Source organism: Ambystoma mexicanum, chromosome 7p (assembly GCF_040938575.1).
Source record: "Ambystoma mexicanum isolate Mex_15411 chromosome 7p, UKY_AmexF1_1, whole genome shotgun sequence".
Taxonomy (NCBI): Eukaryota; Metazoa; Chordata; class Amphibia; order Caudata; family Ambystomatidae; genus Ambystoma; species Ambystoma mexicanum.
In genome coordinates this window covers 922,150,846-923,284,645 of record NC_090939.1, presented here as the reverse complement: position 1 = coordinate 923,284,645, position 1,133,800 = coordinate 922,150,846, and the positions used below count along the sequence as shown (strand labels likewise).

The following is a 1,133,800-nucleotide window of genomic DNA, read 5'->3' as shown; positions in this document are numbered from 1 at the left end:
TGAGAGATTCTCCACTCCACAGGCTGCATGAAAATATACAGTATTTATTTTCACATTAAATATTTAATTGATGAAATGTCAAAGGCAGTGGGGAAGTAGGATTTATTCTATACTTCCTTTTGTTTTTATCCTAAAACATGCAGATGAAATGGCTCCTATGGGGCATTTTTAGAGATTACATAGTTTTGGTTGTGACAAAGTCCCCTGTGTGACTCTGGGGACTGTTAGAGCGGTGACCTAGAGGGACGGGGGCCTCCACAATCTACGTGATGAAGGATCCAGGGGCAGTATGGTGAGATCACTTGGTCACCTAAAGAACAAGATTATGTTGTTTTAGCAATTTCTCGCTCAGGTCTCAAATGAACTCCAGATCTCAAATCAAATGAACATTACTGGAGGAATGACACATATCATAAATCTGAGTTAAAAATCTATACAGAGCCAGCACCAAGGCAATACTATTTGCTTCCATCAGTCTGCTCAAGAGTGAACCGCTGACTTGTTCAAAGTGACTATATACAAAAACGACTAAAATGAAATTTCCTTAAGTTACGCAGTTAGGTCATAATATAATGTTTGATTTTTCAAGGTTTCCAGAGAGTCAGCCTTTTTGCATAATCAACAATACCTTGCAGATCTTTCTAGTCCAGTTCTAAGGAAATTACATTCAAGTGTAGGCAATTGGTTCAATTTAAATCTCATTTCAATTGAATGAGCTTGATACAAAGAAATAGATAAACATATCTGGAGAGTTTATTTCTATTCCTAACAAAGTCAGCAAATGCATAGAGTACAAACCCAGTTGATGAGTAGTTTCTCGCCAATCAGAATCATATATTTTTTTCTTTGTATTTGCTGGATTTATAAGCAACTCCTCTACATTAGACCCACTTTTTAGTAAGGTAGCAGACATCTTTTCACCAAAAACATTAAGAGATATTCGGGCCACGTTCATATAGAAAGAGTTGGCAGGAGGGATGAGTATGTTTGCATAGATACACAGTTGATTCCAAATCTCTTTTGTCTTGAGGGAGATAAGCCCCAACTCATGTCCAATTACTGCATTAGGAATTGAAAGAGCCAGCCCTAAATGGTTCCTTAGACTGCATTCAGATAAGCCTCCAAGTCCACCAAAATAATGTCCAAACCATAAAATTAACGAAGGAACTATTTTGGGTGAATAAAATCGCAAGAGGGCAACAACGAGTATTTGCACATCCTCACAAATACTCTTAAATTTGGCTAGCTAAATTGGCCATCTTCGTCTTCGCTGGATCATTGTCCTCTTTTAAAATGTAATATTTGCAGTATGAGTGTGTTGCTTAACTTTTCTTTGTCTGTGAAATCCCAGGCCATTCTGGTATATGTGTCTTGTTTTTTAGAACCACAAACCCTACATAGATGTCTGGTTTATTTTACTTTCCCTTATAAAGTTCATCGCATTAATGCATTTTTCTCCAGTCAATTGACCTTTTGCAACTCAATGTACTTTGGACTTGCCAACGCTACCCTGCATTTGCAAATTATTCACAATGCAGCAGCAAGAATGCTGTTGCACTGAGGCCAAAGGGATCATATCTCACCGGCTCTCCTTATTCTTCATCGGCCGACAGTAACTGCATAAGGAAAATTCAAGTTACTTTGCTTGGAGCAAATGTCTATCCACTATCTTGGGACAATTTTTCAGAAAAATTAATTTGTCCCTTATAAGAGAAACAGATCCTTTAGATTCCCTTCTTTGGGTTTACTTACAATTTCCAAGTTTAGATATGTCAGGAGCGGAGGTTTCTGTGCTGGAAGCCACTTTGTGGAAATTACTGCCTCCTGCTATCTATATGACTAACTGCAACTCATCTGGATTTCAGGTCAAAATTAAAAACACATCTCTTTCTAAGATAGAAGACGTATTTCCAGAGTTTATGTCATTCTCACTGGTCTAGGGTTTATACTGAAGCACCATGAGGGCTTTTCAAGGTGAGTGTGTGCTTCATAAATTACTATACCACACCATACTACTTGCACCCAAGCTCACTGCAGCGACCTGCCTTCAACTTAACTCCCTCCTATCTTGCCACGCCCTTTACTCCCTCCACGACCAGCCACCCACTATAGTGGGAACTATCTTGGGCTTGTGTTTCTCAATAATTAACTCTCCCCTCTCTTTCTGATCACTCAATTGATCACTTTCACATCTCCCCATTTCTATGACTAAGAGGAAATTCAGGGAGGGCTCTTTTGCCTCTTACCTTGATGATGTGAGGATCTCGCTCCTGTCTCTCTCTCCACCATTCATTCCATTTTCATTTTCATTGACCCTGTTTTTTTCTGGCTTTCACTGGCCACTTGTGACTCCCTTTCACCAATACTCTCCTGCTCGCATTCTCACCTTCCTGTCCCCATTCTCAGCCCTGGATCATCTCTAAGATTCAGGCTCTCAAAACAATCATGCACCATGTCTTATGATGCTGGCGCAAATCACAGACCCCTACCATACTTGCTGTCTACAAGCATTCCCTTGCTGCTCTCACCTTTACACTGGACTCTGCCAACTCCTCCTACTTCACAAACCTAAACATATCCCAATCAATCACCTCTGTACATTTTCATCTACCCTCTAACCTTTGCTCAAACCTCCCAAGCCAATATCAATTGTATCCACTTTTTCTGCAAATGACTAGTCCCACTACTTTCCCTCTAAAATATTTGAAAACTCGCACAGCCCGTCTCTCTCTCTCTCTCTCTTTCCACAAACCTCCTTCTGACCCCTACCTCTCATCCATAACGTTTCTACTCTCGACTACTTCTCCTATTGAATTAGCACCCATCCTTTGCAGCACCAATCCATCTTGCACTCTCATCAACCTGTTTGCTTCCAAAATAGTCAAATACCTAATCTCAATCTGCCCTCTCCCTGATCTCTAACATCCCTGCCTCCTAAAAATCTGCAACTGACATACCCCTATTTAACAAGACCTCTGCTGACACGACGTCCCAGCAAACTATCGCCCAGTTTCCCTACCTGCCATTATTCAAAGGCCCATGAGTGGGTGGTCTTCAAATGGATCACCAAGTACCTTGAGGATAATGGTCTTGGAGATTGATTTCAATCTAATATCCATAGTAAATACTCCACTGAGATTGCTCCAACCTTTTTGCTGACGCTCACCACTTCAAACTCTCCTCTATACTCATCCTGTTGGGCCCTCTGTCGTTTTGAACACTGTTGACCATTGCTTTCTCCTTCTCACTCTCCAGGACCTTGGGTTTTGCAAATCTGCTCTCACCTGGATCACCTCCTGCCTGGAAGGTCTATCCTTTTAAATACCTCGGAACTCGCAAACCTCTGACCCCACGCCTCTACCAATCTGAGAGCCCCAAGTATCATTTCTTTGACCTCTGCTCTTCACCCCCTATACCTCTGTCCAAGAAAGATTTACCTCATCCTTTGGCTTTCATTATCACCTCTTTGCTGATGAAACTCAAATCTTTTTCTCCATTCCCTCTTTCAACCCAGCCTTCTTGGAACGGATTACTAACTGGCTCACTACAATTCATCAGTAGGTGGCTCTCTGCTATATCATGCAGAACTCTTCAAAAACAGATTTCATCTTTTTCCCAGCTTCCAATGCCATCCCTCGGTCCACTCTGTTATCTATTTCTCATCTGATTTTCTTGCTCCCTCGCCCAAAGCCTCTAATATTAAAGTTCTCTTTGATAGTGACCACTGACTGCAACAATTCATCACTTTCACTGCCTCTGCTGCTCATATTAATGCAACCTCTGACTACAATAATTGATCATTACCACTGCCTGTGGTGCTAATATCAACATTCTGAAAACTAGCTGTTCCCGGCATGACATACGCCGTTCTCGCATATCTTAAAGGTCAATATCGGTTGGTAATCCATAGGGTCGCTTTTGTCCGACTTCTCAAATATTGGAATTACCACCAATCCCTTCCAGGAAGGGGGTGTAGGTCCCTGTGACTCATTAATGGTCATTGAAAAGGATAAACGTATAGGTAACTGTCCTCTTTTGAATTTGAAAGGCATATTTAGATCAGATGCCATGAGCGGTATTCACGGTACAAGAACATTATCTAGGTTCCATCGATCACACAGGCGTCTATGATATGTCTTTGTAGACGTGTAATTGTCAACCTTGTTCCATTGCAGTCCCTGTGATGGCATAAGATTGCATAGAAGCATAATTACAGCACCAGTTCTAGCTCATGAAGAGGCATTCGTCCTACATCGATTTGCTCTTTAGAGACTGCAACGTTGAGCCGGTAATTAACTGTTCAATTACACTGGAACCACATGCCCTGTGTGAAGATAAGTGGAGTGGAAAGAAGTAATTTGAAATTATTCCAAATGTATTTGTATTTTGTATTTATTTATGTGTTATATAGTGTCTTAAGCCAAGGTGTTGTACAGAGAACAGGGAGCGGTACAATAAAATGAATAAGCAAGCAATAAGAAAACAATCAATCAAGCATGTTGTAAGAGGTGAGACTTCAATGACTTATGAAATAAAGAATAGACAGAGATAGAGCGAAGAGAGTAAGGGAGGGTGTTGCAGTGCAGTGGAGCTAAAAGAGTGAAAGTACGAAACCAAGATTGAGCACAAGGGGGGTGAGGTGCCACCAAGAGAAATTGAGAGGAGGAGAGTATGAGAAGGGGTATAGAAAGATACCACAGCAGAGAGATAGTCAGGAGCAAGACCATAGAAGTATTTGAAGACAATGCATAGGAAATTAAATTTAATTTGAGTGTGAAAAGATAACCAGCCAAGAGTAGCAAGAGAGGAAGAGATAGAGTCTCATAAAGGAAAAGGCAAAGAAGACGAACAGAAGAGTTAAAAACAGATTTGAGAGGGCCAAGCCGAGAAATTGGGAGCCCAAAAAGAGCAGTGGAACAATAAAAGAGTCCGGTAAAAATCAAAGAGGAAATCAACAATTTAGTGGCTTGAAAAGTAAGAAATGGATGAGCTTTACTGATATTGTGTAGGTGAAAGTGGCAAGCGTGTAAACCTAGAGAAATGCGATGAGAGAAGGAAAGACTAAAATCAAGGTAGAGCCCAAGGTTTCAGGCCACAGATGAGATTGGGAGCTAGAATGTTTGTTATAGTGGAAGGTGAAGGTGACCACGTAGAACCATGCTCATTCTGTTTGTTAAAATAATAGTTTTTGAAGTGGAATGGCACACAGAGGTGCACTTTGCCATTTGGACAGCAGAGGGCAACCTAACACTGATGAATTGCATCAGCTGAGTACGGAAACATATCTAAGTGTTATATATATATATTCATTCATTTCTTACTTACCAATCTATGAAAACTCAATCTTCATGATCGTTCTCAAGCCAATTGCTTAGCTTTCCTCTCTACTCCTTCTGTCCTCTACAGAAAGTCTTCCACTTAGCTACCTGCACTCTCTACAGCCTCCCCAAACCCTCCTCCACTTCAACCAACTGACAATATGCTGGTTGTCATTCCATGCACAACCACTCCCCTTTCAACTTCCTTCTCCTAGTCTACACATCTATCAATGGTTTTGCTCCTCTGTATCCGATTGTTTATTTATCACCATCTAGTTCCCTCTACCTCATCGTCATTGTCATTGTCCCAGGCCCCCCGGGATGCCCTCTCACTTACTCTCTTTCTCCCGACTCACCCCGCTCCACTGGAACCCACTGCCCATCTAAATCCAAGCCAGTCAAACTGGGAATCTTTTCAAAGCTCAGCTTAAGCTTCACTTACATGCTAAAAAGAGAGCTCCCACTGCCCTCTCCCCCATGCGTCCTAACTGATCCCATTACTCATTCCAGTGACCCTTAATAATGTAATTGTGTATATGTATATGGTTCTCCACTTTAGTTTGAAGTACTTGCCCTCTTAGGTTAAGTCCCCTGAATATGCACACTTCCTGGGAGGGCAGACTGCGTGCTGACTGTTCGACTGTGCACTCTGCTTATCTACGGATGTTCTGGGCAATGCTGCATGGGCATCCCACAAGCGAGGCATGGTAACTGCTGTTACCATCGGCAGCTGAGAGAGGGGCAGCCCCAACCCCCCGCGCCTGCTCCTCTCCTTCCCCCCAGCTCGGAGACACGCAGTCTCGGCAGCACAAAAGCCACAGAAGGGTAAGGTGCGAACAGTCATCGCACCCTTCCTCCAAACAGCAAGGTGCTAAAGTGCCACAAGGAAACAACCATCAGGCAGGGCCCAGGTTCAAAGATCTGCCGCCACCAGGGGGTCAGACAGTCGGCTATCCGGCCGGGGGCTGCGACAACAGCGGCCCCCATCACATACACAACAAAGACCCAGGGCTTCCCTGGGTCCTATAAATGAGAGCAGCATGCTCAGAGTAAACACAATCTGTTTGTGGACCCTGAACGGGGACCCAAGCAAACAGGAGGTTCACTGTTTACTCAGTGTCTTCCAAATCTTCTTGCTTCTTTAGCAATTCTTGAAGTTCGCTGCACATCGCAGTGTCTTTTTCCTTCCCGAACATTGTACTGTTCAAAGCATTTGCAATACAGCTTTAACGAAGGAAGAAGCGGCAACCGAACGGCCAGCGCCGACGCTGTCAACTTCAACATTTTCAGCATAGAACGAAAAGCGAGCGGCGAGCGTGTCCAAAACAAAACAAACAAAGACGCCTGCCGCGGAATCATCCCCAAAACCAGTGCGAACGAGGGAGAAGCTGCACACGAACAAGCACGGCGCGGGCGGCTTACGATTCAACACTTTTAAGGTGAGCCACCGCGCTGGGGCTATGAGGGAGGATAAATAGACATTTATGTCCGGAAGTTTGATTACAGTGGACCGGAACCCCTGCGTTATAAGGCAGACGGGGCAAGATAACACAAGGCAGTTTTAAACTCGGGCAGAGTCACAAGCTAGCTTGGGCCCTCGTCTTTGCTTTACAACCACACAGAGCTAGCGAACACAGTTCCAAGCGCGGCGGGCCCAAAGACTGCAGATTTCAAATAATTTTTGTAATATTGCAGGGCGACCTCACAGCGAAACCAATTTAAATCCAGTAAATCAAACCTGGGGGCTGCCCAATTTTCTGAACCCGGGCAAGAAGGCACCAGTCAACAGTTACCCAGCACATAAAACCCATTTTTTCTTTTTCCTATAGCAGGCATAGAAAAACATGGGGCCCAAACGGAAAACACGGGCACCCCCAACACTGGCGCAGAAGCCCAAATCTCGACAACTGCTAGCAGCCATTGAAGCGGCAGAGCACTACGGATGGGCATGGGTTAGAGAAAACATGTACGGCCTACCCAGGGAAGGAATTACCAGCTCACCCAGCCAGGAGGAGGTTTCTGCATCATTAAAAAGGAGAAAAATATCGAAAGGTGCCAGAAAAGGTACCAAAAAATTGTCAGAACTATGCAAGAATGTAGCAGAATTACAGCATCTAATGGTAGAAATAAGGGGGAAACAGACACCGCCCACAAGGGAACCTGGGGTCTCAAACCCCACCATCGCAATAGAACCTACAATAACGGTTGTCAACCCACCCGTAACACCACCTATAGCAATCCCGCCACAACAAGCACAGCAGTTGCCAATAGCCCCTACAGCTATAAATACAACAGCCTCCACAACTCCAGCAACTGATCCAGCAGGTGCCCTAAAAGCTTGGACAACCCCAGGCACAGAGAACACGGGCGCGACAGGGACACTCGGCAGCAATACAACTGACATTGTAACAATTTGTAATGCACAATTAGACCAGAAAATGAAATCCTTCCAAACAGAGATATTAAATAGATACAAAAGATGCCTGGCATGGAACATTGATACCACAATCAAAGAAGCCATATGGGCCAAAGAATTTATAGAAATCTTTTCCCTAATAGAAGCCCAGCGCAAAGGGAAAGACGCTTTCAGAGACCCCAAAAAAATAGAAGAAAAAGCTATTGCCAGAAACACCCAGGTCGAACAAAACTGGGACAACTGGTTACAGGCTTTTGCCATTTTAGCAACAATATAGGAAGAAAAATTGCCTTTGGATGGCAGGAAGATCTGGGCATACGTTGATAAAATAAGGGAAGTAAAAGTAACACAGAGGGGGAAGACATGGCTTGCATACGACATTAGATTTAGGAGGAGCATGTCAGAAAGGCCGGCCATTGAGTGGGATGAAGTCCAGAACGATTTATATACCCTCAACGCCGGAACTCCCCAGGAAGAAGATACCATGCAGTCTTCTTCCAAAAATAGCAAAAATTCCCAAGTAAGCAAATCCCATGACAATGATAAATCCAAAAAAGGGGAGCAGCCCTTTCGGAGGAACCAGCCTTGGGCGGCTAAAAATAATGCCCACAGACAGAACAAACAGCAGACTGTCAAATCCAACATACCCATGCAGAAATTCTGGGAAAAACCAGTGTACATGGGGCAAAGAATGCTGGTACAAACACGCCTGCACAAACTGCAACGGCGACCATGCAGCAAGCAACTGCACCAGACTACCAGCCAAGAAAGAATGATATCCCAGTTTTAGAACCAAGACTAACGCCCATCAACTCGAGCAATTTTAGGGACACCCTAAACAGCTACCCTGACAAGGAAACAAGCAGGATAATATCGCAAGATTTCACCGAAGGGTTTTTCATCCCATTTAAGGGCACTGGGTCACAACACATCCCGATGAACCTAAAGTCAGCCAGGGACAACCCCCAGAAAGTAGAAACCAAAATCAAGAAAGAACTGCAACTTGGAAGGGTAGCAGGTCCCTGGGATGTCATGCCTTTAAAAGACTATTTAATATCTCCACTAGGCCTGGTCCCCAAAAAAGAACCCAGAAAAATGAGACTAATTCATCACCTCTCCTACCCTAAAGGCCAGTCTTTAAACGACGGCATCCCACACACAGAATCCGCGGTATCTTACAAGCATTTTCAAGAGGCGGTAAGGCTCATACAAGAGTCCGGCGGAAACGCGCTGATGGCCAAACTGGACATCGAATCTGCTTTCAGACTCTTGCCAGTCCATCCTGAGTCACAGCAGTGGTTAGGTTTCACCTTTAACAACAAATTCTACGTAGATAGATGCCCCCCATGGGGTGCGCAGTATCCTGTGCACTATTTGAACAATTACGTTCCTTTTTTCAATGGGCTTTCCTAAACAGAGACCAGGGACAAAAATAGTGCACTACCTAGACGATTTCATAGGGCCACCAAACTCCGAGGAATGCGGCCGGGCTTTAGCAAAACTCAAGCACATGGCCGCACAGTGGGGAGTTCCCCTAGCGAAGGAAAAAACCACCAAACCAGACACAAACATAATTTTTCTAGGCATCGAAATAGATTCAGCAAAGGGACTCTGCAGAATACCCAAAACAAAAATATCAGAACTCCTGGCAAAAATACAAAACCTGATAATGAGAGAAAAGGGGACCGTAAAGGAAATACAGTCCTTGGCAGGCAGCCTCAATTTCGCATCCAAAATAATACCTCAAGGAAGGATATTTGCCAGAAGCCTGGAGTTCAAAATCAAATCACTCACCAAACCACACTTGCATATCCTGCTAGGCAGACAGGTGAAACAAGACCTGGAAACATGGGGAAAATTCCTCAGAGATTTCAACAGGGTTTTACTTTGGCGAACGCCTCTAAATACCCGGTCAACCAGGGTCCTATACACCGACGCAGCTGGGAGCCAGGGGTTTGGAGCCATACTAAACTCCGAATGGGTGGCAGGACACTGGCCCAATTCATGGCAAACAGCAGGGTGGACAAGAAACATCACCCTACTACAAATATTCCCCATCTGGCTAACATTACACATCTGGGGCAGGCAACTAGCGAATACGGAACTTTTGATCTGGTGCGATAACATGGCTGTAGTGGGTTCCATAAACAGAAGGTCTACGAAATGCCCTCTAGTACTAAAAGTATTACGAGCCATTACAGCAGTCACACTACAAGTAAACGGTGTACTCAAAGCGAAGCACATTTCAGGGGCAGATAATAACATTGCTGATGCCTTATCTCGTTTCCAGTGGACAAGATTCCGAGAGCTAGCGCCGCACGCCCAAGAACAGATGACGCCAATACCAGCAGAATGCTGGACAATAATGGGAAGACAAGAATAATGGCATCAACGCCAACGCCAGAGAGCACAGGCCGGGATGCCCAACGAAAACCAGGCACCTCTAAAACGGGTGCCAACAACACATTGGCATCAACGCCAGCACCAGAGAGTGCAGGCCGTGATGACCAATACAAAGCAGGCACCTCTAAAACGGGTGCCAACAACACATTGGCATCAACGCCTGCGCCAGAGAGCCCATGCCGGGATACCCAACAAGAATCAGGCACATCAACAACGGGTGCCAACAACCTCACAGGCTTCCTAACAGAGATGGCAGAGAGGGCGGTGGCAAGCACCACTGCAACGCAGTACAGTAAGTGTTTGCAAACAGTATTTAAGGCCACAGGTGTAAACCACGTAGAAATTATAATGATTAAAGATATAGAAGTATTTTTAAAATGGGCCCGGGAACAAGGTTTCAAAAGGGATTGAGCAAAAAGACACCTGGTGGCAATTTCATGCTTTACAAAAATTTGGGGCAATCCAGACCCCACCCAGAACACCCTCATCTCTTACGCAATGAAGGGATGGGGCAGAATAGAGGGTCCACAAGTGGACACCCGCCGACCCCTTGATTTCAGCAAACTGGTGCAGATAGCAAGCCATTTGGAAGCTATATGTTGGCACCCATACGAGATAACATTATTTAAAACAGCTTTTTTCCTAGCCTACTTCGGGGCTTTGCGGTTGGGAGAACTCATCGCTTCCAGCACCAAGGCCACAAACGGCCTGGGTGTCATGGAAATCAGGGTGAGGCAAGAGAGTGTTAACATAGAAATGCAACAGTCGAAAACGGGTGCAAAAAGAACCATCAATATTTGTTGCATCGACGAGGCAACAAACTGCCCAGTTTGTATCACCAACCTCTATTACGCGCAATGATCCAAAGTAGGGGGGAGCTTTTTAATCCACAAGGATACATCGGCCCTAAGCCGCTACCAATTTAAAGGAGTGCTGATAAAAGCAATCAGCAGAGCAGGGTGGGATACCAAACAATTCGGCACTCACTCCTTCAGGATAGGTGCCTCCACTGCAGCATGGCAAGCAGCAAGGTGCTAAAGCGCCACAAGGAAACAACCATCAGGCAGGGCCCAGGTTCAAAGATCTGCCCCCACCAGGGGGTCAGACAGTCGGCTATCTGGCCGGGGGCTGCGACAACAGCGGCCCCCATCACATACACAACAAAGACCCAGGGCCTCCCTGGGACCTATAAATGAGAGCAGCATGCTCAGAGTAAACACAATCTGTTTGTGGACCCTGAACGGGGACCCAAGCAAACAGGAGGTTCACTGTTTACTCAGTGTCTTCCAAATCTTCTTGCTTCTTTACCACAGAACCCACCCACCCTACAAAAGGTGAGAAGAACAAAAAGAAGTACAAGGCACTGTACGGTGCCCACAAGTCGTGGGACACAAGAAGGCGGCACGGGTCCGAGGGGGTAACCTCAGGACCCGGTGCCCAAAAGTATGATACCATCATATGTAATATTGTTATTGTCATAACTCATATCTGTACAATAAAATCCTACGGCCTTTTTATTGCCAAAACTTGAAACAAGTTGTGGGCCTATCATTATGGGTGAGGGTTTGGGGTTCGGCCATTACTAATGCATGCATATGGGTTCAGCATTTATACAACCTCATCGTGGTTCTGGAAATCTAACCTTTGCTACGTGGTTAATTCGGCAAAGGCTCCAACCACTTAACCCAGAAGTCCATAAAATCCCATGCGTGCGCGCTTCCTGCGAGTGCTGACTGTTCGAGTGTGCACTCTGCTCATCTACGAATGTTCTACGACCACATTGTGCTCCTGTAAATCTAATCTTTGCTACGTGGTTAATTCAGTAGGATTTACTACAGAAGCCGACCTTATTAGACTGACACACACAAAGTGTGCAACTGACTATATAAGTGTCTAAAAACGTTATTTTACTTTCTTTTAGGCAAAGGCTGCAGTGCTGCACCCACTTAACTCAGAAGCCCATAACATCCCATGCCTGCGCGCTTCCTGCGCGCGCCCTTCCTGGGAGTGCTAACTGCAAGTGCTGACTGTTCGACTGTTGAGCTGTACAGCAGGACAGCAGAGCAGCCATAGCAGGTCAGACAGGTGACTAATAGTGCCATTGACCTTTACTCTTATTAAAGCGCCTGTGAGAGAGACATTTAGGGCCTGATTCATGGACGTGTTTTATAATGGCGCAATCCCATAGGAAAACGTTCCATGAATCAGGCCCTTAATCTTGCCCTTTTTCTTGTGCAACGATATCTGTGAGTTTTTAATGTTGCCTTACGTTTACATTTATATCTATGTACACGCTGAGAACAGCCATGCTGGCGGGGGCCACGAAGCTACTCCAAAATGTGGTCCCTGCCTCTCCACAATTAGAGAAGGCCGCTCCACAACCCCTACGAATAAAGCAAAATAGCAGAAAAAAGGGTTCCTCCCTCTCCAAACCAGCTGGAGAGGATTTACGACAAATGTGGTCCCAGCGAGGAATAATAACTCCGGGACTGCAAACAAAACAAAAGACCTACAAAACTTGGCAATGCCAACGGAGATGGATTGTTATCTGAACCCACGTCACGGACAACGAGATATTGGCATACAATTCACAATGCTGCCAGATTTCTCCATGCCCCCAAACTGCCAAAGTAAGAACGGTTCACCGATTTCTTCTCCTTTTGAACTACAAATAGAGATACGTGCTAATGAGGCTATGAATGTACCAAGACTTTATTCGCAAGTGGTGACAAAAGACAACCTTTGAGCGTGATGCTAGTACTGTAGTAGAAATTCTGCTTGGGGGGGGGGTTGGGGGGGCGGGGAGTGTAAAAAAAGTAAGATCAATGATACTGATAAAATGACAAAATGGGAAGAAAGAGCAACATGTGAAGAATACCAATGTTGTGCTAGAGCCTGCAGAATTACAACAAAAATGTCAAGAATGATCTACAAATCCCAATGAAACATGCCACGAGGGTACCACCTCCATGTCCCCATACAGGCAAGGTCCAGATGTCCTTGTACCGTAAATCCCAATGAATGCTGGTATCGATTTCCAACAGCCTGTAAATATGATACATGATACGGACCTATCAGACAGGCTCACCTAATATAACTCCTAGAGTTATTAATCAATTACCGAATTCAACTGTTTCTTCTGAGATGTCTTACGTTAGACCTATCCCAAGAGCCTCTTTTGGATTTAAAAATCCAATAATACTAGTTTACGAAATTACCCTAGCAACGATGAACACTGGCATTTTTAGCTTAACAAAAATATATGAGCACATTGGGAAAAAAAACGAGCAAAATTCTGCATCTTTGGCCAGTAATTCATGTTAATTTTGACCTAGTATTCACAGAGCTAAACCAACTAAATAAGGTATGCAGTGATAAAATCGCCGCAAAAATGTCGCCTGAACAAAGACTCGTGGCAAAAATGCTGTGGTTTGACCCGTTAAAGGTATACCCCGTTGCACCATTTAAGGGGAGCAGGGGTTGCAGGGGTGTCCCCTGCTCCCCTTAAATGGTTTAACAGGTCCGGGGGTTGCAGGGGTGTCCCCTGCATCCTTAAAATGGTTTACGGCAGTAAAACCACTGCCTTTTTGCCACGATTTTAACACATGGAACCCTAAATATGGGATTACTAGAGATGAAAGGCAAAATGTCTTCATTGAAAACTGTATGTGAGTGTAATCTCACTTCGATAACATCCAAAATGATACTTGGGCTAGGTCAGTTTGGCATAGGCATCAATGTGCTGACCCTTGCAGCACTCCCGGAGGTGCAATCGGGTCGCAATATAGATGCTAACCCTCCTCCTGAGACATTACCCACATGCAATGTGGGAGATGCTTTGGATCAGGGAGCAGCTTATGTGTCCCGATATGACAGTAAAGGGAGTTTGGTTGAGATAGAATCAAACGCCATACAAGGTAAAGATCGGGTATACAAACTAAAAAAGCGAAACCAAATCAATGGGAAATGGACATTTTTTAAATCTTTAACAGTGCCGACACTTGCAAAAAAAACAAAAGAGATGAAAGAAAGCTACCAAAGTGCCTGAGTAGTGAGCAAGATTCAGAAAAAACTGCAGGATCTAATAAAGAAAACCAGATGTGTGTCAGTCGAATTAGAGCAGGACCTAATGAATTTAACGACACACCCTGTAGTAGCAGAGCAATCTGAAGAAGAGGCCGTCATGATAGAGAATGATTCCGTCCACTGTCTTGAACAAGTAGGTCCAAATAATGGAACGTGACTTACAATTCAAAACAATGGAGGAAAAAAGGGATAAACAGGTGATGGATGGAAGGGTGAGAAGCCTACAGATAAACAAAGTGACAGAATGTGTAAAAAAAGGGAGCTCCAAACAAGATCAATCGGTCAATATTAAGAAAAGGAGCTGATGTCAGTCAAATGGTTCTCTATAGATATGACCGACATGAGACATAGGGATCCCTACCCCAATAGATCCTCCCTATTAGCAGCCTTCCATGCCATCCCTACACTACGAGCAATACGATCAAGAGATATTGACTCAATAATCATTGCTAAGAGTAGACGAATGGATACAGCCAGTAGTAAGATACCGTCGCCGATAGACAACTACTGTGGTCAGCGAGGAAACAAAATATGTGACAAGGGCTTTGAGATACAAATCCAAAAAATGCAGTAAGAGAGAAAACAAATGGAGTGCCATGATAAACATGCCCGTAGGGAAAATGTGCTAAAATATCCCAAATCCAAAATTGAAACCTTCCTAATAAACCGCCAAGGCTCAGCTGGCAGTCCAAAAAGAGAAGTGTATTATAGAGAAGCCGATAACACCCGCTGGCAAAATTAACTAATGGAGTGGTTGTCTAAAGCGGTGACAGAAACCAACCACAGGAAAAATGATTAGCTCTTATCTAAAAGACAGTCAACCACATTTTAAATAGCCATCTGGAACACCAGAGCACCTGATGCAACCTTAAAAGGCAAAAAAGGTAAATAACTATGATTTAATACTATTTCAGGAGACCTGGTTAACTATACAACCTGTATGGCCAAATCATCAGATTTGTTGGATACCTGCTTTAAAGCTGCCCAAAGGGAGGCCCATGATGGGCTTAATGGGTGCCTTAAAAACGGATTCACCAGGGAAACTAATACAGTGGAAAAACCCACATCCTGGTTTACAGTTATTTAGATATGAAACAGACAATCCTAGCGATAGAATAGCAATCATTGATACATATAGGAATCCTGCAAATATATTAGACAACACATATTTAGAGCTTGTCAGTAGCCTATTAGAAGAAATTGATTCTGTTCGGACTATATCTGTGACATTAATTGCAGGTGATTTAAATATGCACTGCAGAACTAGTGGCAGAAAGATACTATCAACCTGAGCAGACAAATGGCTTAGACTAATGACTGACTGAAATATGACTATGCTAAAGGGGTGCATAAAAGGGGATGTTCCACCCCAACACACTTGGAAAAGACAAAAAGCAAAAGTTATTATTGATTATGCCTTCATATCTATAATCTTTTAGATGCAATCTCTAACTTCACTGTTGTCACTACAGATCTAAGCGATCATAATATCCTAGTTATAACACGTGAAACAACAATCAGTGGCTCACAAAGCTATTGCACCCCCAAATTGAAACTTAGCCAGGGCCTGAATCGAATTAAATGGACAACTGGTAAGCTAGACAGACTATTGAATAGCCTGATTCAAACCAAACAGAATCAGTATGTCGACATTCTTTGCCAATTTAGAGCAAAGGAAAATAACTATTCAAACGAAAAAGTCACATGCCCATAGGATTCAGTTATTAGAGCTAGAAAGGCTGAAAAAGGAGAGCCATACGAAAGATGATATGTACCAACAGAAATAACTGCCTTAGGGAACGTGCAATAATAAACAACAAATACAAACATTTTGTAAAACAACATCGATGTCAAAAAATACAAAATGAAAATGAATGTATCCCACGTACTATCGCTACTAAATTAAGCGCTCAGATCTCGACCTTACTAAAAGATGGTGCAGGAACAGAAAGTGCATCACATATGTTAAACATCATCAGCAAAGAAGGCAGAGTCGACCATTTTACCAAGCTATTTTATAAAGAAACATTAGTACAAGAGTCCACCCCAAATATAAATCAGTAGATAATAAATTAATGTTTGACCTAATAGATATACAGAATATAATAAAGAAACTAAGTACATCAAGAGCCCCGGGGACCGATGGCATCTCCAACGCTATCATGAAACCTTTTCCAGAACAATTGGCTCTTATTTTGCAGGAGATCTTAAAAAAATACATTTGACTGGGTTTATACCAGTATCGTGGAAGCAATCAATCATCATACCAGTTTTCAAAAAAGGTGATAGACTAAACCCTGCAAACTACAGACCTTTAGCTCTGTTAGACTCAGCGGGGAAAATATATGCCAAGATTGTCCTGTCCGCCCTGAACAAATGGCTCAAAGACAACAAATTGCTGGATGCCAACCGAGCTGGTTTTATATCTGGTGTTGGAACAGCTCCCAACCTTCTGCTAGTACAGGCGCTAAAATGCCAAGCCATAAATAAAAAACTCCTTTGTACATAGCCTTCATAGACTATAAGCAAGCATTTGATATGGTGTCTCGACCAATACTATGGAGCAAATTAAAAGCAGCAAGATGCCCCGCCCACACTTACTTAACATAATTCAGCAGTTTTATACGGGAACATCGATCAAAGTAATGCTGAACAGACAGGGTTTTACTGACAAAATCAATCATGACAAATGTTGGATTAAAACAAGGGTGCCTGTTAGCATCCACCCTGTTACATTTTTATATCTGCAACATCAATAATTATTTTGACACAGTTAGATCCTTTCTTCCGAAGATCAGTAAAAATGTGGTGAGGTATTTACTATATGCCAATGATTTTATCATAATAGATGAAACGCCTGTAGGCTTACTTAGAACTCTATGTGCCCTAGAAATACATTCAAACAATAACAAGTTACAAATGAATGCAGCTAAATCAAACATACTAATAGCTGGATGTAGCCAAGCTGCCGCAAATAAACTGGCAAATCGTTGCACCATTGAAGGAGTCAGAATCCAAGTAGTTAAAAACTATAAATACTTGAGGACGAATATTAATGACAGCAAGGCTGTTCTATCATATAAAGAAGAAACTAAACAAAAAATGTGTGCAATGTGTTCACAAGCTAGGCTAACACAACACAGGTATGGAACATTCTCTTGTGAACCACTCATTATGTACTATAGGCAGAAGGTAATTCCTACAGTCACATATGGAGTGTCCATCAAATTGACGATCCATCAACCAAATTGGACATAATTAGAGGGTCTGTACTGGAAGACAGTTCTGCAGCTCCCAGAATGTTTTCCTATGCCAATCGTTCGATACGAACTGGGTCTAACATCTCTGCGAGCAGTTTCTAACTGGAACTCGTTACTGCTGTATGAAAAATTTCAATTCAAAGAAAAGTATGAATCTACAGTGATCAATATAATCACACTGATATCTTATGATGAGAGTACAGACATGATAAATAAATGGAAGACCAGCTGCAGAGAAAATATGACTGAAGCTGGCATTAGTGAAACACTACTAACAAACAATCCAGTAAGAGCGAAAACAAAATATTGGCTACACGACTGGATAAAAACGAGATCTGAGTGCGAGAAATATAAAAGTTTTAAAACAGGATATTTTCCCATGAAAAAACTAAATGAAATCCCAAGATACATACAAAAACATCCAGGCATACAATCTCGGTCAAAGATTATGAGCTTTCGGTTTGATCTACTGCCTACGAGAACGAGGAAAACGGGGTGGGATGTAAAAAATAAGAACATTAGCACATGTTGATTCTGTGAAAAAGATGCAGAATGGGAGACTGTGAGGCACATTATGCTTGATTGTAGAGCCCTATCAAACCTTAGGGGAGAATATTTTGAGATATTACGAAGAGTACAACCTGCTCGATAGAGATACAATGTGCAAAATGATGTGCCATGCCCAGCACATTTCATTGAACCTCGCTGTAATTGGGTATCTGGCAAGAATAAAGTTAGACAATCCACTTGAAACCCACTTATAGATGTACAACTATGGGCCAACGAATTGTTTATATACCCCCATGTCATAAATACTGTGCATGGCAATGTTTCTCAGTCAGACTGATTTTGAAAAAGTCGCTCATAGCCCATGGAAACACAATGTAGATAGCCCCATGTTACCAAATAATGAACTGATCAATTGAGACTCGATTTCGCTCCTCTTGTACTAAATAAAAGTGTAAGGATATATCAATGAGAATAGGATATTGTTATGTCATGCTTTTATCGTATTGTTTTTAAAGTTTATATTATGGATGTTGATTTTAGAAACTTTTTAGGAAATTATATATGTAAAAAATGTTTGTATTTGTATTTTGTTTATTTATATAGCGCGCCCGGCCCAAAGGTATGTGGGCGCATATCATGGGTAACAGAGATAACAATTACATACAAAGAAATGGTTAGCTCTACCAGATTGCAGACAACATGCAGGTAGAACTACAGTATGGCATGTAGAGATATAATATAATATACAATATAGCATTTACTTGCAAAAAAGATATACAAGAGGTTGCGCTAGAATGTACATGTGATGCTGGAAATGCATCAGAAGGACAGGGCCTCTGAATCCTTGTCCTTTACTGTTTTTTATCGTGTGTTCTGTCGTGTTTTCTGCCCAGGAGTCCATGTGGGACTCCTGGCAGTGCAGCTCTCTCTTTTGGTTTGGTGAACAGACCCATGGGATACCCTTATGGCACCCATGGGTAGGGGTACAACCCTGTGCCCCTAGTGTATGTTTTTGGGCACCTGTGGGTGGCCCACAGAGCAGGGTATGGGCTGGTGGCAGCTCCATGCTGAATTTGACAGGTGCTCTGGGCGTCCTCCATTTTGGGATACCCAGGCCCTGCCATTGGGATCAGTTGATTCCTGATAGGAAACAAGATGGCCCCTGTGGCCTCTTGCTTTCTATTGCCTGTTACCTTGTTTTCCCAAAGTCCTGGGAAGCCCTGACTCTATCCCTTCCCCCTGACTGGCTGTTGGGTGGAAGTTCCATATATGGTTTTGTTGTGAAGGCCCAGCTAGACTGACTGGAGCCTTCCCAGTGACTGTATGTTGTGGGTACCTCCGGTGGGTGGGACCTGGGTGAATGGAGTGTGTGACCAATATACACTCCTTGTTGTGGTTGTCTGGTTTCTGGCATGAGAGACAAAGACTGAGACAGCCCTGCCCGAAACTGGCCTGAATGCAGTGTGTAGTGTTGAATGGCTGGGTACTTGTCCCAATCCACATTCCTTGTTGTGAGTGTCTGAAAGGGAGGAGTGTGGCCTGAATGCACTGTGTGCCTGATTGGCTGACTGACTGCATGAATGCCTTTCTGTATGATTGGCTGCTGAGTGTGTGCCAGCAGTGTGGATGAGAGACAGAATAGTATATCTGGGGACCTCTCACCACTGGTAATTGTTCAGAAGCGTTCAGGAGCTGAGTCTCCACTCTAAGAGTAACTGGAACTGCTGATCCTCGACGCCCAGCTGGAAGAAGAAGACTTGCTGCTGCATTTGCTTCGACCGATCCGAAGGCTGCCGAAATCGTCGAAGACTGACCCGAGAGAGGACCTGGTAAGGCGCCCTCTTCCCATGCTCCGAGGGATCATCAAGCACCGCTACATCTTCGCCGAAGCGCCCTGGAAGTCAGACCCTCAAAAGGCTGCCGACCCGAGACGGGACCGCCGAGGAGATCGAAGTGAAGCACCCGGACATCGCCGCTGTCGAAGTCCATTGCCGTCGACCAGGGTTCGCAGGTTTGTGTAACCGCTGGAGGCCCATCGAAGTTGTGTTGCCCAGCCGTGGGGACCACTTGACGCCGTGCCGCCGACGACCGGAGCCGCCCGCTCCTTTGCCTAAGAACATTCGAATCGAAGGACTCCCTCGCCCGCAGCGTCGACCGCTTTGTCCTGCTGGAGAAAGTCGAGGATGACCAACGCGCCGAGGAGAAACCTGCCGGTGGGTTTCCCGCCACCCGAAGACCACAAAGACTCGAACGACTCGACGCCCTTGCTGGGCCCCCGTCTTCACAATCTTTGCAGTCCAGAACAATTGTCATCTAGGTGCCCCGCACGCCTCTGCCTTGCAGGACGCCAACGCTCCATCGTCGACGAGCACCGCTTGGATCGAAGCTGCCGCCTCATCGACGCCGTTCTCCCCTGTTTGTTGTCGGACGTTCGACGCCCTGTGTCTCCCGCTTGAAAGGGAAGGCATTCAAGAAGGGCCGTCGATTCCCCGACGCCGAACGCCGAGTTCCTCGACGGACGTTCGACGCCCCGTGTCTCCCGCTTGAAAGGGAAGGCATTCAAGAAGGGCCGTCGATTCCCCGCCGCCGAACGCCGAGTTCCTCAACGCTTCTCGACGCCTCTCGACGATCCGTGACTCTCGCTTGAAAGGGGGTCGCTCAAGAAGGATCTGTCGACGCCTCTTCGAAGAACTCGACTCCACCAGGTACATTGGGGGGGGTAAAAACATTATAGGAGGGAATAAGACTTGCAGAACAATATATGGACTGGGCTTGTGCTATATCTTTATTTTACAGGTTGCCCAGGTGGGGGGATCTCCACACAGAACTGTGTCTAGTGGTAGGGGCCAGTATTCTGCCTATTGCTCAACCATCTTATTTTCTCTCCTCTCTCTATTGCTGGTTTCACTCTATTGATCTGTGTGACATTGTTACAGTATTGTTGATGCACTTTAATGAGATCTAATACAAAGGATGGTACCACTTTAGAATTGTATATATTTGCCATTGTTGATTTTCCTAAGTACAAAGTGAGTTATTATGATAAGTGTACATAACCTTGAATATTGATTATATAAAGACTGTGTTCTAACCAATACAGTGTGTGGACATTCCTTTGTGGGGGTTAGGGGACTACACTGCACTTAAGAACCAGCCTGCATCACCTCCTGAGAAGCTAGGCCTTGATTGCTCGACCATAGCTACCGAATAGAGAATCTAGGCTGGGGTCCTCTGTGCCTCCCCTCTACCATATAGAGAGCAGAAGTACAGACCACCCCCTACCAGTCTTTACACTGGTGGCAGCGGTGGCATGCTTATGGTTTTAAGAATCAGTGTATAACCGTGCCACTTACAAAATATCTGCACTTTATTAAATTAAGGTTTAGTTGTGTACAAGATAACTGCATTACAAACAATGGAGTCTATTGCAAATGGCAAATTGACTCGGATGAGCTTGGAGGCTCTCCAGAGTGCTTGTGAAGCCAAGGAGTTAGACTTTGTGGATAAGTCTAGGGCTGAGCTGATAGCTGCCCTGGTGGACTACCAGACTGATGGTGAAACTCTTGATGAGGGGGGGAATGCAACCAATGAGGACTCTGCCCCTGGGGTTTCTGCTGAATCTGTTTCTGGGAATGCCGCCATTCCTGCTGCCTCTGTTCCAAACCCCAGCAATTCCTTGGAACTTGAGTTATTAAGGATGAAATTGGCCTTTGAATACCGCAAGTTGGAAATAGATGCTGAACTTAAGAAAGAGGACTTGGCTCAACAAGTGGAGCTCAAGAATAGGGATCTTGAACTCAGAAATAAGGACCTTGAACTCAAGAGCCAGGACACTGAATGTCAGAGAATCCAGCTAGAGAAAGCTAGAGTGGAGACTTCAGCTAAAACCAGTGAGAGTGTCAGGTCCCCAGCCACCAAGTTTATGAAAGATTTGGTTGGTGTATTTTTGGAGGGTTCAGTTATCCTCCAATGGATTGAAGGGTTTGAAATGGCTTGTGCGATTCATGATGTTGATAAAAGAGATTGGGCTAAGTGTTTGTTAAGCAGAGTGCCTCAAACTGGATATGACTGTATTCTGAAGCTGAGTGTGGAAGAAAGGGGTCAGTATGAGTGTATGAAGTCTGCTTTGATTGCCAAGTTTGGCAAGACACCTACCCAATACCTTAAAAGGTTCAGGGATTTTAAGAAAAGAGAGAATGTGTCTTGGGTTGACTGGGTGAGTGCTGCGCACATGAACATGATGGGGTGGATTGATGGATACAAGGTTAAGACTTTTGTTGAATTGTCCCACCTCTTGTTTTTTGAGCATTTTTCTGAAGCCTGTTCACCAGAGCTGCGTCAGTATGTGGCTGACCAGAACATTTTGGACCCCTTTAAGCTGGCTAGGTTGGCTGACAAGTGGGTCTCCCACCGGGTGTCCCCTAAGGACTCCAGTGGGAAGGACAAGGACAAAGAAAAGGGGGCCTCTCAGAAAGCTGATGAGTCCCACAAGCAGTCACAGTCGGGTAAACCTAAACCTTCCTCTCCCAAGACCCAAAAATCTAGTGGGGATAAGTCATCTGTGGGTGGGAATAAGAGTAGTGGTCCACCTGCTGCAAAGCAGGCTCCCAGTGGTTCCAGTACCGTACCCCGCACTCCTGGCACTTGTTGGGACTGTGGGGCTCTGGATCACAGAAGGGGTGACTCCAAGTGTAAAGGTAAGGCACTTGGAGTACAGGCTGTCAGCCTGACCTACCCTTACCCCGTGTCCGAGGTGGAGGCCCCTGTCCTCCCCTCCTCTACCAGGATCACATTTGGTGCTCCGGTAGAGATTTCCTTAGTGTCCCTTGGGGCCTGGGACCAGTATGCAGACGTACTGGCGACTATCCCACAGAACACCCGTAGGTTTTTGAGAAGTGTCCTCTTGAATGGCCAGCCTTCTACTGGTTTGAGAGACACTGAGGCAAGCATGACAGTGGTGGACAGGACCCTGCTCAAGCCAGAGGACTATGTAGGTGCTCCTCTGAGAACTACCAGGTTAGCTGGTGGGCCTCCCAAATTATCGCCTGTAGCCTTAGTCACACTCATGATTGGAGACAAGACAGCAAAGCTTCCTGTCCTGGTTCAGGACAATGTCCCTGCTAACATTCTGTTAGGAAATGATCTAGTAGAGTTGGGGTTGATCTCGGATGGTCTTGCCATGACTGCTGCTGCAGTCACTAGGTCACAGGTGACACCGGGTCTGGCTGTAAGTCAGGTACCCGAGCCAAAGGTGAGGCCTAAGGCAAGAAGAAGGAAGACCAAGAAGGCCACCTCTGTGGAGGGAACACCTTCTCTTCCTGCTGTTCCGACAGCACCCATTGGGATCCATGCTCCAGATGGGCTGGGTCCAGTGGAAAACCCAAACTCAACTCCTGTGGGAGAAGAGACAGAAGACTCTCCTGTGGGAGAGGTTCTCAACCCGGAGGATCATCCCGACCTTCAATGCTTGTTAGCTGAAGGGGGACCCTCCCGGGCAGACTTCTGTAAGGGACAGAGAGAGTGCCACTCTCTCGAGGGACTGAGGAAACAGGCCCTGTCCCAGGCACAAGGAGAAGTGCCTAGGATGTTCCGGATTTATTGGGAGAGTGAGCTCCTTGTTAGTGAGCCCACTAACCCTGAACCTGGTGCCCTCAAGAGGTTGGTGGTACCCCAGGTTTACAGGCCCTTCCTACTGCAGTTGGCGCATGAGGTGCTCTTGGCTGGCCATCTTGGGACCAAGAAGACTAAGCAGAGGCTCTCTGCCCATTTCTACTGGCCACGGATGGGAGTAGAGGTGGAGTCCCACTGCAGGACCTGCCCAACTTGTCAGTTGTCTGGCAAGACTGGAGGCAGTGTCATTGCCCCACTGCAGCCATTGCCAGTGGTTGGCACACCATTTGAGAGGGTGGGCCTCGACATCGTCGGTCCCCTTGACCCTCCCACTTCAGGTGGACATCGGTTCATCCTGGTCTTGGTAGATCATGCCACCAGGTACCCTGAGGCAATACCCCTTCGGACTGTTACTGCCAAGGTGGTTGCCAGGGCTCTCCTGGGCATTTTCACCCGTGTTGGATTCCCCAAGGAGGTTGTCTCTGACAGAGGATCCAACTTCATGTCTAGTTACATGAAAACCATGTGGAAAGAGTGCAGGGTAACCTACAATTTCTCCACCTCTTACCACCCCCAGACCAATGGTCTGGTTGAGAGATTTAATAAAACTCTCAAGGGCATGCTAGGGGCTTTGGAAGAACCCCTAAGGAGGAAATGGGATCTCCTCCTGCCATGCCTGCTGTTTGCTTACAGAGAGGTACCTCAAGAGGGTGTTGGTTTCAGCCCCTTTGAGTTACTCTTTGGACATCCCGTGAGGGGGCCCCTCGCCTTGATCAGAGAAGGCTTGGAAGCCACCCTCCAGGTCCCGCCAAGCAAGTGGGGGACTATGTGTTAGGCCTCAGATGGAGGATGACACAGATGATGGGTCAGGCAACAGCAAATCTCAAGGCCAGCCAGGAATTGAATAAGTACTGACATGACCTTAAAGCCTCGCAAGTGGATTGGACTCCGGGACAGGAAATCCTTGTGATTGAGCCTACCAAGCCTAGAGCTTTGGCAGACAAGTGGACTGGACCCTTCAGGATCATCTCCAAGATGGGCGAAGTCAATTATCTGGTTGACATGGGAGCCTCTGGGGTAGCCCCTCAGGTATTCCATGTCAACCGGCTCAAGCCTTTCCACCGGCGAGCAGAAGTCTCATGTCTCTTGCTAGCTTCAGGGCAAGAAGAGGATGAGAGTGAGCCCCTTCCTGATTTGCTGCATAGCAACCCTCAGGATGGCTCAGTGGAGGGAGTACATCTCTCTCCGGATTTGACAACAGAGCAACAGAGGGCCTGCAGGGCTTTGCTCCAACAGTATGCCTCTCTGTTTTCACTGACGCCAGGCCTTACACCGTGGTGTAGGCATGAAATTGACACTGGTGACAGTGTGCCTGTCAAAAGCAGGTGCTACCGTATGTCAGATACCGTCAAGAACCACATCCAGGCTGAGGTCGCCAAGATGTTGGATCTGGGTGTTATTGAACCCTCAACCAGTCCCTGGTCCAGTCCAGTGGTCCTTGTCCCCAAGGCAAGTTCCCAGGCAGGTACCAAGGATTGGAGGTTCTGTGTGGACTACCGAGGAGTCAATGCCGTCACCAAAACTGACGCGCACCCATTGCCCAGGGCTGATGAGCTCGTGGACACCATAGGTGCTGCCAAATTTGTGAGCACCTTTGACCTTACCTCAGGCTATTGGCAAATAGCTCTGACGGACCATGCCAAGGAAAAGACGGCCTTCTCAACACCTGAGGGACTCTACCAGTTTAGGGTCATGCCTTTTGGGTTGAAGAATGCCCCTGCCACCTTCCAGAGATTGGTCAACCATGCGCTCAGTGGGCTGGAAGCCTTTTGTGTGGCTTACTTAGACGACATTGCCGTCTACAGAGCTGGGATGTCCAGCTCTCTCACGTCTCACCTGGGAAGAGCATTTGACACATCTGGATAAGGTGTTGCAGGCCTTGAAAAGGGCTAACCTCACTATCAAGGCCACCAAGTGCCAGATAGCTCAGGGGAAAGTTACCTATCTTGGTCATGAGGTAGGAGGGGGTCAAATCCAACCTCTCTCCAGTAAAGTACAGGATGTACAGAACTGGGAGACTCCCACTACTCAAACCCAGATGAGAGCCTTTTTGGGCCTCACTGGGTACTATCGCAATTTCATGGCAGACTATGGAACCATAGCTGCACCCCTGACAGCTCTAACTTCACCCAAACAGCCTAGGAAGGTTAATTGGACCGAAGACTGTCAGAGGGCCTTTGATGGCTTGAAAGAAAGTCTGTGTAGGGCACCTGTGTTGTGTGCGCCTGACTACAGCCGACCCTTTATCGTCCAGACGGATGCCTGCAACACCGGAATTGGAGCTGTCTTGTCCCAGTTAGATGACAAAGGAAGAGAACATCCTATCATATTCATCAGTAGACAACTCAAGGGTAAAGACCTTAGGTGGGCTACTGTTGAAAAGGAGTGTTTTAGTATAGTTTAGAGCCTTAGGCGTTTTAGGCCCTACCTTAGGGGGTCTACCTTCAAGGTCCAAACAGATCATAAACCCCTGAAGTGGCTTATGCAGATGAAGGGTGAGAACCCGAAACTGCTCAGGTGGTCCATTAGCCTGCAAGGGCTAGACTTCACCATAGAGCACAGACCAGGGAAGAGTCACGATAATGCAGATGGCCTTTCCATGTTGACCGTCTGGATGAGGGTGTCTATCCCGTGGGAGATTAGACACCCTCCACCTCGGTCTGGGGGGGGGCGACTGTGATGCTGGAAATGCATCAGAGGGACAGGGCCTCTGAATCATTGTCCTTTACTGTTTTTTATCGTGTGTTCTGTCGTGTTTTCTGCCCAGGAGTCCATGTGGGACTCCTGGCAGTGCAGCTCTCTCTTTTGGTTTGGTGAACAGACCCATGGGATACCCTTATGGCACCCATGGGTAGGTGTACAACCCTGTGCCCCTAGTGTATGTTTTTGGGCACCTGTGGGTGGCCCACAGAGCAGGGTATGGGCTGGTGGCAGCTCCATGCTGAATTTGACAGGTGCTCTGGGTGTCCTCCATTTTGGGATACCCAGGCCCTGCCATTGGGATCAGTTGATTCCTGATAGGAAACAAGATGGCCCCTGTGGCCTTTTGCTTTCTATTGCCTCTTACCTTGTTTTCCCAAAGTCCTGGGAAGCCCTGACTCTATCCCTTCCCCCTGACTGGCTGTTGGGTGGAAGTTCCATATATGGTGTTGTTGTGAAGGCCCAGCTAGACTGACTGGAGCCTTCCCAGTGACTGTATGTTGTGGGTACCTCCTGTGGGTGGGACCTGGGTGAATGGAGTGTGTGACCAATATACACTCCTTGTTGTGGTTGTCTGGTTTCTGGCATGAGAGACAAAGACTGAGACAGCCCTGCCCGGAACTGGCCTGAATGCAGTGTGTAGTGTTGAATGGCTGGGTACTTGTCCCAATCCACATTCCTTGTTGTGAGTGTCTGAAAGGGAGGAGTGTGGCCTGAATGCACTGTGTGCCTGATTGGCTGACTGACTGCATGAATGCCCTTCTGTATGATTGGCTGCTGAGTGTGTGCCAGCAGTGTGGATGAGAGACAGAATAGTATATCTGGGGACCTCTCACCACTGGTAATTGTTCAGAAGCGTTCAGGAGCTGAGTCTCCACTCTAAGAGTAACTGGAACTGCTGATCCTCGACGCCCAGCTGGAAGAAGAAGACTTGCTGCTGCATTTGCTTCGACCGATCCGAAGGCTGCCGAAATCGTCGAAGACTGACCCGATAGAGGACCTGGTAAGGCGCCCTCTTCCCGTGCTCCGAGGGATCATCGAGCACTGCTACATCTTCGCCGAAGCACCCTGGAAGTCAGACCCTCGAAAGGCTGCCGACCCGAGACGGGACCGCCGAGGAGATCGAAGTGAAGCACCCAGACATCGCCGCTGTCGAAGTCCATTGCCGTCGACCAGGGTTCGCAGGTTTGTGTAACCGCTGGAGGCCCGTCGAAGTTGTGTTGCCCAGCCGTGGGGACCACTTGACGCCGTGCCGCCGACGACCGGAGCCGCCCGCTCCTTTGCCTAAGAACATTCGAATCGAAGGACTCCCTCGCCCGCATCGTCGACCGCTTTGTCCTGCCGGAGAAAGTCGAGGACGACCAACGCGCCGAGGAGAAACCTGCCGGTGGGTTTCCCGCCACCCGAAGACCACAAAGACTCGAACGACTCGACGCCCTTGCTGGGCCCCCGTCTTCACAATCTTTGCAGTCCAGAACAATTGTCATCGAGGTGCCCCGCACGCCTCTGCCTTGCAGGACGCCAACGCTCCGTCGTCGACGAGCACCGCTTGGATCGAAGCTGCCGCCTCATCGATGCCGTTCTACCCTGTTTGTTGTCGGACGTTCGACGCCCCGTGTCTCCCGCTTGAAAGGGAAGGCATTCAAGAAGGGCCGTCGATTCCCTGATGCCGAACGCCGAGTTCCTCGACGGACGTTCGACGCCCCGTGTCTCCCGCTTGAAAGGGAAGGCATTCAAGAAGGGCTGTCGATTCCCCGCCGCCGAACGCCGAGTTCCTCGACGCTTCTCGACGCCTCTCGACGATCCGTGACTCCCGCTTGAAAGGGGGTCGCTCAAGAAGGATCTGTCGACGCCTCTTCGAAGAACTCGACTCCACCAGGTACATTGGGGGGGTAAAAACATTATAGGAGGGAATAAGACTTGCAGAACAATATATGGACTGGGTTTGTGCTATATCTTTATTTTACAGGTTGCCCAGGTGGGGGGATCTCCACACAGAACTGTGTCTAGTGGTAGGGGCCAGTATTCTGCCTATTGCTCAACCATCTTATTTTCTGTCCTCTCTCTATTGCTGGTTTCACTCTATTGATCTGTGTGACATTGTTACAGTATTGTTGATGCACTTTAATGGGATCTAATACAAAGGGTGGTACCACTTTAGAATTGTATATATTTGCCATTGTTGATTTTCCTAAGTAGAAAGTGAGTTATTATGATAAGTGTACATAACCTTGAATATTGATTATATAAAGACTGTGTTCTACCCAATACAGTGTGTGGACATTCCTTTGTGGGGGCTTGGGGACTACACTGTACTTAAGAACCAGCCTGCATCACCTCCTGAGAAGCTAGGCCTTGATTGCTCGACTATAGGTACCGAATAGAGAATCTAGGCTGGGGTCCTCTGTGCCTCCCCTCTACCATATAGAGAGCAGAAGTACAGACCACCCCCTACCAGTCTTTATAGTACAGGCATGAAAAAAAGGAGGTTCACAGGAAGATAAATTGTCTCAATACAATGATGACTACACGGGATATATACAATGAAGAATACCAGAGTTATATACACGTAGAATATACAAGAGGAATACAGAAGGCAATCACAGTGCAGGACAGAGTGGCAGTGTCTGTAATGCCGCACCAGATATCTTATGTGTTTTGGACTGAGAGCCACAATTTGGTTTTGCTCTTAAACGAGTGGAAGGAGGGCTCATCTCTGATAGAATTATGAAAGGTATTCCAAAGTTTAGAGGCCAAGACCGGGAAGCTCACACAGCCAGCTTTTTGAAGCTTGAATCTCGGATGGGATAAACTGTGGGCTTGGGCAGCTCTTATAGGTCGAGTGGAGGTGTGAGGTGTGAGTCGGTTGGCTAAGTAAATAGGGACCTGGTTGGTTAGGCACTTGTGAGTAAGGGCAAGTGTTTTCAAGGCGATTCTAGGCTTAACAGGAAGCCAGTGTAGATTACATCAGTGGTCAGAGATGTGCTGATTTCTAGGTATGTTTAGGGCTGCTGTGATGGCATTGTTCTGAATGACTTTTAGTTTGTTAAGGTTGGATTGACTAGTCCCTAGATAAAGGGCACTACAGTAGTCTATCTTGGACATGACAAGTGTTATAGCCAGGATGGTGCAATTGGCAGTAGTCAGGAATGGTCTAAAGGCAGTAATAAATTTGCATGTATAAGCAGAAGCTGAACTGATAGCATTGGTTCGTCTAGACAGTGATAGTGTGGAATCATGGTAGATTCCTAGGGTTTTGGTATCCTTGGAAACCTTAATGACGTTGCCATCAATGATGAACGACTTGAAGGAAGGGTCAAGTTTATTAAGACGTTGATGGTAACCCAGGATGAGGAGTTCCGTCTTGTCGTCATTGAGGCAGAGCTCATGTTGCGCCATCCATGCCTGAATAATCATGTCATGTATACGTCATTGAAGGATTTAGTGTCCACTGCATAATCACTGTGATGGGTATGAGTATCTGAGTGTCATCGGTGTAGTTAGTGTATGAGACACGTAGATAGTCAAGAACATCAAACAATGGTTTGGTGAACACATTATAAAGTGTTGGTGACATGCATGAACCTTCGGGTACACCGCAGTGAATGGTAGAGGGCTCAGCAGATGCTGACGGGGAAAAGACCTGCATAGATCTGTTACCTAAGAAGGATCTGACCCAGGCGTTGGCAGAGTCTGAGAAGTGGGCCGCTGATGTAAGGTGCTGGCATAGGATTTGGTGATTAACCAAATCAAAGGCTGCACAGAGATCTAGTAATAATAGCAAGGCTAATTTCCTATTGTCTTTCAGCCCCTCAATCTCAGTTTTTAGGTCAATGAGGGCGGTTTCCGTCCCGTGCCTTGGCCAGAAATCTGATTGCCTTAAGCCAAGGAGTTTATTAGCTTCAAAATAGTCCTGGATCTGAAGGTAAGCGGCTCTGTCAAAAATTTTGAGCATGAATGGGACAGTGGTGATGGGCCTGTAGTTGGATGGTAAGCTGGGAAAAAGGGAAGGTTTTTTAAGCAAAGGGATGACCCAGGCGTCCTTTAGGTTGTCCGGGACTATACCTGTTTTGAAGGATGAATTTAAACGCCAGTTTCTCCATGTCTCCCCTGCCCCCTGCCAGTGCCCTCTTGTCTCCCCAGCCCCTCGCCAGTCTCCCCTGCATCCCCCCTTCACCATCCCACCCCCTCTTCTGCACCCTCTTCTTTCCCTTTGCCCCCTGTGTTTGCTTTCTTCCCCCTCTCCCCTTCCTGCCTTTACACCTTAGCCCCCTCCTCCCTTCTCTCCTCCCTCTCCCTTTCCACCACCCTTCCCCCCTCCTCCCCTCCTTGTCCTCTGTCCGTCTTTTTCCGGCACTAGCCCAATTGCCGTCAGGCATAGTAAGTCGTAGCCGCCTGTCTTTGCAGACGTTTCCCCCTCTCGCTCCCTCCTTCCCTTCCTCCATCACCCCCTTTAGCTCCAAACATTTTTTAGCACTTACTTTTATCATTGGTCCCTAGACCACTGATAACAGCTTGTCTGTCTCCCTTTCCCTTCTGTTTTTCTTCTCCCCCTTCCTCCCCAGCACTATCTTGAATAGTCATCGACCTTCAATTGATAGTCATTTGTTTTGTTCCTCTCCTCACCTCTACCCTCCTCTACCTCACCCCCTCCTTCCCCCTCCTCTCACTCTTGCACTGCAACAATTGTCAGGCATAGTAATGTTACTGCTTGTTTTGTTTTCCCTCCTTCCTCCCTCGACTCTCCCTTATTGTCACATGCACTTGTACTATCTATTATGATTTGATAGTTATTTTTCACATGCTGTACTGTTTCAAGGACTTGTAAGAATGTACTTGTATTCTCCCATGTCCCCTCCCTCCTTGAAGCGCTTTGAAACACTTTGTGTATAGGTGCTATACAAATAAACAATCAATCAATCAATCAATAAAGGCAGTAATGAATGGGGCTAGTTCATGGGAAGGCTCCTTGATAATGGGGGCTGTGCACAAATCGCCTTGACAGTTGGAAGGTTTAATTTTATTAATGATGCCTTCAACGTCAGCAATAGTGAGTGGAGAGAAGCTGAAAGGTTTAATGTTAGGAATGTTGGGAATGGCCTGGGTGTTTACACACGAGTTGGTGTTCAGTTGTTGGTCTGTCTATAGGCAGTTTTGTTTAGCTTTGATTTTAGTTTGGAGTGTGGCAATTTTGTCCAGAAGTGCTTTCTGTATGTTTGAGCACCATTTGCTGTCTTTAGTGCAAGAATCAGGGGGTGTTAAACCTTATTCGCATAATACCGTCTGGTTATGAACATTGGCCTAAGCACATTTGCATTGTATGGAAAACCACGCTTAAAATGCCCCTATTAGAGTTGACTTCTCTGCCATCTTGGAACCATCCGCCATTTTTGATTCTAACTCCTGCTTTGGGTCCTAAAATGGTAGACTGTGTTTTCGGCTCCAGCGGAGCCGAATGAACTTTAATCTATGTGAGCATTAGGGCTGCTGAGAGCAGAATGTTTGTTCTGTGCAAAGAAACCTTGTTACTAGAATGAACTGCAATCTAAGTGTTGTCTACGCCCACAGCCTCATCCTCATTGAAACAACAAAACATAATGAGAGACAACAAAAACCATGTGCTTTGGCTGAAGACATATTGTGTTCATTCTTGAAACTGGACTTACTTTAAGCTGGAGAACGAACATCGCCATTGAATTTTCATGGACAAGCAAATATGTTAAATGTGTTAAATAATATTGTCATATTTGTCATATGAACTGTGCACAAACCCTTGTATGTAAATTATTACTTTGCAGACAGGGCTGGTGTATAAAAGAACCTGTATTGGGATGTCCAGCTCTCTCACGTCTCACAGTTTCTGCTGGTACACACTGCGAGGTGTTTGGAGCCAGATAGCTATCTGATTTTGCATTGAAACTGTACCGAAATAAAAATACTTGTATCTTCCGACCCGTGATTGGTGTATTTCATTTTGTGGTACTAAGCCTCGATATTTCTTTGGTCTGGTTCTCTCTAGGCTGGACTATTACAACAGCCTCTTTCTAAATCTTCCTGCTTCTACTCTACGCCCTCTGCAACTCATCCAGAACAGGACTGCAAGACTTGTCCTTGGCCTCAAGCCCAGTGATCGTATCTCTCCAGGACTGAAATCCCTGCACTGGCTCCCAGTGGCTGCAAGGATTAAGTTCAAAACCCTCGGCATCGTCCACAAGGCCTTCTGGGGCCTGGGGCCTCGATACCTTCAACTCTCTCTTCCTAAATATCTTGCCTCTCAAGCTCTCCGCTCATCTGCCTCCAACTCCCTCAGAGTTAGCAATTTCTCCAAGCAACGAGTTGGTGGTAGATCTCTCTCTTCTGCTGGGGCCTCCCTCCTGAACAGCCTCTCTGCCTCCCTGAAACTTAAGGAGAACCATCTTCGGTTCCGGAAGCACCTTAATACCTTCCTCTTTGCTTCTGCTTTCTCTCCCCCTCTTCCTTGCTGAAGTCCCGACTGATACTGATACTGCACTGGTTACCTGGCCACACATCTGACCTCGGGCCCTAGCCCTGCCAGTTGCACGCCTGCATTGCCTCGCTGGCAACATCTGCACATGGTGACTGTTTACTGTATCCCTACAGTCCCCCAACCAGCACTTATGACTGCGCTCACCCAGCACTTGCCACCAGCTGGCCATTCTTTTATATATCTTATTATTTTATTATCCCATGTACTGCACTTTCCCTCCCACTGCACTTTCCTTTTCCCCCTTACCTTGCACTTGCGCAATCTGAATGTCACCTGGCCTAGTAAGATCATCGTCTTTCCTTTGTTACCCCTCCCTTGCCTCGTCGTGTCTTGAAACACTTGTGTATAGGCGCGTTATAAATGCCATATCATATCTTTCAGATGGCGCCCGAATAGGGACCCTCAAGATTGATGTCACCTCGTTGAAAAGAAGACACGGCTATCGGACCGCGATCAGAGAGTGAAAGGGGGCCCCTTTTTATATGAGAAATGACACCTCCATAGTACAGCACGATCCGATCCCTGGAGGGTGGGCAAGCAGTTCGAAAGGGCATCTTGACGAGGGTGCCCATATCGAGGCAGGCTCTTTGCCAAAATCGGCAGACACGAGGATCCTTTGTAATCTGATCAGACCTCCTTAGACTTTGAAATCAGCGGAGTCGTGCCCCGATTCCTAAGAATCCTGATATTGGTTACAGTTTGTCACTCGCGAGTACACACAACGTCAGGTAACACCAGTAATCTGACATGCCTGGGAAATTATCTGCCTGTTTCAGGGGTTTATTCCGCAGAGACAGACAATCTTTGGGACGAGGCCAACTGGAACCACCCGTTGGGTCACAGGCTTGTTTAATGTACTGTAAGTACGGCCTAAATAGTATTGTTTTTAACGATATTTGGCACAGACAAACTAGACAAACTAGGCATGCTTCCGAATTTCAGTGGCCAGTTCATGGTAGTTTTGAAATTACCTGTATAGAATATTTAGAGTCTATATTGTTGAAGAAAAAGGCTAGGCCTGCAGCATTTGATGTAATTAAAGATTGGAGAAAGGAAGCTATGCAGCAACTTAAGAGTAAGGAAAGAAATATACACGTCAACACATGTCTAATACTGAAAAGCATTATTGTATGATCAACATAAACAGTCAGAATCTATTAGAAGTATGGATAGGGCTTTTCAACTTGGAATACAGAAAATATATCCGACTCAGGATTTTCATACCAGATGAGCTGATTAATAAGCTATTGAATGAACGTAGGACTGTTGCCACTGCACCACCTCCTTATGTGACTCTCCCTGTTGTTTTACCTCCTTCTGCTGTTGCGCTTCCTCCCGTTGTTGTTCCCTTTCCTCCTGTTGCTGCTCCTCTTCCTACTGTTGCTCCTCTTCCTGTTATTGTTCCCCCTTGTGCATCCTCACCCTTACCGACAGTTGCCATTCCCTTAATTCTGTTTCCACCACAAGCAGTAGCGTTTCCGCTGCTTATTGAGCACAATTTGTCTGAACCCTCTTTCCCAAGTGGTTCTGCTCCACTTATAGAGATTGAAGGGGTGGGATCTGATTCAAGTATAGTAACTCACAGCACAGTATTCAAAGCAAGAAAAAGAGAATTGTGTACTTTGGCTAAAAGATATATAGAAGAGGGTGAAAAAAGATTTTTGTCCAAGAAAGTATTCCCAAACAGACTATTTTGATAGAGGGGATGGGAACGCATTTGGCTGATATTTGGAGTGATTTGACGGAAATGAATGTCCCACAGGGGTAGAGGGATTTGAATGTCCTAGCTTGTTCAAGGGACACTGCAGAGAAAGTACATAAGCATGTTGAGAAGGTATTTGAGTTTAAGAGGGAGCTGGATCGATTACAGAATGATGAAATAGATGGTAATAGACTGGAAGCCTCATATGTGCAGAAACTAATTCTTCCTTCATTTAAACCAATGATATGCGTATTTGCACAAAAGACGCTCTTAGATTGGTTTTGGATGTCTCAATTTCTCCCATTAAAGTGCATGACACGTTTAGTCCGTATGCTCCGGCTATGCAAAGGAAAGTGTTACAGGTAATGGTAGAGTATCTACAGGATGAGCTTATGAAAAAAAAGGTTTGTTGTCCCGCAGATATGATGATCATTCTAAGAGAACATTTTCGCCCAATACTTCTTTGACTACTTTGTCACTTGATTTAGCTTTGTTGCTTAACGAACGTTCAGAATTGCCTACTTTACAATTGGCAATGAGGGAGGTTCCTCCGACATTTGTTCCTAAAGTAGAAATCCCAGCTAATGCCGCAACAGGGCAGCAGCTACTACTATTGAAGCACATTGTGTCTCACAGTTTGTGCATGTCCCATTTTCTAGGCAGTAAATTAATACTATCAGACAAACAATTCCAGATATTAGTAAGAATCCAACCGGATTTTATAAAGAAATTAAATCTGTCTTGCATTCATCAGTTTTCACGCTGGGTGATATAGATTTGATGTTCGCTGTGATCCTACCTGCTGATTTATGGAAACAGATTAGAACTGTAGAGGATCAGGCAGGACTGTGTGACTCATGGGTTAACTTGGTACAAATAGATGGAGAAAGGAACGCTGGTGAGAAACCGCCACAGGTGATATTGATGTTGCCAGACAGAATAGCAGCTAAATTGAAAACTTTGGTTCCAGAGAGAAGAATAGTTTGGGGCAAGCTTACAGCTTGCATCCAGGGGAAGTCTGAAGGTGCTACCGAATTTTTTTAATCGGTTCAAACAAGTTTTTTCAGATTTCTGCGGTCAGGACTTAAGTACCGAGTCAGGAAAAAGGCGGTTTGTAGACAAATTTGTGCGTGGGTGGTTGCCTGAAATCCAATCACAAATTATGACTTCTGAAAGCGCTTGACAAGCAAAATCGTAGTCTGAAGTATTGCATATGGCTCAGTATTATGAGAATAGGGTTAATACTGAAAAATAGAAGGTAGAAAAGAAGAAGGGAGACTTGAAAACAAAAGTATTGTTGCAGCAAATAGTAAGAAGAGCTAGAGAAGGGCATACACAGTTTAGAGGTCAATTTACACCACAGAGTAATGGGCAACTTGGTCCTCTACACATCAATCAATGTGCCTAATGCAGACAGGAAGGTCATTGGCGAGCACAATGCCCGATCCTTCAGCAGCGATCGAATAGCACATATGGTACCATGGGTAGATGATCCAGAGGCCGTCCTGGGATAGGGGGTCCTGGTAGAAGACAGTTCGCTCAGCATCAACAGTCATCTTAACAGAATAGTCAACAGCATAGTGTTAATAATGGGAACATTTTTGATAATCCTTCGACTGTCTGTTTTTCTGAGGATCTTGCATTTGATGATGTATTGTTCCGTCAGGATAGCCCGAAGCAGAGTCTGGAACCAGTACCTATTCCCATCGATCAGAAAGGGCCCTACGTTGAGATGAAGGTGGGTAATAGGAAGCATCTATTTTTGATAGATACAGGAGCACAGAAGTGTTCCGTTGATCATTCGCGGGTTCCAGATATTCCACCATCAGGGCAGAACAACATTTCTGTAGGGTTCTCTGGTACACCAGTGGTTAGTCTGGTCCCTCAGCCGGTACCGATTTCACTGGGGCCATTTACTGATTCATGTCCATTTCTTTTGACAACAAATTGTGGTGAGAACTTGTTGGGATTTAATTTGTTGAAAGAATTGAATGCTGTAATTGACTGTTCTCTGGATGAGTGCATTTAACTATTTCACATCAACGGACCTCTGTTTCACAATTCTTGACTAGGCCTTCAACGACTGAATTGGATAAGGTTCTGGCATGTTTATGGGTGGTTGATGATAATGGCATTGGCATTTTACAAATTGAACCTGTTAAAATTGTGTTGAAACCAGGTGTTAAACTACTGAGTATACCACAATATAAGATTTTGGTTGATGGTGAACAAGCTTTGAAGAGTATTGTTTCTGATTTTGTACATCGAGGAGTGATCGAGGAAATTGCAGGGAGTATGAATAATAGTCCGTTCCTACCAGTATATAAGAAAGGGGATAATGCAATTCCTTTGCGTTTTATTATTGATTTGCGCGACATTAATAAGATTGTCGCTCCACAATTTCCGATTGTACCTGATGCGGCTACAATATTGACAATGATTCCAGCTTCAGCTACTCATTTTAGTGTTGTAGATTTAAAGAATGCCTTCTTCAGTATTCCTGTACATGTTGACAGTAAATATTTGTTCGCGTTCACCCTAGGGGGACGCTCAATTATATTTACTCGTGTGCCACAAGGGTACTCTGAGAGTCCAAGCATTTATAGAAGAGCACTGAAGGAACAGCTTGATACGCTTGAATTGCCTTCCACCTGCACGTTGTTGCAGTGTGTCGACAATCTTCTTCTAGCTGCAGATTCTGAAGTTGTTTGCAAAGAGGGCACCGTGTTATTGCTAATTCATCTAGCAGAACATGGGCATAAGGCTGCATTAAAAAAGTTTCAATATTGTCGATGGGAGCTCGCCTATTTAGGCTATGTCCTGTCAAAGGAGGGGAGAAGACTGACACCTGAACGGATACAAAGCATCTCTAGCATGTCTGCCCCAAATACACAGAAAGAGGTCAAAGCTTTAATAGGCAGGGTTTCATACTGTAGACCGTGGTTCCCTAACTTTTCATTAATGATAAAACCTATGCTGGCATTGACAAAGAATGGCATTTCTTTGCCTTTACCATGGCACATGGAGTGCCAGAAGCTTTTGATCTGCTCAAGGCTGCATTGTGTTCAGCATCGGTTTTGGGCACACCAAACTATGAAAAGGCCTTCGTACTGTATATGCATGAATGTGATGGATGCGCTTTGGCTGTGTTGACACAAGAACATGGTGAAAAAATTAGACTGTGCAGTTATTTTCCCTCCACGTTAGACCCTGTTGCATGCGCTTTGCTGAGATGTTTGAGAGCTGTTGCTGCTGCCGCTGCATCTGTAAAACAAAGTGAGGGTATGGTCCTGGGTCACTCCTTAACCGTGATGGTACCTCACTCTGTAGACATTCTATTAAACAGAACGCAGACGCAACATCTCACAGCAGCACAATGAACAGGGAACGAGCTGATTCAATTTGCACCGCATGTCCAAATTAAGAGATGTTGCTCATTAAATCCGGCCGAACTATTGCCTCTTCCCCAAGAAATTGATTGCATGGACAAAATATCACATGAATGCCTCTATACCACAGAACAAGAGACTAAGGGCAGAATTGACCTAAGCAATACACCCTTAAAAGATCCACAAGGGAAGCTGTTTTTCGATGGCTCCTGCTTCAAACTTCTGGATGGTAAATCCACTGCTGCTTACGCAATCACTACATTAAGCACTATTGTGGAAACCAAAAGAATACTGCATAATTCTGCGCAGGCCGCAGAGATTATTGCATATACCAGAGCTTGTGAACTTTCCAAAGGGCTTAGAGTGAATATATTTACAGACAGTCAGTATGCCTTTGGGGTGGTTCACAACTTTGCCCGATTATGGGCAAAGAGAGTTTTCTTGACCTTGCATGGAACTAAAATACAGCATGACACTGTTAAGGTGTGCGTCGCGTGACCTTGATGTACCTGTATTTCCGGAAGTTGTTCATACTGGAGAAGCCAGGCCGGTTGATCAGAAAACTGGATGATGAAAATGTAACGCAAGGAACCAGCCTAAACCCAGCCCTGAAGATACAGGGCTGGATGGGGTCCAACTCCCGACGCCACGGAACTCTTCCCTGCGGATTTACGTGGCGCCAAGACAGTGCAAGCACTGACAGGGAAGGTATTCCAAAAGTTCAAGGTTGCTGGTAGAAAAAGATATCCTCAGAATCCTGGCCGAGAGATGCGGAAGACACACAAGGATCCAGTTGCTGATGGCACAGTTCTGGCAATATAGGCAGGGAGGACAGTCTGTCTCTGGTTTCCAGCAAAGGCAAGAGAATCAGTCAGTAAACAGTCTATATCAGGCTTCCAGCAATGACAGGTGAACAGTCTCTATCAGGTTTCCAGCAAAGCAGGTTTCACTGGTGAAGATAGGCAGACAAGAAGCTGGGATCCAGTTGAACAATAAGAGCAGCTGAAAAATCAGGCCAAGGCTGGTACCCTAAAAAGGCTGAGTGGTAGGAGAGCCCAAGGAGAACCCAAAGGAGGGAGAACCAGCAAGGCTGAACCCAGGAGAGGGAATCCCTGAAAAGGCCAAGCCCAAGGAGAAGGGAAGTCAGGGACCAAAGAGATCAGGGAACCCAGACCCCTGGGGGGGTGGAGACAGGGACAAGGAAAAGGTTGCAGGAGCAGGATCCAAAAAGGAACCAACAGGAATAGGTATGCAGGGTGAGGAGCAGCGGCGAGTCAGGAACGAACCGCGTTAAGACGCGATTCATTCCTGCACTCGAACGCTACTTAAAGCACCTGGCATGAAGCCGAGGCTTGGAACGCAGGCAGCCCGCACATGCGCCGCGCCCCCAACGGAGCGGAAACGAGGCTTGGAACACAAGCCTGTGCTGTCCTCCACAGTGGTCCGCGGCGCACGCGTGTGCCCGCGGCCGGAAGGCAGCAGTGAGTTCGGGTGTCAGGAGAAGAGCTGCCAGGGCTGGGAACGTCGTCCCGCAGCCCTCCAGGTGGGTGCCCTAACACCATGTCCCCTCTTAGAAAGGCCAGGAGCACCCGGTTTCCAGGGGTGATGGCCGTAAAACTCCTGCACTAAACGGGGTGCATGAACATTGCTCTCGGGTTCCCAAGTGCGATCACAAGCGGGATAACCCTTCCAATCCACCAAATATTGCAATCTCCCCCTAAGATAACGAGAGTCACAAATCTCCTGGACCTCAAATTCAGGTGTTCCCCTAATGTCAATGGCAGCCGGCCGAGAATGGGCACGACCATAGGGGTCCGAGCGATAGGCTTTCAGTAGGGCAACATGGAATACTGGATGAATTCGCCAAGATGCAGGTAGAGCTAACCGAAAAGCAACCGGGGAGACTTGTTTCGTTATGCGGAATGGGCCAAGGAATCTAGGGGTCAATTTCAAAGGGAGGTTCCGGACTGGCAAATTCTTAGAGGATAACCACACCAGGTCTTCTACCTGAAATGAGGGTGCAAGACTCCGATGTTTATTGGCAGTCTTCTTCATATTCTCTCGAGCCTGAGCCAGGGTACCAGCAGCCCGTTGATGGAGGCATTGAATCTCAGCAACTAGTTGATCAGCAGAGGGAACCAAGATGGACTGAACAGGAGGAAGAGGCAGGAACTTAGGGTGAAGACCAAAAGAACAGAAAAAGGGACTGAGTCCGGTTGCTGAGTGGACAGAATTGTTGTAGGCCACTTCGGCTAAAACAAGATGCGACATCCAGTCTGACTGAGAAGCGTTGGTAAAACAGCATAGATACTGTTCCAAAGTCTGATTAGTCCTTTCGGTCTGTCCATTGGTTTGTGGATGGTGACCAGAACTGAGGGCCCGATGAATACCTAAATGTTGGCAAAGCTGACCCCAAAAAGATGAAACAAACTGGGAACCTCGATCGGATATTATCTTTTCTGGTAGACCATGTAAACGGAAGATGTTATGTAAAAATGACCTTGCCATTTGAGTTGCCGTAGGTATCTTCTCAAAAGGTATAAAGTGTGCCATCTTAGTAAAGCAATCCACCACTACCATGATACAGGTGTTACCTTCAGAAGGCGGAAGATCTACAATGAAATCCGTGGAAATTTTATGCCATGGGTATGGTGGTCTTTCGGTAGGATGTAACAAGCCCAAAGGTTTCTTACGTGGGATCTTGACTTGAGCACACACGGGGCAGCACTCTACATATTGTTTAACTTGATTTGCCCATCCTGGCCACCAGAATTGTCGGGCTATTGCTTCCTGAGTTGACCGAATTCCACGGTGCCCTCCTTTCTTGGAATCATGTAAACCTTGTAATATGGTCTTTCGGAGGTCTTCTGTGGGTAAATACAGCTTTCTCCGGAAAAAGAGTAGACCATCTCTCTCGCTTACTTGCGGATGTTTCAGCAAAGTTGACCATTTAGGATCTGTCGAGGTTTCTTGAGCAACCTTCTGTAAGTAAGGCACCAAAGCCAGGAGGAAATGCTTTGGAGCCAACACAGGTTGCCCCCGACCTTCTTGTTTAATATCATCCTCTAAGGAGCGAGATAGAGCATCTGCTTTCACATTTCTGGTGTTTGGGACATAAGTGATGTTGAAATCAAATTGTGAAAAGAAGAAGGCCCACCGTGCCTGTCGTGATGTTCTACATTGGAGAGAGCGTAAATATTGCAGGTTACGATGGTCTGTGCGTACTTCCACAGGAAACCGGCCTCCCAAAAGATGATGACGCCATTCCTCAAAGGCAGACTTAATGGCTAGAAGTTGTTCCTATATTATGGGATCACTGGCGGTAAGCTTCATGGAATAATATGCCAATGGGAATTCAGCCTCCAACCTGGGGTCATATCGTAACAAAATGCCCCCCACTGCAAAATCCGAAGCGTCAGCTTCCACTATGAATGGCCTATCTTCTTCGGGATGATGAAGAATCGGAGAAGTACTGAAAGTTTCCTTTAGTTGTTGAAAAGAAGCAGCAGCCTCCGGTCCCCACTCCAAAGGCTTCTTCATACTGGTCAGATTAGATAAAGGGGCGGTCAATCTGGAAAAAGAAGGAATGAAACGACGGTAAAAATTGATGAAACCAAGGAAACGTTGAAGAGACCGCCTATCACTAGGAGACTTCCATTCCAGTATGGCACGGACTTTAGCGAGGTCCATATGTATGCGGGAAGCACCGATTATGTATCCCAAGAATTCGATATGGTCTTGATGAAAAAGACACTTTTCAGACTTGGCATAGAGGTGATTCTGTTGTAACCTTCTAAGAACCTCTCTCACCTGAGTCGTGTGTTCCTTAAGATCCTTGGAAAACACCACAATGTCATCCAAATATACCCAAACAGAAATACCAATTAAGTCAGCGAATATATGGTCCATAAAACGCTGAAAGACTGAAGGGGCATTGCATAGGCCAAAGGGCATAACTCCATGGTGATGTCATTTAATTGCCTGTAATCAACACACGGCCTTAGGGTGCCTTCTTTCTTCTTGATGAAAAATAAGGGAAATCCCGCAGGTGACTTAGAGGGTGCAATATATCCTTTCTGAAGACATTCCTCTAGATACTCCTGTAACACCTCCTTCTCCTGTGTAGTTAAAGAATACACCTTGCCATGCGGTATCACAGAGCCTGGTAATAGATCAATGGAACAATCAAAAGTTCTGTGAGGAGGTAAAGCAATATCTTTGGGTTCAGAAAAAACCTCCTGAAATCCGGAATATTCAGATGGTATTCTGATAGCCGAATATAGGTGAGACCTACTACTTCCATCTTGGATTGTGATGTAACAGCCAAGGTAATCCCAAAATTATGGGATATGTGGGTGTCTTGATAACATCTAGAGATATCTGTTCCAAATGTCCTTCAATCTGTAGTTTCAGGGACCCCGTATGTTGATGGACTGGACCAGAGGACAATGGAGTCCCATCTATAACTTCCACCATTGAGGCACATTTCTTTTCAAGCAAGATGATCCCATTCTTGACGGCAAAATCTGCATCAATATAATTGCCGGAAGCACCGCAATCCAACAACCCCAAAACCTCAATGGGTTCTTTACCCGGCCAGGAGACCTTGATACACAAGGCCATGAGTACCACGGGCTGCATGGATTATTTAGCCTGCTTATTATCCAGAAGGACTGAAGAAAGGTTGTCGGGCCCGTCGTTGCCTTCCCTACATACGACAGGCCATTTAATTTTCCGACTTCCAGAGTGGTCGTAGAGAGCAGGTACTGAGATAATGTCCAGAGGCCCCACAATACAAACACAATCGGAGGTCTCTTCTCCGTTTCCTTTCAGCATCCGATAAGGGCCCCTGACAGCTCCCAATTGCATTGGTTCAGGTGTGACCTCAGTGGAACCAGTAGCCTTAGGTGGTGCAGACAAAAATCGTGGAAGAGTTCTTTCCGAGCGACATCTCTCGCTCTGTCTTTCTGCCAGCCTATGGTCGATTCGTAAAACGTGTTCCTGAAGAGACTACAGAGTGTCATGTTCGGGGATATGAAGCAACTCATCCTTGTATTCTTCTCTCAACCCCCTTCGGAACAGTGTTTTCTGAGTGACTCCGGCCATTGGGAATCGGTAGCCAACTGTCGAAAACGGCTAATGTAGGAAATTATGTCCCTCGATCCTTGCTTTAGATCCATAAGCTGATTTTGGGCTGACGCAGCAAGATTTGGCGACTGAAACACTTCCCAAAAGGCTTTTTCAAAAGCAACAAAATCCTCCAAAATGGGACTCTTGGCTACCACTAGGGGTGTAGCCCAGGCCAACGCATTCCCAGTCAAATTGCCCAAAATATATCCAATCTTGGCCTTGTCTTGGTTGAAATGAGTTGGACAACACAGAAAATGAATCCTACAGTGATTGCAAAATTCAGCCACTCGCCAAGGATCGCCATCAAATTTCACCGGACTGGTCTGGGCCATCACTGATTCAGCTGAGGTGCCGGAACTGACCCCTTGAGCCACCAACTGATGTAAAGTAAGATTTTCCTGGTGTAGGGCCCTAATCTCATGTCTTAATTCTTCAGCGCCTTCCATCTCGGAATCTGAACTGGTAGGTAGGCGTCTTAATCTTTTAAGGTGTGCGTCGCGTGACCTTGATGTACCTGTATTTCCGGAAGTTGTTCGTACTGGAGAAGCCAGGCTGGTTGATCAGAAAACTGGATGATGAAAATGTAACGCAAGGAACGAGCCTCAACCCAGCCCTGAAGATACAGGGCTGGATGGGGACCAACTCCCGACGCCACGGAACTCTTCCCTGCGGATTTACGTGGCACCAAGACAGTGCAAGCACTGACAGGGAAGGTAGTCCAAAAGTTCTAGGTTTCTGGTAGAAAAGATATCCTCGGAATCCTGGCCGAGAGATGCGGAAGACACACAAGGATCCGGGTGCTGATGACACAGTTCTGGCAATATAGGCAGGGAGGACGGTCTGTCTCTGGTTTCCAGCAAAGGCAAGGGAATTAGTCAGTAAACAGTCTATATCAGGCTTCCAGCAATGACAGGTGAACAGTCTGTATCAGGTTTCAGGCAAAGCAGGTTTCACTGGTGAAGATAGGCAGACAAGAAGCTAGGATCCAGTTGAACAAGGAGAGCAGCTGAAAAATCAGGCCAAGGCTGGTACCCTAAAAAAGGCAGAGTGGTAGGAGAGCCCAAGGAGAACCCAAAGGAGGAAGAACCAGCAAGGCTGAGCCCAAGAGAGGGAATCCCTGAAAAGGCCAAGCACAAGGAGAAGGAAAGTCAGGGACCAAAGAGATCAGGGAACCCAGACCACGGGGGGGAACAGGGACAAGGAAAAGGTTGCAGGAGCAGGATCCAAAAAGGAACCACCAGGAACAGGTATGCAGGGCGAGTAGCAGCGGCGAGTCAGGAACGAACCGCGTTAAGACGTGATTCATTCCTGCACTCGAACACTACTTAAAGCACTCGGCATGAAGCTGAGGCTTGGAACGCGGGCAGCCCACGCATGCGCCGCGCCCCCACCGGAGCGGAAACAAGGCTTGGAACACAAGCCTGTGCCGTCCTCCGCAGTGGTCCGTGGCACACGCATGCGCCCACGGCCGGAAGGCAGCAGTGAATCCGGGCGTCGGGAGAGCAGTCTCCTGGTGAGCCGAACTCGGGAGAAGAGCTGCCAGGGCTGGGGACGTCATCCCGCAGCCCTCTAGGTGGGTGCCCTAACAGGCACTCTAATAGTTTACCTACTTTCAGCACTTGCACTTCCTACTCAGTTAGCAATAATGAAGTGTGCAGCACACCAGAAAGTAACAGATGATGTGGGAAAAGGAAACGCTTTTGCTGACAGAATAGCCAAACAGACTGCCACCGATTTGCATTCCAAAATGTATGTGACGAAAGAGGTCACTAATACTGGTGTGATAGATGTAGGAGTTGGTTGCATAAAAGAAATTCAGGCTGATGCCACACCAGACGAACTTAAACAGTGTGCTGAGGGTCCAGCATGTTTAGATGATGAAGGTTGTTGGGTGGATAATGAAAAACAAAGATGGATGCTGCCCGATGCTTATGTCACCGCTATGGCTACGATGGCTCATGGTCCAACTCATATATGTGCCAAAAAGATTTGTAACTTGTTAGAACCTGTCTGGGTTAATGCAAATATTTCAAGAACTGCTGAACATTTTGTCCAAAATTGCATGGTATGCTTACAGCATAATGTTGGGAAAGGTACATTGACACCGAAGGGTAGTTTTAGCCCCCCTCTATGCCTTTTGAGGTCATACACTTTGACTTTATCGAAATGGAGCGTTCTCAGAATTATAAATATGTACTGGTAGTTGTCTGCGCTTTCAGTAAATGGGTCGAAGCTTTTCCCCTAAGAGATGCCACAGCAATGACAACGGTAAAAACCATGCTGAAGGAATGTTTTCCTAGATTTGGCTTTCCAAGAGTCATTTGGTCGGACAATGGTCCACATTCTATCGCTGCTGTTATCCTGCAAGTATGCGTGGGATTGCAGATCGATAAACGGTTCCATTCGGCCAGACACGCTTAGAGTGCTGGACTTGTAGAACGCCATGATGGTATACTAAAAAATAAGATTGTGAAGGTATGTGCAAAGAGCAATTTGAAATGGCCAGATGCCTTACCGATAGCTTTATTGTCGATGCGGATGACCGCACAATCAAAGACAGGGCTCTCTCCTTATTAAATAATCATGGGGAGACCAGCCAATATCTGGAATGTACTGAAACCTAAGTTGTTAAAAGATGTAGAGCATTTGCTCGTTTCCGAGTACTGTGACCAGTTAACTCAAAACTTGTATTTGATTCATGAACAGGTGCGAGAAGCCCTCCCAGTAAAGTACGAGGGTCCAGGTCATCAACTCCGACCTGGAGACTGGGTGCTCATAAAGTAATTTGAAAGAGCCTCCTGTCTCGCACCTCGCTGGTGAGGACTGCACCAAGTCCTCTTGGCCACACAGACCGCCGTACGAGTGGCAGGGAAGAGACACTGGATTCACGCCACACACATCAAGAACATTCCTTTTCCTCTGCCCTACGACAAAGGGGAGGAGAAGGAGATTGTCCACTTTGATGCTCGCCACAAGCCTGTTTTGTCTATGGAAATCCTTCCTGAGCCCGTGGGAACTGGGGAGACTGCTGCTTTGTCTTCAAGTTCTTCTTCGAATCTTTCTTCACCATTGAGCAACCTTGCTTCTGCTTCATCAAATTCTCCAGGATATGACGACACTCTGTTCGCAGATCACACCGTACCTGGAGTCTTGAGGTACGATCTGTGACCAAGACATCAGACTTACAGCGCAGAATCTGCTGTGCCTACAAGAGATCATCGTTGAGCCAGTCCCTCTTCTCTCTTCTGCTGAAAAATAAATAAGAGGCGTGGACGGACAAAGTTGCCTTCAAGCAAGATAGGCCACGTGGTCAGGAGCCACCGATGGATGAACTAAAACAGCCTAACAGAGAGGATTCCAAACAGACTCTGAGAATACATTTCCATTCCTAAGCCCACTCGTACCGAGCAGGGTATTGGTCACCTATCCGATGATGAATCTGTTTTCCAAAGGTCATGGTCCCCGAGGACATACTGTTTTCCGGTCACAGCAATAACTTTTCTTATCATTATATTTACAGTTGGGTTCTGGTACATGGAAGAAGTGCATCCACTTGATATTTTGTTACCCACTGAAATAATCCCCACTGTGTCTCCACCCTTCGTGCATCTGCACACTCTGCCTCCTCGAGACTCCCAACATAGAAAAGGTTTCCATAATAACACTCTCTTAATGATCATGAATGCAACCCATGCGATTCTGAACAAAACAAATTGCTGGGGGTGTTCACACTTGCCACAACATGGGGAAAAGGGACGGGGCTTGTATATTCATCCTCTTCCCTTTACTACTGCATGCTATGGGCACTCAGGGCACTATTTTTTGGTCGTTGGAATGATAGTATTTCTGGGAACTTTGACGCGACTAATCTAAATGAATTTGAAAAGCTCTGGGGTGTTCTCTTTTTGCAAGTAGAAGCAACCTCAATATTGCTTCTATTATGCCTTCTGATAGACTCTCTAGACCCTTTCAATCATTGATTTCTTCCAAAATGGCTCCCGTAGGCAACCGGGATGTCATGCCTCCTTCTTATACTATCAATCATAGCCCCAACTCTGTTCCTTTCTGTATACAAAGAGAAGGTTCTCAGCCAAAGGGTACATTTGAGGGTTGTACTAACATTGCAAATCTAACCAGTGAGGACAGACCTTTGTATGTGGGAAACCCTGTTTAATTTGTTTGCGGCAATGAGGCCTATCCTTGGTTATCCAGAGATTGGCAGGGTACTTGTTACTTAGGTACCTTGTTTCCAGGAGTATATGTGGCCACCACCATTGAAGTTTCTAGAGCTCGTCCAAGGCGGGATGAAAATGGTGAAACAACTTCACAAGTCATGGGTGATGTTGCTAAATCCTTTGTGCCATTTCTGGGGACAGATAATGAATTCTGAGGATATCAGATCACTAGCAAGGGTACTGGAAAGGACCATCAATAGGGCCACCGATATTTTGTACAACATGACGCTGGAGCAAAAGGCAATTAGATTAGTAGCACTCCAAAAGAGGATGGTGTTAGACATCATCCTAGCTGAGCTTGGTGGGGTACGCAAATTAGTGGGATCTTCATGTTGTATTTTTGTACCCGACTCCTCCCATACCATATTCAAGGCAATTCAAAATCTACATACCTTGAGTACTGAAGTACATGTCCCAGAGGGAAACTGGAATCTTAGTGCTTGGTTCTGGGACTTGTTGCGATCATGGGGTTAGAAAATCTTTGCAGTCCTAATGATAGTTCTTGGTATTCTACTGTTTTGTTGCTGCTGTGTACAATGTCTCCCTGTCATATTTTCGATGTTAGGAGGATGTTGTGCACATACAATAGGTACACTAGGACCTTAGGTACATACGCCTGAGAAAGCTTCTAATGCCTTAGTAATGCAGGATATTACCATCAAAGATCTAATGGCGATTGATATCTTTGAAGAATATGATTCAGGTTGTATGGACATTGATGCATGGGTTTTTGAATAATATGAATGTTTGAGTCATGCTCTTTGCTTAGGCCAAAAGGCGGGTTTGTTAAACCATATTTGCATAATACCGTCTTGTTATGAACATTGGCCTAAGCACATTCGCATTGTATAGAAAACTGCGTTTAAACTCCTGCTTTGTGTCCTAAAATCGTAGACTGTGTTTTCGGCTGCAGCGTAGCCGAATGAACTTTGAGCTATGTCAACATTAGGGCTGCTGACAGCAGAATGTTTGTTCTGTGCAAAAAAACCTTGTTACTAGAATGAACTGCAATTTAAGTGTTGTCTGCGCCCACAGCCTCATCCTCATTCAAACAAGGAAACATAATGAGAGACAACAAAAACCGCATGCTTTGGCTCAAGACGTATTGTGTTCATTCTTGAAACTGGACTTACTTTAAGCCGGGGAAACAACATCGCCATTGAATTTTCATGCACAAGCAAATATGTTAAATGTGTTAAACAATATTGTCATATTTGTCATATGAACTGGGCACAAAACCTTGTATGTAAATTATTAGTTTGGAGAATGGCTGGACAATGACCGGGCTGGTGTATAAAAGAGCCTGTATTGGGATGTCCCGCTCTCTCACCCCTCACATTGTCTGCTGGTACACACTGTGAGGTGTTGGGAGCCAGATAGCTATCTGATTTTGCTTTGAAACTGTAAAAAAAATAAAGATAGTTGTATCTTTCAACCCGTGATTGGCGTATTTCATTGTGTGGTACTAAGCCTCGATAATTCTTTGGTCTTTCAGGGGAGTAGCAGGAGATTCAAGTTCCTTCAAAATCTTGAACAATTCTTTGCTGTTAGAATCCGCTTGCGTAATACGTTTGTTGAAGATATCTTTTTTGGCTTGGAAGATAGCAAAGAGATTATAAAGTTGCATGTGCAACTAAATCAAATTAATAAAAAAAAGTATATATATATATATATATATATGTTCTGTGTGGTTTTTTGTTTTGTTCTTGGTATATATCCCTGGCACACCACTTGCTCTCATCTTTATGCTAGTCCACAGGCACCTATGAGGAAATACCTATGTAATTTGTAATGTGTTTTTGTAAGCCATTTCTGACCAAAATTGATATCCCGGTTCCTCAATTAAATACAAATACAAATTATCCTCGCTTTTTGACAGGAGCCACCCACATGGAATACACTTGAGATACTGATCCTTTAAGAAAACCTCTTAGCAGCATGAAACACCCTGGCCTAAATATTAAGATTACTCCGGATGCTGACACTGGGCTAGAGCCAGTACCAGAATACCTGTCAAACATTCACACAGATAGAACAACAGTTGGAGCAGGCCGGTGCTTACTGCAATTGCAGCAGATACAGGAGAGGATGCAACTCTGCTGTGTATACACAGTGCTCACATGCAAGTATGTCTTAGTAAGTTGTTCCAGTCCAAGATAGTGTGCCGAGCTAATAGATCCCCACTCCGCACAGGAGAAATTCTCACCTATGCAGAGTCAGTACATCTGAAATGGAGAGGCCCACCTCGAGAAACCAAGACTTGACGAAGGGGGCAAGGCCAGGTGAGGATAAACAGGGAGGACCTAGCCCAGGCACAGAGAAACACATATCCCAATTTTTGAGGGGACACTAGTATGTGCTGAGCAAGTTAGCTGCAGATTATGAAGCACAGTGCAGGGCTTCACATCGTTTAATAATATAAGCAGGAGACGAACAATTGAATGCATTGGGGGTGCGGACAACTGTCAAGGACTGGGTTGAGAGCACAACCTCTGCCCGGGGGACTGTGGATCAGTGGCATATCTGGTTGTGTGGGAACCAGCCTATCCTGTGGTGGCCCAGGATCAAAAGTGCAGAGGCGGTTGTGAGCGAACGCGGAGGCTCGCAGATTGCCTCCAGATCCCAGAGCAGGGAGGGCCCTGTGACGGCTATCGGTGATTGACCCCTGGTGATTTGGGGCTGAGGTCCGGGGGCTGATATCGCTACGGCGTGACATGACTCACACTTTGTATCATCCCTCCCTCAGCTTGAAGAGGGACGGCCTGTGCCGGAACAACATGACAGGGGGTATGGCCAAGGGCAACTGTAGTCCAGGTCTGTTTATTGTCATCTCCCGGCGAGAACTGTAGAGTCTGACCAAATAGAAGCATAGTACTCTAAAACTGGAGGCTGTGCTTCTGCCAACATACTAGTGCATGTTCGGTGGCTCAGAGGTTGATGGCACCTGATTATCTGCGATACGGCCACCGGGTGCATGTGAACATGTGCAACAACAAAAAATAAACCATAATGGATGCCTCCACCCCCATGAACAGTATCAGGCGAGGGTGAGGGATAGGTGAGGGATAGGAGGTAGAATGGGAGCAGGAACATCCAAATCTGGCAGTTGTAATGGAGTTACTAACATCAATTAAGAACTGCGTGGACACAATGCGTCAGAAAAACGCCCCCATAGACCGCTGAGCATAGCATGATCACTCAGCCCATTATGGGTCACTCCAACAGTCGAAGATATTCTTCTAGGGTTGGCAAAAATATAGTCAAATTGGGAGCTAACTTTCCCATTCGACCAGGTGTACACCTTGTCGTTACCATTCAAATTTTCCATTTTCATAAACCCGAGGTCACGTTTGGCTAAGAACTCTACCCATTCACTAATCATCCCACCCTCTCGACCTTCCAGTATGACTTCATGATTTGCATGTGCAACTAAATCAAATTAATAAAAAAATTATATATATATACATATGTTCTGTGTGGTTTTTTGTTTTGTTCTTGGTATATATCCCTGGCACACCACTTGCTCTCATCTTTATGCTAGTCCACAGGCACCTATGAGGAAATACCTATGTAATTTGTAATGTGTTTTTGTAAGCCATTTCTGACCAAAATTGATATCCCGGTTCCTCAATTAAATACAAATACAAATTATCCTCGCTTTTTGACAGGAGCCACCCACATGGAATACACTTGAGATACTGATCCTTTAAGAAAACCTCTTAGCAGCATGAAACACCCTGGCCTAAATATTAAGATTACTCCGGATGCGGACACTGGGCTAGAGCCAGTACCAGAATACCTGTCAAACATTCACACAGATAGAACAACAGTTGGAGCAGGCCGGTGCTTACTGCAATTGCAGCAGATACAGGAGAGGATGCAACTCTGCTGTGTATACACAGTGCTCACATGCAAGTATGTCTTAGTAAGTTGTTCCAGTCCAAGATAGTGTGCCGAGCTAATAGATCCCCACTCCGCACAGGAGAAATTCTCACCTATGCAGAGTCAGTACATCTGAAATGGAGAGGCCCACCTCGAGAAACCAAGACTTGACGAAGGGGGCAAGGCCAGGTGAGGATAAACAGGGAGGACCTAGCCCAGGCACAGAGAAACACATATCCCAATTTTTGAGGGGACACTAGTATGTGCTGAGCAAGTTAGCTGCAGATTATGAAGCACAGTGCAGGGCTTCACATCGTTTAATAATATAAGCAGGAGACGAACAATTGAATGCATTGGGGGTGCGGACAACTGTAAAGGACTGGGTTGAGAGCACAACCTCTGCCCGGGGGACTGTGGATCAGTGGCATATCTGGTTGTGTGGGAACCAGCCTACCCTGTGGTGGCCCAGGATCAAAAGTGCAGAGGCGGTTGTGAGCGAACGCGGAGGCTCGCAGATTGCCTCCAGATCCCAGAGCAGGGAGGGCCCTGTGACGGCTATCGGTGATTGACCCCTGGTGATTTGGGGCTGAGGTCCGGGGGCTGATATCGCTACGGCGTGACATGACTCACACTTTGTATCATCCCTCCCTCAGCTTGAAGAGGGACGGCCTGTGCCGGAACAACATGACAGGGGGTATGGCCAAGGGCAACTGTAGTCCAGGTCTGTTTATTGTCATCTCCCGGCGAGAACTGTAGAGTCTGACCAAATAGAAGCATAGTACTCTAAAACTGGAGGCTGTGCTTCAGCCAACATACTAGTGCATGTTCGGTGGCTCAGAGGTTGATGGCACCTGATTATCTGCGATACGGCCACCGGGTGCATGTGAACATGTGCAACAACAAAAAATAAACCATAATGGATGCCTCCACCCCCATGAACAGTATCAGGCGAGGGTGAGGGATAGGAGGTAGAATGGGAGCAGGAACATCCAAATCTGGCAGTTGTAATGGAGTTACTAACATCAATTAAGAACTGCGTGGACACAATGCGTCAGAAAAACGCCCCCATAGACCGCTGATGGTCAGGCCTCACTGGGTGAACTTCTACACCCAATTAGCAGTAGGATTCTCAACTATCAGGATCAAGAAGTCCTAACTGCAGCCAGGGAGAACAAAATTCTAAAATAGGCTTTAGCTAGCATCTCTCTGTTCTCAGACCTTTGTCCCAATGTGCAGGAATCACAAAGATGTTTTCAGAAAACTAAAGAGATTGTGAGGAAGGCAGGTCTGTCATGTTATATCCAGCCAACCTTAAAGTCATGCCAGGGGACCATAAACACTTAATCACGGATCCTGCAGGCGCTGAGGACTTTACATAGCCTGACATCACAGATTCAAGGCAATATTGGTGCTCTCTTCTCGATTGGCACTATGATAATTGAGCTGCATGCCTGTCTTTTGAACTGTTATAAGCCTGGCCTGTCGTTTTGGGGGATTCAGATTGTGTGCAAAATGTTTGTTTCTGCTACATAGGTCCATAAGTATGCAAGGAAATTACAGTGAAGTCATTAGCAAGTTACAATGCAGTTTGGACAACGAATGTGGTCAGATCCAGCGGTCGAAAGCAGAATTAAAAGAGAGGGAACTAGACACAGAATTGCAAGTTAAATGTAGCAATATGGCTACTCATTTGGCTCAGAAAGAAAAACAATTTAATGAGAGTGAGCAAGAATTAACCCACTTAAAAGCAATTTTAGATGAAATAGGACAACACAAATATGTTGCTATTTTAGAAATACCAACCCTTAGAGAATATAACTTGGAGAAAGACAAAGGCTGGCTTGGTAGGCGAAGAACATTGGTCTGGATGGTTTCCCAGAGCAATGTCAGAGGTTAAGATGAATTCTAAACCTTCCAGTCATCACCTCGTTTGTGTTGCTGTAGTCACCCTGAGTGAGACGGGTATGCCCAGATGTGCATCCTAAGCCTGCTAGGCCTAGAGACACAAGCTACTCCTCACTGATGAGGCCCAACAAAGCCGAAACATGTTTGGTTATGCTTGTGTCCTCGTGCAGAAGCAATGTGACAAAGTAGTTTGGGCTGCACTGCCTCTTTAAGGGTGAGACCAAGCCTGATTTGCATATGGTCTTTCCCCTTTTGTAATGGTCTGGAGGGATTCCCAGAAAAAAGTCTGAGGTTAGGATGAATTCTACACCTTCCAGCCATCACCTTGTTTGTTGCATTCACCCCAAGTGAGACAGGCAGGCCCAGACGTGGGTCCCATGACTGCTGGGCCTAGAGACCCAAGCTACTCCTCACCAATGCGAAACAAACAAGGCCCAAACATGTTTGCAGATGCTTGTGGTCTCTTGCAGAAGATATGTGACAAAGCAGTTCGGGTTGGACTGCCCTTTTGGGGTGGGACCAAGCCTGATTTGCATATGGTCTTTCCCCTTTTGTAATGGGTTGGCAGGTGAAGAACGTTGGTCCGGAGGGTTGCCCAGAGCAATGCCAGAGGTTAAGATTAATTCTGAACCTTCCAGCCATCACCTCTTCTGTTGTAGTATTTCCAATAATGAAGTTTCTGATGACTGCCCATTTCTTCATTACTTTCAGGCGGACATAGTTTCCCACAAAGCTGGTATTTGGAGTAGATAACATTGGAATACTGTGATAAATGTATGTTTTTACGACTTCTAGTTTCTCTTTTCCTAAACTACAGCAGAAATGCATTCTGCTATGTTTTCTACTGAATACCATTACCTGTGTTTTAGAAGTATTTATCCTCATGGTGTTATCGGTCGCATAGTTGGCAAGTGCCTCCATAGAGTGTCAGAGTCCTATCAGGGTTTGATCCAACAGGATGGTATCATCGGCATATGCCAACCATGGGACCGGGACGTTGCCCACGTGAGGCGGGAAATTACGGGCTGCTCTTTCTGCCATATCCATGTCTGCAGTATACAAATTAAATAGCAAGGGTGATAAAACACATCCTTGCTTTAGCCCTAAGATTGTTTTAATGGCTTGAGAAAGGGTACCTTCTGAATCAAGGCAGACCAAAACCGTGTTGTTGATGCATAACAATTTAATGAAGTGGAGTATATTCAAGTCAATGCCACAGGTCCTAGGTTTTTCACAGAGAATGGGGCAGGAGACCCTATCAAATGCACAAGAATAATCAATGTAACATAGATTGAGTCTCCTCCCAGGATGGTGGATGGTTTCTGTCATGATGTAAGTAAGGGACCAGATGTTATGGGAGGTGTTAAAAACACTTCTAAATCCAGTTTGGAAGTTGTGCAAGAGGCTGCAATTTTTAACTCAAATATTTAATTTTCTCAGGATTAACCCAGCAAAGATTTTACAACTAGAGTCCATCATGGGGCCTATATGCTGGTGGATCTGCCCTGCATCCCTTCTTAAACACCAGGATGATAATTGATTATTTCCAACTAACCCGGATCTTCGGTGTTTCTAAAATTCTGGCAAAGATCATCGCCAATACCTGGGCCCAACACTCAGTGCTACTTTTATTATAACGATATTGGCTAAACGATCCGGAACTGGTGCACAAAATTCTTTACGTTTTTTGATGGCCATTAAAATGTCAATTTCCTGGGAACCCTCTTTACTCAATTTTCCCCGATAGGAATAATTTACTGTATTATCATCCTCTTGGGAAACAATGTGATTATTGGTGATATACTTTACCAAAGTCTCTTCTGCTATGTGATTCAAGATCAGGGGAGTATTGCCTGCCAAGTACATTCTATAGTTGTACAAAAATGTACTACTGTCGTTGGTCTTCAATAAAGTGAAGAGAAATCTCCAGTTGGCATTGTTCAGACTTGTTTTGTGACTGCACATCCAATTTGTACATTGCATTCGCAAATTGGAAATATGCGTTTGTTTTTCTTCTAATGCCATCTGATGAGATCTTTGAACAAGTTTTAATATTCTAAGGACCTCTCGCTTCCTTTTAACAATGTGTACGTCATAAAGGCCTAGCCCTAGCTCCTTCCGATGTGATCCACTTTTACACGCTTGAATCCGAGCAATAGTGTCACTTACGAGATTACAGATGTTCCATTCATACACTTCTAGTTGAGCTGCAATGTGTTGTTCATCTAACGCTAAATATGCATTCAATTTATTGATATTATGGGAATTCCAGATCAGTCCGTTTCCCTGTGGGTTTACCTCCACCTTTGTATAAAACTTACATATTCATATTTTATTATCATAATCCAAGGACCAAGTGAGCATAGCATGATCACTCAGCCCATTATGGGTCACTCCAACAGTCGAAGATATTCTTCTAGGGTTGGCAAAAATATAGTCAAATTGGGAGCTAACTTTCCCATTCGACCAGGTGTACACCTTGTTGTTACCATTCAAATTTTCCATTTTCATAAACCCGAGGTCACGTTTGGCTAAGAACTCTACCCATTCACTAATCATCCCACCCTCTCGACCTTCCAGTATGACTTCATGATTACTAGTGGATATTACTTGAGAGGTGTTTTTAATATCCTCATAATCGTCAACTCATTTAATTATATCACAGTCATTAAAGCCACCCATAAAGTAAAGTTTCACAGATACCCCATTAAGGAACTTATTTTGAAAAAGTCACGTGAGTTGGGTGATCTGGCATGGAGTGGCAACAAGATTATGATTTTTGTTGATCTTAGCAAAGATGTACTGGACAAAAGGAGGCTTTTTCAGGCAGCAAAGGAGAAGGCAAGAAATATGAAAATGCAAAATTATATGGTTTATGCTGCAGTCTTAGGGGTGATTTTCAATGGCCAAACTCTCTCCTTTGCTGACCACATGAGTGCTGAAACCTTTTTATGGAATTTGGAGTCCTCACACATGGAATCTACACCATCTGAGCCCCAGAAGAGCACTACAAAGAAAAAAAGGTGATTCATTACGGCTCTATTTGACATTAACTTCATATTTATTGTTATTGTTATTTTTTTTATTTGTAATGTTTCCATCATAAAAATGTTCCATTACAATATTGGGCTTTCAACGTTTTTTAGAATGTGCTGCACAATCAAATGTAAGCAAGCAGTGCATATTGGTGCGGTTTTGAGTAAGGCACTAAATAGTTGATGATGCTGGTCATGTGACCGATGCACACAATGGATATAACGTTGAACCGCCGTACGATTGATGCTACGTGGCGCTGGAAATACTGGAGATGGAGAGGATGATTTGAATTCCGCCGGCCTTCTTTGGCGCTGCGTTGAATTCCCTGTTGCGACTGCCAACCTAGGTGAGAGATGGAGACTGGGAGCAATGGAACGCACAGCTGCAAATATGGAGGCGCGTTGAGTTACAGGACGGGACTGTTTTTTCAGGTATTGACTGTGTTCCTTTCCGTTCGTCATCATCTGGAGCCTAATCCTTGGTGTCCATTCATATTTGGTCATAAACATGGAGTGCTCTCCTGTGCTTCGCATTCGCCCCCTACTTTGCCCATGCACCCAGAACTTTGCATCGACTTTGGGAAGATGGCATTCATTCTACATGGGTTACGAGCAATTCGCGCACAACCTCTCTTTTCTCCGACACAAGCACACACTCTGTTGGAGCCTATCCCTCACCAGAACCCCCACCCTCCTTCCCGATGCCACGTGGGATTATCTGCAAAGACAAAATGGCGGGGGGACAATGTGTGGGGTCGGGGGCCGAGTAGTGTTGGCAGGAATTACCTGACTCCTGAAATCCAGACATGAACTCTTCACAGCATGCTTGGGGGCGACCTAGCCTGCTCACCCAAGCGTTACTGCATCGGGATGGCAGGGCATCGTTCTTTTCCCAAACGCCACGTACGGCGAGCAGAATGGGTTTTGCGAGAGGTGAAGGAGAGCACCCCACATTGCCAAGCTTTAGCATGGCTTGGTTTATCGGGCAAAGACTAAAGGTGCTCGCTCAGAATTAAAAGGGGCTCTTGTCAGCACAAGTGCTGTTGTGCCCTTCAATCGGTGGGTATTCCATTGATGTTTTTGGAGAAGTGACTCTACCAGATGGATGATTCCTCTGCAGCACTGAGCTGTATGGTAGTTTGGAAGTACCCGAGTGCAATACACAAAACAAACTGCTACCGATTGCTGTGGATATATGGAGTTGGTGGAAGTTGTTTAAAAGGTTGTTTGAGATGCGTGTTGAGTCTGGTCATGATGGATGAAGATAGGAACAAAATATAAAAGAAAAAAAGGAGACAATGGTGGAAGCTTTTTGATGCCATGCTGACATGTTCATGCCTTTCTCGATGCGGTTACGAAGGCACTGTTGAATGACTGGTTTTCGTAGATTATAGACTCCAGCTCCAAACAACCAAGCCTTCTTGGTGTACATCGAATGGCTGTTGAGTGATAAAAGAAACTGAATACATTTTTTGTTTATTACTGATGTGTAGTTGTTTTGATGCTGGCTACAATATGCTGCTCACCTTGGTTTAGATTGGTGACGCCTTATCTTTGGAACATGCAGTTGGTGCTTTCTGGGGCCTACAGCATCATAATACCACATTGGAAGAATTTGGATGTGGACATTTGTTGTTATTGTGTTATTGATACGTGGTTAACTTGTTTAGAGAGGTTGAAATTCCCATTCATGCCAGATGTTGTAGCATTGTTTCTGACTTAGAAGATCTTGGTAAGGTTTAAAATATGAATTGGTTGTTTTATTGTCATAGTGGGTTCAGTGGTATAGTGAGATAGTGGGTTGGGGGTCTCTGCTGTGGGTCCTTACTGTTGATATAATTATTTAATTATCCTTCATACTAATCGTTAGCTCTTTTGTACACTGTCGGTTTTATGATGGGGATAATAAAAATTAAAATGAATTATAGGGTTACAGTGCTGTTAATTTTAGTGGGGTTATGTTTTCTGCAAATTTTATAATATTCATTGTTGAATCCTATATTTTAAAGTAAGGGATAGGCAATTGATTTAGATGATTGGATCTGACTAATGTTGAATGCTAGCTGGGTAGATCTACATATTACTAACTGACTAAGTGTGGAAATGTAATAAAATTAGGTTCAATACTATGATTATTAGAATGTTGGGGGAGATGAATTGGAAATCTGCTGATTGTTATTAAAGGAGAAATATTGATTTGTCCTGGACTTGGACAATATTCAAGTCGACTTGGTTGCTGTTTATGTTTTGTGTTGTGTTTGTCTGTTTTGTCTGTTTTATGTGTTTGTGGGGTCAGGGGTTATCTACATTTCTTTAATTGTGTTTTGGACGCTTCTTTGGACAGATTGTCAAAATGTGGATTCTCGGGTTTCAAATTAAGTGGTGTTTTTAACGACTTTCTAGATATATTTGATTTAGTGGATAGTTGGAGATGACTTCATCCCAATGATAAAGAGTTCACATGCTATTCTCCAGCTCATGATTCTTACTCAAGATTGGATTATTTGTTGGTAACGGACACATTGGTTGATGATATTGTGGAAGTTAATATAGGTGAGAGATGCTTTTCGGACCATGCGTTGGTAAAATTGAATATTGATTGGAAATTGGGGACACTGAATAAAGATAAATGGAGATTAAACACATTTATTCTGAAGGATGAGAAGGTTTGTGAAGCACTAAATGTTTTTATTGATAACTTCTTTGAGGATAATTTGAACTCTGCTGATGATCTGGTGATATGGGATGCTTTTAAAGCTACCATTAGGGGAGAATATATTAACTGGACATCCAGGAAGAGGAAAGTGGGGGAGAAACAGATAAAGGATCTTGAATTGAAATTAAAACTTGCGCAGCAAAAAAAATACATTATCTGGTAAGAAAAGGGATAGGTTGGAAGTTGAAAAGGCTTAGAATATGTTGAAAGAGGTTTTAGATGAACAGGTTTAAAGAGGTTTAAATTTCATGAAGCAAAAATGTTGGGAGGAGGGGGATAAGAGTGGTCGTTTATTGGCTAATAGGTTAAAGAGTTTGACTGAACGGACATTTATTCATAAGATTTCAGATACTGCCGGGAACTTTAAGGTTAAAAATAGAGATATTTGTGATTGCTTTAAACACTTTTATGCTTCCTTCTACTCAGAGAATTCTCAGTCTGACAAATTGACGCTGAATACTTTTTTTGCAAAAAAAAGATATGCCAATTCTGTCTGAAGAAGGATAGATGCTTTAGATGCCCCAATTTGTGAAAGTGAGGTGAGTGAAGCGATTTGTCTTCTTGAGGGTGGTAAGTATCCAGGTTTTGACGGGTTACTGGTTGATTTTTATAAATCCTTTAATATGGTCTTGGTCCCAAGATTATACAGACTCTATAATCGGTTTTTCTCAGAAGGGAGGTTATCTCCCTCAATGCGGGAGGCAGTTATCACACTAATTCCCAAGCAAGGAAAAGACTCAACCAAATGTGGTAGTTATAGACTTATATCTCTTTTGAATATAGATATGAAAATGTTCACGAAGATTATGGAAATACATAGGGGAGTTGATAGATTACTCACAAGTTGGTTTTATGAATGGTAGGTATGGATACGATAATATTAGAACCTTGTTGAATATAATTGGTCTTTCAAAAACTTAAGTGTATGAAATTAGGATTGTGTTTTTTCATGCTGAAAAGGTGTTTTATTGTGTCAATTGGTCTTTCCTCAATTTCACGTTGATTCAAATTGTTTAGGGGAACTAGACAGGGTTGTCCACTTTCACCCTTCTTGTTCAATTCAGTGTTTGAGCCATTGTTGTTATATATTATGCAAGTAAGGAATATTCGTGGATGGAAATTGAATGATGGTGAGGTAAAAGTGTTAGCATATGCAGATAATTTAACAGTGGTGTTGTCGAATCCGGTAGAAGGGGGAATTTTGCTTCGGAGTATGTTGCAGAAGGTGGAAAGGCTATCGGGTTATAAGGTTAATTGGGGTAAAACAGTTGTCTTTCCATTGAAAATGAATCCACTAAGTAGAAGGTTGTTGGACTGGGATGGTCAATGGGCGGAAGTTTCAGTAAAATACTTGGGTGTATATTTGGTACGAGATATAAGAAGGACAGTAGATTTAAATGTGGCTAAATTGAGGGAAACTCTATTGAAGGATATTCGTAGATGGGATAGATTAACTTTGAATTTGTGGGCAAAAATAAATGCAGTTAAAATGGTGCTGCTTCCAAAAGTATTATATTATATACAATCACTTCCCCTAAGATTTACAAAAAAAGCGTTGAAACGTATTGATAAGATTTTTATGGAATTTCTGTGGGGCGTGGGGAAAAAAACCAAAGATACCAAGATTTATTTTGGTGTGTAGTGTTAGGGATGGGGTTTTGGATACCCATTATTGGAAAATGATTACAAGGGTTTTCTATTAAAAAAAGCTTATTATTATTTTAGGAAGGATGGATAGCCAGATCCATTTTGGCTTCGGATGGGAAAGGAAAAGTTGGACCCTTTGCCCATTGATTGTATTCATATGGAAAGTTACCGCGATTTAAGTTAAAGATTGAAACGTTAGAAGTTACAAAACCGACTTTGGTATCAATGATTGAAGGAAGTGGTGAGACTGTGTTCCTTTATAGTACTGCTTCCATTTGGTTGAATCCGGGTTTGCAGATCGGAAACAGAATGTTGTATTGGAAGGGATGGGCTAACAAAGGGATTTTGAGATTGGGAGATGTGTAGGAGAATGATCAAATGATTACATTTGAGGAACTGATACTCAGATTTGGATTAAGTAATAGGGAAATTGAAAGGTATAGATGTTTGAAGCAGTTAATCTCGGAAAGATATCAAATGCTTGGTGAACCATTGAGTGACAAACCACAAGTGTGTATATTATTTGGTGCTGCTCCAAATGTAGTCTCCACGTTTACTAAAATGATACCTGTACAGGAATGTATGCAGGTTTCTTGGGAGACTTTACGTATGAAGTGGGTGACTGAATTGGAGAGTGAATTATCTGTGGAAGATTGGGATAATGCTTGGAGGATGACGGTGAGAGATAAAATGGATCTGAATTTAAGATACATTCATCAGCGAATCTTAGGGCACATTTATTGGACTCCAGTGAAGATGAAGGCGAGGGGCTTGATAGATTCGGATTTGTGTTGGGGGTGTACTTGTTTAACAGGGACTTATTTGCATATGTTGTGGGAGTGTGAAAGAGTACTTACCTTCTGGAAGGATGTTCTGGATCGGATGGATTTAGTGCTGAGAGATTCGTTTCCACAAATTTTTAAATTTGTGATTTTTCTCTCAAATGAGAGTAAACGTTTGAGAATTGGTGGTGCTTCTGATTGGATCAATAGGGCGCTAATGACAGCCATGAAGGTATGGAAATCACACAAAAAAAAGTATTGATGGTTGGTTGGTGGAGATGCGCATATTATCGAGATATGAAAAGTCTTGTGCTTACCGGCTTCATCGAGAGTCTGACTATTGTGAAAGCTGGGAATCCTTCAATTAATTATTTGGGTGAAGTGTAAGTAAATTGGATTGAAAAATCATAGGGTTAGGGGGGAGTTTATGTTGTGGTAGTGTGTGTATTGTTGTGTGTGTGTTACATTGTAATTGAGTATAAGGTGAGAATTTTGGATGGGGGGTTCATTGCTACATGGTTGATGTGTTGTATTTAAAAGAACTGTTGGTATGTTGTTTCTTTTGTAATTCTCACGAGTATTCTTATTTTCATTGTTATATATGAAAATTTTAATTAAAGATGATAAAAAAAGCCTCCCATGATGATTATGTTATTGCCTTTGGAATAAATACGCCATGCTTGTATTACTGCTTTAACTTTGCGTTGAATGATCAAAGTGTTGATCCTCCTTGGAGGGTCATACAAGTTGATGATCAACATCTTTTTTTAATGGAGGGGGCAGCCCTTCTACCGCTGCACTCACTACAAATGCACAGGGTTTCCCTACCACAAACCTGGTTAGATTAAGATAAGTATTAGCTCCAATACAAAGTCCTGCAACAGATCTCTCTCTTTCAAACAACAAGGCCGGTTGGTGGATGTTGTTATAGCCATCGACTAGGAACTCACTAGTGGAAAATGTTTTTTGAAATGCAAATATTAACCTTATCTAAAAGTTCCTTTAACCCTCATTTGTTACATATGAAAGAGCAATAGCCCTGCTTATTCCACAATAAAAACCTGTATGTTTGCATAGATACATATCATGGCGTTTCCTCACCCAATACTTTAGGTATCCATCGCTCAACCTGACCCAACATCTGCTTTGGCGGTGGTAACTTGGCAATGAAGGATAGCAGACTCGATCTTTCCGTATCATGTCCTTGGTGGGTCTCAGTGTCAATCCTCAGTTCAGTTTGTATAATCTCCGTTGGCTGAGGAGCCACATAGTGTTTGCGGCTTATGATCAAATAGAACCCCATATTTTGTATCTGCTCAAAGTTTACACATAATACCTCAACCACAAGAGGGGACACACTCCACCAACGGCCATTTTTATGGGACAGTCAACTGCAGGCAGTTCCACATGTTCAATATCCACCGAGATTATTGATTTGAAGGATGGTATTTGTTTCAACAGATTCAGCGAGATACTCCTGTTGACAAAAGGGCTTCATACCGTGGGTTTAATTTCCAGGAATTTCACCAATTTCTCCACAGGTTGTACCACAGGGTCTTGATCCAGATCTGTACATTTTAGAGCCATCGTATGAGGCAGAACCAATTTGTTTAATGTTGAAGAGCCAGATGGTTGACTGCAGTCACTAAAATGTGTTGTTGGGTCATCCATTTAGATAGTTTCATTTTTGCTCTGAGTGTGTAATTCCTTTTGTTATCATCCTTTAAAAGTACCCATTTATCTAGTGTGCTCCTTCTCAGGGTGCGGGGTGCAGGGGAAATCAGACACTGTTGAGATAGCTTCTTCTGTACTTCGAGATATTCTTTGCATAGATTGAATAGGATGAGTATTTTGACTGGGCTTATCAGAGTGCTTTTTATCCACACACCAGTTTTCAGAGAGTTTTCTTTCATTGACTTTAGCCATTGGCTCAGTACTTGTTGTTTGTCTTTTCCCTTTCCCCCTTTTTCTTTTACCAGTTTTTAATGTAGAGGGCAATTCCCCCCCATGTTTAGTTTTTCTCTCCTGGTGGGGTAATGTCATTGATGTCAACTCTTTTTCCTGGTGTATGCTAATAGAATTCCGCAATGCTTCTATTCTTACAGTGTTCGCTGTTAGTGGGCCTCTCTCCTCCGCAGATAGGATAATTAATGACCCATCACTAATTTCTTGCCCCAAACTAGAATGGGAGCAAGGTGTGGACGATGGAATCAAATAACAGACCCAAGATGAGTTGCTCGTATTTTTTACTCCCTGCTCTTCATCATGCACAAGAATTATATCTACAACTCTTGAAAGTATCTGTTGGAGCTCACTATGTTCCTTGGACTTAGATAAACAAAGCAGGAAGACAGCATCCACTGTGGCTGCTACCATGTTCAGGCTGGTGGTAGCTCGACCTTCAAAACTGTCCATCATATTTGATGGTATGGTAGTCTCCACGTCACTGTCCGTGATTTCAGGGGTATCTGATATTTCTCACAATCTAATCAGGTCAGGAGAGGCCGATAAGTTTGCCCCAATAATGTTATCAAATTCTTGTGAGGGACAGATTGCTATGACTGGGGCCGCGCCTCCAAGTGTTTCTCTTTGTAGGTTGAGGCATAAGTTCAAACATTATTATCATCAATGAGTGGTGAACTGTGACCATTTCCAGATTGATTATTTAGAAGCAATGGTGAGGCCATCAAAAACCTATCTGTATCTCCCTGTGGTATTGTATTTGTAGGAGTTGCCGGAAAGAAACCGGTAATTCTTGATTGCACCTCGTTAGTAATTTCAGTTTTCTTTCCCATTGCTTTATTTTTAGGAGAGACTTGTTTTTCAATAGTTCTCACTCACTGGTTAGGGCATTTAGATGATTTGTTTGTAAGTTTGCTTCTTCTCAAAACATTGGTTGACTTATTGGAGGATGTCATGTTTAATATCAGGCAGCAAAAAGGTGACGAGATGTAATGGGCTACTTGATTTGAACAAAAAGATTAGACACTTAAATAATGTCACCCACCTAGAGTTCCTCACTCTTCTGCTGTTGACCGCTAGTGCCTTCTTTTTCAGTTGCTTGTTGCACATAGCACTTAAAGGGCGCAATACTTATGGCCTCAACTGCCACAACTGCCCTTCTCAGTGCTTCGCGCCAGGATCCCAATTTTTAGGGGTTTGGTCTCCTCCTGCCCACCGGTTCAACGCCACTGCCGACAAGGAAAAGAGACTTTCTATAGTTCTCCGCGTTCTGGTAAGCCAGCAACAAACAACCTTTAGCAATTGGCATTGTAGCAATTCTGCTTCGCTCCGGCAGACACTCCTGCCATAACTGCCTTTCACAGCTCTTTGCCAGCCTTAACGCAGGAAACATGCAGAGGCACTTCTTGAACACAACCCACGCTTCTCAAACTGCTGTCGGACACCAAACAGGACACAGGAAAACACACTGACAAGTCAACAGCCCATAAGAAGCCGCCTCAAGCCCTCGTCCGTTCCCCCTCACGACCTCAGTTAAGTGATAAGGGGTGGTTGAAGCGAGGGGCCTGTGGAGTGGCTCTGCATGAGTGTGAGTCAAGTAGTGGTAGAGTAGGAGGAGAGGTAGCAGTGGGTGTAAGTGGAGGTGGGAGTAGTGGCAGCAGGGGAGAGGTAGTGAGAAGTGATAGCAGTGAGTGGTAGTTGTATTGCTGGTAGTAGTATATGGTAGTTAAAAGAGAGTGAGGGAAAGTAGGAGTAGAGAAGTGGTAGTCGAGGTGGAGAGGTAGCGAAGTAGTGATAGTAGTAAAGAAGTGAACTGGTAGAAGAGGCGGAGTGGTTGTAGAAGAAGAGAGATAGTAGGTTGAGTGACAGTAGTTGGTAGTGGAAGTAGTGAGTGGATGAGTGGAAGAGTAGAGGAGCAAGCTAAGAGGAAGAAGGAAGGTAACATTAAAGGGTGGAGCGTGAAAGGCGAGTGGGAAAGTACAGTGGTGGAGAGGAGAACTTCATGGGACACCAGCGTAGAAGGCCTTGGTGAGTGTGTGCTTGAGTGCCGCGTGTCTGCAACCATCTGGAAGAAGACACTATCTCTCAACTCCCTACAAAACTAAGCTGGGCTAGGAAAGGGACAGCTAGAATGTCCCTAGGGAGTCAGTCAGCCATCATTCAGGGAGAACACTGGAGCAATTAGATGTAAACAGACAGTAGGTGTCACCTTGCTGTAGCACTCACACCCGTTATTGATGCCTGGGCTAAGGAGGAGAAAAACAAGGAAGACGAGAGAGAGGGACAGCCCTAGTACCAAAATTCCCCAGACCTCAGCTGACTCTGAAACTTCCCACAATAGCTGTTGATCGATCTGTCTGTATTATTCACAAATATACACCCTTTACCTGTCAGTCGGTCTCAAAGTGCATCACTGCGTGATGCCCGTCAATGTGGCAAGAGCTCTGAAACTCTTTCTGGAGCGCATTCAGCCCCTCATAACATCACACACACCTTTTGAACTGGATGGTGTACTTGATTTGTATGAAAAGGCTTCAAAAGCAACCATGGCAAGTGTAGCTCTAGTCTCACTCCGACAGAGGAAAGGCAGCATCAGTGTCTGTTGAAAGCCATGTCTCTAGCCCGTCTCCGACATCTCTAGGACAGCCATGTTGGCCACCACACATCCTATATGTGAAAAGTATTCAGTGAATTCACCCTCCTGAAAGATGAATCTTTTGGCAGCAAGGTTTGGTGCAATCTTTACTTGAACATTGGGGGCATATGCTGTCACCCAATTGCCAGGGCTGCGAGTTATACGGTTTGGTTCCTAACCACTTGTGAACGAGGGATAGCAGAAGTGTAGTTTCATTAGTTTCAAGGTGATTTTTGGGTATGTCATTTCTTGCTCTCTGTCCTTCACAACACCCCGCATGCCCCCCTCCCCTGTTATATTCCCATGAGCATGTCCCATACGCTAACTCACATGTAGAAGCGGAAAACAGAAGGAAGACTGATTAGCAGTTGGTGATGTCTTATTTACCTGGCTGTGGCCAGCCCATGAAAGGATTTGTGGTTTGCAAGGCCTCATTGGAAGCTCTTAAAGCTACAGCATATATTTTCTAAGTGATGCTTTTGCTGGCATACTTTCAGTACCATAGAAAATTCCAACCAGTTGTGAAGGAAAGCAAATAAGAATTAAGAGTACTGGAATCCTCATGATGGTAATTTTTTCTAATGTATCTGGATGTAGAAGAATCATCAGGAACATCAAGCTTGATGTCTCCTCTTCAGAACTTCAGAAAACATGGAGGAGCTTTCAAAGGAGGAACTTTGGATTAGGCAAAGAGATTAGAAAAAGGAAGAGGGCAGTTTTCCCTTTAATTTGCATCTTACTTTACGAGAGGGTGCCATCTATTGAGGCCTAGTTCAATACACTTTTTTGCGATCCAATCTTGTTGCCCATAGATGTTTGATGGCCTAGCAGCCTAGGTTTCCCACTGGCAGTAGGACATTTTCTGTGACAACAAACACGTTCTGGACATTGTCAGGATGCTGCCAGGAACGCAAACTAGAGTCAAACCAGGGTTTCCTTATAAGTGAGTTATTCGGGATGAATGCACAGTGCAGCCAAACTAATAAAATGGGGTTGTATAAATGTGTCCTCCAATGACTCACATGTGTTCTTTACCAAAGTAATGCAAAAAAAAAGAATTTCCAGGTGGTTATTTTAACCACAAGGGGATAGTTCTAGTAGTACTGCATTTCCCCCAAGTATCCAGTTAAAACCCTTGTAACAAGACCTAGGTGTGGGTTTGGGGGTGGTCCCAAAGCCGCCTTTTGCCGTTGAAGGCTTGCTGAGAGACCTTTACCCCAAACGGTGATGTTCTAGGTGATTTCCTGTGGGGTCACCCTGGGTTTTCCAAGACTCTGCGCCTCTCTTATAGTCCTTCCTTGGGTGCAATGGTTGTCACCACTCATGGATTCCTTCCTCCCTTAACTGGTCACAGCCCTACTCTGGTCCTGCCCTTCTAGGCACACCACAAGCTCATACATCTCCCAGTGTAGGTTCAACCTCTTCTTATCAGGGACTCACCCTAACCCAACCTTGTCTTCCCAACGTCCCTGTTCGTCAACTTTCACTCTGTACCCTACATCCTGCTACCCGCCCTCCTCGCCAGATTTCTCACTATCCTCCTTCACCCTCTCTTCATCTCCTGGCCTTCATCAACCACTTCCTCAAACTCTCTAGCCACTGCTTCTCAACTCCACTTCCTTCTTTTGGGTCCTCTCATTCTACATCCTGATGTTGTGTTGTAACCTAATTGAATTGTTCAAAAATCCCCTTCGCAAGTCCACCTCCTTGCTTGGCTCCACCTCCTACCTCTTGATGTAACTCTAGCTCCTCCTTAGCTTCCACCCTCCTGCTTCTCATCACCTTCGTTCAACACGTTTCCACTGCCTTCCTAATATTTCAAATCTCCTCTAACATTAGGCTCTTCCTTAAACTCACGCACTTCCCCTGACAACCACCCCCCTTTTTTAAATTTGCTAATCCTCCCAAACAACTCTGTAGCTTACTCCTTCACTTTAACCAACTCCTCCAATATCTCTCTAGCAATCGCCTTCTTAAAGTCTCCCAGGGATATAGGGCCAATCCCACTCACATCCTTCGACCCCTCTAAACTCACACCAACTACCCTCCTCACATTGCTTCTCAATGGTATTCGATCTGCTCTACTCCAAATGGGCAGGGTTGTGGATCTTGTATATTGTCTTGATACCTCCCCTGGACTGGATCTCCCTGCTTCCCAGTGGCTGAGAACACATGTGTCAAAGTCCTGGAGAGGCGATTCAAAGGCCCAAGCTTTGTTGGGGGTGGTGGAGGGGGGGGCATTGACGCATTGCCTTGCCATAATAAGTAATCCAGAACAGTCACAGTGAGAGATCACACACAAAGTCCTTTGATATGCTCCTACACAAAAACAAGGGCTGCGGGGTTGTCCCCCACACCCTTGGTCACTATAATGCCATCGGGAGGTGTGGGGGTGTCCATGCTCCCTATTGAATAACGTTTTGAGAAGAAAAAAAAGGAGGACCCTCCGGCGCCAGCTCCCATTCACCTAAGTGAAGGGAACCAGCGTCACAGAGGGATGTAGGAGACGGTGGCACACAAGGAGGTGTGCTGCCCAGAGGTAAGTAAAGGGGTGGGGGGCAGTAGGTTGTCAGAAATTTTCAGGGGAGTGAAAACCAAAAGGCAATTTTGTTCAAATAACTCGTTTTTTTCTTCCTTGAACATTTCTAATTAGGTAAATTCATGGTAATCTGCCTGTGACACACTCACAATGGGCGTTTGGTGTATTGAGAGGAGATCTTTGGCACGATGCCTCCACAACACCTAAGATTTGTCGAGTCATGAGGATATGAGATAAGAGACTTAATTTTCTTCTGCTGTACCCCAGCAATGAGATTGCTTTCTAGGAAAATGCACATTAGAGAATGCCGTCTACAGGCCTTCTACCGAGTGGAACCCCAAGGTCTCTAGTACTTGTTCCGGCTCTCAGACAGAGATTTCCAAAGGGACATCACACTGCTGGGGAGGACCCTTCGTCTATTACCACCATCTCTTCTCAGGACTATTTGGAGTCCCTATCATGGACTTTCACCAAGGACCTTGTCTCGAGAGACATCCACCTTCTACCATAGGACACTCAAAGGGCCATAACGCTACTACCAAACTCTGGTCTGAGGGCTTGGCCAAGTCTTCAGTGAGGGACAAGGGAAGTAATGCAAGCCCAAAAAGTAATGTACTGCACCACAGTCGTTGAAGCACAAGATGGAAGCGCATTTGGAGGGAAAGGCAGGCACCATTTTGACAACCACAGATTCGTTGTTGGTTAGATTTTCACCTCAGAACTCTATGCAGTTCCCTTGAGACTCACTTGCGGTGGACTCGACAAGACCAAACCACCCTTACTGTCCATTTCTACAGATGGTTTCCAGGGATACATTTATGCATGGAGTGGAGTTGTCCTTGACGACTACAGCGTGCTCTTGTTTCATGCAATACCCATTGCTTGATGGTGAACCGGGGAGGAGTTTGGGTACTATTAACCCACCCAGACAACCATGTGGATAGCCAGACAATCTGGTTTCATGGACTCCGGCAGCGTCAAAGTCACAAGCTGCTTGCAACGATGGTTTCTTCAATTGATTCGAAAGGCTCATGAAGTCACAAGCCATGACATCTGACTTGAAGGGGTTGATTTAAGAATTGTTGCCTCACTGACTCCAGTCACACAGGCTCCATCAAGGCACAAGCCTGTGCATCCTGCAGCCACACATCTGACTCTGCCAGTGGCCCTTCCTCCACCACCTGCTCCAAAGCATCTAACTCCTGCTTTTCAGAGAACTATGCCAGGTGCCCCTGTCGAAACTCAAGTGGAGACTCTGCCCCTTTCCCGTTGGCAAGTCCAGCTGAGGCAGACTATACTTTAGAAGAGACCCTAGAGGAAGAGCTTCCGTCTTCAGCCAAGTATTTTCATAAGCGATTGAAGGTCATAACCGAGTTCATAAGCCTTCCAATGCCCACCAATGACCCAGTAAACCACGAGTTTTGGTTTGCGTGCAGGGCCTTAGACTCCAACCACTCAGGCACCACGATGCTGAAGGATATGATGGCAGAAGCATGCAAGGTGTGGGCCAAACCTCACTCTGCTACCACAGAAAATGCTTTGACCTATGTTATCGCCAACTGAGCTCTGACAAAGTTAATCTGATGATCCATCCACCTCAGTTGTCCTCTGCTGTTGTGGCGGATCTATGTGTTTTTACCGAACTGAAAAGTTCGACCCCCAAAAGTCCTTTTTTTTTATTTTCTGCAAATATATATGTGGGGGAGACCCCCCCACAACCCCTCCACCTTACCCCTATACATGTGTTATTCACTTTACCCCCCCCCCATATATATATATATATATGTGTGTGGAAAATTGGTGGTCTGACTTTTGGGGTCAAACTTTTGGGAGTAGGTAATTTTGTACAATACCGTTGTGGCGTCCTTGTTCCACAAGTTGTACTCTAACTCTTACTTGCATCTAAGACAGGCTAATGCCAACATTTTGCTGGCACCAACTAATCACGCCCAATTGCAAAACTTGCTATTTTCGGGGTAATCTTCCAACTGAGTAACGGGCAGATTTTTGTGCAGGTCTGATGGATGTGAAGTCTATAGACCAGGACCTGGCTAAGCTGCTGCACACCACATATAGATACGGTGGCTCTAGCTATGTGCTAAAATGACAAGAATGGTGGGGATGTGCTTGTCTAACTTCAAACAAGATGTTCAGGCTAAGGTCCTTGATCTACCCTTTGAAGGGGCTGAGCCCTTCCACTCTTCAATGGATGGAGCACTACCTAAGAAAAAAAAAAGTCTACCATGTCTACCATCAAGGCGAAGTCTCGGCGGTCTTGACCAAGCAACCTACAAAGCCCTTCCAAGATCATCCTTCGTCTCAGCAGGACTTCAGATCAAGGACCTTGTGTGGTTTCCCAGTTCCCAGAGAGGAGGCAGACACTATTGAGCAGATCCCTAAAAGAACCAGTGTAACACAGCCAAACGGTTTTTATAGATCATCCAGCACCACACCCTCCCAGGCAGAGGAGAAACAAAAATGACCCTCTTGTCCAGGTCCACCCATCTCCAATCAGAGGGCTAGTTTCGGATTCTGCAGCAGGATGGCACAAGATCCATCACATAAATCCTGTGGGTTTTGCAAGTGGTCTTCAATGGGTTCAGACTAGCTATTCCAATTCCCCTTCCCTCTTCACCTCCCTTGCGCCAAGCAGGTTTGGAAGTTCCTCTCCAAGTGTTTTTATTCCAGGTGGTTCACCATCCCCAAGAAAAGTCGGATGGGTCAGAGGATGGTTTTGAACAAGTCTCTCATAAACCTTTTCCTATTTACACAAACGTTCTAGATGACTACTCCTGCTCACACCCATACATCTCTCAGCCAAGGAGACTGAATTTGAGCAGTCTCCCTGAAGGATGTGTGTTTACATGTTCCGATTTGGCCCTCTCACAGGTGTATGCTACAACTTTTATTGGGAGATGTGCACTTCCAATACAAGGTTTTGCCCTTGGGCCTGAACACTACCCCCAGAGTTTTCACAAAGCTGATGGCTGCAGTAGAGACTCTGGAAAACCTAATTCTTCTGCGAGCCATCCACCTGCGAGAAATACTGAACAAGAAGGTGGACATCCTGAGAAGACTCAATCATGTGTGGGATTTTCACCCATGGAGAACTAACAGAATGTTCCAGAAATGGGGGTTGACTCGCGTTGATTTGTTTGCTTCAGAAGGCAATCTAAAATGTGAGAGATTTGCATTGAGCTGTGGCGTCGGTGTCCGGTCAAGGGGGATTCATTTTAAATTAGCTAGGGTGAGACCTCTGTTTAGACATTTCCTCTGGTTCCTTTTATATTCAAGATGATCAGCGGGTGGGCAATGACTAGCTGAGAAACCATGGCCTTTAAGGCCATTGTTCTCGGACCTCAAATAAGTGGCGCTGAGGTATGAATTGCTCTGCAACTGTTTCCAGACATGATCTCCCAGCAAGGGGGGGGGGGGATTCTTCATCCATCCCCTCTATGACTGAGCTTAGTGAATTGGTACCTAAGTCTTGCTGCTAGAAGATGAGGACTTCTCTGAAGAGAACAACAAGATGATCCGGGCAGCCAGAAAACTTTCCACATGCTCGCAGTATAGGAGTACACGGAATAGGTTGTGCCAGTGGTCTATGGAAAGGAGCATTAATCAGCTGCAGTGTAAATTAGATCATGTGCTTTCTTATCACCTCTAGCAGGTGCTTGCATGCAGTTGAAGTCATGCCATGCGTATCTAACAGCGATTGGTGCTTAAACAAGTTTGGAAGAAACCGTGTTCTCTACACCTAATCGTGTTATACAGTGTCACTTTGAGGATCTGTTTAGGACATCCCCCCTCCAGTAAATACTCTGCATCCACTGCGGGATCTGGATCCGTCAGTCATATCGCACAAACCTTTCGAATCCATGTCCTTTGTGGACTTGAGTTTCATGTCTTTGACAAAAAAGTATTTTAGTGGTGACTACATGACCCTGAAGAATCTGTGAGCAGCAATCTGAGTCTGTGTCAGAACCATACATTATGCTCCACAAGCACAAGGTTTTTCTCCCTAGGCTTCCCAAATCGTCAGTCTCAAGCAGAACGTGCTTATACGCAAGGAGGGCACTGAGACTTTACTTGGGCAGCACTAGAACGTTCAGAAACTCTGACAATCTTATCATTTCTGGGGGGTGCCAACCAGGCTCTCCAGCATCAAAAGCAACCATTGCTAGTTGGGTGGTGTCCTGGGCATACTCCACAAAGAATAAAACGCCTCCAAAGGCCATTCATGCTCATGCGGTGCGCGCTAAGGCCACAGCGGTAGATTTTCAGAGAAATGTTCCATGGGACATGATTGCCAAGGCAGCTACTTGGTCATCGCCCTCTGCAAGCAATTCTGCATGAGCACCAGTCGCAGAGCAGATCCAAGTTCTGTTCAGGCTTTTCTACAAAACCTGTTTTCTTTGGCAAAGTCTCCATATGTGGGAGAAAATGCTTGATAGTTTCACATGAAGTCTGGAGAAAAGGGAGATGGGATATAGGCGTAAAACAAAGCTACCCTTGTGCCTGCTGTACTCCTAGTCAACTCTTCCCTTTCCTCCCTAGACCCCTCACTCCAGCCCAGTAAAAAAAAAAGAGAGACTGGCAGGTGTAATTGCTAGATGGAGTTGCCTATGTCAGAACACTCCCTTTGCAGATTGCCCCTCCTCCCCCACTCCAAATTTGAACCTGGAGGACATTTCTTTTTGTATGCTGTGCACTGTCCCCATGGGATGGACACCCGTGAAGTATGGAGGGAAAGGGGATTATGGACTAGGAGTACAGTAGCCAGTACGGCAAATAACTTTCTCTACATGAACCTAATTCCGCACATGTAATTGGACATGGAGTGTAGCGTTGGACATCAAGTTCAGGTACATGTGCAACAGGCGCCGAGAACGGAAAACGGGGGATGACACAGTACATCCCATCAATGAATGCATCATCCCTGTGGGTATTTATTTCACGCCTATCATGACACGCAGCAAGGTTACATAAAAATGGAGAACAAAACACTTGCCCCCCACACTCACGAACAAACCTGTCTCCCTATCAGACCCCATTATTTTGTTTTTTTCTATAAAGGGACAGCGCCCTTCCTGCAGGATATCTCATACTAAATTGAGCCCACGCCCCAGGGTAGTTGTGCACCCAGGCCCCCCACATGGTCCATGACAGCCAATCAGCCTGTAGGGAAGATGTAGCATTCTGGCAGATGTCTCACAAGTTCCCGACATTCCAAATAGGTGCGACAGGGGGCATCTACTTTCCAATGGCCTGTGTTGCAGAGTTATGGAAGAGACAGATTGGAAAAAGAGAAGGGGGGCATAGGTGGTCTCCGCTATGCACTGTGGGCTGGTAGCTTGTACTGCCTTCAGTAAGCACTGTGGGCTGGTAGCTTGTACTGCAGGCACTAGGCACCTGGGGCTGGTGTGCACTGTAGGCTGGTAGCTTGTACTGCCTTCAGTAAGCACTGTGGGCTGGTAGCTTGTACTGCAGGCACTAGGCACCTGGGGCTGGTGTGCACTGTAGGCTGGTACCTTGTACTCCCTGCACTAGGCCTTGTGGGCTCGTAGCTTGTACTGCAGACACTATGGGCTGGTAGCTTGTACTGCTGACGCTATGCACTGTGAGCTAGTGTGCACTGTAGGCTGGTAGATTGTTCTGCTGACGATATGCACTGTGAGCTGGTATGCACTGTAGGCTGGTAGCTTGTTCTGCTGACGCTATGCACTGTGAGCTGGTGTGCACTGTAGACTGGTAGCTTGTACTGTCTGCACTAGGCATTGTGGGCTCGTAGCTTGTACTGCAGACACTCTGGGCTGGTAGCTTGTACTGCCAGCACTATGCACTGTGGGCTGGTAGCTTGTACTGCCGGCGCTAGGCACCTGTGTCTGGTATGCACTGTGGGCTGGAATCTTTTACTGCCTGCACACTGCACTGTGGGCTGCTACCTTATACTGCCTGCGCTAGGCACTGTGTGTGTTGGTAGCTTGTACAGCCTGTTCTATGCTCTGGGGGCTGGTAGCTTGTACTGCTGGCACTAGGCACCTGGGGCTGGTATGCACTGTGGACTGGTAGAGTTTACTGTCTGCACTAGGCACCTACTGTGGACTGGTAGCTTATACTGCCTGCACTAGGCACTGTGGGCTGGAATCTTTTACTGCCTGCGCTAGGCACTGTGTGTGCTTGTAGCTTACACTGCCTGCACTACCCACTGTGGGCCAGTAGCTTATACTGCCTGCACTAGGCATTGTGTGCTGGTAGCTTATACTGCCTGCACTCGGCACTGTGGGCTGGAAGCTTTTACTGCCTGCACTAGGCACTGTATGTGCTTGTAGCTTATACTGCCTGCACTAGGTACTGTGGGCTGGTAGTTTATACTGCCTGCACTAGGCACTGTGTGTGCTGGTAGCTTGTACGGCCTGTTCTATGCTCTGGGGGCTGGTAGCTTGTACTGCTGGCACTAGGCACCTGGGGCTGGCATGCACTGTGGACTGGTAGCTTTTACTGCCTGTGCTCGGCACTGTGGGCTGGTAGCTTTTACTGCCTGCAGTAGGCACTGTGGGCTGGTAGCTTTTACTGCCTGCACTAGGCACTGTATGTGCTTGTAGCTTATACTGCCTGCACTCGGCACTGTGGGCTGGAAGCTTTTACTGCCTGCACTAGGCACTGTATGTGCTTGTAGCTTATACTGCCTGCACTAGGTACTGTGGGCTGGTAGCTTATACTGCCTGCACTAGGCACTGTGTGTGCTGGTAGCTTGTACGGCCTGTTCCATGCTCTGGGGGCTGGTAGCTTGTACTGCTGGCACTAGGCACCTGGGGCTGGCATGCACTGTGGACTGGTAGCTTTTACTGCCTGCACTAGGCACTTACTGTGGGCTGGCAGGTTTTACTGCCTGTGCTCGGCATTGTGGGCTGGTAGCTTTTACTGCCTGCAGTAGGCACTGTTTGTGCTGATAGCTTGTACGGCCTGTTCTATGCTTTGGGGGCTGGTAGCTTGTACTACTGGCACTAGGGGCTGGCATGCACTGTGGACTGGTGCCTTGTACTAGCCTGCGCTATGCACCATGGGCTAGTGCACTATGGGAAAATGTGAGCTATTGCACCCAGAGCTATATTGTTTAATGGACAAACATAACGAAATGGTGCAGCTAAGTCACTCAAGGATGGTAAAGGAAATGTCAGACTTTACTTCTGACTTTTTTGGGAAGGGTGGTGGTAGTGGGGGATGTCTGCAGATGTTAAGGATGTTTCTACAATTGATCCAAGAGTAACATATGGTGTTTCATAATGTTTTCTTTATTCCAGGGGAACAAATACAAAGCAGGAAAGTCAAAGGAAACAGAGGTGAAGCTTTTTCGGGGAGCTGTGGTGTCCAATCCTCACACACATTTCGGCCTACGACGTGCCAAAATTGCTATATCAAGCAGACGAGTAACCTTTTTCTCCAGAGAACACATAAAACACATTTGTAGGGAAATTGACTATCTTAATGCAGTGATAAGCACTTCCGTCAATGGTATCAAAAACAATTGGCTACCAAACACATATATACCTCCAGTAAAGCCCTTTAATTCGTATAGCAGTGATTACCTCTCAGGACCAGGAAGGACACCATGCAACCTCTGTCATTTATATCATGATCATTTTAAGGCATACAGAATGTAGTGGACATTTAGGTTATCCACTAGATGGTAGCATAGGATCAGTGAATGCATGACAGCAAGCGAGAAGAGGAAACAGAGGATTTTTAACAGCGTTTTTAAGTGGGATGCAAAATCGAGGTTGAACGCTCTAACAAGGGGCCGTGATCTAAATGCTGGACGTGTCCTAAACAGTGATGGTTGAAGCCTAAAAGGGATTGCTGCCTGACACAAACAATACAACATGAGACCTTGCAAACATGTACTTTGGGTCAATTGGCATGGTCTCAGATCGTATTGTTTGCAACCATTCTGCATAATATAAATTCATTTTTCTGGGGTTAGCAAATTAATTACTCACTCAGTTTTGAAACAGTTCAATATGTGTACGAATCACCTGTGAGTGAAGGGGGGACAAATAGCACCAATGTGGTTTCCTGGACATCTGATCAAATCAAAGAGCATTTTGGGAAGAAAGAATGACTACAGAACGTTATATTTGAAATATCTCCGATAGTGATTCAAGCCTGAAACCCTTTTGAGCAGGTTCTTCACTCTGGGCCCTCTGCTCACTTGTCACAGCATTCACCCTAATAGTAAAATGTCTGCAAACCACAGGCCATACTCAGTTGGACAGTGTCCAATAACAGATGTGAGGCTTGGGATGCTCTGCTTGAGTACAGGACAATGGTCCTCATTACAAGTTTGGCAATCCAGAAACAACAGTTGGCTGTAAACTTACCGGCACTGTTGTTTCTGGACTGGAAAACTGCGAGTTTGCTGGCGGGTGCTGTTCCGCAAGCCAGGTCTGACCCTGGTGGGCAGATTGGCACCGGCCAGCAGACTTTCACAGAAGCACCAGCAGCGTTAATGACAGAATTGCCGGCGCCGGATTTACTGGACCACCGGGGCTGTAATGCCCTGCTAAATCGGCCAAGTCCAGCACTGGTAAATCACTACGGGTCCAGTGGCAGCCTGTCAGTTTTACCGGCATGGCTACCGCCGGACTCGTAATGAGCCCCAATGTCTTGTTTCCCTAATGCTTCAAAGAGCTTGTAAATCAAGAAGACTGGCCTCTCTGATTCTCCTGAACTGCGCTAAGGACATGTGCGCAAGAAAAATCCTCACATGGACTGCTTAGGGGTTACCGAGGAGCCCCGGCTCAGTAACATTTTTTGGAGACTGCTGGGGCTCTGCCATAGCTAACCTTGGCCCACTTATAGTTCTGTTGTAAAACGTGCAACCCTTCATTTGAGTTGGCAGCTTAGCCACTGACTAGGGCAGATATAAACTGGAACTAAATATTTTACTGGGGAAGGACCTGCGAGGGAATTGTCCAACTTGCACAAACGCTTGCCTCTTGTGAAAGCACATGGTCCAACCTCCTGGTCTCCATCTTGAACAGATTTTTTAAAGTGAAGAGAAAAGAAAACATTTATTAGTTGTACATTTTCTATCCTACCGTGTTTGAGCAATTAGAATTCAGACACTTATATTGTACTTTAAATTTGGTTCCTCCCTCACAAAGCTATCGGGTAGTCCTGACAAGTAGCCCCTGTATTGCACTCATGCTACCTGTAAAGGAACCAGGAAAAGACACCTATTGGTTTGTGCAGGACCGCTGTGCTGTTCGTACTCTTCTGATATCCCTTTCCCAGTAGTCCCGAATCCTGCCATCATAATGGTCTGCATTCCTTCATCACAGTGGTGCACAGCATGCAGCTCAGGGGCTGAATGCAGCACCCCGGGACATCATTTATGGCCCTCCAAGTCACACGAGTTTAATGATGAAGTGTTACTTGGCCTTAAGTCGGCCAGTTACAAGTCTGTAATGTCAGTGTGTGTGAAGTCTCTGGGTTCAGTTTTTGCCTTTGCATCATGACACAAGAAGTTTTATTTCTATGTAAGAACGTGATTTCAGTCACATAATTAAAAAAATCAAAGTGGTAAAAAAGTTAAAAATAAAAAAGTAAATCTTAAAACGCAAGGCAGTGGTCACTCCAGAAGAGAGGAGTGGTCAGAGGGATAGAGAGGGGGAGGCCAGAGGAGATCAGGACATCAAGTGTGTTTCCTGCAGAGTGTGTCGGGTGAGAAGGGAGGATAGAGAGGGAATCGCAAAGGTCGCAAAAGAGCAGAGATGAGGGACAGGGGGAATCGAGGCGGATGTTGAGGTCAGCAAGGAGGAGGAGTTGAGTGGTAGAGGTCAGGAGGGAGGAGGAGAGGTCAGCCCACTCAGAAAGAAAAGAGGTGATTTGCCCAGGGGGCCAGTAGAGAGTAGCAACAGTAAGAGAGTGGCTAGGAGAGATTGAGAGCCTGCAGACAAGGCATTTGAAAGAGGAGTAAATCTGAGTGGGAATGACAGTGGCAGGAATCCACTCAGGAAAGATCAGGGCTACACCCCCCCGGGCCGGGTGGGTTTGGGTGCAGGGAGGATCTTGTAACCAACAGGGAGGAGAGTGTCAAATCTCGTGACAGAGCTGGCCGTGAACCATGTCTCCGTACGACCGAGGACATCAAGGTCCAATTCTTGAAGGAGGTGGCAGATGTCAGAGGAGTGTTTGACTGACAGCAGAGCGAGAGTTGGGAGTGGCAAGATGAAGAAGGTTGCCGGCCTTAAAGACCTTCCGGGGAGGGGTACAAATCAGAAGTATGCCCTGCGGAGCTGTGAAGGTAGCCTGAAGAGGGGCAGAGGAGGAGGGAAGAGTGGTGAAGGTAGTCAAGGAATGAGAGGAGGGCACAGCTGGGGATGAAAGGAAGTTGATGAGGCGAGGGAACTGCCTATCGAAGAGGAGGAGATTGGCCTGTGGACCTTGGACCATGACAGTGCAGTTTAGGTAGACATTAAGGATGACTCTGGAAGAGTCAAATGAAGCCATGAGGACTTCCCAGCCAGTGCCACCGTTAATGGGAGAGGAGGAGACAGGACAGAGCACAGAGATCATATGGGGTTCCATAGATCCAACAAAGGAACAACAAAGAGGATGTCAGTGAGGTTCTGTCTGGAAGAGGCGCTGGGATAGGTATCAGCAATGGGGACACCAGGATTTGAGGCCAGGATATCCTTTTTAAACTCCTCCTTTCCAGACTTAGTGAGAAGGGAAGGATAGTTGATAGAGAAGCAGTTAGAATAGATGGGAGAAACAGAAAGCGACATGAGTGGGAGGGGAGGAGGCAGAGGGAGGAGTAAGCAAGTACAGGGGTATAGAGCAGTCACTGGGCTAGCACGTTACAATCAATGGGCAAAGTTAAATGCAAAACACACCCAAGTTTGACTTTCCAATTTAAATGCAAAACAAACCAGATGTGACTTTTGACTTTCCAATTTAAATGCAAAACACACCCAGATGTGACTTTTGACTTTCCAATTTAAATGCAAAACACACCCAGATTTGACTTTTGACTTTCCAATTTAAATGAGGGCCCATTGGTAAACTAAATTAAGATGGGGGTGAGATTCTAAAGGTGAGTGTGGAAACAGCTTCAGACAAGTACAAAAGAGGGAGGGAACTAACCCATGCAGGATGTGGTAAGAGAGTCATAGTAGTCCAATGGCCTAGGGGTAGCAGCCTCAGGGAGGGTTCAGTTGTGGCAGAAACAGGAGTCTCATTTAGCAGCCTGTCAGTGGACAGGAAGCTGACAGGGGCCTTAGAGGTCGGCCTTTGTAGATGGATACAGGCACATATTTCACAGGCCAAGTGGTAAAGGAGCTGTGAGCAGCCATCCAAACACAGCAGAACCAGCACTACCCAGACCACTGTGAGAAACCTGAGGGTCTTCTCAATTCTACTCCCTTTGGATCCTCTATGCAGGTGGCCAGGGACAGGCCATCGCTTTTGGATCCTGCCCCTGGGGTGCACAAGCGAGGGAGGATCACCTGAATTGAGGGACCTCTGGGATTGGCGGTGAGAGGCCCATGGGTGAGACACAGTAGTCTAGATCCTCCTGTTCAAAAGGAACCCCTAACCCAGAAGTAGTAATAGGATATTGTTCATCTAGTTCAATAGTTTCTGAGAAGGGTAGGAATCCGTATCATGCCAGCCAGGTTAAACAAGGAAGAGAAAGAGTAGAGATGGGATACTTCGGATCAAATCTTGGTGGTATCCTTATTTTCATGATAACCCACCTAATCTTTCCCCAACCTTTATTGGTCATTGTAAAAGTGTTCCACATCCCTCACCCTTTGACATGCATAGTAATACTGAGATGAGGAAGAGGCAACTGGGAGCACGGAATATTACCTCCATTTACCATTCAGGTACTGGGACGATTAATTATGGTCAGGCAAGGCACAACCTTAGCCTACAACTGCAGCCTATTAGTCCCACACAGGTGTATAAAGGTTGGGGCTGCAGAAAGAGAGGGCAGTTCGAGGGAGATCCAGTTTGAAAGGAGAGCAGAAACGCTCGAGTTACATAGGACCAGCTGGAGGAGGACGACATGCTGAGGGGCTGCAAGCTGAAGCAGCAAGAGAAAGCGTGGCGAGGGAGCCGCACCTTCAAGGAGCCAGAGAAGTAAATGAAAGGGAGCCGGGTGGTGTGTTATTCCCTTTTCAAGTGTTGTCAATAGAAGGCTTATTCCCCTGTCCTAAGAAGGGAGCCCAGGAGTGTCTGAGGGGCAGGTGGGGAGGCCCTGACCTCAGAGGGAAAATAAGTTAATTGAGAAAGCCAAGAAAAGGCAAATGGTGAGTCAAATGCAATAAAAAACCCGGAATGTGTCTTACGCAAGTGAATACAAAGTAACAGAGCACGCGTGTAAGAAATAAAGCGTTTGTTGGAACCTCTGAATGCTGTTAATAGAACAATGAAGTGATACATAGATGCAGAGTTGTCGCGTGTATGAAATCACGTTCTTGAAAGTCTCTGTATGATTCTAAGATGTCTCAAGAAAAGGGGAGCTGTGTGCGGAAACAAAGTGGGAGCAAAATAGAGATCTGAAAAAAGGAGAGCTACAGGAGAAATGAAGTGTGAGATAAAATGCTCAAAAGACTATTAAGAGTGAAAAAACAAATGAATGAAATGGAATCCGTTGTTCCTTTAATTTGAATGAGTCAAACTTAATTAGTAATATTGCACACCGAACTGAACAAAGTAGATTAAAGCAATTTAACGCAATGATTGAAACAGAACATGTTGCTCTTAATGAACACTGAAGTTAGTACATCAAGTGAAAAGAACTTATTGTCAATACCAGTGAACCCATAAGCGGTTCTAGGTCATTTGGTTGAAAATAAATGGTCGACAGGACAAATGGTCGACACCAAAAGGTCGACAGGTCAAATGGTCGATTATTTTTTCGTTTTTTCCCTTTTTTTTGTTTTTTTTGGGGGGTACCCCTAACCCCCTTTTTTTGCTAAAACCCCCCTTTTTTCCCCCTAAATGAAAACCTAAAAAATATATATATAAATTTCAAAAAATTCAACCATTTGACCTGTCGACCAAACTGTGTCGACCATTTGTCTGTCATCCATTTGTCTATGGACCATTTGACTAGACACCCCCATAGGCCTAGGGCCCTTTAGAACAAGGTAGCAATACTTCGGGATGGATGGGGAAGCAAAATGTAATCAAACATCAATAATCAAAACAACTCAGGAAGTTGGCAAAACACGGTACTGTTTTGTTTGCAATTATTTAAAACAAGGAGTTACAATGGACATCAACAGATGTTCGCTCAATTTCTCTCTCTGCATTCCACAAAAAACACCACTCCTATAGTGAAGACTCGTCATAGGTGATGTCACCCTTTGTGGCAAACTACTAAAACCTACTTGGGAATGTGATAGGCTTAAAGGGAACATCTAAGAATACGCTCCATAGTGATGGGGGAACTGATTGGGTCTCTAACATCAGGTGGGCAACTAAGCCCTCCTCTAGTGCAAGTCATCTTCATCTTCACAAAATATACGACGATCCATGGGTTACACAAACTATAGGGCTCTTTGATATGTGGCCGTCTACAATTGGTTTGGCACCCTTGTACCCTTCTGGAATATTGCACACGCTAGCAGCATGCAGGCTATCACTCCAGGTGCAGGGAGGGTCGGCGTGATCATTCTTCCCCTCCCAATTAGCCCAACACTTATCATCACTCTTGCAGTCTGCCAGTCAGTTAAGGCTTTGAACTTCGCCTTGCAGAGGTTCTCTGTGCCTGAGAATAAAAGGGAGTATCTTCTTGGTTTCGGTGTAGCGTGATCCAATGTCTATTTTGATAGGACCATGTGACTGGAGACCACGTTTTTGAGCTCTTTGCTGCATTTAATACTATTAAATGATGAACTCTTGATGCCTTCAGTGTTTTTCCATTCCACCTCAAACAGAAGTTAGCTTCTTTCCCACGTTCATTTTAACTACAGGATAGACAACCAGGCTCACAGTGGCCTCGACTTCTTGGTGCTGGGCCAGCCAAGCCTTTCTTGAATTTCTCTATCGCCATTAGCTGTATTCCAACTACGCCACACTTAAACCCTTTCCAATCATGGGGTTTCAAGCCTTGCTAAAGTGCATTGTGGCACATCCAGGTTCTAAACATTCCTATAAATATAGATTGGCGCATCGCCACAAACTATTCACCACGTAGCCAGCCTTAAGATCACTTTGTCTACTTGCGTTACTGCAGCTGTACAAGTGTAAACTGATTTTGCATTTTCTTCAGTGTTTCTTTAGCATGAGCATCTTCATTTGAAGCCCGAAATGTTGCTCATCTTCGACACCGCTTCTTCAGATCTTATAGAATGTTTATATTCTTTTGCCTAGTGCATCTTTTCTGGGTGTGTCAGGTCTGCTTCATGTGATGTGACCAGTCTTCTTTTTCACTCACTCTCACACTTCTTCCTGGACTTTATCCAGAAGGTCATCATATCTTTGTGAATGCATGTAGGGCTTTCTCAATGGATACTTTGTTTCAAGGATTCTTTGTGTTACAGGCGTCCTTAGTGGTACTGTACGTGTTGCAATTTCTGGTTCCCAACATATAGGCAACATGGGGGCAGAGCTTTTGGAGGATGTACTGGACTTCTCTCCTCTACACCAGGTTGAATGAATTGTGAAAAAGCTATCCTTATGGAATACTGCATTGAGTATAACAAGCAAGCTGGCCTTGGTTGAATACAGAGTTGAAAAGCAAAAACCAAGAGATGTGTGAAACAAAAGCCAAAGTTGTGAAGCTGCACTCTAAGAACTATTCATTGCATTCTATATTAAACCCTGAAGGAAAGCTGAAATCTCCTGGTTGCGTGATCTGTAATGGGTGGACCTCAGTTGTGAAAGTCCAGCTGAAAGACCAAGGCTCTAAGATATTTCCTCTTGAAATTGACACTAAGCTTGGGCAAGGGAACGTGTAGTGTCTGGGCTCAATGTGGTGAACAAGATTCAGTGATGACACAGGAGCCGGCAGCTATGAAAGGTAAGAGCTTTATTCTTTGTTACAGGGATTAGGCTAGAATAAATTGGTAGAGACAAATGTCTCCACCTTCCCAGCAGCTTCTCCCATCCTGAAGTCCTTAACTGTAATTCCTGGAACTCTCAGGGAACATAAGGTTCCAGGCTACTTCAGCATTTCATGGCTTGCACTTACCTAGTGCAATGCAAGCCAACACTACAGAACCCTAAGCTTTAGTATTTTGAAACTGTGTTTCAAGATATTTCATTTTTACAGCAACACTAAGCTTCGGCAAGGGAACCCTATGTTTTGGTGTCCAGGTACTGCATTGCCCTGCAACTGTGTTGAACTTGGGGAAGGGCACCCGGGCCTTTATGAAAATGTATTTCTTCCGATGCTTGATGGAAGATAAATGGAATTTTATGGTGAACTTATGTGAAAAGGAAGCTGAAGAGTAAGCCCGAGTTGGAAGCAGCTCAGAACTTTAAGTTGGAAAGACTATTTAAGTTATGGTTGACATCCCTACACATTGTTTATATTAAGTGAGGGCAAGTATAGAATTTTGATACTGACTTTTTAAGCTGAACATACTGACACAAACATGCCTTAGTTTCTTTAGGTAGGGAAATTCCACCTTAGTATAGGGCAAGTTATGCCTTAATCCATCCTGACCTTTTCTTTATTGAAATATTGTTCAACTTTGAATCCGTTGTCTGGGTCTCCTTCCATGATGCCAACCCTCAGACCATCCACAATCAGCTAGAAGAGAGGAGAGACAGAATGGGTATATTATAAATAAATTGTCAAAAACATGCGCTCAGGCAGGTTTGAGGTTGTTGGACACATTGCCCTTAATGCCCTTCCTCAATCAGAGTACAGTAAGCAGAGGAAATGGTTTAAATTCATACAAGATTTGAATGGCACATCCTATGCCTCTTCCTTCATCACCACCTTTGGAGAATGGCTGTTGGAGTAGCCATCTCATTGTTCATATGTTATTAGCATATTGCAAAAAAGCTCATATCTTCTATAATGTCTCTCCACGTGCAGGTACGGGAGGCATTGCTAGAGTAGCCGGAAGAGACTTGCCACTCTCTGAAGCCAAGCAGCAATATGTTCATCAAGGTGCACCAAAGGAAAACAGCACTGAGCCCTGGGAAGGGGAGGGGGGGGGTCTACCAGGTACTGCTCAGACGCAGCAAGAAAGATGAGCGAGGTCGCAGTGTGGACTCACATTACACACTGCAAGCACAGCATTGCAACAAAAGATGCAGAACAAACTGATGGGACTTCATTATATTGTGAATTTACGGATATAGAATACTGGGAGAGACGAATGCAGCTAGACCATTTGGTTGGGAGGAAAACGAATGGAATTAATTTAAGTTATGTCATCACATCTGCAGAGGTGCAGAGCTGGGCTTGGTGGTGGAAATGTAAAATCATGGCCTGGCAAGGAGGAAACTGTTTTACTCAGAACATAACAGTGTGGTGTAGATTTCATATGGGGTTACATTCCACCTGTGGTCAAATGTAAGTAAGACCAGGTTATCACTCCTTGCTATGCCCTTTCTAGCTGGATTTCAGATGTAGATTATGGAAGGCACCTGCTCCACAAGATAACCCATATGTTCACGTTATTGCACACAAGGGTACGGTTGTATCTAATGGTTTGAGATGATGCAAACCATTACCAGTTGCCGATCTAATCACTTACCGTTCTGCTAATTTGTATTTTTCAGATAATGGACAGACTTCTGAGTGGTTTGTAACTTGGTCTGCGAATGACAATCTGCAGGAAATACTTGACTCCTCGTGTAGTACACAGGAGCATTACCCGGTGTAAGGGTCCTTTTTGGGAAGCAGTAGAAATGGTGGCTGTCCAAGGTTATTGCGACATAGAAGCGCCCATTGAAGTTGTTGAAATTTCTCAGCTTCCTACTTATCCATTAAGCTGTAATGAATGAATCCACAGCAGAAAGGGTTCGTTCATATTGACCCTCTGTATGGTGAACACATGAATATGACAACATTAATGTTTCCTGTTCAGTTGTGCAGTATTCAATCGCTCACCTTATGCATGTAGGTAATTAACAATACTACTATAGCAGGCCAAGAGCTGTGCTACGAGACAGGATCTAGATGCTATAGATCAGAATTTAGGTCGAGCTTTGCGAATCTCTCCTTAGGCACTACCAGCTTCTCACTGCACCTCTGTGTGCCTTTCATGTTACATCTCATTATACAAAATGTTCCAAGGGTGAAGCCATAAGCCTGGTAGAACCAGTGTTCGGTACAACGAGAAGAATGCGGAAGAGAGGATCAGATATGGAATGGGGCAAATAATCTTCATGCAGCTTGGAGTATTTTTTTAGGGGCAAGTCACTTAGCGACCATTTGTGTCACTTAGACATGGCAACTTAGGTTTATAGTCTGGGCACACACGTTCATGCCAACATTCGATAACTGACAATAATCTCTGCCCTGTGCATGGTAAAATAAGTGGTCTTATATTGCAACCCCTGCCAAGATTGTTGGCCTTGCTGCATGTGGCGCTGTTAAAAGATGGCCAAGTTAATGGTGTTAATAAGATGATAGGAAAAGCAGATTTGGAAACCTGCAGTGTTGATGGGTACAGGTCAAAAGTACACTGCAGTAAAACAATGGTTTAAACAGTTTGTAGAATGTGTAAACCATTGCAAAACTATAGATGTACAACAGTTTAGAGCAATGTTACAAACTATTTGCAAACCTGATGTTTATTTGGTGTTTACACAATATGCAAAACATTAGCAGACTTTACATTTAATGTGTTATGCATATTTGAAAACCATAATAAACAAAATGTTTGCTGCGGTTTTGTAAACCGTAAACGCAACGTGTCCAACAGTTTACAACAGTGTTACGAACCTTTTCAAACTTGAAGTGTAGTTGGTTGTTGCACAACAGGTTGATGAGCGTACCTTAAGTTTTCAAAGTTCTTCTGTTTTGTAAACCAGGTGAACCTAATACTTAGAGAATCCTGGAACTTGAAGTCCAAATGGACTTAACAGAACTACATGGTTTGCGAAACCAACATGTAAACCATCATTTTACAAAATAGTTTACGATGCCTGTAAACCATTGCAAACATATTTTACAAAATTGGTAAACTCTGAATTGCATGTAGTGGGACCAGTTAGCTGTGTGCCAATATGCAATCTGTGTGTTTTGATCCATGGTATTGATGTGGGCGATTTAGCCCTAAGGGCAGACCCCATGTATCAAATTGATTGAGGTAGTTGTTGGTAGAAAAACCTAAAGGTCACAGCCTTTTATGTATACTGAACCTGGTGGGTCGTCTGTGTGGAGTATGTCAAGTGTAAGGCTGCAAGATTTTTGGTAAAATTAAGACATGAGACTGCAAACGGGCTGGTTCAGGAGCAGAACTGGTGGCTGGCATGTTAGAGGAGATGGTGGTTCGTGGTTGTTTTCCAGCTTTTAAATGTAGATTTTGAGAGGTCCATTGCAGTTCAGTGTTACTCTGCCAAGGCAATAAAATGACAGGAATCTCCCAAATGGTAGTCTGACGAGTTATTCAGAATTCTGCCAGGGTTGTGGTTAGGAGTTCAGAATGATACATTATTGATGTGATGTTAGGCCAGATGACCCCTATCTAAATTCGTTACGGCTTTGACTGGTTGCTCTTTAGGAACCAAGAGAGGGGTTGCTTCTAATGGTACGATCTAACGGTACGACATTAATGCTCTATGTGCTGGATTTTGGTAAGATTATTTGGCAGGGTGACGGGTATGGGAGGATAATTATGCTTAGGGTAACTGTATTCTATTTCAAGAGGAGTTATCAAAGATCCATGTCTTGAGCAGTTTCCTGAATCACAGTGGATCACTTCCAGGCACTGATGTTTGCTAATATATCCAGAGATTCCTGGCAAGGAACGAAAACAGAACTTATCACTGCACGTTGAAGTTCGGGACTAGGAGTAGTGCAGCATAGCTGGACCCACGACTCTGGGTTAGGAGAGTAGTGCTGGATTTTCTTTAGGACTGAGAGGAGGCTCCATCCATGCTCAGCGATGCACAGTGCTTTGAAGTGGATCCTTTTCTTACTGGGCTACCAATGGAGTATGTCATGTTGGAGTGATGCATTTGAAACATGTCATTCCAAGTAGTCTTGCTGCTGCATTTTGGAATCTTTGTAGCTTGTGTTCAAGACAAAGGGCCTACGGTGGTAAATCTGCCAGAATACCACCTAACGCAATGAACGCCACTTGGTCTGGCGGTATTACAGCCAGATCACAAATGGAAGTGTAAGTCCCCATTATTTTGAGTTCGTAGGACTCAATGGGGCATTTTCGGCGCAATTACTGCAGTGGTAATTGTGCTTTGGTAATTGCACTGAAAAAGGGGGGAAAGTCGGCGCATTCACCCCTGGCTCTTAGCTGGAGGCGGATCCTTCGACTTTCCCACAAAACTCGTGATTTGGGTGGTGCGTTAATGCGGCAGTAACACTATTTCCGCCCCATTTCTGCTGCACCGCCCAACCCCTGGTGAGGCCCAATGGCTGCTAGAGTAGTCCAGTCAGCACAATACTGGCAAAATCGCATCCATGGCTCTGTGGGTGAATGTTAAATAGGATAGGCACTTGATGCAACTGTTAAAACACCAAAGAACATATGACAAGTCTGATCTACAGTGTCGCCTCTATAAAGGTATATTGCCTGCACAGAAGTCCAGGATTTCCAGAACGAGCAACTGCTGAGAATTCACAAAGATTTGCAAAATCAGGCTTGACCCCAGGAACTTTCATAATTAACTGGAATTCCCACCAAGCTATTTCCAAGAAGAGGATTCTGAAAGTATAACAGTAGGAACTGTCAAAGATTGCAATGCTCTTGGCCCATCAAAGGAGTCTGGGTACATACTGTCGTGTCGATGGCCAGGATGTACGCGGCACTGGGTTGTGCATCATGTGTGGCAGACCAAAATCTCTGGACAGACGGTAAAATGTATGCTCAGTGTCCCAGTCAAAATCCTTCATGTCCGGATAGGTCTGGGAACAAATGTGTTACTTTGACCCCGTGCACCTCTGCAGCTGCAATGAACACAGAAATTAGAGCCAGGTCAGATAGTAATCCCAAGCAATTGGATATGTTGGGAGGGGCTCTCTGTAGAGGGATCAGAGTAGTGCACTGCAAACGACAGCTGTGTTTGGGTTAGTGGTGTTCCCTCCCCTAAACTCCCCCCACCACCGATATACATGTTATCCTCTGTACACAGGCTAGGACTCACAATGTGCTTTTTGTCTGTGGAGAAAGAAAAGTTGGCAAGTCTAGAATATGAAATGTCTCTCAAGTGGGCAATGCTACCTTGCAGGCAGTATATGATGGGAAGAAAAGGGCTTTCCAAGTCGCATGCCAATGTGCGACCCTGTGCACTCCTTCCGATGTGATAGGCCTCGCAACTGGGACAATAAAGCAAAGGCCATTTTTCCTCCTTAGGTGTCATGATAATGGTACTCTTCGATGTCCTAGCAGGTATCCTCGTGTGTTGTTGTGTCACTAACAGCAGAGGCATATCTTTTTACACTACCATAACCCCGAGACAACAGAAAGTAGATCATTTTATTTTGACAAAAGCAATAATTCTGATGTTAGTGATAAGGTTTACTATCAGCTACAAGTCGAAATTGCACCTTGGTCAATATACGCATTTAAACATTACGTTAGAGGGTTAATAAAATGGCTATCTGTATTGGCCTATTCGCCATTAAATCAATCTCATGTAACAGGGTGAGGGGTTGGGATTTAGTAAAGCAGTAGACTGTACATGAAGTGCAAAAGGGGGCGATTGAAAAAGAATGATTTAATTACGTTTTTTTCGGTTTCTTCTCATATCTGCTGTCTATAGCCTCTTTCCTTTTCACATGAATACTGAATTTAGATTTCTAAGAATTACAGTATGAGACTGCATCCATTAGGGTTGCCGATATAGTTGCACACCACATCAATTATAATGCCTTATAGTACGGTAACACATAGGCCAGCTCAGCATTCATCAGCTGGTATAGAACATTGCTGAAACTATACATTGAGGCCTGGACCCTTTTGATAGGGGGGGAATTGTCATACGAACGTAAGTTCTAAAATTACTACCATGTGAGAAACGAGGTGGGTAACCTTTGGTTATCGCCAGAGCTGGAACTTTCCGGAAGGTTCCGAGACATGCGATCAGCATAAAACGTGCTTTGGAATCAACAACACACTAGTGCAGACATGGAAAAAGGACTTCCACTGCATAGCCAGGTGCCTTCCCAGGGCCAGTCAAGGTCATCCTTTGTATCGCTTATCGTCGGATTTAGTTTCGTTCTCGTCATCGATCTGTGGTCTAGTAATATCCAGGTCTTGTTGGTGGCTGCTGCTAGATGGGAACATGTCAGCTAGCCTATTTTGCTGCGTTGCAACACAATAAACGGTCTCTGTCCTTTGCAACTCTTCAAAACGATGTTGTTTATTCCACAGCTAAAGTTGCTATAATCTACTGCCCTGCTGTTAAGGCAATGAAGGTCATGCCTGCTATGTAGTGACGCAATGTGTTGGTTTTATGCTTATATACACTTTTACAGACTATATCCTTGGCCTCAAGCCCAGGGACCGCATCTCTCCAGCCCTGAAATCCCTTCACTGGCTCCCCGTGGCTGAAAGGATCAAGTTCAAGACCCTCTGCATTGTTCACAAAGCTTTCTGGGGCCAGGGACCTACCTACCTGCAACGCCGCCTACCTAAATACTGTCCCTCACGAGCCCTCCGCTCATCTATCTCCAACCTTCTGCGAGTGAGCAGGTTCCCCAAGCAGAGATTTGGAGGGAGATCCCTACCCTCAGCAGGTGCCTCCCTCTGGAATAGCCTAGCTGCCGCCCTCCGCCTGATCTTTGTAAGTTCCAGAAACTATTCAAGACCGTCCTCTTCACCTCTTCCTTCTCTTCCCCTCTACCCTGCTAACCTAGTTATCTGCTCTTACCCTCCCTCCCTCTTATTTCCTTACTGGCCACCTGGTGTACCTCAGTCTCACAAGTCCCAGGCACCCTCGCCAGTCCTTTTTTGCACTTAACCCAGGGCCCTATACCCCACCCACACTTACTGCACTTGTAAAATAACCCATGAGAGTGGCTCTCTCTGCACTTACCACAGTCTCCACTGAGCGAGTGCACTTGGACCTCCCTGTGACTGCACTTGCACGATCTGTACGCACCATGCCTGTAGATCGTCTGTCTGTTCTCCCTTGTCTTGACCCCTTAAATGCACCTATAATACTGCAGAATCGCCATAGGCGATTTCTGTATCTCAAACTGTTAAATGTATTCTACGCACTTACTCGACTTGTGCAGACTATTATCATCACAGAATTTCAAGGGTTCTGATCGACTGTTTTTTCTCCATGATCCCTCCCTCCTTGAGCGCTTTGAAACAGGTGCCTGGGTATAAGCGCTTTATATTTATACGATAACATATATGCTGCCCAACCATAGCATTAGTCAATAGGGTCAGTTAAAAAGGGCACAGCCTGGCAAGCTTGTAAAGGTAGATAAAGTACTCCCAAATGATCCAAAAGGTAATGCAAAAATAATCAAAAATAGAGTGCACAAATTGCAAGAAAGTACAGCTTTTATTTTCAAAATACTTTTGGCAAAATCAGACAGCTCCATAGCACTGAATGGAGGACCATCTCGACACACACACTCAGGGCTACAATATTTAAACCAAGAAGCCGTCAAATTAACATGTTCTATATAAATGCAACATTAATTCTAACATATCTATTGTATTAAGGTAGGCCCACATACACCAATAAAGAGAAAAACTCAATAACAGAGTAACTCTAAGAGCAGGAGAAAATCCAGCTTTATTTAGATACAAATGGCCGTTGGGAGAGCGTACCAAAGACAATCTCAAAATGCTGTTAGGAACAACAAGGTTTTAAGTTAGAAAAACATCACACTTGATGTCACGGTTATTAATTATCATAAAACTTCTATTCCCTTGTTCAATTAGTTTATAGTAGAGTACATAGTTATCTATAAGTAAAACTTCTACTATTGGTTCTTTTACAACTAATAACTAATACAACTAATAATTCCACTAAGGTTCATCCTTCTAAAAATTATGCATTTCTATCTAACCTACCATTGTTTGCATTATACTACACTAGACGATAAGGTAAAAAAGGTTCTGAGGGTTAATTATTTGTTCATCCAGCCTTGGGCTCTGTTATGCAGTGCCAAGGTCCGTGGTGGCGAATGAGGGATGGGCGAACTACTATTATCCAGTTTAAATAAGTTACTCCCTTCATATCTGCCAGTCGGTTCATGGCCTTGGCATGTCGTCTCTATGTCTGGATGTACTAAGGAAGTAGCAGGTGCACCATCAATGTAGGCCTTGAATAAATGGGCATTGTTTTGATCATGTGGTAAAGGACCACTATTCAGAACTCATTTTCATCTATTTATTGGATTTTCTGCTGTCCTAAAATGTGTGTGCTTTCCTTCTGAGCCACTTGGGGTGCTGTGCGTTCATTCGTTATGGGATCAATTGGCACAGCATCTAATTGCATCTGGCGTTCAAAGATGTATCTGTTTTCTCGCTGCTACCAATAGAAACTAATTAACTTAATAATTGTGTGCTGTGCCCTGGGAAACATTATCTGGTGCGCTTTCAACTGTTAGGCAGAACTCCCTTTTGCACACTGACCTTGGTGCTTGGGCTGTCTGAGCATTGTGAGACCTGGAATTTTGTGTTAAGCTGAAATATTTCAGAAATAAGGCCTTGCAGGGTTTGGTCTGAGTAATGGCGTTACTTCTGCTCCTTTCCCCGCCCATGTTAGTGTTCTTCGTGTCTTGCATACCGCTATTCATTATTCCTTGCCTGTGTATATTGCAACCTCTCCCCACCTCCCCATCTCTATATACTACTTGTATAAACCTTTCTGGGTATTCTGCAACCTTTCCCTACTTCTGTGAATGCAAATTATTCTCATCTTGCTCGGGGACGATGGCCAGACCTGGTGCAACTCTCATCTGCACCATCACAATTTGGTTTTGGTCACTGGGCCCCTAGCAAACACTGTACATTAAAGAATATAATAGAAGTTTCCTTTCTCATTACCATCAAAATATGACCCCTCGAACAGGACAATTTCGTAGTTAGCACCAAGTGCATCATTTTAATTGGTTGACAGTCTTCATAGTGCAATTGATTGAAGAAAAAAAAAAACCTCCGTCCTAATTGGACAGGAACACCTGAAACAGCTCAGGCTGTAGCATCCAACCGAGACAAACCAATCATATAGTGAGTGGAAATCAGCAAGGTCAAAACTTTGTGGCAACCCATGGAATACCACACTCCCTTCACCATAATTCAGTCTATTGGCCTCTCGCCGCCCTGCACCTGCTCACTCTGGGATTCCATCTCGATACATGCTGCCAACTCTGGACGCAACCTTCTAGTTTTCTTCTCCCAATAAATAACTGCATGAAAACACATCTCTGAGGCCCCGCTTCTGGAAATTAATTTCTTCTATTTGTTTTACCAGAGCACCTTTGCCACTGAACCGAGTGCCCTGCTTTTAGTGGTGGCAACGTGCCCAGAACCTAGTTCTTCATTCTGGCAATGCTACTGTCCGGCCCGTCTCATATAGCTCACTGTGTACTTCTCAACCATTTTGTATTCATTCATCCATCATACTGGAAGACACACACTGTCTCCAGCGTAGTTTCCTGAGAACCTCCTCCCTCACAACAATAAATTGAAGACTGTTCAGCATCCCTTTCCATCCTGACCTTGGCTACGTGGAGCTTTCTGCCTAACAGCAGGAATAAAATTCAAATTAAATAATGATAGTTCACAAATGTGGCCTAAAACACTAGAATGGCAAAATCTGCACCCTTTAACACTGGCCTATTCTAACAACTACACTTACTAAAACTCAATCTACACAATCAAAATAAATCCAAGCTATATACCCTTCATTAATAATATAAATCTGGCATAAATAATGCAATTTAATAAAATAAATACTTTGCTCCATGTGTCTTTTAACTTCATCTGCTCGCAATATCTCACACCACGGAAAGCATGTGACCACCACGTACCAACACAGGCCAAAGACCTTGCTCAAAGAGCTTACTGTACTTGCATATTTACAAGCTGCCTTCTAAACACTCTTCCAGTGCTCTAAATTGTACATGTTTTATTCAATATTTCTTTCATTTACCACGGCGGGCAGTGTAAAAATACACTCCTGTTAAATGTCTTTCATGATGCAGGTATTGTTTCAGGGGTAACAGTGATTCTACAGCTGGACTCGGGCCTGTGCAAAAACCTTTTAGATCTCCAAAGGTCAAGGCCCATGTCATGCAGCGGCCCCATAAATCGTTCAGCATCTCTGTTGGCTTGTGGCCACTATGGGGTGATATTTTTGTGCCGAATGTTGAGGTCTTGAAAGAATTGCCACAGTTCTTGGCTAGTGAATGGAGGGCCGCTGTCACTCTTGATTTTGAACGGGATACCGTGTTGCAAATACTTTTTCGGGTGCCAGGATCATCGTCTGTGCGCTGGTGGACGCTACATGTTCGACCTCCAGGTAGCGACTGAATTCATCCACTAGCACCAGTAGGTATCCTTCTCCTGTAATGGTGCAGTAGTCAATGCTGAGGGACTCCCACCTTTTGTTGCTCCTTGGGGTGCTGATGATGGGCTCTGCACAAGATTCAATGAGTTCCATGACCCGCATTTGCATGCAGGGCATCCACATTCTGGACTTCAGGTATGAGGTAATTTTTACAATCCCTTGGTGCCCACTGTGGGCCAGTTTGAGTGCTCATTCTTCCAGCACTGTTGGTAATACAATTCAGTGTCCTTTTAATATTACTCCTTCAGGAGCCACAGTGAGCTCGTGGCGGATCTCAAATATGGCTTGTAGCTTTTCCTGGGCTAACTTTGTACACTGGGTTTTCGTGGTCAGGAAGTTTTTCCAGTTCCCCGTCTGGATAGCTTGTGTGGTGCGTGTCAAGATGGGATCTGCCTTGGTCTCTTCTGATACTTCTTGTAGTGTGAGGGACCGTGGTTGGGTGCATGCGATGATGTGACATACATGTTCTTCCGTCTGAGGCGTGTTTCCTTTCTTGCTCAGTAGCGGGCCGCGGGTGGAGGGATAGGTAGTCAGCAGCGTTTTCTGCCCCGGCCCAATACGCCACCTCGATGTTGTAGGGCTGAAGTTGTAACATCCATTTCTCGATTCGTGCTGGGGGGTGTGGTGCAGAGCCCCTGAAGATGGGAATGAGGGGTTTGTGGTCTGAGAACACCTTTGCCTGTTTGCGCAGCAAGTACACTTTGAAGTGTCGGCATCCCCAGAGTATTGCTAGCGCCTCCTTCTCAATATGCGCATAGTTCTGTTCTGTTTTGGTCAGTGCGCGGCAGGCAAAAGTGATGGAGTGTACGTTGCCTTCCTTGTCCATTTCAGTTAACACAGCCCCTAGACCCACAGGGCTTGCATCGACAAGGAGTTCAGTGTCTCTATCGATGTCGAAGAAGGCCATAGTCCTGGAGGTGGACAGCGAGTCCTTGATCTTCTGTAACGCTTGCTGGTGTAGAGGTGACCATTCCCACTTCTGGTCTTTCTTTGTGAGTTTGCGGAGGGGGATCGCTAGGGTAGCAAGGTCCGGGATGAACCTGGCGCCATACGTTGCCATGCCCATAAAGCTTCGGATTCTGTGGCAGATTGCAGGGCTTCAGTGCTTTTGATGTCATTCACCTTTGCTGGATCAGACGACACGCCTTTGGAGTTAAAGATGTAGCCGAAGAAACAGAGTTCTTCCTTGCCAAACTCACATTTTTCCACGTTCAGTGTGAGTCCTGCGTCTTCGAGTCTCTGTAATACTGCCGCCAGGCGTTCTTGATGTTCTCTGTGGCTGGTTCCATATACAATGATGTCGTCAATGATGTTTGTTGTCCCCTCTAAGCCGTTCAAAACCTTCCGGATTTCGTGTTGAAACACTTCGGCGGCTGATGATATCCCAAAGCTCAAGCGTTTGTAACACCTCAGGCCAAGGTGGGAGGAGAATGTGGTGATGTATCTCGACTCCCTTGCTAGCCTGAGTTGGTGGTATCCCAATCTGAAGTCTAGCTTACTGAATATTGTGGCCACTGTTAGGTCGACGAGGAGTTCATCAATGGTTGGCGTGATGTGCCGCTCTCTCCCGATGGCTGCATTCGGGAACCTCATGTCAATGCAGATTCTCACTGCGTTTGGTTGCTTGGGCTTTTGTGCCACTACTGGGAGACACCCACAGGGTCGGCCCTGAAGTTTTTTCTATGATGCCTGCCTTTTCTAGCTTTTCAAGTTCTTTTTCAACGGCCTCCCTTATGTGACAAGGCACCCGGCTATGTCATACAGCTTTGGACTCATTGCTAGGGTCAATGTGCAGTTTGATAGACCTGCCTTTCAGGCAGCCGATGCCCTGGAACACTTGGTGATGTTTTCTGAGTAGGTTGTCGATCTCTGCATGTTGGATACTGAATGCAAAGTGGATCAGCTGTAGTTTTTCGGCTGTTATGCAGTTTAGGAGAGTCTCACAGCCAGCATCGACAATGTAGATCCTTGTTCTGCAGGCAGTGTTTTTGTGGCATAGGTCGGACCGGAATGATCCTTGCACCGGCAGCGGTTTCTTGCAACCATAGGCGACGAGCCGTACTTTCCTGTCTTGCAGCGTCGGCCTCGGGCTGAGTTTGTTGAAGGCAGGTGTTGGCATTACTACAATTTAGCACTGCCAATAAGAGTAGGGCCATTAATACAATTTAACACTGCCAATCGGAATAGGGCACTTACTACCTTTTAACATTGCTGATAAGAATAGTGCACATAATACAATTTCACTGCTAATAGGATTAGGGCACTTGCTACAGTTTAACCTTGCTAATAAGAAAAGGGGTGTTATTACAGTTTGACACAGCTAATAGGAATAGGTTGCGTGATGCAGTTTGGCATATCAGCAAGAATAATGCACTTAATACAGTTTCGGCGCGCTATGGAAAGATGGCTATCGGGTAGGTAGAGCACAAAGTCGGGAGTGGGCGCGTGATACAATATAAATACACCAGACAAAGATAGCTTTAAACACAGCTGACAGTAATAGGGCGCTAAATGTAATTTATACACAGCTACAAAGATGGTACACTTAATACCGTTTTAACGCACAATGGGGCAAGATGCCTGTCGTGTGGGAAGAGCGCACAGTCTGGATGGGTGTGCATGAAGTGATATAAACACGCCATGCTTTTGTATTTAAATACAACTAGCAATGATTGGGCACTAAATATGGTTTAAAGCACAGAGGCAGATTATAATGCACTTAATACCATTTCATCGAACATAGTGAGGTTTGAGCCCACAAAGAGTAGGGAAGGTGGGTCATAGGATGGGCATATCATGTTATATGGTAACAAATACGAACGTAGGGGGTGTGGTACTGTATGAGCCCCTACCAGTAGAGGCATCCGGGGACCTAAGCTGTGAACCGGGCCATGAGTCGCAGGATGAAGTACAGATTGAGTGTTAGTACCGTACAGTCACTGCGCTGGAGTCAATGGAAGTGGTTCAGTTGAGGCAGGAAGGGCTTATGGTGACTACAGCAGGTTCAAGGCATGGGTATAGTCAGGGGGGCAAGACAGAGTCATACCTTGTGATAGTAGCTCTACTGGGTGTCCAGGCATAGCATTGCGCTCCCTAGCGCTAACAGGCACAAACAGGGCATTTTCTTCATGGGCCTTCCCATATCCATTCCTCCCTGCTGCTAGAACTCAATGTTCCTGCAGGCTGAGGTGGCTTTTTTAACCTTCTGAAACTTCTGAACTAAATTATAATAATTGTATACAGTAGTCAGCCTGGAGGCACTAAAATCTGTAAATATAAGCCAGACAGGGTTGTGTCATGGTGATTGCTATAAAGCACACTATTCGACAGCCAGATCAATTTGATTTCACACTATAATCAGCTCTGTGAGCAGGGCTTGGGTAGGATAGCACTGATGTGGATTGGCGTGTGCTCCAACAGCCAGGATGCTTCCTCTTCGATCCTCCTGGAGGTAGGATACTCCATTTCTCCAAAGCACAGTAGCTTACCACACGAGAAGTGTTTTAGAGGCAACATGGTTTAACACAAAGCCACCTTCAAATCAGAACGCTCATCAAGTGAGCAGGGAAGGGGTGGAAGCACATTAACCAGAGAGGGGAGGTGGGCTGAAAGGAGGATCCCACCATCTTGATTTCCAGAAGTGCTCTGTTCATTTCCCTCCATTTTCTGCAGGAAAGATGCTTGGAGTGTGAGCTCAATGCAGTTGTAAAGACCACCTGGATTGGACCATTTACAGCAGGCTTGCTTTGGACCAAACCCTGTGACAATTTGCCTTTAAAATGAGAGGGCTTTCACTCATTCTTTGATTCATTTCTGGACTCTTGAATCACAAAAATAATTAACTGGATGCCTGTTTGGAGAGCTAACCATCCCAAAGTCATCCACCACGTGAGGTGAAGACAGACGGCATCAAGGTAAAAGATAGATTTGTCCCTTAAACACCCTCAGGGAAAAGGGGATCCCCTATAGGTGTCAGCCAACTTCCTGGAGTGGAAGCGCAGAACTGAAAGCAGATCTTTTTGAAGTGCAACACCTTGGATCATGAGTCACTGACTCACTGAATCCCTGCACCAAACCGCACAGCAATTACAAGTTCCCTCTGCCCTGCTTTCTGGGGGCTCAGTCACCCCCATTACCTCTTCACATCTGTCGATGGAGGCTCGAACCCCATACCACACAAAGCCCCCCCCTTTCCAGCAGCTCTACTCACCCATGCCATGGCTCTTCATCCTCCACTACCACCAACCCCCTCACTACTATTTGTATCCCCTCCTGCAATGTCCCCACCCCATCCTCTTTATTCAGCCCTCCCCATTCCTCTTCCTCTGCACACCATTTACACAGTTCGAGAAAGTGGGCCACACGTTATATGGCTATGCATTCGGTGTGCAGATGCATTGGTCGAACTTTCTCCTGGTCATTCATTTGGAGAGGATGAACTCGTTCATGCCGAATATGACTTGATCCCTGATAGTATCGCCTTATCCCTGGAGACCGTGGGTTGGGTTTAGCCAGAAACCGCTCTGGGCCCAGATTCCCACATCAAACTGCTTGTGAGCTACAATAACTTGGACATCATCTGCCCGTCCAAATATTCTTCATGCCAGCTGTCGTTTGAGAACTGTGCAGTGTTTCGGATCTAGTCATCCAATTTCCAAACCACATGCTGAATCACTGCCTTAGACAGCACCTTGAGCCTGACATGGCACTGTTGAGCCTCAAGGAGAAGACAAAAATGAATTTGAAGAGGCCTACATGCTGTGTCTTTAACAGGGTCACTTTCCTTGTTTGAACATTACTCGTGCATTTTTCCAAATGGTCGTTTTCACTGATTTTCTTTATATATATGTTGTCTGTTTAGGGCTAAGGGATTGGGGATAGTGGGTGGCAGGCTCACTCCCATGGAAAGAAACGACTATGGGGAAAAATGCACAAGTAATGTGAAACCGAGGAAAATGGCCTCATTAAAAACACATACAACATATTTTAATGGACCATGGTGTCTTTTATGTCCGCCATCTGAACTTTGTTCTTCAAAGACACATCTTTGAACAGTGACATTGGTAACACTCTATTGCCTGAACATCACCCATCTTATCAACCAAGGGTGCCATTTTACAAAAGTCTGTCTTTCTTTTACAGGGATGGATTTCAATAGTAGTCTATTATTGTATATAACCTTGCTAGGACATTCTTATTTTGGAATTGTTGTATTAAAGCTATGTAGATTGTGACTGTTTCAGCACATGCCGTGCCTGAAGATTGCCTCAACCTGCTCTACCAAAGAGGCGAGAGAGCCCCTTTTGGGCTGTTCCCGTATCACCTTTAGGACTGGGATCACTAGTGTGGGTCTCAGTAAGATGCTTTTATGATTTGTATTATTTGTTAAACTTTCCCCTTTAAAAACAGATCTTGCGTATTAGTGATACTTATTGGTGGCACCACTTGGGCAAATGGGGGGAGGAAGTTTGGCAACTGATCTATCGCAACCTCATGGGGGGGATTCAGGTCAGGCAAGGAAAACAATAACAGAGCTAAGAGAACATACTGCATAATATGTACAATATTTGCATTATATTCAGAGTACGTGCAGAGGGACACTTATTAAAGGGAGGGCATGTCTGGTGCAAGAAAGAGCACAGCCTCATCACAAGACTGGACTAAAACAGTCTTTTTTTCTTCTTCAAATGGAAAGTTCTCATTTTGATGGCTGTTGTAGATCCAAGTCACTCTTTTCTTGAGGGGAGCCAACGACCAAAGAATTGGAGGAAGAAGTTCGAAGACATTTTGAAGGCACATAGTTCTTGTTCTTCGAGACAATGTAATGTGAGCCGAGAAATGCAGAAGGTTTTGAATGTGATGCAAGCCGGTACCACGAACCACTATAAGGCATTGAGGATCTGAGTGATGCCATTCCAGGGGTTTCCTGCCAGGGACCAGTCTGGCAGTTTTGTTTTGGATCATCTTTAGTTTATGGCTTAAGTGTTAAGGGAGAATCATGTAGAGGATACTGCAGTAGTCTAAGAGAGAGATGACCTTGGCTAAGGAGACCGGTTTTCAGTTAATTTCATTCTATTAAGCTATACAACAATATCACCAAAAAAGCATTTAATAAATCTTATGATACAGTTAAAAACAACTTTCCTAGGCCGCTGTAAATGTAATTAATTCATTGCATACAAAAACCTATCAAGTATCTCTCAGTATGAAGGTTATTGGGGTCCTCTGTACTATAAAATATAAATAGGCGGTTGTTAATTATGCAATTTAAATAATGAAAAAATAATGACATTCACCACACTAAAATGTATATAGCTGAAATCATAATCCAATCTTTTAATCCATGCTTTTGACAAGAGTTTAAACATTAGCAACACTTCTGGCATGGAGGATGACACCATAAGAACAAATTACTTTTTTACCCGGTAACGTTCCTCCGACGGCACCAGATGTTATATGTAGAACGCACGCCGCCCGTAGCCTCAGTTGTAGTTTATTCCCCCCAGAACGTGTGGCACCAATCTTCTGCCAGCCTTACCACAGAAAGCCTTGCGGAAACGTAAGCTGCAATCGCAAAAGAAATTCTGTAGTGGGGCAGGTAGGGAGGGTACGATGTGGAATACGTCGGAGGAACATCCCATCGAAAAAACGTTACTATGTAAGAAAATAACTTGTTCTTCGAAGTGATTGTGTCCTCCGACATATTCCACATCTTTGACAGACTCCCAAAGCAGTACCAACATAAGGCGGTGGGAAAAGAATTTAGAAATTTTAGAATGCCCAATCAAATTGCAGAATAGAGGACTGCCTTGCCAAAGGCCAAATCTTGCCCATGGATAGAGTCCAGGGAATAATGTTTCACAAAAGTATGGACAGAGGCCCATGTGGCCACTTCACAAATATTGCGAATCAGAACACCCATCTGTAGTGCAGTGGAGGCAGCCATACCCCTAGTAGAATGGGCCCGTAAACCTACAAGAGGGTCCTTTCCCGCCAAACGATAACATTCAGAGATCGTCAAAATGATCCATCTAGACAAGGTCTGCTTAGAAACAGCCTGACCTAAACGCCTTCCAGCGTAACCAATAAAGAGCTGATCGTCCACTCTGACCTGGGACATCTGTGAGAGATAGAAACTCAAAACTCTCCTAAGATCCAACCTATGGAGCCTCTCCTTTTCCTTACAAGGATGTGGAGGAGGATAGAATGCCGGAAGAATTACCTTCTGGCTCCGACACAACCTTCGGAAGAAAGGAAGGCCATACCCTAACAACCACCCTGTCCTAATGGAACACAGTGAAGGGTGGTTTGGCGGAAAGTGCCTGCAATTCACTCACTCTGCGTGCGGAAGTAGCCGCAACTAAAAATACAGTTTTAAAGGACAACAGTCTCAATGGACAAGAATGTAAGGGCTCAAACAGAGCTCCCATCAGGAACTTTTAAACCAAATTCAAATCCCATCCCGGCACCTGGAAAGGCAACTTGGAAATACACAAGTTATCCCTTTTAGAAACTGAGAAAACAAAGGAATTTTAAAATAAGAACATTCCTCAGACGAGCGCTTAAATATGGACAGCGCCGCCAGGTAACCCTTAATGGTATCCACATTCAGGCCCTTATGGGCTAAAGAAAGCAAAAAAAAACAAAACCAAAGGAATGGAACATTGAAAAGGATCCACATTCTGCCCCCTGCACCAGTCGCAGAACTTCCTCCAACGGCAACGGTACAGGGATTTCGTTGCAGGCCTTCTGCCCGAAAGCAACACCTCCATCACTTCTTCAATGAGGTCCCAATCCTTATATCTCAGCCTTTCAGATACCAAGCATGAAGGCTGAGAGACGACCTCTGGATGTTGAACTCGACCCCCCTCCCGTGAGAGCAGATCGTCTCGGTAGGGAAGGCGATGTGGAGGGCAGATGGACATGTCTAGAAGGTCCGGGTACCACGCTCTCCTGGCCCATGTCGGAGCAATGAGGATCATCCGGGAACCGAACCTCCGCAACACCTGCGGAATGACGGGGACTGGGAAGGACCACTCCACTATAAACGCGTCCCCTAAGGCTCCTCTTGGGGGAAATTCCCGCGAGCAGAATCTCTCGCCCACCCGGTTGACACTGGTGGGAAAAAGAGACCTGCTCAGAGGGTCCGCCGCCGTGTTTTCTTCACCGGCCAGATGAACTGCCGAGATTGAAATTTCCTGCTGGATGGCCCAGAACCAGAGCTGCATCGCCTCTCTGCACAGTGGGAGTGACCCTGCCCCCCCCCCCTTTTTGTTGAGGTAGTGCATGGCCACTGTATTGTCCATCATAATCAGGACATTCTTCCCCCGCACAAATGGCAGAAAAGCCTTCAGGGCTAGCCTGACAGCCCGCAGCTCTAACACATTGATGTGGAGTCTGTACTTCGACAGAGACCAACGACCGCTGGCCGTCAACTCGTTGGCATGAGCTCCCCAACCCGTGAGGGATGCGTCCATCACGATCGTCACTTACGGTCATGGTTGCCAAAACGGAGCCCCTCTGAACAGATTTCTTTTGACGGTCCACCACAGAAGGTCCTGGGCTACCGAGGGCGGAATCTGAACGGGGTCCGACATCCTGCTGAAGAACTGCGACCACTGCATCTTGAGTGCCCACTGCAGAGATCTCATCCACAGCCTGGCTTCTGGCACCAGTAGAATCCAGGAAGCCATGAGGCCGAGCAATCTCAAGAACCAACACCGAGAGACTCTGGGCACGTTGAAATTTGTTCCCCATCTGCAGAATGTGGTGAACCCTCAGCTGGGGAGGCGAACACTGCCCCAGGGGTGTGTCGAGCACTGCTCTGATGTACTAGAGCCCCTGGGAAGGTGTCAAGTCGGACTTCTAAGTTGAGGGAGAAGCCCAGCCTGTGAAGGGAGTGGCAGGTGACTGACAGATGATCCAGGACTAGCTCGGGAGAGCGCGCCCTGATCAACCAATCGTCCAGGTAGGGGTAGACGTGAATCCCCCCTTTCCTGAGATATGCTGCCACCACCATCAGCTTGGTGAAGACCCTCGGGCAGAGGTCAATCCGAACGTCAGGACCCGAAACTGAAAATGCAAGTCGCCAACCGCGAACCTCAGGTACTTCCTGTGCTTGGCATGAATCGGCACATGAAAGTAAGCATCCTTGAGGTAGAGAGACACCAACCAGTCCTGAAGCTGAAGGGCCTGGAGGACTTGAGAGACAGTAACCATCTTGAACTTGTCCTTCATGAGGAGCTTGTTCAAACCATGCAAGTCCATGATGGGTTTCAATCCCCCGTCTTTTTTTGGGATCAAAAAATATGGGGAATACCATCCCTTGTTCCTCTCCGCTACAGGCACCAGTTCTATGGCGCCTTTCCCCAGCAGGGATTTGATTTCCTGCACAAGGAGCGGATCCAGACTCTTCAAAAGGGAGCTTCCCTAGTGGATTGTTATGAGGCCTCTGCTGGAAAGGAAGACTGTAGCCGTTAGCTATGATCTCCAGAACCCACACATCTGAAGTAATGGCACGCCATTCTACAAGATGCTGCGCCAGCCTTCCCCCAACCGGCGAACCATGGGACATGGCCTCATGACAGAGCGGAAGCGGCTGCGGCAGTGCCTGAGAGCAAAGAGGCAACTGCCCGAGCGGCTTTGGCACCTTGAGTACCTTGTTTTCCACCTCTGGTACTCCTACGTTGGCCCCTTTGACTGGCCGCTCCCCTCGATCTACCAAAGGAAGAGTAGTATCGAAAGGAAGGTCCCCTCCATTGCTGTCCCCTAGGACTAAAAGGCGGAGGTTGATGTACTGCAGCGCTCAACGACTTCGCTGCAGCTTTGGAGGTCTGCAACCTCTCAAGGCTCTCGTCAGCCCTGCTGCCAAAAAGATGGACACCATCAAAGGGCATGTTGAGAAGCCAGGACTATACATCAGGAGCAAACCCCGACTTCCGCAACCACGCAAACCTGTGCATCACGGTGCTCGCCGCCATGGACCGGCTGACACAGTCTGCCACATCCAGACCAGACTGAACGGATTCACCCATGGCATCCTTGCCATCCTGAACGAGGGCAAGAAAACCATCCCATCCCTCCCCTTCAGTAATATGTTCAGCCGCCAAAGATACACAATTCTACAGAGTGTGCGTGAATTTTGCAAGGGCACAAAAGGAGTTGGCTGCTTTTAAAGCCATACCCCCAGAAGAAAATACCTTCTTCGCCAAAATGTCAAAGCGGTTGTCGTCTCTATCAGGAGGGATTGTAGGGTACACCGCCAGCTTCACTGGGGCCGTAGCCGCCTGTGCCACCAAACTCTCCGGAGTGGGGTGCGTGGACAAGTAGCAGGGGTCGCCACTGGCTGGACAGTATTTTTTCAGCTACAACTTATTTACTGCCGGAAGACTCTCCGGAGCAGTCCAAGCCGCCACCACCCTTCTTTGTAAGGCTATATGAAATGGCAACATCGGGTGAGTGGGTGGTTCTTGGTCAAGGATATCTGTCAGGTCATCCTGCAGAAAATCCACAGGTGGAGCAGACCACCCCAGATACTCCATCACCCTCGACATGAGGCGCCTGTACAAGGAGTCAGCATGCGTACCAGGCTCAGGCCTGCCAAACTCAACCTCCGGGGAGGTATCAAGACCACTTGCATCATGTAAAGATTGAAGAAGGTCTTCCAATTGGCTATGCCCTGACAACAGGTCATCAGGAACCTCAGGAGGCACCTCTTCCTCAGACCCTTCTTCAACCTCTGAAATGTACTCCAAGGGTTGGAACAAGTCCACCCTGGGAGGAGGAACAGAGTATGGATCAAGTATATGCCGCACAGACTTGCTGAGCGCCTTCCTGGTAGCTTCCACAGATCTCCGGGGTACCTCTGGCAAAAATTCTTCAAAAGGTGTCAAGGGCGCCGATGGGAGTGGTGTGGCGTCGACCGATGCGCCAACAACTTCGATAGCGGCTTCGAGGCCAGAGCCCTGAGCGTGTCCTTCGACGGCCTTGGCGCTGATGGCGTTGATGGTTTCCTCGGAGCTGGAGCCTCGAGAAATTCCCTCGATGGACATGGCGCCGACAGCGTCAATGCCTTCTTCGAAGGCCTCACAGGCTCCAACAGTCTCGACAGCGTCGAGGACCGGTACTTGTAGCGGGCACGATGGCTATCCTCCTTGTCCGACCAGGACCTCGAAGGTTCCCGGTGATCGCGCCGACCGCCCGAGCCCAAAGGTGTGCGAGCGGTGGCTCTAGAGCGTTCCTTGCCAGCTTCTCTCGAAGGCACGGACGGAACGGTGCCCTGCGACTCAAAAATCATCATCATCTCCTTGCGGAAGGCGTCCCATTCTGCCGGAGATGAATGCTTGGTGGGACAAGCAACCCGCCGTCTGGCGGAGTCCTCAGATGAGGAAGGCGATAGATGATGATGTTTCCGTGCATGCCTCGAAGAGGCCGAGGCGGGACCCATTCCTGGAACGAGACCCCCTGGAATTACGCTGAAGCGGAGAGTCGCCCCTCGAATCGTCGGTCGAAAGTCCAGCGGACTTCGACTTACGGGGTTTGGAAACCCTACCCGCCAACAGCTTCTTCTTCCGCTCCTGCAAGGCCTTCGACGTCAAAGACTGGCATTCGTCGCAGTCATCAGTGGCATGGCTCTCACCGAGGCACCAGAGGCAGACGTTGTGCTGGTCCGTCAGAGACCCGACCCATAGTTGAAGCCCGACTTCGGGGTAGCAGAAGACAAAGACATATTTTCATTTAACACAACGATATTCAAAGAACTGATTCACAGGCGAGAACCGAGGCGCGCCGAGATTTCGAAGCAAACACGTTCGCGGAAAAAATGGAACTTTGGCTACGGGCATCATGCGTCCTACATATAACATTTGGTGGCGTCGGCCGTCGGAGGAGGTCTTCGAGGGAGCGTATCGACGTCATCGACGCAGGGCGCCTACGCTGAAAGAAGTTTGCCGAAGCAGCACAGCTGTGGTAATCAATGTCAAAGATGTGGAATAAGTCGGAGGACACAATCCCTTCGAAGAAATATTACTGGTAACCCCCAGTGAATGCAGGTGGGCACTAACCATCTTCTCCTATATAATTATGATCAGCATGCAGAGAGCAAATCACTGATTGATGGATGATGCATTCATTCCTAGTTTTGCAAATAAAATATTTAAGCAATAAGCCCCGAGCAGCGGGGGCATTATCGAGTCAGGTAATGCCCCGGGGCCCATAGTTACGATGGCCACGGAGCATTACCGGACTCAGCAATACCCCCGTAGCGAGGGGCTTATTTCTATAAGTAACCTGGCCTGCAAGACCGGGGTACCAATAGCATTATTTTTCTGTTCCGAACACTGCAGCGTTTCGGAACAGGAAAAAAAGTCAAAGAAACTCGCCGCCTGGAAAGGGAAAACTGAGTCCGTTTTCCCTTTCCATAGCGGCCATCGGGAGCGGATGCGCAGGGGACAGAAGTGTTTCCAGCACGTTCGCTCATGAAAAAGGAGAAGAAAAAAAGAAGGTAAGTGGGGTTGGGAGGGGATTGTTTGCAGGGGAGGGGAGAAGAAGGAGGAAGAAAGAAAACACCTGAATCCCCGGGGGGGGGATGGCAGCCTCCAGTCGTGTGGAGGCTCGAAGCAGGGATTGCCCCATTTCGAGCCTCATGGGCTGAGGGGCTGCCCCCCCCCCCCCCACTAGGGAGGAAGATGCAAGGGGTTCTTCGTGGGGTATGGACCGGGAAAGAGCCAATCAGATTGCATTTAACAATCTGATTGTCTCTCGCCGGGTACTAATTACTAGAAGTACCTGTGAACCACTTTAATAAAAAGTCAGCCAGCGAAAGCGTATGCAGTGAAAACCCGACATAGGAGACCCAATCCAGAAGTTTACTGGCAAATTAAAGTTTGGTTTCACCCCATTTCTTTTTTCAATTTTTCAGTGTTGCATACCAACCAATACGTCACATACACTAGCATGTAAACACTGTCAATTGCATTGTATCACAGAACAATGAAGAAATAAATAACAGATTACATAGGGTCCCAGCTGGGGCCAGTATTCGCATGTCATCAGATAACATATTTCGAACATAGTCGTCTGTACCCTTATGGTGCACACAGCTACGAACACTGTCAAGGGAACGCTACAACTGCCAACATAAGGATGGCCTCTTGTTAAGCGGAGCGTCCCGTGGACGGTGCGTACCTGTTTCTCCAGAGGTCTTGCGTATTGGGGTAGCCAATGTCGTGGTAGACGTGGGCTGACAGCAGGTGATGAAATCAACTGAGCGAACCAATGTGGTGCAAAGAACCAACCCCGGAACTGTCCTGAAGACACAGGATTGAACGGGGGCCAGCTCCTGACACCACGGATGACTCTTCCTCTATATTAACATGGCGCCAGAACAGTGCAAGCACTGGTAAGGGAGGTCTTAGATGTAATCCGGTTAACAGTGTGTAGAATGTCCAAAGCAGCAATGCAGGTAGGTCAGTAGCCAGTAAGCAGAATGTCCAAGGTAGCAATGCAGGCAGGTAGCCAGTAAGCAGAATGTCCAAGGTAGCAATGCAGGCAGGTCAGTAGCCGGTAAGCAGAATGTCCAAGGTAGCAATGCTGGATGATGACGAGGAGTTCTTCACTGTAGCAGGCAGGTGGGAACCAGGGATACTGGTACCCAAGCAAGGAGGCAGGCAAGGAGCACGCAAGATAGGAGGGTGATAGAAGGAAGGGACTGGAAGGGGGACCAGGGAGGAACTGGACCGGGCAGGACAAGCGGGCTAAGGATCAAGGCAAAAAGGAGCAAGAAAGGAAGGGACAGGACTGGACCCAGCACAAGGAACGGCAGAGAAGGGGACCCAACCCCGGGACCAGGCACCAGGATAGGAACCAAGAATCAGCAACAAAGCCGTCGGAAGAGCGCAGCGGAAGGAAAACCAAACCGCGTTGAGATGCTGTGATTTCCTAGACCGGATCGCTAAAATAGCGATCCGGCATGAAAGCGAGGCTTGAAGCGCAAGGCGGAAGCGCATGCGCGAACGGGTGTTGCAGCGAGAACGAGGCATGGAACACAAGCCCCTTCTCCATGGCTGCGCCGACGGCACCTGTGCCCTGCTAAAGAAAGTGAGCCCAGAAAGGTGCGCCTTCCCCACAACCTGAGGCGGGGATACAACCGCCATGACTGAGCCCGCCCCCTAGAACCCTGCTGCCGCCCTGCACAGGTAGGTGTATTAACACCTCTTCACATCGCCGGGGCATCGTTACATCAGTGTACATAGTCTAGTAAGAATGGAGCACAGGTCCATAGCTAGTCACCATGCATCCCCAGATGCTGAACGGGTTAGTCACTGCCAAAGTCACTGCCACCGTCTTATTTTGCACCACACAAGCAATGCATTGACGTTCTCATGTTACTTATACTAGCCCATCCCCTTTAGCATCAAGAGGGCCCGATACTGTTAAGTTAAGACCTGATGGGGCTCCAGTAATATTTAGGTGGGAGGCCGGGACCACTAACTCTCGGTCAGTGTCTTCTTGTGTACTGGACAAAGTAAGATCCCTTCGCCAATCATCACCCACAGGGGCCTGCAGTAACCACCAGCGCATTGCCACACATCACATGGCCATTAGGAGCACTATACCCTGCGGTCACTTTTCTGGGTGTCACGAGTGAGGCCCAGGAGGGGAATTTGCAGGCTGGGGGGTTTTGCCCAGAACCTTTCTAAGGGTGTTCTGCACCTTTTCCCAATATGATGCCACTCCCCCCACAAGCCCAGGACAGGTGCATAAAGTCTGCGTCTTGCGATTTACTTCCTGGTCAGGCGCATATGGAGGTCGGGTCTATTTTTTAAATTTTCTTAGGGGTGTTGTATGCTTGATGAATACATTTAAAATGGAGTAACTTGTGTTTATAGCTCATGGATACTTTTCTCACTTGTTCACATATATATCACCAGTCATCATCCAGGAAGACAAGGCCTATGGAGTTTTCCCACTTCCATCTTGCATTCTTAGAGCTCCCTTTATGCCACTCCAGAACCCCGTTATACATCTTAGATGTCGTATTCTGTGGTTGGGTGTTACCAGTGATGAACTGCAACATGTCTGACGCCGAGGGTAGCAGTGGAAATGTTTTGTTTGTTTTTGTCGCATTTATATAGCGCTACAAACCCTCAGGCATCTTGAGTGCTGCTTAGCCAAGGTGTGTGGTGCTCATTTATTGACCTCAGAAGGATAAAAGCCCGAAGTTGACCCTGCCGGGATTCGAACCTGCACCCGCAGGCTCAGCACGGATGTCAAAGCGAGTGCTCTACTCGCTGTGCCATCTGACTGGCTTAAGGCAGCTCAAAACACCCTCTAGACTCTGCAGTATATCATTTTCAGGGTATGTGATGTGCCCCCATAGCTCTAAAGTCCTCACTTGCAAGGAATTCAGAGTTTATAAACCAATCATCCATCAGCACAATGGTATAGTGAATTCCCTGCTCATGGCCGGATCAAATGTGTATCTGAGTCCATCTGATGAGACGGGCTGGGCCCGACCGTGCCTAGTGTGGAGTCTGCGCACTGCAGACAGTCCAGTGTGTACTGAGTTCATCTTTTGTGACGTTCATTGTTTGCCCCACAGTTCTGAAATGAGCCTATGCAGGGACGCGATGGCTCTCTCAGAGCCACCTGCTGAGTGTATAGCGCCGTCCCATAACAATACTTAATGTGGCCTTGTAATAAGCTTATAGATGAGGTACAGCTAGCCCACCCTCCTCAAGGGGGAAAGGGAGGACCTCCTAAGCAACCCTTGCCTCCGACCCGCCCATATGAACCCAATTAACATGGAACGTATCCTGTTGAAATACATTTTAGGGGGTCTGAAAGGGCCATTCAAAAATATGTGCAGGAACTTAGGAAACACCTCAATTTTGATGATAGCTATACAAGCAATGAGGGAGATTGAAGGCTAAGCTTAGCCCTCCACAGCGGTGGACACTGCAAGACAGTGGTCATTGAACAGCCTGTGTACATCAGGAGAGGCCCACAAACCCAAATATCGGACCCAATTAGGACACCATCTGAAACCTCAATTTGCCTTCACTTGAGCGTTATTGGATGTAAGTGGCAGGATTTCCTATTTTGCCCAATTTATCCTTAGGCCTGAAAGCTTTCCGAATTCTATCACAGTACGAACAATGGGATCTATGTTATCGGCCGGGTCAAAGATGTAGATTAAAAGATAATAAAAAATATATGCATCTATTTATTCATTGAGTTTGTGTGCATCTGGTTACTGGCACAGCATATTAGTGATACTCCATAACTGAAAACACAAATGTACATTTCGAAGTCTCTTGCATCGTCCAATGTGAAATTAGAATTCCTAAACCAAGTGAATAACGAAAAAATACTTAAAGCTATATACAACAAAACAACAATACACCACATACATAGAATCATACACATTTTTGCTTGAGATTTGTTTGACACATTGTATATTGAACTAATGTGGGACTTCTGTCTATTTATTCAGACTATGCAAACAGTGGGTCCAAGAGTGGATGGCTACTTGTCTCGGCTGACTGAAAGAGTCAACTGTCCTTCCCTGGCTTGCGTATTAATGCGATGACCACCTCCATCATTGTGGGTGGCACAATCTGCTCGTTCTGGGCTCCTTGGTATAGCTCTATGAGCCAAATTCCTTATAGTATTCTACAGAAATGCCATCAGGGCCAGGAGCCCTTCTGCTCGACAGACCTTTGATGGCTCTCCTGACCTCGGCCTCTGTGATGGGAGCATTCAGAGGGGCTCAGTGTTCCTCAACTATCCAGACTAGCTCTGCTCTCTCCAAGGATTGTCTTAGACAATCACTTGGGCAGACTACAGATTCCCCAAATAGGGAGGAACAGTAATTGACAAAGTCCTCCATAATGGAGTCTTGGTCTCTGTGTCGAACTATCCTGGAGGATTCTTGGACTGGATGGCCAAGGAGAGAAACCTGCCAGGTCGGTCACCCTCCCCATACTGCCAAGCTGAGGCCCTGCACCCCAAAAACCTAACCACTATGTGCAGCCTCCGCAAACACCCCAGCCTGTCCTTTATTTTAGCCAGCGTACTTCTAAATCAGTCCCGGAGGTAATGCATCTCCTTTAGCGAATGTTCAGCTCTATCAATGGTACCTCAGCGCCTTTGGTATCTGTATCTGCAAGTAGAACAGTGTGCTAATCAGATTAGCTTTATATACCTCTCACTGCGTAGCTGCCATAGCGACAGAGCTCTTGCTAGTATCTAAAATTCACACCGTATAAATCTGGAGGTACACAGCGAACGCCATATCCTGTAGGGAGTCAGGCTTAAACCTCCAGCCTCTATTAATCTGGTGGGCACAAGGAAGAAGCAACCCCCACGGTTGCTGGCGAGTGATCAGAGCGTTCTTGGTAGAATATCGCAACGCACCACCCAGATCGCCAAATACTTGGACACCAGCCATTTGTCTATTCGGGAGTGGCAGTAGTGAACAGAGGAGTAGAATGTGTATTCCGGCTTCGTCCCACAGAACCCTCTCCACACATCAAGCAAGGAATATTTATCGCTTAGATCCACCAGCACCTTGGTCGCTCGCTCAGCAGTCTTATCCTGTTCACAGGATCGATCCAACAAAAGATCTGTAATCGTGTTCCTATATCCTGCCATGATCACAGTTTAGTCTGAATTCCTGCAGGTTAATGGAGATGTTGGAAAAAATAGGGGTCATCAAGGTTGGGAGCATATAGATTTACTAGCACTACTCAGCGCCCAGAAATACAGCCTGCAAGGATGATGAACCTCCCGTCAGGGTCTAGGGCGACTTTATGTTGCTGAAATCCAGTGGTGTTCTGTATAATGATTATAACCTTGCAGGAGTGGGTTGAGTAAGAGGAGTGCCATATCAAATGGCTTCTGGGCCGCCAGAGCTTATCGTGGTCAGAATGAGTAAGGTTTATCTCCAGCAACATGACAATGGAGCCTTTTCAGGTAGGCTGTTATTTTCTGCTGCTTGATGCTCAGGCCTCTAACATTCCAGTACAACATAGTTAGGTTGACCCTGTTTGTCCCAGTTTTTGCCATGTTCACCTTCTACAGCGATTATTCTACCACTACGGATTTCTTTGTCAACCTGTCAACTTTCCCATTGTAGGGTTAAACATAGGTAAATTGTGCCAGTGAAAATGTAAAACCTAATAATTCCAACCTGTAAAATCATTTCATTTCAAAATCATTGTCTTTTGACAAGCGTATCGGAGGCGGCCTCTTTCTCTTGGCATACGCATCAGAGTGCGAGCGTGAGGTGCGGCTTGATACGTCCGAGGTCCTTTCCTCTAGTTCCGGAGGAGCGAGGAGGCAGACGAGCCGAGCCAGGTGGCTGATACAAACGGAGGAGCGGAGTTCTGGCCGGGTGGCCGGTACGGCTTGGCTGAAGGCTGAGGGTCTTGGGTGGCTCCACTGAGGTGCTGCCCTGGTCGCCTGGCAAGCGCCACGGTGGCGTGGAGCTGCAACGGCGGAGCTTCGGGGGATGCAGTAGAGTGGTGGTGAGTTCCCTGGACGTGCTGGGGAGCAGTGTGGGGGTCGGCCCCACCGGGTTGTGGGCTGGACGGGGGCTTGGAGTGTTTGTGGGCCCTGATTGATTTCTGGGCGGGTCCCCGCGGCCGTATTTGGCTGGTCTGGCTGAGGTCCATTCCGGTCAAGACTGCAGCCTGCTGCCCCTCACGTCTTTCTCGACGCTGGCTGTCTGGTGCAGTAGCCTGAGCCTGGCTGCCCACTGGTGGGGTCTGGTTACGCTGTGCCTGTCTGCACATAACCTTGGAGATATATAGAGAGTAGGCAGAATTATTGAACTCAGCCCATTGAGCACATGAGGCTAATCATCCCAGTATAGCAATAATAAGTGCAACACACCAATAGTGCTAAGTTAGGTGGACCTACTAGAATAGTTAGCCCTCGGCTATCAATCCAAGCGGACAATACCTGGAGACTGTGGGCTGACGCCTTTGATCCAGAGATAGCACAATAACAACCTGCTAGTGGGAAGATAAAGTGGGCGTTACCCTGCAAACTGTGAGTTGTCGTAGTGCGTAGTCCTGGCACTCAGATAGTCCACTCGAGACGTCACTAATGCAATCAGACAAGAATCCTAATTATCCTGTGTACAACCTAAGGAAGACTAAGTCAAGAACAGTTGCCTGGGGACCTGCCAATAAGAAGGCTGAGATGGACAACCTGATGCCTAAAATAAAAGCAAAAAAAAGCTCTCCGATCAAACAAGGTGTGATTACCTCTTTCTTCCCCCCCTCGTGAAATAAATTCAACTATAATTGAAGAAGTTGCACTCGACCAACCAGACAATCCTATATTGAGTATATCTAACTTTGAAGACATTGATAATAACTCACTATTAGACCTCTGCCTAAATATCCAGAGAAACATGACACCACAACCGGAATTGAGATGTAATAACAGCAGCTGTCTATTGACAGGTAAACCTATGGACATAATTTCAGAGTCTTCCATGGTCAGAGATCGACCAGAGAGACTCTCCGCATCTCCTAATTTGGCGTTAGCCTCAATGGAAGATGACCCTGATGAAGTAATAGACTGCATCGACAAATCTAGTACAGGGTTAGCCGAAATAGCGGAGATTCAGGCATCGGTAGCCTCGCTGCAGTTCGCACTTAAGATCTTGCTGAAAATGTCGGGGCGGATCCTAGCCAATATGGACATCCTCATCAGGGGAAACAAGGAGAGAACGATTTCGGTTGAAGATGTGGAGGCTAACCTATCTGAGGCAATCCATGCTACTAGTGAGATGGACAAGCAACAAAACTTGGAGACCAACGAGGAGTCAGACAGACCTGATCCATTTTTTTCCATAAAACAAAAGCGTTTAGCAAGAAAAATAAACAAGGGCAAAAAAATTAGTGTTACACAATCAACATCGACAGAGATGAAAGAGAGGGGAATGACTACTAAGAAGAGTAGGAAAAGAGCCGCGAGAGCCAAGAAAAGAAAGGCAACTCGTGATGGATACCTGACCAGCTGGCTTCTCCCCGAACTGGGACCGTCAGTGGACCATGATGAAAGTGCAGAGATCGTGGAAGGGCCGGAGGCGAGCCATGGCAGTGCAGTAGATACAGCCATGGTAATCGGTCAACCGACGGTACAGGAAGATCTACCCCTTGAAGTAACGGGCACTTTGATCAACAAGAAAGAGAAGAAAGGAAGCCGAATTTGCCTTATTAAAAATCTATATCAGAGCAAGGTTAACAAATGGCTACCGCAATCAGAGTTTTTGACAAGATTATATTCTGTCCCTCAACTGCGGGTACTAATTTCAGATGACTTCCAATTCATCGAACCACTGAAAGGTCCGATTCCCAACGTCTCAGCCATCCACTGTAAATTTGCAGCCACGGCAGATTTATTAAGAAAGTATAAAGAGGAATTAAAATCAGTAGATGTGGATGTTGATTTAAACGAAATTGACCCCAGCTGCCGGGAGGAAGAGGTTGCCGTCGCCGAGACTACAGCACCCTGTCCCAAAATACAGCTGGATAAGAAAATAGAAGCGTCTGATGTCCAACAGGTTTTGAAATGGCTGGCTGACGCCCTTCCTGAGATCTTAAAACAATCATGAGAACTATCGGTTGTATCCTGGAACTGTCGGGGTTTTACGCATTTACTCACACCAGAGGGCTCTGCGAAATTGTTTGATAAATCTAGCTGTTTCTGCCTGCAAGAGACTTGGACATTGGACCCTTTGGTATTAGATGGGTACACGTTGTTTCATGCCGCTGCTAAAAGAGGCGACAAAGGCCGGCCATTTGGTGGTCTGATGATAGGAGTGGCCAATACCTTGGGCTCCAGGCAGATTGTTTCTAACTGCGGAAACAACCTACTCGCAGTTGAAGTGATGCTTGAGGGCATAGACTCTATGTTTTCTTTTTTGTTGGTAAATCTCTACAATCCGCCTGGAACTATACTAAGCGAACACTTACAAGACTCTATACAGGATGTGTTGGCAAACTGGTCACCCATAGCTGCTAACCTGGGAGTAATGGTTGTGGGCGATTTCAATTGTCATATGAGTGGACAGGTGTGCAAAATGCAAAATCCTAAATTGAAAGAGAAGAGCATTATGCTCCATAATAAAATAGATAATGAGGGCAGCACCTGGGAATCCCTGTTTGAACTATGGGACATGATAATGCTTAATGGCAGAACAGCTAGTGATCACCCTGGACAATATACTTGGTCCAATGGTACTGCTTGCAGCACATTGGATTATATATATATATATGCCCAGGGCTTCAAGAGCTGATCGACGATCTGATAGTCATGCCTAATGTATGGAGCGATCATGCCATATTAAAATGTACAATGAGTATTCCTCGAAAGCAGCCCTCCATTAGCAATACGGGTATTGTAAAAGTCAATAAGGCAGGAACCAGGATTTCCTGGTCCGATAAGAATATAGCACTAGCGACAGAAACTTTGGGAATAGTAGTGCTTAAAGAGCCGCATAAATTCAATGATATGTCCATTTATTTTTATTTATTTATTTGCATTTATAAAGCGCACAGAACTGCCCTGGGGCATCGTGGCGCTGTTACAGCAGACTTAGTCATGAACACAAGCATAGGAATGTGTTTACAGATGTAAACCGAGTTACAGAGTACATTTCACATTGGTAATAAACATTGAGCTTAAAGGTTATGCTATGCTGTGGTTACAATGCAAGCATGAGAGTGCATGTGGTAGACTTTAGCGGAATAGGAGGGTTTTGAGGTTTTTACGGAAGGTATGGTATGATTTTTCGTTCCTTAATTTTTCGTATGATTTTTCGGTCCATCAATTCCATAGAAGACTGGATTAGTGCTTTTTCAGGCAAACATGCTGTGGCCCCTATGGGGTGTATGATAAATAGTGTGGGGAACAAACTACCATTTGACAAAACAATCAGAGACATGAAGCGCAAGCTTAGAGCCGAGCTTCGCAGAGTCAAGAAATCAATGGCCCCAGGGGAAGCCTATCATCGGACTATTAGAGCGATTAAAAACAGATATAGATCGGCCATTAAGGAGAAAAAAAGGGCGGACAAGGTTCTTACTTGGCAAAAATTAGTGAAGACTGTATGCGAAAAGAACACCCGTAATATCTGGTCTCTCTTAAGCGAGACTCAGGGTACACAGGGGGGGACATTGGTCAATCCTATTGAAGCTAGAGTGTGGGTCACATATATAGAAAATAGAAACATGGTGGATGAGGAAACAACAATATTGGGTAGGCCGCCTTGTGAGGCCCCATTCCCTGTAACGTATGAGCTCATCTTGAATAAAATCAAAGAGTTAAAATCATCAAGAGCACCGGGACCCAACGGTTTGGCTAATGTTGTCATGAAAGCATACCCAGAGTTCTGGGCAAGTCTGCTAAACATCTTGTTCCAGAAAATATTAAAAACAGGTAAAATTCCCTGTTCATGGCAGACGGCAATACTAATACCAGTTTTTAAAAAGGGCGATAGACTCGACCCAAGCAACTATAGGTTGCTTTCCATGCTTGATGCCACTGGAAAGATATTTGCCTCATTTCTGCTTAAGGAGTTACAATCCTGGGCAGAGGGCAGAGGAGTACTGTCCAGATTCCAAAGTGGATTTAGACAAGGTTACTCCACTGCCCATAACATCATGATTATGGACATACTGCGAACCAGAGCCTTACGAACTGGATCGGTCCCGCTTTACGCATTATATATAGACTTCACAGCGGCGTTTGACTCCATACCCCGTAGTCGGTTATGGAACAAACTGTATACAATGGGATGTCCCGATGGTTTAATATACTATTTAAAACTCTTGCATTCAAATAACTCAGTTAAACTGAAATTAGATCAAGAAGGTCACACAACTCAAAATGTTATGCAAAACAGGGGTGTCAAGCAAGGATGCGTAACGGCTCCTTTAATTTACAACCTATATACCTATGACATCCCTGAAGCACTGAATAAGGTGAGAAACTGCCCGCCGAAAATTGGGAAAGCTAGCTGCCCAGTACTAGCATACGCTGACGACTTGGTGATTTTTGACCACACCATCAGTGGGATGCGAAGATCTGCGGTTGCACTATGGGAATATGCTGAAGAGAATGGCTTAAGCATTAATCTAGGAAAAACAAAGATTATGAGATACACAAGAAAAAAGGTCTCCCGCTTGCAACTCTTAGTAGGGACAGTGAATATTTCATATGTCTGTCACGGCTCGGGGAGCCTGGAAGCTCTGGAATAGGTGGAAGCGGCGTACGGATATCCCGATCACGCTTCCTCTACCCAGTGCAGCGGTCTAGTCTTTTCAGCAACGTATCCCGACACAGGTTATAGCCCGCCCCTTCCTGTGTTCGGGTGCGTTGCAACGCTCCTGTTTTTCGGCTGCTGCTTGTCTTTCGTGCTCGTATCCCCTGCTACCGTTTTGTTTTCCGTACTCTAACCCCCCCTTCCTTGTTAGTTTTCTTGTACCCTCTCCGGTCACCCCGCTCTGGCTCTAGGTACTCTCCTTCCCAGGTTTCTCTTTTCCGGAGCTCGCTCCGATTCTTGATTCCTCCCTCTCCCCTTTTCCTCGCTCCCGTTCTCCATTCCCTTCCCGTCCTACCGCCTAACTAACTTCCCTCTATTACTTCGTTCCCGTTTCCTTACCTCCCCTTCCGCCCGCCTTTGTCTACTATTCTTGCCTTTCCGTCTTTTCAATCCTTCCGCCTTTCTTACTTACCTTCCTCCACTCGCCTTTTCTTGTTTATCGGCTCCTTCTGTGTACCGTACCCAGGAATACACTTCGGATTTGCCTTGCCTAGCCCTCTTACCTTGTTGCTGATACTTTGGACTTCCGATTTCTTACCTGCCTCTGCTATTCCTCCTTGGAGGCCTACTGCCCAGTTCTGGAAGGGTGTGTGCCTCTTCTCCAGCAGATACTTAGCTCCTGCAAGTGTCAAGTGCTTCCTACTACAGACGATTCATCTACAGTTCTCTGGGGTTTTTTCAGCCTCTGGCTTTTTTCCCCCCAACTCCGCGGCCGCGGAGGGTCACCACCGCTCACCCTTGGGGTGTCGCGGTGGCGGCCTCCTTCGGCCGCTCTCATCTACAAAAAAAAGGGAAGGCCAAGCCTAAGGAGAACCAGACCCTGAACCTACGCCGGGGAATACGAGGTGAGGAGGAAAGGGAAGTAAGGGAGGCCGAGATCCTACAGGATCAAGAGGAGATTCTCGATACCCTTGACAGTTTGCAACGCCCCAATACCGCCATGGCCTCCCCTCAACAGATCCAAGAACTGATAGCCGCAGTTCAAAACCTCAACCTAGAAGTGCAGAATCTTAAAGGGGCCAATGCTACACTACAGCAACGGATCGCAGAACGAGATCTTCCGTCCACCGACCTGCCTCCCTTACCTCTTGTGTCGGGAAAATTTGATGGAACCCCCAAGAAACTCCAGGAATTTTTGGATGCATGTCATCTGCATTTTTCATTCCGTACACATACTTTCACCTCTGGTCACGCCAAGGTGGGGTTTATGATTACCCATATGTCCAGTAACGCCTTGGCCTGGGCCACTCCTCTAGTGAACAGATCTGATCCCGTCGTCCTAGATTACGAGGCCTTCAAGACTTTGATGAAACAGACGTTTCTACGTACCGAGAGTACCTACTTGGCATCCGAAGATCTGCTAGACATCAGACAAGGAAACAATGATGTTATGTCATATATCACCTCCTTCAAGCAAATCGCTGCGGAAGCAGGATGGCAAGAACAAGCACAGTATGCCATCTTTAGAAGGGGCTGCGTGAGGAGTTGAAGGACGAACTAGCCAGGATAGAACGTCCTCTTACCTTTGCTGACCTGATCTCGGCTACTCTCCGGATAGATTTCCGACTGGCAGAACGTCGAGCAGAACGCCGCAAGACTAAGAGCAGTACATCAATACCCCCTGGCCCTTCTCTTTCCTTCCCCCCTACCTCCACTCGTCTCACAAGAGAAGAGCCTATGCAGATCGGAACCACACGTTCCCCTCTCACCGCAGAGGAACGTAGAAGACGACGAGAAGGGAACCTGTGCATGTATTGCGGATCGCCGCTTCACCTGCTCAGGGATTGCCCCGACGTTCCACCCAGGCGTTCGGGAAACGAACACCCTCGGTAAAGCTGGGGACGCATTACCGAGGGAGCGAAGCTAGTCCCTTTGTCACCCTTTCTGTTACTTCTCCAGAGTGCACCGAAGACCACCGTCTTATGGTTATGGCTGTCACCTTGATCATCAACAAGACTACCATTCAGACACAAGCCCTGTTGGACTGCGGAGCCGCAGGCAACTTCATGGACACTCTCTGGGCCGAAAGGCAAGGCATTTCCCGTGTTGCCAAGGCCGAAGACCAAAAGGTAGAAGGCGTGGACGGAAGGCCTTTGAGCTCGGGTCTCATCACGCACACTACAGAAGTCCTTGCCTTACACATCATGCAACATTCTGAACGTTTGTCTTTCGACTTGATCAGGGCTGCTCACTTCCCATTAATCCTCGGGATTGGGTGGTTACGAAGACACAATCCTACCATTCTCTGGTCCGAGAACGTTTTGAGTTTCAATCCACCTTTTGCAAGGCCAACTGTCTACCTCAAACAGAATTCTCTACAGTACACACCTTTTGTGGTGAAGATCCCAAAACTATCCATTGTTTGCCTGCTTATCTCGCTGAGTATGCCGACGTAGTTACAGAGAAGATCCCCCTGGATCTTCCTCCGCATAGGCCAGAAGACTGTGCCATTGATCTTCATCCAGGGTCCTTAGTTCCGTTTGGTCGCCTGTACCCGCTAACCCTCCAGGAAAAACACCATTTGAAGGAATACCTGGACAAGAACTTAGCCAACGAACTCATTAGACCTTCTAAATCCCCTGCCGGTGCATCATTGTTTTTCATCCCCAAGAAGGACACCAAAGAACTTCGTCCTTGTATTGACTACAGGGGTCTCAACAAGGTCACCATCAAAGATCGCTATCCCATGCCCCTCATCTCCGAGATCATTCAGGCCGTACATTCTGCCACTGTCTTTACTAAACTGGACCTGCGCAATGCGTATCACCTGCTCAGGGTACAAACCGGAGACGAGTGGAAGACGGCTTTTAGGACACCTTTTGGGTTGTACGAGTACCAGGTGATGCCGTTTGGGTTAGTCAACGCTCCATCTATCTTCCAGCGCTTTATGGATAGGCTCTTCTCGGATCTCCTAGGCAACTCGGTCATCGTCTATCTCGATGATATTTTGGTTTACTCTCGCACCCAAGAAGAACACTGTCTACACGTAGGGGAAGTTTTTCACAGACTCCAGGACCATCAACTCTGAGTTAAGTTGGAGAAATGTGTTTTCTCAGCATCAACTATACCCTATTTGGGATACATTCTTTCTTCGGCAGGGATAGCCGTTGATCCACGCAAGGTCAGTTCCATTTTGGAGTGGCCATCCCCTGCTTCTGTGAAGGACATTCAGAGATTCTTAGGACTCTCGAACTTTTATCGGAAGTTTGTTCCGAACTTCTCCCAATTGGTGCTCCCGATGACCTCTCTCCTCAAAAAGACCTCTTCGCCATTCCGGTGGACTACCGAAGCAGAAAGAAACTTTCAGCTGCTAAAACAATCCTTCTGTGTGGCTCCTATATTACGTCAACCCAATCAAAACCTTCCCTTTGTGGTGGAAACTGATGCCTCTTCAGCCGCTGTGGGAGCCGTCCTACTTCAGGAATTCCAAGGGAAGGAACACCCGGTATCATACTATTCCAAGACTTTGAATCCCAGTCAACGTAACTACTCTGTGATTGAGAAAGAACTGCTGGCAATGAAATTGGCCTGTATAGAGTGGCGTCATCTACTCCAAGGGGGAATGCACCCGTTCACACTCCGAACGGACCATAAGAATCTCCAGGTGTTACGCCAGTTTGAATGCTACAACACCAGACAAGCAAGATGGGCGCATTTCTTCGCGCAGTTTGACTTTAACATCACATACATTCCGGGCAACCAGAATGTAGTAGCCGATGCCCTATCACGACGTAGTGACTATCTTATGGAACTGGAGACCAAGCCTGAGCTAATGTTTCCTGAGTCCCGTACCATAGGAACGTTATCCGCGTTCCTACAACAAGTCAAGGAAGACTCTACCGGAAGGTTTGAGGCCGATACCGGTCTAAAGAAGAAGAAGAATTATGTTATCCAAGACGGCCTATACATTGTGGACAAGAGATTGTATCTACCAACCCCTTCTCTCCGGGAAAAAGCTCTTTCCTGGTGCCACGATGCCAAGGTGGCAGGTCATCGTGGCATCTACAACACTCAGGAACTCCTACTGCGCCATTTCTTCTGGCCTCGAATAAGGGAAGAAGCCAGGCTATACGTCCAGTCATGTATTACCTGCCTACGCAATAAAGCCTCCACTCAAAGACCTTTAGGTCTGCTTGAACCGGATTCTATACCTACCGGTCCATGGACCACTGTCTCTACCGATTTCATCGTAGAGTTACCTGAATCCAGTGGTTGTACCTGTATCATGGTTGTCGTTGACTCCTTCACCAAGATGGCCCATTTTTCCCCCCTACCAGGCATACCAACCGCTTCAAGTATGGCCGAGGTGTTCCTAAAAGACATTTTCAAACTGCACGGGATTCCTACTAAGATCATCTCTGATCGTGGCAGCCAATATACTTCCCGATTTTGGTCCTCTCTCTGCGAAAGACTAGGCATCGAGAGGGCTTTAACGTCCGGGTACCATCCCCAATCAAACGGCCAGACTGAACGTCTAAATGGTACACTTGAGCAATACCTAAGGTGTTTCGTCAATCAACGCCAAGATAACTGGGTTCAACTGTTGCCGACGGCCGAATTCTCGTACAACAACTCTTGTCATTCAGCCCTCGGTATGAGTCCTTTTTTCTGCACCTACGGTTACCATCCCCGTGCCTTACTTCCTTTGACCGGCATTGAATCCACAGTCCCTTCTGTAGAATCCATTGCGGAAAGCCTCCAAGAAGCTCATCGTAAGGCCAAACTAGGGCTCCAGGAAGCTCAAAACAGACACCGTTACCAGGCGAACAAACATCGGAGATCAGTTCCTGAATGGGACGTGGATTCCAAGGTTCTGCTATCAACCAAATATTTGCCAAGGTGGGTGCGCCCTTCCAAGTTGTCTCCCAGATACATAGGACCTTATAAGATAACCCAGATAATTAATCCAGTGGCCTTCCGCTTACAATTACCCTCTCAATTACATCGTATACATCCCGTTTTCCACTCTTCTCAGCTTAAAGACTTTCATGAGGACAAATGGTCTCGTAGGAAGACTGCCTCTCCTGTGCCAAAAAGTCCAAAGACCGACATCTTTGAAGTCTCTCAGATATGCGATTCACGTTATCACAAGGGTCGTCTAGAGTATCTGGTCCACTGGAAAGGATACCCACGATCAGAAGACTCCTGGGAACCTAAAGGACATCTGGACTCGCCCCTCTTGTTACGCAAATATCGTAGTCACCCTGGCAAGCCAGGAGGGGTGGACCATAGGAGGGGGCATACTGTCACGGCTCGGGGAGCCTGGAAGCTCTGGAATAGGTGGAAGCGGCGTACGGATATCCCGATCACGCTTCCTCTACCCATTGCAGCGGTCTAGTCTTTTCAGCAACGTATCCCGACACAGGTTATAGCCCGCCCCTTCCTGTGTTCGGGTGCGTTGCAACGCTCCTGTTTTTCGGCTGCTGCTTGTCTTTCGTGCTCGTATCCCCTGCTACCGTTTTGTTTTCCGTACTCTAACCCCCCCTTCCTTGTTAGTTTTCTTGTACCCTCTCCGGTCACCCCGCTCCGGCTCTAGGTACTCTCCTTCCCAGGTTTCTCTTTTCCGGAGCTCGCTCCGATTCTTGATTCCTCCCTCTCCCCTTTTCCTCGCTCCCGTTCTCCATTCCCTTCCCGTCCTACCGCCTAACTAACTTCCCTCTATTACTTCGTTCCCGTTTCCTTACCTCCCCTTCCGCCCGCCTTTGTTTACTATTCTTGCCTTTCCGTCTTTTCAATCCTTCCGCCTTTCTTACTTACCTTCCTCCACTCGCCTTTTCTTGTTTATCGGCTCCTTCTGTGTACCGTACCCAGGAATACACTTCGGATTTGCCTTGCCTAGCCCTCTTACCTTGTTGCTGATACTTTGGACTTCCGATTTCTTACCTGCCTCTGCTATTCCTCCTTGGAGGCCTACTGCCCAGTTCTGGAAGGGTGTGTGCCTCTTCTCCAGCAGATACTTAGCTCCTGCAAGTGTCAAGTGCTTCCTACTACAGACGATTCATCTACAGTTCTCTGGGGTTTTTTCAGCCTCTGGCTTTTTTCCCCCCAACTCCGCGGCCGCGGAGGGTCACCACCGCTCACCCTTGGGGTGTCGCGGTGGCGGCCTCCTTCGGCCGCTCTCATCTACAAAAAAAAGGGAAGGCCAAGCCTAAGGAGAACCAGACCCTGAACCTACGCCGGGGAATACGAGGTGAGGAGGAAAGGGAAGTAAGGGAGGCCGAGATCCTACAGGATCAAGAGGAGATTCTCGATACCCTTGACAATGTCCCTCAATACCGTTATTTAGGCATTGACTTTGAAAATACTGGGGATTATTTGGCATGCAAAAAAACACGATGTATTAAAGCTGCACAGTTGACTGCCTTATTTCATAGATTTACGATCAGCCATAGTGGCTTTACTCTATGGGGTATAAGGCAACTCTATATACAGGTGTTCGCTCCGGCGATAATATATGGCCTGGAAGCACTATTAGAGTCTGATCTTAGATGGCTTCAGATATTAGAGGGTAAATTCTGGCGTCGTGTGCTTGGTCTACCTCCCTCAATTCCGATGGCCATCCTTAGATTAGAATTGGGCTTAACCTCCCTAAAGGCATTGGTCTTAAAGAAGCGAGCCGCGTTATATCTCAGAATGGTGCAAGACACAAGTAACGACATATTACTAGCGGTACACCAGGAAATAATAAAGGAAGGAACAACCTCTTCAATTGTTGATCAGATGACCAATCTGTTCTCCGAAATAGGCTGGCAATCCAGAGATGGTAAATACTCAGATAAAGTAAACGGAGCATTGAGTAAACGTATCGACCTTTGGGATTGGCTGGAGAATTTTGAACATCTTAAGAGTTTGAGCAGCTACCAGTATGTGCAATATAGACTATTTGAATTTAGGAAACCCCAGAGATACCTGAATATCTGTCCATCTATTAAGCTTAGACGGTTTATATTACTGCTTCGCTTAGAACAACTACCTACCCTTAGCAATACGGGGAGAAAAGATTGCATGGCTGCCGAGGAACGTATCTGTCGACTATGTAAAGTGCATAAGCATTTGGAGACTGCAAAACATCTGCTGACCGAGTGCTCGGAGATGGCTGGCACCTTTACCCTCCTTCTCGGCAGTTATGTGCATGAAATTACATATATTGGGGAAGCTCTGTTTTGGCATTATTGCCTCAACTCCAACAGTCTACGTCTCTTAATAGCTCTGTATACTGTTTGGCTGCAAATTGAAAGAAGATTGGGTATAACTCTGTAGAGGAATAGGTTTTATGAAATAATTCTTATACAGATGCTATGAAAATTTTAGATATATCTGAGTATAATGTGAATTATCTGTTCTTTTTAACATAGTATTTTGTATTGCAATTCATGTATATTTAAAAATTGTATTTGAAGTATGTTAGACTTTTTTACCATGTTAGTTGTGTTAAATTTGTGTAAAGTTTATACTTTAAACTATAGCACAATAAATATTAAATTAAAATCATTTCACATCCCCCTTAACCCCCCCCGCCCGTCCCACACCCTCACTGGATCAACCCCAACCTCCAGTGTATTCTCCCAGTACCCAAACCAAGAACACAAACTTTGTTGAACCATTTGGTCCGCTAGTAGGACTCGCTCTGGGGGGGATGCTTGTTGAAGGCACCCACACGGGAAAAGATTCAGATCATAACATTTTGTATAAAGGACCAAGGAACATTGGCTTGCAGCATTGACTATTGGAATTGCGTGAACACTTCACATAGCTTCAACAAAAGTAGAAGCTTCTTCTGCAGATAAAAAAGTGAGCTATGTCCCCGCATATTATTTTCAGTTTAGCTGGGAACAACATCAGGTACTTCACATTCTTGGGCCGCAGTCTTCGCTTCACATCAAGGAATGTCCACCTGGCCATCTGTACGTCCATGCTAAAGTCCGGATATATGGAGCTAGAGTGATTGTCAAATCTCAGCTCTCCCTTTTCTCCTGCAGCCTTAAGAATCAAGTCTTTGTAATTCAGCACCCTTGGAAATGAAGGTGCGTGGGTGGCAACATGGAGCTGGCCTAGGGCCAGGCCTGCAGTGCGCCCTTTCAATCAGGAAATGGCATGGCCAAGCATAGCAGATAATTGCTATTCTAAGAACTCCTCGAGTGGTCCGTTCTCAGCTGCCTCTGGAAGGCCCACTATGCGTATGTTGCTGCACCACCTTTTCCTCTTGGATATTCACTACATCCTCAGTTAGGCTGATCCTGGTGTCATTTTCCACCATGAGTCCACAGAGCTCCATATTGTGTTGGATGCTTTCTAGCCTGCCAGTGAGAGTGTCCATTTTCTAGTGAGCCCACAGTGCCCCTTATTTCCAGCGTAATGTTTCTCAGCTCTGTAGCCGGTTGCTCCGCCGCAGGTCCGGAACCAAGCAGAACCCAGGGATCACAGGAGCGTCTGTCGCTTGGTTGCACTGCTTCTTGGAACTTGATCCCGGCATATTCCCTGCAAAGAGAAGAAGAGCTTCTTCAGGGGACCAGGAGCACAGGCTTCTCAGCAGGATTTTACTTGGTACACTTTCTCAGGTCCGAGAGCTTCACTCAAGAGCAGTGTTGCCCAATATGGTAGCCAGACAGCCCCACGGGGCAGCAATCCTCAGTAAACCCACAAGTAGTGAGTGGTGCTTCTATAACACTTGGGCGGCTTCCAAGCGCTTCAGATTCGGGTAGAGAAAGACCGGTACCAGTCTCGTCCCACTGGGTACACAGTTTGTTAGCCTCGTCACTGCAACAGGACAAATGCTGTGGCGCCTCCTCAGGAGGCCCGAACAATGCAATCCCTGTGCCGCACTATGCACACGGCACAAAGCGGATTGTCAGGGGCACCGTGCAGTGGAAACCCAACACTGCGACCTTGGTGTGGGTATGTTACCAGGAAGGACTCCGGTGGGCAATATGCCCATAGCCAGCAGAGGAGGCAGCATTTACCACGGTACACAGCTGGAGTTGGTAGGGCCTCAGGGTAACATCACTACAAGGCTGATCGCATTTGTCAGCCACCGCAAGATCACCTGGATGTAGCCTTGATTTTCCCCAAGTGGATCCCTGCTTCTATCATTTCAATGCAGGACTACTTCTCCTTTGAATGCTTGGTCTGCAGGCTCTCTCTCTCTCCTGGCCTCTCTCTCATTGTGGCCACTATCTACAGGTCGCCTGGCCATGTCGCTCTCTTCCTCTTTGAGTGGTCTGACCTCTCCTCCTCGCTCCTTGCGTCTACTTCTCAACTTCCTTCAGAGACTTGAACATCCACCTGGATGCTACCAGCCCTTCTTCAGGACTCTTTCGCAACCTTTGCAATTCTCTCTCTCCCTCTATTCTGCCCTCTTACCCGACTCACTCTGCAGGGTGTCCTGGATGTTCTGATCTCCTCAGACCTCCCCTTGTCTAACCCTCTCCCCACTCCTCTCTCTTGGAGCGATCACTTTCTCCTTTCTTCCACCTCTCCCTCTCTTCCCCACAGCTCCAGCACTGCCTCCTAACTTCTCGGTCATCCGACCCATGAAGGGTGTGTCAATTGAGGCTTTCGCCACTACTTTCTCTCCTCCTCCTGCACCTTTGGCCGACTCACACACTAACAAAGCCCTCTCTAACCTTCATCTCTATCTCGAACACTCTGGATGTCCTTGGCCCTGTCATGAGGATCCGTTTGAATCCCGAATCCAAGTGATACTCTTGGTACCCTACCAACCTCGCCGCCCTTAAACACAAGCGTAGAAAACATCTAACAGGTTGTTCATGGTACAGGTAGAGCAAGTTTATGGCCTCCACCATGTAACAACCGCTGTTGACAGCGGTTGTTACATGGTGTTAGATGTTTTTTATGTCTGTCCTACGCCTATCTAGTATCTTTCTAGGACGGTTGACGTGGGCATCGTTTGTCTTCATTTGAAACATAGCTCACCCACACTAGGGAGTACCCTCTGCAGAATATTAGTTACAAACTGCAGTAGATGCTTGAGCTTTTTATTAGTTATTAACCTTGAGCCACCCTGGGATGGCCCAACAAGTCTACTGGAGATTAAAGTATTGTTGACCCAAAGTAGACATTTCGGTCCTCTGTTTTTCGGTCCTAGGTGTTAACTCAATTTTTAACACCCCTTTTGTTTGCTTTCAGTCCTCCAAGAGGACTTCAGTGACCTGGGACATACAGGAGTCTAACAGTTTCTACATTGTTATGGATTTTCAAAAATGGCTTCTCTTTGCCTTCTTTTACTGTCCCCGTTTTTGTAAGCGTTGCACCAGCGCCTTCTAAGGAAAGTTTTTTCCTACGATTGGAATTAGACAGGAAGTTGTTTTCCATCTATCCTTCTGTCTTTCCTATTGACACAGTATCTCCCCGGTCACTGTATATATGCGCTCTTCATTGTATTGGAGGGACTTCAGCATTGCCTTTTGTAACTACATACAGTTGTGTGTTGCCCTCCTTTTCCATGTTAAAACATTAGCCTGTTAGGGCTTCACTCTGTACATTGTACTTCTAGGGCCCTCTGGGTTATAACAGCCTACGTCTGTAACCTGCTAGTGGGAACAAAATGGACTTCTGCTCGCTGACCATGATGCCCGAGAGTTCTGTATATCGTTCCAGAACTTCAAGTATATACTGTAAGTTGGTCTCTGGGAGTTGTACAGCAGCATGTCGTCTACATACAGGGGCACTAGATGCCACCTGCCCTGTATATGTATGCCTGCCTCTTTGTACTCTTTATGCAGGTACACTGCTAGGGGTTCTAGGGCCAGGATGAACAGCATAGGGGACGAGTGGCATCCCTGCCTAGTGCCTTTCTGCAGGACCCACTGTTCCGAAATCTGCCAGCCTGTCTCGACTCTGGCAACCAGTTGGCTGTATAGCAGCTGTACCCATTTGGTGTAATTTGTCCTATGCCACATCGTTTCAGTGTGGCTTTCAACCAAGGCCACCTAATGGAATCAAACACCTTGACTGCGTCCAGTGAGGCCACGGCTTAGTGGTTAGTGCCGTCTTTGGTATGGTCTAATATGTGATGCAACCTCTGAAGGTTCCCGTTCATGTTCCTGCCTGGCACATATTCCGCCTGGTCTCGGTGTATCAGTGTGGCCATTACCATTTTGAGTCTGTTTGCAAGTAGGGCTGTAAGTATTTTCACATCTTGTTTAAGAAGCTTAAGCAGCCTGTATGACCTACATTCGGTGTTGGTTTATGTAGGGTTATGATGATGGACACTCTTAGGGCGATCTGGTGAACCTCTGAATTAAATGCTTCAATGAACATTATTAATAATGGGGGTGTCACCTCTGCGATATATTATTTACAAAAAATTCACTAGGCAAGCTGTCTGTACCTGGTGCTTTAACCGTAGGTAGCACTTTGTATGCATCTACCTATAGTATGATAGGAGCTTCCGGTCTTAATTGCTGTGGGGTCCAGCCTTGGAAGGTCTATCTGTGCTAAAGCCTCATCAATGTCTGTTGTGTGTTCCCCTGTCATGTCTGCGTACAGTGCCTTATAATACTCTAGAAACCTATCATTTATATCTACTTGCGACAGGCACAGCACGCAGTCTTTGCCCTTGATCGAGCAAATCATATCGCTTTGTGTGTCCCTCTTGTACAGCCAGGCTAACATCCTACCCGGTTTATCCCCTCAGCTTGTTGGCTTTCTACATATTTTGCAAAATGTAGCTTTCCTAGCCTATCCCAGTGTCTTATACATTCATGTATTAACCTGTTCGCTTCTGAGGTATGGGGCCCTTCTATCCCTTCCGTTTGTTCGATTTGCTCGAGAACTGTTTCTGCCTTAACAAAGTCTTCTGTTATTATAGACTGCATGCCTCCTACCCTGGCTATTGCTAGCCCCCTTACCACTACCTTGAAGGCCTCCAATAATGCTCCAACTGATGTCACACTGCCCGTGTTGTGCTTGAAGTACTCTACAATACCCTCTCTAAGGTGCTCCTTAGATGCCCTATCTTTCAAGGATTCAGCTCTTAGTGTCTCCATTGGTATGCAGGCTCTAGGGGGTGTCACTTGCCACGCACCTAGCAGAGGCGCATGGTAGGATAGTACTTTAGCCCTGTAGTCTGCAGCCGTGAATTAACTTAGCATCTCTGCACTAGTGAACACATAGTCTAGTCTCATATACAAGTATAGAGGTGCTTTGTGGTATGAGCATACTCCGACACGTGGACGGAGATATTTACCAAATTAAAATCTGTGATCAGTGTATTCAGCGCTTTCACAGGAGGGGAAGGGTGTGTGTCTTTGTTGTCTTATGTGTCTAGTCTCAGGTTCAGTGTACAATTAAAATCCCCACCCCAAATCACAGTGCAGTGTCAATATGGTCCAACCCTGGGATATAGTGAACAAAGAAAGCTGCTGTGTCGTGATTCAGGGCATATGTGTTAATTATACAGACCTCTCGCTTTTCTAGGTAGCCAAGGATAAGGACCATCCTGCCTTCATTGTCTCACAGTCTGCCATTCTTGCAGGGGCACTGTGGGTGCAATCCATGCAAGTACTCCTCTAACTTATGCTGAGTATGGTGCACCTATTGTGCTGCCACCATATTTGTTGAGTGCTATGTCCACCTTATGACGACGTGAATTTGGCATGACCCTATTTTGTTTAATGTAATTGTTCAGGCCCCCGATGTTCCAAGTGGCTACCTTAAGGTCCCCTGCCATTTGTACTGTTGTCCTTTACATATTGTTTGTCTAGCCCCCAGGTTTCGCTTGCTACGTGTGGTAGAGCCGGCTTGGTCCCTACTTCCCTCCCTCCCCCAACTCCCTTTTTACACCCCCAACAGTTGCCCAGCAATGTTCTCCATGCTCAGGCATCCCTGTTTCTCACCCCTGCACCGATTGACCTGTCCTTCGGTGCCGGTTGTGCAGAGGGCGGATACATTACCGTTAGTATCTGATAAAGCAATAGTCTTGGGTGGAAGACTCTCCTCTGCAACGTGAACTCCTCGGCCAGGGAATCTCGTGTGTTCCCACAATAAAACCGCATCAGTTCCGAAAATGTTCCAAGTGTTACGTGTACATATGTCGCCATCTTACTCCGGTTTCTATTCCACAGTATTGCCAGTAGTAAGTCTACCTTGTCCCAGTTTCTTCGTTCCTTTGTTCCTCAGCCTTCGATTGCAAATTCTTTGTATCCATCCACCTGTGTGCATCTTCTGGAGTTTCAAAAAACAACGCTTGGCTTTTATATAGGACCTTCAACTTTGACAGATCTAGTAACATGTATTTGAGATTGGACTCCCAAAATGTTTTCTTGGCAGAGGCCAAGTGCATTCTTGATTTCTGTACTTGAAGTGTATAGTACGTGTACGCCGTCATTTTTAATGAGGCCCTGTGTATTGTGCCTCCCATCCTGAAATGTTCCAGGATCTTTTCCCTATCCTTGTAGTAGTTCAGGAACCTAGTGATGATGGGTCGTGGAGGTGCACCAGAGGGTGGTTTCTTGGCAAGGAATGTATGCGCACACTCCACTGTAAAACCTTGTGTTAGTTTCTCTGGTCTGATCTCCTGCAGCAGAAGATTTTCTAAGAAGTTAGTGGTGTTCATTCCTTCTTCTCCCTCCGGAAGGCCTATAATCCTGACATTGTTCCTTCTATCTCTCCCTTATGTTTCCTCCACTCTTGCTACTAGGTTCTTTATCTGCTGTTGCATTGTCACTGCATCTCTTATGGAGTCTTTAAGGTTTGTCGCGTTCATCTCCACTTGCTTCTCTAGTGATCCAGTCCTTTCGGATAATGCTTGAAAATATTGTCTTAGTAGATTACCATCAAGGCTAATGCATCCATCTTGTCCTCCAGTGAAGATTTGAGCACTGGTTGGTCATTATTTTGTCCGCCTTATCCGACTGTGCCTGCACAGCCGGCGAGGCAGACCATGCCATATCTTTTGTCCTGGCAAAGGAGTCGATTGTAGGTTGTTTGGCTCTTCCTTTGGACGGCTTGGATGGCATGTGTAGGGGTCTCGTGGATATGAGGTGTCCTTGAACAGTTTATAATTGTTGTGTCGCCTATTTTGCGACTGCTCAGGTTTATTGCCTTGCAGGTAGCTTATTATCCCTGTGCCCTGTGCTTCCCCTGCAATATCTTATGTTGGTGTATGAATTGCGAAAAAGGGCACACGCACACTTGCACTTACTTGTGGGCTGTCTGGCGCTGTACTATTTTTGATCTCTCGTTCTGGGGGCCGCCTGCAACTAACTTTGTGAAGCACCTTCACTCCTCTCCCCTTGTATGAAGAGTTTGAGGGGAGGGGGGAGCTTCCTGTCACCCTCTTGCTTTCCTCATCAATGCTTGCCGGGGCTTGATATGGCCTGCTCACCGCTGTATTCATGCATCCCTTTTACTCCTCTACCTTGTGGGGAGGGGTGGGGTGGGCTTCTTTACTTCGCTTAGCCTCCCTCAGCAGAGCTTGCTATGGTATGTTATGGCCCGTTCCTTCGTGTGCTGCTACTTGTGCTTATGTGCCTCTGGATAGGGGTTAGGTCATTGTATCATCTCACTTACTGGCTTTATCGTGTTTCTGCTGCCGCCCCTTCCTTTCCTGGGCTGTTGCTGCTTTTGTTACTGCAGCTGCTCCTCTCGGCATCTGCGCCCAGTTCAAGTCTCTTCCAGCCGTTCTTCCTGCCTGGATTTTCTTCACGCCTCCTCCTCCATTTCCGTGGAACGTACCTGGATACTTAAATGGCTTGGCTTCCCGGTCAGTTTCCACACATCCTCAGTAGCTGTACCGCTTGTGGCAAACACGCCTCCGGTGCCCCACCGCGCTGCTGCCCTGTTTTTCTTCACTTTCTCCTGGATTCAGCTCAGCAGTATGTTACGCGTGTTAGTGATTTCAACCCAGCACTTCACCTAAGTCAATGCCTAGCGTGGGATGCACAATTGAAACCCTTAATTATTTATGTCTATAAGTTCTTTTATTTCTGAATGATGTACCCTTATATCACGCCCCTCTCTTTGAATCCCCCCCCCCCGGTCACACTGAACCAGGAAGCAGGCTGTTTTGCAAAGTTAAAATGTTTATTTATGGATTTGCACAATATATATATCACACTACTTTAATGGTTATACAATAATCACCAATGGGGTGATGTCACACTAACAATGTCTTTTATCTCAAGGAGTAATGATAGGAAAAATAATTCAGCATAGAATAATACTTTAGTGTGGGTTCAATCAAAATGCAATGTGATTACTCTTCCCCCCTGCACACTACTCAATCCCCCCAATATGTAATATAAAGAGATCAAAGGAGAGAAAACAGGTTTTGGGAATACAGAAGTCAACAAAATAGTATCAATCCCAATTTCCCCCCAGCAAACACAGAGAAACAGGAATGATTGCAAACTTGTCAAAATGGTTTTGAATGTGGCTTTGAATGGAATGGTAAACACACTGAAAATTGATTTAATTCACTAGAATTGTTTCAATACTAGTGGGAGCCGCTTTGTATAGTTTCAGACAAACACTAGCAATGATTATTGAGTAATTAGCAAGTTGAAAACTTAATTCTGAGGTCGGATGCAATGAACAGCTATTTCACACGTGATAGATTTGAGCCAAACGAAAAATTTACGGCAAACTTTTCCACGTGCGGTAAGCGCGATTGCGGAATAACTATATCGAGTTGGGATGCGGTTTTGGGCTCATTGGAAGGTATTACCCAAATTGTTGGTTTACAATTGTTCGAATGAACAATTGACTGAATTTAAAGGGTCACAATTGACCTTTTCACAATTGACCGTATATATATCGGTTTGGTAATATATATATATATATATATATATATATATATATATATGGGTTGGGTTTTGGGGGGTTTGGCGTTGGGTGGGGGGCTGTAGGGGGTTTCCCCCCAAATATATGTTACAATTGACCTTCACAATTCGGTCAATTGTGAAAAGGTCAATTGTAATTCGAACAGTTGTAAAACAAACAATTCGTATACAACCCATTGGAAAGCCGAGGATGTTAGCTTCAAGTAGACACTTAAATTTTGTTTCTATCATAAACGGTAAAGAAGTGATGAAGGTTTTTGTGGAGGTCGGTTTTTCAGAAAGAGTCAAAATAGCAAAACAAGAATGCGCTTTTTAAAATGAACAAACAAGGTTTCTTTACACTAGGGGAGTCTATGAAGTTGCAAACTACACGACAGCGCAGCCACCAGCCCAGGATATCACTGGATGGTTTGGCCTGCCAAGACGCTCGCCTTTCTTCAGAAAATATATCAGCGCAAAGATGATTTTAACACTACTAATACAAAGGACTATAGGGTAAGAGAAAGAATTCATGCAAGACAAAAGATTCTAACAATGCAGTTCTGGATGTAAGAGAATGGGTTTGGATAGGATTACTTATTGATAATACATATGCTAGTGACAATCCTATGCTATGGCTACTCACTACCAATGTTTGGAATGGACCCGTCAGGGTCAGGGGTACTTTCTGGACAGGAATTCTACTAGCACACTGGACTGGACTGTAGGCGCTCTGTTTCTGCAATCAGCAAGGCACTCTGGACACTGTACGGTGGGACTGGACTGGTTCTGACATGTTCTGGTTCTGGTTTGCAGCTATCTGGTCACAGCTCAGCTCTACTGGGTTGGCTCTTTGGATTCTGGCAATGATTTTGAGCAAGAAAGCAGCACAGCACACCCAGGCTGTTCTTTAGTTCCTCTTAGAGGTCTGGGGTAAAATCTCGTTTCTGGATTTTTTAAGGGCCAAGCTGAGAAAGGTTCCGCTTTGGAAATGGGCCGTTCTGCTTTCAAAGTTCTGGAGTCTGGAGTCTGGAATATGGATTTCTCTTGCAAAGTGCTCTGCCAGCAATCGGTTGGTGGTTGAATGTGTGTGTGTGTCTTTCTGGGTCCTAAACTGTCTCTATTTATGTATTTCCTAAAGGGGTGGCTAGGCTGAATTACCCTAAGCACACCCCCTGGTATTCTATTGGTTACAGTCCTTCCTCTCCCTTGATTTGAGAAGAAAACAGAGTGTCATCATGACAATGTGTTTTATGGTCCAGGGAAAACCTCCCCTTTGTCTTTGCACATAAAATCTACTTTTCCTATAATGCATATTTACAATTTTACAAACTTGATAGCAATAGCATATTTATATCACAGATTTTGCGGAGCAAGTATTCATCCGAGCCCCGTCGCGGTGAGAGCTTGAGTCTAGATTTGGGAATTTTTTGCACTTTTGGTCTGTTATCCAATGTCGGATTTGTCAACAATTTTACACATATGTTCGCATGTTATCTGGGCATAATCATATGAAGCTTCATGTTTCTGGCATCAATACAATTGCTACAAAACCACAATTTCTGCATTCATGTCCCTGAACATAGCACAGAGTTCTGAGTATTTTTAAAACGTGACCAAAAATTTCACATTAACAATACTGTAATTTTACAATGTTTACAAATTCGCACAGCCCTTTGCCCGTCCTTTCCAAAAATATATTTTTCTGTGCTTTAAGAATAAACAAAACTGTCTGTTCCCGCCCCCAAATTTTCTGGTGGCTCAAGAGCAATCCCGCCTCTTTCCTCTGGCAGGGGCTTCTGTTGACACTTGCACCTGCATATCTTTTCAATCAAGCAAGTCCTTTGTCTCTCCCAGGAGCAGCAGCCCAAAACCCCTCCCCTCTTCATCAACGCCTGAATGTGAGTTCCTGGGCCAGAGAGCATAAGGGAGGTGCCTTTTGTCGGGGCAAGCTGTGGAATTTGCTTTGTAGTTCTTTGGCTTGCATCGGTTACTTTAAAGATCACTTTGTTTAAATTTTTCTTTGATTACAATAAACTTATGATTTCAAAACAGGCAAACAGAACTCTAATTCCAGTCTTTTAAAACAGAGATTAAATAGTTGCAACCTATATTCCTTTTGATGGCAAGTCACTTAATTCCAACCATTTGATTTTAACTGCACAAGTCTAAACTTCTAATACAATTAAATGTCAGCTGTCATACAGGCGGCCGATGGTACTGCGCCCATAATGTGACTAATTTTTACAGACGAGCACACTTTTTAATGTGGATATTCTGGTGATAAGATTTTGCTTTTCCAGTTGTTGTGTCCTCATGTGGATTCCTTAAATAAGGTGATGGGTAACAGGCAGCAAGGATGTTGGACATTGTCTGATGTTTTGAACCATTAATTTGTAATCTCAGCAACCAAGGAAAAAAAGGATTTCAGAGCACTTCTAGGTTTCCTTGCAGTAAAACACTGCCTTTCATGTAGTTTCCATTTTCACTCTGTGGGCAGCCCAGTGACAGGTTTCAGCAGTGTGGTCTCCTGTTCCACCACTGACACAGCAAAGTAGATTGGCAGCCATCTTTTTCAGTTTCAAAGCACAATTGTCATAGGTTTAGCACGCATTGGGCTTTTTCTGGCCATTTTGCTGGTTCTGGTGCCACCAGCACACTGTGATGTTGCAGGGCACAGACTAGTGGGTCAGTACATCCCACAGCCGGGGGCTCACCACCATCTTGGCGTCGCCTCAGCGCACGGGCTTGCTTTCTCCACGGGCTTGTTCTGCTCAGAGCCGCTGTATATTTCGCCAGTACAGGTCAAATCACTCGGGTCGGGGTCAGTTGTTGCTGCTTATGTACCACTGGGTCCCAGTTTATTATTTCAGTGTATTTTGGCACAGATTTAGACTGATCATGCGGGAGCTCGAGAAAACATGTGCTCACAGCATAGCAGTTAGCCCCTTCCCCCGATCTCTACTTGTGGTGTGCCCCAGGGGTCTAACCTCTCTCACTGGCTCTACAACCACTACCTGGCACCTCTTGCCCACTGCATCACTACGTTCTGCTCCAGTTTTCAATGTTATGCAGATGACACTCTGCTCTCTTTCAGGCTCCCCTCAGTCGCCTCTGCTTCTTCTCTCATATCAGACTGTCTGGCCGCCATTCAGGAATCGTGTGACCCCATGATCTATGCCTTAATGCCAGTAAGACCAAGATCCTCCTCACTGGGACACCCACTCCCTCCTTTCCCCTCTCTCTCTCTCTGGCCATCCAATCCGGCCCTTGTCCTGCTCCTTCCTGTGAGGCTAGAAACCTTGGTGTCATCTTCGACTCCACCCTCTCCTCACATCTCTGATGACTCTAAGAAGTCAAACTATCAGCTGCACCACCTCCTAAGAATTCTTCCTTTTCTCACTCTCCCCCAGAAGCTCACTGGCCCTCATTACGAGGCAGGCGGTAGCCACGCCTGTAGTACAGGCACCCGGGAATGGGCAATTACCGGGCCATGCCAAGTTTGGCAGACCCGGTAATTGCCCATTCGCAGGTGACCGTAATAAGGGACTCCCCATCCCCATTCAGCCCCATAGGGCTGAATGGGGAGGGTGGTAGCACCCGTAGTGTTAATAATTACGGTACCGGTGCTACCATCCTGTTCCGCTTGCGGGTACCGTTACGGCCACCAGGTTAGACCTGGTAGCTACAAGGGCACCCGCGAGCAGAACTCCTAGTATGGCGGTACGGTAGCAATGGTGCCGATAGCAATACCGGCACCGGTGTTGCCTTACTGCCATACTTGTAATGAGTCCCACTGTCTCCAGAGCTCTGGTCCTCTCTAGGCTGGACTATTGCCATAGCCTCTTTCTAAATTTTCCTGCCTCCACTCTTCAACCGTTCCAACTCATCCAGAACAGGACTGCAAGACTTGCCTTTGGTCTCAAGCCCAGGAATCGTATCTTTCCAGCTCTGAAAACTCTTCACTGGCTCCCCGTGGCTGCAAGGATCGAGCTCAAGACCCTCTGCATCGTCCACAAGACGTTTTGGAGACTGGAACTGCTCTACTTCCAAAATTCTCTTCCAAAACCTCTTCCTTCTCGGGCTCGTCCACCTACTACTCTCCGAGGGTCAGATGCTTCTCCAAGCAGAGAGTTGGGGGCAGATCTGCTGGGGCCTCCCTCTGGAACAGCCTCCCTGTCTCTCTCAAACTATAGCAGAACCACCTCAGGTTCTGGAAGCAACTCAAGACCTTCCTTTTTGCTTCCGCTTTCTCTGTTCCTCTCCCCTGCTGATGCACCCAACTGCTCTGCGCACTGGTCACCTGAACACCTTCTGAATTTAGGCCCAGGCTCCTGCATGTCCAGTTGCCCTTGCACTGCCTCCGGGGTCCCCAGCACTTAAGGGTCTGCATCTGCAACCCTACAGTCCCTTCTCTCTACACTTATGAGCCACCCGCTGGCTGCACTTGTTAGTTAACTGCACTTCCCCCTCCCCCTCACTTACTTGATCTGAATGACACAAGGCCTAGTAAGATAGTTAGTGTCCTCCCTTTGTTTTGCCCTCCTTGTCTTGTTGCGCCTAGAAACATGTTTACAGGTGCATTGTAAATGCTACATCATATCATTTCGCTCATTGCCAGACTACCCCACACCACCTCTGCCACACCCTCGTGCGGAGGCTCTTCTTCTGTGGGGTAAGCAGTGTATTCAGAAACCCCTGTCGTTCCAAGGATTTGTTTTACCCAGGCAGAGCTCATCTCTCAAGCAAGCCTTTGGTGCCATCCAGCAACCCCGTTTCACAAAATTTCTAACCTTAGATGTCAAAATCTTTCCAAAAAGGGCTAGGCAAGATTTTTAGCAAGACTACCATTTGGCACTTATCTTAGGGCCCTTGATCTCCGCAAATGCCTGATCACGAACTTTGACATCACAGGACATAAAATAGCTACCGCACACGAGTCATTTAAATATGCATAAATCCTTTCCAGGAGAGGCCACTAACCAAATCCCACAGAGCATGTTTATATAGGCTTGCGCTCCCTGCCTGGTTAAACTTTAGCCATAGTGCTTGTGGTGTATAGGCGTCTTTACATCCAACACTGCATATACCAAACTCAAGGTACTAAGAAATTTTAGGAGTACTTTCAGGTGCAAAATGTGCTTTAAAAAAGCTTTTTCTTCAGATTCTAGAGCGTTGGTGGATCTATAACTCCATGGCTCAATATTGCAAACCTGACTTGCATTTTTATAAACTTTCACTTTAGGGGTTGTAGTCTTACACCAAAACTCTTTGAGGAAGACAATGTAGCACCAATTCTAGGCCTCACAGTACTCCTTTCGATTTGGGGTGTTCAGGAACTATCGTTATAGAACCTAACCCCCAAATTGTCAAATTGGTCTATGTTTTGTACAATTTCAGATTCATATTTAAGACCAATTTGCAAATAATTGTTAGTATGACGGCCCATCACAACTGCTTTGGGTGTGTTTACCACCATGTTGTGGAACCTGTAAAAAATTAAAAGCCTTCAATGCATTCAGCAGTTTATTTTCACCCATTGTATCTTGGAAATCATGATACTTAATGTCTCATCTCCCTATGAAGGGAGCATCGCAGACATAAAGCACATTATTTTTTTTTATTATTGTTTTTTTTTTTCGATAATATATCTTTACAACAAACACATTTAAAAAATCAACATAAAAACAACATAAAACCAGTATTATTTCTTTTCCTTACTCAGTTTACAATAATTTCGTAGTACTAAACATGATAACAAAGGTGAATAAAGATAGGTATCAAAACAGCATTAAGTCATAATTATGACATATCTATCGACTACATGATAAAACCTTAACCTGTACATCAAGCAGGATTTTAGAGCATTGCATTCAGTCACAATTTAGCTTTTGTTGGTCGCTTCATCACATCCTCAATGGTAATCCATGATTTTTAATCTTTTTCCAACTTGCTTTCAATAATAATTAAAAAATAATACAAGTCAATAATCAATGATCTCCTATGTCCCCACATACATTGTAGCCACAGAGATTCAAAATCATAGATAGCAATTTCATCCACATATTTCCCAAGATGAATTTGCCCATCTTTTGCAAAGAAGGGACAGTATATTACCAGATGTTTCAGAGTCTCATTTAGTGATGATTTACAAAATCTGCAACCTTCTACACATATTAGTAGGCTATGCTGCCAATTTTTGATCCGAGCTGCTGTTCTGAAAAGGTTGAATTTAAACCGCATATATAATTCGCGGATCTTTTGACAGGTGTAACGCTCACCTGATTCCCGTAGAGGCGCTGGTCTTGACTGGGCGTATACCGTATCTTCAAAGGTGATGTGTAACACACGGCTGGCTCTTTGGGCTGGACCTCTGTGCACTGTATGTCTGACTCGAAGGGTAAGATGTCTGCAGATAGAAAATATGGGATTAAGGAACTGGGTTATTGAATGTCTCTCTTCTTCCCTTTCTCTTCTCCTGTAGAACCCCAAAGGTTAACGCTCTCACCTTAGGTAAGTGAACGCCGTGCTCTCCATCTGCCTCGGGGCAGGGTGCTGTAACCAGTTTCTTCACTGGATAAGGGGAGCAGGCCTCTTGACTTCAGAGGACTGCTGTCCGTCGTTTACTGCACGAACGGTAAGTTTTGAGTAATTCTAATGTCTTTAAAGTCTTTAGTGATGATGTCTCTTGTTTTGCAGGGTTCCGGCGAAGGCGGATGACGGGCTGAAGTGAGTTGAAGATGGAGCCCGTGTGATGAATAGAAGCGCCTGGAAGCACGTAAGTAAGCGCTTGTTGCCTGCTTCACGATGCGCTCTAACTGTCTTTTTATTTGGCAGGTACAAGTTCGGAGCAGCTGCAGGGTGCCGGAATACCCACTGGGTTAGATGTGGAAAGGAGTAATGGCACGTGAGTATTAAAGTTCCCCAATGTCTTTAAACGCACCTTGTTTTGTCTTTCAGATGCGGGATGCAGCGCCGAAGGCCTCCGGAGCGTGCGAAGAGTTGGTAAGCTTTTGTCTTTCAGATGCCGGAATGCAGTGTGAAGACCTCCGGAGCGCACGAAGAGTAGGTAAGCCTTTGTCTTTCAGATGCCGGAATGCAGCGCGAGGCGTTGGTGACAGCCGATGGACCAGGTAAGTGAAGAGCTGTCACTGAAGACCGTAATGCTAACCTGTTCTTTCTTGTCTTTATAGGTGTTGCTGAAGACTGGATTCAGGATGGTAAGCCTTTTTCCTTAGGCCCAGGATCAGATGCAGAAGACACGATGAGCGTTCTGCTGCAGAGGATGCAGAATAACGCAAAGCAAGATTCATCCATCGGGTGTGGTTTAAATAGCCTCCTGTAGTGCTTAGGTGTCTCCTTCCACAGCCACGCCTAGGTAAGAAAAGAGTTCCTGCTTTCCAGAAGAGTTCCAGTGTTCTGAATCTAGGGAGTGGCTCCTGCCCCCACCCAACAGGAAAAGTAGTTCCAAACAGAAGAGGATCAGAGGCTCAACTGGCAGGCAAGTAAGCAGCATGGTCTGCTGCAGGTAAGTCCACCCAAGCATTATGAGCCCGGCGCTTCCAGCGCTGGGACTGGGCATATTTATGAGCCTGGTGCCACTGACGCCAGGACTGGGTCCAAAAGGTCCCAATTGGGACTGGTTGGCACTCGGAACCTGGGTTATGGATCTGCTTCCAAGGGAGTTGGGAAAACCCTGACCTTTTGGAAGCAGAGATCATGACAGTACCCCCCCCCCCCTCAAGGACCCTCCCAAACCGGGCTTCTCCGGGGGTTTTGGCTTGTCAGGAAATGTTCGGTGAAATCTTTTGATTAGGCGAGGAGCGTGGACATATTCAGCAGGTTCCCAGGATCTCTCTTGGGGGCCATAGCCTTTCCAGTCAATTAGGTAAAATAGTTTAGATTTGGAGATCTTGGAGTCCAGAATGCTTTTGACTTCAAACTCGAGTTCTCCATCAACTAGGATAGGTTTTGGAGATTTAGTTAGTCGGGTTTGAGGTTGCACGGGTTTTAATAGAGAGACGTGGAAGACCGGATGTATCTTCATGTGCGGGGGCAAGTCCAACTTGACCGCTACTGGGTTTACTATGGTAGTGATGGAATAGGGACCAAGGTATCTTGGGTTGAAGGTGCGTGGCCCTTTTAGAGGTAGATATTTGGTGGATAACCAGACTTGATCCCCTACTTGATATTGAGGGGCTTCCTTCCGATGTTGATCTGCTCCTTTCTTGTATTGTTCTTTAGCCCTTTGAAGGTGAGAAGCAGCTTCCTTAAAGGCTTGGGTGATTGCAGAATGCAGGTAGTCTACTGCTGGTGTTTCAAGATCTTGGAGGGGATCCAACTCCGAGGTTCGAGGGTGACTGCCGTACAAAAGAAAAAACGGGGTTTTCCCAGTTCCCGAATGGACAGAGTTATTGTAGGCATATTCGGCTATCCAAAGGATGTCTTTCCAAGTTTTTTCAGTTTGTTGCAGCATGCAGCGTAAGTACTGTTCCAGAGTTTGATTGGTCCTCTCGGTTTGTCCGTCGGTCTGAGGGTGGTGACTGGTCGATAGTCTCACATCAATTTGAGCCGACCGACAGCAACTTCGCCAAAAATGGGAAATAAATTGACTACCTCGATCCGAAATTAGAACTGAAGGAAAACCGTGCAGTCAGACGATGTTTCCGAGAAATTCTCGGGCCAGAGTTGCTGCTGTTGGCAAGCCTTTGAGCGGAATGAAATGCGCCATCTTGGAGAATAAGTCCACGATTACTAGAATCGTATTGTATCCGGAGCATGGAGGTAGATCGGTGATGATGAAGTCCATAGAAAGCGTATGCCAAGGGCGAGGTGGGATGTCAATAGGGTGTAAGAGGCCTGCTGGTCTTTCCTTTTGACTCTTGTTTTGGACGCATACTCCACAGGACATTATAAAGTCTCTGATATCTTTTTACCAAGACGGCCACCAGAAGTAGCGCTTGATCTTTTCTGAGGTCTTGGCCATACCGGGATGTCCTTCCATTAAAGAATCGTGATAACAAGAGATTACTTTTTTCTGTAAATCTGTGCTGGGTAGGTATAATCGTTCTTGGAAATACAATAAGTTGTCCTTTACTGCAAAGTCCTTTCCCTGCAGATGCCAATTCTGTATGTCTGCTGGAGTTACAAGTTGCCTGGCTTTATCCTTAACTTCCTCTATGGATTCTGTGGCGATTACACCCAGAATTCTTTGTTCGGGAATGATTGGTACAGGTTTAGGGTTGATCAAGTGTTCTTCCACTCCCATCCGAGAAAGGGCATCCGCTTTACCGTTCTTTGTACCAGGTCGATAGGTAATTATGAAGTCAAACTCGGCAAAGAATAATGCCCAACGGAGTTGTCTAGAGGATTGGGCTTTTGCGGTTTTCAAATATTGCAGGTTTTGGTGATCCGTAATCACAGTAACGGTGTGTCGGGCCCCCAGCAGATAATGCCGCCAAGCCTTAAAGGCAGACTTGATAGCCAGAAGTTCCTTGTCAGTAATCGTGTAATTGATTTCAGGAGGCGAGAATTTGCAGGACCAAAATGCCACGGGATGCAACTGATTGGTTACCGGGTCCTTTTGTGATAGAACTGCCCCCATGGCAAGGCTTGAAGCATCAGTTTCCACGATGTAGGGGAGTTCGGGGCGAGGGTGTTTTAAGATTGGTGCAGAGATCAATTTAGTCTTCAAATCCTGGAAAGCTTGTTCCGCCTCGGTAGACCATTCAAAACGTTTGTTTTTCTTTAACAAGGCAGTGATGGGCTGGACTATTCAAGAGAATTCGGGGATAAACCTGCGGTAAAAGTTAGCGAAGCCTAACATGCTTTGCACACCTTTTACGGAGGATGGTGATGGCCATTTGAGAACTGCATCGACCTTCTTTGAATCCATACGCACTCCGCCAGGTGATAATATGAATCCCAAGAATTCAACTTCAGTCACGTTGAAAACACATTTTTCCAACTTAGCGAAAAGTTTGTGTTGACGCAATCTTTCGAAGACCATTTTCACGTGTTTCCGATGTTCAGATTCCGATGAAGAATAAACAAGGATGTTGTCAATGTAAACAACAACACACACATCTATGAGCTCTCTGAGGACATCGTTCATAAAATATTGAAAGGCGGCCGGGGCATTGCAAAGTCCGAAGGGCATGACCTGATATTCAAATAGCCCATACTTGGTGCGGAAGGCCGTCTTCCATTCATCGCCCTCTTTTACTCGTACCAAGTGGTAAGCTCCTTTAAGATCCAGCTTTGTATATATGCATGCTTTTCTGACTTGGTCCAGGAGTTCAGGGATCAAAGGTAACGGATATCTATTCTTAACGGTGATCTGGTTCAGGGAGCGATAATCTATACAAGTTCTAAGGTCTCCTTCCTTTTTTGGAACGAAGAACAAAGCTGAAGAAGCAGGGGACTTGGAAGGACGAATAAACCCATTTGCCGGGTATTGATCGAGGTATTGTCGAAGGTGAAGGTTCTCAGGCTCGGTGAGGGCATAAATACTACTACAAGGAGGAGTAGATCCAGGTATTAGGTCTATCTGGCAGTCATAAGACCTATGAGGAGGTAGAGAGTTAGCCTGATCCTTCCGGAAAACATCTTGGTATTCTAGGTATTCGGGAGGTAACTGGGGAGTCTCTGAAGACATTGCTGCCAGTGCAACACCAGGTGGAGGGTGACAAGTAGAGACACATTCTGGAAACTGGACCGTTCTTGCTCACCAATCGATCAGGGGATTGTGTTTCTCTAACCAAGGTATTCCTAGAATAATCTGAAACTGAGGGGCCTTGATCACATCGAACACGATCTTCTCATGGTGTCCATCTTGACTTACTAGCGTCACCTCTTGAGTGGTATGCGGTACTGGCCCGGAGGCTATCTCCGTACCATCCACTGTAGTAATGACGTCCTTTACAGCCTTGGGACAAAGAGTTAGATTCATCCTCAAAACCATTTCATGATCCACATAATTGCCGATGGCACCGCTGTCGACGTAAGCTTCAATTGCATGTAATCGATCCGGATTATCAGGGCTAATGAGGACCATAGGTATCACGAAATGCGAGGTCACGGAACTGGTTTTCACGCTCGGCAAGAGGACCTCTATTCTTGTCGGGCGAGGTCGTTTCCCTGCTCAGAGTTTGTAACTTTGGTAACTGCAGCTCCTACTGCCTTCTTGGCAGGTTTCACCGGACAGTCTCGAAGAAAGTGCCCTGGGTTCCCGCAATAGAGGCAGAAATGCAACTGTTTTCTCCTTTCCCGCTCCTTTTGTGTTAGAGGACCTTTCAGACCCCCTATTTGCATGGGTTCCCCGGAGTCTACTCCTTTGGAAGGAGTTGGCGGTTTGGAAAATACTCGAGCATCAAACTTGGAACGATCGGCCTTCCTGTTCTGCAGTCTGTGATCTATTTGAACGACTAAGTCTATATAGTCCGAACAATCTTGTGGGGGATTCACTACTTGGGCTAACACATCTTTGAGCTCTCCACGTAGACCTCTATAAAACAGCGTAATCCTTTTGTCCTCAGGCCATTGAGTTTCCACTATCAGTCTGTTGAAAGACGCAATATAAGCCAAAAGGTCTTGATTACCTTGTCGCAACGAAAGAAGCTCATTGTCCAAGGCCTGCCCCTGTGAATGTCTTGCGAACAGTTTTTCCATACTGAGCTGAAAAGCTTGAAAATCATGGAGGACCGGATCATCTTGATTTACTAGAGGGATCGACCAGTCTGCCGCATTGCCCCTAAGGTACGAAAGCACGAAAGCTACTTTAGCTTGATCAGTTGGAAAGGCTGCTGGCCGGCATAAGAAATGCAACCGGCACTGATTGATAAATACTGCAAACCTCTTTGGGTCACCAGAAAATCGTTCGGGCGGAGCCAGAGGTACATTCCCAGGTAGGTTGATCTGCACTGGATTCATAGAGGATGTAGAAGGAAGATTTCCCCCAGATGCGGGTAAGGGGGTCTGTCCGGCTTGTGACTGTAGCAATTGTCTAGCGAGATCATCTGTACGCTCCTTGGAAATAATCAGTTCCCTTCTGAGAGCGTTCGTTTCCTGACGGGCTGCATGCACTTCTGCCCTTAGTTCCCCAAGTAACTGGGCTAGCTGGTAGGCATCCGAGGTTTCCATAGCGCCTGGACGGGAGTTTTGTGGTAGGCTTTGCGTTCTGTATTGCTCACCTGATTCCCGTAGAGGCGCCGGTCTTGACTGGGCGTATACCGTATCTTCAAAGGTGATGTGTAACACACGGCTGGCTCTTTGGGCTGGACCTCTGTGCACTGTATGTCTGACTCGAAGGGTAAGAGGTCTGCAGATAGAAAATATGGGATTAAGGAACTGGGTTATTGAATGTCTCTCTCTTCTTCCCTTTCTCTTCTCCTGTAGAACCCCAAAGGTTAACGCTCTCACCTTAGGTAAGTGAACGCCGTGCTCTCCATCTGCCTCGGGGCAGGGTGCTGTAACCAGTTTCTTCACTGGATAAGGGGAGCAGGCCTCTTGACTTCAGAGGACTGCTGTCCGTCGTTTACTGCACGAACGGTAAGTTTCGAGTAATTCTAAAGTCTTTAAAGTCTTTAGTAATGATGTCTCTTGTTTTGCAGGGTTCCGGCGATGGCGGATGACGGGCTGAAGTGAGTTGAAGATGGAGCCCGTGTGATGAATAGAAGCGCCTGGAAGCATGTAAGTAAGCGCTTGTTGCCTGCTTCACGATGCGCTCTAACTGTCTTTTTATTTTGCAGGTACAAGTTCGGAGCAGCTGCAGGGTGCCGGAATACCCACTGGGTTAGATGTGGAAAGGGGTAATGGCACGTGAGTATTAAAGTTCCCCAATGTCTTTAAACGCACCTTGTTTTGTCTTTCAGATGCGGGATGCAGCGCCGAAGGCCTCCGGAGCATGCGAAGAGTTGGTAAGCTTTTGTCTTTCAGATGCCGGAATGCAGTGTGAAGACCTCCGGAGCGCACGAAGAGTAGGTAAGCCTTTGTCTTTCAGATGCCGGAATGCAGCGCGAGGCGTTGGTGACAGCCGATGGACCAGGTAAGTGAAGAGCTGTCACTGAAGACCGTAATGCTAACCTGTTCTTTCTTGTCTTTATAGGTGTTGCTGAAGACTGGATTCAGGATGGTAAGCCTTTTTCCTTAGGCCCAGGATCAGATGCAGAAGACACAATGAGCGTTCTGCTGCAGAGGATGCAGAATAACGCAAAGCAAGATTCATCCATCGGGTGTGGTTTAAATAGCCTCCTGTAGTGCTTAGGTGTCTCCTTCCACAGCCACGCCTAGGTAAGAAAAGAGTTCCTGCTTTCCAGAAGAGTTCCAGTGTTCTGAATCTAGGGAGTGGCTCCTGCCCCACCCAACAGGAAAAGTAGTTCCAAACAGAAGAGGATCAGAGGCTCAACTTGCAGGCCAGTAAGCAGCATGTAAGTCCACCCAAGCATTATGAGCCCGGCGCTTCCAGCGCTGGGACTGGGCATATTTATGAGCCTGGTGCCACTGGCGCCAGGACTGGGTCCAAAAGGTCCCAATTGGGACTGGTTGGCACTCGGAACCTGGGTTATGGATCTGCTTCCAAGGGAGTTGGGAAAACCCTGACCTTTTGGAAGCAGAGATCATGACAACAGGGTACCTGCTTGATATATTCAAGTACTGGTTTTTGGCTATGACGAAATTTGGCATATTTCCTATACAATGTATAGGACCCAATTGTGTCTGCTGTGACTGCCCAATCATAGTGACGTAATTTCACATTCACCGTTTGTGGGCGTTTGATTAAATCATCTGTCTTCATAGCAATTTTTTCTAGGGTTTTTACACATTGTTGTCCAGCATCATATACAGATTTTGGTGTTCCCCGTTTTAACATGTCTCCAAGATCTTCATAGAATGAGTTTGAAACTGGGTCTAGCATTTTTGCATAACTGGCCATTTTGCGCCACAAGTATTTCGTAGCCAGCGAGGTGAGTCCCAATTCATGAATAATTATTGAATTTGGCAGTGACATGGTGTCAAGACCGGTGGGGGGGTCTGTACTTCCGCTCTCTATATGGTAGAGGAGAGGCACAGAGGACCCCAGCCAAGATTCTCGATTGTGGTAGCAATGGACGAGCAATCAAGGCCTAGCTTCTCAGGAGGTGATGCAGGCTGGTTCTTAAGTACAGTGTATCCCCAAGCCCCCACAAAGGAATGTCCACACACTGTATTACTGAAAACACAGTCTTTATATAATTAATATTCAAGGGTTATGTACACTTATCACAACAACGCACTTTGTGCTCAGGAAAACCAATAATGATAAATATCTACAATTCTAAAGTGGTACCACTAATATTAGACCTCATAACAGTGCATTCACAATACTGTAGCAATGTCACGCGGATCAATAAGAAGGAAACCAGCAATAGAGAGAGGAGAGATACCAGAGGGTTGAAACAATAGGCAGAAGACTGGCCCTTGCTACTGGACACCGTTCTGTGTGGAGATCCCCCCACCTGGGCAGCCTGTAAAATAAAGAGATATAACACAAGCCCAGTCCATATATTGTTCAACAGTCTTATTCTCTCCTACAATGTTTTTACCCCCCCAATGTACCTGGTGGAGTCGAGTTCTTCGAAGAGGCGTCGACAGATCCTTCTTGAATGATCCCCTTTAAAGCAGGAGTCACGGATCGTCGAGAGGCGTCGAGAAACGTCGAAGACCTCGGGGTTCGGCGACGGGGAATCGACGGCCCTTCTTGAATGCCTTCCCTTTCAAGCGGGAGACACGGGGCGTCGAACGTCCGTCGACAAACGAGGTAGAACGATGTCGAGGAGGCGGCAGCTTCGTCCGAGCGGTGCTCGTCGGCGTCGGGGCGTCGGCGTCCTGCAAGGCGGAGGTGTGCGGGGCACCTCGATGACAATAGTTCTGGACCGCAAAGATTGTAGAGACGGGAGCCCAGCAAGGGCGTCGAGTCGCTCGAGTCTTTGGGATCGTGAGGTGGCGGGAAACCCACCGGCGGATTCTCCTCGGCGCGTTGGTCGTCCTCGACTTTCTCCGGCAGGGCAAAAGCGGTCGACGGTGCGGACGAGGGAGTCCTTCGAGTCAAATGTTCTTAGGCAAGGAGCGGACGGCTCCGGTCGTCGGCGGCTCGGCGTCAAGTGGTTCCCACGGCTGGGCAACACAACTTCGACGGGCCTCCAGCGGTTGCACAGACCTGCGAACCCTGGTCGACGGCAATGGACTTCGACAGCGTCGATGTCCGGGTGCTTTACTTCGGTCTCCTCGGCAGTCCCCTTCTCCGGTCGGCAGCCTTTCGATGGTCTGGCGTCCAGGGAGCTTCGGCGAAGATTCAGCGGTGCTCGATGGTCCCTCGGAGCACGGGAAGAGGGCGCCTTACCAGGTCCTCTCTCGGGTCAGTCCTCGACGATTTCGACAACCTTCAGTTCCGTCGAAGCAAATGCCACAGCAAGTCTTCTTCTTCCAGCTGGACGTCGAGGATCAGCAAATCCAGTTACTCTTGAGTGGAGACTCAACTTCTGAATGCTTCTGAACAATTTCCAGTGGTGAGAGGTCCCCAGATATACTATTCTGTCTCTCATCCACACTGCTGGCACACACACAGCAGCCAATCACACAGAAGGGCATTCATGCAGTCAGTCAGCCAATCAGGCACACAGTGCATTCAGGCCACACTCCTCCCTTTCAGACACTCACAACAAGGAATGTGGATTGGGACAAGTACCCAGCCATTCAACACTACACACTGCATTCAGGCCAGTTTCGGGCAGGGCTGTCTCAGTCTTTGTCTCTCATGCCAGAAACCAGACAACCACAACAAGGAGTGTATATTGGTCACACACTCCATTCACCCAGGTCCCACCCACAGGAGGTACCCATAACATACAGTCACTGGGAAGGCTCCAGTCAGTCTAGCTGGGCCTTCACAACAACACCATATATGGAACTTCCACCCAACAGCCAGCCAGGGGGAAGGGACAGAGCCAGGGCTTCCCAGGACTTTGGGAAAAACAAGACAACAGGCAATAGAAAGCAAGAGGCCACAGGGGCCATCTTGTTTCCTATCAGGAATCAACTGATCCCAATGGCAGGGCCTGGGTATCCCAAAATGGAGGACACCCAAAGCACCTGTCAAGTTTAGCATGGAGCTGCCACCAGCCCATACCCTGCTCTGTGGGCCACCCACAGGTGCCCAAAAACATACACTAGGGGCACAGGGTTGTACCCCTACCCATGGGTGCCATAAGGGTATCCCATGGGTCTGTTCACCAAACCAAAAGAGAGCTGCACTGCCAGGAGTCCCTCATGGACTCCTGGGCAGAAAACATGACAGAACACACGGTAAAAACAGAAAAAGGACAAGGATTCAGAGGCCCTGTCCCTCAGATGCATTTCCGGCATCACAGTCGCCCCCCCAGACTGAGGTGGAGGGTGCCTAATCTCCCACGGGATAGACACCCTCATCCAGACGGTCAACATACCTTCTGGAAAGGCCATCTGCATTATCGTGACTCTTCCCTGGTCTGTGCTCTATGGTGAAGTCTAGCCCTTGTAGGCTAATCGACCACCTGAGCAATTTCGGATTCTCACCCTTCATCTGCATAAGCCACTTCAGGGGCTTATGATCTGTTTGGACCTTGAAGGTGGACCCCGTAAGGTAGGGCCTAAAACGCCTAAGGCTCCAAACTATACTAAAACATTCCTTTTCAACAGTAGCCCACCTAAGTTCTCTACCCTTGAGTTGTCTACTGATGAATATGATAGGATGTTCTCTCCCTTTGTCATCTAACTGGGACAAGACAGCTCCAATTCCGGTGTCGCAGGCATCCGTCTGGACGATAAAGGGTCGGCTGTAGTCAGGCGCACTCAACACAGGTGCCCTACACAGACTTTCTTTCAAGCCATCAAAGGCCCTCTGACAGTCTTCAGTCCAATTAACCTTCCTAGGCTGTTTGGGTGAAGTTAGAGCTGTCAGGGGTGCAGCTATGGTTCCATAGTCTGCCATGAAATTGCGATAGTACCCAGTGAGGCCCAAAAAGGCTCTCACCTGGGTTTGAGTAGTGGGAGTCTCCCAGTTCTGTACGTCCTGTACTTTACTGGAGAGAGGTTGGATTTGACCCCCTCCTACCTCATGACCAAGATAGGTAACTTTCCCCTGAGCTATCTGGCACTTGGTGGCCTTGATAGTGAGGTTAGCCCTTTTCAAGGCCTGCAACACCTTATCCAGATGTGTCAAATGCTCTTCCCAGGTGGAACTGTAGACGGCAATGTCGTCTAAGTAAGCCACACAAAAGGCTTCCAGCCCACTGAGCGCATGGTTGACCAATCTCTGGAAGGTGGCAGGGGCATTCTTCAACCCAAAGGGCATGACCCTAAACTGGTAGAGTCCCTCAGGTGTGGAGAATGCCGTCTTTTCCTTGGCATGGTCCGTCAGAGCTATTTGCCAATAGCCTGAGGTAAGGTCAAAGGTGCTCACAAATTTGGCAGCACCTATAGTGTCCACGAGCTCATCAGCCCTGGGCAATGGGTGCGCGTCAGTTTTGGTGACGGCATTGACTCCTCGGTAGTCCACACAGAACCTCCAATCCTTGGTACCCGCCGGGGAACTTGCCTTGGGGACAAGGACCACTGGACTGGACCAGGGACTGGTGGAGGGTTCAATAACACCCAGATCCAACATCTTGGCGACCTCAGCCTGGATGTGGTTTTTGACGGTATCTGACATACGATAGCTCCTGCTTTTGACAGGCACACTGTCACCAGTGTCAATTTCGTGCTTACACCACGGTGTAAGGCCCGGTGTCAGTGAAAACAGAGGGGCATACTGCTGGAGCAAAGCCCGGCAGGCCCTCTGCTGCTCTGTTGTCAAATCTGGAGAGAGTTGTACTCCCTCCACTGAGCCATCCTGAGGGTTGCTATGCAGCAAATCAGGAAGGGGCTCACTCTCATCCTCTTCTTGCCCTGAAGCTAGCAAGAGACATGAGACCTCTGCTCGCCTGTGGAAAGGCTTGAGCCGGTTGACATGGAATACCTGGGGGGCTACCCCAGAGGCTCCCATGTCCACCAGATAATTGACTTCGCCCATCTTGGAGAAGATCCTGAAGGGTCCAGTCCACTTGTCTGCCAAAGCTCTAGGCTTGGTAGGCTCCATCACAAGGATTTCCTGTCCCGGAGTCCAATCCACTTGCGAAGCTTTCAGGTCATGCCAGTACTTATTCAATTCCTGGCTGGCCTTGAGATTTGCTGTTGCCTGACCCATCATTTGTGTCATCCTCCGCCTGAGGCCTAACACATAGTCCCCCACTTGCTTGGCGGGACCTGGAGGGGTGGCTTCCAAGCCTTCTCGGATCAAGGCGAGGGGCCCCCTCACGGGATGTCCAAAGAGTAACTCAAAGGGGCTGAAACCAACACCCTCTTGAGGTACCTCTCTGTAAGCAAACAGCAGGCATGGCAGGAGGAGATCCCATTTCCTCCTTAGGGGCTCTTCCAAAGCACCTAGCATGCCCTTGAGAGTTTTGTTAAATCTCTCAACCAGACCATTGGTCTGGGGGTGGTAAGAGGTGGAGAACTTGTAGGTTACCCCGCACTCTTTCCACATGGTTTTCATGTAACTAGACATGAAGTTGGATCCTCGGTCAGAGACAACCTCCTTGGGGAATCCAACACGGGTGAAAATGCCCAGGAGAGCCCTGGCAACCACCTTGGCAGTAACAGTCCGAAGGGGTATTGCCTCAGGGTACCTGGTGGCATGATCTACCAAGACCAGAATGAACCGATGTCCACCTGAAGTGGGAGGGTCAAGGGGACCGACGATGTCGATGCCCACCCTCTCAAATGGTGTGCCAACCACTGGTAATGGCTGCAGTGGGGCAATGACCCTGCCTCCAGTCTTGCCAGACAACTGACAAGTTGGGCAGGTCCTGCAGTGGGACTCCACCTCTACTCCCATCCGTGGCCAGTAGAAATGGGCAGAGAGCCTCTGCTTAGTCTTCTTGGTCCCAAGATGACCAGCCAAGGGCACCTCATGCGCCAACTGCAGTAGGAAGGGCCTGTAAACCTGGGGTACCACCAACCTCTTGCGGGCACCAGGTTCGGGCTTAGTGGGCTCACTAACAAGGAGCTCACCCTCCCAATAAATCTTGAATGTCCTAGGCACTTCACCTTGTGCCTGGGACAGGGCCTGTTTCCTCAGGCCCTCGAGAGAGTGGCACTCTCTCTGTCCCTTACAGAAGTCTGCCCGGGAGGGTCCCCCTTCAGCTAACAAGCATTGAAGGTCGGGATGATCCTCCGGGTTGAGAACCTCTCCCACAGGAGAGTCTTCTGTCTCTTCTCCCACAGGAGTTGAGTTTGGGTTTTCCACTGGACCCAGCCCGTCCGGAGCATGGATCCCAATGGGTGCTGTCGGAACAGCAGGAAGAGAAGGTGTTCCCTCCACAGAGGTGGCCTTCTTGGTCTTCCTTCTTCTTGCCTTAGGCCTCGCCTTTGGCTCGGGTACCTGACTCACAGCCAGACCCGGTGTCACCTGTGACCTAGTGACTGCAGCAGCAGTCATGGGAAGACCATCCGAGATCAACCCCAACTCTACTAGATCATTTCCTAACAGAATGTTAGCAGGGACATTGTCCTGAACCAGGACAGGAAGCTTTGCTGTCTTGTCTCCAATCATGAGTGTGACTAGGGCTACAGGCGATAATTTGGGAGGCCCACCAGCTAACCTGGTGGTTCTCAGAGGAGCACCTACATAGTCCTCTGGCTTGAGCAGGGTCCTGTCCACCACTGTCATGCTTGCCCCAGTGTCTCTCAAACCAGTAGAAGGCTGGCCATTCAAGAGGACACTTCTCAAAAACCTACGGGTGTTCTGCGGGATAGTTGCCAGTACTTCTGCGTACTGGTCCCAGGCCCCAAGGGACACTAAGGAAATCTCCACCGGAGCACCAAATGTGATTCCTGTAGAGGAGGGGAGGACAGTGGCCTCCACCTCAGCCACGGGGTAAGGGTAGGTCAGGCTGACAGCCTGTACTCCAAGTGCCTTAACTTTACACTTGGGGTCACCCCTTTTGTGATCCAGAGCCCCACAATCCCAACAAGTGCCAGGAGTGCGGGGTACGGTACTGGAACCACTGGGAACCTGCTTTGCAGCAGGTGGACCACTACTCTTATTCCCACCCACAGAGGACTTATCCCCACCAGATTTTTGGGTCTTAGGAGAGGAAGGTTTTGGTTTACCCGACTGTGATTGCTTTTGGGACTCCTCAGCTTTCTGAGAGGTCCCCTTTTCTTTGTCCTTGTCCTTCCCACTGGAGTCCTTAGGGGACACCCGGTGGGAGACCCACTTGTCAGCCAACCTAGCCAGCTTAAAGGGGTCCAAAATGTTCTGGTCAGCCACATACTGACGCAGCTCTGGTGAACAGGCTTCAGAAAAATGCTCAAAAAACAAGAGGTGGGACAACTCAACAAAAGTTTTCACCTTGTAACCGTCAATCCACCCCATCATGTTCATGTGCGCAGTACTCACCCAGTCAACCCAAGACACATTCTCTCTTTTCTTAAAATCCCTGAACCTTTTAAGGTATTGGGTAGGTGTCTTGCCAAACTTGGCAATCAAAGATGACTTCATACACTCATACTGACCCCTTTCTTCCACACTCAGCTTCAGAATACAGTCATATCCAGTTTGAGGCACTCTGCTTAACAAACACTTAGCCCAATCTCTTTTATCTACATCATGAATTGCACATGCCATTTCAAACGCTTCAATCCATTGGAGGATATCTGAACCCTCCACAAACACACCAACCAAATCTTTCATAAACTTGGTGGCTGGGGACCTGCCACTCTCAATTGGTCTAGCTGAAGTCTCCACTCTAGCTCTCTCTAGCTGGATTCTCTGACATTCAGTGTCCTTGTCTTTGAGCGCAAGATCCCTATTCTTGAGTTCCACTTGCTGTGCCAGCTCCTCTTTCTTAAGCTCAGCTTCTATTTCCAACTTGCGATATTCAAAGGCCAATTTCATCCTTAATAACCCAAGTTCCATGGAATTGCTGGGGTTTGGAACAGAGGCAGCAGGAATGGTGGCATTCCCAGAAACAGATTCAGCGACAACCCCAGGGGCAGAGTCCTCACTGGTTGCATCCCCCCCTTCATCAAGGGTTTCACCATCAGTCTGGTAGTCCACCAGGGCAGCTATCAGCTCAGCCCTAGACTTATCCACAAAGTCTAACTCCCTGGCTTCACAAGCACTCTGGAGAGCCTCTAAGCTCATCCGAGTCAATTTACCATTTGCAATGGGCTCCATTGCCTGTAATGCAGTTATTTGGTACACACCCAAACCTTAATCTAATAAAGTGCGGATATTTTGTAAGTGGCACGGTTATACACTGAGTCTTAAAACCATAAGCATCCCACCGCTGCCACCAGCTTGTCAAGACCGGTGGGGGGGTCTGTACTTCCGCTCTCTATATGGTAGAGGAGAGGCACAGAGGACCCCAGCCAAGATTCTCGATTGTGGTAGCAATGGACGAGCAATCAAGGCCTAGCTTCTCAGGAGGTGATGCAGGCTGGTTCTTAAGTACAGTGTATCCCCAAGCCCCCACAAAGGAATGTCCACACACTATTACTGAAAACACAGTCTTTATATAATTAATATTCAAGGGTTATGTACACTTATCACAACAACGCACTTTGTGCTCAGGAAAACCAATAATGATAAATATCTACAATTCTAAAGTGGTACCACTAATATTAGACCTCATAACAGTGCATTCACAATACTGTAGCAATGGCACGCGGATCAATAAGAAGGAAACCAGCAATAGAGAGAGGAGAGATACCAGAGGGTTGAAACAATAGGCAGAAGACTGGCCCTTGCTACTGGACACCGTTCTGTGTGGAGATCCCCCCACCTGGGCAGCCTGTAAAATAAAGAGTTATAACACAAGCCCAGTCCATATATTGTTCAACAGTCTTATTCTCTCCTACAATGTTTTTACCCCCCCAATGTACCTGGTGGAGTCGAGTTCTTCGAAGAGGCGTCGACAGATCCTTCTTGAATGATCCCCTTTAAAGCAGGAGTCACGGATCGTCGAGAGGCGTCGAGAAACGTCGAAGACCTCGGGGTTCGGCGACGGGGAATCGACGGCCCTTCTTGAATGCCTTCCCTTTCAAGCGGGAGACACGGGGCGTCGAACGTCCGTCGACAAACGAGGTAGAACGATGTCGAGGAGGCGGCAGCTTCGTCCGAGCGGTGCTTGTCGGCGTCGGGGCGTCGGCGTCCTGCAAGGCGGAGGTGTGCGGGGCACCTCGATGACAATAGTTCTGGACCGCAAAGATTGTAGAGACGGGAGCCCAGCAAGGGCGTCGAGTCGCTCGAGTCTTTGGGATCGTGAGGTGGCGGGAAACCCACCGGCGGATTCTCCTCGGCGCGTTGGTCGTCCTCGACTTTCTCCGGCAGGGCAAAAGCGGTCGACGGTGCGGACGAGGGAGTCCTTCGAGTCAAATGTTCTTAGGCAAGGAGCGGACGGCTCCGGTCGTCGGCGGCTCGGCGTCAAGTGGTTCCCACGGCTGGGCAACACAACTTCGACGGGCCTCCAGCGGTTGCACAGACCTGCGAACCCTGGTCGACGGCAATGGACTTCGACAGCGTCGATGTCCGGGTGCTTTACTTCGGTCTCCTCGGCAGTCCCCTTCTCCGGTCGGCAGCCTTTCGATGGTCTGGCGTCCAGGGAGCTTCGGCGAAGATTCAGCGGTGCTCGATGGTCCCTCGGAGCACGGGAAGAGGGCGCCTTACCAGGTCCTCTCTCGGGTCAGTCCTCGACGATTTCGACAACCTTCAGTTCCGTCGAAGCAAATGCCACAGCAAGTCTTCTTCTTCCAGCTGGACGTCGAGGATCAGCAAATCCAGTTACTCTTGAGTGGAGACTCAACTTCTGAATGCTTCTGAACAATTTCCAGTGGTGAGAGGTCCCCAGATATACTATTCTGTCTCTCATCCACACTGCTGGCACACACACAGCAGCCAATCACACAGAAGGGCATTCATGCAGTCAGTCAGCCAATCAGGCACACAGTGCATTCAGGCCACACTCCTCCCTTTCAGACACTCACAACAAGGAATGTGGATTGGGACAAGTACCCAGCCATTCAACACTACACACTGCATTCAGGCCAGTTTCGGGCAGGGCTGTCTCAGTCTTTGTCTCTCATGCCAGAAACCAGACAACCACAACAAGGAGTGTATATTGGTCACACACTCCATTCACCCAGGTCCCACCCACAGGAGGTACCCATAACATACAGTCACTGGGAAGGCTCCAGTCAGTCTAGCTGGGCCTTCACAACAACACCATATATGGAACTTCCACCCAACAGCCAGCCAGGGGGAAGGGACAGAGCCAGGGCTTCCCAGGACTTTGGGAAAAACAAGACAACAGGCAATAGAAAGCAAGAGGCCACAGGGGCCATCTTGTTTCTATCAGGAATCAACTGATCCCAATGGCAGGGCCTGGGTATCCCAAAATGGAGGACACCCAGAGCACCTGTCAAGTTTAGCATAGAGCTGCCACCAGCCCATACCCTGCTCTGTGGGCCACCCACAGGTGCCCAAAAACATACACTAGGGGCACAGGGTTGTACCCCTACCCATGGGTGCCATAAGGGTATCCCATGGGTCTGTTCACCAAACCAAAAGAGAGCTGCACTGCCAGGAGTCCCTCATGGACTCCTGGGCAGAAAACATGACAGAACACACGGTAAAAACAGAAAAAGGACAAGGATTCAGAAGCCCTGTCCCTCAGATGCATTTCCGGCATCACACATGGGTAGATGCAAGACTTGCTTCCATATTTTGCCTTGCACCTTGTTAAGAATTATACCAATTTCAAGAGAACATAAGTCTAGCCCATAGATTATTATCGGTTCCACTTTAAGCGTATAGTATTCAATTAGTGGAATGAGAGAGAATTGACAGAGCTTCTTGTGCATTAATTTCATTTGAGAAATTAGTGGAGAAGCTTTAGTAATAATTTCCAACTGCCATTTCGCAAGTGAATCAGCATTTGTTAAATTGTACCCTAAATATATCAAGCCCAGTGCCCGTGGAATAGACAGCCCTTTGATATTCCATTTGTAATGCATTAGCTTTTTCTTGTTGGTAAGAACCATAATATTCGATTTCTTTGTATTTAGGTTCAAGTTGTGATTGTCACAGAATTCTACCAGGCATGGCAATTTGTTTTGCAGTCCGAATGGAGTAAGATCGAATAGTATTAGATCGTCCGCAAAGGCCATCCAATCCAGACGCAATACCCCCAATTTGACCGCAAAGGAATTACATCTTGACCATATTGCACCAATCTCTGTTAAATACAGGTTAAATAGGGTAGCTGCAAGGTTGCAACCGTGCTTAACTCCTATATATGTGTCAATTGGGGAAGTAAGAGAACCGTTTTGATGTATTTTTATCCTGTAGTTCATGTTGGTATGAAGTAGTACAATCATTGCTATAATTTGAGGTGGTATATTAAGCTCTTGCATTCTTCTCCAGAGAATTTGTCTTATTACCGAGTCAAATGCTCCAGATATATCCAGCAGAGCCATATAAATCGGACCATGACCTTTCTTCCTAGTTAGCTTTAATAGATAAGCCAGTATGGTAGCGTTTAGTTGCGTGCCCATTCCTTTCCTGAAACCAGTTTGGAATCGGGAGAGGATCTCCAGTTTTACAATAAAGGTGTTTAGATCTTTTAAGATTAGGGCAGCAAATACTTTTGCTGTTGCATCTATAAGAGCTACCGGTCTAAAGTTTGCTGGATCGTTAAGTGGACCTTTTTGTGTATAGGGATCACAATGGCCGATAACCAAGACACCGGTACGCTCTTAGTTTGAAAGACACATTCTATGCTCCTCAATATAATGCCCGCCCACAACTTAGTCTCATCTTTTAAGACACAAGGGGGATGCCATCCGGGCCAGCAGCCTTTGAGGATTTCAAATTCGTTATTATCTTTTCTATGTCATCCACACTCCATGCGCATTTTAGTGGCAGATCTGACATATTAACCGCAGTCTGCTGATGTCTAAATTTGAGTGGCAGTGCGTATTTGTTGCGATAGACATCTGTCCAAACTTCCCCACTGACAGCCGAAGTCAAAGGTGATATTTCTTTCATTAAGGGATCTCTTAGCATTGCCCAGATTTCTCTTGTATTTTTTAAATAAGATTATGAATCATATTCTGATTAGATTTTTGATATTTTGCAAGTTTTATCTGTTTGATATCGTGTTTGTAACTTGTCATAATAAGCTTTTTTTCTGTACGGTAAGATGATTTACCATTACAGAATTTCATCAAGTTACGCAGTGCTAAGTAGTTCTTCTTTTTCCTAGTGGCAATTTCTGCATTATACAAACCCTTTTGATTTTGCTGTATATCATTCCCTTTTTGTGCTGCCAACCATTCAATGTGCCTACGTATCATGTTAGCATTTTGCTATTCGAAGGTCTTGACCTCGGGTATAGTCATCAACTGCGGATTCATTTTAACATTATCCCTGTTCACCAAGGAGTTCAATTCCCTGTACAGTCTCGTGTTCCATCGTATGGATAAGGCTTTCCGATCAATTTCCAGTAAAGACAAAGCAGGTAACACGTTATATACTGGAAGAGTACATTCGAAAGCACACTCCAATATGCAGTGATCACTTAGATGTGAGTTTATGATGTTACACACAGATGCAGTTTTAGATAGAGGTCCAGACATCACAATGTAGTCAATAGTAGAATTTTTGAGACCACGAGACCAAGTGAATAATGGATCTTTATCTAGATATGGTATTATTTGCATATACATTGATCAAAATAATTTGACCATATTTGTCCCCTTTCAAAGGAGGATGCAACATAACCATAGTTAGATGTTGCTTGGACCACACTACTTGCGGAAAGATTTCAGTTAAAGTCACTGTGATGCTGGAAATGCATCAGAGGGACAGGGCCTCTGAATCCTTGTCCTTTACTGCTTTTTATCGTGTGTTCTGTCGTGTTTTCTGCCCAGGAGTCCATGTGGGACTCCTGGCAGTGCAGCTCTCTCTTTTGGTTTGGTGAACAGACCCATGGGATACCCTTATGGCACCCATGGGTAGGGGTACAACCCTGTGCCCCTAGTGTATGTTTTTGGGCACCTGTGGGTGGCCCACAAAGCAGGGTATGGGCTGGTGGCAGCTCCATGCTGAATTTGACAGGTGCTCTGGGTGTCCTCCATTTTGGGATGCCCAGGCCCTGCCACTGGGATCAGTTGATTCCTGATAGGAAACAAGATGGCCCCTGTGGCCTCTTGCTTTCCATTGCCTGTTACCTTGTTTTCCCAAAGTCCTGGGAAGCCCTGACTCTGTCCCTTCCCCCCGACTGGCTGTTGGGTGGAAGTTCCATATATGGTGTTGTTGTGAAGGCCCAGCTAGACTGACTGGAGCCTTCCCAGTGACTGTATGGTGTGGGTACCTCCTGTGGGTGGGACCTGGGTGAATGGAGTGTGTGACCATATACACTCCTTGTTGTGGTTGTCTGGTTTCTGGCATGAGAGACAAAGACTGAGACAGCCCTGCCCGAAACTGGCCTGAATGCAGTGTGTAGTGTTGAATGGCTGGGTACTTGTCCCAATCCACATTCCTTGTTGTGAGTGTCTGAAAGGGAGGAGTGTGGCCTGAATGCACTGTGTGCCTGATTGGCTGGCTGACTGACTGCATGAATGCCCTTCTGTAGGATTGGCTTCTGAGTGTGTGCCAGCAGTGTGGATGAGAGACAGAATAGTATATCTGGAGACCTCTCACCACTAGTAATTGTTCAGAAGCGTTCAGAAGCTGAGTCTCCACTCAAGAGTAACTGGAACTGCTGATCCTCGACGCCCAGCTGGAAGAAGAAGACTTGCTGTTGCACTTGCTTCGACCGATCTGAAAGCTATCGAATTCGTCGAGGACTGACCCGAGAGAGGACCTGGTAAGGCGCCCTCTTCCCGTGCTCCGAGGGATCATCGAGCACCGCTACATCTTCGCCGAAGCACCCTGGAAGTCAGACCCTCGAAAGGCTGCCGACCCGAGACGGGACCGCCGAGGAGATCGAAGTGAAGCACCCGGACATCGCTGCCGTCAAAGTCCATTGCCGTCGACCAGGGTTCGCAGGTCTGTGTAACCGCTGGAGGCCCGTCGAAGTTGTGTTGCCCAGCCGTGGGAACCACTTGACGCCGTGCCGCCGACGACCGGAGCCGTCCGCTCCTTGCCTAAGAACATTTGAATCGAAGGACTCCCTCGTCCGCACCGTCGACCGCTTTATCCTGCCGGAGAAAGTCGAGGACGACCAACGCGCCGAGGAGAAACCTGCCGGTGGGTTTCCCGCCACCCGAAGACCACAAAGACTCGAACGACTCGACGCCCTTGCTGGGCCCCCGTCTTCACAATCTTTGCGGTCCAGAACAATTGTCATCGAGGTGCCCCGCACGCCTCTGCCTTGCAGGACGCCAACGCTCCGTCGTCGACGAGCACCGCTTGGATCAAAGCTGCCGCCTCATCGACGCCGTTCTACCCTGTTTGTTGTCGGACGTTCGACGCCCCGTGTCTCCCGCTTGAAAGGGAAGACATTCAAGAAGGGCCGCCGATTCCCCGACGCCGAACGCCGAGTTCCTCGACGGACGTTCGACGCCCGTGTCTCCTGCTTGAAAGGGAAGGCATTCAAGAAGGGCCGTCGATTCCCCGCCGCCGAACGCCGAGTTCCTCGACGCTTCTCGACGATCCGTGACTCCCGCTTGAAAGGGGGTCGCTCAAGAAGGATCTGTCGACGCCTCTTCGAAGAACTCGACTCCACCAGGTACATTGGGGGGGTAAAAACATTATAGGAGGGAATAAGACTTGCAGAACAATATATGGACTGGGCTTGTGCTATATCTTTATTTTACAGGTTGCCCAGGTGGGGGGATCTCCACACAGAACTGTGTCTAGTGGTAGGGGCCAGTATTCTGCCTATTGCTCAACCATCTTATTTTCTCTCCTCTCTCTATTGCTGGTTTCACTCTATTGATCTGTGTGACATTGTTACAGTATTGTTGATGCACTTTAATGAGATCTAATACAAAGGGTGGTACCACTTTAGAATTGTATATATTTGCCATTCTTGATTTTCCTAAGTACAAAGTGAGTTATTATGATAAGTGTACATAACCTTGAATATTGATTATATAAATACTGTGTTCTAACCAATACAGTGTGTGGACTTTCCTTTGTGGGGGCTTGGGGACTACACTGTACTTAAGAACCAGCCTGCATCACCTCCTGAGAAGCTAGGCCTTGATTGCTCGACCATAGCTACCGAATAGAGAATCTAGGCTGGGGTCCTCTGTGCCTCCCCTCTACCATATAGAGAGTGGAAGTACAGATCACCCCCCACCAGAGTTCTTTACAGTCACCACCTATAATGATCATGACATTAGGAGAGTCTTCTACAGCTGCAGTCATTACATTATTTATTTTTTCCATTATAGTATCTAGAGTGGTTGCCATTGGGTACATTATAGTGCTTGATGTAATTTCTATTGAGAGTATGTCAGCAGATGTAAGGACTTGCCGTGCCTTAACCGAGTATATATGTTTTACAAAAATTGCAAGTCCACCAGATCGACGCCCAGTTGCGTCTCTCACTGCGTGGACAAAATGCCATGTAGCCTTATAGATAAATATCCTCGAGTGCCATGGTTTCCTGTACTATAATTATAGCAGGCAATTTACAATGTTGTAGTTTCTGGAACCATGCATTCAAGTTCTTCAGGCCACAGCAATTCCATGAATTTATAAACAATGCATCATTTTATAAATTTACTTTTCCTGCCAACTCCCCAATTAGAGTTTTCATTAATGGTTCAAGCCATGCAAGGCTTGTGACAATTTGAGTCACTGCCTCAGATTGTACTCTTATTTTTTCATGCATGCTTACAAATTCGTTCTCTCTCACCTCAGCATTAGGTTCATTTTGGCACATTGGCACCTGATAGTCAACAAAATTACTTGCATCTTCCATTGAGTAATACATCGATAGTTCATAACCCAACATTTCAAAGTCTTTTACATGTTGCCATATTAAAGAAGCAATTATTATGTTTTGATATTTACACAACATCCTACAATTGGGAACATATGGGAGCCTAATCCAATCAATCAATATTATTTGAAACGAGGTTACACAAGTTTGGAATTTGGTGAAACACTTTCATCAGAGAAGCCCGATTTAAGTTTGGTTTATCGACCTTTGACGGGTCTACCATCCAGCCCATCACCAATTTCATCTCAGGTGACACTGGTTTGTGATTGTCCATACCATTTTGATAGTGTCCATCCTGTGTCATAGTATCGATATTGGGTTTCTCTTTGACATGGGCATCTAGTTGTATCGTATTTGCCTGTGAATTACCAGGCCCAGGTGCCTTAGTTAACTCCATTTCTTTTTTCTCGTTTTGTGCATGACTACTATCATTACTATTCGATGCATCTAAGGTCTGAGCCGTATCGTCAGTATTAATCACAGTACCATGAGATGGTTGAGTTAGAAAATCAATTTTTTTATCCATCTTCTCAAAAAAAACGTTGGAGCTCTTTGTATGAGTAGAGGTGTAGATATATTGGCAGCATCTTTAGCAACTACCGAGTTGTCTTCAATACACCTTAGTTCTGGTTTTTTATTAGACCCCTTTACAGATGCGGATACAGACTTCTCCTTTACATTACAATCATTGACCTCCAAAAGTGCCTGGCTTTCCATGTTTAATTGGTTAAGTCAATGATCGTTTCATCCTTTGTTTTATTTACTTTTTTTTTTTTTTTTAAAGGTCTCTCCTAGCATCAACATTTTTTTCTGTTTTTTGTTCCCATTTTTTTTCCGTTAGGGTAAGCCCCACTTGTGTTTTACCATTTTGTATTCCTGTGTGAGCTTGCCTCTTTTTCGCTCTAGCATGAAGTTTTTTTGCTTTGCGAGACATAAAGTATGGTGTTTGGTTTTCATTAGACTCTTCAGATACGATTTTAATAGGATTGTGTGCTTTCATATTTGCTCCTTCATTTAAGTCAATCAGATCCGTGAGAGCCGAAGGGCTATCGGGACCACTATGGGATAAAGAAACATAGTTATAACCATGTACAACCTGATCTCCAGAGGGAGCTGCAACAGGAACTAGATTTGCCGCTAGGACAATTTGTTCCAATACCAAAATTCTCTCATGTTGGAGTTTTGCAATTTCTGCATACGGGGGGAGCTGGTTTGTGTTTTTATCAAGTGAGCAAGAGTCTATATTTACTTCCAAGGTATTGGCCGTGTTCCCCAAATTAGTTTGGGTAGATTGTGATTTTAACACAGGGTCAATACAGTTTACCGCTCCTATCGGTTCCAATACATTGATGTCATTTCTTGTAGTGCGTCTAAGAAGTTGTTCAGCCCAGAATGTATGGCATTTTTCCTGTGCCATCATATAGCCTTCAATTCTACTCAATCTAGAGACAATATCAGAAGTTGCTGTGCTAAGGGCACCAATTGCTCCATGGGTATATTTGTGACCCTTATCCAGCAAGTTTAGAATCCTTGCCAACACAGGAACATTTTGTAGCTCCTGTTGATTGAGATCAACCAGCCTATCTTCAAGTGGGAAGAGTGGTAGTGATGAATTTGGTTGGCGTATTGAATCAGAGAGTCTTTTAGCTAGAAGTGGGTCAGACCCTAACACAGGTGAGTGTGGATACATTATATCAGATGGATTGCTCACCAAATCATGGGCAGGTGAGCTTGCATTTTGTTTTTGCTCTTTTTCTCCCCAAGCCATCTCGTTTTTTCTCGTTTCTTTTAATTGATTGAGATTGGCCGCAATTGCTGCATGAAAGTGTACTTGTTCTCTCAAACCCCGAGAGCTCGCTGCGGGGGTCGAGGGACCATTTGATAGGCGGGTTCCGCTGTGTAGTTCTGCCAGAACCACTGGTGCTACTAATGAAGTATCATCAGTAGACAAGCTATGTCCATCGCTTACCACACCCAGCAACGAACCATCAGTGATGGGTATTTACATATAGGATTTGGAGGATATGTAAGTCCATCAGTATTGTCCATGTGTATTTGAGCAAGTGTATCTATTTTGTTTGATGCATCATTGGAATTTGCCAGATCAAACGCTGGTAAATTTAAAGTGGGTATATTTGAAAGCATTGAGGCTAGTTCCTTGTCTCTTGAAGTCTTACTAGTGCTTCTCCCTTTTTTTCTTTGTTTGATTTGTAGTGTCCTGAGATAACTCATCCTCTGACATGTTTCCTTCGCTTAACATAGGAGACCCGTTAAGACACCTTTTCCCGTTTCTTAACTTTTTAACCATGCTATACAGCCTCAAATCGCAACTACCTATTAATTGCAGATATTGCGAAGTATGCACCCAATCAATTAAACACCACACTTTCCAGTGATGCTATGGGTATCATATGTTATGGTCCCCCCAGCCACTCAATCTCCTTATACAATTTCCCGCTTATGAGTCAAATCAGCCCTGTTTGACACTCAGCACCTTAACATTTGCAATTTACAATTCATACCTCCATCATTGCAGGCATCAAATAATTGTCTGACCTTTGATATCACACTTATTTTAACAGACATCGCACGCCGCACCCCGCACCGAGAACAGCAAACAGCACTTGATGTACTTGCTGAGTGCGGGTGCGCTAATGCAGGTGATTTTATTTGGTAGCGTGTGCGCCAAGGAGGCGGGGCCAGCGGGTTAGTACCTTTTAACAGCAAGAGAGAAGGAAGTGTTACGTACTGTCAGATAGTTTGCTTGTAACACCCCCTCACAACCCGCTGTTGACAATGTGCCCAACAGCAGCTCATGTTAGATTTAGACAGTCACCTTTTTCAGTTTCCATGAGCCAGGCAATCCAGTGTTGCTGTTAAAGACGTCCTCCTTGTGGACAAACAGCAGCACGGCGGGCGAACGCACCGCTCCAAGCTCCAATGGAAGTGAATCAGGAAACCGCAGCGCAAACGAAGTCCTTCGAGACAGCAAACAGTACTTGATGTACTTGCTGGGTGTTCAGTTTTCACAGGATTGAGTTGTAATATTAGTTAGTAATCACCCATTGATTAATTTCCTCAGTACAGTCTAATTAAGCTGCTCCTGGTTCTTTCTCGAATTCTTTCAGGATGGCAGCGCTCTGCATTGTACATCAAGTATATTACAAACAGAGTCTTCATAAGGAAATGAATCATTAGTTGTCCCAAGAGAATCAAATTGGGCATTCAAGTATCCACCTACGAGCACCATATTTACTGCAGAGCTATCATCTGCCTGCTCTCCCACTTAAACACTTGGTCTAAAGGTTTGCAATCTAGTCTTCCTTCACAATTTTTTTTCACTTATTTTTAATTTATAGGAGGGCACAAAACCCAGAGGCATGTAGGCGCTAACTACGTTAAATGCAACAGAACAATCAACAAAGTGCCTAAGCACATGTGAGGGTTACAGCAGAAGGGTAAATAGATGAAGCACACTCTGAAATAACCTCGCCTCATGGTGCGGGGAGCTACTTCAGGTGTGCAAGTGAGCATAAAGACAAAATAGGTGTGGATGCACAACCTAGGAAAGCCTCGCCTCATGGTGCGGGGAGCTACTTCAGGTGTGCAAGTGAGCATAAAGACAAAATAGGTGTGGATGCACAACCCGGGAGAGCCTCGCCTCATGGTGCTGGGAGCTACTTCAGGTGTGCAAGTCAGCATAAAGACAAAATAGGTGTGAATGCACAACCTAGGAAAGCCTCGCCTCATGGTGCTGGGAGCTACTTCAGGTGTGCAAGTCAGCATAAAGACAAAATAGGTGTGAATGCACAACCTTGGAAAGCCTCGCCTCATGGTGCGGGAGTTACTTCAGGTGTGCAAGTGAGCATAAAGACAAAATAGTTGTGAATGAACAACTTGGGAGAGCCTCGCTTCATGGTGCGGGGGCTAATTCAGGTGTGCCGAGGAGCAAAAAGGAATATTAGTGTGGGTTCGCAGAATAGGACAAGCCTCACGGAGACTGAGGCAAAATGAATGACAGAGCAGTTTCAGACAATCACATAGGTTAGTAATGCAGTAACACTGTGCATAGCGCAAGAACACGATTAAGCCTGCAGTTGTAAAGGTTTAGTGAGAAACCCTTCTGGCTGGGGCCCATCTAGATCGGGCCAACAGGGGGGCAGTGCAGCCGTAGATTGACCAGCACAAAATCAGAAGAGTTTGCCCCCGGGTATGCACTGGGGTTGCAGGTATAGGTATTCATAAAGGTGGTGTTTAGACAGGAGGCCATTGTCCGTCGGATATGCAGGTTTAATGGAGAGAGTGCTGATATGCCTATGACGCACATGCTGCTGGAGGTGGTGGGTAAGCTCTGTTAAGAGTTGCTCGTCCACGATAGTAAAGATAACGGTACTGTACCAGTTATGCTGCCAGCGTGGCTTAACTATAAACGTCATTACCCAAAATGCAGCAGAAAGTGCAAGGGCAACAAGGATGTCAGCACAGGACTTAAGACTGAATGGCAGAACGCAGGAGCAATTAGAAAGATTGGAACAGGGAGGTATAACTTAAAGGCGACTGAATCACAGGTGTTAATCTCCTAACCTCTAAATCAGTGACTGATGTGGCTTCAGGCAGCATCAGATGGTGTTGCCTGGATGGACTCCTGAGGGGTATCCCTACATATTATCCCCACCAAAAACATCACAGTATATATGGTTGTTTGGAATGCCAAAGGCGATATTTGGGGGGTCATTTGTGGGAGCGGGGGTTGCGGGGGTGTCCGCCGCACATTTAAAAATAATGCAGGGGTTGCTGGGGTGTCCCCCGCAGGGTCCATGCCTCAATATTGCCGCAATAATACGGTAATATTTTTGTATTGCAAAGTTTTTGCAGGGATATTAACACATGGAAAATCCTGAGGTTGCAGAGTGGTGCCATAATGAGAGATAGTGGGCAAGTCAAGATAATAATTGGCCTTAAATACTCATTACAGATGTCCCCCTCGCCCCCTTCCATTGCTCTGTCTGTTTCACATTTTGAATACACCACCTGGCGCTGTGGGTAAATTTGTGCGGCTGTGCCTCTTTCTGGCCAAACGCTCTAGCCTTCTACGCTGGACAAGTGCTCATGCTCCCAACAGAGACCATTGGCTGTAACGTGGGCTAACGACATGAAAGAGCAATGAGCACTCATGCCCAAGAAACATTTGGAACCCTCTCAGAATGTACCTCTCCCGCACAGCAACAACAATAGATAGGCCCTTGAGTCCGCAACTGACTTGAATTGTTCCCCCTCGAGGCCACACCTCCCAAATGAGACTTATATTGAACCATCTCCCCTGTGTATGCTCATGTTCATGTTCATTTGACTGTACTGTGCCTGCTCACCCCTGCACTCCATAGCGGCCTCATCTGTACCGATTTGTATAAGTTATCAAGCTGTGTTGTGTAACGTCAAGTGCTTTAATCAAGTTTATAAAAAATAATAAGAGAAAACCGACATCATGCAGAAAAGTTCAAGTTGCATTGTAGAAGGCAGCAGCCCACTCCGGGTCCAGGCGGGATAGGTAGTGAAGAAGGTTCATGCCTGCTGCCAGGTGATCTGCCAATGCTGGAAATTCCAGGCAGCATGAGTTGCGAGACCCGGGTGAACAGTTTGAGCAGCACAACTGTGAGCTAAATCCTGGTCTGCATGAGTCGGGTGGCCTGGGTAAGGCATTGAGCCAAAGAACCTCTGCCCAGGTGAATCACAGTAGGGCAGGAGAGGCATGCAAGGAAGCATGGCTGCGAGCCGGATACAGCAGGCTGCCGAGTGTAGAACCACAACCATCGGAACAACTTCAGCAGAAGGATCCCCACTGAGCAGTGGGAGTACAGCAAGGCACTCCAATGCAGGTCCTCCCATTCAAGCAATGGCTTAATTTCTCTGAGGGACACTTACTGGGCTCCCGACCTGCACTCTGGCCACTCCTAACTGTACACGGAGGAAGCATAATCGGGAGGAAATTGTAGCATTTATCAGGGAGCCCGCCTCATGGTTCAGTGGAGAGGTGGGTGGGCCAGGCCACAGCCGCATGTGCCTAAGTAGCACGGTGTAAGAAGTAGAGGTGCGGTGTGGATGATTGACGCTAATGTGGCATTATATTCGGATCACCATAGGTTGAGAAAGGGGACACTGTGGATCAATCAGAATGGGGAGTGCAGACAGCTGTTCAGGGGATAATGGCCCCCCAAGAAACAAAGCAACCGCGGCTGTATGCAGCAGCCTTTAAGTTATAAGATGTGGCATAGTGTTGAAATGTTAAAGCACCCCCTTTTCCATAGGGCTTAAAGCCTTCCAGACGTATGTTATGTACTTACGGTATGGTGTTGCATGGTTCTCCTCCAGGGCTTCCCCCAAGCTCACTAATGGACTTGCATACAAGAGGTCAATGCAAGCTATGTCATCCGCAGTACTCATTTGATGCTATGAGAAAGGGAAAGGCTACAACCTGCTCCCAAGTGGCCAGGGTGCAGGGTAGATAGCCCAGTAATCAGTGGTTTTGTGTGCGCCAAATTTAGCATGCTCTACTGGACATTTTTGAATGCCAATAGAGTTCCCTCTTGGGGGCTAAAACATCTTAAGTATTTTGTGTGATTTTTTTATATTTTTTTAGAGAACTTAGGTTATAGACCATCTATAGTCAAGTTATGATCACTCTGTTGCAGAGATGTTCCTCTCCATGGCTGGTCTGTGGATGAAGTTGATGGCCCAGGATCCTCATCATGAGGCTAGAGCAGAATTGGCCTTGCCTACAAGTACATCATGATTCCAAGGCTTCAGGGTGTAGAAAACGTGGATTTTTATTGCAACCTTGGAGGACATGTTTATATAGACATCTGCTTTTGGAGAACTAGGTTACGTTTGAGAGCTCACATTTTGTGCTTGTTCTTCCCCCAACGGATGTAGAGCAGCATGGAGGAGGGAAAACAAAAGAGGAGCAATTCGTCAAGAGAGCACATGGGATGGTCGACAATGTGGAGAAAAGGGAGGCAGAGAAGAGGCAAGCCATGTAGTGGAATTAGGTAAACATGAAGGAAGGGAGGGCACACCCAATCAGAGTGCAGGAAACAGAAATGATAAGGCAGGATGGCGCTGGGTAGAGATAGCAGAGCGGGGTGAAGCGGAAATGTGGGTGAACAAGGATGCCACCGGTCTGGGGTACAGGTGTAAGAGAGCAGAAAATAAGAACTTAAGTCGTAAATTGTGGATGTGAGAGCAATATAATAGTGGAGGCAAGCTTAGCAAAATATCTAAACCTTTATCATGCAGGTGAGGGGGAGACATAGGGATGAAGGTAAAAAGGTTCGGAGGCCAGATGTTACGGATAGAGGGAAAGGGATAGCTGAAGACAAGGTAGGAGCAAGGCACAGATCTAATGAATGGGGAAAATAAGGAACAAACGGGAGAAGTGATGAACTCAAAGGTAGACCTGTAGGCAGAAGAGTGGGCCCAGGGCGAGGGGATGGGCGGAGAGAGGAAGGAAGAGCTGGTGCAGATAAGGAGAGGCAGGAAACAAGGAAGGAATGAGGTAAGGTCCAAGTGGGAGAGTGGTGCAGTCAATGAGGATGCAGAGTCTAGTTGACAAGCTTAGGCAAAGGGAATCACATTGCATGGCACCAAACACATACAAGGATGATGAAGTAGCATCAGAGGGCACAAGCAGAAGATGCAGATGGTGCAAGTGGAAGGTAGCATCTACAAGAGGTAACAGCTTAAGTGTGCCTCGGTATAAGGTGGTTCAGCGAGTCAGAGCTCTTGGGAGCAGGGGGTATTTAAGGCCCAAGCAAGATAAAAGGGAAGAAGGGGGCAGTAGGCGAGACATCAGCTAAAAAGCACACAGTCAAGAAAAGTTAGGACAACAGGAGAAAATACCCCATGAGACAGCGTCTACGCCAATTTCCATGCCAGCTATCAAAAGAAGTACGCCTGTGTTGCCTTATACCAGAGGCTACAAGGCACGACCAAAGCCCAATACAAGACAGGACCTCTGGCAGAAGGCAGTGGAAATTAGGAGGAAGAAATCATTCAGAGCTAGCAGGAAAGGTGAACAGGACTTGTAGTATTATTTAGCGTGTTTTGGGAGCGCAGCACCACTGCAAGGGATCAATGTATTACTATAATGTGGTACAGCAAGTCATGTGTTGCCAGTGTAACATATGGACATGTAAATGAAGACAGGTTACACACTGTAAAAACACATCATTTGTTCTCAATAATTACTTTAAAAGCACACCATTTTTTTTCTTTTCTCACCTGAAATGCCTCTATTGCAGGAGGCACATTAGATAATTAATTAATGTAATTAACAAATACTAACAGGATTCTAACTTCTTAATATTATAATGTGTTCTCCATGTAGAAAATGAGGCAGGCTGAGATTCATTTTAAACGGGTGTACAGATTTTTTTTTCTTCTCTCTTTGCTCTGTCCATGGTCTTTGCAGGAAGCAAAAAATCCGAATAGCAGGAAATCAGTTGATACAGTTTCTTACTGTAAAAGTGAGCTATTCTTTGAAGAAGGAGGGTATGACATGATGGACTTTGTTTGGGTATACGTCACTTTAGGGGCTGTAACAGAAGTTTCTTGGAGCATCTCGGGGAGAGAGAAAGGCAGTGGACATTTTGCAGAGCTTCAGTGAAGACTTGGCTGGAGTTGCTGTGGGGTCGCCTGGCTGGGCTGCTGGAAGGCATTGTTCCAGTGCACTGATGACCTTCGGAGACTGGGGTGTCCAGTCAATTAGTACCGGCTTGAGAACAAAAGTTTGCAGATTGGAACTGCATGTTCTCGCTGGGTGCTTTAAAAAGAAGACCCTGAGCCACTTATCGGAGGTGACCAGCCAGATCATCGCGTGTGGAAGAGCTACAAATAGCTGGTAAATATACGAATGGAGTGAGTTTGCTGTGACGGACAAATGATTTATTTTTATGCAGGCAGTGTAGCGATAGTCACTATTGGGGAGTCACCCTGTTTAAATGCCACATTCTAATGTTGCCATCTAAATGCAAGTCAATTGATGTACTGTTTTTTTTATTGTTGCAAAGAATTTAATGAAATGCCTTGTATTTTTGCAATTGTTTCTCTTCTGTTTATTCTAGAAAAGACTGCCTCGCAAAGCTGGTAATGTATGATTTTGAAATGAAACTGGTATAAATCACAACCTGTGTAAAGGTTTTTTTTGCTTCTGTCTTTCTCTGGTGCATTTAGCCCATATCACATAATAAAAGAGGAGGTTATTAGGTAATAAATGTGCCAAACTGCCTATGTAGATAAGGTAATGTTATGAGCAATTATAAATAGCTGGGTGCGTGGTTCCACTCAGTGTATATGTATGTGTGTCTCTTCTGAGTGGAACATAACACAATAGTCTGCTGGACGTACATGAGTCAGCAGAGAGAGAGGCCTCTGGAAATATAATCTCACTAATATAAATAAATTAGTGATAATACCACATGTTATTGTGAATACTCCATGGAACCAATCTCACTAATGTAAATAAATTAGTGATAATACCACGTTATTGTGAATACTTTATGGAAGCATAGCTCACTGGTGTAGATAAATCAGTGATAACAGCCATAATTGGCACTCCATATGAACATGTGGTGTTATTGAATAATGTAGAAGCCTGAGGCCTCTAGAGATCACAAGAACAGTCTAAACAAAAGAAAGGGGTTTTGTATGTTGGGGCCACAAATAAAACAAATAAATTATGCTCACCACTATACCACAACGAAATGTATACCAACCAAATGTGACTGTGTACTGAAATAATGCATAGCCACTATACCACTATAATACCAAACCCAATCTAAATACAAGGAGTGATTACTAAACGATTTTTGTTTTTGGCGGTAAGAAAATACAGCTAGGTCCCAAATCTACACAAAATACCCCACATATTTATGGTGCGTTGCAGGCCGGGAAAGTGATCATAGAGCACCTACTAGGCGTGGCAAGTGTGCCTCACACCGCCATCTGTACATTAAAGGGAACACATTTCATAATAGCAGTGTGTCACTAAAAACGAATTTCAGAATGTCTCAAAGGGAAGCCACATTCTCAGACCTAGTGCAATATTTAGAGGAAAAATTATTTGCACATGGGACGTGGTCATCGAATAGTACCTCAGAATGGCATGACCGCATTCATGGTGAGGTGCAGAAAGAAAAACTAGACAATATTTTTGCAGAAGGCAGTATAATTCAGGTCTGCCTTATAAGGTTATTAAATGCAGCCGATAAAAATGCAGAGAAAGACTGTTTGATACGGCTATGCGCCAAGATCTGGTTTATTTTGAATAGGTCCCTGCGAATGCAGGAAAATGATACCCAGCTAATTAACAGGTTAAAGACTGACTTAGATGGGGCAAGTAAGAAAGAGAAAATGTTAAGAGCGGAATTGGATGTATGTCAAAAAGATATGCAGTTAAAATGCAGAGATTTTGATATTCAATTGTCCAAAAGCAAGAAACAGTTTGAAGACAGTGAGCAAGAATTGGTACACTTAAAAGCATTGGTGGACCACATTAGACAAGATAAAGATGAGATGGTTTCAGAAATGCAAGTTTTACAAAAAGAATATTTTGAAAAAGAAAGTGACCTCCAAAATGCAGAACAAGAAATGATTAAACTGCTTCAAGAAAGAGACAAGAGAAATAAAGAATTTAATGAATGCCAAATGCAAATGTGACACATGCAGGAGGTAATTAATAAAATGAGTGATGAAAACAACTATTTGCAAAACGAAGCAGACAGGCTCCTTAAAAAGTGTAAGGACTTGGAACAGCAAATGTGCATTCCCAGGTCCCAGGAGAGGCGGCAGGGCACCACATTCAATGGAGTGGAGGTGAATTCTATTTCTACCCAAAGAGCTAGTGCTCCAATGAATGGGCCAGTGACTGAACTTGGTTGCAGCACCCTTGGGGGATTTGATACTCCCATTGGGGGCCGCCACCAATCCCATACACCTGGAACCAGGGTTGAGTCACCAAGTAGTGCAATTCCATGCATTGCAACAAGTAGCCCCATAAAGATAATGAAATCCATCAAAGCTCTGATCAAACCATTTAAGAAGTGAGGGGACTGCTGCATAGAGGATCACTTAGAAGCAGTGCATGACATTTTTAAAGCCCTCCAGATACCTAAGGAACAGTATAAGTAGTATTTTCATTTAACTTTAAATGCTCCGACGGCCAGTATCATAAGGGGATTGAATGAACAGCAGAATATGACATGGGCAGAGTTTGAAAAAGCGATTAGGTGTCATTTTTCTCCTTTCCAGTCATTGCAGGAGGCAAAGAAAGTCGCTTTCACAATCACTGCTGGGCCTAATACATCCCCTCGCCAGTTTTTACAAGACTTAAAAAGAGCATTTTCTCACTTTGATGCATCTTTTGACCCCAATTCCAATGAGTTTAAAACTGCCTACTTCTATGGGCTACAGAAAGACATCATATCCCAATTGGTCCGTGAATTTGACCGTGACAAGTCCCTGGAATGGATTGTACATCAAAGCACAAAACTATATGAGGTACTCTATTGTCAGGGTAGAGAAAGTGATAAAATGAAAGATACTAGACCTAAATCTAAAGAACCCTCAGCAACAGTGATGGAAATCAGGTCAGCCAAAATGTCCCTTGAGTCTGCTCAAAGTCCAAGTAAAAATAATTTGGCACCTGAACAGAGGGGTAGTCAACAAAGGTCATCACACCGTGCACCAATGTTTCAATCACATGATCCTAGTAATAAGGAGAGCTACATCAGCCCGAGGTACTTAGGAGATAGGCCCTGGGCAGGCTATCGACCTGATGTGTCAGGTATGAACAATAACCAGAGACAAAATCAGGATCAAAGAAATGATGGTCCTTATCAGACATTGGGGACACAAAGCAGATTTGATCCCAATACCATGATATATGGTAATCAGGATAGACCCCGATATGTGGATCGATTTGCTGATAATGGGAATCAACATAGGGGCCAGTACCCACAACCTGAGAGACAGGACATGAGGCAGAACATGAACTAAACTCCACGTCAGTACAATGATTCCCCACCAGGGGGACTACAACCAAAGGATGGGAGCACCCCACTCCCCTACACAAATGAATCAAGAGTTCAGGAACCAGCCCAATAGAAATCACTCACCTGAGAGGTATCAGAATAGATCCAATCAACAACCAATATCGATCTAGGCCACATAGAGATTCTAGAGAGATGGAAAGGTTCCAGTGCCTCAAGGCCCAAGTGAAAATGTTAGCTGAGCAAATAGGAAAGCTATGTACAGCACAAAAACAGTCATCAAAGGAGGGGGCAGAAGGCCAAAGCAATGACCGAGGGGCTTCTGAAAAGTGACTAAGTACTTATGATACCTGCAGTGCCAAAAAGACAGTTTGCTCTGATGTAATTTTGCATAATGACTCTTAGATGCCTAATGATTTAAAAGTGAAAATACCAGTAAATGAACATGTAACAGAAAATGCAAATACTTCTAAAAGAGAGGTACGGTTTGACCTAGAACTAATTCAAACATTGGATATTTGTACAAATGAAATAGGAAAACCTGAAGATCCAAAAGAACAAAGACAGATTTAAGAAAAATTACTCATGCATGGGGAATACCAGTGAACCGGGAGTAAGTGGCGATGCTATAACTCCTTCCCTGGGCAATCAAAACAATGACCAAACACAGGCAGGAAAAAGAAATGCTCAAAAGGAGGGTACAGGTCAATCACCTGAAGAATTCTTTGAACCACATATTTTTGAAGAGGTTAAAAGGGCTGGTACCATACTGAATAATCACAAATGCACAGAATTAGACAATGACAAATTGCCAAGTGATGTTGTTACACATGTTCAGTTGGAGGGTTGTAGTGTGACCTCTGATGATACCTGGATGGATGGGCGAACGGTGGCCACACTCCAAAAAACCTCTAAACATGAGGAAATGAATAAAGTCTCTCACACAGGAATGAGCAAAAAGGAGGGGAAAATGTCTTTCCATTTACCAATGTGCTTAGCCAAAAGTGAAAAAGGCCTGAGAAAGGTGAGTCCTGAAATCAGTAAGAATTCACATTTCTTATGTGTGTTAGAGGAAATTGAAGACAGGTGTTATACTCCAATCACTGTAGAAGAAAAATGCCATACATTTACAATGATTGACACTGGCGCACAGGCCACAATTATGTCTAAAGAATTACTAAAGAGTATCAATGAAGAGAGATCCCCGCAGAATCAGATCACGGTGAAGAAAAATCAAGGTCCAGTGCATAATTTTAACGAGGAGGAGATGCCTATTATAGGCGTCACCGAGGTTGACATAAAGATAGATAAACACAGAATGAAACAGGAGGTATTGGTCACATCCATTTGTGAAATACCATTTCTGATGGGAACAGATTGCCTAAAAAGATTGTCTCCTCTCATAGATGGGGTGAATGGAGTACTGTGGTCCTTAACTAAAAAACCATTGAGACCTAAGAAACTAAAATCACAAAACAGCAATATAAATGAATGTCACATTGTTGCAAAAACAAATGATGCAGTGGAGGTGTATCTCCAGAATAGTTGCATAACTAGCGTCACTGTTATATTAATGTGTCAAGACAAAATGCAGAGTGAAAATGAAAAATTACCTGTACAAATATACTTCGACCCAAGGAAAGAATGGCAAACTGCCATAGATGAGCACACCTTACGTTTTTATTTTAAAGAGAAGTAGTGCAAACAGAATACTGCTCCTAGAGCAGGTTCAGAAAAACACATTACCACTCTTGCTGAAATACACATGTAAGATCAGCAACCAAGGGTTCATGTTGGGGTAAAAAACTATTCTAAAACAATAAAAGCCACTTTAGCCCTTTAACAGGAAAGGAGCTTCATTAATGAGAAATTGTTGCAAAAAATAATGGAAAGGGAGGAGATCCCGAAATTTAGGATTAAAAACCAGTATATGTCTGGTTTGGACGGTCCAGACTTTGAAAACCGAATTGCAGGTAGATGCATGCTGAAAATTAGCATTGGACAAAAAACAATTTACCATAATGTTTGAATAGTGAGTGGAACACAAAATGACTTTTACATGGGCAATGACATCATGTACAGAATGTGTATGGTGTTAGATTTCCTTAATCAAAAGATAAGGTCACACATAGGTGGGCCGGCACCTGAATTTGAAAACAAAAGAAGGGCTTATCATTGCGCACAGCTGGTCCCTTATGCAATTGAATTACAAATGAGGAAAGAAACTATTATCCCTGCATTCAGAAAGCAGTTTGCAATAACACTGAAATGCAAAAATGGACAGCAGATGAAAGATTCTGATGCATTTGTGTGTCTGAATGAATCCATAAAACAGCAAGGCCTGGATTATGAATACATTCCATTGGTAGATGTGGGTGAAGGGTCTGTAAAAATTATGGTGAATAATAAAGGTTGTCAGGATATTCATTTAGAGGAAAACTCCCCATTAGGAATGGCCATACAAAAATCACATTACACAGCAGATCTAAATAACATTGTGATTGGAAATATCCCTGAAAAGTATGTAGATGCTAAGGGTGAATTGCCAGAATACCTATACTCTCAGCCCAAAGGGATATTTAAAATTAATTCTGTGTACCCTTATGATTCAAGCGAGACAGTGTGCTGTCAGCAAGAGGATTGCATAACATTTAACTTAAATGAAAATTAAATAGAAAATCAGCCAATTGAAGTGGAAGCTGATTTGCCAAAACATTTAAAAGTGGCAGCTTTACAAAGAGAGACAGCCACACAATAAGAGGAAAGCGCCGAGATTCCCATGCCAGAACATTTTCCAGAATTCTCCAAAATGGTACAGGAGCAGATTTTATCAGAGGATGCATGTGACAACGATGAAGATAGAAATGAACTGAGGAAGATATTTATGGAGTTTAAAAATGTATTTGCAAAAGATGCTTATGATTGCGGTCTAACTGATTTACATGTGGCCACACTACTGGAAGGGCCGGAAGGGTGTAACAGAAGTCCAATATTTGTGCGTCTGTATAGATCACCACTGGCATGTTTAGAGTCATTGGCAGAGATTATTAAAAATTTGGAGTCGCGGGGAATCATCAGGCCCATTCATAGCACATCCAATACACCTATTTTAAGTGTGTTAAAGCCAAATGCTCAATGGCGACTGTGTGCAGATTTGAGGGAGTTAAATAAAAGAGTGCCAGTATCCAGATGGCCACTGCCATTCATTGATCAGGGATTAGCTCAGGTACATGGTTCAAAAGTATTTACCACATTAGATCTCACCTCTGGATATTGGTGCGTGCCATTGGCAGAGGAGATGCAGAATTTATTTTCCTTTTCATTTGATAAGACTCGATATGCATGGGTTAGAACTCCATTCGGGTACGTCAATAGTGGGAGTGAATTTGGCATATTTTTGAGAAAAGCTATGCCTGATGCAGCAGAAAGAGGAACCATAGTTTATGTGGATGATGTGCTGATAAAAAATGAAAGCTTGAAAAGCCATTTTGATGAAATAAGACATGTGCTTGGCCAATTGCAGAAAGCAGGCGCCAAAGTGTCTTTACAAAAAGCACAATGGTGCAAGAAAAAAGTGAACTTTCTAGGCCATGAAGTGACTGAACATGGACTAAATCCACAAAAGAAAATAATAGAGGCTATACAAAAACTAAAAGACCCTAAAAAATGTGAAAGGGGTAAAACGTTTATTAGGAATGACAGGCTATAACAGAAAGTTCATTGAAAATTATGCTGAAATCACTCAACCATTGACTAAACTGCTTAAACTGAATACACCCTGGAAATGGGAAAAAGAGCAGTCGGAGGCAGTGGCTAAATTAAAAGAATGTCTTGTAAAGGCACCATGTTTAGCATATCCCATAAAGGACAGGGATTTCTTTACAGAAATAGGTTTCTCTGGACATTGTATGTCAGCAGTGTTATCACAAAAACATGATTTGAATCACAAAACCATTGCCTATGCAAGTAAGGCATTTTCCCAAGTTGAAATTAAATTCAATGAATGTGAAAAGGCCCTATTAACCACTGTGTGGGCGCTACAACATTTCCGCCCCATTGTTCAGGGAGAAAAGGTGATTATTGAGACAAATCATCAACCATTGCAGTTTTTTGAGAGTAAAAGAATTAGGTCAGGTAATCTAGCACAGTCCAGAATCACATCATGGACGCTGGCATTACAGGGTTTTCCTGTAGAAGTGAGATATGGCCAAAAAAAATAAAAAAGCCCAATTGCTCAAGGTTTAGCAGATTTACATGACTGATACTTGTTCAGCTGCACAAACGAAATGGAAGTGGAACCTAATTTACAGGAATTTGAACAATCACCACACAAACCTTTTGATGAAGACATGCAAGGACTTGCCAACTGTATATGTTGATGGTTGTGCTTTTCACATTGAAAATGACAGTAATAAATAATTAGTGTCAGGAAAAGGAAATGTCTGGTTGAAATGTGAAGGCGTCCCTAGTATAGGGATTAGAATTGGAGCTAGGAGCAGTCAAGTAGCGGAATTGGCAGCCATTTATAAAGCAATTGCTACTGCGGTTGATAATAAATTCAGTGAAAATGTCCTGGTGACTGATTCTGACTATGCACGAAATAGCTTTGTGGAATATTTACCATACAACAAAAAGCCACTTAAACGTGGAAAAATGATACAAGCCATAGACAAATTGGTGTCAGAGAATGACTTAACAATATACTGGAGGAAAATTCGTGGGCATCTAAAAACTCCAGGAGAAGATAAGGAGGGGAATGATAAGGCAGATCACCTGGCTAAAATTGGGGCTGTGATGGGAGAATTGCTACCTATTGAACATTTACTTGGTGAAATACAAATTGATACAGTAACACGTTCTAAAGCACAAAAGGAGGTAGATCAACCAGTAGCACAATGTAGTTATGATACACCAGACCAAGATCTGATTGAGGCACAAAAGGATGATCTAATTTTGGGAATATATTATAATCATTTGATAGATCCTGAACAAAACCCTTTAACAGAAAATGATTGTATAGGAAAAGAAGAGTTGAGGGTGCTATTTAAGAATAAAAAACAAATTAGACTACAGGATGGACTCATGATTAGAGTCTCCATAACAGGACAGATACAATGGGTGGTACCCCTTTCATTCAGAGGGCTAATGCTACGCCATGCACATGATGCAATAACTGCAGGCCACAGAGGTTCACAAAAAACATTCGAAATACTAAAGGATTATGCTTACTGGCCACATATGTCCCAAGATGTGGAATTATATACTAGAGGATGTCTAGTATGCGCCCAATTTAAACCTGCTTCACCAATGCATAGAGCTCCATTAACGAAAAGAGGCCCAACTCTTCCATGGTCAGATTTGCAAATAGACTATGTAGGGCCTGTAAAGAGGTCGAGCAGGGGGAACCGTTATATTTTAAGTGTGGTGTGTTTGATGTCGAAATGGATTGAGTGTATTCCTGCACCAGATTGTAGTGCGCAAACAGCAGCCACATTACTGGTGAATCATGTGTTTTCAAGGTTTGGGTTGCCACAAAGAATAGAATCAGACAGAGGAAGTCATTTCACGAGTGCTCTAATGAGTAAGGTATGGCAAATACTGGGTGTGAAAAGAAAATTACATATTGCATATCGGGCGGCGTCTTTGGGTGGAGTTGAACGCAGTAATAGGTCTGTTGTGGACATATTAAAGAAATTTGTGGCAGAAGCAGGTTCCAGCTGGGATTTACGTTTACCTTTGGTTTTAATGGCAATCAGATCAACTCCTGCCAAAGCAACAGGTGTTAGCCCGCATGAGGTTTTGACAGGTAGGAAAATGGTGTTACCACAACACCTGCTATACAGAACACATGAATAGACACTTGTGAGCGCGTCCACAGTTCATGAATACATTGATGAACTGAGGAAGCATTTACAACATGCATTTGTACAGAGAAATCTAGAGAGCTGCTGACAGTGCAAAGTCATATTATGATAAAAAGACATCAGTGAAAGAGTATTGTGTGGGCGATCAGGTGTATAAATTTCATTTTGGAAAAAGTAAACAGAAAAATTCCAAATTTTTAGCAGCCTGGCAGGGACCATTTCGAATTATAGATAAGATATCTCCCGTAGTGTACAACATTTTGAAAACTGAAGGTGAAACAGCAACAGAACAGTTTGTTCATGTAAATCAAATTAAACCATGGCACCCCAGACATGAGGTTAAAAGGCTTGAGCATGTAGAAACAGATAAAGTCACTTGAATACATGAAAGAAAATAAATGAGTCTATTGGACAGGCAGTAGCAGAGAAATAAAATAGGGGTGATTGATTATTATAATCGAACAGAAACACTGATATTATATATATATATATATATATATATATATATATACATATATATATATATATATATAAGAAATGGAAGCTGAAATTAATGGAGTTGGTTTGCAAAATGAAAATGTATTAAATGTTGAATGCTATTTTATGTATGTTTGTATTCTCTTCAACATGTGCATAATTTCAGAAAGCGAGAGGAAGAGGGCAAAATGATTTATGAAGTGCATGGATATATATATAATTTTATTTTTTGGAAAAAGGGTGAAGTTAGTATTGTGCTAAGTACTTAATTTGTTTCTTTTCGATTTGATTTAGAATATTAACACATTTTGGCTAGGAGGTTACGGGACCGGAGGACACGGGAGGCGATGGAGTCCTGGAGCCCACGCGGACGGATTCCGGAGAAGCCCCGGAAGGGGGCGAAGACCAGGGCTGCAAAGCAGTCAGCATTGATGATGACGCCAACAATATGGATAATTATGATGATATTCGGAGGGAACTTCAAAAATTTAGAAGCACAGGTTGTCAGTGAGCCTGGACCAGCATCTGGTATTGCGGTAGAGGAAGCACCAGGATTCATCATGAGTGATAGAAGGATGATTTTCCAGAACATTTACATACCATTGAATCCCGATACATTTTAACAATACTGGAATTAAAGCTGAGCAGACTAAAGAGTGGCTGGAACTAAGAAAAGAGGACGCTAAGCAGTCAATAAGAGATATATTGATGCAATTGGAGAAAACATTTGTGAATTCAGCAGACATTAAGAAGAGGAGAGGAAAAAGAGGAGCAGTGATGCTTGCGATCTCATTGGTAATGTCTATAGTTGGAGCCATAATAGGTACCACAATATCAACAGCCAATGCCATTTCAGTAGGGACGCTGAGTACTAAAGCACAACAACTCAGTGTTGACCTGGGAACAATACAAAAACCATTAGATGACCAAGTAAGGTTCATAAATGAAACTGCGGTCATATTGAATGAACAAGTGGATGTAATGCAACGAGCAACTAAATTGATTATTAAGCATGACAGAACACTTAGTGAAATCTTGAATATAATGAGTCCTGTTGATAGACTTAACAAATTATATGAGAGAAGTTCAAACTGCAATTTCACAATTGATTCAAGGACATATACCATTGTACTTCGTTTAACAGGATATTATTCATCAAATGATAGAAAGGTTGACCAGGAGGGAGATTGATGTGGTACAGGTAAAAATTGCATTTAAAATAGGTAATGCAATGCAATTATATGTGGACTTGGAAAGATTGGAAATAGGATTTTTACTATGCATCCCATACGTAGCTCCTGAACTCATTTATCAAACCATTTGGGTACACAATGTGGGATTTTGGCAAGAGGACACATTTATTAAGATTACGACTCCATAAGTGGTGGCATTTCAGTCATGGGAGCCTGAGGTTTACTTGATACCAAATTTGGAAAAGTGTGTCAAATTTAAAGAACAAAATTATATGTGCCCAGGTAAACCGTTTATTCCTGATGCTACAGACGCTATTTGTGGTTTGAAATCTGACCCAAGTATATCAGAAGGATGTGAAGTAATTATTAGCAATATGGGGAGTGAAGAATTGGCACAAGCTAAGATGGTCAAAGGTAAATGGATGGTCAGCACCCGTTTTTTTAAACTTGACAGTAGTACACTTGAATCATGGAACATTTGTGGTCAAACAGGTGAAATATAATGTATTTTACTTACAGGTTCCAAGGGACACAATTTGTCGATTGGAGGATTATTATTTCATGTTACAAATGACATTTGGGAAAGCCAAGTAGAAAATATTGAATTTTTTCAAAGGGATGCATGTCCAATAGATCCGGATCCGGAGTTCTTATTGAATCATAAAGAGAAGCATGTAGTGAAAATGAATCTAAGAAAGAACAATATTACAGTTAGTAACTTGGGTATAATAGAAGTGGAAAAATGTAATTGTGGAACCTGGGGGGAACGCTCTATAGTGGGTTTAGCTGTCCTGGTGCTAATGATGGGCGGATGTTTGATTGTTTTGTCAGTAAAGATGAAGATGTTGATCATGTTAGTAGATACAACGGGGAGAGAAAGATATCTCAATACGCATACATTTTAAAAGAAGAGCGCAAGTTGGTTTTCTTCCAATTGTGGCTTGGACCATGGCCAAATTCTCAGAAAAAGGAGGGGATATGTAGTATTATTTAGCGCATTTTGGGAGCGCAGCACCACTGCATGGGATCAATTCATTACTATAATGTGGTACAGCAAGTCATGTGTTGGCAGTGTAACATATGGACATGTAAATGAAGACAGGTTACACATTGTAAAAACACATCATTTGTTCTCAATAATTAGTTTAAAAGCACACCATTTTTTTTTCTTTTCTCACCTGAAATGCCTCTATTGCAGGAGACACATTAGATAATTAATTAATGTAATTAACAAATACTAACCACGATTCTAACTTATTATTATGTGTTCTCCATGTAGAAAATGAGGCAGGCTGAGATTCATTTTAAACGGGTGTGCAGATTTTTTTTTCTTCTCTCTTTGCTCTGTCCACGGTCTTTGCAGGAAGCAAAAAATTTGAATAGCAGGAAATCAGTTGATACAGTTTCTTACTGTAAAAGTGAGCTATTGTTTGAAGAAGGAGGGTATGACATGATGGACTTTGATTGGGTATACGTCACTTTAGGGGCTGTAATAGAGGTTTCTTGGAGCATCTCGGGGTGAGAGAAAGGCAGTGGACATTTTGCAGAGCTTCAGTGAAGACTTGGCTGGAGTTGCTGTGGGGTCGCCTGGCTGGGCTGCTGGAAGGCGTTGTTCCAGTGCACTGATGACTTTCGGAGACTGGGGTGTCCAGTCAATTAGCACCGGCTTGAGAACAAAAGATTGCAGATTGGAACTGCATGTTCTCGCTGGGTGCATAAAAAGAAGACCCTGAGCCACTTATCGGAGGCGACCAGCCAGGAGATTGCGTGTGGGAGAGCTACAAATAGCTGGTAAATATACGAATGGAGTGAGTTTGCTGTGACGGACAAATGATTTATTATTAGGCAGGCAATCTAGCGATAGTCACTATTGGGGAGTCACTGTGTTTAAATGCCACATTCTAATGTTGCCATCTAAATGCAAGTCAATTGATGTACTGTTTTTTTATTGTTGCAAAGAATTTAATGAAATGCCTTGTATTTTTGCAATTGTTTCTCTTCTATTTATTCTAGAAAAGACTGCCTCGCAAAGCTGGTAATGTATGATTTTGAAATGAAACTGGTATAAATCACAACCTGTGTAAAGGTTGTTTTTGCTTATGTCTTTCTCTGGTGCATTTAGCCCATATCACATAATAAAAGAGGAGGTTATTAGGTAATATATGTGCCAAACTGCCTATGTAGATAAAGTAATGTTATGAGCAATTATAAATAGCTGTGTGCGTGGTTCCACTCAGTGTATATATATGTGTGTGTCTTCTGAGTGGAACATAACAATAGTCTGCTGGACGTACATGAGTCAGCAGAGAGAGAGGCCTCTGGAAATATAATCTCACTAATGTAAATAAATTAGTGATAATGCCACATGTTATTGTGAATACTCAATGGAAACATAATCTCACTAATGTAAATAAATTAGTGTTAATACCACATGTTATTGTGAATACTTTATGGAAGCATAGCTCACTGGTGTAGATAAGTGGAACTCCATATGAAAATGTGGTGTTATTGAATAATGTAGAAGCCTGAGGCCTCTAGAGATCACAAGAACAGTCTAAACAAAAGAAAGGGGTTTTGTATGTTGAGGCCACAAATAAAACAAAGAAATTATGCTCACCACTATACCACAACGAAATGTATACCAACCAAATGTATCTGTGTACTGAAATAATGCATAGCCACTATACCACTATAATACCAAACCCAATGTTAATACAAGGAGTGGTTATTACTAAATTATTTTTGTTTTTGGCGGTAAGAAAATACCGCCAGGTCCCAAATCTACACAAAATACCCAACAGACTGGACAAATGAGCATGAACATAAGCCTGTAGAAGACCTGCAGCTTTGGGAGACCAAGAGACAAAGCTGCCAGAGAGACCCAGATGGCTGGGAAGAGAGAGGGAGGCTAAGAGGACTGGGAGGACAGAGAAAGAGAGATTAGGTGGGGTAGACGTTAGATATAAAGGTAGTTAGTTCACTGGAACTTGAGCTAAAAGAAGCATTCCGGCTGTAGACTCAATGGGCATGGAAAGAAATGGAGTTGGTCGAAGAATTCTTGTAAGAGGTGGAGGAGTGGAGAAACAGCTAGGAGGAAGAGTTGTGAAAAGGAAGCGGAGAGTAGAAGTGTAGAAAGATCAAGATAAAGGAGAAATGGCTAGAAAGTAGTACAGAGATGGCAGCATTACATACGCTAAAACACAACGGTATAGGACGGAGGCAGCAAGCCATAAGCCACTAAGGGGTACACTTTGGAGGAATCGTTGCTAGGCATCCAGGAGCAGGAGAAGATTAAATTACTGTCTGCAAGTATTGATATTTTGCGAGTGGGTCCAGGTTGCTGCTAGAAGAACAAGTTATTTTCTTACCTGTTAACGTTCTTTCGATGGGATGGTCCGACGATGTATTCCATATCTATGACATGTAATCACCACAGCTGTGCTGCTTCGGAAACTTTTTTCGGCGTCTGCGTCCTGCGTCGATGAGCCGTCATCGTGGACCTCCTCCGAAGTCCGACGTCATCCGATGTGATAAGTAGGACGCACGACGCCCGTAGCCTCAGTTGTAGTTTTTTCCCCCAGAACGTGTGACACTAGTCAACTGCCAGTCAGACACAAAACCTTGCGGAACGTAAGCTGCAATCGCAAAAGAAATTCTGCAGCGGGGAAGGCAGGGCGGGAGCGATATGGAATACGTCGTCGGACCATCCCATCGAAAGAACGTTACCAGGTAAGAAAGTAACTTGTTCTTCGAGGGGATTGGGTCCTCCGACGTATTCCATATCTATGACAGACTCCCAAAGCAGTACCAGAGCAAGGAGGAGGGAAAGAATTTAGAATCAAAATTTAGAATAGCCAATCAAATAGCAGAGCAAAGGACCGCCTTGCCAAAGGCCAGATCCTGTGCTCGGATGGAATCGAGGTAATAGTGACGTACAAATGTATGTACTGAAGCCCAGGTGGCTGCATCACAGATGTTGCGAATAGGAACACCCCTCTGCAGGGCAGTAGATCCAGCCATACCCCTGGTAGAATGGGCCCTCAAGCCAGCCGGTGGGTCCTTACCCGCCAAGCGGTAGCACTCCGAGATGGCCAAAATAATCCAGCGAGACAAAGTCCGTTTCGTCACAGCTTGCCCCAAACGCTTTCCAGTGTAACCACTCTGACCCGGGACATGCGTGAAACATAAAAGCTTAAAGCTCTCCTAGGATCAAGCCTATGGAGCCTCTCCCCTCTTCCTTACCAGGATGCGGAGGAGGATAGAATGCCGGAAGAACAACCTCTGGGCCAAATGAAATTCCGTCACTACCTTCGGAAGAAAAGAAGGACGAACACTAAGGACAACCCTGTCCTTGTGAAATACAGTGAAGGGTGGCTTAACTGAAAGTGCCTGTAACTCACTCACTCTGCGAGCGGAAGTAACCGCAACTAAAAACACAGTTTTCAGAGTTAACAGCCTCAAAGGGCAAGAATGTAAGGGCTCAAACGGAGCACCCATAAGAAACTTAAGAACAAGGTTTAAATCCCAAGCGGGCACCAGGAAAGGTGACGGAGGGAACACATTAGTGAGCCCTTTCAGAAACTGTGAAATTAAAGGGATTTTAAAGTAAGAACACTCTTCAGACGAGCGCTTAAAGATGGACAGCGCCGCCGGGTAACCTTTAATGGTACCTACTTGCAAGCCCCTGTGGGCCAAAGAAAGTAAAAAGGACAGAACCATGGGGAAGTCACACACAAAAGGATCCACATTCTGAACTCAGCACCAGTCGCAGAACTTACGCCAACGGCAACGGTACAGAGACTTTGTTGCTGGACTTCGGGCCGAAAGCAACACCTCCATCACGTCTTCAGGGAGGTCCCAATCCTTATACCTCAACCTTTCAGAAGCCAAGTGTGAAGGTTGAGGGATCTGACCTCTGGATGGAGAACCTGACCCCCCCCTCCCGTGAGAGCAGATCGTCTCAGTAGGGAAGATGACGTGGAGGGCAGATGGACGAGTCGAGAAGGTCCGGGTACCACGTCCTCCGAGCCCACGCCGGAGCAATGAGGATCATCCGGGAACCGAACTTCTGTAACCTCCGCAGCACTTGCGGGATGACGGGGACTGGAGGAAACGCGTACAGCAGCGGGAATGACCACTCCACCACAAATGCGTCTCCTAAGGCTCCTTTTGGAGGAAATTCCCACGAGCAAAACCTTTCGCACTTCCGGTTGACACTGGAGGCGAAGAGATCCACTTGAGGGGTCCCCCAAAGGGCGAAGATCTCCAGGAGAATCTCCTGAGCCAACTCCCACTCGTGAGAGATCGCGCTCTGCCTGCTCAGAGCGTCCGCCGTCACGTTTTCGTCTCTGGGCCAGATGAACTGCCGAAATCGAAAACTTCCTGCTGGATGGCCCAGAACTCGATCTGCATCGCCTCCCTGCACAGAAGAAGTGACCTTGCCCCCCCCTTTTTGTTGAGGTAGTGCATGGCCACTGTGTTGTCCGTCAGGATCAGGACACTCTTTCCTCGCACAGTCGGCAGAAAAGCCTTCAGGGCTAGCCTGACGGCCCTCAGCTCCAACAGATTGATATGGAGTCTGGACTCCGACGGAGACCAACGACCGCTGACTGTCAGCCCGTTGGCATGAGCTCCCCATCCCGTGAGGGATGCATCCGTCACGATCGTCACCTCCGGCCAGAGAAGCCAAAATGGAGCTCCCTTCATCAGGTTGCCTTCGACAGCCCACCACAGAAGGTCCCGGGCGACCGAGGGCGGCACCTGAACCGGGTCCGACATCCTGCCGGAGGACTGCGACCATTGCGTCTTGAGTGCCCACTGCAAAGATCTCATCCGCAGGCGAGCCTCTGGCACCAGAAGAATGCAGGATGGCATGAGGCCGAGCAACCTCAAGAACTCTAACGCTGGGAGCGTCTGGGCATGCTGAAACTTGTGCACATCTGCTGAATGTGAAGAGCCCTCACCTGGGGAGGAAAACACTGCCCCAGGGAAGTGTCGAGCACTGCTCCGATGTACTGGAGCCGCTGTGTTGGCATCAAATGGGACTTCTTTAAAATTGAGGGAGAAGCCCAGCCTGTGAAGGGAGTGGCAGGTGACGGACAGATGATCCAGGACTTGCTCGGGAGAGCTCCCCCTGATCAACCAATCGTCCAGGTAGGGGTAGACGTGAATCCCCCCTTGCCTGAGATGCGCTGCCACCACCACCATGAGCTTGGTGAAAACCCTCGGGGCGGAGGTCAATCCGAACGGCAGGACCCGAAACTGAAAGTGCGAGTCGCCAACCGCGAACCTCAGGTACTTCTTGTGCTTGGGATGGATAGGCACATGGAAGTAAGCATCCTTGAGGTCGAGTGACACCAACCAGTCCTGAAGCTGAAGGGCCTGGAGGACTCGAGAGAGAGTAACCATCTTGAACTTGTCCTTCCTGAGGAGTTTGTTCAAACCGCGCAAGTCCATGATGGGTCTCAATCCCCCCGTCTTTCTTCGAAAGCAAAAAATAAGGGTAATACCATCCCTTGTTCCTCTCCGCTACAGGCACCAGTTCTATGGCGCCTTTCTCCAGCAGGGCTTGAATTTCCTGCGCAAGGAGCGGATCCGGACTCTGCAAAGAGAGGTTCCCCGGTGGATTGTCGCGAGGCCTGTGCCGAAAGCGAAGACAGTAGCCGTAGGTTATGATCTCCAGAACCCACACATCTGAAGTAATGGCTTGCCACTCTACAAGATGCTGCGCCAGCCTTCCCCCAACCGGCGAACCATGGGACATGGCCACATGACTGAGTGGGAGCGGCTGCGGCGTTACCTGAGGGCAAAGAGGCAACTGCCCGAGCGGCCTTGGCACCACGGGTACCCTGTCGTCAACCTCTGGTACCCCTGCGTTGGCCTCTTTGACTGCCAGCTCCTCTCGCTTTACTGAAGGACGAGTAATAGCAAAAGGAACCACCCCTCCACTGCTGTCCCCTAGGACGAAAAGGCAGAGGGTGGCGAACTGCAGCGCCCAACGACTTCGCTGCAGCTTTTGAGGTCTGCAACCTCTTAAGGCTCTCGTCAGCCTTGCTGCCAAAAAGATGTTCACTGTCAAAGGGCATGTTGAAGAGCCGGGACTGCACATCAGCAGCAAACCCCGACTTCCGCAACCACGCAAACCTGCGTATCACGGTGCTCGCCGCCATGGACCTACTGACGCATTCAGCTAAGTCCAAACCCAACTGAACGGACTCACATGGCATCCTTACCATCCTGGACCATAGCAAGGAAACCATCCCGTTCGTCCCCTTTGGGAATATGTTCAGCCGCTAACGCAACACAGTTCCACAGAGTGTGTGTGAAACGAGACAAGGCACAAATGGAGTTGGCCGCCTGAAGCGCCATACCACCAGAAGAAAACACTTTCCTCGCCCAGCCATCAAAACGTTTGTCGTCCCTATCAGGAGGGATGGTAGGGTACGACGCCTGCTTTGCCGGGGCTGTGCCGCCTGCACCACCAAACTCTCCGGAGTGGGGTGCCTGGTCAAGTAGCAGGGGTCACTACTGGCTGGACGGTATTTTCGCGAAAAGGATCTGCCCACCGCCGGGAGACTCTCCGGAGCAGTCCAAGCCGCCGCCACCCTTCTCTGTAAAGCCATCTGGAACGGCAGTACCGGATGAGTTGGGGGACCAACCTCAAGGATGTCCGTCAGATCATCCTGCACAAACTCCCCTGGGGGAGCAGACCATCCCAAGTACTCAGAAACCCTAGCCATAAGGCGCCGGTACGAGGAATCGGCATGAGAGCCAGGCTCAGGCCTACAAAACTCCACCTCCGGAGAGGTTCCAGTCCACTGGCATCATGCAGTGACAGTCTCAAATCGTCAAACTGACTATGGCCCGAGACAATTTCATCTGGAACCTGACTAGGAACCAGGCCATTAGAATCCTCATCCGCCTCTGAAATATAGTCCAGGTGGCGAAAAGAAGGCACCCGAGAGTGCTTGCTCTTAACCAGAGCCTTCCTAGGGGGTTCTCCCGTGCCACGGGGTACCTCCGACAAGAAAGGCGTCGAGCGAATCAGCGCCAGCGTCTAGAGAACCGGCATCGGCGCCGAGAGGATCGGCGTCGACATCGAGGAAATCGGCGTCGATGTCAGATGCAGCACCTCCAGCATCGGCGGCGTCGACACAGCCCTCGAAGCCGGAGCCCCGAGCGTGTCCCTCGACGACCTGAGCGTCGACGGCTTCGACGACTTCCTCGGAGCCAGAGCCTCGAGAAAGCCTGTCGACGCCCTCGACGCCTCCAACATCGATGTCTTCCTCGAAGACCTCACAGGTGCACACGGTCTCAAATGCGTCGAGGACCGGGACCTGGAACGGGTACGTCGAGAACAAGTCTCCTTGTCCGAACGGGACCTCTCCCGTGACTCGTGCCGACCACTCTTGCGAGCGGTGTCTCTCGACCTCTCACGGCCGACCCCACTCGGGGGCGCGGACGGCTTAGTACCCTGCGACTCAAGAATCGCCAGCATTTTCTTCCCGAAGGAAGCCCATTCCTCTGGCGTCGCACGGTTGGTGGGGTAAGCGACGTGCCGGGCAGAGTCCTCCGAAGAGGACCTGGAAGACGACCGGTGTCGGCGCTTCCGAGAATGCCTCGAAGAGGCTGAGGAGTGGCGAGACCGACTCCTAGAAGGAGACCCACGAGACTTCTGACGATGACGCGGAGAGTCACCCCTCGAATCATCCGTCGAAAGCCCTGCAGACTTCGACTTCCGGGGCTTGTACACCCGACCTACCGACAACTTCTTCTTACGTTCGCGTAAGGCTTTCGACGTGAGCGACTGGGAGTCGATACAGTCATCCGTGTCATGGGCCTCCCTGAGGCACCAGAGGCAGGCGTCGTGCGAGTCCGTCACCGACATCTTGGACCCACATTCCCCGCACTTCTTGAAACCCGGACGCGGGGTCGAAGACGAAGTAGAAGACATCTTCACACGAAGGATTTTCACAAAACGAACAGGTTCGAAGAACAGAACTCCAAAGAGTCGAGGCGCTAACCGAGATTCACGAAGCAACACGTTCGCGGAAAAAACGGAACTGAGGCTACGGGCGTCGTGCGTCCTACTTATCACATCGGATGACGTCGGAGGAGGTCCTCGACGACGGCGCATCGACGTCATCGACGCAGAAAAAAGTTTCCGAAGCAGCACAGCTGTGGTGATTACATGTCATAGATATGGAATACGTCGGAGGACCCAATGCCCTCGAAGTGGACATGCTGTTAGTTTGTCAATTCTGTAGCATTACAACTGTCCTCGGCTACTCTTCAAAATATGTTGTATGGTCTGCCTTCTTCCACAGTAGGAACAAATGATCATCCCCCATTTAGAACCTTAATTTCTGTAGGTGTTATGGTTTGAGGTTAATTAGTGCTTGATCTAGGACTGTGCATCTTCTCTCCCTCATCTAATCTTAGACTCAGGCATGCATCCAAAAAAGGTACAGATGTAGATTAACTGCTCTAGGAGTAGAGGGTTTAGATGTCCCTTTTTTCTGCCCGTTTTATCCGCTGAATTTGGGTTCCTCACCATCTCTAGTATTATAGCTAGAAGTCGTCTCTGCAGAATCCCCTTCAGGTGGCAGAGTCGGTTTTAAAATGCATCTTTGTTCAGCAAGTTCATCCGATCATTTGCACAATCTTTCAAACTCTATAATGAATAAACTACAATTTGCGTTTACAAAATACAGATCTGCGAGTTTCTATTATGTCTAGATCATCTCACATTTTATCTGGTTCTGTTTCAGACTTTGGCTTTTAAAGAGCACTCATTGCCACTATTCAGCATCTCTAAATCGTATAGAGAAATGTGCATTTCTTGCATGGTCACGATTCTGAGATCATGCGTACACCTACTTGTTATCTGTGATTTATGCTCTACATTTTTTCGAACACTGGGCTTTAGGCATGGACCCTTCCTGAGACGTGTAAACAAATCAAGAAAATGCAAGTACATATGGGTGCAGACTGATAATTGGTACCCCGGATTGTTCATGTTAACAAGACCTGATTTCTCTTCAGCTGTAAAAATATGATCTTCCCACCCACTGACCTTGCCTCACTGAGTCCTTGCTAGGATGATACTCATGAACTAGCGGGACCATCATCTATCTTGCACTTCCTGGATATAGCTCATACCACTTGTAACACACTCAGAATGTGAGAGAGCACTTAATATTCTGGCTTGTGGCCTCCGATGGATGAGAGTTTGCAAACTAATAAACTAAATAAAAATTTAATCTTATTGCACATATGGATGTTATGCCGGTACCATCTTTTTCTCAGTCAGAATTTTACCTGCTACATTCCCATCCAAAAGCTTTTGCTCATGGCCCTCCTTCTGCCATCTAGTTTAGAAGGTAGTGTGTGGATGGGAGACCATTCTCCATTCAGGCAGTCCTTATAAAATGATGTACCTTTGAGGAAAGTTCAGGGCCTTTCTCTTCATGAACTAAGATGAGCACACCTCTTCTGGCTGCCTATGCCAAATAGCACTTTTAGCAGCAAGAATTGCTTCAGCAAATCCCCAAATCCCCCATCTTAATATTCTGTTTTTCCACCTCATCAGTCCTTACTCCAGTTCATCTTGCCCCAGTGTGTAAACCCCTTCTGCATTAGAGGCCACATATTGGGATGGTCGTGTGATGAACATTGGAGTTATCCCCATCACTTGGCCTTAGCCTGCATCTATATTTTAACCAGTTTGCCAAGTACACTGTTTCCTCCCTTGCTCTGTGCCTCTTGTTTAGCACCCAGAAGCTGCCACTGGTGGTGTGTCAGCTTTATACAAAAATAAATGAATGCAAAAGAAATCTCTGCATTATGCCATGAACTCTGCTGGTTTGGTAGGATCCATTTAACTGTGCTGTTGAACATTTAATATCCAAAAACGGATATCAGAAACTAATTGTATCCATGTAATTCATTCCGGAAGCTTCCTGCGAGATTGTCGTCCTCTGGATCCTAGATAAAAACCTTAAATCAACATACTGCACATCATCCAGTGAATTCTAGCAAAATACATTTTTTATATACAATTTATTAAACACATTAATAAACATAAAACATCTTCTCACTCTTTTTACAATCTAGCTCTAGCAACATATACAAACAAGGAGTGACTACAGTACATACCAAGGTAAGAAACAAATACATTCTGCAAAACCGTGGACTCTCAAAGTAATTTCACATAGAACACACCGGTCAACGTTCTGCATCCGTCGTCCCACATCATATTGCTTGTGTGTTTAATTGTACATATTCATACATTAGCAGAGTTTTACCAACAATATAATGACCAACAACGTAATTGTAATTATTATTTGCCTGTGAAAAACATCACATAACTTTTAGAAGCTGTGGCATGAAATGTAATCTACACACTGAATATGGTGTTAAAGTTGAACTAACAATTGCAATCTCAAGTAAAAAGTGGGAAAGAGGTCCAAACACAACATCCGGTTCTTGTCAAATAGCTGAATTAAATGCATGTAAAACATGTGAAATGACTGCTTTGTTCCTTAGCTTATAATGCATGCATCGTGATCAAACTATCACAAAGGCGAGATCAATAATACTTGGGCCCTGTTTAGAAAGCAGCCCTTATTACTATGAAATGCATAGAGATTTGTGGATGAAACGAGTGCTGAAATACTATCCGGGTACAATGACACAATCTTTAGCCTAGATAGAGTATGGGACTTAAATATGGATAAAGTCTGAGACTTTATACAATATGTGTTACTATTCTCAAAATGAGAGCTATCAAGGAATTCGATAGCTGTTCAAAGTAGTATTTGGAGTAACTTCTAAGTTGGAAAAAAACGTTATGGTAATACAGCCAATAAATTACTTTTGCTTCCCTGGGCATTACTGGAAATGTTTTAATAGAATAGGATAAACAGTTACTGATATCTTCTGCCAGTACAAGCATGACTGTCCCTCACTTTGTATTAAATTCAGGCTCCTACCTGTGCGTTTTCTGCTATTCTCCCATCACCTTTAATTTTCCTAACATTTATGCCTGCAAGAACAGATAGATGACTAACATTCCATCAGGGATAGGTACTGGGGTTGGCAAAAACGATCAGTCAATGGACTAATGTCTGGTTCTGTACTATTTGCAGTTTGTGGATGGACATCATCATGGTATTAAAATATGCTTCGAGTGAGCAGGACTACACCTTGGGCAAATTCTGCTTCAGCTCCAAAAGAAGGAGTAACATTTGCAGGAGGTAAGACAAGGCATCCATGTGGCTTTTCTGAAGACCTACAAAAATGGAAAATAGATTGTAAAAAATATGGCAAAAAAGGTGCCCTCTTGAAAAAGCAGACAATCAGCTTGTAACTGTGTCATAGAATGCACTTTTGCATGGGACAACACTCCCATGTGTTACAAAAGCCATCCAAATAATCCCAGGTCTTTAGGTACTCATAGGTGCAGCTGAAGGGCATGACCTATATCAAAATTGAAGACAAAGTTTGGGAATGCTTAAGATTACTATGGTAACAAGTTAAAAAGAATCATCTTGAAAGGAAGCCGCGTGTAGGAAACTTGTCGAAGAGAAATATCATGGGTCATCAGCAGAAAAGGGCTGCAGCTCACTGATCCTCCTGCTAGAAGTCATAGCCACTAAGAAGGCAGTATAACAGATAAGTACATTTATACAATTATGTGATGAATGCATAATCATGAAGTCTCATCAAATATTAAAGGTGCACCTTAAATTGATCAGAATGTATGGGTTTTGACAGTCCTTAGCCGCAATCAATACCTAGGTTTGTCAACAGTGGGCACTTAGAGTAGATCTTTGATTAGCATTCCTGAAATCAAATGTCACCGCAGCAATGCAAAAGTAAATTTAAGAAATAAATAGAAAAAAGCCAAAAAATTATTGTTGGTAGTGTTTTGGTTCGGTCAGATATCTTGCTGCTGGGGGTGAAATGCCTCGAGAATAAACTTGTAAATTAAAGACGGCATTGAGTGGCACAAAGTTGGTTTGCACTTTTAAACAATGTGTTTTGCTGTGTATATACAATACGGTGCCTTTGTTTTCAATATAGAGCCTTGCATTAAGTAACCATTACTGAACACTTTAAGATGGCGGTCAGACGCAAAATCCGGGATAACTGAGTACTACGTTTGAACTAAACGTGAAACTGCAATCCCGTGATGGTGTAAAATACGGAAGCTCTTTACTTGTAGATTTAGGACATATGGATTTGGTGAAGTAGCTCTGCATTTCGCAAGTCGCGGATGGAAAAAGTCAACTGCCCAGACCTGTTATTGTGACCACCACAGTAAGATTTTTCCAACTGTGCGCGAAACACCTGGTGAATAAACTTTTACTTTATATGAGACGCTAATTACTATAGCATTTTGATGTTGCTGCAGATGTCTAATATATTCAATTAAAAGTAATGTCCACATGAGTGGGGTGAGGTTTATGTCTGATACTGAATCAATAAGCCAGGTGAGGCTATGAATAATTTGAAGGTTGACTGAACGTTAGCTACCTTGTTGTGGACATATCATGGGACGTTATTTTGACACTGATTACTGGTCGTTTAATTTTTAGGTTTAGCTTCTGACAATCTGGAATGAGAAATACCATAATTGTAAGATGTGAAGGGGTTTAAGCCATTCCAAGTAAGTCTAAATAGTTAAATGATTTAATACATTGTAGACTTATGTTAATAAAATATGAATTAAGATATGAATTTGTTTGATCACATTGTAGGTTGCAACAGGGTTCAAACACAATGACTACAATTTTGGCTCTTTGAAATTACGTATTGCTACCTTCATCGTGACCACCACTTTGAAACAAACTTGTATTGTTGGTTTCTGACGGCATATAGCATAGTGTCCATTTAAGTCCCCTGAAGAAGTTCCTTAAATCAAATAACTGTACAGAGGAACAAAACATGTTGAGCATAGATGGGAACTACAACTTGTGGTTCCAGATTGTGATAATTAAAACTGATCATGAAACCATGTGAATTGTTGAACGACCAGTGTTCTTTCTATTCAGTCAAAAACAAAATATTTTTGGATACTGTACTTGCTATGTATTCTATATTAATTGTTTCCCTTAATAATTTGGATTGGTGAAGGTTTTTTTTGCACTAGTGACTTTAAAGTGTTGTATCGTACTGATTTGTGTATTTCTTTATATGAATTTTAACTTTGCGTCTGCATTTATTAATAGAATAATTTCTGATACTTTCTTCAATAGAGTTGTGTCTTTTATATGTTGCCACCTACAGGTGATGTATGTGAAGGTTTGCAGTATAGTTGAGCTGGAAGTTCTATGGGTAAACGTCACACGTGTCCCTAGAGAGTCTCTCCAGGTTGTTTTGGTGGCAAAGCTTACCAAACTTTGCCTGGAAGATACAGGCATGCACATTATGTGGACATAACGTACAGAACTAATAAAGGTTGACTGTATTCTTTAGTAGCAAATAACCGTACCCAAGTAATTTCCATTTATACCAAATTCTGATCAAATACTTCCTGCCTGAGGGCAAATCCTCCAAGATCGACTGATTGCGATTAGCTTGTTCCATAACATCAAAGCCTGGCCCTTCAGGAACAACAGGGAGATGAGGAGATTGTTGCTTCACTCATCTCTCACCAAACTGGAATGGAAAGGCGGCAGGAACTATTACAGTAAGGGAGTTTTTGAACAGATCCTGAATTTCTGTAGAAATAGGCAAATAATTGAACGTAAAAGGAAGTCATACGGAGCCTTGCCTGTGGCGAGGATCAGCAATACCTTTTCCAAGGAGCCCTCTCCAGACAGCCTATGAAATGGTTGCATCTGGTGGCAAAAACATTGGACTAGAGAACGCCTAAATTGCGGAACAACCCTATCATAACTTCTAATTTGTGTGGGGGCATGAATAAGTCACCTCTTTCTGACGTCAGCTACAATCATCACACCATCGAGTTGGCAGCAACAAGTGATAATCAGACTCTGTATCCATTCCCACAGTACCATGTGTTGCCATCGCAAAGCTGTAAGTTTAGCCTTGCTTCATGTAAAATACACCAGATGTGCTGGCTGCATAGTTCAGAACAACCTTTCCGTGGAAAACTAAAAAACAAGGAGTTTCAACCAGAGGATGTTAGCCTTCCGCTTTAAAAGAATAGGTTTTTTCTTTCTACTTCTGCGATCAGAGCTCATACAACGGAAAGGGAGTTGCTTTGGGCTCACCAAGAATGCTTCATTGAAGCCCGACATGGTGAACTCTGAAAAGCACTTACTGCTCAAGTCCCAATCCCATTAACATAAAGCGAAGAGGAAATTTAAGAGTTTACCCTGATGTACAGTTCCTTAAACACTTGGCAGAGTTACAGCTTCATTGCTTTCATACTTATCCTTAAAGAAAAAACACAAGGTCCTAAAGTGTGAGTACCAACTGCGGTTTGGTGATAATTGTATGTACATTCTCAATGTGCAGCACTTTTGAGAAAGCACGAAATAAATAAATTATGGCAACCATAGTGTCCAACAATGGTAAACATCCTTGTATCAGCCAATCCAAAACATAGGGCCTTGGCCCTAGCAGTCATGGCTCATACCAATCCAAAACATTTAAGGGATTTATAATCTTGAGTACACGGTCAAACTGATTTAGAATGTAGAAGTTCACTTTTGATCTTTGAATCCTGTCTTGATGTCTATGTTGATGATGTGGGTAAAATCACTGGCAGCTAAGTCCCACTGGTATCAACTCTGCACCATCAAGCTGTATTTCGTGCAGCGGTAAAACAATCTGGAAATCACCATTTTAAATTGAAACCCTGCACTGGTGTGAGGAGAATTCCAGAAATGAGAAGGAAAAAGGAATAAAGTGGCAAAGGTTAAAAAAAAATAAAGGTAATTACTGTCACATAACCCCAATGGGGTGGGGGAGGGAGATGGGTGTGTGTCTGCCTTTAACCATGCATCCACCGTCCCTCTTCCTCAAGAATTCAGGCTCGTGAAGTCTTGTCTGCAGATTTAGGTGGCCTTTCAGAGAAATACATTTTTATGTAGGGTTCTTCATGCAGCCGTGGGATTCGGCCATAGCTACACCATTTGAAGACTGGGCAGAGGAAGATATGCTTGTCCAGTTGCAGAGCAAAAAGCTGATCATGCATACTCTGACATTATTTAATGAGCAGAGTCAAGTATTCACACCACACTGTTGCATCAGCAAATATGGTTCTTCCTTATACACCTACAAGGATGTTGGTCCTTAAACAATGTTGGTCAGAAGCCGCCACACTATAGCTAAGTTTTCTTACAGAAATCCCTGATGGGGCTTAAAGCAGCCAGCTACTGTGTTGCAAAATCAAAATGTTACACCAGAGTTTCTAGTACTGAAGTTGGAATAGTTAAGTATACCCGCCTAGTACATTTAGGGGAACAAGGCCATCTTCAGCATTGTTTATTCTTACTTAAGGTTTAAAAACATCTTAAAATTGCCTCAATGCCTGCTTCAATCAGGAAACTATAGTAAACCATTTCCTTTTGAAAGAGGAAAGCAAAGACAATATTGCTGGCTTGTTACTCCTCTCGAAAATCATTTTCTTTTGATCTTTGTTCACTCCAAGTGTGGCAAGTTTTTAAAGCCACTTTAAAAAAGTGGTCTCTTTCAAATCAGTGATCCTTTCTTGCATTTCCAATCACAGCATTGTCCCTTAGGTCTTAAGTGAGGTTATGGTGTTGGAGGGAAAACCGTCATTAGTCATTGCTTTCATTGTGATTTTCCAAGGAAAGAACAGTTTAGTGGGATGGAAGTCTTCCCCGATATACTAAAAGTGTCCAGGATCAGTGTGTGGCCATTTTTATAGAGCACACTTTGATAGGGTGCCTTGTGATCTAAATTAATCTAATTAAGAAGTTTGATAGTTCACAAGCGCAGCAAGTTCGAGACAAGCATGAGTCGCTTTGACTCTATAAGACAGTTTGCCTCCTTTTAAGCTAGTTTAACAAGCACTCTGAAAAAGTCAAGGTATGCGCTCAAAGGAATCCATTGAATTAGGATTTTTGGTTATATGGGGCCATTTGAAATCGAATATGTGGCTTAGGACAAACACTGGCAGGATCCGGCTTAGAATTACAATTTACCCTTGATCACAGGAGGACTTCTCTGGTGGCTTAAATTAGAATCACTGAACGGGTGCGGAAGTTATCCTGCCTTGGGAAATCTCTTGGTCAGGGTCTATTATTGTCAGTAAAGGAGTATTTGTTCAGGCTTGAGCCTGGGGGGGTAGCCGTTGAATAATGGGAGAGAATGGGACTTGCATCAATCAGAAATAGTGGTGCATTGGTCATTTCACATGACCAGCGAGTTGTGGTAACCAACAAAAGCATTGTTTGAATCTGGGATCTCTGCAAATAATTGGGAGGGACTGAAAGAAGAAACCGCTAAAAAGATATGGGATCGTCTTTCTAAACTACTTGGTGGTGCAGGCAAGATCAAGGGTTGTTTGATGAGTTAATTACACTGAGGCAGAACCATGGGCAAGCCAAAAAGATTGACAATGGCTGGTTGTAGTTAAGAGGCCACACTGCATCAATACTGATGACTGAAGATGCTGCGGCTATCGATAAAAAATACTTTATTCTCATCCTTCCTTTTTTTGTGGCCGGCATGTGATGCATATGTAGAACCGAGGCAGAATGCCTGATGAAGGAGAGGTACATAAGGTGCCAATTATTAGAGGGAAAAAAAGTTTTAGTATACTACATCAACCTTATGATTTTTATTGAATCTGTGAAAAGGAAGACACTACTTTGAAGGATACAGCAATGGCCAATTCGACTCTGTGGAAGGGATTTGTCCAAAGCCTGATTAATCTATTTTGGGATTGCATTTACAACTGTTCAATCCAGGAGTGGGTGAGAGAACAGATCATCAAGCCACCATAGGGTTGCCTGCGTTTTTTCTACTTCCAGGACAGTTGGTCTCTAAAGTAACTTCAACATAGTGAACAACCATCAGTTAACCCAGGAATATGGGGTATTCCGTCTTCTAGAAGTACTTTGCCAACTGCGCTAGCACATGTTGCACAGAGTCCATCATGCCAGTTTATGATCTATGTTGAGCATTTAGAATGTTATGCCCCCCCCCCCAATGCACATTTAAGTAAAGGGGATTGCGGATGGACCCAAAGGAAATGATGCCGGTCATGCAGAAGCTCAAAGGATATCAGTGTCCCAGGAAGTCATGAATGCTTTATTTGCCATAGTTGTGGCAAATTATTTGCTGCATACTGTTCATGGTTTGCAGCTGCGATTTGTGACTGCTCCAGATTAGCAAACCTTCTGGACTGCGCGTGGGGCCTACTTGCTCCAAACTTTAAAACCTGAAAGGGTTGGTTGTACGAAGCAGGAGGCTTTTAAAGGAAAAGCTTATTGCAACAGAGGGGACAGTCCTCAATGAACAGGCAAAACAGTTAACACAGGGAGGTGTGCAGAGTATACAGAAAGCATGAGTCGCTTTATTAAGGTACAAGTGTTCAGTGCTGAGAGTGAAATATCTTCATTAAGTTAGCCTTAAGAAGACAGCTATTAAAAAGCAGACAGGTTAGCCTATAATTGAAGGCTAAATGTGTACTCCATACTCAAATATTTGAGCACGGAATACATATTTTTCACCATGCATGCACTCCAGCATCCACAATGCAGACAACTGGTAACACAACTGTATTTAGCACCCTTTCTAGAACATTGTGATCAGTTTAGCTATCCGGAAGCAGGGATTCCAGAGAAATGCTGTTCAATATTTGCCCACATTTGCTTGAAAATTCCTGTTTCTATCAGACTGGTTGACTGGGTGGGTCAAGCAAAACGCTATTTCGATCCCCGTCTCAGCGCTGCCACACCTTTTCCCATAGTGTCGGTTTCCCAATCGGGATGCAGCTACTCACTCTCCTTTCCTGTGTGTGACAGCCTTGCCGATGCCTTCTATTGCGGCGCCCCGCTTTTGCGACTATGTTGCCATGGCTCTGCACTGCTTGGGAGATGCCGCACACAAAGATATTTTCAGGTGGAGGTGGGACGCACAGATATCTCATGGTAGTTAAAAGTCAAAGCAACTGGGGTTCGGGTATGGGTGGGCGTATAGTACCAGGAATTAGGGTCCCAGAGCCCGTAATGCCCTTGCTTCACTCAGGATATTCAGTAGGGCTTTCTGGGCATCCCGCTACTCCAAAGATGCTATGGATTAAACAGGGCTTAACAGCTCAAAGCATTTATTAATTATTATTAGGTATACAATACTGCAACCCTTATCAATGATTATCTGTTTTAACAGGCTTTGCAGTGTGACTTGGATCTGGCAGGACCTGGGACAACTATTCAACATTAAAGTTGTTACGGCATAGTACAGTCTCGTGCACTAAATGAATGTTCGAGCCAAATATTCATAGAAGACCACCCTTGACCCTTCAAGTGACCACAGATCTGGAAGAGAGAATAGGGTTACACAAATTTACCAGTGTAGGCATGGGTGGACAAAACTGCACAGTATATGGCAAATAACACCAACAATATCCCACGCACCAACAATATGACGGGACATTCTACATCATTTCTGACAATACACCTTTAATTCAAGAGTAGATCAAAAATGTAACAAATGGAACGGAGCTGAAGCATCGGAGTGGCGAATTCTAGAGAAGCAAATGTCATAACTAAAACCGGACCTTACGTAAACCTCTTGTTTCCACCCAGTACTAGGGGTCCTGCCATTGTTGAAGCAGTGCAAGTTGTCTATAAAAGGCCCCATTTCGATCCCATTTCAATCATTGCAGAATCTTTGTTTGGCTAATGGATACCTACATTCTTATAGCCCATTTTAAGACAATGCTGAATCAAAATAATCATGACATTTAATACGCAAGTTATTATTTCCTAGGCAAAGCACACCAAATGATACCTCGCACAGAAAAATATTTCTTTTGCAGGCCCGTTAGCTGAAACAAAGGTTCAGGAAGACACTACTTCTCTCAGACTTCGCCTATTGGCTTTGACATTTTCAGAAATGCGTTAATCTTTTGAGTGTCCCCCAGATCCGCAGTGAACCCGTAGGGTGAGACAACAAATAGTTTGCCCACTTGTCCCTAGGACTGGTGCACGACATGCTGCCTCCCACACTCCTGCAAAGTAGAACGTGTATATATATATATATATACACCTCTGTCTCACAAAACAAGATTACTTGTTTAGGACGTATATACTGGTCCAGAGGGCAAAGGGTTAAACCCATTTTAAGAAAAGCTGTGATGCAAACCAATAAATAAGTGATGTTATGATTACATTTATAAGAACCCTGTGTACATGTAAATAAATGCATTGCGTGTGTGTATACTAATATACGACCATGATCAGAAGTCAATTTATTTTTGTATAAAAGCATCTACATGCATTTATTTTTTTTAATTTTATTTGCATTTTTAAAGTGCTCACACAGCCCGGGTGGAATCAAGGCGATGTTACAGGAATATGTCTTAGTCGCGTATTTATATTGCGCTTAATACCCAGGAGGTTTCTAAGCGCGGACCCGGGGATCGAACCTGTGTTGCTTCGTGTCATCTTGTTTCCAAGGGGAGCACGTTACTGCTGAGCTATCCTCCCGGGATCTACTGAAACAGATCTATGTCCTTTTACTATTTAACTGCTCTCATGAACTAAGAGAAAAAATGTCAATGTTCTAGAATCGCAACGCTGTGTTACAAGTTTTGTAATGCGGCAAAAGTTCTAAAAATGCAAATACCGTTTTTAATTTTGATCAGCATTTACCGTTTGGTTGGATGTAAGAATAAAATGTATGTGGCTTTTAAAAAAGAAAAATATGCATTTCATTGCAACAGAATTGTCAGTAAATGTCCATAAAACTGGGCTACAGTGTACACACGGATGTCACATTTATGTTATTCCAGTATGCCCAACAATGGCAACGCTGGAAAAAGATACTAATCCTCGAGAAATTCTGTATTAATATATAAATTATCTAATAAAGACTATTCTATATAAACAAACTTTTGCTGTTTTGTTGGAATACACAGTTAGGCATGATAAAAACAGGCAGATTGCACTGAAAAATAACTTGCCAGTAGCCCATGCTGCTGTAATGCGAGGGGCCAAAAATTTGAGTATACTGCAGATCATTTGTTAAATGGATTTCAAGTGAATGTTTTTGCTATAAGTGGGCAGTTTCCTCAGCAAACTTGCCAACGCAGTTTATTTCACACCTTAAGCCTCATACAAGCCTAGCAAATACTTAAATATGAAATGTTCTAGCAAATCGGTTTGATGGACTAAGCCGGGAATCATGTCTTCTCAGAGACTAAGAAGTGCCATTGGCCCCTTAATCGAGAAAGGATATGGGGCTGCAGATCTCGGTTGGTTCCCGAGGTCATCATCAGGAAAGGACCCGGGGAGCCCTACAGAACACTGTTCTGGATGAGACCGATATCTAGAAAAGTATTTACACATAGTTCCTGGCCATTGAAACACTTGTGTATAGGCGCGTTACAACTGCCAATCATATCAGGTGGTCCACAATAGGGGCTGACATACCAGGCTCCCAGGCCTCAGTATTTTGGGGGCAACCTCTGAACGCAGCCTAAAAAAAAAAAAAGAAAAAGAAACATGTTTTTATAATTAGGCCATTTCTACCTTTAATCTGCATTATACTAACTTCTACTCTCCCCTGCGCTTAGAAACAGGCAACCCCATTAGCCCTTAAAGAGCAATAACATTGTTTAGAGACTCTCATTGCCTTGAAGAAACATTTGCCTGACTTCACATCAGGAAACTCTGGTTGGAGATCAAGCATTACGATGCTGGTCAGAGAAAGTTTGCAAAGATGGAAGAAAGGAATTGTGACAGCGAAAGGTAGTAGACCAAGGTAATGAACATGGCTGGTAGAGCCACTTATGCATTATCATGTATCCTTCTTCCTCATAACAGCCATTACTACAGGAGGACCAACCCAGTTGCGGCAAATAGGCTACCCTTCGGTATATTCTAGGACTACATATGTGACGTATATGTGATTTCTGTCCTTCATGGCTGCTCAATAAATGCAAGCAACTGTTTGCAGAACTAACAACCCAGGGATGGCAAAGTACTTTGACTGTAAGCCCGTGCTTAGAAAACAGAGTGATAAAGTGCTGCAATATATTGAACCCAGCATCCTTTACAGAGTTTTTATACAAGGCTCGCAAAATCTACTAGCCAACTCACATTGCAGAGTAGATTTTATGATGGCAAAGTACTCTACCTTGCTGGCGATTATGCAGATGTTTTTATTTGGAATTTACTGCAAACAGGTTTACTGTGCATGCATGCTTTTGGGTGGCAGCATTGCACCAAATTCGAAGTATGTTTGTGGTGCCATGCACCATTTTACAAACAGTACAAGTAAGTATGTAGTCACATTAGGGTTAGTGCATTTCTCTTAGGTAGAATGTGTTAACAAAGGAACTCGCCCTGCAGGTCTAATGGGATTTTTAAGAATTTGCAAGGACTGCTATAGGAACAGTAGAGCAAAACATACAGTAGGTGAAAAGAAAATCCAGGATTGCATGAACAAGCATAACATTCACGGCACAAAGTAACACAGATGCAAGGTTCATGCAAGCCAGAGCACCCTTCAACGCCCAAGAACACTGCAGTATTTTCTGCGAGATGTCCTCAAACTAAGGACACGTGTAGGTGCACCTGCCAAGATCTAGGAAAGCCAGTGACTGACTTGCACATTGCATGCTAGTTGATGAATCACAGGAAGGAATGCAGAGAGCTATATGTCACTATGTAATGCTGGCAAACAAAAACAATATAAACTCAACTAACCAAAAATGTACACAATATCCATGGCCTCAGATCTCGTGCCTGAAGAGGCAAATGTCACTATGGCAAAACCTGCAGGTGAACGGACCAAACATGCCCAAACACCTAAAGTAGTAAGGACATTCTACAGCACAAGAGAAGCACAATGACCAACGGAAACACAAGCATTAAGTAACATATACAATGTATTGACATGGGGATAATTCACATCAATCTGTCTATTCTGCCACCTGCAGTGGGGGCACACAAACTGGTCAACTTAAAACAGACTTTAATTACCACAGTGTATTGTGAGCCACATCCTGGAAAACAGAAAACTATAATGTGGGAATAACAGCAAGCATCTTCCAACTTCCAGAAAACCAAACCTTGCTCTGAAATGCAAACTACACAGAAACCGTTGCCAGTGAATATCGACTAATGGAAGATAGTCACCTATCAGAACATAAATAGGGACAAATAGATAACAATTTCTGCCACACTGCAGAGTAAGGCACTTGAAACATTTGTCTACATTCCCTAAGGAAACTTTTCCTGAGCAGTAAACATGAGAATCAAAGTCGGAGAGGCATTCCCAAAATTAGTACAATTCATAAAGAGATGTGTCTGGTGACCGATAATCCAATATGAAAATGCAGCTGGACCCAAAACTGAACAAACAATACACAAAATTGTTAATCATGTACCATGTTAATGTACCATGTTAATGTACTTTGACAAAACCGCCCTGACTTGCCATGCCAAGAACTACCTAGTGCAGTAGGTGATTTATATTGCCCGAATATAGCTAGAAAGCAAGAGAGCGCCGTATAATAAACAAAATGGAACATATTGTGGATGCGGAGGAGACGATAGTCTTGTTAGTCTATGGTCCTCATTGGTCCTCATTTGTCAGTGAAGTGTTCCTTGATAGTCAGGATCTTCAGATCTTTACAGAATCGCAGGTGGGAGGGAGCCAATCCTATGTTAGCAGGAAGGTTATTCCAGCGCCTAGGAGCATAGCGGAACGCTTGTTTTCTGGTCTTCTCATTGACTTGTAGGATTCCAATTTGGCATTATCAGGGCTCCTGGTGTTGCACTGACCTCATGAGATGGTGTATTTTAATAAAAACAATGTATCTCAAAAGCATCTTAGTCCCAGGATGCAATCAAAATTAAAGACTTCCAGGAGGACTCGCCCCACCATATTAAAAGATCATTAGATATATTTGAAGAATTAAAGAACTACATTTAGATACAGGCGTTTTCAGGTCTAGGAGAGGTGTTTTCAGGGCAAGGGCGGGGCTAAAAACGTATCTAAACATTTAAAAGCACAAGGTGTGTCCTAAGCTACAAATGTCCTTTCATGAATTTAGGTTTGTGGGATTAAGTGGTACTGTGTTTTGTTTTGATGTAGACTCCCTGCATTTCTCTTATAAATTAAGGCTTTTAAGTGTGTGCCAAACTATAAGAATCTGCTACTGGTTTTGGATCCAGGTTTTCTTTTTTCCCTTTCCAAACTGCCATTCCTCATTTCTGATACATACAAAATGGTGGCGTGAGATAGGGCCTTCATACTGCTCTGCTATGTTATTAAGTACTATCAGTCAGTCACTATGCCCATCTCACAGTGCAGGATTCTCTAGGTTCTGAGGGTAGGGGGTCCTGTAGAAACATTACTTTCAATGAATCAATGAAAGATGGACTGATCTTATATTCATATTTAGAAAGGGGTTGCAAGCCTGCTTTCCTGGCGGGACAAGTCTTTTGAAATTAGTGGTTTGGTGAAGCGGATTGAGGCAGGAGAGGTAAACCAAGAAAATAGGATTTTCAATCCTGAGCACAAATATTTTTAAAAGTCTTTTTTTGCAATATAACATATGCAAGTCAATTAAGGACAAGCACTTAAATAGGAAAATGGTCTTTGCTAGTAAGTTCTGCAAGTTAACTGCTTTGGAGGCATGTATGCATTCTGCAATCACAAGTCTGAATCCATGCAGCACCAACTAAGTCATTCAACATACTGACGTTGATAAATGGAGTACCACTGAATGTGGAATAGCATTTATTATTTCAGTACGTGGAAGCAGACATGAAGCACTGATATTTTGAAAAAAAGGAACCCATTTTCACTCCCATGACTTTCAGTTGTATGCTGTCCAAGCACGGTAAAGGCCTATTTTAAGTAAAATACAGCTGGGAACTTATGAAAAACACTGACACTTTTTGACGGCGGACTAAAGTGAGTTCACAGAAATAGGATATCCTCAGGGCCTGTATGGCACACTAGAGAATATTTCCCCACTATCCCTAACCAACTTCATATTTCCTCTCCTTGAACTATATGTTGAACTGAACTGCAATGGAGAACAAAGAGGAAGATAAGGGGTGAGCGGTTTGACAGCAACTTCAGCTCTTTTCCCCAAGCAAAATATTTGCAAAGGGTTCTGGGATCAGAGAGAGGATTCCCTTTTATGGGGATGGTAGGGAACCAATAGTCAAGGATACACCCGAGCACCAGATCGGAGGCCTACTTCTCTGTGTGCTTTAACAATGCTTTAAAAGTACACAATGTTCACATTTGAGAGAATTCAGGTGCTGCAATAATTAGCGAGTTGCACAGTTCAAAATTGTCTGCTACTATGAAAGGGACTTAAGGGAGAAAGGTGGAACAATAAAAGCAGCCATCGTAAATCACAAGAGCAAATAGGGTTTGTACCTTGATAACTCGATCCACTTTTTTGAATGATAAAAGTACGATTAGAGCTGGAGGTGGAGGATGAAGGCGCAGGATTTGATCACCTCCTGTCGCTGAGTGGCAAATCGAAAACAGCAGTGTTCTCTCTACCTTTCAAAATAAACATGTTGTACCACATTGAATTAAAGCAAGCAATGAATATTTTTATGATCAAGGACCAAATCTCCAATCTAGTTTTCGTTTTAAAAAAAACAGCTGCTTCGCCCGGGAGTTGGGTGTTAATCCTGGTTACATAAAGCTTGCTCTCGAAGTGTCAGGGGTCAGACAGTCTAATTCAACAAGTGAATTGCACAAACACCAAACACGGTGAAAGTGATCGAAAGGATGTTATTTCACATAAAGTGATCTCACTAAATTTACTTCCAAAAAGTGGGTCTCTCCCTGTTCTAAATAGTATTTAGATCGTTTGATTACAAATTGCTGGCTATCTTAAGGCTGGTATTTGTGCGCTTACCAATATAAGATTGATAAAGCTAAGACATAAAATAATTAACGTGTCCTCGAAAAAGGACGATTAAGCTTACTAAAGTGGATACCCATCGACAAGGCAATACACATCGCTTGACCTAAACAAGTCATTTCTGTAAGGCCCTAACGTGCAGTCATGTTATGCAGGCCAATTTGTTTTTTTTTTTTTATAAAGAAACTATATTTAGTGGAGAAATGGCGTATTCTTCATCTGCTGGATGAGAAGAGGCGTGTGCTGCTGGGAGTCAAAGGTGTGCTCACTTATAGCAAAATCATATGTTGGGTCAATGCAGGGTACAATTGTTCAGCTTTCAAGAAAACTGTGAAGCACTGTATTAAATATTTATGCTAACAAAGTATAAGTTTGCTGATGTGGTTTCGGGGTTGGTCCCATTAAAAAGACACATGCTTTTTCTATGCCAACCCAACAGTGGGGCCTAACCACTTCAAATAAAACAAAAGGTTTCTCAGTTGGCACAGTTGTATTGGCCTATATCTGCCTAACAGTAAGACACTGATGGGAGAATATTCTACTTAATTCCAAATGATTGCATTATAGAAAAACACTGAAGCTATAATCTAATTTCTGTCAAAGTGGTGGCCAGCGTTTGGCAGGGTTAGAACGATTAAAAGTGAAAGCATCCAACACTTCTCACGACATACACAAACAATTACAAGAACCTACATTTGTCGGACCTCTATCGTCACATTTCGGTCACAGCTCAAGTTACAGGGTTCACATAACTTTCTACAAAACTATTTAAAATAAATCCGGCTGCAATGTGCATTCAAAGTGACAGCCCTTTTAGGAAAGCGGTGAATAGTGGCAAGTGTCTTTCACTCCAATGCAGTCCAAGTTCCCTTTCGCAGCACATGACCTAGGTGTCATGGCCATCCTTGGTCTCTGCCGCTTGTGGCACATTCTGAGGCACCTGGTACACCGTTTCATTGGTCAGACCGGTTCCCTGCGTCCCTTTGGGCGTATCATACAGTGCTCGCGCGGAGGACGAGCTGTCAGTCCTTGATAAAAGTGTATTGTACGTCCCCACTAAAGGGAGGGCCGGGTTCCCTGCAGCCTTGAAAGTGGATGTGGAAGCCATGCATAAAGGGCCAGCAGAATGCCCAGACATGTCCATAACTATCGGAGTGGCATATTCTGGCCCACTGGTAGGCAGTGGTTCCGCGTACTCATGGTAGATTTCATCCTGCGGTGAATTGTAAGTATCCAAGTCAGCATAGCCCGCTTCCTTCCCATCCTCCGGTTTGAAAGTTGATCTCTGGTGAAGGGTGCCCACAACTCCTCCAACAAGTGGCTGGGCGTACTCTGAGCCAAAAGAAGAAAAAAAACAATGTCAATACATGCACACGTGGGCCCAAGCACTCACCCATAAAACTGCTTCGGAGAAGATTTTTATTTTATAAAATGAGCTGCAATTAGACATTTTGACTTTAACATAGAAGCCTAAGTTTAAAAATAAAAGACATTAAATCCTGGTAATGGTAGTTTTGTAGCGCGATGACTCACAGAATTACATGCGTTTTTCTTATTTTGAGAGCACAATATTTCGGCTTGTTCCTCAATCACAAAACAAAAAACAGAAATGGTGACCATTGTTTGTATTTAGACCATAATGACAGGGTCAGGAACACTAGAAACCCCTTAGCCTCGGTATCAGCATTAGGTTCTTGGATGATTAATTGCAACAGAACAGCTTTCATTTTCTCTGTAATACCCGTTTGGAAAATCTTTCATTTGAAAGTGCATTTTATTTGGGCACTTTTGGTCGTATCAAGCAATTGCACATTTATTTTCTCGAAGCCTTTGCCTCCTAGACAGAATCAGAGGATCTGGTGATATTTTAAAGGTGCGAAGGGGCACATTGTGTTTCAGCATGGTCCTTTCCTAGAATATATATTTCAACAAAAGGAAGGAATGTACAACAAACTATATAAAACAGTGAATTTATCCCCTCAGAAAGCAGAAATACATAACAGCCGCTAAATCAATATGGGCTGCATTATGTATTCTCAATACGCATAGAACAGTGTTGTTAGAAAATATAATTTTTAATATATTAATCTCTAATTCAGCACAGGTAATACAAACATAGTTACAACAACATATACACATAACACAGTCATATACATGTTAAAAACATTCCACCTCGCAATATAGAAACATTTACGCCGACAATTAGATCAGCATAGCACCAAGAAGGCAACTTAATTGATTTCATTTCCCATTAGCGGCTGTTATGTATTTCTGCTTTCTGAGGGGATAAGTTCACTGTTTTATATAGTTTGTTGTACATTCCTTCCTTTTGTTGAAATATATGTTATATATCCTCACTTAGTAGGAGGGATCATCACCAGAGTGTGGGGTTACCCTTGTAGATGAGTATCTCCTTTCCTAGAATCACATGCTTTGCATCGAGTAGCAAGTAGTGTCCTTAAGGAGAGGTCGGGCAGTGCTTTTAGAAATATAAAACCTGCTCAATGAATCATGACCTTTTGGAGCATTCCGGAGTACATAGGAATCAAAGCATTAGAGCCTGTTGTCACCAGTGTGTATAGGTGTGGCATTGCATAGGAACGCTATCAGAAAAGCATTTGGTATCTTCCCTCTTCGATACAGGACTCTTTAGATTGCAGGAAACATGTTTGCTAACTGGCAAGCAAATAAAGTATACAGTCTTTATATTGAAAATTATACACCAAATCACTTATATATCTTAACATATACCCTGAAAACTGTTAGGCAAAGTTTATAGGCAGTACCCTCTTGGAACACTAAGAACAACTATGACTACAGGTATAGGCAACCCAACCTTTGGTATAAGCTTTCACAGTTCTGGTAGCGTGTTGAGCAGCCAGGCTTATCTCAAGAGGGGAAATGTGAGCTGTAGTGGAGTTACAAAGATTCACAGTTACAGGTAATCATACTCTTACGCTCAAGGTTTCTTGCATAAACAATTTATTTATCAGTCAGTTGTAAAGCCTTCTTCAGAAGGGAGCAATTAGAAAAGTAACACACATATACTTCAATACTGTACACTTTGAGTTTCTGAATCAGACAAGGCGCTTTTGGGATGGCCCACAGACGCAACCTACATCCACAGGTGACTTCAGTAACAAGTGTGCTGGGGACATTAATACCTTATTGTTGGCATTCAGAACACTCTTTGCAAGTTGTTAAAAGGCAAAGGTTATTAGAACACAAGAGACCACAAATATTCTTAAGCAGTGCAGATACTTTTAGAGTTCGCTAGAAGAGTCATTCAATTCAATAGGCTAAGCCAAAGTCAAAGTGCAAAAGTCTTGATAGGACAAAGCACTTCTGGTAAGTAATGGAAACATCTTTGCACAAGTTCTTAGGAGTCTTTGAAGAAAAGAAGAATCAAATGTGCGCCCACAAGCTGATTAGACTTGTGAGTTGTGGAAGTTACAAGCCCTTCTACAGTAAGAGGTTAGTTCTATTGGACTTGTTTTACAGTACCTTGGTAAAGAAGAAAAGGTGCAGCTGATGACTCCTGTTCCTGTACAGCTCTGCAGGTCTCACTGTTCCTGGGCCTCAATGGTGGGGATAAGAGGCAGGACGTCGGGGTACTCCTGCACTACACCAGTACGGTCAAAACTGGCAACCGGCAAACTTAACTTTCAGTGGCTGTTTCGCATTTCAGCTCCTTGCGGTACAGCAAATAGCAATAAGTGCGGTTCCTGGCTGTCAAGGTGGACTCTCCTCACATCGGAGGTCCCTCACTCAACTGAGGGGGGGTCAGGCTTGGTCAGTCCTGCTTTGTTGGTGTTCCGGAGGATCTTCCAAAAGCTTTAGGCCAGCTTACAAGCAACGCACACAATCTGGTGTCCCTCTCCCTGGCTATATGGTTTCCTGCAGCAACTCTGAGGAAATTCAACCAGCTCCGAGATGGGTGTCCAGGTGGCTTACTTGGGAGTTGATTGGTCCCACCAACTCAAAAGGGAGCAGTCGTCCTTGCAGGGCTTCTGTCGATGCGAACTTGGCAAGTAGTCACTGCAGCAGGGCTTCATCGGGCAAACCAACGGTCCAGGAGTTGCAGCAGGCGTCCTCTTCAAGCTTTTCTTCGGTTCCTTCGTCCAGTGGTCGACTCTGCCTTCCAAGCCAAAAGATAACTTGTATTCAGTTCTCTCCCATTCATTCCAGTTTAGCTGTTACTCACCCAGCAGGGACGCTGTCCTTGCCGGACAGTCAGCATGCCAATCACCACAGAGTGCATTTGGGTCTCCTAGGAGACTATGCACAGGGAGTTTCGGGCACCTCCCTCACTTCCTGCCTACCCCAGACACTCAGACCCCAGAGGCTGGTTTCTCCCAAACTCTGCCAAAGGCGAAATGAACAAAGAGACCAAACCTGGTTTGGCGTGCAGAGAAACTCTCTAAAAGGACCTTTCCACAAAGACCTGGCGAAAAAAGAAGACCGGCACTATTTTAGCAAGGGTGGCTGGATGCCATTTTGAAAAAGATGGCTCCCGCGGTTAACGTTACCAGGTCCGCGAACGGTCGCGGTAAATGCAAACCTAGGTAGTTCAAAACGAAACCACTGCCACCAGCCAGTCAATTGAGGAAAGGGTAACATAAAAGGTGTGACATGAGCATTTAGACACGGGATACTAAGTAACCCCCTCCAGCACTCTATTGTGAGATCGGGTGTGCTGGGTCTACCAAGTAAAATGCTAAGTAAAGCCAATTTCACTTTACTGCTCTGGGAAACAGTAGTTGATCCCAGAGAAGGTATTTAAACCTTGGGAAATCTGGAAGACTTCCCTGTGGCACTGCACTGAAGGTGCTTTGTGACACAATTTTTAAAGATGATGCCTATTGAGTTGGTTAGACTCCATAACCAAAAAGAAAGTGTATAACATCACATAAAAATACATTAGAGTGGGAAAAGGGTCTCACGCTCTCCAGGTAAAAAAAAAAAATGAAGTCCTCAAAATCCAACAAAGTTGCCGGGGTCTCTAAGGTGGAGGGAATTGGCACATTTTTGAGAATTCTCCCTAACAAAAACCCTTATATCGAATATATTTATGGTGGGGTAAAGGGTTAATTTTTTGGCAAACGGTCGGGATGGGTTTTTAGGGGTCTGAAATAGGAGTTGGGGGGAGGGGGGAATAAAAACATTCAGGTTTTCCTGGTATATGTTTCGATATATAAGTGATTTGGTATGAAGACATGTAACCAGCAAATAATTGATCAATTACAGAGACCATGATGGCCTGCACACTGTTCAGTGATCAGAAAATCCCTCAAAACCTACGATTCAGAAAAGACACACTAGCACAGTAGACTTAAAAACCAAACTTATGCATATCCTAACCACAACCACGTGCCAAAACGTGATTTGTTGCAGCTGGGACCTTATCGAGTAGCAATAAACAAATAAGCCAACAGCAACCACAGACTATGAACCAAAGGGAAACTGCCGCTGACCTTTTACAGCGTGAAAAAGCTTCAGGGATCTGAACCAAAAGTAAATTCCAGAGCAAACAACAAACAGAACACCAACCTTGAAAACTAGGATGATCAGAGACGGGACCCTTTTGGGTTACACTGGCGACACATGTCATATACACCCAAGCATGTTTTCTCAATTAAGACACTAGAGAGTTTGGACTCGGTCATGACAGTCTTTCCTGCCCTTACCATGTAAATGGACCCACACAGTAATTACTCTGCACCCAAATGGACGCACTTGCATGCCAACAACAGACTGGAACTGAAACCGCTCAAACTAACTCCATTGGGAGAGGTCTTCGCTAATCCCAAACCTGGTCTCCAACCCCAAACTAAGTGGCTCATCTCTCCATTTCCTAACACCTCAGAACACACACAAAACATCTTCTGCATGGCGGATTTTGCCTTTCACTACAATATTCAATGACAAAGCAATGCCACAGCTCACTATTTTAGCTCTCTAAATCCCTCACCCTTGCCAGAGGCTAAACGTGTCTCGCTGCACCGTCAATAGATTTTGTTTATCCCCTTCGGTTAAAACACACAAAACCACACTAGCACTCGGGTACATCCTGCACTAAACACTTTAGGTTTTGTATCTACCTACCCTCCCCTTTCTTGTACATTTATTGCGATACAGCCAGTCAAGGCAAAAATGGTGCAAAGGCTGTAAGAAAATGTGTAGTAAAGATAGCGCTCGTCCCGTCCACCTAATACTTACTACTGCTAGAATTTACTTTGTTTTTAAACATTCAAGTTGTGCATTTGGAAGTACACAGTATGTTCGCAATTAGAATGTCTTACCGATGGGAAAAGCAACTACTGATGATGCAAAACGTGTATATCATGACGACCTACCACAAAAGGCTCAAAGGCTAGCAGATGCAATGCACTTGAAACACTGACTACAATTGGAACTAGTTCCCCAAAGAAAATTCATATGACATTAAAACCCCTTAAGTGCACAGAACGAGTATGCTCGTCCTTTTTGCAAAGGCTTGCAGAACAGCCTGGCACTTATTCGTCCTAAAGGTGGCTCAAAACTGTTAGGCAGCATACAAGCTACAAAGTGTCTAGGCTGCCTAAAAGGAGGAAATGTTACGTTCAAATCCTCAGTAAAATGACGTATAATACACAATACAAACAATGACATTCCAGCTGTTTCTTATAAACCTAACTCTCCCGAGGTACCGGGCTAACTTAGCCAAACATATAGTATGAATAATATTAGCACTGGATTCCAGAACGGCAGCAGACAGAGCAGCAGCTTAAGCTAGGGCCCCCACGCCCCACCCCGATCTCCCCATATGAGATGACAGATGGGAGGCGTTCAATGAACAGCATAAAAGAAATGGGATTCTACAAAAAATCTGATTCCTAAACAAAACAGATCAGACCCAGACATGATAAAGGATGAGATCTCCAAAGAAATCTGTTCCCTACTCCTGAAGGTGGCACGAGATGGTGGTGAGCGGAGGGCCTCACTAGGATATATGATATGATATTTATAACGCGCTTGATACCCAGAGGTTTCTAAGCGCGGACCCGGCAATCGAACCTGTGTTTCTGCGTGTCGTCTTGCTTCCAAGGCAAGCACGTTGCTGCTGAGCTATCCTCCCGAGACCTAGGATCCTAGGAAAAAAGTGTCCTCGAAGTTGGTTTGTAAAGCAGGGTGAACAAAGTTGAAACTAAAATGGAGCAATTGATGGGAGAAGTATCTGGAAGCTCCAGAGCGTATAATGTCTTGAAGGAAGAGGTACTCAAGTTGCGAAATACCAAAACAGAGTTAATCATCAGAAGCAGAAGCCTCAACCTATGCCTGCTGGGAGGTGCAGAGCAGGACAATAAGGATAAAGAGGGAACATCGTAACCAACTTGTTCATACCATCACAGAGATTTATGATAGAGGAACTCTTGATCTTCAGGATTTAGACAGACTTGGGGTACAGGATGGGAAGAGAGAATGTGTTAAAGGAGCATGCCAGATCATGTGTACCCTGACCAAAGCCAGTGTCAAAGAAAGGATTCTTAAAGCTGCAAGAGTTAATGGAAGAGTTAGCCTAAGAGGTTCCCAGATTTCAGTTTATCCCGATTCCCTGAAGAAGGTTGTAGCAATGAGGAAAGCCTCTTGGGATGTGGAGGCACTGGCCCGAGATCTTCAGATCAAAGTGCAACTTAATAAACCAGTCATAATGAGACTTTTTCTGCCAGGAGTGATTAAAAGTGCTGAAGACCCAAAGGAAGCATTGGACTAGCCAAGAGAAATTCAAACTAATCCAGGCAACTTCAAGTCAAGGGGGGAAAATTCCTATAAAATATGAAACTGGTTTTATAGGTTTTACTTTTATGCTTATGAATCCCCTATGATTGCATTTATTACTTTACTTTTGACATACACTTTTCACATTCTGATCAATATGTAGCGTAGTTGTTAATATACAATATTATTTGTGTTACCTCGACAGTTCTAGAAATATTTTTAATGATGCTGGAGGAGGGTTTAACAATCTTTAATGCCTGTGCAGTGAATTTCCTTGTTTGCAGGGTGAAATGCAATGGTTCCGTCCTCTGAATCGTTGGGACGTCCAAGGGTTCCTTCCTATAGCATTTGCCATTCAGAGCAATGGCATGAGCTCTAGTGTACGCTACTTGGTGGAATCATTTACTATCACTGAGAGGTCTATAGACTGTGGATGAATATTGTACTGCCGGTCTTACCAACTGTGCATCCTCTCCAAACCCTACCGATTCGTTGCACGAGGGTACACGACCTTGCAAAATGTTCTCTCTGGTTGGGGCGCATGGACCTCATGTTTGTTAAAAGGTAAAGCTATATGTGCTGTCTTGTTTTGTCTTTTTGTTTTAAGTCTTATGATGTTTTGTGAAAAGTCAATTTTTAATGAAGTTTGTTTTGACTATATCACAATAAAAAAAATGAAAAATCAAAGGTAAAGCGCACTTCCTGGATGAGAGTTTGGGATGGTTGCTGTTGTCATGGGGGCATTGCATGTGTGATTGATATATTTGTGTATATACTTATACATGTACAGGCTTTCTACAATGCCAATTCGTTTGGGTTGAGATAGCCGTTGCACAATTACTAGCTGATATAGGGTTAAGGGGCCCATGAGGTCACTTGTACTATCCCAAGTTTTAATTGGGAGCCAATATTGCTCATTCTGGGGTTTGAGGTAGTTTAAGTACTCGTGACGTTGTGGCAGTAATAGCACACTGCTCCCAGGGTTTACGGATAAGCATCATAGTTCTGGGCTGTAGTGGTATATGCCATATAGGAATTACTTTTGAATATTTGTTTAGGTTTGGAGAATATAGAGGCTAGTTTGGTTTAATAAAGAATAAGTAGGGCATGGGAGGTCACATTGTTGGGGAGAATTATCATTTCTGTGCTAATTCCCTTCAACCTTAGAGTCCCCCCAGCTCTTTTGCTTGACTTTAGGACTTTGTAATTTTTATCCTGGAGTGAGTGAGACCTTTTTTTCCACTCTCTCGTGTTTTGGCCTGATTTGAATCATGTGTTTCCTCTGTTTTTGTATGGTGACACACAGCACCTTCAGTGCAGTGTCACCGAGAAATCCTTTAGATTTCTCTTCAGGTTTAAATACCTTTTCTTGTGTGAACTACTGTTCCCAAGAATAGAAAGTGAAATTGTTTTACTTACCTTTTCTCTTTGTGGGTCCAGCACATCCCATCTTATGTGGAGCGCTGGGGGGGTTACCTAGTAGCCCCTTATCCTAGATTCGCAGGTAAAAATGTTTATGTTACCCTCACTACTTTAAATAGCTGGTGGCAGTGGTTTAATTTTCCTACCATTGTGCTTTTCTACTGCAGGCTGAATCCTCTGCTGCCATATAGCACCCACGGGTGACCATTTTGTCAAAATGGCCCCGGTCGTCTTATTTTAACCATTTTCTGTTTGTGGGGTCTTTCTTGGTTTTACTCTGTGCCTCAAGGCCGAGTTGAGCCCTTTGTTAGTTTTGCCTTTGGCAGGCTTCAGCCCTGAAGACCGCCTCTGGCTCCAGTGTGTCTGGAAAGCCAGGATGTGAGGGAGGTTCCCGAAACTCCCCTGTCCATCTCTAGGAATGCCAGAATGCAACCACTCCTGATTGGCTGGCTGGTCACCCTGCTGTGTGGTTGACAGCCTAGGCTGTGCATTAATAGGAGAAACCTGCCTAAAAGGTGAGGGTTTCGGCACTAGAGGCAGAGTTGACCACTAGGAGAAACAACCGACGATGAAACTGTGAACAAAGCTTGCAGTGTCATCCTGGACCTTTGAAATGCCTGGTGAAGCCCTGCTGCTGTGCTGAAACTCCTGTTTCTGATCGACAAGAGAAGCTCCGGAAGGGACGCCTTTTTCCCTTGGGTTAGTGGGACCAACTAACCACTGGAACATATTCCTCGATTGGCTGTACTTCTTTGCTGCTGCAAGAACCGAGGGCAAGAGGTTGAGAAATACATAGTCTAGTGCAATGTCTGCAATCCGGTCAGAAGCTCCAAGAGTCTCCAAGGACCCTCCAGAAGCAGGAAGACCAGAGCTTAGAGTACAGTACTCAAGGAGTGAAGGAAGCCCAACCGGTATCCGAGATCTGCAGTGGTGCTGTTTACAGAGCGTTGAAACCACAACATGCCGCTGATCCGAAAAGAGCCCGTAGCTGCTGACAACCTCCAAATTGCTGCCACAGGAGCCCTCTAGACGTCCTCTCTCTTGTCGCCACGACTGAGGCTCAGGAACCCAGGGTCTGCTCCGCTGCAACAGGACAAACCAGCTGGACCACTCTTCTTCAAACAAGAGGTATTGTTTAGACTTCAGGTACTTGCCTCAGTGCAGGTTAGATCGACTATGGTACGTGCCCTACTAATTAGCTGCAGTGAAGTAAGAATAACCAACCTCAACAGAAAGAGGGCAACAATCGCTCTATCAAAATGGTTTTAGAACGTACCAGTGTAGCAGATAGGACACCTAAGCAGCCGTCCAGTATGTCTCAGGATAGGGCAGCCCGATCCGGCAGTTTATCTCAGCTCAACCTAGCCTGCCTGCCCTGTCAAATTAAGTTAGTTATGACCGATTACAGTGGTTTAAAACAATTAGCAGGGACTACTATGGGCACATTAAGAAATATGTATAGAAATCTGGGTAATATATCACTCAAAAAAATGACAATAAGCCCAAAGAGGGACAGGGGCAAATGGAACCATCTCTTCAGAAGCTGTTCAGCGCCTACCAACTTGACCCCATAGTTCTCCTAATAAGAGTCCTCCTTGGGATCTGACCACTGACTCAACTATGTGCCGAGAGGTATCAGCATGCCACTTCAAAAGGATCTCATCTTGAAATCTCCCTGTACCACTAGTGAGGGGGAACAGCACAGACTTCGAGGGATTAACATTGAGGCCCGAAAAACTCCCTCATTACAGGTGCCAAGTTGGCATCCGGGTCCCTAATGACCATAACCAAGTCATCTGCATACATAGATCTCACCAATTTATGGGTATACAGTTGGACTCCTCTATGTGCCTCTAGCGAACCAGTTCCGCAAGGGGCTCCACAGCAGGAGCAAACAGCAGAGGCAGAGTGCCCCTACCCATTTCAATACGTGGCGCACGCATGCCATTCACTCAGAGTAGTGCTACTGGGCACTTGTAAAGCAATGGAACCATCCGTAAGAATTCCTCCATCATCCCCTGTTGGGTATGATTTTCACACTAATGATAAATCTTCCTGACCTGTGTCAACCCCAGAGCTTTTTGATTTTACTGATAGATTATTGTTCATTGTGTCTCTGTGAGTGGGAACCTTTTTCCACACTCATAGAATCTTTTACTCAAAATGTGTGTCATTTTTAAGACTCTCCATAGTGTCTTAAAAGTCATTCTGACAACTTTTTGGCAATAAGTGCCTATTGTTGCTGGGTTGCCCTAGGGGCTCTGCTTTTAACTTTTTGGCTAATCTTGTGAGAACTACAGTTCCCAAGTGGATCCCATTTATAGTTCATTAAGTAAGACTAGCAACCCCCACCTTATGTGGAGTGCTGGGGAGATTTATGTTGCAAGTACAAACTTACCGTTAATGGCAGGTGGCAGTGAACCTTTTTATTAATTCAATGCACCTTTACCGTGGGTTTATTTGCTCAGCGCCAGTAAAGGCACCCATGGGTGCTCATTTTACCAAAATGTCCCTTTTTTCGCCATTTTAGCATTCCCTGCCCTTTCTTGTCCCTTCTCCTGACCACCAGGGCGGGAAATTCCTTTGTGTGATTTTTTTTTATCTTCGGTGGGTGTCCTGTGGATTCCCCACCCAGGCTCCAGAGAGTCTGAAGGCAGGAAGCGAGGGAGGAGTCCAAAACTCAGCAGCCCTTTGTCTTCCAGCCTAAGTGCAAGAATCCAGTTCAAACTGGGAGGCTGGCTGTCCTGAAAGGATTGTCCCCCACACCCCAAGTTTTAATGCTGCATGGCTGTTTGATTGGCTGGGTTCCTGCATAAACCACTGAAACCAAAACCGAAGAGGAAGATGAAGAATTTGCTACTGAAACGATTTTCAGCGACCAGAGAGTCTGCTGTGTAACCGGAGCCTGACATTACCCTTCTTTCATATCGACCTGTGGACTCCAAAAACGAAGACCCCGACCCAGTGCCTGGTGAGACCCACTAGACTCAAGAAGACTGGCATTTTGAGCCATCTCAGGTTGTGCTGTGACCTTGCAGGGGTGCAATACTGCAATACCCTGGGACCTCGCGCTATCCGGCGGTGCACAGTATTCTGAATTCCGAATCTCGCTGAAACTTCGCGAGCATCCTGCTGATCTCCAGAGGCAGAATTCTGGTCCGAAAGGTTCCATCACCAATGTGCTGGGCCTTGCAAATGGCGAGAATCCTACCAGTGTTATTACGCCTTCTTCTGTGCTCTTAAAAAGGTGCCAAATACACAGAGCTGCGTCCAGCCACGAGGAAACTGGAGCCTTCTACCATGATCCCTGCTGCAAAACTCCTTCCAAAGTCCTGTCTTCCATCTTCATGACAAAGTAATCCATTGACCAGGTTTTTGGCTGCTGATACTAAAGTCTTCCTGCTGCAATTCTCCTTCTGTGCTGAGGGACTGTGTTGGCTTGGGGATTTTACTTACCTTAAGCCTTTGCGATTTATGCATAGCTTTGCGACGTTTTCTATGCGTTTTTGGAGGCCACTCAACCAGTTCACCCAGGACCAATGCGGAATCCTCCTAGGGTGTCTTCTCTGTAGTCGCTGGACCGTCAACTAACTTTAAAGTGAAATACTTACTTGTTTGAACAGTCTTCCTCTGGAACTCTGACTTTGCACTGAACCCTATCTAACCCTGCCTACTGCTGGCTCCTAGACCACTAGGGTCCCTCTAATGCCTCTGAGTGAACTCATTCTAAAGAATAAGGGAAGGACTGGATAAGAAAAGGGTTCTGCCTTAAAAATAATAATAAGTGTGCAAAAGTTACTTACTTGTTAAATATGTTAGTTGGTAACTGTAACTCATAGTGCACAGTCACAAAAGTTCTTACTTACCTTGAATGTGTTGTACAATTCTGAAAAGTATATATAAGGTTACATTATTCACCTGTTAATTGGTTGTGCCTCTTCTCCAAATGCTTTCACTTTATTATTCCTGTTAGGATCAATGTATGAGCGTCCACAATTGGGTATTGCTTCTCCTGACTTGCTGTTAGCCTGTCCAGAATAAGTCTGCCTAAGGTCATACTTACCTTTAAGTTGCTGATCGCACCCTTAAAAAGTGTATAGGTTTTACTTACCCTGTGTTCGCTGTGTGCCAACAGATTTATTGCTTAACTCAATCTGTGCTCCACTGATCTTAAAAAGCAACTGTAATAGAATATTACAGCATTAGTTTTTACCTGCCTAGAATAGCTGGGTGCCATTCCTGAAAAGTGTTCCTTTAAGTGTAGCTGACCCTGGTTTGCCTGAAGCATCCAAAATCAGTGTAAAGAGTTCTTGCTTATCTTAGCCTGTGTTCCACTGAGCTGAAAAGCAGCTGTATTTGTATATTACACCAGAAAGGTCTTACTCGCCTTGCGGAACTATGCGTTATCACTAAAGTAGTAGAGGTATATACCGTTCCTTGAACCGGTGTTCCACTATTCAGAAAAGTATATGTGCAAATTGGTTTACTATGTGATTTCCTTGTAGAGTGTCACTGCATACCTGACGGGGTCTACTACCCCTGTATTGCTCGAAGGTAATCTGAAAGTAACTTATGGCTTTACTCCCCAAGAATAGGTGTGTCCTATACTGAATGTGTATACATAGGTCTGACTTACCTAGAAACACTGTTCGGTGTTCTAAACAAGGTCAGTGCTTTGATCTGTTTATTTAAAGCATAGTGTTGTGTTTGTATAATGTGTTTATATGCTTTATGATAGTACTTACTTACCCAGGAATCTCTTGGTCTCCTTGTATATAAAATAAACCCTTTATTTTTACAATACATAGTGTGTCAGTATTTCTTTGGACCATATGTATAACACAATTTCTTTATACTGATTCTACACCCCTTTCTCCATCCTAAAATAAGCCTGGCTGTTTTGTCTACACTACCATGAACTCGGGTGGTAAAGCCTTATACTAAGAGTGGAGTCTTGTACTGTCTCAGTGGAATGGTTTTACTAAGCCCTTAGTTGGACTTCAGAAAAACTGTCCCAACAGCCTTCTGACCAACTGAAAAGCACATCACCAGAAATGGTTGCAGTCCCAATGCACCCCCTGATAAATCATATAAATATCAAGTCAAGGATAACTCAGGATGAATTAAATTCAGGTTAGATAAAAATACAGATAGGATCTACAGTTTAGTTTGATACTCCGCCTTAACAATATACTACACTCTTCAAGTCATCTATGGAATTTACTGAATGCTTCATACAAACTGGTCTTGTTGGATCCTCTACCTCTTAAGTGTCTAGCAAAAGCTAGAGGTGTTAGTAGAAGCAACTGATTCTCTAATCCCAACATTAGATCACTGACTACTGGAATTGATGGTCTCCTACAACTAAGAAATATCAATATTCCCCACAAAAGTAAATTTAGATAGGCATAACCAAAAATAAATATCATTAATTAACTGCATCAACTGATCTGTAACAACCCTATTTTGAGAAGATATGCTATGGTAATTGTTTCTTGATGGGACTACTTAGTTCAAATTATGTTTACAATTTAGGTGGATACAGATGTATTTTTCTGAAGTTAATGGAGCATTTATTAGGAATGTATCTACAGCCACTATTGTATAGCTGTTTTTTTAGAAAGCATTCTAGGAAAACCTAGGAGCACAACTATGATGAAAATGGACAGGAGCCTTTGTCACTGAAAAGAATCCTCTGACACCTGTAAAAAGGAAATGTAAAAAAATATGAACTCTAAACATTGTACTCATTTTTTGTTTTTGCTGCTTTTGGTACTAACCACCAAAATGAAGTAAAATATTACAAAAAAATTACAGCTATACAAAGCTGGTCTTTAAACAGCAGAGAAGTATAGCGTGCTGCTACTACCAAACACAACATTTTTTCTTACTTGTCATGTTTGGCCTTAAATATTTTTTATAATGTAATGATTTCATTTTTTTTTTAAATTTTGCCAACGTTTGACCTTTATTTCATGGGGATTAAAACAAAGCGATTGAAAAGATTTTCAGAGCTGTTGAATACCTTCTCCAGGTAATGCAGCACTGTATCTGTCTTGTAGTAACCTTGGAGTCTTTAAACAGAGAAGGGGGCAATGGTGCCTACAATCTGGCACATCTTGGTGCATGTTTTCTTCTTCATTTGGGGAATTTCTCCTTTTGCTCTCTTTGCTCAACATTTACCTTATTATGCAACCTGTGTCCTTACATGTTCAGGGCTTTTTAGCCTACCCGAGTATAGTACCCTCGCCAAACAGTCCAACCTTATGAAAGAATAGTAAATTAGATTAACTGCTGAGCATGGCCATAAGTGAGTCCAAAATCAAAGTTGTAAAATGGCTCCAGCAGTAGTGTGGCATCCGGCTATTGAAAATGAATTTACTTTCTTTAACAACTAGGACATTTAAGATTAGCAATACATTTTTACAGGTCACTGTACAGTACATGTCTATGTTCAACACTAGGCATCTATGTAATTCAATCATACGAGACCAGCCCTGCATTTTTAGTTTGGGCTATTAGGTGGCGCTTAAGAACCACCATTAGCCGAACCTATTGCAATGCAGTCCAAGTAGGAGGGAGATAACGCGAGGAGGGAACAGCGTGTGGGGAGTGTTGGTTGTTCACCAACCCATTGACTGCTCTTGACAATGCAAATTCCTATGGCCATTCCCAGCCACTACCTGCCCCTGTCCGGCCAACACACATCTCCTGGGACTTCTTTGAGCTCGTCCTATGAAGAGAGAACATCAAACTTTAGCCAGTCACTGTTATTTATATGCAGTCTGCTGCAAGTTCTTGTTTTAAACAGCCACTTGAATAATAACTCTCCCATGCACTGAAATCCTGTGAAAAGCAACCAACAACAAAGCCAACAGTTTTTATGTGAGGTATTATATGCCAAGGTAATCATTCTACTTACCGTACCAGCTGTTGTCATCTTGTGGCCATTGTGCCAGTGGCAATCCCATGCCTACACAAAAGCCCAAACTGCTGGCTTTGCCAATGCTTGTTTAAACAAGCAATTCAGAAAACAACATTGTGCTTTATTTTGTGACAAAGTAAAAGGATGTAGAATAAGAATATCCCAAGCGTGAAAACTAGTTTGATTGCGGGGTATTCCTGAAATAAGACTGAGTGATGTGTATTTTAGTTAAGGAATAATTCATTCTCGTTCTACCAATTAATAAGTGGTGGTTTGCTGTCAAACGTACAATACAGCTTAATACATTTCCCCCTACACTATTCTGGAAAAAGGTGCATGGAGCTAAAGAAAAGAAAACACGTGGCCACTTTTTATAATCAATAAATCAATTAAATATATCACACGGTACCTGCTGACTCTGCTTGTAACATTGTTGCTACTTCTCTGGCTCTAAGGCGGCTCACTTCACTGCTGCTGTAGCGAACCGGTGTCTCCTCGTGCTCAGCTGACTTTGCCGGAAGAAACTGCTTCACTCCTTTCCACCAGCCTTCATCAAGACCCGAGAGAACCAAAATTCCATATTAACACAAATGTTGCTATATAATCTGCAAGTCTTGCTGTTCATCATCTTTTGCAGCAATGCTCATGAAACCAATTTGCAATGACAAACGGATTATCACCTTTTTAACAAAATGGGCAATAGGCCATCGACCTACCCCATTATGGAGGCTATAAACATTTGTGTACGAGCGCGATAGAAATAAAATATCAATATCAATGGAGGAGCTATAGGGCAAGCCCAGTGAAAACGGAGCCCTTTCTCAGCTGCAGCGAGCAGCCCAGTGTGGGTCTGTGTCTAGAACGTCACATGCTCGGGAAATCTGGTTTCCCTTTTGTGTGAAGGCAGTACCACCAGTGCACACCCAATGTGCCATGCAAGATGTCTGTTCCTGCAGGTTACCAAAGTTGCAGCAGTGTGCAGGTCATGACAGCAAATTTGCTTCATCGAAGAGAAATTTAAGGTGTATCCAATGTTTCTTGATGGAAGGTACACAACCCCTTCTTAGAGAATGTCTCCTTCACCAAAATGATAAGTCACTGATTGTATAGATGGAATATGTTTTGCTGTGGTTTCTCTTAGGAGGCACACAATCTCATAGCAAATCTGTGTTCAGGGAACTCGTTTCACAAATAAATGCATTGAACATTCATGTGGCATAGTTCGTGTGATTTGCCTTGCAAGACACATTTATTGTGTGTTCCCCATGTCCTGTTCTTTGAGAGGATTAGGAGCTTGTGGATGCACTGAGAATTATACTCTGAACTGCACTACCTCTCTACACACAGCTAGACAGAGATGCATAGAGCCCTGGGTACTTCCGGTCTGCAGTAATCAATGCAGCAGCAAAGCTATCTTACTTGTTATCGCTGCCTAGCTAAACCAACTCCCCCCTCACGCACCCCTCCCCACACCCTATCTCTCAGATCCGCCAAGTCGCCTCAATAGCATGCAACTGGCAGCTAAACAAAGGGAAAAATCAGCAACAAACTGTGACAAACACAGTGTGGTAAGGGAGAGAAGAGGGTTGATACAGAATTATATATATATATATATATATATATATATATATATATATATATATAACTGTTCTTTTATAACGCGCTTAATACCGGAGCCGGATTCTAAACGCGATATCAGGATTCAAACTTGTGTTGTTGCTATGCGTTGTCTTGCTTCCAACACAAATGCGTTGCCCCCGTGTTATCCTCCCTGAGCCAACTATCAGGTCACACCTGCATGTACTGAAGAGACGCAGGTCAGCACCCTAAGCAGAGAGGTGACGGAGTGCTGTGAACTGGCTGACTTGTGAGGGTAAAAACCAGGGGTTACACTCCGCATGTGCCAGACATGCAACATCTTCTAACTAATATTTAGTAGAAGTTGTGGTGTGCTTTATTTGCTAGGGAAACGTTACAAACAGCGAGATCTCTTATGGACAAGAGTACAATGAAAAGCTACTTCCTGTGACATTTTTGATGTGACAGTACTGCTTTCCAGAAATTATCATATCCTCCTCACTTGCCAATTTGCTTGGGCTTTGAAACTTTTTATGACAGCCATCTCTTTGTCCACGAGTCATAAAGGAGGAGGTCAGCAGCTGGAGGGCAAATGATCGAAAACTGAGCTCTTAATGACAATGGCTTTTGAAAACCTCTACTCTGTGTGCTGTTCGCTTGGCCCGAAAGATGGTAATTCTTAATAGAGGTACGGCGATCTAATATTGCAGGTAATTATATCTTACCAAAGGGTAAACAATCCCTGCAACTGTTTCTTGTCCGAAGCACTTTACATGTGCAGCCCCTGCCTGAGCCCAACATTCATCGAACGCCTGCAAAACACCAGCCACACTTACTGTCAACATTCAGCTGCCCTAGTGCAAAGTAACCCAGGCACTCCATGCATGGGAATAATCAACTATAGCTCTGCTCTCACAATTGCAGTGCATCTTTTTATGCGACGGTGGAGGGAGAAGGTGATGTTGCTGAAGCAGTTTCATTAGCTAAAGTGTCAAAGGGATACTCTGAGATTTAAACGTTTACTACACATTACCTTTTTAGCTCAGTGTGTATAGAGGAAGACTGCGGTGATCTTATTATTTTTATACGGACAAAATTCAGTTTTAATCATAGCAATGCACTTTTCATCTTACCTGCACGGTCCCAGTAAGGCAATTCATAGGTACCCTCAGTTTTCCTTCTTCTAAAAGAAAAACAACCACACCAAATGTTATGTACAGGTGAGCTAACAAAGTCACACACTGAAACACATTTCTAAAATCATGTAAATCGGTTAATAACTGTGATGAGTGGCAGACTTCATTCATTAAGTGCTTTTTGACTGACCATGTGATTACTTTGCTAAAAAAAAAACACGTACTCGCACAAGCAGCACGCAGACACATACAGGGACCACTGCGCAAACAGTCTTATGTTAAGGCTATGCAACCTTTGTCTCTCCAGATGTTTTGGACTACGAATGCCATCAGCCATATCCAGCATAGTCAATGGTGCAGGCTCTTGGCTGACAGTCCAAAACATCCAGAGAGCCACAGGTTGCAGAACCCTTAAACAATGCTAAGACGACATGTTAAATAGTTATGGTGTATACACGGTCAGAGCTCCACATGACAATCACAGTTCAGGGATTTTGGCAGGGAGATTTGTGGAATCTGCCCTCAGTAAGACCAGCAATAACATCCCTGCAACAGGAGAAGAGAAAAGACCAGAATCCATTGGAAAAGAGCTTGCAGTTTCAGGGTGACGCCCACCACTGCCCTTTCTGCAGGGAAAGGACCTGTTCACGCGCCATAAGTGATTAGAAACCATTTAAACTTTTGCTCAGTGGGTTTTTCTGGGAAAGAGGATACAGACATGGAGATGGGATTAATAGGATTTTGTCGTCACCCACGTCCCTTTAACCTGGGCACGAAAGCCAAGATACTTCTACTAGTGGGCTATGCTTGCTCCATACTGAAAGAATATTTATTTCACCATGATTTTGGAGGTTTCCCAACACCTCAGCCTCATAGGGTGATTTACGTCTGGGCTACGCCAAACTCACATTCAATATCTCCAACTCGAAGTCTCACATAGAAGAACCTAGCAAGGGGGGGCCAGGCCCATACAATGCCTTATAAGTGAACCTCTAGGTTTAACTAGTTGGGAGAAGGAACGCTGTGCACACATAGTGCATTAAGATTTAAGACATAGCATTTAAAATCCCAAGTCTACGTTAGACCGTGCAGGTAAATGTACACACATCTGTCCATGTTGTCCTTTCCCGGGTATGGAATCCGCTAGTGTTGTGAATGCTTGCCATTGTTTCTGATGTTCAGACAAAGGAAAACCCCCAGATCTCTACGCCATAGTTTTATGGATCCTTATCCACACACTTAACATATTGACATTGCATTCACGTACTTCAGTAGGTACTCACAATATGATCAATTTGCAACTAATGGAAAGAATCTAGCTGCACATGTATGAATGTCTTCTATAATTTTCGCTATGTCAGTATTGGGTCATGTCGACTGGGCATTAAAAGCCGGCATGCTTCAAAGGTCCTCTTGAAGACATCTCGGGTCCTGATCACAGTCACGCTCTACTTTCAGTAATACTCATTCATCTCACTGAAGCCATGCTCCAGACATCTTAGGATCACCCCTTCCCCTAATTTCTGTAATCTTGCTCTATGGTTTTCTGCAGCTCAACCTACAGGAACTCAAGCTATCAAAAACACAATTCCTTCTTCCTTTTACTTGGTCCATCTCTGTTTGGGCCACCTAGTTGGTTTCATCTGTCCACACTAAGCAGGTAAAGGTTCTAGTCAAATATTGTTACACAGTATAAACCAGATACATATATTCACCATTAGGAGAAGGAAGAAGGAATATATTCAAATACCCAGTGAAACACAGTTAAGTACTTGCATGGTTACAATGGTGTAAAGACACTTTAAAATAACCACAATTGTTCCCTTAACACTTCATGTGTCCACCCCTTACGATGGATTGGTGCCCTGTGACCTAAAGTTATCAGCAAGTAAAATCTTATGCTTTACTTTTCTTGTCTGTTTTGCTCATTCTTGTGGGGAAACAGACTTGTCCCCGTCAGGGAGATGTACCATTTGTATGCTTCATCCCCTCTCCTAGTGAGACCCCCAGCACTTTTTGCTCGACTTCTGGATCGTTTTCTGAAATCCTGAATGAGTGGAGTATTTTTCCACACATTCATTCTTATAGGCTCTGTATTCTGGAACTCTATTCTTTGTATTTTACCCGTACTATGGAGTCTATTTCCCCCCCATACCTCTTGATGGCACCTGTATTTTACTACTGCAGCACACACCACCTTATGGGCAGTGTTGCTGGGGTCCCTTAGGGTCCTCCTATGAGATTCTTTTCTTTATCCTCAAGTAATAGCTGTTGTTAAGGATAGGGAGATACTAAGTAGCTCTCCTAAAGCGTTCTAGTATGAGAGATTGGCACACATAACCTTCTGTGGAGTGCCAAGGGGAACCTTAGTATCCCCCTTCTCTCTGCTCCTGTGACTTTGTCACTTAGACACTGTCCTAAGGACGTGTTCTACCTACTACTGGGTAACTTTTCTACCGCAGGCTAGGTCTATAGCCTCGGTTAGTGCACAAGAGGGGCACCCAGGTCTCTAGATTGGGGCCTTCCTTTTTTCACCATTGCTAGCGTGGTTGTTCTTTATCAGCCCGGATGGGGGAGTCCTGTGTGCGCGTTTTGCCTTTGGCGGGAACCCTTGGGTGTCCCCGCCTAAGTGTCTGGGGAGGAAGGAGGTTTTGGGGCGCGGGGGCTTGAGTTTTCCACCCCCCTGTCCTTTGTCTGCCAGAGTGCCTGAATGGGACCAGCTCCCACTGGGGTTCTGGCTGTTCTGATTGGACATCCAAACACACATTTCTGTAAACTGCTGAGAAAGACTGTAGAGGAGTGAGTGCTGAAACTGCATAAAAGGTGAGACTCAAGTCGACCGTTGGAAGCTGAAGTAAAAGAAGATTACCAGAGACACCTGCAGATCCTTTGCAACACTGTGAAGCAACCACTGCTGACCTGACACATATTTCTGCGCAACAGAGGAACTCTGAAAAGGACAACTCCTTCCGTTTGACTGGTGGGAACAACCAGTCCCAAGACTAACTTTGTTTTGAGCCATCTCCCACGGCCATGTGAGTTTCCGGAGCTACGGAACCCCGTACCAGGAGACCTGCTGCCCATTTCGAGTACATCATTGTGGAAAGGCTGATTCCGTCCAAATCTTTGCTGAGCCCACAAGGATACTCCAGAGATCTGATCCAACTCGCACAGACCCCCTCAGCAGAGTGTGGGACTGTAAGAAGCAAAGAAGATTGACAGGGAGAATTGCGTCCTTTGCTGGTGCTGCAGAAAAGGTGTTAAAACTACAGAGTGAACAAAGAAGTGGAGGAAAGCCATGTCAAAGGTCTTCCTTCGAGATTGCTGCTGAGAGATACCGTCCATTTTCCTGCCTTCCGTCATCTGGAGGTCGGGTCCAGAGCTGCAACATCGCAGAGCATCCACCACAAACATTTTCTTCAGACCTAAGGTACTGTGGGGAAGAAGGTATTGCTTACCTGATTCCAGAAAGTCGCTGGAGTGCACGTAGAGAGGTGTCCAGGGCAACCCCCCCTCTTACCTCCGAACCAAACTGCTGCTTGTGTCCTTTCAGCGAGTCCATTAACAGGGTCTCCAACGCTGGTTAAGTCTTCTTGTTTCTTCCTTCCTAGAGACTAGAAAGTATCCACAGGAACATTTGACTTCTGCTGCTTTTCAAGACTTTAAGCCTCTCCGAACAGCCTTTTAGCTAGGGTTGCGTGTTGAAATTTAAGGGACTTGCTGTGCAGGGAAACCTTTTCCTTCACAAAAATTACTATCTCATATGTGTATGCTGACTAAATACAATTGCTGTATTACTTTGTGGGTGTGCGTAATTAGTACAGTAGACCTGTGAAACACCGGTAACAATTGTGCGCATTAAGAAGCTACCAACTAAGAAGTGGCCTTTTGAAAATATTGTGAAGTATACCTGTATGTGTTGGTTTATTGTGGCAAGTATTTGACAGTGACTTGTGTAAATATAATAAATATAAATTTTAATATAAATGTATGTGTAAGTGTCTAGATTCAGTTTACTTATCTACAGTTCACATCTTCCTCTTAAGATAACCCTGACTTCTCTGCCACTCTACCAAGGTCCTTAAATTGTACAGACTTACACTAAGAGTTGGGGATCTTCACACCACTGGGATGGCTCACTAAAGTCTTACCTTCAAGTGGGACTTTAGGAAAACTCCCCTAACAGTCCCCAAGACTGTCAATTCTGAGAGACTAAGTCTCGCTTTATGAATTCTTGTATTATAATTGGACACATCACCTTAGAGTGAAGTGCACTTAGGGCACTTTGTATCCTTACATCTTTACATCTTTTTATAATATTGATTGTTGGTTACTTTTACAATGCAACTAAAATGAGCTGGCGGCAGTTGTGATTATTTTACAGTTTTTGTGTTATTTTACTTGTGCACTTTTGCATTTCCCACAAATACTCAAGGTGGCCGGCACCCTAAGACGGCCATGCACCAAGGTTTTCTTGTTCTTTGGCCTTCTTCCTGTCTTTTCAGGTCAGGAAATGCCTCATATGGAAATTTCTCTGGGAAAGCTGTGGCTTTTGTGGCCTAAGGGACCTTATGTGTTTGTGTGCGAAAGCAGGGGCTGGGACTGTCTGATCCTACTCCACACTTTGGTGCCAGAAAGTCTGCTGCTGCGCAGATGTAATGACCAGTGGTTATACAGGTTTAGATAACCACTGGCTGTTTGAATGGTGCAGATCCTCGGAGCACCGACACAGACAGAGGTTAAGAATGAACCAACCCATTGGTGGTTTGTTTATATTTGTTAATTCTGTTTGGCAGGGGTTGGTTGGCCACATGTTGGAGATTTACAGGGGAAAGGCCACTGGCACTGGGGGCTATGGCTGCAAGCTTTGGGGCTATGTGGTTTTGGAAAAGCTGCATGCAGAGTAGGACAAACCTTTTCTTGCTCATCTTTTGGGCATGCCTTCAACTACAGCTATGTACATGACATTTGGAAACGGGCATTCCCTTTCTTACAGATTTGATGGGACCAAGGATGATCCTGATGTGGTCTTCTATGCGGGTGTACAAAGAGGAACCCTAACCAGTTCACTACTAAGGACCCTCCTCTTAGGGAGTTTTACAAAAGTGCAAATTAGGTAGAACTTGAAAAGACTCACACTTGGGACAGAGGGCTACAACTTTTAGTACAGACCTGAACCACATATGTTTTGTTGGCAACAATGGCTGAGCAGCCAGGCTTATCTTAGGAAAGAGGAAGGGCTGTAGGCAGTACAAAGAACAGAGTACACACATAGGCCAAAGAAACACTTACACTAAAATGTATACACAAAAATTGTTTCTTTTAGATATACACCAAGTTAAAGGTGATTCCTCAGAAAGGCAAGTACTATAACAAACAATAAATAACTTAGGCAACCAATGCAATATTCACAGTGATTAAAACACTTTTGCATACTTTGAGAATGGCAGTATGCAATTCAAAAGGTAAGTAAAGTTCAGATAAGAATCAAACTAGACCAACATAAATCAGGTAAATACTTGAAATACATTTCAGAGAGGCCTTGGGCTTTAGTAGTCCATCCCTATAATAAGAATGTAATTCTTATAAAGCGCTACATATCCATAGCTCTTGGAGCGCCGAAATAACAGAAGACATTATTAATAGGTAGGAAGTGAGTGGAAAGGTGACTGAACTTGTGAAAGGAGGTTGACAAGGAAGGGAGGCTATCTAGTTATGAGTATCTCTGGGTCAGATTGGAGGGTCAAGGCATGCACAAGAGGAAGTATTCGGTAGCTAGAAAGTAACACACTGTTGGGGAAAAGGTTCAGGGACTTTGGAGAAGGCTCCTTGAAGGCACACAGGTATTGGGCCTGTGCGAACGTGCATGGGAAAACTCCCAGGCACACGAATCAGCACTCCAGCAACACAGTAGCAGCAAAGCAACTCTATGTAAGTTCTACCAGGAGTCTCACAGTAGCTTGAACATGCAGCACGATGCCCCAATGATGCAGCAACACAGAACCTGTCACCGGATTCTTGGTCAGGCAGACAAAAGAAGGGACACTGGAATGGCTCTCACAGGAGCAGTGAAGTGCAGAGGCTCCAGTCAATGAATTCTTATGCTTCAGTGATTTTGCACCCTTTTCAAAGTACCAGTGAAAAAAGATTACTGCCCGGTCGATTCTTCTCCCTTTCTCAGTCCAGCATGCTGGTCAGGGTACTTTAAGGAGTGGAATCCTGCCTCTTCAGTTCCAGTTGTCAACTTGTCTTCAGTCTCAGGATGCATGACTCTTATGCAGGAACCCAGCCAATCAGCACCCATGCATCATACAAACTGTGGGTGGTGGCGGTCCTTTCTGGACAACTAGCCTCCCAGTCGGAACTGTTTCCAGGCAGGCACAGCAGAAGACAAAAAACAGCATATGATACATGATATATGATATGGCATTTATAATGAAACATCATAGTTTCAGAGTCCTCCCCTGTTTCCTGTCCTCACTGGTACCTTGACGCGTATCAGTGCATTTCACCAAATCCATTTTCACCTCATGTGAAATCTTTGAAAATAAATGTCTTCGAATTTGGTTGGTAAGTGGGTTAATTTTAAAACAGATGGGGGTGGGGTAAGGGAATAGGATTTGGTAGGCAGAAGTGGGGTGGTCAGAGGATCTCCCCCGGCATAATACATTTTTTTTCCAAGATTTCACCTTTAAGTGAAGTAAATTCAGTGATATCACACACATCCGTCTTAGCGGGCTTCACAAAGGGATCCTGCCGGACACTCAAGTCAAACCAGGACCTCCCACACCCTACATGGCAGAAGGACCAAGCAAGAACCAGCCATCTTGAACTGGTGAAAAACGAAAACTGTCACCATTTTGGGTCAATGGTGACCCTTCTGTGCACTACTGCATCTGGGAGTAGAAATTGCACAAAAGCAGGTAGGATAAAACCAGTGCCACCAGCCATTCAGATTAGCTTATCACTGTAACCAAAAGGTTACAGAAGCAGTGAGAGGGGATAATGTGTAGCTCCTCAGCACTCCACATAAGGTAGGGTGTGCTGATCTCACAATAGAAAAAGATAGGAAGCATACAAATAACCTGCTGTAATGGAAAACAAGGGAAGCACAAAGGGCTTCCAGCAACACTGCAGAGTCCTGTGTATTGCAAAAGACAATGACAGATGCGACAAAACTTGGTGGAAAACAGGACTCTAAGAAAAAGGTATAAAAAGAAATATAAGGATCCCAAAGATAGGATAAAAGAAAAGGTTTCCACTCACTCAGGAAAACAGACCAAAAATCCACTAGTCCGCCAAAAAGTGCCAGGGGACTCATGTGAAGGAGATTTCACATAAAAATGAAAATCTATCCAACACCTCCTGAGCCTGGGGAATTTTCACAAAGGTGGCTGGTTATTTTACATTAAATGAGCACTGGGCAGCATGGGATTCACCTGCTAACAACCCAGAAATCACATTTCTGGTCTGCTCATGACAGTGTGCTAGAGGCATCAAACTGGGATAAACCCGCGTTAATGTCTTGTGCCTTAGAGTTATAACATCCAAATGGTCGGGGGTCTCCAACATAGCCAATGGCCAATGTCTGTGTGGGGCGTTGGAAGCACTTTGTTCTATTCTCTCCATTTTGTAGTGACAAACGCAAAAGATATTTACTGAACATGCTCAGATCCAGCGGCCTACGTCAATGGAGACTTGCCCTTTTATTTTATTATCCCTCCCCACGGTTAGAGTTGCCTTCGCCAGTTTCCTAAAAACAGCATAGCACAAAAGAATCTTTACATGCCGTTCGACGCTCTTAATATTTGAGTGTTCATATTTTACCATTATGACAAGATTGTTTTTCATTTCTTTTGGTGCAATATACTGTTATTTTGTTGGCAAGTCATGTGTGGCAATGCTATGTTTTACAACGTTTGATGGATCTTTTGAATCCGAATAAACAGATTTTATTGATTGATGCAGATCCTTAACATTGGTGGGCTCGGGCTTGCTCCCTGCCGCAATCTTGGATTGTTCAGCAGATCATCATTGGAACTAAGACTTCTACGAAGAGCAGCCTGCTGACAACTGGAAGACGACCCCTGCAGCACACCATCAACTTCAGTGTTGTCCCAGGAAAGCCCTGCTCCTCTGTCCTTATCTCAAGAAGGCCTTTGTAGGTGCTTTGACCTCGGGACTGGTGGGAGCAACCAGTCTCAACCCCTGCTCGAGGATCCATGCATTCTGAGCCTTCGGAAGTGCATCTGGACCAACCGGTGGACTGATCAGCTATCTCCTAGGCTAACTCACTGCAGCAGAGCCTTGGAACTTGCCGATCTTCAGCTTGTGCCACCGTTAGTCTTCCTGTGCATTTTCAGTGGTCTCACTCCAAGAGAGTTAAACACAGAAGGGCACTCAAGGTGCAGTAAGCAGGGTGAAGCCCTAACAGACTAATATTGTATCACAAAAGAGGGCAACACACAACTGTGTGTCATTACGATTAGGCAGTGGGAGAAACCCATTAGGTATAGGGCAAAAAAACCACTAGAAAGCAGTGGCCAAGGAGGTACAGGGTCAGTCGGAAGACAGTAGGATAGAGAAGGGAAAGCTGTCTGAACCTGTCCTAACCCTAAGGTTTAGGAAAAAACTCTTTCCCTAGGAAGCGCTGATGTGCCGCTTACAAACAGGGGGGGACAGTAAAAGAAGTCAAAAGAGAATTCATTTTTGAAAAACAACAACAACATGAAGGTTGTTCGACTCCTGCATGTCCTTGGTCACTGTAGGTCCTCACAGAGGAAAACTAGTAAGCAGAAAAAAAAGAGGCGTAAAAGTAAAGTTTACACCTTGGTCTAGAGATCCAAATAGATAAGTACAAATCTGAGCTGTCTATTGTTGGTACATTTCACTTTTACTATCCCATAGACAGGTCAAGACTTCCCAAGGTGACTCTACAAATAAAATTATAGAGACAATTATAAAGAAAATGGCTTAACACAGTGTTGTTGTATTGCTGTAATCCAAGCTGATTATTCCAGCAAATGCCCCCTGGTGGGGATGAGCCAGTTTCAAGTGAAGACAAAACATGAAGACAAACATGTGGGCCACGTTGACCATTCCTATAGAGTGTTTGAATAGTAGGAATGGGCGTGGAACCTCATAAAAAGACATAAAACAGGTTGTTCATGGTAAAGGTAGAGCATATTTTGGTTCTCCACCATGTGACAACCACAGTCTACCGGTTTCAGTGGTGTAGTTTTGGTGTAAGCACTTTCATCAGGACAGTCTTCTAAAACGAGGGGGAAGTTTTTTATTTCGATGCTCAATATTCCATCACCATATTGCTGCCATAGGGTTTTAAATACTTTACCCCATTTTCTAGTGCCAGTGCAGGAAGGTTCAAGAAGAAAACCTTAGCCACTGCAATGGATGCGTTCAAAAGTTGTAGTGCATCTACGCAGCAATAACGCATAGATCGTTCAAAATCGCTGTGCATTGCGTTGTGTCGTACTTGTCAACTCGGCGCAGCTGTTGTAACACCCTTCTCTATCCTACTGTCTTCCGACTGACCCTGTACCTCCTTGGCCACTGCTTTCTAGTGGTTTTTTTGCCCTATACCTAATGGGTTTCTCCCACTGCCTAATCGTAATGACACACAGTTGTGGTTTCCCTCACTCCAAGAGAAACTGGGCTTGGCATGCACCAGAGTACACGGTCTGCCGATCGCCTGTCACCACCTGACTGTGAGGACTCTGTAGCAATACTCCTACAATCCTGAGCGGTGTCCTGAGGTGTGCTGCTCCACAGAAGTCTTTATCTTTCTTTGTTTGGGTCTTCTACTAGAAGCGGTCTGTAACAGATTTCCGTGCACGACAACAGATCAAAACTAAATCCCAATGCCTCTTCACCCGTGACTCCTGGGTCTTCCTCGATCGGACCAAGCGCAGAAGATTGTGCCTCCAACATGTCCAGTGGTCTCTGGAAGAATCTGAGTCAGGGGTTTAGGGGTGGGTTTGGTAAGATTTTCATATTTGTGATAAATCTTGCTGACCTGTGTCAACCACAGATCTTTTTGCTTAGACTTGGTGATTATTTGCCCTTTTCCCTAGATGAAGGGGAATCCTTTTCCCCTCTCACCTAGTCTTTTACTTTTTTTTTTATGGATGACCTTTCTATGTCTCTCCATAGTGCATGGTTGGAGTTATAATTTCCTATAACTTTTGGGCTTAGGCTGGGTCGGGCTTCCCTGGTAATTTCTATTTAATGTACCTGGGTGAACTACTGTTCCTAAGGGGTACAAAGTGGGATTGTCATACCCGTTCACATTTTATATAGTGAGCCAGCACACCCCACCTTATGTGGAGTGCTGGTAGATAAAATGTATCCCCTTGCTTACTTACCTGTAGCATTTTTGTTATAATTGCAAGTTTACTTGAATGGCTGGTGGCAATTGTTTTACCTTAGTGGCATTTCAGTCTTTCCTCACAGGCTGTTAAATCATCCTCGGTAATGCACAGAAGAGCCACCATTTTCCTAAAATGGTGAGCTCCTTTTTTTGCCATTTCTCGTATGCTTGTAGTTTCTGAGGTCTTCCCCTGCAATTCTAGATGGGAACGACCTAAGTGGAGGTTCTGTCTTTGGCAGGAATCCTTTGGATTTCCCGCCCATGCTCCAGAGTGTCTGAGAATTCAGGAAGCAGGGGAGGAGTCCAAAACTCTGTAGCTCTTTGTCCTTCACCTTGCCTGAAAGGAACCAGCTCCCAGTGGGGCACTAGCATCCTGATTGGACAGCCAGACCTCCCATTGCTGTAAAATGCAGGCAGAGAATGCAGAAGTTGTGCTTTAGTTACTGATATGAACTCTGAACCTGCTGACAAGTCGACCACTGGAGCTAAAACCAAAGCGGAAGAAACAATGGCTGTAGTGATTTTCACCGGGCGGAAAGCCTGATGTGTAACCACAGGCTGTGGTTACCTTTCCTTCCAAGCTATCTGTGGATCCCGAAAAGGACGACCATGGCCCAGAGCTTGGTCACAGCCCGCCAAGGGATGGCTCAATTGCAGGTCGTCTTGAATCTAGTGGATCTCCACTAGACTCAAGAAGACCTGCACTTGAGCCATCCCTTGGCGGGCTGTGACCTTGCCGGGCTGCAATACCCCAATACCCTGGGACCCTGAGCTATTACGCAGTGCATGGTCTTCCGAAGTCCAAAGCGCGCTGAGACTTTGTGGCCATCCTGCTGGACCTGCAAAGAATTGATTGGAATCCTTGAAGTCCCCTCACCAGAGTGCTGGACCAGATTAGGGACGAGAATCCAACCAGCGTCATTCAGTTTGCTTCTGGCTCCTGAAAAGGGCCCAAAACCACAGAACCGTATCTAGCCATGAAGAATCCCTTGCCTGGAGTCTTCCTCGTTGATCATTTCTGAAAATTCTCTTCCAGTGTCCTGTCTTTCCGAAAAGGAACTAATCGACCAGGTTATTGGCTGCAGATCCTGAAGACGTCCTGCTGCAAACACCCGTTCTGTGCTGATGTACTGTGTTGGCTGTGGTATTACTTTATGCCTTTTGCGATTCCTGTGAAGCTTTGATATGATATATGGCATTTATAACTCACCTATACACAAGTGTTTCAAGGCGCGACAAGGCAAGGCAGGGGGAACAGATGGAAGACAGACAACGATACTACTAGGCCAGGTGTCATTCAGATCGTGCAAGGGAAGGGGGAAAAAGGAAAGTGCAGGGGATGGGGGAAGAGGGTGATTCATGTAATTGGGAGTCCTCTCATTCTGGTCGCCCAAACCCAATTCTGGAATCCCTCTAGGGAATCTTCTGTGAAGTCCTTGGACCCTAACTCTAAAGTGAACTACTTACTTGTGAAGAGACTTCCTCAGAAACTGACTTTCCTGCAACTGACACCTATTTCAAGCTGGCACATAGACCAGTAGGGTCCCCCTTCTGCCACAGAGAAATCAACCAATAGACTAGGTAAGGACTGGATAAGAAAAGGATTGGCTTGAAAAGTATAGTAAGTATTACAAAGTTACTTACTTTAACTGTCCCTCTGAAATATGAGCAGTTACAAAGGTTTTGAATGTGTATATGGGATAGATTACTCACCGTAATCGCATTTGTGGTGCTTGTATCTGTTAGATTCAATGCTCTGCATAGTCCGACATCTAGTGGTAGTCGCAGAGTATAACGAGATTTGTTTTCGAAACTTGAAAATGGACGTCGACAGGGCGTGCTAGTAATACTATCCCTAGTGTGACATGTACTGTACCCACGGTCCTTCAAGCATCGTGGTCCCTCAGATTGATTGTTTCTGACACGAGAATGCATGAAATGTAGCGCGAGTACAGATGTGATAAAGCAGAAACAGTGATCACCCAAAAAAACAGCTATGCGTCTTCTACTCCAGTAGGGGAGGAAGGGTGGGCGCATATGAATCTAAGCAGACAAGCACCAAAAATACGATTACGGTGAGTAATGTATCCCTTAAGGAGCTTGTGGATATGCTTAGATCACATGCTCTGCATAGATTATCAAGCAGTATCTGGAGAAGGAGGTGGGAAGTGAGACGGTACAGCGGCAAAGAGATGTTTTAGAACCGCTTGTCCCAACTGTGAATCTGCTCTAGATTGAGTGTCAATGCAATAATGCTGTGTGAACGTATGGATGGAACTCCATGTAGCAGCTTTGCACTAGGCTAAGGTAGCTCCTGGGGTGAAAGGTAAGACTCTTTTGGATAGGGTATAGCAGAGCTTTATGCACTTGACTATCCATCTGGAGATGGCGTTTTCTGATATGTGATCACCCCCTCTCCCAGGTGCTATGGAAATAAAGAGTTGATCTGTTTTCCTTAGAGGTTTAGTTGTGTTCATTTAGTACAAGACCGACCTCTGTACATGAACTGTATGGGGGCTTCTCTCAGCTGAGTTAGATGGATTTTGAAAGAAAGTAGGACGTTCTATGGATTAACATGGAACTTTGAAATGAACATAAGTGAAAACCTAGGATGTGTTCTAAGGACAACCTTGTCCTTGTGTATTATGAATAAAGGGTCTTGTACGGACAAAGCCTGTGGGTCACTGACTCGTCTTATAGAGGTGATAGCTACTAGCAATGCAGTTTTGTAAGTCAGATGTGTTAGGCTGGCTTTGTGCATAGGCTCAAAGGGTGGGCCCATGATCATGGAGAGCACAACATCAAGATTCCAACCCGGAGGAGGGTTGAAAATTGGAGGGTATAGCCTCTTTACACCTTCCATGAACACTTTAATGACAGGAATCCACCAGGACACCTTGTTTTGTTAAGTGGTGTAAGCTGACAAGGCCACCAGGTGTACCTTGATGGAGTTGAATACTAGGCCGTAGTCTAGTATTTAAAGCATGTAATGTAGAATATTAGCTGGGGAACATTATGTTGGGTTTAGTGTTTATGACCTGCACCATATCACAAATCTCTTCCACTTATTGAAAAAGCAGTGTCTAGTGTTGGGCTTTCGTGCCTCCTTTAGGATATCCGTACACCTTTGTGGAAGATTCAAGTGGCCAAATTCTTTGAATTCAATAGCCAAGTCCAAAGATTGAGGGCACGGATGGAGTTATGCTCCCAGGTGTTGTGTGAGCATGTTGTACGGGCATGGGAGCTTGATTGGGTCACATATCACCAGTTTAAGCAAATGTAGAAAACAAGGTTGTCTCGCCCACATAGGAGCAACCAGGATTAAAGTCACTTGTTCCTGGTGCATCTTGTACACTCTTTTGCTCAGGAATGGTGTTGGCGGGAAAATGGTAAGTAAATTTCCATGACCAGTTCATCCACAGGGCGTTCCCCTTGGACCCTGGTTGGGGAAACCTGGACGTGAAGTCTGGGCATTGTGCGTTTAGGCTTGTGGGCTTGTGGCAAACAAATTTAATGGGGGGTGACCCCATTGTGAGAATATTCTGTTGGAGGATATCTGTCGAGTTGCCATTCATGTTCTTCTGGTAGAGGGTATCTGCTTAGAGCGTCTGCCAGAGAATTGAGGTTCCTTGGAACATATTGGGCCTCGTTATGTGTTTAGCGGTAGCCATGCCTGTAACAAAGGCACGGCTGCCGCTGGACCCGTGATTTTACCAGCACCCGCAAATGGGCACTTATGGGTGATGCTGAGGTCGGCAGACCCGGTAATTGCCCATTCGCAGGTGTCGGCAATAAGGGACTCCCCATTCGGCCCCATAGGGCTGAATGGGAATGGGGAGCACGGATGCACCGGCACCGTTGTGAACGTGCATCCATGAGGTGTACTCACGGGTGCCACACTGCCCGCAAGATCGGACCTGGCGGGCAGAGACCCGCGAGCACAACTCTTAGTATGGCGGTACAGTAGGAAGAGTGCCGGTAGCGATACCGGCGCCATTGTTGCCATACCACCATACTTGTAATGAGGCCCATCGAGAGATTAGGAACATGTTCCGCTTTAGTGCCCACTTCCATATTTCTTGGGATAGCCTGGACAGACAGTGTGTGTGCCTCCCTGCTTGTTTATGTAGAAAACGGCAGTCGTGCTGTTTGTAAGGACTTGCACTGCATGACCTGCAAGATGTTGCTGAAAGGCCTGAACAGCCCCGAGGACTGCTAAACGTTCCAGGAAGTAGATATGTCTTTGGGCTGTAACACGTGTCCACTACCTGTGTGCTCTGTGGTGAAGGAAGTGAGGACCCCCACCACCCATCCGGCGAGTTCGGCGTCAGTAGTTAGGGTTTCCCTCTTAGCAGGTTGTCCCTGGACCACCAGCGAAGAGCCCAACCATTCCTGCATTGGGTGCATGTGCAGCGCTCATGTGGAACCAAGTGAATAAAGCAGGCCATCATCCTGAGCAAGCGCATTGCTTTGCGTACAGTTATCTGGTTTTGTAGTGAGGTACTTGCAACAGCATGTTTTGTACTCTCTCGTTTAACGGGAAAGCCAGCTCCTCTTTTGTCTTTAGAATAGTCCTAGAAATTGTTTTATTTAGCTGGGGACTAGGCTTCATTTATTTTCGTTGATCGAAAAGCCCAGATTGAAAAGAAAGTCCATTTGTCCCCAGTAATTTAGCCAGTCGTCCAGATAAGGGTATACTGAGATTGGCTTTCTGAGCAGGTGTGCTGCCACTATTGCAACCACCCTTTGTGAATACACTTGGCGCTGAGACAATGCCGAAGGGGAGAACCTTGAACTGGTAGTGAACTCATGCTATCTTGAAAAGCAGATATTTTCTGTGCGGAGGGAGCATTGGCATACGAAAGTATGCATCCATCGTATCCAATGTTGCCATGTAGTCCCCCCTTTTTAGGAGGAGTATTACGTCCTGGAGCGTGGTAATGTGAAACCTTTGGGGTTTGACGTTTTTGTTCACAGATCGAGTAGTGGACAAATGGAAAGTCTTTCTTTGGCACAACGAAGTACGTTAAACAAACAGCCTTGTTTACCTGATTTGCTGGACAATCTCTATGGCATCCTTTTCCAGCAGAGCCTTTACTTCTTCCAAAAGTAGGCGCTTTTCTTCTGGCGTCATTTTTCTCTGTCTTGGCAAGCAGTTGGGTGGTTTTTGTAACAGTTCGATACAATACCTGCCTGCCAGGGTGGACAACACCCGCTTGTCTGACGTTATCCCTTTCCATATGTGGGTGAAGTGTGAAATTCGGACTCCTGCTGGAGTGGCATGGGAGGGGATCTGTAGCAGTGCATCACACTTTCTATGGCCCTTTTATTTCCTCTTTGAAAACTGGAAGAGGAAGTGTGTCCTTGCTATGGGCCCCAAGAGGAAGACTGTCCGCCCGAGTATAGCCGCAAGAGTGCTGAGCAGCCTGACCCCGAAACCTTCGGGCGTTTGAAGAGCCACCTTGTACATAGGGCTTGTTTGCCAACTGGCCAAGGGATTTAAGAGTGTCACATTCATCCTCAGCACTCTTGAGGGGGTCCGACAGCCTTACCGAAAAAGTACATTAGGCTCCACCGGCATGTTAAGGAGGGTGGCCCGAGTCTCCAACTTAAAACCACACTGTCTGAGCAGGCATGGTGCTTGATGAGCGTGCCTTCTGCGATGATGCATCCTGCATTGTCTGCTGCATCAAGATTATTTGTGAGGATGCAGTTTGATACCTGCTTGCTCAATGCAATAGTACTAAACAATTGCGACTCTAGGGTTTCTGGGGTTCAATTTGACGTTTCAGGTCATCCCATTTGTGGCAGCCGTAACTAGCTAGAAGCGTAGTGCTGTTAGTGATTCTGGCTTGGTATGCCGCTGAGGAGGCAACTTTTCTCCCAAAGTATAGATTTTCTTGCTTTCCTTGTGTGGCAGGGCCTCAGCCAATACCAGGGAAGAGCCCGCCCTCTTTCTGGTAGTGGTGATCACTAGTGAATCAGGTTTTACCTGACCCCTAATATACACAGGGTCAGTGGGCGCTGGCCTTAACAATTTCTCTATTCTGGCATTAACAGTCCATGTGAGACTAGGTGCAAGTAGGGAGGGCTGCATACGTCTTTGTATAGACTTTAGAAGCAGAATAAAATGAGTAGCAGACTTTCCGTCAACCAGAATGTCCTCCACAAAGTTCTTGTCGACTTATGCCTCTTGAGTGTCAATGTTAAAATGTTGTGCAGACTTCAGAAGCAGTTCATTATGCTGTAGTTGGTTATCAACGGGAGAATCTGCTTCTGGCTGGTCTTGGTGGTCTGGCGACTGGATGACGTAGATATCATCATCAATGTCTTCATAGTACCGATCCGGACTATAAAGGTCCCCATGAGAGCCAGGGTCTTGAGACCCTGTGAGATCCTCATTGTACATGTCCTGAGAGGGGTCTTGGTAGGTCGAGCCTTGGGGGCCTATATCAGAGATGCTAGGCTGCGGCTCAAGACAAGGTTTTTTGTCAGGGGGTTGTTGTGTTGAGGCCCCTGGCTGTGAGGCATCTTTAAGGGACACTAGTTCTTCAGGATGCCCGTCCATAAAAGTCCACAAAACAGGACATCCTTTTTAAAAAGTTATTAAATTGTTCAGGAGTATAGTCATATAGTACGAAGGTGGGTAGCCTGGCATAGTAGGGTTGGCTTTGGAGGGAGTTTGGTTCTTGTGGTGCATAGTCCCGGAGAGTGCGTCTACAGAGGAGGAAGAATGTACAGCCTGAGTGCTTTTTGAGGACAAAGGTGTCGAGGATTTTTACTTTTTTGGTGACTTTGATTTTAACAGGGTAGCACTGACATGTTTTATGATTAATTCCTGCATTTGTTTTGTAGATGCTGATGCGTCATTCGCCGTCTGATCTTCGGCGCGCGAAAGGAGAGCCTTTTTGTGTGTGGTGCTCAAACCGACCTTGGGGCCCGGTTTTGGAGGCCTGTTGTGAGGCGAAAGAGTATGCAATGGTCCAGAATACAGACTAAACTGTGGCTTTTTCTGCAGACACCGCATGGGCCTCGATGCTCAACGATTTCATTGAAAGTCGGCTGTGGGGTATGTGCATTGTGTTCTTGCACTTGTGTGTTCTATGGCCACCGGGTGTCGTCTCCATCACAGAGCCGTCGGGGGGGCCTGCACATGGGTTTCTGACAAACCCCACTCGTCTTCGGCATCACTAAGGACCCTGATACTGCCCTTGCTGGAGTCCTCCGTCACGTTGATGGAGGCCTCGGCCGGTATTGCGTGTACGTCCCAGCGTTTGGTGCATCATTTTTTTAGAGCCTTAGGTCGAAAAGGTTTGCAGGACTGGCAAAGTTTTTCAGGGTGAAAACTAGGGAGACGGTAATTGCACAGTGGGTGCGTGTCCTTCCACAGGAATTTTCGATGGCAGTTAGAACAAAATGTAAAGGCAGGTTTGTCAATTATGAATTTAAAGGGCACTTTGGTGAGAAAAAGGGGATGGCGGAATATGCATTCGCTAAAGAGGTCAGTATGAAGAAATTCCTCCCTCTCTCCCTACTGTAAGGGCCGAAGCCCGAAGAGGTCCGTGTAGGCCGCGTCTGGATGTCGATTCAGTCAGTAGTCGACGAAGTGGTCAGTCGAAGGCAGTCGAGCAGTCTGTAGGCAAAAGGGGACAATAAGGAAAGAAAGAAAAGTTTACTAATAAACTTTCAACTAATCAAAGGCATCGGATCGGGGTTGGAAGCCAGAGACAGAAATGTTTGAGGGAGAAAAGACTGAAGATTATTAGCCCCTGCAGGCCTCCCTTTTACAGAAAACATTCTTTATTTTTTTTGATTTTTGGGCTTGGCTGTGGGGGGACACCTCCGCTCACAATATAGTGAGCCAGGGTGTGGGGAGACCCCAGCAGCCCTTAGCACCGCATGCGTGATCTGGTCAAACTTTTCGGCCATTTGGAATTTTCAAACGGCTGAAATTCTTCCAAATCACGCATTTGGTCTAATAATCTGGTACATTTTGGATGATTCCAAAGGCATCAGCATGGATAGGAACTTTGCAACTTGTGACCGACAACAATGGCGGAAAGAAACAATCTGAGGGACCTCTACGTGTGAAGGACCATGGGTTCAGTACATGTGTCACTAGGTATAGTATTACGAACACGCCCTGTCGACGTCCGTTTGAGTTTCAAAAACAAATCTTGTAATACTCTGCGACCACCACTAGATGTCGGACTATGCATAGCATTTGATCTAAGAAGACCAACAAGCTCTAGAAATAAGGTTATTGTACTCGCCTGTGAATCACGTTCCCCTCTTCCCGAAGGTAATGCGGTTGGCTTCACCTAGATTTTTCTTTCAGAATAGAAGTGTATTAGTTTACCAATTGGGTCTTGCTTTCCCTGGCCTGCTGTATAGCCTGTCTAGAACAAGTCTGCCTGTCAGGCAGAATTGCAGGCAGTACCCTCTGGGACCACTACACACAATTAGATTACAAGTCCTAGCCAAATCAACCTTTGGTATAAGTCTGTACCACACAGTTTTTGGTAGAAGCCGAGCCCCCAGGCTTATTTCAAGAGTCAAGAGTGAATGTGAGCAGTACACGTAGTTAAACAGAGGACTTCCAATCACAGTGGTTCAAGTAGACACTTATACTCAAGGTTCATTGGTAAAAACACTTATTAATTACACAATCATTTAGAAAACATTTCACTAGAAGGAGGCAACTTATTATAAACCAATACACTTCAATACAAACTCCTAAGGTTTTAAGACAGTTTGAGCTCCCATGAAACAGGAGCCAAATAGCAGTTCTGTTATTTAGAAGGGAGCAAAAGGCACAAGGTTAGTAAAGTAAATCACATATACTTATTAGACAGTGCAAATAGTTTAAGTTCACCAGAAGAGTTCAATTCAAGTCAATAGGCCATGCCAAAGTCAGTGGGCTAGTGTTCAGGATAGGAAAGATCAGTTCTGGTATCAAGCAGAGAAGTCTTTACGATTGAACTTCAAAGTAGTGTAGGCGAAAAAGAATCATATGTCAGGTCACAAGCTGATTAGGCCTGCAAGTTGAGAAAGTTTCACAAACTTTCACCGCGAAAGTGGCATTCTCTCAATCAGGTTGGCACAGTACCTTAGTATGAAGAACAAAATGCAGCTGACGATGTTGGTTCCTGGCAGGTCCTGTAGATCTCACAGTTCCAGAGCCTCAGTCGTGAGGACAAGAGGGAGGACGCTGGGGGACTCCTGCACTGCACTGGATCGTCGAAAAAGCAATCAAGATGGAGTCACTTCAGTAGCTGTAGATGAAAATGCACAAGCTGGTGCCCCTCTCCCTGGTTAATCCTAACCAGCCTTGAGAATGGTATCCAGGTGACTAACAAGTTGATTGGTCCCACCAACTCAAAGGAAGAAGTCGCCCTTGAAGGGCTTCTCTGTCGAGATGGACTTGGTGAGTCGGACGTGCAGCAGGGCTTCGCCGGGCAAACCAACGGTACAGGAGTTGCAGCAGCCGCCCTCTTCCAGCTAGTCTTTGGTTCGTTCGTTCAAGTGGTCGACTCTGCTTTCCAGTCCTTGAAACTCGTCTTTTAAACAGTTCTCTCCCTTTCATTCCAGCCTAGCTGTCACTCACCCAGCAGGGTGGCTGTCCTTGCTGGACAGTCAGCCAGTCAATCACGCCAGAGTGCATTTGGGTCTCCTAGGAGACTAAGTACAGAGAGTTTTGGGCACCTCCCTCACTTCCTGCCCACCCCAGACACTCGGACGCCAGAGGCGGTCTTCAGTCCTGAAGCCCGCCAAAGGCATACGAACAAAGGGACCAAACCTGGTTTGGCGTGCTGAGACAAACACTAGAAGGACCTTTCCAAAAAGAAGTGGCGAAAAAAGAAGACCGGGACCTGTTTAAACAAAGGGGCTTAAGGTGCCATCTTGGAAAACATGGCTCCTGTGATTTTTAGCTACCAGTGTTCGCGGTCGGTGTTAAGACGGATTTCTGAACTCTGTCCTGGTGGCGCAGAAGTTCAGAAGGCCAACCTAATTACTTGGAACAGGGTAACCTCTGGACAAGCCAGACCAATCAAGGTAGCGATCGCGGCGGTCAAGACTCGGTCTCAAGAGGGGTGAGGGTGACTGAAAGCCCGCAATGAGCACACAAAGCAAGGACACTTACAAACTACTCCAAACAGGTGTTATATTAAAAATATATACACATTTATTCCAAGGCCTTTAAAATAATGACCGTAGCGAGAAATCACAATACAACTCTAGTAAACCAACACATACCATACCAATACAATATATATACAAATACAAACAAGTCTCAAGCGTTAGATGCACGAAATGTGTAGTCCACCTAGAAGGGAAGGAAAACAGGCAGTGCGAAATAATGCTTAGACCCAGTCCGCCTTCAGAGGCACCTAACTAAAAGGAAGTCCGAGCCCTACGAAGAGTGGAGCCTTGTGCTCAAAAGTAACTGCACACGCTGGTGCCAACGGGCAAAAGGGGAGTCTCTTCGAGGGAAATCAGGCAGTTCAGTTTAGTGCACAAATGAAGAACAGTGTTCCGCAACTCAAGCGCAGCCTCCACTGTGGGCAGAAGCAGAGCGCGAGTACGGAAGGCGTGCTGTTTAGACACAGCGGGGAAAAGCTATGGGCTCCTGCAGGAGGGCGACCAGTTCCTAGCTATGCTACTCACCGGTCCCCGATGCAAGCAGACCCAGGCTTCTCCGCGTCAGTTTCAGTCGCTGGCAGGTTCGGAAGAGCAGGGGACGTCTCGTCGTCGTGTTGAGTCTGCAGCCGCAGAGTTGAGTAAAAGACGTCCCAAACGAAGGAACCTGCACAGTTTGTTACCACAGCAGGGCAACGGAGCGGCCGTGTGTATCTGAGCCAAATGTACACTACTCACTTCAGACCTGGGAACGCCAAGTGTACGAATCATGTGAGAGTGACAAGGACTCGAAATACTACACAACCTGGCGGCGGTTACAGAGCAAGACTCCTGTGTAGGCTGGTCAGTCTGCTGGATGGCCCAGAGACGCTTCCGAAGGCTTACTAGCAGGAGATGGTGAAGATGCCGAGAATAGCTGTTCTCGCTATTCCAAGGGTCGAAGTACCAGTACAGGCCTTCTGGTTTGATCAAAGGTGAAAAGGGTTGCACAAGGCGACAGCAGTGCAGAGGAGCAGTCCTTCAGCGGGTCACCAGCGATTCCTCGGTTCAGCCTCTTGGTTGCAGCATACTTGGCTCCTGTATTCCTTCGTTCGTGAGAACTCAGGAGATCGACATGGTAGTGGTGTTTCCAGCCCCCTCTTATCCACGGTTCCCTTCGCGCCAAAACGGAGGGGACCCAATGGGAGATCCGCTCATCAACACTCACACCATTCGTGGACCAATCACGGACCACGGTGGTCCCAGGCATTCACACCACCCTAGACTCTCTGGCACCCAGGATGTGTATTGGGACCAGACATCCCAGCCCACATCCTGGAGGCACGCACCAGGCATGTAGAATCCCGCGAAAGCATCCGTGTTTCGCGGGAAAGTACATGCCCAAATAAGGAAGACCCCGGGTCGGCTCGACAAGGGGAAGGTGAAGGGAGCAAGACGGTCAGCGGACAGGACAAAGGAGCCTCGTGGTCTGGCCATTTTGGGAGCCAGGCCACCATTTTGGGTTAAGCGCGAGAAACGCGCTTAGAACGCCAAAAGGAGCTCAAAACACAAGAAACGATCGCTGCCACCATTCCCGTCCGTGAATCACTTGCACCGATCTGTTACAATCCTAAAAGAGTATCTAGGGCCTGTAGAAGGCTAGAGACCCAAGAGAGCAGTAACTTAGCTTACAGTGCCCTCTTGTGTCATGTTGTACGAAAGCCGCAACATGATAAAAGAAACTACGGAAAACAGTGTTTCCCGGTACTGACTGTCTTAAGGGCATGTCAGTTTCCCCGTAAGAAAGGAGCGAAAGCCCAGAGGAGTGCGGCAGAAGGCTGCAGTTCTCTGGCAAAGTCGAGAACAAGGTGAAAAACAACAGCAAAAAGTTTAGGGATTGCCACATGGAAGGAAAATTACCTACAATTACGAAATCTTTCCTAACAGTCGGGAAAAATCATAGTAGTTTGTTGTAAACCCACTGCCACCAGGTTTTTCAATAGGAAAGGGTAGCATTTGACTGCTACATGAGTATTTAGACACAGGGGATACTATGTAACCCCTCCAGCACTCCATTGTAAGATGGTGTGTGCTGGGTCTAGGAATTTGGAAAGAGAGTAAAGTCAATTTCGCTTTAGATTCTCTGGGAAACAGTAGTTTATCCCAGAGAAGGTATTTAAACCTTTGGGAAGTCTAAAAGACATCCCTGTGTTACTGCGCTGAGGGTGCTGTGTGACACACATGAAAAGATGCCTATGGAGTTATCTTAAATCTCCATAACCAAAAGAAATGAACACAGAAAACAAACAATTAAAAAGTACAGAGTCCCAAAGTTCAGCAAAAGAGCTGGGGGTCTCTAAGGTAGGGAAGAATTAGCACATTTTGAGATTTATCCCCAACACTGCCTTAGGTTTTACTTGCATTGAACAGTTGTGTACAATTCTTAAGAAGTACACTGTAGGTTTTACTAACCTTGGTCTGCCTTGTGCTTTCCTAAAATATGTCAGAGTTATTGGTTACCTCAATCTGTGTTCCACTGATCAGAAAAGCAAGTGTAATAGTTTATTACAATATTAGATCTCACTCACCAAGTATAACTGAGGGTTATCCTAAATGTAGTTAAAGTTTTATACTGTTCCATGAATTTATGTTTCACTATTCAGAAAAGTATCCTGGTAACAGGGTTGGTTTACTAATCGAGTTCTTAGCTGAGTGTCACTGCATGACTGACCGGGCCTACACTACCCTTGAATTACTGTAAATAATCTAAAACTAACTTGTGGTTTTACTCCCTGTGAATAAGTGTGTTATTTCCTTAATGTGTATGATTAGGTCTGACTTGCCTAGAAATACTGTTAGTTATTCTGAACAAGGTCTATGCTTTGGTCTGTGTACCTTAAGCATTGTGTTGTGTTTTATATTGTGCTTATGATTCTATGGCAAACTACTTACCCACCAAGATTTACTGTGGCCTATCCTATTTGTATTTATAACAAACCTGTTTTAACCATATGTATGCTACAGGTGCTTTGTACTTTCCTACAGCCCTCTCTCCCTCCTAAGGTAAGCCTGGCTGCTCTATCTACGGTACCAAATACTCAGGTGGTAAAGCCTTATACTAAGAGCGGAGTTTTGTATTGTCTCAGTTGTTTGGTTTTACTAAGCCCTTAGTTGGACTTCAGAAAAACTGTCCTAACATTTTCCAAAAGCTACCAATATATATGTTTTTAACCGAAGATGATGTAGGGCTGTGTATGAAACAGACTACTTGGGTGGAATGTATAAACTCATCTGCTTGCTAAGGGATTCAGACTTACAGTACATTCTGTCAGGTAATAACTGGTGTGGGACTACACAAGACTTATCTCTTGGTATTAGGGAACCCACCTTTTGATATAGGCCTGTACTACACAAGTTGGTAGTGTGACTGAGCATCCAGGCTTATCATAAAAGGGGTCATGTGCTCTGTAGAGCTGTGCAATGAAACAGTAAATACAAGCATCAAATTAAACAACTACACACTTAAAGTTATATACCAAATTATGTATTTATACACAAAGATATTTAAAGCATTCTTAAAAAAGCAGTAATTCGCTGTAACATTAATCCCATGTTAGGATTCAATTCAAAAAGTGATCAATAAAGCAGATGAGTAATTCATTCACATGTTACACATGTTGCAGCACCCGGAGGTGACGTCATTTGAGGTCAGTATCACCTTTGCTATATTGAGTTTTTCAAGGAAGGAAAGGTTAGAGTTAGATCAGAACAGACTGATGGGTTATAAGAACAGTTTGATTTTCCCAAAGGAATGCAGGAAGTTTAGTATCCCAGCATTAAAGTGTTTAACATTTAAAACCTGTAAGAGAACATGCACTGCCAAAGCCAATAGGTTCAGGAGAAGGCCTTTATGGAACCAGGACAGCCAAAGTTAATGGACAAAGTCTCAGTCCTGTGCTCCTCTTCTTAGAAATATGTTCTTAAATAGTCGGTGTTCAAAAGAGAAATCACAGCAACTCAAGAGGAGTCACCTTTAGAAAGCACAAGCTGTAAGGCCAATGCAGTTAAGTTGAGGTCAACTTAGTGTAGGGTTAGTTCACACACAGATAGGAAGCACCCAAATGGCAAAAGGATTAAATACCCTAAGCCCCACAGTACCTTTGAAATGAAGGAAGTGTTCCAGCTGGTTGCCTTTCCGATGCAATGCAGAAGACCCTTGTTCCAGGTCCTTGGTCATGGTGACGAAAGGGAGGACGTCTGGCGGGCTCCTGCGGTAGCACTTCAGAGGGGGACTCGGCAGCAATGGATTTTCATTGATTCAGCGACTCCTTGTGGTTTTGGTGCCTTTTTCTCAGCGCCAACGAAGAAAGAAAAGCTATGGTTAGATTTCCTTGATCGCTCTGTCCAGGACCCTGGTGAGGGAACTCTGGAGGCAGATTTCTTGTTTCTGTAGGGTCCTCTGGATGCTCACGAAGATGTGGCCGGATTTGGACTTCGGAAGACAATGCACTCACAAGTGGTCAAGGAACCCCGGGGTATTGGGCTTCTGCAGCGTTGGAAAGTTGGGGGCTCCACCAAAATAGTTTGTTTCGAAGCTAGTTGGTCCCACTAGCCGAAGGGAGGAAGTTGTCCTTTACGGGTCTTCCATGTCCATCCGGAAATGGTGTCACCACAGCTGCAGGGCTTCACCGAACACTTAGCGGTCCAGGAAGGTGCTGCTGGCGTCTTCTCATGTCTTCTGCTTCGAATGTTGTCTTCGAGTAGTCTACTCTGCTTTGTCCCCAAAATCTCACTTTTTATGCAAGTTCCCATTCATTAACAGTGCTATGCTGTCAATCACACAGCAGGGTGGCTGTCCTGCAGGACAGCCAGCCGGCCAATTGGAACTGGTTTCACTCAGGCACACCTAGAGACAAATGACAGGGAATTTTCGGGACCCTCCCCCACTTCCTGCCTTTCCAGACACACTGGAGCCTGGGCGTGGCTTCAAAGCTGAAGCCCGCCAAAGGCAAACTACACAAAGGACTCAAACCTGATGCAAACAGAGTAAAAGGCCAAAAGAAACTGATAAGAAATGGCAAAAAAGAAGACTGGTGCCATTTTGGGAAAATTGTCATCCTTGTCTGCAGTACTGCAGCTGAGGTATCAGCCTGCAGATACATGTCACTAGGTCGTAAAAAAGAAACCACGGCCACCAACCATTAAAGTGAGTTAGTATAACAAAATGTTACATGAGGAATGATTCAAGGAATGACTAGGTAACCCTCCAGCACTCCACATAGGGTGGTGTGTGCTGGACCCATAAAGGAAAAGGTAAGACAGGGGCATCTTACTAGTCTTGAGAACAGCAGTTCACCCAAGGAAATGTAGTTAAACATTAAGAGAAGGTCAAGGGACTTCTCAGTGGAACTGCACAAAAGCCCTGAGTCCAGCAAAAGAGCTGGTTGTCTCTAAGGTTAAAGGGAATTGGCAGAGAAATGAAACATCAGAAAAGTGTACATTATTTGTCTAAGATGGAAGGTCAAACACATTACTGTATAATGCATGTGCACAAAGTGTAAGAATATATGATAGTATAGGTCATTTATAACGCGCCTGTACACAAGTGTTTCTAGGTGCGACAAGACAAGGAAGGGGAGACAGGAGGACAAAACAACAATCTTACTAGGCCTTGTGTCTTTAAGATCGCGCAAGTGCAGCAGGAGGGAGGGAGCGCGAGAGGTGCCTGGGCAGGGTAGCTCATAAATGCTTCGGTTGGTGGCTCGTAACTGCAGAGAGTCAGGGGACTGTAGGGCTGCAGATACAGTGCTTGAAGTGGTTGGGAGGCCCGTCGGGGCCAGTGCACAGGCAACTGGTCATGCAGGATCCTGGTCCGTAAGTTCAGTGGGTGGCCAGGTAACCAGAGTGTGCAGCAGACAGAGACATCTGCAAGGGAGCGGGAGAGAGAAAGCAGAAGTAAAATTAAGGTGTTGAGCTATTTCCTGAACCTTAGATGGTCCTGCTCAAGTTTGAGAGGGACAGGGAGGCTGTTCCAGAGGGAGGCCCCAGCCGAAAAAGAGATCTAGCCCCATTCTCTTCCGGGAGAAGCGTCTCACCCTCAGAGTTGGAGGTGGATGAGCAGAGGGCTCGACAAGGAAGATGTTTTGGAAGAGAAAGTTGGATTCAATGTGCTCCCCGGTCCAGAAAAGTCTTGTGGACAATGCAGAGGGCCTTGAACTTGATCCTTGCAGCCACAGGGAGCCAGTAGAGAGATTTTGGGACTGAAGAGATATGATCCCTGGTTTCAGGCCAAGGATACGTTTCGCAGTCCTGTTCTGGATAAGTTGTAAAGGGCGAAGAGTAGTGGCAGACAAATTTAGAAAGAGGCGGATGCAATAGTCCAGCATAGAGAGGACCAGGGCTCTGTAGACAGTGAGCTTCCGGGGGAAAGTGAAAAAGGAAGAAGTTACTTACCTGTAACTGTTGTTCTCCAGCATGGGTATGGCATGGATTCACATAATCATGAATATTCCCTGTCAGGCTGGGAATCCTTGGTAAAGAAAAAATCAGTTTCACTGGTCATACTGCCCCCAGCCAATGATTGCCCTATACCTAAGCCCCTCCCTCTGGCAGCCATCTTCAGATTTGGTATCCCAAAGTGGCAGTAGGACCAAGAGAAGAGCCGCAGACTGGTAGGCGGGAGGGTACGCATGTGAATCCATGCGGGAGAACAACAGTTACTCTCTCAGTAGGGAGCTGTGCTCTTGCCACGAGGGGGAACTTCGGCAGGACCAAGTGGATCACCTGTTCCACAGATGGGGGAAATCTGCAGATCGATCTGTTTGCGACGGCGACGAACACCAAGTGCCGGAGGTTCGCCAGCAGGTTTCCCCAGCTGGGGAGCATGGGTGACACATTTTCTTTCCCCTGGGACGGCCTGTTCCTGTATGCGTTCCCTCCGTTGCTTCTTCGACTAGTCAATCAACTCAGACTGTCCCGGTGCTGGATGATCCTCGTCGCAACGGCGTGGCCGAGACAGATATGGTACCCGGACCTTCTGGACATGTCAGCGTCCCCTCCAGTCAAGCTTATGGGGTTGCAAATCTTATCGCCAGAGAAGGAGGCACAATCCTGCACCACGACCCAGGATCGCTGAACCTGAAAGCCTGGCACCTGCAGCACTAGAGTTTGGGGGCTACGATCTCCCAGTGGACTTGGAGTTATCTATCTGCACTGGGTGCACACAGTGCTGCTAGTAGAATACAGCTATGTCATATAGAATGTTATGGGACCTGAGAGTTCCAAAAGCTACAGTTGGGGACACAGGATGGGAGAACCTTACTGAAAGGATGTAAGGATGTCATCTATTTAGCTCCCTGCCTTTCTAACCAACTAGCCCTGTAACTAAAAATAAACATATTCCTAAATATATATATATATATATATATATATATATATACATATACACACACACACACACACACACACACACACACACACACACACACACACACAAGTCTCCTGTGCCTTACCTGAAAATGATGACTTCTCACCATCCTCCTACACTACAATAAACAAAGAGGTGGGGCTGGGTTAGTGGGTGAAAAGGGGGTAGGAAAGTGAGAGGTGGTGTCCTGTTGGCAGCTTCAGTTCGGTTTTCATTGTGCGCTGAGCTTGGGTGTGAATATAGGAGCAAAGCGAGTCCTTGTGTGCTGTTGTTGCGATCTATGTGTTGATTGTTGTTGCAGTGTGGTGAAGTGTGTGCGGTTTGCTGTGAGAGGTGGTTGTGTCGGTTTCTGTGCGAGTTAAGTTTGCAGAAATTTGAGGTTTTGGTTAGTGGGTTATAGTACATCTGCAGGGCTGCTACGTGGAGGTCGACGCACACCTTTACAAAGTTCTGCTGCATCGACAGGGATTCCAGGGAGGAGTCCAGAGTCGGCCAAGCAGTGCTGCGCAACCTGTTCGCTTGAAGGTGAGCCTGGTGAGGAGGTAAGAGATGCTTAATGTTGAGATGCTTAATGTTGAACTTTGCCACCTCCCGTGGTTGTGCATGTGTGTACTGCTATGTATTCTTTATTCATGAGCATGTGAACCCATGCCAGACCCTATGCTGGGGAAGGAACAAGTTACTTACCTGTAACTGTTGTTCTCCAGCAGGGGTCTGGCATGGATTCACATGCGAACCCTCCCGCCTACCCCTCGGCGGCTCTTCTCTTGGTCCTACTGCCACTTTACACGCTACCAAATCTGAAGATGGCTGCCAGAGCATGGGCTTAGGTATAGGGCACTCATTGGCTGGGGGCAGTATGAGCCAGAGACCAGTGAGTGGTTGTTAGGAGAAATGCAGTTCAGAAGTGAAACAGATTTTTTCTTTACTGAGGATTCCCAGCCGGACGACGGAATATTCATGAGCATGTGAATCCATGCCAGACCCATGCTGGAGAAAGGAAGAATACCTCCGAGGAGGTGCAGCTGTAGTGTGATTTCTTAGAGATGTCAGAGATGTGAGGACAGAATGAGAGGGCGGAATCAAAGATGACACCAAGGTTCTTAGCCTCACAGGAAGGAGCAGCTAGAGGGTCCAAGGTGGGCGCCCCGAGTGAGACAGGGAAGGAGGGAACCGGTATCCCAATGAGGAGGAGCTCAGTCTTACTGGCATTACGGCAGAGATCGTTGGAGGCATACTATTCCTGAATTGCAGATAGTCTGGTATGAGAGAAGGAGCAGAAGCCTGAAGGAGAGCTGGGTGTCATCCGCATAACACAAAGTTAGAGCAGAAAGTAGAGGTGCGGTGGGCCAGAAATGCATAGTAGTGGTTAGATAATAGATTGCATTTACCTGTTCCTCCAGTGCCAAGCGCAGACCAGGATCAGAATAAGGCTGGTAAGAACCATGACTAACACAGGAACCAGGATAGCAGCGAGAGCCACATCTGCAATTCATTAAAAAACACCTCTGCTGTGAATAGAATGAAACCAGCTCACAGATCAACAACTTAACCACGCAAAAACCCACTGTGCAAGGGTCATTTTAGTTACATTTAAGCACCTTTTTGCTCACAGCAGACTGGGACACTGCAGTGTCTGACTGTAAATATTAAAGGCTAGTTTCATTCGATCTAATTCTCTCCGCATAAACAGCATGTTTAAAACATGTTACAGTCAGTTATAATGTATTCCTAGTGAAGGGAGTCACTTTACAGGAGACCTCTGCAAACACCGTTTCGAACTACAACACCCATGTTTCCTCAAGACAGATTGTGTGGTCTAGAGATTATGAGCCAAATATTGCAGACCCCTGCTTGACAATATTCATGATGAAACAAAAAGTTGTCTTTCCTTTACAAAGATGAAACATGAGATCATGTCTCCCAGTTCAGTATGTTTTTGCATCGATGAAATCACAGGAAAATCTCTTTACGGAGTAATTGCTGCATAGTCTTCTGCACCACAGCAGTTTCTTTGAACCACTCTACGCCCATTACAGTGGCCACTTGGAAAGACCCCACAAGCAGCACCATGTCACTTTCTCAGTTTAACTAATGAATATGTAAATAAATTGTCCTATTTGATATATTAATCTCCTCCTTTTGCAATCACTCCTTCAAACTTATCTACTCCCCTCCCACAGCTTTGCTCCCACCTACCAAACAAATATACATTGCCTCCTTTCTGCAAATCACTTTGTTCAATATTTTTCCTCTAAAATGTGCAGCATGGCGACAACCCTCCGCCCTCTTCCCAATGCATTCTATTCTCAACTACTTCTCCCCTACCTATACAACTGAACTGGCATCCACCCTTTGCAGCGCCAACCCATAATACCGTTGTATCAAACTATTTACTCCTCCAAAAGGAGAAAGACTTTGTCCCAATCACATGCCCGTATCTCTCTGAGCTCCTTTACCTCTCAGCCTGCTGGACTATCAACTGGCTTTTTCAAAACTGCCACTGTCCTACGAATATTGAAGAAACCCTCTTCTGACTAACACGTTCCTGTGAGTGCCCAGTCTCCCCACTGGCCCATTATTCAAAGGTCGTTGAGTGGGTGGTCTTCAACCGGATCAATAAGTACCTTGAGGATAACTATCTTTGACATCCACATCAATCTGGCTTCCATAGTAATCACTCCACCAAGACATCAGTTATGCATGTCTCCAACATTCTCTCAGATTCTCCGCATTTAAAACTCTTCTACGCTCATCCCTTAGTACCGCTTTGCTGCTTTCAACAGTCGACCATGCCCCTCCTCCTCACTCTCCAGCCCCTTGGGTTTCACAAATCTGTTATTTCACGGATCGCCTCTTACTAGGCCGGTCGATCTTTTAAAATCTCCTGGAACTTGCAAACCTTTGACCCTCTATTCACCCCAGCCATCTTAGAACGGATTACCAACTCTCTCACTGCATTTCATCACGGGACGGCTCTCTATTGCCTAATGCTGAAGTCAAACACGGAAGTCATTCTCCCAGTGTCAATGCCATTGCTCCACTATCTCCTTGTCTGGCCTAGCTCCCTCGCCCAAGGCTTACAACCAGGAGGGCCCTCTATGATTGTGACCCTTGACTGCAACAATTCACTACTACCACAGCCTCAGCTGCTTGTATTAGCCTTCTCAACATTCAGAAAATGTGTGCATTTTTTTACTCACCACTGTACGAAAACTCTAATCTCCACCCTTGTGCAAACTGGACTCCTGCTTCAGTCTACTCCTTGGCCTTCCTTTCTTCTCCTTCCTCCTTCTAGAGAAAGCCTTCAACTTTGCTGCTCACACTCTGCAACCTTCTCAGACACCACCACTTCCATCTACAGACAACATGCTGGTTTGCTATTCATGCACAACTGCTCCCTTTCAAGTTCCTGCTCCTAGTATACAAGCTCTCCGCGGTCTTGCTCCACAGTAATTGATTATATCTGTCTATTCACAGTCTCTATCCCTTTGCTTCTGCTCTGCACTCAACCTCATTATCCCATACTCCACATGCATCCTCTCCCTGCCCGCTCTACTGGAACCCATTGCCCATCAAAATCCAAGCTAGCCCAACTGCAACTCTTCAAAAATTAGCTTAAACTTCACCGACTTGGTAAAGAGGGAGAGCTACCTTCCCTCTTCCGCAATCATCCCTCCACTCCCTCCAGTGATGCTAAATGTAATTTTGCATAGTTATACAGTATTCTTTAGTTTCAAGCACCACCCTTAGTCCTTAGTCTTAATGCTACCTTTTGTAAGTCACCTGTTTCATATAATATATATATATATATATATATATATATATATATATATATATATATATATATATATATATATATATATATATATATTTTTCTGTTTTTGTGTTGTGACTAAACTATGTTCCAATTCTTTTTTTACAACCACAAACTAGTTCATCACTTGTTCTCATATTTGAGCTATTGTACAAGTACCCTTAGGAGGACCTCTGCCATCTGTAAATGTAAAGTCATTTCAATCGATACAGACGAATCAGTTCTTTAACAAAATACAATACAAGATGTTTACAAAACATCAACAGACCAAAGAACCCCAGCAAGTCTGTTCCAGAGCAGCAGAGTCAAACTGTGCAGTCCGCATGGGCTTGTGGAAGTTTGCGACACAACCTTGTGTCCATACACCACCCTGAAGAAATCAGAGCTCCCCAGGTGCCTGACTCGGGTGATCTGAGAGGAGTGATCACTTCAGGGCACCTCAGTGCAGAGAACTGTCGGGCAGTAGTGCCTACGCTCAGATGAAAACTTCACAAGTAAGGTGGGATTTTAACTACCCTGAACCAAATAAAAGCACAAAACATGTTTTAAATGTTGTCAGGCATAATGTATTCCCACAGGATGCAGCTGCAAGACCATTACAACAATTTTGGGCTTATACTTCATCTTTATTTCAACTGTTACCTCACCTTCGGATACTGTGAGGGGTCAGCAATGCGAGGTGGACAACTGCATGTGTTTCTGTCAGAATGTAGCATTTTATTAAAGGAAAAAGGTGCAAATAAATCCTTACTAAGCCTACTCTAACAGGGAGTACCCTGCCTACTCTAAGAGCTAAGGGGATCACTCCTAGCATACAAAAAAACTTCAACATCTGTCTCTCCTCTGCCTCCTTCCCATCCGTCTTCAAACACGCTACTATGATCCCCATCCGGCAAAAACCATCTGCTAACCCCCTCCTTGCCTCCAACTTTCATCCAGTCTCTCTTCTTCCTTTCGTTTCTAAGCTTCTCGAACGCTTAATCTACTCTCAGCTTTTATTTCCAATCTCTCTCTTCTCCCCCCTTCTCAATTTCTCAATCTGGATTCCGCCCTAAACACTTCACTGAAACCGCACTCACCTATGTCCTCAACTCTCTACTTACCGCTCGATACTCTAAGCAATCCTCTGTCCTGGTCCTCCTCGAACTCTCTGCTGCCTTTGATACCTTTGATGAACAAGTTACTTTCTTACCTGGTAACGTTCTTTCGATGGGATGGTCCGATGACGTATTCCATATCTATGACATGTAATCACCACAGCTGTGCAGCTTCGGAAACTTTTTTCGGCGTCTGCGTCCTGCGTCAATGACGTCGATGCGCCGTCGTCGAGGACCTCCACCGACATCCGACGTCATCCGATGTGATAAGTAGGACGCACGACGCCCGTAGCCTCAGTTGTAGTTTTTTCCCCAGAACGTGTGACATTAGTCAACTGCCAGTCAGACACAAAGCCTTGCGGAACGTAAGCTGCAATCGCAAAAGAAATTCTGCAGCGGGGAAGGCAGGGCGGGAGCGATATGGAATACGTCGTCGGACCATCCCATCGAAAGAACGTTATCAGGTAAGAAAGTAACTTGTTCTTCGAGGGGATTGGGTCCTCCGACATATTGCATATCTATGACAGACTCCCAAAGCAGTACCAGAGCAAGGAGGAGGGAAAGAATTTAGAATCAAAATTTAGAATAGCCAATCAAATAGCAGAGCAAAGGACCGCCTTGCCAAAAGCCAGATCCTGTCCTCGGATGGAATCGAGGGAATAGTGACGTACAAATGTATGTACTGAATCCCAGGTGGCTGCATCACAGATGTTGCGAATAGGAACACCCCTCTGCAGGGCAGTAGGTGCAGCCACACCCCTGGTAGAATGGGCCCGCAAGCCAGCCGGTGGGTCCTTACCCGCCAAGCGGTAACACTCCGAGATGGCCAAACCAATCCAGCGAGACAAAGTCTGTTTCGTCACAGCTTGCCCCAAACGCTTACCAGCGTAACCAATAAAGAGTTGATCGTCCACTCTGACCCGGGACATGCGTGAAACATAAAAGCTTAAAGCTCTCCTAGGATCAAGCCTATGGAGCCTCTTCTATTCCCTACCAGGATGCAGAGCAGGATAGAATGCCGGAAGAACAACCTTCTGGGCCAAATGAAATTCCGTCACTACCTTCAGAAGAAAAGGACGACGAACTCTAAGGACAACCCTGTCCTTGTGAAATACAGTGAAGGGTGGCTTAACTGAAAGTGCCTGTAACTCACTCACTCTGCGAGCGGAAGTAACCGCAAATAAAAACACAGTTTTCAGAGTTAACAGCCTCAAAGGGCAAGAATGTAAAGGCTCAAACGGAGCACCCATAAGAAACTTAAGAACAAGGTTTAAATCCCAGCCGGGCACCAGGAAAGGTGACAGAGGGAACACATTAGTGAGCCCTTTCAGAAACTGTGAAATTAAAGGGATTTTAAAGAAAGAACACTCTTCAGACGAGCGCTTAAAGATGGACAGCGCCGCCAGGTAACCTTCAATGGTACCCACTTGCAAGCCCCTGTGGGCCAAAGAAAGTAAAAAGGACAGAACCATGGGGATGTCACATGCAAAAGGATCCACCTTCTGAACTCTGCACCAGTCGCAGAACTTACGCCAACGGTACAGAGACTTTGTTGCAGGCCTTCGGGCCGAAAGTAACACCTCCATCACGTCTTCAGGGAGGTCCCAATCCTTGTACCTCAACCTTTCAGAAGCCAAGGGTGAAGGTTGAGGGATCTGACCTCTAGATGGAGAACCTGACCCCCACTCCCGTGAGAGCAGATCATCTCGGTAGGGAAGACGACGTGGAGGGCAGATGGACAAGTCGAGAAGGTCCGGGTACCATGTCCTCCGAGCCCACGCCGGAGCAATGAGGATCATCTGGGAACTGAACTTCCGTAACCTCCGCAGCACTTGCGGGATGGCGGGGACTGGAGGAAACGCGTACAGCAGCGGGAATGACCACTCCACCACGAACGCGTCTCCTAAGGCTCCTTTTGGAGGAAATTCCCGCGAGCAAAACCTTTCGCACTTCCGATTGACACTGGAGGCGAAGAGATCCACTTGAGGAGTCCCCCAAAGGGCGAAGATCTCCAGGAGAATCACCTGAGCCAACTCCCACTCATGAGAGATCGCGCTCTGCCTGCTCAGAGCGTCTGTCGTCACGTTTTCGTCTCCAGCCAGCTGAACTGCCGAGATCGAAACTTCCTGCTGGATGGCCCAGAACTCGAGCTGCATCGCCTCCCTGCACAGAGGAAGTGACCCTGCCCCCCCCCCCCCTTTTGTTGAGGTAGTGCATGGTCACTGTGTCCGTCAGGATCAGGACACTCTTTCCTCGCACAGTTGGCAGAAAAGCCTTCAGGGCTAGCCTGACGGCCCTCAGCTCCAACAGATTGATATGGAGTCTGGACTCCGACAGAGACCAACGACCGCTGACTGTCAGCCCGTTGGCATGAGCTCCCCATCCCGTGAGGGATGCATCCGTCACGATCGTCACCTCCGGCCAGGGAAGCCAAAATGGAGCCCCCGTCATCAAGTTGCCTTCGACGGCCCACCACAGAAGGTCCCGGGCGACCGAGGGCGGCACCTGAACCGGGTCCGACATCCTGCCGGAGGACTGCGACCCTTGCGTCTTGAGTGCCCACTGCAAAGATCTCATCCGCAGGCGAGCCTCTGGCACCAGAAGAATGCAGGATGCCATGAGGCCGAGCAACCTCAAGAACTCGAACGCTGGGAGCGTCTGGGCATGCTGAAACTTGTGCACCCTCTGCTGAATGTGAAGAGCCCTCACCTGGGGAGGAAAACACTGCCCCAGGGAAGTGTCGAGCACTGCTCCGATGTACTGGAGCCGCTGTGTTGGCGTCAAATGGGACTTCTTTAAATTCAGGGAGAAGCCCAGCCTGTGAAGGGAGTGGCAGGTGACGGACAGATGATCCAGGACTTGCTCGGGAGAGCTCCCCCTGATCAACCAATCGTCCAGGTAAGGGTAGACGTGAATCCCCCCCCTTGCCTGAGATGCGCTGCCACCACCACCATGAGCTTGGTGAAAACCCTCGGGCGGAGGTCAATCCGAACGGCAGGACCCGAAACTGAAAGTGCGAGTCGCCAACCGCAAACCTCAGGTACTTCTTGTGCTTGGGATGGATCGGCACATGGAAGTAAGCATCCTTGAGGTCGAGTGACACCAACCAGTCCTGAAGCTGAAGGGCCTGGAGGACTTGAGAGAGAGTAACCATCTTGAACTTGTCCTTCCTGAGGAGTTTGTACAAACCGCGCAAGTCCATGATGGGTCTCAATCCCCAGTCTTTCTTCGAAATCAAAAAATAAGGGGAATACCATCCCTTGTTCCTCTCCGCTACAGGCACCAGTTCTATGGCGCCTTTCTCCAGCAGGGCTTGAATTTCCTGCGCAAGGATCAGATCCGGACTCTGCAAAGAGAGGCTCCCCGGTGGATTGTCGCGAGGCCTGTGCCGAAAGAGAAGACAGTAGCCATGGGTCATGATCTCCAGAACCCACACATCTGAAGTAATGGCTTGCCACTCTACAAGATGCTGCGCCAGCTTTCCCCCAACCGGCGAACCATGGGACATGGCCTCATGACTGAGTGGGAGCGGCTGCGGCGTTACCTGAGGGCAAAGAGGCAACTGCCCGAGCGGCCTTGGCACCACGGGTACCTTGTCGTCCACCTCTGGTACCCCTGCGTTGGCCTCTTTGACTGCCAGCTCCTCTCGCTTTACTGAAGGACGAGTAATAGCGAAAGGAACCACCCCTCCACAGCTGTCCCCTAGGACGAAAAGGCGGAGGTTGGTGAACTGCAGCACCCAACGACTTCGCTGCAGCTTTTGAGGTCTGCAACCTCTCAAGGCTCTCGTCAGCCTTGCTGCCAAAAAGGTGTTCACCTAAAAAAGGGCATGTTGAGGAGCCGGGACTGCACATCAGGAGCAAAGCCCGACTTCCGCAACCACGCAAACCTGGGTATCACGGTGCTCGCCGCCATGGACCTACTGACGCATTCAGCTAAGTGCAAACCCGACAGAACGGACTCACACATGGCATCCTTACCATCCTGGACCATAGCAAGGAAACCATCCCGTTCGTTCCCTTCGGGAATATGTTCAGCCGCTAACACAACACAGTTCCACAGAGTGTGTGTGAAACGAGACAAGGCACAAATGGAGTTGGCCGCCTGAAGCGCCATACCACCAGAAGAAAACACTTTCTTCCCCCAGCCATCAAAACGTTTGTCGTCCCTACCAGGAGGGATGGTAGGGTACGACGCCTGCTTTGCCGGGGCCGTGGCCGCCTGCACCACCAAACTCTCCGGAGTGGGGTGCCTGGTCAAGTAGCAGGGGTCGCTACTGGCTGGATGGTATTTTCGCGACAAGGATCTGCCCACCGCCGGGAGACTCTCCGGAGCAGTCCAAGCCGCCGCCACCCTTCTCTGTAAAGCCATATGGAACGGCAGTACCGGGTCAGTTGGGGGACCAACATCAAGGATGTCCGTTAGATCACCCTGCACAAACTCCCCTGGGGGAGCAGACCATCCCAAGTACTCAGAAACCCTAGCCATAAGGCGCCGGTACGAGGAATCGTCATGAAAGCCAGGCTCAGGCCTACAAAACTCCACCTCCGGAGAGGTGTCCAGTCCACTGGCATCATGCAGTGACTGCCTCAAATCGTCAAACTGACTATGGCCCGAGACAATATCATCTGGAACCTGACTAGGAACCAGGCCATCAGAATCCTCATCCGCCTCTGAAATATATTCCAGATGGCGAAAAGAAGGCACCCGAGAGTGCTTGCTCTTAACCAGAGCCTTCCTAGGGGGTTCCCCCGTGCCACGGGGTACCTCCGACACGAAAGGCGTCGATGGCGTCGAGCGAATCGGCGCCGGTGTCGAGAGAACAGGCATCGGCGCGAGAGGATCGGCGTCGAGGAAATTGACGTCGAGGAAATCGGCGTCGAGGAAATCGGCGTCGAGGAAATCGGCGTCGAGGAAGTCAACGTCAGATGCAGCGCCGCCAGCATCGGCGGCGACGACACAGCACTCGAAGCCGGAGCCCCGAGCGTGTCCTTCGACGACCTGAGCGTCGACGGCCTCGACGACTTCCTCAGAGCCGGAGCCTCGAGAAAGCCTGTCGACGCCCTCAACGCCTCAGACGTCGATGTCTTCCTCGAAGACCTCACAGGTGCACACGGTCTCAAACGCGTCGAGGACCGGGACCTGGAACGGGTACATCGAGAACGAGTCTCCTTGTCCGAACGGGACCTCTCCCGTGACTTGTGCCGACCACTCTTGTGAGCGGTGTCTCTCGACCTCTCACGACCGACCCCACTCGGGGGCACGGATGGCTTAGTACCCTGCGACTCAAGAATCGCCAGCATTTTCTTCCCGAAGGAAGCCCATTCCTCCGGCGTCGCACGGCTGGAGGGGTAAGCGACGTGCCGGGCAGAATCCTCCGAAGAGGACCTGGAAGACGACCGGTGTCAGCGCTTCCGAGAATGCCTCGAAGAGGCTGAAGAGTGGCGGGACCGACTCCTAGAAGGAGACCCATGAGACTTCCGACGATGACGCAGAGAGTCACCCCTCGAATCATCCGTCGAAAGCCCCGCAGATCTCGACTTCCGGGGCTTGGACACCCGACCTACCGACCACTTCTTCTTACGTTCGCGTAAGGCTTTGGACGTGAGCGACTGGCAGTCGATACAGTCATCCGTGTCGTGGGCCTCCCCGAGGCACCAGAGGCAGGCGTCGTGCGAGTCCGTCACCGACATCTTGGACCCACACTCCCCGCACTTCTTGAAGCCCGGACGCGGGGTCGAAGACAAAGTAGAAGACATCTTCACACAAAGGATTTTCACAAAAACGAACAGGTTCGAAGAACCGAGAAGAACAGAACTCCAAAGAGTCGAGGCGTTAACCGAGATTCATGAAGCAACACGATTGCGGAAAAAACGGAACTGAGGCTACGGGCGTCGTGTGTCCTACTTATCACATCGGATGACGTCGGAGGAGGTCCTCGACGACGGCGCATCGACGTCATCGACGCAGGAGCTGAAAAAAAGTTTCCGAAGCAGCATAGCTGTGGTGATTACATGTCATAGATATGGAATACGTCGGAGGACCCAATCCCCTTGAACACCCTTTACTCCTCAACACTTTCTTCCTTTGGTCTCAAAGGCCCGGTTCTTAACTTGTTCTCTTCCTACCTCTCCAACCGTTCTTTCGTTGTCTCTTGGGGCGGCCGTACCTCCCCTACTCTCCCTTTGGACTTCAGTGTACGCCAAGGCTCTGTACTGGGCCCTTTCCTTTTTTGTCTTTACACTGCCCTTCTTGCCCCCATCATCTGTTCCTTTGGTATCTCTCACCATTTCTATGCTGAATACACCCAACTCTTTCTATCCTTCTCATCTTACACACCTGACATCCACCACAATCTTTCTTCCTGTCTCACTGCCATCAAAAACTACTGGATGTCATCCCACTTCCTCTTCCTCAACTCTGATAAGACTGAAGTCTTATTCTTTCCTTCCACCTCGCCTCCCTCTCCTCTAATCTCCCCATCTCTGACCACGCCTGTAATCTTGGCCTCCACCTTTACTCCTCCCTTTCCTTCTCCCATCACCCGCCACTACCATCTCTTCAATATTCACAAAATCTGGTTCTCACCTTCCATGCCACCAAACTCTTAATCTCTTCCCTCATCTTCTCTCCTCTTTGGCCTCCCTGCCTCCCATCTTGCTCCTCTCAAATCCCTCTATCACTCTGTCATCCGTACCCTTTGCCTTCTCTCGCATGACTCCATTTCTTCTTCGCCCTCTCATCTTGGCTGGCTTCCTTTCCACTCAACTTAAATTCAACTTCCTTTGTCTCGTCTTTAAATCTCTTCATGATCTCGCCCCTCCCTACCTTTCCTCACTCCTCTCATTCCAAACTCCCTCTTACCCCCTCTGATCTGCTGATCTCTTCCTTCTTACTGTTCCCCCGGCCCCTTGTGCCCATTCCCGCTTCCGATCCTTCCAGCTCCACGCCCCCCTACACTGGAACTCCCTACCTCTCTCAATCCGCTCCATTTCCTCTTACCCCTCCTTCAACTCCTCCTTGAAATCTCACCTTCTCCTTTCCCCGCCCTGTTAACATCTTCTCCTCTCTCTTCTCTTCCTCCATTCTATTTCTTTTTTACTGACCTAGGCTAATTGTTCTATATATTGTTTTGATGGTCTCATGTTTTGCATTTAAGCTTCCACTTATTCCATTTATTCAGTTGTAATGTAAAGCGCTTTGGAGTAAAGCGCTCTATACATTTAATAAATATAAATACAAAACCGGCCCTCACAACAAACAACAAACACTAAAATCAAACAAATAACTGAATACCAGCAACCAGTAATTCAGATGACCTTTACCTGTCCCTGGTAAATACCTTCCACAGGATTGTTCAAAGTCGGTTTTTCAAATGTTCAAAAAGAAAAGTAAAGTCTTTAACCAGTTCTTGTAATTTCCAAATTAAACAAAAGTTCAATCAAAAATCCACTGGTAAGAGTTCTTCAGCATTCTGTTGAAAAGTTCCCCTTCCAATTCCAGCCAAGAAAGCAACACCAATGGTGATCCGGGATATTCTCTTTCCAAGATTGTTTTGCTGCAGTTCAAAGAATAAATTATTAACTTCTTTGACAACTTCCCAAGTATTTGTGACCTCTTGTAACGCTCACCTGATTCCCGTAGAGGCGCCGGTCTTGACGGGGCGTATACCGTATCTTCAAAGGTGATGTGTAACACACGGCTGGCTCTTTGGGCTGGACCTCTGTGCACTGTATGTCTGGCTCGAAGGGTAAGATGTCTTAGGTAAGTGAACGCCGTGCTCTCCATCTGCCTCGAGGCAGGGTGCTGTAACCAGTTTCTTCACTGGATAAGGGGAGCAGGCCTCTTGACTTCAGAGGACTGCTGTCCGTCGTTTACTGCACGAACGGTAAGTTTCGAGTAATTCTAATGTCTTTAAAGTCTTTAGTAATGATGTCTCTTGTTTTGCAGGGTTCCGGCGATGGCGGATGGCGGGCTGAAGTGAGTTGAAGATGGAGCCTGTGTGATGAATAGAAGCGCCTGGAAGCACGTAAGTAAGCGCTTGTTGCCTGCTTCACGATGCGCTCTAACTGTCTTTTTATTTTGCAGGTACAAGTTCGGGGCGGCTGCAGGGTGCCGGAATACCCACTGGGTTAGATGTGGAAAGGAGTAATGGCACGTGAGTATTAAAGTTCCCCAATGTCTTTAAACGCACCTTGTTTTGTCTTTCAGATGCGGGATGCAGCGCAGAAGGCCTCCGGAGCGTGCGAAGAGTTGGTAAGCTTTTGTCTTTCAGATGCCGGAATGCAGTGTGAAGACTTCCGGAGCGCACGAAGAGTAGGTAAGCCTTTGTCTTTCAGATGCCGGAATGCAGCGCGAGGCGTTGGTGACAGCCGATGGACCAGGTAAGTGAAGAGCTGTCACTGAAGACCGTAATGCTAACCTGTTCTTTCTTGTCTTTATAGGTGTTGCTGAAGACTGGATTCAGAATGGTAAGCCTTTTTCCTTAGGCCCAGGATCAGATGCAGAAGACACGATGAGCGTTCTGCTGCTGAGGATGCAGAATAACGCAAAGCAAGATTCATCCATCGGGTGTGGTTTAAATAGCCTCCTGTAGTGCTTAGGTGTCTCCTTCCACAGCCACGCCTAGGTAAGAAAAGAGTTCCTGCTTTCCAGAAGAGTTCCAGTGTTCTGAATCTAGGGAGTGGCTCCTGCCCCACCCAACAGGAAAAGTAGTTCCAAACAGAAGAGGATCAGAGACTCAACTGGCAGGCAAGTAAGCAGCATGGTCTGCTGCAGGTAAGTCCACCCAAGCATTATGAGCCCGGCGCTTCCAGCGCTGGGACTGGGCATATTTATGAGCCTGGTGCCACTGGCGCCAGGACTGGGTCCAAAAGGTCCCAATTGGGACTGGTTGGCACTCGGAACCTGGGTTATGGATCTGCTTCCAAGGGAGTTGGGAAAACCCTGACCTTTTGGAAGCAGAGATCATGACACCTCTGCAGTGTCGTTTGTATAATTGTCAGGATGCTTCTTCTTATGGTGTTGCTTTCCTCTTAACTACCACCCTTCTACTACTGTTACTGTGAGAACAGGATCCTTTGTTACACAGTATACCTCTAATTCAACCACCTTTAATGTAACATCCGCTGACAGTATTGTACACAACCACAGTTCTGGTACTTTTGTTTCAACTTGATATTTTATGACTGCTAGGCATTTTAAAGACAATGCTCTTCGACCACCAGAGGTAGGCAAGACACTCTTCTTTCCTCTGCTATAAGCAAAGTACAGCATCGTTGCCTCTTCTGTCTTACTGCCACTGGTGTAACCGGTCTTTGCTTCCAGACAGTCTCAGCATTACTGCAGACTTAATCTTCTTACAAGCACCAAGCTCCCATCCCCAGCTTAATTAACACCTTCTTGGTTCCAGTAGCTGGTTTGTGACCCGCATAAAAAGGTTTGCATGAACCTTTTGTTCTAAAAATGCTACCACCAAAGGTTCGAACACCGAAAGTTTGAACCTTTGATGGTAGCATTCAAAAATAATAAAAAAAAAAAAGAATGGGGTTGCGGGGGTGTCCCCCGCATCACCCCGCCCACTATACTTTATTGTATAGTGAGCGGGGGCTGCGGGGGACACCCCTGCAGCCTTCCGTTTAAAAAAAAATAAAAAAATGAAGAAAAGGACCCTGCAGCAACAGTTCCCGATCACGGAAGTGAAAGGGAACTGGCGCTGCAAGAACCAGCATGAAGACAAGGTAAGTGTGGTTTGTTTATGTTGGGGGTGTGGGTGGGGGTGTGCTGAGGGTGTGGGTGGGGGAGTGTTATGGGTGTGTTGTGTGTGGGTGTGTGTTTGAATGTGTGTTCGGATGAGAAAGGTGCAAACATTTGGTAGTTCGTACCCTTCTCATGCGAACGATTTGCCTGCGGTAATTTCAGCCACGGGCAAATCACTCGGATTCCCAGTAGCTACCCATAAGCTGTATTGCCACACACTTCCAGCTTTGGATAACAATGTCACACTTGTATCAGAGGACACTGGACCTTCAACAACTTTTACAACCTCAGGAGTACTCAGTGAGTGCTGTTTGTTGGCAGAAGACCTGTGTGGATGTGGATATTTTGGACGTTCATTTCATTGGACCTGTTACATCAACTGTGGTATGCCAGCAAGACACATCTAGCTGCATTAATATAGACATTGACTTTCATAGCTAAATTGGACTATATGCAACAGTATTAAAGTTTATATATTTCTATCCAGTTAATTGGAAAGCTCCGCCCCTAAACCCAGAAACACTACAAATTGAACAGTGCACGCGCATCAAGGAGTGCTCAGCGAGTGCTGTTCGCTGTGGGCTGTTGTCAGGAGATTGAAATATATGAAAGCGGATTGTGCGTTAACAAAGACGAGCTTCCCCCCTTTGCAATAAGTGCATGCATTAGAAATTCCAAGACCTAACCAAAGCTAGCATAGAGGGACACAGGTATTGTATTGATAGCATGTCTACTAATAAATACGAGTATATTTTTACCCCGGACCGAGCAGGTAGGTGCAGCAGGGTGCACGACCCCATCAGAGCCCCTGTAGTGTTTTTTAAAGCTGCCCAGGCCCAGTGAGCCTTCGCTCCTCCCCAGGCACCGCTTCCTGGTTTGTCTCCCCTCCTCCCGCCTCCCGACCCTCCCACCCCCGATTGGCTATTGCTGCCGTAGCTGCTTGGGTCTAGTGACCTCGGCACAGCCGCCTGCCTCCTTTTCACCAGAGCTAGCAGGTAGGTGCAGCAGGGTGCGCAACCCCATCTGAGCCCCTGTAGTTTTTTTTAAAGCTGCCCAGGCCCTGTGAGCCTTCGCTACTCCCCAGGCACTGCTTCCTGGTTTGTCTCCCCACCTCCTGCCTCCCGACCCTCCCACCCCCCTGATTGGCTATTGCTGCCGTAGCTGCTCCGGTCTAGTGACCTCGGTACAGCCGCCTGCCTCCTTTTCACCACAGCTAGGTGCAGCAGGGTGCGCAACCCCATCTGACGCCCTGTAGTGTTTTTAAAGCTGCCCAGGCCCCGTGAGCCTTCGCTCCTCCCCAGGCACCGCTTCCTTGTTGGTCTCCCCTCCTCCCACAGAGCAGGTGAGCGCAAGACCCACCGTGGTGAGCCTTTAAATATGATATTCCAGAGGCCCCGAGACTCTTTGGGAACTCCCAGCAGCCCGCTCCCACCCCTCGTCCTCTTCCTGCCTCCCTCTCACCTCCAGACCCACCCAGCGCTACTCCCATTGGTCCTCTCAGCCTTCATCACTGGACTTCCCAGGGCAGCCCTCTGCTCGTGCAGCCCTGCGGCTAAGGGCCCAAGGCCAAGGGCGGCTCCAACAGAGGCGGTTCCAGGAAGTGTCAGCAGGGATCCGCAGGCGGAGCCAGTGGCCAGCCGTCAACCATCAACTCAAGGACCAGTAAGGTAGGAGTGCCCTGGGTCAGGAGTAGATCAACCACTCTACCATATAATCCTAGCCACCTAAACCAATATGAAATAGTGTTATTAGCTCCCATTGCCTGTCTCTCTCCCACACCCTGAAGATATACGGTACTCATCTGACCCGCTGGCCGTGGACCCCTCGCTAACTATACAGGTTTCCCAAATTTAGCAGGGGTTCTACTCCCAAATTGTATTGTGTAATATTCAGATTTCATCGATAGGCCTCTCCTCCAATATATAGGTCTCCTAAATTTATCAGGGATTCTGTTCCCAAATTGCTTGGTATGATATTCAGATTGCATTGATAGGCCTCTCTCCCACTATACAGGTCTCCCAAATTTAGCAGGGGCTCTGTCCCCAAACTGCATTTTGTGATTTTCAGATTGCATCGATAGGCCTCTCTCACAATACATAGGTCTCTCATATTTAGCTAGGGTTCTGTCCCCAAATTGTATTGTCTGACATTCAGATTACATTAATAGGCCTCTCTCCCACTATACAGGTCTTCCAAATTTAGCAGGGGTTCTGTTCCTAAATTGTATTGTATGATATTCAGATTACATTGATAGGCCTCTCTCCCACTACACAGGTCTCTCAAATTTAGCAAGGGCTCCGTTCCCATATTGCACTGTATGATATTCAGACTGCATTGATAGGCCACTCTCCCACTTTACAGGTCTCCCAAATCTAGCAGGGGTTCCGCTCCCAAAATTTGCACTGTAAGGATTACAATACTCCTTAGACTCCTTCCTACCACACAAGACTCTAGAACATGGTTAGACTTAGTCTCAAGCACAAACTTAGGTTAACCACCTCACCATATTCCTAGTGAGGACCAGACCGTGATAGTATAGTTCGGCCGCCCTCACCTTCCCGAGAGACCTACATAGACGGCACTGAACTTTGAATTACACCTCCCGACAACTGAACGCCCAACACCACAACCCCTTCGGACAGCGCTCTGAGGATACACAAACCAACCCACCTGAAGAACAGACAGCAAAAAAAATAAAAATTAACGCCCAAGCCTACCAACACAAGAAGAAATACCAGCACTCCCATCACAAGACACAGCAGCCAACCACTCAACCAGCACCTCCGCACTGAGCACCAAAATGCCTCGGACCAGGAAGGGACGCCGAGAAAGGGCACAAGACAAGGCCGCACTGGACACAGACACACAAATCCAACCTACCACCGAAGCAACAACCGCAAATGGAGGAAACAACGCCAAAAACTAAAACGACCAGAACAAACTTCCAAAGGGAAAAATTCTTATATCTCACACGATACCTCGCAACAACCCCAGAACCAGGATACCCCAACGATACAGAGACACCAAGACACAAAGAACAGCCTGAAACAACCAGGAAAAAGAGGGGAGCACCAGAGAAGAATGTGGATAGAGTCCGACCCCATCACCCCATACATCACAAGAACAAAAGGACAACCTCAACACCCGCTCCACACCATACATAATGACGACGAAGATCCTATAACCAGCAACCCAAACATCAACCTAACTGACCAATTCAACGAAGAAGCAGCCTTTACAGACCTTCACCTAACCGGCACAAAGGGAGAAGCAACACCATTGAACAGCTAAGCTTTCAATCTAGCAGACTGCTTCAATGAAGATGCAGCCCTCGCTGATCCTCATCCATCCCCAATCAATGCCAATAACATTGCACCGCAACCAAACAACCACAAACCCAAACAAGGAACAACTAACAAGCAAAACCACACCAAAAAGATCTAATGCAACCTCATCAATGCAAGGTCAATGTCCAAACATGCCACCGAGATATGCAATCTTCTCTGCAACGGAGGGATCGACATCCTGTTTGTAACAGAAACTTGGCTAGACGATAACTACAAGATCACCCTCAACAACTGCCTGCCTGAATACTTCAAATTCGTCCAAGCAAACAGAAAAACCAAAAGAGGGGGAGGACTGGCAATCATTCACAAGGAACACCTGAATATCAAATTGGAAGACCCACTAAACATCGATAAATGTGAATCCCTAATCATACGTCTAGCAGTAAGCCCCAAAACAAACCTAAAATTCATACTACTATATAGACAACCAACCTACGATGCAACCTTCGTAGACGCCTTCACAGAAGCAATCACCGTCCTACCCATCAAACACAATCACCTGATAGTCCTCAGAGACTTCAACATCTGGTTCGAAGGAGAAACCACGACCATACAAAAATCTCTAACCAGCCAACTAGCAGCAATGGACCTACAACAACTAGTCAAAGTAGCAACCCACTCGGCAGGGCATACATTTGATGCAATCTTTGCGAACAAACTACTCCTTACCACGGCACCCCCAATTCAAATACCCTGGAGCGACCACCTCATCATCCCCTTCGTAATCAAAATGACCACCCCAACAAACAGTCAACCGGACAAAACAACGAACACCATGAAAAGAAACTGGAAAACCATCAAAAACTCCAACTTAAATGAACTCCTGGAGCTCAGCAAACCACACCCAACATTCATGGAAGAAGATTACCTGGACAAAAAAGTAACCCTGCTGCATTCCTGGATTATAACTACTATAGACAACATCGCCAAAGAAAAACCCTTCACTTCTTCTCGTAAACGGGCAATGGCAAATGGTTCTCCCCACTACTTAGCACCATGAAAAGGAAAAACCGAAGACTAGAACTTGACTGGAGAAAACAAAACGACGCAGTGAACAAACTAAATTTCCTACAACACAACCAGGCATACAAAAAGGAAATACAAAAAGCAAAGAGGAAGCACTATGACAACCGAATCTTCGAAGCACCCAACACCCAAAAAGAACTCTTCAAAATCATAAACAAAATCAAAATCCCTCCGGGATGTAATAACACACCAACTCCGTCCAAGAAACTTTGCAACGACCTTGCAGACCACTTCAAAAACAAAATCACCAACATCCAACAAACCATACAAAACAGACCGTCTGATCAGACCACAACCCCCACCTACACCCATGAGGAACACCCAAACAAACTACGAAGCTTTCCAAAAATATCAGTGGAGGCATTCGTCAAACTGGTGAATGAAAGCAATAACTCAGGGTCCCCCTGCTGCCCACCAGACATATACAAATGGATCCTTAAACAAGGAACGCCCATGGAATATCACAGGAACGTCCTCAGCCGTTCCATCGCAACTGGGAAAGTGCCACAAGCCTTCAAAACTGCATACATCAGGCCACTACTCAAAGATACAGCAGGAAATGTAGAAGACCTTTCCAACTACAGACCCCTCTCCAACATCCCATATACAGCCAAGCTGCTCAAAACATACATATACAAAACAACCCAAGAGTTTATAGAAAAGAATGGCCTACTAGACCAGGCACAAGTTGGGTTCAGACCACTGAGAGGAACGGAATCAGCTCTACTGTCAATATGGGACGATCAAAAAATCAACGCAGACTCCGACAACAGCACTGCCTTGATACTCCTAGACCTATCGGCAGCATTCGACACAGTCGACCATGACACCCTCATAACGAGATTAGAAGGACTTGGAATAACAGACACCGCCCTACTATGGATCAAATCTTTCCTAACAAACAGAACGGAAACCGTATGGATGAAACTCTTCAAATCCAGCCCTAGAGACTCCATCTGTGGAGTACCACAAGAATCATCCTTCTTCCCGCTACTATTCAACATCTACCTGTATCTACTTATCAGAATCATCAAAAGCCACGGCCTCACCTGCTACAACTACGCTGACGATACACAAATAATCTTCAAAATACAAGACAACCCGGAAATAAACTCAATGCCAGAAAAATGCCTCCGCAATGTATTCTTCTGTATGAACTCCAACTCCCTCAAAATCAACCCAGGCAAAACTGAAATAATGATCGTCAAAAAATAATGGAGGAGAAAACCAATTCATCCCTTGGGCAAGGGAACTCGGAACTACCCCAGCACCCTCGCCGATTGTAAAAAAACCTGGGGGTCCTCATGGACAACAATCTCACGCTAGAGCCACAAGTAAACGCTCTCCTCAAGAAATGCTTCTTCCTTCTGCGAGCGGCAAAGAGGATCTTACCGTTCCTATTGTTCGCCAACAAAACCACCACCATCATCGCCCTCGTCATGTCCAAAGTAGACTATGCCAATAGCCTATACCTAGGCATGCCTGAACGACTCTTTAAAAAAACTACAACGCATTCAAAACGCGGCAGCCAGACTACTTCTGAAACTACCCCGAAGAAAACACACTGCACCAGCACTGAAAACACTACATTGGCTACCAATAAAACACCAAATAAAATTCAAAAACAATGTGCATTACGCACAGAGCAGTACACAACGAAGGCGCTGAGTTCCTAAGAGACAAACTGCGCCTACATCAACCAACAAGAACGCTCAGATCAAGCATGGACATCCGCCTGGAACCGAAACGCTACAACAAAAGTAAACTTGGAGGATCCTCCTTCTCTCACCAAGCCCCGAAAACCTTGAACGACCTCCCAAAGTACATACGTAACAAGAAACCACCTATTATTCAGGAAATTACTCAAAACCTGGCTCTTCACGTCTTAACCAGAAAGACCGGCCACAGGGGCAGACACACAACTAAAACATCAATGAGCATAGATGACCCTGATACGCACCGAACAATCAATGGGAAAAAACCCCAAGGTAAATATCCCACAACAAACTAAACGACCGAACGAAAGACAACCACAATACGACCAAAGACTGTCAACATAGCAAGACAAAGACAGAAACACTATGACGAATCATCAAGATGAGCATGACCTTAAATATAACCGCCCCCAACAACGCCAAGGACAAAGTATAGAGAGGGAAAGGAAGCATTGCACCACAAGCCCAAATCCAGTTGCTGAGAAACAGAATGCTTCATCACTACACACTGTCCACCAATACACAGCAGGAAGCACAATGCCCCACCACACAAGAACCTACAACTAAATAATAGCCGCTAGGATGTTCACCCCACAGAAACCAAAGAACAATGGAAAGAGAGTCAGGACAGAAAGAAAAAAACTGAATACACAGGCTCACCAAAACGGATGCATTAGGATGCCACATCGACACCACTCCGACCCTGAACCGCTCAAAGCCTCGACCGACCAGGGTCACACTAGATAACCTGAGAATAGATATTACCTACCCAGCCCCACACCCTAAAATAAGGTCCAGACGCACCTACCAATCGAAATAATACTCACTATGATCCAGCTGGATTAGCGCGGCACCACCAAACCAAGTCAGCCCATGAGGAACGAGCAACAACCCAACCCACAGGAATCCAACTCTAACGGAACCATAAGTACCTGAATCGAGATACAGACCCCACTAACCCAACCCTCAATCCTCTGCATACTTAAACCACACAAAGCCACACAACCATCTCTCCCCCAGCAATCCGCACGCACTTTACCACACTGCACCAACAACACAAACATCACACACAGCACTCGAGGCCTCGCCCCATCCGATACTAGCACCAAAGCCCAGCACTCAGTGTATACCGAGCTGAAGCTGCCAACAGGACACCACTTCTCCCACTCTCCTTCTCCCCTCCTCCGAACTAACCCTACCCATCCTTCCTGTTTACAGATCCGCCAGAGCACCTGGGGATCAATTCCGTTGGCGAGTGTGCACTATACAAGTACCTTTAACATAACACAACATATGCAAGTAAATCCATTAGCATAGTGCAGCACTATAATTTGAAAATGCTGCTACCGAATCCTGAAGGATGCTCGGCTGATGGAAATAGAAAGAGAATCAGTAATGGCCTGAGTGGTTGTTAAACCGCGGGAACAGGCAGAAGAAGTGAGGGCGGATAAAATATCTGTAGTGACATGCTCTGCTCCTGCCCCTCCCCCTGCCTCAGTGTCTGCCAAGCAATATGTGGATCGGAGCCACTTGAGTCATCGTAGAACATGTGTGCCTAAACCTGATAAAGAAGTTAACATTTTTTTCTGAACAAAAAGACTTCAGTGCAATAGATGAGGATGTAATGCAGGAAATTGTAGCTCAATTAAATTTATCACTGAGCTGTGTGGGCTCTAAATTGTTAACTCAAGGGATTAGCCTGGCAGCTAATACAAGGGATGAGGGCTTTGACTGTGTCCGATTTAACCTGCATAATGGTACATCAAGAACATAATGAAGCATGAGCATCGACCTCAGATGGCTTTGGTAGGCCCACAGCCCTCGGGCCGGTAGTCGGATCGCCCTACATAACTACTGTGAAGGTGGCTCCAGTAGGGTGGACGCCCCAGCTACAGAGCAGGTAGTCTTTTTGGATCGTGCTTTGAACCGACTCCTGGAAGCAGAACACAACGATCCTTTACACCGTGGTGCGAAGAGGACGATGAGCTGCATCGCCCCTCTGTGGACCGCCCAGAAGAGCCCTGGGTCTCCTCAGCCTGGGAGTCGGTAACCTTACTGGCCTCTGGTCTGTCAATGAAACACCTGGAAGAGCCCCTGGCCCACTAGGCTTGGGAGCCGGTAGCCTTAACGGCCTTGGGCATGCCAGAACCAGAATCCATGCTACCCTTCCCGGTTGAAAACCCCGGGAAGGAGTCTCCATGCTGAGGGGCCAGGCTAAACAAAGGAACTACCTTGTCTTGACGTGGGGTCCTGGTGACAAACTCTTTAAGATGACCAGAAGGAGAAGAATGGAAGATCTCCCTCTAGCGGAAAAGACTATTCTTCAAGGCTCAGTGACAGAGCTGCAAGCCATGTAAGCCTCCCAGCGGTGGTCGGGCCCCAGGCACTCAAAGCAGAGCAAATGGGGGTCTGAGGCCGGGAACCAGAGATTGCAGGATGCGCATCTCATGAAGCCTCCTCCAGCAAACATGCGCTGGGGGAGGCAAGGCACAGAAGGGAGGTGAAGATAATCAAAAAACAAAGAACGGGGAAAGCTAGTTACTGTGCCTAGCTGCCAGATCCAACACCATCCGTGTGGGAAAAGGGACTGAGGTGAGGTGACGGAGGGCGGGGTCTCAGAGCTTTTCTATTCCCGGGGCCGTGCCGATGCACGTTCTGGTAAATTTAAAGGGGAAGCTCAATTTTTCACTGACAGAGGTTCGGGTACTGTCCCGATGTTGGGGGACGGCCACAAGGATGGAGGGGACGGGACGTATGAGTAACAGAAAGGAAAGGAAGAGGTCCATCTTCTTCTGAGTCATCAACATTGAAAAATGAAGGTGACGTGGTGAATGTTGCTCGGCAATGACACCCTTCAATCCTATGGCTCCTCATCTATTCCTGTTCCCTGCCTTGGATTTTGTTTGAGCCTTGTGCTTATTACGCTCCGCAATCTACCGTTTTGTTGTCATACTCTGGTCCGAATCCCTCGTCAACCCCCTTTTCCACACCCCTCTCTTTACCTCTCCTGTTCTTTTCATGCTCATCCACTCTTGCACCAGAGCCGTTGGTGCTTCTCTCACACATTTCAGTTTTTCTTGTGGTTCCCAACTTGTCGTGTGTGGGTTTGACTCTTGTAACTTGAACTGTGGTTTCTTTGCAAGAGTACAGGAGACTTGTTGGTCCCCCAACCCCCCCCCCACTCCTTTTCTCTTGGGTCCTTGTACCTTTATTTATTATTTTTTTTTTACGGTGGGGCTTTCCCTTTGCAAAGTGAATGGACGATTTTTCCCCTAGTCTCTGGGGATTTTCTGCCTTATTTTTTTGGTTCTAAGGTACAAGGAGCCTGGTGGTTATAGGTGGCCTCTTGTGCTCTTCCTGGGTAAATAAATCATCAACTTTCTCGGGACGGCGTGTAATTCCTCCGATATATGTCTTGATTAGGGATAGTGTGAAAAGTTTATACACACACACCAGCCCTTATTTTGTTGTGCTTCTCGGTCGTCTCTAGGGTGTCTCCGAGCATTACGATTTAAGTTGTTATATCTGCTCTGAGGTCTAAGGGGTTTCAGTGGCTTAGTCAACTGGTTTCTTGATACCCAGTCCAGGTTCATGACAATATATCAATCGCCAACTTTCAAATACAGAAACAATTAAACTTGGCATTTCTAGACAATGTGTCCACACACTGGAATTTGACACAGGCAAAATAAAATCGCATAAACTGCCGAGTTAACAAGCTCATTTGTTCAGTAATAAAAAAAAGTAAATATTTTTATATTACAAGTTATTGTGGGAGGCCAAACAGATAGGCAGAAAGGAAGAATGCTGAGTCAGAGGGAAGCACCAGCAACAAAATATGCCAGTAGCACAAAATACAGCTGTGTAAAGGTTAACTAAAGAGCGCATTAGTGGCAGTTTGTGTTGTGAATGTCTGAAGTACCACATAGTCATGCCTTTGCTATCCGTCAAAATGTTGGGGTATCAATCAAAAAGCTAGGGGTGTTCTGTAGCGTTCAGAGATCATCTGGACGAGGTCCTGAAAGTGCAAAATGTCGCCTAGTCGTGGCCTTTTAAGTGTTATTAAGCAGTCGTCAATAAAGTCACAGGAATGCACGCTAGCCACAGAATCCTCTGCCTTAGACTCAGCTAATTTTAGCAAAACATTCCCAGTTTACACTTAGAAAGGGGTGTAGCCACACACGAGCCAGGCTACAAACCCTTTCCCGTCCCTCCTTGTCCTGCAAAATCAACGCAAGGGTCAGACCTTTCGAGACAGAGGAGATACAGAAAGCTAAATAGCTTCTGCACAATAACAAAGAAAAAAAACATACGAACTCCATACACTGTCAGAATACCCAACAGAGAAATTCAACTTGCTGATTTAAGATTTAGTTACTTCACAAATGCTGTTAGCATGCTTGCAACATTCTGCTACTGAAATGTACCTAGAATGCTGACGTTTTTCGCTGTGTTCCCAATGTAAAGCCCACTGTCTCGATTTGTAGATCCATTTAAGCTAGCCATTTGGAAGAACACACTGCTGGATTTTACTTTTAGACCACTAATCTTGGAGAACAGGGGGCAATGTACAGATTTCAATAAAGTGTCAGGGTGGCCAATGACTGGCTGGGTTGCGCAGGGGAAAGATCATCCCACACAATGCCTGTGGCATGAGGAAATGTGTTTTAATCACATTCACAGCAGATGAGCTTTAAAAAAAAATAAAGATTCACCAAGACTGAGCTGCCTCTGGTAAGGTATGCAGCCTTCTCCGGGCAATCCCAAGACACTACCTGCTTCAAAAGTGCAATTATATGTGCTCCTCAACGTTACAAAAAATAAAAAAATAAAAATAAACTGACTAAGCCAAGCTTCAGGAGAGAAAGTCCAACGAGCACAAATAGCACACATCAATGATTTTCCAGTTTCCTCATCACAACGAAGAGTAGAACACCACATTCATAAGGATAGGAATGTAGTTCACGCCACAATAAAGATACGAAGGGGGTCGAAAGGTGACTGGGGACCCTTTCTTACTATGTGCATTCGCGGTGTGTACTACAGGCACAATTTTCCAGATGCACATTTTCTACGCACAACAAAAGTCACTTTAATCTAGTAATGGCAAAACGTAACAGCAAAAGGAAGCTAGAATGTTTGGAGTGAATATTGCCAAAACATGCCTGCCAATTTTCATATACACACTGGCGAATACACAAAGCTGTGGAAACATGCCACTAGCGAATACACAAAGCTGTGGAACCATGCCAATCACCAAAAAATGCTGCCCTTTACCAATATGCACACTTGATTTTGCGAGCCACTACGTGTTCCATCAGTGACCTCTGTGAAGCCTTGTGACAATGTTCTCAATGAGTCACGTGACACAGTAAATATGGTTTCAACGATTATCTTTATACATAAGGCTGATTGTGAGGCTGATGGTAAGTATGTGTGCATGTTTGTTCGGCTATACAAATCCACACCGTTGAACCCACTGCTACAATGTTGCATGGATTCCCATTTGTCTAAGGCAAGATTGTAGTCTATGTTTGGATGCAAAAAATAAACTCCCTAGACACCCCCATTTACTGACACTCACCTTGATTCACTACAGTAGGTACTTGAAGGAGGCAAAATGTGGAAATGTGTCTGAAGAAAAATGTTCGATGTGTTGGTTATTCCTCCAAAATGTATTGTTACTGTATACAGTTTGAAAGTGTTTATTAAAGCATTTTTAAAGGGAAAAAAAAATGTTTTAACTTTTTTATCACGCCACTGCAAATAATGGGAAATGGCAAGGTTACAGTTTACTTAAGTTCATTCACAAGAAGAGAGAACAAGAAAATCAGTATTTCTTGGACACTTGTGAAGCCATTGAGTGACAAACATGCTGCACAAAAAACTAACATGACTTGGAAAAGCTCCATCTGATGCAAAGCAAAAATCAAGAGCTTCTGAAACAACAAACCGCAGCATGACTTGCTGACGAGAGGACAAGAGCAACTTTCTCCAGGGAAAATGAGATACCAGAGCAAAGAAGCAAGACTGATCCATTAATCTTTTCATTCGTCCTTGGAGGGGGACCCTACACCCCCATCTCCCTAGCCAAGGTGACCCCTAATGTCTAGCGTGTCCTGTTCTAAAGGAGCCTACAGGCAGTTGCTGTGTCTCTCTAACTTCCCAGGACATTCTAAGGGCCATTTGATCTCTCTGGCATGCCATATTGTCTGGTTGATGTTACGCTCACCTGGTCCCTGCAGAGGCGTTGGGGCACAGTTGCAGCCCTCCCTGGAGTTAAATCACCCCCCTTCTGATTTCTTCCCCTGCGGACAAGCTGCAGGCGGCGACAATTGGTGGCACTGCTCCTGCGTTGATATGGGAAAACGTGAGTCCGCTAATAGGTGACTGTTGTACCTCCCAAACCCTCCGACCCAAGGTGTGATTTCTGTGGGCACGTACCGGCCCATAAGGCTCACCTGATATGTATGAATAATGAGCTCTCCGTCCTGCTACTCCTGGCATGGGCGCTGGTTGATTGATCGAGTTCCTTCACTGATCCCTGATGAGTAGTAGTCCAGTCCAGCTGCGACTATGCTCCCCGGTTTGGGTGGTCCGTGTCTTCCAATGTCTTGTCTTTTCCCCTCTTTCTGCTTTCTCTCAATGTCTCTTGTCTTTTCCCCTTTCTAGTTTCTGTCTTGATGTTATTGCTCTCAATGTTGTTGTTTTTCCTTGAATAACCTTCCTCTCTGTTTTCTCCCTAATAGATGGAAATGGGGCCCAACAGCGGCTGTGGAGGCGCGGAACGTGGCTGAGCGGAAGATGGATGCAACCGTAATGTCCGACAACAGGTAAGTGATGGTTTAAGGGAAGGCGCAAGGCTTAATGGTAGCGCAACCTTAAACTTAATGTCTGTTAAGTGTCTAACCTTGTCTTTCGCTTTTATTTTGGAGGTACTGCGATGGCGGATGGAGCGCTTCGTGCCGCGGTGCCCAGATAATGCTGTCTGTGCTCTGAGATGTTTGCAGTTGAGCTGCGATGCCAGGAAGAAGATATTTGCGCTCCGAGATGTTTGCAGGTAAGCCGCTGTGCCAGGAAGATGTCTGCGCTCCGAGATGTTGCCCTACCTCCCACAATCCAAGGTGAGGCCTCCCTCATCGCTTTCCGTAAAGCTATGAAACCATCCTCTTCACATAAGTTCCATCGTATCAGCATGAATACTATACATATGACCCATTGCATAAATTGTAATGTAATGACCAATTGCATAAGCTGCAAGTATAGAATTATGTCTGCAGTATTTATAATGTACCAACGACTGCTACCATTCCTGTACCTTTGTAACTAAGCTCTTACAAGTAACAGCGCCTCAATGCCCCTGGGCTGTCTGCGCGCTATATAAATATAAATGTTTGCAGGTGAGCCGCAGTGCCAGGAAGAAGCTTACAGGTGAGAGCAGGATCCTCCAGATGGTAAGTATGGATGTAGAGGACAGGATCTCCCCAGGTAAGTTGAATTCCAGGCGGTGGTGAGTGTTACGCTGCATGGAAGTGCAGAATAACGCAAAGCATCTGCCTCAGGGATTGGTGCAGCTTATATAGCTGTGATCGTGGGCACGCCCACTAGGCTTGGCTTTCCTGCCACTCCTAGTGAGTCAGCACGGGCCAGGCAACCCAGTAGCAGCAGCCCCACCCAAGAGTGCACGTGGGGCTGCTGTGAAGATGAAAGTTCCACTGTTGAACACACGGTGCACCAGAAATTAGGTGCTATGTCCATAATAAAGATGTTTTTCACCCAAATTAATTGTTTTATTTATTGTTCTTGTCCACCCTGGCCCAGTGTGTGTGATCTTGTAAGGTCAGCGCCCTTGGCCCGATGACCATGACAGTTGACCATCCTTCAACCTCTAACCTTACTCGACATCTCACTACAAATGTCTCCAACCTCCTAATCCCATCTCTTCCTTTTTATACTCTGCCTCCTGACCATCACTTCTCTCCCTTCTCATGTCTCCACCTTCCTCCTGAGTTTGTCTTTCTATCACTATTAATGACCTGCTCAGTGTGCTGGCCCCAGATATATAGAGCCCTGCTCGATAAACTACACCCAAGGATACAATGCCCTGCTCACTAAACAAGTCTTCCTCCTTACCACTTCTACTTCCCCTAACTCTTACTTCTTCTCACACACTCACCAACTACATACAAACAGCCAAATTGGCACCACTGCCTCAATCCCAACACCTTATCTTCACTCTCTCTAAACGAGCCTACAAGTCTCCATGTTCTCCTCCAACTGCTGCACACTAATTTCTGGTCTTGGTTTTCTCCAACCTCACCTAAACACCTCTCGTGGCAGACCGACTCTTTGTAGCCGTCTCCTTCCCAACTAGTATGTTCTCTCTGCTCCCATTGGCTACGCAAATCTCAGGCTTCCCTTGGCCAAGCTCTAGCTATGGTAATCCCAACTCCTCCGATCTCCTTCCATTGTGTACTGGAGTTTCCCAAGGAAGTCTTCCATTAGGACCATTTTATGCACACCTGTCATTTTCCATTTCGTTCCAGCTTGCCATGTGGCCTCCTGCACGGGTTGTTCTCTCTGGCCCTTCTTGATCATGAACGTCACTGTCCAAATGGTTTTTTGGGTGTGTTCCCTAGTATACCCTTACTATGGCAGTAATCCCAATTGGCGCCAATTGCGCCACCTGTGCCCGACTATTACTTTTTAGTTATTCTGGGACTCCCACTGTGGGTGTTGGGTTTATTATTCGGCTGCTGAATAGGGAAACCTAGTCCATTTTCATTTGAGTAACCAGCCTGTTCCTCCTGTTACATGCATTGTCCATTGGGCCCAGGTGCATTGTTGTTATGTCGGTTCTTTGCGTTATGCTGCTTCCCAGGATCCACCCCAGGTTTCCAAGGAGTCTTTTGCATTCTGGTCACTATAGTCTGTGGGTCTTCTGTTGGTACCTCAGGCTGCATTGAACTCCTCGGCTCTCTGAAACAATTTGAAATACGCAGGACAGAGGCTGAGACATCACATAAGAGACACCAATGCACACACACGGCAGGGGGTATCCCTCAACTCCCCCAGATCTTCTCTGGCATCTTTGGCTCCCATTGACAGGGTAAGATCCATGACTTTGTCACAGCATGACTACATGGCATGACTGATAGGACGGACAGCAGTGCAGGTGGAGATGGAGGATAGGAGCCAAAGGAGGCAAGGAATGGGAGGTTTCCACAATGTTCCTATAAAATAAGTACCCGAAAATATTAAGATGCCAGCTGCCATCAAACGACCAAGCATGTTCACGTCTGCTCAGGTAAATAAAAAAATGTAAAAAGCCATGCCAGGGATTTTACATGAGCAAACAATCAATGCCATTTATCAGCAGAGGAATTCACTTGGATTGCATTTTTTCAAAAAGAAAGACAATGCTGAGTTCAGGACTTCTGCTTATACCAAGGTCTTTTGTGACCTTAATTAAACAGATGGATGGATAGGCGTAAACCTCGGGGAGTAAAAAAGGTCTACCAAGTAGGTTTAAACTGGCAGGTACCCTTCTCAAAGGGGACTCCGTCCTTGAGGCCAAAGTAGTCGTATTCATGAAGGACGGCAAAATTCATTGCGATTCGCGCTCCAGAACATCTCTCAGGCAGACAGAACAGGACTGGAATTCCCCTCACTGAGAGGGACAATAGACCTACTACAAACACAAGTTTTAAAAGGCTTGATACAAAAAATGAGGGCATACTTGAGTGTAAGAAAGGGGGGCCCCATCAAGGTGATTAGACATTGCCATGCAAAAGAACGGTTGAAGCAAACATCTATAGTGGAAAAAACGCCCTATATTTTTTTATCAAGGAGCTAGAAATCAATATTTTCCCTCAACCCGGCAATGCCAATACTATGGTCAGACGTACATAAGGAAAGCTTTACTTAACTGTTACTCCAGTGGTGTGGTTGGATACGGCTCAAAAATACATTTGCTCTCGACAAAACCATCCAAGCCCATTATCGAAGTGTACAAAAGTGAGCTATTAGAAACATTGGGGTTGTTTGGCAAAAGTTATTATGGCCTTGAAGGCGGGGGGGGGGGGGAAGTAGCAGGGGGGGGTGGCGTCTCATCCGGATATCTACAAGGCTATTCGCACAATACTATCAGCAGTATGAATTTGGAGTTGTGGTGCATACAAACACTTGTTAGTAAATCAATGTGTTTTATTTCCATAATATTTATATAACAAGTTTGTCTTTATAAGCTTTTATTGGAAATTTGGTTAAACTTCCAGTTTTAGCATGAACATGCATTAGCTATAATGTAAAAGTGAACGGTTTCAAGGTACCAAAGGAAGCAAGGATACATGTTTTACCTTGCACTTTAGTGCATTCAATTTGATGCTACCTGTAAGTATGCTATGAAAAAAGTAATACTTGGAAATGACATAGGTATATATCCAGAATGCAGAGAAACGCCTTTTGTGTTGCTGTTGGCCTCTGTAGTCAGAATGTTTGGAATGCAGTAGATATAAGCAATGACCCCTGATGTGAAGGGGAATTATCGCCTGGTAATGACCCAGTGGCCAAGGAGTTCATGCCAGCCTGAACAACAGCCATGATACTATTATCAAGCAGTAATTCCACCTGCCAACGGGTTTAAAATTATTAGTCGTCAAGACAGGCCAAAGAGCAGGCGGGCATTAAACAGAGGTTGCTAGCAACATGGAAGGAGGCTTGGTGTGGAAGAAGGTGGCTTTTGGAGAAGAGAAGCAGCCCAACAGATAGAAACATCAACGGTACAGGGGAACAATGAGATCATGGGACCCAGCAATAAGGAGGGATCTTAGGAGGAATAGAGGGCCAGAAAGAGACGAGCAAAGTTATGTGGAGTACCGCAGAGAAAAGACATGAGCACTGGGGGGCTGGGTGGGGATACAGGCAGCACCAAACACTGGTGACATCAGTTGGGTAAGAAAGCCTTACCATCAGGTGCAGCCCATTCATAAACCAATCAGAGTTTTAGTAACAAATAAAAAAGTCTTGGACTGCATTTCTAGCATTGATTGGTTGTGCTGGTTGTGAGGGGATCAATCTCCAAGGCCTACTAAATAACAGGCCAACCAAAACACCAAAGGGTTCATTTTACAACCCCTCCATGAGGATAAACTGAAACACTAGGGAAATCGATACAACCTTTTAACATTTGCAAAGTAATGTTTATTTTCAAACATAACCTAAAAAGAAACATGTCTAGTACAATACTCTTATAAACACCAGTTTTCTCACTTTGAGGCAATGGAAGCAATCTCATGTATACCTTTTTTGCCGGCGACGAGGCACAGCTAAGGGAACCTGAGCAAAGAAACCCATCGACTGGATCAATAAACACATTTCTAGAGATGCCTCTCTGGCGACCTTGCACCATTCTTTGCCCTTGTGAGCAAGAGAACTATCTCCAAGGGACTACCCCCCTCCCCCACCCCCAACCCCCACAAATTCATAAAGCTCCTGTCGCAAAATGCAACGAATCCAGGAAAGGACCGTAGTAAAAAGTAGCTGTTAGTGTTGAATGCCAAGTGTACAAACATATCTGATGCATTATACAAAACCATAGTACCACAACTCCATTCTTTGGTCACATAACTAATGGTCTAATCGCTGAAGTTTATCTTTCCAACACAACCTTTAAATAAGATGAAACTGTTAAATCCGCAGACATAAGAAAATGCATTTGCGCGATGCCAAACATGGTTATTTTGCAATTTATGTTCAGGGAGAATGGCCACGCCCACTATCTTGGAGTTGCACATACTGTTGGACATGAAACAAGCTTGACCCTCATTTCTTTGTTCCCCAATTGCAACAAGCAACCAAATCACGCCCATACAGATCTTCATTGCCTTGCTAATCAGCAATGTCCTATACCTTTCCATACTTCCCTGGCTGCTCTCATTACCTCAAACTTATCGACCGCATTCTTTATATTGTCCAATGTTGCCAATTTACTTGGCCTTGCGTACATTCTAGCAACTCGTTTATTAAATGACACTTTAAAATGTGTATTCATGACCCGCTTTGAATTCTGCTAGGAGACAATAGCAAAAGGTATGGACAAATGCTTTACCTCAACATTTTAAACAGTTATACAGATTGTGTAGCACTGACCAGGACCCAAAGGGTTTAACAAGACTTAACACAGGCCCAGACTAGAAGGCCACCCCAGCAGCAGATATAAGGGGAAGAGCTATGTTCTCCCAAAACCCCGGGGGAAGGGGTTGGAGGCTGACAAAGTATTGGCCCAGAGGACAGTTCAGTTCATAATACAAGGATTTTATTTTTACACCAACACACAAACCGATTTTCTTTCTAGGCACTATGGTAAAGGCCAGAGAGCTATACTCTCAAACAGGAATATTGTTCACAATAAAAGTCTATATGTAAAAAGAAGTCCGCACACTGATGAGATTGGTGGTTCAAGGTACTTGGCAAGGGGAGAAACTGACATTGTTAGACCTGTACGGGAGGTTAATACTGGAGGGGGGGGGGGATTGGCAATGAAGAGATAGATGGTAAAAGTTCCTTGACCTAGTCAGTGTGTACATTTTGAAATAAGACTGATATGGCAGGGGCCACTGTGCAATGTTATCAAACAAGAATAAGCACATGAGTGCAAGATGATGTTGATGGATGGCTGTCATGAAGGATGCAGAGGGCTGGCTACTTGCTCACCTGTGAGGATTCCTTGTTGGGGAAGGTTTCGAGTTCCTTTCTGAAGAGGAGGGACAGAGCAAATTGGAAAGCGGGGGCAGAGTATTCCACATTCTTGGGGATTTTCCATAGAAAGTTATAATTGCTTGCCCTAGTCACTACTGTATTTATAGCACATAGTCCCCTTACCTCACACAAATTGTATATCTGGATCCCAGAGCTGCAGAATAGTTTGCCCAAAGCACCCTTCACAGAATTAACGTATAATACTTTAAGGAGCCAGAACGTGCAAGTCTGTGGTCAACCCTCTCAGACTTTACTCTGGCTCCCCACGTTAGTCCTTTTTCATTAGTTTAAGCTATGAGCTAGACTGCACTTATGTTAGGAGGATGAAGGGAGCGGGTGTGGAGGAAAGGGGACTAAGGTCTAGCAGTACAGTAGTTACTACATTGAGTCACTAACTTACTTCCACATACCACCACCTTGCCCTCACTCTATGGGAGAGTCCCCAAGCAATAACTTAATGGTAGAATGAAGACAAGGAAACAACCACAATAAAAATAAACAAGACAATTTTAGTTAAAAAATGTGCAGAGAACCGCTTGACCAAACTGAGCAGTTGCACGGGAGCTGGTATCAAGTGAGGCGTGCCTTCAAAAAGCATGCAAAGAAGACAGTGTAGCCACTTTACAAACAACGTAAAAGAATTGTTAACTGGAAGCCAAGAGAATGAGCTCTCAACCGCTTATGGGGTCGAAGATTCCTTACACTTTAGAATTCAGAAAACCATCCATCTTGAGAGAATTCCTTAGAAGCCTGCCGGCTTGGAGAAGCACCAGCGAAAGTGATTAATAGCTTTGAAGACTTACACAACTACTTCGTGTGAAGGACCTCTTTGGGTCTGACAAAAGGGTTGGTAAATAATGCAGGGATAGCAATCTCATGGTAATGTATTTGTATCTGAACCAGCTACTGTAAGAATCAAGGTTGCGTTTGAGGACTACTTTGTGCAACACAGTGAAGGGTGCCTTTGCAGAGGGCTTTAAAGCATGCCGCCTCCCCTCTGAAGGATGGAATGGCTACTAAAAATACTCTTTTTAATGTAACCAGTTCAATCTCTGGTGTCGACATTGACTTGAATGGTTTATGAGCTAAAGAAGATAAGACAATGTTGAGAAGCCTTAAGGAACAGGGCTGCCTCAATGATAGAAAATGTTGGCGAAGTCTATTGATGCATCTACAAACTACTGGGTTAGAAATGGAGAAGGATTTTTCCCGAGCTGTGGTAGGCCCGATGGCCCAAGAGTACTAGTAGTTTTTTACTTGAAGAATGGAACTTTTAGGCATAGACTTGTCTTTATGTGATGGTCATTTGACTTGCAAGAGGTTGTCACCTTTGTATCTAGAGGTTTCAGATGGTGCTGAGCTGGGCTGCTTTATGTGTTTAAAACTGTTTTAACGTTGTAATATGCTTCAATTAATAGTCAGTCGGGCAACTGTGACTTTTGTGTACTTTTGAACCTATCCGGCACATTTATGGCTAGAAATACTTAGGATAGCAATGAGAGAAGGTAAAGGAACAAGGGAGAGCAATCAAAAACTGAACTCCATGGTGTGGTGGGATGACAGCTAAAAAGCTATTTTTACTTACTTAGTGCAAAAAGATGTTGAACCGCTAGAGAACAATGCTGCAGCGACACACAGGAGTGTGCACAGTTGTGTGCAGTGTTGAGTGATTCACTGTATCAAGGGTGCCCAAAAAGTCATGAAGAATTGAGAGCATATTTTACTGTCTGGGTGAGAAGGTAGTCATCCCACGATAAGAAGAGTACCTGTGCTGCAGCCCAGTTAGAATCAAGCTGGCATTCCTCTAATGGGCTTTAAACATTATCTAGTGAGTTCTGAGGATGTGCAGCTTTCATTTTGCTTAAACAGCAAAGAGAGGCCTTGATTGAGAAGGGAAGAGCGATTTTGGTCTTCTGCTACATTTAGGCAATGGTTGACTTTTCCAAGACACGCAGGACTAAAGTACTGGATAGCTGCCAATGATCCAGAGCTCATCTGATGTAGGCTTAGTATTAGTGTGTAAGTGGCCACTTGAGATCAGGTCCTTTGTGTGGAGTATGGTTTCTTTTCAGATTTCACAGCTGCAGAAAGCCATGGGAAAGATTTTTGGGCTTTCGGGCCAGTCAGATAGCACAGTGCCCTAAGCGCTTGCCGCTGTTATCTGTGTGCAGCCTGCTGTGGCAGGTTCGATTCCCGGAATAATCAAGTCACCCTTTCATCCTTCCGAAGTCGATAAATTGAGTACTGCTCCGTGGGATAATAATGTCTTCTGTCATTTCAGCGCTCCGAGACCTACGGGTGTGTAGCGCTATATAAGAAATATTAATTTTCCTCTTCAGAATAAATGTCTGCTCACCCACCAAGTTGATAATTGTGATGTGCAATAAATGTGTATCTAAATTGGCTGTTCTGAGAAAAGCTATGAAGAAAATAAATAATGAAACTTAAAAGAAAAATAATGGGTGCCATCTATTTTTTAAAAAAATATTTCAAATTAGATGTAATATACATACTTACATTTTCTTTAGTTAGGGAGGGGGGAAGGCGTTTGGCTGTCTCAACTAACATTTATTGTGTGAATATGTGCTCTCATCGCCTAAAATTGAGAAAAGTGGTAAGAGCTACATAAAAACTAAATGGTCCAGTTACCTACAGAGCAATTATTATTAAAATATTTTATAGTTCAACAACTATATCATCCAAATATAAATAAAGAGAACTAAATCCATACCTTTGATGACATGTGGCGTCATTGTTGTATTTTTGATCTCCGGAGGGAATGTCGTTTTCTCAGTCAGAATAGGAATGTCATTTCGGGACCGCGGTTTGAGAGGAGGTGGTGGCGGCGCTATGGTAAGTTTTGGAACCCAACCTTTGAAAAGAAATGGCAAAACATAGCTATTTATAGACGACCCAAGAAAATAATAATTGTATGATTTCAACAGAAAGGAGCAAAATCAGCCCCCACAATTAGACTTCTAGAATAGAAAATGAGTGCAACAGATTTCATGTAAACGAGGGGTATTTAATCAAGTGCAAAATTGGGCGGCATTCACACTTTATCAAGTGTTAGCCTGCTACTGCTGTTACAAGGAGCTAGTTTTCTGTTAAGGTGGATTTCCAGAATCAGCTACTGCAGTGAGGAATTTCGGAGGCCACCCTATTTATGGTAAAAAGGGAAGACACAGTGGTTAGCCAAAACCCAATCAAGATAGGTGGATCAGCTGTCAAGGCTTAGTCTCAGGAAAAGTGTGAGAGTGGTCTAGGGCTACATACAGAACATCACCAATAATTGAAGTTAGTCAGTAAGTATGAACAAACATTTATTAGGTATTTCTAAGCACACAAATCACAGGTATGTATTGTACTTAAAAAACATATCACACAAACATACATTCACCTTTAGAGATATTTGATACCAGTAGTCATCGGTAAGTAATGAAAAGCAAGAAAAAGAGAAAATAATCACAACCCAGTCGCCTCGACTTATGAAGTCCAGTCCCAAGATGCATGGGACCTTGTGCCCAATAAGTCAGAAGTTCCACTGAGTTTTCTCCAGGGAAGTTATTTCAGAACTGATGCAGTGGGATGTGGTGGTGGTTTAGAAAGTCCTTTCAACTAAGGTCAGTAGATCCCTTATTTGAAGAAACTACCCCCACTCTATCCTATTACAAAGGTATGTTTTAGGACAGGATCCTTGACCCAGGTTTGACAAACAAAGGCCAGGCCAGAGGAAGGTTTAGGGTCAAGGGCTCACCACAAATGTTACCCTATAGAGAGATGGGGGTACAAAAATAAGTATGTTCACTTACCCTACCCTCCCACCCCAAATCCGATTCTTCTAGGCGACACTGCAGGCCTTATGGAAATCGCTGGGGCTCCAATCTTCTGTCCTTGGTTCAGAGATCACTTCATGTCGGGAGCCGGTTGCGGTCCTCTCCAGACGATCCCAGACAACTTCTTGAAGACAACCCCAAACTAAGAAGAAGACTACCTCAGCGGTGGAGACCCTTCAGGGCACCTCACGGGATTGCAGAAGGATGGTTCCAGTGGAGGTCACCATGGTCAGGCGGAGACAGGTGATCTTACAGTGGTGAACACAGAAGCAGCCTCCGCTCCACTCCCCTTGTCATGGAAAGGCTGAAATTGCGAGGACAGGCCGACTTAAGGCATAAACTGAAGATCCTGTGAGTCCCAAAGCTCTACTCAGAATGACGACGGCTACAGCGCGGTAGCCCAAAAGAGAGCTGGTCAGTCGACCGGGTGGTCCAGGAAGGCTTCCAAGGTGTTGATCCACAGAGAGGGGTTGAGACTGTTTGTTCCCACAGATCCAAGGGTCGAAGCACCAATGAGGGTCTTCTGAGATATAGCAGAGGAGCAGAGCTTCACCGGGCCAATAAACAGAGTTGATCTGGACAGCTGCAGAGGGGGTATCCTCAGGTCGACAGCAGGCTGCTCTAGGGGGTATCCTCAGGTCGACAGCAGGCTGCTCTTCGTAGAAGTCTTGGTTCCAATGATATGATGAATAGCTGCAGGAGCCCTCCTTTTATCGAAGATTCAGTCTGGGAGCTAGCCCAAACTCACCAATGGGAAGGATCTGCAACATTCAAACAGTCCAGAGTTGTCCAGTCCGGAAAAACCACTGGTCATCACATCCATCCACAAACATACCTTTGGGCACCAGAGGATGTGGACTAGGACCAGCCAGTCCAAGCCTCCTCCCTCTACCCCACTCACACAAAGCCCACTTGCCCAAGAAAGCAGCATCTTTCACCAGGCATATATGGCATTTCCTGACCTGACAAGGCAGGAAGAAGGCAATGGACGAGACGGCCAATGGACGAGACGGCCAAAGGACGAGACGGCCAAAGGACGAGACGGCCAAAGGACGAGACGGCCAAAGGACGAGACGGCCAAAGGACGAGACGGCCAAAGGACGAGACGGCCAAAGGACGAGACGGCCAAAGGACGAGCGAAAATCTTGTGGCACGGCTATTTAAAAGTTGCTAGCCACCTTTACAATCCCTTTTCTGTAAATGCAAAAGTGCACAAGAAAAATATCACAAAAATAAAAAAATACATAAATAAATAATAAAATCCCTCAGCTGCCAACCCCTTGTTTTAGGCACATGGTCAAAATAACCAGACCGCCATCAGGTAAAAATACAAAGTATCCTAACTGCACTTCCCGATAAGGGGGCATTGTAAAAATACAAGCATTCCAAAAAAGAGAGAGTCTCTCAGTACTGACAGTCTTCAGGACTAGTCAGTTTCCCCATAAGAATGAGCAAAACAGGCAAGGGAAGTAAAGCAGATGGTTTTACTGACCTTCAGAAATCGAGACAGTGTTAAAAAAATTAAGACAGGGGGTTCCATAGGAATCTATGGAGTTAAAGGTTCAAAAAGAAAATATGTCCTAATGCCTTCAAAACAAACTAGTGCCTTACAAACATGTATGCACCAATAACTGTTTGGGAAAGTGTATAATGGAGCATTAGGACACATTCAGAAACCATTTTAAACACGGTGGGTCTTGTAAAGGTCCCATCCCCATACGCAAGCAGGAAACGAAGGCAAGAGTTTACACAAATAGCACGGCTTTCCATTCATCCTGCACCTCCACTGATGAGTCACTGAATTTGATGCTAGATAGGGCACCCATCGAGCCTTTAACAACTGGCGATAAGGCATGTCTGAATCCACACAGAGGCATTCTAGACCAGTTTGCTGCTGTTTGGCCACAGCCCAGACAACTACTAAACCATTCCTAATGCACAGCATAATGTTGATTGCTGACTGTCTCCAAATCCCATTTTATGATAACCAAAACAGTGCACCTTCCATCAGTCCACACTGGACCATGTGGCTTGGTTAATAGAATAACCTCTTCCATGCCACCAGGGAAAGGGACCCTGCTGCTTAGCAAGGAGATAGTTCACATATTAAATATTCTGGTAGCTTGCAGGTATCAATGACAACAACATAGAAGCAGTGTCACCTTGGTGCGCTCACTTACAGGCCAGTACCGATTTCAAAAGGTTGAAGTTTGCCAAGAACTTCAAAGACAGCATGACTCGCTTGCCAGTTTCATGCAAATATCCTACACATAGAAAAGCATGCAAGCTACCAATTGCAGAATTTGCGCCCAAGTCTTCTAGGAGTGTGCATCAACATGGGTCTGCAGACATTCTCTAAGAACAGAATCTCTGAACATTCTGTAAATGGAACACCGCCACAAGATGGCAAATACTAGAGAGTTGCAAGGGGAATTGGATTATCTGGCATTGGAAAGTGGAGATCCATGCCCTGGCCAAAATCAGTTCAAGATCCCAGCGTCTACCGAGACGTTGGTAGAAGCAGAAGACAAGTGACCACCCAAAGCCTTCGAGCCCTACAGAAGCTGCTCTGCCTCCAATCACTGGATGGCATGCACAAGGTAACACCTGTCATGGTGTGGTAAGCTTTAATACTTTCCATGGTCTTCAGCCTCACAGATAAGGCTTTAAGGGACCACCACAAGCGGCACCCAGGCTGGATGGAGTGGAACTGATGGCCTGGAGATCACCAGAGGATCGCGTTCAGAGGAGTGGTCAGCTGAGTGGTGCTGTCTCGCTGTGGTGCTCTGCTGCGCTTGTCTGCCTTTGTGAAAAGACTTTATTGGCTGTGACTCCTGTGGAACTCTGCTGGCCCGCCCCTTTTCTGCAGCCAGCTCCTCCTTCCAATTCCAGCTTTCTCCTTATCACTAGGTGTGCGCGTTCAGCGCACGCGTTCAAAGGAGTGGCCAGCTGATTGGTGCTGTCTCGCTGTGGTGCTCTGCTGCGCTTGTCTGCCTTCGTGGAAAGACTTTATTGGCTGCGACTCCTGTGGAACTCTGCTGGGTAGGCGAGCTCTCTAGGGCCGCTTATACTACTTGGAGGACTCTTGGCGTTTCGCCAATTAGTTACTTTGTTTGTTTGTTCTTTGTTCCCTGCAGCCCGCCCCTTTTCTGCAGCCAGCTCCTCCTTCCAATTCCAGCTTTCTCCTTATCATCACTACGCGCGTGCGTTCAGAGGAGCGGTCAGCTAAGTGGTGCTGTCTACCTCTCTAGCGAGCAGCGAGGCCCCTCAGTCTGCCCGTAGCCTTTTCCCTCAACAATAGTTGAAGTCAGTCCTTTTTGAATCAAACATGCAATCCAGGCTCCCCTCGTTGAAAGCGGGAATGCCGGCCAACTTACTCCCAGTCGGCCATAAATCATCTTTAAATGCAGTATCGACTGCCTTTAGGAAAAAAACGCCATTGGTGCTTTGTTCTACGCCGGTAATGGGCCCCGGGTGTAAAGGGTTGAGAGCCGGTTTTAAAGGCCCACCTCTGCCTGACATTCGGCATTTCTACAAAGACATTCCTAAATTCAGTGCGGTAAACTCGCCTAAAGTTGTGCCCGGGTGTAAAGGTACGTTACCTGTGTGTTCAAACCAGTCTATTGACATTCCACCAGTATCATTGATTGAAAGTCTGTTGCCCGCGCATGATGTGATTAGCAATCTAATGGAAAACGAAGCAACAAACATTATTGTCAAACTGTCCCACTGTGACTCTAACACCCATGTCTCAGTGTCGGATAGTGTAATGCTACATAACGTGCCGGCCTCTGCCCCTGCAAATGTGGAAATTAGTTCAGGGTCGTGTGCACGTTCAGATGTTGCAATAATTGATTTAAATGTGAGTAAATCAGGTTTTTCACAACATCTACTCCCGGATGGTCTGCTGCAAAATTTCTCTTACTCTCCGGTTTTCTGATATTGATTTACATTGCTCTGCCGTTAAAGTTTCATATCTTGCACCGACTCCCCGACGACCACCCTCTTCTCCTTACATCCCTTGTAACAGAGAAGCTGTGGTCTCGGATAAAAACTTGATCAACACAACTAACCACTATGAATATAGCATTGCAAACACTATACAAACTTTTCAAATCTTTAAATGGCAAATTTCATGTGCAAACAAAACAACTAGACAGAATTATAGCTTGGCAATCAGACGCAAGTGTGTTATTACAGCAGAAAATGTCTGGTTTACCTTCAATTGTTCCCACTGTAAAGACAGCTGCCTCAACGGCGACACTTGGCACGCAAACTATGTTAGAGAAACCGGCAGCTCAGATTCTTTTTCCTTCAAAACCTGATCTAAAATTAGCTGTTCCGTTATTTGAAGGTATCATTAAACATGATTCAGTTCCATTGAATGTCACAGCTCCAAAAAAAATAACTATTCCTGAAATGCCAATAAAACCGGTCCTTCCCGGAAGTACCCCTTTCACTATATTCACAAAAAATTCTCAGAGGGGCAGCAATCTACGCCCGGCTGAGAATTTGTGCAAAAAGCAGAAAAATTTGCAAGCACCTAGGAAGGCTAATCTAAATCAAAACATGTTCTCAAACATCTCAAAACCCCCAAGAAGAGTGCTTTAATTGCTTCAACTGCTGCGTCTAAAAAATATCAAATAGCCAATCTCTGCGCTGCCATAAATATTCAATCTGGTGTGAACTCTATATTACCTTACGCACCTCTCGATGCACTGATTGAAGAAGCTGAGGGAACTAGCACCCCTTGCTTTCTTCCCTCTTCAAATGCTGCTCGAGCTAATGATAAGTCTAAAAATTATTTATCTGAGCGCTTGGTCACCGAATTACACTGTCAAGAAATTAGACGGGCTGTTGATGCTTACATGGCTGGTCACCGTCTAATTGAGCCGAGACCTACTCTCACTCCAGAAGCCATTGCCATAAATGCTGCGCCTCCTCAAGCTCAACAAAAACAAGTCTTGCTGGTCCCACAAACTACCTAGCCTATTGTTCTAAATTCAACCCCAACAATAGAGAAACAAAGTAATGAAGCCCAAAAAATCACTTGAATCAAGAGTGCCCAAGGGAAAAGAAACGTGCATTGCAAGCAGAACTTGCCCTCGAATTACTTGAGCTGTTACAAGTTGCCCTACATAAGGACTCCAAACAAGCTCCATTGACAAATTCTGTCCCCACAGTCAGAGAAAACTAAATTGCCCACATTTGTAAACCAAAAACGTCTGGCCAACTACTCTAATTTTGTCATGTCGACCAGCCCCAAACATACAATATGCATTAAATCGCAGATCAATACTGACTATATTTTCCGATGTACCATTTACGCTCATCTGGCTCCCACAGGAGCGTTGGTCGGACCCGGATGGCTGCGGTCTCCACCAACGTGATGCGTAGTGCAGAGATGACTGACTGGACTGGCCCTCCTAATCCTGTCTGCTTTACCCGTACAAGTATTCTCCTGCAAGTGGAGAGATGGATTTAGCCACCCGTTGATTCAAGTGATGGCACCCCCCAAAGTCCTCCCACTAATCACCTCGGAAGTACCCTCTCAGCAATCTCACCTTATACTCTTGAAAGATGAGCTCTCCATCCTGCATGGATTGCAGGGGCGCGTTGATGCCAGTTACTTCACTGGTTTGAAGGCGTCGGAGAGTTCCGGAGAGTATTGACTCTGAGGTTCCTGGCGAGGACCAGCAAGTATCAATTTCGTAGAGTTCAATATGTCCGATTTTCACTCTTATTCCCCCCTTCCTCCTTCCTTGTCTTGCAGCAGAGTTTGTGAGAAGATGCTCTCTTGGTAGCTGGTGGCGCTCAGGTAAGAGTATTTATTATCCGACGCTGTCCGGTAAATGTTGCACGTGTTTAACGTGTTGTTTTCTCTCTCTCTGCAGGTGCGGCACATGAAGATGTGGAGTTATAGAATAATGCCTCCGGTGGTCAATCAGGTAAGTCTATGGTGATAAGAGTTATATTTGTTGGGTTTCTCGGCTCACCTTGTTGTTTTCTTTTTCCCCCCCAGGTGCCGGAGTTCGGCGAAGAAATGATGGAGGTAGCGCCGAATCGAAAGATGCTGTGAGGACTGGTGAGTATGGCGTGGCGCTGCAGCTGGAGATGCGACGCGTAGTGAAATTATGTTCTTTCCAGATCCGGAGGCGAGATGGATCCGAAATCAGGTGAGGAATTCGAAAATAGTTCGTTTTCTAACCTTGTCCTTTTCTTTCGTCTTTGTTTTAAGAGCTCCAGATTCGAGGCGGGAGTGGCAGAAGACTGGATGCTGACTGCAGGCACGGTGAGCGTTACGCTGCTGGATGCAGAATAGCGCGAAGCGTGTGCTGCTGTTCGGGCGTGGTTTAAATAGCCTCCAAAGTAGTTTCAGGTAAGAAGTTCCCCAGAACCACGCCCGAGTAAAAAAATTGTCCCTGTAATAAAATAGTCCCATTCAGGCCTCACGTTGGCTTGGACTCACTTGCAGCATGGTCTGCATCAGGTAAGTAAAGTCTATGAGCCTAGCGCCTAAAGCACCAGGACTGAACCCAAACAGCCCCCAGCCGGGGCTGTTGGGGTTTTAATAAGTATCTGGATGCCTGCTCCCGGAGCTGATGGGCTTGGTCCTGGTGCCCAGGGGTAGGCATCATGACAGTACCACAATTATCAGCTCTGATGATGTAGATTTGGTTGAATTTTGCAATAAGTCAAACTTTCATGCAGTAAGAATCTGGATGCAATCCAGACTTATCCAGAAAACCATATGGTCTGCCAAAAAACAGCTTTTTGAGCTGGGATTCGAGCTAACGGTGGATGCATATTTCAATGACCAGGTCTTGCCGTATCAAAAGACTGCTAAAGCACCCCACCCAATAACTTACAAAAGTCTGCCCAATGAAAAGAAAGGTTCCCAATTCTCAGACAGCCAGTTTGCTCAACAGTAACTAGACTTACCTACGCCTCCAAAATAATTTATCTTAATCAGTTGGAATTCTAGAGGACGCACCCACCTGCTAAACAACAATAACAGCGGTTTAGACAAATTTAATATAGTAATACTTCAAGAGACTTTGCTCACATCCACCCCAGTTTGGGAAGATCACGAAGTGCTCATTATTCCCTCCAAAAAAAATCTTTGTGGCAGACCCTCTGCCGGCTTACTCATAGCCATACGAGCTAATGCTAATATTTCCATCACACCTTGGGCTTCTCCCAATATCTTCATCTAAATGGTACGATTGGAATTACATGCTACCATATATGCCATCATTAATGTGTATTGGAATCCGGAGGGGATCACGGACGAATGCTTCCTAAAAGATCTAGGTGAAGTCCTTAATTTAATTCTAATGGACGCTTCAGTAGGAACATTTTTGATTGCGAGTGATCTGAATTTGGATTGCATCTCCACTAATCCTAAAAACAATTTAAGTAGATTGTGTAAATGGAACCAATTTGTGAAACACCATAATTTGCTTAGATTGAATGGAGCCTTCCCGTCTGATAAACCCCGTGGGTCAACATGGCAACGAGGTACATCTTCGTCCATTATTGACTATGTATAGACCAATGTTAACTTCTTTTCAGATTTTGTTGATTTTGAGATTGTTGATTCTTCTGTGAGTGACCACAAGCAATCAACTGCTAAATGGATGTATCAAACGGTTCCCTTTCTACAGAGAGAAAAATTCTCTCAAGGATATCTCACAGTGAACAATGCGGGCAATAGACTATGATGGTCAGAAAAATCTGTAAGTAACTTCCACACAAGTCTGAATAGGGAAGCCACCAGAATATGTTCAAAAAATGGTTCCAACAATGTAATATTTTCTGATATGATGCATGCTTTCAAAACATCTTCGCTCTCCTCTCTCCAAATAAATGATAATAGTACTCAAAAAATTGGATGTATTTGATGCAGAATTAAATATTCGAAAAAGGCTGTACGGATCGCAAAAGCGAGAAGCAATGAATCTACCCATTGACATCAGGTTCAAAGTTCTAATAAATCTCAGAACTAAGTATACAAACTGGCTTATGTTTAGGCATGCTAAGCTTTTTCAATCTGATGGCCAGCTTTTGCTAAGTGCCGTAGAAAGCAAAAATGTAGATAGAATTTGGACTTTGCTCAATCAAGCCACTACAGGGTCTCAAGTCATCATCCAAGCTAATGAAGTCTCGGAATCTGCTTGGATTGAGCATTTTTCCAATCTATAAAAAGTCCCGGAGGGGAGCTCACCTTTAGAATCTATTAAAACCCCATCTAAATTGTATCTACACTTTGATTTGGATGACATCAGCTACTTCATTAAAAAGCAAGCCAGTCAAGAGCTTGCGGCCCCGATGGTTTATCCAACAAGATGCTGAAAGCACATCCGGCAATCTGGGCCGAAATTTTGTTCAACATCTTTTCCATCATCAATAAAACTCATACTTTGCCTCCGACCTGGACCCATTCCATCATAGTCCCTACTTATAAAAAAGGAAACAGGAAAGAGCCCTCGAGTTATCGACCTATCGCGCCATTGGACGCGCCGGGAAAAATATTCTCGCGACTAATCCTGAGGGAGTTGAATTTGTGGATTGTGCAAACACATCATAATGATCCTTTTCAGGCAGGTTTTGTCGCCGGTTTGTGTACTATTCCAAACATCATAACCTTGCATATTCTTCAGTCAGATTATGCAGCCAGGAGACAGAATTTATACTTGGCCTTTGTTGACTTTATGGTTGCCTTTAAATTCAATTGATCGGCTCCTATTATACAACAAACTGGTCAAGTATAACTGTCCACCATCACTTGTGGCCCTAATTGTTCTCCTACACACCAACACCTCCATGCAGGTTAGATTGTCAACAGGAGGATTCATGTCTGCAAAATTCAGAACGTTTAGAGGGCTGAAGCAGGGGTGTATCCTCGCCTCTACAATCTTCAATTTATTTACATATGATTTGGGAGTGGCCCTCAGTCACATTCAGAGCGACCCGCCATGCCTGGGTTCACATAAAATTGCATACCATTTTTTTATGCAGATCTCGTTCTTATTTCTCAAACAGGTTTGCAACATTTACTAAATGGTCTGGAAACCTATGGAAATGAGAATCATCTCATTATAAACAAACAAAACCCAAACAATGACTTCCAAATGGAACTTCCGTGTCAAAACAAAATCATATAATTGGAAGTTACAGGAGGTCACCCTTAAAAAAGTCTTGCAATCTAAGTATTTAGGCTTAACGTTTTTAGCTTCCTTGCCTAACCCTTGCTATGAGCCTGATTTGAGAGGTAAACTTCGCTCTTTGCTTTCCCAAGTTAGAATTCTATTGGGCAAATTTGTAAAGTTTACAATAATGCATGTATTATCTTTTTATCATCAAAAAGTAATTCCCATTTTGACATATGGCTCGGAAGCAATCCTTCCAAAAGGTGCTTCATGGTGGACAGACTGGAATCTTTATTTTGGAAACAAGTATATTACATCTCCCGATCTGCACCCCTCTTCCTCTCATTCGCTATGAGTTATTAGGTTCTCTTTCAATGCATTCGCATGTCATTTGGAAATGTTGTGCCCTCTTACGAAAATGTCTGCTATCTCTAAACCACTCAAACATCCTTGGCAAAGTAGCCACACATTTGTTGTCTCGAAATCATATGTTTTCTCAAACTTGGTGTAAATGTACACTGAATGCTTTGGCGGATGCCTCAATAGACCTAGAACTACTCCTAACCAATCAAGGGCGTGCTAAAACCAAGATCCACCAATATGATTGGTGTGAGAATCAAACCAAATGTCTAGCGTACAAAGATTATGATCGCAGGCTATTTGGTCATAAGTCTTACAGAATCACTGCAGATTTGGTTAAATTTCCTTCATCTAAATTCCGTTACAAGTTTCTCCGCTTCCGACTAAACTTATGGCCAACCTTCGATGTCATGGCCAGGAGGAAATAAATTGCGATGGAATTAAATTCCGTAAATCAAGCTCTGTAAAAGACCTAACCAAAAGGAAACCTTGGAATACTGCTTGGTTCACTGCTCTCAATTACATCCATTGCGAAAGGTCTATTTCAAAAATTATTTTGAGGAACAAAACTCGCTTTTCCAGTCAGATATTTGGACACAAATTTTTTAATCACCTAAGTTGCCCATAAAAGTGGCAATTGTACAGTTCTTGGATGCTATATTTCCTGAAATATAACACAACAATGTAAAGTTTTTAGGAAACAAATCCCCCTTTCTACCAATTCTGCTGAGACAAGTCTTGGAGTATTTGCTATTCTGTGCTAGAAAAATTTAAAGTCTTTTTTTGTGGTTACTTCAGATGAATTATAACTTATTTCTTTTATGTTATTTTGCGTTCTTGGAACTCTTTCACCTCTTTTATTGCCTACTCTGTAATGCAAAGTCATTTGATTTGATGGATCTATTTATCCAAGCTGAGATGTTAACTCTTTGCCTTATATTTGTCATTAGAAGTTTTAATTTTCTGGGTCTAATGTTCTAATGTAAAATATTTTACTTATATTTTTATTTGCATTGATCTGAATAACTGTTTATGTAATTTGAAAGGTTGATTTTATCAACTAAACAAATAAAAAATAAAATAAAAAAAAGATCACCAAAACCCATGCTACCAGGCTGCGCCCAAATGTCAAATCCTTAAACTCTTTGCAAACAGAAACACCAGGGCTTCTATCAAGTTCAAAAGGCGAATTCCTGTAAAATTGCTGCAACCCACCAGGTTCAAACTTTTCAGCTTCAGTTATATCAAGACAATCCCATTACCAGGTGTGATCATGCCTGAACCATATTATGAAAACCACCAGAAATGAAATGAAATGATATTTTATTCATATCGCGCTCGTACACAAGAGTTTCAGAGCGCGACCAGGCAAAAAGGGAGGGGAACAAGGGAGAGAAAAAACAGAAAAAAACGATCTTACTAGGCCCACTGACATTTAAAAAAGCGCAAGTGCATGGGAAAGGAAAATGAGGGAAAAGTGCGAAGCAGAGGAGAGTAAAACAAATGCATATTAAATAGAATAAATAATAAATAAGGGCTTTAAGCCATTGTAGTGCAACCAGCAAGTGGCAGGTGAAAGTTAGTCAGAAAGGTATATCTGATAAGTGCAGATGAAACGTGGGAGGGGGAGTGTATGGGTACAGATACAGAACCCTAGTGCAGATGGTGGCCTGGAGGCAGTGCAGGAGGGTGGCAGGGTGAGCAGATACCTGGGCCCGAAAGAACAGAGGTTGGCCAGGTGCACAATGCCATGAGAAGAAACAGTTCAACAGGGGAGAAGGGGAGCAAAGGCAGAGGCAAAGAGGAAGGTCTTGAGAAGTTTCCGGAACCGAAGATGTTTTTCCTCAAGTTTCAAGGTGGCCGGGAGGCTGTTCCAAAGGGAGGCACCAGCCGAAGACAGGGATCTACCCCCAGCTCGTTTTTTTTGCAAAACGACTAACCCTGAGGGAGTTAGAAGTAGAGGAGCAAAGGGCTCGAGAGGGGAGGGATTTACGTAGGGATAGTTGAAGGTATATTGGACAAACGGCCCCAGAAAGCCTTGTGGACAATGCAGAGGGTTTTAAATGTAATCCTTGTATCCACTGGGAGCCAATGAAGGGATTTCAAGGCTGGAGAGATACGATCCCAGGGCTTGAGGCCAAGGACAAGTCTCGCAGTCCTGTTCTGGATTAGCTGTAGAGGGCGGAGAGTGGAGGCCGGTAGATTTAGGAAGAGGCTGTTACAGTAATCCAGTTGGGAAAGAACCAGAGCTTGGGAGACCGTGAGCTTTTGAGGGAAGGAGAGGAAAGGTAGAGTACCTCTAAGGAGGTGAAGTAAAAAGTTAGATTTTTTGGAGACATCAGAGATGTGTGTGGAGAAAGAAAATGTAGAGTCAAAGATAACCCCAAGGTTCTTAGCCGGGCAAGTGGGGGTAGGAGGAGGGCCAAGGGAGGCTGCCAGAGAGTGAGAGGAAAGGATAGAGATGGTGTACCAATAAGGAGGATATCAGTCTTGTTGGCATTTAGACATAGATCATTGGCGGCACACCAATTTTGAATGGCGATTAGACAATCGGAGATGAGGGAAGGAGAGGAGGAGGCTCAGGGAAGCCTGAAAATGAGTTGGGTGTCGTCAGCATAGCACTGGAAAGTTGAGCAGAACATTGAGATGCAGTAAGCGAGAGTTGCCAGGTACTGGTTGAAAAGCCAAGGTGAGAGGATAGACCCGTGGGGAACACCACATGTGGAGAGGGAGATAGAAGATAGGAAGGACCCAAGTTGTACCTCGGAAGGTCGATCAGAGAGAAAAGAGGTCAGCCAGGCCAGAGCCTGATCAGTGATACCGAGGTTGTCACGAAGACGATTGAGCAGGGTGGTACGGTTGACCGTGTCAAACGCTGAGGAGAGGTCAAGTAGGATGAGGACAGAGGGAATGTTAGAATCGAGGTTGGAGAGCTGATTTTCACGGATGTTCAGGAGAGCAGTTTCCATACTTCTGGCAGCTCTGAAGCCAGATTGGTGGTCATGGAGGGAGCCAACAGAATCAGAATGGAAATTAAGCTGAGAGATGGCCAGCTTTTCCAGGAGCTTGCCCAAAAAGGGAGTAATGGAAATTGGGCAGTAGTTTGCCGGACATGACGGATCAGCATTGGATTTCTTGAGGAGAGGATGCACGAGGGAGTGTTTAAGAGGGGTGGGGAAAGAGCCAGATGCAAAGGAGAGGTTGCAGAAATCCGCAAGGGCTGGCGCAAGGGTTTCAATGTGGTCCTTAATGGTTTTAGAGGAACAGGGAAGGACCTGTTTTGATGAGGTTTTCATAGATCGGACTTGTCTAGATATCTCAGGAGAAAGGGGGGTGAGGGGTAGCTGAAGGAGGGTCAGCAGGCTGAGAAGGAGAGGGAGGAGGAGGGGGGGGAGCGGAGGAGAGGGTGGACAGGATGTCCTGGGTTTCAGAGATAAAGTGAGAGGCAAGGGCATTGCAAAGATCCTGGGAGGAGAGAGAAGGGGTGGAGACTGCAGCAGGGTTGGCCAGCTCCTTGCAGATTTTGAAAAGTTTGGCCGAATTGTTAGATGCCGCAGAGACGCGGGCTTGTATGTGGACTCTCTTACTGTGGACAGCAAGTCAGTATTACCTTTGGAGCAGGCGGCAGGCCAGTTTGTCAGAGGATGAGCAAGAAGCCCTCCATTTCCTCTCAGCCACCCTACACTTCCGTTTAAGTGTAGCAAGGTCAGAGTCATACCAAGAATTGCACTTGGCTTTGGACTTCAAACGGATCCTCATGACGGGGGCAAGAGTATCAAGAGTAGTAGAAATAGAGGAGTAGAGAAGAGAGAGGGCTGTGTCAGGGTGTGAGTCAGCCTGGGGTGGAGGAGAGGGGGAGAAGGTTGCAGCAAAGGCCTCGACTGACACACGCTTGATGGGCCGGATATCTGAGAAGGTGGGTGGCAATCTAGGAGTGGGCTTGGCTTGGGGGAGGACATGGAGAGTTGAGAGGAGAGGAGACAATGATCACTCCAGGAGAGAGGAGTGGCAAGGGGGGTAGAGAGGGGGAGGCCAGATGAGATCAAGACATCAAGTGTGTGGCCAGCCAAGTGAGTCGGGCCGGAGGGAAGGATGGAGAGGGAAAGTGTATCGCAGAGGTCGCGAAAGAGTGAAGATGAGGGACAGGTAGAATCAAGATGAATGTTGAGGTCACCAAGGAGGAGAAGTTGAGTGGTGGAGGCCAAGAGGGAAGAGGAGAGGTCAGCACACTCAGAGAGAAAAGAGGTGATTTGACTAGGGGGCCTGTAGAGAGTAGCAACAGCAAGAGAGTGGCTAGGAGAGAGAGAGAGCCTGCAGACTAGGCATTCAAATGAGGAGTAAGCTTGAGTGGGAATGAGAGAGGCAGGGATCCACTCAGGGAAGATAAGGGCTACACCCCCTCCAGGCCGATTTGATCTGGGAGCTGAGAGGATCTTGTAGCCGTCGGGGAGGAGAGTGTCAAAACTTGTGATGGAGCTGGCTGTGAACCATGTCTCGGTGAGACCAAGGACATCAAGGTTGAGTTCTTCTAGGAGGTGACAGATGTTAGACAAGTGTTTAACGGCAGAGCGGGAATTTTGTGTGGCGAGATGGAGAAGGTTGCCAGACTTAAAGACCTTCCGAGGTGGGGTACAGATCGTAGGTACGCCCTGCTGAGGTGTGGAAGGAGTTTGAGATGGAGCAAAGGAGGAGACGGAGGAGGGCAAGGTAGCCAGAGGAAGAGAGTAGGGGACAGCTGGAGAGGAGATGAGAGGAAGTTGATGAGGTGAGGGAATTGCCTATCAAAGAGGAGGTGGTTAGCCTGAGGGCCTTGCACCATGACAGTACCATTTAGATAGATGTTAATAAAGACTCTAGAGGAGTCATGGAGAGCCATACGTACTTCCCAGACCAACCACCAGACCAGGGAGTAGATGTCAAATTCAAAGAGAAGGTTGGACATGATGCTCCGCTGCAGACCACATGAACTTCATCAAATTCCCCTTGAACATCTTCATCCTTCAATCTATGAACAGTTTATCCACTTGGCACACATTTCTCATGGATTTCCAAAGCAAGAAATTATTGCAAGAGAGATCATTGTTAAGATTCACTTTAACAGGAGGATTCAATCTTCAACTGTGAGGCACAGACGGGTACCCTTTCATATCTGGGCAGAGGTCGAAGAAGAACTGACGGACTGAGGAAAAAGTACAAGTCCCCACTTTAAGTTAGTTCGTTTTGCTCACTGTGGTCGCGAAGAGGGTCAAACATGCGTAGATATATCTGCATTGACATGCAACCAACCAGAGCTGGACGATATGGACCAAAAGTCATATCTTAATATTTCTGGGTTGAATGAAGATATACAATATATTTCTCGAAAACGTTTGTGTGGGTTAAATGCTGAGTTGCAAGCCCAACTACATGTGAGATGCCAACAGTACTAATAATTAACAGTAAATGCAAATCACAACTCTAACATGGTCAGTTCACCTCATCCTAACAGTGCAATTGATAAAAAAAGGACATAATCGCAACAATAACAGCAATACTAACAATAAAATACAAGTAGGATACACATCCCTATATACACTGAAGTAGGCGTTAAGTGACAGTTCACAAACAGCTGTGGTGTCTTCCGAAAACTCTTTGTGCGGTCCCCGTAGAACTTCAGCACTCTAGCCACATCTAGGGATGTAACGGTATACCGTTAATACTACCGTGAACCACTTAATTGAACAATAATAAGCATCACATTGTTTATACCGTTATACCGTTCATACCGTTAAGTGTGCTTTTCAATCCGATTTGGAAAGGCTGCAGTAAGCAAGTGTTGCGCAGTCTAGGTCTTGCACTGTTGGATGTGCCGTCTGCCAAGTAGTTTCAGTTACAGCAGTTTTTAATGCTATTCCATAAACAACACATGCTTGACACAAAATCAATATGTTAGCAATAGGAAGAATAGATACAGTGCCAAGAAGGAAAAGGGTTTACTTTGGGGTGGCGGTTTTGGGGTTTATATATTTATAATGGATAATGTTCTCTAAACATATGGCAACGGGGGATTTCCCTGGTTCTATCATTGAATTTACATATAATAAGTCACACTGTGAAATTCATTGATCTGTTCGGTATTCCCTGCTGCCATACCAAAGGGTAACATGTCCGTGATTACTGAACACCTTTTGGCCCGCAAGTAAACTAAAGGCTGTAACGTAAAGAGAGAGTGCGTGTGTATGTGCACAAGCGTATACTACCATCAGCCTCCATTGATCTGTGGCATGCAGGTTATCAAGATGGCAACATGTTCATCTTCACCAGTAGCCAGTGGGGGAGCAAAAAGCCTAAATGACCACTTAAGAAAAGCTAATCAGCTTGCTTTGCCAGTTGCAGCAGGACCACCCCCCCTCTCCACACGTGTGTTTGGTGGAAGCAAGGCATTTCAGTGGAAAGTATGTTGAAAAGCCCAATTCTGGCCCTGGGTGCCTGGTTTTGTTTGTGATAATAAATCTGTCAATTTATGACCTTTTAGAAAATATTTGTTAAGATTAGTTAACTCCACCTGCTATACCGCGATAACCATGATATACCGTCATTTGGCAAGAAAGTTATCGTACCGTCATAAAACTAATACCGTGACACCCCTAGCCACATCCAGTGAGTGCAAAGTGCTCTCAGCCTGCGATGAAGGCGACGGAAGGAAAACAGGTAACACCAAGGGCTTGTTGAGATGGAAGTCCGACGGCACCTTGGGCATGAAGGAGGGGTGCGTCCTCAGCACTACCATCGTCTTGTGGAATGTCAGGTATGGAGGTTTACAGGAGAGGGCCTGGATCTCTCCCACTCGTCGTGCGGAGGTGATGGCCACAAAAAACGCCGTCTTCTACGACAGGAACTTCAACGGTGCCGAATGCAGCGGCTCGAATGGCGGCCCCATGAGCCTGGTCAGCACCACGTTGAGCTCCCACGCCGGGGCCAGAGCCTTCACCGGTGGGAACGATTGGAACAGTCCTTTCATGAACTCCTTCACCAGGTGAAGAAACCATAGAGATGACCGCCCCGGAGTGCTGGTGTAGCGGGAGATAACCGCCAGATGGATCTTGATGGAGGCATGTGCCAGCCCGCATTGGCCAGCGACAGCAAGTACGGCAGCACTTGGGGGGCCGTAATCGGCAGAGGGTTAATCTTCTGTGCACGGCACAAGACAGAGAACCTCTTCTATTTGTGTCCATAGCACTTGAGAGTCGAGGACGCCCTGGCCTTTGCGAGCACCTCCTTGCAGTCTTCCGGGATATCGTAGTCTCCAAACTCTAGTGCTGCAGGAGCCAGGCCTGCAGGTTCAGAGATCCTGGGTCGTGGTGGAGGATGGCACCTCCTTCCCCGGCGAGAAGATCTGCGTCTGTCGGTAGTCTGACCGGGGGGGACGCTGACATGTCCAGAAGGTCCGGGAACCAGATCTGCCTCGGCCACGCCGGTGAGACGAGGATCATCCTGCACCGGGACCGTCTGAGTTGACTGATGAGTCACATCAGCAACGGCGGGAACGCATACAGGTATAGGTCGTCCCAGGGGAATGAGAAGGCATCGGCCATGCTCCCCGGCTGGAGAAACCTGCTGGAGAACCTCCGGTTCTTGGCGTTCGTCGCAGTCGCGAATAGGTAGATCTGGGGATTGCCCCATCGTCGGAATAGGAGATCCACTTGATTCTGCTGCAGCTCCCACTCTTGGCACAAGCGCAGCTCCCTTCTGAGTGAATCGGCAATGGTGTTCTTTATTCCTGCCAGATGGAAGGGTAGCAGGAACATCCCTTGAGCGACGGCCCAGTGCCACAGATCCTGCGCTTCCTTGGATAGGGCAGGGGGATCTGGTACCCCCCTGTTTCCGGATGTAGAACATCGTGGTGGTGTTGTCGGTGAAGATCCTTACCACTTTGCCCTTGAGGGACGGAAGGAACGACCTGAGGGCCCAGAACACGGCTCGGAGCTCCAGGACATTAATGTGTAGTGAGCTCTCCTCCGGGAGCCAAAGGCCTCTTGCGTGGAGATCTCCAGTGTGTGCGTCCCATCCCTCCAGGGAGGCGCCCGTCGTCACCGTTTCCTGATGTGCCGGGGAAGTCCATGCCCGTCGCTAGATGCACGCGGGTGCCCCATCCACCGGATCGCTTGGCGGAAAGTCTCGTTGAGTGAGATCCTGTCTTCGAAGCTGCCCGCCGTTTGCATCCAACGAGCAAGTCGAGGAACTCCCGCAGTGGTCTCATCCGCAACCTGCATAGGCGCACGAGGTAGATGCATGATGACATCATGCCGAGTATGAACTTGATGGACCTCACCCTGGCCATGTCCATGGTCAACAGCCATTGTACCTTGCCCAGGATGGCCTTCGTCCTTTCCTCTGATGGCGAAGCCAATAGCACTACTGTGTCGAGTCTGGCTCCCAGGAACAGGGCGTCTTGCGACGGTACCAAGTGGGATTTCGTGGAAGTTGATAGAGAATCCCAGATCCGTGAGCAGTTGGACGGTCTTTGCTGTGTGGTCGACGGCGAGTTCCCTTGATTTTGCTCGGATGAGCCAATCATCCAGGTAGGGGTAGACGTGGATCCCCTGCAGGTGCAGCCGTGCCGCCACTGGTGCTGGGCACTTGGTGAACACCCTGGGCGCAGACTTCAATCCGAAGGGAAGGGCCTTGAACTGATAGTGTCGCCCTTGGACCACAAATCGTAAGAATTTTCGATATCCTTTTAGAATGGGGATGTGGAAGTAGGCATCCTCCAAATCCAGCAACGCCAGGAAGTCGCCTTCCTCCAGCTGTCCCATCACGTGCGCTGGAGGGTGACCATCCGCAATTTCTGGCACTTGATGTACTTGTTTAGATGACGAAGGTCCAGGATGGGTCGCCAACCGTGGATCTTCTTCAGGACTAGGAAGCACCGTGAGTACACTACGGAGCCCTGGAGCCCCTTTGGGGTGAGTTCTATGGCTCCTTTCCTTAGCATCGCTCGTACCTCCAGAAGTAGTTGTGGGATGTGGTTTTCCTCCCAGGCCACGGGTGGAATATGGGGACACCTTCTTTGAAACGCCAGAGTGTGCCCGCAGGCCAGGGCATCTAGCACCCAATGGTCGGTGGAGATGGATTTCAACACGCTGATGAAACTCGCCAGCCGGCCTCCCACTGGGGTGCTCGGGTGGGGGCCCGACGCCACGGCCGGTTCAGTCCTGTTTCACCACGGCCTTGCCGCCTTGGCCTCGATGACGAGATCCTCCTGTCTTGCCGAGTCCTCTGTAGGCTGCCTGTGACGAAGAGCGGGCCGCTTGGCAGTACGACGAGGAGCCGCCGCCGAATCCTTTGGAGGCACCTTGCTTGCCTCCAGAGCTCCGAAAGGACGGCCGTCGTCGTTGTAGAACACCCAAACCCCGAGCCATCTCGGTGTCCGCCTTGATGGCCTGCAGTGACTTGTCAACTGTCTTGCCGAACAGGTTGTTCCCGTCGAAGGGAATGTCCAGAACCCTGGTCTGCACGTCCTGGCGGACATCGGTCCAAAGCCACCTCCCCTTCCTGTAGGATTTCCAGGGCCTCAGCCCTCTTGTCATCCGGGAGGAAGTCCAGGAGGGGAGCGATCTTGAACCAAAGCTCCCCGTCGTAGCGAGCCACGATCGCGAGGGTGTTGGCCGCTTTAATAGTCATCACCGCCGACGAGATGACCCGTCGTCCCATGGCGTCCAGCTTCTTTCCCTCACGGTCCGGGGGGGGGGGTGTGGAAGTTGAGGCTGTCAGCCCCGCCGATTTAGTCTTGGCCGCCGCGGAGACCACTGAATCTGGGGACAGCTGTGCACTGAGGCACATAGGGGCGTAGTCCGGGACCCGGTACTTCTTCTCGTACTGGTCTCTCTTAGCAGGAGCCTGGACGGGTTCTTGAGGAGCGCCAGCCCCTCGTCCCAGATGTCGTCCAGTAAAGGGACTGAGAGGACCGTCTTCCTCTTGGCCTCCCGTCGTTGGTAGAGGAAGCCCTCCTTCTGTTCTTCGGGGCAGAGCTGTAAGAGCTCAGATGCCCTGGTGATCATTGCGTGGAAGGAGCCAATTTCGTCTGGGGGTTTGGAGGGAAGGTGCGATGGGGTGGTGATGGGAGCTCTGTCCCCGTCGTCAACATTCCCGGTTCATCCCTCGGAGGAGGGGATGGGCGTGAAGGCTGAAAGGGAGGAGGATAGACTCGTCTACGTTTGTTAGGTGGGCTCCCCGACGATCCAGACTCCGCTGGGTAGTCGGTGGGGAGTAAGGGCATCCTTGTCCTTATCTCCGTACACAGGGCCTGTATGGCCATCAAGATAGCTCCTGAATTGTCCCCTGATCTGGGCACCGGCTGCAACAGGGCCGACGGCTGCGGCGTGGGGCCCTCCGCAACCCCATCTTCCTCGTCGGCTCCCCCTTTGCTCTCTTCGTCAGCCTCGTTGTATCCTTCCTGTGGGCCCTGGATTCCTCGGACTTCTTGTCCCGGAACCTTTGGACGCTAGCCAACTCATCCTCAGAGGCGGTATCCGTTTCAGTTATGGCTACCGTGCCCCCCCTCTTTTTCTTGCTGGGGTTTCACAGGGGTCTTCTCGATAGGCAGAAAAGAAGATTCCCTCCGGGGTGGCAGGGAAACTCTAGCCCCTGAAGCAATCTCCACTGGGGAAGCCTCCGTAGGTTTCGCCAGGGCCACGACGACTCCTTAAATCGAGGCCTTAGCCGGTTGAATCAGGGCCTTCACAGCCTTGGGCGTGCCTGAGGCCTTCACCTTGGGGGGAGGGTCGCCGCCTCGCTCCCCTCGGCTGTCTCCGTCGAGATCGACCGGGGCTTCTCCCAAAGCTTACCTGGGGTTCTCCGACTTCCTCTTCACCAAGCCAGAGCGTTGGCTCATGTTGATGGCGCCTGATACTGCGCCCTGCCTGGCACCCGAGGTGCCCGACCGATCGGCGCTCCCGGGGGCCTGCGGACTGGTGGTGCATTGCCTTTTGTTGGGCCCCCGTCGCCGGAGCGCCCTCCAAGGTCTTAGAAGAGCACTCGGATTTCTTCTTCGCACCTGCTGCTGGGCTCTTCCCCTCCAGCCAGTTGGTGAGTTGAGTACGAAGATCCCTCATTGTGCGTTCGGACATGTTCTTACAAAACACACAGTCCTTCTCCACGTGCTATTTGTCATTGTGAAGGCAGTAGAGGCACCGAGAGTGTTCATCCTCCTTAAAGACGTTCTGTAGTCCGCATCCAGGGCAGCTCCTGAACAGCTTGGATCCACAACAGGCGTCAGGCTTCCTTTGTCCTGGGCCATGTCCACGCGGGGTAGGCCTCAAAGATCTTCTGGAATCCTCAGAGAAGTGGAAAACTCGACGAAAATGTTGCCCGTGAGGGGCGTAGTAAATTCCGGAAACGGGTCCCCGTTGATCGGAAGTAGAATCGGTGGAGCTTGAGGCTCGATTGACTGAAAATATAAGAGTAAACTCTTCGAAAAAACACAAAATGCAGTAAAAGCTCGAGAGCTACAGCACGAGGACTCCCAACACTTGAACGTGTGGTAAATATCTGAAGATGGCTGCCAGAGGAGGGGCTTAGGTAGAGGGCAGTCATTGGCTGGGGGCAGTATGACCCAGAGACCAGCGATTGGTTATTAGTAGAAAGACAGTTCAGAAATAAAATTGAAACTGATTTTTTTCTTTACCGAGGATTCCCAGCCTGACGACGGGGAATATTCATGAGCATGTGAATCCATGCCAGACCCATGCTGGAGAAATATACAAATCTCGATGTTCACGAGATTGTCTAATCCTAAATCGCTTTTGAAAATATTTTATTAATTTTTTATTTTATTTTTAGCAGTGCACCAAACCCTCTGGCATTAGGGCACTAGTTACATTGAGTGCCAGTGAACCTTCTTCAAAGAGCAGGATAAATAATACAGGTTGCAACATACAAGGTGTTCTTGTAGAGCATAGTCGAGCGAAGCAACGCCTCATGGAACGGGGTGGATGCAGCAGGCATACAAATGGTAGGCATAATCAGGTAGGTGTACAAACTGGCAAGCCAGGCCTCATGGTACGGAGGCTTCATCAGGTATGCAAGCAGTAGGCATAATCGGGTAGGTGTACAAGCTGGCAAGCCAGGCCTCATGGTACAGAAGGCTACATCAGGTATAGAGATGGGTATGGTAAATGGAAGCATGGAAATAGTGTGCAAATTCAGTGTAGTGTGCTGGTCAGGATGGGTACAGAGGTATTGGGATGCATAATTGAGTACTGGGCAGCAAGATGCAAAGATGTTAGAATCCAAATTATACTTGCAACCAAATGCAGCTAGGTCGTAATAGTTAAGTAGAAAGTGAGTACAGTTACAGCAGAGGGCCGACAGGTCATAGTAGGTTGGTTGCGAGTGACACTTATGGGCAGGAGGTTGGCGATGTTAGGTGCTGTCATGCCTCGGGGAAGGTGGCGGGTTTGGAACCGCTGGCGCTACGGTCCGCCATAGCACGTTCCAACACGTCTTCCCTTTGCGGCACGTACAAGTCTAGATCTTTTTGTTTCGCGGACGTAACCGAAGGTACTTTTACAGTCACTTCCGGGTTACAGGTGCGTTGCAACGTTGCCTAGTTCCTAGCCTGTGTTGCTGTCGCTCTCGTTCTCCTCCTCCGTTCGGTCCCCCGCGTCCTTCCTCTCTTCCTGTGATTTCCTGGAGTACTCTCTCTTTTGCTTTCGCCCGCTCGCCCCTCTCTCTTCTGTGCTCTCTCTCCTCCTCGCTCTGTTTCTTTCGCTGTCTTTCCGATTACTTTGTCCTTCCCCGCCTCTCTTTTCCGCCCGTTCTGCCTTTTAGCTTTTCTCCTTGTACTCTCCAATTCAGCCGTTGTACCAGACCTCAGACTGCCTTTTGGACTGCCTTTTGCCATTCGCCTTGTACTCACCAACCAGCCTGTGTACCAGACCTCTGCCTGCCTTTTGCAATTCGCCTTGTACTCACCAACCAGCCTGTGTACCAAACCTCTGTCTGCCTTGCAACTGCCATCAGCCTCGACTTACATCATCTTGCCTTCCTGCTTACCTAAGACTGCTCCGCAACCGCCTTGTGAAAATCTCATTGGGGTTTTTTGTGCTGCCGGCTTTTTCGCCTCTGTTGACGTTCCCGGAGGATCGCCCATCGCCCCACCTATACGGTTGCATGGTGGCGTCCTTCCGTGGACGTCCATACCTACACAAAAAAAAGGAGAGACTCGGAAGTTGGGAGAAAAGGAGGCCCAAGAGGAAGGACGAAGGTGAGGAGGTTGGGGAGGGTGGAGAGACGGAATCTTCTTTCGAGGAAGAGGATATTACAGACTCCTGTGACAGTTTGCAACGCCCAGATACCAGCATTGCAACATCACAACAGGTTCAGGAACTCGTAGCAGAAGTACAGAGTCTGAACTTAGAAGTACAGAATCTCAAGACCGCTAACACTGCTTTACAACAACGAATGACTGAGAGAGAACGACCTTCAACGGATCTACCGCCACTCCCTTTGGTTTCGGGCAAAATCGATGGTTCACCAAAGAGGGTTAAAGAGCTTTTGGATGCATACAACCTTCATTTTTCATTTCATGCCCAAACCTTTGCTTCAGATCACGCCAAAGTGGAGTTTATGATTACCCACATGACTGGTAACGCTTTGGCATGGGCCACACCTCTAGTGAATCAAACCAATCCAGTCTTACAAGATTACAGTGCCTTCAAAACCCTCTTGCAACAAACCTTTTTGCGTACAGAAAGTACTTACTTAGCGTCTGAAGACCTTCTAGACATCCGTCACGGTAACTCCGATCTACTGACATATATAACCACCTTTAAACAAGTAGCAGCTGAAGCCAGGATGGCAAGAGCAAGCGCAGTATGCCATCTTTCGATGCGGTCTGAGGGAAGATCTCGAGGACGAGCTGGCCCGGATAGCTCGACCAACAACCTTTGCTGATCTTATCACTGCTACCCTCCGTATAGACTTCCAACTGATGGAACGTCCTCCTACTCTGGAAGCCCTTCCTTCTGCTTCTTTGCCTCCCTCACGACAAAGTAAAGAAGAACCGATGCAAATCGGGACCACTCGGGCCCCTCTTAAACCGGAAGAACGTAAGACGCAGGGATGTTTGTATGTATTGTGGGGAATCCACTCATTTGTTAAGGGACTGCCCAAAAGTCCCTCCCAGACGTTCGGGAAACGATCGCCCTCGGTAAGTGTTAGGACTCACTTCCGAGGGGCCATCCCAAGTCCTTACGCCACCCTTTCGGTGTCCTCCCCGGAGATAACCGAAGACTCTCATCTCATGGTTCTCACAGTGACCCTACAACTGGGGGGCACCGAGGTAAAGTCTCAAGCTTTACTCGATTGTGGAACAAAAAGGTCCAACCCGTATCGCTAAACAAGAAGACCAGAAGGTGGAAGGCATCGACGGCAAACCCTTAAGTTCCGGCATAACCCACACCACAGAAGAACTTATGTCAATACAGCAACATTCCGAAAGGATTGTCTTTGACATCATCCGCGCAGCCCACTTCCCTCTCATCCTCAGGATAGGTTGGTTACGGAAACACAACCCCAACATTGACTGGGCTAAGAATCTACTAAGCTTCCATTCAAAATTCTGTAAGGCGGAATGTCTACCGGAGCCCAAATTTGAAACTCTGAAGACAGCAAGTAGCTGTGAACCTAGATCTGTTCATTGCTTGCCACACCACCTTAAGGAGTTTACTGAGGTAGTGACTGAGAAGATTCTTATAGAGCTACCTCCTCACCGACTGGAAGACTGCTGCATCGACCTCACTCTAGGAGCTCGTGCCCTTTTGTCGAATGTTTCCTCTGTTTGGGGATGAAAAGTGTTATCTCAGAGAGTACCTGGATAACAACCTAACCAACGGACTGATTAGACCCTCGAAGTCTCCGGCTGGGGCCTCACTATTCTTTATTCCTAAAAAAAGAGTCACAGGAACTACGAACTTGTATAGAGTTCAGGGGCTTGAATAAAGTGACAATTAAAGACTGTTATCCCATGCCTCTGATAATAGAAATTATTCATGCAGTCCAAGGAGCTACCGTGTTCACCAAACTCGACTTACGGAACGCATATCATCTGCTCCGAATTCAGACAGGAGACGAGTGGAAGACGGCCTTTAGAACTCCATTTGGTCTATGGAGCAAATTGAAACAGCAATGAAGAATTTTTCTTCAGCTTTATTCTCTCTGAAGATAATTACAGGGAAGACCCCTGAATATTTAGGCTAGAGAACGACCACACCTAGTGTACAATATGAACTACACAGGTTATGCTCGTTCGGATGTAGGACCCCCTGCCTAAATATTCAGGGGTCTTCCCTGTAATTATCTTCAGAGAGAATAAAGCTGAAGAAAAATTCTTCATTGCTGTTTCAATTTCAATTTTAACCTGCACCTGTTCATCCAGAGAAAACCTATTAAAACTAATGTTCATTTTTCATCTGGATGACAGCTAACACATGCAACAACCAATGCGGTAGAGCATGTGTCTTTTAGCACAACACATGTGCACAAGAGACTATTTGGAAAGCGCAATTAGCTAACTAGGCTTTTTGGCAAACTCCTCCTTACTCGGAAAGACATCACAAACACACCGTATATCACATCAGGGATGGTCTCTATCTGGTAAAAGGCAAGCTATATCTACCCACACAGGCTTTAAGGAAGACGGCCTTGGCTTGGTGTCATGATTCAAAGATAGCAGGTCACAGAGGCAGCAAGGGCACCTTAGAGTACCTACAAAGACACTTCTACTGGCCTGGCATGAGAAAAGACATCGACCAGTATGTACAGTCCTGTGCAGTCTGCCTTCACAACAAGGTATCAAATCAAAAACCGGTGGGGTTATTAGAACCCTGTGCGGTTCGTGCGAGTCCCTGGAGTACGGTCTCGACCGATTTCATTGTCGATTTACCCCGATCCCAAGGATGTACATGTATCATGGTTGTGGTAGATTCATTCTCTAAACTGGCTCATTTCTCCCCCTTGCCTGGGGTTCCCTCCGCAGCCGAAATGGCGGAAGTGTTTCTTAAAGATGTGTTTCGTCTTCACAGGATACCCACAAAAATTATCTCAGACTGGGGTAGCCAATACACTTCCCGGTTTTGGAGGGACTTCTGCGAAAAGTTGTGTGTGGAGAGAGCTTTGACATCTGGGTTTCACCCACAATCCAATGGATAGACCGAACGACTTAATAGTACCATTGAGCAGTATCTGCGATGTTTTGCAAACCTACAACAGGACAATTGGGTCTCACTACTACCTATGGCCGAGTTCTCTTATAACAACTCTATTCACTCTGCTGTTGGTATCAGCCCTTTTTTCTGCACTTATGGCTATCACCCACCTTCTATTTTACCCCTTTCTGACATACCAACCAACATACCCTCTGTTGATTCTTCCCTCACACTTCTTCGGGAGGTCCATGAGAAAGCTAGGAAGAGCCTCTGTGAGGCACGAGACTGCTACAAGACACAAGCCGACAAACACCGCAGACCGGTCCCAGGGTGGGAAGTGGGATCCCGGGTTATGCTGTCCACGAAATATTTACCCCGATGGGTACGCTCCTCCAAGCTGTCCCCTGGGTTTATAGGACCATATAAGATCACACATGAAATTAATCCAGTGACCTTTCGGTTACAGCTTCCTGCAGGTCTCCGGAGAATACATCCTGTATTTCATACTTCTCAATTGAAGCCCTTTCAAGAGGATAAATGGTCTCGCAATCCTAAGAAACCTACCTTGCCCACAAATTCCACTCAGGACGAAGTCGCTCAGATCTGCGACTCAAAATATCGTAGGGGTACATTGGAGCATCTTGTACGGTGGAAAGGATATCCCTGGTCAGAAAATTCCTGGGAACCTAAATCTCATATTAATGCTCCTCTCTTGGTACACAAGTTTCATTACTATCATCCAGGCAAGCCCAGTGGGGTGCACTTTAGGAGGGGGAATACGGTCATGCCTCGGGGAAGGTGGCGGGTTTGGAACCTCTGGCGCTACGGTCCGCCATAGCATGTTCCATCACGTCTTCCCTTTGCGGTACCTACAGGTCTAGATCTTTTTGTTTTCGCGCACGTAACCAAAGGTACTTGTACAGTCACTACCCGGTTACGGGTGCGTTGCCTATTTCCTAGCCTGTGTTGCTGACGCTCTCGTTCTCCTCCTCCTTTCGGTCCCCCGCGTCCTAGTTTTCTCCTTCCTCTCTTCCCGTGATTTCCTAGAGTACTCTCTTTTGCTTCGCCCGCTCGCCCCTCTCTTCTGTGCTCTCGCCCCTCCTCGCTCTGCTTCTTTCCCGGTCTGTCCGGTTTCTTTGTCCTTCCCCGCCTCTCTTTTCCGCCCGTTTCTGCCTTTTAGCTTTTCTCCTTGTACTCTCCAATTCAGCCTGTGTACCAGACCTCAGCCTGCCTTTTGGACTGCCTTTTGCCATTCGCCTTGTACTCACCAACCAGCCTGTGTACCAGACCTCTGCCTGCCTTTTGCCATTCGCCTTGTACTCACCAACCAGCCTGTGTATCAGACCTCTGCCTGCCTTTTGGACTGCCTTTTGGCCTTCGCCTTGTACTCACCAACCAGCCTGTGTACCAGACCTCTGTCTGCCTTGCAACTGCCATCAGCCTCTACTTACATCATCTTGCCTTCCTGCTTACCTAAGACTGCTCCGCAACCGCCTTGTGAAAATATCATAGGGGTTTTTTGTGCCGCCGGCTTTTTCCCCTCTTTTGACGTTCCCGGAGGATCGCCCATCACCCCATTTATACGGTGGCGTCCTTCCGTGGACGTCCATACTTACACAAAAAAAAAGCAGAGACTCGGAAGCCGGGAGAAAAGGAGGCCCAAGAGGAAGGACGAAGGTGAGGAGGTTGGGGAGGGTGGAGAGACGGAATCTTCTTTCGAGGAAGAGGATATTACCGACTCCTGTGACAGGTGCCAAGGTGAGAAGGCAGGAGGGTTGTGAGACGAGCATAGTATAAAGTCAACTGACTGCGAATTACAGACTTGGGAGTGAAAATGTAACATGCCAAGAGCAGACAGTAAATGTGTCTAAAATTGATTTTTTCAGAGCCGTAAAAATGTTTCAATATGGAGAGTGGCTGCACAGATGGAGGGTGTACCTAGATTCGATTTTATACAAGGCATCCAGTCATCTCTATATTTGGAGGAGGAGTTGTGACAACATTGTCGGAGCTGACTTTATAGTGCGTGAATGCAGATAGTGTTGTTGATGCTAGATGCAGGAAAGTTAACAGTAAGAAGGGCAGGAGCAGTGTCCGCAGGGAGTGAAAGGAAAGTGGCAGTATCAATGTCACATCGCTGCTTACCAGGGTAAGAGGAAGTATCTTTAGATTTGGACACCATCAATGTGTTCCGTAAACTCCTTCACGCTCAGACAGGCTTGGACAGGGACTTAGAAGTGGGCCTTGGGTGGGAGCCGGCATTCGCCTGCCGGCTCCCGAGATTGGCCAGGTCGTCTCGATCTGCTGCCAATCACAGCTGCTGAATAATAAGGCCCAGGCATCCGTGGGTGGTGGCAAAGAAGGCAGCCATTTTCAAATGGGCAAACAGGCAGGTCGTGAATAAAGTCGGCAGGAATGACAAAAAGGCCTCAGTGGCTCAAACGGCCTGGGAGCCCCTGCGCAATGTAAGAAACATGTTGACACACAAATCGATCCTGTTGTGGAACTGCTTTTTCTCTGCAAAGGGGGAACCAAGCTCAGGAGGGCTTACCTTCTCAATGTTACTGCAGTTCTAGCCCCTGTTGTTTCTCAGGCCTCGTAGTCAGGTCAGGGTCCTTCTGTTCTGTTACTAGATGATGCTCACAGCAATCCCTTTTTGCAGGCAGAGGTGTAGGGGAGGAATGAGATATAGCTCCAAAACTCTACATATCGCCCACCCCTACAAGCAACCAACTAGGCTATCTGCACGGAAAGACATTATGGCCAAAGTCGATCACTTGATCACAGACCTCACAGGTACCACTGTCTCCTTGAAACAGAATCTGAAAGCAGGGTACCACATGCAGAAACTAAGCAAGGAAACATCACAATGCTATATTTTTACACATGCAGGCCTGGAAGGTCATAGCACTTGAGATGGCGTAAACTGCAGATTGTCGCGAGACTGATTAGGCCCACCAGTCAAGGGAGGAAGTCATCTGGTCTGGATCTTCCCCGTCGCACAGAAGACTGGGCTTGCGCAGCAGCCATCACTCAGTCGGCTTAGTGGTCGCTGGAGGTAGCTGCAGATGTCTTCTTCTTCAGAATGGATCTTTCAGTGGTCGACTCTGGCTTCAGAATCAAGACCCTTGCCTTTTAGGGAGGAACCCAGCCAATCAGCATGCATGCAACATTCAAACTTTGGGTGGTGGCTATCTCAAGGAGGGAGGCAGGCATCCAGTCAGAACTGGCTCCAAGCAGACATGCTGGAGGACGAAGACCTGAGGATTTCTGTGTCCTCCCAGCTTCCTGTCCTCCCAGACACACTAGTGCCTCTGGCCGGGCTTCCCAATGGATGCCTGAAGACAAAGGAGTAAGCAGGACTTCCCCCACTCAGGTTAGCAGAGGAAAGATCAAGAAAGGGCATGCCAGCGTCAGTTGGCTAAAAAAGACGAGTACCATTTTATGTCAATGGTGACCCATTTGTCCTTTATCTTTGCTGCAACAAACAGCCTGTGTGTTAAAATCACAAAAGACGTAGAACATAAAAGACGTAGAACATATCCTCTGCCACCAGCCACTCAGACTTGGCACTGGAACTAGCAAGTTACAGGAGAAGTGAGACAAGGGATACAATTTGTCTTTTCAGCATTACACATAAGGTGGGGTGTGCTCATCTCACAAAAGAAAAGCATAGGTAGGATAACAAGTAGCTCCCTGTCCTTGGTAATGTTTGTTATACTGCACAGAAAGTGCTGCATGCTGCAGTAATACATTTCAGATGCCTTAAAAGTTGGAGGAAAGCAAGACTCCAAACAGATGCAATCAAAAGAGTCTAAAAAGGTTCCCAGAGGTAGAGTAAAAGACTGAGTGAGTGTAGAAAAGGTTTCCCACTCACTCAGGAGAACCGGTAAAAATAGAAAACAAGAGTCCAACAAAAAATTGCTGGGGGACTCACAAGTGGGGATAATTGCACCCATAAAGGACATTCTACCCAACACATACCAGCAGCATACATTTTTCTTTTTACAGTGCCATGCTGGCATGTATTGGAAACAGGCACACCGCACCAGGTTTTCACTGCACAATGTTGGCATAAATAGGCACAGACAGCATGAACGTCCTTGCAGGCCATGCTGGCAAGAACCTCAAGGGAGCCAGCATCAACGTCTTTGTACAGTGACTTGCTGGCATATGTTGGACACAAGGAGAATGCAAATGTGTTCTTACAGTGGGAATACTGGCCTTCATTGGCAGTATAAAATGTGTTCTATGGGGCAACAACGGACTATATGGATGAGGCAGGCATTGGTTTTCTTTGGACAGAAACAGCCTGAGAATGTTTTGCAAACCACCTGTGTACATCAATTGGTGGTCTCACACACCCTCGCTCTCAGTCCACACATGATCTCTCCCTTGCTTGTACCCTCAGTCTCCCACTGGCACCCTTGCATTCACTCAACACATCTGCTCTCGCTCTCACCTTCACTTGCACACTTCTCTTCATTCTCCCTTCTTCTCTTTCGCACTTTTGCTTGATCAACCTTTCTGCCCACCTCTCACTGGTATCCTCCTTGCTCACCCCATCATTCACTCTATCCTCATCCTCGCCTTCATCCCTTCAGAATCCCCATTTGCACCCCCAACCATCATGCCTGTAAAGGTAAACTGCACTGAACAGAAAACACCAAAACTACTAGCTAATGCTTGATATTTTACCAAAGAAACTAGACCTACCAAGTGTCTTAAAGCTTCTGTTGTACTATGCCACCTTACAGAATGCAAAGCTAAATTATACATCTTGGTGAGATTATGTTTGTTAATTTATAATGCGCGCCAGACCCAGAGGTAACCGGGCGCGGCAGAAAAGAATATGCAAAGCTTACAATGTTACAAGAGTCTGGAATATACAATGTTACAAAATTTATATTGGTGCAGAAATGTACATTTTACATACTTACACTGATGCAGGTATAGGCAAACGGTTAAAAGATGATTAATATACAAGATGCATAGGTTTATAACTTCTGATAATGCATATATACAATTCAGTTAAGCTAAGGATATAGAGGCATCTAAAGGGTGACTACAAGTTATTAGAATTGATGTGTTTGATGAAGTTCCTTCTGAAGTGTGAGAACGGTTGGTCGGCTCTCAGGTTATGTGGCAAAGCATTCCACAGTTTGGCAGCTATCACAGGGAAACTGATGCCGCCAATTTTGGCGAGTTTAAATCTTGGTACTACCAGACAATTGGAATTGACAGTTCTTGTCTGTCTGCTAGATATTTTTCTCTTTATTTTATCCGTCAAGTAGCTAGGAGCCGCATTGAGAGCTTTGTGGGACAGGGAGATCATTTTTAGATGGATTTTATTGTCAGTAGAAAGCCATTTATGTTGGCGTCTAATAGAGGAGATATGCTCCCTTTTATTTATGCCAAGTGCAGCTCTAAGGGCATTATTCTGTAGAGTTTGAAGCCTTTGGGTAATGGCTTTGTTGGCACCACTGTAAAAGGCATTACAATAGTCGAGTCGGGAGAGTATTAAGGCTCTCGCCAGGATCATACAGCTATAATTGGATAAGAAGGGTTTACCTGCTCTTATTAATTTACAGGTATAGGCTGTAGTTGATGCTAAAGAGTTGACCTGTTTAGTGAATGACATGGTAGAATCAAGGTAAAAACCAAGTGTTTTTACTTCCCTAGAGACCGTAATGACATTGCCGTCTATACTGAACGATGAGTAGTCAAGGTCTAATTGGTTGATATTGGCCTGTGTGCGATCAGCTCTGTTTTATCATCATTCAGGCATAGACCATGAGATGCCATCCATGCCTGAATGATAAGATACACTCTATTCACCAACTCCCTGTCCTTGCTATGATCCCCAGAAAGCAGGAGGAGAATCTGTGTATCATCTGCATAGTTAGTGTAGGTGATACCTAGATGGTCCAAATCATCGAAGAGAGGTTTGGTGAATATGTTGTATAAAATTGGGGAGACACAAGAGCCGTGGGGGGACTCCACATGTGATAGGTGTAGGGTCTGCTGCTGCCGAGGGGGAAAAAACTCTCATAGTTCTTTCGCTCAGAAAGGATTCTATCCATCTGATAGCATGTGTGGAGAAGTGAGCAGCAGTGGAACATGGGCAATAACCTCATAGAGAAGGAGCTAAGTACCCCAACCTCAATCACTTCGCCCATATTGCCTATCTGCTGGAAACCAGAATATGACTCAAGTACAAAGCCACTTGAATTACAGATATTAAGGAGAATCCTAGAAGCAAGGTTTCCATTGATGCAACCATACCCACATATGAGACAGTATGATGGCTGTCTGAGGGATAGTCTGGAAGAAAGCAGGACAATTGGATAAACGAAGAGAAAAAAATGATATCATAAAAATGCAAAGCTGAAGTGTAGAGGGAAGAGATGCAGAGACCAGAGAATGCAGGCAATTCTATAAGGCATCAAGAAAGTATCGAGATCAATGACATCTTGGGATCAAGATGAAGAAACTTATGCTACAGAATTAATGAAGATATCAAGTTATTTCACACGTGTAAATTGGCAAAGAAACGCAAGCAGATTAAGTATTCTTAAAGGTTAGCTTTTATAGTGAATAGAGTGCAGCATGCACCAACAAGTACATACATATATTTGTATTGTATTTGTATTGTATTTATTGAGTTTTATATAGCGCTTTTAACTATATATATATATATATATATATATATATATATATATATATATATATTGGAGTCAGTAAAAGATGGATGTTCCCACTACGTACAATAGCAGTGCTGAGCAAAAGAAGGCAGGCCGCTTTTCGTTTTGTTGCAGGTAGAAGACAAGTGAATTACAGGCGATAGCTCAGATAGGCGAGGTTGGATGAGCCAAGAAGCCAAGGCCATATCAGACTGGGGTGAGCTGACATTAGATACAAATCATGTGAAAGAACGAAGCTTCCGGTTCAGAAGGCATGGACGAGAAGACGACGACGTCAGGGGTCTATTAAAGTATAGAGTTTTAATACACTGAAAGCTCAATTTCGTGGTCTTTAGTCACGTGTGAAGAAGAAGTTGGACAAGCATGATGGTCACACCTACGCACGAGGACAGAGCGTGCCTTCACTCCCCTGAATTTCCATGAGCAAAGAACATGTTCAAGGCTGAGTTCAAAGCACTAATTGACAGTGGACCACTGAGGTGATGATGGATGGATATGTTAATTGGTGGGAAGCTAGGGTTAAGACTAGCTTATCCGCACCCGGACGCTCAGCATGCGTGCTGCTAACGTAGGTTGGGAGGGTACTGCCGGAGGTTAAAAAGTAACCAATGAGGATCGCATGATCAAGAGTACTATAGTTGTGTAGCCAATTAGACGTTGTATATTTAGTGACGTTCATAGTGACATATCTTGGGTAAGGGCTTAGTTGCCCCACCTGATGTTAAGGAGCAAACCACTTTATTTCACTACCCAAACGAGCATGGACCGTATACCTAGATGATCCGTTTAGACCCCATCACATTCACCCATACGTTTTTAAGTTTTCCCATGTAGGATTACATTAGTAAATACGTAGGTTAATTGCTTTAATGATGATTTACTATAAAAATGTGATTTATGAAATGCTTTGAGATCGTGGAGAGATCTGCTGATGTCTCTTGTACTCCCTGTTTTAGATAATGAATATTAAAACAGTTATCCTTTTTCCAAATGAGTTGTTTCGATTATTGATGTTTGAATACAATTCTGCATTCCTATCTATCTCAAGGGTATTGCGATCTCATCTTAAAGGGCTGGGAGATCCAGTTCAACCTTAATTTATAGCTCATGCTCACTCAAAACAGACATCAGTGTTTCTGGTTTCATGGTGTCGCTTCAAAGCCTTCATCTGGACCTCAAAAGCCGTCACTTTCTGACCTTCACTTCCAGTGGTCATCTCACTCACTGCACCGTCAGACTCATTGTTTTAGGCTGCCGCCATGAGGGTGCTATTGCTGGGCCAAGTCAAGGGGCTGAGGATTGTAGGTCAAGCACACGGCCTTCATCTGGCACCCCTATTCCCTTGCACAGAAAGATGGATGTGGAGAAATTGGAGAAGCAAGTAGCGTCGGCACATAGGAGGGATGAACAAATCGAGAATAGTAGAGATTGGAGAAAGAGCCAGAGAAAGCAGGCCGAAGAGAGCCCATTCAGAAAAGAAGTTTGGCAAGAGAAATACTAGAGACTGGAGAGAAAAAGCAGAAAATAAAGAGACAATGGAAAGGAGACTTTAAAGATTTACTTGAAAGATAAAATACTGAGGCAAAGAAAAGTGATAGACAGCAGAGATCATAGTATCAAGGGGACAAAAGGAGGACAGAACACAGGAGAGAATTAAGAGGAAGTCAAGTAAGAAAGGGAGGAGAAATCGGTAGCTTGCATTGTACAGAATAAAGGACTAAGGAAGAGAAAGATGAGAGAAGAAATAAACAGCACACAGGACAAGTAATGAGCAAGAGCAAAGAGGGGAAGATCAGAGGATATAGCAGAGCAAGAGAAGTGTCAGATCGGAAAAGGAAAGATGCCTCAAAGAACAAGAAAGAATGAGGGACGGAATGAGGGTAATATAAGTGGAATGAAAAATAAAGCGTCTATGTAGGTAAAGAGGACAAACGCACACAAAAGACAAAGCAAGGATGTCGTTCAAGCAGTTATAGCAAAGTCATTTGATGCAAATATGTGCATTTTGGGCAGATGTCCCTCAGCACTCCTGTAGGAATGAAAAGGGAAACAAAAATACATATGTGGCAGCTGATTGTCCATGGTGTGCTTTATTGGTACAAGTAGTCCGTGGTCATTGGCTGTGTATGCGGAAAGAACAGCCTGTGTGAACAAGTTGGGTAGGAGAAGCACGTGGGTGTGTAGGTGGGATGTTAATAATTCAAGGTGCATGTATTAGGCAAGAGATTGACTAGGATATATATATCCCTGATGTACGTTGCAGGATATTTAAGTAAGGGCAACAGAAAATCTACTTTGTGTGAGTGCAAGAGAGAGATAAGGGCCATCAAAGGAGAGGGAGGGAGTGTCTGTGCGTGGGCGTGTAAGCGATTAGGGGTCTGTGTGTTTGCACAACAAAGAAAGTCCATTAATGTGCACGTGTGGCAGATAAGTCTGTGTGTTACGTTGGACAGAAGTTGTCCAGTGTGCATGCCTCATTCAGGTGTAAAAAGCATACTTTAAAGAATTTTTGGTGTGCCACACTTTTTTGGGGGCATATTCTAGACGATTGTATCAATGAAGAAGTTAATTTCTAAAATAGTTCATATTAAAGGGCACATTTTGTCAGCTTCTGAAGAAGTGCGACACAAAAGACATGGACGTGTCACATACAAGGATACTGTAAACATGTACTTATCACACAAACTTCAAACTTGGCAGCACTTCCAACCAGCAAAATCAATTAGCAAAGATTTGTCATTATAAAGCCATTAAACAAACACCACCGTCAAATATGTTAGCATTGGGTTCAAAACACATCTGAAGTTGATTTTGCCTACAGATCAAATTCTACACTATTCAATTCACTTAATTCTGTCACTCCTTTCCTTGGTTTGGATTGGTTTCTATGAATGTATGACAGCCATACACTAAGTGGTGCAGTTATCAGTCATTTTGTTACTCACCTTTGTTATACTGGCATCCTAAAAGCTCCACCTTCATAGCGATTTTCTGATGCCATTGCAATGGATTAATTCTCACAAAGCGTGCCGTAATGGGTGGAATGAAATTATTGCGCACTTCCTGGTAATAGTTGGTGTTGCCCTGAAATAGCTAGAGAAAAGAAAAACAAAATTTATTGGCATGACCATTTTTTATTCTGCACGAGTGTCTTTTCTTGCACCTCTCAACACACTGCACACCTTCACGTGCATGAGGCCAATAGCCTATCAATTTGCCCTTTCACTTGGCTTCATCATCCTGCTGTCTTGGGTAGGCTCATCACACCAAATCCATAATTAGACCCTCTTTTAGGCAGCATTTTAGAGATAATACAGTGCCAATGGTTTATTTACCCAAAACACTCACTCCAAGCATGGGGCCGCACTCAATTGTCATAATGGGAGAATTTCCCCAGAGGCACCAGTGAGTGAGAATTGCACAGAACCACTCATTGCACAGAGATACAAGCACGATTCAGAATTGCCTACAGCAGAGGAAAAGCAAGCTGATGATTCCAGATACAGTCAGAAGGACTCCACCCCCCCACCCCGTTCCCAAAGAAATGAGCAAAGAACTTGAAAAAATAAACGTCAAAACATCAGCTTCTCCCAGTTCCGAATCGCGATAGGTCAGAAACTACCATTCGAAGTATGTGGTCTACCTTTATAGTAGCTTTGTCCATGTGACACTGGACATCATTTTTAAGGAGCAGTGTGGCTCAGCGGTTTGAAACCTCAATTGTATCGGTAGACACAGGTGAATAATTATTAGGTTAAGTTGCAGTGAATTTCACTTTACCCTTAATGTCCAGTGGCCATACAAGAGCGTGATAGAGATTGGCATTTGCGCATGTTCTTTTATCCAGGCTATGAAGTCTTGAGCGCAATGGTTACTTTATGTGAGGTACGCTGATGTTTTGGGACAGTATGTTATTGGACATTAGTACCCGGCGCAGAAAAGTGAAGAAAAAGACTTACCTGTGGTTGGCTGCATTCCGAGCCTTACTGCATGGTAATCCGGAGCACACAACGGCGTGCAGGTCGCTCCCACAGCATTTTAATTCCAGAATGGCCGCCAAGGAAAGGGAGAAGGGACTACGTGTAGTCCCTTCTCCCTTTCAATGGCCGCCATTATTTTTGTTTACTTTTTTTTCAAATTACTTCGATGGGTGCCATGGAAAGGGAGAAGAGACTCCTCTTCCATGGTGGCCATTTTCTTTGTTTACTATGGCCGCCAAGGTAAGAGAAAATGGACTACGTTTTCTGTTCGCAGTGGGCATTTTTTTGTACTTTTCCTTCGGCTGCGAAACGCAATGCGTCTCGCAGCCAAAAAAAAAATAAAAAAATATTAGTACCCCGGTCAAACAGGCTGGGGTCCTAATGGCAATATGCCCCGAGACTGCGGGTCATTGCCGCATAAGGTAATGCCCCCGGGGCCTTCGTTAAGGCCCTAGTATATCGGCCCCGGGCGCCTGATGCAGTAATGGCCCACCATCTCGGAGCATATTGCCCAAGTATATTGTGAAAGGGTGAAGGCGGATCTCGATATTTTTGTTGACTCTACAGAGTTTACATGAGTGGTTATGGCAGTGGAAGGTCTTTTCCATGGCGATTTGCGTGAAATAGGACATTCCATTTTTAAGTGTGACAGTAAATTAGAAAATGTGTTCTTTGGTTACTTTCATTTCGTGACTACACTTGGCTAAGCAGTGGTTTTTAGAACCACAACTTTATCTTAGATTTGAAGTTTGTCTATCTGAATGCACTTGTAAATCACTAATGTATCGGAAGAATTAAAATAGCGTGCAAAATTTATATTTTTCTTTGTAGAGATGACAGTCTCTAAAGAGGAGTTTTAAACTGGAAACTAATCAGACAGCACAACTGATCTAGCTGGTCATCAAAACACTGATTTATATTGCACTCTGTTTTTGTTGTGAGTAAAGTTATGTAAAGAATCTGCTAATCAAGAATTGTAAAGTCCATGTTTTAAATGTGACAAATTGATTAACAAATCCAGCTATCAAATAATTGTAGTATTACACAAAACTTGTTATTAACGATAAGTAATGACTTGCTTGACTGGCATATTTTAGGGAAGTGTGCAGAAATTGTTCAGACTGCGCAAGCAGTGTGACCACATTTGTTGTTTAGCTCATCTCATTCTTGGCTCTGTAGGATCGTTTGAATGTGAGCACCTCCAGTTTCAATTACAGAAAATCTTTTGTTGTAGAGTAATTCGAAAAGAGCTGGGACATCACCCCATTATATTTCTAATGTGGGCCACTATCACGGGTCCCTCCCTAGCAGCCGCTCATGTACATGGTGGTGCACCATGGTTCACAAACTATTTAAATTCATAAAGTAATACTATGTGGTATATGTACAAATACCTGCATATTATCTAAAGATTCTTGTGACTTATGTTGTGCCTCTCTCCAGGTCATCAACTGGTTACCACTGCTGTTCATCATCGCCTGAGGCAGCAAGGTTCGTAAATTACAGAAAAAAGGAATGCAACATATTTTTGTACCTCTCAGTAGGATTAATTTAATTTATATTCCTGTTGATAGTGTTGGCACCAACCTTCCTTCAGGGACTTCATTTCACCAAAATGCCAGGGGTAGCGGAAGCAACATCACGCGACCCTTAACCTCTGATGAGATCACATGAAGAGATGTCATTTGACCCTACCCCGAAGTGATATCGCGGGAAGTGATGAACACGACTTTCCACCCCTTGACAAAATAGGAAGTGGCATCACATAGCTCCTAAGTACACTACGAAAAATAGAGTTACGATATCACTTTAATGTGATAAACATTTCATATAAGAATGGATCGCCATATGCATCATTAAGATCAGTGCGTATAGGACCATATTACCAAATTACTGTGAATGCAAGCAGACATCCATGGCCAAATGTTAAGGATTTGTTATTATGTAGCACTTAAGCACTCTATATAGAATAAACATACATACAATATCCCCCAACCTGCGTTCATACTCATTTATCGACCTCAGAAGGATGAATGGCTGAGTTGAGGTGTTTAAGAACAGACTAAGTAAGTGGCTCACCCCCTGAAATGTGCCTGAAATATACATTAATAAGTCTAGCAATTATTGTATAGAATTCCAGAAAGACACACTATTTGGTATTCCTCTTCCTTCTTATTTAGGGTCACTGCTGAAAGTGTTAGAAACCCCTGTTCTTTTTTGTTTTCTTTTTAAGAGGCCTGAACAAGAAAGCCAGCACCCCAGAAGGAAAGAGTTGCATGGCGCTGGCCACAGCCCAGGAGCTTGCATAAATCCTTTTTTGTTTAGGGGTAGCCAGAGAGATCACAGGGGAAGCAAGGGAGACATCAGGGGTCGCAGTTGCGCTCCCTGGTCACCCCTAAATGACATCCCTGCTTTCCTTGCAATTTCTTTACTCCATTTCTTGGCTTCTGCTTGTTCTGGGTTAAACCATTTTAAAGCATGTCCAGGACCAAACAACCTTTAGCGGTTTAGGGGAGTGGGGGGGAGGAGGGAAGATAGGTTCTAACAATTCATGCGTCACCAATTTCAACCAATGTGGTTGCCTAGCTGAGGATCGAGAGGTCCAACCCATAGGGCCATCTGTTTTTTCAAAACATTACAAAAACCTATGGCCTGACCAGAAGAGCAAGAGAGGTGTAATTACTTCTATTGAGTCACCTGCACCAAAAAGACTATCCAAAGGGTGCCTTGCCTCCAGTGTAGAGCCTTCACCTAATTCTTTAAATTGTCTTCTAGGATAGCAAGGGCATTTTAGACAGTCAGCCTTTGATCGATGTTTTCCATTTACAAATGCAGGTCTAGAACAACAAGTTCTTGCCGTCTAATAACAGACTTAATCTCACTAGATGGAAGGGATAGAGCCATGTGGTCTAGGAAGATGGTACAGCACGGAAAGGGGTATGGTTTGCCCGTGAGGTGGTAAAAGAAACCAATTAATTCTCAAAACTGGGAAGGGCTTCACATCGGTTCAACTTCGCCTGAAGTTGTTCAGAGAAAATTACAGCAAGGCTACCCCTATTTAAATACAGGAATCTCAATGCCAGTGGAGACGGTTCATATATAAAAGACCAGCAATCCCATCTTTCAAGCCAAGGCTAAAGTCATGGCTTTTCAACACGACATCCTAGCCAAGGCATCATCCCAGCAATAACCCACAAGACTTCACACCAAAGGCCCTGCTATATGCCACCCACTCTGTTACAAGACCACAGTATGTCCCCATGGTGCCTAACAATCGCACCCAGTGAGTTTGCGGCCGGGCATCCAGGGAACGTGCTTTGCTCCCTTCCACCTGAATGCCTAACTCTGTCAAAGCTCTATACCTCCATTTATAGAGGAATTGACACAATTAACTTATTTAAGCGATCTACAATGCTTGATGCAAATTAATGCAGACCTATGAAGGTTGTAAATCCTAAAGCTGTCTGCACTATACTGAAGTACAAATCCAAATGTTTTCACGTTGTTAGTTTTAGTACCGTAAAGAAATACATTGTGTCCCCATTTTGCTTGGGCTGACTCACTGGCTCTGTGTGGAGTCTTTGGTCCAGTTGGCGCATACGCGGTATAGCTTTGCCACCTGCTTTCCACTGCCTCCAGCTTCTACAAGCCTGTGAGGGAGCTGCAACGTCTTCTCCTGAACAGCTGCCGCCAATAGTTTGGTTTCCATCTTGAAATGTCCCGCTCATCAGTCTTTAGTTGAACAAAAAGCAAAGCAAATGCTCAATGTAACAAATCTACAATAGATCCTCACTGCCTGCCACCAATGTTGGGCAAGATTGTACGCAGTACCGTGTGGGAGACTGCACCAGCCTTGTCCTCTTGGCAATAGCTAACCCAACCTTTGGTATAAGCATGTACAACACAAGCTGGTAGAGTGACTGAGCAGCAAGACTTATCTCAGGAGGGGTCAATGTGAGCTGTAGGGTTGCAACTAAGATTCACAGTGATAATTGTCCTTACACTCAAGGTTTCTTGATTAACGTATTTATTTAACAGCCAGTTTGAATAAGCATTCTTTAGAAGGGAGCAATATATGTAAACAAAAATATACAATCTAATTTATTGAAACTGAGGTACCCATTTGGGATGGCACAGAGACACTTCCTACACCCTGAGGTGACAAATAACTAGGACACTGTGGACATTGATATATCATTGTCATATTTAGAGCAATACAGAAATTGGTGTCAAAAGGAAAGGTTTAGGGAATAAACAATGGTTAATAAATATTCTTAAGCAGGTACATTTTTCAACCCCCACAATGCAAAGTAAATTAACCCTTTCCAAGCTACGCAAGTTATAGAATGTGTGACATTTGTTGAAGGATAGTTAAAGCAGAAAGTTAGAGGATAGAAGAGTCTGTCAGGGAGCCAGGACAGCCAATGTTAATTGAACAAACTCTAGGGGAGCTGACACATTCTTGAAGGTAAGTAAAAAGTCTTGCACAATGTTTTAGAAGTCTTTGTAGAAAATGAAATCATTTTAGGGCCACAAGCTGGGAGGCTTGTGAGGGGCAAAGCTGCAAGCAACTCTGTAAAAGCAACCAAGACAAGTCTCAACTGAGAGCAAGCAAGGCTACACAACAAGAGGTAAGTACTCCTTGGTTTACAGTACCTTCGGTCTGAAGAAATTGGTTCCAGCTGGCTTCTGTTCCAGTTGTAGTATGGCAGATCCTGTTGTTCCTGGGTCTCAGTCGTGGGGACAAGAGGGAGAACATCCGAGGACTCCTGCACTATGGTTTGAAGGTCAGCGGCTGCAATGGGCAAACTTCAGATCAGCGGCTGTTCACGGTTTCAGCTTCTCGCAAATAGCACCACTGCGGTTCTCGGACACTTGGTAGATTTTTTTTGTTTTTGGGGTCCAGCACTCTGTTGAGGTGGCTCAGGCTTGGTCAGTCCTGCTTCATGGGAGTCCGGAGGATCTTCCTGGAGCTTGAGTCTGACTTAAAGACACCCACTCGATTCTGGTGTTCCTCTCCGTGGCAATCTGATCCTGCAGCAGCAATGGAATTACAGCCAGGTCCAAGAGGATTTCCAGATAAGTTTGTCTAGGGGTCGATTGGTCCCACCAACCCAAGGGGAGAAGTATTTGCAGGGCTTCTCTAGTCGAGGCAAATTCGAAGCTTCAGCACTGCTGCAGGGCTTCACTGGGCAAACCAACTGGCCACTAGTTGCAGCAGGCGTCTCTTCCAAGTTCTTCTTCAGATTCCTTCTTCCAGTTGTCGACTCTGCCTTCCAAGCAAAAGACCTAACCTTTAATGCAGGTTTCTCCCCTTCATTTGCAGCCTAGCTGTCAATCACACAGAAGGGTGGGTGTCCTCCAAGGACAGCCAGCCAGCCAATCGCCTTAGGGTTCATGCCATTTCGGGAACGTCCCTCACTTCCTGCGCTGGCATACACGCTGGAGCCACAGGCAGGCTTCACCAGTGAATCCCGCCAAAGAAAACGAGCAAAGGGTCCAATCCTGGTTTGGCGCGCAGAGTAAATCTCAAGAAGGACCATTCTAACAAGAAATGGTGAAAAAAGAAGACCAGGGCCATTTTGACAAAATGGGCACCCATGGGTGCTTTATTGCAGCTGCAATTGCAGCCCACGGTAGAAACACTCAATGGTAGTAACAAGTAAACCACTGTCACCAGCCATTAATTGTAGAAAGGGTAACATAAAAATGTTACATCAGAAATTAGACAAAGTGGATACCAAGATAAACCCTTTCCCTTTTTCCTAGAGTAGTTCAGAACCAGTAACCAGACTTTGCTCTGTGAGAGAACCATGGGAAGACCTAAATTACATTATTTTTCAAGGCATGTGCAAAGTGAGATTATTTGGCTCCCAGTCTGTACTTTGCCATAGAGTAAGTCAGTGATCTCCGAGCATTCACACATCATTTAGGTCTATTTTGTCAAATACAGTGTTTTCAGAAGTACTTGCAATTCTTAAATATTTACTAATTTCCGAGGATGTAGTCAATTGATCTACTCCCCCATCAGTACTTGCACTAATGAAAAGGGCTGGGATTTAATCTATTCCATGTTAGAGTATACCTACCCTTAGAATTATACCTACCCTTCGAATTAATTTTCTTTGGCTGTCTCACAGACAGATGGGTATCTTCAATTATTCCCCCTTGTGTAACAGGTGGGCATCAGTCATCAAGATGGATCAGCTTCCAATTAAAGCCTGGCTTCTCCCCTTCTGATTTGGGCCTTTCTGCTTACTTTCCCACAGAAGGTGGCCTGCAGTTGAACTCCATACAAGCCTCTCAAAGGGGGCCACCAGCAATCCAAAATGAGACCAAAGGAAAGCAAGCTATTCTATTCTCCTTTCTCTTGTTGATTCTTATTTATATCATTTATATCCCCTACGGTCAGACCCCTTAAATCTAGAGGTGTGTATCATAATTCTATTTTAATTGAGCAGTCTATGTGATTGGACAGTGTTCTAAGAGTGACATCACACTAAACCATCCCCCTTATTCTCACTGGGCATATCAATGAAGAAGGCAGTCTAATGGGAGTAACCTAACCCAGTGTCTCTCCCATTTGATGTGATGTTATGTCATCTTGGATATTTTACATTAAACAATTGTGATTTTCTAAAACCTAATGTTCCACACATGTGATTAGGTTACTAATTAGTTTGCCAGATTGCAAACATCTGATGCATAACTTCTGATGTGCATGTGACAGATGTTTTTTATTCTCCAAAAGAGTCACTCAAAGATTCTATTCCCATCTCAGCATGTAGCTGGCACCGACATGGATATATATGAACCACTGACATGCAATTTTGTCTGTGTCGAAATAGAGCCATTAATACATTTACATAATTAAAAGAACATAAAAATATCTTTATGTTCAGCTGATCGGATTTTTCACTCTGAATATTTTCTTTTAGAATAAACTTACGTTACTACGACACTCCTATCTAAAGATATTCAGGAAAATATGATCCCATATGTAACATTTAAAGATGCATTTTTTTCTTTCCTTGTAAGGGATTTAATAAAATTACCAGGTTACTCACCGTAGTGACCACCTTACTCATAGTCCATAGTCCCCTTTCCTCCATACTTATAGGACATCTCTCCGTCCTGTGGGACGGGACCGGACCACTTTTGTAAAAAGCATCCAAATTTTTGTTTTTCAAAAATTTGTCCTTCCTCTCTTTCCTGCGTGTGGCCCGGCACGCGGCCGTAACCCCCGCCCACCTTGGCTCCGCCCCACGCGTCGCCCATCAGTCCTTTTCTATCGGAGGGTCCAAGACCCATTAGCAATAACAGAGGAACCTTATTAGAGGGGACGGCGGGCGTATGGAGGAAAGGGGACTATGGACTAGGAGTAAGGTGGCCACTACGGTGAGTAACCTGGTAATACTCCTATGTCCCGTCCCCTTTCCTCCATACCTATGGGAGATTCCCAAGCACTCCTTCCAGGAACTATGGGTGGGTGGAAATACCCCTTACTGAAACAGGTTCTTCAGCACAGGCTGGCCGAACTGAGCATCAGCCCTAGAGCTCATATTGAGGCAGTAATGCTTACAGAAAGCAGATGGGGAGGCCCAAGTAGCCGCTCTAGCGATGGACTCCCAGGGAACATACTTCTGAAAAGCAACCGCAGCTGCCTTGCCTCGCACCTGATGTGCATGGATACCCCTGAAAGATTCCGTGATACAGGCAGCAATCCATCTTGAAATGGATGCCTTAGACGCCGGCCTGCCCTGGGGTTTACCGAAGGTCACAAACAGTTGTGAAGAGCTCTGAAGCTCGCCAGTCCTGTCCAGGTAGAAATTAAGAGCTCTTCGGACATCCAGGCAGTGTAGAACCCTTTCCGCCTCCGAGGCAGGGTTCAGAAAAAAGACCGGAAGGGAAATCGACTGATTCAGATGGAATTCGGTCACTACCTTTGGTAGAAAAGCTGGGTCCATCCGAAGGACTACCTTGTCCCTGTGAAAGACCAAGAAAGGATGCTCCACCGACAATGCCTGGAGCTCACTCACTCTCCTCGCTGACGTAACGGCGACCAGAAAGGACACTTTCCAGGACACGTACTTGAGGTCAACCGTAGCCATTGGCTCAAAGGGTTTATGGCACAGCGCCGTCAGGACTACAGTTAGGTCCCAAGGCGGGTGCACACTACGAACCGGAGGGTAGAGGCGTGTCAAACCAGCAAAATGTCTCTTCACCACCGGGTTAGTTAACGAATAAGAACATCGGTCTGTAGAGAGGTAGGCGGAAATCGCTGAGACATAAGTCCTGCAGGACAAGACATGAACCCCTGACTCTGCTAGGGAGGAGACAAAGGACAGCACTGTGTCAATCGTCGCCACCCTCGGGTCCAATTCCTTCTCCAAACACCAATGACAGAACCTGAGCCATTTACTCTTGTACTGGGATTTGGTCGAGGGTTTCCTGGCTGCCTGGATAATGCGCATGTTATCCGCAGACAAACCCAAAGGCTCTAGAGCCGTGAACTCGGGCACCATGCCGCCAAGTTGAGCGATTGTATGGAGGGGTGCCATATCTGCTGTTCCCCTTGGTGAAGAAGATCGGGAGTTACTGGTAACCTGATCGGCAGAGACACCGACAGGTGTTGAAGTTTGTGAGGTGGGACCCGGAGTGGAGGGGGTGCCGGGAGGGGTAGCGGGACTCTGCGGGGTCACGGCAGCAGCCGGCCACGATGCGGAGAGCGCAGCCCCATCCCACCCGTCCTCCCCGGGACTCCACAGGATCGCGGCAACGGGCCGCGAGACGGAAAGCGCGGCCCCCTCCCACCCAGCCTTACCTGAACCCGCCAGGGGTGACGCCGGGGCTTGCAGCCCGGGATCCGGGTTGGTGGCGGCGAACCCGCAGGGAACACGGGTGGTCGCGGAAAGCCGGCCCACACGGCCCGCCGAGCGTCTCTCCCCGCCGAGAAGGGAGAGGAGGGAGAGACGGCTTGCTCGGCGAGGCGGTCCTCTCTGGAGCGGCTGCATACACGAGCCCACATGGCGGGAGGGAGAGACTTCCAAAGGGGGGAGGGACTCACGGGATGGAGTTGCCTGGGAGCGGGTCTCTCCTGGCAGGCAGCGGAATCAGGCACTTTGGGAAGCAATGGCAGCCTTTAAAGGAGGCGGGACATGGCAATACCAGCCAATGGGAAGCCAGATTGACAGGGGAGGTTTCCATTGGGGGGGAAGCAAGTCACTCACATCACATAAAAGCCCGGGAACTAATCCAGCGTTTGTTGTTGATTTTCCTAGTCATACGAAGAGGACGAGGAGAGAAGGAACAACTGGTGGGCCTATCCGGACACTAAGGAGGCTTAGGAGGGTTTAAGTCACGTCCCTGGAAGGCTGCCTAAGAGTGAAGTAACTCTCAAGGAGTTCATGGACTATACTTTCTTTAGTTTAAAGTCACAAGAATAAAGTATAATTTCAGCAACCCAAACCTGGTCCGGGTCTTGATTTCTACATTGGCGACGAAGGTGGGATTTGCGACAACGCGATGGAGACCCTAATTAAAACCCTGACAGATGGCCAACAGCAGTTGCAGCAATTAATACAGCTGCAAATGCAACAGGCAGTGGCTGACCGCCAGGCGTTCCAGCAAGCCATCCAATTACAGGGCACCCTACAGACCACGGCCCAGGACAAACAACATGAAAATATTATCAGGCTCACAGATGCAGTGGCCAGCACGAGGAACCAACCCATGGTGCCGTCCACCCTGCTCCAGAAGTATAAGGAGGGAGAGGATCCAGCCTTTTTCGTCACAAGTTTTGAGAGGATTGCAAGAAATGCGCAATGGCCGCCTGAGCGCTGGGGACAGTATGTTGCTCCCCTGTTATCTGGGGTAATGCAGGGTGCATACCAGGCTGTGAACCCCAATGGTAACACTTCATATGGGGAAATTAAAGCAGCCGTACTGGACCGTCTAGGCCTGGATGAGGAGGCCTATCGCCTTCAGCTAAGGGACACCAAGTTAAGAAACGGAGAGAGTCCCAGGCAGTTATATTACCGCATTAAAGATCTGACGGAGAAGTGGATGCAGTCCCCCACACCAGCCAACCAACCCCTCCTGGATAAGATAATACTGGAACAGTTCATAGAAGCCTTGCCGGGCCCAATGCAAAGATGGGTTAGGCAACACCACAGGCCTACATTGGCAGAAGCCGTGGACATTGCGTAGGCTTACCAAAAGGCCGGGTATAGTCGCTTCCCCTCAACAAGTATACCAGGAAGGATGACATCGCCAAGCATTGAACATCAGGTACAAAAAGGCCCAAAAGTGGCACACACCAGATGGAGGCAACCGGAGGAGGTTTTCAGGAAACCAGAAGAAAGGAAGACTGGATACGAGGAGAAACAGTCACCCATAATCCCAGAAGTTCGACAACCCCAGTGCTTTGAGTGCGGTGAATGGGGTCACATTGCCCGATTTTGCCCCAGAAGGAAGACCACAGAGCCTATGGAAATTGGCTACATGAAGCCACATCCGGAAGTACATAGCCCTGGTCCATACATCGTGGATCTAAGGGTGGATGGACGACCGACCCGGGCACTGCTGGATAGCGGGAGTCGACAAACAGCCATATCTCCCACCGTGAGTAATACCCCTAATTTACCTAACATTTCTATACCGATAAAGTGTATACATGGGGACATTAAAACATACCCGATTAGGGAGGTACAGATAGAGGTGAATCATGAAACCACTCAGTTAAAGGCTGCCGTCCTTCCAACCCTACCTACCCCAGTGGTCCTGGGAACAGACCTGCCTCACTTTGGTAAAGCACTAGATGAAGAAAGAGCGAAGAGTAACAGAACCACGAACATAGGTGACTCTAGAAACCCTCCCGGACATAAAAGACGGAATAGACTAGAGTGGTGCCAAGCCAGTTACATGACCCGACCCATTAACTGAAACCCGAGGATCATGAGGACTCCCTGATGGGGGAAACCCTAACTGATCCCACCCTTCGGGTAGCCCGTGAGAGAGCGGCCAATGAGAAAGATCCAGACGTAACGAAAGGACCTGGCTTTCTGTTCCGTCACGGACTATTGTACCGAAAATATAAGGCGGACGATGGGACTGTAAAGGAACAATTGGTATTACCAAAACCCCATAGAATGGTCATAATGCAACTGGCACACAACCACCCCTGTGGCGGACATATGGCCTCCCTGAAAACGCAGCAGTACATCCTGAGATGGTTCTACTGGCCAGGCATATACGGTGAAATAGCCCAGTTCTGTAAAGGGTGCCCCACTTGCCAGCTAACAAGTGGCATCTTACCAGCAAAAGCCCCTTTGCAGAAGATGCCCCTTATTAACGTTCCTTTTCAGCGGATAGGCATGGACATCGTTGGACCAATAGAACCCGCATCCCCTGGATACAAGTATCTACTAGTCATTGTTGACTATGCAACGCGGTATCCGGAGGCATTTCCCTTGAAGGGAACATCAGCCCGACAACTATGCGATCAGCTCATTCCCTTCTTCGCAAGAGTGGGGTTACCCTCGGAAGTTATCACCGACCAAGGGACCAATTTTATGTCCACCTTACTTCGGCAGGTATGTGAAAGACTGCAGATACATCAGTTACGCACCTCGGCATACCATCCCCAGACTGATGGCCTTGTCGAAAGGTACAACAAGACGATCAAGCAAATGATACGGAGAGTGACCGGGTCAGATGGGAAGAACTGGGACCGCATATTGCCCTTGATGGTATTACGCGACACCCCACAGTCATCTACCGGCTTTTCCCCATTTGAGCTCCTTTTCGGAAGACAACCCCGAACCATTTTGGATCTTGTAAAAGAAGAATTGGAGACTTCGGATGAGATCTCTTTAACAGAGTACACCGAAGAGTTTAAGGAACATCTGACAGCACTCCGCTCGATGGCCGAGACAAATCTGGGACACACACAGACAAACCAGGAAAAAAACTATAACAAAGGAAGTCGGATGAGAACCTTCCGAATAGGAGACCAAGTACTAATCCTACTACCCACCAGTACTAACAAGCTATTGGCCAGATGGAGATTTCTTTATGAAGTTAAGGAGGTACTCAGCCCTGTGACGTATCGGATCCACCAACCCGAACGAGCCACACCAGACAAGGTATACCATGTGAACCTGCTAAAGGCATGGACCGCGCCTGTATTGGTAGCCACAATGGATACCGGTGAGGATACCTCAGAACAAAATGTGAATCGTGAACAGGGCAAGCTAGAAGACGTGCAATGGGGAACCATCTTGACTCCTTCCATGAAGTCAGAACTTTTGACCAGACTGTCACCCTTTGGAGACGCGTTCTCGGCCTTACCAGGGAGGACAGATTTAATCGAACATGATATCAAAACCGATCCCGGACAGATTGTTAGGCTAAGGCCCTATCGTACTCCAGAAGCACGAAGGCTGGTTATCCGAAACGAAGTAGAAGATATGCTCTGCATGGATATAATCGAACCGTCAACCAGCCCATGGTCATCCCCGATAGTGTTGGTACCAAAGCCCGATGGTACAATTAGGTTTTGTATGGATTACCGACAATTAAATACGATTTCCAATTACAAAGCATATCTTATGCCACGAATGGACCAGCTGTTGGAAAGGCTAGGATCCGCCAACTTCCTAAGTACGCTTGACCTAACTAAGGGTTACTGGCAGATCCCCTTGAAATCCACGGACCGGGAAAAGACTGCCTTTACAACTCCCCAAGGTCTATATCAATTCAAGGTTTTGCCATTCGGGCTACACGGTGCACCAGCCACCTTCCAGAGACTGATGGATGTCATACTACGTCCCCATGAGAATTATGCTGCGGCTTACTTAGACGACATCGTCGTGTATAGCACGACCTGGACAGACCATGTACACCACTTGGAACAGGTGGTGTCTGAGTTGTTTAAGGCAGGCCTACACATTAATCCGAAGAAAACAGTGATAGGGGCACACGAGATGAAATATCTGGGACACTTGGTAGGCTGAGGCACGTTACGACCCCAATTCTCGAAAATCAAGGCCATTCACGAGATTCCTACTCCATCCACGAAGAAACAGATCCGTGCCTTTTTGGGTTTCATAGGCTACTACCGTAGATTTATCCCAGATTTCTCCTCGTTGGCAGCTCCACTAACTGACGCTTTGAGGAATAAAGGGTCTCCCGATTTGACCAAGAACACCGCTGCTATGGAAGCTATCGATGTCCTAAGGCAGAGGATCACTTCAAATCCAGTACTTCGGTGCCCCGACTTCCATAGCCAATTCTTTCTTCAGACGGACGCGTCGAATCAGGGACTGGGTGCAGTACTTTCGCAGGAACAAGAGGGCGAACTTCAACCCGTCTGTTTCGTGAGCAGGAAGCTCGTACCTCACGAGGAGGCCTATTCCACTATTGAGAAGGAGTGTTTGGCCATCAAGTGGGCGGTGGAGACCCTCAGGTATTATCTCTTGGGTCGCTGCTTTACGTTATATACCGGCCATGCCCCCTTAGAGTGGCTCGCAAGACATAAGGATACCAACCAGCGGGTGCTTAGATGGTTCCTGTCTCTACAACCGTTCGATTTCCTTACCTTACACAGACCTGCGGGTTTCCAGCTGGTGGCTGACTGTCCCGGAATGCTCCCTTGCCCAATCGGCCAGGGTTTGTGATGGGGAGATGTGAGGTGGGACCCGGAGTGGAGGGGGTGCCGGGAGGGGTAGCGGGACTCCGCGGGGTCACAGCAGCAGCCGGCCACGATGCGGAGAGCGCAGCCCCGTCCCACCCGTCCTCCCCGGGACTCCACAGGATCGCGGCAACGGGCCGCGAGACGGAAAGCGCGGCCCCCTCCCACCCAGCCTTACCTGAACCCGCCAGGGGTGACGCCGGGGCTTGCAGCCCGCGATCCGGGTTGGTGGCGGCGAACCCGCAGGGAACACGGGTGGTCGCGGAAAGCCGGCCCACACGGCCCGCCGAGCGTCTCTCCCCGCCGAGAAGGGAGAGGAGGGAGAGACGGCTTGCTCGGCGAGGCGGTCCTCTCTGGAGCGGCTGCATACACGAGCCCACATGGCGGGGAGGGAGAGACTTCCAAAGGGGGGAGGGACTCACGGGATGGAGTTGCCTGGGAGCGGGTCTCTCCTGGCAGGCAGCAGAATCAGGCACTTTGGGAAGCAACGGCAGCCTTTAAAGGAGGCGGGACATGGCAATACCAGCCAATGGGAAGCCAGATTGACAGGGGAGGTTTCCATTGGGGGGGAAGCAAGTCACTCACATCACATAAAAGCCTGGGAACTAATCCAGCGTTTGTTGTTGATTTTCCTAGTCATATGAAGAGGACGAGGAGAGAAGGAACAACTGGTGGGCCTATCCGGACACTAAGGAGGCTTAGGAGGGTTTAAGTCACGTCCCTGGAAGGCTGCCTAAGAGTGAAGTAACTCTCAAGGAGTTCATGGACTATACTTTCTTTAGTTTAAAGTCACAAGAATAAAGTATAATTTCAGCAACCCAAACCTGGTCCGGGTCTTGATTTCTACAAAGTTCTGAGAACCAAAACCTGGCCGGCCACCACAGAGCTATCAGTAGGAGAGAACAGTTGACAGAACTCTTCAACTTCCAAATTGCTCGATGAACCAGAGGAAGAGGCGGGAAGGCGTAAACTCTCATGTTGTGCCATGGGATCTCGAGGGCGTCCCCCAGAGAGGAGGCTCCCAGGCCCCCTCTGGAGGCGTACTGAGGAAGCTTCTTGTTTACCGCTGTGGCAAAGAGGTCCACCTCCGGTGTGCCCCAACGCGAGAAAATCCATGAGAGGATCTCCGCCTTCAACTCCCACTCGTAGCTGACCACTGTCCGCCGGCTGAGGGCATCCGCGTTGACATTCAGCCGGCCCGGGATGTGCACTGCAAGCAGCCAAACCCCATGAAGCACGGCCCACTCCCAAATTTGAATGGACAGATCCACGAGAGGGGGAGACTTCATTCCCCCTTGCTTGTTTATGTAGTACATCGACACCGCATTGTCCGTTCTTATGCGGACCACCTTGTTGACAATGAGAGGTCTGAACGCCTTGAGCGCCAGAAAATTCGCCAGAAGCTCCAATTGATTCCGAGACCTGAAGAAGATCTAACGTCGCACCCCACCCGAAAAGGGAGGAGTCTGTCGTGATAGTCACCATGGGGGCTGGGTCCTGGAACCCCACGCCCACTGACAGGTTGCTGAGAGATGACCACCAGTCCAGGTCCACTCTTATGGAATCCGGAATCATCATCCGTTTGGAATCCGGGTCCACAGCCTGACGCCAGGAACTCCGAAGAGCCATCTGGGTCCGTCTCATTTTGAGAAGAGGAAGAGCCAGTACACACGAGGCCATGAGGCCCAGAAGCCTCTGGAACCACCAGGCCGGCATGCTCTCCGAGTGCGTAAACATCTGACACGTGGCCAACAGATCCGTCATTCTGTGCCCGGTCAGATACACTCGGCAGTCTATCGTGTTCCAACGAAAACCCAGGAAACTCAGGTCCCGTGAGACCATCATGGAGAATTTCCGCCAGTTCACTGACAGCCCTAGATGGAACAGGAGCTGAAGGAGAGACTGGAGGTTGCCCGCTGCTGCCAATGGGCAAGGGCTGCGTAGGAGCCAGTCGTCCAAATAGGGATACACATGGATACCCTGGAGACGAAGATGGGCCGCGATCACCGACATCATCTTAGTGAAGACACACAGCGCCGAACTGAGGCCAAAAGGAAGCACCCAAAACTGGAAGTGCTCCTCTCCCAAAGAGAAACAGAGGTATCTCCTGTGTGGGTTCCAAATCAGGATATGCATGTACGCATCCTGAAGATCCACCACGCTGAGCCAATCGCCCGCCTGCAACGAGGAGCGAATCTGGCCGGGCGTGATCATCTTGAATTTCTCTTGGGGTAAGGAAAGATTGAACTGGGAAAGGTCTAGGATGGTGCGCAGGCCAGCCTGGTTGGGTTTGGGCACCGTAAACAGCCGTGAGTAGAAGCCCTCCCCTCGCTCCCCAAGGGGAACGGGTTCCACAGCTCCGAGGAGCAGAAGTTTCTGAACCTCGGCCTTGAGGGAGGGTGAGCCCGACAGCTGAAAAGGAGGGTTGGGGGTGGGGTAGGGGGTAAAGGTAAACGGAAGCCCGCTCGAGCGACTAACAAGACCCATCTGTCTTCTGTGATGGTCTGCCACGCCTCCCAATGAGACGCAATGCGTCCTCCCACCGGGGTCTCGTGCGAGTGCGGAAAACCCTCATTTGGCAGGTTTATCGGTGGCGGTGCCACCTGAACCTGATGAGGAGGCTGAGGAGCGGGAGAAATACCGCATACACTGTTGTCTACGGCAGTTATTCCCCGCAGGAGTATCCACTCTGATTTTTGGGGTCGAGGAAGCCCGTAAAACCAGAGGAAGGTCGACCTTGCGACAACAGCCTTTGAGTCTTGAAGGGAGGCTTAACCAGAACAGACAATGATTTGGCCGTCTGAGAGCTGTCCTTGGTTTGGTGAGCTCTACATCGGTAGAAGAGTGAAAAAGCTCCTTACCATCAAATGGAAGGTCCAGGACCTTGTCTTGCACCTCCTTCGAGAACTTAGTGGCATGCAGCCATGCTTGCCGCGAGGTATCAACCCGTAGCATCAGACCCCGAGCCGAGGTGTCTACGTCATGAGCCGCAGCCTCCAGGAGATCCTGGGCCCAGACCCTGGCATCGGAAAGGCCTCCTCTGAAATCCTCCAGCTTCTCGACCGGAATATGCTCCTCAAACTCCAACAGACCTCTCCACATCCGCTTGTTAGCTCCCGCCAAAATCAATTCTGCATTGGCCTGCCTGAGCTGCAAGGCTGAATTGGCAAAGATTTTCCTCCCTAGGGAGTCCAGGAGCTTGTCCTTTCCCAAGACCTGAGTCGCCGTCGCGGAGGAGGAAGCTGCGGGTCTGGATTGCAACGTGGCCGCAGCCGCCACTGTGGAGGAGGGAGGCGGACAAGACGAGAAGGCCACTTTTTTTTATTTACAAAAAGTCCCGAGTGTAGCTTTTCCCAAACTCTTCGGACCTCGGCCAGAAAGTCCTTCTGCAAGAACAGGCCGGTACGCTCCAAAGGAGACAAGGTGAATGCCCCAGAAAGCACACCCTCCTGCGGGGCAGGTGCCTCGGGCACCGGAACATCCAAGAAGCTCATGTCCAGTACCCGGTCATCGGAAGCTCTGGTAGAGCGGGGCAGGTCCTCGTTGTCCTGATCGCCTTGAGGGTCATCTGACAGGTCCGGCTCTTGCTGAGCCGAGTCAGGCACTGCCTTGTCCACTAGGGACAATGGTGGCACAGGCGGAAGCGCAGGGGGGAGGCACCACGGGCAAGGGATGCGCCGGCGGAACCACCGACGGGACGGGTGGAGCCGGAGGCACGGGTGGACATATCTCCTTGAAAAGCCCCTTGAAATATTCCCTCATGGGGTTGGTGCGCATAACACCTTGAAATTTACCGAAAAAGGCGTCCTCAGGAGATTGTTTCGGAACCTGAGGAGGCCTCTCATGAGGTGGACAAATCCAGGGACGCAACAGGGAAGGGTGCCACACAGGCCCCTCCGCCGACGTATCCACATAAATCAAGGGAGCCGCCCCCGTGGGCAACAAAACATTGTGCGGAAGAGGCATCCGGGCGTTCCAATCACAAACCGGCCGGTAAGGATGCGCACAAGGGACCTTAGGTTCACTGAAGGACCGAACCCTACACCAGGGGCCGATGGCGTACATGTGTTCGGTAACCTCAAGCCCAGCCAAGACCTCGGGGCGTACCCCGGTTTTGTTTTTGAGGGAAGCCGAAAGAACGGCCTCAGAGCAAGCTCTGGTACCCCACGACTCGGTAGAACTGGGTCTACACACAGCCCCCACAGGAGGGGCCTCGGAGTGTACTCCGGTGATCACAGGCCCCTTACGGAGACCCTCGGAGAAAACTCCATAAGAATTATTAGGCCCGACAGGCACCTCAGGGCGAACCCCGGTAACAGAGCGATCAACGCCCCTCCCGGCTTGAGAGGAACCCGGGAAGGTATCCCCCAGCCGGGGTGCTCTGAAAATCAAAGAACTTACCGGGCGTTTTCTCTTCTCGTCGATGAACGCCTGAAAATGCGAAGGAGGAGTCCGTCTGAACACCTCCTCCCACCGCTCCAACCGACGTTGAAGAGCCCAGATCGAAAGGGAGTGACAGTAAAAACAGGAGTCCCAACGGTGTTCCAGACCCAAAAAACTCTAAACAAAGAGGATGGGGATCTAGTAAACGAACGCTAGCGAGAGCCAGAGAGGGAAAAACTGGAAGAAAATCTTCCGAGGGTGCAAGTGCGTCCGGCCCCGATCGTGCGGAGAAAAGGACTGATGGGCGATGCGGAGCCAAGGTGGGCGGGGTTACGGCCGCGTGCCCAGCGCAGGGCCCAGGGCAGGAAAGAGAGGAGGGACACATTTTTGAAAAAAAAAATTCGGATGCTTTTTACAAAAGTGCTCCGGTCCCGTCCCACAGGACAGAGAGATGTCCTATAAGTATGGAGGAAAGGGGACGGGACATAGGAGTATATTAGATATTTCCACTTCCTAGCCTGGTACAGGCCATAACATATCAGTCATTTGAAACTTAGGAGCTGTGGCATTTATGACCCTGCAGAGGTCTGTTTCTCATGGCACTATTGTTAGAAAGTTGACTTCGAGCCAAATGTTGACACTACTCTCAGCCCCTTAAGTGATTAGATCAGCTGGGGCCATAAATATCAGACTTCATGTCTCTGCAAGCATGAATGGAAAACACTTAATGGAAAACCTGTTTGATACAAGCTGCTGATAATTTGGGCAAAACCACTGCAGGCCTAGGTTTCAATAGTTGTATTTTTTTTGTGAATTCTTTGATAGACCCAGTGACAAATGGAGGAAGTTAATTAGCATCATTGGCTTAATTACCAATGCTTGCTTTCAGAAAAAAAAACAAAAAAAAGAGCATTGGATTCTTTGGTGGTGCAAGGACTCAGTTAAAGTGTATGGGCCAGCCTCAAAGGTCTTGGGTTCATTTTTTCTGGGAGTGCATCTCCTCAGAACTGTTGCAGCAGTCAGAGAAAATGCAATTTTACGTTACCATTTCGTATACAAATGTAACATATGACGTAACTTTTCTTTTCCACATTTACACATTATATGTTGTTCTTTAATCAGGGTCATTATACATTTTTTGCAATACTGACTTTAAAAAAATATACACTTGAAATCTCTGTGGGTTTCACTGTATAAGGCCGAGTCTCAGCCCTGCAAAGAAGGAAGCTGAAATAATGCTGGCTGCAATTTGAATTTTACTTTTTGATAAAATGCTGTGCTCTTTTATCTGATTAACTGTTGTCCATTTAATAAACATTTCTGTACATCTTAATGTAACTGCAAAGATGTATTTTTGGTCTTGTCATTTACTGTGGACCAATACACTTTTGTTGCAAATGGGCAGTTCACACAATATTTCTCGCATTTGCTTCTTTCAAATGCTTTCCTTTTTTCATATGGGGAATTTTGATGTGCATCCTTTCCTTTTGTGTAATTTCCCCAGTGTGGTCTGTGGTACACAATGTTGCTGTCCATCTTATAATGACTTGGATTATGAATTAAGCCAGACGAATACTGTGGTGGGAATTAGATAGCCATGGTATTTGAGGCATGCTCCTGCTCGCCTCCCCCAAATGTGGGCTACATTATACTAATGGAAAGGCACATCTGAATATAAATTGCCGGGGGATGACGATTTACTAACATAGGACAAACTAGAGAAATTTTACTGAGATTACTTCTCCAGGCTTCCCTATATCTTAAGCATTAAGATACCCCCTCAAACAGAGGTCCGAATAGATTTATTCATAAGCCAACATCGGACTATAAAAAGGATAACGTCCCGATATACACAGGAACATACCCTTTAAAGACCCACTCGCCTAAACAAGACTAGCTGCAGTAAAGAACACTCAAGTTCGACATTAAAACACGAACACCAAGATTTACCAACTCAAGAGATATGCATTGATAGCACGCTCTAATGTTGATGGAAAACCGCTGTTGTTATTGTTATTTTTACTATAATATCTCCAGAGACAGTGACACCACTCCTGATGAAAGTTCCTTGATAATGCCTTGAGAACTGAAACATGTAGAGTTCTTCCATCTAAACTAAGCACTAGATTGACGAATATAGCTACCTGAAGTAGGGTTGTATAAACAGTGCAAGATAGCAATCGCTCCCTGCGCTGTCAATAGAATCAATTACCTGACAATCAGATTGAGGCCACTAAAGGGCTCTAATAACAAAGTGTCACGACTACATTGTCTGTGTGTTTTTTAACATAAATTGAATTGTGCATAATAATTGTTTTATGTAAAGTGAAAGGGATTGGCCCTTAAGCAAATGTATTTTTCTACTGAAAATGTACTATTTAAAATGATTGCATAACGAATTTTACAGCACTAATTTAATGCATATTTACTGTAAACTGTTGATTATAGCTAACTACCTCCATTGTTTAACATTATTATCTCCCCGATAAAAGGTAGAGCTACTACTTAGGTAGTAAGAATTGGGTTTCCCCCTTTATAGTATATTGTACTCTCCAACAATAACATTTTACGGGTGTATGCTAGGTGGTGACACCCTATTCGAGTCACTGTGGCCGTGGAAAATAGAATGTTGTTTCTCTTCAATGTTAAGCTTCAGAGTTTACTGCAGGGAACTCTAATGTTCTCATATCTAGTATTACCTTCACAAACATTTTACACAGAAGTTTAAAAAACAAAAAGTACCTGGTTTCACAATGTCGAGTGTGCCCTTCATTTTTTGACAAATACTATAGTTTCCAGAACATGTGCTACTAATACCTGTGCTTCGGAAAACCAAAAAGTACTTCAAAAGCAATCCGTGAAGAAACACGGTCAAAGTTTCCAAATACATTTCCAAAACAAGAAACGTTTTTTCAGAGAAATCAAGATTACGAATTACATGAAATTATAAATACTTTGAGAACTTTGTGCTACCAACCATGGTATTTAGTTAAAAAAAAAAACAATAGAAAGTGAGACTGCCCACGGTGGCTAACAGACACTAAAAAGATCACTCAAAGAACATTTGGATCTCATTCATTCCAAGCACCCATACATTCCCTAATATAGATATGTGGGTATATAGCAAAAACTATGTTGTCAAGGATAATAAATTATACTATTCTAACTTGAAGGGGAATGAATTGTTCTTTGTAAAACAACAATAGGCGGGTCTATGGCTTTAGAATGTTACATATACCACCACATTGTTAACAACTGCATATTCGATACTATATATTGTTTCACAAGGCACATGTCTGACAAGTCTCAATATTTCTGACTGATCCAAAAGACGAAATAATCAGTTAAGATTGCTATCAAGAGTCTGTGTTACATACTCAAGTGTGGTATATTATTGCTGATACCCTAGAAGTGATCGAATCCAATGTTTGAGGTAGAAGTGACCAAATTGTTTTTTTTATTTCTTTACAGACGAAAACGTTTTAATAAAATCTACATGGGATGGTGTAAGGGATATTAATAAAGTTAGGGTGAGGAGAAGGTATGTGGGGGTCTCCACCGCAATAAAAAAAAAATGGTGTCTTCACTCTTTCAAAAGCATGGATTTGGTCAAATCACTTAGTCACTTACATCCCATTATTGCGACCTCACTCACATTTTTGGCTTGCATAATCCTCAAAGTTTACGTAAAAAATAATAAAATTGATTGTTTTCAAATGCAAGGATAGTAGTCATATACCTGACTGATAGGGGTCACCTCATGGCATGTTGGTTAAGCAGTCAAGGATTTATGAGAGTTTGAGTTTTACGGAAGGAATTTCAACTGTTCCGTTTCTTATTCCGACTATCTTCTATGTGAGCACATTCAACGAGGATTTTTATTCAGGGCTTCCATTCATTCATATCTCTGCATCATCCATGGGGCAGCGGCAGTCACCAGTGTCCACATGGCGTTCGTAAAACATCTGCAGCTACATGAGGAGGCTTCCAACTGTCTGTGTAGGACTACTACTCTTTCAACTTCAAATAATTGATTATATTAGTACAATTAAAAAAAGTAGTCTGGAATGTCGAAATATGTCAGTTATGGAACAGATAGTTTCTCAATGAGAAAGAAGTTTTGAGACTAAGGGCACACACTTTCAGCTCACAAAAATAAATCTAATTTGGCTACAGTTCCAAATTAAGGCTTTAAGCCCAACTCAGATGCCTGCATTGGAAAAAAGAGTTAACCTTGTCAATGAATAAAATGGAATTGAGAGAAGTTTACCTTTTCCTGCTCGATGTGAGGTTCTTTGTACACAGACCATTGTTTTCCATCATCACTGTATAGAATTCTGTACATCGAGACATAAAAGTTGTATTGTGCCATGGTGGAACCAGTTGTTATGATGCCTGTTATAGATACAAATAAATAATACAATAGTGAGAAACTGGCAAGTATACTCAGCCAATTTTAACACAAGTAGCTTAAAACAAATTGACAACATGGTGAGCCAAATTAACATTCGTTTTTCAGAATTCAATAAGTGTTGATAAACGAGCCCCATAAAGAAAAGAACAGCAAACTTACACTACTATAAAAACTAATAGACTCAGTCTGTTATAAAACAGCAATTCCCACGGTTGTAATCACTGCCCTCATGATTTTCTTACATGCACTCAAGATAAAAACAAATAAAAATGATTTTGAGGTACAAGCATCTGTTAAGTAAACTTGAGTGGAAAGAAAAAAAGAGGCTGAAACAAAGAATGTACTTTGCAACTGACTGTGAATTGAGGAAGAAAGAAATGTCTCTTACAAAGTCTTTAGGCTGGGCTCCTCCCCACCACAAACCAATCTCTCATACAGCTTTGGCAAAGTTCTAGAGTGTCTCTCTCTGTAACTTAATGCAAAGGCGGCTCTTCTGTCCCATGGGTGTGCGTCACCAGGAATTGTGTGGTGTACTTGTATTGGTGTCCCTTGCCTGACCACCACCCTGCTATAAGTAGGGTCATGGTCCCAGGGACCAGACACTCCCCTACTCATTACACCAGTGATAACCACATTGCCCCTTGTTGAGTTGGTTCTACCCTTGCACCTCTGCAAGCTGTCTTGTATAGACTTAATCCACAGGAACCTTCCTTGCCTTTCGGGTTATTTTGAGTACCCGTTTGCCTCCTTTTGTCTCAGGCAATGCCGCACTATCACCCTCCTCTAAATCAATTTTTCCTTCTAACAATTCTCCACTCCACAAAATCTCACCTCCAAAAAAACCTCTTGCGCTCCTCCACTCACTGCCAGATTTCTTCATCCAGCTCCTGCTCCAAATTCCGACACCCATAAACTGCGTAGGCTGGGTTATTTAGGGTCTACAACGTGGGTGGGCCGAGGGTGAATTGTTTGAACATTGTGCCACTGATGGGACAAGGGCTGAGATCATATAAGTAGACTGGCAACTGAGTGTGATTTGGGCTCCAAGGTAAGACCTGAGGTGTCAGAAGGTTGAAATCCTGTGCGACTCTCCTTTGTGTCCTGTCTAGAGCACGTGTGGAGTGGACTGTTTCCAGCGTACAGGTTTGGAGCCTTGGAAGCATTTTGTGAGCATGTAAATGTCTTTCCCATTGAAGAAACTTGAGGAACATTTAGGTGTGGCAATTGTGTTTTACCGTGGCATCATATTATGAAACTCATTAATATTATCCTGTGGCATCATTCTGTCCCTAGAGACTAATGCGCTGAAAAACATGGTGTGTGGGACTTTGCATTTCCCATGCTTTGGTTTAAACTCTGAAGGTTCCCTCTCTATAGTGGATTTGATGGCCAGACAAAACAGAGCAACTTTCCCGAAATTGAGCAGCAGTGATTGTTTTCTTAAAGCCTGGTTTTCCCTTGCTGTAATTTTGGCTCTGCTTCAATTGGGCTTCATCTATTTTGGAGGGGTGCGAGGTATTCCCCAGTTATACCTCGGGCTAGGTGGGCCCATAATGTGTGAAGCAGGGGTCTGGAGAGGCCTTCCTGAGTACCCCTGGCCTTGGTGCAGAGACCAGGTGAGGGTGATCCCACACATACCTCCTCCTCCAGCATCCACTAGGTTAGTGAACGTCATTGCCCCTATGAACACCCTACTGTCAGTTCCAAAGGTCAGGCAAAGGATTTAACCACACACCTCATGTTTCGCCATTTAGGCCCACCCCATACCTTGTTCAAACATCAGTAACTGTTGCATGGGAAAATAACTAGCCTGTGTGTTAGGGAAATTAGTCCACAGCCCTCTGATGGAGGAGGGATGTAAAACCATGTAAGCTAAAAGCAAAACCGTGTTCCAACCAAAAGGCAGTAACAAACTCTCAAGGGAGGAGGTAGGCCAATAGTGAATTCTAGTTATCCTCTAGGGTTAACTTTGTTGTAAAATCGCACATGGACTATAAAGACAAATACATGGGGTTAAACATAACACGTAGAAAAACTCAGTAAACATAGAAAGTGCCTCTGTCCCAAGGGCTGTATGGTCTGCCATGGGACCATATGCTAAATACGCATTGGCAAAGCCAACGGTCTTGGCAGCTTTTGTCTAGGGATGGAATAGACATTTGCCCGGTGCTCCCATAATGGAAATACTTGGCCATGAGACAGTAAGAGCTGGAAAATGATGATTACCTGGGCATGTGATGGGTGGTTGGCAAATGCTGAATACCTATTGTGCAGAGCCACAAATGAGACGCAGAAACAGAGGATTCATGGTTTTGGCCATAAACTTATTGAAAAAAAAGGGGGTGGAAAACCTCACTATCCCTATTCTAGGATACATGTCCCTGCCTAAACCAAAACTGTCTGTCCAACGTCAAGATGTCCAAAGCAAAAATGTCCTGTGTCCGAAATGTGGCCCTCACACTCTAAAAATTAACTCCAAGGTGAAAGGGGAAATATCTTTGGCCTTGAAAAGTGTACAGTTGTTCAAAAATGAAAGGTGCAACTCCAATACAAAAGTTCCAGATGGATAAAGTACACAGTTCCAGAGGATGATTCCCTTGCCCTGGATTTCCCTTCACTGGTCATTCAACATAGAGTTTTCCTTGGACTTCTTTTGGTCAACAAAATAACTTGTATGCAAAACAAATTGGCTGTGCGTCTTCATTTTGGTTGGTTACCTGGTGTACTCCCCTGCCATGTTTCTTCTCCTTTTTAGCATATAATTTAGAATTGGTTATTTATAACGTGCTTAATACCCAGAAGTTTCTAAGCGTGGATCCGGGGATCAAACCTATTTTGTTCTGCATTGTATTGCATCCAAAGCGAGCGCGTTGCCCCCAAGCTACCCTCCCAAGACAAATTATAATATAATATTATAATTTCAACACAGTTTTTGGCTATGCCTAATGTATCCTAACCAGGACCCCCTCACAAGGTTTACTTTACACACTGTCCAGTTTAACTTTGCCTGGTATACTCTCCTGCCAGGACTTTTTCATATGTTTCACTGGACACACTTGCAAACTTCACAATGTTTTGTATTCATTCAGTTATGTCTCTTTAGGAAATATCGAATCTGCCATTCTCTCTCGTATACTTCATTTACTCTTATTTGCATTCGGTATGGTGGCTGACATGCCCCGGTGTCCCAGCTTCCCTCCGGTGGACTCACCGGCTCTCTATGGTGTGCGTCGTTTCTCCCGCTGTAAGCATGCAGCAGCTCTTTGGTGTCCTGTTCCTTCTTTCTAGGTTCCCTGCTCTGCTTTGTGGCTTCCGGGTCCCCCGCATCTCAGGCCAGCCTGCTGAGGGTTTCTCTGTGCTCGAGCGGTGTGGAGGCTGCCTTTCGGTGCCTATGCCAGGAGGTCTTCCATTCTCTTCCTCTCAATATGTCCTCGCAGCGGACCGGCTCCTGCAGTATGATCTCCTCAGCCTCCTCCATGAGCTGCTTGGCTCCATGGACTTCTCAACAGCAAAGCAGTCCCTCGGTCGGTACCGAGAGGATGAGATTCTCTCAGCCATCGTTTATCTCCTGTCAGCTGGCCCCCTAGTTTAAATGTCACAGCATCAAGTATGCGCTCACAACCACTAGAGCGCAGCTTGTGTTTCTGGCCTCCATCGATCTTCATTACTCCAATCAGCTTCCTCGTTACAGTACTTTAACTCCCAGGGAAAGAGAAGTAATTTCTTCATGACTTGTATACAGAGTATGGGAAGGTATTTTCAGTGGCTTCCAGAGTGGACAGGGGGGTTCAAGAGAGTTATGACAATATGCCATCAGGATATAATGGAGGGGTATCGAGAAAAAGGTGGATACCATGTCTTGTTTGATAAAGTCATGTCACTCTCTATAGCTGCCTGAGGGTCAGGATCAGGTAGCGGTTGCCGTCCCATGGCCACATGGGAAAATGAGTGATGGCGCCAAAACTATTGGCATCAGCAATGTTTTTAACAGGATGTCTGCAATAAATAGAAGTGGCTGAAGGCACACTTGATGAAGACATTTATTACACCATCAGCACATTTCCAGCTGCAATTAAGCCATTAATTTTCAGCAGGCTGCTTAGAAAAAACACTGGCAGCCAAATGTTAGTACTGCTTGGTTGAGCTAGCTCAAAAAATTCCCAGGAGGAAGTGTTTTGGGAGGAGAGTTGCACACACTTGATGGGAATGGCCAAAGGGATTAACATGGCATTGGGCAGCCAATAGGTGCATAAATAAACAAACCATACCCATAACCTGTTGGTCCTCATCATTTGATCTTACTCCTAGCTGTAATACAATAATTTTGCCAACACTAAAAAGGGTTACAGTATCAGGGGAACTTCAGTAGAATTTACGCTGCATACAAAAAGTGGGGAAAGATCCCCAAAAAAGAAAATAAGTAAAAGGGCAACAAAACAACAAACGTCTAGGGGTCCATAAAAAGAGACAGCAGAAAATCAAAAAATGAAATTCTGCCTCAACACTTGGCACTCTCAGACATTACCCATAGTAAGTCACATGGTGGAAGTCTGTTCAGCTGTCCAATAAAGCAAGAAGAACTTCCTCTGACATGTCCTTGTTGACAGCCAGCGTGTGCAGTCTATAGGTCTCACAACTGTCATATCGTGCAGGATGAAGTTAGCTCAGGCTAGCAGGAGAGTTCAACTAACAACCGTGACTAGATCATCAATGGGAAAATTCTAGTACCAACAGTTGAGTCAGTCCATGGGGTAGAGCAGGAGAGACCAATGTCTGCATGTGCATCTGTACCTTCTTCTTTGCTGGTACATGAATACACAGAATTAACATTGAAACCATACGAGTCACCTTGCATGCATGCATAAAACAGTATGGGCGACAATGTAAAGTTCACATTTCATTGTACATGGTCAGCAAGCATTTTGAAAGTGGCCCCAGCAGCACCTTGTGCAACCAGAGGATAAACAGGAATCTCCTGCCCCTGTCCCCAAAGTCTAGCGTGTCGCATTGCAGGACCACTTCGGTCCCAAGTGAAAATGTTCCTTGGCCATAGGCATAAAGCACCCAAGGTTGTTGCCACGTTGTGGATAGGTGTGAGTAAAGCACCTAAAGACATGATCTCATTGTGTCTGTATGGAGTTTCAGGTTTGAACATATTTTTATTGAGGTTTTGCAAAGGAACAACAAGCATTTCAATCTAGGCGCTATCGCTCACAACATAGAATAGGATCAGACGTATATTCAGGTGGTCTGGGAGAAAGTTAACAGTTGGTATACAAGGGGTGCTCCAATCGCATGGCGAAATCCATACATTGCATGTCTGAGCAAGCAACATGAGCCAGAGAGTTATAAGATAGATCTCCATTACATTTCGTTTCGTAGAGGTTATGTGTTCCTGATTGTAAACATTACTAATCTACTATCAACAATGACACTCTGTTTGTAATCTTTAAATTGATTTTGAAGTTAAGAACTGGTAGTCGCCATTATAAGCCTTATGGTCCGTTTGGGACCGGTTGGTTGTTAGGTTCAGGAGGCGAAGAAGAAAGAGGTTCTGAGGAAGAGATTAGGGAAAAGCATTGGAGGTTTCAAGCTCATGAGCTTCAGAGTGTTGCGTTAGTAATTTAGTACAAACAGCTTGGGAATTACTGGTTCATCCAGGTGTACGGTGTGATCCAAGTCATTGGTGAGCATGCAGTGTGCGGAAGATGTGTACGTTTATTCTAAATATCACATCGTTGTTAGATGTAGTTATGATTAGGTTGTTCCAATTGGGAGCCACAGGCATCTAGCTGGTCGAGTCTCGGTCGGTAGCTTCTGTAAGGAAATGTCCTGTCGTAAGTCTACTTAGAGGGTGGGAAGAGGGGTAGACGGATCTCGGACCATTATATCCACCCAGGGAACGTTCAGGGGAAAGGGTGTGGCGGATGTTGTATTACAGGGGTTTACAGACTTACAGGTTTTGACATATGCTTGGGTCACTAGGTTGAATGTGGTACATTTAGTTTTCTAAGGGTTTCCATATTTGTGTAATGACTGCAAGTGACATTGGGTCATGGCAGAGTGTTTTTGTGGCCTGTGGGACTGGAACCCAGAGTTTCACCAAAGTCTATGGGACAGAGGTTCTTGGTTTTTCCAGTGGGTGGTAATGCATTGGATGGCAGATGCTAATAATGTGTCTAAAAGCAGTTTGCTCTTGGGATTCAATGAGCGGTCTTAACTCAGAGTGCTGATACAACTTTTTTTAGTTTGTTAAGGTTTAGCCGCAGTGTACCTAAAACATACTGTGCTGCCTCATTCCAAAAACTGGATAAGCAAGAACACAGAAAGGAGCATGTGCTCAAGCATGTCAACTTTTTGGGGAACTTTGCATCTCCTGCACGTTGGGCTGTCGATGATTTGGGCCCTGTGGATTCTGTCTTGCGATCATAGAGCCCTATGTATTACAAAGTATAGGGTTTGGAATTTGCTGCTAGCTCTCGACGCTGTTCTGATTCTTTTATAGATATGTCCCCATTGGGTGGGAATGATGTTTAAGTTTTGTTCCCACAGTACGATTATAGTACGTGTTTGAGAGCATATTTTCAGTCAATCGATCCAAAATTTGAACGCTGCACTACCTGGCGCCATCAAGCACCGCACCACGGGTTGACTCATTGACAAATTCAGTCATTGCATTAGGGATACAAAAATAAAGGAATAGAGAGGCGTACAGAATATCAAAGCTTCAAACACTACTTGAAGGAGTTATCTGCATTTACGTTTGGACTTGGCTGCCAAATGACCACATAAACGTACTTAATGTCACCATTTCTCAGCACTGATCCGTGAAAATAATGAAGCACATATTACAACACACAAACCACGGATCTACATTCTAAATAAATAATCATTGTGGCACACAAGCGTAAAGCCAAATTTCACACAATTCGGTCATACATTACCATGTAATAGATGATTGCTTTGGGTACTCAAGTTCTCTTGATTCTGGATTTAGGATTCCTTGTGCTGAAATGAATCATGCGGTAACGGGCCTTTCCTTGCACAAGTGAGGGAACATACAGCATCAATAAGGTCTTCACTGACATTATGACGTCTATTGCACAGCTAAGGGACCTCACTGTAGTTGCCACTTAATTTTGTCAAGATGAACAGGTCAATGCAATAATAATGTGATCACATGGGTTCTAAATTAATGAGCACAACAGTGCTATTGTTTTTAAGCATATGTAAAATTGCGCATTACATCCGTGTGCCATGGAGACACTGTTTTTAGAGCGCAAGGGCGCACTGTTTACAGATGCCATGAGTATGCTGGAAATAACCCAGTTGCAGTTGCATGTTGAGACATTGAAGCGCCGGGGCACAATTATTCCGGGTGTCATGGGCACACCGAGGTTTTAAAGCATAAAGGTGCATCCCTTCTGGGTGTCACGGGCACAGGATCTTTAAAGCGCCAAGGCACATTCGGGTGCCAAGGGTAGTATTAATAGAGCAAAGGTGCACTTTGTCCGGGTGCCACAAACACGCAATGTCTTAACGCCGCAGCAGAGCTTCCATATGCCATGGGCAAGCAGCATATAGGATGCCAAACATGTGCACGACTCCAGGCGCCATTTGCCCCACTGGAATGGTGCATAGCCTTCAGTTGGCCTTTTTTCGGAGTCCTGTAAATATTCACTAGCTCCGATAGTGTTTTTTTTCGTACCCCGAGTTTCCAACTTCCTGTATTATTTTTAGTTAACTGGACAGGTGTTACCCCACAGCACCACGGTAGGGCAAAAAATACTGATTTTCTGAGGGTCACTGACCACTTTAATTTAGGGATTATGAATTATCTGAGACACCATGGGCTCCAGTGCCTCGGCGAAGAGGATGGATTACCAGGGGTACCTTTGTTGCACTCCTCTACGCCTCTACTATTCATCACTTAATCTGTCATCAATTCCATCCTTGCCACAGTCTCTCGGGCCTATATTAAATTTGTGAAATACAACGCTCAGGGAAATCCCAGACCACCCTGCTGAATTATTGTTCATCATCTAAACCCAAGAGCAGGAATGCATCCCAGGTCCTGTTCACTATCAATTAAATGCAGAATATGACAAATGTTATTCACAACATTTCTTTGGATCATAAAGCGTGACTGGTCTGGGTCAATTTGATATGGCATAATTTGCTTAATCTATCAATTTAAAGGCATGAAAGCCGCCTGTCTGTAGGACACACATTGTGTCTCAGGTCTCGGTTTTGAAATGACAGTTACCAAAGCATTGATTTGGATAGATTTCCCCCGGCCTCCTTTTTGACAGATTTTGAAGAGTCTTGTCAGTGGTCCAACCTAAGTATGTGACTGAATCTTGTGAAAGGAGGCCTTAAGGACATTAGGCATGTAATTGTTTTACATTTACTTTTTTTTTTTAACAACCAATAATACCTCCAAGTTCTAAATGAGTCTCCAATGTTGCCCTTTGCGCCTCAAGCCAATGCAGGAAGCATTAGATCTTCTGGTTAGGCCTTTTATGTAAGACTGGTAAATTCAGCTAACATCCATGGCCCATACCTAGACACCGAAGTGTCAGCATAAGGGAGACATACCCTTACAACCTTATAGAGCCCCACAAGCTCTCTGCGTCAAGGTACTTCCCTTGTCCCCATTATGGCAATGGGCAGTTTAGCTTACTCGAGACTACTACGGGTAAGCTACACTGAGGGACTCCGTTTCGTACCAACACAAGGTGAACTATGTACATACACATTCTCTAAGAAGAACAAGTTACTTTCTTACCTGGTAACGTTCTTTCGATGGGATGGTCCGACGACGTATTCCATATCTATTCCATATCTATGACATGTAATCACCACAGCTGTGCTGCTTCGGAAACTTTTTTCGGCGTCTGCGTCCTGCGTCGATGCGCCGTCGTCGAGGACCTCCTCCAACGTCCGACGTCATCCGATGTGATAAGTAGGACGCACGACACCCGTAGCCTCAGTTGTAGTTTTTTCCCCCAGAATGTGTGACACTAGCCAACTGCCAGTCAGACACAAAGCCTTGCGGAACGTAAGCTGCAATCGCAAAGAAATTCTGAAGCGGGGAAGGCAGGGCGGGAGCGATATGGAATAAGTCGTCGGACCATCCCATCGAAAGAATGTTACCAGGTAAGAAAGTAACTTGTTCTTCGAGGGGATTGGGTCCTCCGACGTATTCCATATCTATGACAGACTCCCAAAGCAGTACCAGAGCAAGGAGGAGGGAAAGAATTTAGAATCAAAATTTAGAATAGCCAATCAAATAGCAGAGCAAAGGACCGCCTTGCCAAAGGCCAGATCCTGTGCTCGGATGGAATCGAGGGAATAGTGACGTACAAATGTATGTACTGAAGCCCAGGTGGCTGCATCACAGATGTTGCGAATAGGAACACCCCTCTGCAGGGCAGTAGATGCAGCCATACCCCTGGTAGAATGGGCCCGCAAGCCAGCCGGTGGGTCCTTACCCGCCAAGTGGTAGCACTCCGAGATGGCCAAAATAATCCAGCGAGACAAAGTCTGTTTTGTCACAGCTTGCCCTAAACGCTTTCCAGCGTAACCAATAAAGAGTTGATCGTCCACTCTGACATGGGACATGCGTGAAACATAAAAGCTTAAAGCTCTCCTAGGATCAAGCCTATGGAGCCTCTCCTCTTCCTTACCAGGATGCGGAGGAGGATAGAATGCCGGAAGAACAACCTTCTGGGCCAAATGAAATTCTGTCACTACCTTCGGAAGAAAAGAAGGACGAACTCTAAGGACAACCATGTCCTTGTGAAATACAGTGAAGGGTGGCTTAACTGAAAATACCTGTAACTCACTCACTCTGCGAGCGGAAGTAACCGCAACTAAAAACACAGTTTTCAGAGTTAATAGCCTCAAAGGGCAAGAATGTAAAGGCTCAAACGGAGCACCCATAAGAAACTTAAGAACAAGGTTTAAATCCCAACCGGGCACCAGGAAAGGTGACGGAGGGAACACATTAGTGAGCCCTTTCAGAAACTGTGAAATTAAAGGGATTTTAAAGTAAGAACACTCTTCAGACGAGCGCTTAAAGATGGACAGCGCCGCCAGGTAACCTTTAATGGTACCCACTTGAAAGCCCCTGTGGGCCAAAGAAAGTAAAAAGGAGAGAACCATGGGGATGTCACATGCAAAAGGATCCACATTCTGAACTCGGAACCAGTCGCAGAACTTACGACAACGGTACAGAGAGTTTTTTGCTGGCCTTCGGGCCGAAAGCAACACCTCCATCACGTCTTCAGGGAGGTCCCAATCCTTATACCTCAACCTTTCAGAAGCCAAGCGTGAAGGTTGAGGGATCTGACATCTGGATGGAGAACCTGACCCCCCTCCCGTGAGAGCAGATCGTCTCGGTAGGGAAGACGACGTGGAGGGCAGATGGACAAGTCAAGAAGGTCCGGGTACCACGTCCTCCGAGCCCACGCCGGAGCAATGAGGATCATCCGGGAACCGAACTTCCGTAACCTCCGCAGCACTTGCGGGATGACGGGGACTGGAGGAAACGCATACAGCAGCGGGAATGACCACTCCACCACAAACGCGTCTCCTAAGGCTCCTTTTGGAGGAAATTCCCGCAAGCAAAACCTTTCGCACTTCCGGTTGACACTGGAGGCGAAGAGATCCACTTGAGGGGTCCCCCAAAGGGCGAAGATCTCCAGGAGAATCTCCTGAGCCAACTCCCACTCGTGAGAGATCGTGCTCTGCCTGCTCAGAGCGTCCGCCGTCACGTTTTTCTTCTCCGGCCAGATGAACTGCCGAGATCGAAACTTCCTGCTGGATGGCCCAGAGCTCGAGCTGCATCGCCTCCCTGCACAAAGGAAGTGCATCTGCCCCCCCCTTTTTGTTGAGGTAGTGCATGGCCACTGTGTGGTCCGTCAGGTCCAGGACACTCTTTCCTCGCACAGTCGGCAGAAAAGCCTTCAGGGCTAGCCTGACGGCCCTCAGCTCCAACTGATTGATATGGAGTCTGGACTCCGACGGAGACCAACGACCGCTGACTGTCAGCCCGTTGGCATGAGCTCCCCATCCCGTGAGGGATGCATCCGTCACGATCGTCAACTCCGGCCAGGGAAGCCAAAATGGAGCCCCCTTCATCAAGTTGCCTTCGACGGCCCACCACAGAAGATCCCGGGCGACCGAGGGCGGCACCTGAACCGGGTCCCACATCCTGCCGGAGGACTGCGACCATTGCGTCTTGAGTGCCCACTGCAAAGATCTCATCCACAGGCGAGCCTCTGGCACCAGAAGAATGCAGGATGCCATGAGGCCGAGCAACCTCAAGAACTCGAACGCTGGGAGCGTCTGGGCATGCTGAAACTTGTGCACCATCTGCTGAATGTGAAGAGCCCTCACCTGGGGAGGAAAACACTGCCCCAGGGAAGTGTCGAGCACTGCTCCGATGTACTGGAGCCGCTGTGTTGGCGTCAAATGGGACTTCTTTAAATTGAGGGAGAAGCCCAGCCTGTGAAGGGAGTGGCAGGTGACGGACAGATGATCCAGGACTTGCTCGGGAGAGCTCCCCCTGATCAACCAATCGTCCAGGTAAGGGTAGACTTGAATCCCCCCTTGCCTTAGATGCACTGCCACCACCACCATGAGCTTGGTGAAAACCCTCGGGGCGGAGGTCAATCCGAACGGCAGGACCCGAAACTGAAAGTGCGAGTCGCCAACCGCGAACCTCAGGTACTTCTTGTGCTTGGGATGGATCGGCACATGGTAGTAAGCATCCTTGAGGTCGAGTGACACCAACCAGTCCTGAAGCTGAAGGACCTGGAGGACTTGAGAGAGAGTAACCATCTTGAACTTGTCCTTCCTGAGGAGTTTGTACAAACCGCACAAGTCCATGATGGGTCTCAATCCCCCGTCTTTCTTCGAAATCAAAAAATAAGGGGAATACCATCCCTTGTTCCTCTCTGCTACAGGCACCTGTTCTATGGCGCCTTTCTCCAGCAGGGCTTGAATTTCCTGCGCAAGGAGCGGATCCGGACTCTGCAAAGAGAGGTTCCCCGGTGGATTGTCGCAAGGCCTGTGCCGAAAGGGAAGACAGTAGCCGTGGGTTATGATCTCCAGAACCCACACATCTGAAGTAATGGCTTGCCACTCTACAAGATGCTGCGCCAGCCTTCCCCCAAACCGGCGAACCATGGGACATGGCCTCATGACTGAGTGGGATTGGGAGCGGCCGCGGCGTTACCTGAGGGCAAAGAGGCAACTGCACGAGCGGCCTTGGCACCACGGGTACCCTGTCGTCCACCTCTGGTACCCCTGCGTTGGCCTCTTTGACTGCCAGCTCCTCTCGCTTTACTGAAGGACGAGTAATAGCGAAAGGAACCACCCCTCCACTGCTGTCCCCTAGGACGAAAAGGCAGAGGTTGGCGAACTGCAGCGCCCAACGACTTTGCTGCAGCTTTCGAGGTCTGCATCCTCTCAAGGCTCTCGTCAGCCTTGCTGCGAAAAAGGTGTTCACCGTCAAAGGGCATGTTGAGGAGCCAAGACTGCACATCAGGAGCAAACCCCGACTTCCGCAACCACGCAAACCTGCATATCACGGTGCTCATCGCCATGGACCTACTGACGCATTCAGCTAAGTCCAAACCCGACTGAACGGACTCACATGGCATCCTTACCATCCTGGACCATAGCAAGGAAACCATCCCGTTCGTCCCCTTCGGGAATATGTTCAGCCGCTAACGCAACACAGTTCCACAGAGTGTGTGTGAAACGAGACAAGGCACAAATGGAGTTGGCCGCCTGAAGCGCCATACCACCAGAAGAAAACACTTTCTTCGCCCAGCCATCAAAACGTTTGTCGTCCCTATCAGGAGGGATGGTAGGGTACGACGCCTGCTTTGCCGGGGCCATGGCCGCCTGCACCACCAAACTCTCCGGAGTGGGGTGCCTGGTCAAGTAGCAGGGATCGCTACTGGCTGGACGGTATTTTCACAACAAGGATCTGCCCACTGCCGGGAGACTCTCTGGAGCAGTCCAAGCCGCCGCCACCCTTCTCTGTAAAGCCATATGGAACGGCAGTACCGGATCAGTTGGGGGACCAACATCAAGCATGTCCGTCAGATCATCCTGCACAAACTCCCCTGGGGGAGCAGACCATCCCAGGTACTCAGAAACCCTAGCCATAAGTCGCCGATACGAGGAATCGTCATGAGAGCCAGGCTCAGGCCTACAAAACTCCACCTCCGGAGAGGTGTCCAGTCCACTGGCATCATGCAGTGACTATCTCAAATCGTCAAACTGACTATGGCCCGAGACAATTTCATCTGGAACCTGACTAGGAACCAGGCCATCAGAATCCTCATCCGCCTCTGAAATATAGTCCAGGTGGCGAAAAGAAGACACCCGAGAGTGCTTGCTCTTAACCAGAGCCTTCCTAGGGGGTTCACCCGTACCACGGGGTACCTCCGACACGAAAGGCGTCGATGGCGTCGAGCGAATCGGCCCAGCGTCGAGAGAACCGGCGCCGGCGCCGAGAGGATCGGCGTCGACGTCGAGGAAATCGGCGTCAACGTCAGATGCAGCGCCTCCAGCATCGGCGGCGTCGACACAGCCCTTGAGGCCGGAGCCCCGAGCGTGTCCCTCGACGACCTGAGCGTCGACGGCTTCGATGACTTCCTCGGAGCCGGAGCCTCGAGAAAGCCTGTCGACGCCTCAGATGTCGATGTCTTCCTCGAAGACCTCACAGGTGCACACGGTCTCGAACGCGTCGAGGACCGGGACCTGGAACGGGTACGTCGAGAACGAGTCTCCTTGTCTGAACGGGACCTCTCCCGTGACTCGTGCCGACCACTCTTGCGAGCGGTGTCTCTCGACCTCTCACGACTGACCCCACTCGGGGGCGCGGACGGCTTAGTACCCTGCGACTCAAGAATCGCCAGTATTTTCTTCCCAAAGGAAGCCCATTCCTCCGGCGTCGCACGGCTGGTGGGGTAAGCGACGTGCCGTGCAGAGTCCTCCGAAGAGGACCTGGAAGACGACCGGTGTCGGCGCTTCCGAGAATGCCTCGAAGAGGCTGAGGAGTGGCGAGACCGACTCCTAGAAGGAGACCCACGAGACTTCCGACGATGACGCGGAGAGTCACCCCTCGAATCATCCGTCGAAAGCCCCGCAGATTTCGACTTCTGGGGCTTGGACACCCGACCTACCGACAACTTCTTCTTACGTTCGCGTAAGGCTTTGGACGTGAGCGACTGGCAGTCGATACAGTCATCCATGTCGTGGGCCTCCCCGAGGCACCAGAGGCAGGCATCGTGCGAGTCCGTCACCGACATCTTGGACCCACACTCCCCGCACTTCTTGAAACCCGGACGCGGGGTCGAAGACGAAGTAGAAGACATCTTCACACGAAGGAATGTCACAAAATGAACAGGTTCGAAGAACCGAGAAGAACAGAACTCTAAAGAGTCGAGGCGTGAACCGAGAATCACGAAGCAACAGGTTCGTGGAAAAAACGGAACTGAGGCTACGGGCGTCGTGCGTCCTACTTATCACATCGGATGACGTCGGAGGAGGTCCTCGACGACGGCGCATCGACGTCATCGACGCAGGACGCCGAAAAAAGTTTCCGAAGCAGCACAGCTGTGGTGATTACATGTCATAGATATGGAATAGATATGGAATACGTCGGAGGACCCAATCCCCTCGAAAGAGCTATATATGCATACATTAGGCACGTGCCAAAGTTTGTATATTGTGCAGACGTTTCCACAGATCCATGCAGTAACAAAGGTTAGAAGTTGTCCATTAATGGTCTGCAGAATTGCCATGATAACCGGACGTGGAGTTTACTTATTGGTATAATTACAAAATATATATATTTTTTAAAGGCCAACAACGACCCCACTGCAATGAGGACCCGCATTTTGCAGAGTACACAGGGCTGAATTCCAGTAGAGTAACCCACAAGTATACGTCAAACCAATGAAAATGAAACGCATTCTTCAAAAATCACATTGCTACCAACTCTGCTTGCTAAAAGCTGCTTAATTTACCTGTAATTTTCTTAAATTTGTTCAAGTCTATTTGTAGCCACTGGTTCTCATCTATAAAATAAGATGCCCAGGGAGGCCCATGTTTCTTCATCCTAGCTTGCTCAGGACTCCAGATGTGTGTTTCGCCCGTAAGGTCGGTCCACTCTAGTATAGATGAGGCAGCTAACTGAGAATCCGGGATAACACCAGATTCCATTCCAAGAGTCCCATAGCAACCTGAAAATACAATTCAAGCATTATTAGAAATGTTATAAGCTGTACCACCAGTGAATAGACATCAGTTTTGCATTTCATATAGGACTATGTGGTTTGAGGAAATCAACACCCTCCTATTTTTAAGAATTTATGCAGAACAGTGATGCTCAACCATGAAGCCATTTCTTAGTATCTCTCCCTTTAAGTGAGATTAACCCACTTGTTTTACAAAACATATCTGACAAAATGTCTTTAACCAGGATGACAATATTTGTTATATAGTGTAAAAATACCAGTGGCTTGTAGGAAACAAAATAGCATGTGCTACTGTTTGCAATGGATTAGTTTAATTATCTGCCACAAGCATTGCCGAAGTCAACAGTTTTGGGTCTATGAAGGCACCCATACAGAAAAGACTGGTAGTACACAGACAAGGGGGTGATACATAGTGATACCAAAGGGGGGCACACAATGAGCCTGGGGGCAGTGGAGCACACTCGGGGCATAGGCGGATAGTGAACAGAGGAGCACAGAAGGGGGCACTTTGTCAGAACATGGTTTCGCGCACTTGGCATCCCAGCGAACACCACAGAAGAGAGCGGCATACACATATCACTTGGTTTAGGCAGCTCACTCACAGCACCAGAGGGCATAGCTACAGCATTCGGGGCACTCATTCACAGCACAACAAAGTGCAGGGAGTTATAAAATGTGAATGGTGAAGGAATCCATAAGGAATTAAGGAAGCAATAAAATGAGAACCCAAGGGGTGGAAGGTAGTAAGGACAAACCGGGGGAGGGGGAATAACTTCCAACGGGGCAGGGGGATACAAGTTTGACAGCTGGGTCAAAAAACATGTTGCAGCTGTATAAGCCCCATAAAACATTGGGTGGCGCATGCATTGACACTGCATGTGGTTTCGGGAGGATAGAAGGTCGAGTTGGCCCAGTGTATTGTGGTGTTCTGCCAAGGACCCTGTGGTTAAAAAGATGGACTACCCCATCAGAGCGAATTGTTTTTTACTAATCTCTAGAAGTCATATTTATGTGTTTTCAAACAACATTGCATACAATTACTTGGAAAACAAATTAGTGTGCATTTATGGCCAAATTAATCATCATCATTTTGTGTTCGTTTCGAAATAAGTTACATAAAACAGTTAAAGAAAATGTAAAGAAAGAGAACAGTAACTCAGCCAATCATAAAAAGCACAGCAATACAAAGAATTGGAACAACATTAAAGTGCACAAGCAACGATGTTCAGAGAGATTTTACAACAAAAATGTCCTGCGTCTAAGTCCATATCCTAACAAGATAACCTGATGCCACGAAGAAGCAGGGCTCTGTGGGCATCTTTGCACAAATCCATCAATGATGGTCTGAAAGTTAAAAAGGTTAAACAGAGGGATTAGCTAAGAACCGCGAATGGCCTGCAAATATGGGCACCAGAAAAAGATGGCAGGTCTTCAGGTGAAGATGAACACACGGGTAAAGGATGTAGAGGAATTCCATTTGCACAAGACACTCATGATGGGTAGTAATACCCAGACACAACCTTAGGGAGAAGGTCCTCGCAATGGGCGCATCAATCCAGGTAAGACATTTTTGAAAGCCCAAAAATAACTTAAATCTCATATTAAGTGGATAAGGTTTTCTGGTATGCTCAGTCAAGCAGCTCTAATGCCCAATCATGCTTTCTTAAGGCATTTACAGTCTCGGGTCTGTCCGATAAATGGCCCATCCCCATCTGTTTTAAGAAGGTTTTTATATGAGTGAACCAGGGCTTTGCTTTACCATGATTGCCGTTAAGAATTGAAATCATGGCACTCCTGTAGACAGATCATTTGTCCTTGGTCCAGAGTCTGAGCCACAGAAGTACAGGTTCGATCCGGATAGTGTAGTCGAAGCCCAATGAGCCCAATTCAAATGTAAGGGCTATACTCGGGGTCCCCTGGGCAGTGACAGAAGATTCTTTAGGAATGTTTTTTCACCTATGCCAAGCTAAACGTGCTCGACCATCCCCAGAGTTCAGCCCTGTAAAGGGCACCTGGTATAGCCTGGGTAAGGTATACTCCGAGAGCAGGTTCGATGACTTTTCCCCAAAGTATTTTGGCGAAATTAAGTGTGGCTCCTGAGCTTTGCTTCAAGGTTAGATCATATTTAATGAACTAGTTACTGCAGCATCCTTTACAATGAACGCGCAGACCCAGGTAGTCGAAGTATGGCGCCTGCTCTATTTGTACATCCTTTAAGTTCATATTAACGACTGGGGGCACGTTCCAGTTGCAGACCATTATCTTGGTTTTAGATTAATTACAAATTATTTTGTTCTACAGAGTTAAAGTAGAATGTTAAACTCTTTCTACAGACAGAAGGCTGAGGTGGAGAGAAGAACTGCGTCATTGGCAAAAAGGGGGATGCTAAGCTGTCCTCTGTTTAACACTGGGGCATTTAGAAAAGAATTGAGCAGGGTAATTCATTATAGTGACGTGACATGGCAGGCACTGGAAGCTCAACAGGGAACGGGGTCGCCCTGGAAAGCTCATAGACACTCAAACACACCATTATGCTAACTCATTCATCTGCACCAACAAACCATAAAATGCAGCTATACCCCCGAGATTAATTCGGCCTAGCTGCACGCATACTTATATACCGCCACAATAATTTCAACTGTCTTTGGAACGCAGCTATACCCCTCAAAAAACGGCTTAGCTGCACACAATCTCGTTTGCAAACTCAAGCACAGCCAGAATGCGGATACCTGCTGACCAGTTTCCTCTCTTGGCACTGTGCACCTGGACACCCACTGTCCTTCGGGCCCAGGTACCTGCTCACCCTGCCTCCCTCCTGCACTGCCTCTGGGCCTCCCATTGCACTGGGTTCTGTATCTGTACCCATACAGTCCCCCACTCTTCTTCTGCACTTATCAGATATACCCTATTTGACTAATCTTGCACTTGCCACTTGCTGGCTGCACTACCACCTTTTCATTGCCTGTATCTATTTATTTATTTAACTTATTCTTTATTATTTTCTCTCCTCTGTTCTGCACTTTCCACTTCTCCCCCTTCCATGCACTTTCCCCCTTTTTCCCTTCTCCATGCACTTGCCCGTTCTTAATGTCACTGGGCCTAGTAAGATCGTTGTTTTTATTTTTTGTTCTCCCTTGTTCCCCTCCCTTTGCTTGGACGCGCTCTGAAACACTTGTGTACGAGCACGACATAAATAAAATATATCTTCGCATACCCAAGTCCATTGCCTTGCTGCACACATTCTACTGATCTCCCACAACCACTGCACCACACCTAGCACTAGTATGCAGCTACACATCACCTAATCCACACTAGCTACACGCATACCAAGTGCACCCAAGCACGTTTTACTACATTACTCTCTCCACTGACCTGGACTGCAGTCCCTTAGGGCGTTCAACCCACATCGCTTTGGAATCAAACAAATGGTAAAAAGTGCTATACAAATGCCCAATAACATAACATTTACATGCAAAGTCACCATAATTAAATAGCCCCTACAGACCTTGTAATTACTTTTGAAATGCCCAAAATACATGCTAGGTTTTGTTTACACAGTGACACCCATACATACCACACAGCATTTCCAAGTGACATAGCTAAAAGACTTCCATTTTCTCTAGTAAATAGAAGTCCTTTCACATGGCTTAGTAGTAATTGGGTGTGTCAGGGCTCGAAATTGCTGCGAGCTATTTAGCTCCTATGTCTAGCTTAGAAGAGCCTGATTAGCTTGAACCCATCAATTACTGTGAGCTACTTTTGACTCCCCAGGACAACTGGTGCCATACAAACATACATATGCGATATTAACTCTAGGTTTGGTAACCTAAATAAAGGCGAATAAATGACATAGAAGGGACATTTAAAGCATAATGGAATAGACATTGATGGGTATTTAGTGTTTGCATCTCATACGCATCGTTGCAGTGTTCTGTGTACTAACTCCTGTTTCTGCTGATGTAGCACCTGCCTTCTACCTAATGAGTAATACTGTGAAGCTGCTTTTGGCTCCTGCTCATCAAATCTCAATTTAGATCCCTGGTGGGCAGACACTAAATTACTCAATTATTACTACTGAGCCAAAGAAGGCTACGACACAGCGATTTACAAATGTCTAATAGGAAAAAGGCTAGTAAGGAGCATGATTAACAGTATGGGGAATGCAGGATAGTAGGAGTATGACTAGCAAGTTACATGGTGCAGAATGGAGGCCAAGTGGCAGAGGGGGAATGGGCACAGTAACAGTGCAACAATGTAATGCTACACTGGGCATTGAGTGACTAAAAATGCAATTTACACAAGATTATTTAAAGCACAGGGCTATAGGCAATCAAAAAGGCAATTAACAGAGTACGGTAGTAATACAATAGTGGCAAAGAAAAAGCGGAAGGGGGCAGATCACCATAGCTGATGCAGATGCTTGAGGGGGAAGTGCAAGTGAGGTAACAAATACAAAGATGGAGCAGGAAGCGTTAGAGCTCATGGGTTTTTCCCCTATGTAGTCTTTCCGTTGCCAATTTTATTTCTTGGACATTTACATGACGCCTATACAACAAATGGCGTTTCAAGGCGCCAACCAGTATACTTATTTTTTTTAAGCAATATCAAAAGGCCTGAAGCAAGATTCTTGCCGCTTCTACCTGGAGTAGAAGCAGAACAACAGTCCCGGAGTCTTTATATGGCAAGCGGCTGTCGCTTAGAAGCCAGCCAGGCGTGTAAAGCATCAAGTGGTTGGGTCAAATATCTAAATGAAAAACCGTCTCAAGACAGGTTAAACTTCTTTGATAAAAAGTTGTGATGAGCAACAGCATGCAACCTGTACTTAGACCACAACGTTTTATAAGTCTAAGAGCATTACTGCTATTAGACTTATAAAACGTTGTAGTTTAAGTACAGGTTTCCATTGGAGATTGGGGGACTATTTTTAATTCCCACATAGGATGGGTCGAGAATGACAGCTCATCTGTATTTAATTTTGGCTTGATGGCCCCAAATAGGTCCCCTTGAAGACCTGTGCCCTTGAACGGTTAAACAACGCTGAAGAACCGAGCCAATTGCTATTGTATTGGTTTCAGGTTGAGAGCACTCTGGTTACCTAATGGTCAGACTTGCATTAGAGCATCCTGGACGGGTACATATTAGATTCTCAGTGGAGCAACCCTGGTGGAGACGTCGCCGGTACAGGTTACAGTTCACATCTTAGATGGTCATGTGGCAACTACTCAGCTATTAACTTTCTAAGTGATGGAGGAGATGTGGATAATATGGCCACCCTGGCTGGCTCAATAGAACTTTGCCCAAAGGTAGACTCCAACGTGTCGGGATGCTAGGATCCTGAGGTCCGTAAATCTGAAACTTGTCTTCTTGTAAGAAATAACCAGAGGCAGCGATCAATAATTGTGCAACGTTTGAGCCACAGAAAGTGGAACAATGTCCCAAATTTCTGTTTTTTCTAGTTCCGTGCCATGTCATTTCCCTCAAATGGAGTAACTGGACCGAAGATGAACACGAGGATCAGTTGCAATTCATCGCACATAATCCCACATACAAAAAAATATTATGCCTTTTCAGATAGTGCACCTGCCAGCCATGGATCCAAAAAGCCAAGAGCAGAGAGAGTCTGGCGAGTGGTGTGAATGTCCTTCTGCATGACCCACGTCTGCAGTTGAATGTAACAGATCATTGAGACAAGTGGATTTCCTGCTACCCGGTTTGTTTATATAGAGGTGGCCAAGTTATGTGACCACCACAAAACAATTACTATATTCCTGTAGAAGAAATGTCTTGAGTTTCACTACACACCCAGGAAGTGGAAGTCTCATTGCGGAGCTCAATCGAGGTTATGGAATTCAAGTTTTCTCCAGAGTCAAACATGGAAGTGCCTGCCATGAAACAGTCAGGACGTGTACTCATAAAAGGCCTCTCACAAGAACATCTGTGCCTAGAGACTTTCCAGATACATTGGAACCAACCAACAGAACCAAGTAACGCTCAAGGTAGTCCAATTATTGCATCTTTAGTCAGGCAGCAAGAAACTAAAATCAATCCTGTGAGGGAAGTGTCCGTCACTACAGTCACCAACGGCCACGGTTGCCAAAACGGCTCCCCCTTCATCAGGTTCCCCTCGTTGGCCCACCACAGAAGATCCTGAGACCAAGAGTGGAATCTGAAGGGGATCGGACATCTTGCCTGAGAATTGTGACCACTGCATCTTGAGGACCCATTGTAGGGATCTCATCCTCAGCCTGGCCTCTGGCACCAGAAAAATGCACAATGGCATATGCAGGATGCCATGAGGCCGAGCAACCTGAAAATTCGAAAGCCGGGAGACACTGGCCACGTTTAAACTTGTCCACCATCTGCACGGTGCGATGAGCCCTCACCTTGGGAGGCGAGCACTTCCCCCAAGGACGTGTCCAACACAGCCCCGATGTACTGGAGCAGTTGGGAAGGTATCAGATGCAACTTTGAGGGAGAAGCCCAGCTTGTGGAGGGAGCTGCAGGTGAGACTGAGATGATCCCTCGCTTGCTCGGGAGAATGCGCACGGATCAGCCAGTCGTCCAGGTAGGGTTAGACGTGAATCCCACCTCGCCTGAGATATGCTGCCACCACCACCATTAGCTTGGTGAAGACCCTCGGGCGGAGGTCAATCCGAATGGCAGGACCCGAAACTGAAAGTGCAAGCTGCCAGCCGCAAACCTCAGGTACTTTCTTTGCTTTGGATGAATCGGCACATGAATGTAAGCATCCTGTAGGTCCAGAGACACCAACCAATCCTGAAGTCGAAGGGCCTAGAGGACCTGAGAAAGAGTGACCATGTTGAACTTGTCCTTCCTGAGAAGTTTGTTCAACCAACGCAAGTCCAAGATGGGTCTCAATCCCCCGTCTTTCTTTGGAGTAAAAAATATGGCGAATACCATCCCTTGTTCCTCTCCATTACAGGCACCAGTTCTATAGCGCCTTTCCCCAGCAGTGTCAAGATTTCTTGCATGTGCAGAGGATCTGGAAGCTTCAAAGATAGATTCCCCGGCGGATTGTCGTGAGGCCGCTTTAGGGAGGGAAGGCAGTAGACGTGGGTTATTGTATCCAGACCCACGCATCTGAAGTAATAGCTTGCGAGATGCTGAGACAGTCTGCCCCCAACCGGCGAACAATGGAACATGGCCTCATGGTGGTTTTGGAGCCGCTGCGGCAGCGCCTGAAGGCAAAGAGGCAGCTGCCTGAGCGGCTCTGGCCCCCACTATTTCCCCGACCACCCTGGGTACTTTTACACTGACCCCTTCGACTGGCGGCTCCACTCGTCCTACCAAAAGAGGAGTAATAACAAAAGAAACCCCCCCTGCACTGCTGTCCCCATGAAGAAAAGGCAGAGGTTGACGCACAGCTGTGCTCAACGATTTATCCGCAGCTTTCGAGGTCTGCAACCTCTCAAGGCTCTCGTCAGCCTTGCTGCCAAAAAAATGCGCTCCATCAAAGGGCATGTTCAAAATACGGGCTTGCACATCCGGAGCAAAACCCGACTTCCGCGACCACGCAAATCTGCGCATAACGGTGCTCGTAGCCATGGACCAGCTAACACTGTCGGCAGTGTCCAATCCCAACTGAAGAGATTCACACATGGCATCCTTGCCATCTTGCACGAGAGCAAGCAACCCATCCCTTTCTTCCCCTTCGGGAATATGCTCAGCCGCTAGAGAAACAAGTCCACAGAGTGTGAAAATCTTGCTAAGGCACAAGTGGAGTTGGCGGACTTCAACGCCATACTCCCCGCAGAAAACACCTTGCATGCCCAACCATCAGCGTTTGTCGTTCCTATCATGAGGGATGGTAGGGTACGCCACATGCCTCGAGGTGGCCGTAGCCGCCTGAACCACCAAACTCTCGGGAGTGGGGTGAGAGGAAAGGTAGCTGGGGTTGCCACTGGAAGGGTGGTATTTTTTAGTTAACTATTTGTTAACCGCCGGAAGAGATTCCGGTGTCTGCCAAGCAGCCGCCACCCTTTTCTGCAATGTCAAATGAAAAGGTAATACCAGGTCAGAGGATGGACCTTGATCCAAAATATCAGTTAAGTCATCCTGAACAAAAACAAAAGCTTCCGGAGGACTAGACCAACCAAGATACTCAGTGACCCTAGCCATCAGTCTCCTGTAGGACGACTCAGCATGAGCCCCAGGCTCACGTCTGCCAAACTCCACCTCAGGAGAAGTGTCCAAGCCACTGGTATCATGAAGAGATTGACGTAACTCTTCCAACTGACTGTCCCCGTAAAAGACAGGAGCCACATCAGGCTCAAAAGGGTCAAATTCCAAATCTGATCTCTCATCCTCATAGATATCATCCAGGAGGGAGAAAAAAAACTCCTGCCTTGGGACAGAAGAGGGTCTGGAATCCTTAGCAGGCCTCACAGTCTTGGGAGTAGCCTTCCTTGGCGGATCGACAGTACCAGGGACCTACATCGGCAATGTCCGGCCAAAAGGCCCCAAAGGCGTCGACAACAGCGCCGACGGTGCTGAGGGCTGGTGTGAAGCAAAGCTTCGACATCCGTATCCGACAGACACAGCGCCGACGGTGCTGAGGGCTGGTGTGAAGCAAAGCTTCGACATCCGTATCGGACGGACACGGCGCCGACGGAGTCGAGGCCGACCTCGAGCCCTTACCAGATTTCTGCGGTCTCGCCAGGGACGAAGACCGAGTCCTGGAAGCATTTCTCTGGCAATCAACCTGAACCTTGTCCGAACGGGACCTCAAAGGTTCCTGATGAGAATCGTGCCGAGGACCCGAGCCTGAAGGCGCACAAGCCACAGACCAAGACCGTTATCTGCTGGCTTCCTCCGAACGCGCAAACGGACTGTGCCTTGGGTTTGAAAAATCGCCAGCATCTGCTCTCTGAAGGCTTCCCATTCCTCCGGAGTCGAGGTCTTAGTAGGACAAGCCACTTTCCTCACTACACCATCCTTCGAGGAGGAAGGCGACCTGTGAAGGCGCTTCCGGGAATGTCGAAACGAGGACGAATGGCGAGAACTACTCCGGGACCGAGATCCCCGGGACTTCTTCCGACGAGGAGAGTCGCCCCTCAAATCATCGGTGGACATCCCCTTAGCAGCTTTACAGGACCTACTGGGTTTGGAACCACTACCTACCTGTAACTTCCCCTTACACTCCCGAAAGGCCTTAGCAGTCAGCGACTGGCATTTGGAACAGTCGTCTGTGTCATGACTCTCGCCCAGACACCACAAACAAATGCGATGCAGGTCTGTAATCGACATCTTAGACTTGCAGTCCCGGCACGTCTTTAAGCCAGACCTCGGAGTCGGAGGGGTCGAAGAAGACGACATTCACAAGGAATACATGAGGCGCGCTAAGTCTCCAAAGAAAACACGTTGGCAGAGAAAACGGTACTGATGCTACAGGCGCCTTGCGTCCTATTTATAACATCTGGTGACATCGCCCTCGATGGAGGCCTTCAAGGGACATCGACCAGACACCATCGACGCAGGACGCCCTCTGCTGAAAAATGTCCTAAGTACACAGCTGTGGACATCAGTCAAGATGTGGAATACATTGGAGGACACAATCCATTTGAAGGAAGAGTTTGTGTGCAGAGAGATAAAGGTTGCAAAACTACAGTTGACGTTTCCAGAATGGGAGCAGGGACAGTGAATGGATTGATATTGTGCTTGTGGGCCCAAAGCTTACATGAAGCTCCCCAAGGATTGGGGAGGAACGGGTTTGTTGGTGCTCATCCATGTTCCAGCACTAGTGATTCCTCAGAGTGACCTGAATATTGGAGAATTTCGAAAAGTAGATGGCCATTTGAGGAGAAGAGCTCTTGAATTTCTCAATCGAACAAGAAGAGAGAACTACTTCTCAGCTAAGTCGATAGAAGCATTTGATGCCTTCCATATGAAAATAGATTGTTTAGTCAGACTGCTTTGATATTCACAACTATCTTCATGCCTGCGATCTAGACGATGGCTAATGCCAAATGTTTGCAAATTACCAGATGGGAACTTCAGCAGACAATCAACGCCACCATAAAGGGATTCAATGCTATCAAGGAAGAGCTGAGGGCCATACAACTGATGACCCTCCAAAACAGATATGTCCTTGACATGATCACAGTGATGGAAGGAGGAGTTTGCACCAATAAACAGGCCATCATGTTGTACGTTCATACTTTTTCATGATGACTAGAATGAAACTTTGACAGAGGCCATAACGTTGCTGACAAACCTGTACACTAAGTTGGAAGATGAGACAGAGGACATTACAGATGAGTTGGTTTGCATCCGTATTCTCATGGATTCCACAGTGAAGGCAAACATCTTCAAGTTTCTTGCAGCACTATTACTCATGTTGATGTTTGGATTTTGTATAATCAAGATAATAATCGCCCAGTGCAAGAAAACAGCAAAGAAGGCAGTAGGAATGAAGATTATGATTGATGTTGAATCACGGTTCGGACCCGAACCCAAAGAGTTGACTGATTAACATGTAGAGAATACATAAAGGCTAGCATTGTAGCACCTGAAGGTACGAAGTTCCTATATCCGAAGAATCATAAGTACGTGGGACGATCGGTCTACTGTAATCCGAATGGACAGTGCAGCTACATGACCTGGAGTATGGATGAACATGTAAAATCGGCTGGCATCTTGAAAGGGGCAATGAAGATTTGCACTCTGAAGAAGCACTTCTTCAAGAGAAACTACCAAGATGTGGTGAAGAAGTGGTCGATTGATCGACCAGAGGGAAGGGAGCGTAGAGGAGCAGCCGAATGCCTCTGCAGGAAGTCCACCCACCTACTTGTATGTTGGGAGATTGTGCCATTCTTAACACCAGCAGTTGTGACCATACCACGGACAATATTCGAGATTCCCCTGAGAAAGCCATATCAAATGTATTCCAGAAGAGACAACAATTTGAGGGAGGGACATCCTGAAGAAATATGAGAAAGAACAAAGGAGGAGCTGGTGACGTCACAAGAGACGAGCGTAGCTCACGAAGAAGATTGGCCAAAGACAATGCCTGGACTTTATGGAACTTGATGACTAAGTTAGGAATCTAGTAAACTGTCTTATGCAAAAGAGAAGATTGCCTGTGTGTGACGTACTACAGCAAATGCAAGCCGTTCAATAACTGTACAGATGCTGTAACGCAAGTAGACCAAGTGATCATGGAAGCTGGCTTTACGTAGTGACTAGACTGCAGGCGGAGCTGCCATCCATTGTATAGAAACTGGACATCGGTGTCATGAAAATTAGCAAGCTCTGACCTATGGAGACGAAAAAGCTGAGAATTGTGTCGCAGTAAGAATATGCTGAGAACATAGAAATGAGCAACAAGACTTCCTTGCCTGGTACCAAAGTTGAAGTAAGCTAAGGCCGGTTATCTATTAAAGGCAGTGAAAAGATGAATCATTCCTTGTTAAGGTGCAAAGAAAGAACACCAAGCATGCCAAGTTTTATTCATTTAAGACGTGTAAATGTTGCAAATTGGTCTGAATCATGGTCTCTTAGGATGAGAATAGAGGTGGGCATTGAGTTCTCGAACTACGATAGTGTGTGCCCATACTCCCTTATATTCCCAGAGGCAAGATTACATTGCAAGGCCAAGTTAAAGAATCTTCATGGAAGAAGGCTTGGGTGATGAGACATAGGGCTATTTGGGTGGGGAGGTGAAGTCCACCTCCTGGCACCTGGGTCTGAGCTCACATGCTGCTACGTGAGCCGAATGTTCCAGACATGGCACGAGCGTGTCAACCAATTATAGAGGGCCATATAATGAAGAGCCTTATAGTTTGAGAGCCAATAGTATACTGTGCATCTAATGAGTATTGACGATGACTTGCAGTAGAGGCAGGTGCACGTTGTCCACCTGATAGATATCCAATCAAAACCTTACCCCTTATAGAAAGTATATTTAGATGTTCCCCTTAAGCCTATCACAACTCCTTGTAGGTTTCTTTGTTTGCCACGTAGTATGACGTAATTTATGACACATTTTTAGTATAAAGATTGTGTGAAATGTACTGAGCGACTCGAGCGAATATCCGTTGATGTCCATTGTAACTCCGTGTTATAGACAATTGATATTAAAACAGAAAACCTTTGCCACTTTCCTGAGTTGGTTAGATTATTTGGTGTCAGAGTTATTCTGTGTCCCATCCACTGCATGTGTGCTATCCAAAGGGCTCCAAGCTCACTTTGATGAAAGAGGAAGCGAATATTGAAAAGAACTATTTGAAACAAGAGTGTATACACCAGAAGTGGGCCAATGTTGTTTTGTGGATAAAAAGGACAAGTCATACCAAAGTCCTGGCAGAAGAGTACACCGGTCAAGAGAAGTGTTTGAAAGACTGCATGAAAGTCCTGGCAGGGGATTATACCAGGAAGACTAAGTGTGTGTACAAGTATAGAAAAAAAAATCTCAAGGAAGGTTCATGCCCTTGAGAAGTGTGAACTTTTATAAATCTGCAAAGGAGAATCTGAAGGAAGACCCATGCCCTTTAGATTGTAAACTTTAGTACATTGACAAGAAGAGTCTGACAAGGGAAGATACCAGGTGGTCTGGGAGCTGCATGTAAATTGTATAAAAGTGAAAGGAGAATGCCTAGGGAGATACATGCCCTTAAGATTGGAATTATATTAAAGGGAAAGGGAAACCAGGGTAAAGGGAGCCATTTCCCTGCGAACTGTGAACATGCCAAGAGGAGAGAGTGATCCTCGTGGGTTGTAAGGAACTAGACTATTCTTTATTGTGGATTGTACACATTAGTACAAGGAATCTGGGGAAGGGAACTATTCCCTAGAACTGAACATTGTACATTTCAAACCCTTTTGTTGGATTGGAACATGTGTGCACTTTTGAGAATCAGAGACAATACCCTTTTCCTTAGGATTCCAGACTCTGGACATACATTTGCTTTGGATATCTTGACAAAAGACAGACCCATTAGTTTTGGTTGAGGTAGGGAAATACCCCTTAGATTAGGGATAGGGAGGTATTTGCCAACCCCAATGTGTCTCAATAAAAGTGTATAACCAATAAACAGTCCTCTGTCTCCGCATCTCAGTCCAGGCTCTACACAATATCCATATCCATAAATTAGATGTCCACCACCTAACAAAAGAAATCGTCCATGAGCAACAGGGTACAATTGTACATCCTGGCTTTTTCAGATGTACAAACTGTGCATACCATTTAAGAAAACGCCTACATAAGAAAAGTCAACAGCACTGCATTATTCAATTCCAGACCAATGCAACCAACTATCCAATCACCCACAAAGCTTGCGAAAAAATGGAAACAACACATCATGATTGGCCAACGCTTTGACAACTCACTCTTAACATGCCACATACACTTAAACCCCAACTCTTTCTTTTGAAAACCACAAACAGAAAAGATGCCGACTATATGCTGAAGCTGCAGAAAAATATCAGAAAACTTGGTCAAAAAAGATTCTACCAACACACAAAAATATCTAACAAATAAGCATACATTCTAAACTAAAATGAATATGCAGGCTGGTCACTAGCTTTCAACTGCACAAACTTAGCAAAAGGAAGTTATACAATAGAAAGACATGTACAATACTAACATTAAATTAGTGTAACATACATAAGTGCAATTAAAACACAATGTTTGTTCCATAAGGTGTCAGGCGGTACACACGGGACATCCTCAATGCATAATAGGTTATACGTACAGGAGCAAAATAAAAAACTAACAATTGGATAAAGATTGTTCTGCACAGAAAAAAAATAACTTGTAGCTAATTAAAAGAATTACACATGATAATAACTCTTGGCAGTGCCATAAAAACCAATCTGGATTGAAATGTACAAATCATGCAAGAGAGAATATTGCCTACTTATATAAAAGAAACTGTATGAAATATGTCTTGCAGAATACATTACAGGGTCGGAATTGGAGTCTGTGGAGCAGGAGCTGTAAGTAGCTCCTGCATGATAGGATTTTTCTATAACTAGAAGTTACTCATCATGGCCTAGAAGCCATTCATGTCCCATAAATGAGTTCTCAGGATGGTGAATGTTTAAATGGGTAACTTAAAAAAAATGAGCGCATAAGATTTCTGTATAGAGAATTTAACTTGCATCGCTCAATTTGAAGTTCCTGACAGATGGTGGGATTTGCTTTTCTTTCCCAAACTGTGGCATGCACACAGAAATCCACACCAATTCACACACTGTGAACTGCTTCCTATTGCTATGTTGCTCTTTCATTCACTCCATTGCTGAATTTGTTGATTCTTCTGCCTCTTACCATTCCTCATTGTATCCCTGTCACATATCTTCAGTGTCAGTTGTTACGTCACGTTCCTAGCTCTCATTTAGTCATTAAATATCTTTGCAGGTACAGCCATAACGCTACCACTAAATTTGTTTCTGCTACGACTTCCATCTCGGTTTCTTTATTGCAACAACACGTTTAGCTCTGTGGCCATCTCTTATGTGATGCCACCTTGGTCATTCTTCTTTAGGGTGTGCTTGCAGAATGAAGAGCTAATACGTAGCAGTCCACAAATATAACTTTCATATAAGATTCAAACTTTAAGCCATCATGCTTTGAATGCATTCAAGAAGCTACATAAAATACCTTTGATTGATTGAAATTCCCAGACAAAGTGAATGTCAGATGGGTATGGTTGTGGGGTACCAGTCACTGGGTGCCAAATGTAGCTCCTTGTAACTGGCGGTGCCAAGCTAACCATGCTCTCCTAGGCTCTAGCAAGGAGCTGAATAGCTGTCAACAATTTAGAACCCAGCATTACCTGTGAAATGCAGCAGTAGAATGAATATTTTTTAAAAAAAAAAAAACACACACACCTTTCAATGCAGTGAAGATCTACAGCAAAAGAAACAATTCACACAGTTTTGCTTTTCTTCTATCCACAGCGTTGATATGCAAACTGCACATTGAGAAGGCAGGTACAATACATGTAGAGAACAAAAACAATACAGCCCACGTGAGGGCACACATTTACTAGAGAAGGTAAACGCCTCAACAAAAGCAAATATAAATTGCAAAAGGAAGAGAGTAGTCAGTAATTTTTAGAGTACACGCCTACCAAATAACCCCAAAAGAAATATTACAAATCACAACGGACACATTCTCAACACACAGCAACCACACCAAAACCTACTAACTCTACTAACACCCAAACAAAATAATAAAAACAGAAAAATGTAAAAAGCAGTCCAACCTCGAATAGTTCTAGCCAAATAAAGAACACCAAAAGAAACAATTGCAAGACACCCACAACCAAACATGAAACCAAAATCTACTAAATTGTGCCAACGGCCTTATAAAACAAAGCAGCAACAACTGTACAAGAAAAGGATTACCACGCCACCTGCCCCTAATCTTAATACTTTAAAGTGGGAGTGCCCAATAAAAGAATGTACGATGCACAGCATGCCTAAACACACAGAAATGTAAGTTATAAAGCATTGGAACACTGCCTGCATTTCCCCAGATGTTTGGAACTGCAAATACCATGTAACACGATCAAGCTGTGCAGGGAATCTTACTATGTTTAGCATTCATTTTCATAACTAATTCTGTGTACATTTTAAGGTCTTAAGAGTACTAAGCATTCTAAACTTCTATTGCCTATAAATGTTGTTAGTGAGAATTCTCAGAAATGTGCTAATTCCCTCAACCTTAGAGGCCCTTAGCAACATTTGCCGGATTTTGAGGACTTGATGTTTTTACCTGGAGAGAGTGAGACCCTTTTTTCCCACTCTCCCATGTATTTTTATGTGATTTTTAACACTGTTTTTGTTGGTTGTGGAGTCTGACAAACTTCATAGGCATCATATTTACATTGTGTCACACAGCACCTTCAGTGCAGTGGCACAGGGAAGTCTTTCAGATCTCCCAAAGGTTTAAATACCTTTTCTTGGATAAACTACTATTTCCAAAGAGCAGTAAAGTGAAATTGACTTTACTTAAAATGGTAACTTTCTAGACCCAGCACACTATCTTAAAATAGAGTGCTGGAGGGGTTACTTAGTATCCCCTTTGTCTAGCTTCTTATGTAACATTTTTAGGTTACCCTTTAGTCACTGAATGGCTGGTGGCAGTGGTTTACTTTTAACCACTGTAGTGTGCATTTACTGCGGGCTGCGTTCGCAGATGCAGTAAAGCACCCAACGGTACCATTTTAGTCAAAATGGCTGCAGTCTTCTTTTTTCGCCATTTCTTTGTGGAAAGGTCCTTCCTGAGATTTACTCCGCGCCCCAAACCAGGTTTGGTTCCTTTGTTCGCTTTGCCTTTGGCGGAATTCACAAGTGAAGCCCGCCTCTGGCTTCAGGGTGTCTGGTGGGGGCACGAAGTGAGAGGTGCCCGAAACTCCCTGTGCCTAGTATCCTAGGAGACCCAAATGCACTCTGTGGCGATTGGCCGGCTGGCTGTCTGGCAAGGACAGCCACCCTGCTGGGTGACTGACAGCTAGGCTGGAATGAATGGGAGAAACCTGCATAAAAGGTGAGGCTTTGGCTTGGAAGGCAGAGTCTACCACTGGACGAAGGAACCCAAGAAGAACTTGAAGAGGACGCCTGCTGCAACTCCTGGACCGTTGGTTTGCACGCTGAACCTCCAAATTCCTATCGACAGAGAAGCCCCTGCAGGGACGACTTCTCCCTTTGAGTTGGTGGGACCAATCAACTCCAAAGTAAGCCACCTGGAAATCCTCTCGGAGCTGGTTGAATTTCCACAGAGTTGCTGCTGGAAACCGAAACACCAGGGAGAGGAACATCAGATTGTGTGTGTTGCTTTTAAGCTGGCCAAGAGCTCTAGGAAGATTTTCTGGACTCCCAGGAAGCAGTACTGACCGAGCCTGAGCCACCTCAACAGAGGGCTGGACCCCAGATGCAACGGGAGTCCATCTCGACAGCCAGAAACCCCAGTGTTGCTATTTGCGGTAGACGTGAGGAGGTGAAACACCAAAGTGCCACTTGTTTGAAGATTGCCGGTTCCCAAAAATCCCCAAAGTCCTCCCTCTTTTCCCCACGACTGAGGCCCAGGAACACCAGGATCTGCAGAGCTGCACAGAACAGAAGTCATCTGCTGCACTTTTCTTCAACCTAAAGTTACTGTACAGTCTAAGAGAACTTACATCTTGTTGTGTAGCCACTTGTCCTCGTTGGAGACTTGCTGGGTTGCATTTTCAGAGTTGCTTCCAGCTTCTTTACCTCACAAGCCTAAACAGCTTGTGGCCCTACTTTGAATTCTTCTATCTACAAAGACTTTAAAAACATTGTCCCCGACTTTTACCTACCTCTGAGAAGTGCTTCAGTTTCACCTCGACTTTTGCCCAAATGACTTTGGCTTAGCCTGGCTCCCTGAATGACTCCTCTTCCCTCTGTAAATGTGTTTGGTCTTCCTTTCAGGAAAGGCTTAACTAACTTTGCATTGGGGGTTTACAAAAGTACTTACCTGCTTTGAAAACTATTTGTGAGATCTCTTGTTGTGTCATAATAACCTTTCTCTTTGACAAACCCTGAAATCTGATTCTAAATGCAACAGCGATAGATTAATGTCCCCAGCACCCTAATTGTTGAAGTCATCTGAGGGTGTACCTCCCAAAAGGGTACTTACTGATGTAGAAATATTAAGAGTGTGTATTTGTGAAGTGTATTTGAGTGTTACGGTTATATTGCCCCCTTCTGAAGAAGGCTTATTCTAACTGACTGATAAATAAATTAATAATTGTTTAGTCAAGAAACCTTGTGTAAGTGTTTATTTGAATACGTGTCACTGTGAATCTCTATGTAACTCCCCTACAGCTCACATTGACACCTCTTGAGAGAAGCCTGGCTGCTCAACACGCTACCAAACTGTGTAGTAGAAGCTTACACCAAGGTTGGGTTCCTATTGCCAGGAGGACAGGGTTGTAGTGCACGCAAAGGGTACTGCATACAATCTTGCCTAACAAATGTCTCTCACAACCTTTAACTGTACAAAAGCAACTTGACTGAATATGTAAGGTTACATTAGAAAATGCATCAACATACTGTGTTTACCTTCCCCAATGACACACCATTTACAATGTCAGATCACTGAATACCATAGATTTGGTGCAGGGGTTTTGGAACCTGTATGTAGCATTTTCTCCAAACACGTTTATGCAACCGTCCATTTGTGTGCCGCTTTCAATCTACTGTTATTCATTTGCCTCCCTAGCTACAGGTTTTGGGACAATTTGTTGGGAATGGAATTAATTCTCTGAGCAACTCTGTTGCAAAAGTATATATTTAATGACTAGACTCACCACCAGCAATTATAAATAAATCTCTGTTAGAGGAAAAAATTACATGACGACTTTATGGCCCAACTTACTGCCTATGCCAGCGGAACAGCACACTGATTCTATTGTGATTGCCGCTTAATTGTGAAGAATAAAACTGCATTTAAATTGCACCAATGTTAATTGTGCACAGAACAGACACATTACAAAATTCACTTGGTTTTGTTGAACATGAAATCTCTGTTTAACTTTCAAATATAGGGGACAGTGGCTTTTCCATTTACCTTTTGCTCCAAGACCCCCTTATTTTCTGGGTTTACCACAGATGGCACTATCAGTGTAATAGGGATTTACATGAGGCTCAGTACTTACATTTCAAATGTGTCTCCTTATTTTTGGAAATTAGCCTCGACACACTCAGTTTGAAGTTGCTCCAACAGCAAGCTCCTTTGTAGCTGCTTTTGCCAGGCTGAAATGGACAGCTCATCTACTCCTGAATAGAGACATCCTTCTGCAGTCTCTATAGAACAGCACTCCAGATGGTGTTTGTTTTCCTCCAGCCAGCCATCTCCTTCCAGCAATATCCAGATTAATGTTGATAAGCTCTGTGAAAGGTACTTTATCATAAGAAACCCTCCTATATCCTTGTGACAATGGTGTCCATTCATACCTTGTCTTGTGACTGCCACAGTGGGGCTCTCTACCCCAGTCTTGTGACTTGGAAAAAGGTGCGAGTTAGATCACCCCTAATGTTAAAGTAGCAATTTTGTTGATGTAATATAAACACGATGTGAATATGCTGGTTTGATAAAAGACCATACACATCAGGATGGGTGATTCGAGATGCTACATAACCGAGATATATATTACAATTCGTCACATGTAAAGTTATAGATTTATAATCCATTATATTTTTAGGTTGAGAATTCAACACATGGAAAGTATTCCTGACCTTTACAAGAAATGCAGGTTAAATAAATTTGACTTTCGGCCAACAGAGGTCCTCTGTGTTACATTGCAAACAAGCTCTTTTCCATAATCCTAGTATAGGAAAGCTCAAAATATAACATTCTCTTAGGGTAAACACTGTCTTGTGATCAGAGCCCAGAAAATGGATTTAAATGAGCTTCACACAGGTGAATCTTACTGTGGAGACAACAGCCTCCTTTCCTTATCAATCTTATGACAAATTCCTGATGTTGGGGCTGCACTGCTCCAAGCTAAATCCAAGTTTACATGCACATGTATGCACTATTCCTAGTTAAACCGAATGCAAGGTTATTCATAGTAACAGGCCTTTAAATGGGGTTTCTTTCATTCATTTAGGATTGCACTGCGACATAATTTTACATTTGTAAAGAAAGGAACATAGAATTTCAAAAGCATAGATGCGCGCCATGAGGCCTTCGGACGATTTGGTGCATTATTAATAATTACAATAAATAGATGTATTTTCTCTGCACTTTGCATCAGTAATCTAGCAACCACCAGAGTAGGACACAGAATTAGGCGAGCCCCTCTCCGACGGGACAGCCAGTCTTAGCACTGCTTCCCGCTGCACAATCTCTGAATTTCGGAATCCCGACTCCTAAGACTCTCTCTGCAATGCATCCTGCGCTGCTGTCTAATGGGCTGCAACTGAAGGGGCCTTAAATATTTAAAAAAACCCGCTCAGGTGTGGGTCATTGGAACCACTAGAGTGCACACTACAGTTCTGCACCTCTGAGCTCCTCTTCCTTGTCTGAGTATCTATAGCATTATGGGACTTGAAGACCCTACTGTTTTGATTCATTTTAACCTCATTTAATTCACTCCGTTTTAATGATTTATACAATGTACCTTTATGGGAGGTTTTCAAAGAAATGAATGGTTGGTTCTTGTTTTTTTTATTCCAACCTAAGGTGAAATTATAACTATCAGAAGTAGTAGTATTGATTCTTACATAGTTAATTCCCAGGTTGATCATAAGGGTTTTCGCCACTGACAATGTGGGTAATTCTTGGAAGGAAAGTCTTACAATGATAGGTATTCCAGTATTATGGAAACCTCACCCTCTGAAGATTAATATTGCTCATCTCTCAACTGAGTCTCCTATTCCCCTGGTGGCCTTCTTCCAGGTGATCCACTCAGCGAGTACCACCCGCAGGGTTAGGATCAGATAGCGACTGCCTTCCCCCGGCGACCTGGGAGGAGACTTTAGGCTGTGACTCTGTGAGGACTCCGTAGCTTTCATCACATATCTGACTTGGACAAAGCTTCTATTCTGGCTAAAGTTCACCCTACCTCTGCTCCAGATGAACCTCTCCCCTAGTCTCTTAGTCTCCCTCTTTATTCTTCTCTGCTTCCTTTTCTTACAGCCCTATTTAACTCCTTTCTTCTGCTTCGGTTGCTTCCTTCCTTCTTTATTAAAACATGCCTCCATTCGTCATATATTGAAAAAAACATCACTTGAATCCTTCTCTACCCTCTAACTTTTGTCCAATCTTTCTTCTTCCTTTTCTGTCTAAGCTTTTAGAGCAGAATGTATATACTGGGGTTTTTTCCTTCATTAATCTAAATTTTCTTCCTCCTTTACAATCTGGTTTTAGGCCTCGCCACACTACACAATCCACTCTTTTATTAGTCATTAACTCTCTTCCCTCCTCACGCTACTCTAAACTTTCTCATGTGCCCATTCTTTTAGATCTATCGGCTGCTTTTGACACGGCAGACCACGCTATTCTTCCATCATTTCTTTCTGATATTGGTTTTCGGGACTCTGTCCTGAATTGGTTCAATTCCCATCTCTCCGAATGCACCTTATCAGGTTCACGGGATGGCTATTCTTCTCCATCTTTCCAGCTTTCTCATGGGGTTTCCCAAGGCTGAGTCCTTGACCACCTTCTCCTCTCCCTCTACACTTCCTTTCTTGGTTAAGTTATTTCTCATTTTGGGTTCTCTTACCATCTATATGCCAACGACTTGCAAATCATTTTGTCCTTTCCCTTCTTTACTGACTCTTTTCACTCCTCCCAGTTTGGTTGTTCGTTTTGCAATACAAACCTGGATGCCCTGTCACTTTCTTCACCTTAGCCTCACTAAGACTGGCGGTATTAATTTTTCCTGCCAATACCATTTCCTATCCACTCGCTCCTCCCTCAATTTCCTTTCCTCATTCTATGCTGCCTATTACTCCTATGCCAGTAATCGGAGTGTTATCTTTGACTCCTCACTTTCCTTCTCTCTGTCTCTCCATATTTCTCCTATTGCTTGTTCCTGTCGCTATCAATTATTCAACATTCGCTCAGCCCATCGATTTCTTTTTTTGCCTCTAAACTCATTTCCTCTTTGGTGTGAGAAAACCCACATAGGATCCCCTGGCTAAACTCTGTATTTAAGGCCCTGCTGAAAGTGGATGCAGGACAACTGTTTCTGAACACGAGCAGGATCTATAAAAACGACCTTGGACTGATAATTGGGAATTTAGATGGGATGCAGAGAGGAGAAAAAATGAACTGTAAATCAAATAGGAAGCACACCACTATTTTCCATCCCAGGTCAAAGGATGGATTAACTGGACCAGATTGTTTTTTTGCAATGGTAGGTCACTTAGAACGTGCTTCAGGTTTGGCTTTCTGCCAAGGGGTAAGGTATTCAATTGGAGAATACACACCTCCCCCAAGGTCTGCCTGCCCACACGTAGAGGACACTACTAACCAGTTCATCATTTCATGCTCCTAGGCAATCTATATATGTTTGTTTTATTATTTATATTGCGCACCAGACCAAAAGGTATTCAGGCGCGAAAGCATAAAGAGGATTGTTAAGCTTAAGTTACATATTTGGACAGGAAAAAAACAGCTGAGGTTACAATGCTGTATGCGTGAAACAACAGATAGAACGATTAGATAAATACAGTAAGTAGCAGGAATAAGTGTGAGGCACATAAATATAGCAAAACAGTGAGGTCTCGTATAAACAATAGATCCTGAGAAGGATGCAGGTCAAGTAGGATCAGACGTCATGTTCCTTTAGCCAGTGAGGGAGACTAGTTCTAAATTATAGGTAGGGTAGATCTTCCCTTAAACCAGGAGGAAGGGAGTTCCAAGGTTGTACTGCTTTAACAGGGAAACTACTCCCGCTGGATTTAGTGAGCTTGAATCTAGGTACTAGTAGGAGGTTTGAGTTAGCTTTTCTTAGGGGGCGAGAGGCTGTTTGTCTAATTAATCTGTCTGTGTGGTATTGTGGGGCTGCGTGGTTAAGGCATTTATGCATCAAAGAAGCAGTTTTGAGGAGGATTTTATCTTTTGTGGAGCGCCAATTGACAGATCTCCTAAGATCAGATATATGGGCATTTTTGGGGAGACTTCAGGCCGCTCTCAAGGCATTATTTTGAAGAGTCTGAATTTTAGAGGTAATGTATTTGTTGCTGCCTGTATATATATAAGGCATTACAATAATCCAGTTTGGATAAGATTAAGGCTCTCGCTAAAGTGATGCAGTTATTGGGTGAAAGGAAGGGCTTGGTTGCTCTTATTAGCTTGCAAGTTTAGGATGTGGCTGAGGCCATGGCATTAACTTGTTTACCAAAGGTGAGTGTGGAGTCTATGTGGAAGCCAAGAGATTTAACTACCTTGGCCACAGTGATGTTATTGTTATCAATTATTAGTGTGGCGTAGTTAGGACCTAGTTTTTTAATGTTGGATGGTGTACCTAGAATGAGGAGTTCCGTTTTGTCATCATTGAGGCATAGACCGTGAGAGGCCTTCCATGCCTGGATGATGAGGTAAACTCTGTTCACAAAGGCCAAATCCTTGTCATAATCTCCCGTCAACGGGATGAGGATCTGTGTATCATCGGCATAATTAGTGTAGGTGATACCTAGACCAACTAGATCATCGAAAAGGGGCTTTGTGAAGATGTTGTACAGGGTGGGCGATACGCAGGAGCCTTGGGGTACACCGCATGATATGGGTACGGAGTCCACAGCTGCTAGAGGAGAGAATACTCACATTGTCCTGTTGGTTAAGGAAGGACTGGATCCAAGCGACTGCCTCCTGAGAGAAGCAGGCCACGGAGACCAGGTGGTTGCAAAGTATTGAATGGTCCACCAGATCGAACGCGGCTGAAAGGTCGAGGAGTAGTAGGAGTGCCATTTTACCTTTGTTTCTTACAGTGTCCATTTGTGCCTTAAGGTCTAGGAGTGCAGTCTCTGTACCATGATGAGGTCTGAAGCCAGAATGACTAGCCCCAAGGAGGTGGTTTTGTTCCAGATGACGCTGAATTTGCAAGTATGCTACTTTATCCAAGATTTTAAGTAGGAATGGCAATGTGGTTATAGGCCGGTAATTGGTTCGGATGGAGGGGGTCGAGGGTTTGTTTTTTGAGGGGGAGGACCCAGGAATGTTTCAGGTTACTAGGAATGGTACCTGATGCAAATGAAGCGTTTATAAGTTTAGTGATGAAAGGTGAAAGTTCATGGGCAGCGTCTTTTATAATTTGGGCTGGACATGGGTTGCCTTGACAGTTGGAAGGTTTGAGGGTGAGGATAACTTTCTCAACTTCTTTGGTGGATACTTTGCGAAAGTGGAAGCTAGGGGTTAGTGATATGGGAGGAGTTATGGTAGATTGCGGTGGTGGTAGGCTATTTGTGGCAGTCTTAAGGGTGGTACCATTGATATCAGTCTTGGAGGTACTGATGGTATCTTTTTTATTGATAATCTTCGCCTGGAGCATTGTTATCTTAGTGGACAAGGCATTTTGTACACCAATTCATATCTTTAAGACAGGAGTCAGGAGCTTGAATGGGAGATTCTACCTCTTTAAGGATGGCAAACAATTCTTTGGTATTTGATTTGGCTTGGGAAATTCGGGAGTTGTAGGATATTTGTTTAGCTAGGTTAATTTCTTTTTTGTAGAGGGTGGCTAAATTGTTCAAGTTATTTTTGTTAAGTTCCGAGGGGTCTGATCTCCAGATTTTTTCGCTTAGGCGTTTCTCTTGTCTGATAGCTCTCAGATGAGGCGTAAACCAGGCGTTTAGGTGTTGGCGGGGTTCGCTCTTTCTGATCTTCAGTGGTGCTATGACGTCTAAAGATGCAAGCATTACTTCGTTGTACATTTATACCATGGTGTCTCGGTCAGTCTGGTCTGAGATAGAATTTAGTGTGGGAAGGATGAGGGGGATGAGACTTTCAGGTGTAATATTTCTTTCATTTCTGGTGGGAGCGGCAGGAGCAATATTGCTAGTATTCATGGGTGGTGTGGCTTCTAGGGTGAAGGATATCAGGTGGTGATCGGACCGAGGCATTATAGAAGTGATCGTGGTAGGGCAGTTGTGTTCAGCAATCCAGTCGAGGGTCCTTCCTTTAATATGCGTGGGTTCCGTTATCTTTTGGGTGAATCCTAGTTCCTCGAGGGAGTTATTGATCTGTGAGGCATTAGGGTCTAGTGGGTCACTAAATCCGATGTTGAAGTCACCTAGGATAAGGCAATGTGAAGAATTTTTTAAGTTGATAGTAATTTCATAAGGTCTTCCTCAAAGGAACCTAGGGGTCCTGGTGGTCGGAAAATCAAATGAATGGTGATGGTCTGGTTATTGGCGATGGTAAGTTTAGCCGCGAGAGATTCACAGGACTTTGTGTTGTAGGGTGCGGACAGTCTTAGCGTTCGGTATTCTTAATAATTATAGCAAGGCTTCCACCTCTGGAGGTGGTGCGATCCAGTCTTACAAGAGTATCTAGTTGTCTGGAGTGGCTAACATAATTGCTGGGCCTGCTGCAGGGTGAAGCCAGGATTTGGTAATGGCTAGGAGGTCTACGTTTTCATTTAGGATTATGTCTGCTATATCTGTGGCATGGGCTACCATGGAACGGGCATTTATTAATGCGCCTTTTATGCCAGTTTGAGTGAACGGAGCAGATAGCCTCTGTTCTTTGTGTTGGTAGTTCGAGGAGGAAGGGGAATCTGTAAAGAGTCGATGGTTGAGCTGAAGTGGGCGTTAGCCGTTGTTTTCTTTGGTGATAGATGGGATGTCCCTAGGGCTATTAGAGGTGAGGTGGCCATTAGTTAGGGGATCGTAGATTCTTGGGAGTCTGGCGCAGAGTTTGAGGTTTCTCTGTTGGAAGCTGCAAGGTTTAGTGACCATGCTGGTAGACTCAAGGGGTACATTTACATGTGTTAATTGGCTCTGAGACTGGGACATGTTAAGGTTTTGTAGGGTGATCAAGTTGAGGATGGCACTGAGTAGAACAGTATAGAGTGATGGCAAATACATAGTAGATTCGTGTGGGTGGCTGGAGTGCTAGGAAGGTAAAGCTAGGCAAAGTTGCTATGAAGGCAGGTACTGGGAGTGTACCAGGTGTGATATTTTTCACAATCTGAGTGTAACTTTACAGCTTGGGCGGGAACGAGTTGGAAGTGGCTAGTTGCTAGAACGAGTTCTTGCACAATCTAGGTGCAGTTTAGCTACTGTGGGCAAGAATAGGTTGTCAGTGGCTACTTTGCTAAAGCAAATTCTCACAGAGTCTAGATGCAGTTTTAGTACTATAGGCAAAAATAGGCACAGTTGCTAGTACTAAGGCATGGTAGTTACTAAGGCAAAGTCAGGGGCAGTCTAAATGCAACTTTGCTGATGTAGGCGGGCAAGGATTGGCAGTGGCTAGTTACTGAGACAGGTTTTCGCACCAATACATATTTTCACACGATCTAGATGTAATTTTAGTACTATAAGCAAAAATAGGATGGCAATGGCTAGCTACTAAGGCAGAATCAGAGGCAGTCTGAATGCAACTTTGCTAATGTAGGCAAAAAAGATTGGCAGTGGCTAGTTACTAATATGAAGATTAGGAAGAAGACCTCTTTCCCCTTTTTTAGGCATGCAGGTATTAGATCGGAGGGCTTGGCAATACATTATTAGTTGTCGCAGAGATCTTTGTAGCACTACATAGCTATATTAGTCGTGCACTAAGGATGAGAAATCGTTACAGATGGGTTATCGGCTCACCCATAAGTATACTTTTAAACTTCATGTTGTGTCAATAATTATCTATGTATTTTATTAATATATTTATGTAGAATACTGTTTTAAATGTGATGTAATTTTAAGGCTTGTGCTGCATAAAGTTTTATGATGGCGTTATTTGAAAGAAAACCGAAATGATACATGATGAAATGAAAAACAGCCACCTAGACGGTGAAAAAAACAATCCCAATGACAAACATTGCCTACCATAAATAATGAAAAGGTTGGAGTAGCATTTACGCATGGTTGCTGCCATACTATTTCACACTGTTTTCTACTCTCCGCCATTAAACATGTTGCCTTAACCCTGCTTATTTCCCCACCTGGCCTAATTCACCATGCTTACTACATTCGCTCACTCCTCTGACTGCCTCTGCTTTCTCCTTCCTAGTCTTCACACACAGCCGGTTATGTTTTGTAGACTGCAGTGCTATTCGTTTTGACACCATAAAATCTTACGCTGCAGTAAATAGCACCTTTCAGTGTTTTTCTGTTACATCAATTGTCTATACAAACAAGTTCACTTCAGAAGTTTGTTTTCAGCATTCAAATGTTCTCTCCACACAAATACATTATTTTTGAATTTCTTTAATAGGACATTTCTTCATTCACCCCATCACAAAATGCTTTATTGTCTCCAGTATAAAGATTCCAATCATAACAGTTGTATGAGTAACTATGGCAGTACCCAAAGAGACCAAAGTATGAACATTGGCTTTTTGACATTTGGGATGCAATTGAATTCTAGAAATAAAAGTGTAATTATCTAGGTATAGGAAGCTGTGTTGTGTGCATCACTTTCAAAGAAAATATGTATTCTGGTATTTCTGCTGCATTAAAAAACAAATTAGAACAAGCAATATACTGATAAATAAATGCTTACCACTAGTCTTAAATGTAAACAGGCTTGCAGATAATGGTCCCCTGCAAAACAAAGCACATGTCATTATACAAACCTACTTTCAAGATGATTAGAGTTAAGTCAGATAATCTTTTCGATCTACGCAGATCACAATGTGCCACTGTTAATGCTGTCCACAGGGGAAGTTTAACGGTTGTAAATAAATAGTACATTCACTCAAAAACACCTTTAGTATGAATGGAACACGTTAGACAATTATAAACAATCTCAAACATCTGTACATGAAGGAAATAGTTTCTAAATGACCAATATGAATAGTCTACTTACACTCTTGATGTGACATTGTTTGCCAAAGAACTTTCGTAGTACGGGATGCCTTTGCTGATCACAACGCTGATTTGGCCACCAAGCTTGTTAGAAACTACTCCTGCATGTACGCCAGCCATGCACAGTGAAGAGGACTACAAAAAAAGAAGAGGGCCATCACTGACTGGTTTTACTACTCGCTTACTTCCTATGCTTCAGAAGATCAGTCTCATCAAAAACAATGCTTTTCCTACCCTTATTTTTTAATGTGATATTTACAGTAAAGTGTGGATACTTTTATTTCCACACATTTTTTAAACATTTGATTCTTGCAAATAAATCAACAAATTGGTTTAAAAACATATCATACAATACACTTAAAAATGTATCTTTCATTCGTACCCGGCGAGGGACAATGAGCTTGTAACAAGCAAGCCCATTGACCCTTGCCGGGTCGTAACCAGCCCGACAAAGCCTTTGTCGCGGCACCGCTCACTTCGGCTTCCTGGCCACCATGGAAAGGGAGAAGAGACTACATACAGTCCCTTCTCTCTGTTCCCTGGTGGCCATCTTTTTATTTTTCGTTTTTCAATGGTCACCATAGAAAGGGAGAAGGGACTACATATAGTCCCCTTTGTTTTGTGGCAGACTTTCTTTTCCAGTTGCGCAACGCCAAAGGCGTCTCACAACTCTAAAAAAGTAACTATTAGTACCCTGGCCTAACAGGCCGGGGTACTAATAGCAATACGCCCCTTGCCGGGGGAGGGAGCATTGCCACATCAGGTAATGCCCCAGGGCCTTTGGTAAGGCCCTAGCTTCGAGCAGGCCAGTAACTATGGGCCTGGGGGCATTACCTGATGTGGTAATGCCCTGGCTCGCAGCTAACTGCTTAAATACAAACCTTGCTGTTTTCTCAGGCAGTTTGCACTTTTCAAACAGAACAACTTGAACACCACTCAAGCAAGCAACCAGGAAAAATAGACATTGGCCAACACCTGAACATGATGAGAATATAAAATGGTCATAAGACGCAGAAAAAAAATTCATAAAACATTACCTGTAACAGTTTGATAGATGTAAAAAATGAGTATGTTTCCCATATTTCACCATCAAGCAGTTCAGAAATTGCATGTTTATTGAAAAACGTACTTTTCGGGCGTCTAACTCATGGGTATTGATCCTGCAATTCCTCTTCATACACCATTTTGGATTATTTGCTTGCCTATGTGCATTATTTGCTTGCCTATCATTGTCTTGGGCGGATAGCTCAGCAGCAACATGCTCGCCTTGAAAGCAAGACGAAACTGAGCAACACAGGTTCGATCCCCGGGTCCGTGCTTAGAAACCTCTGGGTATTAAGCTTGTTCTAAATAACCTATCATATCATATCATATGAATAAATATCATATCATAGTGCAGGAGTTGTTGAGCATACATGTATACAACCCTTATCCTTGTCCTCGATAGGAATCTGTGTGTGTCACATGTGAATCATTAACAGATTAGGAATATGAAAAACTAGCCATACCCCCGGCGTTGCCCGGGTCTGTAGCTGACATGCACATGGGGGTCTTCTATAGCCTTCTGTATGTGATATATATATTTTTTTTAAATGGCAAAATCGTCAATCTCCCGAAGCCACCTATGCGGATAGCACAAGGCCGGACCCCGCCCTGTGCAGGGCGAATGGGTGGGGTTTGTCAATTTTCACTATCAGCAGTACACCCCAGACTGGTATGCCGACCTTGAGCCAGAATTTCAGCCCACCAACTGTTATGGGATGAAGCCAACCCAGAACATACAAACACATTTTCACAAATCTATATATAGATGGCTTCTGTAGAAAATATCTGTTCAAGATTATGTGTAGGAAACGCATTAAAAAAAAAGTGTGTTTTTGCCCAAAGAGTGAGAAAGGGAGGAGTGGGTTGAGAAATTAATAAGTACCAAACAAGCTTTTGAGAATTTGCACCAACAATACCCGTCTTATATCTGGATATCTGCCCAGTAACGTTTAGTGAATGTATGTATGAAAGACCAAGTTGATCATTTGCACAATCCAAAAATAGAACAATTCTTGTTTGTTTGCATCATCAATGGGGCTATGGCCAGGTTCTTAATCAGGGCCAGGCCCTCCTGCCAATTGTCGTCCAGGAGGGGCATGGCCATGGTCTTCTTTGCCTCGTGTCTCTTGTAGAAACCTTCCTCTTTGGTCTCTTCGGGTGCCAGCTGGAAGAGTTTGGATGCTATGGCGATCATGGCATGTAACAACCCCACCTCATCCGGAGGGAGACGCCCTCGGTTGCAGCGAGTCAATCGTCGTCATCACTGTGTCCCTTTGGGGGGTGTGGGGAGGGAGGAGCAGGGTGGGGAGGTTGATGAGGAGTTGCTGAGTGGCACTTCTGCTTTTTTGCCAGAGGTTGAACTGGGGCTGCCGGGGTTATCAGGGCTACCGGTGTCTGGGGCATCCTCCTCTGAATTTCTGACACCAACGTGTGCAGGGTCGAGTGTATGTCCAGTCTCTGTCAGCAGGTTTACTATACCTGCATCGCCGTCATTTCCGTCGTCCCGGTATCCACCAGCGTTCCATTGTCACCCTCCACATCCTCATGGATCGTGTATATGGAATCCTGGTCTTCATCGTCCTATGACGAAACATCAGTTCCTTGGAGTAGGACTCGACCTGAGGACTACTCGCCCGCCCCCCTTTTTGCATCCTATGAGGTCGGATTCAGGCTGAACTCAGGCATCCTCTTTTCCAGTGTCCTCTCCACGGCCCTGGTGGAGTACTCCAGCGTCAGGGACACTCAGGGCACCACCAGGGCTACCATGACCGAGTCAGCCTCTTTGGCCTTCGAGAGGGCGGCCGCTACCAACTAGATCGCCAACGATTTCTTGTGTACCGTCTGAGCCTTTTTAGGCAAGTATATCACCATTTTTTTTACATCTTAGGCTTCTCAGTCTTCTCCCGCAGCTTACCTGGGTTGGCCGATTTCCTCTTTGAGGAGGAGCTGGATCGATGGCTGGAGATGAGGCAGATGTTGAGGTTGAACGCGCCTTGCCCATTGCAGGACCTGCTTACGCAGCAACCCCAACGGAGATGGACTCAGTGCTTGGCCTTGTCTTGGGCCCCCACAGATGGAGAACTAAGTCCGCTCCTCGGACCGGCTGGTTCTGGATGAGGCATGCCCCTGCTTGGGGCACGGGGCCTAGGCCTTGGCGCTGAGCCACGCCGCCAGTCTACTGTGATGATCTTTCATGTTTTTTTTGCTGAATTCGAGGCAGATCTCGCAATCTCCTTCTCGGTGATCCGGTTGGAGACAGAGGCACTGAAGGTTGTTTGTCCTCTACAAACAGGTTCTGCAGTCCGCAGCTGGAACAGAGCTTGAAAAGGGAGCTTCCCCATTTCTTCTCTTCCGACATGGTCTGTAGTGCAGAGTAGGCCTGATGGCCTTCTGGAACTTTCAACGAACACTCGACGATCGTGGTCTTTGAGGGGCACGAAATTCACCAACAAACGAATCCCTGCTTGTTGGCCGATGTAGAGAAAGAGCACACAGGCTTGGTTTGACAAAAATAGGGCTTTTTCTCAAAAAAGCACAGAAAATGTAGAATAGCTCCCAGAGCAAAACTCTAGGACTCCCAACACTTGAAGGTGCGGTAAAAATCTGAAGTTGGCTGCCAGAGGAGGGGTTTAGGGAGAGGGCAGTCATTGGCTGGGGGCAGTATGACCGAGAGTTCAGTGATTGATTTGGAGAGAAATGGAGTCTGTACATGAAAGGGAAACCTTTATTTTACGGAGGATTCCCAGCCCGACAATGAATATTCATGAGCATGCGAATCCATGCCAGAGCCCATGCTGGAGAACCGGGGTGTTTTGAACATGGACTGGGATACAATTCCAGAGGCTCTAGGCATGGCAGAACAAGGAGTGTTTGTGGGTCTTCTCTTTGCAGACTAGCTTTGGTGCCAACATTCAAATGGATTGGTCACGGGATGCGGGAGAGCCTGTAGAGATGTGAAAATTAGCCACCAGGTATGTTGATGTGCCGCCCAAGACTGCTTTGCTGATGTAAGATAGACCACCAGACAACCAGACACAAGTAAAAGAATCCTCTGAGAAAAAAAGCTTGGTGCACCTCATTGCAAGGAAAACGATTATATTGTATGCAAAAAGTAACAAAAAGGGGACAGAGGCTTCCATGCAAAACAAACGCCACATAGCTCTCTGGCTTAGTACAAAGCAGACCGATTATAAGACACATTGTCACTCGTAACGCACACAGTATACAGTACTTGTCCCCCCACCCTCATTGGCTACCTACTATATACATAATACCAGTGCCCTATAGTACCTCGACCGAAACGCTGCATCTAATCTACTCCAGTGCCCCCTAACACATGGTCTGCTGATCCGCCACCTTGGGTTCCGCTTGCATAATTGGCTCGCCTCTGTGAATGTTACCCTCCCTGTGGCCATAGTTACATGATATGCACCTGTCGTTGACATGAGCTCAGTGGATATAGAATAAAGAAGAGCTTCTCGTGATCCAAGACATACAGGAGCCCCCCGCCATGCTTTCCAGGCGCAGAACTGAATTTGTTGGAATCACCCTTTGCACCTCAAAGTACAAATTACAGGGCAGCTCACTCCTTGCTATCCCCTTGTTGGCTGCCCCTCCCTGGAGCTTCACCTCGGCCTCCCAGGACCACACTAATCAGCCAAATTATGAAGGATATAGGTGTTCTGTTTGTGGGCATCGGCAGTTCAAATGGGGCCACATTCCTTCTGGGGGAGGGGTGGGGTGCTAGAGCCCTAAATCTGGCCTGTGTCTTTTGGCAGCTCAGGACCACTGCTCCGGCTCCCAGGGGTTTGTCCTTCGGGATGCTCCCATGTTTTATCTATCAGGCCTAAAGGTCTCCTTGTTCAGCTCCCTTGCAGGGGAATGGGATGGGAAAGAGATTTGGGACTCATTGCCAGATTGTACTACCACTTCCACCATGGCCTGTGGCAGATTAGGCCTTGCTCTGATATGGCAGTATTTCATGCCCCATGGACCAGGGCTGGCTGTTACGTTATTCTTCATTGTCTCTCGGCTATTATATCCTAAAACACACACCCCCCCCTATACCTGGGCCTACCTATAGTTCCACAACTTGCTACAAAAATAGTACAAACGTCACCCTTACTTTGCATGTTTAAGCCCCCTGCAATCGCACACATCCATCTTCACGTGCACTTAATATATTTTCCTTAACCTAAATCGCTTGGGTGCATCCCAACATTCCCCCCTTGAGTTAATCCTCAATTAACTAACCCAGCTGCCTCCCGAGCCCTATACTCCTCACCTTTGGGCACCCATACACTGCACACATGAGGCAGGCTCTACACAGTTTGGGCATATTTCTCTTGGGTACACGTGAAGTAGATACACCCCCATCACCTGCTAGGTTGACCAAATGCTCCACATCATTTTCTGGATCTGTTGGGGGGTAATCAGAGTCCGCAGGGGCTCTATGGTCGGTCAATTCTCACCATGCAAGGTTATGCCCAGGAGCCATATTTGCCCCTATCAAGACCATCATCATTGCAATGTTCCTGAGTAGCTTTACGCAGCACCAGATTATCATTTGACACGTGCAGAACATTACAAGCAGGAGTACCATGATAGGGACCAATAGCTTCACCACTGCTCCGAGCCATGTTGGCCATTGTGTAGAACCAATCTTCAGCTTCCACTCCTGTGTCACGTCGCATGCCTATCTTTAGCTTGTGAAGGGCCCATATGATGTACGACAACTCGTTTTCTGCATCATTTGGGGGAGATGTATGTGCAGCATGATAGTCCAATCTTTTTGTACACACCCTTGTCCATGGACATCCGTAGGGCTAGGACATATCGGTTCTGAAGGGCCCTCAACCGGATCACACGTATTTCGCACTTGATCACGTTCAGTTCTTGTTCTGTGTCATTCGCAAACTGGATCATCTCACAGACTGGCGCCATTTGGCATTGGCTGCTGCCTGGACCCCTGGTAGCATCAAGGAAGCGAAGACCTCAGTCTTGGTGTATAGGCAATATGTCTTTCAGCAGGTTGGAGGAATCTTCGGACAAATAATTTGATCGCCTCTGCCATCTTCTAATTGAGCGCTTCCTTCTTCTTACTTACAGGGGCTGGGATTGTAGTTACTTTGACTGTGTTCTGACATACTTGGGTGCTATAGGTCAATTTGCTTCAGGAACTACGAGGGTGGCTGAAAGTAATAGCGAACACGTCCCTCTCCAGGATGGTGGAAGATGCATGTAAGCCTGTTGGCCACACACCCAATATGTATTTAATTTTATTTATTGTGCATTTGTTAGGCGCTTATACATCAAGTAAATTGTGTTTCAAAGTGGCCACAGGGCAGCAGGGAGTGAACATGGGAATGAAAAACAAATAACAATTAATGAAAAAGGCCGATCTGCTAGGCCTTGCGAGCATTTATTTTTTTTTAAACTTTATTTTTCAGGTTTTTTTTAAACAATAATGAAAAACATTACATAACATTGCACCCTTCCCGGGGGTGCGAAACCCAGTGCCAGCTTTTGACGCCCCCTGCCCATACGCCTGGGACCAGCAGAGATATGGTAGCATCTATCTGGTAGATTCCATAGCCGCGGTGCCTGTACGTGGATGAGTCTGTGAGAAGTTTGTTAGGAGCTGTGCCTCCCTGACGAGGTCGTGGATGAGCATTCGTCTGCCTTGCTCATCAGAAAGGACACCAGAAGCCCCCATATGTCAGGGGGGCGTGCATGTTGGGGGAGTGCTCTGATAAATTCAGATTCGACTTCCTGGTAGTACAAGATGTCCTTCCACCAGTGTGTCACTAAAGGTACAGGTCCTCTGCCCCAGGACATGGCCACACTCCTTTGGGCTAGGATCAGCAGAAGACCTGCCAATTTCCTTATACCGGGTGACAGGTGTTTTGTCATCCCGAGCAAGGCTGCCATTGGGATGGGTTGTACCTCTTCTCCTATGATTGCTGAGGTAGTCTGAAGGATTTGTGTCCAAAATGTGGTTAGTTTAGGGCAGTCCCAAGCAAGGTGGATGAAGCCTGCGGATAGGTATCCGGATCTCTATTTTGCCGATTGGTCTGTTTGTTGTTTGTTCTTTTTTTGGAGAGTGAAGTATGTCTGGTGCACATATTTAAAGTGTATTAGTTTTAGGCGAGAATTGATGGCTATTTTTTGGGTTTGCCTTAAAATGTATGACCATCCTTCGTCTGGGATGGTGAGGTGGAGGGACCTCTCCCATCTGCTTTTTGTGCGAGTATCAATGGAGCTCATATCTATTAGGATGGTTTTGTAAATTTGTGATAATCATCTGCCCTCGCCATGGTCCTTGATCACATTGTGTAGCAACTGCCATGTTGGTTGCTGTTGCGGGAATGAGGGGAATAGCGCTTGCAGGGTATATCGTAGCCTGCAGTAAATTAACTTGTCTAGGGGCGTGTTGCCACCTCTTTCCGCTGCTTGTTGGGGTGTGTAAAGGTGCCATTGCTGAAAAGGTAACCCTAGCAAGGTTATTTGTAGCTTCTCCACCCACGGGTGAAAGATTCTTTCAGAAGTTAACGGAACACCTGGGATGAATTTGATTGGGAGGAGGGGTGAATATCTCACCTGAATATTGTATTTCCTTGCTAGTTTTTTTCCAAATCTCATATGTCGCTAGAACTACGTTCATGGTGTGAGTGGGGACTGAGAGCTTGGTAATGATAACGGCTCTTAATAGAATGGGTGTTGCCAATGCCCTTTCTATCTGGACGTGCGGCCTGATCGAGTGTGTTGCATACCAGAAGCTGAGGAATTGCGCTTGGGCTGCCCAGAAGTATTTTTCTAAAATCGGGAAGGGCCATACCGCCACTGGTCACAGGGAGGATCAAGGTTGAGTAGGCAACCCTGGCTGGTTTGCCGGCCCATAGCAGGTCGAGAACCAGGCTTTTAATTTTTTTCAAGAAAGCTTGTGGGATTAGGATGGGAATATTGGCGAATAGGTATTATAGCTTTGGCAAAATCACCATCTTGACCAGGCAGGCTTTCCCCCACAGTGTCAGAGGGAGTGCTTTCCAGCGGTTTACTTTTTCTTGGAGTGCTTTAGCTACTGCTTTGTAGTTGTCGTGGAATACCTTGCGATGATTTAGTGACATCAGAATACCTAGGTAGCAGACTTTTGAGGATTCCCAGGCAAAATTGTAGTCGTCAGTGAAAGGTTTAGTACTGGGAGTGAGAGGAAAGATAATTGATTTCGTATGGTTAATTTTTAAGCCCGATACGGCTCCAAATTTGATCACCTCGCTCATGACTGGGTAAAGGTTCTCTATGGGATCTCGAATAAATAGTGTCACATCGTCCGCGTATAGCGATGTGATCAGCCTGGACGGGCCTACCGTGAGGCCTCTGTGAAGTTATTGGGAGTGTAAGTTGGACGCTAATGATTCCATTATTAAGGCAAAGATTAGTGCTGAGAGCAGGCATCCTTGTTGAGTGCCGCGTTGTAGCCTGATGGGGGAGGATCTCGCTGATCCCACTAATATTGTGGTCTGGGGGTCATTATAAAGGAGGGAAACAAGTTTAATGAACCGGGCGCCCAGGCCCATCTGGGTGAGTAGGGCAAATGGGAAGGGCCACTCCACGGAATCTAACGCCTTTTCGGCATTGAGTAGGACCGCCACAGCTTGGCCAGTGGGGTCCAGGGCCTCGGCGATGGCGAACAGTCTTCGGATGCCGAACGTTGTGCATCGCCCAGGCACAAACACTGCTTGGTCTGCGAGGACGAGGGCCGGCATCAGCCTGGATGTGAGAATTTTAGCAAGGATTTTGTTATCTAGATTGAGGAGGGATATGGGTCTATAGGATGCGCTCTCATCAGGGGGCTTGCCTGTCTTTTGTAGAAGAATGATGTTGGCCTTGTCTAGTGATTGTGGCAGGGAACCTGTCTCCAGCGCTTCTGAGTAGACCTCCGCAAGTAAGGGGGCTATGGTTTCTGCGAACGCCATGTAGAATTCCCCAGTGAGGCCATCGGGTCCCGGGGCTTTGGTATTTGGGAGGGTTTTGATAGCTTCTGCTATTGCGCCTGGTGTGATAATTTCGTTGAGGGGCTCACGGAATTCTCCCTCCACCCAGTAGAGTTCAGTATTTTCGAGATACCTCTTCAGGGCGTCAGCATCTGAGGTGTATAGGTCCTGATAAAATGTTTGGAATTCCTCGACTATGTCTTCATCTGTGTGCACCACTGTGCCGTGCCTGGGTTGTATCCTTTCGATCTGTGTTGGTTTCCCGTCGGCTCTGATCAGCCTCGCCAGGAGGGAACCAGGTTTCTGGCCTTCACCATACTGGCGGATTAAGCTGTTCTGTCCCAAGAATTTTAGCTCACGTTCCGCTGTGGTTTTAAACTTTTGCAGTTCCTCCGTAAGTGTTGCTTGGGTATGTGAGTCGTTCTTGTTGGAAAGCTCGAGTTCCAGTTGCTTCAATCTTTTTTCACTAGTGGTGAGTTCTTGTCAGAGTAGCTTACTGATGCCGCTCTCTTTAGCGAGGCAGACTCCTCTTATAAAACACTTTAGCGTTTCCCATATTATACCTGGAGAGGCCACAGTGCCCAGGTTTAGATCTAGAAAGGTTGATATTTCGTCACAGAGTTCTGATGCGAAAACTTGGTCTTGTAGGGCACCTGGCTTGAAGCGCCACTGCATCAAGCAGGATTTGGTGTTGGAGGTTTACATATAAGGGTCACTGGTGAGTGATCTGAGAAAGTTTTGGGTAAGATTTGGCATTGCTCCCAGTGGAAGGAGCCATTGGTGGACACCAGGAGGTAGTCTGAGTGGAAGATGTACTGCCGTTGTTCCCTGTCGCTCTGTCTCCAGACTTCCACCAAGTCATAGGCTTTGCAGATTTCTTGTACTTGAGGGCAGGCTTTGGGGGTTGACAGTGTTGTGGTACGTGACCTGTCTTTTGCTGGATCTAGGACGGTGTTGAAGTCGCCTCCCCAGATTATCGTTGCTGTGGTTTGATTAGAGAGGTGCGTGAGAACCCAATCAAAGTTATTCGCTCCATCGACATTCGGGCCATAGGAGTTAACAAGGGTTATGGCTTTGCCTGCAATGATCCCTCTTACCAAGAGTGATCTGCCTTCTGCGTCTTTCTCCACCCCAATTGCCTTAAAGCCGGTTCGGTGGTTGATCAGGATTGCGCCACCTCTGGCGTATGCCGAGAAGGAGGAGAAATACCTGTGACACCCCCAGCTTCTGGCCCAATGGTGTTCGCGTTCCGGGATGAGATGGGTCTCTTGAATAAAGGCAATGTCTACTTCGTGCCTCTTTAGAATTACCTCCCCTAATGTTCCAGGTGGCAACCTTGAATTGTGTGGCCAATATCGATGGCTAAGCTGATGTTTTTGCCTTTGTCCCAATTGGACTTTGGGTTGTGTCTCAGGCTTACATTGTTGGCAGCTCCAGTGGTGTCTTTGCGGCAAGATTAAATTTGACGTGTGGTCCGCGGGGTGTGGGGGGGGGGCTAGCGGGTCAATGGCACTTTCCCAATCCCATTCTCTGGCTTCCACCTTACACGGGCCACCCCCAACTGGCCCGTTTGTTTAAGCCTTCGGAGACCGAACTGCAACAGAGCACGTTCGTCTCCCATTTCCCCTCCCAATAACAGTGAACAGTTTATGTTAACTTTGCTGTGCAAGGGGTACCAGGGGCCTCCCAATTTGCACGGCCTCGAATTGCTCAACTCTTAGGTGTATGTCGGTTGCAGCGTTGCGTGGGTGCCGCCGACCATACGCTGTTTACGCTGGCTTTCAGTGCGCCCTTTCTCGTTGTGCCCGAGCTTGGTTGGGGGCTGACATGGGGTATCCGGCTCTATCTAAGAATGCATTGGCTTCCTCCAGTGTCTGGAAAAAGTGGGTTCTTCCCTTATGCTGTATTCTGAGGCGTGCTAGGTAGAGCATAGAATAGATGAGTTGGTTGTCCCTGAGTCTTTGCCTGACCGCGGTGAAGGATCTTCCCTGGAGTTGTACTGCCGGGGAGAAATCAGGGTAGAAATGTATTCTGTCTCCTTCAAACTGGAGCTCCCCCTTTTCCCTGGCCAATTGTAGAATGGCATCTCGGTCTTTGTAGTTGAGCAGCCTGGCAATTATGGGTCTTGCGGGAGATCTCGGGACGGGTTTGGAGGATGGGATCCTGTGGGCCCTCTCGACCACGAACATGTGGGATAGGGCCTCGCGGCTGAAAAGGGTGGTGCAAAGTCTTTCCACAAGGTCCTCCATTTTTTAAGGCAGCTGCTGTTCCCTCACCCCAATGATTTGAATGTTATTCCTCCTGATGCGACCCTCCAAATCCTCGCACTTGGAGATGGTTGCCTTCATTTGGGACTCCAGTTGGCTGACTTTAGCTGCAAGGGTAGCTGCACCATCGTCCAGGTTTGAGACGCGTTGCTCGATCACTTTGAGGCGTTCCGTATGAGTTTCCATTCTATGCTGCGGAAGGTCCACCTTCGAGGAGAGTCCGTCCATTTTATTATTGAGGCTCCCGATGCCGGCCATGAGTTCCAGTAAGAGGCTCTTTACGTCTAAAGAGGAGGTTTTGTCGTCTGCCTGGGACATGCTGCTGGTTGAAGATTCTGGGTCCTCTCGGAGTCTGCGAGTCTTGGGGCATGTACCGGTTTCAAAGGAGAGCTTCCTTTGGGACATTTCAGTTTTTCCCATTGAGGTGGTGTGGAGGATGGAGTTGTCTGAGATGGAGTGAAGGAGGGAGGTTGTCACTCTGTTGACTGGCTCCTAGGGGTAGGATCAACCGGTAGGAGCGGTGGATCGCAGGGTTAGTCATGTGGACCGGGCCAGGAGGAGTGTCTAGGATTTTTATTTCTTTTGATGCTTGCCGAGTTCTTTGCTCGCAGCTGAGTCTGGGCAGGGCAGGAGTGGTTTCGTGTCTCCTCTCTCTGGCAGAGAGGTGCAGCCAGCTGCCTCGACGTTCTGGGGCAGAGCCCAAAGAAGGTGGCGTGCGTCTGGCTCAATGGGCTTGGACATGCGCAAGTTCCAGTTGGTGTGTGCCTGTGTCCGGAGGGTAGGGGGAGCAGCGGGGCGCCGGCAGCTGCTCAGATAGGCTGTGAGGATTCAAGTTTGTATCTCACAATCCATGCTGCCGCCCCGGGTTGGGGAGGGTTGCGGGGACGCAAGTGATCATGCTCAGATTGCTGCTGGCTGTTACAACAGTCCCCTTTCTGGCGCAGCGCTGCCTGCAGGCATTTGTGGAATCTGCTGTACAGTGCTGGGCTTGGCGCATAGTATGGGGGTAGATGGGAGAGTGTTTATTGTGTTCCCCGCCACTCTCCGCCCACAATTGGGACTGGCGCCGCTCCGTGGAGTTGTCCGCAGTCTCCGCGTTGGCCCCCACCGTCAGGTCCGTGGCCCGGACTGCTTGTCTTTGCCCTTGGAGTGTGGGGGGGGGCGGAGGGGACCACAGCTCGCCGGGGCCATTCTGGGCTGTATGCCAGAGTCTTTGCAGGCTCGCTCACACTGGGGGGGCTTAAGCAGGGTTCGCCAGTATTTCAGCAGTTCTTCTCCTCCCCCCCCCCCAGCGCTCACCTTATATGCCGCGGGTGTATTCGCCACTGGGCGCGCCCCCCACCGTTTGCGGGTACACCTCTCGGGGCTCCGCTGTCTGCTCCAGACCTCCCCTCCGCGGCGATCTGAGGCAGCAGGAAGGTGGTGTGGAGACATCTCCCGTCAGACGGTCTTCTCTCCTGGGTGTACGGGCCCTCACTCGGTCGCCAACGGGTCAGAGCAGTCTCGGGGGACGTGGCCCAGTGTGGAGTGCTGCTTCTTGGTGGGAGTGCGGGAGCAGCCGGAGGCAGGCCGAGGGGATCTTCCCTGTTGTCCGTTCGGTGCTTGCAAGTGTGCTCCCAGTCGCCGTCTTCCCAGGTTCGCGCAGTGGGCGGGCGAGTCCTCCTTTTCTGGCTGTCGCATCGACCGAGGCCCGCCTCGCCTGATCCGGGGCTCCCGGCTGGCCGGCCCGTCTCTTACAGGCGCGGGCATTGAGGGGAGCCGCGTTCAGGGCCTCTGAGTGTCTGATTTCGCCCCAATTTGCACGGGGAGGTAAGGTAGTGCCTGATGGTGCTAGCGGACGAGGGTTCAGGCAGGTTCCACTGAGATTTGCGGATGATTGATCTGAATTTATATGAGGCTGTGTGGGAGCTCACTAAGGAGTGGCCATCTTGGTTGGCCCTCTAGCGCCCTCTGGGCCTTGTGAGCATTGAGAACGTGCAAAGAGATGATGATGGAGTGGGGAGTAAGTGCTAGGTGTATCACGAGGGAAGTGCTGGGGGGCAAGCAGCTGTAAGTGCCTAGGTGGAGTGGTAAGCCGCAAGTAAATGAGTAAGTGCAGGCCTGTGGTGACATAGGCCAGTGGGTGCCAAGGCAAAGTGCTGGGAGGGGTAGAGGCTGTAGGCGATTGTTTGAGGGAGGCCTGGACCCGGGAGGACACAAGGGCCCCGATCACCAATCTCAGCACCTGTGTGATGTGAGATTTAGCAGAGGAGGGAGGAAGGGAACAAGGACGTGAGAAGGAAAGTCTTGGAGAACTTCTGGAATTTGACGAGATCCTGCTCAGGACGAAGAGGCTGTTCTATAGGAGGGAGCCCTGAGGAAAGAAATCTGCCACCAGCTCACTGTTTAGCGAAGCGCTGAACACAGAGAGTTGGTGTCGGAGGAGCGTAAAGATCTGGAGGTAGAGTATTTAGTGAGAGCAAGTTGTAGATAGTGTGGTCCCTGGCCCCAGACAGAGGGATTTGAATTTGATCCTTGCAACAACGGGGAGCCATTGGAGAGTTTTTAGGGCTGGAGAGATGCAGTCCCTGGGCATGAGGAAGCAAAGTCTGGGGGTCACAGGCAGCAGAGCCCCCGGGCACAGAAACACTTCTCGACCGGCAGGGAGCTGCAGCCTCAAAGGAACTCTCGTATGTTGCTGAGGCTCTCGCTCCTCGGCTCAGGTTAGCCCTGGTGGGGCGGGGTGGTGTGGGGGAAGAGACAAGGGGTTAATCAATGCAGCCACACCCCCGCATAAAGCGGTATTTGTCAAACCTGAAGGGATATCAGAAACCCCTAACTATAGATGCCGAAGGGAGAACGACCCCGCCTTGGTTGTGCATGGGTCCCTGATGTGTATAAACAGGTCACCACCAGACAGCCAATGGGGGGTGGGGGAAGAGGGTTAGGGAGAGGTTGTGGATAGGTAGAAGGGAGGTTAGGATCACCAGAAAGAGGGTTAGGGATGCATAAGTGGATGGGTACGGGGGAATACAGGGAAAGAACCATACCAAATGCATGCAAATCCTAACCAGCCTATCAGATGCTTAACACTTACAAACCGTCTACTTCCTGCCTACCCTCCTGACTTCCCTAAACATGTAAGCACGCACACACACACACACACACACAATAGATATGATGTAGCCACGCAACACACATGGAGAGATACTCTACTACCATAAGCCATGCATGATAACACATAGGTCACGTGAGAAAAATTGAACATTAATGATCCAGCATTATGTTTCCTGCCACCCTCTCCCGCAGTGTCTTGTTGAATGTGAAGTGTTCGCACTGAGAGCTACTCAACTGGAAATTTTGCCAAGACACTGTCCAGTTCTCATATGCTCTTCAATGCTGTCCTGCTGTTTCATAAACCACCTGTGCCTGGTCCTTCCAACGCCCAATACAGCGTGGAAAGAAAGGTTCACCATAAAATAAACAAAAACAAAACAAACAAAAACTTAACACTCATATGAATTAGCCCTGTTCCTTCACAGGGATTTCATTTTGAAAAAGCACACATATAAAGCTAAACCATATCCTGTACACACAATGGATTCATTACATTCAGGGTTTTACTTATCTTTGGTTAGGGAGCCCCATCCGGCGACCCCGAGCGAGTAGCAGAAGCCAGTAATGCGTGCTGCGGCAGGCAGTACACCTTTCACCACTGCAGTCCGGTGGCACAAAATGCTTCACTTGGCTAACCGCCATGGCCATGGACTTCCAAGTCTTCCCAGTCCAGCCTCACCCAGCAACTTGCTCTGTATGTTTCTGCCGCCAAACGGCAGACCCTTCCCATGCTCCTGAATGTCGTAACAATCAGCACCGAGCATGGGCAGGTGTGAGCCTTTTCAAGCTCAGGTGGCATGTGCTGTATGCACGCTGCTACCGAGACTCATGGGAAATGTAGTTTCCAGGTCTCTTCGCGCTCCACAGCCCCCCAATCCAATAATAAATGGTGATAAGCCGAAAGAGGAACTCCGCTATAAGCATCCGTCTCTGATGGCAGAAAAAAACAATCTGAGGGACCTCGACACGTGAAGGACCATGGGTAGCATTTACTGGAACGCCCTGTCGACGTCCCTTTTCGAGTTTCGAAAACAACAACTGTAATACTCTGCAGCTTCCACTAAATGTTGGCCTGTGCACAGCATGTGATCTAAATAGATTCCACAAGCCTCTGAAATATATTTGCATTTTAAAACGCGGACGGAGGCTTTGCCTCGGGTCTTGGGGTCTTCTGTGATGCCAGTCTCAGCTAGCTTCAAGGGGGCAAGTTCCTCTTAGGTAAATCACTGCTGTGGGCCAGTTTGGAATTTTGCTGGCAATGGAGGACAGGTTGCATTCTAACAAAGGCAGCTCTCCTACCCCATAAATCGGAGGCCTGCCTGGCTGCCTCAGTCTCTGTCTCACAAACAGATCACCCTGTGGGCCGCTTTGAAAGTCACGCAGATACGGGACATGTGACAGTACTCCTGAATGGTCAAAAATACATTAAACAAGCCACTATTGGATTACATCTGAGTAGTACGACCGGAATAAACACTGTGTATTGGGAATTGTATAGCACAGCATTTCCAGTTGTCATGCAAACTGGAAAAAACGCTTCTTGGAACCCCTTTCTTCTTGTAGCAAAAAGGCTTCCTTGGAGCCTTGTGATCCTGGTAACTATCGACCTATTGGTAACGTCAGTTACTACTTTAAATCTCTGACAAAATTGCTTAATTACAGCTTCAGCGCTCTGTCATCACTCATAACCTACTGGGTACACACCAGTCAGGTTTTTGACCAGTATAGAGACCTCCATGTTGGACATACAGTCCGGAATATTCAATATTCTAAATGAGGGCAAAGCTAGCTTGTTGCTGTTTTTGGATCTTTGAGCTGCATTTGATATGCTCGATCATGATATCCTACTGTCACGACATACACGGGCCTCAACCTTCATCACCTTGCCATTCGCTGGATTAGATCTTTTTTACTAGGAAGGTCCTGCTCAGTGGTGTTGAGCCAGCACTCATCACGACCCCACCCAATTATGCATCGAGTCCCACCAGGAGCATGCATGTCTCCCCTTCTTTTCAATTAATACATAAAACCCACCATGATCTCTTGCATAACATTGCGGTCCAGTTTCAAAATGATGCTGATACCCAGCTGTTTATGCCATCTGGTAACATTGTCAGAGACACTAGGCACATTAACAACATCTTTAATGTCATCAGTTTATGGACGAGAGACAACCAGCTTTGCATGAATGATCAAAAGACCGAATTACTTCGGTTGGCGGCCTCCAACACTATCAAGAAACCTGGTAATTCCTACAACTTCATTTCAATAAACACTTCTACCATTCCTATACTGGGGAAAAACTAAATCCCTGGGTATCTATCTCAATACTGAGATTACTATGGATGCCCAGGTTTCAGCCACTGTTAGTTCTAGTCACCATTACCTTTGTCTGATTTATCTGTGACTCCAATGCTGCAACAATAGCTAGGGCTATTATTGGAAATAAACTTGATTATGTCAATGCATGGCTTGCTGGAACACCATCATACGAGATTGCAAGGCTCCAAGTGATACAAAATGCATCCGCTGGGATTGTGGCCAATATCCCCAGACAATCTCATATCACTCCAACGCTGAAAAGCCTGCACTGGTTGCCAGCTGCTCAGAGAATAATAAAATTCAGAATAAAGTTCAAAATCATGACTATCAGTCATAAATGTGTTTATGGGAATGTGCCATCACACCTTAAGCCTCGATTACAATACTATAAACCACCTCACTTTCTCTGCTCAAGCACACGACAACTCACTAATGAGCGCTACAAGCCTAGTCGTGCCAGTGGCAGATCTCGCCAAACATCAGCCTCAGACTGATGGAAACTGCTACCACATTGCTTGCGCCTTGATTCCAATTTTGTTTCCTTTAAAAAACATAGGAAAACATTGCTCTTAAGAGAACATTTTACATAATGTTCATGCCTCCCCCACCCTCTTGGGTCGGACTTCCTGATGACTGGCCTGTTCGGTTATTCTTATTTTGTGTTTTGTTAGTCTTATTACTGTTTTATGTGTAAAAGCGCTTTGATGCCCAAAGGCGGAAGCTTTCTATACATAAATAAATGTTTGCAGCAGATACACGGCTAAAAGTAAAGAACTAGGAAGAATGTTGCTAAAAGTAGATGTTTGTCTTCGCCATGTCTGGTGCTGCATGCACATAAAACACATTTGACCACTATACAGAAAAATATGCTTAAGCGTAATACAGCCATCAACCTTACATTTTATTTTCTGCCTTCTAAAGCACTAGTCTTCTTACTTTTTTTAATCTGATAAATAACCATGCTATGTTTAAATCAGCAGCATATGTATTGACTAATGCCATTTTATGTACAACTAATGTGCCCTTGTGAGGGCATGTCATCCCTCTGTAACTTGAGAAACTGAAATCAAACTAGAAACTCACTGAGGAAACCCCTGGACGAGACGGCAAGTATAACATATATTTAGCCCACATTCAGAGAATATAGTTTGATGATCCTGATCTTCCAGATGGTGGCGTAAGTTCATAAACCTTTTGGAAACCACTTAATTGGCATATTGCATCGGTAACCTCATCATGATTACATTGTTAAATATGGTTACATTTGTTGGAATGCATTACTAAAGGCCACTTTGATGAATCCGATGTCACACTTCTTTCCTGGAGGTAGCCTCTCCTCATGTAGCCAGGGGACAGCAGCTGCTATCTGATCCTGACCCCGGGGGTGGCTATGGGAGGGAAGATCACATGGGGGGGAGGCAAACCTCTGAGGGATAGACAGGTGTCATCAGATGAGACATGGTATCCTTCCTTTCCTTTTAGGCATACCTCTTCCATTCCCCATGCCATAATGGCACATTGTGAGAACACCCTTCAACATCAGGAAAAGGCGGATGCTGACAGCACTTATGAACATTTTACATCTAGTAAAACAACATGCACTGAGACGAGAAAGATTGAGAGAGTATGATCCATAATGCGCAATCTAGTGTTGTGAAGGATGTGATTGGTCCACGAAACTCAGGCCTGGAGGCGGGAGTTTAAATCAGCTGCCACTGAAAGATGGGTGGCCCTTCCTTTTCCAAGCGTCGACTTGGAGACAGACGAGATATGGAGGATGCAATTCAGAGCAGATGGTGTCCCAACCTGGGAGTGAACTCCAAAAGGCAGGTGAGTGGAGGGGGCTGACCCAAGCACTTTTGGCCAGGTGGGAAGAACAGGAAGCAGACTATCGCAAGCTGTGGCCACAGAGCACTGCCAGCGAAAAGTGAGGTGCAAGGGGAATTCTGAACTGATGGTGAAGTGAAGCGCTGCGGGTTGACACTGGAAGCGGTAGAAGAAGGAAGTCTGAGCGGCAACTGGAAGCCAGGACGGGCTTTGTTCCAATGCAAAGAGTGAGAGCGCTCCATGCCGTTGACTGGGGAAAGCCCCGAGTCCAGCAGATACTGAGGACAAGTACTCAAATGTGTACGATTGGTGTAAGAGAACGCATACATTGTCGGTGAACCCAGAGGGGAGATGGGGATGCCGAAACAGAGGCAAAGAGAGCCTGAAAGAGTGAATTGGTTGCCAAGAGTGGGGAAGAGGGTAATCCTCATTGGAATCAGTTTCATCTTCATCGTCACAGGACTTTGCATAAAGTAACTTGGGGGAACACCCATGCCCCTACTGAGTGAGAAAGATTGCAGCAGAACGTCCTGGCAAGAGACTATACCAGGCAAATTACGGATCTGGGATTCACACCCATAAGGAATTGTATAAAGATAATCTGGCACAGGAGTATACCAGGTGTTTTGCGAGTCTGCGCGCCGCACCCAAATTATGTAAAGGAACTGTACAACAGAACCTGGCAAGGTAGTATACCAGGTGTTTTGCGTGTGTGGGGCGCACACCCAAGTAGTGTTATCTATACCCTTAAGATTTGAATTGTATTGAATGTGGAAAAAGGCCTGGGGAAGTGAGTCATTTCCCCTGAAGTGAATTGCAACACAAGAGGGAGATATCCTCTTATGCTATAAAGAACTTGGTTATTCTAGTAACTTTTGTTTTGGTGGAGAGAATCCTGGGGAAGGGAGGCCTTCCCTTTGGAAACGTGAACATTATCCATTTGGAGCTTTTGTTGGAGTTATACCTTTTGTTGAACTTCAACATTTGCACACGTTGTAATACACAGAAAATACCCTGAACACCTTGGAGTTTTTTTTAGGACGCGAGGGCTAGGTTAGGATTTCGGACACAGGACATTTTTGCTTTGGACATCTTGACACTCAACAGATCCTTAGTTTTATTTGAGGTGGGGAAATACCTCCTAGATTAGGGCCAGTGGAGCTTTTTCCAATGCCTTTCTCATTTAAATAAAAGTCCTCTGCGTCCACGTCTCATTCCTTGTTCCTCATACCACCCTTGTTGGATGAACGGGGAACGTCTTAGCCAGACCAATTCAAGGTAGTTTGAAGAGCAGGCAAGGCTAAATCTCAGGATGGGGCAAGAGTGGTCAGGGGTCAACAACGAGTCCACACAGGGAAACTCAAAAGATTTAAATGATCCTCATTTATTTATTGTAGGCCCAGAACAACACACTATGGTAAATGACTTGCATCGGGTAATATTATCGCAAAGGCATAACACTATAAAACCTATATACAGTCACTTAGACTTAGTGCACATGAACACATTATTTTCCCAATACCTGTAGGACAAAAGTTAAGTAACGATTGGTAGCACTAACAATCCTCAGAAATTGCAATGCTCAACTTGGTAAGTCAAGCCTTAAGATGAATGGGGCCTTGTTCAAAGTTCACAAGTTTCCAATAGTTTTTAGAAGCAGGAAAAAGTTAGGAGAAACATTTTGAGGATGTGAAGATGGATCCAAAAGTTAGGTTTGAATGCGTTCTAGGCAACAAAACTGTCCTCAGCTTTCAGAAGGAATTAGGCAGAAAGTGCTGCCAACCCCAAACAAATACAAAACTTATAAAAAAGTTAGCAAACTTTTCAAGCAGAGACGAGGTACCAATAATTATCGTCAGTACTCGCCACCCGTACTCCAGTTTTGGTCTAGATTGGTCAAATCTAGAGATGATCACCAGAGGTATGTTTTCCCACCTTTTCTTCGGGTCACAGATGTCCCAGGACTGCAGGTGCAGAGGCAGGTCCGGTTTGTCACAGGAGCTGGCGCAATCGGTTCCCAATGACAAATGCAAGCACCACCGCTGCAGCCTTCTTCAAGGCACTAGGCACAATGTGTGAAAACCGGTTTCAGTGATCACCATTGCTGCAAGGCAACAAAAAGGGACACAACTGTTGCAGTCAGAAGCCACCTCCTATCTCGCGACCTGTAGATGCTGGGAAAACGTAATTCGTCCGGAGGGCCGCTTATTGGACTAGCTGTCGATTCGCGAACCTGAACATGGGACGGCAAAGCTAGCATGGTAGCCCAAGCTGGTCAGTCCGCTGGATGACCCAGGGACACTTTTGAGAAGGCTCATTTGTTAGGCTACCAGGAGACGTCGGGAACGGTTGGTCCCACAACTCCAAGGGGTTGAAGCACTGAAAACTGTCTTCTGGGATCAGTCAGTAAGTAAGTAGGGCTTCTCCGGGTCAGCAGCAGGATTCCGTTGCCTGGCCTCTTCACAGTTATCCTCTGGATCTTCCTCGATCTGCTCGTCTTCTCAGGATTCTACCCTGCTCCTGGTCTCCTAGCATGGCTGCAAGACCCCTCCTCTTATCCAAAGTCAGACGAGTGATCACACTCCGCCCTCAAATGGCAAGATCTGCCCCACATAAGTACACCAGCAGTGGTCCAATCGGGGACCACTGTGATCCTCACACTCACATGCACACTGGACAAACAGGCACCAGTATATGGATTGGGACCAGACAGTCCTGACGCACTTTCTGGGAGCCTCCACATGTGACAAACAAGCCCTTTGAAAAAGCCAGCTTTCCCGGGGAAGTGCATGCCCGTTTAGGCCAATGCAAAATGCATCAAAAATAGAGAAAAGTCAACTCCTGCTACCAGTCTGTTCCTTAGCACATTTCAAAGTAAACACAAATTCCCTGGTGCTATGTCTATGTCAAAACAAAAAGAGACCCCATTGCACTGCATTGGAGGATGCATTGTGCCATGATAAAGTAACCAAAAGTGGCAACAAATTCAAAAGATTAAAGGAACCCAAGTTTCCCAGAACTGACAGTCTGAAGGACTAGTTAGTTTCCCCATAACATGTGAGCAAAAGCCCAGTGGAGTGAAGCTGAAGGCTCCACTTCTCTGCAAAAAGTCAGGACAGGATACAAAAACAAAAAGTTTGGGGGTCCATAGAATATGGAGGGAAAGTTGTTAAAAGAGAAAACTTTCCTAACATGATTTCACACCAACATCAGACTGAAAACCATTTTCTTATCGACATACCTGGATGTTTTAATGTCTTAATGTCTGTACATGGCTAGTGCTTGGTTTAGATAATATTCATTGATGACTTATTTGATTGGCTGGGTGAAAACACATTAAACCAATTACTAGGAAGAAAACCCATGGCCAGGGATATGCAAGTTGTGGCTCTCCAGATGTTTTGGACTATTACAGTGGTATTCAAACTGTGGGGCACGGCCCCATGGGGGGGTTGCGGCCACATCCCTGGGGGGGCTGCGAGAGCCCAGAAGGAAATGTAAAAAAACAATACAAAAAATCTTTTTATTTTTTTATTTTTAGATTGGAAGAAATGGGCAGGGGCGCCTCACATGGTCAGGCTGAAGCAGGACACTGTCTCAGACACCAATGAAAAAGTGGCCCGCAGTTGTAAATGGATATTCATTAACAGACTGTTTGAATAGTACCCAGTGTTAAAATTTGAGTACATTGTGATATTTATAGAACATTTATTCAGCAACAATCGTCAAGATTACTAACTGCGTAGGGAAATAACTCCTCAAACTGGCCCATATTGGCCAAAAAGGTCGCCCATTTTGACTGGCCCAAACTAGCATTTAGTATTTTTGGTACAGGCATTGCCCTATGATCCGATATGATTTTATTTGAATTGCGCTCGTACACAGGTGTTTCAGAGCGCGACCAGGCAAAGGGAAGGGGAACAGGCCAGTAGATGTGCGCAATACATACTGGCCCTCATTATGAGTGTGGCGGAAAGGCAACAACGGCACAATAAAGGCACGGCTACTGCCGGAGTTGTAATGAGGGCCACTGTCCATTTGGCATTTTTTGGGGGAGCCCGGCTTGCCCAAATTTAGCTCAGGGGGGCCCAGGCTAAACATTTTTGAAGACCACTGGCCTAGTGGATTTACAATGTGAGGCAACTTCTTTGATTGGCATGCTCGTCAGAGTCTCATTTACAAAACAATCCAGTGTGCTCGTGTATGGACATCACACATTTCACAGCTCTCTCTATAAAAAAAAAAAAAAAAGAGCACCAACACAGAGGGGCGGGACGGGAGGCGACCCGAACAATTTATTGTTTGCTCAGGGGGCCTTGGCATAAAAGGTTTGAAGACCACTGGACTATTATTATTACTCCTATGATCCTTCATCATTGACTAATCTGCCTAGTCATGATTGTAGTCCAAAACATGAAATAAGTTATTAACCTTTAACTCCTGTTCTCCAGCATTGGTAGGTTTTATAGATTTACATGTAGTTAGAATATTCCTTTTATGAGGCTGGGAATCCTCTAATATTATCACATAAAAGACATAAAAACTGCTTTCAGGTGACATTTTGACAGCTGCTGTGACAGCAAAGTCATTGCAGGAAAGAGGCTGAATTTGAATTTTATTTCCAGAGCGGTGTACAAAAACAGAATGGTACACAGTGGAATCATAGAAACAAGCAAGTGAGTTAAGCCGTGTACAAAAGAGGAAAGGAAGCAAAGGCGAAGGGGGAGAGCGTTCCAATGTTTAGAGAGAAAGATTGAAAACGAGATGTAGCACAGGAGGAGGGGGTGGTGGGGAATGTGGAACAGTGAGAAGAAAAGGAATTGCGAAGAGAACGAGTAGGAACATAGAAAGAAATGAAAGAGCAAAGGTATGGAGGGGAAGACTGGAGACATTTAAAAACCAAGCAGAGAAAATTAAATAAACATAATTCAGTGGCAAAGCAGTGCAGGGAGACTAGTGCGGAAGAGATAGAGTCACTAGAAGATATAAAGAAGAGAAGGCAAATTGATGAATATAAATGGACCGGAGAGGATCAAGATGGGTAGCGGGAAGGCCAAAAAGAGAGTAGAACAGACCAGAGAAGAGCAGGAAGAAGACAAATTGTATAGGCATTAAAGGAAAGAAAAGATGGAATCGACAGGTGCGGGCAAGAGCAGAGGTGTGGGAGGAGAATGTTAGAGAAGGGTTGAGAATGAAACCAGGATTTCGGGCAGAAGAGAAGACAGAAAGGAGGAAAAGAGACGGAAGGGGGAGGCACAGGACGAGGAATACTAGAGGCTGGAAAGAAAATAACTTCAGTCTTGGAGGGATTAAGATGGAGCTGGTGAGCGGTCATCCAAGACTGAATAGAAGGCAGGCAAGATGTAAGATTCAAATGGATAGAGTGGGAGAATGAAGAAAAAGAAAGAAAGAGCTGAGCATTGTCAGCATAAAAGTGAGGAGAGAGACCAAAGGAAGAGATGAGAGGCAAAGGGGATGGTGTACAGAGAAAAGAGGAGAGGGCCAAGGACAGAGCTCTGAGGTACACCATTGTGAAGAGAGAGAACAGGAGAGATTGAACAAGTCTACGAAACAGAGTAAGAACAACATGTAAGATGGGAATGAAACCAGTTTAGGGCAGGACCACGGAAACCAAGGCGAGAGTAGTAGTGAAGAAGGGGATAGTTGACAGTGTCAAACGCAGCGGGCAAGTCAAACAGAACCAGGAAACTACCTAAAGTGCCAATCAGAAAGAAGTGCGTAGCATACAGATAGGAGAGCAGTTTCAGTCAAGTGAAAAAGGGCAGAAACCAGATTGAAAGACTGGAAGAAGGCAAAGCCAGTGTTAATGTGAAAGGAGACTTGGGAATAGAGGATATGGAACAAGTTACTTACCTGTAACTGTTGTTCTCCAGCATGGGTCTGGCATGGATTCACATGCTCATGAATATTCTCCGTCGTCAGGCCGGGAATCCTCAGTAAAGAAAAAATCAGTATCAGTTTCATTTCTGATCTGTCTTTCTTAGTAGTAACCAATCACTGATCTCTGGGTCATACTGCCCCCAGCCAATGACTGCCCTCTCCCTAAGCCCCTCCCCTGGCAGCCATCCTGAGATTTGGTAGCACGCAAAGTGGCAGTATGACCAAGTGAAGAGGGGTAGGAGGGAGGGTTCGCATGCAAATACATGCCAGACCCATGCTGGAGAACAACATTTACAGGTAAGTAACTTGTTCCTTCTCCAGCATGGGGTCTGGCATGGATTCACATGCTCATGAATATAAGAATACATAGCAGTACACACATGCACAACCACGGGAGGTAGCAAAGGCTCAACATTAAGCACTCTTACCTCCTCACCAGGCCCACCTTCAGGTGAACAGGTTACGCAGCACTGCTTGGCCGACTCTGGACTCCTTGGAATCCCGATCGACGCAGTAGAATCTCGTGAAGGTGTGCGTCGACCTCCACGTAGCAGCCCTGCAGATGTCCAGCAGGGGCACACCAGACAAGAACGCCGTGGTAGCAGCGATTGCTCTGGTCGAATGGGCTCTCGGACGGCCAGGCAACGGTCAGTTTGCCAACCGGTGATAGTGCATGATGCAGCCGGAGAGCCATCTCGAAATGGAAGCCTTCGAGAGAGCCTTCCCTTGGTTCAGAGGTCCAAAGTTCACAAATAGCTGTGACCTCTTCCAAAAACTCTTTGTGCGGTCCACATAGAACTTCAGTGCTCCAGCCACATTCAACGAGTACAAAGTCCTCTCGGCCGGCGACGAAGGTGACGGGAAGAAAACTGGTAACACCAAGGGATCGTTGAGGTGGAAGTCCGACGGCACCTTAGGCATAATGGAGGGGTGCATCCTCAGGACCACCCTCGTGTCGTGAAAAGTCAAGTATGGAGGCTTGCAGGGTAGGGCCAGGATCTCTCCCACTCTTCGTGCAGAGATGATGGCCACAAGAAATGCAGTCTTCCACGACAGGAACTTCAACGGTGCCGAATGCAGAGGCTCGAATGGCGCCCCCATGAGCCTAGACAGCACCACGTTGTGTTCCCACGCCGGGGCAGGAGCCTTCACCAGCGGGAACCATCGGAACAGTCCGTTCATAAATTCCTTCACCAGGCGATGAGTCCACAAGGACGCCCGTCCCGTAGTTCTGGTTATCGGGAGATCGCAGCCAGATGTATCTTGATGGAAGCGTGAGCTAGTCCAGCCTTGGCCAGCGATAGTAGGTACGGCAGTACTTGAGGGGCCGTAATGCGCAGAGGGTTAATCTTCTGTGCATGGCACCAGACAGAGAACCTCTTCCACTTATGTCCGTAGCACTTGAGAGTTGAGGATGCCCTGGCCTTTGCAAGAACCTCTCTGCAGTCAGCCGGGATCTCGTACCCTCCAAACTCTAGTGCTGCAGGAGCCAGACCTGCAAGTTCAGCAACTCCGGGTCGTGATGAAGGATGGCGCCTCCTTCTCTGGAGAGAAGATCTGCGTCCGTCGACAGCTTGACTGGTGGGGACGCTGACAAGTCCAGAATGTCCGGGAACCAGATCTGTCTCGGTCACGCCGGTGCGACGAGGATCATTCTGCACCGGGACCTCCTGAGCTGGTTGATGAGTCGGAGCAGCAACGGCAACGGAGGAAACACATATAGGAACAGGCCGTCCCAGGGGAACGAGAAAGCATCGCCCATGCTCCTCGGTTGGGGAAACCTGCTGGCAAACCTCTGGCACTTGGAGTTCGTCGGTGTCGCGAACAGGTTAATCTGGGGTTTGCCCCATCGCTGAAAGAGTCGGTCCACTTGATCCTGGCGTAGTTCCCACTCGTGGCACGAGTGCAGCTCTCTGCTGAGTGAGTCGGCGATGGTGTTTTTATCCCTGCCAGATGAAATGGCACCAGAAACATCCCTTGAGCAACGGCCCAACGCAACAGGTCCTGGGCTTCCTTGGATAGGGCCGGGGATCTGGTTCCGCCCTGCTTCCGGATGTGGAACATCGTGGTGGTGTTGTCTGTGAAGATCCTCACCACCTTGCCCTTGGGGGACGGAAGAAAGAACCTGAGGACCCAGAACACTGCCCGGAGCTCCAGGATGTTGATGTGGAGCGGCTTCTCCTCTGGGAGCCAAAGGCCTCTCGCGTGAAGATCTCCGGTGTGGGCTCCCCACCCCTCCAGGGGGGCATCCGTCGTCACTGTCACCTGGTGGGCCGGGGTCTGAAAGTCTGTCCCCGCCGCTAGATGAGCACAGGTGCCCCAACACCGGATCACTTTGACGGAAGGTGTCGTTGAGAGGGATCCTGTCCTCGAAGCTGCCCGTCGCTTGAATCCAGCGGGCGTCGAGGAACTCCTGTAGAGGGCGCATCCGAAGCCTGCACAGGTGCACGAGATAAATGCAAGAGGACATCATCCCGAGGAGGGACTTGATGGACCTCACTCTGGCCACGTCCGTGGCCAGCAGACACTGCACCTTGCCTAGGATGGCCTTTGTCCTTTCCTCCGACGGCAAGGCCAGATGCGCCACTGTGTCGAGCTTGGCTCCCAGAAACAGTGCGACTTGAGAGGGGACCAGGTGGGACTTGGGGAAATTGATGGAGAACCAGGTCCGTGAGCAGCTGGACGGTCTTCGCTGTGTGTTCTACAGCGAGCTCCCTTGTCCTTGCACGTATGAGCCAATCGTCCAGGTAGGGGTAGACGTGGATCCCCTGCAGGCGCAGCCGTGCCGCCACTGGAGCGAGGCACTTGGTGAAAACCCTGGGTGCCAACTTCAATCCGAACGGGAGGGCCTTGAACTGGTAGTGCCGCCCTTGGACCACGAACCTGAGGAACTTCCGGTGCCCTTTTAGAATGGGAATGTGAAAGTATGCATCCTCCAAATCCAACGACGACAGGAAATCGCCCTCCTCCAGCTGTCCCAGCACGTGCTGGAGGGTGACCGTCTGGAACTTCTGTGCCTTGATGTACTTGTTCAGTCGTCACAGTGTAGGATGGGCCGCCACCCTCCTGTCTTCTTTTTCACGAGGAAGTACCTTGAGTATACTCCGGAGCTCTGCTTGCCTCCGGAGCTCCGAAAGGACGGCCTTCGTTGCTGGAGAACTCCCAGGGCCTTAGCTGTCTCCGTGTCCGCCTTGATGGCTTGGAGGGACTCATCCACTGTTTTCCCAAACAGGTTGTTCCCGTCAAACGGCATGTCCAAAACCTTGGCTTGTACGTCCTGGCGGAAATCCGTCGCCTTGAGCCACCCTCCTCGTCTGAGGCAAACGCTGTTGCCTAGCTGGCGGAAACCGGTGTCGGCAATGTCTGCTGCCACCATTATGGCGTGGTCCGACGCCACCTCACCTTCTTGCAAGATCACCAGGGCCTCCGCCCTCTTGTCGTCCGGTAGGAAGTCCAACAGGGGGGCGATCTTGTACCATAACTCCCTGTCGTAGCGGGCCAGGATCGCGAGGGTGTTGGCCGCCTTAATCGTTGTTGCCGCCGACGAGATAACTTGTCGTCCCATTGCATCCAGCTTCTTTCCTTCGCCATCCTGCGGGGAAGTTGACGTCGAGGCCGATGCCTCCCCCCCGCTTTCTTCTTGGCCGCCCTTGAGACGACCAAGTCAGGGGTCGGTTGCGCCCAAAGGCACAAAGGTGCCGCGTCGGGGACCCGGTACTTCTTCTCGTACCGATCCCTCTTGGCAGGCGTCGTAGACGGGTTCTTGAGAAGGGTGAGACCCTCGTCCCAGATGTCATCCAGCAGAGGCACGGCGAAGACTGTCTTCCTCTTGGCCTCGCGTCATTGTTAAAGGAAACCTTCCTCCTCCTCCTCCTCTTCGGGGCAGAGCTGAAAAAGCTCAGATTCCCAGGCGATCATAGCGTGGAAAGTCCCAGTCTCGTCGGGCGGGGAGGCCCGGGCTGGAGGCGATGGGAGCTCCATCCTGTCGTCGCCGCCGTCATCATCATCATCATCATCATCATCCGTACCCGTCGTGGCCGTGTCTGTTCCTGTGTCATCCCCAGGTACGGGGAACGTGGGGCAAAGGCTGAGCAGGCCGCGAGGGCTAAAAAGGCGGGGCTGGATGGGTCTGTCTTCTCTTGTTTGGGGACTTCCCGACGGGCCTGGCTCTGGCTCCTCCATCGGGCCTGGTTCCGGCTCCTCCGTCGGTGGTAGAGGCAATCTCGTCCTTATCTCCGAACATAAGGATTGTATTGCCAACAAAATTGCCACCGAGTTGTCCTGCGGCTCCGGAAGCTACGGTCGACTAGGAACGCCGCCGGCGCTCTCGTCGTCCCCTTCGTCGGGATCCCTCCTGTGGGACCGGGCCTCTTCGTCGCCCTCGTCGAGGCCCTCCAAGACTGCAACCAGTTCCTCCTCGGAGGCTGTGTCCGTGTCCACAATGGCCACCGGCTCCCCCTCCCTCTTTTTCCACTGGGGTCTTCACGGGGGTCTTCTTGATGGGCCTGAAAGAGGCTTCCCTCCATGGTGGCAGGGAGACTCTGGGCCCCAAGGTCGCCTCCACTGGTGTATCCTCCTCAGGCTGCACCAGGGCCGCCGCAACTTCCTCAGTAGAGGCCTTGGCCGGGTGAATCAAGGCCTTCACCACCTTCTGCGGGCCTGTGGCCTTCACCTTGGGGGGAGGGTCACTGCCTCGATCCCCCTCGGCTTGATCCTTTGAGATCGACCGGGGCATCTCCAGAAGCTTCGCCTGGTTCTCGGCCTTCCTCTTCCCTGAGCCAGAGCGTTGGCTTGTGGTTGATGGCGCTGGAGAGGATGTGCCCTGCCTGGCAGCCGAGGAGCCCGACCGTTCGGCGCTCCCGGTGCCAGCGGACTCGCGGTGCTTTGCCTTTTGTTGGGCCCCCATCGCCGGGGCGCCCTCACAGGACTTAGAAGACAGCTCGGACTTCTTCTCACCTGACGGGCTCTTTCCTTCCAGCCAGTTGGAGAGACAAAGGTGTCGGTCCCTGATGGTCCGTTCCGACATGTTCCCGCAAAACGCACAGTCCTCCTCCACGTGCGTTTTGTCCTCATGAAGGCAGTAGACACATTTCGAGTGCTCGTCCTCCTTGAACACATTCTGCAGCTGGCATCCAGGGCAAACCCTGAACAGCTTTCCGGGCGTCGAGCTTCCTTTCTCCTAGGCCATGTCCGGGTAGGTCGCAGAAACTTCTGGACTCCTCCAAGAAGCGTAACTCGACAAAAACCTCACCCTTGAGGGGCGTAGAAAATCCGAAACTGGTCCCCGTTGATCGGATGTAGGTGGAGCTTGAGGCTCTATTTGACCGAAAAATGAGAAATGAGAAAAACTCTGAAAAAGCGCGAAAACGCAGCAAAAAGCTCGAGAGCTAAAAACGAGGACTCCCAACACTTGAGCGTGCAGTAAAAATCTGAGGATGGCTGCCAGGGGAGGGGCTTAGGGAGAGGGCAGTCATTGGCTGGGGGCAGTATGACACAGATCAGTGATTGGTTACTACTAAGAAAGACATATCAGAAACGAAACTGATACTGATTTTTTCTTTACCGAGGATTCCCAGCCTGATGGGGAATATTCATGAGCAGGTGAATCCATGCCAGACCCAATGCTGGAGAAGCACCAATACTTTGGAAAGGAAAGGTAAGAGTGAGATGGAGCACTAATTAGAAGGGAGAGAGGCGTCCAGAGAAGGTTACTTGGGAGAATAGTAGCACATTTAAAAGGCTGCATTTAAATCTGCACATCTGTCCCAAAACCACATAATTATTGAGTTACTAACCTGGTGGTAGGTGTAAACTTCACATACAAGCCATAGCAGAGTTTAGCATATGCGGGATAGTATTGCACGATTATTAAATCTGATTGGCATCGTACATGTGTCATCACTGTTAGCCCAGGCCAATTCCCCCAGCTGGCCTGGAGCTAAGGGGTCTGCCTTAGATTCTTTGGGAGGTCTGGTAATACCTCTCTCCATCAAGACAGCCCCCCCTCTTCAGTAGCCGTCCTGTGAAACACTAAATGCACAACTTTCGCAAAATGCATACCAAAAGTCCTTTGATGATGTGGAAAAGTGAAGGAGAAGGAGTTTGAGAGCTAAGCACAAAGCACTTTGCGTAAATGTCCGAAGGCAAAGACCACATGTCTGAAAAGTAGGGATTTGACCTCCTGCAGCAGGCTTGCTTTTATCCACACACCTAAGGACGTTTGCCCTTGGATTCATCTATGTACTTCAAACGTTAAGAAGAATATGTGGGTCTATGATGGGTGAACAGACCTTTCCAAAAGTTCCTCCAATTTGAGAGATAACGGTAGGTGATCCAATGCAGAGGCAAGCTCTGCACTGCATCATCCCCAAGGCACACACAAAGATGAGCAGATTATCTTTGTGTGTGCACTGAGGATGGCTGGGCGCACAAAACCAGCAGCTGGAGCAAGCCTTGCCTCTCTGCCAGCTACACCACTATCTAAGGCCTCACTGTAAACGAAGGATCCCCCCACCCCAACCTCACAGGTGTTTGACAGCCTCTCCCGTGTTTGGGAGAAGGACCTCTTGTCCCCGAGCCCCTAGATTGATGCTGGCAGCAACTGAAGAAGCCAAGTATCGGGTCTCCTGCCTTTTGATCGCTTCAAACGCATTCAAACCAATGGAACCTGTGGAGCTGCCTTTGGCACTTCTTCAAACTCTTCGGACCACTGCTGCTGCGTTCTGAAACAAGTTCACCACTGCATGAGACCAGCTCAGAGTATCTTTGCCTCGGCTCCAACTGGAAGCTCGCCGCAGTGGAAGAATTTGGTCCGCTGCATCTCAATCAAGTTCCTTGAGCCCCATTTATCTTCGTTTTTGACCAGTGACCGAAGACCCTGGCGTCCCCAACGGCCTGCTTGAATAGACCGCCACAGCAAACAGCCACAAGCCTGACTGTGTATCTGACTCAGCGCCTGCTCCCAGTCTGAACCAGCTTTACTTGCCAAATCTAAACCTGAATCTCTCACACAGCACCCAAGGAATTTGGCTTGACGGCGTTGAATCACATAGGACAGCAAAAATACATTAACTGCTAACTGCCCCCTTGGTTCATCTTTGGGCCCTAGAGCAGTGTTATTCACACTTTTTTTAAAGGGAGGAAAGAAAAAGCAGGGCGGGGGGGAGCCCTGGGAAGGGGTGGCTCATCCATAAGGGCGAGGGCGTGTCGAACCAGTGCCCCCCCCTCAACCCATTATGGAGGAGCCAGCCCAGTTAAACACTGAGCGCTCCCTCAGCTACTTTTTCCAGCTGAGGGAGCGCTCCTGCACTGGTTTAACTGTCAAAGGAAACGCTGTGTCCCTTTGACACACATGCTCAATGAGCCATGCAAGGCTGGGGGAGTTTTGCGACAGCCTTGCATAGCTCATTGGATACGCTGGCTGTGAAGCTGCACGACTATATGTGAGGGGGACTCCTATGCCTCCTTGCACATACAGAGCAGGCTGGAGCGGGGCGTTTCAGCACCCACGCTCAGGCCCCTGCGCACATGTACAGGAAGCTCTCAATTCCCAATTCCTGTTCATGATGAAGATGCTGGAGAGGAAACTTCAGGACAGGGGCAGAAGTTCTTACCAACTGGTAACGTTCTTCCGACTGGATGTTCCTCCAATATATTCCTCATCAGTGACATGTAATGTCCACAGCTGTGCTCCTTCTGAAATGTTTTCGCCAGATGGCACCCTGCGTCGATGACGTTGGGTCATTGTCCTTCGAAGGCCTTAGTCGAGGGCGACGTCATTGGATGTTATAAGTAGCATGCAAAGCACCCGTAGCCTCAGTTCATGTTTTCCCCATCACAAAGTGTGGCACACGTGTCCATAATACAGCATCGACTGCACTTAGCCTTGTTGGAATGAAAGCTGTAATGGCATGGGAAATTCTTGAGAGGGGTAAGGCTGGGAGGGCGATGAGGAATACATTGGAGGAACATCCAGTCGAAAGAACGTTACCAGTTGGTAAGTAACTTGTTCTTCGAATTGATTGTGTCCTCCAACGTATTCCTCATCTATGACAGACTCCCAAAGCAGTATCCATGAGTGGAGGAAGGAGAAGAATTTAGACATACCCAATTAAATGGCAGAGTAAATCACTGCCTTACCAAAGGCAACATCCTGAGCATGGTAAGTGTCCGGGGAATAATGCTTAAACGGGTGGATGGAAGACCACGTTGCAGCATCACAGATGTTCTTTACCGGTACACCCCTCTGCAGGGCTGTCGGTGTAGCCATGCCCCTGGTGGAATGAGCCTGCAAGCCCTCGAGAGTGGGGGGGAAGCAGGGGGGAGGAGGTCCTTGCCAGCCAACCTGTAGCATTTTGAAACAGTGAGGATGATCCAGCTAGACGAGGTCTGTTTAGAAACAGCCTGGCCTAATTGGTCTGTTGCATACCCTACAAAGAGCTGGTCGTCCACTCTGACCTTGGACATTCTAGAAAGATAAAAGTTTAATAATCTCCTAGGATCCAACCTATGGAGTCTCTCCTCGTCCTTACTAGGATGCGGAGAAGGATAGAAGGCGGGGAGCATTACCTTCTGCCTTACATGAAATTCTGACACTACCTTAGGTAGGAAGGACGGACATACTCTCAATACAAACCTGTCCTTGAGGAACAAAGTAAAGGTTGGCTTAGAAGGAAGGTCCTTGCAACTCGCTCACTCTTCGAGCAGAGGTAACTGTAACCAAGAAAACAGTCTTAAATGTCAATATCAATGGACAAGAGTGTAAAGGTTCAAACGGAGCACCCATCAGAAACTAAGACCAAATTAAGGACCCAGACCGGCACCAGAAAAGGAGACTACGGAAACACATTCTTGAGCCCATTCAGAAACTTAGTGATTAGTGGAATCTCAAAATAGGAGCATTCCTCGGACGAGCGCTTAAAGCAAGAAAGCGCTGCCAGGTAACCTTTAATGGTTCCCACCTGAAGACCCCTGGGGGCCAAAGAAAGTAAGAAGGAGAGAACCTCCGGAATGGATCACTGAAAAGGATCAACTTTCTTTCCTCTGCAACAGTCGCAAAAGGTACGTCAACTGTACAGGGACTTTGTTGCTGGCCACCTGGTCGAAAGCAACACCTCCATCACGTCATCCGGGAGGTCCTAATCCTTATATCTCAACCATCCAGAAACCATGCGTGAAGGTTGAGAGTCTTGACCTATGGATGTAGAACCTGACCTTCCTCCCGTGAGAGAAGATCATCTCTTTGGGGAAGATGTATTGGAGGACAGATGGACATGTCTGGAAGGTCCAGGTACCACGCTCTCCAGGCCCAATCGGAAGGAATGAGGATCATGTGGGTCCAGAACCGTCGTTACCTCAAGAGAACTTGAGGAATGAAGGGGATCAGAGGAAATGCATACAGAAGCGGGAATAACCAATCCACCACGAACCCTGCAGGTGTGCCGCAAGGTTCCTGCCTATCCCCCACTCTGTATAATGCCTACACCAAGCTATTATTCGCAGCGTTGGATGCCATGGGTGTCATCTATACCAACTTCGCCGATGACACCCAAATCCTCATTCCTCTCTCAGGCAATCATGAACAAGACTCCCTCCTGGTTAACCAAATCTACTCGCTCATCCAAAACTGGATGGCTAATAACAGCCTTTGTCTCAACAACGACAAAACCGAGCTCCTCATACTAGGCTACTCCAGCAAAATCAACACCCTTGAGCCCGCTTTCAAATCATTCACCATCGATGGAACCATAATCCCTGTTCTTAAACGAGTCAAGACCCTTGGCGTCTACTTAGATGCAACACTATCCATGTCTAAACAAGTAAACACATTAGCCTCGTCCACTTCCTACACCTCCAAACTCATTTCCCTCAGCCGTAAATTCCTCTCAGCCAACAACTGTGTTACTCTAGCCAGAGCATTCATACGGTCTAAGTTAGACTATTGTAATATCCTATTCCTTGGCACTTCCAAAGCCAACATAGCCAAACTTCAACTCATGCAGAACAAAGCCCTCAGAGCAGCTCTAGGCATCAAAAAATCCGAACATATCTCTAACACCAGAAGAGACCACCACTGGCTCCCCATCCAAGCCAGAATTCTATTTAAAACCCTGAGCATCACACCCACAAATGCAGGGCTAACAAAGCTCCCAAATACCTCAACAACACAGTCATGATGAAGCCCCAGACCAGACTCCTCAGGTCCAACAAAAACGCATACCTTGAAACCCCCAGATACAAAAGAGAGAAAGCAGGGGGTAGTAGCTTCAAAACACTGACCCCCAGACATTGAAATGCGCTACCTTCCCACATTATGAATGAAACCTCCTTCCCTAAATTCAAAAGCTTCTTGAAGACTTGGCTCTTCAATAAGTTCTAACTGAACCAGAGCACTAATCCCCTCCAATTAACTGTTTATACCGGACTGCTTTGTATATTATTGATTCCTGACTGCTTTGTATATTATTGTATATTATTGATTGCTATTCCTGTGGACCTCTGTGTTCTTTCTAAGATTGCATTCTCCCATTGTCTGTAACTACGCATTGATACCCCCGGGTCTGGGCGTATAACAAATGTAAAAAAAAAATTTAAAAAAAAAAAAAAAAAATGCGTCTCCAAGAGCTCCTCCCAGAGAGGAAATTATCTTCAGCAGTTGCTTTCGCACTTCCGATTGGCACCGGTCGCAAACAGGTCTACTTGTGGTGTTCCCCAAAGGGCAAATATCTCTTGAAGGACTTCCTGAGCTAGTTCCCACTCATGGGAGACTGCTCTCTGCCTGCTCAGAGCGTCCGCCACCTGGTTCTCCTCTCAGGCCAGATGAACCACTGCTAGGGAGATTCGTTCTTGAATAGCCCAGAACCAGAGTTGCATTGCCTCCCTGCACATAGGTAGTGACCTTAGTCTGTCATAATCAGGACATTCTTTCCCCGTACAGACGGCAGGAAAACCTTCAGTGCTTGCCTGTTAGCTCTCACTACTAAAAGATTGATGTGTAGTTTGGACTCCGATGGAGACTAACGACCGCCGATGGTCAGATCATTGGCATGAGCCCGCCACCCCGTGAGGGAAGCATCTGTCACTACAATCACATCCGGCCACGGTTGCCAAAAAGGCCCTCCCTTCACGAGTTTGTCCACGCTGGCCCACCACAGAAGATCGTGGGAGACCTTGACCAGAACATGAAGGAGATCCGACATCTTGCCTGATAACTGGGACCAGAGCCCACTGAACAGATCGCATTCTCAGCTGGGCCTCTGGCACCAGAAAAATGCAGGACGCCATGAGGCAGAGCAACTTTAAGAATTCGAAAGCCGGAAGTCTCTGGGCTTGTTGAAATTTGGTGACTATCTGAAGAATGTGTTTAGCCCTCACCTTGGGTGGCAAGCACATCCCCCAAAGACGTGTCCAGCAGAGCCCCGATGTCATGGAGCTGCTGGGTAGTTGTCATATGTGACTCCTTGAAATTGAGGGAAAAGCCCAGTTTGTGAAGGCAGTGGCAGGTGATGCTGAGCTGATCCAAGGCTTGTTCGGGAGAACACGCCCTGATCAGCCAATCATCCAGGTAGGGGTAGACGTGAATCCCCCCTCTCCTGAGATGCGCTGTCACCACCACCATGAGCTTAGTGAAGACCCTCGGGCGGAGGTAAACCCATATGGCAGGAGCCAAAACTGATAGTGCAAGCCACCAACCATGAACCTCAGGTATTTCCAGTACTTTAGATGGATCGGCACATGAAAATAAGCCTTCTGCAGTTCCAATGACACCAACCAATCCTGAAGTTGGAGGGCCTGAAGGTTCTGAGAATGAGTAACCATCTTGAATTTGTCCTTCCTGAGGAACTTGTTCAAGTATCTTAAGTCCAAAATGGGTCTCAGTCCCCCATCCTCCTTGGAAATCAAAAAATGGGGAATACCACCCCTTGTTCCTCTGCGCCACAGGCAATGGTTCGATAGCGCCTTTCTATAGCAGGGTCAAAATCTCCTGCACAAGGAGCGGATCCGGAACCCTCAAAGAGTGCTTCCCTGGTGGATTTTTTCATGAGGCTGTGTCAGAAATGGAAGGCAGTAGCCGTGGACTATTGTTTCCAGAGCCCATGCACCAGTAATGGCTCGCTGTTGTGATAGCCTGCCCCCTACCGGTGAACAATGAGACAAGGCCTCAGCAGTTTTGAAGCTGCTCTGGCAGCCCCTGATGGCCAAGTGGCTGCTGCTTGAGCGACTTTGGCACCTCTACCTCGTCCTCCATGAGGAACCTTCCGTTGGGCCCCTCTGACTGGCCATCCCTTTCGCCCTTCCAAATGAGGAATAGTAGCGAAAAAAGAACCACCGCTCCATTGCTGTCCTCTAGGACAAAAAGGGTGAGGTTGACGAACAGCTGCGGACAAAGATTTAGCAGCTGCCTTGGAGGTCTGCAACTTCAAGGCTCTAGTCAGCCTTGCTGCCAAAAAGATGACACCTGTCAAAGGGCATGTTGAGAAGACGAGCCTGCTCATCTGGTGTAAACCCGAACTTCGGCAACCACGCAAGCCTGCGCATCACTGTGCTCATAGCCTTGGACCTGCTGACACTATCCGCAGTGTACAACCCAGACTGAAGAGATTCACACATGGCATCCTCGCCATCCTTCAAAGAAGCCAGAAAGCCAGCCCTTTCATCCCCTTCGGGAATATGCTCAGCCACTAAAGAGATGCAATTCCACAGTGTGCACAAAAACATTGCTAAGGCACAGGTGGAGTTGGCCGATTTCAACGCCATACTCCCAGCAGAAAGTACCTTACATGCCCATCCATCCATGCGCTTATCGTCCCTATCAGAATGGATGGTAGGGTACGATGCCTGCTTCAAGGTGGCCGTAGCCGCCTGGACCTCCAGACTCTCCGGAGTGGGGTGTGTGGAAAGGTAGCCGGGGTTGCTAGTGGATGGGCGGTATTTCTACGTTAACTACTTGTTCACTGCCAGACTACTCTCCGGGGTGTTCCAAATAGCAGCCACCCTCTTTTGCAACGCCACATGAAATAGGAACACCGGATCAGTGGACGGACCCTGATCCTAAATATCTGTAAGATGATCTTGATCAAATTGCACCGGAGGCCTGGACCAGCCCAGATACTCCAAAACTCTCAACATCAATCTCCGATAAGAGGAGTCGGCATAATCCCCGGGATCCCGCTTACGAAACTCCATCTCAGGGTGTCAAGGCCACTGGCATCATGCAATGACAGATTCTCCATCCGACTCTCCTCAGAAATGAGACACTGTGGAACACCAGGACCATACGAAAGACCAAAAGGACCAACTTCCTCATTGGAACTTTCTTCATCCTCATAAATGTCCTGGAGGGACTTAAAGAAGTCCTTCCTTGGGAGAGGAGTAAACCTCTTCTCAGGTACAGTCTACACAGACTTAGAAGTAGCCTTCCTCGGAGGGGTCACAGCCATAGGGACCTCCACCGGTAAATCCGGCCCAGATGGCATTGAGGGCGTCGACAATGGCGCCGACGACTTAGATGGCCTGACCGGAGGCAAAGACCCAACAGGCACACCCAACTAGCATGGCGCCGATGGCGTCAAGACCTTCAAGGGCTTTGATGACTTCAGAGGTTTCAACGGTTTCTCAGGAGATGAAGACTGCAACCTGGACCTGGCATGTCTCTTGTGATCATCGCCTTGTCCAAACAGGGCCTTGAAGGCTCCCGATGTTCATCACCCCTTCGACCCAGGCCCGAAGGCACGCGAGTATCCGGCCGAAAATGTTCCCTGTTGGCTTTGTCAGAAGGCGCAGACAGAACAGTGCCCTGGACTGAAATAGCTGCAACATCCGCACCTAGAAAGCATCCCACTCCTCCAGTGTCAAGGATTTGGTGGAGCAGGTCACCTTTTTCGGGGAGGCGTCGCCCGAAGAGGACAAGAAAGGCGAACGGTGACGCAGCTTCCTGGACCGCCTTGATGAAGAGGACGAGTGGCGCGAACCACTGCGGGAAATGGAGCGCTTGGACTTCTTCCAATGAGGAGAGTACCCTCTCGAATCGTTGGTGGAAAGACCGGCCGACTTAGATGTACGGGGCTTGGACACCCTGCCTACCTTCAATTTCCCCTTTCGTTCCCGCAAGGCTTTGGTAGTCAACGACTGGAACTAGGAACAGTGATCCATAACGTGGCCCTCGCCTAGGCACCACAGACAAATTTGATGCAGGTCCGTGATCAGCATCTTAGAGCCACAGTCCCAACATTTCTTGATGCCAGACCGTGGGGTCGTCGGGGTAGAAGACGACATAATACGGTAACTTAACAGTAACCAAGGGGCGCGCCGAGTTTTACGAAGCAAACCCATTTGCAGAAAAAACAGAACTGAGGCTACGGGTGCCGTGCGTGCTACTTCTAACATCTGATAACGTCACCCTCGACAGAAGCCTTCGAGGGACATCGACCCGATGCCATCGACGCAGGGCGCCCTCTGCCAAAAGAAATTCCAAAGCAGCACAGCTGTGGACATTACATGTCATAGATGAGGAATACGTTGGAGGACACAATCCATTCAATGGTACGTTTATGTTCTTTTGTTTTTTATTGAAATGTGTATGAATGCGTGTATACTTGTGTTATGAGTGAGTGTATGATAATGGGTGCTGTTGCCGAGCAACACACAACACTGCTCCGATTGGCCACTTGAATCCTCTTTTCGACACCCGAAGAACCGGAAGGCCCGCCCACCCAAGGCCTGGTCCTAAGGCCCATCGGCTCTGCGGGCTGTCCGCGGATGGAGGCGGATTAGTAAATACTCTACATAATCTTCTACACCTCCTTGCCCGTATTAATGACTAACACCACACCTCTGCAACCTAGAGACCTTCTCAAACACTATTGGTGCGAGGACCTGGCAAACTGCCTTGCATTGGCTAACGCTGCCTTAGACTTGTTTTTGGGTGCTCTCCAAACAGTTACCCTGGTGGGGTACGGGCATAGTGCCGCCCAATTATCCAGTATGATCTGGCCGCCACACCTCCGAGCTTCTTGAGAATCTTAGCACTTTCTCTCTGAAATACGCAGTCAATATTACTTATGTTGTTTGCACTGTTAGAACTAATAGTCACGTAATTAGCAATATTGATAGGCATAGAGATACTAATCATGCTTTTCTCGTCCCAGTATTACGCTGTGGGACTAGCCTACATTGCGTCTAGCCTACCATATTATATAGCCATATTGCTCCTTTGTGTGTCTAGCCTGCCTTGTTACCTAATGCTTCTTGCCTGCCATGCTATTTTGCCAAATTGCTACTCTATGGGAACAGACTATTATGTTAGTTAGCCTGACTGCTACTTTATGTGTCTAGCCTTCCATATCACTTAGCACTCTTGTTACTGTTTACTTTGTGAAATTGCCCATTGTGATACTATTGCTATATTGCCTCACAGTCTCATCCTCCCTAGTACTATACCCTGAACGGTCCAAATGTACTACTATGCTCGATCAACGTCCTCACACTAGGGTACCATGTTACACTGGAACTGATTCACTCTAAATTGTCATGACTTATCAGCCCTCACCACACCTTGGGATCCTCAACAATTGCCTAAATCATAGGCCATAACAGACATTACCAGCAAATAAAATGCCATTGCAATCTATATTATTCTTAGGCATCCTTAGCTTCACTAACATCCTGACCATAATCGCTTCAACCTTCTTGACAACTCATCCCCATTTAAACATGCACTCCCATCCATGCCAAAACACACCTATCCTCATTCTAGCAATGACAACCCATCTGCCATCCTTAATGGACATCCAACCAACCAAATTCCTAAAACCATGCATTAACATGTTATCTCATGTTCACCTAATCTCCCATCAGTATGCACTAACCAAGACCACTGTGCCTCTCCCAATAAAATGAGTCCTCAAACTTCCAAAATAAAGGCTTGCCTTTTACATGATCCTGCTACGACCTTATACCCAATACTCAAATGTCCACAAATAAATACCATTACTAGACCTTCCCCTACCCCACAGAGAAACTGGAGACTTGGCTCTAGAACTCAACGTTACCTGAAACCAAAGCACTCCATCAACAAGACAGGCTCTGCAAGAAATCCTGCCTTAGACAAACTCCCCAAAAATACAAACAAATGCAATACGTCAGTACCCTCTATTAATAACTCACCTAATGTCATCAAAGTTGGGCTGATCAACGCAAGGTCTATCCAAGCACACACCCTGGACATATTTGACATTCAGACGGTCCAGGACCTTGACATCATTGTTATAACAGAAACTTTGTTGGCTGAATCCTACACCAGGCCCTGCCTTAGCTCTAACCTTACAACTACTCCATCCTACGCGTAGACAGATTCTAACTTGGCCAAAGGAGGTGGTGTGTAATCCAGAATAGGCGTCCCCAACAACATGAACCCAGGGGAAAAACCAGAGCAAAGCACACCAAACGGGGGAAGGGTGCTTTGCAAAGGAGGTGGTGTTGCACTTATCTATAAACAATCCTAGAATTAAGAACGATTAACAAACACCACCTACCATCTGCCAAAATACTCACGGTCAAATTATCCACATCTGCCACAGCCACTATTACCTGGCATCTAATCTACTGTCCTCCCGGTGGCACCACCACCTTCGAAAATGATATCTCAACTACTGTCGAACAATACGAAATGTAATTCCCAAGTCATAATCTTAGACGACTTTAAGCTAGGCTTAGATGATCCAAAAAGATGGGAAAGCTTCCTCCCTTAAGGACACTTTATCTGAGCTTGGGTTTAAACACTGTATAACTAAACCAACACATAACAAAGGCTGCACCTTAGATTGGTTGGCAGACCTTAACTGTACCATTAGGGTACTGGGCAATACACCATGTGCCTGGACTGAACATAATCGTATTACTTTCACCATTGACAAGGCCATATCCTTCACTATTCCTACCAAAGTCACGGCCTTAATGACAAGAAGCAAACGTATCCTTATCTTAGAAAGCATGTTACCTCTACTACGCCCCATTACTCATCCTAATATTACCTACTCGGACCCCTCCGATCTAGTGAATTTATATAATGAAACAATCCTTAAAGCTATCAATACAATAGCCCCTCTTAAATTACAGAAATCTAAACCATAAGCACATATCAATGAATGGTATAGACCACACCTAAAGTCTCTTAGAAAAGAGAAACGTACAGCAGAAACTAGTTGGAAAAACTCCCCCTCTGCACAAAACAAGGATATCTTTATTGTGGCTTCATTTAACTATAAGACAGCCATTGTCCAAGATAAAAAAAAGATAACTTTAATGACTGTATAGTGAAAGCTAACTCAAGTACTAAAGAATTGTTTAATCTAAAGGAACTTGAGTCACACGCCCCTATTCCTGACCCTTGTATTAAGGATACCCAATGGTGTATCAATATACAAAATGCGCTCCAATAAAATCACCATGCTACTCAATAAAAAATATGAAAAAAACCTCATCAACAATACCTTACCTCAGAATTTGTCATCTTCCCCTACCATTGTATCGCCGCAATTCAACTTTAAACCTTTATCTATCAAAGAAGTAGACCTGATCATACTCGAGCTCAAACCATCCAACTGCAAAGGTGATATACGCCCTGCTACCATAATGAAAGAAGCTGCAACTCCACTAGCTCCTTTTATTACTGCATTCATTAATGCCTCATTTGCCTCTAGCACCCTGCCCACTAGCTTCAAAGATGCTTGGGTACTACCCTTCCTAAAAAAAACCTACGATGGACCCTAACAACCCATCCAACTACCATCCAATCACTTCCGTCCCCTTCCTGCTGAAAATACTGGATCGAGTAGCTTACCTCCAAATTCAGCAATACTTGGAAACAAATAAATTACTAGATCTAAGACAGTAAGGCTTCAGACCTAGACACGGGACTGAGACAGCACTTATTGACCTAAAGAACCAGATCTGGGCTGTAAAAGACAAAGGTAAATCCGCCCTGCTTTTACAACTTGACTTATCCGCGGCATTTGACTTGGTGAATCATGATATACTATGTAAGCACCTCGCATCTGCTGCACATTTCTCTGATCAAGCTAACTCATGGATCAAATTGTTCCTTAGCAATAGATCCATGAGGCTCTTTGCTCCATCTGCTTTAGCCCTACCATCGCCAGTCTCTTGTGGTGTCCCACAAGGATCATGCATGTCACAGACGCTCTACAATGTTTTCACTAAACCTTTATTTGATATACTGGACTATCTGGGTGTCACATACACGAATTACACGGATGACACCCAGATACTCATCCCCATCATGGGCGATTACGCTGTAGACAGCAAAACATTGAATGACATCTATAGCATTATACAAATATTGTTGGCCAAACACGATTTATGTCTTACTGACAAAACAAAACTACTCTTACTTGGCTTCCCAACCAAATTGAATACATTAGACGCCTCCTTTAAAACTTTCATTATTGATGGAAACACAATTAAGGTAGCAAATGACGTGAAAACATTAGGTATTTACATTGACTCTTCACTATCACTCACGAGACAAACTAATGCCCTAGCATCGGCTACAGCTTACACATGTAAGCTCATTACAGCCTGTCGCCCATACCTATCCACAACCAATTGTATATCAGTAGCTAGAGCTTTAGTGCCACCTAAGCTAGACTACTGTAACATGCTTTACTTAGGAACATCCCAACAGAACATAAACTGCAAGTCATGCAGAATGATGCAGTTAGATTTGCCTGCAACATCCCAAGGAAACACCATATATCTATAGTCAGACAAAACTTAAACTGGCTAAATGTCAAGCAAAGAATAGAACTTAAAACACTTTCATTAATACACAAGTGCATATACAATCAGGCACCCTTATACCTATGCGACATGTATACATGCCATACGTCAGTAGGACCTAGCAGAACAGCTCAAACTCATTGTGTCATCATACCGCGCTTCAACCAACAACGAGTGGGCGGAGTTAGTTTCCCAGTCCTTGCTGCTAAAAAATGGAAGGCACTTCCTTTAACCATCAGAGCGGAGCCTTCGTTCATGATATTCCGGAACAAGGTTAAAGTTTGGCTCTGTGACCAGGACCATAACTAAAATATATATCCACCACCTGTTAGGTTATTAATGTATATACCCTTGCATTTGCATACCTCTATATTCTATGCTCTTGCATTTTGTATCTTTCTGTGTACATTATTGTAAAACTTGCCTTTATTGCACATATCTGTCTTTCACCTGTGTTCACATGTAAGAAAAGCGCTCAGTTGCCTCAGGGTCTTGACTCGCTATACAAATAAATACATACTAAATACTTGTGTGAATGATAGAGTGCTTGCTGTGTGAATGTGTCTGTGTGCACGTGTTTATGTTGGTCCATGGAGCTGATTTCGGACAGGGGTTTGGGGGTAAGAAGTTGCACAACAAAGGCATTTTAAAAATGCCTTTGTTGCAAAATCCCCTTACACACCTGCTACAATCAGCTCTCCCTCTGAGGTGCAGTGGAGCCCACAGGACAGGGGTGGTATTTTGTTACTGGGCATCTATCATAGATGTCCAGTAAAAAATACCATGCTTGCCCCCTGGGTCCCCCAGCGCCTTGCATTCAAACAATCACTTTGATTGCGTACCTGTGTAGGAGCAGTGAGGCCCAGGGGACAGGGATGGTATCTTTTTACTGGAGATCTATCAGATTTCCAGTAAAAAAAAATACCATGCCTGCACCCTGCGCCTACAACACCAATTGCAAACTGTTTGGCTTTTTAACCATTTTCTTTTAAAAGTATGCTCTAAAATGCAACATTTTAACACAATATTTTAAAATAATTCCAGGGGGTAGATCAGACCAAAAAAGTTTGAAGACCACCGCCCTAGAAGCTGGTTAGGTCATGTTGAATCCCTTTTCTGCATAAGAACATATCCTTTTAATAACTTTGTGGCATTTGACTGCCTTGCAGCTCTGCTTATTACCCAGAGTGCGGCATCATTCTGTCCTTGCACATTCTGTGTTCTTCCCACAGGGGTGGGGTTTTGCAGTGTTTTGCATTTAGTGATTATTGCATACAGTGTGCTTACTTGAAGTATACTTTATTTTATAGAATCTTGATTGGAAATTCCTTTCTTTTGGACTGTTCTACTTCGTGGTAATGTGGGTCAAGCACAGGCTATAGTCTTAAGAGGGGTGTGAATGTAAAACATTAGCAACCCAAAAGCAAAGGCGAAGGATATATATATATATATATCTTTTACCTGTGCCCGTTATAGGGTCACTCTATTTTTTTAGAATTGTGAGGGCTGAGTAGGGGGTTTAGCCACTACCTATCCTTGTACTCCTGCAGGGTAGAAGTCATATCACACTCTTTAAATAAGGACATGGTTTGGCTAGTTTATGCCAATTTAATAGCAGAACAACATTTTTTTCCAATCCATACATCACGTGTTCCCTCCATGATTGGCTCATTAAGTCGATGCCTTCTCCACCACATTTCTATGGTCTAGAACTAGTGATCTGGAGCGCTTGCAGATCTGTTGAAAAGGTTAATCAAGAAATTGAACCACATGCTTGGTTAAATTGACTCTTCCAGAAAGCTCTGTAGGGTGAGAACGAATGTCACCCGTCTCAGTGGAAAATAGTGCATTTGCCCAGATACTTAAAGACTTCTAAGCACTGTGCAGCCAAGGGCAACTTTGATCTGGCTTTGAAATTGACTTGAAAACGCCACCAAGCTACATGCATCAGCAAATACCAGAAGGTACATAATGAGATCTGCCCAGAGGTGGCGGGTCCACCCTGTAGGTAACGGCCCACCACCCAAGTTAAGGGACACAGTGAGAGTCCCTTAATGAGGGTGGAGGACCGTTACCTACGGAGTGAGCTCAACCACCGAGGTGCATAGCGCCATTAGCACCCATGTAGATCACTAAATAGGTGCTAATGTTTTTTTATTTTGTTAAAAAGAATGAAAAACGTGCCTTTATCTTGTGCCCGACGCAGCACAGTATCTTCAGCAAGGAAGCCAGTCTTCAACTTTGATGACAGATGTCATCAAAATTGAAGAGGGGACTGCCCGGCTGAAGGCAATGTGCACCGAGATAAAGGTAAGTCTCTTTTTTAAAACAAAATAAAAAACCACTATTAGTATCCCCCGTAGTGATCTACACGAGTGCTAATGTGAAGGGGAGCAGGGAAGGGAAGCTCCTGCCGCTAATGAAAGTGCTTGGAACGCTGGTTTTCATTAGTGAACACAGCCCGCGTTCCAAGCATTTTCATTGGCTATGGGCGCCTTCCAGGGTGCTAATGAGTCATTCAGATACCACACATAGGAGATGAGTTATTCCATAAACTGCCGCCCTTCACTGACATGCCTGCTTTGTGTAAGAGGAGTCCTTACTTGTTCTAATCCCGTTTGCATCCACATCAGATCTGCAGGGTTAACCCATAGGTATCACAAAAGGGACACCGACTACCCTCCACAGGGGCAACATTTAAAAGTTTATTGAATGCAAAGTAATCCACATGCATTCGGGCACTTGGAGCCCAACAATCGAACTGCCATGGGTGCCATGTAGGACTGGACACCTCCAGGTAGCTGGGGCTACAACAAGCCCTGTGAGTAAAGGGAAGTGGGAGCAGGTACATATAACTCTGCATATCCCATAAAAGTCTTGTGAATGTGCACCCCCTAAGGCATACAAAACACCCCCTGGGAAGAAGACATCAGAAGTGGGCCAGCGCAGAAGGATCGAATTTGAAAGGTGAAGCGGGAACCACTCATAAATTATCAAAAAATGTATATCCTCAAATATTCTAATTCAACAAATCAATCAATAGGTCATCTCTACCAGAATCCTGAAATGCACTATACCAGAAAGAGAACAAAAAAAACAAATAGTCTGATGAGCTCAGTACTGGTGACCACCTCTGTAGGAAAAACTACTGAATTTATCACCCAACTTTAAAAAGGTTTAGAGCAACTAAATAGTTAAAGCAAACAATAGATAGAATGAAATCATGAGTCGTCTTGAAAGCAATAGTGAACGCCTTTACAACGGAAAGCGCAGAGACTTTAGCCGATGCATTTTGGACAAGTCCATCCTCAGGGCTAGCTCTACAAGTAATACACATATGACTTTACTGCAGGTTTACAATTAATAAAGTAAACAAAATAGAATTGCTGTCTATTCATACCTGCCTCCGATTGCAACATTATCACATCAAAGAACAATGTATTAGAAAACAATAGAAGGATCAACCGTCAATAGCATTCCAGCATGTTGAAGAGGTAGAGTCTACAGAAAGACTCTTAATGATCAGCTCAATCATACCGGTCTGATGATGTGGCTGTCCAATCACCACTTAACTATCTAAACAGAAGTAGTAATGAAAACCTGTTCCCATAGAAGTTTAACATCCGCATTAATACATTTTCTGATATATAGGTTTCAATGTCAGAACTTATGAAGGCAAAAAGTACTTTTGTCCATGAATTCTGGAGTACTGGTGGTTAGAGTGTTCTGGAAAAAGTCATAAAGATCATGTATATTATGTGTTTAAAATGCTCTGCCAACCACAAATAATATTGAAATGCAAAAGAGTATCTATACGAGAACATGTTCTCATAACTCATTAAAATATGTTGTTCCTCCAGAAAAAAAGGATCAGGTATGAATTGATGACGGCAAAGATGAGTGTTGCCATCATCAAACATGTTTTAAGCAGTTTGATGCAGTCAACATGGCTGCTATGGGTGATGTCATCGGTACGCGATGACGTCATCACGCATCTGATGCACGGGTCCTTGCTATCGTGAAAATAAAAGTCAGGCACTTTCAAAGACAGCTTCGGTGCCTTTAGAATAGCACACCTATTAAACAACAATTGGTACAGTACTAAACATAGTAATTGTCCTGGTGAATAACAGTAAAATATACATTGTCAGTATGAAACACTGCAGCATGTATACAATGCGCATGAAATTACAGCATCTCCGCTTGTTATAAAGGCGAGGTATACTTTAGTGTTAATCACTAAAGAACATTACATTTTAAAAAAGCCATAGCTGCATGAGTCGTTGCAATGGTGAAAATAGATGCCATGCACTTTCAAAGAGCTTCGGTACCTTTAGAGTCATGCATCGATTAAACAATAACTGGTACAGTACTAAACGCAGTAGCAATTGTCATAGTGAATAATAGTAAAACATACATTAAGAAATATAGTATATATCCATCCAGGTAAAAGAAAACAAATTAGTCTTTCAGTTGAGAGGGAAAGCGCCATCACTCTAAGAGAGCTGGGTGATCCTTGCCAGAACCTTAAATGGCCATGCAACACAAAATCCTATTTGCTATCTAGATGAAGTCAAATAGGTTTACAAACCCCACCGATTAGTGACCTATTTACGGGCTAATAATTATGCAGTGAAGATATTGAGACGCCGCTGCACCAATTACCCACCCTAAATGCCACACATCACATGATGCCAAAAGGAAAGATTATTTTGAGCTGTAGCAGGGAAATCGGACATAGCATTTTCCAAAAGATCCATTTACTGCAACTTCTACCCACTTCAATTGAGAAGGGGGCTACAATGAAACCGTGTTGCTGAAATTCAATTAAAAAAAAAACAAAGTGGAAAAAAGTATGTAAATGCAGAAAGGATAATACACTAGGTAAGGAACATACACACACAATTAACATACTATCTATCCCACTTTGTCAGGGTGAATGATTCGTCACCAGGCACTGCTTTGCACATTGAATTTAACTTCAAATAGTCAAATGGATTATAGTGCAGAAAATCCCAAAGAAATCTCAACTTACATCTCTATAGCCATGAGGAATGGTCCCAGAAATGTCCCCAAAAGGTGTAAGGCAGCCCGCTGGACAATATTTACTGAAATGAAAGTTTGTAACAATTAAATGTCCATTTTAAACAGAATACATAAATCCAAAATATCTTAAAATATGTAACTTTGTTAAAGCAATGGATTTTAAGTTCTCATTTTCTGAAAATATGGCATTTTCTTGAGAGACAAAGCTGCTGCCGACTAGGACATCTTACACTTGTAGTGGAAAATAAACACCACTTGATTCCGGTGGATTGATGAACACTATTAGTCAAAGGAGTAAGCAAAACAGAATGACCAACAGCAACACACACAAGACTTTGGTGGTGCAAAAGGAACACACTCCCTCATGGGTCTAATTATCTTATACTCCCAGAAGTACATGGGTGCCATTGGAAGGGTGTGGTCTTAGTCTTTGGCAAGGTCATACCTTTGCACTTTATTGCGAACTGAGACAAAGCCCTTCTTCTACAGTGATTTGATGCCAGCTTCATTCAGGAGCGCACATTAGTGTTATCAAGTAAGCAGCCCAGTGTAACGCATTTCTTCAAGATGACCATTCTCCCTATAACTTCACATCGCCCCTCGATGCAGGAGAGAGGCCTTGCAATTTGACTATATCCGCCTACTAAAGCCGCCTCAGACTAAAGGCGAGAGCACAAAACACGCTTAGCTATGCCAAAAGAGATATACATTAGAAGTGTGAACAGTGAAGGTGAGCATTCTTTAATAATGGGTGAGGCGCTTCTTGAGCAGTGTTGTGCGCAGTACTATTCAGTACATTTCGGTATGCGGCTTAAGAGCAGCCGTGAAACTATACTGTTATATAATGGTGGAGTATTAAGGGAGTACTTATACGGTCACGCTTTTTTACATTTTATTTCCTCCACACACTGTTGCACCATATACATTACATTTCACAAATCTTTAATGACCATTATGAATAAACCTACGATTGACTAGAGATAGGTTACCAGTTTCATTCCAGCCTGAAATATGTTTGCTGAGAAACATGTCAAGTGGAGCTACGAAATAGTTACACTTCCTATATATTTTCATGCCATTTGGTGGTATATTCCATCAAAATTTCAATAAAAACATGGGCAGGAGAAATCTCTTGTCAGCGAAAAGGGTCTTCAGAAGTCAGCCTTTGAAGGAGGGCCAGAGAGCTTTTCTGATTTTACTTGAGAGTACCAATTGGCCACTCAACTTCACGAAAAAAAGGGCACTTGATCAGGTGGTCTGACCTCTCAAAAGATTGCCCCAGAGCTCTCTTTGAAAAGTCACTTTTAGAATATCTACAGCACACAATATAATCTATTAGGAGTGTCAAAGCTATTTACTGTCTCAAGCCAGTCTTAAAGAGTATATTCTTTCAGATGTGGCTTTTCCAAAGATGTAAAGTAGGGAGAGAAAAACCTGGGTGCCAAGGAAGTCTAAAAAAGTACTGCAACTATTTTCTGGCAGTGTTTTCAACCTGAAAACCATTTCTTGGTGGGATTGAAGCCAGATGCCGCCATCTCTCCACAACTCCTCTCGCTCACACTTTCTGAAGTCTTAACTATCCTCCCTCCAGCTTCCCATCTCGCTACGATACAGTAGAGAGGCCTTGAAATATGATTATATCCGCCTGCTCTAACAGACTCAGACTACAGGCGAAAGCACAAAACATGCTTTGCTATGCAAAAACAGATATTGTCACGCATTCTGCACGCTCTGCCAATGCCCCATGTTTCCCTCAGCCCGACCGTGCTCCTCACTTACTCCACATAAGTTCCGGGGCTCACGTGTGCAGTCAGGGCCGCCTTGCGGACGTGCGTAGCATCCCGCTCGCATCCCGCAGTCCCGATTACAGCCATTTCTCCATTGGCAGTTGCCGTGGAAACTGGGGAACGGGAAGAGCAGGTGAGCGCTTCCGCGTCGCGTGAACGTGGAATCCCGCTCACGTGATTCCATCGCGCGGTCACGTGAGGCGGTTCCACCTCACGTGATCAGGAAGTGAATGATACAAAAGTGTTGACTCGCTCTGGTAACGTCGCTTCACAGCTGTTTTCCTGAAACTGTTAGGCATCATTTATCCATTTTATTAATCGTTTGGAATCTTGGACTCGGCTCTCGCTTCACATACTTCTTTTGGATTACCCTCTTGGCTACTGCTATTCAAACTCTGGACTGCTACTCCGGTAAACGACTTTGGATTGCTACACGGACTTCATTGGATTCTCCTTTTGCTTTTTGAGACCTCGTTGTCCAGACCATCACTCAGCACTATTTGGAGCTTCACCGGATCCTCGTCAGAAATCCTCAACACGTGGGCCCTTTAGCACAACAACCAGTGGGATTCCTCAGCCATATTCTAACTGGGACTTCTGCCCACGTGAGTCCCGGAACTACCTTTCTCCACCCCAGTTGGTTAGCCGCATTCGATCTGCCAACACCTGGTAAACCCCTTTCTGTTTTCCTCACGTATTGAATTACCGTGTTTATCTGGCACTTAATCCTGTTTCCTTTGCAGTTTCCTTGGGGTTTTCAGCGCTCCCTGGTTCCGGACTTCTCCCACCTGTGGCCTCAAAGGTTGCACAGAGTGATTTGAGTATCTTTCTGTGTGGCACTTGGGGACGAGGTCTCTCATATCTGCACGACGCTCAAGTTATGACAGATATACGTTGGAAGCGGAAGGCAGTAATGGGTGAGGCGCTTCAAATCTCAAAGCTTTTTCATGCATATAAATAGAGCAGATTATGGCATTCGTCAGTGTTCTGTCCTTGGTCCATATCTTTTCACTCTGGGTTCATCTTCAACTTTCTTAATATCAGACTGAATTTCAGGTAAATCTTTATGCTGAAGATACTGATTTTGGTTCACTTCCCTCTTTCAATGATTCTACCCATCAACGTCTTATTGTTTGCTTATCCGCTGTTAAAGTTTGGATGTCTTGATGTTTTCTTTGTCTCAATCCAAAAAAGAAAAATAGAAATTCTCTTGCTGCTTCTCCTAGGATTTCTTCTTTCATAACAAGTTCTACATTTCAGTTTACAATTTCTCACAAGGCTTGTAATTTGGGTATTGGTTTTGATTCTTCTTTTTCCACTGTAGCCTGCGGTCTCTGCTGTAGTCAAATCGTGTTTGTATCTTTTCAATATGAAAGAAATATGTAATTTCCTTACTTTCTCCTCTTCTAAAACTGCTGCAAACTATCGTCATAAATCATCTCCACTATTGGTGTTCCCTTTATGTCGGTCTCCCTAACTGTGGTCTTTTTCCTCCACGTTCCATTCTACACACCGTGGTGAGGACAAGTTCTTCCTTTCTCCTCTCATGTTTCACCTTACCTTACACATCTCCAGAGCAGATTCAGCAATGTTTTGAATATCAATTTCAGTGTTTAGTGTTTAAAAGTGTTAATATTTTGCTCCTTTGTATCTGTTCTTTGATCTCGCTTAATTCTTTCCTGAAATCTCGGCAACACACTTTGTTCCTCATCCTCCTTGAGCTACCTCTCGTTTACTTGTTTTCCTTCATGCTCCTGAGCTCTGAAATTCTTATTCGTTCCTGTTCTTCTCATGCTCAGTTTAAAAACAGTCTGAAGAATCAAACTACAATCTGTCTTTCCTGGAATGTCATGTGAATTAAGACCTTGATTTTGCTGGCATTTTTACTCGGTTTACTCAAATGTAATTTATCTTGATTGTTATTCGTGCAAAGCGCTTTTGAAATAAAACTCAAAAATATCAGCTTCTGGCATCATTAATTCCCGCAAAAATGTAGTCTGCTTACTTGAATTACCCACCCACACTAATATCCCCAATTAATCAAAAGTTATAACACCACCCCACAAAAAGCTCCATAATAAATAACCCCTTTGAACTTACTGTGGTCATTTATTATGGGCATAATTAGGATGTTTGACCCTGCCTCCCCACTGACAAACGTATTAGTGCAAGTGAAAAGAGGTCTGTACTAAACTTCCATATTAACTCGTACCAATACTAATACGGACATCATTTAGGAGGTTTGAAGCTTGCTGGGTCACATAGAGCCATCTTAAAAGAGCTAGATTCATATTTCTGAAACACAACCACAAGGGACCAGTGATGCAGAACAGACCTGAATAGAGTGATCTAAATAGGAGACACAAGCGTGGGCTAGCGAGGGAACCATTAGAGGATAGCTCACTTTTGCCAAACTTTAAGCAAATTGTGCCACCTGTTGCGGGTCACTGTTGAAGTGGGTTTTGCCACCCTGGACAATGCATAGCATTGCGGGAATTATTTAGTAGGAGCTTGGTTTACCGCTTGGCACTTTTTCACTTTGGTAGAAAAGGTTGTAGACCAGGGGCCAAATCTGACCTTCATACCCCCCCACTCGACATGAAGACAGAGAAACAATAGATGTGCCTCAGTCTTTGGCCCATTACCGCAATCATCAATGTATTGCAGGTGTGAAAAGCAATATTCTTAGACAACCATTCAGACAATACCCACCAACTGATGATTTGGACAACATGGAATTGATAACAATCGATCAGGTCGACTGACTGGGAAGTCAGAAACAAATGACATCACGACGTAGTCATGTTTATACATGAAGCACATATTCATCCATTCATGAAGCTACACAGACGTGCGCTAGTTTATTGCATAAAGCACATGCTTATGACACACTTAGGAACAGGACGAACACGTATGCATCTCTCTATATGCATGACTTTTGCCAAAGCTGAAACCACAAGACGCACATAATTCATATATTTAGCTTCCAAGAAAGGAGACTGGTTCGGGAAACACAGACTAACATGATCGACGCCGCTCAAGGCGAGTGAAACAGGACACCTAGCCAAGTAAAAAATGGAAGCAGAAAAATTCCAGCTACCGAGATAGTGAGCCACCTGCAGAAATTCAGGCTAAAATCCTCATAATTACAGACGAAAGGGCTTCATTTTGTGGTCTCGACACACGTGACCCAGAAAGAGAAGACTGTCCCAAGAGAACGACAGAAGATACAAGTGTTGCCCACGTTCGTTTCATTAACTGACTGCACTCTCACAGGCTTGGGTAATCAGAGAATAGCAACATTATCGAACGCTTCATACCTCCATGTTCTTTCTCATTACCTTGAAGAGGTACATTCAGTCGGAAAACTGTCTAGGGTCCAAGGGCTACATTTTGCCCAATCCAAATTCCCTTTCAAATGGGAATAGCATTTGTTGCAAGGGCCAATGATCTTTCGGTGACCCTGCAACATTGTAGACGGTGCTAGTAGAGGCGGTCCTAGGAGGAGCCACTGGAAATGGCTAACCAATCACAAAACTAACCTATGCATTCTTTATATATAACTTACCCAAACTGTCGAATACAAATGTCTGTTGGGTTTCCAGAAGAGAACGTGGATTTGTGACATCAAACCGGAATAAAACCGAATGACATGCTTGGAAGCTGAGAGCTCTAGATGAACCTTGTTTTTCTGGTGTGATCCAGTTATGCTTATTTACTAATAAACGACAGTCTCGGAGGATAGCTCAGCAGCAACATTCTCGCCTTGGAAGCAAGACAACACAGAGCAACACAGGTTCGATCCCCGGGTCCGCGCTTAGCGGCCTCTGGGTATTAAGCGCATTATCAATAACCCATCATATATCATATCAGTAATGTTGCCCATGGCTGAGTCCTTCGTTCTTGTGGCTCGGAGTTTCGGAGGGACCCAAGTATACTCTGATAGTAATCGGGGTGACTGCTAGCGGATCTCGGCCACGCTATACCAAGTATTGTATGGTTTTTGCAACCCAAATCTGAAGGCCGGGAAAAATTTCAAAGTCATCTTCTGCTATTTAAAGTCTTTTATTTCGCGCTGCTAGAAGGACTGTGGCCAAGTGTGCATATTTCAAAACATTTCAGTATCACAGAGTTTGATGGAGCTCACGGCTCAGGGCGGGGTCACAGTGACCTGTGAACCCTTTTGACAATTTAGTGCTTATTGAATGAAATGTCCAGTAATAGTTTATTAATCAGCATTGAGGTACATCCCTATATTCTAACATTCCATCATCGAAGGTGGGCTCCAAGTCTTGAACTTTATCGACAAGGTTATTTAAACTTGCTTTACAGGCTGGACTGTTTTTGGTGAGAGAAAATAAGCAAAAAGGGCGAAAATAAAATGATGTACAAAGAAGCCTGTGGTATTTTTCCTTGTAAGAGCTAGGAACAAATGGTTTGCTATGCTGAATTCCCCAATTTCCTGGCTTTCAGAAACAGGTTGAGTGGAAACGAAAACAAAATATTTTGATGTGGTTATCATCAACTGTTTTGTGAGAGGTAGGCGATTTTGGCCATTTTTGCCAATTGGACATGCATGGACGGAATGGAAGAAAATGGTAGGGAAGCCGAACTGGAGGACAGAAAGGCATATATTTCTGAAAAGTAGACAAAATTCCAAGTTTAGGAAGGAGTGATTTGCGTAGGTCAGGCAACAATTAGGTAGGGGAAAATGCCATAGATGGGGGAAAAAGCGGGAAATTGACCGAAGAAAAAGGTATGTGTTGGACATGGTTGGCTCGGTACGGTAATGGCTTCTATGAATTTTGAGAAAAGCAATGCTTCGCTACATTCCCCCAGACTCTTGCAGTTAGGAAAGCACACATTTTTTGTAGTGTTTTACAAAACAAGCAATACCACAAGCCAAACACTGAGCCATGGTACACAGGAGGTTTATGCTCACGGCCTGAACAGACGCACTTAGCATGTGTAAATCGGGACAACCAATGTGGTGAGGAACGGAAAGCATCCATTTTTTGAAAGAGCACAGGCAGACCTTTTCAAGAATAGGTGACTTGTGCAGGTAACAAAAGTGTATGGTGCGTAAAGTAGCGACTAAATCTAGGCCACATTTGGGAAATGAAAGGGTTGTGTGACAAAGGGCACCAGCAAATGGATCAAAACGTTATGAAAACCACACAAACACAACAAATGTTATACCTTCCTGCGTTCCCACAGGTGTCCCGATGAAAACGGTACCTCGCATGTTGTGGGTGCACCTACCTGGGCGCCAAGCGGAAAGCCTAAAACACAGGTAACCCCAAGTCTGTTTCGACACCTAATTTGACACTTTCTCCAGACAAGCACACCATACAGATATGGGCCTCGGGTGTCCAAGCCACCAAGGAAAACAGGGAAATGGGTGGCCGGGGCACCTCATGCAGGCCTTCCTGGGCCTCCTACTAATGGCTGTGTGAGGTACACCCTCCCCCTCCATTTGGGGTGGGGGGGAGGGCCCCCAAAAATGGTGGGACAGGCCCCCCAGTGGGTGGGACAGTAAGGTTTGGGCAACCCGGCGCCAGATTGGCACACCAATGTGCCCCTCTGCGCCAAGGTAACTTTCGTAAACAAAGACAAAAATGGAAAAGGTACACTACACTTTAGGGCGGGCTGAGGGGCACCCTAAACCGCCAGGTAATTTTCTAATGTACTGGGGGGTGACCCTCTACCCCCCCCCCCACCAAATGCAGAGGGGGCATCCCATGCAGCCCTCCCTGGGGTCAGATGCCCCTTCCTAGGAGCAGATATCTGCCCCCAGGGAGGGCTACAAGGGGTGGCCCCCCTTTCCACTTGGTGTGGGAGGGGGAGGGCCACCACCATTTAAGGGGGACAAAAAAATCCCAGGCCCCCCCCACCCCCATCCCTGTTGCTTTCCATTTATTTTGAGTTTCTTTTTTTTGCCCCCTTCCCTGTACACATATGTGCCCCCATGTTTTGGGGGGGGGGGCGAGGGCTGCTTACTGTAAGTAGCCCCCACCTCCCCTCGCATTCAAAGACATCCCTGTGTCTAGTGGGCATTGCTGCCCGCGCATCGAGCGCTCTGCACCCAATCCGTGGGCAGCAATGCTGTCACAAAGGGTGTCATTGGAAAGGGGAGAGTCTCCCCTTTCCAATGACACCCTTTCTGACAAAATCCGTGGCGGCTAGGGCCCCCAAACCCCCTCCCACTTCCAATTACGTTTTTTTTAAATGTTGCTTTTTATTTTGTTATGCACCCACCCCTGGGGGCAGATGGTCACCTGTCTGCCCCCAGGGGTCATTATATATGTGCCCCCATACTTTGGGGGCCGGGGGTGGGGTGAGGGCTGCTTACTGTAAGCAGCCCCCCATCCCCCTACGTCACAAACGTTTCCCTGGTGTCGTGGGCATTGCTGCCCGCGCATTGAGCGCCCTGTGCCCAATCCGCAGACAGCAATGCTGCCACACAGGGTATCGTTGGAAAGGGGAGGATCTCCCCTTTCCAACGATACCCACCTCGATCTCTGGCTTGAAATACAGCCGGAGATCGAGGGGGAGAAAGGTAAAGACTCGCCTTATATTTTCATTGCAGCAGCCCGAAATGCCTGCTGCGGTGAAAATTACTTTCAATTTCACGCCGACGTGCATTACGCACGCCAACGTGAAACGGAAGGTAATCCAGCCTCCAGTAATCCAGCAAAGCAGGGATCACACAAAACAAGGTGCCAAAAAGGAATAGCTATCTCGTCCTTGGCACGTAAGGTGTTAATAAGATGTAAAATGGTTTATTTTTCTTGGAAGAATATATCCTTCAACAAAGATTAACCTGATTTAAAATCAACTGGAATTCCCCAATTTGATACGATTTTATTTGTATCGTGCTCCACTAACCCTGAGGCTTAAGGGCGCCGATATACAGACAAAATACAAAAATAACATTAGGCCAAAATCGATATACAAAGCGAAAAACAAATTAAAACAATTTCAAAAAGGAGGAAAACATAATAAATGCCACACCTATAATCAAAAACGTACCAGAAAAGAGACAGATCAGTTCACAACAATTCTTAAATTAGTAGGCGAGGACGAGTCCTGTAATTTTATAACCCTATTCAGGAACGTAGGGAAATTGCTAAACCCACAACCTATAATTATACAATCTTTTTGGTCAATGGAGCACCAATTGTCAATTGTAATTCTACGCAAGACTTTCAAGTCCTTAGTTCTAACACAATTGGGCCCCTATTTTTTTTAGAGCCAGGCTAAAATGTTGTTGAAGGATTCCCTGGATGACTCGGCTTGGCAACGTTGGTAATCACTTTTCTAGAGTTCAAAACAAAAAGCTCTGTAGATCAGGGTCCAAAATCCTAGCCATAGTTCCTTTTCTTTGTTGAATATCCTTAGATAAGGAGGGGGCCGGTAGAACATCCAGTTTAGGAGAGGGTAGAGAACCTTCCAGTAAAATCTCGCCCACTGGGCAAAGAACAGGGAGAGCTACCTCTGCCTGCAAGGCCGGCTCTTCTTCGGGAATCTCTGTGGGGTCTGTTTGACAGCCCGAATGGGACCCCTTCTGAACAGAAGTTTGGGAAGCCTTTTCCATTCTTTCAGGTACCTCTTGACTGGTCTTCTGGGAACCTGACTGATGTGAAAACAGAAATTTTGGGCCCAAGAAGACCAACCATGACTGAAATTCCCCAAAGTTTAAACATGCTGCAAGGTCCCGCAGCATCTGTTCTCTACAAATCCACCATTTCTCTGGTGCCTTGGGGTCTCCTAGGATCCTATCCATTCTTTCTACCATTTCTTCGCCTGCATATTCTCCTTTACCACTTGGCTGTACTGGCTGGGTTTGGGCACCCACAGGATCATTAGCTTCTCATATCATCCCAATTCCCTCCATTGGCTGTGTAAGAGTCTGGTACATTTGGCAGTAATTGCAGAGGAATAGGGGAAAAAGAGGGCTGACAACACTCTTAAGGTCTGTTTTAATGGACAGAAGATTGGTGAGCAAAAGCTGCTCCTTCTGAAGTTTTTGCCTCCTTTTGGCACTCATTGCCAGGACTTCAGATAAACGGCTGCCACTCCTGTGGCAAGCTGGGAAAGGGGATTGTGGGGAGAAATCTGCCCTGCCCTTCCCATGACATGCTGTGTACAAGCAGTCCTTGCCCCGGGACCAGAGACACTTTCAGGGGTTGAGGGCAAATCTATGCCCTTATCCCTGCTAGGCATGGTATGTGACATTGTACCAGTTGTCCCACTAGGGAAAAAGTATTTACAAAACCCCACAAACAGTAAGGCAAAATGCAGTTAAAACAGGAAGAGTAAAGAGTGCTTAACCACCGTAGCTGCACTTAACTTGTGCAGACACTGAGCACCACGATGAGTGGATGGGCACCAGAAGACAACAAGAGGCTGCCGAGCTCCCTCTAAAAAGGGCTGTAGGGAAAGCCCCCTAAGTGCAGCTCACAAAACTCGGATGACCCAAGCGGTCATTCCGGTCTCTAGCACCGCCACCAATATTGATACCGGCAGAGAGAGAACCTCTACGGGGCTGGGAAGTAGAGACTGCAAGCTCACCGGGTGCAAAGGATGTAGCCCGCAGTAATCCTCACCGTCCTTCTTTGGCGTTCATGCCGTCCTGCAGTTCCCCAAGCCTCATGGCTGAACTCAGTCACGTCCGAGTTCGATCTCACTCCTCCACGCCGCACAAGGTTAGATGAAGGCTCGCTACACTGGGAGAAAGCTGCGTCTGGCTACACCACCTAGAACGGTAGCCTCCTACAGCAGCAGTTCCCAGTCTCAATCATGCAGCCAACACTGCCAGGGGACCACACTGCACCACTGAATTCTTTGGCGTTGAGTGACATGCCCCAAAGTAGAAAGAGACCAATATACAGATGCATGTTAATCTAATTTCCGATAATCAGCCATTTTGTAAACTCAACTGCATGAAGAAAAACTGCTGAAACACAAATAACCCTATGAAGCAGACAGACAATTGGCTAGAATTATTGTGGGAGAACATCAAGACTAACAATTGAGCAATCATTTTTGCAAAATCAGTGGAAGATGTTCAAGAAACAAATCTGCAGCAAGCTTTCAGTTTTTGCTAATGGTCTAAGCTTTGCTCAATTACGGAAGGAGAGAAGATAACAGATTTGGAGAGATCAAGATTACAAACCATGAATACCTTGGGCACTCATTTTTGCAAATGAATGTAAAGTAGATGAAAACTAATGATCAAGGTACGAACTCCCCCAAGACAGGATCGGCTGGCAAGCAAATAGGCAAGGTTTACTCTTGCTGCATTGTTCCTAGGATATGTATGTAGAAACTTTGAATTGCTTGCACTATTGCCAAGGTACACCGTTTCTTTCAAATTTATTTTCTCCCCTACACTTTGCAACAGTGTCTCAAAGAACTTGGAAGCAAATTTAAGGCACCATTTACAAACTATTTGAGAGCGGGTGAGCCGAGAGTAAGAAAGCGCGTGCCCAGAGAGAAAAAGCGTGTGCCCAGAGAGAGAAAGCGCGTGCCCAGAGAGAGAAAGCGCGTGCCCAGAGAGAAAGCGCGTGCCCAGAGAGAGAAAGCACGTGCCCAGAGAGAGAAAGCACGTGCCCAGAGAGAGAGGTTCTTATTGAACTTAAAACCAGGCACAGGTAAATCGGATCTCTCATAAGTCGTTGCTATGCCCCAGACTTCCTTTGTCTCTCAAAATAAGCACAAGACCCGGTAAAAGATTCTGAGAACAATTTGCCTGGACCAAATTCTCTGCCTCCACAGGAGAAAGTGGTGTGGTCTGGTAGAGTGCAGTACTAATAAAAAGGCCCCTGAACTGACCACAGTGGGGGGAAGAAAATCAGTAAAAAAGACCAAGAACATCAGTCCAGGTGGGGGGAAGAAATAAAAGAATATGAAAACTGTAAATAACAAGAGCATGGTGTTCATTTCGGAGAAATTGGACCATTTATGAAGCCTTTAAATGGACTGGCAACAATAAAGACAGGCTACGGGTCGGCAATTGTGTGTAAAATGTTGATTAGATTTGGAAGAGGTGGATAGCTCAGTGGGGAACAATAGCAATTGTGACATTGTGCTTACAGATCAATCGGTAGCACAGCAGAATATTGTGCTTACAGATAAATCAGTAGCACAGCAGGACACTGAGCAATTAAGAGAAATGTCTGTTGGTTGGGTGCTATCGAGGGTGACAAAAAGTAGCAATCTGGCAACAGAGCGGGATGGTGCAACTGAAAATATCCATACTTCTATAACTCAAAAGATCCCAAAAAGGGGTAGTGTACTTACAATTGTTAGTATGGGTGATAGACTGAATAACCAGTGTGGTTTAATTAAACCTGGTGCTATAGCACAGAAATCAAATGGCATGCAAACAGATCATAAGGACTCCGATTGACATTATAGGAATGATTATGGAAAATGCCCAAGCCTGTCCAGGGTAATATTGAGGGAGAACTCAGAAAGAGGGGACTGATGAGTACAGTGCCAATCTGCCATCTACCTCAGGTTGTGAAAAAAAGTGTCGGTTGGAATGCATGCAATTCATAGTAGTCTCAGGTTAGCCAGGATTGCGAGGAGTCTCTATTAGTTTCCGATAGGATTCATGGTCTGCAAGAGATTTATTTTTTTCAAGTGGTGACCCCAAGAATAAAAGGAAGATTTTCAGAGATCATGAGGAAGGGTGCCTCATGGGCCCAGGATCGGACTGAAAAGGGGGAGGTGGAACGGTTAACTCGGTGGCACCATTTAGGGCCCTGGACTTTGATTTATTGAAGGGAGCTTTGAGCTCTGCACATGAGGAATGCAGTAGGTCAGCGGAGCATACGTTGGAGTCTATTGAGCTGACCAATAAAGGATGCGCTAAGACCACAAGTGGGATGAGGGGGGCCGGAGACTTTGAGACACGAGTTGGGGTAGAGAATGGGTGGAGTTTGGAAGTCACCGATTCGGGAGGGTCAGAAGGCATCCCACAGGCACTTTTGAAGACCCCCACAGGCATCTTTGATAGTTCAAAAAAGGTAAAACGGGGCCATAAATGACTAGGTTGTCTGTCAGAAATAGGGTTACCCCAACTTGAGGACTGGGTTCAGAGTAAGATGCTATGGAAAATGTTTCAAATGTTTATAAAAAAAATGTGGTTGATGACTATCAATTAATATGGTGTATTTTCAATGACTTATCTGCTTAAAATGTTACTGTTAAAGAATTTTATAATGTGTGTATGTTTAATGATCTGCTGCTTTGGCTCACCCTAGTCCCTTTTTGCACCTAGTGTTTGCTCATGTTGTTTATCTCGTCTTTTCTTGTTTTGTGTATTGTGTTTGGGGACAAGTGTGTCAAGTGGGGTTGGGATATTCTGTATTATTACAACAATATGATATGTTTTGATTCGTTTGCTATGTTCTCCTTTTGCAAGATCTCTCATTGGATTACTTACGTTACCATGTTTAACTTGTATTATATTATGTCAACACTGTTGAATACTGCTTGTATTTGATGGATTGAAAAAGATAAATTAATAAAAACTCCAAAATATTAAAAATAAAGTTACACATGTTGAATGGGTCTATGGAAGGTGACCTTCCAGGTAAACCTACTTGGCATCGGGGGACAAGTGATTCTACTTTGGACTACATCTTTGTGGATAAAGGGGTGCTTCTGGTGAGGATACCTCAAATTGTAGGATGAATCAAATCATTTGGAATAAGGGTTCTATTGAAAGGTATAATAACTGTGGGAAAATTGTTAGACAACTACACCTTTGAGTGGAAACTGAATACATTTCATTTGAGTCATTATGAAGGGTTACTCAAGGATACTATGAGTAAGGTTTTCACTGGACAGAAAACTGTTGAGGAAGGGTTGAAAAAGACAGGAAATGTAGCCCTATTTGATGAGGCAGGACATTACACTGATTAAGGGTAAGAAGTTGAATTTGGTTAAAGAGGGGGAACAGATGAAAAGTACTAGGCAGAGATTTAAAAATTAGGCTCATAACCAGTGGGCCTGTTTAATGCAGCAGGACGCATTATCTATGCTAACTATTCTTAAGAGTAAAGACTCATGTCATTTTTGGAAAGTAGTGAACAATGCAGAAGGGTGGTCAGAGGTGTGTTAGAAACGCGGTGGGGGAAATGGAATGGGTTGTTGATCTCTATTCCATTAAAAGGCCCTTGCCTAGAGTGATGGAGAATGTGCTGCCATCTATGTAGCACCATGATACTGTCTACCAGATTATTGGAAGATGCAGTAATTAAACAGCTCCAGGCCAGAATAGATTGACTAATTGATTGCTTAAAGGGGGATTCCATGGCATGGGCCACCATTCTTTTTTTGCGGTTTAATGAGGCTGTGGCCAGTAATACATTTGCGAAATCCTGACAAACCTCTTTTGTTATACCCATCTACAATAAGGAGGGTTGTATCATGTATCCCTGCAGCTACCGTCCGGTGACTATCCTAGATGCAGACAGTAAAATCTTTGCAACTATTCTGCGGTCTCATTTAGAAAAATGGGTCACGGAGGCTGGTATGCTTGAGCCACAAACTGGCTTCAGGAAAAAAACACAGAACTGATCTTAATGGCTAGGTCCTCAGCCGCTGAAGAAGGTAGAGGGGAGAAAGTATGAAAACATCTATATGGCGGTGAATGGATTTGATGTCAGCTTTCAATTTACCAGGCAACATTTGTGGTGGAAACTGCAGAAGTGGGTGGTATACCCTCAGATTTCTTCAATTCGTTATGGGGCTGCATGAGGGTAGTAATATCCAAGTCCGACTCAATAAATCTGGTGCTTTAGCCAGTAGAATCGATATGAATACAGGCATGATGCAGGGGTGCATTCTGGCCCCCTCCCTCTTTACCTTATACATATTGGACATGGGTGAAATCTTGGAGAAGTGTACACTTAATTCACTTAGAATTGGATCTACTCGAATAATTTGGCTCTCTTATGCAGACGATCTTTATTTTTTAATTGAACACCAGTAGGTTTATAGCATCTGATTAGAGGGTTTGTGGATTATCCTTCGCTAAACTGCCTCAAAATTAATGGTGGGAAAACATTTTAAGGCTTGACAGAGGAAGGAAGAGACATTATTTTGCTTGGCAAGTTGGTTAAGAAAGGTTGGAGATAGTGAACAGCCTGATTTAGCTTTTCTTTCTTCTTCTGGCATGACCTAATAAGAAACATATAAAGGCTTACCTTAAACATAAAGTGGCACCCCTGATTGCACAAATGAAGATCTTCAAACGCAAATATTGTAGGTTTTTGCTGGCACCGCTGATGAGGTATAATAGGGGGAAGTTATCCCGAACATAATATATGGCATTAAATCGATGGAGCTGTGGGTAATGGATATTTTGGAAAAGGAGAGCCATATGTGGCGGAAAGTCCTGTGTATTCCAAAAATGCCATAAGGTACGATCTAGATATCGGTTCAGTGGCTGCTATAGCACCGTAAAGATTAACACAGTTATATAATAAATTGATTCAGCCACCCCTGACTCTTTATATGGCCATTTGGCCACAGCCGGGATCAAGGAAAAAGACTCATGGTGAGTATTTTGTTGAACATCTATCAAGACTTTTTAAAAGAGATTGCATGTACTACTGAGGAGCTGAAAATTGATCAGAGTGACGCTTTCCATGTATAGGTATGATTGGGTCAGGACAGAGGAGAGGTGTCACGAGTATGTCTCTTAATTATCTAGGGCTGGAACATAAACAACTTGGTCAGATGGACCCCTACTTAAGATTATTTCCCTGTCCAGTGGCACACTGGGACTTTTACAGATTCAGATGGAATCTTTTACATATAGTTGAAATTTTACTAAGAAAAGTGATACAAGAGGTGCTGGGTTCTGCAGATATTGTAAGAAAAAGACTGTAGTGGAAACTCTGTAAGATTTTGGTATTTATTGCCCTAAATTTCTGCTAATCCGTGTGATGCACATTAAGGAGTGAGCAGTTGTGGTTAAGGATGTTGGGGGGCGGAGGTCCAAAACTTCTGTGTCCTTGCCGGGGATACGATTTGTTAGGAGTTTAAATTTAGAAAATATTTGAGGTACTATTTGTTGGAATTCGAAAACTGTTATTGTGGAAGGTACTGCGTTTACAAAGCTATGTGAAGACTGAGTGCAACTGAATACTGGATAATGGTTGTTTTTCACTTTGTATTCTTCACTTTTAAAATATGGATCTGATCTGTGCATTTGTTCCCTTTGTTTTAAAATTTTGAATGAGAAGGTAATACATTATTTACTGTATTAGGAGATTGTATTTTTGTAAAAAGAAATGTTATGTGCATGGTTAATTTAAGAACTAAAAATCAATTGAACATTTGTGGAAAGAGTTAACATCATTTTAGAAAGATATATTGTTAAGGTTTAAATACTTTCACTTTCACACAATAAACAATTAGAAAATAAAAAATAAAAAGGTTCTGTACAATTGTCCAAGCCCTCGTTATCTCTCACATACATGTGGGAAATACCCTCCTTACTGGGCTTTCTGCCACACACCAGCTGCCCACTCAAAGCAGCCCACCTAATTATAGGTGCCCGCAAATTCATCCGTATCTCTCCAACACTGCACATGCTTCGTTGGCTCCGACACCCTGGCAGGATCATATTCAAAACTGTATATATATGATGTGTATATATACATATATCACCTATAAATCAGCCTCAAATGGAAAGCCAACAAAATTGGCAGCTACATTTGACACCTCTGGAGGCTCTCGCACCTCACAAAGCAAACATAACAAAAGGTTGGAGTCAAAACTACCCCGTAGAGAGAAGATTTGCATGCAGAACTTGAAATGCCCCTACCAGGTTCCAGTTCTGCAGAACACTAAAAGCGTGGCTCTTTCAACACTACCTGCCGGAGGAATAAAAATCCATTTCTCACTCAACCAACAGTACTGCGTTACTGTATAAAATGCCAAGCCCAATTCTGGCACAATCCTGTTGTAAAGTGTTCCCACTGCTTCCGAGTTAGGTTTGTGCTAGAAGCAATTCAATAACAAACATGTGTAGTCAGATACATGTAATGTTAAAAAAGACTCAAAGTTAGTTGTGGAAAGAATGGGGATGGGTTAAAAAAATTTTAAAAAGGTATTGTGGAAGTGAGATGGAAGGTTTGACAGGTATAATTTTTTTTTAAATGCAAGAATTACACAAAGGTAAATTCTTAAAGGCTTTACTAATTTATTTTGATTTAACAATTTTAAATTTGTAACATATGAGTTTGTGTTAGAGTTCTGAAAGGTGGTCCTCCAAGCTGGTCTCGACCTCAGCAGGGGATGGGGGTAAGGGGGTTTGCAGATGAGAGCAGACCCAGATTCCAGTGTCTCCATGTATATCAATGGGACATGCTATACTAATGTCTCCAGGTCTCTTGCCTCTATCCTGCCCTCTCTACGTGGGTCTCTCTTCCCCATAAATGGATGGGAATGGGGAAGAGACACGGTGGGGCGGGTAATTCCCCTCCCCCCCTGCCAATAGAACCTCAAGGAGTCACTTTCCCAGACCACCAGAATCTCGCGCCCTGCCTCAATGGGTGCTGTACAGCAATACATTCCGCTTTAAACTGAGGGCTTCATATGTAATTTGCATCTGTAATCCACCAAAATCCAGTGTTCGTGAAGATTCCCATCAGCTTTGGTTTTTTTAACAATGTATAGGGCTAGAGGACCATAGAAAGACAAGCAGTCGGCCTTTGTTAAAAATAATGTTTAGACAAATTGGGGACCATACCTGTACTCTGGCTCTGAAAATCGGCTTGCTTTTTCCAAACATGTAATAAGATCTAGAAAAAACACAGAATAGGTAAAAAATGTGAATTATAAAGATCAATCAATGTTTGTGAGTTTGAAATTGCACACTATTTGCTAACACAAAGAACATATGCATTTTATTTTTAATGTTTGCTCACTTGAAATGGACTAGACAACATGTATGATCGGAATATGGACTTTATAGGCCATTTTAGAAAGAATCTAATGATGCTGTGCGAGTCTGGTTTTAAATTTAAAATGTTACACCTTTTATTGGACCTACATAAAATACTATGCTGAGATGGCACAACATATTAGCTTTCGAAGTCACAGACTAGTCAGATGAACGAAAGACCACAATCTGATGAAAGATATGGGACTGTGAAAGCTAATGCATTGTACCTGCTCAGCAAAATACGTTTTCGTTTACTCCAATAAAAAGGTGACATCCTGTTTGGGCAAATTCAAAGACGACTTCTGGACCAATTTATAAGATTGGCTCTGCACTAACCGACTTTCAGTGTAATCAAGAAGCAAATCTGTATGTGTCTCGAGAATTTGAACATACGAAGCCAATTCTTGTGGACTATATTTTCTTATGAGCATCTAAAAGATGTTTCAGGCATCGCCACATTTGCTGCTTTGCAAATATTTGCCAATACGGAACAAGTTCATCAGAGGTGCTTATTGCATCCCCAGAATATTTTCGCTTCATATGCTTATGCATAAGCCTTTTGTTTATTAAAAAAGTTCAATTGATTTTTTATCCATGTGAGCTTCACTAGAGTGCATAACTCCTGAGGCGAGACAAAGGCACATGATATTGCTCTAGTCTATGTTAGCACACAAGGTTGTACGAGTGTCACGCCAGTCACACAGCCAAACCCAAGCACCCAAAACCTCACTAAAAACAAACACTGGCGTAGCCAACCATTTTGTCTTTTCCATAGGCAGACATTTTCCCCCTGATAATTTTCTACGAATCATTCCAATAAAATAAACAGCATGTTAATACTAGTCGTTAGCTTTTCTTTAGAGAAGGAAAAAGTGAAGCTAGGTATTTCACTTCAGAGGTCTGGGCTCTTGGCTTCATAGCTTGGAAATTAAGCTTCACCTTAATGTGACAAATTAGTTAACACAGATGATAAGATTGTGGCTAAACTTCAAAGGGTTTAGCTGAGAGAATATGGCACTGGCCTACATGCATCTCCTCCCTCCAAAAAACAGCAGTAAACATGCCAAGCTCGCATATTTTCTATTCCAATCTTCGTTTTCCTATGAGGTGCTATGAGCCGAACTACACTAAGGCTTCCATGTAGAAGTTTAGAAACTGATACATAGGAATATGTATACGAGTTCCCCTTTCAGTTGTTAATGTCAGTAAATATGAAAGTAAAAGTGTAATTATTGGATCCAAGTGGTGCAACATGTGAAAAACCACAAAATACAGCATCAGTGCAACAATGGCAACAACCATTTAACTCCACGGTACAGACCCGCATCAGTATGCCAGCAAAAGGCATCTGCCCCCACTCATCCTAAAAAACCTGCATTTATTTAACATGCAAATCTCTCCTATGCATTTTCCGCGGACTCCTGTATTTTCAAAACCTCTTACCTCACCTACACTGAGGAATGAAAATTAACCAAGCCCACATATACCACAAGGAAATCGTTGACCCGGTTACAAGGCATAAAATGGCAGGGTTGGTATGTTTGCCTATTAAATTAACACTACCGTAACACAGTTGATGATTTAAATTACCCAATTCAATTAAAACACAGCTAAACCTCTATTCCTCTTGCCCTCAGGGCTCTCCCTACCCTCTTCTCCCCGTTCAATGCTACGTTCAAAGGGGCTAATGGAATGACAGTGCAGCAGTATTTCTCTCTCTTAAAGCTCTCAAAAGTGGCAAAAGCCTCTGGGAGTACTAGCCAAGAAAAAGTTATTTTTTCAAATAATTGCACACCAGTCGTTGATATTGATAATTCATTTGTAAAGCGCCTATACACAAGGTGTTGCAAATCGCTTAATGTAAATCATGATAATACTTTTAACTAAGCAAACTATATTCTGTTTTGCAAAGACCATTATAAGTTAACTGTATTTATTAAAAGATAGTCCTGCAAATGCATTCCTAATAATGTAAGCTATATAATGTATAAATGTAGTACTTCTACTGTAAAACTGAATTGTCTCCATATTTAGACAATATGACTTGAGGAGGGGGGCATTACCTGTCGGGCAATGTCCCCAGGGCCATAGTTAGAAGCCTGACCAAAGTGAGGCCTTTAACGGAGCCCCAGGGTCATTACCCGACTGGTAATGCGCCCCCCCCTCCGAGGATCACATGACGATTAGTTCCTTGGTACATCTTACCGGGGTACTAATAGCAATTTTTATCGAGTTGAGAAACGGCAGTGCAACCGTTTCTCGACCCGAGAACAAGAATCAAAATAAAATGGCCGCCAGGGATCGTGGAGAAGGGACTACGCGTAGTTCCTTCTCCCTTTCCATGGTGGCCATTAAAATGTAAAAAAGTAAACAAAAAACTGTCCGCCATGGAAGGGGCGAAGTGACTACATGTGAGCCCTTCTCCCTTTCCATGGTGTTAGGCAGAATTGCATGCAGTACTCTCTGGGCCCACTACACACAATTAGGACTACAGGTGTTAGCCAAAGCAACCTTTGGTATAAGTCTGTACCACACAGTTTTTGGTAGCGAACTGAGCAGCCAGGCTTATCTCAAGAGTGAATGTGAGCAGTACAAGTAATTACACAGAGGACTTTCAATCACAGTGGTTCAAGTAAACACTTATACACAAGGTTTCTTGGTAAAACACTTATTAAATTATTACACAATGATTTAGAAAACATTACACTAGAAAGAGGCAATTTACTATTATATATCAACACTTCAATAAAAAAATTCAAGCCTTTTAGACAGTTTGAGCTCCCCTGAAATACGAGTCAAATGGCAGTTCAGTTACTTAGAAGTGAGCAAAAGGGACAAGGTAAGTAGAATAGATCACATATATTTGTTAGACAGTGCAAATAATTCAGTTAACCAAAAGAGTTCAACTCAAGTCAATAGGCCAGGCCAAAGTCAATGGCCTAGTGTTCTGGATAGGAAAGGGCAGTTCTGGTTTCAAACAGTAAAGTCTTTGCAAAAGTTATCAGAAGTAGATTAGGCAAAAAAGAATCATGTGTCAGGTCACAAGCTGATTAGGCCTGCAAGTTGGGAAAGTTACACAAACTTTTAAAGCGAGAGTGGCGTTCTCTCAATCTGGTTGGCACAGTACCTTAGTATGAAGAACAAAATGCAGCTGAAGACGTTGGTTCCTGGCAGGTCCTGCAAATCTCACTATTCCTGAGCCTCAGTCGTGGGGACAAGAGGGAGGACATCGGGGAACTCCTGCACTGCACAGGATTGTCGAAAAAGCAAACAAGATGGAGTCACTTCAGTTCCAGTAGCTGTAGATTAAAGTGCACAAGCTGGTCTCCCTCTCCCTGGTTAATCCTAACCAGCCTTGAGAATGGTATCCAGGTGGCTTACGAGTTGATTGGTCCCACCAACTCAAAGGAAGAAGTCCTTGGAGGGGCTTCTCTGTCGAGATGAACTTGGCAATTCGGACCTACAGCAGGGTTACACTGGGCAAACCAACAGTCCATGAGTTGCAGCAGCCGTCCTCTTCCAGTGCTTCTTCGGTTCTTTCGTTCCAGTGGTCGACTCTGCTTTCCAGTCCAAGAGACTCACCTTTTAAACAGTTCTCTCCCTTTCATTCCAGCCTGGCTGTCACTCACCCAGCAGGGTGGCTGTCCTTGCCGTACAGTCAGCTAGCCGATCACGTCAGTGCATTTGGGTCTCCTAGGAGACTAAGCACAGAGTTTCGGGCACCTCCCTCACTTCCTGCCCACCCCAGACACTCGGACGCCAGAAGCGGTCTTCAGTCCTGAAGCCCGCCAAAGGCAAGTGAACAAAGGGACCAAACCTGGTTTGGCGCGCAGAGACAAACACTATAAGGACCTTTCCAAAAAGAAACGGCAAAAAAAGAAGAGAGGGACCTGTTTCAACAAAGGGGCTTAAGGCGCCATCTTCAAAAACATGGCTCCCATGATTTTTAGCTACCGGTGTTCGTGGTCGGGAAAAATCATGGTAGTTCGTTGTAAATCCACTGCCACCAGGCTTTTCAATAGGAAAGGGTAGCATTTGACTGCTACATGAGTATTTAGACACAGGGATACTATGCAACCACTCCAGCACTCCATTGTAAGATGGTGTGTGCTAGGTCTAGGAATTTGGAAAAGACTAGTAAAGTCAATTTCACTTTACATTCTCTGGGAAACAGTAGTTTATCCCAGAGAATGTATTTAAACCTTTGGGAAGTCTAAAATGTGTCACTGCACTGAGGGTGTTGTGTAACACATAAAGGTGATGCCTATGGTGTTCTCTAAAACTCCATAATCAAATAACACAAGCGTAAAACACACATCAAAACAGATGAGAGTGGGGAAAAAAGGCTCACGCTCTTTCCAGGAAAAGAAATCAAGTCCCTAAAATCAAGCAGAGTTGCTGGTGGTCTCTAAGGTGAAGGGAATTAGCACATTTATGAGAATTCTCCCTGACACATGGCGGCCACTCTGGGATGCTGCGGCAGAGAAGCAAAGGCCCGGGTGAGGGCCAATGAGCTTGCTTGTAACAAGCACATTGACCCTCGCCATATACTAATTGTAAGTAAAGTTTAGTGTATCTAAATCTCATAGTATCACCTAGATTTCATATTGTAGGGGAAGGTGCATCAAATTGACGAGCAAATACCTTTGAAAATGTACATTTCTCAGACAAACACTTTTGATGGAAAACAAAGTTCTGTGATCTGCTGTTTGCAAACAGATGTTTGCAACCAGCAGGTCACAGAACTGGTGCTCAACTAGAGCCGATTCCAAACTCCTCAAACTTCTAGATCATCACCCTTTTGCTTTATACCAGCTACCTGAAAATAAGGGGGTTTGCGAACTACAATATTCCATTTAGTGTGCCGCGTTCTCTGCCTGCTTCGCCATCTACTCCAAATCTCTTACTTTCTTTCCTCTCACTGAAAGAATACACTAAGCTAACTAGATGTTTACGCAAAGTAGCGATCAATAGTCTGTTCCAGTCTGCACATCTACAGACCTACTGCAATATCATACACTGTAGTTGGTCTACAGAGCTCACTTAGCTATATTATGATTGCATCACTCAGAGTAACAGCTGGGAAGGTAGTCCCTGCAATAGTTGAGCGTCATCTTCCAGCAGGAAGAGGAGTAGTCCAGGAGTCAATGAGTGAGCCACTACAATACGAATATGATGCTAGTCAGCGAAGCAGTATCAGGGTATTAAAAATACCTTTATTCAAAATAAATCATTAGGCAGGCATATTGCATTATTACGATACAAAAAACGGTTGATTCTTATAGATCATTTAAAACTTGGAAATTATTGCCACAATAACAGTCATCATAAACAACCCTTTGTTGAAGAACAGAACACATTTAGATTTAATTTGCTTGGTAAAATATTTCATGCTAAGACTTCAAGGATGTGTATCTAGGAGTATCTTCCTGGCCACCACGCTCTGTGCACGAACTTAACAACCACACAGCCTAATGCTAGATCCCCTGTTCTTATGCACCAATTCAGTGCATCCCTTGTGCAATGTCGATTACGCTTAATGAATAGAGGCCTCAGATATATTTTCCTAAAGCTATCACTGAGCGCAGAAATTAACAGGACATGGCAAACCATTCATTAGTATTTTGACAGAAAGTGCACAAATCATACTTGGGTGAATCTCAGGAATTGGCATAGCTGGCCAGAAGGAAAATTCCAAGTCTGAATTTTGTGTACAGCGATCATGCAAAAGCTGGTGGTACATAATCAAGATACAATACGTAAAGGGCAAGTTGCCCTTCCCAGTAGCAGTTAATCTTATGAAATTTGCAAACACATTTTTTCAGGGCAAATTCAGATTTCACCATCACTTTTATAGTTTTTCAATAAAGCTGAGATTGGCTCGCAGTTCAGCATGATCAATGCAAGAGGCTAATTTGTTAACAGTTTTTGACCAGGGTCTGACTCCCCGCACCACCTTAAGCAAGAGGGTCTTGCAGAGCAGTTCAATATTTCAATAAAGCAGGGGTGCCCCAAATGTGTACCCAGGAGAGAAGCGGTTTAAGAGGTGGGATCAATGCACAGCAGGTTAATTTACAAATGGAGCATTATCACTGGAGTGCTCTTTGGTAGGTTTAAGATTTTTTTCAAGAAACCAGTCTAAGTAATGGACATTGTAGGAGCGGCGCTGATCCCCCCGTCCAACAATGTCACCGCTCAGCTGCATATATTCCAGCTTGTTTGGCCTGTAGTTCATATGTTTTTAATGCTTGTCCGAGTGCCCCCTGATCATGTTCTCTCAAAAAACATTTTTTATTGCAGCAGCATGCCTTGAGAGAACAAAAATTAATTTCTCCAGCAGGCCATTCCAGCCACCATTGTGTATGCACCAGATTCCCAAAAATCATACACCTTTACTTGTTTTACTATGGATTCTTCAATTGGCAGACAGATATTGCCCCCCCTGCCCTCCAAATGTGAGAAAGACACTGCCTTTGTTTTACCCTGTTGATTATAAGGCCCCTATCTTTACAAAATGCATGACATGCTGCTGGTTGATTTTTAAGGCCACCAGAGTGAGAACAATACTGCATCATCAGCAAACAGCAATCAGCTACCAATTAAGAGGCATCAGACAGGGCTGCCAAAAAATGTATTGATATAAATATATATATATATACAAAAAAGCAAAGGAGCTAACATGCAGCCCTGGCGGACCCCCTTCTGGACTTTTAAAGGAGTGGTCACGTCTCCATTTATTTCACTTCTAACCAGTCCCATTGTTAAATGGCTCTGATTGCTTTAAGGAGTGGATGTGGTTTGGCAAGAGCCTCCAAGACTTCCCATAATTTAACTCTAGGAACTGCATCAAACGTGGTCGGCAGATCAATAAATAAAGCATACAGAGATTTTCCTGAGGGTAACATTTTTGTATCAATATGAAATATCTAAAAAGAAATATCAATTTACATATTGTTTTGTGATTTGTTTTATGAAATGATATGAATTGTATATTTTAATATTAGTTTAAAAGGTTGAGATGAATTATCTGAAGTTTTATTTTTAGACTTAAGATGCTTATGTAATATTTGTAATGTTTGTACACTGGTTTTATGTTGTTGATCCTCCATTTTACCTGGAAATAGTACGGAAATTCTTTTAATCATGCTTGGAGCTATGTGTACTGTTTTATTTCATTGGGTGTCTTGAAATGGCATTGCGTACTGTATATACAAAGCCGTTTGGCTGTGCGTATATTGGACTAAATAAAAAATTGTTTACACAACCATACGCGCTTTAATAAAAAATAAAAATGATCTAAAACATTGACCAATAGTACCAGGGCCATCTTAAGTACTTTTGGTGCCCTGGGCACGGACATCTTTGGGGCCCCCCTCCACCAAACCAAAGGAATTAAAGGATCAAGAATACTTGTTGCGCCCTCTGCCACCCCACCCGTCGCGCTCACAATCTACAGGTTGATATGCTGTCTTGCAGCATAAGCATGTTTACTCCCTTGAAGTCCCCTTACCCTCTTCATTCTTGCTCTAATCAGAATGATAAACAAGTAGCATTTGAAGACCAACATTACCATTCTACGAAGAGGTTACTGTTATAGTACATACAGGATACTTTTTTATCAATAGCATCCAGGAAGGTATGCAGCCTGTAGTATTAATGCAGGACCGTATGTAAAAGGTAAGTGTAACCCATAATAGACAGAGCTCATAGTAACTGTATCACAGAATGCAAAAGTGCTGATGCATGGATAGAGGAGACCAATTGGAAGGAAGGAGAAAGCTACACATACCGTATTATGGATAGTGAATGCAGATTAGAAGCTACCAGGAAGGTGTCTTTATCCAGACAGACCGAATTTAGAAGTCGGATATGGTTTTCAAATAGTGTTGCCATTAGATATCCAAGGAACAAATACCTTTGGTGTGCAATCTAAATATGCTCACTATTAAAGTGGAAGCAACCCTATAGCCAGTGAAACCATGAATAAGGCTTTTATTAAGATCATACCATGAGAAGGAAATCACTTTGAAGGGCTGACAATTTTGAAGGTTTTAGGGACTGGCAAGATTGAGAGGTTAGGAAATACAAGATTAAATGAGATGCCCAGGATCACACACTGGTTAAGGGGTGAAGCTGGGATTTGTTCCAACTCTGCCATTTCTGCATTTGAACACTTTCTTTTCCAGTTCTTATCATGAACTAAAGAAAAATCTAATGTTATAAAAATGGACTTGGAAAGTACACAAATCACATTACCAAACATGACCATTTTTAAACAAAATATTATAGACGGGTGTTATGAAAAATGGGAATGATTCTAGGTTCATTCTCTCCATCACCAAGAGAAGTATACAAGTACCAGCATACCAATCGATGTGATTTAATAAATTTAATTTGGGTTTGTCTTTTGTATATTAAAGCTTTAAATACTTCCTAAACAATGGCTTGTAACATTTTAATTTCCAAACGTGCATAAAAACCTTTTACTTTTACCAAAAGGCAAACCGTTTTTTGTGTCAAACAACCAGACCTTAAAATATGCCTGCCTGAGGCCTGCAACATGTGGTCCGCTGTCTACTGTCTACCAACCCTTTCACCCAAACGGCCTACATAAGAAGAACAATCAATCAAGTAATGGGCTAAATGATGCCTGCAGCATGCAAGAAGGCACACCTCACAGAAGACAGCACGGTAATGTAAGATATATTAGATGATTTGACCAGGATCACTGTATGTCTGCTGGCAAATCCAGGATACAAGCATGAACGCTTTCATTCCATAGTCTTGAATTTGGATACTTATTCACCTCTGGGACTAACAGTTCATGCCATCGTTGGAGGCGATTGCCTAGGTTTTACAACACCCCATGTGAACAAACCAATTTCTAGATCTTCACCATAAGGATGTTATGTTAGTTTTTATAGCAACCCCTATCTGGTGCAGGTACATTGCTGATAATAGCAGATGTTCTGCAAAACCAAGTTCATATGCAGGCAGGTTTATAAACTTCAGATGTAGGAAAGGCTCAGCCAGCCTTGCTGGAATGTGATATTCTAATTTTGCATATGAACACACATCTCTGCAATGGGTGCTTCACAAACTGAGCTAAAGTCTGAACCGTTGTTGCACTCGATGTATCAATATGCATTTCACAGTTGCCTATTGCACATGATCAACATAACTCCCACACATAGTTAAAATGTTTCAGAGTTGTGCCATAAGGTGCACACAAACTATGTATACCACAGTGAACACAGAAAGCAATACATGATGAATTGATCAAGGCAGAATGTACTTGCCAAAACAGAAAGGCAATAGGCTTAGAGCCTCAGCAGCACCCCATAAGTTATCCTGACGTGTGCTATTTAGGACTGGTGAACAATGGAACCCACCTTTAAATGGCTGATACAGTTGTGTTCCTCGACACAAACTTTGACCCTGTCAAAGAGCCTTGCGTACATTTCACCAAAAGGGAAATTGAACGTAAATTACTTGGCTCCTCTCTGCCTCCCTTTTTGTAGATGGGGACAATTTCTGGCATCATCCATGACTTGGGCACTACAGCCAGAGCTGCTTTTGTGTTAAATAATCTCTGTAAAAAAGGAGACCACACGCTTGCTTGAGTTTTAAACTTTTTGGGTTGGGGCCTATGTGAACCAGAGGCCTTCTTACCGTTTTGAGCCATACTTGCCAGATTCACTTCCTCCACTGTAAAAGTAAAACCATCAGGTCATTACCGGAGACATCAAGATCTTGTAAAAAACTATGTTGTAGACTATAGGGATGTAACGGTATACCGTTAAAGATACCGTGAACCACTTAATTGAACAATAATAACTGTCACATTGTTTATACCGTTATACCGTTAAGTGTGCTTTTTAATCTGATTTGGAAAGGCTGCAGTAAGCAATTGCTGCACAGTCTTGGTTTTGCACTGTTGGATGTGCCGTCTGCCAAGTAGTTTCAGTTGGAGCAGTTTTTAATGCCATTCCATAAACCACACGTGCCTTACACAAAATCAATATGTTAGCAATAGGAAGAATAGATACAGTGCCAAGAAGGAATAGGGTTTACTTTGGGGTGGCGGCTTTGGGGTTTATATATTTATAATGGATAATATTCTCTAAACATATGGCAATGGGGGATTTCCCTGGTTCTATCATTGAATTTACATATAATAAGTCACACTGCGAAATTCACTCATCTCTGTGGGTATTCCCTGCTGCCATACCAAAGGGTAACATGTCAGTGATTACTGAACACCTTTTGGCCCGCAAGTAAACTAAAGGCTGTAACGTAAAGAGAAGGTGCGTGTGTGCGTGTGCGTGTGCGTGCGTGTGCGTGTGTGTACAAGCGTATACTACCATCAGCCTCCATTGATCTGTGGCATGCAGGTTATCAAGATGGCAACATGTTCATCTTCACCAGTAGCCAGTGGGGAAGCAAAAAGCCTAAATGACCACTTAAGAAAAGCTATTCAGTTTGCTTTGCCAGTTGCACCAGGCCTCCACCCCACCCCCTCCTCTCCACACGTGTGTTTGTGTTTGGTGGAAGCAAGGCATTTCAGTGGAAAGTATGTTGAAAAGCCCAATTCTGGCCCTGGGTGCCTGGTTTTGTTTGTGATGATACATCTGTCAATTTATGACCTTTTAGAAAATATTTGTTAAGATCAGTTAACTCCACCTGCTATACCACGATAACCATGATATACCGTCATTTGGCAAGAAGGTTATCGTACCGTCATAAAACGAATACCGTGACACCCCCCTAGTAGACTATGGATATAACCCCTTAAAAAAAAAAACAAGGTATTTGACAAAATGACCAATGTAACATTCCTCAGAGCCTCATCTTTCCACCACCCTCTTTGAAAGGGAAGACAAGTTAGTTGCCCCTGGCTACTGTCAAACTAATGAGGAAGAGACGTCCTATCGTTTACAATTCTCCTGAAAGGTTCCCCTGGATGTTCTCTAGTAGTAATGCAAGTGTTCACAGTGCTCTTTTCAAGCTTCTAGGCCAGTTCAAGGGGAGTAGGCTCTCGCTCACTGAATACTGCCAGGCCCCTTTGCAGGATGCCTATTGGATTGGGTTACTCACTACAACATCTGGGAAATAAATACTCCAGGAGGACCAAGCGGGTTTTTCATAAGTGCCCCAGAGATAACCCTGGATGTCTTGTTAGAAGTAGGGAGGTAATGGGTCTGCAATGTACAAGTAAACGTAGTCCAGGTCAGATAGTAATGGTCAGTGGGAAGGTGGGCTGAGAAGGAGTAGGCAGAGATTTCCCCCTAGATGGAAAGGACTTATTTAGTGCAAACGATAGCTGTACATAAGGAAATGGTGAAAGCACACACAACATTCGCTTCACACTGAACACCAACCACATTCACAGAACGCACCATTTATTGGCCAGATGACAGAGCTATAAGTATAAGCTATGACACCCCATTCAACTGGGCAACTCCGGTAGCACCCACATTGCCTCGTAGATTGTATAGCTAGTAAAAACAGACATGAGCTACAGTCAGAAACACTTCTCAGGCAGCATACAGGCCTACCACTTTGCGTACGCCAAGTGATCTATATCACTTTGTTTCGTACCAAAAGCGACTGGTCAGCTTCAACGTTCCCCGTGGGTCATTTTGTTAATGTTTTCACTTTTGTGTCATGCTGTGGCCCCCAAAACACTGCCATAGAGTTATGTGCATATCCGTGGCAATGCAAATCAGCCTGAGTATGTAGAAATGAGAACCTTCCATAATAAAAAGAGTTGCCCAAACATTGAAGATTTAATGAAAGCAACGGTTTAAATATTGCACTAGGAAACCTATGTGGCAGGCCCGGGTCAGAAAAAAAGTTTAGTCCGCTCTGACCAGATTGGGGACAGAAGAAGAACTTGAACAAATAAACGAGATGAAATGTGAATTATGATAGATGGGTGTGCCCAAAACCTAAAAAAGGGGGGCGGAAGGGCAGTGATTGTGGAAGCAGAATGTGATTTGAACATTCATTTAATATTTTACAAGGATAGCCATGTTTAATGGCACCGAGATCCATCAAGGCCCACAAGAGACTCGTGAAGGCCCATAAGAAACTGCAATGAGATGGAGAATAGAATGATTTATAAGCGAGGAGATGGAATATACAGTGATTATAGCAGGTGACCAAGTGGTTTTGGAATGTATAAGCTGTGATTAGAGAAAAACGTGCAACGTTGTGAGAACAGAAAAATGTCTGATGTAATAAACTGTTCCCTGTTCCACAGTCCAAGTCAAAGGAACTAAAGGAATGATATATGATAAGCTATTTATAACGCACTTAATACCCAGAGGCTTCTATGCGTGGACCAGGGGATCGAGTCTGTGGTGCTCTGCGTCGTCTGACTTCCAAGGCGAGCACGTTGCCCCTGAGCTATCCCTCCCGAGACGTAATAAAAAAGGGACCACTTTACTTTCTCTGGTTATATTTCTTCAGATGGGGATATTGTGTCCGATTGAACAAAATAAACACTGCTCCTGTTGAGAAACCTAAATGGAAGAGTGGAGCTGGTTTTCATTGATGAGGACATATCTCAGTCTAGAACCTTCCATGAGCCATCATCTCAATTAGGAAACAATAATTAGGAATAACGCCGAGGAACCAGAGTTTATAAACAGGTTTGATATATTCCTGTGCCAAAATATTTGTTCTAAAATGATAATTCGATTACAAGTCGGAGTGAATCCATTTTCCTGACTGAGTTGATCTAAACTAGTTCCAAAACGGTATTGCAATAATCCATCCAACACACTATGCCACTTCGACCACATGGAGCCCGTTTCTAAGCTTATATAGCAGTATAAATGACAGCATATGGTAATCGAAGCAGAAAAGGCCAGGTCTGCCTAGGCACAGAAGCCAAACTACCCTCCTGGCCGAGGTGTTGAGGTTGGAAGGTCAGCTAGGGCTACCTTCGGACATGTTTTCCATTACATTAATAAGTTAAATATGCTTTTTTTCATTTTTAATTGCCCATGTCTGGTAAAAAAAAAATGTACCGCTTTAGCTTCCCCCTGGGCCTCTGGATTTGGATGTGTGTGCTTTTCAGATCATCTCTCTGAAATAGAGTATTCCCTCAAGGTCCATCACTTTTTTCTGCGAACTACAGCTGTAGGGCTGTTAGCGCGAGTAGATGCATTTCGGCCTGAGCTCTGGTCCTGACAGATGCTTGTCGAGCCGAGTGAGCCAGATTGTCTAGCTGTGGCTTATCTGCTAGGGTGATAAGTCTCCGTTTGTGATTCAGGTTACACTGTACCTTGCACTTTAAAAAAAAGTCAGGCGTGGCATTGATCCACTGCTTGTATGTTGAGTGGAGTATATCCTGCAAAATGAGCTTTGAGCTTCCTCACTGAACTGATGCCTTCCATTGCGGGCTCAACTGTTTCCAGGGGTTAACTAGTGCATAACGTTTGCTGGAACCATATTCAGGTAAGGCCCAAAACTGGGACCTTTTCTTCTGTAGCATTGCTTGCCACTGTCGGCGTCATATCTTAGCCTTGTTCACATGCCTCTCCTCTGCCGTGCATGCTTTTCAAGTAGTGTATTGTTTCCTATGACATGTACGTTTTTCTGCCTTTTAAATCTTTTTGTATCCATGACTGTGCAGACATGTTTGAATGCCTATAACCCAGACAATTTTTGTCCCTTCTCACCAGAGGGGAGCCACCCCCTTTGAAGCTAGGGCGATGAGCTGCTATGCAAGACCCTTGTAGGGGTCTGGACAAGTGGGACCTCACTGGTAGTGACTCCCCTCTTGGGGAGAGAAGGACCGCCATTCCAAAATGAAGCTCCCACATCCACACCACCATGTCTGCATATATGAATAAGGAAACTACTTGTATATCTCCTGCAACCACAGTATTTCACAAAGATCCTTCTTTACCTCGCTTGGCTGCAGGCAATGCTGGCCGCAACCCGAATTCCCTCAACAAAGAAGGACACTATTCAAATTGTTTCTGTGGCATGTATATGAAGACGACGGATTGTAAAGCAATGAGAGACTTCTACAGAGGCAGCAAAACCACTACGCAGAGACAAGTCTCCACAATATTGAAGTCTTGGAGAGGCGGAGCCACGCTCGGCTGTGGATCCAGCAGAAGGATGGAGGGGGAGCGAAATGCTAACCGAACACCTACGTGTTGACGTTTTATCTGTCCATGAAGCCCAGGTCAGAACTGGAGCAGAGACGGAAAGACACCAGTATCATCTGGTGGCGCGTCCACACAGGACCTGTGGTGGCCCAGGAGGTTGGTAACAGACGCTGATACCAGACCGAATGAGGGAGCCCGGATCCGCACGTTCTGTGCACATTGGACAATAGTTACAGAGATACGCATCTACAGGGAAAGCAGATGAGGTTTCGGAAGCCTGAGAAACCTGATGGAAGACATACCACTACAAGGTACGAACATTGCAAATAAAAGCTGGGGAACACTTCCAGGTTATGGGAGCCCGAGAAAGCCAACTGTGCAAATACCCTATAAAAGGGGGAGTGAGAGTAATACAAACACTTTGAAAAATCGCTGGAAAAAACACTATGAAAGGGGTACTGAGAAAAGTACCCAAAGTGTGAATAACGGCTGGAAAAAGCTATTCAGGTTACGAGAGCCTGAGAAACTACTGCATGCAACTAACACATGGAAGGTGGACAGGAGGAAATATGTATTTTTTTTTTAATCAACACCAAGAAAGCCAGAAAAATTGAAAAACTAACCAGGGCGGACCACAACCCTATCCAAAATAGTTTGACATGATTTTGGAGAGTCCCAGTACCTCGAAGGAGGAAAGCACAAACAATTTTTGTGTGTGTGTTCTTAAGCAATCCTGGAGGAATAAAATGGAATTATTTATATCAAGAAACAGTTTTCTTTATTAAAAGGAGCAACAGCAAAAATGTATTTAATGTCAAGGCTGGAAATAATATCTCGCAAAGGAAAAGGAACTTTGGAAGACTGAAAACAAGCCTAGTATAAACTTGGCCAGGCAGAAGCCTTGCTGAGGCTAGTCTACAAAGCCTATCCTTTTCTTTCTTTTAGTTAGATATTTTCTATAGTGGTAGGGCCAGTTAGCTGGACAGGATTCAGACTAAAGTGTTTTAATTTGGACTTGGCATCCACCCTTATTTTTTGTTTTTTAGATAGGGCGCTTCCCTCAGAGACCGGGGAAGTTAGGCGTTCTATTCCTTTTCTTTTTAATAAAACCCTTGAAACGTATGCACAATACATGGCCTACAGGCTATCAAACATAATCGCACTGTCCTAAGAGCACTCAATCCTCTGCCACTTACACCTACCCAATGTATCAAACTTTTTGCCACAAGACCTACTCCCAACCAACCCTGCCCAATTCTAATCAGGAATTCCAGACCTCGCTCCAGATTCACGACAGCAAACCATCGCCCAATTGCCGACAAAAGTATAACAGCAATCCCACGCCAGCACATTTAAAAGCTACCAACTACCAGACCAGCAAAATCACCTATATTCCATCTTTGCAAGAAAACACCACCACTACTAAAAAGAGTTTAGATAGCACTACCGTGCCTATCAAAGGAGCACTTATAAATGCCAGATCCCTGCCAGCTCACACACTTGGTATTGCAGAATTTATAACCAAGAACGACCTCGATTTCCTAGCCATAACGGAGACCTGGCTTCATGCTGTGGCAGGGCCATCACACTCACTTGCTATACCAGATGAGTACACTATCGTCAGACAAGACAATGAATCCTCTAAAGGCGGCAGAGTTGCCGTTATTGCCAAAACCTTACTAGGCCTTAGACCCTTACCTAAAAAAAACATTCCCCACAGGGGAAGTATTGTCAAGCAAGCTACTGATCACAAGATCACAAAACATGACCATCCATCTCTTGTATAGACCACCAGGTCCACTCTCCTCCTTCGAGCAAGATGTTACCACACTTCACACAGCAAACCAGGGTCCCAAATGATGCCATTAGGAGACTTCAACCTAGGACTGCACAACCCTAAAGATGACAAGGCTATAGCTGTCGCTAACTCCATATCTGAACTAGGCTTCACACATCGTATTTCTGACCGACCCACAACAAAGGGAGGATACTAGATTGGATCGCAGATATTAACTAACACCAACATCCTTTCCAACTCACCATGCACCTGGTCCGATCACCAAATTATCCAATTCACCATACAAGGCAATAACAGTCCTAAAGATGGCAGCCCACTCGCACCCCCTACACTTACCAGGAACAACCGCAACATAACAGTAGAGAAACTACTCCCTCTGTTACAGCCGATCCTCAATCATCATATCCATAACAATGACCCGTCCTCACTAGTAGATCTGTACAATAGCACTGTGCTCAATGCCATCAACAAACTAGCGCTATTACCTTGCTCTCACCTACCTACATGGTTCACCCCACCCCTTAGAACCTTGCGCAAAAATAAAAACTGCCAAGCACTATGGAAAAACCTTCCCTCATCACCTAACAAGGACATTTACAGAACTCTCCCTCAAAAACAAAGCTGCCATCCACCAAACCAAAAGTGATTCTTACAATAATAGAATCAACAATGCAAAATCCAGCACTAAAGAACTATTCAACATCCTTAGAGAGCTGGTTTCTCCCATACCTCCACATGAGACCTGCACCAAAGACATGGGATGGTGCACCAATATATAGAAAGCACTACTAGACAAAATTGAGCTTCTTAAAGCCAAAATTGAATTAAAGAAAATTAGACTTACCACTGCCTCTCCCCTACACCTACCGTCTATACCGCCACCCGATCTACAAAATCTGTTCAATTTCTCATCTCTCTCCGCTAAGAACGTCGAGGACATAATACAATTCTAACCATCAGGGGGACATCTGCCCAGCCAAGATCATTTAAGAGGCAGCAAGGGATCTTGCACCCTTTTCTTACCTCAATCAACCCCTCATTTGAAAATAGCATAGTGCCTACTAATCTGAAAGACATTTGGGTCCTTCCCCTACTAAAGAAACCTACCCTTGACCCAAACATCACTACTAACTATAGACCGATCACTACTGTTCCATTCCTTCTAAAAATGCTTGACAGAGCAGACTACCTTCAGATACAGGAACATCTTGAAAGAAATAACCACTTGGGCCTCCGACAATCAGGCTTTAAACCTAAACACGCCACAGAGACAGCCTTGATAGATCTAAAAACACAAATGGATACCATAAAAGACAAAGGCAACCTAGCCCTCCTACTGTTACTAGACCCATCAGCTGCCTTTCACTTAGTAAATCATGAAATCTTATGCAACCACCACATCTGCAGCCCATTTCTATGATAAAGCGACTGCTTGGATCCAGTCATTGCTGAATAACAGAACCACAAGAGTGTTCGCACCGACACCATTGGCCAAGCCAGCACCAGTCACATGCGGTGTACCCAAGGGTTCCTGCATCTCCCTGACGCTTTATAATATTTTTACAAAGCCCCTTTTTGAGGACCTTGACCATTTGCGCGTCTCCTATACCAACTATGCGGATGACACCCATATTCTCATCCCCATCACTGGCGACTATCACATTGACATTAAACTATTAAATGACATTTCTAATCAAACAAGCCTGGATGGATAAACACGGACTGTGTCTTAATGACGATAAGAGAACTACTCCTGATAGGCTACCAAACAAGAGGTAACAGATTAGACAAACAGTAAAACTCTTAACATTGACAGCAACAACGTAATGGTCTCTAAGGAAGTGAAAACGCTAGGCATCTACCTTGACTCGTCACTAACAAGACAGATTAATGCGATAGCCTCAGCCTACACCTGCAAATTAATTAATGCTTGCAGACCTTTCTTGTCCACATCCAACTGCATCACTATAGCCAGAGCGTTGATATTATCAAAACTTGACTATTGCAACACCTTATATCTAAAAACTAACCAAGGAACAACATAAAAAAGCTGCAAATACTCCAAAATAATGCACTTCGATTGGCCATGAACATCCCCAGATCTCACCATATATCTGAATTGAGACGCAATGCTCACTGGCTATCGATCCATCAAAGAATCACACTTAAAACACCATCACTCACACACAAATGCCTCTCTAACTTGGCACCAAAATACCTGAGTGACAAGTTTTCATGTAACCTTTCTGACCGACCAACTAGATCTGCACAACTAACCCGACTTCGGATCCCTGGGTTCAAGCTTCAGAACGGAGGGGATAGCAGTTTTGCGGTTTTAGCAGCTAAAATGTGGAATGTACTGCCAGTAGCCCTTAGATCAGGACCATCACACTCCGTTTAGAAAAAATGCAAAAATGTCGCTGACCATGCAAGAAACTCAATAACTTGTACGTCCTATGACCATGCTCGTTTCTGTACCTCTATACGATGCACTTTAGTCTATCCTATATTCAATGCCTGTATTCAATGCCTGTATTCAATTCAATTGTATCCAAATATCACAAAGTTACTCAACGTAGTGACTATTACTCCTAGTCCATAGTTTCCTTTCCCCCATACTTATGGGACATTCCATCCTTCGGGACTGGACTGGAGCACTTTTGTCAAAAATCATCAACAAAATATCAATTTTGTCCTATTTTTACATGGGTCCACAGCACATGGCCGTAACCCTGCCATCCTGAGCTCCACCCAGCGCATTGCCCTTCAGTCCTTTTCTATTGCCTGGTCTGAGACCATTTAAAGTAATAATAGAGGATAATTTTTAGCGTGGACGGCGGGGGGGCGCGTATGGAGGAAAGGGGACTATGGACTAGGAGTAAGAGGTATGCAATGATAAAATCTCAGCAAAAATATCGGCTGTAAAAAAAAAAATAATAAACGAAGCAAAAATGCTGTGGTTGACCCGTTAAAGGTGTACCCCATTACACCAATAGTAAAATGGGTCAGTGGGTTGCGGGGGTGTCCCCTGCATCCTTTATATGGATTGCAGTGTCAAAACCACAGCATTTTTGCCGCGATATTTTGTGTTCACTGCCATTTTTGCAGCAATGGTAACACATGGAACCGAGTAAGATAGTCACTACGGTGAGTAACTGTTATACTCCTATGCCCTATCCCCTTTCCTCCATACTTGTGGGAGATTCCCAAGCACAACCAGAGGTATTAAGGGTGGATGGAAAATCTCTTCACTAAAACAAGTTTTTGAGGTCAGCCTGGCCAAATTGGGAATCTGCTCTGGAGGTCAGGTCTAAGCAGTAATGCATGCAGAAAGCTGATGGGGAGTCCCACGTAGCCGCCTTGGCGATGGACTCCCAAGGAACATACTTTTGGAAGGCAACAGCAGCTGCTTTGCCGCGGACTAGATGAGCATGTAAGCCCCTAGGTGGTTAAAGGCCTTAGAAATGCATGAGGCAATTCAACGGAAATAGATGCTTTGGAAGCTGGTTTTCCCTTTAGGGTCACTGAATGTAACCAAGAGTTGTGAGGAGCTTCTGAGTTTCCCCGTTCTATGGAGGTAAAACTTTAAGGCTCGCCTGATGTCCAAATTGTGTAAAATTCTCTCAGCAACAGATGCCAGGTTCGGGAATGGAGGGAAGGAAAGAGGGAAAGAAAGAAGGAGGGAAGGAAAGAGGGAAGGAAAGAAGGAGGGAAGGAAAGAAGGAGGGAAGGAAAGAAGGAGGGAACAACTTTATCCTTGTGGAAAGTGAGGAACCGATGTTCCATAGAAAGAGCTTGGAGTTTGCTTGCTCGCCTTGCGGATGTAACGGCAATCAGAAAAGCAACCTTCCAAGAAGGGTACATAAGATCAGTAGTGGCCATGGGTTCAAAAGGCTTATGCTATAAAGCAGTGAGGACCATATTTAGATCCCATTTGGGATGAGGAGTGCGTACGGACGGAAAAAGATGGAGGAGTCCTGCAAAATGCCTTTTGATGACTGGATTAGTCAATGAGAAGGAACAGCTGTCCGTGGACAGGTAGGCCCGCAATGGCAGGTAAATACGTTCTGCAAGACAGAACTGGAATGCCAGAAGCTGCGAGGTGAGACACAAAGGATAGCACAGTATCAACCGTAGTGTGTCTGAGGTCGAGCTGTTTAGCTAAGCATCAGTGGCAAAAACAGAGCCATTTGCTCCTATATTGAGCCCTCATAGAAGGTTTCCTGGCTGCTTGGATAATGCACAAATTGTCCTCGGACAGATTAAACTGCGCTAAAGATCTGAACTCAGGCACTAGGCCGCCAAGCTGAATGATTGTGGGGAGGCGTGCCACAGCTGGTGATCGCTCTGCTGAAGGTCGGGAATCAGCGGCAATCTGATCGGAGGAAGAATCGAGAGATGCTGAAGTTCCGAATACCAGAATCTGGCTGGCGACCAAGAAGCTATGAACAGGAGAGTGCAATTTGATGCGGTCCTGAGCTTGCACCGATGAATCAGGGGCAATGAAAGAAAAGCATAAATCTTCATCTTGTGCCACAGGATCTCAAGGGTGTCTCCCAGGGAGGACAATCAGAGGCCATCCCCGGATGCATAAAAAGGAAGTTTCCTGTTTGTAGACTTTGCAAAGAGGCCCACTTCTGGAGTGCCCCATTGGCGAAGGAGAGGTCCTTGCTGGTCATTTCCCACTCGTAACTGGCTGCCGATTGACGGCTGAGTGAGTCTGCAGTTACATTGATGTGACCCGGGATGTGTACAGCCTGGAGCCAGACCTTGTGCTGGATGGCCCAGTCCCAAATTTGTATGGCTAGTTCCACAAGGAGAGGTGACCAGGTGCCACTCTGCTTGTTGATGTAAAACATCGCCACAGAATTGTCTGTTCGAATACGGACTACCTTGTTGGTGATAGACGGTTGGAAAGTTTTGAGCGCCAGAAACACAGCCAGGTGTTCCAGATAATTGATATGGAACTGCCTGTCCCGAGGTGTCCATAGGTCGAATACTTCGAGGTGACCCAGCGTCGCTCCCCACCCCAGAAGGTAAGCATTCGTGGTAATCGTCACTTGTGGGCAGGGCTCCTGGAAGAAGGCCCCCACTGAAAGGTTGTTGGTTGAAGACCACCATTGCAGATCCACCATCATGCAGGAAGGAATTGGGATTATCTTGGAATCCGGGTCCAATGCCCGAGACCAGCGGCTCCGAAGAGCTAGCTGAGTGCGCCTCATCTTCATACGTGCAAGAGGTAGAGCTAGCACACAAGAGGTCTACTGCATCCAGCCCCGACCATGCGGAGAAAAGGACTAAAGGTCGATGCGTGGGCTGGAGCTCAGGAGGGCCGGGTACGGGCACGTGCTGTGGCCCCGCGTAAAAATAGAAGGACACAAATTTACATTTTTGATGCTTTTTGATCCCAAATGACGGAATGTCCCACAAGTATGGCGGAAATGGGACGGGACGTAGGAGTATGTAAAATATGTAACTGTAAGAAAAGGGTCCAGATACGCAAGGGTTTGGTGCGCTATACAAATAAACAAAATACCAATACCAGAATCCGAATCCTCCTTCACCACACTATATTTCCAGCTTTCCACCTACTATTAATATCTTACTCAACTATTATCTTCCCTGCAGATGTCATTCATCTTATGTATACTGATATATGCAATGTCGATATCCTCTCCTTTTTGTAAGGCAGCCCACTTTACTTGATGCTCTGTATATTACCTGCATATTTAAAATATCAAGAACTTGTGTTAAATCATGGAACATGGGCTTTGGTTATCTTCCTGTTCCCACCCTCTAGTCGTATCACCTTTTCAAAAATCATTTTACATAAATAACACATTTACATGCTTTCCATGGCCTAGGCAGCCTAGACCTAGAAGATATAGTATATTTAAGAGGTGACCCTGTCAATAATTTCTTTGGTATAGTTTGGACAGCCCCAGCACATTGAGCCTCTCATGCATCCAGACTATAAATGTATAATTTCATTATTTTTTATTTCTCCAGCCACTAGCTCAGTTCAAGCTCCCTTCCATTTTGCCAATTCTCCCGTCTAACTCGACCACCTCTATTCCTCTACTTGAACCTTCCTCCAGCAGACTTAGATCTGGTCATCCGTGGGTAGGGACACAATACACCATAAAGCTTGGACAACGAAAGTCGCTTTGAAACCACTTATTTGTGTAGTAAGATGCCCAATCATGCATTTTCTATAGCACACGAAAAGCACATTCTTTTGGTTTTCATACCATTGATCTCCAGCCAATTATCAGAGTAACCCAGACTATGAGACTAGTGCAGGCTAGATAGGAACACTGGTACTTTCAAAATGGGGTTTCATTTCTCATAAACAGACTCACTAGCCTGGGAAATCTGATAGTGATCAGCAAACAAGACAAAGCACATGCTGCTGCTCTCAAATCACTAGCTCCCATTCTTTACGGTCAAAAACAATTATCGGAAGAAAAATCTGCACCATTGCTCAAGTCACAGCACGTGGGTTAGGAAATTCAAGAATGTTTGAAAGCTGAAATTCTGAATTCTTTGTTCGCAGACATAAGACCCCCACCCTGAGCATTCTAAAACCACTGGATATGCAAGTAAAACAAGATCATACTGGAACTGCTATTAAGACCCAATAAAACATTAAAGAAACCCTACCTGCTTTATTTGTGGTCGAGTAGGATGCAAGAAATCCTCGGCCGGAAATGTGAGTTCCACTCATGAATTGTACAGTGACCTCGTGACTTTTCGACTCAATCAAGTTTTCCAAATGAAGTGCAAGACCACAATATTTACCTATCAAAGCAATCAAATAACAGCATTAAAATTTATGGACACTTTGTAAACATGTGCAGAGTAAAAGTGTATGCGATTCTGCAAAAAAAATAGCAATGACAACTATATTTAAACGAGTAGCCGCTAGAAGCAAGTCCCTGCAGTCCAAACGTCTACTAGTCAAGCAGTTTTTACACATGCCTGAAGTAGCCGGGAAAACACATTTTGTAAGCATGCCGCTCTCTTGGCCTTGCACAGCATGGCCTAATATCAAATATGATTTAAGTTACTTCCCTGTAACTATTGTTCTCCAGCATGGGTCTGGCATGGATTCACATGCTCATGAATATTCCCCATCATCAGGCTGGGAATTCTCAGTAAAAGAAAAAACAGTTTCACTTTCACTTTAAAACTGTATTTCTCCTGTAAACCAATCACTGTCGCCTGGGTCATACTGCCCATCCAATGACAGTCCTCACCCCAAGATCCACCCCTGGTGGCCATCTTCAGATTTGTTAAGCACGTAAAGTGGCAGTATGAACCAAGAAGAGCCACAGGGGGGGAAGGAGGGCAGGTGCATATGTGAATCCATGCCCGAACCATGCTGTAGAAGACATGCATTACTTACCGTAAAAGCATTTCTGATGATTGTATCTGCTTAGATTCACATGCTGTGCATATGGTCCGACATCCAGTGGTAACCGCGGAGTATTGCATCTTGTCTTTCGGGGGAACGAAAGGGGACGTCGGCATAGGCGTGTCTGAAACACTATCCCTATCATGACGTGTGTAGTACCCAAAATACCTCATGCGCCGAAGTCCCTCCGATTGTATTTTTTCTGCCATGAGGGAGCCCAAGGCTATAGTGAGTGAGTACATGAAGAGAGAAAGTAGTAAGAAGTATGTTCCTTCCACCCCGAGTGGGGGGCAGGGGGGGCGCGCATGTGAATCTAAGCAGATACAATCATCAGAAATGCTTTTACGGTAAGTAATGCAGGTCTTCTGATGCTTGTTAATCTGCTTAGAATCACATGCTGTGCATAGACTAGCGAGCAGTACCCGGAGTTGGAGGTGGGTTGTGAGAAGGAACAGTAGAAAAAAAGATGTCTTAGTACTGCTTGTCCCACCTGAGAATCAGACCTAGAAGGAGTGTCTAGGCAATAGTGTTTTGTAAAGGTGTGTACAGAACTCCAGGTTGCCGCTTTGCAAATGGACTCTAGGGGAACATTTGCAATGAATGCTATGGATGCCCCAGTGCCTCGAGTAGAATGTGCTCTAGGCTTGAAGGGCAGTTCTCTCTTTGCCAGAGTGTAACATAGTGTGATGCATTTGACAATCCACCTTGATATTGCTGATTTAGAGACGGGATCCCCTTCTCTACCAGCTGCCACTGAAACAAAGAATTGTTTAGTTTTCCTCAGTGGTTTAGTTCTATCCATGTAGAACATGACTGCCCTGCGCATATCTAGTGTGTGAAGGCTTCTTTCGGCCATGTTAGTAGGTCTCTGGAAGAACGTGGGTATTTCGATTGACTAGTTCACATGGAACTTCAAAATAAATTTTGGCGCAAATCTGGGATGAGTGCGCAGAACTACCTTATCTTTGTGGACTGTAACAAAGGGGTTAAAAACCGAGAGGGCCTGTAGTTCACTAACTCTTCTGATAGAAGTGATAGCGACTAGAAGGGCTGTCTTGTAAGTCAGGTCTTTCAGACTAGCTTTATGCATAGGCTAAAACGGGGGGGGGGTGTCACATGAGCCTAGTTAAACCACATTTAAATCCCACCCAGGGGCTGGGTGAGTGATGGGGGGATAAATTCTTTTAACCCTTTCCATAAAGGCTTTAATCACAGGTATTTTCCACCACGACACCTTCTGCTGTGACGTGGTGTAAGCTGACGACGCTAGGTGAACCTTTAAGGAATTGAGGACTAACCCAGAGTCCAACAGATGGGTTAGATATAACACAATGTGTGAATGCGAGCAATCGGTGGCATTGACGCCTTTGGAACTGCACCAGATGACAAAACGTTTCCATTTGCTGGCATAGCAATAACGTGTGTTAGGCTTTCTTGCCTCCCTCAGTATGTCCATGCATCTTTGAGGGAGTTGCAGATGTCCAAACTCTATGACCTCAGGAGCCAGGCTACTAAGTTCAGAGTTTGTGGGCATGGGTGCAGAGTCTCCCCCCTGTCCTGAGACAACATGTTGTACGGGCAGGGCAGCTTGACTGGTGGGGAGAGGGACATTTCCATCAGGTGCGCGAACCAAGGTTGGCGGGCCCACATGGGAGCCACCAGGATCATGGTGACTGGTTCCTGGTGCATCTTGTGTACTAGCTTGTTCAGAAGGGGAGTCGGGGGGGAAAAGCGTAGACAAATTTCCCCGACCAAGTTATCCAGAGACCGTTCCCCTTGGATCGGTTCTGGGGGTACCTGGAGGCGTAATCTTGGCATTGGGCGTTCTCCTGAGTGGCGAAAAGGTCGATCTCTGGAAACCCCCATTCTGCGAAGACGTTGGATACAATGTCTTCGTGCATTCGCCATTCATACTCTTCTGGCAGAGGAAAATCTCTGCTGAGTACATCTGCCAGAAGATTGAAATCCCCTGGAACATGTTGGGATATCAGGAACATCTTGTGTTTGAGAGCCCATATCCAGATGTTTTGGGACAGCTTGGATAGCCCTGGAGAGCGAGTGCCCCCCTGTTTGTTCAGGTAATACATTGCTGTTGTGCTGTCGGTTAGGACCAGCATTGTCTTCCCTTGCAGTTGCTCCTGAAAGGCTTTCAATGCTTTGAACACTGCTAGTAGCTCCAGTAGGTTTATATGGTTGGACGTTACCTGATGGGACCACACTCTGTGTGCTGTCTGTTGAAGCAGGTGAGCCCCCCCACCCTGTGAGAGATGCGTCGGTCGTGAGAGTGGCTTCCACTGCAGGGGTGGTGAAGGTCTCCACTTCAAGAGGTTCTCCCTCGACCACCACTGCAGAGAGAGAACGAGGGCTGGCGAGACAACAGATCTTCCCATTGTCCGCTGGCCTGACAACACTGGCTGTTGAGCCACTCTTGCATGGGACGCATGCGCAGCCGCGCATGGGGAACCAAGTATATGCATGACACCATCATCCCTCGCAAACGCATAGCTTTGCGTACCGTCACCTCTCGACTGGCTACATACTGAGGAACCTGAGAGAGCATGTTCTGAACCCTCTCGCTGGAAGGGAAGACTAGACAGTCTTCCGTAGGAACCGGGTCCTGAGGATCTCCTCAGGGCGCTTGAGAGGGGTACCTGACTTTCTACGTAAGAGTCTTCGGGGTCGTCTTCCAAATCCGTGGAAAACCTTTCGACAGATTGGCCCATAATTCTGGCCGGAACCGGTACTAGGCCCACCAACGTAGCAATCCTATTGTTGCTCTTACTGATAATCACAATCTTCGGGAGACAACCTCTCCGATGATGGCTTCTCGGGTAGAGGCGTACTCGTAGTCTTCAGGCCTGCACAGGCCTGGGAAACCTTGGAACCCGTCGAAGTTTCTTGTTCAGAAACTTCGGCGCGTGTAGTTTGGGGAGTAGCACCCTTGTTATGTTTGTTAAGCCCAGTCGTCATGCACTGCTGCGGATGCGGGCAAGGCATCGGATCAGATCGATCCGATGGCGCTTTCACCTTCTTCGACTAAGTCATCGAGGAGGGCACTTGGGTTGTGTGCTTTGTGTGGTGCGATTGTACGCCCCTGTCACTGGGTGTGGTCCCTGTAACAGGACCGGAGTCGAGCCTGGAAGGGTCGGGGACGGGCGTGGTGGCTCTAGAATAGTCCGCCTCAAGGTCTATAATGTCCGCGTTGGACGTTTGGTCATCCGATGTACCCACGTCACTCGGCTGGTGTCGCGGCAGGGGAGGGAGGCTCCACGCGTGACATTCCGTACGCGGCCCACCGCTTCAACCGGCGCTCCTTAAGGGTTTTAGGTTTAGGAGTTTACATGCCGAACACCGCTTTAGTGCTCTAGGGGGAGACAAGCGTTACACGACGTGTGCTCGTCTTTCCATGGATATCTGACCCTACAACAGGGCAGAATCTAAATGGAGTCCTTTCCATAGCGGTAGGAAAGGGTGACCAGACCAAAAAGGAAAGAAGTGGAAAAGAGGAAAGACATAGCAGTATGGCAAACCCCAAGCCCATTCTCCCTACTGTGTAGGCCGGCCAGGCGGCCTGACCACGTGGTGGTCCGAACGCCGGATCTTAGGCGCCGGAACCCACAGCCGTAGACGATTCCCCCGTAGTCTTCGTCGAAGGTGTTCTTGATAAGCAAAGTGACTTAACGGGGATTAAACCGACAATTCGGTAAGATAAACAATGTCTCATGAAGAGCTCCGCTATATGGCGACCAGTTATCTGGGCGGAAAAAAACAATCCGAGGGACCTCGGCGCATGAGGAATTTTGGGTACTACACAAGTCACGATAGGGATAGTGTTTCAGACACACCTATGCCGACTTCCCCTTTCGTCCCCCGAAAGAAAATGCAATACTCTGCCGTTACCACTGGATGTCAGACCATATGCACAGCATGCGATTCTAAGCAGATTAACAAGCATCAGAACATTAGTTACAGGTAAGTAAATTAAACCTCCTCCAGCATGGGGTCTGGCATGGATTCACATGCTCATGAATAACGATTACACAGCAGTACATATACACAACCACCGGAGGCGGCAAGGCTCAACAGAAGCAATAAACACTCACCTCTGGAACAGACTCCCCTCAAACGAACATGTTGTGTAGCACAGCTTGGCAGACTCGGGGCTCCTCCCTGGAATCCCTGTTGACGCAGTGGAACCTCGTGAAGGTGTGCGTGGACCTCCACGTAGCGCCTCTGCCGATGTTGAGCAGGGGCACACCAGAGAGAAACACCTTTGTTGCCACGATGGTTCTGGTGGAGTGGGCTCTCAGCCGGCCTGGCAGTGGTCTGCTAGCCAGTCGATGACAGTGCATGATGCAGCCAGAGAGCCACCTGGAGATGGAAGCCTTCGACAAGCCTTTCCTTGATTTAAAGGTCCAAACTTAACAACTGAGAAGTCTTCCAAAAACTCTTTGTTCGGGCCATGTAGAACTTCAAGGCACAAGCAACATCCATTGAATGCAAAGCCCTTTCCGCTGGCGATAACGGATTCGGAAAGAAGACAGATATCAAAGGTTTGTTAGGGTGGAATTCTGACAGTACCGGCATAAAGGTTAGGTGTGTACGCAGCATCACCTTTGAAGCATGGAAAGACAAGAAAGACTGCTTGCAAGACCGGGCCTGAATCTCCCTGACCCACCTGGCCGAGGTGATCGCCACAAGAAAAGCAGTCTTCCACAAGAGAAACTAAAGCGGGGCATGATACATAGGTTCGAAGGGCACTACCATGAGCTTAGTTAGCACCACATTGAGCTCCAAACAGGGACAGGGGCCTTCACTGGCGGGATAGTCCTGAAGAATCCCTTGAGGAGCTCCTTGATGAGTCTGCGAAACCACAGCGAAGGTTCTGCCCGGGGACCTGGTTTACCTGAATATTGCGTCGAGATGCACCTTGATAGAGGTGTGAGCCGGTCCCGCTTTGGCGAAGAAAACCAAGCATGGTAGAGGTTGCAGGGCCATGACACGCAGAGGGGTAATCTTCTGTGTCCGGCACCACACAGAGAAATGTTTCCATTTATGTCCGCAACACTTCAGCGTTGACGTGGCTCTGGCCAGGATGTCCTTGCATTCTGCAGGTAAAGCATACACTCCACACTAGGGCTGTAGGATTCATGCCATCAGGTTCAAATATTCTGGCAGTGATGCAGAATCGCCCCTCCAGCCAGATGGACTGGGCTACTGACGGACCTAGTAAGTCCAGATACCAGATTTGCAGAGGCCACGCCAGGTGACGAGTATTATCCTGCAGTGGCACGGAGCGAGTGTGTTGATCACACATAAGAGGAGTGGAAACAGAGGGGGAAGGCTTACAGGAACTGTTCCTCCCACGGGAATGAGAACGCGTCAGCCCATGCTACTCGGTTGAGGGAACCTGCTGGAGAACCATTGGCACTTGGTGTTCTTCGCCGCTGGCCCCATTTGCTGAACGGAAAATCCACCTACTCCTGGCAAAGTGCCCATTCGTGGCACAAAAAAAAATCCCTGCTGAGCGAGTCCACGTTGGTGTTCTTGACTCCCGCCAGGTGAAACCGGATGAGGAACATGCCTGGGCCTCCTTGTAAGGTGCCGGAGAACGGATTCCCCTCCTTGTTTGTAAAGGTAGAACATGGTGGTGGTATTGTCTGAAGATTACGCCGGTCAAGTGGCACAGCGAGTAGAGCGCTCACTTTGACATTCGTGCAGAGCCTGCTAATGCAGGTTTGAATCCCAGCGGGGCCCAACTCAGCCTTTCATCCTTCCGAGGTCAATAAATGAGCACCACACACCGTGGGTAATAATAAGCAGCGCTCAGATACCTGAGGGTTCGTAGCGCTATATAAATGCCAAATTATTATTATTATTATTATCCTCACCACCTTGCTCCTCAACTATGGGAGATAAGACTTGAGGGCCCAGAATACAGCCCAAAGTTCCAGGACGTTGATGTAGAGGCCCTTCTCCTTCGGTTGCCAGAGGCCTCTGGCGTGTAACTGTCCAGTGTGGACTCCCCATCCTTAGAGAGAGGTCTGTGGTGATCATTTCCTGGTAAGGAGGAACCTGAAACGTAGCTCACTGGAAGAGATGTGGTTGTACGTCCCACCACTTGATCGCCCTTCGGACCTCCTCGTTGAGAGATCTTGTCCGCAAAGTTCACCGACACCTGCATCAACCTCGCACCCAGGAATTCCTGGAGCGGTCTCATTTAAAGTCTGTACAGGCAAACAAGGCTGATGTAGGAGGACATGTCCAGCAGCGGCTTCATGGACCAAAGCGTTGCTGTCTGCACCAGCGACAAGCATTGCACTTTGCCTTGTTTGGTTCGCACCCTCTCTTCCGAGGGAAACACCAAACATGTCACTGTGTTGACTCGGGCGAATAGAAACAGCGTGCCCCGAGATGGCGTCATGCAAGATTTAGGATAGTTTATGGAGAAAACCAACTCTGTCAGCAGACCTATGATCTTCGATCTGTGTTCGCCTGCCAGGGAGTGTGAGCGGGAACGCACCAACCAGTCCTCCAGTTATATAAGTGGATGCCTTATAGACGAAGATGTGCCGCCATCAGAGCCAGGAACTTTGTGAAAAACCCTCGGGACAATTTCAGGCCGAAAGGCAGGGCCTTGAACTGGTAATGCCGAAGTAGAACTACGAATCGTAGGACCTTGCTGTGTTTCTTGCGGATGTGGAAGTAGGAGTCCTCCAGATCCAACAACGTCAGATAATCTCCAGCTGGCCGAGCACGTGTTGCAACGTGACCAACCAGAAATTCTGGGACTTCAAGTACTTGAGACAACAAAGGTCTAGGATTGGCCTCCACCCCACTCTATTCTTTTGAGCCAAAAAGTATCTGGAGGCTACTCCAGAGCCCAGGAGACGCTGGGGGATTTTATTTTTGCCCCTTCTGTAACATGGCCCGCACCTCCTGCAGAAGCTATGGTCTATGTTCGATGAATCGGCAGAATGCAAGGACACCTGCGTTGGAACTCCAAGGTGTGCCTCTGTCTGAGAGCGCTCAGCACCCATCTGTCCGTGGTGATCTTCTACCACGTGCTGACGAACTTCGCTAACCGGCCTCCCACCGGGGTGCATAGATGGGGCCCCGAGGCCACGGGAGGTTCAGGCCTGCTTGGGGGTTGGAGCTCTGCCCTGCAGGCGGCACCACCGCTGTCCTCCGCTGCTTTGAGAGCACCCGCGTATGCTTGCTGAGAGGAGAAGCGTGGAGGCTGTTGGTGTGGTGTATTATAACCCTTGGAGGACCTTCCTGGTTTTCCGCTGGAAGAGCAAAAGGACGACGGCCGTAGCTGCTGCAAAGTTCCCAAGGAGCTTGCCATCTCGGTGTCGGTCTTTATTGCTTGCAGACTCATCAACCGCCTTTCCGTAGAGTTTCTCCCCTCGAAAGGCATATCCAGCACCTTCATCTGATAGTGCAGGCAGAGGTTTGTTGCCTTCAACCAACCTTGATGACACGGACACCCCGTTCCCCATCTGGAAAGAAACCAGTGTCTGCAATGTCCACTGCCGCCATGCTGGCATGATCCAAGGCCATTTCCCCTTCCTGAAAGGGTTCCAGTGCCTCAACCTTCTTGTCATTGTGCAGGAAGTCCAGAATAGAACCCAACTTGAACCATAAATTCCTGGTCATATTGGGACAAGACGGCACAGACGTTAGCTGCCTTGATGGTAGAGCCTGCCGTATAAATGATACTCTTGCCCACTGCATCAAGCTTCTTACCCTCCTGGTCCAGAGGTAGCATGGCTGCCTTCCTGGCGCTTCCTGGCTGCTGTAGAGTCCACCAAATCGGGCGAGGGCTGAGACCTTAAGCACCTGGGGGCTCAATCTGGAACCCTGTACTTCACCAAACGGTCCCGCTTGGTTGGGGTCGTACTCTGGTTTCTCATTGGAGCTAGGCCTTCCTCCCAGATATCATCCAGGAAGAAAAAATAAATTATTCAAGTACAATTCAAATTGCTTGTGTGTAGTGAGCATAGATACAGTGTAAAAGTAGGTGTTGGAATTTGTAAAAATAAGACAGTGAAAAGACCCAGTCATAAGTGTCATGCTCCCCTGATGGAAGTTCTGGCATTCCTGGAGACTCCATTGAATATGCCATCACGTTATCAACGTTCTTATGTGAACGGTCTAGTGTTTTTCAAGATGGCCGCCAGCTCCTTATACTGGAGGCTGTTCTGGCAGTACGACGCGTTGCACCTTTGGATACTTTTTGTTCGACCTGCAAACTCTAGTGTTTTTCACTCTTAGAGCTAACGCTCCATTGTTTATACTCTTCTGCCTTTTCTCTCCCGGGATCGCCCCTTCGATCGCCTCTCCTACTGCTCGTCCTCGCTCTCCTCTGGCGCTCCTTATCCTGCTGCTCTCTCCAAACATACATTTTCTCGTTACGTCTCTCACCTTGTCCGTGCATCCTTCTCATCAGGCTACTTCCTCTTCCTGTTGATCCTCTGCTCCATACTCCTTCTGCCTCTGCTTTCCTCCGCCGTCCAGCAGATCTTCTTGCTTACCTGCTGTTTCTCCAGTCATCTGTAGAGGAGCCGCCTCGCCAACTCTTCAGTCGTCCTCCTCATTAGGACTTCGTACTACGTCAAACTCCATTTTTCATGTTACATAAAGGATCTATTTTCATCATATAAAGGAGACAGAAAATACATTCCCCACTCAACACTGATCTTTACATATCGTGTGATGCTGAAAGACCCTCATAATACCAATAGTCTTGAAAAAATAGACCTAGTACTTATTTGTTTTTTTATAATATCAAAAATAGTTTATTTTACTAGGTTGAATCACAACCCAACTTGCTCTTTTATAAAAATAGCTCTAAAACAGAATTTTCAGTAAAAAGGACCCCATAACACAACATACAGTGGATACATCTACAATACAAATTACTAGTTTCACTCACATCCATTCCTATAACATGACAATACAATACATCTACATATACAATTTATATAATGATTTAAACATTTTCCAATCACTGAGTGTTATTAACTCAGAATAAACAGTCCCGACATGTTTCAGTTCATCGTGGCACTAAATGCATGAACCTTCTTCAGGGGAAGAACACTTTTAATTTTTTCTCCACCATGTAATCCAGGGCCCCAACAGTACTCTTCAAACCGTACTCCTATAATTTTTCAATACACAAAGAAAAATAGGGTATCACTACAGATCAACATCATCACAAATACATAAGTCAGCTCCAAAATACTAACTATGTTACCAGTAACATTCAAATATGTACCTATGTACTGGTAAGATCAATTGAACCCAATAGTCACTACATACCTCACAAGTAGGATTACTGCAGTGTAGGTGTGCCACAGTGCACCCGAATGTCCTCCGACCTCTTTCAATGAGTCTGATACTGTTCTCTAAACGGTTCTTTAGTAACCAGGAACCTGATTTCCACTGAGAAAGGAACAACAAACAAACAGTGGTGTGAACAACACAACCACTACTCCCTCACTTCATCACAAATTCACGTGACTGCTGAAAATATATAGAGCTTCCATCAACCTGCCCATCTAGGAGGTGCTCCCACGTGTATCCCTATCATTCAATGTGGTCATGCCTTTCATAACAACCCTATAGTGCTTTTAAAACTACAACCTTCACCATAGCACTACCACCAATTTAAAACAATATATGCATATGTACCTATTACGCCATGCAAATACTCCTGCGTGGATGAAGAGATTGTTTACATATTCTTCGTCGCTGTTAAATTGTCCAAAAAATTGTAACCTACAATAGAAGAAACCTGATCAATGTTCTAGCTAAAAAAAATATATATATATATATATATATCACATGTATTTCTGTGGCACGCTATGCCCAATACAATGTAGTTTAACTAAATATCAACCATTGTTATAAAATCCAAATAAATGCTCGTGTAAGACGGTGGCCCATCATTTAATACCCAATTAGTAACGTCTGCAATACAGTGTACTACATATCAATAGTTGTAACCTTAATTACGGACGGAAACTTCACCCAATGTAGCTCCGGCAACCAGGGATCGATACCAGTAAATGCGGCGGTTCGGCTGCTAACCCCATGTTTTTCGTAATGAGAAGCAGTTCAAGTTGACAAATGCTAAAACACAAACGAAGGACTAACCTTCTTTGTTTTATGGAACGTCGCGCATCCTATTGCTGAGACATAAACGATGGACTAACCCCCTTTATTTCATAAACATAGTAAACAGATTTTCTCGATCATGGGTAATTGCCCGAGATCTCTAAACTACAATGTAATTAATATCAATAGTTGTTACCTTGCATAAGGACGGGAATTTCACCCAATGTAGCTCCGGAAACCCAAAACAAGATTCCGGAAAGCGCGGCGGTTAGGCTGCTAACCCACTGTTCTCGTAAGTGCAATAAACCAGCTCACATACACCTACCATGGTAGGCCAATTAGTGACCCCAATTATAATTTACCCAGGATTCCATGCTGGAGAAAGTCTGATCCGTTCTGCAGGTAAAAAACCATTATTAGACCAAGTTCTACACGAAATAGTTTGTAGGTAATCAAAGTTGCCCACACTATGTGAAGTAAACCATGCAACACATTACAAAAATACATTACAATACCTGAACCATATCCGACTCATCACATTATATTTACAAAGTCTAAACCAGTGTCATTTTTGAAAAACCCATTTCCATTCATAGTGCATCTTACTAACTCTTCATATTTCTCACTAATGACCCATCAGATATATCTATATCTCCATAGGGATGTACCACCACCCCATGCCCTTTTATCTCTGAGTATGCAACCAGTCAATTTCTTCATTAAGACCAATGATATGACTTTGGCACCTGTAAATCATTTTTTGTTCGAATAGGATGAGTTTATCATCTATTTCTGATTTATTTTTGCCATAAATTTTCTTTAAGATCACCCAACTGAAATCCTCGTGAGAATGTTTCATCTGTACAAAATGTTTAACCATAGGAGCTAGCAGTACTCGTTTTTTTATGCAACTGCGATGTTCTATCATGCGAGTACGACATTTCCTGTTGGTTTTGCCTACATATTGTAATCCGCAAGGACACGTAATTAAATAGACAACATTTTCCGTGTTACAATTGGTCATTTCATTAAGAACCCACTTAATATCAGGATTTAACATAATATATTTTGTTTCCTTCGTCGTGGCACACATCACACATTTTCCACAGGGAAAATGTCCCTTAACAGGCGGAAGGCCCCATAACGTGGTTTGCCTGGGTGCTAATGGTCGTTTGATGGATATGTCATTCCTAATGAGCATCTGTCTGATGTTTTGGCTTTTCCTAAAAGCCACCAATGGAGGTGGAGTCGATTCAGCATATTCAGCACTTTCTTCCATGTCTTATTAATAATGCCTTTGATTTTATATGACAAGTTCGAAAACGTATTGACAAATACAATCCGATCACCTTTATCATCTCTTTGTCTTTTCTCTAGTAAGGCCTCTCGATTATTATTAGAAGCTCTTTTGCAAGACCTCTTTACCAGCTCGGCAGGATAGCCTTTATTACACAATTTTCTTGACAACAGAGCTGCACTTTCTTTATAATCCTGCCCCAAACTACTGTTTCTCTTTAGCCTCAAAAACTGCCCGAAGGGCAGATTCGCCTTGATATGATTAGCATGGTGGCTGGAGAAATGGAGAAGAGCATTTTTGTCAGTTCTTTTCTTGTAAGGTTTAACTTTAAGGTATCCTTCATAGTGAAATATGGTGATATCTAGGAAGTTAATTTCTTGTGTATTGATCTCTTTAGTGAATCTTAAGAAAGGGTTCTGTACATTTAACCACTCGACAAAAAGTTCTGCCTCATTAGCTGTTCCTTCCCATAGTATAAAAATGTCATCTATATACCGAAGCCATTTCAAAAGGTGTTTCCTATACGGGTTAGTGACTGGATAAATGACCGTTTTTTCAAAAAATTCCACATATAAATTAGCAAGATTAGGTGCCATGGCAGCACCCATGGCTGTGCCTTCAATTTGCTCGAAGAATGCTCCTTGAAACTGAAAGAAATTACGAGTCAAAGCAAACTCCGCACACCACATAATGAAGGCATTACTGACAGGATGACCATCTACCCTCTCTCGTAGAGTTTCTTCTATAACCTCTAAAGTGGCCCTTTGAGGAATAACTGTATACAAGGATTGTATGTCCAGACTGATCAATAAGAACTGGCCTGAGGTAAAAGGTAAATTTTCAATTTTGTTGATAGCATCCGAAGTATCTCTTAGGTAACTAACCATTTTGACCACAAATGGTCTTAAATAGAAATCAACAAATTTAGACAAGGGTTCAAGGATGGAGTTGACTCCAGAAACAATAGGTCTGCCTGGGGGATTAGTAAGGCTCTTGTGCACCTTAGGTAGAATATAAAAAACAGGTACGCGTCCTTGTTTTCTAATGAGGTAATCACATTCCTGTTTACTAATCATTTCTGCTTCATATGCACTCTGTACTTTGGCTTCTATGATCTCCATCATAGCAATAGATGGATCAGAAGGTATGGAATGATAACTTCTGCCATCACTCAGTAAGCGCTGGCATTCCCCCACATAATCCTCACGGTTCAATAGCACTATGGCTCCGCCTTTATCGGCCTGCCTCACTACTACATTTTGTAATCTGGCCAACCGTGACACCAGTTCTCGTTGAGCACTACCAAAATTGGAATGATGCGGTATGCCTTGTTGTTCCAATTTATATACCTCCTTGAGAACCTGTTTCTCGAAGACACGAGATTCAGGGGTATAACTCTGTGTGGGGGCACAAAAAGTAGATTTATTTCTGAGACCTGTATGGTTAACATTCTCATACACATTGTCATTACGAAAAAACTCATTCAAATGGACCTTCCGCATAAAACTGTGGAATTCAGATCTGAACTCGAATGGATCATGGTATTTAGTGGCAACAAAATTCAAACCTTTATTAAGAACCATTTCTTCCTCAATGCTCAAATCGTAATTGGATAAATTGATCACCATTGATTCTCCTTGTTGAGGAGGTAATAGTAGGGGTCGAGGACAACGTTATCAAAAACAAAGACAAGGACGTCCTTTTTTAGGACAAGGGCCCAACCGAGGAGACTGGGGCAACCAAATTCAAACCCGCAGTCGATCGAGGAATCAATGGTGATCAATTTATCCAATTACGATTTGAGCATTGAGGAAGAAATGGTTCTTAATAAAGGTTTGAATTTTGTTGCCACTAAATACCATGATCCATTCGAGTTCAGATCTGAATTCCACAGTTTTATGCGGAAGGTCCATTTGAATGAGTTTTTTCGTAATGACAATGTGTATGAGAATGTTAACCATACAGGTCTCAGAAATAAATCTACTTTTTGTGCCCCCACACAGAGTTATACCCCTGAATCTCGTGTCTTCGAGAAACAGGTTCTCAAGGAGGTATATAAATTGGAACAACAAGGCATACCGCATCATTCCAATTTTGGTAGTGCTCAACGAGAACTGGTGTCACGGTTGGCCAGATTACAAAATGTAGTAGTGAGGCAGGCCGATAAAGGCGGAGCCATAGTGCTATTGAACCGTGAGGATTATGTGGGGGAATGCCAGCGCTTACTGAGTGATGGCAGAAGTTATCATTCCATACCTTCTGATCCATCTATTGCTATGATGGAGATCATAGAAGCCAAAGTACAGAGTGCATATGAAGCAGAAATGATTAGTAAACAGGAATGTGATTACCTCATTAGAAAACAAGGACGCGTACCTGTTTTTTATATTCTACCTAAGGTGCACAAGAGCCTTACTAATCCCCCAGGCAGACCTATTGTTTCTGGAGTCAACTCCATCCTTGAACCCTTGTCTAAATTTGTTGATTTCTATTTAAGACCATTTGTGGTCAAAATGGTTAGTTACCTAAGAGATACTTCGGAAGCTATCAACAAAATTGAAAATTTACCTTTTACCTCAGGCCAGTTCTTATTGATCAGTCTGGACATACAATCCTTGTATACAGTTATTCCTCAAAGGGCCACTTTAGAGGTTATAGAAGAAACTCTACGAGAGAGGGTAGATGGTCATCCTGTCAGTAATGCCTTCATTATGTGGTGTGCGGAGTTTGCTTTGACTCGTAATTTCTTTCAGTTTCAAGGAGCATTCTTCGAGCAAATTGAAGGCACAGCCATGGGTGCTGCCATGGCACCTAATCTTGCTAATTTATATGTGGAATTTTTTGAAAAAACGGTCATTTATCCAGTCACTAACCCGTATAGGAAACACCTTTTGAAATGGCTTCGGTATATAGATGACATTTTTATACTATGGGAAGGAACAGCTAATGAGGCAGAACTTTTTGTCGAGTGGTTAAATGTACAGAACCCTTTCTTAAGATTCACTAAAGAGATCAATACACAAGAAATTAACTTCCTAGATATCACCATATTTCACTATGAAGGATACCTTAAAGTTAAACCTTACAAGAAAAGAACTGACAAAAATGCTCTTCTCCATTTCTCCAGCCACCATGCTAATCATATCAAGGCGAATCTGCCCTTCGGGCAGTTTTTGAGGCTAAAGAGAAACAGTAGTTTGGGGCAGGATTATAAAGAAAGTGCAGCTCTGTTGTCAAGAAAATTGTGTAATAAAGGCTATCCTGCCGAGCTGGTAAAGAGGTCTTGCAAAAGAGCTTCTAATAATAATCGAGAGGCCTTACTAGAGAAAAGACAAAGAGATGATAAAGGTGATCGGATTGTATTTGTCAATACGTTTTCGAACTTGTCATATAAAATCAAAGGCATTATTAATAAGACATGGAAGAAAGTGTACAATGCTGAATCGACTCCACCTCCATTGGTGGCTTTTAGGAAAAGCCAAAACATCAGACAGATGCTCATTAGGAATGACATATCCATCAAACGACCATTAGCACCCAGGCAAACCACGTTATGGGGCCTTCCGCCTGTTAAGGGACATTTTCCCTGTGGAAAATGTGTGATGTGTGCCACGACGAAGGAAACAAAATATATTATGTTAAATCCTGATATTAAGTGGGTTCTTAATGAAATGACCAATTGTAACACGGAAAATGTTGTCTATTTAATTACGTGTCCTTGCGGATTACAATATGTAGGCAAAACCAACAGGAAATGTCGTACTCGCATGATAGAACATCGCAGTTGCATAAAAAAACGAGTACTGCTAGCTCCTATGGTTAAACATTTTGTACAGATGAAACATTCTCACGAGGATTTCAGTTGGGTGATCTTAAAGAAAATTTATGGCAAAAATAAATCAGAAATAGATGATAAACTCATCCTATTCGAACAAAAAATGATTTACAGGTGCCAAAGTCATATCATTGGGTCTTAATGAAGAAATTGACTGGTTGCATACTCAGAGATAAAAGGGCATGGGGTGGTGGTACATCCCTATGGAGATATAGATATATCTGATGGGTCATTAGTGAGAAATATGAAGAGTTAGTAAGATGCACTATGAATGGAAATGGGTTTTTCAAAAATGACACTGGTTTAGACTTTGTAAATATAATGTGATGAGTCGGATATGGTTCAGGTATTGTAATGTATTTTTGTAATGTGTTGCATGGTTTACTTCACATAGTGTGGGCAACTTTGATTACCTACAAACTATTTCGTGTAGAACTTGGTCTAATAATGGTCCCCTGGTTATGTTATAACCCCAGGTTTTTTACCTGCAGAACGGATCAGACTTTCTCCAGCATGGAATCCTGGGTAAATTATAATTGGGGTCACTAATTGGCCTACCATGGTAGGTGTATGTGAGCTGGTTTATTGCACTTACGAGAACAGTGGGTTAGCAGCCTAACCGCCGCGCTTTCCGGAATCTTGTTTTGGGTTTCCGGAGCTACATTGGGTGAAATTCCCGTCCTTATGCAAGGTAACAACTATTGATATTAATTACATTGTAGTTTAGAGATCTCGGGCAATTACCCATGATCGAGAAAATCTGTTTACTATGTTTATGAAATAAAGGGGGTTAGTCCATCGTTTATGTCTCAGCAATAGGATGCGCGACGTTCCATAAAACAAAGAAGGTTAGTCCTTTGTTTGTGTTTTAGCATTTGTCAACTTGAACTGCTTCTCATTACGAAAAACATGGGGTTAGCAGCCGAACCGCCGCATTTACTGGTATCGATCCCTGGTTGCCGGAGCTACATTGGGTGAAGTTTCCGTCCGTAATTAAGGTTACAACTATTGATATGTAGTACACTGTATTGCAGACGTTACTAATTGGGTATTAAATGATGGGCCACCGTCTTACACGAGCATTTATTTGGATTTTATAACAATGGTTGATATTTAGTTAAACTACATTGTATTGGGCATAGCGTGCCACAGAAATACATGTGATATATATATATATATATATATATTTTTTAGCTAGAACATTGATCAGGTTTCTTCTATTGTAGGTTACAATTTTTTGGACAATTTAACAGCGACGAAGAATATGTAAACAATCTCTTCATCCACGCAGGAGTATTTGCATGGCGTAATAGGTACATATGCATATATTGTTTTAAATTGGTGGTAGTGCTATGGTGAAGGTTGTAGTTTTAAAAGCACTATAGGGTTGTTATGAAAGGCATGACCACATTGAATGATAGGGATACACGTGGGAGCACCTCCTAGATGGGCAGGTTGATGGAAGCTCTATATATTTTCAGCAGTCACGTGAATTTGTGATGAAGTGAGGGAGTAGTGGTTGTGTTGTTCACACCACTGTTTGTTTGTTGTTCCTTTCTCAGTGGAAATCAGGTTCCTGGTTACTAAAGAACCGTTTAGAGAACAGTATCAGACTCATTGAAAGAGGTCGGAGGACATTCGGGTGCACTGTGGCACACCTACACTGCAGTAATCCTACTTGTGAGGTATGTAGTGACTATTGGGTTCAATTGATCTTACCAGTACATAGGTACATATTTGAATGTTACTGGTAACATAGTTAGTATTTTGGAGCTGACTTATGTATTTGTGATGATGTTGATCTGTAGTGATACCCTATTTTTCTTTGTGTATTGAAAAATTATAGGAGTACGGTTTGAAGAGTACTGTTGGGGCCCTGGATTACATGGTGGAGAAAAAATTAAAAGTGTTCTTCCCCTGAAGAAGGTTCATGCATTTAGTGCCACGATGAACTGAAACATGTCGGGACTGTTTATTCTGAGTTAATAACACTCAGTGATTGGAAAATGTTTAAATCATTATATAAATTGTATATGTAGATGTATTGTATTGTCATGTTATAGGAATGGATGTGAGTGAAACTAGTAATTTGTATTGTAGATGTATCCACTGTATGTTGTGTTATGGGGTCCTTTTTACTGAAAATTCTGTTTTAGAGCTATTTTTATAAAAGAGCAAGTTGGGTTGTGATTCAACCTAGTAAAATAAACTATTTTTGATATTATAAAAAAACAAATAAGTACTAGGTCTATTTTTTCAAGACTATTGGTATTATGAGGGTCTTTCAGCATCACACGATATGTAAAGATCAGTGTTGAGTGGGGAATGTATTTTCTGTCTCCTTTATATGATGAAAATGATGGTTATCCCCTAACCGTGAGAGAGAGGGAATGTTAAAATAAGGGGAACGGTAGACCTTTGTAAAGGTAGACATAAAGGATCTATTCCAGGGTTTTTTCAGCCAGGAGGCTTTTTCTCTCTTTGAGGACGGACTCCCAGGAGGCCTCGCGGTCTGGGGTTTAACCACCTGACCGCGTGGCTTCCAACGGAGCTCGGCCTTACACAATAAAAAGACGACCAAGGAATCACGCCAAAGAAGGACTGCACCACAAGAAGATGCTCTACAAGACAGAGTTGAGGAGGAAGGGAGGAAAGATTGTGGTAATTCTGACAATAAGAGGGTGGAAGGCATGGTCAAAGCCCATAAAAGCCTGTAGGCTCAGTCTGGGTGTTTGGAGTAGGAATTGGAGACCCACGAGTTGAGAGGAGTTGTCTGAAGGTTGGAGGAGAGTGTAAGATACTAAGCAAGACCCAGGAGGATTGATGAAGGTGGCTGGGCAACGCTCGGCCTGGAGGAGAGACCCAGGAGACCAGTCGAAGAAGCCAAGAGACCTGGAGCGAGAGGCAGGGAGTGTGAGAGTGGTGGTGACAGAGTGAAGTTGGTGAGAAAGAAGGTGATGACTGTGGTGGTAAAGAGGGGGAGAAGAGATGGGGGTGAGGGGAGACTCAAAAAGGGGCAAAGAATTTGGCCAAAAAGTCTAAGAATTTCCTAGGGATAGAGAAATCAGAGAGTGTACGTAGGAAAGGAGTAGGAAATGAAGGAAGGTTCAGAGGGGTCAAAAAAGGTGGGAGCCACAGATGTTATTAAAGCGCAAAATAAAAAAGAGTGGTGCTGAGAGTAGCAAAGAAGCTGGGTGAAGTCGATGAGAGAGAGAAGAACGATTTGGTAAAGGAAGCGACAGTTGTGCCCAAAGGGGTGAAGAGAGATCAAAGCAGAGGCTTGGAGCGGGATGAAGGTGAGAAAAAGAGGCAAGAACTGCAGAGTATTGAGAAATGTGCCTATGGAGGAGAAAAAGGAGGGAGAAAATGTAGAGATTTAGCAATGTTACTCCCCCAGTCATCAATTTCAAAGGGAGTAAGGAGCGGAAATAAACTTTTAAAGCTCAGGCATGGTTCCAAAAAAAGAGAATGGGAAAAGAGGACGTTTGTAATAAAGAAGCAGGACATTCACACCTTGAATCGGCAGTACCAACAAGAGGAGCCAAGCTGGTAGACCACGAAAGTGTGAAGATAAGGAAGGGGGAGCCTGAAAGAAAGGAGCGTGCCAAGTGTGGTGGTGAGATTTTCAGGAGAGGTGCTCTATGCAGAGTGGTTAGCTGCCCTATAGTCCAGTCTTGCTCCCCTGGTTCATCAAGCCATTGGAATGGACAACTCTTGCTGCCTAGGCCCCTTACTCTGCCAAGGCCCCCTTACTCTTTCTACTCGAGACTTGCTGTTCCACTGTGAGAAATCATTATAAGGAGAAGACAGTGGGAATCCCAAATAATGTCAGCAGAGCAATAAGACAAGGTCACAGAATAGAAGGTGAAAAGGGGGGTGCACTGTGAAACCATTAGATACCAGGAACCGCCAGTGAACCTGGAAGGCAGAAAGCCCTTTGTTGTATTCATCTTGTTACAAAACCTTTTCCTGTGATAAAATCTCTGGGAACCACCCGCGTGTCAGAATTCCTCTTCACTGGTTGACCCTGTAGTGTAGAAGAAGAATTCTTCCCACCAATGTACCCCTCTGAATGGTAACAATACACATACAGAGGGATCAATTAATTGAAAGATGTTTGGATATCCCTCCGAGACCACCGTAGCTGTAGAAGGAAAGCAGCGCAATTAGTATCCAAGTATACTGTGTGGCTTCACTAAATACCAACACTCCTCCCACACTAACCTGCTCAAAGATAGAATTGATCCTAAATTGATTAACCACGATCTTAGCAGGAATCGGGAAATACTAGGAATATTCTGCAAAAACAAGTGACCTCTCTGGTTACAATCCCTATTAACACTAAACTACCAATAACAAGAAAAGGCACAGAGATTCTTACCAGAGGGATTCCAGGGTTAATTGCACATGGTAAAGGTTCATGATGAAAGAGAAAGATGATTTCCGTCTGAGTTAGAAAGAATACAGAAAGTCGAAGTGTTTTTACCTAATGGTGAAACAACTCCCGTGATGCAGCGGAGGGAGTCCCGCGGCGCAGCGGAGGCAGTCCCGCGGCGCAGCGGAGGCTGTCCACGAAGTAACAGATACTGTGTTTAACAGTACAAGAAGTAACCAGAAAATAGCAAGAGTGAATGAAGTCAACAACGTCAAAAGAAATCCTTTAAACAATCCGGGTCAAAATCCATACGAGCAAACTTAGACTGGGGATTAGGCAATAACAACATCCAAGGGCAGAAGGCAAGGGTCGAAAACCAGTAAATCACTGAAGCACCAAAACAGACTACGAATATCCAAAAGCAAGGTCGGTTAGAGAAGCAAGGGTTCAAGATACCAGGTAAACAAGATGCAAGGCAAGTAAACAAGTAGCGCCAAAAATGCTTGATCAGAAGCACTGAGCGAGCTGGGGGGCGGGATTAAATACCCAATGTCACATGATCACCGCCGTGAACCAGCACGCACGTTGCGTCTCCTTAGCAACGCATTGCTAAGCTTCCATGGCAACCTCCAGCCGCCTCGGAAGACCGAAGTTCGAGATATTCCTCCCCGTGAACCACTACACAAAGTTCGGCTGACTCCCGTGTTTTTTCTGGTGGCATGAAAAGTACGTGCACCATTCCGAGAACCTGCGCACATAACAGTACCCTCCCCCAAAGACGGGCCCTGTCTTCTCAAGGCCCAAAACTCAGACAACAAACGAGGAGCATGAATATGATCGACAGGTTCCCATGTCCTCTCTTCTGGACCGTAACCCTTCCAATCCACATAATACATTCCGACACCCCTGGAAACCTTGGTGTCCAGGATCTTGTGGACTTCATACTCCTCCTCACCCTGCACAGACAGGGGAGGCGGGCGGGAAGGGAAGAGAGGTACCAGGATGAAAGGCCTTGACGAGGGACACATGGAAAACAGGATGTACTTTCCATTTGGCAGGGAGAGACAGTCGTAAAACGACAGGATTTATTACCGCAGTGATAACAAACGGACCGACGTATCGTGGGAGAAGCGCTCGTCTACCAGGGATACGCAAATTCTTCGTGGAGAGCCAAACTTTACCCCCTACAACATACTTAGGAGACGGAGAGTGATGGGCGTCAGCGAATCGTCTGGCAGTAGACTGAGCACTGTCTAGGTGTAGTTTAACCTGTGACTGTATCGAAACTAGTCGCTGAATGCAAGAGGAAGCTGCAGGGTCGTGAGCGGGCAAGGCCGGAGAAAGAGGCATCGACCTAGGATGCCTACCATATAAAGCAAAAAATGGCAATGAACGTGTAGAGGTATGGAGAGAATTATTATAAGCGAACTCTGCCATGGAAGCATGGACAACCAGGTGTCCTGATACTGGTGAGTAAGACACCTAAGATACTGTTCCATAGTTGAATTGAGACGTTCGGTCTGTCCGTCCGTTTGAGGATGGTACGAGCTGGAATAGCGCTCATCAATACCAAAAGAAGCGGTAAGAGATTTCCAGAAACGAGAAGTGAATTGTGAGCCCCTATCAGTAATGATAATGCAAGGGAGGCCAAAAAAACGGAAAACATGTTTAAGAAACAGATCCGCCAATGTAGGAGTGGTAGGGAGTCCTTGGCAAGGTATGAACAACGCCAATTTAGTAAAGTAATCAATGACCACCCAAATGGTATTGAAGCCAGAAACCGGGGGCAAATCCACCACAAAGTCCATGGAAATCATATACCATGGATAATCAGGAACAGGCATAGACTGAAGCAAGCCGACAGGTTTGGAACGAGGACTTTTACATTGGGCGCATACGTAACAACAAGCAATGTGTTCAGTAACATCTTTAGCCATAGAAGGCCACCAGCACCACCGTTGTAGCAGATCGATGGTCTTCTTGGTACCCGGGTGTGCTGCTAGCATTGAATCATGACACCACTTGATGGCCTTCTTACGTGTATCTTCATCTGGAAGAAACAGCAGACCCTTGATATGAGGCAACCCTTGTATGACTTCAATGTTAAGTCTGGCGGTCTCCACAGGATTGTCTCTCACCCATTCCCGTAATCCATCACGCAAGGTGGGTTGTAGAGTACACGCACAGATCACTTGGTGTGGTAATAGAGGACGACCATCTGTACTTGGAGAAGATGACTCGCCATGAATGCGTGAGAGTGCATCGGCCTTCGTGTTTAAAGAACGGGGCCGGTAAGTAATGGTGAAATTGAACATAGACAAGAATTCATGCCACCTAGCATGCCGAGCAGTGGAACACTTAACGGACCTGTAAGGCTACTAAATTCTTATGGTCAGTAAAATCCTGAACAGGGAATGCTGTACCCAGTAAGTGATGACGCCAGGTCAAAAAGGAGTCCTGTACCGCTAATAACTCTCTTTCAGTTATAGTATAGTTCCGCTCATAGAAAGTCAGTTGCCTTGAATGAAATGCCACCGGATGCAACCCCTTGGTTTCTGGGCACTCCTGAGACAATATGGCACCAAGAGCAATGTCCGAAGCGTCAGCCTCTACGACAAATGGTAGATTCGGATTAGGGTGTTGAAGCACTGGAGCGCTGGTGAAAGCTGCCTTGAGACTCTGGAAGGCTTGATCACACACATCGTCCCAATAAAAAAACGCTTTACTGCTCGTCAAAGAGGTCAATGGGGCGACCAAAGTGGAGAAATCCTTAATAAACCGCCTGTAAAAGTTTGCAAAACCCAAAAAGGATTGCAGGGCTTTCAAAGAGGTGGGCGGAAGCCATTCCAAAACCACTTTAACCTTAGACTGGCTCATTTGGATTCCTTTACTGGTTATCTCATATCCCAGAAATTCCACTTCCGAAGCATGGAAAATACATTTCTCTAACTTAGCAAACAGATTATTCTCACGCAATCTGTGTAACACACGAGAAACGTGTGTAACATGTAAGTCATAGGATGTGGAGTATATCAATATGTCGTCTATGTAGACTATAAGAAACTGGTCCATCATGTCATGAAAAACATCATTAATGAAATATTGAAATGTGGCAGGGGCATTACAGAGCCCAAACGGCATGACTCTGTATTCAAACAAGCCATAACTGGTTTTAAAGACTGTTTTCCACTCGTCTCCACTACGGATTCTTACCAAATTATAGGCACCGCGTAGGTCTAATTTGGTGAATATAACAGAGGAACCCAGCTGATCCAGAAGTACTGAGATGAGTGGAATGGGATATTGATTCCGAACAGTAATGGAATTAAGAGCCCTATAATCAATACACGGTCCACCTCTTTTTTAGGCACAAAAAATAAGGGAGAGGCCGCAGGTGAACGAGAGGGGCGTATGAAACCAGTTTTCAATGACTGATCAATGTATTCCTTTAGAATGAGGTCTTCCTTATGGGTTAAGGAATAAATCCTACCGGAGGGTAATTTACCCCCCAGGATCAGATCAATAGGACAGTCATAGGGTCTGTGTGGAGGCAAAACCAAACCACCTCCTTCATCAAACATCTTTGAATTCCGAATATTCAGTAGGCAAAGCACTGGTGATAACTGCTCCAACATTAGAAGCGATATCCAATAGAGGACGACACGGACTACTCGCTGGGAGTTTGTTCTTCCAACACCGGTTCTCGCAAAACTCTGACATAAGTTCAATACTGCCCGAGTGCCAATCAATGATAGGATTATGCAACCGTAACCACGGAAGACCTAATATGAGCCTGAACTCAGGTGCAGATATAAGATCAAAGAAGATAACTTCGGAATGCCCCATCAAGGTTTCCATTTCCAAATCCTCTGTCTGCTGGATGACCATTCCAGAAACCAAGGAAGATCCATCCACAGCGTTTACAACAACGGGATTTGCTTTATCAATAGTAGGAAGACCCAGATCCTTGGCATACAGGGAATCAATGTAGTTCCCTGTGGCTCCAGAATCTATGATTGCTGTGGCTTGAACTATCTTGTCTTGTGACAGCTTGAAATGTACCACTATTTCAATCGGTTGGACAGTTATGGAGTCCTTGGATACGTAATTGCTCGGCAACTGGACTCCTTTCATTGCCGAGCTGTCGTGTTTCCCTGTTTCTTGGAGGGTTTCTTGGTACAAACTTTCAATAAGTGTTCCGAAGATCCACAATAGAAACATAGGTTGTTTTTCTTCCGATGCTCTCTTTTTTCTTGTGAAAGAGGACCTTGTGTAGCTGCCCCAATCTGCATTGGTTCTGATGTACTAGGGGAAGATAAAGGGTTGACTTGGACGTCAGGAATCAGACCACATTTCTTCCCTCTTCTGGCAGCTTTCCGAGCGTCTATCTGAAGAACTAGTTCCAGTAGTTCTGGAAAGGAGGCTGGAACTACAGGTACTATAGCAAGGGTATCCTTTAAAGATTCAGACAGACCTTTATAGAACAATGAGGCCTTCTTATCATCAGGCCAAGCCGTCTCAGCAGCTAATTGATTGAATTTGGCTAAATAGGCCAACAGCGTCATATCCCCTTGCTGCAGGCTTAATAACTCCAACTCCATGACTTGGGCTTTGTATCGAGTAACAAACACCTTCCCCATGGCTTCAATCAATGCGTCGCAATCGAACAATAAAGGGCTACCCTCCTCCAAAAGAGGATTAGCCCAGGCAGCTGCTGTACTCCCAAGATGGGACAACAAGAAGGCTGCCTTAGTAGCAGAATCAGGAAAAGCGCCTGGTCGACATAAAAAATGCAAACGACATTGATTTAGAAGTGTCCTGAAATGTTTTGGGTCCCCATGGAATCTTTCTGGTGGAGCCAAGGGAAACTGGGAAGTAACATACACCGGTCCGGCCCCCGCCTGTGCAGGTTCAACGACCGGGGGAGTCGGTAATACTGGTGCTGCATGAGGCAAGGGTTGTATGGCTGTTTGGAGCTCTAGAATTTGCTGCTGAGTGGTGGCACGAGCATTAGCCATATCTGTTCTCAAATCCGCCACTAACTGAAGGAGGTTAGCTAGGGTCTCATTGGGGTCCATGTTTAAGGCTTCTGATTATGTCAGAATTCCTCTTCACTGGTTGACCCCGCAGTGTAGAAGAAGAATTCTTCCCACCAATGTACCCCTCTGAATGGTAACAATACACATACAGAGGGATCAATTAATTGAAAGATGTTTGGATATCCCTCCGAGACCACCGTAGCTGTAGAAGGAAAGAAGCACAATTAGTATCCAAGTATACTGTGTGGCTTCACTAAATACTAAACACTCCTCCCACACTAACCTCCTCAAAGATAGAATTGATCCTAAGTTGATTAACCACGATCTTAGCAGGAATCGGGAAATACTAGGAATATTCTGCAAAAACAAGTGACCTCTCTGGTTACAATCCCTATTAACACTAAACTACCAATAACAAGAAAAGGCACAGAGATTCTTACCAGAGGGATTCCACGGTTAATTGCACATGGTAAAGGTTCGTGATGAAAGAGAAAGATAATTTCCGTCTGAGTTAGAAAGAATACGGAAAGTCGAAGTGTTTTTATCTAATGGTGAAACAACTCCCGCGATGCAGCGGACGCTGTCCCACGTTGCAGCTGAGGCTGTCCCGCGGAGCAGCTGAGGCTGTCCACGAAGTAACAGATACTGTGTTTAACAGTTCAAGAAGTAACCAGAAAATAGCAAGAGTGAATGAAGTCAACAACTTCAAAAGAAATCCTTTAAACAATCCGGGTCAAAATCCATACGAGCAAACTTAGACTGAGGATTAGGCAATAACAACATCCAAGGGCAGAAGGCAAGGGTCGAAAACCAGTAAATCACTGAAGCACCAAAACAGACTAGGAATATCCAATAGCAAGGTCGGTTAGAGAAGCAAGGGTTCAAGATACCAGGTAAACAAGATGCAAGGCAAGTAAACAAGTAGAGCCAAAATGCTTCATCAGAAGCACGGAGCGAACAGGGGGGTGGGATTAAATACCCAATGTCACATGATCACCGCCGTGAACCAGCACACACGCTGCGTCTCCTTAGCAACGCATTGCTAAGCTTCGATGGCAACCTCCAGCCGCCTCGGAAGACCGAAGTTCGAGATATTCCTCCCCGCGAACCACTACACAAAGTTCGTCTGACTCCCGTGTTTTTTCTGGTGGCATGAAAAGTATGTGCACCATTCCGAGAACCTGTGCGCATAACACCGCGACTGTAGAGAAGCCATTTTCCCTGACCATGTATTTGATCAAAGTAATGGTACTAATCCTGACATTTCTGTTGCTTCTTATTCCTACGTTTAATATAATGCCCCACAATTTGAAAGGTTCCAAAAGAACTTTACAAATGTACACATTACATCAAAATTACACCTTATAAAAACATATAAAACATCAAAAAACATATCTAAATCATGGTCAAAAGTAAATGGGACCAGTCTACATCGCATATGTTCATTTGCGATTGCCAATTATGATCTACAGCCTCCTAGGAGTAAAACTCTTTAAACCAGCTGGCAAAGGATAACCCATCGACTAGCACATGCATGTTCGATCCCCTTAGACTTGGGTACTAGGCCGACACGATAGTCAGTGATCTGTTGCATGATATTTTAGGACTAGAATTCAAATAAAAAATGTAAATCACACAGCCCTGGCTAACACACAGTTTTCCAGTTACTAGGTACATACAATGTATACATATTTTAAAACCTACTATACATAAGTACAATAAGAACTAGTCCATTTAAAATTCATGTAGCAACTTATACTTCAATCGTGGCTGGTACCCATTGGATATTATACTAGTTCCCTGTAACTCAACATCCCTTGGGTAGGCACTTTTTGAGAACGCCCCATAATTGGTGTATACTTTGATTATCTGTATTCAAGCAGTAATTCCAAAAAGTGTTGTCCCCAATGGACTCATGAGTGGACCATTCTACCTAGGATTGTCAACTCCCAAGGCTGCACATTCCATAAAAAGATGTTCAGCAGTCTTCACTTTACCCAGGATTTTACAGATGCGGCAGCCCCTGTCCTTTAGAGGAATCCCTAAAAGGGCTCTGGTAGAGACCAATACTGGCAACTGGTTAATGCGCAGCCTTAGCGGAAATGCAATACTGAAGGGTTCGGCCACTGTCTCACGTATCTCTGAGGTTGAAAGTAATTGTGCATCAATCCTGAGGCATAGGAATAACTACGTAAAGTCGCCAAGTGGTTGTAATTGTTAATCCAATCCCACTGTTTAGCTTTACCTTCGAAGATATGATTTACTGTTTCGTAGTTTGTTCCCCTGGAGTAGTTGGGGCTCCATCCAATGCTCATATATAATTTGGCTACAAGATTCTCAAATACCTCGTCACTGCTCCCCTGATGCAATTTGCCACAATTACCAAGTAGGTCAAGCAGTTGACAATTATGATTAGAGTGGATTTTCAAGAGACCGAGCCCACCTCTAACCGAATGTATTGCATTGTAGTAGAAGCACTAAGCCTCAATATTTGTTTCCAAAACAATCCCTCTATACCGTTCAGCCATGTCAGGTCTCTCATGGCCAAAGCCTCCATCCCGTACAACACCATGGGACAGAAGCATAATTTATACAGTACTATGATCCCCTCCAATGAAAACCCTGCTGTCTTTCTCGCAAAGATATGAATCAATTGTGTCATCCGTAGGGCCTTTGTTTTCTTGGCTTCAACTATATACTTATAGATTTTACTACAACTCATGTCAAGATCCAAATAAGGGTATGTCTCGTATTCCACCTTGCCGAAGGAGGTATTGAAACTAGGACACTTCACCTTTTTAGCGGAAACAACCAATACTTTAGTCTTCCCCATGTTAATGTTAACTTTTTTTTCAATTGCGTAATTGTTCAGGGTAGCGGACATGGCTTTAGCTCCACAGTAGAACAAGTTACTTTCTTACCTGGTAACGTTCTTTCGATGGGATGGTCCGACGACGTATTCCATATCTATGACATGTAATCACCACAGCTGTGCTGCTTCGGAAACTTTTTCGGCGTCTGCGTCCTGCGTCGATGACGTCGATGCGCCGCCGTCGAGGACCTCCTCCGACGTCCGACGTCATCCGATGTGATAAGTAGGACGCACGACGCCAGTAGCCTCAGTTGTAGTTTTTTCCCCCAGAACGTGTGACATTAGTCAACTGCCAGTCCGACACAAAGCCTTGCGGAACGTAAGCTGCAATCGCAACAGAAATTCTGCAGCGGGGAAGGCAGGGTGGGAGCGATATGGAATACGTCGTCGGACCATCCCATCGAAAGAACGTTACCAGGTAAGAAAGTAACTTGTTCTTCGAGGGGATTGGGTCCTCCGACGTATTCCATATCTATGACAGACTCCCAAAGCAGTACCAAATCAAGGAGGAGGGAAAGAATTTAGAAACAAAATTTAGAATAGCCAATCAAATAGCAGAGCAAAGGACCGCCTTGCCAAAGGCCAGATCCTGCCCTCTGATGGAATCGAGGGAATAATGCCGTACAAATGTATGTACTGAAGCCCAGGTGGCAGCATCACAGATGTTGCGAATAGGAACACCCCTCTGCAGGGCAGTAGATGCAGCCACGCCCCTGGTAGAATGGGCCCGCAAGCCAGCCGGTGGGTCCTTACCCGCCAAGTGGTAACACTCCGAGATGGCCAAAATAATCCAGCGTGACAAAGTCTGTTTCGTCACAGCTTGCCCCAAGCGCTTACCAGCGTAACCAATAAAGAGTTGATCGTCCACTCTGACCCGGGACATGCGAGAAACATAAAAGCTCAAAGCTCTCCTAGGATCAAGCCTATGGAGCCTCTCCTCTTCCTTACCAGGATGCGGAGGAGGATAGAAAGCCGGAAGAACAATCTTCTGGGCCAAATGAAATTCCGTCACTACCTTTGGAAGAAAAGAAGGACGAACTCGAAGGACAACCCTGTCCTTGTGAAATACAGTGAAGGGTGGCTTAACAGAAAGTGCCTGTAACTCACTCACTCTGCGAGCGGAAGTAACCGCAACTAGAAACGCAGTTTTCAAAGTCAACAGCCTCAAAGGGCAAGAATGTAAAGGCTCAAACGGAGCACCCATAAGAAACCTAAGAACAAGGTTTAAATCCCAACCGGGCACCAGGAAAGGCGACGGAGGGAACACATTAGTGAGCCCTTTCAGAAACTGTGAAATTAAAGGGATTTTAAAGTAAGAACATTCTTCAGATGAGCGCTTAAAGATGGACAGCGCCGCCAGGTAACCTTTAATGGTACCCACTTGCAAGCCCCTGTGGGCCAAAGAAAGCAAAAAGGACAGAACCATGGGGATGTCACATGCAAAAGGATCCACATTCTGAACTCTGCACCAGTCGCAGAACTTACGCCAACGGCAACGGTACAGAGACTTAGTTGCGGGCCTCCGGGCCGAAAGCAACACCTCCATCACGTCTTCAGGGAGGTCCCAATCCTTATACCTCAACCTTTCAGAAGCCAAGCGTGAAGGTTGAGGGATCCGACCTCTGGATGGAGAACCTGACCCCCCTCCCGTGAGAGCAGATCGTCTCGGTAGGGAAGACGACGTGGAGGGCAGATGGACAAGTCGAGAAGGTCCGGGTACCACGTCCTCCGAGCCCACGCCGGAGCAATGAGGATCATCCGGGAACCGAACTTCCGCAACCTCCGCAGCACTTGCGGGATGACGGGGACCGGAGGAAACGCGTACAGCAGCGGGAATGACCACTCCACCACAAACGCGTCGCCTAAGGCTCCTTTCGGAGGAAATTCCCGCGAGCAAAACCTCTCGCACTTCCGGTTGACACTGGAGGCGAAGAGATCCACTTGAGGGGTCCCCCAAAGGGCGAAGATCTCCAGGAGAATCTCCTGAGCCAACTCCCACTCGTGAGAGATCGCGCTCTGCCTGCTCAGAGCGTCCGCCGACACGTTTTCGTCTCCGGCCAGATGAACTGCCGAGATCGAAACTTCCTGCCGGATGGCCCAGAACTCGAGCTGCATCGCCTCCCTGCACAGAGGAAGTGACCCTGCCCCCCCCTTTTTGTTGAGGTAGTGCATGGCCACAGTGTTGTCCGTCATGATCAGGACAGCCTTTCCTCGCACAGTCGGCAGAAAAGCCTTCAGGGCTAGCCTGACGGCCCTCAGCTCCAACAGATTGATATGGAGTCTGGACTCCGACGGAGACCAACGACCGCTGACTGTCAGCCCGTTGGCATGAGCTCCCCATCCCGTGAGGGATGCATCCGTCACGATCGTCACCTCCGGCCAGGGTAGCCAAAACGGAGCCCCCTTCATCAAGTTGCCTTCGACAGCCCACCACAGAAGGTCCCGGGCGACCGAGGGCGGCACCTGAACCGGGTCCGACATCCTGCCGGAGGACTGCGACCATTGCGTCTTGAGTGCCCACTGCAAAGATCTCATCCGCAGGCGAGCCTCTGGCACCAGAAGAATGCAGGATGCCATGAGGCCGAGCAACCTCAAGAACTCGAACGCCGGGAGCGTCTGGGCATGCTGAAACTTGTGCACCATCTGCTGAATGTGAAGAGCCCTCACCTGGGGAGGAAAACACTGCCCCAGGGAAGTGTCGAGCACTGCTCCGATGTACTGGAGCCTCTGTGTTGGCGTCAAATGGGACTTCTTTAAATTGAGGGAGAAGCCCAGCCTGTGAAGGGAGTGGCAGGCGACGGACAGATGATCCAGGACTTGCTCGGGAGAGCTCCCCCTGATCAACCAATCGTCCAGGTAGGGGTAGACGTGAATCCCCCCTTGCCTGAGATGCGCTGCCACCACCACCATGAGCTTGGTGAAAACCCTCGGGGCAGAGGTCAAACCGAACGGCAGGACCCGAAACTGAAAGTGCGAGTCGCCAACCGCGAACCTCAGGTACTTCTTGTGCTTGGGATGGATCGGCACATGGAAGTAAGCATCCTTGAGGTCGAGTGACACCAACCAGTCCTGAAGCTGAAGGGCCTGGAGGACTTGAGAGAGAGTAACCATCTTGAACTTGTCCTTCCTGAGGAGTTTGTTCAAACCGCGCAAGTCCATGATGGGTCTCAATCCCCCATCTTTCTTCGAAATCAAAAAATAAGGGGAATACCATCCCTTGTTCCTCTCCGCTACAGGCACCAGTTCTATGGCGCCTTTCTCCAGCAGGGCTTGAATTTCCTGCGCAAGGAGCGGATCCGGACACTTCAAAGAGAGGTTCCCCGGTGGATTGTCGCGAGGCCTGTGCCGAAAGGGAAGACAGTAGCCGTGGGTCATGATCTCCAGAACCCACACATCTGAAGTAATGGCACGCCACTCTACAAGATGCTGCGCCAGCCTTCCCCCAACCGGCGAACCATGGTACATGGCCTCATGACTGAGTAGGAGCGGCTGCGGCGTTACCTGAGGGCAAAGAGGCAACTGCCCGAGCGGCCTTGGCACCACGGGTACCTTGTCGTCCACCTCTGGTACCCCTGCGTTGGCCCCTTTGACTGCCAGCTCCTCTCGCTCTACCAAAGGACGAGTAATAGCGAAAGGAGCCACCCCTCCACTGCTGTCCCCTAGGACGAAAAAGCGGAGGTTGGCGAACTGCAGCGCCCAACGACTTCGCTGCAGCTTTTGAGGTCTGCAACCTCTCAAGGCTCTCGTCAGCCTTGCTGCCAAAAAGATGTTCACCATCAAAGGGCATGTTGAGGAGCCGGGACTGCACATCAGGAGCAAACCCCGACTTCCGCAACCACGCAAACCTGCGTATCACGGTGCTCGCCGCCATGGACCTACTGACGCATTCAGCTAAGTCCAAACCCGACTGAACGGACTCACACATGGCATCCTTACCATCCTGGACCATAGCAAGGAAACCATCCCGTTCGACCCCTTCGGGAATATGTTCAGCCGCTAACGCAACACAGTTCCACAGAGTGTGCGTGAAACGCGACAAGGCACAAACGGAGTTGGCCGCCTGAAGCGCCATACCACCAGAAGAAAACACCTTCTTCGCCCAGCCATCAAAACGATTGTCGTCCCTATCAGGAGGGATGGTAGGGTACGACGCCTGCTTTGCCGGGGCCGTGGCCGCCTGCACCACCAAACTTTCCGGAGTGGGGTGCCTGGTCAAGTAGCAGGGGTCGCCACTGGCTGGACGGTATTTTCGCGACAAGGATCTGCCCACTGCCGGGAGACTCTCCGGAGCAGTCCAAGCCGCCGCCACCCTACGCTGTAAAGCCATATGGAACGGCAGTACCGGGTCAGTTGGGGGACCAACATCAAGGATGTCCGTCAGATCATCCTGCACAAACTCCCCTGGGGGAGCAGACCATCCCAGATACTCAGACACCCTAGCCATAAGGCGCCGGTATGAGGAATCGGCATGGGAGCCAGGCTCAGGCCGACTAAATTCCACCTCCGGAGAGGTGTCCAGTCCACTGGCATCATGCAGCGACTGCCTCAAATCGTCAAATTGACTATGGCCCGAGACAATGTCATCCGGCACCTGACAAGGAACCAGGCCATCCGAATCCTCATCCGCCTCTGAAATATAATCCAAGTGGTGGAAAGGCACCCGAGAGTGCCTGCTCTTAACCAGAGCCTTCCTAGGGGGAACACCCGAGACACGGGGCACCTCCGACACGAAAGGCGTCGATGGCGTCGAGCGAATCGGCGCCGACGTCGAGAAAACCGGCAACGGCGCCGAGAGGATCGGCGTCGAGGAAATCGGCGTCGACGTCAGATGCAGCGCCTCCAGTATCGGCGGCGTCGACACAGCCCTCGAAGCCGGAGCTCCGAGCGTGTCCCTCGACGACCTGACCGTCGACGGCTTCGACGACTTCCTCGGAGCCGGAGCCTCGAGAAAGCCTGTCGACGCCCTCGACGCCTCAGACGTCGATGTCTTCCTCGAAGACATCACAGGTGCACACGGTCTCGATCGCGTCGAGGACCGGGACCTGGAACGGGTACGGCGAGAACGAGCCCCCTTGTCCGAACGGGACCTCTCCCGTGACTCACGCCGACCACTCTTGCGAGCGGTGGCTCTCGACCTCTCACGACCGACCCCACTCGGGGGCGCGGACGGTTGAGTACCCTGCGACTCAAGAATCGCCAACATCTTCTTCCCGAAGGAAGCCCATTCCTCCGGCGTCGCACGGCTGGTGGGGTAACCGACGTGCCGGGCAGAGTCCTCCGAAGAGGACCTGGAAGGCGACCGGTGTCGGCGCTTCCGAGAATGCCTCGAAGAGGCTGAGGAGTGGCGAGACCGACTCCTAGAAGAAGACCGACGAGACTTCAGACGATGACGCGGAGAGTCATCCGTCGAAAGCCCCGCCGACTTCGACTTCCGGGGCTTGGACACCCGACCTACCGACAATTTCTTCTTACGTTCGCGTAAGGCCTTGGACGTGAGCGACAGGCAGTCGACACAGTCATCCGTGTCGTGGGCCTCCCCAAGGCACCAGAGGCAGGCATCGTGCGAGTCAGTCACCGACATCTTGGACCCACACTCCCCGCACTTCTTGAAGCCCGGACGCGGGGTTGAAGACGAAGTGGAAGACATCGTCGAAGGAATATTTATCACAAACGAACAGGTTCGAAGAACCGGAAAGAACAGAACTCCAATAAGTCGAGGCTAGAACCGAGAAACACGAAGCAACACGTTCGCGGAAAAAACGGAACTGAGGCTACTGGCGTCGTGCGTCCTACTTATCACATCGGATGACGTCGGAGGAGGTCCTCGACGGCGGCGCATCGACGTCATCGACGCAGGACGCAGACGCCGAAAAAGTTTCCGAAGCAGCACAGCTGTGGTGATTACATGTCATAGATATGGAATACGTCGGAGGACCCAATCCCCTCGAATGTGTGATTTAGCATGACCAAGTCATCAGCATAGAGCATGCAGGGGATGTTTCACCCTCCTCTCTTTGGACGACTTATATCTGGTAACAAACGGGCCGGCAGATCAGCCATTTATAAGTTTTACAACAGGGGTGCAGCAAGTGTGCATCCCTGCTTCACCCCCTTGCAAATCTTAACTGGGGCAGTGACTGCCCCGTCCTCAGTCATACAGACCCATGTCTGTGTATTATGGTGGAGTCGTTTAGCTTTCCCCATAGTTGTAATCGTTTAACCCCATCGAATGCTGCTCTGAACTCGACAAAGGTTACATAAAGTGTCTGCATACCTCGCTCTTGTGTCCCTCTTTTCAATGAGTCCTAAGCCGTGGGATTGTGTGTCGAACTACAGCCTGGCCGAGAGCCAGTCTGCATAAATTGCAGTATTTGGGATTCTTCCACCCAGTCCTCAAGAAAAAAATTCGAAAATATCTTTCCTGTCATGTATAATAGTGAGAGTAGTCTGTAGTTCACCGGTAACATACGGTCACCTTTCTTGTATACCAGTAAGAGTACTGACTGCTGCCACGAAACAGGAATATTCTGTGACATACAGACCTTGTCAAACAGCAACTTCAGTATCCTGGCCGAGCGTTGGCCAGGCCGTTGGGACCAGGGGTCCTTGAGTTTTTAAGTTTAAAGGATAGTACTTCTGACGTCAGCTTCACAAAATGTCAGATGCCACCCTCCAATCATATAATCAGGAGGGGAGGACATCACTGCCCTCCAAATACCTCACCCAGACCGATTCCTGTATGGGGTTCACTATGAGTTTCTTAACATCCCCTTTAGCCTTAGCCAACTTCATCCAGATCTTCCTAGGGCAGTTGCTTCGTAGCGCAATGATCATTTGTTGCCTATCAAGTCTCACTGCCTGTAAGCAACGAGGACTCTGCGACAAAGCGGCTCCCTTTATCAATGCAAAACGCTTGGCTTGGCCAATGCTTATTCTTTAGGTGCACTGTTCAGGTTTTAGGGAGAAGAAGGTACAGCCAGGTTGCTCATCTTGAGGCCTGCTTGTAATCATCATGGAAATGGACTGAGGTGCCAGAATGCCAGGAGGCACTGCTTTACTTGTGGTGAACGCTGGCGTGCCTCTATAGAAAACCATCCCAGGCCAAGGACTTCGAAGTGGCTCCGTCGGCATGCGCACCGTATAAAAAGCAAAATTAAGTAATGAACAACAAAAACGACACGATAAGAAGTCATTAGTAATTGAAAAGCAGTTAAACTGCAAACAATCCATGAGAGTCATGCATGGTTATCAGGGTACCCCATACAAATGAATGTGAATCTGAAATTGTGTTTTATTTTAAAGAAAATGTAAAACAATAGACAATTGCCTTTTCATGGTCACACATAGCCGAGTGCCAGATTATATCCCCGACATGGTGTGGATGTGTAGGAGGGAGAATTGCTAATCTGATCGCTGGAAACAGAGAACCAAGCAGGCCCACGATCTGCCGCTTATTGAATTGTGCCAGTTAAGACGAAAGGGCTGCTCTGTGTACTATTAATTACACAAAGAGGCAGTGATTCTCGTCCTAAAGAGGACACGATTGAAAGCTCCGAAGGGATTGTGACAGAAAAGCTCCTTTGATCTGTTACCCTTCATTCATCACAGTAATGTATTCTCGTTTCCAGAGAGACAATAACTGCCTCATAGATACGGAGACTTGGACGACTAAATACTTCGATGGGTATCGAAAAAACTAGTTATGTCAAATGCACATGCCAATGCATTGGTAAATTGTTCTCGGTGTTAATGCCCCAAAAAATAAAAATGAGTCCTGCATGATTCATAGTCTGAAGGGGAAAAAAAAATCACTAGCCATTATTTTTAGACTTCGCAGCATGTTTCACATACATAGATGCCACATCACAAACTAAGTGGTTATTACCAGTCAAATACGCCTATGCCAACCATCCTTAACCACATTCCGACCTCCCCCAGTGTAAAATGTGCACATCATGGAGACAGCTACTTCCCATGTGGACTCGATCAATAACTTTTTGTAAAAAAAAAAAAAAGGACAGGAAGGGGATTTCAGAAGATCATAGTAGGCGTATAGTTAAAGCGCAACATTCTCTTCTTGGGAAGCGTATGTTGCCAGGGGTCATGGGTTCGAAAGCCTAGTCAGGCCGACGCAACCCTCATTCATCCGTCCAGGTGACACTGGGAGGCCAGGTACTACAGCGGGTAAGCTTAGAAGCTGGAGAAATGTGGCATTAAATGCTATATAAATTACCAACTTATCACTCAACCTTCGTTTTAAGTGTGCATGTTTCCAAGGGAGGACTGAAAATGTTACCTCGCTCTAACAGACGTTTTACTGCTCCCCCTCCGATTCACATATTATGTATAATCGTACAATCGAGTTCTTGGACTTTGAAAAGCCATCCTTTTTTCTCGAAAGTAAAAAATGAGCTAATTCCCAGATGAGCGAGTGGGCGCCAAACCAAATCCAAACTTGTTACAAGCATTAATTCCACCTTCAGATAGTTGGTTTTTGGTCACAGTCCATGTACGTGATCAGTAAATGTACTGCTGGCAACCCTGCACACCTGGCCTGCATGTGCGATGGTTTCCCTTTTCTTCGGTAATCTGCTGTTTACTAACAGCATGCAGTGGTTAAAGCAGCACTCTTGCTCCAATAGTGGAGGAAGGTTTAATGTTTAAATGTTTTAGAACATCTTGACTGAAATTAATTTGACCTTGGTTGCAGATCTACACAATTGTGAATATATTTTCTGGGGTCTATATTGCCGCTTCCGCATATCTTGAAACAGACTGTGTACTAAAAAAGCAACTTTAGAAGCAAGTGAGCGGGATCTGTTGTTGGTAGGGACAAGGAACAAGGTACTTACCTGTAACTGTTGTTCTCCAGCATGGGTCTGGCATGGATTCACATGCTCATGAATATTCCCCGTCGTCAGGCTGGGAATCCTCAGTAAAGAAAACAATCAGTATCAGTTTCGTTTCTGATCTGTCTTTCTTAGTAGTAACCAATCTCTGGGCCATACTGCCCCCAGCCAATGACTGCCCTCTCCCTAAGCCCCGCCTCTGGCAGCCATCCTCAGATTTGGTAGCACGCAAAGTGGCAGTATGACCAAGTGAAGAGCCGGAGAGGGGTAGGTGGGAGGGTTCGCATGTGAATCCATGCCAGACCCATGCTGGAGAACAACAGTTACAGGTAACTTGTTCCTTCAGCAGCATGGGGTCTGGCATGATTTCACATGCTCATTAATAAAAGAATACATAGCAGTATACACATGCACAACCACAGGAGGTGGCAAAAGGCGTATATTAAGTATTACATCCAAAACTCAACATTAAGCCATTCTTACCCCCTCACCTGGCTCACCTTAGGCGAACATGTTGCACAGCACTGCTTGGCCGACCCTGGACTCCTCCCTGGAGTCCCGATCGACACAGTAGAATCTTGTGAAGGTGTGCGTCGACCTCCACGTAGCAGCCCTGCAGATGTCCAGCAGGGGCACACCAGACAGGAACGCCGTGGTAGCACCGATCGCTCTGGGTGAATGGGCTCTCTGACGGCCGGGCAGCGGTCTGTTTGCCAACCGGTGACAGTGCATGATGCAGCCAGAGAGCCATCTGGAAATGGAAGTCTTCGAGAGAGCCTTCCCTTGATTCATAGACCCAAAGTTCACAAACAGTGGTGACGCCTTCCGAAAACTCTTTGTGCGGTCCACGTAGAACTTCAGCGCTCTAGCTACATCCAGCAAGTGCAAAGTCCTCTCGGCCGGCGTCGAAGGCGACGGGAAGAAAACTGGTAACACCAAGGGCTCGTTGAGGCGGAAGTCCGACGGCACTTTGGGCATGAAGGAGAGGTGCGTCCTCAGCACCACCCTCGTGTCATGAAAAGTCAAGTATGGAGGCTTGCAAGATAAGGCCCGGATCTCTCCCACTCGTCGTGCAGAGGTGATGGCCAAGAGGAACGCGGTCTTCCATGACAGGAACTTCAAAGCCGCCGAATGCATAGGCTCGAATGGGGCCCCCCATGAGCCTGGTCAGCACCACATTAAGCTCCCACGCCGGGGCAGTAGCCTTCACCGGCGGGAATGAACGGAATAGTCCCTTCATAAACTCCTTCACCAGGCGATGAGACCACAAGGACGCCCATCCCGTAGTCCTGGTATATCGGGAGATGGCAGCCAGATGTATTTTGATGGAGGCGTGAGCATGTGCAGCTTTGGCCAGCGACAGTAGGTACGGCAGTACTTGAGGGGCCGTAATTCGCAGAGGGTTAATCTTCTGTGCACGGCACCAGAAAGAGAACTTCTTCCACTTATGACAGTAACACTTAAGAGTTGAGGACGCCCTGGCTTTTGCAAGAACCTCTTTGCAGTCAGCCGGGATATCGTACCCTCCAAACTCTAGTGCTGCAGGAGCCAGGCCTGCAAGTTCAGCGACTGTGGGTCGTGATGGAGAATGGCGCCTCTTTCTCTGGAGAGAAGATCCGCGTCTGCCGGCAGCTTGACTGGTGGGGACGTTGACAAGTCCAGAAGGTCCGGGAACCAGATCTGCCTCGGCCACACCGGTGCGACGAGGATCATTCTGCACCTGGACTTTTTGAGCTAGTTGATGAGGCGGTGCAGCAACGTCAACGGAGGGAACGCGTATAGAAACAGGCCATCCCAGGCGAACAAGAAAGCATCGCCCATGCTCCTCGGCTGCGGGAACCTGCTGGCGAGCCTCTGGCACTTGGAGTTCGTCGCCGTCGCGAAAAGGTCGATCCGGGGTTTGCCCCATCGTCGATCCACCTGGTCCTGACGTAGTTTCCACTCGTGGAACGAGCGCAGCTCCCTGCTGAGTGAGTCGGCGATGGAGTTTTTTATTCCTGCCAAGTGGAAGGGAACCAGAAACATCCCCTGGGCGATGGCCCAGTGCCACAGATCCTGGGCCTCCTTGGCTAGGGCTGGCGATCTGGTGCCCCCCTGCTTCCGTATGTAGAACATCGTGGTGGTGTTGTCGGTGAAGATCCTCACCACTTTGTCCTTGAGGGACGGAAGGAACGACTTGAGCGCCCAGAACACTGCTCGGAGCTCCAGAATGTTGATGTGGAGAGACCTCTCCTCCGGGATCCAAAGGCCTCTTGTGTGGAGATCTCCGGTGTGGGCCCCCCAACCCTCCAGAGAGGCGTCCGTCGTCACCGTCTCCTAAAACGTTGGGGTTTGAAAGTCCCTGCCTGTAGTGAGAGATGGCCTTAGTCGAGAGCTACTTCCACTTTAACTGAGAGTTTTATAAACAGATACAAGGCACCGCCATGGGCGCCACTTTGGCACCTAGTGTAGCCAATCTTTATATGGAAGGGTTTGAAATCAACACCATCATGAACAACTCAAATCCATTTACTAGCTACATTCGAAAATGGCGTCGATATATAGACGACATTTTCATGATTTGGACAGGAGGTCTACAAGAACTGGAACGTTTTTATGAATGGATTGACCTACAAAACAGTTTTCTTAAATTCACTCACCAACATAGTACAACATCTTTAGTTTTTCTAGACATTACGATTAGTGTTGACTCTAACTTGAGAAAACTATGTCAAACCATATAATAAACCATCTGACAAAAACTCCCTGCTACATTACTCAAGTTTCCATCCACGCCATGTACGTGATAATATACCTTTGGGACAATTCCTAAGACTCAAAAGAAACAGTACGAACAGAACAGATTTTCAAACCGAAGCAATGAAAATGAAAGATAGACTTGAAGATAGGGGTTATCCGAACAAAATTACCCAGAGCGCTTTGAAACGGGCTAAAAACAACAACAGAGAGGCCCTGTTAGAATACAAGGCACAACGTACAAAACACACTCAGAAAGAAGCTAACAAACGACTTGTTTTTGTAAACACGTATAATCATCTTTCCAATGGAATTAAAAAAAATCATTGGCAAAAACTGGCACTTTTTGGAAAATTGCGAACACCCCATTGCCAGACCCATTATTGCGTTCAAAAGAAGTCAAAATATCAAAGAAATCTTAACAAGAAACGATATAAGTAGAAAACAGACATCGCAAACAACATTGCCGCAACAATGGGGATTTCGAAATGTAACGGGCCACACACCTTGCGGAAACTGCCGGTGCTGTCCTTTAATGTTTAAGAGCACAGCAGTTGACATCGGTTTACCAACAGTATGGCAACAAAAAACTCTCAGTAATTGCAATACCAAGATGGTTATATATGCAATATGGTGCCCGTGCAAAAAAATGTACATAGGCAAGACGGATAGAAAAATCAAAATCCGAATAGGAGAACATAAAAGCTGCATCAGAAACAGAACCCAGAATGCACCTCTAGTTGAACATTGGTGGGAATTTAACCATAAAGTGGATGAAATTAGCTGGACTGTCTTGTATAAACAAAGGCTAAGTATGGATAACAATAAAGATAAAAAAACCCTTTTGAAAAAAGAGCAGCAGTTAATCTTCCTTACAAAAAGTATGATAAATGGTCTGAATGAAAAAATTCATTTGTGGGCCTAAGACTGCAGAAACACAGACACTTGAAGTTTCATACTCAACTGAAGAAAGCCTAAAAACCTGTGAACAACTTGACACTCACAAACACAATCCCGCTTTTAAAGTGAAATACGTGGTGGATTGATTGAATTCTGTCTACAACAGCAATAGTTAATCGTTTAGAATTCACATTATGATGAAAGGGCATCTATTGTAATAACCTAGGATTTTTAAGCTCCATACGTTGAGAAAGTTGACAATATGCAAAAATCTGTAAAACTACTATTGCAACTTACCCTCTAAAACGAAATATTGAGTTTAAACAGTTGAGCTCCGCCCTCATGATCCGCAAGCTCTCAAGCCGTTAGCTAACAGCTAAGGTACTCACCGCCAAAATACACAACGGGAACGATGCACTGGATCGTTGATGATGACAACTGACACTTTCCAAACGGCTTCTGCGCATGTGCATACAGAGTGCGCTGCCTTAAATAACCCGGATACACTTCCAGTAACTAGAGGTGAACCCGGAAGCACTGATGCTTTGATCACGGAACAAGCGCAGACTACTGAAATACAGAGCTTTGGAGTGAACTGAACAACGGTAAGATAAGTTAGCGATCTATGCTCTACGTTTACCATACGCGGGCGCTACTATTTTTAAACATCATTAGAAAACGGCTCCGATAGAGGCTCCGATTCACTACGATGGAAGTTTTTCCCCGTAGCACAATGTGATTGTGTTAACCTAGCGAGTAGACTTATATACTCGCGTTGATTTTATACGAACACAGATAGAGACAGCTTCAATTAACTCTTAGCCCTTTTTTCCTTTTCTTTTTAAAAAAAAAAAAATTCAGAAAGGATATACAAAAATACACAAGTACAGACACAATACGGAAGACTGACCAACCATGCGATAACTGCGACGTAATCCTTGAAACTTGGCGCTACACTGACTTCTGTGAACGCCTAATACTCAGACGAATACCAAAGCTTAAAGTAAGTTATGCTGATTAAATTAGTTATGCTGATTCCTAATACAGTATACAACGGAAAACTATATAATATTTTCTTTTGTAGGTCCACAAAATCTTTTAAATCCACTCTAATGGATAGAGTGTAGAGACTCCGGTCTTCTGTGAACTCCATTACAATAAGAAATTCGAAAAAGATCAGATTTATAAGTGAGTAATATACCTTAATTCTACTCACATACAAGACGTAGAATGAATATTAAAAGGTTCCCAGCTAATGTCATTTTTTTCCCTATCTTTTTTCTTTTTTCTTTCTAAATATTTCTCTTCCTACTTTTTCGCATTCCCGTGTTATAAAAATTGGTTAAGGTAATACCCCCGAAATCACAATTAAATTGGCAAGTACGTTTCTACGCCCCACGAATACCACGTTCAGAGTGCTTGTGCATATTTGACCTGCAACTGCTACTAATTAAAAATAATAGATTGCAGAATGGAGCAGCTACAATAGGTTATTAATTCACCTATCTGTGTTTTCTTCTTTTTTTGTTGCTTCCCGCTAGGTGGTTACCTCTTTTTGTCCAACTGAATGGAAGATTTGAGGAATAATACCCCTACAAAATGAAGAGACTAGCAAAATCTCATTCGAAAATACTGTTATAAGATCGTTTGTAATATTCAACAATACTGTTTTATATTGTATTATTGACAGAAACGCCTTTGCCAAATTGGTAGATCTTTCTTTATTAGCCCCTGAAGAATTCCCTTATAATAACTATAGCCACAACAAAAGAGGGAAGAAACATGTCGGGCATTATATGCGTGTTGAATGGTAATGGGATAAATGTTAATATATGAGACTGCATGGAATGAGTCCAAATGAGATGTGTGAAACAATGTCTGAATGAATGTGAGAAACAACAGAATAAATCATTGTGTTAAGCCAAATACAACTTTAGAATTTGTCTCTATGAGCTTTCCAAATGAAAGTCGAAATTTGATGTATCCGTTCTCTGTCAATTAATTGCTTGTTTTTAATGCATGGTGAAGGACAATTCATTAACCTAGTGCCTACACCGATGATGTTCTTAAAATTTGAGTGTATTGTGATTAAATAAAATATATATTTTTTTTCTACAAATTAACGCTCACTATTTTATTAATATAGTGCACAAAATGACCATAGGATTCAAACCAAATATAGAGGTTGATAACCTATGACCAGTGGGAAGCAATCTTTAGCACCAGCCTTATTGTCTAAAAATTTGGAAGGGAGAACCCCTTAACGTTAGGGTATGCTGGTGACACATACCCCTTGATCTCTCTTTTGTGTTCGTAATAAAGAGCACGGGTACCCCACCATAGGATCGCCCGACGGAACTCCTCGTCAAGAGGGATCCTGTCCTCGAAGCAGTCCATCACCTGAAATCAGCGGGCGTCGAGGAACTCCTGTAGCGGACGCATCCGAAGTCTGCAAACAAGATAGATGCATGAGGACATCATCCCGAGGAGGGACTGGATGGACCTCACCCTGGCCACGTCCGTGGCTAGCAGGTGCCACACCTTGCCCAGGATGGTCTTCGTCGTCTCCTCTGACGGGGAGGCCAATTGCCCCACTGTATCGAGCTTAGCTCCCAGAAACAGTGCTACTTGCGACGGAACCAGGTGGGATTTGGGATAGTTGACGGCGAACCCCAGTTCCGTGAGCAGCCGGACAGTCCTCGCTGTGTGTTCGACGGCGAGTTCTCTTGTCCTTGCCCGGATTAGCCAGTCGTCCAGGTAGGGGTAGACGTGGATCCCCTGCAGGCGCAGCCGCGCTGCCACTGGTGGCAGGCACATGGTGAATACCCTGGGTGCCGACTTTAATCCGAACGGTAGGGCTCTGAATTGGTAGTGGCGTCCCTGAACCACGAACCTGAGAAACTTCCTGTGCCCTTTTAGAATGGGGATGTGGAAGTAAGCATCCTCCAGGTCCAACGACGATCGGAAGTCGCCCTCCTCCAGCTGTCTCAGCACATGCTGGAGGGTGACCATCCTGAATGTCTGCGCCTTGATGTATTTGTTTAACCGACGCAGGTCCAGGATGGGGCGCCAACCGCCTGTCTTCTTTCTGACGAGGAAGTACCTTGAGTACACTCCGGAGCCCCGGAGCCTCCTGAGGACGAGCTCGATGGCACCTTTCTTGAGCATCGCCCTTACCTTCAACAGCAGTTGAGGGACGTGCTTCTCCTTCCTGGCCACGGGAGGAATGCGAGGCACTTCTTTTGGAATTCCAGCAAGTGCCCGTTGGCCAGGGTGTCCAGCACCCAACGGTCGGTGGAGATGGACTCCCACACGCTGACGAACTTCATCAGCCGGCCTCCCACCGGGGTGCTTGGGTGGGGGCCCGACGACACGGCCGGGTCAGTCTTGCTTGGAGGCAGCCTTGCCGCCTTGGCAACGACGGTGGGATCCCCCTTGCTTGCCGCGACCTCTGTAGGTCTCATGGGAAGAGGAGCGGGCCGCCTGGCGGTATGTGGAAGAGCCACCGCTGAATCCATTGGAGGCACCCCGTCTGCTTCCGGAGCTCCGAAAGGGCTGTCGTTGTTGAAGTACCCCTACGGCCCAGGCCGTCTCCGAGTCGGTCTTGATGGCCTGGAGAGACTCGTCCACCACCTTACCAAAAAGGTTGTTGCCGCCGAACAGCATATCCAACACTCTGGTCTGGACGTCCTGGCGAAAGTCTGTCGCCTTGAGCCATCCTCGTCGTCGGAGGCAAACTCTGTTGCCTAGTTGGCGAAATCCGGTATCAGCAATGTCTGTTGCCACCGTTATGGCGTGATCCGGCGCCACCTCGCCTTCCTGCACAATTTGTAGGGCCTCCGCCCTGTTGTTGTCAGGTAGGAAGTCTAGCAGGGGAGCTATCTTGAACCAGAGCTCCCTGTCGTAGCGGGCCACGATCGCCAAGGCATTGGCCGCCTTAATCATCGTCGCCGCCGACATGACGACTCGTCGTCCCATGGAGTCCAACTTCTTGCCCTCGCTGTCCGGCGGGGAAGTGGAAGTTGAAGCCGCCGCACACGCTGCTTTCTTCTTAGCCGCTGCCGAGACGACAGAGTCCGGCGTGGGCTGGGCCCTGAAGCACAAGGGTGCGGCATCGGAGACTTGGTACTTCTTCTCGTACCTGTCCCTCTTGGCGGGTGTCGTGTAAGGCTTCTTGAGACAGCAAGCCCCTCGTCCCAGATGTCATCGAGCAAGGGCATCGCAAGGACCGTCTTCCTCTTGGCCACTCGTTGTTGGTAAAGAAACCCTTCTTTTTTTTGTTCTTCAGGGCAGAGCTGGAAGAGCTCGGATGCCCTGGTTATCATTGCATGAAAGGAGCCAATTTCGTCGGCTGGAGAAGCCCGGGGGGGGGGGGGGTGATGACGGGATGTCCGCTGTGTCATCGCCGCCGTCGTCGTCCGTCCCCGTCGCTGTATCCGTCGCCGTATCCTCTCTAGGGTCCGGCGATGGGGATGAGGGGTCCACAGGCCTCGCGGGCACGAAGTGCGGAGAGGGGTGGACTCTCCTCCGCTTGTTCGGAGGGTTTCCCGACGGGCCTCAATCTGGATCCTCCGTCGGGTTCCGTGGTAATCTCGTCCTTATCTCGGTACATAAGGATTGGATCGCCAACAAAATGGCCGCCGGGCTATCCTGGGGCTCGGGTAATGGCTGTGACGGACGGGATGGCCGCTCCACTGGGCCCTCTTCGTCGCCATTGTCGCTATCTTCGATCACGTCAGTGGGGACCGTCCCCTGGGATCGAACCTCTCGTTGAGGCCTATGAACCTCTCGTTGAGGCCCTTCTCGGTTTCCACAAGCTGCTCCTCAGAGGCTGATTCTGAGTCTGTAACTCCCTCTGCGGTGGCAGGGATACTCTGGGCCCAGAGGCCGTTTCCACTGGCGTAGTCTCAGCCGGCTTCGCCAGGGTCGCAGCGACCACTTCGATAGAGGCCTTTGCCGGCTGGATCAAAGCCCTCACCACCTTAGGTGCGTCCTGGGCCTTTGCCTTGGGGGGAGGGTCAGCGCCTCGCTCCCCCTTCGAGATCGACCGGGGCCGCTCCAGCAGCTTACCCGGGTTCTCGGACTTCCTCTTCCCCGAACCAGAGAGCTGGCTCGTGGTTGAACGTGCCGGGAAAGTTGCGCCCTGCCTGGCAGCCGAAGAGCCCGACCTTTCGGCGCTCCCGGTGCCCGCAGACTCGTGCTGCTTGGCCTTCTGTTGGGCCCCCATCGCCGGGGCGCCCTCACAGGACTTAGAAGCCCGCTCAGACTTTTTGGTCGCCTTCTCACCTGCTGTGCTCTTCTCCAGGCGGTGAGGCGGGAACGACGATCTTGTTTGGTCCGTTCAAAAGGTTCTTGCAGAACGCACAGTCCATCTGCACGTGCGTCTTGTCCTCACGAAGGCAGTAGAGACATCGAAAATGCTCGTCCTCCTTGAAAACGATTTGTAATCCGCATCCAGGGCAGCACCTGAACAGCTTGGATGCGGGCGTCAAGCTTTCCTTGTCCTGGGCCATGTCCGTTGAGGTAGGCCGCAGATCTTCCGGAATCCTCCAAGAAGCGTAAACTCGACGAAATCTTCACCCTTGAGGGGCGTAGAAGAATTCCGAAACGGGTCCCCGTTATCAGAAGTAGAAATGGTGGAGCTTGAGGCTCGATTAAACCGAAAAAATTAGAAAATCTCCTGAAAAAGCTTGAAAATGCAGCAAAAACTCAAGAGCTAAAGCACGAGGACTCCCAACACTTGAGCGTGCGGTAAAAATCTGAGGATGGCTGCCAGAGGCGGGGCTTAGGGAGAGGGCAGTCATTGGCTGGGGGCAGTATGACCCAGAGATCAGTGATTGGTTACTACTAAGAAATACAGATCAGAAACGAAACTGATACTGATTTTTTCTTTACTGAGGATTCCCAGCCTGACGACGGGGAATATTCATGAGCATGTGAATCCATGCCAGACCCCATGCTGGAGAACAGGTGTTTGTATCACTACTAGTTTTGTTCTCGTCTTTGTTACATGGCACTTGTATAGCGCCTACTGCCATTGATATGGCCTCAAAGCAATGTTGAGTTGAACACCCTTCCGAAGACCGTAGTCAGACATGTACAAGGTGAAGAAAGGAGTTCTAAAATGCGTGTGTGTACTTTTTGCCAGCACAGAGGTGGGTGAGGAGTGGTTAGGTCCCTAGCGGCAAGTCATAGTTGTCAGCTGAGAGAATGGGTGCTGTGACCAATTCTCAGCAGGGTTGTGGGAGAAAGAAGGATCAGATTATGTGAACAGCTGGTATGAATTTAGCATGGGTCTCAGATGTATTCGATTGATGTGATGTATGCTTTAGGTGTGTGTAATCTAGTAGTGTTTATTGAGTGGTGTACAGGAGAGTGTGCCATGCCTGTGCGTACACAGTGGTTTCTGGCTTGACGAACCATTGAAGATAGTGACCAAAGATCTTGCGGAGCTAGTCATGAAGGCTTGACTGGGATGCATTCAAAGGGGTGGAAACGTGTCCCCCCTTGTCTACTCCTCAGGTGCCCCAGCAGTCCCTTCAGGGGGAGAAATAATTCATCCAGCAGGAGCTAGAATAAGATTGTTAGGCTGCAGAAGGGAATAGACAGGTTTTCAGTGACTTCCGGAAGGCAAGTAACAGGACACATCAAGGTATCCACCTTGAAATTTCAAACAACGGAATTGTACTTTAACCCGAATGAAAAAACGACAAAAGTGCATCTCGTCGTCTTAATGTACATCTCTTGCTTGTGGGAAAATATTTTGTATGCAGGTTTATATGGTTTACCTTTCATTAATTTAATTGATGTGAAATAGTGACTTTTTTATTTAAAGGAATGGTTCACCCAAAAATGTTTATTGCAAAAAAAGATGGGCAATAATAAAAAAATAAAAAAATCGATTGGCACTTCTTTTTTTTTTTAAGTACCCATGTAAAATTTTGAGAAAATGAAGCTCAAAAGGGAAGCACCTGGGGGCATCCATTTTGTGAAATGGATGCCCGCCGCTGTGCTTGCTTTGGCTTTTGCGGCACTAATGAAGGAAAAGCCAGCCAGCTGTAGTAAACAAAAGCTACCACTGGGTGGCTTTTCCTTCACTGATGCCGTGACTCGGAGGACGCTCAGGACGGAGACCAGAGACTACAGGCAGAAAAGCTGCAGCTGCATCTCGGTAAGTGCTATTTTTTAAATAAAAATAAACACTACCTTTGTTTTTTTTTCTAAGTTTTCCGGGCTGGAGGAGCCTGGAAAACGTAGAAATAAAACCGCAGCTTTAAAAACGTTGTATTTATGTTTGCGGTAGCTTTTGAAGCTACCGCAAACATAAATACAACGTTATTGTGTTTGAAAACGCTGCAATTTTTCTTTCCAAGTTTCTCAGGCTCCTCCTGCTCGGAGGAGCCTGAGAAACTTGGAAAGAAAAATTGCAGCGTTTTTTTTAAAACACAACCGTGTTGTGTTTCTGCTGCCATGGCTATCACTTTGGGTCTCCGGTGCTCCCCTAGGGTAGCACCGGAGACCCAAAGTGAAACGCAAGGCAGCAGAAACACAAAGCGGTTGTCTTTCCATGCTGCAGTGTTTCTGCCTAAAGCTGTTTTCCCATTTGGGGCTCTCTGGCTCCCCACAAGGAGCCCGAAAGCCCCAAATGGGAAAACAGCTTTAGGCAGAAACACTGCAGCGTTTAGCATTTCAGAAAACAACCGCGTTGTGTTACTGCCTAAAGCTGCTTTCCCATTTGGGGCTTTCGGGTTACGGGGAGCCCGAAAGCCACAAATGGCAAAGCAGCTTCAGGCAGAAACACAATGCGGTTGCGTTTGAAAACGCTGCAGTTTTTCTTTCCAAGTTTCTCAGGCTCCTCTGAGCCGGAGGAGCCTGAGAAACTTGGAAAGAAAAACTGCAGCGTTTTCAAACACAATAACGTTGTATTGATGTTTGTGGTAGCTTCAAAAGCTACAGCAAACATAAATACAATACTTTTAAATCTGCAGTTTTATTTCTAAGTTTTCCGGGCTCCTCCAGCCCGGAAAACTTAGAAAAAAAACTGCAGCTAGTGCTCATTTTAAAAAAATAAATAAATAGCACTTACCAAGATGCAGCTGCAGCTTTTCTGCCTGTAGTCTCCGGTCTGCGTCCTCCCAGTCCCGGCACCAATGAAGGAAAAGCCACCCAGTGGTAGCTTTTGTTTACTACAGCTGGCTGGCTTTTCCTTCATTAGTGCCGCAAAAGCAAGCACAGGCGGACATCCATTTCACAAAATGGATGCCCAAATGTGCTTCCTTTTTTAAATTTTGAGCTTCATTTTCTCAAAATTTTACATAGGGACTTAAAAAATAAAAAAAGTGGCAATCGATTTTTTTATTATTGCCCATCTTTTTTTGCAATAACATTTTTTGGGCAAACCATTTTTTTAAGTGCATTTGATGTGTGATACTATTTTGGCAGTGTATGTCATGTTAAGTTGCATTTATACTGCTGTATGAGCATAAAGCATTTCCTTTTACTACCATTTACAAATATTTTTGAAAGCACAGTGTTCAAAGATGAACTAGAAAATAAAACAAGAATTGGCAATGCCAACAGTTTTTTGTAGGCATGTGACAATCATTCGGTAGGCACTCCCGTAGTGGCATTAACTGGCCATCAACGTAAGCAGCTGCAAAATGGTGGGAGTACTTGGGCATATAACAGCAGTGCCTCACAAATGCCTAATAGGTATACACAAGCAAAAACAGCTGGCTCTGCCAATGCGTGTTACAGGACTTCAGTGAAGGACATGCATAGTGCTTACAAATCAAGTGGCTGAGGGCAGACCTGATTAAGACATATTCATTACACCAACAGTTGGTTTAGAGCTCCAATTCAGTCATTCATTATCTGAAGACTGCTTTGAAAAAAACTGACAGGCCCTTTGAGCCGAAAGTTTGATGGTAAGGCTTGATAAAGCTTGCTCAAAGGGCATCCCAGGAGGATGTGCTTTGGGTGGAGAGAGAGGCAGGAAGTAGGTGGGAAGGCTATAGGGATTAGCATACCCATGGGCAGTCAATGGGCAGGTAAATAACCAAACACCTAAGAGCTGTGTGTTCTTCCTCATATGCAATTTCTGCCGAGCTGTACTCTAATGCTCTTGTGTTTGCTTATAGGTGGCACTTTAGCTAAAAAAAGTTAAGACATGACAATTCCAACAGCTTGACTAATGTGAAGTACAGCGACACACCAAGAAAGAGAAAGCTTCACAGCAAACATGTCAGTACAAGGACTGAGCAGTATGACAGCCAGTTTTATATGACTGAAAAACCATGTAGAAAGATAGATTATCCAATTACAAATACATGTTGTAAATGTTGTGTGTAAAGCACACATTCACCAGGTGGCCTTGGCATTGAATAGCGGCTGTTTATTGTTACCCAACTCAATGGTGCACATTGTATTAAACACAAAAGGATTATGGCCTAAGTGGACAATCCGGGATACGAACCTGCTGCCAGGAGGTGAATAATCCTGTAGTCTATGAATTAGTCGACTGGGCCACAGCTCATGTTAAAGCAGCCTTATACAAAAAGTAGACAGACCCATTAGGAAATTCAATGAGAATACGAGTGCTCAATGATGGCCACCCAACTGTACCAGCATGTCTTATCCCTCCACAATATTCATCTATTGCTATACTGCTTGCAAAAGATTGGTGTATAATCTTTCTATGTTTTAATATTGGCTCCCACAGATGTGACATGCCAATCTCATGCTCCTATCTATAGAATTCCACCCCCACAATTCTGGGCAAGGATCAGACAGTTAGGGAGTCAACATTTAAACGAATGATGCAGCTTCAAAAAAGTCGGTCTTCTGCTTTTCCCTGGAGTTCACTAGAATATGTATGTATCCAAAAAAAAACTATCAATACAAAGAAAACCGGCTTATATAAATCTCACTATTATCAGTGCACAGATGCATTCACTTTCCATCTTAACAATCTTCATATAAATATGCTGTAGTCTAAGAGAAAACAGGCATTCTAAACATTTCTATTCTACATTGGCCACTCTAGACTACATAACTAACTCATGACTTCTTGACAGATTTCTAACAATAGAGTTTCAGGCATTCCCACAAAAGGGGACCTTCATTTTGATTACTCCTCATGCGCCAATGTATAACACTCCGTGAAAAACAGACCGTAGATATGCAGTCCCATCAGTGGTTGGGGGCCTTCGGTTCCAACAATAACACAGAGGCAGGGGAACTCAGGGCGGACGTTGTTGGCTAGAGATTGGAAGAGGTTGACTGACTGAATCAGGGTTCTACTCTGCCCACCTTAGGTGCGGGCTACCACTTCCTTCTGTGGAGTATAGCTGAATACTAAAGAATATGGAGGACACATCCTTGACCTATTTCCTGAGGAAATTTCAGGTGGTCCTTTTGCAAGAAATGTGGGCTATAAAGAAGGTAAAGTTGCAGGGTATCGAGCCTTTCATGTTCCGGCTAGAAAAGGTCCCAAAGGTAGGCCAAGTGGGGGTCTTCTTATTTGGTTAGAGAGGACAAACTGGGAAGTGACAGTGGATGTAGCCGGCATAGGGGAACTGCAGCATCAGGTTATTTGCACTGAGGATGACAATATGTTCCTGCTATTTGGAGTGGGTTGAATCATCTAAAAACCTGTATAAATGTGGCAGGCGATTTGAATATTGCAAGTGGAACCCATACAGGAGTTGGAGAGCCTCTGGGAAGATCAGGATATTGCCTAGATAGCCCTATCCTGATAGCTTGCAGTCCAAAGCAGGTGCATCAACTTGCTATGGACAAGGCTCACTTCTTGAATAACATGTAACTTAGCTTCTGTAAAGCCTGTTCCTAGGAGATCAGCCCCCAAGACAATGTTTTGTCAGACATAATGGCATTTCTATCATAGATTACATCTTGATCTCTGCTAAGGATTGGGCAAGGATTGGTAACTTTAGGATATACTGAAGAGTGTAAAGTGATCGCAAACCACTGAGTACATCGATCCAACTCGATAAGCTATTGAATCCATAACAAGATGAATTGGGGAGGGCAAAAGCCATAGTTGTAACTGGCCATGCATGGAAGTCAGCGAAGTGGACTAGAGTGATACAACAAGATCTATAGACCTCTATATACAACGCAATCCAGGATAACCTTATTATTACCTGTACAGATAATACTCCTGATCTAGAGATATTGACCAAGTTTAATAAGATCGAGCATTTGGTCCTGCTTTTAATTTATGAGGCCCCTATAATTAAAAGAAACTTGCTACAATTAAATCAGGTTGGTATGACCAAGCCAGTAGAGATGCAAACAATAAGATAATGATCTGTATAAAAGCTCCTGGCGTAGTGGATAAGCCACAATTGAGAATGTATAGAATAGCCTATAAACCCATAGCAGCAAAGAAAAAAAAAGACTAACTCGAAGATGGGAAACACTTTTAAAAGCCTATGACGAGGGGGATTACATCTCCTATTGGAAGTCGATTGTGGGCAAAGAGGTAAATGGGGAAACCAGTCTTCAATGCTGCATCACGTCTGGACCTTGGAAGGAGCATTTCGCAAACATATCTGTTAAGCTAGGAGTTAACAAGAAAGTAACACAGAATCCTAGTATAATAGGTTTCCCTGGAAATTAGATCCTACTATTCGATATAGAGGAGGTTAGGAGGGTAGGTTAGGAGGGCTATTCAAAGTCAAAAAAGAGTGGGAAAGCCTCCAGACCTGATGTGATACCACTTTATCTATACAAGGATGAGGCAATGTTAAGGCCCCAATACTGTGCAAAATGTTTTAATTCAATAATGAGGTTGGGGATAGTGCCAGCCTCTTGGAGAAATGCAGTGGTTGCACTGATATACAAAAAAGGAGGGATACCAGTCAACTACCAACCTATTTCTCTCCTTGACAGTGTTGAGAACGTATTTGGCAAGGATGTCGACCTGCGCACAGCGGCACCGGAAGGCAGCAGCTGGCCCTCCCACCAAGGCACCCCAATAAGGCACAGGCCTGTCTGTGCTCCCGCCCACTTCAACAGCGACTTGTCGGGTGGGCAGGAACCGGGTCTGCATCGTCCTTGAAGCATCAGGACAAGTGATCCAGACGTCGGCACCGAGGGTGATTTGGGGTACGGTGCCTAGTTCGTGCATTAGGCACTACTCAACTTAGCCTCACCTCCCTGAAAGCGCATCCAGCTTCCGCTGCGGACCGAAAGCTCCAATTCCTTGGTTTTCTTCACATAAAGCATGCCGTAGACATGAGGATCCATTTGTAATGGTGGCCGCACTAGTTGTTTGGGCTGCCTATCAACAAGCAGCAGACGAGCCCCGCCGGCCATTGGCCCATCGCAGCTATTTGCTGTGCACAGCGGTGCCGGAAGGCGGCAGCCAGCCCTCCCACCAAGGCACCCCAATAAGGCACAGGCCTGTCTGTGCCTGTCTAGGCAAGTCGAGCCGGAGAGTGTGCCCCTGCAGTTACTCTCAGCATTCAGTCCCAAAATTATCAAGTATTACTCGAACCCTTGCAAATGGTGCATTCATCTATCTTCAAAACGTTCCACCGGACGAGAACACTTCCGGATCACGTACCGTGTTTGCAGGGACAGCCCTTGATAGGTGACATTAATAACGTATCTACCAACCAGTACCTTAATGCCCTGGTGTTATGGTTGGAACACTTTGCTAAAAAACCGACTCCCAACCAACCTTGTGCACTACACCTGAGAAACAAGAGATTAGGTTCCAGATTCTCCCATGCGAGGGCTCACCTCAAAAACACTCTCCCCATCGCCAAACCCCCATCACCTTTTCCTAGCTACCAGTTGCCGCTTAAGTCCAATGCTAACTGCCAAGCATCCACTAGTAAAGAGACCCAGATTAAGGGCACCCTGGTCAACGCCAGATCACTCACTAGACATAGCCAACCTCATAATATCACAAGAGCTTGACTTCATTGCGATATCAGAAACATGGCTACATGCAGCGTCTGGTCCACTACTCTCACTCGCCATTCCTCCTGGTTACTCCATCACTAGATGTGACCGCAAAACATCGCAATCTAGAGGGGGCGGGATCGCCTTCATCCACAAAAACGCTGTTGGCTTGAAAGTTATTCCCAACTTAAACATTAAGTCAGCGGAGCTTCTCCCGATAAAATTACCACCATCACTGAACCAAACAGCAACACTTCACCCTATCTACAGACCACCTGGCCCTGCGACATCCTTTGTGGATGAGATCACATCTCTAGTGCTAGACGAATCTAAATCCAATTTGCAAATTATCCTCCTGGGAGATCTCAATCTGGGCTACCAAGATCCCAACGACCCCACTGCGTTAGACCTCGCCAATACACTAACTGACCTAGGATTTACCCTTCACATCCAAGATCATACCGACATCAAAGGGAGGTCACTCGACTGGCTAGCAGACACCAACTGCAAAATTAGTTTACAATCCAATTCCCCTGCGCTTGGTCAGATCACCACATCATAACTTTCAATGTTGAAGCCACATATAGACCTACACCTATGATCGCGCCTGTCTTGCCCACTAAAAATAAAAGGGATATAACAAAAGACAAATTACTCTCTCTGATTCTTCCCACTCTTAATAAAGTTACAGACTCCTGCTCCAATCCTTCAATCCTATCTGATACCTATAATCACGCCATGCTCACAGCCCTAAATTCTATAGCGTCTATTAAACTTAGGAAAGCTAAACCGTACGCACATCTCAACTCATGGTTCACACCTCAGTTAAGAGTGCTCCGTGAAGCTAAACGCTGTGCTGAATCACGTTGGAAAAGCCACCCCTCTGAAGTCCACAAAGACAGCCTTATCTTAGCCTCCCTCAATTACAAAGTAGCAATCTTCAACAACTGCATCTCTCAAGCAGATTCGAACACTAAAGAATTATTTAAGATTCTTAAGGAACTTGAATCACCTGCCTCGCCACCTGATGCTTGTATCAAAGACAGTAAATGGTGCGCTAACATTGTCGGCCCTCCTGGGCAAAATTGCAACCCTCCAACTGAAAATTAAAAACAAGCAAAATTGCTTACCGACAGACAAGCCCCGGTCCCCTACTACGAGTGAGTCTCCTTCTGCCACCCACAATAGTAAACCTTTCACCTTCTCTCCCCTCTCTATAGCCGAAGTAGAAGGTATAATCAACAAAATTAAACCTTCCAATTGTCAAGGCGATGCCTGCCCTGCTTCCATCATAAAGGAAGTCTCACACGAGCTAGCTCCATTCATCACAGCCTTTATTAACTCCTCTTTCAAAATTAGTATTGTCCTGGACAATCTCAAGGAGGCCTGGGTTATCCCCTTGCTCAAAAAACCATCCCTTGACCCTAGTATACCTACCAACTACAGATCTATCACCACCGTCCTGTTTATGCTCAAAATACGAGATCGAGCAGCCTGCCTGCAGATCCAAGAATAGCTTGAAGTCAACAACCTCCTTGGTCTCAGGCAATCTGGCTTCCGCCCCAGGCATGGGACTGAAACGACCTTGATCGACTCAAATCAAGGTTTTAAAAGACAATGGGAAATTAGCACTGCTTTTCCTTCTGGACCTCTCAGCGGCTTTCGATCTGGTCACCAAATCCTCTGCCAGCACCTTACATCAGCCGCTCACTTCTCTGACTCTGCCATGACGTGGTTAAGTTCCTTCTTAAAAAAATAGATCCATGCGGGCCTTCTCCCCCTCAGCGGCCGCTGACTCTGCCCCTATTCACTGTGGTGTCCCCCAGGGCTCTTGTGTGTCCCCAACACTTTACAATGTTTTTACCAAACCACTTTTTGATATTCTTGACTATCTGGGAGTCTCTTACACTAATTATGTGGACAACACCCAGATACTCATCCCCATCACAGGTGACTATTCAGGGGACACTAAATCCTTGAACGACGTCTACTTGGTTATCCAGGCCTGGATGGCCCAACATGAACTTTGCCTCAATGATGACGAGACGGAACTCCTCACTCTGGGTTCTACCCAACGTCTTAATAAACTTTGCCAGTAAGCGTCGGAAGTGTTCAGGACATACTGGGAGAAAACCCGGACTAAAACTGAGCTTTTTTCGTTGAGAAACCCCCTCTGCAAGATTGGGCCCGCGAAGGCAGAGCAGGCCTGCGAGATCCCGCCGCGCCCTCCAATGATCGCAGAGCCGTGATACGCGCGGAACCATGGGGAATTCAGCGACGCAAACCGCTGCCAGGCCCACCGATAAGTACAAGCACACAGGTAGCACTCCCCCACCTCCATGAGCCGGGGGCCCGATTGGGCACCGGGTGCACCCGTGGGAGGACTGCTGTGGAGCGGGCCCAGTTTACGCAGTCTCCGCTGTCGCTTCATGTACGAGCGCGTGCTCCGGTCACTTTAGAAGGAGACGACCGGCTCCATCCGCTCGAGTTGTCCCGGCTTTTCACGTGTGGACTCTCCTCCCGCATCACAAACAGGGAAGGCGGTGGGCCCTCTCCCGAGTCGCAACTTGGCTGGGGGGCTGCACGGAGCACCTGGGCCCCAGAGAGAATGAGCAAGCCAATGCATGCGCCTCCGGTCCTACTAAGGGCGCTAGAAGATCTTAAGCAGGCCACAAAAGTTTGAGGGTTGGGCCCCTGTCTGTCAGGGCGTGTGCCCTCCTCGGAACACACCAGACCCAGGAACAGTACCCCGGCACCCCGCCTGGGGTGGGCTCCGTAGGCCTCAAACTGATATCTCTCTTCCTTGGGAACTGTCCCGGAGCCTCGTGATGTCCTACACCACGGGAAGCTCCCCAGTTGGATAAAGCAGGAAGTTAATTACATAAGAGAGGCTATCTGTTATCAGAGCTTTTAATAACATCCCCCAGTCACGCTTCGCCACTGGAGGACAAAGCACGTATACACAGGCGTATACTTCTCAATAGACCATTCTGGCGGGGCTATCTGTGTATAGCTGAGACCCACACACCTCGCCACTGAGGTCCCGCCACCCATGGACCTTAAGGGCAAATTGGAGAAATATAGGTTTACACCAACCCACGAATCCCTGAGGCCACCCGCCGAGTCCAAGATGTCGACTGCAGGATCTGACGCCGCTGCCACCAAGGGGGATGTTGCTGACCTGCTTACCAAGATGAGAAGCATGAGAGCAGATATCGGCAGCAAAATCTATAAAATCACACAAAGAATGGACAAAGCGGACGACAGGCTGGAACAAGTCGAGCACAACCAAACCTCTCTGAACACGTTGGAGGCACAAATGGACCACCGCATTGCAGAAATAGAACACAGGGAAGAGGAAATACGCCTAAAGGTTGATGATCTCGAAAACAGGGAACGCTGTAACAACATTTGTGTGTTCGGAGTGCCCGAAAAGGAAACCGAAACCAGCCTTGACCTAAAACAGAGCCTACACACAATTCTGAAGCTCCTATTTAGGGATGAATTAGTGGATGAACCCAAAATGGACCGCATCCATAGGGCTGGAGGCAGACCAGGAGGCCCGAGATCAGTACTGGCTCGTTTTCACAATTACGCGGACAGAGCTAGGATCCTAGAAAAGGCCAGACATGCACCACAACTTTCACTGGGCGAAGCGAACATCTCAATCTACCAAGACTTATCATCGCTCACGTTGGCAATGAGGAAGAAATGCTCCCCAATTACAAGGATGCTGAAGGACAAAGGTATCAGGTACCGGTGGGGTTATCCATTCTCACTCACCTTTGATTGGGAGGCCTCGACAATGAAACTTGTTTCGGAAAAGGACATTGCATACTGTATAGCAGACCTGTTGTGTCCCCAGGGAGAAGGATCCTGCCTTGCTGAATCGAAAGGAGGTGAGTGGCGCATTAAGGGCCCGCGGCGCAGGAGGATTCAGGGTTCCAGAAAATTCCGGAGAATGAACAATTCACAAGACATGGAACATTAACCCGGATTCCAGGCTGTCACGTTAAGCAGCACGTGGCAAAGGAACAATGGGGTGAGTGGTATGGATGAAGCTGAGCGCTCGGGTGCCACCCGCGAGAATGTGGAGGGTTTTCGGTATGATGGAGGGGGGAGCTCACGCTCAGCATGCGCCAACGGTGCACCCGACCCCAGGATCAGACTTTAGACTTAATTGTTTAATTTTTGTTACACAATCGACAAACTGGGGCCTGCATGTCTAGGGTGCCTTGGTGGAAATGTGGGGTAAAACGGACACTGGAACAATGCCTAAGAAGGGGGTCAGAATCAATACTTGTAAGTTGCTTTTGCAGTGTTGAGAATACACGGTTGGGGGCTCACTGAAACATGTTTACATTAGGATAGGACCGCTTGTTTCGCGGTTTCCATTGGTGGTCCGAGGCCGACTGGGTGATGTCAACCTGGATGGGTCGGATGCTGAATGTTGGGCGGGGGGAGGAGGTAAGGGTGGGCTGGGAAGAAGACATATGATCCATGAGACGACGGACCTGGGGGGCGGAAGAACACAAAATGAGACCATGAAGGGTCAAAGCGCGAATTGGAAGGGTCATTCCTTGGCCTCTTCAGGACTCGCGGAGACTAGACTCAAGCGAAATGAACCATACATTGCATTATCTAACACGACACGGACCATGATGCAGACGACATGGTCACTTAAGCACTCACACGACGCTCAAGATGGCACCTATATTCTCTAACGACACACTACGAATATGCACACTTAATGTGAAGGGATTAAACCCCCCTACGAAACGATCCATGGTGGCCAGAGAATTCAAGAGGTCAAACGTAGATATTCTTTTTCTGCAGGAGACACGATACCAAAGGGGGGAGGAGAGGGTGATTCCATCACATGAGGTAGGCCCTTCCTACTGGAGCTCTGGTATCTCAAAAAAGGCGGGAGTGCGGATTCTAATTCGCAGAGGCCTTCGGATGTCGACTCTTGAGACTTGGTCAGACAAGGAAGGAAGGGCTCTCGTGGTTGTGGGAAACATTCGAGGCACAATTGTCACCCTCGCCACGGTCTACGCACCTAACCAAGGGCAAAATAGGTTCCTCCATAAAATCACTGAGAAGGTTTTTAGCATGGCCAAGGGACATACAGCTCTAGGTGGAGATTTTAATACATGGATGGACAGCTCTGTGGATAGACTAGATCCGATGCACACGACCCACCCACCTCCCGAGATAAAGCTGAAATCAAATTAACCAAGGACCTATATGGCCTCACTGACAGTTGGCGCTATTTGCACCCAACGGATAGGGGCTTCACTTTTCACTCCCTCCCTCCCTCATGACACGCTCACACGGATTGACTACATTTTCCTCTCAGATTGCCTCCTGCGAATACTTTGCGCCGCGAATATACACCCCCACGGCATGGTCGGATCACGACATGGTTACGGTGGATATATGCTGGAACGACCTGGCCCCTCGGAATACTAAATGGAGATGTAATGACTCCTTATGGGCAGACTCGGTTTTCAAAGAAACTCTTGAAACTGAGATTGAACAATTCTTTGCCACTAATGACACGGGAGAGATTGGGAAGACGTCCGTATGGGGGGCAGCCAAGGCCACTTGGAGGGGGGGTGCTCATTAGGGAAGGGGCCCGAAAAAAAAGAGAACGTGCCCTGATAGAAAAGAACATTAGGGAGAAGCTCTCTAAAGCTCAAAAGTTGGCACAGTCCCCCCCATGTGAGAGACCCAAGTATCTTGCCGAAGCTAAACAGCTCAGAGAGGAGCTGAAAATACTTATCGTGGGCAAAACAGCTCAAACCCTACAAAACCTCAAACAAAAATATTATGAAAAAGGCGACAAGGCAGACACCCTCCTGACGGCTCGTCTCCGTACACAGAAGGCAGAGAGATGGGTCGATCTCATCGAGAGGACTGACGGCACCCTCAGACACGACAGTAACATCCCCCGAAGGCATACAAGAAGCATTTGCCTTCTTTTATGAAGACTTATATGCATGTGACCCCCCCTCCTCCCGATGGTATTGACACATACCTCAAAGAAGTGCAGATCCCCCACGCTCACATCCATGGAGGCCGAATTCTTAGACACACCAGTCACAGAAGAGGAAGTCACGGAAGCCATAAAACGCCTCAAGACGAGAAAGGCTGGGGATGATGGTTTCACGCCTGGTTTTTTGAAGACATTCTCCGCATTCATTGCCCCCTTCCTTGCATCCTTGTTCAATCACATCTTTGACACAGGCCAAGCCCCCCCATCCTTCTCTCAGGCCCTGCATGCTGTCATTCCAAAGGAGGGTAGAGACCCCAAATATTGTAGCTCCTATCGCCCCGTCTCTCTTCTCAACATTGATGCGAAGGTATATGCTAGAGTCATTGCGGCCCGGCTTGAACTGCACTTACCTCAGCTAATACACTCCGATCAAGTTGGCTTAGTTATTGGCAGACAGGGTGCGGATACCATGAGGAAAACACTTCACTTAATTCATAAAGCACAGGGAATGGGAGGGGATCCATCTCTTCTGTCATTGGATGCTGAGAAGGCCTTTGATAGGGTGTCATGGGACTTCTTAGAAAGGGTTTTGGTCTGGAACGGGCTCGGGCCGAAGCTCCGCCGCGCCCTCAAAGCACTGTACACATCCCCCACAACGTCAGTGGCAGTGAACAGAGGCTACTCACGCTGGTTTCCCTTGGAAAGGGGAACAAGGCAAGGCTGCCCACTGTCGGAAATACTATTTGTACTGTCCCTTGAGCCGCTGGCTCAGAGGTTAAGGAATGATGGTAAAGTTAAGGGAATCATAGTTGGTGATCGCGAGTATAAACTAGGCCTTTACGCTGACATCTTACTACATCTAACTGATCCCCTAAATTCTGTCCCAGCTGCGATCGATATAATCGAAGAATATGGCGAACTGGCCGGCCTGAAAATCAATACTGGAAAGTCTATCCTCCTCCCAATTGATAAAAGTAGAGACTCTGAGACGGAACGCTTTGCCCCTCTAGGAGTAAAGGTCAGCCTTTCCACACTCCAATACCTAGGCATCAATGTTACACACAACTTGGATTCCCTATACGAGGCTAACTTCCCCCCTCGATCACTTGTCCTTCAAAACGATATCCAAAAGTGGCCCAGACTCACCATCTCCTGGCTAAGCTGTTTAAATGCCATAAAAATGGTGATTCTTCCCAAAACACTCAACTTGTTCCAAATGCTCCCCATCAAAATGCCCCAAGAATACTTTATGGATATTAAAAAGTCCCTTTTAACCTTCCTGTGGCAAAATCAAAAGCCAAGAGTCCCCAGATCTTTGCTCCAGCTTCGAAAAGACAATGCAGGGGTAGGCCTCCCGGACATAGAAACATATTATAGGGCAGCCCAGCTGCGTGTACTTGTTCAGCATGTCAGGCAGCAGTCAGAACCGCAATGGATAGCCTTGGACAATTACCATCTCCGCCCTTTCATTCTGGGTGAATGGCTATGGGTTCCGGGTCCCCAGCTACACACTAGTGTCAAAAATCACCCCATCATTGGAACAATATGGGCAATATGGAAGCCAGGCAAGAGAATGGTGGGAGTTACAACATGGCCCTCCCCGTTGGGACACCTCTGGTCGCCAGGGATCCGGGATGCAATCCCGGACCCAGGGAGCTTTGAGACCTGGTATGACGCGGGATTGGAAAGGGCTGGTCAACTCTGGAGGAATGGCACCTTCATCACTATTCAGGAGCTTCAGGAGGCACTTGGCATAGGCCCGCTATCGGTCTTCCTCTACCTTAGACTCAAGGGGGTGATGACAAGGGCGATATGGAAAGATCAGCTACAAAGGGACCTCACCCCGTTCGAGAGAATTCTCGACACCTGTACGACCTCTAGAGGTTTAATTAGTGCAATGTACTCGGAGCTGATTGAGGTCGATATTACACCATCTCTCACACTCAAGAACAGATGGGAATCAGATATGGGCAGGCAGATCTCACAAAACTTGTCTCTACAAATTTGTAGACAAACAGCGAAATCATCTATATCCTGCCAATACAAATTGCATGCCATCAAGTTGATGTATAGATGGCAGTATGATCCGATTCGGCTGGCTAAAATGTATCAAGGGGTAAGCCCACACTGCTGGAGGGGTTGTGGGAAGCGAGCAGACTATTGGCATATGTGGTGGGGATGTGAGGTGGTCCAGGCTTACTGGTCAGAGGTTCTCAGCTGGATCAAGGAATTAGATGAGGATGTATGGGAGAAACAACTACTGTTGATTCTGTTCGGGCTTGCTTGAAACGGATGACACAACCTTGAAAGCACCCAAAACGATACAAGGCCTTCTTATGGCCGCAAGAGCCTGTCTCACCATGGCTTGGAAGAGACCCAAGCTCCCTAGCAAAACTGAGTGGTTGGGTGTTGTACTGAACATATACAGAATGAACAATCTGACTGCAGCCCTACATGGGGATCGCACCACAGTTGAGAACGCATGGTTTGAATTTCGTGCTAAATATGTCACATAAACAGAATGTGTGCAAAGCGTTACTACACTCAGAGACAATCTCAGCGATGGATCACGTTGTCTGCTATGTCGAATTCACAGGTCATTTTGTGCTCATGTGTCCTATCTTATGTATATGAAAATGGTTCTAATGTTACATTTGGTTTCTTCTAGCCCGTCAGTCGGCGATATGGGAATAGGGGGGAGGGGGACGGGTGTAGGCAGTTGGTTTGGACGTTGCTATTGGAAATGTATGTGTTCTGCAAAGACTTTATATGTTCTATACACGGTTGATCTTTTTGTAATAATTTTTATCTGTCTTGTTGGTGGAAACTGCTTGTAAATGATTACCAAACTTCTACCTTTTGAAAAATAATAACTGAAATTTGAAAAAGAAAAAAAAAAAGATATTCATGTTGTGCTACTCCTGCCATGGCCTGCGACCATGAGCTTTGATTCTGTGACCACTGCCTTACTGTCATTTTATATATTTTGCCCTGTATCATTACATGCTGCCTCACTGTTATGCTTGAACCAAAATGGCGCTGGTGCGCAGTGCATTCTGGGAGCGCTCGGAGCCATGATGGATATTTACTTCATGCCGCAGTGAAAAATTGCACACATTTTGCTGAGTGTTAGATTCACGGTGCTGAGGAAAACATGCTTTCCAAACCTGGTATGCGGGTAAGGACATTTCTGCTGGGAAAGCTAACTTTATTATGGTTTGTTACTGTTCTCCGTGGAGCGTGTTTTTAGAGGAGGGAGGCACTCTGCTCCTTGAGGGTGGCTGTCGATTGACCCAGCTGGCAACCGACGGCTGCTCATCAACTGCGCAAGTGCCATTTCCAGAAGGTTCGAGAACTGCCACCCCTTTTTGGAGTGTGTATATATGCGGAAACCCGGAGGTGGTCAGGTGAGACTTCAGCCGGAGGAGGACTTTTATGTCCAGCACTCCTGTGAGCTGTGGTGCTCTCGGCCTGGCTGTTCCCGGAGTCTTCCAGCCGCTTCTGGGCGAGATGAGGAATCCAGTTACGCTCACAGTGATGTATTTCCTTTTAAATTCTTTGCTTCTTCTGTGATTTATGTCTATGTTACTTCTGTGAGTTATTTCTATGTTGTCACTGGTTGCTTCCAAACTTTGAATAAATAGCCGTATAAGTGCTGATCATCTTCTAAGAGTGTGTGGTTGCGAGTTATTGCGTCTTTCTGCGTTAAAAATATTGGCTCTATAATTGCATTGGTAATTTATGTTTTTCCGTGCACTCTGGGGAGAGCAATACATTTTTGGCATCACGAACAGGATACTTGTGAGGAGTTCTTCCGAGTATTCAAGAATCTGTTTGAACGTAGATAGGATTTGGTTATCTTGCAAGTGAAAGTAAGTGGGTAGTGAAGTTTTTGAGTCGTGATGTTTTTTCCTTTGCTGGTGTGTGTGTGTGTGCCTGTGGGAGTGATTGCAGTGTGGAGAGAAAAATACATAGCTATAAAGAGGTTTTGTTTTGTTTGCGATAATGAGTAGTTTGTTCAGGAAGAAGAGCGTTACCGCTGGCGGTGACTGTTCTGATGTTGTTATTCCAGGCTGGACTAAGAGTCCATATGATAAGTTAGCCCATGCGTGGGCATGTGCTGCAGGTCTAAGTGAAACATGGGATCAAGAATTGGGAGATGCTGATGTGTCTGATTTAATGGCATGCTTGCAACAAGTTCCAGTAGAACGTGGCAGAGAATGTTCTTTTGCATGCTTATAGGAAAATACATCAAAAGAAGGTGGAAATGAAAAATGAGGTTTTGCGATTAGAGAAAGAGAGAGCTGGCTACAGAAAGGCAGACTGCGTTAATGCAACAGATTCAAATGAAACTGTTTAAATATAAGGCTGACACATATCAGGCTGTGGCCGAGAGGGCAGCAGTCAGAGTAGCCCGGTATAAGTATAGGAAAAGACGGGGAGGGGTCAACAAAAGAAAGGTGGCAGCTGTAATCGCTACTGCTGTTGTGGATTGGGATCCGGACTAGTGGGGTGGTGATATTTTTGATTCAACCAGTCTAGAAAGTAGTTCCGCAAATGAGTCGGACCCCAAAATGGAAGTGAAACAGAAAACAGTGGCGGCTAAGCCCGTTAGAAGACGGCGAGCCGGACCCCACCCGCAGAATCCTGCTGGCGGAATGGTGGATTTAACCACGCTGGAGGATTACACACAGCAGGAGGTTGTGGAAATTATTACCCGTTTGAGGCAGAAATCAGGGGAAGCTTTATTGACATGGATGGTGAGATTACTAGGTGGGGGTGCTGCAGGGTTGTTACGGATTCACCACGTTTTTTACCCCTGTCAATTGACACCAATGTACAGGAGGTCTTAAGGGCAGGACCTCCCCCTGACGCAAGTGGTCAAGATACACAGGTGTCTTTGTTGCACCTGGTAGCCCAAGCATATAACCATTAATACCCCATTACCACAGATTGGCCAAGCGAAGAAACTAAGTGGTATACGTTGAGAGTAGCAATTCAAAAAGTCAGAGAGCATGCTATGAAAGAGGCTATTCACATAGATGCCCCAGATCACATGGGAGCCATGCCGCTCTCAGTTTCAACTCGAAACATGGTGATTAGAACTGCGCCACCTGCATACAAAAGTGTTATCATGACTTTGCTCGTAGGTATGACGGGCAAAGCTACTGATGAGGTAGCGGATGCCATTCGGCAACTTGCAGATTTAGGGGAGTGGGATAAGAGTGATACAAGCCACGGAAGAGAAAGGGGCACAGTGAGAGAAGAACCGAAGGCAGGTCGCAAGATAGCAGAGACTCCTGAGTGTCCCGAAAAGACATGTTTTTGGCTTTGTTAAAAGATGGTGTGCCACACGAAGAAATTGATGGCATTGAAACTAGAGTAATGTATGAATTATACAAAAAACGAGGACTTGCAGCCAAAGAGCGCTATAAACAGGTTAAGAAACAAGTAGTCACCACGCCACAGGGGGACACCTCACCTTCTGCTCCCCTTGCGGAAGAACAAGACAAAGGGTCTATGGGGACACCTTACCCGTACCAGCCAACATACGCTGATTTGAGAAAGGTGGTGAGTGCAATGTTAGAGGCAGAGTCGAGTCACACTCATTCGAAGTTTGACTAGGGCTTCGGCCAAGCTCCGGCATCGTCTGCCCGCATAAAAGTTGACAGGCGGCCTCATGTTGATGTTAAGATTTTTTGGGGGCCAGGAAATACAAAAGGGGTGCGATCATTGATAGACACCGGGCGGAGGCCTCTTTGATTCATGGCAATCCAACACGATTCAAAGGCAAACAGTTTACTAGGTCTAGGGGGGAAAGAGACCCCCGTAGTACAAACGAAAGTGGAGATGAAAATAGGCAATTTGAATAGGCAGAAATACCAAGTGTGGATTGTCCCGATACCTGAATATATACAGGGTAATTCATAGAATTTCGCACAAAAGTGGCGCACGAGGCTGGCGCACAGTGTGCGTGTGCGAATGTCTGCACCAGCAGCGTGCGCTAAAAACGATATCCGCGCACAGCGTATTCATGGATTTCAGCCTCCAGAACCAGCCGTGGCGCAGAGTGGCGCAGCAACCCTGCAGCTGCGCCAGCTAAGCCCACAAGAACGCCCTCGCGCAAGGAAAAGCCATCAAAATGCACAATTCATCGCAAAGGGCTGCGCTAACCCTGGACCAGTATACAGGGCTGCCAAACAGCAAACGGCGAGCGGGGAACGTGTATTACTGGGGTGCGCGGGAAGTCACACACGCGATTTCAGCAGGGGACCTGTATTTCTGGGGTGCGGGGAAGTTTCACATGCGATAGGCCCTGTGCAAGTGGAGTACGTGTATTCCGGGGGTGCAGGGGAGTCCTGCACGTGAATTGGCAGTGTGGGTCCTCCCAGGTGTTCCATCTACACCCTCCACGGCCCCTGCAGGCAGACCACACCACAGGGGACTACCCTGCACCCCTGGTCATGTCCCGCAGGCAGCCCATCGACCATGGGCATGACCCCCCCAGCCAAGCCACATGTCACCTTGCACTAGTGATCACCAACGCATTACCCCCTTGGACCCCCACCACACAGCAGTGCAGGGCACCTGCCAGCAGGCACACACTCATGTCCCACCCATGTCTCCTTACACCACCACCCCCCAGCAGTGCAGGGCACCTGCCAGCAGGCCCCCACTCATGTCCCCTTGCACCCCCAACCCCCAGCAGTGCAGGGCACCTGCCAGCAGGCCCCCATTCATGTCCCACTCATGTCCCCCAGCACCCCCAGCCCCCAGCATTGTGGGGCACCTGCCAGCAGGCCCCCACTCATGTCCCCCAGCACGTCATCACAATCTAGATCCCTGGCCCTCATGGCCAGCCTCCACATGCCAAAGACCCACCCAAGTATTGCATCCACCCACATAGAAATGCCAATTTCATGATACAACCCCAATGGCAAGTATGCAAATGAACACATGTCCGTCACACACACACAATGGGTGCAAGTGAATGTCAAAACCCATATCATGACACGCATGAAACCAATGAGATAATACCACACATCAAAGTATGAACCAAAAAATGTATTAAAAGCAACATTAATGGAATAAAAAACAAACAAACGACAAAGGGAATTAAAAACGAAAAGCTGCATGTCCGTAAAATAATGAAAAACAACAAATCATAATCCAAAGGGAAGATGTCCAAAGTCACAGGTCAATAAATGAAATCCAAGGAAAAACCATTGCTCCATGGGGAAATAAAATAATAAAAAAGATGAATCCAATAGTGAACTATATACAGAACAATAATCCAGGGTCCATGATCCCAACCGAAGAAATGAAACCTATCAAAAATACTACCTAATAAACTATATACATAAAGGTGGCGCATTGTCCAAGCGCAACCAAAATAAAGAAAAAACCAAAGGAAACCTAACACTAACTATTTACAAGGGCAGCGGGCAAGTCCAACGGCTCACAAGTTGATGTTCCGGGCCAGGGCATCATCGAACTCCTGCTCGATGTCCCGGAGGTGGTCCTCTTCCATGGCCCCGAGGGATCGCAGGGACGATGACATCTGGAACTCCAGGTCCCTGTGAATGGCCTCAAAGCACTTGGCCCGCCTCAGGGCCCTACGCATGGAGTTCTCCGCCCTGACCATAGTGAGCCGTGCCTCTTCCGCCCGCTGCCACTCCGCAGCCATCGCATGGCCCAACCGCTGCCACGCGGAAGACACTTCCCGGCCAGGGTCCTCCTGCCCTCCGGCCGATGCCTGCTCCTCCGATGATGAATGCCCCGAGACATCATGGCTCCCACCTTGTTGCTGCTGCTGCTGCTGTGCCGCTGCCTGTGCCCTGGCTCCTGCTGCCTGCACATCCTCCTCCAGATGGGGTGCAGTTGTTGAGGTGCCCACCCCTGCTGGACGTCCGACTCACGACTGTGGCAGGGATGTGTCCTCTACCAACCTGGCCGCAGGGTCAGAGGCAGCTCCACAGGGCACCCAGGTGACACATGGGTGGGAAGATGGCACGGAGGACGACTGGCGCATAGGGGTTTCAGTTGAGGAGGGGGCCGGAACAAAGTCCACAAAACGGAGGAATCCGGCCATGGTGAGCTGTCCCAGTGGCTCAACGCGGTCAACGAGCCATGCGAGAAGACGTGCAGTCTCCTCATGAAAAGACTGCAGGTCAGCTCACATGGCACGTTGACGCAACGCCACCCAGGACAGGCTCAACCTGGTGCCAGATAGCCACATCCGCAGGGAGAGGAAGGCCAGTTGGTGTAAGCCAATCCCCTCCCTGAGAGCAGGTCTGGACGTAGGTATCCCTGCTGGTGCAAGATGATGCAGTGACAGGATCGGGGACAGGATTACACACCGGCACCTCCGCTGCGGCCTGTGCTGCCTCCTGGCCCTGCCCCTGCACTGCACTGCACTGCACCACTAGCACCAGTGGAATCCCCACCTCCAGACCCCATCTCTGTCCCTTGCACGGCCTCCTCCTCCACCAAACCCCCCACCAACCTGGATGACTCCGTGCCATCTTCCTCCGTCGGGCCCTGTGGGGTCTCAGCTGCCCCTTCGGCTGCCGAGGAGTCCAACTCCAACCTCCGCATCTTGGACCTCCCCTCGGCAGCTGCGACCTGGGATGCGGCACCTGACTCCTCACTCCCCGACGAGATGACAACCTGGGAGGGGAGCCGGGCCTTGCGTCTCCGGCTGGTGGTGCGATCCCTGCCGCTGTGTTCCACAGCACCTTCTCCGCCCTCTTCATCAGTTGACTCTGCAGACAGGGAGAGATTGGAGACAGGCATCAGGGCACTGTACAATGGACTCATACACACATGACAGTTGTACATGAATGGCATTGTCAAACTTCAGACAGGGCATCACAATCCCCAACACACATGTCATTGCAACTCACACACAAGCTATTCCACAGCCATATTGCAACAGCCAGCACCATCCATACACATAGAAACAGCATGAGCAGCCAAAGGTGAGCCAGACATCACATGAAACACAGTGAGTGCACTAGACATGCACACACGCCACCACAATTACATGCATATGTAACCTCCGCCAACTGTTGCAGTGATGGGATGGGCATCCATGTCACATCTGGCAATCAGTCTTCTACATATCAGTCTCACATGCATCCATGTTGCATCATTGTTGCACCCATGTCAAATACACACACATGCACATGTACACGGTGCAGATACATGCAGCTGGAACAAACATGCATGTTTGACACCACAACCATGCCAACTTACATACACAGTAATCCAAACATGTGTGCTCACACATCTGCATTTGGCCTGCATGCTTACCCACACATACACAATCCATTTGTCTCACACCTGAAAGGACTTGCATGTGTCAGCCTCACAGCCCTGTACATACACATCCATACATGGCCCAACAAAACCACATGTACAACCTGCACACTACTGGCACACCACCACACGCACATGTACACTTACCGCTCAAATCCAGACGGGTCTGCCTCTCAAGCACCTGGACGTGGAGCGCTGGGCGTATGCGTTCGAGGACCCTCGTCTGATGTTCCCAGCGCTTCTTGACATGTTGGAAGTCGCGGACTGCCACCCGCTCCGCCTTGATGGCAGTCACGATGTCCGTCCAGATCAGAGTCTGTCCTTCCTTGTCGGCGGCCGACCTTCCGAAGAGGGCATCATACTGCCCCAGGACTTGTGAATAAATGTGAAAAAATGTGAAAAAATGTGAATAAACAGAATCATTGACCTGTCGTATGTTTGAAAAATAGATAGGGTATATTGCCAGTTCCAGTACCCACCTATAGTCCCTGAGTGTACATTTCCAAAGATTGGAAACAAAAGTTATCCAGCTCTATTGGTAAAATAGGCCCACCATTAACTAAATCGATTAGCTAGCCACTGTGGATGGGATGGGGCACTCAGCTAATCCGGTGGCCGGAAGAGTGGGCGAGAATAAGTCTGTATCACTCGCTCTTCCCAGCCTCTCCCTGTTCCCTCCATGCGCCCCAACCATGCCCCAACATGCTGCCACCCATCCAATGAAATTAGAACCCCCACGCCCCCACTTACCTGCTGGACCGAAGCTTTGTGCTCCAGTCCTGGTGCTCTTCCTGCCAGCAGCCGCCAACATGGAATCGGAAAAGGGACTAAGTCCCTTATCCCATGGTGTCGGCCATTCCCAACAGCTCCTCCCCCCTCGCCCCAACTCACCTCGGCAGATTGGGTTCCCGCAATAGTGCACAGCCCATCTCCTGCGGAGAAGAAAAAAACTATTTGCATCCTCTGGTGCAAATAGCTATCACACAGAAACCGGGGGGGCAGGGGTGTACATGGCCGGTAAACAGCCTGCAGCCCTGCCCTTGCTCAGGCCTGCCTAGTCTCGGGCTGGCGACCCGTTATTGGGCATGTACGCCCCCACGGCTCAGGTGTGATTGCTACGTTCTCTTACTTAAAAATACAGTACAACTAAATTTGCATTCCAAGAACTGAATTTTCATCACAGATTATTAAGCAAGTTTAGGAAGGAAGCCGGGTCAGAAGCCAGAGGCCTGGTTTTTTAGCTAAATAAAGGCTTCGAAGTAATAGATCTCCAATAAACCCTGAACTTATCTATTAAGTATCTGCTTGATGGCCTTTAGTCTAAGAATATTTATTTAGCACATTCTTCTGTCAGTTAACTTATTTTTTCATTTAAAAGTCACCACATAATGAAATCACATCCTTGGATATATCTTTTGTGCATTTTGCTCGATTTAAAAAACAAAAATAGAATTAAGCAAAGCACTTCGCGTAACATGCTTATAAATACAATATATCCATGTATGGGAATTATCAATACATCGGCATATTTTCAGAACTCTCATATTAACAGCTACTGAAACATGAAAAGTCCACAAATTGATTTTTCTTGCGATTCTGAATGTATAGGCCTCAATAATGGTGTGGGTCCATACAAAACACAACGCGAGGGACATATTTCAATGCAATTTCATCATAATTCTGGAGGGTCGAGTGCAATAACTACCCATGTCACATGCATTTGGCCAATCACAAGAAAGGGGAGGATTGGTGGGAATGTCAGAACTGTGGACCTTTGCTAGTGAAAGCCAGCATTGTGGGTTGCACACACTTAATCTAGCTAAAGAGCCAGAGCAATGTACGTTAATGGCATCTGTGATCTTGTGTTCGTAGGTTGAAAACAGTACATAACTACAGATACTCATTGAGACAAAACAATGTGCAGACCACTATACTGCGGCCAATGTAAAAAAAACTACAAAGCCTATGCATTTCAGACCAATGGTCCATGGGTCGGGGCACATATCTGGGCATGTCATTAAGAAAGCCATCGGGACCCCAAACAATCAGTGGAGCAAGTGCAACCCCATGACAATAACAAAGCTACAATAGTGAACTGCATGGAAACGTCACAAAATGCGTTTAGTGGTTACATCTCGCCACCGCAAATACATATTCGATATGGCAAATAGCATGCTTAAAAAGCGACAAAAAGTTGCGAAAACATCAGTGATCACATCGTGCAATAAGATATTATTGTTTAGTGGCCATCATTAAATGAAAGCAATGAGAACAATGGGAAAGTTAAAGAGATGGGAGAAAAAATAACCAGACAGGAATCAGGTAATGGACCCCATCAATGTCGGTGCTTTAACAGACTGGAATTTAAATGCACAACTGTGGTTAATGTTTCTCTGTAACGCATATATTGCAAAATTCCATCTACCTGGCACATAGAATGCACGTGGTGGTGAGGGTGTCTCAACCTGTCACAATAGCTGCCCATCTGGCTGCGCACCCAGTGGCGTGTGCTTGCCAATGAGAGTAAAAAGTCAATCAAAGCATGTGTAACAACCAACTGCTTCTACTGCAAGTAAGCTAACAAATTACTACAACAGTATCAGTACAGTAGAACCTGCACCGAAAACTGATGACCCATCCCGGTTCCGACAATGCCTTACCTGTGAAAGCAGTGGGGGGGTGTTCATCCGTTTCGCCTAGAGAGAAGTGCCTCACATGTAACCTGCTTTAAGTCTAGCGTGTGCCTAATCACGTGATCAAGAGAATGATTCGACTGCAAGGCCCCCTCAAAGGTGTCCTCAACCGGGCCTGTCCAGTGTGCACATCTTATTATGAAGATGACTCGGTAGAAGCTGCAAGGCCCCCAAGAGGGTGTCCTCAGTAGTGCCAGTCCCGTGTGCGTAAGACAATGTGTATGGAAGATGCTATGCATATGCAGATAGTGTGGATACCGCAATGGTAGGAACTGAATGCTGGAGTGAACTAGTCAATGCCAGTGCAAATTACTTGTAGCCAGCGAAAGCACAGGGTTTGGAGTTAGTCCAGCCCTGGGACTGAGGGAAGGACTACCGCGCTGGTTTAGTCAGGATGGCCAGGGACTTTGAGGTCTGCATAGGTCTTTTTTTGTCATCTCGTCATCAGTGGACGAAAGAAAAAGATCTGACCAGTCAAAAGGAAGATCCAGGATCCTCTATTGCACATCAAAAGAGGAATATAGAAGCATGCATCCACATTGTCATCCTCCTCTCGATGCCCAGACTGAAGACTCCATGAGGTCCTGTGCAACTGCCCAGGCGTCTGCCAGGCTGGCCCTGAATGAGACATGCCAGACATGCCTCTCCGGAGGGAGGTCTGACAGGAACCCCCCATCTCGTGCCACAGCTTCTGGTTCGCCGCGGATAGGAGGATGCCAGCATTGACCTGCCGCAAATGCAGCCCAAAGTTAAGGTAGCAACGCTTGCCAAAAGACTCAAGAGCTTTGTCCTCTTTGGAAAGCCAACTGGAGGCGGCTCCTGCAGTGGAGGACGAAGACAATGGTTTAGAATACAAGGAGGCTGCTGCCACCACTGAAGAGTGTGGTTTATGTGGGATGGCAGGAGGACTGGCTCCCCATCCAAAAGCCTGAATCGGCTGTCCAATTTCTTGTTCACCTGGGCGTTGGCCTGGGCTTCAACCAGACCTTTTGCGCCACCTGCAGGACATCCATCTGGAGGGGAAGGTCCTAAAGGCTCTTGGGGCACCTGGCCAAAAGCTCTGCTAGCACCCCCACCTCTTAGGAGGCCTCCTTAGGCTGAGGGACCCCCAGGAGCTCTGCAAGGCACTGAAGATGGTCATGAAACACCTTTACTGAGGCTGAAGGCTCTTCGCCCTGGGCATCATAGTCGTCGCAGTAGCCTCCACCCCCTTTTCCAGATGGAGTGGAGTCCATGTCCTGGGACACCAGCGCCGGAGGGGTCCCCCACCCCTGATCCAGACCCGAAGATGGCTGTGGATACATTGGCGACTGCTGGGGAGGCATTGGTGGTACATGAGGTGGAGGCTTCTGGAGCACCGGCAGGGCCTGGACCGGAGGAGGAACAGGCAGAATCGCACTGGAAGTACCGGCAGAACCGGAGGAGGGCGCAGAGGTGGGGGCTTAGGAGGCAGGACCTTTGGGATCACTTCCTTGATGATACCCTTAAGGAGCCCTGTCATCAGCGGGGAGCGCATGAGGAAGCGGTCCTTGCAAGGCGCAGGGTCGCGTGGGGCACAGCCCTCAGCAGCGCTGGCCTCCTTTCCTGATCGAAGCATCTAGGTGTCTGGGGGAGTGTAGCCGTAAGGCTGAAAGAGGTATACATAACCCTGCGGAGACCAACCGCCTGTACCATAAAGTCTGCTCCCGCTTCCCAAGGGCAGGGGACAGGAACCTTCTTCATGGCCCACTCCATGGGTGAAGGACCATGGAGACCGGAATACAAGATGGCCACCGGCCTAGCAGGATCTGCCGCGCGTTTGTCTGCCATCTTTAGGCTTTGCCACATGCCCTGTGGGGGAGGGCGCAAAGGCTCTGTACCAAGTGCTGGCTCAGACATGGAAGGGCACTCGTTGGCCTTAGAACATCTAATCAGAAGCGTCGACCTCAGAGATGGCTTGCCCTCGGCCCGCTGGCAGGTAATGGGATTGCCTTGCACAACGACCTCGGAGAAGGCTCCGGTAGACTGGGTGCTCTCAGCTACATAGCTGAAAGTCGTGTTGGATCGTGCCAAGGACTGACTTTTGGAGGTAGAACACACCAATCCCTTGCCCACTGGGGTCAAAGAGGACGAGTAACTCGAGGGCCCTTCCGTGGACTGCTAGGAAGGGCCCCTTGGCCCCTCGGCCTGGGAGCCGGTAGCATTGCCGCCCTCAGGTCTGCCAGATCCAGAATCCAAGGTACACTTTCTTGTGGAAACCCCAGGGACGGAGTCTCCGCGCTGAGGAGCCATACTAAACAAAGAGCCTACCTTGTCTTTACGTGGGGTCCTGGAGTCAAACTCTTTAAGATGAACTGGAGGAGAAGCGTGGAAGATGTCCCCCCAGCATGAAACACAATTTTTCAAAGCCTGGTGACCGAGCCCGATGCAAGCAATGCACACTTTCCAGCGGTGGTCGTGCCCTAGGAACTCAAGACAGAGCGCATGGGGTCCGAGGCTGGGAATAAGTGATCGCAGGATGCACATCTCATGAAGACTCCCTGCAGCCGACATGCGCTGTGGACGTAAAGTAGCAAACGGAGGGGAAGAGAATAAAAAAAAAAACTGAGGGCACACGGAAGTTGAAAAAAATCTCTGCATCTAGCTGCCAGATCCGAAACCATCCGTGTGGAAAGGCAGGGTCACTGGGGCAACTCCACGTCTGAGTCCGCACCACTGTGCACTATAAATATAATTGTTTATAACACGCTTAATACCCAGAGGTTTCTAAGCACGGACATGGGGATCGAACCTGTGTTGCTCTGCATCGTCTTGCTTCCATGGCGAGTGCAATGCCCCTAAGCTATCCTACCGAGACCACATTTATACTAATTTTAAATGGGCAGCTCAATTATTTGCTGCCAAAGGTTCCGGTACCGTCCCCGTGTTGGGTGACGGCCCACAATGATGGAGGAAAGGGGACGTGACTTATGCGTATGGTCTAAATAGGTGCCTAAAGGTTGCAAGAGACCACCAGTGGCAGAAACGATGGGTCTTCCACAGGGGTCGACTAGTCTCTTGTGAATCTTGGGTAGCAAGTAAAAAATGGGTACCAAAGGATGTGTGGTTGTCAAGAAGGCTTTGGTTATGTGTGTGATCCATTCGAGCTCCTCGCCTTGTCTTCCTCAACGGAACTCGCTCAGATACCTTAGCAGTTGATTGGGCATATTATTGCACTAATCCTAAAAGTAATTTACACTGGCATTCTGACTAGTTCACTGCAGCCTTCAGTTACTACCGTTACAGTATCCACAGTATCGACATCTGCGCAGTATTGTCTATACACATGGTCTTACACACACAGGACAGGCACATCTGAAGACCCCCTCAAGGGGGCTTCGCAGCTTCTACCGAGTCATCTTCATGATTACATGCTCACACTGGACAGGCACTGCTGAGGACACCCATCAGGGGGCATAGCAGCGACTACCGAGTCATCCTCTTGATCACATAATTAGGCACACGCTAGACTTAAAGCAGGTTACAGATGAGGCACTTCTCTCTAGGTCAGTCGGATGAACACTCCCCACTGATTCCACTCTAGTGATAACATTGTGGTATTTTGTTAACTTACTTGCAGCAGTTGGTCGCGAGACGCGCTTTGATTCACTTGTTGCTCTCATTGGCAAGCACATGCCACTGGGTGCGCAGCCAGATGGGCAGCTAATGAGACACGTTGAGACACCCTGACCACCACGCGCATTCTATGTGCCAGGTATATGGAATTTTGCAACATATGCATTGAGAAACATTAGCCACAGTTGTGGTGCTTTTAATTTCCAGTCGGTTACAGCAACGATATTGGTACGGTTCATTGCCCAATTCCTATGTATTTTTTCTCCCTTCTCTTTTCCTTCCCTTTTTCATTGTTCTCATTGCTTTGATTTACTGATAAACACTACACAATGATAGTGTTTTATTGGACCAGGTGACAACTGACAAAAACAAGATGGCGGTCATTTCATTTCTGAAAACCATGATCCTGCAATGCACCATGGGAGATCTCATTTTTTGGGGAAGATGACACCCTCTTCTCCATCAAATTTTAAAATAACTATGCCACGAATAACCCCAAACCACACATGGATTGCGAGTCAACGCTTTCGGACCTGGTCCAAATCCGTCTAGCGGTTTAGGCTGTGCGCTTTGGCAAAAATTGAATGGGAAGTAGGCCGCACTTTGAGGAAAAAAATAATAAGACGACGCTTAATACATTTTAAATTTTTAACAAATCATTAGAAAACTTTGCAGTCTGGGGGAGGGGCACGCAGACTTATATCGCTTTCAAAATTTCAGACAAATTCGTTACTCAAATCAAATGTTATTAACATTAGAATTTTGAGGGGTTCCTATGAGTCTCCTATGAGTCTCCGACTCACCTTAACTATAGACCGCCGCCCTATAATAGATTGGATACATTACTCACCGTAATCGTATTTCTGATGCTTGTATCTGCTTAGAGTTACATGCTATGCATAGGCTGACATCTAGTGGAAACTGCAGAGTATTACAGTTGTTTTTTTCAAAACTCGAAAAAGGACGTTGACAGGGCGTGCCAGTAATACTATCCCTTGTGTGATGTCTACTGTACCCATGGTCCTTCACGTGTCAAGGTCCCTCAGATTGTTTTGTTTCTGGCATGCGGTTGCATGAAGTGTTGTGAGAGTATAGGTGTAGTAAAGCAGATATGTATCAGATAAAGCCCAGGAAAACATCTATGCACCTTCTACTCTAAGGGAAGGAAGGGTGGGCGCATGTGAATCAAAGCAGATACAAGCATTAGAAATAAGATTACGGTGAGTAATGTATCCCTTCTGAGGCTTGTGGAATCTGCTTAGATCACATGCTATGCATAGATTAGCGAGCAGGGTTAGAAGGTGGTGGGTTGTGAGCAGGAACAGGGGGAAATAGATGTTTTAGAACTGCTTGTCCCACCTGAGAATCTGCTTTAGAGTGTATGTCAATGCAATAGTGTTGAGTGAAAGTATGTACTGAGCTCCATGTAGCTGCTTTGCAAATGACGTCCAGGGGGACGTTGTAGTTCCTGTCCCCCTAGTGGAGTCAGCTCTTGGAGTGAAAGGCAGTGTTTTGTTTGATAAAGAGTAGCAGATTTGTATTAATTTGACTATCCATCTGGAGATGGCATCTTCTCCTTCTTGCCTGGTGCTACGGAGTCAAACAGTTGGTCTGTTTACCGCCCTCCTTACATCTAGTATATGGAGTTTCTGCTCAGCTGAGCTTGGCGGGTTCTGAAAGAAGGCCGGTAGCTTGATGGATTGGTTTACATGGAATTTAGAAATTAACTTAGGTGAAAACCTAGGGTGCGCTCTTAGAACCAATTTGTCTTTGTGTATAACAAAGAAAGGGTCTTGCACTGAATGCTCGAAGTTCACTGACTCTCCTTCTGGAGGTGATCGCCACCAAGAAAGCCGTTTTGTACGTGAGCCGTTTTTGTACGTTAGGTGTTTAAAGGTTTGACTTATGCATAAGCTCAAAGGGGGCTCACATGAGTTTTGCAAGTACTACATTGAGGTCCCAACCTGGCGGTGGATTTGATCTACTGCCTCCATGAATGGCTTAGTGAAAGGGATCTTCCATCATGATACTTTACTGTGACAGGTGGTGCATGCGGATAGAGCTGTCAGGTGAACCTTTATAGAGTTAAAGACTAACCCCGAGTCTAATAAGTGGAGCATGTAATGAAGAATGAGTGTTGGAGTACGTTCTATCGGGTCTATTAGTTTTGACTGGCACCAAATTATAAATCTTCTCCACTTGTCAAAATAACAGTGTCTGGTGTTTGGTTTACATGCCTCCTTGAGGATATTTTATTTTTATTTTTTTACATTTATAATGCACACAAAGCAGCCGTTAGGCATCGCAGCGCTGTTACAATGAGGCTTACTTAATTGCGGAGGAATGACAAAACAGCCAGTCCGAGGTTCTTAAAGGTTACAGGCGAACCTGGTCCCGACAAGTACATATGTTACTGGTTGCAGTGGAACGAGAAACAGAAGAGTGTTGTGGGTGGTTCAAGTGTTACAGGTGAATCGGCCACTACTAATAAAGTATCATGTTGCACCCTCAGGTAAGAGCTAGCAAGTGGTGCTAGATGTTCCTGTGTGGTTTAAGTGAATAACCTTGTTTTCAAGGCTGTGCGGAAGTCAGTATGAAAGGGTTCATTCCTAAGTGAGGGTGGCAGGGCGTTCCATTGTCTAGAGGCGATGAAGGGGCAGCTGGCACTGCCAGCCTTTGCGCGCTTAATCAAGATATCCATACACCCTTTGAGGTATATTAAAATGTCCGAACTCTGACCTCAGGAGCCATGCTGCCAAGTTCAGTGAGTGAGGTTAAGGGTGTAATGTCGTCCCCCAATGCTGGGAAAGCAAGTTGGACTGGCACAGGAGTTTGATCGGCTATCGCCAGTTTGCGCAGATGTGGATACCAAGGTTGTCTCGCCCACATGGGAGCAACTAGGATTTACGTCATCTGTTCCCTGTGAATCTTGTTCACCACTCTGTTCATTAGTGGAGTTGGAGGAAAAGCAAAGGCAAGTTTCCCTGACCAACTCATTCATAGGGCGTTCCCCTTGGAGTCTGGTTGGGGAAACCTGGACGCAAAGTCTGGGCATTGCTTGTTTTCTCTTGTAGCGAACGTGTCTAGCGTGGGGTACCCCACTGAGAAAATGTTGCCACTCGTGATCTTCTGGTAGGGGATCTCTGCTTAGCAAGTCCGCTAGTCCCCTGGAACATTTTGGGAAGTCAGGAACATCCCCCGTTTGAGTGCCCATTTCCATATTTTCTGTGCTAGGCAGGACAGATTTGGAGAATGTGTGCCCCGCTGCTTGTTGATATAGAACATTGCAACATTGCAGTGGTGCTATCTGTGAGAATTTGTACCGACTGATTTGTCAGGTGCGCTTCGAAGGCTTGGAGCGCTTTGAGTACTGCTAGAAGTTCCAGCAAGTTGATGTGGTTCTGTGCTGTGATTTGAGTCCACAGAGCATGTGCTGCGAGATGAAGGTGATGGGCCCTCCACCCGGCGAGTGTTGCGTCTGTTGTGACTACCACTTGCACCGCTGGGTCATGGAAGGGTTTTCCCTTCAACAGAGTCTCCTTTGTCCACCAGCGTAGAGCTTGTACTAGTGTTGGCAAAACGACCACTAAATCGTCCCACTAACCGCTTGCCGAGACCACTGATTCGCCAACAACTCATGCATCGGGCGTATTTATTTATTTATGCATTTGTAGAGCGCACCAAGCCCTCGGGTAAATGCAAGATGCCATCATGCCGAACAAACGCATAGCTTTGCGTACGCCTAGCTGGTAACCGGCTTGATACTGAGGTATTTGCAGCAGTATGTTTTGGATTCTTTCCTTTGATGGAAAGGCTAGCCCTTCCTCTGTTTTCATAACAGCTCTTAAGAACTGTTTGGTTTTGTTTGGTACAAGGCTTGACTTTTCCTCATTTATCGAGAAGCCCAATTGGAAAAGAAGGTTGATCATTCTTTGGGTATTATGCTTGCAAATATGGGGTGTTTCCCCCGTGATCAGCCAGTCGTCCAGGTAGGGGTACACTGGGATTGCCTCACTGCGCAGGTACGCTGCCACCACGGCCAGTACCTTGATGAATACCCTTGGAGCAGATTCTATGCCGAAGGGTAGCTCCTTGAATTGGTAGTGCTGGATTGCCATCTTGAAACGCAAGATTATTCTGTGCTCTGGGAACATTGAAATATGAAAATAGGCATCTTTCATATCCAAGGTTGCCATGAATTCCCCTTGCTTTAGAAGTGGGATTATTTCCTGTAGCGTTGTCATGCAGAATTTTGATGGCTTGACATAGGTGTTTGCAGGGCGCAGATCTAATACAGGGTGCATTGTTGGATCTTTTTTGGGCACAAGGAAGTACGTTGTATAGAAACGTTTGTTTAGCTGGTTCGCCGGGACGATTTCGATGGCGTCATTTAACAGCAGCGCTTTCACCTCTTCCAGGAGTATGCACTGTTCTTCTTTTGTGGTGGTTCTTTGTCGCAGAGGATGGTGGGAGGATTGTTGTAGCAGCTCTATGCAATAACTGCCCTCCACGGTTGAAAGCATCCACTTGTCTGAGGGGATTCCCTCCCATGCGTGGGTGAAGTGCGTTATGCATCCTCCTACTGGAGTGACATGGGAGGGGACCTGAAGCGGGTGGTCATTTCTTTGGGGGTGTGGATCCACCTCTGGAAGAGGAGGATCTGCCCCCGCCCGAGTACTTCTTTGGCCTCTCTGAAAGCCTTTTGAGGATTGGCCTTGCATAGAACCCCAGGATGAACCCTAACTCTGCTTGTATCCAGATCCCCTTTGTGACTTTTGTCCCCTGAAGCAACGAAAATTATAGCCGCCCCCCCCCCCATTTCACCTGTGGGTTTATTGGTGAGCTGGCTCAGTGACTTTAGAGAGAGTGTTGTACTCTTCTTTTGCACTTTTTAGTGCATCCTCTACTGCCGTGCTGAATAGATCGGCATGTTACAAGAGTTGCTTGTTTTTCCAGCTTAAAGCCAGCCTGGCGCAGCCATGCGTGGTGCTCGATGATAATGCCCTCAGCAATAATTATCCCGGCGTTATCAGCTGCATCCAAGTTGCTCTTTAGAATGCAGTTGGAAACAGATTTCCCTTCTGACATGGCAAGGAAGAGTTGGGATTTCAATGGCTCCGGGGCTGAGGCCATTATTGTGGCTGTTTTGTCCAATTTGTGGCAGTTGTAGCTTGCCAGCAAGGTCATGTTTGCAATCCTCGCCCCATATGCTGCTGAGGCAGGGACTTTTTTACTAAAAGTACATATTTTTTGTCTGAGGTGCCTCTGATGATGCGAGAAGTGTTCCTGCTCTTTTCCTAGTGGTGGTAACGACTAATGAGTCCGGTTTCAATTGACCCCTGATGTAGAGGGGGCTGGATGAAACATCTTTTCTATACAGGGGTTAACTGCCCGCGTTAAGTTAGGTGTTACCAAGGATGGTTGAATACGCCTTTGCACAGATTGCAATAAGTGTCTCTATCTGGAAGTGTTCAGCTGCCTTTACAAGCATGTCACTGAACCGGATCTGGTTATCTACTGGTGAGTCTGCCAATGGCGTGTCTGTATGGTCTGTAAACGTCTTCCTAGTCGTCATAACAGTGGTCCACCGCCCCCAAGTCTCCACGATCCTCTGAATCTGAATATGCTCCAGTCTCCTGGAAGCTTTGGTTGGGGTCATAGTGTTCAAGCTGGCCTGGGTCCTGTAGTGGGCTAGCTGCTTGTAGGGTTTCTGCCCGTGCTCTTTTTGCAGGGGGATGGGATTGTGTTGCCCCACTAGCTAGTGGAGTGTTCTGGAGGTTTTCTAGAGCCCGAGGGTTGCTGTCGAAAATGTTGGCCAGAAAAGACATGCATGTCATGACCCTGTCTATCTTCAGCAGACCTCTGTGAGGAACTTGGGATAGTTGGTGTGGGAGGTAGCTCAGGTGTAGGCTGCCTCTTGTGTCTCATAGCCTCTGTTATTGTACCCTCCCCCTGGGTAATAGTCTCCCTTTCTCTATAAGTTTTGTGTATCTTTGATGTGTGGTGTTTCAAAGTCCGCCTTTGAGAAGTGTTTCTATGACATGTTTAACAAGATGGAACAATTTCGATGTGTGATGGGATTTTTCTGATTTCAACAAGTCTGTCGACTGTCGGGTTTTTATCGATTTCGACGTGTCAGTCGACTGTCGCTTATTGGTGTGTGAATGGGCCAGTACCGCGTCTTTTGCTGGTTGGTTTTTGGCGGTAGTTTTGGACACAGCGTCCGAGACAGATTTTTCTTTCGACTGCGGGGGCCTGTCGTGAGGCGAACACCATCGCCCAGAGGACAGGGAACTGGAGGACCTTTCCCTTGATGCCATGTGTGGCCTTGTAGTCGGTGTTGACGTCGACTTATGGCCTCGGGTTCTGTGCTTAGCGTGTGGGAGCTGGTCTGTGCTGGTGTCACCGGGTGTCGCCCTCGTAACACAGCCGCCGGCCTGTCTGGTGGGGTTGGGGCCTTGCACATGGAATACAATAGATCCCTTTCGCTGAAGACGCCGATGCTGCAGTCACTGGAAGCACCCTCCATGTCCATGGTGGCTTGGGCCTGCATGGCGTGGTGGGTTTGGTGCTTGGTTTTGTGGCCCTTCAAAACTTTGGGCTTAAAGAGCTTGCAGGCTTTGCAGTGGCACACTTTGTGGTCCCTTGGAAGACAGATTGCACACCTCCTTCAAAGGAAATGTTTTATTGCATGTAGGTAAACATTTAAAAGGTGTATTTTCCATTTCCAAATGGAAGGACAGCTTGGTGAGTAAAGTGGGAAGAAGGGGAAATATGCATTCTATTATTTCAACTAAGATATGAACCACCCCCACTCTCCCTACTGTGAGTGCTGAGGCCCGGCGTTGCCTTCCGAGCCCGTGTGGAAGTTCGTCGAGGCAAGTTCTGCAGCCGACGAAGAAAGTCCTTGAAACCATTGCCGTAGTTGTAAGGAACAGCTAAAACAGGACAGAAAGAGCAACTAGCTCTAATTTTTCATAATAAATGGTGTTAGCCAGAAAGGAACTCTGTTTTCAGCGACAATGAAGGCAGAAAAAAAATAATCTGAGGGACCTTGACACGTGAAGGACCATGGGTACAGTAGACTTCACACTAGGGCATGGGTGCACAACATACGGCCTGCGGGCCAGTTGCGGCCCGCCATGCTCTTTTGTCCGGCCCGCGACAAAACACTGGCCCTCATTGGCTCAGCACACACACGCACCACGTCGCTCCTACGAGCCACGTAATGCGTGTGTGCTGCACCAATGGAGGGCCAGCACTACGGCTGGCGTGGTACATAAGGCTTGATGCCGGAAGGCATTTCAGCCTTGGACCACGCCAGCCGTAGTACGATTCCAGCTTTCCAGCTTACCTGCAGCTTACCTGCCTTCCAGCACGTCTCCGGTAAGTGCTCTGTTTGTGTGTCGGGTTTGTTTTGCTTTATGTTTGTGTGTGTATGTTGAGATGCTGGGGTGGGGGGCGTGTTGGATGTTTATGAATGTTTGTATTTGAATGGATTTTGTGTGTATGTTGAGATGCGGGGGTTTCGGGGGTGTCGGATGTGTATGAATGTTTGTATTTGAATGTATTTTGTGTGTATGTTGAGATGCGGGGGTGGGGGGGTGTGTCGGATGTGTATGAATGTTTGTATTTGAATGTATTTTTTGTGTATGTTGAGATGCGGGGGTGGGGGGTGTGTCGGATGTGTATGAATGTTTGTATTTGAATGTATTTTGTGTGTATGTTGAAATGCGGGGGTGGGCGGGTGTCGGATGTGTATGAATGTTTGTATTTGAATGTATTTTGTGTGTATGTTGAAATGCGGGGGTGGGGGGGTGTCGGATGTGTATGAATGTTTGTATTTGAATGTTTTGTGTGTATGTTGAGATGCGGGGGTGGGGGGGTTGTCGGATGTGTATGAATGTTTTGATTTGAATGTTTTTTGTGTGCTGAGTTGGGGGGTGGGGGTTCGGGTCTGTATGGGTGCATGTTTGTGCGTGTGCTGAGTTGGGGTGGGGGGTTCGGGTCTGTATAGGTGCATGCTTGAGAGTGTGTGTGCTGAGTTGGGGGGTGGGGGTTCGGGTCTGTATGGGTGCTTGTTTGAGTGTGCGCTGAGTTGGGGTTGGGGGGGTGGGAGGTTCGGGTCTGTATGGGTGCTTGTTTGTGTGTGTGTTGAGTTGGGGGGTGGGGGGTTCGGGTCTGTATGGGTGCATGCTTGAGAGTTTGTGTGCTGAGTTGGGGGGTGGGGGGTTTGGAGTTGGGGGGGTGGGGGTTCGGGTCTTTATGGGTGCCTGTGTGTGTGTTGAGTTGTGGGTGGGGGTTCGGGTCTGTATTGGTGCTGGTTTGTGTGTGCTGATTTGGGGGGTGGGGGTTTGGTTGGGGGTGAGGGGGCCATGGGGTGGGGGGTTTGGTTGGGGGTGAGGAGGCCATGGGGCATAGTGTTTGGTTGGGGGTGAGGGACATGGGGCATCGTTTGGTTGGGTGTAAGGGAGCCATGGGGCATAGTGTTTGGTTGGGGGTGAGGGCCATGGGGCATAGTGTTTGGTTGGGGGTGAGGGACATGAGGCATAGTGTTTGGTTGGGGGTGAGGGACATGAGGCATAGTGTTTGGTTGGGGGTGAGGGGGACATGGGGCATAGTGTTTGGTTGGGGGTGAGAGGGACATGGGGCATAGTGTTTGGTTGGGGGTGAGGGACATGAGGCATAGTGTTTGGTTGGGGGTGAGGGGGACATGGGGCATAGTGTTTGGTTGGGGGTGAGGGGGACATGGGGCTTAGTGTTTGGTTGGGGGTGAGGGACATGGGGCATAGTGTTTGGTTGGGGGTGAGGGGGTCATGGGGCATAGCGTTTGGTTGGGGGTGAGGGGGCCATAGGGCATTGTGTTTGGTTTGGGTGTAAGGGGGCCATGGGGCATTGTGTTTGGTTGGGGGTGAGGAGGACATGGGGCATAGTGTTTGGTTGGGGGTGAGGGGGACATGGGGCATAGTGTTTGGTTGGGGGTGATGGGGACATGGGGCATAGTGTTTGGTTGGGGTGAGGGGGCCATGGCGCATAGTGTTTGGTTGGGGTGAGGGGGCCATGGGGCATAGTGTTTGGTTGGGGGTAAGGGGGCCATGGGGCATAGTGTTTGGTTGGGAGTGAGGGGGCCATGGGGCATAGTGTTGCACTCCAAAAGTGAACCCAATAATAAAGCTAAAACAGGCACAGTTAGGAGATGTTCATCTTTGGCCTTTTGAGGAAACCTGACTCAACGAAGGCCATACTCCTCTTGGGCAACCCAAATAGCAAACTGTAGCAGTCCAAAATAACGGCATGTCCAATCTAGGGTCAATAAAATATATATAAGTTAATTAAACAGGCGAAGTACAATAACTAAATAGAAATAAATTATAACAATGGAAAATGTGTAGTACAAAATGTAAGTTTGAAATGCAAATAAAAATCGTTACCCCTCAAAAACATTCTTTTTCCATGTGTTTAGTACAACTTGGGGGTTTAAAAAGCCTCCTGCCACGCCCCGCCTACCGCCCCGTCCACATTTAATTTTCGGCCCACTATAGCCCTCATGTAAGGTACTTTCGGCCCTCTGTCAAAATCAGTTGTGCACCCCTGCACTAGGGATAGTATTACTGGCACGCCCTGTCGACGTCCCTTTGAGTTTCGAAAACAACTGTAATACTTTGCAGCTTCCACTAGATGTCGGCCTATGCATGGCATGTGAACTAAGCAGATTCCACAAGCCTCAGAAATAAATAGATGAATAGAAGCAATACAAACCACAAATGCATTTAAAACATGCAATCCATTCATTCACCTGAGTGTTTTCTGCCAAACCCAGAGGAATCTTCTATCCCTTGGATATAATGGAATGAGTATTGGAGGAACTATGTGGGGGCTGTTGCAGAAAAGAAATGCAGTGGGCCCAGGAGGACAGAGGAAATTCAGAGAAATGCCACTCATTAGATGTATAGATGGGTGGTGGAGATGTGAATGTATACAAACTTGCATTGAAACAGACAATTACTATTCACCAAAAACAAAATGTGGCAATCAACAGATTTAATTTCTATTCAAGAAAACAGAACAAAGGAGAGACAGTAGAAGAATAAGTCTCAACCCTACGTAACGCATTAATGTCACACAAATTTGGTGTTGGGATAATTACAGAGGAGTTGATTAGTGATAAAATCATAATCCACACCAATAACTGCAATCCAAGATGGACAGTGACTGTGTGGTGATCCATCTCTAGCAGATATGCTAGAGATTGCAAACATATTTGTGCACCAAGACAATAAAAGAAAAAAAGGAGAGAAGCAGAGATGACAAATGCAGAATCCAACAATTAAGTGAATTTGGTTAGTAAGACAACATAAATTGAGGGGGTTAGAAACACCAACGCAAACTGAGGAAACGCCAACAAATTTGAAGGATAGCGAGAAGAATAAATGTTTTCTTTGTCAGAGACGTGGACATTAGGCAACTTCCAGACTATGCCAAGCATTAAATCAAAAGGTGTGTCGGATACAGCGCGACAACACTTCGAAGCAGTTTGCAAAGAGAGATGATACTTCGGATGAGGAAAGTAATGATGGTTAAAGCAAACGGAAACTCAGTAGAAGACTTTGACAGACTGAATGCTCCCAGTTGTGTGGTCTTCCAGTATCAATGATGAACAGTTGTTCGCCTTCATCATAAAAGAAAGCAAATGATTAAGTTTGAAGAAGCAAGACCTAATACGCATTTCGTAAAGTCGGTTAGTTGGCATCCAGGTGGATTTGAAGGTGCAACAATTAATTTTATGCACCGATTGAATTTAGGGACTGGATGGCCACTGTGAAGGTCTATTAGGCGTCCTAATGTGTGACTGTGTTGGGATGCAAGGGACAAGCAGCTTTCAAGAGCAAATTATAGATAAGAACCTCTAACCGGTGTTTCAGGAGAAGTACCCACAGATATTCACCAGAGCCATCATGTGTCTTAAAAGGTATTGTAACAGATCATGCTCAGGCCAGGAGCTCAGTTTCACACAAAGTGATGAAGATTCCCATTGCACTGAGAGAAGAAGTTATTAAAAGGAGTGGTTCAACCTATTGAAAGTACAGCATGGATCAGTCGCATTGTCGTTCCACTTAAGGGAAAAGAAAAAAAAAAAAAAAAGACTGTAGGCAGGACATTGTTGATCCTTTGCCCATCATCAGGGACATATTAAAATGTAAAAGTGAAACAGACACCTTTATAACGTTAGACCCCGTCATCAGCATATCATATCATGTTGACTAAGATTGCACGCACAACACTTCCTTTATCACACCATTTGATTTGTTCAAATACTGAAGAATGCCTTTTGGACTGGCATCAGCTGCATTTCAACAGACATTAGTACTCGACGGAAGGGATGGGGGGGGGGGGGTCACAGCCTCTCAGCCAAGGAGGAGGCTCGGATCAGGGGCATTACCAGCGGTAATCCCCCCCGCTCCAAGCCACCTCACAGCTGGGGGCCGCCATCTTCCTCCGCCGGGAAATGAGGTAAGTGTGGTCTTCCTCCTCTCCCATCCCTCCTCCCCCATCCACAGAATTCCTTCCCTGCCCTCCCCCACACCCACTTACCTTCTTTTTAGTCCAGTTTAGAAGTGGTCTCACGGGGAACACTTCTGTCCCCAGAGCATCCGCTCCCGATCTCAGACAGGCTGTCATGGAAATGAAGAAGGGACTACGAATAGTCCCTTCTCTCTTTTCCATGGCGGACCTTTGTTTGGTTTACTTTTTTCAATGGCTGCCATGGAAAGGGAAAACAGACTTAGTTTTCCCTTCCACGGTGGCCATTTTGTTGACTTTTTTCTGTTTCAAAATGCCGGAGCGTTTCGAAACAGAAAACAAATGCTTTTAGTACCCCGGTTTTATGGGCCGGGGTACTAATAGCAATAAGTCCTTTGCAGCGGGGGCATTACCACTTCCGGTCAGGCCCGAGCAAATTACCTGAAGTGGTAATGCCCCTCTGCTCTGGGCTTATTGCTTAAAAGAACCACATATTGAAAGGGATTGAAGGTGCAATAGTGTATTAAAATGCTATTTTGGTATATGGGAGGGTCAACATGGAACATGATTGCCGGTTACATAATGCCCTGAAAATAAGTGTCAAAATGTAAGTTCAACGCAAGAGAAGGAGAGTAACTTGGGCATCTCATAAATGGGCAGGGCTATAAACCAACAGAAGATGCCCTGGAAGCCATCAGTGTCACCATTCCTGAACAAGGAGGAAGTGCATTCATTTTTATGTTTAGCCAAACATTACAACAAATTTGTAATACATTTTGTTGAAATTACTGCGCCACTACGCACCTTATTAAGAAAGGGTGCAAAGTTTGAGAGGAAGCACGTGTGTGAAGCCGGTGTGGAAATAGTGATGGAGGGTATTTGTAAAAGGAGGTAGGTGAGTTTATTTTGAGGAAGCCTACAATTTTGACAGCGTAGGCTAGTGCAAAAGGGTTGGTGCAGAGTTTTCAAAAGTAACACAAGGGAAGGTAAAAGTAATCTTCCAAGCTGTTTCAAATAAAGAGGCAAAGTACTGTGGCATAGAAAGGGAACTTCTTGCTTGTGAATGGAGAATGTAGTATTTTAATAGTTTTTTATGGCGTAGGCCATTCCTCATACGCACAGACCACAAACCATTAGTGGAAGTACCCTGTCAAGTGGCTTAAGAGTTCGAGTTCTGTAAAGAATATGTAACAGGGGCTCAAAATAAACTTGCAGATTTCCCCTCATGAATGCCAATTGAGGGTGAAGGTGAATATAAAATGGATATTGAAGAGGCAGTGGCAAGTGTTTCATTAATTTCAGAGAACAATAGAGAGGAGTGGTTTGTTGAGCTATAATTATAGTTCTTTTATAAACACACTTAATAACAGGGCTAGGTTTCTGCACGCAGGATTAGGATTTTGTCCCTGAGCTATCCCCCGCCCCCTCACCATTTGGTGAAAGATGTCACACTGCCATTTGATAGACAGTCGAAAGGTTTGTGCCATTTTAGGAAGAGAGATGCATTTTCGTCAGTAGCCAATCTGCTGCTCAGGGGACACCAGATGATTCCTTCTGCTTCATTGCGGGAAAGATTATCAGCAGGTTGCCAGACCACCTGGATATCGCTGTTACAAAAAAGAAAGTGAGAGAAAATATTGGTGGCCTCGCTTGTGTGTGTGCATCTAGTTTTGTAGAAAGCCAGGTGAGAGATTGTTGGCCATGTTGTAATTCTGATAAAAGTATCAAAGTAACCAAAGAAAGCCCAGCAGAGAATCCTCCTCCTGATGGAATATGCAAATGTCTAGGAATGAATATACTAGGTCCATATCATGTTGTTGGACAGAAGGAACATTATGTCCTGGTAATGGTGGATTTCCTCCTAAAAGCTCCCGAAATCAATTTGGTCTCAAGGGTGATGTCAGAGATATCAGGAACTTTCTAGAACAAGCGCTCAGGAGGGAGTTTAGCGCCAACTACCATCCACAGACCAATGGGTTGGTGGTAAAATTTACCAGGTCGAGAATATTGGTTAAACATCTCGAAAACGGCATAAAGGTAGTGGAACCGTTGGAAACCATAATCTGCAGTGTTAGGTATTCCCAGTCTAGGGTCACTGGGATTTATCGCTTTACCATTAACAATGCTTGCCCCAAGGGAAGTGTAGGAAATGATTTGGTTTGGCAAAGACTTAAAACAGCTCAAAGAATAAAGGGCAACCTGCACAAAATGAACGAAAATAAAGAATATGCTTAGGTGATATTTTGCAAGAGTTATAAAAGGAGGGCTAAACCACCTAAAGGTTTATGTAAATTTTCTGAACCCATGACGTTAATTTAAGTGTTCTCTGAAGCATTTACAGTGGAAGACTGTAGTACATGGAATCTTAGATTACCGCAGAACATATTAAGGGGAAGGCCAAAGGAATTGGTAGCAGCAAATAATTGATTTGCGGTTAGAGGCATGGCCTAGTGAGGATGGAAGGTTTACTGTGATTTTATTGCTGAAATAACAGTGATGTACAATTACAAAGTGCAATAAATATTGCAGGAATAAATATCAACATGCCTTTTACATTGCCCACTGTAAAAATACCCTTACCTATTCTCCCTTACCTCTCTTATTCATAAACTCTCCTCATCTCCCTCCTCCGTATCCCAATTTTAACCTAAATCTGGGATTTTAGAACACCTAAAATTCAACCCTATCATTACACGTTGTCTTTATTTTGTATTTTTTGCTGCTCCCCGGTATTTTTTACCCACTATTAATTTTAGCAATATTTTTTCATCTTTGTAAATTCAGTCATTTTTTCCCTGCAATATTATCACTGATACCGAATGGAACAGTTATCACAAGATCCTGTAATTGCAGAGGCGAATGAGAGGTTTAGTGATTATGGTAATGCAGGACTAGATGGAATTAAAACAGTGAGAGCTCTGGAAGAAGTGAAGGAAATTCGATGGTCAAAACGGCCAAGTAAGCCTCTCAAGAAGTTCCAAGCCTAAATAATGCAATGTTGAAGGTTGTGCTAGGTTTTCTGTTCACAATGAGGTTTCATTCCTTTAATCGATCAGCACTGTTAACAATAAGGCATACAAACTGACTTTATATATTTCTGTATATATTTGCTTTTGTTCGATTATTTTGTGGGTTACCAAAGATGGGGGCGAGGGATGTTATTTTCTACAGTGAAATGACATTAAGTGTAATTTCTTCAATTTTTTGACATTTTATGCACCTTGTCTTCATGGAATGACTTGATGTTATCTATAATGGAGAGAAGGGAACATGGGGAGGTGGAAGGAGTCCGTTGAAGGTGGTTTCTTGATGAAGAGGGCTGCAGGGAAGTTTGTTTATGAATAAAGAACTTAAAGTCCAGAACGTGTGCAACTGCATACTTCAGGAGGTGGCAAGAAGAATATAATACATGTATCAGCCTAAGTTTGTTGAATGGTCACATTTAATCAATTCTGGGACAAAGTCTGAGGATGCGACATGTCACAGGTCTATCGCTTCGATTGGACATGAAGGTAACCATCATCACAGACTAAAATATTGTATACGTTTTTAAAAAGATTGAACTTAAAGTGGCTAACTCTCTTACTTTATATGATTGTAAATGTTCAGCAACTCGTAAAACAGAATGTTAGACGAAAATATGTCCAAGTTGGCACAAGCACTTGAACCCCAATCGATATAGCCGTTCAATAATTCTTAAGCAGCTCTGGACTTGTAAAATTAACTTCACTGGATGTTTTTCTCATCATTTAGGAGTTTAGATCATATCTGTGTGTGTCAGTGTCCCTTTCAGCAAGTTAAACAGACGAAATTTGTTTTCCTGTCAATCATTATCAGAGTTTTAGAAAAACAGTATCATATGAGTTTGGAATATACTGTTTAGGTTGGTACAGACCCTCCATGGGGTGCAACTAGAGAGGGAGAAAAAGGGATCGCCCCTCTCTCATTTGCTAAATCACAGGAGCCATTAAAGATGTAGATAACGAACAGCTTCACATGAGTTGAGTTTGGTCCAACGATAGAACAGCACACCAAATCAGAGAGACCCATATGGAGTGAATCCATATCAATGACCTTTATGAAAGAATGACGAGTTTCCTAGCATAACTTTGGTGAAATTTCTTGAGGACTTGACAGCAAACATAAATCAGTTTCTGTTCCATACATCTCATCTACTGCTTTTTATCAAGATGTATTTGTATATTTGGCATAGCAACAGAGAATAAAGAATATATCCTTAACTTGGTTCAGGGCAGCAACAGATTTTTGAGGCACCACGATCACTGAACTATTCACTTAATAAAAGATTATTTTTCAGCTGCATTATAAGATTATGGTTTTTATTTCTCTAAGCTACCAAACAATCTTGAGGAGCATACCCTCCCTTTCTAGTGGTGAGGAAAGAAACAAACGCCAGGGTGGTACCTACAGGAAGGTTGTATCCATAGACCAGAACAGACAGGTCTGGTCTGGCAGAGAGGAGGTGGTGGGAAATGCAACATCCTGCCACTTCTATGATCGATTCAGGGTTTGGAATCACTGGGAACCATTTATCCTCTTTGCATAGGCCAAAGAGGCCTGGCAAACATTTTACCATCACAATCCAGGAGCTACTTTTCGTTCCCTAGGCCATATGTTGAAACACATATATGCATATGTGACAATAACGGTTTGAGAATGTGTATAAAGGAGGATTGGGATACATCTACAAGACATTTAAGACATAATGACCATAGTTAATGTACAGTTTGAATCTCACGTGAAATTCTCAATTTGTTGTCAGCTGTGTGCTAGCTCCTTGTTCACCAGCGGTATCTGCGGTTTACCAAGTGAGGCCTGACAGCAAGGAGCAGCTTTTAGCACCTGCTCATCAATTCATAACTTTGATCTCTGCCCTGTAATTCAAGAGCTACTTTGGCCAAGACTGGTAAAAATGCCACCTCAATGAAGCCAAACAATGGAAAACTACCGCCAGCAAAGACTTCCCCCTTCAAATTATCGAAGGGATTGGGTTTCATGTTAGGGATGGGAAAGCCATTCTTCCGTTTTTAGCTCTGCTCTAGCCACTTTCATGCTCTGCTCTCTTCTAGAAGAAAATGGATAAGATAGTATCCTACGAAATATCCTGTAACATCAGCTGATTTTCTGAAAAGCAGAATGTCCTCGGAATGAGAACAGGGGAATTTGTTTGCATTAAAACGGGTTTACTTACAGTAATGGAAGTTGTGTTCCATCATAGCCATGACATCTTTCTTGCCAGAAACGTCTTAGATGAATCATTATTATTAATAACAAATAAAAACGTCATGCAGAAAGCATCCTCAAAAAGATGCTTAAGTGTTTGAGCAGTCTCATCTTTGCAATATGGAACTTAAAGCTATTGGCCTTCATTTTTAAGCACAAAACGATTTCTGACAAGATGCGTTTCATCGGGTAAAATGCAGTGAAAAATAAAAGCTGCTTTGGACCAAAACCGCAAAGAACAACTTCATTTTTACTGTACCTTGCATTTGGAAATACTGTCCTGAAAAAAAGAGAAACCGACCGCTAAATCACTTCTACGACTGGCTGCTGCTACCATAGTTAAACCGGGGAAAGTGTAGTGGTCTCAAAGTCTGGTTCTCAAAAGCCAGTTTCCATGAAATCCATGCAAAATGCATTAGATTACAGTAACGTTTTTACATAGTCAGTGGCAATTCCAACAGCCTGGTGTAGTTGAGAGATCTCGAAGACTCCTAATCAATATTTAGTTATCCAACATCCCACATGCTGTGCAAAATATCTGCGTGCCGATGGAGAGCTCCTTCTTGCATTTTGTTACTTCTCAGTTACTTTTCACGCTTCTCAGTCCCAGCGCACTATTGCATTCTCCCAGATCGCTAACCCTCAGATTCTCCCCATCTCTACCTTTCCCCCAATTCTATTAGTTTACTCTCCCCAGATTCCCTCGCCTCTTCTCCCCTGTCCAGTTGTCTCCCTCTTCCCCTTCACTCCCACCCAGTTCTACTTTTCTCCTATTCTCTCAATTATCCCCATACTTCATATTCTATATCCAAATTCTCACTCCGTCAACTTCGACCCCAAATCCCACTCACTTCCTTCCAGCTCTGTCTTCTGGAGCATCCCCCGCCCCCTCCAGCCCCCTTTCTCCTCATATGGAGACTGCAGATGAGAAAATGGTGATGTGTAATCAATGTACTAGATATGGAGATCATTGTATATGACATGGCATTTATAACACACATGTACACAAGTATTTCTAGGCGGGAAAGGTACTGTTGTACCTATATAGTATCCAGCATGGTCTTAATGCAAGAGTGACAGGGAACACAATCTACCATCTCTACTGCAGCTCCGACATTCCTTCAATATCAAAGGGTAGCCCAAATACAGACCAAAATTGGGTTTCGAAATGATGGGACTGGAGTTACTTACCTCCTTTTTGAAGCCTAAAGGAGCCTGCGTACCTTGACACAAACAACTACGAGAAGCTACATTTTCCGTGAAAACACATCCATGTAAAATTAACTGAGTTGTATAATGTGTATGAAGGAGCTTAAGGCCACATCCAGAAAGCATCTAAAGGCCAATCAGCCCAATTGGTTTTTACTGAAAATGTTGCCAACAAAATTTTCGTCATTGATAAAATCCTGGTGAAAATACCTTTGGAGTGAAAGACGCCAAGCAAAATGCAGTACAATAAAATAAAATCTGAAAAGTATCCAAACATGCTGTGCTCTTAGGGTAAGCAATGGGTGAAGGAATTTGTGGAGGACTCAATATTGCCTTTTTTAGTGTTAGGGTAGGGAGGTTTAATTAAGGCTAGGGATAGGGTTCGAGTACACATTGGAATTACAATTAGGGTAAAAGACATAAAAATGCAGTGCTGTTATAGTGAGGGGTAGGAATGAGGAAGTTGTGAAGGGCTTGGGTTAGGGTAAGGGTTATGGGCAGAGTGAACATGTTGATTAGATTTCGGCTAAGAGCTGGGACAGATAGTTTGTGGGGTGCTTGTGATTTGGTTAGGCTTTAGGGAAGAGCAAGTTTCATGGTGTGTGTCTGGGTTAGGGAAAGATTAGGTTTAACAAAGTATAGGTTTGGGCTAGAATTAGGAAAAGGGAGGCTATAGAGGGCTGGTGATTTTTGGTTAGGATGGGGGTAGGTTAAACCTAGGTTTTAGGGTAGAGTAAGGATTAGTGTACGATTTAGTATTGGGTTAGAATAAGGCTAAGGTTAGCAGTAGCGCAAGTGCTTGGGATACTGTAAGCACTATGGGGGTTGTGGATGGCTGGTGATGGGGTTGGAGTTCGGGCACTAATTTTCTATCCATTTGGTGTTTTATATCAAGTCACATGAAAATAAGATGCTTTAGAGTGCTTATGTCTATCGAAAGTGGGTAGAATAGGTTGTGGAGTTAGAGTTACGGTAAGTGTCAGGGAAGGGATTAAACTGACTGAGGAGGGCTAGGCAATGTCTTGTTTTGTTAGAGGTTTGGATTGTTGCAGTCTTGTCTTTTGTGTGTTAAAAAGTAGCTTTTTTTGGCCACCGTATCCCTGGCAACATTCTCACATTTTACGCTTGTATAGAATGACTACATTTTGCAAAGTACACTTTGCTGACTACATAGTCCACGCGAATACATTTTCTTGCTGGCATTTTCACATATAACCATTATATAGCAAGGACAAACGTTCTGTTTGCATCTAATGTAAAAATTAGGTGTAGGACTTGCTATATACTAGGCTACTTGCTCCACAGAGGTTGCTCCTGCTCCTGTAATGCGGATCCCTCCTGCTCAACAAATACTTATTTCGATCCCAGCAAATTACCTTACAGAAGTCACTTGATGGCACAACCTTCAAATCCAGCATAGTTATTTCCCAGTAAATCAAAATGTTTCTACAACTGGATGTTCTTTTAGTCTTTTTGATAGTCATTACACTGCTTCTACTAGACATCCATTCATGAATGATGGCAAGTTACCAGGGATATCACGAAAGGATAGAGTGAGGGCAAACTGCCCCAGGCAATCTGCTCAGGGGGGGCTGAGGGGAGAGGGGCTCCTGTTCCCTCACCTGAGTGGCAGGCAGCACAGTACCCCCCTGTGCACTTTATTTGCACAGGGAACTGTGGTACCTGCCACTGAGCAGGGGAGTGTTAACGCGCTACGCGTTTTATTGTCTGTATGCAGAGCACAAACTTTGCATGAGATGGGAGAAGCCTGGGCCTACAGTCTCTCATTTTGCTAACAGTGTAGGCACGCTAACTGACAGGAGAGGAGGTGTATGTGTGTGTATATGCCAACCCCCATCCCTCAATTTAGCATCTCCACTAAATTTAGGAGGAAGGGTGCTGGAGGTCTGCTCGGGGAACTTTATTATTTTTCGTTTTACCCTTGATGCACACTTCTGTGCATCAAGGTTAAAGCAAACATGGGAAGTGAAACGTTATGGGGCTAGACTGGCCTAGATTAAATCTAAGCCAGGCTAGCGACTCATTAACGCTTACCCTTGATGGCAAGTAAAATAATAAGGTTACTCACTGTAGTGACCACCTTAATCCTAGTCCATAGTCACCTTTCCTCCATACTTATGAGGCATTCCTCCGTCCTGTGGGACGGGACCAGAGCACTTTATAAAAAGCATCAAATTTTTCAAACATGTGTCCTTCCTCTCTTTTTACACGGGGTACAGCACGCGGCTGTAACCCTGCCCACCTTAACTCCGCCCAGAGCATCGCCCATCAGTCCTTTCCTATCGCCTTTTACCCCCGCGACCGGATTGGTGCCTGGAAGCACCCAGCAACAGAGGCCCTAAAGACCCTGCTGGCTCGCCGCACCCGCGCCATTTACGAATTCCCCTGGCGTGGTGAGTAGACCAAGGCCCCCAGAGCGTCCCATCTTTATTTTATTTGTGCTTTAAAAAGCACATGCAGCGCACTCGGCGACTGCTTCTCCCGGCAAGCCCCACTGCTTCCTGACTCCCTGTGCCCGCCTCCCGCACCACCCCCGCGACCGGATTGGTGCCCTGCGCGGCCATAAGGAACACTCCAGGGCAGCCCCCTGCCCGGCAGCCTCTGCGGCTAAGGGCCCCAAGGCCAAGGGCGGCTCCGACAGAGGCGGCTCCAAGATGTGTTCGCAGGGGAAGCCAATGAAGCCAGCAACTAACAGACACCACCAAAACCGTGAGTGTGGTATGGGTAGGGGAGTAGAGCAATCACTCCACTCCAGAAAGCCCATGCCACTCTATCTTACCTCCAAATAACAGATTGCCATAATGTTAGCATGTCCACTCCTAGATAGAACTGTGAAAGTTAGCATGTCGACACTTAGATAGAACTGTGAAAGTTAGCATGTCCACTCCTAGACGGAATTGTGAAAGTTAGCATGCCCACACTTAGATGGAATTGTGAAAGTTAGCATGTGAAAGTTGCATTTAGAAAGTGTGCCCTACATCCTCTCCGTCAAGCTTAGAAATGTGCCCAATAGCCTCTCTGGCAAATGGAATTTAGAAGTGTGCCCAAGATCCTCAGTGAAAGTTGCATTTAGAAGTGTGCCCAATAGCCTCTCCGTGAATTTTAGAAATGTGCCCAATAGACTCTCTGGTAAATTGAATTTAGAAGTGTGCCCAAGATCCTCTGTGAAAGTTGCATTTAGAAGTGTGCCCAATAGCCACTCTGTGAAAATTGCATTTAGAAGTGTGCCCAATAGACACTCTGGAAAGCTGCATTTAGAAATGTACCCAATAGACACTCTGGAAAGTTCCATTTAGAAGTGTGCCCAATAACCTCGCTGTGAATTTAGTAGTGTTCCCAATAATCACTCTGTGAAAGCTGCTTTTAGAAGTGTGCCCAATAACCCCTCTGTGAAATTTAGAGGTGTACCCATTAGCCTCTATGAGAGTTACATCTAAAAGTGTGCCCAATAGCCTCTCTGGTAAATTGAATTTAGAAATGTTCCTAATAGCCTCGCTGGAAAACTGAATTTAGAAGTATTCCCAATAGCCTCGCTGGAAAATGGATTTTAATAGTGCGCCCAGTAGCCTCTCTGTGGAAAATTGAATTTAGATATGGGCCCAATATCCTCTGTGAAAGCTGCATTTAGAAGTGTGCCCATTAGCCACGCTGTGAAAGCTGCATTTAGAAGTGCTACCAATAGCATCTGTGAAAGTTGATTATAGAAGTGTATCCAATAGACACTCTGGAAAGTTGCATTTAGAAGTTTGCCCAATAGCCTCTCTGGAAAATTGAATTTAGAAATGTGCCCAGTAGACGCTCTGTGAAAATTGCATTTAGAAGTGTACCCAATAGCCTCTGCGAGAGTTACACTTAGAAGTGTGCCCAGTAGCCTCGCTGATAAATTGAATTTAGAAATGTTCCCAATAGCCTCTGTATGGAAAATTGTACTTAGAAGTTCGCCCGATAGCCTTTCTGTGGAAAATAGAACTTAGAAGTTCGCCCAGTACCCTATCTGGGAAAGTTGCTTTTAGAAGTTTGCACATTGAAAGAGCATATAACCATTCTTACCACACCCCACGCTTACTCTCTCCTTTACATCACCACTCAACTAGAACACAGAGATACTATGACACCATTCGGTAGAACTGTTCTCATACGAACATCCGCCGCTTACTCCACATCATTCTATGTAAACACTGCTGGTCTCACACCCCCAGCCAGGCGTTTTCCTCAGGCCTAACGCAGCCACATCCGTTCCGGATAAATCCTGCCAGAACGAACACATTCTCCTGATCTTTCAACCACCACACCTACCAATAAGAATCAGCTATTACACGTGTACCGCACGAGCTGCACACATATCCGGTGCACACACGCACCTTTTGACTCTCCCTACTCTCTCTACTGATCTGAACTTCAGTTCCCAAGGGCGTTCAACCTACCAGCGCCTTCAGACCATACCAATGGTATATAAGGCGCTATATAAGTGCAAAACAACAATAACAGAGGAACCTTATTAGAGGGGACGGCGGGCGGGCGTGTGGAGGAAAGGGGACTATGGACCAGGAGTAAGGTGGTCACTACAGTGAGTAACCTTATTATACTCCTACATCCCGTCCCTTTTCCTCCATACTTATGGGAGATTCCCAAGCACTCCTCACAGGAATTACAGGTGGATGGAAAACTCCTTACTGAAAAAGGTTTTTAAGCACAGCCTGGCCAAACTGAGCATCAGACCTAGAGCTCAAATCCAAACAGTAGTGTTTACAAAAAGCCGATGGAGAAGACCAGATAGCTGCTTTGCAATGGTCTCCCAGGGGACGTACTTTTGAAAGGCAACAGCAGCTGCCTTGCCCCGTACAAGATGTGCATGAACCCCTTTTGGAGGTTGAAGACCTTGAACAGTGTAAGACTCCATAATACAGGCAGCGATCCATCTGGAAATAGTCGCTTTGGAGGCCTGTTTACCCTTGCGGATTACCGAAGGGCACCAAGAGTTGAGAAGAACTCCTAAATTCTGATGTTCACCCAGATATAACTTAAGAGCTCTTCTAACGTCCAGGCAATGCAAAACCCTCTTAGCCTCTGAGGCTGGGTTTGGAAAGAAGACAGGCAAGGAGATTGACTGATTCAGATGAAAGTCAGAGACTACTTTTGGAAGGAAAGAAGGATTCGTCCTCAGAACAACCTTATCCTTATGAAAAACCAGAAAGGGATGCTCCACCGACAAGGCCTGGAGCTCACTCACACGTCTTGCCGAAGTCACATCGATCAAGAAGAACACTTTCCATGAAAGGTGCTTAAGGTCTACAGTAGCCATTGGGTCAAAAGGCCTATGGCACAAAGCCGTAAGGACCACGTTTAGATCCCACGTCAGATGCGGTTTGCGAACAGGAGGGTAAACACGCACGAGACCCGCAAAGTGCCTTTTAACCACTGGGTTTGATATTGAAAAAGAGCACTGATCCGTGGATAGGTATGCAGCAACAGCCAAAAGATAAGTCCTGCATGTCAAGACATGGATGCCCGACTCTGCTAGGTGAGAGACGAAGGACAGCACTGTGTCAATCGTAGCCACCCTGGGGTCCAATTGTTTGGCTAAGCACCGGTGGCAGAACCAAAGCCATTTGCTCCTGTATTGAGATCTCGTTGAGGGCTTCCTGACTGCCTGAATAATGCATATGTCATCAGCAGACAGGTTGAGATGTTCTAAAGATCTGAACTCAGACACCATGCCGCCAAGCTGAACGATTGTGGGGAGGGGTGACACAGTTGCCGATCTCTCTGGTGAAGCAGGTCGGGAACCAACGGAAGCCTGATCGGTGCACACACCGACAGATGTTGAAGCTCTGAAAACCAGAACCTGGCCGGCCACCATGGAGCTATGATCAGAAGAGAACAGTTCACGGTGTTCCTCAGTTTGCAAATTGTCCGATGAATCAGAGGCAGGAAAGCATGGGCTCTCATATTGAGCCAGGGAATTTTGAGGGCATCCCCCAGAGAGGAAGCAACCAGTCCGTTTGACGCCGTTGTGAAGAGGTCCACTTCTGGAGTGCCCCAACACCGGAAGATTTGCAAGAGGGCCTCAGAGTTCAGTTCCCACTCGTAGCGGACCATTGTACGTCAGCTGAGGGCATCCGCAGTAACTTTCAGCGGACCCGGGATGTGCACTGCCACCAGCCAGATGCCATGCTGAACCGCCCCTGCCCATATCTGAATGGCAAGATCCACAAGAGGAGGGGACTTGGTACCCCCTTGCCTGTTGATATAAAACATGAACATCACATTGTCCGTGCGGATCTGAACAACTTTGTTGACAATGACAGGCTGGAACGCTTTCACCGCAAGGAAGATCGCCAGGAGCTCCAAGTGATTTATATGAAGGAGCTTGTCCTGCGGTGACCAGAGATCTGAAACCTGAAGAAGGTCCAACGTTGCACCCCATCCCAGCAGGGAAGAGTATGTTATGATCATCACTAGCGGGCCAGGCGCCTGTAAGGCCGCACCCACTGACAGGTTGCGGAGAGACGACCACCACACAAGGTCCACTCTCGAAAAAATGGAACAGGAATCATTTTGGAGTCTCAGTCCACTGCTTGGCGCCAAGAACTCTGAAGAGCCATCTGTATTCGCCTCATCTTGAGACGAGCAAGAGGAAGAGCCAGCACACACAAGGCCATGAGGCCCAGAAGCCTCTGGAACCACCATTCCGACATACTCTCCGACTGAGCAAACACCTAGCACATGGCCAACAGATCCGCCATTCTGTCCCCGGTCAGGTACAGCCTGCAGTCAATCGTGTTCCACCGAAAACCCAGGAAAATCAGGTCCTGAGAGACCGTCATGGAGGATTTCCGCCAGTTCACTGACAGACCAAGATGGAACAGGAGTTGGAGGAGAGACTGAAGATTGCTCAAGGCTGACTGAGGACAAGGACTGTGCAGCAGCCAATCATCCAAATACAGATACACATGGATACCCTGAAGCTGAAGATGAGCAGCGATAACCGACATCTTCTATAAAGACACGCGGTGCCGAGCTGAGGCTCCTCCCCCAAAGAAAAACATAGGTATTTCCGATGCGGACTCCAATTCTGAATATGCATATAAGCATCCAGAAGGTCCACCACGCTGAGCCAATCGCCCTTCTATAAAGAGGACTTTATCTGAAAGGGTGTGATCATCTTGAATTTCCCTTGGGGTAGAGAGAGATTGAACTGGGAAAGGTCTAGGATGGTGCGCAGGTCAGCCTGGTTGGGTTTCGGCACCGTAAACAGCCGGGAGTAGAAGTCCTCCCCTCGCTCCCCTAGGGGAAAGGGTTCCATCGCTCTGAGATCCAGCAACTTCCGTATCTCGGCTCTGAGGGAGGGCGACCCCGACTGCTGGAAAGAAGGATTGATGGGCGAGGTAGGGGGAAGGGGCAAGCGAAAGCCCGCCCGAACGACTGACAAGATTCACCGGTCTTCGGTGATGGCCTGCCACGCCTCCCAGTGAGACGTAATGCGCCCTCCCACTGGGGTCTCGTGCAAGCGCAGAGAAACTTCATTTAGTTGGTTTATCGGTGGCGCTGCCACCTGAACCTGAATAGGAGGCTGAAGAACGGGAGAAAAACCTGCCCCGTTGTTGCAGTCAGTGGGAATTTCCTGATGGAGTATCGACCCTATGGGACCTCCGATCCAGAAATCCCCTAAAACCAGAGGAAGACCGAGGCTGCAAAGACGTTCTCTGTGCCCTGAAAGGCGGTTTCACCAAGACAGACAAGGACTTGGCGGTCTGGATGCTGTCCTTGGTCTTAGACAGCTCCACATCTGTCGTTGAGTGAAAAAGCTCCTTGCCATCAAAACGCAGATCGGGAACTTTATCCTGCACCTCTTTAGAGAACTTGCAGCCAAGCCCAATGAGATTTGTGGCCCCAAGCTGAGATGTCGACATGTGCCGCGGCCTGCAGCATATCCTGCGCCAGGACCCTGGCATCTGACAATCCCGCTTTAAAATCCTCTAGTTTATTAGCAGGAATGAATTCCTCAAACTCTGACAGACCTTTCCACATTTTCATATTTGCCCCCGCTAATACCAGTTCCGCGTTCGCTTGTCGTAACTGCAGGGCTGAATTAACGAAAATCTTCTTCCCCAAAGAGTCAAGAAGCTTGTCCTCTTTGACCAGAAACTGCGCTGCCGCTGTAGAAGACGATGAAGCGGGCGTAGATTGTAATGTAGCAGCAGCCACCACCGTGGAGGAAGGGGGCGGACACGACGCTAAGGCCACTTCTTCCGACGAATGGAGCTTATAACGAGTGTCAATCTTTTTATTTACAAACAGTCCAAAGCGTGGTTTCTTCCAAACTTTATGGACCTCGGCTAAAACGTCCTTTTGCAAGAACAAGCTGGTGCGCTCCAAAGGAGACAAGGTGAACACCCTCGAAAGCAACCATTCCTGCGGAACCGGTGCCTCGGGTACTGGCACATCTAAAAGACACATCATGTCCAGCAACCGGTCGTGAAAGGCTCTAACAGAGCGGGGCTGGTCCTCACGGTCCTGATCCCCCTGTGCGTCGTCCGACACATCCGGATCAGGCTGCGCAACATCTGGCACTGCTGGAGATTTGTCTACTGGAGACAAAGGAGGCAAGGGAGGGAGGGTCGGAGGCCCAGCCGGTACAGGCGGAGCTGGCAGACTCACAGGTGCCACAACTGGGACCGACCGCACAGGAGGGCATATCTCCCTAAACAAACCTCAAAAATACTCCTTCATGGGGTCAGAGCACATTAGCTTTTTAAATTTACCGAAAAAAGCGTCCTCCGTCGACGATTCAGGGGCGACTGGAGGAGACCCCTCATGAGCAGAGTAACTCCATGGACGTAAAGGAGAGTGTTGCCAAAAGGGCCCTTCTCCACTGTTAACATATATCAAGGGCGCAGATGCCGCAGGAAGCGAGACATTGTGCGGAAGGGGCATCCGAGTGTTCCAGTCAAAAACTGGATTAAAGGGATGCGCACAAGGAAAACTATTTCACCTGAAATGCCACTCCCCACACCTAGCGCAGATGGCGTAGATGTAAGGGAGGTATCCAAAAATCTTAGTCTTGGCGGGAGTAACCGCCATTTTGTCAGCACCCGAGGAGGACTGCGACATGTGTGAAAGTGAGACGGGGGTCTCCTCAGATAGGTCAGGGGTCTTCATCTTAGACTTGACATATGGAACCTCGGCCGAGCCAGTACTGCGTGGCCTAGAATGTTTTTGAGACATATCAGCCAGAATAGCCTTCAACGGAAGGACCTCGACAACACTGGTAACAGAGGAATTCCGGTTAGAGACCTCACTCCATGCCCCCTCAACAGAACTGGCATCACCACTTGTGCAGGAACGATGAGGAGTACACCTCACTGGCAAGGCCCTAACAGCCCTCTCAGAACTGTCGGTCACCTTAGCCTCCAAACGAGGGACCTCGGACCAGAGCCCAGTAAAAGCCCCTTCAAGAAGTCACTAGAACTTTAGTTCGGTACAGTAAGCCTTCACAGAGGCCTCAGGGAGAACCCCGGTGTCTTTATGGGAAGCTCCAGTCAAGGAGACCTTGAAGCAAGCTGCAGTACCCACCGCCTCAGTAGAACTGGGCCCACAAACAGCCCCCACAGGAGGGGCCTCGGATTGTAATCCGGTGTCAATAGGCCCCTTACAGAGGCCCTCGGAGAAAACTCTGGTACACTTTTTAGACCTAGAAGGCACCTCAAGACAAGCCCCGGTAACAGAGCTTTTGATGCTCCTCCCAGACCAGGAAGACCCCGGGAAGGAGTCCCCCGGCCGGGGTGCCCTAAAAAGTAAAGAACTCACCGGGCATTTCTTTTTCTCGTCGATGAAAGCTTGAAAGTGCGTAGGGGGAGTGCATGAAACACCGCCTCCTAACACTCTAAACGACGTTCAAGCGCCCGGACCAAAAGGGAATCGCAGTAAAAACACGAGTCCCACCGGTGGTCCAGACCAAACACAGAGGATGGGGGTCTGCCCTAACGAAGCATCGCTGACAGGAAGAACAAATAGTAAAGTCTAACTGAAACGGCATAGACGGACTGCCACACAACCGCTAAGCCAGAGCAGGAGAGGACGACATTGGAAGGAAAAAAATCTTCCAAATATGCAAGTGCGTCCAGTCCCGATCGAGCAGAGAAAATGGGTGATGCGCTGGGTGGATCTAAGGTGGGCGGGGTTACAGCCGTGTGCAGTACCCCACGTTAAAAGAGAGGAAGGACACATTTTTTAAAAATGTGATGCTTTTTACAAAGTGCTCCGGTCCCATCCCACAGGACGGAGGAATGTCCCATAAGTATGGAGGAAAGGGGACGGGATGTAGCAGTAAATGTAATGTTACATTACGGATATGCAGATTGACAGTAGTGGTATCTTGCATATACTTTTTAATGTGGCATCACTTACTTGGCATTAATGGTACAAGCAAACATGATGAATGTTAATATATGGCTAGACTGGCTTACATTGGTGGCTCCAGTCAGGCTATATATTATTAGTGTGTCATGACATTTTTGTACCAGGAATTCAGAGTAAAAGCAAACATAAGTGTGATTATGTGGTACACTGACCTACATTGGTATAGCCGCTCTGGATATACTTTCTATTTGTGGCATGACATTTTTTATGGATTGGGAGTCCTTTTATGGTAATACTGGCACATATTGGTGCAGCCTGCATGGACATTTATAGGCTCTGTCATGTATTGGATCTGCCCACAGGAGAGCAAATTTCTTAGGGTTAAGAATCCCATAATGCCAAAATTCTATATACTTCCTAAAATTCATAACACTCTGGTTAATCCTCCTGACCGCCCCATAGTTTCGGGCACTGGTGCTTTACTGGACCCCTTGTCATAATTTGATGACAGGTATCTCAAACCCTTTGTGCAGACTATGTATTCATTTGTACAGGATACCACTGAAATTAACAGTAGAAGAGATGCAATTTGATCCTACCACACAATTGCTTGTTAGTTTGGATATTGTGTCCTTGTACACCTGTATACCGCAGCAAGAAACTCTACGAGTGTTAGAGGATATACTCCTTACCAAAAGAACAGAGGGGAGTACACCAAATAGCTTCATCCTTTGGCGTGCCGAAATGGCCCTCACTGAGAACTATTTTAGTTTTAACGGACAGCTCTATCACCAGTCCCACGATACAGCAATGGGCGCTTCAGTCGCCCCTTGAGCAACAAAATTAATTTGTTGAGAGTTTTGAATGTCAAGTCATCTACAGCTCTACTAATCCTTATTTCTCCAAGCTGGGGTTGTGGCGCTGTTATATAGACGACATTCTGATTGTGTGGGATGGCTCCGCTGGACAGTTCAATGAATTTATGCTATGGATCAATTGTCAAAATCCTTATCTTAAATTCACTTCTACATTCAGTAACTTCGAGATCAACTACTTGGATATCACCATTTGAATAGACGCAAGTCTGAATATTCTCCAGGTCAGACCATATCATAAACCGACATACCGTAACTCTCTTTTAGAGTTCGCCAGTTGTCATCTCCGCCATACATGGGAGAATCTCCCGTTTGGTCATTCTTGTGCCTGAAGCACAATAGCTCTACAAAGGAAATGTTTGTCGGAAGCAGATACCCTGAGCTCAAAACTAGTCGCAAGAAAATATCCGACTAAGATAGTGCGCCATGCACTGAAAAGATCCAAAATAACAACTGAGAAGGGTTGCTAGAATATAACGACAGAACTAAAGATAAGAACGGCATAGTATTCGTTAGCACCTACACTCCACAAACAAATCGGATCATTAAAATAATTAAGAAAAACTGGCATGTTCTGAAGGGCGGTGACTGTCCCCTAGACGTACCGTTGTGTGCTTTCAAAATGGGTCCTAACCTGAAAGATCTACTTACCAAAAAGGACCTCACGAGAGGACCTGCCAAGCAAAAAAGTGTTACAGAATCTTGGGAGTTACCAAAAACCGCGGGACATGCCCGTACGGCTAATGTGTCAACTGACATTTGACAAGTCGTACGACACAAGTTGACTTAGGCTTGACCCAACTTTGGTCCCAAACATTGTATTAAGAACAAGGTTACCACGGCCCCGATGGTCAACCACTTTTTGATGATGGACCACGGAGGTAATGACCTGAAATGGTCAATATTACTCCATATCCGAAGCCAGAATGGTATAGAAACAACTAAGAGGTTACAAGCGAAAGAACAATGGCTCATTTTTTTATGCCAAACAGCTATAACCGGTTTGAATGAAGCGGTCGACTGGAACAGTATCAGTTGAAAGGAATTCTTAAACCATGGCGGCCCATCTGATTCCTTTCTTATAACCCTCTAGTGCAAAAGGGACCACGGTGCCAGGACGGTTTATATACAAACAAGACGTTGTACCGCTTCCATCACTCCATTATTGGTCTTTACCAGGTTTTCTAACGCATTTGGCAAGACCAACAGGAGTAGTGACCATATTGCGGTATCTTTCCATGGGTGATGCCATAAGAACTACGAGTTGGTTAGAGACGCGTTACTATTAGTTATCTGAGTTTACGAGCACACCCAGGCGTGGTGTTGTTTACCTCAAGGAGTACGGGCGGTATACATCTGTAATAAACTCCCAGTCATCCAATTAGGGCGAGTTATAACAGGCGCGTCTCTCCGACAACCAATTTAAGGTCAGTATGGGGGTATAGGTCTAAAATCAGGTGATCAACACATTACGTACAGGACGTTGAAAGTGGAGTAGCCGGATACGGTGCCTCTTTGAAGTACGTACGCCGGGGCTTAACGGGTCAAGGGGCTTGTGAGTTTAGTTTCGGCTCAAAGTTTAGCAGAGACGGGGAACGTTTAGAATGTCGTCCTTTATACATGAAGGGCATTAGCGACTCGGAGAAAGTGGGTTGCCTTGTTTCGTCATACTGTACCGGGTCTCTAAATAGATTTCCATTGTGTTCCACAGTTTTCTAAAAGCAGCAGTCCAGGATGTTAAGTGGTGCAATGTCACACTGAGCACAGATGTCGAAGACCAAAAGGGCAGCGCTACACCAACGAAGGCACGCGTTCTAGCAAGGCTTTTGAGAGCGGTTATTATACATCCTACAAGTGAGTAATCACATTTTTAAGTGTTGATGACGTGATTACGGGCACCTTATTAGGCAAGTTAGTTGGTCACCCAGTCCTGTAGGTATAATTTATGCCCGTATCCCGAGCAAGTTACTATGCACCAGAGGACCATTCGTTGTTAAAACATAGAAAGGCAATGTTGTTTTTGTATTGACGACTTCTCCGTGGAAACTGTCTGTTCAGACATAAAAATCAGGGCTCAAGGAGTAGTTCCATTTCTCAACATAGAATGGTGGTGATATATTACATTTTGTTCAACTGTGTGGGTTGGCCACGTGCCGACCATGAAGTAATCAGTTAGGACTTGGAATGGACTAAACGTGTGTAGCTTACATTTAGGTGTTTCACCTATGTAAATCTATTTGCTTTTTACAGCCTTGTGACTGTGTGGCTTCCGACTAATGGGGCGTTTACTACCACAGAGGGCTGTCTCATTTGGAAGATGCACCTACTACGCTGTGGACACCATTATTTATTATAGCTAGCACGGTAAGCCTACCACAAGAGACTCGTAGCTCTATAGATGGTTAGTGTTAAAATTGGCAACAGCAATATTTATAGCTGTTTTTAATTCTGTTCCTTATAGGGCTACGGATGAACATTACCACCACCACGAGTGAAAGATAAAGAAAACCTGCAAGTCTAATGTTTTTTCCCCCTGAAGAAGTTCTAATACTGATGCAATTTTATTTTGTAGAACGAAACATGTTGGGCAAGACTGTTGTCATTTATTAAGGCAACTCTGATGAATAGACTATTAAGTTAATCAGAACCTTGAGTAGCAAGGATTTGCCTAATCAAGACATTAAGGGTTGAGAGAGAGCAGCTTGGAATTTTGAGAGCTTTCTGTAGCATTAAATTCGACGGGAATATATATCCCAGTGGATGGTGAATCGAGTACAAGTCAGTCAGTGAATGAATGGTGTGCGGTTTGTAAGAAAGCACTTTTTGCACTTTGTGTTTTATTGAATTGTAATATGAATTATAGGCAATTTGCAGTTTGCAAAAAGTTGTTTTATGGAGGATGAGTTAATACATTTTTTAACAAATTAAATGGTCTTAATAAAGTAATTTTTGTATTGCACAAGTAAATGGTTCTAGTTGTCAAGTGCTATTTTTCAATGACTCAGGGTGTTTGAACCCTATGGTGTTTGTCGTCTGTTCTCTAAGGTTCAGCATAAAGGCAACGAGGTTCCCAAGTCAAGTAGCCTTCGCTAGTTGTTTAGAGGGGACGACTATCGAGGCCTTTAAATTATTCCCCTCAATCTTCTGATTGTATATGTGCATGTACAGACACAGCCAGCATGAAATGTTTTTTTTATACTGGCATACGTTGTGGGCAAGGACTATGAAAACACTACTGTGCACTGTTGAGGACTTCCATCTATTGTCTTTTTTCATGCGTTACCATACAAAACTGACTGCAAAGTTTGGCTTTGTACCCAATTTTTCACAGCACGTGCTCCAAAATGAACCATAATTTAAAGGGGGTGCGTTGGCGAGGGGGGGAGGAGGGGGAAAGAGTATCCCAGGACCGTGCCTTATTTGGTTCAGGCTCCCCCACCACGTTCTGTCACGGACACATACTAAGCGCAATAATTTGTGCCCCACCAGTTAAAAGAAATTCACCAACCACTACATAACATCACCTGCCTGTCACTGTGTAGCATATGTGCAATAACAGGCACACAGGTGCGGGGGCGCCTAAGGTTCCTATATACATAAACTCAAGGGGAAGAGTACTCCGGTCTCCTGATTGCGGTGCCACCCCTGGCCTATTGTAGAAAATAGTAAGGGGGGCATCACCACACAATGTGACGGGGATGCAAGCGGCTTGGACACAGCTCGTAATTTACACACTGAAAGCATGCCCTGCCTTACAGAAACCTTGAAAGCTGCTGCGTTGCCATGGAGGGCATTGAGACAGTTGCAACTGGATAGTAGGTCTTTTTTTAAATATTCTTTTAAGCGTGGATAAGAATTTAAGATGTGGCCATGCCTCAACAGAAATACAATCTGCTCTTCTGCAAATTCTAAAAACAGTCAATTAACTATTGCAGTGACAGAAGTACAAAGCCTAATTAATACAAAAATGCCAACGTCCGTCATATGAAACTGGATGAGTTTCCTTCAATAAGGGCTGGCTGGCACCCAGTAATTGAGGGAGAGAAAAAAAGAGGGGACAAAATAGTAAAAGCCAATATCTATCAGAATATTCTGGAAATGGAATGCAATGTGACGGGATCAGAAGAAAATTTACTTATATTTTTATGTAGTAGAACAGACAAGGACAAAAAGAGCAAATATGTTTCCATTTAACAGCAATGTTTAGCCACCTGCAGAAACCGGAATTATACACCGACGAAAAAAACAAACATTGTTTTTACGACTTAAAATGTCAAAACCAACACAATCCAGTCACCCTACCTATTTCGCTCCTTGTTGGGCCAATTCCATTATAAACTTTCAAGTAATTAAAATGACACGAGTTAGAATCTTCAATGTCGAAATCTCCAAATTTAAGGTGAATTCGGTCCCCGGATTTGACACGGATCTCCCACTCACAAACCGTACTGTTTGGGTAGGTTTGGGGGTAGTTTATGGAGGTGAACGTTCCACTTTCTGGTCCCATTACTGTATATCCGCACCCGTCACCTGAAACAATAAAAATCAATTAATATAGACAAATCATATTAGGCTCACTATTTTTCAAACTTATCTATCGACAATGAATTTCTGGTTTCAACAACTGCTCACAGTGCAATGCAGTAACAAAAGATTTACTGTCCCGACAAATGCCATTATAATGATACCCATAGTATGTTGCAACTGCAATAGTTTACTGGAACTGAGTCACAGCACAGTGGGAGAACACTAACAGCATATTTCAGAGATACATTGGGAAAATACGACGGTATCCAGGGATCTAAATCGCGGGAAATTACATCGAGGGTTACTTGATATTTTTTTTTTTTAAAGGCACTATCCAAAACTTTCCCCAGATCTTCTAGGACTGGAGTTAGTTTATACAAATGCACAAGTCCTCACATATGTTGGGGAGGGTTTTTAGCGCCTTAAAAAAAATATCAAGTCACCCTCCAGCGATCACATAGAACTGTTACTACAGGTATAATTTCACCTGTGCTGACATAGTGCCATATGGGAATATGCAGAGATTGTTCAGACTGATCATTTTCTGCGACTGTGAAGACTAGGACCAGAATCTTAAACTGGGGCTATTACAGAGTCCGACAAACTGGGAATATTCTTGGATAGTCAAACTGAGTGCATGAGAATGTCAAACTGGGAGTATAACTGGGTGCATGCTTGCATATTCAAACTGAAATTATGCTGGGGTTATCAAATCATGGCCACACGGACATTGTGCAGAATCAGCCTTTTATTAACATCATGTTTAGGAGGTCATTTTGTTACTAATTGCCGGTTTTCATTTGAATGGCTTTGCATTAACATTTTGTAGCTCAGAGCTGCATTTGTGCTCATATCGTGTACATCAGCCTCTCTAACATTGTGTGTAGGAGGTCATTTTGGTAATAGTAGCTAGCTTTCACTTGATTGGCCCTGCTTAACATTTTGCTTTCGAGAGGCATGTTCTAAATTCCATCTGTGGACACATTGTGTGCCTCAGCCTTTTATGAACATTGTGTTTCTGAGCTCCTTTTGCCAATTATATCTTGATTCAGCCTAGTTTGTCTTACATCTGCATCCTGCCGCTGACAGGTGTCATTTTGGGCACACCTTGAGCCGCTGCTTCCCGGAGCTCCATCTACTCCTGCCTCCCACCTCAACCCTGAACCTCGATTGGGTTGGTGCCCCTCTTAAATCCAGTCTTCTGGGCAGCCCACCTGCCCGTTGCAGCCCTTTCGGCTAATGGCCCGAGGTAAAGGGCAGCTTGTGCAGAAGCAGCTCCAGATTGTGTTTGCCAGTGTTCACCAGCAGAGCCTGCTGCCGTCAACCAGCAGCGACTGACAGATTAAGCAAGGTCCAGACAGGGGGACCAGCCAGTCTTGTCCGACCAAGCTTATTACCTAAAAAGAAAACGTTTATTCCCCTGCTCGTAGCCCACGGTTGTACATATTGGTAGATGGTACTTGTTAGCCAGCTAGATTGTCTTAACCAGCCACATCACAAAGTAGACTGCGCTTGTCAGCCATATCCCACAATCAAGCATATTGTATTAGTCAGCCATATCTTGCATCCAGGCAAATTGTTACAGGTAAGCATAAGCTGCATGTGGGCCAATCGTCCACTGTGCACTGCTGTGCTCGCATTTTAGGCACTTTCTCCCTCTGTCCAGGTTCCCCAAGTGATCCAGGCACCATGCTGAAACATGTCTGAAATCATGGAGCTACTACATTTTACCCCCTACTGTGGTCACCCTCTTTTAGGTGCACACCCCCCCTCCATCCAGGGGCCTCAAAACCTGCTCCCAATACCCTGACCAGTTGCCCAAGGCCAGGTAGGTACACATCTAGTTTGGTACCCCATTTGGATGTGTCCAATTGGATATTCACCCTCTACTCAGCCAGATAATCTGATGTACCCTTGCAATGCTACACAAACACCAATTCCCACTGATAATTAAGGAAGCCTCAGCCAACGCCACAAACTACGAATCCCTGCAGGTAAAACGCCAACTCTCGCCCTCCGCCTCGCACTGTTTCCTACTTATCTACAGACCCCCTAGCTACAATAAAAACTTGCTCCGACAACCATCCTCACTCTCCATCCAACACTTACCATCATAGGAGATTTCAACATGTGGTTCGACTCGCCCTTAAACCCCATGACCCATTCTCTTACACAACCTAGAAGCATTCAACTTGACAACCCATCTCCACACGCACTGCAGGTCACACCCTTGATGTGATCTTCACCACTGCAAATATATCCACAATGCCCCCTCACCCATTATCATGGCTGATCACTTAGCAATCTTCTTCTCTGTACCACTGACCACCGCAGTTCTCACCCAAGGTCACGCCCGACATCCACCAACCCCCAAACCTCTCATTCCACTATGGAATAAAGTCGTTCCGCTATGGAATAAAGTCGTTATCACCACAGATCTAGCAAACTCCCTTCTCTCCTCTCTCCCAACACCATCCCTCCAGAAAGGGCCACCCCTATCAAACTGTTTTACCTCTGACTCTCAAATGCCCTTACACCTCTTACCCGAACAAAATGGTCCTCTCAGAGATCAGGACCCACACCTACGTGGTACACCACCCACCTCAAATCACTTAAAACCCTGAAGCACTGGCTGGAACTGACCTGGAGAACCATCCCTACGGCCCAGAACAAAACCAACTTAGCAAAACTAACCAGAGCATTCAGACTAGAAATCAGAAAAACAAAGAAAGCATTCTATAGGAACAGAATCTTAAACTCCCAGAATCCGAGCAAGGAACTACATAGAATCATTTCCGAATTCAACTCCCCGGCCTGCTTCAACCCCCTCTTACACATCTCCCAATCCCTATGCAACACCTTATCAGAACACTTCCACAATATCGCTATCGACAGACACTCCATCATCTCTAAATTAGAACACATGCCCCCACTAAGGGTGTCATGGTATTAGTTTTATGGCGGTACTATAACCTTCTAGTAATATTACGGTATATCCTGGTTATCGCATTATAGCAGGTGGAGTTAACTAATCTTAACAAATATTTTCTTAAAAAGGTCATACATTGTCAGATTTATCATCACAAACAAAATCAGGCACCCATGGCTAGAACTGGGATTTTCAACATACTTTCCACTGAAATGCCACCCCTTGCTTCCACCAAACACAAATGTGTAGAGGACTAGGTGGGGGAGCCATGTTGCGACTGGCAAAGCAAACTTAATAGCTTTTCTTAAGTGGTCATTCAGGCTTTGAGCTCTCCCACTGGTTACTGGTGAAGATGAACATGTTGCCTTCTTGATAATATGTATGCCACAGATCAATGGAAGCTGATGGTAGTGCTCTCGCTCTCTCTCATCACAGACATGTTACCCTTTGGTATGGAAGCAGGGAATACCCGCAGAGATGAGTGAATTTCGCGGTGTGACTTATATTTAATTCAAGGATTGATATTTTATTTCTATTGTGCTGAGAACGCGCAAGTGCATGGAAGAGGGGGAGGGGAAAAGTGCATGGAAGGGGGGGGGGGAAGAGGTGGAAAGTGCGAAGCAGAGGAGAAACAGATAAATAACAATAAATAAATAAAGGCAACAAACAATGGTAATGCAGCCAGCAATTTGCAAGTACTAGGTTTAAGGCAGCAGACAGGGTAGGTCTGATAAGTGCAGTAAGAAAAAGGGGGGGCTGTATGGGTACAGATACAGACCTCAGTGCAAGGGGTGACCCGGAGGCAGTGCAGGAGGGTGGCAGGATGAGCAGGTACCTGGGCCCAAAAGACAGAGGGTGGCCAGGTGCACGGTGCCAAGAGAGAACAGATCAGCAGGGGAGAGAAGGGAGCGAAGGCAGAAGAAAAGAGGAAGGTCTTGAGGTGCTTCCGGAACCAGAGATGGTTCTCCTCAAGTTTTAGAGTGGCAGGGAGGCTGTTCCAAAGGGAGGCCCAAGCCGAAGACAGATCTACAACCAGCTCGTTTCTTAGAAAAACGAATGACCCTGAGTGAGTTGGAGGTAGAGGAGGGAAGAGCTCGAGAGGGGAGGTATTTGCGGAGGGATAGCTGAAGGTATTTTGGACCCAGGCTCCAGAAAGCCTTGTGGACAATGCATAGGGTTTTGAATTTAATCCATGCATCCACTGGGAGCCAGTGGAGAGATTTCAGAGCTGGAGAGATACGATCCCAGGGCTTCAGGCCAAGGACAAGTCTCGCAGTCCTGTTGTGGATTAGTTGCAGAGGGCGGAGAGTAGAGGCAGGTAGATTTAGAAAGAGGCTGTTACAATAGTCCAAGCTAGAGAGAACCAGAGCTCGAGATACCATGAGATAGAACCAATCCCCCATTGTCATATGTTTAGAAAACATCTATTATAAATATGTTACCCCCAAAGCCGCCAACCCAAAGTAAATCCTTTTCCTTCTTGGCACTGTATTTATTCTTCCTATTGCTAACAGTGATTTTGTGTCAGGCACGTGTGGTTTACGGAAGGACATTAAAAACTGCTCCAACTGAAGCTACTTGTACCAAAAAAAAAAGATTTTTAACATTTCCTTTTTGCATTTGAAGTTCTTTAACTTACCATTAAGTCAATGCTTTTTAGTTAACTTATGAATACGCAGGCAGAATTTTCCAGCTGTAGCAAGGGAGCATTTTGAAACTTGTCTCTGCACAGATTTAGCTGATCCTCCAGGAATCTAAGGCGGCTGCAGAATTGGTCTTTCATGGCGCTCACTCGTTGATCGCCTTGAATGAAAGAGTGACTAGTGGAAGTGTTATAATGCACATTTTGAGGACCGAGCTTGCTGCTCAGTCACAGGTCATCGCTTTGAAAATTGACCTCAACTTCCATTTTTTTGGAACCAAGTGGCATGGGCTTCATGACCCCTTGCTGCGACAAAAGGTTTGTTTTGACAACTCTTTATCCCATTAAAGGGAGAAAAGTCACTCATGTGAGGTCTGAAAGCCCATGTCATTGTGTTTCTTTTGTCAAAATGTCATAGCCAACACAGACACACTGAAAGGTTGCATAGTGATCTAATCACTATAGCTTGTTTACCATCTGCCTGATATATTATGAAGGTCTGATGTCAGTCACCACTGACCATGTAATCATAAAGGAACAACATTCAGTGGGCGCTGTTGATTTCTTTCTTCATCCTTGCAATACATGTTCATTTACCTTCTTAAAGATAGCGGCAAAAAAACCTTTGAAAATGATAAAGGTAAAATACATATCAGCACAAATATGGCCTAAACCATCACATCACCACAGCCCCATCATTACCATTTTCCCCAGGTCTGAGTGCATTAGGACCCTTGTAATGCGAGTTTAGAGGGAGGAATGCTTTCATGGGTGGTGTCACAAGTTGAGAATAGACCTAAGAAATATTTCACCCTCATTGCTCTGGATACTTCAAATTGAATGTAGAATCTGTCCTGCCTGCTTGAGTCTAGTGCCATATGCAGAAGGCAGGTAGGTGAAGGATCAAGCGAAGCAACAACTCTAGTGCTAATGTGCAAATCTACACAGAGGACAGTGGGGGGAGGGGGGCGCAGTTTATTTACTAGCAGAAAGCCCTGTTAGGCCCAGTCTACAGCAGAGTCTAACTGGGGCATAAAATTGACTCGGGCACTGACACAAAAGTGGCCCACAGCGCAAATGGGAATTCATTCCTTTTGGAACACTGTTTGAATAGTACCTAAGGGGGAGCTTTTTGATAAAATGTGATGCAAATTGTACATTTAAAAGAATATTTATTCATCAACAGTGGTGAAAACTATTAGCCGCATAGTGAAGTCACTCATCAAACTGGCCCACTTTGGCCCAAAAAAGTGCCCCACTTTGACCCAAAAAGCTGGGCCACACAAGCATTTCGCGTTTTTGGTTCGGCCATGGGCGTATTGCCCTAAAGGCCAGTCCATGCTTGGTCTACAGAGCTAAAGTTGTTTGTGGACATGCATCAGAAGGGCATACAGAACATTCCCCCCTTTGAATTCTGGGATGTGTAGTTCCCCCATCTTTAAAATTGGTGGGAAAACTACAAATCCCAGAATTCTAAGCTAAAACAGAACTGGATGGCTATCCGATCCATGATCATGAGAAACTTAAGTTCCTTGAATCTAAAACTTGGGGAAAGTAATTCGATATGCATGACTTCACTGGCCGTCTTTTTTTTTTTTTTTTTTTTTTTTTTTTTTTTTTTTTTTACAATTTGTACAGCCAGAGCAAGAGCTGTTCCAATGTGTTTTTGCACAGTGCAGTAGGACCTTAACTTACTGAAATAATGGCACATGATGCCGGGCCAGGCTGAATCGATACATTTCTGCTCCTGCTGGCTGAGTGGCTCCTAAGCAAAGTGCTCCTGGCTCCACTGTTTTACAAGTCACTGAATCTTTTATTACATTTGTTTACATACAAACAAAAGGAAAAATAAAATGCTCACTTTCAGTTCAGGCCCTAAGCTCACCCTCTGATGTCCCTGTGGTCTTGCTAATTGCAAACTGAAAATTGGGACACTCACCATAGAAGATCTGACCTGTAGCGCAGAGCAGTATGAATGTGTGAAAACGTTTAAAATCTGTATGCTGCCTTTTAAATAAATAATGCCTGAAACAAAATAACTTTGTTCTACTTTGCCCATGAAATCCAGGTCTGGCGGAGTCTATGAACTGGAGTCTCTGGTATGTTTAAAGAGCCAGTCAGTCAACTCATCGTTACCAGCTTTGCACGTGTAACACAAAGGTTCAGGCACTGGGCAGCTTACAACACAATTTGCGCAAAGTCGGCTGATCTTTGACCTGACTCTACTGATCACAGAGAGAGAGCGGTTACAGCAGCAAAGCTGCATTTACTAATGTGGCCTCACTTTCCCTATGCTCTTGTCTGCCAAACAAGGCCCCTTTGGCAGATGGCACATCCAACAGTGCAAGACCAATACTGTGCAGCACTTACTTACTGAAGCCTTTGCAAATCAGATTGAAAAGCACACTTAACGGTATACCGGTATAAACAATGTGACGGTTATTATTGTTCAATTAAGTTGTTCACGGTATCTTGAACGGCATTCCGTTACATCCCTAGCTCTCACCCCCACCCACCCATAGCTCTACCATAGTCAAAAGCCCCCTTTGACACAAACTTTCACTCTAATCACACAACAGGAGTTCCTATCACTCCTAGCACAAAGCCGCCCATCAGGCTCCCCTGAGGATCCATGCCTGCCCACCCATCTCAAAAACATCCTAGCCTCAACCTGTGCAGGCAGTACCGCACGCTCAATCCTCAACCACTTCCCCAACATCTGGAACCTTCCCAGAAGCTTCATGGCCAAATACATGGACTGCACAGCATACAAGCAGCTTGGTCTTTTCACCAAAACCAATAACCTTGTGGACCCTGCACAATCTGGGTTCTGACCGCTCGGAGAAACAGTATCCTATTTAGTGTCCATCTGGGAAGACCTAAAAATAACAGCTAAAGCAGAAGGCTGCACTGTACTCATCCTTATTGACCTCTATGACACCATCGATCACACCATCCTCCTAGACAGGCAACACTCGCTTGGAATTAAAGACAAAGCCCTCTCTTGGATCTCCTCTTTCATCTCTAACTGCTCACAAATCATGCTCCTCCACCACACGACCAGTAGCAAAAGGGGTCCCCCACAAGGAGCATCCCCATCTCCCCTGCTCTTCAACATCTATCTTCACTATCTGCCCGCACTCCTCCTCTCCCAAAATCTTACCTGCTACAACCATGCAGACGATACCCAGATCATCCTCAAAACCCCCAAATCGCCAGGCTCCAATCGTCCAGATCTGTTATTATGCCTCTCGGATATTGACTACTGGATGACTACCAACCACCTCATTCTCAATCCTGGGAAAACTGAAATCCTAGTTTGCGGGAAAATGGCGCTCCTCCCCAAACCTATTCCCTGGCTGCAATCCCTAGGCCCCTCGCCGGCATTCTCCACCTCAGTGAAAAACCTTGGATGCCCAATGGACACAAATTTTTACCTCTCCCAACACATCAACTCTGTATCCAGAACCTCTTTCTTCCATCTACGCATCCTCTGGCGTATCTTCCCTTACCTATCCTCACTGTTTCTCCGTCATCATCTGCTGCCGCTTAAGACTACGCAAACTGCCTTTACCTAGGCGCACCAGTGTTTCAGCTAAGGAAACTGCAAAGAACCCAAAAAACGCTGCAGCCCACCTGCTCATTAACCTTCCTCCCAGACAACACTAAGAGTCCTCCATTGGCTCCCTAATGGTTGACGCATTACCTTTAAAGCCATGTGCTTGACACACCGTGCCATCCATAACACAGGCCTGGTATTCCTTCGAGACAAAATCTCTCGCTGCCACCCCTCAAGGACTTCAGATCTCGCACAGCATCTCTCCTAGTGGTCCCACATTACAACTAGAGACTGGGCACATTCTCTTTCTCTGTCCAAGTGCTCATCTGTAACGCCCTAGACCTACACATTGACAACCACCTAGCATTCAGAAAGGCCCTCAAAACCTGGCTTTTCCCTCCCACCTCTTGAAACCCTCCCCCTCTCTACACTCTCGATAGGCACACAAACACTGAATCAACACTCCTATTCACCAATACCCCACAGAGGTCGCTAGTGTTCTCAGAGGCACACCGTTACAAACTACCGTACTCCCATCACCCGCCTCATCCCTCCGGGCCACTCTCCCACTGCTCAGACTTTCATTCCAGGGCACGAATAGCGAGACCAGCCAATTGCATTGGATCAAGAAAAAGAACTCTGCAGTTGAACTCCATCCAAGCCTACAGTACATATACATTACACCATGTCTGGACAGAGGCACGGCCACCCATTCAAGCACCCTAGAATGCAGCTATGGCTATGCTATTCCGATCTAGAGCACACATAGCCGTCCACAGCGAAACCTTTGACATAACACCTCTGCCATTAGTATACAGCAACAAGCATCGGAAAATAATTCAGTTTAGCATGGCACACATCGCATCTTCAACACTAGCACTCTATTCTAAATCACCAAAAGCGTCCACCCACGTGCCTGATCTCTGGGCTGCTTACTGGAGCCTAACCAGCCCACCTAACCTGGCAAAAATTCACACAAGCATTTAATTTAAACTCTTAGAACCTCCTACACATGGACTGCGGTCACCGAGGGCATTCCAACCACAAAGCGCATTGAGGCAATGCATATGGGGATGGGCGCTATATAAATGACAAAATAAAAGCTTTGGGATGAGTCACGGCGATGCTAGGACCGGATGGGGCCCTCCCATGGGCAGAGATCGCTGGTAGGAGAACCCCAGATGGGGTGCCATGTAAAGAAACCCACTTACCGGCCACTGTGACTTCTCGATGATGTCTCAGCGACCGATTTGAAAAACATCTTCCAGCAATGGAACCAATGATTGAGCAAAAGTGATTAAAAGGAAAATAAAGCATCCCACCGGTGCTCAGGCCTTCATCACTCTAGACAGATCGAACAAGGGTCAGAAGCAATGTAGTAACCCTTTTTTTCCAGTACAGACAGTAGGAAAAACGACCGCAAGGCCCGGAATAGGGGAGAGAAGTCAACTAAGAACAGAAAAGAAAAATGAAAAAAGGTGAGAAAACGCCTGCCGTTGCCAAACATGTTATATACCAATCGCACGGAGCAAACAATCAAGGGGTGAGGCCCGGGCGCGTGGCATGAGGAGGCAGGGCCCGAGGTCACGCAAGTGCTGGGCTCCAAGTACACATTCAAAGAGAGACATTTTTTTGGTGCTACAAAAAACTCTTCAGTCCCATCCCATTAGACGGAATGTCTCCAGAAGTACGAAGGAAAGGGGACGGAACATATGCATATGGGATTGTACTAAGGATGTCAAACTGAGAATATACAATGGTTGTGATAAGGTTTTTGCTTTATTTTTTGCTTTAATTTTTACTGTTCATCTTATGTACTGCACTGCCCCTCCCCCTTGACCCCTCCTTTGCACTTGCACGATCTCAATATCACAGACCCTAGTAAGATCATTGTCTCAGTCTTCCCTCTGTTCCCCCTCCCTTGCCTCGTCGCGCCTTGAAACACTTGTGTATAGGCACGTTATAAACGCCATATCATATAGATCAAGCTGCATCACAATGGGTTTGTGCATACTAAGAACATAAATCAAAGGCTATTGAACTCATCAATCAGCATATAAGGATGACAAAACAGGAACATTCTAAAGATGGTCAATCTTTGACTATAGTGGAGCAAAAGAAAACAAATCTGCTCAGATGGCTGAGCTGGTAACATGCCAAGTTTGTGAAAACTGGAACTATCAAATATTATAATAGAAAGTTGCAAACTGACAGGCAAGGTCAAATTGGGAACGTGCAAACAGTATACCAAGTTTTCCAAATTGGTATTATACTGCATTTGCAAAAATGGGACTATTATGGGGTTGTCAAAGTGAAGTTTCCTGTGTTGGACAAACTGGAAATATACCCTCAATATGATTTGACATTCATAAAGAGCACCGAACTGGGGGGCATCTGGGCGCTGGTTTACATGAGTGCAGTGGTTATATTTGGTTACAACAAGGTTACAGGCATAGGTAGAACATTAGTTTACAGATAGTGGTTACAATGGTTATACGCATAAATGGTGCATACATGTTGTCTTAATTTAAACCTCTGAACCGGATAGGGGTGTCAGTGCAAAGAGTTTATCAAATTGGGAGGGTTCAGTTAGTTTTGGAGGTCTTGTGAAAAGAGCAAGGTTTTGAGGCCTTTGCGGAAGGACCAGAAGGAGTCGTCAGATCTTGGAGTTAGAGGGAGACTATTACAGAGTTTGGTCGCAATCACCGGGAAGCTGCTGCCCCCTACTTTTTGGCGCCTGAATCAGTGAATGTCGAGTAGGTGCGAGTAGGCAGCTCGGATAGGTCTGGAGGATTGGGCCTTGGAAATGTTTCTGGACAAGTAGATTGGGGCAGTATTTTAGATAAATTTGTGGGTTAGTGCTAGCGGTTTCAACATGATGCGTTCTTGGAAGGAGAGTCAATGGATGCCTGGCAGTGGAGATGTGGTAATTTTAGAACTGTTTAGAGATGCTCTTATGGCGTTATTCTGAATGACCGGTAGTTTTTTTTAATTGCGGGCTTTAGTGCCTTCAAAGAGGGAGTTGCACTAGTCGATCCTGGATAGTATGAGGGCTCTGGCAAACGTGATGCAGCTGTCAGTGGATAGGAATGGCCTGCAGGCATTGATCAATTTCACAATGTATGCTGCTGCGATAGCATTTACCTGTCCGGTTAGTGATAATGTGGAGTCTAAGTATACTCCCAAGGTCTGTACCTCTTTGGCAACAGTGATTATGTTCCTGTCAATGAGAAAGGATCTAAAGTGTTTATTCAAGATTGGGTGCCAATAAGGAATAGTTTGGTTTTCTCATCGTTTGGGAAAAGTGTGTTGTGCCATTCAGGCCTGAATGATTTCGTATAATTTGCTTTCTGGGATTGGGATCTGCACACTGGGAATGTCAAAGTGGGAAAACTGGAAGTATACTTACATTGTGATGGACTAATGTCTGATTATGGAAACGGAGTTCACAGAATTGTAAACAAGCTTTGGCAATGCCAACTGTTTGGGCTTTTAGGTAGTCATGGCATTGGCACTGATTGAATTGAACTACCTTGCCATAAGACCACAACAGCTGCAAAATGGAGCGATTAACTGGGCATACGATGTATATACCTGGCAAATGATTATCCAATGCCTCTAGCTAAAACTGTTGGATTTGTGATTGTTTTTAGCAGAATTTCAGTGCATGGAAGAGATAAATCTAGTGGCTGAAGGCTCACCTGGTTAAGACATTTTGATCACACCAGTTGCCATTTACAGCTGCAATTAAACCATTAACTCTCAGCAGACCGTATACTAAAAATACTGGCAGGCTAAAGTTTGATATTCCTTCATGAGAAAGCAAGCGCAAATATATTCCAGGAGGATGTGTTAAGGACGTGAAGAGGCAGGTAGTGGGTGGAAACGTCCAATGGGATTGCCATGGCCATGGGCTGTCAAAGGGTGGTAAATAACCAAACACGACAAGCAATGTATCCCATCTCACATGTCATCTTCCTCATACCCGTACTACAATGCAATAGTTTTGGCTTATAGGTGGTGCTTTAGCGCCATCTAATAGCCCAAACTAAAAAGGCATTTTGCACTGTGGAAAAATATTGGTATTTTAAACATTTTAATATAATCGTTTAGTGTAGACCACTGATAATCTGCAGGTTTTGAGTAGGTAATTAAACTAGCACCAAGCATAATAGAATTAGATGAGGCGGTTGCATAATGAGAATTTATTTGGAGTGCAGAAATTGAATAGGAGGGATTTTTTAAGTGTGCACATCTTTAGTCTAAGGCAGACATGGATTACCGGCATTTTAATTGTTATTTACTGCATTTGTTGTCAACAATGGTTAAGTGATTGTTTCAGATTTAAGAGCTCCAAGCGTATGTGGCGATAACAGAGGAAAAGGTTTAAGTGGTTTTGGCTACAAACGCAATCAATAATAGTAATAGCACATACTGTGCGCGCATTAAGGCAGCAAACCGCGAAAACAAAATACTGCTGATAAAGAAACTAAACGGCGTGCAAGCTGCCAGTACCAAGGCAGACTGCATTTAACAAAATAGGGAGCCTCATTTGAAAGAGTGAGAAAAGCTGAAGGTAGTTACAATTTCTAGATATTTGACAAAAGGGAAATATTGCTCTTTCAGAAGTACTGTACATCAGATAAACATCAGTAAAAAAGGATTTGCTATCACGGGTTGTTTTAACAATGCTTGCACAATGATAAGTGGACACAGAAACCAGGTTGGGAGCAGGGTGAAACATGAAATGGTTGAAAAAAAAAAAAAACGAACTCGAGTTGCTCACCTGTAATCAATTTGGAGAACGATGTTCCTACATATAACAAAAAATTAAATGAATGAATTTGCTGTCAAACACACAAACTATTTGTATATGCAGTTATAAGAACATTATTTCACATTAAAACAAAAAATTGGAGAAAGCAGGCAGCCCATGAATGGCTTTTAAAAGAAGTAGATGCAGGGTGGAGGTGGGTGAGGAGCAAAAAAAGGTTACATAATTGCTCTAGTCTCTAAAAAAGAATGGAGTAGTCCAGCCAGCTGAAGTCAAGTGTCTAAATGAAGGTTTTGGTGGTGAAATTGGGAAGGTGGCGCTGGCACTGTAAATATTCAAGAGATTCATCCAGCCCAAAACAATGAACTGGTTGACAAAAGAGACTATCCGTTAGCATAATCTGACCCTTCTGCCTCTCCCACTCCCCAGATAATTTGTCGTGGCACCCTCCCGCACACCTGATAACTATTGGTTGCTGCTAGGGACCCAGCCACTCCCTACCCATGTTCTTGCTGGCTAAAAATGCACCCACGCATTTAAGAAACCCTTTGTTCATCTCCAACATCTCCAACTACAGTCTTCTGAAGGGCATTCAACCCCACAGCGCTTCTGAGGCCAGACAAATGGCAGTAGGCACTATATAAGTGCCATACATATTACCCTTGCATAACGGTACGTCACTCGTCACATGTGGGAATCTTGTACTCTGTTCTGTAAGAAATTGTCTTACAATGCACCCAGAAGGTGGTGAATATTTAAAAGGCACATTAACCTAGATGGTAATGCTTCATGAGTCACCATTACTTATTTGTAATGGGGTCATAGGTCGAGTTAGATTTGTTTAGGTTGAGTAGATAAGAAACATTACATACCTGATGCTTTTATCTGCTTAGATTCACATGCTTTGCATTGGCCGACATCTAGTGGTTAGTGCAAAGTATTACATTTTCATTCGAAAAGGGGCATTGACGGGGCGTGTTTGTAATACTATGTGACATGTACTGTCCTCATGAGCCTTCAAGCGTCGAGATCCTCAGATTGTTTTATTTCTGATCTGAGATTGCATGTCAGCAGCCAGTCAGATAGCACAGCAAGTATAGCTCTCACTTTGATATCCTGCAGAGCCTGCCGACGCAGGTTCACATCCCGGCAGGGCCAAACTTAGCCTTTCATCCTTCCGAGGTCGATAAATGAGCACCACAAACCATGGGTAATAATAAGCAGCGCTCAGATGCCTGAGGGTTCGTAGCGCTATATAATAATAATAATTTTGCATTTAAGTGTTTAGCAAAAGGATGATAAATGTGAAGGTGTATGTTTATGTACCTTCTACTTCCAATGAGGGGAGGAAGGGAGCAGGCTAAAGTGAATCTAAGCAGATACAAGCATCACAAAGACAATTACAGGTATGTTATGTTGTCTTAAGAGGCTTAGGGATCTGCTTACAATCACATGTTTTGCATAGACTAGCAAGGAGGCGATGAGTTGTTAGAAGGAATAGAGGCAAACAAATGTTTTAATACCGCCTGTCCCACGAGCGTCATTCCTTGCTTGTGTGACAACACAATGTTGAGTGAAGGTGTACACTCTAGGTGTAAATGGTAGTTCCTTGTTGGATAACCTGTAACAGTGATATATGCATTTTACTATCCAATTAGAAATAGCATCCTTTGAGGAAAGATCCCATTCTCTTGCAGTAGCAAGGGAAACAAAGAACTGGTCCGTTTTCCTGATTGGCTTTGCTTTGTTGAGGTACACGACAGCTCACCTAACATATAGCTTAAGGAGGGCTCTCTGCCCAGACTTCTGCGGGCCGTGAAAGAACAGTGGCAGTTCAATAGATTGATTGCCATGTAATTCGCAAATTAACTTTGGTGCCAAACGTGAGTGCGTTCTTAAGACCACCTTGTTTTTATGTATTGCGATGAAAGGCTCTGTTAAGGACAATGCCTGGAGCTCTCTTACCCTCTTCATGGAAATCATAGCTATAAGAAATGCTGCTTTCTACGTGAGATCTTTGAGGCTTACATCATGCATCGGTTCAATAGAGGGACCCGTGAGCTTACTTGGAACAATGTTCAAATCACATCTAGGGGGTGGATTTGCAGGGGGGGGCAGTCTTTTGACCCCTTCCATGAAGGCTTTCATGACTAATACTCCACCATGAAACCTTGCTTTGTGGTGTTTGTATGCAGATAGTGCAGCTAAATAGGCTTTTAAGGAATTGACAAGTCCAACAAGTAGATAGTGTACTATATGAGATAGTGAACAGTCACTTGGGTTTACATCTGACTTTCTACACCATACTACAAATCTTTTCAATTTGTTAAAGTAGCAGTGTCTAGTGTTTGCTTTAGGTGTTTCTTTTAATATTTCCATGCATCTTCGAAGTGAATTAAGATGGCCGAAACACTATGTCCTCAGGAGCCAAGCTGCTAAAATGTTTGTCCGAGGTTGTGGATGAAGAATTGAGTCTTGAAGGAAATGTTAGCTTTGTTGATGGGCAAACTGACATCCTGAGAAGGTGGAAATACCATGTTTGACGTGCCAACATTGTTTCAACTAGGATCATTGTTAAGTGCTCTGGATGCATCTTCTGGATTACTCTAATTCAAGAGTAGTGTTGGAGGAAAAGCGTATGCAAATATTACTGACCAACAATTTGACAGTGCGTTCTCCTTGGGCTCCTTCTGCAGGAACCTGGAGGCATAAGTGTGGCATTTTGCATTTTCTTTTATTGCAAAGAGATCAATGTCCGGATGCCCCCCCCCAACATGAAAAGATGTCTTTTACAATGTTTGAATGCAACTCTCACCCGTGATCAGAGGGTTGACCTGCGTTTTTGCTTAGTGCATCTGCTAGGCAGTTGTGTTGCCCTGAAACATATTGAGACGAGGGGAAAATCCCTCTCTGAATGCTCCTCTTCAATCTTCTGTGACAGTGTGTACAGATTCAAGGAGTGTTACCCGCCTTGTTTGTTGATGTAAGACATGGTGTTAGTGACGTCTGTGATAACTAGTACATTCTTCCCTGCTAGATGATGCTAGAAAGCTTGTAGTGCTGTGTACACTGCTAGAAATTCGATAGCATTGTTGTGCTATTTTGCGAGTGTTTGTGTCCCCGTGCTGTGCACTGTATGGTGGAGGCAATGTGCTCCCCACCCTGAAAGTAATATGTCTGTTGTGATTGTGACGTGTGTTGGTGGGTTGACAATGGGGTTTCCTATTAACAAGTCCTCCTTTTTCAACAATTGAAGCGCTGACACCACGGTCTGCAAAACTTCCACTAGATCCTCCCAACTGCCTTGTGACTGGGGCCATTGTATTGCTAGCCATTACTGTATTGTACGCATGTGTAGCCTTGCATGCGGCACAATGAAGAAGCATGCTGCCATCGTACCAAGAAGGCACATTACCTTCCTGACTCTTATCAGATAACCCACTGCATAACATGGGATTTCATTTAGAATGGTTGCCACCGTCTCGGAGGGGAAAACCAAAACAGCTTCTGTTAGAATTATGGCTCCTAGAAAGCCTTTCACCTGACTGGAAACAAGGCCTGACTTTCTCGTTGATACAGAATCCTGGTTGATGCAGGAGGTTTATTGTCTTTTGCGTACGTTGCTGACCTATTTGTGGTGGGACTCCCGTTATGAGCCAGTCGTCCAGATAAGGGTACACTGGGATTGATTGTCCGCAAAAGGTGTGCCTCTACTACTAGTACCTTTGTAAAAACCTAAGGGGCTGACGCAATCCCAAAGGGGGGGTACTTTGAATTGATACTGTGCTGACCCCACTTGGAATCTTACGTACTTTCGATGTGATGGCAATATTGAAATTTGAAAGTATGCAACATTAATATCCAATGTTGCCATGTAACCCCTCCCCCTTTTGAGCAAATGAATGACTTCTTGCAACGTTGTCATTCTGAACTTCTGAGTTTTGACATATGTGTTTGCAGGTCTGAACTCGAGTACTTGACGTTTGGTTGCGTCTTACTTTGGAACAAGGAAGTACACTGAATAAATGCTCCGGTTTATATCTGATGGACGGACGAGCTCTATGGCTCTTTTTTGCAGGTTCTATTTCTGGCTGTAGAATTTGTTGGTGTTCTAGAGACATCTTCCTGTATCTTGGTGGATGATCCGGCCACAGTGAAGACAGAGGGTCAGTGTGGCCCTCGTGAACGCCCCCCCCCCACCCAACTCGGAGCCTGAAGGCAGAGAAATGATAGATGTGCATTACTCTTGGGCCATTCATCACCATAATCGATGTATCACAGACGGGAGGAACATAACTCGCATAGACAGCCATTCAAACCATACCCAACTGACACTATGGAGGAGATAGAGTTGTCTATCGATAGAACAAGTTGACGGGCTACAACCTCAAAAGCAGATGGGATCATCACTGTTATAGCTGACATTACGACGTAGGTGAACATAGATATGAAGCATATAGGCATCCACGCACAAAGCTACTCAAACATGCATTCGTTTATCGCAGATAGACACGAAACAAATGCTACACGCAGATAGATGTTAAAGATTTATATATATATATATATATATATATATATATATCTCCTTTGCTGCAGCAGAAACAGCAAGATGCCAAGAGTACATATATCCAGCTTGCACATGCAATTGCGACTAACATGGAAAGCCATAAGAACAAAGATGGAAGCTATAGGTGCACTGAAGTGAATGGGGAAGATGAAACAGACTTCAAATGCATGGAAAGGCTGACAGTCTGATTCATCTAAAAGCAGAGGGACAGGGCTCCCAGCACAGACAGTGCACATCCCAGCCTAGAACCAGCAGAGACGGAAGGTTTACAGTTTACTGAGGCGAGAAGACATCTGCAAAGAATGCAGCTTAAAATCCTCATAATTACAAGCAGAAGAGCTCCATTTCGTGGTCCCCACACACATGACCTGAAAGAACAGGACGCCGCCTATTCACTCTAGGTAGATGGATGAAAGCTGTCCCATCGAGCCAGAGGTGGAACGATTCAGTTGCTACACAGATTCAAAGCTGGATGTCCTCTCTCATGGCCTAGGCGATCAGAGATAGCAACATGATGGGGACATGCAGCACCTTCGTGATCGTTCCCATCACCTTAAAACAGGCCCCCCTCAGCCTGGTAGCTGTCCAACCTCCCAATATTGGGAAGACAAGTGCTGTCCAATCCTTAGCTACCTTTCACGTTAAGGCACATTATGTTATAGTGGCCAATCGTTTTTCGGCTAACCCGCAACTTTGTATTTGTTAACTGTAGAGGTGGCCCTAGGAGGAGCCACGAAATATTGTGATCCAATAACCAAACTAACCCCTACGTATTGTATATGTAGTTTCCCTAAACTGACCAATCCCCCCATCCCTGGTTTTGGAGGATGAGACTTGTTTTGCGACATCACTTATGGTTAAAACGGTGTGATACACATTTGGAGAACGAGAACCTGTGGACTGCTATGCTATTCTAGTGTGATCCCTGTCAATTTTGATTTGTAATAAAGACAGAAAACTTTGCCCTATGGTTGAGTCTTCCATTCTTGGGGTAGGGATTATGTTGGGGCCCAAGTACCCTCTTGCTGGTAATCCGAGTATCTGCTAAGATTGCCCATGCCACGCCTTTAAAATAGTTGTAGGAGTTCCATGCAGTATCCGTCCTTCACAGTTGACAATACCCGCTTGTCTGATGTGATCCGTTCCAATACGTGGGTGAATAGTGTTATTCAACCTCCTACCCGGGTGACATGGGAGGACACCTGAAGTGGCGAGTCATTGGTTGCTGGGAGTCGCTGTACTTCTAGTGGTTTGGCCTCTACCTCATCTGCCACTATGCTACCAGCTGTACCCACAGCATCCAGAGTTTTATTTATATTAGCATTTGCTTATTGCTTGCCTTCAGATAATGTCTTCAGTATCTCAGACCTTAAAAGGCTCATGGCCCGCACCTAACTTTCTCCACATGGTCCCATTGGGCTTTGTTGAAACTGGCCATGAGGGTGGTATTATTGGCGATGCACATCTGCAAAGCAGCAAATCTTGCTATTTTCTTCCCAAGAGAGTATATTTTCTTACTCTCCTTATCTGGTGGGCCTCAGAAGTGACTAATGGGGTGCCAGCCCTTTTGCGAGTGGTAGTAACCACCAGAGAATCTGGTTTTACCTGACACTTAATAAAAAGTGGGTCTGTAGGTGCTGGCTTCAAGCGTTTCTCTATACATGGATTGATGACCCTTGTTTGTGGTGGAGTAGAAAGGGACAGTAATAACAGTCATTTAACGGATTGGAACAATGGGATATAGTGACCTATTTGCTTCTTTTTGTTAAGAAGGGCATCAACCAAGGTCAGTGCCCTCTTCATGCGTTTCAATTTTAAACAAATATGCCTTTCTTTAGCAGGTCATCAATGGGTGAGGAAGGAATCGGATCATTGGTGATGTCTGAAGATGGGACAGCATAATCCTTAGATTCTTGTGCCAGGATCATCTTCTAGAAAGACATCTTCCTCCTCTGCATCTCAAAAATGGACTCTTCATAGGAACTAGTGGGATCTAATCTAGGTGTTTTAGATGGATGTTCTTCATCTTCCTGAATTATATTGTTTATGCTTAATTGGATGTTTCTCTAGAAATGCCATAAAGGAAGCCATCGTGTTATAATGGTCATTTCTTATGATTGTTCTTTTATAAACACACTTAATACCAACGCTTGGTTTCTAAACGTGGGATCGGGATCCAAACCTGTGTTGTGCTGCGTTTTTACCCCTGAGCTATCCTTCCTCCCGTTATTAAGAGTGACCTCAAACCTATCGTTAGTCCAAGCACCACCACCACATGGGGTGTCCTGGAGTGGAAAAAGTACTTCCTTTTCTTGATGTTCATGTGTTTGCATCTTGCTTTTTTACTGTATCCACTAAAGGAGGTGGCACCTGTGAAGGCGCAGAACCACATTTGCTCAACGTAGGTTTGGACTTTGGAACAGTTGCAGAGAAAGAAGAACCCGGTGCAGAGGTTTTAATAGATGCTGAACCACCAGCTGATGGGACGTGGTCCACTGCCGTTTTTCAACTTTTCGATGAGTGCATTGAAATTTGTTGAGAGGGTGAGGTGTGTTTCTTTTTGCATACAACCGAATATTTATTTTGTGTCAACACCCCATGCTCCGCCAAACCACTGCGTGTGTTTTATAGGTCTGCCTTTGTCACCAGGGGAAGCCGCAAAAACAGTGCGTAGCGCCTGCCTTTCGGAGCTGGGGACAGGTACTCTGAGATCTTCCATTTGCTTATTGGAGGTCTCCTTGGCGTAACTAAAGGTGGCGGACTATCCTGTTCTGCCTCGGATTCCTCTGTGCCAGCAGGGTATTCCCTTGATGCCTCAGCTTGCATCGCAGTGCTGCCCAGCGCATCGACCATCGATTTTTTAGCGTCTTAGGTTTGAAGAGCTTACATGCTCAACATTTGGTCACCTGATGGTCTCTTGGGAGACAATGGTTACACACAGGGCTCCAGGTAAGGTTCGTACCAGGTCTTGTTACGCATGAAAATCTTGTAAAAACAGCTTTATTATTTTCCTGGGTACATTTACGCACACGTTTAGAGCAGAGGGCAGCAAAGGTCAAGTTACTTGACAGAAACCAGAATGCTTCTTTTGATTTTAATCTACATGGATGTAATTGCAAGTCATGGAGAAAAGCCTCTGAAACAGAAAGCATTTCTCTGAAGCCTTTCAAAAAAGAAAGAAAACTGCACACTGTGATAAAAAGAATTGTTTCTTTCCATTCAGCTTCCGCTGTGTTGTGTGTAGATGCTCATGGAGCAAACAGAAGCACTGTGCATATTTATTTTCCTATCATTTTAGGACTGTATAATTAATAAGCTAGAAAACAGTTCCAATTGAGAATATTTTGTAACACATTGTTTTTTTTTCCTCATTGAAAGCAAACCAGTATTGCATGATTGTATTTTTCAGAGTTCCTGTGCCGTGTGCATAATCATGCGGAGGCAGATGATTTTTACACTTATGATTTAATTTACACTCCATTATAAAAACAGTGTGTAAAATGAGGAGTATGCATGACATAACTTAACAGGTGTAATTGTAAAGCGCACATTCACCTCCGAAGGGGAATCTTTGCGCTAATAATAGATGTTTATTGTTACCCAACTTAATGGTACTCCTTTTATCAACCTTGGAAGGATGAAGGGCTGAGTGGACCTGCCGGGATTTGAACCTGTGATCAGGAGGTCAAACACAGGCCCCTGAAGTGGATACATTAGTCCACTGATCCACAGATCGTTTACATACATACAACCTTGCAGTCAATGGGATACATTACTATAAATGGTCAGTGGCAGCAGAGTCTTTGCTCAGGGGTGAGTGATGGTCATTACATCAATCACAGGTGGTATAGCCTCTCAAAATCTTCAAGACTATAATTAAAACATTCAAAACCTGATTCTCCAGGAAGTGCAAGCGCTGTTCAAAAACAGACACATGAAAGTTACATTTGTAATTGAAATAGAAACTCTGCAAAAAATGTCCCAGTGATGATCCAGATAGGTATTTAACTGTACGTAGCGCTTCATACATGGTTCATCCAACATCTAGGCACTGAGATTATTATACCTCAGTTGATATTCAAGTTTACCGACCTCTAAAGGATGTTAGCCACTAAGATAGCCCAGCCGGTTGAGTGCTTGTTGCTGTGATCTGTGCGTGATCTGTAGGTTGCATTTTCGAATCCCGGCAAGGCCAACTCAGCCTTTCATTCTTTCAAGGTCGATAAAGGAGTACCAACTTCGATTCAGTGATAATTGTGATATGTTCTATGTACAGCGCTTTGCCAAAAGCACTTTATAAATAACCATTTGACCATGAGATTAGGTATAGAATTTAGCATGGAGTCATTGCCTCTCTGCACTGTGGTTTCATAACATTGGCATACTGTTAGGTAGTAATAGCTCCAGGAAATTAGGACTTTCATTAAACATCAAAAGGCAATTCTGCTATTGAACCTCAAAAAAAACAATACAATTCATGTTTGCTTTACTATGTAATTGACTAGGCTTTTGTGTTTTCAACATTTAAATATATACAGGAGATCTCAAATGTCCAGACTTTAATGAAAGAAGTATTCTGTCACAGTGCAGAAAGCTGCCGCATAGCACGGATTTCCATACAGATTTTGCACACGTCGGATGGATGTCACATACATTTTACTGTCTTGAAATCACATTTACTCTCAAAGTTTAAAAATAGGGAGTAAAATACTCCAACCTCATAATCTTACCTGGATTACTGGTTACACACAATGTGTATCCTTCCAGGGAAATTTTGTATTACAAAATGGGCAGAATTTAAAAAGGAGTCTTCTCTGTTAACAACACTGGGGGACAGTGGGGTGAACAAATGTACTAAATGATCCCCCCCCCACTCTCCCTACTGTGTAGGTTGAAGATGGAAGAGTTGAAGGCCGCCGGCAAGGCTCCAGAATCCCTCAACATTGCGAGGGGCTATCAAGAGCCGGAGGTTGCGTCGCGCATGATCGCCGAAGACAAGAATTTCAAATGTTAAAACTAATAGAAATATAAACGCTTGGTGATGAGCACTAGACCGGAACTCCACCTAATGCGACCAACACAATGGTGGAAAAAACCAACCTGGGGACCTCGAAGCGTAAAGCATAATGGTAAAGTACACATCACAGTAGGGATAGTATTACAAACATGCCCCTTGGCGTCACTTTTCGAATATGAAAATATGTGATGTAATACTCCCCACCAACCACTAGATGTCGGTCTATGCAAACTATGTGATTCTAAGCTTATCCACAAGAAACTAAGTTAATTGACCTGCAGGTATGGCAGGGTTTTAAAAATGTTGAGGTCTGTTAAGTTTAGTACCCAGCATGGACTCTACAAGATTAAATCATTGGTGCAAATAAGGAATTCAGTCTACCATTAATGCACAGTGTTCTGTACTAGAACTTCTTCAGATTTACTACATTCAAGACTCCAGCAAACCTTCAAGATGAGCATTGTCCAATATAACGAAACAGGTTAATGCACAGTTACGAGCAAAACGCGTTTCAACAGATGTCACGAGTAGTAAAACAAGGTTATGTTTTTGGTGTGTGTATATAGAGGGTTGCAATGAAATAACTTACAGATTTTTTTCATTTTTAATGAATCAATGAAAATCCAATTCACAGAAGAAACAGGAACACCAGAAACACGCATCACAAATGATGTACTTGCTTGGAATGGCCTCAAAAACAGCGAACAATCTCACGGCGGGCTCGTTTTTGCTTGAATCATTTAAAAAAAACAACCTAGAGTCAGTTATGCAAAAAAAAAAATAAAGCAAATTACTGTGATTCAACAAAACATGGTAAGGAGGCCCACATGCATGGGATCAGACATGCCTAGCACTGGCACCCGACATCTTCAAGTGCCTAGCACTGTCATTTAACACCTTCTGTAATTGGTGTGACAAATATTTATACGGTCCAATTGTACCCTGAACAACTATTACAGCAAACTCCTGGAGAGAGTGTTGCTTCTGTTATTCAACACCTATATTTGATAAAATTTTGTATGTGTCAACATAGATTATTAGTCATTATCGAGACCTTTGCCTATATTGCCTGCCGATATTGCCTGTAATCTTTGTCAACATTGCCTACACACGTGTTTCGACGTACAAGGAGTTAGTGGACCCATATGGCACCATGTAATACAATTATTGTCCTATATATGATACACCGTATTTAAGTGGGGTCACGCTTCTGCACGCTTTTATCAGGACATTGATGTTAGTATGTTTATGTGCGTCACATGAAGATGAGATGGGGTTGTGTTGTTGGAGTCCTAACAATTCTTTTCTTTTCTAGATAACCACCTTATCCATTCGTAAAGAGGGTGTTGTTTTAAACCATAAAAGGGTTGAAGTCGATTTCATGATGTGCTCTGTTCTCCTTCTCTATCTGGAGTTGTTTCTTTGTCCATACTAGTGTCTACAGAGAACATAAGCACCCGTATAATTTATTGCATGCTTGAAACAACCTCCAGGAACTATTAAAAGGGCTCTTGTAACACCAACTAATCAGAACAAAGCAAATTGCCTCAGAAGAAAAACGCACTTAAGTCCCAGTGGCAGCAAATGTTAACTACATTTAAACAAGGTGGGTATAATTATGCCAATACTCAAAAAACAGTGATAGAGGCTGAATCAAAAACCTACGAAGAGCAGTTACATACAACACACAAACCATCAGAAGGAGCCCTTTGTAAAGGAGTAGCAACCATAAAACAGACACAGCAGGGTTTGAAATTGCTGGGAGCGATGTGCCTCCTGCTTCTACCCTCGGACAGCCTGGTTAGCCTAAAACGAACAGTTACTGGAAGCTACTTTTGGGGCCCCAAGCAAAGTGGTGCCATACACGCATGTCTATGTGATATTAACCTTGAGTGTTTGAGAAAGTACATGAAGTAGAATTAGGACACATACGCCACATTTAAATATAATGAATCATACATAATTGGCAAAAAGTTAAAGTGCACATCTCATTTGGAAGTACTCGCTCTGGTTCTCCAGCACTAGCTCTTGCCTTCTGGGTTGGGCAAGACTCCCAAGAGCTGGTTTTAGCTCCTGAAAACGAATATCAATTTCGAACCCTGCACTAAAATATCTTTGAGCATGATAAACACCATGGGAAATTATTATCCACTCCAGTTGTACATACATACAGGAGGAGTAATAACCTATGGAATATATTAATCAAAGTATAAAGACAAATGTAATCTAGGCAGACCTTTAAGACTCCCAAGTCTGTGACATATCCATGTTTAAACTGCAGGAGTTGCCATTTACATGAAACCAAATGGATTATGTGACAGCAAGAGGTTGATCTGTATTCTTCATTGGCCATCCAGTACCTACTACTTTGAGAAGACCACGAGGAGACAGCCCAAACATAACAAAAATATTCACACCAAAATATTCAGCTACATGTGATTTTAATGAGAAGGTGGAACAATGGCCACACTAACAGTGGTCCTTTTGAAACCCGCTCAATCAGCAAGAGCGTGACAGATTGAATGAACACAGTCCCATTAGGGGGAGTTCTGGACTGACTTACTATAGGGTGTTAACACTAAAAGGGATGAATGTATTGATAGAATACAAGACTTACATTTAATTGACTAGTTGCAAGTGGGTTTTACTTTCCACGCTAGTCCAAATTCATTGTACTCTATGCAGAAATTGGTAAGTTAGGAATAGGTGCTAATGACTTATGACAAATAAAAAGGCTCCTTGAGGAAATCGACAATCATTGTAGTTTATCCTGCATCCATTTACCGATCTTGCTTTAAAAAACAAACTGGCCTACTAGATAAGGATCCTTGGGACTGTATTTTGATTTCTTCAAATAATATAATCTAGCACTGCACATTACATACAGTGTTACCCACCAATTTGGAAAGTTAACCAACACTTCACCTATGCTTAACAAAGTCGCAAAATTATCGATCCCCATAGTTCTATATTACTAAAATAAACTGCAACACAAACGCTCATGCTAATAGCAAGCCACAATTATGGTGATCCACTTGGCAGTCGGAATAATGGTGCTCTCAATTAGCTATAATGCCGGTGCTATCCAACACAACGAAGATTGCCAAAGCGCATAGCGATAGCGCAGGAAGTCTTGATTCTATTAAAGACACAGAGGCAAGCATTATGCTTATACTTCTTTAATACTGCCAATACACAGCATTTCAAAACTTTTAAAAAAATCAAACCATATCTTTCTCTTTTTTTTTTAACTTTACAAAAAATAGAACTTAAACCAAGTAATACAGTACATGACTATCTGTAGTCAACATACAACTCCCAAGAGGCTCTAGGGGTCAGTAGTCCTAGCCTCGTTCTCATCCTCCAATGTGTGAGTCCCTGAAAGTATAAGACAGTCTACACTCCGGGTCCCTTCCTCTTCTTTTTGTGAAACTGTTAACTTCTCTGCCTTTAAGACTCTCTTGAACTGCTTGAACTCCTGTTTCTCCCGTCTGTCTTTTTCTCATTCACTGGAGTTCTTCTGATCTTCCCCTTAATCAAAGAAAACGATATGATTAGGGTGGGAATTCGCTGAACTCCACAGCATTGAGTACATATCAAAATCATATAACCAGAAAATTCTTTCTTCACTGCAAGATTCTTTTGGGTGGGATAATGCTGGCCTCTGTGTCTTTAATAGAATCAAGACTTTTGGCAATCTTCATTCTATGACAAGACCAGAGGCGAGCATTATGTTAGTTCAAAGCTTTGCACAATAGTCCTTGCCATATTTGTCACCTTCTTAAAATAGAAGGTTCTGAAAACTGAGTCACTGGACCAGTCCGCTGCCTTCAAGATCTCCTGCAGCGGAAAACCGGCTGCAAAAGCTCCGGAAGCCATAGATCATCTGGTTGAATGAGCTCCGAAAACAGAAATATCTATGCCAGCTTGTTCCATGATCTTTCACCCATCTCGCTATGGTGGCAGATATGACCGCTTTAGAAGGTCTCCTGCGCGCTATGAGCAATTGCGTTACATTATGAGGTTGAACACCTGCAGTCGCTGCTTCATACCATTTAATACATTTCGGTTGTCGTTATCTTGGAAGTAGGGATAAGAAATCACTTTGGAATTTGTTTTAGTACGCTCCGCTATGTTAAATGCTACGCCTTCTGGGTAGAAATGTCGATTTCTAGCGCTTTCACATCCGACACTATTCTACATGAAACTAAGCAAAGTAAAGTCGCCAATTTCCCTGACAGTTGTCTTCCTGACAAAAGGTCGTTCCTAGGCCATTGCTCGAAAAGTTGTAATATCTTTTTTACGTCCCAGAGGACTGAATATCTAGAAAGTGGGGGTTTCGTTACTTTGATCCCTTTAAGCAGTTTGGAGACCGCCAGGTGCTCTCCTACTGGAACTCCCTCTACAAGTTCATGCCCGGCTGAAATGGCTGACCTATACACACCCACTGTTCTGAATGCCTACCCGCTCGTGGTTAGGGACGCCAAGAAATTCAATATGTGCTCTATAGGGGCTGAAATGGGAGAAACACTCCTCTCTCTGCACCACAGCTCCCAGGCTTGCCAAGCTGAATTATAGCTCCCGACTGTAGATGGGGCCCATGATACTTAAATGAATTCTGTAGCTTCCTCTGAGAGGCCTGGCAAACACCATCTGCCCTTGAAATTCTGCAGGCTATCAGGTACAGAGTGTTGCTCTGAATCAGAGGGTGAGGATTGCCTTTCGGATCTACTAGCAGGTCTGGTCTGTTCGCAATCCTCTGAGGAAAATCCATAGAAAGTTCCATCACAACTGGAAACCAGGCTTGAGATTTCCATTCTGGTGTCACTAGGACTATGTCTGCTTTCTCTCTGCGGACCTTTGCTAGTGCCCTCGCCAGCATCGCGAATGGGGGAAAAGCGTAATGAGTGTGAGTTTTCCAACTGTGGAGAAACGCGTCTGTCCCTGCCGCTCCTGGATCTGGTCTCCAACTGAAGTACTTTGGCAGTTGGGTTTTTATTCTCGAAGCAAAAAGATCTGTGTCAAACAGACCCCACTGCAGTAACTTCTCGAATACGGATGCATGCAGCATCCAGTCGCTCGAGTCTGTCAGATACCTGGAGTTCCAATCCGCAACTGAATTGCTCGTTCCCGGAAGATATTCCGCTTTTACTGCTATTTCTTTCAACAAACAATCGTGCCAGAAATCTTTGGCTAACTCCGCTAACATCCTGGATCGAGTGCCTCCCAGTTTGTTGATGTATTTCACTGCTGAAATGTTGTCCATCCTTAGTAGGATGCAACATTTTGCACGATTCTTGGTAAATGCCTGAACTGCAAAAGATCCCGCTAAGAGCTCTAGACAGTTGATGTGCAATTCCAGCTCCTCTTGCGACCATTTTCCCCCCGTCTCTATGAGCCCACATCTCGCTCCCCAGCCTGATCTGCTGGCGTCTGACTATGACGATCTCTGGTGAGTCTCCAAATATGGCGCGGCCGTTCCAGGCTTCCATATTGCCGAGCCACCATTCTATCTCCGATCTGCTCTAGTGGAACTAGGTGGTGATATCTCCATCCCTCTTGTAAGTATTTTATCTTGAGCCTCTGTAGTGCTCGATGGTGAAGGGGGCCTGGAAATATCACTTGAATTGATGCTGCTAGCAGACCAACTATCCTGGCTAGATTCCGACGCGATATAACCAGTCTTTTCAGGGCTGCTTTCAGATCTCTCTTGATCGCTCTGATTTTGCACATGGGAAGTTCTAACGTGGCTTTCTTCGTGTCTTATGAAACCTAGGAATTCCATTCTCTTGCATGGTATTAGAGCTGACTTCTCTGTGTTGATTAAAAATCCTAGTCCTACGATTAGTGACTTTGCTCGCTCTATTTGTTGCTGTAACCTGTTCCTGTCTTCTGCCATAAGCAGGATATCGTCTAGGTATATGATCATTCTGCAACCTTCGTCTCTTAAGGCTGCTGCCAGCGGTCTCATTAGCTTGGTAAATACCCACGGGGCTGATGCTAGACCGAAAAGGTAGGGTCTTGAATTGCCATCTTTGTCCTTTCCAATTGAATTGTAGGAACTGACTATATTGTTGGGCAATGGGTATTGTCATATAGCCATCCTTCAGGTCTAGTCGAGCTAGCGAGTCTTCTTTCCTAAGAAGATCCGCTAATAGATGGAGTCCTTCGATCTTGAAGTGCCTGTATATTACCCAGCTGTTCAACGCTTTCAAGTTCATCACTGGTCGCACTTTTCCTTTCCTGTGCACTAAAAACATGTTGCTCAAGAAACCTATTGAATGTTGATGCGCTCTCTCTATCGCCTGCTTGTCTGCTAGCGCTTGAATTTCCTTGTCTAAGAGATTCCTCTCTTCCTCCGAACAACGCATGCTTGCGGGCGGTCTTAGCTGAGAAGGAGGCTCTAGAAAGTCTAGCCGACAGCCCTGGGCTGTCTGAAGTACCCAAGTGTCTGATGAAAGCTCGCGCCAATTGTCTATGAATTGTAAGGTCCTGCCCCCCACTGGTGCATAGGACGCACTGCTCTCTCTCACTTGCATTGGTATTCTGATGCCTGAAGTAGCCTCTTCCTCTTCTCCCTCTGAAGTTCCTGCCTCTGTTTGGGAAAAATGCATCTTGTTGGCGCGACTCCCAATATTGGGCTCTAGGTCCTTGTGGCCTTCCATTTGTATTGAAGCGGCCGGTCGAACGGCCTCTGAATCGACCGGCCCCGGCAAAAACTCGGCCGGGAAACACTTTCTTGATTGAGGCTTGAGCCTTCTACAAAGCTGTATACGTTCCCACAAATTTCCTCATTTCTTTTACGAAGGTGTCCCCGAAGAGTAGACCTTGGGCACCCTCTGCCGCCTCATAAGAGGCTAGTTTGCCTAGTTTGGCGTCTATCTTGAGGAGCATTGACCTCCTCCGCTCTGCTGCAATGGCTGAATTAGCATTGCCCAGCAAGCATACGGCGCATTGCACCCAATCTGCTAAAATAGATGGATCTATGGGTTCTCCCGTATCCTTTGCTCTTTCGGCAGGGTCCATTATTTTTGCTATGGGACCTGTCAGGTCGAGTACCTTATCCTGGCAAGATCGCCAAGAGCGGTCCATGCCTTTCCGTAAGTCTTTGCTTGTTTTGGAGATGAATGAAAGCATCTTTGGGTCCAGGTCTGGAGTCTCGGATACAGCTCCGGCCTTGGGCACTCCGATCTGAGGCGAAATCTGACCTCTTTTTCTAAGGGTTTCCTAATTCTTTGAGCCATATATACCGCCACTCTTGGCGATGGGGTCCACTCCGTGGACCGTGGATGTCCGATTGCCTCCGGCTAAAACATATCCGACATATCTTCATCCTCTGAGGTACCCTCCACTATGCTGGCGTTTTCCGTACATATTCTCTTATTTGGTACATTATGAATACTTAAGCTCTCATCATCCTCCTCTTGATCAAACTCCTCTGATGATGAGACTGTTTCCCCCATATTATTCGCCCCTGGGGTCGGATGTGGGAGGCTGGGCACCACCGATTTGGATAGGAAAGCTTCCTTCAGTCTGAGGAATGCATCCGCTGCCTCCTGGGGCTTCTCTCTTATCCCCTTTATAGAGTCCGGGGGGTGGGGGGGTAGAAGAGTACTTCTCTTCTGGGTAGCTTTACACCCCCTATTCATTGATTCAATAGTGTTGGTGGAGGTCTCCTCACCTGGGTCGTCAAGCAAGTAAGCCAGCCTTTGTGCCCAAAAGGTTCGAGAACTTGCAGTCTCTTGGATTGGTTGAACCCCCTGTGCCACTGCTTTAATCAGGGAGTCCCCTAAGACTTTCTTAAAACTAAGAGAGGTCTCTCTCTTCTTCTTGGAACTCTGCATCTTGTTCCTCATATTCTTCCCAGTACTCCTCACCTCTGTCTGAGGCCATTTCTGTCTTTGGCAGGAGGACTGTTCTTAAGCAGAAACGTTTGCGCTTAAAAGTCTATGCTGTACAGGCACGGGGAAAGAGTCCTCAAGCGGTTTCCTCCGCATGCAATGGAAAGGTCAGAGTGAAAAATTATTATTCTTTTTTTTAATATTAGTTCCCGCTCTTTTTCGCCTGTGTTTACGTGCAGAAATCGCTTAAAAACGAAGCTTCTGCAGTCTTTAGTGCCTTCTGTAAAGATTTGCTACTTGTAAAACACTGACGACCGTTAGGCAACTGCAAAACCACAATGCGCATGCGCGCGCATGCTCCTCTCGATGTGCGCCTGTAGCCATGGCAGTCTTCAGACAGCGCTGACAGGTCGCAAATAATATAAAGACGTCATCTGTTTACACGGAACCCAAATGCGAGCGATAACGCTAGCGGGTTCTTTTAACTACATACTAAGCACGTTAGGATTCTAATAAATGATACTATGAGTGTGCGCGCAACGTTCACCCTACGCGCTTATTTTACACAACGCGGCTTGCATGCTACTTCAGATATTGCCTAGAATACGTCTATTTCTCATAAACTACTGAGGAAAAACAGTAAAACATAACGTTATTAAGCCTGCAAAAGCATAATCAATGTGAGGCACTTAGCTGTGTATGGCAGCAAAAAAGAAGAGGAAGGGGCCCGGAGTGTAGACTGTCTTATACTTTCAGGGACTCCCACATTGGAGGATGAGAACGAGGCTAGGACTACTGAACCCCAGAGCCTCTTGGGAGTTGTAGGTTGACTACAGATCGAGTCATGTACTGTACTACTTGGTTTTAACTTCTATTTTTTGTAAAGTAAAAAAAAAAAAAAAGGAGAAGGATATGGTTCTCTACCAGAGGATAACCAGCTTGCTTCAGAAATGCCCTGAAAACTGGCTACTGAACTAAAAGCAGGAAGAGAACAGAACACAAATCTCAGCCAACAGAAGCATCAATCAGACAGAGTTTTCCTTTGCATAAACTTCCACAAATCTCAGCGCGTCAACCAAAGACTAGGTTGGTGTGGGTTCGACTTCCTAAAAATGTGCGATTCAGAAAATAACGTGAAAATGCAATGGGTCTGCATACAAGACGCCAGCCAAGAAGGTCAGGCATTACGACTCATTTGGGTCGGTCTCCCATTGTTAAACCAATCCAGAACAGCAAGAATCATTCTTAATGGAGACAGGCGATATCCAGATACTCAAACGTCAGACCAACAGTACCGAAACAAAATGCTTTGCCTCGCTTAACTACACCACGCCAAATCGACAAATGCATGGTGGGGAAGAAGTAAACTGTGGCAAGGCAGGCTTGAGGTTTCCTAATTTCAGAATCTAGTTTTATGATGCACTGCCATGTGAAGGATGTGGTCGTTCAAGCTTTGTGGATTTCAAATGTCTTATTTATATCCTTTTGCTATAGGTTTTATGCTGAATTGCTATTGTGGTGTAAATGAGTTTTACGTTTTGTTATTTGGCATGTGTATAGCGCTTTATATATCATTGGTATGACCTCAAAGTGCTGGTAGGTTGAACGCCCTCGGGGACCGTAGTCCAGGTCAGTTGAAAGAATACGGTGTTGAAGGGTGCACCAGTTAAGCGTGCGGCTGATGTAATTGCTTGATGGTAGCTGCATTCTACCATTAGGTTTGGTGGTATTGGCATCGGTTCAATGTGTGCAGTCTGGCGGTTGGACACCAAGACTGGGTACTGGCTGCATTAGGCCTGTGGGACGCATGTGTGCAGCTATGCCGGTTTTTCGTGGGGTACAGCTGTGTTTTATTAGAGTGATGAGGTGTTCATGGGATAGTGCTTGTATGTGAGCAGCTAGGCCAAATTGATCGAGGGGTGTAGCTGCACTCTAATTGTGTGATGGTTTACAGTAGAAAGTAAGCATAGTGATATACGATATGATACGATGGTTCATTCAGCCACACAGCGACCAAACGATGCAAGGGAAAACGCAAAAACAATCCCACAGGCCATGAGCAGCAGGAATGAGAAGACCAGCCATATGCAATATTCTAAATAAACTTGACAGTGACATCTTCATCCGTCGCCTCCTTATACTTTCTATACAATCAACCATTTCATAAGGCAACAACTGCCTACAAACACAACACCACAGTGAGCATCACCACGGCTCACTTTGCTAACACCATCACACTCCCCCATGCATGCAGCTACGTAGGTCCACAAAACACAGATTTCAACCGATACCCCACCCCTTGGGCTGTCCCATCTGGATGAAAAACGCACTCAAGCACAGTAACACAATATCCACCTAGAAACACAGCAGAACTCAGGAACTTCCTGGCTTGCAAACTTCAAATTAATTAGCAACTGCTTCTATCACATTTTAGTGCCCCCTCCTACATGCCTTTAGTGCAGGACCCTATGCAGTGAGGCCACGGATATGGCAGAAGTGTGTTAAACAAGACCACATTACGTTACCATATAGTTTAAATATAATGTTCCTTGTTTTTTCAATAGCACAAACGTGATGCTTTATTACAACTTAGCATTAAAGACAAACCACTTCACTCCCAAGGAAGTGGCCGCCCACATACTGTGAGCCTCATCGGTTGCCCAGAATGTGGATGCCAAGTACTTGCCACAACCCGCTATTATACCGGACGCAACACTTCAGCAACAATTACTGTTGCAGTAAAGCAGTTAAACATTGCTATATGATTCGGAGTTGGAGTTGGAGGTGGGTTGAGAGAAGGAACAGTAGAGAAAAGATATCTTAGTACTGCTTGTCCCACCTGGGAACCAGACTGGGAATGAGTGTCTAGGCAATAGTGTTTTGTAAAGGTGTGTACAGAACTCCAGGTTGCCGCTTAGCAAATGGACTCTAGGGGAACATTTGAAATGAATGCTATGGAAGCCCCAGTGCCCCGAGTAGAGTGTGCTCTAGGCTTGAAGGGCAGTATTTCTTAGCAAGAGCGTAACATAGTGTGATGCATTTGACAATCCCCTTGAGATCGCCGATTTAGAGACAGGATCCCCTTCTCTACCAGCTGCCACTGTAACGAAAAAATGGTTTGTTTTCCTCAGTGGTTTCGTTCTTTCCAGGTAGAACATGACTGCCCTGCGCACATCTAGTGTGTGTGTGTGTGTGTGTGTAGGCTTCTTTCGGCCATGCTAGTAGGATTTTGGAAAAAGGTAAGAAGTTCAATCGATTGGTTCACATGGAACTTCAAGATATGAATTTAGGCGCGAATCTGGGATGCGTGCGCAAAACTACCTTATCCCTGTGGACTGTAACAAAAAGGGTCTAGAACAGAAAGGGTCTATAGTTCACTAACCCTTCTCATAGAAGTGATAGCCGCTAGGAAGGCCTTCTTATATGCAAGGTCTTTTAGACTTGCTTTATGCATTGGCTAAAAGGGAGACCCCATGAGCCTGGTTAAAACCACATTTAGATCCCATCCAGGAGCTGGGTGAGAAATGGGAGGATACATTCTTTTAACTCCTTCCATAAAGGACTTAAATCACCTGTATCTTCCACCATGACATCTTTTGTTGTGACGTGGTGTATGCTGAAAGAGTAGCCAGATGAACCTTCAGGGAATTGAAGACCAACCATGCTTCCAACAAGTGGGTTAGGTATAGCACAATGAGTGTGGGTGAGCAATCGATGGTATTGACGCCCTTGGTATTAAACCAGATAAAACGTTTCCATTTGCTGGCATAGCAATAACGGGTGTTAGGTATCCTAGCTTCCATGAGTATGTCCATGCACCTCTGAGGGGGCTGTAGGTGTCCAAACTATGACCTCAAGTGCCAAGCTGCTAAGATCAGAGTTTGTGGGCGTGGGTATAGGGTCTCCCCCCTGTCCTGAGACAACATGTTTTACGGGCAGGGTAGTTTTACTGGTGGGGGAGGGGCATTTCCATTAGATGAGCGGACCAGGGTTGGCAGGCCCACATGGGGGCCACCAGTATCATGGTAACTGGTTCCTGGTGCATCTTGTGCACTATCTTGTTGAGAAAGGGAATCGGGGGGGGGGTAAACAAATGACCCTGACCAAGTTATCCAGAGACCGTTCCCCTTGGAGCGGTTCTGGGGGTACCTGGAGGGGTAGTCTTGGCATTGGGCATTCTCCTGAGTTGCAAACAGGTCGATCTTGGGTATGCCCCATTCTGCGAAGAGTTTGGACACGATGTCTTCATGCAGACGCCATTCGTATTCTATGGGCAGAGGGAAATCTCTGCTGAGCACGTCTGCCAGAAGATTGAGTTCCCCTGGAACATGTTGGGACAACAAACTTTTTGTGTTTGAGAGCCCATATCCAAATGTTTTGGGACAGCTTGGATAGCCCTGGAGAGCGATAGCCCCCCTCTTTGTTCCAGTAATATATGGCTGCAGTGCTGTCTGTTAGAATCAGCACTGTCTTCCCTTGTAGTTGCATCTGAAAAGCCTTTAATGCCTTGAACACTGCTAATAGCTCCAGTAAGTTTATATGGTTGGTCGCTACTTGTGGGGACCACACTCCATGTGCTGTCTGCTGTAGCAGGTGAGCCCCCACCCCGTGAGAGAGGAGTCTGTCGTGAGAGTGGCTTCCACTGCAGGGGTGGTGAAGGTTTTCCACTTCAGAAGGTTTTCCCTTGACCACCACTGCAGGGAGAGAACAAGGGCTGGCGAGACAACTACCAGATCTTCCCATTGTACGCTGGCCTGACACCACTGGCTTTTGAGCCACTCTTGCATGGGATGCATGCGCAGCCGCGCGTGGTGAACCAAGTATATGCATAACACCATCATCCCTAGCAAACGCATGGCTTTGCGCACCGTCACCTCCCAACTGGCTACATATTGAGGGATCTGAAAAAGCATGTTCTGAACCCTCTCGTTGGAGGGGAAGATGAGGGTGTCTTTCGTCCGGATTAGAGCCCCCAGAAATTGTTTTACTTGACTGGGGACTAGACTGGATTTTTTCTCGTTAATGGAGAATCCCAGACTGAACAAAGGTCTATGGTCCTTTGGGTGTTCAAAAAACATGTGTCGTACGAGTCCCCTGTTATGAGCCAGTCATCGATGTAAGGATAAACCGGGACGGATAGTCTGCGCAGGTGTGCTGCTGCCAGTACCTTGGTAAACACCCTTGGCGCCGAGGTGATGCCGAAGTGGAGTACTTTCAATTGGTAATGCCTGTCCTCTATCATGAACCTTAGATATTTCCTGTGTGCTGGCAACATTGAAATATGAAAATATGCATCTTTCATGTCCAATGTTGCCATGGAGTTCCCCTGTTTCAACAGTGGGATCACCTCCTGTAGTGTTAGCATGCGAAACTTGGTTGAGGTTTTATGAATTTGTTCGCTGGGCACAGATCTAGCACAGGGCGCATGGTGAAGTCCTTTTTGGGTACAAGGAAGTACACTGAATAAATACCCTTGTTTACCTGAAGAATAGGGACGGCTTCTATGGCGTCCTTTCCCAGCAGCGCTTCCACCTCTTGATTCAGGATCTCTAGATAGTCCACTGAGAGGCGCCATGATCGCAGTGGTCTGAATTGTGGAAGTTGGGTGAATTCCACGCAGTACCCATGGGCGACTGTCTTTAGGGCCCACTGGTCTGAAGTTATTCCCTCCCAGGTCATGAGGAAAGATGTTAAGCGCCTCCTGACCGGGGTGACATGGAAGGGGACCTGGATCTGATGGTCATTTCTGACCAGAGGCTGCGGCTCCTCTAGGATTGGGGCCTCTACCTCTGGCTTTGCCGCGTTGCTGACCCTTTGGTGGGTAGTATGCAGAGCTTCCTGATGCTTGTCCAGTATTAAAGTTTCCCATGCCATAGTAGTTGTGACTTGAACGGGACTGCCCTCGAAAGGACCGACTAGAATTACCTCCCATCTGGGGGGAAGGTATTTAAGTAATTTGTTGCAGGGACTTCAGAGTCTTATGCTCTTTTTTGGCTGTTTCTAAGGCGTCATCGACCGCCTTTCCGAAGAGGTTAGTTTCTTCAATGGGTTTATTGATGAGCGCGGCCTGTGTCTCAGGCTTAAACCCTGAGGTACGAAGCCAAGCATGCCTCTTAAGTAAGATTCCCTGGGCCAGAGACCTGCCTGCTGTTTCAGCCGTGCCAGGGTGTTCTTTATCACATTCTGGTTCACTTGCCTGCCTTAGGCCACAATAGTGAGAAGTGTGTTCCTGATGGGTTCTGGGACCTCCTGGAGACCTTCCTGTACTAGGTTCCGTTGAGCGTCAGAATAACTTGCCAGCAGCGTAGTGTTATTCTCTATGCGCGTGGTATATGCGGCAACCAAGGTAAGCCGCTTACCCAAGGTATATAACCTCTTGGATTCTCCATTTGGAGGTGCCTCCCCCTTAGCAAGGGGTACTCCTGCCCGTTTCCGAGTGGTAGTCACTACCAGGTAATCAGGGGTGGTGTGCCCTTTAATGTATTGAGGGTCCGAAGGAGGTGGGCAAAATAACCTTTCTACTCTTGGGTTCACTGTCCGGGTCTGAGCTGGTGACACCAGGGAGGGGGCCAATCTTCTCTTAATAGAATTAAGATGGGGAATGGCCTGGCTAGAGGGGGGGGTTCTCCTTAAAAATGTCTTCTACAAAGTCCTGCTCAGGCACCGCCTCTTGAGTAGTGATTTGAAAGTGATCTGCTGCCTTCCTTAACATGGCATTGAAGGCCATTTGGTTGTCTACAGGTGAGGCCTGGCGAGCCGGGGTGAACGGAGGAGAATCCAGGCACAGAACATCAGTGTCCTTATCTTGTTTGGGTAGCGTTCATGGGTCCGTGCCAACTACGTGCGTTTCTTCCCAGTTGTCCGTGGCATCCGCATGGTCCTCATTGTAGCTCTGCTTGAAGGAAGGTTCTTCATCTTCACTGTAAATGTCCTGATAAGTATCCATTTGAATGTCGTCATCATGATGGATGGGGACTGAGGGTTGATCCTCTTGTAACTGTGAAGCTAATTTAAGATTAGGTTCTCCACGAGATCTTTTCGGGGAAGGATATTCAGAAAAATAAATGATTTTCTCAAGACGATCCATGTACCCTTCACATTTCTCCCTTGTCCACTTAGAGGAAATGGAGCCTACAGGTGGAAAAAACGTCGTCTTCCGCCCCTTGACGCCGAGTTTTGTCACTCATGGTGTTGGAAAGAGGCTCTTGACTGTCCTCGTAGTTATCGCAAGAATCGGTGCACCATGGCTTATCTATAGATTTGTCTGCGGCCTGCCTCATGTTTTTCGACGGAATAGGAATAAGCCCAACCGCTGAAGTAATTCTAGCGATACTGTGTTCGATTTCCACCGATTCGGCGTGAGATTGTGGTTCTGAAGGTCTATTGGTAGATTTACTGCCTACCGCGGCGTTAGAGGGCCTCGCAGTAGGTTTTTCGACTTGAGGCGTATCGAGTAGTTTTTGGTTGTACCGGGCCTTTCGGGAATGTCGAATCCCAAGCGTCGACCTGTAAACTTGATTTAGGGGTAGCGCCCTTGTTTGTTTTGGGATGCGCAGTCCTCAAACGCTGCTGCAGATGCGGGGAAGGCTTTGGATTTCGACGATCCGATGAATCCGCCGAAATATTCGACCGCCCTGCTGGGGCCTTCACCTTTTTTGACATACCCATCGAAATAGGTAGAGGGGTTTGTGTGTTTAGTGTAATGTCTTTGTACGCCCCTGTCGCTGGGTGTTGTCCCTGTGGCGAGACCAGAGTCAGGCCTTGAAGGGTCAGGTACGGGCGTGGCAGACCTAGAAGTGTCCGCCTCAAGGTCCATCACATCCGCAACGGATGTTTGGTCATCGGAGGTGCCCACGTCACTTTCGGCGGGTGTAGCGGTGGGGGAAGAGGGTTCCGCCCGCGACATACCATACGCGGCCCACCGCTTTACACGGCGCTCCTTAAGGGTTTTAGGCCGAAGGAGTTTATAAGGCACACACCGCTTCTGGTCGTGATCTATGGGGAGACGGGAGTTGCACGTCCTCTGTTCGTCCTTTCACGGGTATCTGACCCTACACTTGAGGCAGAACCTAAAAGGAGTCCTTTCCATAGCAAAAGGGAAAGATGGCCAGACCTAGAGGGTAAAGGGGGGGAAAGAGGAAAGACATAAAAGAAATATGGCCACTCCGACCCCACTCTCCCTACTGTAAAGGCTGGCCAGAGGGCCCGGCCACGTAGATGCTTCAGCCGCCGGATCTTAGGCGCCGATATCCACCGCCGTAGACAAGTCCCCCATAGTCTTTGTCTAAGTTGTTCTTGCCATCAAAATGACACAAGGGGGAATAACCGACAAGTCGATTTAGGATAAACAAGGTCTCTTATGGAAGAGCTCTGCTATAGGGCGACCAGTTATCTAGGTGGAAAAAAAGAAATCTGAGGGACCTCGGCGTGTGAGGGATTTTGGGTACACTAGAAGTCACGATAGGACTAGTGTTACAAACACACCTATGCCGACGTCCCCTTTCAGTCCCCGAAAGACAAGATGCAATACTCTGCAGTTACAACTGGATGTCGAACCATATGCACACCATGTGATTCTAAGCAGATTAACAAGCATCAGAAAAACAAGTTATGCTCTCAGGTGTCTGCTTCTTCTCAACCCAATGCTCAGGTTAGTGAGGACTATGAAATTCACTTTATACGAGGATGTTTGAATATTTAAAGACTATGATAAAAAGTGCATACTTCTGTTTTTTGGTTTTGGATAGAACAGACCAGGCCGTACTGGACAACCTCCTGCAACGCATCGAGTGGGCAACAGCCTGATGAAAAGCCCAACTTATTGAGTCACAGTAGAATTGCTAAACTGACATGATTGTAAAAAGAAAATGTGTTCAATATCGATTAAGAATGCAATAAAATGCCTTGGGGAACTTGAGAAAGGTTGTATACTGAGTTTGCATAACTAATAATTCTCAGACAGAGATCAGGAGTGCACTAGAAATTATTGGAATAGCAAAATTATATATTTTAACAATACTATCCAGTATCATGGACCAAGATATGGCAAAACAAGTAGCACCAAGACCTAACTATATGAATAAAAACAATTTCAAGGAAGCCCACAAGACTTGCAATCAGCCATCCTTCAGCTAATCATTCCCAATAAATTGGAAACGAAAGCAGGAGGTCAAGCTACTCGCAGACGCAAAACAAGAATCAAAGCCTGGAATTAAAGAGCCTATGTTTCCACATAACTTCTAACCTTTAAGTATGCAATCCCATATGCATGGTATTTCCAAGATTCATATTTATAGGTACACTTTCAAACAAACTTGCGAGTGCAAGCTGTGCTCACTTGCATCAATCATGCCTGGCAGTCGACAAACTAAGTCTGGCAGCTGAGTTTCGATAGAAAACGGAGCATGGGACGCATGTGGACTAACGTAGTCAAAGTGCTGTTCCTAGATTTCATAAGGGTGGCGAAGCTCAACAAGTTCGCCTCTCCTGTCAAACATTCAATTCCCACTGCCCGAATTGGGAAAAGATCCGAGGCTTTGGGAGTGATGCGGTAGGAGTAAGGTGGCAGAGGAATGGAGAAAAGCCCCTCATCCAAGTTGCTCCTTTCAATTTCGATAATGATAAAAGCAAACGAAAACAATCATTGGCAATGCCAACAGTTTGGGCTTTTGTGTAGGCATGGAAAGGGCACTTGCCGGGCACTCGCGTGCTGGTAGTCATTAACTGCCCATTGATGGTAGCAGCTGCAAAGTGGTACGAGTACCTGGGCTACTAATAGCAGAGCCTGACAAATGCCCAATACTTGTACACAAGCCAAAACTGTTGGCTTTGCCAATGCTCGTTTTTAATAGGACTTCAGTGAAGGAGACGCTTAGTGTTTATTACAGACCTGGTTTAGACATGTTTATTACAGCTGTAGCGGTTTACAGCTCCAATTAAGTCTCAGAAGACTGCTTTCAAAAAGCACTGGCAGGGACTTCCAGTCCAAAGTTTGATGGTAAGGCTTGATAAATGAGAGCTCAAAGAGTTCCCCTGGGGGGTGTTTTGGCCGGTAAGGGTAGGAACTGGGAGGGCAAATAACCAAACACCTTCGAGCTTTGTGTCCATCCTCATATGCCATTTCACCCTATATATAGTGCAACAGTGTCGGCTTATAGGTGGTTCTGCCACCTAACAGCCCAAACAAACAAAAAATTAACATAGAAGCCTGAAGGTACACTGTAGCTTGTGGTAAAAGTCACTGTGTAGCTCTTCTCTTTCTGACAGTTATGGGGAATTGCACTGCTTCAGAGTGCCCCTGTATTCCAGAACATGTATTCAGGGGATATGGATTTAAGTCTCTTGCTTAGGCCTGGCTTGTGTGAAAGGCCTGGTCCCCTCATTGATTAAAAAGATACAATGAGCATGCATGCACCTTAAAGAGACAAGGAATCTAGAGTAGGCCCATGTCATCCACAAGAGGAACATCAATTCCAGGATGAGCTAATGTACAAGATAGCTAGTAAGAGTCGGAATCAAGAAATAGTCTACCAGAAATGTGACGGGAAACTAGCATTTCTGACTAAAACGAAAAACTGATGCAGTTTGCAAATGTTGAAGAGCAAGCAACAGAAAATCACTAATATTGGAATCAGAAGGTGCAAAGGGAAAGAACATGAGCTTAGTATCTCGTTAGATCAATGATTCATTAGAATAGTTTTTTCATAATGGCATAAGGCAAAGAGGTTTCTAAGCGCAGACCCAGGATTCGAACCTGTGTTGCTGTGTAGTCTTGCTTCCAGGAGAGTGTGTTGCCACCGAGCTATACTGCCCGACCATCTACACTATTGTCTTTGTAAATAGACATATCTGATACATAGTTAATACCATATTTTCTGGAATTGCATTTCCCCTTAATCACACTTGGACCAGTCCAATTAAATCAATTCTCTGCAATGTCACTCGATCCACCCACGAGGCAGTGCACGGCATTCAATTATGGTTCCACCTGCTTAATGGCATTTTCCACACGTTGTACTGTCCGACTGTCACATTGGGATCTGGAAATAAATGTAATCACAGGATAATCCAAATTAGTTTTGAAACAATCAGATGCTTGCTGCCATTGCAATATTTTCAGTGCATGTTTCTCGGCCTGATGTCCCAGCAAAGTTCAACATTAAATGAATCCACAGTGATCTAGGTGCCGTGAAAAGAATGGACCAATAAAATAAGAAATATGGATTCCGGGTCGAGCACACGTGCACGATAGTTGTTCAGAGTTTGAATCAAGAAACATTACTAGAAAATACTGTACAAAAAGTATGCTAAACAGACAAAACCAACATGAATAAAAACGAAAATTAAAAACTACGCCTGTTTGCATGTTGCCAAGAAACATGTGTCAGAACAGAGAATGTAATATCGGAGCCAGAAAGCCCAAAGGTGGCATCAAAAGGCGCAGATGCAAAAGAAGACAAGGAAAAATTTACTTGGTGTTTAACAAATCAATAATCCCAGATTGCCTGGAACAGGAAAAATTGACTATGTGCAAAAATACTAACAGAAGAAAACAGTTCATTCACCATTAATCACACTAAAACTTTAAGTCCTTTCTCTGCTCTCACTTCATACAATCACACTGGGGTGCGTGGCATTGTACGGATCCTGGTGATTAATTGCAATGTTTCTTATGTCGCACTGTTCTATTGACTGACGGAGTAGAAGATAGTATATGGAAATATGGGATGACCCAAAATACATTACGGAATTAATCACAGGCTTGAGGCAATAGTATTCTTTCTAGCGACTGATTTTCAGATTTAAGTCCCCACCAAAGTTTTATTTTCAATTATTTAAAAAAAAAATGGTTCAACAGTGTTCTCGCTGACTTGAAAAGAACGGCCAAAAAACAGCACAAGTCACAGTTCAAGGAAGATGATATGGCCTGGCACAGTCACCATCAACAATACCAATCCTTCCAAACTGGATCCTAAGAAACTGAATTACAAAACTATAATCATGGAATTCCCAAACAGATCCTCACAGCTTCTCAATATTGTCCAGGAATCACAAACCTAGAAGGCCACCATTACTAAGTCACTGCAAGCCTTCACTGAGGTATCATTGAAGGTACTAGTAAACGCCATTCCAGAACACCAGCCTACTCCTCTCCCGTACACATCAAAGGCAGCCTCTACTTTCAACCAATTCCTTACCCTATGCAGCGTTCCGATGATCAAGACTGCCAAAAAATTAAAAGACTCCGGTGCCAAAAAAGGGCTATTTTTCCAACACTCACATGATCACATTCGCACAGCCATTGACTCCCTGTGTAATGCTCACTTCACCAGTGAGCATATTCCTATGGATCTGAAATAATAAATCACATACTTGACTGAAGAAGCCTAACATGCCAGTTAACTACCACCCGATTGCAAACTTCCATTGGAAGAAGCAAAACTCTTTAAAAACAAAACTAGCAGCTAGGCAAATTCTACAGTGGGTAGAAGACCTCAAACTCCGCCAGACAGGTTTTAAACAAGCGAGGGGCACTGCAACAAATGATGCATAGTAGAAAAATATATCCCCCCCCCCCCAAAACCTGGACGACAACAAATCTGTTCCCCTTGGACTTTGACCCATTAATGATATGGTTGACCAAGATAGCTTACTCTGCTGCCAGCAGAAATAAATAAATATATATATATATATTTTTTTTTTTTTCAGTGAAAAAACTTTGTTGAAAGGGACGTTATGGTTAAGTTGGCAACCAGCCTCAGCCCAGCACTGCTGAGCCTACAGTACAGTTATTCAGATGACTTCCAACTGTATTCCTGGAATGTAGAACAATCAGCGTATGTAAACACCAACCACATGACATCATAGCATGGGTGGAATTCTACAAGGTAGAATTCCACCCAAGAACCATTATAACATTGCGCTACTAAAAACCTATGAAATTCAGTGAAAAAACTTTGTTAAAAGGGACGTTATGGTTCCAAGTAAAACCGAAAAACCCTTGAAATTCACCAGTTATGGTAAGCTAAGCAACCATAACTCGCGCCACCACCGCGCACTGCTAAGACTAACACCCACGACATCAAAGATGACATCACAAATGTCATTGATGACATCACTGATGACATCACATGTGTATGTACTTTTCATGAAATATGTGTACAAGGGATTCTTATTATAATGTTGCGAAAAAAGTGTCAAGGATCATTGCAATAAATATCATGCCCTAATTAGTGCATTGAACGATGCATTGATATAAATAGCATTCTATCATGGGGTTCTATCTAGTATACTAAGCTACTCATGCAGAAACATAGCATTGTGTGCAGCGTACAAGATGAAGGTATAATATTTGTAATGTTAATATGTTGAATAATGAAATGATAATTGTTTTGATAGATTTTTGTGTACTGTGAAATATGTAATAAGTAGCTAATAAAACCCATGTATTACATAATTGTATTACTATAGACAAAACACAAAGAGACAAGAACACATACCAATATGGGTATATACAGGGAAAGTGAAGTTAGCAAAAAAGCACAAGTAGTAGCAGAAACAATTCATAACCTAACTGATTATTTTCATGCAAATAAATGATTGCTGTTTCGAAGCTGCTATTTACCCTATGTATATGTATCACTTGATGTGATTGGACCCTAAGGAAAGTAGCGTGAGTACAATGTATACAAATATGACCATATACAGGGAAAGTACAGCCATAAAAAAACAACAGAACTATCAGAAAGTGCTCATAAGTCTATTGATTATCTTTATGCACAAAAAGGATTGCTGTCTTTCAAGCCTGTGTCTTCCCCTATGTATATGTTTCATATGATGTGACAGGACTCTAAAGGAATTACTGTAAGAACCTACTTGAAGGCTACGTCTACAAATAAAATACATTTTTTAGTTTGACTGTTACTGAAGAAAACCATGTGGCCTAGATATGTCAGCAAAAGAAAAAAGAGTGAGCCAGACATGTGATGTCATCAATGACATTTGTGATGCCATCTTTGATGTCGTGGGTGTTAGTCTTAGTAGTGCACGGTGGTGGCGCGAGTTATGGTTGCTTAGCTTACCATAACTGGCGAATTTCAAGGGTTTTTCGGTTTTACTTGGAACCATAACGTCCCTTTAACAAAGTTTTCTCACTGAATTTCATAGGTTTTTAGTAGCGCAACTTAACCATAATGTCCCTTTAACAACGTTCTTTTTACTGCATTTCATAGGTTTTTATTAGTGCAACGTCACCATAACATCCTTTTCAATAGATGAAGACCACTAGCATCTTAGGTCCTCAAAGTGGGAACCCCAGGTGGTAAAAGATGGCCACCATGGAAAGGGATGGCGGGGTGTATAAAGAGAACACAACAGGGCATGAGCAGGGGGTTGGGGGCAACAGCAGAGAGACACGGGGCATGAGCGGGGGGCGGGTGGGAGCGATAGGGGCCTGAGCAGGGAGAGACACGGGGCATGAGCGGGGGGGCGGGTGGGAGGGAGAGGCACACGGGGCATGAGCAGGGGGTGGGGGGGACAAACAAAAACACGGACATGCCGCACGGACATGAGTTTGTGCGGCAGATCCCGCTCCTCGGCCCTCCGCTGGCCACCGTGTGCGATGGCGTGAGCGGGGGGCTGGAGGAACAGGGGACACACTGAGCATGAGCGGGGGTGAGGGGGACAGGAAGGACACACGGGGCACTTGTGGGGCTGGGGGGGACAGAAAGGACACACGGGGCACGAGCGGGGGGTGGGAGGGACACGGGGCATGAGCAGGGGTGGGAGGAACAGGAGACAGACACGCTCCTGCTGACCTGACAAAGCCTCATGCGGGAAAGAAAGATGGCGGGCGGCTCTGAAGCCAGACGCACTGCACGCTTTCACCGCATCCAATGAGAGAGCACGTCAGATGTCCGCGGACATCACGCAAGCTGCTGGCCCAATCACTGTCCTGTCCGCGGAGCGAACAGGGAAGTCCGTCCGCGGACCGAACACAGATATCACTCATTTTTTTTGCCCTACTTTTTGGTCATTTTAAAAAAAACTACTGGAGGACTTTTTGGTCATTTTAAAAAAAACTACTGGAGGGATTTTCACCAGATTTGCAAAAGCACGCTTTCGGGACCACGCCGCTGCTCCTGTTCCAAATTTGGTGAAAATCCGTCCAGCGGTTTGGGCTGTAGGCGCGAGCAAAAAATGTTTCCCATTCAGTCTATGGGAAAAACTGAAATTTTGGGACCCCCCCTATAACTTTTCACCCCCTGCACGAATCCTCACCAAACTTTGCAAAACAATTCAGAGTGGGCCATATACTTATTTTGCAAAGTTTGGTGAGGATTCGTCCAGGGGGAGCGAAGTTATAAGCCGCCATAAAAAGTTCGTTCTCTCTCTCTCTCTCTCTCTCTCTCTCTCTCTCTCTCGTTCTCTCTCTCTCTCTCTTTCTCTCGTCTCTCTCTCTCTCTCTCGTTCTCTCTCTCTCTCTCGTTCTCTCTCTCTGTTCTCTCTCTCTCTCTCTCTCCTCTCTCTCTCTCTCTCTCTCTCTCTCTCTCTCTCTCTCTCTCTCTCTCTCTCTCTCTCTCTCTCTCTCTCTCGTTCTCTCTCTCTCTCTCTTCTCTCTCTCTCTCTCTCTCTCTCTCTCTCTCTCTCTCTCTCTCTCTCTCTCGTGTTCTCTCTCTCTCTCTCTCTCTCTCTCTTTCTCGTGTTCTCTCTCTCTCTCTCTCGTTCTCTCTCTCGTTCTCTCTCTCGTTCTCTCTCTCGTTCTCTCTCTCTCTCGTTCTCTCTCTCTCTCGTTCTCTCTCTCTCTCGTTCTCTCTCTCTCTCGTTCTCTCTCTCTCTCGTTCTCTCTCTCTCTCTCTCGTTCTCTCTCTCTCTCTCTCGTTCTCTCTCTCTCTCTCTCGTTCTCTCTCTCTCTCTCTCGTTCTCTCTCTCTCTCTCTCTCGTTCTCTCTCTCTCTCTCTCGTTCTCTCTCTCTCTTTCTCTCTCTCTCTCTCTCGTTCTCTCTCTCTCTCTCTCGTTCTCTCTCTCTCTCTCTCGTTCTCTCTCTCTCTCTCTCGTTCTCTCTCTCTCTCGTTCTCTCTCTCTCTCGTTCTCTCTCTCTCTCGTTCTCTCTCTCTCTCGTTCTCTCTCTCTCTCGTTCTCTCTCTCTCTCGTTCTCTCTCTCTCTCGTTCTCTCTCTCTCTCGTTCTCTCTCTCTCTCGTTCTCTCTCTCTCTCGTTCTCTCTCTCTCTCGTTCTCTCTCTCTCGTTCTCTCTCTCTCTCGTTCTCTCTCTCTCTCGTTCTCTCTCTCTCGTTCTCTCTCTCTCTCGTTCTCTCTCTCTCTCGTTCTCTCTCTCTCGTTCTCTCTCTCTCGTTCTCTCTCTCTCGTTCTCTCTCTCTCTCTCTCTCTCTCTCTCTCTCTCTCAAATATTACACTCCTCCTGGAATTCACCCACAGGGAGGAACTGGTTGATGCACTTATCCTGCCACACCAGGACTATTGGAACAGCTTGCTTATTTGTGCCACACAATGGTTCATCAAGAAACTTCAACTGGCCCAAAACTAAGCTACCAGACTAGCCTGTAAAGTGGGTAGGAAGGAACATATTTCCTTCTAACCTCAAACACCTGAGCTGACGAACTGTGGTCCAAAGAATACAATTCTGTATCCTACCAACAAAGCCTTCCACAAATTTCCCTGCGTACTTGAACCGCTTGCTCAACTTCTACTCTCCATCAAGATCCGAGATCTGCAACAAATGGCTCCTTAGTAGCTCAAGTGCCGAACCAGAAGAGAAAGGCACTCCATCACAGTCCCAAGAGTATGGACCAAACTTCCTCCGTATTGAAGGCAACAACAGATTTACAAAAGATCACGTACAGATGAGCAGCAACCGCCACAGATGCTGAAGTCTACTCCCACCTATAGTCACTTATTGACAGGCGTCTTACCCGTTACCCTTTATTTAATGGATTGATTATGCATGGCTGTCATATGCAACCTCTTTTCCCCTCCAAATAACCATCCTACCCCCATGGTGCTTGTACAACTTGTATGCAATTGTTTTAAAAAATGTAAATATCCATTTTTGTTACCCCACCCCACCATCTCCATTCTGGTAAGATAAAAATGTACTGAGCGGAGTATGATAAACTGGAAATTATAGTACTTGGATTTTGTAATTGGGAATATAATGTGATTTTGCAATTTGGGAGCACACTGAAATGGTGTACATCAGATGCATACTGCCATTATGCAAACATACTATACTGGAATTGAGTAATGGTAACGACTCTGCTACCTCTACATACAGATATATATGTATAAGTAATTGGTTGATTCGACCAAAAGTTCACAAACAAAATGCAGATTTCAAAGAAAGAGTATACTGGCATTTCGTAATTGTGAACTTGAATTCTGTTTACTTAGAATTAGACAAGTATCCCATTTTGCAAGTGTTAATGCCGGTTTTGACAATGCCAGCAGATTCCAAGTTTGACCAATTCAATATGGTTCCACTTTAACACCTAATCTAGACAATACCTCAATTGCGCTAAACAAAAAACCCATCATGGCATGTCTTTTGTCTGTCTTTAATTCATCACATACACCATCTCCACACGTTGCTGGCTTCTTCCAAAATGCTTAAATATACATTTCAACTGTATCTACTCTGTTCAATTCAACAAAGGGTGCTCGCCGAAGACAAAATTCACATCAAGACCTCTCCCGCCCAGAATGGCAGAAAGGCAAAACATTACAACCACACAAGAAATGGTAAAAAAAAGAAAGGGGCAACCACGTTTGAACATAGGTGACCCTTGTGTTGTAAGCGATTTTCAATCAACACTACAGCTAAGTCAATGCCTAGTCTGGGATGCTGAGGAAAACCCTTATTGATGTATTTTTATATTCAGTTCAGTACTCTGGATGACAACCCTTGTATAACACCCCCCTCTTAGAATCCCCCTGACCCCACTGAGCCAAGAAGTAGCTTTGTTTTGCAAATTAAAAGGTTCATTTGAAAATGTAAACAATATATATATATATATATATATATATATATATCACACTTTTATAATAAATTAATATCTGATAGCACACTTAGACATATGATGTTGATTAACAATGGGTAATCTGGCACTAGCACACTTCTTTACAATCAAGGAGGAGTTCGTATAGGATGGATAAAGTAGCAAAAATACTTTTATGGTTTCAAGGGAAAAGCAATGAGGAATAAAAGGCAGTACAGAAATACTTTATATGATTTTAGCAAAGGATACGATAATCACTTTTTCTCTGGCAATTCACCCCCTCCCCTATGCAATGTAAGAAATGGAAGGAGATGGAAAGAGGAGCACACAGTTCTCAGGAATGCAATCAAATACAATACGAAATTCAGTTTCCCCCCCAGCAAGCTTAGAGGAAACAGGTAGGAGTTTGAAACACAGGCCCAAAATGCTTTTTAAATGTGATGGCAATGGATGGGAAAATGTGCCAACTGATTTTAATTCCCTCTAGAGATTCAGGGTGAGTGGGAGATTCATGTTGGTATTAGATCAGGCTCACTTTAGCAATGCTCTATGAGTTATTACCAAGTTGCAACGGATTTTAACAAAAGAAAGAATGGAGCTGCTATTTTGACAAGTGGAGAAATTGAGCCAAAATCGCAAATCGCGGTAAATTTCGGAAGAGCGTAAATCGTGATTGCGGAAAGTATAAGGAGTAGGAAGTTGGTTCTAGACTTGTTGGAAAGCATAGATTCTAAGCTTTCCGATGAAAGTTAAATCTCGTTCCTAGCCCAAACGGTTCCAGAGATACGGACGATTAAATAAAGGTAGTTTTTCGGATTTAAAGTAAACTCAAAATGACAGGTGACAGCTTGCAGCTTCAGAAGCGAGAGTTGTGCAGCTTGAAAATGACAGATGACACGATTTCTAGGAGGCAGTTCTACTTAGGTTAAATAGTTTGGATTAGATTATTTTAACTAAGAGATTGGTTCTGCACAGTTCTGCTAGGTACTCACAATATAAATTTGAACTAGGCCTCGTCACGGATCTGGTCAACACGTCCGGCTGTGGTTCTGTCTGCTCGGCGGGTCAATCAGGCACCGGTTCTGCTCACAGCGAACTGGGTCAGCTCTGCTCTGCTCTGCTGGTCTAGTCTCTCTGGATTCTGGATGCAACCCTGCTTTCTGGGTACTGCTACAGGTTCTTGCAAAAATTCTCGCCAAAACTTCAAACAGCTCGCCCGGCTGTTGAATAGTTTGGTTAGTTTTGAGGCCTGCTGAAGAGGATTCAGCTGGTGGATTCAGGCCTCTCTGCTACAAATTCTGGAGTTAATTTCTGCTACAGGTTCTGGAGATTGATGGATTTGAAGTCTGGATCTCTGGATGTGAAGTCGTCGGTCACCATGCTCCGCAGCAAATGGAATTGAATGTCTCTACCTGTCCCAGCAGTCTCTTTTTATGTGTTTTGGAAAGTGGGTGTGTGCGTTGGTCATAACTAAACCTGCCCCTCTCACTTATCATTGGCCAATTCCTCCTCTCTCCCTTGATTGGGGGAAGGAAATGTGAGTCAGAGTGATGCTGTAGGTTTTATGGTCAGAGGAACCTCCCCTTGTCAAATTGCACACAAATCTATTTCTGACCCAAATACATATTTATCTATGTACCATTTCGAAGGGATTGTGTCCTCCGACGTATTCCTCATCTTAGATATATCCTTCCAGCTCTGCTGGCCTCGGAAAAAAAAATTTTTCTCCAGAGGGCGCTGCGCGTCGACGTCCCTCGAGTCGATGACCCTCGACAGCCGCCGTATCGACGCTCGACGTCATCCTGCCTATAAAGGCCGCACGCAGCGTCCGTTGCTCAGTTCCGTTTTTCCGCGCTACTCGGTGCCTCGGAATACCGTTGCTCAGTTCTTAGTAATATTTACTTCAAGTTATTCGAATCGTACTCGATGGCTTCCTCGTCGGAACCGACAACCCCTCGATCCGGCTTCAAAAAATGTCGAGATTGTGGGAAAAAGATGTCGTTGACCGATCCTCACAGAAATTGTCTGTGGTGCTTGGGAGCCGAACACCATTGTTCGGAGTGCGAGGACTGTATGTCCATGACTGCTAAGGCCCTGAAGGAGCGTAGGGGGAAGCTGGAGAAAGGTAAGACTTTTAAAGCTTCTTCTTCTTCGACGAAGTCGAGACATTCGTCTCCTCGTCACCACTCACGCTCCAGGTCTCGGAGTGGGTCTCATCACTCCTCGAGATCGAAACACTCGAAGAGGAGACGTCGAAGATCCCCTTCTCCGTCTTCCTCTTCCTCTGTTTCGCCAAAAAGAATCCCTTGCCCCACGAAACATAGTTCCCGGGCTGATTGGGAGGAATTCAGAAAAAACATGATGAGCGTCTTCGAGAAAGCGGCCTCGACCCCCTCGAAGACTGCCGAGAGCGATGCTCTGGTCGAAAGACCCGAAGGTCAAAAACGCTGCGAGTCGCAGTACCCGGCGAAAGAAACCTCTCGAGTGCGTCTTGAACCCTCGAGTAGGACCATGACCTCCAAACCTTCCTCGAAGGTTCCGTCGACGAAGGTTCCGTCGACGTCGAGGTCTTCGACGCCGTTGTCGAAGGGACCTTCGACATACAGGTCTGTCGACTCGACGCCGGCCTCGACACCGGCGTCGATGCCGAGAAAAGTCACGATGACCACACATCCAGTGACGATTCCCAGGCCCTCGACGTCGATGGCGTCGATATTGTCGAGTAAAATTCCAATTCTGTCGAGGTCCTCGAGGCCTCCACCTCTGTTTTCGACGCCACGCTCGAAGCCTTCGACGTCGGTGTCGACGACATCGACGTTTTCGAGGCCAATAATGACAAGTTCAGCACCCTCTGCCTTGGAAATGGGATTTACTCCCTTTATTAATTCAGAACAATTGAGAACTATATCCTCAATTTTAGAAGAGGGTGATCTGTCAGAACAAGATGAGTTACAGGGACCTGTAACCCCAGTTAGAGAGGAATTTTCCTCTGAAGAGCGCAGATTAAAGGATCTTCATGATTCTTTACATGAGGCAAGTGGTTTAGACACTTCCCCTGAGGTGGATTTTGCTAAACCAGACCCGGGGGAGCATGCTGAAACCCCCTACAGAGCCTTAATGGCCAGAATTACAGAGTTCATGGGGTGGTCTACACCTTCACAATCTTTCCAGCAAGATGACCTCACGGATATTCTTGACAAAGGCCCACAAGAGGATCCAGTGGTGCCCTTTCATAAAGCTCTTCAGAGAAAGATCATGACAAACTGGGAAACCCCAGATGTAATACCAGCAGTAAATAAAAAACTGTCTGCAAAATACAGAGTATCTTCCACAGACCCAGAGTTCTTGTCTAAACATCCATCCCCAGAAAGTCTGGTGGTACAAGCAGCATCCTCTACCGACGTCAAGACGGCTTATCCTACTGTCCCACAGGACAGGGACGATAAAAAATATGATGCTATGGCTAAGAAAGTCTTTTCAGCATGTAGCATGGCGTTAAAGTCTGTTAATGCTACTTGCACCCTTGCTAGGTTCAGCCATACACTTTGGGAGTGTGCTTCTACAGCGGCTGACTGCATCCCGGAGGGAGAAGAAAGGGATGCGTTCCTGAATATTATACAGGACGGTAAAGACGCTATGTGCGAATCCCTCCAGACGGGCATTGATTCGGCTGACAGTATCAGCAGAGCAATGGCGGCAAGTACATCAATCAGGCGGTTCGCTTGGTTGAGAAAGTCGGGTTTTGCCCCAGATGTGCAAGCCAGGCTCTTGAACATGCCATTTGATGGCTCTTCTTTGTTCGGGAAAAAGGCGGATGACAGTTTAGAGAAACTGCAAACTTCAAAAGCAGCAGCAAAATCCCTAGGAGCTGCAATCCGTCAGACTCCTTTTCGTCCCACAGGAACCTCTGCGAGGGGCAAGTCCTTTCGCTTCTACTCCTCATTCGGAAGCGGTAGAGGACGACCGGCTCAAAGGGGTCAAAGAAGAACTACCCGAGGTGGACGGGGTAGATATTCTAAAGCCGCAGCAACAGCAGGTGCCTCTTTACCATCGGAATCTGCATCAGCCGCCCCAAAACCACTCTGAGGACTTCCCTCACAGGACACCTGTAGGAGGCAGGTTGACTCAACATCTGGCGGAATGGCAGGCTATCACGTCAGATGCTTGGGCATTGGAAACAGTTGCCCAAGGTTACTGCCTACCTTTCCTACGTATACCTCAGAGTCATCCACCGGGGATCAGCTCTCAGAAAGCTCCAGATCCGCTCCTCTTGCAGGAAATTATAGACCTGCTAGAGAAAGGTGCCACAGAACCGGTACCTGTAGCGGAGAGGAACAAGGGCTGGTACTCCCCTTACTTTCTCGTTCCAAAGAAAGACGGAGGACTGAGACCCATCTTGGACTTGCGAGAATTGAACAAATTCCTCAGGAAAGACAAATTCAAGATGGTCACTCTTTCTCAGATCCTCCAGTTTCAGGACTGGTTGGTATCTCTGGACCTTCAGGACGCTTATTTCCATGTGCCTATCCATCTCAAACACAGGAAATACCTGAGGTTCGCAATTGGCAACTCTCACTATCAATTTCGAGTACTGCCTTTTGGGCTGACCTCCGCCCCGAGGGTCTTCACCAAGTTAATGTCGGTAGTGGCGGCAAGTCTAAGGAGGGAAGGGATTCACGTCTACCCCTACCTGGACGATTGGCTGATCAGGGCTGTTTCTCCGGAGCAAGCTCAGATCCAGCTAAATCACGTATGCTACTTCCTTCACAAGCTGGGCTTCTCCCTCAATTTAAAGAAGTCTCAAATGATACCATCGCAGAGACTCCAGTTCATAGGAGCGATCCTGGATACTTCCCTGGGAAAAGCCTCGCCACCAGAGGTGAGGGCTCAAGATATTCTACAGATGGTTACCAAGTTCCAACTTGCCCAACGTCTCCCAGCTTTCGACTTTTTGAGGTTGCTAGGCCTCATGGCATCCTGCATTTTCCTTGTGCCAGAGGCTCGCCTGAGAATGAGATCCCTCCAGTGGGCACTGAGGACTCAGTGGTCACAATTCTCAGGGAGAATGACAGATCTTCTTCAGGTTCCCGGCAGGGTGGCTCGAGACCTTCAGTGGTGGGCCTGTCAGGAGAACATTCTGAAAGGAGAACAGTTTTGGCAACCCTGGCCGGAGATAACAGTAGTCACGGATGCCTCACTCACGGGGTGGGGAGCCCACGCCAACGACTTGACCATCAGCGGTCGTTGGTCTCCATCGGAGTCCAGACTACACATCAACCTGTTAGAGCTGAGAGCCATCAAACTTGCGTTGAAGGCTTTCCTGCCAATTGTACAAGGGAAGAACGTCCTGATAATGACGGACAACACGGTGGCCATGCATTACCTCAACAAAAGAGGAGGCGTAGGATCACTACCCCTGTGCAGAGAGGCGATGCAGCTCTGGTTTTGGGCAATCCAAGAAGGAATCTCTCTATCGGCAGTTCACCTAGCCGGAGAGAAGAACTTGACAGCGGACGCTCTGAGCAGGCAGAACACAGTCTCTCACGAGTGGAAGCTAGCTCAGGAAGTCCTTCAAGAGATCTTCGCCCTTTGGGGAACCCCTCAGGTAGATCTGTTCGCCACCAGCCTAAACAGGAAATGCGACCTGTTCTGCTCAAGGGAATTTCCTCCGAGAGGAGCTCTGGGAGACGCGTTCATAGTGGACTGGGAGTTTCCGCTTCTGTACGCGTTCCCACCGGTCCCTGTCATTCCTCAAATGATCAGGAGGTTGAGAAGATTCCGGCGAACCATGATCTTAATTGCCCCGGATTGGGCCAGGAGAACGTGGTACCCGGACCTTCTAGACTTGTCCATCTGCCCTCCATTTCGACTTCCTCTCAGAGAGAACCTACTCTCACAGAATGGAGGTCAGGTTCTCCATCCAGACATCAAAACCCTCAACCTTCACGCTTGGCTTCTGAACGGCTGAGGTACAAGGATTGGGACCTCCCTGATGATGTTATGGAGGTGTTGCTTTCGGCAAGGAGACCAGCAACAAAGTCTTTATACCGCTGCCGTTGGAACAGATTTTGCAGCTGGTGTAGAGAACAGAATATCGACCCATTTTCATGTGGTACACCAATGGTTTTGTCCTTCCTACTATATTTGGCAAATTCAGGCCTTCAAGTTGGCACCATTAAGGGCTATCTCGCAGCGCTATCTATCTTTAAGCCTACTGCGGAGGAACCATCCTATTTCAAATTACCCTTGGTAATACAGTTTCTAAAGGGGTTAACCAATGTTTATCCCCCAAGACCATTCCAAGTTCCCCTATGGGATTTAAACTTAGTATTAACTTTCCTGATGGGGACACCTTTCAAACCTCTCCATTCTTGTTCGTTAAGATTCCTTACCCTTAAGACTGTTTTATTAATAGCACTTACATCTGCTAGAAGGGTGAGCGAATTACAAGCTCTTTCTTGTAAACCTCCTCATACAATCTTTCACAAAGACAAAGTTGTCCTGCAAGTGAAGCCTAATTTCCTCCCAAAAGTAGTCTCTGAATTCCATATCTCTCAGAAGATTATCCTACCATCCTTCTATCCTCCTCCTCACCCAGGGAAAGAGGAAGAGAGGTTACACAGACTAGACCCTAGGAGGGTTTTAAGTTTTTACATTAGTAGACTAGCCAGGATAAGACAGGCAGACCAGCTGTTTGTAGGCTACGGAGGTCACAAGCTGGGGTTACCAATAACTAAGCAGACTATTTCCAGATGGATCATTCTAGCCATTCTGGAATGTTATAAATTGGCAGGGAAAGAGCCCCCTCAAAACCTTAGGGCTCATTCGACCAGAGGTATTGCAGCTTCATCGGCCCTCAAAAGAGGCGTGCCGATTAAAGACATATGTGCGGCCGCTACATGGTCGTCTGTCCATACCTTTACACGTTTTTACAATCTGGATTCCTCCTCTAGTCAAGAGACTAGGTTTGGAAGGGCTGTACTGCATTCTATTCACCAATAGAAGACAGCGTGAAGTCAGTACTCCCTCCTCCGAATATAGAATACTGCTATGGGAGCCTATCTAAGATGAGGAATACGTCGGAGGACACAATCCCTTCGAAGAACAAGTTACTTCTTACCTTGTAACGTTCTTTCGACGGGATGTTCCTCCGACGTATTCCTCATCGACCCTCCCATCCATCCCCGCAGTTTTACTTCCCTTGTTGTTGCAGCTTACGCTCCTTCAGGGTGATTAGTCTAGTCCAAACAGTAATACTGTGGGCTACAAAACGGAACTGAGCAACGGACGCTGCGCGCGGCCTTTATAGGCAGGATGACGTCGAGCGTCGATACGGCGGCTGTCGAGGGTCATCGACTCGAGGGACGTCGACGCGCAGCGCCCTCTGGAGAAAAAAAAAATTTTCCGAGGCCAGCAGAGCTGGAAGGACATATCTAAGATGAGGAATACGTCGGAGGAACATCCCGTCGAAAGAACGTTACAAGGTAAGAAGTAACTTGTTCTTTTCTAATATTATAGGTCCAGTTAACATATTTTCTGTAGAACCAAACCATCCGATCCCTGTCTTTGTACGATGTTGTGTCCACTGATGAAGAAATTCTCCCCTTTTCATCCAGATAACGACCTCTAAACCTTTCCAGATTTTACACAAATGTGCACCAGGGATATCGGTTACAGATGATAAAGTGTCAGATTTTTAACATGCATACATTTGGAGTGAGACCCTATTTTCCGCAGCAACCCCCCAGAATACATGGTCCTAACGCCTCTTAAAATGTTCACAGAAGGTCGGGAACTAAGATGGCCGCCGGGGTGAGGAGTCGCAGCTAAACAGCGCTCCGCCCGGGCCGCCGAAAAGAGCACGACCGAAGCCGTGACGGGCCGTCCCTCGGCCCCCCCAGACTACCTAGATGCCCCACCCACCCCCCCCCAGCGAGGAAACAGGCGCTGAGGACGGACGAGCGCCGCCGAGGAGCGAGGCATCCGCCCCCTCCCCCATCGGGGCCGAAAGAACTTGTCCCGTGTCGCCGGGGGCCCTCCGGCGCGGCGCCGGGTGACTGTGCAGCATCGCCCAGCGCGTGAGCGGGACACAGCGGATCCCGAGGAACGGAGCCGCCCCTGCGCCGCCCCGCGCCGCCCCGAGGTGAGGGGAGAGCGGCGTCCAGCGAAGCGGCTGCGGCGCCGGGAGACAGCAGCGGGGGCAGGGCGGACCGCGGGTGAGGAGCCGCGGGGGCCGCCCTGCCGGAGCACACAGGAAGATTCAGAAACGAAGGTGAGCAGGCCCGGGGGGGGGGGCAGAAACTAAGCGCCAGCCCGTGCGCACATACCCCGAGGGGGGGGACTCACAGGAAGGAGAAAAATAAAAAAAAATAAATAAATAAAAAAAAAAAAAACCTCTCTCTGGCGCCAACCTTTTTCCCCCTGGGACACTAGGAGCCACCTCACAAGTCCCCCAACAAGACAGGGGTGAAGAGAGGGGGGAACCCAGGAAGGTGATGCACTCTCTCTGGCACCAACCATTTTTCCCCCTGGGACACTAGGAGCCACCTCACAAGTCCCCCCAACAAGACAGGGGTGAAGAAAGGGGGGAACCCAGGAAGGTGAACCACAAGACCACAGGACCCACAACAACTAAGAACACCTCGGAGGGCAGGAAAGCCAGAGGCCCCATCGAAGGGTCACAAGAGGGAGCAGGAACCATATAGACTATCAGACGGAGAGACCTACCATGTCTAGAGCAAAAGGAAAGGGGAACCCCATCCAGCAAACTCCCCAAACAGCGAAACAAGGGGCCGACCTTCTACAAATGTGGTCAACAGAGGGGACACCACAACCGAGAGGAAGAACCCAGGGAGACCCCATGGGAGAAGCAGAACCACTATCCCAACAACAGCAACCACTGACCAGGGAGGACATGCAAACCTGGTTCATGGACCTGCAGGAGAAATTCATGGCCACAGTTCAGGAACAATTCACATCCATGAAGAACGAAATGAAACAAGCGGTACAAGATATGAGATTAGACATAAACAACCTAGAAGAAAGAACAGATATTGTGGAAAAAACGGTGCAAAATCTTGAAGAAGACACGAGACAAACAAGTGAAACGCAAGAACACCTGGTGACACTTACTCACAACTTGGAACTACAATGTGAGGATTTAGAGAACCGCTCCAGACGCTCCAACATCCGAATCAAGAACATGGTGGAATCAGTGCTGGACAAAGATCTGAAGGAGGCGGTGAAGGAGGTGTTCAGAGACATCCTGGGAACACAAGACATCGAGGATATCGGAATCGACAGAATCCACAGGGTAGGACCGAAAAGAGCGGGGGCCCCAGGGGAAAGACCACGTGATGTTCTGGTGGCGCTATCCTCCTACCCGCAGAAAGAGCAGATCCTAAGGAGAGCCAGGGAATTGGAACATATTAAAATGAATGGGCAAGACATCCAACTGTATCAGGACCTGGCACTAATAACCCTCCAAAAAAGAAGAGCAATGGCCCCACTGGTGAAAGTGCTCATTGAAAAACAAATTCGCTACAAATGGACCTTCCCGTTTGGCTTATTGTTCACATGGGAAGGAAAACAGAAAAGAGTGACCACGCTGGAAGAAGGCCTCAGCACGATGGGACTACAAGACGAAGAGATGGAGCAGGGGGAGGCCACAAACAGGAGAGCCCGAACGAGAAAACCGATGGGCTGGGAATCCACCAAGCAGAAGAATGCAAATCCAGGGAGAGACACCCGGAGAAAGGTGCCATGAGGAAGACAAGAAAATACATGCCTGGGGGACAGACATGGATACGATGCCACTAAAGACCCAGTCGGGGGGGACGTGGGAGCGGAGCGGAACGGACAATGCAAGGAGGGCGGCCTGGCCGAGACCCAACGGTCTGGAACCAGGTAAAGACAAATGGTTCAGTGGGGTTTAGGAATCCCCATAACATACCCCCCGAGGGTATGGAGGGAAGGGAGCAAAGGGCGCAATGCCCTAGCGTCAATAGGAACCCTTGCCCTACTCGGGGGACAGTTCGGTTGGTTTAAAGTTCAAAGTTGGGGGGGAAGGGAAGTTCAAGGGATGGGAAGGGATCGGAAGAAACAGAGTTGAATCGGGAACAGAAGGGGACTGGAGGCAATGGCATACAAACAAAATAGAATGGGGTTGATACGCTTTATGACCTACAACATCAGAGGCATGAACCACCCAACAAAAAGAACGAAACTGGAGAAACAATTCAAAAGGGGGAAGGCGGATGTACTGCTCCTCCAGGAAACCCATATCAAAACTAAAGATAAGCACAAAATGCGGGGAAAAGGATATAAAATATGGGCACAGGCAACGACAACAGAAAAAAAAGCAGGAGTCCTGATAGCGATAAAAGAAGGAAAGGACGTAAAACCACTAGACACCATAACTGATAAGGAAGGGAGGTACGCCTTTACCAACGTAGAGATTGAAGGATGTCGCATGACGCTCGCCTCAATATATGCACCCAATCAGGGACAGGATGGCTTCCTCAGAAACGCACTATCGAAACTGGAAGATTTCGCTAGAGGAGAGGTGATACTGGGGGGGACTTTAATCTGGCATGGAACCCAATGCTAGATAGGAGCGCAGGAAACACACATGGACAGGGGGCGCCATCAAAACGTTTGAAACAGCAAATGGACCAAATGGCTCTGAATGATGTCTGGAGGGAAGTGAAGGGTGAACAGAGGGGGTACACCTATTTCTCACATGTACACAACTCTATGTCCAGGATCGACTATCTCTGGGTGTCAGTGGGCCTACTGGGAAAGATACAAGGGCTAGATAAGGGCTCTATTACCCTCTCGGACCATGCCCCTCTATGGGTGGACGTGACTCTCCCAGGGAGGAAGAGCGGGTTATGGAAATGGAGGTTACCACAGGAGTTGATCCATGACCCAGTGGCAGGGGAGGCCATAAGGGAAATGATAGCAGAATACTTCTTACAAAATGATACGGGGGAGGTCGCAATGAGCGCAGTCTGGGACACGTTTAAAGCAGTCTTGAGGGGGAAGATGATAGCGATGAAAATCACGAGAGACAAACAAAGGGATCAGTGGGAAAAAGAGCTGGAAAAAACAATTGAGGAGATTCAAGAGAAATTGACGACTCAACCCACAAAGATATTAAAAAAATCTCTGAAACATACACAAGGCCAACTAGAGATGTTACGTACAAAGGGCGCAGAAAGGAATCTACTCTATCTGAAACAGAGATATTATATAAGAGCGAACAAAGCAGACAGACTCATGGCACGACAACTAAGGGCGAAACAAAAAGAAACAACGATTAAGGCCATATGTGATGCGAAAGGCGCCACTCATACTTCTACGCACGACATGGGGGAAACAATGAGGCAATATTATCAAACGCTCTACTCCACAGAGCACCCCGATATAAACGCCCAGACTTCATACCTAGAGGCCCTAAAGATCCCGAAAATCTCAGAAGAAGACAAGCAGGCACTAGAGACCCCTATTAGAGAAGAAGTCATTAAAGCCATAAAAGGACTCCCAAGTAACAAAGCTCCAGGCCCGGATGGGTTTACGGCCCCATTTTATAAAAAATACGCAGACATACTAACCCCGACCCTAACAAGACTCCTAAACTCATTTAAAGACACCGGTAATGTGACCCCCACAATGAATGAAGCGAAGGTGCTGGTGTTTCATAAACCAGGCAAAGATCCAACTAATCCCACATCATACAGACCAATCTCCCTAATCAACCTAGATGCAAAAATATATACTAAAATCCTGGCAACAAGGCTATCCCCGCTCCTCCCTAAACTGATTAGCGAGGATCAATCAGGCTTCATTCCAGGCAGGCAAACCCACGATAATACTAGGAGACTAGCCCACCTGATCGAAAAAATAGGGATAACCCGCACCCCAGCGATACTACTGTCAGTAGACGCCGAGAAGGCCTTCGATAGAGTGGAGTGGTCCATACTGTTTAGGGTTCTGGAATCCATGGGGTTTGGGGAAAAATATATCGCGAGTATTAGAGCAAACTACAATTCCCCATCCAGCAGAATAGCCATTAATGGCGAGCTTACTGGCAAGGTAACGATAACGAGAGGAACGAAACAGGGCTGCCCCCTATCACCACTATTGTACGCTCTCTTCTTAGAACCCCTCCTAATTAAAATACGGGAGTCAATACACATTAAAGGGATAGAAATGGCGGGTCAGCAACACAAAGTAATTGCGTATGCAGACGATATGCTAATAACCTTAGAGGACCCTGAATCTACTCTATCGGCCACAGTTAGAGAACTAGAAAACTATGGGGCCATCTCTGGCCTAAAAATAAATAGGAAAAAATCAGAGATCCTCATCCTGGCAGGGGATAGAACGAACATAGAAAAGCAGGCAAAAACACTGGACCTCAAGATAGCACAGAAAGTAATTAAATATCTGGGAATGAGTGTACCCCCAAAAATAGAACAATTCTACGGGGAAAACTACCCGTCGCTAATTTTAAACATCCGAAGAGAATTAAACAGATGGAACCCACTACAGATATCCTGGTGGGGTAGAATACAATCAATCAAGATGACCATCCTCCCAAAGGTACTATATTATTTTCAGGCTCTCCCAGTGGGGGTCCCAGACACGTTCTTCAAAACCTTAACAAAAATGGTATTGTCCTACATATGGAAAGGGAAAACACCGAGAATTGCCAGGAAGGTCCTCACGGCCCCAACCAGAGAAGGAGGAATGGCGCTACCCCACTTTAGAAAATACTATCAGGCAGCACAGCTTAAAGTTCTAAGGGAGTGGGTGGGGGAGGATCCGCAACAGATATGGGCCAAACAAGACAGAGCAGTAGCAAGGACCCCACTGGTAGAACTTCTCTGGAAACAGAAGCAGCACAGGCATGAAAATCTAAGGCTAAGCGAAATCATAAAAACCACGTTAGAAGCATGGGATAGCCAAACAAAAAAAGGCATAATGACCACAACGATAGGACCCTTTACACCCATCTGTAGAAACCCAATATTTCCACCGGGGATGGAACAAGGGGCATATGACACCTGGGAGAAAGCGGGCATTACTAAAATAGGAGAGATGTTTATGGACAAGGAAATCATCCCCCTGGAGTCGTGCGTGGCAACCACGAGAATCCCTAAAAGCGATAGATACAGATATGAACAGCTAAAACACTGGCTCAACTCTCCAATAATCACCGAGGCAGCAACCAGGGACCTTACAGGGTTCGAAACATACATCATATCCAACACGGGGGAGAGAAAGTGGGTATCAACGTTATACAAATACATAAACTCACAAGGGGAAAGCATTAAATGGTCATACAGAATAAAATGGGGCAGAACATTGGGGGAGGAACCAACGGATAAACAATGGGAGGACCTATGGAAACAGATCCCCAGAATGACCCGCTCGGCACAAACTAGGGAGATGTGGGTCAAAATAATGACACAGTGGCACTACACTCCAGAGAGGCTCCACACAATGTACCCCAACACGTCCAGCCACTGCTGGAGAGGATGTGACGAAGTGGGAACTTGGAGACACATATGGCATGACTGTAAAGGCATAAAACCCTTTTGGGAAGAAGTGAAAAACGAGATGGGCAAAATATTCCCGGATGTGGGGTTGATGGGGGAGAAGGTGTGGCTCTGTGGAATCAAAGACGACACAGCAAGGCAATACAGCAAAACGCAATGGAGATCATTCATGGGACTACTCATTGCAGCTTGGACCACCATTGCACAGAACTGGAAAAATAAAAATACCCCACTGACCTACACCTGGCTACAGAAAGTTTGGGCCCATATAACAATGGATAAAATTACCCACAAACTCCAAGGAACAGGAGACAAATTTGTAATGGAATGGGAAGGGACCCTGCAATACCTCCAGTCAGACTTTATGGAGCAATGGTGCCCCCATAACATAAAAATCTCAGACATATTTAACGCATAACAGGATCCCTGGACAAAATGACTCCATCCGTCCCGTGGGGAGGGAGGGGGAGGGGGGGAAGGGAATGTTATAAGATTCAATGTTAACTTCTCCATGTAATATTTATGTAAAACTAATAAATATAAGTTTTAAAAAAAAAAAAAAATGTTCACAGAAAAATCACAAAAATAATGATATTACTTATATAATTCTGACAAGTCCGCACTATGAGTTATCTATCTTTTTAAAATGATGCCCTGGTCAAAAAGGGGTGTGGCTTCCCACATCACAGGGTGGAATAACTGATTTATCTACTTCCCCCAAGCTCAGCTGGCTTGCAGAGGCACTGCCCCTCCCAGTTTCCCCTAAGAGGAAGCCACTTTACGAGGCCCCCAATATAACATTTGCCTGAGTCCAGGACAGGCCTTTGTTCAACTCCCTGTAGTCCCTAGCTGCCACTCCCCTTTCAATCAACAGGGCCATGTGACCTCAGGATGCAGCCAGGCCTGGGAACACAGCTGTTGATCCACTTTCAACTTTCAGGCAGAATCCAGTTCCATTAAGCCAGGTTTCAGCTAAATGTCACTTTTTGTTCCCAGTTTAAATCACTTACAATTTTTACATATACATTAAATAATTACTTCCTTCAAGTCATTTCAGAATATAGTTTTACATTATATCCACCTCTTAGCAAGTCTTTCCTTGGTCTGGTTTTGTTTCATTTGTTCAGTTTTACACAAAAGTCTGGTGGTTTTGAAACGCCGGCTTTCTGATAGTGGTGAGTACTGGTAATGCAACCATTTTTGGGATTAAGAAAATGAATTCCCCACAGTTCTGAATTGCCTTTTCGCAATCGGCATTGCCATTCCCAATGGTTCCAGGCTACTGTGTGTGTAGCCCAATGGTGGTTTTACGCAGTGCCCTCCTGTGCTCACAACATAGGCAAAAATGGGTGGCAGCCTATTCTTCATGTTTTCCCTGTGCACTCTCCCGGGAGTTCTGGCCATCATGATGTTTTCCATGCCAGTACTGCACAGTTTTATGATAGGGCTTGGATGCATGGGTAAAAACATCCGACAAGCCCCCCCTCTTGCGATGGCCATTCTGTGCTTCCGCTGATGGAACTCGCAAGATCTGGGATGTTCGCCTCCTCTTCTTCCAATTCCATGGATGGCACAGTTCAGCATCTTTTCCTCCCTCCAGTCGATTAATCAGTTCTCCTTGCTGGTCCTGATGGGAGGATTGGGCGGTAGCCCAGGCCCCTCAGGTCTCTGCTCCCGGTCCCCGGTCGTCCTCCTTGGTCAGTCTCCATGGTTTCATCTCTCCTAGGATGATAAAGCAAAGCAGCAATACCTATTCGTAGACATTTCTTCACCACTATTAATGGTGTGGCGAACATATACATTTTATGAATCAGAAGATATGAACATATACATTTTCTTTTTTTTAAATTAGGAGACAAGAACATATATATATATATATATATATATATATATGGATCACAGAATTTTGTATGCTATATGTGGAATATTTTAGGGTTGGAACTGAATTACTCTGGAGCGGCCCCCTCGGGGATTCCAGTGGATTCCTCCAGTTGTTGCAGAGTGTGCCTGGGATGGCAACACTTTAGCTGATTTATATGTACCCACTTGTCTTCCCCTTCCGCCAGACTGCCTTTGGGGATGCAGATCTTACATGCAACAGGGGAGATTTTGTCTATAATTTCAAACGGTCCCTTCCATGGGGGCAAGAATTTTCGCTGTTTGGCCTGGTTACTTTGGAAATTGTATAGATAGACCCGATCACCCACCTTATATTCCTTTCGGGTAGTTTTTAAATCATAGTGGGTCTTCATGCTCTCGGCTGATCTTTCTAGATTCCGCTGAGCATAGGCAAAAGCATGCTGAAGGTGTTTCCTTAAATTCTCCACATACTCAGAGTTGTGGAGGCATTTATCAACGTTTGCTCTTGGGTTCTGTAGAGCAAATATGCTGGGGAAGCACCATCTTGCGTCCCGTCATCAACTCAAATGGTGACATTTTGGTTGCAGATGAAGGGGTAGATCTGATGGCCATTAGGACCAGAGGTAATCTGATATCCCAACTTGGCCCAGAACCTGCCACAAACTTTTTTAAGATGCTCACAATGGTTCGGTTGTATCTCTCTACTGCCCCAGAAGAAGCTGGCCGGTAAGCAATACGTAGCTTCCTTTTAACCCCCAGTATCTCCCACATCTTTGTCATTACTTCACTGGTGAAGTGGCTACCCCTGTCTGACTCAATCCTTTGAGGTAGATCAAAACGGAAAAAGATGTGGTTAATCATGAGGGCAGCTGCTGTTTCTGCCTTGCGATTTGGGGCCGGGAGACATTCCACCCACTTGGTAAACAAGCATGTAACGGTCAACTTGTACTTGTTTCCTCTAGACGAGCGAATTAGAGGGCCTACAAAGTCGATTTGCAAATCTGACCATGGCAGTGTCATCCCCCTCTTTTGGAGAGGTGCACGGTGCGTGAGGGATGATGGCTGAAATTGTGCACACACAAGACACCCCTTCAAGTATTGGTCGAGGTCCTGCTCCATGTGTGGCCAGTATGCAACCTCTCTTAAGATTTCTAGTGTTGTGTGAAACCCCCTATGACCGGCGGTGGCCGCATCATGGGCGTGACTTAACAACAGGCTTCGGAATGAGGTAGGAACCACCCACTGATCGTGGCCAGCTTTGGATTTCCTTACCAGCAAACAGTCTTGGATTCGGAACATTTTTGGACATTTCATCAACACTCTTAGGTCCTCTTTCCCAATGTAATCGGTATCCGTCAGGGGAAAGTTATCAGGGTCCTCAAGGTGTTGGTAAAACTTACCAATGATTGGATCCCCCTTCTGAGCTGTAATCAAATCAGCATCAGGGGTCTCCTTGCTCCATTGGGCAGTTGAAAGATCATTGTGAGCATTTGTCTGGGACCTAGTGATCGCAGTGACCTGGATTTCCCCCAACAGGAACTCTATTTCTATTAGATCCCCTTGAATGGCCCCGGTTTTGGCCAGCTGATCAGCTAAGTCATTTCCAGTTTTGTCTGGTCCCTCTACTTTGGAATGACCCTTGATCTTTTTCCAGTAGATGGTCATCCCATTCGATGTGACCAGATCATCAATATTTTGGATTTACTTCCCATGTTTCAGGGGTTTGTTATTCGCGCATAACATGCCTCTGGTTTTCCAGTTGACCAGGTGCTCCACGAACCCATTCCGTACATAATCCGAATCTGTGATTATGACCAGTTTGTGGAGTTGATGTTGGACAGCAGTGAGGATGGCCTGATGCACAGCCATCAATTCTGCCACCTGACTACTTCGGGGACCAATTTTGTATCCAGCGGAGGGTTCTGGTGACTCATTCACCCATGCATTCCCTACGCCGGCCACCAGTTCTTTCTCCCCGTTGTCGTCAACATGGTATGAGCATCCATCCACATAGACAGTGGGTATTCCCTCACACTTGTCTTCTTCAAAGACTTTGTGTGGGGAATTAAGGTATGCCTCCATGTTGTCCTTGATTTTTAGACTTTCGTCCTCGAGACAGTTTTCTGTGGCACAATCATGCAAGTCAGCCAGACCTTGCGCGAGGGGACTCTTCTTGTTTTGGCCATATCTGACCTCTACAGGAAAGCCTTGCATTGACAGAATCCAGGAAGTAATTCAGGAAGTAATTCGGGAATTACTCACATTTCCGGCCCGGATTCTGTCACTTTGGAGATATTGCAGAGGCTGGTGTGGAGTCTCCACTATGATGTGTTCCCCCTGGATAAATGGGTGGTAATTCTTCAATGCCCACATCGTTGCCAGGAGTGCCTTCTCACAATCGTTGAATTTTTCCTCCACAGAGGATAAAGTTTTGCTCGCATAGGAGATTACTTTATTGACCTTGTCATGCTTTTGGTATAATACTGCCGTCAAGCACGTATTAGAGAACCCCGTCTCCAGGAAGAACTCCTTGTTTCTGACAGGGTAAGCTAGGCAAGGCGCTTGTGAGAGGCTTCTTTTGAGTTGTCTTACTGCCTCGGATTGTTCTGGACCCCATTCCCACTTGACCCCCCCTCCCCTTCAAGAGATGAATCAGGGGTCTAGTGATCTCTGCGTAGCCTTCAATTAACTTTCTGCTGTAATTAGTCAGTCCAAGGAGGCTCCTTAGTTCCCGCAGAGTTGTGGGGTCTTTCAGTTTCTGGAGTGCTTCCACTTTCTTTTCTTGGGGACAGAGACCCTGAGGAGTAATCTCATGCCCCAAGAAATTAACACGGGTTCTACACCACTGTGCTTTCTGAAAGGAAAGTTTTGCTCCGGCGGCCCTCAATTGTGTCAGAACATAACGGATCTCCGGTATGTGTTCCTCCACAGATGATGAGGTCATCATCTACATAAGCCAGGTTACCCCTCGCACCAAGGTCGGGCATGGCCTTATGTAGGAAAATGTTGAATTCATTGCCGGAGTTGAGGTATCCGAAGGGAGTCCGGGTCCATGTGTACTGCTGGCCCCCAAAGGTAAAAGCCAGTTTGTATTGGTCCTCCCTACTGACAGGCACGGTCCAGTATCTATTGGTCAGGTCTATTGCTGTGAATACCTGTGACCCTTGAATCTGGGCCAGCCCTTGGTCAATGTAGGGCAGAGGCCATCAGAAAGTATGGACCCGTTTGTTGAGCTCCCCAAGGTCGGTGCAGAGTCTCCACTGGCCGTTTGGCTTCAATATTCCCAGCACCAGATTATTGAAAGTGCTGTGGACTGGACGGATTATTCCCCGGGACTCAAGGTTCTTAATTATTTCAGTAAGGGACTCCATGGATGCGAGAGGCAAGCGATATTGCTTCACAAACACTGGAGTCATTCCAGGGTCCGTGGGAAATGTTGTGGTGTGGATGTCGGTGCGACCACAGTCATATGAGTCTACCGCAAAGAGATCTTGGAAATCCAAGAAAACTTGTTTCAACTTTTGCTTCTGTTCCAGAGTCACACAGGCATCAGCTAGGTTGACTCTCTCTTCCACCATCTGCCTGAAGCCTGGAAAGACTTCTGGTTTGGCTATCTCAGCGGCACTCCTCCAGCTGGGTGGAGAAGTCCCTGGTCAGAGTGCTGATTTGGACTGGAGGCTTCAGGTGGGAAAGGCAGCCCTCATGGACCTAGAAAATCACCTCATCCCTCCTGAAGTCACAAGTCACATCTTCCTTACCATAAGGGCAGGTAGTGTACACCAGGAAGGTCCCCCCCCCATGCCGGGTGAAAATCCTGTCTGGTGTTGTATTGTCCTCATTCTCACTGTCAAAACAGTCCTTGGGGATTGGTCCTAACAGTTCATTTCCTAAATCAATGGAGAAATGTCGGTCATCAATCGCCATTCAAATAATGGTGCCTGCGGCTAGAGTAATACTCTTTAAGTCGCTGTTATCCACCTCTATTGGAATGGTGTCATGTTCTATGTTGACTAATGGTGTTGGGTGTACCCCTAACCCTTGCTGTTGGAAAGAAGCATTTAGATGGATATAAGCATCAGGGTTTTTCAATTTTTGTCCTCTTAACTTTCACTTCCAGGGAGAATTGTCGGGTCCTTTCTGGGATGGTGACTTCCTCTTTGATCTGAATTTCAACTGCATAAGGTAGCAATTGAGCTGACCTAAATGCTTTTTCTGGATCATCAAAGCCCATGGGATTATCTGCTAATCGGGACCAAGCTTTGAAGTTTATTAGGTCCAAACTAATGGCAAAGCGATTGAGAATGTCATTGCCTAAGTAAAAGGCGGCAGCGACGTCTCGCACGACCCAACAATTATGGACTATGCTCTTGTTGCCAATGGAGATTTTGAGCATACACCTGCTTGGCAGGAGATGTTTGGAATTAGGTGCTTCCAGGTCCATTTCCCATTTGTCTATCAGTTTGAATGTGGGAATGGCTGGATCTTTTGGGAGTTGGCGGAACATGGCTTCGCTGATGATGCTCTTACCGTTGTTCACACACACTCGAGCGAGAACAGAGTCCTTCCCATCATTTAACTGAACATGGATGAACAACTGCTCTCCAATTTGCTGAATATCAGCCAGGCTCTGAGCTTATTTCACATCTTTCTGGACTATAGGAGTGGGAGTTTCTGATTGTGGATTAGTAAAGAATTTCAGAGTGTTTCCTTCCAGTGTGGAATGCCATCTTAAACTGGAAGGAAGGTTGATTTTCAAAAATAGAGAGGACCCCCCCCCCCATCACCAGTCTGTTGTCCTACTGCTATTACTGTCACGTCTGGAGTTTGGTTGTTCTGGAAGTGAAATTCTACTTGGTCAGATTTTTGTTCAACCATGTGGCAGGTGCCGTTTAAACTAACATGGTTGACACTCTGTTTTAATTTTATTGGTCGGCTAGTCTGGGTCCAGAGGACCTTGTTTACGCAATCTATTAGGGGTGACAACCTTCTCAGGAGGTCATTCCCCAGTAAACAAGGGGTGCCCTCTGGAGTCACTACTATGACCGGGTGTTTCACCTTGTGTCGCCCAATTTTGATGTCCAAATCTGCAGTCCCCTCGACAGGAATTTCCTTCCCGTCAAAGTTCTGCAGTTGTCCAGGAAGAGAGGTGAGAGGAATTCGGTAATTCTCCCCCCTTCCTGCATTTAGTTCCTCAAAGGCCCTTTTGGACAGAAGGGTAGCTTGGGATCCAGTGTCCACCAGTGCCAAAATTGTACCCTGCCCCTGTACTTGTACTGGGGCATAGTATCTTCCCTCCTTCTCCTCAAGGGGGCACACATAATGCACATTTTTGGACAACTGGTGGGCTAACTTTCTGGTTTTGGACATTGCTAGCGAAGAGATTTGGGCAGAATTCTGTGGAGAGCCTTGGGAATCTGAAAGAAAAAGTTGGCAACTGGAGATCAGAGCCATTGTGGGTTCCCCTGGTTCCGGTTCTGGGCTGCCCCGCCCTTTTTGGAGGCAGTCATCAGGATGGGTTTGACCCTTGGGATTTTGGTATTGTCGGTTCTGGGATGAGATGATGGGCGGCGGTAGCTCAGTCTCCACATCTCCCCAGTCTGGATTGGAATCCCTTGGGACCCATTTTTCCTTGGGAGGAGATATTTTGGACCTGGCGCTCAAGTTGTGAAACCCGCTCAGGCTGATACGGGGCTCTATTTTCTCTCCTGGGCTGATCCCGGGAAGGGTAGCTATCCCTTCTCTGGTAGTACCCCTGGTTGGGAAGATTTTGGTACCCCTCCACCCTTGGCCTCCCCTCTCCAGGATTAGGTTGTCTGGGCTCAGGGAATTGGGGAAAGAAGGATGGATGATTTTGGGGCTGGAAATTGGGTGGATACCTGGGGAAAAAGTTCTGCCCAGGATTTGGTGAATTTCTGCCCTCGTGGGGGAAGTTAGGAGGGAAGTTCCCCGGGTCAGGTGCTTGGCTGGATCCCCCCCCTTAGGCTGGAGGAGTCCACACATAACCCAGGATTGGTTGGTTTCCCTTGTAGCGGGGACTTATATAGTCAGGGGGGCGGGGGACCCCATTTGTGGGACTACCTCCTCGACTCCCTGTCTGTGACTGGCCCGAGGGCCTTCTGGGCTGTGAATTATCTGGTGCAGGCAGGTTTTTAGGCCCCCCCATCTCCAAATCTAAAACGGGGGCAACCTTTACCTCTGCCACCTTGGCAGCAGCAGGGGTGCCGTTGGTTTTGGGGGTTTTCAGCGCATTATTTTTATTTTCGATGGGCTGCTGCACCTCATAGATCCGGGTAGCCTGTTCAATGACCCAGTCTAAAGATCTTTTCTCATGAAAATCTCTCACGAGCGGGGTCATTATGTATTTGGGTAAGGCATGGAAAAACGTATTGATAAATTCTCTGCTATCCGTGCGCACCCTTCTGGTGGTCTGCGGACAAGCACGCTTTAATTCTTGCACAAACTCTTGTGGGGACTGATCCTCCCCACACTGCAAATTGTAGGCTGCCTTGCGAGCCTCTTGAGGATTTTTGTGAACAGAAAAATGTTTCAAGATGGCCGCCTTATAGGTGGACCATCTTAAATGATTTTGGTCCTCCATCCCCGCAAAGAAACTGGAGTATTCTGGGGAGAATGTCCATTTGACGTACTGGATGCAGCTACTGCTGTCCTTCAAATGGAAAGTCCCCATCATTTGCTCATAGAGCTCCAAGTGTTCCCAAACGGAATACTTGGCGTTCTTATGATAAGGAGTGATGACACTCCGGATTGCCTTGATCTGCTTTAAGGGGTCCTTAAGCAAGGCCCTTTTTGCCTTATTGGCCTTTTTGGTTCGGGTAACCCTGGTCCATTCATCCTCCGACTCAGAAGCACTGCTCCCAGAGGTGCCCGTCTGATCTTCCAGGTTTTCCCAGATTCTGCGAGCCTGGGAATGGCTGGCAGAATGTGGGGACCTAGTCTCCTGTGTCCTGTAATGCTCAGAGGAGTCTTCAGATCCCTCCTTGCTGCCAGGATTTGATGTGTACCCCCCCCCACTGACCTAACTGGGCAGAGGTATTCAGGATGCCTTTAATGGGCCTACACTCCTGGGGTTCCCCACTAAATTGCACTGTGCTTGAGTGCCCATACCCGGATGCCCGCCCCTCCTTTCCTGGGTGGTACTGGCCTATGAGCCCCATACTTTTGGCTGGATAGTAATCTGCCATTCCTGTGGCTCTGTGCTCATGCGCGCCAGGGGACATGGGGGTGGCAGAGTCCAGGGACAGGGAGAGATGAAGGCCTCTGGTACTAGGGGTCCTGAGGTTATGCTCAGGAGTTTCTCTTTCCCAGCGAACCTCATCTCTATCCGCCCCTGTTCCCTATTGCAATGCAAGAGCCTGCGCTTTCAGTTCCTCAGTTAAGGCCTTACTAGAATCTTATCAGTCTCTCCTGCATGGCTACCTGTTGCTGGAGCCTATCATTGTGCTGACAGAGAGCCTCAACTTCTCTCTGTGCCTCCTGATTGGTCCTGGAGTACTGGGCCAGACTCTGCTGCAGGAGGGTTACCTCCTGAGTCCCATCCCTAATGGCCTGCTCCTTTCTTGCCAGAGCCTCCTCCACCCTCCTGGTGTGCTCTAACAAGTTCTGGTGTTTTTGGAGGTCACCCAGTCCCTGGAGGGCCAGGTGATTTTCTTCCATTTTCCATTTTTAAGTGGCAGACTTCCTGGCCTAAGGTATCCCTTTCCTGACTAAGAGCCTGCATCTGTGCCGCCAGGTCGTCCCTTTGCCTTTGGAAGGCACCAGCTTTCTGGCGCTCCTGGTCAAACTCTGCCTGGGTATCCAGGTCTTTCAAAATCAGTTTATTGCTCTCTGCCTTCTCCCTATCTAGGTGGCTTTGCAGGGTGACTACCTGCTCGGCACATGCCCTATTGAAATCTAATTGTTGCTCCAGCTTTTTCTGGCTCTGCAGTAGGGAGTCCAAACCTTCTTGGTACTCCTTCTGCAAGGCCAGAAATCTGGTATCCTGGTCCGCCTTTTCCTGTTGCAGCACATCCATATCCTCCTTTCTTTTAGTGATGTACTGTGTGCTGTCCTTTTCTGACTCCTGGCTTCTGAACAGCCTCAGCTCAGAAGAGTCCAGATCAGATTGGGCCTTCTCTAATGCCATCGGTTGCCCATTTGCCAGATCTTGGCCTTCAGCACATTTGTCCTGTATGGCTCCCATATATAGATACAAATATGCCGCTATCCTGGCAATCTTATTATGTTCATCTTTGGCTTTAGGGGCCATATATAGTTCACTCAGGGCCACATGTAAGGGATCCTGATCTCCCCATATATCTGACCCTGTTTCAGTGACCTGCTGCGCGATTGCCTGCAACCAGACCGTTTGGTCCTGATGAGTCCACTCACCTCTCACAAATAGCTTATGTAAGAAGTGCTCTCTGGCTATTTTCATATCTACCAAGGTCGTCATTCTGAAATTTGAGTTCCTTCCTGACTTACAGAAGTTTGTATTTTATTTTGCAAAACAGACTGTTTCCTTAGAGCGTTCCTTTGAGGGATGCTTTCACAGTGTAAAACAGCGTGGTGATCTAACCGGATATGTGTATCTGGTCAGTTGGCACACTGTATTAATCTGCACAAGTGGTAAATCTAACCCAGAATATCCTGGCTCCGAGCCCCCACTTTTGTAAGCGATATTGAATCAACAATACAGCTAAGTCATTGCCTAGTCTGGGATGCTGAGGAAAACCCTTATTGATGTATTTTTATATTCAGTTCAGTACTCTGGATGACAACCCTTGTATAACACCCCCCCCCTCTTAGAATCCCCCTGACCCCACTGAGCCAAGAAGTAGGTTTGTTTTACAAATTAAAAGGTTTATTTGAAAATGTAAACAATATATATCACACTTTTATAATAAAATATCTGATAGTACACTTAGACATATGATGTTGATCAACAATGGGTAATCTGGCACTAGCACACTTCTTTACAATCAATGAGGAGTTAGTATAGGATGGATAAAGTAGCAAAAATACTTTCATGGTTTTAAGGGAAAAGCAATGAGGAATAGAATGCAGTACAGAAATACTCGATATGATTTTAGCAAAAGATAATCACTTTTTCTCTGGCAATTCACCCCCCTCCCCTATGCAATGTAAGAAATGGAAGGAGATGGAAAGAGGAGCACACAGTTCTCAGGAATGCAATCAAATACAATACGAAATTCAGTTCCCCCCCCAGCAAGCTTAGAGGAAACAGGTAGGAGTTTGAAACACAGGCCCAAAATGCTTTTTAAATGTGATGGCAATGGATGGGAAAATGTGCCAACTGATTTTAATTCCCTCTAGAGATTCAGGGTGAGTGGGAGATGTGTGTTGGTATTAGTTCAGGCTCACTTTAGCAATGCTCTATGAGTTATTATCAAAAGAAAGAATGGCGCTGCTATTTTGACAAGTGGAGAAATTGAGCCAAAATCGCAATTCGCGGTAAATTTCGCGGATGCGTAAATCGTGATTGCGGAAAAAGTATAAGGAGTAGGAGGTCGGTTCTAGGCTTGTTGGAAAGCTTAGATTCCAAGCATGAAAGTTAAATCTCGTTCCTAGCCCAAACGGTTCCAGAGATACGGACGATTAAATAAAGGTAGTTTTTCGGATTTAAAGTAAACTCAAAATGACAAGTGACAGCTTGCAGCTGCAGAATTGACAGGTGACAGTTGTGCAGCTTTAAAATGACAGATGACACGATTTCTAGGAGGCAGTTCTACTTAGTATCCTAAGAGATTGGTTCTGCACAGTTCTGCTAGGTACTCACTATATAAATTTGAACTAGGCCTCGTCACGGATCTGGTCAACACGTCCGGTTGCGGTTCTGTCTGCTCGGCGGGTCAATCAGGCACCGGTTCTGCTCACAGCGATCTGGGTCAGCTCTGCTCTGCTGGTCTAGCCTCTCTGGATTCTGGACGCAACACTGCTTTCTGGGTAGTACTACAGGTTCTTGCAAAAATTCTCTCCAAAACTTCAAACAGCTCGCCCGGCTGTTGAGTAGTTTGGTTAGTTTTGAGGCCTGCTGAAGAGGATTCAGCTGGTGGATTCAGGCCTCTCTGCTAAAAATTCTGGAGTTAATTTCTGCTACAGGTTCTGGAGATTGATGGATTTGAAGTCTGGATCTCTGGATGTGAAGTCGTCAGTCAGCATGCTCCGCAGCAAATGGAATTGAATGTCTCTACCTGTCCCAGCAGTCTCTTTTTATGTGTTTTGGAAAGTGGGTGTGTGCGTTGGTCATAACTAAACCTGCCCCTCTCACTTATCATTGGCCAATTCCTCCTCTCTCCCTTGATTGGGGGAAGGAAATGTGAGTCAGAGTGATGCTGTAGGTTTTATGGTCAGAGGAACCTCCCCTTGTCAGATTGCACACAAATCTATTTCTGACCCAAATACATATTTATCTATGTACCATTTTTCTAATATTATAGGTCCAATTAACATTTTCTGTAGAACCAAACCATCCGATCCCGGTCTTTGTACGATGTTGTGTCCACTGATGACAGAATTCTCCCCTTTTCATCCAGATAACAACCTCTAAACCTTTCCAGATTTTACACAAATGTGCACCAGGGATATGGGGTACAGATGATAAAGTGTCAGATTTTTTACATGCATACATTTGGAGGGAGACCTTCTCCAGATAAGCACTTCGTTATCAGTCCAGGACATGTCTATGCTTGCTAATCTTACTTATCTGGAAATCATACACAGGTCCTACTAGCACTTATATCCTAGCTAATCCAACTTATCTGAGAATGTATTGAGCAGAACCAATTACTGATTGCCTCCTAGCACCTATATTGAAACAATATGATTTGGGCCAGATCTGGTTGTCATTGTCCAACAGATATGAATGTTCTAAGATCATGTGATGCTTCATCTGATCGATCTGTGAATTGAACCCAGAATTCCTTTCACGTGGGGCGCATTAACACATGTATGTAATGCTTTATTAGGCTTGCTTTTTGTCTTGTGCTGTTAATCACTATGCTCTCCTCTCAGAAAAGCACTTGAGCGCTCTAGCACACCCAGCTCTCGCGAGGGACTTCAATGCACTGTAATTTTACAAATTCGAACCGTAAACTAGGACTAGACCACACTCTAAACAAATACCCAGGATCGAAGATTTTGATTCAATAGCACTTATGTTCTAACTTTAGACTTTCAAAGGAATACGCTTGAGAAATCATGCAACAAAATTAGCGAGGCAAGTACCTGTAAGGGACTTCGATGTGTTGTACGTAACTGTGCTAGTCAGATACAACACAAAAAACAAGGCCTGGCCAGATGCTGGACCTACGGGTTTACTGAATACCAGTCATTTCTAGGATGTACTCGTATGGCCATTAATACAGAACTTGATGCAACCACACACTGAGAAGGTGCCACCAACAACCAATTGAAGACTCAGCAAGAAACATGGATGACCCTACATGCTGAAGCTGGACCGGTTCACAAGCACCAGCCATAATTTCTAGGATGTAGCGCTAGGACTGATAGAACCAAACTGGATGCAGCAGTCTTCAATAAGCATTTGCAGACCCAACAAAACACAGAGATGACCATAGCCTAATAGCCGAAGGGAGATCCTGCCACCTCGACGGGCACTGGAAGGTCATCAGGAACAGGATCTCCCTCCAATCCACAAAGACACTCAAACACAACAATATGCTAACTTTCACAGCTGCACACATGCTTCTACATCTCCTTGAACACCTCAACAGTCTTTCAAACACAGTTATACCCCATGAAAATCGGCCTGGCTGCATACATAATCCCTTTCAGAAACTGCACTGCCGCCTCTACCCAAGTCCAATTGGCCTTACTGTACACATTCTACTGATCTCACACAACCAACACACCAGCCCTAGCACTAGAATGCAGCTACACACCACTTAATCCGCCCTGGCTGCACACATACCGAGTGCACTCAAGCACTATTTACTACACTACTCTCTCCGCTGACCTGGAATGCAGTCCCAGAGGGTGTTAAAACCACTGCGCTTTGGAACCATACCAATGGTAAAAGGCGATATACAAATTCCCAATAACATAACAGGTCACAGCATACTACACAGATTCCTTTTTTAGATATCTGGATTATAAAACAGGCATATACAGACAAGAATAGTCTAATAGATTTTAGTCTTTCTGCCACCTTTGTAGCAGACCCATAAACTTAAATACTCTAGCTGCTGAAGAGGTGTGGGTAATATTTGGGATGCATGAATACTGATCAAGACATTGCTCTAGTCTGTCAAGAAAGTCCACCGGATTTTCGCCCTTTGCTTATTTGCATGCATTGATCTTGGGCCAATCGGTTTGCTTGCAGCAGAAGTCCAGAACGGAATGCACCAGACTGTCAGTTAATACTTCAATCTTGGAGGTTGCGCTCTTAAGCTAGCCAACTGCATTTCTGCCTAACCAGGGTGAACATATAAGGAGGAAGAGAGGCTCTCAATAATTGGTTAAGACCAGCACAAGTGAATTTGCAACAGTGTATGACCGGTGTCTGCAACCTGCAGCTCTTCGGATGTTTTGGAATACAACTGCCATGATTCCCGACCATTGACTACATTGGATAGAGCAGATGGGAATTGTAATCCAAAACATATAGAGAGCCAAGGTCGCAGATCCCCATTGTCTATGATGACCTGCAATTCCTACTGAAACTTGGCTCTCTTTTCTCAGATCTTGGAAAAATCGCTGGACAATGTTAAACAAATCGGTAGTCCTGCAGGGTGTTTACCGTCCGTAACTAAGGCGCTCCCACCCTCTGAGAGCAATCCTAAAGGCAACACAGCAGATTGATCTGAGAGGGGAAGAGGTCAGACACCCTTAGAAAGTAACTGAGGCCCCAGTAGACCAGGATCCAAAAAGACGAGAAAGTTATCCACAGATGGTATCTAGGACTAGTAGTGATCATTAGGAGCTAGTAAGTGATCATATTGGATTGGCTGTATGCAGGTGGTTCACTCAGGGTCTAATCAGGGCTTCGAATAGCACTTTGCTCATTCTGATGCAGTGCAGAGGCAGATATTGGCATCTGCCCTTTCTGTTGATCGTGCAACAAATTCAAAATATACCAGTCTGGAATATTTTTGGGTGACCTTTTGGGTAGGGGTACTCCTGGGAGCACTGGATACAGCCAGCTATCGTCTCTTTTGTGTCTAGGCACGTGCAATTTAGCACATTTGGTTTTAGCGTTTTCACTTGATCAGCAAGTTCTTCTGCGTGCCCTTAAGCACCCTCATCTTAGATACCGACTCTTTTTGTTTCGTCGTACCAATGAAAGTAGCACTCCCACTGTTGCGCCGTAGTGCCCTTGTGGCTTCTAGCCTGCATCACAGCTGCATTATACTGTCCAAGTGGAATGAGCCTTCCTGGGAAAACATTTCAATGGGCCATATTGTGTACAATTTTGCCATTTGACAAGGAACTTGCATGTTTTGGGAGAGTAATGTGTGTAAATGAAATGAGCTAGACTTCCTTTATTAGAAGCCAGCACTTCTCTAGACTTACTAGCACCCATTCTCACATAGGAACACAAAAGATGGGTTATTGTGGATTTTGTCCATGCTGCTTCACGGCAGCGACAAGAGCGACTGTGCGCTGAGGCCGATGAAGTCAACACGGCTCATGTTGACCACCGTCGTTTCAATATTCAGGGCTTCATGCGAGACCGCACAAGCTCTGCTCCTCCCCCTTCACTGTTACCTCTGATGCACTTCTTAGTGTAGCACTGTCTCCCGCCAACTATGCTTCTTGCCAGTGGCACTCTTTCACAGTTAATTTTCCCAGTTTAAGCTACCTGGTAAATCCTGAGGGAGGTCCAGGACCAGAGACTTGCTAGGGAAAAGACTAGGACGATAGACACGTGGAGGAAAGTTAAGCCTGTAACAGCTCCCATGCTAGGATAGAGAAGAAGTAAAAACGTTTTCAATGATCAGATAGGATAAGTATGGTGCGGGAAAAGGAAGGGCTGACACAAAAGGGACAATGGTCTTGCATTCATAATTTTTTGCATCTTTACACATTTCCCACACACAAGAATCCTTTCCATCATCCTACTCAGACTTCGATTATTTATTATTCATAATCATTTTTAAGGGTCTACAATGGTGTGCAAGGTTGCAGTGCCTGGGTGTTACAGTTACACGCACAGCTATTTTCCAGTGACCACAGTGGCCAAATGATTGGATTACTTTTTTCTTTATCCAGACGAGACAGCTTACATTGGCACACTAAGCCCATCTCCTGTAGGACGGAAAGAAAATACTGTGGTGAAAATATATTTTATTTTAAAATCAAAGGGAACTTTGCAGTGTCTAAAATTAAGCTTTTCTATACAGAATAAAAAATACGAACCAAAGACTTGTAGTGGGGACAAAAAAAGTAAATGCATGGGTGTCTCGTGGGACATTTTAGCACAAATGCAGAAAGCAGTGACATCTCACTCTTTGCCAACCTGGCAACTGTCGCTTGAGCAGGGAGCTGCCTACATCTGGCCTTTGTTATCCATCTCAGTGTGTAAACCAGCTTAATATATTGCAAACCGGGCTATTCCCCCGCCCAATTTGTATATTGTCTTTTTAGCAAAGAGCCATCATTCATATTCTAATTATCTGTCCTGAAGAAGTGACTAATTTCAGATCTATGTTATCCTTTTTCTTATTTTTAAGACCAATGTTATGCCTTCCTTCAAACCACTAGGAGACCTCCTGTTGCAAGGATTTAACAATATAATTTGGCCAGAGTACACTGAGGCGCAATTCATATGGAATCGGACTGTCCAGTATTAATTTGACACAAAACTGCTGCTGTAGTGGACCAGTTTAACATTCACAAAGTAAATGGGGAATGCAGCATCTCCACACTAGTGTTGGCCAACCTTTTTGGGTGGATGGGTCTACGATCAACACCATTTTTAGAAAATGGTCAGTTCAGTAGCAAAGCTGGGTTTTGCACCTCTGACAATCTGATCACGCCTTTCGATTTAACCTTCTAGGGCCATTTCTGGATTGCACTCCTTCATCCAACATACAACTATATGATGGCTCAGTTAACTTCAGCAAGGTTGCAAGTGTAATCTTTGCCGCTTCCTAGTGAACTTATTGGCTGAACCCTTAAACCCAAGTAATGAAAATATTTAACTTCCTCTTAACATACCACTATTCAATAAAATGACCATGTTTTTTCTAAAACGATTTCACATCACAGCTGATTTGGTGCAATACAACGAGCATAAAGGTAACATACCCAATTAGCCGTTCAGAAGCTTGTTGATAGGTGTTAAGACGGATTTCTGAACTCTGTCCTGGTGGCGCAGAAGTTCAGAAGGCCAACCTAATTACTTGGAACAGCGTAACCTCTGGACGAGCCAGACCAATCAAGGTAGCGATCGCGGCGGTCAAGACTAGGTCTCAAGAGGGGTGAGGGTGACTGAAAGCCCGCAATGAGCACACAAAGCAAGAGCGCTTACAAACTACTCCAAACAGTAGTTATATCAAAAATAGATACACATTTATTTTAAGGCCTTTAAAACAATGACCGTAGCGAGAAAATCACAATATCACAATATTAAACCAACACATACCATATCAACACAATATATATACAAATACACCGTCGCAAGCGTTTAAAGCACGAAATATGTAGTCCACCTGAAAGGAAAGGAAAACAGGCAGTGCGATAACGCTTTAGACTCAGTTCGCCTTCAGGGGCACCTAACTAGATGGAAGTCCGAGCCCTGCGAAGAGTGGAGCCTTGTGCTGAAAGTACCTGCCACGCCGGTGCCAACGGGCAAAAGGGGAAGCTCTTCGGAGGAAGTCAGGCAGTTCGGGTTAGTGCACAGCAGAAGGAGAACAGGTTCCGCAACTCAAGCGCAGCCTCCACAGCGGGCAGAAGCAGAGCGCGAGTACGGCCAAAAGGGTGCTGTTTTTACACAGCGGGGAAAAGCAATGGGATACTGCAGGAGGGCAACCAGATCCTAGCTAAACTACTCACCGGTCCCCGAAGCAAGCAGACCCAGGCTTCTCCAAGTTAGTTTCAGCAGCTGGCAGGTTCAGAAGAGCAGGGAACGCCTCGTAGTCGTGTAGAGCAAAAAGACGTCCCAATCGACGAAACCAGCACAGTTTGTTGCCGCAGCAGGACAACAGAGCGGCCGTGTGTATTCGAGCCAAATGTACACTCCTCCCTTCAGACTTGGGAACGCCAAGTGTACGAAGCGTGGGAGAGTGACAAGGACTCGAAATACAACACAACCTGGCGGCGGTTACAGAGCAGGACTCCCTTGTAAGCTGGTCAGTCAACTGGATGGCCCAGAGACACTTCCGAAGGCTTACTTGGCAGGAGATGATGAAGTCGCCGGGAATAGCTGTTCCTGCTATTCCAAAGGTCGAAGCACCAGTACAGGCCTTCTGGTTCGATCCAAGGAGGAAAGGGTTCCACAGGACGACAGCAGTGCAAAGGAGGATTCCTTCAGCGGGTCACCAGCGATTCCTCGGTCCAGCCTCTTGGTTGCAGGATACTTGGCTCCTGTATTCCTTCGTTCGTGAGAACTCAGGAGATCGACATGGTAGTGGTGTTTCCAGCCCCCTCTTATCCACGGTTTCCTTCGCGCCAAAACGGAGGGGAGCCAATGGGAGATCCGCTCATCAACACACACACCATACGTGGACCAATCACGGACCACGGTGGTCCCAGGCATTCACACCACCAGAGACTCTCTGGCACCCAGGATGTGTATTGGGACCAGACATCCCAGCCCACACCCTGGAGGCACACAAAACACATGTAGAAGCCCGCGAAAGCAACCACGTTTCGCGGGAAAGTACATGCCCAAATAAGGAAGGCCCCGGGTCGCTCGACCTGGGGAAGGTGAAGGGAGCAAGACGGTCAGTGGACAAGACAAAGGAGCCTCGTGGTCTGGCCATTTTGGGAGCCAGGCCACCATTTTGGGTTCAGTGCGAAAAATGTGCTCAGAACGCCAAAAGGAGCTCAAAATAAACAAAACGATCGCTGCCACCATTCGAGTCCCTGAATGACTTGCACCGATCAAATACCATCCTAAAAGAGTATCTAGGGCCTGTAGAAGGCTAGAGACCCAAGAGAGCTGTAACTTAGCTTACAGTGCCCTCTTGTGTCATGTTGCACTAAAGCCGCAACACGATAAAAGAAACTACGGGAAACAGCGTTCCCCGGTACTGACTGTCTTAAGGGCATGTCAGTTTCCCCGTAAGAAAAGGAGCGAAAGCCCAGAGGAGTGCGGCAGAAGGCTGCACTTCTCTGGCAAAGTCAAGAACAAGGTGAAAAACAACAGCAAAAAGTTTAGGGGTTGCCACATGGAAGGAAAATTACCTACAATTACGAAATCTTTCCTAACAATGGGTATGTGCGTAAAGGGCAGCATCATCTGGATAGAGCAGAAGTGCTGCGTGCCTGCTGTCCAATTCCAAGGAGAACAGCTATTGGGCATGCATGCACCCTTTCCAACTAAGGGGATCACACGGAAGGGGCTTAACATCTCATCCTCGCTGTCCATGTTTGAAAACATTAGAACAATTTTGCACCGTTCAAGCCCCAGATAATTGAAGATGTGCCAATGTTGGGGTTTCTCCACAGGGTCAAATGCAGTAAAATGGCTCATGAAGGTCAGAGCTATATATAGCCCTTGAACGTGCAACCATGTGTTTTAATGGTCATTGATGGGAGCATTGTTCCACAGTACCCATGTGTTGGTAGAATCCAAATAGAACATCTGAGAGAATCTTGATAGCCGAGCAATGTGTCTGGCTCAGAGTATCTGCGTTATTCCCCCATGTTGCCACCCGCATCATGCATCTTCTTTACACCCGCAGTTGGTAGGTGCGTTCCCCCCTATCTGGTGCTGAATTAGCACCTTTAACGCACAATCTTGGCAACAACAAATGTGGATCCCCTTTAAAAACTGTACACTCACCCCAAGCCTCCCCCACCACACCCCAATCCAGAATAGAGTGGCACCCAGTAAGGAATTCCTGGACACCAAGACGCACCAACAAAGACCATATGCAAACCTACACATTTTTGAATATACATCTACTACTCCTTTTGACAATGACATCTAGTCTCAAATAATTGGGCCAACTATTTGAACGAAGTTGGCAGAGCAGTAATGAAATCTTTTCATGGCAGAGGCATAACACTAACACCTCACCACCTGCCACATAATGCCACTTATCCCTTACACTGATGACATACTACTGCTGCGGACTGCAAGCAAATGGGACCATCGGCGGTTTCACAAAATTTCAAAGAATTCCACTCAACTTTAAAACCACACCCTCTTATATTTGTTATTTTTTTATATAGAACCATTAGCATAAAGGACAGAAGAAAATAGAAATACACTGCATACTTCCAGACGGCCCCAGGCTACATAGAGTAAAAGCATCCACCTTTACAAATGTAAAAGCTACATCTGTAGTCAGGCAATATGCTACAATTTGATATGCTCTAAAAACTAAAATAATGTACCTTAGGATTGAGGGTAAACAGATCAGCACATAAAAGGATTTTAAATAAACTCATGGAGCGCGAAAAGAAATAAAAATGAAACTGCCATGCCCCTGTTCTATCACCCCAAACTTCAAGTCCTGAGTAAGGGCGGAAGGACCCTTCCCTTCCACAACCCAAAGGCAAATAAAAGGCAGACAGAGGCTTTCTCCGATACCAGACACCCATCTTTCAGGCAGCTCACAATTTGGAACAAAGATTAACAGCTTCAAATACCAAACAAAACCAGCAACACGCCCCAAACTCACAAAAAGGTGTATAACCTGTGCACAGGAGTGAAAACGTAAAATTACAAGCTACTAGCCAGATTTAAAGAGTCACTGACCACCTCAATTCGATACATTAACACAGCACACCATTTCATACTAGCCAAGAGTCAATTTTCACTTGCCATGGGGGGTGAGGGGTGGAGGGTGGAGCGTGGAGCAGGCAATGAAGTACCACATAGCAACAGAAACCCAACATACCACAAAGTAAGCAAGCAATGAAAAAAACAATAGTTGTTTCTTTCACCCGAGTATCCAGCAATGTGGCAATTCTGATAACATGCACCACATGCACAACAGGAACGGCATATATTGATGAAACAAACACTAACCGGTAGAGCAATCTTCACAGTAACAAATCACACTAATGGCAGGGAACATTTTTTCATGACATGCATGGTCAAGTTTGACCATCATGAATGCAAGCAAGCTTTCATAAACCTGGTAAATCTTCCTGACCTGGTTCAACCCCAGAACTTTTTGCTTTACTAGTGGGATATTTGTCCTTAATACCTCAGTGAGTGAGAACCTTTTTCCACACTCACATAATCTTAAACTCTTTTTATGGGTGTCATTTTTTTTTAAAGTTATCCTCTTTAACAACTTATTGGCAATAAGTGCCTGTTGTTGCTGGGTTGCCCTAGAGGCTCCCCTGTTAACTTTCTTTTGCTAACCGTGGGTAACTACCGTTCCCAAGGTTAGAAAGGATATTTGGATCCCCTTTACATTTTTTTTTTTTTTTTTTTTTTAAGCGAAACCTGCACACCCCACCTTATGTGGAGTGCTCGGGAGATACAATGTATCCCCTGTCACATAAAAACTAACAATTCTGTTACAGTGACAAGCTTACCTTCAATGGCTAGTGGCAGTGATATCTTGTATTAATTTGGTGCACCTTTATCTCGGGCTGTGTTCACAGCTGCAATAAAGGGACCTAAGGGTGTCCATTTTACCAAAATGGCCCCAGTCTTCTTTTTTCGCCACTTTAGTGTTTCTTGTTCCTTCCCCTGAGATCCAGGGTGGGAAATTCCTTTGTGTGATTTTTGTCTTTGCCGGGAGTCCCCTGGACTGCCTGCCCAGGCTCCAGCCTGTCTGTGAGAGCAGGAAGTGAGGGAGTCGTCCAAAACTCCCCAACCCTTTGTTTTACGCCTTTCTTGAATGGGGACAAATCCCAGCGGTGGACTGGCTGTCCTGATTGGACAACCAGAACGCCCCTTCTTGTAGAATGCGGGGAGAGAATGCAGTGGTTGTGCTTGCAGTTACCGATAAATACTGCGAACCTGTAAGCTGAAAAAAAGTCGACCACTGGAACCAAAACCGAAGAGGAAGATGAAGAAACGCAGTTGGAATGATTTCCAGTGACCGGAGAGCCTGCCATAGCCCTTCCTTCCAATCGACCTGGGGACTCCGAAAACGACAACCCCGACCCTGGCGAGACCCACTAGACTCAAGAAGACTTGCATTTTGAGCCAGCCCACACGTTGCTGCGACCTTGCGTTGTTGCAATACCCCAATACACTGGAACCTCAAGCCATTGTGCGTGCACGGTCTTCCGAATCTCGCTGAAACTTCGTGGGCATCCTGGTGGATCGCCAGGGACACGAATTGAGTCCGAAAAGTCCCCTCACCAGAGTGCTGGACCTTTGCAACAACGAGAATTGAAAAGGCGCCAAATCCGCAGAACCGCATTCAGCTGCGAGGGAAACCTTGCCTAGAGCCTTCTTCATCGATCCCTGCTGCAAAGTCCCTTCTGAGGTCTTGTTTTCAGTCTCCACAACAAGGAATCCACTGACCAGGTATTTGGCTGCAGACCCTGAAGTTCTCCTGCAAAATCTTCTTTAATACTGAGGTAATGTGTTGGCTTGGGTATGTCATTACCTTAAGCCCGTTAGGAATTCTGTGTAGCTGTGGGTTGTTTTCTGCAATGAGGAGGCCTCTCATCCAGTGCACCCAGTCCCACTGCTAGAATCCAGCTAAGGTGTCTTCTGAAAAGCCCCTGAACCCTCTTCTAACTCTAAAGAACCTATTCCGACACTGCTTGTTGGTCACCAGTCCTAGTGACCCCCCTTCTGCCACTGAGAACACTCATGCTCCAAGATTAAGGGAAAGACTTTCAAGGGATTGGGACTTCTGCCTAGAAAAGAAAATACGTGTTGTAAAGTAACTTACTTGTAAAGAGTTGGTTGGTAACTGTAATTCTAAGAGTGAACAGTTACAAAAGTGCTTACTGATCTTGAATGTGTGATGTACTATTCTTACAAGTATGGTTAACATCTTTTCTTCCTTAGCAACTGTTTTGCCAGTCTAGTGTGATGCACAACTGGAAGGGTCTACTGCCCTTGCATTAACGAATGTAATTGTAAAAAGTAGCCATTGGTTTTTACTCCACAAAAATAGGCTTGACCTATACTGAATGTGTTTGAAAAGATGTTGACTTCCCTAGAACTACGGTTAGGTACTTCAAATAAGGTCTATATTTGGGTCTGTGTACTTTCAAGTATAGTGTGTTTTTATACTGTGATCTCATATAATGTTTTAGTGCTTACTTACCCCTAGATTTATCTAGGTCTACCTGTATCTAAATAACTCCTTTATGTTTACAATACAAAGTGTTTGTGTTTCTTTGGATCATTTGTATTACAATTTCACTTGCACTGATTCTACAGCCCTCTCTCCCTCCCAAGATAAGCCTGCCTGCTCCCTCTACGCTACCATGAACTCAGGTGGTACAGCCTTATACTAAGAGTGGAGTCTTGTACTGTCTCAGTTGAATGGTTTTACTAAGCCCTTAGTTGGACTTCAGAAAAACTGTACTAACAGACGGTAAAATATGATTGAATCATTTTCAATTCCTATGTTAATATTCTACAAAAGGGAGCATCTACTGCTGTAGACAAATTTCCTTTCTTTCTGGTGCCAACACCTTTCTTGTTTCTAGAAACAAGCTCCACTAGAACAATGCTGGCATTTTAAGCAGCCTGACTGTGGACCTCATCCCACTGCCACTAGTCCTGCCAAGTTATTCTGGTAAAAGAGCGAACACACCTGTTCCGCTTCTCATGACAGCTCCCTGGTAGGCAATAGCAATGCATAAGGACATTACATAAGTAAGTAAAACTGACTTTGGCCCAGCCTCTGGTCAGTCCTGTAGGAACATCTCCACAGTCCCAAATACAAACAGGAGACTTCCCTTGTCTTTGCAATCATCAGTAAAGTTAATAACTTGCGTTTGACACCAATCTCGTGGCATGCTGTAACGAAAATAGCAGGCTTACTGTTGCTTTGGCAGCCCTTTCAACCTCCTTAAGAAAAATGAAAAGCAGAGTGCGTCTCTTCGGCATTTATCCCCGAGGCCTACAGGTTGTTCCAACAAAGAATGACCTACTGGGCAATCTCACAAATTAATCTAATGTTAGTCATAATGAAATCGACCCATTTTTTCATTGAAGGTACCCGCAAAATATAGCATGCTTCTACTTAAACGTCATAGGTGGCAAATCATGCAAACAAAATTGTGTGGCAAACATGGCCATGCTCAGCCCTCCCACCGCCCAGCCCCCATATTCAAATGTATTATACACAGCATAATTCGCTTGAATTTTAACATGGGCCAATTGGTGTAAATCCACAACATCAACATCACTCTGTTTATTTAACCCGTATGGACACTACAGACATTTCATTGCAATGGACTTGATCTGCGCACTACTGCAGATCAAGCACCAATTAAAGTGCCAAATCTCTTTTCACTTTTGGTTATATATGATATGATATTTTATTTGTAAGGTGCTCGTACACAAGTGTTTCGGAGCGCGGCAAGGGAGGGCAACAGGGGAGAGAAACAACGATATTACTAGGCCCAGTGACATTGAGAACGCGCAAGTGCAGGGGAATGCCAAGTTGTTTGCGTCCAATAATGTTTGAAGAAAATAATTGGCACAAAGCTCATCATTCTAGATTTAGCTGGCAAAGATAAAATGGCAACTGGAGGGCTCAGCTATGCTTAATTGTAACGTGTACTGTTCCCGTGCCAGCTTCAATTGTGCTTTTAGGTGAAATGTAAACCGGACTATCAGTTCAGTAAAGGGTTATTAGACAGTCTGTCAATTCCAGGTGATTTCTTCTTAGATTTGCACATGATCCCCCTCTTCCATTTGCAAAGCTGTGATTATTGCTCCAGACCCCCCCCCCACTCTTCCATAAGAATGCAAACAGCAGTGCCACCCTGCGACCTACCTCCTCACACCATCTATATCCAAGCCATCTCCCCTCCCCAGCCACTAACGGATGGCCACTATTTGCTGTTAGAAGCGGCTTTCTCCTGCCGCCACGTGACAGAGGAGTGTTTTTACTTGGTTATCCAATCATTTTGCAATTCGGGCGTCAGTTACTCCCTGAATGCAACCATTGACTTTTGTATGGTTTTCTAGCAACCTCTAATTTTGTGTTGATGGGGAACTTCGCCACTTACGTCTGCCATATTGCGCCTAGATACCTCTGGGTTCAGTACGCTATATAAGAAAAATACATATACATAAACTGCATGCGTTCTAAAATTGTTGGTGGGGTATGTGTTGGTGGGGGGGAAGGCGACCCGTGTGTCCCCACGAGCCTCTGGGGAATTGGGCGATTTTTTGGGAGGGGGCGTGGCTGTCAGGCCTTCCGTTTAAACACAAACTAATTCGATTTCATTTAATCTCTGGAAGTGTCAAATGTAAATAAGTGCAGTTTGCATGTTCACAAAAAAAGCACAACAACCGTTTTGGTTACATAAAACAGGGTAATGTGACATTTGTATGAGACAAAAAAGTTGCTTATGTGGAAGGGGAAACCAAAAGGGTGCTTCAGATGAAGCATACACACTCCAGTCATGAAATGTGTGCATCTCGTCACCTTAGTTTAATCAAATCAGAAAATAAGTAGCCTGAGGCTTGTGTAGCCTCTTGCAGGGCAATACTTTTCAATTTAAGTGATTTAATAGAAGGCAATGTCGCTAATTCAGCAGAAACGTCAACTGATCAGAAATGCAAATGAGATCCCATTTAGTAAATTGCTACAGGGTTTCAACCGTCAGCTAAATCCTTGGGGCCAGTGATAAATCAGAGCTCAACTACCATAAGAGCCAAATGGCCACATGGGCCTGGAATGAAGGCTGCACTTCTTCAGTAATCTCTGGAGTGCTACGGCGATTGCGTTGAGAAAAATAAACCCATTACACATATGACCGAGGTCCCTTTCGGTCATGTGGCACTTAACACAAAACGAAGGGTCATTAAAAACAAAATAAACAAAGGTGAAACCATGTACGTTATATGAACAGTTCTAGAAAAATAGTATTGCACTCGGACATCAAAACGTGCGCTCAACACTGGATAGTGATAATTGACGCTTGGCGAGTGACTGTTTAGGCTAGGCTAGTATTTTAAAGCTTGACATTTTGACCAATGATACAATAGTTCCTACTCTACTGCATACAGGAACATTCTACGTTAAGTGGTTATCAACGGTCTATGAGTCCTCTGTAATCCGACTGGAGTCTGCAAAAAAGCCATTAAGAAGCTTTTCCACATGTACAGCACATTCAAGAGGCTAGAAGATGGCAAGAGCTAGAAAATGGTGCAAATATCTAGGCATGCGATGTCACACCTGGTAAATGCCTAGAACAGCCAACAATGTTGGCTTTGCCCACGCTCGTTTTTAACAAGAATTCACTGCAAGGACACACATAGCATATAAATCAAGTGTTTAAGGCACATTTGGTTACAATATGTATAACAGATATTTACAGTTGAAATTAAGCTGTTATCTTTCAGAAGACTGCTAGAAGTAACAATGACAGCCTCGCAAAAGCACATCATTTGATGTTACTGAGTGATAACCAACTTAAAGATGCCAGGAACGTTGTTTTGGGCGAGTGAGGGTGGGAATAGTAAGGGGTCTGAATGCACTTGGGAGGTCAATGGGTGGATACAAAGTCAAACAACTCTTGTAGACTGCTCTGTCCCTCCTCATAGTCCTTCCTCCCTCCTCTCTGTACTCCCATGACACAAGATGTGGCTGTATAGGTGGTGCTTTGCACCATTTAATAATCAAAAATAAAAAGCAAGCTCCCAGCACTTTACCTCATAGTACAAATACATGCAAAGACAGGCCGGAAAAGAAACCGTTGTGAAAAATAAAAATACTCAAACTGATTTCATGGTATTTTGCCAGTCTCTGATTGCCGAAGACCAGTGCTAGATTCTCGGTTGCAATATTCAATATGGGTGCAACAAAAGTCGATTGACACAAAAAGGACTGTTCACGCTTCTGACAATTGTGCCAAGTGAGACGAGAATTGACAAAATGTGCTCTGTATAGTAACAATATCTTCATTTTGACAGTTATTGCTGACATGCGCTTCCAGTGTTTCTCAGATATCCACTGGTTGTCAGCACAATTTGTACAAAGTTGAGGTCGTATGTCACATGCAGCGTTTGCCAGATATTCCAATCATTTGACCACGTCCTCCCATATTCCAAAAATGGGAGTTACACCGGGCTAAGGAGAGGACTCTCCGCTCCTCTTCTCCTTCCTTCCTGGTCGAAGGTAGAGGAATATGTGTATTGGCTTCCCAGTCTCACCCTTCCATCCTTCTTAGGCCAGCCACAAAGGCATAAGTGGATGGGATAGCGGGTAACAGGAGGTTGCAGCAACCCAACCATCCCCGCCCATACCATGACGCTGGTAGACTGTGCAAGGCGCAGAAAGCAGATATACAGTGCTTCACACCATGTTGAACCTCTCTGCCACTAGCACCCTCTCTGGGAGCCGCTTCCTTTTTCCACTGCCCACATCAAGAAGACAGACACACAGACACCCCTCCCGAGGTTCTCAAAGTCTGATTCTTAAGAGGCAAATCCAGTCCAGGTTTTCAGAATATCCACACAAAACACATTTCGACATTGAATGTAAAAGGAAGGTATTTATTTATATATAAAGACTGGAGGCGAGCATTATACTTCAACTCTGTAATGCCACTCTTCACAGCAGCTTCTTTAAATCTAACCTTTTTTGTTTTACATTTGTCTTCCTCTTATAAAAACAGTAAGACAGCTAAACAAAACTTCCAGTACACAGGACTACAAATCCCCTCAAGTCCACTGTCTCCCTGTAGTTTTCTGTCCTTTTTAGAAAACCAATCATGATCCACCACACCTCCTATGTCATGCCATGTCTTTGCCGCCTCCTCTTTCTTTGCTGCTCTTCCAAGCAGATAAGTGATCGTATCATTGCTATGCTGCAGGTGTTCTGTTTGAGCAGTAGTGTTGGGCTTGAAATGTAGTGTTTTCTCATTGAGCAAAAGAACTTATTGTGTGTATGGTCAGTACCATTTAATGTTCGCATAAAGTGTGCAATGCAAGATTACAACCAGGCCTCCAGATAAGGTGCGTACCAGGCCTTCTTACGCAAATAAGACAGCTTTATACATTTACACACAAGTTTAGAGCAGAGGGCAGCGCAAACCTCAGGTTACTTGACAGAAACCAGAAGGCTTCTTTTGATTTTTATCTACATGGATGTAATTGCAAGCCATGAATAAAAGCCTCTGAAACGGAATGCATTTCTCTGAAGCCTTTAAAAAAAAAAAAAACAATGAGGACGAGGTGGAAGATAGCAAAAATAAACTGCAAACTGGGGGATCTCACAAACTACGCGGCGGGAGAACCAGCACAGTGCATGCTGTGCGGGGGAGCTTTTGAAAAAGAAATGTCCCAGTTCGTAGGGACTTTTACTGCCCTGGAAAAAAGCACAGACGTCCATTTGAAAAATATTTCATAGACAGGTTTTCACAATAACCGGTCGACACAGGGGCTGTTCAGGTGGTCGTTTCAGCTCAACAAGGAGGCCCCAAGGACCCAGAGCCAATACTGGGAGAGTAAGCAGCAGGATGCCTTTTTCCTCTCTAGAGGCCTGGGCCCACGTGGTCGCCGATGACGCATAGGCTACAACAGCAAAGCACTGCCGACGGTAAGTGCACAATGTAAGCGTTACCCCAGAGTTGGGGGCGGACACTGCTGTGTTTAACCAAATGGTGGGAGCTATCAGGCAATTCTTGGGTGTTGCATATGGTTGCAGGCTTCAGGCTAGAGTTAATGAGTTAACCCCGACAGGCGCATGTCCCAGCACAGCATAGGAGGAGGATAGACTCCTTGATGCGGAGCTGTGAAACCTATTAGAGAAGGGGGCGACAGAGCAGTGTCCGTCGAGGCAAGCAGGCTTCAACAGCAATATGTTCCTGGTGCACAGGAAAGGGAAGTCGAGGCCAGTCATCAACCTGAAAGAGTTGAGCAGTTGGCTGGTCTACAGACTATTCAAGATGGAGGATATTCACCTCCTCTGGGATATTATTTGCAAAACAGATTGGCTGCCGGGATTAAATTTGAACGACGCCTACCTGACCATTTCGGTGGTGCAAGACCACAGGCGGTTTCTCTGATTTTTATCGAGAGGGCAGAGTTGGCAGTTTGCATGCCTCCTCTGCAGACTGGCCTCTACACCCTGGGCATTCACCAAAGTCATGAGACCGGTGGCAGAAACCATCATGAACAGGGGGAATCAGGATAATAGTTTATCTGGATGACTTTCTGATCTTAACACAAGGCAAGGCGACATTAGTGAGTCAGATGCAGTGGGAAAGTGCCCTTCTGACCTCCCTAGGGTTTCTGATCAATTAAGAGAAGTCAGAACTAGTTCCAAGGCAGCAGATGGAGTTTCTGGGATTTTTCCCACACCAGAAAAGCCACATTGGAGTTGCCTCAGCAGAAGATGAAAGCACTGCAGGAGAGAGTCAGATATCAGCATGTACTGTTGGACGAAGACAGAGATTGGTGGTTGCAAAATATGGAAGCCTGGAACAGCAAGGCCATATTGTTGATCGAATCGGACGCGGGCAGGTCGGTTGGGGTGCCAAGAGCAGTCAATTGCAGACAAGAGGAAAATGGTCCGCAGAAGAGTTGAAGCTACACAAACTGTTTAGAGCGGTTAGAGGGTTTGTTCGCAGTGAGAGTCTTTGCCAAAGAGAGAGTGAACTGTTGCATTCTGTTGAAAATTAACAACATCTCTGCAGTGCGATATATAAACAAGTTAGGGGGAATTCAATCAAAAATGCTAGTGGAGATGGCAAAGGACTTCTGGCTTTATTGCCTAGTGACGAAGTTAGCCATAGCAGCAGAATATCTTCCAGGGAAGCAGAACGTGAAAGCAGACTGGAACTCTAGGTACCTGGAGGATGCCAGCAATTGGAGTTTGCACAGACCAGTGTTCTTACAGTTACAGGACCTCTGGGGACCATTAGACGGATCTTTTTGCCTCCAGGTTGAACGCACAGATGCCCAGGTACTTCATCTGGAGGTTGGACCCGGGGGCAATGGGGACAGACACTTTCCTCCACAGTTGGACAGGAGTGCTGCATTATGCCTTTCCCCAGTTCATCATGCTAGCGAGGACACTGGCGAAGGTCAGCAGAGAACAGGCAGAGATAATGATTGTTGGGCCGCTGAGGAAATCACAAGTATGGTTTCCAATTCCAATGGAACTTTCCTTGGAGTTTCCGAGGCCAATTTCATGTCAGCCGAACAGGTTGACCAACCCTGGGGGGTATGGAACATTCTCTGGTACATCCAGGGGCGCTGCAACTGTTAGTGTGCAGAATTTCAGGCAGCAATGGGATTTGCCAGGCCTTGCGAGAGTCGCTGTGGACTGTATCAGGGACTCATGGGCACCTTCCAGCCATAGGAGCAATGACGCCACTTGGGCCAAGTGGGAAAAATGGTGCACGCAGCAACGCGTACATTCTCTTGCGGCGCCTGTAGTTCAGGTCTTGAATTTTTTAGTGGAATTGTTGCAGGATTAGCAAGCTTTCCGCACACTAGGAGTTTACAGGTCGGCTATTTCTGTGAGTCATGAGAAATGTGATGGCCTGCCGATTGGAGAACACCAGGCTGTGGTTGCAAGGAGTGAAGTTGCGCAAGCCCCCCACAGCCAATATTCCATGCTCTGGGATTGAAGTGGTCTTTTGTCTCTTCAAGCAGCGGCCGGTCAATGAGCAGTTATCTATATATCGAGTATCCTTAAACTGGCGGTGCCATTGTGTTTAGTTGAATGTAGAAGAATGTCTGATGTGAAGGCACAGGAAATGTACAGCAACATCTTCTACCCAGAAGGGGTGGCCTTTCATATTGCTAAGAGGATTAAGAGTGGGTCCTCGGTCGACTCATACCCCTATTTCCTGGATTAGTCCAAGCTGTAGTGTAGCTCAGTGCGTTAAGGACTATGAGAAGGCTATAGAGAGGGATAGGGGTGCACCAGTTCATCGCACGAGGAAGCTTTTTCATGCGCCGTCCAAAGCCTCCGCAGCAGGAGCTTCCCTGCATGAAATTTTAAAATCTGTGGATTGGTCCACAGACGCTACGTTTAAGACCTTTCATTTCAACCCTGTTTCATCAGTGGCTGTAGTAGTTTTAGACAACTTTGAACAAGCATAAAGCTTGCCTCTGGTCTTAACATAGAATAAAGCTTACCCAGGCTTATAGCGCAGGGATTCTTGATTCTGTTAAATACACTGGGGCAAGCATTATCCCGGCTAACAAATGCAGGGTGGGAAAATCGGATGGTAATATTGCTGAGGTAGCCAATGTACTGATGCTGTTATAGTGTGATTGTCGACTTGGCTGCTTATTCCCTCCCGAAATGTGTGTCTGGTTGAATCCTAGGTGATTATCATAAGAGCAACTGAGCAGAGGGCCCAATAGGAGCTGTTGCACGTTTTACTGCATTGGTCGTACAAGGACCAGGAGCAGGCTCCAGCGTTGAAGAGTTCATGTTGGAGCTATTCGAGATGAAGTTTATCGTTTGAACTGTTACTTGTTGGATCACCAAAGGAAGAGGAGGCGGCACAGACAGGACATGACATAGGTGTCCTGGATCACGACTGGCTTTCTAAAAAGGACACAAAATACAGGGATACAGTGGACTTCTGGGATGTGTCGTCTTGTGCAATGGATATTTTGTTTAGTTGGTTGTTTCAAGGTTTAAAATAAAAAACAACGTAAAACAGAAAAGTTAAGATTTAAAGAAGCTGCTGCGAAGAGTGGCATTAAAGAGTTAAAGCATAATGCTCACATCCGTGTCGAATAGTCTACCTCTTTCAAGGATGGCCAGAAACTCAAATCCATAGTTCCATGATCAGGTTGTGGTGCTGTGCACAGTACGCCATTGCACTAAACAAAACCTGTCAGAGTCATGCCCTAATTAGTCACTCTTTTCTTTGGAATTAAGCCTTGGTTGCACCAATCTAGCTACCATACATTGTGCACTGCCCCAGAACTTCAAACAAGTAATTGGTAGGCTTAGGGGTGGACAAATAGTTTTTTAAAATAAATAAATAAGGGGGGGGACAGTCATAAATGAAGTGGTGTTAAAAGCTAACAGTGTAAAACATTAAAAGTCGTAGTAGGGTTAGAGAAAGTCACCACTATACAGTCACTAGCAATGCAATTCCTCCCGGGCGTATTTTCCTTGATACTAAAACAGCATTAGAATCAATCTTAGGCCACCTTAGTCTAGTATTGATCCAATGCGAAACTTTGTTAAAAAGAAAAAAAGGGGCTGTTTTGCAGGTGCCAGTATGATATGATGAACGCGCTTACCACCCAGAGGTTTCTCAGCGCTGACCCGGGGATCGAACCTGTGGTGCTCTGTGTCGTCTTGCTTCCAAGGCGAGCATGTTGCCCCTGAGCTATCCTCCCGAGACAAAGTAGGCAAAGAGCCACCTGTACGAAAACCCCCACCAACGGAAATGCATCCAGAGGTAGGAAAAGGATCTCAATACCAAGGTTGGAGCCCATCTCTTTAATAAGCACCAGAGGGGGCAATATTTGCATTGGTTTGTGATGGTAATGGCGATGAAGATTGGGTAGCATCATCTATTATTACAGGCAGATTGACCAGTCCCTGCAGCCAAAGTCTTCAATAGAAAGTTTCAACCTGTTCAATGACATCTGATGAAAAGGAAATACTAGATTTTCAGACGGGGCTCTTGGCTGTGCCAGACAGAGTGTTCATAACAGGCCCGTCAGTGGTACAGTTTTTATTAAATAGTTTGTTCATTCGCTCTTGGTCTGTTCTTAAGGCCCTTTCAGATTTGGATATTTGTAAGTCCAATTTCCTAGTTGTAGCCTTCAAGTATGCATCGAGGAACATTTTGAGGGCTGCGAGGGTAAGCCCAAATTCATAGCATCGTGGTGCTTTTATCCCCCCCATTGAGATTTGGTTGTGCAATAGATTTTCGTTTCACCATCAAAGACACTAATGGAGTGTAAAGACGATCACTAAGTAACTATTAAACAAATAAGTTAAATCTACGAGACCACAGCACAGACCCAAAAGCACTTGGATGGCAACAGGCCACTTCGATAGTTTGGCAGAAAAATATGTGTTTTATTACTTTCTGCTATTATTTCTGCAATAGCTCAAATTGAAATATTGTGAAACTGAGCACAGCCGGGATAAAAATCAAGGTAAACCTTCTTTAGGGTAATTCACATAAAATCACTTTGCTATTGCCAGTGTCTTCAATAGCAAACAAATGTCACCCCAGCAGCGACTAAGAGGTTCTCGACAACAGTCGCAACCTACTCTCCAGCGCAAAAATTAAACCCCTCCCCTCCGTTTGTTACTTGTAGCAGAAATAGCTCACACTGGTGCTATTGATTAAGACTGATCAGCGGATACAGGGGTGCAGCATACAAGGGGAGCAGTGTATTCCAAGGACAACCTCACACGGACGGAGGCGCAAAGGCACTAACCTGCAGGCACCACCTGCATTCTCCCTGGCAAATGTCTCTCGCGCAGTTGTGATTCCCATTATCATATGTTACATTAGTTACAAGTCGCCAAGCCAACAGGTACAACACTCAGGGTCAGCAGTTAGGAGCAGGAAACTCCAATTTATTCAATGAAGTCCAGCGAAAATGAGAAGCTACAATACATCAGGCTTACCATGCTAAAATAATTTTAATTGAGATTGCTCAAGTTGAAGCGTTTGTCCAGGGAACACCAAACACTGTTGGAAACAAATTCTCCGCTGCTTAGCACCATTCAGCGGGTATAGTCGCCAGGCCCGTCCCGATTGCCCCAAGCACGCAGGCTCTGTGATTCGCCACGAGGCAGTCATTTTAAAAGGGAACAGGCGAGTGCCTTCCAGACTCTGCACCTCAGACATCCAGCTCCCCCCAGAACAAGCTCAGAGGGTAGCCATCCCCCATCTGTGAAATTGTGAAAGAAGGCAAACTACAAGTTTGTCACCATCAAAGCAATATTCAGACCACAATATACATTTCTTCTTGGTTTGTATTAATGCTGCAAACAGGCGACCCACCGAAGTGGGTTCACAATAACAGTGGGGTGCGGAGGGGGTAGGAGAGGCGTCGGACGAATTTGGGGAGGAGGGGGGCAGGGCCTTCCAGTGAGAGAGGTTTAGAGCAATCAGTGACATTTTCTTTGAAGAGTAGGGTATTAAAGGTCCTTCCTGAAGCGCAAGGGGCAAACTTATCTGCGTTGGTAAATGTTCCAGAGCCAGGGCTCTTGACAGGAAAAGGCTATTTTGTTTTGTCCTCCTTCAGTTCTTAGTTTCAAGCCTGGAGGTGTGGATTTTGGCGCTATACTGACCGAATGATATGCATGTTTCTCAGCAAGGTAGAAATATGGTTTTGGTTGCTACTGTTTTGTGGGTGATGCAAGCTGTCTTTAACACGATGCGTGCTTGAAAGGTAAGCCAGCACAGTTCTCAGAGGATGGGTATGATATGGACCAAATTTCGTAGCCCTGTTCTGTTTAATACTTTCATACTGCACCAAACCACTACCGTAGGCACTTCAAAGCATGTGATGAGGCATTCTGAAATATGCATGGCGGCTTTCTCAGAGTGTTGCCGCTGTCCAGGTGGGAGAAGACCAGGGCGTGGATAAGTGTTCTGAAACTGGAGGCCGGGATGAAAAAGCACAGAGGTTTTGCACTTTATCAAAATGAAAAGTAGCATTTTTGCTCCGACTCGTTACCAGGACAAAGAAGGGAGTGAACATGCCAGCCAGACAAAAGTGTAGGACGCATTCATTTATTATTTTCGTTACCAGCCTTTCCATCTTACCAGCTTGTTGGGCAATATTTTCTGCATGGGCCAGCAAGCACCAGCTTTGCAGGAGATACTGTCAAGTGAACAATTCGACTGTGGTCCGGGTACCGGGGCTTCCAATACGGGCTCCCACTCGTCCATATTGTGCGTACCTGGACAAATCTCTATTTTACTGACCCACTGCTACTTTATCTTACAATGTTTATAACAAAACCAGTAAAACTCTTTTAGAAATAAAAATCAATAAGTCATTAGAATTAAGGCCTCCATCGCCAAGAACCAGGGCACCGTTGTGACCTAGTAAAGAGTACACCTGTGGTTATAGTCCATGTTCTGCATTGGGTATTCATGTGACTAACACAATGACTGCATGGTGCCACCAATACAAACACATAGAAATACCTAAGAGACCACATTCTAAAGTGTACCCATGGCATTATCCACCGAATTGCACTCTTTTGGGCAGAAGGTAACCGGATTCATATGGAAAGCAGGTACGATTCAGCAAGTTCAAGCACATGACTGACTTTCCCCCAGCCCTGTGGTGCTTTTACTTAGCACTCTGTTGGTAAGCATGCTGTTTTCCTCAGAGGACACCAAGTCACAGCTTCTTGTGAGGAGATGTGATCTAGCGATGAAATCGGCAATGTGGGTCTCTCCAACACCAGCTTGACTCTGGCATCCAACACCAGCTTGACTCTGGCATCCAACACTTGATCAAATTGTAGAGTCTCCTTGGAAAATCAATTTGCCACACTCTAAATGGGGAGAAGTCCAATGCCTCTGGTAAGCTAATCAGTCTTCACAATTGGCACTTGCCGCTATAATTTATAATTGGTTATTTATAACGCGCTTAATAACCAGAGGTTTCTGAGGATGGACCCAGGGATTGAACCTGGGTTACTCCGCGTCGTCCTGTTTCCAAGGCGAGCGAGTTGCCCCTGAGCTATCCTCCCGAGACCATAACGAGCAATAATGAACCCTTGGCGAGAAAGAAAGAGTCCCGAGAACCAGTGGGAGAAGGGGGTACAAATGTTTTGTGCATGGCTAGTAGCTTACAACTATAAATGTTTACCCCAGGGCTAATAACCAAAATCACAGGGTAGCGGCACAATAGAATATATTGCGAGACCCCTCCCAATCCTGTGCACAGGGAGAGAACTCTCCATATATACATTTGTTTGTGGACTCCTGGAATGTTAACTAGTCGGGCTCATGTAGAGGCAGAGAGCCAGAGAGGCTTTCCCATCTAGTTCCATTTAGGGTACATAATTGTCAAGGTATGGGAATTATTTGCCAAAACATTATCAAATGGAACATGACATGGCAGGTATTGCTACCATTCAGCTGGCATCGTCCAAAAGTGCCCATGTGCTAATATCAATCCCAGTTATTGCCATCAAAAGTCCATGCACTCATTCCATTGTAATGCCACGTCTACAGACATTGATGTAAAGCGGTTGACAGATAGTGAGAGTACCTGGGTGACTGACTGCAGTCTGATGGCAGTCTCCAAGGTATTAGGTAATGTCTCCATACATGACGGAGACTGCAGGGGTGTCCCCTGCATGTTCAATGTAATAATGTCTCCGCAAACTACAACAACTTTTTTGTCAGGGAACAGTTTTTCAGGGACATTATTACATGGAACCGCCTCTAGCACATCCTAGTGGCCTTATAGGTTAAGTCAAAATAAAACTAATAAAAAATATCAGTTTATGTTCTATCAAAACCTCTTCATGTCTTTTTAGGTCTCATCGGTTATCCTTTATTATTAATGTTATAGCTTTATCTATATACTGCTTAACCCATTTACAAAATAAATGTTACATTCATATGTACACAAATCAACCGATCTACAAAAAAAGAACAGCAATCTACGAATTTGCAGAAAATCATATACACAAACATGCCAAAAATATATATGCACGACACAAACAAATCTTCCATTTTCTTTGTTAGCACTATGTCCAGTGCTCCAGATAAGATTTGGAGGCGGGAGTATTTTATGCCGTACTTTTTAAAGTTGGGAGTAAAATACATTTTTGGAAAAATGCAAGTTCCTTTTCCAATGGGAGTATTTTAAAAGCGAGTATAAATGTTTTAACCGAAAAACTGAAATGTTTTTGTAATAATCATTTCTTTGCACCTAGTTATTCGTACACATTAAAAGATACTTGTTTAGTTCTTCCGATCAGGTAGGTATAACAGCAGTTTCTTCCTGTAGTATTACATGCAGTACTGGTCCAAACATATCCATATAGCTGTGAGGCACAAGGTCCTACATGTATGCTTCCTTTTTTTTGTTAGGTGAATTTTTACTCCCTATTTTTGCAAGTATTTGCCTATTTTTAGGCAGTAAAAGTAGCCGATACACCGCTTTTCTGCAGGGCTGACTTTCCCTACATTTAAATTAAGCGGAGGGTGTGCTACTTGCCCTACATGTTTTCAGTTCTCCATTTTCTGACCTTCAGGGGCTATGTTTTGGGGATATTTTTTTTATTTATAAAGGTCGCTGTTTATAGGAATTAAGAACCTGATTTGTTATGCCGTTTTCTTCCAAACCTCAACCTGAAGGAGAACCAGCATGGAGGCCTTGTTAATCAGTGTGCTGAATCTTGGTCAGCGCACAGGATGGAGGCAAAGCGATCACATAAGGGAGGGGATTTCATTGAAATCAATCTTGTTTGGGGAATGAGTGCAAGGAGCGGGGGACCAGCCATACAAGGGCCCGTTAAAGGGTTATGCCACTGTCCCTATCCACGTTCCCCAAACACATAATCCCCCGGAAAAAATACATAGGGCAGTTCTCCCTGTACCACGAGAAGGTACCCCAGATTATCGCGGTACAAGGACAGTGTGAAACACCTAACTGAGGTAGCAGCCTAGCAAGGACGAAGAAAGGCTAGGCTGAGTTAGGAAAACAAGGTAAAAGAATAAAGTGCAAGAGATCAATGGGCCTAGCCAGAAGCAACAAGGCAAACATTCAGCATAGATGCACAGAGAAAAGAGGAGCAAAAAGAACGCGTGTAGCAACTAGAGTAATAAGACGCACTGAATGCCGTCTCAACTGGAAATTTAAATCTGTGTATGAAAATTAAGTTGTTATGGTCGTAAGCAACATAGCCCCAGTGATCCAATCCTGTATTCGGGCTATGCCGTGAGAGGAGGATGGTGAAGAAGATGGAGGTGCCCTGACGCACAGAGAACCGGGAAGTCTGTCCCGCAATCATGGAGTCGGTGGTTACCAGCTGCGCATTGGCGGAGGGAGTGAGGCCAGTTCCCGACAGGCGAGAGCAGCGACCCTCTCTGGATACACCACGTCCATGCCAGCGCCAGCAGGGATACAATCTCCAGGCACCCACGATACAAGGTGGGTACTGTAGCAGGCTCTGGTGTGTGACACAATGAAAGCAGACTGCATGCATGTGACGTGCAGAGAGCAGTGGCCAACATGGATATCTTCAGTAAAAGGGGTGGGTGTGGTGGTAATAGACATTGGAGCACTACTGAAGGTGTGCTGCCAAGTAAGATACTTATAGTTAAGGAGCATCTGTTAACCTAGTCCGTGGGATGTTGAATGAATGGAAGGTAAGCCTATTGGAGCTGCATTGATAATGCAACATACAATCAGGTACTACCATGTTGTCTGAATTTGTAGCTGAAGCCCTCTGTGATGCCATTAATCCAAGATGGCCACCGTTACGGATACTAATTTTGTTTTTGAAATGTAGCTGGTTTTTAGGTGTTTCTATGAAAAAACTTGCCCAAGATATAGCCTTGTAAATTACTGCACTTTCATTGCAAACCTTTGACTGTATGCTCACTAAATTAGAACGTTTGAAATAATTCTCGTTGATATAAACTATTTATTAAAACTACATAGCTATTTACATTTGAAGAGAGAAATTAAAGTTTTTTACAGGTCATCTTCCGAGTCCCAGAGTTCATTTTCCTCATCTACAAAATCGTCATCGCAGAGCTCTCCGTCGCCACCATACTTACACAGGGATGTACACCTTAGTGATTGAGCTTGGCCTTTTCAATGAACATCACACAGTCCTTTGACACATTCACACCATACCAGCTGTATGATTGATTGTGGTACACATAGTAGAAGAAAATTGGCATCTGCCTTCTCCTACCGAATGTCGATGGTTCTGGGAGATTCGGGTGATTAACACGTCACCACTCACCTGGTAAGGAATCCTTAAGATGTATGGTATTAGAGGATCTTGTTAGTGGCAGATTTTCACTTTGCATCTTTTGTTGTGAACATCCATCAAAGCAGTTTGCCAACGTCTGACATTTTTATTCTGGTGAGTAGATTTGACAAATGAGTCGCTCTATCAATCATTCCTCTTCCATATTGAATTCTTCTAGATGTCCAAGTCTTCCCAAAACTTCAAGGATTTATTTTTCTTGAGTCTTGAAAACTTTCCAGAAAGGTAGTTTTCATTTCTTTGTAAAGCATCCAGTAACATCACACCCTGGAAGAGCATGAAGGCCTAGTAATGCCTGCACTTTTGAGGGCCCTAAGCAGGAGCACATAGGTTTGAGATCTATAAACCTTCTACTAGTTCCAAAACCTGTGACAAACATGCTGTCAGAAGGGAAAAATTGTAACCACCACAGTGAAAGCACAAAAACATCAGTATCGGGTAATAAAAATGTAGAGGGTAGTAGCAGCACGCCGTGATACATAAAGGGAGTCAAGATTTTATTTTTGTGTCTGCCTCCTCATGTTTGCTTTCAATGTCTCAAACATCATTTGCATCTGATGACTTGGATTCATTTCTACAACTGGCTACCAGGCTTCTTTTTAGGCTCTGTGCATGCAGAATTGCTTTGAGAGGTAAGCTGTTCACTCCTCTTTAGTTTTCGAATGTAATAGGAGGGTTCTAATTGAAACATTTTCAATATTTGTACTCAGCAGGTGTTGCTGTTTCTGCTCTTTTCCTTCGCATTGGAGTGGTTGAGTGTAGGCATCAAATAATAAATGAGTTGTATCATACTTGAGCAGATCAGATTCTATTTTCTTGTTGAATTCAATTGCAAGGTCATGGCATGTCTTCACATACGAAGTGCAGGCAAATATGCCATTCCGTCAAGGACGGCTGCTGAATAGGTTTGCTCTGATAAGAGATCATCTGTCCCCACAAACAAATGAAGAGACCTCCGTCATGTTGTTAGAAACCTCAATGTTGTTCCTCTTCCAGTATCTTCATCCGCTTGCTTTTGTTTGCAGTTAAAATCATTGTACCATCTAAGTTGAACATTGAAAGAGGTACTGCAGAGAACTAGCAATTACTCAAGCATTTCTGTAGATCAACGCCAGTTCGACTTTGTGAGGTAATCAGCAAACACGTGAACAAAGAACGATCTGCCTTCAACTGCACTATGGTGTCTGATACTTTTGTCTTAACTTTGCATGCACGTTTACACCTCTAACGGTTCTCTTTCTCCATTGGTGCCAACAGGCTTACAAGTGTCTGATGCAATCCGGTCTTCTTCAAAGCTGTTGTACATTTTGCAATCTTTTTCTGTCATTCTTGATGTAGCCTTCAGAATTCTATCATCAAAAACTGCCTGTTGAGTTTTTTTCCATCATAATTCAAAGGATCAGTCAATGTCATGATTGAGTTGTAAATCTGTTGAAAATCTTACTTTTGGCTTGTTGCTCTGGATGTGGTTAGGTGGTGATGTTTTGACCGTTCGTAAACTGATTCCGACAATTTTATTTTGCTTCTGTAGACAGACTGGACAGCTCAGGGGAGGCTAAAAGGAATCGTGTTAGAGCTAGTTTCTTTTGAGTAATATTAACCACATCACCAAGTACTTTCATTGCCCTGTTTTGATGTTCCAGAGCTTCATCTGAACCTAAAGGTTCTTTTGTCTTGCTTACTACCCAATTGCCTTTCTGAAACGCACTCCACAAGTCTGGGTGTTTGCTTTCAAGCGGTTTCATTTCTGCTAAGTACCATGCTATCATACTTGCATGGTTTATCAAATCAAGGACAAAAAGTACTTAAACTCTTCAAGTGATGCAAGGTGTAAATTAGAGTTTGCAGGTCGCACAGATCAAATAAATAAAAGCATTGTGTCCACCATATGAATGCACTAAAGAGAAACTCTTGTGTTGGTTTTTCTTGAGATTCTTTAGCCTCAAATGCATACATTTTTGCCATCACGTTCAAATTTGTCAGAACATTAACAGCGCGATTATGGGCTGATTTTGTTTCTTGGGATTCGACCACTTGTAAACTTTTAAGTAACTTAACTCAGGTTCCATTCTTTTCTCGATTTTAACATGCTCTTTTGTAGAATTAATCGGTGATGCATTTGAAAAGTGCGAACCTTAGTGACGGGCGTGCTGCAACTGCTCTCCTTACATACTTTCCTGATAGAATCTTCTACACATTTGCATCATAGTGTACAGTTACGGTGGCCTCAATGACTATACCATCCAAGAAAGAATCAATAACTCAAAGCATCGCCATTATATGTATGTCACCTGGTCTAAGCAGCCAGTTCTTTGACAAGTCTTTTTTTAGCAATAGCTAATTTTAATATAGGCTTGCAAAGGCCAAAATCCAATGAATAACTTTTTGAATCTGGGGTGACAACCAATGTTATTTTCTATAACTTCATGAATTTGAGCTGTGTTCGTGTGCTTGTTGGGCTGGCATCTAAGAGTGAGAGTACAGAGACTAATTTCTTTGGTTGGAGGATCTTATTATGGAATTGTAAGCTGACCAAGTTAGAAATGCAGTGAGGGGTTCTGACTGTCTCACATTCATCAGTCTCGGTTTCTACAGGGAGATTAGAATGTGTATCCAGCAACACTTCCATCAAAACATTCCTGAAAGTCACTCAACGGCAAGACATCTGCCATCATCCAAAGTAGGTCCACAAGCCTGTTGGAATCTAAAATACCCTTATTCCTCTCTGTATAATCAAGGATTTGACTGTATACAGGATTCTGTTGTCTACACCCTTTGCACAGGTTGCAAGACGTGACCTCAGACAGGGACTGAGGAATCTTCTGCAGTGATCAAAGTGGCGACGGCCCTATTGCAATTGGACTTCTGACATCTGATTACTCCTCCTCCTGATAGACCACCATAAATGTACCATGCAAAGTTACTTTACTATACAGAGTACCCTCAAGGAAGACAATGTCAGCAGCACAATAGAAAAATCTTCCACTGAACCAACTCTGAGGGAACGGAATATCCTCCACACTCATCCATGCATTTTATCACTTCTGTGGCCATCTATATCTCAAACCCGAAGACTCTGGCATAATCTATAGAAGCCCCCATGCTATGCAGAAATTGAATGATGTATTTGCTGCGGTTAGCTGCATGTATTGTGAGCCCAACTGTCACTTGCAAGGGCATTTTGCAGGCATGCCGTATGGTAGAAGTGCTTGCGTAGGAAGCTTGTCGTGGCAATAGCATTTCATATATAAATATCTGACAATTTATGAGCCCTGTTCATTACAGTGGTTTCCCACTTTTCTGAATTACTTTTCATATACATGTGTCCTTAATAGCAGCACTTTTAAAAAAAAGAAAATCCTTTGGAACATCTGCCAAAAGCGTCCAGTGAATTTCAATTTTTCACAAGTTATTACGGCTCTCTGTAAAATCGTAGCTGCTTCAAGAAGGGTTCTCATTTTTCTCAATATCCTCAAATTCTTCTTCTGTATGAGAGGCAAGATCTGCTGTTACTTTCAGTGAGACTCGTGGTTCATTTAACCTTTTGGGAATACTAAAAATAATGGCACTACATTCAAGCTCGTTTTCTATAAAACTTTGTGTTCTTGTTTTGATCTGTGCTTCTAAACCATTGTTCGCTGCAATTTTCCTGTAAAGCTTTTCAATTGCCCCTGTTATTGTTACATTGTCTTCAAGCAGAAAATCACTGATTGAAGACAAAATCAACATGTGTTGCTTTGTAGACAGTTAATTTGGCCTCATCTTTCCGCTTAGTGTAGGCTTGCATCGTAAGACATTGACTACAAACGTGTTCCAACATAGTTGGTGATAAGCATTTTCCCTTGTGTGAGGGTTTCTAGGATCTGTACAATCGCGACAAATTTTTAATGTGTCATTGTTAGACAGTTCTACTTCTCTCTTCAAAGAGATACCTGCTGAATCAGTTACTATCAAATATACAGGATTTCTTATTTTTCCTTCTTTATTGCAAAAGAAGCATTTATTTCTGTCATACATAGGTATTTTTGATCTTGTAGTGTCGTTTTGTTCTACTTCTTCATCTTCATCTTCTTCATGGCTAGAGATAGACTGTTTCGGCTACATAACTGCTCTCCATACAATCTTTTGCTTCGATCCATGTTTGCCTTAAGAGTACATTGCTTATAGCATTCCGAATGCCATGATGCTTTTTCATTTTTCAGTTCTTCAGGTTTTAGGTTGCCTAATTGTAGACTTCTGTTCAAGTATTCATTATTGTTCTACTCGGCTCTCTTCTTAATACACTCTAAAACCTTTTTTTAACAGTTAGCATTAACCCGGGGGCGAGTTCTTCCTTTGTTGACTTAAGAGACACAAGGAAAAGTCAGTTAACCGTTTTCTTTTTTTTGGCTGATGGTGTTAAGTACTACTTTTAAATAACTTTCAATGTTTGGAGTTATCAAAACTTTGAAAACATTGAAAACATTGATGGCAGAATCACATTTTCAACTGCTCTTAAATAATTTTCTTGCCAATTACCAGAACCTGTAACAAAATAGAACTAATGTTAGAAATCATGAAAAAACAAACTGAACAGAAACCGCTAAACAATAAGAGATATCACATTAATTTGTATGGTGAACCCAAAAGGTCCTTAGAAAATATTTGTAAGGATCACTCTGATAGGAGTTGTAGATACAGTCCATAAATTGTAGTGGCGGCCATTTTGGATTGACGTCACACAGGCCCTCTGCCACAAATTCAGACAAAACACCTGGTAATACACAATTATGCTTCATTTGCAATGTAACCCCGGTATTCATAACTTACGTAGGATTGTGAATGAAGGGAATTATATATGCCCCTCAACTAGAAGATACACAACAAAATCTAGAATATTAGGTACACTTCAGTAAAATGTGAGTTTGGAATAACATTTCTTAGAGTAGATTTTCCACAAAGTTTTCCTACTTCGGTAAATTTTAAAATTGATGATTAAAGTTTATTTTTATTAGATCAATTGACCTGTGCTGGTGATTGATGCATAAGCTCCTGTAAAGATGGTGCCTGCACCTATGCACCTGCAGAAATACTCACAAAGCAGCTGTTGGAATCTCAACCTGTGTCTCCAGGCTTGCAGCGTTACCGTCACTGGTGTTTCCCGCAGCCGATTAGCAGCACCAAGGAAACATACCCACCCTTCCAAAGTTAAAAAGCAGGGCACTCATTGTTTGTGGTGGTGCTCCGTCTTGGAGTGTTAAAGCCAGGGTGGCCAGACATACAAACATTTACAGCCCAAGTGCACCTGAAAACCAGTCCACGCCGACCAATCAGCATAAATGCAGGTATAACATGCATTTCCCTGGACATTATGTTCAAAGGGATCCTGGAAAAATCCCTATTCTGCCCAGGAGGGCTCAATGATTTTCAAAATACATAGTACCGTTTCTACTGTCGGTATATAGAGAGAACACATATCACAAACAAATGAAAGCAGTTATACAACATGTACATCGATGAGATACAGTGAACAACATTTGAGACACTGTGGTTAGAAAGTGATCGTCTACACCAAGGTGTTTCGGCCTTATGTGGGGACTATATGAGCCATTTTCTTCTTGGGGCCTTCGTCAGGACGAGGAAGACTTGTCTAGATGTTCAGAAAGTGCTGAAAAAACGAATGAGGTACAATAAGGGGGTGCTGAGGACATGGTATGGTTGAATCACCAAGTGTCGCCCGTTAGACAGGTGGACACGGCTTACCTGTGGGGCTCTATATACCGACAGTAGAAACTGTACTATGTTGACTGTTTATATGTATGCACAAGAAATTCAACTTGCCCCGGTTTACTGTGCAAATCTATATTGCTTTATATGTAACTATTGATGTTCATCACTATACCTTCACCACTAAGCAAGTAAATGCTACAAATCATAAAAAGTAGTATTACAAAATTTCAGGTGTGGTACTTGAATCTTGTTGTAAATCAAGAATGTTCAGTAGGGGAGCGTGCTGGCTATATTGACCCGTTCACCTGTATTTTGATAATCATTTCCCTGGACATGACATGAAACTGCACATTTAATGTATGAGACCACTTGCATGCAGTCTGCCATTTGAGGCCATAGTGAATTAGCAGCGTATTGCAAGAAAATACATTAGCTCCATTTTATCCCAAAAGCAAAACACAAATGAATGACCTGTACCAATCTCTCAAGGTGTCCCATTAGGTTTGGGAAGCTCACCCATACCTGCATCTCCATTTGCATTCTGTGACAATTATAAATGAAGCTATACAAGTTCCAGAATGCAAAGCAAAAAAAAAAAGACTGAATGAGTCAATCCGCCCAATTTGGAACAATATGAGCTCTACAAATGCACAATACTCCTAAATTTAAGACCAATGGCTTGCATTTTTACAGCACATTATTACCACTTTATGAAACAGAGCACATTCCAGCTTCATCTGTACAGTTTGCAATAGATATAATTACTCTCCAAACAGTTGTGTGAACACCACTGGGCCCAAAATCATCGCCCCAGAAAACTAAAACGTCCACACCCATTGCCGAAACATTGGTCACGAGATAATGGATTAATGAGCATGATCAACATAAATCAAGCTGTAATCATATTTTTTTAAGTGTTTGATACAGTGACTTGAAGCGCGTGCACTTTCAGCCATTTTAACAATACACACTTTCTCAATCCCAGATGGACGAAAAACAGTTTACGTTTATGGGATATCAACCTATGATTTGCAGAATCAAAGATCTTGACAGCAAACAATGTATAATGATGGCTATAGTTGAGAGGTGCTCCAAGTGTTGCACGTATTTTAGTTATGAAAATCATGCTAGTCTGTATTGTGGCATTCATCCCCCGTTCCAGCCTCTGCAATTGGGGGGGGGGGGGGTCAAGGCCATTAGCACCCTGGGCTGCCAAAGCGGGAAAAAAAGAAGGGATTTTCCTTCCTGCAATAGGACACGTGTGACGTCCCACTGTAGGAAGGCAAATCCTGTTCCATGATGGCTGCCATGGAACGGGAAGGCGGGGCTCCGTACGGAGCCCCTCTTCCCTTTCCAGGACAGCCTGCGGGAGGCAAAGGAATGGAGAGGATGCTGTGGTGGCACAGGCTGCAAAATAAGGTAGATGGGGAGAGAGAAAAAGAAAAATGGGATAGCGGGTGGGGGGGTTATTGAGGGGGGGCAGCCTGTCAGGCAGCTTGGAACGTAGGCTTGTACCGGCGGTTGTAGCCCACGTTACTAGCCATCTGATAAGCTGGCTCCCTCGCCGCGGTGCTAATGCCCCGTCTGTTGAGGCAGCGCTTGCCTTGATGCGCAAGGGAGAACGATAGTTGCCCATTCAGTGAAGGTAGCCGTTAACCTGCAGCAGGCTGCCTGGAAGCTTTGGCCGTTAAACAGAGAAGGATCCTCTGCAGCACCAATATGCCTACTCACCCCCTTTCCACTAAACATGGCCAACGCTGCACCTCCATTCCATGCCTTCCACATTCCCCCACAGCAAAACTAATTAGGGATAGTGTCTAATAAAAGGAACGCTGATCGGAACGAGAAGGAAACTGAACACAGGCGCTCAAATTCTTTGCAGGGGCAACTAGAGAAAGGAGGGGAAATGGGGGCCTAGTATACCTGCTAGGTTGAAAATGAGCAACCAGAGTATTCATCCAAATCAGGCTATGCCCGACGCTGAAATGTGTCATGCAAATATCCAATTGGATGAACGCTCTACAGAAATGAAATCCCAAACAAAACTACGGCTGTATCAATAGGCTAGCTTGAATCCCACATTACACAGGAATAATATTTTGCCCAGAGTACGCTTTGCCAACTTACAGACAAAGCTAAAAACTATTTAAATTCCTTTTGTTACCTGCTTGAGTTAAAAGACTTTAGTACTCAACATGTGCTACAACCCAAGTGAAACAATGGAAAAGTCATGACGTTCAGAAGCCAGATCAATACTACATTTTAGGAAAGTTGAAAAACCATCAAGTATTTGCTCAGTCATTGCTTTTTGTTTTTTGTGAGTTTTTGCTTTCTTCAAGGTTCAAAAATATTGGCTCTTTATTCAGCAGTATAAGCAACGTCATTTGACAACCTAGATTTTCCATTGCCGTCAGTTGCTAAATGTGTGCTTAGTATCTAAAAAATGTGCCTGCATCGCCCCTTTTTTCTAATTACAACATGTAATGCAATTACATCAACAGTTCTCATTGCGATTTTGTATAAAAAGCTTGCCAGTAGGGATGGGAATGCATATACTGGCGAACAGAGGAGTGCCAAGGGGGTAGATTATAACTGCATAATGAGGATCACCGGTTGCCACTCAGATAAAGATTTTCTTCTTTAAATCTATTTAAGTCTATCGCTGGGGTTCAAACTAACAAACCTGTCCCCTCCAATGATGGTCGGGGAAGGGTGAGGAGAGAGCATCCACAAAGTCTAGATCAGCTAGCTCATTGTATCAGGGAGGGGAGGCGGCCTCTGGTTAAAGAGGAGCCCAAAATAGATCGGATTTTGAGAGAGAGCAACCACCCTTCAACCCAAATAGGGGGTAAAGTCCAGCCCCGGGCACTCACCATCAGAGTGGGTGTCCTCCAGAATCAGCAGAAGAAAGTGACTTGTGGAGACATGTTAAATGCTGGGCCTCGATGAAGACCTTGTGGGCATGGCTATCCGAGGCTTTGGTGGTTAATAAACCGAGGAATTAGCATGAAAAAAAAAAGACAACTAGGGAGGAGGAAACCACCTTAATCTCATGGAACACCCTTGGCTTCAAACGCCTTTTCTGATTAAGAGTTCCTCATTCAAGTACCACAACCGTTATATGTTTGCAGGAAACCTGGTTATGTGACCAGCCGATAATGGAAGTATATTCAGTTATCCTTAATCCGTCCATAAAGGGGCTCATCATCGGCTTATTGATGGCTGTAGAGTTGGGTAGTAATTTGAGAGTTGTGGGGGTCGAACATCCTGACCCATACATACAGATGGTGTCTGTTGAAGCTGCCAATGACATGGGCAGGGATTACTACATAGTAAGTAATCTTACTGGAAACCTGTTGACAAGGGTGGGGAGTTCTTTTTAGATACCTTTGCAGACACTTTGAATAATTTCAATCTCTCAGATTTTGACAGTGGATCAAATAATTTGAAAGTTGAGGGGGGTGGTAAATGTGCGGTGGCTGGGTCAAGGTGGGGGATATGGGCTCAAGAAACCCGAGAGAAAAATCTACATAAATTAAACGGTCAGGTTGAGGGCGACGGTCCAGGACAACCCACATGGAAAGGTGATGGATAGTCTAGAACAATTGTAAGCAAGACGTTTTTAAACTACGTCCAAAGATTTGAAGTCGGAGACTAAGGAGTGACCACAATATTTTATATGCATGTTGGTCTACCAATTTGGCTCCCCCTAAAAAATTCTTTTCCCCTGAATTGGAGGTTACTCAGGGCCATTACAGACTCCGAATGACATCTAGGGAGATTGAGATCTTACACTTGAGATTATGGGGGCACAGGAGATGTTTATCAGACCTGAACTCTGTGGAAGATATCAATTACCCTAGATTTCTGTTAGACTTCTCATTTGTAGTTGGCAGTTCGAGTAAAACCGAATTTGCCCCGAAACATGCATATAGTTCGGACATTATGAAGCAAAAGATGCTCCTCAGACAAATTCAATCTGAGAAGGGTAATTTAATGGGAGAGAAGTTGAGGAAACTTAACTGGGTGAGGGCCTACAAAAGGAGACTGGAACAAGCTGACACTGAATCCATGCCATCTCAGATGAGAAATAAGAACGTAGCAAAGATGTGGAAACTGATAAACTCAGTGGGGTCGGATCCTAGAGCAATCCAGGTAAATGCAGTATCCGAGCAAGGATGGGTTTAACACTAGACCGACCTCTTTGGGAACCAGGTACAGGGAGGTGATGTCCCAATTAAATCTAAAAGGATCCCATAGGCTTTGGGATTTAAGAAAAGATATCTATGACCTAATAAGCAAGGGGAGTAACTCAAGAGCACCTGGGCCGGACGGTCTTACCAACGTAATGCTTAAAGCTGAGCCTGTGGCCTGTGCAGACTTTCTATGGGTTCTTTTTACAAAGATTGAGAAGCTGGGAATTGTCCTGGATACCTGAAAATCATCATTAGTCCAGATTTTAAAAAAGGGCATCCGGGACAATCAAGCCAACTACCGGCCTATTGCTCTGCTAGATGTTATTGGCAAAATGTATGCGGCACTGTTGTTAACGAGCTTGAGACAGTGGATCTCTGACTCAGCAAGCTTTGACGTGCGTCAGTCAGGCTTTGTCAAACAGTCAGGAACATTATTAAATGTATTTCTCCTTAACATCTTGAAGGCCAGTGTCCTTAAGAACAAAAATAACATACCCGGCGTTCGTGGACCTTGAACAGGCTTTTGATTCTGTAGACCGACATCTGCTGTGGGACAAATTAAGGGAGGAAGGTTGCCCCGGTGGCTTACTACAAGCAATCCAGTCTCTTTACTCTAGCACAAGTCTGAGAGTAAGACTATATGCCTGAGGGAGTCTCTCGGAGACAATAGAAACAAGGTGCATCTTCAAACAGGGATGCCCCTTGGCTCTGGAACTCTAGCTCGGATCTTGGGGCATCACTAGCTAAGGTAATATTGTTCCTGCTAGGCTCAGCAGGTGGCGTGCAGAGCATCTGCTTTATGCAGAAGATTTGGTCTTAATTGACCAAACACCTATTGTCTTCAGCGACAGCTAAATGTGTTGCAGGAGTAGATTAAAGTAAATAGGCTCAGGATCAACATCCCAAAGACAAACATGTAATCCTGGAGCCTGCTTCAGTGTTGAAAAAAACCTAGACCAGTCTGACGTTTAACGGTGGAACAAATACCGGTGACAGCTTCCTTTGTGTATTTGGGCATTTTGGTGACTAGCCTAAATGATAGCCCCAGGATAGCCAAACTAAAGACGAAGGTCACACATTTGGCTTCACAAGCAAGGATTCTGTTAAAAAGGTTTGGGCGCTTTTCAATGATCCTGGTGATAACACTTTATAAGGCCAAGGTGCTGGCCATTGCCATTTACGGCGCAGAGGTATTTCTGGCAACTGACCGTGCATGGTGGATGGCATTGGAGGGTAGGTTTTGGAGGAGAGTGCAGGACCAACCTAGGTGTACGCCAATGCACGCAATCAGATATGAGTTAGATCTTACGTCCCTGTGCGCAATAATGGAGTGGAAAACCCTGTCCCCTCTATAGAAAGCGTAGAATTGTGCCCCCAGTAAGAGAATTCAAGATTTTGAAAGAGGACTTGGAGGCAAAAAGTGAACCTACTCTGAATGTCTGAAACTCAGAATATACTAAAATGTTGTCAGGGTTAGGGTTCACTGAATCCGAACTGTTGAGCAACCCAGAGCCAATTAAAACTAAGCTATAGAAGAACGACTTGGTGGACATATAACAGCAAAGGAACAGTGTAAGACTTACTGCAATTAAAAGGTGGAATGCAGGCAGCAGAATACAATTCCGAGATACCCGAGCCTGTTTCCTTGCAGCTCAATCCAATTGAAATTTCTGAGGTTCAGATTAAACCTATATCCTACAAAAGAAATTCTACTGAAAAGGAAACAATGGCGGGAGTCCGATTTGAACTGTAGGTTCCGTAATAGACCTGACACAGAGGAGTCACTCATCACCTCACTCTATGCTGTTAGGGGCTGACTGAGAAGAGAAAGTTATTTTTGGGCAAAAGCCTTAATTGTAGGACTACTCCAACACCAAACAAATGGTGGAGTAGGCTCATGGGCGGTGAGAGTTTGATCATTTCACTAAGTACCTGGACAATATCTTCCAGTCTTTGGTCAGCGAGTTGATCTCAATCTTAAAATAGAACTTCTAGCAGGGTAACAAATAGGGCCTCCTTCGGGGTTGTGGTGATTTTAACTAAGGGGTGGGCTCTTAACAGATTTTGGCTGATGCGTTTCATGTTCTGTATATTAATAAGGTTACTCACTGTAGGGACGACCTTAGTCCTAGTCCATAGTCCCCTTTCCTCCATACTAATGGGACATTCCTCCGTCCTGTGGGACGGGACCAGAGCACTTTGTAAAAAGCATCAATTTTCTCAAAAATATGTCCTTCATCTTTTTACGTGGGGTGCCGCACGCGACTGTAACCCCGCCCTCCTTAGCTCCGCCCAGCTCATTGCCCATCAGTCCTTTTCTATCGCCTTTAAGCAATAACAGAGGAACCTTATTAGAGGGGACGGCGGGCGGGCATATGGAGGAAAGGGGACTATGGACTAGGAGTAAGGTGGTCACTACGGTGAGTAACCTTATTATACTCCTACGTCGCGTCCCCTTTCCTCCATACTTATGGGAGATTCCCAAACACTCCTCACAGGAATTACGGGTGGATGGAAAACTCCTTACTGAAAAAGGTTTTTAAGCACAGCCTGGGCAAACTGAGCATCAGACCTAGAGCTCAGATCCAAACAGTAGTGTTTACAAAAAGCCGATGGAGAGGACCAGGTAGCCGCTTTCACGATGGACTCCCAGGGGACATACTTTTGAAAGGCAACAGCAGCTGCCTTGCCCCATACCAGATGTGCCTGAACCCCTTTTGGGGCGGAAGCCTGATCGGTGCACACAGTAGATGCTGAAGCTCTGAAAACCAAAACCTGGCCGGCCACCACAGTCCTATGAGCAGAAGAGAACAATTCACTGTGCGCCTCAGCTTGCACAGCGTCCGATGAATCAGAGGCAGAGGCGGGAAAGCGTAGGCACTTATTGAGCCAGGGAATTTCGAGGGCATCCCCCAGAGAGGAGGCTTCCAGCCCATTCCTGGAGGCATACATGGGAAGTTTCCTGTTTGATCCCATTGCGAAGAGGTCCACTTCTGGAGTGCCCCAACAGCGGAACATTTGCAAGAGGACCTCCGACTTCAGTTCCCACTCGTAGCTGAGCAGGGTACGTCCTCAGCAACATTCAGCTGACCCGGGATGTGCACTGCCACCAGCCAGATGCCATGCTGAACCGCCCATTCCCATATCTGAATGGCAAGATCCACAAGAGGACGGGACTTGGTACCCCCTTGCTTGTTGATATAAAACGTGGACCTCACATTGTCCGTGTGGATCCGAACTACTTTGTTGACAATGACAGGCTGGAACGCTTTGAGCACCAGGAAGATCGCAGGAGCTCCAAGTGATTTATATGAAGGAGCTTTTCCTACAGTGACCAGAGATCTGAAACCTGAAGAAGGTCCAACGTCGCACCCCATTCCAGCAGGGAAGAGTCTGTCGTGATCGTCACCAGCGGGCCGGGATCCTGAAAGGCCGCGCCCACCGACAGATTGCTGAGAGACTACCACCATACAAGGTCCGCTCTCATGAAAAATTGAACTGGAATCATTTTGGAGTCTTGGTCCACTGCTTGGCGCCAGGAACTCCGAAGAGCCATCTGTGTTCGCCTCATCTTGAGACGAGGAAGAGCCAGAACATACAAGGGCATGAGGACGAGAAGCCTCTGGAACCACCAGGCCATCACGCTCTCTGACTGTGCAAACACCTGACACGTGCCAAACAGATCAGCCATTCTGTCCCCGGTCAGATTCACTCTGCAGTCGATCATGATCCACCGAAAATCCAGGAAAATCAGGTCCTGAGAGACCGTCGTGGAGGATTTCCGCCAGTTCACAGACAGCCCAAGAGGGAACAGGAGCTGGAGGATAGACTGAAGATTTCTCAAGGCCGATTGAGGACAAGGACTGCACAGCAGCAAATCATCCAAATATGGATACACAAGGATACCCTGAAGCCGAAGAAGAGCTGCAATGACCGTCATCTTCGTAAAGACACGCGGTGCCGAGCTGAGGCCAAACGGGAGCACTCGGAACTGGAAATGCCCCCCCCCCCCCCCACGGAAAAACATAGGTATTTCCGATGCGGACTCCAAATCAGAATATGCATATAAGCAACCTGAAGGTCCACCACGCTGAGCCAATCGCCCTTCTGTAAAGAGGACTTTATCTGACAGGGCGTGATCATCTTGAATTTCTCTTGGGGTAGAGAGAGATTGAACTGGGAAAGGTCTAGGATGGTGCACAGGCCAGCCTGGTTGGGTTTGGGCACCGTAAACAGCCGGGAGTACCCCAACCCTCGCTCCCCTAGGGGAACGGCTTCCACCACTCTGAGATCCAGCCACTTCTGTATCTCGGCTCTGAGGGAGGGTGACCCCTGACTGCTGGAAGGGAGGATTGAAGGGTGGGGTAGGGGGAAGGGGCAAGCGGAAGCCCGCCTGAGCTTCTGACAAGACCCACTGGTCCTCCGTGATGGCCTGCCACGCCTCCCAGTGAGAGACAATGCGCTCTCCCACCGGGGTCTCGTGCGAGCGCAGAGAAACTTCATATCGGTGGCGCCGCCACCTGAAGAGGAGGCTAAAGAATGTGAGAAAAACATGCCCCGTTGTTGGGAATTTCCTGATGGAGTATCGACCCTACGGGACTTCCGATCCAGAATTCCCCTAAAACCAGAGGAAGACCGAGGCTGCGAAGACGTTCTCTGTGCCCTGAAAGGCGGTTTCACCAAGACAGACAAGGACGTGGCGGTCTGGGTGCTGTCCTTAGTCTTAGTCAGCTCAACATCTGTCAAGTGAAAAAGTTCCTTGTCATCAGAAGGCAGGTCCAGAACTTTATCCTGCACCTCTTTAGAAAACTTGTAGCGTGCAGCCAAGCCTGACGTGAGGTGTCCACGCCAAGCATAAGGCCCCGGGCCAAGGTGTCGACATGATGTGTCGCGGCTTCGAGCATATCCTGCGCCAGGATCCTGGCATCTGACAATCCTGCTTTAAAATCCTCTAGTTTATTAGTGGGAATGAATTCCTCAAACTCTGACAGACCTTTCCACATTTTCATATTTGCCCCGGCTAATACCAGTTCCGCGTTAGCTTGACATAACTGCAGGGCTGAATTGGCGAAAATCTTCCTCCCCAAAGTGTCAAGAAGCTTGTCCCGTTTGGCCAGAACCTGCGTTGCCGCTGAATAAGACGAAGCAGGTCTAGATTGTAATGTAGCTGCAGCTGCCACCATGGAGGCAGGGGGCGGACACGACGCTAAGGCCACTTCTTCCGAAGAATGGAGGCTATAACGAGCATCAATCTTTTTATTTACAAACAGTCGAGTGTGTGGTTTCTCCCAGACTTTACGGACCTCGGCTAAAACGTCCTTTTGCAAGAACAAGCCGGTGCGCTCCAAAGGAGACAAGGTGAACGCCCCCAAAAGCACCCCTTCCTGCGGAACAGGTGCCTCGGGTACTGGAACATCCAAAAGACATGTCCAGCACCCGGTCATGAAAGGCTCTAACAGAGCGGGGCTGGTCCTGGCTGTCCTGATCCCCCTGTGCGTCATCCAACACATCCGGATCAGGCTGTGCAACATCTGGCACTGCTGGAGATTTGTCCACTGGAGACAAAGGAGGCAAGAGAGGGAGGGAGGGTCGGTGGAGGCCCGGCAGGTAGAGGCAGAGCTGGCCGAATCACTGGTGCCACAACTGGGACCGATGGCGCAGGAGGGCATATCTCCCTAAACAAGCCTTGAAAATAATCCTTCATGGGCTCAGAGCGCATTGGCTTTTGAAATTTACTGAAAAAAGCGTCCTCCGCCGACGATTTAGGGGCGACTGGAGGAGGCCTCTCACGAGCGGAGTAACTTCATGGATGTAAGAGAGAGGGTTGCCAATAGGGCCCTTCTCCACTGTTATCAACATAGATCAAGGACGCAGATGCTGCAGGAAGCGAGACGTTGTGCGGCAGGGGTATCCGAGCGTTCCAGTCAAAAACTGGTCAAAAGGGATGTGCACAAGGAAAACGATGTTCACCTGAAATGCCACTCACCACACCTAGCGCTGATGGCGTAGATGTAAGGGAGGTATCCAAAATGGCTGTTGTAGTCTTGGCAGGAGTAGCCGCCATTTTGTCACCACCTGAGGAGAACTGCGACACATGTGAAAGTGAGACAGGGGTCTCCATAGATGAGTCAGGGGTCTTTATCTTAGCCTTGACACAAGGAACCTCGGCTGAGCCAGTACTGCGTGTCCTAGAATGTTTTTGAGACATGCTATCAGCCAGAATAGCAAGAATAGCCTTCAACGGAAGGACCTCGGCAACGCCGGTAACATAGGAATTCCGGTCAGAGACCTCACTCCGTGCCCCCTCAACAGAATTGGCGTCCCCCTCTTGAGCGGGAGCAATGAGGAGTAAACCTCACCTGTCGGTCACCTTAGCCTCCAAACGAGGGACCTCCGAACAGATCTCGGTAAAAGCCCCTTCACAAAGGGCCTCAAACTTTAGTTTGGTACAGAAAGCCTCCACAGAGGCTTCAGGGGCGAACCCCGGTGTCTTTACGGAAAGCTCCAGTCAAGGATACCTCGAAGCAAGCTCCGGTACCCACCGCCTCAGTAGAACTGGGCCCACAAACAGCCCCCACAGGAGTGGCCACGGATTGTAATCCGGTGTCAATAAGCCCCTTACTGTGGCCCTCAGAGAAAACTCTGGTACACTTTTTAGGCCTGGAAGGCGACTCAGGGCAAGCACCAGTAACAGAACTTTTGATGCTCCTCCCGGACTGGGAAGACCCCGGAAGGAGTCGCCCGGCCGGGATGCCCTAAAAAGTAAAGAACTCACCGGGTGTTTCTTCTTCTCGTCGATGAAAGTGCGTAGGGGGGAGTGCGCTGAAACACCTCCTCCCACCGCTCTAAATGACGTTGAAGCACCCGTACCGAAAGGGAATCGCAGTAAAACCACGAGTCCCACCGGTGATCCGGACCCAAATACTCTAAAGAGAATGGTTGTCCGCGCTAGCGAAGAGTCGCTGACAGGAAGAACAAATAGGAAAGTCTAACTGAAACTGCATAGACGGACTGCCACATGACCGCTAAGCAGGAGAGGACGACACTGGAAGGAAAAAAATCTTCCAAAGATTCAAGTGCGTCCAGTCCTGATCTAGCGGAGAAAAGGACTGATGGGCGATGCGCTGGGCGGTGCCAAGGAGGGTGGGGTTACGGCCGCGTGCGGCACCCCGTGTATAAAGAGAGGAAGGACACATTTTTGAAAAATGTGATGCTTTTTACAAAGTGCTCTGATCCCGTCCCACAGGACGGAGGAATGTCCCATAAGTATGGAGGAAAGGGGACGGGACGTAGGAGTATGTGGATTACGTTTCTGGTTTTTAACTTTGGTGGAATAGGGGATCTCTGCTTCTTGTTTTTATGTAAATTACACTGGTTTTTATTTTTGTTGGTTTTAGTAAGTGAAAGGTTTATTTCAAGCCAAACACTACTAAAAAAATAAAAAATAAATTCAAGTCTGCTAACGATAATGATTTGTTACTTACATAGCGCTTTCGCCAAAGCGCTGTACATAGAACATATTCCGTACAGTTGGCACCCAAATGAACTACACATTTATCAACCATGGAAGGGTGATTGGCTGAGTTTGCTTTGCAATGATTCGAACCTTGGATATGCAGATCACGCACAGATTGCAGCAGCGAGCGCTCAATCCATTGTGCTATCTTACCATCTATTACTATGGCTTGCCATGATTTAAAAAATACATTTCCAGATCCATTTGCATGATCTATTTCCAGATCCCAGATGCCCCAGGGTTCGGTGCCAAAATAAATACATACATTTGACGGCCAGTTTTTACTTTAAGTGCTGGAAACCTCTGCATTCAATTTAAAGTATTAGATCAGAAGTTCTGTGAAGTAATGTTTCTGATCTGCACCAATATACTAGGACCGTTAGCTAAAAACATCTCCTTTGGGTTAATTGAAGCAACGATAAACTTGTTCGTAGCTTCTTTGGGCTCCTGAAGAAGCTCTTCAGAGAGCGAAACACATTGACTTATTGGTGCTAAATACTCCAACGTATCATAAGTCTCAAACTTTAAACAACCGTATTGTTCTTGATTTCTTCTTTCCCTACAACAGAAAAGTTGCAAACCGATCGATCACCCATGCACTGCATTTTTGCCACATCTCATTTCTCGGCATCATGACATCACCAGAACAAAGCTCTCAGAAAGCAAATCCTCTAAAGCAGCATAGCACTATTTCCCATGGATCGTTTGGAGAAAAATAACGTCTTCTATTTGAATGCATTAATAGCTTAGCTGCTTAGTCACTAAAAGAAGGCAGATAAAACAATTTGGCTGATTTAGCACAATCTAACAAACATAGAAATTCAAATTGGAAGGTGACTGAACTGGGCAATCATCACTAATGAGTTTTGGAATGTATGCAGGGCACACTTAGAAATCTAAGTGATCGCAGTGATTCCCCTCCCACCAGCAGACATAAAATGTCCTTCCTTTAAATTCTTTAACACTTGTATGGATGCCAAATCAATTTTCCATTACGTTTTTGGCAAACGATGCGAATAGGGAATATCCACCCAGAGTTAGGCCAAGATCGCAGGAACGTGAGCTCAAACGTATATTCTCATTGATAAACACGTTTCAACACTGGTCGAGTTTACTATTGTATTATCGCTTTCTTGTTTTCTCTGAAGCCAGTTAAAAACCGACGGGGTTTCACGAACACGCACGAGTGTGTGCAAATTAACTCTGGGGCAGGGTCGTGGAGAGACGGGGGGGTGGGTGGTGGGGCGGGGGTTGCTGGAGCTGTTCAGATAATCAACCACTCACTTTTTCTCCCAATCCACAAACGAACTTCTAAAGAAGCCGCTTCAAACGGTTTTATCTCGTGCTGATAACACTTGAAAAGGAAGAACAAACCTAAGAAATATATATATTTTTTTCAGCGACCTGTAACTAAAAATCGTATTAGATGATAGCTGGGATGCTCCGCCAGAATCTTGAGAGCTGGTGACGCAACACATTTCTGCAATAGCTCGTTCCTGGCATTTAACAGGCTACAGCTGTTTTATGAACTCAGGCACACTGCAGAGGTGGAAAGGCAAACAGCACCGCATCATCAAAATGGAATGTTCCGACTTTCAGTTTTTTCACATCAACAAAGGAAACGGCAACATAACGAATGGCCCGCGTGGGAGCGGCTGCTCCCTGCTACGTAGGAGGAAGGTAAGCCAACGGCTCAAAAAAGATTGCGTTCTTTAAGATTTCGCTTTGGCAGTACAATATCAGCAAAATATTCTACCATTATAACCCCAATTACAAATTCGGGATATGGGAATCTGCTTTTTGTGCAAACAGAACAATAATGCTATTTTCCAGCAAGGAACCATATAAAAACAGCAATTCTGCTTCTGGGGACAAATATAATGTTCTTTTAAGTGAAGAGTGGCGTGGGGTCGGGGGGGGGGGGGGGGGGGCAGAACGTGGGTTTTCCATCTTGGTGTAGTAATGTCAAGAATTGCACTGGTGGAAGGGGGTAGCCAGCCTATCACAGAGCTGTGTATCTTGGCGGCACCTGGCCTAGTGATCCAGCCAGGGCCCTTACACTCAACGCCCTACTTACAGACCAGATGATTGACCCCCCCCTCCAATTCGGAATAGCCCTCCCCCCCCCCCCCCATCTACCCCAGTCTGCCCAAAAAAGCAGTTTCTTGTGGAAGTCGCTGTGATTGGTGGCCAGGGCCCTAATGTATCCCTCAGGGACCTGGCCTCCCATACCCAATCGCCCCAGCCTATGTCTACCTCCCAGCACTTGCCTTGGCCTCCATCCTGTAGGCTTGCACTTTCTACCCAATGTGGCCTCAGGCCGCATAGCACTTAACTTGCTATGCACTTCATGTGCTGCTCACCCACGACATTCCAGCACTTACCCCACTTTCCCTCTTCTCACATTCCAACACTTACCCTCTTCTCGCTGCACTTGCACTTTCTGAATACTCACAAGGCAATGCTAGGCTCGTCTTTATCTTCCACCACTGGATTCGTAGTTTTTCAATCCCGTGTTCCCTCCCTGCTGCTCTGCCGGCGCTTTGAAACAGAATGGATTTACTGTAAAAGCCACTAACAAATGCACAATAAACTAATAAAATGAAGGAGGCGGCCAGTAGCTGAAGGGGCGCCGAATGGAGGACGGCACCTATGGTTTTGAACCCAAGGTGGCGGACTATTCGTGAGCTTCGAGTGGTAGCACCATCACCCATTCGCTGGGGGTATGGCAGTTGGAAGGGAGAGGGCACTGGGCAGTCGGATATGGGACTGCAACCATGAGACTTTTTGGGTGGTCGAGGGCCCTCCTCCCTCACTGGCGCTGCGTCTTGAGAGTTCAGCGAGACCTCCATGACATTGGTGACGTGGCTGGTAAAGCTCCCGGAACAGGAATGGAAAGATGGATCTTGCATGCCTATGATCTGGTTTTAACAGTGGGTCAAAAGCGCGAGTGTCAAACTAGTTGTTTAATGTGTCTTATAGCAGCATCTCTGCGGATCCACCCCTGTATACTGAATGCGCCTCTTTGAAGCTGCATTGTAGAGCAGTCACATGATCTGCATTGCTGAAGGTGGAAACGAGACCAGCTGGAGGTATTGCACTGATCCCTGCGGTTCTCTGACTGCTGATCAACCTGTTTATGCACATCTACCCACTTAGTTTGGGGTACCCAACTTTGCCTGAGTGACATTTGTTTGCAAGAAACTCTTGTGGTATACCCTGTGAGGAATGGTAAAGGGCTCCGAACGTGGTTCACGGCCAGGGACGTCATTTCACCAAAATGCCAGGGGTAGCGGAAGTGACATCACATGACCTTTGCCCTCTGATGACATCACAGGAAGTGATGTCATTTGACCCCCCCCACCACCTTAAAGTGACATCACGGGAAGCGATGGAACACAACTTTTCACCCCATGACAAAACAGGAAGGGACATCACATATATTGTTCCTAAGTACACTACAAAAAATATGTTTGCGATATTACTATAATGTTAAATACATTTCCTACAAGAATGGATCACCATATGTATCATTAATATCAGTGTGTATAGGACCATATTACCAAATTACTGAGAATGCAAGCAGACGTCCAAGGCCAAACGATAATGATATGTTATTATACAGCACTTACGCTAACGCGCTTTACAAAGATCAAATGTACATACAATATCAGCCAACCTGTGTTGGTACTCATTTATCGACCTCAGAAGGGTGAAAGGCTGAGTTGAGGTGTTTAAGAACAGGCTAAATCAGAGACTCACCACCTGAAGTGCCCGGAGATAAACCTTTATGAGTCTAGCAATTATTTGATAGAATTCCAGAAAGACAAATTGTTATTCCTAATCTTTCTAGTTTAGCGTCACTGCTCACAGTGATACACCTGTGGAACCCCTTTTTTTTCAGAGGCCTGCACAAGAAAATCGGCCACTCCAAAAATAAAGAGCCATATGACACTGGCCACAGCCCAGGAGCTTACATTTATAAAAAAAAAAAGTAGCAAGGGAGACCTCAGGGGTCGCAATTGTGACCCCTGGCGAGCCCCAAATGACGTCCCTGTTCACGGCTTGTGTGTACGTTGCTGGCACAACTTGGCTGATACACACACACACACACCAGGTGGCAAAATACCCCCACTCAAAGTACTCCAAATCTGGGTACCTTAAAGAAATGATACAGACTCACCTTAGAAAACAGTTGTGAGCCTATGTTGTGCATTTTGACTCCTCTCAGCCTACACACGGTCTCAACTGACCACAAAGGCCCAAACAGTGCTCCTTCTTGATGAATTAAAAAGGGAGACCAACAGTGGTGTAGCAATCAAATCGATTGCAGTTATTAATAAATCAGTCCCAGTCACTGAGAGGCATGTGGTGGAGGCCCACTTCACTAAGAATCGCAAGCAGGCTGAGCTGATTAATAGAATGTTCTAACAACTGGAAGATCATCATCGTAAAACCATGGATAAACAGGAGGATCTTGAGACCATAACACAATAACAATATCAATGTGAGAGGAATACCAATTGTGGTCAAAGACCTAGAATCATATTAACTGGCCCTTTTCAGAGATATTCTTTGAGCACACAAGGGTACTGGCCTAGTCCGGAATATAATATATATGAGCAGTACTTCCCAAAATGAAAAGGGCGTCATATCAGATGTTCCCACAGGGGACCACTACCACAAGCATGAAGAGGAACTACATACATTCTGCGAGAGATAAGGAGGCAACATTCAGGGTGGGGGCCCTTCTGCTCTTACAAGATGTATCCAAAATGACCCTATAAATGAGGAAAGGTCCTGCTCATGGCTCAAGCTGTGTCATTGCTAGAGGACAAACCAATAAAATATTACTGGGATTCATATGTAGGCTGTTATTTTAAGTTAATAGTCAGCTGAAGTTGGTTCTGTCATTGGATGAAGCTGCTAGCACCCTGGCGTGGAAGATCATCAACCTTCGACTAATGAAGAAGACCCACAGAGGGATGTTCTGAGACAAACAAAAAGGTGGGAGGCACCCTCCAACAGAATTTTCATGCGGAATCGAAGGGAGCATCTCAAGAGAGACTTGGAAGTGTATCTGAACTGATTGTTAACATCCCTCCCTTTCCTATCAACTCATGGGAGGGTATGTGAGTATTTAAATCCACCATTAGTGTTAAACAGGGTTGATTGAGTAGAAGGCTCAATATTTTAACAAGTTTATTGGGTTTAGAATTATTCTACTTATAGGAAATGTTTTCGGAATGGGAGAAAGTTCCACATTTTGCTACACATTGGTAGTGCCAATATTGACAGAATGCTTAGAATGTGGATTATTGATGGCAAATCATGGCCATGGTTTCAATAGTGGGTCAGGGACCCTGGCGCTGGGCATTCCGAAAGGTGCCATATCTGTTGATTCCCGATGTTAGTTTGGCTTTGCAAGTGGAAGCCAACATAGTTGGACTGGGTGGCGGGTAGAATGGGGTTGATTATGGTGAATTACAAAATATCTTACCACTGCCCATTTCTTTGTTGTTGGGTTTACAGAGAGCATCAAAGCTTTCCCTAGGGGGAATGGCGTGAATCCAGAGTTGTACAATTTGTTTAATAGCCCCCTCAGCGTATGCCTGAGGAATGTACAGGTTCCACAAAGGGATAACATTTGTCAGCATACACGTACAATGTCAAAATTCTCCACAAATGAACAGAGCCATTTTGCAAAATTTACGAGATCTCAGCGTAGACCTTGCGTTATTACAAGAGACGCATCATTTACAGCAGATGTAGGTCAGATGAATAGGAAAATCTCTAGCAAAACCTACTTTGCTTCTATAAATGCTAAAAAGCTAGGTGTGGCAATTTTAACTCATGAAAGAGTAGCTTTCCAATTAAAAGCAAAACAAGTGGGTAATGATGGGCATTCTCATGCTAAAAGGGAAGAGGGGTCGTTACATACACAGAACGGCATTGCAGGAGCTCCCCATCCTCACTGTGTGCTGCTGGAGCAGCGTGCTCCTATCCTCCTGCTAGGTAAGCCCTGCTGGCTTTGGATGATGGTCGCATTTCAAAATTGATTTTGAATCGAGATCGATTGGAGCGCTCCAACTCACTGCTTATTTAATGTATAGCTGAAATTCACCCATCTGCGTTGATCACATGTGCTCCTGTGTAACCCTCCCCCCCCAGTCCCTCCCGAAGCAACATGGCCATTTAAAACGGCATTGTTAATCTGCATCCTCAAAAATGACTGAGGTTTCTTCTCTCTGAGCAGCAACCCACCATCTGAAGCTGCTGTGATCCGATTGGCTGCCACTTCCATCTTTCAGCCAATCTAGATTGCGGGCAGGCTGAAGCCGGCCCCTCACACAAAGGCCCTGCAACTAAGGCTCCTGTCTGAGCCGTCCGGGACTGGATAGTGCAGTGGGCCTCTTATATTATCTCTACCCATCATTATGCATCATGAGGATGGATACCTCATCCTGGCATCCAGGGACCTCCCCCTCAGCTATCACATAAGTGTGGACTGTTTCCCTATTGCTTGCAGCATCCTCTGTACTCTGCCTGTGTCATTCCTGACAATCTCTCTAAACTATCCCTCAAGGCAGTTTTATTTTCTCCAAGCAACATGCTATACCACTTCTTCCCTCCTGAGTTTACACTTCCACTACCTACAACCCTGTACTGTGCCGCTATACCTGTGGACCGAAGACAAAAATAAAAAAGAAAAATCCTATTTAGCTGTTCTCACATTATGCATTGGTTTTGCTGCCGGTTGTAAAAATCGAATTTAGCTGTGGTCACATCCTGCGTGGATTGTGCTGCTTGTTGTAAAAATCGAATTTAGCTGTGCTCACATCCTGTATTGGTTTTGCTGCTTGTTATAAAAATCGAATTTAGCTGTGCTCACATCCTGCATGGATTGTGCTGCTTGTTGTAAAAATCGAATTTAGCTGTGCTCACATCCTGTATTGGTTTTGCTGCTCGTTATAAAAATCGAATTTAGCTGTGCTCACATCCTGCATGGATTGTGCTGCTTGTTGTAAAAATCGAATTTAGCTGTGCTCACATCCTGCATTGGTTGTGCCGCTTGTGTAAAAATCAAATGTAGTTGTGCCCACATCCTGCATTGGATTTTGCTACTGTTTTGAAAATAGTTTTAGGTGCGGGCACATTCCTGCTATCAAGTGAATGTGCCGATTGGTTAACTCCCACCCTGCCCTCTGTTCTTCTCCGTTATCTGTTCCCTCATCCTCTTCATTTCCCAGTCTCTTCCCTTATCCCGTCTTCCTGAGCGCTTGCTGCCTCCTTGCCTACCTCCTACCACGTACCTCAACTGCTATGCCTGGTCAAGTGTACCACACTCTATGCCCCTCACTATGGCGCTCTCTCTCTCACCCATCTTATAACTGCTTCTCCACCTCCTATCCTATCCTTCACTTCTTACTAAGTCTGGTAGGAAGAAACTCAAAAAGGACATACTGGCCCCCAACCCAGGACCTCCAATCGCTGACCCCTACATCAGTGCTTCCACCAAAGAGACTAACCGACATACTTTTCCCTCTCCCGACTTATGGACTCTCTATATGGCCACTCTGCTCTCTCCCTACTCTTCCTCACACAAATAGTGGCACCCATTGGAAGGCCCTTCTTGACCCCTTTTCCACCTTCAAGGCCATCATAAATGTCTATCAGAATGGTACCATCCAGGTACAAGGGCCTCAACCCAACCCCTTACTTTTCAATAGGCTCCTTCCTCACCTTATCAAATTTCCTCTTTCCTCCTCATAGGATCCCTTGCCACCTGCTCCTACGGTCGCCCAGGCTCCCTTACCAACGATGCCCCTCCTTGGCTGCCTTGCCTCGTGCCAACCTCCCCACCTCCCCCACAACTCCCCCCTTGTTGCTCTCAACGGTACATGCTCCCTTGCCTACTCGCACTACACTGACAACCACATCAGCCTCTTCCACCCTGCTACAACTGCCCAACCATTGCTCCCCTCCCCCATCTGGAGGTCCCTTGCCTTCTGCGGCCCCTACCTCTCTCTCTCGGGCACTCTTGCCGCTTACACGGGGAAAACCTCTGTCCACTGCATTCCCCCCTCCGTAAGTCCATCAAACGTGGCAACCTGCTCCAGGTTGCCACTCTTAACTCTTGCTTTGATGTCAAGCACTTCTCTGACATCTGCCACCTTCTTGAACTACTGTACCTTTATGTTCTTGCTCAGACTGAGACATGGTTTAAGGACAGCTCTGTCACAAGGTTTAACACACGTCTCCCTGAAAGCTACAAGATCCTCTCCGTACCCAGGCTCAACAGACCAGGAGGTGGAGTAGCTTGGATCTTTCCCGAGTGCATCCCTGTTTCCATTATTCCCACTCCGGTCTACTCCTTTGAAAGGCTGGTCTGCAGGCTCTCTCCCTCCCGTCGCCCCTTTTACTCTGGCCACCTTCTATCGGCCACCTGGCCAGTCCACGCTCTTTCTCTCGGAATGGGCTGACCTAGCCTTTTCTCTCCTCTCCTCTTCCCAACTCCTCCTGCTGGGGGGATCATTAACATCCATCTTGACTCTCCGGAATCCTCAGGACCTTTCCGCAATCTGTGTGACTCCCTTGCTCTTTCCATTCTATCCTCTGTCCAACGCACACTGCTGGCCACACCATGGATGTTCTCATTTCCACAGACATCCCACTCTCTATTCCTCTCACTACCTCACTCTCCTGGACTGATCACTCTTCTCACTTGAAGCGCTCTTCTCCTTTAGCACTGGCACATCCTACACCACCCTCTGCCTTTAAGGTGATCTGATCCATGAAAAGAGGGTCAGTGGCTGCCTTTGCTTCCACCTACTCCTGCGGCTGAGTCACAACCTGCCCCCTCTAATTTTCACTGTTCCATCTCCAACACGCTTAACATTCTTGCGCCTGCCATGAGGTCCCAACTGAAGCCTGCTAAAAAGTGCAACTCTTGGTACAACTCCGATCTAGCTGCCCTTAAACGCAAGTGCAGAGCAGCGGAACAGAAATGGGAATCCTCAGGTGCACCATTCGACAAACTGGCCTGCCGCCTTCTTAAAAGGCAATATAGACACTAGATCCACTCCAAGAAAAAAAAGAGTCTACATTCAAGCCTGCATCTCAGCAGCATCTAACACGGACAAACTTTTGAAGTCGGCAAGAAGCTGGCCAACCCTACTGCAGCTGCATCCTCTACTGCACCCACCCTGGCCCTTTGCTTGGCCCTGGATGCACATTTGACCAGCAAAACACATCACAGATCAGGCCCTGGCATTGCTCACCTCCTCCCTCTCTGAACGGCGCTCCCAGGTGGAACTTGGGTCCTTTCTCTCCTCCATCACCCTCTACTTGTGGTGTACCCCAGGGATCGGGATCCAACTTGTCCCCTTGGTTCTATATCTACATGCCCCCCTTGGACCACTGGATCTCCACCTTTACCTCTAACTTTCAGTGTTATGCAGATGACACGCAGCTCTCTTTAAGGCTACCCTCAAGTCTCCTCCTCACTCATCCCAGACTATCAGCAATTCAGTCCTGGTATGCTTCTAACAATCTCTGCCTGAACGCCAGTAAGACAGGGATTGTCTTCATTGGAACCCCTGCTACTGCTTTCCCCTCACACTGGCCGGCCTCTCTTGGCCCTACGCCCTCACCTACCAATGAGGCAAAACATCTTGGAGTCATCTTCGACTCCACTCTCTCCTTTTCTTCGTACATCTCAGACATCTCAAAAAAATCCCACTACCAACTGCACCTGCTCAGAGGTATTCTACCTTCTCCCACTTTCCCCCAGAGGCTCACCACCTTGAAAGCCCACATTTCCTCTAGACTGGACTATTGCAACAGCCTCTTTACTTCTACTGTCTGTCCTCTAAAACTCATCCACAGGAAAACCGCAAGATTCTCCTTGGCCTCAAGCCCAGGGACCGCATCTCTCTGAGCTGAAATTACTCCACTGCGTACCCGTGGCAGCAGGGATCTAGTTCAAGACCCTCTGTATAATCCACAAGGCTTTCTGGGGCCAGGGCCTGCACTATCTACAATGCTCTCTTCTCTCTTCCCAAATACTCTCCCTCTAGAGTCCTCCGCTCGTCGTCCTCAAACTCTCTGCGGGTGAGCCGCTTTAACAAACAGTGATTTGGGGGTAGATATTTATCTTCTGGAGGTGCCTCCCTCTGGAACACTCTCCCTGCCTCTCTGTCTTGAGCCGGAGACCTTAAGTTCCGGAAACTCATCAAGACTTTCCTCTTCTCTTCCTCTAGCCTGCTAACCCCCATTCTTTTTCCCCACCCTCCTTTCTCCTTAGCTCCACCCAGTTTTTGCTGACTGGTTGTCTGGTTCATCTCCAGAGCATAACAAAACACGAAGATACACTTGCACACCAATGTTAAATGATCATTCAATAAGAAATAAGATATGAATTAACTGAAAATAATGTCGGAGTTCAAGGTGCAGGGGGGAGGGACTCAGCCTTGGTATCTAGGCTGGATATATACAGAAAACAAAAGAGATCCAAATTATGGAAAACTGCGTCCCCTGCACACTTTCTAGAAGGTGAAAGCCTAAAGGAGGTTATGTAGTTTCACAAAGCATTCAACTCACAGTAGTGATTCTTATGACATAAATATTCAAAAAATGTAAATTCAACAAAAAATTCAGTGACTCCTTTTCATTAAAGGAAACAATCTTCTCTTTATTATTAATTTCTGGTTGGCCCAATGCGTTTTGAGTTTCATATACTCTTCATCAGGGGCCTCAATGTCAACAAAAATTCACAAATATCTATAAAAAATGGAAATTAATCAATATTTTACAAATTTAGATTTTGAAAAAACATATTGGGTTTTTATAAATGACAAAAACTCATTCTAACAAAGATTTCCAAGAAAAATGTTGCTTAAAAGAACATCCTGCCACAAATGTCAATAGGATCCTAGTGATTCCTAGTTATGTACATCTTAATCAGAAAAAGCATGATGATCTGTAAACCATTGATTTAAGAGAGTTAAAAGGTGTTGAGCACCCTGCATGACAATTCAAAAGCAGGTATCCTGTATAAACAAGGTATGGAGAACTGAGACAGCTTTTACCTGGCAGCAGGCTGGACATTTTAATCTGCATAATGCTCCCTCATATCGAAGCCTTTTTGGGCTTTCATCCCGATTTGTACAGTCCTCTTCTTCTATCCCTAAGAAGAAGATTGAGTTGGCTTTAAAGTTTCTCCTTTCTATACAACGTGGCACATGACTCACATGATGCATAATGCCACTTAAAAACTTTTTGAACTACTAAGGATAGACAATTGCTTTGGAAGAATACACAATGCTTATTCCAAACTATACACATGGCACCTTTTTTTATACAGGATACCTGCTTTTGAATTGTCATGATTTGATATACAGGGTACTCAACACCTTTAACTCTTAAATCAATGGTTTACAGATCATACTTTTTCTGATTAAGATATACATAATGAGTCATCACTAGGATCCTACTGGCATTTGTGACAGGATGTTCTTTTAAGCGACTTTTTTCTTGGAAATCTTTGTTAAAATGAGTTTTTGTCAATTATAAAAACCAAACATGTTTTTTTCAAAATCTAAATTTGTAAAATCTTGATTAATTTCCATTTTTTATAGATATTTGTGAAATTGATGCCCCTGATGAAGAGTATATGAAACTCTAAATGCTTCGGGCCAACCAGAAATGGGTAAATAAAAAAAGAGAAGATTGTTTCCTCTATTGAAAAGGAGTCACTGAATTTTGTTGAATTAAATATTCAAATATAAGTATTCGAAAAATGTATGTCATAAGAATCACTACTGTGAATTGAATGCTTTGTGAAACTCTACATAACATCCTTTAGGTTTTCGCCTTCTAGAAAGTGTGCAGGGGACGCAGTTTTCCATAATTTGGATCTCTTTGTTTTCACCTTACAGGTCCCAAGCCCCACTGCCAGTCTTTGCACTTACCTCCGGATCACTGCACTGTGTTCAACATTACTGCACTTTCTGCTGAGCGTTCTATAAGCGAAGCAACCTCTCTGCACTTAACCCAGGGCCCTGTGGAATGGACGAGTTTGCCCCCCCCCCAATCCCCTACCCTCCTACCTCCATCTGTACACATGCATTACCTAAATGTACTAGGACTAGTAAGTTAGTCTGTCTTGTCACGCCGCCCCCACCTTTTTCTGTCCTCCTCCCTAGCTGGTCGAAACCGTAACACTTCATGCCCTTGCACTAGGAGAAATGGGCCTAGTATGCTGGTTTTTCTGTTTCGGTCATTCAGAAACTTCAAGGCCTAAGAATGATTACTGTATTCCCTTATTCCTTTCCCGCCTTGAATCACTCCACCTCTGTATAAGCGCTGTATAAATAAACAATTCCAATTATTGGAAAACTTGAGCACTGAAAAAATCTGGTTCCTCTTCCTCTGAATACATCAGCAACGCCACTAGTCCTCAGCAGTACTACCAGGCAAAAAAATTACAATGGAGATGTAGGCTGGGATACACTTTGGGACGCATGCAAGTCAAGTGGCACTTTTATTGCGCAAGGAGCAGCACACAATACGGTAAAAAGACCGTAAACTGTGGTAGGTTTGGAGGAGGATATATTGCTGCAAAAACTCAAAAAACAGACTTCCATCAGGCAATGGAGAAGACAAATGAGCTCAAGGAGAACAAGAGGATTTTTTACAGTTCATATCAAAGACTCTGTTGAAAACCAATCAATAGTATTATATTAAGGGGAATACTGAAAATGGAAATCTAGCCTAAATTTAACAACAGAAGTCGAGGAATAATAGACAGGCTGTGGGACACCATCTGAAAAATGTATTCAAACGAGAAGATCAAGTATTAACAGAATTTTTCAATAAGCCATATTTCTCCACAGGCCCGGGACCAGGGCATCCAATGTACTTTGCTATATGAAGCCAATGTGCCATGTATCTCACATGAAACCTAGCGTACCCTAGAACAAGAAAATCTCATTGAGGAGACAGAAAGGGCTTCTATTACCTAAGGCAACAGTGGTTATACATCCACATTTAACAAACAATTTAAAGACTTTCCAATGGAGCCTCTGAATTTATTTTCAAGGTCAGAGTAGATTGCTCTATCTTTGGCTCATTCCCACCTGAGGAAGGGCGCTTACAATCAGGTGGCTGGAACACACCGCTTCCTGCCACCCGTGGCCCTTCCCTGGGTGGCGCCATCTTATTTGTGAGGAGACAACAGTGTGCCTCTTGCTGTGGCCTCCTCACGTCCTCCTCTCCCCCAAAAACAAACCATACCCATTCCCCAGCATCCTCCCTCCCCACTTACCTGCTGAGCCAGGGTCTGTGCTCTGGTCCTGGCACTCCTCCCGTCTGCGACCGCCTGAGAAATGGAAAAGGGACTATGTCCTTTTTCCTATGGCAGCGTCCATCTTTATTTTTCCTGGAGAATGGGCTTGTGCGATATGCACAGAGCCCATCTCCCAACAAAAAATGAAACAAACATAAAATGAAACCATTCCCACCCTAGGTGAATCCCAGGGTGTGGATGGCTATTGCTCCCTTGTCGGGGGACTGACATGGCCAGTAACGGCCCACAGCCCTTGCCGAGTCCATCCCTTTGCCCAGGCCTGCCTAGGCTCAGGCTGGTGGGCCATTGCCGACCAGGCCTGCCCCCCGGATGCGGCAGAGATTGCCATAATCTCTTCACACTGATTTTAAAGCCAAACAAAATAGAGGCAGATGTGATGCATATTGCCTTATCCCTCTTCTGAATATAGATGCAAAAATCTATTTAAAAATATTGGCTAATCGTTTAGTTGGGATTCTCCTGGGATTTATTCCTTCAGATCAGACTGGTTTATTCCCAGCAGAATGGCACACAATACATTTTTTAGTGCTTGAAACACGAGAAGCGGAAAGGTGAGGGACCCAATTGCAATACGAGGCCTGGATGCACATAAAAGCATTTGATATGGACGACCATTTATGGTTTTGGTCCACATTTTATGAAGCAGGCAAGATTAAATTATTCCTCCTACTAGGACCAAGATTAATTTAAATGAGGAACATATGTGCTCCCATTTCTCTTTATAGTAATATTATAGAAGAAGGTTGACCTCTCTCCCCTGCTTTGGCACTATGCATGGAACCTTTTACCAAACAAATGAGATTACCCTATGAGCCCTCACGAATTGTAGATGGCAGGATTCCCCACAAACATCCAAATGGTGAACATTGACAAGGCAACTACCTTGCCAAATGTAGTACGCCCTTTGGAGAAGTGTAAAACTGTCTCAGGGTTGTTAGTATAAACTTTACTAAGCCTAACGGCTTGAAAACCCAGAGTCTACGGGAGTGACACCGTATCTCACTTATATTTTCCCATAGGAAAAAGTATAAAGTTTCTATAATCATTGGACAACTTTCAACAATTAATCTGCCATCTTCAATTGTAGAAATAAAAATAGGTCACATACAGCCGTGGTCTAACGCTGACACACGTTTAACCCAAGCCTGATCTTTGTCAAGGTGCAAGCAGCCTGCTCTCAATTGGACCAGTCCAAACTTCCCGTAAACAGTGCTCCATGTAAGAATTTGAAGTGGGATTATGTTACGCACTCTTAAAAAACTGGAGTAAAATACTTTTTAAGGCGTAAAAAAGTTATTCCCAATGTTAGTATTTGACAAGCGAGTAAAAAATGTTATTCATTCAAATTAAAGAGATACATTTTTTTACCTCTTCAGATAAAACTAATGATAACACAGATTCATCCTGTGGTGCTAGGTGCGGATCTTCCAAACATATCCCGGGAGCGGTGTTGGTGAAGGCAGGGGGGAAAGGCTGCTATGTGTCCGTTTGCTATTTTTGTTGGGAGTATTTTTACTTCCTATTTTTATTTTTTGAGAGTGTTCACCTATTTTTAGTGAGCAAAAGTGGCTGATGCACCCCTTATCTGTAGGGCTGCCTGTAAAATAAGAGCAGACCTCTGGTCAAGAGGCCTGAAAGATATTGTTTTCAGTACGTCACATTTTCTACACTTCGACAGCATCTATGGTGGAGCCCAGATGACAACCTAGAAGACTGGCTAAATGCCTCTGGCTAGTTTCATATTGTGATAAGTAATGAATGACTCAACAAGATAATGCAGTTGAAGACTGGTCTACCACTGCAGAGAACTCTACTATAGATTTATTTCAATAGAGGATAGAAATTGTGAAGCTAGAAAGTCACTAAGATTGAAAGAGGCAGAAATAGTGTTCCCGGTGCCTATGCAGCAAAGTAAGTTTGGGGGGTTGGCAATGTGGAAAAGAGGGGTGGGGGCACGTGTGGTAATGCCCCCGATGTGAATCGCCTAATTGGCTGGGCGGCCACCACACCCCACTACGCCTGGTACCAATTCTTTTTAGTTCTGTAATGCATGGCAACAAACTAAGGACACAAAGTGGGGGTTGGGCAGAGGGGTATAAAAATAGATGTAATCTGAGCTACTAAAAAGGCAGTCTGAGCTAGCATAATAAGCACCAAATCAGAGTGCATGTTCATTGCTTTAGAAAAATAAATTTGCTTCTTAACTTCTTATTGCAGCTATCAAAGCCAAACAAGCAGTGAAAATGCCAACAGTTTTGACTTGTGTAGTCCTGTTTTAGGACTTAGCAGGCATGCTCATCCCAGCTGTAAGAAATATTAATAGATATGTCGATCTTTCTGCTAAGCAGGCACCACTGGTTTATGCCCACTGGTATAAAGGTTACAAGTGATTATTTAAACAAAGTAACCAAAAATAGTCCATTTACTTTATTCATGGGAAGTCACAAGATATTAGATATACTTTACAAAAGCTTATTCAGGGTGCAAATTTGCATCCGTCACTGGTTTGTTATTTTTGAGTTTTGGCGAGTTAGAAATGGTGTGCGGTCAGAATTGAGGTGTCAAGTGACTTTCATGGCTGGCTTGTAGCTTGAAACTTGATGAGCCGTGGCTTATTTACCCAGGTAAACATGGCCTACCAGAGACAATCTTGCTTAATATAATAAATACATGGATTCAGTCAACACAACTATTAATTATATTTCTGAAAATCCTAATCTCAATCAGGGCTCGAAATTAAGATTGGATAAGCAGGAACTATATGCAGATCCTGGGTATCCAGCATTAACCATTCACCAGGAGCTGACATTGGGGGAACGAGGAGCTAGTACACGGCTTTACACAAATCTAACTTCCACATAAAACGCAAACATACACTGGTATCCATTATGCTTTAAATGTCATATAGACGTGTCCGAATGGTTAATTATACATTGACTCTAATGCACATAGTTGTGTTTGTTCAGCATCAGTTGGCCTGGGGATACAGTAGCTCCTGGCAACGGTTGGGTTTTAAGCTAAGCAAGCTCTTCTATGCTATAAGTGAGAACTAAATAGCCCCACTAGGTCCCCTCGATTTTGAACCCGGCTATGTAATAGTAAGCCACCTCCAATCGGCACTTAATTTTATGCACATAATGCTGCTTATCAGCCAGCATAAAAGCTCTTCTCAGTTCACCTTTAGATCAAATCAACTTCAGTCAATAGATAACCAGTCCAAAACACAGTGTCAAAACAAGTTATGGTACAAACGAGAGGTTTCATCGAACAATGACATTTATATGCACATATTTACATCACTTAGCGCCCCCCGGGTGAAGATGTAGGGTTATGAATTTCCATACAATCCAAATATTGTCAGGATCATAGGAGGAAGCCTTGGAAATCCTCATCTTATTCAATATACACACATGTAGCTTAAATCTGACAAAGGTTATATCAGAAGAGGGCCATCTCAATTAAAAAGACAATCTTTATTAGTAGACCACTCAAAGCAGCGGGATGTGGAATGACATCAACATTTCAAGTACAAACATTACAATAGAGCAAACAAAATCATTTGTTTTCATGATCCAATACTTTAACCAATCCCTTTCTTTTGGTTCCCTATTTACAATGATATTGGTTTCCAAAAAAAGTTGTCGATACATTATGTTTCATCCTCTTCGAGCTAACAATATATTGCTGTTTTTATGTACAGATCCTGTTGGAGTATGGATTCTGCATTTCAACATTTAGACTCTGCATTTCAACATTTACATTTTAGTGAGGGTTTGAGCTTCAACTTTGGACAAGGGTGTGAAACTCATTGCTGGACTCGAGCGTGAGTCTCAGGCAGAATTAAATTGATGCCAATGTGCAGAGCACATGCTAAAAACAAATCACTTTGCTCCATGGTGATATTTCAATTAACTGAACTGAATATAATACTAACCTAAATCTAACATACTAATTAACCCAACCCCATTTAACATGTAACTGAATCCCATAACATTTAGAGCAAATTAGCTCATGAAATAAACTGGATGTAGATTGAACCAATGCATAATGCTCTGTAAATGGGGAAGAAAAATTGACTTTAAAGGTGCAGGCTGGATCTGCGCTGTATGGTAGCTGAAAAATTTAAAGATCCGTTCTGCTAAAAACACAGCTTGGTTTTGGAGCAGGAAGCATAAGAGAAATGTTTAATTTTTCTCTGCAGCAATGCAGTGAGCACAATAAGGAAGGCACAGTGAAAAATAGTGTGATGTGGATAGGTTTGGACAAGGGGGGGTGCTCGCGATTGACAAGGGGTGTCATAAAAAAGTGTTTTGAGGCAGAGTAGAGAGGTATTCCTCTTCTGGCACTGACAGGCGAAGGTGGCAGAAGTGCGCGTTGCTGAGCAGACCGAGTCCGGTGCTTGCAAGCTGACCGTCTGCTCGGCTAAGGATGAAATTGAGGCCATCTCTCCTGGGTGGACGATCCTCAGAAAAGCTGCAGCCTTGAGAATCCTTATCTGGGTTGACCCTGTGCAAGGCAGGCAGAAAGACTGTGGAAGATTTCACTGCCTTACTGAGTCGGGAATATCGCCGTAAATGTTGAGGTTAATTGAGATTCTGGTGTTGTGAATGATACTATGTAGCACAGGTGAAATAGCTCAGTTTGTTTTAGGTACTGAATTAGAGATTCACATTTAAATGTACATGTCATTCTGAGTTAATATTTCTTGAAGTCTTGTTTTTTTTTTTAAAGGGTATTTTTCTTGCCAAGTTTTACGAGGCCAAGGTCAATTGGCAGAGCTTTGCACAGATAGAGCGCTGAAAGCCATTGCAAGAAAAAAATGTACTTGCACTGTGAAGTACAATGTGGGCATAGGCGTCGCTCCGTTTAACTTGCATAATTCTATTTTACGATAAAGAACAAATTCAAAGAAGTAATTTTGTTTCGTATTCATTTAAATTGAGATTTGACATGCATAGAGAGATGCAGACGTGTGGTAAGAAATATCTCAAAGCAAAGTAGCCGCAGCAAGTTATTTTATTTAGAGAGGCTGAATGAATTTGCTGTATTTCAATTGCATGCTTTACATTTGTTGAAACCCAGACGGCATAATGTGTTATTGTACATAAAATACCACAGGAGGGCATGAGCCATCTATTCACAGTGTATTAAGTTCAGTATTAGTTTGTCGTTAGTGACCCGGTTTAAAAAATAAATTAGGCAGTATTCTGAAATCAGTCTCACCACTATAAAAAAAAAATACCCCAACAGGTTTCCCACAATATATTGGCAAGGATTGTACAAATACCACCATAACAAAGTAAAAATACCACAAAGTAATATATATGACCCCAAAATAAATCTAACAGTACACACCACTGCTCTTCAGAAGACTGTCTTTCCATCCTCTTTTTCCCCTTAACCAGTGCCTCCTGCTCAGTCAATGTAGCTGCCGTCCAGCCTCCAGCTTGCGGGTTTCTCACTCTGAACGTCAATGCTGGCTCCAGGTTGCACATATATCCACCCCTCCACAACATCACTGATACAGGGGCTCGCCTCTGTTTAGCACTTACTCTCCTCGTACCGTGGGAGTTCCCTCTCATTCACAGTCGGTTCTCTTCTTTTACACATCATTAGAATGAATGAAATTATGTCCGCCTTCCTTGATCATGGCACTCAGGCAAGGTTCACCATTACCTCAAGCCAAGAGTAAAAGAAGGATCTTTGTGAATTATAGTTGTAAAAGGGGAATGCAACAGTCTTTCCGACATCCATATATGCAGAAAGGGTGTTTTGGACCGAGCGTTCCATTTTGGAATAGGGGTCCTCATCACCAAGATGGGAGTCTCTCCCAGTGAGGTCCCATTTGCCAGGCCTCTAGAAGGGTCTTGCGTATTGGGTTCACCTCCCTAGATTCAAAAGGGGGTGGGCTTCCTTCTGGGGAGAAAGAACGAATTGTCCAAATTCATCACAGTATTGTAACTTATTATTTTTTTAAGAATCCCCTTGAAAGGTGATCCCAAAGATAGTTTGCTCTGGGTTGAAACACTTGTCAACTTTAAGTCAGCAAAACAAAGGGCTGAAAAGTGTTATTCAAACCAATACAAAAGAACCACTTTTTGAAAGACATTTACACTATAAGATATTATGTAAAATCCACCATGCCTTTATAAAATGTATACAATAATCCGACAAAGGTTAGGGAAAGGAATACAATGTTACATTAGAGAAACTTTGAATAAAATGGTTTCTTTTGTCTTCATTTGATGTAAAGCAGGCAAACATGAGTGGGCTATTCAGAATACTTGACAACATCCTATCACTTAACATTTGGCATTTTAAAACAAATCTCTCCGTAGCACTAGCTGTATCCCCTTGCTTGTTTGATCGGATGTGTGACTCACTCGGGCCTCTACGCATGACAGATATGCAGTTCCATGATGTGTAAAGGAGGATTTTTCAACCCTACTTATTGTCTTTTAAAACCCAGTATTTGGGGTCAATTCACATGAGAGTTTCTGGTGCATGTGAGAAACTCAATCGAATTTGTGGGGCGCGGTTCCTAAATGGGCTAGGTGATTGGTATCCCATAAGCACATCCTGGCCGTGGTAATTGAAAAATGCATATATTATACACCAACTAAAATAAGGCATTATTCTGGCGCTGCTTCATTTTAAATTGAGACAGCATCCATTTGTCAGATTCTCCCTACAATGAGCCATCTGCGTCACACTTGAAAGCAAAGAGCCGTTTCGCAGCATTAGTTTGCTTAAGGGAAACCGTTTGGGGTTGAGGCATGAGTTTGTTTGTTTATTATTTGTAATGCGCAAAAAAACATATCCTCAGGTATCAGGGCGCAGCCTTTACAAGAAATTGCGAAGCTTAGTTACACCAATCATAATATGTTATAGCAATCTTAATATGTACAAAACACAGTAAAGCTACACAGGATAATATACAAATATACATATGTGCCGTTAGGCACACGAGGTAAGGCACACGTGGTTACAGTGTGTGCAAGTGGTACATGTAGGTGAGACTTAGCACCTCAGTGAGTTGAGGCCTGTGTTATCCAGCCATTGTACTACCTTAGAGTGGACATTTTGATAAGGCAGGTCCTTTCTAAGAGCTGGCGGCAAGGAGTTCCATAATTTGGCTGCTTTTACGGGGAAACGGTTGCCACCAATAGTAGAGCGTTTGAAGTTGGGGACAGAGAGGCAGTCTTTGTAGGCTGTTCTTGTAGGTCCCAAGGAGGGCTGTCTATGAAATGTGTCAACCAAATAGATTGGGGCTGCATTGTTAAAGGATTTATGAGTGAATAATGCCACTTTCAGGAGGATTTTGTTTTTGATGGTCAGCCAGTTATGCTGTTGGCTATGGGCTGTAATATGCTCTCTTCAAGAGATGCCCAGGGCTGTTCTAAGAGCGTTGTTCTGAAGAGTTTGTAGTTTGCTAGTGATGGCTTTAGAAGCTCCCACATAAAGAGTATTGCAGTAGTCTAGTCGGGACAGTATAAGAGCTCTAGCGAGGGTGAGGCAACTGGTGTCGGACAAGAATGGTTTGGCTGCACGTATCAATTTGCACATGTAAACTGTGGATGATGCTAGGGAGCTCGCCTGTCTATTGAAGGAGAAGTTGGAGTCCAGGTATAATACTAATGTTTTGACCTCTTGTCCCACTTTGATGGTGTTGCCATCAATCACAAAGGAGCCGTAGGCAGGGCCTAGTTTCTTTAGGCTAGTGGTAGTGCCTAAAATGATAAGTTCCGTTTTATCATCATTCAGGCATAGTCCATGTTTGGCCATCCATGCTTGGATGATGATGTACAATCTATTTACCAAGGCCAATGCCTTTCCATAATCTCCTGAAAGCGGAAGGAGGATCTGGGTATCATCCGCATAGTTAGTGTAGGTGATACCGAGATGATCCAAATTATCGAAAAGGGGCTTCGTAAATATATTGTACAGTGTGGGGGAGACACAGGAGCCCTGTGGCACCCCACAGGTGATAGGTATAGGGTCTGCTGCTGCTGTGGGTGAAAAGACCCTCATGGTTCTGCCGTTGAGGAATGAGCTGATCCAGGTAATGGCCTCAGCAGAGAAGTGGGCTGAAGTGTGCAGGTGTGTGCACAAGATGGAGTGGTATCCAAGTCGAAAGCAGCAGAGAGGTCAAGGAGGAGGAGTAGGGCGGCTTGGCCATTATCTCTGAGCTTATCGATCTGAGCTTTCAGATCGATGAGGGCAGTTTCAGTCCCATGTTGAGGACGGAAGCCCGATTATCTGGTTCCTAAAAGGTGATGTTCTTCCAAGTACCGCTGTATTTGAACATAGGCTACCTTATCCAGGATTTTTAGGAGGAAAGGTACAGTCGTTATGGGTCTGTAGTTGGTTGGCGTGGCTGGGTCAAGTGTAGGTTTTTTTAGTAGAGAGAGTACCCAGGATTGTTTTAGATTAGTGGGGATGGAGCCAGTGGAGAAGGAAGCGTTAATTAGTTTTGTGATGAAAGGGGAGAGGTCGCGGGCAGCATCTTTGATAAGCTGTGCCGGGCATAGATCTCCTTGGCATTGGAGGGTTTCAGAGACAGGAGGATTTTCTCCACTTCAAGTGTGGTGACTTTGGAGAAATTGAAGCAGGTGATTTCTCTTATAGTAGGCCTCTACGGTATTTTGGAGGAGGGGTTGTCATTTAATTAAGCTTTTTATGGGAGATTTTGTTCTGTAAGGTGGCGATCTTATTAGCTAAGGTGTCTTGGATTTCTGAGCACCAATTCTTATCTTTGGTGCAGGTATCTGGTGGTACTATAGGGGTTTCTACTTCTTTAAGTATGGAGAATAGTTCCTTTGTACTTGATTTTGCTTGTGATATGCGGGAGTCGAAGGAAGTTCGTTTAGCTAGGTATATTTCTTTTTTGTAGAGGGCAGTTAGTTTAGAAAGTTTGAGTTTGTTGGCTACTGACGGGAGTTTTTTCCAAGTGGCCTCACAGTTTCTTTTTTGCTGCCTTAGGTCAGCCACCCAGTTGAGTATTCTGCCTTTAGCATGTGTGGGTGTCATGCTTATTTGTATAAAGCCTAATTCAGCTAGGGTGTTAGCTGTAGTCTTGGCGATTTGTTCTTCCGGGTCATTGTATCCCATATTGAAATCCCCCAAGGTGAGTACTTGTGTGGAGCTTTTGAGGTTACTGGATAAGATGGTGTTAATGTCCTCATCGAAAGTGCCTATTGGGCCTGGAGGGCGATCGATCAGATGGACGTTGAGAGTTTGAGTATGGGTGAGGGGGGACTTTAACTGAGAGTATTTCATTAGATGGGACATTGATGGTTGTTGCTAGTCGCATGGTGAGGCTACATTTATGGATAATGGCGACACCCCCTCCTCTGGAGTTAGGTCAATCTTGTCTCTGGATAGAATAGTTATCTGGGACTGCAAGCATAAGCATGGGACCTGCTGCTGGATGCAGCCAAGTCTCTGTAATAGCAAGGAAGTCGAGGTCTTCTTTAAGAATCAAATCGGCGATTTCTGTATTGTGAGCTACCAATGATCTGGAGTTGATCAGGGCTCGCTTGATTTGGGTTCTGGCTGTGGTTTTAGTAGTAGTGGGCTGGCCGTGGTCCTGTGTTGGTTCAGGAGTGCCCTGATTAACGGCACTAAGTGTCGGTGCAAGATAAGACTGGGGAGAGTTGGGTTTCCTGGTAGGTGGGCTGGGTCGGACTGGCAGGATTTTAGGTCTGAGTGGTAGGCAGTGAGCGGGCAAGGGGCTCATAAATTCTAGCTAGTCTGGCTCTGAGTCCTGAATTCCTATCAGTAGTAGAACGCGGGAGGCTAGTATGTAGCGGTGGCTGTAGGTCGTTTATATACTGGAGTAAATCACTAGATGACTTATTGTTGAGCATGGTCGAGTACATCATGGAAGGTAAGTGTGGAGCCATTCTGTATTGCACTACAGTATTTAAGCAGAGTAGGAGGCAGGCGAGCAGGCTGGTGACCATGGGACACATACTGGGTATATGCTGAATAGTGGCGTTACCAAGGTGTATGGGCACTAGCCACAGTCAAGCAAAGCAGCGATGTAGGTTCAATTTCAGTATTGGTATGGTAGAGAGAGTAGCATCATTGTTGTCCCAAATTTGCACCCTTAAGTAGAGATGTAGTGGGTATCATCTAGATTTGAGATTGCACAGTAAAACTAGAGAACAGTAACATAGCCCCTGAGTTGAAGTGACAGTAGGTAGCTTCTAGATTCGAAATTGCACAGTTTGGGTGAAGTACTACCTAAATACAGTAATTTAGCTTCTAAGTCCGAGGTAGAAATAGGTAGCATCTAGATTCGAAGTTGCAGTTAGCTTAAATACAGTAGTGTAGCCCTAAGTTTAAAGGTGACAATAGGTAGCATCTAGATTCGAAATTGCACAGTTTGGGTAAAATACAATAGCATAGCCTCTAAATTTGAGGTAACAGTAGGTGGCATCTAGATTTGAGATTGCACAGTTAGCTAAAATACAGTGGGGTAGCCCTAAATTTGAGGTAACAATAGGTAGCATCTAGCTGCAAAATTATACATTAGGGTGAAATGCAATAACTGGATATAGTGGGATACATTAGGTAAGGTGCCAAGTATGGTAATGCTAAGATGTAATGGGCACTAGCTAGGCACAGTATACAGTTTGGATCATGTACTGATGGTTTGGCTGTGTTGCAATGGCATAGGGCAAGATTCGAGTGCCACAGGTTCGGTGGGCAGTAGCAGAATCAATGCAATAGCAGGCTAACAAAATCAATGTGAGAACAAGTCTAACATACAAAGGGCGGGCCCTGAGTTTACCTAGGATCCCTTAAATTATAGTTGTGCAGTGCCTCGAGTCAGGTAGCACTGTTAGGTAAGGTGTCATGACTAGAATCATAGTAATGCAGTGGGTTAAAATGCCATGAGGCAGCAATGTAAGACAATATGAACATTTATATTTAGATTGTGACATCCTACACATACCAGCCATTATGTTGTGGGTCCAAAATGTGCAGGTTGTAACACTCGTGGGCAATAGTCAAGGGTTGCAATGAGGCCAAGTGAGCTTGTGGGTTTTACTACAAATGCTAAGGCTCAGTGGCGCAACATAGTTCCAAGGGGCTTTGCAATTACCTTAGTGGGTATGCAGGAGGCCAGGGGGACTGGCAGACGGCAGAAGCGGCAAGAACAGGCTGAGAACAGGCGACGGCCTTATTCTCGTGGGCCTTGTTGGAGGTGGGCCGGCTGTGCCTGCCGGAAGCCCATCTGGCTGAAGAAGGTGCAGGCAGCCAATGAGGAGTTGGGTGGGTGATGTTGTGGGCCTGGCTAGGCTGGGGAGGCCTTGAGGTTCCATTGGGCGGCCATCTTTGAATAACTAGGTACCTCGTGTACCTTTATGGCGTGCATAACGATCCGGGGCCCTAGAGGCAGCCGTGAAGGCATCCGCAAGGGATATTCATCCAGCTGCATTAACAATGAAATATAAAAGCATCTTGGGGCTGCAGGTGCAGATTCGGGGGAGTTTGTGGCGCTTACTGCATTTGCTCAATATTCGAGCATAGATCAGCTGTGCTTCGGGTCGGCCGCCAGCTGCTCCTGCAGTGGCGGGTCCAGTCAGGGAGCTCCTGCTCCTGAGCAGCTTCATGTGACAACGGAGCAAATGTGTCACATCAGCAGCATGCAGTGATTCAGAAAACTTTGGTTTGAACGTGCCCAAAGAAATCATAACATGATTGCAAGCAAGTCTGACATGGCCACTTCTGAGGAAGCGTAGCAAATTGGGGATGGGGAGACAGAGATAAGAATATGGATTTAAGAATGGAGAGTTGGACTTGGTCACAACAAACTAGGAGCATTATATCTTGTGCTTTGAGACTATACTACATTTTGGGCACTCAACAATTAAAAAGAGGTTAGCAATCTTCGTGAAGCTGTGAAGTTGAGCCACTGCATGCCAGGGTACTTCAATAACCTCCCTCCCACCCCCCCAATCCCTAGTGCTCGCCATTTAATGCCCAGGGATGCAATGTGTCTAATCACGTTAGGGCATCCGTGTGCACCTCTCCCTCCTGTGTCGGCTGCTCTAGAACAGGACATCCATGCCTCACTCTGGGGGCTGTCGGCTCTGTAAATCCTTACTTTCCCCACTGCCAATGTCCCACTGGAACATGAGCAACGCTGGTAGACAGATGGCTGCTAAAGGAGCACAGAGAAGCGATGGAGCATGGTGGCAGCCAAAGGACAGCTTCGAAACTTCGTGGGACTCCCATCTCTCACCCCGCACCTCTTTACTACAGTAAACATTCTGCATCACTAGGTGGTTTTTAAGAATTATCATACGAGATAAAACAAACAAAAAAAAGCATAATAGGGTGATGCCCGGTGAAAACATGTTGACAGATCTGCTGCCTTCCGAATATTGACAATGGAGGTTTTGAAGCAGTGGGTGCGGTGTGCAATTATTGGAAACACCAACTTTCAGTACATACAAAATCAATTTTAATAAGTCATCAAAATTCTAAGGCTCACTTTATATTAGATGTGAAGGCCAACACAAAAAACAAAAACGAACACCGGCAAAATGGCATTTCAAGATCAACCATCAGCACGACGAAAAATATGAGGAGCGTATGTCGGTGGCAGATTTTAACCAGGTTACTGACCATAGTGACCACCTTACTCCTAGTCCATAGTCCCCTTTCCTCTCGGGACCGGAGCACTTTGTAAAAAGCATCCAAAATGTTTCCAAAAATGTGTCCTTCCGCTCTTTCTTGCGTGGGGCCCGGCACGCGGCCGTAACCCCACCCACCTTGGCTCCGCCCCACGCATCGCCCATCAGTCCTTTTCTATCGCCAGGTCAGAGACCTATTAGCAATAACAGAGGAACCTTATTAGAGGGGACGGCGGGCGGGCGTATGGAGGAAAGGGGACTATGGTCTAGGAGTAAGGTGGTCACTACGCTGAGTAACCTGGTTATACTCCTACGTCCCGTCCACTTTCCTCCATACTTATGGGAGATTCCCAAGCACTCCTTACAGGAACTACGGGTGGATGGAAATATCCCCTTACTGAAACAGGTTCTTCAGCACAGCCTGATCAAACTGAGCATCAACTCTTGAGCTCATGTCAAGACAATAATGCTTACAAAAGCAGATGGGGAGGCCCAAGTAGCTGCCCTCGCCATGGACTCCCAGGGGAATATTTCTGAAAATCAACCGCGGCTGCCTTGCCCCGCACCATGTGTGCATGAATACCCTTAGGCGGTTTCAGCCCTTGGACGGTGAAAGACTGTGATGCAGGCGGCGATCCACCGAGAAATAGTCGCCTTAGACGCCTGCTTACCCTGAGGGTTACCGAAGGTCACAAAAAGTTGAGAAGAACTCCTAAACTCGGAGGACCTGTCGAGGTAGAACTTAAGAGCTCTTCTGACATCAAGACAGTGCAGAACCCTTTCAGCCTCTTGAGGCAGGGTTTGGAAAAAATACCGGTAGGGAGATCGACTGATTCAGATGGAATTCAGTTACCACCATCGGTAGACAGGCCGGGTTTGTCTGTAGGACTAGCTTGTCCTTGTGACAGACTTACAAAGGATGCTCCACCGACAAGGCCTGGAGCTCACTCCCTCTCCTCGCAGACGTAACGGTGACCAGAAAGGACACTTTCCAGGATAGGTTCTTGAGGTCCACCGTGGCCATGGGTTCAAAAGGTTTATTACACAGCGGCGTCAGGACTACATTTAGGTCCCACGGCGGGTGCAGACTACGAACCGGAGGGTAGAGGCGTGTCAAGCCTGCAAAATGCTTCTTAACCACTGGGTTACACAGAGAATAAGAGCATTGGTCTGTAGCAAGATAAGCGGAAACCGCTGAAAGGTTAAGTTCTGCATGACAGAACGTGAACACCCTACCCTGCTAGGGAGGACACGAAGGACAGCACTGTGTCAATCGTAGCCACCCTTGGATCCAACTGCTTTCCCAAACATCAACGACAGAACCTGAGCCATTTACTCCTATATTGGGATCTGGTCGAGGGTTTCCTGGCTGCCTGGATAATACGCATGTTATCCGTAGACAAATTTGAACTCAGGCACCATGCCGCCAAGCTGAGCGATTGTGGGGAGGGGTGCCACCTCTGCTGTTCCCCTTGATGAAGAAGATCTGGGGTTACTGGTAACCTGATCAGCGGAAACACAGACAGGTGTTGAAGTTCTGAGAACCAAAAACTGGCCGGCCACCACGGGGCCATGAGCAGAAGGGAACAGTTCACAGAGTTCTTCAGCTTCCAAATTGCTTGATGAACTAGAGGCAGAGGTGGGAAGGCGTAAGCTCTCATGTGCCATGGAATCTCAAGAGCATCCCCCAGAGAGGAGGCTCTCAGCCCCCCTCGGGAGGCACACTGAGAAGCTTCTTGTTTACCGACGTAGCGAAGAGGTCCACCTCCGGTGTGCCCCAACGCGAGAAAATCCATGAGAGGACCTCTGCCTTCAACTCCCACTCGTAGCTGACCACTGTCCTCCGGCTGAGGGCATCCGCAGTGACATTCAGCTGGCCCGGGATGTGCAGCAAGCAGCCAGACACCATGAAGCATGGCCCACTCCCATATCTGGATGGACAGATCAACCCAAGGTGCCCACCCCGCAGGCAACGAAACATTGTACGGAAGGGGCATCCGAGCGTTCCTGTCATAAACTGACCGATAAGGATGCGCACAAGGCCCAGAACCCAGCCCTACACCTGAGGCCGATGGCGCAGTTGTAGGGGTAGCATTCAAAATGGCCGCCACGGTCGTGGCAGGAACGGGCACCATTTCGTCATCACCTGAGGGGAACTGCGGCACGTGAGGAAGTGAGGCAGGGGTCCCCGTCGATGGATCAGGGGTCTTAATCTTAGCCTTAACATAAGGAACCTCGGCCGAGCTGGTACTATGAGGCCTGGAATGTTTTTGTGACATACCAAACGCCAACTGAGCCTTCGAAGGTGCTGCCGGTAAAAGAAGAACTTTGTTTCTTTGCCCCCTCAACAGATCTGGTATTTGTATTTGTATTTATTTATTTATATTGCGCACCTTGCCCAGAGGCTTGCGGGCGCATGTTTAGGAGGAAGTTACAAGTTACAGAAAGGAGGTTACAGGTTGCAGAAGTTACAGGTTGCAGAAGGGGTGATACAGTATACCGTTACAGGTGATATTAACATAGATCGTAACAACCCAGTTACAGGAGAAGGGTACAATCTGAGTGCAGTTACAGGTAGCAAGATAAGTATACATCAGATCCGTTTAAGGACATCTCTCCGTCCTGTGGGACGGGACCGGAGCACTTTGTAAAAAGTATCAAAACATTTTCCAAAAATGTGTCCTTTCTCTCTTTCTTGTCACCACAAGAGCGGGAACGGTGCGCTTTCACCGACAAAGCCTTGACCGGCCTCTCAGAACTGTTGGTAGCTTTAGCCTCTGTACGAGGGACCTCGGACCCAGGCCCGGTAACAGCCTTTTCTGCACGGGCCTCGAACATCCGTTCGGTAACTACAAGCCCAGCCAAGGCCTCTGGGTGCACCCCGGTTTTGTTTTTCAGGGAAGCCGACAGAGAGGCCTCAGAGTGAACTCTGGTACCCCACGACTCAGTAGAACTGGGTTTACAAACAGCCCCCACAGGAGGGGACTCGGAGCGTACTCCGGTGTTCGCAGGACCCTTAAGGAGACCCTCGGAGAAAACTCTGGTAGAATTATTAGGCCCAACTGGCACCTCAGGGTGAACCCCGGTAACAGAGCGATCAACGCCCCTCATGGACCGAGAGGAACCCGGGAAGGTATCCCCCGGTCCGGGTGCTCTGAAAAGTAAAGAACTTACCGGGCGTTTCTTCTTCTCGTCGATGAATGCCTGAAAATGCGAAGGAGGAGTTTGTCAGAACGCCAACGTCGGTTGGAGCGGTGGGAGGTGAAGTGCCCAGACCGAAAGGGAGTCACATTAAAAACAGGAGTCCCAACTGTGTTCCGGACCCAAACACTCTAAACAAAGAGGATGGGGATCCGCCCTCGCGAAGCGACGGTGACACGATGAACGATCTGGAAAGTCTAATTTGAAAGACAGACAGACTAGTAAACGAACACCAGCGAGAGCCAGAGAGGAAAAAGGGAAGAAAATCTTCTGAGGATGCAAGTGCGTCCGGCCCCGATCGAGCGGAGAAAAGGACTGATGGGCGATGCGCGGGGCGGAGCCAAGGTGGGCGGGGTTACGGCCGTGTGCCGGGCCCCGTGCAAGAAAGAGAGAAAGGACACATTTTTGGAAAATGTTTTGATACTTTTTACAAAGTGCTCCGGTCCCGTCCCACAGGACGGAGAGATGTCCCATAAGTATGGAGGAAAGGGGATGGGACATAGGAGTAAAGTCTGTTGTAGGAAGCCTAAACAATGAAGTGTGGCATTTTGTTGTTTTGCGTTGCAACCATTTAAAAAGGTTGGATTCTTATGTATCAATTTACTAGAGGTGGTTCTTTTGGGTGCACAAAATGCATATTCATACATCAATGAAAGTTAAATATTCTCTAATGTATTTGCCTAGGGGTGTGGAATTACTATAGCCCCACTTTCAGGACATGTTATTTGTTGGCGGGGACAAGAAGATTTCATAAACATATTCTGCGCAGGAAGACAGGAGGTAAAGCCTGTATAGGTTTTTTTGAATGTCAAAATGTACTCTTTTACGGTGTATCTGGCAGCACCATGGCTACCAAGTGCATGTTGGCGACATGGCTGCGCGGCTCCAGTAACGGTGCGTTGGTTGCTTTGTGGTTGAAAAATCATATTGCCGGCTTCGGTAGGTGTGGCAAAGTGACCACATTAACTGCGCATCAACATGGTGTGGTATCCCCAGGTCACCAACAGCACCTGTCCGCAGTAAACGCGTATCTCTGGTCATAGACCATTGCTTTTGGGATAAAAGTAAACATGAAATTTCTTTTTAGAAAACTTGGCCCATAATTCCCCCCTTAAGCAAAACCCAGACTGGATCCAGGGAGGGTACTTTTGGACACAGGAGGTGTTGGACCATAGAGAAGACGAAGTCAGGTGACTTAGGCCAGGAAGAAGCCTAGAAAATAAGTCCCTGGTAATTCCTCTTTCCCAACAGAGGAAATCACGAACTAGCAAGACCCACTTACAGGTTCAGGATCAGAAAGATAATGGGGGGGGGAATGACTGGGTGGTACCCAACGAGAATGTTTTCCACCCCTCACTCCCTCTCACCTCCCTCAACAGGAGCTGTTTTAGGGAATATATCGCTGATCCATTTCAGGTACAGAGAGGAAGCAGAACGCCCAGTCCTCGCCTATACAGGTAACGGACAGTCAGAGCGCCGCTTTCTTCCCACAATACCACGAACACTGGAGAGGAGAGCACTCACAATTGCCAGCAGCAGAAGGGGGACAATCACCGGCAGCCTCCATAATAAGGAAGGTAAAGGACACCAGCAATGCAACAAACAAAGGAGAAACAGGTTTCCAAACTCCCAGCCCACATGAGTAATGCTTAGCAACTTCCACATTTAAGGACTCCTCCCTCCCCTCTTTGAACTGAGGACTACAAAGCATCCCAACCACAGGCGGTCATGTGACTCCTGCCCCCCCCTCGCGCATTCAATCAGCAGGAAGCTAGTCAGTCCAAGCACTATATAAGGGCCAGCCCCATGGCAAGAGTGGAAGAGAGTTTTGTGATACAGCGAGGACAAGTTGTGCGCTTAAAGAGGAAAGATTGCTGGAGCAGAGAGGAAGGTTGCTGGGCTGGCAGTAAGATCTGGAGTGGAAGACCAGATTGCAAGACCCAGAAAGGAGGGGACAATTCCTAGACAGATTGTAAGACCTGGAGTGGTGAATTTCAACTCCTGTTGAAGAGTGGCCGATTGAAAGACCAAGGTAGAAGAAACTAATTGTAAACCTGGGGACTGTAGGAGAAAGCTGAAGACCAGAAATACAGAAAATAAAGGAGACTGAAGTGGAGACCAAAAGGCAGGTGAATGGAGACCTGGCCACAGCCCTACTCAGGAAAAGGTCAGAGGAAACAAAGGTGGAGGCCTTTGATGAGAAAAAGACAGGGAAGGTGAAGACCAAGGGGAAGGAAGGGCAGGGGCTATAAAAGGAGAGAAGGAGGAAATGTCATGGCCCAAGAGGCACAAAAGGTGATGAGAAGGAGGAGGAGGCAAAGAAAGTATAAAGGCCCTCTTAAGGCTAACTCAGAAAAAAAGAACAGTGTCCTATAGACGTGTCAGGGAATGGTTCTATGTCATTTTGCAGACAGGAATTCCCTCGAAGTAATTTATTTTGTGGGAATTCTGTCAACAAAACTCTGGGCACCCCCCTAAAGCCCTCCCTTTCCCTACACTTATCACCCTTCTCCAAGCCCCTCCCCGCCACTTTCACCGACCTACCCCTCCCGCCCCACCCACCCCTATTTATTTACGATCCGTTTTTGTCAGAATTCTTTCAAAGTAAAATACTTCGAACACATTCTTGTTGGCAAAAGGACAGCATACGGTCAATTAAAAACGCTAACAAACCCTGCCATCCCAACACCTTAAATAAAAAGCATAAACTTGAATATCCTTGTTGAGTCATTTGTTGCAACTTGCGACAGTAAGACTGTCAAGTTCTCCATCTTTTAAAATTGGAATTCGCATTCTTGGATGTTAAAATGCTGTTCTAACTGCATTCGCTCATTAGAATGCATAGGACTAAACTCGGATCTTAGACGGCCGGAGCATGAAAAGGAATGTTTTTGGAGAGAGAATGAGTGCAACGTTCTGGTCAGTGTAAATGACTTTCAGTGGGGGCGTTTATAATACTGGAAGAATGACTAGAGCGTAGCAAGCCAATGAGGTGCAATAAACATATGTTTGTCCCTTGAGTGACAAACCATAAATAAGGAGGTGTAGACTTGTCACAGCTTTTTGGCAGGGAGTAGATTATTCAGGAGGTGTGCAGTTGTTTGCTTAAAAAGGTTTTCAATTGCACATGCTCTGAAGTAGTGGTCATGCTAAACTACTGTGACAGAATAGTGACAATAAGCTTCTTTCATCTTTGTTTAGACACCATCCTTCTACCCTTTTCAGCTACAGGAACATCTTACCACGTTTTCAGTTTTAGCACTATGGTGAAACCTACTAATTTGACAGGGCTCAAGTGCCTTTTACTCACTTCCTTGCACAACCAGTAAAGTTAAGTGAGAATAAAACCACCTAATATCATCCAAATACATCATGGATGTGCTTGAAAGCGTGGTCTGGAAACTGGTTTATTTGTTTTGAGCCATTTTCTTCTGTTTTCCTCACTATAACTTAAGTACCTAATTGTGCTGCCCATGTCAAATATATATTTATTTTGCCCATAGTGGGCCAAGTATGAACCCACACAGTTCGATAAACCAAGTTTTAGTTACAGCTGAACATACAGTGTTGTATTAATTTCATGCATCTGTCTGGTATATTTGACAGCTATCATATATAAAATAGCAGGTTGGGTCTGTGTGCCATATTTATTTAATAAACGTAGGCCACATTTTGATAAGTAGATTTGTCTGCAGGACAAGCAGATTTGTCCAGCATCTTGACCCTTGGAAAAGTAGATTTTTAAAACAAAATTCCACACCCCTGCTCGCCACAAGTCCACTTCAACTGGCCTTTTCAGTAGTACAAAGGATGCCCCCCTCTCTTTAGCTAGATTGATAAAAAAAGCTTTATGAAATGAAATGTTCATGACAACTTTTGTCTGAGCTTCTGCTTTATTGCATCGACTTAATCCGAAGACAAACGTAAGGAATGTCCGTGTCATGTAAATAAACGATAAGCACTGATTTGTGCTCATCATTATATTAAATTATTACCCGGGCATAAGCTTTATTATTCTCAAAGAATCTCTACAGAATCAAACTAATGTTCTAATTAAATTAGAAAAACAGCAACAACGTCCTTGCATCACTAAATCATATCCGCTTCATTTCGCATAATAAGATTCATCCATGAAGCCTCGAATAGATAAGAACTTCAACTCAAACAATCTCATTTTGCTTGTTTTAACATTAAAAGCAGATTACATTTTTTTATAAACCTCTACAGCTAAACACAAGGGGGTGGGGGCCTGCACTTCCTCGAGTACTTGCAATTCAGTGGTTATTCACAGGACAGTTCACCTTTTCCTTTCTCTTGGCATATCACCACCCCCCCAGGGGTCAATTTAATTGGTCACCAGAAGTGCCTGTGGTGTGGTGTGGTGTGGTATAGTGTAGCATTTTTCACTGTAAGGGTAGATCTGTACCTTATGACAGTATCTGGGGAGGATGGAAGGAAAAATGGAAGGACCTAACAGAGTGAAAGAGTTTGACAGTTGGACTGAACGGATTCTGTTCTGTGAGAAGAGAGCGGGAGGCGACTGAAGAAGCACGTATTTGACAAGGTCCCTCAACAATATCCTTGGACTAGGAGTTGTTTTAATAGCTAAACTCCAGGGACACTATCCTCTTGGATATAAAGAGCCCCAAACATAAAATTGCAGATATCCCGATTCTGTATTTGTAAGGCTCAGTGAACACGACAAATGCCTTCCAAGAGGTTATATAAATAGGTACTAGACTGAACATGGCCCTTGATGAGCTGTCGTTCGGATGGTCTAAAAGTGTGCCTGCCTCTCGCTGCTGTACAGAATTACAGGTGAATTACGTGGAGGTAGAAAAGTGTTAGTGGTGGGGGGGGGGACACTCGGTGGGCTTTTATGTTGCCGTTTTAGCAAACCTCACATTGTGGGTGCAGTCTAGGTATGGGGTACACTAGTCTGGGTGTAATGAAATGAAATATTTTATTTATATTGCGCTCGTACACAAGTGTTTCAGAGCGCGGCCAGGCAAAAAGGGAAGGGAACAAGGGAGTGCAAATAAGAAAACCGCGATCTTACTAGGCCCAGTGACATTTAAGAAACCGCAAGTGCATGGAAAAGGAGGAAGTGCATGGGGGGTGGGTGGAGTGGAAGTGCGGAACAGAAAAAAGAAATAAATAAGGGTGATAGACCATGGTAGTGCAGCCAGTAAGTGGCAAGTGAAAAATTAGTCCGGTATGGTATATCTGATAAGTGCAGAAGAAATGTGTGTGGGGGGGGTGGGGGCTGTATTGGTACAGATACAGTGCCCTAGTGCAGAGGGTGGCCTGGAGGCAGTGCAGGAGGGTGGCAGGCTGAGCAGGAACCTTGGCCCGAATGACAGGGTGGCCAGGTCCACGATACCAAGAAGAAGAAACAGATCAACAGGGGAGAAGGTGGGCACAGGCAGAGGCAAAGAGGAAGGTCTTGAAATGCTTCCGGAACCAGAGATGGTTTTCCTCAAGTTTCAAGGGGACCGGGAGGCTGTTCCAAAGGGAGGCACCAGACGAAGACATCTACCCCCAGCTTGTTTCTTCACAAAACGTCTAACCCTGAAGGAGTTAGAAGTAGAGGAGCGAAGGGCTTAAGAGGGGAGGTATTTACAGAGGGATAGTTGAAAGTATTTTGGACCCAGGCACCAGAAAGCCTTGTGGACAATGCAGAGGGTTTTAAATGTAATCCTTGCATCCACTTGGAGCCAATGAAGGGATTTCAGGGCTGGAGAGATGCGGTCCCAGGGCTTTATGTCAATGACAACTCTCGCAGTCCTGTTCTGGATTAGTTGTAGAGGGCCGAGAGTGCAGGCAAGTAGATTTAGAAAGAGGCTGTTACAGTAATGAAGCCTGGAAAGAACCAGAGATTGGGAGACAGTGAGCTTTTGAGGGAAGGAGAGGAAAGGCAGAGTACCTCCAAGAAGGTGCAATAAAAGTTTGACTTTTTGGAGACGTCAAAAATGTGTGCAGAGAAGGAAAGTGTAGAGTTAAAGATAACAAAGAGGATCTTAGCCGCGTAGGTGAGGGTAGGAGGAGGGCCAAGGGAGGCCGGCCAGAGAGTGAGAGGAAAGGATGGAGATGGTGTACCAATAAGGAAGCTCTCGGACTTGTTGGCATTTAGACAGATCGTTAGCGGCACACCAGTTTTGAATGGCGATTAGGCAATCAGAGATGAGGGAAGGAGAGGAGGAGGCTGAAGGGAGCCTGAAAATGAGTTGGGTGTTGTCAGCATAGCACTGGAAAGTTGAGCAGAAAATGAGGATGCAGTAAGCAAGAGTTGCCAGGTATTGGTTAAAAAGCCAGGGTGAGAGGTTAGACCCCTGGGGCACACCACATATGGAGAGAGAGATAGAAGACCGGAAGGACCCAAGCTGTACCTGGCAGGGTTGGTCGGAGAGAAAAGAGGTCAGCCAGGCCAGAGCCTGATCAGTGATATCCAGATTGTTACATAGACGATTGAGCAGGGTGGTATGGTTGACTGTGTCGAATGCAGAGGAGAGCTCAAGTAGGATGAGGACAAAGGGAATGTTAGGAGAGGTCAGAGAGCTGGTATTCACGGATGTTCAGAAGAGCAGTTTCCGCGCTTCTGGCAGCTCTGAAGCCAGATTGGTGGACGTGGAGGGAGCCAACAGTCGGAATGAAGGTTAAGCTGAGAGATAGGCAGCTTTTCCAAGAGTTTACCCAAGAAGGGAGTAATGGAAATTGGTTGGTAGTTTGCCCGACATGATGGATCAGCAGTGGATTTCTTGAGGAAAAGATGCACAAGGGAATGCTTAAGAGTGGAGGCGAGTGGAGTATTGCCCACCAACACTCACCAGATGCGTTTGTGTAGAACATGAGGGCGACAGAGCAGATGTTTGCTCCTTTGCCACTGGGGGTGTGGTGTTCCTTCAGGCCTTCACATTCAATCCGTTGGGATAGTATGCTGTTAAAGAAGTGTGTAGGTTTTGGTCTGAGATCACCCTCTCTCACCCCCCTGGAGCACAATATAGAGAGTTGAAACTGTTCAGATGCTCACTTGCCATAATTAAGAAAATCTCTACAGGTGTTCACAATGTATTTTGACATTAAAAGAAGGCAGCTCCAAAAGAACTGGTGCTGTTTGGTTCATTTTTTGGTGGTATGCCTCGTGGGGATAGAGGACCGATTCTGCGTTCAACGTGCTATCTCCACACGAGGGGGTCTTAGCACCATAGAAAACAAATTCCTGATCACCTTGGCCTGTACATGAGGCTAGGTTTGACAGACATGTTCAGTGAGAGCACTTGACTACTAGTTGCTCATATGAATGATTTATTGCCCTATTTCTGTGATTCAATTGTGAGGCCAGTGTCGAAACATTGTCTGGGATTCTGGTTTATAGCATGTGCACTATATATAATAGTTACGAGTTTACACAGGTACGAGAAAAAAAAAAAAGTTTGTTAGAGATGCAGCACTCCGGCCTTCAGATAAGCACCATATCATTCATTTATGCATTAAAATCTTGTAAATACAACTCTCTTTTCCTTGTCTATCTTTTACATAAAGATTTAGAGCAGTACAAAGGGCAGGGGACTTCCTAGAAACCAGAACACGTCTTTGATTAGTATCTGCCTGGGTGAAAAGGTAGGCAATTGATGAACAGTCAGTTTGTTCTCAACTTATGCACTAAGACCATCTTTGGCATATCACAGTTGTTTCTAACGTGGTCTATTCATTTTCATATTCTGGTTGCTTGTCGATACCTTTTACACTCTTCTGTAGGAGGTAACTCATGTTTTCGCTTTGCACAGGACACAATATCTAGTTTAAACATTCATTCCACCTTGGAGCAAGATGGCCGCAGGTTGACGACTCTACGAGGCGGACGTATAACTTGGTTTATGCCAGTTTACACTCGCAACCTCGGAATTAAAGGTTGGCCTGGAGGCTCGGATGCACTCTGACACGATGTACTGACCGTGTGTCGATCTGACCTGGCTATCCCCTGTAACCGCCATTCGGAATCCATGGCAGCTGGTGATGCTGCTTGGTGGCCGGGGCTGAAGGGAGAGCTGTGCGGCTAACATGGTCGCTTCGCGCCAGGGGAAATGCCGATGACAGCAGACACTGAAATAAATAAGACTGCTGAACTCCAGATTAACTTCTCCCCATCGCTGCTTGCCGTGTCGAACATCACGGATATGCAAAGTATGAACAACATGCTGCATCACAGGGCCAGAGGGAACGCAGTGGACCTGCATGTAATGCAGCACGGTGCACAGATCATGCCAGGACCCGACCATCCATATTCAGTAATTTGGATTGCGTCAGTGCTGAAGCGTCGGCGGGCTTGACCAAGGGGTGCCCGCCTGCGCCACAGCTGCTTTCATAGTTAAAGCGTTTACACTGCGTACAACAATCGTAGGTGCTTTTCGCTGTTTCACCTTCAGAACACAATGAATATAAATGCCCCTGGCCGGATTCTTGAATCAGGGTAGGGTTCCCCAATTTAGATATATAAATAAAAGTTCCAGGTTGTGCTGAAGATAAGTGCACTTGTCCCTCATTTCCTGATCTCACACAACTGCTGCTCTGTATCATAGAAAACAGATGAGTGACTACTCCAATCGTGGCTGGAACCATCCATGATAGCTGCTGGATCCTTGCCCGCATGCCACTCAAATGTTTAAATACATAGAGACTACCCTTTAGGCGCTGTAAACAGCCCATTGCGGTGCAGGGGAAGTGCTGGAGCAGTTTCATACTGGCGAGTCACAAATAGGCCGCTGGTTACAGGATTTGTCACTGGACAATAGTCAGACTCAGGGTAGCCAACGGTGGCTGGGAGGATATGTCCCAGTCCTCATCACACTCTGAAGTTGAGTTTACTGATAACTGCATCCCTACTTGTGCAACGCCACATAGATCATCAAGGCGACAAGTAAAGATGGACATCCCCTCGTAGTTACAAGCTATTTTGACAGAGATTTAAAGTATCGGTCAAGGCACACAAGAGACCAAAGGCACAGTCCAAGACATTATGAAAGAACTTAAGGATACCAACAGTCGCATCAATGTTCAGGCAGAGTGTACAACTGATAAATAATGCATAAGTGCATTAGAGAATAATCCTAAAACCTTAACCACGGATGTCGATATACTGGGGAAATTTGGTTGGTGTGCCTGAAAACATGGAAGACTTTTTTGGGACAATGTAAAGATCTTGGATCCTAGAAGATACACTATAGAACAAGCTCACCAAGCCCCTATCCCGAAACCACACACTGGGGAATGACATCGAATTATTATGCTGCGCCTCCCGAATTTTCAACAGAAAATTATGATTTTGAAGACATGTCGCTCAGTTGGAAACAGTCAATTGGACGGCTATACAATTCAAGTCTACAATGAATTGTCTATGACAGTCTCAAGATGCAGGAAGGGATTAAATACGATCTTTGAGGCGCTAAAAGGCATTGATCATCATTACCTCAAGTTACCGGCAATCTGGTGCATCCTAATATGATATGGCATTTATAATGTGTATACACAAGTGTTTCAAGGCGCGACGAGGCAAGGGAGGGGATACAAAGGAAAAAGAGACAATGATCTTACTAGGCCAGGTGACATTGAGATCGCGCAAGTGCAGGGGTCTGGGGGAGGGGGAAAAGTAGTACAGAGGATAAACAGTAGAATAAATAAAACAAATAAAATAGACAGACAGTGTCATTCCTCCGAAGTCTGAGAAGCATGGCGATTTCCGAGACAGCATGATTTAGTTCCACTACGAGCTCAAAGAACAAGTTACCTTCTTACCTGGTAACTTTCTTTCGATGGGATGTTCCTCCGAAGTATTCCACATCTTTAACAGTGATTACCACAGCTGTGCTGCTTCGGAAAACTTTTCGGCGTAGGCGTCTGCTTCGATACACTCCCTCGAGGAACTCCTCCGGCGGCCGACGTCACCAGATGTTATATGTAGGACACACGACGCCCGTAGCCTCAGTTGTAGTTTTTTCCTCCAGAACGTGTGGCACCAATCTTCTGCCAGCCTTACCACAGAAAGCCTTGCGTAAACAGAAGCTGCAATCGCAAAATAAATTCTGTAGCGGGGCAGGTAGGGAGGGTACGATGTGGAATACGTCAGAGGAACATCCGATCGAAAGAACGTTACCAGGTAAGAAAGTAACTTGTTCTTCGAGGGGATTGTGTCCTCCGACGTATTCCACATCTCTGACAGACTCCCAAAGCAGTACCAACATAAGCAGGTGGGAAAAGAATTTAGAAATTTTAGAATGCCCAATCAAATTGCAGAATAGAGGACTGCCTTGCCAAAGGCCAAATCTTGCCCATGGATAGAGTCCAGAGAATAATGTTTCACAAAAGTGTGTACAGAGGCCCATGAGGCCGCTTCGCAAATATTGTGAATCGGAACACCCCTCTGTAGTGCAGTGGAGGCAGCCATATCCCTAGTAGAATGGGCTTGTAAACCTACAGGAGGGTCCTTCCCCGCCAAACGATCAACATTCAGAGATCGTCAAAATGATCCATCTAGACAAGGTCTGCTTAGAAACAGACTGACCTAAACACCTTCCAGTGTAACCAATAAAGAGCTGATCGTCCACTCTGACCCGGGACATCCGTGAGAGATAGAAACTCAAAGCTCTCCTAGGATCCAACCTATGGAGCCTCTCATCTTCCTTACCAGGATGTGGATGAGGATAGAATGCCGGAAGAATTACATTCTGGCTCAGATGGAATTCCGACACAACCTTCGGAAGAAATGAAGGCCGTACCCCAAGGACAACCCTGTCCTTATGGAACACAGTGAAGGGTGGTCTGGCGGAAATTGCCTGCAACTCACTCACTCTGCGTGTGGAAGTAACCGCAACTAAAAATACAGTTTTAAAGGACAACAGTCTCAATGGACAAGAATGTAAGGGCTCAAACGGAGCTCCAATCAGGAACTTTAAAACCAAATTCAAATCCCATCCCGGCACGTGGCAAGGCGACGGTGGAAACACATGAGTTAGCCATTTCAGGAACTGAGAAATCAAAGGGATTTTAAAATATGAACATTTCTCAGACAAGCGCTTAAATATGGACAGTGCCACCAGGTAACCCTTAATGGTACCTTCTTGCAGGCCCTTGTGGGCTAAAGAAAGCAAAAAAGACAAAACCAAAAGGAATGGAACATTGGAAAGGATCCACATTCTGTACCCTGGACCAGTCGCAGAACTTCTTCCAATGGCATCGGTACAGGGATTTCGTTGCGGGCCTTCTGGCCGAAAGCAACACCTCCATCACATCTTCAGGGAGGTCCCAATCCTTCTATCTCAGCCTTTCAGATACCAAGCATGAAGGCTGAGAGACTTGACCTCTAGATGGAGAACTCGACCCCCTCCCGTGAGAGCAGATCGTCTCGGTAGGGAAGACAGCGTGGAGGGCAGATGGACATGTCTAGAAGGTCCGGGTACCACGCTCTCCTGGCCCATGCCGGAGCAATGAGGATCATTCGGGAACCAAACCTCCGTAACCTCCGCAACACTTGCGGAATGACGGGGACTGGACGAAATGCGTACAGCAGTGGGAAGGACCACTCCACTACGAACGCATCCCCTAAGGCTCCTCTTGGAGGAAATTCCTGCGAGCAGAATATTTCACACTCCCGGTTGACACTGGTGGAGAAGAGATTCACTTGCGGGGTCCCTCAAATGGCGAAGATCTCCAAAAGAACTTCCTGAGCCAGCTCCCACTCGTGAAAGACCTTGTTCTGCCTGCTCAGAGCGTCCGCTGCCGCGTTTGTCTCCGGCCAGATGAACTGCCGAAATCGAAATTTCCTGCTGGATGGCCCAGAACCAGAGCTGCATCTGTACAGTGGGAGTGACCCACCCCCCCCCCCTTTTTCTTGAGGTAGTGCATGGCCACTGTATTGTCCGTCATAATCAGGACATTCTTCCCCCATACAGATAGCAGAAAAGCCTTCACGGCTAGCCTGACAGCCCGCAGCTCTAACAGATTGATGTGGAGTCTGGACGCCGACCGAGACCAACGACCGCTGGCCGTCAGCTCGTATGCATGACCTCCCCAACCCGCGAGGGATGTGTCCGTCACGATCGTCACTTCCGGCCATGGTTGCCAAAACGGAGCTCCTCTGAACAGATTTCCTTCGATGGCCCACCACAAAAGGTCCTGGGCAACAGAGGGCGGAATCTGAACGGGATCCAACATCCTGCCGGAAAACTGACCACTACATCTTGAGTGCCCACTGCAGAGATGTCATCCGCAGCCTGGCTTCTGGATCCAGTGGAATGCAGGATGCCATGAGGCCGAGCAATCTCAAGAACTCGAACGCCGGGAGACTCCGGGCATGCTGAAATTTGTCCATCTGCAGAATGTGGTGAGCCCTCACCTGGGGAGGCGAACACTGCCCCAGGGATGTGTCGAGCACTGCTCCGATGTACTGGAGCTGCTGGGTAGGTGCCAAGTGGGACTTCTTTAAGTTGAGGGAGAAACCCAGCCTGTGAAGGGAGTGGCAGGTGACTGACAGATGATTCAGGACTAGCTCGGGAGACCGCGCCCTGATCAACCAATCGTCCAACTAGGGGTAGACGTGAATCCCTCCTTTCCTGAGATACGCTGCCACCATCACCATCAGCTTGGTGAAGACCCTCGGGGCGGAGGTCAATCCTAACAGCAGGACCCGAAACTGAAGATGAGAGTCCCCAACCGTGAACCTCAGGTACTTCCTGTGCTTGGGATGAATTGGCACATGAAAGAAAGTATCCTTGAGGTCGAGAGACACCAACCAGTCCTGAATTGAAGGGCCTGGAGGACTTGAGAGAGAGTAACCATCTTGAACTTGTCCTTCCCCGAGGAGCTTGTTCAAACCACGCAAGTCCATGATGGGTCTCAATCCCCCGTCTTTTTTCGGAATCAAAAATTATGGGGAATACCATCCCTTGTTCCTCTCCGCTACAGGCACCAGTTCTATTGCGCCTTTCTCCAGCAGGGATTCGATTTCCTGCGCAAGGAGAGGATCCAAACTCTTCAAAGAGCTTCCCCGGTGGATTGTTGTGAGGCCTCTGCCGGAAAGGAGGACAGTAGCCATGTGCTATGATCTCCAGAACCCACACATCTGAAGTAATGGTGCGCCATTCTACAAGACGCTGTGCCAGCCTTCCCCCAACTGGCAAAACATGGGACATGGCCTCATGAATGAGCGGAAGCGGCTGCGGCAGTGCCTGAGGGCAAAGAGGCAACTACCCAAGCAGCTTTGGCACCTCGAGTACCTTGTTTTCCACCTCTGGTACTCCTACGTTGGCCCCTTTGACTGGCAGCTCCCCTCGATCTACCAAAGGAAAAGTAATATCGAAAGGAGCCTCCCCTCCATTGCTGTCTCCTAGGCCGAAAAGGCAGAGGTTGACGCACTGCAGCGCTCAAGGACTTTGCTGCAGCTTTGGAGGTCTGCAATCTCTCAAGGCTCTCGTAAGCCTTGCTGCCAAAAAGATGGACACCATCAAAGGGCATGTTGAGAAGCCGGGACTGCACATCAGGAGCAAACCCCGACTTCCGCAACCACGCAAACCTGCGCATCACGGTGCTCGCTGCCATGGACCGGCTGACAGTCTGCCACGTCCAAACCCCACTGAACGGACTCACACATGGCATCCTTGCCATCCTGAATGAGGGCAAGAAAACCATACCTTTCGTCCCCTTAGGGAATATGTTCAGCTGCCAGCGACATACAGTTCCACAGAGTGTGCGTGAATCTTGCAAGGGCACAAACTGAGTTTGCTGCCTTTAAAGCCAGGCCATCAGAAGAAAATACTTTCTTCGCCTAGCCGTCAAAGCGTTTGTCGTCCCTATCAAGCGGGATTGTAGGGTACGCTGCCTGCTTTGCTGGGGCCGTAGCCACCTGCACCACCAAACTCTCTGGAGTAGGGTGTGTAGACAAGTAGCAGGGGTCACCACTGGCTGGACGGTATTTTTTCGGCAAAGACTTGTTCACTGCCGGGAGACACTTCGGAGCAGTCCAAGCCGCTGCCACCCTTCTTTGTAAGACCATGTGAAATGGAAACACTGGGTCAGTGGGTGGACCATGGTCAAAAATATCTGTGAGGTCATCCTGCAGAAAATCCACAGGTGGAGCCGACCAACCCAGACGTTCCGTCACCCTCGACATGAGGCACCTGTACGATGAGTCAGCATGCGTACCAGGCTCAGGCCTGCCAAACTCAACCTCCGGGGAGGTATCCAGACCACTGGCGTCGTGCAAAGACTGACGCAGATCTTCCAGCTGGCTATGCCCTGACAACAGGTCATCAGGAACCTCAGGAGGCACCTCTTCCTCAGACCCTTCCTCAACCTCAGAAATATACTCCAAGGGTTGGAACAATTCCACCCTGGGAGAAGGAACAGAGTATGGGTCGAAAACAGGCCGCACAGACTTGCTGAGCATCTTCCTGGGAGCCTCCACAGCTCTACGGGGTACCTCCAGCAAAAATTCCTCAAAAAGGCGTCGAGGGGAGTGGCGTCAACATCGACCGAGGCGCCGACGACTTCAACAGTGGATTCGAGGCCAGAGCCCCGAGCGTGTCCTTCTGACAGCTTCTGCGCGATGGCTTCCTCGGAGAAACACCCTCAACGGACATGGCGCCGGCGGCGACGGTTCCTTCTTCGAAGGCCTCACAGGCTTCAACGGTCTCGACGGCGTCGAGGACCGGGACCTGGAGCGGCCAGGATGGCGATCCTCCTTGTCCGACCGAGACCTCGAAGGTTCCCGGTGATCGCGACGAGCATCCGAGCCCGAAGGCGTGCGAGCAGTGGCTCTAGAGCGTTCCTTCGTCAGCTTCCCTCTAAGGCGCGGCCGGAACGGTGCCCTGCGATTCAAAAATCGCCAAAATCTCCTTACGGAAAGCGTCCCATTCCTCCGGAGATGAATGCTTGGTGGGACAAGCAACCCGCCGTCTGGTGGAGTCCTCAGACGAGGACAGGGAAGGCAACCGATGACGGTGCTTCCTTGCATGCCTCAAAGAGGCCGAGGAATGGCGGGACCCACTTCTGGAACAAGACCCCCCCTGGACTCACGCCGACATGGAGAGTCGCCCCTCGAATCATCGGTCAAAAGTCCAGTGGACTTCGACTTATGGGGTTTGGACACCCTACCCACCGACAGCTTCTTCTTCCGCTCCCGCAAGGCCTTCGATGTCAAAGACTGGAATTTGTCGCAGTCATCAGTAGCATGGCTCTCACCTAGGCACCAGAGGCAGACGTCGTGCAGGTCTGTCAGACACATCTTGGAACTGCAGTCCCGACACTTCTTGAAGCCCGACTTCGGGGTAGCAGAAGACAAAGACATTTTCTCGTAGAACTTACAATAATATTTGGAAGAACCGAAGCGCGCTGAGATTTCGAAGCAAACACGTTTGCGGAAAAAAACGGGACTGAGGCTACGGGCGTTGTGCGTCCTAGGTATAACATCTGGTGACGTCGGTCGTTGGAGGAGGTCCTCGAGGGAGCACATCGACGTCAGCGCCGAAAAAGTTTTCGAAGCAGCACAGCTGTGGTAATCACTGTCAAAGATGTGGAATACGTCGGAGGACACAATCCCCTTGAAAAGCATTTACAAAATGGGCCCATACGCTCTGTGTGGAAGAAGATAGGCAGCTTCGAATGATGGCGGATGGAAAGTTATTGAATCGGTTAGGAATGATAATGGAGACTTTTTAGTTGGGCACAGAACCATTAACCGATGCTTTCGCGGAATATTACAAACTGTTATATGTCTCCCCTGCAATTAGTGCATGATTTTTTACGGTCAATCCATCTCCCGACCATACTTTCGACCAATCTTGACACATTAAATACCCATATCTCTGATGAAGTACTCCATGACACAGCGGGATTAGCTGCTGGGAAAGTGGTTGGCCCTGATGGCTACCAATAGATCTATACAAGCTGCTCAAGGAGTAACTTGCTCCTAAAATAGGACAAAAGTTGACCAAACGCATAGTGGTATTCCACAAAAAGACGTGACCCGATGGAATGCACATCTGATCACCGAATATCATGAATAAATTCAGATGTCAAAATCCTAGCAAAATGTCTTGCAGTGTCTGGAAAGACTCTTACCTGAACTTAAGTTTACAAAGATAGCTGGCTTTTTCTTCCCCACATAAGAAAAGATGAGACAGCAACATCAAAAGGTAAGCTTCATCTGAGCTTAGGGTATGTATAAACCCACCACCTTGGTGGACATATGCCGCAGGCATGGCTATTCACCCACGCACTCTAGAATACAGCTACGATTATTACTGATCACACAACCGCTTCGCATTGAAACAGACATGCTTCAACACCTCTGCCATTAGAATACAGCGACATCCTAAATTCCGGTCTAGCTGGGTACATATCGAGTCTCCTGCACTAGTGCGCTGTTGTGACCTCCCTCAGCACCCACCCACGTGCTTACTGGAGCTTAGCCAGGACTTCCCAAGTCCTAATTTTGGCCAAATGCTCACACACATCTTCAGCCTCCTCTTAGAATGTCTTCGGTCCTACAGGGTGCTCCTGCCACAAAGTGCTTTGAGGCCATACAAATAGGAAAAGGCGCTAAAAAAAATCACTACTACAATACAAGACCAGACCAGCTTGATACTGCACCGCCACTCCAACAACTTCCGCTGCTTGCTACTTATTCTTATTGCCATTTAGATCCAACAGACACGATCCCATCACTCCATGCTGAAAAAGCTTTCGACAAGTTCTGATGGGACTACATGTTTGCGGTTTTAAACAGGTTTTGCTTCTCTGGACAATTTACCCATATGATACAGCTGCTGTATGACAACCCACATCCTACTGTGGCTACTAATGGTCATCCATCTCAACCTTTTCGCCTGCATACACTCTATCGCCCTTGCTGTACGCGCTAGTGATTGAACCATTTGCTGCAAAAACTACGGACAGATGGCAGATGGTGAGGTAATATGAAGGGCGATGCGGATCTAAACCGATGGCCTCCTGATCTACATTAGTAATTGTACACAATACCTCCCTGTAATTCATACATTGCTGCTAGAGTATGGTCAGATTGCTGGATATGCTGTGAAATGGAACACGTCAGAGGTTATGCCCCTTAAGCCCGACATCCCTGGTGGAGTGGTGCCACTTAGGCTCCATTGCCAACATATTAACTACCTGGATGTTTACATAAGTGCGGATGGCTCTGACCTGGTTCAATTCAACTATCCATCAGTCCTACAGAGGATAAAACAAGATATAGATGGCATACAATACCCTGGTTAGTCACTGACAGGATCAACACTCTTAAGATGAACTCAATGCCGAAGCTTATATATTTATATTACATAATCCCAATGTCTCCATCGCTGACATTATTTAAAAAGAGTTAGATGAACACAAAATTAAGTTTTTCTGGCGGGAGAAGAAAGCACAGCAAAATAAATCTACCTTGCAGGCCTCAAAGAATGATGGCGGCTTGGCGCTTCCCTAGTAGAAGGCATATTACCTAGCAGCCCAAGTATGCTAGGCTAAACGATGGCTCATTATAGGACACATCAAACTGGAGATCCGTAGAGTTAGATGTATACCGACGTTCACAACACAGGAAATCTTGGCCATACCACCATCTAATCTCACTAAAGCTATCGGGAGACACCAGATTATAGGCCACACCATAACTCAATGGCACAGAATGCGTACGGCACAGAATGCGTACCACATCAGGAACTGGCATACACAATACACCACCTTGGATCAGCTTTCAAGCTTTACTCTCCTACGGTACGTATGTCACATTGCATGATCGACAAAACTCTGACTGGCACACTGTGCGGATCATGGATTTGTGCAACAAATCGAAAACTAATACAATTCTCTGATGCTAGACACGTACTAGGACTAACGAACAAAGACTGTCTTCAATTCATGACTGTACAATCAGTTATAACCAAGTATACAACTATCGACTCCAGAACCAGTGAAAGCTTGCCATGTGAGGCTGAATTTGGACGTGACATTTTAGAATTACCCGAGATAAAAACATTGTACAATGTTTGGATACCTAATAATCTCAAAATAAATACAACACTCGCCTGCATGTGGGCTGAGGATCTAGGTCTAGTCTACTGTAAATGTCAAAGACATATTTAATTCCTTTGCAGCAATAAAGGAAGTATCATACAATCAAAAACACAGAAATACCTTCAGAGGGAATACTCCTCCCCTCCACCCCATCCTAGCTATACAGTATGCAATTGGTTCAATCCCCTGAATGATGGAGACAACAAAGAGAACTAGGCTCAATAGGTCAAATTTTATGGTCCTGCCTGAATATTGAGCCCTTTTGAGGAATTGTCTCACGATGTTTGACTTGGTTCAGGGCCACAATGCTCCGATCTCCCCGACTTTGATGCTATTTGGAATAGATAGCAAGGATTGGCCTGACGACCCATTAACTCCAATACTCATTACTCTCTGCTCAGAAGGCCATCGTCCTGGACTGGAAAACAATGTTTCTGGCACACAAAAAGTGGCAGACTGAGCTCACGCGGAAATATTTTGGGAACTTGCAGATACTTACATCTAATTGTTTCGCACTACACGTCCCCTATTGTGCTTCTGATACACAGATTAACCAGCACCTGCAGCCATCTTTTATATGTATTGGGAATCGAGACCTAATCACAAAATGTAGAATCTTTATGCCTTCTATATTGCATTTAGATTCATGTCATTCACATGACTAATGTTTCTGAGAACTAGACTATTGGGGGAGGGACTGTTGAGGGTTGGGGTTTTAGGTTTATGTTTTTGGGTGAAGGCAAACCAATTGTAACCAAATTCTGGAATATATGAATGTCTTTCAGTTAGTGTCATTCTCTGTGTACAAATAAAAAAAATATTTAAAAAAAAAACCTTAACTTGAGCCAATATTTCACTATAAATGGTAGTGGTAACAGCGCCATAGTTCAAGGGTTAATGATGGTCATTACACCAGTCACAATATCGTTCATATGTTTAAACTTCAATGGGGAATTTGAAACCAGGCTCTCCAACCAACAGACATGCTGTTACAAAAACTAAAAAAACTAAAACAATTCAATGCTTACATTTTCAACTAAAATAGAAGCTGTAAAACCTGTCCTTGTGGTAACAGGGATCGAAATTAAGATTGGGTAAGCAAAAACCACTCCTGAGTATCCAGCATTAACCAGGGACCAGAATCTATGACTGGGGAGCTAGTACATACTGTTCTTCACTTCCACATAAGATGCAAACTTCATTGTGTCAATTATCAAGGATTCCCTTTGCTTTAAATGTTGTAGAGATGTGGCCTAACATTGATTTATTGATTGTCCCAAACGCACAACATTCAATTTGATTATGTGTGTTTGTTCGGCATCACGTGGTCTGTCTGGGAGCCAAAAATAGCTCCTGGTAGCTGTTGGTGTCAAACTAACCAGGCTCTTCTAGGCTGCAAGTAGGAGCTAAATGGCCTTAATTTCGAACCATGTAGTACTAATCCAAATAGTAGGAAGGAAAGGAGTCAAAAGCTACCCTTGTCATTAACGCTCTGATGGTCTCCAATGTTTTAAACATTTTGTTTTTTTGAGAAATTAATAAATTGTATTTTTATGTTTTGAAAACAATTCAATTCCCATTTATTCTTTGAAAGAGCTAATTAACATACCTTTCTTTAGCTCCACTGCCCACCATAGGAGACTATCAGAGCGTGAATGACTAGGGTAGCTTTTGACTCCACTTTCCTTCCTACAATTTTGACCTAACCCTATGGAGTCAAGCCCCCTTATACAAAAAAGAGGGTTCCCTGCCCGTATTTTATACACGTACTAATCCAAATAGACATGCAATTTATATAGCTCTTCATGCAAGGTTTCTCTAGTACTGTGATAATTATCACTCCCATAGTAGAATCGTTTTCATGAAAGGCAAGAACCATTTGCATGGTACTTTATCTTACTGACTAGTACAATGAATGTTTTGAATTTATGTGAAAAATCTACAATGTTTGTGTGCAGTACATGTCAAATAAAAAGGTTTCACTGTGCATGGTTGGCCTCTAAGTGGCAGCAGTGTGACCAGCACCTCCACCAGTAAGGTGAAGACCGAGTGTCAAAGGCGAGGGAAGCTCTATCCCCCAACCCATCTCCTGGGTCCATCGGGGGTGACCTGCTGCTCGGACAAGAACCTGTCTCTCTGCCAGCCACAATGGTGCCCATGACGCAACTGTTGTGGGACACCTGCAGTTGTGGACTCGCCTCCCAAGTACTGGGGAGATCGAGAAAAGGGGCCCCAACTTTTCCCTGAGCCACTGATGTCTCTTCACAACAGATATATGATGCAGAGCTCCACAAATGCCAGTGAAGGCATTCACTGACGGGTGCCACAACCCACCTAATGTAGTTTTACACAGGAGACCGAACTCAGGGAACACAGTGACACACTGTGACACACTCAGCCCTAGGCTTTACTCTTCCAGATAGCGCTTATGGCAAACGCACACGGGCAGGGAAACCATGTTGCTTCATAAGGCACAGGCAAAAAAGGGAAAGGAGGAACACCAGCAGACTTGCCAGAGAATTGAGGAGGAGTGCAGAGCAGAGGAGTCCTGAGCAGAGCAGCATCAGGAAAGAGACAGCCGGGCCCAGCTAAGCAGATCTTGGCCGTTTCATTTAAAGCACACACTGCTCTAAATGTGAGTGACAAGTGGGGGCTTGCTGAGTGCATTTAGACTGATGGTGTATACTGTAGCATAGCTTCATGAGACAAAGTTTACACTTGCTTTTAAACTAAAACCACCACTTGTTCCATTATTTATCTATTCCGACCTGCTCTTTGCCCACATGGCAATTTTGTTCATAGGTGGGTTGTTATGTTATATCTGCTTTTGCTTTAGCTTGTTTAATGAAAATAAGAGCCCTCGGGAGGTAGGGGGTCATATTAAATGTAATAAGATGACAACTCCTGTGTGAAGTGTGTTTGATTCAGGGTAATGCGTTACTTGGAGTCCACAAACTTTACAATTCCTGGCTGTATATGTTTAATCATGTTGATAAGCACATGAACCTAAGCATGCCTGTTTTAGCGGTGAGGCATAGTCTAGGGTGAATGTTGACATGAATGACCGATAATCAAGAGTGTATTTTCACAGCCTCAAACGAGGTGGAAATAAGAGGCTCATGGTCACGCCTAATTCTTGGGAAATCGAGAAAGGACAGATTGTCTGTATTATGGAGCTAGTCAAACCCAGCACACTTCATAATAAATTAACTGGGCCCCAAATAACCACTCCTTTTTACTCATTAAAATCATGTAAATATGACACTATCTTTTTGTGCTATGAAAAACCAGAGGGCATTTCACTGCCTAAACCCGGGGGATCCCTTACTCAGGGTGCCAGGGCACGGCCATCGCTTTAGGATCCAGACCCTGGGGGTAGACAAATGCGGAGGATCACCTGGGTGACGGGTCCCCAGGGAGTGGGGGAGGAACGCTGATGGCAAGCCATGGTATCACCCCCCCTTTCCAAATACCCCTGTCCCATCCTATTTTATTGGATGTTCCAACTGTACAGATTACCCCTGGCCCATTTCCTACACAAACACTGAGCCGAGGAAGAGGAGGTCTGAGGCTGAAAGGAGTACCACCCATGCAATACATTGGACATTTCCCACTAATAAGATCAGGCAGGGTCAGGCAATTGATCTTAATTACATACACCTGGTACCATTAGCTCTCCCCTCATGGTTAAAAGGTGGAACACTGAGACAACCTCCAAGCAAGGCGGTGCATGAGAAGGAGCCATTATTGCAGGACATTAGCGAACCAGGCGGAGCAGAGCTGCAGGCCGAGGAATGGACCCGAGGTACGGAGAAACCTTGGACACCCCAGCGATAGATTGTTACCTACGAAGAGCCTTGAAGGTTGCGCAAGGAAGCCCAACTGGAGAGAAGAGACAAACCTCTTGTGTTTCAAAGATACCAGCCACCTTCCCGGGTGAACGGCAGAGTTGGGGAGGTGCAGAGGCAGTTGTGGTATCAGCCTTGACTTCAGTATCAAAGCCGTGAAAGACGTAAATGAATTAAAGCCGTTGAGCTGATGAAATCAATGGAAGACCAGTCTGTGTTAAATGAAACTTGACGGCAATAGCATCAGATGAATGGTGGTTACGCGTGTGCAGATAAGACCCGAGAGAAAGCACAGCATTGTAAAGAACTGTAAATTAAAGATACAAAGTAAGAGAGTGGTCCGGCGAAAGAAGATTGCCCAATTGAAAGTCTTTGAAATGTGAGGCTGCAGTAGAAGCGGCAGGAAGCGAAAGAAACAGAGTTGCAAGATTTGAACTGTTAGGTTGGATCCCGGTAGAGGGAAACCTGGATGTGAGAGATATCTTTGAACTTTGAAATAAGTACTGTGCTCGAAACTACATCTACCAAGAGGCCTTGGTGTAGGAAAAGAAAAGTGACGTTTGAAGAAAGGTTGAAGTGGTCATGCCGAGGTAACAGCAAAAGCCTTACAGTTTCGAAAGTATTCGACAGCGAAAGGAAAGGAGGCTTGAGCCCGACAGAGAGAAGCTTATGAAGGTGTGATTGAAGCTTGGGAAAGGGAAACCCCACAAATTGTGATTGAACTTTCCTTGGACTGGAGTGGTCCAGCGGATAAACTAGTGACTTTTCATGGAATGCCAAGTGGGTCCAGGTTCACGAAACAAACTGCATCCTTGCGTCCGAAGCCAGAGTCTGTCGCAGGGCCCAAGTGTGCCACCTTACCCCGCGCTACAAAACATGGGGCAGGGATTTTATCAGCCATACTGACATTTCTTTTGAACACGGATTTTCCTTTTTGCATTACACATTCCCTTTACTCATTTATTGTATAAGAAAGAGGGCAGGCATTAGGTTTATTAGTATAGGCCATTTTATTTTAACTAAGGACTGACTAGGACTGCATTTCCTTTTTGTTTAATTGTCGAGAATACTCCCATCTTTGTTATAGGGCAAGATAGGACCTTTCCAATCCCTTTTAAACCATCAATAAAGGTTTAAACACTTGCAGCTCGCGTGTCAGTGTCTTCTTGTGATACCATGCCTCCCTCACAGTGTGTACCATTTACGCACCAGTTGAGAGCAGAGTTCAGTGCAACGAGCAGGTGACATGACAGAAACCAGAGCACATCTTTTGATCGTTATCTGCACGGATGAAATTGCAGGCTGTGAAGGAGCTTCTGTCAGAAACACACAGTAAGATGAAGAATGGTTTCTTTCTGTGCAGCATCTGCGTTTTGTATCTGAACATGCTTGTAGAGTGAAGCATAAAGTATGTATATTTATTTTCCTAGCATTTTAGGAACACGGCAGTAATAAGCTGGAAACAATTAAACAATGATGCTCTTCCAGGAATGTGTGCTCGCATTTCATAAAAATATTTTTCGAAGGTAATGTGTTGTGTGCATTTATCATCAAGATGCCTTCATGTGATGTGTTCATACACATTAAAGTGAGGGAGAAGGTTTTTTCCAAATGTATTAACTAGTTTGAAGCCACAACTGATTGTGTCCGATTCATTTTCAAGTTCAGTAATGTTCTGTTTGCATGCCCCATACTTTACACTCTTCCCGAGGCAAATAAGGTTTACTCTTACAATTTAATGTACACTGTGTAAAATACTCCCACCTCAAAACCTTATCTGGGGCACAGATAAGTATGTAATGTCCAGTTTAAACGTCCATTAAACTGGAACTTGGAGTCAATGTAGTAAATGTACTATAAATGGTCAGCGGCAGCAAGGCCGTTGCTAATGTATCGCGAGTGTCGTTACACCAATCACAGGGGTCACAGCATCTTTCAAATCTTCAAGAATAGACTTAAAACATTCAATATATGACTCCAGCCAATGCAAATGCCCTTACAAAACATATAGTTGCATTTGCAAATGAAACAGAAACCAAGCAAAAACGTGTCCCTGCAGGGGTAATCCAGATAGGGATTTCAAATTGTTATTGTTATTGTAATTCAGGATTCCTCCAACTTCTAAGCACTGATTATTTTTAGCTCAGTCAATACTTTACTGAAGGATATATGGGTAACTCGAGCCAGCCAACATCTGACCGTGAGATTAGATACACAGCCTCATTATGACTTTGGTGGTCATTCAGTGGTAAATCCACTCGCCTACCGCCAAACTGGCTAACGCTACCACCATTTTGTCCTGTGTGTTTACCAACGGATTACAAGCGGTGACAAGGTGGGTTTGATCCCCATTTTTTAGTTCATAGGACTCTGCGGCGGCTTGGTCGGATTACTGCTGGTGGTAATTGCGACAACATTTTGCCTTCAAGTGGCACATTTACCTCCAGCATGATGCTTGAGGAAAATCTTTCACTTCAAGGCAGTAATGAAATCCCCACCTGTTTTTTTTTCCTGCACCGCCTTACTCGCAATGAGGCCCAAGATTTTTGCATTGTGCACTTGCCTCTCTGTGCTACTGTATCACATAACTGGCATACCATGAAGTAGTAGCTCCAGTAAACAAAGACTTTCATTAATCATTCATAGACAATTCTGCCATCCAACCTTAAAACACATAATACGAGTCAGGTTTGCTTTACTGTGTAATTGGCCAGGTTTGTTTGGTTCTTAAAAAGTCTAATATATACAGACGAGATGAACTGTGCAGACCTTTGTAGAGGAAAAAGGGCATGATGAGTGACTTGTTCTTCTGTAATAATAACATCACCATTTGCTGCACGAGAGGTGACAGTGAATATTAAGCAATGTGCCAGCCCTCAAGTTGTCTTTGACTCCTAGAGGTACACTAAATGTAATCATTACTCTTCAGCTGCAAATAGCCCAACATACATTGCTATTCACAGACAGTCCCAATTATATAAAGGTTTATGACATAAGTAGTCGGGTAAGGGTTTCCTAAAGCATGTAGCGGGTAAGATGCGCCAAGTCTTTTATTATAATCAAAATATCCAGTTTTCTTGTGAATAGATGAGGTTTTCTTATTTATCACAATAATATTCTTTTGGGTATACAGCAAGTATCAGATTCTAGACTTTCTATTGTCTGATTTGTCAATATACCAACATTAACCTAATGGGGCACGTGCATGTGTTTAACCCACTGAGGGATTTTGGAAGGCGCAAAAGACCCCTGTGGTCATTCAATTTCATCAAAACGCATCAAGTTCACAACCTATATGGTGATCCAACAGACTGTCACATTCATTACATCAAAATTTAGTTGTCCTTGTTCCAACTTGGACCAATTGCCTCTAATGCATCAGACCCAAAGAGTATTTTCATTGGGAAATAAAGTATCCTAATATGTTCAAAAACTTAAATAACTCCTCGCATAAAAAGATACAACAGATTCAGTGTCCAAGACTGTGCTGAGAAATCTAAAATACAGGTACTTGAGGGCATTCAATTGAAATCATTAGGGACAACTGACATTATTGCTTTCATAAAATACAATATTTGGCTCTCATTTCATTTAGATCAAATTGGAACACAGACAAACGATAATAAGAATGATTGAATCTAAGACGCATATTTTTATACAACAGGCTATTTAAGTTTTAGTTAAGTCACAAATACTATACATATATGTGAATCAGTTACATTACATTTAATAACTTACTCTAATGCTTGTCCCATTTGTTTCCATTTTGTCTATCTCTCACCAAATTACTCTGGAACGAAACAATCACGGGAATCAAACCTAATAGGACTAAATAAATTACTCCTGATAATATGGACATATCTCTTAACCAATACAAAGACTTCCATACAGATTGCACTAGTACAATTTGTCAATGCTGTAATTCCATCTTAGCTAATTGGAGTCGCATACTGGTTGCATCTTGAATCGGACAGCAGATTTGTATTAGGACTGTGGGTGATGAAGGGGACACTCTCCCTCACGTTGGGAATCTTGATGGTTTCAGTGCTCCTCTTGTGTGTTTTTTGTTTTTACAACTTAAACATTTCTAAACTAATTTTGTATTGTGTAAAAACTAAATTTTAATTGACTTTTGTAAAGTAATTTTTGTTTGTTGTAAATTTTGAAAGGTTGATTCATCAGCCAACCAAAATTTAAAAAAAAATAAAAAAAAATGATTCCTGATAAGGGATTACAAAAAACACAGTAATCTGAAGAACCTGTGTGTTGCTTTTATATGGATAACACTAATTATTATTCAGATGTGGCATGCTTATGATCATTAAGGTCTTGTGATCAAGATGTGAATTCTTGAGGACAATTAGGATCTTTGTTATTTCCCAATTAAAATACCCTTTGGGTTTGATGCAGAAGAGGACATTGGTCCAAATTGGAACAAGCTGAGGCAAACTGATGTAATGATTGTGAAAATCTTTTAGATTACAATATAGGTTGTGAACTTGGTGGATTTTGATATAACTGAATGACCACAAGGGTCTTTTTGCGCCTTGAGAAAGCCCTCAGTGGATGAAGCATATGCACACGCCCTATTAGGTTAATGTTGGCAGATTGACAAATCAGACAATAGAAAGTCTAGCATCTGATACTTAACGTATACACAAAAGAATGTTATTCTTGTAATAAATAAGAAAGAATCCCCTCTATTTATTCAGAATAAAACTGGATGTTTTGAGTAAGTGAGTTATGCTTATTATAATAAAAAAGACTTTGTGCACCTTACCCGACCACCTGCTACATGCTTTAGGAAGTGAATCAGCTGTAGAGTGACTGGGAATTGGTATGCACATCAATTTGTTTTAAAGTTGAATTCCTCCCAATTCCGTTTGACTAACTTTATACTATGTGGAGTTTTCCTGATTCTGCATGCAGAGTTTGTCTTCATATCTGTACTAGTCGCCATCCAGACTCTCCAGGATGTTGCACCACTGAATGTAAACTATTGCAGCACAAAAAAGCTAATTTTGCTGCACACAACGGTATTATCTGCAACATTTATGTGGCACATTGAATTTGCGGTCGATGATCGTTGTGGCAGTGACACTGCTTCTGCTGCCCAGGGTGGTGGTGGTGTTAGACCAGTGGTGCTGCTGAGACCATGGGTGGTGGTTCCACTGCCTGTTAAACCCTCGGTTACGTTTCTCTAGGCCTTGGGTTGTGGTATGATGTTGGCCTTGGGCTAGGTGCTGCCACTGATGCTCAGGGTGGTGATAATGAGTAGGTGTTGCTGCTGAGGCCACCGGTGGAGGTGCTGCAGGTTAAGCTTTGTGTGGTGAGGTTGGCTGTACTCCTAGCCTCTGAGGATTTGGTGGTGGTGGTGGTGCTGCTGCTGCTGCAGAGGCCCTGGGTGCTGGTGGTTGCAGTGCTGCTTCTATAGCCCATGGTTGTGGTGTTAGTGGGGCTACAACTGTGGGTATGCATGGCAGTATTATCCAGAGTGATGATTCCTCTGAGAGCATGATTGGCAACAGTGGCGCTGCCTCTTCAGTCAAGGGTGGTGGTGTTGGTATGGCCAAATGATGCATAGGGCATGATAGGTGATGGAGGCACTGCTTGAAGGCAATGATTGGTTGATGTGGTGCTGCCTTCAAGGGCCTGGCTGGTGGTGTTGGCTGCACTTGGCCATGGGTAGTGGTGGTTGTGCTGATGACAGTGGCTCTAGTGCTGTGACCGAGGTACTGGGTGATTGTGGGGCTTGCACTGCCTCTACTGCGCAGGGCAGTGATGTTGGTGCACAAGTGGTGCTGCAGAGGCCAAGGGTGGTCGTGGTGCTGCAGGTTAGGCCCTGGGTTACGTTGGTGGTTGCACTCATAGCAATGAGTTTGATGCTGGTGCGGCCTCTGCAGCCAGTAGTAGTGGTGGTGGTGGTGGTGGTGGTGTTGGCATGTCCAGTGCTGCTCCTGTGGTCATGGTTGGTGATGGTGACAGTCCCAAGGGCATGATTGGTGGAGCCTGTCTGGCCCTGGGTGGTGGTGGTGGTAGTTGCAACGGGCCATGGGTGGTGGTAGTGCCAGTAGTGGTGCCGGTGCTGCTGCTGAGGACCTGGGGGTGGAGGCAATGCCGTCTTTGTAGTCCTGGGTGGTAGCATTGATGGACCATTGCTGACACTGTGGCCCTTGGTAAGGTGCGAGAGGGAGGGTGCAGGTGACTCTAGTAGCATGCATTCATAGGTGCCTGTGAGACTGCATGTGATAAGAGAAAGTATGTGCAAGGACGTGAGTGTGAACATGAAGGAGAGTTTGTAAGAGTGGGAGTGCAAGAGTGAGACAGGGCACGTGCAGAACCAGTGTGAATGCAAAGCATTTGCAAGTGTGCATGATGGAAGAGGCATATGATGGCAAGAGAAAATGAAGCATATGGAGGTTCAGATTGGCATGTGGGAGACGTACAGGGAAAGGGTAGCAATAAAGTGAAAGTGGTGATGAGAAAAGGGGCAGTGAAAAGAGAACTGGGTCAGGTAAACTGAGGTATGAAGAGCTGGCAACAGGGGAGCAGAGAGAGGAAGGGGCAAAGAAATTGCTGGCAGTAGGATCGGCAACCGTGGTGAGGCAATTTTCACGAGGGAAGGAGACAGATAGGGCAAGGGGATGGCACATGAAGTTCTAAAAAGGCACATGTCCCTTCTGCATCGCCAACCATGCCAATTTTAAAACCAAGGTGCCAAAAATAGGGAAGGATGACTGAAAAACACATTGATCATCGCTGACAGTCTAAGCCCCAGGGTGCATGTGATGGGAAGGAATAAGTAGGAGGGTGCGTGCTGTGCATCAGAGTGCATGAAAGAGTGGGAGTGCATGGAAGAGTGGGAGAATGTCCATGCAAGTGTATGAGAGTTTGTGCAACATTGAGAATATAGAGTGTGGATAAAAGAGTAGGAAAGGGTGCACCTGCAGACTGGTGTGAGAGTAGTGTGCATGACGTTATAAAATGTGCACATGAGGGATGGTGACACATGCGATATTAGAATAGACATACAGGGAAGGCCGAGAGGAGGCTCAGATTGCCAGTGAGAACACAGGAAACAAAGAAAGGGGGGGAAAAGGGAGGAAAGATGGTGTTAGCAATATGTATTAAAATTCTAAGTTTTAACATAGGTTCTCTTAACAGATAACTGAACATGTTCTTTTTAAATAAGCCCTTAGCCTGCAAAAACAATGTCCTTTTTAGGATTCAGCTGTTCACCCATGCCCTCGAAGCAGGACCATAGTGTTATATTAGCCTAGGAGCAGCTGCGTGAAGTAAGGTGAAATCCTTGCACGAGTTCAATTTTAACTCTGAGCCAATGGCCTGTTGTAATACTATACGAGTTGTAAATGTATAAAGATGTGCCTTTTGTCAATGGGGGTGAGAGGGGAAAGAGGAGAATCTGATGAACGTTTGTACACCATGCTGGGCACGCTGCAGCATAATAAACCAGTCTCTCTGAGCTGTAATGCAACATTCTGTTATGGTGTTTGATTTTGCCTGAAAGTTTTTTCTGAACACAGGCGAGAATACCATAAGTATTCTCTCACAATGGCAATAAGAAAGTGTTACATCAGCGTTTCTCTTTTCACCCTCAACGAAGTAGTGAAAAGTGAGCAAAAGCAGGGAAAGGAACAATGAAGGAAATTGCCTGGGGAGAGGTGTCACAACACAGATGATGCAGGGCCAGATTACCTTTTTAACTGCGGCAGGTGTCTTCCTCTTGCACGTGACAGCGCCAGATAAGGGTTCCAGGGCAAGGCTCAAAAGGTTACTAGAACTTCATTCTTAGATTGGTCTGATGCGAGTTGCACCGCGCACTGGAGACCGGCTCAGGGTACGCTGAGCTAATATGGAAACGTTTGTGATGGGTACAAGCACTGTACTGTCCACCTGCTTTTTGTGTTGTCTATCCTTTTGTTTACACCCACCCCTCCCGTTGATACGCTGAGTGCACATACCAAAGTGGAGGTATTCACAGCCCCATTAAACACTGCATGTTGAAAGAACAAAGGCAGCTGTTAAACACGCATCCTCCATGAAGCCCTGCTACTTATAGGAGGAGGATCATTTTATGGATTTTCGCAGGCATTAACGTATGATGAGCGGGAATGGCAGCAAACAGTTGATTTCACGATTTTAGTGTCGGAGGTTAAATACCTCATTGACACTAACAAGCCAAGGCCGACACAGAGGGTCTTTCATGTCAACCAGCTGAAGCCTCAATACAGCCGGGATGATTTGGTGATGGCTCTCGTGACAGAGGAGGAGGCAGATCCCCTCCCAGACTTTTTACATGTAGAGTCCAGAGTCCAAACCTTCCCAGACCGGAGTGAACAGCAAATGCAGGACTGGCGGCAACTGCTGAGCCATTACGCAGGTCTGTTCTCACTGACTTCATGTAAAATAGCATTCAAGGCATTGTGACAGTCGGTGAAGAGAAGAAATCACAGGATGTCTGATAAGGTAAACTGACACCATCAACGAGGAGGTCTCCAAGATGAGACTTCCCATGCCCCACGGACTAGCCTTGCGGTACTGATCTTTAACAAGTCCGGTCTGAAGTCTACTTTTGTGTGGAGTACAGAAGACTCAATTCTGTCATCAAGACGGGTGCACACCCCATACCCTAGGCAGATGAGCTCATTGACTGATCAGGCGCTGCCAAGTTCAGGAGTACATTTGACACACTGGCAGGTCGACATGAAGGAAAAAGCAAAGGAGAGGTCAGCATTTTGCGCTCTAGAAGGCAACTACCAGTTCGCTGTCATTCCCTTTGTGTTAAAGAATGCTCCTGCCACCGTTCAGAGGATGGTAAACTGGGTCCTGTCTAGTTAGTGGATTTCTGCATTCCCCACCTAGATTACATAGCTGACCTCAGCCATATATGGGAAAACCACCTATCCCACCTGAAACCGGTGCTTCAAGCCATGCAGAAGGATGGCTGGCCTAGTAAAGCATCCAAATGCCAGATAACAATACCCTGTGCCTCTCCAGGCCGAGGCCAGGCAGTGGTGGATTGGGAGAACCCTGCTACCCAGGAACAGGTGAGGGCCTTCTAGAGAATCTCACTAGTTACAACAGGCCTTTCATCAAAGGGCACTTGCCCTTTTCCCCTCAAAGATGTGACCTTGAAGAAAATGCCAAAGAAGGCAATTGGACCTCTACCTGCCAAACATCCTACCAGAGCTTGAAAGATGGCTTGTGCACTGCCCCAGTTCTGAAGATCACGAACTATGGGTAGGAATTCAGAATACATACATACTGTGCAAATGTGTATTTGCTGCAGTGTTAGTAAAGCTAAACTGAGGGGATAGAGCAACCTTGTGTTTATATTAGTAGGCATTTGACCAAGAAGAGTGCACCTGGACCACAACTGAGAAGGAGGATAAGTGGTAGTCTGGGCGGTAATTAAGCAGAAGCCCTATATAATTGGGACTCATTTTACCGATTCTAGACCTTTGAGATGGCTGTGCAGAGAGAGAATGCAAATGTGCTGCATTGGTCTACAGAGATTGGACATGGGCATCCAGCACAAGGCTGGGTCACAGAACTCCAATGCAGATGGCCTCAATAGACACCTTGAGGATGAGCCAAAAGTCTAAAAGGGTAAATTTCAGCCTTTTCGGCTGACGGCGTGTGAGGAATTACCATCTGGCAAGGGTGTAGCCTGTGTTTCCTTGATAAAATGATGTGGGTAATTCCACCTCAGCAAGTGTGACTTGTTAAGCAGGTCCCCCTTTCATAAGTTCCATGCCAAAAACAGTGTACACGTTGGCCCTGCACTTCTATAGCCGGATTTGCAGAGCCTGCTCTACAGTGGCACAGAGCAGGTTCAAGTCACAGGTGCTATCTTGACAGCTTCAGTGACAGCCAAGCCACAGGAGCTGCATTTAAAGTATACACCTCTTTTCCAAAAACGACATAACTATGAGAGTTGCTTTCCTGGTGGTACGTTAAACTGTAAATAGATGCCAAACCAGAGTTTCAGGCACGGTGGCTACCAGCTCTCATTATTATCCAAGCCACATCAATTTGATATCACAGATGTGTCAGCTCAGCTGTGGAAGCGTTATGTATATTCTCCCCAGCCAGGCTGTCTCTGCTGATTCCAGCAAGACCGGAGCATTGGGAGGTGCCTCCCGGTGATCCTTTGTGAAGGCAGGTAACACTGATACCAGTAAAACAGGCACTCCACAGGAAGCTGCCCTTGTAACAGGAATTAAACAGTACGCCCTTCACAGAAAGACTAGCCTCACACCAGGGTGCAGCATACTAAAAGGGCATTTGAGGCTATTGACAAGGGAAGTTGGTGCGTTAGTGTAGACAGGGGGAGGGAGGGTGTCATTTCCCTCTCCTCTTTCCTAGCCCTGTCACTTCCTTTAACACAGGGCACTTTGGGGTGATGTCAGAAGGCAAAGTCTGTTTGTTCCAAGAACAGGGATTGGACTTTAACGCAGGCTTGCTTTTGCCCAATCACCCGTAGACTTTGGCCTTTAACAAGAAGTGCTTGCCCACTCCTTTGAATCATCTCTGTCCTTCTCCAATTGTGGGGTGAAGACAGGTAGTCCAAGGCAAAGCTCTGTCCACCAACTATCCCAGGATACATCGGGTGTGACCTTGTACTGGAACAAGAGCCTCCTCTTCCCAGATACACTGATACCCAGGACCTCCCCATGCTTAAGGACCCCTTGTGGGCGTGTGCTAGCCTCTGCCATGTTACGTAGCCCAAGAACAAGGACTACTCTTATGAAGAGAGACCCTGGAGTTGGTCTCTCAGCTCCCGAGAGCCAAGACAGTGAGAATTCCTGCACTTCATATTGCTGCGATTTGTGACCTGAGAGCGTTCAAATCCGGACAAACCAACAGGACCTACATGATATGCCTCTGGCACTGGCTGACCGTGCCATCGCACTACAACATGTTCGAACAAGTTACTGCATTTGTTTTACCAAATTTGCCACCGCACCAGCTGAATCCCACGGTTGTCTCAGCTGGAGCATAGAAGCATTACTGCACCTGCAACGCTCAAACCACAGTTCAAAGTGCCAGCTTTATCATCGTTGCTCCAATGAACAGTCGAACGACCCTGGTGTTCTTCCCAAACTGCGACCTTTGAGCACAGCATCAAACCGATTCACCTTGCGCATCCTGCCATCACATCAGCCTGTCCGCTGTCGAACCTCGAACGTCAAACCGAAACTGGTGATTTCCATGAGCCGCATCACTCAAATACTACTTTGAACCACTGCATCTTTCAGTTTGACCCAGACTCGACCCCTGCTTGCAGACTAGACTGCTGCATTAGAGCATGGATCGAACCACCAGCACAGCACAGAGAAGCCCTGTTTGCTGTTGAACCGCCAAGACGCTGCAAAGGAATTATCGCCCCATAACTGCCCCCTGGTCCAATTTTGGGCGCCACAAACTGGCTAGGTCACTTTAATTTCTTCTGCTACTAGAACATATCCTTTTTGAAAAACATTTTTTTTTTGCCTTTTCTCCCTCCTTTCATTACCCAGAGTGCTGCATCTTGCGCGTTCTTTCTACAGGGGTGTTATTGTTTTCTATTTACTTGGGTTGCTTTTTAAAAAGGCATGCAGTCATTTCATCTCGGGATGTTTTTTCGCGGGGGTTTTTACTACGATTTTTTAACGAAAAAGAAAACACCAATTTTTTAGGGGGGTAGACAAATATATATTTGGGTGTGGGTGTTTGAGAATAGCAAAACAATTAAAGGGGGTGGGGTTAGGGGAGGGAATCCCCCCAAAAATAAAATTCTATGAGATTTTTCCATTAAAAAATCCGCGGTAAAAACCCCTGGTGATGAAATGACATGGAACCCTTTTCAACATTCACACTCCTCGCATATAGCCTTCCCTCTATTGATGTTGCCAAAAAAGGCAATGGAGGGATAGCTCACTCTTTGTATATGTGTGAGGGCTGAGCAGGCGCGTTACTCCTGCAAGGTAGAAGTCAATTCACTTCTCTTAAATGGATGTTGTGTGACTTGTTAGTTTTGTTTCATTTACTCGCTGAGGTTTAGGGTGTCTTCATATTGCCAGGCACAGCAACTACTGCTTTGAAAGAGAACAAATCCTCTACTTCACCATTTAATATTTCAGAATTTTTGGGAAACAAGGAACTTCTACTTTTTAACGTAGGGGTAAAGATATAATTATGAAAGCCACTAGCCCCACCTCCCCTGGCATGAATACCCAGTTCTCCACATGCCCACAACTCCTTACTCACCAAGAGTGGATTATCACTCGCCAATGGCTAGTGATCATTTTTTGGCCCATCTAAAGTTTCCACCAATTTTGCATGGTTTCAAACATCACTGGTCCACCTTATAAATTCAGCTCAAGTAGAACCTGCTTTTTGCCCGCACTTGGCCGAGAACTCAAACTGAAAACCAAATGAGCAGATTTCGGAGGGACTGACTCACAGTACAGTGTCGCTGAATGAAATCAGCTCTTGAATCACACACAGATAGACATTGCTCAGCTACCGCATTATCTCATCCCACAACCAGTAATATGACCACAAAGAAAATAGCGGTTGCGACAGCAATGAACAAAAATGCTAAGGTAACTATGCAGACTCATTCACAGCTCGCACCTCTAGACATTTTCTTCCAGAACAATTGCTCTGTTATTTAATTGCCGGGAGGTATCGGTAGCAATCGACTGTAGCCAAAGCTTATCTGAAATCAATGTGTAAGAAGCGTTTTGGGGAAATGCATAGCAAAGTATAACTAACTATTTGCGCAATGTTGATATCGGCTGCACATACATGCAAACGCAGATCTTGGGGCTGGCAATTGTTTTCACGGCTGTACGTGGAGCACCAATCCACAGGATAGCGTGTAAAGCTCAGATTTACTAAACGGAGATGTGAGCCACCAAATTAAAAGCTTTTCCATTCACAAGCGGAGCCCTTGCCGCACTACGAAGGGTCACTTATCAGCAATGATATTTCTCTGTGGGTCTGCTGACAGAAATCTGACCAGTCAACATAAGCCAATAGCAAAGAAGCACTTCACATCATCCGGTTTTATTATGTGATATTTAACGAAAAAGAATGCTAAAGCGTATATGGGGATTCCATATTATAATGCAATGAAAAATAGTTTTTAAAATAATTAGTTCACATGTTAAGCAATCAATAAAACAAAACCTGGGTTAACGAGAAAAAAAGAAAAAAAACAACGCAGCAAATGTACATTCTTGAAAAGCAAGCTGGGGGGTTCTCCCGTGCGCCACGAGGCAGTGGTCCACGTGTGCATACATTGTATTGTATATTTATATAGCGCCTATACACAGTCAAGTGTTTCTAAGCGCTCAAGGAGGGTGGGGACACGGTAAAAAACAGTCGCTCAGAGCCCTTAAAACTCAGACTCATGCACTACACCATTAACCACAACTAAAGTCGCCATCAATGAATATGTAATTACAACGCATGCCTGTGTTGTGCTGCACCTTTGGCTTCTAATCTTAATTCTGCATTTTTTCGATGTGCACGCCATATAAATGCTGATAGAAACGAACACATCCGGAGTAGAATAAAAGACGTGGCAAGGCGGCACAGTGCTTTCCACCTGTACATAACTTGGAAGTGCCAATGCTGCAACAAATGAGCAGTTGCAGAAATTTGTCAGAATGGCATATGGCTACGAAATGCCTCACCCGTATAGCACTATATCAGAGACTACTTGCCGGAAACTGGCGAGATGGTTCCATCTATGCTGGCACCAGGCTGCACATTCAGAACCACTCCAGGGTCACGTATTCCAATGCTAGTCACAATCAAATCAAATTTCTTTAATGTGATATAGATTGAAAATAAATTCAAACTTTACACATATTTCATTTACAAACACAACATAAACATAAAACCATCTATATCAACATCAAATATTAAAACCGTTTCAAGAATCATAAGTTCATCAGTATACAAGACATGTTAAATTTGAAATAAAATAAGATAAACAGATGACTAGGCAGTTATTATTCAGATCTAATTAGAGACCTAAGCCTAATTCAGTCATTTGCCAGACATTACTAGTCACAATGAGTCATCCTTCCCACACTACCTCGAAGGACAATAAAACGAGAACCAACTTTCAATGGTGATAATCTTCCAGAGTGCACGACAAATCATTGAAATGCTTCTGACAACGCATTATGGAAACCGAGAGTATGATTAAAGCAAGTATTTAGCACGTCCTAATTGTTTAGGGACGACTTTGAAGGAAAGAAGCCATCGGTGCTTAGGGGAGCGATTATTCCCTAAACCACTGAACAGACGTCAAAGGCATATCCATGCAGCAAAACAATGTTCCAACAAAGCAGCTTTATAATAGGAAATCAGGTAACATTTCTGACTGATAACCGAGATCAGTCCATTAGAAGGACATACTCCTTAGGAATGGTTAAAGATATATTTAAGCAACACTACTGTGTTCCACTTCTGATCATTGGCGATAAATGCAACTTTCTCATCCCGGCTGAGCTTTGACGGAGATAGACTCCAGTTGCAGTGTACGGATAAGGACAGAATAAACCAGACGGTCTCTGCTGCAACTGACTGAGGGTGCGGGGGTCTGTTGTGGGTTTAGAAACGCACGTTTGTATCACCAGGTTAATTCTGGACAAGGTTTTGCAGTTCGAAACATATTTCCCTCCACAATGACAATTTCCTTGCCATTCAAGAAACCGAGTTCACAATCTGAACTTAACCATAAGACAGGCATTTGGATGGATGCAAAAACAGAACAGGTCCTTCAGCACGACTCAAAAGCACATCCTAAAAAAGTTCACATTCTGAATTCATCGATTTCAGAAGAGCTAGCACCCACAACATTTATACATCCCCACTACTTAACAACTAAGAGAACAATCTTTTGGAAAGAATGCAGTTCATAGGACGAGAACACATGTTTGGTCACTGTGGTAGTAACCCTTATGGGATACGCTACCAAGGGAAATCTGCACAGTATAAGGCCGCTTAAAATTCAGGAAAAATCCCATACTTGGATTTTCAAAGTATAATCAATGGAAAATAGGCAACACTAAAACTGTGGTAACAGCAACTCTCCATCGACCAACTCCCATACACACCCTGAGAGAACTCCATACAGTCTCCAAACAGGCAGGTTTCAAACCAACTCCTATCACCCAAAATACGATACCAATGACTATAATACCACTACATATTTAGGACACTGTTAAAATTGTAAGAAAACACTGCCCTCTTTTCGTCAACATTAAAGCACAACACGGGACTTCAGCCCCCTACAACCACAAAAAAGCCTCCACCTTTAGCCACATCTCAACAACAGATATGTTATGAGTTGGCACCCGATTCGGAAAAACATGCAGAACCAACCACTCCCCTCACCAACTAAGCCTTAAAACACTCTAATCTCACTCACTACACACAAATTCATAATAGCCCTAAGCCTTTTCTGAACACCAAACGCCACAACTCAAACTCTTGCACCAACTCACAAGAAACCCCCCCCCCCCCCGACAAGTAACCCCCAACCAATGTGCTCCTTAACAGCAAGCATGAGGCTTCCTTTCTGGCGCAACGCCCTTAATGCTCCCAATGCATAACTCCTAGAAAGCAGGCACGCAAAGCCCAGGGTACTTCTGGACTATGCCATTAACACACTGCAACCTTGCCTTTCCCTCTCCTCCAAACTAAATAATACGCTCTTCCAGATCCGCCAGAGTGCCTTGAGACCATACAAAAGGGCAATAGAGTACAGTACCATGCCTAAGAAAACGTAAACAATGTTGCGGATTTCGATAAACTTTAAACTCTCACCGCCAAAGTAGTTTTAAGTGGTGGTCTCAAAAAAAGGCCAGCTCACATACCACATCTTCCAAATCCGACAGGGTCGACTTGCCTTCCGCCGTTTGGTGAACGATAAATTCAAGGAAAATAATATCCGTCAGTGTAGTGCTTGGAAGAGGGAGGTATCCAGCATGGAATATTATAAAATAAAATGATAACTGACAGATAGAATCTAGTCCGAGTGTGTTCTGCGAAGAGAACGCCTCCCCCATAACCAAAAAACAAAGCTGTGCGCAGTTGAGGGACTTGTGTAACTGTATATACAGTATCATTTGTATACATGTTGGTCTAATCATTGGCAGCCAGCTCACAGGCGTGGGGGTGATCCGGTGGTCTGTGGGATTAGTACCCGAGAAGCTGTAACTTACAACAAGTTGCATGCAGGACTGTGAGGCCCATCACTCCAACCCTCAACGAGATAATCGCGGATCTCACAGAGTCCAAATTATTCTCCAAAATAGACCTGATAATGGAGGAACACATAGGCCCAGTCGTTGAAGTGGCAAAACCAAAGGCAATGAGCACATCCAAACTGATCGAAGCCACGACTAGTGACGCATGCAGCACCCTGACAAAAAAACGCCATTCTGGGAGGAGCATGGAACTCGTTCCTTCAAAACAACCACAACTGCACCGCTGAAGCAAGAGCGTTCCCGTCAGACATTTTTACCATCCACCATGTACTGTCGATAATGGATGAGGGCCTCATCCTGAGCAGGGTTCGCATCCCGATTACCCGAGCTACAAGGGAGAATAATAGCACAGGCACTCTCGAAGGCCATCAAGGCATGGTGCAGACCAAAGCAAGAATTTCGGACAGAGTATGGTTCCCCCACATTGACGCCAAAGTCGAGGAAGTCGCCACAGCCTGTCTCTCATGTCTGCCCACTGGAGCCCCACCAAGGCCCGAGCCCATACAAAATGCTCTGAGAGGCACATCTTGCTGGGAATGGGCGAGTGTTGATTTCTGCATGGTACAGGAGGAGACATATCTTTTAGTTGCCATCAGTGAACCCCTGAAGTCTATAAATAGCGCACTCAAAATCAACAGCAGCCGAAGTCGTAATACCAGCTCTGGAGAAGATGTTCGCTACACACGGTCCTGCCAAACAATTGAAAAGTGAGAACGGACCGCCATTCCAAGGAGCCGATTTCACAAAATACATGGACGACCTTCAGATTGCACACAACCTCATCATGCCACGATGGCCCCAAGCGAATAGTAGTGCAGAACGTTACATGAGAATATTAAACAAGGTCCTCGCAAAGGTCCAGCAAGCCCCATGGGAATTAGAGCTATTTTGGTTTCTCCGCAACTATCGACTGACACCCCACATCTCAACCAAAACACCCCCAGCTGACATCCTTTTCCGGACCATACTACGGTACTCCATACCTCACCACTGCTACAACAAAGCAAAATCAATAGACAAACAGGGGACACACAACAAGAGGATAAGAGAGAATGAGCACATGAGCCACAAGCGACAAGCAAGGAAGTCCCACACCAAAGTACGGGACCAAGTGCAAGTTCTCTGCTACCCATCGAGGACCAAGCTTGCAAGTGTGTTTGAGGGCAGGCCATGGACAGTGACAGAACTGAATGGAGCAATGAGCACTGCAAGCAGAAATGGAAAACGGATTACGAGAAACATGTCATGGTTAAAGTAAGTTCCCATGACACTCTGGAAAGAAGGGAGAGATCCAATGGACAACAGAGAGATAACGGAGGGAGAGGCGACAGTGAGGGACCAAGGAGGAGACTGGTAACAAGCCGATAGTCCAGCCGATACGCAGACCAGGAGGAAGGAGGGTGCCAAACCAACAAATCAGCCCATAGGTGGCAGCGCACAACAAGCAGAGCCACCGCTGGCCAGCATCATTCAGGCCCGACAGGCCAGCAGCATAGCCTCTACCTGAGAACAACTCTGAAGCCCCCAGACAAGCCAAGTGACTATGTGCACTTAAAATAATGTTTTTCTTTTTTTTTTTAAAAGTACTAGAATGAAGCGCTTTATAAAATGCGTCTTTTGTTTCATTAATGGGAAAGAAGAGAAATGTTGTGGTGACGTGCAATAATCGCTGGGAAGCCATACGGCAACAGAGGTAGTCGCAGGAAGGCTGTGAACTGGAGTGAAGGTGACTTACTGCTCGGCCCAGAAGCACGCAACAGCCCGTCCCAGAGCCGCCCTCCTTACGGGCTGGAGCGCCAACGTCGTTACAGCAGTGGCCTCAGAGTTTCCCAGAACACATGCCAATCCCCAAACTTACTGCAGCGCCTCTCCATTTTTTATGAAATATAAAAAGACTTTATGTATTCAATGTCAAGTCGCGTGTATGGGGTATTTCTAGCAGAATGTAGAACCACCCATATTACACACAAATTTACATAAAAAGAAGGACACTCATTTTGGAAACATTTGTATACGCCACTTCCTGTTTAAAAGTCAGAGTCCATAAGCATCACCAAAAAGTGCACACAGGTACACAGATGGGGGCATTAGATAAGGAGAATCCAAAGTGTTGGCAGAGGCATTTAGGTATTTATTGAGCACATAACAATAAAGATTAACCAATTCCAATAGTTACCTTTACCTCCGGTTTGATAAACACACTCCTACTTACGGGGAGTTAGCACGCATGACATTGCATCAAACGTTCTAAGGAGCAGAGATATAATCATGAAAAGTCAAATGAAGATCACTTTCGCAATTGACGTGATAAAGCAAGATTTTTTTGCATACATCTCAATAGGTTGCAAGGGCGCACCGCATGTCCAGCGATACACTGCTAGAGTGCACAGCTTTTCATTGCTGGAAAGGAATATAACTTTGCAAATCCTTCAACTAAAACTATAGGCATCAATCATAACTGCACAAAGCCCAGAACACTGCCATGGTGTGAACTCTGTTGCAGCAGTCTTGTATTTGAGACATATCAGTTGCCTTAGTGACTGCTCAAAATGGGTCTAGGCTCTCGAAGTAAAAAGACCCATTAGGGCACCCTGATATGTTCAATGGTAGTCAGGGTTTCATAGTCAGAAACACCGGAAGTTTTGCATTTCTAGTACTTACCTACCCCCAAGTGGGTCGACACAACAAGAACCAATGATGCAAAGCCCAAAAAGAGGGTGCTGAAACTCCCACGGCTACAGCCTCTCCTACTGCCTGCACATAGACTGGGACCAGAGTGGTCACAGATATTGCGTACCTGGCTCACATACTCAGCATAGCACACAAACCTGTAGAACAAGAAAGCATAAAAGAAGTCAGGGGTGGACTGGCCTTTAGGGAACTCTGGAGATTTCCCGGTGGGCCTCTGCACCCTGGGCCTCTTTTCTGTGGCATTTCCAAATGTTCTCATAGGAAAAGCATTGGGCTTGCTGAAAATGTGTCATATAGGGCCACTTTGAACTTTATTTCCAGGGCCTCTTTTGGTCTCCAGTAATTATTTCCAGGGCCTCTTTTAGTTCCCAGTCCAGCGCTGAAAGAAGCACTGTGATAACTAGGTGAACAGGGGTTTTCACTTTAGCATAATAATGCAATACTGTTTACCTACAGAGTGAAGATCACACTGAGCACAATCAACACACACCCTCACGAAACCCGGCTGGCTAGTTAGCGCTAACCTAACGTGCAAACAAGACAAGGGCCGCAAAAGTGTCTGATTTTTTTTTTTTTTTTAGGGAATTCGAGTACTAAAAGGGGACGGTGGCGAAAGGATTTGTCAAGACCAGAAAAATAACAAGCGTGCCCCACATCTACGATAACGACCCACGTTATCCACAAAGGACCTTTCCCAGTACTGTGTAAGAGAGAAGAAAATTGCTTTACTGTGATAAAAAGCTCTGACATTTAATTCATTACTCAATTATAAATGTGAACGTGCAGGGCAAACAGAAACATTTGAATCTTTTACGCATAATAAATATGCAGGCTTAATTATGCCTCCAATTAGTTTGAGTAAAAGACATCAGGGTCATCAGAGAGGCAATTTGGCAGGGTACCTAAAAGAGGCAATGTATAACCCCTGCAACACGACCATGGTCCCATCAGCATAATTTATAGGACCTCCCACAAGTAGGAAAGGCTTTGCAAGACGTATCAACTGGCTATGCCTGAAAAATATTCAGGGTATAAAATGGCTTGCTGCTATCTAGCTCCTGCTTCTAGCCCAGGAGAGCCTAGTTAACTTGACACCAACTGCTACCAGGAGCCACGTTTAGTACCCCAGGCCATAGGGTGCCTTGCCAACATAAATATACATTAGCTGAGTAGTTAGTAATGTTATTAAAGAACCATTTGGACACATCAAATGAACATTTAAACATAATGGATCATACATAACGTGCAGCAAGATAAAGTTTGTCTCTCCTGTAGGAGTTGGATGTGCGCTCCTGCCTTCTGGGTGATCCCCGACACCCATGAGCTGGTTTTAGCTGTGAGTAATTGAATCTTAATTTCGAACCCTGAATTCAAATCACAACATAACCAGAGTACCAAACGAGTTATAACGCTGTATAGCAAAAGGGATACAAGCACAACGCACCAGTAAAAACGACAGATCTCAAAAACCACCAAGAAAAAAAAAGCTACTGGTTGCAATTATCGTTTACTGGAACCCCAAAAACCATAACGGATGAATGCTTTTTAAAAACGATCAAAAAGCCAGTTGATTCGCTTTACGCCGAAAAACAACGTGACTCGCATCATAATTTGCGGAGACCTGAACGCCAGGTGCCCCTATCATTGGAAGCATCGAAATCTGAAACCACGCCAGCGAAAAAAAATAAAAGAGGAGCATGTTGGCTGGAGCTGATGGAGTCACGTGGCTGCTTTAACTTTGGACAAGCTTTTCCTAATCCAAACCGCTGCCCGACATGGGAAAGAGACAGCTCAAGCGCTATCGACTACTTATTCGCGACTAAAAATATGTTAAAGCTGGCGACCAGTTTCGAAGTCTTAAAAACCATTGCAAGTGATCACAACCTGCTTAAAGGGATGGTTCGTCCCAAAAATTCTCTTTCAAAAATAGATAGGCAATATTAAAAAAAAACGATTGCCATTTTTTTTTTCCAAGTCCCTATGTAAAATTTTTAGCAATTCAAGCTCAAAATTTGCAAAAGCAAGCACATGGGCGCATCCATTTTGTGAAATGGATGCCCGCCTGTGCAGGCTTTTGCGGCACTAATGAAGGAAAAGCCAGCCAGCTGTAGTAAACAAAAGCTACCACTGGGTGGCTTTTCCTGCACTGGTGCTGGGACTCGGAGGACGCGGACCGGAGACTACAGGCAGAAAAGCTGCACCTGCATCTCAGTAAGTGCTATTTTTTTTTTTTTTTTTAAATAAGCACTAGCTGCGTTTTTTTTCCTAAGTTTTCCGGGCTGGAGGAGCCCGGAAAACTTAGAAATAAAACCGCAGCTTTAAAAATTGTGTATTTATGTTTGCGGTAGCTTTTGTAGCGACCGCAAACATAAATACAACGTTATTGCATTTGAAAACTCTGCGGTTTTTCTTTCTAAGTTTCTCAGGCTCCTCTGGGTCGGGTCAGAGGAGCCTGAGAAACTCAAAGAAAAACCGCAGCGTTTTCAAACACAACCGCGTTGCGTTTCTGCCTAAATCTGCTTTCCCATTTGGGGCTCTCGGGCTCCCCGCGGGGAGCCCGAGAGCCCCAAATGGGAAATCAGCTGTAGGCAGAAACACTGCGGCATGTAAACACAACCGTGTTGTGTTTCTGCCTGCCTTGGCTTTCACTTTGGGTCTCCGGTGCTCTCCTGGGGAAGCACCGGAGACGCAAAGTGATAGCCACGGCAGGCAGAAACACAACGCAGTTGTGTTTGAAAACGCTGCGGTTTTTCTTTCTGAGTTTCTCAGGCTCCTCCGACCCGACCCGGAGGAGCCTGAGAAACTTAGAAAGAAAAACCGCAGCGTTTTCAAACACAATAACGTTGCATTTATGTTTGCGGTCGCTCCAAAAGCGACCGCAAACATAAATACAACATTTTTAAAGCTGCGGTTTTATTTCTAGGATTTCCGGGCTGCTCCAGCCCGGAAAACTTAGAAAGAAAAAAAAAACGCAGCTAGTGCTCATTTACAAAAAAAAAAAAAAATATAGCACTTACCGAGATGCAGCTGCAGCTTTTCTACCTGTAGTCTCCGGTCCTTGTCCTCCGCGTACAGAACCAATGAAGGAAAAGCCACCCAGTGGTAGCTTTTGTTTACTACAGCTGGCTGGCTTTTCCTTCATTAGTGCAGCAAAAGCCAAAGCGAGCACAGCGGCGGGCATCCATTCCACAAAATGGATGCCCCCATGTGCTTTCTTTGAGCTTGATTTGCTCAAAATTTTACATAGGGACTTGGAGAAAAAAAATTGCCAATTGATTTTTTTTAATATTGCCCATCTATTTTTTAAATCAAAAATGTTGGGCGGACCATCCCTTTAAAGCAACCTGGGTGTTGTCAAGTCGAGAAGCACGAAGGAGCGAACCACAATTGAGTGCAACATCAATTGCGACTAAAACTAACAGAGCCAAGAATAAAAGAGCTAACACTCAACTACTACAAGCATCTGGATGGCTACAAATCGCTAGCTGAGATAGAACCAGACTTCCAACCGCTACTGAGCCCATATAAGTTCAAGATAAGGAAAAAACCCGCACTGAGGGACGCCTTTTTGCATCATTACGATAAGCAGCTGGTAGTGAAAAGAGCCGTCTTGAGACGCTTAAGAAGGAAGGCAAAAATCTGAACTCACCTGCAGCGCAAATGGAACTGAACAAAGAAACTAAGTCTTACAAAGCATGGTTAAGACACCGGCAGATCACCCTATACCAAAGAGATTCTGAAGAAATGCTGAAAAAAATGGGGTGCAAGAACGCTGGAGCTTTCTGGACTGTTAAGTCCTCAGGAGCTCACACCAAGCCTTCCCAGTCGAACAGTGTGAGTGAAGCTAGCTGGATAGCTCATTTCAATGCACTCTTCAGAGATCCAGTGGAGATTGAACAAGCCGACAACACTGAGTCCGACGTTGGATGGATAGACCTAGCAAACAAAGAGGACATTCAAGCAGTTATTGGTAAACTAAAAGCCTCGCAGGCCCCTGGTCCACATCGACCTCAAAAACTTTCCTGAAGAATGGTCGACTTGCATCAGAATGGTCTTCAAAAAATGCGCCACTGACAGATTGCTACCGAGATCATGGACCACCGCGGCAAACTATCAACCAAACTATCACTCCTTGATACGATTGGAAAAGTGTTTGCCTCGCTCCTACTGAGGGACTTTCAAGCCTGGCTCAAAAGTGTTCAACTCAACAATCCATTTCAAGCTGGATTTAGATAAAAACGGGACCATTGTCAACATCATGATCCAGAGTACCCTCAAAAGCAAAACCAAAGAGGGGACGACAAAGCTATACCTAGCATTTATAGACCTCACCCAAGCATTTGACATGGTAGATAGACCATTATTATGGGCAAAACCTTTGGCTGCCAACTGTCCAAAGAAGATCCTGGAGCCAATAAAAGCCCTCTATACTGGAACATTGATGTGGGTGAAGCTGAACAAAAACAGCTTACTATCAGACGAAATCCCAACAAGAAGAGGGGTAAAGCAGGGATGCCCCCTTGCACCGGCACTGTTCACAGCCTTTTTAGGCGAATACAAAGATGTGACATCTGTAAAAGCATTTCCACTGAGGATTGGGGGGACACTGGTCCAAAGAACGCTCTACGCTGATGATATCACCCTGGTGGATCAAACACTGATTGGCCTCCAGCGTCAACTAACCAACTTAGCAGACTACATTGCATTAAACAAGCTGCAAATCAATAACAAAAAAACTAAGATGATGATTTTGGAGAAAAACAACGGCCCAACAACACCTCATAGCAAATAGAAAACAGCAAAATCGAAGTAGTGTCCTAATTCAAATATCTAGGAGTCGTGCTGGACACCTCTCACTCAGAAGTAAGCATGCAAAGATCCATCTGGTCAAAAGGAAGAACCTTAACAACACAAGCCTGCATGCTGGACAACAAATTTGGCCGCTTTTCTTTGATTCCACTTCTCCAGTACTATAAAGCAAAAGTGGTCCTGTGCTTGTTATATGGCACGAAAGCAATGCCAAACATACCGGAGGAGATCTGGGAAAGGATCGAAGGTTTCTTCTCGAGGTCTGTGTTGTCCCTCCCCAAATCAACTTCACTGCCGGCCATCAGAAGAGAGCTGGGTCTCCCTAAAAACCATAGTGGAAAACAGCAATATGTCACTTTACAGAAACATTCTACTACCGGAGGCATCGCCCTTATATAACTTGCTAAATACAGAAATAAAGACAGGCAGATCCAAAATGCTATCCGCCTGGGCGACCAAAAAAATTGACCAACTGAAGTCAATCGCTTGCACTCAAGAGGAGTTACTCCAAAACCCTCTCAAAAAAAAAAAAAACTAGATGAACTAGACTGGAATATCACCTCAGAGAGGGCGGTAAAGAACAAACTCCTAAAACATCTGCCACTTCTTCCTAGAAAAGCAAACGATCTGGTGGAAATCTACAGAATATTGCCTAATAAACTGTGCCGACAATTCTTCCTAAGAGCAAGACTGAACTTACTACCTGCCAACGAAATCCTGCACATCAGATTTCTCAAATACAAATTCCTGCAGGTTATGCAAAAAGGAGGAGGAAGTAGAATCAGTTCGTCATCTTCTGACCTCATGTCTGGCAATGCAAAACATCAGAAAAAACTACCTATCCTCGGTCCTAGAGTCTTACACTGACTGCGAGGAAACGACTTGGTGGCCACGTCTGATAAGTGGACAAAAAACTTCCTGGGCAATCGCTGCAATAAAAATCCTGCAAATTGCCTTAGCGAAAATAGAAAAAGAAAAAGGAAGGTTTGCAGGAAATTGAAATTAAATAACAAAAGGGTCAAACGTGCAACAACAGAGAACACCTTCGTCTTTTGTAAAACCAATCAGTTTTGATACACACAAATAAAAAAAATAAAACAAATATAAGGTATTCTTGAGAGACGTAGCTGAACCAACAGTTTGCTAAACCACCCTCAATAACCTTTACACCGAAAGCCATTCTCTGAAAGAATACTACTAAATATCAGAATTAGATAATGAGATGCTGGGGCACAATGAACAACAAACACCAACATATCATGTCATGATAGTCACTCCATTTATTTTTTATTGGATATTGATAAAGCGTCCATACAACAAGACAGTGTTTCAAAGTGCCACAAGCAAGCAAATAAACAATGGAAATGACAATGAATAAATGATAAAACGAACCAAGGTCCTACTAGGCACTGTGACATTTGGAACGTGCAAGTACTGTGAAAAAGAAAATATGGTGGGCGGAGGGAGGGCATCAGTGGTGCCTTTTGGGAAGATAGGATATGTCATTTATAACACGTCTGAACACAAGTGTTTCTAGGCGTGACAAGACAAGGAGGGAGTCACAGGAAGACGACAAAACAATCTTACTAGGCCTTGTGTCATTCAGATCGCGCAAGTGCAGGGGGGGGGGGGAGGAGAGTGCTAGGAGGCGGAGAGGGGGGAGAAGTGCAGGTAACTCAACAAGTGCTGCCGGAGGGTGGCTCATAAATGCAGAGAGACAAGGGACTGTAGGGTTGCAGATACAGACCCTTAAGTGCTGAGGGACCCCAGAGGCAATAAGAGGGCAACTGGACATGCAGGAGCCTGGGCCAGAGTTTCAGTGGGTGGCCAATTTACCAGTGTGCAGAGCAGTCGGGGACATCAGCAAGGAAGAGGAAAAGAGAAAGCAGAAACAAAAAGGAAGGTCTTGAGTTGCTTCCAGAGGTGATTCTGCTCAAGTTTCAGAGGCAGGGAAGCAACAGGTAAGTGCAAGGGCGAAGACGTCCCCAGCCAAGAGGGAAGTCTACCGAACAACAATTAAGTGCAGGGCGGAGACAATCGACAGGCAGGTCCGGGCCCAGTCGGCAGTGCAGGGGTGTGGGGGGTGCTGGTGGCGACTGGGCAGATGGCCAGGACCATATTGGACTAGGCACTGTGACATTTGGAAGGTGCAAGTACTGTGAAAAAGAAAATATGGTGGGCGGAGGGAGGGCATCAGTGGTGCCTTTTGGGAAGAAAGGATATGTCATTTATAACGCATCTGAACACAAGTGTTTCTAGGCGCAACAAGACAAGGAGGGAGTCACAGGAAGAAGACAAAACAATCTTACTAGGCCTTGTGTCATTCAGATCGCGCAAGTGCAGGGGGGGAGGAGAGTGCTAGGGGCGGAGAGGGGGGAGAAGTGCAGGTAACTCAACAAGTGCTGCCGGCGGGTGGCTCATAAATGCAGAGATACAAGGGACTGTAGGGTTGCAAATACAGACCCTTAAGTGCTGAGGGACCCCAGCGGCAATAAGAGGGCAACTGGACATGCAGGAGCCTGGCCCAGAGTTTCAGTGGGTGGCCAGTTTAACAGTGTGCAGAGCAGTCAGGGACATCAGCAAGGAAGAGGAAGAGAGAAAGCAGAAACAAAAAGGAAGGTCTTTAGTTGCTTCCGGAGGTGATTCTGCTCAAGTTTCAGAGGCAGGGAAGCAACAGGTAAGTGCATGGGCGAAGTCTACCGAACAACAATTAAGTGCAGGGCGGAGACAATCGACAGGCAGGTCCGGGCCCAGTTGGCAGTGCAGGGGTGTGGGGGGTGCTGGTGGCGACTGGGCAGATGGCCAGGACCATATTGGACTCTTGAGGGACCAGGCCGTCACTCTCAACGACAGTGGGGATGGTTAGTATGGGAAGGAGAGGGGGAAGGGGGGGGGGTTGGGGGGAAGTCTCGAATTGTTAGCAGAACTGAGGTAGTCCGGTTCAAGATGGAAAGAGAGAGGGAGAAAGTTTGAGAGGAGAGAGCCAGCCAGCTGTGGAGCGATCTACCCCCAGCTCTCTGCTTGGAGAAGAGTTTGATCAGCAGAGAGTTGGAGCAAGAAGGTCAAATTGAGAGTATTTAGTAAGAGAGCTGCAGATAGCGTGGTGCCAGGCCTCAGAAAGCCTTGTGGATGATACAAAAGGTCTTGAATTTGATCCTTGCAGCAACCGGGAGCCAGTGGAGAGATTTTAGGAGATGGAACGATATAGTCCCTGGGCTTGAGGCCAAGGATAAATCTTGCAGTCCTATTCTATATTAGTTGAAGAAGGGTGGGGGGAGAAAAGAGGCAGGTTAAGAGGCTGTTGCAGTAATCCAGCCTGGAGAATACCAGTTCTGGGGGAAGGTTAGGAAAGGGAGAATGCCTCCAAGGAGGTGAAGTTGAAGGTGGCCCTTCTTGGCAAGGTACTAGATGAGAGAGAGAAAGAGAGAAAGAGAGAAAGAGAGAAAGAGAGAAAGAGAGAAAGAGAGAAAGAGAGAAAGAGAGAAAGAGAGAAAGAGAGAAAGAGAGAAAGAGAGAAAGAGAGGAAGAGAGGAAGAGAGGAAGAGAGGAAGAGAGGAAGAGAGGAAGAGAGGAAGGAGACGAAGATCTCAAGGTTTCTGGCTTCAGTGGAAGTAAAGCCCATAGAGGGTGGCCAAAGTACAACAGGCGTCCCAAATGGAAGAATCTCTGTCTTAATGGCATTAAGACAGATCCTTAGAGGTGCACCAAGACTGAATAGCAGACAGGCACAGTCAGGGATGATAAGAGGAGGAAGAAGCGAGTAGCAGCAGCAGAAAGTAGGAAATTGCCGCCAGTCAAAGGGGAAAAGATTGGGTTGAGGACCCTGGACCATGACAGTGCCGTTGTGATAGACATTAATGAAGCACCCAGAGGATGAAAGTGAGCCAAGAGTACTTCCCACCTGGCTACCACCATTAATGGATGAAGAGGACAAAGGGGAGATGGTAGAGATCCGATGGAAGTAGCATTGACATAGGTGTCAGCAATAGGTAGGCCGGGAGTAGAGACCAAGAGATCTTTAAGCTTTTTTCTTCCAGACCTCGTGAGATGGGAGGGATAAGTGATAGAGAAACAGATAATATAGATGGGGGAGATGGCGAGTGCCATAGAGGTGGAGGAAAAGGGACAGAAGGAGAGGCTGAAAAATGCACGATCAAACTCACCTGGTGGTCTAGCAGCCTAGGGGGGCAGGTAGAGGTTCAGGCAAAGTCTTTGGCCGGTGCCAGGCAGTCCCACAAAAAAACGGGTTAATAGGTGCAACTTTGTTCACAACACACAAAGATTTAAATGCACACTCAAATTCGATTTTTAAGCAAGGCACTGAAATGCAGCAAAAGATGGTGGATGCAAGGATTTACAAGCACACCTTAAGTTCAATCAATGCACTAAAATTCAGTAGAAAAACGTAGATATATGGATGAATGTACAGTAGAAAGGAAGAAAAAACACATTTCACGTGATGCAGAATTACAGTAGGAAGGATTGAGTAGTCCAAGTCAGGCCGTCAGCTACCAGAGCACCAAGTAGATAGTCGACCACTGAAAGGCAAAAGGTATTTGTAGCACATGCTGTGGTGAGGAGGGCACCCTGCAGCTTTGCTATCCTGGAGATGAATAGGTCATTTTTAGCCAGTCAGAGTTTGCAGAGGAAGGCAGAGGGGCACTTGGTGGTGAGGTGTGGCTAGGTGCAATACGGCATGAAGGTCGGCTCATAACCAAGAGAAAGGCGAGGCAGGGAGTTTGCAAAAAGATTGCAGTAACTCAGTGACACGATGGCTGCAGAGCAAGTAGGTTCTTAAAAGGGGGGCACACAAATGGGCCAGGTCAGCTGGAAGTAAATCACACGGGCCAGTCAATCAGGCGAGCCTAATTCGGAGAAAGGATTGCCCAAATCAGCCGTTTCGCCTGCCGAGCTGGGTGGGGCGGCCATGATGCAGAGGTCGGGCCGACAGATGCAGCAAAGCGTGGGACAAGTGTAGAGATGTTAAGTCCAGCCCAGGGAAAGAAACAAAAAGGGATAGGACATCTCCTGGTGCACGCTAGAAAGGATGCACCAATATAGTGCTTCTTGATTAGAATACAGATATACGGAGTCCGCTGAGACGAACCTGCAGAAAATTAGAGAAGCGAAAGAAAAAGAAAATACATACAGTGAAGGAGATTTTGAGATGAAGGGTTAGAACCCCTCACTTAAAACACAACCTAAACTTGACCACCCCTCAGTACTGTCAACAATGCCGTCAAGCAATGTTAACTATCTGACAACAGGCACTCAGCTGCCCAATCATGCGGCTCATCCTTCTTGAAAGGTTGTTCTGGCCGTCAGTAAGCCCTACAACCGAGTACAGAAAGTCAGATTGTATATTTCGTGTCTCTCTCCCCTCCAAGAGGACGCAGCAACAGGAGTTTTAAAAGAAAACCTAGGTCCTGGGTCAAACGAATGCTGTCCTAACCAAAGCCCGCTGGAGTCCACAGGAGTTGGTGCCCAGCATTCCTCAACATTTTGTTTTCAGCTCCAACCGTCAACCAAACGGAGCCCTCATTTTCTGTGAGGAATGGGCCACCACAGACATTTCAGCCGTCTAATATGGGGACACTTCATGTGTATCTGATGTCACAGATGCACATTAAGTACAGGAACGAACACCCCCCCCCCCACCCCCCGCCCCCACCTACCAGTAGATGTTCGAATGGGGGGCGAACACATAACCGAACAAAAGATGCTAATTGCTAACCCCAAATCAAGCATCAAACCCACTCTGCTAGGTCCAAACAATTAAAAGGCAACCTCCTCAACCCCCAAAATGAAGCAGCAATAAACAGCACCATTGGCCAGTCACACTTTTTTGGATTTTTTTTTTGTACGCCAAGGCGCTGTGGCATCAAGCCGCAAAGATGTACGCATTTTTATATGTCCGTTATATTTAAACATACCATTCATGTAGCTCACATCACCCAACTGAATGCGACCGTTTTATAGACCGCTGATGAATCACAGGCCGATTCAGCCCTGGTGATACTTTAACCTTTGACCGGCTGCCAACACAGACCTCTGTAGAGTGCTCCCGACACGCTGGGCCAAGGTATCAGCAAAGACAAATGCCGGGTATCCATTCCAACAGCCATTTTATTAGAAAGCAGAGATTAAAAGCACACGTCTCTTTAAGCGTTATGTTCTGCAACACTTGTCTCCACTCGGAAAAAAGGGTCACTCCAAACCGGGATTGCCTGGCCCTACACAACGCTGAGCTGGGCCAACCAAAGCAGCATATCGTTATTTCCCAACCTGGCGTAAAAAAAATACCTACTCCGCTTTTAACATGCATCCTGTAGGAGAATGGTACTAGGATGATGTGAAAATGGCTGTTTGTTAGGAAATCCCTTTATTCGTCTGACTGTTCCCAAACGGTCACGCTAACTATACAGGAGTACAAACCAGTGCAACCTGGTATAGCCTAGTGAAACTGGCTGAATAGGTGGGAAAAATAAACACCCGCCCGCAAATACATTCCACGATTTAGAAAGAAGGATGCCTTAAGCACATCAAGTTTGTCAATCAGGAATCTTCCTCGCCCCACCGTTGTATCCTCGCCCCTCACCTCCCTTTATGCATATACGAATGGCACTGTTGCCAAAAAGTGAAGATGATACCAAGGGAACATTGACGTTTTGTTAATTCACACTAATATTCGTGCAACAAATATCCCTACATTAGGTTAAAGTCAATTAACTAAAAATATATATTTTTTTTTAATGGCTGAGGAAAACATTTTAAAAAAAGGACAGATTTGCTTTCTGATCCCATAAAAACAATGTACATCAACGATGTGGCGAAGGGACTGTGGCTCTGCAGAAGTACAGGGATGAGTATGGTCTAAAAGGCCAACTAGGCCAACAAAACCAGCAGGGATCCCAATTACAAAGCTGAATCAAACGCTCAAAAAGTACACCGCCTTCGCCTCCTATGGTAATGTGCACCAAGGTCAGGCTATACTCTTCAAGATGGGTCTGAAGGGATACAGTTGCAACGCAAACAACAATAGTACTGTGGTGCCATAATAAAAGCTTGTTCAACCAAGGTCTACAAGAATAGGAACTTAATTTTTCTTTTTTTAAACTAAAAAAAGACATACACCCAATTAAAAACAATGAAAGGCCCGACCATGTAGAGAGGGTAGTTGATTTGAGCAGCAAATGTCAAAGTACTTGGAGGTTTCTAGAAAAGGCAAAGAGCGGGGGTCTGACAAGTCACCAGGGCCCTTGAAGGTGGGCATGGGAGATGGGGCCAATACAAATACCTTTACTGTGGGTGCTAGAAAGACTCGAGCTCAGCCTACCGCGCTTTTACGCTATGAAGTCGGCATCGAGATGGTCAAGCTGCATTGTTACTGTGGCTAATCGTTTCAGACACTGCTTTCTGTGGATCGAGTCGGCACTCCAAACTGGTAAAATTGTTGATAAGTCAATGGGCCCCAAATGTTCGAGCCTGGGGTCGAATCAATGCATCCACTGGGATGAATGGAGCCTATGGTTCCAGCTGGTCGAGTTGGCCAGAAAGAATGCTTTGGTTGGGTTGAGTCAGAGCTTGGGATGCAGCGAGTCAGGGGCCTTAACAGCATAAAGTCAGTGGTCGATTTGTGGCAACGAGGTGCTTCACTGGGTCAAGTCTGCATCAAGACAGCTTAAAAAAGCAAGTAAGCAGTTTGGATGCGGCAAAAGAATCACAGCTGGCCCTGCAATGGCTCAATGCACGTCCAGCAAGTACAGAGACATCTTAAAACAGCAAATAGGGTTCTAAGCTGCTTCTGGACTTTGAAGTTGCTGGGAGGCCCAACTAAGGGACTCAGCGAGGGAAGCCCTTTGTTTCGCACTTCTACTCCAGGAAGATTTCCTGCCATCTTATAGGAGGTTCTTCACCTACAGTGAGCAGGATCCCGGTTCCACTGCACAGGTAGCAAAGCGGTACACTTTCACAGCAGTGTCACCCCAAATGTACCCACAAGGTGGATAGAGAAAGGAACTTTACCCTCCCATGAAGCTTCCGTTTTCACCTCTTTAGAAGGGGACTTTGGAATAGATTATATCCCCAACAAAGTTCCAGGTGAATCCTCCTCGTCTTAAAATCTATCATTTAAGGGCAGGATTTCTTCCCCATATAAAAAGGGGAAATACTTCAACGGATTGGTCCAAAGCAAGCCTGTTGTCAGGAGTCAAATTCAGGTGGCTTTAAACAAGTGTTTTTGGCCTTCTGACGCATTCCACAGTGTTTTGTCTGCTGGGGGTGGGGGTGCGGACAGGAAGAGTAGAGAGCCACAGCAGAATAAATGATGGTGGAACCCCTCTCAATACTTAAACTTCTCCCCTGGCTCACTCCATGCACCCAATCATATCTGCCCATTTCCAAAGGACTTTATGATAGGCATTCTGGGGTGAGAGTGGCATTATTATGTGACGACTACCTTTGTAGCACCGGTTCTCAGTGGGCCTCACAGGGAGTGATTCTGTGCCCGAGAGAAAATCTAAAGATCATCTTCCTGGGCAAAGTCCCAAAACACCAGCCTTTCTCCTTCTCTCTCCCTGCTAACCTCCTTTCTGTTGACTTCTTTCCCTCCTTCCTGCTCTACCCCAACCTGCATAGCTAGATGACTGGTCGCCTTGTGCACCTCCAGAGCCCCACAGGTCTGAGGCTCCCCACCAGTCATGCACTTGCCTCTGGGCCTCTGCACTCTGCTGGGCAGTCCTGCATTATGCACCATGAGAGGAGCAACCACTCTGCATTTAACCCAGGCCTCTGCTGGACTGGGCGCACTTGTCCACCTCCCCCCTCCCTCGCACTTCCTGTTCTGCGCACGTGAACAACCTTGACCATTCTAGGCCTAGCTGTCCGGTCTGTCCGGTACGCCCTCCATCTCCCCTCCCTAACTTGGTCGTGCCGATATCCTCATATATAGGCACCAGACCAGTACTGTAGTTAATCGATCTGTAGGCCCCCCCCTTCTCATTTTTCTGTCCAGAACTTACTAGTAGATATGCCTTAGATCATTCAGAATCTTCAAGGCCTAAGAACGACTGTATTCCCTTGTACCCTTCCCGCCTTGAAGTGCTTCACTTATGTACAAGCGCTTTACAGATAAACAATTACAATGACGGAGTTACCTCTCAAACATACCTTAATATTACACCCAAATGCTGTGGCTCTATAATTGTGTGATCCCAGTAGCCACCACAGCATATCTTTACAGTATAAAGTGCCAACAGGCTAACATGGGTACATGAATATGTTGTTGGCATGGGATTCATGATAGTGCAGAGACAGCATATAAGGAGAGATGGGACGTGGCCAGCGCGCATGGCGTGAGGACGGAAACCTGACGAGCTCCTATCCGCGATCCTACAATAGATTGTACTGCGGCGTTAAAACAATACAAACTGCAACAAAACCTACATTCACGAACGGAGGAACCCTTTTTTTTTTTTTACACGCCTGGCTCAATTGCCAGAAGAAATCGGAACCATTAACCAGGTAAACCAAGCATGCGAAACAGCGCCCCTGTGGCTCCCAAGATGGCGGCGATAAACGCAGATCCGGAGGCCGCAATGAAACAACACGCCTGAACAAGGAACCTGCTGCACAGTAAGAGAGGACTGCTAAACATAATATCCTTAATGCATGGCACAGCGGATAGTTCCCAACACCACCAGGTCCGGTGACGGAGCCCCAATCGAACATGCAGTACCGCGCCCTGCAAGCCAGAGGCGGGACACCCAAGCTAGTGGCTGCCCCGAGCCGACTAGGTGAGGACACCGCGGCCCAGCGAAGACACCAAGAGGGCGAGATCCCTACATCCTACCTGTAAACAGGCACGCAGGGACCACTTTGCAGCGCCAAGAGGTGACGGGGGAGCGGGCGCTGCCCGCGGGCACCTGCCGAAGACCGGGGGAGAGAGCGCAGACTGCATTGCGGCACTCGGGACGGCGTGAAGACGCAGAGCGCTGCCCCGGCTCAGAGGAGTGGTGTCACGACCCGTGGTCCAGCTGGGGCGGCGGACTGGAAGTAGGACACTGCAACATGCTGGACCCCCGTCCCCACTAACGCCTAGAACACTTGCACGGGACCGGATCAACAGGCTACATAGCCATCTAGCCAGAAGGGGAGGAGGAGGGACCAGATCAGAGGGCCTAGGCATAAGCCAAAGTGAACGGCGGCGAACACAAAGGAGCACTGCAGGCTACGTATAAGCAGCAAACACGTTGCTGCACGGCACCCACACAGTGGCAAACAAGCATATAGCACAGAGCCACACACGAAGCTCTGCCATAACATGAGCAGATCGAGGCCGCACTATGCGCGGTGCTGCAGCATGCAAACCCAGCACCTAACAAACAGCGCAAGAACAGAAAAAAGAGAAGAGCCCCTAGAATGAACGTTCGAGTGCAAGCACAGACACATGCTCCCGCAACCTCTCCCACAGCCCACACAAAACGGGAGCACTGAATACAGACCTAACCAGCGATTGCTAAAAGCATCCGCCCCACACTACACCAACTGACACACGGAAGCTGCGCACATCAATGGGCCTTATAGCGAACTGAACTAAACTCATATCAATACGTAATAAACTTTGAAGCCTAACCACAACAAGTAAACCGAGCTGCACCTGGCGAATAAACTACGTGAGTCAAAAAGGGCAAAGTGACTCTGCTTAGATACAGCAAGACAGGAGTGCACATCTTCTGGGACAATCTGCGAGGTAACTACTTGACCTACATACAACCTCCCAGATCCCTACCCCTGCGGTCAAGCCAATAGCCTACCCATCCTAAACCCAGAAAAACGACCAACCCTGCAAAACAGGGTGAAAACCACCACGTAGCTGACACAACGAGCAGCAGAGCGCAGACCGGAGCAGTGAACACAACAGACAGGGCCATACCCACGCCAACTTGGAAGTTGACATAAACAGGTGGAACTGGGAAGTACCAACCCAAACCTGCGTAGCCAACTACCAGATAGGCCCAGCCACGGTTTACTTCCCAGGAAAAGACTACTGACCACAAAACCACCAACCAGGCATTGAGACAGCCGCTCCCGACTGATTACAGTAGCCTGGGAGTACCGGGAAAAGAGATGTCTCCCCCTAAAAACAAACCAAAATCGGCAACAATGGACTCTTCACGACGGTCAAACCTAAACAGCAACTGCATCAAGACGCCGCTGCCGCCGAAGAACCACCAGTCCCGGATGCGGACCCTAAGGATGTGCAAGTTCTGCAGGCCATCGCAGCACTCCGAACATTCATTGACAATAAGATAGAAGACATGCAGCTAATGCGTCAAGACGCCCGCAACTTGGCAGAAACAGTGACTACAACAGAGGCTACCCTGCAGGACAACGTCGAGACCACCCTGGACTTGAAAGCAAGAGTCCAAGAACTGGAGATGAAAGTGGCAAGACTAGAGGCACGCTCTGTAGACGCGGACAGACGTGCCCGTCGTAACAACATTCGTATTCTAGGGATCCCGGAAGACATGGAGGGCCCGAACCCAACAGAATTTATAGAAACTATGCTGCAACAAGAAATCGGAGCAGGAAAACTGAGGGATTCTCTGTAGAATGGGCCCATAGATCCCTACAAAAACAACACCCAACGGGATCATACCCACGCCCAATGATAGCGAAAATCCTAAACTTTCACGATAGAGAAACAATAATACGATTCTCGAGGGAAGGCGGAGAGATCAGGAGAAAAGACTACAATAGTCATGTACCCAGACTACACTCCCACAGTGCAAAGTGCAAGGAACTCCTTCATAACAGTGAAAGCAAGGTTGCGGAAACTCAACCTCAAGTACATGCTACTCTACCCATCACGCCTCAAAGTACTCTACAAGGGGAAAGCAATTTTTCTAGAGACTCCAGCTGCTGCAAACATGTGGCTCGAATATAATAACCTAGCAGACGACAGAGAGGAAATAGCAAAAGCGGACAGGAGCTGAACAGAAGACCAGCGCCGCAAGAGGTGACGGACGCCTCCACACTGAAACACAGAATGGAACACTGGACTATACTTAACGCTGCAAAATAAGGATGGTGACATTGGACAGGAGCACAAAGGACAACATGAGAAAGACAGCGACCCACCCCTCCAGAAAATGTGCAGGCCGAACGCCTACTCACCGCCCGCACCAAAAGGCCTGGAACAGCCTAGAAGGCTCGGGAGCCCCCGAGCGTTTCAAGTTGGAAGCAACTGCTGGGGGCAGTTCATCGTTGTTTGAGTTGCTTATTTTATTTCACCAGAATGAAGGTTATAAAAGTTGGTAAGTCTCCAAGTGGCAAAACAGCAGAGGGGGGGGTTGGCAGAGGGGGCCCGATGGGTCTGATCCTTAAGGCAATGGAAAACTTAAGCTACCCAACAGCAACCGTAGGCAACCCCGTCGAGGGACCGAGGAACCTGGAACTCCCCCCTGAACCACCATGGCAGCAAGAATAAAGATAATGACATGGAATGTGCGAGGTTTAGGCACTTACCTCCGCAGGAACAGAATTAAATCCTATTTACACAGGAAGGGAGTGGGGATAGCACTACTACAAGAGACCCACTGTACAGAAGAGTCCATGGCCAAACTCAGGGTACACTGGGGAGGGGACAAGGATTCGGAACCACTTACTCCAGATATGCGAGAGGTGTGTTCACCTGGATTAACCCCCAACTCCCATTCCACCTAACTAAGACCGAGAAAGACCCTGAGGGCATATACGTGATAATATGGAGACACATCGAACAAACGGAGGTATGCATAGTGAACTCCCATCTCCCCAACAATAACATCCCGGCCCACTTGAATTCAATGTACACTAAAATTATGCATTTTTTTTTAAATTGTATTGTATATTGTTTTAAAAAAAACCTTTACAAAATCACATAGGAATCATAAAAAGAATTAAAAATACAATTAAACACAAATATTGACATTCAAGTACATGCAAAATTCTCTTTACACTATTCATATATATATATATATATATATATATATATATATATATATATACACACATACATACATAAATATTAAACATTTAAATTCATAAAAACTCCTTACATTTTTCATTATATCACTTAAGACTTTGGTTTGTGCTTTACAATGACCATAAATCTGTGATCCCTTTACATGCTTTTAAATAAAAGTTTCTTTTTCTTAAAAAACCTGGCCAAGCCTTGTGTTAATGAGAATACTCAAGATGCCAAGGAAGCGATGCAATACTGCACGGAATTATTATGCCACTACTGCGCGTCTGACCATACACAAGGTCCATCATTTCACTTTACAGATTAGGTAACATTACATACTGTCGTAAGGAAAGCTATCACTCTAATCTTCAGTGAGACATTTAACCCATGGAGCATTTTGAAACATATTTGCTCCCTTACAACATAGGCTGTATCATGGACAAATTCAGAGAAATATGCAATCCTTTCAGTAATAAGCTTAGGACATACCAGTATCAAGTGCAGCAAAGTTTCATTGGTCCCCTCATTTAAACAAAATCTACATCCTTTCTGATTCTCTAAAATTAATTTCCTGATGCAGCAAATTTCATTGGTATTCATTACATTGAATCTAAACCGCATAACATTAGTGCGAAAGTTACGCGAAGGATATTTTACAATATATGATTCTGCTTTGGGGAACCATTTCCACACAGATACCACTTGGGAGTACAATTTAGAGTTCATAATAGCAGCATTATTAGCAACCCAGTCATAGGCTTTTATCAACATTTTGACCTTTCCAGGTCTCTCAAGCAAGCATTTGATTGTAACTCCTATATTTGACAATATTCTTTCCACATCTGTTTTCAAATTCATCATATACTCCCCTGATGTGTCATCTTTAAATAATTTATACAGCCAAGTTTTTTCCTGCTAAGACACATTTTCTGTATAGCATACTTTTTTTACATTCCATGATGCCTTGTAGGGAGCAGAGACCGAACTCATATCTTATCATTTCCATGGGTACATTTAGGTAAAAAGAACAAGACCTTTTTCCATATTGCTGCTTCTATTATTTTTAGGTCGGGCGTGAGTTTGTCAGGATAAAATTCCAGGCCATACGCCAGTCTCGGGATGACCTTCAACATATAAAAATCTCTGCAAGCTGACATGCTAAATTGACCGAATTTTCTTTCTATCACTCATTTGTTTACGTGCTTCAATAGCCTTTCGTTCTAAACATTTTTTCACAAAACTGTGCGTCATTGTGCTTGAAAACGAGTAGCCCAAGAACTTGAGTGTTTTCTGAAGACGTATACCAGTTCCTTCAACAAACCACACTGGATTGGAGCCTTTCCTATTGCTTTGTCCTAAATTAATGACTAGAGTTTTAAGTGGATTAATTTTCAATTTCAGTTCATTTATGAATCTTGAAAACACATTAATCAACCTTTGCAGACCAATTTTTGTGCGGTCAAAGAGCAAACAATCACCGGCATATACAACCCATTTTATGCCGATTAGACCAATCTTTGGAGCAACCAAGCCAGAAGGTTCAAGCACTAAATTGGCTCCTGAAACATAAAAGGTTAAATAAAATTGCTGCCAGGGCGCATCCCTGTTTAAGTCCATTCCTAGACCTAATTTCTTTCGACATCAAGCCCTCATTATTTATTCTGACCTTCAAAACCGTATTGGTGTATAAATGTATGAGCATTGATAGCAAGCCTTTTTAATTTTCAGTGCAGCAAGCCTTCGCCATAGCAATGGTCTATCAACCATGTCGAAGGCTGCTGAAAGGTCCATTGATGCTGCATACAATGGGAGATGCCCTAATTTCAATGCCTTACTTGGCATGATGGAAACAAGTAATCCCCCTGCATCAGTCCCCAAACCATACCGGAGCCCAATCTGTCGTACATCAAGGATTTCCTCCACATCCATCCAGTTTAACAAATTTTCCAATACATGAAGCTGGCATAGACTGTGTCTCAATCACATCATTAAAAATAAAACAATATCCTTGCAATAAAATTATGCAATATAGGAACAGCTTTCTCATATCAGGTGGGGGGGGGTGTTACTTGTGTGCATAACACAGAACTCGATAGGTCCTTACCCCAATTAAAGGGTCCATTGGAGGCCACAACTGCACTGAACACCATGACGGACAGGCAAGACCTAGCAGACACATGGCGAGAATTACACCCAGAGTCATGAGGCTATTCATTCTTTTCGTCCCCACATGGTTTATATACGAGACTAGATAATGTTTTTATAAGCAAGGAACACCTACCCCAAATAGAAGGGGCACAATACTTAGGGAGATCTCAAACTACTCGCCACTCCTGGTGGAATGGAACGGCACCAGTCCCGACCTCCTATCCCCATTTCGAAAATGCCCGTGGAGGATCTGAAGGACCAGGCATTCAGAGACGAACAACAAGATTCCATAGATAACTACATAGAAGTGAACATGGGAATCGTAGAGCATAGGAGCACAATATGGGAGGCCCTGAAGGTAGCAGCACGTGGAGAAATCATAGCAAAAGCGGGAGGCATTAGTAAACTACTACAAGGGGAATTGGATCAGCGGGAACAAGAAATCGGGAGGCTGGAATCCACTCCCCCAGGCACCCAAAGGGAAAATAAACAACTTAGAACGCTCAGGGACGAATGCACAAAAGCGTGGAGTAGGCTGGCCAAATTTGACCATGTCACTAAAACCAACAGAGCACACACAGAAGCAGACAAACTGGGCTGACTACTGGCCTGGCTCTGCAAAAAGGAACACCCCAGGCACATAACCACTGCACTGCAAGACGAGAGTGGCAATATGCACCAAACCCAGCAGAACATAAACAACACCTTTAAACTCTTCTATACACACCTATACTCTGTCTCCCACACAATCCGAAACCCTAGACACAGACATCACAACCAAAGATATAGCTGAAGCAATCAAATCCTTGGCCACATGCAATGCTCCTGGCAGTGACGGGCTACCCTCTGAGTTTTACAAAGCATACAAGTCTTCCCCGACACCGCTGTTACATAAGGTCTTCCAGGAGGCATATGAACAAGGGGTTTTACCTGAAAGTATTAGAGAGACCCTTGTGATCCCAGTGCTCAAGCCAAATAAACCTGTAGACAAGTGCGATTCTTACTGCCCACTTGCTATGCTCAATTACGATGTAAAAATATTAACCACAATCCAAGCAAAGAAGCTATCCAGACTAATAGGCGATATAGAGCATACAAAACAAAGCGGATTCATGCCAGGCCGCAACACTAGTATGAACTTACACAGGCTCCAACATATTATAGCCCAGACTGAATCAAATAGAGAATGGTACGTACTACCATCTTTGGATGCCATTAAGGCATTCAATTCCATATACTGGAAATGGCTGGTGGCTATCCTTTAAGGATTTGGCTTTGGACCGGGGTTCATTAGATGGATCAACATACTCTATAGCAGAGGTCGCCAAACAGTCGATCGCGGGCGACTAGTAGCTCGCCTTAGCCTTTTCAGTCGCCCGCGCTGAGAAAAATAAACATTTATCCTAAGTTATATTATTTAATGGTGATTTTTGCAGCCATGTGCTGTGTTCAGGATCAGAACCCTAGTCGGCCCAATTGCAGGCAGAGAGCTTGGCTACTGTGCCACTTGGAACTGCTTTCTAAATCCACTGACAAATGTCAGTATCACGTTATGCTTCTGCAGGCCGCCTGTAGTACCACAGTTGGCCTTGTGCGCCCCCACGACAGTCTTTCTTAAGCAAGCTACTCTTGTTTGCCAGAGATGTTGGAGGGGCTGAGGCAGGATCAGGATCATTGTGACCACGCAATTAAAATATCACAGTAGCACTGCTGCTCGCCTGGAAATGTTCAAAATAATATTTTAAAAAATGGTGCAATTTCTTTCCAAATTCCACACCGTACATTTCCACTTTAAATCACTTCCACGACACAAGTACACCCACTTTTAGTACATTAAGCAATCCATAGACACGCTGTTCAGTAGAAGCCTACCAGGGTAGTTCAGCAGGTTGACAGACCGATGCTGAGATGTTATATATTCAAAACTACAGGCTGTTAATCGTATGACTTTTTGCAATGCATTATAAACAAAGTGCTATACAATGTGTTTGGCCAGGGTATGGGTGGGCTGGTTGCTTGCTTATATTCAGGGCTGAGGTGAGGATATTTCAGCCCCTGTGAAAATCAAAAGTTGGCACCCATGAACCCACAGTTTAATTTCCTAAAAACTGCTGTCAGCATAACAGAAGCATTTGTGATTAACCAGTTTGACAAGCATTTAACATCTTTATAAATATAACTTGTGCTAAAACACAGAGGGGCACACAAATAATAATGATGTGTTATTTATATAGCGCCTTAATCCAAAGCGCTTTACAGAGCACATATTTACATGCAATATCACCCAACTGAAATTGGTACGTGTATCGACCTCAGATGGTTGAAAGGCTGAGTTGGCCTTGCCAGGATTTTAACCTGCGACCTGCAGATCACGCTCACATAGCAGCAGCGAGCGCTCAACCCGCTGAGCTATCTTACCAGCAAATAACAGAGTATGTGTGGTGTCTGACAAAAAACATTTCAAAGAAAACTTTTGAACGCAAGCAACATTTTTCAATTTGGAAATTACTTTTTTTTATTTGGAAAATAATAGTGTGCCTAGCATGTAGAAAGCCTGCATAAAACGCAAAGGAAGGGGCACAAAAATTACAGGATATTTGTATGGTAGTCCAACAAATATCTGTCTTTTTGAGACAGCTACTAATAAATAATAATGCAACAAAGAGGTTTTTGAAGTTCTTAATATATTCGTGAAGGCATAGGTTATTCCATCTGTTTATAGAGGGGAAATAATCGAGCCAAAAAAATATTGGTAAAAATTCTGAGGCTTATAAATATCCCCACCCCAATATCGTCCGCTAGTAGCTCTCCACTGTTGGCATCCACTACAAGTAGCTCTAGCTAACGTAAAGGTTGGAGACCCCTGCTCTATAGCAAACCAAGAGCACGGGTGAAATCAGGGAAACATGTGTCAGAGGCATGGGACATACGTAGGGGCACCAGGCAAGGCTGCCCGTTATCCCCCACGCTTTACATACTGGGACTAAAACCCATGGCCATTTATTTTAGGAAACAATTCTTTGATGCAGGAATACGGCTAGGAGGGGGTAAACCACATCATCTCACTCCACGCAGACGATGTTCTACTATATGTCAGAGACCCACATCTCAATGTGCCAACTATGCTAGAAGTTCTTGACAACGACACCAGGGTTTCAGGAATACAATTTAGCAAGACAAAATCCTGTTTATTGCCCCTGGTGGGTCTGCAGGGCAAGAGTATAGAAGAACTCCCTTTGGTGGGGATACAATGACTAACTACCTCAGTCCGATACCTCGGGGTCCAGATAATGCATACCTCTGAATTAATGCAGGAGCACAACACAAAGGCAGCACTGCCTGCACTGCGCAAATCAATGGGCTTTTGGGCGAAACTCCCCCTATCAACGATGGGCAGAGTCTGAATAATCAAAATGATCGTTCTCCCCCGATTTCTATATGGGTTCCAAAACGTACACTGCTACATCAATAACCCCTTATTTCGCCTACATGAGACAATCTGAGAATTCCTATGGGGGAAGGGCAGGCATAAGATGGCACTCTCCACACTAGTCCTACCATACAAACAGGGTGGAATCCAACTTCCAAACCTAGAGAAATATTATTTGGCAGCCCAACTCAGCTTTGTGACCGAGTGGCTAGCGGACGAAACCACATCCGACAACCATACTACAAACCATGATCTCCCCGATACAACTAAAAGAGCTTATTTGGGCGCCCCAACAACTGCTGAACAATGCTCCCTTCTTAGTTACACTGGGAAGGAAAATATGGCACAGATCTAAGACGCTTATGCACCTAAAGCACCCATACCCCCCAGAAGGACCATTGATCTCGGACCTAGGTAAAACTGACACTGATCTGAAGAACATCAGGCTCTGGGAAAAGAAAGGGGTCTACACCTAGGGAGACCTATATGCTGAGAGTACCTTCAGGAGTTTGCATCGTTACAAGCAGAAGATGATATCCACACTGGCCAATTCTTATGGTACCAAAGAATCCGTAAAATAGCACGAAACAAACGGGAAACTTGGCCTGAGGAACCAGACAGAGACCCCCTCACGACATATTATACAACCTAGGGGAAGGGTGGAAACCGGTGTCCCAAATATACAGCCACCTAAGCGACATCCCCAACCCCCGAAGCGCAGAAATGAAAACCAGGTGGGAGACAGATATAGGGCAAGAGATGACAGACAAGGAATGGGACAGGGCACTAACATTTCCTAAGGAAGTGTCCAGGAACCATAGATTCCGACTGATACAGCTGAATATACTGCACCGCACATACCTAACCCTGTGCAAAATAGCGAAATTTAACAAACAAATACAGCCTAACTGCGTCTGGTGCAGGGTGGACAAGGCAGACCTACCCCACATGTTGTGGGAATGCACTAGGGCACAGTCCCTCTGGGCCAGAATAAGACAGACATGTGAAAAAGCAGGCATGAACAGGTGTAAGTGGACCCCTGCTGAATGCCTCCTGGGAACTGATCCCAGACTAGCCAAACTCAAACACGTAATAAGACTCATGGACATAACGTGCATATTGGCTAAAAGGACTATCGCAATGGCCTGGAAAAAGCCGGCAGGGCCACAGTACAACGCATGGTACAAAGAGCTGGAGCGGTGGGTGGGCGCCGAAACCAAGGTCTGGGAAGACAGTGTCACTAGATCCACCGAAGACTCCAGCATGGCACTAGATGCATGGAAGGAAATCACAAGGAATACATGTTTCACCCCTCAGATGATAAGCCCCCATGAACAAGTCAACCCAGACAACGCTGGTCTATATTCAACGCAGTGACATCTACAGAGAGACGAACATGAACCCAGATGGGCCCCCTGCTGTACCTACACCTTCCCCCACCCCCCCATCCCCGTCTAGATATCCACCCACGCTGGACACTACTTGAATTAACCTATATGGACAAAACATGGAGACAGTTAATGTCGTTTTGTTTGAAATATCATTGTTTTATTACAGGTTGCTGACAGTTTTATGATCAATGGCACGCTTATATGGCATGAAAAAGTTGTAACCATAACAAAATACCAATAAACAAATTTAAAAATAAATATAAAAGGAGAGATAGACTCAGCCTGCATGTGTGTGTTGGGCTATGCACCCACCACTGAAAGTTCATGTTCATGCTGGGATCTAGTTGATTTCACCCACATACTGCCAAATCAACGTGCAGGGGAGGATCCACATTTATTCCTTTCATTCCTGTGCAATGAGCATCCGAGAGACGAGAAGCTCCATTCCCCTCATCCCACCCAGCATATCTTGCTCATACTCCTGGTTCGACACATTTTACAATACAGTTATTCTTTTGACCTAAAATCACAATATAAAGGAAGCATTATACAGGACATAAATCTTTCTTTGCCCACTCCGAGGAGCATCATCCCTTCTTACAACTTGTGCAATAGCATTACTGACCTTTTCAATAATGGAAATGAAAATTATATATGCGCTGAATGCAATCAACGGGTCCCCTCAGTTCGTGGAGCATCCTCTTGCAGTCCCCCCGAAAATAATACTGAGCTTGGTGATTTTACCCCACTTAGTGTTATGGTCTTGTTTATCAACCACACAAACAAAACCAAAAAGGTTCCCCTCTGGCACTTTCCTAGTGAAAATCCTCAAGGGCAAGCTACTGGGCTTTATACCATGCTCTGTCGTCATCTAATTTGCTTCCAGCTGGTCTCGAAGATAAGAAAAAGAGGCGGGGGGCCAGTGACCGTGATTATTGTTAATGCGTGCAGACTCGAGGTACCCAGGGCTCTGTATGCAAGTCTGCTACTAGGTGTTGTTCAGTGTTGCAACACTACAGTCATGCGTTTCCAGGGTGCTCGAGTCCTGTGGCGATAGGATGCATCTGCAGAGGCTGTGGCATGGAAGTAGGTTGTAGAGGTGCAGTGCTTTGTTGTCCGTTTTGGTGGAATTGAGTTTCAGGCCATTACTAAAGTGATTCATATTTAGGTGTGCCAAAGGAACAATCAGTCAAAGGCGGTTCACTTACAGAAAAGCCCACACTTGCTCCACTAACATCTTCTTGTATGTGTCCCATTTTCAATCTCATCTTCATGGTTCCAAGAGCCATCAACAATCAGGTTTCCATCGTACTAGGTACAGTCAAGTCTTCACATAGGGGTGTACTGAAATTCAGCTTCAATTAAGTATTCGGGCGAATTTACGGCTGAAAAGTAGGTTTCGGCTTTGGCAGAATACCTAATGGAATGCTTACTCAAAGCCAAAGTTACACCCCTACTAATAGTTTCAGTTTATAAAATTACCACATTATGTTAACGCAAAACACAAATATATGCACAGTGGCCTTGAATATTTTAAGTGCTTTTTGTCCTATAGGGAAATAACGTTGTTGTCAAGCTGTGGCAGATCCAGCAGTGCTAGGGGGAAACACTGCCATTTCCTCTCAGACGCCCCTGGCGATGCCCGTGAACATTAAAAAGGTGGTGAGGGGGTTTATCATCCTTTATCACCGCCTATGCATACTGATGAAATTTAAAGCCATAGACAATGGGGGTGATATCAATAACAGCAGAGTGGGGGACGGGCCGCGCCAAGGGTGCGCGATTGATACACAATGGTGCCATTATGCACCATTTTACTTATGCCGTGCATGGAAAGGGCACTGGCTCCGAGCTTGCAGCATTGTGCTGCTGTTTACCAGACCTCGCTTTTGGCAAAGAGAAGATTTACATTTTTCATTTCAGGAACATGAAATAAGGCGGGAGGCACCCGCAGCAATATACATTACATGATTACCTGCATGTGTGAGTGTACATTGGAGTACTGTATGGACGGGTAATGTATGCCCACTAAGCGCTGATGCTACCACAGAGTAATTGATAAATGGCTTTTTAAAGCGCAGCACAGGGATGGATACGAGTGGCAAGCAGGAGAATATTCCACTATATTGCAAGAAGCGCAGTTGATGCGTAGCTGGCTTAATCAGAGAAATCAGCAATGAAGAGGGAAGCCTTTGTTATTTAATCCGTACAGAGGAAGACAAAAAGGAAGTAAAATGGTTTTCATTAGAGTTACATCTATTATTTAAAAACATCCAAAGGGTTTCAGTTATAACCCGGTTTTCATTAACCATAAACTAATGAAAAGATCAATGTGTTTATATTCTTCTGCACACTTCAGCTGCAGACATGTGTACATGGAGCAAAGGAGTGGGCAACATACCAAAACTGGTAGCACTGGCTTCGTTGTGCATGTTAATTTCTTCAGTTGCTCTAGTTGTAATATGTTTTATGATACATTGCAGCCTGCAATGTTGTTATAAAATCCTATAAATAATGTACTTCTTGCAGGCGAGTTGAAACATCACTACAGACCTGTCCTGAGAAAATGACCCTGTTGCTGCTCTGTAATCCGGTATCATGCTCTTGTTGTGACATCACAAGCCTGAAGCTTTGAGCTAGCAAAGAGCAGAATTATGGCTGTCACTGCAACTTCCTTCTACAAATCACATTCTGTGGCACTTTACAGCCAACAACTGATAAGGAACTGTTTATGGTAGTGTGTTTATTTTGTTTTGTGCACAACTGCAGGTTAATGCATGAGAGCAATATTATGGATTATTTGAAAGCACGAAAACGGTTTTAGATGCATTTGATTAAACTCATAAGTAATTCCACCACCTGCAGTCCCTGGAACTGACCGTAACTATAAGCATGTCCTGCACCGAAGTCCTGTTAAAACAAGCATTGGCAAAACCAACAGTTTGGCCTGTTATGCACAGCTTGACACATTTCCAGTAGTAATCTACTATTCGGCTGCGGCCGAATACTTAGGTCAACTATTCGGTATTCGGGCAAATAGTAAATATACAGTCCTCGACATTCAGCGCATGATGTTCACCATGACATGGACCATCCTTTAGAACACATATTTGACACTAGCTGAAGTATGGACACCATATACAAAAAGGAGGGACAAAGCCTGCAGATGTTTGGCATGTTGCCCACCTTTATATTGAGAAACTGACTCACCGTGAAGAAAACGCACTAGGTCAAATATGCATTTCTACATGAAGAATATAAACATTGCAACCATGAAGAAATGAAAAATTCGAACACAAGCAACATATAAGCTGAATGCAACACAAATGACATGCAAGTTTTGCTCACTAACATAAAAATGCAACGGTAATGGACAGCCATCTTTTCTAAAATGGAAGCTGCATCACGATTCTTAGTAAAAGAAAGGCCTTAAGGCTTCATGAGAATTCAAACACAAATAACAAAATGAAGATCTTTGCAGGGAGCAGACAGTAGCTCAAAGCCTGAGCAAAGGTTACTAAGAAATTAGAGAGAGCACAAATGCTACAGAGAAGGCACGATATAAGTGTTCCCAGGACACAAATGGAATACTCCAAAATTAAAGTCTGGAAAAGTACAACCGCCCATTGTGAGCCAGGGGCAGGATAATTATAAATCCAAAAACCCCACGACTCAAGAGAGAGCGTAGAGGTAGAGAAGACCAGAACATCTGCATGAATATTAGCTAAAACCTTTCGAAATACAGGGAATTAAATCCAAACGTGGTCCTCTTGCACGTGACCCATAATTGAAGAACACAGTCTATTCATTAGTAAAAAAAACACAGAAAGGACACCTCCCTCACTCCTTAAACATAATCCCAGAAAACTAGACATTGCACAAGGTTAACTACAAAGGCGACCACCCTGGCTCATGGCTTAGAGACGAGGGATGGCGTTTTCTTGAATTGAATGCAGGAAGCCCGTGGACCTCTCTCCCCTTAGTCAGTTCCCCAAGGTTGGTCAAAATAAAGCCAACCAATCAAAACCCCTGATGACATGCCTCCCATTACATATTAATTCAGCCAATAAAATAGAATTATGTATTTTTGTTATCTATTTAGGGGGGGACTTGGTTAATGCTTAACTGATGCCCCCCAATTAGAAGTTTAACCCATATAGAAAATGTTCATTGTCAATTCCCTAACCAATCCTGTAGGTTTTGCATTGCAATTGTCTCTATGAAGTATTTTTGATATAAAAAAGGTATGGTTTTGTAAGAGAGCTCCGAGAGCTGCGACCATGTTGCTTGTACGTTGTCCTCATTTTATTTTGGCCATTATTAAAGCTGGGTTTTGCCTTTCACTTTGACCATTTCCGTTACTGAGACTAAAGTTTTCTGGATCCTCCTCTACTCAATATTGGAGTTCCCCAGGCTGTTTTATCAATTCACTGCCCATGGCTATTTTATTTATTTCTTTTTGCATTTGTAACGTGCTGAAACCCAAAAGGCATCAGTGCGCTGTTGCAAGACCAGTTACACGCATGGAATGAATTACATTATGCAAAGCCCGTGAGCATATATACAGACTCATACCCATGGCCCAGCATGGAGAGCTAAGGACAGGTATGCGTAAACAGTGAAGGGAGTCATTTTAGGCAAGCAAGCATGTTTTTAGGGCCTTTCGGACGGGCCAGTACGATTCCTCTGCTCTTAGGGAGGGCGGGAGTGCCAGAGGTTTGCTACCACTGCTGGGAAGCTAGAGCTTCCAGCTCTGGCTTTTAAAAATGTTGGTAGTGCAAGGTGGTGAGCATGGAATGACCTTACCGGTCTGGTGGTGGTGTTTCTCACAAATCATTGTGACATGTATTCTGGGGCAGAATTGGATAGGCATGTTTGAGTGATGGAGAGTGGTTCTGAAGATGATCCTTACGCGAATTGGGAGCCAGTGGGTACTCCTTTCTTGCTGCTGAGATGTGATCTCTTTTCGGAATGTTGAGTGCTGTACGAAGTGCATTGTTTTGGATTACCTGCATTTTACTGAAGTTCTGTTTGGATGTCCTTGCAAAAAGGGTGTTGCAATAATCAAGGCTTGCATGGGTGATGGTGAAGCAGCTGTGGGAGGGAGCAAATGTCTGGATACATTCACTTGTTGTTAAGAGAAAGTGAGGCATCCAGATGGATGCTGGTCGTTTTTACTGATGTTGATACGGGGATCAGTATCCAATAGATTGTGAAAGAAGTGAAAATGGAAGTTGAGCTGCTTCAGCATGGCAGGAGATCCAACCAGCAAGATCTCTGTCTTGTCGTCATTGAGGCATATGTGGTTTATGGCCATCGAGGCCTGGATTGTTGAGTACATCTGATTGATAGTGAGGAAGTCATAATCGTAGATATCCGTTTTGTTAACCAACCTGCAGTTAATGTTCAGAGGTCAGTAGAAAACACCTTGATGTGAGCATCAACAAGGTATACGCAATTCAGGGGAGGAACATCAAAACATTGATCAATCTAAATCATAAATGTATTAAGCTGATCACCATGGCTAAATGTGAATAGCTTTGCTGGGACAGTAAGGGAACAGCAATTCTGTAATTTCATCAATTTTGCAAGCAGTCCGATTTTTGGTCCATTGTTTTCATGAACATGTTATTTTAGTTATGACCCGAAGTCCATTCAAGCTACACTACCTTAATGTCTCCTATGCATCCCCATTGCATGTGTTACCTACCGACCCTCCCGTCTCCCTCACAGAACATAATTGACTACAGTGCTTGCAATTTCACGTTTGGGCTATGCAAAAAGAGTCAATATCAGTCTTCCAGGATGTGTGCTGTGTATATCTGATTATGCTGTTAGTGCACTCTACAAGAGAATGCACTCTACAAGAGAATGCATTATATTTTCAGGTGTCTATTAAACTTGTGGAAAATGTAATATTCAGAATGAAAGGTTTCAGTTTGCCCTTCATTTTATTGTGGGCAAGGGGTACAATACTCGGCGGAGGTAAGATCTATCACGTACACTATTTCTTCAGAGGATAGATAATGATTCAAGACGTATTAAAACGACAAAAGAAATGACATTCTAAAGAGCGTGGAGTTGCATTGGAAGTGAATTGCAGTAGCAAAGACGTCCATGTTCTTTCTGAAGAGGAGTGCCTGCTACCTTTTTTGAAATATTTGCAAGGAACTTTGGGTTGGTCACCCTAAGTTACCTGGGGGCAACCAGACGTGGACTCCCTGCTCACTGTGCTCAGAGAGGCGCAGATTCACCTCACTGATGAGGCCCAACAAGGCTGAACACGTGTATGTGGTTGTTCTTGGTACTCTTGTTCAGAGAGGAATTGCCATAGCATTTCGGTGCTGGACTGCCCATGTGGGCGGGACAAAGACTGATATGCAAATGGTTATTTCCCATCTTTGAAAGGTACAGTGGGCAAAAAGCGTGTGCTGCAAACTCATATCAGAACAGGTTATCATGCCATGTTCTCTCTGGAGAGGAGCACCTGCTACCTTTTTTGAAAGACATGTCAAATCTTACCGTCCTTGGCGACACAGGTGGTCTTGCAAGATTGCAATTTGAGACAGGACTTCCGTATAGGCAGGCGAGAAAGAGAAGACAAAATAAATACAAAAATAGAAGAACAAAAAAAAAAAATTCAAAAAAAAAAAAAACATTGCTGTGCTGCTTCCCACCGAGGAACGAAGTCTTTTCAATTACATTCATAAATGATGTTTGCGTAGGCATTTATCTGAATTTCATATCTTAAAAACGCCACAATACATCATACTCCAAGGACATACCGCAAAATTGGACAAGAAAAAAAATGGTTACCATGATTGACATAATCTGTCAGTGTCACCAGTGTTCCATCGTTCACGCCATGAGCTTTAAAGCAATTGCCTTTTCCTTTGTTTGGTTGGTTGACATCATCCATCTGAATGGAACGAACGAGCGCCCCTGCTCGCTTCAATTAGGACGAGGAGGGAGACAGCCCTCAAATCAAGGTACACTTTAAATCATACTTCTACAGACACATCGGGCTTGTAGCTTAAAAAAAGGGTTTTAAAGACGATCTACTACGCAAAAATAATTTGACAAGACAACGGATGCCAAATAAATATACGCATGCGACATTACACCTGTGTCGGCCATTTAAGATGCTGGTAAATGTGCATCTTGATCATAATTCCAACATTTAGTTAACAAGCTACCTTGTTTTTTGAGGTTTACAATGCATCACCGTCAGCAGATGACTAAAAGACATAATAAATAGAAAGCAAAAACGCACTCGTTAATTTTGTTTTTATTGTGAATAATTTTAAGAACTGAATTATAAACAGTTCCCTTTACATTAAAACATCTGGAATGGAAAAGCAACGTGTCAATAGCGCTGTTAGTATTATATTATAGAGTACGAGGACCATGCGTGTGCAAGCTACGAGTTCATATTCCTGTCAACCAATTTGATTTATTACCAGACGCTGTCTGCTGCCTGGGTTACCAGCCTGCCTTTGGGCACCTCAGGATTTCTCACAATGGTCTTACCCGCTGTGCAACAGTACTGGACACTGACAGAGCTACACGCTCCAAATGCCCACCACAGTCTCCACTGACTGAACCCCATACTAACTCTGAAATGCTACTGCCCAACAAAATACACATGCCAAATAGGTCACCCAAAACACACAAGCATAAGAACGGTATACCATTACGATTACGACCAAATGCACCCTTGCATTGCAGGTACATCTCACGTGCTCTCAACAACAACCACCTAGAAAGAAGGCACACGATACCCAGTTATTCAGCACTACACGCATCAAACCAGCTGCAAAGCTATGATGCATTTTCGATCGGTCTCCGCTAACCAAACCAAGCCCTCTGTCATGGCTTAGTGTCAAGAGACCGTGCAAATAACAGTGGGAGTGGGTTACGGTAAAGGCCAATCAATGTCAAAAGTTAAAGGGTAAAAAAGAAAACGCACTAGCTACAACAAATAAGACTCTTGGTATCCGAAATTTCTCAGTCGTCCAAGTGTGTCAGTTGGTGGGCTGCAAGCATGCTAAAAAATAAAAATAAAAACACAGGTAGGTGCAGTGGCATTTCCCCCCGAAAGCCTCAATTTCTGTAAAAATTGAATATTGAGGAGGGTGGGGTACACAATGTACCATTTACATTGTCACGAATGGCAAACTGTAGGTTGTAGAAAATCACCTGTGCATCAGTGCAGCTAGGAGACGATACAAACACACCAAGGCTTAAGACGCCCATAAACTGAGCACATATTCCTGTCCTCTCACCATGCTCTAGTGATCACCGTGATTATTTGGCATAGTATAATAGCTTCATAAGACAGAAGAATGCGAAGCGTTTTTTCGACCTGCAGAAACCAGACAAGTTTCCCAAAAACATGGTCCAAAAAATGAAGCATAAAAAAAGTTATGGGTATTAAAATAGGCCTATCGTGAGGTGGAGGCTGATGGACATAAAGCGTTGAATAGTATTCGTGTTCCATTTTCCTACGGATCGCTCGATATAACAACATATAACGTAACAACATGAGTGATTACATAATATAACCTTTTTAAAAAAAAAAAACCTTAACACAACCAGCTATATACATACCATGCACTTTTTAGTTAGCATTTCCGAGACACCAACATTCCATTTAGGTTTTCCATACAGACATTAAAAAAATACATATAGACAAAGTCAACAAACAAAAGCATAAAGCCAAGTTCAATGAAAAGCCAAAAATAGTATTCTCTTCCCAAATGACGATTAACTGGTTTTGCGTAGTTTACATTTTCTGTGCGGAGTGCTGTGACACTTTATATGCGAAACAGTGTTAATAGAAAGGTATAACAGATCACACATTATTGAATACAATACAAAGCTTTTTTAAGCAATCGCATGATTATTTGTCAGGAAGCATGTATCATCACTCCAACAATGTTAACCCTTCAACACCCCCACCTCCAATTTTATTCGCGGTTTCATATAAAAATCAAGCCGAGGACAAGCAAATAAGATAGTCATTTCTAGTGTTGAATAAATCAACACATATAACTTCAAAGATCAGTTTGCTAGCAGTGTATTCCCAAACTGAACTTCAACATAGGCAACCAGATGACAAGCCCCCAGTTCCTACGAGTAAACTTGAACACTCCTTCCCACATGGACCACTGCACGAAGCTTGCTTATTTTCTTCTCTAATGAGTGAATTTAACATAACACAAAAACCTGGATTCGGCGGCTGCTGCATCTCAGTGGGATTTGGGGGCCAAGACCCTGTTAACTTCGTCTCCTCGCTCCCCTGAAAGTTGCCAGGGTGAAGCGGTAGGGTGGACCCGGAAGGTACGTACACTCACCTTTCTGAGCTCGGGCGTTGCCGAGTAGCAGGGCGGCCAGCAGCAGCAGCAGTGGCGGGCCGGCTCCGGCGGCCATCCCCGCTATGCACGCCCCGGCTGCTGCAGCCTGCAGTCCGCATGCATGACGGGCGCTGGGGCTTTGTTGTGGCCGCAGCTGCCGGTGCCTGCCCCCCAGTCTCCCTCTGCTAACCCCGCATCCGGGTGTTGGGGGGAGATGGCAAACACGAGGGACTAAAAACTAAACAACCTCCGGGGGCTTCGGTGGCACGCCTCACACAGCAAAACTTCTGCTGTGCAGCGCCCTCGCCTGCCTTGGTCCCTCTCCCTCCTCCTCCTCCCCTCGGCTTCCTGCTCCTCCTTCAGCGCCGCTCGGGCCACTTTCAATCTCGGTCAACAACTTCCGCTTCCCCCTGATCTCCCCCACCCCTGCAATATCTCCCACCACAGAGGTTTAGCAGGCCTCCCGCTGTCTTCTCGTAGTATGCTCCTCACCTCACTCATGGATATCCCTACAATATTGAATTCGTGTATTCACTAGACACACCCGGCTCGGGTTTGTGTTGCGATGACCTGTGCCACGCGGCCACCAAAATATATGCATAATTCGATAATTTTAGAATGGAAGTCTAATTATCAATGTTTTCCATTTAGAGGGGCGTGGGGGTGATACACACATTCTCGACAGCACGGACTTTGTATACACTGGGGGTCGGAGGGGACGCATACACCAGAGCCTTTCGTTCAACTTTGCAGCATTGCTCTCTCCCTATCGACGTTCCTATTCGGGTAATGTATTGTCCTTGAAATGCTTACTGTACCAATTTAAACTATCCGATTAATCTCGAATATTTCATGATTGAAAATTAGATTAACACTGTTTAACATGTTTGCAAGCTTTCCACAACAAAGAGAATTGACGTTTCTCGTCTACACCTGGCGACATAAGTACTTTTGTTTGAGTACATTTTCTCATCTTGATACTAAAGTTACATTAAGTTTAAGTGCAATAACCTATTAACTAAGAATTCACTAGGATTTGTACACAATGCAAAATTTAAACCCATCACAGAATACAAGCAGAAATATACAAACCTCGACATCAAGGACGGCGTGTACAATGAAGCATAACCAGTCCAGGGTTTATGCAAGGTCCCATTTTTACCATCCCCTCCCGGCAATCTGAATAGATCTGCTGTGTAGATTGCCGTTCTGTTGCCCCCACTGCTTATGTTATGTTATGTGCTTGTGGCACTCTGCAATCTCCTTGTGTAGCACCATCGATGTTAAGTTTAATGTTAAAGGTATTTGTACAGTGCACTGTCACCAACAGAGTTGGTCCTCAGGCGTTCATGTGGAATGTAAACGAGAAGGCGGGTTGGGTTAATAAGGTTAAGATGGAGTAGGATAGTGAGAGAAGAGGTGTCCTGTTGGCTGCTTCAGTTCGATATACACCGCTTTGGTGCGAGTTGCGGATCGAAGTCAGGCCTTGTGTGCTGTTGGGGCGGCTGATGTGTTGGTTGTTGTTGCGGTGTGGTGAAGTGCGTGCGTCGTGCTGTGCGAGAGGTGGTTGTGTAGGTTTTTGTATGAGTTAGGTATGCAGAGTTTTTGAGCTTTTTTGGTTAGTGGGTTATATGTCTCTCAGCTGACTTTCACAGTTTGGTCAGATGCCTAGAGTTAAGAGTCCTGTATGGTGGGGCAGAGGCCCAGGTCTCACAGTACACTACGTTTCACGATACAATAGACAAAGATGGAGTCCATACCCAGAGTCGAGAGTCAAGTAAAGTGGGGCAAAGGCACTGCTTCCACAGTATGTAGGTTTCCACATATGATAGACAGAGATGGAGGCTACACTTTGATTTGAGAATCTTGCAGAGGGGATGCGACGCAGGCTAATTTGTATGACAACAGAGGCTAATGTTCACAATCTATCCAAATGTGGCACATGTCAATATTCACAGTTCTAAGTGTGGCACTTGCTAACATTCACATTTCTATCCAGGTGCAACGCAGGCAGATGTTCATAATTCTATCCAAATGTGGTACTTGCTAACCTACACAGTCGAGTCTAGCTGCGACGTATGCCAATGTTCACAGTCCTATCCAAGTGTGACACATGCTAACATTCACAATTCTGTCCAAGGGTGGCACATGCTAACCTTCACAGTCCTATCCAGATGCCACGCAGGCAAATGTTCACAACTCTATCCAAACGTGGCACATGATAATAATCACTTGCTAACCTTCACAGTCCTATCCAGATGCAATGCAGGCTAATGTATCTAACGGAAAGGCATGCTTCACGTGTGCAAAATTAAGATCATACAACTTCAAGCTGTGATGAATGATAATTTAATTGCAATAAAAATCAGGAATTTTTGCTTATTATTTTCTGACATTTGGTGGAGACCAAATGGTGCAAACTCGAGAACACAGTGACACGTGGGAACCTTTTTGCTGCAGAAAGACATTTGCCCACTGACTTATACTGAAGTGAGGGATATCTTAAGAGTAATTAAGACACAGAAAAACTTGTCACATCTTTGCAGTCATGCCTTTTTTCTGTATGACACGTCATAAGTTAAATGACTTTCCATTTGTACCTGTCTAGGAGCCACACTTTCATTCATTAAACCCGCTTATGCACTTGCAGAAGGGGATGCATGGTGCTGTACCACCATAATTGATCGGGATATAATTGCAGATACATATGTTAGTTGGTAAATATCACTACATCTCCCGTAAAATCTCCAGCATAAATAGTGGGTTGGCATGTTTGTCCCACTGAGTTTCCTTCTTTAAGATGCCTCTTCCCTAAAACTCACCTACACATGTCAACTCTCAAAAGCTAGGCAGCCAGCTTTCTTAGCAACACTTTAGATTTTCGCTGAATTTATGTATGTATGTTTATGCTGAATATTTTATAGGGCAAACCTAGCTCTTCAGCAACAGCAGATAAGTGTACAACAAAGGGATACAACAATAAGGTACACTCATTTTATTTTTATTATTTTATTGTGCATTTGTAGGGCGCTTATACAGCAAGTAAATTGTGTTTCAAAGCGCCCTATTGTACAATTAGAAGGGTAGGCTATTAAGCTCACACTTCTAAGAAGAGGGGAAACTGAGCTTTAAATGCAGGAGATACAGGTGAGGGAAGGAAGGGAAGGGTGAGCAAGTCTTAATTTGTTGGACGATCTGCCTCTGTGCTTCCTTAGAAGCTATATTCCTGCGAGTTTCACAAGATCTGAGCTTCCTGACAGTGGCAGAGCCAGGAGGGCTGGGTTTCACATGCCCCCCTTTTCTCTGCGCTCTACTGCCTGCTTTGCCAAGTGCAGAGAAGCCCCTCAATGCTCACACCAGAAAAAATACAACCCCCTAGGGAAAGAGGCCCAACATACCTCTTGCAAGGGGAACACAGTTTTATTTCCACAAAAATAGAAATGCACCGGCAAAGGACTCTTCTGCCATGTAACGTTCGGCCGAAATCAGCACAAACAACACTTTATGAAGGCACATAGTGTCATCAGTGACGTGAATTACATAGTGTGACAACCCACGTGGCTGGTTGATTGGGACCCTATACATAGGTTACCTGCTCCATAAGGGATGCAGGGCCATTGGTCCCAGCCCTGTCTGTGCATCTTCTTCCACGTGGGCTCCTCCTTGCATGCCATCAGGCACAAAATTGTAGCTGACTGGAAATTATGTGAAAAATAAAAATACTCAATCTTTCTCTAACCTGATGTGCACCTGCTACTGCAGACATGGGCTAAAAGGGTACTTCAAGGCTTTGCTTCTAACAAACGATGAGTCGATTACGGACACATTGGCACCCAAAGGAGGTTTCCCACCCTCGTTTAGGCTATTTTGTTTAATCCCATCCGACACCTCGCGGCACAAAACACTCGACCTACGGAGAAGGCAACTCATCCCTATTCTCAGATGTTTTCTGATCGATTAGGGGTTTAACAGTTTTATTGTTGGTGTCTGGGACTGACTGGTATCTTGGAATGCTGGGGGTCTTGGGGCTGAGGCTTTCGGATGATATTACTTAGAGCTGGGACAGGGAGGGTCGGGGGCTCGTTCCCTCCTTCTCATGGAATCGCTTTTCACAGTGAGCCCTCAACACCCTCGTGGCCTTGCAGGCCGCATTCCTTCTGGGATACAAGATGTTGGCAACGTGAGACAATGAGGTGTCTGTGAATCTCTGCAGCTCTGGCCTTTCTCACCGTTACATGGGCTGCAACCTATTCCCGCTTGCATACACGTTATTTCTGTGTGTGTGGCTTGGGCCTGCGGCCTGGCTTCAGAACAGAACTAGACCTCAATTCCAATATGACTTACTTTGTAAGCTGGCATCTGACTCCCCATGTATACTTGGGAAAAGCATTCACCCCCCTTTCTGCATGCTCCACCTGCACCCTGGAACCTCCCTGGAACCTACTCTTCCTAACATTTCCCCCTTTTGTTAAAACTACATTAACACATGTTACTCATCAGTATGGGGAGTGTGTAAAACAGACCGGTCCTCTTGTGCTGGAGAGTTGCTTGAAGCAGCTCGGGTTGGAGCCTCCACCCGAGCCTCCTCTCTGTGAGGGAATGAACTCTTTATACTGATATGACCACCTGCTGAACTATACAGACAAGGGGACCGATCAATCAAAAGAGCGGGGAGAACACACTGCCACGGACCCAGCTGTATAGAAAAGACAAGAGATGAATATTCTGTCAGATTCAACCCTGGCTTTCCCCCAAGACTATTACCCTTAATAGAGTACCTGAGTGAGTTCCCCTTTAAGCCATAAAAAAGGACCTGGAGCAACCTATAAAACAGAAGAGACTTTAGATACTAGATAAATGTGAAACTGCCCAATGATGGTAATCAAGGAAATATACTTTATCACTGGTGGAAGTAAGAGTAGTGTAAAGAATCCCGGGCAACAACGAAAGTATAAAACAAAAAAAAAAGGAAGGTTAGTAGGGTAGCTATCCCCGGACGGAACGAGGGTCGCACTGGTTTCGGGATGGTGCACCACAGCAAAGCGTTCCAAAATGCACTTTAGAAATGAAGCAATGTTCAAAGATGAGGTAACAGTTCGATGAAGACAGGATTCCAAAATGAAGACTTGTTCTTACCAGTGTTATTCCCCAGAAGAACGGAAGCACTCTGAGGAAGAGTTTCAAGAGTCTGTGGCCAAGTGAGATATGATATTCAAACAGGAAGTAGCGGTAGCAAAATCACAATCCAGGAGTCCAGGAGCAGGCAAAAGGTCTGGTACACGGGCGGTCAGCAAACACAACAAAATCACAATCCAGGAGTCCTGGGAGCAGGCAAGGGGTCTGGTACACAGACGGTCAGCAAACAATACCAAAGTAGAATCAAGATGTAGGAGTCCGTGTGCAGGCAAGGTCGGTACACAGAAAAAACAGGAGACTTCCGGAATTAAGGTACAGAAGTAGCACTTCAGAAAATGCCGGTTGTAACTATAAACAGAAGCGGCGTTCTGAAAACCGCTGTGGTTTAAATACAACAAGGAGGCGTGACATAATTGAAAATGAGGCTCCCGTGTTTATGCCGGGAACTACAATCCATGGCAGGTTTTCTGGGAAATGTAGTTTGTTGCAGCTATACTCCATGGAGCTGCCAGCGTGAGAAAAAAAGGTGCATGACGGCGCCGTAGCCCCTTATGAAGAGCAACCACTTTCTTGTCCCTGTTTCTGGCCTTACATAGAGCTCCCCAACTGTCCTTGTTAACGCAGGAGACTGAAGAGGCACGGGGCAGACCCCAGGGAGTGTGATGTGGCAAAGGTCGAGGTGTAACAAAAAACTCCCATATTAGCCCCTTGTCATTTTCACCCCTCCTTTCTTTTTGTAATCTTTCAGCTTCACAATATGGGGGTGCCCCTCAGTTGGCCACCCATGCTTTACATACAGACTGTAAACAATCGCCCACCTGCGCATATTGCTCAGGGGTACATGTCATATATATACATCCTCCATCTCCTGCTAAATGTACCCAGTTTTCTGTGTAGTTCTCGGGGTCAGGTGGGGGAACTGTGGTGGTGCTTGAGGGGTGAAGACGCTGCTCTATCGCAACCATGCGTGGCTTATTTGCATCGTCAGTCTCAACTGCGCTATTTTTTGTACTGTGAGGTGCCTCCTGTACCCAATTGAAACCATCATCATCGCGCTACCAGGCATTGGTTTAGCACAGCACAGACGTCCCAGCTGGCAGATGCTGAATATTATCAATACTAACACGACCACAGGAACCAACATCTTCATGATCGCCCCCATACAGGATGGTGCCCAAGAAAAAGGTTTGTCAAGCCAATCAGTCTCTTGGATACTGTCACAACCCCAGACCCAAAACCCCACTGGCGTGTCCACATACCAGATAGTCAGGATTTGGGGTTCCATTGGGGCCTCAGGAGCCTTGCACTACCTTCCAGGACTCACTTGGAGCCAGTGGGACTACTTTACCTGGACTGCTTTTCTAGTAGGCTATTTAAACCACACCCAAGCTACAGAACACGCTTTGTGTTATTCTGCAGCCAGCAGCGTGATGCTCACCGTGTCCAGAGTCCTGATACCGGCGACCATTGAAAACAGCAGAGCTGCAGAGGAGAGAAAGAACATCATCATTAGACTCTTACCTACTTGCGAATACCATCCCGCGTCTGCCCAACGCTGGTCCACACTTCTGCTGCTCGCGGTCATCCATCCAGCAATCAGCATCTTCAGGACTCCGCAAACGCACCGGAACGAAGCAACCTGAAGAGGAAAGAGAAAGACAACATTAGAACAGGTTACTTACGGCGTAAGTCTCAGTCATCACGAGAACCTCACCTGGCTGGGCACCCCTTGGCCGGCATCATTCTGGAACACCTTGTACACCAGGGAAGACCATCGTGACCTGAAAAGGAAGAAAGAGTACAGGTTAGCAATTAAAAGGCAAAACAGCGCCGCGCTTAGCGCGTTACCTACCAAATCGTAGTGCGCTCCTTGCGCCCTCCATACCAGCAAGAGCTTAATCCAAGCAGCACGACACGCCAAACCCCCGCTCACCTAAGGTGGGTAAAGAAAGGACATTAACCACAAAGTAAGGAAGGCAAGGACAGTAACATATAAAGACTGCTGCAACAAGACCTACCTTTAAGGACACTTGAATGGGCTTGCACAAGTGAAGTAACTTGGTCGCTCAAGCCCGCAGAAGACTACGCATCCCTGCAGAAGAGGCAGGACGGAGAGCACGCCAGATATAACAACAAGGTGAGGAGAGGGCCGTAGGGTCAAACCCAGGGGAGGTGGGAGAAGACTGTACCTGATCTTAAATCCAGTCCTCCTGTGCTTTCAGGCCCGACTTCCATCGAAGGTGCTACCCGGGATTGGGAAGGGGTCCAGGGTGTGAACCAAGCAACCATGGGCTGAGTGGCGTCCCCATGGATACCAGGTGAGCGTAACAGAACACGAATACTCTATAACATAATCCACCTGGGTGCCACGAAGACATCAGAAATTGACCAATTGGCTCAGTTATTAGGACAGTTACGTGCTGAAGTTCATTCAGCCAGGCAAGAGACTAATGTCCTACGGAGGGATCTAGTCGTAACCAAGGATCGCACTGAAGAAATCAGTAAGCAGTTACTACAATCAGAGGCCGGACAAACTCCATTGCCTGGAAATAACCCATCGGCGCAAGCACCCGCATTATCCACTGCTTCAGTACAGATTACACTACCCGGAGCAGTTCCCTTAGCACCACCGGAGAGGTTCTCAGGCGACCCCAGGAAGTATGCTGCGTTCATGAATCAATGTCGTCTTCATTTCCTCTGTAGACCAGGTGCGTTCTTCAATGAGCAGGCATGGGGAGCCTTTGTTCTGTCGTACCTGAGCGGAAGTGCAGCAGATTGGTCGTTGCCGCTTTTGAGCCATAATGATCCATTACTACATGACTTTGGAGGGTTCCAGAGGGAAATGGAAAAGCTCTTTGCTCGTCATACCCACAAACAAGCCATAGACAATGAACCCTGGTCTCTCCGGCAGGGGAAACAAGACTTATCAACATACATTGCAACCTTCAATAGGTTAGTTGCTGAAACTAGGTGGCCAGAAGACAAAAGAACCACATTGTTCCACTGAGGCCTGCAAGGAGAATTGAAGGACGTTCTGGCCCAGGTGGTTGATCCGCCTAGAGACTGAAGTGAATTCATCAACCTGGTTGTGCAACTAGATCACCGATTACAAGACCGGAAAGTAGATCGGTCTAGGTCAGACACTCGGGCCATGTATGTGCAGACGAAGGATTTTGCTCCACGTATGTCTGAGAACACTGCTGAATCTATGCAACTCGGAGGCATACGACAACCGTTAACAAAAGCAGAAAGAGACAAGAGAAGGCAACAGCAGATATGTTTGTACTGCGGAAAACCAAGGCACTTCCTAAAAGACTGCACAGTAAAACCTCCTAGGAGAACCGTAGGAGCCACGGAAAGGGATGAGAATAAGGAGTCAGAAAACTACCCAGCTTGACAAACATAGAGGTCAGTTTGTCGAGTGAGAAGAAAGAGCCACCGACCTCACACTTTGCAATACCAGTGATCCTAATCAATCGTCATCAACCGTCTAGGATGCACGCCGTTGAGGCTTACATAGACAGCAGAGCAGTTGGGAACTATATTGATCAAGAACTGGCAGCAGAGATGGGGCTTCCCTTATGTTTCAAGCCGAACACAGAAAAGGTAACCACAGTGGATGGGACAGAAATTGCTTCCGGGCCAGTAACCCACTGTACAGTAGGAGTAACCCTGCTGTGCCAGGATGGACACCGGGAATCCATTTCCTTCGATCTCATCATGGTACCTCAGTTCCGGCTAATATTAGGGATGGCATGGTTAGTTGCTCATAATCCCCAGATAGATTGGCGTGCAGGAAAATTGACCTTCCCCAATGACTGCGCTCCCACCTGTTATTATCATGAAGAGAAAAACAGTTTTAACATCCCTAGGAGTTCTAGAACAGCCGCATCAACGCTTGGCACAACCAGTACTCTCCCGAAAGAATACCAAGACTTGCAGGAGGTGCTCCAGAAGGAGCAAGCTAACACACTACCACCGCACAGGCCCTATGACTGCCAGATTGACCTCATACCTGGTGCGCAAATCCCTTGTGGCAGAATCAATGCACTCACAGTACCTGAAAACCACCATCTAAAATCCTATCTGAACCAGTACTTGGCAAACGGGTTTACCCGGCCATCTAACTCACCAGCAGGTCCCGGCCAGTCCCCTATTCTTCGTACCAAAGAAAGAAGGGGACTTGAGGACCTGCATTGACTATCGCGCATTAAACCAGATCACCGTAAAGAATCGTTATCCCCTACCACTCATTCCTGAAATGTTGGACCAATTCAAGGATGCCCAGATTTATACGAAGCTAGATCTCAGAGGAGAATACCACCTAGTCCGAGTCAAAAAGGGAGATGAATGGAAAACGGCTTTCCGTACCAAACATGGGTTGTTTTAGTACCAAGTAATGCCTTTTGGACTCTGCAACGCCCCCGCTGCGTTCCAGTACTTCATGAACGATGTCCTGAGAGAATTGATCAACATCTGTGCTCTGGTCTACATAGATGACATCTTAGTGTATTCAGCCTCGAGACAAGACCATGTCAAGCACGTCCGCTCCGGTCTCACCAAACTCTGCCAATATCGACTATGTGCAAAACTTGAAAAATGCTTTTTTCAGGTAAACGAAGTGGAATTCCTTAGTTTCATCCTCACTCCGAAAGGCATCAGAATGGATGCACACAAGGTGAATGCCATTCTTTAGTGGCCTTCTCCAAATTCGTTAAAAGGGGTCCAGAGCATGTTGGGTTTTGCAAACTTCTATCGTCGGTTCGTCCCAGACTTCTCTCAGATAGTACATCCGATTAAGTTACTCTTACGAAAAAACAATAAAAAATTAATGTGGACTGAAGAGGCCAAAAGAGCCTTTCAAGAGCTTAAGAGAAGGTTCACTTCTGCTCCAATCTTACAACGCCCTCGTCCGGACCTCCCTTACATCGTGGAAACCGATGCCTCCAGTATGGCTATGGGGGCTGTTCTTTCTTAAAAGGACCCTGAAACCGGCCAGTTACACCCCGTGGCCTTCTGGTCGTGCAAGTTTTCACCTCCTTAACTTAATTATGCCATCACCGACAAGGAGCTTCTGGCTATTAAATCCGCCTTCAAAGCATTGCGGCATTATCTCTTGGGGGCCAAACACACGGTCACAGTAATCACGGACCATCAGAATCTACAATACTTGAAAACAGCCCAGGCTCAATCTTCACGTCAACTACGATGGGCCCTTTTCTTTGCCGAATACGATTATGTGATCACTTATCGACCAGGAGTAAGGAGTGGGAAGGCTGACGCCCTATCTCGCATGGGTATTGACGAAAAGGTGTATGCAACTCCAGATCCGGTAGGCATCATTCTTGAAGACAAGCTCTTAGGCCTCATAACATCCTTGACACAATCTGAACTCTGAAATGAGATTCAACGTGTAATAAGTCCCAATACTTTGCTGGAATGGCGTACTCGAGGAGAACAATACACCATTAAGGACCAGTTGCCATATTTTGGAGAATGTCTCTATGTGCCCAAAAAGGAGTCACAACAGCAAATCATTTAGGATTATCATGAGTCTCTGATAGAGGGTCACCCCGAAATCGCCAAAACCCTAGCCAAAGTGAAACGCAACTATTGGTGGCCTACTTGGCGTCACAACGTCATCCAGTATGTCCGGTCATGTGGTGTGTGTGCACAAAACAAATCGCAAAAACAGAAACCCGCTGGCCTTCTTCAACCATTGGAGATTCATCACGCACCATGGCACACACTTTCTCTTGACTTTATCACAGACCTGCCTCCCAGCCAAAGATGCAACACTATTTTGGTAGTAGTAGACTTATTCTCAAAGATGGCACACTTTATCCCTTTCAAGGGCCTCCCTGATGCATCCAGTCTAGCCAAGACATTCCTGGAAAGTATTGTTAAGCTACATGGTTTCCCATCAGTCCTGGTCTCTGACCGAGGCAGTCATTTCGTATCCAACTTTTTGAAGAAATGTTGTTCTATGGCTCAAATCAGCATCAGACTATTCACCAGCCATCACGCCCATACGGATGACCAAACAGAAAGGACCAATCAGACTCTGGAACGTTACTTGCGGTGAATGCTGCACCAGGTAGAAGGGACTTGGAGAGATTTATTGTGGATAGCAGAATATGCTTACAACAATTCATTGCATTCCAGTACTGGACAAACCCCTTTCTACACCCTCTACGGTAGACGCCCACGTACATCCGAACTAGACATTCCTCCAAGTTTGGAAATGCCATCTCTCAAGCCTTTAAAAAGGCAACCGAGCATCTAATCCAAGCCAAGCACAAGCAAAAGAATTTCGCTCACCAACACCGAAAAAAAAGGCCCCTATCAAGTAGGAAACAAGGTTTGGCTAGCAGCAAAATACATACCAATAAAGGAAACCCAGACCTTTCGTCCTCGCTATTTGGGACCTTATTCCGTCAAATCCATCATCAACCCAGCAGCTGTCAAACTAGCTCTACCAGCCAATATGTGAATTCACCTGGTGTTCCACGTCTCATTTCTGAAGCTGGTACAACCCGGTACACGGGTTATGACACCACCAGAACCTGTAATAGTCGATGGAGAACCAGAATTCGAGGTAAAGGACATCCTGGATTCTAAATTTACCAGGTCCAAACTATATTATTTAGTCGATTGGAAGGGTTATGGTCCTCAAGACAGATCCTAGGAACCCAGTGAGAACATTCATGCACCGCGTTTGATTAGGGCAACTTTCCAGCCAAACCGGGACCAGGCAAAAGAACTACCTTGGGAGAGGCCTTGGGGGCGAGTGCTGTCACTACTCCAGACCCAAAACCCCACTGGCGTGTCCACATGCCAGGTAGGGTCAGGATTCGGGGTTCCATTGGGGCCTCAGGAGCCTTGCACTACCTTCCAGGACTCACTTGGAGCCAGTCCTGGCACCTTTGGCGCCAGGCTCATATTCAGGATGGGAAACATCATTGAAGGGACTACTTTTCTTTGGCCCTGCAGCCAACATGGAGGCACCCACACAGTCCAGTTCCTAGAACCAGACTGTGCGTTATAGTGTTTTGGGGTGTGGTAGCCTGGGACTACTTTACCTGGACTACTTTTCTAGCAGGCTATTTAAACCACACCCAAGCTACAGAACACGCTTCGTTTTATTCTACAGCCAGCAGCGTGACGCTCACCGTGTCCAGAGTCCTGATACCGGCGACCATCGAAAACAGCGGACCAGCAGAGGAGAGAAAGAACATCATCATTACTCTTACCTACCTGCGAATACCATCACGCCTCTGCCCGACGCTCGTCCACGCTTCTGCTGCTCGCGGTCATCCATCCAGCAATCAGCATCTTAAGGACTCTGCGAACGCACCGGAACAAAGCAACCTGAAGAGAAAGAGAAAGACAACATTAGAACAGGTTACTTACGGAGTAAGACTCAGTCATCACGAGAACCTCACCTTGCTGGGCACCCCTTGGCTGGCATCGTTCTGGAACACCTTGTACACCAGGGAAGACCATTGCAACCTGAAAAGGAAGAAATAGTACAGGTTAGCAATTAAAAGGCAAAACAGCGCCGCGCTTAGCATGTTACCTACCAAATCGTAGTGCGCTCCTTGCGCCCTCCATAACGGCAGGAGCTCAATCCAAGCAGCACGACACGCCGGATACCAGTTGAGTGTAACATATACCCACTTCTGTTTGCATATGAATGCCGAGAACATGCAGGGCCCCTACTATATTGGCAAGTGACCCTTTTTCCGCGTTTTTAGGGGGATTCATAGGTGCAACATGAATCACCAATCTTTTTGCAGACCCCTCCCTCCATAGCAGTGAGAGGGTCCAGTGAGAAGGTCCAGCACGTAGCTTTCTGCAACGTCATCAGTCTTGTTGCGCACATTTCCATCTTGAGCGCATTGAGGCCTTTCACTGTGTCATTTGACAGTTGGATCACTTCCATCTCACGATATGGAGCCACTTGGCGTTTGCAGCGATATGCAACCCTGGTAGCAGCCACAATACAATAAATGTTCCTTCTTTGCTGTACAGCCTGTATTGGTCTGGTATTTCTTTTAATAATTGTGAGGAATCTTGCAATAGCTAGTTTGATCTTTTCTTCCTGCGCAATTTTTATCTTTTATCCTTTTCTGGCAGGATGCGAAAAATTTGCTTCTGCTGTGGCACTGTGGTGGGGATGCCAGACCTTGGTGTGGCTGTTGGAGCCGACAAACCCCCTGGCCCCACTATTAAGTGTTCTTCAGGGACCACCAGGACGCTGAGTGCAATGAGGCCAGCAAGCAGGTGCCCCTCCATGATAGCGGGAGGTACACAAATGCCTGCTGGCCGCACACCCAATAATTGTGCATGACAGCAGCTGTTCCTGTTTTAAGATCAGGAATTTATAACATCTTGTTGCACCTACTATTGGCCCCCACAAAGATGCTCCCTTTGCTGTAAAAGCACAGTTTGTATTCTTCCTGCTTTTGCACTTTGATTGGTTTTTCCATTGCCTCGATCCATGTGAGTTTTGCCACTTGTTTATTCCAGTATTTGCCGCACACACTGCTCATTTCGTCTATCACATCTTCTCCGAACCCTATTAGTCCTCCTGCCATGCAGCTGATTGTGGTCTCTTACCATCTATTCACCACAAACTTGACACCTTGCAGTTTTATATATGGCCTTTTGCAAACACTGCACACTCTTGGGATTTTGGGCACATTGCAGGTGATCAGGATCCGCCACTTCTAGTCGTATACTTCGTGCCTTGAAAATGTTTTGCAGCCTGCACAATCAGAAATTTCCCGTGGCATTAACACTTTGGGGGCTCCCGACACATGTGGAATCAAGGAGCACACGTAAAAAGCTTCCATTCACATTCCCCTCTGAGCTCATGTCTGCATACCAAATTATACTTATGGTGCACATCTTCCATTGTATCCAGCCCAAGTCCTTGGTATTGATCATATTTAACCCTTCTAATTTGTCGTGGCGTGCTGATCCACTAGAAAAGAAAGTGTCATCCACAAGTATGTTAGACAACACATTAGGAAATAAGGATAACATGAGCAGATTTACAACACTCATGTTATGTTGTTGGGTGACCAGAGTATTATTTAGAGATGCATCAAACTGTCTATCATGGTCTGCAGCCGCAGTATTTTTTGTGTCAGTTGTTTTTACAATTGCAGTTGCATGTTACACTTCGGGCTTCCCTGCGGGCTTCCTTGCAGAATACGACTCCTTTACAAGCTCCTCTGTGGAGCAGATACAGGTTGCCATGGCGCCTGCACAAACTACGACGGAGTCCGTGTCAGCTGACACGTCCTGAACGTGGAAGACGTACAGCAAGACACGCCCCCATACGGCTTTAAAACCACTGTCTTTCAAGGGGCTCGTTGCTGTTAATTAGCGTTACAAGCTACAGCGGTTACGTCCGTTTACTCCTTCGTGTTTCCTCCGCACGAATTCCTAATCTGCTTAACTGGTCCTGACCCTTGCCTGGCTTCTGGATTGGCTTTCTACTGACCGCTATGTTTCTGACCCGGACTTCTTCTGTTTTGGCTTGCCTCCTCCTTTAATCCTGTCGTGCTCGTCTGGCTTTTGACACGGAACGTTATTGGATTATTCTTCCTGCTTCCTGCAGAACCTCATCCCAGCTAGCTGTTACCAGACGCGGAACGACTTTGCCCTCCCCGCAGGTGACTTGCTATCAACCACCCAGAACTCTTCACGCCTTATCTGGATGCGTGTGTGCTCAGGTACTTATTTGTAGTTGGCAACTCCATCTCTGCTATTGAATTAATTTCCCTACTGTCTTGATTGAATATTTTCCTTTTGCTGGATTTTGGGACACTTAGTGATCTACTCTGTCTTGTGAACTTGTCTTCAAGTGCATATAAACGCTTTGCTGATTCTGCACCAACCCAGCACTAGTGCGACCCTTGTGCCGCTCGGGTTTATTTCCCTATATTAACATTCCTGTTTGTTGTTTTCTCCTATCATTGTCTCCTGTTTCCTGGACTATTTTCCATCCTCAAAATATCCATATTTCAGGTTGGTTGTCATTGGTTCAATACTTTAGGAAGTCTCTTTAGAATTCTTTCCACTCACTGTGGTTATTCATATTTTTTGTAGATTCACCCGGGGAAGCTCCACTCCAATACTTACCTAGGTATTTTCTGTATTATACTGCTGTTCTGATTGCTTGGTTTATTCTCAACACTGTATAATATCTTTGTATTCTTTTGCAGCATTGGTATTGGCGCTGTGTGTTCTCCCCGCTCTTTTATTCAATTGACATCTCTGTCTGTCCCAATCGAAACAGCAGAGAGGTACATTGTAGAAAAGAGCCCCTCTTTGAGGAAGCCTGAGCCTTGTACTAAGGGGAGCTGGGATAGAAGGCTGAATATTGATTCTTGTACAACCATCATCTCCAAGGTCACTCATCCATGTCTTGGGCCTACTTCGGTGAGTAACAGAATTAGCAGTCACGAACAATGTCCACGGAGGCCAGTGATGCTTTCAATCAAATCGTGCAAATGGTCATGGATCTACGAACCAACTTGACCAATGCACAAGATGCACTGCGCCAATGTATGGACGCCATTAAGGCCTTTGTTACCACTCCAGCGCCACAGATGGCCGGTGCTGGTGCTGCGGCTTCAGGATCAGGGTTTCCACCTCCACAGCAGGAATCAAACCCTATTATGCTTACAACCCAGTTTCCTCTAGCTCCTCCTGAACGCTTGCTGGGTGATCCTAAACAATAACGAACCTTCATCAATCAATGCAAACTGCATTTTTTGTGCCGTCCCGCTTCATTCCCTACTTCTACTACTAAAGCGGCTTTTGTTTTGTCACATTTAGGAGGCACTTCAGCCGCGTGGGCTAACCCATTGTTAGAATCCAACAGTCATGTTCTCTACAATTGTGATGCCCTTCTTGCTATGATGAGTAAAGTGTTTGATACACGTTATACTGCTCAAGCTACTGACCTGGAACTCTTAAAGCATCGGCAAGGGAACAACTCCCTATTGGTTTATTTGGCCTCCCTATTGGTTTATTTGGCCCGTTTGAATCAGCTGGCAGCAGAAACAGATTGGCCCGAAGAGAAGAAAACTGCAGTCTTCTATCAAGGCCTCTCAGATGAGTTAAAGGACATCCTCTCCACTGTTCCGGTATTCCCCACGGCATTTGGGGAACTGCTAGATCTAGTCCTTCAGATTGATGCCCGTAAATCTGAAAGACGTGGTGAAAAGAAACCTGCTTTGTTCAGCACGATTCCAGCGGAGACTTCGTCCTCTTCACTTTCTGCGCCAGAACCTATGCAGATTGGTGTGGTTAGGGGTCCCTGCTCAACGAGAATACCATAGATCGCACAATCTCTGCATGTATTGTGGGGCCTCTGACCATTTACTGCCTGAATGTCCCAAAAAACCCAAAAGAAAGGCGGGAAACGCCAAATCTCGACAGCAGACAGAGTCCCTACGTCGGGAAGTTCACCTTTGGACTCTACAGTACAGAACCCGAGCCATCGGGTCTGCCTTCCGGTTATATTTACCTTGAGTCATGGTGGTTCATTCCAGACAACAGCAGTAATTGATTCAGGAGCAACGGGCAATTATGTTGACCAATGCTTTGCCTCTATGTCAGGGATACCACTGATTCGCAAAGCTATACCTGAAACAGTGAATGCAGTGGACGGTTCGATCCTTGTATCCGGAATGGTAACTCACCAGATGGTTCCATTACACATGAGTACCGACGAAGGCCATACTGAAGAGATATCATTCGATATCATCAAAGCACCGGCCTACAGGGTCATTCTGGGTATTCCATGGCTGAAGCTCCATAACCCTGCTATCGATTGGTCGATGTCTCAGATCCAGTTCCTTTCCAACTTATGCAATACCCGATGCACTACATTGCTTGGAATTAGCCAGGATAGTCCTGTCAGGGCACTGGTATCTCCTACTATGCATATTGGAGCCGTTTCTAACAACACTGTCTCTATAGTTCCTTCTCAATATGCAGACTATGCAGATGTATTCGACAAAGGGATGGCAGAGACTCTACCCCCACATAGGGTCTATGATTGTCCAATAGACCTAGTACCGGGGGTAAAGATACCATCCGGCAGGGTGTATTCGCTCACTCTCAAAGAAGACGAAGTACTTAAAGAGTACATAGACAAGGCTTCGGTCATGGAATTTATTCGTCCATCCAAATCACCAATTGCATCCCTGCTTTTTTTTGTTCCTAAAAAGGAAGGGGACTTACGTCCCTTTATTGATTATCTTGCATTGAATGCAGCTACCATAAAGAACTAGTTCCCCCTCCCCCTGATCTCTGTTCTCCTCGATCAGTTGGGATCCTCCAAAGTATTTACCAAGCTCGATCTCAGAGGAGCTTACAATTTGGTCCGTATGAGAAGGGGGGATGAATGGAGGACCGCTTTTAAAACACGTTACGGTCTATTTGAATACCTGGTGATGCCCTTTGGGCTATGTAATGCCTCGGGCACCTTTCAGGCATTCATGAACGATTTGTTCTATGACATCCTTGACCAGTTTGTTGTAGTCTACCTGGATGACATTTTGATCTATTCACGAAACCAGGAAGACCACGAACTACATGTCAAAACAGTGCTCCAACGTATGAGGGATCACAAACTGTTTGTAAAAGCCGAAAAGTGCATATTTCACGCCTCAGAGGTGGAATTCTTGGGCTATGACCTTACTAGCAACGGGGTGCGCATGAGCCAGTCCAAAATTAGCGCGATCCTGGAATGGCCTGTGCCCAATTCAGTCAAATCTTTGTAATCATTTCTGGGATTCGCAAATTTCTATAGACACTTTATCAACGGCTTTTCTGAAATCTCTGCACCTCTTACCTCCCTGACAAGTGCCAAGGTGCCATTTGTATGGTCTTCTAAAGCTCAGAAGGCTTTTGATCAGCTAAAAGCTGCCTTCACTTCTGCCCCTGTCCTCAAACATCCCGATCCTGATCTTCCATTGTTTGTGGAGGCTGACACCTCGGGCTATGCTCTTGGTCCTGTGTTGTCACAAACCTGTCCTCACTCGGGCGAGATTCATCCCGTTGCCTACTTCTCTCGTAAATTGACACCTTACGAAAGGAACTACTCCATTATGGAATGCAAACTCCTAGCCATCAGAGACGCATTCTTGGAATGGAGACATCACCCCCTGGGGGCCAAACGCCTTGTAACGGTATACTCGGATCACCGTAGTCTGTTAGCATTCAAATCCATGAAACGTCTTACGGCTAGACAGGCGCGGTGGCATTTATTCTTTTCACAGTACCAATTTGTTATCACATGCCGTCTGTCAGAACCAAGTGCCTAACGGGCATGGGGTACGCTTGAACTCGTAGTGAATAAATGAATTCTTCCCACCAATGCAATACTCAGTTGTACTTAAGAACAGTGCTGAGCGTTTAATTGGTTGAAAGAGTAATTGACGATGGCTGGACATGCTGGACCCCAAATAGCTGCAAAGAAAACACTGGGTTAGCAACTGGTATATGGACGGTACTTGGTAACATAAATGACAATTGGTAACCCACCTGACTATAACCAAGATGACTCCTGGGATAGCAGGTACGAAATGGCCAGCACTGGAGTCAGATAGCGAATCTATAGTAAACACAACACTCCACAAGTAAGCCTAGGACTGGAAATAGAATCGGATAGAAATAACCAGGCACTAGTACCCTTTGCTTACCTATGTGTCCAAAAGCAGAACCCCTTTTGTAGCACCAGCAGAGCAAGACGTAAACTTGAAAAACGAATAGTTCCAAAATTCCACAATGAAGCAAGAACTCCACCTGTACCGCCGAAATGAGGACGCCTAGGTTTCACAAGTGCTGCAGGCAGTCTCTAGTCCAACACAGAAATAAACACCCTATTCCCGCCGGCACAAGTACGCCTAGGAGATGGTATTTCCAGCGCAGCTCCTTGTAGAGGTATTTAAACAATGTCCATAAAGCAAGGCATTCCGTAAGCAGTCCAGGTCCTCAATCCACAAGTAACAAGAAGAAGTGAAATCACGAGACAAAAAGCACAGCCAGTTACACAGTCCGGGTCGTAGCAATTCAAGAAGGCTTAGACAGGAGGGCAAGGCAAACGAAATCCAAAAAACAAGCAACAGTCAGAAACCAGGAGTTCAGTAGTACATAAGCGCTGCTGCTGAAGTCCGAAGAGAAAACAATCAGAAGCGCCGGGAGATGGAGGGGGGCGTGACTATATCGGCATTGCTGCGGCGTGGGAGTCATGTGAGCGGAAAGCAGACGGGACCGTGACTGCAGCCGTGTCAAGTGCCAGCGTCGCCATGGCAACCCCAATGCCTTCGAAATAGTCCATTATGCAATTGCCTGCCCGTATGTGAGATTGTTAGTTTAATATCACCAAGTGAGCGAGGGGAAAGTGCCGGCGATTGCAACCTGTCACCGTCCTGCTAAAGCTCAAGTCTCGGCTGACACTGTCTCCCGCCTCCATGCGGGTTGCCAGTCCCAACTGGTCGAAGCACTTCCTCTACTACCGAACAAATTTGTTTGCATGTGTTCGGTTCAGCCCTCTATACGTTCGATCATCCTTGATTGGGTCTCAACCCATCCAAAGGAAATCGCTCACTTCAACCTAGAAGTAATTCAGGGTATGCCATTTATCCAAGGGCGCATCTATGTACCATCAGGTCAAGCTAGAACCTTGGCTCTCCAGTGGTCCCACGTTTCTTTGGTTGCAGCACACCCAGGAAGTCAAAAAACTCTTGAGGCCTTACGGCGTTGGGCCTGGTGGCCTTCCATGGCTGGCGATGTAAAGGACTACATTTTGACCTGCGCCATATGCACCCAATGTAAGTCCTCTAGAGCCAAACCAGTAGGCTTATTACAACCCCTGCCTGTTCCGTACAAACCTTGGCAGATGGTGTCAATGGATTTCATTGTGGAACTACCCGATGTCCAGGGTCACAACACCATTTGGGTGATTGTGGATTATTTCACAAAATACGCACTGTTCATACCTTGTTCTGGCTTGCCTTCAGCTCCGGAATTGGCGAGACTGTTCATGACGAATGTGTTTCGTTTCTTTTGCTTACCCTCGATCATTGTTTCCGATCATGGTACACAATTTACCTCACGGTTTTGGAAGGCTCTTACGGCTTCCATGGGCATCGAGGACAGATATTCCTCGGCATACCATCCTCAGACGGATGGGCAGACTGAGAGAACCAACGCTACTATCAAACAGTTCCTACGCTGTTTATGTCTTCAGTTCCAACAGTCCTGGTTTACTTCCCTGCCTTCTGCAGAGTTTGCATACAACAATTCTATACATAGGTCAACTGGGGTTTCTCCCTTCTTTGCCTTGTATGGTGGCCATCCTAGGGCACTCCCACTCGATCCGGTACTGCCGGCTGTCAACCCAGCCGCAAGAGACTGTGTGAGAGACCTCGATAAGATTCATCGGGACGTACGCTGTCATTTGCTCCATGCTCAAGACCGGGCCAAAAAATATGCTGATGTGCATCGATCCCCGGCACCGGTCTATCGGAGCGGCATGAAGGTATGGTTGTCGTCCCTTAACTTACGGATTGCGGGCAAACGTTCGCTTTTGCCTAAATATGTGGGACCCTATGCCATCACTGATGTTATAAATCCTGTGGCGGTCAAACTCTCCCTGCCACGTTCATGGCGTATATACCCAGTTATTCACGTCTCCCTGATCAAGCCATTCATCCAGGGGACTTGCCTGCATACACGTCCTTCGCCGATCTTGGTGGACGGTGAGGAGGAGGAGAACGAGGTTTCGCGCATTCTGGACTGCAGGGTGTCTAGGGGTGCTTTGTTCTACCTGGTGGATTGGAAGGGTTATGGGCCTGAGGACCGTACCTGGGACCCTTTGTCTAACTTACATTGTCCGCAGATTCTGAGGAGTTTCCATTCCGCCAGGGGGTTGCCGGTGTCTTTGGGGGAGGATGCTGTTACACTTCGGGCTTCCCTGCGGGCTTCCTTGCAGAATACAACTCCTTTACAAGCTCCTCTGTGGAGCAGATACAGGTTGCCATGGCGCCTGCACAAACTACAACGGAGTCCGTGTCAGCTGACACATCCTGTACGTGGAAGACGTATGGCAAGACACACCCCCATACGGCTTTAAAACCACCATCTTTCAAGGGGCTTGGTGCTGCTAATTAGCGTTACAAGCTACAGCGGTTACGTCCGTTTACTCCTTCGTATTTCCTCCACACAAATTCCTAATCTGCTTAACTGGTTCTGACCCTTGCCTGGCTTCTGGATTGGCTTTCTACTGACTGCTACGTTTCTGACCCGGACTTCTCCTTTTTTGCCTTGCCTCCTCCTTTAATCCTGTCGTGCTCGTCTGGCTTTTGACACAGAACGTTATTGGATTATTCTTCCTGCTTCCTGCTGCCTCTTGCGGTACCTCATCCCAGCTAGCTGTTACCAGACGTGGAACGACTTTGTCCTCCTCGCAGGTGACTTGCTATCAACCACCCAGAACTCTTCCACGCCTTATCTGGATGCGTGTGTGCTCAGGTACTTATTTGTAGTTGGCAACTCCATCTCTGCTATTGAATTAATTTCCCTACTGTCTTGATTGGATATTTTCCTTTTGCTGGATTTTGGGACACCAAGTGATCTACCCTGTCTTGTGAACTTGTCTTCAAGTGCATATAAACGCTTTGCTGATTCTGCACCAACCCGGCACTAGTGCGACGCTCGTGCCGCTCTGGTTTATTTCCCTATACTAACATTCCTGTTTGTTGTTTTCTCCTATCGTTGTCTCCTGTTTCCTGGACTATTTTCCATCCTCAAAATACCCATATTTCAGGTTGGTTGTCATTGGTTCAATACTTTAGGAAGACTCTTTAGAATTCTTTCCACTCACTGTGGTTATTCATATTTTTTGTAGATTGACCCTGGGGAAGCGCCACTCCAATACTTACCTAGGTATTTTCTGTATTATACTGCTGTTCTGATTGCTTGGTTTATTCTCAACACTGTATAATATCTTTGTATTCTTTTGCAGCATTGGTATTGGCGGTGTGTGTTCTCCCCGCTCTTTTATTCAATTGACATCTCTGTCTGTCCCAATTGAAACAGCAGAGAGGTACATTGTAGAAAAGAGCCCCTCTTTGAGGAAGCCTGAGCCTTGTACTCAGGGGAGCTGGGATAGAAGGCTGAATATTGATTCTTGTACAACCATCATCTCCAAGGTCACTCATCCACGTCTTGGGCCTACTTCGGAGTGGTGAGTAACATTGCATCATCGTCACGTGTTAGGTATCTCACAAAGACTTTAGTAAGTGATCCGTTAATACTAGTTGCATTTCGTACCCCTTCTTTTATATCACTACTCCATATAAAACTACATCCTAAATATATTCCCAATCCAAACATAGAAACAGCAAATATACTAGCTACCCAATGCATTACACATAAATACTTTGGGGAAAACACAGTTGCAAGAGGATCTTGCTGAAAACGAAAACACTGTCTTTTATAAATGAAATTGTTAGAACCATGCAAATCCATTGCAAATTAAATACCTGGAGACAAAACAATAGAGAGGGAAACAATACAGAGGGAAATAATAGAGAGGAGAAAAAGAGAAAGAGAGAGAGTGAGAGCGAGAGAGCGCTCTCAGTGCAAATAATACATAAAAGTGTTTTTATCTATCACAGAGGTATTGTTGTGGTATACATATTTTATTTTATTTTTTTTAAGGAAGTTTAGGAATAACGCTGGGCGGACACCAGCTGTTAATTTGCATTTAACTGTTGTTTTATATTATTTTTTCACCTTGAGGCGAGATATTATTTGGCAGGCCTTTAAAGCACATGGTGCAGGCCTTTAATGAGTTTGGGCGGGGTGTGTGGCCTGGGGTGCTTCGCGAACATCAGATAAATGCACCCATTACTGTAATTCAGGGACTTTTACTGCAAGAGGGGTAGCATGCACCACCTCAAAGGGGCCATTATATCTGGGCTCGTTCCACCGGCTGACAACATTTTTAATAAAGGCGCAGTCGCCAGGGAAAAGTTGAAGGTGGTGATGTGGGTGGAGTATCAGGTGCAGCGCTGGTCATTTCTTCAGGCCTTGGTAGCGCAATCTGTTCAGAGATACATTTTATGGCTTTGGTTAGAGCACACAAGTAGCTATGAAATTCGACCCCTAGAATGGACGCATCCCTGTGAGCATCAGATGCTCTCCTGATTGGAGATAGAGGTGTGTGCATGCGACACCCGTTTAGCACCTTGTGGGGGGATAAATGATCATCAGGGCAGTGTGCGCATGCTGAATAAAGCAACAGGCAAGCAGTGCTCCCAATTCTTTTTTAGAGTGGTGCAAAGTTTAGAAAGATTACTCTTGAGAAGACCATTGATCCTTTACAGAACTCCATTGGCCTGGGGGTGATAAATTGTACACGTCCTATGCTTGATGCCCAGTAATGCGGTCATTTCCTTGAAAAGCTCATTGAAGACATGCGTGCTGTTATCGGACCTTAAAACTTCGCACACGCCCCATTGAGGAAAGACCTCTCACAAAAAACGTGGCTGTGCATTTTGCATCAGGATGTGCACAAGGAACAGCCTCCACCCACCGTGAGAAAGGACACACAACCACTATCAGGTAGCAGGATCCGTTACACCTTTCGCCCATGTCCCCGTAGTCGATATGCAACTCGCAGAAAGGCCCAGTAGGGTGGGGCAGGCTACCTCTAATAGTTTGTAAAGTGAGACCAGTAATGTAACTCTGACATGTAGTGCAGTTGATGAGCTTTTTAGTTTTTGCCTCCTGCAGATTGGGGATAAAGCAGTCCTTCTGTATATTTGTGGTAATGTGTTGCTTGGATACATGGGAGGGGTGATGCAGTTGGTCGAACATGACCAGCAGCAACTCATACGGCATAACTGCTTTAAGGGTACAGAAGACAATACGAAGTGACTTATGGGCCTAGTAGCAGACAAAATCAAATAGTCATAGACTGCTAAGTTGTTAGAAACTAGGCCCCTTACTATAGCCAGCTGGAACACCAGGGGCCATGTTCATTTGTTCGCCAAAGGGGGGGCCAAAATCAAAGATCATGACTTTATTTTTCTCCAAGAGATTGATTGATTTTCTGTCTACCTGAACCCTGAAGTAAAAGGTTTAAAGGGTTGACCAATGTCTTTTAAGATAATACTTATAAATACCAAATCCAATTCATTGTCGAAGAAGAAACCATGCCAACCCCCCTTATTCAAATACTGGTCGGAAAGCAGACCTTGGAACATCAAAAGGAAGAGAAAACTCTGGTTCTTATTAACCTGTATTGGAACCCTGCCAACATTGCTACCCTTACCTTTGTAACTCAGGTGGCGACACAGATAGATGTCAAACCAATTGGAGAGATCCCTGGTTTAAATTATGCAAGGTCCTAAATTGCACATGTCTAGATAAAAATGGTGCACATTTGGACATTGAATCCATAAATTCAACACCAATGGAAAAAAGAGGAATAAAATGGAGACAGATTATGGAACTGAAAGATCTGATCCTTCTTAATGTTAACAGTCCCGGAGACATACCAGGTAACATCACTAGAAATGGGAAAAATGGTGGACAGCTCTTGGATTATATCTGTATGTCGAGTACAATGGGATCAGTTGTGGACACAATGAAAGTTAAACATACGACGGCTAGTGACCATAACCTATTAAGCCTATGTCTTTCTTTGGTACCGCAATATAATTGTTAATCCCATCTGGCAGATTTGGAAGTTACACAAGGATGTAATAGATTGAAAATTGCAACCCATAATTAAAAAACTTAAAGGAGAAACTTAAACACTTGATTGCCCAGTTTGGTGAGACTATTGAGGTAGAAAGACTTCACTATCTTGGTCTTTTCTCTGAGTTTGAAGTAAAGAAGGGGTGGTCCAACTAACCGATTACTAAGCATCGCCACGTTTACGATTCAGTGGTAGTTGCCAAAAAGTAGATGTTGAAGACGTATATTGCTGACATTACCAAGGAAAACCCCCATCAAGTTGGTCTACTAAAGAGAAAGGCCTGCGAGCAATATCGAAATTGACAGAGATTGTGTTAAAATTCTTAGCTAAGAAAAGACGCAGAAGAAATGTTATGCAAGTTGAAATCTAGAAATACGGCAGGGATATGGGCCTTAATTTACCAATCAGACACCCCCCAAGAGGCTCTCAAATTAACTTCAATACCGGTGACAGACTGGGTTACATACTTTGAAAAATGTTACGATCAAAAACATGAGAGCACCCTCATTATCTCCACTCAGCATAAAGATAAGAAATGGGATGCAATTGAGATTCATGAGGATGTTATTTTTTACATCATAAATAAATCCTCTAACTCTCGGGCCCCTTGGCCAATATTGCTGAGTAACTCCATCTTGAAACAAGACAAACTGCAATGGGCAAATATCTTTTCCATCATGTTTGAATATATCATCAAGTCTCAAAAGATCCTTTTTTCTTGGAAATCGTCAATTAGCGTTCCAATTTATAAAAAAGGCATGAGGACTGATCCATCCAACTATCGTCCCATTGCCTTGGTGGACGTTCCAGGTAAGATCTTTGCCTCCTTGATTTTAAGATCATTTGTCAAGTGGACACACACTTCAGGTCATCGCGACATTTGGCAGGCAGGTTTCGGGAAAGGCGTAGGGACGACACTGAACATCTTCATCCTAAACCTATTGAAAGCCAGGACAGAAAGAGATAAAAACAAAAATATATACTTGGTGTTTGTAGATCTAACGCAGGCTTTTGACACGATAAGGTGTCTGAAATTGTGGCAGAAATTTGAGAAATGGTGCTGCCCTAGTAACCTGCTGGAGCCTATACAAGAATTATATTCAGAGAGCAACTTAAGAATCAGGTTGAATGCTACAGGCTTCTTGACAAAGGCCATACATACCAACAAAGGCCTGAAGCAAGGTTGCCCGTTGGTACACAGCTTTTTAATTTATTTATATCAGACATTGATCAAGCTTTTTACGAAATCAGATGTTTCCCACCAGTTCTTGCAAATGTCACCATCGGAAGACTCTTATATGTGGATGATGTGGTTTTGGCAGATCATACCCGGATCAGGCTCCAGAGACAGTTGGAAGCTCTGCAAATTTATATTACTTCTAACGTCCTCATGATTAATCCTAAAAATTCAGTGATCTTACCGTTGGGGGAAAGAAAGATACGAGGAGGGAAGAAAAGATCAGAATGGTGGCTACAGTGCACAAACATACCTATAGTAAACTCTCTAATGTATCTGGGGGTATGCATGAACACGAGTACGACAGGTGCCCCCAGACTGGAGTACTCAGCGGTAAAGCTCAGAATCTAGCAGCACAAGGGAGAATACTTTTGAAAAAGATTTGGTGGCTTCTCGTTTCTTCTGGTAATTTCATTTTACCGCCTCAAGGCTGTCCCAATCTTAACTTACGGAGCAGCGTCTTGTTTTAACTTCAAAATGGATAACTGGTCAAAAATTGAAGGTGTATTCTGGAAGACAGTCCTGAGTCTACCCAGATCAACTCCCATACAGGCTATCCGTATGGAATTAGGATTGACATCACTTAATGCCACGGTCAACTGAAAAACCCTCTAGTTCTTCAGAAATGCATAGAAAACAATCCAAAGGGGGGGTTTTGTGATCTTAAGAAAGGCGTTATCAGAAAGAAAAGAACCAACCCTAATGGAGTGGGAATCTAGGTGCAAAACCATAATAAAGGATCTAGGAGAAACAACAGAAACACTGGTCGGAAACCTGGATAAAATCAAAAAGAAATTGTTCATCCAAGATTGAATATTTACTCAAGAAGAAAGATATAGGTATAAATATTATGGAAAACCGATTGAGCAATCACGAAAATTGAATTCTGTACCTAGATATTTGCAACTGTTTCCAAACTGTTTCTTTAGGAAACAATTCTTGTTTGTTTTTCCATCACTTTCTCAGTCGCGGCGGAGCGATCTGAACTACTGGAATACCAACACAGCGTGGACAGTCTGGTCCCTCTGAGATTCCTGCACGCCCAACCTGTACCAATTTGTAAGCTGTCAACTTCGCCAGCACCTGCAGGATACGTAGGGAGCAAGGAGGCGAATAAGGTGACGCTTCCTGACCGGGAGCGTATTTACACGTACGCAGGAGCCGGAGCCCCAACGTGCTTTTGGTAAAGCCCATAATAAATATGGGGTGTGCCCACTCAAACGCCCTACGAATACCTGGTCCCTACGCCACTAGCACCCTTACATTGGCTCACAACAAGCCCGGGCCCCGGAGCGCTGGGGAGGGATCACGTGCCCTGCTGCACGACTGGGTGTTGGGGAGGCCCACTGAAGCACACCTCCTGATTGACCCTGAGCTGGACAGTATATTTGAACCATCCTTTCTTGCGCTTTTGAGAGACATAAGGCTGGATTGTGAAGAGTTGACCCGGCTCCTAGAATAAGTGACTGTGGGCACTCAAGGCACTACAGACATCCACCCGACACCAGATCGATAGGGGTCACCAACCACTTACATAGCCCATCCAACAGGGAGCAAATGTCTTCCTCACGGCATAAGAACAAGGGGGCTACAATCATGGACTCCTTCTGGGGCGCAAAACCTAAGAACGCCTTCAAAATGAAATCCCCATGCAGACGGAACCTCCCACGCCCAAGGGAGACCCCACAAACACCCAGGTGCTACAGGCTATTGCAGCACTCCAGACATGCATGGAAACCAAGATGGACGAATTTAGAGTTGACATGCAACTCATACGTCAAGACGCCCGCCACTTAACAGAAAGGGTAAGCAGAGTAGAAGTGAACCTCCAGGACACTACGGACACTGCTATGAGCCTGAATAACAAAGTAACCATGCTTGAAAAACAAGTTGCCCGGTTGGAAGCAAGGTCAGAGGAGGCGGAAGGGAGGGCCCGCCGCAACAATATACGTATCCTCGGAATTCCGGAGGAAATGGAGGGCGCCAACCCAACAGAATTCGTGGAGTCCCTGGTCATTCAGGAAATCGGGGCCGGCAAGCTTACATAAGGATTTTCAGTTGAGAGGGCCCACCGCTCTCTACAAAAGAAGCCCCCACCGGGATCCCACCCACGCCCAATGATTGCGAAAATACTAAATTTTCGAGACGGGGAAATGATCCTTAAATTTTCCAGAGAAGGAGGGGGAGATCAGGCGGAATGACTCTCGGATAGTCATGTATCCAGACTACACTCCCAGCGTACAGAGAGCCAGGAACTCCTTCATACCGATCAAGGCTCGTCTGCGCAGTCTCAACCTCAAGTATATGCTCCTAAATCCCTCACGCCTCAAGATCCTTTACAAAGGGAAAATGGTCTTTATGGAAACTTCAGCAGCAGCCACCATGTGGCTGGAGCACAATAACCTAGCTGATGGTGATGACCAGGACCCAAAGCTGATAGACCCACGCAGGAATCACGAACTCCAAGAATGAAAATGCGCCCAGCTAGATACTCAAGCATTGCCCACAGCGGTGATCTTTCATAAAAGAGACAAACAAGTTATACTGGACGGGAGCTCCAGCGACCACACATGGACCCCACCATGGCCCACCCCATTGCAATTGGTGTCGACGCACTGGCACCATATCCGCGTCTCATGGCCTGGACAGACCAACGAGCCGCGGAAGCCCCCGAGTGTCGCTTTCTTGAAGCAGCTGCTGGGGGCAGTACAAAGTTGTTCCAAGTTGTTAATCCACTAGTTTGTGTGGATGTTGAACCCGTTACTATGTCTCCACTTTCTAAAGCAATTCAGCCACCAGGGACGTGGGAGGGAAGGAAGCATATATTAACGGTGACTAGCCATGAGGTAGTCATTCAAATTACAAACCCGCCACGAGGTCGAAGAGGATTGGCCCAGAGCAGACCCTCTGCCCTTACTCTCTATACCCATGGCCACATGCATTAAGATCGTAACCTGGAACGTGAGGGGCACCTATCTTCGTCGCAATAGAATCAAATCATATCTTAGCAGGAAGAAAGTGGGACTGGCCCACCTGCACGAAACTCATCTAACGAAGGAGTCCATCACTACGCTCCAAACGCACTGGGGCGGGCAGGGGTTTGGATCCTCCTACTCCAAATATGCCAGAGGGGTGTTTACATGGATCAGCCCCCTAGTTCCCTTCCAGCTCAGCAAAGCCGAACTAGACCCAGATGGGAGGTACATCATACTGTGGGGCACCATCGAGCAAACTGAAATATGCATTGTAAACTCGTATCTCCCCAATTCCAATATACCAGCACATTTAGGACTAATGTACACCAAGGTTACACAATATCGGAACAGATTTTTTGTTTGCGGGGGCGATTTTAACTGCGTCCGCAACACAGACCTCGACAGGTCTATCCCTCTCCCCGGGGGCCCACCGGCATCCACCACAGCACTGAACACCATGCTGAACCGCTTGGACTTGGCGGACGTCTGGCGCGAGCAACATCCCGAAGACCGGGGCTACTCCTTTTATTCTTCCCCGCATAAACTCCACACCAGGATAGACCACATCTTCGTAGGCAGGGAAAGCCTCCCTCAAATTGACGCAGCGCAATATTTAGACAGGACTATCTCTGATCACTCTCCCTTGGCAATAGAGTGGTGCATTGCAGGACCAAGACCTCCGATACCTACATGGAGGATGCCCACCGAAGCGCTAAAAGATCCAGAATTCAGGGAGGACCTCCGGGAATCCCTGGTAAACTGTGTAACGGATAACACGAACAGCGTTCGTCACCTAAGCACAGTGTGGGAGGCCCTGAAGGTGGTTGCACGCAGAGAAATTATATCAAAGGGGGGAGGCATCAGGAAACACCTGCGAATGGAACTAGAGCAACACAAAGCTGCAATTGAGAAGCTAGAATCTGGCACCCCAGATTCTCACCAGCGGGAGGAAGAGCTGGGATACTCTAGAACTGAATGCAAGAAGGCCTGGGATAGGCTAGCTAAGTCCGACTATACCACTAGGACCAATAGGGCCCATGCCCAGGCAGATAAACCCGGCAGATTGCTAGCTTGGCTGTGCAAGAAAGCGCATCCAAGAAGCCCAACCACATCCCTTAGAAGTACAGATTGCACGCTCCACCGGACCCAACAGGGGATCAATGACTCCTTCAAACTATTCTATGCCCAACTATATGCCCTAGACACCCAGGTCCCTCCTGGAGAGATATCTGACACCCTGGAGGAAATAGGACTACCCCCATTATCACTTGCGCACAAAGAAGCCCTTGATGCCGATATCACCAAAGACGACATAACTGAGGTAATCAAATCACTGGCTACATGTAAGTCCCCTGGAAGCGACGGGCTCCCCACCGAATTTTACAAAACCTACGAGCCTGAGTTAACTCCGCTACTGCACAGGGTCTTCCATGAGGCCTATGAACTGGGGATCCTGCCTGAGAGCATGCGAGAGACGTTGGTGATCCCAATACTTAAACCTAACAAACCGGCTGAAGATTGTGACTCCTACCGTCCACTCGCAATGCTCAACTATGACGTCAAGATTTTAACAACGGTCCTGGCAAAGCGGCTCGCCGGGGTGATGAGGGAGTTGGTGCATCCTGATCAAAATGGCTTTGTCCCGGGCCGCAAAACCACCGCCAATCTGCGCAGGCTCCAACACATTTTGGCTCAAACCAACCTGGACAATGGCTCCTACGCTCTACTATCGTTGGATGCCATCAAGGCATTTGATTCCATCTACTGGGAGTGGCTCCTGGCAGTGCTCAGGGAATTTGGCTTCGGAGAAAAGTTTGTTAGATGGGTCCAGGTCTTGTATACTAGTCCTAAGGCAAGAGTGAAATCTGGATGGCTTATCTCCGCGACATGGGACATACAAAGGGGCACTCGGCAGGGCTGCCCACTCTTCCCCCATGCTTTACATTCTTGGGCTGCAGCCCATTGCCATCTATTTCAGGAAGCAATTTTTTGATTCTGGCATCCGACTGGATGGAATGGACCACATTATATCTTTGCATGGGGACGACGTCCTCCTCTACATTCGTGACCCCCACCTGAACGTCCCTACCATGATGGACGTCCTCAACAACTTTGCTAGAGTGTCAGGCATACAATTTAGCAGAAGTAAATCTTGCCTCTTCCCCCTAGGTGGCCTCAGGAACAAACACTTAGATGATTTGCCATTACTCGGGGTGACATGGCCCATCACCACATTCCGCTATTTAGGAATCAACATTTACCACACACCTGCCCTCAGGCATGAGTATAACACAGCGGCGGTATTGCCTCCCCTACGTAAATCAATAGGGTTTTGGTCACAACTTCCTCTTTCCATGATGGGAAGGGCCTCGATCATTAAAATGATTGTACTCCCCAGACTTCTCTACGGGTTTCAGAACATATTCCACTACATTAAAGCCTCCTTTTTCCGACTACTCTTGACGCTGCTTAAAGAATTTCTATGGGGGAAAGGCAGGGACAAACTAGCACTATCCACGCTAGTTCTTCCATATTGTCAGGGCGGCATCCAGCTCCCCGATCTTGAAAGATACTATTTGGCAGCTCAGTTCAGCTTCATAGCAAGATGGTTGGCCGACAATGTTACCTCTGAAACGAACCTCCTGCAATATTCAATCACCCCAATCCGATTGAAAGAACTTATTTGGGCCCCCGGCATCTTGCAGGTAGGACCCCCTTTCTAGCCACATTAGGAAGGCAGATATGGCACAGAACAAAGTTGCTTCTCCATCTGCAGAACGCATATACCCCAGATAGTCCACTACTCTCTGACCTGTGCCAAGATATGGTCGATCTGGCAATAATTAGATATTGGGAGCGGCTAGGAGTATACACCTGGGGGGACCTGTATAACGAGGGCTCCTTCCGAGACTTCTCCTCCCTGCAACTGGAAGATGGTATCCCAATTGGCCAATTCCTTTGGTATCAAAAAATTCAGAAATTGGCACGCGCCAAATGGGACAGTTGGCCCGAGGAGCCCGAAACGAATCCCTTCGTGACACTTCTATACAGCTTGGGAGGGGAGCAGCGATCAGTGTCTCAAATATATGGACACCTCAAAGACAAACCGAACCCCTGCAGCCCCGGCCTGAGACTCAAATGGGACAGAGATCTGGGCCTAACGATGTCAGATAGGGAATGGGAAAGGGCACTAGCGTTCCCTAAGGAGGTTTCCAGGAACTCCAGATTCAGAATGATACAGCTCAAAGTTATGTACCGCTCATACCTAACACCGCATAGAATAACAAAGATTTATGAACAATCCCAACATAACTGTCCTTGGTGCAGCAGAGATAATGCTGATCTCATGCACATGTTTTGGGGGTGCACAAAGGCCCAACAACTCTGGACCACGGTTGAGCAGACCTGCAGGAGAGCTGGTATGACCAGATATGACTGGACTCCCAGTTAGTGCCTTTTGGGAACTTATCCCAGACTAGCCAAATTGAAGCACACTGTGAAGCTTATGGATCTAGCCTGCATCCTCACCAAAAGAACCATCGCCATGGCTTGGAAACGACCTGGTGGACCACGTTTCCTTGTATGGCGCAACGAGCTGGAGCATTGGGTGGGAGCAGAGACCTCGGCTTGGGAAGAAGGTATTGCCAATTCCCCGATGATGCGAGCCTGGCACTTGAAGCTTGCAAGGCGCTCACATGGGAACTACTCCACCCCTCCAAAGATGATAAACCTCCTTAAACAATCTCCCTCCCCCCAGGTTTGCCAACCTATCTGTTGCTGAACTCCTACATACACCATCACCCTGAACACTTGGGCTTCCCCCCCTCTTTTTTTCCTCCTCGTGGCCCTCTCTCCTTCCGTTCTCACCTATCCCCTTACCTCCCTGCGTCTACCCTCTCAATAGCTTTGCACGTCGCCTGGAGACATCTGTTATTCTTGTTAACGGTTTATGTTTATGTATAATAAGTTTCTTTGCTTTACTAAAACACTGGCATACTTGGACAATTCATAAATGTGCCACAGAGGGCACCTTTCTGCCACACTACTGTTGTACTTATAATAAAAGCCAATAAAGAAATTTCAAAAATAGAGCACCAATTAGTTTATGTAGCAGTGCCACCTGTTGTATGTTGTACGGGGGACCCATCAACTCCCCTAAACCCCCTCGTCTTCCACCACATCAGGCCTTCGTGCACGTGGTGGTGACGTAAGTCCAATCAGAATAGATGGTGACACAGCACCCTTAAGATGCTAAAAGCACCTCAATGAACACTATAAGTTCAACTGCTTCGGCCGAATAGTGCATAGGGAATCTTTTCTGCAGCAATACCTCCTATATTCCATCTACCAGACGTACCACTGCTGCCCGAGTATGCCTCAGCCCTGAACTCTGGTCGATAGTTGCTGACCAATCAACGAAAAGCATTTCCCCCTTTAAGGGGGCTATCCCTAGCCTTCAGGATATCATCCTCCTCCCACTCAAATGACACACAATCATGCACTACCAGATCCTCCTCGGTGCACTGCTCTGTTAGAAAGGTGCCAGGATTCACCGTTTCACACCTCACAATATCAATGTTGTTGCTGGAAAGGGTGATTTCATACACGGATGCCTGTTGCATGGTCAGAGTTGATTTGGAATGCTCCAAGATGGTGAAAACTGCATGCTCCACATACAGGGTTACAAGGAACCCCATAACAATTGTGGGGCTCTTTTTCAATTGCAAATGCAGCTGCAGCAAGTGCCTGCTTGCATGGGAATTGGCCCTGGATTACAGAATCTAGCAGTCCACTGTAGTAGGCCAATGGCTTGTAGCCCATCATACACTTTTGTGTCAGTACTGCAGTCATCAATTGGCAATTTGGATGGAAAAAGAGAACGCTTGCATGTAATCAGGGCTGGCCAGCACTGGGGCCATGGAAATCATTTGTTTTAGTGCATTAACATTGGTGAGCATGTCCTCCATCCAGGCAATCTTATGGTTATTCTTTTGGGCCTCCTTGAGGGGGGCCTGGTGTATGTTGCATAATCTAAAATCCATGCCCTACAGTAATGACATAACCCTAAACATTTTTGCATCTCATTGACAGTTTTGTGCTGTGGGGTGCTGCGCACTGAAGTAGCACAATCAGGTATTCATCTCTTCCCATGTATAGATATTGGTTGGCACTTCTTGGTGACAATATTGCAACTTCGCCTTATCTACCTTGTATCGCTTGTACGCCAGTAGCTGCAGGAGAGTGTTGGAATCCTTCCTGCACTGCTGTTCACTGTCACTACACACCAGCAAATTGTCAACATACTGAATGATAGTATTGGGCACTTTGATGTTCCTTAAGTCAGCATGTAAGGTCCTGTTGAAGATGCCTGGGGACTCACAGTACCCCTCAGGCAATCTTGTGTGCTCGAAGTGCATTCCCCCATGCGTAAAGGCAGTGAGCTACTGTGGTGCAGTAGTATGGAGAAAATTGCATTTTTTAAGATCTACCACAGTGAAAGGGGTCGCCTCCTTAGAGATGCTGCACATTATTGTTGCAGGGTTTGGAACTACAGGAAATTCTGCATGGACAATGTCGTTCAGAGAATGAAGGTCCTGGATCATCCTCCAACTCCTCCCTTTTTTATTGGATAGATTGATGTGTTACATGGGGAGGCCGAGGGCACTGTTATTCCTTGGTTCAGGAGTGCTACAGTGGTTTCGCGTATGCCCTGCTCTGCTTCTTTGGACAGTGGGTACTGTTTAACTTGGGGCAGCACTGCGCCTGGCTTCAGAGTTATCCTAACTGGCGCTACCCTGTTCAAAAGCCCTAAATCATGGCCACTGGTTGTCCATAACCTTTCTGGTACTTGCTCCAAATCATTCTCAGTAAATGGGGGTAGGGTAACCAGGGCCATCAAGGGACATTGTACCTTCCGGTATTGTACCATAATATCACAAGGGATACAAATTGCTAACACAATTTCTCCATCGTCATCCCTGTCCTCAAGCAACTCTGCATCTGTCACTTCCTTGAGGGCACAGTTGGGTCAATACACTCACACAGATAAGTATCTGTCCTTACCACAGCAATCCTTTTGGCCGACACAACTAGACCCTGCAAATCTAGGGACAGTATCATGCCTGCCACAAGCTCTGGGGTTACCACGGGTCAAAAAATAAAATCTGATGTTACCCGCCAACATGCTTTTCCAATCTGGGGCACTGCATCAAGCAACACTGTTATTCCATAAACAAACATGTTCCTGGGGTGGCGCATACCAACCTGCTGTCTGTTCAGCATACTCAATTTATCCAATCCCAACAAATTTATGGGGAAGGCCCCTGAGCATAGTAAGGGTGCACGCACCAGTTCCCCTCCTATTTTGATAGCTGCCTCTGCTGCGTAGGGAATTGTCACGACAGCCCCAGAGAATCCTTGCATGTCGAGAGTTTCTCCTGATAGCAGGATGTTTCCTTCACTGATGCATGATTGGTGGCACCTTTATCGACCATAAAGATGAATTGCTGATTACCTATCTCAGCACCCACCAAATGTTCTCATCAGGGTGGGTAGTCATTGACAGAACTGGGCACGCAAGAGCTTTCTGTGGGCTGTCCTAATCAGGATATATGTTAGTACCTGGGAACGTGAAGGGGTCTCCTCCCATAACACTGACCCCTCGGTAGGGTGCCACTGTTCCATTCGGCACTGCATTATATGTGGGTAACTGGCCTCCGTACAAGGTGTTCTGCTGGGCCGTTTGTGGCTGCACACCAGGCGGTGCTTGGGTTTGCATGTGTTGGAGAGCAGGTGGCAGCTGTGTAAGGCCTGATGTATTTCATAAGGTATGGTGGTGAACCTTCGGAGCCGGGAGGATAGCTCAGGGACAACGCGCTCACCTTGGAAGCAAGACGATGTGGAGTAATACAGATTCGATCCCAGTGTTCGTGCTTAGAAACCTGTGGGTATTAAGCGCGTTATAAATAACCAATTAAAATTACAAACTTGGGTGGCTTTGGTAGTGTTGGGGCCGGTTGATCGTATGCATTATACCCCACCCCTTGCCTGCTTCTGCATTCTCATGCATGACTCTCCCATTTACCACAGCTCCAACACTGAGACAGTCCCATACCACCTCTAGGTCCCATCCCACTGAACCCTCATTTACTCCAGTGCTCCCTTGGAACCCTCCTCTCCTCTGCTGCTGACCTAAGTATTTCCACTCAGGATACTGATGCAAGGTCCACCACCCCATTGCCCCTGTCCTCCGCCTTGCCAAAATGCTCCTATTCTTACATCTGCACGAGCTGCAGCCTACTTGGCTGAATTTACCTCAGTGTTTGCCGTCACCACCTCTTCCACTGCTATTTTAGCTAACTTCTTCTGTAGCAGTTTGCTTCCACCGCCTGCAACCTTTGAGCCGTTTTCTTTTCTCGTCCTTTAATCTTTTTGCAATGGTGCATTATTATAGTCTGAATCTCGGCCCACCCCTTCACATCTATGCCCACTATCTTGTCAAGCGGTTTTTGAACTTCCTTGGGCAATCCCCTTTTGATAACAAAATCAAAAAGAGGACCTGAAAGGTCCAACTGGTCACCCGTCTCTGCTCGCCACATCTCCTGCACTTTTAAAATGTACTGAGCAGCATCTTCATCGCCCCCATATTGTACTGCATTATGGACTGTACGCCAGTTGTATCGGGGTACGCTTGTCGCAGTGCATCCCACACCTGTGCCCTAATATTATTCAAAGGTGCCCCATCATGCACACCATTTTCTAGTTTTACTTTAGGCTACCCTGCCTTGACTCACATGTCCCCGGCTTGGTCCTCCACAATGGCAACAAGTAAGCTTTTCATGTCTCCTGCCGGCAAAGGACACCCTGCTGTCTGTTTGTTGAAGGCATATATCTACTTCTCAGCCGGGAGCACCTTAATCAAATTATTTTTATCCATCTGTGCCCATGGTACATAATTCACCCTCCCAGGTCCCTTGTGTATGAACAGCATTTGCTTGCCTAGTACTTGTCCCGCTCTATACATGCCACTTCCCTTTTTCCTTGCCACTGCTACCCACCCAAACCTTCTCATCAATCACCCCACAAACTCTCTACCCTTGGCGTAATGGTTGGAGTTGCTTGCGCCTCACCTCTGTGTTAAACCAGAAGGTGTCTCACCCATTAGTCCCCGGGGATCTGTATTCGGGGGCCAGGACATGGCCATCACTTTTGGATCCAGTTCCTGCAGGGGGACCAGTGCAGGAAGATCACCTGGATGAGGGGTCTTCTGGGAGTGGGAGTGGAACACCGGACGGTGACACGTGGTATCCCATTCACTGTAACACACTTTTCCCATCATACCAGGTAGGATACTTAGGAACCCAACCACCGTCCCCTTTCCCGATATAAAAACTTTCTCATGGACAGCTCACTGTGAGAGCAAACCGACTAACACCCGGGTTCTATACCTGACATGTCCCAACACAAGGGTCAGGCAGAGTCAGGCTATTACTGATAATTTCACCCACCTGACTTCCATCACACTTCCCCACACGGATAAAAGGCGGAGCACGAAAGCACACTCTCAGCAAGGCAAAACACATGAGGAAGCAGCAGTTCCAAGATGGCGTTTAATGCAAGGAGAAAGACAGCAAGACCAGAGAGGGTTGCAAGGAGGGAAGTGCCCTTGACCTTTTTGTAGAAAAAACACAATTTTCATGAGCCCTCAAGAATAAGAAACACAATACCGTGAATTAAAGCTGAAGAGAAGAAAGGTGCATTGTGTGTTGAAGGTACCCAGGGCTTTCCCACATCGATAGCCGAGGCGAGGAGGAGCGATTGCCGCCGTGGTACTGTCCTTGGCTCCTACAACAAAGCAGCACCAGTAACGTCAGCACAGCCGGTGAGTCGGGGAGACCGACGGGTTTGAAACAAGGTTGCAACCGGGCAACATTGTATGAAGAAATCTGCAAAGAACAGAATGTGAGGCATATCTGAGGCGAATATAATTGAACATCCAAGTCAATGAACTTTTGAAGCTAAGATAGATACCATATACATAGTTGTCCGGTACCACATGGGTGTTCATTCGAATGTCTCTGTTAGGTATCCAACTGAGAGGTGGCAAATATGAAATGTGAATTGTGAAATCAAACTGGTCCCGCAATGGGTCAAGCTAAATCCTGTCCACATTTGAAAGTCTTCGATAGCTAATATGAACTGCAATTGGTCCGAGCCCAGCAGAGGGAGACTTGTGCAAGAGGAAGGATCTGAGCCCGGCTGAGGAGATTCCGGGGTGAACGGTGAGTCACCCGAGAAAGGATATTCTCTGACCATTGCAGAAAGGGATCTGAGCTTGGAAGAGGGGGATCCAAAGTAAAGATTTGTGGTTTGATAGTGATCTGAGCTGAAGGGAATCAGGATGAAGAGTGAATCCCCTAACTTGAGTGCTTGTAAAAGGAAAGGAACCTTTTGTTTGTTTTCTACATCAGGCCCTCTGCATCAAGAGACTTTGATAACTTAGGAGACTTGGGCACAGAAGGCCCTGATTCTGGTAATGGAACTGTGTCCTCATGCTGAAGAAGACCGAGAGTGTGCGATGCTCGAGTGAATCGCCTTGTCCCATGCTAAAAACATGGGGAAGGGAGGCCAACGGCCTGAACATCCTGACTAATCATTCTGTGAATACGTCTTTCTTTTTCATGAACATTACTCCACACTATTTGTATTTAGTGGTAAGGATTGGAAATATGTTTTTTAGACGAGGCCCTTTTATTTTGATGAGGCTCCCCTAGGACAGCGTTATTATTATTTGATGGTTGTAGCTTACTCCCATCTGCAGATTTAGGATTAGATAGGTGTTTATCACACCCTTGTTAAAGTTCAATTAACACCCTTGAACTGTGGTCACTTGTGTCTGTCTTACTTCCATACCAGGCCTTCCTTGCACCTCCCTCATCTTTGAACTCTTCCACACTGTCCCAGTCTCCTAGCTGTCCATCTTGGTGTGCCTCCCTGTCCGACCTCACTGTCCCATAACCTGCACTTTCTGCCCCTCTATCTTTACTCCCATGCTTCTTGACACGCACATCCTTAATGGAGGTGCTATCCGGTCTGAACAAAATGTCCCCGGCCTTCCACTCGTTCAACCCACACCCTTGTTTATTCTCCCCTTTTCTTACTTCCCTCAATCGCATTAACACTGCTTGCATTGCCTCCAATACCTCTTCTAACTCCTTCTGTAATTTGGTGTCCCGCAGTGTAATGCCATTTGGGGATGGCAAATATGGGGTTGGAGCGGTGGTGGGCAATGACACATATAATGGGTTGGTGTATCCTGTGGCTGGACGGGCGATGAGTGGATAGAGCCCCTCTCTAGGCACGGGCTGGGACGATTCCTCTGGTGCTGCTGTGCGTTACTACATTTGGGGTGGCACTACCTTTGCATCGGGGCATACACCTGGCGGTATCCTCTACATCCTCCACCATTTTCCACAGGTCTAAGATCTCTTTTCGCTTCTGCAGTTGTTTACCTTTATACTTAGTGGTTAGAAATGTGTTCATGTGCTCTAATATATCTCTATTATTAGAACCGTGCTCTGGCCAAGGAAGGGGGATTCCCCCTTGAGTCTCTACCAACCACTGCTTGTGGTTCTTCTCTATTTGGTTCTTCTACAATGGCAACACACTATATATATACTCCAGTGAAGTCATTTCCAACATATTAGCAATGGTATATTCAACAGAAGCTTTTAACTGTACGTCACACATAGTGTTATTGTAACCGTCTCTACCAGTTATCTGTTCTCACCTCCCGTTCGCTCTCTATTCACACCTTCCATCCCCCTCCTTCACTCACACCGCACAATCACATTATTTTCACTGGTCCTCCCTTGGCATCCACCAAGTGCACAATAGCAGTCGAAAACACTAAAAAAATAAACTAAAAAAATAAGCTAAAACGACACACACTTTTCCTCTTTTCCCCACTCAGAATATATTTGGTACAAGGAGCCAAGCCCTCTAATTATACATAGCTCCTAACTTTGTATCCTCCTCGTCACAGCAGAAAATGTTGCCACTGTCTCCCCTTACTTGGAGAGGATCCCACGCTCCTTTTTTCCGCCTTGTAATCTCTGTTATTAATAATAATAATAATAATAATATAAAAATACAAAACTTGCCACGTGGCCTTTCTACACTCTCCTGTCGCCCCACAACCCACACAGAAACACACACACACTTCACTTCCCCACTCACTTCTACCCTTTTTTTGTTGCTTGCAAGAGGTGTACTTACATGTGCGTGTTCACCCAAGCTCCGGTCTGCACTGTCCTAGGAGCCATGTCCCGTTTCAAAGAGCAGACATGAATTCTGTGAAAATTGCTCCTGTACACCACTGTGAGTTACCAGCTTGGAACTGGTCACTGTAGGTGGGTGCGGCCCCTCCAGAGATGTGGCCTGGAAGCCTCCACCTTTGCCGTGGTCACTGTGATCACCTCGTGGCCACCAAAAATGTAGAGAAGCCCCTCAACGCTCACACCAGAAAAAATACAACCCACTAGGGAAAAAGGCCCAGTACACCTCTTGCAAGGAGAACAATTTTTATTTCCACAAAAATAGAAATGCACCAGCAAATGTCTGCTGCCACGGAATGTTCTGCCTAAATCAGTACCAACACCACTTTATGAAGGCATACAGCGTCATTAGTGATGTGAATTACATAGTGGGCAAACCCACGTGGCTGGTTGATTAAGACCATATGCATAGGCTACCTGCTCCATAAGAGATACCAGGCCATTTGTCCCAGCACTGTCTGACCATATTCTTCCATGTGGGCTCCTCCTTGCACGCCATCAGGCACGAAGCTGTAGCTGAATGGCAATTATGTGAAAAATAACAATACTGGCTCTATCTCTAATCTGATGTGCACCTGGTACTGCAGTCATGGGCTTAAAAGGCCATCGCTTTTAAATATTTATAACTAGATTCCAGACAAGTTGGTGCCCAACCAAGGTTCCCCACCCTTGTTTTAGTTATGTTGTTTTATCCCACCCAGCCCCAATCACTTGACCTATGGTGAAGGCAACTGATCCCTGTTCTCAGATGTTTTTTGATTGATTGAGGGTTTAACAGTTTCATGGTTGGTGGTCTGGGACTGACTGGTATCTTGGAATGCTGGGGGTCTTAGGGCTGAAGCTTATGGGTGCTATTACTTAGAGCTGGGACAGGAATGGTCGGAGGCTCGTGCTCTCCTTCTAAGGGGATTGCCTTTCACTGTGAGCTCTCAAACCCTTTGTGGCTTTGCAGGGCGCATTCCTCCTGGGATACGAGATGTTGGCAACATGAGCCAATGAGGGGTCTGTGAATCTCTGCATCTCTGGCCCTTCCCACCGGTGCTTGGACTACACCCTTTTCCTGCTTGCATACACGTTATTTCTATGTGTGTGGCTTGGGCCTGTAGCCTGGCTTCAGAACAGAACTAGGCCACAATTCCAATATGGCTACTACTACTATGTGAGCTGGCATCTGACTCCCCAAGTATGCTTGGGCAAAGCGTGCACCTCCTTTCCACACACCCCCTCCATACCCCCTGTACCCTCCCCTGGCCCCTACTGAACATTCACAAGCATCTGTTTTATCTGAAAGCGCTCGGGGTTCTGGGGCCAGTCACAACAAAACAAGAGCACTGGAGCCAGTAAACCGAGTGCCATAGGTGAACACATGCTCTGCATGATGCAGAATGCAGATTTTCCTTGCTCATAAGCTAAGCAACCAAGTTTTGATCCCAGACTGGCCTGCACGTGTATATCTGCGACCGCTAACCCGGGTGAGGTGACCAGGATCCCTATCTGGAATCCTGCTGCCATGGTGGGAAGAGGTTGGAGCAAAACCATGTAGGGAAAGGAGTGGGTTTAAAACAAAACAAAAAAAGACGTGCATGCATGCTTGTTGCTTATGTTATGCAATGTATGTGTGTGTCTTAGTGTTTTCTGACTGTGTGTGAGTACAAGTCCAATAGCTTGCGTTTGTTTGGCGGGGAAAGTGACCCTGTGCACTGCATCATGGAATTGTTTTACAGTGGGAACGCTGGCATATATCATAGGCACAACATCATGAAATGGGTTTACAGGGCTTTGATGTCATATAGTGTGCAACATCATGAACATGTTTTGCAGTAGCAATGATTCCGTATTTTGGGCACATCATCATGAAAGGATTTTGCAGGGCAATGCTTGCATAAATTACGGGGTCAGTATCATGAAAGTTTCTTGCAGTGGCAATGCTAGCGGATGGCCTATATTATGAGCACGGCATCATGAAAATGTTGTACAGTGGGGATGTGCCATATAGTGCATGCACAGCACCATGAAATGATTTCACAGTGGAAATGGTCAGTTGTCGAGTGGGGCAGCTGATAAGGTATGTATCACGGGGATGCTGCGTACCTGTTTGTCTGGTCGAAGATCTTGAATTGGCTGCCAGACTGTCTGCTGTACCCTGACGTAGGTGTGACGCGGAGAACTGGCCCGACTTCAACCCAAGATAGACACTGGGCGGAAGGTTAGCCAACTCCCAACATCACGATGCGCTCTCCCCTGATTTTCGTGACGTCAGGACAGTGCAAGCACTGGCAGGGTTAGCGTTGCGTATTGGCAGTCCACAAGTAGACGTGGAAGGACCTGGTTGAAGATCCGGCAAGGAAGGAAGTCGCTGGAGAGTCTTATCCACTGAAAAGATGAAATTTGCAGGCAGGATAAGTAGATGATCCAGAGTCTCTCAAAGGGGTAGATGGCAGGCGAGAAGGCAAGCCAGACAGAGACACAGAGGCAAAGAGGTCCAGGGAGAAGACCGGTGAGAAAAACAGGAAAGAACGCTACCCAGGTCCAGGAGCAGGAATAAGGCAGGCAAAAGGTTGAGGAGCGAAAAACACGATCAGGGCACTAACCGCGTTGAGACGCAATTAGAAGACAGCTTCCGCCCCTTTTATAGGGCCACCAGCACCTGGGAGGCTTGGAACGCAAGCCGCATCGATCCCAGCAGCTGGTTGGCGCAGAACGAGGCTTGAGGAGCAAGCTTGCATTGCTCCGAGCGCCCAGCCAACCGCGCATGTGCGGAAGCGAAAACACGGTTGCCTGCGCATGCGCAGGAGAGCATGATCCCGGACTCTGGGAGCCCCCCGAAGCGAGGAGCCCCAAGCGCGAAAGAGCAGGTAGACCCGCCAGGATGATGCCCATCGGTACGGAATGGAAAACCCTGGTCTCCTAGTAAGTGGCGTGACAGCAGCCTATTCATTAACCCTCCCCCAGTTGCACAGTGTGGCCCACTTGCTTCATGCAGTACTTCATTACTGCATAAAACCTAGGTCTAAAAAAGCACACGTACACTGGTGTCTGTAGTGTGGCTCATGAGATGGTACCCAGGTTGCTAAGCAACCAAGTTGAAATCAGCCTGCACCCAATGCTCCTTGCATGTTCATGTCCTTCCGGGGTGCACCGCCTCATCTGAATGTATTCCCTTCTCCTCCCGCCTGACCCATAGAGAAGACTCAGCACTGCAGAAGTGAAAAAGTGCTTGTACTATGTGCATGCATGCTTGTTTGAAAATGATGCATGCAGTGTGTGTGTTCACAAGAGATTCGACTGAGTACCTATATATGTGTATGTTTGTGTCAGAGTATATACAAACACAGTTTTGTATGAATGGGTGTGTCTCTGGGTATGAGTGTGCACATTATTGGAATGCATGCATGTGTTTGTATGGTGGGGATGTGAAGGCAGTAGCAATGCTAATATCTATTGTGGGCACAGCTTTATGAAAGTCATTTACAGCAACCATTACTGGCATAGATAGATCTTGGCTGCACCTTCATGAAAGTTATTTACAGTCTATTAATCACTGTCATGAAGCTTTAGTTACTATCTATGCCAGTTATGGTCGCTGTAAATCAATTCCATGACTGGCATAGACAGAATGTGGCTGCAGCTTCATGCAAGTGAGTTACAGTGACCATTTCTGGCATAGATATATTGTGACCACAGCTTCATTCAAATGATTTACAGTGATCATTACTGTAATAGATACAATGTGTCCACAGCCTCATGAAAGTGATTTACTGTGAGCTTATAGATTGTGGCCACAGCCTCATATAAGTGTTTTATAGAGACCATTACTGGCATAGATAGTATCCATAGCTTTATAAAAAATGTAAAATGCTTCTGTGTATGGTTGATGTGAGAAACCTGAAGGTGTCTCACTGACGAGTCCCCAGGGACACCGGGCGAGACACAATACCCCCTTCCTCATAATACCTTTTCCCCATCCTACCCTGTAGGATACTCAAAAGCTCTACCCTCCTTTTTCTACATAAACACTTTCTCACATCACAAAAGACAACAAACTAACACCAGAGCCGTTTACCTGACATGTCTCAACACAAGGCGCAGGCAGAGTCCGGCAATTGCCAATAACTAGGCACACCTGACAGCCCTTTCCATTCCCCACAGGGATAAATGGCAGAGCAGGAGAACACACTTTGAGCAAGGCCAAAAGCACGAGGAAGCAGCTATTCTAGGATGGCAGTTCAAACAAAGGAGAAAGGTGGAGGAAACCGAAAGGACGACAAGGAGGGAATTGCGCTTGGCCTTTTTAACCCAGACCTGCAAAGCCTTCGATAAAGAAACAGTAAGACTGGGAATTGCACCTGGCAATTGGTGTGACAGATGTCAACGGTACACGGGGCCCTCCTGCACTGATAGCCAGGGTGGGGAAAAGAGCTTGCCACTGTGGTACCATCCTTGACTCCAGTGGAAGAAAAGCCAATGAGTTCAGCACAGCCGGTAAGTTGGAAGAAACTGATAGGGTTAAAACTCAAGGTTGCAGTGGCAACATTTTGCATGAAGAAAATAAGATAATAGACAAAGGTCTTTTGTGAACTAACGAGGTATCAACTTTCGAGTGGTCTGGTGTCACGTGGGCGCTCATTCAAAAGACTTCGACAAAGGCCCCACTCCTGAATACACAGATTATGGTGAATTTAGAGAACTATAAGAACCAAGAGGGAAGGCCGGTGTGAAATTTCAAAGTGGTCATACAAGGGTCCAGCCGCAACCCCTTGTACAGTCGAAAGTCTTTGAAACATTGTGAAGTGAACTGTGTTACTGAGGGGAACACTGCATAGATTATGATAAAGTGAACTCTACACTTGACATAGAAATACGGAGTGACCCAGCAAGACATGCTTGACCTTCGGAAATCTCTCTGTGTAATGTGACAAGTGTTTTGGAAAGCAGATGAAGGAGGTCTGAGCCCGCCGAGGGGGACCTAAGTAAAAGGGACACAACCCAGTATTGTTTAAAAAGCCATTGAGATTCCTGAATATTGCAAGACGATGATGAATTGAAAAGCTAAGTGAACTGCATTGTGGTGACAAACATTAACTTAACTGAGGGATGTCCACACTGAGTTGTTGGTCTGAGCCCGATTGAGGGAGGCGGATGTTGTGAAAGGGATCGGAGCCCAGCTGAGGGATATCCTCGGGTGAAGAGTAATCGCTCGGCGTGAAAATAAATAGAAGGAACTTGTGTTTGTTGTTTGTGATGTATCAGGCCCTCTGAGGCAAGAGAATTTGCATTTAGAGACTTGGGCACAGAAGGCCGTGATATTGGACAAGGAACTGTAAACTCAGCCCGGAGAAGCACAGTAGTGTGCTGTGCTCAGGGGTCCTACCTTGTCCCGTGCTTCAAACGTGGGGAAGAAGTCCTCAGCTACAACATCCTGACTTATCCTTTTGAAAACACTTCTTTCTTTCTTTGTGAACATTATCTCACAGTATTTAGTATTTAGAGGTAAGGACTGGCAATAGTTATTTTTTTTTTTTTTAGTATAGGCCCTTTTTATTTGACTAGACTCCACTATGACTGTATTATTATTATTCGATGGTCGTAGATTTATGTTTAGATTACCCGTTCATCTCACCCCTTTTTACAGTTTAATAAACACCCTTGAACTGTGATCACTTGTGTCTGTCTTGCTTTGATACCACGCCTTCCTTACGTTGATGACATGTCATGTACTGGATTTTTTCTTGTGTTACCTAGGAAAACAATACAAGAAACCCCTTTGACCCCCACTACATTAGTGTGGGCTCCCACGCTATCCTGAGCTATTCAAATTCTTTTGGGGAAACATATTTAGGCCCCTCCATTGAAGCTATGTATCATTGCAGCACTCCTGACCCTCTTTATGTCCCTCTCCGGCCACTATATCCTGCTTTGGAAAGGTTTTACACCCTCCGCTGAGTGCTCAGACCCTCTCCTCCTCCCACACTCACCAGCCCTCCCAGAACCCACTTTCCCCATCTTGCATTGGCCGTTGTTAGGATCACAAGACTTGAACTAACATTCTTAACCTAGATCCCAAGGGCAGCCTTACCCGGGCAGCCGTTGAAGGGCACAGGCTTAGGGCAGCTTCCTTCCCTCTTTGCCTGTTTGCCTGGTGCCCAAGCCCTGCATGACCCCCTAGACCTCTTTCTACATCTAAATTCAGGAAAGAGACACAGATTGTGCGCTTATTCAGAGTAGCCAGAGGCATGAAAACTGTTCTCCTGAACACCTGTGAAGATTTGCTCTCTAATCTTGACTCCAGCCTTCCTTCTGTCCTCATCCTCCTTGAACTTTCCTTTGATGTCCATGTGGTCAATCACGCCATCCTGATCAATCGACTCTATGAGAACCTTGGCATCATGTATCAGGCCCTTGAGTGGTTGACCTACTTTCTTCTGGCCCGACCCTCCAAAGTCCAACTGGGGTCCTTTCCCTCCACCACTATCTTTCCACATGTGGTGTTCCCCAGGGCTCTATCCGCTCACCCTGGCTCTTGAATGTCTACTTGGCCTCTTCTGCTCATGTGATCTCTACCTTTTGCTCTAACTTTCAGTGTTATGCGGATGACACAGCTCTCTTTCAGGCTCCCCTCAGCCTCCTCCCCTCTCTTGCTCATTCCTGACTGTCTATCCGCGATTCAGGATTGGCATGCCTCCAACAATCTCTGCCTTAATGCCAGTAAGATTGAGATCCTTCTCACTGGGACCACTGCTCCCACCTTCCCTCTCTCACTCTGGCCGCCTTTCTTGGGCCCTCTTCCTTTGTCTTCCTGTGAGGCAAAAGACGGCGTCATCTTCGACTCCACTCTCTCCTTCTCTCCTCACATCACAGACCTTGCCAAGAAGCCCACTACCAGCTGCACCTTCTCAGAGGTATTCTTCCTTTTTTCACTTTCCCCCAGAAGCTCACTGTCTCCAGAGCCCTGGTTCTCTTTAGGCGGGACTACTGCAACAGCCTCTTTCTCAATCTGTCATCCACTACTCTCTGTCCTCTGCAACTAATCCAGAACAGGGCTGCAAGACATCCTAGGTCTCAAGCCCAGGGACTGCATCTCTTCTGGCCTGAAATCTCTCCACTGGCTCCCGGTGGCTGCAAGGATCAAGTTCCAGACCCTGTGCATCGTCCACAAGGCTTTCTGGGGCCGGGGCCCGCTCTACGTTCAACTCTCTTCCAAAATATCTTTGTTCTCAAGCTCTTTGCTCAGCCACCTCCAACTCTCTGAGGGTCACACGCTTCTCGAGGCAGAGAGTGATGGGTAGATCTCTCTCATCTGGAGTTGCCTCCCTCTGGAATGGCCTCCCTGCCCCTCTCAAACTTGACGTAAAGCAGCTCAAGACCTTCCTTTTCTCCTCTGCTTTCACTCTCTCCATCCCCTGTTGACCTACCTGACTGCTGCACCGACTGGTTGCTTGGCTACCCTCAGAATCTCATTGGGTACCATGCTGCACCATGATCAATCTCACCTGCACTGCCTCTGGGCCTACTGTGCACTTAGAGGATGTAAATGTAACCCCTACAGTCCCCTGTCTCCATGCATTTAGCCAGAGCCACGCTGCCCTGGCTGCACTTACTCTGGGCCTTGATGCCCTGAATGCACTTCCCCTTTCGCTGTCATTTCCCCCTCTCCCTTCCCCCTGCACTATGCGTTGTCACACTTGCACGATCTCAATGACACATGGCCTAGTTAGATAGTTGTCCTTTCCTCCCCCTGTCTTCCCTCCCTTGTCTTGTTGCGCCCAGAAACCCCTGTGCAGAGGCGTGTTATAAATGACATATCATATCATATTGATGCTGTACAGTGGCTATCAGGCACTCGCTGTGTCTGACCAGGTCAATTAAACCGAGCTCTAATGTGGTAATACCCTGCCTCATCCATACTCTGTCACCTTGATACCTCTTCTTTATGCTCCCCTCTGGGCAAGCGGGTCACGCTAAGAGTCTGCTACACAGTTAGCCCACTCTCTGATACCGGCATAAACTAGCCCAGCAGCCTCACACTCCTATCTACACTCTGCCCCTTTCAATCTCTGCGACTGTGAGAGTTTATGGCTTGCAGCTCTGCTCCTTCGAATCTTGCCACTGTGACATTTGCCACAATTGCATTTTTCCTCTTACAGTCTCCCAATTTAAGGTTGCCACTTTGAAACTCGTTACTGTGGTATTTGCTACATTTGCATTTTGTCACTTTGGGTTTTCCCAGTTTAAGTTTTGCCAGTATGAACCTTGCCACTGTGACATTTCTCACACTTGCATTTTGCCGCTTACCCAATTTAAGTTTTGCCACTTTGAAACTCGTAACTGTGATACTTCGCCTCACCTGCATTTTGCTTCTTTGAGTTTTCCCAACACAAGTTACGCCGCTTTGAATCTTGCAAGTTGCCACTGTGATATTTGGCACACTTGTGTCTCACCTCTTAAAGTTTCCCCATTGAGCTTTTGCCACTTTGAACCTTGTAACTTTTATTTTTTACCACACTTACATTTTGCTACTTGGTTTTCCGAATGTAAGTATTGCCACTTCAAACCATGCCACAGCCAAGTTATGCCACACTTGCACTCTTTAATTCTGCAATTGGTAGGTTGGATACTTTGAAATTCGCCACTGTGATATTTTGCCATGCTTGCATTCCACTTACTTAATTTCTCTCAACTGTAAGTTGTCACCCTGAATCCCTGCCTCGGGGAGATCTGTCACTCTAATCTTAGCTGCTAGGCTCTCACAAACTCTGATATTACCACAATGAGACTCAGCCCTCTGATTTCTGTCACTGTGAGAACCTTCTCATCTTGAATCTAGTGCTGTTGGGCTCTTAACTCTGAACCCTGCTACTTTTAGGTCTCTCCTTACCCTGATCCTGGCTACTGGGCAACTCTGCCAGACTGAATTAGTGTTTCTGTGGGACTTTGTCACTCTGCACCCGTCCTCAATCCTGACTTTCCTTCCACTCATACGCCGGTAAGATAGCTCAGCGGGTTGATCTGAGTGTGATCTGCAGGTTTGAATCCCGGCAAGGCCAGCTCAGCCTTTCATCATTCTGAGGTCGATAAATGAGTACCAATTTCGGTTGCGTGATATTGTATGTAAATATGTGCTCTGTAAATCTTTTGGATTAAGGCACTATACAAATAAACACATCATTATCAGTATCATTATCATACAGCCTCCCACTATGGCTGACAGCTCCAAAATTAAAGGTTCTAACTGGTGCACTAGAAATGAATCTGTTCACCCAGTCAGACACTGGGGTAGCCTTCTTATCTCCCACCCTGCCAAGCATTTAAGAGAAGCATCGCCTAATACTCCCTTCCTGTCCCATACTTACCAGCCCTGCCATACTCATTAGACTCGCCCCCACTCGCTCATGACACCTGTAAGAAACCAGAAGGTGTCTCACAAGTCCCCGGGGACCTGTCACCCAGGTGGCCAGGTCACAGCCATCGCTTTTGGATCCAGCTCCTGGGGGCAGACCAGTACGGACGGATCACTTGGATGAGGGGTCTTCGGGGAGTGGAAGTGGGACACCGAAGGTTGAGACGTGGTATCCCCTTCCTTGTCTGGGAACTACAGCTAGCGTGTGGGGTAACAGATGTCGACAGTGCTCGGGGCCCTCCCACACTGATAACCAAGGCGGGGAGAGGTGATTGCTACAGTGGTACCGCCGTTGACTCCAGAGACAAGAAATGCCAAGCGGTTAAGTGCAGCTGGTGAGTCAGAGGGAGAACCGATAGTAAACACCAAACTGTGTTGAGCGACAGTTGCAAACGGCAACATATGAATGGAAAGAACTTATGACCAAAGAACTTGTGTGTTACTGAACTTTTAAATTCCAGGGAAATACCAGCTGCAGAGTTGTTCTGGCGCCAGGTGGGCGCTCAATCGAAAGACTCTGGCTGGTCCCCTTTTGTTGAAACTACCAATACCAGAAGGCCCTAGGACAGCCCGATGTAACAGGTCAAAGAGGTCATACAAGGGTCGAGTGACAAGCCCTTGTACAGGCGAAAGTGTTATGTAATTCTGGCTATAAACTCAGTTGAGCTAGGATAAGCACAGTACCATCTCCATATATGGTACACAAGTATAAAAATACGAAATCCTACCTGGTCTTCAACGGTCAATTGTGGCCAGGAGTGATTCACCTGGCGTCTTTCCACAGTGCCAGTAAGGTGAGCACAGTGTGAAAACACCAGGGAAACCCTTGAGGGGAAGAAAACCCTTGATGATGGTGCTGATGGTAAGTAGGATGCGGGGTCTCAGGTGGATGTCTTCTGGGGAAGGCTAGTCACCGTCGAGTCATAATGAAGAGGTCAAAGAGTGTCCCCGGTCCCAGAACTGTCTACAAAGAGAAGGGATAGTTAACTTTGGTGCAAGGAAACGGGTAAGTTGAAATGTTGCTTATAAATAGTACCCTTGATGTTTTAGTTGTAGTCGGAGCTACCGTTGGTTGAACCCTCAAAGGATGGTGAGAACGAGGAGCTAAATGGAAACACAAACACTTAAACAGATTCAGAGAGGACAAAGGAAGAGGAAAAGAATGAAGGGGGTATTTTCGTACCACAATCCTGAATGGAGGATGAAAGGAATGGTTCGAAGAAAAGTTCAGTGATTAAGTCGAAGTGGAGACCGGGAGTTGTAGTTCGAACTATCCCGAATCGCGTGATGTGCTGAATGAAGGGAGGAAACAATTTAGTAAGTGGAGCATTCTGAGGCGCGCTAATGAGGAAGAGGAAGAAAAATAAGGGTTGTACGTCTACCTAAGTGGCGTGATTCTTGGGAATGAGCAGGGTAAGATACTTCTTGGAAATACAAGCCGTTGGACTCGGGAGCAGTATTGGAAATCCTAAAAGGGGAAGAAAGGAAAAAGAGACGTGATTAAAGGGTAACGTGTTAGTAAAGATCTAGGAGTTCCTAGTTGCGATACTCACGCAGCGTGGCTTCTGAGAACAGTAGGAACGCGATGCAGTACTGTGTTCGATGCCGGAAGTACTTTCGCGTTGTGGATGGGAGGAGCCAATTCTACTGCTTTCAGAACCTCTGTACCTTCACCCTGTGGTATAGCGGCCATCTTGAGAGTAGGGATCTGGATGCTCGAAATATGATGCCAACGGCGCCCAAGGAATACTGTCGAGAAATCCCATGAGTCTGTGATACGTTGTGGATACCAAGTGAACTGTGTTGTGGCAAATATGAACCTGACTGATGGATGCCTACGAATTAAGGTGACCAGTAACACACCCGTGAACATTGTATTCATCGACTTGTGTAAGCCTGACTGGGGCTGAGACCCTGGCTTAGGTAAGAAGAGAACCTAAGTGGTCTAGAGTGACTTTCTTGTGAATCATGGAAAGTGTGAATCCGATGGAGGGATGCCAAGAGAAAGCTAGGGGAAAGGGAGCCCCGCTTTCTGATGAACTGTGAAATTGCAAACTAAGGAAGTGTGAACCCTACAGAAGGATGCCAAGAGTAAGGGCAAGGGAGCCCCACTTTCTGATGAACTTTGACATTGCGAACTAAGGAAGTGTGAACCCGACAGAGGGATCCAAGAGAAAGGGTAAGGGAACCCTGATTTCTGATGAACTGTGTGTCTGGCAAATGTGAACCCGTTGGAGGGATACCTGCAACTTGGTGTGAAGTATAATAACAGTGTGAAAATTGTGTTGACCCGGCTGAGGGATGACCACAGTGAAAGGTTGTTTAAAAAGACAATGAGACTCGTGAAGACTACAGGTGAAAATATTTTGAGTAAAAGGCTGTAGTGAACCCGATGGAGGTAGGCTAACATTCAAGAAGGATCGGGGCCCAGTTGAGGGTATCCAGGGGTGAAGCGTCATCACCCAACGTAAAAGAATACGGAAAGGAACTTTTGTTTTGTTATTGTTGACACATTAGGCCCTTGGAGGCAAGGGCCTTTACATGAAAGAGATTTGGCCACCGAAGGTCCTGACATTTCTGGAAAGAACTGTAACCTTGAGCTGGAGAAGCCCAGTTGTGTATTGTGCTCAGGAGTCCCACCTTGTCCCATGCTAAAAATGTGGGAAAGGGAGACCCCAGCTATACCATCCTAACTTATCATTTTGTGAACACTTCTTTCTTTTCTGGTGAACATTATCCCACACTATTTTGTAATTTAACGGTAAGGATTGGCAATATTTTCTTTTTTAATATTGGCCCTTTTTATTTGACAAGATGCCACTAGGACTGCCTTACTATTATTTGATGGTCGTAGCTTGCCCCCATCTATTTAGGTTTAGATAAGGTGTTTTTTCACACCCAATTATACAGTTTAATAGACCCCCTTGAACTCTGATCACTTATGTCAGTCTTTACTATTGCCACCATGAGTTCTTTACACACCCGACAACAGAGACCCGACCCCTTGGCTGCTGCTCTGACCACTGCATGCTTTTCACTGACAACCAAATATCTTCCGTCCTCTCACTCCCCCTCAATGCTCCAGAGACTCCCAACACACATCCGTCCTTCAGCAAACCCACACTCACCCACCGCCAGAAAGCAAGCACTGTACACGACCAGTCAGCTCCGGCACACTCTACATGTTACCCTCCATCGACACATTCTCAACTCGATCAACACTCCAACACCCCCTCTTCTAACCTCACAACTTAGACACAACTCGCCCGCCCTAGCAAATCCCTCACAATTCCACCCTTCCCATTAACACTCACCCCGTCTCCCACTCAATCCCCCCAGTCTTTCCTAACCTTCACTCCCTCTCCAACTCATGCCCTAACTCATTCTCCTCCTCCGTGCTACTGCTGCCCTCCACCCTATCTTCGACCCTTCCATCTCTGCCTGCACCATTCGCTCTAACTCCCTCATCTCTTCCCCTAACCCCTCTCAACACCAGCCACATCTTCCGTTCAGAACACACCTCCTCTTCTTTCAGCTCACCGCTCCTCCTATTCAAGAAGTATTCCCTCAATACATCTCATACTCTCTCCAAATCACTCTCAAAACCTGCCGGCCGTCAGGCCTCAGGGAATTACTGACCCATACCCATGTCTATCACCCCTGACCCTTAGTCCCACTGTGGGATCCACCCCCCCTCGACCCACACCCTGAGATGTGCTGCTTCCCAGCAATTTATCGATTTTCACCCGTCCCTCAGATAGGCTGTCCATCCAGCTCTCTCGCGCCCACCAGACCAATCCCACTTTACTCCACTCAACCCCCTCTACTACTAGCACCACCCTCCCATCTGCACTGCACCCCCCACTGAGACCCTCACTTTGCATCTCTAAGCACCATACCAGTAATCCTTGCCTCCACACCCCTCTTAAACGACCCATTACTCTTACTCACACGCCCCTTGCCGCCTCAAAAAACATAAGGCATAGTCACCTTTCTACCCACACCATACCTACTGAACAATACTCTCCCTACCTCCCTCCCAGACATAACTCTCACACCTACTCTCATGCCGATTTCGCTACACTCTTGCACATTCCTCTGCACCATGAAGTCCAGTGAAATTCCTCCTCAACCTGCTAAACAGCTTTCAGTGTCCACATGCAAAGCACTACACCTCACACAGCAGTAGGAGACGAGCACCTGTCCTGCCTCACCGGACTAGAACTCCAGCTCCAACTCAGAGACCTACCGACTCCACCCCTGGCTCTAACACTACAGGATCTCCGCACTGCATCCCCATTTGCCCTTATTGCTTGAATCATCCTTCTCGGGAACACACTGAACCCGCTTCCAGGTGCTTGCCTCGTGCCCAACCAATTACAGTGCAGATACCAAGCGCCCAATCACATCACTCCTCACATACTACAAAACCTGCAACTCAAGATGGCGGTCGGGATCGAAAGATCACTGTGACCGCCCATCTTGATTGCAGTGGCCTCACTGGCCCTAACAGTAAGTGTGGACAGCAGCTGGTGCCTCTAACGTCTCATCCGTGCCACTACTCGCAACTCCCTTCCCAGTCCGCCTCTCCTCTTTTTACCCCCGAACGATGGGCCTCACGAACTGCCACATACTCTGGCCCATGCAAACCTGCGACCCTATCCTTCTTTACCCACCAGAGGCCAGCATTATCATGCCTGCCACGCTCAACACGTCGTTTCGCAGGCCCCCCTGTAAAACATGGCCTCCCAGAAACATTGGATGCTCTGTGACTGGCCACCGGAGGCCTTCCAATCAGTTTTGGTTGTGTTTACCTCACACAGCCAGCACTCCAACCGTGACCTTGCACAGCGTGCGCTGCCCCTTCACACCGGGTCTTCTCCGTACGGGGCACCCAGCGTAACCGTAGCAAACATTTTCTTAAAGGGACTTTTTCACCCTGCCGGACATTACAACCTCCAACATTAGCTTAGGACTGGTGCCCACCTACACAGCCTCACGCCATGCGCAGCATCAGCCCTCACTCTATGCCAGGGCACCTTGCTAATAGGACCCCGAAACCCCAAATAACTCTCCTTGGCCTTACACTCAACTAATATCTCAAAAATACCGGATTACTGGGCTACCCAGGAACCTCTGAAATATATTCATTTCCTCTCCCCCTTCTCCCACAGCTTGCTAATCAGAAAAACCAACAACATTTGACCTCCTCGCCCAACTGATATGCTTAGAACCTCATACAAACTGGTAAGATATAACTCAGAGCCCCTTTCCTGATGGGCGATACAGCAGCCCCATATCCCATCCAGATGCAAGATACTATTAACTGACCACTTTCTGTTTTTTCTCCCCCTTGGTGCATTGTCTGTTCCACCATGTTTGACGTAACAACTGTTTAATTTACAATAACTGTGTGTAAATACTATAACCAATGTAATTGTTCTAACCTTGATGTTTCAAACACACACACCTGTAAAATTGCAACCCATGTACACCTAACCAAATAATACTGCTACCTTGAACACCATGTTTACTATGCAATAACGCTGGTATTACCATGCGTACCGCATAACGACATCATGCCCAATGGAATACCTCTGCGCATATGTCACGTTACACATGTTTTGCCATCACAGTGACAATTTGGTCATTACTCACCTTAGCCCCTCATGATGTCTCATGCACAATACAATAATGCACACTGCACTATTTCTGAATCACCACAGCCTTTATAAAGACCTGTTTTGGATCTAAACACGTGTCAGCACCTTGTATGTTAATAAACCATCACTTGAACCCAACCCAATTGACAAGACTTCTCATTTGGCGCTCTATATATATAACCCAATTGGACAAAATATTTCATATTCAACGCCCGAGTGCACATGGGTCTTACAAACCTTTTGCTACATCTCCCCCCACTAACTACAGAACCTGACTCACTAAGTTACACCCTCCCCTGCACACCCACTCAACCCTTCAAGCCACATTAGCAACCGACCTCCCGAACTCTCCATCCATCCTAGCTCTCACCACACACCTACCTTTACCACTTTGAGCTGCTACCCCATATCTCTATGCCTCTAACCAACTGCCTCCCTCTGTGGGCAACTCTCTTCCACACACAGCCATCACCCAGCACCAAACTCCTCCTACCCCTATGCTACACCACAAGTCAACCACCCAACCTCTCCACCTATCTTTCCCTTCACAGCCCCCTTCACTTCATCAGCCATCATCTTCCGCCTCCTTCGCATCTAGCCAACCGCATCCCTCTGGAATCATCCCTCCACCTCAACTAGCACCCTCCCATAACCTAACTCCCTACTGCTAACAAACCTCTAAATAGCAGACTGAATTGAACCATCATCAATGCCAGATCTGTCGCATAATATCATCACAATATCTATGCCCTAATCTCATCAGAATGCCCAGACATCCTCTTTATCACCAAACCTGGATCACCGAAGACTTTGCCCCGATTGTACATGAAGACTTCCCACCAGGCTACAAACGAATTATCCAAAACCTGGCTAGCAAGCCTGACAGCATTGCCATCCTCCACATAGCCTCTCTATCTTCCTGGCACATTGTCAACCAGGCTCGTAACACAGGCTGCAAATCCTTTTTGGTCAAATTCCTACTCTCCCCTTCATCCACTCACATCTTCATGCTCTTTTACCAACCCCCGGGATACAACAGAAGCTTTGTGGAATGCCTTAGTGACTCCATCCGAGCCACCATGGCCTCCCACCCCTACCTCACCATATTAGCGTACTTCAACATCTAGTTTGACATGCCCCGTAACCCTATGACCTGATCACTACTGGACAACTTTGAAACTTTGCAGCTAACACAGCTAGTCTCATCCTGGGCCCACTCTGCTGGTCACACTCTAGACACAATCTTCAGCACTCCTGACCTCATTGCCACACAACCATAATGGCCACACATTTGGTCAGACCACTCCACCATACTCTTCGCACTATCCTTTGTGGAGCCTCCGGTTCATCTGGCAGCCTCGGCACCACTAAGCCAATCCTGCCTCTGGCAGGAAATCATGGTGTCTCTGACAGAGATTCTACTTACCTCTCAATCACCCTCTCCCGCACCTTGGGCCAGGTCAACATCTCCAACGTTGATCTCTGGCTTTCTGAAGCACTTAGCTCCATCTCGGCCAACAGATCTTTTTCAAACAGAAATGCCATGCACCCAGATGGTTCACCCTAGCAATCAAGCAACTGAAAACCTTGAACTACATCCTGGAGCATAGATGGCATGCATTCCCATTTGCATTCAGAAAAATTGCAGATGACTCACAGCTCAAGAGATACCATGCAGAAGTACGCAAAGCCAAAAAAACCTACTACTGGAACAGAATCTCCAAAGCTAAAACCCCGTATTTGCCTCCGCTCATGTGGCCAGGGGAACGTAGCCACTGATTCTTATCCTGGGGGTGTTATTATGAGCGAGGATCATGAGAGAGGAGACACATAGGGCCACATTATGACTATTTCGGTCTATTAACCGTGGTGCCGGTAAGCCTACCGGCACTGTGGTTACCGGACCGGCACAGTACGACTCTGCAGGCAGGTGCCGCCCCTGACCGCAGAGTTTCACGGATGCACCGGCACTATTATTAAAAGTGCTGGTGCTTCCGTGGTCCCCATTTCCATGGAGTCCTAGAATAGGGATTTACAAAATTACTGGTGCCTGACTTCCCAGCCGCCGGGGACGTAATACCCCGGTGTTACCAGGAAATCAGGCCAGGTAATTTATTCCAGGTCTGGCGTCTAGCCACCGGTGTCACCGGCAGGCTTACCGCCAGACCCGGAATGATGCCCATATTGTGGAAAAGTGGTAACTCCACTAACTCATGATGCTTCCATTCTCCCTGAAACATTGATGGCATACTGTAAAGTGGAGCCAAATAACATACCAACAGTTCACAAACCATCTCATATTTCTAATAACCTTCAATTCAACAAACAATTGAAACAAAATTGCATTGAAAACTCTAAAATCATTATGGACTTCAAGACCCATAATGATTATGATACTGGGCTGAGGAAGAGGAGCAAAAGGCGAATGATGTTTACTAGGGCGGCCAAGGAGAAAGCGTGTTCTACTTGTTGCAATTCTAATCCAGTACACAGGACATTTGAATTTGGAGAACATCCGCGGGTGAGAGAGAACAGAGAAACCATAGAAGTCGGGAAAGCCACAGAAGTCAGAGAAGCAGATGAAGCAGATGAGTGGAAGCGACAACCGAAGCTGACGCTGGAGAAAAAGTCAGATTGTGTTTCAGGGTGCCCACAGCAGGAAGCAAAGTCAGGAAGGATGGCAGTAGGGAAAGAAGCCCAGCTGGAAGGGAGAAGTGCTCCAAACCGCAGAGAATTGTGCCAGTGTGCCAGAGTACCCAGTGACACGATGGAGCCTGGTGAGCTCCCGGGAAGTGACGTACAGGCAACAACAACTGCAGGAGAACTGTCATCAATGTTGTTTGACCTCAGAAAGTCTGACAGTTTTCCGAAGACATGTCCATAGCGATACTGCACCACAGCACCAAGAAGCAATACAAAGATGCCCAAAGGAGTCCGTGAGTTGATCTAAGGAAAGAGGTAACCCCGGTGCACTCCGAAAAGAACAATTGCAGATAAAAGACAGTTTTGAATACCGATCAAGTAGGAAAGATGGGCAAAGATTGCGCAATTCTCCTGACATGAGATATCAGTTTGGGGAAACCTGTAACCCGCATTGCTATCAGTCAAGAGACTAGAAAGAAGAGGTGAAGGGGCAAAGGGCGCCGTTCTCCTAACATGGGATATCAGTTTAGGGAAACCAGTAATCCACATTGCCACCAGCCAAGATACTATAAAAACAGGCAAACATTGTACTAATCTCCTCATATGAGATATTGGTGTGGAGAAACTTGAAACGAACATTGCCTCCAGCCGAAAAAAGTATTTACAGTTGTATGAGGTAGCAAACCTTCCTGGCAGGCGAGTAACCCAGGAAATGGACAGGTTAAATGAAGTATTAGTTAATCCTAGGAGGTGAGTAAACCAGGAAAGTGATAACTGCTCTAAAGAAGGCAACGTGGTTGTGGTACAGAGTGTTGTCAAAAGAAACTATTTACTTTATCATCCTGACAAACTGTTGTATAAGAAGAGAAATTTGATGTGGTGTCCTGGCAAAAGTAGTCAAAGGAAAGAATGGTTGTTAAATTCTTCTAAATAATCAAATGTTCATCTTGTGGAAGAAACGGCTACTTTTGTTTGGGACAAGTGTTTTGTGTAAGAGACATTTACTTTGAATTTTAAAAGACGGGTTGGATGGAAAAGACATTTTTAATTGAACTGAATAGAACACTGTTGAAATAAAACACATTCAGAAGTCTTCCTGAATTGATTCATGGGAAGGGAATCAAACCCTGGATGCAAGGATTGCTTTATGGGAATTGTACATTTTAAACGTTTGCAAATTTTGGTTGAACTCAAACCAGATACATTTACCTTATGTACTTTGATTGTATATGTTAGTGTGAGGGTCATCTACATTTGGACACAAGGTCATCTTTCTTTAATTTTAGTTTGCTAGGTAAGAACATTCTCGTTAGGATAGGGACAGATAGGCGTTTATCTCAAACTACAACTTTGTGCTCTTCTCTCATTTCTGACTGATCCAGGGAACTCTTTAAGATCATATCTGAAGCCAATGCCTCTGCATGCTCCACCTACACCCCTGGACACTCTCTTTCTCTTTGTGACCCTCTGTCAGACCACTTCCACATCAAAGCCCAAGGGAGACATACCTCCATCCTCTCTAACATCTCATCCTCCATCATCTCCCACAACATGCTCCATCATCAACATATCACTCACTTCTGTTATCTTCCCAGTAGAATTTAAGATCTCGTACATCAAGCATCTACTTAAAAAGACTTTCATCGACCCACGTGACCCAACCAACTACGGAGTTATCTCGAACAACAACTATATGGCCAAATTAGCAGACCAAGAGTAATATTTACACCCGGGAAAGACAGCTTGTCCAATCACAATCCAAGATTGTGCATTCCCCGCCGTGCTGAATTTTATTTTTTATTTTTAAATGGCTGACACCTTCAAAATAGAAAATGGACTAGGTACCTTTTCGGATGACGGCTGTCATTTTGGAACTTGTTTTCCGTGGCGCCCCGCATCCGAAAAGGGTCCTAGGCCCTTTTCTATTTTTTTGTAATTTATTTTTCACCGACGTGAGATGGGCTTTCGCTGAGCACATCTCGCGTCGCAAGGGGGAAAACAGGAAAATTGTTCGCACCCTGGTAAATTCTGGGGTGCGAATAGCTTTCACGCCCCAGCAGTGCTGGACATAGGATTTAATGGGCTGCATGCCTGAGCTGAGGCCCGAGCTTCACTCACGTCTACAAAGCCCTGGCTGGCGGGTAGTTAAATCCCATGTCCACCCCATCACCTGGGGCGTAAAAGCTACACTTTCAATGTTGCCTCTTTTCAGAATCAAGCCAATCAGGCTTCAGACCATTACAAGGAATAGAATCCTGTTTAATCTCCATCGAGGATGACCTTAAAAGTCACACCGAATCAGATGCTGTGCCTTAATCCTACACAACCTCCCTTCAGCTTCCGACAACATAGACCACTGCATTCTCACCAAGAGATGACATAATCTAGGCATCAGGGATATGGCTCTGATCTGGTCTGGATATTCTCCTTCCTTTCCAATAGATCTCATATAGTACACTTTCCTGCTCGGCTCCCCTCCCACTCGCTTCACTCTCCCCTCTCCTTTTTAACCTCTTCATGAGTCAACTGCACGCAATCATTCCAACGGTTTATCATGCTAGAATTACACTGATGGCACTCAAATCATCTTCAAAATTCATAACAGCCCTTCCTCTACATCTTCCGATCTCACCAAATGCCACTCTGAGATTGAACGCTGGATGACTGTCAATCATCTCTTACTCAATCCAGACAAAGCAGAGATCATTCTATGTGGGAAAACCACCCTTTTTTTTCTACCAATTTTATTTATTTTGGTTTTTCAAAATATAAATACAAAACATTCTTAACCTTCATAACATTCCCTCTACCCACCCTCCAACATTTTTACAGTGTAGCATATTTCAACAGTTGAGACTCCTGGGTCACCCATTCTTCCTGTTCAAAGTGTATATTTTAAATCACAGAAATGCTGCGCAATAGTCTCGGCTTAAAATACATTTGTACTCTATCATTTGTGAATTCGTGGAGTGGCATCCAAGTGTTCAAATATTTCGAGTAGGAGCCGTGGGATAGAGCCGTAGTCTTTTCCATGGCCATTACTCCCCATAGTCTCACCCACCACATGGCCACTATCGGTCCTTGTTTATTCTTCCAGGAATGTGCCAAAGTTATTCTAGCAGCACTTAGCATGTGGGTAATGAGTTGGGCATTTGTTCCAGATTTAGCATATCCCCCCTCCGCCATCTCCCCCAGTAGGGCCACCATTGGGTCAAATGGTAATTGTGTCCCTGTTATCTCCTTGATGTGACTTAGGATTTCTTGCCAGTACATTTCATCAAGCGGGCAAGACCACCACATGTGCATTATGTCACCTTGTTGTCCACAGCCTCTCCAGCAGGACATGGGGTAGTCTGGGTTGATGGAATGCATGCATGAAGGTGTGATGTACCATCTTAAGCACATTTTGTATGCTGCCTCTTTAATGGAGGTACATGTGGATCTTTTAGCAGCTCTTTGCCAGATTTGGCTCCAGGTTTCGCTAGAGATTGGTTTCCCCATATCCGCCTCCCACCGCTACATATAGAGGAGTGATTCTTCAGGGTCTAGTGCTCCCATTAAGCTATATAGTCTTGACACCCCTTTCTTGGGCTGGCCCTCTTTTATCGTGAGTTCTAATCCCACCGGTTCTCGGGTTGCCTCTTCTCGGACCTTCCTGTTAGTGATCCAATGCCTTAACTGAACGTAATGGAACCTCTCTGTCTCAGGTATATTAAATTTGACCTTGCATCTCTCAAAGGTTAGAGGTGTGTTTTCTTCGTAAAGGTCTCCCAATGTCAATGCTTTCTCATTCCCACCCCACTGTGCCCAGAACGCAGACCGCATTCCAGGGGAGAAGTCTGGGTTATAGGTCACCGGAGGCAAAGGTCCCCCTCCAATCTTCACCCCTCTATTTCGTAGTGTCTTCTCCCAATACCATAGGGTGGCTTTGGTGGATTCAAGGAGCACACCCTCTGTGTCGTTCAGGAAGGAAGGGGAGGCTATCCAAGGGGGCTCTAGTTGCTTCCTTTTCAAGGGTCGCCCAACTCGTTTGGTTATTGCTGGATGACCACTGTAGCATTGGGGCTAGCTGTGCCGCCCATAAGTATCTACGGATTTCGGGAACTCCCAACCCTCCCAGCAATTGGGGTCTATACAGGACCTTTTTGGGGACTCTTGGTTTTTTTCTTTTCCCAGATAAATGCCATTGTCTCCCTTTGTAGTTTTTGGACTGCTGGGGTTGGGATGCGTACTGGTAGGGCTCCTGCTACATAGAGGAACTTGGGGAGCAGGGTCATCTTTACCGCTATCATTCTTGCCAGCCATGACATTTCCTGTACCTCCCAACGCTTTAGATCCCCTGCTAGCTCTTTCTGCAATTCCGGGATGTTAGCCCCATATATGTTCTCGTATTTGGGGGTCATTTTTATTCCTAAGTATTTCGCTGCTCTTTGTTTCCACTTCAGCGGGTGCCTTTCTGCCCATTCTTTCACCTGCTCTGCTCTCTCAGTAACATTGAGTGCACCGGATTTGCTATAATTAATATGGAATCTGGAAACTTTGGCAAATTCCGTTAATAAGTGTAATGTTTTTGGTAGGGAGTGTGTTGTGTCTTTGAGAAACATGAGGATGTCATCCACGTAAAGAGCTATTTTTTGAGGGTCTCTAGTGCCCACCTCTACTCCTTGGATCTCTGGATCGTCCCAGGTCTTTTGTGCTAGTGGCTCCATGGCCATGGTGAATATTAAAGGTGACAACGGGCACCCTTGTCTCGTGCTCTTCTGAATAGAGATTTTGTTTGTGAGCCTTCCATTGACCATTAGTCGTGTGGATGGCTGTGTAAAATTGGCCATTATCATGTGTGTGAAAATCGGGCTACACCCGAACTTTTCCAGAGTCATCTGTAAATACCCCCAATATAGGCTGTCAAACGCTCGTGAAGCATCTAACGCCAACACCGAGAATCGCTGTCCTGTTCTACGACCCCATTCGATTGTATATATGGCTCTGCAGATATTATCATGTGTATTTCGCCCCTGAATGAAGCCCGCTTGGTCAGGGTGGATTATCCCGGGCGGTACCTCCGCTAGTCTGCGGGCTAGGATCTTCGGGTAGATTTTTGCATCTCCATTTAATAACGAGATGGGACGGTAACTCGCACACTTGTTGGGTCCCTGTCTGGTTTTAATAGTAGTACTGTGGTTGCCCGGCTCATATCTTCAGAGATCCTGCCGGTATCGCGGATGAAGTTATACAATTTCGCTAGGGGGCCTATCAGGGTGGTTCTGTACGTTTTGTAGTATGCGTTACTAAGCCCATCTGGGCCAGTGGTCTTATTTGGTTTTAGTTTTTTATTACTTCTCCCACCTCTTCTTCAGTTATTGTGGCCTCTAACATTTGTCTGTCTGGATCACTAATTTGTCGCAGGGTCATTTGGTTGAGGAATGCAGTTTGTTTTTCTTTCCGTAGGGCCTCCCTTTTTAAGTTTCTGGTGTAGTATGAGTGGATCACTTCTTCCACTGTTTTTTCTCCCCATATTAGATCCCACTCTGCATTTCGGAGTTGGATTATTCAGTTCCGATTTCTTTGCTGCTTCAGTTTAGCTGCAAGAAATCGATTAGCTTTATCCCCTTTAGTGTAGTAGAATTGTTTGGTACGCAGTAGGAGAAGCACAGCTTCGTCCGCCAGATGGGTCTCTAACGCTGCTCTAACTTTTTTCAATGCCCTCCATGCTCTCTGTGAGCCCTTATTTTGGTACTTTGCCTCGGCCTCTGCCACTTCGGTCTCCATATCCCGCCTTACTCTTTCTTTTCTTTTAATGTAGTTTGTTGTGTGCGCTATATATTCCCCTCTTACTACTGCTTTGCTTGCGTCCCATATAGTATCCCAATGAATCCCAGGGGTGACCTTTTCTTGGAAATAGTTCTGCAGGGTTTTTTCTATGTCCGCTCGGAGGGCTAAGTCTTTCAGGATTATTTTGTTTAGGCCCAATGGTTTGCGGGGCTGATATTGTGGGCTCAAAGGTTCCAGCTTTAAGAGGACCGGGGCATGGTCCGACAGGCACCTCATTCCAATCTCTAATCCCGTAACTTGTGGGATCAGTGAGTCCGAGATCAGCACCATGTCAATCCGGGAGTGGCCTCTATGTACCGCAGAGTAGTGAGTGTAAGCCTGTTCCTGCGGATAAAAGAAGCGCCATGTTTCGATCAGGTGTAATTCTCTGAGGAATCTAGCTATGGCTTGTCTGAACGCCTGATTATTGGAGGAGGCTGGGAGCGTTTTGTCCATCTCGGCGTCCATCACCCCATTAAAATCTCCCCCCATTAATATCTGTCCCCTGCCCCATTGCGCAACGATCGGGAGCGTCTCCATCAGGAAATTATCTTGTCCCTCATTAGGGGCATATATGGACATCAACGTTACTTGTTGCCCCATCAATTTCCCCCCCACCAACAGGTAGCAGCCCTCAGGGTCCCTCGTCACAAATTGCCTTTCAAAAGTGATCCCTTTGGCTATCAGCATGCCCACCCCTCGTTTTTTCGTTCCACTGGTGGTGAAGAACTGCTTGGGGAGAGCTCTTTGCCTCAGTCTGTGTTCGTCTTCCTTAAGTAGGTGTGTCTCCTGCATCCAAATCACTGAGGCCTGCGTATCTCCAAGTCTAGATAGCATAGATTTGCATTTGATTGGTTAATTGAGCCCCTGCATATTTAATGTGACAAACATTAGTTCAGCCATTTTCATGTCATGTACTCCTGCTTCACTGAAGATCCAGGGATCTCTCCATTTTTCTGAGTGTTCTTATTATCTGATGCATCACCATCATCCTTAAACATAAACTTTTCCCTTAAACCCCTTAATCCTCAAACTCCAACTTCTTTTACAAACATATTTGGTGGATTCACCACAACAAGTCACCAGGTATAGCTTCCTGGGAAACTGGGGTCTGGTCTCCCCTCTCCCCTCACCCCTTTCCCCCCCTGTGTTGAAGTTCCCATATTTTTTCGGTCTTTTGCATATCTTTCTCGGTTTCTTTCTCTTCCGTGTTGTATTACGCCCATTTTGTTGATGCCTATCGTAAGTCAAGGTCCCGCTTCTGGTGTTGTAGATGCGACATTTGGGTCTTGAGCTCGGGCACTCATGTAGGATCTGTGGCGTTGATATCTTTATTGCGGCCCCTCGTGCTGGCTTCCGTTGCTCCTTTTCAGGTGAGTTTATTCTCTTTTTTATCTCTAGGTGGGGAGCTATTTGCACCAGCTTGTCGGCTGTCTTCTTTGTCTCCCATAAGGCTTTCCATTTCTTCCTCTTTGGTGATTGTGTAGCGTTGGCCCTCCCATTCAAAACAAAGCCCAGTAGGATATGCCCATCGATAGCGGACTCTTTTGGCCTGCAGCCAGTTTGTCACAACCCTCAGCCGTTTTCTCTTAAGTAGGGTTGCCTGCGCTAGGTCCTGGTATAGTTGAATAGTTGCAGATTTGAAGTGGATGGGTTCTTTCTTTCTTGCGGCGCGCATGATGTCTTCTTTTAACTGGAATAGGTGTACCCATGCAAGGATATCCGGAGTTTTTGTTAAATTGGTAAGTCGAGTAGACCCTGTGTGTACGGTCTAGGACAATGTCCTTATCATCTGCATCATTTAGGATGTGTTGGAGTAAGTCTGTTACATACTGCTGTAGTTCTGGGTCCGTCACTCTTTTGGGGACCCCTCGAATCCGAATGTTATTTCTTCTAGACCTGTTTTCGGCGTCCTACTGTCTGTTTTGAAGCCGTTCCGTCTGCTGTTCCAGCTCTTGTACTCTTTTGGCTAATTCCTCTTGTTCCTGCCCCTGTTCGGCCATCGTGGTATCCACCTCATTTATTCTATGTTCGGCCGCCATGATCCCCTTGTTGAGATCGGCTATGGATTTAGCCAAGTCCGCGGTGCTTTCTTTAAGGTCTTTTTTCAGTTCCTAAAGCAGTGCCAGGAGGTTGAATTGGCGGGTCTGTCATGTCCACCAGGTCTTCCGTTGGAGGGAAGTGTACCTGAGTGGTGGCTTGTATCTGGCCCCGTTTTTGAGTCTCCACCGCTTGCATCATCGCTTTGATGTCTCCCGAAGTTCCTCCTTTTGTTTTAGTGGCTTGTTTGGACATATTTGAGTGTGAGGAGGGGAGGACAGCAGCGAGTTGGGCTGGGTTTGCTGCAAATGAGTTTGTAGATATGTTGTATTGACCAGGTAGTTCTTTGCACCTCCTGACTGTGGGGCTTTATGTGGGTTGCAGTTCCTGCTCACAGCCTTGGGGCCTCTTTGTGTATAGGGCTCTCTGTATCTGTCCCTCTCACTTTCTTCAAGGCGTTTCAAATGCTCTATTTACTCTGCTTCTCAGATAAACGTATCTAAAAACGATTCTAGAAAACCTTTTTTGAGATCCTCCGGCAATTGGAAAACCCCAAGCTAATGTTTCACGAGTTTACACCTACTGAGGCGTACTGTGAAGCTGTACAGAAAGCATTTGCAGATAAAATCACTGCAGCCCGTGCCCAAATTGAAGCCAACATGGCCCACAATGAGTATAAACATTCTTCCCAAGCTGTAGAGGACATACGTAAGTCCATCTTTCACCTTTCAAGCTGTTACCAAGGAAGCCTTGGGTAAAGTTCTTAATAAAATCAGACCCGCTACATGTGACAGTGAGGCTCTCCCTTCTAAAATCATTCTGGCTAATGTCAAGCTCTTCCTCCTGTTTTTAGTTCATTTTATTAACGCATCATTTAAAGACAATATAATACAGGACTCATTGAAGAATGTATCAATGACACTGCTTATGCTTATAACAAAAAAACATGATCGGATCCTAAGGTGTATACACATTATATGCCCATTACAAATATGTCTTTCTTGATGAAAATCGTGGATAAGATGGCTACGATTCAATATAAAGAACATTTTGTAAAGGACTGAAGTCTATCATCCTAGGCAATCGGGGTTCAGGTCTTTTCATGACACAGAGACTCAGTGCTGGCCGGTGAGTGAGTCAGCGAGACAGCGAGAAATTTTGCATGTTGCAGATTGGGAAATTTACATCTAAGAAGCCAAGTTAATAAATGTATCTCCAAGCACATGTAATCTTGTGACTGACTTTCCAAAAGATTTGCTGAAGTGGCACCTCTGTTTGATGAACCTAGAACTAATGCATTGTGAGAGTGCGTTGGGAGTGCTGATCGGTTGGAGGGATACCATGAAATTGCTCATGAACTGTGTTTGGATACTTCCTGACTGAATTAACTGTGTGTTTCTAAACACTATCAAAGTGGACTTGGATCTTCACTGGTATTTATACTTCATTGTAAACAGCATTTTGCATTGTAAAAGACTTCAGAACACCTTTTTGACCGACTGTTTCTATATTATTGCAGCTCCGTTGTTGACTCAACCCCCATATCACAGTGTGCACTATAATACCACAAGCATTCGTGCATCGCCAGAATGCATTGGGAGTGCTGATCCGTTGAGACGGGATGTGAGGAAATGTATGAAGTGTTTCATACGATGCGCAGGAGGAAAAAAAGAAGAGTAGGGCTGTCTCAAACAGTGAGAATAAAAAATCAATTACCACCAATAAATCAAAGAAAAAGTACAAGAACCATGCTGATCCCATTAAAGCATCATAATCACCCACTAAGGAATGTATTAGTTCTGTTCGAGAAAAACAAGTGATAAAACTCAAAGGCAGCGTAGTACTGACAAATGCTCCTGCTCATCCATCTGAAGAGAAGTGAAATTCAATTGAAGAAGTTCTATTAAATTGCTCAACAAACTCCACTGCCAAGTTACCTGAGGTGAATGGAAACGACCAAGAGTCGGAGTGATTGAGAGTAAAAATACCACAAAGATCAAGGCTGACGCAGCCTCTATTAAGATGGCTGAGTTTGGGACGCTAGAACAAAGGCGATTGCATAAAGCAAACGGTTGCAGTCGGGCTCTTGTTGAGTTGGTTTGTATGAACTCAGATATTGCCGAAGAACTTGACAAAGTCATAATGACCCGGATAAACTTACACCTAGCAACGAAAATGAATGTGCCTGATGCCGACCCAAAATGTTCTGCAGATGAGACGAGGGGCAACCCTAGAAACAAGATTCCTGATCGTGCAGTTAGCATAGAAGATAATGATCATTTGATCAAAGCCCAAGAACATATGTTTGTCCAGATAAAATATAGGAAAAAAGATGATCCCTATCCCAATAAGACTATGCTTTTAACATATTTAAACAAATACCAAAATTAAAGAACATAGGATCACGAGACATTGAAGCAATCCAATACACTAGAACAAAAATGGATGTCGTGTCATTATGGGTGCCTTCACGTATGGTAAGAGAAAAAATCTTGCATGAGAGAGGTAGTCTTGATAAGAAAGGATTACTGTTATCAGCTAGACGCGCTAAAGATGTGAGGAGTGATACTCAGAGGAAATCCTGCTATGAAACTGAGCCCAATCATGAATGCAGAACTGTAAGTTTTAATGAGGATAGATACATTAACCCGAATAGAGAAAGTATTAAAGATGCTAACTCAGAATATAAACCCAGAGCTGAAAGTGAAGAATCTGGCAATGCCAAAGATCAATGCTCTCTGCAAAAGACATCATGGGCCTGGTTGAGAAACACCCTTAAGGATCAAAAAACGAAGCATAATTATTAGAGCCAGGATTCCATTACTCTGCCTCTTAGAATTGCGGTCTGGAATACCCAAGTGTTTTCCCATCTTCTTGATAAGAACAAATTTAAACACCTCTCAGCGTATGACATAATCATTCTACAAGAAACCTGTCTGCTCGATAAACCCACATGCCCAGACCACGATATTGCATGCATCCCTGCTATAAAACAGAAAAAAGGGAGGCCGATGCATGTCCTTATCATCGCTATCAAAAAAGATCTGAAGGGCATATTGTATCCATGGGCATCCGCACACGCTTGTCTACAGCCAGCCAGACTTTGCATAAAAGCAGATGGTTGTGATAGGGATATATGTCTCGCTATACTAAACGTATATTGGAATCCGGCCCTGATAGAGGAAGATGTTTGTTTTACAAATGTTATACAACTGCTTGATTTTGTGGCATGTGCCAAAGATAGCCATATGATAATGATAGCTGGTGATATGAATATAACTTGCTTTGATGATGAGAGGAAACTAGCCTGCTCAAAATCCAACAGATGGATAAAACTGATGGAAGTTTGTAATCTAACCATGTTGAATGGTACCTACAAAGATGGATTACCCCCGAAAGCCACATGGTAATGAGGCATGTCCACTTCTATTCTTGACTATGTATTCATCTCACAGTTTTCGGTACAAAATGTCATCAACTTTAAAGTTGTAAATAACAATGATAATGACCATAACATACTGGAAATTGTATGGGGTAGAGCGTACGCCACCCACACTCAGTATTACAACCATGAGATCCATGTGTCACAAGGGCAAAACAGAATAAAACTGAATGTATCAAAGCTAAACAAACTACTAGCAAGAATAAAAAGTGAAGATGAACAAATTGAGGAGGCTAGTGTTCCTGAGTACACACGTGTTCTAATGTTATTTTCAGAGGTACATGTTAAATGTATGCGAGCAAGTTACAAACCCAAATATTCATTTGACAAGATCATACAAAATGCTAAAGAAAAGATAAACAAAGACATACATAGGGTAAAATTAAGTATGGATACTGACATCAAACTGAAACTGAGACAGCTGTGTACAAAATATAAGAACTTTGTGGTACAACACAAAATAAAGGTTAAACAAGAAATTAATGAACAAATGCTTATGGCACTAACAACTAAATCAAGCTCCATGATATGGAAATTGTTAAACGAAGCGCCTAATAAGAGCATAGGACCATTGATGCTAAATTTGATCTCAGAAGCGGACTGGATAACATATTATACAGATATCTGTGGAGATCCCGACCAGATGATAGAAATGGCTTCTACCCAGACTGAGAATAAACAACTCCAATTTACGTTATGACATTATGACCCTAATCAAAAGATTGAGTACTTCACAAGCACCGGGACCTGATGGTCTGATAAAAACGTGGTACTCAATGCCAATCTGTAGGAATGGACAGATATTATGTATCTACTGTTTACAAGAGTTACTAGGACAGGGCGTACACTGAATACCTGGAAGAAATCAATCCTAGTGCCAATCATTAAAAAAGGCAACAAGAAGCTTCCTGAGAATTATCGGCTCTTGGTGCTCTTTGATATTCCAGGCAAACTATACGCTTGCCTGATATTAAGAGATTTAACTAAATGACTTGCAGAGTCTAAGCTTTCAGATCTGCATCTGCATCAGATTTATAACTGGAATGGGGACATCTATTACCCTCACAATACTGTCAGCTCTAAAAAAAACAAGCAGAGACAAAAAAATACCCAATATTTCTAGCTTACATTGATTTTCGAGCTGCATTCGACTCAATTTCTAGAAAAATATTCTGGACAAAATACAGCCAAGGAGTCCCAACTATATATTACAAGCACTGCAACAGTTCTATATGAACACGACCATTCAGGTCAAACTGACTCAAAGTGGACTGTTATCTGAAGCCATACCGGCCATCCATACCCACCAGCCATACCCACCAGCCAAGGCCTTAAACAAGGCTGCATATTTGCCACATCTTTGTTCAACTTTTACATAAAAGACATGTATTCGCTATTCCATAACACCATACCATTTACACCTAAATTAGGAGCCAAACCAATTCCGCACTTGTTCTATACGGATGATTTGGTCATAACTGATCGGCCCCAATAGGCTTGCAAAGGCAACAGAACAAGGTATCCAACTCTGCTAAAGAAAACATGCTATCAATAAATGTCAGCAAATATAATCACATGAGATGCCATAACTCCAAAAAAGAACGGAGCAAGCTTTCAAATGGGTGGTAGACAACAAAACAATCAAAATAATAAAGCAGTACACATATTTGGGTGTAGTTCTAAATGAAACAAACAACAAAGGCCCGTATAAACTTGACTTGAGAAGCAAAATCAATGCACTTACATCTCAAGCCAAAGTTATACGAGCAAAATATGGGACATTTTCCATTGCCCCGTGTTAAAAGTTTATAGGGGCAAGGTTGTTCCGGCAATCACATATGAGGACAAACTAAATTGCCTGAAACCCAAATAGGCTGGAACTTATTGTAAGGGGTATTTTGGAAGGCATTGCTCCCGATTGCAAATTCCTATCCGGTACAGATGTGCTTTGAATTGGGTTTGACTTCCCTTAGTGCTGTAGTGGAGTGTAATAGGTTGATGCTTTATGCAAAATGTAAAACAGCGAACGCATATACTCCTTCATTGCTGTCTCCCCTGGGCAAGAGTATGGAAGGAACTAGCTCCCTTGCTCTTGGAAGAGCTCTGCTTGTACTACTATGACCAGCGCTGATATTGATTTAGATCTGTTGGTAACTAACCTTGAGAGGGCAAAACAAAAATTGTGGATAATGGACTGGTGCAATACTAAGACGGAATGCAAGAAATATAAAAGCTACATGCGAGGAGCGTTTATAGAGAAAAAACGTAATACTGTCCCAATGTATCTTATGAAACTTCCAGACAAACAAAATAGAGCTGACCTCATGAGAATGATATTCGATTTGTGGCCTACGAAAACTCCAAATGCCAGAAGGAATAATACTGTTATTGATGTCACGTGGTGTTTTTGCAAGAATCCCAAATACCCCGAAACATTGAAATATCTATTTGCTGAATGTGATAACTTAGCCGAGGTTAGGCGAGAACATTATTTTAGGCTCTTTGGTGATTATCAGACGCTATCAAAACTGAATATGTGGAAAGTGGTTTTTAATGCACAGAGAATTACTGTGAATTTAGCAACTGTAAGATTTTTAAGGAACCTAGACCTACATCTGTTATAGGTCTAAGATGTGAAGAGAGATTGTCGTGAAGCTGGTGCAAAATTTGGTTAATGCTATTTTAAGTGATATTTGTTACTATAGGATGATCACTTGGTTGTCTCTTATCGTGCTGTTTTGTTTTTTCATTTGATTTTTTTCTGTTAGTATAAGTGAAAACATTGAAGGTGATAACTTGTTGGACCAGTTTGCTTTAAGATTGAAACACCTGCATATATCAGATTTTAGGTCCAAAACTGCTGATATAACTGTATATGATGTGAAAACTAAAGGATAACATCTATTTGAAAAAGTTGCATTACAACTAAACCAAAGAAAAAAAAAGAAAGTGCATTACTTCACCTACAAACTGAAATGCTGAAAATCATGGACAATAGCAAGGCGGGGCTGCTGATACTATTAGATCTTTCAGCAGCCTTCGACCTTGTGCTCCATGATATACTCTTGGATAGACTTAAGGATGTTGGCAATCAATGTGTCGACGCAGTCACTTGGTTTAAAACCTTTCTTCAAAACAGAACGTCTAAGGTTGTTTGGGGAGATGCTTGTTCTAAACCAGAGAGATTAGGATATGGAGTGGCGCAAGGCGCATGCCTATCACTGGTGATTTTTTTGAACATCTCTTTATTAATTTCAATATAACAATTCAATACGAAAAAAAGGAAAAACCAACAAAATGTCCCTCCCACCTCCCCCCCTCAGCCCTGGTCGTAGCGTGAATAGAATCCGAAGTTCAAAGTCCCCCTTCACCCTCCTCAACAATGGAAGTCCAGCAACTTCAGTCTTTGGGGGCACCATTGCTCCCTAAACTCCCCCTTCAAATAGTCCAATGTCTCACCCCAATCGGCCGCAAAACTTTCCAACTTCCCCGCCTCCGAGTACGCGGCCCATTCCAGTGAGACAATATCCCATAGTTTCCTAAACCAGTCCTGCTACGCGGGAATCACCGGGCTTTTCCAGTTTTGAGTGATTAGCCCCATCGCCGCTAGGGTAAAAACCACTTTTGCCTTGCGGCTCCCCCGACCCCCTCCCTCCCCTTCCTTCACAGTCTTCCCCAACAAAATATCTCGTGGGTCTTGGCAATCCCACCATATATGTGCAGCTGTGCCCACCTCCCCACATCCCCTCCAGCAGGCGTCAGAGGCCGTTGGGTAAAACGCATGCAACCGGTCAGGGGTGTAATGCCAGCCAAACATATACTTATACCATGCTTCCTGTAATTGAGAAGCCCTAGCCACCTTAGGGATTAACCTCCACAATGCCTCCCAATCTCCCCACACCATCCCCCCCCTGCTGCCCCCACCTCTTCATATATGGCCATGTAACCTTCGGGGTCGAGCTCTCTAACAGCTTATATAAATCCAAAATAAGACCTCTGGAACCATCATGGGTTAGGAGATACCTCTCGAATTGTGTCAGAGCGCGTTTTGCTGCCTTCTTAACTTCCGTTGACATGACCCAGTGTCTAATTTTAAAGTATCGGAGCCTTTCCCCCTCACCAACTCCAAAATGTAGCTTACATTCCTCAAATGTTTGTACTCCCTGGGCAAGAAACATATCTCTAAGGGTCCTACAGCCTCCTTCCTCCCACCTCCGGAACGCCCCTCTATCCAGCCCTGGTGTGAAGTGCCCATTATTAAATAGCGGCGTAAATGGGGATGGGAAGGATGAAATCCCTCGCTTCTCCATTGCCCTGTCCCATGTGGCTACCATACCCTTTGTAATATCGCTCAGATATATATGAGGCGGCCTCAGCCTTCGGGGGAGCCACAGTACTTCACCCAGGTGGTGTTGGGCCACTGCCCTATCCATTTTCACCCAGTGCTTATCATAGTCCGCCGCAAACCATTCCCTTATCACCCGGAGAAGCGCAGCCTCATGGTAGCGCCTGAAATCCGGTAGACCCAGGCCCTTGCGTCCTCTGGACGCCATGAGGAGGCGCCAAGAAACACGCGGCCTCCTTCCTTCCCACACAAATTGCCTGGCCACTCGGTCCAGCTCCTTAAAAAAGCCTGCAGGGATAGACAGGGGGATTGCCTGGAACAGATAGAGTATGCGTGGGAGGATTACCATTTTCAGTGCTGCCCCCCTCCCAAGCCATGAAATCCTAAGGTTGCTTCACCTACTCAGGTCTTTTCTGATAGCCCTCAACAAGGGAGGGTAATTCGCGCTAAACTAGCCGCCTAGGGAAGGGGTCACCCGAACTCCCAAGTATCGCAACCCGCCCGGGCTACACTTGAACGGGGAGAGTGCCTGCAGTTCTTTTGCCTCGTCCTCCCCCAGGGATAGATTCATCAGTTCGGATTTCTGCCAATTTATCCGCAATCCCGACACCCCACCAAATTCGGTCAACACCTCTATGCATGCCTTGACGGATCCCTTCGGCTGCGTCAGCATGAGAAGCATGTCATCCGCGAAAGCCGCAACCTTGTGCCGATGTCCCCCCGAAAGGTACGCCCTGAATCCTGTCTGTCCCCCTTATAGCTATCAACAGGGGTTCTAAATATATAGCAAAAAGCAAAGGAGACAGAGGGCAACCCTGTTTCGTTCCCCGCTGAAGCCTAATTGGATGCGATACCTTCCCATTAACTGAGATCCGTGAGCTAGGGTTTTTATAGTTTGCAGCGACCATATTTATAAACGCTGATCCAATGCCCATTGCCTCTATAACCAAGAACAGAAACGACCACTCCACCCGATCAAACGCCTTTTCGGCGCCGAGTGCCAAGAAGATCGCCGGAGTGGCCGTCTTCCGTGTTTTCTCGACTATGTGGGCTCCCCTTCTGATGTTGTCAGCCGTCTGCCTCGTAGCCACAAAAACCTGTCTAATCCTGGTGAATCAGCAAGGGCAAGTGCTTTTCCAGCTGTCTGGCCAATATTTTAGTATATATTTTAGCCTCTGTGTTTATGAGGGCAATGGGCCGATACAATGTGCACTCCTCAGGGTCTTTACCCGCCTTGTGTATGAGTGTTATTTTGGCCTCTTCCATCGAGGGGGTTATCCCACCTCTAGCCCCGAAAGAGTTGAACAGTTGTGTTAAGTGTGGAACCAACAAGTGGGAGTACGTTTTATAAAACAACGCCGGGTAACCGTCTGGGCCAGGAGCTTTACCACAGGGGAGAGCCGCTATAGTGCTCTTTGTCTTCGGTGATGTCTTGGCCCAACTCACTCCTCTCGGCCTCGGACAGCCACAGAAGGGGGCTCTGCGGTCCCAATGCCGTATTCTGTGAAGAGTATAATTCCTCATAAAACTCTGCCAACCTCCCCTTGATCTCTTCAGTCCAAGTGAGCCTTACCCCCTCTTATCCCTCAAGGCCACACTCACATTCCGTTCCCTATTTCCCCTCAGTAAACATGCCAGGAGTGAGTCAGCCTTGTTGGCCTTTGCATAGAGTCTTTGTCGAGCTCTTAGCATAGCTGCCTCTGCCTTTTTAGTCCTCAGGATTCGCAACTGACCCTCCGCTGCCCTATACTCCTTTTACACTTTTCTGGTGGGGTTCTTCTCCATGCGCACCCTGGCGGCCTCTAGTTCACCTTCCAACTGTACCTCTAACCCCTTTAATAATCTATTACTCTCCGCCTGCAGGGCGATCAATTCCCCTCTCAAGGTTGCTTTGAAGGCATCCCACCTAGTCTCTAAGCTCATATCCACACTGTTGTTCCACACAAAGAAATCCCGGATCTTGCCATCTATCTCTTCCCTCATTGCCTGATCCCTCAGTAGCGCCTCTGGGAATTTCCAACTCCATACCCCCTGCCTACGCCCCCCCAGTCATAGTGCCATTCGGACCACCTTATGATCAGCAATCCCCATGGGGCCTACCTCTACTGACTCCACCCCTCCAGTCAAGCTCGCTGACACCCAAATGTAATCAATTTGTGACTGAGTTCTATGTACCTCTGAGAGAAAGGTAAATCCCTCCTCATCCCCCCTTAGTGCCCTCCACACATCCCGCAGACCCGCTTCCTCCCACCGTCCCTTTAATTGAGGCGAAGCTACTGCACCACCACTACCCCTCCCCTGCTGCGTGCGGTCCTCCCTCCTATCCCAAGCCAGGTTGAGATCACCCATCAGAACCACCTGCCCTCTCGCAAATTCCAATAAAGTGCCCAAGGTCTCCGGAGGAACCGATCCTGGCCCGCATTTGGGCCATACACCGAAGCTATTGTCGTGCACACGAAAGTCCACCCCCCCCGAATGCCAGTGCCACTCCCCCTTTCTTCGTGGGGCCCAACGCGAACAATATTTGCAGAAAGCCTTTCAACCGCAGGCGATGCGGGTCCTTCCGCAGCAAACAGGTCTCCTGAATCGCCAAAACCTCTAGCCTCTGGGACTTGCTCTAATATTGTGCGTTTTAGAGGGGAGTTCAAACCCCTAACATTATGCGTTAACCAATTGAATACTGGATTGGTGACTTGCGCACATGCCCTGCTCAGCGCCTGCCCGTCGCACCCGGTCCCTCCCTTTCCCCCATCAGTAACTTTGGAGCCTCCTTTGCCCCTCTGCCCCTCACCTCCAAGGTTTGCTCCCTTGAAGTCAAAACTTACCCCCTGAACGCTACGGCCACAATCCAACTCCCACCCCTCAGTCCTCCCACCCTGAATCCCCAACTTAGGGTGAGAACCCCCTCCCGCCCCCCTTCCATCCCACGTACCAACTCCCCAGAGCAGCCGCTCCCTCTGCTCCTCCCCCCCCTCGGGCCGCATCACCCTTCTTGATCCCAGTATGTTGCACCCCCAGCCCCAAAGCCCATCTGCCACCTTTGCGGGTCCACCACCCCTTACCCATCAGGTTGTTGCGTATTTCACTCCCCATGCAAGCAACTATTCACTCTACTTAGGAGCCTACTCGCCTCCCTGGATGGTCTACCATTCCCTCGAGTGCCCTTCCGCTTTTTATCCCCCACCGTCGACCATCCCCACACCCTCTGCCTTGGCCCACCACTTGCCACCGAACCCTCACCCCCGGAAGCCCCCCCTCCAAGTCAATTTGCAACACATCAGCCCCTTCCTGGACAGACGTTATCTGTTTCTGATGGCCCTCCCAGTCAAAAACGAGGCCAAATGGAAACGTCCACCTATTGCGCACTCCTCGCTCGTTCAATACCTTCAGCACTGAGGCCATCTGTCTCCTCTTTATCAAAGTGACGCTTGCCAGGTTTTGGTATAAAGCTGTATGGTGGCCTTTAAACACTATTGGCTCTTTTTTCCTCGCCGCCTGGAGAACTGCCTCTTTCTGAGCATACCTGGTGAAGGCTGCGAGGACGTCCCTCGGTCTTGGGGAGGGCCCCCTGGATAGCCTGCCCACTCTGTGGACCCGGTCCAGCTCGATGCTTCCCGGGGCAGCCTCCCCCAGTATTTCTGCGAAAAGGCCCTGAATCTCTTGTTTTAAGTCCTTGTCCAAGACCGACTCCGGCATTAACTTCACTAGTATGTTGATCCTTCGGGATCTGTTCTCTAGATCCTCCATCTGTACCTCCAAATTGTGGGTTGACACGTCAAGGCGCTCTATGTCTTCGCTGTTAGCAGTAGAATCCTTTTCAACTTCCTGAAGCCCCCTTTCCAACAGATCCGTCCTCTCCCCCAGCTGCCTTAAGTCTCGCTTGATTTCCCCCAGCGCTTCGTTTAAATCTGAGCGCATAAGATGGAACTGCTCCTGGAATGTCTTGGCCAAGCTGGAGTGGAGGGCCTGGATCTCACCCATAAAGTCCTGCCTATTCACCGGGGATAAGTCCCGCGTCTCCCCAGCTGGTCCCGTCCCCTCAAGCCCTTCGTTCCCTCCTTCCGAGCCATCCCCTCTGTCCTGCACAGACCATAAGGAACGGAGGGTACTTTGTTGGTCCCGTGGGTCCTGCGATGACTTGCCTCTTTTCCCTTTACTCCGTGCCGCCATCGCTTCAATTTCTAGTGCACAAAGTGGGGCCCGGCGCTTTCCTCCCCTGCAGTCTTTCACCTCCTGGCGGAGCTGCCCTGCTCCCTGCTAACTTCACCAGAGCTCGCGTGCCCACGCACCTCCTAGTGCGAGCCGGCGGCGTGCCGAAAACCTCCCCCTCAAGATCCTTCCCCACCAGAGCCTTAAGATATGTTTGCAGGAGCTGGTGCTCCCAGTGGTTCTCCACTCCAGCGGACCACTAGTGTGGCACCACTAGGGAGCTACAATTGGGGGTGGGGGGTTAGATGCCGCAAGGAATAGCGAGGGATTGCACCGCCCGGAGTGATCTTCAGTAACCAGCCTTGACACTGGAGGACTTATCAGTTCGCCCGAATGCAAAGACTTGGGGCAGGGGGTGCTACAGGCTTCTCAGCTGAAGTTACCTTCTCCCGAGTAAGGTCCAATAGGGGGGCCCTCGGGCCTCACTGCCACCTTTGTCGCCTCTCCAGCCTGAGCACCCAACACCTCGGGAGCGGCTGGCACGGCCCGCTCCAAGCACTCCTGTCGCAGTCCTCTCTCAGGAGACCGGGGACCCACCCGCTCCACCTCGGGTCTCCCCCCGGGGGTCCCCGACTCACCGCAATGTCTCCGGCAGCCGAGCATGTCTCCCAGGCGGGGACTTGGCCGATCCTTCGTCTCCCTCCTTCCTCTGCTGGAGCGGCGGGCACCCACCCCGAGCTGCTCCGCCTCCCGTGGACCTGCGCTCCAGTTGCTGATCTCAGCTCCCCACCTCCTCGCGGCTCCGGGCCCGAGCACCCCCGGCCCGTTGACACCCAGTCCGCGGCGCCCGCAGCCCTTCCGATGTCGCTCCTCACGCTCCACTCCGCAAGAGGCGGGCTCCTCTGCAGCGGCAAAGGCCGATCCGGGCCGGGGCACACGTACCGCCAGGAAACAGCCCTTTTCCCTTCGATCGTCCCGCTTTCCCTCGCATAGGCGCGCCGGGGCGTGTCTCCCTCAAATTTGCGGGTGAAACCGTCTTGTGGCGGGGCGGTGGACCGCACAGTTTCTCCCATCGGGGCCGGAGCGCGCGGCTGGTACGTCTACCCTCTACCAGCCGCCATCTTAGAATCACCACTGGTGAATTTTAATGTATACTATCGCCCATTATGTGACCTCTTGACTAAACTGCGAGTGCGATTTTCTAATTACGCTGACGACAGCCAGCTCGTCATTGATTTAAGTGGTGATTATGAAAGTGATGCAGAGAGGATCTCTCTGATCTATATATCCACCCAAAATTGGATGACAAGAAATGGCATGTGCTTAAATGCTGAAAAGACAGAGCTTTTGATTTTGGCATCGTCACAAGCACGTTCAAAAATAGACAGCAAATACTTTCTTTCAATTATTTCTTATTGATAACCATCGTATTAGCACAGTCACTAACGTGAAAACCTTAGGGGAAGTCATTGAAGCATCTTTGAGTTAAAATGTGCAAAATGTAACTAGCAAAACTCAATATTACCTGAGCTTACTTTGATTGGTGAAACATTATGTTTCTGAAGCCAACTGTACTATGCTAGTCTGTGCTCTAATCATGCCCAGGATCAATTATTGTAGCACGTTGTTAGCTGGAGCAAGTAAGGGTAGTCTGGGAAATCTTCGGATTGTAAAAAATGATACGGTACATACTGGACCAAGGCAGAAATGGACCCAGGAACGAGCCAATATCAATCTCCATAGGAGAAATCTACATTGGCTCCCTGTTGAAGCTAGAAATCGCTACAAAGTCAGCAGTATTGTACACAAATGTCTGTATGGGCACGCTCCTAGATAATTCCCCCCCCCAGCACCAATTGATGCCTCCGCTTCTGGGAATGTTGGCAGGTATTATGACCACAGCATCATTAAAGGTTTTTACAGGGTTTTACAGTTTGAATTTCTGGTATGTACTGTGAGCACAGCCTAATGAAAGTGTTTTATAGTGAGAATGCTGCCATATTTTGTGGGTGCAGTCAGCTCTACAGATAAGGGGTGTATCGGCTACTTTTACTCCCTAGAAATAGGCAAATATTCACAAAAAATAAAATGAGGGAGTAAAAATACTCCCAACAAAAAAATGAAACACACACTTAAATGCTTACCCCCTACTTCCACCTACACAGTTCCATGGATATGTTGGAACCAGTAGTGCACATAGTATTATTTGGAAGAAACTATTAATTCCTGATCAGAAGAATTAAACATTTATCTGTTAATGTACATGAATAACTAGGTGAAAAGCAGTAATTATTACAAAAACATTTCTGTTTTTCAGTTAAATCCTATGTTTACCCGCTTATGAAATACTCCCATTGGGATTTGGACTTACATTTTTACTCCCCATAACATCATTTTACTCCCACCTTTAAAAAATCTTATCTGGAGCACTGGGTGCAGCACACATTTCTTTACATTTGGAAGGCTGGTAAACATTGTTGACCCAATATCGTGAAGCTGTGCCATACAGGATATGCTCACATATAAAATGCACCATTTCAATCAGTTATTTTAAAACTAAAAATCACTGGAGAACCCCTCCTAAATTCCCACATTTTTTAGGGCCCACATGCCTGCTAATTCCTGCTAAGTGTGGTGAATAATATTCTTATTGTGCCATTTCGCCTCCACTAACAATGCTCACCAACCACCACTAACGTTAAATGATTTCGAATGGTGGTGTTCCAACTCCTCTGGTAAAACCCCAGTATTCTGATACCAAAGACAGCTCCTACCACTGCTAACTACCCTGTTGAGTGTCTGTGTCTGTATCAGCAATTCTCTCATTTGCCTTCGTCTGCTATGGGTGGGGAAGCAAAGTATGTTCCCTTTTAGGCTTTTTGCACTGGTTCTCTTGAGGCATACAGCCAGATAATTGCTGGAAGCCTCTGCTCTGGATTATTATTAGTATAAGGGTATTTACTGCGCACAACCTAGCTTCGGGTGCAACTGAGCACTTTGCAATCATAGGGCGAAGGACATGGTGAAGGAAGCAGAAGTGCAAGTGAGCAGGGAGATAACGGCAGAGGGAAGGGTGCCAAGCAATTTGGCAGCAAGAGATATCCATGCACCCAGGGGAGGAAACGGGGGGGAGGGGGAGCAGATAGTGCCATTTTATGAGCCCATGGCAATGTACTAATCGGTTCATAGTGATAATACCAAATACCAAAATCTCGAAAACCAAAATCTCGAAAACAAAAGGCCGAAAAAAAAAATATCGAATTTTTTTTTATGACGTTTTTTTTTCAAAATGGGGGGGTTCCCCCCCCAACCCCCCCTTTTTTTTTTATTTTAACCATTTTTTTTACTTACCTGACCCCAAAAACACACATAAATAAATTAATAAATAATTCGATATTTTTTTTTTTCGAGATTTTGGTTTCGAGATTTTTGACATTCGGTATTATGAATTCGGCCTTTTGACTGACCACCGTACTAATCCACCTGGCACGAACGATAATTCCGCCTGCTAATGAGTGCTAATGCTGCCAAAATTTGCCTGAATTACCGTTACCGCAACCATAAATGGAGGAATTATGAAAAACAGTAAATTTGCAAAAAATCAGTCGAATTAGTGCCAGTCGGAAACACAGTCACTTTGAAAATAGGAAACTGTACAGTGGCCATCTTTAAAAATTCAGTCCATTGGACCCTTTGCAACAGTCATCCAAGGCAGAAAGAAAGTGAAATCATGTTGAGAGACAAATCTGAAGCAAAAGTGGCAGAAATGAGGCTGCACACGCCTATGTTCATAGGGGTGGAGCTCATAGTACTTGTGGAACATCTATATGGGGGGAGCAGTTGTAAGACCACACAGCAGAGTAAGACCGCCATCTGGACAGAGGTGCGAGGCAAAACCGTGGCATTTGGGGTTGGTGCTTTGGGATGTAGAAGATGTTAAAACGTGCTGGAATTACATGAACGCCAAGGTGAGCAGTCTTCTGTCACACCATTGCAAGGAGACAGTAGCCACAGGAGGAGGCGCTGGGGTACCACAGACAAGACAGTCAGCATAATCCTCCATATAGCAGGTCTGGAGGGTGTTGGATCCGCTGAGTGGGTAGCTGGTAGCTAAGCTGAGTCTGGTATGTACATGATACTGCATTTTCATGTATGACACCCAGTACAGAATTGCAAGGCCTATGTTGCTTCTCCACCTGCTGACTCTGGGGCTACCAATTCACATGCACAATGGAGTAAAGCAATACACATGGCACCAAGCAGATCACACACCCAAGAACACTTGCCGTGCAGTGAGAGAACATTCCCCAAAGTACCATAACAGTCATATAAAGGTTGCGTCATGCCACTCAATACCCAGGCCTTAGGCATGCAGCATTGCGCATCACTCTCACGCAGAGTGTGAGTGTTGCAAAGTTAACAATTCATTTGAACTTTCTAATTGAGAAACACAAGTAAATGCCAGATGGCGAGAGGGACTTTTAAATTGTGTAAAAAGAAGGTGATTCAGAGCTAAACTTCTATAGAGTGGTCCGGCACCTGAGGGAGAGCCCAGTCCAAGGTTTCTGACAAAGGTATCTCTGAGAAAAGCGGAAGAGAAAGAGTTTGAAGTGGTCCTGCAAAGGTCAAATTAAAATCCCTTTGCACAGTCGAAAGTCTTCGAACTTATTGCTACCCAATAGAAAGTTAGAAGAATCATAGGGAAAGGGACTTCTCCCGCTTGAGCAAGACGTGAACAAGTTCGAGCCTGGATGAGGGGAACTTGTGTGAATGGAAAAGAAGAACCAAAAGGGATATGAGCCCAACTGAGGGGGATCCGTGATCTCAGCCTGGCTGAGGGGATCCGAGATCTGAGCCCGAATGAGGGATATCACTTGTGTATTAAAAAGGGATTTGAGCCTGGCTGAGGGGGATCAGGGGTTGACCGCGAATAGAATATCCGGTGAATGTTGCACAAAAGGGAATCCGAGCCTGACTGAAGGAGATCTCGATATGAAATAGAAAGAGGAAAAGGTTCGGCCCGGCGGAGGTTTTTAAAGAAAAACACTGTCCTAGTGGTGTCGTATTAAAACAAAGATGGCCTATACTAATAAACCTATTGCCATACCTTACTCTAAAGAAAAAAGGTTTTGGGATAATGACGTGTGTAAAGAAACTGTGAATTAAAAATGAAAGATCCAGGTGCTTGGTAGTTCAGGACTGCTGAACTGTAACTCCCCCTTCCCCACATTTTCAGCACGGGACAAGGCGGAACAGCATAGCACCTGGAGCACACTCTGACTTCTTGTTATAAGGAGGCAGTCTCTAAGGCACACCAGGATCTCTCAGCATAGCGTCCTTTCATTTCTCATTACGTCTCTTGGTATTTCATTGTCTTATTCCATATGCAACAACATACTGATTCAACTTTCTTTTCTCTGCCCCAATTTATCAAATATTTTAATACAAATTATTACAATATAAAATGGACAATAAATTACAGTACAGAATAGATTCGTTTTTTGTATGTAGAGCTGTATGTTAAAAACAATATAATAAATAGAATGCTTTATCAAAAACCTTCTGTGGATAACAGTATCCGCCATTCCAAAATCATGCATCTGCAACATATCATTCACATTATACCATATGGAGAAATCCTAAGGATTAAAAGAAACTGCAGTGAAAATATGGAATATCGCAAACATATTAATAACACTATTCAGAAGTTCCAAGCGAGAGGCTATCAAGCTAGGTTCCTGCAAAATAAAACTATATCAGGAGCAAAAACACAAGCGAGTAGGGAACTACTTTGTAATAATGAAACCAAAACAGAGATAAGCAGCATCAACAGAATCGGATTCATAACAACACATAGCTCCAACGCCTATACAGTTCGCAACATCCTAAAGAAACAATGGAATATATTACATGTAGATAAATATCTGACTAACTTTCTTGATGCACAACCATCTATGACTCATTGCAAAGCTAAGACGATAAAGAATGAGATTAGTCCATGTTTTTGAAACCTAAAAGAAAAGAGCAAGTTAATACAATAATGTCAATGTGTAATATGCCAGCAGTGAAAGGCACCCATAAATGTGGACATTGTAAAGTTTGGCCACAAATAATGGAGGGAAAAAATAAGATTGATCTACCAAATGGCACTCAAAAACAAATTGAAAACTTTATAAATTGCAACACAAAGTTTGTTATCAATGATATTCTTTGCCAATGTGACAAATGGTATATTGGGAGTACTGTGCGATGCCTCAAAATCGGCATAATGGAGCATTTAATAGCCATCAGGAACAAGGATTCTAGGTACCCAATGGCAGTTCAATATAATTTGGAACATCTTAATACATCATTTGATTTACTCAACTGTGTGGGACTGCAAACAGTAGAACTACCATCCAGGGGCGGAAATAAAGAACATCTGTTACACCAAAAGGAGGCCAAATGAATAAACACCATGGATACTTGCCAGACAAGTTTACTTCGGGACAATGGGCCTCATTACGAGTTTGGAGGTAGCCATGCCCTTAATATGGATACCCCCAAACTCGGGTCCGGGTTCCCTGAATGGGGAAATACCGAGCTATTCTGACCTTGAAGGGTCCGGTATTTCCCTATTAAGGGAACCCGGACCCGGTACATCCCCATTCCCATTTGAGCCCCCATAGGGCTCAATTGGAATGGGGAGGATGCTAACAACGGGCCCATTAATGATGAGCCCGTTGTTCGCATGGAGGTCTGCTCGCGGGACCCTCTAAGGATGTCTGGTTTGAGGATGTAGGGGGTTAACGGTGCTGGCAGCTCAACCGGCGCCGTTAACCCCCTACCGCCAGGGTCGTAATGAGGCCCAATGAGTTTTACAGTTAACTCTAATATCATTTAGCCAACAGTATTGTTTTAGTAAAGACAAACTTCTTATATTCCAATCTGTTTTGAATATTGAACCACCAAGGCTATTGAATGTAAAAATGTTATGGAAAAAAGTGATGTATTATGCAGGAATGGCAAAATATTTAGGTCACAACAAGCTAGGATAATGTGAAATATAGAAACACGAACAGCAATTTGATTTTCAGGATCGAATGACAATATAGACTACATGTATCTATATTGTTATCATCGTTCTCCTAATAGTAGAACACATGATTACATTTTTCTAAAAACAGCAAAATACATGGAACTTAGTGAATGGTGAATTCGATTAGTAAAACAAATCTAAGTATGGCCGTTACCTATGAGTACCAAAGCATACATTATACAACAACATCTAAAAACATGGCTGGCTGCCGCAACCGGCTGTTATTGTGATGTCACCACGGCACACCGTGTATGTGATGACATCACATATGTAAATAAATAGCACCCGCCATTTTAGAACGACAAATCCACGTGCAACAGCGTTCTGGAGCTCCATTTTTCATTCTGAACTATTATATCCAATGAAACAAAACACAAGGTAATGTTTGTTCTTAAGCCTGCATTCTTCTTAGTTTATGAAGTGGGACACAGAGAACCAATAGACGTTTTGTTGGTTAATATTTAAAACATTATTACATGGCATTTCAAGAAGATACACTTTTAAAAAAAAATATTTTGAAGATCTGTTATCTATTTTTGGTGAGCAAATGACAATATATATGTGTACTTAGTTATATTCAGTGCATCAAATATTGATCGAGTGAAAAGACGTTTCATTCAGCTTTTTCTTTTTTTAAATATCTTTTTTATTAAAACTACAGTCACAGGAACGTATGTAAGCACAACCTCCTGATGATCCACACTAATTATGTGGTGGAACATGCCTAGAGGCCTTTATGATTTGAGGCAACTATTATTTAATAAAAAATATTAAGGACGAGTATTAAAAGCTGCTATGAACAAAACATTAAAATAAAAAAAATATTATATACAAAAGTATCACATATTGTTTTTATTTCAACAAGTAAAGAGAATATTTGCAAATCAAACCAGGCACAGTAACCAGCTTTCAAAACCTCAATATATTATGTAATGAATATTGGGCAGACACAATATCGGGTTGTAAATCAGCGACAGTATTTTTATTAAAATGTTAGATTCTCGCTGAAATTTACTTAAGTATGTCTATGGCTATACTAGTAATTCCATAACAGTTAGCCATGCCAGCGACGATGAAGAAGGCACCAGCATAGCAGTCACCACTGGCACCACAACATAAACCCCAGTACCATCCTCCAGGCACACCTCCAGTGATGCAGGGCAGAGTATGAGCAGTGGTAAGAAAATCAAATGAAAGTCTGCATCATCTACCGCCTTGCTAGAGGCCCCCACCATAAATGGTGCCTGGCCCACTCTAAGGAACTGATGGTGGCAACAGTAAAGACAGACACAAGTGATCACAGTTCAAGGGGGTTTATTAAACTGTATATGCGGGTTGGTAAATCGCCTCATCTAAACCTAAATCTAAGATGGGAGCAAGTGACAACCATCAAATAATAATAAGGCAATCCTAGTGGCATCTTGTCAAATTAAAGGGCCTATACTAAGAAAAACCTATTGCCAACCCTTACGCTAAATACAAACAATGAGTGTGGGATAAGGTTCACAGGAAAGAAAGAAGTGTTCACAAATAGCAAGTCAGGATTTGGTAGTCGGGTTTTCCCTTCCCCATGTTTTCAGCACAGGACAAGGTAGAACTCCGGAACACAGCACACGCTCAAGCTTTCCCAGCACGAGCGAACAGTTCTGCTTTCAACTAACAGGGCCTTTGGTGTTTGAGTTTCTTTTCTACAAAAAATTCTGTTGCCTCCGAGGATCTGATGTGTTCCAAAAATAATAAACAAAAGTTCCTTTCTGCTTGCACGTTGGGTGATGCCTTTTCATCACTGGATCCCCCTGTTCCGGATGCGGATCCCTTTTGATCATCAGCCTACATCCACTATGGCTTTTCTTGTATTCACGAGTCTTAATGTCTTTTTACAGAGTTCACTGTCGACATCCCTCTGCCGGGTTCACCTTTGTCAACACACTGTTCACCGGAACTTTAGACTTGGCCCCTTCATCGGCATCCCTCGGTTGGGTTTACTCTTGCCAACTTTTGCAATTCACAAAATGCGGGATTCTCTTCCCTTAACTTCACTTCCCGGGCAAAGACTTTCGACTGTACGGAGGACTTCGCTAGACCCCCGTATGACCACTTCAACCCAAGTCTCTTGCGCCGTTCCCAAGGCCTTCTGGTAACGGTAGTTTCAACCATAGGGTATTCGCCTCGAGTTTCTCAAGCAAGCACATGTGTGGTGCCTGACTCCCCTGATGCGGGCTTTCCCCTCTATCATGGAAATAACAGTTGTTTGTGCTTTCTTCAATTAGCCAGTTTCACTACTTTTGTTGAAACACAGTTCGGTTTCTTATTGTTCTCTCCTCGACACACTGGCTGTGATAAACCACTTGACTTTGCTTTTCTCTGGAGTCAATGCCGGTCCTGCTTCATTACCCACCATCACCAGTACCCTTAGACAAGCTTGATGTGATATGGCAAAGACTCAGCCGGATGGAGCAGAGGCAGGAGCACATGGAGGCCATGGGACAGGAACAACTGCAGTACCCTCATGACATGAGTGATGCATTTCAAGAAACTATTGTGAAAGCAGATGCCACTTCTGCTTTCACAATAGTCACCCAAAGGAGGTGGGAGTTGGCCAAATCAATTTCCGGCAGCAATGAGACCATGCTGAGGACCAAGACACTCACTCTGTAGCATATTTGCAGGTGACACGGCTAGCTCCATCTCAGCCACACCCACAGAAGGATCTCTCCTCAGCACCCAGTTAAGACGCTCTCCTTAGAGACAGCCCCCTCACTACCTGCTAGATCCAACTGAAGTAGAAACTGTCATGCCACAGACACACTAGGTGATGTGGGTGGGCATGGGTGTTGGGGATGTGGGAGAGGGTGGTCATGGGTGTTGTAGGTCGGTGGGCATGGGTCTGTGGGATGTGGGAGATGGGTTGGCATGGGCTTTGGGGATGTGGAATGGCATGGGTGGGTCTCTGTTGAATAAAGAATTAGCATTCAAGCAAATTAATCCAGTAGTCATTAAGTGTCTGCAATAGATGTACTTTTAGTGAAGTTATATTATGGTGAATTGCGGTGAATTCATATGTGTTCAAAAATAGTTCTGAATGATGTCATGGCAGATGGTACGCCCTTCACATGCATAATCACATCAACCTCGAGGTGGCATCTTGTAACTTGCATCAACTAAGTCTGAATCAGGGTTAGCATTGTTGTGCTGTGGAGGAATGGGTCATTCTTCCTAATGCACATGTTGTGCAGCATTGTGCAGACCATGACAATCTTCACCACCTTCTCAGGGCTGTACATGAGTGCCCCACCGATCTGAAATCTTCCTTTGGGCAGTCCATGCGCAATCTGGTTAGCATGTATGCCTCATTGTAAGCCACCTCCTGTGGTGTTGCATGGTTTATGGTAGGTGTTATCAGCCACAGCAGCACCAGATAGGGAAGTATTTAATGATGTGAAGTGTTTGTTGTCTAAGTAGGCATCATTCTACTGTGCTGCATGCCTTCACTTTTCATCAGCTACAGCATCAAGTAAACACGGAGTCTGTAATTCCACGACATTAGGCGAGGCCTTGCAACTGGTAATAGCCAAGGAGTACTGTTAATCCTGCTTCAAGGTAAATCACTTTGCCAACCTTCTCACCTCACTATCGAGCTGCAACAATGCTCTTAATCGATTAAAAATTCCTGGCCTGTTGCTGCTACTCACCGGTACTTGTGCTGTGCACTGTTGTGGGGTCCTATCATTTGTATTTATTTTGATTGTAACAGTGAGGTAGTTATTGTTAGGGATAGTGGTAAATACTTCAGTGCATCCAGTGTACCATATTATTATGCCCACTCATGTCGCACTATTCCTAGGGGAAGTGGTGATGTTGGCGATGGGCTATTCACCTTGGAGTTTAGAGTACTGTGCCCCCTGTAGGCTTGCATTCTTTAACTCACATGCATCAGGTACTGACAAGTGTTTGGTCATGCATGACATGTCTATGGCAGAATCCCCCTCCCCTCTCCGGCTTCTCCCCTTCTCATTCTTTGGTCCACATGGGCATTGCATTGTTTATGTTGCTACTTACCGAATATCTATGTGCAATGTTTTTTGTGGTTATCCATGTATCCTGGCAGGGTGCTGTTCCGCAGCACCATGGCATCATGAGTGGAACCCGTGAAATGGGCACAGCAGTGGCACACCACCAGATTGGCATTCCATGACAAATGGATGTTCATGGAATGGTACTGCTTCCTGTTGCGATACATTTGCTCATGTTTCTGGGGTGGGATTGAAGCAACATATGTACAGTCCCGTACAGCAATCACATTAGGAAAATGGGCTGTTGTAAAGAAGCACGCACCTGGTTTGGGGTGGTGGGCATTGTAATGTGATTTAGCACATGTCGCATTAGTGCGTAAAGCACGTGTACCTGCTGTAAGGGTGTGGCAGGAGGAGACCGACACACAGGTGGAATGTTTTTGGGCCCAGACTTTTATTTATATCAAAAGAAGAAGGACATCCAACTATCCCTAACTGTAATTGGGGGTTCCCTTTCTCAACAAAGGCTAAGGAGTTGTTAGATTGTCCGTAACTAAAAAGTCCACCATTCTGTGTCCAAATCCTTCTTATATCCCTATAAATAAACCAAACTGGATCGGTCTCTTCTGAGTCCAGAAGAATGACTGCCTTCTTTCTTCTAGATGAACAAGTAGGGGGAATATATTCCTCTCATCCTTGTATTTACAGTTCCACAAAGTAGGGGGAATGGCTTTCATCCCTTGGCCTTTCACAGGATATTACTTACACAGTTCCACAGGATATTCTTTATACAGTTCTACAAAGTAGGAGGAATGTCTACCTTCCCCTGGCCTTTCTCAGTCTTGTATTTACAGTTCCACAAAGTAGGGGGTATTTACAAACCACAAAGTAGGGGGAATGTAGCTCTTGCCCTAGAATTTCTCACGCCCCTGGTGAACCCCTCCAGTGACTTTACTTGGACAGACCTGGTATTCAACCTTACGAGGTACTGCGATGAAGAAGAGGGCTTTTTGCAGGACTTTGTCCTCATGCATGGCTGGGTCCTTGACCCCTGGATATGCTTGACTGATTCTTTCCAGTATCCCTGGTACACTACCCAGGAATACTGTCTCTCCTCCAGAGGGTCCATGACCCTGTCATTACGCTTTCTTATATTTGGGGCCCAGACCCCTTCACATTGGTTTCACTTTCTCGGGTCCTCAACCCTTTCACACTGGCTTCTTGAGTCTCAGACCCGTTTCTTTATTTCACTTTCTCGGATTCCAGACCCTTTTGTTTCGGCTTCTCAGGTCCCGGACCCCTGTGTCTATGTTTCTCTTCCTCAGGTCCTTGACCCCTTCACACTGGCTTCTCGGGTCCCAGGCCCCTGTCTCTGTATTTCTCCTTCTCGGGTACCAGACCCTTCACACTGGCTTCTGTAGTGCCCTTGAGGTCCATGGGCTGCCCCATACCTTCTGTATGGGCTCCCGGTCTTTTGCATTGGTCTCGGGCTTCCTCGCATCTTCTGATGATTCTTCTGTACTGTTTCCTGTTTGTGTGTTGCTGTTCGTGGCTCCCCAGGACTTCCTGGGAGCTCGGCTACGTGTATCTGCTCGTCCATCTTCCTCAGCACTCCTCTGTGTCTGGAGCCTCAGCCTCTTTTGACCTTCGGTCCTTGGTCCTTTTCCAGGCAAGTAGGGATACTGCCTCTTCTTCTGCCACATCCCGGTCAGTAACTGCAGGTATAGCTCTTCTGTCTGCACAGTGCTCACCTTGCCTACAGTGCCTCCTGGGAGGGACTGACTCTTCCTGAGTCTCTCTTACTTTTCTATTCTACTTGGACAAATGGGTAACCAGTAATGACTAGAATGGCCATTGTGGTTCTTAGGAGTACTCATCATGATTCTGCATCTCCTCTTCATCGCAGTACCTACCCTAAGAATCTCGCTTGTGTAGATTAAGTTCTTCTTCATCCCAGTAGTATGTATATTGCATATTCCCCACTCTCCCTTGTCTCAGTGTATTGAGGGGATACTTCACTGGCGTAAGCCCTAATCTTCCTCTTCCCAATATTAGTGGTACTATTGCTGTAAAATACATACATGGGGGGACTTATATGAAAGAGGAAGGTAAAGAAGTTGGGGGGAGAAAGGTAGGTAATTATGGATTAAACTGTGTTGTCCAATGATGTCCTGTCATTATCCTAGAGGGGGACTCCCTCCCCATGAGATCACCCGCTGAGTACCACCTCCGGGGGGACTATCGGGTAGCAGCCTCACCTCCCTGGCCTCATGGAAAAGGTCGCCCCCTCGGGGAGAACGGACATCATCATAGGATACGCCACACAGCACTTTAAAAAATGGTGGATGCTATGTAGCATTCCAATAGTGTGCTGAAATGTTCCAATTGCTAGGAAGTGTAAGACAGCCAGCCAGCTTCAGCAGTGGTGGGATGGTAGTCCTAAAGCCGATCCTACTCTGGAGATTTACATGTATGGGGTGAGCAGTTCAGCAATGTTGTCCCAGTTCAGCCAATAGGGTGGGTATCTGCTCATTGGTCATTTTCCAGGGGCAGGGTCTGACACAAAGTATGGGTGGTCCCCATCACACGTCTCCACTGCCTTTGCTGAGCCTGTCTCCTTGACAGCTGCTGCACTGCATGTCTCTGCAGCTCAATGTACATTAGAAAATTGTGGAGGCCATATTTCATGTCTGCTAGGGGCTGCATGTTGCTTGAAAGTAGGTTTGGTGAAACGTGTTGGCCCTAAATACTCCTTTGGATGCAATTGGATGCATCTGTGGCTTCATTTTCATTACCTGCATGCATTTACCTCGACCTCTGAAGTGGATGTAAGTGCATTGATATTTTGGAGGAATTAATTCCTGTTTTGGGCATTATTTTGGTGGTACTTCACCTTGTACTACGGTGAACTACTGTTTTCTTTTTTCGGCACTAAATCCTACAGCAGAATTCGTACTGGAGGAATTGCTCTGGTGCTAATTCCGCCTGGCGAATTAGTAACGGAGGGATTACCACATATTTTGTATTGTTTCTAATTTGATGGTGCAGTAAAAGTGATGGTAACGGAATTACCGCCATTTTTTACAGCAGCACAAAACTTATAATAAGGTCCTCTGTGTTTTATGCAATTCATTGAATCAGAAAAAAGGGAATTTCAAGAGGACAGGAACACCTGGAAAATATAAATAGACAGGTTAGTTTTGTGAAAGAGTGTAACACAGCCCGTGAAACATCCTATGGAGGGTGCCACTGTTCCGATGAGGCAGAAACCTTAATTAAGGAAAACCTTTTACAAGCGATGCGCATTTCATTATTGGTCTATTAAACGTTCCTTTTTAGAGTACAGTATCCAAGTCACGTCCATGTCTGTTGTCAAAAGAGAGGAGGAATTTTTGTTCGAGAAAACCAAATCCTTCACCAATCTTTGCCAGGCGATGAGGAGATGCCTGTCTTTGGGACTGCCGAGGCGGTCCGCAGGGATTGAAAGAGCTTTGTGGATGCACCAGCAAAGAAGGCATAAATGTTTGATGAGAAGCAGGATTTATTTTTGTTACACTGCACACTCACCAACCTTATTTCATTTCTCCATCATTTGTGTCCACATGCCTAATAGTCATCGTTATCAGCAGCATGGATTTTTATTCGTGGCAAAGAGGCATGGCATCATTTATCAATCCTGCAGAAGTGGAGAAGTGCTTTTAAATGGCCATTAAAACAAAGAGCAGCTCTAAAATGCACTGAATGATGCATTAAAATGTTTTGAATGGTTCGAAGTGAGATTAGACACCGTTTTTACGGGAATGCGTATGCTTCAATCGAAAATTCCCTCATCATCATTAGAAGGAGGTTTTATTGGAGGGCTATGCAGTATGTAAAAGAAGCATTCACATGTTTGAGGAACCTTACATTGAAGCCTGTGTGCCATACTAGTATGCCCACTCATGTCACACTGTGCCTTGGGCAAGTGGTGATGTTGGTGATGGGCTATTCACCGTGGAGTTTAGAGCACTGTGCCCCATATAGGATTGCAGTCTTTAACTCGCATGCATCATGCACTGACAAGTGTTCGGCCATGCATGACGTGTTTTGCAGTATCCCTGGCCCCTCCACTTCTCAATCTTTGGTCCACATGGGCATTGCATTATCTGTGTGACTACTTACCCAATATTCATGTGCAATGTTTCCTGTGCTTGTACATGGAGCCTAGCAGGGTGCTGTTCCGCAGGACCATGGCATCATGGGTTGGAATCGTGAAATGGGTACAGAAGTTGCACACTATCAAATTGACATTGCATGGCATTTGGATGTTCATGGAATGGTACTGCTTCCTGTTGCGATACATTTGCTCCTGTGTTTGGGGTTGGACTAAAGCCACATGTGTACATTCCAGTGCAGCAATCGTATTAGTAAAGTGGGCTGTTGCATAGAAACATGCCTTGGTAGCATGTACCCAGTTCAGGGTGGTGGGCATTGTAATGTGGTGCAGCACATGTTGCATTAGTGCATCAAGCCCCTGCACTAGCACATACGAAAAGGGTGGGTGGGACATGCTATGTAGCATTTCAATAGCGTGCTGAAATGTGCCAATTGCTAGGATGTGTAGGACTGCCAGCCAGGTTCAGCAGTGGTGGGATGGTAGTCTTGATGACGATCCTACTCAGGAGGTCTACATGTAGGAGGGCTAGTAGGAGGGTTAGTAGTTCGGCAACAGTGTCCCCGTTCAGCCGATATTATGGGTTACCGCTCATCAGTCATTTCCGGGTGGAGGGGCTCTGACACGAAGTATGGGTGGTCTCATCACACGTCTCCTCTGCCTTTTCTGAGCAGTCTCCTTGGCAGCTGCTGCTCCACATGTCTCTGAAGCTCAATGTATATTCAAACATTGTGGAGGCCAAGTTCCATGTCTGCTAGGGGCTGCATGGTGCTTGAAAGTGGGTTTGGTGAAAAGTGTTGGCCCTAAATACTCCTTTGGAGGGAATTGGATACATCGGTGGCTTAACTTTCATCACATGCATGCATTTACCTCGACCTCTGAAGTGGATGTAACTGCACTGATATTTTGGAGGAATTACTGCCTGTTTTGGGCATTATTCTGTTGGTACCCCACCTTGTACTATGGTGAATTACTGTTTTCTTTTTTGGCACTCATTCCTCCGGCAGCATTCGCACTGGAGGAATTGCCTCTGTTTATTTGCCATTAATTCCTCTGGTGCAAATTCTGCCTGAGGAATTAGCACCAGAGGGATTACCACATATTTTGTATTGTTTGTGATTTGATGGTGCAAGAAAAGTGATGCTAACGAAATTACTGGCACTTTTTTACAGCAGCACCAACCTTATAATGAGGCCCATTGTGTTTTATGGAGTTCATGGAATCTGAAAAAAAGCTAATTTCAAGAGGGCAGGAAAAGCTGGCAAATATAAATAGACAGGATAGTATTTTGAAAAAGTAAAACACAGCCACTGAAACATCCTATGTAGGGTGCCACTATTCCAATGAGGCAGTAATCTTAATTAAGGAAAACCTTTTACAGGCGATCGGCATTTCATTATTGTTTTGTTAAATGTTCCTTTTTAGAGTCCAGTATGCAAGTCACGTCGATGTCTGTTGACATGCGAGGATGAATTTTTGTTTGACAAAACCAAATCCTTCATCAATCTTTGCCAGGTGATGAGGAGATGCCTGTCTTTGGGACTGGCGAGGAGGTCTACAGAAATTCAAAGAGCTTTGTGGAAGCATCGGGCAAAGAAAGTGTAAATGTTTGATGAGCAGCATTTTTTTTTACAATGCACACTCACCAACCTATTTTATTCACTCCATCATTTATGTCCACAGGCCTAATAGTCATTGGGCCTCATTACGACCCTGGCGCTAAGTGTTTAACGGCGCCGTAAAAGGCTGCAGCACCGTTAAACACTTAGCGCCTTACTACGAGGCCCCTTTGCGGGACTCGACCTTAACGGCTGGTCTACACCAGCCGTTAAAGTAGGGACCCGCAAAGGGACCTTGGTGCTAAGTACGGTACCGCAATTTGCGGTACCGTACTTAGCACCTTCCCCATTCCTATAGAGCCCTAGGGGCGAAAATGGGAATGGGGAAGGGCCATGGTTCAATGGGGAATTACCGCCCCGCCAACCTTGGAATGGGGTGGTAATTCCCCATTGAACCATGGCGGACCCGTTACAACACCGGCACCAACCATGGTGCTAATAGCGCCATGGTTTAGCGCCGGTGTTGTAATGAGGGCAATTGTATTGTATTGTATTGTATTGTACTTGTCATTTATAAATCATTTTTTACCATTATAGTCTCAATGCGCTGGCAGTGGAAACGCACTCGGTGGACTGAAGTCCAGAGTGTTGGAGGTCATAGAGTAAGATTAGAATATGTGTGTGCATTTGGCCAAATAAGGCTTTGCAGGGCTGGCCAGAGAGCAACCCATGTGGTCTTAGAAGAGTCCGGAGATGGCGTGAGAGGTAGAGACACGCTATGTGGATCACCAGGGATGTTGCTAGGTGTGGAAAAGATCCAGGGCTACGCTGATGTCGGAAATGTCGGGACTCGGGGGTAGGTAGCCTTTTGGTTGTAGACCCTGAAATTCTATCCGGGGCTACAACCAAAAAACCTGAGGCTATAGCCCACTAACTCCCCCCTAGCAACGCCTCTGGTGTTCAACATGCCAGAATTTGTCATAGATCTTCGCTGCATTCTGATGTCAGAGGTGTTGAGGCTTAGTTGGTGTAAGTAGGTGAAGAATTATGTGAACAGCACAACAGAATTTTGTCATAGTCTTTGCTGTATTCTGATGTGTGAGGGTAGCCATGCCTGCAGTCAGTGTCCAATGGAGTGGTGCATTATACGTACCTAACAGATTCATTGGTGATTTGTTGTTTGTGCGCCCAATTAGGTCTTGGCTTCTTCTGTCAATACTTACGGCTGCGAAATAACACTTAGCGACAGTCTGTGCTCCAACTTTTGGCAACAAGAGGAGCACAGGTTTTACTTCCAGGTCTTTAAGGCTGATAGCGTGGTAAGTCTATTCAGATATTGTGCGCTTACTAAACCTTTTCAGTTGCTACCTTTACCATGGGCGGCCCATTCTGGAGTTCACCCATGTGCAATACCTGCTGCGATTCCAGGGCAAGTTATTGATTGCCCTCCTGAAGTTGCACAAGAGACCTCCACCTGGTCTTCTGGTGCAAGACATGGCCATGGCACAATTCCTCCCATGACAATTCCCTGTTCCGCATCCCAATCTGTACGATTGAGATGGTAGTATTTCTATCACAACCACTTTGATTGTGATTTCCCTGTTTTCCTCTACATGCCAGGTGCAGTGACCAATCAATCATGTGATTTCAGTTATGAAGGACTGTGTTTCAGATAGCAGTGCTTGTGGGAAACCATGGTCATTATTGGTGTATGATCGTGTGTGGTCTGGGACGCTGCGATAGCAGCCAGCACCACCAGCTGTTGAGAGGTCCTGACCGCCATCAATGCGGCTGCCACTCCCTCAGTGTTCCTATGTTTGGATTGGGAATTGGAAGGTTTGGGTGGGGGGAGGGGTTCAGGATAATGTGGCAAATAGCCCGGTTTTGAGAACCTTTTTGAAGGAAATGTAGTTCTCGGTGCAGCGGATGTGCAGAGGAAGAGTGTTCCAGATGGTGGGAGCAAGAATAGAGGAGGCTGACCTGCCAACTCTGGTGGAGTGGTAAGGGGGAATAGTGAGGAGGAGAGCTGAGCCCGATCAGAGGTTTCTAGGGGATTGGTAGTGGATGGTTTTGTTCTGAAGGAACTCTTGTCCTGTATTATGGAGGGCTTGGTGTGTGATGCACATGGCTTTGAAGGTTGCTCTCGGGCTAACAGGGAGCCAGTGTAGTACTACGAGTGCGAGGGTGATATGTTTTCTGGGCGAGAGGGCAAGTAGCAGTCTGGCTGCTGAGTTTTGGATTAGTTAGAGTTTCCTGAGCTGGCGTGCTGGGACGCCGAGATAGAGTTGGCGTAGTCTAGGCCGGAGATGATGATGGGCAGTATTGCGGAGGCTCTTTGAGGATAGGACAGTTAGGGAAAGATGTTTTTTCCGGATGCATAAGTGGAAGTGGTAGTTTCTGGATATGGAGTTGATGTGTTTGGAGAGAGAAAGGTCTGCATGCATGTTGCATCCAAGATTTTTAATGGAGGTTCAGACAGCAGGCGGGGCATTCAGGGCTATTGGTCAAGGTAAAGTTTGGAGAATCCGAGCAGTTTTGCAGCATATTAGGATTTCTGATTTGCCCTGGCCTATGGTTGTCATCCATAGGTCGATATCCGAGAGGCAAGAGGCGAGGTCAAGGAAGTGGGGAGGCTGGAGCCTTGGGAATTATGAAAATAATCTGGGTGTTGTCTGCGTAATTGTAGCAGGTAAGGATGTGTGAGCGGATGAGAGCTGGCAGTGGGGTTAGGTAGAAGTTGAAGAGGAGGGGTGAAACAGAGACTCCTTTTGGTACCGCTTTTGTGACAGAGCGAGGGGCGGAGGAGAAAGGTGGGGGCAGAATGATTTGCGAGTGATTGGAAATAAAAGAGGTGATCCAATTAAGGGTAGAACCTTTGATGCCTAGGGTGAGGAGCCTGTTCGTGAGTATTGTGTGGTTGGTGTCAAAAGCCGTGGATAGATCCAGGAGGATGAGCGCGGCACCCCCTTCTGAATTAGCAGTTCTTTTTAGGTGATCCAAAACAGATACCAGCGACAATTCCATTACACAGAGGCATCAGAACGCCAAATTAACTGGTTTGAGGAGTCTATTGGCTTCTGTGAAGAGGCCAAGTTGCTTGTATGCCATGTGGTCAATTAGTTTAGCAATGAAGCAGCTGTTTGAGATTGGGCGTTAGCTTGACGGGGTGAGTGGGTTGAAGCAGGTATTTTTGAGTAGTGGTTTCATATGAGAGGTTTTGAAAGCCGCTGGGAATGTGCCAGATGAGAGGAAATTATTTATGATTTAGTGGGCTATGCTGCCAGCAAAGGTGGAGGTGAGGATCTTTTTTTAGAAGGGGAGGCGGGAAGAATCTCCAGGTGAGTCTGAAGGTCAGCTAAGTGCTAGAAGGTTGCAGAAATCGTCCTGGGAAAGAGGTGTGTATGAAGAGAAAGTTGGTAGGGAGGGTGAGGAAGAGTTTGGGATTGAGAGAGGGCCAGATGTAGATGTACTGGCGTAACGGGGGCCTCACACACATATCCTGGGAGGGGGCCCCTCAGACTCAACCAAAAACCAAAAAAATGTTTTTTAAAATTAAAAAACAGAAAAAAGAAATCGTTTTTTTTTAAGGCACTCTACCTTCATAAAGAAATTATTTCTGTTACAGCGTAACAGAAATAATTTCTTTATGAAGGCTGAGTGACTGGAAAAAGATACTATTCCTTTATGAAGTCCGAGGCTGGAGGCCTGTACCTATGACTTCAAAAAGAAATCGTTTCTGTTTGAAGTCCCTCTGTCTTCATAAAGAAATGATTTCCGTTCTGGTTCGGTCCTTTAACGGAAGTCAATTCTTTATGAAGTCAGAGAGACTTCAGAAAGAAACTATTTCTTTTTGAAGTAATGGGGCTCCCCTCCGCTCTATGACACGGAGGCCTCCAGATCCTCTGCAGATGACGGGAACAAGAATTCCTGACTGCTGCAGGGAGCTGAAGGACTTGTTCCCTGGACCAACGGATTAAAGGTAAGAACATTTATTTTCTTTAAATGTGTGCGCATGCATGTAAGTGTGTGTATATATGTATATAATGTAATGTGCATTAATGAGTGAGTGCATGATGTGGCCTGGGTATGCCTGTGTGAGTGTATGGGGAAAAGGTGCACACTTAAGTGTATGAGTGGCTGGGTGTGTGTGTGTGTGTATGTTGAATGGTGTGTGTGCTTGTGTTCAGGGGCTTAACAAAACCTACATTTTGTGGGTGGGGACTAACCCTTCAAATTTTGGGAGAGGTGCTAACTTCAGGGACGGTGTTGGAGGAGCAAACATATTTGTGTGGGAGCATCTAACTTCTTTACACATTCTAATGAGACTATTCTAGTGCAGTTCCAATGTTAGAAGTAGTTCATTCTATCCTTCAAGTATGAAAGCACCCACGTATCCACTGCTGTGAGAATGAGTGGTCTCAAGTCCCCGCTCCACCATTCCAATCACTCCCCTGGCATGCAAGTACTAGACCGACATCACAATTTCAACAGCCTAAAAACGAACAGTGAAATGATTTACGCTAGTAATTGCCGGGTCTTTGTTATCGGCGAAACACAGGCGCTGTTTAACATCTGTGTCCTGCTCTGTCCGGCACACCTTTGTAGGTTCAGCCAGTTTGAGTCAACATAGCCCAACCTTTCAGGGGCTGGGGGAGAGGACTGAAGACCAGTCAGATCAATGGTGCTGTACCACTGCTTCAAATGGATTATGTCCTCCAATGTATTCCTCATCTTTGACATGTAATGTCCAGCTTCGACTGCTTCAGAAAACTTTTTGGGCAGATGGTGCCCTGCGTCGATGGCGTTGAGTTGGTGTCCCTCTAAGGCCTCCGTTGAGGGGGACGTCATCAAAGGTTATAAGTAGCACACACAGCGCCCGTTGGCCTCAGTTCTGTTTTTCCGCAAGCGCGTTTGCTTCGTGAGAAACTCAGCGCGCCTCGTACTTGTAAAGTATACTTCTAACTCTTTATCGAGATACCGACTCGTTATGTTTTGGTCATCTACACTGTCGACACCTCGGTCTGGTTTCAAGAAATGTAAGAACTGCAGCACGAAGATGTCCATCACCAACCTGCATCGAGTTTGTCTGTGGTGCCTCAGCCAGGGCCACGAGGCTGACACGTGTTCCAAATGTCAATCCATGACAGGAAAGGCCTTGAGGGAACGAAAGGGGAAGCTCCCAGTAGGAAAAGTTTCCAAACCACCTAAGTCCCGACCTGCTAGGCCTTCGACCAATGAGTCGAGTGGCGACCGTCCTCGGAGGAAGAAGGCCAAGCACTCTAGGTCTAGGAGTGATTACTGCCTTCATCGTCGTCTTCATCAGACGGTTCCCCCGAGAGGGTGGCATGCCCGTCCAAAAAGTCTACACCCGAAGAATTTGGATGCTTTCCATGTGGAAATGCTGAAGATCTTTGAAAAACAAGGTCATGCTCTGACTGCGCTTTCTTCAGAAGCTGGGAAGGAGAGGTCTCGGCCTAAAACACGCACGCCCTCGAGCCCGAGTAAATGGCGTGATCCTCATTGTGAGCCCTCAAGGCCTCAATCTGAAAAGAATTGCAAGGATCATTTGAGACAGGGGGAGAGATTGAGATTGTCAACACCTTCGAAGCCCTCAGCGCCGTTGGTGCCCATCGGGGAGACTCCGGAAACGGTTTATAGTGAAAAGACGGAAAAAAGAATATCGAAAAAAAAGGTCGAACCAAAAAATCTCGAAAAAAAAAAATCGAATTTTTTTCCAATACGTTTTTATTTCGAAATGGGGGGGTTCCCCCAGACCCCCTTTTTTCATTTTTTTTATTTTACCCCTTTTTTTTTACTTACCTGACCCCAGAAATACATATAAATAAATACAAAATTTGATTTTTTTATTATTTTTTCGAGATTTTTTTTTCGAGATTTTTGTCATTCGATATTTTTTTTCAGCCTTTTGACTGACAACCTCCAGAAACTAATCTGGCAGTTGACAAAAATCTCACAAAGAAATACTGCGCCTCCAGAAGCGACCCTGGCTATCTGTCCAAACACCCCACTCCTGAGAGTCTGGTGGTCCAGGCAGCCATGGCTACCTCAAAACAGGCAGCGTACCCTACCATACCTCCTCATAGGGACAATAAGCACATAGATAGATGGACAAGAAAGGTATTTTCTGCAGGGAGCATGGTATTCAAATATGGCAACTCCACTTGTGTCCTTGCAAAATTTTCGTACACTCTGTGCAAGTGCATTTCTATGGCGGCAGAGCATATTCCCGAAGGGGAGGAAAGGGACGGCTTCATGGCTATAGTTAAGGACGGCAAGGAAGCCATATGTGAGTCCCTTCAATCTAGATTGGAATCTGCAGATAGCAACAGCAAGTCCATGGCTACCAGCACTGTGAGGCGCAGATTAGCGTGGTTTGCGAAAGTCGGCTTTTGCACTTGTCGTGATTGGGCCAGGAGAAGGTTGTATCTGGACCTTCTGGACATGTCCATCTCTCCTCCAATGTGTCTTCCACAAAGAGAGGACCTTCTCTCGCAAGAGGAGAGTCGGGTTCTCCATCCAGAGGTTAAGAATCTCAAGCTTCATGCTTGGTTTCTGAAAGGCTGAGATATAAGGATTGGGACCTCCTGGCTGACGTTACAGAGGTACTGCTTTCGGGCAGAAAGCCAGCAGCCAAATCTCTGTACCATTGCCGTTGGAATACGTTTTTGCGACTTGTGCAGAGAAAAGAATGTTGATCCATTTTAGTGCAAAACTCCAGATGTTTTATCCTTTTTGCTTTCATTAGCACATAAAGGTCTTCAGGTTGGCACCATTAAGGGCTACTTGGCGGTGCTATCAATCGTTAAGTGCTCATTGGAGGAATGCTCCTATTTCAAGATCCCACTGGGGACTCAATTTCTAAAAGGGCTCACTAATGTTTTCCCTCCATCTCCTTTTCAGGTTCCGGTTTGGGACCTCAACCTGGTTTTAAAGTTTCTGATATGTGCCCCATTTGAACCTTTACACACATGTCCGTTAAGGTTTTTAACCTTTAAGACAATACTGTTGGTTGCTATAACATCAGCATGTAGAGTGAGCGAGTTGCAGGCACTTTCTTCCAAGCCGCCCTTTACTGTATTCCACAAGGACCGGGTTGTGTTACCCTCCTTCTTGCCTAAGGTAGTTTCTGACTTTCATTTAAGTCAGAAGATTGTGCTACCGGCTTTCTATCCTCCATCTCATCCTCGGAGGGAAGAGGAAAGCCTCCATAGGTTCCAGGAGAGCGTTGAGCTTTTACATTTCCAGAATGTCGAAATTGAGAGTGGATGACCAGCTCTTTGTAGGGTATACAGGACCCAAGCTAGGTCAGGCTGTTTCCAAACAGTCCTTGTCTAGATGGATCTTCCTCACCATATCTGAGTGCTATCTACTGGCAGGCAAAGACCCTCCTGAGGGTTTACGAGCCCATTCCACCAGGGGCATGGTTACATCGACAGCCCTTCAAAGGGGTGTCCCTGTTAAGAACATATGTGATGCAGCAACATGGTCCTCAATACACACGTTTACGATGCATTACTCTCTGGATACTTCCCATGCTCATGATATTGCTTTTGGTAAGGCAGTACTTTACTCTGCCCTTTATGATTATCAATATACACAAATTATTCACCCTCCTCCAATCACGGATACTGCTTTGGGAGTCTGTCAAAGATGAGTCATATGTTAGAGGACACAATCCATTCAAAGAACAAGTTACTTATCAACTGGTAACATTCTTTCGACTGGATGTTCCTCCAAATTATTCCTCATCGCCCTCCCAACCTACCCCTCTTTAAAATTTCCCATGCTATTACAGCTTTCGTTCCACCAAAGCTGAGTACTGTAATGGGCGTGTTTATTGGCATTTCTGCTGCATGAGGAGGGGAAAAACAGAACAGAGGCCAACAGGTACTGTGCGTGCTGCTTATAACTCTGTTGACGTCACCCTCGGCGGAGGCCTTCGAGGGACACAAACTCGCGCTATCGGCGCAGGGCGCCGTCTGCCAAAAAAGTTTTCCAAAGGAGCCGAAGCTGGACATTACATGTCAAAGATGAGGAATACTTTGGAGGAACATCCAGTCGAAAGAACATTACCAGTTGGTAAGTAACTTGTTCTTCTGTTTAATGCCATGATTACTTATTGGTAATCTTCATTACTCATAGCCCCATTCTTCCTCTTCCCAGTACTTGTGTATGAGGCACTTATTACTTAGTGTAATAACCTGGCTAGACTGGCATTTGGGTGGTGCCAGTCTAGCTGTTTCTTACTGTGGCATTGTATATTTTTCTGGGCATCTGTGATAAAACAACCATGATAAGTGTATTGCTTCGACCGGCATTTAGGTGCAACCAGTGTAGGTATGTCTAAATGAGGCCTGGCATGCTTTACTGTACTATGTTATTACGTGTCTAGACTGGTCTATAATGTGCAGAAAGTTGGACATGTTTTCATTGTGGCATGTCATGTTTAATAGCAAAGCATTGCATTATTTAACGCTTCGGTGTGTGACGTACCCCTGAAGCAGCACTTTCGTGCGTATAGTGTAAGTGTGGTAATCTAGGCCAGCCCACAGTATGGCGTGACCCATGATTTGTTGTCGAGCTGAAGGGGGGCGCCTCAGCATGGCTCACAGGGGGGCCCCCATATTTTGCACTATGCCACTGTGTAAATGTCAGAATACAAGCTAATTTTGTGGTGAGGGTACAATGTCTAAGTTTAACGTTATGAAAGTGGTTGGAAAGTTCATCGCAGAGAGCTTGCGGGTTGGGTGGGGTAGCAGCTAGTGGAATTGAATTTGCCTAGGATTTTATGGAGTTCCCTGCATGGATTGTTGGAGTTGGAGATTCTGTTTCCATAGTGTTTTGATTTTGGCCTTCTTGATTTCGTATAGATATTCTCTGTTCAGTCTTGTGAAGGCTGTTTTGTTTTGTGATGTAGGGTTGGTCCTCCAAGTTCGCTCTGGGCGAGGCTTGGGCTTGGGTAGTATAGCTCAGTGGCAACTTGTTGTCTTGGAAGCAAGACAACGCAGAGCAACACAGGTTTGAATCGCGTGTTCGCGCTTAGAAACATCTTAGGTATTAAGCGTGCTATAAAAAAAAATTATAATATAATATTATAATTGAGGGTTTTCAGAGCTTTGAGGCAAGTGGTGTACCACTTTCGGTGTGGGCCTGATCTTAGGGAGGGGCAACGGGTTGGTGTGAGGGGGTGCATAGCTTTGTAGAACCAGTGGTCAAAGAGGTTGATAGAGGGGTGTCCTTCCTTGCAAAAGAGATCAGGTAGTGTGTGAAGTAGGGAATTGACCAGTTCTGGGTTGATGATAATTTTTTTCCAGAGAGGGAGGGTGGCCAGGGTGGGTGAGTGGTGTTGAAGTGAGAAAGGTATAGAGTGATGATCAGTCCAGATGAGGGGATGAGGCAGGAGTGGGATACTAGACCTGATGGGCAGAATAGTGCATCAATCGTGTGTCCTGCAAGTGGGTCGGTGGGAGATCAATTGTGTTAGGCCATTTAGTGTTGCAAATTAGATTCTCGGTGGATATTACTGAAAGGTGTTGTTTATGTAGGATGGCTAGAACCCATGCTCTGCTGGGCCCGTTATGTCTGAGCAGGGAGGTCGTTGGGTGGTAAGACCTTGTGTATGATAGGGTTCAAGTCATCAGTTAACCAGGTTTCAGTGATGAATAGGATGTCTGGATTTTCAGTGGCTATGAGGTCAAAGACGTGTTTGTTTATTCTACCGATCTGGCATTGATGAGTATGCAGGATAGTGAAAGAGAGTTCTGGTGTATGGTCTGCTTTGGGAGTGGTATTTAGAGGGATATTGGTCTGGGAGTGGTGTTTTGGAGGGGAGGTGAAAAGGGTTAGGACAGGGTTGGGAGTGGGTGAGGAAGACTGGGTAGTGTAGGGTCGGTGGGCAGGCGGTGCCCTGGGGTTGAGAAGAGGAGTGCAATGTGGCGGTGGCGGTCTGCGATGAGAATGCCCTGTGGGATTTGTGGGGCACTTGAGGGGTACAGGGGTGTGTGAGAGGATAGGAGGGTTTGCTGGCGCGGCTGTGTTGGCCAGGGCGGCTTGTGCTGAGCGGTTGGAGGGGAAGTGTGAGTTAGGTGTCTGAGAGGGTGGGGTGGAGGGCAGTGAGGTGCTAGCCGAGGGGCAGTGTAACATTGCCACGGTTGGGGGTGAGGGTAGATTAAGCGGGGTGGGTGCTTTATGGTGTGAAATGTATGCTGGGGTGTTAAGATGGGGTTGGGAGGGGTCGTACACCAGCGAGCTTCCTTATTTCTGTGCATTAACAGCAGCACAGGTTTTATTAATGCCAGGAAAGCATGGCATCATTTATCAATCTCGGAAAAGTGAATAAGTGCTTTTAAACGGCAATTACAACAAAGAGCAGCTCTGAAATGGGCTAAACGGTGCATTAAAGTGTTTAGAATGGTTTGAAGTGAGATTTGAAACTGTTATTACAAGAATGCATAAGCTTTAATCGAACATTCCCTGTTCCTTATTAGAAAGAGGTTTTATCGGAGTGCTATGCATTAACATGTAGAGGAAACATTCACTTGTTTGAGAAACAGCACTCATAACACCAGCACTCGGAAGCCTCCTCTTGGTAGTTTCAGGAGCTAAATCAAATGCTCAAAAGTCAACAAAATAAATGCGCCCATGCAGTTGAGATCATGCTCTCGGGATGTTATTATTATATACAGAACACAATGGTTTGCGTGTTTCCCAACAGTGAACCTAAAGTATAGATTTGTTAAACTATAAGCTAAATGGCTCGGATGCATTTCAACATTAAGAGTAATTGAGGGAGACTGAACTTTATCTTGTGACAATATGCCACTTTTGTAATAGGGTCGCACCATATGTATTTGCCCAGCATTACTAGATGAAAGCACCCTTAATCCCAAACCATTAAACCTACAGTACAATTGGGCCTCATTATGAGTTTGGCGGTGCAGACAACAAGTGGCAGTCCATTACCAATACTTTTTTGGTGGTAGGGGAATCTCCGACATCTTTACCACACCGCCAAAGTTAGAGTTTGGAGGTAAAGTGTAGGATTCACCTCCAGGAAAAATAGGTGGTGAATCCTCCACTTCCAAAAATTGGTGGACTTGCCACGTGGTATTAATTGCTCGCTGTAAATCCACCAAAATCCCTATCTAGTTCTATGGGCTTCAAAATGGTGATTTAAAACCACCTTCCACCACTCGCAATCCCATGGTAATGTCATGTGACTGAGTGGCAGTAACGGTAAATGAGTTTGGCTGTAGTTTACCGCCAAACCCGTAATGAGGCCCAATAATGTTTGCACTACACATGAAACTATGGCCGTCCTATACAGTATAAGGCACAATTTAATCAGGATTGGTTTAAATGATAGGGTACAACGTAGTTAAATCGCCAGGCTTTTATTTGCTGAGGTTTTTGCTGAAAATGTTCATCCGAAAAAACTCATTGGAAAATATGGGGTTTGGAGGTTGGGTAAGGGGATACAATGGTTAGGAGGGGGTGGGAATAGGACCTAGATAGTAGGGAAAGGGAGTTTGGGGGTCTCGGCAAATTAAAACAAATTAAACATTTCAATGAGTTTTTCAGCTGAAAATATTCAGCAACAAACTCAGTGAAAAAAAACTGGCGATCTAAGAACTACATATATGCTTTTTAATATTTTTAATGGGAACAAACGAAAATTGATAATTAATACTTTGGGGTTGCATTACATTTGTGTGATTTTATGATTGATATGGTTTAATAGAAACCTAATATCAAATAAAGGTTTTTGATGACGAATCCCAAAATTTGTTGTTGAAAAATCTTCAGTAAAGAAGGTTGAAAATGCTTTTTGTCTTGTGTGGTTGTCATGTGGAACAATTAACTAAGAGGTTTTAAATAAGACTCTTAGTATCTGCACCCTCGTAACAGCGGATGGGTTGGGAGTTAAATTGTTGGGAGACAGAATGACTTTCTCCTGGAAGCAGCATTGTTTTGGTTTCAGCACCCAAGGCACTTGTAAAACATGAAATTCTCCGGAAGGGGGCACTAGAACCTTTTCTTAAACTGTGCCTGATAGGGTGGGTGTAGTAGGTGCTGACCAAGCTGTGCAGGTGGAGGGAGGCGGTTCCCTGGCGTCTCCTGAAGTTGAAATGTTAAGAAGCGAGTTTCCTAAGGCACTATCGCACTGGGTCAATTTTAGAGAGTAGCCCAATACTGATGTAGTCCAGCACAACTGATATTTTAATTACAGAACGAGATTTTATACTTCAATAATGTATACTGAATTCAGTATACTATTTTATTGGAGTATTATAATCAACAAATATGTCATCCACAGCCAACACGTGTTTCGATCCACACAGGTCTTTGTCAAGTCCTGTAAATTGTGTTATTCCTTGTAGAGGATGTGGCATTTAATGATCCCTTTACATAATTTCTCGTGGCTCCCTTATAATGGGAGAAGGTTTCCTCAAAGAATTAGGTAAATTTCTTCCTAGTTCCGCCTTTTATTCCAACAGCAATCTATTTACATTTCAAAAAGGTTCTAAATGTTTGTTTGAAGTCAACCTGGCCTGTCCGCTTTAGTTCATGGTAGTGTATCTTCACAATTTGCTCTGTAATAAAATCAACCAGGGGTTAGGGCTTAAGTATAATTGTTGATGTAAGTTCATCCGGCTGTGTTCACCATTATCCGGCGTTCCGCAAGGGGTACCACAATGAGTCAGGATGGACATTTCTCTTCTTCCTGAGTGGAACATTCCACAATGCCCTACTAGATAGTCAGTGTCTCGGGTCTCTAGAGCTTCCTGGAATTGTCAGTCGAAAGGAGTGTTTATTTCACCCATTTGTGGTTCTCTGGGCGTTGCAGGCTTTAAGGTTTCTGAATCTCCCCCTATCCACCTCAGCATGCATCTGTGCCACCCGCGCCTCATAATCAAATATGGAAAGCCTTCCCCAAGCCTGTGCACATAGCATTGTCATTACCGTGAGGTCTCTTTCTGACTGTCCTGTGGAAGCCCATGGGCCTCCAGTTTAGAGATCTTATTTTCTAGTACCTCCAGCGCTGTCCTCAGACTCCTATGCTTTTGCTATGATGTCCTCCCGAACCACCACCTTCAGTGCCTTCCAAGCTATACTCCAGCTATCCACGCTGCTAATATTGGTCTCAAAGTACTGCACTATGGTTTGGTGCAGTGCTTCTCTAGATAGCCCATCTCGTAGCCCATCTGTGGACATACGCCATGTCGGAATGGGGGCCCTAGATCCCCCCATTTCCACGAACATGTAACCAATCCTAGTATACAAATCACGTGGCGATGAGTGATATGAGTACCCCTTCACTCTCGGGTGTAGTTCCCTCCAGATACCTATAAGAGCAAGCTCTGACAAGGCTACGTTCAATGCTTCAGTAGCCCAGGGGGGGGACCTCCCTGAGGGGTATGGATATATCTCGCACACAGTAACGTCACAAAAATCACCTCTCCAAAGTATCGTCACATCCCGTCTCAGTGCTAGCACACAGCTAAGTGAGCATACATGTGCCGGAGTCGCATAGATGTCTTTTCTGAAACTTCTAAACATTCCAGCCCTCGGATGGTGGTTTTCATACTGAGAGAAATGTTCCGTCATGGGAGACCTTTCCTCTGTGTCTTTGGTCCTTTCTTTAATTTCTAGAAAAGTGGATGGAATGACTTCAAAGAAGAGGCAAACATTCTGATTTAAGAATGTGGCATGTCCTGAAGACACGACTTGCTAGCAAATATTCCGAAATAAGTTTCATCTAATGTCCCTCAAATTGTTTATCTTAGAACATTTTGCCAATGGTTGTTTCTCAAAAGTGATGGATGAGAATCCTCTGCAACTTCTGTCTGTTATAATTCTTTTTTTACATGAACGCGTGCCTAGAGTAGACATTGTTTTCAGTCTTGAGGCCTTTTCACGTGTGTCACTTTATGTGGATCTGTTCAGTCCAACTGTTGTGCTGGCATTCAGGAAGTACATTTTAGTGCAGGAGACATGCTGAAGCTCATGCAGGCTTTGAGGTTGTTGAAATCATCTTACGCCAATCAAGTTAATTTTTCCTGTTTGTCCAGGCGTAAATGATCTGTAAAAGAACAGCAGTTTCCTGGATACAAGTTCAGGAATCATCTCACAAATTAAGAATGCAAACTCTAGCGTTCTATGGTGATCCAATTGTGCCCAGTGGCAATTGTCTTTTTAAATATAAAAAAAAATTATATAATTTTAGACTCGTTGAATTTGCATCAGATCGTGTATCAATGACATTACAAGCAGTTATTATATAGCATTCGTTTCATTTCAGTGTGTGTGCGCATATTGGCAACATACCAATTGCTCAAAGTCAACTTTTCCAAAGTTATATCTCGGTCACAAACATCTTACTTCATTGCATGTGTTATTAGGACAATGGTGTTTAACTTTTTTATGCTGGGCTCCTAAACCCTGTGAGTAAAAATATAGTTTTCCGGCCCTCCAACAAGCTATAAATGCTTATATTCTCTATTAAAAACAGTCACCGTAATCCCATTTTAAAGAGCTTTGCACCTCCTGGGGCATCTTTCATGCTCATGTACTGGGGGCTGGTCCCACAGTTTGAAGACCACTGTATTAGGACCATCCTCGCTAGACAATTCATATCAGGAGACACCCATGACTGATTAATCAAATGATTTCAAAAACAAGCCCAGTAGTATTTAGGTCTGTTTACTTTACTGTCTTTACTTCAAAGTTCATTCATAGGTCTGCCTTTCCTCGTATCTCATCTACATGCGTGCAGCCTCCACTTGCAATATAATGTTGCTACTTCAAACTTTAACACACACCAGTCTCTCAGGTTGCTTGCCAACTGACCGGCTGTGTGCGTCTTTTGCTTAATCTTGCGATTTCCAATTCATGAGTCAAGGTTAGTACCACAGGCTTTGCCTCACCTTACCAACTCTGCAGTTCACCCGGGAGGGTCACTGTCGTCTTTGAAACACAATGCAGGCTTCACTGGTGGGATCTAGCCTTCTCCACATGCCTTTCATGGCCTGTCTGAGGCAACGACCTCCAGTAGAGAACTCTTGGGGTTTTCGAATTGATGCTCTCGTCCCTTGGTCCGTTGCCCTGCTCCAGTAGGTTTGACTTCGCCCCTACTCGTACTAGGGTTACGCCTTGCTCAGAGTGTGTCTAAAGGTGTCGTCTTTTATCCATGTGAGGAGAGCTAATTGGTATCAGGTGTATACACTTGAAGTCAAGTGCCTTACTTCGCCTGACCAGATTAACGGGACATGTCCAGTACGATGTATGAGAGTAAGTCTTGTTACTCTGTCACCCTCTTCCTCATCCCAGTGTTTGTGTAAAAAGGGGGGGAGTTGGGACCTTGGAGTGTCCTAAAAAACAGGATGGAGTAGAAGAACAAAAAAGGGGGGAATACTGCATCTCACCATTGGCTGCCTCACCCCCACCCCCTAACACCTCTCATCCAGGTGATCCTCCCAGTGATCCTCCCGCACTGGTCCCCTCCCCAGTGTCTGGATTTAAAGGCGATGGTCGTGCCCTGGCCACCTGAGAGAGAGATCCCCGCGTACTAGTGGGTGTGACATCCTCTGGTTTCTCAAAGTGAGCAGCAACAGTTCTACCGGCAGAGGAACACTGAACTTGCAAGAGAACTGAATGAGGGTCTGCAACAAAGGGGATGCTTTCCAAAAGTAAAAACTTTGCTGCATCAACGTGCTGCAATTCAGAAACACCGGTGAGTCTACCCATAGGTGTTGGGGACCCTGGGTCGTGCAGGAGGCATATGAACAATTGGACATTTATTTGGAATACCGACCAAGTAACTTAGAACGCCAGAGATTACACACATTCTCAAATAAGAGAAGTCAATATGGGGAATGTTGGAGTACATGTTATCACCAGCAAATGAACATTAATGAAGAAGTTGGAAGGCAAAATATGTACAAGTCTCCATACATGAAATGTCAATTTGGGGAAAGTTGGAACAAGCATTGCCATAAACAAATTAATCCCAGTGAATAAGTTAACAGACAGAACTTGTCAATGAAGTATGAACAGTGAAGGAGTACAACTGTGTTACACAGAAAGAGAACATTGTAGGAAGTCCTAGGAAAGACTCAGATCAGGCAGTGAGCCTTTGGGAGAAATATATTTGGCAGCAGAGTATTCCAGGGTATCTGCAAAACCCAGAGGGGGATTCCTAGCAGGGAAGTATACCAGGTAATACATATAAAAAGGAAAAGACATTATGAAAATATAACTGGTAGGAGAGTACCATAAGAAGTTATTGTGTGAAAGAGCCACCTTGGTCATCCTTTAAAAGTTATTGTGGAAAAGAGACACTTTTGATATTTTACCAAAGACATTTTTGCCATCATGAAGAAAGTATTGTGTGAAAGAGAAATGTCCACTACTCTTAAGGAATCATTGTTTGAAAAGGCCACTTTTGCTATTCTACCTGAAACAATCCACTGGAAGTGAACCATCTCTTGGATTCAAGGATTGCTTGTTGAATTTCCATATTTGATTTTTACACACTTTTCCTAAATCAAAACAGTGACACTTAACTTACACTTTTGATTGATTGCTTTTAGTGCTAGTGTCGAATAAGTTTTGGACACAAGGACAGTTTCCATAAGTTTGACGACGAGACACAGATTGGTCTTTAGTTTTAGTTTCCTAGGAAGGGAAACTCTCTTTAGGATAGGGGCAGAAAGGCCCTTATCCAACTCTTTTTCTTTAATAAAGATGTCTGTTGTTGAAAATATTGCAACTTTGTGGCCGCCTCTTATTTCTGACCCCTCACAGGGGGCTGAAAGATGAGAAATAGAATCTCCAGAAGAATCCCCTCCTAGGGAAGGTAGCAGATTCAGTCCAAAGGTTCTGGTGCCCAGTGACATTAAAACCTTACATGAAACACTGGAGTAATGGTATTGATTGGGGGATTGAGAAAGGCATTCACCCTTTTTAGCTGCATTTTCGATACTTGTGCAGTTTCTATGAGATGGTTTTTCAAATACTTGGTGGTCTACTTTGATGGTTGATGCCTTTTGGAACCCTTGGCTTATGTGGAGTGGAAGGAGATGCATTGGGTAACCAGCATCTTAAAAGCGTTGTTCTATATAGTCCAGTACCTCCGGCTGGGGTTCCCCGCTGGGATCTAACATTGGTCCTTAAGGCTCTACAGTTCTCTGCAGTTTGATCTATCAAAGAGATAGATCTCAAATTCCTGCACTTGAGATGGTTTTTCTGGTAGTAATTGCAACAGCTAGAAGGATTGAGAAAACTCAGTCTCTGTTGTCCATCCCTCCTTCGTTTTCTAATAGTGTACTCAGATGCTATCATTGTTTAATGTGACCCCTCTTTCCTTTCTAAGATGGAGCCGAAATTCTATCGCTCTCAGAATGTGCTACTTCCAGCCTTCTATCCAGATCCATTAAACCAAGAGGAGGAACTGTGGCATCATATGGATGTCTGAAGGGCAGTCATTTTGTATTTGAACAAAAAAAAACAGCAAGAAAGTCAAATGTTCTCTTTGTTATAGTTGGTGCAGCTGGAGCAGGGAAGAAGGTCCCTGTAGCATCTCTTAGTAGATGGCTATGTAAGGTAATCAGCACAGCTAATGCAGGAACAGATGTTGCTCTGCCTTCTCAGATACAGGGCAGATTCACGAGGGGCATGGCAGACTCCTGGGCGCATGTCCAGGAAGCTTCCCTTTTGGGCTTTTGCAGGGCAGCCACCTGGAATGTCCCTATCACGTTTGTTGAGCACTATAGACTGAAAAAGGAGGGTCTACGGTCTTGCATTTTTGGCTCAAGAATATCAAACATGGGCACTTGTTAAGGTTTGTTTCTCAGCAATATGTTGTAAAGGGAGTCGGTGGTGTGCAGCATTTACAGCAGTCTGAGTGATTTTTTTTATCATAGGCCCTTCCGGTGCATGGCTTTGTTATTTCTCAAAAGTAAGTACTGAGTCGAAGAAGAGAGACATGGGGATGAACAGTGAATTACTTACCGGTAGTCTTTGTATGTCCCTGTCCTACTCATCATGGTTACAGTATTTACATCCCTATTTTCCATCCCAGAAAGAGGAAAATGGTCCAAGATATGAGTGGTCAACAGTGACTAATTATCAAGGAGCTGGAGGGGTGTATCTATAATCCTCCAGGAGAAAGGCGCTTGCCAGTGACTAAAAGATTTGTTATGGGTTACTGTTCAGGAGATGTTAGCAGCAAATGTTAGTACTGTGATGGGAAAGAGTAGGCCTAGGAGTAATGAAGGTCAGCGTTAAGTAATTTGCTCATTGTGGGACACTCACAATGCCTCACACTAAAACTCCCCGACATTCACATTTACACATACTGTCTTAGACACAATGCTCCTTGCTGTCTGACACCATTGCTTACGGACACCCACACTTACAACCATATTGCTTCACGCCCACACTGTTTAACACTCACACTGCCTGACATTTATGTTGCCTCAAACTCATGGTGTCTGACACACACTCTGTCAGGCACTCCCACTGCATGCTGACACCCATGCTGCCCAACATAAATTCTGGCCTACAGCCACACTTCCAGACCGCCCCACCAGGGGCTGCTCATCCATAATGGGTAATGGGTGCCCACCCACCCATTTTGGACCAGCCCCCAAGTGAGCCCAGTGAAAGCACTAAACGCTTGACTTGGTTTCTCTTTAACAGGTAGGGCCGCAGAGTACATGTTCAATGGGTTATGCAATGCCAGGAGTGTTTTGCTTCTCTAGCCTGGCATGGCCATTGGAGATTCATGCTGGGGTACTGCAAATCTGAATGTACATAGGGAATGCTTCTGTGCTTCCCCGCACATTCAGAGCTGCTTTGGCGTATTACAGGGGATGCACTCATGTGCAGGAACCATGACGCTTTCCCTTTTTCCTGGTTTCCTGGCAGGAGCCAGAGACCATTTGCGGAGTAGATTCTGGACCGGGTCTGCAGATTAGAAAAGTGTACATGTATATGTGTGTGGCTGTTTGGGAATGATTGCATGTTTGGGTGTGTGCATGACTGAAAGAGTATATGTTATGTGGGTGCTGTAAGGAACTCATGGTGGCAACAGTAAAGACAGACACAAGTGATCATAGTTCGGGGATGTTTATTAAACTGAAAATGCAGGGTGGAAAAATGCCTAACCTAAATCTAAGATGGGAGCAAGCTTCGACCATCAAATGAAAAGTAAAAAGGCCCATACTAGAAAAAAAAAAAATTGCCAAATCCTTACAACTATTTACAGAAAGAGTGTGGGATAGGGTTTTCAATAAAGAAAGAAGTATTCACAAATAATAAGTCAGGATGTGATTGCTAGGAGTCTCTCTTGCCCATGTTTTGAGCGCGTGATAAATTGGATCACCTGAGCACAGCACACACTCGAGCTTTCCCAGCACGAGCCGACAGTTTCATACCAGATATCAGGTTCTTCGATGGTTAAGTCTCTTTTCAATAAAAGTCTCTTGCCTTCAAGGGCCTGATGTATTCAACAAAACAAACCAACACAAAGTCCTTTTCCAAATGAACGTTGGGGTGGTAACTTTTCACCCCCTGGATCTCCGTCTGCCGGGCTCAGATCTTAATGCCAAGGGGGACAATCCACTTCCCCTGGTCTTACGATCCTTCTTGCACTCACAAATCTTAGTGTCTTTTCAAACAATTCACTGTGGGCCTCCCTCCGCCAGGTTCACTCCTGTCAACTGTTCATGGGACTTCAGACTTCGTCCCTTCTTGTTAGCATCCCTGCCCCGCGTTCCCTCTTGCTAACCTTTGCAAAACACTGTTTGTGCACTAATTTCACCAAGCAGGATTCTCTTCCCTTTGCTTCATAATCATCTGTTGGTCAAAAACTTTCGACTGTACGGAAGATTTTACAAGACCCCTGTATGACCAATTTGACCCCCTTTTCGACCTTTTCCTGAGCCCTTTTGGTTACTGTAGTTTCTACCATCGGGTAATCGCCCAGAGTTTCCTACTTGAGCACCCACATGGTGCCAGACTCCTCTGTTGCTGGTTTTCCCCTTTTCTATCAATAGCTCCTTAAGCTTTTCGCAGTTCAAATTAGCCGTTTGCTACTTTCCATTGAACACAGTTTGGCTTCTTATCGACTCTCCCCCAACTTACCGGCTGTGTGTACTGCTTGGCTTTCCTTCTCTTTGGAGTCAAGGTTGGTACCACTGAGAGAAGCGTCTCTCCCCGGCTTGGTAATCAGTGCAGGAGGGTCTCGTGTACCTATGACATCTTCTGCAACACACGCTGGCTTTTGTTCGCTTTCTTATGTTTCCATCTGCGGAGGTTTCACAGGCCTTGATCGGAAAGGGCAAGGTCGCTTCTCTCATTGTTACCCTCTCGGTATGCACTTTGTTTGCCTCCTCTTGAACTGCTGTGCTGAGTTAGCGCTCACATTGTGTGGTCTGCCTTATTTGACCTGTGCTCTTGTGCTCCACCTTTTATCCCTCTGGGGGAAGGGAAACGGCTGTCAGGTGTGTGTGATTCTGGCCAATTGCCTCACTTTGCCTAACCCTTGTACTGGGACATGTCAGGTAAACGGCTCTGGTATTAGTCTGTTGTCTTTCATGTTGTGCGAAAGTGTTTGTGTCGGAAACGGTGGGGGCAGTGTTTTGGAATATCCTACGTGGTAGGATTGGGAAAAGGTGTTCAAAGAAGGCAGATACCGCATCTAACCCATCTGTGTCCCACTCCCAATCCCCAAGTATCCCCAATCCAGGTGATCCTCCCTCAATGGTCCACCCCCAGGAACTGGATCCAATAGCGATGGCCATGGCTTGGCCACCTGGATGACAGATCCCCGGGGACTAGCTAGGTAGACACCTTCAGGCTTCTCACAGTGTGCATGTGAAAGAGTCAGTGTAGTCTAAGGGTACGTGGGTGAAAGAATTATGAATGCTGTTAATGTTTATAGGTGCGCAAGTAAATGTGTCAAAATGCATTGCTTACCGTTGGGTCTCCAGATCAGAGGCCCGCTCACAGCACAGTGAGTGGGTCTCTGATTTGAAGGCCCTGGCAGAGGTGGTGCTCCTAAATTAGAGAGACCCGCTCACCCTGCTGGTTGATGGGTCCTTGATTTGGGGATGAATCGGAGTCCTGTTTACCAGTACGGTGAGCATGATTTGGGGGCATCCTCTTCTCCTGCAACCCCAAATCAGAAGGTCTCTGATTTGGGGAGTCAGGGGTACGGTGGGCATTTATTAATCGGCATCAATGTTAAAGGAAACATGATGTCAGGTTTATTTTAACATAACCTCGGTCATCTCTACATTTGGATTCTCTTTCCACTTTTATGCTGAAAACATGCAGATTTTCCTTTCTTTCTCAGATTTTTCTGTTGCTCTGAACACTTCTCTCCTCTTGCCCGACTGCAATCCAGCAATAGATGCACTCTTGATTCCTTCATCTGCACCCCCTCCAACATGGAAGTCCTTTTCTTTCCATCTTCTTCTGCCCTTTCTCCTCCCTTTCCTGCTTTTTCCTTCCCCTGTTCAATTGCCTTTTTCTAATTTGGCTCGCAATCTAGGAATAACATTTAACCCCTCCCTCTCTTTCTCGCACAACATGAATTCTACTGCCTGCATCTGTTGGTTTCACCTATTTAATATCCGAATGATTGGTCATCTACTGTCTTTGCTTCTAAAACTTGTATTTCTGCCTTTATCATCTCGTGCCTTTTCTATTGTTCTTCCCTTTTGTTTGGCCTTCCTCCCTATCAGCTTGCCCCCAATCCATTCTGTTTACCATCTTGCGATTCATACTGTGCTTTCTCTTCCTCCACATTCTTTTATTTCCTTCGCTCTACTTTCACTGTCCTGCCTGTCCTTAGAATCTTGCCTTCTCTTTAGCCTTTATGCATTGTTTTCAAAACTCTCAATGGTCTTTCCCCACCTCATCTTTTCACTCTGATTTCCTTCTACTTCCCTCCCTGCACTCTCTGCTATCAGTCTCTTTTTCTTCTTGCCATGCGTGGGCCTCCTTGTGCTTTTTCCCATTTCTGATCTTTCACTCTTCTTGCTACGAAGTGCTGGACCGTCCTTCCTCTTTTAATTCGCTCTTCTTCAATTTGCCTGTGTTCTGCTACCGACTCAAACCCTTTCTCCTGTCTTCTCCTTCCTAACTCTACTTGTTCACTATTGCATATTTGCGTTTTACACCTGAAATTGTACGGCTGTATACATAAATAAAATACTAAGACAAATGATGTTCAGTACATCCATGCCATACCAGAAGCATAGAGCGTAACCAGACTGCAGTCCAGTCTAGCCATGTAACAACGCTTATCATGTCTGCATGATGTTTGTTGTTTGCATGATAGGAGTTGTTACATGGTTAGGCTAGACTGCATTGTTGGTTATGTTTTTTTTGCTTCTGGTGTGGCATTTCCTGCTGGCCTTTATGGTTAAAGCAAACATGATACGAGTTGTTATATGGCTAGACTAGTCTTTGTGTGGCTACAGCCAGTCTGGTTATATTTTCTGACCCTGGAATGACAATATTTCTACTGGGATTCACATTTAAAGCAATCAATGGTTGCTTATTATGTTTGCTTCAAACTTGATGCCCAATAAAAAATGTCACGCCGACTCGTACCTGACACTTCACTTATATTAGTCATTACAGATGTTCTCTCACCATGCCTCTGAACTCTCACTCCCCCTTTCCACCTCCACCCTTTGATCTATCTTCTCCTCTAACTTCTCATCTAGATCACTTATTGTCGTTACCTCTGCTACCTCCATTGTTCCTTTCCTCTTACTCTACTTCCCTGCCTCTTGCTATTCTTCTGTTATTTTCTCTCTCTCTACTCTCTACTCTTACCACTAGCTACTCCTATTCTCCCACTCCTTGTCGCTTCTACTACTCTTCCTCTACTATTGTTCTTACTCCATTATTGACAATATTCCTTTACTACCTTTACTTCCTACTACTACTGAAAATCTATGTATCGTTCTATTCACTAGTGCACACTATCGCCCTCTACTACCAACTACCACTCTACTGTCCGTTTCTCTCGCTCTACTCTGCTACTACTGCTATCCACTGTCTCTAATCGCAATTACTACTACTACTACCTCTGACACTACTACTGCTGCTACTCCTACTCTAACTCTACTCCTCACACTATCCACTCTCACACACAGACACTCCACAGATCCCCGCCTTATAATAGCCTAATAGCCTCTGCACTCCTTTCGCTCTGGACTCCTCTGGTCTCTTGGGCATCCTCCACATCCTGTCCTCACCCAACTTACCCACACAAAACCATTCACACACACTTGTATACCCCACGCCCTCCCAGGATTGGTTACTTACTTCCAATAGACATACCTGGCTCCAGGGGGTGTGTCAGGGGAAGGGCTTGTGAGGGCTCATAAGGGCTTGTAAGCCCCACCCCCTTCTCCAGGCAGTCTTGCAGAACTTTTACATGGGTACTGTTTGGGCCCACAGGGAACTGTTGTTCCCTATTTTCCTGTCCTTCTTGTAGGCCTAATTTAATTATATTTGTCCTTGGTGGTATAGTGGGATTCTGATTACTCTGGCCTTCAAAGAGGCCTTTCCTTATAAATCTCTGATGGTGTACTGGTGGGTGACTCCTCTCCTTATCTACAGGCTCCAGCTAGGACTGCCAGATAGAGCTGCGTCTTGGAGGTTGCTGCCCTGCTTCACCACCACCTAGTGGCCGTTTCCCAGCTGGTTTGGGCTCATCACTGTACAGCAGCATCCCTCCGTATGATGTCTCCACCCCCTTCCTTCTCCTTGCCGGTGACTCCAGCTGCAGCCTCCTCCGTCATTGTTCTTCTGGTGGGAAGATGCACTTACAACCTCCCACCAGCATTCTGTGGGCCACTTTTGCCACGCCAAGCAGGTTCCACCCCTTCCATGGCTCCCTGGGGGGGGCTCTCCCATCGGGGCGCCTCTCTGTGACAGGGATGCCGCCTTCCACTCAGGTAAGCAGAGGTAGGGAGGGGTCTGTGCTCCCTCCTTCCCTGACAGAGTTATACAAGAGGCCTTATCACAGTGGAAGACTGGAATTTTGGTGTGGCCAGTATAGCCATTTCTTACTGTGGCATGACCTTTCTTACTGGGCATCCATGATAAAGCAGGCATAAGTGTTATTACATGTCAGACATGTTTTCCTATTGTGACATGGCATTTTTAATGGTAAAGCCAACAGGAGTTTTCTTATGTGCAGGTGCTGTCATATATTGGCAGAGGCAGCTTGAATATGTTTTCTCATAGTATAATTCCTGGCATTATGCACAAAGCAAACTTGAGTATGTCCTTATAAGGGAATACTAGCATGTAAAAGTGCAACCATCAGGGAAATGTATGGGCACACCAAGCATGAAAATGTTTTTATACTGGCAAATATTGGGGGGAAAGGCATCATCAAAATGTATTGGGAAATGCTCCAGTGCACTGTTGGGGACTTGCATCTACTGCTCTTTTTCATGTTTTACCTTGCTAAACAGATTGCAACCTGTTTGTTTTTAACTCAATTTGTCACTGAAAGTGTGCTATATAACGCCCCATTTTATAACATGTTTGTATTCATTTTCACATTTCAAGTAACTGAACAATTCAACCTCATACCCCCCTGCACCCACTGGAGGCGTATTTATCCGTCCAATAATGTATTCTGAGGTTATTCACATAATGTCCAAAAATATTTTATGAGGGCACCGTTGGAGCATATAGTCACTTTGAAGGTAGTTCAGCACATCTTCCCAGTTGGATTTAAAGGCTGCTTGCTCCCTTTGTACCATATGGGTGGCCCATTCTAGTGCTGTGAAGTTCCATGCTTTCTGAAGCCATTCTACGTTAGTGGGCCCTTGTTTTTGTTTCCATTTATATGCTACCACGAGCCATGCATATATAAGTAGTAGCATAACGCTCCTTTTCTGTCTATTCGAGAGAAGTTTGTTACCCACATAACCAGACTCGTTATTCCATCGGGCCCTTGTTCCGGAGCATCTTCTCAATTTGTTTCTGGATCTCATCCGAAATACGGCTCAATCTTTGAGAAATCCCACCATATGTCCCACAACCCCTCCAGCACAGATCTGACGCTGTCATGTACATCTGATGTAGTCGTTCCGGCATATAATGCCATTGGGACATTCTTTTGTACCAAATTTCTCTCGTTTGGAGCATTTAAGCTTGGGTATAGCCGTCCGGAGATGTTCCCAGGCTTCCCTCGCTGTAGTGTCATCAAGTGTAGATTCCTATTTTTTAAGATTTTTCCATTTTACTAGTGTTGACCCCATATTTATTAATCTATACAAGTTCGATATCAATTTCCTCGAGTATGTCTGGGTGGTAATGTATTTCTCGAAGGGATTCTTTTGTCTTGTCACTAGCCCCAGTATTTTGCTAATCTTTACATTAGATGGTCTATGTTCCCGATCTAGCCACAACAATCCTGAGAGGGGTGTACCTGCTACTGATCTGTCTGGCTGTACCCATATCTTTTGGCCTTCGCCTGCAAACCATTCTTTTATGACCCTTAAATGTGCAGCTTCATAGTATCTACGAAAGTGTGGGAGTCCCATTCCCCCCCCCGATCCCTCGAAACAGTGAGAGTGGACATTGCTATTCTAGCTGGTTTATTTTGCCGAATGTATGCCGAAATCATTTTTGATAGTGAGCTGAAGAATTATTTGTGGATACTGATTGAGAGAGCCTGGAAGTAATATATTATTCTAGGAAGGATTACCATTTTAATAACCGTCATTCTCCTTAGCCAAGATATTGCAAGTGGGTTTCATTGAAGTAAATCTTTTTTCACCCTGGCCAGTAATTGCGGGTAGTCATCACGGTACAGTAGTTCTGGTGTTTTCGTGAGAGCTACTCCCAAATACGTTATGCTGTTCTCCGCTTAGGACAGCTGGGATGGAATCTGCAGACGTTCCACTACCTCCGGTTCTACCGAGAGGTTCAGGATCTCTGATTTTGTCCTATTTATTTTTAGCCACGATACCGCACCGAAATCCTCCAGTTCAGCCATTAGTGCCGGTAACGATGTTGGCGGATTAATGATGGCATTAAGCGTGCCATCTGCAAATGCCATTGACTTGTCATCTTCCCCGGCCATTCCTATGCCTCTGATGTGTTTCGCTTGTCGTAGCCTGGCCAATAAGGTTCCAAATATATAGCATATAGCAAAGGGGATAAGGGGCTAAGGGGCAACCCTGCTTAGTGCCATGTTTTATCGCTATGCTGTGAGAGAGAACCATTGATCGCAATTCTTATCTGAGGGAGGTGGTAATTGGACCATACCGTTTGTATAAACCCCGGGCCAAACCCCATGTTTTCCATTGTTTTAAATAAGAAGGCCCATTTGATGTGTGCAAACGCCTTTTCAGCGTCTAATGACACCAGGAGTGCTGGTTTTTGTGTGATGGCCATTTTCTCCAACAGGTGGCATTCCCAGCGGATGTTGTTGTGGGTCTGTCTTTGCAATATAAATAATGACTGATCGGGTCTATAAGGTTTGGTAGAAGATTTGACAGCCTATTAGCCAACATTTTTGTATAGATTTTAGCATCAGTATGTATTAGTGCTATAGGCCTATAGGACCCCAGAGATGATGGATCTTTACCCATTTTTGGAAACACCACCACTTTCACTTCATTCATCGTATCCGTAATCATACCCTTTCTCCTGAATGAATTAAACAATTTAGTTAAGCGTGGTGCCAGGGCATCCTGATATAATTTATAAAAGCTTGGTGGGAACCCATTAGGCTCTGGAGCTTTATTTCTTGGAAGGGTTTTTATTGCTGCAATTTCCTCATCTTCCTGTATTTCCTCTTTGAGCCCATCCCTTTCCTCGCATGTAATGGTATTTAAGGGTGCTTTACTCAGGTAGGCTTCCTGTTTGTCGATCGTTGGATTATCAGACTTATACAAAGCTTTATAATATTCACTGGACTCTCCTAGGATCTCTTCATTGGTGGTGACATATCCCCACCACCCAGATGTTTTTCAGTTTCAATATTGTGCGGGACTAAATTTCATCCGTCAGTTACCTAGCTAACAGTTTATCAGCTTTATTATCTTTCGTGTAATAGTGTTGCTTTGTAAATATTAAAGCCTTTTCGGCATATTTTGTACGATGAGTTTCCAGTCGACCCTGCGTGTGTTTCAAGGCCTAATGCAGATCCTACTGGGGCCTTTTTCTAACTCGGTTAGGATCTCTGAATTTTGGCTTCTAACTCCTCCTCACAGGCCCGCCTTTGTTTTTATTTTCAACGCAATTAGGTGTTCTCTCAAGACTACTTTAAAGGTGTCCCATACCACTCTCAGGGCTATGTCTTGGGCATCATTCTCTTCAAAATAGATATCAATTTTGTCCTGAATCAAGGTAGCTAGCGTTGGGTCCTGTACTAGGTCTGCCAGGAATTGCCATTGCCACACTCCTATCTGGGTTTCCGTTACCTCCAACTGCATTATTAACAGGGCATGCTCCGACAGGGCAATCAATCCTGTTTCTATGTTCTTCACCCTACCTCAATACGTGTTGAAGCCCACTGTAACATCCAGACTGCATCAGAGGCCATGGGACGCCCTGCGAACACCAAATACCCGGAAACAACGGGGGGCGGGGCCCGCGGGAAGTAATGAGGTGGACACTGGAGAAGCAGATCTCGAACCTGAACGTACGGGGCGAAAGGAGGAGGAGGAGGACACTGAAGGAGCAGTCATTTGTGGTCGGGGGCAGACCTGGGTGTCATCCGCGAATTGTGTTGCCTGAATGCGGATGGTGGAAACCCTAACGCACGGCCGATAGCGGGATTGAGAAGTGGCGTGGGTCCTACGGGCGAGGAAAGTGGAAACCAAGACACAGGCGACCAGACGGAGCAAGGGTCTGGCGGCGTGCGCCGCGTGTACCGCAGCACGAACGACCAATGGGGGGAGGTGGTTGGGCCAAGACGCCACAAACGGGGAACGGAGCAAAGAGAAGCAAAAGAACTGTATAACCTCACACTCGTAAAACAGAGAAAAGAGACCAAAAGACTGCATCCTTACCAAAGCTGGGGACCTCTGACTGTATAAACCCCAATCTTCACCTCGTGGCACATGGCGGGGAGACATCATGGCGACTGGGAGCACAGAAGGAAGGGGTCGGGGCTTGGTTTTTTTTTTATATCCTCGGACAAAAGGAGAGACCTGATTGGGTCAAGAGTGGCCAGCCCCTATATAAAGCAAAGAGAGACGAATGACTGATGGGGAGTTCTCTTTCTTCTTTCAGAATCGGTTTGGAAGCGAGGAGACCACAAGTCCATACCAGTGGGCTTACAAAGAGTAAACAGAGATTTCTGCCTTACACTCGCAGAAAACCCATCAGAGTCCTCTCGGCTGGAAAGAGAACTGATACTTGATTTAATTTTTTTCTTTTTTTCTTAAAAAAGTCAATAAAGACTGACCTTTGTTCAAGTTACCTGCCTAGTCCAAGTGGTCTGTCACACCCACATATAGTCAATCCACGACATTGCTGAGTGCACATGAGAGTAGAACGTAAATCCCTTAGTCTGTCCCCTAAACACTCACCATACATTGTGAAGCATCAATGAGGACATTTGTCGTTTGAGCTGTTTACATGGATCTAGTATTTGTTGTGTCACCCGTGATCTTCTTTCTATTAGGGAGGCCCAAGCTAATTTGAAATCTCCAGCCAAAATAATGTCCCCTTTAGCACATTAGAACATCCCTCAAAAAAACATCTTGACCTTTATTCGGGGCATATATCGTGGATAATGTATATTTTTGGCTCCCCAATATAACATTTAGGAGGAACAAATGTCCTGCCGGGTCTACCCTACTCTCCAGGAGTTTCACAGTTAGTTTATCGTTAATGGCAATACGAACCCCACTCTTTTATCCATTGCGTTGGCTTGGAATGAACATGGGTAACCTCTCATCCTAACTTTCCCTTTGTCCTGCTTCCTTACGTGTGTTTCTTGTAACATCAGGATATTTGGTTGCACCCCTTTCAAGAACCCCTCTATTTTCTTCTTTTTAATTGGGGAAGTTCATCCCCTTGATGTTATGGGATGATATCTTAATATTCCTCATTGTGTAACCAATCTTTTTGTATTATCGACCCCTTTGTTCCTCTACCCTGTTGCTGCGCACATTGGGTTTTCCTCAGAATTTTGTATATATCTTTGCCTCTCAAACTCCCCCTAACTGTATTATACAAAACTTCCTTCTCCCCCCCCCCCCAAATTCCCCTAATTCCCTTTGTCTCTGGGGAGGGCCAAAGTTTCTACGATTGCCCGGGCAAAGTGTCTGGTGCCTTTGGCCCCCTACCCTACTCAGAGCAACCGTGTGGGGAGTCCTAAACCCCACTGTAGATCCAATGACTTACCACCACTCGTGGTCCCCTTAGGCCACCTTCTTACTTAAGTAACAAGTCCACTTCCGATCCCTCTTCCAGGCATTCTCACCCTGATTCATTTCTGCGTCTTGCAGGCCAGAGATGACCGGAGTCCCAATCACCTTCCGCATAGAATCATAGTTTGTGGGTCCAAGCTGGATCAATTCTTTTTGTCTCTGTTCGATGTCGCCTTCCAAGCCCATTGTTTCTAACTTTTCCTTTTCAACCATTCTAGCTTTTTTGTGATGCTAGATGCCTTGCGTTCTTCTACATGAATCTGTAGGATATTCTTCGCAAGTGGTGATTCGATGTTGTCGGTCCTCCTAGTGAAACAGTAAACCAAATGGGAATGTCCTTTTATATCTCACTTGCTTTTGTATGAGAAGTCGTACCACTGGCCATATTGCTCTTCTCTTTTGTAAAGCCACCTGATACAATTGTACCTTCGCTGCGTTGACGTTAATCGCATCTGATGACTTTACAGCTCTCAGTATCGCTTCCTTTTGGGAATGAGAGGTTAGTGCTGCCAAGACATCCCTTGGGCACACACCCTGGTTCAGAATGCTGTGGGCCTACTCTGTAAATAGGATCTATGTTGAGTATTTCCTCTTTCTCTCCTGAGAGTAGGTTAGCAAAATGTTGTTGTGCGGTTGCTTTTAGGTCTTTGGGCTTCATTCCACGGACGGCGGTAAGGGTTAACGGTCACCGTTAATGGTACCGGTGACCGTTAACCTTTACCGCCTTACGACGAGGTCCCTTCGCGGGTTGGAGAATTTAACGCCTGCTTTTTGCCAACCAACCCGCAAAGGGACCATGGAGCTAATTACGGTACCGCAATTTGCGGTGCCATAATTAGCACCTTCCCCATTCCCATTATGCCCTATGGGGCAAAAATGGGAATGGCGAAGGGCAATGGGGAAGGGGGAATTACCACCCCACCAACCTTGGAATAGGGCGGTAATTCCCCTTTTCACCAAGGCACTGCCAGTATTTTACCGGCATGGACCAAGGTGCTAATAGCACGTTGGTCCACCGCCGTCCGTGTAATGAGGCCCTTTGTCTTCCACTGATTCAGCCAGGTTTTTTATCCGTATGTTGGACCTGCGAAATCTATTCTCCAAATCTTTGCATTGGATTACCAAATTATGGGATATTCTCAGTGGGTGTTCCAGCATCTTATCGATCTTCGTTGTTTCTTCTGACATGTCTTGGGCCACTCTTTTAACTGTGTCCACTCTCTCCTCTAGTTTTGTGACTTCCACCTTCACCTCTTGAAGCAACTGTTTCAGTTCTGTTTTTAACAAGGAGTATTTCGCACTGGAACATCTCCATTAACTGGTCTTGGAATTCCTTGAAGCATTTTTGAAAGTCCTCTTTTTGCATTGCCATGTTAGATGTTTCTCCACTGTCTTGGCAAGATTTGTCAGCGTCCCCCGACCCTTCAGAGGGGTGACTAGGTGTTCCTGGAGACCACAGTTTTTGGATGTTGCTGTCCGTGGTTCTCTTCAAGGATCTCTGACCCCCCGTTGGCACCTTCCCATTACTTCTGGACATGAGGATACTATTGTTTTTTTTTTGTTCTGCGTCCTTCCTTTAGATGTCTCCTCTGTGGATATTCACTCCAAACTAATATTTCTGTGTTGTACAATTGTCTTTATCAAGCCTTCTCATGGCTAGTGTCTACAAATGGGGGGGGTTGTTCTCACCGCTGTGGTCGGGGGCTGGTTTCTGCTGCTTGTTTGGTCCTGTATTGGCCTTCATTTAGGTTATATTGCAGACTATGGCGGTCATTACAACCTTGGTGCTAAGTGCACCAACTTTACCACCATGGTGTAAACTACGTTTACACCATGGTGGATGGCGGATTTACCGCCCCATTCCAAGGTGAGTGGGGCGGTAAATCCCCATTTCCCATTTTCCCTTCCCCATTCGCATTTTTGCCCCATAGGGCATAATGGGAGTGGGGAAGGCGCTAATTACGCCGCCGTAAATTACGGCGGCGTAATTTGCACCATGGCGGGTTAGCGCCATGGACTTTAGCGCCTGCCAAAAGCAGGCGTTAAAGTGGGAATCCGGCGTTAAGGGTTAACGCCGTCGTTAACCCTTAACGACGGGGTTGTAAGGACCTCCTATGTCCTTTTCGATACCCTGTGGCGGTGTATTTTGATAATTCCAGAGACCTTCCCTTGAATCAATCCTTTCCCTCACCCCTGAATGCCTAACGGCTCTCACCTCTGTTCTATCGCAACTCCCACTATAACTGAGGGTTCTACCCCTTCCAATGTCTGGGAGCCCCTGTCGGAGTGTGCCACTGACATTAAAAGCATAACTCCGGTGGAGCTGGCTCTGCCCTTCATCTGGCTGGTGTTCAAGAGTCAATGTCATTCCATATGCCAGCAACCCACACGAGTACCTTGCCGCAAGGGTCGACCCGCTATTTGGGGGGTTGGTTTCAAACTATATCTATGGCCCAGGCCTGCATTTCTCCCTCTGGTTGGCCCACTTTGCACTCCCTGTCCATGCGCTCCCTTTACGGGGAGATCTGCGAAGAAGATCACCACCCCCTGAGGCGTGCCATATGTTCCCGCTGATCCTCCTCCTGTTTATTTGCCCAACTCCTGCTGGTCCCCATACACTCCACAGGGACTCCCGTTGTGCTGTCCAGTCTCAGAAACGATGGGCGCTTTGGCGTCCTAGCGATCCTTCTCCATGTATGAAACGGGTGACACGCTCTCCCTCACCGAGATCGGCAGCTGAGGTCCCGCTCTGTTCTTTCCCTGCTGTGCCACCGACACACTCAATCTCCTCGCTGTCTCAATCTATCATATGGGGATCTCCCAGGATGTTTTCTTTACTCGCCCAAATTAATTGGCACAAAATCTCTGTGTTTTCTGAGGTGTCAGGCTTTAGGGTAAACTTCTTGAAATCAAATGCTTTGGGGGTGAACATCCCTCAAACACCAAGGGAAGAATTGACAAGCAGAGGCCCAATCTCATGGGAGAAGGCCCAAATTACATACCTAGGGGTCCAGATTCCAAATAAACTTGATAAAGTGTAACAGGGCAATTTCCCACAACTATTCAGAGACCTATTGAGCGATCTAGACCGATGGCACAAGCAAGAGGTTTCATGTTTTGGGAAGATCACTCCACTTAAGATGTACCTAGTCCAGAGGTTACTTTATCACTGCCTTTTTCTGCCCGTGGCAATTCCTGATAGGGAGCTTGGGCAGCTACAAAAAGGGATGATGAAATATATATGTGGTAGGAAAAAGCCATGGTTAGCATGGAGAGTCATGCTCCAGGGGGTCCCCAGTGGTGTCCTTGGAGTCCCAGACATGTCCAGGTATTGCCTAGTAGCGCAACTATCACACTCCTTTGCATGGCAAGAGACCGACAACCCATCTCATTGGAAATAAATAGAGGAGACATGGAGCTCAGCTTCTCTCTCAGACCTCGGGCCAACATGCCAAGTCTCAGAGGCAGGCCTGCTGGCTTCCATCAAAAACATGGTTCATTGTTGGAGGAGGGCTGTAAAACGGTGGGGAACCAGTAGCACACAGGCCCTCTCACCCCAGTCTTGGACAACCCAGAATTCACACCAGGGATTGGATCAGCAGGGTTTCAGAGATGGCGAGAGGGAGGTTTAGTACAGGTGAAAGATTTCTTTAACAATGGGGTAGCCCTATCCTTCGAAGAATGCAGAGTAAAGCTACAACTCGCAAAAGCAGAAAGGTTCAGGTACGCTCAGCTCCGCCACTGGATGTCACAACACAGAACAAAATATACAAAAGAGGAACTCCTAAAGCAAATGGGAACCAAGTGGAGCAAGAAACTAACTTATAACATAAGAGTGTTCCCGAGCAATATACAATTTAGAATTTTTTTTTTCAATAGCTGTCAGTGCTTATTGGTAGCTAAGGCAGATTGAAACAGACATTTATTCATACATATTCTTGTACCTCATCAATCAGAAAATCCTAAAACATGATTCAGAAAATTCTGACCTAATTTTTTAGCAAATTTATTATGTATATAAAAAAGAAAAAAAGACAAGTCAGCCAATAATTGGCTACAAATAAACTCAATAGTTAAACTAATAAACTGACAAACATAAATAAAACTGAAAAAACAGACATACTGCCTCATTACAAATCAGGCGGTCCGGAAATAACGGTGGCAGTAAAACTGCTGCCACCGTTGTTTCCGGACCGCCTGATCACAACTGGAGGTCTGACCTGGCGGGTTTAACACCGCCCGCCTGCAGGCGGACGAGGAAACACCGACAGCATTACGAGATGCTGCCGGTGTTTCCATGATCCCCATTCCCGTTGAGTCCCATAGGACTCAACGGGAATGGGGATTAACACCATTCCGCCTCCGTGATTCCCGGAAAACCGGGGTTGTAATGCCCCAGTAATTCCGGGAATCACGGAGGCGGAATGGTAATACGAGTCCGGTGGTAACCAGGCGGTTTTACCGCCTCGGTTATCGCCGGTCTCGTAATGAGGCCCATAGTGTTAAATACTTTTCAGAATAAATGTGTAAACAAACAAAATCATTCATGAAAATAGGGGAAGAAATGATAACAGGGTTCCAACACCAAGTATAATGTGCAGCAAAAAAACATTATACGTAAATAAAACATAAACATATAAATAACTGTTCAAAACAAACAAAATTATTTTGGAAAATAAACAATTTTTTGTAAAAACAACAAGAAGTACACTGAAGCTAACTATCCCTTACTAACTTAAGGGTGTAGTTTGTGAGTAACATAAAAAAAAAACCTTTTTCAATGAGGTCAGGTTTAAGTACAAAATCCACAAAAGTTTTTTCTTTTTGATTAGTTTATACAATTAAATATGAGAAATATACAAAATTGTTTTTGATTCAACAAAATAACCCAAAAAGGTTATATGACAGGCTGAGATAGTTTACGACGCCTTCCGCTAAAGGATGTATGTTGCCACGTCGACTGTAAACATGTGCAAATGCACCTGAAGTCGAAATGTGGAGACAGATGGTGTTTCGGTGGTGTAGAAGTAAATGGAAACCACCTTCCTCAGGTATTTTAGTCTTAGAATCCAGCCCCTAGAAGAATACAATGAAATAAGATACCTTTATAGGTTATGATTTCATTAGACACTAAATGGTTCAAAAAAAGGTATTTCGATGTGAGAGGTAGAAGAGGGGTAATAACAAAACATGGTATAAAGCATCAGGCTAACACTCACCCGCACCAGGCAATGAGTGACCTCCATTAAACTTTCCAAATTTCATACAAGATAGATTCCCTAAAGTCACCAAGTGAGCGTGTATGGGAGAAACACTAATGTGTCACTAAGGGAAATGAAAAGAGTCATAGACACTTTTAGGTGATACCCCTTATAGAAATGTGAGGAACCTGATACAGATAAAGAAATAAGAAAGTAATATTATATACACTTGTGATGTACCCAGATGGGTAGCATAAAGGTCGATTCATACCTAAATTGTCAAGCCCGCAGGTATACTGGGAAGACTTGTAATTAACAGAATACTATAACTCAGAAGTGACTCTGCGTCATGCCAATTTACAAGATGGAGCGACACATCTAGATAAAAATGAAAAAATAAAAGCTTAATAAGCAATGTGCTTTTACTGAGTAGAGAAATAGGTCACAGAGGCTCATCCAATTAATCAACTAACAAACCTGGATTGAATGGTATAAGTGCGTTCTCTGAGATCAACACAGGAAAACACTGGAAACAGATTTGTAGTAGCTCGATCCCACCGTGTGTAAACAATTTACAGAAAAACATAGAACTAAGAATAAACAGAAAGCATAAATGCTTACTGAAAAAATTGCGCTTGTAAAAATTCATCAATCACAAAAAATCACAAAAATACATGCCATAGAATCACAAGTAGATCTGCACTATGTAAGCACATAGCATGAAAACATCACCGGGGATTGCTGAAAACCGATTTGTTTATCGCACTGACATACTGCATGAAAACTAGGAGATGCGAACCATGTTATAGCTACATGGACCCGTTCGAGTGCACGTAGGGATCCAGGAGAGGGACACAAGTGCTGTATAGAACATATATATGGCTTTGTTTATCCGCGTGGCATTCACATGCGGATGCGTATTATAAACGGTCTGGCCCATTCCCGCAGCATAGCACCAAACGAGTACAGGCCTTGTCAGAGACTGCAAGGACCAATACGAGTGCCCGTGAAGGTCAAAAGAATTGGCGGGGGCTAATTAAAACATTGAAATAGCTGTACTTACTATCATGGCAGCCGCAGGCGAACGCAGGTGACCGGCGATCTAGCTGCTCCTCGCCGGTGTCAATGGAGCACGCAAATACATTGTTTGCTGTTCCGGGGGAGTGGTCAAGCACGAAAATACGTGTGTAAAGAAAGAGGACTACGGGGTTCTTAGTGCTTTCTCAGATGCAAAGATACGTTACTGGGGCACTAAAACCAACAAATATGAAGACAGTATACCATAATGGAGAACCAAATAAGAAAAAACACAAATAAACCTAATTTAAAGTGGAATCTAACAATGTAATACATTACATCTAGTCATGGGTGTATTTAACCATGTATTTAGTGCTAATGTACTGTGATAGAATATTGAATGGAGTAAAGAAAAGAAGTCAGAAACAAAGAATATTTAACAAGTGTGCACAACCTAGCAGTATGGACATATCTATGTATATGGCCTGATGCATTCCCGAGTAAAGGCGAATGCAAAAAGGCATATGTTAGTCAGGAGGGTACAGAGGCATATTTACCACCAAGAAGGGGATGCCTCATTAAGACCTTTGGTGATCGTATCTAATTTGAAAATCCAGCGTGCGTCTTTAATGGATAATGCCTGTAATGGGTTGGAGGCATTCTTAACCACATTTATGACCCACCAACGCAGGTCATCGGTTCTATGTCCAAACCCCATGTAATGGCTCACCATAGGCGAGTTAATGGCTTTACAGCAAATTCTGGAACGATGTTCCGTAATTCTGGTGTGGACTGGTCGTGTGGGTTTGCCTACATATTAGAGCCCACAAGGGCATTCAATACAGTAGATGACCCACGGGGTCTTGCAATTTGAGTAATGTCGTATTTCCCATAGTTTGTCATGCACCAGGAATGATTTAGTCTTGAACGCAAATTTGCAAATTGAACAGTTTCCGCATGGAAAGTGCCCTGTCAAAGGGCGGAGGTCGCAGCTTGTTGTGGCTGATCTAAAGGTTTTCTGAGTTGAAGCCGCATGAACCAATTGATCCTTTAAATTCCTTTGTCTCTTCATAGCAAAGATTGGTAGCGGTTCAGCTGGTAAAGCAAGTTGGGCCACCGACCAATGTTTTTTAATGGCTTTTTCGATTAAAAAAGTATGCAGGCTATAAGTCAGAGCACATACTAATTTGTTATGGGGTACAGTGTTCTTGGGGCAGAGTAAAGTATCTCGAGGGGTGAATCTTGCCCGTTTATAAGAGTTGGAAATCAACTTTTTGGGATACCCACGTTGCCGGAATTTATAGTCAAATTCTCACTGCATGTTGGTCAAAATCTGTAATTGAAGTGCAGTTTCTTCTAATTCTCAAGAATTGAGAATAAGTTAAGTTTTCTTTTTGAGTACAGGGATGGTATAGAGTATTGAGTATAGAGTATTGCGGTCTGTAGGTTTGGTGAAGAGGGAACAGGTTAATTGATTAGCCTGATGCTGAATTAGTAAATCAAGAAACGAAATTTGTATATTACTCTTAGTTAGTGTGAATTTGATGGTGCGATGGCATTCATTAAGCCACAGTAAAAAAGAGTCGAGTTCAACAGTAGTGCCATGCCAAATAAAGATGATATCATCTATATATCATCTCCAATTCTCAATATGTTGGCGATACGGATTCAGGTTGGAGTAGATGAATTTGGTCTCAAAGTCAGCCATAAAGATAATTGCCAAACTTGGGGCGAAAGCCGCCCCCATTGCTGTACCCTGGATTTGCTCATAGAACTGGTCCTGGTATTTAAAGTAGTTCTTAGTGAGTGCCAGAGCGACCAGTTCCATGATAAATTCAATGGGAGCTTTGTAGTTCAATGCAGAACGAGTGAGGTTATCTCGTAGGGATTCCATAGCCTCATCATGTGGGATGTTAGTATAAAGTGCTATGATATCAAGCGTAACCAAGAGACTAGTGGAAGGATCAAAGGCCTTACCTTCAAACAATGAAATAACTGAAGTGCTGTCCCTAAGATATGACTCTGTTTGTTGGCTGATCGGTTGAAGGTACTTGTCAATTAATTGGCAGATGGGTTCCAAAATAGTGCCACAACCTGCTAATATCGGTCTACCTGGTGGCTGGGTAGTACTTTTATGGATTTTAGGGATAGCGTTAAATTTGGGAATTGAACAGTCTGGTTTATTCAGAAATTGTGCTTCTTTTGGAGTAATCCAGGCGCGCTGCAGGGCATATTCCGTAGTTTCCAGGATGGATCTCTGGATATCCTTAGAAGGGTCTTTCTGAAGGAGACGATAGTGTCCTGGGACATTGAGAAGATCGGAAACCATAGTATGGTATTGTGCCTGGTTAAAAATGACAATCCCTCCGCCCTTATCTGCAGGTTTGATAACAATGTGCGGATTATTGTTCAGGGATTTAAGAGCTAGTCTTTCTGATTTTGACAAATTGTAACAAATGTTCTTACGTTGGTTTTGCAGTTTTTTGAGATCTCTTAAGACACATTTCTCAAATGTGAGGAATTCATTCGGCATGGTACTATCACTCAACACAGAACAAAAGCACAGGGTGGAAGTGAGCTCAATGCATTAGAACATACCTTATGACAGAATCAAATAAGGGAAAGATCGCAATCTTATACAGGATCCTATAGAGAGTTGACCCCAGGAAGAAAGAGAACTATATGCTGAAGTGGGAAACGGTCCTGGGGAGAGAGCTTGAGGCAGAGGAATGGTAACGGATCTAGGTCGGCACACTCAAAAGCTCTAAATGTGTCACCAACAAGGAAGGGGCTGTGAAAGTGTGCTATAGGTGGTACATCACACCAGAAATGTTGAATATGAGTAACCGAGCGCTGTCACCACAGTGCTGGAGGCAATGCAAAGCCACGGGATTGCTCTTCCACCTCCTGTGGTCCTGCCAAAAATCAGCCCAATTCTGGAAGGAGGTTCTAGTGCAGGTTCAACACATCACAGGGCTAACAATTCCTTGGGACCCAAGGATAGTATTATTAGGAGACACAGGCGGCTGGGCCTGCCACTAACGGACTATATAGCCGATCTAATCACCCACCTGCTCACGGCAGCAAAGCTCACTATCGCCTGCCTCTGGGAGTGTACGGAGGGGCCAGCGATTACCATGTGGTGGGCAAAGTGATGGGACACAGCAGTGGCAGAGAAAATCACAGCAGTGCGCTTGGGAAACATGGAAAAATTCCACAGCACTTGGTCCCCCTTCTTTGGGTATGCAGAACGATTCTCAGGGGTAGCGCGCAAGCCACCAACTCTCAGGTGGTGCTCAACGAACTGATCACCGGGTGGAGGGGAATGGCCCGTGGGGGAGAGACTTTGGACCTATTCCAGAAGGCACAGAATTCAGGACTTTAGACTGTCCCGAATGCGACAGAGACTGAAGATGAACCTAGTAATGTGCATAAGAAAATTCATTATACTACCTGCGTTTGGCAATGCAATTGTTTTGTACTGTTACCTGACGCCTGCCCAGCTTGTTTTATACTTTATGTTCTTTTGTGTTATTGTTTGTTTTAACTTTCAGAGGAAAATAAAGAAGACATAGAAAAAAAGAGTGATAATCACTTTAAGGGGGCAATATCATTTTTACAAAATGTGCTATTTACTCAATTATTATGGGCCTCATTACAATCTTGCCGGTCCGAAAACAACGGTGCCGGTAAGTTACCGGCACCATTGTTTCCAGACTGCAAAGTACAACTCTGTTGGCCGGGGGCCCTTCTGCCCGGCAGGTTTGACCTGCCGGGCGGACCAGCACCCGCCCACATAGTTTCACGGACGCACCGGCACCGTTATTACCAGTGCCAGTGTCTCTGTGGTCCCCATTCCCATAGAGTCCTACGGCACTCTATAGGAATGGGGAACAACATATATCCGGCACCTGACTTTCCTGCCACTGGGGTTGTAATACCCCAGTGTTACCGGCAAGCCAGGCGCCGGTAAAAATGTACGAGTCCGGCGGCTACCTGCCGGTTTTACCGGCACGGTTACCACCGGACCCGTAATGAGGCCCAAATGTGTGTTATTGAGCGTACTTGTAGGCATTTAAACTGCTTTCAAAATGATTGTTAGTCCCCCTCCTCTCAACCTGGCATGTTCTGGGTCTGTAGATTTCAGAATCTTGGAAGCATCGAGCAAAAGCTGTGAATTCGTGTAGCTCTTCTCCTACTACAGATGTTACTATTTCCTCCTCTGTTTTTTTCCGCCAGGCTTGGGAATGGGCCACTTGTGGTGCGAGGCGGACCTGGCAACATTCCCAGAGCATCCGTCACTGTCTGCAATCTGCAAAGTCTGCAATTGGCCGGGAAAGACAGTCTGCTTGATCAAGGCCAAGAACATCATTTGTCAATGTTACACAAGATGCACACCACAGGCAGACAGCTCAGAAACGAGGTGCAGATCTCGGAATCTGGGATACGAAAAGATGCTGTGTGCGTTGTATTTTTTTTTATCTCCCACCGATCAGTCGTCATTAATGTAGAGGCTCCACTCGAACACCAGAAGCGGGAAATTCATTTTAGTTTTGCACAGTTTAAAAATAAAGTGTACATCGAAGCTGATATCAATGGTTGCTCATGGCTTTACTTCAAGAATGAGGAAGGCTTACTCCTTCACTGCTCCTTGTTATTCCACATTAAAGTCTGCGCTGTTACCAGGTATGTTTGAAATAACGGTCAATTTTTTATTTAACTTCAACGTATTTTTGAGGTAAACAAACCTGTTTTCCTTAAAGCCTCACAAAAAATACACCGTCCTGACAGGGAAGCCCTACGTGCCGCGGTTTCGCTGCTGTATCCACCGATCATTAAACAAACACACTCTTATCAATAAAAGATCTGTTTGTTTCACCTGGATCATCTTCTGGTGCACTGTGGATATGAGCCTCTTTGCACGTGTGTCAGGACATGCACAAGGGGCCGGCTGTGAGACACAGGACCTCAAGTTCCTGATGGCTTTGAAGTGTCTTTTTTTGTCACCAGAGCAGTGATGGGAATATGTCTGTGATGGATAGGGTTCCGGACATCACCCCTCCGCACCCCGAAATATAGCAAGTGTCCCTCACCGGGGCCTCACGAATACTTCCATAGAACTATTTATTTATTTAGCTATTACATTTTTGACAACGTCCTGACCCGAGTGTATCACGCGTTACTACAGCATAAAAGTGAGAAAGCAGAAAACATCACGTCAAGACAGAATAGTAATGGCGAGCCATAACTATGTTATCAGCAGAGCGTTTAAATGTGAAGGTCCTTATTACAGGTGGATCAGGAGTAAATATGACCTCTAGCAAGACCTTAGTTAATGCATGAATAGATCCTGTTTGGTTTTAGTCTCTCATGCGTGTACAATTGCTGCTGTAAGTATAGTTATATTCTTCATATTATGGAATAATATCAAGATAATTAAAATGAGCCACAGGAAACCTTTTTAGAACCGTCTCCCTTATTTCCATGGTTTGCACTTTTTTGACACACTTAATAAAGGGTTTTATTTTTTAACACTTATCAGCAGAACATTTAAATGGGAAGCTCTTTAAGTGTGAGGGATCAGGAGTAACCATGGTCTCTGACAAGGTTTTAGTAAGTGTGAATATTAAATACTAAGACCTAATGGGTGCTTCTGAAATCCCACACTAGTTATCTAGTGTCTAGTAAGTGTTTGTGTCGCTGTCAACAATTCCTGCACTTCGTCTATTGCTTATTGTCGTATGTCTGCTAAATGCTGTGCCACAGCCTAAGAGCTGGTCTTCCCAGGACGCCAAATGAAGGTCTTTTCATTTGGCAAATCTTGGACACCCTCTGTCCAAAGCCACCTTGTGAGCAGATGGTAGAACCAATGTACCACCAGAAATCAAGGCGAAGGCATCAAACAAGAGGGGGAAAAGCATAGTGCAAAAAAACTCATTCTCCAGCATTGGATCTTTCATGGATTCACATGCTTTGAATATTCCCCGTCGTCAGGCTGGGAATCCCCGGTACATTATATAGACCCTTTCCCGTAGGAAAACTTTTTCGACGCTTATGCGTCCTATCCACCTCGTTTTGTATCATGCGTGCCCGTGCCGTCAGGACGTCATGATATAAATACAGGCCCCGCCCCCGCGCTCCCTCAGATTTCAACCGTCTTTCAAAGCAGTGGGATCTTCGTGTTACTACTAGTGATAACTAGATTGTTTTTTTGTCTGTTTCGCGTAAGCGAAGTTCAAATCTGGAGAATTATGTCTGGAAAGGCGTTATTTCGCCCATGTGCAACCTGTGGCCTCAAAAAGGTTTATGAAGGAGACGGCCACATGGACTGTATCTACTGTCTCCACCCGCACCACGCGGCGGATACATGTGAGATATGCCAGGGTTTCTCCCAAAAAACCCTTAAGGACCGTAAAAGAAGGCTGGTCGACTGGCTTAATGACGGAGCGGGTGCCTACCCGGCTTCGGAAGTTGGCTCCACGGCCTCCAGGAGCAAGTCGGAGCCTCCATCGAAGAAGGTGCGGCCAGCAGAAATTCGCCCTGAGGACAAGCATAAGGGGAAACATGCTGGATCCTCCTCATCTCATAAAAAGCCCTCCTCCTCCTCATCATCTAAGACGGAGAGGCTGGCGCTGTCTAAATCCTCCTCAGGGGACCGTCCCAGGTCTTCCGTGAGTCGAGAAGCTTCAGCCGGGAAGTCGGCATCAAAATCGACAACGAAGTCTAAAGGCTCGACGACGACGACTTCCTCGTCGACCTCGGTGTCGTTGACGATGCCTATTACCGTTCAAGCAGCAGCGGTTGGGATTCCTTCGTCGACGGAAACTCAGTCTATGGCTTGGCTGCCTGAGGTCTATGACCCGATCCCCCCTGAGGTCTTACTGCAGCCAGACACGGCCTGCTCGGCGGAAGGGGAAGGTGACATGGTTCTGCAGCCATTGGATTTAGGCTTACGGCCTTCCACGTCGACGACGACGGCGACGAGTGCGAGCGGGGGTATGGTACCTATATCATCCACGTTGCTGAACCCCCAGACAGTTTTGTCTCTGGATGTGCTTAATACTCTTCAGAAGCTACTACAGCGGCTGGATACCCAGTTCCCTCAACCTGGGACGTCATCGTCACTTCTGTCTGTACCTTCCGTCGACGAGCAAACTTGTACGGCTCGCTCGTCGACGAATCACCCATCGGCTCCCCAGGCGGTAAAAGATCGTCCTCGAGCTCAGGAGGAGGGTGAGTTGTCGGAGTCCGACTCTATACATGATGACTCTGGGTCAGACATCTCCCTGTCACCGTCGAGGGACCCGACATGGAATTCGGATGTAGAATTGGAGTCTACGAGGAGCCAGACACAGCCATCTCCCCCTGATGATGTGGGAGCCTTCCATGCAATGATGGGGAAAGCGTGTTCCGAATTCGGCTTGATTCCTGAGGAGCAGAGGAAAGACTGTTTCCTTTTTGACCATATGGGTCAAAGGAGAAAATCGGTATTTGCCATCCCAATCCTTGACCACGTGTGGCAAGAAGGTCTCAAAACGATGCGCCATCCGTTCTCGGAACCAGCCATAAAGGGACGGATCGAGAAAAAGTTTAAAGCTCCTGAGTCCACTCCAAAATGTCTAACATCACAGCCTTTGTCTGACTCGGTGGTGTCGGCGGCAGCAGCTAGGAAGGCCAGGGTCCAGCAGAAATGTTCAACGCCACCGGAAAGCGAGGCTAGGAGGCAGGACGCATTTGGAAAGAAGGTGCTCTCGGTCGGAGCGACGACAGTAAGAGCAGCCAATTCCTTAGCGATCGTGTCACGATATGATAGGGAAATGTGGCACAAATTAGCCCCTATCCTAGAACACCTGCCAGACGAACACCGAAAAGCAGCTATGTTACTGGTGCGGGACGGCGAGGAGGCCTCGAACCACGCTATTAATATCGCAGTGGACCTAGCAGAGTCTGGTTTCAAACAAATCAACCATGGAGTAGTGCTTCGTCGACAAGCGTGGCTCAAATGTACTACTTTCCGTCCTGAAGTACAGTACAAAGTCCTGGACATGCCATGCGAAGGGGAGCACCTGTTTGGCGAAAAAGTTGATGAAGCGCTGAAAGGGATGAAAGAAGACACGGATACTGCTAGGTCCCTCGGCGCCCTTCAAACGGGTAGAAATTTTCGCTCTTTTCGCCCTTTCAGAGGTGCTTCTGGAAACTCCCGCTTTGGAGCCTCGAGGGACCGTGGATTTAACAGGCCCTCGTACTCTTCACAAGGGTTCAGACGAGCGTCCCAGTCGGCACGTGGAAGCAGGGACTATCAAGCCTCCAGGCGGCGAGGCTCAGGTCCGTCGTCAACGAAGAACAAGCAAACCAGCAACCAATGACGGCCTTCGGAACGTCCTGGGGGGTCGAGTCTCTCATCACTTCGACCGATGGAAATGCATCACCAAAGATCGATGGGTCCTAGACACGATTCGCATGGGTCATGCGCTGCAATTCAAAGACAAGCCTCCGCGTCTTCCTCCTTTATTCTCGACACAGCCCCACCTCCAAATCCTACGACAAGAGGCGGAGCTTATGTTGCGAAAAGGGGCGGTAGAGAGAGTTCCTGTGGCACAGGAAGGCCAAGGAGTTTATTCCAGGTTCTTTGTTGTCAAAAAGCCAAACGGCAAATGGAGGCCCATTCTCGACCTGAGGGTACTCAACAAGTGGCTAAAGAGCCAAAAATTCAAAATGCTAAAACTCCAAGAGGTTATCAGATCGGTGCAACCCATGGACTATCTCTCTTCACTAGACCTTCAGGATGCTTATTTTCACATCCCAATACGCCCACGACACAGGAGATATTTAAGATTCGTCGTCGGGAGAAAGCATTTTCAGTTCAAGGTCCTCCCGTTCGGGCTCAAGTCCTCCCCCAGGACGTTCACCAAGTGCTTGGCCCCTATAGCGGCCCATTTAAGGAAGGATGGTCATCATGTCTATCCATATCTAGACGACTGGCTAATCAGAGGGTCATCCAAGGAACAAACACGAGACAGTCTACGAGCCACAATGTCCATCTTACAGGAACTGGGCTTCGCAATAAACTTCAACAAGTCCTCAGTAGAGCCTTCGAGGACCTTGGTCTTTCTAGGAGCGGAGTTTCATACGCACACAAGCCTGGTGAAACCATCCAGCGAAAGAATTCAGAAACTTCAAAACAAGGCGTCGGAATGGAGCGGCGGTACCAGAGTCTCTGTGCGCAAGTACATGTCCCTGCTAGGGACCATGTCGTCCTGCATTCCGTTAATAAACAACTGCCGTCTGTTTATGAGGCCTTGCCAGGAATTTCTAGCGGACCGTTGGGCACAGAGCAGAGGTCGCTGGTCCGACAGACTGGTCGTCGACGAACAACTAGTTCAAGCACTCGGCTGGTGGAAAGTGTCTACTCACCTAACGAGAGGGATGCCTCTACTGGAACCAGAGTTCCAAAAGACGGTGGTGACGGATGCATCGCTGAGCGGATGGGGAGCTCATCTGGATATGTTACAGGTACAAGGCCAGTGGTCTTTGCAGGAGTCCTCCCTGCATATCAACCTGCTAGAACTGAGAGCAGTGCGATGGGCTCTGAAGTCTTTTCTTCCGCAACTGAGGGACTCGGTGGTGCGTGTCATGACGGACAACACCACTACGATGTTCTACTTGAGGAAACAAGGAGGGACACGTTCCAGGTCCCTATCGACAGAGGCACAGAAAATCTGGCATTGGGCCCTTCAACACAACATACAAATCTTAGCATTTCACCTACCAGGAGTGAAAAACGTGGAAGCCGATGCCCTCAGCAGAGAAATGAACGAAGTTCACGAATGGGTGCTGAACGACCAACAACTTCAACAAGTATTCAAGGAATGGGGACACCCTTCCATAGACCTGTTTGCAACGAAGAACAACAAGAAATGCCATCAGTACGCAAGCAGATGGCCTCAGCAGGGCTCACTGGGGGATGCGTTCTCATTCCCATGGACGAACAAATTCCTGTACGCATTTCCTCCTTTTCCCCTTGTCAGGAGGACGTTGCAATGGATCCTCAGGTACCCATGTCGGGTAATTCTGGTGGCCCCATACTGGGCCAGACAAGTGTGGTTTTCAGACCTACTACACTTAGCGGCGGCGGAACCGATGAGATTCCAGAAGACCCCCGACCTTCTGTCTCGACAGGAGGGTGTCGTTTGGCATCACGACCCGGACAGCCTCAAGTTGACGGCCTGGCTCCTGACTTCGCCGAATTTGGTCGGCTAACGATTCCGGAGGACTGTCGACGTATCCTGCAAGCGGCAAGAGCACCTTCCACAAACGCCTCATACGCGTACAAATGGAAAAGGTTCTGTCAATGGTGTGAGGATCAACCAGGTTTGGCCCCGCAATCGATTAGGCCGGAACAGCTCCTTCCATACTTGCTGTTATTAGCTCAAATGGGCCTGTCGGTGTCGTCAATAAAAGTACACCTAGCAGCCATTTCCAGGTTTACTCGTCGACGGCACTCGGCACCATTGTTCAGCGACCGCCTGATTAAGCACTTCCTTAAAGGCCTCTTTCGGAGTTTCCCTCCAGAGAAGAAATTTCCACCGGAGTGGAGCCTCAATCTGATCTTAACGTCTCTTATGAAACCTCCGTTTGAGCCAATGTCATCATCGTCTCTGAAGTTTCTGTCGTGGAAATTGGCCTTCCTGGTGGCCATCACTTCAGCCCGACGTATCTCAGAAGTTCAGGCTCTAATGGTGGACCCACCATACTTACGATTTTTCAAGACCAAGGTAGTCCTAGCCACTAACCCACAGTTCATACCAAAAGCTCCTTCGGTGTTTCATAAACACTCTTCTATCGTGTTGCCTACGTTTTTTCCGGAGCCATGCTCGGGAGCGGAGCGCATGCTACACACATTGGATGTAAAAAGGGCTCTCAAGTTTTATCTTCATCGTACGCAACCGTTCAGAGAAACGAGACAGCTGTTTGTGGCCTATGGGTTGGGTGCTAGAGGAAAAGCCATTTCAAAGCAAGGACTTTCAAGATGGGTGTCATCTACCATCTCGTACTGCCATTCCAAGGCAGGGAAGCCTCTTCTACGACGGCCAAGAGCTCATTCAACTAGAGCAGCGGCATCGTCGACGGCAATGTGGGCCGGAGTCCCTCTAGGGGACATCTGCATGGCGGCTACCTGGGCGACTACACACACCTTTACCCGCCATTACTGCCTGTCGCAGCAACATGCCGAAGACACCCGGATGGGACAGGCGGTGCTTCGACACCTATTCCAGTAAGGTAAGCCCCGGCTGCGGGGTGGCATCCTGTGGAATTTATGACTGTATGTGGTCCGTTTTTTCCCTATGTAAACTATTACTGATGTATACATAATCTTAGGGAACGGCCTTTTGCGAAGAATGTATAGGGGTTTGCATGCACACCTCCTCTTGGGGGTAGTACTGCTATGTAATCTATTCAAAGCATGTGAATCCATGAAAGATCCAATGCTGGAGAAGGGAATAGTTTCTTACCTGTAACTCCATTTCTCCAGCATTGGTATCTTTCATGGATTCACATGCGCCCACCTGCCTCCCCTGATCATGCAAACCGGTTCCCCCACTACTTTGGGGGCCGAAATCTGAGGGAGCGCGGGGGCGGGGCCTGTATTTATATCATGACGTCCTGACGGCACGGGCACGCATGATACAAAACGAGGTGGATAGGACGCATAAGCGTCGAAAAAGTTTTCCTACGGGAAAGGGTCTATATAATGTACCGGGGATTCCCAGCCTGACGACGGGGAATATTCAAAGCATGTGAATCCATGAAAGATACCAATGCTGGAGAAATGGAGTTACAGGTAAGAAACTATTCCCTATCTTAATGATTCTTCAGAGGAACTGCAGGCCTAAGAGTTCTCAAATGAAACAGGCTGGCAAGGAAGACACATCTGGAAGAGCAGAATGGAAATACAGAAGGCAGAATGAGAGGAGAAACCAGCAGGGATAGGGTATGCCGAACAGGACCGGTGCAGAGAAGGGCTGAAGTCAACAGGATCACAGGAACGCTGGGACTGCTACTTAGCATCCACTTTTATACAGTAGTCTAAAGTACATTTGTAGAGGAGCAGGTAGACGCATCATCCCTAGCTCCCACCCCATCACCTCCTTCATGCTAGAACAGCAGGAGAAGAGACCTACGTGGGACACCAGGTATCATCCCAATACCACATCGAGTGTATGACAGACGATATGCACTGAGACAACCGTACCAAATGTAACTTTGCACTGAAAGGGGGGGGGAAGGATGTCGGCATATGCCACTAGACATCATAGAGCTATATAAGTGAAATCTGATAAGGGCACAGGGACGGTATGAAGAGCAGAAATGAAGACACACTGAAACCGTACAAAAATACTTAAGAATTAAGATGTAACTAAAGTAACAAGAGAAACGTAGTCAAACATGAAGAAATCATATATGCAAAGAGGATAAAGTAACCTGCTGACTAATAAATGCACATACGCAGAAACGCAAGGTAGATGAGACATATAGAAGCTTGCTGCAAAAGAAAACATAACATGGGTGGAGCGGCCATGATGGAAAGATGGACGTCGGACTCGTATTAAAATCAATCGAGCTACCTCAGAGACAGACCAGGCCTGCAGAGTCGGGAGACGCTGGAAAAACAGCTTTGTCTGAAGAATAAAGAGGAGTCTATTGGTCTGGGATCAATGATGCTATTTCAAGGAATAGTTGCAAGACACAAGGGGAGTTAAAAGGATAAGTTATGTACGTAAGACATATTTGTCTTAGATTAAGCAAAGAAGACAACCTCTGCAAAAGCCAAGTATTGGAAAATTAAAGATGCAGAAAACCTATGGAAGATGGAGTGAGCATTTCTCCAGAGGCCAAGGAGGGTAACAACACCCAGCTCAATTGAATCAAATAGCAGTAAATAGTAGGTTGAGATCGGCAAATGTGTGGTCTCCTCACATGTGATTCACAAGTCAAAAACAAGGGCTATTCATTAAGCCCAAATGAAGATAATGGTGTGCCTACACTCATTTGAATGTACCAGAACAGAGAACAGTCTTTGAGGTCAATTACAAAGTAGAAGCATTGGTGCGGGTCCTGACTGAGGAGAGATGATGGACTAATTGGGAAAGTGGGGAGTAGTCTGATGTTACTCTCGGCACCTGAGTTTCGTTTTGCTAACTTGCTGCTAACGACCCAAAAGTCCAACGTTGGGAAAGCATGCCAACCAATCAGAGGGTCTATGCAGCAACATGCTATACAATGTTGCAAAGACAAACCCGCTGCCATTTTTCCTTTATAATCAGTCTTATACGTATATATCGAGGTGGCTCAAGGTGGGCCCACTAGATAAGGGGCAGCCAATGATATTCTGAACACTTATGTAAACTATAAGTACATGTGTTCCCTTAATCAATAGCTTTTACAGTTTGAGAACGTAGGATGATTTCATAGATGATGCATATTGAGTAATAAAACCTTTGAATAATCACATTTGGGTGTGAGTGCGTAAATGACTGCCTGTTATTCGCTAGTTTACCCTACTTTATTTAACGCTAATAATAAAGTAGTACTTTGCCATATTCTTTGAGTCTGTCTGGTTTTTTGGGTCCAAGATCCTTATTGGTAATTCCATCTAGCACATGTGATGCTTCAAGAGGCTAGAGCACATTTTGGTAGCATAGGAGGGTTCTGGTCTAATCGACATAAGCCCAGGTCTAGACTCTTGGACGATCGACGACTTCTGCCATTAGCCAGAAGACCATGGAGCTTCCTGTGGAGATCGGTCCACAAAAACACACGTGTTAGAAGAATTGGTCAGCAGGTGCCCCTTTGACGAAATTCTTGTACGGTCCCCTCAGGTGCCCCGCGGACAGAAGGTGAAATGGTCGAATGGGGAAGAGTCGATGCCGAGGGACTGAAGCCGAGCCACGTATGTAAGTAGAACATCGAAGGTGGCAAAAATAGGGGGAGGGACTGTATTGTAAATATATGTATCAAAGTAACGGGACATTTGAGGATTAGAAAGAAGAGTAATAGATGCCTCAGTTCCTGGTTCCAAGAGGGGTAGAAGGGTATGCACTAAGACTCCAAATAGGGTTATTAAGGATTCCTGAGGAAAGGCCAAAAAGAAGAGTGTGTTTCAAAATCCACAATGGGGTAATAAGTGAGATGAGATACATTTACTAAGAGATCGTGAAATAAGGCGTACGCAGAAAAATTTAAGAAGTGCACGTGTATGGGGTTATAAATATGTCCATATAAAGCTTTTTTTGTGTTTGGATTAGGAGACATAAAACGATAGAAAAAAATAAGGTGATGACCAGATTTCTTTAATCAAGAGATTGAGGAGTAGGAAAGAGGGCCAGAATTCCTTGACACATTATGGTCCGGAGCGTTAAAGATGGAGGTTTTTTTTTTTCATCCAAATTTTATGGTTTTGGGTAAGTATGTTTTTTTATTTTCATTTTTCTAATAATATTTTTATGTTACTTTATTATTATTTTTTTCAATAAATGATCTTTTTTGATTTTTTTTTTTACATTTTTCTTTTTTTGGCTTTATTTTTCTTTATTTTTTACAATGAATTATCTTTTTTAATTTCAAATGATTATTTAATTTTATTTTTATTTTCTGCAGATTTCTTTTTTTTGGAATTTTATTTTGTCTATTGTGCATACATGTGACAGTTTGGTGCTTTGTGGCATGGGAAGCCATCCACTGTGTGTTCCTGCTGGGCCCATTTAAGCTTGTCTTGTGTATGTGTTTTGCTTGGGGTCCTGACACATATGCTACTCCTGTTTCCCCTTTATATGGGCTCGCAAGGATGGCTCGGTAACAGCATATCACACATGGGCATTGGGCTTCCGTCATATCTGTGGCCAGCCTGCAGTCCTACTTGTGTGTACACCCCTAGTGGGTATTCCGTATGGTTTCTCCAATGGATGTCTGCACTGCACTTTGGTGAGTATTATGTTGACTGTGCATTTCATCATGTCACTTAAGATAGTTGTTATGTATTGACTGTCTATGTTAATGCACTTCCTGCTGTAGGTGGTACCATGCACCCTTTGGCTGTGTATGACACACTGATGGTGAGAGGGGTCCATGTGCTGAAAATGTTGAATTGGGACAGTTTCCCCACAGTGATTTTGATATGCCACATGAAGGCTGCACGCTGAGTTACCCATGCCACCACGCATTTCAACAACCACCCATTCCTTGCTAGCACCACTTTGGTCATCTTGCAGCCCTGGCTGGTGTTCTGATGTGCCATTTGAGGTATAACCGCAGTGCTCTTGATTCGATTGTCATGTTTGTGTCCTGGACCTGCTCCCCCCTCCCATTGGTTGCACTTGGCCCTTGTGACAATCCGGCCAACCACGATGCTTGAGCCTGCCACCACTTCTAAAAACCCACAATGGAGGCCCTGTCTAGACCTGTCCACTAGCCTACTGAGTCACTTGATTGCCCCCTGTTTCCGCTGCCCCTGCCAGTGGCCCTCTGTCTCCACCCCTTCATCATCATATCCCCTACTCGTCTGCACCGTCTGGTTTCCCTCTGCCCCCTGTGTGTGCTTTCTTTCCCCATCTTCCCCATTATGCATTTTGACATTGGCCCCCTCCGCCCTTCTCTCCTTCCTCTCCCTCTCCACCACCCTTTAGCCTCCTCCTTGTCCTCTGTCTGTCATTTTCCACCACTATCCCAATTTCCATCAGCCATGTTGTTATGTAGGCGCTTGTTCTTTGCAGACATTTGCCCTTCTGCCTACATCCTTCCGCACCCCACCTTCACCTTTTTTAGTATTATTTTGCCACTTACTTTTATCATTAGTCCCTCCACCACTGATTACAGGTCGGCTGTTCCCCCATTCCCTTCTGTGTTTCTTCTCCCCCTCCCCAGCACTATCTAGATTCTTTGTCGACCTACCACAGTTTGTCACTTGTTTTGGTACTCTCCTCACCTCTTCCCTCCTCTTCCCTCACTCACCTCCTTATGTGACTCCTGCACTGCGACTATTGCCGTCAGGCATAGCAATGTTAATGCTAGTTTTATCATCCAACATTCCCTCCCTAGACTCTCTCTTATTGTTCCAGGCACTTGTAATATGTACTTCGATTTTACAGTTCATTTTCACATTGTGGACTGTTTGAAGGACATGTAGGAATGTAGTGTTCTTCTCCCTTGTCACCTCCCTAATTGATGTGTTTTGATGAACTTTGTGTGTAAGTCTTATTATGAATTTCTATGATTCAGTGATGGGTCACTGTCTGCCATTGTCGATGTGGGGTATTCTGTACATGATATGTTCTGCTGGTCAATGGCTGATGCAATGTTGTGCTTTATTTTGAGGTGTCAGGGGATGGGTGTGCTTTAACACACAGGGGGGTCCTTGAGTGCAATGTTCACATTTGCTGTGTACGGGACACTGGCACTCACTTAATTTCATATGCATGTATTCGATGCATGTCCCTACTGACAAATACACTTAGGCAACACCCCCCCCCCCCAACTACATTGACACCATTCACACACGTACACCCAGATTGCCTTCTCAGGCATGCTGTGTCACGACAATCCATGTTCACTTCTGAGTCATTGATCGTGTACATGCATGACAGGGTACTATTTGGTTGAATGCCATTTTTTCAAATGATGCTGAAGGGTTTTCCCCAATGCAATGCACACTCACTGTGGTGTCCAGTGAGCAGTGTTTGAAATGCCAATTTGCAATTGTACAATGTGCATGGCAACAGGTATTCTGACTTTTGTTGCTTGCACCACTGGTGGCATGCATTTGTGCCACCGTTTACATGGTGTGAGTTTTGGTCAGTCATGTCTTCAGATTCCATGTCAGGTATAATTGTCTGGTGCCTATTTACATTTCTCACGTGGCACTTCATGACTATTGTGTCATGTGTTGTGCATATGGTTTGATGTTTTGCCATTGCATACCATGGTACGGTGTGGCAGACGGGGATCAGGGGTGTTGGAAGGGTTTGGGTGGCATACCAGTACTTTCATGCCCTGTTTAGCAAGGGGGGAAGCACCTTGCATGTGTTCCCTTTGGTCACATCGGATTGGTTGAGTTTAATTAGCTAGGGATGCACACAATGTGGCACTTCTGTGTATGCATTCTCAGGGTGGTAAGGTAGTGACAGTTAACTGTCCCTTTCTCATCATCGATGGTGACCTGGTTGTGCCAGGCCTGTGGGCACTCCGCAGGGGTTGGAGTTTAGGTGAAAAATGTGGCCACAAGCTGGGTACGGGCTGCCTCGCCAGATGCCCTTTCCCCTCCCATGTGCAGCAGCCGTGCATGTGGATGGGGATGTGGGGGCACCACAATGTCCACCGGTACGCCTTGCCGTGTTGCAACATTGTGCAGGACACGTGTTGCAACATTGTGCAGGACACATGCTGCCACAATGATCCTGCACACTACTGGGGGTGCATATAGTAGCTGTCCACCAGAGTGGTCAAGGGAGCGGAAGCCTGACTTTAGCACTCCGAATGTGCACTCCACTATGGCCATGGTTGAAATATGGGCTGCGTTGTATCTTACCTGGGGTGGTGTGGTGGGGTTCCGTATGGGCGTCATCATGTAGGTGCTCAGAGTGTAGGCACTGTCACCTGGTAAGGTGATAATGGTTGTCATTAGTTGGGCTTGTGTATTTGTCTGTGTGTAGAATGCATGCATATGCACAGGCATTTCTACTCACCTAGGAGCCATGTGTCGTCATGCTTCCCAGCCTCCAGGGCCCGGCTTGGGGCAGACATTCTGAATATGAAACTATCATGGGTGGACCCAGGATAGTTTGCATAGACAGAGGTGATAATTTCCTTGGCATCGCATACCACCTGCATGTTGATGGAATGCCAGTGTTTGCGGTTTCGATAGATTTGCTCAGTGGCCCTAGGTGGACGTAGGGCCACATGGGGGCAATCTATGTCACTGAGCACTTTGGGAAAGTGTGCCACCCTGTAGAAGTCCAGGACCACGGCCTGCCTTTCTGCGGGTGTTCTGGGCATGTATAGGTGCCTGCGGACTGAGGGGCACGCAGTGATGATTGCCAACACCTGGTGTAGGCAGCGAGACTGCGTGGGCTGTGAGACACCCCCACTATGGCAGTTGTCCACTGAAATGACCCAGTGGCCAAAAAATGCAGTACATTGAGCACCTTCTCCAAGGGGCTCAATGCTTGGGAGCACAGGGTGGGTGATGTGAATTCATCCTCCCACTCCCTGACCAGCTCTAGGATGATACGAGATGGAAACCTATACCTGCCATAGACCTGGGCATCAGGCATCCCAAAAAGGCTGGTCCTGGGCAAACAAAATGTGGGGCCTGGCTATTCTCCTCCTCCTGCAGTGTCCCACGATCACTGCTGTGAGGAACGGGACATTCCTCGTAGCTGTATATGCTTGTTTGTTGTTTGCGCGCACTTTTATGCTGTGCGGGGGCGCTTCTGCCTGCTTTAGTGTGGCGGATGTAATTGTGCGTGTGTTTTGACGTGCAGGTGTTTTCTCTATTTGATTCCATGAATGCGTGCAGTTCGCGTGCGTTTGGGCGTTCCGTGTACTTCCCAGCAGTACTTCCCCAGTTACGCCCTTATTTTCACGCGTTGTTCCCCATTCTGCGTGTTCCGCCCCCTTTTTGATGTGTGCGCTGATGTTGTGCACTTACGCTGTGTGCATCGTGCACGGCGTTCGGGGTGTGAAAGTGACATATGTGCCTGTGTGCGCCACGCGTGGATTTGGCTCACATCCCGTGAAATACACGCGCAGTGCCTTCCATGAAACGCACGCGTGCGATTCGCACACGTGTGCTGGCTTTTTCACGCTTGCGCCAGCTTGCACCACTAATTTCGGCGCACATTTATTCCATGAATTACCCCCTTCATGTTTTGCAGGAATTTTATCATTTAGAGATAAACATTGTTCGAAGGGATTGTGTCCTCCGACGTATTCCTTATCTTAGATAGAAATCCTTCAGCTTTGCTGGCCTCGGAAAATTTTTTCGCCAGAGGGCGCTGCGCGTCGATGATCGCCGAGTCGATGACCCTCGACGGCCTCCGTGCCGACGTCGACGTCATCCTGCCTATAAAGGCCGCGCGCAGCGTCCGTTGCTCAGTTCCGTTTTTCCGCGCTTCGTTGTGCCTCGGAACACCGTTGCTCAGTTCTCGTCAAGATAACGTATATAATAACTACTATTTACCTCGATATCGATGGCATCCTCCTCCGACCCGACGACCCCTCGGTCCGGTTTCAAAAAGTGCCGAGACTGCGGGAAGAAAATGTCGTTGACGGACCCTCACAGGGTCTGTTTGTGGTGTCTGGGAATCACGCACCAGAGTTCGGAGTGTGAGGAATGCCTTTCCATGACGGCGAAAGCCTTGAAGGAGCGTAGGGGGAAGCTCGAGAGAGGTAGGTCAACTTTAACTTCCTCGAAAGCTTCTTCGGTAGAGTCGAGACGTTCGTCTCCTCACCATAAAAAACACTCTCGATCTAGATCACGAAGTGGCTCCCACCACTCGTCGACATCGAGACACTCGAAGAAGAGACGTAGGAGATCCCCTTCGTCATCTTCGTCGAGTTCTCCTGAGAGAGTTCATTGCCCCACAAAACGCAGCTCGCAAGCTGAGTGGGAGGAATTCAGGAAAAAGATGCTAAGCGTCTTCGAGAAAGCGGCCTCGTCCCCCTCGAAGACAGCTGAGGGTGATACCCCGGGTAAAAAACCCAAAAAATCTAAACGCCGCGAGTCGCAGTACCCGGCGGAAAAGTCAACCCGAAAGCGCCTCGAGCCATCGGGAGATAAAGCATCATCGACGCCATCGTCGAAAACTCCTTCGAAACAGAGGTCGGCGCCATCGACGCCGTTGTCGAAGGATTCATCGGCGCATCAGTCGATCGAGTCGACGCCGACGTCGACGCCGATATCGACGCCGGTGAAGGAAAGAACCACGGCTACTCCACAGCCAACGGTTAGACAAAAGACCTCCGACTCGACGCCGAGAACGTCGACGTCGTTCTCGAGCAAGACTCCGATCCTTTCGAGTTCTTCGAGGCCTAGTACACATTTCTCGACGCTTTTCACGGCGCCTTCGAGTACTTTCACGTCGGTGTCGACGACATCGACGTTTTCAAGGCCTGTGATGATGGCTCCTTCTGCATTGGAAATGGGGTTTATACCATTCCAAAAACCAATGTATCCCCCTTTAACCTCGATTTTTGAGGAAAGGGAGGATTCAGACCAAGATATTGATTTACAGAGGACCACATCACCAGAGCCAGAGACTTTCGCCTCTGAGGAAGGAAGATTAAAAAATCTTCAGGATGCACTTCAGGAAGCTAGTGGCTTGGACACTTCTCCTGAAGCAGAATTTATCAAACCAGACCCAGGAGAACATGCGGAGACTCCATATAGAGCTCTGATGTCTAGAATCATAGAATTTATGGGTTGGTCTGCACCTTCTCCTGCCTTTCAGCAGGATGACCTCACTGACATACTGGACAAGGGCCCACAGGAGGATCCTGTGGTTCCATTTCACTCTGCTCTACAGAGAAGGATTTTGACAAACTGGGAAACGCCAGAAATTATCCCGGCAGTAAATAAAAAACTGTCAACAAAATACAGGGTGGCTAGTTCTGACCCTGAATATTTGTCAAAACACCCTACTCCTGAGAGCTTGGTTGTACAGGCTGCAACCTCATCAGGCAGCACATCTGCATACCCCACTGCTCCGCAGGATAGGGATGACAAAAAATATGATGCCATGGCTAAGAAGGTTTTTTCTGCCTGTAGCATGGCGTTAAAGTCTATTAACGCGACCTGTACGCTCGCTAGGTTCAGCCACACCCTTTGGGAGTGCGCTTCATCAGCGGCTGACTGCCTCCAAGAAGGAGAGGAAAGGGACGCATTTTTAAACATCATCAGGGATGGTAAAGATGCGATGTGCGAGACCCTACAAACTGGCCTAGATTCTGCTGACAGTATCAGCAGGGCCATGGCGGCAAGTACCACAATCCGCAGGCATGCGTGGTTGAGGAAGTCTGGTTTTGCCTCTGACGTGCAGACCAGGCTTTTGAATATGCCCTTTGACGGTTCTACCCTCTTTGGAAAGAAGGCGGATGACAGTTTGGAGAAACTGCAAACGTCCAAGGCAGCAGCCAAGTCATTGGGAGCTGCTATCCGTCAGAATACCTTTCGTCCTTCGGGATCATCGTGGAGAGGACGGTCCTTTCGTTACTATTCCTCATATGGAAGGGGCAGGGGACGACCGGCTCAAAGAGGCCAAGGAAGATTTACCCGTGGTGGACGGGGTAGGGGAAAGAAAGCCGCACCCGCAGGAGCAGGAGCCACTTTACCTTCGGCAACTGCATCAGCCGCTTCAAAACCACTCTGAGGTCTCCCCTCACAGAACACCAGTAGGGGGCAGGTTAACTCACCATCTGACGGAATGGCAGGCTATTACGTCAGATGCTTGGGCTCTGGAGACAGTAGCCCAAGGTTACTGCCTGCCCTTCCTACATATCCCTCAGAGTCATCCACCGGGGAACAACCCTTTGAAGCTTCCAGATCCGCTCCTCTTGCAGGAGGTTTTAGACCTGCTAGAGAAAGGTGCCATAGAACTGGTACCTGTAGCGGAAAGGAACAAGGGTTGGTACTCCCCCTACTTCATAATACCGAAGAAGGACGGAGGACTGAGACCCATCTTAGACTTACGGGAATTGAACAAATTCCTCCGAAAGGACAAGTTCAAGATGGTGACTCTCTCTCAGATCCTTCAGGCCCTCCAGCTTCAGGACTGGTTGGTATCTCTAGACCTCCAGGACGCTTATTTCCATGTGCCGATCCATCCCAGGCACAGGAGATACCTGAGGTTCGCAATTGGCAGCTCTCATTATCAATTTCGAGTTCTGCCATTTGGGCTAACCTCCGCCCCGAGGGTCTTTACCAAGCTAATGTCGGTTGTGGCTGCAAGTCTAAGGAGGGAAGGGATTCATGTCTACCCTTACCTAGACGATTGGTTGATCAGAGCTGTATCTTCGGAACAGGCTCAGAGACAACTAGATTATGTTTGCCACTTCCTTCACAAGCTGGGCTTCTCCCTCAATTTAAAGAAGTCACAGATGATACCATCACAGAGACTCCAATTCATTGGAGCAGTCCTGGACACTTCCCTGGGAAAAGCCTTGCCACCAGAGGTGAGGGCTCGAGATATTCTGCAGATGGTCATCAGATTTCAGAATGCCCAATATCTCCCAGCCTACGACTTTCTGAGGTTGCTAGGCCTCATGGCATCCTGCATATTCCTCGTGCCGGAGGCTCGCCTGAGAATGAGATCCCTCCAGTGGGCACTGAGAACTCAGTGGTCACAGTTCTCAGGAAGGATGACAGATCTCCTTCGGATCCCGGTCAAAGTAGCCCGAGACCTTCAGTGGTGGGCCTGTCGGGAGAACATCCTGAAAGGAGAAATGTTTTGGCAACCATGGCCGGAGATAACAGTAGTCACGGATGCCTCACTCACGGGGTGGGGAGCTCACGCCAACGACTTGACCATCAGCGGTCGTTGGTCTCCATCGGAGTCCAGACTACATATCAACCTGTTGGAGCTGAGAGCCATCAGACTAGCGCTGAAGGCTTTTCTGCCGTCTGTACGGGGAAGAAACGTCCTAATAATGACGGACAATACAGTGGCCATGCACTACCTCAACAAAAGAGGAGGCGTAGGCTCACTACCACTGTGCAGAGAGGCGATGCAGCTCTGGTTTTGGGCAATTCAGGAAGGAATCTCTCTATCGGCAATTCACCTAGCCGGAGAGAAGAACTTGACAGCGGACGCTCTGAGCAGGCAGAGCACAGTCGCTCACGAGTGGGAGATAGCTCAGGAAGTCCTTCAAGAGATCTTCGCCCTTTGGGGAACCCCTCAAGTGGATCTGTTCGCCACCAGTATCAACAGGAAGTGCGACAGATTTTGCTCAAGGGAATTTCCCCCGAGAGGAGCTCTAGGAGATGCGTTCGTAGTGGACTGGGAGTTCCCACTTCTGTACGCGTTCCCTCCGGTCCCTGTCATTCCTCAAATGATCAGGAGGTTGAGAAGGTTTCGGAAGACCATGATCCTAATTGCCCCGGATTGGGCCAGGAGAACGTGGTACCCGGACCTTCTAGACATGTCCATCTGCCCTCCAATTCGACTGCCATACAGAGAGGATCTTCTCTCGCAGAAGGAAGGTCAGGTTCTCCATCCAGCCATCAAGACCCTCAACCTTCACGCTTGGTGTCTGAAAGGTTGAGGTACAAGGATTGGGACCTTCCGGATGATGTTATGGAGGTGTTGCTTTCGGCCAGAAGGCCGGCAACTAAAACTCTATACCGCTGCCGTTGGAACAAATTTTGCAGCTGGTGCAGAGAAAAGAATATTGAACCCTTTTCTTGTGGTACACCTATGGTGTTGTCATTCTTACTTTACCTGGCTAATTCAGGCCTACAGGTTGGCACAATTAAGGGCTATCTCGCAGCGCTATCAATCTTTAAGCGCACTGCAGAGGAGCCTTCATACTTCAAAATTCCATTGGTAATACAATACCTAAAAGGATTAACTAATGTTTATCCCCCGAAACCTTTTCAAGTTCCCTTATGGGATTTAAACCTAATTTTAAACTTCCTAAAGGGTGCCCCTTTTGAACCACTACACTCTTGTTCATTGAAGCTTCTCACCCTCAAAACTGTTTTGCTAATAGCATTGACATCTGCTAGAAGGGTTAGCGAGTTGCAAGCCTTATCGTGTAAACCTCCACATACAATCTTTTACAAGGACAAAGTTGTTCTTCAGGTGAAGCCTAACTTCCTCCCGAAGGTAGTCTCGGAGTTTCACATCACTCAGAAGATTATATTACCTTCTTTCTACCCTCCTCCTCATCCGGGGAAGGAGGAAGAGAGACTGCACAGGCTGGACCCTAAGCGAGCCTTGAGCTTCTATATCAGCAGATTGGCTAAGATCAGACAAGCAGACCAACTCTTTGTAGGTTATGCAGGACATAAGTTGGGCCTTCCAATAACAAAACAAACCATCTCCAGATGGATTATTTTAGCCATTCTGGAGTGCTACAAATTGGCAGGAAAGGAGCCTCCTCAAAATCTAAGGGCTCATTCTACCAGGGGTATCGCAACATCCTCAGCCCTTCAAAGAGGGGTGCCAATTCGAGATATATGTGCGGCTGCCACATGGTCGTCCGCACATACATTTACCAAATTCTATAGCCTGGATTCCTCCTCTAGTCAAGAAACTAGATTCGGCAAGGCTGTGTTACACTCTGTCCATTCTGGAAGGGTAACATAACTTTTATTACTCCCGCCTCCAGTCACAATACCACTGCTATGGGAGTCTATCTAAGATAAGGAATACGTCGGAGGACACAATCCCTTCGAAGAACTAGTTACTCTTACCTTGTAACGTTCTTTCGATGGGATGTTCCTCCGACGTATTCCTTATCGACCCTCCCATCCATCCCCGCAGTATGACTTCCTGTGGGTTTGCAGCCTATGCTCCTTCAAGGTGATTAGTCTAATCCAAAAACATTACTGGGGACTACAAAACGGAACTGAGCAACGGACGCTGCGCGCGGCCTTTATAGGCAGGATGACGTCGACGTCGGCACGGAGGCCGTCGAGGGTCATCGACTCGGCGATCATCGACGCGCAGCGCCCTCTGGCGAAAAAATTTTCCGAGGCCAGCAAAGCTGAAGGATTTCTATCTAAGATAAGGAATACGTCGGAGGAACATCCCATCGAAAGAACGTTACAAGGTAAGAGTAACTAGTTCTTCTGTGTTATTTGTTTTTTATACCATCAAACTGCCTTAATAATAATACTAATTGAAAAATACTACTTTAACATGTAACAGGAGTACATCTGGAGAATGCCATTTGCAACACATTCACATGTAAAGGGCTGTCTGCAGAGGCCTGGCATGACTGTCTGACATGTGAGGAAGAATTGCCTAATTGCAGCCATTGTGTCTGAGCATGTCTGGATGCTGACAACTTTTAAACATCTGTGTCTGGAGAAGAGATACTATAATATCGCATGGCCCTATCCTACTGTGCCGTAAAGTTATATGGTTGTACAATGTATCTAATGTGGAGCACATGGCTGACGAGCTGGAGCAGATGCTGACACTTGGCTTGAAATGTGTTGCTGTAGTGTGGCTCATCAGTGGTGACGTGGAATGCGCTGTGGTTAGGTTTGTACAAAACAGAACATGTGGATCCACTCTTGTTAAGAGAAGACCACATAGGTAAAAACAACAGGTTTCATTTTATGGGCAAAGTATCTATAGACTGGAAATAGTCACAGAGGTGAGTCACAGAAGGAGCCAGCAGGAAGGGTTACAGTGAGAGTTGAGATGGCATTCTGCCTAGTTATCGAAAGCTACGAACTGTGGTGTAAGCTTCAGAAGGAACATGCAATTGCATTGTAACACAAAGTTTACTTCTATGTCATTTCATCGAAACTGGTTTTTTCGACGGATGTTTTTACGAAGAGTTTTTGCTGAACTAACGCAGACTTTTTTTAAATTATTTTTCTGTGTTCCCCCCAAACTTCCCTCCTTTATCTATTGTTTGTTATTCCCGACCCACCCCAACTCTTTACATGCCCTTTCCGACCCCCCAAAATAAGGTTGCTGAGTTTTTTTCAGCAAAATCTCTTCGTAAAAACACCCATCGAAATAACTGCTGTGGATGAAAGGACGTCGTACCCACAAAGTTGTATCATCTTTGCTTAGCACCATGCAATGTAATTTTTAGGAACGTATCACACACAGTAAAGCACACTTTCACAAATATTTGTGATGAATTCTCTAGCAGATTTGTAATGCCGAATTATGTTTAACAAAGAGCGAGGGCTCTGTTTTACATTATTTACGTATTATTAATTTACCTGGCGTGCTGGCTGTCTCCTCACTTGAAAATGCAATTATTTTTGTGGCGCAGAATCAAAACATCTGTTCAACAAATCCTCTAACTAGAAAAGGGAGGTTAGCTAGTGGGTGCGAGGGGGAGGAGGGTGCGGGGGGGGGGGGGGTAAGAGGTGCTATGCCGCAAATGAAAGCTGGACTCCACCTTGATTATATGGCAGTTCTCCCTTTCTGAACTTTTCCCATGAAATATGTTCAGGTGAGAGAAGATCAAATGGAGTGCCTTAATCCTACTCACATATTTCTAATTCTTGTTGGTGAAGTCATCCGCTGCGAATCTGCATTACAAAATTCACCCTCTCCTGTTGATGACGTCACACACACAGAAATGTCGACACACCAACTGGTTGTCACATGTAAAACCGATTCTTCCTGAAATCTGCAAGCACACCTGCTGTGGGATTATATGCAGCAAATGTGTCTGATAGAGCCCGTTTATAATGCTGCAGGTAGAGATTTGAATACTATCTACTTTGAAGTTGTATGAAGATTTTTTTATACATGTGATTTTAGCATTGCTTGATTATTTAGGGTTGCTTGTTTATTAATTTAAGGCTAACGTGATTTCATTTGTATCTGTATGTTTAGCATGCAATCTGAAGGAAAAGTACAATTTCTGGATAAAGATGTGTCGTTGTAAAATAGATTTGGTTAATTGGAAATATCTGCTTGCAGGCTTTGGTCACTTTTAACATGGTTTTCTTAAACATGTTGCTGATACTGCAGGCTTCACTTTGTAGCCATCATCATGAAATTTTCAGTATATAACTTTGACATAGGTGTAACGAAGCAGCTCCCAGCCTTCTTAAATTGACATGCTAAGTTTATTTCTCCAGCATTGGATCTTTCATGGATTCACATGCTTAGAATATTCCCCGTCGTCAGGCTGGGAATCCCCGGTACATTATATAGACCCTTTCCCGTAGGAAAACTTTTTCGACGCTTATGCGTCCTATCCACCTCGTTTTGTATCATGCGTGCCCGCGCCGTCAGGACGTCATGATATAAATACAGGCTCCGCCCCCGCGCTCCCTCAGATTTCAACCGTCTTTCAAAGTAGTGGGATCCTCGTGTTTTACTACTAGTGAAAACTAGGTTGTTTTGTCTGTTTCGCTTCGGCGAAGTTCAAATTCTGGAGAATTATGTCTGGAAAAGCGTTATTTCGCCCGTGTGCAACCTGTGGCCTCAAGAAGGTTTATGAAGGAGATGGCCACATGGACTGTATCTACTGTCTCCACCCGCACCACTCGGCGGATACATGTGAAATTTGTCAGGGTTTCTCCCAAAAAACCCTTAAGGACCGAAAAAGAAGGCTGGTCGACTGGCTTAATGACGGAGCAGGGGCCTACCCGGCTTCGGAAGTTGGCTCCACGGCCTCCAGGAGTAAGTCGGAACCTCCATCGAAGAAGGTACGGCCAGCTGAAATGCGCTCGGAGGACAAGCATAAGAGGAAACAGGATGGATCTTCCTCATCACATAAAAAGTCCTCCTCCTCCTCATCATCTAAGACGGAGAGGCTAGCGCTGTCAAAATCCTCCTCAGGGGACCGTCCCAGGTCTTCCATGAGTCGGGAAGCCTCAGCCGGGAAGTCGGCATCCAAATCGAGGACAAAGTCTAAGGGCTCGACGACGACGACGACTTGCTCGTCGACCTCGGTGTCATTGACGATGCCTATTACCGTTCAAGCAGCAGCGGTGGGGATTCCCCCGTAGACGGAGACTCAGTCCATGGCTTGGCTGCCCGAGGTTTATGACCCGATCCCCCCGGAGGTCTCACTGCAGCCAGACACGGCCGGCTCGGCGGAAGGAGAAGGTGATCTGGTTCTGCAGCCATCGGATTTAGGCTTACGGCCTTCCACGTCGACGACGACGGCGACGAGTGCGAGCGGGGGTATGGTACCGATATCGTCCACGTTATTGACCCCCCAGACGGTTTTGTCTCTGGATGTGCTTAATACTCTTCAGAAGCTCCTGCAGCGGCTGGATACGCAGTTCCCTCAACCCGGGACGTCATCGTCACTTTTGTCTGTACCTTCCATCGACGAGCAAACTTGTACGGCTCGATCGACGACGAAACACCCATTGGCTCCCCAGGCAGTAAAAGATCGTCCTCGAGCACAGGAGGAGGGTGAGTTGTCGGAATCCGAGTCTATACTGGGTGACTCAGGGTCAGACATCTCCCTGTCACCTTCGAGGGACCCAACATGGAATTCGGATGTAGAGGTAGAGTCTACGAGGAGCCAGTCACAGCCATCTCCCCCGGATGATGTGGGATCCTTCCATGCAATGATGGGGAAAGCTTGTTCCGAATTCGGCTTGATTCCTGAGGAGCAGAAGAAAGATTGTTTCCTTTTTGACCATATGGGTCAAAGGAGAAAATCGGTATTTGCCATCCCAATCCTGGACCACGTGTGGCAAGAAGGTCTCAAGATGATGCGCCATCCGTTCTCGGAGCCAGCCATCAAGGGACGGATCGAGAAAAAGTTTAAAGCTCCGGAGTCCACTCCAAAATGTCTAACATCACAGCCTCTGTCTGACTCGGTGGTGTCAGCGGCAGCGGCTAGGAAGGCCAGGGTCCAGCAAAAATGTTCAACGCCACCTGAAAGCGAGGCTAGGAGACAGGACGCCTTTGGAAAGAAGGTGCTCTCGGTCGGAGCGACGACAGTAAGAGCAGCCAATTCCTTAGCGATCGTGTCACGATATGATAGGGAAATGTGGCACAAACTAGCCCCTATCCTAGAACACCTGCCAGACGAACACCGGAAAGCAGCTATGTTACTGGTGCGGGATGGCGAAGAGGCCTCGAACCACGCTATCAATATCGCAGTTGACCTAGCAGAATCTGGGTTCAAACAAATCAACCATGGAGTAGTGCTTCGTTGGCAAGCGTGGCTCAAATGAACTACTTTCCGTCCTGAAGTCCAGTTCAAAGTCCTTGACATGCCATGCGAAGGGGAACACCTGTTTGGCGAAAAGGTTGATGAAGCGCTGAAAGGGATGAAAGAAGACACGGATACTGCTAGGTCCCTCGGCGCCCTTCCAACGGGTAGAAATTTTTGTTCTTTTCGCCCCTTCAGGGGTGCTTCTGGAAACTCCCGCTTTGGAGCCTCGAGGGACCGTGGATTCAACAGGCCCTCTTACTCTTCCCAAGGGTTCAGACGAGCGTCCCAGTCGGCACGTAGAAGTAGGGATTATCAAGCCTCCAGACGGCGAGGCTCAGGTCCGTCGTCAACGAAGACCAAGCAAACCAGCAGCCAATGACGGCCTTCGGAACGTCCTGGGGGGTCGAGTCTCTCATCACTTCGACGGATGGAAATGCATCACCACAGATCGATGGGTCCTAGACACGATTCGCATGGGTCATGCGCTGCAATTCAAAGACAAGCCTCCGCGTCTTCCTCCTTTATTCTCGACACAGCCCCACCTCCGAATCCTACGACAAGAGGCGGCACTTATGTTGCAAAAAGGGGCGGTAGAGAGAGTTCCTGTAGCACAGGAAGGACAAGGAGTTTATTCCAGGTTCTTTGTTGTAAAAAAGCCAAACGGCAAATGGAGGCCCATTCTCGACCTGAGGGTACTCAACAAGTGGCTAAAGAGCCTAAAATTCAAAATGCTAAAGCTCCAAGAGGTTATCAGGTCGGTGCAACCCATGGATTATCTATCATCACTAGACCTTCAAGATGCTTATTTTCACATTCCAATACGCCCGCGACACAGGAGATATTTAAGATTTGTCGTCGGGAGAAAGCATTTTCAGTTCAAGGTCCTCCCGTTCGGGCTCAAGTCCTCCCCCAGGACGTTCACCAAGTGCTTGGCCCCTATAGCGGCCCATTTAAGGAAGGATGGTCATCATGTCTATCCATATCTAGATGACTGGCTGGTCAGAGGTTCATCCAAGGAACAAACACGAGACAGTCTACGAGCCACAATGTCCCTCTTACAGGAACTGGGCTTCGCAATAAACTTCAACAAGTCCTCCGTAGAGCCTTCGAGGACCTTGGTCTTCCTAGGAGCGGAGTTTCATACACACACAAGCCTGGTGAGACCATCCAGCGAAAGAATTCAGAAACTTCAAAACAAGGCGTCGGAATGGAGAGGCGGTACCAAGGTCTCGGTGCGCAAGTACATGTCCCTGCTAGGGACCATGTCGTCCTGCATTCCGCTGATAAACAACTGTCGTATGTTTATGAGACCTTGCCAGGAATTTCTAGCGGACCGTTGGGCGCAGAGCCGAGGTCGCTGGTCCGACAGACTGGTCGTCGACGAACAACTAGTTCAAGCACTCGGCTGGTGGAGAGTGTCTACTCATCTAACGAAAGGGATGCCTCTACTGGAACCAGAGTTCCAAAAGACGGTGGTGACGGATGCATCGCTGAGCGGATGGGGAGCTCATCTGGATATGTTACAGGTACAAGGCCAGTGGTCCTTGCAGGAGTCCTCCCTGCATATCAACCTGCTAGAACTGAGAGCAGTGCGATGGGCTCTAAAATCTTTTCTTCCTCAACTGAGGGACTTGGTGGTGCGTGTCATGACGGACAACACCACTACGATGTTCTACTTGAGAAAACAAGGAGGGACACGTTCCAGGTCCCTATCGACGGAGGCACAGAAAATCTGGCATTGGGCCCTACAACACAACATGCAAATCTTAGCGTTCCACCTACCAGGCGTGAGAAACGTGGAAGCCGATGCCCTCAGCAGAGAAATGAACGAAGTTCACGAATGGGTACTGAACGACCAACAACTACAACAAGTATTCAGGAAATGGGGACACCCGTCCATAGACCTGTTTGCAACGAAGAACAACAAAAAATGCCATCAGTACGCAAGCAGATGGCCTCAGCAGGGCTCTCTGGGGGATGCGTTCTCCTTTCCATGGACGAACAAATTCATGTACGCATTCCCTCCATTTCCCCTGGTCCGGAGGACGTTGCAATGGATCCTCAGGTACCCATGTCGTGTAATTCTGGTGGCCCCATACTGGGCCAGACAGGTGTGGTTTTCAGACCTGCTACACTTAGCGGCGGCGGAACCGATGAGATTCAAGAAGACCCCCGACCTTCTGTCCCGACAGGACGGTGTTGTTTGCCATCACGACCCGGACAGCCTCCAGTTGACGGCCTGGCTCCTGACTTCGCCGAATTTGGTCGGCTAACGATTCCGGAGGACTGTCGGCGTATCCTACAAGCGGCAAGAGCACCTTCCACAAACGCCTCATACGCGTACAAATGGAAAAGTTTCTGTCAATGGTATGAGGATCAACCAGGTTTGGCCCCGCAATCGATTAAGCCAGAACAGCTCCTTCCACACTTGCTGCTCTTAGCTCAAAAGGGCCTGTCGGTATCTTCAATAAAAGTACACCTTTCAGCCATTTCCAGGTTTACTCGTCGACGCCACTCGGCACCTTTGTTCAGCGACCGCCTGATTAAGCACTTCCTTAAAGGCCTTTTTCGGAGTTTTCCTCCAGAGAAGAAATTTCCACCGGAGTGGAGTCTCAATCTGGTCTTAACGTCTCTTATGAAGCCTCCTTTTGAGCCAATGTCATCATCGTCTCTAAAGTTTCTGTCGTGGAAATTGGCCTTCCTGGTGGCCATCAGTTCAGCACGACGTATTTCAGAAGTTCAGGCTCTAATGGTGGACCCACCATACTTACGATTTTTCAAGAACAAGGTAGTCCTTGCCACTAACCCGCATTTTATACCAAAAGCTCCGTCGGTGTTCCATAAACACTCCTCTATTGTGTTGCCTACGTTTTTTCCGGAGCCATGCTCGGGAGTGGAGCGCATGCTACACACATTGGATGTAAAAAGGGCTCTTAAGTTTTATCTCCATCGTACGCAACCGTTCAGAGAAACGAGACAGCTGTTCGTGGCCTATGGTTTGGGTGCTAAAGGAAAAGCCATTTCGAAGCAAGGACTGTCAAGATGGGTGTCATCTACCATTTCGTACTGCCATTCCAGGGCAGGGAAGCCTCTTCTACGACGGCCAAGAGCTCACTCAACTAGAGCAGCGGCATCGTCGACGGCACTATGGGCCGGAGTCCCTCTGGGGGACATTTGCATGGCGGCTACCTGGGCGGCTACACACACCTTTACCCGCCATTACTGCCTGTCGCAGCAACATGCCGAAGATACCCGGATGGGACAGGCGGTGCTTCGACACCTATTCCAATAAGGTAAGCCCCGGCTGAGGGGTTGCATCCTATGGAATTTATGACTGTATGTGGTTCGTTTTCCTATGTTAACGATTACTGATGTATACATGATCATAGGGAACGGGCTTTGCGAACAAAGTATATGGGTTTGCATGCACGCCTCCTCTTTGGGGGTTGTACTGCTATGTAATCTATTCTAAGCATGTGAATCCATGAAAGATCCAATGCTGGAGAAGGGAATAGTTTCTTACCTGTAACTCCATTTCTCCAGCATTGGTATCTTTCATGGATTCACATGCGCCCTCCTGCCTCCCCTGAACATGCAAACCGGTTCCCCCACTACTTTGGGGGCCGAAATCTGAGGGAGCGCGGGGGCGGAGCCTGTATTTATATCATGACGTCCTGACGGCGCAGGCACGCATGATACAAAACGAGGTGGATAGGACGCATAAGCGTCGAAAAAGTTTTCCTACGGGAAAGGGTCTATATAATGTACCGGGGATTCCCAGCCTGACGACGGGGAATATTCTAAGCATGTGAATCCATGAAAGATACCAATGCTGGAGAAATGGAGTTACAGGTAAGAAACTATTCCCTTCCAGCTTCATGGGTATCTTTACAAGCAGTCAATCATGTTGCATATAAGTTACATATATAGGACAATAACACTGGCAGCCCATCACCCAGGCCTCTGGCTGACCAACTGACCAGGTTAGAACATTAACCCATGCATTCCATCACTCAGGCACAAACACTCCACATGACATCACAACATTCCTTCTGCAAAGCCTTCTGCAAAGCCAAGCCATACACAACACATCTCCCCCCCTTTACATTGCACATCACACCCAACGAAGCATTACACAACACATCTCCGCTCTTCCGACAACAGCGTAAGACATTACACATCACACCACCATATAGACCAACATAAGCCATTCACACCAACTCGCATCATCAGGGCTAGCACACAACAAGTGCTCTGACACTCTGCTTCTCACCTAATACTCGATGCACTGGCCAGGCACACCAGGACCAACAACCAATATCACTATCACGCTCCGGACCCTGATGAGGGTGAAATTAGTCATAAAAGCGCACACAGTACAACTAAACACAGCCGCATGTGCACAAAGAAAAACAAATGATTTGTAGTAAATAAACTACAAAGTCGGGGTAATGTTTTACCATGCAATGCCTAATACCATAGACACGCCCATACCAATACCAGGGGCACTACCACCCGCACACATATACCCCTAACCATGCGTGACTTATTCTGCAGTCACACCCCTAAACCTACTGGGGGCGCTACCACCCAGATACCAAACCATTCACCTCGGGTGACTAACCCAAGTCACTCTCTGTCAATTGGTGGCGCTACCACCTCACACAGCCTTATGTGGAATAACCATGCTTAGCCTCATTAATAGCCACGCCCCGACATAACTGGTGGTGCTACCACCAGAAACCCACGCACACTGTTTAACCATGCGCGACTTATCACAATCACGCCCATACCAAAACCGGGGGTGCTACCCCCTTATACCACACAACGTGGGGCCACCTCCCAACCCATGCATATACACATGTACTAAGATGACCTGAGGCACTACCACCCGCACAAACACATGCTGAACTGGCACTGACATGCCATCAGCCAACCAAACATCCAAAGTTTATATTCAGCTTGCCACAGACACATATGGACACTACTAGCCATTTCTGCAACACTCTCTAACCTCGCATTTTTAACTATTTGTGCAAAACATAAATAAACACTGTCTGTGTCGCTCTAAACCATACATCACTACCACATGTTATGGCTATTACTTTTACGCTCTCCAAACCCACAAGTCCATGTGGTAAACTTGCAACCCTAACCTGCAAAGCCTCAAATAGATTACATCTAGCATACAAAAGTGAAATCATACCCATCCAATATGCACCATACCAAAACTTTGAACAGATTGCTAAATGTCAATGTCACTATTTGGTGACCTAAACATAACAGATTGCTAAAAGTCCATGTCGCCTCCTGCGACCCTAAGCTGCAAATCCTCAAAGGAGTTAACTCTAGAATAAGCAACCACACCATGCTTGCAGCTCACCCACACCACTCAATCTTGCAGCTCTCTCGTACCCAAATAGCTTTTGGAACTTTCCCCCACAATTGAATTCATAGTATTACCTCAATGGTCCGTAGAGCTCTAACCTGTAAATTCTAAAATGTATGGCGCAACCCTACCAAACTGACATATTACAGCAGTGAACATAACCAAAAAGGATACACAGTATTCTTAGAACTTCCAGCATCCTGCTCCGTATCTGAGGGGCATTGCCAGTCACTCCATTATCACAGCACAAAACGGAGGTTATTTCTGCTGCCTTAGTACCAACTTCTCTGCAGCAAGGCATTTACGATCTGTCCCACGTCTAACACCAAGCATCTTACGCTTCATATGCCCATCATACGGCTCCGGTCTGCCACTGCACTCTGGATGGCTCATCCAATACCGTCCGAACCTTGCCCTGCTCCCACGCGGCACGGCAACTGACCTCATAGATTACTTAGGGACGCCTCTGCTCACATTGCGTATGCATGGTTATTAAAGCTACGCATGCCCAGACTGCACCAGTTACTTCCTGGTCACGCCAGTCGCGATTGCAGGGTGCTTTATTCGGAAGTCCACCCACTCCTTCTTATCACACGTAAACAGAAGCAAAATTAGACTTTGACTTAAGAGACCATCTCGTCGCCAATGTAACAAAGCAGCTCCCAGCCTTCTTAAATTGACATGCTAACTTTATTTCCAGCTTCATAGGTATCTTTACAAGCAGTCCATCATGTTACATATAAGTTACGTATATAGGACAATAACACTGGCAGCCCATCACCCAGGCCTCTGGCTGACCAAGTGACCAGGTTAGACCATTCACCCATGCATTCCATCACTGAGGCACAAACACTCCACATGACATCACAACATTCCTTCTGCAAAGCCTTCTGCATAGCCAAGCCATACACAACACTAGGTGCATTTACTTAAGGCCCCATTCATTCAGGAAGTTCAAAAGAGCACGTTTAAAAAATAATGTTTCCAGTAGTTGAACAGGGGAAAGGTAGCTCTGGTGAAAACAATACAAATGTATCAGAATTAAATGAATAAACGCTGAAGCTCTTATTATATACCCTGTTAAACCAACTTGCTTATAATTTAAGGATGGTTGAACCAAATGTTGGCCTGTTTTAGTTCATGAAATAAAGAGCACATTCACCAACATTACATGACCAAGCCACTAGAAGCAGAGAAACTTTCCCCATCCAAATTGTAGCTGCACACTTACTGCATCAGCAGGGGCTAGGAGCACAGCGGCAGGCCCCCTTGTCTGCAATGCGAGTGCACCCTACAAAGCAGGTAGCAGGTGTAGGGTCGAAGAAGGTAGGTGGTGTATGGGGGAAGCGGATGCAACACAGCTGCGGATAAGGAGTACACAAAGTAGGAAAACAGCTAAAGGAATGACTACCAACTAATGTGCTCTGGTAAGATGACCCTGTATCCTCCTCAACCTCTTTCCTGTCCATCATATTTTATTTCTACTTTTGTGTACTTAAGCATGTAAAATGAGAACAATCCTTAGTGAGCCCACTCTTGTGGTGGTGGTCCTAGAGAGTGCAATGTGAGTATGTGAAGTGCCTGACCCTATCAAAATGCATCAAGAGGACTCTATGCCCAGGAAAGTCAGCCTACCTGGACCTTGATGACAGAGGCGTGAACTACATGAAAGCAACAAAAGGTGGAAGACGCAGAGTCACCTTTTAATCTCTGTCTGGCATCAACTTTCCAATATCTTCTCAACAACATATTTGAGGAAGGGACTGCCCTACTTGCCTTCAAAACTGCCTTTGTTAAAACACTCCAATAAAAACCCATGGCAGACCCAAGCAACCCAGCCAACTAACGCCCATTTTCCAACTCGCAACTGAATCAATTTTAAGGAAATTCACATACTGCGTGCCATCAAGAATTCTGCGATCCAGCCAGAACGTATTATTAACAGTGCCAAACCTACACCAGAAACAATACTGGGGCTCTACCGAACATTCAGAAAGCAACTAAATAGCTAGCTCATCAAATAACTCCACTAGGACATCACCATCAAAAGGCCGAACCACAGACATACTTACCTGTCTCCCTTCCCACTGAAGGCGCTTCAAGATTTTGGCAACTCTTGTACTCGACTGATTAATATACCAAAATAAACCTACATTGGAACTCAACAATTACCACTGAAAACTTTAAACAAGTTGCATCATTTGCCTCAGCAGGGTGGGGCACGCTACCTCTGCCATAGAGGTCCTAACGTTTACATCTATCCACCACTCAAACTAACCAACAACCCTCTACAGTCTCATCCTCTCCACAATACCCTACAATTGAATGTCCAGCCGATGTTGACAGACAGCAGTGGCCACACCAACATCATAGGAACAATACAGAGCTATGATTAAAGCTCTAGTCTACCTTTCTACCTCTCTACCACACTCCAACGCTTCAATAGGCAACACCACCCTTTGCACTCCGTGCCTTTCTTTAGACCTTTGGATCTCAATCCTCAATAACATACTCCCCCAAAAATCTGCCTATCCCATAGAATGGCATGGCGACACACAGGAACTACTCCCTAAAAAATCTGCCTATCCCCTGAAGCATGGTGACCCACAGGAACTAGGTATTTCTGACCTGCACTGATCAACACCACAGGTTTCACATCTGCCTCTCCTGCTAGCCCACTAGCAATCTCCTCCCTCTCTGACAGAGTCATGTGCAGTGAGGCCAACAGAAATGGCAGAAGGGTGGTATACAAGACCACTTATTCTTATTATCAACATCATTATTTTTATTATTATTATTATCATTATTATTAATAATTGATGACTTAGGCTATAGCTATGGCAAAGTATGTTTGCTGTGCTCCCAAAAACCCATGTCTCAGCTCTATATATAGGAAGAGGGTCAAATCTCAACAAACCAATAAAGCCAATCAAAATCACCAGCAACCACCCAGAGACTTTAAGAATATACCTTAGGGATCTCATGATGGTGTTCCTGTATTTTGATGATAGGAGAGGACAGCTGGGAACAACCATGGAAGAACAGAAACAGATACTCTTGAAGGTTCTAGATGACCCAACAGAGCAAGGCCCATCAATGTGCACATTTCAGTTTGACTCTAACAGTGCAATTTATTTATACATATAGTTTATTAAGAAGTCAATCAACTGAGCCAGCAGGGGTTGTTGCTCTCAATGAACTGCAGAGCTTCTGGGATTGCTTTTATTATTGCATACATTTTGTAGAAGGTTTAATTCTCATTAGCAGCACCCCAAACAGAGATTATTCAAAGGTGAAGCCCCACGAGAAAGGACCATTGGAAGCAAGAGTCCATGGCACCGTACACCCACAAAGTAAAAGTGCCATTTGATGGACACAAGGCTTTGATGAAGCTGCAAACACCCTGATTAACATGCTAAACACAAGCACTTCATTGACATTCTCATCCCAGTAGGTTTGACCTGTTGCATATTTAGGCCATCTTGAAAGAACTAAGGGTTGTACTAAACGAGATGGAAGGGCAGAAAGTCAAATCAGCATCATTTGTCAGTAGGGGCCTTCAACGCTGTGAGAAATACAATTCTGCGCTCATACTTAAGTGGGATTTTACTGAGAGGTTCCACGAATGCCTCTGTGATGCAAAGTGAACCCAAGCTTTGTGTAGATCCATGGGGCCCTAACCCTTCAATGCACAAGTAAATTACCTTAGATCAGAAGGAATCTTGCATACTATCAAAACAGCCAGGCAACATTGACTGCAGTGTGCCCTCTGAATAATGCATCTTCCTGAGTCATTTGTAAAGGCTGGTAGGATGAGGACTTTCTTTATTTCTGTTGTTCGAGGGGCAAGAGTTCTGAGGGATGAACCTTAAAGCTCTTTGTGTAGATAATAACCAACAACGATTTAGAAAGTCGTGTGACCTATTGCCCGAAGCAATCAAGCACTGTTTAACTACAATGCAGGATCAGTTATTGCTGCTTTGCCAGAATATAGCTACCAACTAAGGCCAGCAATCCACCTAAGGCAAAGCCGGAAAAATAAGCCATATATCTGCACTGTACTGCCATCTTGTTTCCTGCAAGCTGTAAAAAAGTAATAACAAGATTCTTGTTATAACAAACACCCTCATTGCCTATGATTAGGCTCATCCCACCAAGGACATAACACTGGTATTATTGGCAGCACATTGTGGGGGATTCCCCTTGCACAATATGGTTGGTCTGCCGAATATATTCACATCAGTATACAAGGTAGTACGTTCCTTAGTTTGAGAGATGATGACTCTGGTAGACATACAGAACACATGACCAAAACCATGAAGGTCCCTTGGAGAGGCTCAGAGATTTAATTGCGCCACGCTCGATTTGTGAAGCACCCTGAAATCTCAAGTGAAATAGTAATTATTCATCCTCATCCAGAGCAGAACTGCAAGACCTATCCTTGGCCTCAAGCCCAGTGACTGCATCTCTCCAGTGCTGAAAACCCTCCACTGACTCCCTGAGGCTGCAAGGACCAAGTTCAAGACCCTTTGCATAATCCACAAGACTTTCAGGGGCCGTGGCAGCACTATCTACAATGCTCTCTTCCTAAATACTCTCCCTCTAGAGTCCTCCGTTTGTCCTCCTCCATCTCTCTGCAGGTGAGCCGCTTACACAAACAGAGATTTGGGGGTAGATATTTATCCTCTGCAGGTGCCTCCCTCTGGAACAGTCTCTACGCCTCTCTCTGTCTTAAGCCAGAGCACCTTAAATTCCGGAACCTCCTCAAGACCTTCCTCTTCTCTTCCTCCTTCTTTCTTCCTCTACCCTGTTAACCTCTGTTCTTTTTTCCCCCACCCTCCTTCCTCCTTCTCCTCCCTAACTATGCTCAGTTTTTGCTGACTGGTTGCCGGGTTCACCTCCAGAGCCTTACAGGTCCTAACCCCCCCGCCAGCCTTTGTACTTGCCTCCAGGACACTGCACTGTGTTTCAGCACGACTGCACTTTCTGCTTACACTCTATGAGTGAGGCAATCTCTCTGCACTTAACCCAGGGCCCTGTTGGACTGGATGCGTTTGTTCCCCCCGACCCCTCTTTCTCACACCTCTGTCTGTACGCATGCACTAACTAAATGTACTAGGACAAGTAAGTTCATCTGTCCAGTCTGCCCTCCCCACCTTTTCTGTCACTCCTCCCTAGCTGGTTGAAACTCTAACACTTCTTGCACTAGGAGAAATACCGTCAGGCCTAGTATGCTAGTTTTTCTGTTTAGATCATTCGGAAACGTCAAGGCCTAAGAATGAATACTGTATTCCCTTGTTCCCTTCCCGCCTTGAAGCGCTGTGTAAGCACCCCACCCGTGCATAAGCGCTGTATAAATAGACAATTACATTACATTACAATTAAATTATTGAATCAGGATGTGGTAAGCCCTGTACAAGCATATGACTGCTCCTGGATTTGCTGTGTATTTCTTAATGTTTGGCAGGAAGGCCTGACTTTCTGCTGACATCTTCTTTGCAATAAGTGGAGCTGAGGGCAAATTATAAATGTATCTGTGTTATGCCAGAAACCTCAAGCAACAGTTGCAGAAAAACGACTTTATAAAAGTTCAAAGAAAAAGAGTCAAAAGAGCGAGAGAGACATACGCTCTTGCCCTCTGGATAAATGTGTGCGTTACCCCCAGCATGGGGAGAATAGCAAGCTGTTCCCGTGTCTCATTACCCACAACCAGCACGAGAAGCGTCATACTGAAGGATAATGACATGATAAAGAGGCAGAAGAAGGTAAAATCACTAAAGGATGAAGAACAGCAGCTAATCAGAAGCCAACTAGCGCAAACGAAGAATCAGATAATATTGAAGTTAGGAATTAAATGGCTTCAAACAAAACTTTGGCAGCTGCTCAATCCAATCGGGATGGCATTACTGAATCCTAATTATCCTTCACCAAAACATAAACACCTGTCTTAGACGTGAAATACAGTCATTGCATCAATGTATTCCCGGTTGAGGCAGGGGTGCACCAGGGATGTGTCCTGGTGGTGATACTATTTAGCTTATATGTAAATGACCTCTATGAAACTTTGGTGAAATCCATCCCCAATGTCCCGAGATTAGGGAATAGAGTATTGCCGCTATTGGCCTACGCTGACAACTCAGTATTGATTGCACCACCAGGCAAGCACTTCAGAAATAAATTACTCATTATACTATTAGGGTCGGGACGATAGCTCAGGGACAACGCGCTCACTTTGGAAACAAGATAACACGGAGCTACATGGGTTCGATCCCCGGGTCTGTGCTTAGAAACCTCTGGGTATTAAGCGCATTAGCAATAACCAATAAAATGAAATGAAAATACCCTGTTTATGAGTGGCCTAGATCCGAAAGTGAGCACCCTGAAATCTGCTGTTATTGTAGGCAGTAGAAGACGACTACCCAAATTCCCACCCATGTTAAGCAATAATGGCATCATTCCAATGGTTAAGGAGTTTGTATATGCAGGGTTCTGTTTCTTGTCTAGTTGTTTACAAGGTGCACATGTTAAAAAACAATCTATGAGGTTTAAACAAGCATTGGGGGGAGGCTTTCGTTTTCTGCTAATGTCAAATACTAAGCCAATAGACCTGATATTAAAGGCATATTATAGCAAAGGTTTCTCAGTGGCTAGCTATGGAATGGCGTTGTGGGGCTACATGGACACCAACTCGATCCAGGGACTTCCTTGCGCTGCCTCAAATCACGGGGTTCATTTGGAACTGTTGGGGTGTATGGGTATTGTAGGTGTGGAGTGTGCTCCTCGCCTTCAATAGGTCAAAATAATGTACTGAACTCTTGAGTTTTTGTTTTGTTATATGGTTTAACACCAGATTAATTTAAGATTTTAAGTAGTGGCAACATTCTCCATTTGGAGGCACGTGCAATTTTTTCGCCCATGCTCAGGCTTTGTCGAGGCACAACGTTGTATTTGCATACCACAATTTACAAGTTTGACAGAATTAGTACATTCCTGCACATTACTTTCAGGCAATACATTGGTCATGCATGGTGTTTTAGTTAGTTATGAGTTCAATGCAATAGCTTCCTTGATAAACATTACTTTTCTTACGATTGCTTCTCAGTAGAACGCATACATTTTTTATACAGTCTTAGCTCCTAAACTGTTGGGTATACCGTGGTTAGTAGCTCTAATATCCTAAATTGGTTTCAGAAAATCTTCTCTCTGGCCGTAGATCCTTAAAAGAGTGGATGTCTTCTCCGTTAGGGTAACTCTTATTTCATTAGTACGGTTTTGGAGCATGTTCTCTTAGTCCTATTATTCAGGGGATCCCATGTAGTTGTGTGTTCCCCATCTTAAGTTTCACTTCCTAATGCTTCTTGGTTACACTCCCCTTGAACACGGGGAGTGCCGCCATCCTGAAAGAATCCAGAGCAATAGCAGAAGCATCAGAAGTAATAAGATAAACTGAAACCAATTTAGGATATTAGAGCTACTAACAACTAACCATTGTATACCCATCAGTTGTTCAAGAATGTAGGAACTAAGACTGTATAAAATATGTATGTGTTTCATGCGGTATCTAAATACAATGTTGTGCCTTGAGAAAGCCCGGGTAAGGGTGACACAATTGCACGTGCCTCCAAATGGAGTATGTTGGCACTATTAAAATCTTAAATTAATCTGGTACTAAACCATTTAACAAAAAAAACCTCAAGATTTCTGTACATTATTTTGACCTGTGGAAGCTTAGGTGCACACTCCAAACCTACCATACCCGTACACCCCAATTTATACCAACTGACTGACTAGTGAATATCAGTCATTGCTAGGTTCTGCTTCCAGGCAACACCGTTAACAGACCAACAATCATATACCCAGGGTAGGCGCACTGAACAATATTCACTATCTCCCTGTCCACTCCATTTGGAACTGGGCTTTATCATAGTAAGGACGCAAAGTATTACCCAAATTGATTGAAAAAATTGGAACGAATGGTAGATTAGACCAAATTCGGTCACTACCATTTGTTCAAGTTTTTGCGATCAACTTGAAGCCGAAAATGCTGAACATGAAGATCGGGGGTTGCAGGGGTGTCCCCTGCTCTCCATGTTCGGTATCTTCAGCCTCAGCATTGAGGGAGTGTCCCCTGCATCCTTAACATTGGTGGCAGGGGACAAATATTGCTTGAGCACCCCCTTTTTTTTGTTGAAAATTAGATTTTATTGAAGTTTTAGGTGAGGACATAGGTCCAACAGGAATGTAAGCACAATGATAAACTGAAAAAAACAATCACAACCTTTCGAAAAGGGGAGAGGTCACCCAGACCCAGGGCCTCCTTCAAATCACCTAGGGGGATAAATATTCCATCTTTCCATAGTTGTCCCGCCTTGACCAGGCCTGCTTCGTACCACCGCTGGAAGGCCAAAGGCTCATCGAGCCTATCCATGAGTGGTGAAGCCCAGATACAGCTCAGGGGTGGGGGTCAAGTCGTAAGCCATCTAAGGTAACCCCCCTCCTTCCATATGGTCCACAATACCTCCAAGACTGGGTGATTCAAGATCCACCTTGGGATACGTGTCAAGCGTAACCGGGGCAAAAAGAACATTGTCCATTGCTACCCACTGTCTCTTTGGGACCATCACAAAGTGGTCGACCAGGATTCGCAACTGAGACTCTTTATAATATGTCTCCAAATCTGGGTAATTCCCACCCCCCCCTCATCCTTGGGTCTTATCAGGACATCGTAGGCGATTCTATGGGATTTTCCTGCCCAGAGATAGCGTAGGAGGGTCCGCCTAATCTCAAGGATGAAAGGCGTAGGTATTGAGGTCGGCAACATCTGGAACAAATACAGCAGAAATTTGGGGAGAATAACCATTTTGATTGAGTTGAGGGAAGCCATCAATGACAGACCAGATTTTGCCCATCGTTCCATGTCACGTTTAATCGCCAACCATAAGGGTGGGTAGATGGCTGCAAAGAGGTCAGCCAGGCTCTGTGGGAGCCGAACTCCCAGATGACTGAAACACTCCACCTGTCTGCAGAATGGGAGGTCCTCAACATATTGCCCCTCGGTCGTATTGAGCTGCCCCGCCAGAAACGTGACTGACTTCCCCAAGTTCACCTTATAATCTGCGAGGGCCCCATATCGCTCCAAACTACCCAGTACCTCGGAGACTGACTGGAATGGGTTGGTGAGGTAAAGCAGCACGTCGTCTGCGAATAAGATCATTTTACATTCCATTTCCCCTATCTTAACCCCTTTAATGTTTTCGTTCCCCCTGATGGCTATGGCCCAGGGCTCCATCACTAATGCATATATAAGGGGGGGATAAGGGGCACCCCTGTCTCGTGCCCCTCTCGAGGGGAAACGTTGCAGACTCACCACTGTTGACCACTACCCTTGCAGAGAGATCTGAATAGAGGGCAGAAATCCACCCTTGCCACTTTGGCCCCATCCCCAGGGATGAGAGAACCCCCTCCATGAAGGGCCAGCCCACCCTATCAAACGCCTTCTCCGTCTCCAAGGACAGGAGAAGGGCGCCCTCCGTTCTAACCATCCTCGAACTCAGTATATGAATGGTTTTGTACAGCTATCGGCCCCCTGCCTATTGAGAACAAAACCTACCTGGTCCAGGTGGACCAGTCGGGCTGAGCACTTTTCGAGACGAGTAGCGAGGATCCTAGCAAAAATCTTGCGTCGACATTCAAGAGTGAAATGGGCCTGTAAGAGCCACACTCCAATCGGTCTTTACCAGGCTTCGGTATCACCGTAATAATGGCCTGCAGGGATGCCGGTGGGATGGTGTCAGGGGACCTAATTTGGTTGAATAGCTTGATCAATGGTTGTATTAAGACTGATTGGTACTGTTTAAAGAAGTCGGCCATTAATCCATCCCCCCCCTGGGGCCTTACCCACCTTAAGTCGCTTGATAGCCCCCTCCACCTCCTCCTCTGATATATCTCTTTCTAAGGCCTCCCACTCAGGTTCGGTGAGCCTTGGCAGGGTGATCCTTGAGATATATTCGGATTGCCTCCTTTGATACACCCTCCTGTTTCGCGTACAGTTCCTTATGTCAGGTGTATCGACCCATGTTCAAGTTATTATGCTGCAACATTTGGTGCTGTGGGCTTAGAAAATCCCAGATGGCTGCAAAGCCCACATTTGCACCGGAATCCAGGAAAACCGCACAGTTTTTGCGCACACCAAAATGGTCGCCTGACCCGCCACCTACCAGTGCGAGCGTGATGGGCCAGAAGCACCATGAATGAAACGTGGTGCCAAAGGAAAAACAGCAGTGCCTGTTAGCTCAAAGAGGGCTTTGAAATCACCTTTGTTTGTCTGAATGCAAGCTCAAAATGCCTACTTCAAACATTGCAAGATATTCAAAAATCTTACTGAACACCAGCAGACGTCTGGTAGAATGAAGTCTTGTGTGCATACAAAATTTGGAAAGATGAAGAGCCTAAAATAATGTTCATAACAAAATTGGCTGGGCTGTGGATGTCAGCAGTTTAAGTGAAATGGGATTAAAGCCACTAAAATCGAAATGTTTAAAATAAATGAGTGACCTACTTTTGAGTGTCACATAGGTTGCAACTGTTTAAATGTCATAGTTTTGAACTTAGAATCAGCGTTCTAGCTGCATGTGTCAAAATTGCAAGTTTGATTTGAATGAAGAAAAATGGGACCAAAAGTGACCTTTGGCTGATGCCTGGCTTAAAGGGACTGAATTCTGCCCGGCAACTACCCCCGACAGGAGTTGAAACTTGCCCAGCAACTGTATTCACAGGCGTGGCCTGCCTCCTGCTGCCCCACCAAAAGGAGATCAGACCTCTCTGATTGAATCAGGGAAGAGGTGCCTGGGACTGCAGGAAAACAGAACAGTGAACTTCCCTTTGCTCCAAGCAATTGCTAAATCAGGGGTCGTAAATGGCTTCCTCTTGGAAGGAAATGCGAGGGGCACTGCCTCTGTGAGCCAGCTGAGCTTGGAGGAAGTGGACAAACCAGAAATTCCCCCATGTGCTTTGGGAAACCACACCCCTCTGGGCCAGAGCATACATTTGAAAAGATGGATAATTCATAGTACAAAATTGTCAAAATTATATCAATAATATCATTATTCTTGTGATTTTTCTGTGCACATTTTAAGAGGTGTTAGGACTCTGTGGTATGTTCTGGGGGGTAGTAGTGGAAAATAGGGTATTACTCCAAATGTATGTATGTTAAAAATCTGACACTTCATCATCTGATGCCCATATTCCTTACGCACATTTGTGTAAGTTCTGGAAAAGTTTAGAGGTTGTGTTCTGGATGAAAAGGGCGGAATTCTGTCAGAAGTGAGCACAACATCTTACAAAGATAGGGATCGGATGGTTTGGCGCTACAGAAAATATGTTAACTGGACATATAATATCAGAAAAATTGTACATAGATAAATATGTATTTAAGTCAAAAATAGATTTGTGTGCAAAGTGACAAGGGGAGTGTTCTTTCTGTATGCCATAAAAATGATGTCTCATGACACGGGATGACTCACAACTCAGTTCCTCAGTCAGGCGACAGAGAATCCTCTAGCCTATCAGGATCCTCAGAGGGTTGGGCATAGAAAGTCAGCCTTCCCACCCATTTTCAAAAGACATAAAAAGAGCCACTGAGACCCAGGTAGGGACATTCACTTTCTACTTCAAACTGATTTCTTGCGAATCGCTTTGCCAGAAGACTCCAGAACCAGAACTTAGAATCCAGACTTCAGAACTTGTAGCAGAGAGGCCTAGTCCACAAGCTGAATCCTTCAGAGGCCTCAGAATCCAGCAACCTAACCAACTATTCAGCCGGGCTGTGCTGTTTGATTCTATCCAAGAACTTTTGCTAGAACCAGAACCAGACCCAGTGAGCAGTGCTGTATCCATAACCGCAAACCAGACCGCTGTGTAGTGCCAAGAACTTTTGCCAGAACCAGAGATCCAGACCCGCAGAGCAGAGAGAACCGCAGCTAAACCTGTTGACCATATCTGTGACGAGGCCCATTCCTTCCAAAATTAGGAGTGAGTATCCAGCCAGAGCTGTGCAAAACCAACCTCTTAGTTTAAAATCTAATTCAAACCATTTCCACCTATTTAGAACTGCATAGAAATCGTGTGTCCATTCTGTGATTTCAAACCTGTGAAAGTGTCATTTGTCCTTCTGAGCTTTACTTTAATTCGAGCAATTACATCCACTAAATCGTCCGTATCTTTTGAACCATACGTGCTAGGAAAGAGATTTCACTTTCATTTTAAAGCTAACAGCCTCAGCTTTCCAACAAGCCCCAGATAGTATTTCCGTAATCGCGATCGACGCACTCAGAAAAAGTGCCGTGAATTGCAATTTGACTCAACTTGTTCACCTGTCAAAAATAGCTGTCTTTTGCTTCTATTGCCGAAATTCGTTTTCAACCTGATAATCCCTCATGAATCATTGCTAGTGTTGACCTGAACTAATTCAAAGTAGCTGTCACTTACCCTGAATCTCCTAGAGGGAATTAAAATCATTTTTAGCATATTTTCACTTCATTGCAAATCACATTAAAAGTATTTCTGCATGTTTTAAAAGCATACCGGTTGCTCCAAGCTTGCTAGGGGGGAACTAGAATTTGTATTGCTTTTGATTGTATTCCTGAAAACATGTGTGCTCTCTTTTCCATCTCTTCATATTGAATAGGGGGGGAGTGAATTGTCAAAAGAAAAAGTGATCATAGTATCTCTTGTTGAAACCATACCAGTTTATTTCTGTGCTGCATTATTTTCCATCATTGCATTTCCTTGAAACCATAAAAGTATTCTCAGCTACCTTATCCTTTCTATACCAACTCCTAAGTAATTAAAAAAGTGTGCTAGTGTAATATTATCCATTGTTAATCACTATCATATTCATAAGTGTGCTATCAAATATTAATTTATTCATAAAAGTGTGATATATATATTGTTTAATTTTTCAAATACATCTTTTAATTTGCAAAACAAACCTACTTCTTGGCTCTGTGAGGTCAGGGGGATTCAAAGAGAGTGGCGTTATACAAGGGTTTATCATTCAGATCTATTAACTTGTCATAAAAATATATAAATAAGGGCTTCCCTTGGGCATCCCAGACTAGGCATTGACTTAGTTGGAGTGCTGAATGGAAGTCACTTAACAGAGTGGGCGCTCGAGCCGGGACTTCTGGATTAGATCTACCACTTGTGCAGCTTAATACAGTGTGCTAACTGACAGGATACATAAATCCTGTTGGATCACCACGCTGTGTTACACTGTAAAAGCACCCCTCAAAAGAAGGACGCTCTAAGGAGACGGTCTGTTTTGCAAAATAAAATACTAACTTCTGTAAGTCAGGAAGGTAATCAATTTCCAGAATGACGACCTTGGTAGATATCAAAATAGCCAGAGAGCACCTCTTACATAAGCTATTTGTGAGAGGCGAATGGACGGAACAGGACCAGACGGTGTGGTTGCAGGCAATCGCACCCCAGATCACTGCAACAGGGTCAGACATATGGAGAGATCAGGGTCCATTACATGTGGCCCTGAGTGAACTATATATGGCCCCGAAAGCCAAAGATGAGCACAACAAGATTGCCAGGATAGCGGCATATTTATATTTATATATGGGAGCCATACAGGACAAATGTGCTAAAGGCCAAGATCTGGCAAATAGGCAACAGATGGCATTAGAGAAGGCCCAATCTGACCTGGTCTCTTCTGAGCAGAGGCTGCACAGTAGGCAGTAGGGATGGGACTCAGGAGGTAACCCTCCTGTAGAAAAGACTGGCCCAGTACTCCAAGACTAACCAGGAAGCACAGAGAGAGAATGCGGCTCTCTGCCAGCACAATGATAGGCTCCAGCAACAGGTAGCCATGCAGGAGAGACTGATCGAGTCTAGTAAGGCCTTGGTTGAGGAACTGAAAGCACAGGCTCTTGCACTGCAACAGGGAGCAGGGGCTGATAGAGATGAGGTTCGCTGGGAAAGGGAAACACCTGAGCATAACCTCAGGAGCCCTAGTACCAGAGGCCTTCACCTCTCCCAGTCCCTGGACTCTGCCACCCCCATGTCCCCTGGTGCACATGAGCCCAGGGCCACGGGGATGGCAGACTACTATCCGACCAGAAGTATGGGGCTCATAGGCCAGTAACACCCAGGAATGGGTGGGCGGGCATACGGGTATGGGCACCCAAGAACAGTGCAATTTAGTGGGGAACCCCAGGAGAGTAGGCCCACTAAGGGCATCCCAAAAACCTCTGCCCAGTTAGGTCAATGGGGGGGTACCCATCACATCCTGGCAGCAAGGAGGGATCTGAAGACTCCTCTGAGCGTCACAGGACACAGGAGACCAGGTCCCCACATTCTGCCAGCCATTCCCAGGCTCGCAGAATCCGGGAAAACCTGGAAGATCAGACGGGCACCCCTGGGAGCAGTGCTTCTGAGTCAGAGGATGAATGGACCAGGGTTACCCGAACCAAAAAGGCCAATAAAGCAAAAAGGGCCTTGCTTAAGGACCCCTTAAAACAGATTAAGGCAATAAGGAGTGTCATCACCCCTTATCACAAGAATGCCAAGTATTCTGTCTGGGAACACTTGGAGCTTTACGAGCAAATGATGGAGACTTTCCATTTGAAAGACAGCAGTAGCTGCATGCAGTACGTCAAATGGACATTCTCCCCAGAATACTCCAGTTTCTTTGCGGGGCTGGAGGGCCAAAATCATGCAAGATAGACCACCTACAGGGCAGCCATCTTAAAGCACTTCTCTGTTCACCGGAATCCCCAAGAGGCTCGCAAGGCAGTCTACAATTTGCAATGTGGGGAGGATCAGGCCCCACAAGAATGTGTACAGGAATTGAAGCGTGCCTTTGCGCAGACTACCAAAAGGGTGCGCACGGCAGTAAAGAGTTTGGAAATACATTTTTCCATGCCTTACCCAAATACATAATGACCCAGCTAGTGAGAGATTTTCACGAGAAAAGGTCACTAGACTGGGTCATTGAACAGGCTACCCGGATCTATGAGGTGCAGAAGCCCATAGAAAATAAAAGTAATGCGCAGAAAAGCCTCAAACCGACCAGCACCCCTGCTGCTGCCAAGGTGGCAGAGGTAAAGGTTGCCCCCATTTTGGATTTGGAGATGGGGGGCCTAAAAACTTGCCTGCACAAAATAATTCTAAGCCCAGAAGGCCCTCGGGCCAGTCACAGAGAGGGAGTCAAGGAGGTAGTCACACAAATGGGGTCCCTCACTCCCCGGACTATGTAAGTCCCTGTTACAAGGGAAACCGACCCATCCTGGGTTATGTGTGGACTCCTCCAGCCCAAGCGGGGGGGGGTCCAGCCAAGCACCTAACCCAGGGAACTTCCCTCCTAACTTCCCACAGGAGGGCAGAACTTCCCCAAATACTGGGCAGAACTTTTTTCCCAGGTATCCACCCAACTTCCAACCCCAAAATTATCCGTCCTTCTTTCCCCAATTCCCTGAGTCCAGACCACCTAATCCGGGAGAGGGGAGGCCAAGGGTGGAGGCGTACCCAAATCTTCCCAACCCGGGGTACTACCAGAGAAGGGATAGCTACGCTTCCCGGGATCAGCCCAGGGGAGAAAATAGAACCCCGTATGAGCCTGAGCGGGTTTCACAGTTAGAACGCCAGGTCCAAAGTTTGGCACGGGTTCTGGGTCACATGCTGAGGGTGCAACAGAACCCTCAGATGAGCATGCCAGTGCAGACTGCCCCAAACTCTGGACCTGGTGCTCCAGAACAATGACGGGGCAGCACCCTGATAACCCACCGGTTCCCACCCAGGGAGGAGGCACAAGGGGAAGGGGGGTGTAAAGCCTTGGAGGAAACTTCCTTCCCCACTTGTAAACAGCCCCTGGAAACCAAGGAACCGGAAACGAAATCTCCTATCCCTGAAAGTCTGCCACCCAAGGAGCAGAGAGGAGGTAGGAGAAACAAAGGACCCAAAGAGACCCATTTTGTGGAGGAGGTACATATCTTCCAATTTGAGGGAGAGGGATCCTCAGAGGTTCCTGGGAAAAGGATCTCCTCCTTCAGAGATGGGGGAACTCCTCCCAAAGAAAAATGGGTCCGAAGGGATCCAAATCCAGACTGGGTAGATGTGGGGAATGAGCTAGCGCCGCCCATCATCTCATCCCAGAACCAACAGCATCAAAATCCCCTGGTTCAAACCCATTCTGGTGACTGCCTCCAAAAAGGGGGGGGCAGCCCAGAACCGGAACCAGGGGAACCCACAACGGCTCTGATTTCCAGTTGCCAACTTTTTCTTGCAGATTCCCATGACTCTCCCCAGAATTCTGCCCAGATCTCTTCTTTCGCAATGTCTAAAACTAAAATATTAGCCTACCAGTTGTCCAAAAATGTGCATTATCTGTGCCCCCTTGAAGAGAAGGAGGGAAGATACTATGCTACGGTTCAAGTGCAGGGGCACGGTACAATTTTGGCACTAGTGGACACTGGATCCCAAGCTACCCTTCTGTCCAAAAGGGCCTTTGATGAACTAAATGGAGGAAGGGGGGAGAATTACTGTATTCCTCTCACCTCTCTTCCTGGACAACTTCAGAACTTTGACGGGAAGGAAATTCCCGTTGAGGGGACTGCGGATCTGGACATTAAAATTGGGTGACACAAGGTGAAACACCCGGTCATAGTAGTGATTCCAGAGGGCACCCCTTGTTTACTAGGGAATGACCTCCTGAGAAGGTTGTCACCCCTAATAGATTGCGTAAACAAGGTCCTCTGGACCCAGACTAGCCGACCAATAAAATTAAAACGGAGTGTCAACCATGTTAGTTTAAACGGCACATGCCACATGGTTGAACAAAAATCTGACCAAGTAGAATTTCACTTCCAGAACAACCAAATTCCAGACGTGACAGTAATAGCAGTAGGACAACAGGCCGGTGATGGGGGGTCCTCTCTATTTCTGAAAATCAACCTTCCTTCCAGTTTAAGGTGGTATTCCACACTGGAAGGAAACACTCTGAAATTCTTTACTAATCCACAATCAGACATTCCCAGTCCAGAAAGATGTGAAATCAGCTCACAGCCTGGCTGATATTCAGCAAATTGGAGGGCAGTTGTTCATCCCTGTTCAGTTAAATGATGGGAAGGAGTCTGTTCTCGCCCAAGTGTGTGTGAACAACGGTAAGAGCTTCATCAGCGAAGCCATGTTCCGCCAACTCCCAAAAGATCCAGCCATTCCCACATTCAAACTGATAGACAAATGGGAAATGGATCTGGAAACACCCAATTCCAAACATCTCCTGCCAAGCAGGTGTATGCTCAAAATCTCCATTGGCAACAAGAGCATAGTCCATAATTGTTCGGTCGTGCGAGACTTCCCTGCCGCCTTTTACTGAGGCAGTGACATTCTCAATTTGCCATTAGTTTGGACCTAACAAACTTCAAAGCTTGGTCCCAATTAGCAGATAATCCCATGGGCTTTGATGATCCAGGGCATCCCAGACTAGGCATTGACTTAGTTGGAGTGCTGAATTGAAGTCACTTAACACTTATAAAACCCCGCAAAGGACTCCACTATGTGTTCCGTTTTAATTTGGATGTTACCCGCCTCAGCCCTGATGTCCTCAACCCGTCTATCCGCTCTGTTCCCCCTCAGTCTATGTGCCAGCATATTCCCAACTTTGTCTCCCTTCTCATAGTATCTCTGCTTAGTGTACCTCATTTTCTTAACCACTTCACCAATTAAAACTGAATGTAGGGCTTGCCTCTTTTCCCTCATTGTGCCCAGGAGGGTTTCCCGATCTACGTCCCCCTTAGTGAGCTGCATTCTCATGGCCCGTATTTCCCCCCGGAGTTTGGTCTCGATCAGTGCCCTCTCCCTTTTCCTCTTTGTGCCCTCAGCAATGAGAAGGCCCTGGAACGTGGCCTTTGCCTCCTCCCAAACTGCGACCAATGGTGTTGCACCCGTGTCATTTGTTACAAAATAGGCCTCCATTTCTTTCTGTAAGAATTTCTTGAAGACCTGGTCTCTCAGGAGGGTGCATTACACCGCCACCTGTATGACCTCGGGGTGCTCTGGAGTTGCCAGTCCATTACTAGGAGTTCATGATCTGACCATGTGACCGATTCGACTGATGGGCTTCCAATCTCCCCCCCCCTCCCTCCTCTGACACTAGTAGTAAATCGATTCTGGTATATGTTTGGTGTGGGGGGGGGGAGAATAATGTGTACCCCCCAGGGGCTTGGTGAAACTTTCACCAAACATCTACCCAGTAGTGGTCCTGTAGGAGATCCCTCAAGGTGAGGTTGTCTTTCGTGGGTTCCTTTACCCCAGCCCCTTTTGCCAACCACCAATCCAATCGGGGATCCATGATGAGATTAAAATCCCTGCCCGGGATCATTGCCCCCTCTGCCCATTCGTCCATGACCTCTAGTACCCTACGGATGAATTTGACCTGACCTACGTTGGGTGCATACAGGGTGGCCATTGTGATCCACACTCCCCGGGAGAATGATACCTAGAAATCGGCCCCCAAACCCCTTTTAGTCTCTACCTCGGTGAGATGCATCGATTTTCCAAGGAGGATGCCAACCTCCTCTTTTTTAGAGGATTTGTGCGAGGCCCAAAAGTTCCTGCCTATCTCCCTCCCCTTAATTGCCGACTCAGCCCCTCTCCTGTAATGTGTTTCTTGTAAGAAGAGGGCTAGTAGTTTTTGTTTGCGGAACATGTTGCTTGTGAGAGAGCGCTTGTTCTGCGAGTTTAGGCCCTTAACGTTGATCGTACCAATCCGGCCTTCAACTATAATCGTCATTACCCAGAGCCTTAAAGATTCCGATGTGTCTCCCTTGGTTGATCCCTATATGTAACGCATAGATCCATGACGTGATGTTCCCATTGCCCTTGTCCCCACCACTCTCCCCCTCCCTCCCTTAGTTTCCTTACCCATGTTGTAAGGCATTCATCACGTCACCCCAGCTAGGGTTGAAACTAGCAACGAACCACCAGGGTTGCTACCCTGGCCCCGGGAAATACAATAATGTGGAACGTTCCCTGAGCCCTACAGTCGAAGATATTTCCCCTTCCTCAGCCAACCCCGGGGACCCAATTAAGGCCCATTTCCCCTGTCCCTTCTCCCGTGCCCATGAGATGTGGCCCATCCCTTTAAAATGCAAATCCCCCCCAACGGATATCACTAGGGGTGGGTCTGAAGGCCTCTGCCCCTATCGGGGGTGAAACAGAGGAGGCCATGTCATTTGCCATTAGACAAGCCTCTCGGCATACAACTGTATGACTTTGAACCATATCCTCTGAACAGAAACCCGCCTACCGCGGTGAGAACATAAACTAACTTGCATTTTCCCCCAGATCATTGAGGTCCCAGTAAGTGGTGCGTACCACCTATTAGCACAATGGTTAAGCCGTAGACCCATCCAGTGTGTTCGTGGGGGACCTTCATGATCCGTTGCAGGGTGTCTGGTTTTCTGGAACAGTCATATATACCGCTAGACAGGCCTCACACCGTCCTCTCTGCAACTTTGAATTACAACCTTTGGACAATAAACCCAACAACCACAGTAAGAACATGAGACAACATGCGTTTTCCCTCTGGTCGTTAAGATCCCCTGGGGATTGTAGGCACAACTTCAGATCGATGGTTAAACATTTGGCACTTCCAGTGTGATCATGTTGGGCCCCCCCGATCTGCTGGGGGATGTTTAGTTTTCTGGAATTTCCGCATGCCCTTCACTTTAAGCTTTCCTTGGGTGAGATCAGGACCTTGGGGGGGCCCAGCTGAGATCCCTGTCACTTCCGTTCTGCTCTCTGGATGTTCCCTGGAGCCCTGGAGGTCCCCCGTCAAGTCATCCGCGGCTCTGCGAATGTCCTCCTCTGTAACTAGCTGGTACCTCTGACCCTGCCATTCAAAAGCTAGGTGGAATGGGTGGCCCCAGCGATAGCGGACCCCCTTCTGCTGCAGCCATCTGGAGATAGTTCCAAATTTTTTCCTCATCTGGAGTGTGAGGGCTGACAGGTCCTGATAAATTTTCACCCTGGAATTTGCGTACTGTATGTCTCTCACGGTCTTGGCCCTATCCAAAAGTCTGGCTTTGTGTCTGTAATAGTGGAACCTCGCCAGCACTGAGCGCGGGCCCTTTCCGACCCCACCCGCCCGATGGACCCTGTCGAGCAAGAGCGTCTTCCCAGAATCAGACCCTAGGACAATCCTGATAATATCTTGAACTTTACCCTCCAAGCCCACTGGGGTCTCCCCCTCTGTCTCTGCCAGGCCAAAAATCCTAAAATTATTTCTCCTTTCACGATTTTCCATATCATCAACCTTGAGCTGTAGGTCCTCCTCACAGTGCTGCAGCTCCCTAAACCTTGTTTCCATCTGTGTTTTGAGGAGGCCCGTTGATGCCTGGTTGTTCTCCACCCCCTCCATCTGGTCTTCTAGTGTGGAGACCTTGGCCGTGAGGTCGGTCAGCTTGGCACCCATGTCTGTCCTCATACCTCTGATTTAATCGAGAATCATCTGGATGTTATTTTGGATGGTATTCATGTCTGGGGCTGGCGTGGAGGGGTGTCCGGTCTCCATCTCTGAGTGTCCTGGCGTGAACTGATATTTCTCGAGGGTCTCTTTCCAACTCATGAGACCCCAATCACCCCGAGTTGCTGTGGCTTCTCGTTGCGCCCATTGCTTCCCTCCTGATGCCGAGATCCATCTATACAGTTATGTGGAAGGCAGATCTTTGGAGCTGTCCTCACGTGTTCAGGATGTGAGCTACACACCGATCACCACTGCGCAAGCTGCTTCTCTAGCCTCACCAGGTTGACCCCCAGTGGTGTGCTAACTGTGAGTTGGTGTCCTGAGGATGTTCTGGTGACTTCCTTAATGCTCCATTCGGGGGCCCGGTTGGTTCCTTGCTAGTGTGCCAGGGTCTATGGTCAGGCTTCTCCCCCTTGGTCTGAACTGCTCTATATGTTGTCCAGGAGCCCACGTCCAGCAGCCCCCTCAGTGTGGTGGGAAGGGGCACTGCTTCCAGGGGGTCGCCTGTGATATCTCCCCAGGGTTGGTCACAACTTCCTGTGGGGTCCCAGTGGGTGCACAAAGTCAGGTGGGGGCCCTCTAGACCGGTGTTCTCCTGTACGCTCACCTGGATTCAGCAACGAGGGCAGGCAGGTGGAGCCGACCCCCAGCAGCGTGGCAGAGTGGTAGGATTGAGATTCCTCGTTATGGGGGGTCTGCTTTTGGCCTCGAGGTGCAGGGTTGGGGCTCAGCAGTCACCTCACTGATGAGGTGAATTCTTCGGGTGGCCCCCGTTATGATGCATCAGTGAGGGGAGGAGGGGGGGGCCTGGGCGCACTCCTGCGTTGGCCCAAGCCTGCCGGGGAGGCCGCTGGGGGGTGAGGGGGGTCCCCTCAGAGACTGTGGTGTCACAGCCACTCCTTTAGTCCAGCAGCCGACCTCCTCCAAGGTGCCCAAGGCGGGCCCCCACTGCCACCGTGTGCTGCAGGCATTGGCTCAGTGCGGCCAGCACCACTGAGCCGAGACACAGAAGGGGGGGAGGAGAGGGCCCGGGCGTGCTCCCGCATCGGCCCGTGCCACTGGGTGACTCCGCTGGAAAAAGTAGAAGAGCAAGGGGAACCACGCTGTTCGCGTTCCCCTGGTGCAGGTCCTTGTAACTGTGGCTGAACGTGCCGAGTCCCCGCCCGCCGCCTCTCCTGATGCTGCTATGAAGCTTTCCTGTGCTCCGGAGGCGGGATGGTAGGGGCCGGGCCCCTCCGCAGGATCTTCTTAGGATGGGGGACCGTCGGGGGGGGGCGGTGGCACAAATCCACTGCAGGGCTTCGGAGGCCCCTGCCGGCAGCCAGGGACGTAGCTTGGATGCAGTGCACGACTCCCCTTCCCACAAAACGACGAACTGCGCTGCGATCTTCGGCTCAGAGTCTCTTCGGGGCCTTGTGGGGGAGGGGAGGCGCCGAGAGCCGTGCTCCAGTATCTATGGGTTGGAAGCATCCCCTAGAGCCATTCAAATGTCCCCAGGCTCCTTATGAGATCCCCATGCTGTTTCTTGCGGGTTGGAGGGGGGGTCACGATCCGTTAACTGGGAATACACCGCAGGTTTCCCGGGGCCAGGCAGGGAGCATGTAGATCAGGCAGCCATCTTGCCTGCGCCCCCTGGAGGCCTCCTCCAGCCCCCCTTTTTAATGAATGGTCAAAACGGGGTACCCGAGCAGTTAAACTGCGGCAGTCCACCCATGAACAAAAAGTTTGCGGGTAGACAACCCAGATCCTTGACGCACTGGAAATACAAGCATTACTGCATTGGATACACCTATAGAGCGATGAGAAAGCCATCCTCACTCATGACCTTATCAAATCCTTAGATGTAAAGGACCCCCACGTTTACCATACCTTGGCTAAAGTCAATAAAAACAAGACAAGGCTTAATGAAGTTGACACTTGTATTTTAATGCACCTTACACTTTAACCTCATCGGATGTCATGACTTTAAAAAGATCTATGTGCTATACCCAAAGAAAACGAGAGGAGCTGGAGCTTTCAAAACCATTTAGTTGCAGACAAGTTATTATAACCGAGCCTAATGTCCAAAAATATTTGTTATGGGCAAGCAATCTTACTCAAGGAGTCTAACTTGACTTGCACTCAAAGTAAATACTGCTTTATGGGCAGGTAGTAGCAGTATTACAGACCCAACATGTCTAGTGTACTATGCGCCAATAGAGGATATGGCTCATTTCCTGTTTTGCTCCCCCACTTGTAGAGACATAAGAACTGTGACCTTACTACCGTTATTGAGAGAAATTGGTTTATCCATTATCATCCAGCTCTAATCTGTCTTCTTTGGGCTGCCGCTGACGCGCTTAAGCTTGGATGTGCTCTATTCATGTACCTGAAGTGTGCCTTGTAAAAAATGAAACTTTTATTAACAGGTTTAACCTTTTAACCAGATTAATAGTACCTATAATTGCTGTGAGTTTGATCATTATTAGTATTTACATTCTTGGAAAAGCAAATCAGCCAGAGACATTTTAATGAAAGGATCTTAAAATGATATAAGTGTCCTATAAAAGATTGTTGCCTATATATATATATATATATATATATGCATTTGCACTCTTAATTCATTCTTTTTTTATTATTTTGGGACATTTAAACTTTCTAAATAAACTTTACTGAGCAAATGACTTCAAGGGCTATGGGTACAAAGGACCATCTCATCTAGACAGTGTAATGGACGGTATCGCGCTGTTTTGCGGACACCCATTTTTTATTCCATGCGTTTGTTTACAAAAAATGTACATCAAAGAAAAACTCATCGAAATATATGGGGTGGTAAAGCCTTAAAAGGGGTGCAGAGGGATTTGGGGGAGGGCTAACGTTATAGGGAAAGGGAAACTTGGGGCGGACCCCCAAAATTAAAGAAATAAATGGATGAGTTTTTTCGATACATCGATAGAACTGGTGTCGTCAAAGGGACATGGAACCGTTATGGACATAGACACAGGGTTGATGCAATTGTTGCATTGGTCCACCATTCCATCAGCGGCAATGTCCCTCTTCTAATGAATCCATCCATAACGGAAGGCGCTTGCAAACAAAAGAGCCGGAAATCAGGTGCTAATAAGGTCATGACATTAGATATACAATTAAGTCACGAAAGCTTTAACTAGCCTGGGCATTATCAAAAAGCAGAGAGAGCAAAGGCAGAGTTAACTGAGACAAAGCGGGAGAGACAGAGAAAGAGAGAGAGAGAAAGGGAGAGAGACATAGAGAAAAAAGAGAGAGAAAGATAGAGAGACAGAGACAGAGACAGAGACAGAGACACTAGTGTCTCACCTGTGCATCTATATGTTCATTAGTGAATTGGCCTGAGTAGCCCTCCGCCAGGGTCTGCAGCGAGATTAATATCTAGAAGTATTTATTTGTTTTTATTTCTTGAGGGTACAGGGGTTTTCGACTAGAAACATGTACAAAACAAAAACGGCACAACAGTCAATGGGGTAATTTAGAGTTAGGTGCCATACATAAGAGGCGGGACAGTGATCCCCGGACCAGTGGATGCTGGGGAATAGATGGAAAGGAGACCAGGAAAAAGACTGGGCAGGCATATCACAACAGTGCAAAATGACTCACTAAACTGTGGAATTGGTTGCAGGGAATTCAGGGGTGGGGGGATATGGGAGTAAGAGGAGGGAGCTTCTTCCCCTTGGTAAGTAGATGGAACTTTATGCAGATTTGCAGACGTGGACAGTAGTAGTGTTTTTTAACATTAAGAGGAAGGGAGTTCCCGTGGTGTGGGGCAAGGTTAGAAAAGGAGCGGAAGCAAGATGAAAAGCAGAGAGGTCAGAGAACAAAGTGATTAAGGAGTACACTAGAGCAACGGGTACAAAGGAGGAGAGTAGTGGGAAATAGTGATAGCTAAGTGGGCGGAGAAAGCTCAGGCAGGGATTTGAAAGCAAATAGAAGTTTTAAGAAGGACCGTTTTTTCATGTCAAATTATCTGGAAAAGGAGCAATATTTGGAAGTGATATGTTAAAATCTGCTAATAGTGACTAAGGAAAATCACTACCTCAATGGCAGACCAGACATGATGCACACAGGGGCCTCATTATAAGTCAGGCTGTAAGGGGTTAACGGCGCCGGTAAAAGTACCGGCGCCGTCAACCCTGCAGCGCCTGATTACGAGGTCCCGCGAGGGGAAGAGGGAGCAAACAACGGGCCGCTCGTAATCGGCCCGTTGTTTGCTCCCTCTCCCATTCCCATTCAGCCCTATGGGGGCTGAAATGGGAATGGGGAAAGTCCGGGCCCGGGTTCCTGAAGGGAGGAATTACCGGGCCCTCCGAACTGGAATGGCCAGGTAATTCCCCATTCTGGGAACCCGGACCTGATTTTGGCGGCAGCCATGCCGCCAATAGTGGCATGGCTACCGCCAAAGTCGTAATGACGGCCAGTACTGTCTGACTGACTTTCTAAAAGTGTCACCGACTGCGGCTAACATGCTGCTGACCATTTCCCATTTCCAGAAGCAAGTATAAGAGTGTCTCATATGTGGTTTTTGGTCAATCCAATTATGCACCCAATAGCCAGCAGACCCATCTGGGTACACACCCACCAACACCCTTTTGTAAAACACAAAGGGCAGTCTAAAAGTGAGACTGTTTAGCAGATCTTACTTTCATGGTGGAATCCATTACTAGAGCTCCTAAAATGTAGAAATATTTGGGAGATTCTCCCAAGCAGATAGAAATTCCTTCACAACAGTAGAGACTGGTTTTACTTTATGTCTCTCTAACGAAATTCCAGGCAGCTGTCAGTAAATCTTTTGAGATATGTGATATCAGTGTGTTCCATTAAGCTGCGGTACATGGCTCTATTTTTTATTTTTAAATCTCCCTTAACTCTTCAACTTGGGCCTGCCGGGCTGACCCTGGGACTCATTACGAGTTTGGAGGGTCTGTGGTCCCTGAATGTGGAAATACCGGGTCATTCCGACTTTGGAGAGCCCGGTATTTCCCTATTTATGGAACCCGGACCCTCCCCATTCCCATTCGAGTCCCCGTAGGGCTCAATGGGAATGGGTAGGGAGCTAACAACGGGCCCTTTAAGGACGGGCCCGTTGTTAGCTCCCTGGTCCCCTCACGGGACCCGCAAAGGACGTCTGGTAACCTCGTAATAGGGTGGAATGGGTTTAACAGGGCCAGCACCTTTACCGGCGCCGTTAAACCCATTCCGCCCACCTCGTATTGAGGCCCAGAGTCTGAAATGTATATATTTGCATGAAGTTGGAAGTCTTATGAAAGATTAATACATAAATATAAGCCAGATCTGGTATTGGCATGGTGATTCCTGGAATTACACAATTATACAGCCACAAACAAGTAATTTGGGTTCAGCCCCATCTTTTGACTCCCTTAGAAAAAGCTGTCACCTCCCAGAAAGACAAGTACTGTCACCAGGGGATTGGGAGTGATTCAAAGCTTCGAAGGCCAGGCCCTTCTAGGCCAAATGATCTCACACCAGGACTGTAATTCCTGGAGTCCTTTTGCTATAGGCAGACAGAAATATGGGTGGAGGTAAAGCAGCACAGGAGAAAGTTACAGTCCACCGAAGCCCCCTAGTAGCTTGGATTTTGCTAGGGCTCCAAAACGTCACGTCCCCCTCCTGATTTCCTTCAGACAAAGCACTCTGGGTATGACATCACAGGCAGAAGATTCAGAACACAGCATCCAGGATTTTACCCCTTAGAGAAGGCTACAAGGGAACCAATGTTTGCCTATATAAAGGGGGATCCTCCCTGTAGCTGATTCATATTTGGACACTTGAAGAAGCATACACCTGAAATTCTGCTGGGGGTACCGTCTGCTACAATGCCCTCTCCCGTGGAGGTAAAGACAAAGAGCAACAAGAAAAGGGCAAGCTTTTTCCCCCCTAACTATTTCTAGTGAATATGTGGCATGCCATTCTGGCTGGGAATGGCCTAATGCAGCTCGTCCCCAGAAACCTGTCCACTGGAACCAACGGTAGCCTGCAAGTGCTCTCTATAATCCGTTTTGTTCCCAGAGTCAGGCAGGGGTCTTCATCACACCCCGGACCAGGGGCACATTTTGTTTCTCTGATGCTGATGATTAAACAGGCATAGGTTCCGGGAGGTCGCCAGTTGGAGGGTGATGGGGTTGTCTTATTGGTGCTACACTGATCTGACCAAAAGAGTCAGATAAAATATGTTGCAACATCCCAGAGGGCTACATCTGAAAGTTGAAAGCAATGGACCAAGTCAGGATCTGTTCCTGTCACTCAAAGATGATACAGACCCAGATGTGTATGTTTGTTACGTTATGATGTAATATTTATAGCGCACTTAATACCCAGAAAAGTTCTGAGCACGGATCCCGGGTTCGAACCTGTGGTGCTCTGTGTTGTCTTACTTCCAAGGTGAGCACGTTGCCCCTGAGCTATCCTGCCGAGCCAAAAGAACGAATAGAATGAATTGCATTTCCGTAGAACTCTGAATGCTGCTGCTCTCTGCCAAACTCACTGACCTTGTCTGCCCCTGACAAACCCATCATTAGAAGTAACATCTTAATAGCTCCCTGGTTTCTCCCCCTTCCCACTCAGTAACATGGTGTTACCTTAGGTGCAACCCCAAGACAACAACACATGTGCCCTCAGGATCCCACATCTTTCCCGGTTTTGAAAATAAAAATGAGTCAAGAGAAAAAAAGACAAGTGAACAAACAGCATCTGTTAATCACTTGTTTTTCTTCAATCAGCCTATTGAGGCCCCATACTGCTCTGTATATTGCCTCTGCCCCTTCTGTCTGTGAAATGCGGTGATTCTTCAGTGTGGCCACCTGACAGGAAATCTTCATTACCAACATTGTCCTTTGATGTCGGTAGGGGCATAGTATATTTCTTGAAGTGAGAGCTGTGCCTCGTGATGACCTTCTTGTTGTCGTGACGAAGGACATCCCAGGTGACAGGGTGCGCCCTACGACTCTGTGCTAAATAAATATGGGATACGCCCAGGCACTGGCGCAAGTCACAGTGGTGTGCAGCCACCTCTCTGTGTCCCATTAGTGCAGGGCTCTGGACTAGCCAGGGACCTGGTAACACTTCCCTTCAATGGTAGTTATGGCCTGTGTAGCAGTCAAGGTGAGTGGCACAGTATCAAAGGTTGAGTCCTATTTCCTGGTGTGACGTTTTCCAAGCACGACATCTTCTTCTGCAATATTAGATGTTGGAGAATGTCTTCCCTGATCAGCAATGCTTTTCATGGTTTCCTTGACCTGCCTGTCTCGTTCTTTGATGCTCTGATGAGGAAGTGCCCGAGGTTCTGGTAGCTGTGGCAATTGAAGTATGACAAGGTCTCAACACATTCTTGCAGAGGAATGTAATGCTGTTCAGTAGTCTCTCAGCTTACCTCACAGTGCCAGAGACAGTGACACCCACATTCCAATACTCGGACTGACTCTCCTCTTGAGAGTCTTCATGAATTGTGTCACTGCTACAGCGAACTGCAGCCAGAGATGTGTAATCCTTCTTAGCATGACACGGTTGTGATCATTGAATGGAGGACCAAATAAACTGTTTTGACAGCAGCGTTACTGCAATTGCACAATAAGTTCACAGTCTTTTTGACAAATGACCTCATTACAAGTACGGCAGTACGGGAAAAACAGCAGTAATACAGTGGTTACCCCTGTATTACCACCCAATTACCACACCACCGTACTACAACTTTGGTGGTGAAGCAGAGGAAAATGCTGGAGATAATTTTGCTGGCTTGCCACCAAAAATTGGTAAATTCTGTGGAATTGTTGCCGGAGGACTTACCACCGGTAGTATTTCCACCAAAATCCCCATGGAGTCCCATGGTCTCGATAAATGGGGCTAGCACTGCCATACCACCATTTGTAATTGGGTGGTAATTTCGCCTCACCAGGTGGTGGTAGTGCTAATTCTATTTGGTGTATTCTGGCAGATTTACCAACTTGTAATGAGGCACAAAATCCCCTGTCTTGTTTTGGGGACTTTTAGTGGGGTGAATTGGCAGGGTGATGGGTCCAGTGGCAGGTTGGGGAGGATCCCTCGGTCACCCTGCTGAGCTCCATCGTGCAGGCACGTGATTTTTACCTGTGCACACCAGTTGCTCCTGGCCTTTTTAAGATGGCAATCGGTTTGTCAGAAAAGACAGAGAGCCTCCAACCCTGAGGATAAGGACCCTGTGAGGCAACAGTCTGAATCTACAATTGCCCAACTCGTGCCCAGCAAGTTCTTGTTCAGCGGTAAGACAAGTGTAATTTGCTGTCAAATGCTGCATATAATTCGCACTTCACAAGGCTTACTTGACAGAAGGACTCAGACACAGCTGCGCTCCGAAGGCTGCACCCACCTGTGCAACATGAGGCGGTGTGCTCAGGGTCGGACTGGAACAAGAAATAGGCCGGACAACCAAAAAAAAGTGTCCCACACCTCGTCTCAAAAAAGTGGCCCACCCCTCGCTTCAAAAATGTGTCCCACCACGCACCTAAAAAAAAGTGGCCCTCAAACCATCAACCGTGATTGAATTGCATCAGTTCACAACTTTACAGAAAATGCTACTTATGGAGGGTTCATGTGTCTGTTACATTACAACACAACTCATAAAATAACGTAACTTTGCATACAGTTCTGTGACAGGGCCCACAGCTCCAAGGCGCAGGAGTGACATGAACACAACCTTTCACTCCTTGACAAAACAGGAAGTGGAATCAAATATTGTTCCTAAGCACACTATGAAAAATATGGTTATGATTTCACTAATGTGATATACATTTCATACAAGAATAGATCACCATATGTATCATTAATATCTGTGTGTATAGATCCATATTGTCAAATTACTGTGAATGCAAGCAGAAGTCCAAGGCCAAATGATAATATGTTATTGTATAGCACTTACGCTTAAGCTCTTTTTTATAGAACACATATGCATACAAAATCACCCAACCTGTGTTTGTACTCATTTATCAACCTCAGAAGGATGAACATCTGAGATGGCTTTGCTGGGATTCAAACGTGCAACCTGCAGATCACACACACATTGCAGCAGTGAGCACTCAACCCACTGAGCTATCATATCAGCTATAGTAAAATAAGCAATTATTATGTAGTGGATACTATTAAACTGGTAACTGAGATTTAACAGCAGACCAGTTAAGATCTGTTGATTATTTTGCAATCACTAGCTATGGACATCATATATTGATCTAGATATATGTAATCCAAGGCCGATTTTCGCCTACCCCTCTTATCTGAAAATTAGCCCAAGATCCCTTTTCATACTAACATTCAGTTCTAAGAGCGCCTGCTATGATACCACAGTGCTTTTAAGAGCCCCATTTCCTACGGGCTCCTGAAATAAGAACATTCCCCATCGAAAAACCACACCCAAGCTCAGCGAACAGTGTTAACCGAACTGAAGCTGCCAAAAGCACATCATTGCTCTCTTGCACTTTTCCTGCTCTGTCCCACTAACTCACTCAATCCCCGCTTTTCCTTTTCAGATCCGCCAGGGGACCATTTAGTGCACGGTACAAATATCCTTTGAAATAACATAACATCTAAGAGACCCTGTTATAGCGCCAGTCCCCTTAGACTTCCTGTGATAGCATTCCCTTTGTAAAAGCTGCTGTTCTTCGAACACCCGCTCCTAATAGCCCCCACCAAGTAACATTCCCAGAGCTCAGATGTATGTTTGTAATGTTACAGCCTCGAATAGCAGCTTCTTTACCATCTACTAAGAAATTAAGAAGCATTTTAATACCTCTTCTGCTCCAGACATCACTCAGCTAAAACACACCCAGCAGCGGTCCCCCATCATTTTATACAGCAGCTTCCCAAGCACACTTGGCACTCTTATCTGCTCCGTCATCCCACCATGTTACACCCCCACACCTAGCTACGCTCGTAGGTTGAATCGCATTCGTACGCAAAAGAGCACAACACCGTGTGTCCATTTCTGGCAACACAAACATTTACCCAATTCACCTAGAATCTCAACAGCACACAGACAGCGCGCAGTTCTGAATCTGCACGCACAAACATATCACATCAGTGTTTCCACCTTACCTCCTCCCACTACCGCCCCCTTTTCAGAACCGAGCACCGAGAAGTCACAATAATGGCAGAAAGGTCATTTGCGTCCATGTCTGGGCCCTGGGCGTGAGGTTTGGACATTATTGTGAATTGTTAAATCCGCTTTGCATAGATGCAAGTGTGTGTGCTCATGCTGGTCCAGATGAATAAGCAGCACAGAGTATCCACGGGTACGGAGTCAGGGCCTTTCAACATTTTTGGTTGACATGGGCCCTGAATATCGGGAGGGCATGAGGGGCAAGCAGCTGCCCCAGTGTTGGCTGTGTTAAGACACAGCAACATTTTCCTTAAATCAGGACATGGAACGTGCGCTGCAGATCTGGTGCAAATGTGGCCGCATTTCAAGCCTGTGTGCATGTACTTTTCAGGCTTCAGAGCTTGGCAAAATAGGGAAAGCAGCGCACTCACAGGACATCGAAACAACTCAAATTTCTAGGAGTGTCGTACTGTCACTGACAGCTGTCCGTGTGTGTATGTCCCAGTGTTTCAAGCACCCACGTCTAAAGCAGTCTGTGTGCATTTCACCAGCAGCATACATCTTACCAAAGCATAGTTTTTCAGATGCCAAAAAAAGCCCTTTCTCGGCCAATTATAATGCAATATCCCTCAATGCGAAAAAGGTTGCTGGAAATCTTTCAAAGTGTATTACTTAGAATTGGATCTATGTGATTACTGCGACGGCTGAAAATGCAGACTTTTTATTTTTAACCCTTTACACCACATATATATGCGGGGGAGTCCCCCGCACACCCCCGATATTAATATTATACACTTAACCCCCCACACATATATATATATGTTGGAAGGGAGGGGTTAAAAAGAAAACAAAAGTCAGCATTTTCGGCCGTCGCACTTCCCAGGTCGACATTTTTGTACGATTCCCTTAGAATTCACTGCATTCAAACTTTAAAGCTAGCAACAGTACCGCCATTTGCCACCGACCTCGGAGGTCTTTTTTTACAATGTTTGTACAATGATGGTAAGTACAGACTGTGGCCCTCATTCCGAGTTTGGAGGCAGCCATGGTGCTATTTGCACCATGGCTGCCTCCAAACCCGGGTCCGGGTCTGGTCTGGGTGAATGAGGACTTACCAGGACATTCCGACCTGTGCGGAACTGGTAAGTCCTCATTCACCCGACCATTCTCCATTCCCATTTAAGCCCCCATAGGTCTCAATGGGAATGGGGAAGGCGCTTATTACGGGCCTGCTCAAAGAACGTGTGGTCCGACCACTCGTCCTTTGCAGTTCCTGCTAAAGGACCTCTGTATTGGGCGGTAAGGGATTACCGGCACCGGTCTCCTTACCGGTGCCCGGTATCCCTTACCGCCCAACTCGGAATGAGGGCCAGTGTTTGGATATGTTAAAGAATAAATAAATGCCTATCTATTTTCTAACACTACTGTGCGGTGTCGAGCCAGCAGGACGCCACACACTGTAGCCCCCAACAGTATCAACATATAGGGCTAGGCGGATGGGCATCTACTGTGCCAGCACATATACTTCTTGCTTCAGCTAAGGTCACTTTCTTTCTCAGCCAAGACGACCTCCTGCCAGAGACCAGGGCCCCTGCATGACTCTGCCCTGGTGCTCTTACAGCGTACACACACTATATCAGCACCTAGGCACATGTTTCCTCAGGGGGACTTCCTAGCTCAAATCCCTCAGAAAAAGCATTCCCCTACTTCATCCCAGGGGCATCCATGACTTTGGCAGAGGGCCACCACCTTCTGTAGGTCGAGGAGCAGCTCATGTGCCAGCAGAGGTGCTCCTTGCCAGTGGTCGAAGTGACCGGGAGCGGTTGGGATAATGCTCCTCTGCTTTTTCAAATTAAGGATTACCGTTCCTATACTTTTATTTTAAAAAGAAACCGTTCCGGAATGGTTTCATTTTAAAATAAAAGTGTAGGAAGAAGTTGAAACTTGCCCTTTAAGTGCACTACACTGAACGTTCCCTTAAACAGTGGGCGCATGTGTTTGGGGGTTTGTATTGTGTGTGGGAGGGGGCGTGGTGATGGGGTTTGTGGGGAGGTGGCAGGCCAGCAGGGACCATAGTTCCACTACTTCTTTTCGTACACTTCGACCATTGCTCCTTGCTTCAGGCAGCTCACTCCCTGCCTCAGCCAAGAACACCTCCTGCCACATACCAGGGGCCCCTGCATGCATCTGCCCTGGGGGATTCCAGCCCCATCGCAAGTGCAGCACACCCTACATCAGTACATAACATTGGGACATCTTACCTCGGTGCCTGGGCACCTCTTGGCACATGGCACCTAATGCCTCTGAACAAGGGATATATAATATTGCCTTACCTTCTCCTGGTTGGTAGCCTACGTGTGTCCAGGAAAGAAGCAGGCCCAGGAACAACAGCTGAGGCCCCCATCCCAGCCCAGGCAGACTCTCTGCACATGGCAAGGACCGAGGCCAGACCCTGGGCTCCTGGGTCCAGGCCCAGGTCCCTAGTCTGAAGGCTCGACCAGCACTCAAGCCTCAATCAGGAGAGATAAGAGGCCCAGCTGGTAAGCCATTCCTCGCCCACCACGCAGCTCACAGCTGCAACTTGTGGTGGGCACTGGCGGCGCCTGCGGAGAGCAGACTGTAGAGTATGTGTACAAAACACTGGGAGGGAGCAAGCCGGGCTGAGGCAGCCCAGCCCCGCCCTACCGCTCCATCCCAGTGTTTTTGTAACACCGACTGCTGCAGCCACTTCGATGTTACCTTTCTCTGCATCTGCGGCCGGCTGGCGGCGGCGGGGCTGCAATTGCAAAGGATCTGTAAGTTATTTACTTACAGATCCTTTGCAACTTGGGTCTGGCGAGACGGAGGCCCTGGGTGCCGGTTCCTGAAGTGTGAAGCCCGTGCTATGAGTGCTGTGATAAGAGAAATAGAGTAATTAGAGGGGCTAGTCAGTTTAATGGGGTGCAGTGATTGCTGCTTTGCCTGACACCCCGCTCTTACTTTAGCAGCCACAGCAGGTTGACGGCTGCAGGAATCTTGCTTCCCTGACTGACACCATCAGGACCTGCTTCAGTGGGAGCTGACCTTTTTCAGGGGTCTGTCACCAGAGGGGCTGCAAGGGGCAGTAGGACTGCCCTACTGGTATCAATCAAGTGGTATTTCAGGCCCAATCAGAGGCTCAGGGGTGGCAGCGGGAGGCAGGAGGAAGGAAAACCAGGAAGCGGGTGGGGGGAGGGTGCAGGGAGAGCAGAAGACAAGGAAAGCACTCAGAAGACAAAAAGACCAAAACATGAATTAGTAAAGTGGTCACAGTAAAACAGATCACACCCTCACCTCAGGCACATCAGAAAAAAGTGCCTTGCCACTGGAAGCACGAATGGTGCTATCCATGCACATAATTAGAGTTGAGAGGGGAGAAGAGAGAACAGCAGCTGGTGAAAGGAGGAGACCTTAAGGTGGTGGAAGCAGGTGAACTGTAGGTGGTTGATATGAGAACATCAGGTGGTTTAAATGAGAACAGCAGGTGGTGGAAGGAGGACAAAAGCAGGACCTGGAAGGAGAACATCAGGTGTTGGATGGGGACAACAGCAGGGGTTGTAAGAAGGAGTGGAACAGGCAGTGGAATAGTAGAACAGCTGGGGATAGTAGGAGGAGAGCAGGTGGTGGCAGGGGAGAATCAGGTAGATGTAGCTGGAATGCAGGAAGAGAGAGAGAGAGAGAGAGAGAGAGAGAGAGAGAGGACTAGTGAGGCTAGTGCTAGTCATAGGAGAAAGGCATCAAATGGCACACACGTCCCCAGGGCATGGACTAGGGCTAAAGTCTTGACCTGGAAGGACTGAGCCCAGGGTGGGCGGGGGAATGATTAAGTGGTGAGGCAACAATGAGGGACAGAACTAGTGCAGGATCAGAGAAGAAAGGCAGAGGATGGACATCAGGAACTCAAGGAAGGAAGGGACAAGACCCAAAAAGGTTCCTCTGTCTAAAGAAGGGCCAGAAGGGTGCGCTGGCTTTCCATACCTGTGGAAATCAAGCTACAGCCACGGCTACACCTCGTGGCTGAGATACAGTGATGGCTGCAGGAAGCAGAGGGGCAAACCTTACAACATGACAAGGGAGAAGAGACCTTTTTGAGAACCAAGCTTCAAAGAGGCAGTAAGGGCCCGGGGGGCTGGGGGAATTACCCCAATATCCTTGTGGACATTTTGAATAAGAGCTGTCTTTCGATTTACTACTCTAGAAAGGACAGACTTTAATTAACTTTGAGTTGCGAATATTGGGGGAAACCCTGTGTTGCGAATAAATATTGTCTATACTCATATTCGTGGAATCTTTGTGGCTCACACATGGCCATATGACATCATGAAAAGCCTTCCCTTAATAAAAGGTTCATTAATCCCTCTATGTGTGGATGACCTTTCCACTTGCTGGATTCCTTCCCATGGCATCTGTAAACTCCAGTTGAGCCACTTCTATGACAAAAGTCACCAGCACCCAGCCTCACAATTCTTCAGCTATAGTCAAAAGGCTACAGCATTAAAAAAGGGCAAATGATAGGACTGTCTGTCAAGATCTCGTCTTACCTTAGGGCTTGATGATGCCTCCTGGAGATGCAATCGAATTCCTGTCCCTTGGGCAGCTACCACAACCATGAGCTGGTAACAGGAGCGTAGACTCTGCCCAGGGAATGTGAAGCCAAAATAATGTGGGAAAAACACTCACAGGGAAAAACCAGCAGGCAGCAATAGATGGTCCAGACTGGTTCAACTTGAAAATGGGAGTCCTGTAATGATGCTCCAGATGGAATGAGGTCCAGGCGGGCTGGACAATGGTAGGCAAGGCTGGCAGGCAAGGAGGGGGGAGCAGAGCAAGAGATAGCTCTGGTAGTAAGCACTCCAGGTAAGCAGCCAGGCTAGCAGAAGTACATGTAGATAAGGCTGGTAGGCAAAGAGCAGGAGCAGAACAGGACAGAAGAAAACTGTAGCAAAAGGAAAGAAATCCAAGAATAAGGCAGCAGTGGGTAAAAGGCAAGCAAGGAGATAGGAAACAAGCGTCCATGCAACGGGGGATAACTTATACGATGCAAAGCTTACCTCGCGTCTGCGCCTGATAAAGGAGAATAGCAGCTTCCAGGTTGCCGGACAAATGACGTCACAAAGACATGCAATGTCCCGACGCCGCGCAAACCTCCGTGATGGTAGAAGAAGTGTCACCAATGTTGCCATAGTGACCATGTCACAAGTCCAGGGCTGTGGCGGCGAATCATAACACCATGCCTCTCTCTAGGTCGTGTTCCTCCAGGTTACCAGGGAAAGGCCTGATGAAAGCAACAGAGGAGGAGAGGTGTGTGAATGTTACAAAGGGGTTCCCAAGAATGTTTACTAATGGGGTAGCCTTTCCAGTTGACAAGATACTGCAAATTCCATCCATCTCATATTCTGGAACAGAATCAATGAGAGCAGGTGCAGGAGGAGAACTAATAGTGCACACATCCACAGCAGTGATGTATGGCTTGGATGCATGAAACATTGGCTGGATCCTTTTCCAGCCAATTGACAGGCTCAGTTAGAACGCCAGTGGGTTAATGACTTTCATAATGCTAAAAGGACCATAGTACCACAGTGAGAATTTAGAAGCCTTCTGTCGGTTGGGAGGATGTTTTGCAGACAGCCAAACACTTTGTCGAGAAGAACACTGGTAAGTTTTCGGTCAGCAAAACATTTGGCTGTTACACAAGTCTTATGGAGATTTTCCTCAGCTTTGTTATGTATTCGTTGTAACTGTTGTGCCATCTCTTCAAGACAAGGTATATTGGTGCTGTGATTGCAGGTAAGGATAACCATCGTGGGTGGATATCACATGTGAAGAAAAAAGGACTCATACCCAATGAGCTATGGTGAGCGTTATTGTAAGAGAACTTGGCTACAGCAAGCAGAGAGGCCCATTTGTTATATGTAGCACAGACAAAGCATCTAAGGTATTGCTCAATAGTTTGATTTGTTCTCTCTGTAAGGCCATCGGTCTCTGGGTGATAGCCTGAAGACAAGGAACGTTTGATACCAAGGGCTTTACAGAAGGAAGTCCAAAACATGACAGAGTATTGAGTGTCTCGGTCAGAGATAATCTGCTGTAGGATGCCATGAAGATGAAAGATGTCGGAAACAAAAAGAGCAATAATTTTAGTGGCTGTGGGGATCTTTTTGAATGGAAAGAAATTATCCAGTTTCGAAAAAAAACACACACTGTTACCATGATGACGGTGTAGCCGTTTGATGGGGGTAGATCCATGATTAAATCTGTGGACACCATATGCCACGGAACAGAAAGAAGGTTGGGTTGCTTAAATTTGCCCACAGGTGTTCCATGTTGGTGTTTGGACTGAGCACAGACAGGGCAGAATACTATGTATCGAGATACGTCTTTTTCCAAAGACCGCCACCAAAAGTATCTTTCAACCAGTCCTTTGGTTGCACGGGTCCCTCTATGCCCATTGATTTGACAATCGTGACCAACCCAAAGGCTTTCTTGTTGGAGTTCCTTAGAAGGAAGGTAAATGTTGGAGCCATGGAACAAAAGACCAGAAGTTTTCTGAAGCCCGGAAGGAATAATTCCAATGGGCCTCATTACAAGTTTGGCAGCATCCATTACCGGGCTGTAGTATCGCGACCCTAGACGCCGGTCCTACTGGCATCGACAAGGACTCGCTGTGGCCATGCCCCACTGTACCGGCATACGTGCATGCGCGCGGGTGCTGTGCCCGTAATACCAGCATGCCGCAAGGAAGAGGACATCACTAGTCGCACGGACATGCATATACCGGCATGCCGGTAAGAAGAGCAACCATGATGCCGTCAATACCGGCATCGGGGATTACCCGTTAATAGGAAACTGCTGTGCACCCAACTGCCACAGGTGCACACAATCAGCACAGGTTGAGGCAATGAAGCCAGGCCCTGCACAAAAGGAGAACACCCACACACCACACCCTTTCCAAGACCAAAATTGTATCACTTGCACTCGCCATACTGGAACTGGAGGACACCTTGAGCAGGCAGTACAACAGGCAGCACAGAGGAGATGCAGGAGGAGAAGGAGGGTGAGAATGGGCCAGCAAATCCCACCCCGCATGCAGTCATCAATTCCACGTATAAGGGCCAATCCATTTAACTTAACCCCAGCACCGATCCACACCCTGTACCACCTGGACACGGACACCATCACCACCATAATGGAATTAATACGTGAGGACTTGGTCAGCCTGATCAACATTCGCACTGCCATCCCCCCTCTGCTGAAGGTGGAATCTGTGCTCCACTTCCTGGCCACAGGCACCTACCAGCACACAGTGGGCCAGCTGCATGCATTCTCGCAACCATGATTCTCTGCTGTGCCAAACCAAGTGCTGGATGCACTCCTAAAGCACGCAAGGGCTTACATATCCCTACCACGGACACCCCAGGAGTCGAATGACACCAAAATAGCATTCCATGCACTGGCAGGCATGCCCAATGTCATTGGTGCCCTCGACTGCATCCACGTGGAGTTGGTAGTCCCACATGCCGTGGAGGTGGTGTATCACAATCGGAAGCTATACCACTCCATCAATGTGCAGATGGTGTGTGATGCCAGCAAGATAACACATTGCTGTGCCAGATACCCAGGATCCACGCATGATGCTATGGTGCTGCGCAACTCATCACTACCCCGCTACATGGAAGGAGATGTCGTACGACGTGGCTGGCTGCTTGGTGAGTCTGTCCTCTGGGCCATGGGAGAGTGTTGGAGGGGGGCGTACATGCATCGACAAGAAGACTGCCCTCTGGACCATGGGAGAGTGTTGGGGGGGCATGCATGCATATGCAAGGAGACTGCCCTCTGGCCCATGGGAGTGGCCTCAATGGGGTGTCTGGACACTGTCCATGCTGCCAAAGACCGTTCCCATAATCAACCAAATATGATGTATGACACAGACAATGGAGTCTGACGCACTCTGGCTGCACACCAATGTGTAAATGTCACACACACAATCAGCACACACCCTTGAACATGTCCACCGGACATTACTTGACCATACCCTCAGCACCACAACGCACCATCACATGTCCATGAAGCTGAAAACACATGACCGCATTGAAGCATCTCGCAATACAAGCATCCATGAGTGCGCAGTATCAATTCTACCTCAGATATTTCTGTTGTCACTGCCCCCCCACCCCCGACAGCAACACTGCATAACACCATGGCAACATGTGAAGATGAAAAAAAATGGCAGTACACATGCAACAAGGATGCATCAAATTGAACACATCAAGTAGCGAGCAACATCTACATCAGTGCGATAGATGTGGGCATTTCCCACAGCACATGAGTACCAGCATGCAAGTCGACACCATGCGTCATCTAAGGTACTCTACCCAACACTGGTGGACACTTCCAACATTCACATTGTGCAATTTGACGTGAAGAGTGTGTAGATGTCGAGGGTCACTTGCATGGCGTCTACAATGACCCATATGCATCATAGTCTGAACAAGCGATATCATGTATTACAGCAGCCTAATGCATCAAACATTGCCCAACATGCATCTGGAGTCATCCCCTGCCACGCAGCCCTCACATGTGTGTACATCATGGACCTTGTCAATCCATCTGGGTGGCTGCTGGTTCCAATGTCAAGGCCCCTAAGTCATGTACGTCACCCAATGCCAGCATCATGGATTGGCAAGTACTGTACAGGGCAGATATTTGTGCAGATGTGAAGTCAATACCTGCCATCGATGGAATACTGCATGTGAACATGAACGATGTACAGGCCAAGCACATATGGAAACTGAGCAGTATCCTCTAACATACCTTCTTCTGCTCCCACGAAGATGATACTGGCTATCCCCTGAAGGCGTGGCTCCTCATCCCTGTCTGGAATCCGCATAACAGACACAAAGAGGACTTCAATCGTGCCCATACACGCACGCGTGTGGTCATTGAGCAGACCTTTGTCCTGTTGAAGGCATGGTTTCGCTGCAGGTCGGGTGGCGCCGTCATTTACGGGCCTGAGAAGGTGGGCAAGATCATCATGGTATGTGCTATGCTGCACGACATGTGCATTCGGCGGAAACGTACCCCTGCCACATGACATGGCCCAGCTACCACCAGGTGAAGTTGAAGTAGAGGAAGAAGTAGATGTTGGACATCGGCTAGGACGTGATACACTTGAGGGACGTGCTGTGCGCCAATCGGTCATAGACCAATAATTCTGATGTACTCGGATGCAGAGGGTGCCATGTATGTGGGACTCTGGACACTGGGTGTGGGGGTATATGGGCACATTGCACTGTAAAGCAATACATTGACACACACCAAAGAAGCAATGTCCACTCGTGAGGTTTTTTACATAACGGGTGTATTTAAGTGATGGTTTGTACAATGTGAATGAACCCCCCCACCGCCTCACCTCCCCCCAACACCTCCCACATACCTTCTATGCCCCCTCCAGCCCCCCACCCTCCCCAACACCCCCAACACCTCCCCACACACCCCCACACACCCTCCACCCTCCCCCCTCATCCCCAAGACATCAATGGCACTACATGTGTCTGGATGTGAATGAACCCCCCCACCGCCTCACCTCCCCCCAACACCTCCCACACACCTTCTATGCCCCCTCCAGCCCCCCACCCTCCCCAACACCCCAACACCTCCCCACACACCCCCACACACCCTCCACCCTCCCCCCTCATCCCCAAGACATCAATGGCTCTACATGTGTCTGGATGTGATGCAACTCAACATGTGCAGGGTGCCCCTGCTACTGTTGACCCCCCTTCAGAGGAGGGGGTTGCATCTCTAAGCGCTGCGCGCTGCGCAGGGACCTGCACACAGGGCTGGTCTGAGTGGAACTTGCTGGCGTGGTAGATGCAGATGATGTTGATGGTTGTGTCCCCGAAGCCACTGTTTGCCGCTGCTCCATACTGTTTGCAATCCTGGTGAGGATCTGGCCCACAGCAGCAAATCCATTGTGGACGTGCTTAGTGTTCCAGTTGATGGCCTTGATAACGGCCGCAGTGGTCTCACGCACTGCATGGTGTGTTGCCTCGCCTTCTGCAAGGTACTGTTTCACATATCCATGCATATCCTCCTGCCAGCCCTCCATCCTGGATAGACGTCCTTCGAGGTCCCGTATTGCGGTGGTGGAGGTGGGTGGGTGGTTTGGTGGTGTGTCTGCAGCCAATGCAGGGCTGTGCAATGTTGGAGACCACTCACCATGACTTGCTTGTCCTACAGATTCCTGGTGAGGGGTGCCCTGTTGGGTGACCTGGGGGCTTGGGGTTCGACCAACATTCTCTGAGTGGAAGACTCCTGCATTAGTGTCGTCATCATGGACCTCTTCCTCGTCGCCACTATACAGGGCTGATGCAGCCGTCTCCCCTATCGTGCTTGTGGCAGCGGACTGTGAGCCCTCATGGTCATTTTCCGCATATGTGGCCTCACCCTGCGTGGGTTGTGTCACTGGGGCTGCAGGGGCAGCTGTCTGCCGGTCCTGTGTAGGTGGCTGCATGGCTGGTTGGGCACTGGTTGCTGACTTGCGTGGCACTTGGACCATCCTTGATCCCCTTGATGTGGATGGCCTGGTGCCTTCATGTTGGCCCCTGGGCCTTTTTGCTGGTGTCGTGGCTTGTGCAGTTCCATCACGTTCTTCGGTGTCTGCATCCATACCTGTGGGGGGCAGAGAGAGGGAGGGCATCAGTGAGGGTGGTGCTTGCATCATGCATGCGTTGGTCTTTGTGCAGTTGGCGCCATGTGATTAGCTGTATGCCTGTTTTTGCGGCGGGCTGGGTGCGTGCAAGGTTTGGGGGGAGTATTGCCATCCCTCAGGTGTTTACATGCTCATCATGGTGTCTACTGTGGGCCCTACGGTTGTGCTGTGTCTTGCGTGCTGTGTGACACGTGCAGTTCATCTGTGTGTCGGGTGGTTATTTGTGTAAGGGAGCGGCATGCAGCATGCATTTGGATGTGACATTGGTGGGGCCTGCATCTGGACAGGGATATGTGTATGTGTGTATGATGGGCCATGTCTTGGTTCGCATCACCGTCACATTTGTTGGTCAACTGTGATCATTGGTTGTCAGTTGTTTGTAGGGACACTCACCTTCATCTGCCGATGATGGCACTCCAAACTCCACTCCACCGACTCCTTCAATGGACTCGACATCTATCAATGTGCTGCATGTTTCCTCCCACCTTGCCAATTTAATAGGTGAGTGGGCACTGCCACCTCTTGCCAGCCCCTGTCTCCGATTGGCCGACAGGATATTCCTCACTCTTAGCCTCAGGTCATCCCAGTGCTTTTTGCAGTCTCGCACTGTGCGTGCAGTGGTGCCAACTGCACTAACTTTCCTTGCCACTTCCTCCCAGATCTCCTTCTTCCTGAGCTGTGCTGGACAACTGAGGTCGGCACAGAAGACCATGTCCGCATTCTCTACAAGGGAATCTGCTAGCATGTTGAGCTCCTCGTCCTTGAATCTTGGTTTCCGCAGGGGGCAGTGCCTTTCTGGGTTGCCTTTGACATTTTCTCCTGGGTGTGTTTGGAGTTTATCCTGAGAAGGTCCAGTCTGTGGAGGATGGCAATGGATTGTGTTTTTAAAGATGGCCGCCGGTGCATTTCCCATTCCGGCGCGATGACATTACTTCCGGGTCCGGTAATAACGGACCCGTTTATACCACTATGGTAATACTGGTACCGCTATTTGGGAGTTGCCGATGGCGGAGGTGTTATGTGCGCATTTCATGATGCCGCTATCTGGGGGTTTGAGGGTCGTTACCGGCATGCCGGTATGGCCGTTACTGGCATGCAGGTATGCGCGTGCTCGCACACTCATGATCAGCCGCTGTTTGCGGGATCAAGGCTACACGGACATGTTGTTACCGGCATGCCGGTAATGGCCGTTTTTTACTGCAAATCTGGTAATGAGGCCCAATGTGTTCGGTATCTTGAACAACAGACTGCTTGATGTGATTGAGGAAGGTGTCTATCACAGCGACAAAGGTATTGGGGTAAACATCTTGGTAATGTTGTCGTGGGGTCCATTCCTGGTCTGCATACTCCTAGACAAGGCATCCGCAACAATGTTCTGGGCTCCAGGTATGTAGGTGAATTGCAAATCACAATGATGACAAAAATGAGCCCATCTAGCTTGGCTGCTGTTCTGGCACTCACATTTCTGTAGATGTTGAAGATTCCGATGATCATTGTGGACCAATGTAGGAAGTGACGCACCCATCAAGAGGTGGCGCCATTCTAGGTAAGCCAGTTTAACTGGTAAGAGCTCATTCTTGAGTACTGAATAGTTCCTTTTTGCCAGAGATAGAGTTCTGGAAAATATCTGACTTCAGTGACCCCAAAAACACACTTCTCCGGTTTAGCTCTTTGGTGGTTTCTCTCCAAGCGTCTCAGTAATTCACAAACGTGATTGCAATGTTCTTCTTTGGATCATGAAATGGTTAGAATGTCATCAAGATAAATGACAACTGTGTGAAGAAGAAGGTCAGAAAAAAGTTGATTGATGAATCTTTGGAAGACCACTGGAGCATTAGCCAAACCAAAGGACATAACACAGTATTGATAATGTGCACAAGGGGTCCGGCAGGCGGTTTTCCATTCGCCGAGATGATAAGCGCCCCTTAGTTCCAACTTGGTGAAAACTTTGGCTGTTTTTACTGCCTCCAGTATATCGGGAATCAAGGGGAGAGGGTACTTTGTTTAAGCCACAGACTCTATACAGGGTCTGAGTTCAGTGGTATCTTTTTTTGCCACAAAGAAAAGGGAAGCTGCAGCTGATGACTTGGAGTACCTAATGAGACCGTTAGCCAGGTTCTCCTGCAAATAACCCATTAACACTTCATTTTCACTGGGTGCGAGGATAAACATACGGCCAAAATGAACCACTGTATCCGGCAGCACCTCAATGGCACAGTCTTCAGGTCTGTGAAGAGGCAGTGCTTTGATCCTGTCATTGGAAACAACTGATTGATATTCTTGATACTGGTTTATAGTCAAAATATCAAAAACAAAAAAGTCGAAAGTCAAAATATCGAAAATAAATGTCGAAAACAAAAGTCAATTTTCTTTTTTATTACGTTTTTTATTCGAAATGGGGGGGGTTCCCCCTCAACCCCCCTTTTTTTTACCTTTTTTTTTTACACGCGAGAGCCAAAAAATGAATATAAATAAAAAAATTAAAAATTTCACAATTTTTTTTTCGCATTCTTTTTTCGATTTTTTTGTCTTTTGACATTTTTTTTCTCGATATTTTGACTGCACACCCTTGATACTCAATGGGCACCAGACAATTGTACTGAAAAAGGTAAGCTACTGGCCTCGGGAGGAACAGAAAACTGTACCATATAACATATTAGCAGCAAGACAGCAAGTGACACAGTACTCGGAGCCCAGAACAAGGCTGTGTGCCTTCCAATTTATGTAAGGATTATGTTTCTCTAGCCAAGGCACACCCAGAATGATGGGGTAGTTGGTATTCTGGATCAGATCAAAGGACTGGACTTCATGATGGTGATGAATTCTCAAGGATAAGGGTGTGGTGTTTGCCACAATAGTTCTGCCTTCCAGTGGACATCCATCTGGTAAGGCTATTTCCTTCCTTTGGGTGGTAATCTTCTTTTCATTGGCCCAAGTGACATCTATGAACACCCCCGATGCCCCAGAATCAACCAGGGTAGTGGTCTCCAGATCACTGATCTCAAGGCTGGGAAGTACAATCTAAATAACAAGCGATGTGGATCCAGTTCTAGAAGAAGGCACTGCAGAATATATCGGATGTCTCGCCTCTTCCCGAACCAGCATCTCTTATAGGGGGGGAGGTGGCGTTTCCCTGACACCTAAGTGGAGCAAAAGGACAGGCACAAAGCAGGTGTGTAGATGATCCACAGTAGATGCAAGTCCTTTTGTTCTATGTCGGGTTATTTCTTCACCTGATAATGGACCCTTCGAATAAGCTCTATGGTCTCGTTTTCTTTCAGAACTGGAGGAGGAGAGGCACGAGGTATACTCTGACCTCTCTTCTTCTCTGCCTTTCTCTCTTGAATAAGAAAGTCAATCTGAAGGGTTAACTTAATCAAGTCCTCGAAAGTTTGAGGACGAGGTATTTATTTATTGTTTGCTTGTTAGGCGCTTATACAATAAGAAATACTGTTTCAAAGTGCCCACCATGTAAGGGCGGGAGCAGGAGTGGAAATACATTAAAATACATAAAAACACAATACTTGAGAGCGGTGGGGGGAGAAGGAAATGTGGACGAACCTACTATGCCTTGTGAATATTCAGAATGTGCAAGTGCAACAAGGAAGAGGGCAGGTGGGTACGTGCTGGGGAGTCTGAGCTCATGGGTGGCTACAGACGAAGTGCTAGGAATGTTGAGTGCTTCACAGCCTGGGACCACGAGCGGTGTAAGTGTGAGCATCCAGTGCGGGGGTGTAAGTGCAAGTGCAGAGGATATACAGGAGCTGGTCTGATTGGGTGCAGGAGGTCAGGGCCCGAGGATGCTTAAGGTCCTAGGACACCAATCACTGCAACTGTGGGATTAGTGGGGGAGAGATGAGGGAAGGATGAGGTAAAAAGGAGACATTTAAGGAGCATCCGGAATTTAAGAAGGTCCTGCTCAAGGCACAAAGGGAGGGGGAGACTGCTCCATCGGAGGGCGCCAGCTGAGGAAAGCAAACCACACCCTGCCCTCTGTTTAGCAAAACGCTTTACACACAGAGGAGCATAGTGGTCTAGAGGAAGAGTATTTAGTAAGATAAAGTTGAAGAAAGTGTGGTCACAGGGCCCATACCGCCTTGTGGATGATGAATAGGGATGTGAATTTAATCTGTGCAGCAATCGTGAGGAAGTGAAGACCTTTTACTGTAGGAGAGATGCGGTCCCTGGGCTTAAGGCCAAGGATAAGCCTTATTCTCGATTAGTTGGAGGGGTCTCAGAGTGGAAGATGGTAGATTCAGAAGGAGGCTATTGCAATAGTGAAGATTAGAGAGAACCAGGATTTGGGTCACGTTGAGCCTTTGGGGGAAAGTGAGAAAAGGAAGAATTCCTTTGAGAAGGAAGAGCTGAAAGTGGGACTTCTTGGACAATTTCCTGCGTGTGAGGGAGGAAGGAGAGAGAGGAGTCGAAGATGACTTCAAGGTTTCTGGCTTCAGAAGAGGGCGCAGCGGGAGAGCCCAAAGAGGAAGGCCAGAGTGAAGGGAAGAAGGAGGGAGCAGGGGTCCCGATGGGAAGGATCTCAGTTTACAGGCATTGAGGCAGAGATCAGTGGCGGTGCACCAGAACTGGATGGCAGATAGGCAGTCAGGGATGATGGAGGCTGCAAGAGGGTTGGCAGGGAGTATGAACAAAAGCTGTGTCTCATCTCCGTAACACTGGAAGTTGGAAGAGAAGGAGAAGATAAGGAGTGTAGGCAGAGCAAGGTAGATATCAAAGAGCCAGGGGTAGATGATAGAACCCTGGGGACACCAGAGGTGTAGAGGGAGGTAGGAGAGGAGAAGGTGCCCAGGATGACTTGTGAAGAGTGGTCAGTAAGGAAGGATGTCAGCCAGTCCAGTGCCCGTTCCTGAGATACCAAGGGTATTGTTGAGCCTTTGTATGAGGATGGAACAGTTTACTGTGTCAAAGGCAGAGGAAAGATCGAGAAGGATAAGGAGAGCTGGGGAGTTGGAGTCCAGAGATGCGAGCAGTTCTTCACAGGTGTTCAGAAGAGCAGTTTCCGTGCCTCTGGTTGCTCGGAATCCAGATTGATGGTATGCGAGCCTGTTCATCCTTCAAGTCGTCATTTAATCCTCTACGATAAATGGTAAAGCAAGCTTCTTTGGAGCAGCTGGTAGTTTGGGCAAGTTGTCTGAACTTGGTTGTGTATGTCAGAATGTCTAAGGAAACTTGTACAAAATTCAGTAGAGTATCCTGGCTGGTGTAGGTTAGTTTGGGTCTGTCAAATATGGCTTTGAAGGCTGAGATAAAGGCTGCACAGTTATCCAGGATGGGATCAGTGGCTACCATCAATGTTGTGGCCCAAGCTAAAGTATGTGCTGTGAGATGAGAGATTATAAAGCCTACTTTAGCTTGGTTGTTGGGAAAGGTGTTCTGGTGACAGGAAAAAGTAACTAGACAAGCGTCTAGAAATTCCTTCAACTTTTTAGGGTCTCCATGGAATTTCTCGATGGTTGAGGAGGCATGCAAGGGAGGCCTCGGGACTGGATGATGATTAAGCAGGGCTTGTCAGAGATAAGCATTTTCCGTTTTCACCTGCTCCATCTCAGCCATTAATTTCTGAACGTGTTGACCAGTTCCTGGAATTGATCCATGGTGTCTGACAATTTTAGATGTCGCAATCTGTCAAGATCACATCTTACCTTAGCGCTTGGTAACGACGCCTGGAGACGCAAGCAACTTTCTGTCCCCTGGCAGCCACCGTGACCATGAGCTGGTAACAGGAGCATAGGCTCTATCCAGGAAACATGGAGCCAAAATAATGCGGGAAAAACCCTCACAGGGGAAAACCCACAGGCAGGAATAGATGGTCCAGACTGGTTCCACTTGAAGAATGGGATTCCTGTAATGATGCTCCAGATGGAATGAGCTCCGAGAGGGCTAGACAATGGTAGGCAAGGCTGACAGGCAAGGCGGGAGGAGCAGAGGAAGAGGTAGCTTCAGTAGTAAGCACACCAGGTAAGCAGCAAGATAAGCAGCCAGTTAAGCAGAAGTAAATGTAAATAAGGCTGGTAGGCAAAGAAGAGGAGCAGAGCAGGAGGGAAGAAAACAGCAGAAAAATGACGGAAATCCAGAAAATCCAGGAATAAGGCAGCAGCGGGTAAAAAGCAAGCAAGGAGAGAGGAAACAAAGCGTCCATGCAACAGGGGATAACTATTGCGATGCAAAGCTTAACTCGTGTCGGAGCCTGATAAAGGAGAGAAGCAGCTTCCAGGTTGCCTGAACAATGACGTCACAACGTCATGCAACGTGCCGACGTGACACGAACCTCCATTATGAGAGGGGAATCGCCACCAATGTTGGCATAGTGACCATGTCACAAGCCCTGAGCTGTGGCGGTGAATCAATAAAACTGTCCTTGTTACATTATCTTATAATCTTTCATTGCCAAACAAAGCCTAATGTCTAAGAGCACTCCAATGCTAGAAGGTTAAGATCAGTTTACAGCAAGTAACTGTTGCAAAAGAGGAATGTTTTAGGCTTTTTCTTCAAAACGTGATACATTCTTTTCTGTTCTCAGAGAATGGGGTAATCTATTCCAAAGGCTTGGGAATTGAATGGCAAAGCCGAGAATCCCCCCCACCCCGCCGTCCTCCCAATAGAATGTAATTTCAATCGTAGAGATACTAACAAACGATGGCCTGTGGGTCATAAAAAATCTGGTTGGGTTATAAGAGGTGAGCCTGGATTAGGAGCAGGTTTGCAATAACAGTTCTGTGCCAAGGTGACAATCTTGAAATCAGTTGTGTCCTGTACTGGAAGCCAAATAAGTTGGCTATGAGTTGGAGTAATGTGCCTTTTTTAAGGAATGCCAGTAGTCACTATCCTAGCACGATTATTTGGTAAGATTGGTTATTTATAAATTAGCTTTTTGGGAGCACCCTATAGTTTGCATTACCATAGCCTATTCTACCGAATAATGGACCTAGCAGTTGTTTTTAAGTGTGTTTCTTTAAGATCGTTTCTGAGTAGTTTGAACAGTCTGAGATATAGGAAGTGCTACTGACCACCATATCGACTTGAGGTGTTAATGTCATGGTAAAGGCAAGCACAGGAGACCTTGTGGGAATGCCAGGGTGGCAGAGCAAAAAGCGGCTAGTGAAAGAAACTGTAGCCTGGGCATTAGGAGTAATCGCCCTTGGCCCAGTGGCAGAGATAAGGCTACTAGTAAAAGAAATTGACCTCTGCATCAGGGGTAATCTCCCTCAGGCCAGTGGCAGATATAAGGATACTGGTGAAAGAGACTGTAGTCTGTGCATGGGGAGTAACCTCCCTCAGCCGAGTGGCAGACACAAGGCTATGGGTGAAAGAAACTGTGATCTGTGCTTTGGGAGTAATCTCCATCAGCCCAGTGGCAGAGACAAGGCTACTGGTGAAAGAAACTGTAATCTGTGCATCATGAGTAATCTTCTCGTCCTAGTGACAGAGACAACACTACTAGTGAAAGAGACTGTAATCTGTACATTGAAACTGATCTCCTTTGACCCATTAGTGGAGATAAAGCCACTGAGGAAAATAACTCTAATCTTGACGTCAGGGATGCTCTCCCTATGCACAGTAGCGGTGAAGGTACTACTGAAGAACTGTGCAGCGTGGGGCAAAAGTAAACTCCCTCATACCAATCACATCAAGAGAGATACTGTTCAAAGTTTGGAATCATTGGTAAATCATCAAATACCAAAGATAGGATCTTTGAACCATTACCCAGGTTGCAAAGGGGGAACATATAACACCCATTTCGGGAACTGTAGCAGGAGGTACAAAATCTGATGGAAAGTGCTTGTTGATCATACCAAGGAACTATTTGTACCAGGATAAGGGAGGCATTCTCCTGGTCGGCAAATTGGATCCTAGAGTAACAGACAAACTACAACTTTGGAAATCTTGTTGGTACTGCGTCGGGAGAAGGGGGCCATTCTCCTGGCATCCCGATTTGAATTCTAAGTGCTTAGTGTTCGAAGGTTAAAACCTTTTGTTAATCAGGAGGAGGGAGTCATCCTCCTGAATAGTATTTAGTGATTTTCTGTTAGTACTGATAGGGCTAGATCAGGAGTTCTGGACAGAGGACAGACTTATTAGTAGAACGAACATTCTGTCTAGACTGACCTGAGGTTGATTATTAGGTAGGGGAATCCTTCTAGAGTTAATCAAAAATGGTGATATATGCGCAATACTTCAGCAACATTTCCCTCGAGAAAATTGAATGGGAAATGTTTTAATGTGATCCGCTACCCTGTTACAACACGCTCTCCTTCATGCAACTCCCCAAAACTGCCCAGGGATATTTAAAGCAGGATGGATATGTATTTCAGAAAGTCTCATGGAATTTCATCCATCGGGACCAAAGGTATATTAGGGCTCCAAATTAAGGTGGTATAATCATTATCTAAAAGCAGCTCCTTGGTATCCAGCATTTACAAGTAACCAGGAGCTACCACTGGGGAAGGAGAAGCTAGTACATAGCGTTCTGCAAATCAAACATCCACGTGAGATAGAGACATACTTGTTCTTTAAATGTCATAGAGATATGTCCTAATGTTTATTTATAGATTGTCCCAAACACACAGAGTTAAATTCACATAGGTGTGTTTGTTCGGCCTCAGTTGGCCCTGTGAGCTAAAAGTAGCTCCTGGTGTCAGGTTCTGTTGAAAGGTTTGTGGTTGGAGTGAGTGGTTACTGGTGTGGTTGGTTTGGCCTTAACTTCTATATACAGAGTGTTGAGAGCCTACCTAGCGAAGCTGAACTCCTCGACAAGTTTTCTAATTGGTTAGAAATTAATGAAAGGCAGACACTGAACATTCTAAACTGCCTTTCAGACTGTCAGGCTTGTAATCTTCTTGATTGTCCACGGAAGCTGCTGAACCCCCATAGTCCCTCAGAAATGTAACCCTCTGAACTGAACTAATGAGATACAGCTAAGCTGGGTACACATCCAAGGGAAAAGGGGAATCGGGACAAAATAACAAAATACCAGGTCACAAACGTGAGCCTCACAAAGCCTCACAAACCTGCAATGGATAGAAAAGGAAAAGACATTCTTGTATAACTACCTTACTTATTTACTGTGAGACTTCTCTGCATCCACAACCTTTATATTAGAAAACCATACCTGGCTCTCCTCTTCAGATAGCCCAGAGGAGGTAATTACATGTTGAAGCCCACAAGGAAAACATGAATTTAAGTTTGCGAGTCGATGAGTTAAGTGAAAGAGTCGCCCAGACTCAAGGGGGTGCTGGTAGGTGAGTGGATGAAGTTTCATTGGGAACAGGGTCTCCTCCAGAATTGGACAGGGAGGGTGAGGAGTGAATTACCAGAAGAGGTGTAGGGGCTGAGGGAGGTCTCAGAGCTCTGGTGATGCCAGTTCGGCTGGTAGCTCCAGAGCGTAATCAAGGGGACTCAAAAAAGTTTCAGGTATTCTTAACTCAATGTGAGTTACATTTCCTCAGCCGGCCTGAATTATTTCCTAGGGATGCTTCCAGAGATACGTTCATGATGTCATATTTATCACGAGAAGCTTCAACCTGGGCTGGGTTGTTGGTGAATCAGATGAGTGCCGCCTTGAGAGATTTTTCTATTTTTTTGGAGGAGTTCAGGAAAATGGTCGACAGACGGCAGGTATCTTTGGAGGTAGATGGGGAATTGTTAGATTTGCATCAGGGAAATAGAGAGTTGGTTACGTACATTACCCAATTTAGATCTTTGGTTTTGGAGAGTAAATGGCCAGAGGAAAAGAGGTCTTTGCTTTTTTATAGGGGCTTAAGAGAGGAACTGAAGGATGCCTTGTCAAGCATTGTACAGCGTCCTTCCTCTTGTGATGCTTTGATAGAGCTGGTGATCCAATTGGATTTTTGTTTGAATGAAAGGAGGGCAGAGTGTTGCCATAATAGTCCGGGGGACATGAGGTTGCCATTTAAGGGGGATAGGCTGCCTAGGTTGGAGGTTGCTAACAGAGAGGTTAAGAATAAGGGCAATGATCTGCAGTCTAGAGTAAGGGGTCCTCTAATGAAAGAAGAGAAGACTAGGCAGCAAGAGAATAATTTGTGTTTATACTGTGGTAGAAGTGGCCATTTTTTAGGAAACTGTCCGTTTACTCCTAAGAGGTCTCCTTCATCAATGGGCAAGGTGCAACAGATCGCTAACACAATGCAAGCAGCAGTCCTGCATATCACGGTGAACGTATCCTTGATGTTGGGTGCTGAAGTTAAGAGAACTTGCCCGGTGGTGGTGGATTCGGGGGCCACTGAGATTTTTATGGATTGGTGGGTATCAAAGGCTTTGGGAATTCCAGGAGTTTTGAAGGAGGAGATGGAACAGGTTAGGACTGTGGAGGGAACATCTCTTTCTTCAGGCCCACTCACATATGACACATGTCCTTTGGTTATGGGATTGTTGGGAGGTCATAGGGAAGAGATTTCTTTTGAATTAATAGACGCCCTGCTTCAGAAAATAATCTTAGGAATGCCTTGGCTTACCCTGCACAATACCAGGAGATTGATTGGAGTGGTCGTGTTGTGGAGTTGCAATCTGGTTTTTGTCAGGAGCATTGTTTTACTGATTTGATTCTGGAGGGAAATCAGAAGCAGGTGGGTTCGGTGTTAATTTTTCTGGCGGAAGTAGGTTTGGCAGGCCATGATATTGGAGCAATCTTGGGACATCTTCCGCAATGTTATCACAATTTTAGGGATGTGTTTGATGAGGAGGCAGGAGAGTTACCCCCTCATAGGACTTTTGACTGCAAGATCGATTTAGAGCCAGGAACAATATGCCTAGTAGTAGGTTGTAAGCACTTACTGAGAAGGAAAATTACAATTTAAAAGAGTACTTAGCAGAAATTCTGTCTAAGGGTTTTATCCATCATTCTCAGTCTCCGGCAGCCTTTCCATTGTTCTTGGTGCCAAAACCTGATGGTTCCCTTAGAACCAGCATTGATGATAGAGCAGTGATTAGGGTGACAGTCAAAAACTGGTACCATCTCCCTCTTATCTCTGAGATCCCGAATCAGGTCCAGGGAGCGACAGTCTTTTCCAAGCTCGACCAGCGTGGAGCCTATCATCTGTTTTTTTAAAAGAGTACTTAGCAGAAATTCTGTCTAAGGGTTTTATCCATCATTCTCAGTCTCCGGCAGCCTCTCCATTGTTCTTGGTGCCAAAAACTGATGGTTCCCTTAGAACCTGCATTGATGATAGAGCAGTGAATAGGGTGACAGTCAAAAACTGGTACCATCTCCCTCTTATCTCTGAGATCCCGAATCAGGTCCAGGGAGCGACAGTCTTTTCCAAGCTCGACCAGCGTGGAGCCTATCATCTGGTGTGAGTGCAGGAAGGGGACGAGTGGAAGATGGCTTTTAAGACCAGATTCGGTCTTTATGAATATCATGCCGTTTGGACTCTGCAATGCTCTAGCAGCCTTTCAATTTTTATGGATGAAGTGCTACGAGAGTTCCTGGATCTTTTTGTAGTTGCGTATATCAATGACATTTTGATTTATTCCCAGAATATTGAGCAGCATAAAGTTCATGTAAGGCCGGTGTTACAAACACTCAGAGAGAATCATCTGTATGCCAAGTTAGAGAAGAGTCAGTTTCATACTGACTCAGTGGAGTTCTTAGGGTACATCGTCTCGACAAATGGGTTGGAGATGAATCCATGTAAAGTGCAAGCTGTTCGTGATTGGTCATCTCCAACAAAGGTAAAAGAGATCCAGAGTTTCCTAGGATTCACCAATTATTTTTATAGAAGGTTAATAGAAGGATGTTCATGTTTAATTACCCCCATTACGAGACTCTTAAGGAAGGGTGTTAATTTTGTTTGGAGTGCGGAAGCTGAGGAGGCTTTTCAGGAGTGAAAAAAGATGTTTGTTTCTGGGCTGATTTTAATCCATCCTTATCCATCTAAACCTTTTTATGTGGAAGCTGACGCTTCAAACTTGGCAATGGGAGTGGTGCTTTCTCAGGCATGAAGTATCAGGAAAAGTACACCCAGTGGCATATTATTCAAGGAAATTTTCATCGGCAGAACAAAATTATACAATTATAGATCGAGAGCTCCTGGCAATTAAGTTTGCATTTGAGGAATGGAGGCATTTTCTAAAAGGATTAAGACATACAGTGACTCTCTTGACAGATCATCGAAATCTGTTATTTTTAAAGTCTGCTAAGACTCTTACTATGAGGCAACTCAGGTGGCCACTGTTTTTTGCTGATTACGACTTTGTGGTGACGTTCAAACCAGGTAAACTAAATGCTAAAGCAGATGTGTTGTTGCGTCAATTTCCTGGAAGTGAGATTAAGACAGTGTGTGAACAGTAACCTGTGATTTCTCCGGAACGTTTTGTTTTTCCAGGTGTACAGAAGTGTGGCAAAGTGGAGGAGGAGGTTCGCAGTTCTATGTCCTTGTTACAGATGGAGTAATGGGTTTGTCAGGATCCAGTTCGTAGTATAAGAAGAGGCTTACCGTATTACGAAGATAGAATCTATTTAGCCACAGTGGAATTACGAGAGAAAGTGTTGCGAGATTGTCATGATTCAGTGTTTACAGGTCATCCTGGTTTTTGGAAGACACTTGGGCTGGTGAGAAGAAACTTCTGGTGAGAGAAGATCCACCTGGATACCCTGAATTTTGTGAAGACGTGTGCAGTACGTGCACAAGCAAAACATCTGGTGGGGAAGCCGGCGGGGTTAATGGAGCTGTTGCCTGTTCCATTGCATCCCTGGCACACAATCTCTTTGGACTTTATTACGGATCTTCCGTGGGACAAAGAATGTTCATCAATTCTAGTGGTGGTTGATCTTCTATCAAAGGAGGCACACTTTATTCCTGTTGAGGGAGAGGTTACCGCGGATTGTCTGGCACATAAATTCTTGCAGGGGGTAGTCAGGTTGAATGGCCTTCCCAGTCGAGTTATCTCTGACATAGGTTCGCAATTTATTTCAAAGTTTTGAAGAGCTTTTTGCAGGACTCTGGGGGTGGAAGTAAGTTTAACTTCAGGTTATCATCCCAAGACTAATGGGCAGGTGGAAAGAGTTGGAGAAATATCTCAAGTGTTATCTTCAAGCGGGAGAGGAATGGGTAGATTTTATCTGGTTAGCAGAGTTTGCTTATATCAATTGTAGTAAGGATGCCACCTCAATGGCTCTGTTTTATTTAGGAAGAGGTTTCCATCCTCGATTTTTTAGTTATGAAATGTCCAAGGATTCAGAGAGTCCAGGGGTGGAGGATCGTTTGCGTGTGATGAGCGACAATTTGGAAAGAGCTAAAAGGGTGTTGTTTGACAGTAAATAGAAGCATAAAAAGTTTGCAGATCGTAAAAGGAAGCTATATCCAGGGTATGAAGTTGGAGATTTGGTTTGGCTCTCAACTAAGCACTTAAGACTCAAAGGGAGAAATAAATGTAGTCCTCGTTTTGTGGGTCCTTTCGAGGTGGAGAGAGTGATCAATCAGTGGCAGTGCGGCTTAAATTACCTTGTAATTTAAAGGTACATCCAACTTTCCACATTAGTCTTTTGAAACCAGTTAATCAGGGTACTAGGTTGTTGACATCTCCTTCGCCTGTTGTGTTGGAAGATTCATCTGAAGAATTTGTGGTGAGGAGGATTGTAGACTCTAGAAGGATTAGAGGAAGGCTTCAGTACCTCATAGATTGGGAGGGTTTTGGACCAGAGGAGCGTAAATGGGAGAATGAGTCTGATGTGCATACTCCACATCTGGTGGCAAAGTTTCACAGGAAGTATCCTTCTAAAGTTAGTCCTGGGACAGGGCATTAAGGTGAGGTACTGTCAGGTTCTGTTACTTTGGTTGAAAGGTGCATGGTTGGAGTGAATGGTTACTGATGTGGTTGATTTGGCCTTAACTTCTATATATATAGTGTTGAGAGCTTCCCTAGACAAGATGGAGGTCCTCAGCAAGCTTTCTAATTGGTTAGGAATGAATGAAAGGCAGACACTGAACATTCTAAACTGCCTTTCATTGTCATCAGCCCAGCAGAGAGGGCCTGTGTCAAGAGTTCCTGTTGTTTTGACCTGAGACTGGGCCTGCCAGTCAGTTTTGGACTTCAGGAGGTGCAGGAAAGAGTCAGGAGGAAAGGAACATAATACAGTGTTTATCAGCAGAAGACAAGCTAAGTGAACCTTCAAGTTTATTAATTACTTTTGAACTGTTAGTGAACGTTTTTTCAGTTTTAAAACTTCTTCTGTTATTTTTTTGGGGAGAAAACAATATCTTATGTACATAGCCGACAATACTTTCATTGGCAAACTGGGACTTGATTTACTCCGGTAAACTGAGAACTACTACTAAGTTCAGTATCTTGGTGTTAAGGCTCACTCCGTGGCTAAGCAACTGTTTGTGCTTTCAGCCGTTGTTCGCACATCTAAGAATGGAGTTAAAACTTTATCCCGCGTTATGAAGTCGGCCGCTGACGTGTCTCTTCTGTCGAGGAGATTCTCGTCATCGTAACCAGCGCGTCGCGAAATATTCTCTCACTAACTGCGCAATTGTTAGTGAATGTTAGGGCTTGCAGCATTTGGCACGCGGGTGCGAGAAAGACAGATAGCGTTGATTCGATTGCGTCTTTGAACTCCCCAGGGGTTGGAGACTCAGAACTTTACTTACATTCTCAGCACGGGTAATTCAGTAACGCTGGTTTCTTCTCACGCATGTGCACGGACATATTGGAGTTTGACTCACGACGCATGCACAGAGTATTCCTTTACACTACTAATTTAATTTAGTGCGCACGCGCAGACTGTGACATAATAATACTAATCTTTTGACCACGCGTTTTGTCTGCATTATGTTATCAGACGAACAGGAAAGAGGTGCAGCAGGTTTTATCACCAGTATTCCTTGAAGAGAGAGACTTAGAACTCTGAAAACTTGCAAAGAAATCTCTAAGTTTCTCAACCAACATATAATTACCTCCTCTGGGCTATCTGAAGAGGAGAGCCAGGTATGGTTTTCTAATATAAAAGTTGTGGATGCAGAGAAGTCTCACAGTAAATAAGTAAGGTAGTTATACAAGAATGTCTTTTCCTTTTCTATCCATTGCAGGTTCGTGAGGCTTTGTGAGGCTCAAGTTTGTGACATGGTATTTTGTTATTTTGCCCTGATTCCCCTTTTCCCTTGGAAGTGTACCCAGCTCAGCTGTATCTCATTAGTTTGGTTCAGAGGGTTACATTTCTGAGGGACTAAGGTGGTTCAGAAGCTTCCGTGGACAATCAAAAAGATTACAAGCCTGGCACCTGGTAGCTGTTGGTGTCAAGCTAACCATGCTCTCATAGGCTACAAGCAGCTAAATAGCTCCCAGCTCTCCTCAATTTCGAACCCTGGCAGACGCCTCAAAAATTGCCTGTACTATGTCCATTATCACTTTGTGTTTGCCTAAGGATGCAAATATTGCCAGAGCTCCACACTCCTGGGTCTTCAGACCCACCACCAGGTTTGCAAACCCTGTGGAAAAATAAAAATGATATATTTCAAATATGCCTCTGCCCTCCAGAAGGTAAGGTCCTGTCATGTGGGCTAATGTATGCACATTCAAACTCTTTGCAGCACAGGATTCAATTCTAAAATCATTACAAGGCACACAGTTTTCAGCCTGGTCTCAGCCAATCACATTCTTGGATTCAGATTTAAATATATAGGTTAGCAGATTCTCCGGAGACTAAGTGAACAACGTATAAAATAAAAGGTTTATGGACTAATTTTAAAAAAAGAAAAAAACATGATACTGTTTGTCACCAAACCATGCAAAGCCCAAATGCCAGCTTCTTGCACAAAGTTAGTGTAAATCCAGGGACATTACCTCTAGGTAAGGGCAAACATTCCCTCCATGGATTTGAGTGAAAGGTGCAACTTTTGGGACCACATATACCTTTGTCCTCTCTGAACAGAACTTAACAAAACCTTGAAAAAAATTCTGAGTTGGATGTTTAGGATGTTTTTAATAAGGTGACATCTACTATCTAATATCCTTTTGACTCCCAGAATACTTCTTCTGTGATTGATTATTACATAGAAAGGATGCAGGGGATCTCCAAGTATACACATCATAGGATCTACAATAAAATACATAATTCCGGAAGCACATACATGTCTGAAATATGTATTGATTTCTCAAGATGTGTAGCCAATGTATATACCCCATCACCCCATAGTACTGTAAAGGTCTGGGGTTTAATCTATTTCCCTTTAGAGTATGGATCCCTTCAGAATTATTTCCCCTTGATATCATACTAACATAGGACTTTCTTTTTATCAGTCTCACAGATAGTTTGGCACCCTTTTAAGGACTAATTCAATTCTACCTATCTGGTAACAGGTGGACATCAGTCAGCAAGATGGGGTCAGCTTCCCTCCAAAGCCTAGTTTCTTTCTGTATTGGGACTGCTGTATTTTCTACTGAAGAAGGCTTGTGCTTCTACTCCAGGTAGGTCTCTCTTACAGTGTACTGCTAGTAATCCACAATGGGTCCAACAGGAAAGCAATCTATTCCTTTCTCCTTTTTGCGTTTGTCAATTCTCCTTTCTCTTCTTTTGTCAATCTGTCAGCCCATCTGAGCCAGCTCATGAGCAAGTGAATCTCCCCAGAAACTATTGGTTTGAACTTGTATAGATAAGAAATAGCTCCCTTTAGAGGTCTGTATAATTTCTCTTATCTAGTTGTCAGTGTATATGATTGGAAGTGTTCCAGCAGTGACATCACACATCCCCTTCATACTCATTGAGCATAGTAATGAAGGGGGCAGTCTAATGTGAGTGATTATTAAAGCCAGTTTCCTTTTCATTTGATGTGATGTCATCTTGGAAATGTCTACGTTATACAATTGCAGTTTCTAAAATATCATGTTCCTCACATGTGATCATGTTATTAATCAGTTCATCAGATTGCTCCAATTCAGAGAAATCACATGTGATGATCTGGGTTTGGCATGACATGTGATGTATGTGTGAGAGATTTTTGTCTTTTTCTCTCTATGATACTTTTATACACAACTTCCATTTCCTGCTCAGAATAATGGGCTCTCTGGCACGAACAATAAGATACATGAATTACTGGCAAATGCTTTTTCTGTGCAAAATAATTAACATTTGCTGAATTTACATTATTAGCATGAAGTCAAAAAAGCATCATTTTGCAATGAGCTGATAGAGCTTTTCACTCAGAACACTTTTAAACAGTTAACTTGCTAAGACATTTCGTTCAAAAGTTACAAACAGAAATATGATTCCAAATGTCAAGTTCAAAATGCTGTTTTTTTCTACTTCAACAAAATAGTAAATGACATCTCTAGTGCCTGGTAACAGAACATTGAGATGGTTCCTTTGGAGCTCAGAACTGCTCTTTTATGAATGTTGAGAATTCTGATTGATATGGCGCAGGTACTTCACACCTTCAGCAATTCCATGTCATGTGAGGACAAAGGCAGAGAATATGGCAAGGGAAATGTGCACAGAATCACACCAAACAATGTGCACACAGGAATCAAGACTCACGTATACTAAAACCCAGGAGTGCAAATAGAGTGCGACAACAATACAAATATATGAAAAGGGATGTGGGGTAAACACTTAGGAACACCTTATGACTGCAAGGAAAGTCGGCAAGCTCCTTACCCACAATTGCTGTTACAGGTACTGACAGCGCTAAGCCCACGTAGAGGGCAAGCAACGACAGGATCTGTGAGCTAACACTCTTGATGGTAATGAATAAGAGAACTTGAAAACAGTACTCACGAGGACGGGAAATACCACTTGAATGTCAGCAAGTCCACGAACCCTGTTGATCAAACAAGGACCCAGAAAGGCTATAACAGCATGGGAGGATAACTAAATACATAAGACTCAAGACAAGGGGAAAGTAGGAATAGTGATTATAGAATAGTGAGGAAAACATAGGCATTCACACAGGAGCTAGCTACAACAGCACACCACACCTAATAATCAATGGGAAATAAATGCAGAAGTGCAAGGGAAAACATGGAATGGATTACAAGAGAAAAGGAGCAGGAGCAGGGAAAACAAAATTACAAAGGCAAACTTCCCCACCCATCCAAGGAAAAAGGCAGGAAGCTAAATCTATAAAGAGGAAAGACTAAAGCATCAAGGTTTACAGCAGCAAAGGACAAAGTCAAAGAAAAAATAGAACACATGCAAACTGGGCTGCACCAAAAGAGAAAGCACTGAGAAAAGCTGCCTGTAAACAGAGGAATACAGAAAGGGAATCTAGGATGCATGAATCAGTTAAGCACATAATTTCGAAATCCAGGGTTAAGGAACAAGGAATAGAAACTTGGAACTAGGCAGAAAGCTAAGAATCAGGAACAAGGGACCAATCACAAACAGGAACACTGCATCAATGACCAGCGCTGGACTGAAGCAAACTGAGGTTTTAAAGCTGCTTAACGAGCACACGCCTCAGGTGTGCTGCTTGCTGCACCTGCAGCCACAGGTCATGCCTATCCTCCACCCAACATTGTCCTGCAAGGGTGGAGATGAAGCCGTGGGCCAGGCATTCTGGGAAACATAGTCATTTGATTAAAGAAGCATGCTGGCTGCCAAAAACCTGGAATGGATCCGAAAGGGAAGTAGCTTGGAAAATAAGGTTTTAGTGCTCCCAATTCATCACAGCACTGTAGCATAAGGTTCGGAGGAAAAGTCCAGTAGGGAATAAACTCCAAATCATGCCCCCAAGTGGTGGGAATGGGAGCAAAGGGAGCAAGTCGTGACAGTATATCCCCTCCCACGGCCGTCTTCTGGTGCCCGCCACCCGCACGAGACATCTTTCCATGATCGGAGTGCTTTTTCTTTGGAGGTGGCACTGATGGAAATGGTGGCCTGTGGGCAAAGGCAGATGGACTGGAATGAATAGAATCAGGCTGCAGTCTAGAAGAGTCATAGGCAGGCTTCTGGTGAGGAAGATACTCATGGGTCGAAGAAAGGCATGAAGGACTTGCAAGATCTGAAGCAGAGTTGGAAGGCCCAGGAAACTCAGTCACTGGGAGCTGACACTTATAAGTCTTTGAGGAGGGAGGCAGGCTAGTGCAACATGCATTAGACAATGGTAGAAGCTCTGTTAGCCTTTCTGCCGAGAGCAGACATGTGGGAGGTGAGGGAATTGCAGGCTTCAGGAAATGTTTATGTTCAGCAATTAAAGAAGGTGGCGGCTGAGGTAGAGGTTCGGATTTTCTTCTGTCATCCATCTGGGAAAAGGCTTGTGGTTGAAAGTGACTAAGGTTTGACTGCACATGTTCTACGCCTTGGAGGCCTGGAAGTCCAATGGGTTTTACAAGGCTGGTACTCCTGGTGACAGTCATGTAGCCACTTTGTTGCGCGTGGGATACAACAGCAGGGACGTTTGGCATACTGCTAGGAGTGATAGACTCAGTACTTGGTACATCAGGCACACTTTCAGCAGGAGCAATAACAGGCACATTTTGAACTGCAGCAGTCATTCCCTTCCTTTGGCTACTAGGACCTAACTGGTGTTGCTTGGCGGAATTCTGTTGCACAAGTCCTGCAGGTAATACGCCAGTCTGCACCACACCCTGTGCACATCCAGGTAAGTGGTTCTGGCCCGTCATTTGGTCTACGGGCAAGCTGACAGCCATTTGCTGGACAGGTCCCTGGAGCTCAGAAGCAGTCCTATCTTGCACGTAATCCGACTGTGTTAAGGACTGGTGTTGCCCCTGGGGTTGAGAGTACACAAAGTGCTGAGCTTGACTCACAGGAATGGTGGATTGTGGCACAGACAGGCCCGCCTGGGGCAATGCTCCCATTCCATTGTGTCCAGGTACCTGTAGCTGCATGGAACCACCGTACAATTCCTCACCAGCAGGCTTCTGACCAATGAGGAAGTACTGCTGCTGGGGGGCAGTGCCCGTCCTCTGCATCTGGCTCATGTGTGGTCCGGCACCAAAAGAGCTGTCAAGCGGCTGATCCGAACTGGGCCCCGGATGCGAACCGCCCAGCCCGCTATCCCGGTCGGCTACTTGTTCGGTGACTGGGGCATGGCGGATTGTGTCCGTCTCCCTCTCGTAATACAACCAGGCAAGTCCAGTAGCCTCACCTGTAAGACTCTCCCGAGCCGTGGTCCAGCTTGATGTCTCTGAAGTGAGAGCTGGCAAAAGTCTCAAACTCAGATGCTGCATATTCGGGAGACTCTGATGCTAAAGTCAAGCAGTTGGGAGAATCGTCTTGTGTAAAAGGCAGGCATTCTGGTGCTCCCCCTGAAGCATAAGAAGGGCAGGCTGGACGTTCATCAGTAATAAATGGTTGGGATTCAGGAGGAATCTCTGGAGCAGAAGAAAATGCAGCAGGATCTGACGGTGTACCTCTGATATTGGCAGCGAGGCTAAGCAGGATACAGGTGTCTCATGAACTGATGCCAAACTAGCAGCAGGCTCTGGGACTGAAGACATGCACTTAGGATGGACTACAGGAGGCTCTATGGCTGAAGGATGATCTGCTGGATGAGTCACTGTAGCTGAAGACAGGCATGCCAGAGGAAACTTTGAGGCTGAAGCCATGCAAGCTGGAGCCTTCTCAGTAGCTGAAGACAAACATGTTAAGGTCTTTGGGACTGACCAGTGCATGGTGGATGCTCTTGATTGAATGGCAGGCATGGCAGCGGTTCATTGATTGAAGACATGTGTGCCAAAGATGACTACAGAGCTGTGGACTGGATAATGGAAGAGTCAATGGTTGTAGGAGGACAGACTGAAGTCTCAGAAGTCGACAGACACATTTGTGGCTCAGGAATGGAAGGCACCTTTAGGGCAGTAGACTCCTTGGCACCAGTACCCAAAGACTGATCTGTACCCTTGCAGTCCCTTTCCTTAGTGGATGACACAGAGTCTCTTCCTTTGTAGAAGTCAAATTCAACCAGAGGAATCACCATTGTAAAGTCTCTGTTAATCAAGATTTCGTCAATTGTCCATTCCTCTGTCTTAGCTTCTGAAAGTGGCAGATTAACAATCAACAGTTCAGGAAACGCCTGCTGGGTTTTTGGTTCTGTATACTGTGGAATGAGTCGTTCAGAACATGAAATCTGTACTGTCTATGACTGTTCGTTGTGACAGAAAATGGCAGAAGGAAGAGTGAACACAGAGGTAGCATCGTTTTCCACATCAGCTTGAACATCTACTTCAGTCTCAGCAGCTGGATCAAGAGCAGAGCCTAAGCCTACTGTAGTGACTGATTCTGTGTATGCTACCATTGTGCATTGTGTTTGGAAATCAGAAGCTTGTATGTGTGCAAGCTCAGGGTTATGACAAGCTGCTACACTGGAAATCTTAGGTAAAGGAGTGGCTTGTAAATCTTCAGATAACTGCAATCCCTGACAAACGGCAGGACAATTGTCAGAACCTGTGCCCTGATTAAGCGCTGTGCTAGAAAAAAGATTTTCACTCCTAACAGATCTTACATATTGACAAGTATCATGGTTTACTAAAGTCTATTCACTCAGGGACTGAACAGTATTCACTTCATCAACATCAACGGATAATGTTTGAGGTGTATTCAGTAAAGACTGTAAGGTTTTATTCTTCTCTTGTAAAGAAATGAATTCTTGTCTTAACTCCTCAAGTTGCTTTTAGCATGCCCTGCGTTAACTGTACATCACTATCAGTAGGCACAGGGGGAGGCATGGTGGCATCAGGGCTGGATCCTGCACTAGCAATCTGGCTGTGCACTGATTGTTCATTGTCATCTACTGCTTGCAGGTTCTGTGATTTATACTTTCTCTTACCAACTTGGTCTGTGTTTCCCTTAAGCAAACTATTGACATCAGACCTCTTGGCATTAGGGACTGAAGTATGTACTTGTGCAGAGGAGTATGCTATAGACTGAGGGTAGAAAACAGAATTTATGCAAGGAACCCCTCCATTCTTTATGTTTGTATCATGAAACTATTCAATCTCAGGTGAAGCACAACTGGAATCATGGGGTTAAACAACAGAGGTACTCTTGAGTAATAAGTCCAACAGTGTGTTGTTTTCTGCTGCTAAGGCTAGTGCTGACGTACAATCTGGATAAAAATAAAAGACAAAATTAGGATCAGGCAATGTAAAATGGGCAATCCTGTGGGAAAAATACTCTGCACGTAAATGCCCATTCTTGACAAGGAGTTCATTTATGTCAGGACTAGTGATTTGATTGTCACAGGTAAATGTAGGGGAAGCTTTCTGTACAAACTTGTTAGAGGCCTTTCTGCTTTTCTTTCTTAAACTTGCCATATTCAATGGGAATAGTGGGCTGGTCATTCTGTCAAGTGAGGACAAAGGCAGTGAATATGGCAAGGGAAATGTGCACACAATCATGCAGTGAATAGCTTTGAATCAAACAACGTGCACACAGGAACCAAGACTCACGTATACTAAAACCCAGGAGTGCAAATAGAGTGTGACAACAATACAAATATATAAAAAGGGATGTGGGGTAAGCACTTAGAAACTCCTTATGACTGCAAGGAAAGTCGGCAAGCTTCTTACCCACAATTGCTAACACTCTTGGTGGTATTGAATAAGAGAACTTAAAAACAGTACTCACGAGGACGAGAAATACCACTTGGATGTCAGCAAGTCCACAAACCATGTTGATCAAACAGGGACCCAGAAAGGCTATAACAGCAATGGGAGGATAACTAAATACATAAGACTCAAGACAAGGGGCAAGTAGGAATAGTGATTATAGAATAGGGAGGAAAACATAAGCATTCACACAGGAGCATGCTACAACAGCACACCACACCTAATAATCAATGGGAAATAAATGCAGAAGTGCAAGGGAAAACATGGAATGGATTCCAAGAGAAAGTAAAGGAGCAGGAGCAGGGAAAACTAAATTACAAAGGCAAACTTCCCCCACCAATCCAAGGAAAAAGGCAGAAATCTAAATCTATAAAGAGCAAAGACTAAAGCATCAAGGTTTACAGCAGCAAAGGACAAAGTTAAAGAAAAATAGAACACAGGCAAACTGGACTGCACCAAAAGGGAAAGCACTGAGAAAAGCTGCCTGTAAACAGGAATACAGAAAGGTAATCTAAGAAGCAGAAATCAATCAAGCACATAATTTCGAAATCCAGGGTTAAGGAACAAGGAATAGAAACTTGGAACTAGGCACAAAGCTAAAGACCAGGGATCAGTCACAACACAACACTACATCAATGACCAGCGCTGGACTGAAGCAAACTTAGGCTTTTAAAGCTGCTTAACGAGTACACGCCTCAGGTGTGCAGCTTGCTGCACCTGCAGCCACAGGTGTTGCCTATCCTCCACCCAACCTTGTCCTGCAAGGGCGGGATTGAAGCAGAGGGCCAGGCATTCTGGGAAGTATAGTCATTTGATTAAAGAAGCATGCTGGCTGCCAAAAACCTGGAATGGATCCGGAAGGGAAGTAGCTTGGAAAATAAGGTTTTAGCACTCAGAAATTAATCACAGCACTGTAGCATAAGGTTCGGAGGAAAAGTCCAGTAGTGAATAACCCCAAATCATGCCCCCAAGTGGTGGGAACAGGAGCGAAGGGAGCGAGTTGTGACATTCCAGCATCTGCCTTTCCCTTTTGCTAGACATCAAGTTTCCAAAGGGGCACATTTCATGCTCCTGAAAATCCTTGACTGATCAAAAGATCAGTGGAAGAAGATCACTGCTCTGAATAAATTCAGTGTATTGATAAGGTATTTGTCTTCCAATGCAAGGCCTATCTTTGAGAACAAAAACAAAACATTTGCTGGACTCCAGAAAGTGTCAATATTTTATGATCAGCTTCAAAGTCAGTGTTCACACTTTTCTTATGGGAAAGCAAGCCATTCCCTTGAATGGGCAAGTCGGGGGGAGGGAATGCCATTTGGCTGTCCGGGCACAAAGCCGGTTTCATTCAGATATTCAGCTTTTACAGTCATTTTCTTTTCCCCTTGCTTTTTTATTTCCACAAAACAGGGCAACATCTTATATGTCTTTGTAATAAAGGTAGCATGAAAAGACATATACTTAATATTCCGGTATGTTTCTTTATACAAAACTGATTCCAATTCTTGTTAAGAAAAATATATGCAATGAAGATGCCAATTCAATTTTTCACTTTCCTGTAAAGTGTTGTGCTTTTAGAAATCAAAATTGACTGTTCTCCAATTATCAAAAGGTTGCTGGATTCTTCTGTGTAATGAAGAGATTCATTTTTGTGCCTTGTGTACATATACACTTGTTGTAAATGGGCTGTTAATATCCCACATTTACTCTCACGTGCCATTTTCAGATGCTGTGCCCAGGCTGCAGCCCACATTTTGATTTTTGCTTTGCATCCTTTTCTTTTCCTTTATGTACTACACTTCGATGGTCTGAATGGAAGTGGAAATAAAACACTTTCGTCTGATCTCAACATGATTTTTTCTATCTACTCGTCTTACGATTCTGCTTTTGTTGGTGCCAAAAAATTCTACTTTCCCAATTCTCTCATACTCTCCTCTAACTCATCATCTTCTTTAGCTACTTAATCACATACTTTCCTCTCCTTCTACTGACCCCTCTATCTCCTCTTCCCTGACTCTTTCTGAACTGGCAAACTATTTTACCTCTGAAGTGGTCCCTCTTTGATCATCTCTTTTCTACCTCCCAGCAGGCTACCACCCCACAGTCTTCCCTGTGTTTCCTCTTCCTTCTCCTCCTTCACCCCTCTCTTTGAAGCAGACACGTATTCTTTCCTTGCCAGAGCGCATTCTACTGCTTACCCGTTGTACCCTATTCCTTCTCTGATCACTACAATCTTTCCTTTTCTACTTCGCTATCTGACTTCTCTTAGTAATATCTCTCTATACTCTGCAACTTTTCCCGTGGACTTTAAAACCACTGTTATGCTTCCTCTGCTAAAAAACCTTCCTTAAGTACTTCCGTCAAGCTATCGTTCCATCTCTCTCCTTCCTTTTCTAGAAAGAGTAGTTTATATTAAAGTTTCTACTAGCTTGATCTTCACTCTCTCCTTCCACTAACACAATCTGTCTTTCACTGTACCACTCCACAGAGACTGCACTCCTCTCTGTTTCCAACTCTATTCTGTCTGCACGTCACTCCTAGCCCTCGTCTATTCTAATCTTAGCTGCCCTCTGTGCTGCTTTTGATATGGTCAACCATCCTACTCTTCTCTCTTCCTTGTTTTTCCCTTGGTTTTTCTGTCACTGCTTTTTCTTCATTTAAATCCTACTTGGTTGACCGTTGCTTTTCTGATTTTTGGGGTGGATTAAAGTCTTCTACTTTCCCAATGACTCATGGCATTTCGTTCTCTTCTCTTTTACCTCTACACCTCCCCCTTGCCTTCTATTATTTCATCCTTTGGCCTTTCTCCCCATTTCTATGCAGATGATTCTCTGCTCTTTGTTTCTTTCTCCTCTTTTTCTGACACCCTTTACTCGACTATCTCTAATTGCCTCCTGGTCATCCAATCTTGGATGAACTGCCATTTCCTACATCTGAATGCTTCTAAGATTGAAATCCATTTCTTTTCTGCCTCCTCAATCCCACCTCCCCTCTCATAACTTTCTAGTCTCTTTCCTCCCTCCACTCTTCCTTTTCATCTTCTGCCCGTAATCTAGGTGACACATTTGATTCCTCTCTCTCCTTTACACTACAAATCGCTAATATTGCACGCTCCTGTCATTTCCAACTCTGTGACATCTGTAAAGCACATCCTTTTCTCACTTTTCCAGCCACTAAACTCCTTATTACTGCTCTAGTTTTTTCCGTCTCGATTACTGCTCCTATCTTCTTGTTGGTCTTCCTGCTTCTCATGTGGCCTCTGTGAGAAACCTGAGGGTATTCTTCCGAGTAGATCCCAGGAACCCCTTATTCAGGTGGCCAGAGATGACCTGGCCCTCTCTTACCCCAACCCTAGGGGTAGACGAGTGGGGAAGGATCCTCTGGGTAGGGGAACCCGGGGTTGTGCTCGGGGGAATACTCTAGGTGAGGCGCTGTATTTTACCGAAGAGAGGGACGAGGAAGACAAGGTCCTTGAGGATTTGATAGGCTGTACCAACTCAACCTCTCTTCCTCTCGAAGACTCTTTCTGTCATGAACCATCGGACGCGTCCTTTCTGGACTTCCTGGTCCCTGACCCATAGGGGCTTGCACTCAGCAGTACTCCCAACATGGCCGCCGAACGCGGAACGCTGTTTACCAGTTTCCGCATCATATGCACTACGTTCTATAAAGCGGACATGCCCCGTGGCCCTGCGTGTCTCACCGCTACCGCTTGCCGTGGCTAGACGTGTGCTGCGTAGTTCGCTTTTGCTATGTCCTTTGATTCCTGGTTCCCAGTACCCCTAAATTCCACCTCTTTTTTGTCCTCTATTGCATCCCGGATCTCTGTGCACTCGTTCCCCGAGCGCACTCTTCGCCGTTTCTTGGACTTTCCCAGACATCTGAACGTTCCCAGGAGATGGGACGCTGAACGCACGCTGGAACCCGAGGACCTAAGCACAGGGTTATACAAGACCCGAACTGTGCGAAAGAAGACTCCATCGAAGAACACCAACAAACATAGACAGGTGAGAAGGGGGGAAACCTGTGACACTTCCATATGTGAATCCCCTTAGAACCCAACCCCCGTTAAATTCAAAAAACCACAAAAGCCATAATTCCGGGTTCCAGTGGTTTTCTACAAAAATACTCCTAGTTGTTCTCCCTCCCGTTCCTTTGATTATTATTTTCCACACCCCTCTTCTTCCGAATTTACCAAAATCCCTAGGACAAACAATATAATTTCTCATGACACCCCCCTTTTCCAACACAAACACTTTCACACATCATGAAAGACGACAAACAACACCAAACACATGTACACAAGAGATCCCACCACAAGGGTCAGGCAAAGTCAGGCAATTGACCAGAATCGTACACACCTGGTGGCCCATTCCCTTCCCCACAGCAATAAAAGGTAGAGCACTAAAGCACAATACGAGCAAGGCAGAGTGCACAATGAGAGAGCTAACTCAGTCCGGCAGTTCAAGAGGAGAAAGACAGCGCAAACCGAGAGGGTGACAACGTAAGAAGCAACCTCACATGGCGAGTCCCACTAGACAGATAGATAGATAGATCTATAGATAGACAGCTAGATATGTAGATATACAGACAGAAATATATAATCTACAGTTCTGGTTCAATCTTATTTTCCATTGAAAAAGGGAATTTGGAATAAGTCGTAACTTATTCAGATCACTGCTAAATGTACCTAATAAAGTAAATACACGTCAAACTTCCAGGGACGTTTCATCAAGTTTGGTCATTGAGGGAAAACATGTGTTGAGTGGTGCTGGAGAGACCAAAGTTGTGTTTCTCTTTCAACCTCTCAAAGACAATCTATATGTAATGCCTTTAGCTCTTCCAGGGATGTAATGGAGGGCCCGGTTTGGAGCGACACGTGAATTCTCATAGGAGTGGGTGAGAGCATCCTTGTAGGCTATACAATGTGAATCTCTGGAAGAGGGAATTGGAAATATAAGTGCGATAGTTCCTAAGCCTACCTTTAGTAAGGGATAAAGCAGGGAAACATCTTCGGATAAAAAACGATGTACTCTCATTCGCAAAAAGGGTTAACATATATATATAAAACAGAAGTCGCCGGCACCAGCCTTCCAACACACTGCTTTCCAACTCCCCCTTAGAATTTCTGATGTGAAGTCTATGTAGTGTTCTAAACTACCAGGTCTGCGATGCACCTGACCTCTGCTCCATGGTACTAATTTCTGGGATGTCACAGCGTCCCTGCCACAAGATGAAGGACCCAGCACGTAACCCAGGGGCAGAATTCACTGCCGGGGAACCTACAGTGTCACTCAGGAGTTGTCTCTGATGAAGGTGAACGACATCCGGATTCTCTGGATGCTTGATGCAACACAGGCAAGGAGGCCCGCCAAAAGTCTTCTCAGCAGTCGACACCACGAGTGAAGCCTGCACTATTGCAGTTAGAGACTAGTTTGGTACGCCAAGATGACACAGAGGTGGTCTCAAATAAATGTTCCTCAGGAACAATGTGTGCTGAGGACACTCCCCACAAGAAAGAATCCTTCCTTTTATAACCTCTACCAGCAAGCTCAAGCATATTCCACTGTTTTCCAGTTCACAATTGACTTGAGATATGGAACATCCAAGAGGTTACTCATTATGTGGTCCTCCATTCTTTTTGGGATTTTGGGACTACGACTTCCATGTTCCCTCATATCTGGCTATAATGGCTAGGGCTGATGACAGTTGAAGTGCAACGCATCTGAGGGGCCAGATTACAGAAACTTTGCACTGGTGCAAGTGCAAAGTTGCACGTTATTAGCACTAGGGCAATGTTTGCCCTATTTTTAAATATACTGGGGCACATTAGAAAACTATTGCACCATGACAAGTGTAGTTTGACATATTAAAAGCACCAGGGCAAAATGTGCCCTAGTGCAAAAAAGATACATTTTTTATGCATTTTTGCATGGGTGCAAAGTTTGCCCTAGTGCTAATACCATTCCGTATTAGAACTAGGGCAAACATTGCCCTGGTGCAAAAATGCAGTAGAAATGCATCTTTTTGGCATTAGGGCAATTTTTGCCCTTGTGCTTTTAATATGCCAAACTGCCCTTGTCACGGTGCAGTAGTTTTCTAGTGTGTGCCAGTGTTGTTAAAAATAGGGCAAATTTTGCCCTAGTGCTAATACCGTGCAACTTTGCCCTTGCATTGGCGCAAAGTGTCTGTAGTCTGGCCCCTGGGAGGATGGAAATATAAAGCGTAAACGGCGGAGGCGTCGCCTTCCCACACTGTTCAGTGGGCTACAGTCAAAAGAAAAAGGCAGTGTGACAATAATTTACATTTACTTTTCAGAATGTCACACACCTTAGCGGTTCCACAATCATGCAATTGATGTGGCAAATACACGTGTACACTTTGGACCCACGGTTTTTCTCAAGGTCTGTACATTTGTATATTTTTATTGTAGGATGGTGCGCAGAGGTGCCCCTAAGGCACCAATACCTTCACAATGTCCTCATCAGGTGTTGGTTAGTTAATGATACTTATTGCGGGCTAAACACACGCACAAACACACGTACGCACACCCACACCCACACCTTAGCATATTAGTGTTTGTTGTATGTTAGATTGACTTAAAAGCTCATAATATTTGCAAATGAATATTATTATTTTTGCATTGATCTTTACCATTTATTGAGGCACACCTTTATTCTATATTGTATTGTGTAACATTAATAGTGTGTTATATTAAAATGCAATTTACACTTGTTGAAGTGCTATGTTACTTTACTTGATTGCACGTGGTATGTATTAATTTTAACGAGGTTAGGGGAATATTTGGTACAGTATGGTAGGAATTATGATTTTGTGGATAGCATGCTAAACTGGGTTACTGGAGCCAAGGGTTCAAGTCCCAGGTTTGGCAGTTAGTATGGAAGCTGAGTGTCTGTGGGCCAATCCCTTTATCGCTGGGTGCCTCAAATTGTAAACATATATGTGATTTAAGAAATGCCTTTGCGTGTGCTGTCCCAGTTACATGAAGCCCGTCACAAATTTGTTTCTATCATTTGCACTCAAACATACCACATACATGCACCAAATTAATCTGTGGCCAGCAGCTCATGTTTGAGATGGCACAATACAGAAACTCACTTTAAAGTGACACAATGCCCTTTTAATGCTGTATTGAACTCACAAGAAGAAAACCACGCATGCCTGGAGTACGAGAGCAGCAAAGGGGGTAGTCTGTGATTCCCTTCTATTCACCTTCCACTACCCACCCCATATCGACACCCCCCATTATCTAACCTGCCCCTCACAGATTGTATAGACTCGGGTGACATTTCATACAATTCTGGCACAACCTCCCCAATAAGTCATTATATAACATTGGAGTGCACCACTCACTTGCTATCATTTGCTGTGCCCTTCCATTTTATCTGCGCACAATAACAATGCCTCTTGTGTCCATGCAGTGAGGCTAGGCCATTGTATTCTCCTGGCCACTGGCAGGGTGCTTTTATGGCCATAGTTTTTGTTGTCTTCACTTTGCAGAAACCACCCAACCAGGTCTCAGGACATCTTACCCAGGATTTTGTTGGGTTAGAATCATCTTTATCTGCTCAATCAACAGTTTAAAAACTGGAAACACTGGCATATTGCATGTCGTGTACAAAAAACATACTCAAATCATTTGCACCCCAGTGGTGTGCTTTAACTATGCAGGTTGCACGCAGCATGGGCTGCAGGGACATCATTTCACCAACATGCCAGGGGTAGCAGAAGTGGAATCACACGACCCTTGACCCTCGATGATAACACAGAAGGTGATGTCATGTGACCCCGCCGCAAGTGACATCCCAGGAAGTGGTGCCATTTCACCCCACCCCCAAGTGATGTCACAGGAAGAGAGGTAATTTGACCCCGCCTCTATATTGCCAGTTGCTGCAATATTACAGTTTCCAAAAATCCAATAGATGCAACTCACCAAGAATGCACAGGAGCAGTGATGCTTTGATTCACGATAATGATTTACTATTTATATAGCACTTTCATCAAAGCACTATACATAGCACATATTTAAATACAATAATCATTCTAACTGAAGTTGGTACTCATTTATCAACCTTAGAGCAATGTGTGTCGTTGCGGGAGTCAATTGGACCGGCAATAGCACTATCGCAACGCCCATGGGTCAATTTGGTTATTTTTTCGGCTAATTTGCTTTTACACTCATTTCGTTTTCTACATACCATGTGCATTGGTATATTCCTTTTCCTTTTTATTTCATGCATTCCCATGAGTTTTTCTTGGATGTCATCCTTGCTTGTGTTTTGCTATTATTGCACGAAGATCCGTGTGTTTTCACACGTGATCCAATATCATGTGATCGCGACTTTGACTTTCCTGATTCGTTATCCACGCACGACGTCGCACACGTGATTCGCTATCACGTGTTCGTAGGGTGCTTTTCTCTAATTTCTTTCAGTTTCTTTTTAAACTGGGTACGCGGACTGGATCGGGTTCAGTTATATAACGGCACAATAGGATTTAACGCAGACGAGAGATTATTGATGGTAAGGGGCGCTTACAATTTTAACTTTCAAGGCTCCATTATGCAATAGAAATCTGTTTCTTGAGAATTGTGTTATATCAATGGACGTTTTGGTTGATCTCAACAGACATGCCATTTCAGGCAGGACGTGTATTCTGAATCAGAATGATTGAAGGTTGCATTGATATTTTTCCAACTTTGGTAAAAGAAGGTAATGGCTTATTTTTAATACCTTTACTGGTTTTTAATGGTTTCACCACCTGGACTTAACCATTACATGTTTCTTCAGATTTGTAGGACGTGAGAATAGACCCGAGATATCCAACATTAGTAATACATACCACGGTAATATGTTGAATTCGATTTTGGTGATTTGTCACCCACACAGGGTGGGGGTTTGGAATTTTCTGGTGCTCACCAGTTTTAACTGGTTTCTTCATTTTGACATTGCATGGTGAATGTTTGATTCAATCTAAGCTTTGACCCAATGGGTTCGGTGATGTGTGCGGGTTTGTCGGTTCTGTGGCACCTGGCGATGATTTACACGAATTGAAATTCATAAAATACATACACTGATAATTTGTTGCATGGATATCCACATGCATAATAATTACACAACATGTGGACGAGCACTGGGCAGACCTTTCACTATACCATTTGTGTATTGATATGAGTTTAGAATGTTGGCACATGTTATTTTACTCATGCCTATATATATATGTAATTTATTTAATTACAATTGGTATTCCCCTTTTTTTTTTTCTTGAAATATTTTTCATGTGCTGCCTCGGAATTGTTGCTATACTCATCTGCTGGTAATGTATATATGCATTTGTTATTATCCTTGTTTGCTGTGCTAACTGTATTTCATGTCACGGTTTACTAATGGGGACCGTTTATGCATTACTCAAATTGTATATTTTATTTATTGTACAGAGTTTTGCCTTGAGAAAGACCGAGAGAGGTCGAAACACGTGTTGGCACATTACTCTGTCACGTCACAACCCACATCGGTTGTGATGAAGATTAAACTTTCAAAACTTTTATTTTTGTGTTAATTCAGTTTAATACATTGTACAGGAAGTGTGCAAGAGTACTTTTCTATTGTATAATTGTTCATGCTGGCAGCGCATCCATAATGTGGGAACACCCCATGTTCCATTTGTCTTTTTAAGTGGGTTTGAGGTGCCCGCTTTTCCCTCAGGGTGCTGCAGCCTCACCTTTCAGGTTCAATTAAGTTTACGCTGTAAAATCTAACTGCTCACGCGCTATTCACCTGGTACACCTCAGCTCTCTGTGTTGTTTTCCATATACCAGGTAGGGCGCAATCGAGCCTCATAGTGTATGATTTAATACTTACTTATCACGATGGCTGAATATTTAGTTAATCGGGAACGAGACAGGATAGCACTGTTCTCACCCAAGGGCACACTAGGTAATGCTTTTACGGGGAGTAGTCCACAGCCAGAAACCTTAGCGAATAAATTTGTTAAACTTGAACGCCTAGCCAAGAGAGAAACTAACAAGTATTGGGAAAAAGTTTCACTTGCTAACTATTTAGAGCATAATATGATACCCAGAGGACTGAGAATTCTGATTTTTCCTGATTTTACTAATGACGCTGATCAAGATCTAGCTCGTGAATGGGAAGAAAATCTTACGGGCAGTTCGGAGAAAATGTTGCAACTTCTGATCACACATGCTGAACGTGAACATGCAAGAGTCTCAACTCAAATTGAGTCTTTACATAAAGAGATTGAGTTAATGGGCAATTCAAAGGTAGTCAAAGACAAAAATTTTACTACTATGCATAAAATTTTGAAGGATTATCAGGACGAGATTAAAATTCGTAAATTTCGCAAATTTTTCAGGGACGAGAGAGATTATAAGAATGATCGAGTGTATACGTTTCAAGCTAAGTTTGATAAAGACAACATAGGTCCATCAGTCAAAACACCGATAGGAAGTCCAGCTTCCTCAGATGTTGATTCTGAGGAAGAACCCGCGATCCTTACAGAAGGTGCAGTGGGAGAGAACCCTACCACCTCCTCTACTTATCGTAGGAGGGGCTTTATGGCAGAAATTAAAAGATACAAAAAAGGAAATTTTTCGAACTATAATGTTCCCGCTAACAAACACGTTAGATTTACTGTCCCTTTAGGGCAAGCTATTACAACACCCAGCATATCATCAGAGGAAGAAGAGGAAGAGGATCTAGGGCAAGGTACAGGGCACACTGCAAACAAACGCCAAACCAGGGCCAGTCTCAGGAACCTTCAAGCGAAATCAATTCTGAAAACTTAGTACATAATCTTTCCTCTAGAGTTCTTACCACGGCTGAAGTGTCTCTTTTGAATAAAGGTCTTTCTTTTGCACCAAGTCGTCAACCTGATCTCATTGATTTTCAAATAGATCTGTTTAAGTTTGTACGGAAATTGAAGCTAAAAAAGTTTTTCCACACACAGGTCAAACAATACATACCGAGGAATATTCCCAGTTCCCCCAGTCATATCACGATATCAGACATTGAAGATACGGCATTATTGTTGTCCTTATCAGAGGCTTCTGAACTTCAGAAAGGCCAATTAGAACAGGAATTAGGCATCCAACAATTACCACTTCAAATGGTAGAACATAAGAAGCCATCCAAATTCGTACCACCGACACATGATGAGAGTGTAATTGACACCTTTTATCAGGCTGTTTTACAAGATTTGCATTTCCTTATGGATCATCCCAAGAATAGATTGCGACACTATCATAATCTCTCTGACGTAGAACAACAAGCTTTAACCACATTGATGTTAGATCCGGGTATAGTCATTAAGGAAGCCGACAAAGGCGGCAATATTGTTTTACTTAACAGAGATGATTATATTCAGATGGCTAATGATCATCTTGCTACTCCTGGTTGTTACTTATTATTGGCAGGGAATCCAACTTTCCAAACAGTGGCTAATCTGTCTGACCTTATTCAAAAATGGCATTCACGTGGTCTCATCACAGATGATGAAAAAAGCTTTTTGCATCGTACGGCTCCAGTTATGCCGACAATGTACTTTTTACCTAAGATTCATAAAGAATACACTCAGCTACCACAAGTGAGACCGATTTTAAGCGGTTTAGGTTGGGCCACTGAAGGGCTTTCACAATACATAGATACCGCAATAAAAAGCCTGGTTGCCACACTGCCTGCCTATCTAAGAGACACTACTCATACTCTACAGTCCTTAGCTTCCATCAAGTGGTCAGACCATTTTTTGTTAGTAACTTATGATGTTAAATCACTCTACACTGCTATTCAGCATCACTTGGCACTTGAAACTATTGACTTTTCCTTCAGAAATCATTCGGCGTCTCATGCTGACCATATATCAATGATCAAGGAATTTTTGGCTTTTACGCTTAAACATAACCAGTTTCTATTTAATGGTCAATACTACGCCCAAACTCGAGGAGTGGCCATGGGGGCCAAATATGCACCCTCCCTGGCCAATCTCTTCATGGGTTTTTTTGAATATCAATACATACATACTACTCATATATTTCAAGACTATATCGTACTATGGAAAAGATACATTGATGACATTTTGGTGGTTTGGAGTGGGTCCATTGAAACTTTTCAACAATTTACTGACTATCTGAATAACAATACTTTTGGGATCGAATTTGTGGGACATATCAGCACTACCGGAATGGAATTTTTGGATTTGGTCATCACGATTGTAAATGGTCAAATACAAACTCACACTTTCCGAAAACCAACAGCTGTGAATTCGATTCTGCAGGCTACCAGTTGTCACAAACGTACAGTGATAGACAATATACCCTTTGGAGAATTTTATCGTGCACGACGCAATTGTAGTAATTTGGAGGTATTTACTAATGAGGTGTCCCAAATTCAAACACGGTTCAAACAAAGAGGTTATTCAAATCGTTGCATACAAAATGGCATAAATCGGGTGAGTGTCATATCACGTGATGAGATGTTGACTGACCAGGGGAGGAAAAGACCCTCTGGGTTTTCTGATGTACGCATCATTACCAAATATGTTCATAATTCAGAGGTGTTATACAAATTGTTGAATAAGCATTGGCATTTGTTACAATTGGATCCCAATATCACACCCTATATAGCTGATCATCCGAAATTCATTTTCTTGCGGAATCGTACACTGAAGGGGCATTTATGTCCTTCCTTTCTAGCCCCCACAATCCACTCGGCCAATTCCAGATCATGGTTACCACCCAAACCCAAGGGTTTCTTTAAATGTGGTTCATGTAATTTTTGTCAATTTGCCATTACAGGTGATAATTTTGTCTGTCACAACGGCTTAACAGTCCAAATACGTGACTTCTTGAATTGTAAGACTAAATATGTGGTCTATGCTATTTTGTGTATTTGTGGTAAAGTGTATGTGGGCTCGACTATTAGGGAATTGCGCATACGCATCAGGGAACATTTTGCGAGCTTGAGGAAGTTTGATTCTAAATTACCTTTAGCCATACATTGGCAGGAATGGCATCAAATGGAAAATGTGAGTGATATTAGGTTCATAGGCCTTATGCAGGCAAGACCTCATCCTAGAGGTGGAGACCGCTCAGCATTATTGCGCCAATTAGAAGCACGTATTATTTGTAGGTTACGCTGTACTACCCTGGGACTCAACAGTGACACGGAACTGCATGTGTTCTTGTAGACGGTGAGGTTATGTGTGGCACACAGGGGAATCTCTGTTCGTGTGTGTCGTTGCGGGAGTCAATTGGACCGGCAATAGCACTATCGCAACGCCCATGGGTCAATTTGGTTATTTTTTCGGCTAATTTGCTTTTACACTCATTTCGTTTTCTACATACCATGTGCATTGGTATATTCCTTTTCCTTTTTATTTCATGCATTCCCATGAGTTTTTCTTGGATGTCATCCTTGCTTGTGTTTTGCTATTATTGCACGAAGATCCGTGTGTTTTCACACGTGATCCAATATCATGTGATCGCGACTTTGACTTTCCTGATTCGTTATCCACGCACGACGTCGCACACGTGATTCGCTATCACGTGTTCGTAGGGTGCTTTTCTCTAATTTCTTTCAGTTTCTTTTTAAACTGGGTACGCGGACTGGATCGGGTTCAGTTATATAACGGCACAATAGGATTTAACGCAGACGAGAGATTATTGATGGTAAGGGGCGCTTACAATTTTAACTTTCAAGGCTCCATTATGCAATAGAAATCTGTTTCTTGAGAATTGTGTTATATCAATGGACGTTTTGGTTGATCTCAACAGACATGCCATTTCAGGCAGGACGTGTATTCTGAATCAGAATGATTGAAGGTTGCATTGATATTTTTCCAACTTTGGTAAAAGAAGGTAATGGCTTATTTTTAATACCTTTACTGGTTTTTAATTGTTTCACCACCTGGACTTAACCATTACATGTTTCTTCAGATTTGTAGGACGTGAGAATAGACCCGAGATATCCAACATTAGTAATACATACCACGGTAATATGTTGAATTCGATTTTGGTGATTTGTCACCCACACAGGGTGGGGGTTTGGAATTTTCTGGTGCTCACCAGTTTTAACTGGTTTCTTCATTTTGACATTGCATGGTGAATGTTTGATTCAATCTAAGCTTTGACCCAATGGGTTCGGTGATGTGTGCGGGTTTGTCGGTTCTGTGGCACCTGGCGATGATTTACACGAATTGAAATTCATAAAATACATACACTGATAATTTGTTGCATGGATATCCACATGCATAATAATTACACAACATGTGGACGAGCACTGGGCAGACCTTTCACTATACCATTTGTGTATTGATATGAGTTTAGAATGTTGGCACATGTTATTTTACTCATGCCTATATATATATGTAATTTATTTAATTACAATTGGTATTCCCCTTTTTTTTTTTTCTTGAAATATTTTTCATGTGCTGCCTCGGAATTGTTGCTATACTCATCTGCTGGTAATGTATATATGCATTTGTTATTATCCTTGTTTGCTGTGCTAACTGTATTTCATGTCACGGTTTACTAATGGGGACCGTTTATGCATTACTCAAATTGTATATTTTATTTATTGTACAGAGTTTTGCCTTGAGAAAGACCGAGAGAGGTCGAAACACGTGTTGGCACATTACTCTGTCACGTCACAACCCACATCGGTTGTGATGAAGATTAAACTTTCAAAACTTTTATTTTTGTGTTAATTCAGTTTAATACATTGTACAGGAAGTGTGCAAGAGTACTTTTCTATTGTATAATTGTTCATGCTGGTAGCGCATCCATAATGTGGGAACACCCCATGTTCCATTTGTCTTTTTAAGTGGGTTTGAGGTGCCCGCTTTTCCCTCAGGGTGCTGCAGCCTCACCTTTCAGGTTCAATTAAGTTTACGCTGTAAAATCTAACTGCTCACGCGCTATTCACCTGGTACACCTCAGCTCTCTGTGTTGTTAGAGCAATGAAAGGCTAAGTTGGCCTTGACGGGATTCGAACTTGCAACCTGCAGATCAAACATAAATCGTAGCAGTGAGTGCTCAACCTGCTGAGCTATCGTACCACTTTGCTACTACAAATGCAATGCCACAATAAGAAACATGTCAAAACTGGCTGTATGACGTAGGCTAGACACGTAACAGTAAAGCGTAAAGCCCTCGCAGGACAAGACCACAGTGTTGAGCGATGCATGTGCGCAGGAGATGCTGCCCGCCGAAACTTAGCACATTTGCTACATCCACGCTACTGAGCCATTAAAATCTGAGGTTCGGACCGTCTGCTGCAAAGCCCTCACAGGACAAGACCACAGTGTTGTGCGACGCAGGTGTTCGGCTGCAAAGTGGTCTGCGGCGGAGACAGTTAGTGCGGATGACTCAGCCCCCTGACTGCGGCCACCAGGTAAGAAGTTGTGGGGAGCTAGCCCGCTCTGTGCTACTCAGCCCTTATGACCTTTCCCTTCTCCCTTGAGTTGCCTCCCCCCCTGAGTTCTGCCCCTCTGCCCTTAACCCTAGGCCTGGTGCATCCCCCTAACCTGTTTCATTCCTGCATGGTCCCATTGCATTCTTCCTTGTGTACACTCCCTCATCCCTTCTTTCCAGTTCTTCCCGCCTCTGTGTCCTCTGCCTGTGGGGTTCCCTTGCAATCATTGATCACGCGTGCTCCACGTCCCTTGCATCCTTGGCCACGCTTGAACCTGCGCGTCCTTTGCTCGTGTGGTTCCTTTGAAATCCTTGATTGCATGAGCTCTGCACTCTCTCAATCCTTGACTACGTTTGGGCCTGCACGTCCCTTGCATTCCTTGTTCCTTGATCGTGTGTGCCCTACATCCATCCGCCCTTGGCTTTGTCCGTGCTTGCGTGTCCTCCGCCCACGTAGTTTCCCGCGCAATCACTGATCATGTGTTCCACGCACCTTCCATCCTTGGCTATGCTCACACCTGCACGTCCCTCGCAATCTTTGATTGCGTGTGCCCCAGCCCCTTCCATCCTTGGCTACGCTTGCGCCTGTGTGCCCTCTGCCCGCGTGGTTCACTCGAGGTCACTGATTGCGTGTGTTCCACGCACCTTCCATCCTTGGCAATGCTCTCGCCTGTGTGTCCTCTGCCCATGTGGTTCCCTTGCAATCCCTGATCACGTGTGCTCCGCGCTGATTCCTTCCTTGGCTACGCTTGCGCCTGCGCTTCCTCGGCCTGCTTGGTCCCCTTGCAATCGTTGATCGCGTGTGCTTCGTGCCCCTTCCATCCTTTGTTCACTCGCTCCTCTGCGTCCCCTGTACTTCCTCCCCACGCTCCTCATGCAGGCCCTGTTAAGTAACCAAATGAAAAGTGGGTTCTAATGAATTGTGACATAACCTACGAGTTCCTTCTCCACAATGAGCACCAGTTACCATGAAGGACAGGAATAAATTAAACCGCAGTTGCATAATAAAATTCTGCATGTGCCTATCTATAGTAACTACCAAGCACTTAGCCGGTGCTAGGAAGCTGAAAGATTTTGTTGAGTATTCTCTGAAGCTACTACATCTGGCAAGATGTTCTACATTGCATATCAGTCCCATAAATAGGCCTTCTCAATGACACCTTTTATCAGTGCCCAGTAACCCTTATTTATATTTAGGGCCCGACTCATGGAAAAATTCTCAGAAATCCAGCAAACCCCCACGCGCCTGAGAACGGCACTGCGCGAGCTTGCATGCATACATTTTTCTGCACGCTCCACGTATTCATGGAATTGTTTGCTCAAAGTAACCATATATGCTAGTCGTGGTCGGAGTGGCCCAACACGCCCCCACTCAAATCAAAAACAGCCAGAAACAGCCATCTTTGCATGCTCCATTGGCCCGAATACATACACCCCCAAAACAGTGTGTGAGGTCTCCCGCAAGCAGGCCTGCATCTCGGGGTCCCTGTGTAGTGTTGCCCCTAACTGTCACGAGCACCCCGACAGCATGCGTACAATTTATCGTAACTTGGGTAAAACACGGAAAATGTGCATGTGAACCCCCATAAACTGTTCCTGCACCCAACTACAGTGCGTACGAGCACCGCTAAGCTAGATCGGAACCCCGGCTGCATGAACGCTCTCCTAAATCCGACACCCGAACTTACCTATGCGCTGTTATTCCTATGCGCAAGTGTGTGTACGCCTGTCTTCGGGTGGCAGATTGTATGAGGGCTTTGCATTACCTTTTCCCTGTTGGGAGGTTGCACAGTCGGATCCCAGAATACGTATTGTTTCCGTACAATAGTGGGCATGCGATGGACTGTCTGCAGGCTGTCCCTCGTAATGCCCACTTTTTTCCCAAGTTCTTCCCCATTTTCGGTGTTCCGTCTATCTCCGCCCTCTGCGCAAGCCACGTCCACGCGTTGCGTGTTGTCTAGCGCAAGGCACTCGGCCACTCGCAGGGTCGTGCCAGGCTGCCGCAAAATCCATGCAAGTCCAAAGAAAATCCAGGGCATTCTATTCCATTGCGCAAGATCCCTATTTTCCACGCAAATAATTCCATGAATCGAGCCCTTATAGTCCAACCAACAGTATTGTGAAAATCATAATATGCATTTACAAAATTCATTAAAACTTTCGCTCCACTTAATTGGCATTGAACAATGGACTTGCCTAGCTGGGACAGAATAGAAGTGTCAGGGTCCAGTGTCATTTTAAATAAACGACATATGTATAATCAGGCCTGTAACTCTATGAGAAAAAAGGGGACACAAACGGCACTCTATCATTGAAGCAAGTCTTTACTTAGTATGTGTTGTGCCCTAGTTTACTGAGCTCGTATAACAACCAGGGCTGGAGAGGCCTATAGGGAACTCTGGAGATTTCCTGATGGGAATCTGCACCCTGGGCCTCTTTTGAGTCTTAACGTATTTTATTTGCAAATGTTCACATAGGAAAAGGGTTGGGCTAGCTAAAAATGTGTAATATGGGGCCCCTTTGAAAATTATTTCCAGAGCCTCTTTTGGTTCCTAGTCCACCCCTGATAAGTAAACTGTACCCCCAGCCTGTCTGTCATGCCACGTTAGCCACCCCATTTTCACCTGGTTTACTGCCCATTCAAACGTCTGCCGCATCATCCGCGCTTTCTATGAGTAACATCCTCTCCCGAGAGTCTGGTACTCTTTACTCTTCTTCTGGGGCGTGGGGGGCGGGGGGGCATTTTGCGCCAAATTGCTCTGTGAGGTCTTTGTGGATTCGATGTCAGGGGTTTCATGAGTGCAGGATTGCTCGCCGAAGTACAGTAAGCCAGACCAAGACCGTTAATCACGAACACGTGTAGTCATTTAGAAACCACATCAACTGCCAAAGCAGAGATGTTCCGTCCGTGATGTTGTTCGTGTGCTTCCTCTGTACAGCGCACAGTACTGTAAAAGTAAAACAAAGCCAGATTCTGCTTTAAGATTAAAAACGTTTGTTCTTCAATTTTCCTTAAACGCATATCTACTTGCCTGACAAACAAGCATTGGCAATGCCAATAGATTTGGCGTTTATTGAATGTATTTGCATTTTGCATTTATAAGTACCAAGGTGCAAGGGGGAGAGTGCAAAGTGTTAAAGCATGATGCGATAAGGGTTGCGGGTGTGCAAGAGAATGAGAAGAATAGAGACTAGAGCAATAGCCTAATATGAACTTATCATAAAGGAATAAACCTTCACTCCCGTTCCTCTGCCGCCTCTCTTCCCACTGTTCTCGTGCTCACCTTCTGTAGCCCCACTTTTTGTCCTTGCCTCCTGAACTTCCTGTGTTTATTTTCCCTCCCCGCCCCCAATCTGCTTCTCACTCCCTCCCTTTGTGGAGACCATAAGTGATCAAAAGCGGCAAAAACACATACTTCCTGGGGCTATAAAAACACAAACCCTTAATATGGCGCCAAAAGGGGAGCCTAGAGGTGCTGTGAGTGCGGATTCCAGGCCTGGTCGGTTATATATGATTTTACCAATGGAAAATTCAGAGTGGTACCTTTCATCGCAACCAAAATGCCGAAAAATACTGATTTTGTATTTTTTATTTGGGGGTTCCCGCTGAAGCTCCCTGCTTTTCTATCCTTATAACGTCACCCCAACCCCATCCCAATGCATTTTAACCCCTTACCCCACTAGCTCATATACATTTATTTCATATTTTCTTTATTTTTCTGTATTATGGTTTTCAGTGAAATGTACCACTCTGAATTATTTTCGGTAAATTGACTGGGTACCGGCAAGTCTGCATGTCCCACCCCGTGTTAGGCGATATGCTACTTGGCACCCCTGGACGACAACTGACCCCATGTTGCCAGTCAGCAGTCTTCTGACATGGCAACATATATGACTGTTACAAGCTGCATTTGCTGGAGCCCTTCAGGCTGTCTCCTCCTTCAGGGTATGTAGAAGTTGGCGTATCACATCCTTGCCCTTTTTCCCTGGGTTCTCCATGTCTTTCGATCGGAGATTTAGTGGTTCAGTTACCTGCTAGGTGGCAGTCTAGTGATAATCGGTTTATCTGCTTTAGCTAGCCTTTTGGTTGTAGCCCCTGAGCTTCTATCTAGGGTTACAACCAAAAGACCTGGGGCTATAGCCCCTCCAGATCTCCCCAGTGGAGGCCTCTGCACCCCACGGTGCTTCAGACTGTCCTCCTCTGCTCTAAGCATTGAGGGGATCAAACATCATGTTGAAATGTGCACCCAGGTGTGTCAACACACGTTCGATCCCCGGTCCGTGCTTAGAAACCTCTGGGTATTAAGCGCATTATAAATAACCTATCATATCATCAACACGTGTTGTGCATTAGGCCTATTATGCACCCATGTTCTAATATTTGTGTTTTCAAAGTGCGTAATACTAGTACCATTATTTTGATCATGGCTGATACGGATAAAAAAACATAGAAAATGGATCTGTGTCAGTGAGTGGCAGCCACACAATCCCGCCGCCACGATGCAGATTAACCGCAGCTATTGGAAATCCCCTCTCCGCCCATACTAGAGCGAAAAGCATAAAACTTGAGGACACGCAAAAAACACACAACAAGAGTCTAGACGCAAATTGGTGCCAAAATCAGGTAAGAGGAAGCCAACGCATCACACACACATTCCGGCCGGCATTGTGAATGGAGAAGGAACCTTTTACATTGGCCGAGGGAACTACCCAACATAGTTGCCAGTGCACTGGTTACAGATGATGCAAGACAAGAATCAGAGCAGAGGCAAGCACAGCATTGCCGAGAAGGGGTCATCGAGGGTATTCAGGCCCAGTTTGGATCTCACTGCCTTTGCCGGAAAAAAGCAAAGGGGGGCTGTGCCAACACTGCCTGCAGCGGCGTCAGCGGGCAGGGTGTTTGCTTTTACCTCGGAAGTAGAGAGCTGCAGCAGGTAGGCTCTCAGAACAGAGCCCAGGCAGCCCTGGGCCATCAACCCTGACAAGGCTGAACGCCCTGCAGCGGACTTTAAACGTAGTCTGACAGTTCAACTGCCAAAAAGCATTGGTGCGTACAAATGAAAATCTAGTCATTTTGCTCCTACTTTGGTAGCGCACACAGCTCCCCGGCAACAGCAGCAGGCCTGCAGACGTGAGCGAGAGGGTCAAGGCCCAGCTGGTGCTTCGGCTATTTCATCACCACATGTTGGCAAGTTGCCATGCCAATGCCATACACTGCTCCCAAACGCTCCTTCTTTTTTGTTTACAGTACCAATGTTCTGGCGATATATGTGAATTACGCCACCAAGCGCCAAAACCAAAAATGGTGTGTCATGAAAAATGTGTTAGGAAACCCCTTAGATTAGGCTTCCATCGCCCAGATACGGACATGGGGATTGCTCGAGTGGATGCCGAATTTAGTGCACCCTCCTCAGCCTTCTACGAACGCCAACTTCACGTGACACTAGTACTGCGTACGCTAAAATGCCACATAACTGAAGCACCAATGACGTTTCCAGGACCCTTCATCTGCACGGCTCTGCCCTGCCACCTGTTTCCCCCTCGACGATCGCCCACTGATAAAACATGCATCTAGAGTCACTATGTGGAACTCCCTATCCCACATGTTCTGACAGAAATAGGCGTTCTCCTCTGGTTCATTTCTTTGATGTCATGCTGGGGCTAATGTATCATTTCCGTTTAGTGTTTCCATGCTCACCTTTTATCAGTTCAGGCTTGCCTCATATAGCACTACGGTTAAGAGCCACTTTTTTAACCGTCGTCTGAAATCGTATATAATCGTATATTATCAAGCACACACACATCCAAGTCCTAAAGCATTGTACTTGGAGCCACTTTGACAAACCATTCTAAGTAGCAACACCTGCCCAAGGGCTTATTCCAATGGGTGCACATATGATAGATTATTTATAACGCACTTAATACCCAACCGCGGACACGGGGATCGAACCTGGACACGGTGATCGAACCTGTGTTGCTCCATGTTGTCTTGCTTCCAAGGCGAGCACGTTGCTGCTGAGCTATCCTCCCGAGTCTGCAACACAAAGACCTCACCTCACAGTACTAGACTACTTTTAAAAGATGGCAGCCTAAATGCTGGCTACTCACACTCTATAAAGCACCCCACTGCTATCGAGCTAGGTCCGCTCTTAATAAAATAAAACAATAAAATAATAGCATTTAATGCACCTGAGTCAGCATCACTGAAAAAGAAATTGCAGGCATGGGTACCAGAGAAAATATGGCCGCGTTTCCGAATTGCTATTCAAGGATTTTAAAAGATAAAGGTTCAAAACAAATACCAGCTCGTTTTTATTTGATAATCCTGTCCCTTATTGTCTTCACAGCGCTTCCCTCTGACTTCTGCAGTCTCCTGCGAGCCCCTTTTGATTCCACTGCTGGATCTACCACTCCCCCTTTATTGACTACCCCTATCATACCAGCCCCCACCCTAGCCTACTGGCTACCTTAATAGACATTTTGATCTCATGTCCATCACCCTACCCCGGCTCCCCTATCATTACAGCCCCCACCCTAGCCTACTGGCTACCTTAATAGACATTTTGGTCTCATGTCAATCATCCTACCTCGGCTCCCCTATCGTACCAGCCCCCACCCTAGTCTACTGGCTACCTTAATAGACATTTTGATCTCATGGCCATCACCCTACCTCGGCTCCCCTATCGTACCAGCCCCCACCCTAGCCTACTGGCTACCTTAATACACATTTTGATCTCATGCCCATCACCCTACCTCGGCTCCCCTATCGTACCAGCCCCCATCCTAGCCTACTGGCTACCTTAATAGACATTTTGATCTCATGGCCATCACCCTACCTCGGCTCCCCTATCGTACCAGCCCCCACCCTAGCCTACTGGCTACCTTACTAGACATATTGATCTCATGGCCATCACTCTACCTCGGCTCCCCTATCGTACCAGCCCCCACCCTAGCCTACTGGCTACCTTAATAGACATTTTGATCTCATGGCCATCACCCTACCTCGGCTCCCCTTTCATACCAGCCCCCACCCTAGCCTACTGGCTACCTTAATAGACATTTTGATCTCCTCGGCTGCCCTATCATACCAGCCCCCATCCTAGCCTACTGGCTACCTTAATGAACATTTTGATCTCATGGCCATCACCCTACCTCGGCTCCCCTATCGTACCAGCCCCCACCCTAGCCTACTGGCTACCTTAATAGACATTTTGACCTCATGGCCATCACCCTACCTCTGCTCCCCTATCATACCAGCCCCCACCCTAGCCTACTGGCTACCTTAATAGACATTTTGACCTCATGCCCATAACCCTACCTCGGCTCCCCTATCATACCAGCCCCCACCCTAGCCTAGTGGCTACCTTAATAGACATTTTGACCTCATGGCCATCACCCTACCTCTGCTCCCCTATCATACCAGCCCCCACCCTAGCCTACTGGCTACCTTAATAGACATTTTGACCTCATGCCCATAACCCTACCTCGGCTCCCCTATCATACCAGCCCCCACCCTAGCCTAGTGGCTACTTTAATAGACATTTTGATCTCATGGCCATCGCCCTACCTCGGCTCCCCTATCATACCAGCCCTCACCCTAGCCTACTGGCTACCTTAATAGACATTTTGATCTCATGGCCATCGCCCTACCTCGGCTCCCCTATCATACCAGCCCTCACCCTAGCCTACTGGCTACCTTAATAGACATTTTGATCTCATGGCCATCACCCTACCTCGGCTCCCCTATCATACCAGCCCTCACCCAAGCCTACTGGCTACCTTAATAGACATTTTGATCTCATGGCCATCACCCTACCTCGGCTCCCCTATCGTACCAGCCCCCATCCTAGCCTACTGGCTACCTCAATAGACATTTTGATCTCATGGCCATCACCCTACCTCGGCTCCCCTATCGTACCAGCCCCCACCCTAGCCTACTGGCTACCTTAATAGACATTTTGATCTCATGGCCATCACCCTACCTCGGCTCCCCTATCGTACCAGCCCCCACCCTAGCCTACTGGCTACCTTACTAGACATATTGATCTCATGGCCATCACTCTACCTCGGCTCCCCTATCGTACCAGCCCCCACCCTAGCCTACTGGCTACCTTAATAGACATTTTGATCTCATGGCCATCACCCTACCTCGGCTCCCCTTTCATACCAGCCCCCACCCTAGCCTACTGGCTACCTTAATAGACATTTTGATCTCCTTGGCTCCCCTATCATACCAGCCCCCATCCTAGCCTACTGGCTACCTTAATGAACATTTTGATCTCATGGCCATCACCCTACCTCGGCTCCCCTATCATACCAGCCCCCACCCTAGCCTACCTGCTACCTTAATAGACATTTTGATCTCATGGCCATAGCCCTACCTCGGCTCCCCTATCATACCAGCCCCCACCCTAGCCTACTGGCTACCTTAATAGACATTTTGACCTCATGGCCATCACCCTACCTCTGCTCCCCTATCATACCAGCCCCCATCTTAGCCTACTGGCTACCTTAATAGACATTTTGATCTCATTCCCATAACCCTACCTCGGCTCCCCTATCATACCAGCCCCCACCCTAGCCTACCTGCTACCTTAATAGACATTTTGATCTCATGGCCATCGCCCTACCTCGGCTCCCCTATCATACCAGCCCTCACCCTAGCCTACTGGCTACCTTAATAGACATTTTGATCTCATGGCCATCGCCCTACCTCGGCTCCCCTATCATACCAGCCCTCACCCTAGCCTACTGGCTACCTTAATAGACATTTTGATCTCCTCGGCTCCCCTATCATACCAGCCCCCACCCTAGCCTACTGGCTACCTTAATAGACATTTTGACCTCATGGCCATCACCCTACCTCTGCTCCCCTATCATACCAGCCCCCATCCTAGCCTACTGGCTACCTTAATAGACATTTTGACCTCATGCCCATAACCCTACCTCGGCTCCCCTATCATACCAGCCCCCACCCTAGCCTACCTGCTACCTTAATAGACATTTTGATCTCATGGCCATCGCCCTACCTCGGCTCCCCTATCATACCAGCCCTCACCCTAGCCTACTGGCTACCTTAATAGACATTTTGATCTCATGGCCATCGCCCTACCTCGGCTCCCCTATCATACCAGCCCTCACCCTAGCCTACTGGCTACCTTAATAGACATTTTGATCTCATGGCCATCACCCTACCTCGGCTCCCCTATCATACCAGCCCCCATCCTAGCCTACTGGCTACCTTAATAGACATTTTGATCTCATGGCCATCACCCTACCTCGGCTCCCCTATCGTACCAGCCCCCACCCTAGCCTACTGGGTACCTTAATAGACATTTTGATCTCATGGCCATCACCCTACCTCGGCTCCCCTATCGTACCAGCCCCCACCCTAGCCTACTGGCTACCTTACTAGACATATTGATCTCATGGCCATCACTCTACCTCGGCTCCCCTATCGTACCAGCCCCCACCCTAGCCTACTGGCTACCTTAATAGACATTTTGATCTCATGGCCATCACCCTACCTCGGCTCCCCTTTCATACCAGCCCCCACCCTAGCCTACTGGCTACTTTAATAGACATTTTGATCTCCTCGGCTCCCCTATCATACCAGCCCCCATCCTAGCCTACTGGCTACCTTAATGAACATTTTGATCTCATGGCCATCACCCTACCTCGGCTCCCCTATCATACCAGCCCCCACCCTAGCCTACTGGCTACCTTAATAGACATTTTGACCTCATGGCCATCACCCTACCTCTGCTCCCCTATCAGACCAGCCCCCATCCTAGCCTACTGGCTACCTTAATAGACATTTTGATCTCATGCCCATAACCCTACCTCGGCTCCCCTATCATACCAGCCCCCACCCTAGCCTACTGGCTACCTTAATAGACATTTTGATCTCATGACCATCGCCCTACCTCGGCTCCCCTATCATACCAGCCCTCACCCTAGCCTACTGGCTACCTTAATAGACATTTTGATCTCATGGCCATCGCCCTACCTCGGCTCCCCTATCATACCAGCCCTCACCCTAGCCTACTGGCTACCTTAATAGACATTTTGATCTCATGGCCATCACCCTACCTCGGCTCCCCTATCATACCAGCCCCCACCTTAGCCTACTGGCTACCTTAATAGACATTTTGATCTCATGGCCATCACCCTACCTCGGCTCCCCTATCAAACCAGCTCCCACCCTAGCCTACTGGCTAGACATTTTGATCTCATGGCCATCACCCTACCTCGGCTCCCCTATCATACCAGCCCTCACCCTAGCCTACTGGCTACCTTAATAGACATTTTGATCTCATGGCCATCACCCTACCTCGGCTCCCCTATCATACCAGCCCCCATCCTAGCCTATTGGCTACCTTAATAGACATTTTGATCTCATGGCCATCACCCTACCTCGGCTCCCCTATCATACCAGCCCCCACCCTAGCCTATTGGCTACCTTGATAGACATTTTGATCTCATGGCCACCACCCTACCTAGGCTCCCCTATCACACCAGCCCCCATCTTAGCCTATTGGCTACCTTGATAGACATTTTGATCTCATGGCCACCACCCTACCTAGGCTCCCCTATCACACCAGCCCCCACCCTAGCCTACTGGCTACCTTGATGGACATTTTGATCTCATGGCCATCACCCTACCTCGGCTCCCCTATCATACCAGCCCTCACCCTAGCCTACTGGCTACCTTGATAGACATTTTGATCTCATGGCCATCACCCTACCTCGGCTCCCCTATCATACCAGCCCCCATCCTAGCCTACTGGCTACCTTGATAGACATTTTGATCTCATGGCCATCCCCCTACCTCGGCTCCCCTATCATACCAGCCCCCACCCTAGCCTACTGGCTACCTTAATAGACATTTTGATCTCATGGCCATCGCCCTACCTCGGCTCCCCTATCATACCAGCCCTCACCCTAGCCTACTGGCTACCTTAATAGACATTTTGATCTCATGGCCATCGCCCTACCTCGGCTCCCCTATCATACCAGCCCTCACCCTAGCCTACTGGCTACCTTAATAGACATTTTGATCTCATGGCCATCACCCTACCTCGGCTCCCCTATCATACCAGCCCCCATCCTAGCCTACTGGCTACCTTGATAGACATTTTGATCTCATGGCCATCACCCTACCTCGGCTCCCCTATCATACCAGCCCCCACCCTAGCCTACTGGCTACCTTAATAGACATTTTGATCTCATGGCCATCACCCTACCTCGGCTCCCCTATCAAACCAGCTCCCACCCTAGCCTACTGGCTAGACATTTTGATCTCATGGCCATCACCCTACCTCAGCTCCCCTATCATACCAGCCCTCACCCTAGCCTACTGGCTACCTTAATAGACATTTTGATCTCATGGCCATCACCCTACCTCGGCTCCCCTATCATAGCAGCCCCCACCCTAGCCTATTGGCTACCTTAATAGACATTTTGATCTCATGGCCATCACCCTACCTCGGCTCCCCTATCATACCAGCCCCCACCCTAGCCTATTGGCTACCTTAATAGACATTTTGATCTCATGGCCACCACCCTACCTCGGCTCCCCTATCATACCAGCCCTCACCCTAGTCTACTGGCTACCTTAATAGACATTTTGATCTCATGGCCATCACCCTACCTCTTGCCATAAAAAGGCATCCTTTGTGACCCGCCGATCCCCACTGCCACTCTGTCCTGTCAAAGGTCATGTCTGACCTCCTTCTCCTCCCGTTCCTCCCTTATCCGTTTTAACAATTCAACTTCATAATTTCGACTCTTTAAACTCGTACAAATCCTGCAAACTGTCAATGCTTCCAGCATGGCCTGCAAAGAGTGGTAACAGGCCCAAAGCTGTGGCTGATCATTACTCACCAGCTTTACAGATTCCTCCTTTGCTTGAGGCCCCTCCAAAAAATACACCTACCCAAACCAGTGCAAAACGAATATAATCTCAGTGCGGGTAGTTGGGTGGGCCTCGTGCTCCATTGGTCGGTATAAACTGCTGCATAGCCTGGGACAATATTGCTGCCCTGGACTGTAGCTGACAGAAACTGCTGTGTAGCCTCAGGTGCAGCTGTTCCCTGATTCCACTCCACCCACATGTCCTGTGGGTGTCCCGGGGGTGGACTGTGAACCAAAAGTGGCCTGGAATTCGTTTTCATTGTGGCTCCATGTTAAGCAATGCTCATGCGCTCAACATCTCACACTCTGCCCTGTAGTCGCTGTTGGGTTTGCTCGTCCTCCTTCATCCTGTCACACTGTTAGGGTCCACAGGCCCCTTCTCCCGTTGACTGGGGTTGCTTCCTGTTTTCTTTGGCCTCCATTTGTGTCACTGGGCTTCCTTTATCAGCTTGCAAACCTGCCCTTACTCTCATTAGCCTCATCTAATGAGTACCTCAGATCCCTCCTCTCTACACCAATTGTCCCTGGGTAGTAAAAGGTATAAGCTCCTTGGCAGGAGGCCTTGCTAGCCAGTCAGTGCACTGTATAAATCCTTTCTTCTCTTGGTCCTATAACCTATGTCCCAGGGCGATATCGGCTGTTAAAGCCTCCAACCTCCGGGCTTATTGCCAAGAAATGGCATGGCAACAGATTTGCCCTAATATCTATGTTTTTGCTATGTGTTGCTTGATTACGGATAATTGATCACAATGGTTAAACCCGACACTGGCGTGAGTGTGGGTTTAGAGTCTTTTAAGAGGCACAGAGGCGAGTAGTGTGCATTCATCTCCTGTACTTTTAAAACAGCTGCAAAAGAAACCAACATGTTTAAAACATTTGAACATTTGAAAAGATGAACAACACAGTTAACACTCAAAACAGAGGACCCCAGTCTAAGATGGCAACTGTGCTTTTCTACACCAATAAGGGTCTGAGCCCACTCATAAAGCCTTGTGTAGGTAGTCCATTGTCCTCTTCTAGAGCTGCGCGGCCATGGAAGCAAGAGCTAGAACAATCAAAACCAGCAGCGACATCCACCCAGAAAGCGAATTCCAACCATCACAGACCTTCTTTAGAATAACAACCTCATGGGACACGACCTCAGAGGGAAGCTGCCGGAAAGCAAACACAAGATGAGAGTGGACAGGATGGATAATACTCCCCTGCGTGTCTCTTAAAAGAATCTAAACCCCCCACTCATGCTAGTGTTGGAGGGTAGCCATTCAAGGGTGAGACTGGAGGCTTCCTATTATGCAAGTTGAAAGCTCTTGCAATGTAGCCACATTAGCCACATATTGCACTTCCTTATGATAAAAGGTCTTACAAGTAGATTTCCTGGACTAATCAGCTGCTGTAAGGACCTGTAAGGACATCTTGTATTCTACCCCACAGGAAAACTGACTTCGGATGCCATTGTCCCGGGAGGATAGCGTAGTGGCAACGTGCGCACCTTGGAAACAAGACGACACGAAGCAACACAGGTTCGAACCCTGGGTCCGCGCTTAGAAACCTCTGGGTATTAAGCGCATCATAAATACACAACTAAGAGATATATTCCTGAAACAGCGCCTCAATGCCTCTGGGGTGTTACATACAGGCCAAAGGAAACTCCCTATTCGCAAGCTCCTTTGTTGCCATGGCGCCTGTGCACGCGTCGAGGAATTCATGTCAGCTGACACGTTCCGTGCGCAGGGAACGCATATTGAGCCACACCCTCCTACAGCTTAAAAACGCAGTTCTATTGTCGGCTCGTTGCTGCTAATTGCGGTACTACGCTCTTATGGTTACGTCCCATACCCCTTGTGATTTCCTGTTTCGAAACGCTATTGATTTCCTGGTTACCGATCCCAGAATGTCTTCCTGGACTGCTTTTGCCTGCTCCTCTGGCGTGTTTGAGCCCGTTACGTTTCCGACATGGACTGTCCCTGGACTGCCTGCATGTCTCCTTGTGTACTTCCTGTATCTCCGGCGGACACGGAACGCTTCCGGATCGCTCCTGCCTGCGTCTGCTGCCTCCCTGCAGCTCCTCACCTTACCTCGTTCAGGACACATTCAGCTAGCCAACGTCCGGTACGAGGTTGTAAGGTAACTCAATTCTAGTTCCTTCAGTTGGGGAATTCCTGTCTTCCCAACCTCCGCTGAACTCCTTAGGCATTTTCTACACTGCTGAACGCTGCTGGTTCATTGTTTTCCTTTCTGTGTGAATCTACTGATACAGTACTTTCGAACTACAACAGTCTTCTGAAAACAACTCTTCAAGTGCATTATTGACGCTTACCTGTTTGCACCAACGCGTCGTAGTGAGACCCTCGTGCCGCCCGGGTCTACCTTCCTGTGCTAACCTTCCCCTTTTGTTATTTTTTCCTGTCGTTGTTACCTTCTAAATTGGACATCATTAATCCTCTGGAGTTATTCCCTTCAGGTTTGACTTTTGGGTTATTATTCCACTGAAAACATCTATTAGGTTGCATTATTATTTATGGTAATAGGGTTTTTTCTTTTCTTGTAGGTTCTTCCCCATAGTGCACCAATCCATTCCTTGCCTAGGTATTCCTTTAGTTATTGTGATCATATTGCCATCCTTCCTCAATTCTGCATATTTAATCCTCTTTGTATTCCTTTGCAGCATTGGTTTTGCGGTGTGCCTTCTCCCCGCTCTTTTAGGCGATTGGCTACTCTGCCTGTTCCGGTTGAAACAGCAGAGAAGCACATCGTAGAGAAGAGCTCCTCTTTCAAGGAAGCCTGAATCATAGAATTCAGGGGAGCTGGAATTGAGGCTGAACCACAAGTCCTTGCCTAACATCCGTCTCGAAGGTCCTTTATCCAGATACAGTGACCTGCCTACAGAGCGGTGAGTAACAGAATTAGCAGCCTTATAATGTCTACGGAGGCTAATGATGCCTTTATGCAGATCGTGCAAATGGTCACAGATCTGCGGTCTGATTTGACGAATGCACAAGAGGCATTGCGCCAACGTATGGATGCTATCCAGGCCTTGGTGACTACTCCAGCCTCACAGGCAGCCGGCACTGGGGCTATGGCTTCAGGATCCGGTTTTCCAGCTCCCACTCAGGAAACATCTTCTGTTATGCTTACCGCCCAATTTCCTCTGCCCCCCCCCAGAACGTTTCCTGGGTGATCCCAAACAGTATAGGACTTTCATCAATCAGTGCAAGCTGCACTTCTTGTGTCGCCCCGCCTCTTTTCCTACTTCCACTACTAAGACCGCTTTTGTCCTGTCACATTTGGGTGGCCCTGCGGCCACCTGGGCAAATCCATTGTTAGAATCCAATAGTCATGTTCTTTACAATTGTGATGCCCTTCTCACTATGATGAGTAAAGTGTTTGACACACGATATACTACTCAAGCTACTGACTTAGAGTTATTGAAGCACAGACAAGGGAGCAATTCCCTAATAGTCTACTTAGCATGCTTTAATCAGCTGGCAGCTGAGACAGATTGGCCTGAAGAGAAGAAGACGGCTGTATTCTACCAAGGTCTTTCTGACGAACTAAAAGATATCCTCCCCACTGTCCCAGTTGTTCCCACAGCATTTGGAGAGATGCTTGACTTAGTTCTTCAAATTGATGCCCGCAAGGCTGAAAGGAGGGGTGAGAAGAAACCTGCCTTATTTGCTTCAGCCTCAGCGGAAACCTCACCCACCATTCTTTCTGCTCTAGAGCCTATGCAGATTGGTGTTGTTAGAGGTCCACTCACACCTGCCCAAAGAGAATATCGTAGGTCACACAACCTGTGTATGTATTGTGGGGCCTCCGATCATTTGTTGCCCGAATGTCCCAAAAAAACCAAACGAAAGGTGGGAAACGCCAAATCCTGACAGTCGATCGAGTCCCTACGTCGGGAGGACCACCTCTGGACTCACCTTCACAGAATCCTACTTCCTTGTTCAATCTTCCTGTCGGTTTTTCTTGGACCCAGGGAGGTTCATTTCAGGCACTGGCAGTGATAGACTCGGGAGCAACGGGTAACTATATTGATCAAAGCTTTGCCTCTGTCACGGAGATACCACTAATTCGCAAACCTATCCCTAAAACAGTTAATGCCATGGACGGGTCTGTTCTTGTCTCTGGTATGGTAACTCATCAGACGGTCCCTTTGATCATGAGCACCGACGAAGGTCATACTGAGGAGATAACTTTTGACATCATCCAAGCCCCTGCTTACAAGGTTATCCTAGGTATTCCCTGCTTGCAGTTCCACAATCCTGCAATTGATTGGTCAACACATCAGATCCAGTTTCCTTCCCACGTCGGCAATACCCAATGCACTTCATTGCTTGGGATCAGCCAGGGTAGCCCCTTTAGGGCACTGGTGTCATCCACTATGCATATTGGAGCCGTTTCTAACACGACTATGACCGTGGTCCCTTCTCAATATGCTGGATATGCGGACGTGTTCGACAAAGGGATGACAGAAGGTCTTCCTCCACATCGAATCTATGACTGCCCAATAGACCTAATACCTGGGATAAGGATACCATCTGGAAGAGTGGACTCTCTCACTCTCAAGGAAGACGCTGTACTCAAAGAGTACACAGACAAGGCTCATGCTATGGGGTTTATTCGTCCTTCTAAGTCTCCGATTGCGTCTCCACTCTTCTTTGTTCCTAAAAATGAAGGGGATTTATGTACCTGTATTTATTATCGCGCATTGGACACAGCTACCATCAAAAACCAATATCCCCTTCCTCTGATTTCAGTTCTCCTTGACCAACTGTGAACATCAAAGATCTTCACCAAACTCGACCTCAGAGGGGCCTACAATTTGGTACGCATGAGAGAAGGGGACGAGTGGAAGACTGCGTTCAAGACACACTACGGTCTATTTGAATACTTGGTGATGCCCTTTGGGCTCTGTAATGCCCCTGCTACCTTCCAGGCATTTATGAATGACCTATTCCATGACATCCTGGATCAATACGTTGTGGTTTACCTGGATGACATCCTGATCTATTTCCAGAACCAGACCGATCACAACCAACATGTAAAAACGGTGCTTCAACGTCTAAGAGACCATAGGTTATTTGTAAAGGCCAAAAAGTGTATTTTTCACAGCTCAGAAGTGGAGTTCCTGGGATATGACCTTACTGACCAGGGGGTTCGTATGAGCCAATCCAAAATCAAGGCTATCTTGGAATGGCCAGTGCCCAAGTCTATCAAAACATTACAATCATTTCTGGGAGTTGCAAACTTTTATAGGCGTTTTATTAATTGTTTTTCGGACATCTCTGCACCTCTTACCTCTTTAACCAGTGCCAAGGTGCCATATGCATGGTCCCCGGAGGCCCAAAGGCATTCGAACAGTTGAAAGCTGCATTCACCTCTGTTCCTGTTCTTAAGCATCCCGATCCAGACTACCCGTTCTTTGTGGAAGCTGACGCCTCGGGATACGCGGTCGGTGCTGTCTTATCACAACAATGCCCACACCCAGGCGACTTTCATCCCGTTGCCTATTTCTCTCGTAAATTGACGACGTATGAGAAAAACTACTCTATCACAGAACGTGAACTACTAGCCATTAGAGACGTCTTCCTGGAGTTGAGACACCATCTCCTGGGGGCTAAGTACTCTGTAACAGTATACTCTGATCACAGGAGTCTGCTGGCCTTCAAATCAATGAAGTTTCTTACTGCCAGGCAGGCGTGTTGGCACTTGTTCTTCTCACAATTCCGCTTTGTCATCACCAACCGTCCTGCTAAAGCCCAGGTCTCTGCTGACACCCTCTCCCACCTTCATGACAGGAAACATTGCCTACAGACTGAACCCTTGCCTCTTCTATGATATGATAGGTTATTTATAACACGCTTAATACCCAGAGGTTTCTAAGCACGGACCCAGGGATCGAACCTGTGGTGCTCCGTGTAGTCTTGCTTCCAAGGCGAGCACGTTGCCCCTGAGCTATCCTCCCAAGACCTTCTATCAAACAAAGTCGTTTGTGGCTGTTTGTTTCAGTCTTCATTGCGTTCCATCATTGTTGACTGGGTCTGTACCCACCCAGCAGAGATTACTGAATACAACCTGGAACTGGTGCGTGGTTTACCTGAAATCCAAGGGCGTGTCTTTATTCCGCCTGGTCAGGCACAGACCTTGGCTCTTCAGTGGTCTCATGACTCTCTAGTTGCAGCACATCCAAGTACTCAGAAAACACTGGAGGCATTACGGCGTTGGGCTTGGTGGTCAACCATGGCACGAGACGTAAAAGACTAGATCACAACCTGTGCCATATGTGCCCAATGTAAATCGTCCAGATCCAAACCGGTGGGATTGCTGCAACCTTTACCGATTCCATACAAACCTTGGCAGATGGTGTCCATGGACTTCATTGTTGACTTACCTGAAATACAGGGTCAAGACACCGTCTGGGTGGTCGTGGACTATTTTATGAAGTATGCACTGTTCATACCATGTTCCGGATTGCCGTCAGCTCCCGGATTGGCTACGTTGTTCATGATGAATGTCTTTCTCTTCTTTGGATTACCGTCCGTCATTGTCTTCGACCGTTGTATTCAGTTTACCTCACGCTTTTGGAGGGCTCTCACAGAATCCTTGGGCATTGAAGACAGATATTCTTCGGCATACCATCCTCGGACGGATGGACAGACTGAAAAGAACCAATGCTACTATTGAACAGTATTTACGTTGTCTATGTCTTCAGTTCCAACAGTCCTGGTTCACGTCATTGCCACAAGCAGAATTTGCATATAATAACTCTTTGCACATGGCCACGGGGGTCTCTCTGTTTTTTGCCCTGTATGGTTGTCACCCTAGGGCGCTACCGCTCAATCCGGTCCTGTTAGACTCCAGTCTGGTTGCACGAGACTGTGTGCGTGACCAAATACATCGGGATGTACGTTGTCACTTGCTCCGAGCTCAAGAATGTGCAAAGAAATCTGCAGACGCACATCGCTCTCCAGCACTGATCTACCAGATTGGCATGAAAGTATGGTTATCATCTCGCAATTTGCGGATTGAAGGGAAGCGCTCCCTATTGTCTCGATTTGTGGGTCCTTTTACCATTTCCGCCGTCATCAACCCTGCGGCGGTCAGGTTGTCTCTGCCCCGTTCTTGACGCATTCATCCTGTCTTTCATGTCTACCTGATCAAGCCTTTCGTCCAGTCCATTTGGCTACCGACACACCCTCTCCCGGTCTTGGTGGACGGAGAAGAGGAGTACGAGGTGTCCCGCATTCTGGACTGCAGGATTTCTAGGGGTACGGTTTTGTATCTGGTTGATTGGAAGGGTTTCGGGCCTGAGGACCGCACTTGGGAACCTTTGACCAACTTGCATTGTCCCGACCTTTTGAGAGAATTTCATTCCGCCCGGGGGTTGCCGGTGTATTTGGGGGAGGATGCTGTAAAATACAGGCCAAAGGAAACCGTGTCTCCCTATTCCACAGCTTCCCTGCTGAGGAAAACATATTCGCAAGCTCCCTTGTGAAGCAGATACAGGTTGCCAGGGCACCTGTGCACGCGTCGGAGGAATTCATGTCAGCTGACATGTTCCGTGCGCATGGAACACGTATTGAAGCCACGCCATCCTACAGCTTAAAAACAACGTTCTCCTGCCGGCTCGTTGCTGTTAATTGCGGTACTATGCTCTTACGGTTACGTCCCGTACCCCTTGTGATTTCCTGTTTCGAAACGCTATTGATTTTCTGGTTACCGATCCCAGAACGTCTTCCTGGTCTGCTTTTGCATGCTCCCTCTGGCGTGTTTGAGCACGTTACGTTTCCGACCAGACTCTCCTTGGACTGCCTGCATTTCTCCTTGTGGACTTCCTGTATCCCCGGCGGACACGGAACGCTTCTGGAACGCTCCTGCCCGCGTCCGCTGCCTCCCTGCAGCGCTCCTCGCCTTACCTCGTTCAAGACACATTCAGCTACTCAACGTACGGTACGAGGTTGTAAGGTAACTCAATTCTAGTTCCTTCATTTGGGGAATTCCTGTCTTCCCAACCTCCGTTGAACTCCTTAGGCATTTTCTACACTGCTGAATGCTGCTGGTTCATTGTTTTCCTTTCTGTGTGAATCTACTGATACAGTACCTTGGAACTACAACAGTCTTCTGAAAACAACTCTTCAAGTGCATTATTGACGCTTACCTGTTTGCACCAACCAGTCACTAGTGCGACCCTCATGCCGCCCGGGTCTACCTTCCTGTACTAACCTTCCCCTTTTGTTATTTTTTCCTGTCGTTGTTACCTTCTAATTTGGACATCATTAATCCTCCGGAGTTATTCCCTTCAGGTTTGACTTTTGGGTTATTATTCCACTGAAAACATCTATTAGGTTGCATTATAATTTATGGTAATAGGGTTTTTTCTTTTCTTGTAGGTTCTTCCCCATAGTGCACCAATCCATTCCTTGCCTAGGTGTTCCTTTAGTTATTGTGATCACATTGCCAACCTTCCTCAATTTTGCATATTTTATCCTCTTTGTATTCCTTTGCAGCATTGGTTTTGCGGTGTGCTTTCTCCCCGCTCTTTTAGGCGAATTGGCTACTCTGCTTGTTCCGGTTGAAACAGCAGAGAAGCACATCGTAGAGAAGAGCCCCTCTCTTAAGGAAGCGTGAATCATAGAATTCAGGGGAGCTGGAATTGAGGCTGAACCACAAGTCCTTGCCTAACATCCGTCTCCAAGGTCCTTTATCCAGATACAGTGACCTGCCTACGGAGCGGTGAGTAACATGGGCTGTGTGAGCGCTTTAAAAAAGCAAATAAATAAATTAAATAAAATAGTCCCCGTAGCCGAATGAGCTTCGATGACAGAAACCTCCAACCTTTCTTTTATCACCAAGCGAACCCAGTGCGCTAAAGTGCAAGACAAAACTGCCCCAAAAGGCTTTCTGATGGAAATAAGTAGGTGAGAGGTTGAAGGATGTTGGTAAACTGAAGGCATACATTCATAACATTGCAAAGAGTTAACCACACATAATTTCTGATCCTCCTGGAAAGAAGGATGAGAAACCGAGGTGGTGACATTTCCTGTTCTACGAGTAACAAATAATGTAAAACCTTCAGTAGAGTACAACTTATCATCTGCATCCAATGCTTTCAATTTGACATTTTTTTGATGGAAATTAAAGACAACACAGAAGAATAGGAAACCTGAGTGGATCTAGACCATGAGTCTCGGAGAACCTGCAAAGCCTCTCCTGAAAGCTTTGGGAATGCGTAGCAATCGCATACATCTTCCAAGCGATGAGTGACAGCTGCCCTTGCAGAACTAGCTCATGTTGGCCTCCCCCGAGATCTGTGAGAAGAAGGGGAAACAATGGAAGCAAGCAAGGCACCTCCACCGCCAGCTTCTACAGGGTTGGAAACCACACTTGGGCTGGCCAGAAAAGAGTGAGCAGCACCAGAGACACTTGCTACCAGCACACCAGAAGAAGAAACCGAGGAATGAGAGTAAATGGGGGCTATGCATAAACTCGGAGACTCCTCCAATCCTGAAGAAACACGTCTATCGCCACTGCCTGCGGTTCAGGACGCGAGCTGAAGAACTGGGACACCTACCAATTTAGGCGAGAGGCAAAGAGATCAGTGAGGAATGGATCCCACACCTCCACCGGGAGTTGAAACATTTCTCTATTTAAATTCCAATCGCTTCTATACGAAAGAAACCTGGAATTCCAATTCGCTACTGTGTTGACTAGTGCCGGAAGATACTCTGCCTGCAGCATTATTCCCCTGTTGAGACGACAACATTAAACCCTCACTGATGACAACAATTCAAGAGTTGCTCCTTTATTCAACAACCAAGAATCAAGAAATCCATGGTCATAACAAACGGTTTAAACCAACCACCAGCGCCTCTACCCAACAAGGTTTGCGAACCAACCCACTGTAAATTCAGTCATTGGGAATCTTGGAGTTTTGGTTCCCAGACAAACCATGTGCTAGGCTGCAGGTTCCCTTACAGCAACAAATCTATCAGCCACCAGTTAGTGCAGGGGCCCGCTTGTCCTTCAAACTCCAACCAAAGGTATCCACTGAAGCACACAAAGCCTAGGCTAGCTCGAATGGGAGGGAGGCGAATTGCCAGAGGAAACCCTCCACTGAAACTGCAGATACTCCCGATGGGCAGGGTAAACTGGAATGACCAGATAGGAGTCCTCTTTTGTGCATCCAATCCCCCAGAAGGAGAGAATCCCTGAGAAGATGAATACCCTCCATTTTGAAATGACGATATATTGCAAACAAATTGAGGGCTTTGAGGTTTATTAATGGACTGTACCCCTCGTCCGGCTTTGGCACGAGGAACATTGAGCTGAGAAAAGGAAAGTGAAGATAAGAAGCGGAAATCACAGGCCCCTTGTAAATGAGATCTTGTACTTCCTTGTCCACCAGATCCTGTTTCTCCTGACTGAAAACTAGCAGACAAGGAAGAACCTCCTGACAGGGAGGGGGAGTAAAACTCTATCCAGAACCCAGACACAGTCTGCAGAACCCATGCTTCTGAAGTCAGAGTAGCCCAATTGGAAAGAAAACAAGCTATCCCCCCCCCCAAGCTCTCCCTGGGAAGAAACAAAGGCTATTATCCAAGTCTATGCAAAAAGAACAAGCATACTCATCCTTGGCACTTAAGGGCTTACACAAACGGCTCACCTGCTGCAGATCTGCCACAACCTTCCCCTCTGGCGATAGGACCCCCCCACTGGGTTCCTTTCTGAGAAAGAAGACATCAGCAGAGCCCCTGGCCGCAGACAACCCTGCTTGCATGCCTCTGGCGGCAAACTGCACTGGATGCACAGAGCCCTGTAATGGACCGCTAGAGGAGCAGGTTTTACCCCTTTCAGCCCAGGGAAAAACACCAAGCAAGAAAGCCTTTTGGATATTGGGCTGAGCCTTATCCAATGCTGTAAATGTGTGGACAAAGGAGGACAACCCCTTAACACCTGTCCCCAAGCAATAACCCCTGCTCTTTGGGACCTGATTCAGAAGAAGCCACATCGGCTAACTTAGGGCCCAGACACATCAACAAAGCTTTCCTGTGCTCAGTGGACAAGGCGTTATTCGCATTGCCTATAAGGCATACACATCTTTGAATCCATAACATGAGGACTGCCCCATCCACGCCGGTCTCTAATGCCACACTCTCCTTCAACATGTAAAAAATCTGCGTGAGGGGCCCCAGGGCATTCAACAACTTATTCGGACACACGAAGGGCCTTGTCTATGCCCTTACGAGGATCCTTGCTGGTCTACCTCTGGAGTAGCAGCCACCTTGTCTGGGAAACCGGGCCGCAGACACTCTGCCTTTGGCTTATTGTGAGCCTCCTCCATTGGTTTCCTAACCCAGTGCCTCATGAATGCCCCCAATGTCTCAGACGGACGCCGCTTCAACAAGCGTGGGTGCTGAATACTGCCAGGATCGAAAAAGGGTTCTGCCATTATGTCCTTGAGCACTCTCTGCTCTTTTTTTAACTCCTACTTTTAACTTTCTTCCTCCTGGGACTGGACTGATCTGAGGACGTGGAGGAGGAAGAGGAGGAGGAGGAAGAAGCAAAGGTATCTCTATCTTTGCCTATGCCTTTTCCAGGATTGGGAATGAGAGTTATCCTTAGACACATCACTAGGCCCATCCGTCCGAACCACCTTATCCAAGTCCTGGATCTTAGCCACACACTTTCCCTGTGGAACAGCTTTCACTCCTGAAGACCTTCCTGGTGTCTCTAAATTACGGGTATCGTAATCTGTAATACCTGCAATAAGGCAGTCAAACGCAGAGGCTAGAGCTATACTAAGGTCCCAAAAGGCTCCTTCTGGGGAGACCTGGACTACCCTACAAATGTTCCTACCAGTCTCCTGTGGCTCAGCACCCACCTGTACCTGCCGACTAGAAACACCACTTCAGGAACTACCATCCTCCACCAGGACACTGGTAACCCCCAGGCCTCCAGAACCACCAGGAGCTGACATGCACCCCGAAACCCAGGGGACAATAAGGGGAAAAACGGACACAGTTGTGACATAAACCCTCGAGCAGAGGCTTCTCCCACGCCGGCAGGCCACAGCCAAGCTTCCGAGGTGAGAGGAAAGGCCGAGTACGTCACGTGGCTTTACAATTCTCACAGAGAAAACAGGCTCCTTCACAGCAATGACTGCCGAGCATGCACTGTGTTGCGTCAAGCATGGCAGCAATGACCAAGCACCGGGCCACTACCAGTGGAGTAACTTTGCTGAAAATGTTGGGGGGGACATGACATCCGAAGAAAATGTGCACCAGCGAAATGAATGGGGACAAAATGGTGTGCCATGAAAGTTGGGGGGGACAAACATCCCCGTCCCCCCCTAAAATGACGCCCATGGGCCCACTACCCGGAATACACACACCGCTCCAAGTGTGCTGAATCTGCTGGTGCTGCAGGGGACAGGAAAGAAACAGTGCTCGCTCGCGAACACAGGCTTGCGCTGCCCTCCTATAAATAAGCACACCCGGGTGAACACGCCCCAGGGCCGACAAAGAAACAGTTGCTAATGCCTTTGTATAAACCAACACCCCCGGGTGAAATTTCGCCTTAGCCGGCAAAGAAATACAGCTATTAAGTTACACATCGCAATAATTACGAAATCCTGCAACTAAGTATACATATATCAATCCTGCAATGTAAAATGCTCACACAGTAGAAAAGAAAAATAATGGATCTGCTGGACAAGCAGCAAAGAAGAGGACAAGGGTCTACCTACACAAGGCTTTATAAGCGGGCTCGAACCCTTATTGGTGGAGAAAGGCATGGTTGCCATCTTGGGCTGGGGTCCTCTCTTTTGACTGTCAACTTTGTTCTTCATGTTTTAAAATGTTCAAATGTAAAGGAGATGAAGGTATAATATGATGCCTCTGGTCGCCATAGAATTAGTAGATGTCTGTGTTATTCCCAAATCTGTTAATTGAAGAGGAGCAGACATCAAACATAATTGCTATAGGGAGGTAGCCATGATATTTCCTATATTACTGTAACAGCAAAATCCAAATTGTCTTACACTTAGAGTGGGGCATAACGTATGAAAAATAGAAAGTTGCACAGTGGGTAAGTCCCTATGCTAGGAGGGAATCATTGCAATCGAAACACACCAATCACTTTTCAGTCGCACCAGCAAAGTCCTGTTTTGCCTGCTTCAATGTCTGTACTCTTGCAAAGTCTTTAATCACTGGGTTGGTCAAATATCATCCAAAACAAACCAGAAAACAACATAAGAATGTACAACCCAAGGCAAAGTATCGGAGCTTTGATGCTAATAAAATACTATGCAAGCCCGGCTGAATTATTGTAAATAGGACATTCAGACCTGTTTCACTCTCATTACTACTTCTTGCCTCTTCATTTTCACATTCCTAACAGAATTGAAGTGAGCCATGTTTTGGAAACAGATATCTAGGCTAACCCTTTACATTTAACAATTATTTGTAGACCCGGCATATGCCCTGAGGGTATAAAGCACACAACCAAAACCCCTGTGTTTCTGTGATGTGGCTCTTCATCTAGCTAAAGTCCCTTTTATTTGAATGTGGGTATGTTGTGCCGGTGCAGGAGGAGGGTCAGTGGGGGTGGAGGGGCTTGTGGAGTAGATATCCCCAAAAAAGGCAAGTCTAGAGGGTTGGTTTCTGAATTGTATACTCTTCGGGAAAGGCCTGGCAGTGCAGCGTGATAGTCCAGAAGGTATTCAGTGATATTATCGAACAACTATCAAAGAAAACCTTTTTAAACTAAACCAAATCAGTGAAAAAACTGTTTTTAAAAAGAAAATATATATGGGGGTGGGGTAAGGGATTAAAACGGGTGGTGTGGGTGTTGGGGTTATAACAAATTTTTATTTTCCGCTGTTTTTGTTTAGTCAAAAATGTTTTTGTTAAAACTTTTTCAATAAAATCACTTAGATCCAGTCCAGAGCTCTGGCACTCATTGGAAAGTTCACAAATACAGGGCTTCGGACCTTTCCTGCTGTGCTGTGCACTAGTGCTGGCTATGTGTAGTCTTATGTGCTCCTTCTGTCAGGTGCGGCAGGATCTGCAAACTTTACACTGCAAACAATTTAAAATACTTAAAGACAGAAACAATCTTCACCAGAGTATATTAAAAGTGCGTGAAGGGATTAAAGAGCAGAGAGGTTCAAAAGTGTCTTAAGGAACTGTTGGCATAGGGACAGAATCTTTATGCAATTGCATGTAACTCTTGGACTGCCTTACAGCACATATGTATGTATGTGCATATTTTACAGCGTCAGCGATAGATGCCATGTAATTATGGTTAGGTTGCACTACCCATAAGAGGAGCACTTTGTGGGCAGCTTACAACTTTGGGACCATTCAACGAATCTACAAGACCCTTTCCAAGGAATATAGACCTGAACATTTTGGGAAGTGTCAAGTGGTATCATCTGGGGGGGGGGGGTGAGGCAGTTCAGTTATAAAGTGGTCCCAAACTTTGTGAAATCCTGATTGATTCACATTGAAAAAAAATCTATAATAAAAAAAAATAATCACACGTACAGCCTGAACTGCTGAATGAATTTCACCAAACTTGTGCGAGGAGTGGCAGTCTGGACCGAAAGCATGCTTTTGAGAATTTGGTGAAACTCCATACAGAGGTTTTTTTAAAAAAAATGTCCAAAAAGTAGGTAAACAAATGTAAGTTATCTCAGATGCTTACTTCCTGCTTCAGTGTCTGCAGATGCAACTAATCAGAGTGACGCATAATTTTCGCAGACAGCCTAGGAAGGTCATGATTGGTTAGTTAAAGAATGTGATGAAAGATCAAAAACATTGGTGGATTTGATTTGCTGACTCTGCACATTCTCCTCAGACAGTGCTGTGAAAAAAGTTGCAGGAACATAATATTCCATGCTATTTTCCCACTAGACCTCAGGAGAACATTATTAGGCGGCATATGTATACAAATGGATAAAATGAAGAATCTGTTTGTCGCTGAAATGCCCATCAGATCGCACGTTGTCATAATTGGGGAAAGACAGCATTACAATAGCCTTGCACTCAAAATATTGTGAGATAGTGTGTGCGATGGCTACGATGGATCTGTAGATGTGCAACATATTTCTAATCATTAGGTCATGGGGAAAAATTCAAGAGGGATTTAAAACCCATATTTTAGTTAATGAGGGACTACTTTCCTTCAGTTATATGCAAATTATTACATCTTGTTAACATTGTTAGAGTTGAATTTTGCAGTCTAGCTAATGTTTGTTGCATTTCTGATCAGGTGAGAGAGTTCACCACATAGATGTTGAAAGTCATGCATGTAAATATTGTTTACAAGTGGTGACACTTGAAACAACAGATTGACAGAAACATTTGCACAGCAATTGACTCCAGTGCTGTTCTGAAATGTAAAGAGACCAGCAGATGCAGAATGTGATGAGCTTGAGGCAGGGGTGTTTATTTTGGTTTTTTAATGCACATCACAAAGAGCTCATATGGTTTTATACTGTGCAAGTCCTCTTTTTGAAGGTTTTGTTTTTTTCAGGTACATAGTACTACTAAGTGTGAAGTGTACAAAGCACGAAGTCTGCAATGTGTTAGAATAAAAGTGCTGTCTGATTTCCCTTTGCTTGCATCAAAGTTTTGCAAAAATAGACATGTGAGTGTACAAACCTGTGAGAGTGCCACAGAGCTCATGATTTTTTCAAAGATTGCATTGCCAATGTAAACAAGTGCATGGCCGAGGGTATGACCTTGAGACATGTGAATTGTTACAGCATATACTAGAGAAACGAAGCACTGTTCTCTTCTTAAGTACATACATTTACAAAGAAGTACATATATTTACAAACGAGGAATCTTGTTGATGGTGAGGGACATTTATGAATTTGTTGTAGTTTGCCAAATTTGACAATGACAAATTAGATATAATTCTGCTTTTTATATGGTTGAAAACCAACATTTGTGCCTTTTGTTCCATTCACCTGTCTCTTTAGGATTACTCTGCAGTTGAGTCAGAGAGTCGATATTTGTTCTAATCCAGCTGTGCCATTTACAGATTTTTCTACTTGGTTTAAACATGCATTGGAGTGTTGACACCAAGAGAGTTGTGTGGGGGAAAGCAAGCCATTTTAAATGTGTTCAACATTTCGGGTACCCCCAGTTACTCTGCTAACTAGGTTTAGTCACTCTCTGACATCCATGCTTAACAGTCCCCTACTGCCATAACTGCATTTATCCTATGTTGCAGTGCGCTTCAACTTCTCACTGCATCAGGTTGCTCGGTTCCATAGTCCCCGGCCCTGTTAGGTATTTCCTGTTTGGCATATTGAAGGGTGAGGTACTGTCTTAGGACTGCTTTACCAGGTAAAGAAGCTTTAGTACGTAGAAGTAGCATCACGAGGCGGGCCATCTCACTCTGAAACGTTATGAAAACTGTGTAAGTTGCATGCACTGCAGAAACTGTATAAATATATCAAAGAATGTCTTCCTCTAGTATCAAGATTGTACTCTCCCGGGCGAGACAACGTGGTGTATCCCTAAGACTCAATGCAGGGAACCTGTGAAAATCATGCCAATACAATGTCTGAACCTCCACTTCTATTGAAATGCTTATGTGCTCTTCTGCGTAAAAGGCTTATGCACTGAGGGAGGAGCGGTTGCTGCAGTCTTGTTATGTCATTGGTTCGCTGTTAGTCCTGTGTTTGCTGGCTTTGTTGACTGCTATTAAAGAAGTTCAACAATCCACCCGAGGAGTCAGTTGTTCATTTTTCCACAACGAGATTGGTGCATTCGATCTCGGAGTCCCGCTGCCCTTTGGCAAAATTCAAGGGTCGCCGGAAGTGACTCCCAGTGATCCCAAGGGCCTAGGTAAGACAACATTGTCTTCAAGTGGGGACTGCTGGCAGGTACGACCGGGGATTTGGGGGTAGTAGGCAGAGCTTATGCGGAAGAGGAGCTGACTGAAAACCATGGGTTGGTGAACACAGTTAATTCCATTGTTATTGGTAACGGGCCGGGCTAATGTCTGTGTCTGGTAAATCTGGAACACGTCTGGTTATTCCAAGCGCTAGAAGGGAAGGTACCCTGTCTACGTTTGCACGTGTCTGATCAGAGATAAAGGAAAAGCGGTTGTCCACTGCAGTAATAGTGAATGTGAAGCAGCACAACCCTGCATCATATGACTTAGATTACATAAGACCAATAAAACATTGTCGGTCAGAGTAGAGTAGCATAGACCAGGGTTTTGGAGTGAGTGTATCTTGTGCAAGTGAGAAAAAAATATTGGATGAGAGCCCAGTACGTGTCCTGTCTGCCTGCTACCATGTACCTGAAATCCTATATCTGCAACTTAGTTGCAACCCCAACTTTGTTTCTCACTCTTACCTGTCCTAGCACAGGAGCTGTAACAGGCTTTGTTTCTGTTATGGGTCCTGTGTGCGACATTTACCCAACCGTGTCTCTGAAAAAAGCAGGACCACTGTGTACTCCAGGTAGCGTAATGGGGGGCATGGACTGTGATGTAACACAGTCATCTCGGTATAGATTTGGCTGCAACTGAAATGTCTATAATAGGAGAGGAACACGGCTCATGTGACTCCACTCAAACAGATGCTACAAAGCTGTCTAAAATGAGTAGGACCAACTCCACCAGCCTCTGCGCACGGCAGCGGTTGACACAGACAGGGTGAGGTACAGAGCTGGTTCGGCAAAAAGCCATACCTTCTCTAGCCCCTAGGAGAATGGTTTCAGGTCAGTCTAGCAGGTGCCAATTCCTCCTAAAGGAAGCTCAGCTCACTTTATGTATACCCATTATTCGCCGAAAGCTTGTACGTTTCTTGATAAATGGCACATTTATATTCAGGACGATTCACCTAAACACTTCTCTCGGGGAGGCAGATTTGGCCTAGATAATAATACAGCATTAAGGAAAGCACTAGAGAAGAAGGGAGCACGTGTGCATGAGCAACAATGATAACTAATTAGACTGGTTCTCCGAGGGAACAAAGAAACAGTCAGAATCGAAACCTAGAGCCCTGAAAGCCACACAGGAGAAGCAACACGGGCAAGTCAAAACACTGAAAGCTAAGTGCTCCAACCTGCAGGCGCACAGCATAAAACTGGTTAAAACCTGCTTATATTTGGTCATCAAATGGGTAGCCCCACCGAAAAGAATCCCCTGAGGACATCTTGCCACTTGTAATCCATCTATTCTGAATCCCATAACCGTCCTGCCACAGGTAGTCCCTGTCAGAAAGCTACCCCTGACTCCACCCTGCAGGAACCACCTTCGTATGATCAGTCCACCCCAATCCGTCCACCTTTACATTACTTTACTTTAATGATTTATATAGCGCTGCCACTGACACGGAGCCGTAAGGGCGCTAATGGGCAGGACATGAACAACATACACATACTTAAAACAGGAAAAGAATTACCAGTCAACTATTGTATGTCAGAGAGGAGAATATAATTAGTTAAACAAGAACGTCTTTAATCTTTTCCTGAAAACTGTGGTAGAGGTCACCACAAGACGAAAACAAATTCTGTCTTTAATGGGGAGCCAACGTAGGTCTCTTCTCGCACAAGAGATATTGGGTCTCATTACGAGTATGGCGGTAGGGGTTAATGGCACCTGTAAGGATGCCGGTGCCGTTAACCCCCTACCGCCACATTCCGAGGTTCCTGAGCGGGTCCCACTAGGGCCGCCTGGTTTTATCAGCTGTTATTAGCTCCGTCCCCATTCCCATTGAGCCCTATGGGGGCTCGAATGGGAATGGGGAATGGTTTTCAGAATGGGGATTTACTGGGTCCTCCAAGGTTGGAATGACCCGGTAAGTCCCCAGTTCCGACTACCCGGACCCGGGTTTGGAGGCAGCCATGGTGCTCAGAGCACGATGGCTGCCTCCAAACTCATAATGAGGCCCATGGTCCCTTTTACTGCGGTCCAGGATGACTCTGACCGCATTATTTTGCACCAATTGCATTCTAGTAACCTCAGAGTTTGGTAAACCAATAAGGAGACTACTACAGTCGTCAATTCGGGATCCCATCAGTACTCGTGCAAATGTTTCCCAACTCTCTTTTGAGAGAAAGGAGCGCCAGTACCTTAATATAGTACAAGACTGATGCAACCAAACTGCCCCCTTGATCCTTCATATTCAAGTTGCAGTCGAGATAATCCCTGAGTGTTTTAACTTTCTTTTTTTCTGAATAGTACACCCATCAATTTGAAACTGGGCGTACTACTCTTCTAGCTTACGGGTATTGGCTTCGGTCCCTACTAACATTAACTCAGTTTTAGCAGTATTGAGTGCAAGGCCATTGATGCACATCCAGTTTTGTATTAGGCCATAGATCCTATTAATGTGGAGTTTGTCTTCCCCAAAGACACCTGTTAAAGGGATGACACATTCAGTGTCATCGGCATAGTTGGTCAATTCAATGCCATTATCATCTAGAAAGTCAAGGAATGGCACTGTAAACATATTATAAAACATAGGGGATAGAGAGGCCCGCTGTGGCACTCCTTGGTCCAGCTCTATAGGACTAGCATCAGCTAGGGCACTACTCACCCTCCACTGACTTAAAAAGATTTAACCCAATGTGCCGCAGAGGTAGCAAAGCCTGCAAACTCCTCCAACCTGGTGGCCAAAGATACATGGTCCACCAGGTCGAAGTCGGCAGACACCTGTCAGCCCAACTCAGGTGCCCTTGGTCTCAAACACACTAAAAGCCCAAATCTCTAGCATCTAGATATCCATCTCCAAACGCTTCTCAGACCTTCAAAGGGTTTCCAGGTTCTCCTGCGCATGGCAATGCCAGTGTGTTTCCTCTCAGGCAGCTGCCATTAGGAGAGAATACCATAGTCACAGTGCATGCTCAATGGAATGCAACTGACCCCTTCAATATTGTTCAAAGGTTCCCCAAGATTCGAGAGGATCCTGTTAAGTTCCAGGAGAAGCTGCATCATCGATTGTTACAGACCCACCTGTGCCGATCTAAATCAGCTACTGAAAGCTGCTTTCCCTACTGATACCTTTGCATTACTTGAACAGTGTTGTAACTGGCCAGAGGAAGAGCCCCCTACTGACGTTTAAAGTAATTTACTGACAGATTAGTACAGAAGGTCATTGGGATCTACCCCCGAAAGACTGTTTGGCCAAAGATTAACGCCTGCAAGCAGGCGACGGGTGAAAATCCAACTGATTATCTCGACCAATTGAAGCAATGTTTTGAGCAATATTCAGGAATTGCTGATGCAACTGTTGTGGCTCCCCAGGCTGCAGTGCCACAGTTTGTTTTGGGTCTACAGCCAAAAGTAGCTGAAGGTATCAAATAGATATTGATTGGCTGGGAAGGAAAGAATTTAGGAGGTTTTGTAAACTGCACAACATTGTTATGAGAAGGTGGAAAGGCAAAAGGAACATACTGAAGCTAAGCATATGGCATTACAAATTCAGCAATTGCAGCCCTCCCAAGGTAGAGGATGTTTTTGATCCATGTAAGGGGGCACGGAAGAGGACGGGGAAGGGAAAGAGGCCCCTCCTAACAAGTTGACCAGGGAAATGGTAATGAAAGGCATAGCAGGAATGCGTATAATGACCACTGAAACTCCTGCAAGGAGTTTGGTCACTGGAAAGACAAATGTATGAACAGACCACAGTAAAACGGACGAGCCGTTCAGCCAACCACACCAATTGGTCTGGCAGTGCGCCCTGCCTCCTCTGGCATCAGTGCAGAATGCTCATTAGGAGTTTCGCCCCCGAGCTCTGTTCCCGTAATACTCCAAGACTGGGTAAAGAGGTCTATTGTTTTATCCAAGACCTGTGTGCAGTAAATGCTGCTGTCCTGCCAGCCTTCCTCATGGTGCCCAAACCAGCTACTGTTATGTCTTGCATCCCAGCGTCAGCCACTTATTTCACTGTTGTTGATTTGTGTTCTTCTTTCTTCTCCATACTTATCCACCTTCAAAGTCAGTATCTGTTTGCATTTATTTATAAATCCGCCCAGTAGAAATTCACAGAAATTCCTATGTGGTATGTAGAGAGCCCTGACTTATTCTCCCAAATTTTGAAGAGATATCTAGACTCACTGGAGTTCACAGCATGGTCCATCCTTGTACAATATGTGGACACTCTGTTGCTAGCTTCACCCTCCTTGAAGACTTGTGAGCAGGTTACTCTTTAATTGCTGACAGCTCTTGCAGAGAAAGGTCACAAGGCATTGTGATAAATCTGCGCAATTTGTCCCTTCTGCACAGAGGGGGGACACCCTCTTCGAGGCTGGGGAGGTGAGCACACTAAGTAAGCGGCAGGGCCAGTGATGGCGGGAGCGAAATGAGACCCACCAGCTGGAGGCTGAACGGCGGGTGCTATGACTGAGCAAGAGGCTCTGGTCAGGGGAAAAGATAGGGTGGGAAGACAACCATCTTCTCTGGTGGCATGACCACTTAAGAGCAGTGGTGGGCTTGGCACCAACACAGAGACCAGAGACAGCAAAGGAGCCAGAGTCCCTAGCTTCACCGGGCAAGCTCCTTTTCCGCCGAGATAGTACCGACCAGGAATAAGATATTGATATTGATATTTTATTTCTATTGCGCTCGTACACAAGTGTTTCAGAGTGCGACAAGGCAAGGGAGGGAACAGGGGAGAACAAAACAACGATCTTACTAGGCCCAGTGATATTGAGAATGCGCAAGTGCATGGGAGATGCTACTGACATTCTGGAGGCCAGCGAGGCCTATGATTGTTGGTTTCCAGTAGTGCCTAGACTGACACAGGTATGAGAAAAGGAGAGAATGCAACTGGCACATGGCTCTGCTGAAGCAAAGTGAAAGAGATACAAACAATATATGTCAAGGCTAGAATAGCCGCCAAAATCAGGAGAACTTAAGAGAATGGAACGGGCACATGGCCCAGCTGAAGCAGAGTGAGAGTGATACGAACAAGGTATATCAAGGCTGGAATGGCTGCCAAAAGCACAAGAACATGAGAGCAGCTAACAGGCATGCAGCCCCTCTGAAAAAAGAGATATGGGTGCTGTAAGCTAACTCCAGGAAAGCTGACAAGGCATATGCCCTAAATTAAATACTTTAATTGAGAATCAAAACACCTAGCAAAGAGACACAGGACTTTGGGGAGTCCCAGTGCAACAAAGGTGGAAGACAAAGAAGTATCTCTTAAGTAATCCAAAGATATCTGGACATTTGAAACATAACCTGAGAAAAGTAAAGCAAGAAACCGTTTCTGTGTCAAGTGGAAAGAGAAGCACATACAGAGGATAATTGTAATTTTAACCAAGAAGCTCTATATGAAGATTGTGAAGACTATAACACTATATTCTAATAGAACTTTGATTTTGAGAGCAAATCAATTACGAGTTAGGCCAGGATGGAGCCCATACCGGGGCTATTGTGTAAGCCTCCCCTTTTCCTTTTAGTTAGGTGTTTTCTAAAGTGTTAGGGCCAGTTAGATGGTTAGGATTCAAAAAGAAGACCATTTACTTTGGACTTGGCATGCGCCCTTAGTTTTAGTTTTGCTAGGTAGGGATTTCCCTCATAGCGATAAGGTTAGCTAGGCATTTTAGTTTTCTTCTCCCTCTCTCATCTTCGACTGTCTGTCTGCAATCCAGGAATGGTGCACCGCCAACAATCTCTGCTTAAATGCCAGTAAGACAGAGATCCTCCTCATCGGCACTCCTGCACCTTCCTTTCATGTCACTCTATGGACTGCCTCCCTTGGCCCTCTCCCTGCTCTCACTTGTGAGGCTAAGAACCTCGGGTCATCCTTGACTCCACGCTTTCCTTTTCTCCCCACACCTCTGACATCTCAAAAAAGTCTAACTACCAACTGCTCCTCCTCAGAGGTATTCTTCCTTTCCCCTCCTTCCCCCAGAAGCTCACTGTCTCCAGAGCTCTGGTTCTCTCTAGGCTGAACTATTTCAACAGCCTCTTTCTAAATCTGCCTGCAACCACACTCCGTCCTTTGCGCTCATCCAGAACAGGACTACGAGACTTGTCCTTGGCCTCAAACCCTGGGATTGTATCTCTCCAGTCCTGAAATCTCTTCATTGGCTCCCAGTGCCTGCATGGATTAAATGCAAGACCATTTGCATTGTCCACAAGGCTTTCTGGGGCCTGGGTCCACAGTAACTTCAAGTCTCCCTCCGTAAATACATTCCTACTCAAGCTCTTTGCTCCTTCACCTCCACTCCCTCAGGTTCAGCCGCTTCTCCAAGCAATGAGTTGGGTGTAGATCCCTTTGCTCAGCTGGGGTCTCCCTCTGGAACAGCCTCCCTGCCTCTCTGAAACTTGAGGAGAACCATCTTCGATTCTGGAAGCACCTCAAGACCTTCCTCTTTGCTTCTGCCTTCGCTCTTCCTCTAACCTGCTAATCTCTCTACTTTGGCACAGGGCACCTGGTTACCCTCTGATTTCAGGCCCAGATCTCTGCCCTCCCAGCCACACACCTGCACTGCCTCCTGGCAATCTTTGCACTTGGGTGTGTATCTGCAACCCTACAGTCCCGTTCCAGTACTTATAAGATACCGGTTGTCTACACCTTACTCTCGCACTTTCCACCTGCTGGCCACACTACCTGTTGTTGTTCTATCACGCATTCAGCACTTTCCGCTCCCCCCACCCCTCCCACTTTCCCCCTTCCCTCTTCCCTCTTCCCTGCACATGCACGTTCTCAATTTCACTGGGCCTAGTAAGATCGTTGTCTTGTCCTCCCTTGTTTCCACTCCCTTGCCTTGTCACGCTCTGAAACACTTGTGTATGGGCACGATACAAATAAAATATCATATCATATCATTTAAGTAAACATCTTTAACCATTACCGAATATAGTCTGAGTTCTTCGTCTGGGTCGCCACAGAGTCTAAAGACAAGTCACAACTATGTTCCCCCATGTGCAACACTTGGGTCATGAGATTTCCACAGGGCAAAGACGCCTATAATGGGATCGCATTAAGGCAATTCAGAAAGTTCCCAAGCCCCAGACTAGGAAACAGATGAGAGGTTTCCTCGGAATGGTCAGTTACTGCAGGCAATGGACCCCTGGGTATGCCATCATAGTTAAGCCCCTTCAAAGCCTCACGCATGATTCAAACCCTGAATGCCATTGTCCAAGGAAGCTGAAGATGCCTTTGTCACAATCAAGCAAGAGCACTCTACAGCACCAGCCATAGGGGTGCCGGATTATAAAAAAAAGCCATTTGTGTTGCTTTATGAGGAAAATGTCGGGTATGCCCAATGAGTGCTGCCAGAACTGCATGACGATAAACATCACCCTGTGTCATATCATAGTGTTGCCTTAGATCCAGTGGCTGCTGAACTGCCTGCATGTTTGTGTGCCATGGCCACAATAGCACTGCTGGCAGAAAAGACGGATTAATTGGTTCAAGGACACCCTGTCATTGTCTCCGTGGCACACTCAGTGTTAGCCCTGTTGCTCAAAGGTAAGACACTATACGTCAAATTCTAGGATAATGAAAATATGATAAATTGCTCTTTTCTGCAGCCAATGTTGCCCTCAGTCTGTGTTCTGCTCTAAATCCTCCTTCCTTGTTGCCCACCAGTAGCACAGGGAACCGCATGATTGTCTCTTGGTTGTTAACACCTTTCTATCACCCTGAGCAGATTTACACTTCCCGCTGTATTACCCTGAAACAATAAAGTTTTGTGGAAGGTTTGTATCTCCACAACCCGGTATAAGAAGAACTTGTCTCTGGGTATTCTGTATGTACCCTTCACGCCGTCCTGGAAGCCTATCATTTACCCTATGGCTGAACAGCCCAGGCAGTTGAAGGTGTGGCCCTCACTGGAGTGTGTATGCAAAATATAAGTCAGCAACCATTTATATTGACTCCCAATATACTCATGTAATGGTGCAGAACTTCAGTGTCCTCTGGTGACAATAAGGTTACCTGACTTCCACACACCTTGCTACTCCTGGCTGCCCTCGCCATAGTCTTGTACCTGGGACATGATCCTTCACAGTTCTTCACAGTTGTAGGCAACATGATAGTTGACAAATCAGCTTGTTCAGTGGCCTTAAACGGGGTCCCTTGCTCCTAATGAAACACTTGTTTGTATTTCAGTTCAACAGTCACTGATTGCCTCCCTTTCCCGCCTGGTCATATTGCACGATCACCCCCCAGAGGTAGAAAAGGTGGACTCAGCGACTATGCAGGTTGGGAAGCAACTCACTTTTGCACTCCCCAGACACCACCTGGTGGCACCCAAAGCTCTCCTACCTTACCTGGCCTGAGTGTCCCATACTGTTGCCCATTCAGGTAAAAATGCTATGATTCTCTGTGTGAACCGAGACTGGGTCACTCCCAGTTTCTCAACTGTAGGGCAAGTGGTGAAAACAAGGCTGTCTGCACGTCCGGTACCAAAATGGCCATTCCTGAACATGAAGACAGACTTTAGAAACCTCCCCAGGTGCCAGCAGTCTAAATACTGCTTAGTAATTACTGATATTTTCTCAGGTTGGACAGAAGTCTATCCCTGTAGAAAGACAGATGCTATTACTCTTGCAAAAAAACTGTTGCCTGAATGTATGCCCTGGTTTGGACTCCACTCATCATAGATAGTCACCAAGGTGTACATTTTACTAGTCGGGTTATCACAGCGTTAGGAATTTCCCAGCAGTTCCACTGCCCTTACCCCCCCAGTCGAGCAGTACATTGAATGCCAAAATGGTGACCTGAAACTCAGGCTCTCAAAGGTGTGCCAGGAAACAGGGCGAAAGTGGCCACTGTCGCTAACACTATTCCATATGCGCAATAATCCAATGCAGACCGGAACCGCCCCTCCCCCATGGCAGCCTCACACTTTCTGAACCTGTAACTTGAGGTTGAGACTGTTCTTAATAATTGTCGTGCCTTAGTCAAGGCTGTTCGTTCTCTCCATGCCCAGGTCTGCGCTTGCTAGAACCGCTTGCCACTCCCTTCAACTCACTCCAGCCCTGAGACTAGCTCTACATATGTGCCCACCAGCGGAAGTCTGCTCTTCAGCTCTGGTGGCGCGGGCCATATCAAGTCCTGCCCAGAACCTAGATGACGGTGAAGTGCTCTGGCCTGCGCTCCTGGACGCATGCTGCCCATTGCACGAAGATCCCAACCCCAGCTAATGACACTTCATCCGGCTGCCTGAACACCAGCTCCTGAGGCCCAGCCCAGCGGTATCAGGCAGAGTTCCAACCACTACTACAGCCCTGTCAGTGCTTGCTCAACCCGATACACCAGAACATCATTGGGCAAAGACTGTTGCAGACTCCACTTCTCCCCCTGCACCTGTATGCACAAGTGCTGAGCCAAGGACCCCAGCTGCACAGTCTATTTACAATAGTGGTGTCCCTGCAGGATCTGCAGGATATCCTGTTCAAGGTTTTCATCAGGCGACCAAGGATCCAGAGGGAGCACCCAGATTTAGGTTCCCCTTGTCACGTACCATCTCCAGCGCTTGACTACACTGGAACTCACCACGCTGCACCGAGAAGGTATGCACTGCAGTCCCACAGATGGCCTCCACAGGGCCAATTATAAAAGTAGGAGTGCCTGCATGTATACTAACACATCTCTAAACCTGTCCACTGGACAGTGATGCACATGTGGTATTGCATTGGCCGAGATTCAAAGCAGATCTCAACCAACATGCTGGTACCTGCTGGATTTGGACCTTTCTGTTATCATCTCTTGGTCATTCTCTTTGTCCTAATGAATACTGCGTGTTAATGACTCGGGTACTCTAGGTATCTCTAACTAAGGTTTGAACATAGAGCATCTTGATACAGTCACAAACTTTTTTGAACTGCTTAAAATAAACATCCATCCATTGCAGTCCGAGCACATCCATAGCACAGACTCTTGGAACATTGAAGCTTTACCCCAGTGTTGATCCACACAGATTTGTGCCCTGAACTGAAAAGACTTGTCAAATTGCCCCACATGAACATTTATTCCCCACAGTTAACTGAAGTTGGTTCTCCATCACAAACATTGGAACTGCATTACGAGCATTGCTCCTGTGGTATCTGAAGACCAGGATCTGACTCTGGACGCACACACCATGTCCTGTTTCCTGACCAGTGTTGTTATTGTTGTTGGTTCACTGATTTCTCTCCGACTCACTATGATTGCGGCATTGTGAACCACTTGTCGTGAACACAAAGGTCCCTCTGCTCACCCTTGGGTTCACAGTGAAAACACACGCATACCTTTATCGTGCCTGGCAACACTTCAATGTATCAGATTGCTGGGTTTGTTCACACCTTTCACATGACTTTTACTCTAAATTCCATATAGGACCCATTTATTTTAATTAGGGAGATGTCTGCCTGTATCTCAAGTTGGTTACCATTCCCGAGGCCACACACCCTGTAGTGTTTTTCATTCCCAGATGAAGTTTACTGGTCGTCCGAATTTTCCCACGGCAGAACAGGTATCAAGGAAACCAGCAATAATTCACCTTTCTTCTCTTGCTACTGGCCTATTATGTCACACCAACCAGGGTGTACTATTCGTGGGAAACAGTAAATGTCGATATTACCTTTTGACCTTTGGACCAATTCCAGTGCAGTTATTAACAACATCATGTTTGCTTTTGTCCCTGATTTCTATGTCACCCAATCCGGGTATGTCACATATGGTAGAACATGTTTCATCTGCGAGAATAAAGTCTACCGTTGGCTGCCCATTAACTAGGGAGGAAGATGCATTTGGGATGGGTTTGTTATTGGGATGGGTTACCTCATACCATCCCTTGGGATTAAACTAAACAGAGATTGACTGACCCAGTTGTCTCCATTGATCGAAGATATTGCAAACGCTACGGCCGCATCACTGACATTACTATCCTGTGTACCAGTGGCCATCCGGTCCATGGTCCTCCAGAACACGGGATACCCTTATAGCATCACAAGGCAGCCTGTGCGCAATTGTAAAGAGTGAATGCTGCACGTTCATACCCAGCAATGCCCACAATATGGCTGCTTTTGTTGCTCACATATGACACACACTAAGTGCATTTCATGGAAGCCCAGTCAGCAAGGATCATCTGACCCTGTGCCACAAATATCTTGGGATCTTTAGGAGCTTCCATTGTTCAGAGAGCATTCCTTGTAGTAACTCAGGGTTTATTTGCTACCTGTTCCTAGGTGTATACTCTCTCCTCGTGATCTGTAGATGTATCAATTACTGTGTATATACCCAGTGTCAGAAAGCTTCTCGGACGGCTTAAATACTGTGTTTGAATACCACCGAAGACGTGTGCTTTTATATGTCAAATTGGGATGTTTGATCCCATAAAGATGTGATTGATGAGACTAGAGTGAAGGTCTGGTAGGAGGGGATTGTGGGGGAAACAAGAAATGTTTAATTTATCAAACTATTTATGTACCCCCCAGTGACTCTACTAACTAGGTTTAGTCACTCAATGAATACCATGTTTAACAGTTTCTTATTGCCATAACTGCATTTGTCCAATGTTACAGTGTGCATGTCCTAACTGCAGATACGATGCGCCTTCTCACTGCATCAGGTTGCCCTCTTCCATTGTCCTCGACTCCGAGGTATCTCCCGTTTGGCATACTGAAGTGTGTTTTAGAAAACTACCTTACCAGGAAAAGCTTTTTCAGCGGGTAGAAGTAGCAACATTAGATGGACCATCTCACTCTGAACCACGTGAGAACCGTGGAAATAACATGCACTGCAGAAACTGTATTAATGTATCACAGAATGTCTTCCGCTAGTATCGAGATTGTATTCTCCTAGGCATGGGAATGTGGTGTATACCTAAAACTCAATGCTGACAACCTGTGCACGTCATGCAGAAACATTGTTGTGTGGCAATGTCTGAAGCACCCCTTAAATTGAAATGCATGTGTTCTCTTCTGTATTAAAGGGTTGTGCACTGGGGGGGCCAGAGGGTGGTTGATGCGCTAGTCTCGTTCTGTGATTGGGTCGCTGTCTGTCCTCTGTTTGCTGGCTTTGCTGACTGCCATTAAAAATGTTCACCAATTTACCTGAAGAGTCTGTGGTTGATTTTTCAACACACAAAGAGGTGATGGCTGCAAGGTTTAGAGTGAATCTTAACCTCTGCCATTGCTCTGGGCAAACCTCCAGACCATTGTTCTTCACCTGCCAAGCCATTATATAAGGGGAAAGACCATATGCAAATCAGGCTTCATCCCATCCCAAAAGGGCAGTCCATCCCAAACTGCTTGATCACCTCCCTTCTGCACGAGACCACAAGATGTTCTGGAAATGCAGCCCAAAGAATGACCAAGCAGTCAAATGTGGATGCACAGAAGAGATGAGTCAATGTTCTGAAGATATTTGATTTTACTTTTGTTTTTTCCCTTTTTACATTGTTTAAGGAATAGTCCTACATTTTTGTTTTTAATTGTTGTACATGGTTTGTTGCAAACATAATACAAAAAACATTCAGAATTTAAAAAAATTACAATTTTGTTCAATACAATAATACAGAACAATTACATAGTACAAACAAGAAATTCAAATTTCTAGGTTCCTAACAACCCACGACCTCATAAATATTTAAATTCCTTATAAGTTATCATTAAATTTTTTAAAAAAATAAAAAGCTACCAGGTTAATTAATAACCAAAGCCACTAACCGTCAGAAAATGTTCAAGGACCTCAACGATAGAGAACAAGATAAAGATACGAGTCATCTTCCTTGTGGCAGTACTTGGCAGGGTAGTGAACCGAGTGGGCCAATTCAAAGAAAAGCAAAAAAGAAACCAGGTTCTGGACCCAATATCAGAAAGAGATATGAGTCATCTTCCTTGTGGCAGCACTTGGCAGGGAAGTGAAGCAAGTGAGCCAAGTCAAAGAAGAGGTGAATCCAGAATTTGGTGTGACATTTGTTTAGAAAGCTGACCACTAGAGGGGAGTCATTCCGCCTGGTTATAATGAACTGAGAGCAAGATACCAGGAGAAGGGAGACATTCTCCTGGTATCCGGAATCAGCAAAAAAGTGCATAAAGGCTTGGGGAAGGGTGTCATTCCCCAGGCTGTTTGAAAGAACAGATAACTCAGACCAGCAGTAAGGTCAAAAAGGGACCTGGGGAAGGGAGTCATTCCTCCTGGCTATTTGAAAAGCACACATCAGGGAAAGGGAGACATGCTCCTGACCCACCAAGAGGGAGTACCAGAGTGTTTGAGATTCTTCTACCAGGGAAGGGAGCCATTCCCCCTGGTAACATTTGAGAAGTATTGTTTGGAACATTACTAGTAGGGGATGGGAGCTATACTCCTTGACAGCGTGTGACACGCAAGACTGTTTTCAACTGAATAAAACTGTTACAACAAACCAGGAACTTGAACCTAGGAGAAGGGTGTCATTCTGCTGGGATTGTCCAGAATGATAATACTTTAGTTGTAGTATCTAGTGTGAGGGTCAAAAGCAAGGGTTTCACAACACAGGACGGTGGACATTTTTGAACTGACAGACATCTTGACAGTCACCTTGGATATTTTAGTTGATGCAGTGAAAACACCCCTCCTAGAGGCAGGTACAGGTAGGTTTTCTTTTCTCTTTTCACTGAATTAAAGTCTTTGCCCACAAATATGCCACCTTTGTGGCAGTCTCCACCTTATGCATCCTTACAATATACTTCACTGGGAAGTTGCCATGGAGTTGGGAGCACACCCTAGAACGGAAAGTGACCACTTTACGATTTGCATGGTACTAAAAACATCTACTTCTAGGAATAAGAGCTCTCTTCCTTCAGCTAATTTCAATCTGCACAGCTCGAATAATAGGAGGATAATTGAAATGGGAAGTAATAGACCGGGAAGCCAATGTGCCACACATTTTTTCTGAGATACTGCCTTTCCTTGAGATAGTTTTGACCAAGAGAGCCCTATTGATGAGACACTTTGGCTAGTGAATGAGAAGGTGTTAGATCAGCCTGGTTATTACCTGACCACACCCCCAAAAACTATACAAATGAAGGGAAAGTGTAATAGTAGTACAGGGTGGGAATATAAGGAATGTAGGAACAAAAAGAGGGAACTGTAGACCATGTTGTAATCAGCTAACCCATGTGACAGAGATCTTTGCCACGTATTAGGAAAGACCATAAAGAATTTATAAAAATAAAAAGGAAGCTAAAGCAACAGCTAAATGGGAGAATCTGATCCAAGCCACCTGTATTAAAGGCCAGTGAAACTTCTGGCAGATTTTCTATGTAGGCGATTATGCGGCTGATAATACATTTGAGCTCACAATCACTGAGGATACTTGGGATAGTCATTAATCTCCTGTTTCCAATCTTTATATAGAGTGGAGACCATCTTTTCTAGAATCAAGGGAAGTAAATGAGAGTTTACTGATAACTCTTGGTGTTACTGCGGCAGGCCATCTGCATCGCCCATCTGGAAGTGGGCGATGGATTAGCTTCCCAATGTGGGGGAAAAGCACCTGGACAAGACACAATTCTGGCAGATGTCTATAGACTAGAAACTAGGTTCTGAACTGCCTATCTCCAGCATGTATTTAATGTATTCTCTAAGAACAACAGAGTGCCTGCCTCCTGGACATGTGCTGAGATTGTTCCCGTATGCAAGAAAGGGGGCAGAAACATTCCAGGCAATTATTGCCCCAACTCCCTTCTCAATGCCACTGGCAAGATATTTGGTAAACTTGTCCTTACTAGATTGGCAGAATGGACTGAAGACTCCAACTGCATCAGTGATTTGCAAGCAGGATTTAGGAAAGGTGTTAGCACCACTGATCAGGCTTTTAGACTTGGGCCTTCATTAGGAGCGAGTTGGTCTGGAAATAAGGTTCTGGTAACAATGTTACCGGCACGTTTTCTAGACTGGCTTACTCCGAGTCTGCCGGTCGGGGCTGTGAACCACCATGAGGCCTGACCTGCCGGTAGTTCATGCCGCTAACGGCAGATAATTCACTGAAGCACTGGCACAACTGTTACTAACGGTGCCAGTGCATCAGTGTTCCCATTCCCATGGAGTCCTATTGGACTCTACAGGAATGGGAACTTATCATTTTGCCGCCGCCCGTAATATCCGGGTATTACTGAAATATCGGGCTGCGTAAAACAGTAAGCCAAGGTTTCCGGTAGGGCGGCGTTAACTACTGGTGACCTACCGGGAACCCCATCATGAGGGCCCTTTGGTGTTTCAAGAGAGAAATATGTCGTTTTGGCCTCTGGTAGGCTGTACCCGCTCTTTATAGATTTCAAGACAGCTTTTGATGCCATCCACTGCTCTGAACTGTGTGAAGCACTCCAATGTAAGATCATTCCCAGTTTGTTACTTAGAACAATTTTGCAGTTTTACAACAGTCATACCACCAAGGTTATGTATGGGAGCAAACGGGAGTGATACAGACAGCTTCCAGTGTAGAAAGGTGTGAGGCAGGGCTGTGTTCTCCCCACCACACACTCTAACCATCCATTTTAACAATATTGTAAATCGCCTGTTATACAATCTTGCTGATCCACGAAAGCTAGGAGAAAAAGAATCAGTGGTCCTCATTGCCGGCGACCTTGTAAAAACGTTCTGCCGCATGAGATCCCGGTACCACCGGGACATTACAAGTCCAGGTGGCCCGGGATGTCAGGTGGCGGAAACAGTAAGTCCTCCACGGGAATGGGGACACGGGAGTACTGGCACCGTTGCTAACGGCGCTGGTGCTTCTGTGAGAAACATGCCAGCAGGGGCGGGTGGTCCCGGCAGGTCAAACCTGCCGGGAGCACGGGGCCCTGCAGGTATTCTCGTAGTCTGGTGCTCCGGAAATGGTTTTTGTCTTTATGTTTGCGTATGATGCAGTACTGATATCTCGACCAACAAGTGGTCTTATAGTGTTTGCTTGACAATTTGTCAAGTTTTGTGATGTCAAAGGTCTGTCTGTCAACCAAAGCAAAACAAAATGTATGTATGAGTGTGAGAGCTGTCTGATGGATATAAAGTCGCCATTTGCAGGCTCACTCTACATGAAACTGAGACTCCATCATCCTTGACGAACTTGTGGTATATGACCAAGAAGGTCTGTTGTCCCTTTTGTGAAGGTGTCTTGGAATCTGTCCAACAATTGTTATTAACCCTGGTGAAAGGGGCCCCTAGGGGTCCCTCGTGCTATGGAAACAAGGCAATAACCATACACAAAAAGATGCGCCAGACACGAGGTTCAAATTCCCAATGCTAGGGTTTATTGCAAGCAGAAAATAGTATCAATTGGCCAATTCTGATCTCACGCCCCGCAACGTGAGTTTCCTAGACCTCGAGGGAGGCAAGAGAGCGAATTACGTACATCAGTTACATATATACAAAATGCATATCATACAATCAGCAGTGTCATGTTTAAAACCCCTCTTTGTTAAGTTCCTTTGAACTCGGGATGACGATGGACATATCCGACGAGTAAGACGATTATGACACTTTCGATGTCTATTCTAGTAACAATGTGCAATTAGAAAGTGCGGAGGCTTCTTTTAGTTGTTGAACAGAACACAGTGGTTCTGTTCTTGGAAGCAAGCTGCACACGGGGGAAGAGCCACATTCCAAGCTTTGCTATCTATGAGGTACTATTCGTGTCCTGGGAGCCGACACGTTCTAAAGGGCTTTGCGAGGGGGGGGCCGTAGGAAGAGCATAATTCAAGCCTTTAGCTGTTTTTATTCTAACATATTCTACCATCGTATGGGACTGGCTGGCAGCTGTGAAGTGATTAAATGCCCTGCAGTTCTCTCCCAAGGCTACAGAGAGGGAGCTTGGGCATTCCTCTCTGGGCTACTCATGAGGAGTTTCAGCGAACTCTTCAGTCCCGCGACCTTGTCCTTTCATATTCAGACGACAATGTTAACAGTTGAGCAGACTAAGCAGAATTCACATGAATTGCAAGCTGCAAAGCAGTTTTAGACAGAAAGCAATGAGCAATGGTTAACAAGCAAAATGGCGATTCTTGCTACGTTTAAAATGGCCGCTCGTTGGTCAAGCATAGCGGTCTATATTTCTATAATTTGGTGCATAAGACGGTTGGCCCACGGCCATCAAGTTACGTCTGTCATTCAAATGAAGGGTATTCATTTTTCCAGATTGACAAACCCTCCTTTTGGCCGTATGCCAAACGTCTTATTCAATCATTGTATCCTCCTCCAATGAGGATAAGTCTGGGGTATCTATGTCTGAACCATCTTCATCATTAATGTCTATCGCCATGAATTGTTTTACTGTTTTTGTTTCCTCAGTGTCTCTGTTATTTCGGCCATGCGTTTGTTTTCCTCTCGACACCACGTGCATACATCCCTTAGTACATTCATCAGTTATTTCAGTGCAAACTATTGGTAAGCATTGTATGCAACAGCAACATGCTATGAATATCCCAAGTACCATCATTAGTATCGAAATTAACTTCCATCCCCAAGACCGCAATAATCCCCAAAACCAGGATCCTATCCCCCAACCCCCTTCTTCAGTAGAGAGTGTGGAACTTATGACATGTAATTTCCGGATCGCTTTAAATATCGTAGGGGAGTAATCATCTATATACACACAGCATGAAGTTTTTATGAGTTTGCAAACTCCCCCGTGATCAACTAATATTATATTGAGAGCCATCCTGTTTTGAAGTGCCATTAGTCTTATTCCTTTTTCTTCTAACGTCATATTCAATAAAATATCCGTTGTTGAATCTATTGTTTTTTGTAATATTCCAGACAGTTTTCTTATATTGTAAGAATTCTCTATTTGGGACAAGAATGGTATAAATGATTTGGCTATATCCATTGCTATCATTCCATCCTCGCTACTCCTTTCAGTTCTACCTTTTGTTCGTCTGGCTACTTCTGCTGTCTCCAAGAGGAACACTCCTGGGAACAGTAGACCTAGGTAGCATGTACCTCCCCAGTTCCTAGGTAACCATGGATATGCTTTTTCTCCACATATAAAGTAAACAGGGTCCCCTACGTACACGGGTTCTATTTCGTGTTTTAAAACCACTGTTTTTAGGCAGTTGCTAAATGTTCCTACTTTATAGGAACTCATTTTCTGTAGACATAGGGGAGAAGTTTTAGGGCTGTGATCCACTGTATAGGCAGAGGGCACAGCATCTTTGTTCCATTCATCCCTCATTCGGAATGTCATTACTGATGTTTTTGCTGCTGGCGGGGTTGGTCTATTTTGCCTATGCAATCTATCTAATCTTGTTATCTTTCGTGTATTCTTTCTCATGGGTTCTAGTGCAAACACGCAAGCTTTTTGGAATATGGAACAACCCACAGGTCTCATGATCACTTCCTCAAATTCATTCATATTGGTCTCATCTAGTTGACCCGTATTACTCTTGTTCCATTTCCCAAAGAACATTGCACTTAATGTTACCTCACATGAATAAATCAATGGCAACGGTTGTACATACCAACCTATCCCTTTCCCAACGTGCTGTGGTAAATGGGCGCAACCCCAGCAATCTTTTTTCTTTAAAACCGCATGGGTCATGTTCATGATGAGCAACAATGTATTGTTGCCGTATCCTTCTCTATGTCTCTCTTCCATTGGGGCAAAGTACCAGTGATTACATGAACCGGGCTTTCAGTAGCTGCTTTTGGCAAAAGTGTTTCTAATGGGTGTACGTACTCCAGGAACCATAGTGTAATAGCTGTTATTGTTGGTACTATCATACTTAAGAAACACAGGACCAATGTCCAAATCAGTACCTTATTCCTTTTACCATGCTTTTTTCCTAAATGTATAGTCTCTAAATCTATTATCTTTTCAGGAGGGGTGCAGGAGGAGGCTGAAACCGGTCTTGACTTGTTCTTGATCGTCCTTCTTCTTGCTGGCAAAGTACGTCGCAAATATCTCTCGTTCTTGATACCAGAAAAGTTCAACGAAAAATGTCACAGTTCAATTCTGCCAGCCTTTTCACAGCCTAGATCATTTATCCACTCCGAGCAAGATTAGTTGTTCTTTCTCCCACTGCTCAGACGATTTCTGAACAGTTCTTTATTGATAGAGTACTATGTGCATCCAGCTTGTCCCGCTCTGGCTTAGGACACATGTACTATATCAGCCTTAGTACTTATGTGCGTCCAGCTTGTCCTGCTCCGGCTCCTGACACGTGTACTTTTATAAGCGCACCGAAGAGCGGTGAGTCTTGAATTGTCCGACTTGTACAATTCTCACACTTCTCTCCTCTAAGCCCCTGGCTCCTACTCCGTCCGTGAGTGGAACCAAAGGCAAAAGAAAAGCACCAAAGATCTGTGGATCACTTTGCCTGTCGAGGCCGCAAATTATACTGATTCACTCCTGGTATTGTATGATCCGTGAATAGTGCCGTTGCATTTCCAGTATCAGACTCAGTGTCAGCCTGTGGCACAATGATGGGTAGTGATAGGCGCCGTGGCAATGATGTAGTTTCTTTCTCTGGCTTTGGTGCATTTGCAGAATCTGGTGGGCGCCAAAGGGGTACACGCGTTGTTTCTGCTCGTGTTTGCCATGCAGGGTTTGCGTCGCTCGGCAGTGATGGTGTTTCTGTTGAGCACCGTTGGGGCACTTTTTGCCCTCTCCCCTTATTGACAGCCTCCTTAGGCTCTGTTTCGAGTTTCACTTCTCGCTTGCGCTTTGTTTCAACTTTCACTTCTAGCTCAGGCTGATGCTGTGGCATTTGACTGGCACCAGTTTCTTTCGTTTCCGAGACCTTTTCCTTTCTCTGGTCGTCGGAAGTTGTCAGCAGTCCTGGGAATCTTTTTGCATGTGTTGCATCGATCCATGCCTTCCGTCCGTCTACTCGGATGGCCGTTTGCGTCGCCAAAAGTACTTGGTAGGGGCCACGCCACCTGGGTGCTAATGCTGTCTTCCGTTCAAAGTTTGTAATTAGGACCCAGCTTCCAGGCTCCAGCGAGTGCCCCGGTCCGGTATATCGCACTGGTAATGCCTCCTGCACCTGCTGATGAATCAAACGCAACTTTTGTATTAAAAGCCCACAATACGTGCTTAACATAGGATGCTCGACCTCACATAATCTTTTGTGCTGCGGTGCGCACCATACATTTGCTGGTCTCCCCATTATAATCTCATAGGGGGAGAGCCCAGTCTTAGCCTGCACAGACGTGCGCATACACAACAGCGCTAGGGGTAATACCTCCACCCAACTCAACTTGCTCCCAGCGCAGATTTTTGCTATCTTTGACTTCAAGATTCCGTTATGTCTCTCCACAAGCCCGGCAGAACTGGGATGCCTGGAACTGTGGAACCTCTTCTCTATCTGCAGACCTGCACAGATCTGTAGTACTACTGCGCCCACAAAGTGGGGGCCGTTGTCTGACCACAGGACACGGGGCAACCCAAACCGGGGGAAATACTCTTTTAACATTACTTTTGCTGTGGACATGGCAGTACAGTCTTTTAAAGGATATGTCTCCACCCACTTGCTGAATGCACAAATTACCACTAACACATATTTGTAGTTCTGGCACCTTTCCATTTCTATGAAATCAAAATGGACCACCTCAAATGGCATAGAGGGTGGCCCGAAGCTACCTGCTGGAGTCACGGTTCCCTTCCCTACATTGTGTTGCAGGCACATAATACAATTCTGCACTAGTCTTTCTGCATTCTTTTTTATGTGCTCGTTTTTCCATACTGTGGATAAATGCTGTATCATCTTCTTCGAACAAATGTGGGTAGGGCTATGCGCCATTATAACCATTGCAGTCACGTAACAATTTGGCAACATCCAGTTTTTTGTTTCCTTGTCCACCCAACATCCTTCCAAATCTAACTCAGTAGAGCCCTCAGCCCACCCCTGAATCTCTTCGGTCGTGGCCTCAGCCTGCATTTCTTTGACTGTGGCAACTCCATTCTCTATCATACAAGGTACTTACTCAGTCTGTACTGTCATCATTTTATTCCCCAAATCTGTGGCTGTTTGCTTCGCAATCCTGTCTGCAAATGCGTTTCCCTCTCCGACTCTACATGTTACTTTCTTATGCGCCTCGCACTTCACTATAGCTAGGCGCTTTGGAAACGTGAGTGCAGACAACAATCGAACAATCAAAGGGCCATGCTGAATCCTGGCCCCATGTGATGTCAAGAAACCCCTCTCAGCCCAAAGTCGGCCAAAGTTGTGAACCACGCCAAAGGCGTACTGGCTGTCAGTATAAATATTCACGTTCAAATTCTCAGAGAGTTCACAGGCTCGGGTCAGTGCTATTATTTCTGCGGCTTGCACCGAATTGTAGGGGATTCTTCTGCTTTCTACAACACTCTTTAGGGTAGTAATTGCATATGCGGCCGTTGATGTGCCATCAGATAATTTAAAACAAGAGCCATCACAAAATAACTCCCCATCTGGCTCTTTCTGTGGGATATCACTCAAATAAATCCTTCCCTTTGTTTCTTCTTCAGTGATCATTAAACAATCATGGGGTGGTGATTCGTTGTCACCAATTTCTGCTATGGGCAGTGGCATTAATTCTGCAGGATTCAATGCGCTACACCTCATAATTTGGATGTGGGGTGCAAACAAGATGAGCTTATATCTTGTCAGTCTAGCTGAGGTGAGGTGTTGCGTCTGTGCCCTATTTAATAGAACGTCTATAGCATGTGGCACCATCAGAATTAAAGTGTGCCCCAATACCATTCCTTCCGTTTGTTTCACTGACGCAGCAGTCGCTGCGACAGATTGCAAACATCGTGGTAGGGCGCGCGCTACAGGGTCCAAAGCGCAAGAAAAATAGCTGCACGGCCTATTTCTTCCACCTTGTTCCTGTGTCAAAACCGCCAATGCACATCCTTCACTCTCACTCACAAATAGTCTAAAGATCTTTTTATTGTTCGGAGTGCCTAAAACTGGCGCAGCACACAATGCAACTTTCAATTATTCGAACGCTTTCTGACATTCCTCATCCCACTGTAAAGGCATCTCTGCATCCTTTTTAGTCAACTTTACCATTGGCTTCACAATCAACGCAAAATTACTGATCCACTGCCGACAATAAGAGGCCATGCCTATTACAGCTCTCACTCCTTTTTGAGTTTTTGGAATAGGCATACTAGAAATACTTTCTATGCGTTATGGTGTTAATCTTCTCCCTTCTTTCGAAAGTAGGTAACCCAAATAAGACACCTCCTTCTGATTATACTGGAATTTCTTCAAACTTGCCTTGTGACCATGGGTCGCTAAGTGTGTCAATAGTAATATAGTACTTTCTTTACAGATCTCTTTCGTGTCGGCAGCTAATAAAAAGTCATCTATGTACTGCAAGAGTATGCAACCTTTGGGTAATTCTAACATGTCTAGCTGCTCTTTTAGCGCTCTGCTGTAAATACTTGGGCTTTCTGTGTATCCTTGTGGAATGTGTGTGAATGTGAATGATTGACCTCCTAGAGTGAACGCGAACAGATATCTACTGCTTTTATCCACTGGAATGCTAAAGAATGCGTTCTTCAAATCAACTACACTAAAGTATTCTGCAGTGGCCGGTATCATTGTCAGTATTGTTGTGACATCTGGGACCAAAGGGAATTGTGGGTCTACCACTTTGTTTAATGCGCGCAGATCAATTATGAAACGATAGGGTACCTCATTGCCTCCTTTCTTGTAAACTGGAAGAATCGGACTGTTGCACGTGCTACCTGCAATTTCCTCAACCACCCCCAATCTCACCAGGTCAGTAAGAATGCTTTTCAATCCCTTCTCACCTTCAACAGAAATTTTATACTGGGGTATTCGTGGTAGAGTGACACCTTCTTTCAAAGTTATTTTTGCTGGCTCTATTTTCAAGCATCCTACATCGTTATCATGCATTGCCCACAGACAGTTTGGTACTCTACTTAGCTCTTCTGGCAACTCTTTTGACATAAATTCCGTCACCGGTGCATCGTGAGGCCACATCGTGAGGAACACCCCGTCTGCCGTACAATGTATGACTGCCCCCAATTTTCTCAACAAATTTAATCCTAGAAAGTTCTCTCCACAATTTTCTGTCAAAAGAAATGGACACTGTTCCGTAAATGGTCCTCTTGTAATTGGGACAGCTTCGGACATGGGGTTAATTACTGGTGTACCTGCAAACCCTACAGAAACATTCTTCTGCCCTGACAGTGGTATCTCTGGAACCAAGTTGTGGTCTATCGAGCACTTCTGTGCCCCTGTATCTACAAGGAAACGGTGCTCTTTATTCCCGACTCTCATTTCTACGTAGGGTCCTCTCTGATTCACGGGAATAGACACTGGTTCCGACCCCTGCCGTGGGCTGTCCTATCGTGAAAATAACACATCGTCCGATGTGTAGTCACCACTACTGCTATAATACGTGTTTGGTTGTGTATCAAAAATATTCCCATTTCCCCCACGATGTCCTCCACTCTGATCATTTCTCTGTTGGCCCTGCCCGCCCTGATTTTGGTTCGAAACACTTTGGTTCAATGCCTGGTTCTGTTGCGCTTGGTTTTGACCATAGGATTGGGTTTGAATACCTCTATTGGTATATCCCTGCTGCTGCTGCTGCTGCATGTTATTTCTGCTTCGGCCATTTGACCCCTGATGTCCTCTATGAGGCCTTCTCTGACCAAACCCACCTCTATTCTGTAGGTGCAGGCATTGCGCTCGCCAGTGTCCTTCCTCCTTACAATACGCACATTGATTTAATCCCAATGACACCCCATGCATATTATTCAAATTTCCTCTACCTCTATTATATCCAATGACCTGCTGCAGTAACACCCCTACTATCGTTCCATCGCTTCTTTTCTCATCTCCAATGGGTACCCATTACATATCTCACTTACTTCCTTTACTGACGTTCTTTTGTTCGACATCCATCGCACGGTTTCCCCTACCCACACCTGCAATCTTTGTTTATCACCTATTTGTCCCGGTACCGGCAAATGCTTTGTACCACCTGGAAAAACTCTCGGCCATGATTTTTTCATATTCAACCTTGACGCCTCCTTCCTGCCTTCCTTAATATACTCTTTACTATACTCAGGTGTAGAAAACATCTCAGCATATCTGTCTTCCATTCCATTTTTTACTTCAATGAGTTTGTGCACATGTTTTCTTACATCCTCATCTCTTTGCTCACTGCCTGCTAACTTATTCAAATCTAACAATCGCTGTGGCGGTAAATTCCTGAGTATCTTTTTCCATTCTCCCACCAAAATTTCCCCCATGCATTCCAACACTACCTGTCTCTCGTCGCTTCTTCGGTACCCATACAATAAGGCCAATGCTGCCGTCTCATCATTTCCTTCTATGTACATTTCTGCCTCTTGCCGTGATTCAATCTTTTTTTCTTTGCTGATCGTGCTTCGAGTTACCCGTCCAAATCCTGTTCCTTCAGCCCCGCCTCTCGCCGCCCCGGTCTCAATTTCGAATTCGGGAGGGGCGGATGGTACTGAATCTGTCTCTGGAGCGGGAGGTGCGGATGGGACAAGTGACACAGGCGGCATCTGTGAAGGGCCTTCCTGGATGCTGGGAAATTGTGTGTCCGCGGTCTGTACTTGTGGGAGTGCTCGCACTGTGGGTGGGGCTTGGGTTAACGCTTGCGTGAGGGGAAGTGCTTGGGCTACGGGAGGGGGTATGAGAGCTGCTGGTTGGGCCTGCACAGTCACTGCTGGCGTGTTTGGTTACGATTCTGGTTTTGGGCCTCGACCTGTGTTAGTTAACAAATGTTCCATTAATTCGTCTGGTATGTGTACTTCCCGCTGCGGGTATATTCTTTCTATGTTCATCTGGTTACGTCTCCCTTCCCGTCTTAGACTTGCCGTCCACTCCCCTTCTTCCTTTTCTTCTGCTACCTCAAGCTTTGTTTTGTGCCTACGCGCATGCTTCTCTCTACTCCTAAGTCAGAGCATTGCTTCCCTCCTCCAATCTTTGACAGTCTCCAAACCTGCAGCTAGCGCTTTCTTTCTAATTAGCACCCTTTCTAGGTTATCTATCCTCCCAATCTCAAAACTACCATTAATCGGCCACTGATGGTCGGGTTGCTTTCTAGTTTGCCTATGCCAAATTTTACAAAATATTATCGCACCCACACCATATTTTGCATACATATCATAAGCCGGCGTTCCCCCAGGCGGTGCACTTTGGCCATATTCCAAGGACTGTCTACCGCAGCTGAAAAGCCCCGCTAAAGTGGACAGTACTCCTGGCATGTTTCTTTAACTTCCCCTTTGGTTAGCTAGTTTTTACCTGGACGTTTGAATTTGCAAAATCAACACTCTACCAAAAATCAGGTTTCTCTTTGAATCGGGGAATGACTCACCTGATAAAACAAGTCGCCTGTTCTAACGCAACCTCTCCCAACGTCGTGTCTGCGCTTCTCTGGCTTCTGCCTCGTCTTGGGACCCTTGCCTCCTTTGCCCTCTGGCCCGGTACGTCGATCAGGGATCAGATGTGTGCAGATCTGCGGAAGGAATCTCTCCTCACTTCTACAGGGCGCCCCGTACACTTCTTGATCCCGGCTCGACCGTCCCGTCCTTGCCGTTCTTCCGCCTTTACTCCGTTACAACGTATACGATGGGGCAAGTGGGGGAGGGTCCCTATTCGGGCGCCATCTTGAAAGGGGCCCCTAGGTGTCCCTCGTGCTATGGAAACAAGGCAATAACCATACACGAAAAGATGTGCCAGACACGAGGTTCAAATTCCCAATGCTAGGGTTTATTGCAAGCAAAAAATAGTATCAATTGGCCAATTCTGATCTCACGCCCCGCGACGTGAGTTTCCTAGACCTCGAGGGACGCGAGAGAGCGAATTACATACATCAGTTACATATACACAAAATGCATATCATACAATCAGCAGTGTCATGTTTAACACCCCTCTTTGTTAAGTTCCTTTGAACTCGGGATGAAGATGGACATATCCGATGAGTATGACGATTATGACACTTTCGATGTCTATTCTAGTAACAATGTGCAATTAGAAAGTGTGGAGGCATCTATTAGTTGTTGAACAGGACACAGTGGTTCTGTTCTTGGAAGCAAGCTGCACACGGGGGAAGAGCCACATTCCAAGCTTTGCTATCTTTGAGGTACTATTCGTGTCCTGGGAGCCGACACGTTCTAAAGGGCTTTGCGAGGGGGGGGGGCCGTAGGAAGAGCATAATTCAAGCCTTTAGCTGTTTTTATTCTAACATATCCTACCATCGTACAAGACTGGCTGGCAGCTGTGAAGTGATTAAATGCCCTGCAGCTCTCTCCCAAGGCTACATAGAGGGAGCGTGGGCATTCCTCTCTGGGCTAATCATGAGGAGTTTCAGCAAACTCTTCAGTCCCGCGACCTTTTCCTTTCATATTCAGACAACAATGTTAACAGTTGAGCAGACTAAGCAGATTTCACATGAATTGCAAGCTGCAAAGCAGTTTTAGACAGAAAGCAATGAGCAATGGTTAACAAGCAAAATGGCGATTCTTGCTACGTTTAAAATGGCCGCTCATTGGTCAAGCATAGCGGTCAATATTTCTATAATTTGGTGCATAAGACTGTTGGCCTACGGCCATCAAGTTACGTCTGTCATTCAAATGAAGGGTATTCATTTTTCCAGATTGACACTGGGTACTCCAGAATCCGCACAAGCAATTTAAAGCACTTCCTAGATAACTATGGTATAATTACTTTAGACAGTGCCGACATTTTCTGATTGAGTTCATGTCAACCAGATTTGGTATTCTCTGTCTCAAATTACATGCTCAGGGCTCGGAGAAGAAGACAAGCTAAACTCAAGCTTGCTTATTAGCTGAGCTTTTAAGGTCTTCTACATCTATTGTGAATTCATATTCCTTTTTTAAATCTTTTCAAATTTCATATGTGCTGGGCTTTTTAATGTATGTATGTTTTTAATGCTGTTTTGCTTTTTATAGCCCCATGCCGAAATAAAGTACTTTTGGCTGACTGACTGACTGAATAAATAGATGTATTTTTAGTTTAAGTGAATTGTCAAATATTGGTCATTCTGAAACTAGCTTTTATTGATATTTGACAAGCTAGTAAAGTGATTTGTCCGATTATTTTGATATGTTTAGTGCAGACTCTTCAGCAGAATATTTTTTGTAAAAATGTGTTTTTTGGAATACCGTATTGGTACCACATTGACATTGGCAAGTATGCCATCCTGGTCTGTGATGTGTGTTGGGTAATGATGCTTTGATAAAATAGATCTGGAGGCCAATTGTTTGTATTTCTTTGTTTAATGGAAATGGAGGCGTTGGTGTATTTGTGCTTTGTAAGATGAGAGCAATCTCTTTTCTTGGGTGTACATTTTCAATATAGAGTGGGGAGTTAGTGTTTGACTCTCCCCGGCTATTACCTACAGATTTATGTTTTCATTGTTTTCCCCAGAGTTGTGCTTTGGTTGCCACTTTGTGTGTCTTTAGGTAAACAAACGGTAAGGTTTGGTTTTAGTAAAGTGTCTCCGGGTTGTTAAAGTGCTTGTCATTGTGAAAACGCAACAAAGGAAGAAACATAGAACTATTGGAGCGTAGTTATCAACTAAGGGACTATATTCCATGGGCAGGGTATTGAATGCTATCTGAAAGATACTCATAGCGAAGGTTGACATCTCTATGATGTCAGTCAAAACTGCAAGTGAAATCCATCCATTATTTAAATGAGGGACATGGATAAGGAGGGGAAATGCGTGATTAATGAGGGACTGTAATAAGGAGGGGAGTTGTATAGCTAATGAGAGAGTGGGATGAGGAGAGACTTTGCAGGCGTAATCAAGGAGTGGATCGAGAGGGGACTTTTGTGAGCAATGAGGATGAAGAAGAGAGTCTCATAGTTAATGAGTGACTGGCATGAGGGAGAGAGTTGTATGGTCAATGAGGGGGTGGTCTGAGGAGGCGATTCACATTCCTAATCAAGCGCTAGGATGCAGACAGGAATTGGATGAGTAATGAGATATTGGGGTGAGCAAGTGAGTTGCGTGGTAAAGAGGGTTTGAGATAAGGAAAGAAGTTACATGGGTAATGAAGGAGTTGGATGAGAGGTGTGTGGTTAATGAATAGGTGGGATGAGGAGGGGACTTGTCGGGGTAATTGGGGACAGTGGCAAGGAGTGGTGTTTTGTGTATAACGAGGGATTTGGACCGAGAGTGGTGCTTAATGGGTAATGAGGGACTGGGACTGCATACATGACATTCAACATTGTCCCTTTGCTGTGACTGAGAGTGGTGGAAAAGGTAAATTAGTTTGGCAATCATTTTGGCAAAAATACTGCCAGCGCTTTAATGACCTTTCAGGTTCCCTCTCCCATTAATGTGCAGCAGCAGTCAGTTGGATGACGGCGTTGTAGCACACACCGGGGATCTGCAATGCAGGTTCTAGTGGGTCACTTAATAAAGGGATGTAAGAACAGTGGCGGCTGGTGAATTTTTTAAATGGAGGGGTATAAATATTTGTCACTGATATGGCCGAGTGACCAAGCATAGCAAGGGAGCCCACACAACTCAAGGAGGCTTCGGGGGGTGTGAGTGGGGCAGGGACTCCCCAGAGAATTTCTTTAAATAATAGGTGAAAATGGTGCATTTTAGAGTACACTTTTTAGAAGAATTGGGTAAAAACCAAACAGTTTCCAATTAGGTTTTGTAGGGTAACTCATGAAAACAAATCCAATAGATGCAAGTCACCAACAGTGCACAGGAGCATTTCTCAAACAGTTTCATGATGCCTTTTCCTATAATATGTGCCATATAAAACATTTTCCCACTGTCTGTGGCCAGACATTTCCATGCTGACTGCAACATTATACCTTATTATTCCCATGTAAAACATACTCATGTTTCCTTTGTGCATAATGCCAGTAATGATACTATTAGAAAACATGCCCATGTTTGTTCTGCCAATATATGGCAGTATCCTAACATAAGAACATGCTCCAGTTGGCTTTACCATTAAAAATGCATGCCAAAGTATGAAAACCTGTCCAAACTGGCTGTACTAAAATGCCAGTTGAGCTACATAATAACACCTATCATGCTTGCTTCATCAAAGATGCCCAATACAAAATGTCATAGCACAATAAGAAATGGCTAGAATAAGTGCATAAAAGTGATGGTCTTGCTTCATAATAACATTGCTTTACCAACGATTCCCAATACAAAATGCCATACAATACAAAATGACTGAAATGGCTGCATTGAAATGCCATACTAGCTACATAATAACACTGATGCTTGTTTTACCAAAGGTGCCCAATACAAAGCCCCTGATTCATGGAATTATCTGCGCATAAAATGCAGATTTGCGTGTCATTTTGCCCGAAAAACACCATACCTCAAACAGGGACTTTCGGGCAGAATGGCGCGCAAATCTGCGTTTTACACGTAGATAATTCCATGAATCAGGCTGAAAATGTCATGCCACAGTAAGAATAATACCACTGATACTGCTTGCTTTATCAACGATGACCAATAGAAAATGTCGAGCCCCAGTAAGAAATGGCAAGACTGGTAGCATAAAAAATGCCAGGCTTGCTTCGTAATAACACTTACCATGCTTGCTTTACCAAAGATGTCCAATACAAAATGTCATACCACAATAAGAAATGACTAGACTGGCTGCATTGGAATGCCAGTCTAGCTACATAACACTTATGCTTATTTTTACCAAAGATGCCTAATGCAAAATGTCATACCACAGTTAAAATAATACCACTGAACCTGCTTGTTTTATCAAAGATGCCCAATACAAAATGTCATGCCTCAGTAAGAAATGGCTAGACTGGTTGCATACAATATACCAGTCTTGCTTCATAATAATACTTATCATGCTTGTTTTACTAAAAATGCCCAATACAAAATGTCAAACCACAATAAGAAATGGCTAGACAGACTGCATTAAAATGAAAGTCTAGCTACATAATAACACTTGTCATGCTTGCCTTATCAACCATGCGCAGTAAACATGTCATGCCTGCTCAATGGAGTGCCAGCGCCTTGCAGTCAGACATAATCACAATAACGATGAATGTGAGGCACTGGGGGGCACTGGGGAAAGGCATGTTATTTTTACTGGCTATTTATCATACATGCCTAGTAAAAGAGTGACACACATGTCCCCAGAGCTCCTCACTCATGCACACAATCAATGTGGCTATGTGCGTATGCCAGGCACTGGGGGAGCAGGGGGGATGGTATTTTTTTACTGGACATCTATCATAGATTTCCAGTAAACAAAATACCATGCTTGTCCCCTGGGCCTCACAGAGCCACACACACACACACACACACACACACACACACACCCCCCCCACCCAATCCTATGCCCTGGGCCCTACAGCAACTCAGAGAGCGAGCTGATTTTGGCCGGTGGGGAGGGGGTTTGTACAACAAAGGCATTTTTAAAATGTCTTTGTTGTACAAACCTCCTACCTCCACTCGCCAAAATCATCTTGGACCGACACAAACAAACACAGCAATCACTGACTGTCAATCACAGTCATGAGCACCCATCATGCACTCACTCATAACACAAGCATACATGCATCCATACACATATTTAAATAATAAGCATACAAACACACACATTTACACAACATACACACACAACCTATACACAGGAAGCACTCTTTCATTCACACGAACATCCATCATGCACTCACTCAAAACACAAGCATACACACATCCATACACATATTTATATGATAAATATACAAACACATACATTTACACAAAATACACACAGCAAGCACTCTTTGATCACACCAGCACCCATCATGCACTCACTCAAAACACAAGCATACACGCATTCATACACGTATTTAAATAAATAAATGAACACACAAACATACATCACACAACACATATGCAGTGTACACTGTTTCATTCACACAAGCATCCATCATGCACTCACTCATAACACAAGCATACATGCATCCATACACATATTTAAATTATAAACATACAGACACACACATTTACACAATATACACACAGCAAGCACTCTCTGTTTCATTCACACAAACATCCATCATGCGCTCACTCAAATCACAAGCATACACGCATCCATATATATTTAAATAATAAACATACAAACACACACATTTGCACAACATACACACAGCAAGCACCCTGTTTCATTCACACGAACATCCATCATGCACTCACTCAAGAAGCAAGCATACACGCATCCATACACATATTTAATTAAATAAATGAACATACAACCGCACACATTTAGACAACATACGCACTGCAAGCACTCTTTCATTCACACCAGCACCCATCATGCACTCTCATAACACAAGCATACACACATTCATACACATATTTAAATACTAAATAAACGAACATACGAACACACACATTTACACAACATACACACAGCAAGCACTTACACCAGCATCCATCATCATGTATTCACCTAACAACACAAGCATGCATGCATCAATACACATTGTTTAAATTTAAAAAAATGGACATAAACAAACATACTTTCTGCCATGGGTCCAGAGGTTCCAGTGCTCCAGCCCTCTTCAAGCATGAACAGGAATCAGGAAGTTTCCTGATCCCTGCACATGCGTGCAAGGGGCCAGAGCGTGGGTCCGGAGACTGCTCTGTCTGTATGTGCGAGGAGGCGCAGGAACACCCCCTTGCACATAGAGACGTGCAGTTCCCCAGCCAGAATTTCAAATGAGCCAATGCGATTCTGGGGAAGCAAACGCCCCCAGCCTTGCATGGCTTATTGAGCTTGTGCGGCTGGGGACATTTAACTGTGAAAGGGAAAAATGTCTCTCCATCATCCAGCACAGCATGCATCCTGGAATACCATAACCTGGAAAGAGGAGAAAGAAAGACAGCATTACTAAGTGTTTACTCACGTTTCCTTCCGAATGAAGAAAGCCACACAATTCTTACCTGGGTAGTCGTCTCCTGGTCAGTATCATTGATGGAACATTACGGCGCTCGGTGAGGAACATCGCAACCTGCAAGGAGAGAAAAGACACAGGTTATCAATATAAAAGGTGAAACAGCGCCGCACATCGCGCATTACTCACCGGACTGCATCGCGCACACCGCGCTTTCACCTACCGGCTCATCTTCAAACTGCATGACATCTCCAAAATACCTTTCCATACCTAAAAGGAAAGAAGCAAGACATTATTATTCGAACTAAGAGGAACGTAAGAACTGCATATAAAGACCGTAAAGCAGCAAACCTACGGAGTCGCCGCAGGCCTGGATCCCCACAGGGGGGGCTTGCACCAGTGAAGTAACTTGGTCGCTGCTCGCCCCTCACATCTACGTGCCCCTGCCATGAGGAGCAGGACGGAGAATCCACCTTCTACAATATTAAGACCCATCTTTAACCAGAGGCCTTACCAAGGGATCGGGAGAGGGTTCGAGAGTGCAAATCATCCAACAAGGGCTGGGTGGCGTCCCTGTGGATACCAGGTGAGCTTAACAATAGGGCACCAACAGTAAGGGGCCTTTTTAGGACAGAGGACAATTGAGGATTGGGAATACTGCAGCTGCCATTATTAAGTCAGGGGAAATATGTTAAGTATTCAAGTATTATGGTGGTAACTAATCGGAAGCCTGAAGCCCAGGGGAAGTAGTAGGTTAGCGCTTGCCTTAGGCTTGCTAAGCAGATGAGGGTCACCCAAGGGAATAGCTCTTAAATCTAGTATGAGTCCGATGTTCTTCCCAGAGTGCAACATCATCTAGGCATGGAATTGCACAAGCTGGTGGCTAACATAGCATAGGGTTTATCTAAGGGTATTTGTGTCTTAACCCAAGAGCAAAATGTCATGGTTTGGCCTTGTATGTTCATCCTGTTGGTGATCCTTTTAAATGTTTTCCACAATTCATCTATAATGTTTTTAGTTTGGTTGTCAAGACGAGATACTGACAATAATGTCTGGCACATAAATGTTTATATGGCTGGATCTATCCAAATAAGTAATAATATGTGGTCCTATCACACAACCTAACTACATCTCATGAGAGCTGCTATGTGTGTTCTCGCTTTCCCTATGGTATGGCCACTTCCATGGTCTTTATAGCCACAGAAATACTTGAGGAAAAGGCACACTGCATGACACACCTGGCACTCTGCTTCACCCGGGGACAGTTCCAAGGGTACACAGCATCTTTAGTAAGGGTAAATAACGCAAAGTCCTAACAAGAAGATAATTACGTACAAGGGATTAAATCTATGATAAAAAGGGAGACAATAACTCAGGTAATAAGACATGGACAGCCTGAAGCACCCAGAGCAGGAGTTCGATTCAAAGAGAATAACATTCTGCAGTGCAACAATATGAATGGGAAAGAAATACCCAGATTTTGGAAGCAAGGAGAGCTGCAAATAAAATGAAATTGCTCACACCCGAGGAGTGGACTGATGGACTAGTAGTATGTAAAGCATTGCCATTATCGGGACAAACGGAAGCAGTTGTGCGAAATGCAGATAAGGTGTGCCCTGACCACTGGCCCAACATTACAAAATTATCACACGGGTCGATGATGATTGGGGGCCCATGCGAATAGTGCCCCTAAGAGGTGCTACTTTGTGCTTCCGAAATAAGGGCATGATAAACGTTGGAGCACTTTGAGGTTCCAGGAATGAAGGTAGGAACCTCAACATCAATGGACCTCTATTGGTGCCTGTGGATCCAAAGTGTACATAAAACTACCCCCAAATTGGTACTCCATGGTACTCTGAAATGTACCTGCTCTGGTAGTGCCCGAGAGCGATATACACACCAGAGTTACCCAAAATAGATGGACATGAGAGAAAGAAGAGATCCACCCCCTCAACCGGGCAAAAAGAGGGAGTAATTATGTCTCCACTAAAATGGTAGCAGCATTCGATCAGCATAGGTTATTCAGCAGGACAGACATGTTCTTTGGCTCGCCTTCCCTGGAATACAGGCAAACACAACTGCTAAGTGTTGCAGATAATCTGGTGGAAGTTAATGCAAATTATCCACTCAATGGTAAAGGGCTTTAACACCATACAAGAAGAGTTGAGAGCAATAAGGCTCATGAATCTTCAGAACAGGTATGTCCTTGACCTTATTACCGGTGTGGTGGGTTATTTTTTTATTTTATTGGTCATTTGTAAGGCGCCTAGGGAACAAGTGGTGTTTCAAGGCGCCACAAGACAAAAAGGGGGGGACAAGGGAGGAAGATAAAATGATGGTCCTTCTAGGCCTTGTGACATTTGGATTGTGTAAGTGCAGAACAAGAAGTGTGAGGGAAAAGGGGAGGAGTAGGTGCATGTCTGTAACCAATTAAGTGCTAAGGAGGGAAGTGCAGTTGTAAAGGGGGGCCATAGGGCAAGTGCCATCAAAGCAGATATGTACAGAAAAGGGAGAGGTTACCAAAAGGAGAGGCAAGTCTATTAGAAAACGCATTAAGGGCATTATATGAGGCACACCCTCTGAAAAGGTTAGACTTCGAAGACAGGGAGGATGAAGGGAGTGATGACAATTGTGGGAAAATGTGCTCAGACGAGGAAAAGTACGGAGGTGGAGATGAGGGAGGGGACCTTGCAGGCCTCTCTATAAGCATAAACTCAAAAGCAGAAGGACAATGGTCTGATATAGAAGAATTAGAAGAGGAAAGACCCAAGCTTATACTAACTCCCAAACACTCAAAGGAACGCATGCAGGACATAGAGAAGATGAACCTGCATACAACCAGGCTGAGAACATTACCGGGATGAAGGAAAATAAACATGACTGGATCCTTTACAAAACAAAGGCCACAACGGGTCATGGGCACAATCCAGGAGTAACACAATTTTCATTCCAACCACACTATATACCATGGCCACACATGGATAAGGATAATTTGAGGTGTAAGCTACCAACATTGACTTCCAGGGCAAGAAACTGGATTTATGAGCTAGAAAAACTGAGGACAGGTATGACGCTAGCAATTAGCGACATAAAAAGCTTGCTTGCCATCACCACAGGTGAGCGGGCTGCCAACATATGGAGAAGGGAGGGATACCCTGGAAAATACAGCCCATTTAATAATTGAAGGACAGGTGTATGGAGGGCACTTAGAGCACAGTACCTAGACACATCAGATATGAGTGAAATCATGTCACGCAAGATGCAGGAGGATGAAGACCCTGTTGCTTACGTTCAAGAGATTGAAGAGCAATGGCATCTCGAGACAAGGGAACCCTGGGACAAAAACATGTACTTTTTTATCACATATTATGTCAAGCACTAATTGAACCAGTGCAGAGACAACTGAAAAAACTAGTAGGTATGGCGGTGAAACCATGGCCCGAAATCCAACTAACCATAGTACATCATTGTCGATTATTACAGGAAAACAAGAGAAAGAAATGTGAGGAGAGAAAAATAGAAGAAGCAAAGTTAGTGCAGAAAAAATTGCCAAAGTTTACAGTGGAGGGAGCAATGCTGACAAGCGGAGGGCAGATGATTACACCAGAAGCACAGCAAGGACAGACAATGGCTGGAGGGAACGTTGCAGGAAGGGGAGAGAATAATTATTGGCCATGAGGAAGAGGGTTTCTCCGCGACGAAGATGTGTGGGCCCTCGGTTCTGCAAGGAGGAAGAGAGTTTAATGGGGGACAGCCACAATTTATTGGGCCACCGCAGCAGTGCTGGACATGCCGGAGGATGGGACAGAAAGCGCAAGTGTGTAGAAGTGGGGGAAGGATACAACAAAATTGCCCGGGTCCAAGAGGAGGCACAGTATATCCTCCATACTAACCACCAGAATGCTATGTCCAGGATCACACGCAGTATTAGACACTGCAAGCACCAACACAAAAAACTGCATCAGCACAACAAAATACAGTGTCGACCTGGAACCCCAACACAGGAACACAAGCACCCACATCTAGATTAAGGAGTGTGACAGTGGTGGGAGGAATCCCTTTTACTGAGACAGGACTGAACCTATATCCACAATAGGACAGCCCACAGACTGACTTGATGTGTTGAATCCTATGTGCTACTCCTGACCCACAAGAGGAACCATGGTGACAAGACATTTTCTTTTCTTGAAGACACAGGGGTGACCCAGTTGCGTGTTAGGGAAGGGAAGTTCTCAATGTCAGGCACTGCCATGAATGCTCAAGGATTTTCTGGGGCTACACATTTGGTTCCATTCACTGACAATGTACCCATTACCATAGGGGAGAACAATCCATCCATGCCACTATTATACTCTCGCCAAACACCTGTCAACATCATGGGAAGGGACATGATGAGTAAACTCAGCATGACCATCTCATTTACCGATCAGGGAATAAATATTATGTTCCACTCCTGGGATCCACTATGTGAATGCACATGAGTTTGTATTGGCCTTCTCAGGACAGAAAGCGCAGAGGGGCGTGCCCATGGATTTTGAGGTATTACAATATGGAGTGAATCTCCTGCTAGCATGGCTTCCAGGGATCAGAGGCAAACTATTACAACTACCCCCAGAATTTCTGTTCAGGCCACAGGTTCCTATGAATGATGAAGATGGACATGTATTCCCATTGAGCAAAAGGAGTCATAGTAAGAGAAGAAAGGATGGTTATCCAAGGGACTGATGATGAAGGGAAGGCGTGGCGAGCAGCAATAGCTTTGGGTGAAGGACACAGACTGACTGATTTAACAGATGATGAATTGTTTGAAGAACAGGGAAGTGCCACAGAGGATGGCAATGATAAAAACAACATCATTTTTCAAGGAAGATTTGGCACAAGTACCAGGCACATTGTGGACTAGCAGTCTCTAATGTCAGGTGAGGACAAAGGCAGTGAATATGGCAAGGGAAATGTGCACAAGATCACACAATGAATAGCTTTGAGTCAAACAACATGAACACACGAACCAAGACTCATGTATACTAAAACCCAGGAGTGCAAACAGAGTGTGACAACAATACAATATATGAAAAGGAATGTGGGGTAAGTACTTAGAAGCTCCTTATTATTACAAGGAAAGCCAGCAAGCTCCTTAACCACAATTGCTGTTACAGGTACTAACAACCCTAAGCCCGCGTACAGGGCAAGCAACGACAGGATCTGTGAGCTAACACTCTTGATGGTATTGAATAAGGGAACTTAAAAACAGTACTCATGAGGACGAGAAATACCACTTGAATGCCAGCAAAGCCCACAAACCCTGTTGATCAAACATGGACCTAGAAAGGCTATAACAGCAATGAGAGGATAACTAAATACATACGACTCAAGACAAGGGGCAAGTAGGAATAGTGATTACAGAATAGTGAGGAAAACATAGGCATTCACACAGGAGCTAGCTACAGCAGCACACCACACCTAATAATCAATGGGAAATATATGCAGAAGTGCAAGGGAAAACCTGGAATGGAATCCAAGAGAAAGTAAAGGAACAGGAGCAGAGAAAACAAAATTACAAAGGCAAACCTCCCGCACCCATCCAAGGAAAAAGGCAGGAAGTTAAATCTATAAAGAGGAAAGACTAAAACATTAAGGTTTACAGCAGCAAAGGGCAAAGTCAAAGAAATATAGAACACAGGCAAAACTGGGCTGCACCAAAAAGGAAAGCACTGACAAATGCTGCCTACAAACAGAGGAGTACAGAAAGGGAATCTAGGACGCAGAAATCACAATTAAGCACATTAAATTCGAAATCCAGGGATAAGGAACAAGAAATAGAAACTAGGAACTGGGCACAAAGCTAAGAACCAGGAACAAGGGATCAGTCACAACCAGGAACACTGCACCAATGACCAGCGCTGGACTGAATCAAACCGAGGCTTTTAAAGCTGCTTAACAAGCACACACTTCAGGTGTGCGGCTTGCTGCACCTGCAGCCACAGGTGTTGCCTATCCTCCACCCACCCACTGCAAGGGTGGAGATGAAGCAGTGGGACAGGCATTCTGGGAAGCATAGTCATTTGATTAAAGCAGCATGCTAGCTGCCAGAAACCTGGAACGAATCAGGAAGGGATGTGGCTTGGAAAATAAGGATTTAGCATTCCCAATTCATCACAGCACTGTAGCATAAGTTTTGGAAGGAAAGTCCAGTAAGGAATAAACCCCAAATCATGCCCCAAAGTGGTGAGAACGGGAGCGAAGGGAGTGAATTGTTACATCTACGACATTGGCTTGCTCAAAGGGGTAGGTGCAGTTAAAATTAGATCAATGTCAGGAGCAATTTGACCAAAAACAGAACAATATCCTAAGTCAAAGGAAGCAGGCATCTATAAGACATTCTCGGCACTCATACAGCAAGGGATACTGCTCCTTTCTGAATCCCAGTGTAACACAGCCGTGTACCCAGCGAAAACATCAAAGAGACGGTTGTGCAGATTCATTCTGGATCTGCGCCCCCGAAATAATATTGTTGAAGCAGAATATCCCCTGTCCCAAATCCCACCACAATACTATGCAATATCCCAGTCAGAGTTTTACTGTTATCAACCTGAAAAACCCCTTCTCAATCCCCCTTCATGAAGAATCACAAATCCTAACTTCATTTTCATATAGAAACACCAAGTGGAAAAATACTTGTTTACAACAGGGGTACCGTGAGTCCCCATCCATCTTCAATAGAGTGCTCCAGATGTACTTAGGGAATCTACATCTTGACAGCACAGTGATTCAGTAAGTGGGTGACACTTTGGTGTGAAGTGACTCAGAGGAGCAGTGCAGAAAAGATTCAATACAGTTGATCACAATCCTGGCAGAACAAGGGGATCAGATAGACTAGGGGAAATTACAGTATTGTCAGGAGGAAGTATTGTACATTGGGTAGGTTGATATCTCAAGATGGCAGGAAAGTGACCCCTGAGAGAGCAGAAGCAATCATGAAAACACCTTAGCCAAGGACAGTAAGAGAAATGCAGCAATTTCTAGGTCTTTGCAACTATTGTAGGGCCTTTGACTACAGCACATACGCCAGACCCTTGTGAATGGTCTTTTGGAAGCACCGGAAGATGACAGAAGTATAGTTCGGACGGTCGAAAGGATAGAAGCAGTTAATGAACTACTCCATGTACCCAAGAACACCCAAGAACAGGTCAATGGGCTGTGTTCATGCCGGTAGAGAGACTCCCAGAACCCCCTCTGTTTTGCATGTTAAGTAACTTTGGGTCTCACCCTAAATTACCAGGGGAATCCAGACATGGACCTCTTGCTCACTGTTCTCAGAGAGGCACAGCTCCACCTCAATGATGATGCCCAACAAGGCTGAAACACATGTATGGGGTTGCTGTTGGTACTCTTGTTCAGAGGAGAATTGCCTAGCATTTCGGTGCTGGACTGCCCCTGCCCCTTCGCTCCTATGTGTAACTACAGCACCAACAGGAACAGACAAAAATCCTGCTATCAATGATTTAAACGTTCTATCACAAAAAAAGAAAAAACTAGTTTGCACAGAATCTCATGGCTAACTAATGCTCGAATACCTCAAAGCCAGCGTGATACCAGAAGGCCTGCAAGTTAGAAACATTCCACGCGTATTTCTCGACAATCCCAGGTTCATGAAAAAATTTAGCAGAGTAGGAAACAAGTGTTCACGCGACTGGATTATCCTAGTAATCGAAACAGCTGAAGAGGAGACGAATATCCAAAAAGAAGAACTAAAAACCCTTGAGGATAAAATCAAGACTGATTGTGTCATTTCAGAAATCAAGACCCACCTAGAAAAAATAGAAGAAGAGCTAACCAAATTCAAAAAATTCACAATAGACAAAAAACTTTGGAAATTACAAAACGATATAAAAAATTACAAAGAGGAAAAGACCTATCCCTATCTAGTCGCACGTTTCTACAACCAACAAAACCAGAACACGTCGACCACCAGGCAATATCCAAGAAGAAATCAAAAAAAGTTTGTGACATTTTCAAATAGCTCTAACAGCAGCGACTCCGACTCCACTGCCAGCGGCCAGTCAACCTCTAAACAAGGGCCTAATCAGCAACAATTTTTTTAAGGGCGAGGACAACATGGTCGGCCAGAATACCAAGGGCCCCATCAGATGCGAACCCGACAATGGGTCCCGCCAGCACAGACATGGTAATCCCCATTTTTAACTTAAGCAACCACATCCTATCCTCTGACGAAATCAGCATTCTGAGCAAAGGCTTGAGTTTCATACCCAGCACACAACCTGAGAGATTCAGCACAGAAGTGGAATTACGTAAATTCTTCAGAACCATCCGCCTTCGCTATTTCTTTAGAGTTAAAAGATACCCAGGAATAGACTGGCTTAAAACCACCTTCAAATTTTACACCATCATCTTCAATGGTCTGTCCTGAGATCCTTACATTCGAGAACTGCATTCTCCTTGAAATGCACAAAATGTTTGAAGACCAAAGAATCCATTACTCTGACAATCTCAGCAAACAACAGAGACTGGCTCTCAAATCACTAGAAGGGGATCACAATTTCCTGATTAAACTGGCAGATAAAGGCAGCGGGATAGTGCTTTGGAGCCGCCTCCTATACAATAACGAAGTCACTAGACAATTGTCCAACACTCGGTTCTACAGACAGATACCTACCAACCCCACAACCAAACTACTGTCAGAAATTGAAAGCCTGATGTGCCATGCATGGCAAGAAGGTTGGATAGATGAAGATGAGAAGGCATTCCTAACAAATCGACATCCAATCCTGCCAGCGTTCTATCTACTTCCAAAAATACATAAAAACACTCAAACCCCACCAGGTCGACCAATAGTTGTTGGCATCGGTTCAGTACTAGATTTACATCAATCATTTTCTCAGACCCTTCATCAGCCGCATGCCATCATATATACAAGACACTACTGCAATGATCAAAAAACTAAGAACCATTACTGTAGACAGGGACGATTTACTAGTGACACTTGATGTAGAATCACTCAACACAAGCATCCCGCAACTGGAGTGCATACAAGTTCTGGCGACCTATCTAGACCAAAGATCCCGCCTCGAGCCACCAACTTCGTTTCTCCTAGAATGTACAAGAATAGCATTGACAGAAAACTATTTCATCTATGAAGAAACGTTTTACCAGCAGTGCCACTGTACCAGCATGGGGGCAACTTTTGCCCCAGACATGGCCAACCTATTTAAGGTTTCTTTTGAACACCAATCTATATACCATGATTCCAATCCCTTCAAAGACTCAATAGGATATTGGTTCAGGTATATAGACAATGTCTTCATGACTTGGAAAAGCACACCAAACCACCTTCTTACTTTCACAGAATGGTTGGACACACGCAACCCATGCATCAAATTCGCGATCGAACAATAACACTAACCGGATACCATTTCTAGACCTAGAAATCTACAAAGATTCCGACAACAATCTAAGTACAACCCTTTACAGGAAACCTACCTCCAAGAAGACTGTTGGAATACACCAGCTTCCACCCCGCAGGCCTGAAGATGAACCTCCCATTCGGGCAGTTTCTCAGATTAAGGAGAAACTGTAGCACCAACGATGACTATGACACCAAGAGCAACGCCCTCACCACACGCCTTAAAGAACGGGGCTACCCTAGCCACATCATACGCCAAGCCCGAAAAAGAGCCAAACACACCAACAGGGAACTATGTCTCACACCGATAGCAAAAGAGAAACCCATGACACAGATGACACAACCTTCACTTCCTTCAGCAACTCCATCAAGAAGACAATCCTCCATCACTGGGACACACTCTATACTGGTTGTTTCAAACCCAATAAACCCAGATTTGCATTCAAACGCAATAGAAACCTAAGAGACCGCTTGGTACACACCTATGAAGACAAGACAAAAGAAAAGAATATTCAAACTACTCTGTGGACTCTTCCACCCGTCAAGGGCCATTACAAATGCGGCAACTGTTCGGTATGCTCTCTGACTAACAACATCAAGAACATTGATATAAATGGCACCATATGGACTATGGATTGCAAAATTAAGTGGGCAGTGTATGCCATAAAATGCCCATGCAACCTGATCTATATCGGTAAATGCAAGAGAGAGATAAAGCAACGTATTTGTGAACACCGCTTGTGTGTTAAAAACCTAGTTAAGGACAAACCCTTAGTTGCACACTTCAAATCCAAGAACCACAGCCACAATGACATTTTTTGGGTGGTCTTGCAAACTGTCAACAATCCATTTCGCGGAGGCAACCGTGACCTGGCCTTGCGTGAACTAGACCAAAAATGGATTTACCACCTCGATTCTGCAAAAAATGGTCTCAATATAGCTACTGAATGGAACCTATTCTACCTGGACTCCTAACACATCCATTTTGCAATGGTTGTTCCAAGCTTGTAAACATGTTTAATACATATTATTAACATCAATATACGACAAAATGGATGATGTTGTAGGTTTCATGATAGTCTTTACATATATTGCTAATCAGCCTTCATACCTCCGAACGAAAACAGCCAATTCACATATATATGTTGCCTGCTCATAGACCTTCAGTGCGGATTGTTTCCATGTCACCCAATGTCTCAGCACACATTGAGCAACATCATAAAGTGCATGCGCGCTGACCAAGTCACCCTTCTCAATGCATGCGCATTGAGCCTTTTTGCACAGCTCCCGAGTACATTATACACTGTGTGTCCTCAAGCATGCGCCAACTTGTAGTCACTGCCCGCAGCCAGCTACACAGCTCGCACGTACAGGTAAGCTTTCCTTGAGCCTCGTGCTCACTTGCATTTTTCTAAACTACGACATGAGACACCGCAATTTTTCTTGATCAATTTCATGACAACACGAGCGGTCCATGCTCCTAGTTCACTGCCACCATCCCTGTCAGCCCCCTACTGACGGTGCCAGCGCAAGCCATCCAACGGGCACCTCTATCTTGCCAATGACCGGTCCGCATGTCTACAAACACCATCCATTGCTTATAGATTCATGGCACTGTCGCACAGTCACTGCGAGTTTAGCCACCATTTTGCATAATGATGCTGCATTCTCTTCAATTGCATGTCCACCACACAGGCATGCTTATGCTTATATCCACAGCATAGACGGTTCTGTAATATCACCTCCTTCTACAACTGAAGCACCATCCACCCGAGTTGGGACAAAATTGCCTTATCCACTCCACTCTCTTGTTGCACTTTCACTGTGCTATGAGCCTCCATTTTGTGCTACTACGCAGCACCCCGTTCCCTCATCCGCATGCCTTTTTTGAAGACACGTCTGCATCTAGAGCACGTGTCGTTCATAAGCTTTTTCAAATCACCAAATCTGTTTAAAAATTATTTTTTAAAAAAACTTTTCCACAGAAAACCTCGGCACCATCCAGTGCTTGACATTTAGAGTTGCACCTCAAATCCATACCTGGACCCTACCTCTAGCACACCAGGTATTGCGCTAATATTACCTACATTCTCTTGCTACCGCAGTATGTTGAATAGACTCCCGGCGTTCTATCACATTGGATCTCTCATTGTTTCAGAGACCTCCTGTCCAGTTCTCGGACACAAACCATATGCCAGCAACATGATGGACACCTGGCAATCAAAATAACATCTAGCCATGAAGCTCCCACTACCCTAGGTAGGTTTCCTTTTTTGCAGTGTCCCTGTGTGCAAAACACTCTTTTGCCTTTTAAAAATCCCCCCCCCGGCTAATCATCCCATCATCCCCCACTTGTCTCACTATTTGTAGGTGCCCGGCACTTCTTTAAGCTACATCGTGCTCCAAGATTCCTTAGTCCTGAAGACAGTTCAGTGCTACATCCGGCAGGCCTTGACTTCCAAGCCGCTGGCTCTCTCCATCGATCCAACAAACTAGAAACACCTGAATTTTGTGTCGACAATGTTTGCGTATTGCTTCAATCCAAGCAATACATGAAATAACAGTCACCTATGATTTACTAACACACCTATATGCACAATCTACTATTTACTGTACGTGATGCATATTCCCCTGTTCTTATGACGGTATATGTACCTTTTTCTTCAGGTTTTATATGTGTAAATAAAATGCCTTTTTCTTTGTTTTAAACATCCCTACTCCCTTGTGTTCCTTGTAAGAGCTAGCCGATACATTTCAAACTAGCTCCACTGTTTACAAAAAAGACGACCACCTGAGCGTTAATGACAAGGGTAGCCTTTGACTCCATCTCTTTTGTTTATTCTGCCCCTGGGCAGGACAAAGACTGATATGCAGGGATATTTCTCCTATGTGAAAGGGACATTGGGCTAAAGAGTTGGCTGAGACTCTCCCGGGGGCCATCTACCCAAGAACAGGTCAATGGGCTGTGTTCGTGCCGGTAGAGAGACTCCCAGAACCCCCTCTGTTTTGTAAATTAACTAAAGGAAGCAATATGTAAAGTGCATGTTCTAGAGATCCATGACTGCAGTGCAGAATTATTTCTGTTTTTGAACTCAAATGGAGTCATAATGACAGCACTGCTCACTCAGAAAACTTAGTTAGGACATTAACCATTAACTTACTAAAGCGAAATCCTAGACCCAGTGATGAGAGACCATTATCCCTCTGAGCAATAATTGGCTACGGCAGCTTTTGCTATCGAAAAGTCAGCCACTATCACGATTGGCTGTGAAGTAACTTTGTGTTTGGAGCATGCTCTGTTTAGCATTCCTGATAAACCCAAAAGCACATTGACCAAGCAGAGAGCATCTGGGTGCGAGGTGATAATCTCACGCCCAGCCATCAAGATAGTGAGGTGCAAGGTAGTGAACCCAGTAACATTCACAGCTGAACCAATAGACGAAGGCGATAACACGCATGATTGCACAAAGTACACTGAGCATTACGATGACATACCCCATGTTAGAGAAAACACCCGAAGAGGGGGGGTTGATTCTCTTTATTGACGGGTCATCATCAACACTCCCAGAGAGCCCACCACGCTGCCAGCATCAACACTCCCCGGAGAGCCCACCATGCCAACAGCGTGCACGGAAACCAGAGCCGGACGTTGATACACCCTCATAAGGCTCCCCTGAATACAGCCCAGGGCCAGTGCAGAGCCCCTCATCCACACAGCACACACCAGCAGGCAGCATGCTGTCGCAGAGGCTTTAGGACATGGAGCTCAGGCAGTGGGAGATGGAGGCAATTGGCCACGACAGCATCCAAGGGGCTACCTGCAGGATAGTGTGGGCCATCGTGTGGAACAGGGGCAAGACAACAGCCAGCACGGCAGCCTGGCACTGTACACCCAGAGGGTCATGGAGATGACAGAAGGCATCTCCACATTGGCAGAGGGCATCCAGCAGAGCACTGAGGTGCAACACCAACAGAATCTGATGACAGGCTCCATCCCTTCCACTTCATTCACATCCACAGAGGGCTCACAGCAGAGCACTCTGAGGCATTAGTCACAACACCTTCTGCACCCAAAACCACCTGGGGCTGGCAGGGAGGGAAAGTGCCCACGGTTTTGAGGGACTCTGAGACACTGATTGCCATGAATGGCCATGCTGGGGAGTTCATGGTGGGAGTGGGGATAGTGTGATGGGGAGTTGGTGGTGGGAGAGGAATAGTGTAATGGGGAGTTGGTTGTCGGAGGGGGAGGGGGACAGTGTGATGGGGAGTTGGCGGTGGGAGGGAGGAGGGAGATAGTGTGATGGGATGTTCGTGGTGGGAGGGAGAGGGGGAATAGAGTGATGGGATGTTCGTGGTAGGAGGGAGAGGGGGAATAGTGTGATGGGGAGTTGGTTGTCGGAGGGGGGGAGGGGGACAGTGTGATGGGGAGTTGGTGGTGGGAGGGAGGAGGGAGATAGTGTGATGTGGAGTTCGTGGTGGGAGGGAGAGGGGGAATAGTGTGATGGGGAGTTGGCAGTGGGAGGGCAGAGGGGGATAGTGTGATGGGCAGTTAGTGGTGAGAGAGAGAGGGGGATAGCATGAAGGGGAGTTGGTGGGGGGAGAGGGGATAGTTGAGGCACTTCATAACATAAAAAAAGTTGAACTTCATCAATGCGAGGACATTCCTGACTGTGTCATTGTCATGTTTATTGATTGAGGTGGTGTCACATAGTCGTGCATGCCTTGTGCCATGTGAAAGTGTCAAAAGAAATTGTCTGTCAGTCCCTGGCATGCCAATCTCCCATTCCTCAGGTTATCTCTGGCACTGAATGCATTTGTCACAGCCACAGGCACTGTCCATATCAGGGGTAGTGAACATTTTCCCTCAGACCGATATTGTGCAGCATGGCCCACACAAGCACAATTTACCCACATTCTCTGGAGTGTACATCAGAGCTCCACCGATATGGCCAAGACAGTGGAAGCATGCCTTCAGGAGGCCAAAGGTTTGCTCGATGCACCCACAGGTCCTGCTGTGAGCGTGGTTGTAGGCAATATGCGGCTGTGTTTGTGTATCACGCACAGGGCGCATTGGCCAGGGAAGCTGTAGGTATCCAGAGTCACCTGCATGGGGGAGGCACAGGCATTAGACACTGTGTAAGGTGTGGGGGTGGACTTACACAATATCAGGTCAATGGACTACATGTGCGTGCACATGGACCTTCATTTCAGGACATGTGAGTATTCTATGTCCGTGCATGCATTGTTGGTGCTTCACATGCACCCTGTTCCCTTGCAGCATATTTTGCATAAGGTGCCTGTCGCTGACATGTGCAGCAGACATGGTGGTTGTTATGTGGCAGTGTATTTTCACAGTGCATATGGCATGCTATGTTCCTCATGGGCACTCCCTGGGCATCTGGTGCCAACTGATGGGCATTGTGGGCTGGCTGCACAGGGGTGT

At 45.9% G+C, this 1,133,800-nt stretch overlaps 1 protein-coding gene across 1 annotated transcript; it reads right to left on the bottom strand.

The window, feature by feature from the left end:
- Positions 1–192,952: 192,952 nt before the first annotated feature.
- Positions 192,953–814,509, bottom strand: DCBLD2 (discoidin, CUB and LCCL domain containing 2). The gene is made up of 15 exons (XM_069637211.1): positions 814,156–814,509; positions 591,213–591,440; positions 482,359–482,496; positions 459,574–459,625; positions 441,998–442,070; positions 393,715–393,848; positions 393,409–393,449; positions 366,018–366,233; positions 350,821–350,945; positions 327,440–327,587; positions 290,987–291,127; positions 256,127–256,220; positions 226,801–226,850; positions 224,499–224,636; positions 192,953–209,316 (listed from the first exon to the last, which is right to left on the bottom strand). Exons 1-15 carry the CDS (start codon positions 814,229–814,231, stop codon positions 208,871–208,873), a joined length of 2,100 nt encoding a protein of 699 aa, XP_069493312.1. The 5' UTR covers positions 814,232–814,509; the 3' UTR covers positions 192,953–208,870.
- Positions 814,510–1,133,800: the final 319,291 nt, after the last annotated feature.

Coding starts and splice junctions, on each gene's coding strand:
- DCBLD2 (XM_069637211.1), bottom strand. CDS start 814,231: ATGGCCGCCGGAGCCGGCCCGCCACTGCTGCTGCTGCTGGCCGCCCTG. Junction 591,441..814,155: donor CAACGCCCGAGCTCAGAAAG/GTGAGTGTACGT, acceptor TTATTGTTTCAG/GTGACGGGTGCGGATATACA. Junction 350,946..366,017: donor CAAATTTAAGAAAATTACAG/GTAAATTAAGCA, acceptor TATCTATAACAG/GCATCATAACAACTGGTTCC.